The sequence below is a fragment of the Equus przewalskii genome, chromosome 6, assembly GCF_037783145.1.
Source record: "Equus przewalskii isolate Varuska chromosome 6, EquPr2, whole genome shotgun sequence".
Taxonomy (NCBI): Eukaryota; Metazoa; Chordata; class Mammalia; order Perissodactyla; family Equidae; genus Equus; species Equus przewalskii.
This window is the reverse complement of record NC_091836.1, coordinates 70652171-71558438: the sequence shown is the minus strand read 5'-3', so window position 1 is coordinate 71558438 and position 906268 is coordinate 70652171. Positions and strand designations below refer to the sequence as shown.

At 47.0% G+C, this 906268-nt stretch overlaps 13 protein-coding genes, 4 long non-coding RNA genes and 2 pseudogenes across 83 annotated transcripts; 9 read left to right on the top strand and 10 right to left on the bottom strand.

The window, feature by feature from the left end:
- Positions 1-3948: 3948 nt before the first annotated feature.
- Positions 3949-7989, top strand: LOC103549331 (folate receptor gamma-like). The gene is made up of 5 exons (XM_008517605.2): positions 3949-4090; positions 4181-4388; positions 6926-7114; positions 7227-7362; positions 7523-7989. The coding sequence occupies exons 2-5, from the start codon at positions 4221-4223 to the stop codon at positions 7807-7809; spliced, it is 780 nt and encodes a 259-aa protein (XP_008515827.2). The 5' UTR covers positions 3949-4090; positions 4181-4220; the 3' UTR covers positions 7810-7989.
- Positions 7990-10915: 2926 nt separating this feature from the next.
- LOC103549329 (folate receptor alpha) lies at positions 10916-17111 on the top strand. Of its 7 annotated transcripts, none has more exons than XM_070625953.1 (7): positions 10919-11125; positions 12061-12261; positions 13323-13482; positions 14648-14808; positions 16086-16274; positions 16422-16557; positions 16707-17111. In XM_070625953.1, exons 4-7 carry the CDS (start codon positions 14656-14658, stop codon positions 16985-16987), a joined length of 759 nt encoding a protein of 252 aa, XP_070482054.1. In that variant the 5' UTR covers positions 10919-11125; positions 12061-12261; positions 13323-13482; positions 14648-14655; the 3' UTR covers positions 16988-17111. The 7 variants fall into 7 exon arrangements, with proteins under 7 accessions (XP_070482056.1, XP_008515826.1, XP_070482054.1 ...); XM_070625956.1 differs by having other exon boundaries at positions 10929-11125; positions 13323-13447; XM_070625955.1 differs by lacking the exon at positions 12061-12261 and having other exon boundaries at positions 10916-11125; positions 13323-13447.
- A 976-nt stretch (positions 17112-18087) lies between these two features.
- Positions 18088-22938, bottom strand: LOC139084183 (uncharacterized). Its single transcript, XR_011541564.1, has 4 exons — positions 22835-22938; positions 21926-22230; positions 21239-21408; positions 18088-19414 (listed from the first exon to the last, which is right to left on the bottom strand). It is a non-coding gene; the product is annotated as an uncharacterized lncRNA (long non-coding RNA).
- On the top strand, positions 21404-38458 carry FOLR2 (folate receptor beta). 11 transcript variants are annotated; one of them, XM_070625946.1, is made up of 7 exons: positions 21404-21576; positions 33850-33969; positions 34848-34893; positions 35179-35340; positions 37399-37587; positions 37700-37835; positions 37994-38458. In XM_070625946.1, the coding sequence occupies exons 4-7, from the start codon at positions 35191-35193 to the stop codon at positions 38278-38280; spliced, it is 762 nt and encodes a 253-aa protein (XP_070482047.1). In that variant the 5' UTR covers positions 21404-21576; positions 33850-33969; positions 34848-34893; positions 35179-35190; the 3' UTR covers positions 38281-38458. The 11 variants fall into 11 exon arrangements, with proteins under 11 accessions (XP_070482047.1, XP_070482049.1, XP_008515819.2 ...); XM_070625948.1 differs by lacking the exon at positions 34848-34893 and having other exon boundaries at positions 21416-21576; XM_008517591.2 differs by lacking the exon at positions 21404-21576 and having other exon boundaries at positions 33778-33969.
- A 1318-nt stretch (positions 38459-39776) lies between these two features.
- On the top strand, positions 39777-55596 carry INPPL1 (inositol polyphosphate phosphatase like 1). Of its 5 annotated transcripts, none has more exons than XM_070625940.1 (29): positions 39777-39945; positions 41339-41752; positions 44566-44629; positions 44722-44872; positions 45091-45211; positions 45467-45607; positions 45858-45951; positions 46039-46128; positions 46237-46335; positions 46451-46601; positions 46686-46792; positions 47102-47204; positions 47295-47491; positions 47788-47905; positions 48519-48615; positions 48895-49033; positions 49150-49249; positions 49346-49434; positions 49711-49792; positions 49923-50012; positions 50530-50643; positions 50790-50878; positions 51582-51669; positions 51760-51915; positions 52161-52239; positions 52335-52475; positions 53612-54284; positions 54548-54681; positions 54785-55596. In XM_070625940.1, exons 2-29 carry the CDS (start codon positions 41556-41558, stop codon positions 54873-54875), a joined length of 3795 nt encoding a protein of 1264 aa, XP_070482041.1. In that variant the 5' UTR covers positions 39777-39945; positions 41339-41555; the 3' UTR covers positions 54876-55596. The 5 variants fall into 5 exon arrangements, with proteins under 5 accessions (XP_070482041.1, XP_070482040.1, XP_070482044.1 ...); XM_070625939.1 differs by lacking the exon at positions 39777-39945 and adding an exon at positions 40316-40433; XM_070625943.1 differs by lacking the exon at positions 39777-39945 and having other exon boundaries at positions 41343-41752; positions 46036-46128.
- Positions 55568-60420, bottom strand: PHOX2A (paired like homeobox 2A). 2 transcript variants are annotated; one of them, XM_070625944.1, is made up of 3 exons: positions 60046-60420; positions 57662-57849; positions 55568-56716 (listed from the first exon to the last, which is right to left on the bottom strand). In XM_070625944.1, exons 1-3 carry the CDS (start codon positions 60260-60262, stop codon positions 56267-56269), a joined length of 855 nt encoding a protein of 284 aa, XP_070482045.1. In that variant the 5' UTR covers positions 60263-60420; the 3' UTR covers positions 55568-56266. The 2 variants fall into 2 exon arrangements, with proteins under 2 accessions (XP_070482045.1, XP_070482046.1); XM_070625945.1 differs by having other exon boundaries at positions 55572-56766; positions 57646-57849.
- Positions 60421-88922: 28502 nt separating this feature from the next.
- Positions 88923-224846, bottom strand: CLPB (ClpB family mitochondrial disaggregase). 2 transcript variants are annotated; one of them, XM_008517588.2, is made up of 17 exons: positions 223866-224511; positions 220348-220399; positions 194156-194242; positions 176941-177044; positions 170385-170474; positions 155672-155800; positions 126582-126679; positions 114442-114556; positions 104683-104760; positions 103377-103432; positions 98135-98179; positions 97604-97765; positions 91973-92129; positions 91066-91139; positions 90788-90907; positions 90460-90564; positions 88923-90056 (listed from the first exon to the last, which is right to left on the bottom strand). In XM_008517588.2, the coding sequence occupies exons 1-17, from the start codon at positions 224263-224265 to the stop codon at positions 89808-89810; spliced, it is 2121 nt and encodes a 706-aa protein (XP_008515810.1). In that variant the 5' UTR covers positions 224266-224511; the 3' UTR covers positions 88923-89807. The 2 variants fall into 2 exon arrangements, with proteins under 2 accessions (XP_008515810.1, XP_008515812.1); XM_008517590.2 differs by lacking the exon at positions 170385-170474 and having other exon boundaries at positions 223866-224846.
- Positions 224847-236921: 12075 nt separating this feature from the next.
- On the bottom strand, positions 236922-281872 carry LOC139084181 (uncharacterized). Its single transcript, XR_011541562.1, has 4 exons — positions 281748-281872; positions 242651-242717; positions 239085-239180; positions 236922-237049 (listed from the first exon to the last, which is right to left on the bottom strand). It is a non-coding gene; the product is annotated as an uncharacterized lncRNA (long non-coding RNA).
- LOC139084182 (uncharacterized) lies at positions 248942-253991 on the bottom strand. The gene is made up of 3 exons (XR_011541563.1): positions 253932-253991; positions 250608-250685; positions 248942-249894 (listed from the first exon to the last, which is right to left on the bottom strand). It is a non-coding gene; the product is annotated as an uncharacterized lncRNA (long non-coding RNA).
- LOC103549325 (T-cell ecto-ADP-ribosyltransferase 2-like) lies at positions 275566-289205 on the top strand. 2 transcript variants are annotated; one of them, XM_070625937.1, is made up of 4 exons: positions 275566-275741; positions 276930-277010; positions 277373-278126; positions 288269-289205. In XM_070625937.1, exons 2-4 carry the CDS (start codon positions 276948-276950, stop codon positions 288289-288291), a joined length of 840 nt encoding a protein of 279 aa, XP_070482038.1. In that variant the 5' UTR covers positions 275566-275741; positions 276930-276947; the 3' UTR covers positions 288292-289205. The 2 variants fall into 2 exon arrangements, with proteins under 2 accessions (XP_070482038.1, XP_070482037.1); XM_070625936.1 differs by lacking the exon at positions 288269-289205 and adding an exon at positions 280408-280846.
- Positions 289206-311656: 22451 nt separating this feature from the next.
- Positions 311657-401929, bottom strand: PDE2A (phosphodiesterase 2A). 6 transcript variants are annotated; one of them, XM_070625932.1, is made up of 32 exons: positions 401460-401929; positions 374720-374789; positions 363270-363331; positions 341684-341773; positions 338449-338537; positions 331641-331750; positions 330757-330812; positions 325318-325377; positions 324572-324725; positions 324300-324352; positions 324026-324100; positions 323884-323925; positions 323280-323348; positions 322889-323019; positions 320845-320956; positions 320342-320381; positions 320137-320200; positions 319645-319717; positions 319328-319505; positions 318978-319090; positions 318222-318299; positions 317537-317659; positions 316971-317041; positions 316570-316692; positions 316150-316237; positions 315854-315901; positions 314736-314810; positions 314475-314574; positions 314095-314207; positions 313657-313695; positions 313409-313515; positions 311657-313064 (listed from the first exon to the last, which is right to left on the bottom strand). In XM_070625932.1, exons 2-32 carry the CDS (start codon positions 374736-374738, stop codon positions 312854-312856), a joined length of 2766 nt encoding a protein of 921 aa, XP_070482033.1. In that variant the 5' UTR covers positions 374739-374789; positions 401460-401929; the 3' UTR covers positions 311657-312853. The 6 variants fall into 6 exon arrangements, with proteins under 6 accessions (XP_070482033.1, XP_070482032.1, XP_070482031.1 ...); XM_070625931.1 differs by lacking the exon at positions 401460-401929 and adding an exon at positions 375084-375702; XM_070625930.1 differs by lacking the exon at positions 363270-363331 and having other exon boundaries at positions 401460-401924.
- A 10386-nt stretch (positions 401930-412315) lies between these two features.
- Positions 412316-475254, bottom strand: ARAP1 (ArfGAP with RhoGAP domain, ankyrin repeat and PH domain 1). 13 transcript variants are annotated; one of them, XM_070625868.1, is made up of 35 exons: positions 475111-475247; positions 457859-457952; positions 452958-453509; positions 441651-441820; positions 440974-441041; positions 440200-440330; positions 439911-440066; positions 439465-439534; positions 439039-439159; positions 438426-438628; positions 436662-436768; positions 433995-434194; positions 431989-432074; positions 430611-430793; positions 429348-429522; positions 428069-428203; positions 426059-426194; positions 425681-425783; positions 424608-424803; positions 424279-424330; positions 424008-424171; positions 423624-423836; positions 423191-423296; positions 422616-422763; positions 422440-422526; positions 422284-422352; positions 421846-421963; positions 420317-420430; positions 419898-420043; positions 419323-419355; positions 415588-415670; positions 414816-414866; positions 414583-414646; positions 413173-413322; positions 412316-412926 (listed from the first exon to the last, which is right to left on the bottom strand). In XM_070625868.1, the coding sequence occupies exons 3-35, from the start codon at positions 453464-453466 to the stop codon at positions 412909-412911; spliced, it is 4365 nt and encodes a 1454-aa protein (XP_070481969.1). In that variant the 5' UTR covers positions 453467-453509; positions 457859-457952; positions 475111-475247; the 3' UTR covers positions 412316-412908. The 13 variants fall into 13 exon arrangements, with proteins under 13 accessions (XP_070481969.1, XP_070481970.1, XP_070481974.1 ...); XM_070625869.1 differs by lacking the exon at positions 475111-475247 and adding an exon at positions 462854-462963; XM_070625873.1 differs by lacking the exons at positions 452958-453509; positions 457859-457952; positions 475111-475247 and adding exons at positions 442097-442387; positions 447681-447847; positions 448109-448446.
- LOC139084178 (small ribosomal subunit protein eS12-like) lies at positions 434795-435181 on the top strand (annotated as a pseudogene).
- Positions 475255-477127: 1873 nt separating the features above from the next.
- STARD10 (StAR related lipid transfer domain containing 10) lies at positions 477128-513195 on the bottom strand. 3 transcript variants are annotated; one of them, XM_070625923.1, is made up of 7 exons: positions 512600-513195; positions 502272-502582; positions 481143-481290; positions 480437-480540; positions 479664-479781; positions 477775-477827; positions 477128-477549 (listed from the first exon to the last, which is right to left on the bottom strand). In XM_070625923.1, the coding sequence occupies exons 2-7, from the start codon at positions 502476-502478 to the stop codon at positions 477304-477306; spliced, it is 876 nt and encodes a 291-aa protein (XP_070482024.1). In that variant the 5' UTR covers positions 502479-502582; positions 512600-513195; the 3' UTR covers positions 477128-477303. The 3 variants fall into 3 exon arrangements, with proteins under 3 accessions (XP_070482024.1, XP_008515809.1, XP_070482023.1); XM_008517587.2 differs by lacking the exon at positions 512600-513195 and adding an exon at positions 506666-507133; XM_070625922.1 differs by lacking the exon at positions 512600-513195 and adding an exon at positions 502938-503071.
- An 11002-nt stretch (positions 513196-524197) lies between these two features.
- On the top strand, positions 524198-537536 carry ATG16L2 (autophagy related 16 like 2). 3 transcript variants are annotated; one of them, XM_070625892.1, is made up of 18 exons: positions 524200-524397; positions 526256-526355; positions 526947-527040; positions 530326-530399; positions 530653-530904; positions 531048-531113; positions 531446-531559; positions 532565-532627; positions 533208-533316; positions 533687-533792; positions 534524-534594; positions 534872-534943; positions 535056-535176; positions 535466-535571; positions 536253-536402; positions 536638-536685; positions 536802-536903; positions 537236-537536. In XM_070625892.1, the coding sequence occupies exons 1-18, from the start codon at positions 524280-524282 to the stop codon at positions 537321-537323; spliced, it is 1854 nt and encodes a 617-aa protein (XP_070481993.1). In that variant the 5' UTR covers positions 524200-524279; the 3' UTR covers positions 537324-537536. The 3 variants fall into 3 exon arrangements, with proteins under 3 accessions (XP_070481995.1, XP_070481993.1, XP_070481994.1); XM_070625894.1 differs by lacking the exon at positions 526947-527040 and having other exon boundaries at positions 524198-524397; XM_070625893.1 differs by lacking the exon at positions 532565-532627.
- A 6470-nt stretch (positions 537537-544006) lies between these two features.
- Positions 544007-820754, bottom strand: FCHSD2 (FCH and double SH3 domains 2). 9 transcript variants are annotated; one of them, XM_070625884.1, is made up of 22 exons: positions 807205-807736; positions 806713-806819; positions 806520-806617; positions 760857-760902; positions 677078-677154; positions 667635-667779; positions 658906-659039; positions 655266-655320; positions 654076-654204; positions 605348-605470; positions 597518-597613; positions 596126-596197; positions 584287-584403; positions 580843-580947; positions 569959-570120; positions 556268-556402; positions 550455-550538; positions 550157-550334; positions 549634-549854; positions 548520-548649; positions 548296-548378; positions 544007-546123 (listed from the first exon to the last, which is right to left on the bottom strand). In XM_070625884.1, exons 3-22 carry the CDS (start codon positions 806573-806575, stop codon positions 546040-546042), a joined length of 2232 nt encoding a protein of 743 aa, XP_070481985.1. In that variant the 5' UTR covers positions 806576-806617; positions 806713-806819; positions 807205-807736; the 3' UTR covers positions 544007-546039. The 9 variants fall into 9 exon arrangements, with proteins under 9 accessions (XP_070481985.1, XP_070481984.1, XP_070481983.1 ...); XM_070625883.1 differs by lacking the exons at positions 806713-806819; positions 807205-807736 and adding an exon at positions 820652-820728; XM_070625882.1 differs by lacking the exons at positions 806713-806819; positions 807205-807736 and adding an exon at positions 808380-808807.
- LOC139084371 (U6 spliceosomal RNA) lies at positions 816600-816700 on the top strand (annotated as a pseudogene).
- A 38383-nt stretch (positions 820755-859137) lies between the features above and the next one.
- P2RY2 (purinergic receptor P2Y2) lies at positions 859138-894280 on the top strand. Of its 13 annotated transcripts, none has more exons than XM_008535481.2 (5): positions 877844-878136; positions 878846-878944; positions 880090-880174; positions 887182-887360; positions 892483-894280. In XM_008535481.2, the coding sequence occupies exon 5, from the start codon at positions 892487-892489 to the stop codon at positions 893618-893620; it is 1134 nt and encodes a 377-aa protein (XP_008533703.1). In that variant the 5' UTR covers positions 877844-878136; positions 878846-878944; positions 880090-880174; positions 887182-887360; positions 892483-892486; the 3' UTR covers positions 893621-894280. The 13 variants fall into 13 exon arrangements, with proteins under 13 accessions (XP_070480284.1, XP_070480283.1, XP_008533707.1 ...); XM_008535483.2 differs by having other exon boundaries at positions 877850-877998; XM_070624180.1 differs by lacking the exon at positions 878846-878944 and having other exon boundaries at positions 877825-877998.
- LOC139083964 (uncharacterized) lies at positions 864174-877685 on the bottom strand. 3 transcript variants are annotated; one of them, XR_011541164.1, is made up of 5 exons: positions 877316-877685; positions 876004-876302; positions 866447-866698; positions 865864-865981; positions 864174-865311 (listed from the first exon to the last, which is right to left on the bottom strand). It is a non-coding gene; the product is annotated as an uncharacterized lncRNA (long non-coding RNA). The 3 variants fall into 3 exon arrangements; XR_011541163.1 differs by lacking the exon at positions 865864-865981; XR_011541162.1 differs by lacking the exons at positions 865864-865981; positions 877316-877685 and having other exon boundaries at positions 876004-876616.
- Positions 894281-906268: the final 11988 nt, after the last annotated feature.

The window sequence follows — 906268 nt, the reverse complement described above, 5'->3', positions numbered from 1 at the left end:
TTTGTTCTTGGAACATACTGAGTACATGCCTGCCTCAGGGCCTTTGAACTTATTGTTCCCTCTGCCTGGAACACTTCTCCCTCTGTATCCACAGGGCTCCTGTCCTCACTTCACTATGATTTCTACCCAGCTATCACCTCATAACTCTTTCCTATATAAAATAGGCCCTCTTCCATCACTCTCCATCCCCGTACCTGCTTTATTGTTATTCAAAGCACCATCATCATGTATCTATTTATTTGTTTTCTCTCCCCTCCCCTACCTCCACTAGAATGCAAGCTCCCTGAGAGCAGGGACTTTGTCTTCTTCACTGTTGTAGCCCCAGCCCCAAGAACAGCCTAGCACATAGTGGGCAGTTAATTAATCTTGGATTGATTTGTTGAATGAATCCCCACTGCCAACCCCCTGGTCCGAGGCACCATCATCCCAGGCCTGGACTCCTGAAATAGCTCCCTACCTAGTCTACCCACCCCTCCCCTGCCCACCCCCAATCCCTTCTGTACACACCAGCCAGGAGAATCTTTCTAAACTGCCAGTTGAATCATGTCACTCCCCAGGTTTAAACTGCCATGATTAAATAATTTTATAATCCCTTACATTGATAAGACTCTGTGGAAATAGTCACTTTTGCTAGCATGAGTGCATCTTGGAGGGCAATTTGATATCTCTTAAAGTTAATAATGTACGCACCCTTTGAACCCAGCAATTCCACATCATGTCTAGGAATTCATCCTTTAGATAGGTTCTTTTTTTTTTTACATTGTTTTGCAGTAACTTTTTTTTTTTAAGATTTTATTTTTTTCCTTTTTCTCCCCAAAGCCCCCCGGTACATAGTTGTATATTTTTGATTGTGGGTCCTTCTAGCTGTGGCATGTGGGATGCTGCCTCAGCGTGGCCAGATGAGCGGTGCCACGTCCATGCCCAGGATCCGAACTGGCAAAACCCTGGGCCACCGAAGTGGAGTGCATGAACTTAACCACTCAGCCACAGGGCTAGCCCTGGTATTTTTTCTGTTTTCTTTTTTTGAGGAAGATTAGCCCTGAGCTAACATCTGCTGCTAATCCTCCTCTTTCTGCTGAGGAAGCCTGGCCCTGAGCTAACATCCATGCCCATCTTCCTCCACTTTATATGTGGGACGCCTGCTACAGCATGGCTTGCCGGGCGGTGCCATTTCTGCACCGGCAAACCCTGGGCTGCTGAAGCGGAACATGCGCACTTAACCGCTGCGCCACTGGGCGGCCCTGTTTTACAGTAACTTTTTAAAGTTGTGGTAAAATATACATGATAGAAAATTTACCACTTCCGCCATATTTGCGTGTACAGTTCAAGGGCATTAAGTACATTCACATTGTTGCAGAACCATCAGCACCATCTGTCTCCGGAACTTTTTCATCTTCCCAAATTGTTTGGGAATTCGCCTCACTCCTAGAGCCTCAGTTTCCTCATCTGTATGTTGGGAATAATAATGTCAACCTTGCAGGGCTTTGTGAGGGTTACAAGACACAACGATGTATGTAAAACATAATTATGCTAATTGATATAGAGTAGTCCTCGATATATGACTACTAGTGTGATTATGTACGTTAACGTTTAGTAGGCTACAAAATACTTTCATATACACCTTCCAACTACTCCTAAGAGAAGGAAGAGAGACTCATGTCTCTCTTTAGGAAGTGAGGATAGTAAGACCTGCAACACATTAAAGACCACAGGCTGCTACAGTAGGAGGAGGGCAGAGAGTTGATGACTATGGCCTGGTACTCAGCAGTGATGCAGCCCTGGGGAGGCTGACGGGGCAAGGAGAGTGCCTCATAACCAGACATGGACCTTGTCACCTTAGACTTACCTGCGGCAGGACCTTGAGCTGAGAACTGACTGAAACCACAGACCCTGCCCCAGGAGAGGCATTCTACTAGTTGAGTAAATGATGACAGGATCCGAAAGTTTTCCCAAAAGCATGATGAGAAGACATCAATATACATTATTAGAAAAACAGGAGCAGTACCATTTGTCTTCCTAGGTTAATATCAATTTTACTGTCTGCAATGTTTGAGAAACAAAGAATAAGGATCAAGCACTTTTAACTTGAAAAAGCGAACTTTTTTTCTTAACATTTTTTAAATAATGGTTAGTAAAAGGGTTTTTGCTATAGAGAGCATTGTAGTTAATTTCAGACCATACAAGGCATAAAGAAGTAACTCGAGGTGCTGGCCCGGTGGCATAGTGGTTAAGTGCACACGTTCTGCTCCAGCGGCCCAGGGTTTGCCGGTTCAGATCCCGGGTGCGGAGATGGCACGGCTTGGCAAGCCATACTGTGGTAGGCATCCCACATATAAAAGTAGAGGAAGATGGGCACGGATGTTAGCTCAGGGCTAATCTTCCTCAAAAAAAAAAAAAGAAAGAAAAAGTAACTTGAAGATGATGCAATCAGATGTGACAATAATACCCAAGTGTGTAAGTGTGGATAACTCGGCTTCATGAGCTTTTTGCTTCTTTTGTCCAAAGCACAAACGTGTAGTGAAACTACCCAAAAAAAGCAACGCGTAGAACAGTATGTTATCATTGTGAACAAAAATGGGATATATACGGCATAAATGCACAGAATTTCTCTAGCAGTATACCCAAGGGACAAGCACAATTGGTGGTCTCAAGTTCATACTTTTGCAAACATGTGGATGGTATCCTGGATAGTATCCGTAACAATGTAGCATTGTTTTGTGCATGCCCTTCTTGTTGAAATTTACATAAATGGTATCAGATCAGATTCATCATTCCGTATCTTATTTTTCCATTCAACATTTTTGCATATTTGTATACATATACCTACATACATGTATATCATATTTAAATAAAGTATACATTCACATGGTTCAAAAATCAAAAGAGCCTAGAAAGGTTTTCAGAGTCTCATCCCTAATCCTGTGCCCTCCTCCCAAGCAACTACTTTTTAAATTTTTGTGTACCTTTCCAGAATTTTCTTATATAAACACATATATTCTCCTTGCTCCTTTTTTACACAAAAGATTGTGTACTATGATGCCCTTCTGCACCTTTCTTCTTTCACTTAACAATACACTTGGAGATTTTTCCATATTTGTACATCAAGAGCTTTCTCATGCTTTTTACCAGGTTAAATCCCGTTGGGTGGATGTACAATAATTGATTGAACTGGCCGCTTATTGAAAGACAATTGAGCTGTTTCCTAGGCAAAGCCTGCCTGCCGTCCCTGAGAGGGAGGCTGATGAAGCGGTCAGGATGGGCTTGTAAAAGGGGGGTGGGGGTGGGGAGACACTCTACCTTCCCAGGTGGACTGAGGGCAGTGGTAGGAGTAGGACAGGGAGGAAAAGTGGGGATGAGAGGCAGGCAGCAAGGTGGGGTCTCCCCCAGGTTTCCCGGAAGGCTGATATCTCTGCTGACTTTTCCTCCTGTGTCCCCTCTGCCTACTGCTTTGGCTCAGTTCCTTCCTCATGTGCCCCTTACCTGTTGGCCTTCTCCTAACTCTAGGCCTGACTCTGCCCGAGGCATTCCCCAAGACCCAGGTGTCGGGGGAACTGAGGTCTGCCTCTCTGGCCCTGCACTCTCGCTGGCTCTCCACATTGCCCCCCCCCCCCCGCCCCCCGCCCATCAACTCCTGTGGCATCTGGTCCAGGACCCTGAGCAATTACGGAATGCCTCAGGGGCCTTTAGCTGGCCCCAGTTCAGCTTCCCTCTTTGCCCCACTGGCAGCCTCTGGGCACCTAAACCTAGCCTGCCCTGGTCTAGTGGGGATGTGCTGTTGAAGCAGAAACCCCAAGGCTGGCTGGTACCCCTTCCTCTCACTCCCCACCCCTTTCAGTGTTCAGTGTTCAGAGTCTGTGTTTCCTCTTGTGCAGATTTGAGATGACTTGTCCGGCTGGCAGGGCCGTCTGATTGTGGATGAAATACTGGCTGGGGAAATCCAGAGCGGGAGGTGGGGGAGGTGGGTGGCTCCCTCCAAGGTCACAGAGCAAGCTAGTGTTGAAATGCCTTGGTGGGGGCGCAGGGAGGAATTCCTGCCTCTTGGCCCAGACTTCCATACGCCCTTCATTGCTTGGCTCAGCTGCCCTGTGGGGTAAACTGGGTGGGGAGAGCAGAAGATGTGGGCTTGGGAGGGAGACAGGAAATCTGTCCGACAGTCTTTTGGTTACTGTGGTTCTTTCAGGCCTCGTCTACCTCTGACTGTGGCTTCCTAGCAGGAACAGATGGACATGGCCTGGCAGAAGACACAGTTGCTGCTTCTGGCTTTGGTGGCTGCTGCACAGGGTGGCCAGCCCAGGACTCCACGAGCCAAGACGGACCTGATCAATGTCTGCATGGATGCCAAGCATCACAAGACAAAGCCAGGCCCTGAGGACAAGCTGCATGACCAGGTGAGGATGGAGTGAGGTCTGGGGTGGGGAAGAGGACTGACTCTAAAAAGGGAAGAAGTTAACAGAATGAAAAGATCAGCTTTGGGGGGTGATGGAGGCAGAAGGATGGGTGAGATGATCCTGGAGGACCTCCCCCAGTAGACTACCAAATCTACAATAATGGGGGGACCATTTGTTTAGCCCCCACTATGAGCCAAGTTCTTTCCTCACACCTTGTCAGTGAATATGCCCCAAAGGCCTACTTGGTGGTGGTGGGGGGGGGGGGTGTCTCTCCTTATACAAATGAGGAAATAGGCCCAGAGAGGGCAGAGGTACAAGTGGAATGAGAGGCCAATAACTAGCAGGGGCCAAGAGAGGGATTGGTGGTAACTTTCCCAACCTTAGTAATGTGCCAGCCCATGAAGCTCAAAGGCAAGGTAGAAAGAGAGACAGGTCCCTCATGTCACAATGCAGCAAACATGTACAAACAGGCTGCATCTCCCATCCCCTTTAGGGTCTGAAGGGACAGTGACAAATCAGATACTCTGGGAAGACTTTCCAGGACAGGGGCCATTGGCCTTGGCCCTGGAGGATGAGTAAGAATTTTCCAGGAAGGCAAGGCAGGAAAGGGCAGCCTAGCAGAGGACAGTGTATACACGGGTCAGGGGATGACAGCCCAAGCAGTGGCAAGTCTAGCATGGCCAGAGCCAAGGAAGCTGCTGCTCGGAGAGAAGGGGAGGTGAGGCCAGGTCCCCAACTCATAGGTAAGGCCCCTGAAGCAGTCAGGAAATCCGAGCTTGAAGTTGAACTCCAGGCTCAGGAGAGATGCCGGTATGTTATTCTTTCTGGTCTCCTCCTCTGCTCCCCACAGAGTTTCACATTGTGAGAGGGCGGGGGCTGTTCTCAAGGAACGACTGGTGTGGACTGACTCCAGGGGCTTGAAGTGAAGAGAGGGACGCCCAGCAGCCTCGTGACTTCTGAGTCATTTCCAACATTTTGTTTGTTTTGTGTGTGTGTGTGTGTTGTAAAATACACATAACACAAAATTTGCCATTTTAATCATTTCTAAGTGTACAGTTTAGTGGCATTAAGTAATTCACATTGCTGTGCAACCATCACCACCACCCATCTCCAGAACTTTCTGATCTTCCTCAACTGAAAGTCTGTACTCACCACTCCATCCTCGGAAATTTTGACTTCTAAAAGGTGCTTTTGAGAATTCTCTGGAGCACTTCCTCTTTGCCAACAAATGATGCAGAAGCAGACCTTTGAGGGGGACAGATGATTGCCATTCTGAGGGACATGTTCTATATAGGAGTGGCTATTTTTGTTGAGCCCCTGCTATAGGTGAGGAAGGGCTTCTTATTATATTAATTAACTCTTTCAGAGGCAGAAACCACTGACCCTGACTGGCAGGTCAGGGATGAGGTGCACGGGGTTTTGCAGGGCAACCAAGAGTTGGGGTATCTGAGGAGGAGCATGCGTGAAGCCAGGGAGTCCTGGAAGCATGTTCTGTGTCAGTGGCACTGGGCGTGGGCTGGGTTGTTGGAGAGGGGTAGGTTTGGCCTTACCCTTGTGGATTTTCCTTAGTTTCTCCTGAGTGCCCAGACCTGTCACATCCCCTCTCACTTGACCCTGGGCTCTAGAGTTCAGCTCAGAGATTTTAAGCAATTGGCTCATGATGGCTCAGCTCTTGAGTCCCAGCCTGGACTGATTTCTAAAGAGAAACTTCCACCACTTCTACCATCTTACCCGCCTTGAATGGATGTCTCTAGGATTGCCTACCACATTTAATCAGGTCCATGTTCAGGCCCGTGTGCAGACCATCGCCCCTCTGTTCCCTGCTGCTTTCAAGACCTATCTGGAGTCCCCCATCCTGGGTTTCCAGACTCTGGGCGTGCCAGACTAGCCCCCTTCACCTCCACTCCCCACCACAACCTAGGGCCAGGCTCCTCTCTGCCCTGTCCTGAGTTAAAATCTTAACCCCACCGTTTACCAGGAGTGCAGCTTACTTAAACTCTGTAAAAATTGGAGTAATGATGTTTTTACTGGATGGTTGGGAAGATAAAGTGCAAAAGCCCCAGGGACTTTGCACTTGCTGTTTTCTATGCCTACAGTGTTCTTTGTCTTCCCCCCACCCCTGACTAAAACCATAAGCTCCATGAGGGCTGAGATTTGATCTGTTTTGTTCACTGCATATTCTCAGCACCTAGCACAGTGCCTGATATAAGCACTCAGTTAATATTGGCTGGATGCAAAAGAAGTAATAGGAATAACCCAGATAATGTGAAATAACTTTGTAAACTGTTTAGAGATGTACAAATAATAATTGCTCCCTCAGACAGTGGTTCCCCACCCACATCCTCTGCCTTACTCTCTGTTAAAAGCCAATATGATAATTGCATCTACCCCAAAATGGGAACTCCTCAAGGGACAGGCATAAAGGCACCCTCCCCAGAGAATGTGTCTCCTGATGACCTACCTGGGGCAGAGGAGCCAGAATATGCTAGAGATGGCTGTGGAGGGGGAGGACCTAGTCCTGCGTCTTGCCCTCCCAGTGCAGTCCCTGGAAAAAGAACGCCTGCTGCTCGGTCAACACCAGCCGGGAGCTGCACAAGGACACCTCCCTCCTGTACAACTTTAACTGGGACCACTGCGGCAAGATGGAGCCCGCCTGCAAGCGCCACTTCATCCAGGACACCTGCCTCTATGAGTGCTCCCCCAACCTGGGGCCCTGGATCCAGCAGGTACGTGTGTCTCCCTCACCCCAGCCCAGCAGGCTGCCTTCCAGCTCAGTTAAGGCTGCACATGCCAACATCCCTGGCTGAGAGGAGCCCTCCCTCCCCACCTCCCATCCAGGTGGACCAGAGCTGGCGCAAAGAGCGTTTCCTGGACGTGCCCCTGTGCAAAGAGGACTGTGAGAGCTGGTGGGAGGCCTGCCGCACCTCCTACACTTGCAAGAGCAACTGGCACAAGGGCTGGGACTGGACCTCAGGTGGGCATTTGGGAGTGGGGAGATGGAGGCGGGGTTTGGAAAACGGGAGGGGGGGGGGCGTTTGAGGATTTGGGGTTGGGTGTGGATTTCTGGGAGTGGCCAGAAATGAGCTTTGGGCCCAGGAGCCGAATGTCTGTGCCCACACTCTCTCCCCCTGCAGGGTCTAACAAGTGTCCAGCTGAGGCCACCTGCCGCACATTTGAGTCCTACTTCCCCACGCCTGCTGCCCTGTGTGAGGAACTCTGGAGTCACTCCTACAAGGTCAGCAACTACAGCCGAGGGAGTGGCCGCTGCATCCAGATGTGGTTCGACCCAGCCCAGGGCAACCCCAACGAGGAGGTGGCGAGGTTCTATGCCATGGCTATGACTGCTGGGGCCATGTCCCATGGGATGGGGCCTCTCCTGCTCAGCCTGGCCCTGATCCTGCAACTCTGGCTCCTTGGCTGAGCCGCTCCCACTGCTGACACATGGACATCTTCCTTGCTTGTACCCAACCTGGTTGACTTTAGCTCAGCCCAGCTCACCTCTTGCAGATGAGGGGGCCTCACCATGCCCTGGTCATTCCTGATCCAAGATGGGTCCTATGGGGTTCCTCTGACAGCCTATTCTAATAGACAGATCCACGTGTGTCTTGTGTCTTGTAAATAATTCAGGAATGATTGGACTGGGGGGACATGCCTCATTGCTTCATCATTCCTGTTGAGAGGCCCAGAGGGACTGGGACTAGCTTGAAGTTCACCAGCAAGTAGGGGTTGGAAGTTGGTCCCTTAGTCTGGGGCTCTTACTTCTCCACCAGGCTTCCCCCTCATGCCAATTTCATCACTTCCCCACCACAGGGGACCAGAGGATTGGTGGAAGGAAGGTGTGCAGAGATTGGTGGATGAGTTATTGGGCTCCTGATGGGAAAGAAAGTTTCTTTCCCCTTCCTTCCCTTACTAGATGTGGGCTGGGGTTGAGATATTGGTGGGGGGATCCCAGTGATGAACACTTGCATTGTTTCCCTTTTATAAATGACAAATAATGCTGCAACGAATAATCTTGTACGTAGTACAAGAATGTTATACTTGAATTCCGGAAGACAGATTGCCGAGTCAAGGAGTATATGGATTTATAATTGTGATAGTTTCAGAGGTGGCTTCAATGCGGCCCCACCAGCAATGCGAGAGTGCGTGTTTCTTCACAGCCTGTCCACACAGGATGGCGTCATACTTTTGATTTTCTGCTAAACTGACATGTGGGAAAAAGGGCATCTCAGTGCAGTTTTCATTTGCCACGTGTCTTATCATAAGAACACAGTTTCTGAGATCTTTCCACATTAATCTATTAAGATCTAGTTCATTCTTTTTTTTTTTAAAGATTGGCACCTGAGCTAACATCTGTTGCCAATCTTTGTTTTCCTTCTTCTTCTCCCCAAAGCCCCCCCGACTATGCAGTTGTATATTCTAGTTGTGCTGTGTGGGACGCCACTTCAGCATGGCCTGATGAGCATTGTCACGTCCGTGCCCAGGATCTGAACCTGCAAAAGCTGGGCTGCCAAAGCGGAGTGTAGGAACTTAACCACTTGGCCACGAGGCCAGCCCCTGTTCATTCTTTTTAATTGTTAAGCAATATTCCAATATATGTTTATTGGATGTATATCACATTTAATACAGTCACCTAACTGATGGATACGTGAGGGAGGGAGGTTCATTTATGACCTTGACATTTTTTAAAAGCTTGGGCCAGTTATTTTGTGGAATATCCCTCATTATGGGTCTCTGTTTCCTCATCATTAGATTGAGGTTATGCATTTTGATACGAATATCTCAAAGGCAATACTGCGTCCTTCTTGATGCATCATAACGGGAGGCACGTAGTGTCGGGTTTGTCCATTCCTGAGGATGTTAACTGATCTTTTGGTTAAGATTGGGTCCGCCAGGTTTCACCATTACTTTTTTCCCTTTGTAATTGATAAGGATGCTGTAGGCAGATACTTGAGAACTGTAGATATCCCATTTGTCGTCAAACTCTCACCCACGAGTTTCACTCTCTGATGGAGATTTTTATAAAGTAAAAACAAACAGCAAAAATGTCTTGTTATATGACAGCCCCTCACCAACCCTTTCATGCTTTCCCATGGTATGTGTTGGAAAAACCAAACTTCTTCAGTGCAGTAGAAGGCCCTGCCCCGCTCCCCCCTTAGGTCTCCTGTCCAATCATCCCCCTCCACACCCTCATATATGAGCTCCAGTCACACTTTCACTCTAGGGCCTTTACTCCAGCAATTCCCTCTCGGTGTTCCTCGAATGTTCTTTTATCCTCTGCAGGCTGGCTCCTTGTAGCTACTGAGATTTCAATCTACAACTCCCCCCCTAAAATGACTTCTGACCACCCAACCAAAAGAAGTCATCCTGGCACTTTCTTCTCACATCCCTCCAGCGCCCTTGAACACAAATCTATCTACTGAGTTTGTTGTCTGGCTTTTCCCTAACAAAACATACACACCTGAAAACAGGGAATATGTCTATGTCATTTTGTCCCAGATCCCCGGGGCCTGGCTCAGTGTGTGACTCAGAGGAGGTGCTCAGGAAGTTAAGGAATCCATGCACTAATTTTCTCAGCCAGCAGATGCTTTCTGAGCACCCAGTCTGCTGAGCTCGGCCTGCCGACAGCAAGGGAGTTGAGCACGGTCTGGCAGGGCAGACAGACCTGAGAACCAATGACTCTTAGAACAATAAGCTGAGGCTTTGCTACAGGGAAGCACAGAGTGGGGCAGAGTTCTGGGGAAGCCCAGAGAGGTTAGGGAAGGCTTCCAGAGGAGTAATGCTTGCCAAGCAGAAAACGGCAGAAGGAATGGCATTCCGTGGAGAGGGTTTGGCAGGCAATAGAAGTGCACGCAGAATTTCTAGGGGGCTAAGACAGCAGTCAAGAGAGGAAGGGCAGAAAGAGAGGCGGGAGCAAAGCAACAATGGCTCTGCCATCCTCAGGCTGATGCCCTGAGGGCCCCTCACAGAGCTCTCCTTTCTTTGGGAAAGAAGCCAGGCTTGAAATCAGACTCTGATCTGAATCCTGGGCCTTCCTTGCTGCTGGGAACTGCAGTTTCCCCGTGAGGATGGGTGACAAGTGAGTGCATGTGGATGGGCTGGCACTCACAAAAGGCTCCAGTTTCTTCCACATCCACTCCCTGCAGCCCAGAGCCCCCGGCTGTGCAGCTCACCTTCCTGTTATCTTTGTTTGACCATGGGGCAGACTTCAGATTGGGGTCTGCAAGGATCCCAATGGCTAACCTTGCTGGTATTAAGCTTCTGGTACAGGTAGATACTCTCTTGATCAGTTCCCAGGTGGCAGCTTGACCCTGTCCCTTTCTGCTGGCCAGATGGCCCTAGCACCCAGACCCCAGATTCAGAGCAGGGCAGGATGCTCAACAAGGGCAGGGACTCCTCAGGGATCAGAACCCCACCTCCAACTCACCTCCCTGTTGCTGGTTACTACTTCTGAAGCCTCAGGGTACAGGGGCCAAACCTCCCTCCTGCAGTGGAGGGGCCATAAAACCCAGTTAATGATCAGCCCCCAGGGCAGGTGTGGAGGATAAGAGGCAGAGGCAAGTCCTATCTAGAGGAGATTCCACTTTGAGGCATTCCTAGACACCTGGTTCTTCTTCTCCAGTCAGGAGAAGGCTGAGCTGGGCTTGGAAAGCCAGAAAGGAGGTTTGAGGGTTCCAGCGGCCCTCTACCTGCTGAGGTCTTTAGCTGGCTTAACCCTCCCAGGTTGTCACAGGAGTCAGGTAAGGCTCACTCTGAGGGAGAGGGAAACAGGGCACGAGCTGGGGGTCTCCTGGGAAATAATTTCTTTGCAGGCCCTTTAGGACCTTTCTTCTTGGCTGATGCTCCTTCGGAGATGCCTCCTCTGGCTCTGGTCCCCCTCCTGCTCCACGGGCCCAGATCTGTGGCCTTCCCCAGCATATTGGGGCCCCATCTTCCCTAAACTTCCACTGTCGTCCACAGGCTGATGGCTCTCACATCTGCATCCAATCTGAACCCTTCCCCTGGGCTTTTGCCTCTACAGCCAGCTCCCCTTGGGTTGCACATGGCACTTTGACAAAAAGGAGCTCAACATTTCCTCCTGCCCAAATCTGCCCCTCTCCCTTCCCTATCCCCACCAGTGGTACCATCATGGCCTTAGAGGGTGAAAAAAGGAAGGCTTCTGTCCTTGGCTGGCGTGGGAATGGTGGGAGGAGTCTAAATTAGACCAGACTCTTAGATGCTATAGAAAGGATACCTGGGTGGGTGGGTGAGTGAGTGGGGGGTTGGGGGGAACTGGGGCCTTGGAGCAACTGAGGCTCAGGTCATTCCAATGACTGTGATTTTGCAGCTGGAGGTGGCTGATGCCTGGGCCTGATGAGGCTGGAGGAGTTGGTGACTCTCTAAGTTGGGGACATGGGAGCTCCTTGCTCTCTACAGCTGGCAGGGAGCTCAGAAGCCTGTGCTCCAGCCTCTGCTCTGCACTTGGCTCTGTCCGGATTCTGAGTCTCATTCTCCTCACTTGTATAACAGGACAGAGGGGTTGGAAGTGGATCCGATTATTTTAAAGGATCCTGGCAACTCAGGCTGCAAGGTTATATCAGACTTGAGTTTTGAGGAGAAAACGGGCTAAGTGGGGTTCGGGGACTGGCGTCAGGCCTGTTACTATAATCCGCACCCTCTGCCCTCTCCCATGGAGGCCTGGCTGGTGCCCGCGTACAATAATTAACTGCTGAGTGGCCTTCGCCCGATCCCAGGCTCCACTCCTGGGCCACATTCCCGCTGCCTGCCTTCCTGCCGTCTCCTAGGCCACTAAACCGCAGCTGTCCCCTGGCGTAAGGGGAGGTGGACTGTAGAGCAGAGGAGAAGCCTGAGCCAGACAGAGAGCCTCCTTGCCCAGGTAGGCCACTCCCTGCTCCCTATCAGAGGCACACACCCTGTGGTACTCCCAGGGTGTGGTACAGGATTGGCTGAACGGGGAACACTGCTTTGCCTCAAGCACAGAGAATCCAGAAGTGGAGACTGAGGCCCAGAGCAGAGCAGGGGCTGCCAAAGGTGAAACTACAAGTTAGTGTCCATCCCTAACCTAGAAGCCGGCGCTCTGGCCTTTCAGCACAGCACTGAGATCTCAGTGCTTCAGGTCTGGGGCCCTGGGGCAGGGGGTGTGTGTTGAGGGTGATGGTTGTTGCTGGCAGGGGGTGTTCATAGCTGGACCAAGCTCCGAAGCTGAGACTAGGAAGGAGGGGAGGGGAGGGGCTTGCATAATGAGTAGGTCACATGGAGAGGAGCGGGCTTTGGTTCTAGAAAGCAGCCACAGCTAGAAAAACTGATCAACCAGGTGGGAGCCAGAGGACCCTGGGGAATGGCCTTCTAGCCCCCCAGTACTCCTCCAGTTGTTCTCTCCCAGCATTCCACATCAGCTGCCCCCACGAGAGCCTCAGCACAGTGAGGTGCAGGGGACAAAAGCTGAAGGAGCTCCGGACTTCAGGGTCTCAAGTCAGACTTGGGTGGTCCCTGCCGTGGGACTTGGGGCACATCCCTCAAACCATACCACCCTGATTCCTCAATCTGTGCCCAGCTGGCTATCATTTGTTGGGGTTTTCCCCCCTACATTTAATCCTCAGACATAGAAACTAAGCCTCAAGATAATATGAGTCATTTTCTCCTGTCGATGAAAATAATCACAGATGAGCGCTGCAATTGGTTCCCAGCCTAAAGAAAGATGCTTAATCTTTAAGGAGGTGCCAACGTTGGGAGGGGGAGAGAAGTTGCACCTTTATCTAAAGTGCCTTTGCTCTTGCCATAGGGAATCTCTAAAGCAGATATACAATGCATGCTCAACGGCCTCCGTCAGGCCCTTTTGGAAAGACAAGGTCAGGCCAAATTAGGTTTGAACAAAATGGCTTCCTCATGTACTCCAATATATCCTATTACTTGCCATTTTTATTTGTCACTCCCAAGGTCAGGCAGGAGGTGAAGTGTGAGGGCTGGGATCCTGGACCGGCTGATCCGGAACCCTGTTCTCTGATCTGCTAGACCGTAGCCCCAGGAGCCTGATCCGAAGAATCACCTGGCATTCCCTGAGGGTACAGATTTGTCCTGTGCTCTCGGAGCTCAGCGAGTGAGTGGGACAATGGAGGGATGACTGAGTCCTGGGATGAATGAATTAGCAGGCGAGAGAATGAATGAACACTGGAATAAACGAAGTAGCAGAATATTGGGTTGTGGAAGGGTTGGGGGCAAGGAGGAGGAGGGGAACTAGTTGGGAATTCACTTCCAGTTTTCCCTGAGCCCTGCTGGGCGGAGTCAGCCCGGAGGCCACCCAGCTCAGGCCCCATCCAGGAGGTCCAGGCAAGATGCCCGAGTTCTGCAGGCCACGGGGGCAATGTGGAGGCAGAGCAACTTTGTGAGCAGGCAGGGTGCATAAGCTTTAGGAGCCGAGCGTTTTAGGAGAGCAGGCACCTGGTGACCCGCGAGTGGGGTGAAGGACCAGCCACCTCCCAAAGCTCAAGGGTCCGAGGTCAGAGAATTGAGGTGCAATGAAGGCCAAGGGGAGGCCAGTTCTGTGGCAGGGGGCTCAGGATCCTCCCAAGGCCCCATGGGTTGTCTGGCCACCCACACCCACCCCCAGCCCCAAGCCTCTGTGCCCTGTGACATCCCCCAGGTCACAGGGTCTCTGGGAAAGGCCAAATGATGAGGCTGGAAAGGGCTGGAACCAAGGTTTTTTGTTTCTGTTTTTAACATAGGCAGCTTATCTGCAGCTCCAAAACTAAGATACTGTTGTAAGCTTTTGCACCAAATCATTTGGTGTCAAAACCCGCCCTGAAAATTAGTGCGAGGTTATTGTAGTTTTTATTCACCAGTGTCACTATTTCACCACAGAACGTGTGCTTGATCGTTGAGTGCATGTAAATTGTATTACCTTATTTTGTATTACTTTTTATAAAATCTTAAAAATTGTAAACTCTGAAACATTCGTCTCCAAGGATTTTGAACACGGGATTATGGACCCGTGGTCCGGGCTAGTTCCACATTTTGCCCAAACCCCATCCCTTAGTTGTATCACTTGATCCTCACGACCTCCTGGAGGTCAGTGTGGCCCCACCCAAGGGTTGTCTCAGAAGGTGGTGTCTGATCCCAGCCCTCCCTGAGGCCCAGACATGGACGCGTCGGGGTGGGGCGACCCTCCCTGGGCTTCCTCGAGGCCCCACCCACCTAGGGCTGTTCTTCACCTTGAGGCCCCACCTCCACATTCCTTGGTGCCACTGACCACAGCTCTTCCTCAGGGACTGCCATGGCCCTGCCCATGACAACACAGCTGCTGCTCCTTCTGGTGTGGGTGGCTGCCTTGCGGGCAGCCCTGCCCAGGACTGACCTTCTCAATGTCTGCATGGACGCCAAGCATCACAAACAAAAGCCAGGCCCGGAGGACACGCTGCACGAGCAGGTAGGCCAAGGGGTCATCTAGGGTGGGGAGGAGCTGACTTAGGAAGAGGAAAGCAGGAGATAAAAGCGTCAAACCCGTTCCATGGTAGAGGCTGCCTGAGGAGACCTTCAGTTTGCACTGATACGGGCGACTGTTAGTTTAACACATTGTGTGTACCCGGTGTTGTCAGAACCACGCCAACAGCTCAGCTTCTTGGCTGTTGGGTTTCCGTGTTACACAAATCAGGAAGCAGGCCCAGAAATCACGCTGGAGAGACCCACCCCAGGGGGTGACTTTGATTTCAGAGTTTAGACTAGAACTGACCCATCCTAGGATCTGATAGGAGAAAGTACATGGTGCCCCAGTGGTTTCTTTTCTGCCTACACCAAACAGCTCAAAAAATGACTGGATCTTACCAGTCGTGAGGCTGGGTGCAAGGCACCTTGATTCACGCATCTAGCAAACACTTCTGCTGGGGCTCTCCACCCTACTGGATGTGAGGTCTCCTGCCTATGACAATTGTCTTACCACAACCCCTTTAACATCCTGAGCCTATCTAAACACTCAAAAAATCAATTTGATACCATAACTGTAAAAAAAACAAGCAAAAGGAAAGTCATTTGTAATACGCAGTCCAATATGTAAATATTCGTTTTGACCTCATGAGCAGATAATGATCACAGTCCGGTTTGTGCTTGTTTTGAATCAGAGCCCCCAGCTGCCAGTGCAGACTGACAAATGGATACACCTTGGATACTTCCAGCAGCCTTGACTTGAACTTCTTCAGTCTACATTTTTAAAAAAGTGCACATTTTAATATTTTGCTTTTATACTCAATTCTAGGCTGTGGGTTTTCATTCCTTCAACAAGAATGTATTGAGTATTTATGGAATTAGAACTATTCTGGGGGTACAATTTATTTAACTTGGCTTCCTCACCTCCAAGTCTTTGTCACCTTCTCAATGAGGCTTAATCTGACCATTCTAGAAATCTGCAATTCTCCATCCCTTTCCCCGGCTTTATTTTTTTCCAAAGCAATTACCCTGTGAGAAGTGTTCATCGCTGTGCCTCCAGTCCCTAGAGAAGTGCCTGCTTAGAGTGAGTAGGAGCTCAATAAAGATTTGAATTATGAATGTATAAACACCATGCCTCCCCCAAAGAGGAAGCCCCAACAGCAAGTATTTCCCTGAAAGACTGACTACACTGGTGGATGAAGGACTAAAAGAGGAGAGGCTGCCTGTGGGAATATTCTGGCTGTGGCGGGCGTGGCAGTCACTCCCCGCATCTTCCCCACTCAGTGCAGTCCCTGGAAAGAGAATTCCTGCTGCTTCCTCAACACCAGCCAGGAAGCCCATAAGGACATCTCCTACCTGTATGGATTCAACTGGGACCACTGCGGCACAATGGAGGCCGTCTGCAAGCGCCACTTCATCCAGGACACCTGTCTCTACGAGTGCTCCCCCAACCTGGGGCCCTGGATCCAGCAGGTACGCGTGTCCTCCTCTGCACCCCCAACTTTACAGAGGAGCTGAGCTTCCCAGACATCTCCTCAGGCTACCTCTCCGACTCTGGGCCTGATCAGGGCTGCTGAGGATCTTGAACCTGAGCCCTGTTTCTCTATTGACATCTCCCAGGTGGACCAGAGCTGGCGCAAAGAGCGGATCCTGGATGTGCCCCTGTGCAAAGAGGACTGTCAGCGCTGGTGGGAAGATTGTCGCACCTCCTACACCTGCAAGACCAACTGGCACAAGGGCTGGAACTGGACCTCAGGTGGGGGCCGGGGCGGGAGCGGTGGGAGGGATTTGGAGGTAAAGAGGTGGGGGTGTGGAACTGGTGTATGGAGATTCGAGGTTATGGGGCTGGCAGAAGCAGAGATAGTTCCAGGCCCAGTAGCTAAAGATCTTCTGTCCTCCCTACAGGGTTTAACCAGTGCCCAGTGGAAGCTGCCTGCCACCCCTTCGATTTCTACTTCCCCACCCCTGAAGCTCTGTGTAATGAAATCTGGAGTCACTCCTACAAGGTCAGCAACTACAGCCGAGGGAGTGGCCGCTGCATCCAGATGTGGTTCGACCCAGCCCAGGGCAACCCCAATGAGGAGGTGGCGAGGTTCTATGCCGAGGCCATGAATAGGGCTGGGCTCAGTGGGGCCTGCTCTCTCCTGCTCTGCCTGGCCCTAACGCTGCTCTGGCTGCTCAGCTGAGCTCCTTTCACCTTCTGATACCTAGACATCCCTGCCTTGTCTAGCCCCACAGCTCCCAGCTATTTGGTTTCTGCTCCATGGTGGGGCCTCTGACCGACAGTTTGAATAAACCAGACACTCCAGACATGTTGTGTGAATTACTTGGGTGAGAACGGGAGTGTTGACTTTTGCTTCCCAGTTCTCTTTGACTGAGCCAGTTATACTTGATCAACACCCAGCACTGATACTTGCTATGGACTTTCCAGATGCTTAACTGTGCTTGTAACCTAGGACATATTCATAGCTCTCAATTTCATTTTTCACTACAGCTCTAATCCAGAGCCAGGCCCAGGATTTTGTCATTTGAATTGGACCCAAGCCTCCCAGGGTTGACTATTCTGCCCTGTGCTCAGCTCTCCAATAGAAGAGAGGGAAACGGGAATGCCCAGTATGTTCTGAACGGATGCCTGGGAAGAGGTGAAGGGGGCCAGCAAGAGCCGTACCCCACTAAAACCCACAAAGCACTATTTGTCAGACACTGTCCTAAATGCTTTACGGTTATCTTATATTTATGTTATGTTTATTCCTATAGGGTGTAGATACTGTTGTCTGCACTTTATATCCGTGGAAACAGGTGCATAAATTAAGCAACATAGCTAAAGCTTTCACTTGCCTAAGAGCTGGGATTCCAGCCTAGGTAGTCTGGGTCTTGAGAACAAGCTCTTTCCCCTTGCGGAGCAGGTAAATATGTGTACCTTGAAGGCATGATGGATCCCATGCCTGACCAGAGAGGCTGGGCCTCAGCTGGTCTGGCAGAGCTGGGACTGGAACCCAAACCTAGATTCCTAGAACAGGTCCCAAACTCACGATTTGACAAGATTTTAGGCAGTGTTCCCACATTGAGTATAGCGAGTTGCAGTTGCAATAAGCCAGGTGATGTTACAGTAACATCCCTAGTATCTCTCTGGCACAACTAACTTTTATTCCTGTTCAAGCTCCAGTGTTTAAACAGTAGGTTATCAGGGGGATTCTGCCTGTCACCCAGGCACCCGAGTTGATGGAGGCCCCATCTCATCACACACTTCCACGAGACAGGAATAGGGAACCTGGTGAACTCCATACAGGCTCTAAAAACTTCCACCCAACATTTATTTCATTGGCCAAATCACGGCATGACCATGACTAACTTCAAGGAGGCCAGGAAAATACAATCCTAACATGTGCCTGGAAGGAGAGGGGAATCAGAATGTTTGTCAACAGATCTGATGACTACTACAAAGACTTTGTTACGTTACGGTCAGTTTATATTTCTAGCATGGTCATGGTTGCAAATTAAATTTTTTAGTTAGATCCTGGTAAGAAGGAAAACCTTGAACCTATGCAAAGAATTCTGTCAACATGTAAGTGGAGCGATCCGCTGGCCACCATCCTAGTAGCCTTGTGAACAAGGCCAGTTGATGTATCATATCCTCTACAGAAGCGGTGCCACCATTTACAAACATGACTTGTTGACAGATATATTAGAATTACAGTGAAATTTATGATTAGTACCATCTCGATCCAACGTACCTTATCAAAGGCCTATTGTGCTGTTTCTGAATGATTTATAAACATACTTGTCTGAATCCCACTTTCTGCGGTTGTCATCCTCAAGTTCTGAGGAGTCGTTAGCTTGTGGAAAGTCCTAATAATTTTCTATATTAAGATGTCCTAGAGCAGTAATACTGGCATAAGGTTAGCCATATAGGTCAATGGAACAGAACTGAGAGTTCAGAAATGAATCCTTATATTGATACTTAGTTGATTTTTGACAAAGGTGTTAAGACAAGTCACTGGGGAAGGGATAGTCTGTTCAACAAATGAGCTGGGACACCTGATTACCCACAGGCAAAAAGATGAACTTAGACCTTCAACTCATACCATATACAAAATTAATTCAAGATGGATCACAGACTTAAATGTAGCAGCTAAAACAATAAAATTTTTAGAAGAAAACAGGCGACCATCTTCCAGACCCTGTGTTAGGCAAAGATTTCTTAGATTAAAGCTTCCATCCATCATTTATGGATGGAACACAGTCCATCACTGAAAATACTAATAAATTGGATATTATTAAAATTCAGAACTTTTGCACTTCAAATGACACCATTAAGAAAATTAAAAGACAAGTTCAGACTGGAGGACATATTTGCAAAACATATACCTGATAATAAGGATTTTATCCATAATGTACAAAGAATGCTTACAACTCAGTAATAAGAAAACATACAGGGGCTGGCCCCTTGGCCGACTGGTTAAGTTCGTGTGCTCCACTGGGTGGCCCAGGGTTTTGCTTGTTCGGATCCTGGGTGTGGACATGGCACTGCTCATCAAGCCATGCTGAGGCGGTATTCCACATAGCAGGGCCAGAAGGACCTACAACTAGAATATACAACTATGTACTGGGGGCTTTGGGGAGAAGAAGAAGAAAAGAAAAGAAAAAAATGATTGTCAACAGATGTTATCTCAGGTGCCAATGTTTAAAAAAAAAAAGAAAACATACAACCCAATCTAATAATGGGCAAAAGAAATGAACAGACATTTCATCAAAGAAGGTACACAAATGACTAATAAGTACATGAAAAGATGTTCAACATCATTAATCATAAGGAAAATGCAAATTAAAACCACAATAAGATACTATTTCATATCCACTAGAATGGCTATAATAAGACAGACAAGAACACACTTTGGCAAGGATGTGGAGAAATTGGAACCCTCATACATTGCTGATGGAAATGTGAAATGGTACTGCCCTTTGGAAAACAGTGCGGCAATTTATCAAATAGTTAATTGTAGGGGCCGCCCCAGTGGCGCAGTGGTTAAGTTTGCACGTTCCGCTTGGGCGGCCCAGGGTTCACCGGTTCAGATCCTGGGTTTGGACCTGTGCACTGCTTGTCAGGGCCATGCTATGGTAGGCATCCCACATAAAATAGAGGAAGATGGGCATGGATGTTAGCTCAGGGCCAGTTTTCCTCAGCAAAAAGAGGAGGGTTGACGGCAGATGTTAGCTCAGGGCTAATCTTCCTCAAAAAAACCCCCCAAAAACGTTAACTGTAAAACTGTCTTACAACACAGCAATTCCACTTCTAAGTATCTACTCAAGAGAAATGAAAATATACATCCATATGAAGACTCCCATGTGAATATTCATAGCAACATTATTCAAAATAGCCCCAAACTGGTAATAACCTAAATGTCCATCAACTGGTGAATGGACAGAGAAAATGTGTTGTATCCATACAATGGAATATTATTCAGCAATAAAAAGTAACACATGCCCTGTCATGGATGAACCTTAAAAACATTATGCTAAGTGAAACATTATACTAAAGTGAAAGCCCACTTGTATGAAGTCCAGAAAAAGTAAATTTATAGAGACAGAAAGTAGATTAGTGGTTGCCTGGGTCTGGATTTAGGAACAGAGATTAACTATAAATGGGCATGAGCGGGGAGGAAAATGTTCTAAGACTCATTTACGGTGAGGTTGCACCACTTGGCAAAATCATTGTAAACTTTAAGTAGGTAAATTTTATGATATGTAAAATGAATGAATGAATGATTGCCTATAGAATACTCTCCTTTGCAATTGGAGCATATAGGTAATCTGATTCTGATTTTTCTGTGTGTGTGTGTGTGTGTGTGTGTGAGGAAGATTGGCCCTGAGCCAACATCTGTGCCAATCTTCCTCTATTTTATGTGGGATGCCGCCACAGTGTGGCTTGATAAGCGGTGCTAGGTCTGCACCGGGGATCCAAACCTGCAAACCCCAGGCTGCTGAAGTAGAGCACGTGAACTCAACCATTACACCACTGGGCTGGCCCCTGTGATTCTGATTTTGTGGGGTGTGCCCATGAAGGGGCATATTCTAAGGAATTTAGCATCTGGCTCCATCAAAATCTATCATCTGAGCCAAACTTTGAGTTGGAACAACACGGCAATCAAGGAGGGAGTCTGTTTTGGGTGTAGATGTAGACAACACCAATAGAGATATTTAGGAGAGTGGCCCATTGACCAAAGACGTTTTTAGAGAGAGTGTTTGTTCCAGTTGGCACAAGTATGGTCTACTAAATTGAGGGCTAGAGACCAGAGCCAGGGGAGAGGAAAAGGGCTGCAGCATATGACTAATCAAAAAAAGAACATGAAGCACATTACCAAAAATAGCTACACAATAACCACAATCACAGCTCCTTCATCAACTTCACTCATTCCTTTAAAATTAGTTCTTATTACCTGTTCGTGGCCTAGCATCTCCCTCCTTAGAAGTCCTATGCTCCAGGGCAGGAATTTTTCTGGAACTCTCAAGCCTCAGGGCTCTGACAGGTTGAATCATCTAAGTGTTAGTTATGGTGGTGATGTCAGGTCCATGAGTCTATTTTCCTGTCAGTCAATTACAGCAGAGTCTTTAGGAAAACAAAGGAGAGAAGAGGAACTCTTTGTTGACGGGACCAAATGATCTAGTAAACCTATGAATGTCCAATAGCAGAATGAAAGAGAGAAGAATTTTCACTGGGGTGTCATGGAGCAGAGGGTGAAGCTACTGGTGACTGCTGTCTTTCACCGCGTCTCAGGTAACGGCTACTTTGAGGAGAACATTCAGAACCTGGGGAAGGAGATTTTGTCTTCTCCACCAAATTATTTTTGATAATTCCCTTTGTCCTGTTTATTTGCCTGAGCTGTGTGAGTGATACGGACAGTGTATGTATTTAGAAGTCTTGAGGGACATACATTCTATTTTGTAAGATGGACACTAAAATTACTATCAATAATAAAAGGTCATTTTAAACAAAGGCATAAAATCATCTTGGAAATAAATTTGTTGACAGTCATCATTCGCACACTTGCATGTGAATGTGAGTATGCCTTTACTCATTTGGGCGCAGCCGCAATCACTGAAAATTCACAGTTACAAGCATTTACCTTGTATAAAAGTCATCTAGAAAGAATGAGCTCCTCTCTTTGCTGTGACTTCTTCCTCTGCAACGTGGGACGCGATGAACAGGGCAGCTCTTATAATGCTGATAAGCTAATTTTAAAAACATGGAGCATACCAATTATACCTAATTATTTTTAGCATCTCTCCTTGTATCCTTCTTTACTTATGAGTGCCATGCTGTGAGTGAGCAAGTTTTTTGTGTATTCTAGCAGCTGTCTGGGAAGTGTCAAGTTGATTTTGGTGTAAAAGTTGCCTTGATAGTTTTATTCTTCTGAATTTATGGCCTGATCTAGGACAAGGGAAACAGAAAAAAAGTGTTGTCAGGAAACAGCCTTAGTCTTGGTTGTGTTATCAATAAGAAAACTATATTTTATAACAATCTCGTCATTAAGAATTTTAGCTTCTCTAGAATTGAGGATTCCTATTATTTTGTGTTACAACATGACCTGAGAGCATGATATGAATCAGTACAAAGTCAAAAAACTTAGCATGCTTTTTGAGAAGTTAAAGTTCACATTTAGGCTGGGTAAGCATCTACACTCTGCTCTAATGGGAATATACACAGGAAACAAACAAACAAAAAACTTTATTTCTTCATGTTAAAGGTAGACTGTATACTCAAAGGCCATTTTTCTTATGAGCGACCAATATTGATTAAAGCTTTATACTTCTTAAAATAGAAGTAATCGAAGAAGCACTTCTGGAATGGCAGAGTAAGGACATCTGAAAACCCACTCCACAAAAGCAGTAACACTGGCAAAAATTGTCAAAATCAACTTTTCCAGAACTCTGGAAATGATAACCAAAGCTTTCAACAAATCTAAGGAGAATTTGTTCAAGGAAAATGGCTGAATCTCAGTAGGAACAGTGAGCTTTGTGGCATTTTGACTTACTTTTTCCCCCCGTCCTCCTCTCCTCAGCTCCATGGTGGCCTCCCAAATCAGTAGTCTCACACCTACAGTAGCTAAGAAAACCAGCGGCCGAGCAGCCACTAGAGGGGGCAGAGTGGGTATGGAACTCCCCCCAAAGCCCTCTCCCTAGAGAATTGTCACTATGTTATCTACCTGGAAGCTCCAATTGAGAGCCCCATTCATAAGGCTAGTCTTTATTTGACCTGACACAGCGCTCACACAATGAGAAACCTTATCCCTAGGAGTTTGTCTAAACCATCAACAGCAAATTTTTGACACCCCAGCTGCCTGAGGCAGGAATACCAGTTGAGGCAAACAACAGGCTGGCCAAAAAACTTAAGAGGAATAGCAGTGAATGAGACGTCAATAGACGGCTTTGAAAATCTCTGACACATTCCTGGAGAACTAGAAATCCACTCACATTTGCAGAACTGAGAGTACACCCAGGAAGTCCCTGAGAAGGCTCTGATCGCTCATCTCTGGTGACCTTGAGCCCCTGCTCAAGCAGGAAGTGAAGGATAAGGCAGAATAACCTGCCAGAGCATTGAAAGCTTGCTTGAACCAACATACAGAGTCCCTTGGCAAAGAGTAGGAGGCTTATTGCTTCAAGGCATTTAAGGAAGTTTCTATCTAATCACGAGCTGACCACTAAACTAACTGGGCAGAAACTTCAGTGACTACCATGACAAAGACAAGAGACTTTACAGAATTAGTCCATGAAAGTCGATAAACAAATAAACAGGGATGGCATTAAGCCCTGGTTGGGGAGATCCGATTTCCAGAGTTGCCACATTATATTATGTGAAATATCCAGTTTTCAACAAAAAATATGAGACGTGCAAAGAAACAAGAAAGTGTGGCCCATACACAGGGGAAAAAAAGCAGTCAATAGAAAGTGTCCCTGAGGAAGCCCAGATGTTGGACCTATTAGACAAAGACTTTAAATCAGCTATTATAACGCCAGCCCAGTGGTGTAGTGGTTAAGTTTGCATGCTCCACTTGGGCAGCCTGGGGTTTGCAGGTTCACATCCCGGGCACGGACCTACACATCACTCATCAAGCCACACTGCGGCTGTATCCCACATACAAAATAGAGGAGATTAGCACAGACGTTTGCTCAGGGACAATCTTCCTGACCGAAAATAAGTAAGTAAGTAAATAAATAAATCAGCTATTATAAATAAGAACTAGAGGAAACTATGTCTAAAGAACTCAAGGAAAATATGAAAATGAAACCTCACCAAAGAGAGAATATTAATAAAGAGATAGAAATTATTTTAAAAATGAAATAGAAATTTGGGGTAGAACATTACAATAATTGAAATTAAAAATTTACTAAAACTTCCTCAACTTGATAAAGAATTCTACAAAAAGAAGCGAGAGCTACCACCATACTTAATGGTGAGAAACTTGAAGCTTTCCCACTAAGATCTGGAACAAGGCAAGGATGTCCACTCACCACTCCTTTTCAACTGTATACTAGAAGTTCTAACTAATGCAATAGGACAGGAAAAGGAAACAAAAGGTATACAGATTGGAAAGAAAGAAAGAAAACTGTCTTTGTTCAGAGACAACATGTTTGTCTATAAAGAAAATCCGAAAGAATTGACCAAAAAACTCCTGGAACTAATAAGTGATTATAGCAAGGTTGAAGGATAAAGGTTAATATAAAAAAGTCAATTCCCTCCCCACATACTAGCAATAAACAAATGGAATTTGAAATTTAAAAAAATATATCATTTATAATAGCATCCAGAAAAATGAAATACTGAGGTATAAATCTAACAAACTGTGTGCAAGATCTATATAAGAAAAACAATAACATTATGATGAATGAAATCAAAGAAGAACTAAATAAGTAGAGAGCTATTTCACGTCCATGGATAGGAAAACTCTACATTGTCATGATGTCAGTTATTCCAACATGATCTAAAGATCCAATGCAGTCTCAATCAAAATCCAGCAAGCTACTTTGTAGATACTGACAAACTGATTCTAAAATTTATATGGAGAAGCAAAAGAATCAGAATAGCCAACAAACTATTGAGAAGAACAAAGTTGGAAGACTGACACTGGCTGACTCCAAGACTTAATATAAAGCTACACGAATCAAGACAGTGTGGTACGGGCAAAAGAACCGACAAATAGATCAATGAAGCAGAATAGAGAGCCTGCAAATCGACCCACATAAATATACCTAACTGATCTTTGACAAAGGAGCAAAGGCCATACAATGGAGCAAAGACAGTCTTTTCAACGAATGTTGCTGGAACAAGTAGACAGCAACAAGCAAAAGGATGAATCTAGACATAGACCTTACACCCTTCACAAAAAGTAACTTAAAATGAATCACAGACCCATATGGATTGCAGATGCAAAACTATAAAACTCCTGTAACGTAAGAGAAAATCTAGGTGATCTTGGGTTTGGTGATGATTTTTAAGATACAAAACTAAAGCATGATCCATGAAAGAAAAAATTGATACGCTAGCCTTAATTAAAATTAAAAATTTCTGTCTGTGAAAGATATTGTCAAGAGAATGAAAAGACAAGCCACAGACTTGGAGAAAGTATTTGCAAAACACATATCTGATAAAGGACTGCTATCCAAAATATGCAAAGAACTTTTAAAACTCAATAAGAAAACAACCTGATTTAAAAATGGGCCGAAACTTTAATTAACAGACACCTCACTAAAGAAGATAAACAGATGGCAAATAAGCATATAAAAAGATGCTCCACATCATATATCATCAGGGAAATTGCAAGTTAAAACAATAATGAGATAACACTACACACCTATTAGAATGGCCAGAATCTGGAACACAAACGCTGGAGAGGATGTGGAGTAACAGGAACTTTCATTTATTGCTGGTGGGAATGCAAAATGGTACAGCCACTTTGGACGACAGTTTGGCAGTGTCTTGCAAAACTAAACATACTCTTACCATACAATCCAGCAATCATGCTCCTTAGTATTTAGCCAAATATGTTGAAAACTTATGTCCACACAAAAATCTGCACATGGATATTTATAGAAGCTTTATTTATAACTGCCAAACCTTGGAAGCAACCAAGATATCCTTCAGTAGGTGAATGGATAAATAAAATGTAGTACATCCAGACAATGGAATATTATTTAGCATTAAAAGGAAATGAACTACCAAGCCATGAAAAGACATGGAGGAACCTTAAATGCGTACTACTAAGTGAAGAAGCCAACATGAAAAGGCTACCTACTGTATGATTCCAGCTATATGACATTCTGGAAAAGGCAAAAACTATGGAGATCAGTGGTTGCTAGGGGTTGGGAGGAAGGAAGGACGAATAGGCAGAGCACAGAGTATTTTTAGAGTGAAAATAGTCTGGATGATAGGAATACACGCCATTATACATTTGTCCAAACTTAAAGAATGTGCAACACCAAGAATGAACCCTAATGTAAACTACGGACTTTGGGTGATTAAGATGCATCAGTGTAGGATGTTTATAATGGAGCAAGCTATGCATATGGCAGGGTGGGGTAGGGAGCATATGGAAAATCTCTGTACCTCCCCCTCAATTTTATTGTGAACCTTAAGCTTCTCTAAAAAAATAAAGGTGAATTAAAAAATATTTACTAGATGTGCTCAGCAGCAGATCTGAAGTGGCAGAAGAAAGAATCTACAAACTTGAAGACAGAAAATAGAAATCATCCATTTTTAAATACAAAAAGAATGAAGAAAAATGAACAGAGCCTCAGGGACCTGTGGAAATACCATAAAGCACACTGAAATGTGCACAACAGGACTCCTAGAAGGAGCAGAGAGAGTAAAGGCATAAATAATATTTGGAGAAATCATGGTCAATGCCTCTCAAATTTTATAAAAAACATTAATCTACACATCTAAGCAGGTCAGTGATGTTCAAGTAAGATAAACTCAAAGAAATTCACATTTAAATATACCAGAGTCAAACTACTGAAAGACAAAGAGAGAATCTTGAAAGCAGCAACACAAAAAAGATTCATTTATAAAGGATCCTCAATAAGATTAACTGCTAGTATCTCATTAGAAACGATGAAGGCCAGGAGGCAGTGGGGTGGCTTACATTGGTCTCCTCTGATCCATGGCGGATACATTCCAAGACCTCCAGTGGATGCCTGAAACCATGGATAGTACTGAACCCTACATTTACTACGTTTTTTTCCTGACTAAGGGGCTAACAGGAGGGTAGCACATACAGTGTGGATACACTGGACAAAGAGATGATTCATGTCCTGGGCAGGGCAGAGCGGGACAGTTCGAGATTTCATCACACTACTCAGAACAGCACACAATTTAAAACTTACAAATTGGGGCCAGCCCCATGGCCAAGTGGTTAAGTTCACTCACTCTGCTTCTGCAGCCCGGAGTTCACTGGTTCAGATCCTGGGCATGGATCAGTATGGCTCATCAAGCCATACTGAGGCAGTGTCCCACATAGAAGAACTAGAAGAGCCTACAACCAGGATATGCAACTATGTACTGGGATCCCTTGGGGAGAAAAAAAAAGAAGAGGAAAACTGGCAACAGATGTTAGCTCAGGGCCAATCTTCCTCACCAAAAAAATTAAAATTAAAAAACCTTGCTAATTGTTTATTTCTGGAATTTTTTCATTTAATACTTTCGGACTACAGTTGACTGCAGGTAACTGAAACCACAGAAAGAGAAACTGTGGATAAAGGAGGACTACTGTATTCAAAATGCTGAAAGGAAAAGACTGTCAACCTAGAATTTTATAACCAGAAAAACTATCCTTCAAAAATGAAGGAGAAATTAAGATTATGCAAGTAAATCAAAACTGAGAGAATGTGTCACCAGCAGACTTTCCTTATAAGAAATACTAAAGTTTGTCCTTTGGGCTGAAATGAATGGACACTGACAGTAACTTGAATCCACAGGAAGAAATGAAGAGCACCAATAAAAGTTACCACATAGAAAAATATAAAATATGGTATAAACGTATTTATGTTGTAACTCTTTTCTTATCCTATCTAATGGAAAAAGACAGCTGCATAAAGTAATAATTATAAAACTGTGTTGATATGCTTATAATGTATAAAATGTAATTTGTGTGATGATAATAGTACAAAGCAGTGGAGGAGGAAATGAAGTTATATTGGAGCAAAGTTTTGAACACTCTTGAAACTTAGTTGATATTATCTGAACTAGACTGTTATAAATTGTGATATTAATTGTAATCCCAGAGCAACTACTAAGAAAAAAATCAAAGAATATAGCAAAAGAAACAACAGAGGAATTAAAACAATACACTTGAAAATATCTATTAAACACAAAAATAAGGTAGTGATGGAGGAACAAAAAAGACAAAAGACATATATAAAACAAATAATTATATAATGTCATAAACCAATGTTACCTCAACAAAAAATAAATAAATAATAAACCAAACAAAAACCAAATAAAATTGCAGATGTAAAACCCATAGCATTAGTAATTACATTGTATATAAAAAGATTAAATACTCCAATAAAAAGGCAGAGGTTGGCAGATAAAAAAAATCATTATCCAACTATATGCTGCCTACATTGGCCACACTTTAGATTCATAGACACAAAAAGTTGAACTTAAAAGGATGGAAAAAGATATATCACCCAACAAATAACCAAAGGATATCTGGAGCAGCTATGATGATATCAGACAAAAAGAATTTAAAACAAAAATTGCTAAGAAGCAAAGAAAGGGGGCCATCCCAGTGGTGTAGTGATTAACTTTGCATGCTAAGCTTTGGTGGCCTGAGGTTCACAAGTTTGGATCCTGAGTGTGGACATAGCACTGCTTGTCAAGCCACGCTGTGGTGGCGTCTCACATAAAATAGAGGAAGTTTGGCACAGATGTTAGCTCAGGGACAATCCTCCTTACAAAAACCAGAACCAAACCAAATCAAACCAACAAACAAACAAGAAGCAAAGAAAGGCATCTCACAGTGGTAAAGTGTCAATCCATCAGGAACACATAACAATTACAAACACAAATGCACCAAATAACAGAGTCCCAAAATACACAAAGTAAAAACTGACAGGATTGAAGAGAGAACTACACAATTCAACAGTAACAGTTGGAGATTTCAATACCTCCTACCAATAATGAATAGAATAACTAGGCAGAAGATCAACAGGGAAGACCTAGCAGATACCTATAGAATATGCCAACAAACAACATAAGAATATACATTCTTCTCAAGCGCCTGTGGAACATCATATGTTAGCCAATAAAAAAGGCACGAATACATTTAAAGTAATTGAAATAATACAAAGTATGTTCTCTGACTACAGTGGAATGGAATTGGAAATCAATAAGAGAAAGATTTAGGAAATGCACAAATATATGTAAATTAAACAACAAACTCCTAAATAATCAATGAGTCAAAGAATACATCACAAGAGACATTAGAAAATATTTTAAGATAAATGAAATAAAAATGCAAAATATCAAAACTTATGAGATGTAGCTAAAGCAGTGCTTAGAGGGAAATTTAGGGCCGTAAATGCCCATATTAAAAATAGAAGAGGCCAGCCCCATGGCCTAGTGGTTAAGTTCGGTGCGCTCTACTTTGGTGGCCCAGGTTCGGTTCCCAGGCATGGACCTACACCACTTGTCAGTGGCCACGTTTTGGCAGTGACCCACATACAAAATAGAGGAAGACTGGCACAGATGTTAGGAACATTCACCCTGAGCAAAAAAAGGAAGAAAGAAAGATTTTTAAATCAATAATCTAACCTACTATCTTAAAAAAAAGAGAAAAAGAGCAAAATAAACCTAAAGATAGCAGAAAGAAGGAAATAATAAAGACTAAAGCAAAAACAAATGGAATAGAGGATGGTAAAACAAGAGAAAAATCAACAAAACCAAGAGTTGATTCTTTGAGAATATTAACAAACTGATAAACCTTTAGCTAGATTGATCAAGATAAAAAGAGAGAATCAAATTACTAAAATCAGGAATAAAGGAGGAGATGTCACTATTGTCCTTATAGAAATATAAAGCATTGTAGGAGAATACTATGAACAATTGTATGCAAATAAATTAGAAAAAATAAATGAAATAGACAACTTCCTAGAAAGATACAAACTACCAAAGATGACATGAGAAGAAGTAAAAAATCTAAGTATACCTATAACAAGTAAAGAGACTGAATTAGTAATTTTAAAACTTCCCACAAAGAAAAGCTCAAGCCCAGATGGCCTTAGTGGTGCATTATATCAAATGTTTAAAGACTAATTAAGGGGGCCAGCCCTGTGGCCAAGTGGTTGAAGCTCTGCGTTCTCCACTTCAGTGGCTCAGGTTTGCAGGTTTGGATCCCAGGCATGGACCTACAGCACTCATCAGCCATGCTGTAGATGCATCCCACATGCAAAGTAGAGGAAGATTGGCACAGATGTTAGCTCAGGGCGAATCTTCCTCACGCACAAAAAAGATTAATTAATACCAATCCTTCACAAACTCTTTCAAAGAAGAGGAGGGAACACTTCCAAACTCATTTTATGAGATCAGTATCACCCTGATACAAAATCTGACAAAGACAAAGATATCAGACAAAGAAAAAACTACAGGCCAATATCTCTACGAATAAAGATACAAATATCCTCAACAAAACACTAGCAAACTGAATCCAGCAACATATAGAAAGGATTATACACCATCACCAAGTATGATTAATGCCAAGAATGAAAGTTGATTTAACATCCAAAAATAAATTGATTTAATATGCCATATTACTAGAATAAAGGACAAAACCCACATAATCATCTCACTTGATGCAGAAACACCATTTGACAAAACCCAAAATGTTTTCACTGTAAAAGCAAAACAAAACAAAACACTGAACAAACTAGGTATAGAAGGGAATTTCCCCAACCTGACACAGGGCATCTATGAAAAACTCACAACTAACATCACGTTCAACATCAAAAGGCTTTCCTCCTAATATCAGGAATAAGACAAGTATATCCATGCTCATCATGTCTATTCAACATAGCACCAAGATTGTAGCTAGGGCTATTAATCAAGGGGAAAAAAGGCATCCAGACTGGAAAGCAAGAAGTAAAACTAATTCTATTCACAGATGATATGACATTGTATACAGCAAATCCTAAGGAATCCACAAAAACATTATAACCACTCATAAATGAGTTCAGCAAGTTCGTAGGATACCAGATCAATGTGCAAAAATCACTTGTACTTCTATACACTAGCAATGAACAATACGAAAATGAATTTAAGAATACAATTGCGGGGCCGGCCCGGTGGCGCAGCGGTTAAGTTTGCACGTTCCGCTTCTCGGCAGCCTTCCTCAGCAAAAAGAGGAGGACTGGCAGTATTTAGCTGGGGACTAATCTTCCTCAAAAAAAAAAAAAAATACAATTGCATTCATAATAGCATAAAAATAATAAAATACATAGGAATAAATTTAAAAAATGAAGTAAAAGACTTGTACACTGAAAACTACAAAACATCCTCAAAAGAAATTTAAAATCTCAATAAATGGAAAGAATTCCCATGGTCATCAATCAGAAGACTTAATATTGTTAAGAGGGAAATACTCCCCAAATTGATCTACAGATTCAACTCAGTCTTTATCAAAATCCCAGCTGGCTCTTTTGGAGAAATTGACAATCTGGTCCTAAAATCCATATGGACATGCAGGAGACCCATAACAGCCAAAACAATCTCAAAAAACAACAAAATTGGAGGACTCACACTTCCCAATTTCAAAATTTACTACAAAGCTACAATAATCCAGACAGTGTGGTAGTAGCACAAGGATAGATGTATAGATCAATGGAATAGAACCTAGAGTCCGGACTGTTGACAAGAGTGCCAAGACAACTCAATAGGGGGAAGAATAATTTTTTCAAAATATGGTGCTGGGACACAAGTGGATGTTCACAATCAAAAATATAAAATTGGACCCTTATTTTATACCATATACAAAAATTAACTCAAAATGGATCAAAGACCTAGATTTAAGAGCTAAAACTATAGAACTCCTTAAGAAATCACAGGGGAAGAGCTTCCTGACATTGTATTAGGCAATGATTTCTTGGATATGACAGCAAAAGCACAGGCAACAAAAGAAGAAATAGATAAATTGGAATACAACAAAATCAAAAACTTCTGTGCATCAAAGGACAGTTAACAGAGTGAAAAGGCAACCTACAGAATGGGAGGAAATATTTGTAAATCGTATATCTGATAACGGGTTAATCCATAATATATAAGGAACTTCTACAACTCAGCAACAAAAAAACATATAACCTGGTTAAAAAGTGGGCAAACTACTTGAATAGACATTTCTCCAAAGAAGATATACAAATGACCAACAAGCCTATGAAAGATGCTCAACATCATGAATCATTAGGAAAATGCAAACCAAACCACAATGAGATATCACCTCACACCCACTAGGATGGCTTCTATTAAAAAAAAGGCCAGCCCTGGTGGCCTAGTGGTTAAGTTCCGTGTGCTCCACATTGGTGGACGAGGTTCGGTTCCCAGGCACAGACCCACACCACTTATCTATCAGTGGCCATGCTATTGGCGGCAGCTCACATACAAAATAGAGGAAGATTGGCAACAGATAGTAGCAGCTCAGGGCGAATCTTCCTCAGCAAAAAGAGGAGGATTGGCAACAGATGTTAGCTCAGGGTGAATCTTCCTCAGCATACACACAAAAAAAACCCCAAAAAAACCCAAAATCCAGAAAATAACAAATGTTGGCAAGGATGTGGAGAAATTGGAACCCTTGTACACTGTTGATGGGAAGGTAAAATTATACAGCTGCTATGGAAAACAGTATGGCAGTTCCTCAAAAATTAAAAACAGAAGTACCACATGATTCAAGTATTCCACTTCTGGGTATATATCCAAAAGAATTGAAAGCAGGGTCCCGAAGAGGTATTTGTTCTCCCATGTTCATAGCAGCATTCTTCACAATAGCCAAGAGGCAGAAGCCACCCAAGTGTCCATCGATGGATGCACAGATAAATAATACGTGGTATACACATACAAGGGAATATTACTCAGTTATAGAAAGGAATGAAATTCTGACACATGGGTGAATCTTGAGGACATTATGCTAAGTGAAATAAGTCACAAAAAGACAAATACTATATGATCCCACTGATATTCGGTACCTAGAGGAGTTAAATTCATAGAGACAGAAAGAGGAATGATGGTTGCCAGGGGCCAAGGGGAGGAGGAAATGGGGTAATGTTACCTAACAGGAATAGAGTTTCAGTTTTACAGGATGAAAAAGTTCTGGAGACTGGTTGCACAACAAAATGAATATACTCAACATTACTGAACTGTACATGTAAAAATAGTTAAGACAGTAAATTTCTATATAGTGTGTATTTTACCACAATTTTTAAAATGGCCATCAAAAATCAGTTAACTACGTTTACAGAAATGCTTGATGGTGAGATATCATCATTTATCAGATTTGAGACAATTTTTCTCTGTAACTCTTGACTTCTGTGCCCACCTGGCTGCTCATAAATTAACCTGATAGCTGTCATTTAAACTTATCAGTATGTGCGAGGCTTTTCCATATATAATTCTCAACAATGTTTCTGGTGAGCAAACTAAAGCTCAGCAAGGTTCAGTGACATTTCCCAAGGCTGTATGAGGAATGGAGCTATCATTGGGTTCCTAAAACCTGGGTTCTTCTCCACAAAGCCTCATGTCCCTCAAGCTAGCTTTATCTTAATAACCACTTGGGGTACCTCAAAAATTCAGATCCCCCTTAGAGATGAGCAATTCTCTAGATTTTGATGAATGTTGAATGTGTGGATCCTGGAATGAGTAAATTAACCAAGAGATAAATGAAAACAGGAGTTGAATAAATTGACAGACTAATGGAGCCTCGGAGAGGGTGGGGTCTGGAAAAGAAGGAAGAACAGGAGGAGAGCCAAGGAGGAGAATTACATTCTGTGCTTACCAGAACTCTTACAGTCTACCCTGCACTGAGGTCAGAGACCGCTGGGGACAGTCCAGGGGCCTGGAGCAGTTGCCAGCCTGGAGAGAGGCCAATCCAGACGCAGCTGCGTGCTCCCAGCAGCAAAGGAGGCTCAGGCAAGACGCCCTAAGGAGGGAGGGGTGACAGGGGCACTGGTGGGTTTGTGTGTAGGGGAGGGGCCTATCTTTCTTTAGAAAGATCACTCTGGCTTCTGTGGGGAAGGTGACGTGAAGGGGAAGAAATTGGAGGAGGGAAGACCTGACCCTAAACAGAGCCAAGGGAATTGAATTCCAGAAAGGTTTTCGGAGGGACCCTTGCAAGGTCTTGTGGATTAACTGCACGTGGGGATGGTGAGGGAGAGGAAGGGGTCTCTGTTCTCAACTTGTAGGTACTTCAGTGACAGAGCCCAAAGGAACAGATCTTTAATAAGTAGGGTTGAGGGGTGAGGAGCAGCCATGAACAGAGAAGGGGGCCGTCACTTTTGCCGGTCCCTCCCATGACTCTAAGTGCTTGTCTGGTTGGCTGCTCCAACATGGGGGATTTTTATGTTATCCCTCAGGCCCAAGGGTCCTTGCATTTGTTTTTTGAGGGGTAAGGTAGCGATCTGGTGCATTAGCCTAGAGAGAGCTGAGGAGGCCAGAGTCACGAAGGGAAATGGCTATTAGAGAACAGGAAATGGCTTTCAGAGAACAGGGAAAGAAAAAGCCTGAGCAAGCAAAGCTGTTAAAAATCACCACTCTCCGCTTCTGTATCATTTAACCAAACACCAGCCTGTGTGTTCTGTCACTTGATTCTCACACTGCTCTGGAGAACTCAGCGGAGCTGGGTCACTGCCTTCCCCAGGTTAACAGGGGTTCTAAGCTGGCATGGGAGCCCAGGGGATCCGGGATGTAATGGCAGAGCACTTGCTGGACAAGGATGAGGGCACTGTGTATCTCTGGCCCTTTTCCGGGGAGCCGGGCATCGACGTGAACTATTTCATTACTTTTCTCAGGTAAAGTCCAGAAACAGGGAGATCTTAAGCCAAGTCCAGAGAAAAGGTGAGAGCACAGGCATCTCCTCCGACTTGGGAAGACTCCCCCAGCGCCCATCTACTAACCCCAGATCCCTTCTGAGCCCTCCAAGCCTGGGGTGAGGGAGCCCCCTTTGCCAACTTTCTCTGCCTCGGCCTCAGGGAGCCTCAGGACCCCAGCAGAGAAGGAAGAGGGTCTGCCCCATCCTTCACTGAGGAGATGGGGAGACTGAGGCAGGGGGTGAAGCAGTTACCCTGCATGGAGCTCTCTTTCCTCAGGCCTTGGTGTCCCTAACCACAGCTCCCTCTGCAGGGACAGAAAGACATGGCCTGGAAATTGATACCACTTCTGCTGCTTCTGGCCTGGACAGCCTCCACATCCAGCGCCCGGGACAGGACAGACCTGCTCAACGTCTGCATGGACGCCAAGCACCACAAGGCAAAGCCGGGCCCTGAGGACAAGCTGCACGACCAGGTGAGGATGGAACGGGGTTCCAGTTGGGGGCCGGTTCTGACAGGGAAGAGGAAGTCAGGGCAGTGAGGGAAGAGTTGAGGGGTCAGACACCCCCAATCCTTATTGCTGTGGGAGAAGATGAAGGTGGGGGGGAGTGGTGGAGGTGATTTTAGACGTGGCCTCCTCAGAAAAGGATACCAGGTCACCAATAACATGGAACAATCATTTCCTGAGCAGCTACTAGGTGTCATGTGTTTTCTGTATGCGATTTCGTATTTCCAGTGGTCCTTTGATGTAGGTAGATGATACTCTCCTCCACATGACACAGTTGAGGAAACTGAGGCCCAGAGAAGCACATGGACACAGAGGAATGGGACATGACCACCCCTTGTGGTGGGGAAGGGGTAGGACTGGGTGGGTCCTCCAGGGGTTTGGAAGGTGAGAGACCGTGGGGGAGGATCGCTCTTCCTGCCTTCACTCTGTGCAGTCCCATGGAGGGCCGAGGGCAGAAGAGGAGAAGGCCCTTCTGACTGTGATACAGGGTGTGGGAGCTGTCCATTCATACATTCTGTAAAAAGGTACGCCAGTTGGTTGCAACCCTCATAGACTGAATGTCTCCTTTTCATGAAAATATTGTTCAGACTCTCTTTTCTATCCTGGAATGAAATTCAAAGCTAATAGAACCTATATGTGCATTTAATTTAAAAACATCAACATAACTCTCTATCTGTAATACAAAGGAGAAGCAAAAAGAAAGTAATTTATAATAAAATCATATACATTTCAACATGTCAGTTCTCTGGTATGACCACATTAGAAATCATTAGGAAATAGCATGTTTGCTTTATTCACAAAATCACTATGAATGGGGCAGCCACAAATGACGATGGATACAGGTGTAATCGACTGACAATTTAAATGCTATAAGATACTCTAAGCAGTGTTGCCATGGAGGATAGAATTTTCTAAAATAGTGAAGAACTCCAATAAAACAAAACAAAAAACTTAGTACTATCCTCCTTTTCATGGTATTTGCAGTCTTGGAAAACCCATTCTATATTAAAAACTTGCTAAAATTTGGTATGTCTATTGGTAAGATGGAGTTTGATTTAGCTTTAGGAAATCATTAAGTAGGTCTTTCATTTACTTTTTTTTCCTTCTTTTTCTCTCCAAAGCCCCCCCAGTACATAGTTGTATATTTTTGTTGTGGGTCCTTCTAATTGTGGCATGTGGGATGCCGCCTCAGCATGACCTGATGAGCGGTGCCATGTCCACGCCCAAGATTGGAACCATGAAACCCTTGGCCGCTGAAGCGGAGTGCACAAACTTAACCACTTGGCCACGGGGCCAGCCCCTCATTTACTTTTCTCAGCAAACATTTTTGTGGGCCTGCTATGTGTCTGGCACTGACCCAGTACTGGGGACACAGATCCTAATAACTGCTGAGAATAAAGCTCTTCAACATGCAGTATTGCATAGCTTGTTTCTTTTCTCTTTTGCTCAAAATGTCACCTTCCAGTGAGGCTTTTCACAACCACCCTATTTAAAATGTCAACCATCATCCCATACTCCACATTCCCATTCCTGGCTGTAATTTTTTCCATATAGCTGATCATGTCCTGACACACCATATTTTTTCTCTTTTAGTTTCTTACTGTCTGTCTCTCCTGATCAGAATGTAAGTCCCATGAACACATATTTCTGTCTGTTTTGTTCTCTGCTGTAATCTCAGCATCTAGGACAGTGATTGACATAGAATTGGTACTCAATAATTATTTTTTTAATGAATAAACAAATTAAAGAAATTTTTATAAAATGCTAAGGGCTGAATAAATGATGGCTACTGTTCCCCCAAGACAGGGTTTCCTCCTAGGCTCCCACAACCCTCTGTTCACACTGTGGTAATTGAGTCTCTCCCCAGACAGGAGTTCCTGGAGGCCAAGGACAGAGGGGTGCTCACAGCAAGTGTTCCTAGGACAACCTACCTTGGGCAGGAGAGCAAGAACCAAATGGGGGGAGGCTAGAGGTGGCAGAAGGCTGTGGTGGGGGAGGACCTAGTCCTGCGTCTTGCCCTCCCAGTGCAGTCCCTGGAAAAAGAACGCCTGCTGCTCGGTCAACACCAGCCGGGAGCTGCACAAGGACACCTCCCTCCTGTACAACTTTAACTGGGACCACTGCGGCAAGATGGAGCCCGCCTGCAAGCGCCACTTCATCCAGGACACCTGCCTCTATGAGTGCTCCCCCAACCTGGGGCCCTGGATCCAGCAGGTACGCGTGTCTCCCTCACCCCAGCCCAGCAGGCTGCCTTCCAGCTCAGTTAAGGCTGCACATGCCAACATCCCTGGCTGAGAGGAGCCCTCCCTCCCCACCTCCCATCCAGGTGGACCAGAGCTGGCGCAAAGAGCGTTTCCTGGACGTGCCCCTGTGCAAAGAGGACTGTGAGAGCTGGTGGGAGGCCTGCCGCACCTCCTACACTTGCAAGAGCAACTGGCACAAGGGCTGGGACTGGACCTCAGGTGGGGGTTTGGCGGTGGGGAGATGGAGGCGGGGTTTGGAAAACAGGGAGGGGGGGCGTTTGAGGATTTGGGGTTGGGTGTGGATTTCTGGGAGTGGCCAGAAATGAGCTTTGGGCCCAGGGGCTGAATGTCTGCACCCACCCTCTGTCCCCCTGCAGGGTCTAACAAGTGTCCAGCTGAGGCCACCTGCCGCACATTTGAGTCCTACTTCCCCACGCCTGCTGCCCTGTGTGAGGAACTCTGGAGTCACTCCTACAAGGTCAGCAACTACAGCCGAGGGAGTGGCCGCTGCATCCAGATGTGGTTCGACCCGGCCCAGGGCAACCCCAACGAGGAGGTGGCGAGGTTCTATGCCTTGGCCATGACTGCTGGGGCCATGTCCCATGGGATGGGGCCTCTCCTGCTCAGCCTGGCCCTGATGCCGCAGCTCTGGCTCCTTGGCTGAGCCCAGCCCTCCACAGACATCCCCTCTGCCTGTCCCCAGCTTTGATGACCAGGCTAGGCTCAGCTCAGCTCCTAAGCATGCCTTCATCCACTACCCATCCCTCTGTCATCCAGTTCCTGCTCCATGGCGGGGTTCGGGGGTTCTCTGACAGCCAGTTCCAATAAAAAGAACAACACAACCACGTCTGATGAATTATTTTGGTTGTGAGTTTGTGGGTGGGTAGAGGACAGATTCCATAGCTTTTGGATTCCTTCACATTAGAGAAATGAGATCTTGATTTCAGTCTCAGCTCTGCTACTGTGTGTGTGAAAGTGAAATAGTTGCTTGACTGCCCAAACCTTAGTTTCCTCCTTAATCAAATGGGGACAATAATCCTTCCTTCCCTCAGGGTTGTGAAATATAAAGGAGCTGTTGCCTAGAAAGTGTGTGAGCCCAGTGCCTGCACATAATAGTGCTCAGGGATTCTGCTGCTCTGGTAGCCCCAGATGAGCCAGGTCCAGGGCTTCATTATTTCTACTGTACCTCCCCTACCCCCAGCCTTGTCTGCCTGGCTCTGGGCTCAGCTCTGCAGTGGAGAACCTGGGGATGGGAGTCCAGGGAAGGCTCTGGATTGCCGGGGCAGGGGGCGGGGAGCGAAAAAAATTCACACACCATGTGGATTGAAGGGGCAGAGTTGGGGCTCCGGACCCTCAGAGGAGGAAGAGAGCCAATTAGGGAGAGCAGTCTGGGAGGTTCCTGGAAAGGAAGTACTCAAGAGCCTTGAACTGGTCCAGCACTGCTGTGTTGGAGATGCAGCTGGAAGAGGGGTGGGAACTTCTATGGGCTTCCCAGGGGCAGGAGCCCAGCCTCTCCTCTGGCACCTTTGTCCCCTCCTGGCACTGGTAGATGTGCCTATCCTGGAGGGTTGTTCCGTCTTCGCACAGCCCCCAGGAGCTGGGCCTGAGTTGACCTCTGGGTCTCCTGCTTCTCCACTTCCCCTGGGTGAGTCTTTGTCTCCACGTTCGGGAAGGAACACCAAGTGCGTGGGTCATCTTTCCAGGACTAGAACCCAGGTGTGAAGACTCCTAGTCCAGGTCTCTCCTCGTGGCACCGCAGTGCCCATTCATGCCACACTCACCTTTCCTCACACCAAGAGGAGACTGATGGGGGAAGTCAGGTGCAGACTGGAGGACGAGTTATGCGGTTTCTGCAGGGACCTGGAGACACTGTTGGGTGTGTGGAAGGGGCTCTTAGTCATTATATTTATCTAGTCTGGAAGGCCCCACAGAGCCCTCTCCACATCCTAGGCTTTGCTTCAGCTGAGTTAAGCCAATGCATGTTTGAAATAGAGGAAGAAGCTCGCCAGGACTGACCCAGACACAGGTTCAATTCAGCGAAGTGAAAGTTCCCTCCCAGATTAAAGGAGATCCTCCAACAGCAGCCCAGCAGTTGGCAGCAGTGGGAGTAGGGCTGGAGGCCTGCGCCTTTAAGGAGCCAGGGGGGCGGAGGGGCGGGGCAGGAAGCGGACTCCCAGGAGACGCCGCCACCGGCTAGGTCTTTTTTTGGGAAGGGGCGGGCTGGACCCCCCTCTGGGCCCCGCCCCCTTCCCGGCGGTCCAGTCCTGCTCCTCGGCGCGCGCCCGATCCAGGGGGCTCCGGGCTCGGCGTCCCGCCCACAAAGGCTCAAGTTTGTTGACCTGGAGGGAGTAGCTGGGGCGGGGGCGGGTGCTAATAATACCGGTTCGTTCCGCCGCCGCGCTTTACAGTTTACACAGCTGTCACCTTCGTTACTCCTTAATTAATAACAAAAATAGCCGCCGTTCAGGAGCGCCTACTGGATGCCAGGCCCTGTGCCGAGAGCTTTACAAGCACAGTCCCATTGTGCTTAAGCACATAACATTATCCCCATTTTCTGGAGCGGGAAGGCGAGGCTCGGAGAGGTGCGGTGACTTGTCCGAGGTCTCTCGGCCGGTCGGCCGGTCCGGGATCGAGGCGGGGGGCCGGGTGAGGCGAGGCGCGGGTGCAACCCCCGGCTCCACGGAGAGCCGCGGGGGCGGAGCGGCGGGCGGGGCGGAAGGCGAGGGGGGTGCGGCGGCAGAGGATGGCCATCTTAAGTGGCCGCTGAGAGTTCAGGGCTGCTTCCCGGGGGAAGGGGGCACCGGAGCAGCCCAGGAGGTGGGGGTCTGCGCGCAGCGGCCGCGGCTCTGGGGAGAGATCGGGGGCCCGAGGGTTTGAGGGAACTTTTTTCTAGATGGGCAAGGGGAGGCCTGGTCTCGGATTGCTGAACCCCTCAAGGCCCTGGCCTACGAGTATGGGGGATGGTGCCAGGGAACTTGGCCGAGAGGGGGAAGGGCTCTGCCCGGGCTCCGAGGGGCTGCCAGGGACAGTGCGTGGGGGTTCGAGGGCACTGGACCTCGTCTGGGGGTTTGTGGGGGAATCCAATCTCTGTGGAGGGGATACCCCCGTGGCATTTGTCGGGGGCTGGACCCAGTGGAGTTTGGGGGTTCAGGTCTAAGAGGCAACTGGATTTCACGGGAGTTGGAGGTCCGGGTCGCTTGGATGATGAGGAGAGGAATTCGCGGGGGGGGGGGGGGTTCATCATGGGATCCTTCGTGGATTTGAGGAACTCGATCCTTGCCAGGCTTTAGGGGGGCCAAGTGGAAAGGATTTCTGGTGGAATCAGACATTTATGGGAGTTTGGGGGGGGGGGTTCATCGTTGCGAGTGTTGAAGGGGGTAAATTCTCCCGGGAGGGGGACGGGATCCCGAAGTCCCGGGGCGCAGGATGGAGAGATTTGGCCTTCGATGGGGGGCGGGGGTGGAGGTTGGGGGCTGGATCACCTCGAGGTGGTGATGGCGGGGCAGGATCACTGTGGGGTTTTGGAGGCCGGTTAATCCTGGAGTTTGGAAGGTCCCGGGCCCTTCGGCAATGCGGAGGACATCATCCCCACGGGGAAGGGGTTGGGGCAGAGGCGGTCCCGGCCGTGGGCCGAGCGGAGGGGAAGGGGCCGGCCGCCTGCTCTGCGCTCTGCTCCTGCCCCTCCCCCGCCGCCTCTGAACAAACTTTTCTTTCTCTTCAAGTTGAGGCCGGCACTGCAGGCGGCGGCGGCTGCGCGGCGAACGAGGCGGCTTGCGCGGCGGAGCGAGGAGCGCCGATCCCCGGCTCCGTCCGGCCCGTGGATCCTCAGGCCCGCAACCCGGGCTCGGGCCCGGCCCCGGCCCCAGCCTCAGCCCCGAGCGTCCCGGGGCGGATGGCGCGGGGCAGTGGGCACGGGCGGCGCTGAGCCCTGCGCGGGCCATGGCTTCGGCGTGCGGGGCACTGGTCCCGGGGGTCGCCGGGCCGGGGGGCGCCCTGGGCAGCCCAGCCCCCGCCTGGTACCACCGCGACCTGAGCCGCGCTGCCGCAGAGGAGCTGCTGGCCCGGGCAGGCCGCGATGGCAGCTTCCTGGTCCGAGACAGCGAGAGCGTGGCGGGAGCCTTCGCGCTCTGCGTCTTGTGAGTGGGGCTGGGGCTCCCGGCGGGCAGGGACACGGCCCGGGGTTCCTTGAGTGTATGGGGAGGGCCTGGAACAGTGGGACGCCAGCGCCCCCCAGAGTGGGGGCCTTGGCCTTATGCTGGAGCTGAGGAAGGATGGTGGGGGTACTTCCTTCTTGCTGTGTGCCTCGGGGCACTTTCTGGGGCTTTGAGGGCAGAGTATGTGGGGTCCTGCCGCCCAGGGTATCTGTGATGGGGAAAAATGCAGGGAGTCTCTGGCAGACCCCCTCAGCCACCCTCCAGGGAGAAGGGGCCAGAGGGATGAGGATGTACATTCCACGGCTGTGTCCAGTTCTGTTTATATAGCGATTGGGTTTCTAAGTGGGCATTGGGGCCAGAGGGCCCGATGGGGGTGTGTGAGGATGCCCAGCAGCTTCCTTAGGGGGCTTTTCTGTGCCTTCAGGACTGAGGTTGGGGCCCGCCTGGCTGTATATGGCCGGGGCTGGGGGGCAGGGTGGTGTTGAGAAGAAGGGAGTGAGGCTGTATGGGGCCATGTTATTATTTCATGAATCAGTGAGTGCACTGTGCACCCTGGTTCTGCGCTGAGCCCTGGGTATCCCGGCTGCCCTTGCCTTGAGCCTTGGGTGCTGAGTATGGGGCTAGACTTGACAGCTCTGAGTGGGCCTAGTCCTGTGCCTGTACCCATCAGCCGTGTGTGGGGTTGGGTGAGTTGCACTTTCAGTTTTGGAGTCTTCTCCCTGAGCTGTCCCCAGAGCCCTAAGGTCCAGCACTGGGTGGGCTCCTGCAGGCCGCCAGAGTGGGAGATAGTGAGTGGGAAGTAGCAGGGGCTGCTTTCTTTAGGTCTAGCTGTGTACCTCTTTAGCGGGGTGAACCCTCACATCTCCATCCCTGTCCCTTTGCCCTCGATTCTCCTCACATCTTTGGGGGTACATTGGCCTCGGCCAGTGTTTCTCAATTGTGGTTGATTTTACCCCTCAGGGGACATTTGGCAACGTCTGGAGACATTTTTGGTTGTCACAACTGGGATGGTGCTACTGGCATCTGGCTTACTGGCTACTGGGTGGAAGCCAGGGATGCTGCTAAACATCATACAATGCACAGGACAGTCCCTCACGACAAAGAATTATGTGGTCCAAAATGTCAGTGGTGCTGAGGTTGAGAAACCCCGGCCTAGGCAGTGGACCTGGAAAGGAAGGGGCTCTCTAAGTCTCAGCTTATGCCCCACATCTGAGGCCCAGAAAAGGCGACTAGAGAGGGGACAGTCTAGGCAGATGAATATCCTAGAGTCCTGCCTCCCAGCACCCTCTGAGGCATACCCCCTAATGAGGGAGGGGAGGGAGGCAGGTGCTGGGTCAGCTGTTGAGTGGGAGGGGGACAGCTGGGCCTGTGTCTGGGTGAGGACATTATTGTCCTAAGAGGGAAAAATCCTGGCTCCATTGCCAGGGAGGGGCTGGGTGGGGTGAGGGTCTGTCTGTGTGTAGGGGCTTCAGCTTTACCAGCTGACTGTCGCTGCTCCCTGCATCTCAGGGGCCTGGGGGTGGGGGATCAGAAACCTACTTGCTTACCTGAAAACACACCCACATGTGCACAGGAAACATTTAGGACACACCCCTGCCCAACAGGCGCAGGCAATCCAACCAGCAGGTCAGGATACAGGCCCTGGCCTCTGCCCTGGCTTTAAATTCCAGCTCTGCCTCTTGCTCCATGACCTTAGGCAAATCACTTTTCTTCTTTGAGCCTCAGTTTCCTCTTTTGGAGAATGGGCATAATATCTGCCTCAAACTGTGAGGGTTAAATGAGATTACGTCTGTAGGATGCTGAGTACCTGGCCTGTCACAGAGACAGGGATCAGTTAATGGGAGGTTATTATTCTTATAAACACAGACTCACAGTCCACAAACACACCCAGTCACACACACACACCCATATGACTTGTGCCCAGTTGGTAGCCAGGAGAACCCCCAAAGGGGGCCTACATGAGGGGAGGGGATGGCTCTGTGGCCAAGGTATAGGGTCTCTTCAAATAGGCATTTGGTCCTCTGGTGCCAACACCCCGCTCCTGCCCAACACACACACATGGGCCCAGTGACTCCCTTGGGCCTACCCTGAGGTGCGGCTGCAGAGGGCGTCCTCCACCCCTGAGTGTGGCCTTTGCCAGCCAAGCCTGGCTCAGCTGTCACCTGCTCAGCTGTTGCTGCCATCTGTCAACACCCCTCTTGCCCCTCCTCAGCTTGGGGCTCCAAGAGGCGTGGGTGTCCCATAGGAGGCCCCCTCAGGTCATCTCAATTTTCTGGTGTCTGGGGAAGGGAGGAGAGAGCCCTTGGGTGGTACCCCTACCCTCCCCAGCGAAACTGCCCCTCACACACCTGACTCCAGCAGAGCCGGCCACCAACGTGAACACGGACAGCAGGCACACACGTGTGTTAGGACGCAGCCTATGCGCACACACACAGGTTACCCAGGCTTCTGAGGACTCTCACTCTGGCAGGGACCCAAACTGGTACCACAGCCCAGCGAGGCTGTTTAGACAGCTGTGGAGGCCACAAAAGAACGGCCTGTTGCTTCCCGGGCCCTGTGGCGGATGCGGAGGCTATGTAGGACTGGGTGGAGGGTGAGAGGGGTCTGCTCATTCCTGCTCTGGTTGGTGACACCGGCAGGAAAGAAGTAGACTGGCCCTGTCATTAACCCTGTGCAGCCTGGGCAAATGGATTTAGGGAAACCAAAGTGAAGGGGCTGGGGCAGGAGGAGGGGTGCCTTGGGGCTTAGATCGCAGCCTGGGGGTGACAGGTTCTGACCCACTGCCTTGCTGTCAGGTATCAGAAGCACGTGCACACATATCGAATTCTACCTGATGGAGACGACTTCCTGGCTGTGCAGGTAGGAGCTTGGACCCTCACCTCCGACCTTGATTCCAGCCTGTGGCTTGGGACCAGCTGGCTGACCCTCCTCCCACCCCTGCTGGCCCGCAGACCTCACAGGGTGTGCCTGTGCGCCGCTTCCAGACCCTGGGCGAGCTCATTGGCCTGTATGCCCAGCCCAACCAGGGCCTTGTGTGCGCCCTGCTGCTGCCTGTGGAGCGGGAGCGAGAGCCGGACCTGCCGGATGACCGCGATGCCTCAGGTGCGGCCCGGGGTGCAGTGTGCACATGCCTTCTCTGCCCTCATCCCTGGACACTACTTGCTTTTTCCCATCCCGTCTTCTCAACCCGCATCCTCTAGAGCCCCCTGCCCCAAACCACAATGCCAGGGCCCTTTACCCCCTTCCATGGCATGGCGTGCCCCCGTGCTTCACTGAGGGTGGGATGCTCAAACTGCTGTACCACTGACCCCTGTCCACAGATGGGGAGGATGAGAAGCCCCCGCTGCCCCCGCGCTCTGGTTCCACCAGCATTTCTGCCCCCATGGGGCCCAGCAGCCCCCCGCCAGCCCCTGAGACCCCCACAACTCCAGCTGCTGAGAGGTGAGACCTCCCAACCCCCTCCCCTGAGCAGGAAGTCCCTTTCTCCTCTGAGAACTGTGCCCTCACCAAAGGCGGGGAGACCTTCTAAGCCCTGATGCCACCCCCAGGGACCCCCATTCCGTCTCAGCTCCAGCAGCAGATACCCTGATCCACAGCGCTCTGACTGTCACCTGTACCATCTCCTCTAGGGATGGGGTGGGGGTGCTGGGACAGGATCAGCCGGGCCTGTACTGACTTCTTAACCCCTCCCTGAAGTGCTCCGAATGGGCTGAGCACTGTCTCGCACGAGTACCTGAAGGGTAGCTACGGGCTGGACCTGGAGGCTGTGCGGGGTGGAGCCAGCAACCTGCCCCACCTCACCCGCACTCTCGCCACCTCATGCCGGAGGCTGCACAGGTACCTACCTGGGACATCCAACACCATGCACTGCACCCTTACCTCTCACCTGTCCTCACCTGCTCCCTTGTTGCACAAATGTCCTGACCTCTGACCTCTGGCCCCGAACAGGGAACCAGCTGTTGCCTCCTGACTTTTCCTCACCTGAACCCTTGTATCCTCATGATGGAGGCTGAAGCTACACACTCAGCCCCCCTTCCCTGTACTTGGGTCGGGGTGGGGAGTTCTTCTGACCTGATGTCTCCCCTAGTGAGGTGGACAAGGTTCTGTCGGGCCTGGAGATCCTGTCCAAGGTGTTTGACCAGCAGAGCTCACCCATGGTGACTCGCCTTTTGCAGCAGCAGGTGGGATTCTGGGGAGACCTCTGGGGGGTGGGGGAGGCCTCCTGCCTGGTGGCCTCATGTACAAGCCTCATTCTTTCCCCCCAGCAGACCCCACCACAGACTGGGGAGCAGGAACTAGAGAGCCTGGTGCTGAAGCTGTCAGTGCTGAAGGACTTCCTGTCAGGCATCCAGAAGAAGGTGGTCTGACCCCTGACCCACCAGTCCACTGACCCCAACATCAACCGTGCCCCTCCCAGCTCCAGCCCTCAGCATGTCCCCTAACCTTGCCTGCCCTTGCCCCTGCAGGCCCTGAAGGCCTTGCAGGACATGAGCTCCACCACGCCCCCCGCTCCGCTGCAGCCGTCCATCCGTAAGGCCAAGACCATCCCCGTGCAGGCCTTTGAGGTACGTGGCCGGGGGTGCCAGGTGGGGCCTCATGGGGCAAAGGGTGAATGGAGGTGAACGGGGTGCTGCCTGCCCTCAGGTCTTTTCAGCAGCCTCCCCACCTCCTGGCCTGCAGGTGAAGCTGGATGTGACCCTGGGTGACCTGACCAAGATTGGAAAGTCACAGAAGTTCACGCTGAGCGTGGATGTGGAGGGCGGGCGGCTGGTGCTGCTGCGGAGACAGCGGGACTCGCAGGAGGACTGGACAACCTTCACGCACGACCGCAGTGAGCCAGGGCCTGACCTGGGGGTGGGGAGGCAGGGCAGCCCTGGGTCTTGGTATGGGCTGGTGTGATCCATCCATCCTCTAGTCCGTCAGCTCATTAAGTCCCAGCGGGTCCAGAACAAGCTGGGTGTCGTGTTTGAGAAGGAGAAGGACCGGACACAGCGCAAGGACTTCATCTTCGTCAGTGCCCGGGTGAGCAGCGGGTTGGCCTAGGCCATTGGGGGCTTCAGAGAAGGGAGGGAACACAGGATGTAGGCATGTCATCCCTCCTGGCAGGAGTGGGTCTGACAGGGCAGAGAGTATGTATATTGAGAGTGGGGGTGCCTAAGGGTAGATTCAGATATTCAGTCAATGAACATTTATTGAGCCCCTGTTATATGCTTAGGTAGTGGGGATATAGTGGTGAACCAGACAGGCATGACCCTCCCCTCACGGTCCCTGCCACCTAGCAGGATATCCCTGTGGAAGGGGGGTTTCCCTGACTGGCCGCTGTCCCCTTAGAAGCGGGAGGCCTTCTGCCAGCTGTTGCAGCTCATGAAGAACAAGCACTCCAAGCAGGACGAGCCCGACATGATCTCTGTCTTCATAGGCACCTGGAACATGGGTCAGGCCTGGGGTGGGCACGGGCTGGGGTGGGAGAGAGGAATGGCCCCAGGGCAAGGCCCTGACCATGCCCCATCCCCTCCACCTCCAGGAAGTGTGCCGCCTCCGAAAAATGTGACATCTTGGTTCACGTCAAAGGGTCTAGGGAAGACCCTGGACGAGGTCACGGTGACCATACCCCATGACATCTATGTTTTTGGGACCCAGGAGAACTCGGTGGGCGACCGTGAGTGGCTGGACCTGCTACGCGGGGGCCTCAAGGAGCTCACAGATCTGGATTACCGCCCGGTGAGGAGGGGTCATCTTGTCCAGTCCCGTCTCTGCACACACCAACCCAGACTACCCTGCTTGACCTCATGGGCGACCCTGGAGACTACCGCTTGACTGGCTCTCCATCTGGTGCCTGGCCATATCCTTTAGGAGAGCTAACCTGAATCCTTCATGCTTTGGGAGGGTCCCTCAGGAAAAAGGGGTAGCGGGCCTTCCTCTCCTGGGAGTGCCAGAACAGTCTACAGTATGGGCTGGGGGGAATGCAGACAGTGGCCCCAGCCCGGAGCAGGGGTGACCCCACACCCTCTACTCAGATTGCCATGCAGTCATTGTGGAACATCAAGGTGGCTGTGCTCGTCAAGCCTGAGCATGAGAACCGCATCAGCCACGTCAGTACGTCCAGTGTGAAGACTGGCATTGCCAACACCCTGGGTGAGCAGGGCAGGCTGGGTCCCTCTTACCACACCTGCTTCCTTTCCAGTCTAGGGTCTCCCTCTTTTGGGTGGTCTCAGCTTTTCCATATATAGAACCCTTTAAACTTTGTAAAGCATGTTCATATTCTAAATCTCTTCCAGCCCCACCAGGAAGGCAGGGCCAGGATAATTACCTACCTTTCATAGATGAGAAAACTCAGGCCCAGAGTGGTTAAGTGATCTGTCTGAGGTCACTTAGCTAGTAAGTGGTGGAGCCTGGCATAGTGCCCTAGGCTCCTGGTCTCTTGGCCAGTGCTCCCCCAGGATAGATTCCGCTCATCCTTTCAGCTTCACTCTTGGGATCCCCTGTGACCTCCAGGGGCTCTGCTCACACTTGCAGACAGACTGAGGCCATCCAGATGGACCACGTGTGCCCCACGTAGCCCCCCAGGGAACTATGGGGGTGTGTTGTTGGGTGGCGGTGTTATGTGGGTGTGTATTCAGAGGCCTGCCTGCTTCCTGGCATCTGGGGGGTTAGAGGGATCTTCCCACTGCTGCTTTGACGGGCAGAGGGGAGAGTTGGGAGCCCTCTGAGGGTGACTCAGGCCTTCCTCTCTTGCTTGCCCTGACAGGAAACAAGGGGGCCGTGGGCGTCTCCTTCATGTTCAATGGCACCTCATTTGGCTTTGTGAATTGCCACCTCACCTCGGGAAATGAGAAGACCGCCCGGTGAGGGTCTCTTTGCCCTCATCCCACTTCACCTGAGACCTCTTCCCTTTCCCATATCCCAGTCCATGACCCTCCTACATCTCAGTGCTCAGGGATCCCCTCCTCCTTTATTCCAACTCAAGAGCCCTTTGTCTGTCCTTGACCTTGATCTTGTCCCCAGATCCTTCTTCTCTCCCCAGGGACCCTGATCCCTGCCCTATCCCTGACCCCAGAGACTTCTTACCTTTACACCTGTCATTGACTCCTGACCCTGGGGACCTCCCCCTATGCCCACCATAGGCGGAACCAGAACTACCTGGACATCCTGCGGCTGCTCTCGCTGGGCGACCGGCAGCTCAGTGCCTTTGACATCTCTCTGCGTTTCACTCACCTCTTCTGGTTTGGGGACCTCAACTACCGTCTGGACATGGATATCCAGGTGCAAACAGGGCCTGGTGGGTGGCTGGTACAGAGGCTGGGCTGGGGGCCAGATGGGCTTCCACCTCTGGCCCTGGCTCAGAGGGAAAGTCTCCAACCTTTGTGTCCCCACCCCAGGAGATCCTGAACTACATTAGCAGGAAGGAGTTTGAGCCCCTGCTCAGGGTGGACCAGCTCAACTTGGAGCGGGAAAAGCACAAGGTCTTCCTTCGATTCAGTGAGTGTGGGCCCAGTGGGAGGTCTCGGAGGGCTGGGGTCCTTGTGGTATCCCTGGTGTTCAGGGCCCTGACTCCCTGTCCTCTGCCTTCCCTAGGTGAGGAGGAGATCTCCTTCCCACCCACCTACCGCTACGAGCGGGGTTCCCGGGACACGTATGCCTGGCATAAGCAGAAGCCAACTGGGGTGAGTGAAGAGAACAGGTGGGCCTCGGGAGACCCCCAGGGCTTCACTGAATCCAGTGTGTGTAGGGTCAAGGGTCTGGGCCTCTGCAGTTACTGCTCCAGCTTCTCTGGCCACTCTGAGGCCTTGGGGGTGATCCTGGGTGCTGTGAGGAGCCAGGGAGGGAGGTGGGCACTGGAGCCCAGTGTGGTGGGAGCGTAGGGCCTCATCAGCTCTGGGGTAGGGCTCATCTGAGCAACCCCAGCTATTAGCTCTGACCATGCTCCATCCCCGCCCCAGGTCCGGACCAACGTGCCTTCGTGGTGTGACCGGATTCTCTGGAAATCCTACCCTGAGACCCACATCATCTGCAATTCCTATGGTCAGAGCCTCCTGGACAGGGTGACGGGCAGTCCTGGGTGGTGCTGCCCTGACTCTGCCCCAGCTTTGGGAAGTGGGAGCAGGGAGTAAAGAGCTTGCCCCTGAGCCCCCATTCCTGCCCCCCTCCCCAGGTTGCACTGATGACATCGTCACCAGCGACCACTCTCCCGTGTTTGGGACATTTGAGGTGGGAGTTACCTCTCAGTTCATCTCTAAGAAAGGTGACTATTCTGGATGAGCTTATGGGTCTGGCATACGTCTGGGTGGGCACAGGTGGTGGCCTGGGGATGTGCAGGGGTTTGAACATAGCTAACTGTGTGTGTGTTTGGGTATGTACACGTATGTGCAGGAATGTTTCCGAATAAGTGATGTGTGAGAGTGTCTGTGTGCCTGGGTCATCTTGAGAGGTGCATGTCCGTGTGTGTGTGCGTGTAAGTGTCAACATGTATGTGTCTGCCTGGGCCACGTGTGTACCCCTGAGTGGCAGTGTGGTGGATTGTTGGTGGGCACTCTGGTCCCCAGCCCCTCCTTAGATGGTCTCTCATTCTGTCTGCCCCAAGCCAGGTCTGGGCTTTGGGGTCTCCTTATTGTAGCTTGGGACTGGGGAGGCCCCTCCTGGCCTACCTTCCTGCTCTGCCACAGCCCCTGACTTCCTGTCCCAGGGCTCAGTCTTTCTGTCCTGCTCCTCCTGTCACCCTCTCAGCCCTCCTGTCTGCCTTCCTCCCTTTGCCCCCCCAGGGCTTTCAAAGACTTCGGACCAGGCCTACATCGAGTTTGAGAGCATCGAGGCCATTGTGAAGACGGCCAGCCGCACGAAGTTCTTCATTGAGTTCTACTCCACCTGCCTGGAGGGTCAGAGGCGGGGCCCCAGGACTGGGTGTGGGCCAAGGGGGATGGGAGGCCAGAGGTGCCCAGAACAGTCAGCCCCCTAGTTAGGGGGAAGGGAAACCGGGAGGTGGCACTCAGTTGGGTGTCCCCCACCCCCACCCCAACCCCAGAGTACAAGAAGAGCTTCGAGAATGATGCCCAGAGCAGTGACAACATCAACTTCCTCAAGGTGCAGTGGTCCTCGCGCCAGCTGCCCACGGTAAGGCTGCCGGCAGGGCCTGGGCTTGCGGGTGAGGGCGCAGAGAGATGTGGCAGAGGCGTTTGCGAGCCTGCCTGGGAGTGAGTGTATGTGAGTGTATGTGAGGGGGCTGGGCATGAGTGAGGGTGAGGGCATGTGCTTTATTTGGGGGTGTGGGACCAAGTTACAGTTTGTTCATTCATTCATTCATTCAGTAAATACTTCTTGAGCCTTTGCTAAATGTCAGGTCCTGTGTTGGCCACTGAGGATGCATAAAATTAATTAGTTACAATGCTAAGTGCTATGAAGGCCCATGCAGGGCTGTGTCTTCTACATTAAGGATTTGGGATCTTTCCCTAAGAGTTGAGTGGGAGGGGCTGGCCTGGTGGCTTAGTGGTTAAGTTCACATGTTCTGCTTCAGTGGCCGGGGGTTCACAGGTTTGGATCCTTGGCATGGACCTGGCACCACTTATCAAGCCATGCTGTGGCAGGCCTTCCACATATAAAATAGAGGAAGATGGGCACAGATATTAGCCCAGGGCCAATCTTCCTCAGCAAAAAGGGGAGGATTGGTGGCAGATGTTAGCTCAGGGTTAATCTTCCTCAAAAAAAAAAAACGTTGAGTGAGAGTGAGCATGGACAAGCCTCAGGGTGGGGGTGTGGTGTCAGGGGCAGGAGGGGGTGGATGAGGCTTTGTTCTTGACTGGGCCACTCCGCTCCCCAGCTCAAGCCGATTCTGGCTGACATTGAGTACCTGCAGGACCAGCACCTCCTGCTCACAGTCAAGTCCATGGACGGCTATGAATCCTATGGTGAGGAGTGAGGGGTGCCAGGGACACAGGAAGCCAGACAGCACCCAAGAAAGGTTTGGTAATCTGCTGGTCCGCCTGTCTGCCCTTCAGGGGAGTGTGTGGTGGCGCTCAAGTCCATGATTGGCAGCACAGCTCAGCAGTTCCTGACCTTCCTGTCCCACCGCGGCGAGGAGACAGGCAACATCCGCGGCTCCATGAAGGTGCGGGTGCCCACAGAGCGCCTGGGCACCCGTGAGCGACTCTACGGTGGGGGCTCCACTGGGAGGAGTGTAGGGCATGAGAGGGGGTGGCGTGGGCAGGTCACAAAGGGGAGGACCGGGGGTGCAGGGAGGGCAAGTTAGAATCTCTTGGAATATTTGGAAGTTCTGCAGCCAGGGCTGGGAGGGGGCCTGCCCTGAGGAATATCTGGGAAGGGGCTGGCAGGCCCAGTGGTGTCTGTGGGATCCAGGAGCCCAGGTCCCCTGTGAGACTCCTTTCCCTTCCTCCCCCAGAGTGGATCAGCATTGATAAGGATGAGGCGGGAGCAAAGAGCAAAGCCCCCTCTGTGTCCCGAGGCAGCCAGGAGCCCAGGTGAGCTGGAGCCGTGTTGGGAGTCAGGTGAAGGGGTTCCTGGGGGCTTTTGGTTGACCCCTACTTCATTTCTCCTCCTGTGTGCACCCTGGCAGGTCAGGGAGCCGCAAGCCAGCCCCTGCAGAGGCCTCCTGCCCGCTGTCCAAATTATTTGAAGAAACAGAGAAACCACCACCAACTGGGAGACCCCCAGCCCCACCTCGAGCTGCTCCCCGGGAGGAGCCCTTGACCCCTAGGTAAGAGAAGGAACCTGTCATACCCCCACTTTACCCATCGCTGTGCTTGGCTTTCAGGGCCAGCCTGGGGATCCTCTGCTGCTTGGGTGCTCTGCCCCCGAAGGGCTGGATGTGCCGGGAACCTGTGCCCGTGGCCACTCTGGCCAGCCAGGCCTCCCTTAGGTGTGGTTCCCTGAGTCAAAGGGAGCACAGTCAGCCTTTCCTCTCAATTCTGCCTTAAAAAATAGAAATAGTTTCTGCAGCAGCTCCCTCCATGTAAACAGACTTAGCCAGAGCCTTCCATCTGGAGAAGGCACTCGCCTCAGCACGCGAGTCCCCTGGGTGCGATGGAACACTGTCCTACAAGATGCCCCACTGGAAATGGCTTTGTGGCCAAGGGAGTTTGGGAAATAGTTCTGGCTACATTCTTTTCTTAGATATTCCCAGTGCACTTCAATATTAGCAAAAGCTCTGGGCCTGTGGACAGGAAGGAAACCGTTTTTCAACTCAGTTGAATATAGTTTCCCAAACTTAATGGGCCAGGAAACTTCTCTTCCACACAATAACTATTAATATCCTGGGGAACTAGTGTTCTGTGCCTCATACTTTGGGAAAGAGGGGCTCGCTTTCTAATTATCTCCAGTTGTCGCTGGAACTGAATGAAGACTCCTCAGTGCTGTGTGGGGCATTTCACTCATCTTCAGCTGTGAGCAGTTACCTCGGTTTTATCCCCAGGCTTGAGTAAACCTAACCTGAATCCCTGAGGAAGATTCCGCAGTAGCTGGGCCTCGATGCCTCTGGAGGCTTTCGAGATCGCGCGGATGGTCGTTCTCATTAAAGGCCTTATTGCCCTGCCTCTGGCACTTGTTTTCACCTTTAAACTCAGGCTTCACAGTTACAGAGAGTCATAAGATCGGAGAATCTTAGCAAGTGAGGCAAGGAAGTTGAGGGGCTATCCGTTCAACTCCCCCATTCCCCGGATTCGAGAGATGAGGACACCGAGGGCCAGAGGGGGAAAGTGATGTGCTTACTTTGCGCAAGTCCAGGACCAGGGGCCCACATCTCCTGACTCCCAGTCCAGTTCTCCTTCCAGCGCACCGACTGCCTGTGCTTTGGGTTTCTGGGTCCTGACTTAGTTATCCCGTTCCCAAACCCAGGTTGAAGCCGGAGGGGGCTCCAGAGCCAGAAGGGGTGGCGGCCCCCCCACCCAAGAACAGCTTCAATAACCCTGCCTACTATGTCCTTGAAGGAGTCCCACACCAGCTGCTGCCCCTGGAGCCACCCTCATCTGCCAGGGCCCCTGTCCCACCTGCCACCAAGAACAAAGTGGCCATCACAGTGCCTGCTCCACAGCTTGGGCGCCACCGGCCCCCCCGTGTGGGAGAGGGGAGCTCATCAGATGAGGAGTCTGGGGGCACACTGCCTCCTCCAGACTTTCCACCCCCACCACTGCCGGACTCAGCCATCTTCCTGCCCCCCAGCCTGGATCCTTTGCCAGGGCCAGTGGTCCGGGGCCGCAGTGGGGGTGAGGCCCGTGTTCCACCACCTCCCAAGGCCCATCCGAGACCCCCACTCCCCCCAGGCCCCTCGCCCACCAGCACTTTCCTGGGGGAGGTAGCCAGTGGGGATGATCGCTCCTGCTCAGTGCTGCAGATGGCCAAGACACTGAGTGAGGTGGACTACGCTCCCGCTGGGTCTGGCCGCTCAGTGCTCCTGCCAGGCCCTCTGGAGCTGCAGCCACCCCGGGGACTGCCCTCGGACTATGGCCGGCCTCTCAGTTTCCCACCACCCCGGATCCGAGAGAGCATCCAGGAGGATCTGGCAGAGGAGGTGTGTGGACCAGGGGTGGCTGGCTGTGTGTACCTGAGGTGTGTGCTTGCCCATGGACTGTGATATCCTTTTACTCCGCCATTCAACACTCAGTGGTGTCCCCTCTGCCCTGCGTTGGGCACTGGGAAGTTGGGGGACACATGAATCAGCCCCAGTCCTTGTCTCCCTCCCCCGCAGAGCATGTGGTAAATGTGGCTGTCGGCAGGTGCTTCTGTGTGTGGGGGCACCCTCAGTGCTCCCCGTGACATACCCTATTCCCTCAGGCTCCATGCCCGCAGGGCGGGCGGGCCGGCGGGCTGGGCGAGGCGGGCATGGGCGCCTGGTTGCGGGCCATCGGCTTGGAGCGCTATGAGGAGGGCCTGGTGCACAATGGCTGGGACGACCTGGAGTTTCTCAGGTGGGGGCGGGGCTGGAGGCGGATGGGGTGGGTCTGGCCCCGGGGGGCAGAACTACGGGCCCCCTCCCACCTCGCCCATTCCCAGCCTCTCTTACCCCTACAGCGACATCACTGAGGAGGATCTGGAGGAGGCTGGGGTGCAGGACCCGGCTCACAAGCGCCTCCTTCTGGACACGCTGCAGCTCAGCAAGTGATGGCCGTGGCTCAGCGAAGCTGTGAACTCAGCGCCCCTACGCCCCGCGAAGACCCAGCCATAGCCCCGGAGTTGAAAAGTTATGAGGGGCAGGGCAGTACCTCTCTGACTATTTATTGGGGATCTGCGTTCCCCACTGCCCAATCATTTGGAATGCCCTAGTTAGGACATCTTGCCCCTCGCCTCTTAGACCCAGGGTTCTGGAGGTCAGTTGCCGTGGTTACCACGGACCTTGGTTATTCTAGTGCTGTCCTCCCTTTCTGGACCCCTCTTCCCAGCGCCAGGGGTGCCCGTGGGGTCCATTTGGGTACGTCTGGGCCCCCACTTTCACCGCTGTTTCTGCTGCCCTCCACCGGCTTGAACCACAGCGGGAGGGGCTGAGCTAGGACCTTTCCCCGAGGCTCACTCAGGGGTTGTCCGTCCGGAAATGAAGGAATAGCCCGAGGACTGGGCTGGGTTTATTTAAGCTTCTCTGTGGGTTTAGGGAGGGCGGGCACTTTAATATTATCGGGGCCGGTTAGGGGTTGGGGGGGAGGATCTCTGCCGGAAACGGTTTGCTTAGTTCTGTCTCCTGGTCCACCCCGCCCGGCGCTGGGAATGCGCGGCAGCCGCGGTTCCTCGCTGGTTGCAAGGGGGACCCGGCTCTTGCAGGCAGCCTATCCCCATCCTGGTTGCTCAGGATTGCCCGCATGATGTCTTCAATAAATTAAGTTTTATTTGGATTGAGCAAAACTCACCTCAATAAATTACAAGTTTTTCAAAGGAAAAGAACAACAACCAAAAATCAGGAAAGAGGAAACCCCTCTGACCCGGTTCCCTGGCAGCTCCTCCACTCCACACGGGCCTACCCTCTGCACCAGACCCGCTGGGAATGGGAGGGGATAAGTGAGGGACAAATTGGCCGTGGTACCCTCAGGCTGCTGATTATCCCAGCGACCACTGGCCTTTGCAAGGGTGGGGTCAGTGCGGATGGGCCTGAGGGGTGGGGCAGCCGACTAGTCACCAAGGTGAGGGGTGACCCAGCCAGCTGCAGAGCCAGGGGAGGGGGCCCAGCTGTTCCTCCTTGAGGACTCACGTTCGAGCACTGTGTTACGGACAGGCGTTATTTGATCCCGGTTCCAAAGAAAGCCAAGCTAGAAGGGGCTTCGGGCTCTCCTGGAGGGGGTCCCAATGAAGAGCATCCCACTCTGCCGGGTGGGGGTGCGTGAGGACGAGTGTGGCCCTGACCTGGTCTCCAAAGCTGGGGAGGGCACACCTAGGGGTCAGACGCGGCGGGAAGTGGGGAGGGACGGGGACTTCTAGGCAGGCGGCCCGGCTGGGGAGGGACTGTCAGGTCCTCGAGAGGCGGGGGTCGTTTCTGGGGACACGCCTGGAGCCTCCAGAGTCCGGCGGCTAGAAGAGATTGGTCTTAAGGGCGGGGCCGGGCTTCCGGTGGAAGGAGGACAGAACCCCCGAGAAGGGCCCAGGCCCGGGTTCCGCCGGCTGCCAGGCTTTAAGCAGCTCGGCCGCGCCCGCGCCGGGCCCGCCGCCCCCTCCGCCCGCCACGCCGGCCCACAACGGGCCCTTGAGCGGCTGTGGCCCCGGCCCGGGCCCGGGCCCGGAGCCCAGGGCGGCGGGCAGCGGGCTGGGGCTTAGGCGCGGGCTGGCCAGGCTGGGCGCGGGCGGCGGCGGCAGCGACGCGGTGCTGTCGGGCGTGGGGCTGCACGTGGACTCCTTGGAGTCGTCGTCCTCCGACGAGCAGCGCGCCTCGCCCTTTTTGGCGCCCGCCGCGCCCGCCGCACCCTTCGCGCTGGCCGCGCGCTCCTGTTTGCGGAACTTGGCCCGGCGGTTCTGGAACCAGACCTGCGGGCACAAGGGCCGGTCAGCCCGGGGCAGCAGGGCGCGAGGGAGACCTCCGTCCGGAAGGGGCCGGATCAGGATTACTTCCAGCCTTCCGAGCGTTGGCCGCTCGGCCCTCCAGCACTCGGCTCGGTGCCCTTCTCGTCTCTCCGCTACTCTCTCCTCCTCTCCTCCACTTGCCCCTTCCTCCGGGATCTGCTCACCCGCGGTCCTCGCTGCCCCCCAGTGCTCCCGGTCTCCTGGAAGGGACTCCGCCTTTGCTCTCATCACCCAAAGCCCTGCCACCCGATTCCCGCGTACAAGCAACCCCGGGAGTTCCTCCTGGAGTGTCCTCCGGCGGTGGAGAGTGGGTTAGGGCACGAGGGAAACCTTTCGTCCAAGGTCTCCGGTAAAGGCAGGCAGCTGAACGTCTGTACTGGGGATTTGCAAGATAGACAACAGGGTCCGCCCTGGCCCGGCTCTCCTCGGCTCTGCGCCTGCCTCGGCCCGGACTTTCCAGGCTCAGGGGTTTCACGGCTGCAGCACTGGGGAGGGGACCTGGAGGCGCTGACTGGCTTTCTCCGACTCCTCGGCCTGGCTCAGTCCTGAGGCCTGGGGTTCCCCGTCTACCCACTTATTCTCCCTCCTAGCTTCCCAAGCATCACTCTGCATGCCCCAGCCCTACCTGGGAGACTGAGGGGAAATCGTGGGGCTGAACAGCTCAGTTCTCCCGAGGGCCTCAGGTCTGCCAAGTTCTGGCGCCGCCGCCTCTCCAGGCTCCTCGTCCTTTCCTGCCCGTAGACCCGAGTGCGCCCTGGCCCCTGGTCCTAGCTCTCTGCCTCCAGGTTGTGCCTGCCTGCCCGCCGCCCTGAGGCCCCTCTGTCCCGCGGCCCTCCAGGTGTCCGGCACTACTCTCCCTCCCCCTCCCCGCGCGCACACACTCCCGTACACACACGCGCAAACACGCACCTGCACGCGAGCCTCCGTGAGGTCGATCTTGAGCGCCAGCTCCTCGCGCGTGTATATGTCGGGGTAGTGGGTCTCGGCGAAGACGCGCTCTAGCTCCTTGAGCTGCGCGCTAGTGAACGTGGTGCGGATGCGCCGCTGCTTGCGCTTCTCGTGCAGGCCCGACGGCTCCGGGAAGAACTTGTAGGGCACTAGGGGTGTGTGCGGGAGGGAGGAGCAACGAGGGTGGGGGCGTGAGGCGCCGAGCTCAGCCCGCTGTGTCCTGCCCCTGAGGGGATCACTCACTGTCCCCTGCCCCTGGCCTGGCCCCTCGACTTGGTCCTCTCATCCTCAGATGGACCGTCTTCATTATGGCTCCACAGAGCCGGCAGAGGTGAAGGCGGACGGGGCGCAGGGAGACCTGGGGCCCAAGAACAGCAGCGAGGGAACCAGAATCTGATCCTCGGTCAAGATGCTGACCTGTCCTCAGGCCTCCGCTGTGTTCCCTCCACCTCCCGCCAGACCACGCTGCGCCTCCACAGTCCCCTCGGTTTGTCTCTTCAGTCAGTCTGCCGGCTTGACTTCATGTCCTGCTCTGTCCACTGGAGCCTCGGCTGTCTGTCAGGTCTCATGGGCCTTGGGAGTCTCCCCAGTAACCAGTCCTGGACCTCGGCTGGGCGACTGAGACTCCCCTGCCTGAGTCTACCTTCAGCCCTACGAGGATCTCTGCTGTGTATGGATTTGGCCCTCTCTACCCCACCATCTCTGTCCTCCCCAGGCCTCGATTCCTCAGCCCCATCTCACATCCCATTCTCCTCCAGGTGTGCTCCTCTCTTCTTCCTCATCTCTCTCCATCTGCATCTCTCTTCAACTTTTCCCTTCTGGACCATTCTCTTTGTGCCATTGGGAAGGGTTTTTATTTCTCTCCACCCAGTTTCCTCCATCTTCTCTTTGCCCTTCTTCCCCCTCCCAGGCACCTTTCTCTGTGTTCCAGCTCCCCCAAAGCCAGCCCCACCCCTCCCCCTCCCCCTCCCCCTCCCTGTCTCCCATCTACCCCATCCCAGTCCCACCTCCCTATAGAAAATGTTTCTGACGCTAACTCCCCATCTCTGTCTCCAACCCCTGTTTAGGTCTCCATATTCTCCAGGGGTCCTCAATATCCTTCATCTTTGTCCTATCTCCCTACTTCTCTATCTCCCCTAAGCCTTGCTTCCAACACCCCTTCCTAACTTCCTCATCTCTGTTTCTAATCTTCCTTGGTCCCCATCGTCCTTAATTCCTGTCCCCATCAGCTGGTTCTTCTCTCCATCTCCCTAACCCTGGGTCCCCATTTCTTCTTGGAAGACCCCCAGTCTTCCCGTCTCTGCTCACATCTCTCTGTACCTGTCCCCATCTCAGAATTCCATCTCTCTGGGGCCCATCTCCCCATTTCCTGTCTCCATCTCCCCAAGCCTCATGCACATCTAGTCCAGAGTACCTGATCTCTCCATCTCTGGTCCAATTTCCGCCTCCATCTCCCTGGTTCTCATTTCTCCAAATTTAGGTCCCTATCTTACCACCCCTCCCCACCCCTCAGGTGCCAATCTTCTACTTGGGTTCCCCTGTGTTCCCAGGAAGGAAGGAGATAAGGAGATTGGGTGGGGCAGCCTGGACTCTAATTGGAGGGATGGGGATGACTGAGAGGCTCCATGAGGTTGAGGGTTCAGATGGGGACTTGGATCAAGGGGCTGGGGAGGGTCATAGGAACTGCTTCTGGGTTCTGCAGAACTCTAGCTGGGAGAGTATCCGGGGGGAACGGGGAAATGAAAGCGGCTTAATAACCTGGGCACCCTTTTTTTCCAGCTACGGAATGGGTTTCAGTGGTGAAAGAGGGTTTGGGCACCGGTGGATGGGTCCACAACCTGGCAGGAGGGGCCTGATGGTGCTGGTGCTCTAGTAAGGTTCCCATCTGGGCAGCTCAGCTGTCACAGGGGTCCTTGTTCGAGTGGGGCATGAAGTGGGATGGGGATGATAAGGACGGGGGTCTGATTGGACTGAGCCGGGAGCGTCTCCCAAGGACACAGGGGATGGGGAGATTTGGTGGTCAGTCTTTGCAGGTGGGGAGGGGAGGGCCTGGTGAGGGGCCTGAGGCTGGACTGGGGATCTCTTTCCTTGACCCGAAGAGCACGGGATAGGGATATGGCAGCGAGAAAGAGGAATGGGAAGGATGAGCGGGTGGGGCTCAACTCTGCCTAGGGGAACCCCGTCTTACAAGGGGCACTGGGGGGTCCCGCGAGGCGTTGGAGGGTCTGGGGGATGGGCAGGGATGGTGGCGGCTGTGGGGGACAGTGTCACTCACTTGCCGAGTAGGGCAGGGGCTGAGGGTTCCGCAGAATTTGGAGGGAGGGTTGGGCCGGGGCTGGGCTCACCTGCTGAGTAGGGCGCAGGCTGGTGGTCGCGGAGAGCGCCAAGCGCGCAGTTGGAGGAGCCGAGCGCGGGGCAGGGTGGCCCGGCCGCGGGGAAGGCGGGCCGCAGGGGGCTGTATTGGAAGCCGCCGGGCTGGCTGCAGGCGCCGAAGTCGCCGTAGGCGGACGCCTCCATGGCCGCCACGCACGAGTCGTACGAATTGAGGTAGGAGTAGTCCATCGGCCCGGGGGGGCGGGAGCAGGGGCCTGGCCGGGCCGGGTGGAGGTCAGGGTCCTGGGCCGGGTCAGGGTCGGGATGGAGGTTCGAGCGCCAGGCGCCGAGGACCCGAGGCCAGCTCTGAGCGCCCGCTAGTCTGCCCGCCCCGTCGCGGCCGCCCTCCGCCCGGGTGCAACGCAAGTGCAGCCCAGCCCGGCCCGCGCGCCTTTAAACGCGCAGGACCCCGCGGAGGGGGCGGGGCGGGGCGAGCTCAGCGGGGCGGGGCCTGGGCTGCCAGGCCCCGCCCCCACCCACCCCCGACCCCCACTCCAAAGGGTCCCCGCTGCCCTCTTAGGGCTGCGAAGGTGCAGGCGGGGGCTGAGCGCCCCATCCCTAGAGTTCCCACCTGGTCCCAGTTCGAGCAGACCTTCCGTCTCTACGCAACGTGCCAGGCCGGAAGGTCCCGACCCCTTTCCCGGGCCTCCCCACCTGCGGCCTCAAAGAAGGGAGGGGAGACAGGCCCGGCGGCGCTCGTGGGAAGAAGTTAATTCAATTCTCCCTGATAACTGAGTTATTCTGATCCAGCCCCTCGGCCCCGCCCCCAGCGAGGTCCCATGCCTGCGGGGACCACGGAGGCGACCCAGGAGGGGGGATGGAGACCAGGACCAGAAAGAGACGGAGCCTAGGATGGATAAAGAGAGGAGACAGAGACGGAGACAGGGAGAGGAAGGGACAGAAACAGTGATGGAGAAAGGGACAAGAGCGTTTCAAGTACACAGATGGAGACAAGGATGAGACATGGACAAGAGAGATGGATGGAGATGAGGGCAAGAGGGAGAGAGGGACAGCAATGGAGACAACGGTGAAACGTGCAAGAGAAACGCAGGGATGGAGATAGGGACAAGGCAGAGACAGAGGAGACAAGGATGAGAAAGACAGACAGGGGACGGAGCAAGAGAGTGAGACAGACATGGGGTGAGACATGGACAGAAACAAGGATTGTGATGGAGATCAGGAGAGAGATGAGACGAAACAGGGCAGTGATAGTGAGACAGACACACATGGATGGAAAGTCTCAGAAAGACAAGGCCAGGGATAGACACAGCGGAGGAACAGAGGCTGAGAGGCAGAGAGAAAGAACCTTTGGAAAGCTGCGATCCAGGGTCCACAGCCCGAGTGCCCAAAAGGAGTGTGGTGGAGGCACCTGCGAGGCTGCCAAGGGGGCGGTCACAGGAGCCAAGGTCCCTCTATCCTGACTTGTTCTGAAGGCCACACGACCCTGCCCTGTGCCTTCAGGGCCTGGCCTGCCTCTCCCCTCCCCAAGGTTCCCCAGCTCAGTCCCCCTCCCCAGAGCCACTGGGTGTGACCCTCTGGTCCTCAGCACCCTCGGCACAGAGAGTGTGTGTGATGAATGTCAGGACTGAGGAATAATTGAGTGACCCTTCACTCTCCCTCAGCTTCTCACCTCTCTCCTCCAGAGGCCTTTTCTTTTCCAGGAAAACTACCTGGACTCAGTCTGGACCTGGCCACAGATGCAGCACTCCGCAACTCAGCCACCGGCCTCCACACAGTGGGACAACAGGACTCCACATCCTTTCCAGGAGAACAGAACAGAGAACTCTTCTGCCCTTCAGCTCACCTGAGGTGGATCAGGAGCTTCCTCACCCAGCCCCAAGCCTCCTCCACCCAGATCTTGGCAGGTCCTGCAGATGGGGGAGCGGAGACCCAGCAGGAAGCCAGGGGAGGGGCCCGCCCCTATTACCACCTGAAGTCCTGGGGGGCTGAGAGATGGGCTCCCAGAATACCTGCCCCCAATTTACCAGCACAGTGGGGAGCATGCCCACCCTCAGGTCACCCACTTCCCTGGTCACCCATTGTTTGCTTCACACAAGGACCACCTATCCCCAATTTCTGTAACTACTCCATGCCGGGGGGTTTCTTTGAGATGTTTTCACAAATTACTTTTTAGGTCTAAACTTCTAAAACTGACAGCAGAACTTCTTCAAAAAGTTCTCCCCACTGGTGTGTGAAGTGTGCCTCTTCCCGCTGACATATCCTCAGCAAGGAGCCCGTAGGATCTCAGAATTGGGAAATGGGACAGTACCGCCACTCTCCTTAGTCCTCCCATGGCTCCCCATTGCCCTCAGGTCAAATCCAAGCCCTCACTCTGGCCACATTGTCCTCCGTGCCAGTGCTCCAGCCTGCCTCCTCCCCACCTTGGCTTTCTTTGCAGCCCTGACACATGGATCTTTTAGTTCAGAGCTGTTCTGTCTGGCTGAAATGTTCATTCCAACCCCCCCACCCCCCCACTACCACCACCAACAGACCTGGTTGACTCCTGTTTATGCATCAGGTCTCAACTTGGACATCGCTGCTTCCTGGAAGCCTTCCCTGATACCCCTAGACTAGGGTGGGTGTCCTGTAGTAACTCCTCTCATTTGGTTACTCATATCACCTTGCTGAAGCATTTGCAATGAAGTGGAAGGTCTCAGGGCAGAACTCCGTCCTCTCATTGGTCACCTTCTTCCCAGCCCTACCACCGTGTCTAGCACATCACTCTGCACATGATAGGTCTTCCCAGATCTGTTTGTTGAATGAATTAGTGAAGGCTAACCTGAAATCTTTGTGTTGGGCTATCCTGCTCTTGTTTCCCAAGGAGGAGTCCTCACCCCCACTCCCACCCTCCACTCTCTGAAACAGGACCATTCTCCTCTCTTCCTCCCCTCACTCCACAGCGACAGGAGCCTTCCTCCCTCTGGGCCAACCTTCTGCCTAGAAGAAAGTCCTTCCCCATCTGAGGAATTTGCAGGTGGCCAGATCCCTTCCCCAGTGACCAAGATGAAGCAACAGAGCAACTGAAGTTTGCGTGCAGGAACAGGCAGAGATGTGAGGGAGGCCAAGAGGCCCTGTTCCAGTTGTCTCAGAGACCAGGATCCGTCCCAGTCATTTCTATGGTTTGTTCTTGAGCCAATAAATCCCTCTTTCTGCCTAAACGACTTCAAGCTGGGCTTCGGACCATTGCAACCAAGGCTTCTGACCAATACAATCTGTGAATGTTTGACACCTTTACGGACAATCAGTGGTAGTGATGATTAAAGTTTTATTGTAACGTGCACGTTACAGGGTTGGCGGGGCAGGAGCTGGCCTTCCCGTGACTCAGGACTGGGGAGTTTGAGCTTGCTCTCCCTCCAGGCAGCCATTGGCATCTGCTGATTGACGTAGAAGCAGAGACACATTCCAAGAAAACGCTCTGAACCTTGTCCGCTATTGGGCTCAGGTCTTTCAGATGGTGGAGATGGGGAGACTTTGGAGGCCAGGCTGGGCATGTGCGTGCATGTGTGAGTGTGTGTGTGTGTGTGTGTGTGAGAGAGAGGGAGAGATGGGAGTAGGCAAAACGGCTCCTTGAGAACTCACCATAAAAGCAGAAAGAGACAGGCAGAGTGGGCTGGACTCTGCAGGGGCCTCCCACCAGAGAGCTCATCCTGACTGAGCGCGCTCCCCCAAATGCGTGCCCTCCTGGGGGAACTAAAAATGCTCTGGCACGAAACACTGTCACAGCAATGTTGCTGGGAGGCCCCCTGGCTGAGCTTGATGTCTTCACTTCCATGAGTGACGACAGATCCCTAGTGTTGGGTTCCAGCCCTGGCACTGCCACAAACGAGCCGTGTGACTTAGGGGAAGTTACTCAGGCACTCTCTGCCTCAGTGTCCTCACCTGTAAATTGGTTTATTTTAAGGATTAGGTGAATCAAAATATATAAAGTGTTTGAATAGTGCCTGGCACATAGTAAACATTAAATAAATTAACTACCACCACCACCCCTTCTCCCTCTCACCAAGCGACTGAGTCCTGTGGGCCTGACAGAGCCAGACCACACTCTGGCCGGGCTCCCCTGGGCTGTTACACCTGATACCTGGACATGTAATCTAGACACTGACCCCTATCTTTGCACCGCAGCATCACCTCCACCCTCAAGATTTCAGAAGACGTCAGGGCCCTGCAGAGTTGCCCAGCCTGACCCCTTGATTTTTGTAGATCAAGAGACTGAGGCCCAAGGAGGGGTCCTGTGGGAAGAATAAAAGTAAAATCAGTGGGTGTGTATTGGGGTGGGAGGATCCCCACAGAGCGAGCAGCATGCAAAAGGGAACCTGGGGAGGGGGTACAGTGGGGACCATCCTTTTTCTCCTGCTCTGGTCCCAGCTCTGACACTGACTTACTCTGTGAGCCGGGACAATGGGAGAACCATGAGAACGGAACAGGAAGCACCGGTGCCCCGGAGAACAGTTGCTGCCTATGGTCTCTTGGAGAATGGTAGCCTGGGAACGCCCAGGTATCAAAACCTTATTCCCACTTCTCCGAGCAGCCACGGATCTTGCCTCCCCTCAGAACCCAGAGCACGGATCTCCTGGGCTCAGAGTGTGGCCACCGTGCTGATTGATTTATTGATCCAGTGCACTCCTTCTCAGTCCTTCTCTCCTGTCGGGGGAGAGCATGGAGCAGTGGCTCCTCCCTACCATTGAAATGCATCTTCTCATCCTCTGAAGCAATGTCCTCATGGTACAACTCTAATTGGAAACCAAGCTTGATCAGACGTTCAAGTCTAACTTCTAATAAGGGATGGAGCTTCTCTGTCAGTGAAAACTCAACACATTGTCAGGTTCTGCTAAGTGCCCTAGAACTCCCCTCACCCCTGTTTATCTACCAACTCCCTAAGCAGACTTCTTCCAAATTCTATTTTGTCCTGCGATGACTCTCTGGTCCAGGGAGGGTTGGAGGTAAACACATTAACTGTATATTCTCCTAACCTGTCTATCAGAACCTATAGTCTCTCGTTCACCTCTCTGATTTGGGGACAACTCTTGTTGACCGTTATCTTCTTCCCACTAGTACCTTAGGCTCCCCAGTCTCCCACTGATTTTTATTTCCGTTTTTAGCTTTCTAGCATTAGGCCTTTCTGGGGCCCAAAATATTCAGCCCTCAGGGGTCTCTGAAAATTGAGGAAAGATCTTAATCCAGTTATACGAATATTTTTTGAGCATCTGAGCTATGACAGAACTTTGTGGGGCACTAGACACATGGGGTACATTAATCCTGGGTGCTTTCTTTAAGGATCTCCCAATCTAGTGGGCACGTGGGCACATATCTATGGGGAAGCTCTCCTTAGAATGCTTTAGTTGTCTGGGCAAGAGAATGGCACATGAAGTGAGTTGACTCTTTTTAAAAAAAGGGAAGAAAAAAAATATTGATCCTACCAACCACGCCATACGTTGACAAGCTTATCCAAGTTTTTGTGCATGGGAAGGGACCTGCTGAAGGGCTGCCATAGTGGACATCTATGGTGTGGTCAGCCCAGCACAACTCTTCTCTTGGGAACTGTCTCCTCCTCCACATGGCCATCCAGGGAACCATCGTTCTTACATAATCCTTCCCTCAGCCATAATTGGTCCAGGTGTGGGTACCTGTCTGAAGATGGGTCAAGAAAACACTTCCTCATCATTTTTTCTTGTTTGAATTGAGAAACGTGTCATTCTCTTTTGAAGGATGAATACTATAAATATAAAGCTCAGGAAACGTTTGCAGCTGTGTTCCCCATCCTGAGAAGGAAGGTGGTCTGCAGTGAAGAACGAATAAATAAGAAGTTGAGGCAAAAGATACAGAGACTCCTGTTAGAAGGTAAGAGCCTAGTCCCAGTTCCTCCTGAGACATCCTTAGTGTTTTTGCAAATTCATTGTTCAGCCCTTTATTGGATTTTGTTATTCAATAAATCCTTCTTTATGTTTAATCTACTTCAAGTTGGATTTCTGTCACTTCCAAACAAAGGGATTTAGATAATAAATTGGACAAAGGTATGTAGTGATGCAAACAGCAGACCTCAAATATAGAAGAGGCCGTGTTGACGTCGGGTGGGGGGCACTGAGAATGTCCCCGTCTGGGCCTGGCCGAGAACCTGCGTGAACTTGGGAGGGGCTTCTTCCTGGAGCCCCCATAGAGCTACACGGCCCGGCTGACACCCTGAGATCCTGAGCAGGTGAGAATCATTCCAGACTCTGACTTACGGAATTGGGAGCTAAGAAATGAATATTGTTTTAAGCTGCTAAGTCTGGCGTTATCTGTTACACAGTGATAGAAAACTACTATAATACTGTAGCTTGCTGAGGCATTCTGTGGCTATGGGTTGGACATACGGATTGTTTCTAGTTTTGGACTATTATGAATAGTGCTGCTATGAACATTTATGTACAGGTCTTTTTTGTGAATATATGTTTTTATTTCTCTTTAAATGGAATTGTTTTGGGTCATAGGGTAGACGTCTGTTTAGTTTTATAAGAAACTGCCAGAACTTTTCCCGAAGTAGTTGTGCCATTTTACACGCCCACCAATAATGTATGTGAATTCTGGTTGCTCCACATCCTCTTCAACATCAAATGATGCCAGTCTTTTTAGTTTTATCCATCCTGGTGAGTGTATAGTAGATTTAATTGCTTTTTTCAGTTGGTTGACTGAAACCTGGATCCACTGATGAAGTTAAATGAAATCGAGATGCCAAGAATCCTTGGGTAAAATGTAGAAGAAAGAATGGAAACACTTAGGGAGATGGGAATGCTGATTCGGGTTTATAAGTGTGATTCATCCACCCCCAACTCTGTCCCCTGTGAGGGCCCAGATGACACTCTCTACACCAAAGCATTAAGAAATATATTTGTGAGAGAGTGATGTCATCTTTTGAAAGTGCTGCAGTGACTGGGTTTTGTGGGCTGGGGATGTTGGGGGAAGATGCTACAGATGGAATGGGCTCCCTGATTTTCACGAGCATGAGGGGAGCCCAGGGTTGTAAAAGTAGCCCAGCGGCACTTGGCCGCCAGGGCCAAGCTGGGCGTTGTTCCCAGGATTGGCGCCTATTCTGAGTGGTGGGACCCGCAGGGATCTTTGGCGGTTGATCACTGAGATCATTGAGTCCCTGGGACTCAAGAATGTGGATGGTTCACTAAGGTCCTAACTGATTTGTAAAACCAAAAATCCTCTGGAATTGGTAAACAGGGGGGCAACTTAAGACAACAAGACAGAGAGTTATGGTCTCTCACCCAATTTCCAGGCCTGGGTTAGATCACAGACTCAGAGCCCCTTGAGTGAAATGAAGGCAGGTACACTTAAGGAAGATAGATAAACATCTGTCTATATATTCCTTATACGCTGCCCCAATGGGACCTGGAGTCATTTCCCAGGGTAACTGTTATGGGTTGAATTGTGTCCCCCCAAAAGATATGTTGAAGTCCTTGTCCCAGGTAACTGTGAAATAGATGACCTTATTTGGAAATAAATTCTTTGCAGATGTAATCAAGTTAAGATGAGGTCACACTATGGGGCCGGCCTGGTGGCGCAGCGGTTAAGTTCGCACATTCTGTTTCAGTGGCCTGGGGTTTGCCGGTTCGGATCCTGGTTGTGGACATGGCACCGCTTGGCAAGCCACGCTGTAGCAGGCGTCCCACATATAAAGTGGAGGAAGATGAGCATGGATGTTAGCTCAGGGGGTCTTTCTCAGCAAAAAGATGATTGGTGGCAGATGTTAGCTCAGGGCCAATCTTCCTCAAAATAAATAAATAAATAAAAAGAAGAGGGAAATTTGGACATAGAGACACAGAGCGAACACCATGTGGGGATGGAGGCAGAGGTTGGAGTGATGAAGCTGAAGGCCAAGAAACGCCAACGATTGCTGGTAACCACCAGAAGCTAAGAGAGAGGCAGGGAACAGATTGTCCCTCAGAGTCTCCAGGAGGAGCCAAACCTGCCAACACCTTGACTTTGGACTTTGGTTCTCCAGAACCACGAGAGAATACATTTCTGCTGTTTTACCTGTCCAGTCTGTGGTACTTCCTTACGGCAGTCCTAGGAAACTACAGTCATGCGACACACAATGACGTTTTGGTCAACAATGGACCGCGTATATGATAATGGTCCCATAAAATTATAATGAGCTGAAAAGTTCCTACCACCTAGTGACATGGTTACTGTCTTAATGTGGTAGCGCAATGTGTTACTCAGGTGTCTGTGTGATCCTGGTGTAAACAGACCTACTGCGCTGCCAGTCGTATAAAGGTATAGCACATATAATTATGTACAGTACATCAGACTTGATAATGATAATAAACGACTATGTTACTGGCTTATGTATTTACTGTACTTTTTATTGTCATTTTAGAATGTACTCTTTCTATGTATAAAAAAAAGTTCACTGTAAAACAGTATGGCATGTTACACTGGCAGCAGCCTCATACATCTTGTATTTACTGCCTCTCTCAATTGTATCATTTTCTCTTGTGATTGATTTAATCTCAGTTGTTTTGTTCATCATGGCCCCTAAGCATACAAAATCCACTGCTGATGTTACCAGGAAGAGGCCACATTGAGTGCTTGACCTGGAAACGAAATTAAAAGTCATTAAGGACTACAAAGATGGAAAATCAGCGATGGTTGCTGCTTGCCAGCCTGGCATGTCCCATTCCACCATAGCTATGATCTTGAAGAATGAGAACAAAGTGATGGAAGCTGTTAAAGGATCTGCTTCTTTGAAGGCAACAAGACTAACAAACATTCGAGAAGGGCCTGTATCAGGCATGGAGAAACTTCTAATGACCTGGATTGAAGACCAGACACAGAAGCATGTCCCTCTCAGCACCACGATGGTCACGGCCAAAGCAAAAAATTTGTGTGCGATGTTGAAAGAAAAGGCTGGACCGGACTATGATGTTGATTTCAGTGCTAGCTCTGGTGGTTTAAACAACTCAAGAATCATTATTCATCACATAATGTGAAGGTGAGTGGTGAGTCTGTGAGTGCTGATGTGAGGACAGCTGAAGAATTTTTGGAAACTCTAGATAAGCTGATTGTCGAGAAAAATTACTTGCCAGAGCAAATATTCAATATGGATGAGACCTCCCTATTCTGGAAACGGATGCCTGAAAGGATTTTCATTCATAAGGAGGCCAAGTCAATGCCAAGTTTCAAGGCTTTTAAGGACAGGATAACGGTTTTGCTTGGGGACAATGTTGCAGGCTACAAATGGAAACCCTTTGTGATCTGGCACAGTGAGAACCCCAGGGCCTTCAAGCATGTCAGTTAGCACACACTGCTGGGGTACTACAGGAGCAATGAGAAGTCATGGATGACCAAGCTCCTCTTCCAAGATGCCCTCCTGAATTGCTGTGCCAGCAAAAAGGAGAAGTACTGTTTAGAGAATAACATACTTTTTAAGATTTTGCTTATTGTTGGTAATGCTCTTGGACATCCTCCTTTACCGGTGACCTACATCCCAATATAACAGCAGTGTTTCTCCCTCCAACACCACCTTTCTGCTCCAATCGAGTTATAGCAGCTTTTAAGGTCTACTACCTGAGAGGACCTTTGCCCAGGCTATTGCTGCAACTGAGGAAGACACTGATGCAGTTCTGGAAGGCTTACAACATCTATGACTGCATCTTGAACCTTGCCTGGGCTTGGGGTCACGTCACCAAGGAGTGTATGAATGGCATCTGGAAGAAGACCCTCAAGAGGTTCGTCCATGACTTCAAAGGATTTGCTGAGGATGAGGAGGTTGCAAAAATCAACAAGGCTGTGATTGAGGTGACAAACAACTTTAACCTGGGTGTGCATGAGAATGACATTGAGGAGCTCCCAGAGATGGTGCCTGAGGAACGGACTAATGAGTTGTTGGAACTGGAATAGGAACGCACAGCTGAAGAAGAGGCAAGAGAAAAAGAAACTGCCGGAGAAGAAAAAAGAACCTCCAAGAAAACTCACAGTGAAGGGCTTAGCAGAAGCTCACGCAGACCTCAACAAGCTCTTCGATAAGCTTGAAAACACGGCCCCAACACTGAAAGGCTTTCATTAATAGAGAGGAATATTCATGGTGCGTTATCTGCTTACAAGCAAATCTATGACGAGAAAAAGAAACAAACAAGCCAACCAACATGGACATATTTCCGAAAAGAGTGACACCTCCTCGACAAGAGCCTCAGGCAGGTCCTTCAGGAGGTGTCCAGAAGAAGGCACTGCTATCACAGGAGATGACAGCTCCGTGTGTGTTATTGCCCCTGAAGACCTTCAGGGACAAGATGTGGAGGTGGAAGACAGTGATACTGATGATCCTGACCCTGTGTGGGCCTAGGCTAATGTGTGTGCTTGTGTCTTGGTTTTTAACAAAAAAGTTTAAAAAGTAAAAACTTAAAAAACTTTAAATAGAAAAAAGCTTATAGAATAAGGATATAAAAGTATTTTTTTGTACAACTGTCCAACGTGTTTGTGTTTTAAGCTGTGTTATTACAAAAGCGTCAAAAAGTTAAAAAATTAGAGTTTATAAAGTAAAAAAGTTACAGTAATACAATGTTAATTTTTTATTAAAGAAAAATAATTTTTATAAAGCTAGTGTAGCCTAAGTGCACAGCGTTCATAAAGCCTACAGCCGTGTACTGGGATGTCCGAGGACTTCACATTCACTCACCGTTCACTCGCTGACTCCCCCAGAGCAACTTCCAGTCCTGCAAGCTCCATTCATGGTAAATGCTTAACATTGTAAGATGCCTACAGCATTCTGTACAGTGACATGCTGTACGGGTTTGTAGCCCAGGAGCAATAGGCTACGCCATAGAGCCTAGGTGTGCAGTAGGCTGTCCCATCTAGGTTTGTGTAAGTACACCCTATGACGTTCGCACAGCAATGAAATCACCTAATGACCCATTTCTCAGAACAGGTCCTCGTCATTAAGAGATGCGGGACTGAATACAGTAACTGTGCCCTTGGGGGCTGTTGACACTGGCTCCAATGCTAATCTCGCAAGCTGTCGTTGGCACAGTGGTCCACTGCTTCGAGTGGAGGCCTGTGGAGTCAAGTGATAAACTGACTTTCGATTCTAGTCTACCTCAGTCCAGTCTTTAAATTCATTTCCCCATGATTTCTCCAGTTCTGGAGTGTATAGTTAGACTAGGTATAGTCAGCAAGTAGCAGAATACGTGTCTTTTTATCCCTGGAATACAGCTATTATGGTTGAAAGAGCTAAGTGGAAGGCCTAGTGCTTCCTATCAAAATTAGAAACATGAAGCAGTAATAATGCATTGCTTGGGCAAATGTAAGACTAGTGCAACCATCAAAGACCTGAAAATTCAGAGGAGCTGATTCCTGTTTCTTACCGTTTCACTCACCTGGCCGCCACATGCAGAAATCAGAAGGGCCTTGGAGAATGACAGTGGGTTATTGAAAGGTTAAGACATGCAATGACTGCTGTTCCAAATATGGTTTCTTTACTAGAGCAAGACAACAGAGCCTCTGCCATCTTTAACAAAGTTATTAACTGTAAAAGCTTTTTCTCTATTTCAATAAGCAAAGAAGGCCAGACATAGTTTTGTTTAACCCGGCAGGGGCAGGAGTATACCTTCAACATCTTGCTTCAGGACCATGTCAGCTCTCTGCTCTGTGCCGCAATTAGTCCACAGGGACTTGATCATCTTAGCATCCCAGGAGACATCACCTCGGTCCACTATGATTATGATCAAATGCAGATAAAACCTAAATAGCAGGAAGTATCAGGTACTCTGGATGTCTTGGTGAGTTGGTGCTGTCAATGTTTTGGATTTTCGTCATTCTAGTAGGTGTATACAGTAGTTGCATACAAATTTTAGTTATGTCAATATTTAGTTGAACTTTATGTCTGAGTCATTTATGTATCATATATGTATCACGATTAATTTCCTTCTATGAGTTTTTGGTTTTCCTAGAATTAATAATTGCCTTTTCCCCCCATTTGCTTAGTTTTCTAAGTCTCTATCACTATCATTCTCCTAAGGAATTGTGAAACTCTCAGAGACACTCTTTCCCACAGTCAAACATGTCAAGTCTTTTATCAGACGCATTCTTTTGTTCCTTGAGACATCTCCCCGAGAGCTTTCTGGGCTACACTGGATTATTGTTCCCAGTTCTTCCCCTCCTGTAATAGAACTGTACACCCATGCTTTTTGCCACATCTTTGCAGAATCTCCCACTAGAGTAGGGGGAGTGAATTTTCCTGCCACATTGATGTTGACCTTGGCCCTGTGACTTGCTCTGGCCCGAGAATGTTAATAGGCATGAGAGGAACCGAGGATTTCAATGTGCTTGTGTAACTTGGCTTGCTTCTTGAACTTCTGCAATCTGCCATGAAAAAAACATGCCTTGGGTAGCTGTTGCTTCAAGGGGAATGAGAAAACACGGGGAGACCTGAACCCAAACCTCAGACTAGGGCCAAGCCCAGCTGAGCCCAGCTATGTTGACTGAACCCTAGCCAGTACACAGACCCATGAACATGGAAAATCTTTGTTGTTATATTCCCTGAGATTGCGAGGTTTTCTTTTATTACATTGAAAAACTAGACTAATATACCTCTGTCCTGCTGCACAGTTCTGGACTAGTCCTTGCTCTGCAGAGCTGCTGTCGTGGGATATTCCTTTGCCTCTCTATTGGGCTGGATCCCCTATTTTACTCAGTTCTGTGACTTCCTCTTTCTTGCTTTATTTCTTTGTTTTAATGGAGTGCATCCTCAAGCAGCTTCCTGAGAATGAGTGCATGATAGGAATATCTTTTGAGACTCCACATATCTGAACATGTTTATTGGGCCATCACATTTGATTAATAATTTGGCTAGGTATAGATTTATAAATTGAAAATAATTTCCTCTCAGAATTTGGAGGCATTTCACCACTGTCTTTCAGCTTCCTATGCTGTTTTTGACGGATGTCACTATGATTCCCTGTTCTTTGTATGTGATTTATTTATTTTTCCCTTGGAAGCCTTTAGAATCTTCTTGATGTCCTGAGGGTTCTGATATGATGATATGTCTGGGTGGGAATCTGTTCCCAACCACTGGGCACTTGGTGGGCCTTTTTAGCCTGAAAACTCTTCTCCTTTAGTGATAGGAAAATTGCTTGTGCTATTTATTTGATAATATTCTCTCCCTCACTTAATCTTTTCTTTCTTTTTGAAACTCTTATTAGGTGGATGTTGGGCATCCTTAATTGCTTTTTCTAACTTTTTCTCACACTTTTTTTTGTTCTACTTCTTGAGAGATTTTCTTGTTTATCTTCCAATTATTTTGTGTATTACAAAAAATCAGCTAACAAATCTTAAAATTCCAAGTTTTTTCTGTTCTGTTAATTTTTGTAAAAAGGGTCTTGTTTTTGTTTCATGGCTGTATGTTTCTTTTTTTTCTCTCTCTAGACCCTATAGATTTTTGGGGAAATTTTCCTCTATTTTTTTCTATATTGTTTTTGCTTCTTTGTAGTTTTCTTTTTCTTGGCTGTGTTTTGTCTTTCATGCTCAATCTTTCCTCACATGTCTGGTGACTCTCGTTTCCTCTCATATCTAAGAGTGAGCACCGACAAGTTTGTTGGGAGCTCTCTGCGTGTGAAATGTAGTCTCACTGTACGGTGATTAGATGGGGACTCAGGAATTTTTTCTGAGAATGCAAAATGTTTCATATCTAGATCTTTTCTCTAGGGTCCTTTAGTATCTCTAGAGACAAATCTTTCAAGGTTCTGCCCAGGAAAGGAATGCGCCTGGCTGCCATTTTCCTTGGAGCTACATGGCAGAAGGGGCCAGGGTCTGCTGTAGACTTCTTCTCAATTTCTCTGTTTTGGGCACAGCCCTTATTCCTTTTTTTTTTTTCTGCTGTTCCTGGTGGTCCTGAGCCTGGAGGCTCTCTGGTTGGTATCCTCCACAGCTAATGTGGCAGTCTCCTGTCCCTATGGGGAAGGGGTAATTGGCTGACCAGGATGGAAGAGGAGACCTGGAGTTTTATCGCATTATTAAAATAAACTTTCCAATCACCTCCCCTGTTTTCAGCTCCATGTTTCATCCCACATTCTCGCAGCACCTAGGGCTTCACAGCCCTGAAACTTCCTGGGCCTCTGGGCTATGATTTTGTTTCTTCCCTTTTGACATCCACTCTGTAGCCATTGGGTGTTCAGTTTACTTAGTTCTATTTGTTTTTCTCAGTTTTGCTTTCTCTATTCATTTTTTGTTTCCATTTTTAATAGAGTACAGAAATGAATTAGAAAAGTTTATAATTTCACTGACTAAACTCGAAATAAAAATACATACACTAGGCCAGACGATTCAAAAAAGTAAGATATAGAGAGTAAAGGATAAATGAAAAATCTTCCTCCTTTCTTCCCTGAGGCCCTCTCTCTAAAGGTAACCTTGAGTCGGCTTGGTGGTGCAGTGGTTAAGTTCGCACGTTCCGCTTCAGCAGCCCAGCATTCGCCGGTTTGGATCCTGGGTGAGGACATGGCACCGCTTGGCAAGCCATGCTGTGGTAGGCGTCCCACATATAAAGTAGAGGAAGATGGGCACGGATGTTAGCTCAGGGCCAGTCTTCCTCAGCAAAAAGAGGAGGATTGGCAGCAAATGTTAGCTCAGGGCTGATCTTCCTCAAAAAAGAAAGGTAACCCTTGAGAACATTTCCTTGATTTCTCTTAGAGATTAAAAGGAAAACCTACGTGTGTGTGAAAGTGCACAGACACGAAGAGGATAAAACTATACAATATACAGACTAGATTTACCCATAATATTCTGGATGCTATTTCACTATTGGCTCATGCAGATTCATCTTGTTCTTCTTGTTAGCCAATATAGTATTCCATTGTATGGATGCATCACAGTTTATTGTGATGGACATACTGGTTTCGAAACAATATTTCTAGAGCACTAGGCAAACTATAAAGATCCCTCTAGTAAATCCTTTTTGTAGAGAAAACAATTATTTCAGGGCAATGAATACTTATCCATTACCTTTTCAGGTTTGTACACTTGTATTTTAATACATCAACCTTTATAATGATCCCACCTGTAAATGACAGATGGCTACATATACACTTACAGGGGTTTCAGGTGAAATACTCAGTGAGGCAGAGAGCAAAATTATAAGAATCTTTTGGTTGCAAGAAACAGAAATTCCACCTGATGGGAAACTCCAGCTAAAGGAAAAGGAGAGTTGGTTTTAGGGATAATCTGTTGTCTTGCAGGACCTGACAGCAGGTGGGCTTCAGGGAAAAGGAAGACCAGGGACCCAGATACCATTGGAACTCTCTCTGACCTTTAGCTCTGCTCCTCTCTGCACTCTGTTCTTTATTCCTGACAGCAGGTCAGTTTCCTCCACTATTCTGGCCCTCAGAATAGATAACTTGGCTATGGACAGCTCCAGAACTGTACATCTTAGTTAGGCACTCTAAAGAGAGACTTAGCGCTCTTTCTCACTTTTGGTTTCAAAATTTCTGGGAGATAGGGGAGTCTGATTGGCTTAGCTTGGGTCAGGTTGTCACATTAGGACAAATAAAGTGCATCCAGAGAGTAGTGTCATAGTGCACTAACACGGCAGCAACCTTGAGAGGCAGTGGGATGGTGGGAGGGGCTGGGGCAGAGTGTTGCTATTAGAAGGGAGTGCTGGGCAGACTCTCGCCTAGGGGTCTGCCATTACTGAATCTTCTAACCCTTTGATGGAGACTTCCTGGAAGGGGTAAGATTTCAGTGGTGCCATCATTCAAAGAAAATCTGAGCCCTTGGTGAGGTTTAATAAGGGCCATGCCAAAGGTTCCTTGGGTCACAGAGAAGAGACCCTACCCAAACAAAGATGCCCGTAGCAGTTTGGGGCCCATGGTGCACACCCTTCTCTGGGCCTCGAAAGCTGTGTGATCCTTCTCAGCAAAAATGGAAAGGAGTAGGCATTATTGTTAAAACAAGGCCAGGCCTTGCCCACAGGAAGTGGTAGCTCAGAGTCTTCATTTATGGAGCTCTACATGTCTTTACGTAGATCCAAGTTTCTCTCTGATATCATATTCCATCTTCCTGAAGAACTTTCTTTAACTTTTCTTGTAAGGCAGGCCTGATGGTAATGAATTCTCTCAGCTTGTATTTGTCTGAAAATATTTCACTTTTATTTTTGAAACATTTTCACTGGGTATAGAATGCCGAGTTGACAGTTTCTTCCTCCAGCACTTTAAAGATGTCACTCTACTGTCTTCCACTTTCAGAGTTTCTGATGAGAAGTGTGCTTTGTTCCTCTGTATGTGTCTTTTTTCTCTGGCTGTTTTCAATTTTCTCTTTATCTTTGGTTTTTGGAATTTTGACTACAATGTGTCCAGGCATGTGCAGTAATTTAAAAATATGTAAACAAATTCTTTGATGCTTTAAATGGTGGAGCTTAACCCCCCTCCTCTTAAGTTTCAGATGGACTTAGAGACTCACTTCTTTTTTTTCCAGTTTTTATTTAAATTATTTTTTGTATTGAGTTATAATCGACATACAACAACATTAGATCAGTTTCAGGTTTGCAACATAATGATTCAATGTTTGTATATATTGCAAAATGATCACCATAATAAGTCTAGTTAACATCCATCAGCACACATAGTTAGAATTTTTTTCATTACATCCCCATGACTTATTTTATAAGGGGAAATGTGAACTTTTTGGCCCCCTTCATCCGTTTTGCACCTCCCCCAACCCCCACCTCTGGCAACCATTGAACTGTTCTCTGTGTCTATAGGCTTGGTTGTTTTTTTTTTTAGATTTCACATATAAGTGAGATCATAAAGTATTTGTCTTTTTCTGACTTATTTGACTTAGCATAATGCTCTCAAGTTCCATCTATATTGTTGCAAATGGCAAGACTTCCTTCTTTTTTATGGCTGAATAACATTCTGCTATATATATATTTCACATTTTCTTTTTCCATTCATCCGCTGATGGACACTCAGGTTGTTCCATATCTTGGCTGTTGTTAATAATGCTACAATGAACATGGGTGTGCAGACATCTTTTCAAGTTAGTTTTTTCGTTTTCTTGGGATGAATATCCAGAAGGGGAATTGCTGGAATCATATGGTAGTTCTATTCTTAATTTTTCAGCAACCTCTACACTGTTTTCCATAGGTGGCTCATTTCTAATGAAGAGAATATGGTGCGCCACTTCCGAGACCTACATCATACAGGGCAGTGTTGCTTCTGCCTGACCCCCTCCTAGACTGTTCTGGGGACGCTAACTGCCACATTGTGAAGACGTTAAGCTGGTATGTTTTAGTCATCAGGAAATGATAATTATTTTATATATTTAATTGTCAGAAAAATCCAGCTGGATGAGGAGTTACTGTAATGGGAAGAAACTATCAAAGATAAAATTCCAAATCATGAAGTTATCCCATAGAAACCTTTTTGAATGATTTGCTCTTCCAGCAAGCACTTCATAAGCATCTATTCTGTCTGACTACGCCCAGATAAGCCACAGAAATCAAGCAGAGGAAGACCCTAAAACAGTTTCATAATTTTAACACGTTAAAATATGAACTTTGGCTTGTTTGACACAGCTCTATTAGGATGTAGTTCATTTAACTTTTTAAAACTAATAGACTTTATTTTTTAGAGCTTTAGGTTCATAGCAGAATTGAGTGGAAAGTATAGAGAGTTCCCATGCACCAGCACCCTTGCCCTGAAAACCCCCATCATCAACATCAGCGTCAGAGTGGCACATTTGTTACAACTGATGAACCAATATTGATACATCATTATCAACCAAAGTCCATAATGTACATCAGGGTTCACTCTTTGTGTTGTACATTCCACGGGTTTTGACAAATGTATAATGGCATGTACCCACCATTATCTATCATAGAATAGCTGCACTGCCCTAAAAATCCCCTGTGCTTTACCTATTTGTCTCTGCACCCCCTCAAGCTCCTGCCAACCACTGATGTTTTTTAGAGTCTCCGTAGATTTGCCTTTTCCAGAATATTATATTGGAATCATACAGTATGTGGCCTTTTCAGATTGACTTCTTTCAACTCGTAATATGAATTTATGGTTTCTCCATGTCTCTTCGTGGCTGGATAGCTCCTGTCTTTTTAGCACTGAATACTCCTCCATTGTCTGGATGTACCTCGGTTTGCTTATCCATTTGCCTATTGAAGAATATCTTGGTTGTTTCTGAGTTTTGGTAACTATGAATAAAGCTGCTATAAACATTTGTGTGCAGGTTTTTGTGTAGACATAAATTTTCAACACATTTGGGTAAATGCCAACGAGCACGATTGCAGGATTGTATGGTAAAAGTATGTTAGGTTTGTGAGAAACAGTCAGACTGTCTTCCAAAGTGCCTGGGCCATTTTGCATTCCTACCAGCAATGAATGAGAGTTCCTATAGGCCACATCCTCCCCAACGTTGTGTCGTCACTGTTTCGGATTTTGGCCTTTCTAATAGGTGTGTAGTGGTGGCTCATTGTTTTAATTTGCAATTCCCTAATGACGTATGATGTTAAGCATCTTTTCATATGCTTATCTGCCATCTATATATTTTCTTTGGAGAGGTGTCTATTCAGATCTTTTGCCCATTTTGTAATCTGGTTGTTCATTTTCTTATTGTTGAGTTTTAAGAGTTCTTTGTGTATTTTGGATACCAGTCCTTTATCAGACGTGTTTTGCAAGTATTTTCTCCCAGTCTGTGGCTTGTCTTCTCATTCTCTTGACATTTAACTTTGATACATTAAAAAAAATCTTATTTTATAAAGGATTTTTCCTTTTCTTTATTTTATTCAGGTCACTTTGGTTTACAACATTATATAAATTTCAGGTGTACATCATAATATTTCAACTTCTGTATAGACTGCATTGTGTTCACCACCAAAAGTCTAGTTGCCATCCATCACCATAAACTTTTACCCCTTTTGCCCTCTCCCTGTGCCCTTCTCCTCTGGTAACCACCAATCTGTTCTCTGTATCGCTGTGTTTATTTGTTTGTTTATCTTCCATATATGAGTGGAGTCATATGGTAATTGTCTTTCTCCATCTGACTTATTTGACTTAGCATAATACCCTCAAGATCCATCCATGTTGTTGCAAATGGCACGATTTCATCTTTTTTTTTTTAATGGCTGAGTAGTATTCCATTGTATATATATATACACACCATATCTTTGTCCATTCATCCGTTGACGGGCACATAGGTTGCTTCCAAGTCTTGGCTGTTGTGAATAATGCAGCAATGAATATAGTGGTGCATGTAACTTTTTGAATTAGTGTCTTCATGTTCTTTGGATAAACTACCCAGAAGTGGAATAGCTGGATCATATGGTATTCTATTTTTAGTTTTTTGAGAAATCTCCATGCTGCATTCCATAGCGGCTGCACCAGTTTACATTCCCACCAGCAGTGTATGAGGGTTCCCTTTTCTCCACACCCTCTCCAACACTTGTTATTTCTTTTTTAATAGCCATTCTTACAGGTGTAAGGTGATATTCCATTGTAGTTTTGATTTGCATTTCCCTAATAATTAGTGATGGTGAGCATCTTTTCATGTGCCTGTTGGCCATCTGTATATCTCCTTTGAAAAAACATCTGTTCACGTCCTCTGCCTGTTTTTCGATTAGGTTGTTTGTTTTTGTTGTTGAGTTGCCTGAGTTCTTTATATATTTGGGATATTAACCCCTATCAGATATGATTTGCAAATATTCTCTCCCAGTTGGTGGGCTGTCTTTTCGTTTGATTGATGATTTCTTTGCTTTGCAGAAGCTTTTTAGTCTGATGTTGTCCCATTTGTTTATTTTTTCCTTTGTTTCCCTTGCCTGAGGAGGCATGATATTAAAAAAGATCCTACTAAGATCCATGTGGCCATCCGGTTTTCCCAACACCATTTATTGAAGAGACTTTCTTTTCTCCATTTTATGTTCTTGGCTCCTTTGTTGAAAATTAGCTCTCCATAGATGTGTGGGTCTATTTCTGGGCTCTCCATTCTGTTCCATTGACCTGTGTGTCTGTTTTTCTGCCAGTACCATGCTGTTTTTATTACTATAGCTTTGTGGTATATTTTGAAATCAGGAAGTGTGATACCTCCAGCTTTGTTCTTTTTTCTCAGAACTGTAAAGGATTTTTTCTTTAAGCTGAGATATAATTTTTTTGATATAAAAAACTGAGATAATTCACGTCATAAAATTCACCCATTAAAAGTGTACAATTCAGTGGTTGCTTAAAGTCGCGCAGTCATCAGCACTACGTAATTCTAGGTATTTTCATCACCCCTAAAAGAACCCCCCTACTCATTATCAGTCATTCCCAGTCCCTCTTCCCCAAGCCCCTGGCAACCGCTAATCTTCTTTCTGTCTCTACGGATTTGCCTATCTGGATATTTTCATATAAATGGAACCATAATATGTGCTCTTTTGTAACTGGCCTCTTTCATTTAGCATGTTTTCAAGGTTTATCCATGTTGTAGAATGAATCAGTACTTCATTCTTTTTATGACTGAATAATAAACCAACTTTGTTTACCCTTTCATCAGTTTGATGGACACTTGGGTTGTTTCTACTTTTTGGCTTTTTTTTTTTTTGAACATTCGTGTAACAAGTGTTTGCGAGTGTACACTTTCGTGTCTCTTAGGTATACACTTAGGAGTGGAATTGCTGGGACATATGGTAACTCTATGTTTAATCTTTTGAGGGACTGCTAGACTCTTTTCCAAAATGGTTGCATCATTTTACATTCCCAATTTCTTCACATCCTCACCAACATTTGTTATTGTCTATCTTTTTGATTACAGCCATTCTAGTGGGTGTGTAAGGATATCTCATTATGGTTTTGATTTGCATTTCCCTGATGGCTAACGATGTTGTGCTTGCTGGCCATTTGTATACCTTCTTTGGAGAAATATCTACTCCGACCCCTTTCCCATTTTTAAATTAGGTTGTCTTTTTATCGTTTAGCAGTAAAAGTTCTTTATTTACTCTGGATATTAGACTGGCCAGAGAGGGATGAGGGTTTTGGAGGAAGTGCAGTTACTGGTGATAAAACTTAGGATGTGACCATAACATAGGTGATTGAGGTGGGCAGGGGTGCAAGACCACTAAAGGAGAAAAGCAGGGTGTTGGATGAGTCATTCATGGGGAGTCGAAGCCACCAAGTATGATAGCATGTGTTGGGGCAGAGAGAGAGTGATATGGGGGCTAAATTCTTCCTTGTATGAGACAGTCATTGAGCGATCAGTAGAGAGGGCAATGACAGAAGAGCTGGAATAGTGAAACTGCTGAGTCAAAAGGAGCTGGGAGGCTGGATGAGAACTAATCATGGAGGAACAGTGGGGGCTCACTTCCTGGGTCTGACAATAAAAGCAGCTTCCGTGTAAGAGGGGAAGCAGCATTTCAGGCAAAAGCCAGAGTAAATGATGTCTTTAGGGGACAGTTAAGGTGAAGAGATGAAGCAAACATTCCAACAAGAAGGTGCTCACAGAGAAGAATTTGCTGATTACAGAAGGGCAGCGCCGAAAGGCACAGTGGAAGGGTTGGGAAGGGGAAGAGGATGTGACGTGGTGGTGGACGATCACTGAGGCTCACACTTCTTGGGATTACTGTAACAAACCTCTGCAACATGGAGGGATCAGATTTGAACAATTTTAGAGGATGGTGGGCAAACACTTCCAGGATTGTGGTCAAGGCTACATTCCTTACTTCTGCAACTGATCATGGCCCTGGGGGTGACACACTGGTGACTTCCCTCCTCCCTTACTCCTTCCATATTCCCCTGTCCTAGGTCAGCTCCTTTGATCACTAGGGTTCTTTGCCCAGTGGGCGACCCAAATCTTTGTTCTTTAAGAATTTGAGTCCGGAGATCTGATCGGTGGTTACCAGGGAAAAGGGGGGGGTGGGGGGAGGGTACGAAGGGGGAAGTGGTGTACCCACAACATGACTAACAAAAATGTACAACTGAAGTCTCACAAGCTTGTAATCTATCATAACATTAATAAAAAAAAAAAAAAAAGAGAAAAAAAAAAAAAGAATTTGAGTCCTTAGCGGTCCTAGTCTGTACCACCTGAATCAATTAGGACCACAAGAAGAGAGAAAATTGTTGAAATATAAAAAACATGAAAATAAGTCTGAGGAAATCACCTAGAATGAAGGTTCTTTTTCAAATTCACCTATTCTTTTTGGATACTGTCCTTTCTTGCCTTATGATTCCTAGTCTTCTAATTCTCTGAACATTGTAAACATACTTCTTTTAAATTCAGACTCTTTTACTACAATTCTTGGAGCACAAATTCTCCCATTTGCTGCATCTGCTGCCTCTTTTTTCCTTCATGGTGGTTTGTTTTCATCTTGACATCCCAGTAACATTTGAGTATTGTGAATTTGGACCACACTCTCACAAACATCAAAAGTATTAGTTTCTTCATAGGCAACTCTTTCTTTCATCCCTGAGTGACGGTAGCCTTTTTTTGTATTTCCCTCTTGATTCCCAGGTCAATGTGTAGTGTTTTTCTAGACTTCACTTCACAAGGAAGTGATCCTTTGAGACTCCTATCTCAACGTTGAAGCCCTAGCCTTCAGCCATTAGGCCTATAAATTGGTCCCAAGTCTCTATGAACTCCTTGACCTCCACTCTCACACACCCTCTGACTTTCGGATTCCCATTCATTTCTGGCGCTTTGGGATTTCCCATTTTTAGTTTCAAGCCTAGTTGTGTGTCAAACTTTTTTTTGTCGTTGTTACATATTATTCAATATTTCTATGTTTGAGGTGGGAAGGAGTTTGCCTGGAACTACTCTGTCTGTTGTATATTGGTTAGAAGCCACCCCAAACTATCCCGCATAATGCAATCAAAGGGTGTTTTAAAAATAATTTAGTTTATAACATTGTGAAATTTCAGTTGTACATTATGGTCAGTCACCATATAAATGTACCCCCTCATCCCTTATGCCCACCCCCAACCCCCTTCCCCTCTGGTAAGCACCAATCGGTTCTCTTTGTCCATGTGTTACTTTATTTTCCACATCTGAGTGAAATCATACAGTTTTTCTTTCTCTGTCTGGCATATTTCACTTAATATAATAACCTCAAGGTCCATCCATGTGGTTGCAAATAGGACGATTTTGTCTTCTTTATGGCTGAATAGTATCCCATTGTATATATATACTGCATCTTCTTTATCCAATCATCAGTCCATGGGCACTTGGGTTGCTTCCATGTCTTGGCTATTGTGAATAATGCTGCAAGGAACATAGGGGTGCATGGGTCTCTCTGAATTGTTGATTTCACGTTCTTTGGATAAATACCCAGTACTGGGATAGCTGGGTTGTAAGGTATTTCTATTTTTAATCTTTTGAGAAACCTCCATACTGTTTTCCATAGCGGCTACAGCAGTCTGCATTCCCACCAGCACTGTAGGAGGGTTCCCTTTTCTCCACAACCTCTCCACCATTTGTTATTTTTTGTCTTGGTGACTATAGCCATTCTAATGGGTGTAAGATGATCTCTCAGTGTAGTTTTGATTTGCATTTCCTTGATGATTAGTGATGGTGAACATCTCTTCATGTGCCTGTTGGCATCTGTATATCTTCTTTGGAAAAATGTTCAGATCCTCTGCCCATGTTTTGATCGGGTTGTTTGTTTTGTTGTTGTTGTTTGAATTCTTCATATATTTTGGAGATTAACCCCTTGTCGGATATGTGACTGCAAATATTTTCTCCCAGTTGGCAGGCTTTTTGCTTCACTCCTGGTTTCTCAAAGGGTCTTTTTAAATACAAATGTGCACATTTCATTCTCTTAGCATGGCATTCAAGGCACTATGGAATCAGGAAACTTGCCTCTCGAGTTTCATTTTCCATCACTTTCTCCTCTTCTCCACACCCATATGGTCTCTAAACTGCAGTTACAGGCAGTAACCCTTCGCTTTCTTTTGTCTCATAATTGTATTTCGGGTGTGTGTTGATGGTAGTTAACTTACTCATTCTGTAGTTCACACACTATCAGGATGGGATAGCAGGAACTGAGAGTAGTAACTGTATCTCCTGAGAGCCTAGATCCATAAAACAGTAGCTTCACATGGCTTCACCTCTGCACAACGCAGTGTAACACGACTTTAGTTAATTTTATTAAAAACGTTGTTGAGTCTAATTAGGTTTGCACTGAATTATATATTAAGAATCGACATTTTAATGATATTGTCTTTCTTTCCGAGAATCTGGTATGTCTTTTCATTTGTTAGATTTTGTTTTATGCTCTTAAATATGATTTTTTTGTGAAATTTATTAAGTATTTTATAATTTTGAATAGGTAACAAATTAATGATTCAAAATTTAAAAGTATAAAAATGAAGACAGTGAATTTTCCCTTTCATTGCTATCCCCTCTCTACCCTAGTCCCCTCTCTTCCAGAGGCATTTCAGGTGTACATAAGCAAATATATACACCTATTTGTTGCAATTGTGAATGGAATACTTTTTCTTTCTTATTGTTTCTAGTTGGTTATTGCTAGAATAGAAAAAAGCTATTGATTTTTGCACATTTATCTTTTATTCAGACACCAAATTTCCTTATTAAAGCTAATAGGTTATAGCCTCTTGGATTTCCTAAATATACAGTCATATATCAGCAAAACAAGATAATTTGTTATTTTCCAACATTTATATCAATTATTTAGTTTTCTTGCCTAATTGCTTTCACCGGAATTTTCAAAGCAGTGTTGAACCTTGTCTTATTTCAGACTTTAATATTTACCATGAAAAAGGATGTTTGGTACTGGTTTTCGATGAACAGTTTCTTTTCTTTTTACTTAGAGCTTTAATTTTTCAAATCATACTTAAAGCTGTAAAATCTTATCAAATGCTTTTTCAGCATATACTGATAAAATGTTTTATCTCCCTCATTTAAAAAATTTTACTTTGAAATGATTTTAGACTTACAGAAAAGTTGCAAAAACAATACAAAGAGTTTCTGTATACCCTTCACTCAGATTCCCCAAATTTTAACACTTGACTTTTATTTTTATCATTCTGTGGGTGTATATACATATATATGTATGTGCGTGTGTATATATAGAGTTTCCTGAAACATCTGCAAATTCGCTTTATCTTTAACCTCTAAATACTTCAATGCATATTTTATAAAAACAAGGTCATCCTCTTACATAACATATAAAAATACTATCAAAATAAGAAAATTAACATTAATATTAATCTATAGACATTTAAATAGTCAAGTTCTTGATATACTGGATTATATTAATAAAATTCCTGATACTGAGGCTTGTGTTGCTGAAACCAACCTTACATGATCACAGTGTACAATTCAACTTTATTTGGAACTTCCGCATCTACAGTCACAGCTGGGACCAGGCTATGACACTCTTTTTGCACTTCATCAGGTCTGAGTATGAATCTCATGCTGGCATTTAAAAATCAACTGAGCATCTTTCTATCTTTTCCCATGGTCTGAAGCAGTGTATACAATTAAACATCACAACTCATCTGTTACTTGGGCTGGGTGATGGCTACAGTGGTGGTGGTCACTTTGTGACAATTCATTGAACTGTACACTTGTTATTTGTGCACTTTTCCATACAAATTTCAATTAAAAAGTTTAAATAAAAGGATACAATCTTTTAAAGGATAAAATTTTAAAAACTTTGCAGTTTCTTCTTTGGTAATTTATTGGTCTATTCAAACTACGTCTTGGGTCACTGTGTGCCAGGAAATTATCTATTTGCTGTTTTCAAATTTGTCGCCATAGAGTTCTCCTAAAAATACTTTAAATTCTTCCACATATATAGTTATGTCTGATTTCTCATTCCTAATCTTGTGTTTCTTTGCTCTTTTTTCTTTAATTAGGCTGAGGAGGTTTTATCTACGTTATTAGTGTTTTCAAAGAATCATTTTTCTATTCATCCTTTGTCCTCTTTTTTTTTTTTTTTTGGTTTCCTACTTTGTTTACTTCGGGTTTTATCTTTATTGGTCCATTTTCTATTTTCTTATCATTTGAACATGGATTTTTTCTAAATTTCTAAAACAATCACTACACATCTTTAAGTTTTCTTTTTGAAAAATACAGGTGTTGGGGCTGGCTTAGTGGCACAGCAGTTAAGTTTGCACGTTCTGCTTTGGCGGCCTGGGGTTCGCCGGTTCAGATCCCAGGTGTGGACCTATGCACTGCCTATCAAGTCATGCTGTGGCAGCATCCCACATATAAGATAGAGGAGGATGGGCACAGATGTTAGCTCAGGGCCAATCTTCCTCAGCAAAAAGAGGAGGATTGGCGGTGGATGTTAGCTCGGGGCTAATCTTCCTCAAAAATTAAAAATAAATAAAATAAAACAAATAAATAATAATTAAAAAATAAAAAACAAGAAAAATACAGATGGTACATTTTCATTTCCAAGTCCAGTCTCATGCATTCCAGGGTACTCAATATACTCAATAAGGTGTCTGGGTCTTACTCTGCCCCGTTTGCTCAGGGGTCCAGTCCTGGCAGGTTCTACTGCCTGGCCACAAGCACATGACAAATAAGCATGTGCTCAGTGAACAAATGATACTGTTCTATCCTAGGACCCACTGTGAAGATCTGTGCTTGCCACAGGGCCCACCCATCCCACCAAGTACCAGGAGCATGCGTCAGGTGCTGGCACTGTGCCAGGTTCTAGGAATAGGACAGTGAGCTGAACAATTGGTATCTGCCCTCCTGGAGCCTACATTCTAGTGACAAAGACAGATACAGAACTAGTAATACAAGCAAGCCGAGTATTGCCTAGCGTGCTATGGAAGTATAAGAGGGGTCCAACATCACCTAGGAGGTCTAGCCAAGAATCCTAAGAAGTGATACTTAAGTTCCTCGAAATCTGAGAGTCTAGCCTGTCCCCTTGCCTCCTCTCAGTAAGGTGGCCACTCTGCTTTCTTGTACAAAAGTTATCTGGTTTTGAGTTACATGCCTGCTGCTCCTGCCACAGTTGAATGAACCAAGGGACTGACAGCCAGGCATAAGACCTTAATCCAGTAGGAATGTCCCATATAGGATGGTCACTGACTGACTCAATTGGACATTTATATTGGACTATATATGAAGTGAAGTCTGAACACTAAAAAGAGTGAAAGGAGAAGAAACAGAGACAGCAGGAGACAAAGAAGTAGAAAAAGAATAGTAAAGTCAAAATAATGGCAGTTACAACCTCGTGGTATTGGATTGGAATTGTCGGTATCAATATGAACTCATGGCTTTTAATAAAATACAGATGGATAGATATAACAATAAATGCAGATGTGTGATGCATGTGTTCATATACATACATATATTTCCCAGCTCTGTGTGCTGAAGAGGCCCGGAAGCAATGACACTCCAGTACCAGTATCCACACCTAGTGCCCAGATCTTGGTTTCTAAGTACCATTCTCGAATAAAAGAAACCAGGAGCTGCTTGGAGAAATGGCTGATGTTAGGGCTGGGACAGGAAAAATGTGAGTGAACTTGGAACATCTTGTGGTGTCAGAAAGTAAGGCACTGCTAAAAAAAAAAAAATGATGGGGGCAATGTTGAAACAACACAGGAGCCAACCTGAAAGTATTCCCAATGGCCAAACTAGGTCAATATGAGCAATGATATTAACTACATTAGTATCAGATTATAACCCATAGAATAAAACAAATTTCCATTAGTTTATACTGTTATAAATAAATTACTGAATAAGTAAATTGGGGAAAAGAGATAGCTGTTCCTTACAGTAGAATACCAATTAATACAGATGGATAATGAAACCGAAAGTCATCACTAGGCAAATACAACACGAAGACTTGTAAGCAAGGACCATTGAGAGATACTAATATCAGTGGGTAAAATTCTAAGGATAAATAAGACATTTGCACAGCTTTGAAGTATCTCACCATAAGGTTCTTATTAATTTCAAAGGAGAAATCAGTAACTTTACAGCGGAGAAACCTGGCACACACCGCTTCAGCCACGTGATCAAAGTTAACATCTCCCCCGCTAGGTCTGAGGCACTGAGAAGGCATGGCATCACTTCTGGGGTAGTCTTACCAAAACGCAGACCCTCAATCTAATCAGGTGAAAACCGCAGCCAAACCCAAATTGAGGGACATTCAACAAAATAACTGGCCTAGACATTTCAAAAGAGTCAAGGTCATGAAAGGGACAGAAAGATGGAGGAACTGTCACAGGCTGAAGGAGACAAAGGGAGCATGACAACAAACTGCAATGCGGGATCCTGGATTGGCGCCTGGACCAGAGACAGGACATCAGTGGGAAAACTGGCAAAACTGGAATGTCTACAGATTAGTTAGTAGTACTGTATCAATGTTAATTTCCTGGTTTTAATAATTATACTATGGTTTTGTAAGATGTTATTATTAGGAGAAGCTAGGTGAAGGGTATCTGGAACTCTACTATTTTTGCAACTTTCTGTTAAGTCTTAAATTATTTCAAAATAAGAAGTAAAAAAAGAAGAAATAATAAAAAAGAAGAGCAGTCACTGAGGTAGGGAGCAGCAGACTCAGCTCCTTGAGGGACCAGACGGTGACTGCTGGAGCATCTGCTGGAGCCCACGTCCTGACTTCTGACTGCTTGATACCCACCGTGTTGTTATGACATTCCTCCATCACTCACGGGACTTTGATTGCTGCCCCTGTTTTCTGCTTCCTGAAAGAGACTACCTAACACCAAAAGAGGGTTCCACAACGGCCCTGCAGGGGGAGGATAACAGGGTGGTGGTCAATTGTGGCTACTGCAGATGGTGCCAAAGGATGCACCACGCCCGCTGTGCCCTGCTAAGCTGAGGGTGAAACATGGTTGGTCTTCGGAAAACCCTCGGGGGATGGCGTGCAGACCCTGTGCGTAGTGACTAAGACGCAGACTGCACACGGTGCTGTTTATTCCAGGCTAACTTAACTGGGACAGTACAGACAGGGCACAGCCTGATCCCACGACCTCTCCCCCTACAGCTCTCCAACATCTATGTTGTCCGTCTCCTGAAGGAGGCCCCCCAGAGCTGAGCTTGCTTGGTCATCTGGTACTGCTGTTTAGTCCCAGAGTAGAGCAGTCAGCCTTCCTCCTGGAGGTGCCCACGCTGGCCTAGTTCCGAGGCTGGAGAAACATGGTCTAGCCTGACCCCAGCACGAAGGGTGAGGAGGAGCAGTAGCTATGATAGGGCGGTGGAAGGGGGAAGGGTTCTATGGGCCCCTTCCCCTTGGAATTTTAGGGCATGGGCAAGGGGTAGCCACGGCCTAAACTGCAGAACCTCTGTGCCTGGGCCTCTGCACTCTTCGTCCACTGTCCGTGGAGACGTTCTGGGGACTCAGCTGCATGAAGGCCAGCAAAGGGTGGCAGGTCACAGCCTGGTCCCCATCTTCTTCCAGCCAGATCTGTTCTTAGCTGCCATAGTTCTGAGCTTCCAGGGAACATGATAAAGTTCCAGAGACTGTGGGGCTTGGGGATCATGCTGAAGGACAGAGATAAGGGACCTCCGTCCCCTCCCTGCCTTGAAGGGGTGGAGGGCAGTTCCTCTCCTGGAGACTTGTTAGTAGGTTTGGGGCCCACGATGAAGGGGCCAGGGGAGGGCAAAATTCCTGCTTTCGACTTGGGGCTGAGGAGGGGTCCTCCAGGGGCTGTGAGGAGGTAAGAGGCCTTAGGCTGGGTGGAGAAGAGCGAGAGGCATGAGGGGAAGCTAGGTCGGTTCCCATGCCACAGCTGAGGGGCCTTTATTGGATGTTGAGGGCATGGAGAGGCAGGTAAAGTAGATGCTAGAGGGTGTGGCACACCTTCTCAGGGTGTAGTGGTGCCCGGATGTCCAGTTTGCGGGTCTTGCTGTCCTTGTCGATGATCTCCAGCCGCAGCTTGGGTGGACGCTTCTCAGCCTTGGGGGAGGGCAGTTCAGGGCTCTTGAGTAGCTGCTTGTCTGAGTCCTCCACAGTGATGCGCAGAGTACAGCCCCCCGGCAGAAGGTCCTGCTCGTAGGCAGCCGCCAGCTGGTTCACCACACGGCGCTCTACCTGCAGGCAGTAGGTGGAGTGGTCGTCACTGCCAAGGCCGGGGCCAGCTTGTGGCCTGAGCCCAGAGGCCACACTCTGTTACTCATGGACAAGTACTTACTCTGGCTTCAGTTCTCTCATCTGCAAAGGGCTAACAACACAGAATCTGTAGGCCTGTGCTAACGACTCAGTGACGTCAGTTTCTGAGGTTCCCAATTCAGTGCCCCATCCTGGTGGGAGGTCATACTCGGTTACCCTCCAGGACAGGGGTTTTATTGATCAGATTGTGTTTTTGTTCTGAAGGTATGAACAATTCCAGCAGCCAGACTCTAGGGAGACAGGCTGGGAGCCCCAGGACTGGGTCTTGGGGCAACAGGGAGGGACGTGTGGAGGTGCCTCACTTCTCCCAGGCGCCTGTGCTCACCTCATGCTTGATGGAGCGGGCGCCATAGTGTACATTGTAGCCGTCGACCAACACGTCTGCCACCTCGCGGTCCCAGAGCAGTGTGATGTTGTGCCTTTGCTTGGCCTGAGACAGGTTAGATAGGAGCATGGCTGCATGTGGCCCAGTGCTTTCCATCTCTCACCACTCTGGCCTGAGGCCTGGGCCTGTGAGAGACTATGGGCTCCCATGGCCACTGGCCCCACACCGCTGTGCTCCACCTTTTGGGAGGGGGTGTTTCAAGCCCAGTGTTCCCTGCTTTCCAGTGGGCAGATGTCCCATCCCCACCCATAGCAGGCCCCACTCTTACCCTCTTGGCCCAGAAGTTCAGTTCTTTGTTGACTAGCTGGATGAGCTCCGAGTGGCAGAAGGGGAGGAAGTAGACGATCTCATTGATTCGTCCCAGAAACTCATCCCTGCGGAAATGAGCCTGCAGGGCCAGGTTAGGGGGCGGTGAGCTCAGCGACCCGGAGTGGGTAAAGGAAATTACTGGACTCCAATGGGGAAGAGTGGGGGGCTTCCATATCTTTAGGATGGCAAAGAGGACCCCCACAACCCAAGGCCCAAGCAAGGACAAAGACCTCTTACTTTTAGGATGGGGCGAATCACATTCTCCTTGAAGTTCTTTGAGATAGTGATCTTGTCATTAATCTGGACGTCCCCTGTGGAGACAGAATCATAAATTGCCCATTCCCCACACCCAGGGAGCTTCGGGAACTGTGCCTGCTCCTGGGCCCCATCCACGAAAAGAGCCCTGGTCCTGCTCCTGATGGTCAGTGTGATCCTGTCAAGGTCTCAGGCTCTCCGGGCCTCAGCCTGGTCTCCTCACCCGAACGGTGAGAGGAAGGGACTGGGTAGTTTTTAGGCCCTTCCAGCTCTCCTGTGCTACAAAGCCTGGAGTTCCTGAGGGTGGGAGATGTGTGAGGGAGGGGAGGGGAGAGGAGAAGAGTCAGGACCAAGGCTTGAGTTCTGACTTGGAAGAAGGGGGTTGGAGGTTCAATCCCAAACAAAAAGGTGACAGACATGGCCTCCTGCCTGATGCTCTCCCTTTCCAGCACTCTCCAGGGCCCACCAACACAGGAAGCCTCTCTAGCTGAAAAAGGTTGTGTCCATCTCTGTATAGTTTCTGATCTGCCATTCCCCTTGTTGTACCAAAGTGTCTCTATCTGTTGAGTGTGCATTTCTTCAGTCCCCTAAGACCCCGGCCTCTTCTTGGCCCCTCGCCCTGGGGTGGCTCTGTCCACTTCTTTGTCTGAAGCCCTTCTGTCACCCGAGAGACTTGGAGCTCTCTTGAGGAAGTGGTGGTAGTCTCTCTGTCTGTCTCCCTCCACTATCTGGTATGGTGCTTGGTGTCTGGTCAGCGCCAGCTAAGGACAAAGACACCTACCAGGACCTTCACCTGGGCCCAGGACCCCAGTGCCATCCTTGTCACCAGATGTACCAGAGGCCTGGTCACTTGCCCAGTTGCCCAGAGGGCTCAGGCCCTGTGCCATACCAAGGTTCTCGGCGATACGGTTATGGCTCATCTCCAAAGCTTCCTGCCTCAGCTGCAGTGCGTGCTGTGCGATCTCATCGCTGGCCACATTGGAGGTCATGATGAAGATGGCATCCTTGCAGTCGATGGTCTTCCCTTTTCCATCAGTCAGCCGGCCCTGGGAAGGAACAGTGACTGCATGGTTAGGGAGCTGTAAGGCTGGGTATCTCTTCCAGGAGGTCTTTCTAGAACCCCTGTGCCTCCCCCTCCCCCTGGCAGAGTCAGCTGTTCTCTCCTCTGGGTTCTCTGAGCACTGTTCTCACACCTTGGCTGCAACTGCTCATCCACTGAGGGGCTCCAGGTGAGACGGCACGTCCTGTTGGGCATCTCTCAGGGCACCCAATCACCCTTGGCATCCAGAATTCAGCCTGATTACACAGGCATCCATCTAACACACTTTCCTGGAGGCCCATTCTGGCCAGGCTCCGTGCTGGGGCACTGGGGACTCATTGAGCCTTCGACACGCTCCCCGTGTACAGGAGTGAGGCCCCGGAAACAAGCAAAGACAATTCAGTGGGTTAGGTGTCATGGTAAATGGAAGCCCTGGTTGCTGCAGGAGTTCAGAGGAGGGTATCCCACAGGGCCACGTGAGGACTAGATAAATGAACTGAAACAGGGACAACCTGTGCATCTTTGGAGCTGTCCTCTGGCCCGACAGAAAGGGCTAGAAAATAAGGCTCCTCTTTTGACCAACTTGAGAAGTTTCCTTGGAATCTTCACCTCTTTCTAGACATAGAAGAAAGCACCTATACTGGAGACAGATGCACCATGGAAAGAGAAAAGGAGCAACAGCAGAGGGAAGAGACAGAAGAATGAGTAAAGTACAGCTGTCTGTGGCCATCCAGTTCAAGGGCAGGGAGCTCCGCCCACTCAGCAAATCCCAAGGCCAGCACTGTACGAGAGCACTCCGCAGTCATTCACAGCAAAAGCGACAATCAGGGCCTCAATGAGAGGAGCAGATGGAATAACAACAGGGACTCTGATGGGGCACGTCCACCTCCACCACAGGTGCCCTGCCTACTGCTTTCCGTGCACTAAACGTCACTCCACAAGAACAGAGGCTGGGTCCTCTGGGTTCTCACTGGGTCCTAGAATTGTCTCTGGCACACCGTAGGTGTTCAGTACCTGCTTGCTGAATGGCTAAACCCTCACAACCCCTACAAAGAAACTGAGGCTCAGAGAGGTTAAGTAACTTGTTCAAGGTCTCACAGTTAGAAAATAGTAGAGCTGAGGCTAGAACCATCTGACTCCAGAGCCCATGCCCTTCCCTCTGCACCAGGCCCCTGAGGTTATACCTACAGCGCTGGATAAATAAGGCCTCATGCAACTTTCAAAGTAAAATTTTCTCAGAATTCTGCCAAATTCAGTTTGCTTCCTTTGATCCTCACTGGAGAGAAGCAACTGGGACAGGTGTGGGGAGAGGGAGCCCTGCATGGGATTTCCTCTGGGTTGCAGACAAAGCACAGCTCCTGCCAAGCTGCAGACCATGGCTCTGGGTTGGGTCAGTGACCTCAGCCTGTCGGCTCCTGCCTGAGCCCGCCTCGCCGGCACCCAGTCCTCCCCAAGCCTCTCCCTTGCCCTGGCGGTGGGGGCTTGCCTCAGGGTCAGTCCTGGCTTCTAACGCCAGTGCAATGGCAGACCAGCTCTGGCCCTCAGCAGCAAGAGAGGAAGGAATGTTCATTAACTGAGCACCTACTGCATGCTGGGCATGGTGTCAGGTGCTTTTCAGCCTCGCTCAGAGGCTGCTGGCACAGGCCTCTAAGAAAGTGTTAGTTCCAAGGCGGTCTACTCCAAAGTGGCTTCGCGATCCAGGTCCTAGTCGCTCTCTTATCCATGCCTTGGGGCAGGAAGAGGGGAAGGTAAGGGTGCAAGTGGATGTTCCTGAGTTTTGCCATTAGCTGTCCTGCTTACGGGTTACAATATGACAGATTCTACTCAGGCCAATTCTAGTTTTGGGGACCAGGTCTGCATATGTGTGTGATGTGCCCAAGTGTGTGCACATGACACTGTGTTCACAGAGTGCAACCCTGAGAACTGAGCGCACACACTGCTGTACTAGCCAGGGCAATAACCAGCGGCAATTTCATTCTGAGAGATCAAAGCTCTGCTCTTAACTGGGCATGAGGATGGGTCCCAGGTGGGTGAGGGGAGCAGGTGCAGGGTATGACTGACCCAAAGGGTGACTTCCACAGTGCTCCTTCTCCTCAGGGTCTTTGGCAATAAAGATGTGCCTCCAAGAGGGAGCTGTCACTGTCCCACCTCCCAGACAACTGGAGTGCGCACGTCCTGGGTAGGGGGCGAATCTTCACCCCAGGGTTATAGGGGTTGCTTTCCCACTATCTCACGTACGAATCCTTGAAAGGAGGAGAAGAGGGTGGGCTCCCTGGGGGCCAGTCTCTTCCTGGGACTTGGGCCCTGTGCTGTAGGCTCTGAGGTCACCAGCAAAGTGACCAGCATTAGCCCTGCTTGGTGTTTTGGTGAGAGCATTGGGCCTCCTGCTTTTCTGGGTCCAAGCTTGGGAGAGCTGGGCTGGGTGGGAATGAGGGGCTTCCCTCATGCTCCCAGACCGGATTAGGTGCCCTTACAACTTCCCGCTACTTATCCTAGAGCAGGACTCACCATAGTGGGCTCAACTGCTTTTTGCTTCCTGTCTCCCGCACTCACCATGAACACCGAGGCAGGGACCGTGCCTGGTCTGTGTCCCCTCTGCCCCACACGGAACCACATTCTCTCGTTTGCCTCCTGCCTCTCTGGCAATTCCCTCTTTGACTCTCTCCTGAGAGGTCACAAGGCTCTGTTTAGCCCTCTCTTCTCCGCACACCATACTCTCCCTGGCTGAGAGATCTCATCCCTTCCTGCGGCTTCCATCCCCGCTGTGCTGAAGCACCTCTGAACCTCTACTTCCAGTCCAGACTCTCCAACTGACGAGCAGCGTCTTGGACACTGCCATCTGGCTGTCCTTCAGGCATCTCCTTCTCAACAGTTTCAACCCTCAGCTCCTCACCTTCCTTGCCAATCTGCTGCTCGTCCTCCTGAGTTCTCTGCCTCAGTGGATGGCAGAAGTAGCCATCTGGTCACCCAGGCTGAAATCCTGTCACTGGTCATCCTCGGCCCCTCCCTCTCCTCACATTCAATCACCGAGCCCTGCACAGCTGACCTTCTGGTAGCTGTCTCCATCCCGCGGCCCTTGCTTTAGAGCAGGCCTCCCCAGCTCTAGCCTGGATTCTTCAATAGTCTCCTTGCAGCTCCCCTTTCTTCCTTCCAGTCCATTCTCTCACCGCTGCCTACAAGATCTTTATAAAGTGAAAACTTGATCATGTTTCTTTCTCGTTTAAAGTCTTTAAAGGCTCCTTATGATCTACCAAATAAATCCACACTCGTTTGCCCGGCATGTTAACTGGCCCGTCTACCTTACCCACTCACCTCCACCACTCTGTTCTCGCCTTCCCTGCAAGTGGAGCCGTATGAACAGCTATGGTTCCCTGGATAGACCAGGCTGTCTCATGTCCCTGTGCTTCCGCACATTAAGTGTCTGCGGCCGGCCCTCCTCCATTCTGTTCACCTAGCAAATAGTTACTCATCCTTGGAAGGTTTGCTGAATTACTGCTGAATTAGTTAGTCAACAGAGCAGTTCCCCTGCCTCTGTGGGCTCTGGGAATGGCTGGAGTAAGCAAGGTCCCTGTCCTCAAGGAGCATACAAGCATAAATCTGGCTGAGCGATCTGAGATGGCAGCTTTCATCCACAGAGCCAAGAGCATAAATATCAGAAACTGCAGTAGGCTGGCAGGGGCTGTAGGAAGGAGTTATTATCAACTCCCAAAAGGTAGTCAGTGGAGTGACAGCAGCTGGGGAGGGGTGGATGGGCTTACCCGTTAGGGTGGTAAGCATCTTCCAGGTGGGGCTGGTTGCATTTCAGTCAGCAGTTGCCTTCCCTCTGCCTGGGCCAAGGAGGCCATCAGAGGTATGTCTCCAGGGGTGTCAGAGGCCAGACAGGCTGCAGTGCTCACCCTCCCCGAGCTGGGCTCTCTCTTCCTGTGAATTCTTCACCGCATATCTACCTCTCTCTTTCGGGCCTAGCTGCATGGAGTTACTATTTAAGCTGGAGGATCTGTAACTGGACTGCCTGGGTTTGAATCCTGGATTCCTTCTTCCTAGCTGTGTGACCATGGGTGTATTACCTCTCTCACTTTACTTCAGTTTCCCCATCTGTTATAGGGAGGCAGTAATAGTAACTATCTTCATAGGGTTGTTGGGAGGATTAAATAAGTTGATACCTGTAAATTTTTTAGAACAGTGCCTCATACATAAAGTGCAAAAATGTCAACTACTATCGGGCCTCTTTTCCACCCGTCTACTAGGCAGGCAGTTCCCGGAGGCCAGGTTTGAGTCTCGTCCATTGCTTGTACCTGAATCCCACTATGAGGGTGGAACAGAGTGGGAGGTCTCAGAGCACAGGTGTGGGAAACTGAGCATGTGACCTTTGAAGGACTGGCCTGCATCCCTCAGAGAGGAGTCCAGGGACAGGGAGCAGCTGAGGGGCTAGAAGACAGCAACAAAACTGCGGCAGGGGCAGGGATGCTGGGCCAGGCGAGGAAGGTGGGGGCAGCTGTGGGGACATTTGGAGCTGGGCCTTCCTGGCTTGGTACCTGGTGTGCTATTTCGTTCGGGGGAGTCCCTGCCTGCACCTCATCTAGTGCACTTATGACAAGGGAAGCAAAACCCCTTCGTGTTTTCCCAGGGCTGGAGGGGGCTCAATGGAAAAGGGGGCTGGACTCCATCAGCCCACATGCTGGCTAATATAGTCCCTGCACGGGAGCAGAAGAGGAGCCTCATGCTTGGGTCTGCAGGACCCCTGGACAAGACGGAGGGCACCTCCTCCCACGATCATAAGCTCTCCATCCCCTGCTCACGTAAGGTGGGGTACAGATCTTGGCTCCTCCATATGGTAGCTCTGTGGCCTTGGGCAAGTCATTTATAACCTCTCTGAACCTCAGTCCCTCCATCTGTAAAAATGAGACAGTTTCTACCTTGCTGGGCTATTGTGATGATCAGCGATAACATCTGTAAAGTCTTTAGCACAAGCCCAGTACGTGGAATGTGCTGAGTGAAGGGGAGTTCTGCTCCATTTAAGCTCACTCCACCAGTGGGGGGACTGTCTAGCTTGTGATGAGCCTGGAGTTCACAGAAGAAAAGGGCTCCATGAGCCAGAAAGGTTCCTAGAGCTTATCTTGGATGCAGCCTCCTTGTTTGTCACATGAGCTCCCTGAGGCCTAGAGATGGAGCAGAGCTGGAACTTAAAATTCAGGTCTCTCTCTCTCTCCTGGCGCCTCTGCCCCACTCTGTCTCTCTAGAAGGTAGCTTAGGCAGCAACAAAATTTCAGCTCTTGGCAGTGCTGATCTTCCCTCGAGTGCCCAGCCTGGTCCTGGTCGAGAGGGGGAGAAGCCACATCTGCTAAGGGACTGAATGCACACATCGGGAGCAGCAAGTTGAGGAATGATCAGACAGGCCTCTGGGCCCTTGGTCCCTGCTGTTCACAGCTCCCCATACCTCCAGGTGTCCCCTACTCTATCCCGGCCCAAGCTGACTTTCACCTCATCAAACAGCTGCAGCATGATGGTGAGCACATCTGGATGGGCCTTGTCCACCTCATCAAAGAGCACCACAGCGTTGGGGCACTGCTTCAGCTTCTTGGTCAGCTGGCCACCCTCCTCGTGGCCAATGTAGCCTGGTGGGGACCCGATAAACTTGGCGACCTGGTAGAAGGAAGAAAACATGTGAGGAAGGCCTTTCTATGCTTTCAGTTTCCAATATGGGACATGCACGGGAAGATGGCTTTATACGCAAAGACTGCCTGTCTCAGCGAGGACAGCTGGGCTGTCTCCCGGAGTGGCAGGAATCCTGCCATGATGGGAGAGCAGTTAGATCTTCTCTATGTTTATTCCTCAGAGCAAATCCTATGCAAAACAGATCAGTGACCATGCTGCACACGTATGTCCCCAAAGGACAAATCCCAGGGCTACCAAATTATATCAGGCCCAAATGACAAGTCACATCAAAATACCCAGGCAGAGCCATGTTCACAGACCCCCCCAAACCAGGCTCCACCGAGGACTCTCACTCACCTCATGCCGCTCCTGGAACTCAGACATGTCCAGCCTGATGAAGCCCTGTGTGGAAACAAGCAGGAGTCCATTCAGAGGCAGGAAGGCAGAAGGAAGGGTTAAGGAGGAGAGCATCTCACAGGTCCCCTAGGCTTTCAGACCCCACTAACCCAAGGTCTTCTATCCCCTTCTCATGATATATTTTTTTCTGGCTCCTTGTCTCCTTTTCTGTGTATTCCTTCCCCACGCGATTCCCTCATTTGCTACCTTAACAAACCCAAGTCACGTCCCTGCCTTTCTAAGTCTGGCTCAGAATGTCTTTTTTCAGGCTGGGTTCTACTGAGGTGATTATCACATCATCCACCCCGACTCCCCATCCATCCACCCACCCCACATTTCCAGAGGGCATCCTGTGTGTGCTGGGCACTGGAGCTACAATGGTGGACCAGTCCTGGTCTCTGTCCTCGAGGACCCACCCATCGAGTGGGGCAGGCAGACGTGGACAAAGTCAGTCACGATCAGCGTGGACAGTGATGAGATGGAGGGGAGTACCAAACACCCTGACAGCTACGTGCTGTCCTCGACTTGGTGAGTCTGTGTGGGCACATGTCCCTTTGTTTTAGTTTACTTCTTTTTTAAACTAACAAATCTACGTATTCACATGTCTTCATCTAAGAGCTATCCATAATGTAGCCTGCAGCCCCTCCCTGTCCACCGTTAAGCCCAGGGGTGTTTTCCAGGGAAGTGGCCCCTGGGGTGAGGTGATTAGGCCCAGGAAGAGGACGTCTTGTAGTGTGGGGTTTGTGAGTTAACACAGGCAGAGTGCCCACTCCTTTCATGAAGAATTTAGCGATTTAGGGGGTTATAAGGGCGTTCGCAGGTGCCCTGTCTCTTGAACCAGACCAGCGTTCCCCACAATCCCCCAGGCTCCTGTCCTACCAGCACATGCTTCCATTCAAGAGAATGCACTCACCGAACATGCTTCTCCTGAGAGCTGGGGGGACGGGGCAGTAACGCTGAGAGTCTTATTATATATGTTATTTTTTATATAAATATATATGTTATAAATATTACATATATATTATACGTCTGAAACCCAGGTCACATTCTAGCTCAGCTGCTGGTCAGAAATTCACTCAGTGACGTACTTCTAGTTTCTTCTCTGTCCTGTCACTCTGCACCCAAGGTACAGGGTGGCAGAAAGAACCCTGGGCTGGGAGCCGGGGACTCAGCTTCCAGTCCCAGTTCTGCCACTGTCTGTGTGGCCCTGGGTATGCTATCTCCCCTTTTTTGAGTTGTAGTCTCTTCCTATGTAGCAGGCCCTTGGTTCCTCTCTCTGCCTCACTGGGGGCCTGAGGAGAGGACCTAACCCAAGAGGTGGGAAAGGGCTTGGGGAAATTATTAAGGTGACATGGGGGTGATCACTGCTATCAGAGCACACGGGGCAGGAGCCAGCAAGCACTGCTACAGGGCTCCGGCAGCTCAGCCAAGAGAGAGGCTTCAGGAAAGGTGGGGGGATGGACATGGGGAAGGTGGGAGTGCTGCCCAGAGGGAACAAGGGGCTGGGAGCCACGAGATGGGTGTCTGCTGATGATAGCTGACAGTCCCTGGGGGCCTACAATGTGCCTGGCAATGTTCTAAGGAAACTATAAAGGGCTTAGAACATGTACAAGTCTATGAGGTAAGTACTATTATCATCCCCACCTTACAGATGAGAAAACTGAGTCACAGATTAAAGTAACTTGCTCAAGGTCACCCAAGCTGGGCCATCTGGCTCCAAGCCACTATGCCCTACTGCCTCCTATTTCCCACTCTGTTAATCAGCTGGGATCTTGGCAGTCTTCATCTGAAGGGTTCTGAGCCTGGTGCCCAGCTAGCAATCAAGGTCGCAGGATATGGGGAGTACGGACTGTAGCGCTTACTTACGTCAAGTGACCTGGGTTCTAGTTGTTCTACTGATTTGCTGAGTAACTCTGAACAAGTCTCAGGGCTTGATTTTCTTGGCTGGAATAATTTTTGTTTCACATGATCTTAGCTCAGGGTTATCTAGAAGCAGGGCAGCAATGACAGTAATATCCAACATGCACTGATTGCTCACCACGTGCCATGAATGGTGCTTAGCATTTTATATCATTATCTCATTTAACCTTCCTATCAACCCAATGAGACAGGCACATTAACGAAGCCATTTTACAGTGGAGAAAAGAGATGTAAACAGAGATCACAGCCAACTCCACAGGGTCGTTTAGAGTTGGATGTGAACCCAGGCAGGCGGACTTAGATCCCTGCTTTGATCCCTTCATCACACCACCACTACAACCCCAAGTCTTCAGGGCTCCACCACCCTCCTCCAGGATGAGACCACAGAACACCAGTAAGGCTCCTTCTCAAGGATTATTAACCCTAATAATGGAAGTTAACAAAGCTGCTCAATTTGGGAGAAGTAGTAGAAACTAAAGAGAGAAAAAAAATAAGCTCACAGATCTGACAAAAGAAATTATATAAATGTGCAAACAATGCCTTGTGAGGCAGCCTGGTCTGGAAATGTGACTCTTTACAAATGAGAAAACTAAGGATCAGAGAGCCAGAACTCAAATTCAAGTCACCGACTCCCAGGCCAGTGCTCCTTTCATTTAGGGAGATCTACCGTCACTGGGCCCTGTACACGACACCTCCCTTACATCATTCCCTGGGTCCTATGGCATCAGGTAAATCTGTTAGACAGTAGACAGCTTACAGTCCAGGCCTGGCAGCCGTTTTTCTTTTTTTTTTGAGGAAGATTAGCCCTGAGCTAACATCTGTGCCCATCTTCCTCTATAGGTGGGACGCCTGCCACAGCACGGCTTGACAAGCAGTGCATAGGTCCGTGCCTGGGATCTGAACCAGCAAACCCCAGGACACTGAAGTGGAGCATGCAGACTTAACTGCTATGCCACCAGGCCGGCCCCCAGGACTGCCAGATTTTGAAGGCAGATCTCAAACTTGCCTGTCACAATGTTTATGCTAAACACAGATTCTGTAATGAGTTGGCCCACAAGGCTGGTACAGGTAGAGTTCTAAAGAAGCACTAACTATGATTTAAAAATAAAATATATAGATGGTTATACTGGGCTTCTCAAGCCTCCATCTCCCTATGTGACATGGGGACAAACTGACAACTTCAATATCTAGCCTCCTATTGCAGCTGAGAACAACGGTATTGAGAGAAGAGTTGAGAGACTGGATTCTGATTTTACTTGTTTCTCTAACAAGTGACCTTAAACGAGCCCCTTAATGCTGTAGGGTCTCAGTTTTCTCATTTGCAAAGTGGGTCCAATTTAGCATCTATGCTATCTTCTTCATAGAATCAGAAAAGATGGTCGATGGGGTTCTGCTGTGGAAAGCACAAGGTGACGAAGTATGAGACAAAGGATCGATTGGGCACTTACTGTGTGCTAGAGCCTGAGCTGGCTTGTTCAGATTATCTCACTTGATGCTCACAACAACCTCAGACACAGGGTTGGAGAGCTTCCCTTTGAGGCAAGAGAGCTGAAACTTGGAGGGTGAAAGCCATCTGCCCAGGGCCAGTAGAAAGCAGAACTGGAACCTGCACAAAGGAATGGCTGGCTCCGGAGCCTTGAGCACCCAGTCCCTGCCTCCAAGGGCTGATGGTGGTCCTTCCGTCTCCCAGGTGAGACGTGTTGAAGGGCGCCATCGTCACGCTTTCAGGACATCCTGCACTGGCGTGAATCTGTCTCTCGTCTAGATGCTCCAACTGAGAAATTACTTGCATCATCAGTCTTTTAACAAGCCCTTCTCCTTTCTATACCAGCACGTCAGCAGATCCTTTCCTCCTCCTTCTACTGTGTATGAAGACATATTAAGACAGCTTGGATAAGGAGATTATAATTTGTAATTAAATATTAACCTTTCTGACAGTATTAAAATTAAACCACTCAGAATTCTTCATCCCTAATCAGGTGGTTCCTGCCCGTAACTGCATCTTCCCTAATAGTCTTGCTAGTTTATGGCCCTTTCCAGAGTGCTAATTGTTTCAATTGCTGCCAACCTGATGAATTGTCTTAAAAACGCTATTTCGGTTGGAGCATATTAGCATGCCACGCGCTGCTTCTTGCCTGCCTGGCTGGCTCTGCTCTGGGTTTGGTTGAGGCAGAGCACAGCTACTGGCAGAGCCAAGGAGGCTTAAGAGTCTTCAGCCAGTTATAAGGCAGAAGGGGGCCAGGGATGCAGCTCAGGAGGACAGAGCCTCAGCTACCTGGTTTCTGTGGCCGTCAGGCTCTCAGGGACAGCTAGGCCAGAAACAGGACAGGAGGTGTCCAGGACTCTGCTGCTGGGGTCATTTGGCTGGCAGAGGCTTGGGAAACTCCTAACTGCCTCAGCTGAGGAGGCTTTCCATAACTAGGCAAGGGCATCTGAGATCGTGGGCAGTCTCCCGTGGTGGACAGTGGGACTTCAGCCTCCACATGGAACGCTGGTAGAAAGAAGAATGTTTGGCTTCAGCTGAAATGTTTCTGCAGTCTCCAAGGACTGCTCTCTCTGACATTTCTCTCTGTGTGAAAGCATTTCCTGTCAGCCCAAAGTCAAACGAGCATGCCTTGGAAAGCCAGAGTCTGAACAAATAGGGCACAGGGACAGCACTTCCCCATGCAGAATTCAGGCTCCAGGTCATGGGGGAAAGAGGACTGTGACCACCCTACAGCTTAAGGCATAAGAAACCATGTTGAAAAGCTCCTGTAGGATGGAGAGAGCAACAAGGCTTCCTCTCTTACAACTTGTTTTCTCCCACAGGCCCCAAGATTCCAAGACACCCTCTAGCAAGGCCTTGAAGGCACTGGACAGTAATGGTATGTTTCTAAAGCTGTTTACCCTCTCCAGACTGAGTTCCTCGGGGCAGGGAGAGTGTCTTAATAACCACCGTATCTTCAGCATCTAGTACAATACCTGGCACAGAGTAGATGCTTGAAAATATTGTATGGATGAATCTCACCGGGTTCTCCTAAGTGCCCCAAGAGTGAGGCAAGGCAAGGATTGTCTTCATATTTCACAGATGAAGAAACCAAGGCACAAAGAGGTTGGATAACTTGCCCAAATTCCTGGAGCAATTGGTGGCCCAGCTGGGGCCAGCACTGAGGCCTGCTTCCCAGGCCAGGGCCTACCTTTCCCATTGGCTATTGCTGAATTCAAGGAGCCTAGGACTTTTAGGGCTGGCAGGAGTGGCAAGGTCTCCATGGCCTACAGATCAGGCCTAGGTCCCAGCTCTTACCTTTTTGGCGTCTTTGTGCATATATTTGGCTGTCTGCTTGGCCAGCTCTGTTTTTCCTAGTAAGAAGGAGAGGAGAGGTGTTGGGTTAGGACCAGATGACTATCTCCTGGAATGAAAGAATATTAGAAATGCATGGACACTGGAAATACTATATTTTATGGTTGGGAATGTTGAGGCTCAGATAGGGTCGGTGACTCTCCCAGTCTCTGAGGGAATTAACGGTGAAGCTGGGACCAGAATCAAAGTCTACACTGCATCTTGATTTTTCTGTGGATAGAGATTGAGGCTTTTTGTCTACAGGAGCATCCTAAGAATAGGCGGTTGACTCTTATAATCCAGAGCCAACTTGTTCTTTCAAGTCCAGCACAAACCTTGCCTCTCGGAAGAGCACCCTGACTTCCTGGCTCACTGCCCTACATCTCACTAGACACCCATGGTCTTGTCATCCAGCCTGGCCCAGGAGCCACAGGCCCAAGAGAGGCAGGGAGGGGATGAAGTGCAGCTCTTCTTAGCTTCATAGCCTCTTTCTGTAACATAAAGAAGGAATGACAACACCAAAGTAGTGGCTCTGAAGTGCCATTTGCTATGATGGTCAAGCCCCTGGAAGTCATTGTCTGGTATAGGAAGTCAAGTTCTACAGTATCATAGTGAGATCATGGTAACCTTTTGGGACTCTACATCTGAAGGAGAGCTAGGCTCAAGAAGATGCTGAGAGGGGAAGAGAAGGAAACACACACATGAAGATCCCCCTCAAGACAATGGTGGGAGGTGGCGGTGCAGGTGGGGCGGTCTGCAAGGGCGGAGAATGAGGGGGTGAGAATGATTCAGATAATCGAGCCTGAGTGGTTAGAAAAATACCCAACCCATTTTATTGTAACCAATTTTGCTATGCACCTAGCACTGTGCTGGCCATCAAGGGCTTTCTTTAGCTTCCTGGAGGGTTATATCCCAGGCTGTACTGAATAAGGTTGGTGTGCTGGGCAGTGGAGGCAGTTCAGCTGTTCCCAAAGGGGAGCCTTGAGGGATGCAGAGTGGCTGGACAAGGCTAATAGGCCCCAAAGGGCCTGGCCCTTCAGGTGAATTAGGCCCTGCACCACAGCTTCCAGAGGGAGGGCCATAATTCCAGCTGTTTCTGATATGTCGGATGACCATCCTGCTGGCTCTGTAGTTTGGAGGCAGTTGTTTTGGGAGCTGGAGTTGAACCAGAGGTGGGTCGGCTGACCCTGGCCCACAGCAGCTGGGGCTGTCAGGTTTGGGCAGGCGCTCCCCCGCTCTCCTTCCCCACTGGCTGATGCGCTCCCATTACCTATTCCAGATGATCCCAAGAAGAGGAAGACCAGAGGGTGTTCTTCGTCGTACCAGCCATTCTCCTTCCTCCGGATCGCTATGGCCAAATACACAAGACGGGAGGACAGGGAGGGAGGCAGATAAATCAATGACACAAAAGGCAGGATAATTATCACTAAGTATACAATATGTTTTACTGCTCTGCGCCCACTCAAAGTCCTCACTACCATTAGTGCTGCCTAATCTGATTAGCTGGCAAGGCCCCTAGAGACACCTAATCAGGTTAGCATGGATTTGGAAAGCTGCCCAGAGCAGATTTCGGATAAAGTTTTCCAGGATGAGCACTCAGCGTTGCCAGGGAAACTGAAAGGCGGGTGGATGGTGAATGGAGGTGAAGGGGGTGGGGGCTGGTGAAGGAGAATTCGAAAGGAACTTTAGCTCTCGGCTAGTTACCCAGCCACTCATCACTGGTAGGAGACTGAGCATGTCTCCTATGCAAATAGGAGAGGCAGAGCTCATGGTAGGCCCCTGGGGATCTGGGGTGTAAGCTCTGGATTCTTTCCCATTTGGGGGAAACCAAGATCTGGTGCCACTGTCTGGAAATACAAACAAATGCCCTTCCTTGAAGCCAATTAACAGTAGTGTGGACACAGAGGGCACAGAAGGGTGAGCCCCTTGGTTACCATCTCCACTAACCATGGCCTCCAATGGGGTGCAGGGTTGGGGGAGTGGGACAGATCTGTACCAGGTTCCCTGGGGGCTCAGCTCTGCTAGGGCGAGACCTGACCTCTCCACTTCAGGAGGAAGTATATAACCAAGGGCTGTGCATTCCACGTGAGGAAATCAAGTGCCCAACTACAGAGTGGGAGAATCAGGCTCAGATGCATCACTCAGGCATAAGAGCAGGGGGTGGAACGAGCAGAACCCCAGGCACAACCGGAAAAATTGCCAACGTTTTATTACTCAAGACCCACACAAACATCCTGAGAAGAAAGTATTATTCTCAACTCCACTATACTGAACAGGAAACTGAGGCAAGAGAAAAAGAGACCTGCCCAAGTCACAAAACTCGTAGATGGGAGAGGTGCTTCTCTCTTTAAACTTTTCTTTGTCACATATGGCTGCTGAAAAAAGTGAGCATCAGTTTGGGTTGCATTAGGGAAACATGGCAGTCAGAAGCAGGAAGGGGACAGAGCACTGTGCAATGTCAAGGTCAGTCTGCAGATGGAAGAGCATGTCTGGTCTGGTCCCGAGTGTCAGGAGATGATAAGCAAAGAGATACATTTTAGAGGACAAGGCCTGGAAACCAAGTCAACTGAGAAAGAGCTGACAGTCTTAGGGATGTGTCTGCCAGTCTTGAGGTGCTAAGATCCTAACTGCTATACTGTGTGGTACAACCTGTGTGGTTGGGTTTCAAAGAAGTGGCTTCAGAGGTGAGGGAAGGCTTTTTGGAAGAAGTGGGACTGATGACAGGTCATGGAGGCTGTGCAGGATTTGGAGAGGCAAAAGTGGCCATCATGACAGAGGCAGAGAGACAGGAACGAACAGGAGTAGTGGTGGGTGGGATCAGATTACCAAGGTCTCAAATAGCTGTCTTCAGAGTTCAGGTCCGCACTGTGGTTTCTCATCTCAATCTCTAATGCTGCTGCCTAAAGTATTTTCTCTAGTTCTGGCCTCAGCAGAAACAGATGGAAACTGCAACCTCCTGGACATCAGACTAGCCACTCTGCCTGCCCCGAGAAGCTCCCTGAGAATCCCGAAAGGGGCCTGAGAAAACACTCATCCCACCTCTCCCCTGGGCTACGTCCCAGATCTTCTCTAAACTAACTGGCCCAGTCCTCTGGAAGGCCTGGCTCTAAGGGGAACCCATAGGCCTTAGAGGATCCTGGGGATAAAGAGGGAGAATTCCAAGCCTGGCTGAGAGGGCAGCTCCAGTGTCCAGACAGAAACAGGAGCCCAGGGGTGGGGGTATTTGGGGAGGCTACCAATTATAAAGCGGCAAAGGCTAGACTTTGGCGAACATTGTGTGGATGTGTGTTGGGGCTAGGAAGACAGCGGTCATCTGGAAGGAGTCACATGCTTCCAAAAGTTGGCTGAACTGAGAATCTAGGTTGGGAAGAAGCTGAGCATGAACTGGGTTCAGGCTTCATGGGGCATTTTGGGAGGCAGAAGTGCCCAGGCATCACTTAGACAGGCGGCCTGGGGGGAACAGGGTTTCCCACGTACGTGAGGTTCTGATCTTGACTTCTTTTTCAGGGACGCTTTCCAGCCCACTGAGAGCTGCGCACCGCTGGGCTTTGTGGTTCAACAACCCCATGGAGAATGTGGAATTGGATTATGCCTGGGGCCATCTTTTCCCCTTTCTTTTCTAATAATGCACCTGGGAGAGAGCTCTTTATAATGCCAGGCAGACTCCACGGCACAGCTGTCCCTGGTCAATTCTGCCAGACCCAGGGCATGAGTCTGGGGTGGGCTTGATCTGGGGCCCCAGTAAAACAGGCGAAATGCCAACTATTAAACAATTACAACTCTGGATATTTCTAATAATATCTGAAGAGAAAAACGGCCAAGCAGATGGAGTCCGACAGAATGAAAAATGGAAGCAGCTAGGAAGAACTGGGGAAGGCGGGCCCCAGGGTGTGTAGGTTGGCAGGGGGGCTGAGGACTGAGGCTGGGAGCCTGGAGGGTCCTGTCAGGCCAAGGCAGAGACTGGGACAGAGAGACCCTGAGGGGCCCATGTGGGATGTGGCCACAGGGACTGGTGCTCTCACAGTGGACCAGCAAATGCAGTACCTTACCCGCTGGCATCTCAGTCTCTAGGAACTTCGGCAGACAAACTTCGTTTGAGCCTCCTTATAAACCTACGAGGCAGGCAGGGCAGGGAACTGGATTCCCGTTTTATAGATGAAATATGTATGAAGAAGTTAGGTAACCTGCTCAAGGTCACACAGGTAAATAAATGAACACCCTGGGCTTTACCCCTAGCTCTGGCTCACTCTTGAGCCTGAACTGGTGCTCCAGGAGTTTAGAGAAGGGAGTCGCTCCCCACCACCACAGCACCATACCCTTGCCTCACTTGGAACACCATCCGTCTGTAGTCTTCCAGTCTGGCCTGCTCAGCCATTCTACACCTGGCCTCAGGAGGCCCTGTCCCCTGACTCTCTTGACCTCAGCTCTCTGAGCTCAAGATGGTGTCAGGGGCCCCTGAGCAGGCAGCTCAGCCCCTTTCCTGGCCAGTCCCATGCCTGCAGGCTCCAAGCAGGCTCCACCGCCTCTCCACATGCTGGGCCAGTGCCAGCGCCCTCCTGCCGTGTTCCTTCCCTTACCAGAACGCCTTCTCCTGGCCATGTCTACCACCCGGCCCATCTCAAAACTCATCTATGACAACCTTTTTGCTTAACTCCACCACCCCACATCTATCCCGTTAACTCCCAGGCTGGATTCTCTGGTCCTGTTCACCCATGGGGTGGTGCGCTGGAGAGGGGAGGAGTTACCGGATCTACTTTGGAGTCCTGGCTCTGCCACTTGCTAGGGGACTGATATTGAATAAAACACTTATTCCTTTAGAGCCTTGGTTTCTTCATCTATAAAATGGGAATAGTCACACATGCTGAGTCAGCCCCACATGAAGACTGAGTTAATGGTGATGAAAGCATTTTGTAAGTTGCAAAAAGTGGAATAACAGTAAGAGTAAAAATAACAGTAGTCACGGCAGCAGCAGTGGCAGCAGCCATTAGCTTTGGTATTTTACCGATATTTCTTTGATCCTTACGATAATTCTGAGAAGTAGGTATTATCTCCATTTTACAGAGGAGGAGACTCAGGCTCAGAGAGGACCAGTGTAAGGGGTTTCACGTGCCTGTGTCCTCAGGTCCAGCGGGGAAGGTGTGCCCAAATCTGACTGTGTATTCCACGGGAGCAGGTGCCAGCAGTTCTATTTCCTGAGGGACCCCTGGGAATAGCTCAACACTGGTTTAATCCTTGCTGACTAAATGAATTATTTCTTGATCTTTCTGGAATCACAAGGGGAAAGAACAGATGCTTCAACTCCCATTTTACAGAGAAGAGTGAGGCCTGGACCGAAGCATCTCTTAGCGCTCCAAGTGGTTACTACTGCCTTTGGGTGAATAAGGCTTCTATTCTCATCTTAACCCCTCTGCAAGGAGCCTTATCCATTTGCTCAGCAAACAAGCTCTGTGCCACGGGCTGCAGCATGTACAAAGAAGCCTAAAATAAGGTTTGTGCCTTTCAGGTAAATGTTGCTATGAAAATGGTGGGTTCCAAATGGGATGGGAACACTGTGAGAAGTGTGAAAAGAGCCATTTGTGCCTGACTGACTTTTGTGCCTGAAGGATGAGGGGGAGACTGCCAGGCAGTCCAGGTATGATGGGACATTCCAGAAAGACAGACCCAGCATGTGCAAAACCCAAGCAAGAGGAAAGAGCCGCCGCCTCCTCCCGTCCCGGTCTTTGCCTCTGTCCAGCTCAAGGTTCTGGGGCAGTCTGGCTAGGCTGACTCACCCTTCCTGATAAACTCTAGTGAGGAGATCTGTAAAACCTAACCTAACCTGGAACACGTTTATTCCACGCCTGTGGTATCTCCTAGGGGAACCAGTCCTTCAGAGGGACTCTCATGGCTGAGAGTCATCTGAATGTCTATTAGCAATTTTCTGTTTACAGCTTGTAGGTCCAAGGAGCAAAGCAAGTGCCTGCTGACTGAGGGGACCCTGGGGCCTTGGGTTTGGAGGATGATGAGAGAATAGTTCTCTTCTTAGTCTCTACAGCTTAATCTTTCGGAAGGCAAATTTTGCTACTGAGTGGTTAACATATTAAAAATGCAAAGAACAGCTTTTGCTGAGCCCCCCCATCATGTGTGCGTGCATGTGTGCGTGCACATGCTGTGCTGGGGATCACTGGAGGCAAGAGCAATACCCTTCCAGAAAGCGGCTGAGACGAGAATCTGTGTTGAGGAGAGGCAAATATCAAGGCAGGCTCAGACTTCGTTCACTTGAGTTCAACAACTTTTTACACACCTGTGCTCCTAACCCTGGGGAAACAGAGCTGAATGAGGTAGTTCTTGGCCTTTGGAGGGAGAAAGACATATAAACACACACCCTAAGGTAAGTGCAGGGATAAAAGGTGCCCACAGGAAGCCCAGAGAAAAGGCCCTGCATCCAGGCGGAGGGCTAAGGGAGGCTTCCTGGAGGCCTTGGTCTTGAGGGTCTCAGCAGGCCAGGGGAGGGGCAGGGCAGTCCAGGCAACGAGAACAGCAGGGGCACAGGAGGGACCTAGAGGGGTGAGGTGTGGAGGTTGGACTGCGAGCAGGTTTCTAATTAATCACTGCCATGCACAAATCAGGGGGACCTGGATGTATTTCTTGGATCAGAAACAGGACTCCAGGGGAGGGTCCAGAAAGGTTCAGGGCTTGGGAAGGTTACGTTTTTGGATTAGTCTAAGAGGGAAGTGAAGCCCGAGATAGGACTGTGCGCCCACTGTGCGCCACATGGCGGATGCTGAGATCCTGAGTTCGGGCCAGACCCGGTGTGGAGGAGCAGTCGAGGTGGGAGAGCTTCCCCAAGGGAGTTCACGGGCTTCAGAGTCAACTGGGACCAAGTGCAATGGGGGTCGGGGATAGGCTCCTGGTCAGAGGGAGCTCCAGGGAAGCTTCCAGGTGTGCAAGCTGACCTGCTGTCCAGAGGAGGCTTCTCGAGCAGGTCTGAGGAATGGCCTGTCCACCCAGGGGGTCAAAGGTCAAGTAGTATGGGTGCTGTAATCACTAGTTCGCTACAGTCACATTCCTACTACGCTTGTGAGCTACCAGAGGGCAGGCTCACAGCTTCTCTTCGTTCCTCAGAGCACACCACGGAGATGCACAAGGGGCCGTGCCAAATTAATTAATTCAGCACACTGCACTAAGCACCTACTTCCAGCAGAGTGCTGTGCCAGGAAGCGGGAAAACAAAAACGATACAGTCATGGTCTCTGCCCTCAGAAGTCTATGGTCTATGGCTCCTGAACTGAGTTAGGCTAAGTAAAAACCAGCCAGAGTGTGGGAGATGGGCAGGGCAGGGGTGGGGAAAGCGCCAGAAGAAAAGGAATTCGAAGCAGAGAGGGCAGCACCAACAAATGCAGGCAGGAGATCAACACAGCATATGCAGGGATGCAGAGCAGCTGGTGTGTGCGATGCAAAGTGGGCGGCAGCAGGGAAGGCAGGGTGGCAGCATGGGTGGGCCTCGTATGCCAGGCTAGGGCAGCAAGGGCCACTCAAGGACTTCAAACAGGGCAGTTTTTACATTTTACAAAGCTCTCTCCAGCTGAGGAGAAGTGATCATGGGGGAAGGAAAGGAGGCAGGGAGACAGGGAGACCAGTGAGCAGTGAGGAGGCCACCACGTGGTTCAGATGGGAAAGGCTGAGGTCCTAAGTTGGGCAGTCATATGAGGAACAGAGGGGAGAGGCCAGGTGTGAGACCCATTTAAGAGGCAGAATGATAGAACCTGATACTTGATGGGCTGTTAGGAATGAGGCGGAGGGAGGGGCACCAGTGAATGGCAGTGCCTTTACTGAGACAGGAACACAGGAGGAGGGCAGGTTGGAAGAGGGGGGTGGAGTCTAGTTTTGAAGGTGCTGAAGACATGACTGGTTGTCTTTCTGAGGAGGATGGTGGGTGGGGCATAGAGGTTCTTGACTCCCAGGAGGTCTGCCCACAGGGTAGGCATCCTCCCCCTCCCATGACCAAGAGCAGCTCCGGAGTTTGGAAAGAGAGCCTCACTTTCAATGCCAAGGCTCTGGCTCGTGGTATGGAGGTTGGCCTTGCTTTGACTCCAGTGACCCTAGAAGACCAGAGAGGCCATGGGGCCTGGGCTGTGGGGCTGGTGCTTTATCTCCTCCATTTGTAAGGCAGTAACTGTGCGCCAGCCTTGCTAGAAGCCCTGCAGCTGGGGATCACACTGATAAATTCACTGTATTACTTTGCACAAATCAATATCCCAGCACTTACCAGGGGTTGATGTGACCGAAATTGGTTTCAGCCAATTCGTGAGGGTAATAAATGGCCATTTATCAAATCAATTCATTCTGTGGCACTTCTCCGGCTGCCCATCCTCACGGTACCCCTGGGGTGCCAGGCTCCACCTAGCCAGTCCCTAGCACACATCTGACACTAATCTAGAGGACCCCGGGAGGCCTACCCTCTAGATCCACCTCTTTCTCCTGCCCCTGCTTCAGTCTTGAGGTCCTGAGGCACTGGCTGCTGCCTGCCTACCACAAATTCTGACCCAGAGGGTGCCTCATGCTTCACCTGGCTGGTACCTGAATGTTATCTGACCATGATGAGTGTGATCCCCAGCCACAGGGCTTCTCAGCTAGGTGGGTGCACAGTTACTGCCTTACAAATGGAGGAGAAAATGCACCAACCCCCCAGCCAGGCCCCAACAGCCTCTCTGTCTTTTTTGGGGTCACTGGAGCCACAGCAGGGTCAACCTACATACCACAGGACAAGGAGTGTGGCCTTCCTGATCCAAGACAGGGTTCAGGTGACAGAAGGGAGCTTTGGGTAGAAGGAAGCACTCAGGGCAGACATTCTGATAGCCCCCGGGAGGTGTGGAGCTGAATCATCTACCGCTCTGGGCCAACAGCAAGGAGAGACAAGGTGGGTGGTACAGCAGATGTCAGTGTAGGACCAGGGAAAGAGGCCAGCCTGGGGCTAGGACTAAGGATCAGTCCTGGGTTGAAGAAATAACTGTGGGCCTGACCTACAGAACACAGTGCCCAAGCCTAGGTAAACACCTTGAGGACGGGGACTAGGTATTATTCAGTGCTGTCTGGCACACACTGGAAAAAGCATGTCATTTATACTCAGACAGTCCTGGATTTGGCTCCCCAGTACACAGGTGAGGAAAGTGATCCTCAAAGAAACAGTCATGAGCCTGGGCTGCACAGCTGATAAGTGGCAGACCTACTATTTGAGCCTAGGCTGGACGAATTCTTTCCCTTTCAATGTCCTCCTCTTCCTCCCCCCAACTAGAGTTTCGCATCTTGTGGGCTTGAGAAGCTGGTGAGAAGCAGCAGATCAGAGAGAAGTAGGCAGCTTGCTGGGAAAGTGCTGTGTAAGAAGCAGAGGAAACACTATCATGGCAGCTGCGCTTCTGGCCCAAGTGGACATGAGATTCCAATGGCATCTTGGAGATGCTTTCTGAGGTCTCCACCCAGATAATGTCTCTCCTGTGGGCAACTCCTTCTCTCTTCAACCCCTGAGAGCTCCCAGGGTCTCTGAGACCTGAGAGGGTCCTGAGACACAGCCTTGGCAAAGAAGTTGTTGCCACCTCCAAGGCAGTGGCTGAGAGTGGATGCCTGTATCCAAACCCAGAAAGGCAGCCTCGTGTGGTTTGGGCCGGAGTAGTGGGGCCTCATGTGTTCAAAAAAGCTTTCCTCGGCGCCTGTGTGTGTCTGCAGGCAGCCTCTGACCTTGAGCTGGCGAGGCAGCTCTGGTCTATGGGCTCCCTTTATCTGTTGATGAGGTCAGGCCCCTGAAGAGGGGCTCAGGGCTGCCACATGAGTCCCACTGGTGTGTGAGGATGATGGAGATCTGGCTGGGCTCTGTGTGTCACAGGGGCGGCTGCCTTCATTTTTCAATTACTTCTCTAATTGGTATTCTAGGGCTGACAATGCTGCCCCAGAATGTCCCAGAGGGGCACCACAATTTCAGCCTGATGTCTCCTTTTATCAGTGAGCAGAACCAGGTGCTGTCTTTGGCAGTCAGTGGACCGCATTTGTTGGGACGAGATGCTTGGAGAGAAGAGGTAAGCAACATGAATGGGACTGAGACACCACAGGGCAGAGGTTTTTAAACTTGAGCTAAGCATTAAAATTGCCTGCAGGGCCTGTTAAAACAGTTTGCTGGGCCCCACGCCCAGAGTTTCTGATTCCATAGGTTTGGGGTAAGGCCTGAGACCTGCACTTCTAACAAGGTCCCAGAGGATGCTGATGCTCCTGGTCCAAAGAACATGCTTTGAGAACCACTGCCTTGGGGAATACACCGGTTGTCTAAGAGGCAGGGGTTCCTCTGCCCTTGCCTCATCTGTGTGAGGTCACCCTCTGGGAGTTATGCATCTGAGTCAGAGAACAAAGGTGAGGCCAGCATTTTGAGCAGAACCCTAGTTTTATACTTCTCTCCAGTGGGGTCTGCATGAGCAGCAGGGTTGTCAGATTAGGGGTGACACCAGAGGGCCATCTGGCTCCCAGGGGTCAAAGTACAGGACATAAGAGCTTCTGGGGTAGAGAAGAAAATTCAAGAATTGTTCAGGATGTCTTCCCTAAAATTGAGCCAACTGCTGGGAGATGAGAGACAGAAGTTCTCATTCTGGCTCAGCTGCTCCATTACTAGGGAGGGACAAGCTCCTGCTCCTCTCTGGCTCTCAGTTTGCCCACCTGAAAGGTGAGGGGTGAGGGTAGTAGACCAGATGAAAGCCAGAGTTAAATTCTAAGCATAAGAAAGCAGCCTTGAGCAATTATTTAAGTGCTCTGGGCCTCAGCTTCTGCACCTGTAAAATGGGGATTTAATAGTACCAACCTCATAGGGTTGCTGTCAGGACTAAATGACACAACATATGCAAAGAGCATACCACAATGCCTGGCACATAGAAAGGACTCAATAAATGTTAAGTTGTAGTATTATTAGCCCCCTCTCTACAATTTGGTGACAGCAGGGTGCACACCTCATTGCAGCAGACAGTAAGCTACTCTGCCCTTGTATGGCACTGGCCAGCCTCTCGCATACTCACCAGCACCCACTGTGGCGATGGCACTTTCCTGGCCAATGATGTGTTCCTTCAGCCGCTGCTCCAGGGGAAAGCGACGCCGCTCCTCAGCCTCCCGCTTGCGCTGCTTCTCCTGGTACTGTGGGGAGAGAGGGAAGGTGGCTCAGGAGTGGTGGGCCCAGTATGATCCTAGTTTCATCCTATCCTCCCACCCAGGGGAAGAAAACACAGGTCTGGGTCTCCAGGGATCCTGATGCACAGCTCTGGCTCATGACCACTGGAGGCTGGCCCAGTCCTTCCCACTGCCCCCCTGTCCTAGCCCTCACCCTATCTCCTCATCTCAGATGGCCACTGCTCAAGGGTCCTGGCTCACCTGCTAGTCAAATAAGTGCTGCTGGTAGATTAACCTTTGACTCTGGAATCTGAGAGAAGACCTGGGTTCAGATCCCAGCTTTATCACTTACAAGATGTGCTTATCACCTGGAGCAAGTTACTGTACCTGTTTTCTCATCTGTAAATTGGAGATTAAACATGATGATATATATAATGTGCCTAGCATCATGGCTGATATGCAGGAAGTGCTTAATGATACAGGTTCTTTTAGCTTTCCACTTATCCTCTTGAAAACCTTTTTGGTGTGCAAACCAGAGTTGAGAACCCCCTCCACTTCAATGACACTGCATTTCAGTTAAATACAATTATTCAGCAAATGCTGTGTGCCTGGCTCCATGCACACTATGATGGAAAGGTGGGGCAGGGGCAAGGAGGAGGACGGTGTCCGGCCCCCTGGAAGGTTCTAGTTGATGCTGAGTGCCAGGCATGTGTTTGGCCCTGGGCTTGGTCCACTTCAGAAAAGGCAGGAGGAGGCCTGAGCTTGGTCACGCTGTGAGGGAGGAGAGGGGTGGCAGGGCCGGTACGCAAACACTTCTCAGGCGGAATTACCATTTTCCTCATGGTTCCAAAGCATGTGTGCCTATTTCTAGCCCTGTACCTATGACTAAGAAGAAACAAAACAAACTACTTGGAAACCAGTTTGTTGCATGTTTGGGAGTCTATCCTCTAAATCAGTTAGGAGCCCCCTGAGGACAGGCACTGTTTTTATTCACTGCTATTCCCAGCACTGATGCTGGCACAGGAGAGGCATCTGGTGTATGTGTGCAAAAATGAATTGATGACAGATACAAAGAGAGAATTAACAGCTAGACTGAGTGGTGGAGTACCAAGAAGGGAAGGAGACATAAAGTGTGGAACATTTTGGAGGAGGCTTTCTAGGAGACTGGAGGCCTGAAGAAGCTGGAGTTCCAGGGTCGGTGGGAGCTATCTGGAAACCAGGCAGGGAGGGGTGAATGCGTGGGTCTGATGAGAAAGCACTGATGGAGGCTGGTGACGGGGGAAGGAGCAGGTCTTGGAGTGGGACGGAGAGACCTGGGTCTTCAGGAGGCTCCTTTCTCCTAAGACCCCTGTAACACCGACAGCTTTCAAGAAAGTGAGCTGCCAAGGCAAGGCCCTGTCACAAAAGTTGCAGCTGCAGATTGCTCTTGTGGGCAGAGTGGATGAAAAATACCTGCTGTTTGGGCAGTGTTTTCCTGTTACAGGAGTGACCTTGACAGAAGTTACAAAAAATAAATAGCAAACAATCCAATTTTGGCTGTTGCTATCAGTCTGTAACTGAAAGCTCCCATCAGCCTTGGGTTTCATATGGAGCAATAATTCGGCACCGATCCCAGTGGAGCGACGCTTGCCGGTTGGAATCCAGTGTGTCACTGTGCAGCTCCCTCAGGCGCCACATACATCACCGGGCTCTGACGACTCCAGCCATATATCTGCCGCCTCCTTCTCTTCCCTGCCCACCCGGCCCCTCAGCACTCGGGTCCACTGGGCTGGAAGGCTCTCACGGTGAGAGGCGCACATACCGGCTGGTACAGCACTGGCTAGCAGCCTGGCTGGCTTGCAGTCACGCAGGCCATGGAAAGAGCTTGAAGCAATGGAAGCTGGCCTCCGAGGGTTTGTTGGGTCCATTTTCTTACTTCCCCTAAGTGATGGGTCTCAGAGTATTCCTGCTTCTGGGCTTTTGCTCACACTGCTCCCTCTCCACAAAAGTCTTCTCTAGTCCCATCTACCTCTAAGTGCCCTGCTGATCTCAGCTTAAATACACACTACCTAAGGAGCCTGGTGTAAGGCTCACACCTGCCCAGCCTCTATCTAGAGCACTTATTTAACTGCCTGTTTATCACTCTTTACTTGTGAAGTCCTTAGTGACAATGACTATGTTCTACTCATCTCTATAGCTCCAGCACCCAGCACAGGGCCTGGCTCACAGTTGCCAACTGAATGAGGAAACTACTGTGACTCGCCAGCCACTGGACTTAGCACTTTCCATACAGTGTCTCATTTAATTCTTAGAGTTGTCCCATCTGAAGTTTGGCTCCCCTTCTGGCTCATAATGGGGCAGGCTGTGTGGCAGAAAGAAGAGGCTTTGCTCCAAACAGACCTGAATTCAAACCTTGCCTCATCCCCTTACTAGCTAGCTGACCTAGGGGAAGTTAATTCACCTCCTTGAATTTTAGTTCCTTTATCTTTAACACAGGATAGTGCTCATACCTACCTTGAGGATCCCTGTGGGACGCTGGTGAGGATTAAGTCAGACAATGTAAACAAAGTCCTCGGCAGTCTCTGGCACACGGCAAGTGCGTATGGAGAAGTGACAGTGTGAGGGACTCAAGTGGAGAGCATAGTACCTGGCCCTTGGTAGGCCTTTGCTACAAGTTACTTCCCTTCTCCTTCGCTGCATTTCGATAACTGATTGTTTCACTCAGTTCCTTTTCTTTTTGGTACTGGAACTCCTTTAATGAATTTAGTCTATATGGAGCTCCAGAGATAAAGAGAAGAAGTTCTCTTGTTCAAGCAGAAGACAGGAGCCAAGTGCACCTGGATGTCCCTACTGCCCCAGAAGTGGCTCCTGAGGCTCCTTCCTCTAAGAACTGTACGTCCCTAGGACACAGTCTCAACACCAACCCTCGGGCTCGGAGATGCCTCTACTGCCTGGGGCAGCTCGTCTCTGCTTGTCAGTTTTCCTTACGTGGCAGAGAATTCTGCCTCTAGGTACCTTCCATCTATTGATCTGTGGGGCATCACAGAACACGACCTTTCCTGCCCCCATGTTGATTTGGGTATGACCATTGTGGCCCCCCTAAGTCTCTTCCAGGGGAACATTTCTGCTTCCTATAAGTCTTCTTCAGTGTCATGATTTTACGCTATCTGAGTATTCCTGTTGTTTTCTTGGACAAGGGAAAAGGTGAGTGTTGGGGAAAGGTTACACTATGATCTGGCTGGTTTCTTGGGAGCTTTCTAGATGGTCCTGGGAAAGATTCAACCTATGGCTTAAATCTGAGGACATCCTGATTCTCCCCCAGTCTGGAGCCCCAAATACTTATTCAGAAACACTTCTAAAAATGCATCAGACTTTTTGATAAAAATGTACATGGCACTGGGATTAAACCAGGTAGAAGGTTACTGCTTCATGTTCTATTCCCAATGCTAAGCACAGAGTTTGTATTACAAAACGTGTTGAATGAATGAATGGCTTTTTAAGGTGTGAGCTATGAGCCCAGGCTTGTGAAAAGCTAGTCAGTGGAGGAACCTAGAAAAGGAAAATACTTGGTCTGTATATATTCTATTCGAGGGAGAGGAGAGAGAAGGATGGGAGATGGCACTTGGTAAGGGCTCCATAAATGTAGGCTGCTACTGTTCCTGGCTTTTTGAGGAGATGGGGAGGAAGGCTACAGGGACTGAGGTCAAAGCCCTGCTTTGACAGGGTTCCATTAGAGGAGAAGACAGGGCAGGTGACCCAGTCTGAAGAAACGGAGGGCAGTAGGCAGAGAGGCACTAGGAAGAAGCCACCCAGGAGAGTTGGAGTGGGGGAGTGATCATCTTCTTAATAAAAGCCATGTACAATTAGCTTCTGAAGCCCTTACCTGGAGCTGGCAGTGACCAGCTCCCCATGCTGCATCTTGGCTGGATAATCGTGGCCACTGGTTTCCATCATTCTTGATTTAATATGGCACCCTTCCTGGCTGTGAGTGCATTTACAGGAAAGGGCTGGGAGGCCAAGGCAAAGCCTAGCTGGACTCAATCAGAGGTGGGTGGCTGGGCTGAGTGGCTCTGCACGGGAGGGTTACAGGGAAAAGGGGTATAACAGGCACCTCTCCTGTTGGGCATCCCTTAGGGAACAGGCGGTGTATTCACTGAGAGGGTAGGTGAGGCAGGAGTGGTAGGCAGAATGGGACCCTGGGCAAAAGTGGGATAGGTATGGAGGAGGGAAGAGAAGAAAGGCCAAGCTGTAGTTTGCCTCTTGTGGGAGGTCAGGGCCATGGAGCCCTCTGGCTGCTCACAGACTTCAGATTTGCCCCATCCTCCTGACTCCCTGACTCATTTCAGAGTCAGGGCTTCTACCATGCCCTGAAGCTGGGGATGACAGAGAGGACTGGGTGGGGAGGTCAACAAGGGAACCAACAGGCAACAGACGAGACTCGGGGGTGGGATGACGGAAAGAACCCTGAGTGGAGGAAATGATGGGGAGGCCTAGGGGATGCAGAGCAGATGGGAGAGGAGAGTGGGGAATGAGAGGGGTACCCAAGTGACTTAAAAGTATTTTGAACTAGCTCATAAAGTGCACATCCCTATATAAGAAAGCTGGGCACAGAGTAGGTGTCAGTCCCCTTAGACTTGGTGCCCACTATGTAAGCATCCCGGATTCCATTCTCTTCTCTTCCCATCCATCCTCCTTTTGCTACCAGAGCAATATTTTTAACATGTAAATCGGATCATGTCACTCCTCTGCAAATAGCTGGGTTGATTCAGAGACAAGATGGGTTAGAGAAGGTTAAGAGGAGCAAGGAGTGGCTAAAGTGAGAAAATGAGTTGTGTTCTTCTCAGTGCATCATATCAGGAAGCACATGATGCTGATTATCCTGTAACTGGTGACATTAACTTTGATCACTTGGTTAAGATGATGTGTGCCAGGTTTCTCCATTATCATTTTTCCCCTTTGTTTCCCCCCGCCTTTTTTTTTGAGGAAGATTAGCCCTGAGCTAACATCTGCTGCCAATCCTCCTCTTTTTGCTGAGGAAGACTGGCCCTGAGCTAACATCCATGCCCAGCTTCCTCTGCTTTATATGTGGGACGCCTACCACAGCATGGCTTGCCAAGCGGTGCAATGACCATACCCAGGATCCGAATCGGCGAACCCTGGGCCGCCAAAGCAGAATGTGCGCACTTAACTGCTGCGCCACCAGGCTGGCCCCAATTTTTTCCCCTTTGTAATCAATAAATATCTTATATGGTGAGACTATGAAACTATGTAAACATCCTGTTACTTCTTAAACTTCCACTCACTAGTTTTAGCATCAATTGATAAGTCTTGCCTGATTTGGGACCAGCTGTCCTGATCCTCACAGCCCTGTGAAGTTCAGAGTATCTCCTCCCACCTTGTACAGAGATGAAGTAAATTAAAGTAAGCTTCCACTTGTAGTAAGTAACAGAGACAGAACACTAACCCTTGCAGTCTGACTCCAGAGCCTGCGCTTTCCAGCCAGAGGATAAGAAAAGACCTGTTCCCTGTCTTCAGGGTGTTCAGTCTCTTTAGAGAGATGAGACTAAAAACATAAATTTTATGTGCCTACTTTTAGCACAGGGATAGCTAATGATTTTATCAAAAATAAACACCAGAGAATGTTCTTGCCAGAAATGCATAACCTGAGCTGAATCATAAGGAAACATTAGGTAACCCCAAATTGAGGGACATTCTGCAAAATAACCAGTTTGTACTTGTTAAAATGTCATGGTCATGAAAGACACAAAGACTAAGGAACCGTTCCAGATTAAAGGAGACTAAAGACACGAAAGTGAGTGCAATTTTGGATCCAGAATTTTCTTTTCTTGTAAAGAGAATTATTGGAACAATTGGCAAAATCTGAATAACATCTGTAGATTAGTTAATATCAATATTAATGCCCTGTGGGGCTGGCCTGGTGGCGCAGCAGTTAACTTTGCACGTTCCGATTCTCAGCGGCCCGGCGTTCACCGGTTCGGATTCTGGGTGCGGACATGGCACCTCTTGGCAAGCCATGCTGTGGCAGGCGTCCCACATATAAAGCAGAGGAAGATGGGCATGGATGTTAGCTCAGGGCAAGTCTTCCTCAGCAAAAAGAGGAGGATTGGCAGCAGATGTTAGCTCAGGGCTAATCTTCCTCAAAAAAAAAAAAAAAAAAATTAAAAAAATAAATAAATAAAGCAATGTGATAAAATGTTAACAATTGGTAATCTGGGTGAATAGTTTATAGGAATTCATTGTACTATTTTTGAAATTATGTAAAAATAAAAGTAAAATAAATCAGGATCATGCTTACCCTTAGGGGATGGGAAGTGACTAGAGGCAGTATGAGGTGGGCTTCTGAGTGGCTGTAATAGTCTATTTCTTGATCAGGTGTGTTTAGTTTGTGAAAATACAGTGAACAGTATACTTAGGATATGTGCACCTTATACAAGTGTATTTCAATAAAAAGCTTTTAATAAGTTAAAAATAAAGAAAAGAGAAAGCAAAAGCCTGTTCCCATAAATCCCAGAGCACTGTCTGGCCCCTAGTAAACCTGCAATGAAGGTCAGACAGTGTCGTCATCCCCACAGGGCTAAGCGCAGCACCAGGCGCGTGTCAAGCGGCACCGGAGATGAGATGCCGCAGGAGCAGGTTGGGCAAGGCGGGGAAGGGCTCTCTCTTCACCCTAAGCCAGGAGGAACACAGCCCTCTCACCCTCCTGTGCACCTCAGCCCTCCTCTCCTGGAGGGCTTCCCTCAGCTCTGATGGGAGCACCCGGGCTTGCAGCCCCGAATGCAGGCCCAGGGGAGCATTGCATCCCCAGCTACCCTGAAGCAAATGAAAAAATATAGAGATAGGAAATGTGCTTGTGATTCTGTCACTGGGATATGCAAATAAAATATATATGATGGGCCTATCTGCCTAATATTCCTGCCAATTCATTCTCTGGGTGTGATTAAAATGAGCAATAAATTCCTTGTGAGTCTCGGTGGAGTGAGGATCCAGGAGTGGAGATGCAGGCTGGCACCAGCACGTCCCCCTCAGCTGAATATTCATCACGGAACAGCTCCCCATATTTTTGTTTTATCTGCCATCATGTGCACAGACATATATTTCTACCTCTCCTTCGTCTCTTAGTTAAGACATGAAAATGGTCTAAGCTTTAAGTATTACACTCTCCATCTAGTGAAATCCTTCAAAGTGAGATCACAGGCCACCTCCTCTACGAAGCCTGCCCTGCTCATTCTGCCTGGAGGTGACCTGTGCTTTCCTGGAGCCCCCACAACTGTGTGTGGACCCCTGATGGGGCACAAGTCAGTCCGCGGGTATCAGAGCTAGGAGCACCTGCCTCTCCCCCATGCTCCCCAAGACAGCCAGCTCAGGGGACAGGCCGGGCCTCACCCACCCTGGATCTTCTCGGGGCCCCAAGGAGGCTTCTGCACACAAGAGACTGCTGAGAGAACCAAGCAAGCCAGCAATGAGAACAGCATTTAGGCCACTTAAGGTGACACAGAATCTTAGATAAGTGACACATTTTAAAAGGCAGAATAAAACTTAAAATTAGGCTTATGGATAATTTTAAAATGTGAAAATCATCAAGAAATAATACTAGATTAAAAAAAGCAGATTCCAAATATTGAACTAGGATCATAACTCAAACACCTTCAGGGCCTGATAGGAAATATGAACGTCTGATAGGCAAGCACATAATACAATGGGGGACCTATGGCTGGAGAGCCCATGCTCCAACCCCTAAAGCATTACATTCACTTTTTTTTTTCCTTAAAGATTGGCACTTGAGCTAACATCTGTTGCCAATCTTTTTTCTTCGTCATCTTCTCCCCAAAGCCCCCCAGTACATAGTTGTATATTCTAGTTACAGATCCTTCTAGTTCTGCTATGTGGGACGCCACCTCAGCATGGCCTGATGAGCGGTGCTAGGTCTGCGCCCAGGATCCAAACTGACAAAACCCTGGGCCACCGAAGTGGAGCATGTGAACTTAACCACTTGGCCACGGGGCTGGCCCCTACATTCACATTTTTTAAAAACTCTGGATTGGCAAAATAAAACATGGCTGCCAGTTTGAGACCCCTGGGTATATACAGTAGGATATTAACCAGGTTACAAAAAGATCATTTATATAAAAATATACACATATGGTCCAGAAAAGGCAAATACAGTGTCATAAGAGGAAATCTCTGATTCATATCCCAATAGTTAGTTATAACAACTTGATTTTCTGTAAATAACCTGCTTTCTTTCCTTCACTTCAGTTTTCCCATCTGTAAAATGAGGGTAATAAGAGCTGCTTCATTTAGGAAAAAACACATATCAGAGGACCTGGCATGGTGCCCAGATGCACTCAATAAAAGGTACCTACTATTATTATAATAGTATTACTATACTATTATTTACATACAGGTAGTAGGGCCAGAGTGTTCCTAACTGAGATTCAGCTCAGTTGACATCTTCTTCAGGAAGCCTGTTTTATCTCCCAGGCAGGATGAGAAGCCACTTCTGGGTTTCCACAGTCCCTGGGCTTCCCTGACACTGATGTCTCAGTGGTGTCACTTGCCTGTCTCTTCATCAGACCATGAGCTCCTTGTGTGTTTCACCTATCTGTTTCTTCCCATCTAGCCCAGAGCCTGGCACACATGTGTCATTCATAAATATGTACTGAATTATTTAATTCTCTTCATTTTCCTTTCCTTTGCTTTCTAAATCTTCTATAAGGAGACACATACAAATTTTCTATAATGAGCACACACTTCACTAGAGTGGCAAGTGAAGGTGGAGGAAGCTGAGCTGGGTGGCAGGGGTGCTGGAAAGAGAGAAGGGGGGTAAGATAAGATGAGAGTGGCAGTAACCCATGTCTAGACAACAAGCCGGGAGCTGAGGTCTCAGGCTGGAGCCTCAGCACTCTGCAAGCCTGAGTCACTATGTTATAGACGCAGGGCCTGAACTCACAGAGGAGTAGCTGTTGCTTACTTATTGGCAGAGGGGGACAGAACCCAGGTCTAAAGCAGAGTTCTTCCCATGAAAGGGTTGCACAATTTTGAAGAATTTTGTAGTTTTTTTGCAGCTTAGAGGAAAAAAGCAGAGCAGAAAGAATGGGTGATGAAGTAGATGCTAAGCAACTGAGAAAAAGACAATGCTGTTGACATCCAGGGAGAGCTGAGGGGCAGTTCACATGGGCAGAATCTGATGGGACAGCAGAGCAAGCAGGTGGAGATGCTCAGCAGACAGCTGGACATTCTGAATGGAGGAAGTCCAGACCAGATGAAAAGATCAGGTGCAGAGAGGTGACAACTGAGCAACAGTCTTCCAGTTGACAGGCTACAGAACCTGGGCTGGCTCTAAGTGGTCTTCCAGCCTCTAAAGGCAGCCCCTTGCACTGTGCGATAGTTCTGTTAGGGAGTTCTTCTCTGCAGCTGCCACCCACTAAGCGTGGCTCTGTCCTAGCTTTGCTGCTGAATAAATCTCCTCCCTTCTCACTCACAGCCATTCCTGTGCCTACATGCAGCCTCTTCTCTCCGGGCCAGGTGCCCGGACTGCCTTTGGCTTTTTCTCATAGCACAGTTCCTCTTGCCTCCTTACTGCCCTGGTCTGCATAGATTCTAAGAGCTCCCTGTCTATTCAGAAGGTAGTGTCTGCAACGGCCCTCGGTGGTCCAGAAGGGTCTGACTGGCACAGAGGAATGCAACCACCATTTATTCACCGAGGACATTAGCCTTGTGCTAATGTAGTCAATATCAGTGTGGCCATTTCTTGGGCAGCCAAATTTTGTTAAAGGTTACTCAGCAGCCTTAACCCACCACCAGTGCTGGCACTAAGAGGACTGTTCTCTTGCTTTACATGATTAGACCAGTGCCTGCCCTACGTCATATCACCTGATAAACCATGGGTACTCTCAACCAAGTCCAGCGCTTGCTCACAGAGACGGGACTGAAAGAGATGATGATGGGAGTGCAGTCCCTGAGGGTATCTGAAACATGTCTGGGGATTTCTTTAAGGCCCTCGGGGAAGCTGACTCGACTTCCAGGGCTGCTCCTAGGGGTGGAAAATCTGAACAAAGGGAGGGAACCTCTTGCTCTCTTGGAATTTTTGCTCCTCCTGGTCCCAAGTTCCCCTCAGGATGTGCTGTGAAAGCCAGTCCCCCCTCCTAACTCCTCCCCTTCTCCGGAGGAAACTATTATAAGACAGTTACTAAGAATCTCAGGGAGACAAACTGTATGGTCAATGCTGGTTACCCAATATTTCCAGTTCTCCCCCTTCTAGGCACACGGTAGGATTACTCTTCTCAGCCCCCTTGTGATTGGGTAGGAACATGGGATTAGTTCTGTCCAGTGAGTTGTGAGTGGAAGTTCCCACCTATGTGCTGAGCATTTAACTGCAGATGCAAGATCCTCCAGAGTGTTCTTTTTCCTCTAGAAAGCAACCAGCAACATTCTAGAGGGTGGCTGCCATGCCAGTGGGGTCCCTGAGTGCCTATGACGAGCAGACCTGCAGCATGAGGCAAAAATAAATCTTGGCTGTTTTAAACCACTGAAATTTTGGATTGTTACAACAGCATAAACTAGTTTTCCTGACTGATGCAGAGACAATCGTATACTGAATAAAACTTTAGAAACCATTTAGTGCAATGTTTTCATTTCACAGAGATAAACTCAGTTTCAATGAAGGGAAGTGACAGCCCAAGGTCACCCAGTCAGTGAGTGTTGGGGCTGGAGTCACGACCCATGTCTCGTCTGTCTCAGTCCAGGGACCTAAGTGCTCTCACTCAAGACACAGAGAATATTTGCCACTAGGTGGGACCTGCCACACTAAATCATCTCAAGGCACATCAGCCGATTTGCCAACAAGAGACTCCATGATGCTGGAAAGAGCACAAGACTGAGAGTCAGAAACCAAGTCTTCCAGTTCTAGTCCTTCCACCGAACCTCCTTCATGACCTTGTATTCAAGTCTGTTAGTTTCAGTTGATGCTAACTCACTCTGGGACCAAAGGCAAGCCACATCACACTCCTGGGCTCCAGTTTCCCCAGGAGTAAAACGAGTCAGTTGATTTAGGCTTCAGAGATTTAAAACGTGTCCCCCACAGCAGACAGGAAGCTGCCCAGGAAAGAAGGGACAGGCCAGGCAGGCAGGCTCTGGTCCACCTCTCCTCCAACCAGAACAGCTTTGTTTTCCTCTGACTTATTCGTTTAGGCTTTGGTAAGATTTCCTATCACTGGACTTGATTTCTGAGGTCCCTGCCAGCTCTGAGATTGGTGATTCAAGTTCTCAGGTTTTGCCAAGTAGTTCCAGAGTTATAGCTCAGTGGCTGGGAGAAGAAGGCAGCCTGTTTTTAGGGAGTTCAAAAGTTTGGTTGAGGGGCCGGCCCGTGGCCAAGTGGTTAAGTTCATGCACTCCGCTTCGGCAGCTCAGGGTTTCGCCGGTTTGAATCCTGGGTGCGGACATGGCACCGCTCGTCAGGCCATGCTGAGGCAGCATCCCACTTGCCACAGCTAGAAGGACCCACAACTAAAAATACACAAACTATGTACCCAGGGACTTTCGGGAGAAAAAGGAAAAATAAAATCTTAAAAAAAAAAAAAAGTTTGGTTAAGAAGATCAAATTAAGATAGAGATTTTTTTGGCTGAGACTCTATACCAGGCTCTCTGGAATATACGTGAAAGAGAGGCATCAGGGACTGGTTCTAGATGGAGTGATGATGGGAAAGGATTGCTTGATGAAGCTATAGAATACATGAGGCCTGGGGAAAGAGTACTTGGGCTAAAGATTTTGTGTCACTATCTCCCCTCCTATAAAAAGGAGCTGGAAGGCCCATTACTTCAAAAACGGAATTTGAAGGTTAGTTCTCAGAAGTCAGAAGTGGCCCAGGATTCTTCCTGGTCATGACAGGGGCAACTTGCTATTGTGGATGAGATTGGGGGTTGGATTTGTATTTAAACAGACAATAATCACCTAAGGAGAAGTGGCCTTTGGTGTAGAGCCTGACATAATTCAGTGAGTGAAAGACGAAACGCAGCATGGAGTCCACAGGCCATCCATTTCTCTGAGACTTACCTTGGCCTCAGAAGTCCTTAGGAGCTTCATCACCTCCCCTTCTCGGGCGTAATCCAAGGGTGTGTGTCCCATTTCATTCCTCTGCAGGGGGTTGGCTCCTGGCACAAGGAGAGGAGAAGTAGTCAGAGGCTCTATGAGTCATCACTCGGGCCTCAACCTTCCCCTGGAGGTGCCTTGGGCCCTGATTTCAGTGAGAGCAATTCCCACAAAAATATGGAGGAAGGAAAACCTAAGAGTTTGTAGAACGGGAGGCAAAACATGCGAAGCTACTTTGAGAGGAGAGTTCTTAGTCCTCTTTGACACCGACAGGGTATTAGGGCTCCCACACAGACATGCACTCGTGTAGAAACACACTACCCACACGCTACCACACACACGTAGATGTGCTATATGCACAGAAATACACAAAGCTGAACATGCTAACAAATATACCAAACACATAGATTAATATACCCCAACACCAATGCATTAGTCATTAACAGGCCCAGGTTATCAAACTCATTTGTATAAAGATGAATATTCATTCATAAAAATCACATTAAAGAGTTCCTTTCTAAAGCACAGACTATCCCAAATAACAATGAAAAGACCTTCTTTCTGCTCTCTGCCCCTCTCTCTCCTTTAATGCTCTCTTACTTCTGGCATTTCTTGCCTGCCAGAGTCAGCTAAGTCCTCTGGAAGGGCAGGCCTCACCAAGCTGGCTGTGCTAGCCCCAAGGTTCCATGCCCTCCCCAGCACTAGCTGTTGCTGAGAGCGTGCACATGGGCAGGCATTTCCTTGAAGCATTAGTGCCTGTGATTTGAGGACAAAGAACGTTAAGCATGTCAAAAAGAAGGGGCCTTCTGGGGGTCATGCATCTACCTTCTCTCTTAAGTGCCAGCAGCTGATGAGCCTGCAGAAAGTGTCTACTTGGTGCAAAGGCTTGCCAGTTATGGAGGAAAGGCTACTCTGATTCCCAGGCTGTCAGAATCTCTTTCCCAAAGCCCAGGTCTCAGCACCTCACTCTTCTCTTCAAAAACTGTCCATTCCATTCAATTTGGCAAACCCTGACTGAGTGGGGCCTGGGGACACAGAAAAATCAGATCTAGCCCGGCCCCAAAGGCACTCCTCCTAAGGCAGGAAGACAGAAAGAAAGATAAGAAGAAAGCTGTGCCTTGAACACAGCAGATGATCAAGAACTATGTGTTAAATAGAACATTCCTTGATCTTCTCTCTTGCTAGGGAAGTGTTGCCTAGAAGTAAAGAAGGGTTAAGACTCAGTCCCTGCCATACGGATGCAGTGGACTGGCTGGGGTCACTAAATATGCAGGCAAGGCCGTGTCAGCACAGGGCTTGGCTCAGAGTGGGTGTCCAGCCACCATCTGCTGACGGACAGTAAAAAATCAGTGTTTCTCAATCCCAGGCTGTGGAAACATTTTTTTCATGATATAAAACTATTCCTACTGAAGCTCTCTGCTTCTTAAAGGCCTATAAGCTGTTAACAATAGTAAGCATTTATTAAGCATTTACATGTGGCTGTCTTCCTGGGCTGCAGAGGAAGAGGTGTGGGAGGAGGAGGGGGAAGGGGCCGAGGGCAGGAGGTATGATCCAGGCCAAGGAAACTTATTATCAATAAGAAAAAATTAACACTTTTATACATGATCCTATTTTCCAATAGGAATTTAGTATAAAATATTGATATATATAATTTTTTATTGATATAATTCACATACCATAAAAGTCAACCTTCTAAACTATACAATTCAGTGGTTTTAAATATACTTACAAGGTTGTACAATCATTACCACTATCCAATTCTAGACCATTTTCATCATCTTGAAAAGAAACCCCATAATCATTATCACAGACACGCCCAATCCCCCCAACACTGGCAACCGTTAGTCTACTTTCTGTCCCTACAGATTTGCCTATACTTGACATTTCACAGAAATGGAATCATATAATATGTGGCCTTTTGTGTCTGGCCTCTTTCACTTAGCATAATGTTTTTAAGATTCATCCATGTTGTAGCATGTGTCATTCATGCTACAACATGAAACATCCTACAACATGAAAACAGGAATGTAGCATGTACTTCATTCCTTTTCATGGCTGAATAACATGCCATCCTGTGGATATACCACATTTTGTTTATCCATTCATAAATTGATGGACATTTGGGTTGTTTCCTCGCTTTGGCTATTGTGAACAATGCTGCTATGTACATGTATGTACAAGTCTTTGTGTGGACGTGTGTTTTCAAGTCTCTTGGCTATATTATATACCTAGGAGGTAATCACAACTGCTGCTGGTATTTCCTGACTATGTAACGTGCCAGGCACTGTGCTCTGTACTTTATGTACATTCTATCACTTAATCCTTAAAAGCACCAGAGGGGTAGGAATTAGAATCCCCATGCTATAGACATGAAAACTGGGCTCAGAGAAGTGAAATAACTAGTCTAAGGTCACAAAGCTAGTTATTTGCTTGGACCAGGAGTCAAACCCATCCCCAGGCTTTCTCAACTCCAATTCTTCCCACTCCCACTGGGGCAGCCATGACATATTCCTGCTGAAAAATTCTTCAATGGCTTTTCACTGCTCACAAGATAAAGTGCATTGTCCGTAGTAAGGAGGGTGTCTGCTCTTCCTAACTGGCAGGCAAGTCCTCAGAGGCTCAGTTGGAGGCTCAATCTTTCTTTCAAGTCTATTGGCACTTACTGGGCACTTTCTATCTGTGGAGCCCTGTATGTAGGACAGTGGGGGTTTGGCAAAGTAAATGAATAATTTTCTTCTTTACGTTTCTTGACCACTCACTCTGTAGCAACTGATACCTTGGCCACTTTCTCCTTTGAGGCTTTTTTTTGAAATGTTCTTTTTCTTTCTTAAAGTATGCTTTTTGGTGAGGAAGACTGGCCCTGAGCTAACATCTGTTGCCAATCTTCCTCTTTTTTCCCTCCCCAAAGCCCCAGCACATAGTTGTAGATCCTAGTTGTAGGTCAGCCTAGTTCTTCTATGTGGGATGCCACCTCAGCATGGCTTGATGAGCAGTGTGTAGGTCTGCACCCAGGATCTGAACCTGTGAACCCCGGGTCACGTAAGCAGAGTGCATGAACTTAACCACTCAGCCATGCGGTGGCCCCTCCTTTGAGTTCCATAAAAGCACCTTTTCAGGTTTTCCTCACAGCCTTGTGACCATTCCTTCTCTGTCTCTTCTGCAGGCACCTCTTCCTGTCTTGCAGGTTAGGTGCTACCTAGAGTTCAAGTCCAGGCACAATTCCAGCTGTCCAGAAGCCAATGGGGATGAGAGATGACCAAACAACTACAACGCAGGCCGAGTATGATCAGCGTGCTGAAGGAGGGCGAGACAGACAGCACTGTGGGGGTTCAGGACGAATGAAGTGCACAGGGCTTGTTCACCTGGCCAGGTCTTCCCAGCCCTCCCCTGTTCTCTCTGGTGCTCAGCCCTGAAGGGCTCTGCAAGGTCTGAGGGCCAGTGGCAGACAGCATCCTCCCCCTAAAGCTCCCAGGCCACAGCGAGGGCTGAAAGGGAGCTACAGTTAAGCAGTGGAAAGGCTCTCCTTTCTTAGGCAGCCTCCAGGGGAGCTCTGTCACTAGATATGGGCTGGAGTGGAAGGGGGGTCAGGGAGAGACCTATGGAAAGGAAAGAGGAGCAAAAGGAAGAAGAGAAGAGAAACGGATAAGGAAGAGGGAGAGAAAGGGGAGAGAGAGGGGAGGGAGAGAGGAAGAGAAGGGGAGAGAGGAAGACAGTAGAAGAAAGAACAGAGGGGGTGAGATTAGCTGCTTCAAACAAGTGCTGTCAGTGATCTATATTTGCTTACAGAATGAAAAATGTGTGCCATAAACATTGGCCACTGAGTAATTTCTAGTAGGAGTCGGGTCACTTCTCATAAAGGATGGGATGGGGACAGGTAGGACATCTCTGCACCTGGGCCAGTCAGCACAGGGACGCCTTTTAAAGCACTGCTGGGCCAGGAAGCTCCCAGTCAGACCTCACTCCACCCACTCCTTAGGGGGGAAGCTGGCCGGGCTCCCCAAGGTTCTGGAGCCTCAGGGCAGCACGTTTGTGCCCACTTTAGGAAGGCTGAGGTGGGGGCACCATAGATAATGTCCATCTAATATTAGTCCCCTAGTCCCTACACCCTTGCTCTCTTGCTCTGACTTGACTAATTGCTGTAATAATTGATAGAACCTGACTTCTACAACTGATCGATTTCACCTCCACGACCAACGGCCACAAACCATTACACTCCAATAAATAACCACATTGGGCCTCACCCTCCTGCTCTCTCTGGGGGCATCAGGATGGCCCATGCCCTGGCCTGACCTCCCCTTGCCTCCCACCCAGGGCCCCTTCGGGCCGAGCAGCTGGTCTAGAGGGTCAGGCCTCTGGGAGCAAGTGAGAGGGCCGGACGGAGGTGGGAAGTGCTAATCGCAGGCCATCCGTCACCTCCCACTGCCTGTCTGGGGCTGGGGCCAACACCTGGAGCACCTCAGGCAGTATAGTGCAGGACCCTCCCCTCCTCTCTTTGCTTCAGATTAGTGTGTCCCAGCTTATAATATTTGATAAATAGCAGACTGGCTTCCTGGCAGCAATGCTGTGGCTGCGCCTGCCCGCTACAGCTGTGGAAGGTCACTCATTGGGGAAATATGTTTCTGTCAGTGGTATTGAAAAAAGTTTAGTGGAGTGACAGGCCTCAATTTTTCAAATTTTATTAACTCCATCCTCTTAACCATTTGTCTTGAATTCCTTCAGATTCTGGGGGATCTGTCAATAGGGCTCAGGCCAGGAAAATAGGGTGGAGGTGGGGGTTCATAGGCTGGTCCTGGTTGGTGCTGGTGGCTAGCCTGGGTCTCATCACCCAGGCAGGGTAAGGCATTGGAAATGGTGTTGGTGGGAGAGAAGGCCTGGTCCACTGGGCCCAGGGAGCCCACTGCTGTCTCTGGCACAGCGCCTGCCTTTGATCTGACACAGTCATAGACCTTCCGAGTGGAGAAAGACAGTAACAGTGAGCTCTTCCAGTTCCCTAAGAGACTCCCCTCTACTACATCTCAAACAGACGGTCACCCTGGCTCCCCTGAACGTGCTCAGAACCCAGCCCCAAGCTCATGGTCCTCCAAAGGGTTCCCCCCACTAAACTGAGGGCAGATCCTTTTCACATGAGCCCTAACTTCCCTCTCCAGCCCCACTCCCACCTTGGTCTTCCTGCAAACACCTGCTCATCTTTTAAGATTCGGTTCAGGCTTTTCCTCCAGGAAGGCTTCTTTATTTCTCTCCCACCCAGGGGTTGGTACCATCCCTCACACTCCCACAGGCTGTTCTGCTTCTATCTTACTTCACTGATCATTCTGCGTTAAAACAGTCTGTCTCCATCCAAGGCTGAGAGCTTGTAGAGGTCAGGGCCCATGTCTGATCCACTGCTATATCCTGGCTACCCAGCACAGGGCCTGGCACACAACAGGTGTTCAATAAGATTTCCCAAACGAATGGACTTCTTTCCAGGTGCTATCATCTGAGGCCACACACAACATGGCTGTTCTTCCTGCCCCAGAAGCCCTTGTGACCATGTCCTTTGCTCCTATAGGCCAAGGCCCCTAGTCTCTCTGCTGGTCCTAGATACCTCTCTGCCTGGGTGGCAGATCAGGTCAGGTCAGGCCCCAGCACCCTCTATGCTCTGTGGTGGGAAGTGGTTGGAGAGAGAGGCCCCCTTGCCCTTCCTGGGGAGAGCGGTAAAATTGGGGTTGGGGGTAGGATTCAGACCTTCTCCATGCTGGCACGAAGAGCTCAAAAGCCTGGGGTGGGGTGAGGGAGGAGGCTTGATACTCCCTTCTCCCTCAACACTACTCTGTTTTGGCTCTCGGCTACCTCTGTGAATATCAAAGAAGATAACGCATGTAAGAGGGCTTTAGAAAACACAACAGTAACTGCCCTATCAAACGTGTTAGGTTACCTTATCAATAATACCATCATGCTCACCACTCCCCCCCCCCACCCCCACAGTTCTATCAGCCATACTGGCCTTCTAGTGATCCAGATCTACCACCACTGCAGTCTCCATGACTCACTCCTTCCCCTACATACAGCTGCCTCGCAGCCCTCTAAAAGCACTGGGCCTGGGAGCCGGTAGGCATTACCACTCCCTGGCTGTGTGATCGTGGCCCTTGCTTCACTTCTCTGGTGGTAATGATTGCTGCTCTGCCTACCTCTAGGGGTTTTATTTGGACTGAATAAGATAAAAAGCTTGCAAATGACAAAAAAAAGATAGTACAGGCTGCTCAATGTTCTTTGTAATAACTTTTACATTCACTCTTCCTTTCCATTTTTACTGCTAGCTCCTTTACCACCTTCATTCTGATTTTCACTATTTCAACAGTCTGTTTACTATCTTCAATTAGAGGTTTTTATTGAAAATAAGAGAAATCTTTCCCATGATCAGAGATGTCAATGTGGAGCGATCTATTCTTTTTGGTTGCAAGCTCCCCATCATGGAAGAGGTCAGAGAGACAATGACCACATCAGAGAAGCTGTGCACGTGTTGTCCACACTCACCTCCACACTGTAGTCTGAGCCACTCCTCTTGCTTGGAACATCACCCCTTGTCTCCCTGACCATCTAGATCCTACCCCTGTTCTTGGCCCCTCCTCTGGGAAGCCTCCCCCACCCCTCCAGCTCTCAGTGCTATCCATCCCTGGGTTCCTGTTTCCTCCCTCCTCCCTCCCCTTCCTGGGACTCCATTCCCATTTAGTCCTCACAGCCAGTCTGTATGCAGCTCCTCAGGTCAGAGACGGACCAATTCACCTCTGTATTCCCAGAGGCTGAAGGGGAGAGAGAAGAGACTGTCTAGAATGCTGAGGAAGCACAGCAGAACCGGGCACAGCTCTTTCCATAAACCACACCACTGAGTGCTCTCGGCACACGTTCACACAGGTGCACGTGCACTGCAGACACGCCGTCCATAACCACGAACCTCTGCTGAGCGTGGACCATGTGCCACACCCTGTGCCAACCACTTCCATGTATTTAGTTCTTAACAAGGATTTGAGAAAGACAGCAGGAGAGGTATTATTTTTTCCATTTTACAGATGATTTAACTGAGTTTGGCGGGAGAGCAAGGTGAAAGGAGACAGACCAACATTCATTGGGTGTAAGACCTTTATACACAGTAAATTACTCATCACACAAAGACTCTGAAAACAGAGGCTCAGAGAGCTGAAATAATTTGCCCATGGTCACACAGCAGATAAACAGTAAAGCCGGGATTTAAAGCACGGATTTATCATACTGTTCTCTCTTTTGTGTATGTGTGAAATTTTACATAACAAAAAGTTTCGTGCTTTTTTTTTAAAAGAAGCCAGGTCTGATTTTCCACCACACAGTGCTACCTTCCAAAGGCCTGATGACTCAAAAAGAGGGAAAAATCATCTTTCCTCCTCCCTTCCAGTGTGCTCAGATGCTCCAAAGCCAAGTTGGGGGTGCTTCTGGAGGTAGGTCTCAGATAGACAGCTTTGTAGAAAGGGTACGAAATGGGGCTCCTTTTCCTCCCATTCAGGGCTCCCCTGTCTGGGGGCCAGGTGAATGGTGACTCACATTAACTGGCCTCCAGAAGGTCATCTGGAAGTCCTAATCCCCAAAGGACACAGTCACGTGGGACCCTTGTCTACAGGGAGGCGGATTTCTAAAGTTCATGGAACAGAGAGCTATTGCCTTACAGCTGGTCCCAGTCATTCCATCAAAACCCACTGAGCACTGACTTTGGGCCAGGGGCTGGGCACACAGTGGAATCAGACTGGATCTTGAGCTCAGACAGAACCCAGATTGGTGGGAGACAGACAGGGAGAGAAACAATGACAATATAGAGTTGTGTCAGGGGGACGAGGAGAGGAGGATGATGACCCCCGTCCCCTCACTACAAGGGAGCCACAGTGTGTAGTCGGGGAGATGAGAAACCACAGCAGTAGCTGGAGAAGAGAAGGTGCTACACTGAATAAGCACTAAGAAAAAAACGACTGGAGAAGCCTGCGGAAGGGAAGATTAGAGCCCAGGGTCACAGAGACTGTGAGTGGTAGTGAGCTACAACCCAGGTCTTCCAGTCCAGGGCTCTTTCCACCTGCCCTGGGCCCCACCCCCTGAGCTTCCAGTTCCAGCACTGACTGGAAGGACTGGACTACACTGGGCTGTCACTGTTTCTTCAGTGGTGTCAAACTCCCCTTTGCCCACCACTCAGCCCCTATATTCTGCAAAGCCCAGCTCCATTTCCCCTGCCTTGAAGCTCTTCCAGACCACTCCAGACTAAGTGGACCCTTACCCCTTTGAATCCTAGAGACTTATTTGATAAGATACTTTTTTACACATATATGTCTTGTCTCCAGACTCAGATGTATTACTAAAGGGATGCTTTGTGAATGCCTAGAAAAGGAAATGGTGATGATTTCTGGGGACCAGCATGTGTCACAGACACCAAGTCACGCCAGACTAACCTCATTTCCGTTCTTCATCAGGATTACCTGTTTGCTCAATCAGGTGCAGTTAGGGCAAATGTGGACTTCATCAGACATTTGATGGGGTGCCTCAGGACAACACTGAGGACACAATGGAGAAATGTGGGCTGGATGCCAGTACAGTGTAGAGAGTTAATAAGTGAATGGTGGACTAAGAGGACTCAAGGGGGTGGAGCGACTGATAGATCAGAGGTGACCTGGAAGGAAGTTTCCGGTGGCAGCAAATAGGCCTGGTCCTGTCCAGCATGTTTATCCCTGACATGGATATCACAGGGATAGCCTGTTCATCAAATCTGCAGACATCAGATTAGGGTGGGAAGAGCACCAAATACACCTGGTAGAAGATGGACATTAAGAGCTGAAACAAATGAGATGAAAATTAATGGAGATAAATGGGAAGTCATGGGTTTTGGAAGAGAGACAAAGTAGAAAACGTTCTGGGAAGAGTGACTGAGATAGAAACGGGTTTATAAGCCACATTATAATAATGGTTTAAGAAACTCGAGGTTTAGGCTGCAGAAAATCCAGCTCAGGAGAACATGCCAGCATTTTCAGGTATTTGAAGGGCCATCAAGTAGAACAGGGATAAGATTTATTCTACATGAACCCAATAGTAAAATTAAGACCCTTGGAAGCATATTTTGGCTGAATATAAGACATTTCTAACCATCAGAACATTCAAGGATAAAATCTGAGCAGCTTCAGAACAAATGAGTTCCCCAGCACTGGAAGCATTCAAGCACTGAGTGGACAAGCGCATGGTGGGTCTTCTATTTACCCATCGGTTTACAAAAGTTTTGTGAAGATTAATTATAAATTCGTGTTTACTCATTCACTTAAGAGACTTTTTGAGGGCCTTCGGTATATCCGGCACTGAGCACGGTGCTAGCGATACAAAGGCAAATAAGAAGACACTGTCCCTGCTCTCAAGGAGCTCCTGAACTTGCTGGGAGGAGATGGACATGTTTATTTCAGTAGTTTCTTGTGCCTTGATTACAAGCCTCAGCACATGGAAGGCTGGCTTCAGCTTAGGTTAAATCAAACAGTTCCTGCGGAAGAGGCCGGCCCCATGGCCGAGTGGTTAAGTTCACATGCTCCGCTTTGGTGGTCCAGGACTTCACCGGTTCGGATCCTGGGCACGGACATGGCACTGCTCATCAAGCTATGCTGAGGTGGCGTCCCACACAGCAGAAGCAGAAGGACCTACAACTAGAATATACAACTATGTACTGGGGGGCTTTGGGGAGAAGAAGGAAAAAAAAAAGAATGGCAACAGATGTTAGCTCAGGTGCCAATCTTTAAAAAAATAAAAGCTCCTGTGGAAATTCAAACGCTTATTTGGTTACTAAAGGCCATAAATAGTCTAATGAAGGCCAAGTCACTTGCTTAAACCAACTACTGGCTGTGGGAACAGAAGTGTACACTGAAATGCAATTTGTGAATTTTTGCGCATGGTATTTTGCTCTTACAGTCTGGATTTGGTCTTTGGCTGGGACTTGTTTATGTGCCTACACATTGTCTTACAAGTGGCTGTGGTGTCAGGGTGAAGTGATTTAGCCAGCAGGGCTACCCAACTCTCCATTTCTTACCCACCCTATGGGGACTGCTTCAGCACAGACATAAACATGTTCCTGCCGTTACCTTATTGCACTCGTCACAGGGGGAGGCTGGAAGGCTTGATTCAGGGATATGATTGGATTTTAAATCCCAGTCTCACAGGATTTTAATTACTGGTCTGGGGCAGCAGGGATAGGCGCTGGCTGCCTTTGGATGGAGGAGGTCGATACGCCACTCCACAACATATTGAGCCACAATGCCTGCAGACTCTATTGCTCTATTTAATCATCTTTTGCAAAATTTACAGTGGAACAGGAGGGATCAATACGGAATTTATCACATTCTCTTGTAAATATGAGCCAGGAAAGAGTTCCAGGCAGTTTGTTACTGAGTGGGAGGGAACATGTCTGTGTACAGCTGGGCATTAGGAGACGAAACAAAATCCATACTTCTTGGCATAAGCTACCGACACTCAGCCAGTCCCCCTTAAGCCTGAAGGCAATTTCAATGGGAAGAACATGAATTCATTCATTCATTCGATCAACCAATCAACATTCCAGAGCACCTATTTTATGGCAGACCCTGTACAGACTCTGGGAACACAGACTGGAATTCTGCTCTTGAGACCATAATCACAGATACCACAATGGCTCTGTCACTTACTAGTGGTAGAACTTGGGTAAATTACTTAACAGCCTAGTGCCTTTTTGTATGCATATGGAAAATGTAGGTAGTAAGAGTATCAAACTCACAGAGTTATTTTAAGTATTAGATAAAAAGCCTTAGTCGAGAGCTTGGCAAATACTAAGAACTCAATAAATGATAGCTATTGTTATTTTTACTACAGTTACCATTATTACGCATTCCTTCCTACAATGCATCTCACCAGTGGTATATGTGGAGAGATGGGGTGTCGAGCAGGGAGCCAGCCACCTCATCTCTTTAGCAGACAGAAGGGAAACTGGGTGGCCTTCCACAGGTTAAAGACCTGGTCAGGACTACTGGCATCAGAATCAGGGGAGCAGAGGGAACAGTGTGTGTGAGGAGACATATGTTCAACTTTGTTTCTTGAAGCTTCAATTGCAATCTTTGAAACAATAAAATAACCTCCTAAAATTGCTGTGGGGGAACAGAATGAGAGGTGATTCACTTCATGTGGGCAAACCAGGGAATGTTACACAGAAGAGACATAAATGCGTTGGCTCTTGAAGGCTATGTAGGAGTTTGACAGGTGGAGAAGTGGGGAAAGGGCATCCCAGGCAGAGAAAAGTGAATGAGCAAAGGTTTGGAGGCAGGAGAGACTCTAGGCTAGGGAGTGAGCAGTTGAGTGGGCCTACGGCAGAGATAGTTCCTGTCTCCCCAGGCCCACTGGGCTGCACGCACCCCCCTGCTAGGCCCACCAAGCTCTGTTCCCAATCCTGAGGCAAACCATCATCCCCAGCCCCTCTTGGAGGCAGAGCGGCAGGAGATGCATGGCGGACTGCAGAGAGACCTGCATGCTGGGTTAGTCATCTGGGCATATCTTCCAGGCATGGGGAATTGCTGAAGGTTTTCAAACAGGGTAGTGACAGGGTTTTGCAGAGTAAAGTCTGGTTTGAAGGGGATCCTAGGTTAGGGAGACCAACAAGAAGGCTGTTTGAATAGTCCAGGTGAGAGTGATAAGTCTGAACCAGGGCAGTGGGGACAGAGGAGAGAGGTTGGACTTGAGAGAAAATTCTAAGAAAGATGAGCTTGGTAGTAAGCGAGGGCAAAGTCATCAGACTTACTTATAATACTTTCTTATCTGGGTGACAAGCAGATGATGATGCCGTTCACCAAACGGAATACAGAAGCAAATCTGAGGAGGGCTGGGTTTGGATACACTAAGTATGAGATGCCTACAGAATAGTAAGCATCAGCATAGCTACTGGAGACATGGTAATGCCTGGTTTGTTCTAAGCCAAATATGTAGGCCGGTCTGGTCAGAAAAGAGGTGGTACCAAAGCACAGAAACGAATATTCAGACACACTTCACACACAGAGCGAGGTGAGGAAGAGGGAAGAAGCAAAAACTCTTGCTAAAGGATTTCTGTTCAATGCAAACCCAAGGTAGGGGTTTTCTAGATGACGGATAATGCTCTGAATAGCATGTGACACAGGCATTGGAACTATGGGGATCCTCAGTTCACTTTCATTTTGGGCAAGTTTGTGGGCTTTTAGGAGACCAGCTCCATTCCCCCTCTCCCCACAATCCAGCACAGACTACTCCCAGAGGTGGCTGCAGGCTCTGTGCCCACAAAGCAGCTGGGAACAATTGTCATGGGGAAGGAAAGGCTCTGGATAAAGCAGAGTTCAAAGTGGACATAATAAGAGCCTGGGTCCCTGGGCTTCTGCACCACCCCCTCCCCCTCCTGCAAATGACAGCTGAGACCAAGGCAGCCGAGCCAGGGGTCTGGGCTGAATTTAGCAGTCATAATTATACTGCTGACGTCTGGGGCAGAGCCACAGTCTCTGCAGAAGGCGGCAGCTTTTGTTCATGCACTAAAAACACATCATCTTCAAACATGCTAATCGCATGTCTGCTTCCATCTAACAATATTGAAGGGAGGCTGAGGAAAGGGCATACAATGCCCACACATCTGGCTAATTCAGTTATGAGGCCAATCAATCTTGATGGGTTGTCTATAAAACACCAACCACCCCAAAGGACTGAGCTGACCAGATGTTTAAGCTTCTGTTGAACAAACGCAGCCTAATGTCCATTGCAGGGAAGCGGGGATATCAAGAGATGGCTTATGCTTCCACTCACATGTCTATTCCCAAAGCTAAGTAAAGCCTTCTGCTTGGATGAGAAGCATCAGTACATTAAGGCAGTGGTTGAGCCAGGCTCACTGGAATGAAGTATACTCAAATATACAGACTTTAACTCAGACCTGAAGGAAGGAGGAGGCCTTACTTACAGTCGGCTTTGAGAACACTTGCAGAAACAGAAACCAGCGAAATAGTTTTGCTAATTGCACTTCCCAGTATGGAGAGAATCAAGAGTAGAGGGAGAGTATCTCTAACTATGATATTAAATGCCACAGGCTACAGTTCTGGGCACAGGAACTGTTCATCTGCTGATGTCTGCTTTTCAACCCTCTATCAAGGCTGAAGGAATTACTCACATCCCTCATAAAACTGTTGCTTTTTTTAAAAACCAGGAGCCACTGCCAACAAAGACTCTTCCAGTTAATGCGCCTTCCTTTTTAGCCAACCACAGTCACCAGGCAACAGTCACCAAAAATAAAAGTGGAAGGGGAGTGGGAGATTAGGAGGAAGGAGAGGACAGGGAACAGACTGGTAGTCTACACCAAGAGGACCATTTCGGACCCAGAGCTTCTTGCTGGTAGTAATGACTTCATTTTTCTCAAGAGTGATTTTCCCTAATTAGTTCTAGGGACTTGACCGAGTCTGTCTCAGAGATGAGGCTGCGTGACAAACCCGATGGACGCGTGTGGGTAAAGGAAACCTCTGACTTTTTGGAAAGTGGTGAGAGAGAAGCACAAATTAAAAATGAGGTCTTTGTTGTGATATCCTGTGCCCAGAACACGACCTGGCACTCAGTAGGAGTTTAGTAATTATGACTGACTAAATAACGCTGACTGAAGAATTATGCCTCAGTTATGACGCAGTTGGGTTATGTTCCTTCAATTTCTGTCAGGAGAGAAGAGGCTTCCTAGGGTCCCTGGCAACACTGCTGGACAAAATCACTCACAGAGCTCCGCAGTCTTCTCTCAGCCCGAATGAGCGGGGATGGAGTGGTGCTGGGAGGGAAGGATGTGGACCTCAGAACCACATTCAGCAATCTCTTCCTCCTCTTCCCCATGGCTACAGGAATCCATGCTCTGTAATTAATCCTGCCTCCTTTTGATTCTTTTCCACCTTGATTTCCATGACACTATAGCTATAACTTTCTCTCCTTTGCAGGTTCTGTTCATTCTTCTGTCCCAGGTTATGGGTGACACCCAAGGCTGGGTCCTCAGCCCTTGTCTCTTTCCCTCTCCCATTCTCCTTTAAAAAACAGTTTCAATTGGCACAGTCTAAACCACCCCAGTAGTTCTCAATCCTGGTTGTGTTAGGATTATATGGGAAGTGTTAAACCACATCAATCCAAAGTGGGGGAAAATATTTGTAATATATATCACAGATGAAGGGCTAATATCCCTAACACACAAAGAACTTGCAAAAATCAAGAGAAAAACAAAGACCAAAAGCCCCACAGGAAAAATGGGCAAAAGACAGGAATAGACAATTCACAAAAGGAGATATAAAATGGCTCTTAAACATATGAAATGATATTCAACTTCACTCATCATAAGAGAATCAAACTAAAATTAGACTGAGATACTATATCTCATCTATCAGATTTGCAAAAATCCAAAAACTTGAGAATACACTGTTGGAGAGGCTGTGAGAAAACAGCACTTTCAGACATTGCTAGTGGGAATCCAAAATGGTACAACTTCTATGGAGGAGAAATTCGCAATATCTAACCAGAGGATGTATGCATCTACTCGTTGACCCAGCAATACCACTTCTAGGACTTTACTGTAAAGACATCAACAATCACAAAGTATACATATAAGAGGTTATTAATTGTATCATTATTTGTAATCACAAAATATTGAAAACCTCAATGTCCAAGCATAGGACAAATAGCACATACACAATGGAGTACTATGCAGCTGTGAAAAAGAGTGAGGAAGATCTCTGAACTGAGTGGTTTCCAAGAAATATGGTTAAGTGGAAAAAGCAAACTGCTAAAGAACATATATATAGTATGCCACATTTTGTGTAGGAAGAAAGGGGAAAGAAGAAAACATAAAATATACTTTCTTATACAAAGAAACACAGGAAGGATAAACCAGAAAACAATAAAACCAGTTCTCTACAAGGGGTCAGGGCTCACGGAGGGGAGCAGAAAAAGGTCAAACAGGGTACAAGAGGGAGTTTTACTTCTCTGAGTATATCCTTCTACATAGTTTTTAGAAAAAAATTAATGTTCTACATATTCAAACAACAAAATTAAAACAAGGATAGGTAGGGGAGAAAACCCCTAAAACTGAAAGCAAATTGAAAAAATTAAAACAAACTGTATCTCAAATGAATAAAATAAACACACCGAAGGGGAAAATACCCACGCGAGTAACTTATGAGCCTAGTATTTGACTCTACACCCTTAGCCTTGGGTGGAACAGGGTAAGAACTGCGAACAAATCCCGACCCGAACTCTGTTTAGTGGGTCTGTTTTCTGCAGTGGTGCAGGTGAAGCGGGTCTGAAGCTTCTCTAGATGCACTGCAGGATTAAGCAAACGAGTCAATGTATCGGCGCTGTCTGGAGCTGGCATTCTCACTAGGGGGAAGGACATACAAATATGAAGAGTGTGAAGACAAGAAAGAACCCTGTATGGACAGGCTGCAATGGGAGGTACTGGTGTTCAGGATTTCTACAAATATGCATGTGCAGATGCATATATATGTGTATATGTATATTCTGATGGATGTGTATGCATATGTGTAAAGGCCTATATATGTTTCTTGGTTCTCAACAGAAGGGGTAATAAGCAAACCTGGTCCTCAGGTTTCAGTCTAATACAACTGCCCACTAAAAAGTCCTAGGGCTCCTCAGGCAGTAGCAAGGTGGATACAAGATAAGCCTAAAACAGCTTTTTATGCCATAAACTATGGAAATGCTGAAAAAACAAAAGATGACAGTATGCCACACTGGCCAAATCTAAGACAATTTTAACACCAACGTAACTAAGGACAGTAATGAATTCTAGAACATTAAAGCAAGAGCATCCATGAGCACAGTTTGACAACAGACGGATAAATGTGGGGGAAGGGGTTCTTGCTTACTATAGAATGCCAGGTGCTGACTGGTCAATGTGGAGTGAGCACTGAAGTTGGGAAAGATGTAAAATACTCATTTTGCAACCATCATATAAAGGTTGGTTCAGGAAAGAACCATCAATGGATGCCGAATCGAGGGAAACCGTGATATCTGCATGGGCTTAAAAAGTATCTCCCCACAGACTGCTTATTAATTTCAAGGGAAAAAGTAATAACGACACAGTGGAGAAACTGGACAACACTTGGGTCGGAGATGGGGTGGGAGTAAGACTTTTCACTGAAAATCCTTTTGAATCTTGTACTGTGTGCAAGTATTAACTATTCAAAAACAGAAAGGAAAATAAAACATTTATCCAATATCCCTGAAAGAATAATGGGCCTCAATGATGTCCACGTTCAGATCCCTGGAACCTGGGAATGTGTTACATCACTCGGCCAAGGGGAACTAAGGTTGCTCATCAGCTGACTCTGGGATGGGACGATTACCCCGGATTGTCCAGGTGGGCCCAATGCAATCACAAGGGTCCTTAGAAGTGACAGAGGGAGCAGAAGAGTCAGTGTCAGAGTGAAGAAACGTGAGGAAGACGACTGACCATGGCTGCCTTGAAGATGGAAGGGGGCTGGGAGAAGAGGAATGTGGGCAGCCTCTAGAAGCTGGAAATGGAAAGAAAACAGATTCTCTCCCGTCTCCTAAAAGAATGTAACTCTGCCGACGCCTTGGTTCTAGTCCAGTACGACTCATTTCAGACTATCTCCAGAACTGTAAGATAATAAAACTGGGTTGTTTTGAGCCACGAAATCTGTGATAATTTGTTTACAGCAGCAACGGGGAGGAGACACATGGGAAGTTCCAGGGGTTGCCTCTGAGGAGGAGGACCAGGGATGTGGAAGGGAGGCTTCTTTTTCACTATATATCCTCTGGTACAGCTCGGAATTTTTAGCTTGCGCATTTTAAAAAGTAAAAATCACTATAGTCACTAAACAAACAACAGACAATCACTTTGGGAGCTCTCTATTGACTTCAAAGTTAAGCACAAGTCCTCTGACTATCCCCCAGGCCCTCCAAACTTAAGCCTCGAGACCCACAACCCAGCAGGTGGCCAGTTTCTTCCAGGTCTCTAACTTGCGAGGCTCATTTCTGTTGCTGCCTCACCTGAAAAGCTTTCCTCCTCCCTCCTGCCTGACTGAATCCTACCTGTCCTTTGGGGTCTGCCTCCAGTCCCCCTCCTCCATGAAGCCTTCCACAACACCAACACTGATCTTTCCCCTCCTTGTTCATTACATTTGTTTACTCTGCCCTTTGCCTACACTTAATTCAGGGTCTTAATACCTACCATTCCGCGCTGTTCTCAGTGTGCTGTGTGTGGGGACCTTTTCACCCAACTAGCACTCTACGGGGTGCAGTCTGAAGGAGGGGCCTGTATCTTTTTCTTTTTTCTTTTCTATAATCCCTAGTGCCCATTTATAAATTAACTTATTCAACAAATGTTTGCCGAGCACCTATCATGTGCTAAGGACAGCACAAGGTAATAGGGATAGAAGCACTGTGGATCCAGACCTCCTCCTCAGGGAACGCACTGTGTAACGAAGGAGAGATCTATTAACCACAGAACTACATAGCTACATGTTGTGGTAAGTGCAATAAAGAAAGTACACAGGATGCTTTAACAACATATATCAGAGGAACCTAGAAGAAAGATGCTGGTGGTCAGCTGCAGGAAAATAATTAATAGTTGTTGAATAAATATGAATACTTAGATTTGCAATTAGATAAATCAGAGGGCAATTATTCATTCAGAATCAGAAAACACGAAAGTAGAAGGGAGCTTTGAGATCACAGTCCAACTATCTAATTTTACAGATGGGGAAAATGAGTCTCAGTGATGGGGAGGGGACTTGCTCAAGGTCCCACAGTAAGGTCCAGTTAGTGCCAGGTCACCTGACACCCAGTCGGCACTTCCCACCACACAGGTTCATTACTTCAAAGGGAATCTCTGAAGGATTCCTTAAGTGGCAAGCTCCCTTCTGCGACATTTAAAAGAATCCACTTCCAAAGCGATGTTCAGGAGAGAGTCTGTGGTACAAACCTACAGCATCTTTGCTATGTTCTCGCCGGGACACTGCCAGGCCTCTGCGTAGAGGAAAAGAGCACACAATTCTGGAAGCAAACTCCTTCTGGGTAAGGAACCTTAGTTCTGGTCCATCTGACCCTGGGATGAGGCCTTTGCTGCTATTTGCAGGCCCTCCCCACTGCAGAAAGCTGCAGGGTTGCCCTTTCTCTGTGCAGTCTGCCCAAGAACACATGCTCCGGAGGGGCATGAGTGGGCTGGCAAAGGACAGATGGCCCTGCCTTGGGAAATCTGAATCCCACTCAGCTCTGTTTCCAGGCCCAGTACAGGTGGAGGAGAGCACAGGACTCAGAACAGACCTGGCCCAGCTGATGGTGACCTCTCCATCACCCAGGGGAGCCTTGGCCTCCGGCTGCCGCTGTTGGCGGTGATGAGGTCACGCCGGATACCAGCCAGGCTCTGAAGACTGCTTGGAGCCCATTAAAGCCTTGATGAAATGCGGGTGCCTGGCTGGCAGGTGGCTCTGGAGAGCTTGGGCTCTGGTGACCAGGCGGCTCATCTCTAACTCAACAATGCAGTGACCTATGTCCACAGGGTCTGGGATACAGAAATACCTTTCCCTGGGGGTTAGCAAGGACTGGGTAAGGGCCTGACTAGGCCAAGGGCAGAGGATAGGACTCAGGGTCATTGAGGGCCTCTTTTAGCCCTGACCTACCATGTGGACTGCAATTACACCACTACAGAACCCCTCCAATGCCCACAACGTCCCTGACTGGACTGCTGGGTCCCTTTGGATGACTAATGGCCATCCCTCTCCACAGGATTTTCTCAAGTTAAGTGACAGGCTAACAGCTACTCTTCAGATCTCACCGTATATATCATTTGCTCAGGAAAGACTTCCCTCACCCCCTTCAGACTACATTAGGTCCCCATTATACCCTCATACTACCCTCTACTCTGCCTTAATAATACCTGCCTCAATGGTAATTAGCTAATACTTTTGTCATTATTTGCCTACTGTCTATACTCTGCCAGACTTTAAGCTTCACAAGATGGGGAATGTAATAAACACTCGTTAAAGTAATAACAGAAAAAGACCAGTATGAGAAAGAGAAAGTTTTACAGCTAAGTTTATAACAGTATTCTTTAAATGGAAACTTACACACAACAGATGGGCTCCTCTTATCCACCATCTTAGCTGCGGGGCCTCCTGGCTTCCTGGCCTGCAACTAGTCACCCTTAAAGCCAGAAAAGACTGGCCTGGGAGTGGCAGGGAGGATTTTCTTTCTTTCTTTTCTTTAACAGCTTTATTGGGATATAATTTACACACTATAAAGCCTATAAAGCTCACCTATTTAAAGTATACAATTTGATGATTTTTTAGTATATTTACAGAGTTGTACAACCATCACCATAATCTAATTTTAGGATATTTTCATCATTCCCTAAAAAAAACCCTGTACCCACTAGCAGTCATTCCCCGTCATTCCAAAAGACAACTACTGCCATAGAGGGTTTCCAGCTCTGTGTCCGAACAATATGAGGAAACCTTTAGCGTCCAATCATCTGACATGATCTGTTCACCATACAGATGAAAGAACGTGATGCTAGAGAAGGGCCATGCTCTGCCAAAGGTCCTACAGGGGTGAGATGGGGGCAGAGCTAGGGTGGATCATGGTCCCCAGTGCCTGTACCCTAATGGCAGTGCTTTGACCTCCCTGCCATGCAGTATGACTGTGTGTCCTAAACTGTCTACCTCACTGGACTTTAAGCTACCTGAGGGCAGAGCCTATAGTCTGCACATCTGCCTTCCTCCCTACCCCGGGGTACCATCAGAGCAGGGATGCTTAATGTGCGGTCCATGTACTAGTGCTGGTCTGCGAGCTTTGTTACCAGTCCTCGACAAGCTAAGCACAGCAATGGGGAGTAAGTGTCTGCAAACTTCTATAGTGACTTAGAGAAATACTCTGTCTGTTGAACCTAATGACAAATTTGGACCTGTATTTTGTACGCCTTTTTAATATAGAACTTTTCTAATAATTTATTTTTATTGGATTTTACCAAAGTGTTCATGACAGACTGCAAATTCAAACAACATCAAAAACAGACAGATCTTTCAGAGAAGTTTGAGAAGCACCACCTTAAAGCAACCCACTCCTCACTCCCTTCTGCTTCTCCTCTTCCCTCTCTGTTTGGTAGAATCTTTTGTGCTGGCTCCTCTTATGCTCACACCTGAAATGCAGGTTCTCTCAGATGTGTCCTTGGGCTGCTTTAGCTCTACAACTTTCCCTGGACATCTCACAGACTCAGCCAGCTCCCACCACCTGCAAAAGACTGACAACTCTTAAACCTTCACATCCAACTTAGAGCCCTTTCTCTCCTGGGCTTCAGACCCACTTATCTGACTGCCTCCTACACATCTCTACAAGAGTGTCCCACAGGTTCCTTGGCTGGTCAACAGCTATTTATTAATCACCTACCACATGCCAACTGTGAAGTTTTTCCTAGGAGCTGTGAATACAGCAGTAAAATAAAGAGAGACAGTCTTTGTGATCACAAGGCTTACATCCTAGTCGGGGAGAGACAGATGATACACATGTAAACAAAGAGACATGATCATTTTAGGGATTGATCAGTTCCATGAAGAAGATAAAACAGGATAATATAATAGGAGGGGACAGGGGGAGCTACTCTTACTAGGGTGGCCAGGGAAGGTCTCTCTGAGGATGGGATGTCTGAGTTGAGACCTGAATGATGAGGCAGTCATCCCAAGGTGGAGAGTATTCCCATCACTGGGACAGGCAGGTACAAAGGCCCTGAGATGGGAAGTCACTTGGTGTGTCTGAGGGACAAAAGAAGGCCAGTGTCACTGGAGAACAGTGAACAAGAGTGGCCACAGATGAGGGCGCAGAGGCAGGCAGAGTCTAGGTTACGTAGGCCTTGCAGGCTCTGGTAAGGAGACTGAATTTCATTTTGGTTTCACTGGGAAGCCAATGGAAGGTTTTAAGTAGGAGAATGACATGATTTATGTTGTAAAAAGATGCCCCTGGCTGTTATTTGGAGGATGGATTTAGGGAGACAAGAGTGAAAATGGTGAGACTTGTCAGAAAGCTGTGGTCATCGTCCAGGAGAACTGGAGCATCGTCCTGAACTGGGACTAGAGTTATGGCAATGGAAATGGCAAAAAGCAGGTGGGTTTAAGATGTACCCTAGAGGGACAGCTGACAGGACTTACTGAAGGACTTGGCAGGGAGTGTTAGGGAAAAAGAATTCAAAGATGGCTCTGAGATTCTTGGCCTGAAAACTAGGTAGATGATGGTATCATTTATTGAGATGGGGAAGACTCAGGGGATGACAATTTTGGGAGAAAAACAGATGTATATTCTGGCCATTGGTGACACTGAGATTGAGAAAAGAATAGGAGCTGGGGAAGTGGATTGGGATAGTGATCATTCTTTTTCAGGACTTTTACCATGAAGGGATGCAGAGAAATGAGGTGCAAGTTGGAGGCAGGTACGGGACCCAAACCAAGGCAAGTTTTTAGTTTGCCTTGATGTTTAAGATGGATGATATCAAAGCATGTTTTCACGCTGATGGGAATGAGCCAGCAGAGGGAGGAAGACAGATAATGCAGAAGAGAGAGGCGGTAACTGTAGGGGTGAGAGGAAACGGGAGCCGGAGCCCAAATGCAGGGTTGGCCTCAGGAACTTCTTCCCCCGTGGAGGAAGGCAGGCAGCACACAGGAGCCAAGATGCGGGTAGGCTGGTGGAAGTGGTGGGAAGATGGGGTCCCTTCTGACTGCGATCTATTTTCTCTATGAGGTGTGAGGTGAGGTCAGTAGCTTGGGAGTTGGGGGAAGAGAGTACTGGAGGTTTGAGGAGAGAGAAGGTACACAAGCGCTGCTTGGCTCAGAATAGGGTAGTGATTTTACTCATGAAGTGTAGTGGGGTGGTTGGCAGTGTTGGGTGACTGAGATTCACAGACACAAATGTGAAGTGAAGTGAGCTCACTGGTGAGCATGTTTTGTGATTTTTTTTCCTCCATCAATATTCAGCAACTCAGATATAAATATGAAATAAAAAGAAATTGGGTTTGGGGACCGGCCCAGTGGCATAGTGGTTAAGTTCACGTGCTCCGCTTCGGCAGCCCAGGATTTGTGGGTTCTGATCCTGTGCATGGGCCTACATGCTGCTCATCAAGCCATGCTGTAGTGGTGTCCCACATACAAAGTGGAGGAAGACTGGCACAGATTTTAGCTCAGGGCCACTCTTCCTCAAGCAAAAAGAGGAAGAATGGCAACAGATGTTAACTCAGGGCCAACCTTCCTCGAAGAAGAAGAGGAAGAGGAAGAAGAAATAATTGGGTTTAAGTAGGGTTAGTGTTTCATCAGGTGAGTACAAAGAAGGGAAAAAGAAGCAAGGGAATACTTAGAACACCAGACCACGGAATCTAAAGGCAGGAGGGAAGAAGGGAGGGAGGGAGGGAGGGAGGAAGGAAATGTTCAAAACAGTACTGGTCATTCCCCTGTACCTCCATTCCATCTAAACCTCCTTCCAGTATTCCTCACCTTAGTTCGGGTACATACCATCTACTCGGCCATCCAGTCCAGAACCTAGACCTCATCTTGACTACTCCTTCTCTCTCACCATCCGATCCTACTGATTCTACTCCTAAATCTTTCTGGGATCAGTCCTCTTCTCTCCTTTCGCACTGTTTTGGTTTAGACCTCACCTAAACAATTATAATAGCTCTCAAATGAAATATTTTCCCTTTCTGCAATCAGGCCCCTTCTAACCCATTTTTTTCCTATTTTCTTTAACCTTCCTTTCAAGGATAACATACTTATACAGAAAAGTAAAAAAATACACAAGGGTACAGCTCAAAGAATTTTCACAAGGTGGATATACCTGCATAACCAGCCTCTAGATAAAGAAACAGAACATTACACATCCTAGAAGTCCCCTTGTGCCCTCTCCTGGTCACTACCTGCCCCTCGGGGGTAACCACTGTCCTGACTTTTACACCATTGGTTACTTTTGTCTATTTGAAACTTCATATATAAATGCAGTCACACAGTAAGTACTCTTCTATGTTTGGCTTGTGCCCAGAATGTGAGGTGTGTGACATTCATCCATGCTGTTTAACAGAGCAAGAATTTGTTCGTTCATTCATTCATTCAATTTATTATTCTACGGTGTCAACAATCTAAATTTATTTATTCATTCAACTACTAATAAACATTTTTGAAACTTCTAAACCATCTTTCACATTAAACATACATCCGATCCTTCTCTCCCCTAAATCTTAAAGGTTGCCCACTGGAGGATAAAGTCCAATTTCCTTAGCAGAGCTTATGTTACAGGACTTCACTGTTGGCTCCTGCTTTCCCTTCTTGCCTTCTGACCCTCCCATCCATACCCTATCAATTCAGCTCTTCTGAACCACCTGCAATGCACTGAATAAAGCATGTTCCTTCATACTCCATGCCTCTCAACATGCTGTTCCCTCTGCCCTTCTCCCTCATCCACCTGGTAAACTTCGTCCTTTACGACTTGGTGCAAACACCATCTCCCACACCATGCTTTCCCCACCCTCCCCAGAGATTTAAAAGGTTTTTTTCTTTGTGACCCCTCAGCACTTTCTATATATCTCCATTAACACATCAGATAGCAATTCTTTGTTAAAATGTCTGATTTCCTCACTGAACTATGAGTTCCTTAAGGGCAAAGACCACGTCTGGATCATCTTTATTTCCCTGGTGCCTAGGGTGGGGCCTATGACAGGAGAGATGCTCAGTAAGTGTTTGAAAAAGGAATGAAAACACTTGCCCAGAGGTTACATAGGATGTTGGAGCTGGAAAGGGTCCTTGGGATCAGCTACCCCAACTTCTCTTGTTTACTGAGGAGGAGAAAGGATTTGTGGGTGACACAGTCAGAACGTCTCATCTGCAGCCCAGTGCTCTCTACCCTTCCCTGGGTTGCTGGCAAGAATCAGAGGGTAAAGTTTCCACAGAGGACAGCCTGAGGCAAAGCTGATTCCCTCAACATCTGGCAGTGCAGCCACATGGACAATGAAGTGGAACAAAAAACGGAGCTCCAAGTTTCCAGCCTGACAACAGACTCACAGGCTGTTAAAGGGAGGATGTCGGCACTTGAAAGGCTCTTTGCCTCAGGTGGGGATGGTGGGGAATTTAAGGACTCATTTGAAGATGGCTGGTTAACACTGACATTTGAGACGTGTTCTTTGACAGAGGGGCAAAAAAGAGCCATGAAAGTAGGTAGGGAAGAGGCTAAGGGAAGCTCTGGGGAAGGTGCTATGAGGTTTCATAAAGCCCAAGTGTTTCTGAGGTGATGAACACTGGTAGCTGAAAAGGCAGTGGCACTGTGACTTTAAGGAGAGGGAAGGTAGAGGTGGCTCACACGTGAAGCTCTAAAAAGCTAGCTATATTATGACACTAAGAATGGGTGGGCAAAGACACCACACCTCCAAACAGAAAACCCACAGTGGCTTTGGCAACTTGTCGGTGTGTCCAAACACGTACTAAACTACGTGCGGAGCATTGTGGCAAAGGAGGCAGAGAAAAGTAAGACATGGCCCTGGCCCTCGGTCCATCACAGTCTAGTAGAGGGGACTGGACCCAAATCCCAGGGAACAGGGGAGACTTCAGAAGGGAGGTGGCATTAGAGCTGGGGACTGCCTGGCAGAAAGAATTCCACCAGGCTGAGAAAGTCTTAAGGGAAATGAGAGGCAGAAAGGCCCGCATAAGTAAAAGCACTCAGGTGAGACCCCTGAACGACATTACAGCATAGCTGGATGAGGGCAGCAGTGAGAAAAAAGTGAGGTGAGGGTCGGATGAGAACAACTCTAAAACGAGGTTATAAAGTTAGAATGGGAAGGATTCTTTTTTTAACAAGTGAGCACTGAGTGCTTTTGAAGTTAACAATAACAGATATTATATATGAAGTGCCTACTCCGTAGAACCTACACTTGTGCTAACCCTGACCAAACCTTAGAAGGCAGGTGTCATCACTGCCATGTCCAGATGAGCAGGCAGCAGCTCTGAGCGGTCAGTGGCTTGCCTGGGACACAGCTCTTTAGTGGCAGGGCCGGTATTCAAGTCCCGATGCCAGAGTTCATGCTCTTTCCTGATGGCCTTTCTCAACTCGGGTTTCTCCTTTGGACCACATACAGGAAATTATGTGAGTAATGATTTTCTCAATTCTCCCAAGAATGGTACATAACTTGTACCATTTTAGATGCCTGAGAGAGAAGTTAATTCCTTGTGTAAACAGATGCCTTAGAGCATTAGGGCTCAATTCTCTGGAGGAATCCTGACTGAGAAAGGCTGCCATGATTAGAGATGTATTTTAGGAGGAAGGATCTGGCAGTGGAATCACGTCCTCGGGAGGAAACAGCTGCAAAAGCATCTTACCAGCCCTGGAACTACTGGGGTGAGTCAGCTCCGGGGGCATGAGGGAGGAGGCTGCCCACCTTCCCTGACTACTCCTCTTCCTGTAGTCCTGTCTCTCCCTCTCTCCCTCCCACCTTTTCTTGTACTTGGTAGTGAAGTGCCGAAGCAGAGCGTTCCTGCTCATAAGCCAGTAACACAGGCAGAAGTAGTGTCTTCAGAGATGAAAACCACAGGGGTCTGTGTGCCCACTTTTCTATGGATGTCAGGGTAGAAAACCAGCCCTAGTGGATTCCGAACCCTTCACAGGAATCCCCCTGGCAAACTCCCATTACCTTCCTCTAAGGCTTAAGCACTCCTTCCCCTGGGAAGCTTTCTGTAACCGACTCCACCTCCCTGCTCTGGTATCCCCTCCTCTATGTGCCCAGAGCCCCTTGTCCAGCCCCTGCCAGAGCACCCATCCAGCTGTCGCTGCCTGTCTCTGTATCTGTCTCCTCCAGCGGTCAGAGAGTCTCTCAGGGTCAGGGAAGGTTTGCTTGGGCCGTCTTAGGATGCCCTAAGGTCCACGGTCTCAGAGACGGCAACTGGCTTGCCCAGAGTCACATTACAGAGCTGAGATTTAAACCCAGGTCTGTCTGACTCCCAAGCTGTGTTCCTTTCACTGTGGTACAGGGCCTCCTGAAGATGAAGAAGTGACCTTTCTGTGCTAAGCACCTAGTCTAACACTGTAAGAGTTCAGGGGCGGTGCTCTCACAGTGGACCAGACCACCAAGAGAGGCTTCCTGAGAGCGGGGGGCCTTGCAGAGTCCGAGGATCTGGATGAGAAGAGAGGGAACACGACGGTGTTTTAGGCAGGGTGGGGAAGCTGAGGGCAGAAACAGAATTAAGAAGGCTTCAAGCAGGAGTATAGGTTTCACATGGGGAAGAATGGGATTATAGCTGCAGGGTGAGAGTTTGATTTCTTTACACAATATGGAGCACCTACCACATGCCAGGGGCTTTTACAGACGTTGTCACTAATCCTCGCTCTACCCCTGTGATACTTCCTAGATGTTATTTTACAGACCAAAAAAGTGAGGCTTAAAGACTTAAGGTACTCTGTCCAAGGCAATACAGCTAGTAGGTGGGGGAGCTGGAATTCAAACCCAGGTTGGCCTTACTCTGAAGCCTGAGGTGTCTTTTCTATTACTCCACACTGCCTCCTAAGGGGCCAGACAACTTCCCACATTATCAGACTGATGCTGCTGCCTGGACCTGCTCCCAGCTCTCACATGGGGACTGATGGTCAGAGGGCAGGAGCAGCTGCCCCCTCTAGCTCTAACCCTCTAAGATCTGGGGACCCCAAGTCCCTATGTCCTAAGCAATTTCAAGGACAAGAGTTCTGTGTGGACCTTGTGAGCACAGGCTGGCCAGTGTGTCTAGGCCTGCCCTGGAACTCACAGAGAGCACTCCTCTCTAAGTTGCTGCAGCAAACCCGGTGGCAAATAGAGGCTAAGAAAGCTGGATGGTCAGGAAGGCAGGCCCTCCTGCCTTTCCTGAAACCCTCTGGAGAAGGTCAGCTGAGGTCAGAAGACTCTGGAAATGTTACAGGCAACAGGCCCTAGGACAAGGGAGCAAGATCCTGCCTCTCGGTTGGCTGGTCACACACACAGGCAGACCAAGAGAGGTCAAGGGGGGAGGGAGGTCAGAAGTTGGCAGGCCTGCAGGCCTGGAGTGAGGGCTACTTGTTCAGACTGGGAAGGGAGAAATAAGTGGGTTAATGGTTTTGGCCCTTGAGGCTGGGAGGCTAGAGCAGGGGGTGTAAATGGATGCTGGGTAAAAAGGCAGGTGGGCGAACTGTAAAGGTGGGGGCTAAGGGCATCTGTTCCAAGTCAACAGGCAGAAACCATGCCCCTGGAACGGCTCAAAGGGCCAGCCTTGGCCTGGGGGGGTGAGGGTGTGGGGTGCTTCATAAAAGGCTCATGCCCCTTCATTTCAATGGTGTTCGATCTGGAAGGCTGGGGAGAGGGTCTCTTTTTAGAGTGAATTCTCTGTTTGTTTGGGGGCTCAGGGGAAGCACTGGACAATGGCTGGGGGTATTGATTGATTCTAAGGCATGGCAAAGAGAAGCCCCATGGTGAACACTCCAATTCTTAGCTACAAATGTCTTGCTGGAGAGCTTTCCAAAGGACAAAGTGAGTAGCATCCTGCTTGGGGAAGTTTTCCAAGTGGATTTTTGCTCTGAAAGCATCAGGGATCCCAGGTACTGTCACCAAATGCCCCTCAGAGTGTGCATGCCCCAGACCATGGCACACTCTGGCTGCTCTGGGGCAGGTCCCTTTTAGGCTGGAGGTATGGGCCAGGCCTGGATCTTAGCCAGTGTGGCTGTGGCTGATGGAAGGTGGCAGGATTTGGAGGTTACTGGGAAATCCCACCAACCCAATCACAAGACAAGGACTAGAAGATGATCTGGGCATGTTGGGCAGGGAGGCCAAGGCTCTGGGACTGAAACAACCTTCTTTGAACTGGATTTTTGATTGGGCTGCAGAGGACAGCTGGCAGAAGTTAGAGAGAAGAAAGTCACTGTTCATTTAAAAGAAGATATTTCAACCAGTCAGAGAGGAACTAAAATGGAATGGACTCCCGAAGAAGTAAGGTTCCCTTAGTCCCTGAGAGAGTCAGGAAATGCCAGCCAGCCAGCTGCTGGAGACCAGCTTTTTGCTGGGAGGAGAGGGGGCAGGCGATCACGGTGACCCAGAGGACCTCTGAAAACCCTTGCAGCTCCCAGCTTCTACGGAGAATGACCCTTTACAAGGAGGATCAGCCCCAAGAGGGTCCCTAGCCTCTCAGGAAGTGGTAATGAGGGCATAAACAGGCAGTCATGTGCCACACTCAGGGGCCTGGGAACCACACATCCTGGCAAAACACTTTCCTCCTATCCCCCCTCCCAAGGAGAAGAGGGTATGGGAGGGAAAGTGACTTGGGACATATCTGGCAGCGTGGCAGGTAACTGTACACTAGACCTAGACAGGACCAGACCAGCTTGAGTGTGGGGATGGCAACTATCCCTCCAATTAAATGGACGCTCTCCAAAGGGGGAGTACTCATTGAACAAAGACTGACTAAGTGCCTACTGTGTGCTGGATACTAGGCTAGGTGCTAGGGAGGAGTCAGCCATGGTTCTTACCTTCAGGGAGCTGAGTCAAGTTAGGGGGAAGGCTACTAAACATAAAAACAATTTCAGATTGTGACAAATGCCATGATGGAAAAGAATAGGGTGCCATGACCCAGAGTAATGGAAGGGGCCTAATTTAGCCTCGGATGGAGGTGGGATCAAGGAGGATGTCTTTGAGACTTGGGTTAGTAGAGCACTGAAAGGCCTCCCCCTTGTTCCACTAGCCCTGCTCTGGAGGTCACAGGGGCAGAGGGTGGACATTTCTGGGGAGAGCAACAATAAAGAAAACTCCCAGAGCGTGTGCAGAGAGGCAGGATGGCATGGTGCATCACAACACAAAGAACATATTCTAGCCACATGAGGGCAAATCACATGTGCACAATGCCACTCTCGTGAAGCACAGCCACCCTAGAAGCATTCCCAGCTCTGGGAGGTAACAGGGCTCTGGGGAAGCATGGCATATCCGGAGTGGAAAGGTGGCCAAGTACTCTCTCCTACCAGCACCCCACCCCATGCACCCACACACTTGCCTCCATCAAGCAGCTCCTTGACAGTGCGGTAGTCATCGGCAAGGACAGCGTAGTGCAGGGCTGTGCAGCCCTTGAAGCTGGCGCGGTTGTTCAGCCGGTTGTTGAAGTCATCTTCTCTGGTGATCAGGACTGGGGGAACAGCAACACAAACCCTCCCATTAGCAACAAATGCTGTGAGCCACCAATCTCACCTTCTTTCTCACTAAGGGCATTTTAATTCCCTCCCTCCCTCATCTATCTACTTACTAAACATATAATGGCACCTACTATGTGCCTGGCCATCTGTGCTGGGCAAGAGGAGGTAAAACAGAGGCCACTTAGTTCCAGAGATGTATAGTGACATCTACTACGTGTCAGGATTCATTTGGGGACATAGAAATGAATCAGATACGGTCCCTGACCTAATCTGGCGAAGGAGACAGACAATAAACAGATGTTTACAGTATTATTTGAGATAAATGCTATGTGAGAAGTATAACAGGATGACAGAGAAAGCCAGAGGGGAGCCAAGCTCAGTGTAGACATGAAGAGAGGATCCCAGCAGCCGAGTTTCCAAGGGTGAAGAAGAGTCATCCAGGTGAAGAAGGCGGGTTAAGACACGGTGGGGAGTTGGGGGGGGGGGGTGGCCAGAGGCTGTTCTCAGCATAACGGAAACAGCTCTCTGCTCTACAATCCAGTGAATAGTTAACATTATTTTCTAAACAAGTTTTTAACTTATAAAAGCTACTAAAATTTTGAAACTACAGAAAAGTACAAAGAAGAAAAGGTATCAATATCTCAGCAACTTGAGAAACTATACACAATGTTTTAGTCTATGTCCTTCTAGTCATATATATGCATGTACATATATATGCTACAAAATTGGAATTTACTATAGTGCAACTTTGTACTTCTTTTTTTTTTTTTTACCCTTAATAAATATACTGTGAACATTTTTTTGAAGGTAAGAACAGGAAGCATTTCATGTGGTCAAACAACCAAAAACCCCCAGGTTCACTCTAGTGCTAATATGTGTGACTCTCTTTCCAATTTATGTTCCAAAAGAACCTAACGCGAGTTCCATCACTTTTACAGGACCCTCTACGTTGGGTGATCACATATGTCCCTGTTCACCCCGGATAGTCCTGGTTTATGCCTGTTGTCCTGGACAGTCCCAGTTTGGACAATAAATTGGAAGGTTACCCCCATCCTGGGGCCCTCCCTTGAGAATGGAGACCCCACAGAATAATAAGTATCCTGCTTAGGTGATGATGTTTCTTTCCGCCTCATGTAGAAATTATCAGAGTAATTGTCTTATGTTTCCTCCTGAGCTGAGTTCGTTGTGGGTGGAATTTGGGTCCTACCTACCTGTACCCCCTCGCCTCTCCCTCTTTATCCAGTGGGAGCACTGGTATAGGGGTAGAATTCAGTCAAGAGGTAACCTTGCCTAGGTAGTCAAAAGTACCAGCAATTCCTAAAACATTCTTTTCCAAATAGGCTTAGAAGGGAGTCTCTGCCTTTTCCCCTCCTGCAAAACTGGACTTCCTGTTTAAAAGTTCCAAAAGCCAGAAGATGGTCATACCTCTTCCTAATACTAATAGATTTCACTTACTGACCTTCTTCTACTCTGTGTCTGGCATGATCATGTCACACAATTTATTTAATTCTCATTAACTCCTTATATAGTAGGTATTATTATTCCCATTTCATAGATGAGGAAACTGCTGCACAGAGGTCGCACAACTAATAAGTGGCTGAGTGAGGATTAGAACCCAGGTCTAATCTGAATCCTCACTCTTTCTTTCCATCGTATCATGCTGTCATCCTCATTTTGCAAATGAGGGAATCAGAGCCAAAGCCTGGAGGATCTGGTCCCTGCCTTGGCTCCCACTCCCTCTTCTTTCCCTGCTCAGGTGAAAGTGCAAACATACTTCCTGCGGAACTTACCCTAATGGCCTAAGGGTTGTAACTAGACCTGGATAAGCCAGCTTAGGTGGAAGCATTTCAAATGTTTGGCCAAAATAAAGTTGGTGGAGTGCGTACCTGGAGAAAGGACCATACTTTCTTGCAGTCTACGGAATCAATAGTCCATCAGCTCTTCTGTACCAGACAGGGGGTCTCCAGACTAATGACTGCCCCTCTCCAGACTGGAGTGTTATCTGACCTTTTCTGGAGCAGGGAGAACAGGGAGAAGGCCTCTGAGTAGCCAACAAACAGGTCCCATGTGCAACGGCCTCTGCATTTTCCTCATAAGAGAGTCCTTTAGGATCTAACTCAGAGACTACTAACTCTTAGTTTCACAGTCTTATCCAATCACAGTAGGTGATCTTGTTTCCAGCCCATCGCAGATTAGGAGAAGGAAAGGAGGAGGCTGGGGAGGAGGCTTCAGAATCAAGCAGACTGATTACAATCAAGAGCTGGCCAGGCAGGGAGGGAAAAGAATAGTATAATAAAAAGCTAAAGGGGAATTCACAGAATACAGCACCGCAAAAGCACCTGAGGGCATCACTGAATTGCCACATAGGACATTAACTGCTGGATATAATGATGAACTTGAGGAAAAGTGATAGTTGGCTCAAGAAAGCAGGAAGGGTGTAATTCATTTTACAAAGAAAACACATTGTTCATTCAACAAACAACATTTAATGAGCGCCAATGCATGGTGGCAGCTGTTGGAGATATACTAATAAGACGGCTCTTGACTTTAAGAAGTTAACAGTCTAATGCAAGAATCCGATCACTGAACAAATTATAATAATACTGTTTCACAGGTACAACGATAGAGCTATACACAGGGTGCTTACTATCAAAAGCAGATGAACTCAAGGAACACCACTGGGGTTATTTCGTTCAGGGAAAAACATCAGCAGAGTGCCAGCTAATACAGAACGTCCCTGAGGAGGTCCCTGCTCACCTGAGGTCTTCTCTCTCCTGATCCCCACTCCTAATGCTCTTTCTTGCCTTGTGAGGTTTTGCAAATACTATTGCACTGCCTGGAACATTTCCCTCTCTCCCATGCCTTCAGAGGGCTAACTCCAATTCATTTAGTAGGCCTCTGATCAGAAGTCACTTACTCCAATGATTCTTCCTAAGTTTGAGGTAATTACTGCTCCTATGAGCTCCCCAGCACCTTAGGCATCTCCTAATTACAGTACTTATTACAGTCTATTGCAATCGCCTATTTACTTGACTATATTCGCCACTAACCAAAAGCTCAAGGAGGACAGGAAGTGTGATTGCCTTCTCCACAGCTGTATCCTCAGTATGGTGCCTGGCCATAAATATGTGCTTCACAAATACTTGCTGAGTCAGCAAATAAACACATAATACATAAAGAAGGTCCTAATATTACCTTGTTTTTGGAGGAATAATAATAATAATAATAATGCCAGTCAACAAGTATTTAGTGGAGGCAGTAGAGTGTGGCTGTTAAATAAGTGAGCTCTAGAGCCAGATCACTTGTGTTTGGATCCCAGTCCCGCATTTACTGACTATGTAACCTTGGGTAACTTACCTAACCTCTCTGTGCCAAGTTTCTTTATGTATAAATGGAGATAACAGAACCCTCTTATGGGATGCTGTAAGGATTAAATGGGACACTACGAGTGAAGGGGCTTGGAACAGTGCCTGGCATACAGCATCTCTCACTACACATCAGCTACCATCTTTACTGGATAGTCTTGTGCTTCCAAAACTGTATTTTCTCTGCGAAAAGAGGTTCTACTTGGGGAATCCTGCATACACTTTTCCCCTCCGAAAGGCACAGTTCTGAGTAAGAACCATCTGTTTAATTGGGTGTTACTCAGCAGTTTCTTGTTTGACAGCCTCTTTCCACCTAACCCTTGTTAAAATCCCACAGCTACTGGTGTTCCACAGAACACTCTTTGGAACTGAGCAGTGCATTACAATCGTAAAGCATTTTCATTTACTTAGGTATTTCAGAACAACCCTGTGAGGTGTAAGCTGACGCTCCACATTTTGTAGATGAGGAAATCGCAGCTCAGAGGGTGCCACAGTTGGTCAGTGGTGGAGTCAGGCCCCAGTCCAGCTCAGTTAGGCCCATTTCGTGCTCTTAGCAAGAAGCTCTCTTTTCCACATCACCCAGTTTTAGAACCCCTGTCCCAGAAGATCTTGCTGAAGCCCCCAGATCATTAGATCTCATACTCTTGTTTCCAAAAGAAGTGGCTAACGGTGGAAAGGAGGGGTGGGCAGAGGTACAGCGCAGCACGCATCCTCACACACTGACCCGCTCTCACTGAGGGAAGGTAAGCAAATTCGAGGAAGAGAAAGTGACTCATCCAAGACTGGCCACCAGCTGGCCACCAGGGTGGTCTTTTGAGGCCCTGTGTTTACAGCTGGTTCTCAGCCAGTGAACCGTCCCCTTCCCAACAAAGACATCTACCAGCCTGTCTCCGGTGCAGGGCGAGACAGGCTCAGCCTCCTGCTTCCTCTCCAAACCAGCCATTCCTGTCTCTTTACCTCTCGGACCACGGGAGAGTGAGAGAGTACCACTTTGTTCTCCTGCTCCCACCTCTGCCTTTTGATATTGCTGAGTCTACGCCTGGGTACCGTGGCAGGTATGGGCCTGATGTATTCTCTGCAGGACTCCCTGGACTCAGCCGTGCCATAGTCAGCAGAGGCGATAGTCCCTGAAGCCCTTCACGTGGCCCTGGCCACTCCCTAGCTCTGCTGAAACTGCAAAAAAATACTGCCTCCCACGCTGAGAAACAGTGACTTAAGGTAAGGGAGTCATACTGTCCTGAATCTTAGCTACGCTACCTACTAAGTTCTTCTATCTGTAAAATAGGTCCAATAAACAATTTGAGGAATATGAAATATTTAAATATTATGAGAATCATATCTGATGATAGTTTTTTTTCAAACATTTACTAATGCTGCTTTCCTCCTTGGGTTAGGCACTAGGGACACAGAAATAAATAAGACACGGCTCCTGTCCTCATATTACTAAGTCTCTTGGGGGAGACTTTGAAAAAAGGTAAATGAGGCAAGATGGGTGGTCTCCAGATAACAAAAGCTTTATTACCACTGTGTTGTGCAGGGAAAGGCACCCTAGCTATGAGTGCCTCTCCCTCAGGCCCAGCCCCTACCCACCATCCCGGGAGCTTGTGCCATCTAACGTCATGGAGTGTCTAGTGGTGCCTTTGCCTTTAAAGATGTGAGCATGTCTCCAGGAGAGGGAACTACTATGACTAACCTGACAAACACGAGAATAAGCCCTTACATTTGTGCAGCATTTTATGGTTTAGAGAGCATTTCAATGCAATTGTTTCCTCACCCCATGGCAACCTGAGACAGATAAGTCGACTACTGTTCTCTCTATTGAACAGAGGAGGTGACAGAGGTAAAGAGGTTGGGTGGCTTGCCCAACTCACACTGCTAATCAGTGGTGGACCAGGCCTCGATTCTGAGTCTGCCTGGCTCTGTCCTCCACACTGCACAGCTTCTGCCAGAGCCCACGGCTCAAGCCTCACATAAGCCAGGGTCAGCTGACCTGGCTTGAAGCTCAGGGCCTAAGCTAAATTCCTATCAAGAGTCCCCCCCGACCCAGGAAGAAGCCTCTGGGTTCTCAGCTTCCTCTCCCACAAAGTGTTGTGCATCTACCACCTCATTAAACCCTCACCACAACCTGAGAGACAGCCATCCTACCACCAGTCGGCAGGCTGCCTCTTCAGCCTCTGCGGGCGCTGTCGGCTCTGCCCCTTGTGTCTGTCTTCAGCCAGGGGAGGGGAAGGAGGGAGATGCCCTATGATGGGTCACTGTGAGACCATCCTGGGGGAGGGCGAGGCCCTTCATTTCCTTCCACAGCCTGGACGACCGTGCTTCCTCTCCAAATCCTACGGTGCTTTAAAGCCCAATTCTAGGCCTTCTCTTCCGGGAAGTCCTTTCCTTCCAGCTCTGCTCTGATGCCTGTCATGTTGCTTACGTGTACACATTTACCAGTTAATTATTTGTTTTACAACACCTCTTGTAATACTTTCTTTTTTTTTACTGTAGTAACATTGGATTATAACATTATAGAGCTTTCAGATGTACATCGTAATATATTTCGAATTCTGTGTAGATTACATCATGTTCTATAATACTTTCTTGTGTAAAAATTTCTCTTCTGGCTCCCCAACTAGATCCTAGGCTCCTCATGGATGAGAGTAACTAGTTCATAACATTTTTGTATACATTTCATACAGTATCACTTCAGTATTTCATGTAGCTTCAGCAATGAACACATAAGATCTTCCATCCAGCCACCTGCCCACGGGCACACCACCACTGAGCACCTCTGTATAGTAAGTGCTATGAGAGGCATACATGGCCAGAGTCTGATGGCAGCAAAGATGGGGCACATCCTTCGGCTTGGGGAGGAATCTCCCAGAACTGTCCTGAGGATGAGAGGGAGCTTGCCAGGTGGAGAGGGGAAGGGCATTGCAGGAAAGGAAGTGGCGTTTGCATAGGCCAGAGGGTGAAGACGGCATCACCTGCCCACTAACAAACTGGGAGTCCTTCCATGAGCCTGGAATGCCAGGTGGAGCAGTGGGCAGAGATGAGGTTGCCCAGGCAGGCAGGGGCCTGATGCTGAGAGGGTTTGGACTCTATCCTGAAAGCTATGGGCATGCAACGGTTTGTGTTAATGAATTAAGCATGGGAAACAGCAAGAACAACAGACCAAGAGACAAGAGAATTGGGTTCAAAAATGGCTCTTTCACTAACTTGATATGTGTCTCAATCCCTCTGTGCCCCAGATTCCCTATTTTTAAAGTAAAAGAGTTTTTCTGTATCAGTGGTTCTTAAACTTTAGTGGGAACAGAATTATCTGGGTAACTCATAAAAAAAGGTGATTCTTGGACCCCCACTTCAGCAATTTAGATTCAGTAGACAGGGTCTGGGAATAAACAGTTTAAAAAGTCCTTTGTGTTGCTCCTCAGAGAAAACTCTGAGAAGCACTGGACTAGATGGTCTCTGAGGGTCCTTCCCACTCTAAGGTTCTGGTGAAGAACATAAGAAGGATGCAAGGCTGGCCAAACCCACCCCACCTCCACCTGCCTAGTCCTGCTCCAGGGAAGCCAAGGATGACTGGGCACTAGAATACTCTTCCCAAGCCCCATGCCTAGAAAGTTAAAGCAAAGCCCCCAAGACCCCAAGCCTTGGGATGAGATCTCCAACATCTTCCTCACACCCCCGAAAATCCCAGCTGGAATTAGGTTCTTCTATACCATATACTCTAGTCTGTCTCCTTGTTCAGCCACCAAATACTTATTAAGTACTTTCCATGGGCTGGGCCATGGCAACAGAGAATGGGCCCTGCCCTCAAGAGCTTGTAAATGCTACAAATCAAACTAATCTATCCTTTAAAAATATCTCTGAAAGGAAAGAGTTCAGAATTTTGAGTCAGAGAGACCTGGATTCTAATCTTGGTGACTCTGAAAATTAATTCATCTCTCTGGGCCTCTAATTTCTCATTGGTAAAATGAGAACATTAATATCTATGAATAGAGTTGCTATGAAAATCAGAAATGACGTGGTATAGCAAAGAGCACAGGAAATGATCGGCACCTGGGAAATGGTGATTTTTCAAATTAAGATGTCCTCCTCTGTCCTGGAACCTGTAATATATCCACATTCTCTGTTTGACTTTCAGAGGCTTCTCCTGCCTCGTCCTAGTTAATGTCTCCAAACAGACTTTCCACTCCTCCCTTCCCACTAGCAAGAGGAGCCTGGGTGATCCTATCAGGAATCCTCAGTAGGCAGTTCTGTGCATTAGGAAGAGCACAGAGATCAGAGTCAGTCAGACTGGCAAGCAAAACTCACAGTATGACTTCGGTCAAAATACTTAACATCTCTGAGAATCTGTTCTCATCTGCAAAATAGATATCATCACCTACTTCACAAGTTCAATGGCAAACCGAATTAAAAAATGGGCAAAGGATCGGAGTGGATATTTTCCAAAGAAGATATACAAATGGCTAAAGCACATGAAAAGATGCTCAACATCATCAGCCATCAGGGAAATGCAAATCAAAACCACAACGAGATCCCATTTCACATCCACTAGGACGACTAAAGTCAAACAGACAGGCAATGACAATGCTGGTGAGGATGTTGAGAAACTGGAACCCTCACACAGTGTTGGTGGGAGTGTAAGATGGTGCAGCCTCTGTGGAAAACAGTCTGGCTGTTCCTCAAAAGGTTAAACATACTGTTACTATATGACTCAGCAATTCTACTCCTAGGTAACCCAAGAAAATTGAAAACATTGTGTTCATGCAAAAGCTTGTACACAAACATTGATAGCAGCATTACTCATAATAGCCAAAAGTAGAAACAACCCAAATGTCCCTCAACTGATGAATAGATAAACTAAATGTGGCATATCCATTAACGGAAAATTATTCAGCTACGAAACAGGAATGAATGGGGCCGGCCTGGTAGCGCAGCGGTTAAGTTCACATGTTCCATTTCAGCAGCCTGGGGTTTGCCGCTTCGGATCCTGGGTGCGGACATGGCACCGATTGGCAAGCCATGTTGTGGTAGACGTCCCACATATAAAGTAGAGGAAGATGGGCTTGGATGTTAGCTCAGGGCCAGTCTTCCTCAGCAAAAAGAGGAGGATTGGCAGCAGATGTTAGCTCAGGGCTAATCTTCCTCAAAAACAAACAAAAAAAAAGAAGTTAACTTTCCCATGGGAGGGAAAAATATATTCATTAAATACAAAATTAAAAGATTAAATTTAAAAAACAAAAAAAAGGAATCAAGTACTGATTCAGGCTACAATGTGGATGAATCTGAAAACATGCTAAGTGAAAGAAGTCAGTCACAAAAGACCACATATTGTATGATATAAAATGTCCAGAATAGGGGCTTGCCCCGTGGCCGAGTGGTTAAGTTCGAGTGCTCCACTTTGGTGGCCCAGGGTTTCACCTGTTCGGATCCTGGGCGTGGACATGGCACCGCTCATCAGGCCATGCTGAGGCGGCATCCCACATGCCACAACTGGAAGGACCCACAACCAAAAATATACGACTATGTACTGTGGGGGCTTTGGGGAGAAAAAGAAAACAAAAAATCTTTTTTTTTTTTAAAAATGTCCAGAATATGGGGGCTGGCCCCGTGGCTGAGTGGTTAAGTTCACGTGCTCCGCTGCAGGCGGCCCAGTGTTTCGTGAGTTTGAATCCTGGGCGCGGACATGGCACTGCTCATCAAACCATGCTGAGGCAGCGTCCCACATGCCACAACTAGAAGAACCCACAACGAAGAATACACAACTATGTACTGGGGGGCTTTGGGGAGAAAAAGGAAAAAATAAAAAAAAAAAAATCTTTAAAAAAAAAAAAATGCCCAGAATAGGCAAATCTATGGAAACAGAAAGTAGATTAGTGGTTGTCCAGGGCTAGTGGGAGTTGAGAGGAAATGGGGAATGACTGATAATGGGTATGGAGTTGCTTTACGGGGTGATGAAAATGTTCTAAAATTGACTGGGGTGATGGCTGCACAACTCTTGTGAAAATACTGTAAGCTACTGAAATATACCTTTAAATGACTGAATTGTACAGTATGTGAATTAAATCTCAATAAAGCTATTATATTAAAAAAGGTATGTAAGGTACTGACCACATTGCCCGGCATGTAGTAAGGACTCAATAAATGCTAACACATTTATCATTGTGCCCCTTCCTCTTCCTACCCATGGCCAGAGTCACCGCTCACACCAGCACAGTAGAATGCGTCATGCTCGTTACAGGGAGCCTGTTTCATACTCAGTGGAGGGTCACAGCTGAGTCCTGAAGGCTAATACCCCTAAAAGTCTTTCTCCAATACTCAGATAGATAAACATACAACTCTTGGAGTACTAAGAAAATAATGGCCTTCGTTTATTAAGTGCTAATGTGCCAGGTACTGTGCTAGGAACTTTACAACTCTTTTCCTCACAGGAACCACACTATGCTGTTATTATTATTATTCCTATTTAATAAATAAAGAAGCTGGGACTTACAGAGGTTATGTAGCTTGTTTCAGGTCACATCCATAGTCAATGACTGAGCTGGTCCATTCAACTCCAAGGCTTGTACTCTCTTCTCCATGTGAGCACACGGCTTCACTATTCTTTCCTTTTATTTATCTACATCTGACCCACCCTTTACAACTCAAACATCCTGATTGTCACTGATGTCCCTTCCCTCTATGCATTCTAGTAATGTCTAGTCTACATCAAATTAGTTAACATTTTCTCTTTTATTTTTGGATGGACATAATTTTACTTTATTATTTTATTGAGGTCATATTGGCTTATAGCATTGTGTAAATTTCAGGTGTACATTATTATATTTCAGAACACAATATATTGCATTCTGTTCACCACCAGTAGTTTAGTTTTTACCTGTCACCATACATATGTGCTCCTTTATCTCTTTCACACTCCCTCCACGCCCTTCTCCTCTGGTAATCATTAATCTGTTCTCTATATCTATGTGTTTGTTTATCTTCCACATATGAGTAAAATCATACAGTATTTGTCTTTCTCTGTCTGACTTATTTCGCTTAGCATAATACCCTAAAGAAGATGTGAGATATACATATATATATATAAAATGGAATACTGCTCAGCCATAAAAAAGGACAAAATCATGCCATCTGTGACAACTCGGATGGGCCTTCAGGGTTAACGTTTTCTTTTACATAGTCTTTTGTGTTCTCAGATTGCTTCATGTGTATACTGTTGAATGTGGCAGGTACTTGATACATATTTCTTCAGTGAATGGATGTTAAGCTAGTCTCCCCAAACGTAAAACAGACTCTGGAAGGACAGACACTGTGTCTCACAAATCTCTTTATTCTTCATACAGAGAATGCCTTCATAGTCATCTAAGCTGGCCTATGGCTGGAGGACCAGATCCCACTTGAAAATGGTTCTTACAGACATGTCCTCTGCCCATGGACTGGAAGGTTTCTCCTTAAGAACAGGACCCTGCTCATCTCATTATATCTTATAGTGAGTATGGGAGCTGGCATGTAGTAGGAGCTCAGAAAAGGTTTGATGAATTAGAAGACTGGATCAGCACTTATTCTACTGGAGACACATCAAGGTCAGCCTTCCCATAGGACCCCAAACCTATCTTCTCTCACGCCCAAGAAAGGGAAGCGGGAGAGCAGGAAGGTTGGCCTGGAACTTTAAGAAGACAGGCTGTTGACCCTGCCTGTGGCCCCAGATAGTCAGTGGGGCATCCTCTCTAGCTCATGACTCCTCCTGTGACGATAGACCCAGGTGGAGCTTTTCAGAGCCCATGTTTCACTCTCACACCGTCAAATTCAAAGAGTCGCGCAAACTCTTAAGAATCTGTGACTCTGTTATCTACAGATCCATCAACACTCCATGTGAACCTCCTCTACTTCCCATCTCCCCTAACCTTCAGAGCAGTGACACGCTCACAGGTATCTGGAGTCCCTTTGATCTGTCCTATAATTACTCGGCACACCCTCTCCCAATCCCCCACCCCTGCCCCCATCCTAACCAAAGCAGTATTCTTTCAGCTCCAGGGATCTGCCAGCCAGGGCTGGCAACAAGAGGAAGGAGGCTGCCCTTTTTGCCTCTCAGCCAGCTCTGCTACTTGGTTGGCCAAACTTGGTCCCTCTGTGCTCCCCATCTCTACACCTGCTTGCCTCTCCTCTGCCTTTTCTTCAAGATGTTAAAAACTCGCAATAAAAAACAAATACAAAATGCTGTAATTAATAGCCAATTCCAAGCCAACCCAGCATCTCTACTAATAAACCTCAACACTTGCAAAAAGAACAATAAATTCTGCCCCTCTCTGGTTCTGAGGTGGTCTCTTTTATACACTCTGTGTGTATGTATGTATGTGGGTAAGTGTGTCTACATATATATTTATTTTCCTTTATTTCCCATCCAGGGAGGGGCAGAATAATGAACTGCGTGCGTCAGGGAAGATGAATCTGAGATACTAGGGAGCAGTGCAGTAAAAAGATTAAAGTGTTATTATTGTTGGGTTTTTTTCCCCCATGGTCCATTGTGACAGCTCGACCGTCATCTGTAAAAAATGTCTCAGCGAGAGATAATCATCGGAAACTCAATAAAGCGTCAGGGGGAGCCTCAGCCCCCATCAATCACTGGGTGCCTGGAAAATTTCAGCCCTCTGTCTCCCTTCCTGCTATCCATATAAATGTCTCTAATATATTTTGTGTGGTGTGTGGGACCCATCCCTGATTTGGAACTTTCGATGAAAAAATATTTATACACAAAATATGTAAATCAGTTAAAAATCACAAGACTAGTTCTTTGCCACCCCATCCCATTTTTTCTTATTTTTATAAATGTATCGAATTTATTCTTTTTAATAAAACATGTCAACCAGTCTATCTCCCTCTCCTAGTCAAATATATATATAGGTTTGGAGGGCTAAAAGGATGGAAACAATTAACCTAACTGACTGATACACTTAATCTTGAAGTTGGCCAAAAGGCCTGATGGACTGACAGTGCACTGTCCATCCTGGTGACTCTATAGTGGTTGACACTGCTGAGAAACGACATGTAGAACCACCGGCCCTGCGGGTGAGACAAGGCTCTGACAACGATGAGGAAGAGGCAGGGACATTATGAAAAATAACAGCCTGCCCAAACAGCTTTTGGCCTGGCAAATTCCCAAGGCTTCCAAAACTTTGAACAAGCCAGAGATTCTGAGCTAAGTGTGGGGCACATATAGGCTGATACGCTTGCTGGGTTCTCTAAGTGCGGGGCACATATAGGCAGATATGCTTGCTGGGTTCTCTAAGTGCGGGGCACATATAGGCTGATATGCTTGCTGGGTTCTCTAAGTGCGGGGCACATATAGGCTGATATGCTTGCTGGGTTCTCTAAGTGTGGGGCACATATAGGCTGATATGCTCGCAGGGGACAGTTTGTTTGTTTGTTTAAGATTGGCACCTAAGCGAACAACTGTTGCCAATCTTCGTTTTTTTCCTTCTCCCCAAAGGCCCCCAGTACATAGTTGTATATTCTAGTTGTGGTCCCTCTGGTTGTGCTATGTGGGACACCGCCTCAGCATGGCCTGATAAGTAGTGCCATGTCCGCATCTGGGATCTGAACGGGCAAAACTCCAGGCCGCCAAAGCAGAGCATATGAACTTAACCACTTGGGCACAGGGCCGGCCCTGGGAACAGTTTTGCTGGCATTTGGCATCATCTCTCTGCCTCAGTTTCCTTCAGTGCCTACATCATAGAGTTGCTGTGAGCACAGAGTAAGTATCAATAAATGCTACCTGCTGCTGTAGCTGTCATGGTCATCATCTTACCACCTCCCCCGCTTCTCCATCCTGGAAGGAATCAGTTTCTGCAGTACCCTGTCCTCTAGGACCTTCAAAGGCTCTTCTCTGTCTAAAGGATCAAGTCCAAGGGTCTTGATCTGGCCCCAGTCTAACTGCATCTTCACTGCTCATTACTCTCTAAAATGAATCTTCTGCTGTGTGGATGCTTCACCCTAACAAGTTCACTTGCCAGCCTGAAACACCTTTTTTTTCTGTTTCCCACCTCTGTTTTAGACATAACACACCCTCCATCTCTGGTCCCACCCAACTGAACTCACCTGCACGCCCTCCATAAAACCTTCTTATACTCTGAGGCTCAAATACCATTTTAATTTCCTGATGCTTCAGTCAGAGATTCCCTTCGTGAGCTCTGATAATCCTTGTTATCCATTCCTCTGCCTGGACCCTTGTCAAATACTGCCTTGGTCATGTCTTCAAACTTTATTACTATTAATTGCTATTCTTCCTAGCACCTTACGTGTGTATGATGCCTTGTATTTCCTCAAGTAATTTCATAAGTTCTTCAATTTGATCTTCATAACAAGTCTATGGTGTAGGAAGTAATATTCTCTACAAATGAGAAAAACTGCCCAAGGTCACACAGTTAGGTGATGGCTAAGTCATTCCTTGGACTCTGAATAATGTTTGGCTCCTTGTGGATAATAGTTAGCTACCACTGAAAACCATCTGGACGGTTGTGTGAGAGACTCTGAATCAAGTTCTCTAAGAGTATGATAAGGATAATGATGATGATGTAAAAACATGAATTCACATTAATGGAATTCCTTCTATGTTCTAGATTTTAGGCTAAGGATAAATCTACTACCTCTAACTCTCCCAATAACCTTTATTTTACCAATAAAAGGACACAGCCTCTGAGAGGTGCAAAAAATCGTTCCAGGTGTCACAGCTCTGAAGTGTTCCGTACACCCATAATACCATAGCTGAAGCACACAGCCTCTCTAGAGTGAAGCTTAAAGTGGCAAAATCATCTCTCTTCCAGGGAGAAGGTCTAGATGAGTTTTTTTTAAAGCAGTTCAAGCACAAGGCCGTGACTAACACCTGTAACCTAGATGATGCTACTCAAAGACTGGGAGCCTGTTAGAAATGCAAAATCTCAGGTCCTACCCCAGACCCACTGAATCAGAATCTCTGAGGGTGGGGCCCAGGAATCTGTGTTTCGACAAGCTCTCTAGGGGATTCTTATGTCCTTGGGAGCCTCATTACTCCCACCTGAGTGTGTGCTCTCCAAGGGCATACTTTCTCTCTGCAATGCCTGGGCAGTGCTGGGCATGCAGTGGATGCTGGGTGCTTAACTTACACTGAATAGACGAGCTAGGATAAGACTACTCTTTAGCATGTCCTAGGGAGGGGGAAACATATTATAGAGAGCAGTTGCATTACCGCCAGTGGGGACTCCTAGCCATCTCCTGAACTCCAGGGCACTTGTCCACTGGTTTGTGATGTGCCAGCTTGCATCGTCTTGTCCCCCATCTGAAGACACAGAGATGGGGAGATCAGCTGGAGCAGGCCAAGACCTGCAGCCCCTGGAGCTGTGGGAAGGGGGCCACCCAGGCTAGTGGGGTTGGTTCTGGCAGGTCCAGCCTGGCAAGCTAGACCCTCTACCCCCAGAAGGGCCCTATGCCAATCCAACTTCTGCACTACTCATCTTTATTCAGCCACCACTTGGAGCTAAGAACAGAAGCTGATTTATAGCCTGCTCTGGCCATGTTTCTGCCGTGTTTTATTGTTTTAATTGTACATATGAGAGGCACTCAGAGTGCTTGCTTGCATTTCTGACAGCCCCAGACACCCAATGTTCATAACAGTTACTTACAAGCAGCCAGCGGCATCCCCGGCTGGGCGACTTGTTTACTGTTACCACTAATTTATTGCCTCCTCCACCTGAGGATTGGGGCCCACCACCCATCAGCCAGCCACAAGTGGAACTCTCCTGGAGCAGGCCTGGGTAGGGCTCAAGGCACTGAATGGAATGTGGTCAAGATGAGGAATGAGTTGGTAGAGAAGCAGCCATGATCGCCACACTCTCTCCACATGTGTCCTCTCAGTGTGCCTTTGCTCAAGCTGTGTCCCCTGCTTAGAACATCTTTTCTTTTTTCCCCTCCTCTTCAACCTCCAAAGCCCAGCTCAAATCCCACTCCTTCTAAGTACATTACTTGGTCTGATGGTGAGCCTAGAATTTCTAGAACCTTAGAAATCACAGGACCGACAGGGTCCTTGGAGGCCATGTAACCCAATGACCCTGCACAGAATCCCTGATAGCTAGCCAGCCTCTGTGAGTGCCCCTTGAGTGGTGAGTTACTCAGGCTGGTTTCCTGCCTTACACTGAGCCAAAACCCAACTCTGTAGAGAAACTCTTTGTCAAATGTCACCGTGCTTTACAAATGATTATCTCATTATCCTAACAACCCTTTAAAATGGGTACTGTTATCCCAACATTACAGATGAGAAAACTGAAATTCAACAAACTTAAGTCACTTGCTCAAGATCACACAGCTGGTAAGTGACAGAGCTTAGATGAACCATGACTTCCTGGCACTGAAGTATGACCTTTCTCCAGGACACCATTGTGCCTTTGAAGATGCCACTCTGAGGGCTGGAGAGAATAAACAGAACAGTCAGGGCAATAAGGCTTCTGTGCCAAGCATCTCTCTGTCACCTGCACCACCCAGAAACACCAACCTTGACAAGGGTGGAAGATACTGCATGCAATGTGTCCAGCTGAGCAGGCTTCTTACTAAGGAGCAATGGCCATATGTAAAACAAGAGAAGGGTGTCACTAGGAATTGGGCAACTGATGACAAAGTCTTAGCAAGGAGGGCACAGAAGTTTCTTTCCTCTCTAGGCTGTGCCTTTTCTGAGCAGGCAGAACAGACACAGAGCCTCTCTGGGAGAAAACAAGGCACCTTCTCTGATACCTTTAGTTCTCTTTGCCTGGATCCTCTTTCCTCCTCACACCTTAAATGCCGGTACCCTGAGTGAGGGACTTGTCCTCTCACCCCTCACTTGAACTCCCTTCCTTGGGTAGTTTCCGTCATATCCATTGTTTTAACCACTCAGTAAATGCTGGTGACTCCTAATCCCTATCTCCTGCCAGACTTCTCCAGACCCACATCCACATTCACCCAAATCAGAAACCGAGGTGACACCACAGGCGCCTCTCTTTCCATTAATTCCCACATTCCATTGAATACTCAACCTCCTCCTCATATTTTTCTAACATCTATTTTTCCCATTCCAGAAGATCACTTTTAGGAACCCTCAGAAACTTTAAGTGCATTTTGGGAGAGAGGAGCAGAGCTTCTCACCTAGTTCTCAAAGGAGTCCATTACCCCAAAAAGGTTAAGAACCATTGCCAATCTCTCCCCTCCAATTCATGCCCCATCCTGTCAGAATGGTCCATCTAAACTGCAAATGTAACTTAAACATTCCTCTGCTTAAAATCCTTTAATGGCCTCGAGAAAACAGTGCGAGCCCCCCAGAACTGTCTTACAAGGTCCCTCCCACGTGGAATCCTGCTTTCCTCTCCAGTCTTACTTCTTGCTATTCTCCTCAACACTGTGGCAGATGATTCCACCTGCGGGCACCCACCCCATGTCTCTGCAAGTGCTCCTTCTGCCTGGAAAGTCCATCCCTCTTAGCCTGCCTGGCAATCTCTGACTCATCCTTAAGACCCAGTTCAAAGTCACTTACCCTGTGACACTTGCCAGACAGCAGCCTGCCCTCAAGTAGAGCTCATCACTACCTCGATCAGTGCTGCCTACAGCCTTTGGACATCTACCTCTGCACTGTGGTGCCTTGTTCTCAAGCTCTGTCTTCTTACTTGCCTGGGAGCACTGTCGAGGGGCTAGACCATGTTTATTCATTTTTATATTCCTAGCACCTGGCAGAGTGCCTGACACTCAGTAAATGCATGCTGAATTATAAACAAAACAAACAGGCAATCACAACGGTACAGTTCTTTACAATTCACACGTCACATACTTTATCTCTTGATCTTCACAACAATACCGATAAGGGAGACAAGGGATATATTACTGGGGTTCAGGGAGGTCTTGCCAAGGTCCCAAACTACAACTCATCACCTCCCTTCAGTACTAAGCACAGGCTGAGTCCCACAGAAATATCTATCAGAAATTTAGTGAACTTGATGGACTCTGCCACTGACTCTATGCTCCAATACTGAAGGACTGTCTAACTTTCCTGAGCTTGTGACTTTCATGTGCATTTGCCTAGACAGACTCTGGGCAAGGGGCTTGCACCTCTTGTTCTACTTAACCTCCTCACACATGTCCATAAGTCAGGAAACTTCCTGTGAAAAAGCCAGTCCAATCCAAAGGAGACAGAATCACAGAAGTCTTTCGTTTCTGTCTTCTCCATCAATGAGAAAGGCCCAGAGCAGGGTGCAGTGCCTTGCCTATAGTGGGCAATCAATAACTACTGGTTGAATGGATGAAAGAATGAGGTATCTTTAAATGGAAAAAGAAAAGAAAAATCTGTTCGAGAAAGAGCTAAAGGTTTAGGCTGGTAAGAAGAGGAGAGCCCTGATGTGATTCTAAAGGACTATTAGTCTCCAGGCCCAGAGTGAGAAAGCAGAGTGCGTGAAGTCAGAGAGCAGAGCACACCCAAGCTGATGCACCGGGGCAAATGGGATGAGCTGCCAGAAAACTGTGGCCGGCAAAGGTAGTCTGGAATTTAAAAAAAAGAAAAAGGTGCAGAGAGAGGTAGATCTTACAAGCTACAGAGCAGTGAGTTTACCAACGATTGCTGACAAAATTCTAGAATGTATTTTTTTAATGGTTCTTAAACACTTAGGGGATTACTGGGCACCAGCATGGATTCTCCAAGAACAAGACATGGTCATGCCAGAATAACCTAATATCTTTTTGGGAAATAGTTACTGTGCAAGAAAATAAGATTGCTAAACACGTTTTTACTTTAGCAAGAAGTCTGAGAAAATCTCTTAAAATTTTGTGGACAAGATGGAGAAATACTGGCTAGAAAAGAAGGAAGTTTGATGGATTCACAATTGTGAATATTGACTAATGCTTCAAAATTGTCCTGATCATGTGCTCCAGGGTTCTGTACTTATTAATAGAGTCCTTATAAACATTTAAATCAAAGACTAGCACATAAAGTACCTGATGGCAGGGCTCTTGTCTGTCTAACACACCTGTGCCTTGAACAGTGCCTGCGAGATAGGAATGTGATCAATAAGTTTTTTAAAAATTATTTTTAAATAAATAAATGAATCCATAGGAAACCTATTCATTCAATTTGTAGGTCATACAAAATAAGAAGAGATACTTAATATTTTTATCTTTATTTCACGAGGAATATAATAGCCTTTTCCAATATTTTTATTGTCTATCTATCTGTCTGTCATACTGCGGCACACTGTGTTGCTGTGATGCTGAAAGCTATGCCACTGGTATTTCAAATACCAGCAGGGTAACCCATATGGACAGGTTTCAGCAGAGTTTCCAAACTAACACAAACTAAGAAGAAGGACCTAGCCACCCACTTCTGAAAAAACTGGCCACGAAAACCCTATGAATGGCAGTGAAGCATTGTCTGATGTAGCGCTGGAAGGTAAGAAGATGGTGCAAAAAGACCAGTCAGGGTTCTGCTCTGCTGTACACAGGGTTGCTAGGACTTGGAACTGACTCGATGGCACTAACAAATCTACCTACCTACCTACTTAGAATGTAAACTGGCTAACACAAGAGTTAAAAAATTCAGAGGAGGTTGACCAAAAAAAGCAAAAAAAGCAAAAGAAAGGAAGGAAGGAAGAGAGAGAGGAAGAGAGAGAGAGAGGGAGAGAGGGAGGGAGAGAGAGAGGGAAGGAGGGAGGGAGAGAAAAGAATATCTAGAACAGGGTTGGCAAACTACGGCCTATAGGCCAAATCCAGCCTGCTGCCTATTTTTGTAAATAAAGTTTTATTGGAACACATCCATGCACATTCATTTGCGTATTGTTTATGGCTGCTTTGCACTATAATGGCCAAGCTGAGTAGTCACAACTGAGACCAACTGGCCCACAAAGCTTAAAATGTTGACTATCTGGCTCTTTCCAAAAGAGTTTGCTGACCACTGATCTAGAACGTTGACTACGAGCACCAACCAGGAGAGAACTATTAGAACACAAAGGTATAAAACATGAATGCAGGGGGTGGGGACTGGTATGACGTGACAGCAGAGGTTGGACTAGATGGCTTCACAGCTCTGAGATTCTGTGGAATCAAAATTGCTTACTGAGCTCCGTAGGGATCCTAAGAGCAGATGAGAAGACACTCAAATAATCCCTTCCCTTCTCCCTGGCCCTGCCCTCTCAGCAAATGCTCCTCCCTCCTTTTTGGTGAAAGCACCAGAACAGAAGACAGAGCTGAGGGTGGCAATGCTGTGTCTGAGTGAGGAGAGGACAGCCCATAAGCAGAGTCCCCACATATCAGGCTGCAAATATAGGGCAAGTTTGGAATTCATGAAATTCTCCTGTTTGAAACATAAAGGGAACATAATCCTCCAGCTCAGTGGGGAATCCAAGGAGGCACAGGACATGGCTTGCACATGGAAGTGTCAGCTGAGGAGGAGAGAAAAGACATATGGGCAGGTGAGAGTTCAAATAACCATAAAAAGGCCAAGATTTAGAGAACATTCAAAAGAGCAGCTGAGGGCAGGTTGCAATTATTGTCAAGGACAGGGAAGGTTCTGTGGAGGATCTAGCCGTAGCAAGGGAGCCTGACAGAAGGAGCAGGCGTAGAGAGGTGGAGAGGCAGGCGGAGGGCACCTCCACACTTCACCTGAGCAGCAACGCTCTGATGCGCTTGGCACTCCCCTCAGGTGCTGACTTGAGAAACCCAGCTCTGCGCTACCATACCCATGTCAGTGTGGCAGCCTCACTGACAGCTCTGAGGGCTGAACCTCCCCTCAGCTGAACCTCCTTCAGGTCACTGCCCTGACCCTCAGGCAGTCAGCAGGGCTGTCTGTCCTCCTGGCATCACTGCCAACTCTAAAGCAGCCACTGCTCAGCTGTCCTGTTGCTGGAAACTGAGGGCGATCCCAGCCTCTGCGAGCAATCCAGGATAATGAGCAGGAGGAGGGCCAATCTGGACAAGAAAACCTCAAATATAAAACACTCATTTCTGTCCGCAGTCAGAGCAACCTGCCCTCTTCTCAACCCCACTTTTGAAGAACTACTCACCAGAGCCAACGCAGACTAACTTGACCAAGTAGCCTCCAAAAGACACACGACCGAGCCCCGGTACAGGTACATACCGCCTTCTTCTTCTGGAGAAGTCCAAGCAACCCCACACACAATAGCTCAGGGAGTCACTGATGACCACCCCACTTTACAAGCACAGACATCAAGGCACAGAGATGGTCTGCTATTTGTCCTGGGTCATACAGTAAGTTCTGGGGCCAGTCCCACAGACAGGATTGTATTTTATTAAGAGGAGGGGGAAAAAGCAATATTCAAAGTAGTGTTGAGGGATCTCTGAGGCTGAGCAAACCAGTGAGGCTGCTTTCTAGTTCTAGGGCAGGGATGGGGCAGGGTAAGTCTGCAGGAAGGAGAGGAAGAACAAATCCACATTCCATGCAGTTGCCTTAATTATTTTATGGAAACCTGCTCCACTGTCCGCTCATCTGAGACTCTACAGGCTGAGGCACTTTCAGGAGAACACCAGCTGAAAGGGTCTCCCAGCCCTCCCCCAATCATGAAACCAGGGCTCTATTTTATTCCCCAAGACTTCTGAAGTGACATAAATTACAGAGCCAGAGGGGACTGTGAAGGGCATCTGTTCTAGGCCTTTTGGCTTATCTGTGAATTCCTAGAGGATAAGGGGCTTGCAGGCTCTCACTGAGGAGCTGGCACAGAGCAAGGCTGCCTGGAAGCCACAGGGAGGAGAGCTCTCAGAATGGCAGGGTAGCCCACGCTTACCTTCCAAAGAATGGATTCCCTGCTCCTTGGCAGTCTTGTAAACACTGCTGAAATCATCCCCAAGGTTTGGGTCAGCACCAGCAGCAAGCAGAACCTGCACCACACTGGAAGAAATCAGAAAGATGACAAGTGTCAAAAGCAGGAAGGGTCCAGGAAGTAGAGACCTGGATTCTGAAGCATGTTTGGGGACTAGATCTGCCTCTGCTCATGCGAGTGGTACAGTGGAAAGAACACGAACTCTGCGAATGTCAAAGACAAGCAGGGGTGGGAAAGCTGGCTCTGAAACTTACTGCCTGAGAGGCTCTAAACAAGTTATTTAACACCTCTCTAAGGCTTGGCCACAACTATAAAATACGAAGTGTTTAGCCAACAATTACTTACAGATGTTTACTATGTTCTAGTCATTGTTCTAGGTGCTAGGGTCTGTGCCCTCACAGAGCTTACTGCCTTCTGGGAAGGATAACAAGTTACCATAAAATTACAGAAAAGTGTGATGGAGAACTACCATATGCAGTGGGAAACCACGGGAGGGGAGCAAGAAAGGCGTCCCAGGGGACGTGGTATTTAAAGTATTGAAGACTTGAAGGCTGAGTAGCCAGATCTGGGATGGTAAAGTGGGAGGACTCAATGCATTTACAATTCCTGGAAGCAAAGAGCACAAGGCTTCACCTGAAGAAGGTAGAGTTGGAGTAGAGAGAGTAAGGGGAAGAACAGTGGGAGAAGAGGTAAGCCACTGAGGGCTTGCTTTAGAGGGGAAATGATATGACAACACGCTTTTCCTCCCCACTTCAAAAGATGAACATACTTAAAAAAATGCAAACCACATTGAAATATTAAGTTAAAAAATGAAAGTCTCCCCTTATCTCCATCTCCTTAATCAAAATTTCAAGAGTAACCACTCTTTATAGTTTGATGTGTTTCCTTCCAAACCTTTGCTATTAGAAGAGTCACTTGAGCGGCTGTGTGAGAATGGACTGGAGGGAGCCAGGACCAGAAGCAGGGGCCTCCACAGGGTTGCTGTGAGGTTGAATTAGGTAAACTTATAAAGCACCGAGCACAGTGCTTCACCCAGGAAGTACTCCCTATATGTTAGTTTCCCTTCTATTATGTAATGTTCGTGCTAATGCTTTCTCCTTTTTTCCTAATAAAAAAAGGTTTGTGTTCACTATAAAAAAATTTAGAAAATATACATAATAAAAAAAAGAAAAATATTTTAGAATATACAACATATTTTCAGTTTTTTCAAGTATGAATATTTTTATTTACAAAAATGAGATCCCACATAAACTCTCTTTAACACACACACCTTCCATGTAGTAAATATTTGTTTGCCACATTGTTTTTAACAACTGCACAGTATTCCACGATAATATTATTCTCTACTTTATTTAGCCAAACTTCAATTGGAAAACAATTAGACTATTTTTAATATTTCATAACACATCTCTGATTATTTCCTTTGGATAACTTCCTAGGAGATAGAGTTCTAGGTGAAACGTTTAAGCACTTTTAAGGGTTTTCATAAACATTACTAAATTGCCTTTAAGAAAGACTGTACCAATTTTCATTTTACCAGCAAAGGAAGTAAGATGAGATTAACTGTTGTCCCTTTCTTTTACCAAAATAGAGAGTTTTTTTCCTTTTTCATAATGTGTTAATCTGGTAAAGAGAAAAAGGAGTTACATTGCTGTTTCAACTTGCATTTCTTTGATTACTTGTGAGGTTGGACTTAAAAAACAGGTTAGCTGTGTTTCTTTTTTCATGAATCACAATAGTCAATTGTGTTTTTCTTCTCATGAATAATGTCCTTTACCCATTTTTCTCTGACTATTTTAATCTTTTGCTTACTGGCCTTGAAAACCGTTAACGCTTTTGAAGGCATAAATGGTAAGCATTCAAAAAATTATTCTAATTATCATAACTATTAAAAAGCCAAACTATAGTTTTAGTTTTTCCCTTTTTTATTAGTTTTTCAATATCTGTAACCAGCAGTGTTGACAGTTTTTCCTGTACCAACTGGTTTGGATTTCATTACCTTCAACAGGCATAGGACCTAGCTCAATTATTTGCTGAAGGGATGAATGAATTTCAAGAACTCCCATGCACACAAACACACAGGCCTCACAGGTAAGTCAAAGAACCAGAATCCATCTCCCACATGGCTGAGGTTTTCTATATCTGATCTAACACGGTCAGGTTAGTCTCCTGTGTCTATTCACCTGACCTAAAAGGATCTTAAGAATTACCTTTCACAGGTAATTTACCCAGGATATGGATTAAGATTCCAAAGAGAAAAAAGAAGGGTCTCCAAGCAGCTAAAATCCATGTCTAAAACTCAGATATTTAATTCATAGCAGAGTCTGTCAAGTTCTCACTTGAAGACTATTTGCTCTTAGCTTACACATAATTTGGATAAGACTGGCGTTAGTCTTCTTTCCCAGAAAATTAAAAGTCAAGAGGGTACAAAAACCCTGTTATAGATAGGTGAACTAACTGAAGGTAGTGAGAAAAAAATATCCCATAGAGAGGTAACGTGAGACAGAGGTTAAGAACACTAGCTTTAAAATCGAGGACAATCCGGGCATCAACATGAATAATGACAGCAATGGATTATAACCATTGAGTAAAATAAGACTCCATGAGTTCATATTGAAAATAAATTGGGGCTGGCCCCGTGGCCGAGTGGTTAAGTTCGTGCGCTCCACTGCAGGCGGCCCAGTGTTTCCTTGGTTCGAATCCTGGGCGCGGACATGGCACTGCTCATCAAACCATGCTGAGGCAGCGTCCCACATGCCACAACTAGAAGGACCCACAATGAAGAATATACAACTATGTACTGGGGGGCTTTGGGGAGAAAAAGGAAAAAATAAAATAAAATCTTAAAAAAAAAAAAAAGAAAAGAAATTAATAAGTCAATGGGGGGAAGGGAAAGCTCTTCCTTAGTGTAGAACGACAACCAATAAATGTAGAAGGAACTTAGATGTAGATGAAATTAGAAAGCCATCACTTTACAATCTCATAATTATCAGGGATAAAGTCTCTATCTAGCTCAAATGGTTGTGTTAATGTATGTAAAGTGCTTAGAACAGTGCCTGACATGTAAGTGCTCAACAAAAGTTCGTTATTATTACTATGTACCCCACCCTCCCGCTGGGCTGTGGGGAAGTCAAGAGAAGTACGGTCATGCACTGCATAATGACGTTTTGATCAATCATGGGCACAACGGTGGTCCTATAAGATTAGAACCATATAGCCTAGGTGTGTAGTAGGCTATATCATACACCAGCAGGCTATGATGTTTGAACGACAAAATTACCTAACAACGTGTTTCTCAGAATGTATCTCCGTCATTAAGCAACAGATGACTGTATGAACTAAGACACTTAAATTGGGAAGACAGTATGATATTTTATAACACACACACAGAGACCTAGGTTCAAGTCAAAGCTCTATCATTTACTAACTGTGATCTTGGACAAGTTACTACACTTCTGAGACTCCATTCCCTTACCAGAATAATGGAGATAATGATGCCTCCCCTGTAGGTTATAAGTATGTAAAACTCCATAGTACCTGCCAGATAGAAGGAGCTCCACAAATATGAGCTCTCTTCCCTTTGTCCGGGTAATCTTAGTGATAGAAACATGAATCTGGGCAGAAGTGGGCACCAGATCTATATGTGACCACCTCCAGGAATCATGTTGGTACAGCCCTGTGTTAAGAAGGCAGTTCTTCTATATTCTGCACAACCTGGCTTGTTTGAAAATCCAAGTGAGGAGGGTTTGTCAATCTAAACTCAAAGGGACATAATTTGGTTAATCCTCAGCTGCTATGTCCAATCACCATTCAATCACACTGCCTCCCATGGCAGGCTGTCCCTCTAGGCAGCTAGTGTCACTAACTGTGCTACCTGGGCCTCTCCAGGTTCGTGAGTATTGATCCCATCTGTCCAATTTGCAGGCTGCAAGACGTGTCCAAACAACCAAGTATGCTGCCCGTGGCCCCAGAGGGCAGACAGTGGTCTGGCAGGATGGTGAGAGGGGAGTGACTAGACTCGGCCCTGGGGCGGCTAACCCAATCAAAGGGAATGGGCAATTCACTTCACAAACTTGGAGGCCAGCAAGGGTAAGCATCCAAGCTAGTGACTCATTCTGCAACCTCGGAGAAGATTCCCTTCACTTTTAATAAAACTCAAAAGGCAGCAGCCCCACAGTGGGGTATAGCTAGGACTAAAGGAGTTGTGGCTGCTTTGTGGCCAAGAGTGGCACCAAACACCTTCCCAGATGGCTAGTAGGCTTTTTGTCCAATAGCCATCATGTACTTATAAAGCATCTAACCCAGAGCTCCACAGGGATCAGGCCCTTCCTGGAGAAGCTAGCCCAGATCAGGATAGAGGGCTACCTAAGTATAGTTAGCTTTGGTGATCAAAAAGAACTTTGTGGACCTGTGGGCTGCAGCACGGCAGCAGCAGGGTAGGAGGCTGGCCAGGCTGAGAAAGCTAAGGCAAGGCTGGTGAGAACAGGCTTAGCAGCAGGTAGGCCAGGCCCAAGGAGTGCAAAGAAGCTCATAGCCAAAACAGAAGCAAGGGCTGGAGACCCAGCAGCAGAGATGTGAGGCAGAGAGTCAAAAGCCAGGTCAATGTCAAGGACTAGAGGCTGAGGGAGAACAGCAGATCACCAACCAAGTACGCAGCCAGAAACAAGGGACACAATGGTATCAGAGTTCAAGGCAAGGCAAAAGAAGCAGAAACTAGCAGCAGCAGCGAGGAGACTTTGGAAATGAAGTGATTTCTGCCTCTGTGATGTTTTTTGCTGAAGTAGAAATAAATCCCCAAATTTAGAACTCTATTTGGGAGACCGTGACTTACGGGGAGATGGTAAGTTAGCCCACCTGGCTCACAAGTGGAGTACAGGGTCAGCAGTAAAACCAGAATCTGATGGCACAAAGGGAGGCAGGCACTGCTATTCAAGGTGATCCACCAAAGGACGACTGCAGTGCCCCCTCTGTTCTAGGACTGGCATACTGGCTGCCATTTCATAGTTGGGGTTTAGCTATTACTGCCTTAAATTTGAGTAGCTGGTGCCAAATGGGCTGTGGTGTATGGGCTAGGCCTTCATGGTCTTAACAGCTGGATTAAAGGGAGCAGAGTATACCATTCCACTCCCTTATGTTTCTCTATAACAGAAAACATCCCCAGTCAAAGGAACTACACTGACGACTCCACAGGTTCTCACTGGGCAAAGACTTAGGAATATTAGCAATTCTCCGAGCCAGCTCAGGATTTGGCCTCTGGTGGTCTGGGGAAAGATATGCCTACCAATGCCAATAACAACCTCAAAGGCTAGAGATAATCTCTAGACACCCTATTTCCCTAATTTGGGAATCAGGGGATGTCACTAGCCCAAGAGGATCGGGGTCTGTCCTTTAGTGACTTGGCTCTAGTAGCAGTATTTGCCTTCCTGTGTGCCCATCAGAATCTGTTCTGTTCTTATCTCTACCCAAGTGAGCCGACTCACCAACAAGACTGGGTCTTGTGAACAGTCAAGGTGAGGGTTGTAAGGTGAGCTCTGATCCTAGGCTGAGAGCTGTTTTCTCTTTGCCTTGTTTCTACTGCCTGTTAGTACAAGTATCTGTTTTCTCAAGGGTACAAAGTGTGGCTAAGTAGGAGGAACATAGCATCTAATAACAAGAGCTAACATTTGTATATACTTCCTATGTGCCAGGAGCTGTTTTAAACACTTTACATATACTAATACATTTAATCTTTACAACAACCCTATGAGGCAGGTTACACACAAGAAAACTAAGGCACTGAGGGGTTAAGTAACTTGTCCAAGGTCACTCAACCTACTTTTCAGCTCCTTGCACAGGGCCTGGATCACAGTAAGTAGTCAAGAGATGCTTTCTGAATGAGTGCATGAATAAATAAAGGATGAATAAATGAAATCATTATTTTATTTGGTGGGAAATTGGGAAGAAAGGTGGAAGATGACTGGCTCAGCTCTGCCCAGCCTTCTCCCACCTGAGGATCCAAACTAGGCAGTGGGCAGTTTAGCTGTGGAAAACCTCCATCTTCCTTTCCTGAGCACCAGGCTCTTCTTGCCTTCCACCAGGCAGTTCCCAGACAAAGCTGAGGAAATGGACAGGAGGGTGGTCCCTAAGAGGCAGCTCCGGGGACTCATGGAACTCCCTTTGGAGCCACAGCCCGCATGAGGCACGTTTTAATTTGCTGATCAGGTTGTAATTAGATTAGAGGGGGGAGCATGTGTAGGAAGGCTGGCTCGCACTGACCTTGATGAGCTCCTGCTTTCAGGGCAGTGGGGCGTCACAGTGCACGGAAGGACAGTTACATCGATCGATGTTAAGGCTTTCTGCTCTCAGTGGCCGGAGGGGCTTGGGGTCGTCACATTGTTTAGGAAGAGCGAGGAAACCTGTGGTGTGAGCTGAGGCCTATGTGGGGCCAGGCGCGTGTCAAAGACGGCTGGCGAGCAGCTGGAGTTGGTGAAGCAAGAAGGGCAGTGATCCCAGCTCCAGGTCGTCCCCACACAATGTTGAGCTTCAGGAGGAGCTTCTCCAACTCCTCCTCCCCTCTACCCCCGACATCCAAAGCACAGGGTCACTGTGATGAGTGCCACGGGTCCCAAGGAGAAGACAAAGAGTTGACCTATTCTGAACCCAGTGCACACCTCGATGAAGGGAGGAAGCAAGAGGTCATAGTTGAGGAGGTTTGCTGCAAAGTCACATGAGCTGTGGCTTATTCAGTCTACTGGCTGGTCTATGGGCTGGCCAGGAAAGCAGGGTGGCCTGACCAAAGGCACTGGCATGTGTTAAATCTAGAGATCCTGGGGCACGGGGGCACGAGCTGGGGGTAGAGAGGGCAGGGAGAGCAGTTCTCTTTTTAAAGTCAGCTTCCTTAGGAAACAAACCAAAGATTAGGTAGAAAGCAAGGTACTTGTGTAGAAAATGTGCCCCAGTTTCCTCATTATTATCATTATGAGGATAATAATCTTTTGTTTACTTCTCTCAAAAGGTAAAGGTCAAAAAGCAAAATAAAGCAGCTACACTGCGTTAAGCACTTTACACTTACTATTTCAGAACCTTATAACCACTTGCCATGAGGTACTAGTCCCATTTTATAAATGAGTAAACTGAGGCTCAGCAAAATAACATGAGTTGCCCAAGTGTACACATTAAATAAGCACAGGAACCAAGATTCACATCCAGGTCTGTCTGGGGTCAAACCTGGTGCACGTTCCCCTAAACCACACTGGTTTTGCCCATCTGACCATCCGTTCGTCTGTCTTACCATCCCATAGTTCCTGAGCCTACCGTGTACCAGGGACAGTGATGCTTTCAGATGGTGGTTAAAGTAAAGCAGGTCACAGCAGCCTGCTGGGATAAGAGAGCATCTGATTTAGATGGACAAGGGTCAGAATCAGTGGTAGGCCTAGACAAGGTGAGATCATTTGGGGCAAGGCTCAAGGCAGGCATGGCACATTAGGCAGAGGGCCATAGCATCAAGATCGCCCATCACAGTGTTTCCAGGACAATCCCAATTTCACAGCCTCAGCTTAGTTCTAAATAGACTTTCATGTCTTTAGTCTGTGGTTCATAATATGCAGTCACCAAACCTATGGGCCAGTGTGGTCAAACCGATTGTGGGGTTCTTATCACAGTAGTGGCCCAAACTGGGCTCTCTCTAGGCAAATAATCCATAACAGCATGTTAGGGCTGGTATATCTCGTAGACTTTGGATGAAAATAACAATGAGAAACCCAAAAATATGAATAACAGCAGCAGATACCTACTGCGTACTTACTATGTCCAGGCACCACACCAAGCAGTTTTATGCCCATTTTAATAGTCAAAATCACCCAACACTGAGGTAGGTGCTATTATTATTCCCATTTTGCAGAAGAGGAAACAGAGCTAGTCAGCGGCAGAGCTAGGTTTTAAACTCAGGCAGTCTCATTCCAGAGCCCTTGTTCCTCAGCACCACGTCACACACAACCAGGCCGTGGGCTCCCCCAAGCAGGCACTGTGCCTCACCATCTGTTTTCTCGCACACAGGGCCTAGTACAGGCCAGTATCTATTTGCTGAATCAATTCACTTCTGGGGCCTTAACGCTGCACTGTGGATGTACACAGTGAGTTTTCAGTCAGCTCCTGGGCTTTATTTGCTTGTATTGCTAAATTGGGTCTCCCTCACTCTGAATTTTACAGCTGGTTTTGGTTTTAATTGTAGACTGAAACACTCCACCCTGTTAATTTCTATCACCACAGATTTAACCATTGCTCTAGCCCATTGAGTTCTTTTTTCATGTCCCCAATTCATTCACTCAACATATTGGCTACCTCTTTGAGCTTCATTTAGTCTGCCAATTTGGCTGGCATTTATCAGTAGTCTCAATAGAATCCGTGATGTAACTACAGAATAGGACAGAACCTGTGGCTGACCCCTAGAGTCTGTTCTCCAGTCTCCTGTCCATTCATATATAAACAATGAACCAGGTCATTCACCATTAGTCTGCCTAAACTATTCACCACATCATATTTTATTCACGTGGAAGTCATGACAGACAGCCAAATACCTTGCTGAAACCCAGATACACCTACCATATCTACTGTATACCCCTGACCCACGATCCTGTGGCCCTACTTAAATAAGTAGTTCATAGCACAGAGTGGGTCTGATGTCTTTAAAGAAGAGGTGCACGAGTGGACCCTATCACTCCTAGAATGAGGAACACTCCTAGAAATGGAACACCCTTGCCCAAGCAGCTGAACTGGATGAGCACTGGAGGCTCTCCTGGCCCCAAATGATATTCTCCATGAAGACAGCACTGAACACAGAACCTCAGGACGGAATATAGTGGTGGAGAGGGGGGTACCCTGAGACTGTCACGTTAGGCAAATGAGCTGGCATTGCTTTGCAAGCAGCAGCGTCTTGGGTTGCCTGAGGTCAAGGCATGCTTCAAACTAGAAAACGGGTGCATGCTGGAGTTGGAATATCATTACTACGAAACAGGATTATCTTGAGCAATGATTCCAAATGGGATTAGAAATGACTCTCTGCTACTCAGAGATAATCGGCCACAGCAGCAGTGGTGGGAGAAACGTCAAGCTCGGCACACTCTTCTGGGGGCATGGTGCTGGCATTCCGGGCACCTGGCCAGCACCCTCACCCACCCTGCCTTGCTGGGAAATACTGGGCACTGTCCTGCATCAGGCAGGTGGCCACCTGGGACAAGAGCCAGGCCCACATCAAAGCGCCCTGCTCTGGAGTGCCACGTTCTAGGCCCAGCTTCTTCAATGAAAAGGAGTGGAAAAAGAATCTCCAAAGCTCTCCCATTTCTGAGTCACCTGAGATACTGGTGAGAGACAAGCAATCCCCCCACCTGCATTAAAGATAGGCTTGCCTGCAGGCCATTCACCACCTTCCTCTTGGGGTGACCCACAATCAGCAGCAGCAGTATTAGTAATAATAATAATTAAGGCACTACCACTACAACTATACTATTAACTAGAATAACACAGTCCTGAACAGTTTACATATATTTACACATTTAAACCTCAAAACAGCCTTCTGAGGTAGATCTGCTTATTATCTCCATTTTATGGCTGAGGAAATAATCACAGTTAAGCGAAAGAACTTGCCAAAGTACAGAACTAGTGAGAGGAAGAGCTTGGATTTGAACGCAGGTGGTGTGGCTCTAGAGCTCACGGCTGGACCGCACGCTAGACTGTGGCAGCCTGAGAGGATCAGGGCCCATGATGGCTAAGGCCTTTCTTCACACTCCCTGGTCTCCTGCCCGCTCCTCCTCCTAGCTCTGGCACATCCTTCCCTTCTCACCTTTGTGAGCCTATGCTCACAAGGGTCTGTCTCCTAGAAATGCCATCCTTCTACTCTCCAGTTCTACCAATCAAATCCTGTCCATCTTTCAAGGACCATCTCATGTGAAAGGGCCTCCTTTCATGATCTCCCCTCAAGCACTCTGGGTGGTCTTCTCTGGGGCACTGACCACATTCTGCCTCATTATACAGTTAAAGTGGGACCTGTTTTATCCCTTTTCTGATAGTTAGCTTTTTGAGGACAAGGAGAGTGGTTTGCCAGTTTTTAGATTTCTCAGAATCATCCAGCACACAGTGGGGATCATCAAGAAACCCTGCCTGAGCTGACTTGACTCCTGGTCCAGGTAGCCCGTGGTCCATCCCATGGCCTTGCTCCCTGCCCCTTCCCTCCACAGGCAGTGTAGTCCAGTGGAAAGAATACGGGTTTGGGGCTCAGAGAGACCTGGCTTCAAATCCTGGCTCCCTCTTTCACTGACTGGACAACCTTGTGCATCTCTGAGCTTCCTTTTCCCTATCTATAAAATAGGGATAACAATCCCTCCTTTTAGGATTGTGCTGGGGATTAGAGCCAACATAGGAAGTGCCTGACGTGGGCCGGGCACACAGAAGGCACCCAAACAACCATAGCCATTATCATCACTACAGTCAGGAGACCAAATAGCACAAAGCCCAGCCTCCTCAGGCAGAAGGAGCACCACTCAGCAGCCAGTAGCCAGGCTGAGAATAGGATCGGGACCCTGGGAAGAGGCTGTAGGTCTGTACAGGCTGATGGACCTCCACGTGGTCAGGCCCCCTACAGACCCGCACTGAAACACAGGTGCAGGGTGCTCTGCCTGCTCTGCTCTGGCCAGACAGCAAGGAAGGAAAGCCTCCCAAGGATGCTGCCCCTTGTCCAGCTGCAAGAGCAGCACCGGCTCTTTCCTCTAAGGGCAGCTGTGGAGCTGCTGGGGCCATAAAGGCCTGTAAAACCTCTCCTGCAGGATAGCACCCTGGATTGGGCTGCCAGTTTCTTAAAGATAGGGTTTAATCCCGCGCCCCACCCCCCCCCATCCCCGCCCTTAGTAAGGTGGAGGGAAAATAAGCAAATGCTAACAATAAATGACTGCTGCGAGAGGGAATTAAATGGTCTTCAGCCAAGGATGGCGGCATTTTAAAATTAACAAAGCCCAGGTACCACATCCAGGAAGGCCTTGGCAAATGCGTGTTATCCACTCATTAGCTCAGCTCCTCAGGGACCCTGGCCAAGCAGGGAAGGCAGTGCCGGGAAGCAGTCCTTCCGATGCTGATGAAATGTGCTCCGGGAGAAAAGGCAGAAGGAGGGAGGGAGACTCTTGTGGGGAATTTCAAACAGTTCTGCTGGAGCTTCATGCCCTGCCTCACGGTTCTCACCTTCTCTGAGGCAGGGGCTTTCAAAGCAACCAGCAAGCCCAAGTGGACTCAAATCTGAATCTCCCCCTGCACCCGACTCTTTTAGGATCTCTGGTTCCTGAAGCACCACAATGGCCACACTATTTAGGTGGTCTCCCCTCATGGCAGTCCAGGGACAAGGAGCCCAAGAATGATGTGGGATGGGAGGCAGCTCCCAGTCCTGTACCCTGAACTGTCTCCTTGTATAAAGAAGAATCATATGACACTTTGTGAATTTAATAAGCCCACTGTATACCACTTGTAAACTGAATGTATCACAATTCATCAGTAATTATACTTCATGATATCACGAATGGTGTGAACTCACCAATCTTTATTCTCTACTAACAATCAGAATATACAGACTCTAATGTGAGATACCATCAACAATAAGAATTCAAAACATTCCAAGTGACCATTAACAATATGAATTCATTTTGACATTACAAACATGAATTCTCAGTATACCACTGGTCACAATTAATAATGAAAATCAGAGAGGGATGATGGCTTTTTAAAAAGTTTTTTTAAGTCAGCTTATTGCAGTATTATTTACACATAGTAAAATTCATCCTTTTAAGATGTACAATTTGATGAGTTCTGATTGTATAACCACCACCATAAGCAAGATTTAAAGTGTTTCCATCACTCTAAAAGTTCCTTTGGGCCCTTCCTCCTACTCCTAAACCCTAGTAGTCACTAATCTCTGATTTCTGTCCCTATAGTACTGCCTTTTCCAGGCTGTCATATAAATGGAATCATACAGTAGGTAGCTTTTCGTGTCTGACTTTAATTTAGCATAAGGCTTTTATGATTCATCCATGTAGTTGCATGTATGAGTATTTTGTTCTTTTTTTATTGCTGAGTAGTTGTCCACTGTATAAATGTACCATAAACTGTTTGCACATTCACCAGTTGATGAACATTTGGGTGATTTCTACTTTTTCGTAATTATGAATAAAGCTACTATAAATATTTGCATACAGGTGTTTTTGCACATGTATGTTTTTATTTCTCATGGACAAATACCTAGAAGTTGGTATTGCTGGGTTATACAGTAAATGTATGTTTTACCTTTATAAGAAACTGCCAAAATGTTTTCCAAGTGGCTATACCATTATGTGTTCCTATCAGCAATGATGACATTGTCCTGCATCCTTGTCAGCACTTGGTATTGTCAGTTTTTCTAAATTTTAGCCATTGTAACGATATCTCATTGTGATTTTAATTTGCATTTCCCTAAATGACTAATGCTGAGTATCTTTTCATGTGCTTATCTGCCATCCATTTCTTCTTTGGCAAATGTCTGCCCAAATCTTTTGCCCATTTTTAAAAAACTGAGTTTGATTTGTAAAAGGAGTTCTTTACATGTTCTAGGGACTAATCCTTTATCAAATGTGTGCTGACAGCTTCTTTTTTCGAGGAATTTGAAATCATAAGAACCTAAATCATACCATTTTTCTTCCAAATCACTATCACCTGCACGTACAAGCTGATGAAGGGAATAGAAAAGACTTAAACTTTCAATTTATAAATACCTTAGTGCCACTGGATGGAGGGTCAAGCAATACTTGCTACCTGCAAAAACTCATAAGATTATTTTTACCTCAACTATAAGCACCAAACCAACATTAGGCCTGAAGGAAAGCTACATCTGGAGAAATGGCTGTCCTTATAAACAGCTTTTGGCCCCCCAGGCTCTGCACCTCCCAAAGCCCTGTTCTGGTCTGCCAGGCTCCTGGAATGGTCAACAGTCGTCACACTCCATTGCCAGCATTGTCCACTGGGAAAGGTAGGAGGCTCCTAATCCATCCCTCAGTGAAAGAGCAAACAGTGGGGCCTGTGGCTGCTTGGACATCAAAGTTGAGCAAACAGGCCTGGCAGGCCCTGCCTCTCCGCCTACACATCCTGCAAATGCCATCTGAAGGAGCTTCCCCGAGGGGGTCATGACTTTCAGCTTGTCACAGCACACATCAAAGTTTGCACCACACACGAACTGGGTGCATGGGTTCGAATCAAGTCACCCAAGAGCGGATACTCAGGCATTGTGTCCAGTTTTAAGCCTGTGTTTTCCCAAGTAATTAAGCCTTCTTGCTTATGAACTTGTGACTAAGTAAAGCATCACTGAGAGGTTGTAACATCAAAGTGCCTTCCACCGTCTGTCCATGTTTGGTAAAATTGGATTTCTTTCCCTTCTTAAAGAAAAACTAATTGAATTTAGCTGAAGGCTGGGTATATTTGCACGAGCTGGTGAGGGCTAGGCTAAGTCACAGTGATCATTCTGGGACCCTGTGGCTTAGCCTTTAGCTGGGTTGGGTCAGAGTTCAACCCAGAAGGAGGTGCCCAGACTTGGGCTGAACAAGTGCCTGTGGCAGGAGGCTTATGGAGGGCTACGTGTGGAGAAGGGGCCAGCCCCAGGGACTGCTCCTTGAGTCAACACGACACCCAAGCTGTTACTAGGGCTGGCAAAAGGATCGTCCTAGTAGAATGTTGGTAAATCTTGGACAGAACGGCCAATGGAGACAATGGCCATCACATTACTCAAGTCCTTGATGTCAGCAGTCTGAGTAAGCTTCTTAAGGCAAAGGCTGTGACTGCTTATTCTCTGAATCCCCCTGTAGCCTAGGACATCAGCACCCACACAGCATAGTTTTAAAAAATGTTTGCTTTATGCATAAAATGATACTATAAAGGGATGTAAGAATGAAGTTCTTCTCTCCTGAAGAACCAAATTCTCTGTATCCCTTTTTGGCTGTGTTTATCAGGAAACTTCAACCTACTCGATTCCACTAATTACCTGATTTATAATAAGTATAGCATGGTCCCATTTATGTAAAATTAGACACACGCATATATATATATAGAGAGAGAGAGAGAGAGATATACACACACACGATCACTCTCTAGATAGAGGGACTTCAGGTGACTGCTGTTTTCTTCTCTATATTATTTTTACAAAAACAATAAACCTATTTTCGGAAAAGAAAATCTCTGGTTCAATCCTGATAAAATTATCTTTCCTTTTACCAATGTGATTTCTGATCTTGATCCAGTTTTAACTCTCCTGTGTACATCTATGGTTGTATTTTAATTTAAGTCACCTTTTTGGAAATAAAAGGAGGGAATAAATTATAAATTAAGTTCCCGTGCATACTTTTAAAATTTTGTTCTATAGCGCTGTAGTTTCTATTCAAAATTAAATAAAATAGTACTGTCTTTACTATTCAAAATTAAATAATACCTACATACATAAATGAAAGCTTATGAGAAGTTAATCTCCTTAAGGAGAGAGACTATTGTGTTCCATATCCCCTAAGGACTTAACACAAGAAGCAGCGCTCGCCAGAGGCAGTTGAGGGTGAAAGGACTGGGCTGCTCTCAGGATCTCCCTCGAGCCTGTGGACTGCCAACATGCCAAAGGAAGTGAAAGTGCTCTGCTCTCCGCCTGAATCAAGGGGTGCTGCCCCTGCCTTCCACTTCATCCAAACCCAGTTCAAAGGTGGCGGCATTTCAGGCCTGGCCAATATGATTCCAGAAGGGTTTGGTGATTGACAAGATGAGAATCAGTACACTTCTAATACGGAGAACATTATTGGCAGATTGTGCTGGTTGGACGTGATAATCCTTCAAGACTCCCAGGGCACCTCACGGACGAGGCTCGCTGACCCTGGACAACGTTCTCCTGGCCTCCCTTTTACCAGATTCTACTTTTCCTTTGTTCCACTGCACTCCTTACCTTCTAATACATTATGTAGTTTACTTATGCATTATAGTTATTGTTCATTGTCTGCTCCTGCCTCTCTCTCCCCAGGGACCACCACCACCATAGAAATAAGCTCTACGAGGGCAGGAATCTTTGTCTGCCTAGAACAAAAAATTGTGATATGAATAAATAAATCCAACCTGAAAGTGTGCTATTTAACACAGAATAAAAATCTGTCCTCCCTGGGTGCTGGAAGGAAGAGGAGGGCACAAAACGGACACTTAAAAAACCAATCATTAGTCCTAAGAACCAAAGCAAGTAAATACAAGCCAACACTCTCACTTTGCTCAGCGAGCATCACTGATTTGCTAATGGCCATGGATGAAGACAGAGCCATCAGTTACACCGACAACTATTAGATTCAGATGGAAGTGTCCCCAAAGCACACCTACTAGCTATTTGCTCACTGACTGACAGTACTCTCTTAAGTATAGTGTTGTTTCCTATTCAGTCTCAACACTGAAAATATTACACATAGAAGGGCACACACCTCCTCCCTTCTCTCCACCACTGGTTATCTCTTGCCGATGGAGATATGTGCAAGCTGGGAAAGAAGACTGGTGGGTGTGATGGAGGTGGTATGGGGTAGAGGCGGTCGTGGGTGGAGTATCAGTAGTACGGAATAAACACGTGTGTTTGTGTGTAGAGCGGTCTAATGACAGCAGCAAAGAATCGCAACTCACCACTTACAACATGTAGCACATACACTACCTTATTGGAGTCTCACAAGAACACAGCAAGAATCTACTCTGCTGCCAGATTCAGTCCCCTGACACCCTCTGCTTTGATAATAACCTGTCCAAACAGCTCTGACATCACTGATTATACTATACTCTGTTGTCTCCACCCGCCTTTCTTTTCCTCATTAGATCATGAGCTCCCAAGGTCTCTGATTCCCCAATGATTAGCACAGACCCTGGCTCAGAGGAGATATTTACCAAACTTTTTATAGAAATAATTGATTTCAGGTGAAGTAACAAGGTGTCCACAGAATTCTGAAATTCAATTAAGAGTCAGAACAAAGACTGGATTCCAGGTCTCTCAACTGCAAAGCCTATTTATATCAATTTTTCTTTTAAAGACTAAGTGCTTGGAGTTAAAGAGGCAAATAAGGAAACAGAGTATGAAACCAAGTTCACGATAGAGGAGCAGAAAAGAGAGACTATCTCTCAGCCAAGTCTTTCAATCAGTCTGAGGCGGAGCCACCCCTGTATTATAAAATCCATGTTTTGTTGGTTTCCACCACATTTATGACCTTTCCAAAGGTGGCCAGTACTGGCAGGGTAAAGCCTTAAAGATCTGTTTGAAGTGAAAATTACAATTGGTACTTCCAACTATCAATTTCAGTGGCTGCTACTAAAGTACCCAGTCTGCTTTCTTTGAAAGTATCTCTTTTTGCTCTTTTTTAATCAATTATTTTGCACAGTCACAGCTAGAGACTGGGATGGAAAGGCAGCATCCAGCACTAGCCCGGGATCTGGCAGAAGGAGGCAGGAGTGAGACAGGGTAAAACAAACAACCTTTGCAGGCAGCCAGACTAGGTTCAAAATCCTGTCTGTGTGACCTTAGACAAATCACTTTTCTCTCTCTGGGCTTCAATTTTTTCTGCTGCAAAATAAGATAATAATACATATTTTGCTGCTGGTTGAGAGAATTAGAGATAACTCAACACAAAGACTATTTTGATCTTTACACAACAGCTACACCGTAAGGGAATGGGGGAGTGGGTAGGAAACAGCAGGGCCTCCAAGGGGAGGGAAGGAACATCCTCGCCTTCTCTAGCTTCCATCAGAACCTCCAAAGAAACAGCCCAGTGGAGCCCTTGTAGGGGACAGTGACTGCAGACTTCTCAACATGAAGAGATGGTGGATAACAAAGACATCATGAAAACCACACATGTATACTTAACCACTTATGACAGGCTTTCAAACATTTCATTGCGTGGATAATGCAAATGACTTGCCTAAGGTCACAAAGCCAACGAATGATGCAGCTGCAACCCAGAGCTACATCTTCCCTCTCCATAGCTCCTATACTTTCCATTGCACCAGATGTAGACCGTACTTTAGGCTGAGTCCATCTTCCTGCCTCTGGAGAAGACAGCAGCGGGGAGGGCAAGGGTGGGAGAGGATTCAGGAATGTGGTCTGCAGAGATCTGGCTAAGGGAGCCCTGTGTGGAAGGAGATCTCTTACCTGTCGTTTCGGCTGATGGCTGCCACCATGAGTGCTGTCCAGCCAAGTCTGTGCCTTGCATTGACATCTGCACCTTCTGACAATAGCCTAGAAAGAGACAAAAGACTATTCTCAATGTACGGCTTATCATTACACGTAAGGGGAGAAGAAATGAGACAGTCAATCCACAGGGAGGCTGGATAAGTTTGGAAATAGAGGCCTTTGAGAACTAAATACCCATCCCAGCTCCTCTCGCCACTCTCCCCAGACCCTAAGCTTCCCCTACCTCTCTCCCTTTTCCCTTAAATGAGTCTGCCCCCTGCTGTTATCCTCCCAGACTCTGAGGAAAGAATGTGGTTGCCCTACCTTAATACCCTGACACTCCCACTCCCTTGATCCAGAATGCTTTCTCTCTGCCTCTTTGCTTATTCTAATCCTATTCTCAGGCTATGAGATACAATCCTAGCTTGAGGACTCCCTCGTGAGAAGGCTTCCTTGACTTAGGCAGTCCACAGATCTCTCTCCCTTCCTTAGAATTAGCAGTGAATGCCCAGTCACACTTCTTATCTAGATAGTTCCCAGTTTACAAAAGGCTCATACTCCTCAAGTTTATCTGTATGGTGGCTGTTTGGAATCTGGAAATCTTTGAACCCAAAGAAGATGGAAAGAATGTTAGAAATGCTAGATTATGTTTCTAGGAGAGTCTACATGAGACTAATTGACTCTAAATGCCAGTGCCTAGCATAGTAGGAGCTCATAGTTGTTGGATAAATTAACAAACACAGGGTTTTAAGTATACCACTAAAAGCCTGACTTCTGGGTCCCGGGAACAGGGGGCCTAAATGTGGGTATGGTGAGAGAGAACCCACCCTTACGGAGTGCCTACTACAAGCAGGAAGTGCCCTCGGAACTTCATGTGCATGCTCTCAGTTACTCTTCACACAAACTTAAGGAGCTGACATTAGCCTCCTCTTTTCATGGATGAGGTAACAGGCTCAGTGAGGGGAAATGACTCACTGAAGGTCACAAAGGTAGATAAGGGGCAAAACGGTGACTGGAACCCAGATGGATAACGGCTGTACAGCCTGAATCCTTCTCACCTCACCACCCTTCCTCTAGACTGAACCTGGCTCCACATAACATAGAAGACAAAAGACTCAACTGACTTCAGCAAATCAATATGATATATGCATGCCCTCTGCTACATTCTGGCATGGGGGTGAGGAGAAGACATGGGTCTACCCCAGAGAAGGACACAATTCAGTTGTGGAGGGAGGACTCAAGACAGTAGGAAATCAAAGCCTGTGGTGTGTGGTTTCCCACCAGAAGTGCTGCAGGAGGCCAAGAAAGGGGGAGCCCGAAAGTCGGGGTGATTCACCAACAAGGCGTGACCTGCTTATAAGGAATGCGTGGAGAGTGTCTGGGCAAACTGGGAGCCTGTCTACTCTTCCGTGTATTCTAGCCAGAAAGGATACTGGCAGAGAATCCAGAAGCTTAGGTTTGAGTCTTAACAACATGCTCGTGCCACAATCTGTAGTAAATGCTCCTCTGGACCACGCCAAATAAAACCTCTGCACTATTGAAGTAAGCAGGTGACTAAGGCTGAGTAGGATGAGAAGCCATATCATGGCCTGTGCTGATGCAGTGGACGAGACAAGTACTGTTAAAGTCCGAGAGGGGACAGACCAGCAAACACATAACTACACATCGGACGAGACCTATGAATGGGGACTGCAGGTTGCAGGTGTACCATCAGGGAACCTAACCCAGTTTTAGCCGCCCAGAGGGCTCCCTGAGGAGGTGATGACAAGGAGTTAGCCAGACTGAAGGGGGAGGAGTGTTCCAGGCAGAGGTAAAGCGTTTCATCCAGAGGAGAAGGCAGCATGGGGCACATGAAGCCCTGAAAGGCTTTGGCATAACTGGGGCAAAAATGTGTGGGGAGAGTGTTGAGAGAGGAGGTTGGGAAATCCTCATCTCTCACCTCTAGTTTGGAGGATTTCTTCTGGTGAAAAGTCCTGGGCGTCTTACCACATACACTTTCAGGCACAAACAATTTTCTATGGCCAAGAATGTTAAAGAGGCTAAGAACCCTGGGGATGAATTTTTCTGTGAGATAAAAATCTTTTTGCACAAAACCTCCCTCCAAATTTACAAACCCGCCCTCATTTAGCACACCAAGTGGTGCAGTGGAGAGATCATGATTCTGAGAGTTAAGAGAGCAGAGTTCTGATCCTAACTGTGATTCTGATCGGATGGCTTCGCTTCTCTGGTCCTCAGTCCAGAAGACTAGAAAATCAGGATGGGCCGAAGCAAATCCCAGAGGTTTCTGAGGGAAAAGACTTGAACTGTGCCTTGAAGAACAGCAACAGTTTAGAGATGAGAGAGGAAGTGCCCGCCAGTCAAGCCAAAAGGCACAGGATACTATTCAGAAGTGGGGAAGGAATGGCAAGGTATATTCAGAGACCATGAAGTAGATCCATCTGGGTGACGGCTCACAGCAGAGAAACAGTTGCCAAGGTAGGCAGGGCCTGCAACAGGGCCTCAAAAGCCAGGCCAGGAGGCCAAGGCAGTGGGCATAAACCAGTTTTGAGCCATGAACTCCTTTGAGAAGATGATCAAAGCCAATGACTCTCTCCAGAAAAGTGCATACGAGTGCACATACTCAAAAAAATTTTTTTTATATACAATGTCCAGAGTTTCCATGTTCACAGGTCCCCATGAATGCAAGAGTGTATCGTAGGTTAAAAACTCAATCTAAAGGCTTGACAAATGCCTGGAACGTGTGCTTCCATCTTGCACTCCTGCATCTAAGGCAGAAATCACGAATCTCTCCCAGCATCTCTTTCCTGTGGAGCCCTTGTAAGAGCCTCAGAATCCTCCTCTAACACTGGTTCCAGTCAGCCAGCATAGATCAACTGAAGCTGGCAACAGAGAGGAAACCTTTTTACCATTCCTTAGACTCTCACCATAGGCAGAGGGGTTGTCACTGAAGGTTTTTGGGCAAAAGAAGTTACAAAATTAACCTAATAGTTTAAGGAGGCTGAACTTGAAAGAGGAGAGAGTAGAAAATGAGGACAAGGAGACCAGTTTGCAGATTGCTGTAAGACAGACCACAGGCGATGAGCCAGGGCAGGGGAAGGAGAAAGCAGGGCGTGGCTGGGAGGAACCGGGGACAGCCAGAATCCCTCATGCCTTCAGTGGATCAGTGACCCGTGTTCCCCTGCCTGGGCCCTGAGAATTCTGGAAGCGGCACTGCTCTGGAGGTAGGGCTGAAGACAGAAGATTGAGATGCCTCCTCTTCCTGCCGCTTGAGGGCTGAGGGTAGCATAATAAAGAGAAAAGGATGAATAACGGGCTTTGGAGTAAGTTAGACCTGTATTCAAATTCTGGTTCAGCTAGCTAACTCTGAGCAAATCAATTCTCTGAGTCTTGGTTTTCTCACCTATCAAATTGGGATGATAGTTGCTAATCTGTATGGATGTCAGCCCAGTGCCTGGCATGTAGCAGGGATTCCATACAGAGTGGTTTCTGCCTGCCACAGGTTGGCCAGTACCCAGAGACTCTACGACAGGGTCACACAGAAAGACCTGGGTGATTCAGCCGGGCTGGCTCCAGCCACTTTTTTCATTTATTCAACAAACAGTGCACACACCCATTCTGTGTCCAGCTGCATGCTGGCTACTGATGAGGAGACAAGACGGAGGTCCTTGCTTTCCAGGGCCTGACCCAAGCAGGATTTTTCTTTCTGTTTCTTTATATATAAGTGTGTACATATTTCCGTTCATTACTTTTTTTCGCAAATAACTGTTTTAAGCTATGCTAAGTATACAATAATTCCATTGTTTTTTAATTGCTGCATAATTCTCTATGGCACATCCACCACATTTTTCCTTTTTGCTTTCCCAGGGATACCCACTCAGGAGCCTCCCTCTGCCAGCCACCGAAAGCAATGCTCAGAGAACATCCTCTCACACGTCCCCTTTCAGACCTGTATGTGTATCTCCCTGGGTCACAGAGTTTGCATGTATTTGATTTGACTAAATAGTGCCAGGGTCCTCTCCAGGATAGCTGTGCCATCTACTCTCCTAACAGCAGGACGGGGCTGTTCCTGTGTACCCCTCTCCCTGCCAGCACTTGGCAGTACCAAGTTTCCTAATCACTGCCAGTCCAACAGGTGTGAAGGGATACCACACTACTGTTTTGATTTGCATGCCTCTGATTGCCAACAATTTTGAGCCACTTGTGATATGGGTGTTAACATTTTGGGGTTTCCTTTTTTGTACACTGCAGGGTTTTCTTTTAAGAGGAGGGACTTCTGGGAGAGGGGGCTTCTCCAAACTTGCTATCCTTTCAATAAATAGAGTAGAAAGAGCATAGGGCAGAGCCAGGAGCCCTGGGTTCTAGTTCCACTTCTGCCACCTCCTACTCTAACACCCTCGGGAAGGCATATCATCGCTGTAAGCTTCAGTCTCCTCACAGGTCCACTGGGATCATAACCCCTGCCAGCTTTACAGGGGTTGTAGGAGGCGACCCCGCAATCTGAAGGAAAGAGTTCTACAAACCTGAGGGGTCACTCCTGGGAGGCAAATCTTAGTGTTCTTCAGCGAGACTGCAGCTTTTCAGCCCTGGCCAGCTTCCTGACTGAGCATCATTCTTTGCAGCCTCTTGGGGCTCAGGTGTAATGGAAAAAGCAATGACCCTGGAATCCAAAGGCTGGAGTTCAGATTCTGGCTCTGTCACTTACTAGCTGTAAAATGGGGGATATTGATCCCTATTGTGCAAGGTAATTGTAAGGATTCAAAGAGATACCACATAGTAGAACTCCCTAAGGAGTGGTGACACCTGGTAAATCAAGGAAGGGCCAGAACAAACACTGACACCACCCCAAGGGAATCTAACCACAAACAGCTTTTCCTCTTTCAGCGCCGGCTGGGCTCCTCCCCCTTTCCCCTCTGCAGAGCAGCCCCAAAAGTTAGGATTTTACCAACCCAGGTCTCCTCTACTTCATTTTGTTGCTTTGCAAGTGAATGCCCAGCGGGCAGTCATTTCAAAGTCCTGGGCCAGCTGGGCGGGTGGCTGCCTGCTGAGAGTGGCTGAAAGGGCCTCTGAGGCCTGAGAAAGCCACCCTTGCTCTCCCCTGTGATTTTCACCAACGGACAAAATGCGGCAAGTGAATTAATCTCTTTTAAAAAGAGCAATGCTTGTGACAGAGCACGGTGTCTCCGAAAAGGTTAGGATTCCATCATGCCTGAGATGATGAGTGGAATGCTTAATGCAGCTTGCCACTCTGGGCAGAGCGGCCTGTGTCCGGGGGCTGGGGAGTCGGGGTGGGCACTGCAGGCCTTTCTGGGCTCACTCCAGACTTGTGGAAGGCCCTTTCCTAAGGAACTAAGTCTCCTGCTTGGCAGGGCAGTGGTGGGTGACACTACTTGGAGATGACCCAGGGTAGCAGATAGAGAGGAGAGCACACTAGCAGTCCAGAGTTGAATCCCAGCTCTTGCCCAACCCACAGGCAGCAGAGAGGGGTGGGAAAACAAGCAGGAGAGACCTTGGTTCAAATGCAGGTCCAGCACTTACTGGATGAACAAGTAACTTAGCCTCTCTGACCCTCACATGATCCCCTCATCTGAGCGACAGCTCCTGCTCTCTGAGTCTGTTTCCACATCTGTTAAAAAACCGAGAGGAGGGGCCAGCTGGCTGGCACAGCAGTTAAGTTCGCACGTTCTGCTCAGTGGCCCAGGGTTCGCTGGTTTGGATCCCGGGTGCGGACATGGCACCGCTTGGCATGCCATGCTGTGGTAGGCATCCCACATATAAAGTAGAGGAAGATGGGCACAGATGTTAGCTCAGGGCCAGTCTTCCTCAGCAAAAAGAGGAGGATTGGCAGCAGATGTTAGCTCAGGGCTAATCTTCCTTAAAAAAAAAAAAAAGGAGAGGAGCCCACCGGCCCTACTCCATATGTCACATCAGGGTACCATGAAGAGACAATGAGACAAAAATACTTGGGTGTACAATAAAGCACCATACAAATGGAAGAGCCTATGCTATTATGATGATGATTTTCCAATTAGTGTCTACACCATTTAAAAGAAGTAACAGAGGGGCCAGCCCCGTGGCCAGGTGGTTAAGTTTGTGCGTTCCACTTGAGTGGCCCAGGGTTTCGTCAGTTTGAATCCTGGGCGCAGACATGGCACCGTTCATCAGGCCACGCTGAGGCAGCATCCCACATGCCACAACTAGAAGGACCCACAACTAAAATATACAACTATGTACTGGGGAGATTTGGGGAGAAAAAGAAAAAAGAAGTAACAGAGCAAGTAAACTTGGATGACCTATGAAAGGTGTACACAGAACTTGGAACCTAAGCGCTCAACATTATCTGTGGATTGAAAAATGAATGGTCTCAAATCCCCAGGCAAAGGGCAGCGGTTGAATAAGGGTTTCCCAGCCCAAGAGCTGAAGATTTCCACAGAAGAGTAACAGACCAAGGGGAAAACCAGGCTGCTCCAATCTGTTGGGGCTCCAGGAGAGTCCTCAAGGCTATGGCCCAAAGGGGCAACAGTGATTACCTCACAGAAGCGGGGATGAGGAGGTCAAACTTTCACTTCCTGCTGTGAATGCATCTGTATTGATTAAAGTTTTGTTGTTGCTTTTTCATAACAATGAACACATTATTACTCTTTTTTTTTAAACAAACTTTCTCAGGGGAATAAACCTCACCATTTCTTCCTCCAAGCAGCCTTCCCTAAGACAGCCTTGACACTGACACAATGCCCTGTGCTAACCTGCATCTACAGTTATCATACAGTTTCCCTGCCTCAGGCCCCTGGAGCCAGCATGGTCCTCTAGAAACAGGGACGTGCCTCCATGTCATGTCTTCACTCTGGAGGGCTCAGGGGCTGAAGGAATGAATGTCCACAGCACTTCTCTACATAAATCTCTCACCAGTACATATGTCTTGTGTTGGAAGTTACCTGTTCTATACTTATGTACTTGTCTTTTTCTTTTTCTCTTTTCTTTTTTGAGGAAGATTAGCCCTGAGCTAACATCTGCTGCCAATCCTCCTCTTTTTGCTGAGGAAGACTGGCCCTGAGCTAACATCTGTGCCCATCTTCCTCTACTTTTTATATGTGGGACACCTACCACAGCATGGCTTGCCAAGCGGTGCCCTGTCCGCACCCGGGATCCAAACCAGCGAACCCTGGGCCACTAAAGCAGAACGTGTGAACTTAACCGCTGCGCCACCAGGCCGCCCTGTACTTGTCTTTTCCAAAGAACTTAGGCTCCTGTGAATATGTGGGAGGGTGTAGGCTTCTCTCTCTCAGGGCCGAGGACACTCAGACACAGGCCTGAAGGCTGACGCCATGGATTCCAGTCATGGCTTTCTCAGCAACTAGCTGTGTGACCCTGTATAAATCTGTCTGTCTCTCTGGGCCTCATTTTTCTCTGCAGTAAAATAAGGGAATTGAATTAAATTATTTCTCAAGTCCCTGCCAGTTCTACAATCTTAGGATTTTATATACGTGTAGCATCAAAATTGAGAAGTGGATTCCTACCAGACATGGACATCAGCAAGACTTCCAAAAAAAAGACAACTGCTCAGGCTTGCTGTCTATAGGAGGGAGGGAGTCCCAGACAGGGAAATGGGGCAGTTCTGAGTTATTCTGGCTAACCAGCTCTTCTACTCAGGGGAGGGAGGTACCACTTGATTTTTCTTCCTCCTTCTTTATGACCAATCAATACAAAGCGGCCACTGAACTTCAATTGTGCATTGTTCCAACTGATTTCCGGATCCTTCGCATGAACTGGCCCTCAGCTGCAGCTGGGGAGGGGGCTGCTGGGTGGGGAGCCCTGTCCCACCTGCATCAGAGGCCTGGAAGCAGTGAGCCATGCAGACTCAATCATGATTGCTATCTGGGCAACAGGGCCCTGGCTGGAGCCTCACAGAAGGACCTGTTTACAGTAATAACAGCACCAGGCCCGGCTGTCTGAGCAGAGGCAAGGCGCCTGGGGCTAGAATGCACACACAGCCTCCATCTGCGCCTTATCTACCCAGTCAGCCTGGGCTGGGAGGGGCAGAACAAGGGAGGAAAGGCTGCTCTCAGACCCCAGCCTGGGCCAGCCGACTTTAGGCAGGGTCCTGGTACTCTAACTGCCAAGGCACAAGGCCTTGCTGGCACCTTTTGCATTTGCTACTTGAACTGCGCACTCTCCTTCAAGGCCCAGCTCGGGACCCTTCCTCTAGGAAGCTCTCCAGATGCTCTCACTCCCAGTGAGACGGCATCCCAGCGCTGTCCGACTTGGACGACTCTAAGGGAAGCGCTGGGCAGTGAGAGAGGAAAAGGACGGGCATTTATGCAGCACCTACAACACGTGCAGGCACGCTGTGTAACGTGCCTGCACGCCTCATAACTGGTTATTTCCTACCATAGAAAGTTTAAAAATTTCCAGACATGAAGAATGATCTGCAGGGATCAATCAGTCCAATCCTTCCTTTTATAAATACAGATACAGAGGTTCAGAAAGCATCGGCCTTGAAACACATGAATGCGGATATGAGCCTGCATGTGTCTCTTCCAGGCTGTGTGACTACGGGCAGGTCATGTTAACCTCTCTGAACCTCAGTCATCTTACCTTATCAACCTGCCAGACCTACCTAACAAGGATGTTGAGATGACCAAGGGAAACAATGTAAGTGAAAGCACTTACATTTTCCAAATGTTAATCATCATTATTACAATTGTTATATTTGTTCAAAGGCACACAGTGGAGGAGCTGTATCAGAACCTCAGTGAATACTGCTGGACTAATTGGAATAAAGTCCAATGCTGGGGTGCCCACTCTTTGTCCTATCTCTTATACAGTTTCTAGCAGGAATTTGGCACACATTAAAGTGCACAGATTATTATTATTTTTAAGATTTTATTTTGAAATGATTTCAAACTTACAGAGCAGTTACAAAAACAGCATCAAAAAAATCAGATATATCCTTCATTCAGATATTGCCTCATTACATTTTGCCTCATGTGCTTTACTACTCCTCTCTCTCCCGGACCATGTCAGAGTTAGTTTCATACACTATGCCCCTTTACTCCCAAACACTTTAGTACATATTTCCTAGTACAAGGACATTTTCTTACATAACTAACCACTAATATTCAAATTCAGAACATTTAACATTGACAAAATATTTTTACCTAACATACAGCTCATATTCCAATTTCTTCAATTATCCCAATAATATCCTTTATAGCAATTCCCCCTTGTGATCTAGGTGTGAGCCAGGATGAGTACTAGAATCAAGCATTGCATATGTCTTCTGGTTCCTTTCATCTAAAATAGTTCCTCAGCCTTTCTTTGACTTTCATGATACTGACATTTTTGCAAAGTAAGGCTGGTTTGTTTGCAGAATGTCCTTCAATTTGGACAACAATTCTTTGAGGAACCACTTCCTATTATTCATCTATTCATTCCACAAACTTTTCATGAAACTGGGTATTATAGGACTCTGAGCAGGATAGTGAGGGCACTTTGATGAATTCTGCAGTGTCCTTGCCTTCAAGGCGTTCACTGTTCACTGGACAAAGAGCTAAAATATAAGCAAGGACCCTGGAGGAAGGTGCCATGTGAGGGTAGGTCAGAGCAACAGAACCACAGGGACGACTGCCTGGAGGCAGAGGCGTGAGCTGTGCCAGAAAGGATGTGTAGAAGCACAGATTCCCCTAATGGTCTCCTGGGGTCCTCTATGGGAAACATCTCTGCTTCCCCAAGCAGCGTGTGCCATGGCTGAGACTCAACAAAACATGAAAATCAACAATACAAGGCCAGAAGGAGGAAGGGGTGGCCCAGGGCACCCTCATCTGGGGTACCTCGGCCCAGGGCCATATGTCATGTCTGAGTCAGCAGCTACCTTGGTGACTTGGTGACAAGGAGAGGCCTGCCTAGGCAGTTAGAGTGTGGGATAGGGCCATGGGCGCCACCTACTGGCACCACAACAGGACTCTAGGCTGCTGTAGAGGGCAGCTGGGCAGCTGGCTAGTTGCCAGGAAGCTTGTCACACTATGGCAGTGAAACACAGAAGTGGCTCAAACTTCTCAAATACAGTTTGCACTTGAGCCACCAATGCCAAGCTCCAGAACCCCATGAGATTTTCAGTAAAGAATGGACTGTGCAAAGCCAACCACAGTATCTGGCCCCTTAGATGCGAGGGGGCAAAGGTTTGGCCTTCATTAATTCAGGTTCATTCCAGTAAGAAAACTTAAGTAGCCTCTTTTTCAAGCCAAGCTCTGTGCTGGGCACTGAGGGTACAGAGATGAATCAGACATGGACCTCACCCACAAGAAGCTCCCAGTCTGAACTGGGGGTGGGGAAATGGGACAAGTAAGTACACAAATAAGTCCTGTATCACAGGTACTCTGAAAGCTGTTTAAACAGGGTCCGTGAGCACACAGCATCCTTGGCTCTTCATGTCTTGCAAAGCTCTTGAATGGTGGAGTTCAAAAGAGCTCACATTTCTTGAGCAGCCTACTATGCATCAGGCACTTGACATTTATTAGCTCATCTGATCCTATGATTAGAGAAGGAGCCTGAGTCTTATAGAGGGTAACTGACTTCCTTGGGATTACACGGCCAGTAAGTGTCAGCTTGGGACTGGAGCCCGCGCTCTCTGTTGAACCACACTGCCTTCCAAGGCACATATTCCATCTTCTTCTTCCCTACTTTCCCTCATTTAGCCTGGGGCCAGCACATGACAGGTATCTGATGGGACTAACTGACTGAAAATGATAAAGAAGGAAAAGCTTTAAGTGGAAAGGAGGTTATCTGCGGGATGGAAATAGATTAGCTCTGCTTTCCAGAACCCTTTTCCTTGGAAGAGATCTTCTTCTCCCAGACTCCAGATGAGAAAGGCCCAATGCATCGCTTCTTCTTCATGGTAGTCTCCATACTACCACCACCACTTTCATAGTCACACAGCAATACCAGGCTTTAAAGCAGTCTTGCCTTTAGGTTAAAACAAGCTTGGCAAACAAATCCAATCAAAAGATTAGAGAAGTAGGAAAGCCTGGTTTTCAGTAGGCTGGGCTGTCTGCAAGCTCAACAGAATCTAGGAGTACAATGCAGCTGCCAAGAAAGCTAACGCAAGCTCGGGCCATATTAATAGAATCATAAAATCTCTAACCAAGGGGATCACTGCCCTGCCCCTCATAATAATGGTCATGCCACACTGGAATTCAAGAGGGGTACCAAAAACTTTGTGACCATTTCATTAGAAAATAACTAGGATAGGGAGAAGACTTAAAACCACAATTTAGGGAACCAAGGCTTACCTGGCTTGGAGCTCTCTCTCCTAATATTTAAAGGTCTGGAACAGGAAAAGGGAGCTGTGTAGTCCCAGAGGACAGAACGGGGACCAAGGATTGTAGAGGGGAGTGTAGAGGAGAGTGTAGAGGGAGCTAACTACATAAGGCACCCACCACACGTCAAATGCTATGTCAGATGCTTTCACGCATATTACTTCAGAATTCATCACAAGAGAAAATATTTTTCTAACTACAAAGTGCCTTTGCTTACATTACTCCAACTGCTCAGAATGTCTTTCCACTAAGTTCCTTATATCCAAATATGACCTATCTCCAGGCCCAGACTAAATGCCACCTTGTCAATGAAGCCTTAACTTTTCATACATACTAATTACAATTCTCTTACCAGGATGCAAGTTCCTTGAAAGGTAAAGGTCATCATGATACATCTTTACTCCTCCTCAATGCCGAATGGGGCTTATTGCTCACAATGGGCCTTAGGAATGAATAAATGCCAAAGAACATATACAAATGGCCAATAAGCACATGAAAAGATGCTCAACATCGTTAACCATCAGGGAAATGCAAATCAAAACCACAATAAGATACCACTTAGCACATTCTAAGATGGCTATAATAAAAAAGAGAGACAATAACAAATGCTGGCAAAGATGTGGAGAAATAGGAACCCTCACATTCACTGCTGGTGAGAATGTAAAATAGTGTAGTCACTTTGGATAACAGTCTGGCAGTTCCCCAAAACGTTAAACATAGAGTTACCATATGATCCAGCAGTTCCACTTCTAGGCATCTACCCAAGAGATATGAAAACACACATTCACACAAAAACCTGTACACAAATCTTCACAGCAGCATTATTCATAATAGTCAAAAAGTGAAAACACAAATGTCCATCAACTGATAAATGTATAAATAAAATGTAATATATCCATACAATGAAATATTATTCAGCCTCATAAAGGAATGAAGTACTGAGACATGCTACCACATGGATGAATCTTGAAAACATTATGCTAAGTAAAAGAAGCCAGACACAAAAGGCCACATATTGTATGATTCCATTTATACGAAATGTCCAGATAGGAAAATCCAGAGACAGAAAGTCAATTAGAAGTTGCTAGGGTCTGGGGTGGGGGAAGTGAGGAGTGCCTGCTAACAGGCCTGGGTTTTTTTTTGAGGGAGCAATGATGAAAATGTTCTGGAATTAGACAGTGGCGATGGTTGCATAATCTTATAAATATATTAAAAACCACTAAACTGTATACTTTAAAAGGGTAAATTTTATGGTATGTGAATTATATCTCAAAAAAAAAAAAATGAATGAATGAATGCTTGATCAGAGTCTGCTTAACCTTAGGGAGGCAGGGAGTGCCTCATACCTAGAGGCACCCAACTGAGGGCTGGATGTTACCCATCAGAGAACCTAAAGAGGGAACCTGAACACTAGAGAGAAGGTGAGGCCCCAGATGAAAGTACCTTGGCTCCTCTCTGACCCACGTAGGGGCTGTAACTGAGCCGGATCGGCCCTGGGAAGAATCCTGCCCTGCCTGTCAGACTCTGAACCCCTGGGAATTCCAGGGGCCTCTCCCAATTGTTTGTGCTTTACACCCTGTCCCTGCTCACTGTCCATCTGCAAAGGCTGGTCAAACACACAGACTTCCTGGGAGGCCTGGGTGCTATCCCTGCAAACAAAAGGTCATTGAGATGGAAGCCTCAGCTCAGCCTCAGAGAGGATTCTTATGCAGCCTTCCTGGGCCTCCCATCCCCATGAATGGAGGATCCTGGAGACCAGTCAGCCTGCCCAGCTGCTGCACCCTCCTGCTGGGCAGCCTCAGGAGAATAAACAGGGTTTCATTCGACCAATCAATCAACTGGCCGGAGTCCATCTGTACTGTGTGCCTCTGAGGGCCCAGTCAGCCTTGTGTGACTAGCCATGGTGGAGGTGTCCTCCACCTTGCTGAGATGGCACAGCCTGGATGCAGAGAGACAGGCATGAAGCAACTGAGGAGGAAGGTGAGGAGGTGAAAACTAAACATGATAGTGTACGGCTCAGGCTTCTGGGCTGCGGGAACTTTGACAAGAAAGATCACCATGGGCTGGAAGAAGCAGTGCACTGCAATGAGAAGAGCACATGCTTTGGACTCACGTGGGCCTCGGTTTAAATTACAGCTCTACTACTTACTAGCTGTGAGACAGTAAGCACTAAATCTGTCTGAGCCTCAAGTTTTCTCATCTGGAAAACAGATATAATCTGTTTTGCAATATCAGAGCAATGAAGGAAGATAACACCCATACAGTATTTAGTACTCTGCCTCACACAGAGTCAGTACTTAATGAACGACACCTATTATTACTAGTGAGGGTGAGCTTTCTGGAAGAGGAAGGGCCTGAGGTGAGCAATGGACCATGAATAGGATCTAGACAGACAGAAGAACAGGGATGGAGCTGGAAGCACTGCAGAGGCTCACAGGTAGGAGTGAGTGAGCTGCAGGTTTGGGACAGGAAGAGTCCAAGTCTGAGTGGAATGGGGGTTCTTGGGAGGGAAGGCCAGGCTTAGCTGGCAGGAGAGCAGGGGGTAAGGACTGTCAGTGAAGAGCAGAGCTGAGGGGACGACAGGCAAGGGGTCTGGATTTGACAGTTTATCTTCAGGAATCTTGTGGACTCCCAGTAAGGAAGACAGAAATGGTTCTCCCTCTAGCTAGACAGCATCTCCCTGAGCCTGGAAGAGCGCTGGAGGAAACTGACCTGGGCAAGCCCCTCTCTGCTTCGGGCCTCACAGCCTCCTCGTCTGTAAAGTGAAGTGGTGGGCCACTTCCAAGTGGGCAACTTTGGGCAAATTACTCAACAAATCCAAATTTCTGTTTCATCCTCTGTGAAACGGGGCTGTATTACTTGCATCAGCTGTGAAAATATAGTGATTAAAGCCTCATGCAAGCCTACCTCAAAAAAAGGCTTTCAATAAACATCAGCCAATATTAGTGATATTAACAGTGTTATGAAAATATTATTTTATACACATATTTTTTTTGGCAGAGGAAGATTCGCCCTCAAACAACATCTGCTGGCAATCTTCTTCTGTTTGCTGAGGAAGATTCACCAAGCTAATATCTATGCCAGTCTTCCTCTATTTTGTATGTGGGTTGCTGCCACAGCATGGCTGCCAAGGAGTGGTGTAGGTCTGTGCCTGGGATCTGAACCCACAGTCCTGGGCCACTGAAGCAGTGGGTGCCAAACCTAACCACTAGGCCATGGGGCTGGCCCCTTTTATTTTATATATTTTATAAAGTTTTACAAGTAATATCTGTAAGATAATATACACAAAAGGTATATCATTAAAGTAACATGCTACACATGAAACAAAATTCTGAATATATACAGGTCCTGAAAAAAGCAGTGGTAAAACTATGCACGATAGGCTGTGTGTGAGTTTAATATTCATTTACCTTGTTCATTAGTCTAGGGGTTCTCTGAGTACCTACAATAAGAGCTTAAGAAAAATGTACAGGGTAAAAATTGAATATCCAGAAAATTCTATCCATTTCCTTAATTTATTTAGCTAATTAGGGGGCAAAAACCTTGTGTAATTAACAACAGTCAGTGACAGTACCTACTATGTACTAAGCATTTGATACGTGCAAGGCACAGCACTAAGTGGTTTTTCTCATTTAATAGTTACAGCAATGGTGTGAGTTAGGTCAATCATCATCCGCTTTGCAGATGAAGACTCTAAGGCTAAAGAGGTTAGGCAGCTTTCCCAAGGTCACTGAGCTAACAAATGACACAGCTGGGAGGCAAACCTTGTCTTCTCAGGCTCCAAAGTCCTTACTACCCTGATTCCTGCCAATGACGTGAAAGCCTCTTAGGCAGACCCACTGATAGCGTCACAAGGAGAGAACCACTGATTGCCTTAGGACGACTCTGGGCCTGCGACCCTTGCTCAGAAGGCAGGAGAGGGAAGCAAGCAGGACATAGAAGAGCCTCAAAGTTCAAAAGTGAGATTTCTGAGAAGACATTTTAAACAGGACAGGGACAGAACAAGAACTGTGAGGCAAGCAGCTAAAGTGAGTCTTGTAAACCTGGTAACATACTAGCTTGACTGTTTTCAATATTCTTGGATTTCTCTCTGTTCCTCAGTTTCCAGGAAAACTCCTTGGGAAAAAAATCCAGCTGGTTCCAGCCATGCTGATAGGATTTGCTTTACAGCCATGACTGAGCTGGGATTTTGGAGAAGCAGCACTGGGCCACAGGAATGGTGGCTGGCAGACAGAGCCTGACAGCTGTCTCTGCTGCGGGGCCCTGGGGGACTGCAGCTCCGTGGCCTACACTGCCTCGGTGGCGGTGGCTGGATCAGTGCCCAAGAACATCCTGGCACACACAAGGTAGGCACTCAGATTGGTTCCTAACCTTTCTCAGCAATCAGAATGGTGGCTCATCATATTAATCTCTTCCCACCCCCGCCCCCGACTCCCTCCCCCTAACACAGCTGCCACTGCTATGAGAATAAAGACAAAGCTCCTGACTCCAGCCTCTAGTGCCCTGCAATGTCTGCTGCTTCCCCAGGCTCCTGGCACCCCGCTCTGACTTGCAGTCCCATCGGTCTTTTTCAGTCCTTCACACTTGCTATTGTTGCTCCTTCCACAGGGTCTTTATAAATAAAAGTTCCTTCTGCCAGGAAAGCTCTTCTCATCCTCCTTCACCTGGGTTAACTCCTCCTCTGTTCCTTCAGAGCTCAAGCTTCCTCTGGGAAGCCTTCCCTGACCAGAGGAAATCTATTCGAGGCACTTAGGATTCTCTGCACTGCTCCTTTGCAGCGTTTGTCACAGTTGTAATTTCACATTTGTGTGATTAATGTCTGACTAGGCTTTAAGCTCCACGAGGTGAGGCCTGTACAAATTTTTGGCTTACCACTGATTCATCAGGGCCTAGCACTGTGCCAGCACATCGTAAGCACTATTTGTTGAATGAGTAAATGATTGAACAATTCCCCATTTAATTTTTTCAAAGGGAAGTCAGTCTTCTTTTTAGAGGTTTAGTATGACTGTAAATAAGTACTAACATTTGCCTAGCTCTTTACCATTTACAAAACACTTATACAATATTCAATAAGTATTAGCTAACTATTTATATGAATAGCGATGAACACTAGAATGATGGTCTGCCACCTCCAAATCTCACAGTATTGTGAGACAAGGACACAGATAATCCATCCCAATAGAGGGTGTTAAGTGCGATCACAGAGGAAATACAGGGTACTATGGGAATCTACAGGTACTTGGAGGGTTAGGCAAGGCTTCCTGGAAGAGGGGACACTGATGACCCAAAGGAGGAGTAATTTTCCAAATGAGAAGGGTTCACCTGCCTGGAACTCTCACGAGATCCTGGGAGGGTGATCAGACAAGTATCAGCAAAGATATTTTACAATTGAGGCCACTGAGGAAGCTAAGGGCCACATAGCCAGGAAGCAGCAGGGCCAACTAGAGGCTGGACTCCTTTTCAGGGACATCCCTTCTCCACCTGAGCCACCTCGGTAGGCCCTGGCTATTCTCTGCTCATGGAATTGGCCAAATGCCTGATTCTGCTGGGCTTCTGGGCAGTTGACCGGCTGCTTCCACAACCACCCATGAAGTTCAAAAAAAGCGGCTAATCCAATCTTCCCCAAGTGCCTTCCATCACCAGGGAGCAATCAAGCAGAGATTCGGTAGGTGACACACCTCAGAAAAGATACTAGGTCCTGGGTCACTCTGCAGAACTGCTTGCCTGGTGAAGGGCCACTTGAGCAAGCATTTCAGTGTGTGATCTGGACCCTTCCTAACGGACTCAGTTTTCTCTGCAGAGCTTAACATTGGGAACTGTAATTCAAAGTTCTCAGTGGGAACCCCATAAACAAGACTTGGAAATTCAGACTCAAAAAGGGAGGTTCTATGACTTATTAAGGGTCACAGAGCCAGTTAGTAACTGGGTCAGAAGTGGAACCCAGGACTCTAAAAATCTTGTATTCTTTCTGTAACATTATGCTGCCTTCCAACATCCTTGCATTCAAAAACCTGTGTGGGTTACATCCTAGCATTCAAAAAATGGCGTGATGATCTTAGGGAGCTCTCACTACAAGCATCAAATTACAACAGTGATGCCAGTTAGGCCCTGACCTTTGGTCTAGGAAAAAGCTTTTGCTGCAATCTGCTGCAAGCCACAAGGATATTTACATATTTACTGGTTAAGAGAGTTGGATGTTTTGGCTGCTCTGATGCCATCATTAATGTCTTCCCATCCAGCCAAAATGATACAACAATCGATAAACAGACAGCCTCTCTGAGGCCCCGAGACAGCCAAATGTATTTACCAGCCAGAGGTTTTGTTAATTAGATAAAGTCCCTGGATCAATGTGCAGAACATTTACCTATGCTGTAGCTAAGCACATTCTGGACACCTTAATCCTGGCACACGGACAGCAAGTGCCTCAAGCCCCAAGCTGGGGCATCCAGGGACAAGAACCAAAGCAAGTCATCAATGCAAAGCTAGAATAAATGTGTTTAGCCCTCAACAAAACCCAACCCTTTCTTCCTTCCTGAACTACAAACCAAATCAGACTTTTTCCAAAGTCATCTAGTAAACAAGTCTGGGCTAGTATGAAGTCTTTTATTTTCTAAAAGCATCAAAACAACACATGAAAACAATCTTTAAACTAATGATTGAGATTTTGTTTGAGAGGCAGCATGGTAGAGCGGGATGAGTCAGAAAGACCCATACATTCAACTGCCTAGTTGACATTTTCACTTGAATATCTCACTGGCATGTTAAATTCACGATGTTCAAAACTGAACTCATGGGGCTGGCCCGGTCATGCAGGGGTTAAGTTCGCATGTTCTGCTTTGGCGGCCCGGGGTTTGCCAGTTCAGATCCTGGGTGCAGACGTGGCACCGCTTGACAAGCCATGCTGTGGTAGGCGTTCCACATACAAAATGAAGGAAGATGGGCACGGATGTTAGCTCAGGGCCAGTCTTCCTCAGCAAAAAGAGGAGGATTGGCAGCAGATGTTAGCTCAGGGCTAATCTTCCTCAAAAAAAAAAAACAAAAAAAAAAAACCTGAACTCATAATCTTTCCCCCCAAATCCATTCCTCTTCCAGCATCCTCATCTTAGTGAATGGCAATAGCATCTATGCAGTAGATCACACTAGAAAACTGAAATTCATTCTCTTCCCCCAAACTACCTATCCAATTCTATTCATTCATTCATTTATTGAGTGCATTTATTGAGTGTGTAGTATGTAGCGGGCAGACAGATGGTCTGTCTGACCATCACCAAGTCCTGTCTGGCTTACTTCTTCCATCTCTGCTACTGACGTCTTAGTCCAAATCACCAGCTGCCATCCTCCTCTCCCATCTGGACTACTCCAGTTGCTTTCAACCAGTCTTTCTGCATCCACCATGGCTCTCTATCAATCTGTTCTCCACGGAGCAACCAGTGATCTTTTAAAATTACAGATCTAGATCATGCCACCGTGTCTTGTCTCTTCTCCATGGAACAATCAGAGTGATCTTTTAAAATTACAGATCTAGATCATGTCACCGTGTCTTTGTGTGTGTGTGTGTCTCTCTCACACACTCACACCCAGGCTTAAAATTCTTCAATGGTCGCCCACTGCTCTTCGGATAAAAATAAAAATTATTAGCATGGCTGACAGACCCAGTGTGGTATGGCCCTTGCTTAACTCTCCAATTTCATTTCGTGCCACTCTCCCCATTGGTCTTGAGAGTCCAGTCACATTGGCCTTCTCTCAATTCCTCCATTTCTTCACATCTTTTCTTGACTCAGGGCATTCCACCTACTGTTCCTCTAACTGAACGTTCTTCCACCTTTCTCTTCATCCTGCAGAGTTCACTTCAATCTCACATACTCAGAGGATTTCCCTACTGATACATACCACCTCCACCCCTCCCCTACTCCAGGTTAGATTCCCAACTGTCTTGTACTTCACTCTTTAAAAAGTTTTATTGAGATATAATTCACATAGCACACAGTCCACCCACTAAAAGTACAGCTCGATTGTTTTTAGTAAATTCAGAGTTGTACAATCTTCACTACTAACTCCAGAACATTTTCATCATCCCCAAAAGAAACTGGACCCATTAGCAGTCACTCCCTATTCCTCCCCACCTCAACCTCTCCAATCCCTGGCAATCACTAACCTACTTTCTGTCTCTATGGATTTGTCTATTCTAGACATTTTACATAAATTGAATCATATAATATGTGGTTTTTTGTGTCTGGCTTCTTTCAGTTAGCATAATGCTTTCAAGATTCATTCATGTTGTAGCAGGTCATCAGTACTTCATTCTTTTGTATTGATGAGTAGTATTCCACTGTATGGCTATATCATATTTTTATTTATCCATTCACCAGTTAATGGACTTTGGGGTTGTTTCCCTCTTTGGGCTATTACGAATAATGCTGCTATCAACACCCACGTACAAGTACATTACTGTACACGTTTTCGTTTCTGTGGGGTATATACCCAGGAGACTTGCTGGGTCATAAGGTAACTCTAGGTTTAACATTTTCAAGAAGTGCCGATTGTTTTCCATAGTAGTTACACCATTTCACATCCCCACCAGCACTGTATGAGGGGTCCAGTTTCTCCACATCTTCACCAACACTTGCTTTTATGTCTTTCTGATTCTAGCCATCCTACTGGGTGTGAAGTGGTATCTCATTGTGGTTTTGATTTGCATTTCCCTGAAAATGACTAAGGTTGCGAGTGCCTTTTCATGCGCTTATTGGGCATTTGAGTATCTTCTTTGGAGAAATGTCTATTCAGATCCTTTGTCTATTTTTAAATTGGGCTATCTTTTCATTGTTGAGTTTTAAGAGTTCTTCATATATTCTGGATTGAAATCTCTTATCAGATACCTGACTTGAAAATATTTTTTTCCATTCTGTGGGAGGGCCTTTTCACTTTCTGGGTAGTTTCCTTTGAACACAAAAGTATTTAATTTTGATGAAGCCAAATTTAACTTTTTTCTCCTTTGGTTTCTTGTGTTTTGGAGCCATATCTAAGAAGGCTTTACCTAACCTAAGGTCATGATGATTTACTCTTAGATCTTCTTCCAAGAGTTTTATGGTTTTGGCTCTTACATTTAGGTCTATGATCCATTTTGAGTTAATTTTTGTGTATGGTGTGATGTAGGGATCCAACTGCATTTTTTCGCATGTGGATATCCAGTTGTCCCAGCACCGTTTGTTGAAAAGACGAATTGTACTTCATTTTGAAGTACATAATTATAATTGCCTAATTAATCATCTGGCTCCCAGTTAGACTATAAGTACCATAAGGGCTCTGGCATCACTCTTGTAATTGGATGCTTGTAGTAAGAGCTCCCTAAGATCATCACACCATTTTTTGAATGCTAGGGTGTAACCCACACAGGTTTTTGAAAGCAAGGATGCTGGAAGGCAGCAAAAGGTTACAGAAGGAATATACGATTTTTAGAATCCTAGGTTTCACTTCTGACACAGTTACTAATGGCACATAGACAGCAGTGCTTCAAGCCCCAAGCTGGGACATCCAGGGACAAGAACCAATCTTGTTCCTTACTCTATCTCCAGCACTCAGCCCAATGCCTAGTGCCTAATAAGCACTTATAAATATTGGTTGAATGAATGATTTGTTAATTATAAACACTCTACAACTCTATAGTTTATGGATATCATCATCTCCATGTTACTTAGGTTCATAGAAGGTAGGCAACTTGTGCCTTGTTTCGCTGATTCTTAATTTTTTTTTTTTCAGGGATACATTCACCCTGAGCTAACATCTGTTGCTAATCTTCCTTTTTTTCCCCTCCCCCAAGTCCCAGTACATAGTTGTGTATTCTAGTTGTAGGTCCTTCTAGTTCTCCTATGTGAGCTGCCACCTCAGCATGGCTACTGACAGGTGGTGTAGTTCCATGACCAGGAAGCAAACCTGGGTCGCTGAAGCAGAGTGCGCCAAACTTTAACTACTAGGCCATGAGGGCTGGCTCGCTGGTTCTTAATTTTTGATTCATGTGCTCTCTCCTCACCTGGGAAGGTGGTTAATGAGTTCCTCCAGGGCACCGACTGCTTCTCCTTCCTCACTGTGTTGCCACCAACACAAATTCAACTCAGAGCAAAGCACAGAGGACAGGCAGGACAGATGGCAGACTGAGGGACAAATGGACAATGCCCTCCATGACCAGGTCGCTACCTATCTCCATCCCTCCAGGACTCAAGACTGTGATCTAGCAACACCAAACAGCATCTCACAGCACTGATCACACTGTGTTGCCACGGTCTTCCTCATACTCCTTCATCGAGGGGAGGAATCATGCCTGGTCCGGTGTCCTCTGTGCCAAGCACAGGACACAGAACATGACAAGTGCTCAGTAACTTTTCATCAAATGAACAAATGAATCCTGGAGAGAAAGGGCAGGCAGTCTGAAGTCCAAGATTTATACCATCAGGCTTTCTTCATTGGAGAATGTTCAGGTTGATGAACAACCCCAAGTTAAGCACTCAGCAGACAGGCTCAGCTCCCTGCTGGGAGAGAGGAAATGGGTGGGGGTATTGTCTTTCACTCAAGTTTGCTCTGAAGGAAATGTGATCTCCACCAGGAGGACAGGAGGCCTTACTTCTCCCAGTCCTCAGAGTTCCTCACACGGCTCAGCCTGAGCCTGGACAGATGTGCCTTCAGTCTGCCCTGTGCCCTGGTTTCGGGTGAGTGATTCCTGATTCCAGACGCCAGGCTCGGCTTTAGGCTGCAGCCAGGAGTAGGGCCACCTGCTCATGCAACTGACAGGTGGAACAGGGGACCTCCACTCCCGAAGAACCAGAGTTGAATGTCCTAACAAGCTTTAAGTGCCTTGGAGAAGGAAGGGAATGGGTGCCACATAGGGAGAGAGGAGCAGAGAAGGAAGGAAAGAAGAAGGGACCCAGGTCCCTCTGATATAGCCAATGGGAGTATGGAAATAGGATTCTGCCTGCTTCAGGTATGCTGAAAACTCAGTAAAAAGCAACTCTCCTCAAGTTCCACTGTGGTGGAGAACAGGGTAAGATATGTGGGGAATCAGACCTCGCCTGTGCCCTGGGGAAGCACACAATCCAGTGGTTGAAGGTGAAGGCTAGCTCACAACCTTCTTAATATAAAGAACAGAGGCTGGTGAGTGGCAGATCCTGCCCTGCCCCTAGAGCCAGGCAGGCCCACACCACACCTGGGGGGTTAGCTCCACATAAAGCAGGTCAACGATGCCCACACATCAGGGTGGCTGCCCAGAGCTGCTGGCTTGATCATCTCATACTCTGTAAGGATTCCTGATCTGTCCCTGATTCCGTCAGCATGTGAACCTTGCTGGTCTTCCTGTTCATGGACAGACTGCTTCATTCAGCCCTGCTTCTTTCACCGGACCTTCCACTTCTCTTCTAGAAAAGGATTCCTCTCTTGCCACAGGCAGACAGGGCCCTTCCTGGATGAACCTCCTACCCTCCCAGACCAGAAGGGAGGTGCGGGACAAAGCAAGGGGAGACCATGCCCAGCTGGGAGGAGTCAAGGAAGCCTTCATAAGGGCCCTAGTGCTTGCGCTGAGCCTGGAAGGCTGGGAGGAATTAAGCAGAGGGTAATGAGCAGAGAGTACAGAGGGCAGTCTGTGTGGAGGGCACGTGCCCAGGACCCAGAAACTGCAGGTTACAGAGTGTCCTTAAAGAGGAGGATGAAGCACCTCCCCTCTGAGCAGAAGAGCCTCAGGCTGCTGCCCTGCACTATCCAGAGCTCTCCCAAGGCTCTGGGACTGCAGAGGGTAGGGGTCATCAAGGCAGACACACACAGCACAGAGCCTCAGAGAGGGGAAGGGGGAAGAAAGGGAGAGGACAATATTATTCACCAGGTCTGAGTTTTATTCCAAATACTGATATCACTGACCACACTGATCACATACATAATGACCCAACCATATATACACTATGTCTTAAGTTTTTTTTAAAAATTGAGAGCGGGGGGGCTGGCCCCGTGGCCGAAGAATATACAACTTTGTACCAGGGGGCTTTGGGGAGAAAAAGGAAAAAAAAATAAAATCTTTAAAAAAAAAAAAAAATTGAGAGCGGGACTCTATCCTGCTATAGTCAGGTCTGCTGGGCAGAGCTAACGGCAAGGACACACAGAGAAAGAAATTAAGAGCAGCATGAAGCACTTGTGCAGAGTCTAGGGCACAGAAAGGCTGAATACGGACCTGCTGCAGAAATTCCAAAGTTTCCTTCTAGTGAGGATGGTCAGGCTCACCCCACCCCCACCAACTCTAGGCCTAGTTCTGTTAGCAGGAAGAACTGTAATTGATAGGTTACACATCTGTTTCCTTGAAACCAGAGCCTGGGTCACCCCTGCATCTCCAATGCCCAGCAGAGGCCCACTCATTCATTCATAAGCAGGAACTGTTTGGGGTGAGAAGGAGGGAAGGAAGGAAGGATGTCCTAATTCAGGCCTTCATCGCTTGAATCTTTTTTTTTTAAAGATTGGCACCTGAGCTAACAACTGTTGCCAATCTTCCTTCTTTCTTTTTTTTTCTGCTTTATCTTCCCAAACCCCCCGTACATAGTTGTATATCTCAGATGTAGGTCCTTCTAGTTGTGGCATGAGGGACACCGCCTCAACGTGGCCTGACGAGCAGTGCATGTCTGCGCCCAGGATCCGAACCGGCGAAACCCTGGGCCACCACAGCGGAGCGCACGAACTTAACCACTGGCCACAGGGCTGGCCCGCTGAATGCGCCTTATTGAAACAGCCTGTTAACAGACCTGCCTTCAGCCTTTCCCCAGTTCAGTTCATCCTTCAACCTTCTGAATGACCTTAACTGGGTAATTCCCCTGCTCACAAACCTCCCATGTCTCCCCACTGCTTATAGGTTAATTCAAACTCCTTACTGCAGACATTCCAGGCCTTGCTCATTCCAGTTTCTCTCAAACCACCTTCCCTCTTTCCCCACACCTTGCAACCCTGCACCAACCCCACCTCAGCAGCATCTGCATGTTCACTGGGCCCAGCAGCCAGCAGCAGCTCCTGCACCCTGCCTTTGCTCAGCTTGCTCCCTGATCTTTGCTTCTGGGGGAGTGGGGAGGAGCGCAGTGGGGAGATTGCCAAGCTGAAGGGTAAGGTCTATGCCTTGCTCATCTTTGACTCCCTCACAAGGGATAAAGGGAGATTCTGACTGAGTCATGACTAAGGGAGTTGGGACAAGAGGAGGCAGGGGAAAAGCAGGTCAGAGACTGGGGACACACAAGAAAGGCCCCTCGAGACTCTATCCTCACAGCCAAGAATAAATGTTCTGAGTCATACACACAACATAAATTCAATGACTTTCTGTATGCCGCACACAGGTGTTTAACTGCTATTAAAAAATGTGAATTTGAAAAAGCTAAAATAATCAACACTTGGTGGCTCAAGAGAACAGGGTAAACTCAGCCTGCCTGGGCGATGGAAAGGTGGACTCACAGCACTGCTGCTCTGCAAATGTGCTGCCCACGCTGGGCTGCAGGAGGAAAGCAGCAGCCCGCAGCCCTTAGCAGTTACCAACCGGTGAATCCAGGGTCAGCAAAGGCCTGCACGGAGGGGGCACAGCCTGTTTCTGCCCCCTCGCTCCCTTGTTCTGCAGCAGAAGGAAGTGAGGCTCATCTCCTTCTGGGGGAATGAAGACGCCATGCACAGCCTGCAGTTATAAATGGCTCTTATAACAACAAGCTGACATCTGTGCTTGGTTTTTAAGATGCATCATCACATGTTTATTAAACTATTGCTCCATCATATTTATTTGGCTAAGAAACAACTCCCAGCCCATACTTCCAAAAGTGGTTTATTAAAAACTAAGCCTTGAACATTAATACTCAAAAGCACCCTTGAGAATCAATAGTAATGCTGCAGATCAAATGAAAGGGAATCAAAGCAGTAAGTCTTGGTGGGGCCATGGCTGCCTTTCTACACTTGCTTATACGTTCAGGCAGCTGAAGTGGGGAAGAACACCAAGGGTGTGTGGCACTGGGTGCAGGGATAGCCATTCCAAACACCTGACTTCCTGTCTAAAATGTGGATGTGGTGGCAGGGAAGGGAGGGTATCCTATGGCGAAGGGCCACAAAGGACAAGATTAGGCCCAGGGGGGCCACTAGTTTCACCAATAATAAAATCTCTGCCCCTCACCAACAGCCCATACTGATGTCCTATGCTGGCCCCCATCTGAGCATCCATCCTGGACACAGACTCTGTCCTGCCCCTGGCACCAGGCTAAGCCCCACACTGAGTCCAACCGCCACCCCAGAACAAGCCTCAAATCCAACCAGCCAGGGGCCAGAAGGGGCCCAGCTGAGCCAGGGAGGCTCAAGAAACACCGTCAGCCCCTGCGCAGGGGCCCACAGGCTGTGCACCCCAGCACTGCAGGAAGGTCTTTCTAGCCCCAGAACACCTGGCAGAAAGGTCTCTTCCAGCTGCCTTCCAAATCCTCAATCCTCTCCATGGGTGCCCACCTGCACCCCATCCAGGCAATAAGCAACAACACGTGGCCAGTGCCATAGAGAAAGAAGAGCAAATTGGAAGATTGAGTGAAGAACCCACAGAATGTGGAGGGACTCCAAACCACGCCCTGCGAAGAACATGACAGTGGAAAGATCCAGGGATGTTTGGGGTCAGAAAAGATATGGGGGCTGACTCTCTACCTTAAAATATCTAAGAGTTGACCTGAGCCAAGGAGCCCAGGTGACTCAGTGACTACAGGGAAGTCAAGAGTTCAGCTCCCAGCTTAGCGTGAGGATTTCCTCCAAGGCAGTCATCACCAGAGAAAGGGGCGCACCCCATGGGGCCCTTCCTGTGCGGGAAGGAAGGGCCTGGGGTTCGACACTCACCTGCGGACTTCTTGGACATTGTTGGCGCGAGCAGCTTCCATCAGGGCTGCATCTGAAGAGAGAGGGGGCACTGGTCAGATCCCTGGCCAGGACCTACCCCTCAGGACTGCTTGGAGGGCCCAATAAGACAGCGGAAATGGAAGCACTTCAGAAACATGGGTTTATGGTGATGCCAAGGTATAAAAAGAGAAAGCTAATCATCCCCTGCCCAAGTGGTATCCACTGTTAACAACCTGTCTTCCACATCTTTCTACAGAGAGCCCAAACTCTTAACTCCTCTCATCATCCCGGGATCCAGAAGTGCTAGCACCATGTGGTACCCAGAGTAAACGCTCAGTGTGTGAATCCCTTCACTCTGCATTAGCTATGCAGCCCTGTATAATATGTTTATGTGACCATCACTGCTGTCACTAATCATTCCCCTACCTTGCTCCACTCTCCCAATTACAGTATCTCAGCCCAGTTTTGATTCTCGATGTCACAGGTCACAAACTCAGTGGGACAGACACAATGGGGAGGAGCAGGCTGGGGTGTGAGGCCCTGAGAGAGGAGACAGTCTCAACCAGGAGTCAGGAGACATGGGTCCAACACACCTGCCCCCTAATCACCATGTGCTGGGGCAGCCCTTTTCTGTCTCAACCCAGTTCTCTGACTATAAGGCAGAGGCAATAATCCTTGCCCTGCCAGCTTCACAAAGATGCTGAGATGAAATGACGGTTGAAAAATCTGCAAACTCCCCAGTGCCACGTCCAGCAAAGGCAGACTCAAAACAGAGGGTTCCAATCCCTTAGCAATCACCAGGCCTAGCAGAAAGGCAACGCTAAGTTTGGCCTGGGCAGCCTGCAGGCTATTGGCACCACCTTGTGGCCACAAAGAAAAACTGCCTGACTTAGAAAAAATCTCACACGTCAACAGCAGAGGCACAATTCTTTCAAATATGCAGTCCAATATGAAGTGCTCAGGGAGCACTCTGCGCTCAGCTGGTTCTGAACTCCATTGTTGGGCAGTGGACAGACTCACACCCAACCCTGCCTCAGGGAGCCCTCAGTTCAGCCAAGGGACACCCACTGAAACCTGGAACAGGGTGGAAACAAGAGGATCCAGACGCAGAAAGACCTGAAACATGGTGGAAACAACAGGATCTGGAGGCAGAAAGACCTGGGCTCCAGTCCCAACTCTGCCACTTACTTGCTGTATGACCTGGCCAACTCACCTAACCTCCTGAGCCTCAGTTTCCTTATCTGTACAAGAGGGATAAGATACCCACCTCGTTGTGCATATGCAAACCAGTTCTGTGGTTCAGATATACGCATATGCCTCCTGGCCTAGATTCCAGGGCCAGGTCTTTCTTGGTTATCTTCCTCGACTGTTCTCCAACCACACACCCAGGCATGCTTGGGCGGCCCCAAGCTGGAAGGGGAAGAAGCCTTACTCAGATATTGCTGTAGCCACTCTCCCCTCGCATTTCAGAAACAAGCGGCTTCTGCAAGGTCACAGACTGAGTGACGAATGAGCTGCAATCAAAACCAGGGCCTCCTGGCTCCTAAATCTACTACATTGTATCTACTACACTACACTGAGGGCCTCAGGTCACAACTCCAAGTCAGGGGACAGGTAGCCAGCCAGTCAGAAGGGTTGGAACTGGTCATGGTTGGGGTCATTATCTATTTTGGTAAACAGATCCTGGTCTCCTTGCTGGGGTTCACGGGCCACAAAGTCCAGTCCAGAGTCCCCAAGAACCTCGAAGGCAAGACCTTGGATGCCTTCCTCCAATCCACCTAAACACACTGGCCTCAGGACATTCCTGTTCACCAACTTTCCACGGCTCTCCACTGCCTACAGGAAAAATCCCAAACCCTCCAAACCCCTCTGCCTGACATCCAGATCCCACTCCACCTGCTCTCACCTCATTCCAAAGACCCCCCCTGTCCTCCAACCAGGCTGGCCAGCCTGTTAGCCCCGGCATACACCAATGCTGACCTGCGACTCCCTTATCTTCATTCCCTGAAGCCTTTGCATGGAACACAATCCAACTTGAGACACATTTACTGAGACCTACTAAATTCCAGATACTATGGTGGACAAACAATGCGAAGGCATTAGGGAAAGGAGCTGGTATCAACCTGAAAAAGATAAGATGCATTCCCTGCTTTCATGGAGCTCACAGTGTCACTCTCCCTTTCATCTCTTACCCTATCCTTCAGAAGTCAAGTTCAAATTCCCCATCCTCCAGGGGTCTCCAATCTTCCGGGAAGACTTTCCTGACTGTGCTGGGCCTCTAATCCCCCAACAACAATACTCAGATCACTCACTAGACCCACAGGCCTAACTGCCTGCACTGACTCTTTAATTGACTTGTTAATTTAGGAGTTCCACATCTAGCCCAAACCAGGCACTCAGAGTGTATTCAAAAAAATGCTGAAAGTTACAGAACCATAGCTTGCCTAAGCTAGAAGAACCCTTAGTCTCTATTTCAACAGCCTTGTTTTGCAGATAAGGAAACAGAGGGCCCGTGAGGAGGAGTGAGAGTACAAAGTCATAATGGGAGTGAGAGGTAACCAAACAAGACCCCAGGTGCCCTCATTGCCAGTCCACGGCCCTTCCTTTATAGCTGGCCACATCCTGCTGAATAAACAAATGAATGTCACGGGAGTACCCCATCTTGTTCCAAAGTCTCAGAGCACGGAATCTATGAACACCGTATCTGAGTCTCCTCCCTTAGAGCCTGAGTGGCTGGACTCACAGAGGCCAGAAGTCTGGCTCTCTGCCCACTCTCCTAGTCCCTGCTCAGCTCTATGCACCCAGGTGAGATGCCGACCTGCGTCAGCCAGCACCCATGGCTGCTTTGGGTCTCTACTGAGCTAACTTCCTTCCGCCAACTGCCCTACATGGGACAATCATCTCACGTCTGAGACCAGGCACAGCAAATCCCTGGGAGACTGAGAGACAGACCCAAGCTGCTGAACTCCAAGAGAAGTCAGAATAACAGCACTGTAAGAGTACTGAGAAATCACCCTTCACTGAGTACGTGGGGAAACTGAAACCAGAGAGGAGCAAGGCATGAGCAGTGGCAAAGACAGCAGTGAAGCCAAGGTTCTTCTTCCTTTCTTAGGCCACCTCAGGGATGCAACTACTGTAAACCATCTGGTTGTTGCCCTTAAAACAGGCGGCAGTTTCCTGGAGACCTCTTAAAAGAGGAATTGGACCAGGCAGAATATTAGAGCATAAAAGAACCATGCCCTAATTTTAGATGTTTAGTCCCATGCTCCCATTGTACAGACAGACAAAGTGATGACCAAAACAGGGAGGCTGTCCTATGATGGGAAATGATACAACTCAGAGAGGCTGAGCACTCCTGTGCAACACCCTGCCCTGGGACCACATGATGTCTGGGGTCCCTCCAGGACTGAGGCTCTGGCAGTCTAAATCTATAAGCAACTCCCACCCTCCAAAGATATGAAGTCAGGATATTCCTCCCGCCTCTCCCTTCCTCGAACCCAGACTGTTCCGATAATCACCCTTGTTGGATGGGCTCTTGCTGTAACAGTGAACCACCAGCGCCGTGGCCAGGGCCCACATGCCCAGTCCTGCCCTGCTGGGAACACCATTCCAGCTGTCCTGTCCTGGGAGTGTTTCTTCGGGGATAGGAAGGCGTCCCCAGGTGGCGGCTGCGAGGCACTGGGTCTCGGTGCGTCCTCCCTGGCGCCCCCCGGTGGCTGCCCCTCCTCTGGTGAGTAAGGCCGGCGATGTTCCAGGGCGCCCCCCGACGGCCGCCCTCAGCCACTGCGGCTCCCCGCGGCCCCCGGTGGTTACACTCAGGCCGGAGGCACCTCCATGGCTCCGGAGCGATGAGGACCTAAGCAGCTGGAGGAGCCGCGGCGCCAGCGCTGTTCTTCGCAACACCGTGGAACCCAGCATCGTGACAGCTGCTTCGATTACCTCCTGATGCCGGCCCCTGTGCTGGCCACGTCCAACATGGCTGCCGCGGCGCGTTCGAAGACGCCGCGAAAGGGGTGGAATTACGCACTACCTCACGGGAGTGGTAGTCCGCAGCCCTAGATCTTCCCGCAGCTAGCGAACAAATAAACTACACTTCCCAGAAGGGTGTGGAACTCGTGTCACAATGACTGCCGACTTACAGGAGCCCAGGGCATGATGGGAAATGGAGTTCGGGCGGTGGGGGCGTGGTGAAAAGAAAAACCAAGGTGGGGCGTGGCGATTAGAGTTAAAGTTCGAATCCCAGAGCCTCTTTCCAAGTTTAGATTAAATATGCGATGCAATTTCTGACTAGTGTAAGTTAAACAAGGATCTTCAGAAGAGGCTTATTATGAAACTGATACTTATTTCTTTCAGCCTATTTCTCTTTTCAGCCTGGGACAGCTTTTCAAAAAGAAAGATGTCTAGGGTAACCGGTGCACCTGAAATAGGAATTCCTTTTATTTTCTTACACAGACTTCCTTTCTGTGTGACTGAATGTCACACAGCTGACTCCTGGTCTTGCTTTTTCACTTGTGTTATTTTCAAAGTGCTTTCACGTGGGCTGTGTCATCGCATCCTCATGGCAGCTCCGTGCGGGAAGCTGGGCAAGGTCCATTATTCTCGTCTATAGGGAAGGGAATTTAGGCTCACAGGTGAAAAGATTTCCCAATAAATCAATAAATAAAGCTCAGGTCTTCCAACTTCGAGCCCAACACCTGCACCCCCATCTCGCCCCCTGTTTTCCAGACTGAACCCACAGACAGACAAAGCAGGGAGCTCTTCTTTATGCCAGTCTTGTCTCTTATTCCTGCACTTCCTTTAGATCTCTGCTCCAACTTTACATTGCCAGAGCCTTCCCTGACGAGTTATTTTAAAAAGCAGTTTCCCTTCCCCCATCCCTCTCATCCTGCCTAATTTTTCTTCACAGCACTTACCCCTGACATACTAAATATTTATTTGTTTATTGTCTTTCTCCAGCAGAACGTGAGCCCCATAAGACAGAGACCTTGTTTTTTCACTTTTATATCACTAGCACCCAGAACAATGTCTGGAACAAAAAGCCTTGCTCAATAAATATTTGCTCAGTGAAAGGATTACCCCCACCTTATTAACATGGGGGAATGAATATAAGCTTCGGAGTGCAGGCAGACCTGGATTTCAATTTTGACTCTTTCATTTACTACATGTGTGACCTTGGACAAACTCCCTTATCTCTCTGATTGTTAATTTCCTCATTATTATAAAAAATAATAATACCTACCATTAAGATGATTGCTTGTGTTAAATGAGATAATATGTGGACCACCACCATCCCTGGCTCACAGTAGGTCTTCAAGAAATGGCAGCTATCATTGTATTCCCTGCTCTAGGGGTGGTTGGATTCTCTGCTCTTTTTTTTTTTTTTTTAAGATTGGTGCTTGAGCTGATATTTGTCGCCAATCTCTCTCTTTTTTTTTTTCCTTCTTCTCCCCAAAGCCCCCAAATACATAGTTTTATATTCTGGTTGTGAGTGCCTCTAGTTGTGCTATGTGGAACACCGCCTCAGCATGGCCTGATGAGTGGTGCCATGTTCGCACCGGGATCCGAACCGGTTAAACCGTGGGCCATGAAAGCAGAGTGCAAGAACTTAACCACTCAGCCACAGGGCTGGCCGCTACTCTTAACTTCTCGAGGGCAGAAGTGGAGTTTCTCATTTCCTCATCCCTTAGTAAGGCACTCAGCAAATAGCTGTTGAATGAAGGAACGAGTATTTTTAAAGTATTCAATAGCCAAAGCATTTTGACCTTCTTATTTTGAGAGATGCCCAGGACACCCTGTGTTGTCATCCACTCCATTCGCTATAGTAGCTTCACCCTCCCTGTATTCTTAGAATACTTCTGCCTCCCAGCTCAGGGTTGGTCACAGCAGGAGGAGCGGTCCCTGAGTTCCCACGACCAGGCGGGTCACAAGACAGAGGGCATCTGCTCGTGCTGAGCTCCAACGGTATTGCTGCAGACACTTCCCAGGGCCCTTTGGTTTACTTAGCACTACATGATTGCAGAGTACCCACTGATTCTCTCAATAATGTTGAGAGAATAATTGAGGGAACAAATAATATCCAGGAGGGGTGCAAGGCAGAGCTGAATCACCATCAGCATTTGGTAGGGAGTACCCAGAGGTTAAATGATCGATGTCTGGCTGAGTGGGAAGTAGTGGGGGAGCATGAGAACATCCACAAGAATCAGGCAGGACTCAGAGGGAATTCTAGGTTTTCAATAACCAATTCAAAAACCTCTGGGTCACATTGCTGACATTTTAAAAGTTCTTCCACTCAGGATGTCTTCCTTTGGGTCTTCGCAGAAAGTACGGATTTATGTCAGGTTCCAGGTACCCTACCTTGGCCCTGAGCATCTGGCTCTTGGGTTGGGGGACAGAGGACTCCAGCTTCATTTAGTTTGTAATGAGGTGACTGGGGATATTGGAGTGGGGTTTAGGAGGAGACAGAAAGTGAGGGATCAGTGCAGTTGCTGTGGTCACCTACCTCTGGAGTAGGGTTGGAGGCCGTTCTACAGGCTTCTGGGGAAAACACTTTTTCTGAAAAACAAAACAAAACAATACAATACCGCACGTTTTTAACAAATAAATAAACAGCAGAGAATGAGAGCTGGGATTTTCATTGTTGAAGAGAGGAGTTATAAATAAGGAAAGAGAGAAAGCTAAAATGAACCTTGTGGTATTGGATTGGAATTAGGGGTATCAGTAAAAAGTCATGGTTTTAAAATATATATACAGATAGATCAATGCAGAAATATAGACGTGTAAGTATGTATGGGTTAGGATATTTCATATACTACTGATCTTCATCGCCTGACAGGGTCTAGAAGCAATGACACTCCAAACACTGGATGCACTTAGGGCCCAGATCTAAACACTATTCTACCATAAACTTAACCAGTTCTCCTGGGAGAAATGGTCGCTTCCAGGACTGGGACAGGGAAAATACAAGAGGAGCCAGGAATATCCTGTGTGCTGGAAAGTAAGGAAAAGCTCAAAACCAGATTCAGTCTTGTCAAAAGAACACAGGAGCCAGTGGGAAGGAGTTCCTCATGACCAAAGCTGGAACAATTAAGCAAAAAATAATGATAGCTTGGAGTTTTTTTGATCCATTGGGTAAAACAAATATCCATTAGGCCATACTGATGTAAATAATCAAATAAATAAATAGCTTAATGGGGGAGAAGTAGGGAAAGAGACAGCTCTTCCTTACAGTAGAAATTGCATTAATAAATGTAGAAGGAAGAGGGAAATAGAGATCGCCATTAGGCAAATACCACAGTAATAAATATTTCAGACGAGATCCACAGGTGATGCTCAAATTAGTGGGTAAAAGTTTGAGGACAAACAGGATTTGTATAGTCCTGAATATCTCCTGTAAGATACTTATCAACTACAAAAACCTGATGGTGGAGAAACCAGGCGGACACCAACTTAACCAAGTGACCAAGGTAAACATCGCCAGGAACAAGACATGTAGACATCATGAAAACCTCGCTCCGATGCACCCAGAAGGACACAATATCATTTTTGTGGCATTCTCACCAAGCATACATAATTTCACTCCAATCATGAGAAAACATCAGACAAACCCAAATTTAGAGGCATTCTACAAATAACTGATCAATATTTATACTAGTTTTCTGTCGCCACATAACAAATCATCATAAATTTAGGAGATTAAAACAACACCCATATCTCACAGTTTCTGTGGGTCAGGAGTCCAGCACATTTTGACTGGGTCTTCTATTCAGAGTCTCACAAGCTGAAATCAAGGTGTTGGCCAGCTATATCTGCATTTGGAGCCTCAACTAGACAAAAGTACATTTCCAAGCTCTGCCAAGTTGTTGGCAGAAATAATTTCCCAGCAGCTGTAGATCTGAGGTCCCCATTGAGTAGCTGGTTGTTGGCAGGCAGGTACCTGTCAGCTCCTAGAAGCTGCTGTCAGGTCTTTGCCATGTGACCACCTTCTTAGACCCTCTTACGTTTGCAATCTTTCTCACTTCAGGAAGGGCCCTGTCATTTTTAAGGGTTCACCTGATTAGGTCAGGCCCGCCAGGTAATCTCTCTTTTGATAAATCAAAGTCAACTGATAAGTAATGTAATCACGAGAGTGATAGCTCATCATATTCACAGATTCTGCTTACACTCAAGGTGTGTACAAGTCATGTACACCCAGAGGTGGGAATCTTAGGGGTCATCTTAGAATTCTGCCTACTACGGTACTCTTCAAAAGTCTCAAGGTCATGAAAAATAAGGAAAGATTAAGGAGCTGCTACAGACTGGAGGAGATTAAGGAGAATTAAAACTAAGTACCTGTGTGATCACAGATAGGATCTTGGGACAGAAAAAGGACATTAGTGGAAAAATAGGTGAATTTCAAATAAATTCTATAGTTTAGTTAATAGTATTGTATAAATGTTGATTTCCTGTTCTTGATCACCGTACTATGGTACATAAGATGTTAACATTGGAAAAGTGAGGTGAGGGATATAAGGGAACTTTTTGTACTGTTTTTGTAGCCTTTCTGTAAGTCTAAAGTTAATTCGAAATAAAAAGTTTTTTTAAAAGGAAATATACTTTAATTTTTCCCTCAGAATCAGTTGGTAGATGGGATAGGTAGGGGAAGTAGAGAAGAAACTGACATGTGTTAAAAATATACTATTCACTTATTTATTAGTCCATCAACCAGATATTTATTGAGCATCTACTGGATACCAGATACCATGTTTGGTGATTTACTGGAGTCAACTCCTTGAGGGTGGGGTCCATATCTTATGCACTTATGTGTCCCAAGCACTTCACACATTGTCTGGCACACAGAAGTCATGTATATTCTTATTTAATTCTGACAATAACTATGAGTGGGAATTTGCACCCCCATTTTACAGATGGAGAAACTGAGATTCAGAGAGATGGAGTGACTTGCACATGTCACACAGCTAATGAGTGATGGCTCTAGGATGCCAGTCCTGGGCTGCATGATTCCAGAGCCTCCTTCCATCACATCATACTGCCTCTTTGTTTTGCATAGGTATTATTCAGTTCAGAGTGTTCTACAGTACTAATTAAAATACAAAATTTCCATGTTTTTTTAAAGGTAAAATTCGTGAGTTCTCAAAGAAATTTCATGCTTGCATGGATGCTGGTGTCTAGAGCCCCAGACCCTCTCACGGTATTCCAGTGGAAATCCTTAAGAAAAAATTTTTTCTAGAAATTATATAGTCGATTAACAGTAGCAAAAGACAAAATTAAAAAATAAGGTATTCCTTCAAATATCAGGAGTGATTGATAAATAGTCCATTCTGGTTAGTCTTCGTGAGTCAAAGATCTTTTTAAACATATTTAGCACTGTACCTCGGAGTTAATGCATAGGGTCTGAAGACATAGATTTCACCTCCTGTGGATCCTACTGGCTACTGCCAAACCACCAGCCTCATGCCCGCTCTCCACAGCTCTTCTTTGGAATAACTGAAATAAACTGATTTACTGGTAATAATAGCAACCAAATTTTATTAAGTATTTACTACGTTCCAGCCACTGTACTGAATAACCTACCCGCAACCATCTATTATTTATATAAAGGCTCAGATAAGTTTCCCCCTTGTTTGCTGGGCGTGTTTTTTCCTGTGATCGCTCTAGTCAGTGAAGGCACAATACCCCGACAGCATGTAAACCACATCTGAGAAATCTTGGAGAAACTTATCTAAGCATTTTACAAGAGTAGAAAAGGTTAATAGCTACTGAATGCTGAGTATTTATTCTGAGTCAGGCGCTGTGCTACTAAGCAGCTCACATGAACAAATTCACTTAATTCCTACATTAATCCTATGTGTTAGACACTATCTGTATTCCCGGGTTAGACTCAGAGCCCAAACTCTTTAGTCGTTACACAGCTTACTTTCCTGAGGAAAGACACTGTGTGTGTGTTGTGTCTATGTGTGTAGGGGTGTGTGTGAAAAATCTTCTGCATTATTTTTTCTCAAATACATTGCACACTTTCCTGTGTTAACAAATAGAAGACAGTGAATATAATTTACTCTTTCCCTGATGATCGAGGTTATTGCTATCGCAACAGATTTTTTCATACCATATTGTAAACCTAGAAATCCTGAGCGCTAACCCAAACCAAGCTCAGAAAATATTTTTGCTGAATAAATCTCTTATATCACCTCCTTTTCTTGTCGTCTATCTCTTTCCATTAGAATCGAAGTGTAACATGTGACCTCTGGGCAGAGTAACACGGCTACTTTTTACACTAAGGATGAGAATTTTGTCTATGATAAATCTGCCATTTTAGGTAAGTGAGGAAAAGACTAATTACTTAGTAAATGGTATTGGGACAACTGGGTGGCCAATTGGAAAAAAAGGAAATTGGATTTCTATCTTGCCCCTTCCACCAAAATAAATGTTTACTGAATGAAGAGATTTATTTATTTATTTTTTTAGATTTTAAAAATTTTTTTCCTTTTTCTCCCCAAAGCCCCCCGGTGCATAGTTGTATATTATTCGTTGTGGGTCCTTCTAGTTGTGGCATGTGGGACGCTGCCTCAGCGTGGTTTGATGAGCAGTGCCATGTCCACGCCCAGAATTCGAACCAAGGAAACTCTGAGCCGCCTGCAGCAGAGCGTGCGAACTTGACCCCTCGGCCGCGGGGCCAGCCCCTGAATGAAAAGATTTAAATGTGAAAAAAGAAACCATAAAATGCTAGAATAAAATATAAAATAACTTTAAAAAATAACTGTAGTAGGGGAGCTTTCTAGGCGTGACACAAAACTCAGAAACCACAATAGAAAAGATTGATATATTTGACTCTACAAAAAAGAGTTCTGATGGAAAAATACCATAAACGGTGAAAAATACAAATGACAATCTGGGGAAAAATATATTTGCACCACAGTGATGAATGGCTAAGTAGTACATACAACTCCTATAAAATATACCACAGACCTACAATACAAGAGATAGACAGACGAGGGAAGGCCTGCTGGCTTATATGCGTCTCTGTGTGGAGTGGAGAGCAGAGCGCCCCAGGGATGAATCAGGAAAAGGGGCCCCCATGCGGTGTGTATGGCTAGGTGCGCACCGTGCAGCAGGATTTCAGCTTTCACTCCGTGAACTGCACATCCAAACTTAGCAGCCTCGAACAAAGGACTTGACCGAATGGCTCATGAGGAAAAAACTGCAAATTATATTTAAACATATGAAAATATGCTCAACACCACCATGCACTATATGCAAAAATGATCTCAAGATGGATTATAAACCTAAATGGTAAAACCAAAACTCTAAAACTTCTAGAAGAACACATAGAGAAAATCTTTGTGAATCTGAGTAAGGAAAAGATTCCTTAGATAAAACGCCAAAAACATGTTCCATAAAAAAAAGATAAATTGGGCTTCAGCACAATTAAGAACTTTTGCTCCTCAAAAGCCACAGTTAAGAGAATGAGCAGACAAGGCACAGAAGCAGAGAAAATATTTGCAAATCATATAGCCAATAAAAGACTTGCACCAGCGTGTAGAAAGAACTCTCAAAACTTAATAAGAAGAAAAGAACCCCAATTTTAAGAGTGGGAACAATATTTGAATAGACACTACACCAAAATGAAATAAGCACGTGAAAAGACCTTCAACATCATTACTCATTAGGAAAATGAAAATTAAAACCCAATGGGGGCTGGCCTGGTGGCGCAGTGGTTAAGTGCACACGTTCCACTTCAGTGGCCCGGGTTTTGCCGGTTTGGATCCCGGGTGCAGACATGGCACCACTTGGCAAGCCATGCTGTGGTAGGCACCCCACATATAAAGTAGAGGAAGATGGGCACAGATGTTAGCTCAGGGCCAGTCTTCCTCAGCAAAAAGAGGAGGATTGGCAGCAGATGTTAGCTCAGGGCTAATCTTCCTCAAAAAAAAAAAAAAAAACCAAAAAAACCCCACAATGAATTACCATTACACATCTATTAAAATGTCTAAAATTAAAAAGACTGACTATACCAAATATTGGTGAGAATGTGGAGCAACTGGAATGCTCACACACTGCTGATAGGGCTGTAAAACGGTACAACCACTTTGGAAAACAATGGGACATACACCTATCATCTGATCCAGCCATTCTACTTCTGGATATTTACTAAGAGAAATAGAAACTTATGTCCATACAAAGACTTGTACGTGAATGTTTTATTTGTGATAGTTACAAACCTAAATGTCTAGCGACACAAGATTGGATAAACAAATTGTGGTGTATCCACACAACGTGATACTAAATGATAAACAGGAATGAACAATTGATAGACAAGGACATGGATGAATCTGAAAATAATTATGCTGAGTGAAAGAAGTCAGATTAAAAAAAAGACTGCATACTGTATCATCTCTTTTATATAAGATACAAGAAAACAAAAACTAATCTATAGTAACACAAAGCAGATCAGTGGTTGCACAGGTATGAGAAGGGAGGAAGGGGGGTGGGAGGGAGGAATTGGAAAGGGACACAAGGAAACATTTGAAGGTGATGGATATGTTCATCATCTTGGTTGTGGTGTGGTTATACAGGAGTATATAGGTCAAAATTGATCAAATTTACACTTTAAATATGTGCAGCTTATTGTACATCATTTATACTCCAACAAAGTGTTTTTAAAAACTATAATGAAATATGGCTCACCCATCAGATAGGCAAATATATTTTTAAGTACAGATATAAATGTATATATATAACTGTTTGTGAGAAGTTTGTGAAGAAAAAGACACTCATGTTGGTGGGAGTATAAATGGGTACAAGCTCAATGGAGGGCTAACTGACAATATCTAAATATTGGAATTTAAAATATAGATATACTTGCATATGTGTAAAATGAGGAACGTGTCAGGATATTTGTAGTAGCAAGACAGGAAACAGCCTGAATATCCATCAATAGGAGATTGATTAAATACATTCGGGTACAGCTAAACAGTGGAGTATTATTGTTTTTATTGGGATAATCCTATCTCTTTTAATGTGGAACACTCAAGTATTTTGAGAAAAAAAGGTATTTTAAGAAAAAAGGTATTTTAAGGAAAAAATCAAGGCACAGAATACTTGTTTTGTATATAATCATTGGTGTTATTTGACAATATATATTTTTTCGATATATATGGTTTCAATATACGGTTATATACTTAGGATATCTCTGGAAGGGTAGTAAAAATAGTCACCCTTGGGGTGGGCAAAACGGGGCTGGGGGTAGAGGAGAGAAGGGAGGGAGGGAGTTTATTTCCCACTGCATACACTTTTGAATTTGGCACCATGTGCATACGTTACCTATTCAGTTAAATCAACCAATCTCTATTATTTCTATATGAATATTCTCTTTACATCAATTTCCGGCATCAGATAGTGGGCGTGATTTTAATCGCAGACTGCCGCATTATTTTTTCTCAGGTAGAAACACTGACATCTTGTGGACTTTTGAGGTAATGCTGCTAAATATTATACCAATTTTCACTGTTCCGTTCCACTCCACTCCTTTCCTCTCAACAAATATTTATTGAATGCTTACCTGTGCCTTTTCCCAACCCTTTAAAGCCAACAATGTTTCAATGATATTCAACCTCCTTTACTGAACAGCATACATTACACTTAGGAGTACTGCTCTGACCTGTTGATCAGGTGACTCAGAAGGAAGAGTGTCTGGAACTCTGGCATTCCGTGGTTTCTCTTGGTACTTCTGTGCCTGGTAATAACTGTGAATAACTATGCAGCAAGCATCACCTGGCAAGGTCAAGGCAACAAAGCTGAGACCCTTGAGGGATGGAGGTCTGAGTGATCCTACCAAGCAGGCAAACTAGACGGGGCGAAGCGCTAGAATGAGGGGCGGATAGAGGAGAAAGACAGTATCAATTACCATCTTGGGACAAGTTGCAACCAGTGGGTTGTAGCTTGTTTCAGTAATCCTTCTATAGTAAATCTTTTGTAGAGGTTCCGGCTGGCTACCATCTTTAACAAAATGGATTTAATGTGGGATACAAGGGGATCTCAGTGGTGCAAGGAGCAACTGCACCAGAGCCTGGGATGTCAGGTACCTCATCTCCTTAGCTTCCCTCTGATTTTAGCTGTTGCTGTGACTGACAGTTCTTTGTGACTGCAAACGCATCTTGTGCTGACAGCATTCCCCCTCAAGCAGGAGTCTGCTTGTATCACCACTTGATATTCCATTTGTTGATATTGAATCTCTACCAGAATCCAGTGGCAAGTTAAGATTTGTTTCTCAAATGGGGGATAGCCAGCAGAAAAGGGCATAGTTTTACTTCAAACCCCTATGGGCCTGCACCGTGATTCTCCTATTGGAGTTTTTGGCAGAGGCTCCCGAACAATTTCTCTTTTGCTACAGACACTTCTCATACCATTGGATCTGCTGGGTCTCAGGATCTAAGTGGCAGGGCAGCTTGAGCAACTTAAACTTGCTGCGGAGCCTTGTCTGGCTCTGGGCCCCACTCGAAACTGGTAGCCTTGAGTATTAATTGGTAAATGGGGTGGAGAAACATGCTCCAAGATAGTATATGTTGCTTCCAAAATCCAAACAGGCCTACCAAGCTTTGTGTCCCTTTATTCATAGTGGTCAATGTGAAGCAATCTGTCTCTCATTTTAAAAGCTATATTTCAACACGCCCCAGGCAGTGAGACCCCCTAGAAACTTCATCTATGTGTCAAGTCCTTGAATATTCACAATTCTCCCATCTTCTGGAATGCATATGTTCTACCAAAGTATCTGGATGCTTGCTACTTCCTGCTCAGCAGCTCCAATTAGCATAATGTCATCAATGTAATGGACTAGCATGATGCTCTGTGGGCTATCAAGACGATCGAGGCCCCTCTGGCTGTGTTATGCCAGAAAGCAGGAGGTTGCCATAGCTCTGGGGAAAAATAGTAAAGTCATAACAGCTGTCATGCCACACAAAGGCAGATTGCTTTTGGGCTGAAAAAACATTTTCCAGTTGCCAGGGGTTCTATTGATTTGCTCCAGTAAAGACGCCGCATCCAGGTTGCAATTATAATTGGATTCACTACCTGATTACGTTTATGATAATCCATAGTCATTCTTAAAAATCCATCAAGCTTTTGTATCTACCAAAAGGACAAATTAAATGGGATTGTGGTAGGAATAACTACTCTGCATCTTTCAAGCTTTTTTGGTGGTGCTAATCTTTGCAATTCCCTCAGGAATGAGTTACTATCGTGATGCCGAAGGGGAAGATGGTCTCATCTCCTCAATAGCTAGCACACATAGGTCTAAGCAACTACAAAGTGGTAGAAGTACAATCGTCCCTATCACCATTACTCCCAATGACTCACTTGTAGAATTCATGTTTCCTGTTCCATAATTTGGGGCCCTGACAAGTTCCTATTCCTCTGTGTGTGTGTGTGTGTGTGTGTGCGCGTGCGCGTGCGTGTGCATGCACGCTCTTCCGCCAGGGGACTGGAGGATGTGGCCATGGTTTGGCTACTCTGGGCTCCTCATGCCGGTGGGCCAGCAGACAATGATGTTTCTACACTGGCAGGCTAGTTGATCCTGATCCGCATGAATAGCAAGGGTTGCTATTTCATAATGGATAAAGAAAGAGTGTGTCTGGAATTCAGGGGATTCACTGGGTTATCTCTCGGTGCTTCTCTGCCCAGTGATAACTCTGAATGGGTAACTGCAGCAACCATGCCCTGACAAAAGCATGGCCAGGGGGCTGAAGGTCTGAATCACCCCACCAGGCAAGTAACCTAGGTCAGCCAAAGTGCTGTCTGAGGGTGAGAGGAGCCTAGAATGGGTGGGAGAGCAGAGCCATGGTGAATATCAGTTCTGGCCCTGGGACCAGCTGTAATAAAGGGATATAACTTGGTTTTATAGCCCTTTATAAGGAGGTGAAACTGGTCACTGGCTTGAAGAATTGGATTTAAACTTCCTCTTTTGGGTAAAAAGTGAGAGCATCATTTTTTCTGACACAAGATCCAGATATAAATGGTTATAAACAGATTTAAATGGTACAATGGATGTATGTACAAGATCCAGTTTATTTCACTCCAGATATGCTCAGCCTGCCTGGCCCTCTCCTCTCTCTGGGACCTAAGCCACTTGCCCTATTTTCTGCCTAGAGTGGCCCCAGGGATGGCTTATTTCATTCCAATGGTCATAGCCCTGGCCACTGTATCTCCCAGCTGTGGTAGCCTCAGCTTCCCATTGGGGTTCAGGACCAAGCATCAGCACAAATTCTATCAAATCACTGCCATAGGAGCCACCGCAGCTCCAGCACTATGTCTGACCTGACCGGACCCTTGGGGGCTCTGGCTTCCCCAGTGACTTGCCAGAGTGGTCAAGTATACAACATGAAGGTCATACGGAATTAGTGTTCCATAGGGAGGATTTGGGTCCATGAGAGACAGAACATGGGAAGGCACCCACAGATAAATGGCTTCCTTTCCCTTCCCCAGTGGATTGTTTTTAGCTGCGGTGGTTCCACGTGGCTTCTCTGGAGGTGTCCTGTGAGCAACTCCATTGAGCATTCTTATGAAGATGGTGACAGCTCAGTAAAGCACCGCCACATAGGTGTTCTCCCGACTTTCCTGTGTGATTACTCCTTTTTTCCTCACTCCTGCTTCTTTCCCAGTAAAGCTTCAGCACATATGCTCTGCCTCAGGCTGGCTCTGTGTTCTAGGAAATCTGGTTTAGGAAAGAGGTGTGGTCAGAGAATGGAATATCTGAAATTGAAATTGTAGTGGGATTGAGGTTATTGTAACAACAAGGTCTACAGTATAACCATGGGAGGGAATGGCTTAGATGGAAAGGACGACAAGTTCACGGAGAAGAGAATATCAAAGAATCTGGAGTCCAGGCACTGGAATAGCCAGCAATGTGGATATGGAAATCCCCAAGAGTGATGTTGGAGTGTTGGAGAGAGTGATCCACGAGCTAAAATCTTCAAAGCATGAGGGATGGGATGGAAATGCCTGCATACAGAAGAGCTGTGGATGGTACAGTCTCTTCACATTGTGGAAGAAAGGGCATTTAGGATTAGCAATGAGGAACAAGGAGAACATGTAACACCTCCAGGCCCAGTGATACAAGGGCTGTAGGAGAGCAAGCAACTACCTCGTGAGAAGATTGCAAAGAAAGTAGTAGCCTTAGACAAGAATGACTTTTCAGAGCAAGAAGATGAAGAGAATAGTCACGAAAGAAAGTGAAGATGCAGAATATTCTACTGATGAATGACCTTGAGCTCCAGAACACAGTGGAAAGCTCTCAGGAGATAAGGAATTATGGCAGATGGGGTCAGAAAAGGCGATGTACAAGCTGAATGGGGATTAGAGCTGGGGAACGTGGATGACTTGAGTGGCCACCTGCACAGGGCTAAAGGGGCTAGTGAGATTCATCCTGGTGGGCCCAAGGCACAGAGTGATGGAGCAGCTGCAGGGGTTCAGGAGAAGGAGTGTGAGCTCTTGCTCAGAGTATGCATGTCTGGGGGAACCACCTGGCCCTGCTGAAGGAGGTGGGGGTGCCGAAGGAGGTGTGGGGTCCTGCAGGTGTGGAGGGTGGATCCCACCCAGCTCTTCTCTCCTGCCCTCTGTGGACAGGGAGGCCTCTAAGACAGCGGAAGTGTCCTCTTAGTTGAGTGGGCACACTAGCCCACGCCAGCCACAGTGATATAAACACTGGATGTTCTCTGAGATCTTGCAGGGGCGATGTTAGGCCAACCTGTCTGTTTCTTCCGCTGTCCCTTGATTCTGTGTTCTGGCAGGTGACTGTTTTTCTTTGCTTGCACCTGGCATATGTCTACTTCTTTCTAAGACACCATTTAACTTAGACAAACCTTCATATCCTTTTACCTTTCATTCCTTCCCCTATTTTACATAACTCTCTGATTCTTTATCTTCTTATGAAAGGGAGTCTATTTTTAACTTCTTGACATTTCTCTCATAACATACTGTCTCTTTTTCTGTTACTTTGACTCCTTCTTTTACCTTAACTGACTTTGTCCTTTTTTGAGCTTGTTCAGCCTGACACAGCTAGTGCAGACTGTTTCCCCTCCTTCTCTTGGCCAACTTTTCAGAAGGACTTAGTGATCTCTGTACACAATAACCTGAATTTACTGACTTTGTGCATTTTATTTCTATTAATTAACCTTGATAACTTCCCTTCTTCTAATACAGTAGATTTCCTCTCTGCTCAATAATGCCCACCTAGTATTTCTCCAGCTTTTACTTACATTTTTCCATCTACCACAGCGCTTCCCTCAGCTTCTACAAAATTACCTTCACTTTCTACAAATATCCTCCCACCTTCTACAAGCATTCTCTCACCTTTTATAACTATTTCCCATTTTGACTTGTGTCTTTCTAAGATTTTTTCTCCCTAAGCCTACTCCTATAGCTTATATTCTGGAATTTGACCAAAATACCACTGCATGACTCACATAGTTTGGGCTGATCAATATAAAACTTTAAATCAATAACATTGCAAACTAGTGTGCACATTGCCACCACCTTTTAGTCTCCTTTGTGAAATGTTCCCTCTAACTACTTAGGATTATCATGAGCTCACAGTTCCTTTAACAGACTCGACTAGTGCTGATTCACTGGGGTCATTGTTGCCCTCTCGGAGTTCGTGTGGTCAATCTTCGGCCACTCACAGCCCTGTTTTTAGGCTGGCCTTTCTGACCTTGTCAGTTCTGCCCAGGGATCTCTGAATGCAACCTTACCTTCTTAACTGAAGACAGGATGCTCCAGCTCACTTTGGAATGTTTCTCACTTCAAGAGATGGAATCAGTTTTTTCCCCAGAATCTTAGCTCTTCTTCTAGGAGAAAAGTATTAGGGTCAAAATCTGGGAACTAAGGATGCACGTTACCTGATCCACTCCTCAGCCAGAGGAAGGCAGGTTGGTGCTAGAGTTTTCTCAGCCCACTTTGATGCCACAGAAAGAGTTTTCTCTTCCTTTTGAATTTTACCTCCCTTTTTTTGGTAAGGAGTTATTAGTATATCATCTACTTTTACCAAGGTTCCTGTCACTTTTCTCTAATGTGAGATATTACTAATCAACTTCCTCCCTTTTTCCAGCTGATAATTCTTCCATTTTCCCACCAACATTAATGTACAAAATGGTCAAACAAAATCACATGATTTAATTACAATGGTGTCACTCCAGTTTACAAGTCTCCATTTTATTTTTTCCCTTAACCCTCAGCTGAGGCATCCTTGGGCTCCAAAGTGTGCATGTCCAGACGACCTGACTCATGAGCATCGTTGCATACCAATCACGCAAAAAGAAGAGAAATCCCAGCCTTCCTGTCCAACTTTCACCTCACAGAGAGTACCAAGCGCTTCATAAAGGAGGAATGGAAACAGATACTATTTCTCAAGCTTTCATTTAAACGTCTCCTCAGTTTCCTCCATCTGAACCTTACGATTTAAATCTATTTTCTTCACTTTTATATTTTCCCTTTTCCTTGGTGCTTAAAAAAATTCTTTTTGGTCACTGGGAGTTTTAGAGCTGATCTCCATTTTCTCATAGGTCCTAGGCTCTATCTTTTACGTCCCTTCCTAATCTTCCCAATAGGCTTATAGCATTGTTTTTAGTTCCTTTATTTATTACATTTGTAACTAACGGGCATATTTACTTCTTAAACTCTAAGATGTTTCAGCACCTATAGACTGTGTCGCTTGACCCCAACTTTTAAAGAAGGTGGTGCCCTTGCTCTTCATTTACCTTTGCTTTCACTTTCCATCTCCATTTCTATCACCTTTACTTTTATCTTTATATTGTCAAGGTTAAAAGTATTTACATTATCTTCTTTTGCCACAATACATTCTGTTCAATCACAAAGTTGAAAGTCAATAAGCAAACGTACGAAGTCTATATCAGGGGAGCGTATTTCTGTTGTAACAAGGGAAAACTCAACCCGAACTCATTTACACAAAAAGTGGGTTTATAGGCTCACACAATAGAAAAGTCCCAGAACTGGGCTGGCTACAGGTGTGGCTTGAAGCAGGAGGTCGTAAAATGTCATCAGGACATGGATCGTCTCCATCTTTTGGCTCTGCTTCCCACTGTGGTTGGTTTCATCCTCAGAGAGGCTCTCTCCTCCCTGTGGTTTTGATAGGGCTGCTAACAGCTTCTGGGGCTACCTCATTCCAGGCTTACGTCCAGCAGGAAAAAGTGAAAATCTTTGCCTCAATATTTCCAGCTAAAGTCTTAAGATTCCTTGTGACTGGACATCTTAGGGCACGTGTTGCCTCTTAACCAATAATGTCACTAGCGAGTGCTAGGTATTGGTTAGCTTAAACCTAATTTGTGTGTTCCATGCTTAGACTTGAGGGCAGAGCCCTACCCAGATCAAATGGCTCATTGGAGAAGGGGCTTGAGCTAATTGGGGAATAAATATCATGTAGTGCTTTCTTTCCTTGTAATTTTCCTGTCTCTCCCTCAGCCACCAAATTTCCTTACTCTGAAGCAAAGCCCTTCTCCCCTCCCCTCATGAATATCAATTCTTGTAAACAGACGCCTAGGAGAGAATTTCAGGCCTCACATCCCTAAATTCTGAGTAGGCTTTGCTGAGAGACAGCCAGCTCCTGAGACCCTCCTGGAAAGCATACCAAGAAGAGAAGAGAACTGTAGGACAGATTCATCAGGGAACCATTTGGAAGCATTTTTTTTAGAAATAGAAGAGAACGGTTTTCTAGAAATAAACATGGCTTTCATCACCTCCTTAAGCTTCTCCAAATTCTCAAGGATATCAAATCTCTTAAGTCCGTATCTTCTCCAGCTCCATCCTGCTGGAGTCCCCCGTCCTCCTGCTCGAATCTATTCTAGTTGGGGTTCTCATCCTGGGACCTCCCCTCATTATCTTCCTGGCTTGAACTGCAAGTCTTTATCTTGGATGGTTTACTCACTTATTTAAGAACATTCTCAGTAAGTTCCTTATGGGGGATATGTTGGAGATAAAAGTTCTGATTCCTTGTTTGTCTGAAAATGCTTCTAGTCTACCCTCGCACTCGATAGAAAATTTGGCAGGATACACAATTAAAGATTGAAAACATTTTCCCTCGGAACTCTAAAGGCATTCGTATTACACTGTCTTCCAGCACCTGGACTGTGGACAGGCAGTCCCATGTGAGTCTAATTTTCAACTCTACTTTAGAAGTCTTTTTGTCTTCCATCTTTGAAATCTTTTAGAATCTTCTATTTCTTCATGGAGTTCTGAAATTTCACAATGATTTATCAAAATGTGACTCTTTTTTCATTCACATGCTTGGAATTTGTCTGATGATTTGTGTCCTTTAGCTGTGGTTAATTCCCCTCTATTATCTCTGATAATTTCCCACCCTCTGTTTTATCCGATTGGAATTTCTGTTATTCTAATGTTGCTAATCTTTTTTCTTGTATTTTCTGTCTCTTTATCTTACACTGGTTTATTGAATTGTTTATTTTATCAGTTATATATTTGGTTCCCAGGAGCTCATGCTCGCTTCTTGGTTGTCCTTTTTCATAGCCTCTTGTTCCTGTTTTATCTTGGCTACTGTATTTCATCTTGCAGCCTTTCAAACATCTGGTAATAGTTGGTTGTTTATTTTTAAGAGTGAGCCATAAAGACTGGACTGGGACTGTGAACATGTGCTTGGCTTGTTTATTGGAGGGCTTTGTTCTAGATGGATCTGGTAACCAGCTGGCCAGAGTGCAGACATTAGAGATGCATGATCTAAATAGTTGCTTGAGAGGCAGATGCTTGCTTGCTGGGGTATCTGTGTGGGGGTGGAGTGGGAGAGGATATAAGAAGGGTATGGTGTTCTCTCTATAGAACTTCAATTTATTTACCAGTTTTCGTGTGTAAATCTTCTTTGCTCCTGTGGCTGTTCCTGGTGTTTCTGAGTCTTACAGTTCTCTTGGGGTCTGACTCTACTCACCTTAGTCCTCCACCCCTTTCGCACATTCCAGGCTGCAGCTTCCTGCACCCCGCTTCATCAGTAACCACTTCTCCGCCCCTTCCTTTTTCTTAGAAATGTGTTGAAATTTCTTGTACACTGACATCCCACTCTTGTATTCTCTTTGTTGTGAGTTTATATCTTTTTTTTTTTCTATCACATAATGGGCTCTTAGGTGGAAAAAGACATAAATCGTGTTTTCTATCTTGACTCAGAAGTCAATAGATTATTCTATTGTGTGCAAAGACTAAAAGAAAAAAATATAAAAGGACTCCAACCATTCAGTACCAGCTGGCTTCTTAGAAGAAAACCCTGGGCATGCTTTGCTCCAAGATGGATGTGACTCACCATGGACATGCTGATAGCGGCTGCTCTGGGCTGCAGCTCAGCTCTGCAGGTCTCCACTTTCCCTGTCCTGGGGAAACCCATAGAAAATGGTTAAGATGAAAGGATCTTCCTAATGGGATGGATGCAACATAAATCACATTGGCCCAAGAATGTTATCCATGCCCAGATGTTTTACTGAACCCTCTCTATTCCACTCCATGCCACTCTTCCATCCCACCCCCACCGCGCCTGAGCATTTCAGTTGAATCTACCTCTCACTGGGCTCTCTTTCCCAAAGCTTTCCCATCAGAAGAGGTGAACTTATCATTCATTGGCTTATTTCTCTTAAGATTTAGTTATGGTCTGATACTCATTTGTCTCAATGATTTAATTTTGCTTAGGGGCACATGTTTAATAACTTAGAATATACTTCTGACTGTATCATATTGATCAATACAAAATGGCTTTTCCCCCTTGATACATTCTGAGCCAAAACATACTCATTATTTAGATCCTGGGCCTTGTCTCTATATCAAGAAAGAGAAAGAAAACATTCCTATATGTAGGATGAAACTGGCTTCGCCTTTTTAAATGCTAACCCACAAGTTTAGATGGCCACAAACAGAACTTTATGAAATATTCTTACTCTAAATAAAGTGGATATTTGCCACAGAGAGCTCCTGTTGTTTACTGCCGTTACTTGTCACATTGTGGGTGCTTGATCCATGTTTGCTGGATCGATGAGTATTGGGTTAGAACTCTTTAAATATCTTTTGCTCAGGTCAGGATTCGTTCTAGAGACTAGAAGAACACTCATTATGCAGGTAGCAGTAAGTACTGTAAGCTGTAGGGAGATGGGGGGTCTAAGAGGCTGAAAAATAGAGGAAAGCTGTTGTTGAATGTTTGGGAAAGGGGAAGGAGTCATCGTTAGAGTTTACCCACCTTTCAGTTCTATCTGGAGCTGACTCTGCTTCTGAATTCATTTAAAAGGTCATTGCACAGGATGTTTATAGAACATTATTTTTAATAGTGGAAAATCAGAAATAGAATGAATGTCTAACACTAGAAAAACAGTCACTGGATAGAATAATAATGTTGTCTTTTTAAAAATAGACTTTATTTTTTAGAACAGTTTTAGATTTACAGAAGAATTGAGAAGACAGTAGAGAGAGTCCCCACATACCCCACACCCGGTTTCCTATATTATTGATATCTTACATCAGTATGGTACATTTGTTACAATTAATGAATCAATTATTATTAACCAGAGTCTATACTTTATTCAGATTTCCTTAGGTTTTTGCCTGATGTCCTTTTCTGTTCCAAAATCCCATCCAGAATACCACATTACATTCAGCTGTCGTGTCACCTTAAGCTCCGTTTGACTGCGGCAGTAGTTATCATGTATTTTCTTAAAACGATGAATATATTAAAAAAAGAATGTATTTATATGTGGGTATAAAGACTAAAAAGAAACACAGGAAAAAAAATACTGTGTTGAGGTGCTAAGGTTATGGTTGAAATTGACATATTTACATTATTGTCTTTTTTTTGATCTGGTTCTAGTGTTGACTGAATGATAAATTCTGAACTCTTGACCTTGACCTCTATTCATCTAATTTTTATACCGTTTTTGACTCACAGATACGCAGCCTACAGATGTTGGCTCCAAGACAGCTGACAGGGACTCTCAAGCAGGCCTCAGCTGAGGTTAGGCGCTCTGAACTGTGAGTAGAATATTTCCTCTGAACTTTTTATCTCTTCCTCCCACCATCATTTTGAGACTGCAGTAAAGTAGGTGCTTGGTGCCTCAAGTTTAGAAAAGAAAGCTTCTTCTCAATTTCTGAGCTTAGAAGTTCGATTCTTTGATAGGCTGAGAGGAGAGATTCCTTCATGTAGTTGGGGAATAAACACAATGTAGTTCTTTATTTCTTTATTTTTGTTTTTTCTCTCCCCCAGGCACCTACCGTTTTCCCCTCCTTCGGCAACAAAGCACTACCCTACCCGCCACGTACAGCTAATTCACGTACCTCACACGCCTGGGCTCTGCTGACACTATCCTGGGATACTCTGCCGCCCAGAAGAATGGAAAGGATGCAGAGAAGAGGGGAGAACGGAGCAACTTTTTAGAATTTAAATGGTTTTGAGGCCATTTTGTAGAAGTAGAAGGCCTTAGAGGCAGAGAGTGGTCAGATGCTCATCAACTTCTTTCCTCTTCTTCCTGGAAGACATCTGGAGTACATGTCCCGACCTCCCTGGCAGGTGGCTTTGGCTATATGACTGAGGTCTAGCTGACGGAATTTAGGCAGAAGTGATATATGCCACTTCTTCAAGGTGTGGCCCATCAATCTTCTCAAGTGAGGAATGTTGGTGAAAAAGAAACAATCATGTTTATCCAGCCCATCTCTTAGCTGCTCAGCATACGTGCCTGTCTTCTCATATAGACAATCCCAAATGCCCCCATGAGCATAATCCACATACCACCTCAAACTCACTAGTGGGTGATGATCCAGTCACATGGAACTTCTGCATCCAGCTCCCAGTCCGGAATCTCTGGGTACAACCTGCATCAGGTCTGGAGATTGTCTCCCATGATCCAACAACTCCTGGACTAAGTAAGGAAGGCCCCCACCGCCCCCCAGCAGTTCCAAGACTTTTAAGTCTGTCACTAGCAACACTTCATTTCTGCTATCAATTTCTGTATCATCAGTCCTCTTGGGCGACAGAAATCCAAGATGTTTGGCAAAGTGAGATAATCCTGAGGCCAAAAGAGAATTAAGTTGGTCTCTGTGGGTGGTGGCATCTACAGCATTTAAATTTGGGATCTGTGAGGCAGCGATAGTCCGCCACACAGTCTGAGAAATACAGAAAGCTAGACTGCTGAGAGAAATGAGTGGCGAGGTCTTGCAGAGTTTATACTTACAGCTTTCAAATTCCCTCCTGAGGTCTGACTGCACTTCCCCCTTGGGTCCTGTGAGACACATCCGCATTTTTATAATAATTTACACCCTCCCTTCCATTTCCTAGTTCTTTTACAGCTTAATTAGTTTGAATTGGTTTTCATAAATTGTAATTAAAGAATCCTAACTAATGTGATGAAGCCAGGTTTAGAAACACAAAAGGAAGGAGGCATCTGGTAACGATGAGAAGGTTTTATCGACTTCTTTGACTCAAAAGAATGGATTCCGAACTCAGATATTCTAAACTCTTTAATGATTTCCAGTTTTCTCTCTATCTGGAAGTGATAATCACCTTGTAGAAATTCCCCTACGGAGAGTTATATAGGAATAATATCTTTAATTGATTGACATTTCAGTGCGTTTAGAGATCCTTGCTAGAAGGAAAATCTTTGTTAACCCCTGAATCAGAGTTTTAGGTTAACAATCCTCACCATTATTCATTCATAACACCCTCATTCTTGTCTCAAAAGGCCACGCTTCTGAATATTAGTTTGGTAGCGCATATAGAATGTATTGATAGGGTGGAAGCTGGACAGAAAGAAACAAATTAGGAAGCAATTGCTACAGTGAAAGGGAAAAATTTTTTCCCAGATCATGACAAAGAAAAAGAGGGAATGAGTTTGGGAGATATGCAGCAATAAATTGACAGAATTTAACAACTGAGGAGGTGTGAGGCCTGAAGGAGAGGTCTGAGCCAATGAGCACACAGCCTCCGTCTGCGCATTTCCACTGTGTTACTGTATCATTGATATTGAGCTACATCACTTTTCACTCTTCATACTGGCAAAAATTAGAAAGCTCATTATTGCTCAGTGTTGTTGGGGATATAGGAGTATAAGGACTCTCATACAGTACCAGTGGCAGAACAGACTGGTGCAACCATTCTGGACCCCAGCCTGGCAGTACTAAGTAAAATTAAGATTACATGTGCCTTATTACCCAATTATTTTCCTCCTGAGCCTGCATCCAAGGGATATTCTCACACTTGTCCAAAGAGACATGTGCAAGAGTGCTCGTTGCATGTTTTTTCTTTAAGAAGTGGTGAATTGGAAGCAATCTATTCACCCGTCAATGAGGGATTGAATAGGTAAAATGTGGGGGATGCACCTAATGGAAGAGTTTGTATCAGTTAGAAGCAACAAACTCAATCCGGCACCATGGCTAGGTCTTAGAACCACAGTACTTCATAAAAAAGAAATAGTGAGCCATAGTACAAAGCCATTTACATAAATTTAAAATACATGTATAGGGGCCAACCCCGTGGCTGAGTGGTTAAGTTTGCACACTCCACCTTGGTGACCCAGGGTTCGCCGGTTTGAATCCTGGGTGTGGACCTACACATGGCTCATCAAGCTATGCTGTGGTGGCATCCCACATAGAAGAGCAAGAATGACCTACAACTAGTATGTACAGCTGTGTACTAAGGCTTTGAGGAGAAGCAAAAAAAAAAAAGAGAGAAACATCGGCAACAGATGTTAACTCAGGGCCAATCTTCCTCACCCCCAAAAAAATACTGTATATAACATAATACATTTTGCAAGAAACATACAAATAAAAGGATGCACACCAACTAAATTAGAGTGGTTGCCTATTTGAAGAGAAGAATGGGAGTGAGGAATGGGGAAAAAAAGGATTAAATAAGTAAATAAAAGAAGAAGAATCTTCGAGTGCACCAATGATGACAGAACACCACGAACTAAGGAGTATGAGGGACTCAACCCTCTGACCTATGGTGAAAAAAGACTTCCATAAAGGAGGTAAATATCTCATGGATATCACTGAGACTTGAGGAACCCCTCAAGTGGCACTCCTCCTTGGAAGGCATGCTTTGATAAGAAGAAACACATGTGGCAGAAAGGAAGGCAGAGAAGCCTTGCATATCAAGATGTGCTTGACCATGTGAATGTCCAGGAAGCTCAGGTGATGAGCACGATAAGAGTTATTAGGTCAAGATAGAGGAGAGAGGCAGAGAGCATCGTGGGAATAGGATTCAAATTTCCTGACTGAATGAAGGGAATGGATAACACATCCTTGAAATATACCAAAATGGACATATTCATTGGCAAAACCAATTTAAGCTGAGAGGTATTGGAGGTTAAGGAGAGATAGCAATAAGCAAGATGTGGATAATGGAGTGAACCAAAAAATGGCCATCACATTCCTTTTGAAAGTGAAAGCATATTTTTCCTCAAGATTATAAAGGATCAGAGTTCCCAAGGAATTGGGTACCTGCCAGCTCTAACCTGGAGAATTTGTGAAGTCTAGGAATAAGAAACTGGAGTCTAAGGAAAACGGAGTCTTCTTCTAGAAATGAGAATTTAGGGGAAGGTGAGGGAAGAGTTGAGGACTGGCAGGGTGGTAATAGTTGGGAGGGAGTGTGGGAGTGAAGGACTAAATTCTATACTTGGCAAGAAGTATTCCAAGTGGGGAAGTAATATCCCTTTGGAAAGTATAAAATTTAACCATATCACATAATTGTCCCCTGCACCCTGAAGCAGCTCTCCCGGTTACCTGAACCTCAGAGGGTGCCTGTCAACACGGGGAGACCGGGTTCCTCAGGGAAGCTGATGAGCAGGAATAATCCATTCCCACCTTTCTCTCATCTCCCGTTGGAATTTCCCCATGTCAACCACCTCCCTTCTCCTTTAGTCAGATTTTTATTGGAAATAAAAACTGTGCAGTCAAGTCATTAAAATAGATGCTCTTGGTGAGGGGTAATTTATAAGGGAGGTCATGGTTATTAGACTTCCCACGTCCATTTAGGCCTTGACGGAGCATTCTGTTACACTCCTAACGATTAAGTTTGAGTTCAGCTTGATGGGTATGGGTCTGAAACAGAGCACTCAGAGACTTCGAGACGAGAAAATAATTGAGAACAGGAATCCATCTCACTCGTCTTTGTGATTCCCTGAGCCTAGCCTGGTCACTTAGCTCATAGAAAGTACCTACCGCAGCAGTGCCTGCAGGGTCCATGAGGATTGACCCGGAAGTGCTTCACCCCCTCACACATAAGCTCAGGATTCACGCTACCACCAGAGCAGGGCTGAAAGTACAAGTGGGGTCAAGTTGGCTGTGGAGGGGCTGCCAAAACTAGAAACTAGGAAGGCTTTTCCAGCTTTGGGATGTGGAAGATGGCCAATGATTCCTAACTTTCCAATTTGCTATAGATAAATATCTATGAACAAGACGTTTATAGAAATAGTGAAAAACAAGAAACAGATTTGAATGGGTACTGAAATATTCTGTGGCTGTTAAAAGGATGACCGTAAAAAGTGCATGTGCATATTCATGAATGAGGGGAAAGGAAAAAGAAAATACTGACATTAAAATAGTTTCTGTGATAGAGTGAAGAACCTTTAGGTGAAATTTTAATTTATTTTTATAATGTTGCAAATTGTAACTTTAAATGTTCAAGAGAAACAAGAATCCACTGAACTTTTCACATCGTACCTAGTCAGTGGACAGATATGAACTTGAAAACAGCATGTGGGAGCCCACGTTCAGGACTGCTACTCATTTTAGTTCTCACCACAGGCTCTGAACAGTGGGGTGGACGATTTCCTCTCAATTTTTCATCTCCTTTCCCGATATCATTTTGAAGATAAATAAGATGGGTATTTTGCGTAGCAAGTTTAGGCAGGGATCTTGTTCCACTGCCTTGGAAATTAGGTGGAGAATATTTTCTAGGCCCCCAGGGAGAAGTATCCAGGGACAGTCGCAACCCAGGCAAAATATCACTTTCAATTTCCTGTTTTCCTCTGTCTCTTCTTGAAACTGGTTCCGGACCACCTACTTTCTCCTTTCCTTTAGTGTCAAAACACATCAATTAATACAAATAGATGCTTGGGGAGCTGCTGCCAAGTGTGCACACACTCAATATCTGATCAAGCTCCGCTGGAAAACTCTACTACGCATAAGTCCCGGATAGCTCTAGAGGAAAGGAGTGATCCGAGTAAGCAGGGCTGCCATGGTACTGTTGTCCAGTTCGTGCACTGTCTAAAGATGCCTGGCTGAGGAGGTGAGCAAGAGCGGAAGTTCAGTTCCCACTTCAGACCCCGAGCTGTGCGCACTTGTAGGAGCTACTTCAAAAGGAGTACCATTTTCTTCTTACAAAGATGTCCACTTGCCAAAACCGTGGCACTCAGGGACTGTGTCTGCTCAAAAGAGGGCACTTTTGTCTGACTCATCTACATAGAAGGAACCTTCTTCCATTCATCCAAGGCACATACTCTTAGCAGACTCCCTGAGAGTGGGTTAGAGTTACTCAGAGAAATCTTCTTGGGAGAGAAGGATTTCGAGACAATTCTGGAAAAAGAAAAGAAGATGGTTTTTTGGAGAAAAACTGGGAGTGCACAGACTTATTTAGAGCAGGATGAAGTATGGAAGATGCTCTCGGTGCCCTGCCTATATCTCCTTCAGACTACCCTTTCTGTATCTGATGCATCTCTGTACCTGTACCAGGGCTGTTCCAGAACTGCGGAAAGCTGCCCTGCCACCCAAATTTAGTATTCTGGAAGTGCTGGGAAATTGACACTCCCTGGATCAGCCCTCTGCCAGTGACCATTGAGGCCTGATATAAAATACCCAAGTTGGGGCCAGCCCTGTTGCCGAGTGGTTAAGATCGTGCGCTCTGCTTTGGTGGCCCAGGGTTTTGCTGGTTTGGATCCTGGACACGGACATGGCACCACACAGCAGGCAGTGCTGAGGTGGCGTCCCACACAGCACAACCAAAAGGACCTACAACTAGTATATATAACTATGCACTTGGGGGCTTTGGGGAGAAGAAGAAAAAAAAGATAATAAGATAAAATAAAATATGACAGCTCTCCTATTTCTCTGCTGAGATGATTCTGAGGTATAGTTTATACTCTTTTCCAGAATTTTCTTGTGGAATTAAGCTCCAGTTGGCCTCTGTAGCAGTTGGCTTAGTAACATACCCTTTTCTGGCTGCCTTCTTTACCCTATGTCAATTCCCTAACTTGCCTCCAGGTAACCCCTGCACCTCCCAAATAAACTACCTGTGCTGGACTCTTTCCATCAGCTTCTGAGGGAACCAACACGAAGACATCATTTGCTGGGCTGGAGCAGAGACCGGTCTGGAATTGAGAGGAAAATGGATACATGGGTGGGATGGGGGCAGGGGGCAATTTCTTTAAGGACTTAGAGAGCAGACTGAGAGTTTAGACTTGATTTAGGACACTATTCTTGCACTGGGTGGTATATGAGTGTTTTTCTTACAATTTATTATTTTCACATTTGATGTATTAATTCCTAGGTGTCTACAAATCCTGCATTTTCCATTGAGTGCTGGCTAATAAAATCTTGTCTGAAGTCAGAGACTGCAGCCTTCTTATCTGTTAATTGCCTGTAAGAAGAAACTCCAGAGAGAGAAGTGTTATTAAGGTGTAAGATAGAGATGAAATCAGAGCTATGAAGCTGTTCTCGAGACTTTGTTAGAGAATGATGAAGGCTGAGAATGGTCACGAGGCAACAGCTCTCATGAGAGGATTTGTTATTTGTAGCCATCCTGTTCAATATTTTATAGCCTTTTAAAAAATGACTTTATAAGGTTATCTGAAAAGTCTCCTTAAAAAGATTGGGACTTCAAAATTTCATGTGATTTCCTATGGTAAGAAACCTTGAATCTCTAAGTGCTGCATGGTAATTGGTTGTCATGGGAAACGGCATGACTGTAACTGGGGTCTGTATTCCTAAAGGTATATAAATAGCCAACATCCCTTTGTTCTGCAGAAGAGACTTAAAATTCTATATCTGACTCTTCTCACTTAGGTCGAGAATAAAATTAATAAAGTCAGTGACTCTGGCAGACTCTTTGTCCTAAGATGACACACTTGAGAAATTGAAATTAGAAATTTGGCAAGTCTATCATCTTCTCCCTAACTAGCAGGCTTAGAAACTGGATTATTCTTTCTTAGAGGTAGTTCCCCCTGCCACGCAAGTTCAGAAACCTACTATCATCTTTTATATGTGGACTCTTATTAACCAATCTCACAGAGAATGCCATATTAAAAAAATACAGAATACCCAGTTTGTTAATTCACAATGGAACTCTTTCTGCAGAGGGGACCGGATACTCGTATCTTCTGATCAGAGCACTTTTTTGCCTTGTGGGCAGGCTGCCCAAGGAGTCAAATTATAATCAGAAGTTTGTTTGGTGTGCATGAAATCAAAACAAAGGGAGGGGCCGGCCCCGTGGCCGAGTGGTTAATTTTGCGCGTTCTGCTAAGGCAGCCCAGGGTTTCGCTGGTTCGGATCCTGGGCGCGGACATGGCACCACTTGTCAGGCCATGTTGAGGCGGCGTCTCGCGTGCTACAACTAGAAGGACCCAGAACTAGAATGTACAACTATGTACTGGGGGGATTTGGGGAGAAAAAGCAGAAAGAAAAAAACCAAACAAAGGGAATTTGATGGAGTGGTTAATGGCTTCAGACTAAATTAGAACAACACTCTCATCCTGCTCCCAGGACTAGAATATTTGATGGATTTTTTGGTCCAGAGTCTCCTCTCCCATGGATGATGTTTGGATGGACACTGATAGTGTGATCTTTGTGCTTCTCTTTTTTCTATATTCATACCTACCCAATAAATCCCCTTCTGATGGACACCTTCTTTAGATATTTTTAATACATTGAACCAGTCCAGAAAGGCATGGGTTATGTCTTTCTATGGTTTTACCAGTGGGATAACTGGAGATTCTTGAGTACCTGAAAACTGAATGCAGATTTTGTGTCTGTGGACATTTTCTCTAGAGAGGCATCATAGCTTTTATCATACACTCAAAGTGATTTGTCATTGAAACAAGGTTAAGAATCAGAGATGTAAATAAAGTGAAATCTTGCTGACCTGGGTACCCACTTCTCCTTGGAACGATTTTCTGTGTTTCTACTCTGATTTGTTATGTGCTGTTTTAAAGTGCTGACTCTTCTGGGGCACTCTTATTTCCCTTATTTCTATGTTTAAGGGGAAGAAAGGGGTCCTCAATGTGGACATGAAAGATTTGATAGAGAGAAATTGGAGGATATTCTACAAAGAGTGATCAATGTGAGCCAACAGAGAAATGTTCTGTCCAACAGGAGTCTAGATGGGTTTTTTAAGAAAAAAAAAATTGCAGTTTACTTTCTGTTATTTTGAAAGTTCTCAAATTGATTTCTCTCTTTTAGTGGTAGGTCAGAATGAGTAGAGACTGTTGCATTAAAGCTGGAAAAGCTGAAAAGCGTATGTGGGACTGGATTCTAAGTGCATTAGGACCAAAGAGGATGAAATGTAAGTTTGAATAGGCATGAAATCATCGATGGGACTTTACTTATGTGGATTCAGGCTATCGTATTTAACTTGAATGCCCACAAGTGGCTTTAATAGCTTACTTGGCTAATTTATTGAAGCCTGGACTCAGTGGTGGCCTAGAGTCAATGAGATTAAGGTGTCAAAGATCCAGAATCTCGGGGAGATGGGAATCTTGAAGTGGACCTAAATGTGCATTTCCTCAGCCACCCCCATCCATAATCCTAGGAAGGTCCAGAGCTGCTCTGTTTACCACAACACAAGCTATTCACAGGTGATGGAAGCACCCTGAAAAGCAATGCCAAACACCACCTTAGAGCTGAACTTTTTGATTTCAGTGGGAATAACTGGATTCTGGATTGGCAGAGGCCAGGTGGTAGCTCTTAACTTCAGAGTCAAAGTGGGTGAATTACCATAATAGGCCACAGAGACAGAAAGGCTACTGAGAGTTTTGACTCAGACATCTGTGGTGGCAGCTAATTGATCTCAGGAAGGAACAGATGGGCAGTCTACTAAGGTGTGGCTTTAGCTATATAATTGGAAAACAAAAGCTGACTCAAGTTGCCACAGTGGCAATTTACTAATATCCAATTATCAGTTTACAGACCTAAAGCCCCTTGATAAAGGGAAGGCTGGGTCCCTTTAAGGAAGGACCCTGTAATGTGACTGTAAGTGTATATTATAAACTTTCCTCTGAGTCTCTCCTAGAAAGACCTGCAGCCAATTATTAAAATGACTATGCATTGGGAGAGAAAATACTCAAACCTTTTGGAAGCTGTCGATACTGGTTCTTAGTTGATGCCAATTAGTAAAGGTACAAAATGCCACCTTGGTCTACTGATCAGCATGAGGGCTTATAGAAGTCATGTAAAGATGTATAAATAGAGTTTTAGCCTTTGTTCATCTGCACAGTGGGTCCAATGATCCAGTTATTTCCCCAGTTCTTGAATATATAATTAAAATAGATATATTTAGTAATTGGCTAAATCTCCCCATTGGTTACCTGACCCACTGCTTTATTGTCTCTAATTCAACCTACCCATGTAGCTTCTGTGGCTTCATGACCAGGATGGTCTGGAGAAGAGATATGTAGATTCTCCTGGAATGGGCACAGAGTGTGAAGGCAGTCATGTTCCAAAAAATGCCCAACCACAAACATTCACTGTAGATGAGTCATTCAATAATAGTCAGGTGGACAAGATGATTGGTCATGTAGATGTCAGCTGACTTCTTTCCTCAGCCACCCCAGTGTTTGCTTAACGGGCCAGGTACAAAGTGGCATGGTGGCAGAGATGGGAGCTATGCACAAGCTTTAACAATAGGGATTTCCCTCACCAAAGCTAATTTGGCTACCATCACTAGTAAGTGCCAACAGCAGATGCCAACATTGAGTGCCCAAGATGGCACCGTTCCTTAGGGAGACCAGCCAGCCAACTAGTGGTAAATTTATTTCATAGGAACCCTTTCTTCACTGAGGGCAGAAAAGAGTCCTTATGGGAATGAATATTTCCAGATTTTCCTTCCTTGCTCCCAATGCTTCTGCCAGAACCACCATTCAAAGATTTACAAAGATTGTGCTATTTACTACCGTGATGTCCCATACAACATTACTTTTGACCAAGATGCTAATTTTATGGTGAAAGAGCTGTGACAATTGGCTTGTACCATGGAATTTACTGGTTTTAAGGTATATGTTATTACTCAGAAACAGCTGGCCTTAAAGAACAGTGGGATGAGCTGCTGAAGGCTCAGTTATTGTGGCAGCAGGAAGATAGCACCCTAATAAGTTGGAGAGACATCCTCCAGGAGCAGGACATGCTTTCAATCAGCAGCCAATACATGATGTTCTTTCCTCCACAGCTGAGACACGCATGAATAGGAAGAAAGATGGTGGAGGTAGGAGTAGTCCCCCTCATGAGTACTTCTAATAAGCCATTTTAAGAATATTTGCTTCTTGTCCCCACAGTCTTGTTCTTGTCAGGTTTAGAAGTCTTAATTCCTAAAGTGAGAAAACACTTCCAACAGGAAACAGAGTCATGGCGGCATACAATTAGAAGCTGGGACTGCTCAGCTGCCATTTTGGTCTCCTCAAGCCACTGAGCCAACAGGCAGACATGATGTACTCTATCGGCTGGGAAAACTAATCCTGACTGTTAAGAGGTATGTGGGTTATTGGATGTTACAGGATATCCAACATTCAGGATGTTTCAGGACGGTCCAAGGAAGCATCAAGGAGAAACTCTAATTTTGAGTCATTGCTGATATATCAATTATTTTATTTTAAATTAACTTGACAATGCAGGGACATATGGTCTAATGTGAAATGCACAGAGGTAGGAAGTCCCTTTTAAACTTTGCTGTGGGGAAGGCCTATGAAAGGTCAATCTAACCTAGGGATAAAAACGGAAAACTCAATCTTTGGCGTGTCACATAGGAAAGATATCAGAAGTGGGGAGGCTCAGCCTGTGATCGTTACCTGAAATGACAAACTTCTGACACAAAAGCAGTTCAGAAACAGTGTCAGAGCAGGGAGAGCTCAAAGATCACAAAGAGGCTTACCATGAACACTCAGTCCTCATCTAACAGGGCCCTTCCACCATTCCCAGGCTCTGAGGTGCCCAGATTTGTCCTAGACAATGTCCAATTGTAGTGGAAAATATGACCACAGATTCAAAGATGGCAGTGTGGTTCTGCTGTTTAGTCAAAGCTCCATGCAGGAAGAAATGGAAAACACGAGGAAGAAGCAGTTCCTTGACTTGCCTTTCTAAGTACGTGGCTTATATCTTCCAAGGAAGAAAATAAAAGGTGAAGCGTTTTCTTTAGATGCACTAAATCATGAAGCAAATTGCACAAAGCAAATGATTACACCATTGAGAAACTTTCTATGGAACTTACTTAAGATCGAAAGCGTCCAGGATGCAGGTGTAGCTGCAAGTGTGGAGTTCTGAATCCTAGAACGGAGGCTGAGCATCACTACCATAGAAAAGATGTGCCAACAGTGCAGCCAGTCTTGATGCCTCGCTCTCCCTGTCTTATGTTTCTTTCTGGTCCTCATTCAACTTGTAGGAAATATGAGTGTTAGACACAACCGTCCACCTCTTGATCCCAACTTGGTGCCAAATAGTACAGGGAATGTTTTCCAGTCCTGGCCCCGCATCCTCCAGACAGCTAGTCTTCCTTCCTATCTCATGGGACAAGAAGAACCCTGGAGTGGAGGCAAAACTAGGGTCTGTTAGCGATGGTGGATCCTAAATAGAAAGAATTTTTGTAAATTGCAAAGCTAAATAAAAGCCACACAATTTAATTCTTCATAGGGAAGTTACTGTGGATTCATTGTACATGTTTCATACATGAGCTCTGTGGCAGGAACGTGGGAAATTTCATGCTGAGCAAGAAGCCCATGCTGTGGGCTCTGTGCATAGACACGGCTGACAACACGTCTGATGATCGGTGTGTGGGCTGTTCTGAACAAACTGAGGAAGAGGCATCCTTGCTGTTAAAAGAAGAACTGGAAGCAAATGAAAATCTTAAAACTGAATGTGAAAGGGCAGAGGAAAAATGAGAAGAAAAAAACCCAGAATAAGCAATTCCGTGATTTCTATGGAAGAGCCCTAGTGACCTATACTGGTACCTTGCAACAGAATGTAGCAGAGCTTTAGGAGAATTCCATCAAAATTCACATAACTTTCAGTTCAAAGCTTTCCATTATTATTTGACAAGAGCTCTTCAGCTTCTCAACGCAGCGAAGTGTTACACAATTTATAGAGGCTCTCACACTGAATTTCGTTACAGCAGAAAAGGAAATATACATTTTGGCAATTTGCCTGGCATCTTTTTCGCAACAAACAGCTACTTATCCACCTTCTTTTTTTTCTTTCCTTTTTTTTTTTTTTTGAGGAAGATTATCCCTGAGCTAACATCTGCCGCAAATCCTCCTCTTTCTGCTGAGGAAGACTGGCCCTGAGCTAACATCCATGCCCATCTTCCTCTACTTTATATATGGGACGCCTACCACAGCACGGCTTGAGAAGTGGTGCCATGTCCGCACCCAGGATCCGAACCGGTGAACCCCGGGCCACTGAAGCAGAATGAGCAAACTTAACTGCTGCACCACCGGGCTGACCCCCTTATCCACCTTATTTTAATGGAGAGGGCTCATTTTTTCGACATCAGAACCTTCTTAGGAATTTCTATTAAAGAATATGCTTTTCACAATTAAGCAAGAAAAAGAAATAAAAAAGGATCCAAATTAGAAAGGAAGAAGTAAAACTCTCCATGTTTGTGGATGACATGACTTCGTATATAAAAAACCCTAAAAAATCCACCAGAAAACTATTAGAAATAATCAACAGCTATAGCAAAGTTGCAAGGTACAAAATCAACATACAAAAATCCATTTCATTTCTATACAGTAATAACGAACTAGCAAAAAGAGAAGTTAAGAATACAATCCCATTTACAATCTCAACAAAAAGAATAAAATTCCTGGGAATAAATTTAAACAAGGAGGTGAAAGACCTAGACACTGAAAACTATAAGACGTCATTGAAAGAAATCCAAGAAGACACACAAAAATGGAAAGATATTCCATGCTCATGGATTGGAAGAATAAACATAGTTAAAATGTCCATATTACCTAAAGCAATCTACTGATACAATGCAATCCCAATCAGAATCCCAATGACATTCTTCACAGAAATTGAACAAATAATTCTAAAATTTATGCGGAACAAGAAAAGACTCTGAATAGCTATAGCAATTCTCAGAAAAAAGAATAAAGCTGGAGGTAGGACAATCCCTGACTTCAAAATATACTACAAAGCTATAGTAATCAAAACAGCATATAACTCGCAGAAAAACAGACACACAGATCAATGGAACAGAGTTGAAAGTCAAGAAATAAAACCACACATCTATGGACAGCTAATCTTCGACAAAGGAGCCAAGAACATACAATGGAGAAAGGAAAGTTTCTTTGCCAAATGGTGTTAGGAAAACTGGACAGCCTCGTGCAAAAAAAGGAAAGTAGACCATTATGTTACACCACACACAAAAATTAAATCAAAATGGATTAAAGACTTGAATGTAAGACCTGAAACCATAAAACTCCTAGAAGAAAATATAGGCAGTACACTCTTCGACATCGGTCTCAGTGGTATCTTTTTGAATACCATGTTTACTCAGGCCAGAGAAACAAAAGAAAAAATAAACAAATGGACTACATCAGACTAAAAAGCTTCTCCAAGTCAAAGAAAACCATGAAAAAATCAAAAAGACAACCCACCAACTGGGAGAAAATATTTGCAAATCATATATCCTACAAGGGGTTAATTTCCAAAATACATAAAGAACTCATACAACTCAACAACAAAAAAGCAAACAACCTGGTCAAAACCAGACGTTTTTCCAAAAAGATATACAGATGGCCAACAGGCACGTGAAAAGATGTTCACCATCACTAATTATTAGAGAAATGCAAATCAAAACTACAATGAGATATCACCTCACACTCATCAGCATGGCTATAATTAACAAAACAAGAAATAACAAGTGTTGGAGAGGATGTGGAGAAAAGGGAACCCTCATACACTGGTGGGAATGTAAACTGTTGCAGCCACTGTGGAAAACAGTATGGGGATTTCTCAAAAAACTAAAAATAGAAATACCACATGATCCAGCTATGCCACTACTGGGTATTTTCCAAAGACCACAAAATAAACAATTCAAAGAGACTTATGCATCCCTATGTTCATTGCAGCATTATTCACAATAGCAAACACATGGAAGCAACCCAAGTGCCCATCAACAGATGAATGGATAAAGAAGAGGTGATATGTATATACACAATGGAATACTACTCGGTCATGAAAAATATGATATTGTGCTATCCACAACAACATGGATGGACCTTGAGGATATTATGCTAAGGAAATAAGTCAGACAGAGAAAGAAAAATACTGTATGACTTCACTCATATGTGAAAGATAAACACATGCATAAGGAGAACAGATTAGTGATTATGAGAGGGCAAGGAGGTGGAGGGAGGGCAAAAGGGATAAAGGGGCACATATGTATGGTGATGGATAAAAACTAGACTATAGAACATGATGAAGTCCATACAGAAGCTGAAATATAATAATGTACACCTGAAATTTACAGTGTGACAAGCCAGTATGACCTCAATAAAATACATTTTTTTTTAAAGATTTTATTTTTTCCCTTTTTCTCCCCAAAGCCCCCCGGTACATAGTTGTATATTCTTCATTGCGGGTCCTTCTAGTTGTGGCATGTGGGACGCTGCCTCAGCGTGGTCTGACGAGCAGTGCCATGTCTGCGCCCAGGATTCGAACCAACGAAACACTGGGCCGCCTGCAGCAGAGCGTGCGAACTTAACCACTCGGCCATGGGGCCAGCCCCAAAATACATTTTTTTTAAAAGAGGATGCTTTTCATACATGTGGAGGTGAAGTGCTGATTCTAGGCTACGAGGTGTTTTGGAATGTCAACATTCAAAAAAAGAAATAAAGAAAACTACTATTTAATATTAAACTTAAAAATATTAATTAAAAATATTAACCTTGAATTTTTCTTTTTGATGACAATCATTTCAACTGCTTCTCCAGTGGTTCAGGTGAGTCAGGCTGGGACCGCATTCCAGGTGGGAGTGGTGTGGCCATCATGAAATAGAAGGTGGGTTGCTCCGCTACCAGAAGCCACCAGGGCAGAGAACGATGGGGCCTTCAACCAACTGCTGAAGAGCATTAGGTTCCTCAAAAGACAGGGCTGAGATCCTGGAATACAGAGCAGCTCAGGCAGTTTCTAGTCCCGCCAAGCGCCCAAGCTCCCTGCTGTGCAGAAATGTCAGAAAGATCTCCTGAGCACCAGAGAACACGAGTCATGGAAAATACCAGGATGTGTGGCAGTGGAAAGGGTCAGGGGAGTCAGGAGACCCGGTTCCAGGCAGAATGGCGTGGCTGCTGCAGTAATCCCAGCAAATATCCAGGTGCCTGAAGTCAGGAGGTGGCCGTGGAGGTCAGGGGAGGTTGGGAACTGGTGTTCGCAATGAGGTGTTCTAGGAGAGAGAGTGAAAGCTGGGCGGACTGAGGGGTGTGGTGAGAAAACAGGACAGTGGACCTTGAGATTTCAAAGGGGGAGTAATTTCAAATTCTAATTAGATTCCAGGATATTTCCATGGAAGTGTTCTCTGAAGTTTCTCAAAAAAATAGAAGCATTCTAGAGACATCAGGCCATGCAGAGGTGGGGTCCCACATGCCACAACCAGAAGGACCTACAACTAGAATATACAACTATGTACTGGGGGGCTTTGGGGAGAAGAAGAAGAAAAAGAAAAAGAGGATTGGCAACAGATGTTAGCTCAAGTGCCAATCTTTAAAAAAAAAAAAGGCTTAGAGGTACACGTGTTGTGATCGCAAATATTACAAGTTGAGGAAATAAATGAACTCTAATGTTTCCCCTCTGTGACTTTAGAGAATTCTACTGGCTGTGTTAGTTCCTGGGTTGGGTTTTCTTCAGACTTACCTGGGCCTTGAGCTGTACAGGGTAGTGAAAGCTCATGTGTCAGGCTTTTCACAGCTTGTCTTGGTGCCCTGAATGCCCAGGTAAAACTCTGAGAATCATCCTAGACCAGGGTATTTTGACCTTGGCGCTATTAACATTTTGGGCTGGATAATTCTTTATTCTGGGGGGCTGTTTTGTGCACTGTAGGATATTCGGCAGCATCCTTGGTCTCTACTCACTAGATGCCAGTAGCACACGCCTCTCCCCTAGTTGTGACAAATGTCTCCAGACATTGCCAAATGTCCTCTGTTGGGCCGAATAGCCCGTGGTTGAGATCACTGTCTTAGAGAAATCCATCTCCCTTCCCTACTGTACATCTAAGTGAGCCTAAAGTCACGTTGAACATACCTTCTCGAATTCTCTCTCAAATCCTTTCCTTCTGCTCTGTCCCCAGTGTTCCTAGCCTCCTGAGGAAATGTGCGGGGTTGTTCTCAGGGTTTGGATGGAACCAGGAAGGATAACCCTAGAGCAGGGTATGATCCAAGGCTGAGGCTGCAGTGACTGATGGTGGCCATGGCATGGTGTCCGTGCAGCACGGACTCTGGAACCTAGGAAAGTGCCCAGGGCCAGGACTCTTTGCTCTAGGAAGAACTGGGCAGGACTGGGCCCAGGCCAAGTCAGTAACACTAGGTACTGTCTACCTAGGAGTCCCCACTGTGCACCGGCACTGCAGAAGGTGCTTTACCTACAATAGCAAGCATGGTTAACCTTTCTTGAGCATACTCTATGCCAGACACTGGGTCCTGTGCATTGCGTGGATGATCTCCTTGAATTCTCATGATAATCCCAGGAGAAAGATATATTCATTTATTTATTATCTTGTGTTATAGATTAGAAAACAGATATACAGAGAAGTTAAGGAACTTGAAAAAATTTGCATTTAATTCTTCCCAAAAACCTCAACAAATTCATTTAACTATTGATTTCCTACTATGTGCCAAGCACTCTCGTTGGTATGAGGTGGTATTATCAACCAATATTAGGGAAGAGTAAGCAGATCTCAGAATATGAGGGTTATGAGGGTTATTGTTCAAATTTGCTCAACTTGCCAAGTCAGTATTTTAACTCAGGGCTATCTTTCTGATTCCAGCACCTTCCATTGCATCCACATTAGAACACAGAGAGAGGGACCCCCGGGCTGTGCCTCCTGCTGATCTGTTTGCTCTGCTGGTCTGCTATGCGACAAGACCCTCGCATGCATCTACTGTGCGTCGGGCATTGTGCTGAGCATCCCAAGGTGAACAAGACAGACTTAGACCTTGCTTTCATGGAGCCTGCAGTAGAGAGGCAGAGGGGTGGCAGGGAAGACAGCTGTTCAAAAAACTTATTCCAGAAATCAATGAGTATAATCATGCTGAGTGCTGGAAAGGGGAAGCACAGGACAGGAAGTTGTGAAATTGTTGCAGAGGAAGCCAGCCTTGTGTAGTAAGTCAGGGCAGGCTTCATGGGGAAGGAATATTTAGGTTGACAGTTAAAGACTGAATAGCAGTTAATTGAGCAGTGAGTTGGGGAGAAATTGTCTATCGGAATGAAAAGGCCTGGAGGCTGGGAAAGAACTTGCCCCTAATGGTCAGCAGGGTGAAGGGGAGCAAGCAAGGGATAAATAACCAAATCCTAACTGACAGACGTAACCACAGGTTTTCATGTGTCTCGTTCTAAACCATTTTTAGTTACTTGGACTCTGGAAACAGACAGCCTGGCTTGAATTCTAGCTCCCCTACATATTGATTGTGGGACGCTGGGCAATCCCACCTTCTCTGTGCCTCTGTTTCATCATCTGTAAAATAGGAGCAAAAATTTCCCCTGTGCTTTAAGGCTGTTGTGTAGATTGAGTTAATATATGTAAAGTGCTTAGAAGAGCATCTGTTACGTGACAAGAGCTGTCTATTAGTTAATATTATCATTGTTTAGTTATTATTATTATTATTATGCAGTTGGGTACATAAAAATTTATACCCTACTCTCTTCACTTTACAAGTAAACATCTCTCCATGTCATTAAAACTTCTTCTTCAATGCACACTGTGTACGAGCATGCATGTTTATAAGAGCATGGAGGAAAGATAAATGCCTCCCAGGGTGGTGATGTGGTTACTTTGGAGGGAGAGAGGGGAGGACTTTATCCATTTTTCCTTTATACAACTTTTTACTGCTCCTCCAGGAACAACAAGAACAAGAACAAAAACAGAACAAGTCAACCAAAAAAATTGAATGGAGAGCCCAGAAACAGACAAACACATGTATTATGTGTGGGATTTATGACAAAGGCTCCATTTCAGTTTATCAGAGGTCTTTTAAATAAATGGGTTGATTGAATAAACACGTTGGAAAAAGTGAACCTTGCCTTCTTCTCCACAACACTCAAAAAGTGATTTAGGAGGGATCATAGACTTAAATGTCGAAGCTAAAACAAAGCAATCAAGCTTCTAGAAGAAAATACAGATGAAACAGATTTCTTAAACAGAACATAAAAGATTGATAAATTGGGTTTCATTAAAGTTAAGAACTTCTGTTCATCAAAAGACACCATTAAGAGAGTAAAAAGGCAAAATATGTATTGGGAGAAAATATTTGCCAGACGCATTACTTGACAAAGGAACTATAGAGTATATTTAAAGAATATATATGTGTATATATAAAAATATATGAAACATTAAACAGTTATGAGAAATAACGAACTACTGATACATGAAAAACATGAATCTCAAATACATAATGTTAAGTAAAAGAAGCCAGACGTATAAAAAGTACATAAGATATGATTCCAATTATATGAAATTCAAAAATAGGCAAAACTAATATATAGTGTAGAGATCAGAATAGTGATTATTGTTAGTATAGGAACTGATTGGGAGGTGGCACAGGGACTATTTTGGGATACCAGACATGCTCTATATCTTGATCTCGGTTATAGTTCCACAGGTGTATACATAAGTAAAAATTCACTGAGCTTCAGATTTCTGCACTTTACTGAAGTAGTTATATTTCAATAAAAAATCATTTTAAAGTTCCACACATAAAATTCAATGGAAAATAATCAACTCACCATGAAAAATAATTAACTATACAAAGAAATAATATACCATGGGCAAGAACCAGTGAAATAGCAGCAGAAATAGATTCAGAAGAAATTCCAAAAATGGAATTATCAGAGTTGATACAACAGTATGTTCCAAAAGTTTAAATAAATAACAGAAAATCTTTAAACGTACACGTAGGAAATAAGAAACTATAAATAATTACCAAACAGATTTGAAAAAGAAAAAATACAGTCTTTCTAGAAATAAAATCATAAAATAAATTGAAATTAAAAACTCAATATATTGGACTTCCACTTCTGGGAAGATGAAGTAGATATATTTTCTCTATTCCTTCTGGTAAGCACAACTGAAAACTCTGAAAATTATATATAAAACAAATATAAGACTTTGAAAGATGGAGAGAAAGAATCAGACCAGACAGGACTTTGGGACCTAAGAAATGACACAGTGATGTGTTTCCTACAGCTCCTTTTTGCCTTATCTGTCCCAGAATGGAAGCTGAAGAGGCCAAGAATTTGGAAATGCCAGCAAGTACAGACAAAAAAGAGCCCCAACAAAAGCCTGTCCTTTCTAGCCAAAGGACCAAGAAAGGGACAACATAAAAAGATAGAAAACTATTAAATTATAACTGCTGTACTACAGCCAAACACCAAACGTGGCCCCGTCACCACTGATGCCAGCAAAGGCCAAGCAAGGAGTGGAGACTTCTACCCTCACCTGTAATGAGGCACCCCAACCCCCCTGTGAAGGTGACGGCAAAGAAGACTGAGTAGGGAGCTGGGACTTTCATCCTGTCTGGTGGAAACGGGGCTCCCTCCCCACTGTGATGTCACTACAGACCACATGGGGAGCCTGGACTTCCACTCCTACCCTGCAGTAATGAGGTGCCCTCATAGCCAGCAGAGGCTGGGTGGGAAACTTGCACTCTACCCCTATCTGGCAGTAATGAGGAGATGGCACAAGCCTTCCCCTGCTGGAGCATTGTCACAAAAACAGACAAACAGTTGAAAAAGAAGGTTTAAATACGATCCAGAGTCTCATAACATGATACCCAAATTTCTAGGTTTAAATAGAAAAATCACTTGTCATACTGTATGAGTCAGCTCAGGCTGCCATGACAAAATCCCATAGACTGGGTGGCCTAAACAACAGAAATTTATTCCTTAAAGTTCTGTAGGCTGGGAAGTTCAAGATCAAGTTGCCAAGCAGTTTAACTCCTGGTGGGAGCTCTCTTCCTGTCTTGTAGATGACCACCTTCATGCTGTATTCTCACATAGCCTTTCCTCTGTGCTCACATCAGGGGAGAGAGAGCAAGTTCTCTGAGGTCTCTTCTTATAAGGGCACTAATCTCAGGGGGCCAGGGCCCCACCCTCATGAACTCATCTAATCCTAATTACTTCACAAAGGCCCCATCTCCAAGTACCATCGCATTGGTGGTTAGAACTTCAACACATGAATTTTGGGGAAATACAAACATCCAGTCCATAACACATATCAAGAACCAGGAAGATCTCAAACTGAATGAAAAAGACAATCCATAGATACCAACATTGAGATGACAGAGAAGTTAGAATTATCTGACAAAGATTTTAAAGGAGCCATCATAAAAATGCTTTAATGAGGGGCCAGCCTGGTGGCGCAGCGGTTAAGTTCGCACATTCCTCTTTGGCAGCCCAGGCTTTGCCAGTTCAGATCCCGGGTGCGGGACCTACACACCACTCCTACCTATGCACCGCTTACCAAACCATGCTGTGGCAGGCGTCCCACACATAAAATAGAGGAAGACGGGCACAGATGTTAGCTCAGGGCCAATCTTCCTCAGCAAAAACGAGGAGGATTGGCAGATGTTAGCTCAGGGCTAATCTTCCTCCGAAAAAGAGAAAAAAGAGGAAAAAATGCTTTAAAGAGCAATTATGAACACACTGGAAAAAGGTGAAAAAATAGAATGTTTCAGCAAAGAAATAAAAGATATAGAGAAGAACTAAGTCGAAATTTAAAACTGAAAAGCAGAGTGGTTGAAATAAAAAACACTCAGTGGATGGGCTCAACAGCAGAGTGGAGAGGACAGGGAAAGAAACAGTGAACTGGAAAATAGAGCATCATAAATTACCCAATCTGAAAAACAGTAAGAAAAAGACTGGACTAAAAAACAACATAGCCTCAGAGACCTGTGGGACTGTGGCAAAGAGGTACCATTCGCGTCATAGAGTCCCAGGAGAGGAGAAAGATGGTGGGGAGAAACAGCACTTGAAGCCACAATGACTGAAAATTTCCCAAGTTTGACATGAGATGTAAACCTACAGAGTCAGGAAGCTGAGGAAACATGAAATAGGATAAACCCAAAGAAATCCACACCAAGACACAATAAAGTCAAACTTCTGAAAACTAAACACAAAATCTTGAAAATAGCAGTGACTATCTCTTTGATAGGAAAGAAATGCCATGTTACCCATAGGTGAATACAATTAGAATGACAGCAGATTTCTCTTCAGAAACCGTGGAGGCTGGAAAAAAGTGTCACAACATTTTTCAAGTGCTGAAAGAGAAGAATTGTCAACCCAGAGTTCTATTCCAGTGAAAATATCCTTGGGAATTAAGGAGAAACCAAGACATTCATAGATGCAGGAAAATGACGATAATTTGTCTCCAGCAGACCTACCTAAAGGAATGGCTAAAGGAAATTCTCCAAACGGAAGGGAAACAATAAAAGAAGGAATTTTGTAACATCATAAAGAAAGAAGAAACGTGGTAAGCAAAAATACAGGTGAATAAAGAAAAATTTTCCTTCTCTTCTTGAGTTTTCTAAATTACGTTTGATAGTTGCAGCAAAAATTCTAATACTGTCTGATATGGTCCTAAATGCATACAGAAGAAATATGTAAGATAATTATGTTGTAAATGGGAGAGGGTAAAGGGATGTAATGGGAGGTAACATTTCCACATTTTACTCAAACTAGAAAAGTGATGACACCAGGACATGGTGATAAGTTATACATATACATATGTAGGTAATATCTAGAGCAATTACTAAAAAAGCTATACAAAGATATACACTCAAGAGGCCTGCCTGGTGGCATAGTGGTTAAGTTCACATGCTCCACTTCTGTAGCCTGTGGTTTCATGGATTTGGATCTCGGGTGTGGACCTATACGCTGCTCATCAAGCCATGCTGTGGCAGTGTGTCACCTACGAAAAATAGAGGAAGATTGGCACAGATGTTAACTCAGTGACAATCTTCCTCAGGCAAAAAGAGGAAGATTGGCAACAGATGTTAGCTCAGGGCCAATCTTCCTTACCAAAAAAAAAAAAAAAAAAAAGGAGATAGACACTCAAAAACACTATAGATAAATAAAAATGGAAGCAACCCATAGGAAGGCAGAAAAAAGAAAACAGATATCAAAAACAGAGTGAAAAAACAGGAAACAAGAGATAAAATGGCAGGCTTAAGTCCTAACATACCACTAACTACATCAAATGATTTTAAAATACCAATTGAAAGACAGAAATTGGCAGAATGGGTTAAAAACGATGCTTCAACTATATCCTGTCTATAAAAGAAACTCACTCCAAAAATCACAATATACACAGGTTCAAAGTAAAAGGGTGGAAAAGATTTACCGTGAAAACATTAGTTGAAAAAAGGTAGTAATAACTATACTAATATCAAATAAAGTAGACTTCAGAGCAAAGAAAATTGCCAGAGACAGAGAGGGACAGGGGCATTCTACAACATAACTAATTAAGACTCTTCAAAACTGTCAAGGTAATCAAAAACAAGGACAGTCTGAGAAAGTGCCATGGCCAAAGGAATCCTAAGGATTGCACTGTGGCAACCTGGATGGGATCCCAGAGCGAAAAAGGATTGTTAGGTAAAAATGGGGAAATCAGGATAAACTACAGACTTTAGTTAACAATAATGTTTCAATGTTGGTTCATTACTTGTAACAAATGTATCATACTAACGTACGATTTTCATAATAGGAGAAATTTTGTGCAGAGGGCATATGAGAACTCCACTATCTGCTCAATTTTTCTGTAAATTGAACACTGTTCTAAAGAACAAAATATTAATTTTTTAAAAAGTAACAAGTAATCTTTTGGATATTAAGAAAAATGATGACCAATGTAAAAGTAATCAACAGAAAATGTCAAAATACGATCATTATCTTATTAAATTGAACATCATGTGTCTTAAGACAAAGCAATTATATTCCTAGGTATTTACCAAGATTCTGTTATAAGAATGTTTACAGCAACAAAATCCTGGAACTAAACAGATGCCCCGCAACAGGAGAATGGATGCATATTCATGGTATACCAAATCAGAAGACATTTCGAGAGAGGAAAATTACTAGCCTGTTCTATTCATGAATATGAACGCAAAAAAAATCTTAAAATATTAGCAAATCTAATCTAAGAGGGTATAAAAAGCAATCACAGCATTACTCAGTTGAATTTAACTCAGGTATGAAAAGCTAGTTTAATTTGTGGAGAAAATCCACAAATACAAATCATAGTATTAACTGATTAAAACAGAAAAAAACATTATCACGTGAAATGATTCAGAAAAATATTTTGGTAAAAATTCAACTCAATCACAATAAGAACTCATAGAAAATTAAGAATAAAAAAGAAGATCAACAAAATGAAAAGACAACCTATAGAATGGGAAAAAATATTTGCAAACCATATATCTGATAAGGGGTTATACCCAAAATACATAAAGAACTCATACAACTCAATAACAAAAAACCAAATAATCCAATTGAGAAATGGGTAAAGGACCTGAGTAGACATTTTTCCAAAGAAGATATACAAATGGCCAACAGGTACATGAAAAGGTGCTCAACATCACTAATCATTAGGGAAATGCAGAAAACCACAATGAGATATCACCTCACATCTGTTAGAATGGTTAGCATCCGAAAGACAAGGGATAACAAGCACTGGTTAGGATGTGGAGAAAAGGGAACGCTTGTGTACTGTTGATGGGATTGTAAACTGGTACAGCCACCATGGAAAACAGTATGGAGGCTCCTCAAAAAGTTAAAAATAGAACCCCCATATGAGCCAGCAATTCTCTTATAGTAATATATCTGAAGGAAACAAAAACGGTATATTGAATTGATATCTGCATCTCCATGTTCATAGCAGCATTATTTATAATAGCCAAGACATGGAAACAATCCCAGTGTCCATCGACAGATGAATGGATAAGGAAATTGTGGAATACATATGCAATTGAATATTATTCAGCCATAAAAAAGGAGGAAATCCTGCCATTTATGACAACGTGGATCACATGGAGGGCATTATGCTAAACGAAATACGTCAGAGAAAGACAAATATTGTATGATCTTACTTATATGTAGAATCTGAAAACAAAACAAAACAAAGAACAAAAAAACAAACTCACAGAAAAGAGATCAGATTTGTGGTTACCAGAGGAGGCAGGGGGAATGAGATGAAGGTGGTCAAAAGGCATAAACTTCCACGGGGCGTAATGTGCAGCCTGATGACTGCAGGTACCACTGCTGTACGGTGCGTATGGAAATCGTAAGAGAGTAGATCCTGAAGTCCTCATCACAAGGAAAAAAATATTTTCTTTTTTCTTTGTTTTTTTGTATGTGTATGAGATGATGGATGCTAACTAAAATTATTGTGGTAATCATTTCACAATATATGTAAGTCAAATCATTGTGGTGGACACCTAAAACGTATACAGTGCTGGATGTCAATTATATCTCAATAAAACTGGAAAAATAAAGAATAAAAGAGAAAATCTTCAACCTGATAAAGAGTACCTATTTTTTAAAAACATCTAGAGAGACCTCATCCTAGATGGGAAAACTTTGGAAGCATTCCTCTGAAATCAGTAAAAGTACACAAGACCACTTTTATTCAATTTGGTGTTGGAGATTCTAGCCAGTACAATATGACAAAGAAAACAGGATATTAAGATATAAGGACTGGAAAGGAGGACATAAAAATGCCATTATTTGAAAATAAACCCAAATAAATGTACATATATATTGCCAGAAATTTTTATAGCTAGTTATAGATAAAAGATCACCAAAGTCACTTGTAGTTCTATATATCAGCAGCAAACGACTAGCAAATATAATTAAAAATTAAAATAATACAATTGTATCAAAGAGTATCAAGTCTCCAGGAATAAATATACCAGAAGGTCTCCACAACCTCTACAGAGAAGATTGCAAAGATGTCAATTCTCCCCAAATCGATCTGAAAGTTCAGTTTGATCCCAACAAATATCTCAACAGAGTTTTCATGGAACTTGATAAGATGCTTTTTAAATTTCTATGTAAGCCTGGAGGACCAGGATTAACCAGGGCATTTCTGTACCTGAAAGAAGGGAAAGATGGTGCCTGGGGGAGAGACAGAAGGAGGAGAGGACCAAAGATCCACAAAGTGCCCATTCCAATTCACCCAGGGAACTTCTCCTGTCAGCTGACCAAATTAGCAGACTTCTGGGTGGAAACCAAGACAATATTTCCCTTTGTTTTTTCCTTTTTTTAAGGAAGATTAGCCCTGAGCTAACATCCGCCACCAATCCTCCTCTTGTTGCTGAGGAAGATTGGCCCTGAGATAACATCCCTGCCCGTCTCCCTCTATTTTATGTGTGGGACACCTGCCACAGCATGGCTTCATGAGTGGTGCTAGATCGGCACTCCAGATCTGAACCGGTGAACCCCGGGCCAGCAAAACAGAGAGCACTAACTTAACCGCTATGCCACCAGGCTGGTCCCTCATATTCCCTTTGTAGCATGGGAACTCTAAATAATAATTTCACTTTTTCTAAGAATGAAGTTTGGGGAGGAGAGAAAGAGCTCAGAACTGTCATTTCGCCCACAGTTTGGAGCCTACAGCCAAGCCTCAAACCAGCCCACATCCCCTGCTTGTGGTTTCTGTCTGCTGTTTTGGAGCTAAGGTTTGCAGGCTGTCAACAACTTTGCCAAGTGTAGGAGAGAGATAAAGGCTAAGCCTTCAGTATTTATAACAGAACAAGCTTAGAGCATCATAAAAAAGAAAATAATTTAAATTTCACTCATACAGCCAAGCATCCCAACCCAGAAACCATTTTTACTTCCTTATGCTTCTTTTTAGTCTTTATTTCTCTGTATAAGCATATAGTTTTTTGCATAGGCAACATTTTAGAGACTACATAATATTTATCCACTAACTATTCCTCTAGCTTTAGACATTCATGCTGTTCCCGATTTTTTTGACTTTTATAAATAAGGCTCTATAAACATTTTGTGGATTTATTTACTCTATCATTTCAGAACCAAGAACAGAGAGAAGTCTGCGGGGTTTCTAGTAACTGTCTTTTCGATCTTCCAAATACTCAGCAAGAGGTTCTACCTACTTCTCAACCTCTATAAATACAATCTCTCTATTGTTTGCGTAATGTTGTCTGCATAAGAAGTACAACTCCAGTCTCTAGGATGAATCTTGACCATTAAGATGGATGAATTAAGCATCTCCAGCCCAATAGTCATTGACAAAAGAACACTTATGGAGCATCAACCATGTGATGAGCAAAATACTGGAGAGGGCCCCTCCTAGGCAAAGCTAGGAATTAGAGAAGATAGAGAACATTTCCTAAACTTTTGTCTGTGATTGTGTTCATTCAGCTAATGATAGACCCTTATCCCTGAAACTAGGTATTGGGAGAAATAAGCCAAAGATTGATAAGCCACTCTCTTCTGATGGAATAGCTTTGAGAGAGCAAGACCAGAGATAAAGATTCTTCTTCAATGGGTAAGAGTAGTGGGAGTGGAGGGTGGTGAAAAGGAACCGCAAAACATCTGAGTCCTGGTCACGTGCTAGGCCTAACATTACCTCTATCCCATTTGAAGAAGTCACCTTTGGCCCAATCCACCTCCTCTAGCTGTCTCTGGGACAGGGAAGTTGAGGCCCACGCGTCTGAGCCAGGACCAAGAATAGCCATTAACATGTATTGACCCTAGGGAAGAGATGTTTGCATTTGGCCACATCAAAGTAAAATGCAAATAAATAAACCCAGTGCATGTACCCAAAGCTCCCAGATCAGGTTTTTGTGGTCTTATTCTTAAATACAAACAGATGACAAAGATAACCAGACATCTGAAAAAAAGCCTGCAAGATAAAAGAGAATGATCAAGATAAGATAATAACAGGATGTTATTAAAAAAAAAAAAAAGGAACCCCATCAGAAGCCAACAATGACCTATTGGATATAAAAATACTTGCCAAATTTTTAATGAGTTCAATGCAAGAGTAGAAGACAAATTCATATGAATCTCAGGAGGTAGAACAAAGACAAGGAATCATAACATATGAGAGAAGGATAAGAGAAATAGAAGATTAGGGCTGGCCTGGTGGTGCAGTGGTTAAGTTCGCTTGTTCCGCTTTGGTGGCTCAGGGTTCGCTGGTTTGGATCCCAGCCGTGGACCTACGCACCGCTTATCAGGCCATGCTGTGGCAGGTGTACCACATATAAAGTAGAGGAAGATGGGCATGGACGTTAGCTCAGGGCCAGTCTTCCTCAGCAAAAAGAGGAGGATTGGTGGCAAACGTCAGCTCAAGGCTAATCTTCCTCAAAGAAAGAAAGAAAAAGAAATAGAAGATTAATCTAGGAGGTACAACTTCTAATGAAAAAAAAGACTTCTTAAAAGAGAAAACCAAGGGCAAGAAAACATTAAAGAATAAAGATGAGAGATTTTCTTGGATGTTAAAGATCACGTCTCCAGATTAAAAGGGTCCACCAATTTTCCAGAACAAGAAATTAAAAGACCCATATCTAGACATATCATTATGAAGTTGCAGAAACCTAAGAATAAAGAGAAGCTTCTCAAAGCATCTAGAGGGGAGGGAGAGAAGGGGAAAAAGACGCCCTGCAAAGGATGCAAATCAGGTTGGTTTCAGATTCAGAACATTTGTTAAGATTACGGGAAAAGAAAAGAAAACTACATAGTTCCTTCGAAGCTGAGGGGAAATTACTTTTAACCCACAATTTTACATCCAGCCAAACAAAATCAAGTGTGGAGTAGAAGAGAAGCATTTTCAGACATGCAAGGAATTGCATCTCTCACACCTCCTCTATTAGAAAATTGTTTGAGAATATGCTTAAATGAAATAAGTGAATTGTCTAGCCTGGGTTCTCTGAAAGCAGAACTTGAAGCAAAGTTTTGTCAATGAAAATAATCCATAACCAATCTATAAATGAAAATTGGGGTGAATTTATTCTGAGCCAGATCTGAGGACTAGCTTAGCCCAGGGCCTTCCTTCCCACAGGAAGGGAGGGCACCAAAGAAGGGGGATGTACAGAGTGATTACACACCTTCGAAGAGAATGTTTCACATGTGATTGACAAGTCCCTTTTATAGTAGTCACTACATCGCCCTGTCAGCACAGCACAGTGATTGACGGACACAACAGGTAGTAGATCAGCTGTCTTGGGGGACACAGCAGGATGGCTGGTCTGCTGTCTCGAGCTGGGTGGTCACAGGTGAGCTCAGCAGTCAGTTCCTAGCCTAGGGAGGGATGCTTATCCTTAAGGAAAGGCTAATGTGGGGGAAGTTGCGTCTTTATCTCAAGGCCATTTGTTCTTGTTTTGGGGACATAGCAAATGCTTAAAGCAGATATAAAATGCATGCTCAACAGCCACGTCAGGCCCTTTTGGAAAAACAAGGTCAGGCCCAATTAGGTTTATACGGAATGGCTTCCTCATATACTCCAATATATCCTACTGCATTTGTTAGTCAGGTTTATATATAAGTTTATTTGGGAGTGAAATCCCTGGAAAAGAAGTGAGTGACAGAGAGAGTTCAAGAGGGGAAATGTGAAAACCTGGACAAGATGATGTCTGGGCTGCTAAGGAAGTCTGGCAAAATGCCTGGGTCACGCAGGCCCTTATACAAAAGATAACCAAGACTGTGGATGGCATCACCAAGAGCATCCACATCCTAGCTTCAAGAAACAAGCAGTGCTGCGTAATCAAAAGATTTTCACCCACTATCTATTGGAATCCACTGGACGGAATACCCTCAGGATTCAATTCCTGGCTTTTACTTTAATATGACCTTTTATATTGATATCCCTCTTTTTCATTTTAGGCACCCCACTCTCAGCTGCCTGATCTGTAGGATGTTGAAACAACTGACTTTTGTCAGAACTCCCGACGGATGGTTCAACGGGTCCTCTAGGAGCAACATCACCAAGAAAACTCTGAGGACTAATTCACTCACCATCCCCCATTTCAAATGTCTTTTTTCCCTGAGTTGTTAAGGATAGCCTCTCTCAGCCTGTCTTGAACAAGAGAATGGACTGACAAGGCTGATCACACTTTGTGCTTGACTTAACTTTAGGCCAGGTCCTGAATTCAGTATGAACTTCCTGCACTGTAACATGTCTGCTTCATCTCAGGCCCACATCCCGTCTCACATGCCTGGCCACCTGTAACATTGGCACCCTCTCCCTGCCCCCCGCACTAGCATTGTTTTTAGCACCCTTCTTCCTCTTTCCATAGTCACCAATCCCCTTTTCCATATACAAAAGTTTTGCTTGCCCACCCCGTCTCTGGGACAGTCTGGCTTAGACTTTGGGCATCTCCTTATTGCAATTGTCCCCTTTAATAAAATCTTTCCTTACTAATGCCTGGACTTGCATTTTTTTCCTCCTTTACATAGCCAGTAGACTTTTGTTCCTTTAATTCAATACCAATCATTAGGGCCACCAAATGGTATGTTTTTGTCTAAAATACCCCTTTGGGATTATAGAATAGTTTTGTAACATTTTGGTGCTACTGTAGGGGAGGAAGACATGTCCTCTACCCACTGTGGGTTCTTCTGGCTGGAGAACGAATTAAATTCACATGAGACAGACTAACAGGAGAAAATTAAACAAAACTTTATAACATGTATACATGGGAGAGGCTCAGGAAAGCTGAGCAACTCACCAAAATGGCTGAAGCCACCACCTTAAATATCATCTTCAGCTAAAGACAAAGGAAGGTGTTGGGGGTGGGGGGAGTCAGTTACAGGAGGTTACCAGACAAGCACAGTAAACAGGAATAAGATTATTATGCAGATTTAAGTCCTTGCCTTCTGCATTGATAAGAGTTTCTAGAGATAAGGTCATCCCTCCTTCCTGGTACAGAGAGGGAGACACCTTTACAGATGGAGATTTCCTTTACAATGTAAATGTTTCCCAACAAAGGGCAAGCAAACTCCACCCCTCAGTGTTGCCTTCCTGTCTGCAGTTTATTGAAAGTAACCAGCCCCAAACGATCCTCATGCCAAAGAGACATATCTTGGGGTGGCCAATTCCAGTCCCCGACACCACTCATGAAGAATAGGTCAGCACCGGGCATTTAAATTTGTAGCACCAAGATTATTAAGTAGATCTAGAGTAAAAGAAAAGTTGGCTTTCTTACTTGTAAGATCTGTGAAAATGATATTGCTACAAATACACACCAGTACAAGGGACTACGCTCTACTTCTCTTCCCAGCTCTATTTCTGTGAAAGTTCAGTTACAAAAGCTAAGTCACAAAAGGTCCCCAAATACTGTTTTGGTGGAGTTCCTTTTCTAGATATGACAAGAGGAGGTTCTAGATTTCTGGCAGCCTGGTCTGTTGTCGTGTTTGCTATCTAAAAAGTTACCTAGTGGCCGAGTCCAGTTACCCAGGAAACCAACTAAGTCATTACTAGGATCTAGAAACAAGAGAAGCTGGATGGTTCCCAAAAGAATTTGTGTACAAAAGTCAAGTTTTATTATGCTTTAGACAGCTTACTAGCAAATTGTAGCCAGGTATTGGACTCATTCTAAGGAGTGAGTAAGGATGAAAAATGATCCTTGGAAGCACTTGCCTCTCCACCCTTCCCCTTCACATAATCCCCCCAAATGGCTCCAATAGTCTGTAAAATCAAATATATGGAGAAAAGATCTAGCAGCAACCCCTGCCTTTTGCAGGATCTACCCGCCAGCCGCAAGATACACACACCAATCTCACGGGGGACACACACAAAGGTCCTGTCTCTCTTCTCGGGACAGGAAGAGGAGGGGTGGGAGAGTCAACTACAGATTGACTAATTCGTAAACTGTCCTACCTCTCTTTCAAATCTTACCTGAAACTGAAAGCATAGCTTCCTCCAAGATAAAAGGGCCGGAGCACTGCCTCCTCGAAAGGCACCGGGACCGAACCACTGAGGATCCACAGGAAGTCAGGTACCTGACAACCCCGAGCTCTGTCCTCTGAAGGGAAGGGGCTCTGAATGTAAGGAACCTGGGAAGGTCCCCCGAGGAGAGACTGGTGTTAGGATGGGGCTGGGAGAAGGTCTGAAGATTGGGGTGATTGCAGCAGTAAGGGCAATGTGTCAAGGGGTGATGTGACACGAGGTCAGTTCTGTGCAAGAAGTATTCCAGGTAGGGAAGTGAGGTCAGATCTGGCAAAACGGAAAACGTCTTGAAGGAAAGACATGCAGTTGATCCATCCCTCTTGAAATTTGAAAACTTAATCTTAGATTGTGCAATTTATCACCCAGGCCCTGGAGGCAGCACTGTTGGTGCCTGTGTCTCACAAAGTCCTTTGTGCAGAAGGGCTCTCCCTCTTTCTATGGTTAGTCAAGCCTAGAGCTTCAGGCCAGAACAGGAATATACTTAATTTCCTCACTTCCCTCCCAACTCCGTGCACACACCAGCTTCTACTTCTCCTTCCAACCAAGAAATCCCCAAAGCGGCCGTGCATGTTAGCTCTCCTGGATCGTGGTAGAAGTTGACAATGTCAAGAGATATTTTGAAGTATTGACTTCAGTTTGAGCCCAGGTTAAAGAAACTTTGAAAAGAATTTTTTATTTTTGTTGTTGAGGAAGATTGTCCCTGAGCTAACATCTGTTCCAGTCTCCCTCTAGTTTGTATGTGGGTCACTGCCACAGTATGGTTGAGGACTGGTGTAGGTCTGCATGGGATCCAAACCTGCAAACCCAGGCTGCCAAAGCAGAGTGTGCCAAACTTAACCACTATGCCACAGGGCCGGCCCCAGAGGAATTTTTTTTAAAGCATTCATGAAAAGACACAGTATTTCTCTAAGGGGAAGTACAATGGTAAGCCCTCTGAAAGGTCTGCTAAAATGTGATCTACTCTCACTGGCACTCTGTGTGACATGCAGCTCTGCCTGTTACCAAGATTCTTTTCTCTACCAGCTCCCTACTGGGGGCCAGAGGTCACATTCACCTCGTCCCTGTGTGCAGGACCCAGGCAGAGCTGGTTACAGGCAATGCTGGTTCGCTGTTCAGGAAGGAGCCTGGACTTCCAGATTCCAATTAGGGATTCATTCAGGCACAGTGGAGGCATCCGCATGCTCACGATGACATGAATGTTCACACCTCCCTTTCATTATCTTATATTTATTTGCAGTTATTTTTGAACTTGGAGATGACATCTCTTCTAGCCATAGCAGTTCAGTTTTTGATCCTAACTCCGTGGAGGATACAACAGGTAATATATACCATCCACTCCCAACTCAATCCTACTGACCTTGCTCTCCCCTTGCGTCTTTGCAACAATGGAGCTCCCACAGCTGAGTCTGTGGTCAAAGCCATTTAGAGATCGTGAATCTGAAAAGATTTTTTAAAATAATATCAGGAAAGAAAACTGAGTCACAAAGCCTAGCTTTTTCTTCTTACACTACTTATAGTATAATAAGACTGTCTTCATACATGTACCACACATGAGTCTTATGACAGGAACATGTCAGATTTCATGCTGAGTAAGAGGTCCATGCTGTGGGCTCTGGGCGGCATTCAGTTCATGCTGTTTCCTCAGTGAATGGATCAAGGGACACTACTCTTTCTTTGCAGGTGACCAGCTGGATATTGTCAACCCAGTCATCTCAGCTGGACATGGCTGACAATGCATTTGATGATCAGTATGAGGGCTGTACTAAAGAAATGGAGAAAAAGGCACCCCAGCTGTTAAAAGAAGAAATGCGAATGAATGGACTTTTAAGGAGTGAATGGGAAAAGGCAGAAGAATACTGGAAGCAAAACATGAAGAAGAGAATAAACTATCCAAAACAATTCAATGATTTCCACGGAACAGCTCTAGTGGCCTATACGGGGGACATTGCAGTAGAATTTAACAGAGCTGTAAGAGAATTCCGTCAAAATTCACTTAACTTTCACTTCAAAGCCTTCCATTATTATTTGACAAGAGCACTTCAGCTTCTCTCTACAACGGAGTGTTACACTGTTTATAGAGGTTCTAAGACCAAGTTTTATCACAGTAAGAGAGGAAGTGTACGTTTTGGGCAATTTACCTCATCATCTTTGGATAGAACTGTAGCTACGAGAGACTATCTTGGAGCAGGTGGGACACTGTTTACCATCAGAACCTGCTCGGGTGTTGATATTCAAGCATTCTCTACGAAACCACATGAAAAGGAGGTGCTAATTCCAGGGTATGAGGTGTATCAGAAAGTCACCGTACAAGGCACAAATGAAAAAAGGAATGAAATTTTACTTGAAAGTCCAAAAAAAATGAAGAGTACCTTCAACTGCTTCCATATTTCCACTGGCAATACAAGAGTGGGAGACAACAACTTCGCCAGGTCAGGTGAGTCTGGGACCGTGTTCCAGGTGGGAGTGGTGTGGCCATGATGAACTAGAAGGTGGGTTGCTCCGCTACCAGAAGCCACCAGGGCAGAGAACGATGGGGCCTTCAACCAACTGCTGAAGAGCATTAGGTTCCTCAAAAGACAGGGCTGAGATCCTGGAATACAGAGCAGCTCAGGCAGTTTCTAGTCCCGCCAAGCGCCCAAGCTCCCTGCTGTGCAGAAATGTCAGAAAGATCTCCTGAGCACCAGAGAACACGAGTCATGGAATATACCAGAATGTGTGGCAGTAGAAAGGGTCAGGGGAGTCAGGAGACCCGGTTCTAGGCAGAATGGTGTGGCCGCTGCAGTAATCCCAGCAAATATCCAGGTGCCTGAAGTCAGGAGGTGGCCGTGGAGGTCAGGGGAGGTTGGGAACTGGTGTTGGCGATGAGGTGTTCTAGGAGAAAGGGCGAAAGCTGGGCAGACTGAGGGGTGTGGTGAGAAAACAGGACAGTGGACCTTGAGATTTCCAGTGTGGCCGGTTTGTAAGTTCTGAGTTGGTTGGAGGACATTTCCATAGAAGTGGTTGGCTAGATTGAAGAGCAGGTGAATAGTATTGGAGCTGAGGAGATCAAAGAACTGCAAGGTTTTGTGGCGTGGCCCACATAGTAAACCACATGCGCAGGGATGACGCCTGGCCTGACGAAGGTTAGAGGTGGTAAAAGCGGAGCACACAAACCTCAGTGAAGGCATATCAGTCAGTAATGGTTGGAAATAGTAATGGAGAGCATCAAGAAAAGCTATTACCTCTCCAGCCACATGATGGGTGAGAGGTTCCATCAGGAGCAACCTCCGCTTTACCCAACCATTCCCAAGGTGTCCTGGCTTTCAGGTTTCCATGCATTTACACCCATCGTTCCTTCTAGCCTGAAGTCTCTTTGACTTCATGTCGCATTCATCCAATCTAAGACACGATCAATTTAGTACAGGAATTGTCTTTCAAGACCTAGCTCAAATATCACTTCAATGCTAAGCCTTCCTTGATACTTTTAGGCAGTTAAACGTCATACCATACTCTGTGTCACTGGTTTGGGGTCAGACCACCTCAGTGGTAATCCAGGCTCTATCGCTACTGGCTCTGTGACTAATTGTCTGAACAATCTATATCTCATTTGCCTCCTTCACAAAATAAGGATACAAATAATAAATACCTCAGTAGTATTTCTGTGAGACTAAAGAAGAGGAGTTCATAACTTATTGCCTGGCACATAGACATTGCTTAACAAATACTGTCTTTTTTCCCAGGGAGAACCTTACCCACGTCTCAGCCATACCCTCACCATCTCTGTGATAATCATTTGTTTACAGTCTGGTGAGCTCTTTAATCCCAGAGACATCGTCTCCCTGTTCCATCTGCACTCGGGGTCTGTCGTTAATGCCTGGCTTGAATCAGGGCTCCCGTACATGTTGTTGAAGAAGATTAAGCTTTGTTGAGATGCCAGAAGGGGATCTGAGTTGTGGGGGAACTGAACATCCAGTAGGTTTCAACCAAATTAGTCTTTATGCTTCCAAAGGGTGCTGGAAACCAGAGAAATGTTTGGTGTAGAAAGAGGACCACAGAGAGTGATGACAGGGGGACTCAGATTTGACAGGAAGGAACTTTGAATTTGGATCGAGTCTGATGAACACAGGGTAGCCAGGTGGACAGTCCAGGCGAGGAGAGCTGTGGCCCTCCATCTCCAGCCCAGCGGTTGACGTTCATCCAGACTCAGGCAGGCTGAGGACCCCAGGTGAGAAAAGACTCCCCCAAGAGTCAGACCTCCAGTTAACACTAGTTAGTGGAGAAAGGAGTATATGTGTTGCTGCAAAAGATGAACTTCCATGAGGTCAGGACCTAGAAACATCTTCCTGGGTGGAGAAAGACAAGCACGGAGGGGCTCCCAGGATGGCCAGGGAGCTACAGGCCCCACGTAGGGAAGGCCTGTCTTACCGAGGCACCTGTAGCTTGGAGCACAGGGGCCTGGGAGGTCTCTCTGGAAGGGACTGAAGGGCTCCTGAAGCCTGAGAGCTCAGTCAGCCAGGTGACTTAAATTCAGAGAGCGAAAGGCGATGTCCTCACAGCCCTCTCTCTCTGGTATTCCTGAGCAGTGCAGGGTCCAACTCTGGCCAGGTACAGGGAGCCCCCAGAGCCCACTCTTTTGGGTTTTGTCCCTAAGGCGAAGCTTGAAATGTTTGGGAGGGCCATGTCTTGAGAAACTCCATGGAGAAACCTTTCCTTCTCTTCTCCCCTCCTGTCCACAGGAAGGAGAGGAAGCCCTGAGTTCCTTCTGCTGCTTCCTGGCCTCCTCGCCTCGCTGCTCCTCCCTGTGGAGCTGTAACCACCCCTGCCTGGTGCCTGGTTCTGCGTGGGGTTTGTGAAGAGGGGTGTCAGAGGGAGGCAAAAGGGAAGGGAGCTTAATGGCTTGCCAGCACTGGCAGTGTTGGGAAGGGTGCAACATAGATCATTTGGGTGACCTCCATTAGCGCTCATGTCTTCCAAGACATCTGAGGGAGCTACTGGGTCTGTCTGCAAAAGGATGCTCTGTCTTCAAATTTACTGCCTGAGATAAGTCCCTGTTCTTCTTGACACTTTGCTATGATTAAAAAGCCATATTTTTATGCACTGTCAGCAGTAACAGTCTTAAAAATGCAATTTAATTGTGATGTTATAATCTAAAAAAATAAACCGTTTGTAATCACACGTTGCTTTTCCATGGCTAGATATTTCTATGGGTTGTATCACTTGCTCCAAAAATTCTCCCAGGGCATTAGATTTGATGCTGGCATTTTCATAGTTGAGAAAGTTCCTGTATTATCCTTCTCAAGGATGTCCATGCAGTCCTGATCGATTGAGCCAGAAATACAAGAGCTGTCTTAGATAAATCCCTCACGCTAGACCACCCCACCAGAAATCCAAGCAGTTACCAAGCCCTGTCAACCCACTGTAATAATAGCTCCCAGATCTCTTCCTTGCTTCTCACTCCCTCTCAATATCTCCAAGGAAATGGACAGGCACGTTCTGATGTGCAGTTAGCCAGGAAGTCTGGGCCCAGAGCCTGGCGCTCTACTCCCCAAGGGTCAGTTTGGCTAAGAGGCACAGAACTCACCCAGTCTTCACTACCCACTCTCCATCCTGAAGAGTACCCTGCCCTTGGCCTACCAGCTATTGAGACAAACGAGAATGAAATAAGTAAAACCATATAGCAAAATGGCATAATAATAGACAAAAAGATCATCAGAGAGAATAAAGAGTCCAGAAAGAGACCCACGCAAACACAGGCACTCCGGCTACGGCAGGGGTGCCCTCACAAATCCGTGGGGAAAAGGGAAGAGTCAATGAATGGTCATGGGGCAACTTGTTCTCCACATGAAACAAAAATGGAATTGGATTCCTACATTGCACCAAACGCCAAAGTAATCCCAAAGAAACTAAAGACCTAAATGTGAAAATAAACCTCTAAAACTATTCCAAAAAATGCAGGAGAATATTTTTTTTAACCTCAGAGCAGGAAGATATTTCTTAGAAAAAAGAAACAAACAAACAGGAAAACAGGTTTATCCTTGTTCATGCCTAATTCAGGCCACAGTGGGGCTCTGCTTACGGTCACTCAGGAAAGCAGGACGCTGAGGCTCCGTCACAGAACGTGCTTTCACAGTTACCAAGGCAGGAAAAGGGAGTGTGGTGAATGGGTGACGCCATCCCGGATCACATGGCTTCTGCTCCCATTGCACTGATCAGATGAAGCACATGTAACTTCAAAAGGACCTTCGAGGTTCCTGGAAGAAGAAAGGAGGAAAATTTACAATAAGGCCTACGGATTGGGGAAGTACTTCTTAAGACCAAAAAGTACAAACTATAAAAAAAAAATAATAAATTAGACCTAGTAAAGAAAATATGGTTCAAATTTACTGGGTGTAAACTGTGCATCAGGCATTCATTGTTCTAAGCTCTTTACATGTTTACTCGTTCAGCCCTCATAATAACCTATGAGGTAAGTTCTATTGTTTTCCAATTTTCCAATCCAGGAAATGAGAGGTTATGTAACGGACTAGGAAAGAAACAAGGGAAGACGACAAACCAGGGAAAGGTGGTGGGATTCTAAGGATTAGCTGGGGCTTATGCTATTTAAGCAGTGAAAACCCACGCTCCAGATGGGATGGACTGAGGCCAGAGGTCTGCACACAATTGGCTACAAAAAAACCCTATTGTTCTTTGCTAAGGACGGAGTCTTCAGTTAGCATCTGGCACATGGGAGTCATTAAAAGTTCATGATTGTTTATCAGCCTCAGGGAAAGACCCACTTGTGATGAAATAAAGCATTCCGTTTTGATATCTCTTGGGGAAGAGCTTCTGTAACTCAAAGTTTTCCTTTTACACAGCAAGTGAATGAAGTCATGATCAGTGAAACTTCCGAATGGAAAAAGACACAACAAACTTCAAGGGCAGAAGCAGACTGGGAAAGGTTCTCTGCAAGATGTATAACATGTAAAGAACATCTACAAATCAATAAAAAAAAAAGACAAACAATAGAAAAATTGGAAAAACAAACGAACAGGCCACTCACCCATGGGAAAAATGAACATTTTTAAATGCTCATTTTATGTAAATTGCAATGGAGATGCAAGTTGAAACAAGGAGATATTACTTCGCCTATAAGATTGGCCACTAGACCTTGTCAAGCTGTTGCTATTTAAGAAACATCTTTTCCTAGCTTTGAATCTGCATGAGATCCCATACCTCTTGCACTTATATTTTCCTTTTCAGTGGACACTGTTTATTTAATATCCTGGAAAGAAAGGTCTTGATGCATCCTTTAAGGTTGCAACTCATGAAGCATTTTATAAGCAATACTATGATATAAACCGTTATCTCCATACTAGTGCAATACTTTGTATATTTTTTTTCAATTCAAGAATCCACAAGTTCAAGAAGTATGTGATTGCCTCTTTTTTTTAAATTTCTGTCGCCAAACATCCATGACCCTTCCATTTTTCCTTTCCAGATAGCAGACCTCATTCTTGTGGGCTTCATCAAAGGTCTCTTTTCCCTTTGCTTTTTTTCCCTTTCCACAATCACAACACTTCTGCGAGTTTCTTTTCTTTCAAGTCATCGTATGTTCACTCACGAGACATATAGAACAGGTCAGCTGCTTGCTGGGGCTGCAGCCCCCTTAGGACACGGCTCTTAGGTGAGGGTGAGCACACTGGGCTTCAGAGCCTCTCCTATGGCTGAAAGACAGGTTTCTCCTCAGTCTGTTCCATAAACGATGACTGGACTTAAACACATCCAAAAATGGCAGAGCCTGATCGCCGAAGCCCAGGATCTGTGTTCAGGCTCCTCTCGGGCATCAGGGGTCTTGACCACTCTGGCTATCCCGACTCTTCAGCCCGTCCACTAGTTTCTATTACAATTGCCCAACATCAGGAGGATTCTGGCAAGGTTTACAGACATCTATCTTTCAGAGAGTATGTGCTGAAAGCTTAAAGGGCAAAGGAAAAACAGAAGAAAATCAAGGTGGCAAAGGGGAAAAATAGCCAAGGTTTGGTGGGGGGTGTAGTTGGAGGCTGCTTTATGAAATGGGGTTGTGATATTCTTTTTTTTTAAAGATTTTATTTTTCCTTTTTCTCCCCAAAGTCCCCTGGTACATAGTTGTATATTTTTAGTTGTGGGTCCTTCTAGTTGTGGCATGTGGGATGCCGCCTTAGCATGGCTTGATGAGTCGTGCCATGTCCACGCCCAGGATCCCAACCAGTGAAACCCTGGGCCACTGAAACAGAGCGTGCGAACTTAACCACTCGGCTACGGGGTCGGCCCCAGGGGTCGTGATGTTCTTAAGTGAAGATGCTTGTGGGAGTTTGGCCCGCTTCACGACAAAACTTGCTGGATGTTATGGATTCACTAGCGCTGGCCTACCAAGACAGGTGGGAGAATTCGGAGACGCCTTACGTACTTAGCACTGTCACTGCTTCCCAGGACCACGAGACACAGATAAGGTTTCTTATTTACCTAGGAACAAGGTGGCATTATATTCACAAGGGTCTTATTGTTAGGATGACCTAAGGTCTGGTTACAAATCCTGGTTCAAAAGGCTCCATCAGTGAGGGTCAAGGGGAAGCCCCAGACGGTTGGTTTTGATAGACCTCACCTTTCTCCCTCACACCAACATTCACAGCCTCAGCACCACTTCCTGCCCAGGGGTCAAAAGGACCAATCTCATTTTGCACTTGGCCCCTGTTTCTGAAGCCCAGGTCTTCCAGGTCATCCACATAAGACTCCACACATTCCCGTCTCTAACCCCGTAGCCTTCTCTTCTTTACCTTCTGAAAAGCATCCACCATGCCCACTGGAACTCGTGGTCATTTGTTAGTAAAATGCCCCATTTCCTCGTCCTCTTTCTAAATGTTCTCTTCACCTTCTTGCTCTAACTGAAACATGATCTCTCCTGAGGATACTGCAGCTTCATTCTCCCTACTGCTCAGACTCAGAAACTTGGAGTTATCCTTGACTTTTCTCTTTGTCTCCCAGCACACGTCTGGTCCATAGGCAAAACTTGCTGTCTCTACCTTCAAATTATAGGCTGAATTCAACCCAGCCACTTCTCACCACTGCACCACTACCACCGTGGACTAAGCCACCACTGTTTCTCACTTGTAGATAATTAAATTGTTTTTCTCAACCTCCCTCATTGCTCTCCTCACTCTTGGAGGGGTCGGAGAGTTAAAAACTACATTTCCCAGGGGCTGGCCCCGTGGCCGAGTGGTTAAGTTCGCGCGCTCCGCTGCAGGCGGCCCAGTGTTTCGTTGGTTCGAATCCTGGGCGCGGACATGGCACTGCTCATCAGACCACGCTGAGGCAGCGTCCCACATGCCACAACTAGAAGGACCCACAACGAAGAATATACAACTATGTACTGGGGGGCTTTGGGGAGAAAAAGGAAAAAAATAAAAAAATCTTTAAAAAAAAAACAAAAAAAAACTACATTTCCCAGACCCCATTGCAGCTAGGGTCTAGCAATCAGTTCCTGATAATAATCACACACAGAAAATATAGAAGGTGGAAAGTGAGGTGGAGGTCATCTTTTTGCTGCTGTGGCTGCTGACAAGCAAAGGTAGACAGACAGGACTGTTTTGGTGGTCAGATTCTGGGCTCCCTGTGCCTTCCAAGGTCTCTCCACCAGCTTCGTGGGTGTATGGCAATAATTGTAGGAGTAGAATCTGCTTTCTGATAACGGGGTTTCAGTTACATGGTGTGACCTTGAAGTCCAATGCCAGTGGGGACCCCTGACTTCTACTCCTCCAGCCCTTCCAACAATTTTGTAAGCCCCTAATCCCTATATTGACTCTCTTTCTGTGTAAAGTGCCTAGTTTCCTTCACAGAACCCCGACTGGTACAAGCTCCTCACTGAGCTCCCTGCTTCTGCTCTCCTCCACCAGAGTGACTGGGCACACTTAAGTCTAGACGTGTAGTTTCTCTGCTCAAATCCCCGAACAGCTAACAGCCAAAGTCCTTACAACGCCCTAAAAAGGCCATGTCCAATTTGGCACCCCGTAAACCTTTTGATCTCATCTTCCATTACTCTCCTAATTGCTCACTCTGCTCCCACCACACTGACTTCCTTGTAATTTCTGAAACATGGAGGCACACGTTTGCCTCAAGGCCTTGGTTTGTGTTCTTGCTGCCTGGAGCTTACTTGCCCTGGATAGCTGCCTGACTTACAGAGTTCACTTCAGGTCTTCACTCCAATGCCCCCTTCTTGGCGAGCCATGCCAGCCTTATCCATACACACACACATTTTCTGCTTTATGCTTCTCCTTGGCACTTGTCACAATTTAAAATTCTATGCATATATTTTTTTACCCAGTTTCATATCACAACCTGCCTTCTCTACACTCCTGGTCCTTCTTGTCCCTCTCTAAGATTTCTTTTTGCCATAGCGGTTACTACCTGCAAGCATCCTGTATCATTTATTTGTTACTTATTATATTTATTTGTGTATTGCCTGTCTCTTCCTCATCTCTAGAATTTAAGCTCCAAGAGGGCAGGGATCTCTGTAGGTTCACTGCACTGATGTGGCCCAAGCACTTAGAACAATGCCTGGCATGTATGAGGAGCTTAGGAAATCTGTATTGTATAAATGAATTGTCTTCAATCTATGAACTGGAAAACTAAGACGTAGCAGAGGATGCTTCCTCAAGGTACCCAGCCAGAAAGAGGTACATTTGGAGTTATCCACGGCAGGGGGAAGGATTTCATTAATTTTTAATGTTTTATTACGGTGTACCATACATACAGAAAAGTACACAAAGCGTGAATGTACAGCTTGATGAATTTTCACAAAATGATCACGACAGAACATTGCCAGCAATTTAGAAGCCTCTGTGCAGCCCCCTAGTCATTACTTCTCCCAAGGGTAACCACTATTGTAGCTTTCAACACCATACATTCATTTTGCCTGTTTTAGATCTTTATATAGATGCATCACATGGGATGTATTCTTGCGTGTCTGACTTCATCCACTCAAAATGACATGTATGAGACTCATTCACATTGTTGCAGATATCTGTATTTTATTATTTATTTTATTGCTCTACTAAATTCCTTTGTACAGGTAAATAATTTACTTCCCTGTTCTACTATTGATGACATTTTATTCTTTCAAATTTGGCTATTACGAAAAATGCTACTATGAACATTGTTGCACATGTTGTATACATGTGTACACGTTGTTGAACACATCACTCATTTCTGTTGGGTGTGTACCTAGGAGCGGAATGACTGTGACATATAATATATCAGATGGTGGTCAACTTAAGCAGATGCGACCAAACAATATTCCAAAATGGTTCCTTTAGTCCACATCCCAACCAGAAGTGAACAAAGTTCCTATTGCTCCATTTTGTCATCAATACTTGCTGTTGCTGATCTTTTTAATTTGGCCATTCTGGTGGGCTTTGATTTGCATTTCCCTGCTGTTCGTTGAAATCAATCATGTTTTCATGTGCTTATGGATCATTAGGATACTTTCTTTTGTGAAGTGCCATTCATGTCTCCTGCCTGATTTTCTATTGGGCTCCCTGTATTTCTCTTCTTGATACACAGGAGTTCTTTATCTATTCTTTAAAAAAATCCTTTGTTGGCCGTATGTGTTGCAAACGTAGAGGAGGGAGACAATTCCTCTGCCCTCTAGGTCCTTCTGGCTGGCCTAAGAATTAAAGTGACATGAGACAGAAGAACAGGGGAAAACCAAACAAAGCTTTATAACATAGATACATGGGAAGAGCCCAGGAGAGCTGAGGGACTCACCAGAATGACTGAGGTCACCACCTTAAATACCGTCTTCAGCTAAAGATCCAGGATGTTGCGGCTGGGGGGAGGCAGTTGTGAGAGATTACCAGAAAAAGCACAGTAAACAAGAGTAAGGTTGTTACACAGGTTTAAGTCCTTGCCTTCTGCGTTGATAAGAATTTCTAGAGATAAGGTCATCCCCTTCTTCCTGGTACAGAGAGGGAGACACCTTTACATTACCTTAATGTAAATGTCTCTTCCAAAGGGTAACTTCTACGTGATTTTCAGAGCTTCTCCCCTGTCTGCAGTTTCTTTTTTTTTTTAAGATTTTATTTTTCCTTTTTCTCCCCAAACCCCCCCAGTACATAGTTGTATATTTTGATTGTGGGTCCTTCTAGTTGTGGCATGGGGGGCACCACCTCAGCATGGCCTGATGAGTCGTGCCATGTCTGCGTCCAGGATCCGAACCGGTGAAACCCTGGGCCTCCGAAGCAGAGCACATGAACTTAACCACTAGGCCACGGGGCCAGCCCCTGCAATTTCTTAAAAGTAACCAGGCCAAAATAATCCTAATGCCAAGAGATACATCTTGTGGTGGCAAATTCTTCTCCCCTACACAAATATCATTACCCATGCTGTGGCTTACTTTTCCACTCTTTTAATAGGGTTTTTAAAAATGGAAACAGAAATTATTCATTTTAAGGTAGTCCAGTTTATTCAGTCTTTTCTCTTAAGGTTGGTTTTATTGTATCCTGTTTAGGAAAACTTTCTCTACCCAAAGATCAAGAATTTCTCCAATATGATCTTCTAAAAGGCTTTTTGTTTTGTCACACATAGATCACCAACCCACCTGGAATTGATTTTGGTGTGTGATTGAAGGAGGAATCAAATTTTTTTTTTTTTGAGGAAGATTAGCCCTGAGCTAACTGCTGCCAATCCTGCTCTTTTTGCTGAGGAAGACCAGCCCTGAGCCAACATCCATGTCCATCCTCCCCCACTTTATATATATATATATACGGGACGCCTATCATAGCACGGTGTGCCAAGCAGTGCCATGTCTGCACCCCGGATCGGCACCAGCGAACACTGGACCACCAAGAAGTGGAACGTGTGCACTTAACTGCTGTGCCACCAGGCCAGCCCCAGGAATCAAATTTCATCATTTTCCCTCTAGATATCCAATTAACTGCAGGTCACGGTCAGAGTGGAGGACCAGCCTCCTGCTCTGTACCACTGCCAGGAGTTTCTTGAAAGCTGTCATACCCTCCCTGGACCTTCATAAATAAATGACAAGCAATCCAGTATATTAGAGTATATGAGGAAGCCATTTGGGTTAAAACTAATTTGGCCTGACCTTGTTTTTCCAAAAGGGCCTGACATGACCTGTTAAGTATGCATTGTATATCTGCTTTGAGAGTATTTACTATGTCCTGAAGACAAGAATGATGCCCTTAAAGATAGAGTTGTAACTTCCCCCCATATCAGCATGTCTTTAAAGATAAGCATCTCTTCCTGGGAACTAAGGATTAATTACCGACCTGCTGTGCTTACCTTATGGCCACCTACCTGCTGACCACCGAAATGTTGTGCCAGTAATCTCGTGACTATTGTAAAAGGGACATTCCTGTCATACGTCATGTATGCTCTTTGTTCCAAAATGGTATATAGCCACTCTGTACACCCTACATCTTTGGTGTCCTTCCTTCCTTGGAGAAGGAAGGTCCAGGGCTAGTCCTCAGATCTGACTCATAATAAACTCACCCCAATTTTGATTTATAGATTGATTATGGATTATTTGCATCAATAACCTCAAGTGAGAAGCAAGCCATTGGTCCCTGTGTTTAAGAAAAATATGGAGATTCTTAGCAAGAAGCTGATAAGTGGGTGGCATACATTTTCTTATAGTGAGAACACGGCATCTGAAACTGAAAGTCTTGGCACCTGTCAGCCATTTTAGTCCTTAGCAAGCCTTGATAAGGTGCCTTCTAGTGAAGTCCCAGGGACGTCTTCCCTTGATACACCCCACGTGATCGAAGCCAACAGCTTTGCCATTTCCCTGGCTGTGGAGGTCAGTTGATAGATTGCACCTGGAAGGGAAGCTTAGCTGCACATCATTAGTGCTTTCAAATAAGTGACAGTGTCATCTCGCCCACAATGCTCTGCCAGGCAGTGACCATGGGGGAGTAACCAGAAGTTGCACAGGCCTCCCACGGATGGATCACCACAGGAGAGTTCTGGTTCTTGCTTTGCAGTAGATGTCATGCCCATAAGAGCTGTGGGAGGGGCATCTGGCCACTCAAGTCCAGCTTCTGCTTAAACCTGACGATAAAAATGGCAAGCAATAGGATATATTGGAGAATATGAGGAAGCCATTTGGTATAAACCTAATTCGGCCTGACCTTGTCTTTCCAAAAGGGCCTGACCGTGGCTGTTGAGCATGCATTGTATATCTGCTTTAGAGATTCCCTATGGCAAGAACAAAGGCCCTTGAGATAAAGGTGCAACTTCCCTCCCCCTCCCAACGTTGGCATCTCCTTAAGGATTAAGCATCTTTCCTTAGGCTAGAAACTGATTGCTGCGCTCACCTGTGACCACCCAGCTCGAGACAATAGACTTGCCTCCTGCTACGCCCTCTGAGAGAGCAGACCCACTACCTGCTGTGTCCATCAAGCGCTGTGCTGACAGGGCAATCTTGTGACTATTGTGGGAGGGACATTTCAATCATATGTGAAATGTCCTGTATGGGGGTATATAACCACTCTGTATACCTCACTTCTTTGGTGCCCTTTCTTCCTTTGGGAAGAAAGGCCTCGGGCCATGCTCCTCAGACTTCAGCTCAGAATAAACTCACCCAAATTTTCATTTATAGATTGGTTATGGATTATTTTCATCGACAAACCTTAACCAGTTGATTCTTTCTAGAATCCCACTTTACAATTTCACCACCTTCCCTGATTCCACACAGTTTGAGCCTTAAAGGCATTCATGAATTAATAAGTCTTTACAACTGTTCATAGACAAGGGTCATGCAACTATTTGTAGACAAAAACCAAATCCTTGTAACTTTTTTGCCAACAGGCACTGTATCAATTCTAGCACTTGAGCTTGCTTTAAAAGTACATGTACCAGGGCCAGCCCAGTGGTACAGCGGCTGAGTTCGCACGTTCTGCTTTGGCAGCCCAGGGTTTGCCGGTTCAGATCCCAGGTGTGGACCTATGCACCGCTTGTCAAACCATGCTGTGGCAGGCATCCCACATATAAAGTGCACAATGATGGGCATGGATTTTAGCTCAGGGCTAGTCTTCCTCAGCAAAAAAGAGGAGGATTGGCGGCAGATGTTAGCTCAGCACTAATCTTCCTCAAAAAAAACACGCATATACTTATTAAATTCTATTTATGTGGCCAACACTTCACTTGCATAAAAACAACTGGTATAAAACATACAAAGTCATCCTCCCAAGTGGGGGAGGGGGAGTTGAGTTGCTCTCCTTGTCTTGACAGGTTTCCCCACATTATAGTCTTGAAAAGCATATAGTTCTTATAATACCGTTGAAAAATTCCAAAAACTCTGGTGCATTCCAAACATGCTAATTGTTCCTGGAATTCCCTTTGTGTTTGTGGGTGTCATGCCACGGGTGACATGTACGAAGTAAGAGGGAAACCCTCAGTGCTGACGACCAACCATTTGAGGAACACTGAAGATGGCCTGGATGAAAAGGCACCCTGGTCACTCTTCAGATGAGACAGGAACCAGCCTAAGGAGACAAGACCATCTGCAATGCCCCCAGGACTAACAAGATAAGGCCCTGACAAGATTGGCCCTAAGCAATCGGCAGTCCAGGAGACTCAGATAGAGGCACCAACATCCACATTCCACAGCCTCTGGGCTTTCCCGGGTTTACACATGCGCGCTAACACCCAGGAGTCCACGGAAGGTGACCCTAGCCCCATTAGCACAGTAAAAAGCACGCCCAGGAGTGGAGAGCTAGCATGCTAATGATACAGGCGTGACACGAGGTGGCATGTTGAACGACAGCGCAGGTGCAAGGAAAGCCCCACTTCTACCTGCCCCGACAAGGTGCTCCTCCCCAGCCTTTGCCTACTAAAAGCACCACAATCCCGCTCCCTGATGAGCTGGTCACCTGCCCTTTTCCTTTCCACACCGGCTCCCTTGTGTCTCTCTGTGCACAAGCTAATAAACTTTTACTTTCCTACTCCCGTTGGTTATCTCTCTTGATTTCTATCCTGGGGGACAATAAGAACCAGATGTGCCGGTAACACAAAGGCTGTGAATATAGAGCCTGACCTTGGAGTAGAGCAACTCCTGAGAGAGAGGCTGGAAGATGTCAGCTGATTAAAAATGAGAAGAAGAGCGGCTGACAATAGGAAATGGCTACAGCCTATTCGGTTTTCACGAGAGCAACAATAGTTTATGATAGCCAGAGTACAAGGTGACAGAAGCATCATAAGAAATTTTACTTCCTTCATTAAAGAGGAAATGTTAGGTTTTTCCCACAATTGTCTAAGGTCATGAAATACCGAAACCATGGTGAGAGTCAACACAAATGTGAACAGACTTTCGAGAAATGAGAGCCTTACAGGAAGCTTGGTGGACTACCGGGTGCTAAGCCACATGCATAAACCCCGCAAAAGCCCAGAGGCTGTAATGTGGATCTTGGCGGCCTCTATCTAATTCTCCTAGCCCACCAGTTGATTAGGGCCGATCTTTTACTTTTTTTTTTTTTTTTGAGGAAGATTAGCCCTGAGCTAACATCCGCTGCCAATCCTCCTCTTTTTTGTTGAGGAAGACTGGGCCTGAGCTAACATCCGTGCCCATCTTCCTCTACTTTACACGTGGGACGCCTGCCACAGCATGGCTTGCCAAGCGGTGCCATGTCCGCACCCGGGATCCAAACCAGCGAACCCTGGACCACCGAAGTGGAATGTGCGAACTTAACCGCTGTGCCACCAGGCCAGCCCTGGTTAGGGCCAATCTTGTCAGGGCCTTATTTTGTTAGGCCCAGGGCCTTGCAGATGGCCTTGTCTCCTTAGGCTGGTTCCTGTCTCAAGAGTACAGATTCAGAGGAGGCAGCAAGTTTGGCTACCAAAGCAGAAAATACAGAAGAAATTTTACCCCCTTGTGTTGAGAACAGACTGCATAACCAAAGACCATTTTTCTTTTCTCTGAACAAGCAGTCACTATTCACGAGGGTTTGTTAAGCATTAACTTTAATACGCTGTAATACGTACACATGAACATCACATCGAACACCTTTTTTCTGCCATCTTACAGTCTCTCAGCCTCACCTACAATTCCAGCCACTTCTGTTTTTTTCGCTTATTAATCTGGCTGGCTCCTGGGGACACACATCTCCTCGGGTGTGCTCTGCCTCTCGCTTCCTGTCTCTAGGCATCTTTACTGCAGAGGCACAGAACGCCTGAGAAAACTCATTTTGCATTCATACCTGTGCAACCCAGAAGTGTGGGGAAGTCAAAATTCCATGGGACAACCCTTAAGCAACAGAGGATAAGCCAGAGGATAAGCCAGAGGATAAAAATGCCTCTCTTTTGTCCAAGCTGGATGATTCTGAGACTCATTCTATAAAGCTTCTCAGAAGGGCCCACAGGTTCAATCCCCAATTGCCGGAAACAGTGATCCACCCCATTACCCATTGTTACGTTGGCTTTGCTCCTTCGCTGTTCCACCCTCCAGGTCCTGCCCTTCCTCTTTCTAAGTTCACTTCCCAAATAAGCCTCCCAAATGCGTAGGGGAGGGAAAAAAACCTTTCCCTCCACCCTGTTAGCTTCAGTGACTGGGGCCTGTGAATTAAACTGATGAAAGACAGATTAATAAGAGAAAAGAACAGAGTTTACTTATGCATATATCACACATACACACAGGAGTACTCAGTCATGAGTAACTCAAAAGAGTGGTTAGAATTTGGGGCTTACGTACCTAACTTAGTAAGTGAAGAGGAGGGGCAGAAAGGGCACTTATGGAAAAACAAATAATTTTCTGGAAAGATAAATGGGCCCTTGGGATAATAGATGGGAGATGTGATAGTCTTATGACAATGTCTGTTTGGATGTAGTGCCAACTTCTAGTCTCTGAGATCGCAGATTTATGACAACCGAGTTCTTTTGGGAGGCTCTGCTTTTAGGCAGGTAAGGGAATCCAGGAACTCAAATGCCTCAGCTCAAAATAGTTCTTATGCCAAAGAGGCATATTTTGGGGCAGCATATCGTGATCCTCTTCAAATACAAGCCCACGTCTTGGGTTAAACACACACTCACATACAGTCATACCAAACAATATGCTTAAATGACAATATCTAGTGTTTTAACCATAACGAATATTATCAGTCACCTTACAAAGCAGTGTTTGTAATACATTGATTACTTTATCCTCAATTTGAATATTTCAAAGACCAAATATGCTTATATATAGGAAATAATACATAGGTTAGAAATCTGCCTGGTGATTACGTGGTAAACACATACTGTATTTTCTCTCTCTCTCTGGATTTTAATGTCTTTAAAAATCTCCAGATAATCAATAGTAACTTATTAATTATATTACATAATATTTCGTCACCTATGATTCAGAATCATCTACCCATTTTAGAAAATATACTAAGTTAACATTAAACAAGCAATCATTGCTGATTATAAGAATTTGTAAGAGAAATATGATAGCAAAACATTATCCACTTTTAAGTGAAAACTGTAGATGCACACAATTTGCAATATTACGTAAGTATTACACGTTTTAGTAGTACAAGAACCAATTTATAAAATATTGGTTCTTTAAAAGAATGAAAGGTAATTGAAAACTCACGTTTACATTTACATGCCCTTAAATATTGGTGTGAGGAACGATAATCAAGAAATTTGAAATTTTCACTTAATTTAGCTTTTGAGGGGGAGATTAAAAAATTAAACTCCAAGTCTTGCAGGAACTAAAATACCACATTTGCTTTTTCATTTCCTACTGTGGTAAAATCAAGGAGAAGACCTGTGGTCATCTTTTAACTGAAATTCACAATATAATTTATTTCATCAAAGACTGTGCCTTGACTGAGACTATTAAGGGACACGTGCATGAGGAGCATTTAATTTCCTTGTGTTTCTTTATTTTTCCATTTTCTGTCTGTTTATTTGAAAGCTTTGCCTGTAAAATTCCTAGTTGACAAAGGCACATGATTGCAAAATACGTGCGAGACAAATAAGGCAGAACTCCACGTGACAAGGGCCGTACGCAGGCAAGAGGAGACGGGCTGTTACTGCCTTCTTTACCCTTTCCTCCCCCAGTTCCAAATCACAAACAGCAGCTGATTTCAAAGCCTCATCTGCCCCTCCCAGCCCCACGCTGGCCGGGAGGGCTTCTGTTACACTTGTTTAAGATTAATTCCGCCACCGAGAAGGATCATACGAAATGCACATTCATATCCAGAACACGTTCTTTCTCCCGAAAGCGAGGATTCTCAGAGACACATTCAGATCAAGAGTCTATGATTTGGGATTCTGGCAAGACTCCTGGTCGAACAAAACCAAGATTCAGAGGCACTCTTCAGGGCGAGGGAAAGGGCTGCTGGGACAGAGGCCGTGGTTGGTCCACGCCATAGAGTGGGCAGTGAGGGTCCTTCTGCCCTTGGAAGGCACCCCCTTGGCCTGTGCCGCAGCAAAAGCCGAGCTAATTAAAGTACCAGATACAGACCCAGCAGAAGCCAACATTGTTGTCTTAGAATTCAAACAACTAAATTGTTCCAGATATTTCCTTACCGAATGATAAAATCAGAAACATTCAGGAGACGACACTGGCTGAAACGTTTGTGTGCAGGAGAGGGCAGAAGGGTTCCCACCCACAGAACAGCTTTGTGTACAGGTTAGAAAACGCTAAGGTGTTCGTTTGAATCAGGGGAATGAAAGGTCCAGCCTTGACCAGACACTTACAAGCTCCTGCGGGTTGTCCCAGCAACGGAGTTTGCTCATTAGCACTCAATAGCCTGTCACTATCCGCTAAGCAGTAGGCACGTGCGGCCAGCGGGGGGCGTGGTGTGCACGTTAACCCTGGCGTTTCTGAACCCAGAGCGTCCCAAGTCTTTCTCGGTGGATCTGCAGCTCACAGGCAGGCCAGTAGCTTGTTTCTCTTGACCTGGGAAAGAGGAGGGCCATCAACATAAAAAAGGGAGGAAATACTCTTGAAGAGACTAAAACTAAAGTTGAAGAGCAGTGTCAGTGATTTTTGCACACATGGTCATTTACTGGTAATATTCTCCAGATAATCAAACAAGGGACAAATTACTTTAGAAAAAGGGAACTCTGGAGAGAAAATGAGGGAGCTGAGGGGTTCCCGGCAGAATTCAAATGAAGACTGTGCTGAATTTCTTTGTCTTCGGTAGGATATAAGCTGGGTGGTGGTGTCACGCGGGAGAGCAGCGAAAGGAAGTCCTATAATTCACAGGCCCCGGGAGGAAGCACCTGGGTCGTGGCTGCACACAGGCCACTTGGCAGGGGGGACCAAGGGCTTCCTTATATTTATTTTACAGAGTAATGGAATTCTCTGAACCTTGATTAGAAGTCTTAGTACTGAGGGTTTCTTAAAACCTTTGTGACTACCAATTTTTGGTCTAGTGTGAATTTGCATATCATTGGGCCTGATCTGCATACCTATTTTGTAACTCAGCAGGAACTAGGAAACCAAACTTAGATTTTCCCGTTTCCCATCCAAGAGCATGTTGAAGAAAGGGCTTAGACTTGAAAACAGGAATAGTTTTAAATTTGTGTTAACAGCCCAGCTTATTTTCCAAGGTTATTTACACATATTTTGTTTTATTCTTGTGAGAATATAAAACTTACCTTTTACCCAAAGATTTTAATACTCAACTGAGTAGTTTCAACTTTTCACTTGGAAGTCATTTTTTCTAAGTAGAAAACTGTTAAAAGATTCCTCCTCTTCAAGATCACTTTCTTTAGTCTAGTTAAATGTATTAACATAAATTACAGAGTGCAATTTACAGCTCAAGTCTCCTTGTAAACGTGGTGTTCTGCGATTCGGAAGGTTTTCTTTTGTTTTCCTCTCAGCCTGGAGGGCTTCTCATAAAGAACTAGCACATTTAAAGTATTGGAGGTGTGGCTTGACTTCTTAATTTTTCCCCTTGGGAAACAATGAATCCCTCTATCTTAGATTTATGTAAGCTTATATCGTTATGTAGGATTTATTTCAGTGGTCTCTTGAAACCAATACAAATAGGAAATTCACTGAGGTTGAGAGACATTATAGAAGGGTTTTCTAGAAATCTACAGAGGAGGCCTAATTCAAAGTATTTTTGCTATCAAATTCATGTCATCTGTGGTGTGTCCACATCAACCTTCTGGAAACAAGCAAACTCAAATATCTACCAGAGTTCCTTTGGGTTCCCCACTCCCAATCCCTCAATTCATGCTAATTCAAACACAGTGCAACTGGATCTTTACAAGGCGAGCAAATCCCTCCCTCAAACCACAGAAGAAACTGTGAAATTATCCGACAATCTAAAAATTAAGCAGTAGCGTTTTTGTCCAGAGGGAGAAGAAACCGTGCATACGTCCAGAAAATCGCACAGCCGCCCTGAGCTTCCCTGAGCCATCGTACACATAATTATCCTCTAGGGGGCGGTAGATCCCCGTTTCTGGGGGAAAACAACCTTTTCTGGTCCAGAGTTCTGCCTTTCGGAGCCCGTAGAGAAAATTCACTTAGCTGGGCCTTAATTCGAACAGAAAGAAAACACTCCAGCTTCGAAACTGATAAAATCCTAACCCAGAAACTGGAAACATTCATTCCAGGAGACAGAAGCACCAAGGGTCTGCTCTGACTGCTGACAGGCTCACAGATGACACTCCATCTGTATTCTCTGGATTCTTATCTGTGAATGTCTGGCAAAAGCCACGTGGCAGTAATTCACAACAACAGGAGACAGAACCTGCCATTTTCACTTCCCAATGCTCTGTAGATTTTCTTTGCCAGCTGCGACTTGATGCCTTTGTTTCCAACTGGTAGAAAACAGATCTCAGAGACAGGCAGGTACCCCAGCGAGACCTAGATGGGTTGTCATTGCTGGCTTCCCTCTGAAAACAGAGCTTGAGAAAAGGACTTGCCTGGAGGGGAATGATCTGGGAAGTGACCCCAGGGTGCAGGAGTGAGGTAAGGTGTAGGGTGACCAGCCATCCCTGTTTGCTGGTGACTGAGGGGTTCCCCAAGATGCGAGACTTTCATTGCTAAAATCTGGGAAGTCCCAAGCAAACTGGGACGAGTTGGTCACTACAGGACCTGGGCAGCTAGCCCCAGAGAAGGAGGGAAAGCCAGGGCAAGGCTGAACCGATGAGGGGTTGATCCCATGGGAACTTATGAGGTGCATCTCAGACCCAGGGAGCAGTTATCCACCAGTTCTCACCCCCTGTTCATCAAGCGTTGCCCCTTGGAGCGTTAATTGCTCCCACATTCAGGCCTCACATGCGTGAGTGCCTGTGAGTTCCATAGGCATTTCCCTCCCTGGCTTCAGAGAAGCCCTGGGCAGAAAGTGAGAGAAACCCAGTGAGCTGGGGCCTGGCACTGTGGGGTTACCCTCCACAGATCCGGTTGCTGCGGCAACAGCCAGCCTCAAAATTGGGCTGACAGGGTGTGAAGGGGGGCACAAGAAGTGTCCAATACATGAAGATGAATTTTGCCTCCTGTGGTTGGCTCATATTTGAGCTCCACATGGGGTCACCAACCCCTGCTCTTAGCTTCCCATTAGTTTACCAATTTATGTGAGACCAAACTCTTTGTTTGACTATGAAGGTCTACAGACTGGTTGATTTTACCTCATGTATATCAAGGAAGATGCCATGCCAATGATCCCTCTCTGGTGAAGAAGAGAAAATTCACAGGTATTTGTACCTCCCCCAAAACCGAGATGTCACTTTAAATGTCATCGCCAGTGTAAAACAACCAGCCAGAATCACAGACTTTTTAGAGGTTAAGGCGTACTGTCATAAGACCTAGCAACAACCTCTGAAGCCCAGACGTCTTGCCAAACTTTTTGGAAATTGTATTTACAAGGATGACTTATACATACTTTTTATTTCCATAGTTCTTTTCAACTTTCTATTACAGGAAATTTTCAGAATCCCCTGTACCATCAACAACCATCAACTTTGGGCTATTCTTTTTTCCTCTCCCTCCCTTAAGAATACTTGAAGCAGCAAGCAACAGACAAGCTAATTATATGATCTTAAACAAATAAAAGCACTATTTGTCTCAGATAATGTAAAGTCTAGAGATAGGCAGTTCAGGCTGGTGCAAAATCAAATGATATCCTCGAAAATTCAGCCCCTCCTGTTGGTTTGCTCCTCCTTCTTTAGAATGTGGTTATAAGATGGCTGCTAAGCCTCCAGAAATCACATCCTCGTTCCAGGAAGGAAAAATGAGGACAATCAAAAAATGCCCTGGGATAGAAGCTGTGTTCAGCCACTCTTACTCACATCTCTTTGGCCGGGGCAGGTCACAGGGTCTCTCCTTGCAAGGGAGTGTGGGAGGTGAGCAATTTTAGCTGAGGACACAGCCACTCTGAAGTAGATGAGGGTCGTGTTCCTCAGGAAGGAGCAGCCTTGGCCCTTTTACCCACATTTTTCTCTCTGCTCCCAATGCCCTCCCTCCCTTAACCATCCAGGTTATTCCTCTATTTAACAAATATTTATTCAGTATTCACTCCCTGCCAGTCCTGAGCCAGGTCCTGGGGCTCTGAAAGAAATAAAAAGAAGCGTTTGCTCTTAAAGCGGTCCTAGTCTAATCTGCGGCAGGAAGCCAATACATAATAGCTAAACTTGATAAACGCAGAGACACACAAACACATTATTTAAAGGTATAGAAGGAATCCCTTGAAGATATAAAAGTAGAAATGGTTCAAAGGGGTTGTCCCTGGAGACCAGACTGGGACAGGAAGGTATAGACCTGGGTATTCTTGATAACATTATAAGCTCTTCTGTACTGCTTGGCTTTTTTTTTTTTTTAAAACCATTTACCTACATAACTTTGATAAAATATAAAAATTAATTCTGAAAAATAATACTGCAGTAAATATCTTTGTGCATAAAGAATGGTTGCCATTTGTGGTTCTGTTTTCATGATGTATTCTTAGAATTTCTGCGTGAGAGATTGCAGATACAAATTTGTTTCCAGGAGATGTGCAGGGTTGTTGCAGAGTTTAAAAGGAGTGACGTATGTAAATTACCAAGCACAGAGCAGCGCTCAGTGCACACTAGTTAGAAACAAATAAATCACCCAGCGTTTTGTCTGCATCTCAATCCCTCCCCAACAGCAGCCACAAAGAAGTGCAGCTCTCTGGGTGAGGCTCCTCCGGGTCTTTTGCTGATACGTATGTCTTTAGCATTTATTCTTAGCAAGGAAAAAGTTTCCTGGATGCCCGCCCTCACACACGCACACACACACACACACACACGCTCCCCTGTAGAAGTCTTCTCCTCAGGTCTCAGCGGCTAGTAGGGTGACCAATCATCCCAGTTTGCCCAGGACTGACTGGTTTCCTGGGACTCAGCACGGCCGGTGCTGACCCAGGACATTCCTGGGCAACTTGAATGCGTTCATAACTGGGTAGGAATGGACCACAGGACTGTCCGAATCAGTCATTGGATGGGGGAATGGAATTACCAAGATTAGTTTAGAGCAATCATGATTTCCACCCTGAAGCAAGAGAGGGGGTCAGCTTTCCTGAATATGGTACGAGGGACACCCAAACACGACCTCCCTCCTTCCAGTGAGGAAGAGAGGAGAGGCTGTTGGGTAGGCAGTCAACAGGGCTGCCTTCTCTGTAAAATGAGATATAGCGCTAATGCTCTTCTCACGATGCTGCTGTGAGGGTTCGATAGACTATATGACAGCGCCTTACACAGAGAACCAATAACAGCATCTTTTTATTAAGCACTTACTGTGTGCAAAGCACTGTGCTAACGGTGTGACACGCATTGTCACTACATCCATAGAGCATTCTAGGGCACAGGATATAGATCCCATTTTACCGAAGTTCCTGAACATCAAGAGCTGGAGTGATTTGCCCAAGGTCATACAGCTAGTAAGCTGCGGAGCCGAGTCTCAGAGCAAGGCTGTCCGCCACCTCAATGCCAGTCTTAATCTGTCTACCCCACTGCCTCCTAGAGTTGTGCACCAAATGTGATTTCCTTCTCTTTAATCTCCAGCACCTGGCCCAGGGTCAGCAGGTAGCAAGCATTTGTTAAATATTTTTTGAACGAGTAGGTGGTAACAGCTAACGTTCCTGCACCCATTATGGTTTACAGAGAACTTTTACCTAAACTTAGGATTTCCTCCCCCGGATCTAGTCTTCTTCCAGGAATCCTTCTCCCGGCAAATGGCTCTACCATCTACCCAGCTGCACAAATCAGAAAAGTGAGAGTCACCATCAGCCCTTCTCTCTCCCTCCCACACATCATATCCAACCGATCACCAAGGCTGTCTCTCAGATCTGTGCGTTTCTCTCCGTCCTCTGTGACCTTGGTCCACGTCACTGTCACGTTCTCACCTGAACTGAGGAAAGGGCTCCCTAACTGGTGTGCCCGCAGCCTGAACCCATCCCCCAGTCTCTTCTCCATGCTGCAGCCAGAGTGGTCGTCTCAGTTTCTGCCCAGGTCACCTGCCTACTGAAAACCCTCACTGCTCGTTCCCTTGGGGATAAGCCCAACCTCCCCAGCACGGCCTGACCTGCGTGCCTCCCCTGCCTCATCTTACACACAGTCCCGTCTCTCTCTCATGCTCTCCCAGCCAGCCCCCTTTCAGCCTTCCGGAAGCCCCTCCTATTGTTCCCGTCCTCCTGCCCTGGGATCTTCACACATGCTCTTCCCTCCCCTCTTTGCCTAGTTAACTCTCACTCACCTCAGGTCTAAGCCCAGCTCTTCTTCGGGTAAGACCCCCCTGCCCACCACGACCAGGTCAAATCCCCCGTCAGAGCCTCTGGCAGCACCATCGACTTTTCCTCACTGGCCCAGTTGGCACAGTTGCATCTTCACACTCGCTTGTGAGTTTGTTTGGTTAACGTCTGTCCCTACACTAGCCTGTGAGCTTCCTGTCTGGTTTTGTTCATCTCTCTGCAGCCTTTTCAAGGCCAGGGGCAGCACATAGTATGTTTTCAGTAAACGTGTTTAATTAATTAATTAATAACTAGTTGATTGATCAATTAATTAACATTTCACCCAGGTTACTGTGAGCTCCCTGGCGGCACGGCCCCTCCTTAACGTTTCTGCATTCATCCCCAACCCTCCCCACAGCAGCCAGCACAGGGCTGGGCCTGGAGAAGCACGTGACCACCACTCTGAGGGATGGTGACCACGCAGTTAACAGGGATGCAATTGCTTGGCAGAAACCACCTGTGAGGGAAGGAGGCAACCAGGACGGGAAAGGGGAAAGAGCTGAGGACGGATGTGGTCTAAGGCAACCCTGTTACCGCCAAAAGGGGCCTTCTACTCGCTGCAAAGACAAGCCGACAGTCAACAGGCAAGGTGGTAGGAGAGAAAGGGTCTTTTTATTACAGCTCACCAGCAAGGGGGAAGATGGGGAACTAGTGTCCTAGAGAACTGTGTTAAAACTGCACCATTTGAGGGGCTGGCCCCGTGGCCGAGTGGTTAAGTTCACGCGCTCTGCTGCAGGCGGCCCAGTGTTTCGTTGGTTCGAATCCTGAGCGCGGACATGGCACTGCTCGTTAAACCATGCTGAGGCAGCGTCCCACATGCCACAACTAGAAGGACCCACAACAAAGAATATACAACTATGTACTGGGGGGCTTTGGGGAGAAAAAGGAAAAAATAAAATCTTTAAAAAAAAAAACTGCACCATTTGGAAGCAGATATATAGGGCGAATGGGCTGGAAAAGGGGGTCTCAGAATGTTGAGCATCTGGTGGCGTAGCCGTGGAGACTCCAGACCATCCCTTTCTCTTGTCAACAGTGATGGATGCCAGCAGAGGGCTCTTTCCCTGGAGGTCATTACATCCCTGGGAAAACTTAATGAACAAAGTTATCGTCTTTTCAGAATAAGGAGGTCTATGTATAAGCTAAGGCTACGAAAATGCAAAGCATACGTATTTCTCACTAACAGGTGTGTACTTAGCTAGGCTACGTGCAAACTAAGGCATTCCTGACAAGGTGGGGGGGGTGTCTTGTGGATCAGTGTCGTTTATAGTTCTAACATGGTTCCCCTCTCCAAGATGGCTTCCCTTATGCTAAGCTGTGTTAACCGTGGGCTATATTTATCTGAGCTATTTAGGCAGCTTTAACAACCCTAGCCCTGGCCTGATGGGGAAGGAGGGTCTGGAGCACAAATCATAGATCGCATTGAGGAGTTGTCCACTCTGGGGCAAGGGGGCCAGGTTTTGTGTATATGCTCCAGATGGTCTTGGGCGATTGGGCTGTTCTGCCAACTGAACCCAAGACATCAAAACTGGAAAATAATGATCAGCTCTGTCGCCTCCTCCCTCCAATCCATCTGCGCCCGTGCCTTGAGGGACCTCTCCCCAGCCTCACCCACTGCGTGAGTTTCCTCAGGCTGCCCTAACAAAGAACCACAAACTGAATGACTTCAAACAACAGAAATTTGCTGTCTCACGTTCCCAGAGGCCAGAAGCCCAAAATCACAGTGTCGACAGGCCGTCCTCCCTCTGAAGGCCCCGGAGGAGGATCTCTCCCCGACTCCCTCCTAGCTTCTAGTCGGGGCTGGCAACCCTTGGCATGGGCGGGCTTGTGGCAGCATCACTCCTACGTCTGCCTCCATCTTCACGTGGCCTTCTTCCTGTGTCTCTAGGTCCAAATTTCCTTCTCCTAAAAAGGGCCTCATCTTAACTTCATCTGCAAAGACTCTATTTCTAAATAAGGTCACATTCACAGGCACCAGGGGTTAGGGTTTGAATGTACCTTTTGGGGGACACAACTCAGTACCCTGCCCCAGAATGCCACAGTCACCTCATTCAGACTCTTTAGAACCTGCCCTTTCTGTGTCTGAAGCCAAAGCCTTCTTCTGGGGACTGCTCCTCTGACACCTTTACCAAAAATGAAGCCTGGTCCTCATTCCCAGAAATGCGGCCTGATGAACCCTGTAATTCAGACAGCTGGCAGCTTTGACCTGCCAAAGGCTCTCATGCCTTTTCTCTTTTAATCCTCATAACCACCTCAAGAAGGTTTATTATTTATTATTCCCATCTTATAGATGAGGAAATTGAGGCTCAGGGAAGGTAAGTGCCTTACACATAGTCACACAGCAGGGAAATGGCAGAGCAGAGACTTGATCCAGGTCTGCCTGATGCCAGACACCACACCCTTAACCACTGCGCTCTCCAGCCCAGTTGCTTTTCTTGGTGGGAGAGCTGCCAGCCATCAGAAAGGGCCACGTAAACCTGTCTAGCAGCTTAGAAGAGCGTCATGAAAACAGTGCTCAGAGAATGAGAGAACACAAACTGGGTGCCTGTGTGCGGTCACTAGGAGGACCCAAGAAGGAGTCACAGATCACATGAAGAGATGAAAACGGATGCTTAGGGACAGTTTGGGATGACATTTCTTTTTTTTTTTTAAGATTTTATTTTTCCTTTTTCTCCCAAAGCCCCCCAGTACATAGTTGTGTATTTTCAGTTGTGGGTCCTTCTAGTTGTGGCATGTGTGATGCCGTTGTGGGTCCTTCTAGTTGTGGCATGTGTGATGCCGCCTCAGCATGGCTTGATGAGCGGTGCCATGTCCGCGCCCAGGATCCGAACCAGGGAAACGCTGGGCCCCCGAAGCAGAGTGCATGAACTTAACCACTTGGGCTCAGGCCCGGCCCCGGGGTGACATTTCTTTAGGAAGGCGTTTTTCACTGGTGATATTTTAAAATTGATTTGGTTGATTCGGTAAAATTGATGCTATAATATAAATTTGGTGATTTTTCTCTATCCTACTTTTCACATGCCCCACTCGTGGTGAGTAGCGCTTGCATCCTGGCGCCTGCTGGGGTCCCAGAAGCCAGTTTGTTTGACTGACGCGCAGCGCCCGTCGCCCAGCAGGATTCCACCCTAAACATGATTTCCTCTGACGGGAGCCCGCCTGCTTGTCATGCAGGCACGGTCTCACTGAGCAGACTGTTTTCCTCAGTGGAAGGAGGTCACTCCTGCACGTCCATGATCACTCCTGAGATGCTCCTCACGATATGCATGCAGCCCAGTCTCCTCAGAGGACTCAGCCACTTAGGTTGAATTCATAATGACTGACATTTCATTTAACCAGTCAATTTTTGCTGGGTGCCTACCCCGTCTTAGGCTCTGTGTTGGGTGCTGAGGATGTAGAAATAAGCCAGACTTAGTCTCTCTCCTCAGGGAGCTCACATTTTATTGGGGGAGACAGACAATTACGACCAATGGGATCAGCGCTTTGAGATAAGCGTCAGTTGAAGTTCACAGCTGTACGTGCCATAATGTACAGAGATGTAAGAAGACAATGAAGCTGAGGGCTGCAGAGCTAAAGGTCAGGGACAACGCAGCCAGCCAAAACGCCCAGCCACACCAGGGGAATTTTCTACTGGGAGAAACATCACTAGCCTGCCACCTGTTGCTTGGCGCCTACGTGAGGGGCTGGCTGTTAGATGCTCCTTCCTGGGTGCCCCTAGGACACCCATACGCCTCCCTCATGGCTGCTTGCCAGGTGACTTCATCTACCTGCATGCAGTCACCGATGCCCATTATGTAGCACCACCTCCACTTCTTACCCGGGACACCTTCTCTATGGGACTCAGGTGACATGGGAAACCCAAGCCTTAGTGAGGATGGGGAATGTCGCTTTAGTTTTCCAGCCTCTGTAACACTAGAAGGCAATCTAGAAGGGATTGGGCCATTGGATGTTTGTATTTGGAATTCAGGAAAGATATATGGACCAGTGAGCTGGGCCAGAGCCCAGAGGGTTCGCCCAGGTGCAAAGACTGGTGAGAATGGTGACCCAGACCAGCTACGAGGGTGCTTCCACTCTGATTCACCACGGAACCAGCACATGAGCTGGCAGAGATAGAGATACTAGTGTGAAGGTCCCTCCCTGATGCCTCCCTACTCCTCACACAGGTGCACTCAGAGCCCACTGGTCAAAGCAGAGAGCAAGAAATCCACCAGGGCAGGGGGACCCTGGCCGCCCGCTGGCTGGTCTTTATTCTGTTGTGCTAGAATCAGCATTCAGGGATCTACTCACTGTGACAAAGGGAATTCCTTTAATGGTAACCCCAAAATCTTATTCTGATATGGAAAAGTTCTAAATGATGAAATACTATACTGCTATGCATTAAAACGTAAGTGTTGACTGAGAGGCAAGACCTAAACTAGGGAGACAGAGAGAAAGTAGTTTTTCCTTCTCAGCAGCCACGAGAGGGTGGGAGTCCTGACTCCAGGTCAGGAGATCTGGTCAGGGACAGATCCCTGGTCACGGACCAGGAGCTGAGGAGGGAGACGCTCTCCTCGACTGAGACTCTCCTCTCCCGAGGAGGACTGCGAGCTTGAACCCCAAGGACGAGAATCTAGTGGTCGATTTAAAATATTTTCCTCACCTTTGCGTCATTCTTTCTTGTTACCCCAGGATTTCAGTAGAATTTTGTAAAACTTTCTTAGCATGCATTGGGAACTATGGGAAATGCACTTGTCTACACTTGCCGAAGATTGAATTGAGAAAAGGAAAATCATCGCAGACTCAACACACATTATGAATCTCAAGCAGGATCCATTCAAAGAAAACCATACCTAAGCACATTGTGATAAAACTGCTGAAAACCAAGAATGAGGAGGAATCTTAAGAGCAGCCAGAGAAAGAGACGCATGACTTTCAAAGGAGCAATGAGAAGACCGAGAGCTGACTTCTCCTCAGAAACAGTGGAAGCCTACAGAGAACAGAACAGCTTCAATCCGTCCTAGCCTGGAATTCGGGAGCTTCACTAAAGGAAATACTAAAAGGGTGTTTTCAGGCAGAAAGGAATGGTCCCAGATAGAAGCCTGAAGAGTTAAATCAACAACAGGAATAGATAAAAAATAGATATTCATACAAGGGAATACTCAAAATGCATACATATATGAGAATATTCACGCGATCCTTGTTTCTAACAGCCAAAATGTTAATATCCAAATGCCTAGCAACATTCATCCATGGAGTACTATACTGCAATGAAAGTTAATAAAACAGACTGACGTTCCCACCGAAGATGGAGTGATAAAGACTAGATTTACTCTCCTGCCTGAAATAACAAGAACAACAATGGACAAAATGTATGAATAAAGGTTGTCGAGGCATTGGCTGTCAGGCCGTGAACGGGATTCCGAGGGGCAGAGGTCACTGCGGTAAGCCCTACGATTGCCTGGACAGAACACAGGGCAGGGAGAGGAACCCGGGTGAAGCCTGGAAGGCTCCCTGAGTTGAGGAGATCGCGTTGGAGTCTGAAGAGGCTAGGTGGCCAGAGTTTACAGGGCTGAGTGCCAGAGATGAGAGAGCTGCAGACAGAGAGAGTTCTGGAGATTTTCAGAGGGTCTCCCTCAAGTGTTCCGCTGAGTGTTGATCAATGCATGCACTGGGGCCCTGAGTCTGCACTTTCTACCAATCAACATGGCTGTTGTGAGCACCTACAATGCACCAAACTCTGAGGAGGGATGTGGGAAACCAGAGCCAAAGCAGGTCTGTTCCTGCCCTTACAGGGCTCCCAGTCCAACTGAGGAGAGAAAGCACGTGCCCCTGACAGACACACAGCGCCCACCTGGAGAGTCTAAGCTAAGAGCCAGAACGGATCAGAAGCAAATGAGAAGAGGAAAGAGGGCCAGCTGCTCTAACCCGCACCCCCCTCCCCTCCCCGACTCCAGCACTCAGCAGATGCAGGGGCATGGTGATATGGGAGAGACAAGCCAGCTCCCCAGGGCTCAGGCTGCAGGATGAGTCCTAGCTGGGCCCTGAGGTTGGTGACTGGAGGAAGCAAGAATTGCTGTCCCTGGGACAGGGCGAGACCCTGGGCCGGGAGATGGAGCTGGTGTGTGATCTCAGAGGTCCCTGCCCTTTCTGGGTCTGTTTCCTCATCTGGCCCCTGGGATGCTCTTTAAGCTCCTTTTGCTCTGAGGGAGGTTTCTGCCAGCTGAGCTCTGGGCCTCAGTTTCCCTTGCCTACAAAGGGACAATAATCCCTGCCCTCCTTGGGAAAGCCTCCCACTTAAGAGATCATTCTTTTCCTCCAGCTATTGCCAAGAGAAGATGAAGCGGCACATGGAGTTTGTGCAGAGGTGGGGGGCAGGCAATGACTGATCGTCCAAGGCAACACGGGGTGAGGCAAGTGCTTTCCTCCAACCCAGCTCCTCGCTTGTATCTCCTCAACGCCCTCACCCCGCTGCACCCCAGGCTCTCTATTAGTTCTCGGATTCCTGTGGTTTCTTCAGGGGATGATTCAGGAACAGGCAGCCATCTTGGCAGGAAGTTGCAAGCCTCACACCTGTGCCGCCGACCTTCAACCTTGATGGTGCACTTCACTTCCTGTGCAGACCCATCTTAGGATGCCCTCCGAGAACAGTCTGGCTGTGCTGTCCATACGCAGATTTCAGTCACACAAACTCCCCAGGAGCACGTGGCCTCCCTCCCAGCACCCGCTCCTGGATCCCAAAGGCCTCCAGAGGGACCCATCCTCCCAGTTTACGGACATGAAAACTGAGAGCAGCGAGGAATCTCAGTGCTCACCCTGCCAGGAGGGTCCACAAGCAGAGGGAGGCTCCAGTGTGTGGTGATAACTCTTGTTTTGTGTCTCAGGAGAGAGAAGCCAGCAGTGTGAGTTTCTGTCAGGTAGGAGGCCTCCCTCCACAATCTTGATCTTCCCCACACCAGCCATGGTACCTGCTCCTCTCCCTTCCCCTTGTTCCCTCCTCAACCCCGGCTCTCCCTTCTCTCCCCAGGTGCTGTCCAGCGTCCAGCCTCGGGTGCAGCGGCTGCCCTATTCCCCTGGGGGCCCAGCTGCTGCTCAGAGCAGACCCCCAGTCCCTTCCCTCCATGCACCCGGCCCCTCCCAGGAGCCGAGGCCGTGGAAACAGCACCCCCGCCCCCATCCTCTCTCAAGCCGACTGAGCCCTGAGAGGCTGAGCGGTGAGGGTGGGCTGAGGCCTTGGGCACAGCCCCTGCACCCCCGACCTGCTTCCCCATCTATCTGCAATGCCCTCGCCTTCTATTCCTGTCCCTCATCCCAACTTCAGGACCCCCCTGAGTCCCAGCCTCCTCCTCACGCCCCTTCACACTCCAGCTCCATCCTGCTCTGACTCCTCAGCCTCGCAGAGCCCTCTCATAGTTCTTTCGTGCCCAGAAGAGGGGTTCTGCCCACCCCTCATCAGGAGGCTAGTCCTGCCTTCCGAGGGATCCTCCTGCAGAGGGAGGCCACCCAGCATGCAGACACCCCCAGGGGACATGGGGTCTCACTCAGGTAGAACTGAGGGGCCTCAATCCTGTTCAGAGAGCAGCTAAAGAGGCTGGAGTCCCCAAGAAACATTTCCCATTTTCCCTGTGGAGTCTGTATGGAGGGTACCCCGTGTAGACTGTGAAGAGTGTGTCTGTGTGTAAAAGACAATGAGCGTGTGTCTTGTGTGTGCGTGTCTGTGTGAGAACGCATCTGTGTTTGTGAGTATGAGAGGGGCGTGTATAGTGGATGGGAGTGAGGTTAGCCCACACAACACACGCCCCCACACCACACACCCCACACACCCTCTCCGGACCTCTGGGGAGGTAGGGACAGCAAGGGTTGTGCGCCACCTGGTGGCCACGAGCTGCACTACAAGCCGCCATCCTCCACCTGTTTTCTCGCACCCCTCCCAGCCCAGCAACATCGGCACACAGAGCTGATCCCAGATCCTTCTGTGGGGCCCCAACCCACTTGCTCACCACCCCTACCCCCCACGACAGTCCTGTGGAGACAGACAGAGACCCTCCCTCCTGAGTCTCCTTCCTCTAGCCCAGAGAAAGAGTCCTTAGAGGGGAGTCAGGCAAGCGGGGCTCACACCCCAACCTTGGCCGATTACTTAACCTCTCTGAACCTCAGACTACTTGGCTACAGAATAAGGTAATAGTAGCTACCCCACAGGATCATTATGAGGTTTTGTGTAAAATGAAACCATTAAGTTGGGAGGGCGGGGCAGCTACAAGAAGCCATGGAGCCAAGTCTTGCATTCTCTGACCTGTGAGGGCTGTCTGCAGGCTCTGTGCAGAGACACAGCCCTCTCCCCACCCATCACCCCATCCATCCTCCTGCCCATCCTCCCATGATCCTTCCATCCAGCCTCCCACCCGTCCTCCCACCCATCCTCTCATCTATCCTGCTATCCATCCTCCTGCCCATCCTCCCAAGATACTCCCATCCATCCTGCTATCCATCCTCCTGCCCATCCTCCCATGATCCTCCCATCCATCCTGCTATCCATCCTCCTGCCCATCCTCCCATGATCCTCCCATCCATCCTGCTATCCATCCTCCTGCCCATCCTCCCATGATCCTCCCATCCATCCTGCTATCCATCCTCCTGCCCATCCTCCCATGATCCTCCCATCCATCCTGCTATCCATCCTCCTGCCCATCCTCCCATGATCCTCCCATCCATCCTGCTATCCATCCTCCTGCCCATCCTCCCCTGGCAGCCCCAGACACTGCCCCACCCATCTTCTCAGGGAGATCATGTCCTGCCAGAGGCTGCACCAAATACCTGGTTGCAGGTGAGAGTGCTGCTGAGCAGCCACCCAGGGCTATTCACGGGGCCACATGGACCCCACCTTCTGGGCCACCCCCAGTCTTCCCTCTGCCCCCACCCCCATCCAACTGCTCACCAAGTTCTGCCAGTCCAACATGTCTTGAATTCCTGCCCCCCTCACCCGGCCCAGGGCACAGAGCATCAGCCCTAGAATGATCTTTGCCCACCCCCTCCCCTGCAGTCCTCTCTCTGCTCTCCAGCAGGATCTAACACGCATGTCTGAGCCCCTCCCCTACTGAAAAGTCCCCTGACTCCCCACTGCCCGTCCAATAAAGCCCAACTCCACAGCCTGGCATGCAAGGCTCTCTGCGGTCCGGCCTCATCTCCCCACCCACGCCACCCATTCCCGGAGAGCCAGGCCCCCCCCTTCTCTGGGCCTTTGTCCGAGCAGTTCCTTCTACCAGCAGCACCTGGCTGCCTTTGCCGGTGGAAAAACCACACCTGCTTGTCTTCCAACCTCACTGTGGTTCTTCTCAGGGTTATGATCCTGCCGGTTGCCCCATGGCCAAGCTCCCCAAGGGAAGGCTAGAGGCCCTGAGACCATCTGCCCAGAGGAGCACATTCCAAACCATGACAAGCTGTGGGATGGGAGATGCACAGAGGCTTCCTGGTCCCACAGGCAAGGCTGCCCCCCTGGGGGCACTGTGGGTGGTTGCAGGATGACCCTGTCCATCTCCTCCCAGCCCTCTCCTCTTCTCTCCCCTAGAAAAGGAGATCCCAGTGCCCAGCCCGCAACACACCAACCTTTACCGATCTGGAGGAGACGAGCAGGGAGAGGAGCTGGGAGGGGTACAGGTAAGCGAGGGGACAGGGTCTGGAGACTTTGCCAGTCAGAGCCTCCTCGTTGTCCCCAATCTGGAGACAGCCCCTCTCTATCTGTGCAGAGGCAAACACTCGCACAGCCAGGAGAGCAGGGGAGTGACTCCACAGACACAGCTCAGGGCTGCATCTGGTGTAGAGTCAGACTCAGGGGGACCCTTTTGGCAGAACTCAGAAAAACTGCGATTTGGGACTTATGGGGACACAAACAGGTATCCCTAAGGCCAGCAGGAGGTTCAGAGGCCCAGGCCCTCGCTATGTGGGCACTCATGACCTATAGGCCAGCAGACAGGGCCTAGGAGGATCTCCAAGCCACCTCCTCCAGGCAGCCTCCCTGATTGCTTCAACCCCTCAGTTCTCCCTTTCCAGTCCACAATCTCTGTCAGCCAACATGCTCTCACTGCTCCATGCCCAGGCTTCCTCATCTACAACCCACCCCCAAGCCTCCACTATCTGGCCTGGGGGTACCCCAACAGGTCATGACTCCCCCAGAAGAGAGGGTAGGCACTAGGGGTGGGAGCTCCAGTAGCCAAGGAATTCAAAGGGCATTTGCCACCCCCAATTCTGTCTCCCCCACAATCCCATGCACAAAGTCTGCAAAGTGCCCCATGGGGGATGGTTGGTAGAAAGAAATAGATTTATTCTCATGTACAAAGCGGTCAGCCCACAGGACCATATACAACAGTTGCACAGAGTCCTAGAAAAACGCATCTCTCTAAAGGCAACTCAGAATAGGTAAGGCAGGTGGCCCCCCTCCCCCCACCCACAACACGTACAGAACAAAACAGAGAAGGGAGAGGCCAACGGGGGGCTGACCCGAGAGGCCCGGCCCTATGGGGTCTCCTAAGCCCCAGGGCAGGGGTGGATATGGCCTTGAAGAGAGAAGCCCTGCCGGGGCTGAGGCCAGGACCCTCTCTTGCTGCAGGAACAGGGGAGGGGCTCGGGCTAAGGGGTACTCTCAGGGGCCACTGAGGGACTCAGGGTCGGCTCTCTGCCCTAGGGTGGCAGGGACATTCCCCGGCCTCTCCTGCCACTCCACAGAGCTATGGGGACTTTGATCTAAAAGGGGTCTTACAGAACGGATTGCCTCAGCCTTCTGTTTCACCCAGATAGGGAAGGGACTTGCCCACGTCACCCAGCCAGGAGGAAGTGGTGCTGACTCACCTGAGCCTGTCTCTCAGCCCAGGGATCCTTCCTGCTCATCATTCCCATCCTGATTTCTTCCTGAGCCCCCTCTCCCCAGAGCACTGAGCGGCCCCTCTGGCAGCTCCTCATGGGGCCCCTGCATCTCCCCAGGTCCCCATCCCCACCACAAGGAGAGTAGCAGTCCTCGGGGCCCCTGCGGCCCTGGGGTTATTTCTAGTTCTCCAGCAAAGCTAACGACTATTTCTGAGACCCACCCTCTGCTCTCTCCGATGACCTACCTCCTTGCACAAGGATCCTGGAGAGGGGAAAAGGGCACAGACCTGGTGGGGCAGGAATGGGGCCCAGGGAAAACCAGCCGGGCTGCCTCAGAGAGGGAGTGGCTAGGGGAGGACCTGCCAAGGCGTGGTCAGAGGTGCAGAGCAGGGCCCACTGCTCACTGGTCACCCCAGTGCTCTCAGAGGACAAATCACAAAGTCTTGATGAGGCTGAAGTCTTGTTTCCATTATACAGACGAGAAAGCCGAGGCCGGGGAAGGTCAGTCCTTGCCCAGGGTCACACCGGAAGTCCTGGTCTAGAAACCAGGGCCCGTGGCTCTGGTCCCAGTGCATCTGGCCAGGCCAGCGGAGGGCTGTGGGAGGAGGCCCGGGTGGGGAAGGGTCCCGGGAGGGGCTCACTCAGCATCGAGGCTGCAGCAGCCATTGATGGGGCCCCGAGTGCCATCCAGCTGAGGCACCTCGTACTCCTCGTCCAGGAAGTCCAGCGAGTTGTTGCTGGGGAGGCCGCGGATGGTGAACTTGTGGGACACCTTGGTCCAGTGCTCACGGTTAGAGGCCACGCGCTCGTACAGCTCTGCTGCCTTGGGGAACAGGTCCTGCAGCAGCCTGGGTGCATGGGGGCGGGGTTGGAGGTCAGAAGTTAGACTGTGGGCAGCAAGAAAGATTAAGGCCGTACCCCAGGTAGAACTTCCACGAGAGGGTGAGGCACAGGACTGGACGCTCAAGGCCAACACGACAGTCTCTTTTCATAGTGGACCAAGTGAGGGGCCCATTGAGGGGCAAAGCAGGAGACAGCTGTGCCCAGAGGCGGCGAGTGGGGGGCAGGGGTCGATCAGATGGAGCTGGTTCAGGCCAAGCCCAGCGCCTGAGTGCTGTGGTGGCCACAGCCAGCCCCGTCCCAGCCCACCGTCTCTGTGCAGGGTCCCCAGCAGGCCCGTGAGCTCACTCACTTGTAGATGGGCATTGCGATGTGCTCCATGAAGCTGATCTGCAGCTCGGGGATGTAGGCTTTCTCACGGTCCATCATCTCCATTGGCCTGTTGCCCATGGCCTTCTCCTGCGGGCATCGAGTCATCAGGCCCGGCCCTCGTCCTCCTCCATCAGGCACCAGGGTCAGGCTAACGCAGCCCCCTGCCCCCCGCCCCCAGACCAGGAGCCCTCCCCCAACCAGGACACCCTGAGGTTGCTCCCCACATACCAAGTCTCCCTGGGAGAAGAACTCTTTGTAGATCAGCTCCTGAAAGGCCAACACCCTTGTCACATCCCGCCAATGGGATCCATCACCCAAGTCCTCTCACAGCCCAATCCCAAGGGGGCAAACTGAGGCATCCCTCAGCCTCACCTCAGGGCCGGTCCTCACCATCGCCAGCCCGGCAGGGTGGTGGCCCCAGATGGGGAGGAGTGGCTGGGTTCTGGCCCACCCTCCACCAGCCACTGACTTGCTGTGTGACCCCGGCTGAGTCCATGCCCCTTTCTGAGCCTCCCCATTTGTCACCCTGAGGTGGTCTAGCCTTCTGTCTCCCCAGAATACAGCCAGGCTGAGCTCAGCACAGAAAGTCTGCTCAGGCTGCAGGGAGCCACAGAGAGCTGGGCAGAGTGTGCAGCCTGCGCCTTCCCAGAGAGCAGTGGCACTTACTGCGATCTTCCTCGTGGTCTTCCAGCCCTTGGTCTGGTCAGAGAGGTCACAGGAGGTCATAAGGAGGCAGAGGAGGAGGCTGTGGTGCTGCTTGTTGGTTCGGTCATAGCCCACTGTTGAGGAGAGGATGGGGTCAAAGAGAGGGGCCTAGCTTCTTGGCTTCCCCTCTCCGAGGGCAAGGCCCCAGGGCCCACCCCTACCCAGGGCCCACCCCTAAGTGGTCCAGAGAATTCCACACCCTGGATGGCAGCCACAGTGCTGGTGTTGGGTCTGCCTGGTGGGTTGATGGAGGGGGTGGGTCTGAACCTAGGGATGCTCTCCAGGCAAAATCCCCTCTTGGTCCTTCCCCAACCCCGAGGCCCAGGACTAAAGGCAGACACCTTCAGCCATCTTCTGGAGGTCCTTGAAGATGCGGAGGTGGTGAGCCAGGTCCGTGGCCAAGATGATGTCCCGCATCAGGTCCAGCATGCGCTGATAGTCCTGGGCCCAGGCGGGAGGTGGGGAGGGGTAGACGTCACGGCCTCCCACCAGACACCGCACCCAACTCCAGATCCTGAGGACCCTCTGCCCCTTGGCTCCTTCTCCCTTCTTGGGCCAGCTCCCGGCTCCCACTCCCTCACCCCAACCCTCAGCCCCATCACCTTCCGGGAGAAGTGGTCGAAGATGTTGCAACCATGCGTGTTGAGGATGGCGATGGCCTGAGCAAAGTGATGCCTCTGGGGGGAGAAGAGCGATGGAGCCCAGCTGGGCAGGGTGCTCCCCTCACCACAGACCCCAAGAGAGGGAGCAGGCCTGGCCCAGCCCCAGGCCCCAAGCAGAGCAGAGCAGGCAGAAACGGGGAGTCAGGGGTCCCAGGTCCCTCTCTGGGCTGTTTCAACCCTCTGTGTGACCCCTGGCAAGTCCCTGCTGGCTGTGAGGCTCAGATGCCTCAGCTGTCACATGGAGGGACATGACAAGGGATGCTCTGAGGGCCTCTCGAGCTGGAACAATCCTGAAATGACTCCTTGGAGTCCTCGGCACTAATTCATGCAGCCAACATTCATTTGCTGACAAGGAAAGGCAGTGATGAGATGAGGGCAAGGCCCCTGTCTCCTGACGCTGAAGGGCTGTCAGTCGGAGGAGTGGCTAGCCCAGGGCGGGGAGGGCAGAAGCAAGGCTGCCACCAGGCCTCCCAGGAGGGAGTGAGCCCCTCGTCTCTGGGGGTGTACAAGCAGGGGAGGTCTCTGGAAAGGTGTTGCAGGGGGCAGCATGGAACAAGATGTGCTTGGAAGTTTGGCTCCTATTCTGTGCCAAGCCCTGTGACAAGTGCTGGGAACTCAGACATGTCTCAGATTTTGTCCCTGCCCCAAGGAGCCCCCAAGTCCCCATCTGGGGGCAGGCAGGCCCAAACCAAACAACCTAAGGCACAGCTGAGTGCAGTGGGAGTGGAACCTACCCCAGGCTTGGTGGGGAGGGGTTGCTGGGGTGCCCCCAGACATGCAAAGAGAAATGTGCTAAATACAGTCCTCCCTTTGCAAACCCGAGCTTATGCAGAGCCTGCAGCCCGACTCACACCCGCGTGCGCACCCGCACGTGCACCCACACCCCTCCAGGCCCATCCAGGAACAGGAGGCAGACACACCCTGAGGGGGCTGCAGCTCTCAGAGCCTGTCTGGAGGGCGGGGTTTGGGAACGGGAGGAGCTGGGTCACAGTCTGACTTTGCAAGTCACTGGCCTTCAGGGGATGACAGGAATGGGATATTGGGCAGAATGGTGGTACCTCCATGACAGAGCCCTCGGAGCTGTAGAGCGCGGCCAGCACAGATTTCTGGAAAAGCCCAGGAAAACTCTATCACTCCTCACATAGATGCAAGTGCCCACATTAGGCCAAGCGTCCCCTGCTTGCCCCCAGCCCTCACCGCTCCCCCATCTCGAGCCCAGCGCAAGGCCTGGGAGAGCCTCCTAGCTCGAAACTGGCTCCTGGTCTCACCAGCTCCCACCTCTCCTCAGGCTGGAGGGGTGAGACCCCCCGAGACACCTGGGGGGGGGCCCACTGTGAGGAGGGCAGGGTCTCACCGAGGCCACCTGGAAGGAGTTGTTTGTGCCTCTGTGGTCCAGGTCGTGACACATGCAGGAAATAAACAAGGCAAAGATCTCGATGTCCCTGGGTGGGAGACGGAGAGGAGAGGGTCAACCATAGCTCCCTCCCCAGCCTCCAGAGGAGGGATGGCTGGAGGAGGTGTCGAGGAGCTCGGGACACCACGGTCCCCTTCCTGGAAAGAAGCCCAGTGTGGGCTTTGGCAGGCCCTTCACTCCCTGGGAATGCAATGGTGAGCAAGTCCTGCCCAGAAAATGGGGCTATGAACCTTTCCCACCAGGCCACTAAGAGGGTCCCTTGAGGCGGCATGGGTAAAGAGCCTGCCACGCAGGAGGTGCTTCCCGTCCCCGAGAAGGGCACCCCAGCGGTGGCCACAGGGCCAGAATGCAGCCACTCACTCGAGGTAGTTGGTGAGCTCCAGGTTCTTGCAGAGCAGGTAGCAGAAGTGGGAGACAGAGAAGGCGTGCATCCAGTTGTGGTAGGGGGGGTCCCGGTAGCCCTTCTTCACCATCAGACAGAACCTAGGGGAGGGGGTAGGGCAGCAGAGGGGCCTCAGGCTCTCCTCCTCCAGGAAGTCCTCCAGGCTCTGTCCCACCCTGTTCCTTCCCTTTCCTCCTGGTCCCAGTGTCTGGGAATTGCCTCTCACTCACATCCTCCCCATCCCCATAAGACTGCGCCTTCCCGGGTCATCCTCAGAGACCCCTTCCCAGAATGCTGGGGATGCTGGGTGTGAGAGTAGCAGAAAGAAGGAGGCAGGGACCAGGGCTGCCTGTGCTCAAGGGGGGCTGGGGTCACACACCGGGCCAGCGTGGGGCAGTCGATTTTGTAGTTGTTGATGAAATTCATGTCCTGCAACATGCTCAGGATGGCCTGGAGAGGGCAGGAGGGAGGAGGGATTGTCAGTTTCAAGATGGGGCCCCTGCGTTACCCCTTCTTGAAGCCTCCAAAATTTTGCAGTCTTAAAACTTTAGATCTAAACTAGAGAACCATAAAACACTAGAGGCACGAATTCTCAGAACCATGAACTTTTAGAAGCAAGAGATGTAAGAACTCTTGGAACCAAGCTCAAAGAAAACCTAAGAAAAACAGGGAGGGAGGTGGCAACCCTGAGGCCACAAGCCCTGAGCATCGTAAGGGTCGGAGTAGCGCTCGGGGATCATCCAGTCCAGCCCCCAGCCCTGGGCAGGCCCTGTGGGCAAGGCTGGCAGACCACACGCCCACTTCATCTCTGAGGGGGACTCTACAGCCTTTCTGGATGACTCTGTCCTGCCAGGGAGTTCCTGCGCACATCCAACTTAAATCTCCAGCTGCACACCCCACTTCTGCAGTCAAGTGGTTGGGGGGGGGGGTGGGTGCTCAGCTCACCATGGAGGTGTCATCCTCGGGCAGAGAGCGAGGGGTGTAGGTAAAACTGGAAAAGTTGGAGTCAATGGCGGCCACGGGCTGGATCCCGTCATGGAGAAGTTTGGTGTATTCATCATCAGAGACCTAGAGGGGACCAGCCAGGGCATTAGAGATGACTCCACGCCATCCAGGGTCCTCTCCGTCCAATTCCCACCACGGGGAGCGGGGACCCCACCCAGAATGCCATCAGCCGGGCCATCCACTCCATGGACCGTCACTGGGCAGGAGATCACCACTCTCCCCTCCCAGGCCTGCAGCCCACCTACTGTCCCTCCTTGCCTGTGACCACCCTCATTTGTAACAGCCTATCCTCGGCAAAGACAGAGAACACCCCTTCGTGACACCCCCAAACCACGGCAGCCTTTCACTGACTCAAGGATCCCTTCTTTTGGGGGGACCATCCCAGAGTCTTGCCTTAATCCTTCCTACTACAGCTCTGACCCTGTCCACAAAGTCTGGGACCCTTTGATGTGGACACAGGTAAGAGGTAATACTCAAACCAACAATGATCACCACAGTCTAAAGCCCAGGACGGCTTTTCTGGCACGGGGCTGGTCCTGGCATTTGAGGATTGAAGGAGGCGGGGAAGGAACAGGTGGGCTGCGGGGACCCTGGGACCCTGCGAAGGAGCACGGCAGCTCCTCACCTTCATGTGGTACATCATCATCTCGTTGGCCAGGTGGCTGCGATACTGGGCCTCATTCACTTTCTTGTACAGGAGGGACTGGGGGGAGAGAGGGGACGACGGGGCTCAAGCAGGCTGGCTGTGAAATCTCAGCATGCCCAGGGCTGGGACAAAGGGATCAGAGAGAACCCCCCTTGCTGTCCCATGCTGGCCCCAGTGGGAGCCTTTGAGCTCCAGCTCAGAGCAAGGAGCCCCCTCCAACTTGCATCCAGACCTCGCCTTAATCCCCCTCCCAGGGCCTCAGCATCTGATCTGGCACTTTGCACCCCCTCCTGAGCCTGCCCCAGTCTTCAGCAATGGAGCCGGAGGCCCACTGGCAGAGAAAGAGAAGCAAGGAGGAGGGAAAGCATCGGGGACCTAGGGGTTGGATTCCCCAGCAGAGCTGCCAGCTCCAGACAATGAGACCCAACACTTCCCAAAAAGAAGCTGAGCAGGGGCTTGGGTTGAGGTCGCTTCCAGAGACGGGGTAAAAAATGACAACTGGGTTTCCACGTGGTCCTGGGAGGCTAACTGGACAGGACAGGAAATAGCATCCGAATTTTCAGATGGGAAACTGAGGCTAGAGGTGACCAGGGGGTACTGAAGTTTGCACAGCAACCCAGCTGCAGGGCTAAGAGTTCCAGGCCGGGGCACCGACCCATCTGGACAGAGCAAGGAGAGCCACAGCGGAGAGAAGAACAGAGGGTCTTGCACTGCCCCGCCCCTGTCCCCGCTCACATGGGCGATGCTGATGCCGCAGTAAATGGAGAAGGCTGTCGCCAGGTCCTCGTCGAACTTGCTGAACCATGGTCCGTTGATCTTGTTCACCAGCTCGGCCACACCGATGACCTCTGGGGGTCGGAGAGGGGCTAGGACCGGCCGGTGGATGTGTCCGGCGGGGATCGGCCCTCCCACGGTGTCCTCAAAGGACGTCCCATGCCTGGGAAACCCCGACCGTTCTGGTCGGGGACGCTAGGGCGGTGTGGAACGGGAGCCGACCCTCCACTCGGCTCCGCCCCATCCCTCCTGGGCCCCGCCCCGGCCTGGCCCCGCCCGCCCCTCCTCCCGGAGCCGCTGGGAGCCCTCACCCTGGTTCTCGTTCTTGATGGGGAAGCAGAGGATGTTGCGCGTACGGAAGCCGGTGCTGTCGTCTACGCCACGGTAGAAAAGCGGGTGCGCGTACGCGTCCGGGATGTTCAGGATCTGGCCCGTGGTTGCCACGTGGCCTGCGATGCCCTGGTCGGCCGGGATGCGGATCTCATAGCTCTGCAGAGGAAGGGATGGAGTAGGGAGGAAGTTAGTGGCCGGCCACAGAGCCCACCAGCGACTGTCTGGCCTACTCCCCAAGCCCCCTGCGGGCCCCCAAGACCAGGCCACACGCTCCCTCAGAGTGGCCCTGCCTCACCTCGTCCTCCACCACGCCCCCATCGAACACCTTGGCCACCAGTTCATTCTGATCCAGCAGGAACACGGAGCAGCTGTGGGGAAATGGCCTTGGTCCACAGGGCCCGGGCCCCCCTCTCCGACTACCCCCCACTTCTCACGACTTTGGGCAAAGCCTGGATTTCTGAGGCCTGGAAGGAGTGATCCGTGGTGAGAGACTCTCCTCAGGGCTGGTGACTCCAGACATTAGTTCATCCCAATGATTTTTTTTTTTTTTTTGGTAGCACTTACTATGTGCCAGGCACTGTTAGGAGCTGAGGACCCATGGCCAGCAAAGCGGGCCCCACCCCTGCTGACATTCGACGTTACAGTCTAGCGAGGGACACAGGCATGGAATAAAGGGTCACACCAAACGCGACAGGGTCCCACAAGAAGGCAGTAGAGAGGAAAAAAGAGGGAGGAAAGGAGGGGATGAGGACAGAGCCCCCCCCCCCCCCGGGGTAGATTCACTCACATCTCAGCATTGCTGAGGTTTCTGGCCTCGGTGATGATCTCCTGGAGCAGGACAGAAACGTCATCTGCAGGGAGGGTGGGGGGAGAAGCGTGGGGGCCAGTGGTGAGACCAGGCTGGAGTGCCCAGGCCAAACCCCCCACTCCTCCCCCGCCAAATCCCAGTGCCCACTCCCACCCCCAGGCAGGGAGGGGGACAGTGCACTCACCCAGGTGAGTGAAGAGGTTCTTTGCCACTTGGAGAAGAGCCTGGAATGCAGAAAATGGAGATCACAGGGGCTCAGGTGACAGGGGCTCCACTCCCTGCCTCCAACAGCCCCAGGGTCTTCTCATTCCTCCCCAAGGGCTCTCTGACAGCCTGGAGACTGGCAGAGTCGAATTATATCATTTGGCTACTCCGTGAAGGAGTGGGAGGAACAGCCCCAGTTAAGATGCACAGGAATCTTGTTCCATATGCATACCCACCTGTGGCTCTCGCCGCCCAGATGTTGCTGCAGTACCCAAGTTGAACACTAGAGGGCGATCGCATACAGTGCCTACAGCCGCCGTCCTGAGGAACCACTGACCTCCCCGATGAGAGTCCTCGGGGCCCTAGGTAATCTCTCCCCACGCTCCGTCCACAAAGACACGGGCTTTTCCCTTGTAGATGGCTCTCTGGGGCTGAGAGCTGGGCGACTCCGTCCCTGAGAGAGGTGCAAGGCAGATCACTCACCTGGCACTCACACTTGAGCTTCTGCTCCTTCTGGAAGGCGAGGGTGCTGGTGAGCACGGTGCTGGTGTAGTGGAAGCAGTGCTGGATCACATGCTCGTCCTCGTCCGTGAACCTGGGGGAAGGGGCGGGGCCACTGGAGAGGGAGGACGGCAGACTCCTCTCCCCATTTCTCCTTACTTCCCTTCCTCCAGGAAGCCCCCTCGGATCCACCAGCTGACCCCACTCTCCTCTGCCGGGGCTGCTCCCTGCGCAGGCAGCTCGGACCAGCCCCCTCAGACTGGGGGCTCCCTCAGGGGAGGGCTCTAGTCCTCCTCGGACCAAAAGGTGTTTTCCCCCTCAGACTACTGTTTCCCTGAAGCCAGAGCCATGTCTCCCTCCTCAGACTTCGGATTTACCCAGACTGAGGCTGGGTCTCCTCCCTCAGACTAGAGACTTGCCCCTGCCAGGGTGTTCTGCTCCTCCCCAAGGCCCCTCCAGCCTCGGGGGGGGGGGGGGCGGGGGGGTGCAGGCACTGCCCTGTCTTGTCCAGCTCCTGTCACTGTCCTACTCTCCCTGGACTCTGTGGGCCGCGATTTGGTGCCTCCGCAAGCCCTAAGGTGAGTGGGCAGCGCCCGTGGTACTCTCGGAGCCAGCCCTCCTCTGACAAGCACAGCCCCAAATCCTGCTCAGGTCATCACTCCAGCCACCAAATGACTTGTCACCAGGGAGTTTAGTGGGGCTGGCTGGACCAAGCTGGGGGGTGGGAGGGACCTGGGCTGGGGACGTGGGTAAGCCACTCCAGGTGGGGGTCATGGAGTGGGGGGAGGAGCATGCCTCAGAGATCTTCACTATCTCTCTGGCCCCTGATTTCCCTGCCTAGGCCCCTCCCCAGTTTTTGGCTGGCCTCAGTGCTCCCGTCTGCTGGGATATCCCCTACTCGAGCATGCTGTCCAGTGATTTGGGTCTAATCCCAGTCACCGCCACCCTGTGTCTGCCTGCCCACCTTCCTTACATGGCATTCGAGGGCCCCCAGCCTGGTCTTACCCACCTCCCTCCTCTCAGCTATGGGCATCTCTTAGCTTCAGCCACAGGAAGATCCTTATCATGCTGAGAGAACCTCAGGCTCTTTCACACCTTCATGCTTTTCCCCACACTGTTTGCTCTGCCTAGAATACCTTTCCCACCCTCCTCCCTCTAGGCCCTGAAAATAAACCTCCGGTCTTGAAGGCAGGAACCACGCCCAGTGCAGAGCCTCTACAGGGAGATACTGGGAGGTGTTTGCTAAACATCTTAAGTGCACTCTACCTCTGCCCTGGCCACCAGCCCCATCGTATGCCCAGATTCTGGGATCCCTGTTCTCTGGCTTCCAGGCAGCTCCTCTGCAGTCACTGCTGTGAGCTGAGCCCCATCTTGGCTCACACAGTCATTCAGCACTCACTCCCTCAAATATGTGGGACCCAGGGATGTCCTTGCTCTGCTCTGGGCCTCAGGGCTGTCCCCAAGGTCCCATCTCGTTTTCCTTCTGATACTATTTTTTCTCCAGGTCTAAGGCCCTCTCAGAACCAGTCTCACAGCCAGTAGCCATAAGTCACAGCCCCTGCTGACCACCCCACTCACTCTGTACTCCCCTCCCCAAGGGCCTTCTAAGGGTCATCTGGCCAGCACATGGCCGGACACAGTAGATGCTCAACGTGTGTTTACTGAATGGCATCAATGCTCCCATCACTAGGATGCGCAGGAGTTCCCAATGACGTGGATCCCACATGCTCCCTGCTGCAGCGGGTTCTGCCCTCTCCCTGTCTTCATTTCCCTAGGCCCATCCACCTGTCTACAGTGCTCCGTGCTGGCAGGTCCTGCTACTCAGAACTTCGACTCCCAGATCTCTGCCCCACCCCTGCAGACCCCATCCCTGGGCTTCTGACCCCCCTCTAGTCTCAACATCTCCAGTCTCCACTTCCTGCAGAAGTACCCCATGCCTAGTACCCTTCCCATCTGTTACCCTAGGAGAGCCCCGGCCAGCCTCTCAGCTCCATCTCCTGATCTGCATCACCCCACCCAGACTTACAAGTCTCCTTCGAGCTTGTTGAAGGCGCAGGCCAAAGCCACCACCTGATCAGTGGCCCGGCTGATGACAGGGACACAGAGCATGGCCTGCAACTCGCAGCCCAACATGCTTTGCAGCTGTTGCACATCCTCCTGCAAAGGGGAGGCGAGTCAGGGCAGGGAAAAAAGGAGGAGTGTGCGTCCCTCCCCCAGCCCTCCCCCACTCTCTGCAACAGGCAGTGTAAGGGACTCATGCAGGATGGGAGGCGCTATGACATGGCACGGGGCGGGGGGGCGACACTGAGAAAGTCCCCAGGTATTGTCTCCCCCATGCCTAGTCTGCCCTGTCCCAGAGACCCTGGCCTTGGCTCGCCCCTTGCCTCCTCCCCTGGTCCAGCCAGGCCATGGCTTACAGGGGTGAGATCTTTCAGCTGGATAGACTTCTTGTCTTCCACCACCTGGCCCAGGCGTCCTGTCGTCAACTGGGGAGTGAGGGGAGGCTGAGTCAGGACCCACTCTCCCCACGGTCAGGCCATCTCAGACCCCGCCCCTCGCCCCGGAAGCCTGGGAGTGTCCACAACCTCTTTAATCAGTCCAAATGGTGGATGGAGTCAACACTGAGGAGCAGAGTAGGGATGGGGGAGTCTGCTCTTGACCAGAATCCCCCATGGAGGACTTTAGGGTCATCTCTAACTGGGGGAGAGAAAAACAGACTCCAAGGTTCCCACTGATCTCAACAGATTCTAAGAGAGTCAAATCCAGAAATACTCCAACAGAAGTGAACTGGTCCCAAGTAAGCCTTTCTGTAGATTGTAAGAGATTCGTCCTAATGGCTTCTGATAATGAGAAGTCGTGATTTCTCATACCATTTCTAAGTAGATCCTAAGATCCAGACAATTACATCAGATTCCAAGAGATTCTGGCAGGTCCCTGTCCCTCTGGGCAGATCCCAGGAGTGCCTAACCGGCCTTAACCGCGCCTGCAGACTCCAACACAGGGGACAGAGGCAGGACTCACCGGAAAGCTGAGCTCTTCCTCCAGCACTTTATCTCCAATGACCTGACGGCAGAGTTGGGGGCACGGTTAAAGGATGGGCAAGGTTTTTCCCCTTGGAGACCTGGGTCCCTGTCCCGGCCTCACAGTGGACCTGGGCCCTCACCTTACAGGAAAGCTGGAGATTGTCCTCGGACACCAGCAGGAGGCAGCAGCGGGATGCCCGGGTCTCCTGCTGCAGCTGAGAAGGAGGGACACAGCGAAGGGCTGATCGCGGATCTGGGCCCTTCCCCCGACCCCCTCCCAACCCTCTGGGCTCTCTGAGGCTCCTCAGGCAGGTGGAGGAGAGAGGAGAGGTGGGATGTTGCAATTGAACTGAGATGGAGGGCTCACGGGGACGGTGGTCCCTGGAGTAGCACAGCGGGGGCACAAGGACTCACGTATTGGAGGACTTTGAGCTGCAGGGAAGAGGCATCCAGGTCGTAGAGTTCCCCTGCAATGGAGGGGCGCGGGTCAGAGAGGGGGCCCATAGACGCCCCCCGCAAGGGTGGGCCACCTCGGGCTCCACCTCCCGCCCAGCCCATAGGCTGCCCTGCCAATTGCTGCCCCGCCCCGCTCCGCCCCCGGCCGCGCCCTACCCCTCAGGCCCCGCCCACCCCGCCGGGGCCCCGCCCACATCCCAGGTCCTGGCCCGCCCCAAGCGGGTCCTCACCGCAGAGTTGCAGGATCTTCCGGTCCTGGTCCGTGTACGAAATCCCGCCTTCCTGGTCTCCTGCCGCCCCCGCGGGGGGTTTCTGGACGGCTTCGGGGTCCGCGCTGGGCCCGCGCTGCTGCAGGGCCTGCACCCTCCGCAGGGCCACCAGGGTCTGGGGCAGGCCGAGCGGTCAGCGAGCCACTCGCCCCACCTTTGCTGCCGCGGGACCTCGCCTTTGCTCAAGCCATTCCCTCTGCCTGCGGTGCCCATCGCCCCCAGCCCCGTCCCAAACAACTCATCCCTCAGGGCTCCACCCTCCCGTGGGCTCCCACTGCCCCTGGAACGAGTAAGCACAGGGTTTGTCTCTGCCCCTGGCCCCCAGACTCTTCCAAGAAAGAACAGGGTCAGTTTCTCTGTGTCACCAGCACCCACAGGGAGTCTGAGTCCTTGTTAAAGTCACAAAATCATAAAACCTCAGGAAAGAGCCTCAATATCATTATGTAGATAGTCCTTCCTAAGTATTGACAAGGTTTTTGACTCGCCTTATCTCACCAGTACCCTAAGTAGGTCAGTGCTATCCTTAGCCTCATTTTCAGATGTGAAACAGGCTCAGAGAGATTAAGTGACTTGCTCAAGGTTACACAGCCCAATGGTGGTGGACTGGAACCCGGGTCTGTCCAAGTGCTTGGCCAGATCATCTTCCCACCAATTGTGATGAGCGTCTTCAGCAGCCCCCATCCTACCCCAGCCCTACCCCTACTCACATGCTTCTCCACGGCTTGCAGGTTCCACTCATCACTGTCACTCAGCTGGCCACAGTGTACCTGGAGGGATGTGGGAGGGGTCAGCTGTGACTTCCCCTAGCCTGTTGCCTCCGTCAGAGTGCTCTCCCCATGCCCGGCATACGCCTGTGCCCACCAGCACATACACACTCCAGTCTGTGGACGGGCCTCAACGATAAGCCCAGCCTTACGACCAAGAAGATGGCTGCAGGAAAATCCCCTCCTCCAGGAAGCCTTCTAGGGCTAATCCAGGGAAGTGGAAATTTTCCAATTTCTGCCTTTTCAGTCCGTGTCCCATCAATAGCACGATCCAGGAGGAAGGGAGGGAAGGGGGTGACCTCGGATCCCTCGCCATCTCCCAGCCCACGGAGCCCTTCCGGCCCTGATTGTGGAGTCAATGGTGTCAGCCTCCACCTCCCAGCTCCATCCTTTCTGAGTTTGGGTTTGAGCTGCCCCTCAGTCTGGGGTACGGAAAGAGACCTGACATTTATGATGCATCTGCTGAACCCAGAGAACTTGGGAGGATGGAGGAATGAATGAGTGAATGAATGAATGGAGTGATAAAGTGCTCTGCCTTACATGTGATTCTCTCCACCCCACAAGGCAAGCTTCCACTTTAGCAGATGAACCAAGGCCGAGAAAGGCTGAGTGACTTGCCCAAGGTCACACAGCAGGAAGTGGTAGAGTTGGGACAGCACTGCTCACTCCCTGCCCTTCTCTGTCCATACCTTCCCCTCTCCAGATCCACTCTCACTGCCACCCCGCGACCCCATGCTGAGTGCTTCATCCTGTCCCTTTTCAACTTCCCTGTGTCAGCCACCAGGGACCACCTCAGCCCATCTTTCATACTCTGTGAAGTTCCTTCCCCACCCCTGCTTGAGAGTTTGGTGAGGAAAATGAAAGAGAGAGAGGCAGGGGTGGCAGTGTGGGGGCCCACCGCAGGCTCCCCACCTGCATCACCAGCTTCCGGCGCCCACGCAGAGCTGCTCACCACCTGTGGGGCTCCCCACAGTGCCTGCACTGGGTCCCCTCCTTCATCCTCCCTCTCCTCTCAGCAGCCCTGCCTGCCTCTGCTCTAGGTCCCCTGCCAGGAGCAGATGGAGAGGAGGAGACCAGCAGGAAGCTCACAGTCTGGCAGGGTGGATTGGAAGGGGGATGCAATTGGGGGTGCAGAACCTCATACCTGAGAAAGTAAGAGAGGGTGGGTGGGTGGGAACCTAAAGGCTGTGGGAGCTCAGAGGGGCAGGGCATCTGGGAGGCTTCCAGAACTTGGTCTGAAACGTGAGGAGGACAAGCAGAGCCTAAAGAAAGGGGCCACTGCGGGCAGGAGGCTGTCTTAGTGGTGCTGGGTAGTAGGTGGCACAGGAGGATGAGGACTGGGCAGGGTGGGGTCCATGGTGCCACGGGGCAGAAGGGCCTTGAGCACAAGGCTAAGGAATTGGACTTGAGCTTGATTGTACTGGGGGTCTGCGGCAGACTTTAGCATCTGCAGACCATGGTCTACAGGCTGTGGGGTGAATTGGAGGGAGCAAGACTGGAGGCAGGAAGAGCTGGAGGAGGCCTGGGCCAAGAACAGTATTGAAGGTTAAGCTCTAGATGAGGCCGTCTGTGCTCCCAGAGGACAGGGAGTTGAAAGAGGCTGGGGGCATGGCTTATTTGCATGCAGCTTACATAAACATGTTGGTATTTTACTGTTAGTAGATGCGGGAGGACATCCTTCCTGTTCCTTCCAGCTGGACCCATCTCTCAGGAAAAGAGAGGGTTGGGACCCCTCTAGGGCTATGGGGGCAACCAGTTCCTGGGCTGGCAAAACAGCCTGGCCCCAGTACAGAGCTGGGAGACGGAATGAGAGCCTCAGAGGCTGGAGGGAAGGAGGGCGTTGTGGAGTCCCTCTCCTCGCTGGATGTCCCCCCATCCCAGCACACACTCCTGAGCTGCCTCAGCCCATCTCCACCCAGCATGTGCACAAACACACATACACACTCTCATGAAGACCCTCAGCACCCCCCGCATACACTCATACTCTCATACTCACACTCACTCTCCCATGGAGATACGCAGGCATGCACACACATGTGTGCACACACACACACACAGAGTGCAGTCACAGATTCACAGACATCCAGACACCCAGACTCAGTGTCTACACCATCCACACATGCACATTCCTGCCTGTACACAGGACTCTTGAGTTCATATACCCAAAAGCCATCACACACTTCTGGCCCCCCATATGCAAACACACAATCACTGGCACTCACACATGCCTTTTGGCTCACCAACAGGAAGACACACTTGCACCTACTCTTACTTATCTGGAGGCATATCTGGGACCCAGTGGGGACACCTGACAGTGGGCACTGGGGCTGTAGAAAGGGTTGGAAGCCCAGCACAGCCCCCACACCCCTCACCCTCCCCAAGTTCAACATGGCTAATCGCACGAACACCCCATCCCTGTGGAAGGAGCTGGTGTGGGTGGCACAGCTGGGGGAAGAGTGGGCACAAATCATGCATCAAATGCCAGAGCCCAAGGGCCCACTCCTCAAAGGGACTTATTATCCCAGAACTGAAGAACAGAGCCAAAGACTCTTTCCACACAAAGAATCTGCAATCAAGGCTCCCTGAGCAACAAGCTGCAGGGCCCAGAGCTCAGCCAGGCAGCTCTGCACCTGGACGGCACGTTCCTCACAGAGCCCTCCACTGACGGGGGTCTCCATCAGGCCCCAGGATTCCTTGCAGGGCTCCCTGGTTTCCCTGCTAGCACTTTACCATCATTTGCAATTCGATCCTTATTGTGCTGATTTGTTTAATGTCTGTCCCCCACCCCTCCCCGGACTGTATGGTCCGTGACAGCACAGCCTGTCTGGTCTGTCTCGGTCACTGCTATGTTTGCAGCCCCTAGCACGCAGGCCCTGGCAGTGCTCAAGAAATATGTCTTCAGTTGATGGATGGGTGGATGGATGGATGGAGGGATGGATGGAAGGAGGGATGGAGGGATGGATGGAGGGATGGATGGAGGGATGGATGGAGGCATGGATGAGGACCAAGAGCAGACTCAGAGGGGAATGGGGCTCGTTGAGGAAGGAGCTGCTGAGTCAGCCCTCCCAAAAGATCTGCCCTGTGCCTCCCCCTTGACCCTCTGCACCCCCTGCCCTCAGGATCTGGTAGCAGCTGGCAGGTCCAGTGCTGCTGTGCTGCCTCTCAGGGGATGTGAGAGCCTGTGGCCCCGGGAGTCACAGTCCTGACCTGTGAGCTGTGTCTGCCCTGGGGAGAGGAGTCCACTAGAAAAGTGCGTTTCTGCTTGAGCAGGAAGGCACAGGCTTGGAGGAGAGGCAGACCGTGAATAATCCAAATACCTTTCAAGAGCTCTTCCCTGCCCAGGGTATTTGAGGAGGTGAGGGGATGGGTGTCCGGAATTGCTCCTGGCAGCCAAAGCCCCAGGTGGCATCTTGCTCAACAGCATGTACCACCCACACTCAGCCTCTCCAGGATCACACCCCTCCCCCAACACTCCTCCACCGTTCTCCCCACCCTGCCTTTGTTCGTGCTGTTCCCTCTGTCTAGAATATCCTTTCCCTTCTTCTCTGCCTGCTGCCCTCCTGCCCACACCCAGAAGTCCCACTCAAATGCTGTCTCCACTGTGCGGCACCCCTTGCTGCTCCAGCCTCTGCCACCACAGCACCTGCTGGCCACATTTCTTTCATTTGGCCAGTGGTGGTCTGAGGGCATCCCTGCCTTCCCCTAGACGGACAGCTTCTAGAAGGCAGAAGTGGGTCTGACTCTTCTCTCTGCCCCAGCACCCAGCCTGGAGCAGAGCGCCAAGCAGGGTTTTGCTAGGGTGAATTAAATTTAAGAGATCTGACCCCATCCTCCTCCCCGGTACATGCCACACACATACACACAGGCTTTCTCCCCGCAGGAGAAGGTTGGACTTCTGAGCCAACCTGAGCCAAGGTGAAGAGTGGTCATGGCAACCATCCTCCTGCCCACAAGAGGGACAACTTTGCAAAGTCTTCCCCTTGCAGTGGTTGCTTCTCTTCTGACCCAGCCCTCACAGCCCCAACACGAAGTCTTCTTGGGAACCCGGCACCCCCACACTCTTCTCCCTCAACAGAGGTGGGCCACTGAGCCACCACTTCCCACCCCCAGCTGTGCACATAGCCCCTAGCCCTGGTCCTCTTCGAAGCGACCAGCTCTGGCACAGATTGGGACCAAAGAAGGGAGGGAAGCGGCGCCGAGAACTCCGTGCCAACAGCAGATCCGTTCCCTGCGGGAACAGAAGCTGGGGGGTGGGGGAGCAGCTTGCCGGAGAAACCAAGGCGGCCGCGTCTCCCTCAGTCAGGCAGATGGGGCGCCGCGGAGACCAAGCCAAAGATCCCTTCCTTCCTCTCCTCTCCCCGCGGCCGCCCCCCACGCCTACTGCCTCCCCCGCCCGCAGCTCTGAAAAGGTCAGCGCTTCGGAAACCTTTAATTCCGTTTTAATGAGCTCGGGAGGAGCCCCCAGGAGCGCCGAGAGGCTCATTGATCTGTCCGTGCCCCCAGGTCTGCCCCTTATTAGGTGGTGGCCGCCTCGGCAGAAGCAGACCCCCAATAATGGCGATTTGGGGGCGCTAACCCTTCGGTTCCTAGGACGGGACAGAGGTTTTGAAGGCCCACCTCCATCCGGAGAGGAGCCTGGAAGAGCGGCAGAAGCCGCCCCGCAGGGCTCAGCCAGCCCCGCCGGTGGAGCCGAAACCGGCGAGCTCCGCGAGGGGACAGCAGAGGGCAGGGGAGCCGCCGCCGGGGCTCCCGCCCGAAGCCCCCAGGCAGCGCATCCCCCTTCCCCTCCACGACCTGCTCCAGGAAGCCCGCCCTGTTACCTGGCGTCTGCCCCAGTCTCAGCCGTGGGCCTGGCTGGGGCTGGAGGCCTCCCCAGGCAGCGGTTCCCGGTGGGTCTCCTCTCCCCAAGCCCCCCAGCTCCAGCCACCCCGATCTCTGACCAGCTTTCCCACAAAGTCTCTATTTGTCAGTGTCATGTCAACCCATCCCTCCTCTGTGTCTCTCAGGCCCTTCCAACCTCACTGCGTTCATGCCCTCTCGGGGGACACTGTCCCCATCCCATCTGGAGGATGCTAAAGAGGAAGCAAGGTCAAAGCTGTGCCAAGGGCTCTCCAGGGGCTGAGAGTGCAAACAGGGCTTGTACGTCCCTCTGAAAGTTGCTGACTGGGCCAGTGATTTAGCCCTGCCCGTTCAAGGTGGGGCAGAGGGCTGGGGTGTGGGACTCCTCCCAGACCCTCATTTCCCCCAATTCCAGCCCAGCTTGCTGCACACATACATGCACACACACACACACACACACACACACACACCCCCTAGACAGCCTCCACCCATAGCTCCTTCCCCTCTCTCCTCTCCCCTCATCCCACCCACAACAGCTCTTACCAAGATGACAGCTGCCACAGCCCCGGCCTCCTTGTCCACGAGCGGTATGACCAGCACTGAGGGGGAGAGGGCAATGAGGTGGTCCTGCGGGGCCAGTGAGGCTGAGACATACTGAGCCGGGACCCAGCGAGGGAGACAAGACACAGACAGAGAGAGGCCGGGACAGAGACACAGAGACCCAGAGACCCAGAGAGACCAAGAGAGGGGTCCTACCACAGCAACGACCCCTGCATAGAGGGAAAGCCCCTCACTTGACAGCTTTCTTGTGATCCTCCCAGCAACCCTGAGAGGGAGGGAGGCAGGTAAGGCTGAGCACCGTTATTTTACAGATTGGGAAACTAAGGTCCAGAAAGGGGAAGTGACTTGCCCAAGATCACACAGCAAGTCAGGTCTCCTGACTCCCAGTCTTGTGCACTTTCCACATCGAGACAGAGGACAGAGACCTAGAGAGACTGAGACATGAGGCAGAGAGACATGGCGGACAGGGGGCATGGACAGGAAGAGAAAGAAAAACAGAGACAGTGACAGACAGAGCATAGCAACAACTAGAGCCCGCCTAGCAACCGGCACAAGCACGTCACCACTGCGGCCATTGGCCACCGAGCCCTAGTGTGTGCCAGGCCCTCAACATGCGTTAGCTCATTTGCTCCTCCTCGCAATACCCCCTCAACGTAGGTTCTGTTGTCCCCATTTTACAGACATAGAAATCAAGGCTCAGAGGGGTTAGTTGCACAATAGAAAGAGAATTAGACAGAGAGATTGCTAGAGACACAGAGCAAGAGAAAGAAGGTGACAGAGAGATGAAGACGGGGTAGGAGACAGAGGTGATCTGGGGAGCAAGGGCCACGGTCCTCCCCTGCCCCTGTCTGGCTCCCAGCCCTTACCTTGGGTGTCAGGGGCCAGTGGAGCCACCAGCCTGGCCAAGGGTTTCCCCGGGTGGTCCGAGGGTCCGAGTCCATTGCAGCTCAGCCGCTTCCGGGAGATCACAGCCTCTCTGAAAAGAGAACATGATTGCACCTCTCAGCCCCTGGGTCAAAGCAGAGCAGGCCCCAGCCTGGGAACACACAGCAGGCTGGACCTGCACATCTGTGAGGATCTGGACAAGCTGACCTGCTGCAGGGTGGGCTTGAAGAGGGCAAGATAGAAGAGGCGGGGACCCTGATCCCCCATGTAGAGGGGCAGGCAGCCACCGCCTGGCCTCTGCCGCCCCTGCTGGTCGCTATGGGAAGGACACCTCGGGGCCCAGCACAAATACCAAAGAGCAAGTAAAGCAAGTGCTCCAGGCCAGGCGGCCTTGGTAAATCCTGCGGAGGCTGCCACTTGACCTTGGGCAAGTGACCTAACCTCTCTGAGCCTCCCAGGGAGTTGTGGGTGGAGGAGAATGGAAGCCTAACCATCACCATCCTCAGAAAACCACTCTAGAGCAACTTTCGCAACTAGAGCAACTTAGCAACTGCTAAGCACAGGAGGGGCCTCCTGAGACAAACATCATAACTGCCGTTTAAGGGACATCTCCGAGGTGCCCTGCACAGGGTAGGCAACTTACATGGATGAACTCAGAATTCCCAACAATCCTATGAATTAAATAGGATCATCATCTCCGTTTTCAGGGGGAGGAACTAAGGCGCCGAGAGGTTGAGTAACCTGCCCAGCGTCCCATGGCTGATTAGTGGTAGAGCCAGGATTTGAACCCAGGCAGCTGGCACCAGAGCCCACACTCCTAACCAGTGTGGTAGAACCTTCCTGAAGACCTGATGGGGTGTGAGCCATCCAAGAGGAGGCAAAGGGCGTAGGTGTGAGGAGGGGAGAGGAGGGGGGAACTGAGGCAGGGCAGGCCAGTTCCTCTCTGCCTTCACACACATACCGCCCTTTCCCTGGCCTCTGGCTCTCCCTGCTTAATTAAGCGCCTGATTTTTCACCAAATGTCACTCCCTGATGATTAATTGTCCTGGGTTCCTCATCCCTCATGCTGCCTCCACTTAATTATGTTTGTAGGAACTGTCTGGCCCGGAGAGAAGAGAAGCTTGGGGGGCTGGGACTCAGCATGTGCATGTGGGATCACTAAGGGGGGCCCAGCGAAGGTCAGATGAGGAAAGAGACGAAGTGGTCTGAAAGTCTCCAGCTTAGGAGGTCACAGCCGCCAGAGAAATGGAGGGCCAAGGAGCTTGAGCATCTCAGTCAAGGTCACACAGCATTCTGAACCAGACCCATTTCGCTCCTGGCCCCTTGGTTCAGAATCTGCAGGAACCAGTGGTATCTGCCTGCTTCCAGCCCTCACACCCTGGACCTGTGGGCTCCTGGAGTGCTGGGCTCCAGTTCTGAGCTGTCTCCAACCCCTGCAGGAAGAAAGAGGGATCCAGGGTGGCAGGAGGGCAACGGTAGCCATGTTTCCTGATGACTAAATTGATAAAGGCTGGGCTTCACGGAGGCAGGAGGCCCACCTTGGTGACCCTCAGCCAAACTCCCTCTTGTGGACCCCACCCAGCTACTTGGCCTTGGACAAGCTGGTTATCCGGCAGCCACAAGGTGGCGCTGGTCCCTGCACTGCTGGTCTGCAAGAGTTGCAGCTTCATCCCCCTGGTCCTTCTTGAATCCCCTCTTCCACCCATGGACCACGGCTGCCTTTGCCTCTCTGCCTCCTTCCCCCAGGACCCTGATGAAGGAATCTGCTCTCAGCCTTTCTTCTCTTCTGCACAAAACTCTCGCCTCTGTGCTCGTGGCCTCATGACTCACCAGTGTCCACTCTCATGAGCTCCAGACCCCAGATAACCAAAGGCCTCCTGGAGGCCCGCTCTGGGTGTCCCTGAGGTTGCCAAAGGCACCCAGCCCCTATCCTCTCCATCACTACTGCAGAGTGGCACAACATCCACCGGGTCCCTGTGGCTTGTCCACCAACTGTCCTAGCTGCTTCCCTCTTCCTCACCTCCCCATCTGATGGGTAAGTCACCTCCCATGCATCTCTCACACTGTCCCCTGCTCTCCACTCCAAGCCACTGCCACTACCCAGCTCAGACACCTCTCCCCCGAACCCGCAGCAGGCTCTCCCCAGCCTCCTGCCTCCTGTCAGCTCCCTTCAATCCAGCCCCATACCAGAACCAGAGCAAGTTTTCTCAAATACTTATGGGAACATTCCACAGAGTATTTATTCGGGGACCTTCCGGGTCAGGTTCGGTCCTGAGGACCGAGATGAAGACTGACACACAGACCCACACTCGAGTGCAGGGATGAGCGCTCTGACAAAGCGAGGAAGAGTGGGCCTCAGCCCACCCAGGTGCAGGATGGAAGTGGGGTCAGAGAAGGCTTCCTGGAGGAGGAGATGCCTGAAGTGAGTCCTAAAGGATATGCAGAGGTTGTCAGGACAGACAGGAAAGGATGTGCAGGCAGAGGGAACTGCATGTGCCAAGCCTCAGACGAGAGAAAGAATGTGTGTCTGTGGGGCGGTCCAGCTGCCAGGAGGTTGGTGTGGCTGGACAGTGGCGAGCAGGACTGGAGAGGGGCCACGGCCCCAGGGAGCTGGGCTTGGTCCTGAGGGCAGTGGGCGCCCCGGGAGGGACCTGAGCAGGGGAAGCTAGAGCTCAGATTTGATTTCAGGCTGATCATACTGGCTTCTGGGTAAAACTCTCACCAGAGAGGGAGAATCTGAGACCACAGACGGGCTTCAGCGAGGGCCCCATCATCTAGGGGCCCCTGGACAGCAGAGGAGAGGTTGGGTTGGTGCAGGTCAGCCTCGATAGGGCCCAGATCTCCCACCAAGCCTGGGAGCCTCCAAGGGTCCTCAACCCTCAGGAGTCCCCGCATCTTGGCACCTTGCCCTGCAACCTGCTCCCCCTGTGGCCCGGCCACATCTCACAGCCCCAGGCAGGGGCGCACCAGGCCATGCCCATCTCACTCCGCCCCCAAGTGAGCTCTTTTCCTCTGCTGCACCCATCCCAGAACTGCTGTACCCCTGGAGGGATGGAATGGGGACTTCGTCTACTGCCCACACCCACCATGGCTCACCCTTCAACTGGGAGCCCCCGCCCTGCCTCCACTCCCCTCCTGACTTCCCTGCCCCCCTGACCTCCTGCCAGTCAATGGTGTGGGGTGAGGGGACTCCACACCCTGGGGCCAGCTGTCCAGGTGGAAGGCTAATGACTCAGCCTGGGTGCCTGGGTGGCATGGTTTGCCCCAGTGACAATAGAGACAGATGGGTGCAGAGCGGGGAGAGGAACAGGCGTGGACTTTATGACGGCTCCATCCCTTTAACAGCTATTTGCTTAGTGGAAAGAGTAGAAGGAAAGGCTCTCTGTTGGTGTAGTCAATGGCCTGGAAAGAGCTGAGTGTCCAGGTCCCCCTTCTACCTGTCTGAGCCCCTTCTTTGGTGAGGCCCCATCCTCATTACTGAGCCCCTGACCCTCTGAGCCCCACCCCACCCCTCCCAGAGCCTCAGCCTCCTCTGATCATTCATCTTTCTCTTAGAGACAAATTATGATTCAGGCCAGGACCTGGATCCTCCTCTCCCTGTCTCTCTCCCTGAATGTGAGACTCCAGAGATGGGAACAGACTCTTCCCTGTGTCCCTCAAGACAAATCAGAGGGACAGACAGACAGATTCTGCAGTGAGAGGGGACCAGGTCAGATCTGAGGGAGAAGTTTCTCAAGGTTGGGCCCTGGGACCCTCAAACGGTAGGAGAGGGAGACAGCCAGCTGGGGCTGGTGTGGGCGGTGTCTCCGTTGCAGCTGAAAAGCCCCAAATTTTGCTGTACTCAGCAGTGGGTAATCAGAGGCTTTAAGATGGCAGGAGACACAATAAGAAGAGGAAGGCGGTGGGGCTGGGGACTGAAATAGGCTGGGAAATCAAGGGGGGGCACCAACAAGAGGGAGGCGAAGCCTTCCAGGAAACCCCTCGCTCAGGCAGCCCTCCAGGATTCTCTCCCCTCCAGCCCGAGGCCCCTTGCACCCTGAGAGTTCAGAGCTGGACCAGCCCTCAGACATCACAGTGTCCAATCTTATCATCTCACAGAAGCTTAGACTGAGGCCCAGAGAGCATGCATGGGACGGTGATGGCAGCCATGTTGTCCTGGATCCCAGGTTTCCCAACTCCTAGCCCAGAGTTCTTCTTGTAGATGGACCTACCCCTTGGGGAGGCCACCACAGCCCAGACACTTTTTCTGAAAATTGGATCCTCCTTAACTCCCGGGAGCTATGGAGTAGGCCTCCTAGAGGGCCCCTGGCTGGGCCACATGGGATAAGGGAAATGTGGGCTGGTCCAGATGGAGACAGCAGGGAAGGACTTTGCAAGAGAGGAGAGAGCACAAGCCAGCACAGGAGGCAGGAACCCCAAAACACATTGGGGGGATGCATCTGGGCGTTTGGGAGCCTGTGGAGTGGTAGGCGGCAGTGGCGGGGGTGCTGGGGAGCTGGTGGGCCTCATCACACCCCCTTGGCCCCTCTCCACCCTGCCTCCCCCATCCCGCCCTGAGTCCATCCTCTGCCCCTTCTCCTGGGCCCTTATCTGTCTTTATGATCCGCCTCCACTTCACACCTGCTGCTGTTTGTCAGCCCCGCCAGCCCTCCAGGGTTTCCCCGGAGAAGCATCCCTCCTCGGGCACTGCCAGAACCTCAGGCTCCACGTCAGCCTGGGGAGGGTGCCTCGGCCTCCTGAGGGGGCCAGAGCCACAGAGGTCACCATTGGAGGGACCCTATGTCCAACCCACCCATTTTATAGGAAAAGAGATAACGGCCAGAAGGGAAGTAACTTTCTCAATGTCACCCAGTGAGTAGCTGTGTTGGGACTTGTGGGTGGAGGGCAACCAGCAATCATGGCTCCCACCGCCTGCTGGGCACCAGGCTGAGCCGGGGCATCTGCTGTCTCATTAGGCCAATAGACAGGCCCACTGTTATCTCCATTCTAGAGATAAGAAACCAGGTTTGGAAGGGGACACAGCGAGGCAGGGATGGGGCCGGACTAGAATCCAGGCCTCTCTGACTCCCATTCCAGTGCTCTCCTGTCTTCCTTGTACCAAGCTCTCAGTCCTAGGGGTGGAGGTGGGCTCGCCTCCAGACATGTGGGGGAGTGGGGAGCACAGAGCGCAGATTTCAGAAGAGAGGACTGGCCTGGACCTTCGCCCGCAGTCCTTGCCGGCCTGAATGAACCTTGATCTCTGTGTCCCCTGGGACGCCCCCACTGCCCTACCCATCTTGTCCCCTCACCCGCCTCGCCTCCTTGGCCTCCTGGATTTCTGAGCCCTGTCTCCCAGCAGGCACTTGCCTCCCCATCTCCACTGAACTCTAGGCTAATTGCATTGGAACATTCACTTTTAATTGCTTTTTTTTTTTGGCCCTTCTCCAAAGGCTTTACTGAGCCTGAAGTGGTTGGGGGGCAGGGATACTGACGCAGAAGATTGGAGCCCCCTCAAAGATCCTGGACTGCAGACCTCCCCCCCATCACAGCAGAAAGCCGGAGGGAGCGTTTGCAGGCTGGGGGACAGAGCCAACACTGCAGGATGCTCCCCTCCTGCCTTCTGAGCCCAAGATCCTGCATCCCCCTCCCAGGAAGGCCTTCTCAGGCCACTTTGAGGAGACTTCCTGGATGGGCAAGCTCATATTAAGTGAAGTTCTTGAGAATTAGAATTAGGGGCGGGGGTGCTGGCTCAGAAGAGAAAACGGGAGAGTATAGCATTTTTTCCCAAGATTCCAAAGACCTTCCAGCCCTATCCTGCCATCCTACAGATGGGACAGTAGAGGCCAAAGAGGGGCATGGCTGGCTTGGTTCACATAGTCCTTGGGGAAGAGTTGAAGGGAACAGTGTCACCCACCACCCACCCCTGGGGAAGTCAAACACTTTCTCATCTGACAAGTTCCACTTCCCCTCACTGTCCCCTGAAGGGCCAGGAGCCAGGAGACCGTGTCCCAGGCCTGGCTCTGCCTCACATCAGGTATGTGGCGTTGGACATGGCTCATGATGTCTGCCCATCTGGAAAATAAGGAGGCTGAACTCAGTAGGCTCAGACGTATCAGGGGACCCCAGGGCGCTGAGCCCTGGTTCTGAAAGTCCGTGATTCCAACGTTCTATCACAACGAGAATAAAACCAGACATTTAGCATTCATTACCGTACAGTTTTAAGTCCTTTGCATGTGTTAAACTCATTTAATCCTCCCAAGAACCCTAGGAGAGAGGTACTATGATTATCGCCATGTTACAAACTGCCCCAGATTATATGGCCAGGAAAGGGGGAGCAGGGACGTGAATGCAGGCACTCAGGCTCCAGAACCCACAGCAGGCCGCTGCCTGGGGACAACCTGGTCTCTGATACAGGGTTGACAGCGTGCACCCCTGCGGGTCCAGCATCCCGGGATGCCAAGCGCTGTGTGAACCTCCCAGGCAGCTCTCATGGTTGCTGGAGTTCTCACTGACAAACTGTAGCCCAACATCCTGAGCCTCAGCTCTGAGGAGGCTGCCGCAGCTCAGAAGAGCTCTCTAGGAGAAAACCCACCAGCTGGCACCTTCCCTGCGCTGTCCACGCCCCCAGCACGACGCAAGACAAGACCCTGCTTCTCCCCTCTGTGCTAGAGTCAGGGACCCGGCCAAGGAAGCCGGCTGGCAGGGAGGCTGAGATTGAGGTCGGATGGGGAGGGCAGATCAAGGCTTGGAAGGTGCCCCAGGCCTGAGACCCTTGGCGGTGAGAGGTCAGTGGGGTGGAGGATGGCTTACCGGACTTTTCCCTCCTGGGGCAGCTCGTGGGGCGGGTCCTCACACACCAGCCGGGACTCCATGTCCAGCAGGTAGGTGTAGACGGTCTCCTAGGACAGAAGGCACTCATGAGACCCTGCGGAGAGGCCTCCCAGCCGCCCAGTGCCAGCCTGCACACGGGCCTGGGGGACAAGCTCACGGAGCTCGGGCAGTGGGCACAGGTGTCATGTCTGTACTCCCTGGGGACTCTAAGAGTAGCCAGCGTGGAAAACTCCCTTACAAACTTAGCACCCCACCCTCTCCTCTTGGAGGGGCCTTGGGCAGGCAGTGATCTGTGACCCTGCCGGCCTTTTTACCTATCACCCCAAGTCCAAGGCACTTGGGGAGAGGGGCTGAAGGGCCGAAGGTCCAGACAAATCCCCCAACACCACCCCGGGATATTTCCCTGCCATGACTCCAGCCTCAGCAAACAATAACTGAGCCTCCAATCAGGGCTGTACTTCAGGAGGGGCCTAGAATGTCCTGGAAGCATCCCTCCTACCTCAGAGACACACCTCTACAAGAAACCACACACCAAGCCGGGAGGGCTGCCTGGAGGAAGCGACCTTAAAGCTATAACTAGAGTGGGACCTAGACACATTCAGAGAGTGGCTGAGGCACAGAAGACTGGCTTCTGGGCCCAGTTGCAGGTCTGTAGGTATAAAGAGCACGGAGCATTTATGGAACTGACAGGGGCAATGGGCACAGGAGGTGGGTTTGGGGTCAGCAGGGGCTGAGCTGGAAGGGCCTGTAAACCGAGCTGGGGGAGGCTGTGGGGGGCTGCTGCCAGGCGAGCGGTGAGCCCGGAGAGACAGGAGCAGATTTGTATTCTGGGATGATCACTCCCCAGAGTGAGATCAGAGCTCTGTTCGAAGCTTGTCAAGTCTTCGACTTATCAACCAGCCCTCTCCGAGGCCCCAGAGCAGTGTCGGCCTCAGGTCCAGGCTGCATCTTGGCAGAAGCAGTGGCCCTCACCGACCCACAGGAGAAAATCCACATTCCTCCCAAGCAGGACTGGCTCCCCTCAGGGATCCACAACCAACTCCCATCCAGCACAGCCTTGCGGAGCGTCTACACCACGCACATCGTGTGTGACAAGGGAGACCCAGATGCCAGTGCTGCCCAGCAGAGCCTGTGCCCCAGGGAGGGGGCCCCCACATGCCCAGCTAAGTATCCTGAGGGCCGCTGTGTTCTTTGTGGGAGGATGGAGGTCTCTCCTCTCTGCTGAGGTATCAGGGAGGGCTTCTGGAGGAGGTGACATTGGAGCTAGGTGTTGAAGGCCCACCCTCAGTGAGTGTGGAGTCCTTCTCAGCAGAAGCAGTTCTCTCTCATGACTGTGAGTCCACAATCCTGCCAGCCACTCTTGCCTTTGGCTGTCCCCAGCCAGCCCCCACCCTCTTCCAACCCGCAGGAGATGTCCCAGTCCCACCTCCAGAGAACCTGAGCCAGGCTGGGTGGGGGTGTGGGCTGAGAACGACAGGGCCTGAGGGCACAGACACAGGCAAAGCCTGGAGCCCCCTTATTCTCCTAGGGGAGGGTCTAGGCAGGAGTTCAGGGATGAAGAAATCAGTGGGAAGAAGGCCCCCTCTCCTCATCTGTATCCAGCCTCCTTGTCATTCGACTCTTTCAGTAGCTGGGAGGGGCCTGAGGGATTTGGCCCAAAGAGGTAAAGGGACCACTGAGCACCAGGGGTCACACAGAGAGTCCTGTCCCGGCAGGGAGAGGGTGGGTAACCTGGGGGTGGAGAGGCTGGGAGGGCGGGTCCCCACTTCGCTTCCAGATGTCCATCTGCCTGCCGCCCCTCACTCTCAGCCCTCTGCGTTAAAATTAGCTGCATTTATTGGAGAGAAGGAGGGAACCGTTTCAGACACATCAGCACCATCTGCATTCGGGGCTGCCCGCCACAATGGGTGCTGATGAGGGAGGCGGGCGCCAGCAGCTCTCCTCTCTGGGGGGTAGGGAGACCCCCTCGCCGATTTCTCCTCCCCTCCCTGGGGGCAGAGCAGACCCCTCCATCTCCCCCTCCCCTCCCTGGGGGCAGAGCAGACCCCTCCATCTCCCCCTCCCCTCCCTGGGGGCAGAGCAGACCCCTCCATCTCCCCCTCCCCTCCCGGGGGGCAGAGCAGACCCCTTCATCTCTCCCTCCCTGGGGGGAGAGCAGACCCCTCCATCTCCCCCTCCCTGGGGGCAGAGCAGACCTCTCCATCTCCCCCTCCCCTCCCTGGGGGCAGAGCAGACCCCTCCATCTCCTCCCCACCCTGGGGGCAGAGCAGACCTGTCATCTCCCCACCCTTCTTTGGGGGGCTGAGCCCCTCCATGCAATCATCCAGTGCTCCCCCAGATCAGGGCTTCCCTAGCTCACAAGTCTCTTGGATGGGCCGAGGTAGACATTTCCATTGTCCCAGGAACCCAGTCACCTGGACCACAGCTGTCTTCCTGCCTCCAGCTTTGGGGACACAGTTAATCCAGGGCAGGCCATCCACGCTGGCACCAGCACCAGGCACCCTGCTTGTGGAGACTTGGCCAGTCACCTCCTCCACCTCCCAGGGCAGCCTCAGTGGCCACAGAGGGGTCTAGGGCAGCCTTGTGGACGGTGACCTGGCAACCTCCCCACCCCTTCCTTTCCAGATGTTTTTCCACCCCAGGCCAGATGTTGCCTCAATCCCATCCTTCTCCAGGAGGATTTATTTTTGGGTGCCAACATACCACCCACTTCCTACCAATTTCACACTCAGTAAAGCTCACTCATTAGCCCTCCTCCTGGGTTCTGAACTTCTAGGAGGTTCTGAGAAGGCAGAGCTGAGGAGAGGGAATGGGGATGCTTAGGTGCCAAGCCCCATTTGTCCCTGTCGTGCTGCGTGACCTTGGGGGAAGCACCCTCCCTCTCTGGGCCTCGGGCAGTTCATCCATCAAGCAGATTCAAACACAATGGGCTCTGGTGAGGTGGAGGGTCACATTCTGAATTAGCCCTATTTCCTGGAGCAGAGGCTGCCTTTGGCTGGCTTCAAGAGTAGAGGAAAGGACATTCCAGGCTATGGGGACTCAGTTTAGGCATCTCCTCCTACAGGAAGCCCTCTCACCCAAACCCTTCACTTCCCCATGAGAGTCCTCTGGGTGGGGACCCTGACTCTTCCTTCCTTTTCAGTCCTGTGTGAGGCACAGCAAAGGGCTGGACGAAGGTTTGGGGGGCGGGGGAAATGAGAGGCAAGGCACCTACCACTCTGGGGAGCACGGCGGAGAGGGCCTCCTTGACAGCCCGTCGAAAGCCCGCAATGTCGATGACGGAGCCCAGGTTCAGCAAAGCATCCTGGAAGAGACGAGAGAGCTGTGAGGCCTTGCCGGGAGGGCCGGGGCAGTCCCATCTGCCCAGGCGCCTGTGAGCACAAACTGCCAGCTGAAGCCACAGCCCAAGGCTCTCAGACACTTGAATCCCAGGATCTCAGCATCCCAGAGTCCAACAAGTCTTAAGGCCCAAGAATGTGCAAGTCTCCTCATTTTACAGATGGGGAAACTGGGGCTCAGAGAAGGGCCAGGGGCTTCGCACAGAACTCACAGGGAGGCAAGAGGTCAAGTCTAGACTAGAGCCCAGGTCTCTTGACCTTTAGCCAAGGACAACTAGCATCACAGGGAAGGCACAAGCTTCCACATTAAAACAAAGCAAAACAAGCAAACCAAAAAGCCCCAGTTGGAATCTGAGCTGCACTATTTATTAGCAGCATGTGCCCTGGTCAAGTGACCCAGCCTCAGTCTTCTATCTGTAAACTGGGGGCGACTGTGGCTAACTCCCCCTCCAGGCTGGCATGAAGGTAAAATGACACTGAGCCCTCAAGTCCTGGCAGAGTACCCACGCAGAGCAGGTGCTCAGCTGAGTGTCCGCTCACTCTGAGTCCCACTCCCTTTCCCCAGGAGGGAGGTTGTCCCATCCAGGCTCATTGTTCAGCCCAGGGAGAGGCTGGTTTGGAGCAGCATGAGTCCAAGGAGAGTCTGAGCCCACCAGGTGGGAGAATAGCTGGGCCAGCCCCTGGCAAGAAGGAGGGGAAGGAGAAGTCAGCCTTGACTGCCCCTCACCCTTCCCATCCCAGGAACAGTCCTCGTCCTTGGAGAGCCGGAACAGAGACAAGAAAGATCCTGCTTCTCGCTCTATTAACTTGGCCAGAGCCACAGGGATCAAAGATAAAGGTAATGGAACAGGGGATCCAAGGCCAAGGCAGGATCGTGACTCATATCGTCCACTCAACCATGCCCTCCAGCTAGCCCTTGGAAGTTTTCTGATGTCTTCCCTGTGGATGGCTGGGTCTGTGTTCAGAAAGCAAAGTGATTAACTGTAGGATGAAGGAGACATGGCTTGGCCCCCATTCATGTGACAATGATATGAAGTTGAGGGTCTCAGTGGACCACAAGCTCAGCATGAGCCCATACTGTAAGTGTGCTAGTAATAAATTAAAATGCTGAAACTACAGTCCCTATTAATAAAGATCTGTTAACCTGAGTAGAGAAGATGACAGTTCCCCGACTTCTATAGGCTGATTAGACTAGCCCCAATGCATTGTGCCCCAGGAGAGGACAAGATGAGACTCATTCAGAGGAGGTGACCCATGTAAGGAGGGAACTGGTAACCAAGTCTTGCATGTGACTAAGACTGGAGAACACGGGGTTGCCTAGCCAAAAGCAGAGCAGACCCAGGGTCTCAGTCTTCAACTCCAATCCCTCAGGCTCTTCTGGGCAGGGAGACTGGACTCTGTGGCCCAAGGGACAGCCTGGAGACCCACAGGATTTCACAGGAGGTTGGCCTTGGCCCGCTGTAATGAAAGACCTTCCTCCAGGCAGAGCCAGGCTACATCTGCAGAGGCCGCCAGGAGAGAGGGAGGAAGTGAGCTCCCCACCCCTGAGGCCGGGATAGGCTAAACACCCATTTGTCAGAGGCTACAGAGGGGCGCCCTGCAGTGGGGTCCAGGCTTCAGCTCCGGATTTCACCCTTGCTTCTTCTTGGCTTCAGTTTCCGCCTTTACTCCCACTCCCACCCAGTCCCGTGTTCCTGGGACGGGGCCAGCAGTGGGCTTTCTCCCTGAATGCTCCCTTGGCATTGCTTTCCCCAGCCCCAGGTTCCCTGGATCCCTCCCACTGCTCAAGGATGAAGACGCATTTTGGTCATAAGGATGTGTCTTTGCCCTTGGACATGAGAAGCTGCTGATGCCAAACAATACAATCCCAAAATTGGAGCAACTGTCCTTTAACCCTCAGGTGCTCCTCATCACAGTCCCGCCCCCTCCCCACACCCCCAGCGCCACACATACCCGCCACACAGCTACAGACCATCAGGTCCTTGCAGAAACACCCCAGCAGCCTTGAGACCCTTCCAGTACACACGCAGGGTCACATGGGTGCACCTATTTCCTTATGCATTCACAGGGCCAGGGCTCAGAGCCCCTGCACAAAGGCTATTGTGGCCTTTCGAGGTCACTTCTGCGGACTAAAGAGGAAGAGCTGATGCCCCCAAATCCCAAAATAAAGTCTGCCAACTCGGGCTGCTCAGACTGGGGCTCCCAGGGCAGGGATCCAGCAGGTGGTGCTGGTTTAGGTCTGTTCCTGCCTGGAAGCAGGGGGTGGAAAAGCTGAGCCCTGGGGGCCCTGCCCTCTGGTGGAGTTTGACATGCAGGTGCTGTGGATGTTGGAGAATAGGGGCCAAACAGACCGAGTGAGCTCTGACGTAGGGGGAGAAAATTTTCAAAGCCACAGGCTTGGGACAGCTAAGTCTCCCCATTTGACAGATGAGGAAACTGAGGCTCCAAGAGAAGCAGTGTCCCATCTGTGGTCAGCCAGTCAGTCAGGGCAGAGCCAGGTCCAGCACCTAAGTCTCTGGATCTCCAGCCCTTGTCTGCTTCCTGCTCTGCACTTGACCCTGGCTCCCTCCCCAGGGAGGGAGAACGGTCTGTCCTTTGTTCTGATTGGGGTCTCTTCCACCTGCCCTTTACGTGGATTGGGGATGCCCTGACCTGTCCTTTACTGGAATTGGTGGGTGCCGTCTGGCCTTTGTTCTGATTGGTCAGTTTCCTGTGACTCTCCCGGCTAAGGGCAGGATAATGGCGGTGAGGAAGGACAGTAGAGGAACTTGGGGAGAGTTGAGACAGCAGCAGGGAGAGACTTCACGTCCTTAGCCAGAGTGGGCTGGATGCAGACATGGCCAGCAAAGCCCGGGACTCTCACCTGGCATCCTTCTGTCCATCCACCTCCTGGCCCTGCCTTGCCCGCCTGAGGAGTGGGGCGTGTTGGGTGCAGGAACTGCAGCTGGGGGGGGGGGCTGCTTCCTACCTGGCCCTCAGAGGGACCTTCAAGCCTTGGTCAAATGCCACCTCTTCCCAGAATCTTCCCCAGATCTCAAAGCAACCTCACCTCTACTGCAGCAACTCAGGGAGCAGACGGCTCAAATTCCATGAGGTTGAGGCTCAGAGCGCAGAAAGAGAGACTCAGTGGGGAGCAGCTGAGAGTGGAAAGTGGGGAAATTTCCCAGTTGGAGGCACAGGTAGGAAACTAACGAGGCTCAAGTCAAAGGCTAGAGCCCCAAAAATCTTAAAAAGAAGAGGAAAGGAAAAGTACAAACAGCCATACCTGCTCTCATGCACATCTACACGTGTCACACACATGCATATTGCCATGTGCACACCACTGCCCAGCATACATGCACACACCCTCACACAAACATGCACACACTTGGGTAAAAATGCAACCATATATACAAGGCACACACAAATATGCTCTTAGGCATGCACACACACAGACACACATACACACACACACCAGGCTCAGGGTGGGGTGAAGGAGGTCACATTTCCTGCCCTTGCAGCTTTTTGGAACAAACATCAGTATAAATATCAACATAGCAACCTGGCAATTTTTCAGTCCCCAGGGAAGAATTTGCGGTGTCTAGAAAAGAGCAGCAATTTCCAGTCCTATCCCAGATTGACTACAGAAGCCCTGTGCGGCCTGAGCAGGCCCCTTTCCTCTTCTGAGCCTTGGTTTCCTCATTAGTAAAAATGGGTCCTCCCAGCTCTGCAACATATAGGTCAATGGTTTTGTGTTTTAATTCAGTGAGGATGGGTGGATGGATATGTGAATGGACGGATAGATGGATGGATAGATGGATAGATGGGTAGACGGATGGACGGATGTGTAGATAGATGGGTTGATGGATAGATGAGTGGATGGATGGACAAGTGGATAGATGGATGAATGGATGGACGGACAGTTAGCTAGAGCCTTCCTGCTTTCCCCAGCTCCCTCCCTGCAGCTCTGTGACTGGAGGTAGGGCCACTCAGCACCATAGACAGTGCCACTCCCCACGCACTAGTCTCTCACCCCAGGTACCAAGAAAGGGAAGCACGTTGTGAGTCAGGGCTCCTCCGGAGCCACAGTGGGGCTGAGTCAGCATTTCTGCACTCATTTGAGCAGCAGAGAGGGTCTGGACTAAATTACATCTAACTCCTTAATGCCTAGGAATATATGAAGCCAGAGGCCTCACCCTTATCCCTTACGGTGCCACAGCACAGTGACCAATGCCCTTCTTGAGGGTCAATGTCACTGTCACAAGCTGCTCTCCTTTCTTGTCTCCATGTCTTTCTATGTCTTTCCCACCTCGATAAGCCCTCCTATTGCTCCCACGACTGCCTGGAACCTAGAGCCCACCCCTCCCACTCTGAAAGGAAGCCTCACAGAGTCCCTCACTGTGGCCTAGAAGAAGGCAATAACATCCATGCCAACAGTCTAGAACCTCCCAAGACTGAGTTGTGTCACTGGGACTGGCCACACACTGATCCATCCAGCTCTGCCTCAGCTAGGTCCCCTTTGTGACCCAGGGGCGAGACTCTCTCTCTCTGGGCTTTGTGTCCCCTTCCCAAAAGGGGGGTCCTTCAAGACCCCCCAGGGCTTTGGAGCCCCTCTCCCTCTCTAGTCTTCCTTCCTTCCTTTTGGGGCTCTGTCTCTCTGATCTCTCCTCGTGGATCTCTCTCCGTCTCTCCATGTCTCCCTGCATCAACACCCATGTCTGTCACAGGCTGGTCTCCTGTCTTGCCTCCAAAAGGCTCGACGTCTTTTCCCGCCTCCAGAGTCTCTCTCCTCTCAGATGGCTTCTCCCCCAGTCTCTCTCCTGCACACTCCTGCCCCCAACCACTCCTCCCCCAAACCTCCAAGTAGTCAGCTTGAGAACTTGAGGAGAAAGCACCTGACCCAAGATGGGCCCCCACAGCATGGGGGAGCCCAGGAAGGTGGCCATGATGAGAGAAATTGGGGGTGCCAGGGTAGATGCCATCAACACTCTTGCTTCCTGCCTCTCATTCTAGTGGGCAATATACATTCTCTTATCTTCCCAGAGAACGAGGGCTTCAAGAGCAGAGGAGCAAATCTGATGTCTCTGTGCCCAGCATGTGCCTGGCAGTAGGAAGCCTGGCTGCTCCAATGGGCTGACCGGCAGGACTCCTCCAAAGGAGGCCGCTGGGGGCTCAGGCCTGAGAAGCCCCCTTTAGCTGTGCCTCAGACCCTAGCCGGAGCCCCCCAAGCTTGCTCTGTGACTCTCCCAGTCCTCACAGTCTGCCTGGCCCTGCAGATCAGGAGATGGCAAGGAAGCAGGAGAGGCGGCTCCACCGCCCTCGCCTCCTGCTCGCCCACGGCTGCCACCTGCCCAAGGAGCCGCCTCTAACAGACAGTGCGCCTGAAATACTCAGCGAAGAGCTGCCCAGAAAAGCTAAAATCTTGCAGCCCAGTCCTCCCCTCAACAAGGCTGAGCTGGACCAGGGCCAGGAGAACGGAGGAAAGAGGCTTGGTGACCTGGGCCACCTGATCTGAAGGAACTGGCAGGAGAGAGACCCAGGCCACAGTTGCACAAGCTGGAATGTCAGTGCTTTGCTGGAGTGGCGCACGGGGCTCTGGGGAAGGGGAGGCGACTTTCGCAAGCATGCACTGTGGGCTAGAGGCGCCCACCCGTGGTTCTCAAACTGAAATGTGCACCCGAATCCCCTGGAGGGCTTGTTAACATACAGATCGCCAGGCCCCACCCCGAGAGTTTCTGATACAGCAGGTCTGGGATGAGGCCAAGAATCTGCAATTCCAAAGCATTCCCAAATGATGCTGATGCTGCTGGCCCAGGCACCACACTTCGAGACCCAGAGAGTATACTGCCTCTAATCCCACAAACCCTGGGAGGTGCCCGTGTGACCATCCCACTTTACAGAGGAGGAGACTAAGGATCAGAGGGGGGCGCTGCGCTCAGGTGAGGACTGAAGCAAGTTCCTGTCACTTCCGCCACGTGAAGGGGACTCCTCAGGAAAGATCCCAGAGGAGCAGAGAGGCGGAGGTGCTGGGGGGAGGGAGTGAGGTGGGGCAGTGGGGTGACGTGGACCAGGGCAGATGGAAGGGGCCACTTGGAGCTCAGGAGTCCAGTCCCACAGGAAGGCCCTCCCCGCCCCTCCCCACCTCCTCTCCTCCTTTTCTCTTTTTTCCTCCTTCTTTTATACCCGCCCCCTTTCTTTCCCCCTCCTCCTGCCCTTCGCAGACACTGGCTTCAGTTGTTACTCCAACAGGGCCGCGTCTCCAGCCTCGGAGCCACACTGGAGACACGTGCACTGTAGAGTACACCTGAGCCCAGTCTTGGCATCTCCTGCCGCCCATGGCTGTCGCCCTCCTCTCTGATGAGCTCAGCCCCCACACTGGTAGCGCGTCCCTCCGTTTTCACAACCAGCTCCTCCTGGGCCCCTCACCCTTTTGAAGCCACTCTCGGCCTCTCCTCTAGCTCCTGCCTCCTCCGAAATGCCCTCTGGATTATCCCAGGCCCCCCCTGGATCCCTCAAGGGCAGGTTTTGGGGGTGGAGGAAAGGTGGGATGGGGGAAGGAGTTGGGGAGAGAAGGTAGGAGTTGTGTAAACAATCAGCTCTCCGATGGCCTGACTCACTGGGATTCCTCAGTCCCTAGCACAGGGTCTGGGGTCAGGAAAGGAGAGGATAAAGGGACAGCCAGAGTGGGCAGAGGGAGGGAGGCCAGAGGGAGGGAGGCCAGAGCGAGTGTGGGGAGGGGGAAGATGGCCCCAGGAGGCAGACATCAGATCAAGGGGGCCAGGACAGGCTCAGGGCTTCCTCAGCCCCCTCCCCACCCCGGCTGCCTCCTCCACATGGCAGAGCCAGTAGCCACCTGCACCCTCATTATGCACATTCTCCTCAACGCTGCAGGCTTCCTCCCAGGCACATCACCAGCATCCCCCTCATCACCGCTGTCCCGACCATCTTGGTGACCTGATGCCTCTACCGTCCTTGACTCCTGGCCAGGGGCCCACGTGGGCAGAGTCAGGCACAGCAGGCAGTCAGAAGGAGGCAGACGTAAGCTCGCTGTGAGTTAGTCATACCACAGAAGAGAAGCCAGGGCAGGAAGGAAGGGTGAGCTCCCTGTCCCCAGGATGCGCAAGGATGGGGCCCTCCCAGGGAGTCTGGCCCTGGGGAAAGGGCTTGGTGAGCTTGGCTGGGAAGCCGGCTCTGGGTTCCATGACCCTAAATGTCTTCAAATCCTCAGCCTCACCGCCTCACATGGCCTTCATGATGGGTGGGAGCTGGACAAGGCAAGCCCAGGAACCTCTGAGAGGCGGACACTGTGGCCCAGGCAGGAGAGGAGGATGGAGCTGAGTGACCGGCTGGGCCAGTGTCAGAAAAGAGTGCATGTCTCTCAGGAAATGGTGGCCAAAGGAACAACTGGATACATGAATGAATGAATGAATGAATGACCTCCCTTTTCTGGACCTCCCTCCAGGCACATTTTGTTCCTCTCAGGCAATTCCGAGCTCTCCCCCCCCAGGGCTCTTACAGCCCTGCGCACCCCCATCATGGCACAGCATGCGTCCACGTGTCCATGCATCCATGTGCTGCCACTATTTCCCATCTGACTGCCCCATCAGAATGGGAACTCTGAGAGGGCAGAGGTCATGTCCTGTTCCTTCCCAGGTCCCCAGCATCACCCAGCCCAACACAGGTGTTAGGAGGTGTTTGGTGAGCTATAAAATGGTTGGTTGGACTCCTGAGCGTCCGGGCTATTGGGCTGTGAAGCATATGCCATCACCAAACAGAGGGGTGGCCCCCAGGACCCCTGGAAGCCCCCAGGCAGGAAGACAACTGAGACTTCTCAACGTTTCCCAAGTCTGGCACAGTCACTGTCTTAGAGAAGGAGCCTGAGGAATGGGGGTGCCCTGTGCTGAGAGCTTTTGGCAACCTTTCCAAGGCGTCTCCATGGGCCAGGAGGCCCTTTGTACTTCAGGATTAAATCCCGAGGCAGACGGGGCTGGGGACAACATGTCAGGATGGAGGGCTCTTCCCCAAGAGGAGCACTATCGCTCTCACCTTCTCTCATGAGTGAGGTCACCTCCTCCAGGCAGCCTTCCTGGGTGGGTCACTTGTCCTCCTCCCAGGCCTCCTGAGAATTCCCACAGGACAGAGTCTGGGGGCCCTGGACCTCGTGAAGCCCAATCCCCAGCTTGGTGGGAGTAGACTAAGGCCTGGGGAGGCAGGAAAGCTCTTGCCCAGGGCCTCACCTGGGGTTAGGGGACCATGCCACAGCCCAGAGTCCTTCAGGACACACAGACTGCCTCTCTTCTGAGCACCGTTTGTCTTTGGGGCCTTTCCACTTTCCTGCATTGGCCAGCGGATGGGCTGAGCCCCTCTCAGATGTGGGGTGAGGCTGGTGTCTCCTCCAGGCCAGGAGCAGGGCCTCACGTCTCACCCTCTGTGCCAGCCCCAGTGCCCAGAGTGGGAGGTAAATGCTGGACAGCGCTGGCTTGGCACAGGGTTAGTGTGGGCCTGCAGAAGGCAGGAAGGAGGGGCTGATCTGGGGAGGGGCTAGTGGAGTGGAGGGAGGTGGGGCCTGGCAGAGCCCATCTCCACTCTCCTCCGGGACAAGGCAGGGAGCAGGACACAGAGCGGCTGCCAGTGCCATTGACACCTGCCTGGGGCTCTCCCTGACTCTGTCCTGAGCTCTCTGTTTCTGCCTCTCAGCCTCCCTGGGTTCTCCATGTCTGTCCCTCTTGCTGTCTGTCTGTTCTTCTCTGGTATGTGATTCTCCCACAGCCTCACTGCTGGGCCCCATGACTGTATTTGGCTCTATCTCGAGGGCCTGGTCCATCTCAGCTGTTGCCCAAATCCCAGGGCGGGGGGAGTAGGAGAAAGAGACTAAGACAGAGACAGAGACCGATTCAGATGCAGAGGGACAGACAAGAGCCAGGAGGGGACCCTGGAGACAGGGGCTGGGGAGGCAGGGCTGGCCAGGGTCATAAAGCCTTCCAGACCCTAAGGGGAAGACCCTGAGGACAAGGCCAGATGGCGGGAGGCGCGGGGGTCCACCCTGTCCCTCTGCGCTGGCTCCTGGCCCCGCTTCCCTCTCCCTCACCCTGCTGGAATGTGTCAGCACTTTTATTGTTCCTAAAAATAGCCCTTCTGTATTGGGGGTCGGAGTGAGGAATCTTCTGGGCAGGGTTCATCTCAGCCATGCCCCGCCTCTGGGCTCCCATCCTCTGTTTCCCAGAGCAGGGGCCTCGTGGAGCTGTCCCCACCCCTACCTGCAGTGCTCTGTTAAAACCTGAATGGGACTGTATCTCTCCCTTACACAAGACTGCCACTGCCCCTGGGGCCCCCAGACAGGCTCTGAGCGCCCAGGCCTGTTAGGGAGCTGTTTGTAAAGCTCTCAGAGCCTCATGACAGGGCCACCGCTGCCCCTGATCACTCCCACCATCCAGGCTTGCATGCTCTAGCCTCTCCCCAACTCTTAGCCTTGCTGCCCCCATTCCTTCATCCCTCCCACCTCCAGGCCTTGGCCCCTCCATTTGTCTCCTGCACCAGGCTCTCCTCTCTTCTCCCCTCCTGTCCTTCTAGGCACAGCCCTGCTCTGCTCTGCTCTGCTCTAGTGCCCTGCCCACGGTGCCATTCACTCCCTGGTCCTGTCCTCCAGTGTCCACGGGACTCTTACCCCTACCTCCCTTCCACTGCTCCCGTCTGCAGGTCAGCAGGGGCTGGGTGCACGGCCCGAGCAGGATGTTGGCCCTGAGATACAGCCTTCTCCAGGGAAGGGGACACTGGTGGGGAGACACTGCAGGCTCTGGGACCCCTACTGGCCCCTCCATCTCCCTTCCCCAGCTCTGGTTTTCTCTTCTGCACCTAGGCCTGGAAGGTCTCTCCATTTCAGTCTCCAGGGGAATGCCCATCCAGTCTCACCTCCTCCCTGCCTCTGTTTTTCAGATGGGGGAACCGAGCCCCAGAGAGAGGAGGTGATGGACCCACGAGCCCACGGGACGCTGGCCATGGGCCTCGGTCATGCTGCATCATTCTGCAGGGTCCCCATCAGCGGGGCTCCAGAGGCAGGGGCGGGCTCCTCACACCACCCCCGCTCCCCACCCTACTCGGGCAGGCAGGCTGCCATCCAAAGTTATTTGCCTTTGGAGGGCCCAGGAAGCCAGAGAACAAACATCCGGAGTCTCTGGAACTTCTCCTACTCTCTCTCCTCACATCCCAAGGATCCAGGAGCCACTGAGTGCACAAGTGCACAAGCACACACACACACACACATACACACACAGCCCAGGGCTGGTTAACATGTGAGCACAGGAGATCTCATGGGACTGTTGTGCCTGTGAATCTGTGCTGATCTTCTAAAAGCCCAAAACCGTACAAAGATGATGATGGCTGCCCCAGCCTTACATCAATTTTGTCTTGGAAATGAAAATTAAAATCACTTTTCTGTGACTTTTTTGATTGCAAAATTCTGGATACGCTCACCAAACCCGAGCTTTTCTCTCACTGTGCGGGGAGCTCCCATGCTGCTGGGGACCCAGGCACCTGTGTGGCCAGCCCATCAGTCATCCACAACGCGTGTCCCTGCAGGCCATCGTGTGACCACGGTAGAATATGTCCCTTGGGTCACTAGGAGAATGTCTGTGTGAAAGTGTGTGATTCTGTCGGAGACCATGTGTGAGAGTGTAAACGTGTCAGCACCCCTGCGTCCATGTCTGTGCATGAGCCATCTGCACATACAGGTGACTGTCACGGCCTGTGTCCGTGTGTGTGAGATTTGGTTGTTGGTGTGTCTGTGAGCTGGGTGTGTGCAGCATGTGCAACTGTCTGAAGGGACTGCAAGGGCCCCGGGGGCTGGTGTCGTCTCGAATGAGTGAATGAGTGTGTGGCTGAGAGTGCAGGCATCTGTGGATGCATGTGGTCCGATTCTCCTCCCCTGTGCACCCCCATCACCTCCTCCATCACCTCTGCCAGATCTGGGCTCACATCCCCACCCTGCCACATGTCACTTGTGTGGCCCTGGACAAGTCTTTTAACCTTCCTGGGCTTGGTTTCCTCGTCTATAGAATAGCGCCTTCTCCCAGAGCTGCCGAGAAGACTAAACGGGAACCTTTGGAGTCCTGCCTGAGCTGGCTCCCAGCAGGGCGTGAGGCCACCTCTGTGCAAGTTACAAAGAGGTGACCCTAACCTCTGGGTACATGCAGCTCTGAGGGGCAAGGGCTGGAAAGGGAGGGAGGCCTGGGGCTCTGCACTGCCCCACTGAGGGTGGAGCCCCTGTGCAAAGAACCATCTGAGGTTAGAGGCAGTGGCCTTGCAGGTGAGCAAGGAGCAGCAGCTCCCTGTCTCCTGCCCCCACTCCAGGTGCGCAGTCTGGGACCAGAAGGTCTCTGACTCTGGAACTGGGGTGGACATCTTCCGGATGATGCTCTGAGGACACCCACCCCCTCCTAACTTCCCCTGGGGCTCTGTCCCCTTGGCCCACCCTCCAGCCCTCCCTCCTCAAAGCCCAAGAGAAGGCCTCACCGAAGCCATGGGGAGGATTGACCAGACCTGGGATGCGGAGACCAGCTAGGCTGCTTGGAGGGTCAGAAACCGCCCACCCAGCTTGACTCATTGTCAGATTGGGAGACTGAGACACGGAGAGGGCCAGGGACCCTCCCAGGGACATGAGGGAACCCAGTTGGTCCAAGTTCCTGTCTCAAGATCTCTGGAGCTGGAGCTGGGGAGACCCAAGCTTTGGACTCTGTTGGCTCCTGAATGGAGCCCAAGGGAGTGGGTGGGGGTCCCAGGAAGCAGGCACTTCCAGACCCATCTCCTCAGTTGTTGGTTTGGACGTCCTACCCATCCCCACCCTCCCCACCCAGGCCAGATCCCCTACTGGTGTGATTAACCGAATTATGAGGTTTTTCTTGAGCAAATTGCATCGGCCTAATTGAATGAGGCTGCAGGAGCCCGGGCTGAAGGCTGACAGCGGGTGAGGACAGCAGGAGCACGGAGAGGACGGTGTGGGAGCAGGTGGGGCACTGATAACGCTGAACAGGGGGAGGTGAAGAGAGGGGCCGCGGGCCTTGGGGAACACGACATCACTCATTCAGTACGGCCTCTCTGCACACACCCATCACACTAGGTGCCTGGGCAGAGGGACGGAGGGGTGGTGCTCCTCAAGAGACCACGGAATATTTGCTCAGGGCCAGGGCACGTAATCCTCCCAGTAGCCCCATTTTATACCAGAGGAAACTGAGGCTCAAGAGAGAAAATGACTCGCTGAACGGCAGAACCAGAGAGGGCTGTTTGACAGCACAGCTCTGGCTCTGACCTGGACCCTGCGCCACCCACCAAAGGGCCCCGTCCTGTCTCCAGGAGGCTGTCCTGGGGAGTTCAGAGAATGGAGGAGGCCTCAAGGCAGCTCACGCTTGGGCCCAGACACCACGTCCAGCCCTGTTGGGTGTTCCTTCTTGTCCACTCTGTGATATCTGTCCCCTCTGATGGCCAGCAGCTGAGGCTAGGGCTGATCCAAAGTGGATCACACACTCCCCACCACCCACAGCACACCCACCATCCCTCTCCCTCCCATGCAGCACCCCACTCTGTGTCACACTCATCACCCCAGGACAACACACAGGGACACAACCACTGTCACCCTCACATGGCATGTCCCACATACTGAGTGACACACAATCATTTCATGGTGTCCACAGTGTCACACATCACTGAGTGTCACAGGGTCACACACAGCGAAACTATCACTCTCACCCTCACTCAGGGTGTCCCACATCCCCAGTGTCACACACCATGTCCCCAATGTCCACAGTGTCACCCACACACAGTGTCATAAACACAGCCCCAGGCTGGCTCTGTGTGCACTGCCACATTTCAGCATCATCCAGGACTTTCCAGCCTTAAAAAAAAACATCTTTGGTGAAATGACATCATGTCTGGGATTTGCTTTAAAATACTTCAGCAAAGCAACCCAAGGAATGGGAGAAAATATTTGCAAATCATATATCTGATAAGGAGTTAATATTCAGAATACATAAAGAACTCCTACAACTCAACAACAACAAAAACAAACAACCTGATTTAAAAATAGGCAAAGGACTTGAATAGACATTTCTATAAAGAAGATATACAAATGGCCAATAAGCACATGAAAAGATGCACGACATCACTAAGCATTAGGGAAATGCAAATCAAAGCCACCATGGGACACCACTTCACACCCATTAGGATGGCTACCACCAAAAAAAAAAAAAAAAAAAAAAAAAAACGAGAAAATAATAAATGTTGGTGAGAATGTGGAGAAATTGGAAAACCCTGGTACTGTTGGTGGGAATGTAAAATTGTACAGCTACTGTGGAAAACAGTACAGCAGTCCCTCAAAAAATGAAAAAAAAAATTACCACATGATCCAGGAATTCCACTTCTGGGTATATACCCCAAAGAATTGAAAGAAGGGTCTTGAAGTAATATTTGTACCCCTATGTTCATGGTAGCACTATTCACAATAGCCAAAAGGTGGAAGCAACCCAAGTGCCCATCAATGGATGAATGGATAAACAAACTGGGGAATATTATTCAGCCCCAAAAAGGAAGGAAATTCTGACACAAGCTACAATGTGGATGAGCCTTGAGGACATTATGCTAAATGAAATAAGCCCTTCACAAAATGTCAAATACTGCATGATTCCACTTATATCAGGTACCTGGAGTAGTCAAACTCACAGAGACAGAAAGTAGAGTGATGGCTGCCAGGGGCTGTGGGGGAGGGGCAAGTGGGGAGTAACTGTGTAATGAGTATAAGTTTCAGTTTTGCAAGATGAAAAAGTTCTGGAAAATGGTTGCACATCAATGTGAACATACTTAACGTTACTATACACTTAAAAATGGTTAAGATGATATTTTATGTTATGTATATTTTACTACAATTAAAAATTTTTAAATAGATACCTCAGGAAAGAAAAATGAAAAAAAAAAGATGTGAGGGAGAGGGCTAGATGAATTAAATGGGCCCAAATCTTGATAGCTGTTGGATTTGGGTAATGGGTATATGGCAAGTTTATGGTATTATCTTCTCTACTATTGTGTGCTTAAAATATTTCCTAGTAAAACAATGTTACTCTCTCTTGACCTCACGCCTCTTTCTAGCAACTCCACCCTTCTCTGCATCCCTTCACAGCCAAATGTCTCCGGAAGGCTGACCATGCTGTCTTCACCTCTCCCTCACACCCGCCGAGGCCATCTGGCTTCTGGCCCCACCCCGTCAGACGTGGTCCTTGTCAGGCTGACTAGAGCACATGGCCCGGCGCAGCACAATCCCAGTTCCCATCTTACCTGACGGGGCAGTAGTACCCCTCCCCCTTGACCCTCTCCCCTCCCGTGGCTTCTGGCTTCACACTCTGGTGGTCGCCACCTCCCTGGCCTCTCCTCCTCTGTCTCTTTGCTGCTCCTCTTCACCTTCCCAGCCTCTAGACAAGGAGCATGCAGGGCTTGGGGCTCAGTCCTCAGTCCCGCCTCTTCTCTCACTATGCTCTCTCCCTAGGTCATCCCAACCAGGTCTGTGGCTTAATAAACCATCCATGCCTGTTGACTCCCAATAGAGCCCCAGCCTGGCTCTTGCCGCCCACTGGACATCTTCACCTGGATGTTTGACTCATGTCAGAACAGGTCTCTTAACTTCTGCCTCCTTGCCCTTCCCGTCCCACTAACCCTGACCTTCCCCCAGTCTACACCCATCTCAGCAACATCTCCACTGTCCATCGCTTGGTTCTTCAAGCCAGAAACCTGGGCGCCATCCTGTTCCTCCTCTCATTCATCAGCAAGTCCTATCATTTCTGCCTCCCAAATATCTCCAAAGCTTGTCCATTTTTCTCCAACACTTCTACCACCCCTGAGCCCAGCACCGCCATCTCCCGGCTGGGCGGCTGCAGTAGCCTCCAACTTGTCTGCCTGCCTCCCCCCGGTCCCTCCAACTCAGCCCCCACATACATTCTGCAGCCAGAGAAAATTTTCCAGAAATAAAGCCAGAGTTGGTCTATAGATTGAAGGCAAAAGTAATACAGAATGTTCAATACTCAAAATAATAGTTTTATTAGATAGCATTTCCAGTCCCAGAACCCCGCGCCTGCAGAGTGCTGTGCATTATCACCGAGGCGTTAATTCTGAAGTTCCCTTACCCTTGAAACAATGTGATACTAAACGTGAATGAATGGAATAAAAATTTTTATGAGTCAAAAAACTCTCCCCCATAAATTAGACCACATCACTCCCCTGTCTGAACCCATCAGGGTCTTCCCATGACAGCGTCATACTCAGTGTCACATGTTCACATTTCACATTGTCACACAGCACCACACATTCAATGTCAGGCTCAGGGTCACCCAGCAACACAAACTGGTTTTCATGCACTTGATGTCACTCCATGTCACACCCTTGGGTGCACACTCAGCCTCACTATATCCTAGGCTTGGGGCAGCACACGCTCAGTTTCACAATTCAGTTTCAGACACGTGAGCCACAAACTCAGGACCAGAGTGTCTGCCATTCAACCGTGTTTATATATTTGATCCTCATACTGTCACACCCTTAGTGTCACATGTGGTATTACTCAGCATCACACAGTCGATGTCAAACAGTGTCACAGTGTCACATTATCACACTCAGTGGCACATCCACTGTCTCACACAGTCTTCGACAAGTGGTATCACACACTTAGTATCACTCAGTGTCACACACTTAGCCTCACACTCTGTGACTAACCTATTCTCCACATAGTATCCCATGATTGAGGTCACATACTTGATATCACACAATGTCACAAGCTCAGTGTCACACACTCAGTAGAACACCCACTGCCCCGTAATTGGTGTCTCAGTGTCACCCTTGGCATCACCCTGGGTCCCACGAGCTCCCCCCACCCCCACCCCGCTGGGCACAGGAGCTGCTGCCCCATGTCAAGGCTGTTTCCTGTTGTTGTGCTTGGAGTCCTCAGCCACTGCTTGCTCCTTCAAGGATTTCCTGTTGTCAGGGCCCCAGTCAGGCCTGGCCCAGCCTGGGATACACAGCTCAAAGCCCTAGAGCCGGCCAGTGGGATCCCCGGCCCGCTGCCCCCCTCATTCTGGCTGGGCCCATGGGATTTTCCCCCATTCAGTCAACCTGGACCCCATGTGCCTGGGCTTGTGCTGGCTCCACTGAAGGGAGGTGCCCTCCAGGCCCTGCTCCCCTCCTAGGGTGCCCAGGCCGGGGCTCCCCAGGAGGGGGGCTCCTGGGCAGTCAGGAAGAAGTTGTCTACACTGTCTGAACAGCTTGGGACGAGACCTTAGCTGGTCTATGCGGCTCAGTCCCAAGCTGCTGGGAGCAAGAGAAGGACAGATGGTGGAAGGTGGAAGACAAAGGGTTTGGAGGTCACAGAGTTAGGGAAGTCTTCCCAGAGGAAGCCAGTGGAGAGCTGGGAGATGGGAGGAAGAGGAAGAAAAGGCATCCCAGACGGGGGCACCAGACAGTGGCAAAGGCTAGGAGGCAGGAAGCGGGAGGAGACAGGGCTGAGAGGGATGAAGACAGGAACGGGAGAAACGGGAGGTTATGTTGTGGGATTTGGAGAAAAATAGTTGGTTTCCTTCCTATCAGCTCCCTCCTCTCCCCAGACCAGCGTTCAGGTTCTGCCTCCAGCAGGAGCCTCAGGGCACGCCCTTCCTGGCCCTGCCTTGGGGGGCCCCACAGAATGCCCCCCGGTGGCTGCCAAACCCCCTCACCTCCTGCCCCAGACCAGCCCGCAGGAAGGACACGCGGAGGCCAGCGCACGCTCCCCACACGGCCTGGCCTGAGATAAATATTTCCCGGGAAACGGAACTTGTTCTTTCTGTGTTTACAGCCAAGGGCCAGGCAGGGTGGTGGGGGAGGTGCCAGCCAGAGGAAGCTTGTCCTTGGGCCCAGAGTTTCCAGCCCAGCACTGCCTCAGACCTGCTGTGTGCCTCTGAGCCAGTCCCTGCCTCTCTCTGAGCCTCCATTCCAAGCCCTCAAGGGGGCTGGCCCTCCCTGGCCCTTAGCCTGCCCAGAACCCTGGCCCTGCCTCAGCTTGTGTCTTCTCTGGGTGTGAGTCCCTGCTGCTTAATGCCTCCCCCTTCAGACTAGGCTTCTCTGATGGCGGGACCTCTGTCTGCCCATCTCCACCTTGTCCTCTGTCAGTCAGGGGTGTGGACAGATGGACAGACAGAGAGACAGGCTGGGGTGGCAGCTGAGACTGCCTCCCTGGCCCCAGGTCCCTGCATACCCCGGGCCTGTACAGCCCGACAGGTGGGCACGGGCAGATGGCAGGGCCTCAGGGCCCCCATGGATGCCAGATGCTATGGCCAACTTGTTGGCAGCAGCTCCCCCGGGGCCATGGGGCATCATCGAGGCTGCTTGCTCCTGATGTGCAGAATCCAGGAGGAGGCTGGCACATCTGCCAGTTAGGAGCACTCACTCAAGAATTTTTAAAAAAAGCCTGAAAAGCGCTGCTTGGAGCCGCCCTTCCAGCCTCAGCCCAACGCTCCCTACCCAGAAGCCTGGATTCCACTGACACGTCGGGCCTCCTCCCATGGAGACCTGGCCCATCCTGCCCACACACAAGCTGCTCCTGTCCCCTGCAAAGCTTTCTAAGCCCCCATGACGATCTTCCCTTACAGGACCACCCCGGCTCCTGCCCTGCCCATCGCTACCCCACCACACTGGGCCACTGATGCACCACCAGCGGCCTCAGCCTCCCCCCAGACTCTGGGACCAAGCATTCCTCAGCCCAGGACCCAGGGGCAGAGAGGTTGTGAATCTGGGTCCCCAGCACCGGGCCAGCCTCCTGCAGCCCCCTCTGGGGCTGGGTCCTTGTTTCAGGCTCCTCTATCTGCTTGTTCCCAGTCCTGTGCTGGTCCTTGTTGTCCTCTCAGAAGCTGACCACACGGACCTCTCTGACTATCCAGCTGATCTCCGGCCTCATCAGTCAGTGACCTTGGCCCTCCCCATCCTTCAAAGTTCCAAGGCCATCTCCTCCAGGAAGTCTCCAAGACTGCCCCTAATCCAGCAACTTCTCTCTTCTTGGAACTACTCCCGCTCTGTAACAGACATTCTCATTTGATCAAGAAGCATTTATGGAGGATCTACTATATACCAGGTCTATGCCAAGCCCCACGTGGGCCCAGGAGAGACAAAGCAGGCTCAGCCTTGGTTCTTACCCCCAAGGTGTTTACAACAAAAGCACATATAACCACATGAGGTGAGAAGTTACCGAACTGTAAGTTCAGGGCAGCCTGGGGGCTGAGAGTGCCCAGGAAGGAGGGCAGACTGACTTGACTCGAGGTTGAGGGAGCAATCTGAGAGGACTTCCAGAGGAGGTGACATCTACTCCAGGACTTGAAAAGGGAGTAGGTGGAGAAAAAAGAGAAAGGTACTTCAGAGAGGTCAGTGTGAGCAAAGGCAGGGAGGCTGGGAAGAGCTTGCCTCTGGGGGCAAAAGGTAGACATGAGGGGTCCAGCAGGCAGGGCCAGCAACGCTGTGGTCTTTACTTATGCTGTGGGCAGTGATAGACGAGCCAGAGCTGGGCAGCACATTAGGGTGCTTAGTATAGGTACCCTTGCCCTTGTCCACGTCTGCCTCTTCCCCTGCCCCTGCCCTAGCGAGGGCTCCCAAGCCCCCATCGGGGCCCTGAGAGCCAGCACAGAGAAGGCACGGACCCAGTGTGCTCAGTTCACTACTTGAACTGCCTCAGCCCCGACATCCAGGGAGAGTGACGGCCCTGACCCTGAAGGCAGACTCTGGGCTGAGCCCGAAGAGCCCCTCCTCAGGCCAGCGCTGGCACAGGGGCCAGGGAGCCGTCCCAAGAGGGTGTGCTGAACAGACAACCGCTAGGTGGGGATGGTGCCGGCAGCCCTGCTCCGCCGGCTGCCACGCTGCCAGTGCCAGGAGAGCATGCCGTGCCCAGAGAGCCTTCAGGAACCCCAGCCCAGCCCCTCAGTGCACCCTGTCCCACAGGGGCACAGCCTCGGCCCAACTCCAAGGATCTCACCTTGGAGGGAAGCAGGGAGGGTGCCACCTCCCTCCAAGGACCAGCTCTGGGCCAGGCCCGGGCCAGGCACCTCACATACTGTCTTTGTAAACTTCTCCCAACAGCTCTGCTGCGCTTACGTCCAATCATGATGGAGCTTCTTATCCCCTTTTGACAGGTGAGGAAACTGATGCTCAGGCTGGCTAGGTGACTGGCCCAAGGTCACACCTAGGAAGTGGTGAAGTGGGGACTTGAACTCATGCCAATCCAACCCCACAGTCTGTCCACTAGATGAGGCCATCGTGTCTCCCTCGCCTGCACCCTGACAGGAGGGCTCCTCAGCAGTCTCTCCAGCCCTTCCTCTCTCTCCCTACGGCTGTCTGCATAGTCTGAGCAACACCCTAAAGTCCCTACTCTCTCCAGCCCTGTCCTTTCTGTGTTGGGGAGTCCCCCAGGGTAGCAACCCATCTCTCCCCAACAGGGCTGAGCGTAGGCCTGGGCACTCGGGAGGGGGTGCTCCTGAACCCAGAAATAGAGCAGCCTCTGCCAAGAGGCCAGGCAGACACCTGCCATCTTCGGGTGAGTGTGGGGTTGGGGACAGGACAGAGCTGAGAGCTGAGGGGCTCACAGCCTAAGATCCTCGGTCTGAGGGAGGAGGCAGCAGGACCCAAGCAGGAAAGGCCGAGGGAGAACAGAGGGATGGGAGCAAATGGGGGTCATCCAGCGAAGCGGCCGGTGGGAGGGCAAGGCTTGGGGGCTGGGAAGGAGGGGCAGAACTTGAACTTGCAGGAGCAGGGCCAAGGGCCTAGGCAGAAGAGGCTGTGCACAGAGGCACAGACAAGGAGCCTGGGCCTGGCTCCTTCCCTTGGGGCCCAGCTCCCATTGCCCAGGAGGGTCCCAGCTTCTCCAAAGGCCTCTCCCTCCCAGCTTCCTGGGAGGATGAAAAATCCAGTCTTTCCTGGCAGGTGGCAGTGGCTGCTGAGACACTGCTGGCTCCCAGGAACACCATCTGTCCCAGCTTTGGGGGGAGCCCCCACCCCACGGGAAATGCCATGGCCATAAATAAATTAATAACGACTTTCCAGGCCCCCCTCCTCTCCCTTCCCCAGCTCCCAGCAGTAGGGACCTTCTCAGGGCTTGGCCCTACGTCCCAGCAGTGAGCCCACGCTGAGCCCCCTGGGCACCAGGCCCTGTGTGGGCGTCCTCTTTCCCATCTTACCAGAGGGCAGGGAGAGACGGAGAGTCAGGCACGAGACACATCTGGGCTCCACTCTCAGTTCTGCCCCTGATTCACTTCCTGTGTGATCCCGCTGGACCTCAACTTCCCCAATTGTGAAAGGAGAATAAGAAGAGCCGTGCCTCATACAAGAGGTTGTGAGGACTAAACAGGGGAGTTCCCAGCACAGAGGAGGGGCTAACACAGCAGCAGCCTCCGCTTCCTCTCAGCCAGGCCTGGGCACGAGAGTGGGTTCATGCCAGTCTTGCTGCGTGGTCCAATTTTACACACACCCCTCCTCTGTGCCAATCTTTTCCGTCCCCAGCCCACCCCATCTGCCCCTCAAGGCCCCTCTGAGCACTGAAGATTCCTACGAGGCACCCCAAAGGCACAGTCGGGGACTGGGGATGTCACCCCGCACTCACTGAGGCCTCACTGGGCACCCTCTGGAGGGCGGTGGGAGACTCAGGAATGAAAAGCGCACAGTGCCCTGGTCAAGGAGCTCAGAGTTCAGAGAGGAAGACATACAGAGTCACGTAATGGAGAAAACAGGGCGCTCACGGCACAGACAGCAGAACGCCCAGCATCTGACTGCCAGGGTAGGAGAGCTCAGAGGAGGGAGAGCGAGGGGCAGGGAGGGCTTCCCAGAGGAGGGGAGGCTAGAGCTGAGCCCAGAAGGATTTGGGAAGCTGAGGGGAGAAGAGGCCAGCAGGAGCGGTTCTGGGGAGGCAGAACGGATGAAGGGGGGACGGTGGCCTGGCTGGGGTTATAGAGGGAGCAGAAGGATGGGGAGCACGGAGAATTTTTGAGCAAGTGACAAGTTCAGGTTTGCATGTTAGAAAGATCCTTCTGGCAGCCACACGTGGGATGGGGGCAGCTGAAAGCAGACAGCCAGTGAGCCGTCCAGGGAAAAGATGACCAGTCCCCAGGACAGGCAGCGGGAATGGAGAGGCGGTGAGAAATTCATGAAATACTTAGGGCAGAGAACCAACAGGGAATTGTTGGATGAGGGTGAGGAGAACGAAGGAGGAGTCTCAAACGACTCCCAGGTGGTTTGGGAGGAGGGTGAATCCTCAGTGGGAGGGAACCCCAGGCAGGAATAGGGTGGGGGAGGCAGTCTCCATGTGAGGGGACCCTAGGCTGGAGGGGATGGGGCTAGGATTCGGCTCCAGCCTCCCAGTCCTCCCAGGGGTGGGGGCAATGCTCAGGCTGACCCCCAGCCTGTGCCCCCACGCCCCCAAGCCCACCCACTCCTCCCTCCACTGACTCTCACCTCCAGTTGGGCGTCTCTACTCCCTGGGGGCACTGGCTCCTGTGCAAGGAGGTCCCGGCCAGCTGTAGAGACAAGAAGGCCAGGAGCTGAGGCCAGGCAGGCCTTCTCCCCTGCACCCAGCCTGCCCGCCACCCCAGCCCCAGCAGGCCCCGGCCTGCTGTCTCCCATAGGCAGCCTCCGTCAGAGAGCCTTGTCTGATCACACCCTGCTCTCTCCCCACTCTCCCTTCTTGCTCCCTGCCCTCCGTGGGCACTTCTGGTTCTGGTGTATTCTCTGCCCCTTGCTTGACTCTGAGAACTGAACCGAGCTCTTTCTTTCAGCCTGGGGCTCCTCAGGAGTGGGAACGACCACATTTTTACCCCTTTGAGGCCCCCTCCACTTCTGCTTCTCTCCAGGGAGCTTCACTACTCCTCTCAAAACCTCAGTTTCCCCACCTAAAAAGTGGGATGAGTAATGTCCCACTCACTCAGTCCCTGGGGGGGCCTTTCAGCAGAGGTTGCTGTGAATCCTAAACAAATGTGATCCTATGTGTGAGCCCCCAGCCTCAGCCTGGTGCCCAGTCATCTGGGCTCCAACTGGACCCTCCAGCCTGCGTCCCCTCAGCACCACTTCCAGGGCTCCTCAAATGCTGGCAGACGTATGGGGGACCCGCTCACTGGTTCTCCGGGAGCCGGCCACCCAGGCAGTGTGCAGAACCCCAGCCTCTCTGAGAGGCACTGCCCGCGGCCGGCGGCCCCTCCCCACCCCCACGCGACAGGCAGACCCAGGCATGGGATGGGCACAGGCGCGGGATATTCTGAGCCTGGCTTCATTCCCGTCAGCTGCTGGCCGCCATGCCAGCCTGGCGCGGGCGCAGGGGCTGATTTGATTTGGCAGCTTCGGAAGCATGTGGTGGGGAGGGGGAGGGGAGGGAGATGAGACACCCATCCCTGCTAGGAAATAAACAGCCTCCAGCGCTCAGCAAGCTGGGGGGGTGGGTCTGGGTTCCCTGCCTGGTGCCCCCCTCTTCTCATCCAGGCTCTGGACGCCTTCCCACGACTGCTGGAATCTGTGACTCTCCTTGGGTCACCATAGGGGTGACAGTAGCTGCACCTGGTGTGTGGATGCTTGTGGCGTGGCTGTGGGTGGCTGTCTGGTTGTCCCACATGTCCCTATGTCCTGTGGGGTCTCCCTGCCCGGCTGTGCATGTAGCTGGGCCTGAGTGTCGCAGGATCTCTGGGTCTGTGTGCAGGGCGATAGTCTAGAGGTGGCCATCTCCCACGGTGACAGTGACCACATGGCTGGGCTTCTACAGGGGACTGACTGCAGCCCAGGGTGTGACAAGGTCACCCGTGTGCCTGAGTCCACTGTAGGGCCTGGTGTGCACTGGCTCCGGCCTGTTCCTTCCCTCTGTGCGATGACCCTGCTAACCCAGCGTGTCCGGCAGAGGAAATGACGAGGGCGGAGATAAGCACCTGACCCCAGGGCCCAACCCTTTTGTCCACAACCCTCAACGGTGGTCCACCCACGGCTGCCCCGGGACGGTCCCTCCCCCTCCTGAGAGGAGGCAGTGCCAGCTTCACTTGATTCTCCAAGTGCCCCTCAGGCCTCTCCTCCTCTCCTGGAGAGCTCCTGCCCTCTGCCCTGGGAGGCGGACAGGATGAGGGGAGTCTCGGCTAGGCCCTCATAGTGCCTCCATAATTCCACCCCGGCCTCAGCATTTACCAGCCTCCTGCCTCCCCCACAGTCAGAGCAGCCCAGCTCACCATTCCAGCGGCCCGGCAATCTACGCCACCCCAGTAATATGCTGCTGGCGTCCTGGGGGCCTCCAGTTGCAGAACTGCTGCTGGAGCATCAGGGGCTCTGGTTCTCTAACCTCTGCCCTGACAGGTCAAGGACGTGAGGTCAGACTGGGACCTAGTCCTAAAGGGTCCACAGGCCAGAGTTATGCCCCAGACACCAGGCAGGAGGTCAGGGTAGGGTGGAGCCAGCTTTGGGGAAGACACAATGTCTCATCTGTCACCGCCTCCCCATTGTCCCACTGTCCTCTGGGGACCACAGGGCTCTCCCCACCCAGCCACAGGAAGCTGAGCCCCTCCTAGAGACAGAAGGAGGGGACAATGAAAGAAGGGCAAGGACTAGGGGGAGACTCACCATGCCTTTGGGGACACAGAGGAGGAACCTAGGCTCAGAGAACTCAGTTATCACAAAGGGGCTAGTGGGATGGAGACAGTCTGTAGAGAGGTCCGGGGGAGCTTCCTGGAGGAGGTGTGTGGTGCCTCACAAAAGAGAACACTATGTTTGAGGACAGTCTTCTAACTATGCAATACAGATTTTCACCTGGGACTTGTATGTAATCATGCATGTACTTGCATGTGCCTGTGTGTCCCTATGTGCACGGGTGTGCACCTCAGCCACAGAGTCCTGAGCTCTGGTCTGTATCCCAAAGGCAGAGTTTGCCCAAGATAGGGGTCAGCCAGGCAGCAGACACAGTGACAGAGAAGGGCATAGTCTGGGCAAAGAAGAGGAAGGACAGACAGCTCAGGGCTGAGGCGAGAAGCCTGTCAAGCCGGTCATAACACAGTCAGTCCTCAAACCCTAGATGCCTGACGCCAAGGGCAGTCTTCTCCTGTGACCCGGGGTCTGCCACAACCTGCTATGCAACTTCAGACAAGACGTTCCCCTCTCTGAGCTTCTTTCTTCATCTGAAGAATAAAAGGGTTGGACCTGATGATCTCCTAGGGCCCTTCCAAGTCTAACAATCTTCTGAGAGAGACTGACACACAGAGACAGCCAGAGACGGAGACTTACAGGGGTGGGGAGAGAGCCCGAGTGGAGGCGGAGATAAGAGTGAGGGATGGGACAGCGGGAAGAAGAGCGGCAGAGTGCAGAGAGAGGAGAACCCCAGGGAGGCCCGCTGTGGGCTGGGCAGCTGGGGAGGGGCTCCCTGCTGGGGACCCGGTCCTCAGGGCCAACACAGGATGTGGTAGACAATGGAGCCTTGTGGATGTCAGGGAGCTGCTGTCGCCAGCCCACCTGCCTTCTGGGCTGTGGGAGGAGAAAGATGGAGGGGTGACAGACAAGGGCTCAGCCCCCCTAACCTGAGTCCTGCCTGCACTCCTGTTCCCTAGGTGTTCCAGGGGAAAGGGGCGAGCTGCAGGCAATGGGGAGCCCCCAGGACTGGGAATCAGGAAGCTGGATTTTAGGCCCTGCTGTGCCATGTGACCTGGGCCAGCTCCCAGCCTCCATCACCTGATCTGTGAGCCCACCGGGCTGGGACTTGTGCAGTGGTACTGAGCTTCTGAGGGAGCCAGCAGGGCCGGCTCTCTAGAGGGCCGAGATCCTTCTCTCTGGCCTGGATGCTGTCTCCCCAACTGTGGTGTGGGTGCTGACGCACGTGCACAACTCAAGAGGCAGCAAGTTGCTGCACAAATGGGCTGGCCTTGTGCCAGCTGGGCCGTGGGCCCATGCTGCACGGGAGCACCCATCGGTCATCAGCTCCCAGGCTCCCTGCGCTGGGACCCCCCCCCTTCCTTAGGCCCTTCTCACAGCCACCCCCAGGGCACAAGCAGGGTGCTCCCTCCTCAGCCTGCACTCAAGGAGTGCTGAAGGGTCACCGTCCGATGCCCACACTGTCCTTCTGGCTGCCCTGGCCTCTGCCCTAGTCGGAGGCCCTTTGTACTTGGGGCCCTCACACGCAGGGGTTCATGCACTTCCGTGTCCGTGTCCAGGAAGCGTTCATGTCCTGTATTCCCCCTCAGGCCCGAGCTGCCCGGGAAGTGGGGGGTGAGCAGGCCTCTCCTTCCTTCACTGTCAACATTCCTGCACAGAGACTCGAGGGGCTGGGAGGAAAGGGCACTCCTCTCTCTGCCATAGCCTGAAATGGTTGAGGAACGGAGGCAGGGGAATGAAGGAAACGACCCCTTAGCCCGCAAGCTTAGGGAGTGGCAGATCTCACACGTGAACACACCCATTCTGCTGTGGCCTGAGAAACAGCCCATTGACCCAGGTTGAGAGGGGCTCGCTCCCCACTAATGCCAGCCCAGCCCCTCCTGCCCTCCCTCACTGGGGGTGGGGGCCACCCACGATCCGAGCTGTCTCCATTGCTTCTTGTTATGTTTTTAATAACTGAACATCAACATTAACAAGGCAGGTGGTTGCAGCTCTTCTCAGCAGCCCCATTTAGAATCATTGAATCATCAAATCATCAAATCCTAGAATCCTGGATTCACAGAATGTCCGCATCTTCAGCTCCTGGCATCTCAGCATCTTAAAGTCACAGAATGTTGGAATCACACCACCATGCACCCACACAGCCCCGGCCGGGAGCTGAGAGCCGTGGCAGGCTCGAACCCCACAAACTGACTCTGATTCTCAGTTACACATCCCTAGAGCTTGAGCTCACACACCCCTGGAGATATTGACCCCCCCCCACTTCCTCCTTCCAGGTGAGAAAGGCAGCCCAGAAAACGGCCATGTGCAAGATTACCAGTGGGAGCCAAGCAATGCCCAACCCCGTGATTGCAAAATGGGACCTCAACATTCTGGTGTCCAAGAAATGGGGAAACTTTTACATTTTGAAATATGTTCATGCCTTAGCATCTGAAGGATTGGCTCCAAGACCCCCGCAGATACCAAAACCCCCGGATGCTCAAGTCCTTTATATTAAATAGTGCAGTATTTGCCTATAACCTACCCACACCCTCCCATATACTTTAAATCATCTCTAGATTACTTATAATACCAAATACAATGGAAATGCTATGCAAATCGTTATACTGTATTGTTTAGGGAATAATAACAAGAAAAAAGTCTATACATGTTCAGTACAGACACAACCATTGTCTGCCTTTTGAACCTCGGTTGAATCCAAGGGTGTGGAGCCCGCAGATAGAAAGGGCCAAAGGGCCGATTGCACTGGCATTTATGTCGGTGCCACTGCTCTTTCAGCCCTGCTCACTTGCCTTCACCCTCCCTCCCGGCCCTCCCACACTCTTCCTGCTCCCCCCTCCACCGCCACTGGGCCCTTTAGCCAGCACCTCATCCCTCAGCCCCTCTTCCCTCAGCTCCTGCAACTCCCTCGCCCTTTCCCCTCCTCTAGGTCTGCACCTAGGCCCCCAGATATAGGCAACCACAGACAGGAGGAGTTCGAGGGGCCAAGCCCCTCAGAGTAGGGGACAGGAAAAGCAAAATGCCTGCCACCTGAAGCTACTGGCCAGAGGACAGACTCCCCAGAGGAAGTGCCCTGCACACAAGACTGGAAAGTCCTGGAGCCCCTGGGGGTCCAGCCACACCAGAGGCGGCAGCTTCAAGGGAGCCAAATCCCAAGTGGAGGGACACAGTTCAGGCTTAGAATTGATATTAGAACCACCACTGTATGTTTAGCATTTTCATACATTTACATTTTAACTCACTTTGGAATGTACTCATACATTTTTGGATGTGAATTTTATTAAACATTACTTTTCACAGATTGTTTTAATTTTTTAATTCTGAACACTCTGCCCAGGGCAGACCCTGAGTGCCCACGCTATGAGAAGGATGCAGTGGCTGTAAGCGGCGTTCAGGTCTCCTGGTCTCCATTTAGCCTCAAAGCTCCTGACCTAGAAGGTCTTCCTGAGACCCTGTGGTCCTTAGAGGGCCGTGACACAGGCCCAGGCATCTGCCCTCAAACCCTGCCTTCCTTCACTGCCCACCATCCAGGGTGAGGGGGCATTCTCGCTCTCCCTTCACCTCTACAGCTGACCGGCTCCCTCCTCTACCCCTTGCCCCTCTGTCCCCACCCCTCCATCCTTGGCATTTCCCCCTCCCAGCCTCATCACCCCTTGTCTGGACCACCCTGTGCCAGTCTCTGTACAGCCACCCAGCCTCCTGCCTCACCCCGTCTATGCACTCTCCATCCCGTGGCCCAGGGGTTTCCCTAACAGTCCCTGCACTGCTTTCAACTCTTCCCCTAGTGCCCAGTTCCCTCTGGAAAAAATCCACATTCCTTAACATAGCTTGTAAGTCCTGCATAATCTGGCCCCTGCCAGGCTCACCAGCCTCGACTCTGGACGCTTCACCCCCAGGGTCTCCCCCCCCGGCAATTTTGTCGATTCAGCCACGCTGGCATCCAGGACCCAGCTCCATGGAACCGTGGGACCACGTGTCTTCCTCCCTCTGTCTGTCACCAGCTTCACCATTCTCTCCCTCTCTCTGTCTAGAACTTTCTCCTAGCTCAGCCCTTAGCTCTGAGCTTAGATATGTTTCTTCCTGGAAGCTCTCCAACTTGACCCTCCCTCCCACTCTGGGCTGAATCAGGGGCCCCTGCTCTGTCCCACCATGGCCCCCGAGTTTCTCTCCAGCACTGCCCTCACCATGCAATCTACCAGCATTGATCTTTGTCTGTGCCCCCTCCCCATCCCACCACCTGCCCACCGTCAGCCCTGGAACCTAGGTCTGTCTACCTGCCATGGGTAGATGCACTGCTGCTCAGACTTGGAGTAACATGTGGCAGAACTTTAAGGTCCACACCGTGCTTATCTCCACCCACCCTCTCTGATGGGCACGCAGATGACCTCACTAAATGTCCCCTGATGGAGGCCTGGCAGTACACAGTGAGTGGCATGGACAGGCAGGGCTGTGGTTTCTCAGAGGAAGTGAGAGTCTCTGGGCTGGGATGAGGACTTCCTGGAGGAAGCATCTGGGAAGATCCTCCATGAGTCAGTCCTAAGACAGCAATTGAGGATAGGCCATAGGAAGTCCTCAGCCCAGCCCTATGGCCATCAGAGCAAACCATCAGAAGGGACCAGAGTCTGCAATGAGGGAGATCCAGTGGCCACAGCCCAGGACAGGGCTCCTGGAAGGGTTGACAGTGCATTCAGGGAAAACTTCCTGGAGGAGGGGTTACTTCTGGCTGGTTTGGGGCAGGGAAGTAGGTGGAGATGAATCGGGTTGGAGAAAGTGGTGAGAGACAGAGTTGTAGAAGAGAAAGCTCTACTCCTTCTTGTCCTTTACCCCTGAGAGGAAGGGGAGTTGGGAGGTAGATGGGCAGGAGGAGCAAAGAAGGCGGAGGCGGCATGGAGATAACATCAATGCGGACGCAACAGCGAACAGCGTTATGGATGGCTGGGGCTGGCAGGGAGCAGGTCCCCAGCTGTGGCTGGGAAACGTTTCCTGTCTCCTTGCCAGGGGGGTCATTAATAATCGTTTACCCGCCACAGGCAGCACGGAGGCCAGCCAGGAGCAGCATGGTGCTGGGGCCGGAGCCCAGCCTGGCGGTCAGGAGAGCTGTATTCTGGGACCAGCCCTGCCACCTTGCTGTGAAACCTGGACTAGTCACCTGACCTCTCTTGGTCTCTGGTAATGCTGGTAAAAGGAGGGTCTAAAGAGGAGGCTGCCTAAAGTCCCCTCCCTGCTCTGGGCCTCAGTTTCCCTAGATGGTAGCTGGGCTGCCAACCCTACAGGGGTTATAGACATCTGACGATCAAAATGAGCATCCAGACTATGCCAAGCCCAGCTCAGGACACACAGGATGGGCAGACCCAGCCCAGCCTCTGAAGAGCTCGCATTCTGGCGGGAGCCAGACCCCAACACTGTGGTAGGCATACCTGGAGCCTCACAGACCCAGGGGCTCACCAGGCTGGAGGAAACACAGAAGTGGGGGGCATCTGCCAGGGTCTAGGGGCTGACAGTGTGGCTGGGCCGGGAAGACGGGGTTTCTCAGACACCAAAGGTGGGAGCCCCAGGAGGCCTATTTGGTCACTGCTATGACCCCAGCACCAAAAACTGTGGCTGCCCGGTGCATAGTCAGTTCTCGAAAAACGCTTTCAGACAACTGAATGAGTTAATCTGTTAAATGAGACATTTGTGAAAGGAGATTGGAATTTAGAAAGAACTGCCTAAAAGATGATGATGACAATGATGATGATTCCAGCCAAAGACAATCGGGTGGGAAAAGGTGACATGCAAGGTTGAGATGGCTGGAGGCCCAGAGATGGCCAGAAGCCCAGAGATGGCCGTCCGAAGCCAGACAGTATTGCTTGGGAAGGATCAGGCTGCCTTCAAGACCCCTTTTTCCAGTTGGCCCAGAATCTTCCTCAGCTCCAGGCCACATTTCTCCACCCACCCAAGGCCCTACTCAAGCCTTCCAGAGAACATTCTGGAATGTGATGCTGAGGCATCAGCCTCCAGCCCCTTCCCCTGACTGACTCTGATAGTCTCTGTGCCTTCCAACCGTAAGGTGTCCCGGCCTTTCATGCTCTCAAGTACCTGTCGGCAGGCTGCCCACCAAGGTTTCCCCAGAGCTTGCTCTGAGAGTATGACCTGGATCCTCCTACTGACTGGGACCTCCCCCATCAGACCAGAGGGTCCCCAAAGGTATGACCAGGCCTCCTTTTTCAGATAAGGGTCTCTGTGAGGACAGGGATTATTCCCCCCATCAGATACAGGGTCAACAAAAGTGGGACTAGATTGAGGTCTTCCTGGTTGTCTTCCAGCCCAGGGACCCTCCCAGGGGCCACACAGAGAAGGGAAGAGGACAGGCCAGCATGCGGAAGGGGGCCCATGGCTGCTCAGCACCCCGGAGATGATGTGGGCCAGGAAAGGTGCTGGGCCACCTGTGGTTGGCAAACTCACCCCACTCCAGGCACTGCCCAAGCTGCTCTTGCGCCAAGGAGGCGTCCCCGGGGGTGGGGGTGATGACACCCAGGCCTCACTGCCGGCGCCGGGACCCCTCCCCTCTACGGAGCACTGTGAGGTGGTAGTAAACACAGTGACCCTGCGACACGTGCATCCTCTCCCCACCCCACTTCAAATCCCGGCCCCAAACACGAGACAGGCTAAGAGGAAAAGAACAAAGGTTCCCGGACTGCGACATCACTCGCCGCCCGCCTGTCGAGCGCTTGCTCAGCCGGAAACCCAAGACAAAGGCCTTGGTCAGAGTGAGGAGGATGAAGGGCAAAGGGTAGGCAGCCTGGCTTGGGGGGGCCACGTGAGAACGTCACTGGGCATCTCTGGGGACCTAACTGGGAGGGAAGCAAGGACAGGATGGCAGCCAAGCCCTCCCTGCACACACACGTCACTCTGCAAACATTTATGGGACACCTGCTGTATTCCACACACCCCAAACATTACATGCCCCGTTCCTCACCCCACACGCCTTCCGCACACACTCTCCTACCTCCTGCAGCACATTCCACAGCCCTCCTTACCGTGTCACCCCCACACACCCCTAGCTCACTGGACACCCCGCACACACACCCATAAACAGCTCTCAGGGAGAAAAGATCACATAATCCATGTGTCACACCAAAAAGTCACACAGCCCACACACCCACACTTCACATCACACTCACACTCAGCCTCCCACCACGCACCTCACACACCCCACACTCACTTCCCTAACCACAGACAAACACATCCAATTAAATTCAATACACACACCACCCAGACAGAGACACACCCTGCATAGATAATGTGCACACTTAACGTCACACCAAAATGTCACACGTTTGTGGGCACACACAGCCCCTTGGCATAGACAATCCTGCCTGCATACTGCCTCCTCCCCACACCCACTTGGGCACACACACACACACTCAGTCAACCAGCTGCTTGCCTTGGACCCCTCAGCCCTGGCTGCACTCTTTCCTACCCAGAGTTGCACAAACAGCCACCACACAGACACATGACACTCAAACACCAACACACAGGTCCTAATATATTTCCCAAGCAAGCCCAGGATGTACCACAGTGACTCTAGGCCAGTCACCTAGGCTGCAAACACACTTGGGCACACACAGCCCCCTCCCCCCCCAACCAAGACATCCAATGAAACCCTCATCAGGCCCCTCCAGCGGCTCTTCTTGGCTACACACAACAGCCAATAACATACACAACCACACACAATCCCCCATGCAAGCTGCCCCTACCACAACTCCACCCCACAACGACAGACACACAACCACACACAAAGTTCCCTACACGCACAACAGTCACACCTACAGCCACGGCTTCACACCCACAAGGCATCTCCTGAGCCACACACAGCATGCAATGCCACACACTCACAATCCTCACACTCACCATAAGCCCCCACAAGTCCCCCCAGATAATCCCACTAGTGATGACACACACAATACCACATGACACAACACACATGATCACACACAAGGCACACCCAACACATGCAACCCAGCCCAGCCTACACACACACCCCCCCCAGACTCCCCCAGCTCAGCACACCTCCTGTCACAGGTGACGGACACCAGATTGCAGTCTACACCTCCCCTCCCCCATCCCAGGCCCCTCGCTCTCCCCAGTCAAGACTAGGAGAGCAGGGACGAGGGGTTTATAAGTTATGAACCCCAGTACCCCAGCACATGATCACCACCCACCTTAGACCCCTGGGCACCACCGAGGGACTGCACACTCCATGTTAGTCCCTTCCACCAGCGCCCAACCATGCCATGCCTGACAACATGGGGGCAGGGGCAGAGTGGGTGGAGGTCCTGGGGACACTGGCCTGGCACTCTGAGCCCACCTCCTCACCACCCAAAAGCAGAGGCAGATACAAGGGGAAGGGATGACCACAGAGAGAGAACCCCAGAACAAAGATAGAGAAATTGGGGGGAGTAAGAGACAGATGGAGAGAGGTGGTCACATGGGCAAAAGAGACCAAATGAGAGAGAAACAGAGGGGCAGAGAGAGAGGACACCCAGAAAGACTCCGAGAAGCCAGAAGAGAACCAGAGAATAAAGTAGGACCAACACACCCGGAGAGAAAAGAGAAGAGAGAGTGAGACCAGCTGGAAAAGACTAGGAGACCTCCTATACAGGAGGGAGGCGGGGAGGGAGGGAAAACGGGAACAGGGTGGGAGGGGGGCCTGCCAAGAAGGAGTGAAACCATCACGAAAGAGGCATTTAGACCCTGGGGTCTGTTGGAGTCAGGACTGAAGTCCAGATGTTTGACTGGGAATCTGGGTGGGGTGCAGATGAGGCTGTGGAGCAGAGGTTCAGGGGCTTAGGGGGAGGCCTCAGCTCTGAGGTGGGCTCCTGGCTGAAAGCTGGGGGTTCAGTTGTTTTGGGTGTGTCTGGAGTCCAATATATATAGTCGGGGTTCAGGGGTTTGGGCAGGGGTCCTCCACTAATCTGGGAGGCAGGGGGTTCCGGGTTTGAACAGAGCTCTCGGTGTGGACTGGGGTCCCGCTGTGGACTGGGAGTTCAGTGCTTGGGATGGAGTCCCGGATCCAAAACGGGTTCAGAGTCTGGGGTGAGGTTTGGAATGTGAGCTGAGGATTCAAGGGCTCCCAGAATGGGTTGCAGTCCCAGCACAGAGTGGGATTCAGAAGTAGGGGAGGGGTCCCCACCCTGAGGAGGGTTCAGAGGTAGGGCGGACCACGGAGCCGTCGACTGCCTGCTCCGCGGAGGACCCGGCCGGGCGCTCGCCCGACACCCGGTTCTCCTCGTGCCCAGCGCGGGGGGCCCCCCTACCTGCAGGCTGTCGGCGCATGGCTGCGGCGGCGGCGGCTCGTCCGGCTTGAGGAAGACCTGCTGGCCCCGCCTGAGGAATTGGACAACAGCGATGAGGATGTGGTGCAGCACCAGGACCATACTCGCAGCCGCCCGCCCGCCCGCCGGCCCGGCCGCTGCGCTCGGTCAGCGCGTCCGCAATAGCTTCGCCGGGTCCGCACGAGTGTCCGCCCCAGCCCCGCCCCGGCCCGCCCACTCCCCGCCCCCCGACCGCCCCAGCCCCGCCTACCTGCCCGCAACCCTGGACAGCACCTCTCAGCTAGTGCGATCTTCGGACCCCCCCAGACCCCCGCCCCCGCCCCGAGAGCCCCCTACCAGCTCTCACCTCCCTCATCTCTCCGCTCTCAAGATTCTTCCAGCTTCTCCGCTATTAGGATCCCCCGCCAGGGAGCCGGATCTCAGCCCTCGCTCCCTTCTCTTGCCCCTTCGCCACTCCTCTCACTACCTCGCAGGGGGCCTCGCAGAGCCCCCATCCTGTCTGATCACATCCTCTCCCCACCACTTAGAAAGTCCTGGAGCCAGCCAAGGCAGAGCCCCAAGGCCGAGACCAACGCAGTGAAAAGGGGGTCCGGGGTGGGGGGTGGGGGGGGGATGGGGGGAAGGAGCCGCTGACTCGATACAAGGAGCCCTGGGCTTGCTCCTCTTCCAGGAAAAAGCGAGAAGTCAGGGAGAATTTTAGAGGTCGCTCCGGGACGGACAGGCCCTGGGAGCAGTAGCAAATCTGTGAAGGAGACACGTGCGCACAGACACACGAGCGCACACGCAGACAGGCGCACCACTCCTGAGCGAGGGGTAGGGGCACCGGGCGCCCAGCGCTGGACAGACACGTCTGCGTTGGCGTCCCCGGAAGCCAGAGAGGGTGCAGGCCCCAGGGCCACACAGTCCACAGTCCCGCGGTGGGACCCGCGCGTCCCGAGCGCAGTTCTCCGCAGAGCGGCCTCTGCGCTCAGGCGCCTGCGGCAGCCGTGACGCTCCCGCGCCCCCTGCTGTCCCATCGCGGAGGCGCAGCCCGGCCCTATTGCCGTCTGCCCGGTTCGGGGGCGGGCGGAGGGTGGAGGGCTCACCGGGGCCTGCTCTCCGCCTGGACCCACTCGGTTCCTAGCTCCGCTTGGCATGAGATCAGCTGGGGCGGTGGGACGTGTCTGGACTTGAGGGTGCGCTTGGGTCTCGCCTGGCCTTTGCCAGCGATTTGCTGCATGACCTTGGTCAGATCCTCTGCCCGCATTCTGGGCCTCAGTTTTCCCATCTCCTTCACAGGACTGCCAGGAGAATCAAACCCGATAACGGAGAGAAGGCAGCCAGAGTTCCCTGACAGCCCTCGTTGTGGCCTGACCTGAATCCTTCCCACTGCGCTGTGGACCCCTTTCTCTGCAACTACCCACCCCCCACCTCTTGGAGGGTGACTCAGTGAGCCCCCAGCCTCCCAGCCTCCCCACCTCACTGGGCTGATTCATCTAGGCCCTTTCTCCCTGGGGAGCAATTTCCTCAACGTTGAGTCACTGAGCCCAATCCTGGACACAGTCCAGGCACCTGGCATACAGGCTGGGCAGAGCTCTGGCTGTGCCACCCGCTCAGGGGCAGGCCCTCCATGCCAGTATTTCTCCCACCTCTCTTTCTGAGGTCCAGCTCTGGACATGCTTCTCCCCTGCTCAGACACCTCCAGTGACTCCCTACCGCCAGCACAATAAAGCCCAAGCCCTGAGCCTGACACGCCAGACCCTCTAGAACGGCCCCAACTTGTTTTTCCAGCTTTGACCCTCTTGCTGCCACCGTTCCTTAAATTTATACTTCCTGCTCTACTCAGATGGGTCACTGACTCATTCTCACCTCCAGGCCTTTACCCAGGCTACCCACCCCCACTGCCCTCCAGATCCGGTCAGCCTGCTTATGATTCAGGGGCCAGTCGAAGGCCCACCTCCTCCAGGAGGCCTTCCTGCTACCTTAGTCCTCTGGGTCCCTCTTCTTGCATTTTTCCTAGGAGTCATGTCTAGGTCATGGGGGGAGGTGGGGAGCCTGTCTGTCACTAAGCGATGCAGGCCAAGTCAATGTATTTTACTGCATCTTCAAACTAGGGGCAATATGTCCTACTTAATAACACTGTAGAAAACGCTGCATGGGCTAAGATGTTTAAAGGTTCTAGTGTAGAAAAGGGCCTCCCTTCCCTTTTTTGGCCTCAGTTTCCTGCTCTGGAAAGGGGGTGACCAATGTAAGGGCTATTGTAAGGACTGAGTCTGAGCCCAGTGAACAAAGCTCTTGATAAATCTTGAGAGCGGTCACCAGCTCAGTCCTGGGCTCTGGGTAGCCTAGGTGGGACACAGGTACCCAGGAGGTGTCTGTTACAGCCACTGGCCACAGCTCTTTCTTCTTCAGGGGAGGCCATCTCAGACCCTGTGGTCAAGAGCCAACTCTGGCCTGGCACAGCCACCATCTCCTGGGCTCCCAGCTCTACGCAAGACTTCAACAGCACTCACCTCTTGAGAAGTTATTTCTTAAATCTTACTTGGTCTCTCATACTGCAGCTCAGTGGCTGGGGCCCCAGGTACATGCTCTATGATCCCTCAACTCAGAGAGATTCCTTCTGTGTCAATCCTTCAGATTCAACCATTCCTCAGAGGGTTTGAGTCCTAACTCTGCCAGACACTTGCTGTGTGATTCTGGGCAGGTCACTGCACCTCTCTGGACCTCAATTTTCCCATCTGTGAAATGTTAACACACTAGGGTCAATAAACAAACTTCTTCCTTTGGCAGGATACAGAGCCCTTTCACAAACACTCCGTCATGTAATCCCTGAAATTCTCCAACCAGCCCACTCCCAACCAAGGCTCTTCCCAACCAAGACCTTGCCTGAGCTCTCAGGGCCAGGAAGCGACCCTTCCTCCAAGGTCAGGACTCCTCCACACCCCCCAGCAGGTCCCTGCCCCGACTCTACATTCTGTGATTCTGTGCTGGGTTATCACCCTGGCTCATGTCTGGGACCCCCAAGCCCAGACATTCTTAAATGTTCCCAGGTGATGCTAAATTGCTGCCAGGTTTGAGCTGCATCTTGTCCCTCAACCTCAGGCCCATGGACTCGAGGGTCAGAGCCCTCAGGGCTGGGTGTGTGCATCTGGGGCTGGGGTTCTGTGTCCAGAGGCCTTAACATGTACTGAGCAGTTACCTCGTGCCTCACATTTCATCTTCCCAATGACAGTGTGCAGTAGGATCTATCATTAGCCACATTCTACAGATAAGGAAAACTGAGGCACAGAGACACTAAGTAACTTGCCCACAGTCACACAGCTAGTAAGCAGTGGAGCCAAAATCCAAACCCAAGCCATCTGGCTCCCCTCTGTGCCTGAAATTCATGCTCTGCCTCTTGAGGAATGGCACGTGAGATAAACAGATTTCCCCACCTCTCCTTTTGTCCCCAACAATGCAGTGACTAGGGTCCTATGCTCCCAGTCCCTGAACCCTCTGCCCATCTCCGCCACAACAAAGCCCAGCCCCAGCTGTCCCCCCAGCTCCAGCTCAGGAATGCCTGGTCCAGCCCCTCAGCCACCTCTTGTCATCTCCCCAACTTATGGGCCACTCTAAGCTGCCCAGTGGCCCAGCTACCTCAGACTGGATATTTCAGGAAAAGTGACTCAGCCGAGAGCCTGTCAACCTGTGTACAGGGCCCACTCGACCGACTGACTGACCGCAGGCCCTGTCCAGAAAGCGGCCCTCCCTCCTAATAATGACCGCACCTCCCACTGGCGGCCCATTGTGCTTACAAAGCACTTCCTCCCCAGGACTGGTGGGCAGACTCTTCTCCTCCCCGTCTCTCCATCTCTCACACCTAGCACCAGCAGACCCTCCATAGCCCCCAAATCTGCTCCCATCCCCCGTGACAATGTGTCCTGCTTCCACGAGGCTGTCTGGTGCCTGACAGGCACCTCTCCCATTGCTGCTAACCATGGTCAGACCCCTGGGGCCCAGGTTCAAACCTGAGCCTTGCCCTGACATGCTGGGTGCCCTCAGGCCCTCTCTGGCAAGGACTGCCCAGCAGCCCTGAAGGTTGGCCTGGCTCTCCTCGAGGGCTCAGGCAGCTCAGGTGGAGGGAGGCGGGATCTGGGTGGGCCTAGCTTGGCAGAGGCAGCTCCCCTGGGCAGGCGGGCTGCCTGCCTGGGCATGCCCTGCCTAAGGACTGTGAGCAAGGACCAGATCCCAATATAGGAGGCTCCTCAGGAGAGAATGTGTGTGACTCAATCTCTCCATGACCTGGGGTGGAGCCCATGGACTAAAATAGGGCCCCTGCACCCAAGGGGCCCTGCAGAGGGACCATCTAAGGAGCGTCCTGGAGGGAGCTGACATCTCTGTGGCTTCTGCCTCCACTCTGAGCCTGTGCTCAATGCTTTGCCCTGGGGAGGGCATGAGTGTGCACCTGGGCAGGAGTGAGCCACTCTTAGGCAGCTCTGTATGTGTGCTGTATGTGAGGCCCTGCATCCTGGTCTCTGAGCCCGATGTGGGTGAAGGTAGGAGAGGGTATGAGTACAGATGTGTAGGTTTATATCTTTGTGAGGGAGTGTGATACTTCCACGGTATAGCTGAACGTGTGTGTGTGTACACGGATGTGTACATATCTACAGACTACAGGAGCATGCGTGTGTGTGTGCAGACAGGTATGTGTCTGTGTGCAGGTGTATGTATGCACACATCAGGTATGTATGCACAGTTGTGCGTGTGCACAAGTGTCCAAGTATGGTGCACAAATGCATTTACATGTGTATGTGTGTGCAAATGTGTGTGTGTGTGTGTATGACCAAATTCACACTTGACAGAGGTGCTGCCTGTGGCCACTAGCCCAGGTCAGCTCTGAGTGTCCACTGGCTGTGGCCCCAGATGTAGGGGAAAAAACGTGGCTGCAGGTAGATGCTGGGGACAATACGGGTTTTGGCTGAATGGGCAGGGCCTGCTCCCAGAGTCCCAGCAGCAGCTCTGAGTGGGAAAGGGCACAGTGAACTCAGGCCCAGGGGAGAAGGGAAATGGCATGGGTCAGCCACAGGTCTTGTCCATTTCCATAACATTTTCAAGTTATTTGCATACACATTTGTCTCATTGGCAGCAGATGGCTGGCTCCAGGACCCTAGAGGGGGAAGGGAACTCACAGGATTCTGATCAACCTGGGTAGACTAGTCCAGGACCTGCCAATTCACATCAGGCCTGGGGTCCAGAGGACTCAGGCCGTGGCACACCTTAGGCCTTGGTGTCTGCTCTTTATCATCTATACACCACAAGATCCTTCTGCCACACAAGGCTGCCCCAGGCCACACACAGTCAGACACACACTCACTATCTTTCCACAGATACACATATATACTCCCATCACTCCTACATACACACACACACACTCCTATATACACATGGCCCTATACACACACTCACACGGCTCCTACACACAGAGGCACAGGTGGGCGTGCCTGCCCTGGTGCCTCCTTCTCCCGATGCCCAGATTAGCTGGAATAATCTTTTCTTCACCCAAGTCCGATCCTGGCTCACCCCCACCTACATGCCTGGCTCCCCAGTGTCCACAGGATAAAGTTGGAGCCCTGGCCCTGGCTGTTAAGGCCCTTATCCCCCCAAGAAAAACTTCCTTTCCTGCCACGTTCACACTCTGCCTTCTGGCCACATTCCTCACTGCCCTCCAATCCTCCAGCCAGCACTTCCCATCACTCCTCTGCGCTTAAGCCAGGCGCTCAGCCTCGTCACTATACTGTCAGCTCCAGGGGACAGGACTCTTTTTTCTGTCTTTTTCATTGTTGTGACCCCAGCATCTAGAAGGACGTTTGACCCAGAAGAATTGTTCAAAAAGATATCTATGGACTATACGGATCCATGGTAGAACTTCCTCCTAGCCTGTCTGTCCCCTTATGTAGGACTTGCCCAACTGTATTTGCTTCCCTGTAGGCCTCCCCATCAGACCCGGTGCTCCTCTGGAAAGAGACTGGATCTGATTCAGCTCTGTGTGTCCACAGCCAGCACAGGGCCAGGCACAGAGAGCAGAAGTGGAGGATGGATCCGGGAGTAGAGCCCAGGGCATAGTGATCCCCTCAATGAGGCCCAGGGATGTCTGGAAGGTGGGGCCACCTGGGCCAATCACAAAAGCCCACCTGTGCCAGGGAAGAGGGCTACCGACCACCTTCCCCCATTTGAGCCCCTTTCTGAAGTCACTCTGGCGATCCAGCCTCTGCTTGCACTCTCAGGGATGGGGAGCTCACTTTCTTCACAGCCAACCCCTTCCCATGTGGGATAGCTCTGCCTGATGCTGACTCCTCCCACAACACCATGCTATCAAACCCTGATCATCCTGGGCCAAGATTCCCATGGAAACTAGGAAGGAAGATGAGCAAAAGGAGAGGCAGATGACACCTTTCTCAGCAGCTCTACCAACCTTTCCAGCTTTGGGCAGAGGTGGGAAAAGGAGGTCTTGGCTCTCAGCCTACCCCAGGGACAGGCAAGTGGGTTCAAGGTGCTCAGCCTCCCCTCACCCCAACCACCATCCTTAGGAGCCTATGGCAGAGCAGAGAGTGCAGTGCTGAGAAACTCTTCAGCACCCTCCACTGAGCCCCATCCCCTCACTGAACTTCCATCCCCTCACTGAGCCCCATGCCCTCACTGAATTTCCATCCCCTCACTGAGCCCCATCCCCTCACTGAGCTCCATCCCCTAACTGAGCCCCACCACTCCACTGAGCCCCATCCCCTCACTGAGCTCCATCCCCCCACTGAGCACCATCCCCCCACTAAGCCACTCCTTCTCTCATCCTGCTATGGTCCTACCCACCCCATCTCCTCCCCTCACCAGCAGCGCCTGCCCTCCAGTCTATAGGACCTTGAAGGGCTGCTCTGACTCCAGTCCTGGAGTGCCACAGGGAGATGCTTCCTCCTGAGCCCTGGCAGGCAGCCCAGGTGGATGAAGGAAGGCAGGCCAGTCCTCGGCCAAGGGTGGCTGCCCAGAGTCCCACCTAGCCCGGCCTGGACAGCTGCAGCCCATGAGCTGCCCAGCTTTCCTCCACCAGCTATTCCTGGCCTGGCCCTGCTCCAGAGGTGCCCCAGGCTGTAGTTGGTCACTGACCTCAGCCCCGTATACATGCATACACACACACACACACACAGGGCTGCTCAGAGCTGAGCCTGTGAGGGATACCAAGGCACAAGAAAGTCGAAGCAACAGGGACCCAAGGCCCCATGCCCTGAAAACTCTCCGCCAACTCAGAAACTGTCATTCAGGGAGGCACCAATCTGTGGCTTTGAGGTTTCAAGAACTCCCAGAGCTTTTGTTCTAAGAAAATCAGAGCCTCTGTTATAAAGTCCCATTATTCAAAGTCTGTGCTTTTTACATTCTATGAACGTGAGAGCCTGGAGTCCTGAAAACAGAGGAGCCCGGGGTTCAAACGTTCTGTTATTCTGACTGCCTGAGATGCCAGGACCACGGGACCCCAACACCAGGGCTTCCATGCCCCTCTGAGCCTGATGGCCTGTGGGCCTGAGTCTCTGAGAATACCAGACAAGGGAGAGGGCGGCACGGCTCCCCTGCACACAGGAGCGGTATTCCGGCCTCCACCTTTTTGCTTACACCATTCTCCATGCCTAGGGCTCCATCGCCCTCCTCTCCGCTAATAAAATCTTAGACAACTTTAAAGGAGAAGGGAGGGGAACGCCAGCAGCGACTACCTTCTAAGTGCCAGGCCCACCCGTTGATTCTCTCATTTAATCCTCCTGATATTATTAGCCCGACTTTACAGTTGATAAAACTGAGGTCCTGGGACATGAGGTCATTTGCCTAAAGTCACACAGCTAGAAATAGTAGAAGTCCAAACCCAGCCCCTTGCAAACCCGTGCCTCCCAGTAGCAGGCTGACTCATGAGAAGACCCCAGAGGGCCTCTCTCTCCGCTCCCTCCTTGGCTTGAGGGCCACACAGGAGGAGCTCCTCCCACCCCAGCAGGTGCCCAAAATCCAGAAGGCAGAGACCATGGCCCTTTCTTCTCTCACCTCCCCAAGCTGGAGGCAGCCTAGCGCCAGCCATATTTCCTATCCTGATTGATCGAAAGGCGCTCGATCTGCAAAGACTCTGTGGTGGGACTGGGAGATGTGGCATTTCGTCTCTAAGCACCCGTCGCTATGGAAGCCAGATGCTGCCAGCCCATGGCCTAGCAACAAGGCCCGGTGTGGTGCGGGGTGGAGGGCATTGTAGGGGCTTCTGAGGCAGCCAGCAAGAGACAGGGAGGGTGGACTACTCTGTTCTCCAGGCTGGAGGGCTGGACCTGCTGCCCTGGCTAGGCTTGCAAGGGGAGGAAGAAGACAGATGGGGTGGGATCAGGCAGGCTCTGAGAGACAGAGACTCAGAGATAATGGCAGAAAGAGACTTGCAGAGACAGACAAAGGGAGCCCAGAGACAGCAAAAGGCAGAGACATCACTGGAGAGAGGGAGATGCAGGAAGGTGGAAGAAGACAGAGCTGGGCAGAGTCGTGGCACCCACTTAGACAGACAAGTGGCAGGGAGGGACTGACTCCCAGACAGGCCCGACTGCCGGGGAGGGAGATGGTGTGCTGGAGAGCAGGAGGAAGCCGCAGGGGAATGACAGAGATGGATGGACGCGTGACAGGAGGAGATAAGCCTGAGGCAGGAGGCAATAGAGAAGCCGATAATAAAGGAAGAGGGACGAGGAACGGAGAGGCAGGCAGAACAACTCGGACTGCGAGGCTGAGCAGACAGCAGCAGGGGCAAGACAGGCCAGTACGAGGCCAAGGGCACCGAGGTCACAGAAGTCCTGAGCTGGCCCAGTCCTGAGCCCTTCCTCTTTGGTCTGCCCATCTGTGGCATGGTGTCACCAGCCTTGTACCAACATCCCACCACCTGGCCTCTTTCCCAGAACACAGAATCATTTAGACACAGACTCTCAGAAAAGAGACTGGTCGGAGGTCCCATGCTTCTTGTACCCCCAGGGACAGGTCTTGCCCAAGAAGGTACCATGAGGCAGGACCTGAAACAGCAGGAAGTCAGGCCTTGGGGATCCCAGGCCAGAGTTCCCTCCCCAGCCTCGCCCGAGTCCGACCACTCCTTGGTTACCCATGGAGGCACTGTCGGTACAGAGAGGCACACCTGTCCCCCGACCAAAGTGAACGAGAAGATGACAGAGCCTAAGATGGGGCCCCTTTACTTCCTTCTTCCTCAACGACAGGTCCTGTGTTGGGGTCCTGGGGATCCAAGGATGGAGCAGACAGCGTCTGGTGGAGAGATGGCCGAGAGCTGTCCCTTTTGGGGCTGTAACTGGGGAAGGCAGGCTCTGGGAAACCCAGAGTGGCCTGGGCCCCTGGGGGCAGGGAAGTGGCAGACATTTGACAGGTGACATCTCCTTTAATCCCCACCATAAACAGATGAGAAGACTGAGGCCCCCAAAAGGAAAGTAACTTTGCCCTAACCACCACCAGCCAAACCAGGACTTGAACCCAAGTTGGAGAGCCTGGTGGAGGCCCTTCTGCCAGGGTGGAGGCAGCTGCTCCAAGAAGGGGGGTGATCCAGTCCTGCTCAGGGGCCCTTCCCAGGGGGAGGGTGGGGAGGGTCCTGAGCCCTGCCCTGGTCACCACTCCTCCCAGCACCAGACGTCCCCCTCCTATGTCAGAATGGGTGACAGGGCTTGGCTAAACTCTGCCAGGTGTCAGGTACTAATCTCTCCCTGTCTCTCAGTGCTAACTGTTCCTGGGGTTGTTAACACCGTCAGCAGCACCTGACAGCTGCTCTGGGTGCTCATGTGCCCCTGAAGGTGCCCCATCCACCCCCATCAGCCTCACTCTCTCCAGACTCCTGAGGGAGGAACAAGACAAGGACTAATTAAGTGCCTACTATGTGCCCCTAATGGTGTGAAGCACTTTACCTTCATTATCTCATTAAACTGCCCATGAGGGCTCTGAGGACTCACCCCCGTCTCTTTCAGCCTCTGGCCCCTGGCCTCCCTGCCTGCCCTCCCCCCATATCGCAGCACCCACCCTGGGAGCAGCCTCCAGGGCAGGGTGGCCCCATAGCAGTGGGTGCACATAGGGGCCTGGTAACTGGTAATCTGAGTCTCAGCTGCAGTGCCCGTGGTGGGGACAGTCCGGGAAGCAGGGGGAAGGTGTAGGGTCAGCAGGCGGCAGGCAAAAGGCGAGAGGAAGGGGAAGGGGAGTCAGGGGTCGGGGAGGCAGGGACGGCAGGCTGCTGCACACCAGCCTCGCTCCACATACACACACTGCATGCTGGGCCTGGGCTGCAGGCCAGAAGATCGACTAGCGGCGCCACACTCCCCTGGGCCCTGGTTCCTGGAAGGCGGTGCTGCAGGGATGAGCAATCCACTGACCACCTCCTAGTCTCCTCTTCCCAATGCCTGGAAGCTGCCTCCTCCATGCAGCCTCCGGGCTGATCAGTGTCATTGCCAGGGTGAGAGTCTGGGGGCAATGAACAGTGACCTGTCATCTCTTCCTCAGCCCAGCACTCTCCCTACTCCTTGGGAACCTGGTCCAGGTAGACAGGGGGTGCAAGGGCCTACATGGAGGCTCATGATCATACATACACACGTGTACGTGCGCATGTGTGTGCGTGCATGTGTGTGCATGCATAAGTCAGTCAGTAGAGCAGAGGAGATGCAAATACAAGATGTGAGCCAAACGACCTGGGTTCAAATCCAAGCTCCTCCATTATCTGGATGTGTGAGCCTGTGCAAGTCACTTAACCTCTCTGAGCCTCAGTTTCCTTATCTGTGCAGTGGGGTTACCAACAGTACCCAACTAATAGGGTGAATGAGGTTACACGTGCAGAACTCCGGCACAATGCTTGGCAGACAGTATTTTTTGACACAGAAGAGCCTTTGTTATTGTGACTGTGAGGGTATGTGCATGTTTGTGTGTGCATGTATGCGTAAGTGTGCATGTATGCATGTGTAGGTACCCTTGGGAGGTCCAGGAGGGATTTTTGGTGCTCCAGTAAGGGAGTGTAGGCTGCTCCCTAACCCTCAACTCCCGTGGAATCTGGGCTACAGCCGCACTCTCAGTTGGCCTCAGAAAAGGGGGACTTGCTGCACCCCCTGAAAAAACCCACCTGTGCTGGGCGAGGCTGTGTGGGGGAGATGGTTGGCCTAGCGGCCACCCGGCAGAACTGGTGATTAGGAGGTTAACGGCCTAGCATCCGGAAAAGAATGGGAAGGAGGCTGAGCTGTGGGACTATCCATCAAAGCTGGCAGGCCCAGCAATGCTGCACAGCAGGATGGAAGAGCACCAAGGGGACAGCGGTGAGGTGGGGGAAGTGTGGACAAGCTAAGGGCCAGGCAGCCAGGCCCAGCCCAGCACTGACCTTTTCAGTAACCCTGAGTGAGTCACTGTTACCTTGGGACCTCAGTTTCTTCATCAGGACAATGGGGCTAAATGTCTCTTTCTGCCCAGGGAAGTTCCAGCCACAGCAAGCCCAATATCAGGCCCCAGGGCCAGTAAGAGCCCCAGAGAGAGTGTGAGGGGCTCAGAGACGCCCTTACCTCCTACAGGTACCCAACTCAGCCAGAAATCTCTGAGGGTGCAGAGTAAGAGGATATGGCAGGGTGTCTGGACTGGGAGCCCGAAGACCCAAGTTTGAATCAATTTCAGACTCCAATCTCTTGCTGACCTTAGCCAAGCCCCTGACTTCCCAGGTCATTCCCTGGATGCCCTCCCCCACTATCACCACCACACACACTCCCAGCCCATCCCACAGAGGCAGGAAGGGCCATAAGCACAGCCCTTGCCTATACAAATTTCATTCAAACTGAGGGCAAAGTCACGCATGGGCCCTCCCCACCTTTTGGAGGTGGCGGTTACCTGGAAAAATCCTGGCCAGCAAGTCTGGGGCAAGAGGTTCTAGCTGGGGTCTAGCAGGACCCTAGCAGAGCCCAAAGTCTCAGTCTGTCTCTAATGACCTCAGCAAGCTGGATCAAGTCACTTTCCCTCTCTGGGCCTGTCTTCCGGTCCCCAAAATCAAACAAGCAACCACAACAAAGACCTTCAGGAGCTCTTCTTGTCCTGGGGGACAAACTGTCAACTCCTCATTGCAGCCACTCCCTCCCAGTCCTTCCCAGCCTCCACCTTCCTATGCTTCCCACAGTTAGGCTGCACTGGACTTCCATCCAGCCCCCAACCCTCTGTATGTCTCACCTCTGGACTCATGCCTCGTAGGTCACCAGTTCACCTCTGGACCTCTGCCTCTCCACTGAAAAACCTCCTCCTCGTTCAACAGGGCCAGAAGCGGTATCAACCCCTCTGCAGAGCCACTGGCAGAGCCCCTGGCAGAGCTAAGCCAGACACCCTTGCAGAGCCAGTAGTGACTCCCACACATCTCTGGAGCCTAGACCAGGATGTGTCTGTGTCCCCATCAGACTCTGAGCTTGCGAGGGTGAGGGCTGGGCTGGGCCGGATTCCCGGGTAGGGAAAAGGTGGGCAGCCCAGGGCCTCAAACAGGGATGGGGATCAGAGAAAATGGAAGAAGGAGAAGGAGGAGGAAGGGAGGGAGGAATGAAAGAGATAAGAGAGGAGGGAGGGACAGCAACAACTGTCCCCAAGGTCTCTTTGGATCTAACAATCTGAAGGAACTCTAGTCCCCTCCAGAGAGAGCCCCCATGCCCTGGTCCCTGCTCCATCCCCCGCTCACCTCCCCCTCCCTCCCCTTTTGGCCCCAGCTCCTGTCACACACACCAGGACAAAGGCCCAGAGCCAAAGGGGTCTCTGGCCTCTGCCGCTGCACCCTGACTGGAGGCTAGGAACACGCCTGGTAGTCATAGAGATGCTGTGATGCTCTCATCACCAATTCATCGCCCGAGCCCTGGGAGGCCTGCAAGGTGTGAGGAGAGCTGGTCAGAGCTGATCAGAGTGGCCAGTGGGACAAGAGTCCTGGGGCTGTGGGCCTGGGGGAGGGTCAAGGATTAAACTCCATCACCCCAATCCAGCTGTGTCCTCCCCTCAGCCTCCCAATGCCCTGGAAGGAAGGAGGAGCACAGAACTTTCCCTAGGCTGTTCTGTACACCTACTGTGTGCCCAGCTCAGTCCACCTCAGAGGTGGTGGTCAGTGAAGGCCAGGACATGAAGCCTCACACCCCAGCGTCTGTGAGCAGGTGTCCAGGCCCTGCTGTTCCCAGTGGGGCAGGGAGATGTCCCTCCTTAACGTCACAGGGGCTGAGAAGGGGTGGAGGGACGGGGAAGGAGGTGAGCCCATATGTTGTGCCATCTCCAGGCAGGCAGGTGCCAGGTATTCCTAAAAAGTAACTCATTCAATCCTCCCAGAAAACCTACAGGGTTGGAATTATTACTCCATTTTACAGATGCCTGGATGTTCTCTCTGCCTAAATCTTCCCAGTCAATCCCATCCCCTCCTCCAGGAAGCCTTTCAAGATGCCTCACCCCACACTCATCCCCACTCCTCTGAACTCCCAGTGATGGTGGATGAGGGTCCTGGTCTCCCCAGTCAGACCGGACTGCTGGTTCCTCCTTCTCCCACCTGGGGTTGCAGAGGGCTCACAGGGCGGACCCTCTCCTCCCAGCTACCCTCCCAGCAACTGGAAGACCACGCCCATTAACACAGTCTGGAGCTGTCCGTGGTCCTGAACCCTCCCAGTGCGGCTTTTGCCTGTTGGAAGTCACCTGTTCCTCAGCCTGGGGGAGAAAGGCCAGACTCCACCTGTGAGGCACCCCTGCCCTCCTCTCACCTAGTTCTTTCATTCACAAAACCTCAAAACAAGGAACCCATTTGGAGCAGGAGAATGGGAATGAAACTAACATGCATTCGCTCAACAACCATTTATTGAACACCTACTACGTGTGGCCCTGTGAATGGAGGTTGGGATACAATAGTGAACAAAACAGATCTATCTCCAGCCCTTTTGGAGATTTTGGTCCTGTAAAGTCAGCACTGGGGTTTGCTTTACACACATTAACCCAGTTGATCCTCACAATATATATGAAGGTGGATATTATTATGCCCATTTTACAGAGAAGGACACTGAAGCTTGGAGTGATAAAAGAATCTGCCCAAGGCCACACAGCTAGTAACCAGTAAAGGTAGGATTGAAACCGGGATGTGTCAGACCCCAAGTCTCATTCTTGCTCCAGTCCTGGGTGGGGAAGGGAGTCACAGACCTAGTCTCTGCCCTCCAAGAGCTTATAATCTAATTTACTTGTCCCAGTTCTCCAGTAAGCACCACTGGCAAGTGCCCCTGGAGTCTGCTCTGAATCCCTCCTGCTGCAGCTCTGACTTGGCCTCTCTTTGTTGGGACTTCAGTGGGGCGGAGGATCAGCTTTCATCTCCTTGCAGACACCTGGGGTGCTCCTATGAGCTCCCAGCCCTTTCTCCACCCCCACCTTGCACAGAGGCCTCCTTCCACAGGAGGGAGTGAGGTGTGTGCTCTAAAAATACCTTAATCCCTCCCTGCTCGCGCTCTAATTAAGCTGAGTGAGTCACTACTTTAAGTAATTTATTGCTAGTTACATAATTGCTTTAATATTTGGTTCTAGAACTGGGGAACAAAAGTGCCCCCCTTCTTTTCAGGGAATTGCTAATCCACAGAGGGGTTTATGGCCCCTGCTGGGGGGAGACAGAGAGAGAAGTGAAATCATCTCGGACAGGCCCCTGCCGAGGTCTGGACCAACGCATGGCCATTTCCACCATGGCCGCAGGGCGCACCTGAGCTGAGGAGGGGCAGGTTTGTGGGCACCAACTCTCTACTCTCTGCCACCCACTCTGGGGATTTCTGAGGTCACCACTGCCAGCTGGCCCAGCCCTCAGACCCAGAGCCTACCCTAAGGAGACCACGGCCTGAGCATCCCTTCCCCAGAGGCCTCATTGCCTCTGCCAGTCCACAGGAATCAAGGCCCAGAGAGGGTGAGCAGTTCCTTGGTGTCTCCCAGCACATCAGAGTCAGCCCCAGTCTATGTGCCCAGGTTGTCAGCTCAAGGAAAACCAAGCACGTCTCTCAGCCCCATAAGAAGTCACCCCCAAAGGGGATTAACTGCAAAAGGCACAAGGGAAGTTCAGGGGGATGATAAAAATATTCTTTTCTTGATTGAAATGGTGTTTATATGACTGTATATAGTTACCAAAACTCATTGAATCATACACTTTAAATCGGTGCTTTTATTGTATGTAAATCATACACCAAATAAAATGGATGTAAAAAAATAAAAATACATTTTAAAAAAGAAGTCACACCCCCACCTTCTGGGTCTCCACAGCATAACAGCTGTGCAGGGTTGACAGCCATGCAGAAACTGAGAGGTGTAAAGAGCCAGCTAGGGAGGACACATAGTAGGTACTCACACAGCAGATGTTTGTTTCACTCCCTTCCAATTAGCAAGGACTCACTAGGCACCTCCTGGGTGCACTTGCACATCCCTGATCTCATCGGCTCTCTCCCAACTCTCACACAGCCCAGAGAGGGAGCGGAACCTCGTGCCAGGTGCATTACACACTTTGTCCCATTGAATCCTTGCAGCAGCGCTAATGAGGTGGACTCTATCATTGTCCCTCAAAAGAGGGAACAAAGGTGGCAGAACTCGCATAGGTCCTGCAACTAAGAGTGGAGAAACTGAGATGTGAACCAGGAGACAGTCCCCAAGGCTCATAATCACTCGCCTCTATCCACCTCTTTCGCCACACTAAGCAGCACAGGTTAGCAAGCCAACGCACAGAGGACGTGTCTCTGACCCCCAGCCTTCAATAATGAGGTTTTCACTAGGCTTAGAAGTAGAGCCTGGGTACATCCAAGCAAGGAAGACAAGTGAGCATGTGTGAGCTCAGAGAGGTGGCAAGAGGCAGGCCTGGCTTTGGGAAGGAGGGAACTGGGTCAGGCAGCAAGCCTGGAAGAAAGACAAAAGAAATCAGACAGAGTCTGAGAAAATGAGGCAGAGGGCATCTGGCCTCTACTCAGGGCATCAGGGCATCAGGCCCTGAGCAGCAAGGGGCCCTCACTGCTATTCTTGACTCACTCCCCCTCAAATTTGTCTCTGCCCAGTTTCTCGGCCCTAATCGGCCATTCACAACCACAGTCACTACTTCACGGGGCACAGGCAAAAAGCCTTTACCCCTAAACTTGTCAAAGACTCGTTGGAAAACACTTAATGATGCCATGTGGCAGGAGACAGCTCTGAGGTCGGGGAGTATAGAAAGGCCACCAAGATCTGAGGAATGATCAGAGTTAGCCAGGTGAAGGGAGGGGGCATCGAGGGGTGTTCCAGGCAAAGAGAACAGCATATGCAACAGCCCAGAGGTAAGAGACACTGCATAGGTCAGGAAGAAAAGGTGGCTCAGTCCGGTTACACAACGTAGTCTGTGTCTACACCGAGTGTGAGTGTTTCTGTGGGTCTGCACCATGCGTGTGCTGAATCCACGTGTGTGTTGCATGTCTGGGTATGTACAGCCTAGGTTGTGTGTACAGGTGTTGAAGTTCATTCTGTTTCTTTTGTTTCTAGGTCAATTTTTAGATTTATCCTGTGTCTGTTTCTCTGTGTATATTGATGTCCGTGTCGTGCGTATGGTGTGTCTGTGTGTGCACTATGGTCTGCTTATTTGCGTGTGGGCTTCTGCCTGTTGAGTTTTTCTGTTTGTGTGTGTTTGTTACACATGCCTGTATGTGTGTGGCTGGGACACTTGGTCCCTTAGCTAAGGCAGCCGGGGCCAGAGAAGCCCAGGGCAGGCGAGGGGGTCAGGGGAGGGGGAAGGCGCTGGAGCTGGACTGCAGGTGCCCAGAGTAGCACCTAATGATTGTCAAGCACTTAGTGGGGCAGACGCTGCACCAAAGATGCTAATTAACACTGATAATGAGTCAGCAGCCTGAGGCCCAGCAGAGGCTGAAAGTGGGTCCCCACTGGCACCCGGCACTCAGATGAGCCGGCTGGGCTGAGGCCCCTAATCCCCCCAGCAACAGGAGGGGGCCATCTCACTGACTCATCTCCCAGGGAGGCTGAAGGCCCAGGCTCTGGACAGGAAGAAGGACTGAGATCAAACTCCAGGATGAAGGTCTTAAAAGAGAGGACTTTGATTAGACTTGGCAGTGGACAGGTCGTAAGTGTTACTAAGAGATGAGGTAGCAGTGACACAGTTCTGCTCTTGGGGGCTATGGTCTGAGGGAGTGGCCTCTGGGTGCCATGGATGGGCGCTCTGGATAGTGGGAGCCACAGGCAGGATGAGGCAGGGAGGGATGCCCCTGGAGGGGGATCTAGAGTTGCCACACAGAGCCTGCCTGGTGGCACAGTGGTTAAGTTTGTGTGCTCTGCTTTGGCAGCCCAGGGTTCGTGGGTTCGGATCCTGGGCACGGACCTAGCACCACTCATCAAGCCATGCTGTGGCAGGCATCCCACATATAAAATAGACGAAGATGGGCACGGATGTTAGCTCAGGGCCAATCTTCCTCAGCAAAAAGAGGAGGATTGGCAGGAGATGTTAGCTCAGGGCTAATCTTCCTCCAATAATAATAATAATGATAATAATAATAGAGTTGCCACACATCCCTGCATTGGTGGGGGGACACTGGGGAACTAGGGCCATAGCTCAGGCAGGTGAGCTGGGAGGTGGGGGCTGTCACTCTTCCCCTAACCTGTCTACACAACTCACGTGTCCTCAGCCACCCCGACGCAGCCTTCTTACCGCTCACCTGGGTCTCCACACCAGCCTCCTCACTGGCACCTCTAACTCACCCTCCACTTGGAGCTTCCTAAACCCAAAGCTAACCATGGCCTGAAAGAGATTCTTCAGCAGCCCCAGTGCTGCCCAGACGGGGAGCTGGATGGTCATGGCAGCAAGTAGCTCCAGCCCAACAATAGACGACTAGGGGCACGTGAGTGCACTCAGAAATCACTGGTGGTGCCTGAGCACGCACCAGGCCTCAGGGAATGTGACAAGGTGGTGTTCAGAGACAGGGCCTGGCTTCTGACTCTAGCTCTGAGACCAACCAGTTGTGTGACCTCAGGCAAGCCGGCACCCTCTCTGGGCTTCAGCTTCCCATCATCCATTTGTCCCTCTAGAACCCCACTCTTTCCTGCTGTGCTCTGTGTCCGGGAGGCTGACTTCCAGTGCTGCTTCACTCGGAGCCCTCGCCCTCTGGCCTCCAGTCGGGTTCTGCCAATGAGGGCAGGAGAGCAGAGTGAGAGAGGGCTCGGGGTATTTACATCCTCACCCACCCCGCTCCTGTGACAGCTGCTGTCAGGCAGCCCCTCATCCACGACCCTGGCTCTAGGATCTGGAGCACCCTCCTTGCCCCTCAGGTCTCTTGGGTGCTAGTCCTCAGTACCCTGACAGGGTCTGTTGGTTCCCTTACCCTGCCCCACCTCCGTAATAGTTGCTTCACCAAACTGCCTTCAGTTAAACCATTTGAGTGGGTCACCTGTTTCCCCTCTACAAAACAAGCCTAGGTCCTTGAAGGCGAGTTGAGGTGATTAAACAAGCTAATTTGAAAAGATCAAGGGCACTCCGTAAACGTTAGTTCTCTCCATTCAGCCCCCAAACCCCACCCCACTTGGAGCTTTGAGATAACTGAATTCTCTGGCATCAGAAGCACGTGATACTGGGCTGCCTGCTTCTCTCCACTCCTACCCCAATTCCTGCCCAGGCCCCAGCACAGGAAGCGTCCAGCCCTGCCCCACCCAGAGCCCACGTCTGAGCCCCCAGCCAGGGGCCTCCCACCCTAGAGTCCCCCACGTCTCAGCACAAAGGAAGCTGCCTGTGTATCTGTCTGTCTGCTGTCTGCTCCCTCCCGGCCAGCGCTGAACCAGCACAGCCGCTGCAGACTGGCCCAGTACTACCCATCGCACCCCCAGCCCCACCAGAGTGTCCTCGCAGGCAGCCCCCTGCTTCCAACCCCAAACCTCCAGGATGACAAAGTTCTCTCCAATTTTCCAGAGAAGGGGATCTCCCTGCTTCCAGCTAGACTGTCTAACTCCACACCCTTCCATGGCCCAGGCCGCCAGGGGGAGTAGTCTGGGGCTCAAACCTCCCCAGGGCTGAGGCGTGTCCTTCTCTGGCCCCTGCATGGCAGTTTCAGCTTGAACAGACTTCAAGAGAGTTTGCACCCCACTTCCCTGCTAGGGCATGAGTCTCTCCTGCAGCCTCCTTAACCAGGCTGCCCAGCCCCTGCTCACACCTCCCCGGCCCATGGACAGGGAGCTGCTCCATCCCTCCTAGGCAGCTCCTTCCCTCTTGGACTGCACTGCCTCCCTCACACTGAGCCAAGCCGGGCCTGCAGGACGCCCCCACAACCCCAGCGCTGCCTCAGTACCAACAGCCCAAAGAGAGATTATAGGGAAAGCTTCGAATGTTAAAACAGTAGAAACCTAAAAAAGCATCTGATGCAAAGATGAAGAAATTGAGGCTTCTAGAGGAGGCCCCTCCCCTGGTCCCACCCACTGCTGGGCTTCTCTCCATGGAGTCTCCCTGCTCCACGGAATGACAGACTTCACAAGTTCCTGGGAGGAGTCTCGAGTCTCGAGTCTCGCAGCAGGCAGCAGCTCTGGCAGAAACCTCAAAGGCAGCATCTGAGGCCCGGGAGGAGCGGGAACGCTCAGGTGCAGGAGGTGGCCTCCTGCCCCAGACTTGGATCTCTACTTCGAGCTCCCCACGTGCTCCAGAGGCTGGAGGCAGCGAGGCCTTTCAGGCCAGACACACTCCTCTCTCTGCTCCAAGCCCTGCCATCTCACCCTAGGTCCTGCTGTGTAACCTTCAGTTAATCACTATCACTCTCTGGGGTTCAGTATTTGCATCTACACAAGAAGACTGGACCGTGAGTCCCTGAAACTCTCTAGTGGGATGCAGGTGTGGCCACTGAGTTCCCAGGGAGAACGGAACCTAGTCACCTCTCAGCCACGTCCAGCATCTCAATCTGATAGCCCAGGATCCTGACTCGCCCAACCTGAGCCTGAAGACAAAGAGAGCCCGTTCCTCCTAGGGCCCTCACTGACTAAGAGGGGTCCCAGGTTCCCCTGAGGGAAGCTCAGTCCCACACATGATGGTCCCTTCAGCTCATGTCCACACACATCTTGTCTACCTCCAGGCAGGTGGGACCCAGGAGAGAAAGTGTTGAGTGGCCAGACCTTGGGCGTGGCCTTGCTGGGTCAGCAGAACAGGGGTATGTGCCTTCACACACATTCACCCATCCACATTCTCACACTCGAACGTGGACACCCATGTACACAGAGGTGCATACCCACACATTTTACTAGAACATATGTACATAACACTCTGCACATAGGCACACACACACACCAGCCACATTCACATGCACATAACCATTTACTGATAAATCAGGCATAAAAATGGACACTCACATGTTCACAATATGAATATACCTACACTTTTATACAAACACTGATCCACATACTCTGTCTCAGAACCATATACACACGGGCACAAGTGGAAGCTCACACTGAGGAGTGCGCACACACACACAAAGAAACACAGATAAGCCAACCACCTTCACCTCCAGCTCAGTATCAAGCAGATCACGATCCAATAGAAAGCCAGATCCCGCTGCACTGTCACTCTAAATCCATTCCCAAATCGAATCCCATCCAAGAACTGGGAGGAGAACATTTCTTCTCTCCTGGCTTAACACCAATTCTCAACCTGGAATCAGGTCTCTGGAGTTGGCTAGGGCCCCTCTTAGCCTCATAACCCAAGGTGCCCAGCCCCTGCCTTCTGTCCCTCGAGCCCAGCTGCTCATCTGCTGAGATGTCTAATCATCCACGTCGTGCCTGGCCTTTGCCATCTGGAACAATAATCCGGGGAAAGAGCAGGAGCTTTGGGGGCAGATGGACCTGTGCATCAGGCCTGGCTCCACCAGTCACTGGCTGAATACCTCTGGGCAAATCATTTCCCCTCTCGGATCCTCTGTTTCTTCATCCAGAAAACTGCAGTCCCTTGGGTTTGTGGTGAGGATTAAATGAGATCATAGATGTGAAAACAGTGTTCTGGAAGCTGTAAACTTCTGTGTGAATGTGTGAAGAGCCATAATTATGGCTTAATCCTTTTATCCCTGCCCCCACCCACACCCCTCAACACACAGCAGGCTGAGGGATCCCCGAGGGAAGGAATGGAGGCTGCTTCACCTCTGTGCCCTGCATATCCCAGCACCCACCAGGGCCTGCCCCCACCAGCCCCAGCAGCAGGGTCCGGATTTGGATCCAAGGAGGCAGGACAACGTGTACTACCGAAATTCACACTGGACTACAACTCCCAGAATGACTCACAGACTGCCAGAAGGGCGTGGCCACAGGCTTAAACCCTTCCTCCTCAAGCCCTTTCCTCCATTGTATTCTCTGGGGATTCATCTCAGACCAGACAGGACAGCCTAGGCAGGAGGTCACATGTCTCTGAGGCCCCTCGGTCCCTCCCACAGAGCATCCACACTTCTCACCATTCCCACTACGACGGCTCCATCTCAAACCTCCTTGTCTCTCCCACACGATGACAGCTTCTGGGCTCCTAGCTCTGGTCTCTCCCCCTCCCGGCCCCCACTGAATCTTTCTAAATGTGTAGGTGAGTGTGGGTGGTTCATAATGGTAGCAGCTAACCTTTACAGGCACCTGCTGCATGCCTGGTGCTAAGCTATCCACTTCCAGATTGTTCACAGTCATCCTGCCAGGAAAGTATTATTATTCCCACTCTGCTATTCACGTGGAGCTCAGAGAAGTTAAGTAAGTTGCCCAGGACCACACAGCAACAGAGTAATGGTGCTGAAACTTGAACTATGACTGTCTGCCACCTTCTCTCTTCTATTTTCAAAGCCTTCTCTGAACCCAGGATAGCTATCCAAAGAGTGAGATCCCAGAGGCCCCTAGGTCCACACATCATATCAGCAACTTCATCATTGGATAGTCCTCCCAGATGTCTGACTTAAGTCCCTTCTGTGCACCAAGCCCTAGTTGCCTTCTGTTTTTCAGGTAGGGCAGTGAGAAGGGTGACTTCAGGGACTTCAAGAAGTGGGTCACATCACTGGGGACCTGGCCTTTCCCAGGGAGCGGACAGCTGGGAGATAAATGTGTTGAAAACATCCCTGTTACTAAATATATCAACTTCCCAAGCGGATGGGGGTGCTGACAGGGAGCCTGTGGCCCGCGCCCTGAAGGCCACAATCTTGTGGCTCAGACAAGCTAGGGCACTCAGAGCAGCACACGAGGCTGCTCCGGCTGCTCTGGGGTCTGGGAGGCCAGCATGGAACGGGATGATGTCTCATCCTCCCAGCCAAAGCTGCCGAGCCCAAGCCAGCTGATTTGCATATTACTTTGCATTCATTTGCATGCCAGAAAAAGGGGCCCACATTTTTTAGTCGCGTCCTCTCCTCCATTTCCAGGGCCTCTGTTCACAGTATACCCTACTCTCATGCAAGGAGGGGGCCCTCAGTAGGCCCTGCTGGGGGCACTCAGAGAGACCAAGAGGTTGCAAATTTATGACGATGCCTACACATCAAGGCTGTTAAGGGACACCTTGGCAGCAGAAAGTGCCTCCTATGATCTAACTTCAATTCCCTTGCTCCTCTCCCGCTCGGTCTGTGCCCAGTCCTTCCCCAACGCTTGCACTTCATGCTTAGGCCACTTTGCACTCCTACAGTCCTCACACAAACAAAACCATGCTAGTGCTCACCCCAAGGCCTTTGCACATGGTGGTCCCTCCTCCTAGAGCTGTCCCTCAATTCCGCCTGGAGAAGCGACTCTTCCTTCTGAGGCCAGCCCCAAGGCCCCTCCTCTTAAATGTCTTTCTCTGACCCTGGCAGAGACAGGAAAGGCTTCCCTCCACGTGCTCATTGGCTCTGTCCGTCTCCCCGCAGGGCTGCCATGTTCGGTTGGGCACAACCCAGTGAATGGCAGCTGAGTGCAGGAAGGAAGGAACGCATCCTGACCCTACCCCTGCCTCTGAGCCCCTCCAGTCCCCTCTCCCTGGACGATGTCATTCACCTGCAGGAGGAGCAGGGATGGAGGGTGTCTCTGCCTCCAACTCCCCCTCCTGTCCTGGGAGACTTCCCTCTCAGGCCTAGCTCACTCTCTTGAAGCCAGGAGATTCCATAGCTGCTCCAGGAAGTTCTTCCTATTGTCTATCCTCACTCCCTTTGCAGGTTGCGCCTGCCTCTTTATCATTATTTTTGGAGTGTTTGCGGACTGTCCCATCTCAATTTTACCATCTGTAGGGGGAATAAAGGCTGCTCATCCCTCCCCACTCTTTGCCCAGGATGTGTTCAAACTATTATGCCCCAACCTGGCCCTGCTTAGGAGGAAGGCCAGTGACCCAGGATGGAAGGACAGAGAAATGACACAAGGCCAGGCTGGGTAGCTGGAGTAGCTGGGCCCTGCAGAGGAGCCCAGGGCAGATTTAACCCAAGAGAAGGGCTGCCTAAGAGGGAAGGGATGAGCATCCTGTCCCTGGGGGAATGTAAGCAGGGCTGGATAGATCTGTGGGCAAGCTGCAGAGAAGAGTGAAGCAACTGCTAGAAGGCAGCCCAGATGCTCTTCGTGTCCTCTCCTCCTCGGAGGCTGCATTGAGCCTGGGTGCCCAGCCCTGTGCTGTGAAGGACGAGGAGGTGGCTCCTGCCTTTGAGGAACTCCTTGGCTGGTTAGGTAAGGAGCTCACACACAGGAGATATCATAGGGGAAGGCTGAGTCTGACCCGCACTCTTGATCTTGTACCATCAGGGAGAAAGACGTCAGGGTGGGACATGGGGTCAGAGGGAGGGGGAACCAAGGAGGCCTTCCTACAGGAGGCTTCCTATTCAAAAGCCCTTCACCAGCTCCAGCTCCCTAATCCTATGAGGAAAAGTCCAAGCCCCTTAGCCTGGCACTTGAGACCCTATAGTATCTGGCCCCTTCTGCCTTCTCTTCCTCTTCTCAACACCCTTCTCCCTCCTGCCAACCCCAACTCTTTCTGCCCCTTGAACCCTTGAACATGCCACGCTTTCTCACATCTACCCACCTTTACACACTGCTCTCTCTGCACTGCCCTACCTGGGCAAGTCCTAGCCATCCTTCAAGATCCAGCTCTAACGTCTCTTCCCTCGGAGGCCCTGGCTTGGTGTGGGCTGCCACAGTCCCCAGAGCTCCCTCTGCACAGCACTGTTCACACTGTGGGGCTGTACGTTTGCACTTCTGCCTCCTTCATCAGACTGGGCACTCCCTGAGAGCAGGGTCTGGGTCAGCGTCCACTCTGTGTCCCCAGGGACCAGCCCAGTGGGCACCAAGCAGGCACTGGGGAGTCCTTGCTGAGTAAATGAATGAATAAAGGAATGGATGAATGCAGGAATGGAAGTGTGCAAGGTAGGCCTAAGCAGCAGAAGCCAGAGGAGTGCAGGTGTGAGCTGACAGCAGCACGGCTGAGGGTGAGACTCCCAGTCCATTAAGACTGAAGCAGGGTACTGCCGGGAGCTCTGCCTCCCCCATTTGGCTAGATCCCAGCCAAGCCATCAGTAGCCCCCGGGGACAGGAGGCTGGAGTGGGAAGCAGGAAGAGTGGCAGGAGCTGCTCAGTGGGTAGGGGGAGTGGGGGGTGCAGGGAGCATAAAGGCAGTTAACCCTCCCTGAGCCGGCCCAGCTCAGGCAGGCAAGAGGTCCCGTGCGGGACCTGGGGGAGGAGGAGACTGAGGCTCAGGGCTGATGAAGAGCTTCAGCCCCAATCTCGTAGCCAGAAGAGGGTGACAAAGCCCTAGGCTCAGTTTCCCTGTCTGGGAAGAGATGGCTCCATGATCTCCAGCCCTCTGCACCCTGGCTGGAAACCCCACAGGGGTCTCTCCACTACCTTACTTGCCTGAGCCTTCCAGGAGTTTCCTTCCCGACATCCTGACCCTCTGAGGTCCTCCCACCGCACCCCCCACCCAAGTCCAAGCCTGGGCCACCTCGATGCTCCCTTCCCATCCTCTTTGCCGAGCCCTCCAACCTCTCCCTTCAGAAAGCCCCTGGTCTCGTCTGCCCCTTGGCCCACTTGGCCCAGACCTTACTGATGCCCACATCAGCCTGGCCTCCACGCCCCCATCTCTCTCATCCAGTTCAACCTTGACAGTGCCACCTGAGGCAGCTTTGTAAAACCCATATCTGAGTATGTCCCTCCACTGCCTAAAACCTTCCTGGACTCCCCAGGGCCCTCAGGACAAAGCCCAAGAAGCCTGGAGTTCAGAGTCCTGCAGGATGTGGCTCCTGCCTACCCCTCCAGCCTCCTCACTCCTCCAGGCACATGCCTGATCCCAACCCAGGGCCTTTGCTTATGCTGCACCCACCCCACCCCCCACCTGTTAGCTCGATCCTGGTCTTTACTGCTTAATTATTCTCAAGCTATTTTATGTCTAGGAAGCTTAGGAGGCCCGAGAGGGCAGAGCCATTACTGCCTATTTCTTTTCTGCATCTCCCCACAGGGTGTAGAATGAAATGTCCTGGGCTCACAGAGGTGGTCACACATTCAGCCACCTCCACCCTGCCTCAGTGGGCCACAGTGTCCCAGCTGTGTCCTCAACCACAAGGGAAAGAAAACAGCCACCCACACACTTAGATGAATACACACATATAGACACACACACGCACACACCAGCATCAATACACACACTCACGTACACTAGCACCATGATCACACACCCACGCCAGAACACTTATGTTGACACAGACATCCACAACCACACCCACACATACAGCAACACTAACATTCACACACTAACAAATAAACACACCAAGACGAATGTACATGGAAACAAACATGCTCAATATTGAGTCCCTCTATTTTGCAAACACAGCACACATATTAACATGCATGTCAACATACACACTCAAACTAACACACATACACACTCCACACGCAGATGAACTCTCGCAGTCACACTGGGATGCTCACACACGCTGAACGATGGCTGCACACCCAGCCACCAACTGATCCCTCTACACCCCAGGTGTCCTCTTGCACCCTACACGCACTCACATACACATACCCTCACGCAGCCTGGTACAGACCTGCACCTCCACAGAATTGGAGACACCTGTCACTTGCCTGCCACCTCGGCAGCCCTCAGACAGTGGAGGGGCACTGCCACTGAACCCCCTCCACTCACCTGCACATGCATCCCCGTGCACGTGGGCACACGTGAGGCTGGCCTCATTCCAACCGGCTCCATGGTTCTCTCTGGGACAGGTGCTTTATGGTAAAGTTCCCTAAACCGGCGGCTCTGAATCCCAATCTCAATCCCATACAATCCCACAGAGGGCAGTCTCCCAGACCTCTTCGGCTCCAGGGCCACTCTTATTCATTCATATGCACGTTCCCTCTCTCTCTCTCTCTCTCACACACACACAGGGACACGCCCCGTGGTCCCAAACATCATCCCTATCCAGGGTCCTGAGTCAATCTAACAGCCCTCCTCAGAGCTCCTTGGAACGCTCCCACAGACCTCCCCCACCCCAGCCCCTGAAGGAATGATTCAGATTCATTACAAACCCCTCCCCCAGCTACCAGCCCCCTCTATGGGATCCCAGCCCCATCACCCGCTAGGTTGATGCTAGGCACCCCCACCCTACACAGAGGCCCCCCAGGCTACACTCCAGGCAACCAAGCGCCCAGGAGCAGGATCGATCCTCCCACGTGGCTCAGCTCCACACCAACCCCAGCTCCTTGGAGGGACTCCCAGGACCCTGTCCATGGCATGTCCTGCAGCTGCTCACCCGGACCCCAGCCCCTCGATAGTACTCACGGCTCAGCCGGTCGCGCTGCCGGGTACTGCTGGCTCCTGCAGAGGATGGAGTGGCCGCATGCCTGCCCCATCGCTCCTCATCGTCTGCCTCCCCAGCCAGACTAAGGTGGCACCTCGCCCTGTCCACCCTGCCTGGGGTTCCAGGCAGAGCGCCTGGCCCAGCAGGCACAGGGACCCAGAGCAGCAGCCTGCCCCCAACCCCCTACTCAGCCTGGACTTAACACCCCAATCCAGCCCTGCTACCCCAGCTGCTCCTGCCTCTCCCTCTCCGGCTGCCACTGCCTCTGCCGCTAGGCTGGCTCTGGGAGGAGGTTGGAGCAGGTCTGATAATGCAGAAGGGGGAGGGAGGAGGGAGGAGGAACAGAGAGGCCCAGACAGAGAGGGAGAGAGGGAGGGAGGGGTAGAGAGAGACTGGCTGGGAGAGAGGAAAAGACTCACACACAGAGGGAGAGACTGAGAGAGAAACAGACAGACAGGAAGGGAGAGAGAAACACATGAAGAAGGATAGGAGAGAGGGATCGGAGGCCCATAGAGATCAAGATGGAAACACCAAGAGATCAGAGAGGCATAGGGAAACACACACATACACAGAGGAACAAAGGAAAAAAAAGTGGAGACAAATGGAGACAGAGAGGAGTAGCTGATAGAGGAGCTAACAGAGAGGGTAATGTTCATGGGCTAGGATGGGATCTGCGGATGAGGGGCAGGTGGACGGGACCACAGCCCTCTGTGACCCCAAGAGAGAGTCCCTCAGGGCAGGGGGGACGCTCCTGTGCCCTCCTCAAGTATGGAAGGGCCAGGCCTCCAGGCAGAATTAGCTCCTCTGGGCTCCCTCACTAGGTTTGCATCATGTTCCCAACATGGAGTTGGGTAAACAGGAGGTTCAGGGGGCTTTTGCTGATGGTCTTTGGATTCAGAGCCTTGTCACAGTGTCCACCTCTTGGTGACTCTGTGTAGCTGGGACACTGTGGGAGCTGATGCTGGAGCACAGATTTCTACTAGGAGTTGTGGCCACACAGGCTGCAGCATACTCCACATGGCCTTCACTGTCCACAAGCTACAGACATGGGGGATGGCCTGCGGCACCTCTGCCCTGTCCCCAGAGGGCACTCCTCAGGAAGGAGCCTTAACCCAAAGGAATGGGGGCATACTAGGCAATGGGACAGGTAGGGAGTTGTCTCAGCAGAGCTCCTGTTGGATGTAGGAGAAAAAGCTCCACACTTTCAGGCAGAAGATGGAGGTTCAAGTCCGGGATCCGCCAGTAACATACTCATTCATTCATTCACAAACACCTACCGCTGGCCAACCTCGTCAGATATGACTCAGACTGCTCCTTGCCTTGGAGAAGCACTCAGGGAAGGGGTGGGACTTGCAGTGTGACAGAGGGAAGCACAAGGTCTGTAGTGCCCAGAGGGGGCCCTTGACCCAGTCAGAGGGTAGTGAGCATTTCCAGAAGAGAGGATATCAGCTGGGTCTTTAAAGGCAAGGAGGGGACCCCAGGAGAAGGGGGTGTATCCCAGGCTAGACGAGCTACATGTAACCCTGACCAGTAACCCCACCTCTCTGAGCTGTGGGGGGAATAACTCCTGCCACACACACCAGCTCCAGGCAGAAAGCCCTGAGACTGAGTGGAAATCTGACCCCTGCTGAGGGCATGGGGATGCAGTCGTTGGGGGGTGGACTGGAATGACCGAGCTGGTGCAGGAGGCCTGTCCGGGCTAAGGGCTACAGAAAGCAGTTGTCTCATGGCTTAGCAAGTCTCAGGAAAGAAAATAGGAGGGAGCCTTTCCTTCCCACTGTGGCCCAAGAAGGTAGAATTTTAGATCTCTGGAAGCTCTGGGCAAACTGTTTTCTCAGCCTGACCCATCCCTGGGACTTGCTGCTCCACGCCTGCCGGCTGGGAAGCCATTCTAGGAGCTCAGACAGCCCAGACCCTGGAGACCATGTCCAGTCTTGGCCTCTCACAGCTCCCCTTCATGCCCTGAGGAGCCTGGCAACAAGCAGCTGAGTCAGAGGAATCAAAAGATGGCACCTCCTGGGCGTGCCGAGAACAGGTGCGTGGAGGCCTCACCTGGCCCTCAACCTCCCTTCTGCCCTTCCACTCTGGAAGCCACGGTGGAGACTTCATCTTCAGAAGTCTCCTGGGAATATACTCAAGCAAGTCAGGTGGGAGGGAGGGTCTCCTCCCCATCACAATGCCACACCAGACTCCACAGTTGTCCCAGAAGTAAGAAGTCTACAGGTACCAGGTGCGAGATCCAGGATACTGGGTACTTCAGGACTTAGAGACAGGCAGGTGGAAGTTCAAATCCCAACGCTGCCATGTGTCCTGGGTAAGTTATCTAACCTCTCTGAACTTCCATTTAGTTTTCTCATCTGAAAGATGGGGTCACAAATTCCAAGCTCGAAGAGTTGTGAGGTTTGGGGAACGTCTGTGAAGTTCCCAATAAACAGCATGCTCCTCCCCTCCCCTCCCCTGAAGAGGTTGAATTGATGGGGCTGAGGGAGTAACAGCCCCAAATGTTGGGGTAGTGGCTCCTTTCGGGCAGTGCCGGGAGCGGGTAGGTGCAAAAAGGGAAGAGGGCCCGAGACTCTCCAAGCCTGCTCTTCCCTCCTCCACCTCGAACTGGCCTGCATGCAAGACCAGCCTGTGCAGAAACCAAAGGCCCCGAGCGATTAGGGCGAAGCCCCGCCCCGCCACAGGCCCCGCCCCCGAGCCCTCCCCCACCCGGACGCTCTCCAGGGTGCTGATCTGTGCGTGCCCTGGTCCACCTCCCCGCAGCCAGTCAGCAGACAGTTTTTTGCTAGCTGGGAGCCGGAGGGAGGTTAGATGCCCCTGGGAGGTGGGTGGCTGCCCAAAGCGATGGGAGGATGCAGCTTCTGGGATCCAGCCTCCGCCCTGCGCCCACCGCTTCGCGAGGACTGCAGGCCCCACAGGCTCCAGCTACCTCCTCGTGGCCAAAGAAGGAGGCTTCTTCTCAGCGTCCTCCCCCGCCGCCTCCTCCGAGGCTGTTTCCCTCCCACCTTCCAGACAGCCCCTCCTGTGGCTCATCCTATCTTCATTCCCTCAATATGGGTGTTCCACACAGGAGCACCGGGCCCTGTCTCTCCTCATTCTCCACCCGACCTCCATGGAGTATGCAGCCTTCCCCAAACAGACCAACAACTCCAAGTGCCCCCTGCCGCCTAAACCCCTCTCTGGAGCTCCGGATGTCCAGTCCAGGCTGCCTCCTGGACATCTCCCCTGGGGACATCCCATAGTCTCCTCGCACTCAAATATTCAACATCCATCACATCTTTTGTCTCTATCCAAGGCATCAGCACATTTTTAATTCCCAGTCTGGAAACTTCAAAGTCGCTTTGCCTCTTCCCTCTCCTCCACTCCCTGTGTCAAATCTGTATCGAAGAGCTGTCAACTCCCCCTCCGTAATTCCCTCACATCTGTCCACTCCCTCTGTCCCCCAAGCCCCAGATTTCATCCCCCTCCCCTGGTCATTCTCCAGCCCCCTAATCCAGTTCAACCTCTCTATTCCACCTCCACCCTGCACCTAGCACTAGCTTTCTAAGATATCTATCTGATCATGTAACTCCTCCTCAAAAGCCTCGCATCGCTCCCCAGTGCCCTCAGGATAAAGACCAAGCTCCTCAGCCCAGCAACTGAGGTCTCTTATGACCTGGCCCTGACTGACCTCTCCATCTTCTGCTTCAGATGGAACAGGGTCTGGCCCCTAAGCACATGCCAGTCCTTTCCTCAGTCTGTTTCCCCTCCCAGGCTGACTTCCTTCTCCTCTTCCTTTTGTCTGCCCATCCCCAATCCTGGCCCATCCGTCCTGGCCCAGTTCAGCACACACCCTGCCTCCACCCACAGAGAGGGTAGGCAGGAGGGGGTCACACTGGGTTCTGGGTTAAGCAACCTTTGGCGGCCTCTCCCTTCCCTAACTTGCCATCTGTCCCACTGCCTCATCCCCTTCCTCGGATTCATCCCATTTCTTCTACTGGATCGTGTTTTCCTCAAGGCCAGGCCGAAGTCCTATTCACCTCAGCCCATCCCCAGCCTTAGAGCAGCCTCACCAGGTACCAGTGAGAAATGTTGACAGAGGGGAGTGGGAAGGAAGGAGAGACAAGTGAGTGTGGAAATGAGACAACGCAGAGCCCAGTCCAAGATCACATGGGAGCAAGCCCTCGGTAAGAAGCCACAGGTGGATGTGGGGACACAGGTGGTAGTGGGGAGGGCCTCACACTGACCTGCTCTGTAGGGATCCACTCTCCCCCAGGGGCAGACTGAGGCTGTAGACTGTGAAATAGCTGCAGCTCTCCAAAGGAACGCTGGCAATTGGCGGAACATGGATTTCACGGAGGGTTGGTCTGAAAACCCCTGGGTGACTCCCTGTGGCTGGGGGCCAGGAGGGGCCCACGTCTGGGCCTTTGCAACAGGAGCTCGGGGGTGAGGGCACGGCAGGGGAGTGGGAAGCTCAGAGAGACAACTCGCAGTGGTTCTCCACCTCCTCCTGGGCCAGGAAGCTCCCATCTGTGGCTCCAAGGACAATGGCTGGAGGAGCATGATGTCCTTGGTAAGGGCCTGGCATAGTTCCCTGTGTTCTAAGCACAGACCCATCACACCATGGTGACAAGGCCTTTGCTGACAAAGGAATGAAAGGCCACCACAGCCTCCAGAACAGCTCTAAGGTGGGAGAGCTTCTTCAACATCTCAGGAAAGTGGCTTTGGGGATCCAGGACAGAGGGTTGAGGCATTGTGGGCCTGCTTCAGGTTCCAGGATCAGTCAGAGCTGCCCTATGAGGGAAGAGGCGACCCTACTTGGTGACAGTGAACTTCCCATTAATGCCGGACGGGGATGAAGTGGTGGAACAGACGGCAAGTTCTTGGAAGGGAGAGGCAGCCAGAGCTCAGCCCCTCAGCCCAGAATCCAATGACCCTTCCTCCTGATACTGCCCCGTGGACGGGGTGGAGGTGCTGAACTGACCCAGGGAGGATGGGCAGATTTGGGGCGGGCAGAGAAAAGCAAGAGGAGAAGGAACTCAACCAGACACTTGGAAGTGCCTTCTGCCTAAGGTCAAGGTCATCTCCAGGGATAAGAATCAAGCTGCATAAGATGCGAGAGCCAGTGGAGTCCAATCCCTCACTGTACAGATGGGGAAACTGAGGTCAGAGAGGGCCGAGACTGCCCAGGGCAAACAATGAGAAAAGGGCAAGGATGAGCCTGGGACCAGGGACTCCTGGCCGCTGCACACTCCCTTCCCCCACCCCAGTTTCTCCTATTAGTAATCTTTCACCTCTCTCTCCTCCTCCAGCCAGGGCAGAGGCCCGGGAGAGAAGGCTATGGTTAGAGCTTGGAAGGGATGAGGAATTTGCAGGGATGAGGCAAGGCAGACGTCGCCCCTATGGCTTCAGACTCTGGGGAAGGTTTTGCTCTCCCTGGGTCCCCAGCCCCCTCGCTACCACCACCCTCCAATCCAGCACACCAGGATCCTCCTTGCAGGAGGCCCTGAACCACCCACTCAGCCCTAATCTACCTCGTCCCCCTTAACTCCCTGCACCTGAGGGGGGGCAGGAGGGGGTGTGACTCAGTGGGATAAAGGCAGCTGCTATATTTGAATGATTACATAAACCAGGAGGAAGGCAGCTGCAACGTGACTCCATCAAGGTCGGGAGACAAGTTGAGGCTGGGCCCGGGAGGCAGGGTCTCCTCCCTCCATCCAGAGGCTCCAGCCTGGACTTAGACATGACCCTAAAAGGACCTGGGGCTTGGGAGCTGGTTTCTGCATTGCTGGACTGCAAGGGAGGTCTTCCCTAGGGCTAACCACACCAGGAAGCCTGTGTTCCCTCTCCATCTTCTTAGAAAAATAACCTCCTGGCTTCTAGACGCCCTAAGGCCAGACCTAGACTAAGTCCCAGATGAACTCTCTCCAGAAGGCAGGCAGAACTGAAAACACGGATTGTCACTAATTTAGAAAAGAGTGCCTGCTGGGGAGGGCACTGGGCATGAAGCCTTGGCTCACCCGCACCGTCTGGGAAGGATCTGTGTTCCCTCCCAGCCATGCCACTTATTAATCACCTGACATTAGCCTCAGTTTCTTCACCTATAAAATGGGAGCAGAAAGTATCTTCCTCATAGCTTTGTTCTAAGGATTAAATGAGATGACACGTGCAAAGCCTTAGCCCAGCAGGTGGTGAGTGCTTCATAAGGGGCTTCTCAGCACCATCATTTGCATCATTATTACTACTGCCCACATTAAGGACTGGCTAGAGACGTCCCAGGTGGCTGGATCCCAGCTTGGATTGACTCCTTTGCCCCAGTGACCACCAACCTGGGTGGAAGGTGGGAGACCAGAGAAGAGCACTGAGGTCTGAGAGTCAGCTCAGCCAGAATTGCTGTGTGCCCCTGGGCAAGCCCCTGCCCTCTCTGGTCCCCCGTCTATAAACGAAGCCTCAGGGTCCCCAGCTCTGGAGCTCATGTTTGCCAGAGGATTTCCCCCTACTGGGATTAGTGACTTGTGGCCTTGGGAACAGTGGTACAAGGAGAGCTGGTCAGGGTGGGGGTGTCCTGGGGGTGGTACGAGCTGGAGGCGGGTGTGGCAGCCAGTGCTGGGGACCAGCACTAGACCCACCTCCTCAGGGCCTCTTGGCAGCTCCTCCTGGGAGCTCTGGGGGCCCTCCTGGAGGAGGAAGGCTGTGCCCACCCAGGCTGTGTTGCCATGACGCTGGTCTCCATGGTGCCAGGCACGCAGCCCTCCCCTCACCCTGGAGGAGGAACTGAAAGTGACAGGAACTGAGGAGGCACAGGCCCTCGGGCCCTCTTGGCCTGTCCCTCTGTCTCCATCAGCTCCTGTGATGTCCCGTCGTGAGCCCCTCAGGAGGAAAGGCAGGGAGGAAGCACAGTTTCCACCTCAGTGGGTCAAAAGAGTGACAAAGAGAGGACTCAATGACTGAGGTGGAGGGAGAGACGTACAGGGGTGCAGAGAAGTGGAGAGAGGGAAGGGCTGGGAGGGCTGTGAAGAGAGCCGGAGGGGGCTCGAGGGGGAGATGGGGAAGGCGGGCGGTGGGGAAGCAGAGCAGCTACAGTCACGGAGGGGAAGTGCCTCGCAGGCTGACAAGTGGTGGGAGGCACCGTCCAGCCCCTCTCTTTGGTCTCAGTGTTTTGAGGTGGGTGGTGGTGGGAGGACAGAGTGGAGGAGGAGAAGCAGGAGGGAGGGGGGCAATTTTCCTAGAGAGCTTGACTGTGGAGGCGTCATACACGTGCCGTGCATGCGCACACGTGTGGGGGGGGGGGGTGTGTGTGTCTGGAAGTGCAGGCTGAGGTGTGCAGGCATCACGTGTGTGCAGGGCATGAGTGTGTGTGTGTGTGGCATGCATGTGCCTGTGCCACTGTGTCTCCAGGGTGATAAATACAGCAGTTGGAGCTGTAACCAGGGCAGAGAAAGTACGGAAATTTCCACAGGCTGAAAATGGCATAGGAGAGGGGCACGCTAGGGCAGGACCAGAGAACCCTATCCCTGACAGCTCTTCCCTGAGCCAGTCCCTAGCTGGGTGCAAGTGACATGGGCGTGCACGTACACACACACACACACACCCCCCCCCCACCTAAGTGCACACAGTACAGTCAGATGGAAGTGCAATCCTGAAGAGCTTCCTGAAGGAAGAGTCATATTGGAGAAGAGGTTGGGAGGTTCTTACCAACCAGCTGAACTTATGCCAGCTGTACTTACGTGTCTATGAGACAGACAGACAGACATTGCCCAGATTAGGGTCTGGGTCACTGAGGTCACAGAGCTGACTATGGGAATAGGAACTATTCCTTTTCTGGTGGGGGAAGACCCAAGGAGCCCATTTAACTGGGATGTGATGATATTTAAGAGGCGGGGGGTGGGGGTAGAGGCAAAGACCCCAACACAAGGCGTGGAGGGCAGGCCCCACAGTGCCCGTGGGGCACTAAGCTCAAGCCACACCAGGTGCTCACTGCAGGGTCACAGTAGCTGGCCCAGGCTCATGCCCACCCCCCCACCCCCCCACCCCTCCTGGAGTCTCCCTCTCAGCCCACCTGCAGAAACACTGCTGGCCCTCTCAGCTCACCCCTCCCTCAGGTCTCCTGATCAGGAGCCCACCAGAAGGCTCCTCCTTCCCCCACAAGCCTTGCACAGCTGCTCCCAGGGTCTTCAGTTGAGCTCTGCACACAGTGGACACTGAAGAAAGGCTTGTTGAATGAAAATATATTGGGCCTGGAAAGGACTCCGGATGCCATGATGTCTCCCCAGACCTATCTGGGAAGCGGAATATCAAGGGGCAGTGCTAGGTACTTCACCCTCATTAGCTCATTTAGTCCTCCCGTTAGTAGGTACCAGGAACATCTCCAAAGTACAGAGGAGAACACCCAGGATCCGAGACCTCAGGAATTTAGCCAAAGCCACACAGCTTGTAGATGGGAGTGGTGGCATCTGTCCAGCTGGGATCCAGACTAGTGCTTTTCCAAAACAGCCAGCTGTGGGCAGGGGGCTTGGAAGCCACCAGAGCAAGGGCTAGGAGAGAAGGTCCAGCTCCAGGCCCCCTCCAATCAGCTCAGGAGGAAGCGGGGAGGCAGGGCCCGTCTTCCCCTCCCCCACCCCATCGATTTCCTGTGGAGCCCAAGGGTCTCCTGAGGCCCAGGGGCCCTCCGTGGCTGCTGGACGCCTTGCAGGGAGGGCAGGTTGAGCAGGAAGGAGGCGAAGAGAGAGAGACAGACATCCCACCCCCTCCTCCCAGCCCCCACTCCCAGCCCAGCCCCTCCCCCACTCTCCCCCCTCAGCCTCCTCTCCATCAGCAACATCCTCATTCCCCAGACTCTGACTTGCCACAGCCTCCTCTCCAGGGCTCCCTGTGGTCCCTGAGATTAGGCCTGGACTTGGGTTGACCCTCAAAGCCCTGTCCTCCACCCCCAATACTTCGACTCGTCCCCACCATGTGTACCTGCCAAGGTTCCAGTCTCCAGGGTCAGCTTGGGGGCACCTCCTCCTCTGGAAGCCCACTCCCTCCCCAAGAGCTGCTCCTCACCCCTCAGCAGGTCCAGCTCTAGGCTCCTCACCCATCCCCCCCACCCCAACCTCAAATAATCTGTGATCAAACGACCAAGGGTACCAAGAGGCCCCATTTCTAGGAATCCTTGTGACACAGACCAGCAGAGCCTCCTGCCCTAATCCAGCCGACACTGTTGTCATTGCTGTAATTCATTAAGGTTGTGCTCTGAAGGCTCCTGTTGGGATGTCATCTCCAATCCCAAGGGAAAGCATTTGAAGGTACCATTAACTCCTGACAGTTCATATCTCCTTCCCCAGGGGACAAATGGGGCCACTTAGAAGAGAGCAGAGTTGGAACCAGGAAGGGAGTGGAGGAGGGAGTCTCCACAGTGAGGCAGTGGAAATGGACCTCAGCCCTGAATCAGGAGAGCTGTGTGACCCTGAGCAAGTCACCTCCCTTCTCTGGGCTTGGTTTTCTTCCTCTCTAGGAGGAGACAGGGCGTAGAGTACTGGTGCTGACCCATAGTAAAGGGTTGCTCTCTCTTCCTCCTGGCTCCTGTAGCCCAGCTGCCCAAAGCGCATTCCTCCACTGTGCTGCCTTCCAGAATATCACCAGCCTGGGGGGCACAGGCAGGGACAGGTCCCACCCCACACTTCAACAGAACAAGGCCTGGGCCAGGACGGCCACACCGGGGCCCTCCACAACCTATTATGAGACCAGCAAAGTTAAGCTGTCTGTGGCTGCCCCCTGGTGGCCCAATGCAGTCACTGCAGCCAGTCCCTGAGCAGAGGCAGTAACATGGGCAGCTTAGCAGGGAGGGAGCTCCAGTCTCACCCACGCTCTTTCTGGGCCTCAGGGCTAGCTGGTCAGTCCAAGGTCAGGTCCAGGGAAGAATTCTAGACCCTGACCCTTTGGACAAGGGTCTTGTCCTGGCTGCAGGTGCATGGTCAGCCTGGCCTGGAGCAGCCCACCTAGGGCAGGATAAGAGTGGGAGACTCAAGGAGCTTAGCTGCAGTGAAACAGGCCACAGAACCAATTCCAACCTGGCATCTACCTCCCTTCCTGAAACACAGGAACAAGGAACCTGGAGTCCAGGTCCCCAAGACCCCCATCCACACCCAGGCCTCCCCCCTGAGCCGGATCACATGAGTCAGAGGTCACGTGACCCACCCTCCCCCTCCTTTGCCCAGCCCCACTGGCGGAGGCTGAGGCTGAGAGGTCAGCCTGTCTGCCCGCTGGGCCCCTGAAGAGAGGACAGTAATGAGGCTCTAGGCAGAGGCGGGAATGTGGTGTCTGGCACTCTCCCAGGGAGTCCCAAATCCTTCTCGGAACAGCTCATTATCTCCCCAACTTGCCAGGGCTTTCTCTTCTTGGAGGAGATGGCCAGGCAGTGCCCAGTGAGGCCGCCTCTGGAGGGGTGTGCACAGGAGCCAAGGGGAACCTGGGGCCCTTCCTCCTAACTGAATAAAGCTCCTGTGACTCTGACCTTGTGCCTCCAGAAGGGCTGATGAGGGGCTGCCCCAAGTCACTCACATGCCACACCCAGGCCCCGGGTCAGACTGCAGCAGGGAGAGGGGCTCCGTCCAGCTGGGGTCTGTCCTGGCTGGGATCAGGACCAGCATTCCCCACCCTGGCTGCACAGGAGCTCAGTGGAGACGGTGTGGAGCGAGGCCGGAGCTCAGCCTGGGACAGGGGAGAGTGTCTGAATGGCTCAGGCCTGGAGAGAGCAGAGCCCAAGTCCCAGCTTCAGGGCACTAGGCACTCACCACTGGGTCTCCTGACCTCCTGTCCCCTGCTATCCCGGGACACCGAAAATCCCTAACCAGTCACAGGCCTCAGTACCACAGGATAAAATATACAGATATATTTATATTATCAAAAGGTCCCCAAAGTGGGGAAGGGGCACTGGGTGGCCTGGGCCCCCCCAGTCAGCCCAGACAGAAGAGGGGCTGACGTCCCCCAAGTCCAGTTCTTGGCCCTGTAGAAACCGACCCAAGAGCTCCCTCCCCACTGCAGCTGAGTGTTCCTTTACAGCATCTGCCTTTTGCCGTTCTGGAGTTTGTGGCAGGGGGGTGGGCTCCCTTCCAGCGGGGGCCCAGGGCCTCGAGCCTCTGTGAGGATGACGGTCCTCCAGAGTTCCTGATTAATGCCCATCTCTCCAACCCCTCAAACTCAGGGTAGGTGACCCTGGGGGGGCACAGGCCAGGCCAGGAGGACCGAGCTCCTGAACAGACCAGGTGGGGGGTTCCTCCTCAGGCAGACTCCGCTGCCCCCCATGCCCCAACCAGGGAACCCCGTACTGCAGTCAGGATGTGGGATGTGGGGGTGCGGCTTCCTCATGCGCCTCCTGTGGGCTCACACCAGGCACGCAGGGCATGAGGGTGTCTGAACAGGAAGGCTTCATGGCGGTAGAGTCCCAGAGCCTGGGGCTGGCTCCTGCGCTCAGACGTTTCGGAGGAGCTGTGGGAAGGCACAGAAGCCCAGATTCTATCAGCACTTTGTGAAGGCTCGCAGGGGCCAGGGGCCAGGCAGAGAGGGGGCTCCCGCGAACTGTGTGAACCAAAGGGGCCTGTCAGGACTCCTACTGAAGATGGAGGGATGGGCCATGGGGCACTCAGAGAAGCTGAGTAGAGAGGTGAGTCAGGTGGAAAGCCAGCTCCAGCCATGTCCCCAGCCCCTTGCCCATAGGGATGGAGGGCCACTCACAGAAAGGGGGTCCGAAGCAAAGGCAGCCACACTCCGGCGCATTTCGTTCTCATTGCCGCGCAGGGGAATCAGCGATATGCTGCCCAGCCGCACCTCAGGCACCACCCGGGACACACGTGAGGGCTCCGAGGGCCACACCAGGCCATCGTGCTAGGGAGCAGGGGAGAGGAGGGGCGCTGGGGCCTGGGCTCAGCTTCGACTCGCTCAGACACTCAGCTCTGGGTCCACCCACCCTTTCCAGGAATGTCTCCAGCTCTGATCTGAGGTGACACCCTCAGCTTTGATCCCAGTCGACATGAGAAGCAGCTGCTGTTAGGAGAACATGACTGTATCCCTGGCAAAACACAGCCAGTTATGTTACTTAACAACTCTCATCTCCGGTCCACAAACAGACCGCTTCAAGAATGCAGCACCAAGGAAACAGTCCTGGAGAAACACGTCTGCCTCCTTCCACCAGGAGCCAAGAAAACTACAGAATCCACCCTGTTTCCCTTTAGACCTTGACTACCAGGAAGCTCGGGGCTAAAAGAACTCAGCCCAGAACCCTGGTACAGTTTTGTGTCCCTTCTCCCTAAACAATTCTGAGCTCTCATTTAAAAACCTTTTTTAAAGTCCAACCACCCCTCTGGCCCTGCTCTGGCTCGAAGTCCTCCCCAGCCTGTCCCGCCTAGCCCACTGCAGCAGCCACCGCACAGGCCTCCTCACTGCCAGGCTCGGCCCTTCAGTCCATCCTCCTTGGCATGCTGCCCCCAAATGAGCCTTCTCAGACTCAAACCTGCATGCCACTCTTTCTTGCTTAAAACCCTCCTTTAAAACTGCCGACTAGGTCAAGTTCAGCTTCCTTGGCACGGCCTTCAAGGCTCCTGGAGATTTTGCTCCTGAGCCCCTTCCAGTGCCAAATTCTGGCACTCCTGGCCTCTCCCTTCACACCCTATTGGACAATCTGTAGTTTTCTTGTCATGCCTTTGCATAAACTATTCCCTCTGCCTAGAAGCTGTCCCCCCACTCCCCTTTCTGTTTGGTCCCCAAAGACAGCTCCCAGGACACCCTCTCCCTGCTGCTGTCCCCACCCTCCCCACCAGCTCCATGAGGCAGGGTCCCTAGCTTCCCTTAGTCACCACAGCACTGACCACCCGGGGATGAACAGGCACTCTGGGACTGTTTTCCTCTCCACAGGGGAGCGCCCAAGGGCAGGGCCCTGGGCCCACTGTGTATAGCGTGCCTGGCTCAGGGCTGGACCAGAGTGGGCACTAGGAAGGATTTACTGAGTAAACGAGCAAACAAATTTAAAGCAACTCAAAATCTTGAAGTAACTGGTGGCCTGAAGAATAAAGAAGCAAACACAGCTGTTTTCCATGATGGAGCCTCCCGGGATCCCATGCCACCCCACCCCATCCCTGCCCAGGGTACCTGCACAAAGAGGAAGGTGGCAAACCACTCCCGGAGCTCCATCTGCGTCTCACAGCAGAGGTACCTGCAGGGTAGGACACAGGTCTGGACGCTGCCAAAGGCCCAGTTGAGCGGGGTCATCCTGCCCGTCTCCCCCGCCCAGGGTTTCGGGGTGGGGCACAGATCTGGAAGGTAGGGGGACCCAATCAAGGGGGACATGCTACCATCTCTCCTCAGCCTGGGCCCTCGCTCACCACTGCTGCTTCTCGTGTTTCTCTGTCTCGTGCACCACCGTGAAGCCCCAGCTGCAGAGGAGGAGCGGGTGGGATCACTTGACAGCCCACAGAGGCCTCACAGCCCAGGTGCCCAGGACAGAGCCCAGAAGCCCAGGCCAGAGCCAGGGGCAGAGTTCAGAGCCTTCTCACAGGTACAGCACAACCTGGCCACTGCCTCTTCCCCTCACAGCCCCCACCAACCTCCCAGGCCCTCGGCTCCCCCGCCCCCAACCCCAGGCCAGCCCGAGTCCCCAAGAGACACAAGAGGCACATCCCCAAGAGGCACAGCCAGGGGATGAGAGGGGACAGTCAGGAAACCAAGTCTAGTGACTGCAATTATTAACAATAACAGTGGCTATGCATCACTTTTCAACTTTTAAAACACACAACCACGCTTTGAAACAGGTGTACCATTACTTTCCCCACTTGACAGACGTGGAAGGGAGGCACAGAAAGGTCCCAGAGTGAGTCAGGGACAGGATGTCAATCCAGGCCAGTGGTCCTCCAACAGGGACTCGGGGCTCCCTGGTCGGCTTGTTGGGGCACAGACCCCTGGCCCCACCCCAGAACCCACGGTTCAGCAGGTCTGAGCGGCACCCGAGAATCTGGGTTTCTAAAGTGTTTCCAGGTGACGCTGCTGCTGGTGTGGGGACCACACCCTCAGAAGCCCTGTACTAACCCATCAGGTTCACAGCCCCTCGCTGTGCCTCCCCATGAGTTCTGAGCCCCCACACGCCCCAGCCCCGCTCACCAGGTGGGCGGCCGGAGTTTCTTCTTCACTCCCAAATAGACTTTGAGACTCCTGATGGGCCACTCCTTCTCCGGCCGGTGACTCTGGGGTGGAGGAGGGCAGAGGGAGAGGGCACTCCAGTTAGGGTGGGCACCGGGGCAGTTCTCCCAACTGGGCACCTCCCTCCTCCCTCTTCCAGCCCCCTTCGCATCCCAGCATGGGGAAGCTCCTCCAGGAAGCCTTCCTGGCAAAGCCCTCCCTGCTCACAATCCTGCCCGACGAAGCCCCCCAGGCCTCTCTCCCTGCAGCAGCATCAGACAGTCAACCCTCAGTCCCCGAGGCAGCCGTTGCAGCGGGGCATCCAGAGCAGTGACTCCCAGTGCCTCCCTGCTGCCCGGCCAACTGGAGAACTGACTTGCAGCCTCGGCTGGACCAGATGTCGGTGGAGGGAGAAGTGTGCACATCACGCTCTGACACAAAACTGCCGAGCAAGTGTGAGCGGAGAGCCTCAGCGGCTGTTTGTGTCTGTTTGTCTCAGGTGACTTATTTGTCACCCTTCCCTGCCCCACGGAGGCTCCAGGGTTGACCGTGTGAAAAGAAGGCTTGTAGGTCAGCAGTTACTAGCTCTTTGGTTCCACGAGGGGAAGGCTAATGACTCAAGCTGAAGCAGAATGGCTGTTCGGTAGACCAAAGGAAGAACTTCCCCGTGGTCTAGGTCAGGAAGCAAGAGACTAATGTGCTGGGGAGGGGCGCCAGATCACTGATATGCTCACCTCCGGCCCCGCCTCTGCACATGGGTCTGTGCTTATGGAAAAGAGCAGGCTGGCTCGGAGGCAGGGGGATGGGAGCAATGACCCCCCTGGGAAGAGGCTGGCTGGAGGGTAAGGTAATGAGCCCTCCTCCTGCTCTGAGAGCCACCTGCTCAAAGCCCTGCCCCCACCAGGTACCCCTGGAGCCAGCAGGGGCACTGAGGTGGACGGCAGGGGAGCGGGACTCACTTACAACCGAAACTGGGGGTCAAAGATTGAGCCACTTCTACCCTGTTCCCCACCATCGCTCTCAGCCACCCCCAGGCATGGCTCCTCAGCAGGAAGAAAAAAGGGGACTAGGGCATTGTCAGGGAAGTGGAGAATTTCAGGAACTGGTGGCCTTTCCTGTGAGGTCACAAAAGAAGAGGCTGCCTAAGGATTAGTGGAGACTTCGGTGCTGTCACAGGGGTGTGGTTTAAGAGGAGCTTACTAGGGACCTTTCGCCCTAAACCCCCTAATGACCAAGGCCCTGATGGGAGAGCCCTATATCTCTGACACCTAGCACCTGACCTGACAATGGTCACATGCCCAAGAAGGCCTGGAACAAGCCGGGATGCAGGCATGGGATGATCAGGGCTGTGTCAGGGAGGGAATTGGGGCCTGGGAAGGGAAATCAGGCTGCAGATATGGGAACAAGGTGTGGGGAGAACACAAGGAAAAACCCACATGCAAGCAGGGAAGAAGCCAGGCTGAGAGCACTGAAGAAATCCAACTGTAGGTTGGAAGAAACCAGGTAGAGGGGATGGAAAGACTGAGACAGAGGCTGTAAAAGAAATGAGGCTGCAGGCACAGACGGCACCAGGCTCAGGGCATGGCAGAAGAAAGGGTGGAGGGAAAACTGGGCTGCAGGTACAGAAGGAATCAGGCTGAGGGAATGGAAAGCAGGCTGCGGGTATGAGGGGAAGAGAACTAGAAGCGAGGAGTAAACTGAATCAAGAGTGGAAGGAGCAGGCCTGGGGGTGTGACAGGAATGATGGCTCCAGTCAGAGCGCAGAGAGACCGCAGGAACCGAGCTCAAACCAGGCGGTGGCTCCTCAAGAATCTGGAAAAACAGTCCTCAGGCCTCCGCTTCCCCGGGCCCCAGTATGCATGGCATACGCGCAGCATGCGTATGGCACGTCCAGGGCCGAGACAGGGAGGCTGCGGGGGCTACTAGGGGGCGAGTGGAGAGTCAGTCAGTGTCATCTTCTTTGGTGCCCAAAGACTTATTTCCAATGAAACAGCTCATGTTTCCAGCCTCTCTGAGGGATGAGGTCACTGTCAAAGAAGGAAGTTCAACCCTTGAAGCTCAAAGACCTCTGCTGGAACCAAGATCTTTCTAGAACGTGCCTTTGCCAGGTGCCAATGGGTCTTTAACCACGAGAGACTCCCCAGGACGAGGCTTGGGTGTTCGCATATCCTGAACTGCCAGGGTCTGTCCCAATTTCAAATCTTCTGTCCTGCTGCCTCATAAACCAGCAAACACCAGAATTACCACAGGAGTCAAAACACCCCTCTTCCTGGGGCTTCTGTCAGGCCCGAGGTACCGCAGCCCCTGGGGAGAGCACTGCTCAGGCCGGCCCCGATCAGCCCCTTGCTGCTGAGTCCTTCACTCTTATCCTTCAAGGAGAAAACAGCTGGAGCTCTGATGCTAATCAATCTGGATTTAAGTCAGAGTCTGCCGCCCAGAGATGGCCTTGAGCGAGTCACCTGAAGCCTGCTTTCTGGCCTATGAAACGGGGGTGATGCCCTCCTCACAGGACAGTGGTGAGATTACGTCCCAGTACGTGAAGGGCCCAGCACCAAGCCTGGCTTGACAGACATTAGCTGTCTTTTCCTGATTCTAGCTCTCCTGCCTTCTCCCCTCCATGCCAAGGGATCAGCAGCTGCTTTTCCAACTGCCCCTCGCCCACACTGACGGTCTTGCTCTGCTCCAAGGGGCTAAGCACCCCTAGACAGAGGGGGCCAGGAGCATAACATCCTAGAACCAAGGGGGACTGACTAGAGGGGTGGACAGGCCCAGAAGAAGAATGTGATCAAAGAGAGAGGCAAGGGAGAGAAGAGGAGGCATTCCCCACAAGGGTCAGCAGGAGCCCAGGATGCATTAAGAGAGGTATAATGTGCAAAGAGAAGAAACCAGGGTCCTGCTCTACCTGCTCTGCTCCCTCCATGGCAGTCAGGCCTGTCTGGAGGTCCTCAGGAGATGCAGGGGCAGGAAGGCCTAGAGACACGAGTCGGGCAGCTGTGGGAGCTCAGGCGAGTCCCCTGGGCTTGGAAACATGTTTCCGCTGCCTGTCTCTGCAGGGCATCTATGCTCTACGGCCCCTGAAGCACAGTTGGGACCCACAGGGGCACCTCAGGAGGCAGATTCTCAGCTAAACCAGAGCAAGGCCCTTCTCCAGGCAGAAGTATCCCTCTATGGACAGGGGAGCCCCAAGGGAGGAGTGGATGAGCTTCCCTCTCCCAGAGGTGTGCAAACAAGGGCTGGCAACCCACCAGGGAGGTGGAGAAGGCCCTGCTGTCACAAGCAGGCAACAGGCCACAAGCCCCTGTAGTCCCACCCTGGCCTTTTAGGATCAGGGCAGCAGCAAAGACATTTGGATAGCCCTGCAACTCTCTCCAGGGTTGGACAGAGAGTGGCTCCAGGGGTGACAGGAGATGAGTATCAGAGCTCTAACTCAAACCTAGGGGCCTCCGTCACTGGCTCCACAGCCTCCACACTGAGCCCTTTGGAACATTCTAGAGCATCGCATTGATGCGGGACCCTACCTTGGGGAAAGGACTCTGGGACAGGGTTGGGGATGAAGGGCAGGAGCCTAGACCACAAGCCTTAAGGTAGAGGCCCATTGTCAACTGGCAAGGGGCAGGGAGCCATGCCTGGAGACGGCCAGGAGCCCTGCTTGAGCTCCAGGCTCACTTGGCCCCCAGGCGGTGTAAGGCAGCTAGCAGTCGGCCCACAGCTACTCACGGTCTCAGGGACCCCGCTCCATGGCCTCTGGCTCTGTTTGATAGAGGATCAGGGTTACGGAAGAAGGAGGCTCAGGTCCAGAGCTGGGACAGTGTGTGCAGTGGTGCAAGGTAGGATGTGGCATGTGTGTGCAAAAGATGGCGGCGGGGGGTGGTACCAGAATGGAGTCTGGAGTCTGGTGTGGGAGGACACTTGGCATGTGGACAAAGTGGGCATGGAGTGGGCCAGAAAGAGGTACAACTTGTGAAGTGACAAGACATGGATGGGCCACAACTTGGGGCTGTCACCATGTAGCCTGTTCTTGTGGGTGCTGTGCCAAGGCACAGCTACAGGTGAGACAACATGTGCCTGATGTGATGGCATCTAGGTAGCAGGGCCTAGTGGGGCTCCAGGGCACAGCAAAGTGGCCAGCCAGGGCCACAGCAGGAGGGACTCCAAGAGTCTACAGCTCTCCCCAAGACCCTGTGATGGGTGTGCTCCCATTGGCAGACCCAGGGGAATGTTTGTGCATGGGTGTCTGAGCACGCTCGGGTGCAGCTGCCCATCGCAGGGCAGGACCCAGCAGGGCCACTTACCCGGATCTCCTTGTAGAGCCGCAGGCAGCTGCTGTTGAGGATGAAGTAGCGATCGTGGAAGCCGCCTGAGGGCAGGCCCAGGCCCAGGAGGCTGCGGTCCTCACGGAACTTCATCATGCCGTGCTTGGTGTCGCCCACATGGCTGGCTGGGGGAGGAGAGGAGGGGGCATGGGCTGCACCAACCCCCTGCCCACAGACAAAGACACCCAGGGTAGGGTCCCGGGATGAAGAAAACTGCCCCAACCTCCAAAGAGGCCTGCCCACCTGGCGCCCCTGCCTGAGCTGTTCCTGCCTGGTGCCACCAGGTCCCACCCTGGCTCTGGATGGAGGGACCCATGAGCCTACCCAGCCCTGCAGGCACCACCCACCCAGGTACACCACCCACCCAGGTACACCACCCACCCAGGTACACCACCTACCTAGGTACAACAGCATGGCCTCCATGGACTGGTGCTTCTTCACCACCAGGTAGCTGTCTGTGCCCAGCCCATGTAGGATGGGCAGCACCTTCTCCGCAAAGTGCAAGGGTCGCTCTGGGGAGAGGTCACACCCACTGTCACCAGGGCCATGAGGCCTGCCAGCACTGAGGGCTGGCACACGGACACACATCACCTACATGTCCACCGGCACCATCCACTCCCACCACCTCCTAGTGCCACGACACATCCCCATGACCACCCCTCCCACACTCGAGCTTCAGGCTTCACACCTCTGTCTGGGACCAAAGCTGCTCCAACCCCACACATCCAAAACCAGGCCGGCGACCTCCCCTGTGTGTCCCCATCAGGGAGAACAGACCACCCACCAGGCCACTCAAGCCAGAAAGAAACCCTCCTCCCTCTCACCCTCCCTCCACATGTCAAATCTCTCTGCTTCTTTCCGTCTCCATGGCCGCCACCCTGGCCACGTTACCATCTTCTCCTCGGACTAACACGGTGGCCTTCAAAGAGGTCTCCTGAGTGTGCTCTCATTCCCTTCTCCCCCACCTCTCTCCACCCAGCAGCAAGCAGCAATCTTTTCAAAGTCCCAATCACCAACTGGTCAGTAGCCTTGCATCGCTGTCAGGCCCCACGTGGCCACCTCTGCCTCTATCTCCCACCGTGTCCCACAACCCCCTCAGTGCCCTAAACTCAAGCTCCTTGGAAGGCGGTGTCCTGGCCACCACAGGGCCTTTGCCAGCACAGTTTCCACTCTTCTTCACTGAGTAACCCCTACTCTTCCTTCACCTTCCAGCTCTGGGACTCAGAAGCCAGAGACTCTGTTAAAAGCACTGGTGGCCCCATGGTCCTTTCCCTCCCAGCAGTGAACAGCTGTAGTCATCTGTCTATGGTGTGATAATAGGATTAATGTCTCTATGCCATACCAGATTAACCCCCATGAGGGCAGGGACTGTGTGTCTGGCTCTTCAGCCCAGAGCCTGGACTCAACAAATAATAGTAAAACAAATGAACAGGTACACCCTCCCCCTCCACAGCCACGGCCCTTCACCCTAAAATGCCAGTATCACCCCTTCACCACCACAGCCCCTCACAACAGCACCACAACCACTCTTATCCACACCACCACCCACCCCACTTTTCTTGCGTGTCATCACCACCTGCTACCCCCTTCACCACCACCAGTGTCACCTGCAATCCCATTATTAAATTCAGCATCACTACCCCTGCAAGCAACATCACGCTCATTGCACCCGAGAAAGCATCATCATAGCTGACACCAGCTACCCCCTTCACTGTCTCTCCTGCCAGCCACATCACAGCCATCACCTCGACCCCCACGGTGCACCCTCACCACCTCCACTGAGATCACAGCATGACAGCAACATCTATCATCCAAAACCCCTGCCACCACAGTCTCCACACTGCGGGGTGGGGAGGACAGACTGGGGTTGCAGCCCAGACAAGGACAGGGCACACAACACCCTGCACCAATCCCGGCGGTCACCCACCTGTCTCCTCCCTCTCGTTGACCTCGAAGCAGGTCCAATAGTCCTTCTCCCTGATGCCCACATTCCTGCGATCCAAGATCTCCATGGTGAGCTCCTCAGCTGTCATGGAGGCTGGGATCTGCGGTGACCATGGAGATCAGCTTATCCTATCCCCCACCCCTACTCTGCCACAGCCTTGCTGTGTGGTCCAGGGGCCGAGCCCACCCCTCTCAGGGTCTTCTGGAGTCCTGGGATGCAGGGGGTATCTCTGAGTGGTGGGGGTGTCTCTGATGAGCTGGGTGCGAAGGAAGGGAAGAGACAGGCCTGGCACCAGCCAGAAACAGGTCCCAAACTGGGGTTCCCTTTGGGATGGAAGCCCTGCTCCTCCAGCCATGTGAGCCCGCGCCTGGCCCAGCCTGACTCTTCTGACCCTGTGGCTTCTAGGTCCCTGGCCCCAACCTTGACATGCTGCTCGGTCTCCGCCTTCTTCTCCTCGAGGTACACGGTGCAGATGAAGTCACCGGCATTCTGTGGGGACACAGGGCTCAGCTGGAGGTCTTGGGAGCGGGTGCAGGTGGCTGGCCTGAGCCCCTTGCCCCAGGCCCCATCCTTCACCTGGGTCCCACTGGCAGCACCAGCCACGCGCATCTTCACAATGGCAGTGACCTCCTCCCGCTGCTTCCTCAGCTCCTCCTCATCCACCTGGGAAGGACAGAGGGATAGGGACAGATCATCACTGCCGCCCGGGAGGCTCAGTCCTGCCCTCCACCGCCCACTGGCCGGGCACGCACACTAAACACCACTACGTAGTGGCTGATGAGGTCCTCCACCACGCGGCCGGCCTTGTAGTCCTGCCCATCAGTCTGGAACAGCGTGGGCCCAAACACAATCGCCAGGTTGTGCGTGTTCATCTGGTTCGTGTCTGAGAAGCACTGGACACTGGACAGGGGAGGACAGAGGCTCTGAGTGGAGTTCAGCCCAGAACTTCCCACCTCACCTTCCCATACCTGACAGGCCCATGACTGGCCCCTGGGTGAGGGCAAGGAAGGTCTTGGTCAGAGTGGACCACTGGTTAAGGGGAAGAGGGGACAGTTTTTCTGGCCATGTCTTGGGTCTTGGGGGAGAAAGAGGGCTGGGAAGCTGGGAGACCTGGCCAAGGTCCCCTGGCCCTGAGCTGAAACCTCCTCTCCTCTCCCACTCTGCAGGAAGTCAGGTGGACACAAAGCATCCAAGGTCAGAGCACACCCTAAGTCTACACTCAGCTCCCAGGCCTCCCTGGTTCCCAGGGCGGGCGGTGGCAGGCCTGGGAGTAGCAGAATCTTTTCCATCCCTTCCCGCAGAGCCTTGCGATAGCACCACTCCTCACCAGTACAGGTGGCTGATGAGGGCCTTCACCGTGGCCCGGTTGACTGGGGGCAGATGTGCCAGGAGCTCTCGGTACCTGGAGACTTTCTCCTCCTCATCCTCAACCTCTGGGTGGGGGGAGATAGGGCAGGTCAGGACCCCTCCTGTAACCACCTCCCCTTCCCACCCCTCTGGCTGCTCGGCCTCTCATACTAGGTGACAGCATCCCTGCCCCAGTCCAAGTCAAATCCCACCAGGCACTCAACAAGGATAAAGAATTCTCCACCTCCAAGAGACCCTGGCTCTGTACAGAGTGCCAACAGGAATGAGAAGCAGAGGAAGGAGGGGACTGCAGCCTGTCGGCTGGGACACGAGGTGCGTGATGGGAGAGGAGGGAATCCTGAGTTGGGGGGCAGTGGCCTGGGTCTCCAGCTGCACACGGCTGCAGGACCTACCTGAGGCCTCCAGCCAGGCTAGGCGCTGGGCTCGCGTGAAGAGCCCATCGGGCAGGTCCCGCAGGAAGCGCTTGAGCGCCGAGGAGACGTCGTCCACGCTCTGCTCGCCCTCCTTCAGGCGCACGGAGCGAGCGTCCTGCCGCAGGCTTTCCAGCAGCCGCTGTGTCTTCGACGTCTGCCCGCACTTGCGGTAGATGCCCTCGGAGGTCAGGCCTGGAGGTGGGGTGGGGCTGAGCTGGGGGCAGGGACAATGCCGAGGGGCCTTGCTGGGGGGAGGACGACGCCGGTCAAGGGGACTTGCTACTTTGAAAGGGATCCTGGGAAGGGGGGCAGGAGGTCCAAGTCTCTCTGGGGGGCGGGGCCTGTCCTGGGGGCGGGGCTCACCGCACTGCGTGATGTAGTCCACACAGCGGTACACGATCACCGGGATATCTGAGTCTCCGAGCTGCTGCTCCGACAGCGTGTCCCCTGAGCTGGCCGCTGCTTTCTGAATGGCCCCCAGCCAGCCCGTGAAGTCCAGCCGCCGCTCGCCCTGGATGTACAGCGTCCTGGGCCGGAGACAGTCAGTCACTTGGGGGTTGTCCCTGCCCCACCCCCCCAGGCCTGTCGGACTGCCACAGACTTCTCAGAGCCCCTCAGGGAGGCCAGGGCTCACCTCCTACGCTCCACCAGCACCAGCACCTGGTTCTCGCTGTCCCCTTGGACGGCTGTGGAGGAGCCAGTCGAGGTGAGGCCCAGGCCCTGTTCATGGTCCCCAACCTGCTCCCTCCTGAGGTTCTCTGGGCACACACACCCCCAGGACCCACCCGCCAATACATGGAGTCACTGAGATGCACCCCAAGGGCAGGAGAGGACATGAGAAGGCAGGCTGGCTCCTTCTGGCCAGGCCAGGGTAGAGTTCAGACTTCCGGGGAGGGGCAGGGGGCCTGGGAGCCCAGGATGGGGTGCCCTGGAGGTGGGGGGCCCAGGTCTGGGTCCACGCACAAAGCTCCTGCAGTTTCCGAAGTTGCAGTGGCTCCTCACAAGGCCCTTCTGGGAAGACAGCACGGAGCTCGGAGCCGGTGAGGGAGAACCAGCCCTCCTGGGCCCGCTGTAGGCTCAAGCCAGCTTTGTAGGGTAGGCGCCCAAGGCGCTCAAAATCCCGGGCCAGCAGATCCTCAGCCAGGGGAGGCACACACGCCTGGTGGGGAGGCCAGGGAGAGGGGAGGCGCCCGGGGAGATGCATCAGCCAACAGCACTGCCTACCCAGGACACCCCAGCTCTTTAGCTCGTGGGCACATGCCCATTTCCCACCCAGCTCCTCCTCTATCTTCCCCAGGGCAGAACCCAGCATGATGAACAAACTGGGTATCATGCCCCACTTCATACCCACTCAGACGTGCCCTTCTCTGAAAACCTACCCAGACACCATCAAGGATGTCCCTTCTCTGGGGCCCCATGGTGCACAAGCATTCTTGCCCTCTGTTGTAGCACCGATACATTGTTGGTGCTGTCTAGACCCCATCTGTTCCCCCACCAGCATGGGAGCCACTGAAGAGCCAGGATCCAGACTGGTTCCTCTGGGTCCTCAGGGCTCTGAGGCCTGACCATCAGGAGGTTCACAGACAACTGATCAATGAACAAACAAATAAGAGTCACAGGCCCTCACAACACAGGGGACCCCAGAGGGCACCTGGCTCTAGTCCCCAGGGCAGAGCTCTCCTGCAGTCTCCCTGCCTCCTTCCTCCAGGACAAGGAGGTCACTCCCCCTGGAGCTAGCACTGTCCATCCTACGATGGCTCTGACCGTCATTCATTATTAAACATGTATTGAGCACCCACAGAGTGCAAGGCCCACGGCCTTTCCTCCACACAGTTGAGATAGGTCTCCTGACCTCCCCCACAGGGGCTGCAGATTATGTCAGGCTGTTGGCCCAACAAGTTTGCCCTGTGTCTGCTGCCCTCCATCCAGCCCCTGCTCCATGAGGTGGGGGAGCTGGGATACATGGGATTGGCCAGGAGGTCCTACCCTGGGCCCTGTCAGACTCTCCCCACATCCGCCCACTGACCCAGGCCCACCTTAGCAATGCACTTGACCCACTCATGAGCCAGTTCCGCACTCTCCAGCCCAAACAGGTACAGCCGCTCTCCCTCTGTGTACACCTCAAAGGTGTGCTCAAAGCTGTAGATACACAGGCCAGGGTTCAGGCCCACCCCAGCCCGCCTTGGCCCACCCCCAGCACCACCTGGTGACTGCCCTTCACCTGCCCCACTATGAGGTGGTGCAAAAGCCCTAGGCTGGGGCCTCAGGAAACCTGGTTCAGCCCTAGTACAGCCAGGTTTGCTGTGTGATCCTGGGGAGGGCCTGCCCCTCTCTGGGCCTGTTTCCCTGTCTCCCCAGTGAGGGGTTGGACCTTACAGCAATAACAATCTGTGTTTCTGCCCAGGGGCACTCACCCGTGGGTGTCGGGAGGGGGCACTGCCAGGCACACAATCTCGCTGGCCCGAATCTCCCCATTGGGGGTCACTGCCCGCTCATTCTCATAGTAGCTCAGGACCCCGTCGCTAAGGACACACCAGCGTCGGCTAAACTCTGGGGAGAAGTTGGGCAGGGGAGCCATGAGGGAACGCCCCACCCTCACCTGAATACCACTGCTACATCCTCCCCAGGCCCCCTCCCAGATGACCAGTGTTGTCTTCATTGTAGCTCACAAGCTTCCCCCAAACCCATCCTCCTCCCGGCAGTCCCACCATCCCAGCCCGGACCACACTCTCCCCTGGGCCACTGCAGCGGCCTCTTCATTGGTCTCCCAGCCTTGCTTCTTCCAAGATTCAAACGTGATCTAGCTAAAATCAGACTCTGTCCTTTCTCTGCTCAAAATCGTCCCATGCCCCCCTTTTCCTCAGGACAAAATCTGTGCCCCTCTCAGCCTGGCATTCAAGGCCCTGCCAGATCTGCCCCTGCCCACCTCTCCAGCCACGTCTCCAACCACACGCCCCACACCCCCTGCTTTTGCTCACTCCGTCCCCTCCTCCACGCCCTCCATCCATCCAGGCCAGCCCAAATGCCCCCTTGTACTCTCCCCTCCTTTGCCAGCAGCTCCTATCACTCTATACTCTGCCTCCTCCTATAATGGCTCTGAGGAGATGACAAGATCCCATAAAGAAGCAGAAATGGGAATCTGGACCAGGAAAGGTGGGAGGAAGAAGAGAATGTCAAGGCCATGCAGCCTTGCATAGTTCACAGCACTGAGCTTTACAATGGCTCAGAGCTTCCTGGAACCCAGGGCAAGAAGGATGACTCAGGCAGTTACATAAATGACATTGTCAGGCATAGGGAGGGGGACCAGACAGGGCCCCAGGGGCACTGAGGTGGTGAACAGCACACAGTTCCAAAGAAATCTCTCTGGGAGCTGGAGGGCTTCCTCCAGGAGTGCTGAGGAATGCATGAGCAATGGCCTTAACAGTGTTCCCCTAGCAGACACTGTCTCTCGTCCTGTCTATGAGGACAGGACATTTGCCCTTTTGAGGGCAATGAGTCCTGGAGCCTGCCCCCGAGGCTGGGTTCCCTCCAGGAGCGCCAGCCCTGCCTCAGTCACTTCACCCTGCAGACATCTGCCAAGTGCCCACTGGGTGGAAGGGACTGTTCTAGGTACTGGGGGCTACGGTGGTGACCAGGAGGGGCTCATATTCCAATGGGGTGCAGAGAATCAACAGATATACCTATAAATAGACAAATTACTGTCCGATCCATGGTGTGAAAGTAGTGTAAAAGTAGAGTAAACAGGGTGTGCTATTTTGGATAAAGTGTTCGGGGCTGAAGTCTCTGAGTGATATTTAAACAGAGATCTGACTGAAGTGAGGAACTGATCATGCAAATACGTGGGAAAAAGCACTTTGGGGACAGGGAACAGAAGGGCAAAGGCCCTGGTGGGAGTAAACATGCGTGTCTGAGGAGTAACACGGAGGCCAGTAAAGCTGGAGCAGAGTGAGGGACAGGAGAGGGGTTGGCGAGGTGATGGAGTGGGCAGCTGACGCGCAGGTCCTTGTGGGATGTGCTAAGGACTGTGGATTTGCTTCAGAGTGGGGAGCAAATAGAAGGCTGAGATGAGAGAGGGTCGGAGCTTTCAGCTTACTCCTCCAACTTCCTACCACCCGCAGGCTCCAGGTACCAGACGCCCAGCACAGGGCCCACCCCAGGAGGGGCTCAACAAAAGCTTCTTCAGTCTACAGGAAACCCTGGCAGTGAATTCCTCTACAGTGCTGTGCCCTACTCCCACCCTAATCAGCCCATTTATTAAGCACCTACTGTGTACCAGAGACGACCTCCAGGAAGCCCTTCAGGGTGACTCTGCCAGAGTGCATTTGACACCATCATGGGTCCACCAGCCTCACCAGCCCTGGCTTCCCTGCCCTGCCACCAAGCCAGAATGCCACGGCCAGGGCAGGGTCTGGCCCGGCACCCACCTTCACGGGTACGGCGGTCCTGCAGCGGCTTGCCGGCTGAAGCAGTCTTGTAGAGGAAGCCACTGTGGCTCACAGTTGGCAGGACAACTGAGTAGTGCTTTTCCAAGGGCTTCATTGAATCTAGCCGAGGTACCTCTTTTGGGAAGGCGGAAAGAATGGTCATGCTCACCATCCAAGGATGTCCCCCCTCACCCCGACTTGGGCTGGGCATCTAAGCTTTCATTCAAGTCACCAGCTCCCTAGACTAGCAGCGTCTCACTGCCACATCCAGAGTTTCCCCTAACCCACTCTGCCCTCTCCCAAGGCCCAGCTCCAGTGCCTCCCCTTCCAGGAAGCCCCCCTGATTCCCCAGCCCAGCCTACACACTCTCCCTGTTGAAGCATAGGGCCAGTACACTAGAATGACGAGGGCCTTGGGTAAACTCACTAACAATCCCCAGAGGGAGGTTCGTCCCAGAAGATGCAAAGCTCAGGAAGCAGCCTGGTTCCAGCCCTTCTCCCTGCGGTCCCAAAGCCCAAGCCAGCTGGGTGGTCTCCTGTGCCTCCCTGGACACCTGGGCTCTGTCCAGCCCAGCACTCCCCACCCACCCGTGGCCCCGAGCCCAGAGCCCTGGCCACAGAGCTCCACCCTCAGTCCTGGGATGTGGCCTCAGAGGCCAGCCCCGGTCCGTGACCAGCAGCACTCACCCCACCATGCCCTCCTTACCCACCCCCAGAGTGGGAGCCAAATGGGACCCAACCCCAGTCTGTGGCAGAGCCCCACCCAGACAGCAGTGGACAGGGCTGCCACGGTGGGTCACCCGCACATGGAGACATGCAACACGACACCCACACAGCAACACAGCACACTCTGCACAAACACAAACCCCAAAGCCGTCAACACCCCCAGGTGCAAGGAAACAGAGACCCACAGCAGCTCAGGGACGCAGAGACACTGGTATACAGACGCCTCTCTGAGGGCCCACACTGCAGGTCAGAGAGGGACCCACAAATACACAGAGAGAGATGCAGAGACACAAAGGGACACATGTATGGAGGAGCAGCCGATGCACAAATGTACACTGACATGCAAACCCAAACATACCCCAAATCACACACACACTGCTGCACCAGGGCCCCCCAAGGAGCTGCAATTACAGCTCAAATGGTATGTAAATCACACCTCCCAGGGTGACCCACAGAGCCCTGTAGACCCCCACCCAGCATCCCCTGCAAAGGGCCCAACCCTGGCAGCAGGGAGGCCCCACCCCTCGAGGCAGACAGTCCCACCGGCTGCTCACCCATGGTCCTGTTGTTCCGAAGGAATTCCATCTGCAGTGTCTGCCCCGCCTGCTCAGCAAGAGCCAGGGGCGTGGGGGCCTCTGGGTCCCCTGAGAAGCAGCTGACCCCAGCCCCGCAGCCCAGGAGCGCCTGGGTCTCAGCCAGGTCCGTGGTAGTGACTGCAGCACACAGGGCCTGGGAGGAGGAAGGGGAGGGTCAGCCCAAGCCAGAGTGAGGGGCCAATGGGAAAGGCGGCATGGAGGCGGAGAGGGAGCACGAGGAAGGAGTCACCCAGGGCTGGGGACCCATCCTCAGGGTGAAAGAGATGGAGGAAGAAAGAGAGGGGAGGAGGAAGAGAAAGGCCAAGCGTGGAGGGTGGGCAGGGGCTGCCCTGCAGAGGCTGGGGGTCCCAGCGGCCTAGGTCTCACCCCTGTGGCAGCCCCAGGACCCTGTCAGCACCAAGCCTGTTCTCTAGAGCCTCTTTGGCTCCCTCTGCCTTGTGGAAGGGCAGAGGGGGTGCTTTGTAGCTAATTCCTCCCACATTTGAATTCCTCACTGCCTGCCCAGTCCTCCCAACCAATGGGAGCTGCCGCCCCTCCTGGCTGGCGGGCTAGACTGGGCTGGGCTGGGGGCTGGACGCCTGGGTTCCTGGGAGGTGGAGGCCTAGCTCCCGCTGGGCTTCTAGCTAGACTGAGCCTGCCTGGGTGGGGCTGCTTGGGGGAGGGGCTGAAGGCTGAACAGAGGTCACAAGTGGCATCCCCCTGCCTCGGAGCAGGCTACCTCCTACTCAGGGTGAGCCAGACCAGGGCCCAGGGCTTGGCTCCCAGCCTGTCGGGGCTTGGGGCCCACATGGGGCCTCATCTTGAGTAGGGTGTGGAAGGGAGTGGGTCGGAGCAGCCAGCTGTTTTTCATGAGCCTGACAGGAAATAGCATCCCCATCAAGTTCACTCCTTTTGGCAGGATTCAGAAGGAGCAGGATGGGGTGCGGGAGACAGAGGAATCAGGAGTGGGGAAGGCAGACAGATGCTGGAGACATGGCCTTGGCCCAAGGGTCAGACCTGGCTCCTTCTTGCTTTGCCCCAACTCTCCCTGTGGCTTAGGCAGGGCCCTTCCGCCCTCTGGGCCTCAGTTTCCCCATATGCCAGCTCATCACTCTGAACTGGTGGAAAAGATGGGCTGAGAGGAATGAGAGGACGGGAAGAAAGGGGGTGGTCTCAAGGGGCCATGACAGTGTAGGGAAAAGCAGGTAGTCTCAAGGGGCCCCAGAGGCCCCGTGCCCTGACCTTGTCCAGCTCCTCCTGGTTGCCAAACAGTGGGTGGTAGCGGCGGTACTTGCCCTCGCGGTATTTGGCCTCCAGGTGGCGCCGCCGGGCGCTAGGGCTGCTGCTGGGCTGCAGGGCCTCACTTGGGGGAACGTTGGCTGCCCAGAAGCGGTTCCCAGCGCCATTGCCCAGCTGTAAGAAGAGCTGAGGGTGTGGGCAAGAGGTTAGAGGGGCAGCCTACGGCCAGGGGCCGGTGCCCAGCACATCTTGGTTTTACAGTTGTCAGCCAGGCCACCAGCCCACTTTCCCATCAGGGAAGCTGAGCGCAGCCCGGCCTACTGGTGGCTGTGGGTGCTCCCCAACAGCCCCAGGCCAGAGCCAGCAGGCAGTCTATGATGGGACAAGAGGCAGGCAGTCTGACAGGTGGATGCCCCATGGCAGGCGCCTGGTTGGGGGCCTTGCTGTTTGCCACCCAGTCCCACATCTGGAACTCTGCGTTCCTGAGGCTATCACAGCTTGGTAGGGAGGGCCCACCCTGTCAGTCAGTGGGTAGGCAAGGATTTGGGAAACATCTCCCATCCTTGACATGCCTCTCTGGGCTCAGGGGAAGAGGAGTGGGTGCAGATTCTGGGGGTCCCAGGGGTCCAGTATTCAGGGGCCTAGTTTATTCATTCTTTCATTCTGCTGATCATTCGTTCCACAGCCACTTCCTGGGTGTCCCCACTGGCCTCTTTGTCAGGTCCTGTGTGGGGTGCTGGGGTCACAGCAGAGAACAAAGCAGAAATAGCCCTTGCCACCACTGACTGATTCTGTGACTTTGGGCAAGTCATTTTCTCTCCCTGGGCCTCAATGTTCTCTTCTGTAAACTGGGGATTCAAACCCTAACTCACAGGGAACATGACACCCAAACTGCTCTGGAGGCTGCAACTTGTCTGAGGCTGTCAGGAAGGCCCTGTGTGGTCGGGGCCTGGGTCCAGCCTGATGTACCTTCTCCCCTGTAATTACCACACGTGGGAGTACCTGGGAACCCCAAGTACACAGGCACAAATGTACATATATGAGTGCGCCCCCAAACGTACATACTCCTACACACTGGCACATGGGAGTACAGATAAAATGAAGCAAGGGTTTGCAGGACACACAGTCTCTGTTGTACATTCTTTTTTTTTTTTTTTTACAACCCTTTAAAACTGTAAAAACATTCTTAGCTCACTGGCCAGTTTGCTGACTTTGCCAAAAATCAACTTTTCCCAAATCCCGAACCACCAGATGATCCCAAAGGTCTCCTCTAGCTCCAGGATGCTGGGGTTGGGGAGATGGGGGAGACGGGGCTGGGAGACCCAGGCAGCGGCTGAGTGGGGCAGACTCCAAATGTAGGTGGCAAGCAGGGGCCTCCCACCTCAATGAGTGTTTCCGTCCACACCTTCCTGTCCATCTTCAAGCTTCGCACCTTGGAGATGCCAGCACCCAGGCCACGGTGCTCCCCTGGAGACAGGGCCAGATTCAGGGTCATCGAGGCCCTCTCCTTCACACGAGCGCTCACTCCGCCACCCACCCAGTGCCCATTCAGGGACAGATGGAGAAGCCACGGGCAGGACCCAGGGGCTAGGCCTGCAGCTCCACCTCCCGCACAGCTCCGGAATCCAGCCACACAGCTCTGCTCCCCACACCACAAGACTGAACCCTGAAATTGTCACCTGGGCTCCTGCAGGAGCCCCTAGCTGGATCCCTATAACCATGTTTGGCCTCCTGCAGGCCACTCTCCACATAAGCCCAGCCAGAAGGGTCTCTTTAAAATGCAAATCCCCTTCAAATCCCTGCATAAGACCCTCCAGTGGATCCCCAGAATCAGATCTAAAGTCCTTACCCACTTCCCCTGCGATCTCATCTCAAACCCCTCTCTCCTCCACTCTCTTCTAACTGTCCATGCTCATTCCTGCCTCAGGGCCTTTGCGCTCACTGTTGTTTCTGCCTGACTCTCTTCCTCCATCTCCCCAGGGCTGCTCCCTCCTGTCATTCAGCTCTCAGCGGACATGTCACCTTCTCCAAGAAGGCTTCCCAGACAAACAACACATTTCTGCCTCGCACCTGTTGTTAGCCAATACCTCTATGGGTTCCCTTGGTTCATGTATGTAGTTTCTGCCTCTCCCCACCAGAATGGAAGCGGCAGGAGAGCAGGAACCTTGACTACCTGTTAGTTAGAGTCTAGCCTCAGTACCTAGAACAAAGCCTGGCACTTAACAAATCTCTGTTGAATGAAAGGAGAGACAGGGGTTGGGGCTGGAAGGAATGCAGCCTTGCTCAGCCACAGGTTCCACAAAGGACCCCTGGAGCAGGGAGGGAGCTGGGGGCACTAGGAGTGCCTGGCTCTGCCTGGCCCTAGTCTTGGCCCCACGTCCGTCTGCAGCCTCCTATGGAGTCCCTCGTCCACTCCAGTCACCCTCGCCCCTCCACGAACTGATGCCTCCCTAATCTGGTCTCCACTCGAGCCTTCGCTTTCCTGCACCCAGACCTCACAGCCCAAGGTCTCCTGGACATTTGCCCTGAACATCTCACAGGCTTCAGGGTTTTTCACAGAGCTCAGCAACTTCCCCAGAACGGTTCCTCCCCCTGGGTCTCCACCTCTAGCCGCCCAAAGCTGCCACCTGGGCATTGTCAGCTCCCCTGGGGACCCAATCCCCAGCAGCTAGCACAGCATCTGGTGCATCACAGACCCTCAACAAATGCTGGTTGAATAGATGAATGAATCTTGGGCTCTGCCCTCTTTCTTTCTCATCCTCCTCGTATGATCTGTCTTTGGGACTTGTATGCCGTACATCCTGAATATCTCTCGAATGATCTCCATCACTGCCCCAGACCAGGCTGCCTCCTCTCTCTCATGGATCCTGCAGCAGCCTCCTCACTGGTCTCTTGTCTCACTTCCTCCAACTTAGCTTCCACCCACCAGCCAGAGTCTGACGCACAAATGTGGCCATGTCCCTCCCACCCCTCTCTGGAGGGAACACCAGCTGCTCCCTCTGCAGGCAAAGCCCTGCCTGGCCTGGCCCCTGCCATCCCCTCCTGCCTCACCTCCTTCCGCTCTGCTGATGTGACAGGGGTGCTGAAACCCAAGAGGCCTGGGCTCAAATCCAGACTCATTTACTTGCCAGGTGACCCTGAACGAGCCATTTTGCCTCTCTGTGCCTCAATGTCCTCACCCATGATGTGAGAAGTGGAATCCCTGCCTTGCGATGTGAGGGCTGCAGGTTAGTCATGGTGGGAAAGGCTCGGCGCACAGGTGCAACGTCATAAACAGTGATCTCTGACTACTGTCTTCGCTCTGGCCCCTCCCGCCAGACAAGCCACCTGCCATCCCAGCCCTCCAGCCCTGTCCTGCCTCAGCTTGGTGCCCCACTTGACACACACCTGCACAGCGCTTGCAGATGACGACACAGAGGTTGATGGAGGCCCAGTCAGGCTGGGGAGCCCCACAGTCGGCACAGAACCTGTTGGGGGCCACAGCCCAGATGCGCTCGGCCACCTCCGAGGTAGACAGGGCCTCGGCAATGGCTCCCTGCATGGCCTCCAGCCACTGCTCCTTCTCCAGCTCCGATTCGGCCGAGAAGCTGGGGACACAGGAGTTGGGGGGCTGCTCAGAGGGATCTGGGGACAGCATGAGGGGCACAGCATGAAGTGGGGAGAAGAAGATATTGAGAGTTCCTAGTCAGAAGAGGGAGGCATCCTGGGTCTGGGGGGGGGGGGGCGTGGACAAAGGCAAGGACACCACAAACCAGACAGGCACATGGGGGCTGGAGCCCAGAGGGGGCTCCGCTCCCCCAGGGAGTAGAAAAGGCTACTGGGAAGAAATGATGCCTGAGCTAAGATTTGACAGATGAGAAGGGCTTAGCCAGGTGAAGAGGTAGAAGGGCATTCTTGACAGAGAGAACAGCATGTGCAGAGGGGCAGGGTGGCACACAGGGCATTCCAGGACCTGCAGGCAGGATGGGCCGACTGGCAGAGAAGAGGCTGGGAGACAGACAGGCACAAGCCTGTGCCAGGCAGAGGGGGTCAAAGTGCACCCAGAGGACAATGCAGAAGCAATAGAGGGTTTCAGTGGGGAGGAGGGGAGGGTACAGAGATATCTCCCCCTCTGGCTTTTTCTTTTCCTGCTGCCACCGAGTCGCGTGTGTGCATTTAGGATTTGGCTCCACCCATAACCCACCGCCATGGCCCAGGAAAGCACTGCTGCTGCAGAGGTAATGGATGTTAGTACTACTTCCCGAGAGGTGCTGGACACCAGCCTCGTCCACGAAGGCCTAGCACGTGGAAGCTGCTAAGCTGCCAAGGCCTTGGCCAAGCGCCAAGCCCATGTCTGTGTCCTGAATCCAATGCGTGAGCCTGTGTCTGCCGGGCTGGTGAAGGCCCCTGGCGCTGAACACCAGCTCAACCTAATTAAGGCTGATGACAACCAGAAACTAGGGGAACGGATGGGCCTCTGTAAAAGTGACAGAGAAGGAAGACTCGGAAAGTGGCTGGTTGTGGTGGTTAAGGATGACAGCAAAGAATCTCAGGCCAAGGATGTCATTGACGAGTACTCCAAAGGCAAGGAATGAACAAATAAAAACTTGGCTTTCAACAAAAAGAACAAAAAAGACCCCTCTGGTAGGCAGACAGGCAGCCGAAGGGTGAGGATGCGGGCGCCAGGCCAGAGGGCCCACAGGCCGAGGGCAAAATGGTGAGGGGCAGATGGGAGGGACCTGAGGAGGAGAGAGTGATGCAGGCAAGACAGGGGTGGTGAGGAGTTTGCACAGGGGTGAAGAGGAGAGGCAGGGGTGCCCAGGGAGGAGATAGGGGGCCCGGGAGGAACCGTGAGTTGAGGCGGAAGAGGGGAGATGTCCACAAAGTTGTTAGACATGCAGGTCTAGAGCCCAGGAGAAAGACCCGGCTGGAGACAGAGATCTGAGCTAAGGGCAAAGGAGATGAGGACGGAGGCATGAGGATGCAAGCGTCCGCCAAGCAGTTACCACGTACTGTGTAGGATAACAGCTTTACAAAGACTGCCTCATCCTGTTCATAGAGGAGAAAACAGGCGCAGAGAGGCCAAGTGATTCGCCCGGGTCACACAGTGACCCAGCGATAGACTCAGGATGTTATGGAGACGGAATTGTGTTCCCCTAGAATTCATAGGTTGAAGCCCTGACCCCCAGTGTGACTGCATCTGGAGATAGCGCCTAGGGTGATAATTCAGGCTAAATTATGTCCTAAGAGTGGGGCTCTACTCCGACAAGACTCGTTTCTTTATAAAAAGAGGAAGGGACACAAGGCTCTCTCCACGTGTGCACAGAGGAAAGGCACTGTGAGGACACGGAGAGGAGGTGGCCGTCGACAAGCCAGGAAGAAAGGCCTCACCAGAAACTAACCCTGGTGGCACCTTGACCTTGGACTTCCAGCCTCCAGAACTGTGAGAAAATAAACTTCTGTTGTTTAAAGCCCCCGCCTGTGGTATTCTGTCACGGCAGCTGAGCGGACTAATATATAGGATTTGAACCCAGGCCCAGCACAGTGCCTCGGAGGTGGCGGCTGAAGGTGCGGGAGTGGGAAAGCCTCCCCAGGGAGAGGACAGAGGGCAGAGACAGACCATTGAGGGATGGCTGAGGTCAGAGGAAATCAAGACGGTAGAGTCTTGGAGGCTCAAGGAGGCGCACCCAGGACAGGCCCCACGAGACAAGGAGTGAAGAGCATCCTTTGATCTCGAACAAGTATTAATGACAGATGAGCACTTTCGAGGGAGCAGGGCAGGCTGGAGGCGACAGCAGGGTGAGTGGCCGTTGCAGAAAACCGGTATGGGCAACTCTGAGAGCAGTGTGGTGGGGAAGCAGGGACGGTGATGGCCAGAGGGAGGTGGGGTAAAAGGGAGATTTCTTAGAAAGAAGGGATCAGAGCAGGCTAGCAAGTGAAGGAAAAGGACAGCAGGGGTGAGTAGGGCTGGGAAGGGAGGGGAGAGATCCATCCTAGAACAAGGAGCAGCATCCCATATGGCAGGAGAAAATTCTGGGCGGGAGTGAGGATGCAGTTGAGCAAGGGGAGGCTCACCTGAAGATGCGGTAGGGGGTGGTGAGGTCGAAGCTGCGCCGGTCTGCTTCCTTCACGTTGCCCACGCTCATGTCGATGAAGGTGATGCCAATGCCCAGGTGGTATTCCTGGCAGGCAGATAGGAAGGGGTGAGGCAAGGCCTGGGGGGTGGGGCTCAAGGCCCAGGGAGGGGACAGACAGGAGGGGAAGGTGGTACCTTAGAGACTAGAAAGTGCCTAGGAGGGAGATAAGGGAGGGCTCAGGAATCTGGGCATGGGAAAATGAACCCGGGCTCAGAGGCCATATAGCAATAGGTAGGTGGTGCAGGAGCCAGGGCAGTGATGGGAGGGTAACATTCAGGGACCAGGCAGGGGACGAGGTCAGAACTAGGGGCAGGAAGGGGGCAGGCAAAGGGCTGAGCTCCGTCAGGTGAAGGGAGAAAGAACAAGGGCAGGGCTGAGGGAGCAGGTAGGCCTGGGGAAGGGCTGAGGGACCAGGTGGGCAGGGGCAGGGCTGAGGGAGCAGGAGGGCAGGGGAGGGGCTGAGGGACCAGGTGGGCAGGGGCAGGGCTGAGGGACCAGGAGGGCAGGGGAGGGGCTGAGGGACCAGGTGGGCAGGGGCAGGGCTGAGGGACCAGGAGGGCAGGGGGCAGGGCTGAGGGACCAGGTGGGCAGGGGGCAGGGCTGAGGGACCAGGAGGGCATGGGGCAGGGCTGAGGGACCAGGTGGGCAGGGGGCAGGGCTGAGGGACCAGGAGGGCATGGGGCAGGGCTGAGGGACCAGGTGGGCAGGGGGCAGGGGAAGGGGTGAGGGACCAGGTGGGCAGGGGGCAGGGGAAGGGACCAGGTGGGCAGGGGAAGGGCTGAGGGACCAGGTGGGCAGGGGGCAGGGCTGAGGGACCAGGTGGGCATGGGGCAGGGCTGAGGGACCAGGTGGGCAGGGGGCAGGGGGCAGGGCTGAGGGACCAGGTGGGCAGGGGCAGGGCTGAGGGACCAGGTGGGCAGGGGGCAGGGGAAGGGGTGAGGGACCAGGTGGGCAGGGGAGGGGCTGAGGGACCAGGTAGGCAGGGGGCAGGGCTGAGGGACCAGGTAGGCAGGGGGCAGGGGGCAGGGCTGAGGGACCAGGTGGGCAGGGGAAGGGGTGAGGGACCAGGTGGGCAGGGGAGGGGCTGAGGGACCAGGTAGGCAGGGGGCAGGGCTGAGGGACCAGGTAGGCAGGGGGCAGGGCTGAGGGACCAGGTGGGCAGGGGGCAGGTGGCAGGGCTGAGGGACCACGTAGGCAAGAGAGGGGCTGAGGGACCAGGTGGGCAGGGGGCAGGGGGCAGGGCTGAGGGACCAGGTGGGCAGGGGGCAGGGGAAGGGGTGAGGGAGCAGGTGGGCAGGGGAGGGGCTGAGGGACCAGGTAGGCAGGGGGCAGGGCTGAGGGACCAGGTAGGCAGGGGGCAGGGGGCAGGGCTGAGGGACCAGGTGGGCAGGGGAAGGGGTGAGGGACCAGGTGGGCAGGGGAGGGGCTGAGGGACCAGGTAGGCAGGGGGCAGGGCTGAGGGACCAGGTAGGCAGGGGGCAGGGGGCAGGGCTGAGGGACCAGGTGGGCAGGGGAAGGGGTGAGGGACCAGGTGGGCAGGTGGCAGGGCTGAGGGACCAGGAGGGCAGGGGGCAGGGCTGAGGGACCAGGTGGGCAGGGGGCAGGTGGCAGGGCTGAGGGACCACGTAGGCAAGAGAGGGGCTGAGGGACCAGGTGGGCAGGGGGTAGGGGAAAAGTTGGCAGCCTGGCGATTCCTTCACACCTCCAGATTCTTGTAGAGCTGCACTTTGTCCCCTACCACGGCCACATACAGTTTATTCTTGAAGCCACGTAGCTCCAGGCTGCCAGCGCGGTCAGTTGGCTCTGGGCCTCGAACACCCAATGGGTAAGCGCTCGACAGCCGGGCCCGGGCACGCTGCTCGGCCACCGCCTGCTGCAGGGCCTGCATCCACTCCTTCCGCTCCGCTGCAGGCAAAGGGGAAGGAGGAAGCCCCGCTCAGCCTGGCAAGGAGCCCCCCAAGGGCTCCCAGTTCCAGGCTCCTCAGGCAACACCTCTGTCAGAAAGCCCACCTATCTCTGACTGTCTCAGAGTTCTCTGACTTGGACGAGCTCAGGTTCCAATCCCAGCTGTGCCACTTCGGCTGGGCACGCCATCTGCCTATCCGAGCCTTTTCCCCATAAATGGGAACCTGGGCTTCTGAGGACTCAGTGGGTGTCTCAAGCACAGAGCCGGCCAGGCAGTGCCCCCTTCCCTCCCCCACCTCACAGAGGGTTGACTCCTCTCTGGGTTTGACGTGAGGAGAGCAGATGTACCCTGGTTCTCCTCCCGCCCTTATAAGACTGAACTGCCAGTCTTCTCCCTGCCCAGTCCCCACCATCACTCTCTGCCCGGAAGGCAAAGGTCCGGTTGTTCGTGATCACTTCAAACTTCTGGTCCCCGATGGCAGCCACGTGGGAGATGCAGGCCACAGAGACAAAGCGCTTAGAGTAGGCATCCTGGGAAAGAGAGGAGCTCTAGGGGTTGGGGTGGGGCCCCCAGAGGCCCAGCCCCTCCCTGAACCCTCAGCCTCAGCTGAAATGAAGGCTGCAGCCCTATCTTCCAGAGGGGGTCAGGGACAGCCCCTATGCTGACCCTGACCACAGCCCACAGCCCACAGCTCCCCAACAGGCCAGGAGGACACACATCAAGTAGTCAGACTGGAGCACTGGTGAGGACTCAGCTTCACCCAGGTCCAGTGTTGGGGTTCAGTCTACGACCAGGCTGGAGCACGGGTCACGTCAGGGACCAACATGAAACTCACCTTGTTAGTATCAAAGTATCGCAGGTAATCGGCATCCAGTCTCACCCATCGCTTCTGATAGATATAAGATCTGGAGAGGCAGAGGCAGAGGGATAACAAAGCAAAGGATTGGGGATTAGAGGGGAGGTTCCAGGATTACCCCAGCCCCCTATGGCAGCCACATACAAAGTTAGGAAGAGCCAGGTTGAAGGATCCCAAATGATCACTGAGAAGACAGACTTTACCTACAGCAAGAGTGACCGAAATGAGACTCAGAGTAGGACTTCCCAACTTTAAGGGTAATAAAACATAGGTCTGATGGGGATGATGGGTGGTTACAGTCTGCCTGCAGGGAGACCTGATTAAATAACCTTGGCTCCTCTGGTTTTTGAGTCCATGATACCAGTATACTAGAGTACTGCCCGCTCCATGCCAAGCACCAGCAGGACCCAACAGGCCTCACTCACCCCTGTGGTGGGTTCTTGTCCAGCCAGCCGGCCTTGATGACCGGTGTGACAGGGGTGGGGCCCCCAGGCAGCCCGTCCATGGGGTATGGTGGGAGCTCGGGGATCAGGAGGCTGCTGGGCAAGGATGAGCTCAGGCTGCTGGTGTGCCATCCACCGCTGGGGGGGAGAAGATGGAATGAGGAGGGCTGGGGTGGGGGCTCCTGTGAAGGAGGGCTGAGGAGATGGGGGCTGGGCTTGGGGAAGGAGGACGGCTGGGTGGGAGAACCAGCAAAGAGAAGCGGACACTCACTTGGGGACGCCCTCATAGGCGTGGTCATCCTCATCTTCATCCCCTTGGTCATCCCCAGACAGTTCCTCCCCCTCGCTCAGGAGACTGGCCACACGCACGGCCCGTGGGACTCGGCTCACTGGGGGCTCCTCCTGTCCTCCAAGACCCGCTCAGCGTCATGCTTCCCTTTGAGGCCCAGATCACATCCACGCGGGGGCTGCCACACCCCCCTCTGTCCACTCCATCCCGGACCCACACAACTCAGCACTTTTACTTCTGTTTCCTCACACTCCCCTCCCCCACTGGCAGACTGCAGAGGGACCCAGGGAAACAGGGTCACAGAGACAGAGCAAATCAGTGCAGGCACCAGCCCACATCAGAGACGAAGACAGAAAGACAAAAGGATCGAGAAAAAGACGCAAGGGTGGAAACTGAAGACACAGAGAGAAAGGGTGACATGGGGACACAGAAAGTGAAACAGAAACAGAGGGACAGACACTCCAAGACAGATGTGCTGAAAACACCGAGGGAAGAGGGCACACACAGCCATGCAGATGCAGCTGAAGACTGTAGCTGGAGCCCCAAACCAGAGCCTCCAGACCCCCAGCCAGTGCTCTGGGGCCGTGCCTGACTCCTGACCGCCTGCACGGCAGACAGTGAAGAGGAAAGGGAACTCTCCTGGGAGCCCGCTGCCTTTCTCTACCTGGTGGTCCCAGGGTCTGAAAGGCAGCTGGGCAGCCCGCCCTCCACGCTGACAGGCAGCCAGCCCAAATCCTAACCACCACCCTGCCCCACCTTCTTGGTCATCACGCCAGCTGGGGCCCCTGGCCCCTCCTCCAGGACCTCATCGTAGTCAGAGTCATCTGGGGAGAGATGGGGTAGGGGGAGACTCAGAAGCAAGGAGCTTGGCCTCCCCTCCTGGGCACCTGGGCCTGGCTTCACAAAGGCCACCCTTGACCTGAGAGAGAACCCCACCGCCACCCACGCCTGGCTTTCAAGAGGCAGCACAGGGGACAGGAAGTGCTATTTATATTCTCGGGCCTCATAGGACGGCCCTGGGGGTGGCCAAAGGAGAGGCCAGGCTGCCACAGGAAGGTCTGAACAGGCAGCAAGCTGGGGGGCCACGGGCGGGGACTGTGTCAAAAAGGCTAAAAAACCCAAAGAGAATCAAGGATCAAGAAAGGGGGACAATCCAAGGAAAAGCAAACCATTCAGTCTTGGGAAATACTCCCAGACTTTAAACCATGGGCAACTCAAGAGGTTTGCCACATGCCGGCACCCAGCAGTTAGCAGGTCAGACAGGCTGGTGCTGTCTCCATTTTGAGGATGGAGAGAATGGGCTCACTGTCCAGGGCCACACAGTGGGCGGGTGGCAGGGCCCAGGAGAAAGGGGAGAGCGATGCTCGCAGACTCTCGAGGGCCCCAGTCCCAGGCCACCCACCCAGAACCCCATGCCTGGCTCGGGCACTCACCGAACTCTGGGAGCAGGCGAGGAGGTTTCGGGGGGATCTCCGGGGCGCTGGGAGGTGGAGAAGGGGGGTGGGGAGGCCCCCGGGGGAAGGCGGCTGGGGGCTCCTCAGGCTCTGGCTGGGTAGGGGACGACAGTGGCGGCAGCAGTGATTCCTCCTCCTTGGCGGGAAGGCTGGGAACAGATCAAAAGTTGGGCCCCAAGGGGTGAGCTCAGTACAGCTGAGTCACTGGGCCAGTGTCACCAAGCGACAGGGCCAGGACTCAAACCCACTGAGCCCCCAGCTCACCTGAGCTGCAGCAAAACTCAGACAGGAGCCCTCCTCTCCACACTGCCCTCCTGGCCCCGCTCCCTGGCCCCAAACCCTCCAAGCCTCCCCCAGAGCCCAAAGGCAGCAGGCACCTTCTTTGGCCTGCGTGAGCTGGCCCCACATTGCTGTGACAAACTCACCTGATCCCACCCGACTCCTCTTGCACACAGCTCCTCGTCTCTACTATTAGTCCCCCAGAAACCCTTCCCTGACTCCAAGGCCAGGTTCGGGCCCCTGGGCTCCCACAGCCAGTCTGTCACAGCACGGATCACACTGCTCCCTGCAGGCTGAGTGTCTCCCGAAGGGCTTTGGCGTCAGAGATGTGGATTTAAATCTTGCCTCAGTATTAGTTCCTGTGTGTCCTGGCGCAAGCACCTAGCCTCTCTGAACCTCAGTCTCCTCTTCTGTAAAGTGGGGACTACATCACCTACCTAGTGGGGTGGATGGAGGATTAACCAAGACAAGGGTGTCGTATGCCAGCACACAGGATGCACGAAGACCACCAGCTGGAACAAGGCGCCTGCCCCACGCATCCCGCAGGGGCCAGTGAGGAGCATGAGGGTGGGTGGGCAATCTACCCCACAGGTTGTTTTCAGGCTGGTCTACGGCCCCAGTGTTCCTGACAGTGATGGACAGCATATGACCACCACAAGGCAAGAAGGGCTGGGCGTGATCAGGATGCCAGGCCTTGGCTCCTGCTGTTGCCTCCCCCAGGAACACCCGTCTCCCTGGTCTCTGACTGGAGAATGTCTCCTCATCCTTTCTCTCCAAACTCAAGCCCCCCTTCTCTGGAAGTCTTTCCTGACCCCTCCCTCACGCTCCCCCTGCCCACATTCCCCTCTGTTATGAGCTTTAGACAAATTATTCCAAATACACTTTTTAAAAAATATCTCCCTCCTTTGGTCCAGGTGTTGTCCTGACTCCGGTCTGTGTGCTCTCAGGACCTGTGGCTCCTCCCTGTCAGCCCGCACTCCCCTCCTCTCCGTGTGCAGGGAACAATGAACAGAACCCTCCCCTTCTGTGGAGAAGCTACCTGCAGCTGGCTTTCCTACTCTGTTCCCCCAGAAACCTGCTAAAGGCGGGAGGTCAGCCATGCTCCCAGACCACAACGCCTCTGGCGAAAGTGGCCAAAAGTGGCCCGAGTAAGGAGCTGCCCCTGGACTGGGAGAAACTGTGAGTGATCTCTCGACCTGGTGGAGAAGCCAGAGCTTTTGGCTCGGCTGAGTGTGATGGCTTCAGCCTGGGCACATCCCGTGCAGGGACCTGAAACCACACCTGTGGGGTTGTTGGAAGACATGTTGGCTCCTTGGGGCAAGAGGTTTGTAAGCCAGGGTGGCTCCCACACCTGTCCGCTGTGAGTCTCAGTCTGGCCCCCCGAGTTGTCCCCTGGAGGGCCACATAAAATGGCTCCTGGACAGCCATGTGGCTGGTGGCACTGACTGCTCCAAGGACCCCACAGCAGAGGAAGACCTGCCACTGACCTGGTGGCAGCTGCTCCCACCCTATATGCTTCTCAGGGAATCTAGGCCACGTGGGCCTACGGTAGTCCTGAGAGCCCGCATATCCAGCTGGGCTTCAGAATCCCCCCTGGTGGGCGCTGCACCAGGCTGTCTCCCCTCCTTGACCCTGAGTCTCTTTAGGGCAGGGCAGTATCGGACTTGCCTCTTATCCCCACAGCCCAGCACAGGGCTTGGCTGAGTTAGCAACAAGAGCATGTTAAATGGGTGGGTGGAGAGACGGACGGGTGGATGGGTGGATAGGTGGACAGGTGGGTAGGTGGATAGGTTGGCCATTAGGGTTGAGAAGGAAGCAAACGAAAGGGTGAATGATGATGAAGAGACTGTGAGTATCCACAGGCCCGAGGGCACGACCTGAGGTGTTGCCCCCAGGTGGTCAGGTACAACGTCCTTGGACACTTCTCGACAGGCAAAGCACTCTACTACACACAGCCTCGCAGACTCCAAGAGGAAGGGGCCCTTGGGGGCCTGGCCTGTGATCAGCTGAGAGCAGAACTCCAAGCTGTGGGGCCAGGACCAGCCAGACCGACCCAGAGGAGGTGGGGACAGACTCCACCCCTCTACCGACAAGCAGGGCTCAGCGGGCCTGGCTCCCCAACCTGCCCCAGCACTGAGGGCCAGTGCTGCGGGGAAGGTAGTGGCAACAGAGCATCCTTAGAGCCCATGCGAGGGATCTGCCCCTCCTGAGGCCTGCCTCCCCAGCATGTGGGTTCCTTCAGACCTTCTTCACGAGTGTATGCTCGGCACTCCTCAGGGATTCATAAATAAATGAAGACCTGGATTAACTAATTCTCATTAATTCCTTCATTTACTCATCGCTAGGCATCTATAAGATGTGGCTTATTGTTACTCCCACTTTACAGATGAGGAAACTGAGGCACAGAGACATGAAGTAATGTGTCCTTGACCCCTCAGCTGAGGTTTGCACTCAGGTAGTCCAGCACCACAGCCTGCAAGCTCAACCATCGGTGGCAAATGAGGCCACAGCGGGGATCTGAGGGCTACACTGAGGGCTGCCTCCTCACACTGGCCACCCCGACTCAGGATCTAGGCAGCTGTGGAATTGACGTTCGGTCCAAGAGGGAATGTGATCACAGCTCTGACGGCTACTGTGACCACAGAAGGGAGAGAGGAACAGATGCAAAGGACTCCCCTCCCAGTAGAGCATTTGCAGGAAAAGGACTAGGTGCCAATAAGGTGGGAGCAAGGGGGCCCCTCATAGACCTCCAGGCCTTGTTCTAGCCACCTCCTCCAGGAGGCCTCCTGGCTGACCCCTGCCTGCCTACCACAGGGGACCCAGGTCATGCTGAGTCAGGGCCAGGCTCAGAAAAGGAGAAGTAGTGTCATGTAGGAAAACCCCAGGGGAAGGGACAGTGCCCACAGAATGGTCCCACCGAGCCCAAGTTCTGGCCACTCAGCGCCTGGACCTCTAAGAGTGGCCCCAGCTCCAATCTGCAGCTGAGGCCCAGCTGGGATGTTTCCCACCAACCTCTGACCTACGAGACCAGAAGACTGGCCCCAACCCGGAGCCCCAACTCTGAACATGTGCTCCGTAGCCCCACCTCCAAGCCTCTGCTCACACCGCTCCCTCCGCACTGCCCTCTCCCTACCACCCCAGCCCATGGAAAGCCTATTGCACCTCAAAACACGGCTCACTGGCCTGTCCTCCAGGCAGCCTCCAAGATGCCCACACAGAGCTGCTCTCCCCCTGCCCCACCCCTGGCTCCCCGCTCCTTCTGCCCCGTTCTCCTCCAGCCAAGTGACACGTGGACCCTTCTGCTCTCCCCACTATGCCCACAGCAAGACCAGGTACTCCCGGGCAGGGGCTGAGGCACCCCAGCCTGGGTCCTCGGCCTAAGAAGGGCTATGGTACCGGATTAGGGCAGATACACAAGCCAACATTAAATCTAGGAGTTGGGGGCCATGGCAGGGTCCCGAGTCAGGATGAGTAAGAGTACAGTGACCGTCTAATCCACCGTACAAACAAGAATGTTTCTGAAAGTTAAAGAGGCACTATTAACAATGACTTGAGGGCAACAAGTGTAAATAGAGCCAGTCCCGAGCTAAACGTGACATGTGGTCACTCTAGTTAAGAGATGGAGCTTTGGAGCCAGGCAGACCTGGGCTCGAATCCCAGCTCAACTGCTCATCAGCCTGCGACCTCATAGAGCAGGTCCTTTCGCTCCGAGCCCCACTGTCCCCTCTGATCTGCTTCCAGGCTGACTGATAACTCGATAAGGAGAGCCACTCTGCATGTCCTCAGCACAGCTCTCTCACTAAGGCTCTGGCTGAAGGAGGCTCAGGCTCCACAAGCTGAGCCAGGCACCTGCTTCAAAGCCTCCTCCTCCTCCAGGGTGGCCACCGGCTCATCCTCCATATCTTTCTGTCCACATCAATCTCTGGCCAAAGGAACTAGAACTCACCATGAGGGCAGGGGGACCACAAAGTGGGGCAGCCGGAATATCTCAGACTGGCCTTGAACCCATCCCAACACACATTCTAGCCACCCCTGACTGAGCTGCATTCCAGAAAGGCATTCTCTCAGGCCTTTGCATACGCTGTTCCTTTCACCTGGAACTCTTCCCTGTCTGGCCACCTCCTACTCTTCCTTCAAAAGGTCCAAATCACACATCCTCCCCCTCCACTTTGTGCTTTCCCTCACGCCCTAGGCTGGGCTGGGGCCTCCTGGGGACTCCTCCAGCCTTCACACTTCTGATCTCTCAGTCCAGTTATGTCTGTCAATGTTTACTTCACTAAACTGACCTCAGAGGACCAAGGACCCAGGCCAACACCCTGTCCTGGAGTCAGGACCTTCCCACAAAAGTGTCACACAGGCCGGCCTTAGAGGGACCTGGCCAAATCCCCACCCCTGGACTCTCATTCACCAGCGGGGCCGACAGGCGGGGTCAGGCCCAATGATCTGGACATATCCATCTCCGGCCCCTTCCCATAGGGAAAACTTTCCCAGCCGCTCACTTCCTCATTCTTGCCCTGGCCTGGCCCTCAGTCCTACACTTCTTGCTTCCTCCGTGGCTGCCCCAGCCCTTCCTTCACATCATGAGACCCGAAGGTCAGCCCCTCCAGCACTCCCTGCTCTGTTCTGTTTACTTCTGCCCAGGCCGCAGCACAGAAGCCCTCCATGGGGTTTCAGTTGCTTAGATGTGATGTCTGCAGAATGCCTCTCAGCTTTTGCACATGCTGGGAGCCCCCTCAGGCCAATCCCTCTCTGTGCCACAGCATCATCCAACACAGAGAGGGCTTCAGCGAGTGTGTGTTGAATGACTGAATGACCACAACCCTACTCATGTCCTGATCACTAGAGAAGGTCAGCAGCTCACCCACCCCTCCATAGAGCAGCGCCCGATTAACCAGGTATCCACCCTGACAACCAATGCCTCACCCAGCTCTTAGCACTTCTCCGTGAAATAACAACTAGCACTTGCTGAGTACCCACTATGTGCCACGCATTCTGCTGGGGGCCTTTTTTCATTTAATCCCCACAATGACCTGGATCATCAACTCCACTGTGCTCAGGACACGCCTCCTCCTCCAGGAAGTCCACCCAACTGCTCCCTCTTCTAAGCTTACACATACTGTTGGGTCCTTCATGGCACATCTACCACCAGGCCGACACTGAGCTTCCCCACAGGCCAGCCCTGCTGTCGTGGGCAGGAGGAGACAGAGGCCTGGGTCTCCCAGGGCAGCTCTGTGCACTTCCGAGGCCTGGCCCTGTGCCGGCTGGTGAGGGCAGCAGGGGCAGGAAGTTCAGCCCTCAGGGAGCTCAGGACTGTACTGAGCCCCTCTCCCCCATCCCGGGTGCCCAGCCCAGGGCTGGCCCGGCAGGAAGAGAAGGTGCAGGTGTCTGCTGGGCCCTACGGAAAGGTGAGCCAGGGGTGCAGGCCAGGGCCAGGTGCACGGACAGGACCTGGTGAGAGGCACCTCTATGTCCCCAGGGACCTGAGCACACGCTGTTGAGCTCATTAGGGACCCACAGTAATCAGGCAGAGGGGAGGCCAGCCCAGCCCCCCAACAACACAGGCACCCACTGCACCCCAGCCTGGGAAGGAGGAGTGGGAACCACACTGATGAAGTGCCAGCCCTCAGCAGGTCTCCCTGTCACTCTGGACTCAGGGGACAGGCAAGGCAGTCAGCTGGGAGCTTCCCAGAGCCACTGCACCCTGTAACTTGACCCTGAGAGAAAGCACACCTAAGCCTCCTGAGGCGTCCTCAGGGGGGTGGGGGAGCCAGAATGGAGCAGATCAGCACTGGGTCCCTGAAGGGCAGAGATCCCACGGAGGAGCAGTCTGTGCGGCCCAGCAAACAGGCACGGTGGATCCCAGTGGACAGGACAGGGGCTCATGCGGAGATGGAGACCTGGGAACCCAGGGCAGGGGAAGGGAAGAGAGAAAAGGAGAAAAGGAGCAGGGGAAAAACAGAAAACGTGGAGAAAGTGAAAGAAGAGAGAAAATTCTGAGAGCAAAAAAGGGAGTAAGGAGAAAAGCACCACAGAAAACCCAGCCAGAGATGACAGACAGACAGACAGACAGAGATTCCTACCCTCCCAGGCCCTCAGAAGGAGCCCATCTCCTCCTTCCCGCCCCCCTGACAGCCCAGCCCAGGGCTGCCCCTGCTCACCCTCAAGCCGCCCGTGGCTCTGGCCAGGCGGCCCAGCAAGTGCTCCGGCGCTGCGTGCTGCCGCGCAGCCTGTGGCCGACCTGGCTGGGCTCGCAGACAGCCTGGCCCCTGTTCCCGGGGTGTGTCTGAGGACTGTCTGGGTCCAGGTAGGCTCTGCGTGCCTGTGATTCGTGTCCCTGCGTGTCTGTGATCACTTGTCTGCGTGTGTGTTTCTGTGTACAACTGTGGATCTGTCTGGGAGAGAGTGAGTGAGAGTGTGTGTGTGCGTGTGTGTGTGCGTGTCTCTCCCCCTGCATCCAGTTCTGGTCTCCCCTGGCTTCCTGCTCTCTGCCTCCCCCACCCCCTGCAGCCCGGGCCAACACACACTTCCTGAAAACACTGACTGAGAGAGAAAAGTCACCCAGAATCCCCTGGGGCAGACACTTCCTCCCCGCCCCCAGGCCGCCCCCCCACTCCAAGCTGGAATGGGACAAGCCACCCCAGTGCCGTCTAGCAGAGCCTTACAGAGTGGACGCCCAGGAAGCCCTGGCCCTGGCTGGCCCCTCCCCACCCTCACAAGGAGGCTGGGAAAAAGGCTCTTTGAAGAGAGCAAGTTCTGCCCTGACAACAAGTGATCAGCCTTCAGGAAGTCCAGGGATTGGCTGGGCTTCAGGGCAGTCAAGGGTATGGATGGGAGTCCCCACAGTCTGCCTCCAGCTGGCAGCTGCCCGCTCTGGGCAAATACTCTCTCTGCCCCAGGTATTGCCAGGCATCCAGGCATCAGAGAAGGAAACTGAGGCCCACAGCAGTCTGAGAGAGGCTCTGCAGAGTGACCCTGGAAATGATCCCTCTGCCACTCTCGGGGAAGCCGGCTCAGAGGTTCACATCTATGATACGTGGAGCTGAGTAGACTGGGCCCCAGGCCAGAAGGCAGGGTCTGAACACGGGCTTCCCCTCTGCAGGGCTGCGTGACTCTGAGCAAGTTTCTCAGCATCTCTGCACTCATCAGCAAGTTCTCTACTACATGCTTAAATAATGGTGGAGGTGCAGACCCTTTAAGGGGGAAGTGGTGTCCTCCCAGGCCCAGCAGAATGGTGAGCGTGGTTTTAAGAGGCCTCACCCAGCTGCGACAGGAAGGAGGGGACCCAGCCCTCTCTGTGAAGTCCTCTCTCTTTCCAAGATGTCTGGGGCAGCACGGGTTGGTAATGGGAAGGGATCTGGGGTGCTGAGCTCAGGGCCCTTTAACCCTACTGTCCAGTCCAATGTGTGCTGAGGGCACCCAGTGGGTGCTCAGTCAGCATGGGCAGCACATACACTCAGCGCCTGGCAGCAGGGACGCTCCTGCAGCTGCATCTATTCACTCAGACAACGTACACTTTCTGCGGGCCTATTAGGCACCCGGCACTGCTCCAGACGTTGGGGATTCAGCGGTCAACAAAATCCACAAGGATCTCAGCCCTAATGGAGCTGACGTTCTAGTGGGTTCATCTTCTTGGCAGCACAGGCACACACAGGCACACAAACTGGCTCACACCTAAGAGCGCACAAATACACACACCAATTCACATCACCCACAGCACATACTCACAAATGGACTGGGGCTGTTGGAGTCCCCACTGGGCCAGGACATGTGGGCACACGTGTGTGTGCACACAGGCCCTGATGAACAGGCATACACACCACACACATCACCACTGGAACTGCATAAATCCCCACATGGGTGTACATATTAGGATCACACGTCACCTCCCTTAGGACCTGTGCAGACGTGTGAATACACAGACACGCTACTACCCTGACAGCTTGCACAAACACACACAAACTGGCCAGGTGTGCCCTCACATGGAGTCACTCCCTCAAGAGTACACACAGGTACACACAGCAGAGAATCCCAAATTCTGCTGGAGAGCCTGGTGATGGTCTGGAGCCGGACAGAAATGCTCACTCAGTCACCACATGATCTGGTGTAGGAGGCCCTAAAATTGAGAGTGAGAGTCACTAGAGGGTGCAAGAGAGGACAGGAATCTCAGAAAACGGGGACTCCTGTGAGGGGGGCAGGCGCAGGCCAGGCTGAGCAGTCCTCCACTGTGTACCAGGGAGCCTGGGGTCACAGGAAGGGGCTGTGAGGGGACAGGGTAGCTAGTCAGGTTCCAGCCTGGCCCCCACCTGCCTGGCCTTCACCTATTACACACAGATGAGGCTCCATCTGCCACGAGCTTTCCTACCACTGAGCTTTAAAGACTCTGGACACCCCGGGAGCCCAGGGTGATAGGACAGCAGATGCCCACAATCCCAAATGTCAAAGTGGCCAGGACACAGGAGGCCAGGCTGGGCAGCTCACCTTCCACTACGCTCTGCCCTAAGGAATAGTCCCAAACTGTAATGAAGAATTGTCTATAAGTTCTCTCAGCATGGAATGAGTTTTGGGTCCTCTAGCTACAAGGGGCAGACTCCTGACCATGGGAACCTGGCCTCCCCTAGAAGTTGGCCAAGTGGTAAAGTTCAGACTGGGACTCTGAGAGTGGGGGCCAGGACCCTGGGGTGTGGACAGAACCCTTGCTCTAGCCAACAAGTCTCCTGAACTCAGACGTTAGCACCAGGAGGGCCAAGGAGGGCACCTGATGGGGTAATAGGCCCAGAGCAGCTCTTAGTCGGAGTCACAGCTAGCTGGGCCTGCCCCAGATATCCAGTCTCCTGGAACCCAGGCCTCCATTCCCCTACTGGGGGCTTTCGTGAGCTCCTTATGGACAAGGCCCTGCCTCCTGCCTTTGTTCACCCACTCCCACGCCCCTAGAGACAGACAGACAGACAGACACATACACACACACTCTCTCTCTCTCCATCCTGATGATGGAGTCAAAGGAAATAGAAATTACTCCTGCATGCAGGAGAATGGCGACTAGAGGGCGCAATGGCACCAAGAAACTGCCAAGTAGGCTGCAAGACAGGCTCCCGGAGGGACCCCAATACTGCCCCCAAGTTGTGTGAACCTGGAAAGGCACAAACCCTTATTGTGTTTCCACCAATCAAACCTCAAAACACCACAGCCTTGGCTCGGCCTTCAAGGCCCCTTTACTTAATGCCCCTCTCTGGGCAGGGAAAACCTCCAGACCCTCCCACAGGGGCTCCCTGAGCGTTACTTGACATGGATCCAGCCAGTGCTCTCCTCCCTTCTCTGAACCTTAGTTTCTCTGCTTGAAAACAGGACACAAATCCCCCAGAAGGCCTGAGCAGGGAAGAAACGGGATTGTGTAAGCAGGGCACCCAGCATAGTGCACAGCACAGTCATGCACCACATAACGACATTTCGTCAGTGACAGACCACATATGCGACAGCAGTCTCATAAGATTAGCACCATAGAGCCTACGTGTGCAGTAGGCTGGACCATCCGGGTTTGCGTAAGTACACTCTATGATGTTCCCACAACGATGAAATTGCCTAACGACGCCTTTCTCAGAATACACCCCTATGGTTTGACACATGACTGTAGTAAGGACCAGGAGACCTCTCTCTGCACATCCCTCCCTCCTCCAAGAAGCCTTCCCAGATTAGACTGACTTGATCCAAGTTCTACAATAAATCTCCACTATACCCCTGAATACTTATCCAGCCCCAGCTGGGGATGTTCCCTCCCGGCTGGGCACGCCAGCCAATGGCAGGAAGGGCGGGCACACGTGAAGGAGGTTAAAATGGAATGTCCACAGAAGTAGGAGGAAACTCAAGGAGTACTAGGAGCCAGGAGGGGAGAAAAGAGTTCTGAGGAGGAGGAAGGGTGAATAGGATGTGGCCTGAGAAGTGTCCCCAGGAGCTGGTGACATTTGGCAGGAGCAGTGTGAAGGAAGAAGACAGGAGCACAGCAGCAGGCCCTGGGCAGTTTCTGCTCCCCCACAGTGAGCTCATCACCCTGGGCTCCCTGTCCTGGGCTCCCCATCCTGGCTCCCCGTCCTAGGGTCATTTCCGTCCTGGCTCCCCGTCCTGGGCTCCCCGTCCTAGGGTCATTTCCGTCCTGGATTTCCATCCTGGATCCCCATCCTGGGCTCCCCATCCTAGGGTCATTTCTGTCCTGGATCCCTGTCCTGGGCTCCCCATCCTAGGGTCATTTCCATCCTGGATTTCCGTGCTGGTTCCCCGTCCTGGGCTCCTGGTCCTAGGGTCATTTCCGTCCTGGGCTCCCCATCCTAGGCTCATCACCTGAAGCCCCATTTCCTCCAGATGCTACCTCCTGATGCCAGAATGTCCTCCCATCTCCCAGTATCTCACACTCACCAGGCCCCAAACTGAACTCCAGACTTCCTCTCAAACTCACTTCTGTCCCTGGGTCCCCAGATCAGTGATGGTACCACCATCCACCCAAAACGGAAACCTGGATACTGCTGTGTCTCCCCGTGCCTTCTCTGCTCGTGCCCAGGCTATCCCCAAGTCCCATGCACTCTAGGAGCCAGCTCTCGCTCCAGTCTGCCTCCTTCTCTGCAGTCGTGTTAGCACAGCCTACACGGGGGCCTCTCGCCTGGCCCTGTGCCCTCTCACTGGTCTCCCAGCCTCCTCCCCCATCAACCTCACCAGCAGCCAGAGTCATCCTTCTAGCAGTCAGCTTTCAGCCGATCACTCTGCTTAAAACCTTCCTCGCTGCCCCCCTGGCCTTCACAGCATGGCCCACCAGGACCATCTGCAAGCCTCACCAGCATTCAGTAGTCAGCCACACCGTCCGCTCAGAGTGCCCCAGACGGCGCTTTCCAGCTCTGAGCTTTGCATATGCTGTTCCCTCCACCGAGGCACCTTTCTTACCCCAGTGCCAGAGGCCACAAATGCCCCCTCCACCCTCTAGGGTCCTCTGCCATGTTCCTCCCACCCTGGATGGCATCCACTCACCTCACAAGCAGGCGGGAGGACCCAGTGCGGGGGGGCACAGGTGGAATGCTTAGCTCTGCCAAATGCCGCTTGGCGGGCAGTGGGGGCACCACAGGGTCCGGGGCAGCTGTGGACGGTGCGGAGAAGCAGGCAGGTGGAAGGCAGCTCCTCCGGGGTGGGATGGGTGGGGCAGGCAGTAGCCCCTCATCCTCTCCCGCTGTGGGTAGTGGCTCCGGTGGAGTCGTGGGCACAGGCGGTGAGCGGAAGACATGACGCTTCATGGGCACGGGCCGTGGGGTGGAGCGGGGTGCAGGGGCTGGGGGCGTGTGGGCACGGAGCAGGCCAGCCAGGATACGGCGGCGGTGGCCGGGGAGTAGCATGCCCATGTCCACCAGGCGGGCATCACTGAGGCCTTGGCACTCCGTGGCCCACAGCAGTCCGTGCTGCTCAAAGAGCCCAGTGTACTGCTCCAGGTGCAGAGCCCGCAGCCACTCAGCCACTGACAGAGCTGCATCCCCGGCCTCTGCCATGGTTCCTGCCAGCAGAGGCCAGCCAGCAGGACTCTGTCCCAACCTGGAACAGACAGATGGGCACAGGTGAGAGGCATGACCAACCAGGTGTAGCTCCTCAATGAGCAACCCTCTGTGGCTCTCCAATGCCATGCGGTCAAGCTCTGTCCTTGAACTTTCTCCCCTGTGCTTCACGTGCCAGGCAAGGCCAGGTACCGCCAGGTCTCTGAACACACACGCTTTTCCCTCTGCCTGAAACCTGACACTTCCACCCCCACCCTCCATCACACCCCTGTGGCTTCCTAGCAGCCAGCTCACATCTCCTCCAGGAAGCCCTCCAGGACCCCCAGAGTTGGTACCACCCCTAACCCCCATCCACAGCCTCAGCCACTGCTGCGAGGCTGGCAATGGCTGTGTGTGGCACACACACCCTCTACTGCCCTCTGCACAACCCAGGCAAGGGCCTGATTCCTTCTGAGGCACCAGTTCCCAGCTGAGGGCCAGGCCCAGGAGCTTAGCCAGTACACGTGGGACTGCAGGATACCAGGGCTGGACCCCCTGCAGGCCTAGTCTAGGGGCTGAGCCGCACCCCACCTCCATGCCCCTGGAGGAAGCGGAATGCTGGAGGAGGTAAGTCAACCCAGCATCACAAGCTTCTGGGGCTCTGGCCCTGTGAATGAGTCACCCCTCCCACCACCAAGGTGGGAAAGTAGGTAATGTATAAAAGGCCATTCATTCGTTTGTTCATTTGAAAGAGTCTCATACTGGGCCATGGAGACTCAGGTCCTACCCCCATGCTCCAGAGCTCCTGGCCCGGCAAGAGTCAGAAACGGACAACACAGAGAGACAGCGATTCACAGATCAAAAGAGAAAAGTCATCTGATCATCTCCACAGACACTAAAACTCAGTACCCAGCATACTTAAAAACCTTACCAAAATAGAAAAGGACTGATCCTTACTTAAAGTAAAAACCAGCACCACGCTTAATGGGAAAACAATAGAAAAACTTTCATTAAAGTGAGGAATGAGACAAGGATATCCATTTCTTTATGACTACTACTATTATTATTATTATTATTATTATTACTCACATTGCTCTGAAAGTTCTGGAGAACAAAAATAAACAAAAAGGTATAAAAATTAGGAAGGAAGATACAAACTACGAGAATATATGAATATGAATAATATGAATTTCGAGTTGGAAAATCCAAGAAACTCAACTGAGAAACTATTACAAACAATGAAAGAATTTAGTAAGATAGTTGGTTTCAAAATTAATATAACAGAAATCATTATTCATAAGCAACGACCAGGTAGAAACCAGGATGAAAGAACCCATTCACAACAGCAGCACAAAATACAAAAACACCAAGAATAAACTTAACAAGGGATGTGCAAGATCTATACGAAGTCAAATTTGGAGTGTTACTGAGGGGCAGAAAGAAGATCCAGACAAACAGAAAGACATAGCATGCTCCACATCACCAAGATATTAATTCTAAGTTAATTTATAAATATGCACAATCCTATTAAATACACACACAGAATTTTTTTGGGGAGCTAGACAAGCTGACTGGAAATTTCATGTGGAAAAATAAACAGGCAGGAAGAGCGAGGAAAATTCTGAAAGCAGGGGATGGTGGAAAGGAAGGGTAAAGAGTGAGAATCAGCCTCACCACGTTAAAATATATAAAGCCAGATTAATTAAAACAGTCATGCTACCAGCACTTAAACAGAACAGAAAATTAAAAAATAGACCCAAATACATATAAGAATTTGGTATACAACAAAAGTAACTCAAGCTGGTGGGGAAAAGACGGAGTATTAAGTTGTTGGGAGAGCTGTGGAACAATCTAGAAACAAATTAAGTTGGACCCTACCTCACACCTTACAACAGGATAAATTAGAGATGAATCAAAGATTTCATAATAAAAAATAAAACCCTGGAAGGATTTTAAAAATCATCTCAGAGAGGCAAAAGCGTTTTGGAAATGCTACAAACCCAGAAGGATAAAGAAAAGAGTGAGATATTCAACTGTATAAAAATCAAACATTCCTGGGGCTGGCCCCGTGGCCGAGTGGTTAAGTTCGGCTCCGCTGCAGGCGGCCCAGTGTTTCGTTGGTTCGAATCCTGGGTGCGGACGTGGCACTGCTCGTCAGACCACGCTGAGGCAGCGTCCCACATACCGCAACTAGAAGAACCCACAGCGAGAAATATACAACTATGTACTGGGGGGCTTTGGGGAAAAAAAGGAAAAAATAAAATCTTTAAAAAAAAAAAGAAAAAAATCAAACATTCCTGCATGATAAAAACAACACCATAAGCAAAGCCAAGAGGTAAAGGACAAACCAGGGCATGTCTGCCACTCATATGCCAAACATAGGGCTAATTTTCCTAAAAGTTGAAAAGCACCTAGAAATACAAAACAGATCAATAACCTAACGGAATTATGGGCAAAGGATACGAACAGAGAAGTTCACAGAAAGGGAAATATAAATGGCTCTCAAACATGTGAAAAGGAACTTAACCTCCCACACTAAGCGGTGAGAGGTGAGGCATTCCCCGGCAGCCAGCAGCAGGAGTGCCTCTCAAGGGCAGGGCCACAGCAGCTGGGACAGCCCCAGCGCTTCTGCTCTCCAACCCAGCCACCCTCAGTCACGTCTCCTGCAGTCTTACTGGCACACGCTGGAAATGACCATATAGAAGGTTATGGTTTTAGTGCTGCATATAAAAACAAAAGATTGGAAATAACCACAATATCCATAAATCGGAGAATGGTTAACTAAATTATGGTGTAGTCATACAATAGAATACTGAGCTGCCATAAAAAATGAGAAAACTTCTTACATATTGACATGTTGTCATGTGAGTAAAGAAAGGTGCCGAACAGTATATATAACACTCTGCCTTTTAGGTAGTGAAAAAAAAAACAAAGGGAGAGGAGAGATAGGTACGCATCTACTGGTCACTGCATAAAACATCTCTGAAAATATGCACAGGAGACAAGGTGGGGCTGGTTGCCTCTGAGGAGGAAAACTGAGGGCTGAGGGGACCGGGGGAGCAGAGGCAGCGCCAGATTTCACAGGGCCTGACGCTGACATAATTTGGATGCCCTCCTTACAAAAAATACAAGATTATCATTTTGCAATATATAGAAATATCAAATCATTATGTTGTTCACTCGAAACTAACATAAATGTTATATGTGAATTACATTGCAATAAAAAAATTTTAATTAAAAAAAAAGAGTATCTTACTTTTGTAAAAATTTATAAAGACACAAGACCATGTGTACACACTGCCCGGGCCCCTCTCTGGGCCCGGGAAGGATCCAGAAGCTCAAGTCCATCAGCTTCCTGGAAACCCACCCCTGGTTGGGAGGGACGCACTCCACTCCACAGGTGTTTCTATCACCCAGATTTTGAACTACGTGAATATTTTTTAAAAGGCTCCTGAGGAACAGAAAGGAAGATAAAAACAAACAAAAATACATTCTTGGGTAAGCCGGCTCTCAACATTGTAAAGACATCAGTTCTTCCAGTGTTAAGCTATAAGACAATCCCAGCTGGGGCCAGGCCTGTGTCCCAGTGGTTAAGTTTGCATGCTCTGCTTCGGTGGCCCAGGGTTTTGCAGGTTCGGATCCTGGGTGCGGACATGGCACCGCTCATCAGGCCATGCTGAGGCGGTGCCCCACATGCCACAACTAGAAGGACCCACAACTAAAAATATACAACTATGTACCGGGGGGCTTTGGGGAGAAAAAGGAAAAATAAAATCTTTTAAAAAAAAAAAGACAATCCCAACCAAAATGACCCCCCAGAATTTGTTTAGACAGGCAGATTCTGAAGTTCATAAAAATTAAAGATTTACTGTTAGGTGGAAAAGCAAGGTGCAGAACAGTGTTTTAGGATGTAAACATTGGGGTTAAAGAAAACGTACACACATACATACACACATGCACACATAAACACAGAGTGCCCCCGGGTGGGTTTACAGGAAACTGCCTTTTCCAAGAATTGGCAGCTGGGAGCACAAGAGAGGGAGGGTTACCTTTCACTATATTCTCTGTATCTTTTTAATTTTGGACGAATTTAAAATAAATAAACAAAATCTAAAAGATAACATGATCATCTGGGAATGAGAGAGACCATAACTCACCAGGCTCAGAAGGGAATCAAGTAAGCAGATACACCCCCACCCCAAGCCATGGTCCCCGCCCCGCCCCGTCCCATCCCTCCAAAGCCTCCGAGGAGGCTCTTCACAAGGTCCTGGGCCTCACCCTCTCTCTGCCGCTCAGCCTCAGTTTTCACAATGGAAAATGGGACCTCAGGTCTCACCTCCACCCACCTCAATGTTGGGGCTTAGTCTGCCCCACCCAGCCCAGCTCCGGCCCTCCCACCTCCTGACTCACCTCCTGATTCACCCGCTGGCCTGCCCAGGACCCGGGGTCCTCACAGAGGCAGCAGCTACGCTGAAGAGCTCCTCATCGTGGCCCGAGGTGGAAGCTGCAAGGACAGAGGTGAAGGAGAAAGTCCGTGAGGCAAGGCCACTTTGCGCAGAGGGACGCCAGGAGGAGGAGGGAAGCAGGGAAAGAGGAAGGAGGAGGAGGGGGACACGGAAGAGGAAGAGAAGGAAGAGGAAGGAAGGGTTCAGGGAGCCTAACAGAAGCCTGTGATGTGGAGGTTAGACAGGAGAAAGGCCTTCCAGTGGGGGTGAGGAGGCAGACAGACAGGACTGCCCAGAGGTGGGGGCCACACAGGTGGTAAAGGGGAGTCAGGACTCCCCATTCTCTGGCCCTTCCCCAGGACCAGTGGCTGGGATTGTAGGGGCCTGGCCACGAAGCTGGATGGCCCCCAGGAATGACACGGGGAGCGGGCAGAGGTAGCTCCATGACTGAGGCAGTCCCCCCACAACACAGAGCCTGTCGGAGAGAGATGAGGGACCCTGAGGAGAAAGGACCCTCTCCACCCAGCCTGAGAGCCATGAGGTGGGCTGAGGGCTGAGCAGGGAACAGAGGCAAGGGCATGAGATCCCAGGGGCCCTGCACCTAAACACGTGTAGGAGCCCAAAGAGCGTGTTTCCAGGCAGGAGGAGAAGGAGCAGGCCATCCCTGAGAGCAGGCCACCAGCCAGCGCAGATGGCCTCAGCTCTGGGCAGGAGTGGGGAGAGATGGGCAGGCCTGGGGCAGGGCCAGCCCATAACAGCTGGGCTCTGCATGATGGCTTTACGGGGGTATTCGTGAACATTTTAAATTTACCTGTTACGTATTTATCTTAGGTAGACTCCACAGTTACTTCTTAGGATAGGACTAAAATAGGTATATGTTTTAAAAGTGAGTATTTTAAAAATAAATTTTAAGTAATTAGTACTTCAGAAAGAATTGGCAAAAAATAGTGGTGCTACTTAAACGGCAAATTTAAAAAACAAACTCTAGACAACACAAATAGTCCTTACTATATGCTAGGTACCTGAGCACCTTTTAAAAACTTATTTAATCCTCACAGCAACCTTATGAGGTACATACCTCATACTTCAAGATGAAGAAACTGAGGCAGAGAGGTTAAGTAACTCGCCCAAAGTCGCACAGCTAGGAAGGGGCAGTTTGAATCGAGCCTAGATCTGCTTTGTCCAATACAGTAACCAGTAACAGCCTCACATGGCTAGCGAACACGCAAGATGTGTGCGCACAATAGGAGGCGCTGCAGAAAACACACACTGGCTTCTGAAGACAATACAAAAAAGCAAGTATATAAAATATCTCAATTTTTTTTCTATTTATTACATAATGAAATTATAATATTTTAGATGCTTGCATGAAACATATTATTAAAATTGATTTCACCTGCTTCTTTTGAACGTGGCTACAGAAACACTTTCAAGCGCACTGTGGCTCACATCACGTTTCTCTTGGACAGTGCAGCTCTAGACTCTCGACCACTCTGCTCTCGTCCTCTCCAAAGCAATCGCGAGCACGAACAGCGGCCACAGGCCAGGCTCTGTTCTAAGGGTTCCACGGCCCCAAACACCCTGCTAGAATGACCAGGGCTAGGAAACAGGAAACCACTTCTGTCCTCGAGGAGGGTCCCGCCCTCTCCTGGGCCTCTCTCAAGTTCCTATTCCTGCACTAAAGGCTTCAGGCCAAGGTCAGACTTGGGGACTCCGCATTGACACCCCTCTAGGACAGACCTGCTGAAGGCCCTGGAAGCATAAGCCAGACCTCAGAGCTGGACCCGCCCTCCAGGCACCTCAGGCTGGTGGAGTGAGACACCACTCAGGCAGCAAAAATAGCCCCTGGGGCCTTCACCAAGCTGGGCTCAGGAAGGCTTCCCGGAGGAGGCAGCTCCTTGAAAAAAGAAGTTTGGAGCAGTGTCCTGCTGAGCCATGCTAGAGCCTGAGGCAAAGAAAGAATGGCAATGCTGAACCTCTTTATTTAAGATTTTGAGAGCCAGCCATAATGGCCTAGTGGTTAAAGTTCACAGCACTCTGCTTCCGGGGCCCAGATTCAGTTCCCAGGTGCAGAACCACACCAATCATCTGTCAGCAGCCATTCGGTGGCAGCAGTGCACACAGAAGAACTAGAAGGACTTACAACTAGAATATACAACTATGCACGGGGGCTTTGGGGAGGAAACAAAAAATAAGTAAATAAATAATAAAATAAAATTTTGACATTTTGTTTATCTTGAGGAGTTTTTTTCGTTAATTTTGATTTTTCAAAAAATATTGCGGGGCTGGCCCGGTGGCACAGTGGTTAAGTGCACACGTTCTGCTTCAGCGGCCCAGGGTTCGCCAGTTCAGATCCCGGGTGCAGATGTGGCACCACTTGGCAAGCCACGCTGTGGTAGGCATCCCACATATAAAGCAGAGGAAGGTGGGCACGATGTTAGCTCAGGGCCAGTCTTCCTCAGCAAAAAGAGGAGGGTTGGCAGCAGGTGTTAGCTCAGGGCTAATCTTCCTCAAAAAATAAAAAAAAGATGATAAAAATATATATATATTGCTTAGAGGCCAGTCCAGTGGCGTAGTGGTTAAGTTCGTACACTCCGCTTCAGGAGCCCAGGGTTTGCGGGTTTGGATCCCAGGCACAGACCCGCACACCACTCATCAAGCTATGCTGTGGCTGCATCCCACATACAAAATAGAGGAAGATGGGCACAGGTGTTAGCTCGGTGATAATCCCTCAAGCAAAAAGAGGAGGACTGGCAACAGATGTTAGCTCAGGGCCAATCTTCCTCACCAAAAAAAAAAAAAAAAAAAAAAAAGGTATAGAGAAAAAGAGCATGCACTTAAAAATATTATTTATCTTGATTACTGAGCTTTTTGGTGTTCCCTCCCATTATATTTTGCATCTGAGGCAAGTGGCTCACTTGCTCCAGGCCAATCCTGGCCCTGATTTGGAGGCTGAAGCCCTTCAGCTGCTATGAGATATTACTCAGTCTCTGCCCCCAGGGAAGCAGGGACCCGGCAGAGGGGAGTGTCATCCTGTTGCAACAGCATGGTCACAAGTTGGGGGATTCCCCTCCTCCACCCCAAGAGCTCAGCTCAGACTTTAGCACCCAACCACTCCACCTGCCCCTGCTTCTCCCATCTCCCCAGAGGGCCTCTCTGCTGTGCCAACTACGGTCCCACCCCTGCTCAAAGCCCTTCCACACTTCCCAGTGCCCTCAAGGCCAGCTCCTCAGCTGCCCCAGTCCTGATGTTTACAGATGAAGAAACGAATACCCACAGGGAGGAAGTGACTTGCCTAAGCTGTCCATGACATACCCCCAGCCCGAGCAAGGCTGGGCCGGCCCACAACTCCCACCATTTCACATTTTACACCAGGCACCAGCCTGGCACATGGAAGCCCCCGAAACTGTCTGCTGACAATGAGTAAATAAACCACATCCTCCCACCTTCAGGTACCGATTCCAGGCTGCTTCCTCCAGAAAGTCCTCCCTGACCACCCACTCAGGCTCCTAGGCCTCGGAGGCTGAGCCACACAGCTCAGCACTGATCTTGCTCTGTCTCTGGTTGTTCCATTTGTGAGGGTCCATCTCCACCCAACCCACAGCCTGCACGCCTTCTTGTCCTCCCTGCCATCCACAGTAGAGCCCAGGACCCGGCTGGGCTCACAAGGGCACTCACTCCAGAGGTAAGTAAGAGTTGTCTGGAATCTCTAATCCTTGCCAGCCAGTCCTTTGTCAGGTCTGGCCTGAGTCCCTCTGGCCGGAGCCAAAGCTTTTGCCCTTCTGTTCTCTAACAACCCTCAAGGGCAGAGTTTAAACCTGACTGCCCCTTCTCTGTTTCAGCCCAGCACCTCCTGCGTGCCATCCCTGCCCATCTGACTAGGGACACCAATTCTGCCAGTCCAGCAGCAAGGCGGTCCAGAGCCTCAGCCAAGGAGAGGCATACTCCCACTTCACTCCCTAAGTGCCCACCACGTGCCCAGCTCCAGCAGATTTCCACCTTGAAGTCGGCCGTCCTCATGACAACCCCAAGGCCTGGGACTTTCACCCTATTTCATGGAGGCTGTGTGAGGTGGGAACTTGCCCAGGTCACTTGCTAGAGCCAAAGGGGCCTTCAGAGGCTGCAACTGCCTCTGTCTGGCGGAGTCAGCGAGGCTTCCAGAGGGCACTCCTGAGCAGGGTCTTGAAGGATAAGTAGGAAGTTGTCCTTCCAGGCAAAGGGAACTGAGTGTGCAAGGCCCAGGGATGGGAAAGGACCTGGCTGATCCAGAGCCGAGGGGATTGGGAAAGGACAGTAGCAACACAGAGAAGTTCAGGACTGGACGGCCCGCCCTCGGTCACCACAGAGCCTGCTGACCCATGTGGGCGTGAGCCTCCTTTTCGTTCCGATCTGCACGAGTGAGTCAGGCCTGGGTCAGAGCAGCCGTGAAGGTCCTAACTCCTTCTAGATTCAGCTCAAGAGTCCTCGTGGCCAAGACCCAGCCCCAGATTGCATCCTTAGCTCCCCCTCTGCATAGAGCTGTGCTCGGGTTCAAGCAAAGCCCCAGAGGTGGGAGGAGCAGATGGGGAGGAAGGCAGCCCAGGGGTCCAGACCTGAGGCCTGAGCTTGTCCCCTCTCACCTCCTCCTCTCCTGCACAGACTCCCACCCCAGGCAGGCTGGGCAGGAAACCCAGAGTCCAGACCTCAGGAAACCCCTCAGAGCTCCCCACATAAGAACCAAGGACAGTACACACCCAGCCTCGGCCAGGCCCGGGTCCACAAACCACACCACACCCATACCACAAACGTACACCTCACACCACCTCCAGGGACACACACCTCCTGCCCCACACAGCAGCCACACAAACAGCCTTCAGTCCCCACACTGCCTACCAACAACTCGACTGCATACAACTGCTCCCGAGCCTCATGATGTCCAACACCCCCGCCCTCACCCCCCAGCCCAATCACCAAGTGATACCTATGGGCAGGGCCACCTCAGTCTGCCGCCCTCCGGGTGCCACCCTCCTGGGTGTTCGCAGGACTCGGCTAACGCAGGCAAGAGGACTGGAGACACTTCCCTTAGATATGAGGAACTAGGTGGGGGCTGGGTTCCTGGGCCCGAGGGTGAAGAAGCGGCCCCCGCCCCTGTGCAGAAGCCAGCTCCCTCCAGTCCTGCCAGGCAAGGCAGCAGGTGCGGCCCTCGGGCGGGCAGCGGACTGACCGGGGGGCCAAGAAGCCTATTTTCTGTCTCCCAGGGACTTGTGGCCACTGCATGCTAGTCCCAAGGAGGCATACTGGGGTCTTCTGCCCTACTCCAGCCCCAAATCTCTATCCTGTCACTGGCTGTGGCACCAGATTTCTGCCCTGTCCCATCTGTGGCGTGGCCTGTCTTCTGGGGTCCCAGGAATGGTGGGGGCTGACCAGGAGCAACCCTTAGGGCAGTGAGTTCCTCTTCCTTGCCCCAAGGACCTGGGTGCAGAAAGAGCAGCCTCAGCCACCTGCTGGGGAGCCGGGGCCACTGGCAAGTCCCTGGGCTCTAGGCCAGAGACCCTCCCCAAAAACGCAAGGCAACTCTGGGTTCCAGTCCTGGCTCCATCACTTCTTGCCTGAAGACCTGGGCAAGTCATGTCACATTCTGAGCCTAAGCCTCCCCTTCCACAAAGCAGAGCTGTCATCCAGATGACTGTGACACGTCACCATGTGTGTACTAGAGGCCACACTCACTCATCTGCTCACTCCTCTACTGCTAAGACAGACAGTTCCTGTTCCCAGCCCCAAGGCCTTGGCTGCTCCTGACCAGAAGGGCCTTTAGTGCTGGCCTTTTAGCCAGGCCCTAGTCTGGCCCCTCAGCACCCTGGAGGGCTCAATTACTCCAGGCACCAATGAGTATCACACCCTGCCTCCAGCCACATCCCCTGCAGGGCTCCAGACTGGATACCCCGATGTCCCCCGACCTCCTCCTGGATGGCCCCAGGCACCACACATTCCCCATCCAACACTAAGCTCACCAGCTCCCTATCTGGGAAAGCAGGGCTGCCTCTAACCCAGGCTGGGCCTTTGAGCAAATTAGAAAAACGCCTCCTCCTTCAGGCACCCTACAGCAGGGTACACAGCTCAGCAAAGAGGACAGTCTGGGTTTCAGTGCACTCGCTCCCTGCTCTCACCTCCCCACGCCCACCTGGTACCCTTGGGCAGTGCACAAAATGCACATCCTGACCTGGTGAGAGGCAGAATATTTTAACAACCTCCTTGGGGCAGCCCCATCAGCACTGCCCTCATAAAATGTAAAATCCGTTTTATCAAGAACCAAGAGACATTAAAGACTAAGGGACAGTGACATCCCTGACCTCAACTTCAGGCCCAGCCCTCACTCCCACCCCAATCTTGAAAGACGACCACTTTCTACAACCTTCATGTCTGTACTGTTTAAAGTTTTTACAGTTGCTTATCACTTTGATAATTAGAAGAAAAAATGATAAAAGTATTTTAAGTCTATTAGAATTGAGTTTGTCCCAGTTTGTTCCCCAAAACCATCATTAGAAAGCAGCTTTATGATTTTAAATATAACACGCAGAGACTAAGAGAACAATTATAAACGAAACTGCTGATTTCCTGGGCCATCTGGACTGAAGAATGAGAAACTGAGACCCAAAGCTCGCTCCCTCGCCACAGTGTCTCACCCTCCCAAACGTCTAAGACACAGCTTATCAAATAAGGTCCCCCTCACCAGGGACCAGGGGGCCCGGAGCAGACTGCGGCCCGTGGACTTTCAAATGGAAAATGGACCGAGGTCCATTAGTAAACACGAGACTCCAGGGTCCCTGTGGCTGTCCTCTAGATAGCATCTAACCCCACCCTAGCCCTGGCCCTCACCCACGTTCCCCCAAACCTCACCAAGGGCCCCCTCATGCCCACGCCCCACCCTGGAGAGGGTCAGACAGGGAGGCAGGTGTGGGGATGAACGTCTGAAGCACCTTACTTGCAAATGAAGAAGCTGCAAGTTTAACGGTTTGGTTTTTAGCCCTTCTCCAAGTATATGACATACTGACGCCCCTCGGCCCTACCGTACCCCTACCTCCAAACGGATCACTCTGGACCACTCCCTCCCTTCCTTATCACCATGTTATTGACCCACTCCCTCCTCTCCATCCCCGCTGCCCCCACCCACCCAGGCCTCCCCAGCCTGCCTGGGCTCCTGGGCCCTGCTCCCTGCCTCTTGCCCTTCCCCACTGCAGCCAGGGCCTCCTCTAGCTACTCCTCCAACCCATCACCAGGCAGAGCTCCCCGCCAGAACCCTGACCCAGACCCACCTTCCCTACCCTACCCCCTCACTCTTTAGGCCTCAGCTTAGGCCCTTCCCACCCTGAAGGGTGACCCAAGCAGCCCCACAGTACCTGTGGAGACCTGGGGCACTCCCACCAGGAGCACACCCACCAGGAGCACACTAGGAAACCTGGGGCACTCCCACCGGGAGCACACCCAACAGGCACACACCAGGAGACCTGGGGCACTCCCACCGGGAGCACACCCAACAGGAGCACACCAGGAGACCCGGGGCACTCCCACTAGGAGCACACTAGGCTCTGGCTTGGTCCCCTGCCCCTCAGTCACAGACATACTTACTGGGCTGGGGACTTCCCAGACAGGGCAGGGCAGGGCAGGGCAGGGTGCGCCTCCCTCCACGGGCAAGGGGGAGCCTGAGGTGCTACAGGGTAACTCCAAGAAGATCCTCCTCTGGGATCACTGCCCCCTATGCGGGGGGAGGGGGGACTCAACACGGTAAATGAGGCAGAAACAGGGCTGACCACAAGGAGGGTGGGAGTGCACAGGGCTGACAACAGACTCCCAGGCAGCAGGAGTGGACAGAACCAGAGTCGCAGACTTGCCCAGGTGACGGAGCCAGGAAGAAAAGGCTACTCGACTCTACCCTCTCTGAGCTGACCAGGAACCTGATGTGCCTGCCTACCCCAGGGGCCTGGGGCTCCTCTGCAGCCCAGGAGAACACAGACCCGGACCCGCCCCCTTTCTAGGTGGATGCAGAAGCCAGAAGATACACGGGCCCCTTGCTGCTGGCACCTGAACGGGTAAGCTGCCCATGTTGGTGGGGTGGAGGTGACCAGACAGGCAGGGCAGAGGCCCGAAGGGAGAGAGGGAGATGGGAGAACCAGCCGCACAGACTAGGGCCCCCAATTTGATGTGTGACCTCAGCCTCCCGCCCATATAATCAGACAGCAGACAAGAAAGACTCCCTGACTCAGCCTCTTTTCCCCAGCTCACAGGGAACATTCTAACCCACTTATCCAACCCAGCCATCCCCGCTTAAAACAGAAGGTCGTGGTTATGGAGTGCTTACCATCTACCAGGCCCTGTGCTAAACATGTTACATGGATTGTTTCATATAATCCTTACAATAACCTAGAAAGTGGATGGCTTCAGACCACTGTACAAATGAGGAAGAAACAGAGCCTCAGAGAAGTTAAGTAAATTGCCCAAGATCACACAGGAGCTAGAATCTGAACCAAGGGCTTCCTGGGACCCTCCCTCCACTCCATGTCTTAAGTGGGGACAGTGCGGGGACAGGCAGGGACCAGGGAGGACACAGGGAGGTCAGGCGGAAGGAGAGGAAGGATGAGCGCAGGCTGAGAAGGGCCTTGAAGACCACGCTAAGGTGCCTGCCCTTACTGTCCAGACAGCAGGAAGCTGTGAAAGGCAGCAGGGTGTTTCAGGGGTGGACCATGGGCAACAGACAGGCAGCAGACAGGGGTCCTGCTGCTGCAAGGCAGGGGAGTTCAGATGACTTCTCTGAGTCTCAGTGTCATCATCGTATAACGTGGACTATGACCCCTCCACCTTGCAGGCTTGTATGGAACAAATGTAAAAATGTCTTCAAAACAGATCCCAAATCTGACCAGTTCTCGCTCCCCAGTGACTTCTCACCTTCTCAGAGTAAAAGCCAAAGCCAGCACATGCCTCCCAGGCCCATGTGGCCTGTCCCTGCGGCCGGCCGCTGCCACACTGCCGCTATTCCAGCCCACTCCGCGTGCTGCCACCTCTAGGCCAGGCTGGGCACGGGAGCTCCCCTTGCCTGGAGTGCTCCTCCAGACACCTGTATGGCTCACTCCCACGTCCCGCACCTTCTCAAACACAAGGCCTTCTTTCCCTAACCACTCCACCTAAAAAAGTGCCCCATCGGGCTCTTATCCTGTCTCAGTTTCCAGCATCCCACTTATCACCGTGGGACACTGAATGATCTACTCATTTGTTTATTGTCAGGCTCCTCAACTGGAAGGCAGGGGCACTGTCTCATTCACAGCTCCATCCTCAGCGGCTAGAAGTGTCCAGTAAATGCTCGATAAATATGTGTGAGCACGAATGGACATCCACCAAGGCCTGGCTCACCCTGCTCAAGAGCAGGGGACAGGGGCCTGGTAGATGGCTGGGGAGAGGGAGGGCTGCATGAGGCAGGTGTCAAGGTTCAGACCGGAGATCTAGGAGTCACATTTGACTCTGAGGCTCTGTGGCACCCTCCGTGGCTGGGCCTGCCCCTTCTCTCCACCTTGTAGGTTGCCCCAGCCACTTCCTGCTGTGCTGGCCTGATAAACGCTGCTGGGGGGGCCCTCACCCACAGAGGGGAAGTGCTGACTCTCCGACCCCCTCATGCTGCCCATCCCCCAACCACCCCCCAAGCATTCCCCCAGAGCAGGTCAGAAGCACCTCAGACTTCCCAGAGCCTGAGACCAACCACCGCACCCCCTAACTCAAGCCAGGTGCTGCCTTTCCTCTGCCTGCCCACTGCTTCCAAGGCTCCCCCTCATCCAGCGGGGTCCAAGGGCCTCCACCCTGTGGTTCCTGGCCTTACGCCTCCTCTCCGGTCCCATTCCCTCCAGCTCCAGTGCCTGACACTTTGCCTCCGGGACTTTGCTTAAACTGTTCCCTCTCGTGGAACCTCTTTCTCTACCTCACCATTCAAGGTGAAGTGTCACCTGCTCCAGGAAGCCGTCTCTGGCTCCCATGGTCACAGCCATGATCACACCAGGATGTCACTATCTGTGACTGTGTCACATACACACTCTCTCTCTCTCTCACCCCTAGCCGCGGCTGGGTGCTCCCTGAAGGGGAAACCAGGATGTGATTCCTCTGTGTCCCCAGCTACCAGCCCGAAGTCGGCACACAGTGACTATCTACGACTGAATGAACATCTCCCAATGTTACACGTGGCGAGCAAGTAGCCCAGGCAAGTGATGAATGCCCAGTCATGGTGCAATCAGTGGCCAAAGCATGGCCAGAACCTGGCCTCCAGCCTCCCAGACCAGGTGCCTCCCTTTCCCCTAGTGCCCGCCCAGTTCCAGCCCTCCCCTCCTGCCCGCCAGAGCCCTGCCTTCTCCAGGCACCCACGGCCCCAATCACCTGCTCCCTAGGCATTTAGAAACCACCTAATCCAGCTCTCCTCCCTCCAGAAGGGGAAGTGAGCCCCAGAGAGGGGAAAGAACCTAACCAGGGCCACACACCGAGGCAGGACCTGGACCCAGGACCCTAGCCTGCGTCCCCAACTTCCACCAGCGTGTTCCTTGGAAGACCTGGGAGGGGAAGGTCCCCTCAGGTGATCCCAGAAATACTGCAGTACCCCCACCTCCAAGCAGGCTAGGCCAGCCCTGCACTGAGAGATGTGGATTTTCAGGCCACAGGCAGTAGAGACAGACAAGTGTCCTGGTTCACATCCTGGAACAGAACCACCAAAACCACTAGATGCTCCCTGGATCTTCGGCCTCCTTAGTCTTTGCACGTGCATCTTTCGAGCTAAGAAGGAAACAGGAGAAGGAGGAACAGCCCCGTCTGAGGGGAGAGGTAGGCCTTTAGCTGAGGCTCTCGTACCACTTCACCAAGCAACAGAAGCCTCAACCCAAAGCTGTTCTATTGTCATTTGGCAACCTTTGGGAACAAACGGTCACATTTTACTGCAGACCCACACAGCGGCCCCCCTGGATGCGGGTCCCCACTCAAGTGGGTGAAAGCCTCACCAGCTCACACATCAAGGGGTGCAGTGCCAGGCACCTGCTACCCCAACCCACTGGGACACCGAATGCTGATCACACACACAGAAGGCAAAAGCACAGGTCCTCCAAGGACGTGTCTGGGCCCGCCCTGGAGTGTGGACCCAAAGAGCACACATGTGTGCACACAAGCACACGCATAGTCCCCTCCAGAGGGAGGTGGTCTCACCCAGCCAGGAAGTCTTCCAGGAGGAAGGCCCTCTCCTCATGGGGAGGCATCAGGCCTTCTCCCCACAGGGCAGCTCCCACTCCCATGCCCACAGCCTTCTGAAGGCAGCTGCTGTGTTCACAGGCCCAGACGGGCACTGGAAGGAGCTGGGGGAGGCACTGAAATACTGGAAGGCCCTCAGCCGAGGCCAAGCCGCCCAGCTTCAGGCTCCTGGGCTCAGGCCTCCGTCCACCACTCTGTTGGGGTCCTTGAGCTTGGCTCTGACCCATCAAGGCTGGACCTGGGCCTGCTGAGCCACATCCCATGCCAGCCCCAGGAGGATCTGGTTGGCCCAGCGGTGTGGCTCAGACCTTGCTATGTGACCCAGCCAGTCACCAGCCCTCCCCAGGCCTCCCCTCAACCACATCCTGGTATGCAAGAGGACAATCCCATCACAAGCGAATGAAGAGGAGGCCTGGCCCCTGTCTGTCCCCTCCCCGCCGCCACCAAAATGGCTATCTCTTCTTCTACCACCTAGTCCCTGGCTCTCAGATTTCTCGAATACACAGCTGGCTGTGTATGCTGGGGGTGGTAGTGCAGACAGCACCAGAGCCAGGAGGCCAGCTGGGCCACTGACTCCCCCCAAGCAGCCCCGAGAAACTCTCCAGGCTTTGTCTGTCTGGCACCAGCAGGTCAAGGTGTGGCACAGGGCTCAGCCTCAACTCAGGGTCTACCCAGCCCAATCCGAGGCTTTGCAGGCTCCTGGAACCTAAAATTTCAGAAATTCGGAAGCTGGGAATTGCCCGCACATAAAACCCTAGAATCCTTGCATCCCTGATGCCTAGAATCTCCCTCAGAATCCTAAAATTCCTGCTGCTCAACGTGAGGAGAGGGAGGACGGCAGTGGAGAGGAACAGAGAAGCCTCATCCACCCTGTCTGGCTGGTTCTTGTCCTGACCTGTCCACACCTGGGGGCGGGAGGGGGCCTGAGACGTCCCAGGAGCTGCTACTTCCTGCTCCCTCCCTGAAGCTCCAGGGAAGCTGAGTCCATGGAAGATAAGCGACCAGCATGAGGCGTCTCACTGAAGTGGAGGCAAAGGCCAGACCATGGGTTCCCGACCCCAGGCCTGACTATAGGTAGAGGCCCCCACATTACGGTGGGAAGAAGGGGATGCCCAGGGGCAGGGCAGGGCCCTCTGGGGCAGTAGAGAAGGTGGCAGAGGAGACTCAGCCCCCTGGGGCAGATACGCAGTGGTAGCTCAGCCCTGCTACCGCTCACCATCCTGGGAGCTGACCCACCCCAGCAGTGGCCTGGCCAGGAGGAGGCAGGGCTGGGCCAGGCTCCCCAGGAGCCCTGGGCAGCTGAGAGTCCAGGTGTGACCTCCATCTCCCCGCCTTGGGAATGGGGACAGAGTGGTGGCCATGAGAGGTCCCAATCCTCCTCTCCCTCCCCCTTACCTTCACAATCTTTGCCCTCACAACAGTGGACAAAATGAAGAGGAGCAAGATTTTGCCACATCCCTGGGTGTGGGGGTTGGGGGGAGCTCTCCCTGAATCCTTCTCTGGACCCGTCTGGCCCTGAGCACCACACACTTGACCACAGCTGGTCTCTGCCTCTTGGCCTCTCAGCTCTGGAACCATGTTTCCCAGATTTGTTCATTCAGTCACTGAGACCCAGCTGTACCAGGTCCCAAGCACCTCGAGAGGAATCAGGATCCCAGTTTGATCAGGGAGAAAGACTTGGACCCTGTGACAAGGCGAGTGGGCAGTGTCTGAAGGAAGCTCAGGGCTTCAGAGGCCCAGGAGGCCCTGCCCAGGCAGGAAGGTGGAGCACAGGCCTCAGAGTCCCTGCCTGGGTACCACTCCCAGCTCCCCCTTCCCTTGGCTGAAAGACCCTAGAAAAGTCACATAACTTCTACTGACCTCAGTTTCCTCATCAGCACAACGGTCTGAAAGAACCGCTGTCTTCAAGGAAGCCCAGAGAGAACAGGACAGGACAAGAGCAGTGAGCAGACCCCAGGAGGTGTCCACCCTAGGGCTGGGCCCATGGGGGCTCAGGACCTGACAGCAGTCAGTCCAGTCCGTGAGCAGGATGCCCTTGCAGGCATCCCACCCCCACAGCTGGTCACCAGCAATGTCACCTGACCAGGTGGCCCTCCAGTCCCTGCCTGTCACCCTGACTGGGAGTTCCCAGGGTAGAACAGGGTTTGGATCTCCTCCGTCTGCAGTGCCTCCCAGTGCTCAGGGTTCTCACTGCGAAGCAATAGAAATTCAGACTCTCAGCATCTCTATGTAATGGAAGATCTCAGGCAAATCACTTCACCTCTCTGGGCCTCAGTTTCCTCATCTGTGAAATGGGAACAGTGCCTACCCCATAAGACTACTCTTGAGGATTAAGTGAAATCAGTATATAAAATGCTTAACACAGCGCCTGGCACACAGGAAGCTTCCAAAAAACAGTAGCAACAGCAACTATTATTACTGCTATTAAATAATAATTTTGTTATTGCACTGGTCACTTAATGCCACATCCCCTCCCAGCCACTGTGATTGTCCCAATGGTCGGGGACAAATGTCCTATTTATGGGACAGACTTTTCCCTTCTGAACTATGCTCCAAAGGCGGAGACAGAGAGGAATTCCCCTCGGGAGGAAGGTCATGCAGACGACCAAGCAGGCACTGCCCCCTTCAGGCCATCCCTGACACCTGGGGTCATCAGCCTCCTTGGGCTGGGACTATCCTCCTCAGAGCCCTGGTTGGAATGGACAGGTCTGGGGCCCCGAGAGGGTTGGGGTTACGTGGATAAGATGTCTCCTCTGATCAGGGCTGGGGGTACTGGTGTTGAGTCTGCAGTAGGCCCTGAGCTTTGTGGGGAGTGCACTTGTAGGGGATCTGAGGGCCCCCCATATCCTGCTGCTGTTCAGACCCTCCTGAGGCGACCACCTTTAGCACAGAACCCCTTCCTGAAACTTGAAACACCCCTCTGCGCAGGGCTGAGGAGGGGAAAGCGCCCAGCCTGAGTGAGACCAGAGGAGGGGTGAGAGCGGCCGCCCGGGGACTGGACTCTGCTCCAAAGGGAGGGCCCTTTGTCCGGCTGGCGTGGAGCTCTGCTCGAGGCTGCCTGGGCCACCACCCAGGGGAAAGCCCCTCACTGTGGGGACCCTGGGCTGAGCTCAAGGGGTGAGGTCAGGCTTGGAGAGGGGAACCAGGCCAAAGGAGGCAAACACCTGGGTCCTGATCCTGCCTCTCCCACTTATTTGCTGCAGCCTTGGGCAAGTTACTCAACCTCACTGTGCCTCAGTTTCCTTATCTGTAGAATACTACCTAACTTCTAGGATTTGGGAGAGGACAAAACCAGTTAACAAACATAAAAGTGCCTACAACTGTGCTATGCTCTGGTTGCCGACACTGTCATTCTCCTTGACATTATACTCAGCTCTCTGAGGCTGTTTCTTCCTCTATGTTACTAGAGGTTAGCCTGGTCTCATGGAACGATAGAAAGTTAAATAAAGTGACAAATGTGCAGTATCAGGCATGTGGTAGGTACTCAAATCAAGGAGCACTCCCTCCCTTCCCCCTCCTTTCCCCAAGAGGGTCCAGACTAGGAGTCAGGGTCGGTCCTGACCCCCACCAGTGCTCACTGTATGATCCTGGCCCAATCTCTGGCCCTTGGCCTCAGTCTTCCCATCTGTGAAAAAAGCTTCCGCACCAAGTGGTCTCTGACTGTCCCTGGCCACATCCGTTCCAGCCTCCTCTCACCTCCATTTCCTCCTTCCTTCTCTGTTTCCAACTCACATCCCACTGCACCCACTCCTGCTACAACAGAACCCTTGGGAGCCGAAAGTGGGGTGGAGGGGACGGCTGGTGGGCAATGGGCACCAGCCCTCAAGCAGCCCAGGGCCCAGCCCAGGCCCCCAAGGGTTAAGATCCAAAGCGAAGGGCAGGGGGCCAGGGTCAGCGCTGGACTGACGGGCCTGGAGCCCAAGGCCTGCATCCCCTCCCCCCACCCTGGGAACAGAGGCTACTTGTTTGGGCATCAGCCGGCTGGCTTTGAGCTTGGCCAAAGGGGAGGGGAGAGGGCCCCGGAGAGTGGAGGGGACTCCCCTCTCTCCAGACGATGCTCTAGGCTTAGTACTAGGCTAGTCCACCACTGGCCCCTAGGACTCTCAGAGGCCCCTTGCCCCTCCGAGCTGACCCCTTCCCCCCAGGTTCTCCCTTTTCTTCACTCAAACACTCACTGCTGGGGACAGGACTTAGACTCAGGCCCAATTTTTGCCCCAGCACGGTCTCTCTTGGAGCATGGGATCAGGGCTCATCACTCACCTTGCAGATGGGGAAATGAAGGCTCTGAGGAGTTTGGGGACCTGCAGAGTCACACAGTGTTTGGTGGCTGCACAGGAACTGCCCCAGGCCCCAGCCATCCCCATGGTTCTGCAGGCCCATTCCTTAGAGACCTCCAAGAAGGCCTTTCCTAAGCTGCGCCACCTCACAGGACTGCCAGGCCAGGCAGGAGGAGGCAATAAATAAGCAGCCCACCTCTGAAGTCCCAAAGGACCTAGGAGATTTGCATGGGGAGAAAACTTATAGCGGGGGACACGCAACCTGCACAAGGGCTGAGGCTTGATGTGTGGAAAAGCACAGCTGGAGCCCGAGAGGTGGTGGAGATGAGGCTTGGGCCCAGTGGGGAGGCCTGAATGCCCCAGTGAAGCCTGGGGGTCATCTGGGCCCCCGGTGGCCTCTGCCCACTTTCACTGCACCAGTTGTCTGTCTGGGACAACCCCCTCTTGCCCTACCTCAATGCGCAAGCAGCAAATGGGGAGGCAGGGTCCCCAAGCCAGTGTCTGGACAATCCCAAACCAGCCATGGGACATGGGGATGAGTTCTCTCTACACTCTGCCCCTGCTGCCCCCACCAGCCACACCATCTCCTTACCATGCCTCAAACACACCATGCCAACTCCCGCCTTTGCACAAGCTATACCCTCCTCTGGAGGGTCCTTATCCTTGTGAATTGCCACTTAACTGCTAAAGCCCATTCCAGTCCTCTCCTCCTCCCTCGGCTCCAAGAGTCCCAGTCCCTGATTCCCTCTCAGGACCTGTCTGCACCTGTCTTCAAGACTCTGCTGAGTTCCTTCTACCCTGTAATGAGCTTGCTGGGAGGTCTCCCCCAGCCTGGGCGCTCTCTGCTCTCGCAGGACAGGCATCCTGGTGCCTCTGTCTGGACCCGGCTGCTCAGCACTGCAGTCAAATCCTTTCCTGACTACCTCCACATATCTGTCCCACCCTGCAGCCCTCCCCCCAGCCCAAACCTGGGGATCAGAGAAGGCTCCCCAGGACAGGAGCTTTGGGGCGGGGGGAGGGGGGGTGCATATGCCAGAAGCCGCACTGTGATGGTTCCTGACCAGAGTTCCCCAGCACCAAAAACCACTCCGTGCCCCACAGTCTCCACTCCAAGTCTGCTCTCTCCAGTCCCAATAACCCACTCCCGGCGTGACCCCATTCAGTGAACACACACCTCCTTCTTTTTCCAGCAACTGGGCCAGGTAGTGGCTCTTGGGAGGCCATGCCCCCATTTACCGGCGGGGAATTGAGGTGCAGAGGCCGGAAGTAGGCTGCCCAAGGTCGATGGAGCCCCAGGTCCACGGCACAGGTTATAGGAATGTGCAGAGCTGTAAGGGTCTCCGCGCTCAACGGGACAGGACCTTTATTTCACAGGTGGGAGAAGCAAGATGCCCGCGGGCAGGCTGGCTCTGGACCCTGGGAGCCTTCACCGAAGGGCTAACGGCTGGAAGCCCCGTCCCGCCAGGGCGCCCGCCTCCCTACAGTCTCTGACCGGACCGCGCATTCTCAGGAGGCGACCCCCACCCCCGCCACCAGACAGGAGGACAGACAACACGACCCGGGAGAAACGCCCGCGGAAGTTGGCGCCGGGCGCAGAGCCGCCGTGCGGCCTCGGCGTTCCCTTCTGCGGAATGGGGGAACTCCGGGCCACACCTGTGAGGGGCTGCGGGGGGGAGGCCCCGGCAGCCGCACTGACCTGTTCCGAGCGGAGACTCCACGCGGGGACCGGGGTCCCGGCGCCGCCACCGACTCACTCCGTTCCAGCCAACTCGCGGCCGCAGGCCGGGCGCGCCCACCCCGCCGGGCGCTTCCGCCCGCCCCACGTGACGCCCCGGGGGAGGGGGGCGGGGAAGGGGCAGGGACCCGCCCCCCTCCCCGGCCCCGCCCAGTCCCGGTCTGCGAGTCGGCGGGCCCGGGCAGCTCTGGGACAGGTCGATCTGTGTGTCTCCCCTACCCGTCTCGCTGCTCCCAGGTCCGCCTCTGTCTCCTGAGGCTCAAGTCTACCCCCCCATCTCCCACCGCTGCCCGCTGAGTCTCCATCTTTTCCTGAGTCTTCCTGCCTCTTGCCACCTCTGGTGACTCTGCCCCTGGGAGGGATGAGCCATGCAACCCCATCCTCCCCCCAAGGGCCCAGACACCCAGAGCTGTAAGGGGCGTGGTTGGAGGCAGGAGGACCAAGGTCCTTGACCTCCTCCTCCAGGAAGTCCTTCCCTACCTCATTCTCCCTGAATACACCATTTCTCTCCCGGGGCCCCCAACCCCCAGAGGCAGGGTGGTGGGCAAGAGTCCTGCCCAGTCAGAGGGCCCAAGGATTCCTTGGCTGAAGCCTGCACCTTTGCTGGCATAGAGATGGGGAAACACACACACATACACAGGGGGGCCCTGGGGTTTGGCAGGCATTCCTACATCCTATGTCCAGGGCACCTCTGGAGCCAGCCAAGCCAGAGACCTTAACTTCTCTATGCTTCTATTTCTCCAAACGCCCAAAGGAGATATTTGGAAGAACAGCTCTCACCAGGGTGTAGCATGGGGGCTTACTCTGAGATTGGGATTAATTTGAGCACCTACTACATGCTAGGCCCAGTACTGGGCAGCTTACTCCTTTATCTCAATCCTCATACCTCTGCTTAAAGGCAAAAATCACCACCTCAGGATATGAATTAGGAAATGAGGTTCCAAGAAGTCCAGGACTTGCCCAGAGTTACAAAGCCAGTATTGGGTAAACCTGGGATTGGAACCCAAGAAGTGGTGAGTTATAGAACCTCCCGTCTACCCCACACTGGACTTTCACTCTGTCCCTCTAGGAAAGGGGCAACTCCAAGTAGATTGTGTCTTCCTGACAAGGCTAAGGCAAGTCACTTCCCAGAAGGGGAGGGCAGGGCCAGACCTGGGGAGAATTTCCTAGCCCCAAACTCATTGGGGTACAAAAACACTGGAGAAGGGCAGAGCACAGAGGTGTCCCTGGGGCAGCAGAGGGCATCTGCAGGCCGCAGAGAACAGGGGAGGCCCAGGTGTCCCTCTAGACCTCAAGCAGCCAGGTGAACACAGGACTGGCATCTGACCACTGGCAAGGGGGAGGGGGCCCCACCCATTCAGTTAACACAGGCCTGAGGTCTTCCAAATGACCAAGGGAAGGCTCAAATCACGGGGCCTGGTCCCAAATCTGATGACCCTCACCCCAAACCCCAACCTCCCTCCTCCAGAACATGCTGCCCCTATCTCTCAGCTCTGGGACCCACAGCCCTGTGCTCTGAGACCTAGTGTCCTCTCCCCTGCCTGTCTGTGACAATTGATGAGTGTCAGACACCCAGTCCATAGGTTTAACCCAAGGGGTCTTGGGCTGAAGGTCACATGGTAGAACTCTACCCTCTGACCCCTGACCTGGGGCCTCTGTCCAGACCTACTCCTTGTCTTAGAGCAGTGAGAGGTAGCCAAATAGCCTGGGGTGAATGGCAGAATGAAGGCGCAGGAAAGACAGGTAGATGGATGAAGAGCGAACTAATGAAGACACAACGAGAATGGAACACACCATCGACAGAAGGAGGGGTGACAACCCCTCCCCTCCAGCTACACATGGTGAAATGAGGGGATGCCGAAAGGAGCAAAGGCCGGCAATCAACAATAAAATTAACAAAAAGAACTGTAGAATAAGGGGGCCAAGGGTAGAGGTCAGGCCCAGGGCAGGTGGGAAGCAGGCACAGCGATGAGCCAGCTGAGGCTGTGGGATCGTTTATTGGGGCTGTGTCCAGCCGGGCCGCAGCACCAGCCTGGGCCTAAGCCCAGCGTCCCCAGGAGGTGCAGGGGGTAGGGGAGGGGAGAAAGCGCGGAAGGATCCGCCACCCCCGGGCTCCGCCCCGTCTTGTCTCGGGTCCCTGCGGTGGTGCCATGATCAGGTGAGCGAGGTGTCATCGTCGCTACCCTCCCCGCCTGCACCGCTGGAGCGCTCCTCGCGGCTCTCTGCCACCGCGCTCTCATCGATGTTCTCCAGCGAGTCCGCATGCTGTACCGACAGCTCCGACAGCGCCAAGCTCGGCAACGGGCTCTGCTCCGGGTGTAGCCAGGGCTTGAAGTGCGGCTGATGCTTCTGTTTCCACTCAGGGTACTTGACGCACGCCTTGTACATTTTCTTCATGGCCTGCAGACCCAAGGCACAGCCGAGTCAGGGGTGAACGGGGCGCAGGACGAAGTCTTTGCCGCGTCCCCTCCGCCAGCAGCTCAGCCCCCAGCTCCCGGGATCCTGCCTCCAGCCCCAGTTTTATGACTCCGCCCCCTGGCTCCCAGTCTCCATCCCTAACTCCACCCTCTCATCCTGGAACCCTCTCCCCAGCCTCCATACTCCCCAAATCCCAAGGCCGCTCACCTTGGGAGCCAGGAACTGAGAAGATTTGTTCACCACCCACTTGGGTAAGGAGCCTGTGAAGCAGGGAAGAGTAGTAAGGAAACGGGAAGGAGCAGCTTCAGGGAGCCAGCCCCCACCCAACACACATACCAGCTCCCTCCCTCCAGCCCGAGCTTCCAGGGAGGCCACCCTCTTCTCTATGGGGAGGGGGCGGTGTGAGAAAAGTTCAATAAGACTTCATCATCCTCACTCCCTCTTTCTACCTCAGACCAAGGTTCTCAGACTCAACTCTGTCATGTGTCCTCCCCCATCCCGTCCCGTCCCCCCCCCCCCCCCCCCCGACCTGGTGAGCCCAGAGGGCTGCATGGAAGAAAACCACAAGTCCTAGGCAACCACAGGCTACATGTGGGTTGAAATCTTGACCCACTAGGCTCCTACCTGCCACCTTCCCTCCACTCACTCTGGCATGCTTTCTCATACCCAGTCCCTCTACCGTGAATGGCCCTGATGCTCAGCCCCTTCTCTGCCTGTCTTTTCAAGCCCCCTGCCCCAGAAAGCCTGGCTGACTACAGAGGCCTCTTGGCTGAGCACCCTAGCCTGGCCTGACCTGGAGTCCACAGCCCTGCTCTCCACCCTGTCTCATACCCAAGTGTCTGCTCTGCCTCTGACACCCAACACACTTGCTCACTGAGGTGCTAGGGAGCCCTGAGCCTGGGCCAGTGAGCCCTCGGTGGGCCTTGGGGCATACCCAGGCAAAGATGCTCTCAGGGTATCTATACAAGGCCTGCGGCAAGTCCCCTGAATGGATGCTCTAGTCGTTCATTCATTCACTCGCTCCACATTCACTCAATGATACCTACCCTGTGCCAGCCCTGGGGACCCAGAGAGGAACTCACTATCAGGGGGCCCAAAAGTGTGCCAAGGCTCTGCTAGAGGGGGATGGGTACGCAGAACAGGGAGCCAGTGACTCCTCTGGGTATCAGGGACAGAAGAGGTGACATCTGAAGCAGCCCTGGGGATGAGTAAGCGAGGAGAGGGGTTTCTAGGCTGAGGGAAAGGGCTGACTAGACAGGGAGGTGGGAACGTGTAAGGTGTGAACAGGGACTGGGAAACCTGGGGAGGGGGCTCAGACTTCACTCTGAGGGCGATGGAGAGTCACAGAGGAATTTTAAGCAGAAGAGAGTCATGAGAAAAATGCCTCTAGTAGCTGGTATGGACAGACAAGGTGGCTGAGTATGGAGAGAAACAAGAGGTTCGGGAGCTATTTGGGAGGTAGAATCAATAAGAATTGGTGAATGGATTTGAGAGCTGAGAAGAGGGAGCCCCAGAGCACCCTCAGATTCTTGGCATGGGTGACTGGAGGGTGGAGATGCAGGAGAAGAGGCAAGTTAGGAGGGGAGATGGTGAGCTGAGCACTAGACACAGAGAGTCCCAGGTCCCAGAAGACATCCTGAGGGAGACGTCCAGGAGGCCACATGGATCTGGATCTCAGCAGAGAGAGACATGTGGTCAGCTGGCCACAGAAGCCTTGGGAGTGGCTGAGCCCTCCCAAGGGAAAGAGGACTGAAGCCTGGAAAACGCAGGCCTCCAAGATGGACAGAGGATGGGAGCCAGCAAGACAGACAGAGTGGGAGCAGCCAGTGAGCGGGAGCGAGTCAGAGCACAAGGGTGTGGAAGGCTAGGGAGGAGCTCCAAGCTTCGCTGTGGAGCAGCGGCTACCACCTCAGCCCCTGCTTTTCAAACCATTGTAAAGTCTCAAACCTTAGTTTAAATGATGTTTTGGATGGAGATGTCCCCGAAATACAAAACAGTTCCTAACAGAGGTCCTTCTAGCTCCCTAGTAGATCAAGCCCCATCCCCTGTGCTAGAGGGAAGGATCCCATGATAGGCTGCCAGGGCCAAGCCCTCACCTTTGGGGTCCACCTGGGCCAGGTAGGTGATGACGCAGCTCTTGGGCCCCGTGCTCTGGATGAGGTAGCCCGTCTGGATGGACACAGCTCGGACCAAGTCTTTCCGAGGTGGGTATTTCTGGGAATGGAAGGCACAGGGAGGTGAGACTCAGGGCGGGGGCAAAGGAGGTGTCTTTGTGAGGACATACACACACACAGTTCACATTTGCTGGCGTCCACTCCAGGCCAGGCCTGATGCTGGGGTGAGGAGAAGAGGAGGAGTCAGACGAAGTGATCCCTGCCCCTCTTAAGTTTTCCCTGTTCCCCTTCAGAAATACACCAGGCTGGCGTCAGGGGTCAAGAGCACACACATGGGCACTCACACACACACACAGTCCTCCTTGCCCAGGCTAGCGGTACCTGCCTGTCTTCCCTGCCATGGAGATCAAGGCAGCCCAACCTCATGGAGGGCCTGGGGACCCTCCCTCTCACCTCTTGCTCCCCTCTTTCCCAGCCAGCCTGCCCCAGAGCCCAACCAACCAACCAACCACTTGCCCACAGTGATGGCCCACACTGCCCTCTTCTCATCTGCTTGAGAGTCCCAGCAGGGAGAAAGGAGCCACTGTTCTCTTTCTACAGGAAGGACACTGAGGGCCAGAGGGCTTTGTGCCTGGCCTGAAGTCACAGAGAAGTCATGGTGGCAGCTACAGCCCTCTCCCTCAGCTAGCCCTGCCAGCCCATCCCTACTTGGCACCTTCCCCTGCCCACTCAGCAGGGAAGGCAGGTCAACTCACGGGATGCTTGACTGAGTAGTTCATAATGATGTAATCAGTGCCCATGGGGAGCCAGGAGCGGAGGGTGATGACGTCACGGTTCTTCAGGGGCTTTGGACACCTCCCTGTGGAGGGCAAGGGACAGTTCAGCCAGATCACTGGCCTGCCTGCCTGCAAGGGAGGGCGTGGCAGAGGCCAGAGACACAGGGATGCCTAGTTAAGGGACGGCTCCCCCCGATCCAAACAGGTACCCCCCAACCCCCCAGACCATAGTCCCGGAGCTGGAATTAGGAAAGAGACAGAGCAGGACCCCTCCCCTCCTGTCTCTGGCCATCCCTGCTCCTCACAGCCTCACACAGCCTTACCTTGTGGCCTGGCTTGTTTGTATATGTGAATGTGAGTATATGGGAGAACAATAGTGTGTACATGAAAATGTGTGACTGAGAGCATGTGGCTGTGGGTTGCATCCATGACTATGTATGAAGGATTTGTGTGGAATGTGTGTAGGTGAACATGCATATGTGTGTGTGAGTATACGTGTGTGTGCCTGAGGGTCTGGGAGTGGACAGAGATGTCAGGGAGGGCGGCCCTACATCTCAGCACTCAGGTCTCTGAACGGCCCGGCAATGGGAGTGCCCACAAAAAGGGAAGGCAGGAGGAAGAGGCTGGGCTGGAGGCCTGGACGGAGGCAGAGGGCGCTGGGACTAGAGGGCCTGTGCCTGCTCACAAGAGTAATAGCCCACGTCGGCGTTGACTGTCAAGCGGGCGATGTCAAAAGTCTCAATGACATTGCTGTCCCACTTCTTTCGGTATTCGATGTCGTGTAGGACGTCGTAGAGTGTCTCAGCTGGCACATCGCGGCACTCCATCCGGCACTGCAGACAGACACATGGGTTGTCAGCGTCACATAGGGCTCAGAGCCATGGCAAGGGACCAGAGGGCGGACAAGCAAAGGGGAGAGGAGGAGGAGGAGGACAGGGAGGAACAGTGGCCTCTGAAGTTAGCACGGGCTCACTTCTTGCCACAAGCCCTGTCCAGCCCTCCCAGAAGCCCCCTGTGCCAGGAGACAGACAGCCCCTGTATCCAGAGCCCATCTCCCCATCTCGGCCCCCACCAGACCTTCCCAGTAGTCCCAGGCTCCTTCAGGAAGCCTTCCTGAGTTACTCAGCCAGACCTCCTGAGCTCCATACCCAAGTCTCTCTATCTGTGCCCTCCCAGACCCCTGCGAGGTCCTCATGGGTGGAGACCCAAGCCTGGAATGAGCACATGTTAAATGAAATGAAAGTGTGAGTGAGCAAACAAATGCCTAAATGGGTTTCTTTCTTTCCTCCATGGTACTTATCACCCGGCCATACCACTTGTCCTCCTTTTTTGTTTCCTTCAACAAATATCTTTGGATTTCTTACTCTTTATTAGCCTTGCCCTCCAAGAGCTTTCCGCCTAGGGGAGAAAACAGCCAAGGATTCCCTTTTTTATTTAATCCTCACAACAACTTTGCCAAACAAGAAATCCAAGGAGGAGCTTGAGACTCAGAGAGGTTAAGTAACTTGCGCAAGGTCACCGAGCTGGTAAGTAGCAGAGCTGGGATTTAACCCAGATCACATGTCTGGAAAGCAAGTGAAAACAGAACCAGGTTTCACTAGGTTTGCACTCAGCAAGACGAAACTCAGTCCATGTCCTTGTTCTGTGATTTTTTTCACCTGAGAGCCCAAACCTCTGGATCAAGTTCCCCTCGGCAAATGGACAAGTTTTCTTGTGTCATATAAAAAGGTCTCCAAGGGCTGGCCCCGTGGCTGAGTGGTTAAGTTTTCGCGCTCCGCTGCAGGCGGCCCAGTGTTTCGTTGGTTCGAATCCTGGGCACGGACATGGCACTGCTCATCAAGCCACATTGAGGCAGCGTCCCACATGCCACAACTAGAAGGACCCACAACAAAGAATATACAACGATGTAAAGGGGGCTTTGGGGAGAAAAAGGAAAAAAACAAAATCTTAAAAAGGTCTCCAGAACTGGGTGTTCAGATGGTGCCAAGGGAACCACACGCATTCCTTTCTACTAGAAGGGGGTACAGGCAGCCATGAGGGAGGCAGCCCCTTACAGTCACACAATCCTGGGTTAGGGCTTGGCACCACAGATGGAAGAAAGGACACATCACCACCTATTGAGTATTCTAGGCACCAGAGAACTCATCGCGCCCTGGACATACTTCGCTTTACAGAAGACACAGAGGACAGAGGAAGAAGCTAAGTGTCATCACGAGAACACAACCAGACGAAGTCGGGTGGTGAGCCATTCTGCAGGGCTACTGGTCCAGTCTCTCCTACAGGTCCATGTCATAAAGAAGGGACCTGGCTGGACTAAGAGACTTATAGGATACAACAACCAGATACGAAGTGTGGCCCCGGGTTGCGTCCTAGCTTGGACACAACAGCGATCAAGGACGTATTTGGGACGACTGGGGAAATGTGAATATGGCCTGAGTATTAGATATGGTGAAAACTTACTGAAACAGAATGGCGGAGATTGCCACCTGAACAAAAGCAGACAACGAAATGGAATGCACGGTATAATCTCATTTGTGGGGGGAAATATATGCACAGAAAAAGCTCAGGAAGTACATTCGCTAAGGTGTTAACAGTGGCGATCTCTAAATGATAAAAATATGATGGTTTTATTTTCTTTTTGCTGTCTGGATTTCAAATTTTCTAAAGTGTATAGTACATCCTCTGCAATAATGAAAAAATTTAAATAATAAGGTCCCCCAGAGATACTGAGAGATGCACTCACCACAGGCCAGGTACTAAACCATTACACACACATTATACTGTATATTACAGCATTTTATTCTTACTGCAATGCTCTGAGGTATTAGCCCCATTTTAGAATTAAGAAAACTGAAGTTCAAGGACAGACTCCAGCCTGCAAAGACTCACTGTGTGACCCTGAACAAGTCACCCTCCCTCTCTGCCCTCTGTTTGCTTTTCTGCTCCATGAGGGCTATGACTAGATCCATCTTTAAATGAACAGCCCCCAGTTCCAGCCCTGTGGGGAGCAGGGAAAAGTCAGAGATGAATCTGAGGCCTGTCCTTGAGGCTTCCAGTCGAGGGAGGAGACCAACTTAGAAGTGGACAAGTGCCCAAAACTGCCCAGGGGGCAGAGAGGAGGAGGTCAGCTCTGTGGGGAGGGTGGGGGGTCAGGCTTCACAAAGAAGCTCAGCCTGGAAGGTGAGAACAGAGAGAACAGCCAGGGCTCAGGTGTGGAGGCAGACGAGAGTGTGGCCAGCAGGGAAGTCGACGAGTCCATCTGCTCCAGGGCCTGCATCCACCGTGTGGTGCAGCCTAACTCAAAAGGTCCTGGTTCCAGGGGTTCTTGGAGAAATACATGGGCCCAGGGCTCGGTCACAGTTAGTACGGGATGAACCTGGAACATCTTATTGTGCCAGAAAGCAAGGAAGCACTCACAGAATGACAGGGACCTTTCTCAGCAGACACAGGAGCCAGCCTGAAGGGCTCCCACTGGTTTCGTGACCAACTCGTCAGGGTTTGCTGGGGCTTTCCCAGTTTTAGCATTAAGAATCCCAGGCAAACCAGGACAGTTGGCCACCCTACAAGCTAAAGCTGGGACGACCTGTGTATTAAAATAAATAATGATAGTAACAGATTATATTCCACTGAATAAAATAGGAAACTGATGTATATACAGGTATGAATAAATAAATTGAATGTTTGATGATGAATAGGGTATTTATTTAGTTTCAAAGTAGCTTCCCATCAAAGACTCATTAATTACAAAGGGCAAATGGGTAATTTCATGGTGGAGAAGCCTGGCAGACACCACCTTAATCAAGAGATCAAAGTGAACATCAGTAGTAATGGGACAAGTGACAACCGGGTGCCGTCTGACAGGACTCAGTGAAAAGAATTCAGGCACCACCTATGTGATATTTCTGCAAAGATGCATAACCTAAATCTAATCACAAGGAAAATCAGACAAACCCAACATGAGGGAGAAAATAACTGGCCTCTAAGTGTCAAGGTTATGAAAGTCAAAGAAAGACTCAGGAACTATATTAGACTAAAGAAGACTAATAAAACATGAGTGAGTGAATGAATGAATGAGTGATTAGACAAAGTGATGGGAGGGATGTGATGGTGAGAAAGGGGTTGGAGAAGACAGAGACCAGATCTGGGACCGCCATGAGCATCCAGACAACCTTCTAGTGAGCAGCCATGTGGAGGTCTTGGGGCTGCACCAGACATTCAACACACTCACTCTTCACCCCAAACGTACGAGCTGGAATCCTTCCTGTGCGCAGAATAGAAGGCTGCGGCCCAGAGGATTAAGCAACCTGCCCAAATCAGAGAGCAAGCAAGCAGCAGAGCAGGGATTCAAAACCGGATCTTCCTGCACCCCTAACCATCAAGGAGCACTCAAGTGTGGCTTCTGAGGAAACCAGAACTTCTCTAAATCCAAGTTTGGAAACAGGTTTGGCTGTGCAAGTCCTCACACGTGTCACCCTGGACAGTGAGTGTAGAGAGGGGCAGGGACAACAAAAACATGCTCTGTAGGTTGGAATCCCACCTGAGAATGCCTCCTCCCTCGGGGCCAGGCTCACTGCCCCCAGGGCCCACTGGCACCCATGGCTGGGTGCACACTGAGAAGGGGCCCACCCTGCCAGACACTGCCTGTTCTCCCTCGGGACTCCTGGATCAGGACTGCTGTGGGGCTTCAGAGCCAAAGGCCTCGCTCTGAGACAGCTGGCAGTGGGTGGGCGGAGCACGCAGAGCCACAAGACAGACAGGCACCAGTTAACTGCAAACTCTGCATAACATTTTATCTTTAAGATTAAGAGGGAAACATCATTTCCCCGGCTCATGGCAGACTCTTGGGGAGGAAGGCCAGCAGCAGGGCCCTGTTGGGAGGAGGGCACTGGGAGGACCCTGGCTGCAGCGGTGATGTTGCAGGCAAGGAAACTGAGGCAGGCCGGTGGCTAGAATGGAGAGCATCCTTGTCCTCGGGCATCCTGGTCCCTTGGCGATGGGCCTGGCTTCTGGCCCAGCTCTTTCCAGAGCCCCCAGGAGGCAGCACCACAGCGCCAAGAGGGGTAAATTACATCGGCATTGTTCCTGCCCACAGCTTCAGCCAGCTGCCACACCAGCAAGGTGTAATTCTAAGAGGCTTCAGGAGGGACCAGTGAGGGTAGGGGTGAGTCATCGGAGAACAGCTGGTGGGTGGGCAGGTTACCAGAACCCACAGCCATTAGGCCCCGGGCCTAGTCAGTCACTTGGGCTGGACACCTGGGAGCTCCCCTTGCAAACCAGAACTGAAGGTGGGTGGCAGGTGGGGGTGTGCAGCTGTTGCTCCGCCAAGGAGCCATGCTCGGCTGCAAAGCCCTTGAAGCCTGGTTACAGCAGGAAGTCTGAAATGCAGCCATTTTACAGCTGAGAAAACTGAGGCCCAGAGGGAGTGAGTGACACCAGAGAAACTACAGGCTGTGTCCCCTTGCACCTGCTCTCTCCAAACCCCATGAGGTGGAGCACTGGGATTGCCCAGAAGCCCTGGGACCTGTAAGGCCCCCAGATGCGGGCCCTGAGGGAAGAGGCATTCTCAGGTTGGAGTCTGTGGGAACTGTGGGAACGGAAGGCAATGGAGCCTAAAAGCAGAAGGAGCTGAACAGGGGGGAGAGGGCATTTCAGGCAGAGGGACTGGCGAGTGCAAAGGCCTGGAGGCTTAAATAAATAAGGAGAGAGCAGGGTCCAGTGCCCAGCCATGTCTCACTCTCCCCGTTCCCTCTCTCCAGCCTTGTCCTAGTCTCCTTTGGGAGGCCTTCCCAGTGCTCAGCGTTAGAGAAGGAGGAATCTCCACAGGAGGAGGGAAGTGGTGGGGGGAACCCAGGGAGAGAGTCGACCTGAGACAGGGGAAAAGAAGTCAGGTCCCCTCCATGGGGCTGTGGGGCGGCCTTGAGGGCCAAAGGCCAGGGCAGTAATAAGCAAACTGACAGATGGGTGGACCCAGTCTGGCCCTCACCCCAAGACCTCCCACAGCAGGTCTCCAATATCCTTGCCCGTGGGATATGTGGGGCACACAGATCGTCCCAAAGTCCAAGGGACCTAGGCGATGATCTCTTCCACCACCACTCACCACTCTTCAGGTTACCACTGGGGAAACTGAGGCCCAGAAAAGGGCAAGGGGTTCATCTGGGCTCTGAGACATCCCACGGGCTGTGCTGACTGCTCACCAGGTTGCATTTTAGCAGACAGTATTTTAAAGGAATAACTGTTAGGCAAATCACCCTTTCCCAACAGAACTGTATTCAAATCAGAGGCCACATTCCTGACTGGGGGTGGGGCACTAAGCATCAAATCAATCCCAGCCCTGAACTACAGCCACAGCCTCAATAACCGTTACCCTGTGCGCCAAATCACTAATTCATCATCCCACAAAGGAGACAGCAGCACCTGGACTGTGGACCCCACAGGGGCTGAAATTTAGGTCAAACCACCTCTGCCAGTTGTCAAGGGCGCCAAGCTGCATCCTGTGCAGACATCGTCTATTACCCTCCCACCACCCTGATGGGTATCATCATCCCCATTTTACAGATGCAGAAACTGAGGGCCAGAGAGTTACAATGACTGACCAAGGCCACATGGCTAACAATAGTGAAGCAGAGAACCAGAGCCTGGGTGAACCTGACCCCAAAGTGTCAGGACTTTGTGCTGCCTTCATCAAGGGGCAGGACTGGTCCAGCTAAAACAAACACTCCGGGAAGTGGAGGCTGCCGGTAGTTAACTGATGCTGTTAGGCAGCGCTCATTGGATTCAGAGGGCTTGCTGGCCAGGGTGGCAGAGCTCAGAGATTCTTCCTCTTGACCAATTTCCTAACTTGATCCTCAGACTTCCTTGGGCTCAAAGACAGGGCCACGCTTTTCCAAGACCCAGCCCTGGAGCTCTGCACCTGGAAGCCCCCTCGGAGAACCTTTTGGCTGTGGCATGGCCCCACCAGACCCAGCCAGGCCCCACAGACTCACCGTTTACATGGTGTTCTGGGTCAAACAGACCTCTGCCCTGCCATGTCCCGCCTGTGTGGCCTTCGCTTGGGCAAAGGACATCAGCTCTGAGTCCCAGGATACTCATCTGTCAGAGATAACCCTCCTTCTGAGTGGAGCGGTGAGGATTTAATGAGACCCGTACACAAAGCCTCTGCTGCCCCTCCTCCAGCCCCAGGCCCCACAGCTTTCCCTGACTCCTCAGGCCCCGCCCAGCGGAGCCCCTTCCTGCTAATCCCCAAAGGGAAGGACTACAGGGACGAGAAACAAAGCTTAAAAAGACAGAAATGCCCCACGTCCCTCCACAGGGTGGATGGACAGGGAGCGGGTGGGTGGCCCTCCTACCCCAGGGCCCTGACAAATCCGCCTGCTCTACTCTCACAGTCCATAGCCAGGGACTGCCCTCCCCTTGGCAGACCAGGTGCCAAGAGCAGAGATGGGCCTAGGGGCCACACAGCAGATGAGAGGCCCAGCTCTAGAAGCCCCTCTGCCCTGTCTGCTCCCAGTCTCTTCCTAGGGTCCGCTCACAGCCTGCTGGCTCCAGAGCCCCCCACTCTGCCCCTCCCAGAGGCCCCAAGGGCCAGCATCAAGCCAAGCTGATAGAGTACTTGCCCTTGCTTCTGGTTTTTAGGGCCCCTAGAATGGAGACCCCTAAGATCTTCCCCTTGCACCCCCCCCAAATCTCAAGAGCAGCTCAAGGGCACTGACACAAGGGGTCGGGGAAGCGTGGGGGGGTGGGGATGTGAAGGGAGGTCCAATCGGTCCTGCCGTGAGTGGTTGAGGCATTCCTCCCCGAGGTCTGCCTAGAATGGTTTCCCAGGACGTCCCCTAGCTGGCTCCTTTCCTGTTTTGTCTTCAAACTTCAGCCTGGCTCTCCCCTGTCCAGGCAGCCCACCCAGTCCCTAAATTCTTCAGGTTGCGCTGGGGACCTACTCCTCTACCCTCAGTGCCTCCCTCCATCAGCACACGCTGCAACACACCGATGTGCCAGCAGCGCTGTGGCCCCTTAGTTGTCTTGGCATCCCCCGGGCCTGGCACAGTTCCATAAAGAAGTGTTGCCTGAACGGCAGGATGGAAGGTGAGTCAACAAAGAGGCTGTGTCTGTGTGAGCTTCTCTGACTTTGAGAGTGCTGGGCCATGGCCGGTGGCCCTCAGTGCTTCTGTGGAATTCAGAAGGAAGAGTCATTGTGAAAACCTCCTGGACTCTTGTAAAAATCTCTATGGCACTTGAGGCTGATTACTACTTCTGCCATCATCCTCTTCTAAAATGGAGTCGAGGGGTAAGGGGTGTCGAGGCAGGTTCGGGGAGATTCCAGGACTTGCTTCAAGATCTTTAATAGTTCTAATAGTTAAAAGTAAATTAAAATTGTACTAAGGTACCAATTTATACTTAGTAAATTAGTGAAAATATATAAAGTACCCACTGCTTGTGAGGATATGGTAAAACTGTTACTAAAAATTGGTTCCACGATTCTGAAAAGCAATTTAGCAAATATTTTCAAAATCATAAAAATGTATCTTTTGGGGCCGGCCCCGTGGCAGAGCCGTTAGGTTTGCGTGCTCTGCTTCAGCGGTCCAGGGTTTCGCCAGTTTGGATCCTTGGTGCAGACATGGCACTGCTCATCAAGCCACACTGAGGCAGCATCCACATTGCACCACCAGAAGGATCTACATCTGGAATATACGACTATGTACTGGGGGGCTTTGGGAAGAAGAAGGAGGAAAAAATAAATTTTAAAAAAGTGAGGAAAAAGTTCTGTTACAATATTCATGACTATATTATTGTATTCGTAATTAGTAACATATGTTTGAGAACAATATATTGGAAATGGAGTGGCTCTAATACTGAGGCAAGATGTGGCCCAGGCAGTTAGGGGCTGTAATGCAAGGGCTGACGGATAATATCAACCAGACTTCTGGGAAAACCTATTAACACAACCATCATCCAAGTCTATGCTCTAACTACAGATGCTGAAGAAGATGAAATTGAAAGTTTTTACGCAAGTATCCAAGAAGAAATTGATCATACACCAAAACAAGACATGCTGATGATTATAGGTGACTGGAATGCACAAGTAGAAAATAAAGCAAAATCAAACGTGGTTGGAAAATTTGGACTAGGGGTCAGAAATGAAGCAGGAGACCAGCTCATGGATTTCTGCGAAGCCAACGATCTGCCCATCGCAATCCATGCTTCAAGCAACTGAAGAGAAGACTGTAGACATGGACATCACCAGACGGCCAACAGAGAAATCAAACAGACTACGTAACTGGAAGCAGGAGGTGGAGAAGCTGTATTCTCTCTGCCAAAACAAAACCAGGAGCAGATTGTGGTCCTGATCACAAACTGTTCATAGCAAATATCAGAGTGGAGCTCAGGAAGAGCACTACAAGAATCGTAGAGCCGAATATAACGTAAACAACATTCCCAACAAATTCCAAGTCCACGTAACAAACAGATTTGCATTGTTAGACTTCGTTGACCAAAAATCAGAAGAACTCTAGACTGAAACCAGAAATATTATTAAGGAAAAACGTGAGAAGACAATGCCTGAAGTAAAAAGAACACTCGAGATGGATGACAGGGGAAAATTATAACTTGTTAAGGACAGGCGAGAAGTAAAAGTAAAAGGTGACAAAAGCAGGGTTTGAATTCTGAATGCAGCTTTGACTATCACTTAGAGATAAAGAGAACCACTCTGATGGCCAATGCGAAGAGATGGAAGACAACAAAAACAAGGAGAACAAGAGGTCTCTTACAGAAGATTCAAAAAATCAAAGGGAAATTTAAACCTAGACTAGGAATGCAGGACAGCCAACAGGAAGGCACACTATCTGATCAAGGGCAAATAGAGGAAAGTGGAGACAGTCCACTGGAGATCCACGCAGAAAAGATAAAAGGATGACAGACTTCTTTGAAGAAGATTCCTATGAGGAAGAACCCATAATTCTAGAAAGTGAAGTCTTGGAAGCTGCCCTGAAAGTCCTGGGAAGAAATAAGTCAACAGGGTGGGCAGGGGAACGATAGAATTATTTCAAGCCACAGAGACTGAATCTGTCAAAATCCTAACAAGAATACGCCAACAAATATGGCAAACAAAACAGTGATCTACAGACTGGAAATGCTCAATATACACTCAATCCCCAAGAAAGGAGATGCCAAGGAGTACAGTGACTACAGGACCGTTGCTCTAATCTCCCAGGCAAGTCAAGTGATGCTCAAGGTGCTTATACCTTACCTTATATGCTTACCTCATATGGAGCAAGCAACGCCTGAGGTCCAAGCTGGACTTCGAAAAGAAAGAGGCACATGAGATCTAATTGAGATTATTTATTTGTTGTTTACTGGAGTGCACCAAAAACTTTCAGAAGAAGGGTAGTCTATGTTTTATAGACTACAGTGAAGCCTTTGACTGCATGGATCATGAAAAACTATGGGCTGCTCTGGAACAAATGGGTGAGCCTCAGCTCTTGATTGTCCTGATGCGTAACCTGTACTGTGACAAGAAGCCACTGTCAGGACAGAATACAGAGAAGCAGAATGGTCTCCTATAGGCAAAGATGTCAGATAAGGGTGCATTTTATCTCCCTATCGGTTTAATCTGTACACAGAACATACCATACAAAAAGCTGAGCTAGACTCAGATGAAAGAGAAGTGAAAATTGGTGGAAGAAACATCAACAATCTAAGATATGCAGATGACACTATCTTACTGGCAGAAAGCAGCAATGACTTGAAACAACTTCTGACGAAAGTGAAAGAAGAAAGTGCCAAAGCAGGACTGCATCTGCACATATACAAGACAAAAGTCATGACTACAGAAGAACTACACAACTTTAATGTAGACAGTGAAGGCGCCGAAATTGTGAAAGATCCTGGTTACCTTGGGTCAGCCATCGCTTTGAATGGAGACGGAGACTCGCAAGGGCAGCAATGAAAGAATTAGGAAAGATCATCAAGTGGAAGGAAGGGTCCCTAGAGACTAAGGCCAAGATTCCCCACATCCTCATAGTCCCAGTTATATGTACGGGTATGAAATCTGGACAGTGAGGAAGGCTGACAGGGAAAAAATGATTCATTTGAAATACGGTGTTGCAGGAGAGCTCTACGGATACCCTGGACGGCCAGAAAGATGAACAAGCGGGTCTTAGAGCAAATTAAGCCTGAACTATCGCTGGAGGCAAAAATGATAAAACTGAGGCCGTCCTACTTTGGACTCATCAAGAGAAGGCAGGCTTCTTTGGAAAAGATGATAATGTTGGAAAAACTAGAAGGCAGGCAGAAAATAGCAAGACCAAATAGGAGATGGACTGACTCCACAAAGGAAGCCATAGGCATGAATCTACAGAAGCTAGTAAGGCTGTTGAGGACAGGACACTGTGGACATCATTTGTTCATAGGGTCACCAGGAGTCAGAGCTGATCTGATGGCACATAACAACAATTGGAGAACAATCTGGAACACCACCAACAGCAGGGCCTGACTGGGTTAAGAATGACACATCACCTGGATGATTATTGCCCAGCTACTGAGGACTCTGGGCTCCTCCAGAGCAGGTGCAGGGGCTGAGCTGCCTCTGAGCCCTAAGAACCCAGAACAGGCTGGCAGGGAGTAGGTGCTGGAAATGTTTGTGAACTAATAATCCTATAGCAATACGAGAGACTTCTACAGGTGCAATGTGAAATGAACAAAAGAGGATACAAACTTGTCCCTGTGCCGTGGTCTAAACCATGTATAGATTATCTACATCCTTGGATGAGAGCTGGAAGGAACCAAGGATAAGTTTTACTCTGGAATTGAGGCTCTGGGTGATTTATTTTTCTTTTGGATTCTCGTTACTATTGGTACAATACACTTTACGCAAGATATAGAAACCACACATTTTTTCCCTAAGTTTAGAGTGTTGCCTGAATCCCGAGGTCCTCATTCCCTGAACCCGGAAGCCTAGACTCAGCTGAGATGGAGCCTGAGGCTGCCGTGCTGATGCTGTTACCTTGGAAATGCTCCACGTGGTGTGGCCATGTTGGGAGTGGAGCCAGAGGGGACTCAGGGCCCTTCCACCCTTGGGCTGGAGCACAAGCTTGACAACCCTGGGGAGTCGGGGCAGGGACAGAGGGAAGTCGGGGATGTAGATACAGGGAGGGGCACCTAAGTGGAGTCCTAAGGGATGAACAGAAGAGCAGATGGCACCCAGATGCGGAGCAGATGTAAGGAGGAAGAAGCTCCTGGCAGAGATGCTGGCATGAGCCTGGGGCCTGGAAACGGCCAGGACTGGCTGAGGAACAGTGAGGGCAGTTCCACAAGGTAATCTGAGTGAATAAGGATGGAGGCGGGAGGAAATGGAGCTGCCCCTTGGGTACCTCAGACTGTTCATTCATTCATCCATTCAGCAAATGTGAATGGTGTGCCAGCTCCATGCCAGGCTCTGTGCTAGGGGCCTCGCAAATTCCATCCTCTCAATTACGTGGGAGGGAAGATTATGCCCATTTGTAAATGGTGGCTTAGAAAAGTGAAGTGAGGAACCAGCCTGGAACCCAGTGACCCAAAGGCCACCCCTGAGGCCATTCCCTAAGCACTAGGCTCTGCTCTGTGAAGGGCCCAGTGAATCCCAGGTAGGCCAGTGCCCGGCCAGGTAAAGACTGTCCTTGGTGGGGCGGGGGTCGATGCTAGGGACTGGGGCTGTTGGAGCTGGCTCTGTCTGGAGTGAGGGGAGCTGGAAGGACACAGAAAGCACAAGTGGTGTGGTGTGGGCCCAAAGCAGAGTTTCCTTCCTCTCCTTTCGGACTCAGGATTCCCACCTATAAAATGACTAAATAAGCCCTGTGGCCCTCTCTTCTGAAGGGAAGGGGCTCTGGCACCAGATACCCCCAACCCATCTTCTCTCCAAAAGTGGGGCCCCCCGAGACTGTGGCGGAGAGTGGAGGTGCTGTCACACCTCCCCCAGACAGAGCTCCCTGAGCCTGCTCAGGCAGACCAAGCAAGGCCCCTCGGCTGCTCTCCATCCAGGGCTGAGTGACTCATCTCTGCTCTGTCTCCTTCCTCCTTCCCTTCCCCCAGTCTCCAGCAGGCTCCCTGGACCCCCATTCCCACGCCCCAGGCTCCAGAGTGGCAGGCCCCAGCTCTGCAGCAGTAGGGAACATCCTGCTCTGACATCTCAGAAGCTGACCTCCTGGTCTGGACCTCCGCCACTCTGCTCCAGCCCTGGGGGAAGTGGGGAGCCAGACAGAGGAGGGAGAGCAGAGGGCAGAGAGTGAGAAGGCCTGGAAGAAAAGGGAGGGGTGGTGGGAGACCAATGAGACAAGACAGGGGCCAGGGCTGACACACAGACATCAAGACAAAGACAAATTGGATAAACACTTCCCATGGCTTCAGGGACTGCCAGTGGCCTGATGCCCCCAAAGCTCTCTAGTAAGCTCCAGAGTGTGTCAACAGCCTCCCAGGCATCACCCCCTGGACAGCCCACAGGCACAACACTCACCACATCTACCACTGTTGTATTATGCACCCACCAACGCCCACTCCCCTCCGCTCCCCTCCGGTGCCTAGAATCTGGGCAAAGTTGTAGACTCATCTCTCACTCATCCCTGGGATTCTGCTCAGCCATGACCTTCCCAACAGCTCCTCTTCACCACCCCCAAGCAGGCCTCATCATCCTTGTTTGGACCACTGCAAGTGGATCCTTGTCTCTGGTCCCCTGGCTCCCAGGCCAATCTGTCCCCTGCAGCCAGGGAGCTTCCTAAAACCCAGAGATGATGATGGCACTGCCCAGCTTGAAACCCTCTGCTGTCTCTCTGCCTCCAACGTCCCCCTCACTCTGGCTCTGCCTCCGTTCCTTCTCACCCTCAGCCGGCACCCCTGCCCCATGAGCCTACCTCACTGAGATACTCACCAAGATCTTCTCAGCATGCCACCTGCCTCCTGCTGGGTCCCCCAGGTCCCACCCAGACACCACTGCCCCCACTATGCTCTCAGCCACTGGCCTCCCTCACCTGTGTTCTCAAGAAGGGCTGTCACCGTCTCCATCGGTCTCCCTACTAGGCCTTGAGAGCAGGGCTGGGTCTGATCCATCTCCAGTTCCCTAGCACCAGCACAGTGGCTGGCAGAGTGGGTGAGAGGCAGGAGGAGAGGTTTGTTGAACAAATAACTGGGACAGGAAAAACAAAAAAACAGAGGAAAGGGGACAAGTAGAGACACGAAGGCAGAGGCAGTTACTATCGGAGACAGGGATGAAAATACACCCTGAGGGGAGACTCTGAGACCCAGAGAGAGGCCCAGAGGCAGAGACAGGAGGCTGGATGGAGGCAGAGAGGGGAAAACCCGAGGCAAAGCCAGAGCTGAGCAGGGGGCGGGAGGTGCAGGGAGACAGTTGAGGAGACATAATTGGATCAGAGACAACTCTGCTGCAGTGAGGGGGCGTGACTCACACACACAGTAATGCCAGACACAGAAACACACACAGTCTCACACGCAGAGGCACAGACACACAACCTTGGGCGTGTACTAGCATACACACCCAATCCATAGGATTTAATGACCCTTGTCAGGTGCCTGCCCCGGGGCTGTCACTTGGACAGTTTCGGGGGAACCCAGTCCTGCCCCTGAGGGGCTCACAGTCTACCCAAGTAAAGACCATATCACACACACAGTCACCTACAATCCAGCTCCACACGCAGAAGGCCCACACACAGGAGGCCGGACAACCCCCATCACATCATCCTTTCTCATAACACACAACCACCATCTGGTATCTTATTTAGTTACTTGTTTGCTTCTATTTTGCTTGGCTTTCTCTCTCAGGATGTAAACTCGTGACAGCAGGGCCTGATCTGCCTGGTTTGCCACTAAATTCCTGGATATTCTTGGCATATAATATGTGCTCAATAAATACGTGTTGACTGAACAAATGTTGGAGACACACAAGGGAACTCCATCCTCTCTGGTTGTCAGGCCTCTGCCTTAAGACTTACCACCTCCCTGGTCCAGTACCAGGTGCCAGGCAATCTGGAAGGGTCCAAAGACAGAGAGGGGTGGTCCAGGAGATGGTAGAGGGGATCTCAGGGAACCAGGGGTAGATGCAGCTTTGGGCATGAAACCCAAAGGATGAGATGAAATGGCCCAGGCACCACAGGAGAAACCAAAATCAGTACTTACCCCCACTTCCCAAGGTGGGGAGAGGGAAGGGGGGGCGGGGGGGGGGGCGGGTGTACACGTGCAGGCCTTGTTCACCTGCTCCAAGACAGAAGGATTCTGAGAGACATCAGAGGTAGCAAGTAGCTGCCCTAGGGAGCAAGGCTGAGAGGCAGGGAAGCAATTGTTATGCTAAAGCCCCAGAGAACAAGGCCCAGCTGCTCTATGCCACCTGCCTCAGGCTCTCTTTAATGACAGGTAAGAGGAGCCGTTTTTTGGCATGGGACCCACCACTAAGTTCTGGGCCTGCTACTTTCTTCCACTGTCGGTGTTTCTGAGGCTCCAGGGGCCCCAGAGCATCGAGGCCAGCCCAAGCATGCCAGAGGGGATAAAGTGAGGCATGGGAAGAACAGAGACACCTCCAGCCTCACACCTGGTCTGAGCAGCTTTCCTCCCACGTGTTGCTGGAGCATGCTCACCTGCCCAGGTCAGGGGCAAAGGTAAGGTGGCAGGGCTGGACTAGGATTTCCAGCCCCATCTATCTTGGTGGCAACCTGGCCCCCAGGCCTGAGCCCACTGGCCCCTCAGGAACAGACTGAAGCAGCCTGGCCGAGGTCCCAGATCCCTGAAAAGTGTCAGGCCTCTGGGGTCACTGCCCATGGTCCTGGCTCCAGCCGGCCGGCCAGGCGTGGAGATGCAGCGGAAGAAAGAAAACCCATCTGTCTCCAGGACTCCCTCGTTTCTCTCATCTCCTGAAACTTTAAAGACTCTCGGCTGGAAACTGAGCTGGGGCTCGTTAAAGTTTAAAAGCCAGAGCCTGGGGAGCTGGGCGTGGAGGCACGGAGCCAGCGGGGGGGGGGGGGGGGGGGGGGGGGGGCGGGCGCTGAGGGTTCTTCTAGCCCCAGGGGGACACTGACTGGAGGCACCCACCCCACTCCCAGGGGTTCCTGGCCATCAGGGGGCTGCACATCCATACCACCTTACTTCCTGGCCTGCACAACACTTCACAGTTTGCCCACTGCAAAGAGTTACTCTGTAAGTGGCATGTCCCTGCCATTATCCCTCCTAAATCTCTCTGCGTGTGATCCCCTGCTCCACTCCCCACAGCCCCTGCTTTAGTGCAGCCCTCGGTCCTCTGTCCAGACAAATAAATACGGCAGCATCCTACACTCACCTTGTCTAAAACCTGCCCCTGGCACCCCAGGACCTCCAGGACCCATGTCCTAGGGCCTTGGCCCAGCTCTCTAGTCACCTCCAGCCCCCTGCGTTCCACGTCCTACACTCAACTGTCCACAGCTCTCCTAACCACTGCCCTGTTTCCCCCCTCCGGGCCTTTGCATGGCCGTCCTCTGTATGGAATGCTCCCGATGCTATCAAACTGATACTCTGCATTCTCCAGCCAATTCCAAAGGGATCGCCTCAGCATTCCTCTTCTGTAAAGACTTCCCAAGCCCCCACGTCTGGATCAGAGGCCCCCTGTGGGTATCCAGAGCTCCTGTGACAAGTGTCTGTCCCAGCACCCAACTGGGAGCTCCTTGAGGGCAGAGTCCAGGTTGGATTCCCCACTCTGTCCCCAGTGTCCAGCACAGGCCAGGCACAGAGGTTATCGGTGAGTGTTCACTGAAGGAGCAAATGAATGCATGAAGTCCCCGAAGACAGGCAGGGCACCCCTGCTACCCACATTTGACAGAGAAGGAACCTAGAGCCTAGGCGGGGACAGCAGCCTGCCCGAAGCCACAAGGCCAGGACTCTGGACCCTGTGCTCTCTCCCCTACAGCCACAGGCCAACCCAGGCACCTCCTCCAGGAAGACTTCCCTAAAGCCTCCAGTGACCTCTGACCTTTCCCTTCTCTGAGCTCCCCCACCTGAAGGTCTGGAGGCTGACTACCTGGGGCCATGCTCTCTGGGAGCCTGTTGCCTAAGGATAGTTCTTGAGCTACTTCCTCCAGCTGCCCCCAGGCCAAGAGCTAGAGCCAGCCAGGACAAGGGTCCTCAGGGCCTAACCCTGGAGTCAGGAGCCCCATCGAGGGACCTCTGATGGCACAGACTGACAAGGCCTTAGCTCCCTGTCCTTACTGTGTGTCCAGCAGTGCAGACCCCCCTACCACGGCCTAAGGCCAGGACGGCCTCTACAAACCACCTGCCCAGCAACTTCCTGTAGAGATGGGGAAACTGAGCCCCACAGGTGGCAGAGGCCCAGCCTGAACCTGAACTCACCAAGTCCAAGGCCCTAAAACGAGCTAAACTTCTGCCCCTGCCACCACAGATAAGAAGACTGGGCTCTTGGCCAGCCAGGTCCCCTCCAGGGTGCCCTCCCACAATGACACAGCACAGGGAGACCCAAAGCAGAAGAGAGGGCTAAGTTGTGAGCCACAGGGTCCTGGAGACAGAAGAGCCCAAGGGTGCTAATAAGCAGGCCCAAGGGAGTAGAGAGATATAAGCCTTGGAGTCCCAAGGACCTGGGTTCCGATCCTGCTTCAGCCACCTTCTAGCTGTTTGGCTTTGCACAAGTGAACTCCTGCTCTATGCCTTAGTTTCCGGATCTGTTTGATGGGGTTAATAAGACCTACAGCACAGGACAGTGGCGAAGACAGTGGGAAGACATAAAGAAAACACGTAGCCCTGGCTCTGTCCCCACCTTCCCCATGACCCTTTTGAGTCCTAGGGACTGTGAAGAGTAAGAGGGGCCCTTGGAGACTCCTGAGATGATCCCGAATTTGACAGGAGAGAGAATGAGGCACTGACTGGGGACAGGCCTGAGCACTGGCTTAAGAGCTTGGACACCAGGGGGCCTGTGGTGTGGGAGCAGGTGGACAGTGACACAGGCCAGGGAGGGGCCACAAGAGCTTTCCCCAAAGGGGAAGGGGAGGAGCCCTAGGACAGGAAGTCAGAGGAGACAGGTCCCTACTGCCCAGTTTCCTGTGGCAAGAGGAACCGCAGGTTCTCAGCCACACTCGCCCAAGAGACCTCACCCTCCTGCTTCAGCCGCAGAGCCCCTCGAGGCCCCTGCCTACTTGGCCCACTCCTGCCTCTGTGGTCGACCTGTGAACATCTGCCTCAGCAGGGGGTCACCTGGAATTGTCAGTCTTCTCTCCACCAGTGTCTGGAAACCTCTGAGGACAGGGGCCAGGTCTCCTCCTCTGCCTCTGCCATGGCTGGGCATGCAGCCACACTGGAGAACCTGAGCATGTGAGCATCCAGGGCAGAGCTGGGCAGGCCATGTCATCTCCTGCTTTCTGTACCCCATTCCTCATCCCTCTTCCGTCAGCCCCAGCACAGGCATCGAGTTTAGAGGCTCTTGGAGCCAGGAGAGCCCCACGGCACCGACAGAGACACAGCCCAGAGAGGGGCAGGGTTGCGCCCACAGTCACACATACAGCAAAAGGATACCACAGCCAGGCCTGGAACCCAGCCTCTTCCCCAGCCGGCTCTGCTTGAATGACTGACAGATCCCCTGGTTTTCCATTTCTCATACCACTCCAAGGACCCTGGGGAAGCCTGGCCTGGGCATTGAGACTGGGGTTCAGGTTCTAAGCTGCCCTCTACCTTGGACCCAGGATCCATATTCAGTACGTCTGCTTATGGGTCAAGACCCAAACTCTCAGGAGGTGGTGTCTGCCTCCTTTCCAGTGCCCAGAGCATAGTACAGGCCTGGGGGCAGGCCAGGCTGGAGGCCAGGAGAGAGGGAAAGGGCAGAGGTGGTCTCCCACAGCCCCTTCCCTTTGTCCTGGCTCCAAATGCTGGGCCCAGAGCCACAGAGGCTTCCAGGGACCTCCAGATACAACAGCAGGGAGAAGATTAGTCTGGAGAAGAGAGATGAGGCAAAGGAAACCAATCAGGTAGACAGACAGGTGGAATTCCACCCCTCTGCTAGGATCACGAGCACAGGCCATGTCCAGAGGACAACTGGCTTGCCCAGCTCAGGGGACAGACCCAGAACAGGCTGGGGCAGGATGTGGGGAGGGGACAGAAGCTCAACAAACACCTGTGTCTGAGGCCTCCTGAAGTGACCCAACCATCTCTGGGGACTTTGGCTTCAGACCTGCTGTGTGACCTTGGCAAGTCACTCCCCTTTCTGGGTCTCAGCTTTTGCATTTATCAAAGAAGAATGGGATGATGAGAACAGTGTGTCCTTCAGAGAGTTATTGATGGGGTCAAACGCCATAATGTTGACTAAGATGTGAACCCAAGCGGAGAGGGCAGGGGCTCTGGAGCCAGGCTGGCCTGGTTCCACTCCTGCCTCAGCTTCTGTGTGACCTCAGGCAAGTGACATCACCTCTCTCAGCCTCAGTTTCTTTGTAGCATGGAGACAAGTCTACCACTTCCCAGGACGGGCCTGAGGGTAAATTAAATGATAGAGAGGAACGCTTGGCTCAGAGCAGGGGCTCTTATCAAAACGGGATTCCTGGAATCTTGGGGATCGGGAGCTCAAAGACCTTTGCCCACCTCCCAGAGTCCCACCTGGCTGTGCTGAGAGGATCAGGGAGCTCAGGATGCGCATAACCAAGAACCCAGCCTCCAACCTAGGCCCCAGCTCTGCTCACTTCCTGTCCCCTACCCTCCCTCCACTGTGGGGAGCAGAACAGAGAGGTCTAGGCTGGGAGACTGGTGATCTGGGTTCCAAGCCTGGGTCTGCTGGAACTTGGCTGTGTGACCCTGGGCTGACCACTGGCCCTCTCTGGACCTCAGTGTCCATACTTGCACCCCAGTGAGGGGGGAGGATGAAACACAGATTTCGAAGGGCCCTTTGGCACCTTCAACCTCTGCTCAGTCTGAGAGGGAGGGAGGGTGGGGGTCCTGGCTGCCAGGAAAGATGTATGCCCTGACCAGTAGCCCACAACACCCTGGTTTTTCCAAGTCTCCTCCACTGGCAAGGAAAGCCACCTGACAGGTCTGATCTGACCACAAGGGGTCTGCTGTGGCAGTATGGACCCAAACCCGCCAACTCCAGTCCTGGACGGGGCTGGGTTTATTCATTAACCAAGCCAGATGCAGGAGGCAGCTCCGCCCTGTTGACACAGAGGGTGGGAGTATGGACTCAGTCAGGACCTTCTCCTTCCCTCCCTTCTGGAAACTACACTTTCCCAGCCCACTGCACAGTGCCAGCCTTCAGCTTTTCCCAGGTCACAGTCAGGAAGACAACCTTGCTCTCACAACAACTTTGTTCACCTTTCACTCAATTTGTTCCTTCCTTCCCTCCTTCACTCAGCCAACATCCCTGCTCTGTCTGTGTTGCATGCTGGGGATGCAAAGAGGGACAGGAACTGCCCCTGCCCTCAGAGGGCACCAAGCTGGGACATACCAGCCGCTCTCCCCTTCCTTGCTCCTCTGGCTCAGACACAGGTCAGGCCCCCCTGAAGCCCCCAGCCCAGGGTCCTCAGGCCTGGGCAGAGAGTCCCAGACGGGGAGGCACACATGGAAACTCAGCGAGAAAGAGACAGTCAGATGGCCAGGGTGCAGATGGAGACTCACAGAGGGGAGAAGGGAAGGCAGAAAGGGCCAGCCAGAAGGCCACGTGGGGACAGATGGACAAAACTGTAAAAGACTACGATAAAGGGAGGCAGAAAGGCACAGGGTCAGAGAGGGAAGGTCAGGCATTTCCGGCCCAGGTGTGAGGCCAAGATGCCCGAGCCACGTCAGAGAGCAGGTCCAGGCAGGAGGGGCTGGGATGGGGGGAGGGCAGGAACGCCGGGTCCAGGGCCCTGCCCCCACTTGCAAAAGCAATACACTCCTCTAAGTGTGAGTTCAGAGTTCCAGAAGGAAAGCAGAAAGGGGAAGGCAAGGGAAACGGAAGGAAGGTGAAGGACACAGCCACCGCCAGGACCCCTGAAGGGAAAACTGCCCTCAACGAAATGTGGCCCTCACAGCAATGCCACATGTATCGGGGCAGCTACTGGGGCCTCTAGACCAGAGTCAATCATCAGCCTCTGCCCCAGCCAGTCCCCCAAGGGAGGTGGGCTCCTGGGGTCCCAAACCCCACGCCTGCCCTGTGGTGGCAGAGAGAGAAAAATCATGGGGCTGTGAGGAGGGGGCTGACGGCTGTGAGGGGGCAGATTGCCTGCGTCTGCCCTGCACCACTGGCCCCCTCCTCCCCCTGCCTGGCCCTGTAAGGCAGGGACATCCAAGCTATGCCTTCAGGATCTGCCAGGGACAACCCTGAGTCCCTGCAGGAGACTCACGGAGCAGCCAGTGAGGGAAGGCGGAAAAGCAGGACATCAGGCAGGAAGGAATCAGGTCCCTGGCACCCAAGGGTGCAGAGAGAGGGAAAGGAGACCCAGCTCAGGCTGAGAGGACCAGGAATCAGGGAGAGATGGGCTCAGTCTCCCACCTGGGATGACTCAAGTCAGGGACCAGGTGAAGGCTTCCGGGCAGAGCGGTCCCTGAGGAAAACCACTCTCCCAGACTGGCCTGGCAGCAGCCCACCTTCCTGGAGCAGGCAGAGGCATGCAGAAGCCTGGGTTCTGGCCGGGTGAGCCAAAGGAAGTCACGCCCCCTCTCCAGGCCTCAGTTGGCCCATCTCTGTGATGGGGGCTTGCCCAGCAAACTGTGCCTCCTGGTTCCTGACAGGAGACTTTCTCCGCGGCGCACAACCAGGTGTCTGTGGCCCTGCGGGAGGACCAGGAAACTCCTTGTCAGAGGCAGCAAGGGCGCAGTGGAGGCTGCACGTGGGGCAGGGCAACCCTACCTTGATCTTGTGCAGGGCCCGATCCATCTCCACAGCCTGCACCCACACAGACACCCCGGCCTTGCTATAGGTCAGGTTCCAGCCCGCTTCGGCCTCACACTCTGACCGGAAGCTGCGGAAGTCCTGGTCGTCGGGCACCTGGACGCTGTCGCGGCCCAGCACTGGCCGAGGCCCTTGGGGCTCTGTTGAGGCAGCCGACTTCTCCATGGGGAGGCCCAGGGCCCTGGTCCCAGTCCGGCTCTCCTGGGTCCTCCGCGGCGGCTCCGACAACGTCGACGCGGCTGCAGATGCTGACGCCACCTTCCTGGGACCTGCAAGACCGGTTTGGGGACTGGAGTCAGTGCGTTGGGGGCGCGGGTGGGAGCGTCCCGGGTCCGGAGCAGGTGGAGAGTTGGAAATAGCGGGGGCTGGCCCCCTGGTGAGGACAGACAGGCACAGGGCAGTCACGGGGTCCACCCCCTAAGGATCGACCCCAGCCCTCCTGCGGCCGGAGCGAGGGCTGCGGATGGGGCGCGGGGCCCGCGGGACCGGGGAGGCTGGGCCCCAGGGGGCGGGGGTCCGGCGGGGTCCGCGCCGCGCTGGCTGGACCGCCTCAACTAACTCCCCGGCGGCGCCAGCGCGGGAAGCGCGCGGGGCGGGCAGGGGCGCCGCGGACCGGCCGCTCACCTGTGCCCGCCGCTCGGCCGGGGCCCGCCGGGCCGGGTGCCCGCACAGCCGCCGCCGCTGCCCGGGCGACCGGGGCCGCGCGGGGGCTCGGGGGGAGGAGCCGCGGGTCCCGCCGCCGGCCCCGCCCCGCGCGCCCCCGGCCCCGCCCCGAGCGGCTCCCGCCTCCCGCGCTGGCTCCCACGCGCCGGGCCGGGCTCGGGGCTCCGGGCTCCGGCGTGCGGGCTCCGGGCGCCGCTCGCCCGGCTCAGTGTTTTTCAGGCTGCGGAGGGACCGCTGACTGAGCTCCGAGCCCCGCCCCGCCCCACCCCGCCGGGTCCTAGCGCCCGCCCCGGGAGGGGACCCAGTCCGGGAGGGACCAGTCCTCAGGCGAGGGTTGGGGACGAGGCTGGGAGGGGCCAAGATAGAGCAGGCGAGGAGGTGTCCGAAGAGGGATTCTGGAAGTTAGTTGTGAACCCCTTCCCTCCAGCCCCCTCGCATACTCACAGATACACACCTCAGCAACAATTTACTTACATACAGGCACGCTGGCCCCAGAACAACTCGGAGACACCCCAACACGACACCCCAGAGACCCAAAGATGGGCACACATCCTCCCCACCACAATCAAGAACAACTCAGAGATGCCCACAGCTTGCATCCCCCACCAACCACCAGCCTCAAGGTTCACAGGCTGGCCAGACTTGGGCAAAATCTCCACTCTGGTCTTCCTCCCAGCTGGGAGCTTTAACCAGGCTCCCCTCCAGCCTTGGACTCTGGCCTTCGTCCACCACCCCACCTGAGCACCCATGCATGTGCCCACACACCTCCCATGGACTGGACTAGGCTTTCAAGAGCACCTGGCTCCAGAGCTCTGGGGCTCCCCTGTTGCTCCCCAGGCAGAGCTGGCCAGAGCTCCATAGCTATGGGGGAGATGAGTCCACCAGCACTCCAGTCACCTGTTCCAGCTTGGGAGGCTGCCACCTGCCCCCTAGGTCCTAGTGCCAGCTCTGCCTCCAGCTGCTCTGTCTCAAGTGAGGCCAATAGTTCAACTTCTCTGAGGCCAGGCCAGTATGACTGTGGCAAAGGGCCCGAGGCTGAGCATTCACTAACCTGTGGCTGACCCTTGACCACAGAGGGATGGCGAGGACCCAGAGGTGAGCTCCCCTGGATGGGCAGTAAACAGGGCCCAACAAGTGCCCAACACTTGCCCAGTGTCATACAGTGAGCACATGGCCATTCTCTCCAGAATCTGGGTCTCAGCCTCCTCCCACCCCAGGGTTCCCTCCTCTTCTCTGGCTGCCCCATCCTCTCTGGGCCTTAGTTTCCCATCTGTAGAATGAGGGAATCAGAATGTCTACCCTCCAAGCCTTACCATCCTAGAGCTCTGAGATGGAACAGCTTTTCCTAAAGGCGCTAGAGAGAGATGAAGAGTTGTCACGGTAGGTTCACAAATAGAGGTGTTTTTTCCTGAAGTGCTCAGGGCTCCAAGATGTTTGTGAATCTGGCCCAGTTTTAAAAGTGGTAGGGGTGAGCTGGGAGCCGCGATGGCAACTGAGCCCAAGGGGCCTTCTGCAAAGTAGATCCTGTAAAATGAGTTGCAGGGCCCCATGAGGCCTATGTGATGACCTCAGATCTCCAGGGTGGGGGGCATAGTCAGATAATCACCCCCACCCCTTCTAACACACATTCTTTAGGTGTGCAGGAGTGGGTGGCAGGGGGCTGGTTCTGGGCTCTGGTTCTCTGCTATGTACCTCCACTGCCTCCACCCCAACTCTAGGCAGGTCACTGCCCTTCCCCTGGCCTGGGTGGTTTTATCTGACAGGCTCACACCCAGAGAGGCAAGCAGAGCCTGCTTTGTGAACTGCAGCCTCTGAGGCCTGCCATGAGGGAAAGAGAGGGGAGCACTGGCCTGGTGGCTTCTGTCTTCTTAGGGCCCCAATAACATCTCAGCTGACAGCAGGCACCACGGCAGTAAATCTCTCATGCCCATCACCCAGTCCACAGTAAAAGATACAAGGCTGAAATGACAGCAGGAGGTAGCCATGAAGGCAGACTGACAAAAGGACTTCCCCACCCCCAGAAGGCTGCCAGTCTGAGGGAGACACACAAACAAGGAGGTACAGATGGCAGAAACTACACCATCACTCAAATTCACACACAGATTAACCAAGAATGAATCTTTTGGGCCTTGGGTCAGAAAAGGTGGGTGACCTGGTACCCCTGGGCTTGGATGACCATGCCCTGGGCTCAACCATGGGTCTGAGTTCAGGCCAGGCTAGCTGGCCAGTGAGTGGGCAGAGGGGCATCCCTCTCCATCCTACTCATCATTAATTTGCCCTTGCAATACCCCCAGATCCCCCTGAATTTAGGTATCTCTGGCTCAGGGGTTCATGACAGTCTCTCAAACATGCCCGGATCAAAGCGGGTTCACATCCTGTCTCAAACACCCCTGAGCAGCAGAGAGAAGGGCCTTGTCTGCTCAAGGGCAGAAGAGTGAGCCTAGGAGGGCTGGGAGGGAGGGCCTGCGGGAGGAGTCTGGAGAGGAGTCCTAGGACTCACCACCCCTGCTTCCCACAGCCTGACAGTGCAAAGGGCCTGTGGACCTGGGTTCAAATCCGGGCTACACCATTGTCTAGCAGTATGACCCAGGGCAGGTGATCTGTCCTCTCTGAACCTCAGTTTCCTCATTCCTCACTACTACTTACTCATTGAGAATTACTGCAGTGAAAAGAGTTGTACACGTGTCAGTTTCACCCCCAAATAAGTAACTGAAAAATGACTGGAGAGGGGGCAGGGAGGAATACACTGTCCAAAAATGGCAGGCTCCAAAAAAAGTGTTAAGGTTACATCCTGATATGATGGTTGTTAAGATTCTCATGAAAGATTAAACAGCAGAAAAGGCTGGCAAAGCGTGACCCTGCACGGCCCCCTGCAGCCCCCTGCCCCAGCCACAGGGCCCCTCCACAGGAGATGGATCAAGGTGCCTCTCGGGACCCCCAGGGCAGGGCCAGGGTCTGGGTCCCAGCCCCAGAATGGGGCAACACGGAGCCGGAGTCAGAGTGGGTGTGGAAGGTGGGAGTGTGTACCAGGAGAAGGTGCTTAGCAAACTGAGAGGCGTCACGGGAAGGTGAGGAATCAGTGCCCAGGGCGCCGAGCAAGCGCTGGGGCTTACACATGCCCCCCCCCCGCCTCCCAAGAGAGCTGCTGAGGCCTTGGGAGGCACGGGGACACCCCTGAATCACACAGTGAGTCAGAGCCCATGTGGGGACCTCTAGCACTTTAGGGCTGTGACTCCTGGAATAGGGACGGGGGTCGTTTGGAGAGATTCACATCAGACTTTGCTCACTGCCCCCCATAGCTGTTGGAACAGGGGTCAGGCCCCCTGCCTGGAGCCACCCATGACCTTGTCCCTCCCCTCAACTCCCTGCAGTATGTCCCCATCAGAACTAAAGACCCTCAGACTAATGAGCCCCTCACTGTGCGGATGGAGAAACAAAGGCCCAGCTAACAGAGACAAAGCAGAGATAAGAACCAAGGTCTCCCGGCTCCTCTCTGGGCCTGCTCCCCATTATATGCTTCCCCTTCCAGTGCCCTGGAGGTGATGTTGGTGCAGTCACCACCCTTTCAGCCTCAAGATTCAGTCCCCGCCCACCCCCCCCCCCCCCCCCCCGCCCTGGCCCACCCAGTGTCCTGGACCATGAGGGGCCACGGAGTCTTGACTTGCTCCTGAGTGATCCCTCCTACTCACCATTTAGTCAGACAGACGGATCACTGCCTCGATCTCCCCTCTGGGAGATGAGGAGAAGGCCCCCACCTGGCCCCTTCTCCCCCCACACCCTCCTCAGGGGTAACCTGGTCTGCCAGTTTAGGTGGAGGAAATTCCCAGGTTGCCTAGGCAATGAGGCAATGTCCTGGGGGCACTGTTCTAGAAGATTGGGCAGTGACCTATGTGATGTCACCAGGAAGCAGCAGAGAGGTGGTTCCAGAGGCCCCTCTGGAAGGGCGCAGGACAGAGCACTCTGAGGCCCCCAGAACTGGCTTGGCCTTGAGAGGGACGTGTCCTTTACAGTCTGATGGCAGGTGGCAGGGGGCTGTGCATCCCGTCTGGAACCGGATCTAAGTGTTTGCCCAGGGCGGGTCTCCCACCTCTGTTGGGCCTCACTGAGCAAACAGCCCAAACCCTGCCCCAAGGGAGCTGCTAGAGCCTGAGGGAGTCACAGAGAGGCAGAACGAAGTCAGAGTCACCCACATCTTGCTCCTCCTGGTGACAATGTCACAGCCACATACCATCACACTAATGTCCTGTCACAGTCCCACACAGCCACATACCTCCTCAGTCTCATGTGTGTGCCCACTGGCACAGGTACATCTGTGGGCACACCAGGTCACCCAGAGAACCAAGGCAGAGTCGCCAGATAAAACACAACACGCCTAGTGAAATTTGATTTTCCGATAAGCAAAGAATCATTTTTAGGGTGAGTATGTCCAAATATTTGCTGACTCTGGCAACCTTATACCTGAGGCATCGCCATGCCCACATCACAAAGCCTCAAAGGGCCACACAGTTGCACACCGAACTCAGTCCCTTGCCTTCCCTGGGAATGCACAGACAGCACCCTAGTCACAGCTGTCACACACACGCACGCACACACACATGCACGTACACGGCCCTACACATCCTCGCTGTGACAAGGCACTGGGCCAGTGAGTCTTCTGTATTCATTTTGTCTGACCTTTACAACAACCTCAGGTAGAAGGTCAGGCAGGGCCCATTAGCCCCATTTGACAGATGAGGAAAATAAGGCCCAGCAAGAAACAGAACCTATTCCTGATGTCCTCGCATGTGGTACCCTGGGCATGGGGCAGAAGGGGTGTGAGAGAAGTCATGTCATACAGGAGCCAGGCTGTGTCGCCCAGCAGGTGCAGCTCTCCAGGCCTCTCAGAGGAGCCTCTCCCCTCAGGAAGAACAATAGCCTAGGGGCTTTGGGGCTGGACCCCTGACCCCTCCTCCCACCATCCAAAGGGGGATCCTGAGTGCTCCCCAGAGACCCCTATGGTCCCAAGAGATAGAAACTGCCCTGAGTCAGGGTGCTGAGGGCCCACCTTTCCGATTAAAAAATAAAAAGAAACCAAAAGAAGGAAGTTGTGGGGGTGGCAGAAAAATGCCCGTCATCCCAGGGCTGGAGTTCTTGCCCTAGTAGGAGAAGGACCAGGAACCTCGTCCTTCCTAAAGATACAGAGATGCCTCCACCCCCACTGCCACCCAGCTGAGCACAGAGCCGAGGGGAGGGCCCAGGCCAGGCACATGGACAGGAGCCTCCGACAGGAAGCTCCAGGGCTTTTGGAAGGCTCTATCGACCCAGCAACCGAACTGGGCTCCTGCAGGCAGCAGTGCCCAGTGCACAGCAGCAGCAGGGGGACCCAGCGTGTAGAAGGGCCATCCGGGCTGGGGCAGTCCCAAAGCAGGGTCCCCATGGTTCTATTCTGAGCCCTGCCCACCTCGGGCAAGGCCCTGCACCTCTCCAGGCCTGTTTTCCTGTCAAAGTGGTGGTGCTCAGCCACCAGGCTGAGGGAGAGGGGTGGGCTCTATCAACTTTGAAGTCCTGCTTTGGGGGAGGGGGCAGTCTGTTGTGAGATTCCTCTCTCCCCAGAGCCTGGGGGCACCCTGGGCAGTAGGACCCTGCAAGGCCCAGAGGGAAGCTCCCAGAGCTGTAGGATACAGGGACTGGAGGATGGGAAGGGAGGACAGGAGAGGAGGCAGGACAGATGGAGTGAAATACCCTGCTCAGCAGTCTAGCATAATGGCTAGGAGCTTAGGCTAGGGAGCCAGGCTGTCTGGGTTAGAGCCTCTTACTGTGTGATCTAGGACAAGTTGCCTAACCTCTCTGTATCTCAGTTCTCCTATTCCTAAAATGGGTAGACTAGTGGATTTACATCACTGTAATGGGGATGAAGTGAGTTCATGCACGTGGAGTGTTTAGCACAGTGCCTGGTGAGCAGCGAGTCCTCAATAAATGCCACAAGTGCTATCAGGTTTTGTCTCCTGAGCCGCCTTACTCCCAGGTCTGGACTTTGTCCCCAAAGCAGAGCCTCTTTCCTACTCTCTGCTCCTCGACCTAGAGGCAGTATCTCCCTCTTCTCCTGACCTGGAGGAAAAGAAACAGCCTGGGATCTCCTGGAGCCTGGAGGATTGAGAATAAAGCAGAGGTGGGTGCTACGACGTCTTGCTCCCCTCCCTCACCCCAATTCCAATCAGACCTGCAAAGGCCTGGATGGGTCCTCTTTGGGAGGCCTTTACTCAATGGCATTAGCTCCTTGCAACCACAGAGCCCCCCCTCAGTGTCTGACAACTGGATGCTAAGACAGCAGCAGGACCCAGGGTGCCTGGCTACACAGACAGTGGGCAGGACAGCACTGAGATGTCTACACTCCAGGGGCTGGGGCCCAGGCCCATGCGAAGGGCTGGTGTGGGGATGTTTGCTAGGGGTTCTGAGAATGGGGCTGAAGACCCTGCCCTGGGTCAGGATTCATTCTGGGGTCAAAATCCACACCTGGAACAGGCCTAGAACAGGCTCAGCTTCCATGGGGCACTGCTGTGCAGGGGATTCCTGCCAACCACTGCCCCTGCCCTGAGGCCTGAGGCCCTGGGTCAGCGGCATCTCCACAGTGCTCCCCGGGGGAGGCTGCCTCCTTCAGCACTTTCTAAATTTAGGGCTTGAGCTCTGTGACTCACTCCTGAATCTACTTTGCTCCCCCCTCCAGGAGTGTGCTCCCACGGTATTTTTATCCTTTGCTGCCTCAGAGTGATTAATAAGGCCCTAGAATCCTGCAGCCATACACACCAAGGAGAGCTCGCCAGTCCACCCCCCAGGTCGGCTCTGGGCTTCTCTCTGACCAGGTCCTGTACACCCTTCCCTTTACCTCTCTACACACCCACTCTACACTGCCACTCCCCAGCCAGAGCCCCCGCAGGTGGCCACAGTGCGGGCTGGCTCCAAGCAGGACTGTGGCAGCGGCAGGAAGGAGAGATAGAGCCCAGCCCTGCCTCCTCCAAATCGGCTGTCAGGCATAGCCCTGGCCTAATATCAGGACACCTGAGTTCTGACCCAGACTGGCTCCCACCTTCCTGTGGGGCTCTTTGTGAGTCCTTGGCCTCTCTGGGCTTCTCTTTCCTCCTCTCTAAATAACGGGTTTGAACCAGACCTCCATTAGGTAGGCTTGGACCAGAGTTCAAACATGGTGGGAAAGGGGTGGGGTATCTGATGTTGGGCCCTGTTGCCCACTCATGCTCCTCTCTGTCTTCGGCTCCTGCTCTGTTCAGGCGACACACAGGCCAAGCCCCTGCTGTCAGCCTTTTTGGACTTCTGCATGACCCCACACCCTGGGTCTGGCTCTAGTCTGACTGTCCAGGGCCGTAGTGGGCAGCTTAGGGCCAGAATCACCTTAACTCAGGACCAGGTTATGGGGAGGGGAACCATGGGCACGTAGTGGTATAAACACTCGAGGCACCTGTTTCCTGCCAGGTCCCCAGTGCCAGAGGAGGAAACGGGGGTGTGGGTGCCCCCTTTGAAGTCCAGAAATGCGGGCTCCCAGGGCATGAGTGGAGGTACCTGGGAGATGCGCAGCCCTCTGCAGCATCTCTGCTCCTGCCTGGCTCTAGGAGAACCCTGTCTCTGGCCAGCCTCAACCTGTGCTTACGAGCAAGAACAGGGGCTAATGTTTACTGAGCGCGTCCCACATGCCTGGTGCTGCTCTATGCACTTCACAGGTCTTAACTCACTTAATTCATAGTTATACCTCGAGACAGCCCTGGATAATACTTACCACCCTCATTCCACAGACAACTGGAGCCTCAGAGAGGGGTAGCGACTTGCCAAGGGTCACTGCATTAAGTCATTGGGAGGGCTGATCAAAACCCAGGTCTGGCTGCAATTCTGGCTTCTGTTTGCTACCCCAAGGTAGCTCTTCTCCCCGTATACATTAGACACTCAGTAAATGTTTGATGAAGATGTTTGATCCACTGCCAAGTAATGGAAAGATCCCTATCCTAGTCCAGGTCTACCCAAACTCCTTTGTGTCCTTTAGAGAGTCTTTTTCCCCCTTTAGCCTCAGTTTCCCCTGCTGAAAACAGAGGTAAGTGAAGGCCCAGAGAATTAGATACTTGGAAGTGGAGAGGTTCCTGGATTTCTATTTCTACAAATACCTGCCTTTCATGACTTGCCTGAGGAGGCCCCATCTGCAGCCAGACCTCAGGGTCTCCCAGCCACTGCCCCCACCTATGCCCAGAACCTCTAAGAGCACTCTAGAGAGAAACAGCTGGGTACAGCCCACTCCAAGGGACAGAGAAAAGCTCACTTCCCTCGCGGGCAGCTGCCTGATCAGTGGGGGCAGGGGGAGGGTGATTGGGGATGGTGTGCCCATGGTGCCACCTGGTTGCTCCACCTGGCTGGGGGTGTGGCTCCTACGGCCTCAACTCAACGTGCATCACTTCCTCTCCTCAGCACCCAGGCCAGCCCAAGTAGCACCTCCAGCTGCCACAGGCCCTATCTGGAGTCACCTGAGCACCCAGCTCCTCCCACGCTCAGGAACAGAGACAGCCCAGTGCCCTCCCTCTCCTTTCCATTCAGGGTGGGTCCCCGCAGCACTACCCCCTTATCTGTCACACCTGGACTCTTTCCCTTACCTGCGCCACTGTCCTGAGAAGCAGGGTCTGTACAGCTCCAGCAACACTGTTCCGTTTCTCCAGGATTCTCCAGATCCTCCTTAGCTTCCTGCCTCTGGTAACCACCTCAACAGGGCAGGGCCCTCTTCCATTAGGCTGAGGTGGGGTAGAAGGATTGGGGACAGGGACTCCCCCAGGCCCTCAGAGTACCCCAAGACACTGATCCTTGGGGTGCCAGGAAGGGCTCCAGGCCCAAAGGTAGGAGGGCTGGGCTTTAGCCCTTGCTCACAGACTGCTGAGACCTGGGGCAAGCCCTGCCCCTCTTGGGGCCCTCAGTTTTGCAATTTGTAGAACGAGGAAATGGGTCCCTCAATCTGCAATCACAAAAGCATAATAATCTTTAGCCCCAGCCAGCCCTGGTGGCCTAGTGGTTCAAGTTTGGCGTCTCTGCTTCGGTGGCCGGGGTTGCTTCCCAGTAGCAGAACCACACCACCTGTCTATCAGTTGCCATGCTGTGGCAGGTGTTCACATAGAAGAACTAGAATGACTTTCCAACTCGGATATACAACCATGCACTCAGACTTTGGGTAGGGAGGGAGGGAGATGATGCTAGATGCTAGATAGATTGATTGATTGATAGACAGAATCTTTTGCCTTTATTGACTGCTTGGGAATTTAGTTTCACTTCTGGATCCCATTTGATCCTCCCAACAACCTATTTCCATTTACAAATGAGAAGGTTTAGGTCCTCAGGGGAACAGAATTACCCAAGGTCACACAGCAAGTTAGAGGCAAGCATGGGCTACAATCTTTGAATCCTGACCCATGTCGAGTCCTTCACACTCTGTGATGCTAGGACTCTGGTTGTGCGACTTTCGCTGCTCCGCTGCCCATTGGTTAAAGGGCTGCTCTGGGGATCACTCTAAGAGACGCAATTACGGGGGTTGAACTTTGCAAACCCTAAGATAAAGGACAACAGAAAGACGACGGCACCGGTACGTTACTCTTTATTACTGTTACCTTGGCTAATGCGCCCTCACGCGTTGGTCCCAAGACGCTCCATTTGCGCAGGCGCTCTGCGGTGTTTACAGAGGCCGCGAGGACCCGCGTTTGCACATGCGCTTTCCGCCAGGGGCTACCGCTGCTCGCGGCGGGACACAGCGCGGAGCTGCCCCGAAGACCTCTGGTGGTTGTGGCCGCTCGGTCACCACGGCTCTCCGAGGCCCCTGTCGGCTCCGCTTCGGTGGAGGCCTCTCCACAGCCCCAGAGCAGCGGAGATCTGAGGGGCGGCAGGAGGAGGTACAGCGCGGTTGCTATCCTCCGCCTCTCCCGGGAGTGCAGCATCTCAGCCACCGCTCCACAGAACCTCAGGGGCCGATTCTGGCGCCCATCACGGCGGACGTGGCGGCCGCAGGGAATTCGACCGGAACGGCCCACGCACTGCCTCCTGGGAGCCTTAGTTCACGACTAGAACCTTTCTAGAGTTGGAAAGCTGTAAAAAACTACATTTCCCAGAAGCACAAGAGGCAGAGTCGCCGAAGAAGGACTCGAGGCATGTTGGGAGATGGAGTTTGGGGACGGTAGTGGGTTTGCGCAGGCGGGGCGACGCTCGCTGTGAAGCGGTGGAGCCCAGTGCTCTGAGCCTAGGCTCGTGGGTTCGAGGTACGCAGGAGTTACACAGAGGCTGTCATAGGAGGAGAGCAGCGTTGTTAAGGCTGAGTGTCAGAAAGCATACTACTCACTCCTTGGCTGCCCCTCCCCCACGGCTTTCACCCCCATCACTGCTTGGAGACTGCACTCATAGATAGGAGTCACCGTCTACTGGGACTCTCAGTTCTTCTACTGCTGTTAAACAGAACTTTTGCCATGATGGCAACATTATATGCACTGTCCAGTACAGTAGCGACTAGTCTGTGGTTACCGAACACTTGACATGTGGCTAAGTGCAAAAATAAATAATTGAATTTATTTTAAAAATAATTTAAATGTAATTTAATTAATCACTTTTAACTGAATTTAAATAGCCACCTGTGGCTAGTGGCTACCCTAGTGTTGGACGGCGGCTCAGTAAACTAGATCTTGTAGGGGCGTTGGACACCAACAATCGCTCTCCTGCTTTGTGAGACTTACACTTCACTTTTCTGCCTGCTTACTCACTGTTCTTAGTCTTTGCAGATTCCTCCTCCGTTGTTTGTCCCTTGAGAGACTAAAAATTATTTCGGACTGTAAAAATCTGCCCTGCTATTCATCAGACTAGAATAACAGACACAGATAAAGCCAGCTGCAAAATTAACAGGAAATTATGTTTTTCCCAAGGACAGGCTGCAGCCATAAAATGTCTTAACAACCCACTCCTTTGAGCGACTACTTCTTTCTTACTCACTGAGCAACTTTGTTTTCTAAAAGACTATCAGAGACTTTGCTGTTTGAAATTATGTAAGAAAGAATGATACTCTTGCCTGGAAGATCTGTAATCAAGACAGGGTTTACGACCCAGGTGCAGAGATTCAGATAAGGGATTTCTGAATATTATATGCCACATCTATCTTAACGTTATTGTTTCCAAGAAAACAGGACCCTGGGTCCACTTAGCAGCCCAGACCTGATTTGGTCCCTTTACACACAGCTCTGTTTTGCTTTCAGTCATCAAAACTGTGCTTTATTTAAATTTCACCTAATCTCCACCTCTCTCTTAAATTCTGTAATAACTCTCTTTTCCATTGTTTCTCTGGTGTGTTGTCTTCCTCAGAGTGACGTGTCAATAAACCTGACTTTGCTGGACTGTGGGTTTGTCCCTGGTGGTCTGTGGCTGGTTGTGCTAGGACACCCTGAAATACTGGTGTCCTGCAGCTTCAGTTACAGGCCCTCTCTTCACTCTTTTTGGATGACCTCGTTCATATCCATCCATATTCTGATGACTCCCCAACCTCCAGCTCAGGCCTTTCTCCTGCTTCTGGGACATCTCTTTCTGGTTGACTCGCAGGTTCCTTAAACTTAGTGTGTTCAAAACTGAACTTTATTTTTTTTGGCAACCACTCCTCACTGCTGTGTTGCAAGGAAGAACTAGGCAGTGACCATCTCTGAGCATGAGATGGGTGGGGATGGTCCTCACCTGGGCCTGCTCCCTCTACACCCACTATCCTCAAACTACATCACACTGAGTCAGCATAGTGTCACATAGGTCACATAGGTCAGTATCCTAAAACCTTAGAAAGTTGGGAGGAGTTGGGGAGCAGGTAGGAACGGGGCCTGAATTACTCTGCCCTTGCCTTTTGCCCTTCAACAAAGGGTGGGGCCTCTATTCCATTCCCCACACCCTAACCCAACTCTGAATATTATTCAGTTTCTTAATTTTTGCTCATCTGCTGAGTGAAAAGGACCTTTCATTCATACTTTAACTTGCATTTCACTAGTTGTGCATAGTTTTTTTGTGTGTGTGTGTGGACCATTGGATTTTCTTCTTTTGATAAAAGTCGTCAGCCATTTTCATATTGGGTTTTCTGTTCTTTAGTTGACACTTAAGTTCTTTAGATCTTCTAGATTTTCCTAGTTTGCTGTATCCCACCTGTCTCCTCCTTCTCATCTCTTATGGTCCCCTCCGTTGAAGCCCTTCCAGTCGGGGTCCCCACCCCATCCAGTCCGCAGTCCCTTCTGGTGCCTTGGGAATTTCACCTGCCTTCACTGGGCCTGGTGGCTTTGTCCTTGGGCCAGCTCTGCAGAGGGGCGAGGTGCGGCTGTCTGCTGCTGGGGGGGAGGCTGAGTACCGTGAGAGGAAGCTTCCTCTTCTGCTATGCCTGTTGTCTCTCCAACACGTGTGAAGCCAAACACACTTCAGCATCTTGAGGATTTCACTTCCCTGTGAAGGATCCTGTTGCCACTTCATCCTAGCTCACCTCCACCACATCTCATCAACCAAAGAAGCTGGTGTTCCTCTTATTTGAATAACTTTGACCGGACTTCTTAACAAATAAAAAGGGGTCATCTTTCCCTTCCCTTCCCATTTCGAAGCATTGTTCACATCAGCTCATATGGAATGATGCTCAGATCACGAGGTTCTCCCCAAGGTGGGGAGAGTTCCCCCCTTCAGTTCCTCCCTTCCCAAACACTTTTTTCCCTCTGAAGCAACAGTCGATAGTGCGTGCATGTGGCGTGTAGAGAAGGTCGGGGCTCCCAGGACCCCGGTAGCTAGAGATAAACTTGCTTCCCTTAAACCCTGAGTGTTTTGATCATGTCACATTTTTAAATCATTTAATTTTTAGTTCTATATTACTTAATTTATAATCTTCGGTGGGCCATTTGTTGTAGACATAAACAACTAATTAAAGAGAAGCATAAAAATAAACCTATGAATTTGCCTCAAGATGATTGTTACCAGATTCTTGCATTTATCTGATCAAAATTCATACATGGCACATTCAGATGTCGCTAAGATTGCAAAGCCCTGGCTGTAAAAAAATTTTTTTTTTCTTTTGAGGAAGATTAGCCCTGAGCTAACTGCTGCCAATCCTCTTTTTGCTGAGGAAGACTGGCCCTGAGCTAACATCCATGCCCATCTTCCTCTACTTTAGATATGGGACACCTACCACAGCATGGTGTGCCAAGCAGTGCCATATCCGCACCCGCCGAAGCGGAATGTGTGAATTTAACTGCTGCGTCACCGGGACAGCCCCTGTAAAAAATTTTTTAAAAGTAGATCTGATGATCATATCCCATTTGGCTTTTCATGCATCAAGAATAACGCCAACCGACTCCCACAGGCATCATTTGTGAAAACTGCTTGCAAACAGCAATCTGAACCTTTTATCTTATCATTAGAGAGAAAACTTAAACATTAGAAACAAAAAGTTAACCTGTTGGATTTTAAGAAGTATTATGAAGTATTACGTCAGACATACATTTCCAACGTTAGGACACTGATCTAGCCCATTCTTTGGATTGCATTGAATTCCATCTTGTGGATGTACCATGATATATGGAACCCTTTGTCCTGTCGTACACTGGAGCGTGTGACACATTGGGTCCCAGGGTGTGTGTGTGTGAGTGTATAATATGGCAACAGTGCCTCCCCAAGAGGTTAGACCTATTTATACTCCCACTAGCAGGAATGTTGGAGTCCATTCCCCGCATCCTAACCAACTCTGAATATTACTCAATTTCTTAATTTTTGCCAAAATCTGATGAGTGAAAAAGGAGCTCTCATTCATACTTTAACTTACATTTCACTAGTTGAGTGTAAGTTTTATTTTTTGTGATCGTTTGATTTTCTTTTTTTGATAAAGGTCATTGCCCATTTTTATATTGCGTGTTCTGTTCTTTAGTTTATTTGTGGAAGTTCTTTAGATCTTCTGGATTTTCCTAATTTGCTATATAAGTTGCAAGTATTTTCGCCCCATCTATTGCCTCTCTTTTCTCTTTGTGTATGGTGTCATTTACTTTCTTTGAGTGAGTTTTTTTGTTGTTGTGGTGGTAAAATATATATAACATAAAAATTGCCCTTTTAACTATTTTTAAGTGTGCGATTCAGTGGCATTAATTACATTCACGATGTTGTGTAACCATCACCACTATTTCCAAAACTATTTCATCATCCCAAACAGAAACTCTGTAAACATTAAGCAATTATTCCCCATTCCCCCCGCCCCTGCCCCAAGTGACCTCTAATCTATTTTCTGTTTCCATGAATTTCCCTATTCATTTCCTAAAGTAAAATCATACAACATTTGTCCTTTTGTGTCTGACTTATTTCACATGGCATATGTTTTCAAGGTTCATACATGTTGTGGCATGTATCAGAATTTCACTCCTTTTTATGGCTGAATAATATTCCATTGTGTGTGGATACCACATTTTGTTTATCCATTCATTTGTTGATAGATCCTTGAGTTGCTTCCACCTTTTGGCTTTTGTGAATAATCTTACTATGAACATGAGTATACAAATATCTGTTTGAGTCCCTGCTTTCGGTTCTTTGGCTGGATACCTAGGAGTGGAATTGCTGGCTCGTGTGGTAGTTCTATATGTAATCTTTTGAGAAACAGTCAAACTGTTCTCCACACCGGCTGCACCATTTTCCATTCCCACCAGCAATGCACAAAGGTTCCAGCATCTCCACGTCCTTGCCAAAGCTTATTTTCTATTAAATTTTGTTTTTATTATAGCCATTCCGGTAGGTGTAAAGTGGTATCTCATTGTGGTTTTGATTTGCATTTCCCTAATGAGTAATGATAATGAGCACCTTCTCACGTGCTTATTGGCCTTTTGTATACCTTCTTTGGAGAAATGTCTATTCCAATCCTTTGTTCATTTTTTGAATTGGGTTGTTTTGCTGTCGAGTTTTAGGGGTTCTTTATAGATTCTGGATACTAGACCCTTATCAGATATCTATTTGCAGATATTTTTCCTATTCTCTAGTTTGTCTTCTCCCTTCCTTGTTAGTCTCCTTTGATGCACAGAAGTTCTTAATTTTCATGAAGTCCAATCTATCTGTTTTCCTTTGTTGTCTGTGCTTTTGGTATCATATCCGTGAAACCATAATCATGAAGATGTCCCCCAATGCTTCTTCCGAGAAGTTTATAGTTTTATTTCTTAACTTTAGGTCTTTGATACATGATGAGTTATGTTTTGTGTATGACGTGAGGTAAGGATCCAACCTTATGCTTTTGCATATGGAAATCCAGTTGTCTCAGCACAATTTGTTGAACAAACTAGTCTTTCCCCATTGAATGGACTTGGCATCCTCGGCCAAAAATCAACTGGCTAGAGATGTATGGGTTTATTTCTGGACCTCAGTTCTATTCTACCGGTAGATATGTGTATACTTATGCCAACACCACAGTGTTTTGACTGCTGTAGCTCCGTAGCACATCTTGAAGTGTGAAGTCCTTCAATTTCATGATTGTTTTGGCTATTCAGGGACCCTTGCAATTCTATGTGAATTTGAGGATTGGCATTTCCATTTCTGCAAGAAAGGCTCTTGGAATTTTGGTAGGGCATGATGTCCTTTATTGTTCAGAAATCTTCTATTTTGATGTGGTTAAATTGTCTATCTTTTCCCTTATGACCGTTGGGTTTTGCATGTTGTTTAGGAAGGTCTTCCCTATCCCAAGATTATAAACTATCTTAATTGTTTCTAATACTTTTTATCATTTTAATGGTTATAAACCATAATATAATATAATCCATCTGGAAATTACTTTTGCATATGGTGTGAAGTAAGGAATCTAGCGATATTTTTTCTTTAAGTGGATAACTGATTGCCCTTACATAAATTATTGAAGACACTCCTGTTTCCCACTTATTTGAAATGTCACCTTCGTGATATATTAAGTTCCTGCATGGGAGGATCTATTTCTAGTTCCTACTCTGTTGTTAATCTTCCCTATTTCTGAACCAACAGCACACCATTTTCATTATAATAGTCTTTTTCCTCATTCTTTAAAAAATTTCTTTCTTGGATATTCTTTTTTTTATATATATACTATTTTTTTTTAAGATTTTATTTTTTCCTTTTTCTCCCCAAAGTCCCCCAGTACATAGTTGTATATTCTTCGTTGTGGGTCCTTCTAGTTGTGGCATGTGGGACGCTACCTCAGCGTGGTCTGATGAGCAGTGCCATGTCCGTGCCCAGGATTCGAACCAACGAAACACTGGGCCGCCTGCAGCCGAGCACGCGAACTTAACCACTCGGCCACGGGGCCAGCCCCCTCTTGGATATTCTTTCTGAGATGAGTTTTAGAAACAATTTGTTAAATTCCATAAAAGCGATATCCTATTGGGATTTTGACTGGAATACAATGAATTCATAATTTGTGTAAATTATAATTTTATTTTTAGTCTTCCCAACCCCAAACGTGTCAAATATTTTCCTTCATTCAGGTATTTTTGTATGTCCTTCAGTTAATTTAATTGATCACATTAATATACATTAAATATATAATTGATAAAAACATTCAAATTAATTTATGTCATTCATTTGCAGCTTGCAAATTTTTTCTTGGGTATATTCCTAAGTATATTAGTTTTTATTGCTGTTGTGAATGCCTTCATTCTGACTACATTTTCTAATCGGATATTACTGGGCTATGTGCTAACTATTGAATATATATATTCTAAGTATTACTTATAGAAACTTTCCTACAGCTTCACTAACATAGTTAAGCAGAAATCTATGTACAAGGCTGAACAGTGTAACATAATAAGAGCAAATAATTGGAAGTAGCCTAAATGTTTATCAATAGGAGACATTAAATAAATTATAGTACATCCATACAATGAAATGCTTTGCAGCCTTAAAAGGAATGAAGTAGATCTATATATTCTGATATGGAAAGTTCTCTAAGATATATTGAAAATATATTGTCATATAAAGAAGCAAAGTGTGGAACAGTGTGGAACTGCTACATTTGTGTTTTTACATGTCTGTATATGCATAAATATTTCTGGAAGGATACACACTCAAGTGTTAGTGGTGGTGTTTCTAGAGAAAAAGACTGGGAAATTGGTGTGTGTCAGCAACAATCATGTGTTCACACCCATTGTTCTCTTCCAGGGAACATGGGAAGACTACCTCTCCCAACAGCCTAGTAGATGTAATCTCACCAATGGGAACGTGGGCAGAGGAATGGGAATTCACTTCAGCTCCAAGGCAATTAGGTGTCGGAGTGAATCTTTTCCCCACAGCCTCCACTTTCATCTTCTCTCCCATCAGAGCAGTTGGGATCAAAAAACTGAAATGACAGAGCTGTTAGGTAGAAGCAATTTGGTTCTGAGTCACTGCTGGAGGAGAATACTGTACCAACACTGTCTACCCCATATTGTGATATGAGTGAGAAAGAAACATTCGTTGTGTTAAACCACTGAGATTTGAAGGTTTATTTGGTACCAGATGTGGTGGATTGAAGATGGCCAGACATCCTTTGACACTCCTTTCATTGAAGGCTGGGATCTGTGTCCCCTGTTCTTGAGTCTGGGCTGGACTATGACTGCTTTGGTCAACAGAAAGCAGAGAAAGTGATGCTGTACCAGTTTCTGGGCTCAAGCCTTAAGAGACTAGCAGCTTTCTTACATCAGTTGGCATGCTTGTTTGGGGACTCTCCTTCTCAGAATCCAGCTACCATGCTCTGAGAAACCTAAGCCATGTGGAGGGGCCACGTGTAGGTCCTTTGGTTTCCAGCTGTCATAGACCTTCCAGTCAACAGCCAGCATCTCCTGCCAGCCAGATGGGTGAGCCATCATTAACAACCAGCCCAGCTGTCTTCAGACGACTCTAGCCCAGGCTGTGACTGCAACTACATTAAGAGACTCAAAGTGAGAATCACCCAGCTGAGCTCAGCCAACACTCAGAATCATGAGAGAGATTAAGAAATAGTTGTGTTAAGTAACAGATAAGCCAAAGATCACCGAACAGCCATCCTGTCCTGATCACCGTGAAGATGTGAGGCAAAGAAGCGCACTCTTGTACCATTTGCATTTTTGGCTATGTGCGTGTTATTTATTTTTCAATTAAAAATAGCTGCAGTTTTGAATTCAAAACTTCTATGCACTGGGCCATGAAAATTGTTTTTGCATATTTTTGACACCACAGCAACAGCAATAAATATTTACTGGTCGCCTCCTCAGTTGGCGCCAGGCCTGTCCTAGGTGCAGGAGACAGAGCTGGGGTCAAGGCTGCCTTGGTCGTGGCTCTCCCGAAGCTTCCAGCCCGCTGGGAGAGACGGATCATAAACAACAAAACAAACACAGAAACGTGGTCCTTTCTGGGAGTGAGGATGCTCTGAAAGGAGGAACAGTTAGATATTGTAGACATTGAATGGGATGGAGGCTATTTGAGACTGGGTGAACAGGGAACATCTTCTGAGAGAAGGGGTAGTGCCAGCCCCTAAAAGTTCTGGAGAATGGGCACCAGGAATAGTGACCAGTTAGGGTGAAGGTGCCCAGGTGGGATCTCAGCGTTGTGAACCGGCTTTCTTCACAGCATGGAAAGAGGTGAAGTCAGAGATGCGGGCAGGAGCCAGGGCAAGTGGGGCCTGGAAGCCATGCTGAGGAGTTTGGGGTGTGCTCTGAACACGCTGCAGAGCCTTTGGTTTTTAAGAAATCACTCTGGCTGCTGGGAGATGCTAACCCCAGCACAAGTTTCAAACTATATTCTAAAGTACATTAGGTCTCTAAATCATGTTTTTATCACTTTTTATATTTATTGGTCATTGAATTATGTTTTTCTCACATAATTAAAGTAAATTAAAGAGCATGTTAAATGTGGAAAAATAGGGGCTGGCCCCGTGGCTGAGTGGTTAAGTTCGCGTGCTCTGCTTCGGTGGCCCAGGGTCTCGCAGGTTCAGATCCTGGGCGCGCACATGGCACTGCTCATCAAGCCATGCTGAGGCGGCATCCCACATGCCACAACTAAAAGGACCCACAACCAAAAATACACAACTATGTACCGGGGGTGCTTTGTGGAGAAAAAGGAAAAATAAAATCTTAAAAGCAAAAAAAAGTGGAAAAATGGACATTTGTCTTTATGTATTATGAATGTTGTCTAAAATTGTATTTTAAGTGAACTTTACAATACAATCTTTCATATTCTAAAGATAGAAGATAAATATTTTTAGTTAGAATCAATCACTCCTTTATCATATACTATTCAAAAATGACAAAATTAGGCCGGCCCCATGCGTGAGTGGTTAAGTTCGCCCGCTCTGCTTTCGTGGCCCAGGGTTCGCCAGTTTGAATCCAGGGTGCGGACATGTCACTGCTCATCAGGGCATGCTGAGGTGGCATCCCACATGCCACAGCTAGAAGGACCCACAACTAAAAATATACAACTATGCACCGGGAGGGCTTTGGGAGAAAAAAGGAAAAATTAAAAAAAAACTTAAAAAAAAAAAGAACAGTGCTACAAATTAAATATGTTTACTAAAAAAATGACAAAATTATTTTAAACTTCCTAGGAGTGTTCTGTGAGTCAAAAAAGGGTTAGGAACGCCTGACCCTAACAGGACTCCTCACCTGGGAAAAATACACCTCTGCACCTCAAAGCCAGGAACAGCCCTGTCAACACAGCCTTCCACGCACACAGCCCCAGCTCCCTTGATGATGTCCCCAGGCACCTAAGAGCCAGCCAGTCCTAAAGGGAATTCATCACGGGCGCCAAATGGCCCTGGGCCTCCACGGGCACACCTTCTGGTAAATGTTACCACCCACCACCCACTCCTTTCAGCAGACAGACTTGATTGGGCCAGGGCTGAGGTCAGAGAAGTCTTAACTCCCTGCAGGGGCAGAAAGTTCTCCTGGAGGAGGTGACTCAAGTAGAAGCCACGCTGACTAGAGGGGAAGCTGCTCCAAAGGAACAGCTGCAAAGGAAATGAGGGTCAGAGACAACGACATGTGGGGGACTGAGCTCAGATCACTGTGGTTTAGAGCAGGGTATACACTCTCCTGAGGTGTCACTGGCATTTACTGCTTTCCAAGTCCTGTGACCCAGCCCCATTTGCATCTCAACAGACCTGGCACCTCCAGGGCCTGGTGACTCCCCAACATCACCCAAGTTCTCTGCGTTTCCTGGGGATGGACAGGTCTGCATTCCATCACCAAGAGCAGGGCCTGCTGGGGCCTTACACAGTGTCCCCCACGGTGAGGCTGGCCCCAGTCAATCCCTCCTTTCATTCTTCACACTGGCCTGTGTCTGTCGAGGTCTGACCAGGGGTCTTGCTGGAGAAGGTTTTATCACACTTCCTGGGAACCCATGATTCACTGTCAAGTGTACCTGCAAGAGATGCTGCGCCTCCAGAGGCTGCCCAAATAGAGTCAACGGTTGAGCCCTGAGTCAGGGTCCTGGGCTGAGGCCAGCTCAGCCACCCAATCCTGTGCGCTCTCAGGCAAGCTGCGTCTCCCCTCTGGGCCGGGGGTTGGCTAGACGAAATCAGCTGCATCCTTTTACTCTCAGGGACCTAAACTTTCTGCGACTAATTTCTGTCCCTAAACTTTGCTCCCCACAAACCCGAATCGGCCGGCTGTTTTTATGTCATCGAACCTCTGCACCTATTCTTCCCGCTGCCTGGAATCCTTTTCTCTCTCTGGGCCAACGCCTATTTCATCCTTCATGACCCGACCCAAATGCCATCATCTCCAGAAAGCAGGGCCTCTTCCCTTCAGTCCCTTTATCCTCTGTGATTTCTTATCTCGCTGGCACCCCGCGTGTGTCCTGTGTCTGTGTCGCCTCCCCTCAGAGATCTTGAGCGCCTCGAGGGCAGCGTCGGGCGTGTCGAGCTCTCCAGGTCCCCATCTAAGAGCCAGGCCGGGTCGAGATGGGCGCCGCGCGAGCGTCCGTTCTGCAGAAGCGGTCCGGGCGCTGAGGGGTTAAGGAACCGGGTCCCGGAGGCCCCGCCTGCGGAGCGCGCCAACAGGGGTGGGGGAGGACACCCGGATTCTCCGATCTCTATTCCCGCTTATTACCCGGGAGAGCACTAGGAACCCCGTCTTAGGTGAGAACTTTTGGTGGGGTCCGGGTGGTGTAGCCCTTGGCGGCGGCTTCCTCCACATTTGCGTTCCGTTCTCCCCCCGCGAACGCTCTTGGTATAGCCCGTGGATTCCCCGCCGCGGCCCGCCCCCTGACGTCAAGGAGAGTCCCCTCGGGGCCCCGCCCCGGCCCGGCCGCGCCTACTCCGGCAGGAGGTGCGCGCGGAGGAGGCAGGAGAGCGCGGCCATGGCGGGCCGGGGCGCCCCCGCCGGCCTCGCGGCCCGCTGGAAACGCCACATCGTGCGGCAGCTTCGACAGCGGGACCGCACGCAAAAGGCACTCTTCCTGGAGCTGGTGCCGGCCTGTGAGTGCGCCCCGGGGGGCTTAGGAGATGGCCGTGCAGGGGACGGGGCTCTGGGCGAGGGGAGGTTTGTCTGGCTCCTCCGGCTGGGACCCAAGTGCACCAGCGCCTTCTCGCCTCCGAGGCCTTGGGCCTGCTGGATCCCCTGTCTGTTACGTCCCACCTCCGACTGGCCAGCTTTCCTGCCCCTTCCAATCCAGGCTCTGCCTAGAGACGGAGCTCCCTCCTGGTGCGCCAGGTCTCCTCGCGCCTCGTCGTCTGGCTCTGCCTCCCACGGGCTAGGCTTCCTAGGCACGGGTTCGTCAGCGACTGTTGGTTTTTTAAGGTCTCTTATGCTTCTCCCTCCCAGGCGGTCCCCAGAGTAGAGCCTGGTCAGTCCATTTGTCCCCCTCGCGAGACTGTCCAGAGCAGCTACTTCTAAACTCTGAAATCTCTAGGGAGGAAACTGAGAGTCCCAGGCTTTGCCACTGGATAGGTGATCCTGGCTCAGGGTTTTGGAGCACCTCTGCGCCCAGCCACTCCCGGCCTGGGGGAGAAGCACAGGGATCCAAGCTGCGGGAGGGAGCGGGCTGAGCCCAGGGAAGTCAGACTCTCACAGAGTTGTTTCTAGGCAGCGAAAGCCACGATGAACAGGTGTGCCATCTGTGGGTAGCGCCTCTGCTCATCTGAGATTGTATGTCTGGGCTTGAAAAGCTAACCACAATCCCTCCAGCTCCATCACTCGTCCTAATCTTGGCTGCTGCTTAACCATCCTCTTCCCCACCCCCACTGAATTTGCTGTTCTTGTCCTGGGAGATTTCTCTGCAACCTTCCAGGCTTCTGGTCCTCTCCCTTCAGGGATGTGAGGCCAGTCCCCTGCGTCCAGGCAGTGTCACTTCTCCACTGCTCTGATGGACAATGGAACCATTAGCTTTGAGGGAGGAGTCACCCCCCCGCCCCCGCCCCCCCCCTCCCCCCGGAGCTGCAAATCAGTGGGACTGCAGAGACTCTGGAGGGCTGCAATCAGATACATTGAAGTTCAGTCTTCTCTGTGGTCCTGGGCAGGGCATATCCCTAAGCCTCAGATTTCTCTCTTGTAAATTGGGCAAAATGGCATCTTCTTTAGATTTGCTGGGGGGCCAGCGCAGTGCCCTGGGGGCTGGGGTAGGGTTTTGTGTGAGAACAAAGCCAGCAACATCAGTCGAGGTGACAGGTAGGGGACTGCATGAGGGACCCGAGCTGAGGAGCTAGGCCTGGGCTTGTCACCCCCACTCTACCCTGGAACTGGTGAGAAAAGAGGAAGTGATGGTGACTGTGACGGTGGGTGGGGGTGGAGGGGCTGTGTTCCAGGGTCTGTAGCACAAACTACCAAACTCAAGGAGGTCTGCTGGATAATTGCTCAAGGACTGTCTGTTCCGATCTGGGGAAACTTCCGCCAATCCTGGGGAAGTCAGGATTATTTTTTAGTCCAGAAAGGTAGAGCTCTTAGAGGGGAAGTGACTTGCCAAAGGCCGCAGGCAGGTGGAACTTGTTTGTTTCCTCACTCTCTGGTGCCAGGCCCTGCCCTGGGGCAGCTTTGAATCAATCCTTGGGCTCTCCCTTCCCTCAGCAGGCAGTGCGCGGCCATGTCTTTCCCCAGCACTGGTCCTCCTTCTCTGTGCCTGGGAGAGCCTGGGGGCTAGTGCTGTGAGGCGACTGTGCCAGGGGTGAAGGTCCTGGGAGACTATTGCAAGCACCTGCTGAGCCCAGCCTGCCTGTAGCTCCCCAATTCTGCATCCCTGGGCTCCTGCAGAGAGCCCTTCCAGCAGGAGGTAACTTGGATGCCTGGAGTCTGCTGGAAGGTGTCTGTCTCCACCCCAGGTTCACCCTCTTGCACCCATAGATAACCGTCTTCTAGAGAAGGCTGAGCTGCTGGCCCGGTTCTCAGAGAAGATCCAGCCAGAGCCAAATGATGTCACTCCTGCTTCCCACCAGGGCCTCTGGTGAGTGTGTGTTCATGGTCACAATGGGCTGCCTGTGCCTGGGCCCTGCCCCCATCGCCTATGCTGGGTTCATTCTCTCCCTGGCACCTCATCTACCCCTGGCTGCTGCCCAGGGGAGGGGAGACGCAGCTTCCCTCTTGAAGCTTGAGGCTTCTCCCAGGCCAGCCGCTTAGAATGTCCTTTCTCTCCTACCCTTCTCAGTCCATCTCTGCATTTGTCCCATCTCCTTCCCCTCCCACCCCTACACTCCTGTCTTTTCCCCTCCTCTGTCTTTTTCTGTCTCCCTGTTGCTTACCTGATGCCTAAAGAAGGGTCTTGCTACCTACTCCAAAGAGGGAGTGAAGATGAGAACCAGGAATGGGTTAGGGCTCAGAGTTGGGAGGGGCCTCAAGAAGGGAGCCCAAGGCCTGGGGGAATTCCAGAGCAGGAGTCATGGGCAGCTCCAATTTCTGGAGACTTGCTCTTTCCTCTGCTAGCTTTCTGGCTTCACCTTCCTCAGGAGACAGTTCATGGCTCTGGTTTCAGGCTTTTCATGTGCATCCCCTGGGTGAATGGACGGACAGTGAGCACCCCTTTCTGATTGGTTGACAGGGAGGAGTCGGGGCCTGACTCAGACCAAGTCCCAGGCACTCTGAGGGTGAAGTGGCAAGAGGAGGAGGAGGGGCTCCGGCTGGTCTGTGGAGAGGTAGGCTGGGCAGGGATCTGAGAGAGGATGGGGTGGGGCCAAGATCCAGGACTTTGCGGGGTGTGGGGAACGCAGTCCAAGGGAGCCAGCAAGTGAGGAACATTCCCCAAGGCCAATGCCTTGAGGCTAGAGAGGGGTCAGAGTGCTCTCTATTTTGGCTCTGGCAGCCCAAGATGAGGAAGTGAGGTGAGAGCTCAGGGAGGCGGGTGAGGTGTGCAGGGGCTGGGCAGCTTCTGTTCCTCTTCCAGATGGGCCAGTCTGCGCTGCTCACGACTTGCCCCACCAGGTGGTCTCCCTCCATGGCAGGGTGTGCTACTGCCACCTGACACTGCCCCCCAACCCCATGGTGTCTCTTGGCTTCTGTTTCACCACACTCTCCTGGCTTTCCTCTCCTTGCTGTAGCTGTTGCGTCTGAACTTCCTTCTCTGGCTCCTTTCTGTTTGCTGACTCCCAGACACATCTCTAGCCCGGCCTCTTCTGAGCTCCAGACTCTTTGCTCAGCTGGTTTTTGGACATCACATCTAAAATCGACCCACCATCTCCCCCATAATATGGCCAACACCACATTAAGAGGCGAGTCCCTGTAGGCACTGGGCTGAGCATTATTTCAGCTAACCCTCCACAATTTTATGGTTGCAGAGAAAACTGAGGCTTATTAGAGAGGCGGAGCCAGGATTTGAACTCCCTCCCACACGAATCCACCTTCTGTGATCTCCATTCATTCTTTCAACAAATATTTATTGACAATTGCTACATCCAGGGCACAGGGGATGCAGCAGGGAACAAGACCTGGCCCCACGGAGCTTCCCGTCCACTGGAGGAGACTGATAGCCATGAACACACCCCCAGTTCCAGCGTGCCAAGTCACGTGCCCAATAGTGTGGGGATGGGGCTGTGAACCCAGTGAGAACCTCTCCCTCAGAGTCCCTGTTGGAGTGGCAACGTGACACTTGAGAGGTGACCCTCAAACATCTGAGCCCCCTTCTGGGCTGTGAGAGCCCCAAGACCTGGGATGCCTTTGCTTTGCCTCCACTGTATCCCAGGGGCCTGTCTCCACAGTCCATGCTAATGAATATTTGTAGACTAAGTGAGGAAGAGGTACATCCCCACCATTGGTCGTCACCGGGCTGGAAATCCAGGGATACCTCTGGCCCTGCCAGCCCTCCATCCTGAGCTAGTCAGCAGCTCATGGATCCTGCCTCCAAATCCTTCCCCTTCTCTGTTTCTTGTCTTATCTGGCCTGGTCCAAGTTCTCCTCATCCTCCCTGGATAACTCCTCCCTGGGCACCCCCGTCCACCACTCAGAGTGATATATTTTAATGAAAATGATCTCCCTTAGAAAAAGGCAAGGAATACACAAATTCCTGCTTATTGTGAACATTTCAAGAGAACAGAAGCCCACAGAGTAAAGAAGGGAAAGCCCCTCCCTTCGCCTCTCCCCATTATCAGTTTGCTGTCTATCTTCCAGAGCCTTACCCTGGCTCCCCAGCGAGTTCTCCTTCCAGCCTCTTGTTGCATTTCCTGCCACTCTCGTGTCTCCACCTCATGGTTCCCTTGTCTGGGATACTTCCACGTACCCCTAGCCTACCCTTTGCTCTCAGCACTCTCTCCCTCCCCATCACTTCCTGAGACGCACACCAGTCAGTTCCCATTGGATATGCCAGGGCGTGGGGAGTGGCTTTTTCTTTAATTCTCAGTACTGTTTCACATATCACAACAAACATGCCTCATTATTTTTAACTTTTTATTTTGATATAATTATAGATTCATAGCAAGTTGCAAACAGTGCAGAAAGGTCCTGTGTACCCTTCACCCAGTTTCCTCCACTGGTTACAACCTATGTAACTATGGGGAGCACAACCAGGACGCTGGTATTGGTGTGAAGTGTGTATACAGTTGTCCTTTTGTCATGTGTAGATTTGTGTGACCATCAAGATACAGCACTATTTCATCACCACAAAGATCTCCCTCTTGCCACCCCTTTTTGGTCATAACTCATCCCTGTCCCCCAACCATCTCTAACCCCTGGCAACCACTAATCTGTTTTTCATCTCTATTATTTGAATTTTGAAAAGCATCAACTAAAAAACATTGAATAACAAAACATCAAAGAAAGTAAATGACAGGTGAGGGAGCAGAAGTGGAGGTAAGCTTGCTGAGTGGTGAAAGGAATTATAAATCTACTGACTGGGCCAGCTCTGGAAGTAGGTTCCCTGCCAGGGTCCCTCCCAGGCCCACTCATATAGGGTGACGTCTGAGTGTAGGTGGACAGCACCATCTTCGCTCTTCAGTCCATGCCTTACCCAGCCCACGTAAGAAAGAACAAGGAGCAGGTTAGCAACAAGAGCCCGCAGCCTTGGTTATTTCTTCTTGTTCCTCTTGCCCCACTGGTGGGAACTGCTTTGCCTGGGGTCCTTCTCTCCCACTGGCCCCTCAGTTCTAAAAGGTGGGAGTTGAGCTTCCTCTCTGTGGCTTCCCCAGCTCTCGGCTGAAGGACGGTTGAGTGAGGCAGGGGGATAGACGAGATGCCCCTCACTCCCACTCTTGGGCTGGGGGCAGCTCCAGTATTCATTCTGGGCCCTGTGCTCCCCCAGTCCATTCCTGTGTGCCTCTGCTTGCAGCTCCCTGTTGCTCTCTGGAATCTATGCCAGGGGATGGAGAGGTGGGAAACAGACCCCACATCGCTCAAACCCCTCCTGTAGACCAGTCCTTTACTTGGAACATAATGTTAGGTGACCTGGGTTCAAATACCAGCTCTGCTACTTAGCCGTGTGACTTTGGGCAGGACACTTAACCTCTCTGTGTCAATGTCCGCGTCTAGAATGGCAGTACCTACCTCATGCTGTTGTTACAGGCATTAAACGTGTTAATGTGTGTAGAGTGCTCAGAACAAGGCATGGCACACATAAGTGCTATATAAACATTTGCCATTATTTGAAATATTCCTCATAATAATTCTGCATTACCCCGAGGTAAGCACCAGCATTCCCATTTTACAGGTGAGGAAACAGAGCAGGTTCAGAGAGGTTATATGACTACCCTGGGGTCACAGCGAAACTAAGTGGTGTTGGCAGGACTGAAACTCAGGTGTTGGACCCCAGGGCCTGAGGCCCCTGCATTGTCCCTAAACAGCCAGGCGTCCCTGTGCAGGACCTTAAACCGGGCCGAGCCTCTGCTGTCCTTTCAGTAGGGGCGGGGCGGGGTGGGGGTGGCAGCAGCCCCTGTCCCATCCGCCGGGAGGGGCTGGAGGCACCCGTGCCCACCTGGCCCGCCCGCCGCCCGCAGATGGCCTACCAGGTGGTGGAGAAGAGCGCGGCGCTGGGCGCCCTGGAGGCGGAGCTGGAGCAGCGGCAAAGCAGGTGAGGCTCGGGCCAGCGCACAGGGACCGGGGACGGGGGCACGGAGGACCCCGCGGGGCTCCAGCAGGCCCGAGAGCTTGCCCCGCGTGGGTGCTCTCCGAGGCCAGACCGGCAGGACTCTGAGGACGGGAGGCTGGGTTGGAGACTTGGCTGGGCCGCCTGGCAGGCCACCTGCCCATGGGCAAGTCTGTCCCCGCTCGGAGACCGGCTGCCCCTGAGCGGTGACAGAGGCTCCCCGCCCTCCGCCCCCCAGGCTGGCGGAGCTGGAGGCCCGCGTGGCGCAGCTGCAGGAGGAGCGAACGCAGCAGGCGCAGCGGGTGCACGTTCGGCGCGCGCGGAACGCAGCACAACGGGCGGCCTACGAAGCGCTGCGCGCGCACGCCGGCGTCCAGGAGGCGGCCCTGCGCAGGCTCGAGGAGGAGGCGCGCGAGCTGCTGGAGCGGCTCGTGCAGCACAAGGCGCGCGCCGCCGCCGAGCGCAACCTGCGCAACGAGCGCCGCGAGAGGTGCGCGCGCCGGGCCCGCTCCGCCCCGCCGGGAGCTCTCGAGCGGTCGCGCCCCCTGTGCGGGAGGGGCCCGGCGCCTGCCCCGGGGGAGGGGACCCCCCCCCGCGCCGCGCCCGGCTGTCAGCGGGCTTTTCTTCCCTCAGGGCCAAGCAGGCGCGGGTGTCCCAGGAGCTGAAGAAGGCTGCCAAGCGGCCCGTGAGCATCAGCGAGTAAGAATGGGGATGCGCCCGGACCTGCCCGCCGAGCCTCCGCCCCGCGTGTGCTGGAGCGCCCTGCTCTCCCGCTGCTGCCTCCAGTTCTACCCCGCCCCCTCTCTGCCCGCGCCACCCGTGCACCTGGCAGCACGTGTGCACGACCGCGGTCCCGAGGCTCTCGCGGACACGTGCAGATGTGGTCATAGGAGCCAGCACGGTTGCCTGCCACACGTGCACCCACACGGACCCCTCATCCCTGGGTCTGCACATTTTCCCCATGTTGGACTCTGGGGCACGGACGGGCTGGCCAGTCCCTTGGCCTTCTTGAGCCTCATTCTCTCTCCCAGGAGCCCAAGCATCCTAGGCTATGCTGTCAGGGAGCCGGCCAAGACTCTGGCGCTGGCTGCTGAGCCGGAGTCCCTGGAGAGTGAGGCTGCTGAGAAGTTGAGGAGGCCTTTCAGGTGAGGACGGTCCCAGAGCTCTGAGCTGGCCCTGTCCTGCAGTCTTCCTCTAGGACCTTTGGGAGATTCTGGGGTACAGCTCAGATCTCCCAGAACAGTTCTGATCTCTAGTGCCTGGAGCCACGTTGGGTCAGTGCCACCTCAGGGACCCCAGCCCCTGTCCTCACCCCTTTCTTTCCTTCCCAGGACCAGAGCTCTGGGGGTGGGGTGTCAGGCTGGTGAAAGAGTGTCACCAGGAGGGAAGCTGTGGGCAAGGCTCAGGGCTCAGCTGTCACAGGCATGTGTGTGCGTACACAGGGACATGAGAGCACATGTGTCCAAGCTTGGGCGAGCATACCTGAGTGGTGTGAACTTCTGAGCGTGTGTAGGTGTGAGCTCACAAGGGAGGGACCGGATAGGGGCTTCAGTCCTTGGGCGCCTCTCCCCTCAGGCTCCCTCATCCATCTTGACTTGCCTGGCATTGAGGCTGCCCTCTCCCTGCCCCATTCCCCAGCCTGCAGGCCCACCTTCAGCCTTTCCTTCCAGGGCACTGGTGTCCAGGGAAGGAGCCTGGGGGAGGGGCAGGAGATGCTGGTCCCCAAAGCCCTTGGCAGCCCTGGTGGGCCAAGTCATCCCAGGGCACACCCTCTCCTGGGCATTTTTCAGGTCTCTGCAGATCCAGCTTTTCCTACCCTGAGCCTTATGCTCTCCCATCCTGGGGTATCTTCACCCCTCCCCCACCACAGGCCCACCTCAGCCTCCCAGGAGCTTTTGTTGGGGGCACTTCTGTGGTGAGGCAGTCCTTACCATCATGGTGGGAACTGGGGAACTTCGTGCCAAATCCCTCTCTGCCTCCACCTTCCTGGGCCTGCTCTGGGTCATCCCACTCTCCTGGTCTTCAAGTTCTTATCCCGGGCTTAAGAGGCGTTGGGCCTTGGGGTCCCTAGCCAAGTGTTAGGATGAGTGACTGCTTTCTGCACACCCACCGGCCAGTCCTTTAGTCCAGCTCTCTTGATTCGGCCCCAGGTCTGCCTCCGCCACCTCCTTGACGCTGTCCCGCTGTGTGGATGTGGTGAAGGGGCTTCTGGAGTAAGTGTGTGTGTGCACCAACACGTGTGTGAAGGGGTCGGGCCCCTTGGAGCCCTGTGTGAGGCTCCCAGAGGCCGGGCTTTGTGTATCCACCTTGGGTCTGTCTGTCTGTATGTTGCCCAGCACTCTGTGTGTGAGTCTCTGCTGCGCCCCAGAGGCAGGAGCTGTCTAGGGGCTGGATAGCCCAGCTACCCTCGGGGCTTTGTCCCTCATCAGTTTCTTTACGGGACCAAGAGCTCCAGCCTGAGGCCGGACAGGAACTGCCACTCAGTTGGGAAACTGAGGCTTAGAAATGTCAGGGACTTCTCCAGGGTCAGAACCAAGCAGTAGCAAGGCCAGGACTGAAACCCCAGCCCCGAGGTTTCCACTGACCCTGCCCTGCCTCTATGTCTGTTTCTCTGCCCCTCCCATGTCCACACTGAGCCCTAGGGTCAGAGGCCGGGTTGGGGAATATGCTTGCTGCCCCTCTGGGCCATGTTCTGCTGCCTTCCATGTCTGCTTCCTGTAGTTGCTGCCTCGGGAGCTTGAGGCCCCCATGTCCGAGGCTTTGCTGAATGCCCTCCTGACACCCCACCCCCAGCTTCAAGAAGAGGAGAGGCCACTCAGTTGGGGGGGCCCCCGAGCAGCGATACCAGAGCATCCCTGTGTGTGTGGCAGCCCGGCTTCCTACCTGGACTCAGGATGTGGTGGTGAGCAGGAGCTGGGCCATATGCATGGGGTACTGAGAGGGGGTTACAAGCCGCAGGGGTGGTCTGCGGAGGCCAGGGAAGCAAGGCCGGGCTCCTTAGTAGGAGCAGGAATTTTCCTTCCACAGCTTGTGGTGGGACCCCCTCAGCATTTTATAATGGGGAGTAGACTGGGGAGGGAGAGACGGGAGGCTGGGAGACCAGGAGGCCAGGCGGGGAAGCACGGGGCGGTGTAGGGGGAGGCTGCTGCAGGGGTCCACGTGGAGGTGGTAAGGCCTGATGTGCACAGGTGCTTGTGAGAGAGAGCCTGTGAGCATGTGCAAAGAGGCATGCATGAAGGACCAGGGCCACCAGCCTCTCCTTTTCCCCCCAGGATGCCCACCTCTCCGAGGTCAATGCTGTTTGTTTTGGCCCCAACAGCAGCCTCCTGGCCACCGGAGGGGCTGACTCCCTCATCCACCTCTGGAATGTCGTGGGAGGTGAGGGTCCCTCCCCTGCAGGCCAACCCACTGCTTTCTCTCCAGACCCCACCCTCAGCTCGCTCCTTCATGGGTAAAGGTCTTGGGTCTCTTTTTGTTTCCTTGCCTGGAACATTCTTGTGGGCAGTGGCCAGATGACCCCTTAGCAAGGGTTCTGGGTTCCCTGCTCTGAAGAAGGGTGGTGCCCCCCAGCTCCTGGGGTCCAGGCCTGCAGGATGGGGAGGGCTGGCCCAGATGGTCCCTGTTAGGGGAGGTGGGTGTCCCTGATCGTGAAGTGGTACAGGGACAGGCCCTTGAGGAGCAGGTCCCTGCGGTCCACCAGGTCACCTCTTCTGTTATCACTTGAACTCTCGGAACTCAGTTAGGAGACAGACATTAGCTGTCTACCCTGTGCTCTGTAGAGGGGGGTGTGTTGGGGGAGGCCGAGCCAGCTCCTGGAGGCCTCCTAGAGGAGACGAGTCTCCAGCTGGTTGGCCCTGGCTTGCTGTGTGACCTAGGGACAGTCCCTTCTCTCTGGTCCTCTCCAGCCCTGTCTGTAAGATGAGCAGCTGCTCCCTGAGGCCCCCTGCTGGCAGTTCGGGAAGGTGCAGCCTCCAGCCGTGGCCCCCAGAACAGACCCAGCAGTTCTGTCCTCTAATCTGGGAGAGACGGATCTTCCCACTCCTTGTCCCAGCTTTTCCTCTTCATGTTAGTGATCTCATTTCACCTGCCCATTCCCCCGGTCCCCCTAGGTCACCTGAAGGCCCACCAGACCCTTGAAGGAGGTGGCGGCAGCATCACCAGTGTGGACTTCGACCCCTCGGTGAGCGGACTTTGCCCTAGTGGCGTGGGATGCCCACCACTCTCCACCCCCGGCAGGCGGGGGCTCTGGCACCTGAGGGAACATCGTGGGTGTCCTAGATCCAGGCCTTGGAGCTCTTACCCAAATCCTCCCTGGGCCACAAGCTCCTCCGCCTGCCTGCTGCCCTGGGCTGTGGGAAGCTCCGAGGCAGCCCCTGCCCCAGCTCTCCGGCCTGAGGGACGTTGCCTCTGGCTGGGCCCAGGTTCAGGACCTCTCCCTTCCACTCCCGTGTCTCTAGGGCTCCCAGGTATTGGCAGCTACTTACAATCGGGCTGCCCAGCTCTGGAAGGTTGGGGAGGCGCAGTCCAAGGTGAGCCCTGCCTGGGGACGCAGCCTGGGGGTCAGGGGTCATGCCTTGGGACTGGAGGGGGTGTTATGGGGTCTTGGCTGTGCCCTTGATCCATATCTGGGATGGGGAGCAGGAGACACTGTCTGGACACACAGACAAAGTGACAGCTGCCAAATTCAAGCTAACGAGGCACGAGGCGGTGACTGGGAGCCGAGACCGGACAGTGAAGGAGTGGGACCTTGGCCGCGCCTACTGTGAGACCCAGCCCCCGCCCCGCCCTCCGGGACCCTCCCAGGCCGCTGGGAGAGGCTTCAGCTTGTTCTCTGGGAGTGGCTCTGAGATTCGCAGGCATTTGGGGAGAAACCTTCCAAGGGCCTTCCTCTCTGTCCCCCATTGGTGCTTTCTGCCAGTTTCTTGGTGACCTCAGGCTTTGGGCTGGGAGGCAGGGCACCTGGGTTCTAGTTTTGGGAGGACCTCAAAGCCTCAGCTTCCCCATGTGTCCAACCCTTCTCTGAGGCCAGGGCTCTGCTCCTTGGTCCCCAGGCTCCAGGACCATCAATGTCCTTTCCTACTGTAACGATGTAGTGTGTGGGGACCATCTCATCATTAGTGGCCACAATGACCAGAAGATCCGGTTCTGGGACAGCAGGTGACAGGCGCAGGCTGTGGGTGGTGGAGGCGTGGGGCCGGGGTTCCTGGGTTCTCTTTCCTTTCTCTGGCCGTGGAGCCGTGGAGGGTACCTCGGGGAAGTAAGGCTGTGGGGTTGGTGCTCCCAGCTGGTAGCCTTTCTGTGACAGGCTTGGCCCCTTGAAGGCTCAGCTGACCCCAGGGAGCTGTGCCACCTTCCTAGTGGCTCTTCCTCCAATCGCTGGACTCTGCCTGGGCCTTGCCAGCCAAGATGGATTAAATTTTTCCATTTAATTACCATGTTTTAGTTAAAAGGAACAAATGTTTTGGTGGTTCTTCGAACCTGGAGCCCAACACTGAGCTCGAATGGTGTATAAAGCTGGTGCTGGAGGCCGTGCCTGCCTCGGGCCTCCGCTCGCTGGTCTGCAGGCTTGCTGTCTGAAGCCCTTCTCTCTCTTTCACACATTTGAAGACGATTTTCACTGCTTTCTCTCCAGCACTTATTTTAGTGACCTAAAGGTTTCAGGGGCTCCAGGGGCTTCGAGTCAAAGGCTGCCTGAGTTCCTGTTGGAGGGCGCTGGCCGTGGTGGGAGATTTGTCACAGTCAGCCTTGGCCCCAGTGATCTGAGCCCGGGGGCGCCTGTCAGGAGTGGCCCTGTCAGGGTGGGCTGCTCCTCATTCCCGTCTCTGTCTCGGTCCTCAGGGGGCCCCGCTGCACCCAGGTCATCCCTGTGCAAGGCCGGGTCACCTCCCTGAGCCTCAGCCATGACCAGCTGCATCTGCTCAGCTGTTCCCGTGACGACACGCTGAAGGTCATCGACCTGCGTGTCAGCAATATCCGCCAGGTGTTCAGGTACCAGCCTCCAGACCGCTGACCTGTGGCTTTGGCCAGGGCAGCTGGACCTCTCGTCCCCTGTAAAAGGCCCCCCAGGGCCTGTCAGTGGGGGCCCCTCCCTGCAGGCCCTTCTGGACCAGGGCCTGCTGAGGTGCCCGACCCTTTGAGGGAGAGAGGAGGCTCTTGAAGCTCCTGGCTGAGGGCAGGGACTGGCGGCCACCTCCCTTCTGACCCCGACCCTGTCTGTCCTCAGGGCTGAAGGCTTCAAGTGTGGTTCTGACTGGACCAAAGCCGTGTTCAGGTGTGTTTGGGAGAGCACGTGCCTGTGTCCGAGTGCGCCCCATCTGACTGCATCTGTGTTAGGGTGTGTGTGTCTGTGTGTCCTCTGATCTCTCTCTTGTTCTGTGGCCACTGCAGCCCGGACAGATGCTATGCGCTGGCGGGTTCCTGGGATGGAGCCCTTTACATCTGGGATGTGGACACTGGGAAACTGGAGAGTAGCCTTCGAGGACCCCACTGGTGAGCACGGCCGCCACCCGCCCGCCCATCCCAGCCTCAGGGCTAGTGCCACCCCAGCCCAGTTCTGCTAAGTCGATTCCAGGTTCTGACATGCTTGGGATCGTGGAGTCCCCTGCCCTTGTCCCACACCCTCCACCCCCCGAGCCCTTCACAGTTCACAGAGTGCCCTCCCATGCACATTTGGGTCCATCCTCATCACAGCCCTGTGAGCCCATTTTACAGGTGGGGCTCAGAGAGGGCCTCAAACTGCCCAGGTCCAGGAATGAGGGGCAGAGCCAGGCTGCAGGCCCAGCTCCTGACGCCCCCTGAAGCCTGCCCCTCTCTCTCCTCAGCGCTGCTGTCAACGCCGTGGCCTGGTGCTACTCCGGAACCCACGTGGTGAGCGTGGACCAGGCCAGGAAGGTTGTGCTCTGGCACTAGTGGCACGACCTCCTGCCCGGGCTGGAGCTCTAGTCCGAAGCCTGAAGCTGGAGGACAGCTTCCTACTGCTCCACCGGGCTCCAGGGTGGGGGTGCGGGGGCCTGGGGGGGTGGCCTCAGGGCCTTTAGTGGGGAAGAAGGCCTGGCAGGACCTGGCCTATTTGTTTAAAAACTAAGTGTAGGTTGGAGGGAATTACAGTATTTTTTTTGTTTATCTCTGTCTCCTCAATTTTTCTGCCAAAAATGGAAAAAAAAATTGCATCTAAACTGGTGTTGCCTTTTTACAGCATTCAGGGAACAGAGAGGCCTTTGGGCTGGTGGCTGGAGGAGATCCGGGCTTGGCTCCCTTTCCTCCTCCCACGCGGAGCTGGGGCAGAGCCGGCCCGGCCTCGTGCTGTTCACGTCTGTTTGCGTCTAACGGAGGAGACAGCATGGAGAATGGCCAGAGGCAGCGAAGGCCGTGGCTCTTGGAGCCATGGGAATTTCACCCTTGGTCCAAGCTGGTCCTGAGGCCAAGCCAACACCTTGGGCCTTCCTGCTTCAGGCACCCGGGGTAGACAGAGGCTGAGGAGGGGCCTTGGGAGTTCTGAGGAGGGAGCAGGGGAGGCAGCCAGAGGGGCCCTGGTGGAAAGAGTCCTCACAAACCAGAGAGTGATGTCAAGTACGTGGTACAACAGGGCTGCCTTTGGACTGGGCCACGTTCTTGCTCCAGAGGCAGAGCCCGGAGTGGGTGGGGAATGGCCTGTGTGTGTTGGTCGGGGAGGGCAGCCATGGGCCAGGCCTGGGCCTGGGGCTTCACTTCCATCGGTGTCACATTTAATCTGCACGACGAGCCTCTGGAGTATAAAGCAGACCCTTGGGGGGGGCGGGGCCTGTGTGCCCCACTTCCTTCCCCAACCTGGAGGAGGGGACTAACGTCCCTGACCTCTGGGGGTCTGCCCAGCTGAGATTCAAAGGCTTTACTCTAGAACTCTTTGCCTCTTTCTTTATCACCTTTCAGAGTCTCCAGTGGGGATCTTTGCTAGTCCCAGGGTTTTGGAAACCATTTCTAGGATGGGTGGCCCAGAGCTGAGAGCCTGGACTCTGTAGCCAGTTGGCATGGGTTGAATCTCAGCTCTGCTATTTAGTAGCTGAATGATTTTGAGCAAGTTACTTACCATCTCTGTGCCTTAGTTTCCTTCTCTGTAAATGGATAACAGCGTCCACCTCAAAGGGCTCAATGCGTTAGGACTTGGAAAGCTCCTGGCACGTGCTGAAGGCTGCAGATGTATTGGTTAAGTACCCAAATCTGCCCTCTGCCAACTCCCAGATCCCTCTCTGCTCTTGGCCCAGCTGTCCCCTGGGTTCTAGGTGACATACCCAGCAGCCTCCTGGGCATCAGCTCCCGACATGAGCTCCTCTCCCCTCACGCCCCATGTCCTCTCAGACCCCAAGGTTGGGGCTGCTGGGTCTAAGTCCCCACCATGCCTGCTGCCCCTGCAGGCCACCTCCTCCTAGACCTGCGCTCTCCCTACCCAGTCCCCTTGCCACGGCCAGAGTGACTTTCTAAGGTGTCCTGGTCACATGTGCACCCCTTTGAAGTTCCCCTGCAGCCTGCAGAGAAACTGTGGCATGAAGTTCAAAGCCTTTGGCTGCGACCCTGCTGCCTCAGCTGCTGCTCCATTTTCTTGCTGCTCTGAGAGTGTCTTACATGTGGTTTTCTCTCTGCCCAGAATGTCCTTCCCTCCCAGGCCCCAACTCAGTTGTGCTTTGGGATCCCTTCACCGAGAGCCCTTTGTCATCTGCCTGCTGGCCAGGGGCCTCCTCCGTCCCTGTGCTCCCGTTTGTGTCTGTGTCCCTCCATTTTCAGTCAGGGAGCTCTTGGAAGAGGCCCGGCTGGGAACAGAGTATTCCCTGGGATCAGGCCTGGCACAGAGAGAGCCTCCGGAAATGTTTATTAAGTGGCTGCATTCTCTGACTCAAGGACCCGGCAAGTCTGACAGTGGAAGACTCTAGGCGTCCAGCATCCTTTAATCGATGTCCCAGGGCCAGGCCCAGCCCTCAGGTCCTGGCTCCCAGTGGCCACCAGGAGTCACCAGCTGCCTAGTTGTCTGCTGAGGCCATTCTCTCCACTCTTGGGATTCATGGCTGGAAATACCAGTGCTTCCGGGAGCCACCACTGCTGAGTGCAGTGTGTGAGGCCCTGTGCTCGGTGCTTTTCATGCAGTATCTTTGTTCCTCCCAACCACCTCGTGATGTAGGTATCTCACAGATGAGAAGATTGAGGTTCAGAGAGGTTGTGATGTGAGATCACACAGCTGGATTATGACTGTATTTTATATATATATATTTTTACAAAATGTCAGGGAATCTGGGCTCCCATTTAGGCAGAGCTGCAGGGCATGCCCCCCGTGCCGCAGTGCTGTGCCCCCTGCCTCTGCTGCTGGGTGGCTGACTCTAACCGAAATCCCTCCCTGCTGCCTCTCCTTCCACCTGCGCCCTGGGCTCCGAGGCCTGAGCCTGGAAGGTTGATGTCCTTTGAAGTGGGGATATGCGGGCCACAGGAGTGAGGTGGACTTGAATCCTGGGAGGTTCTTACCAGCTACACCATTCGGGGCAAGGACCTCAGAGGACTGCAGTGAGGACTGCTTAGAGAACACATGAGGTGCTCGGGAAATGGTTTGACTTGACTCCTGGAACAGCGGCCCCTCTCCTCCCCTCAGCCTTCCCCTCTTAATGGGGCAAATCTGACAGCACAACCTCGGGTGCAGCTGCCTTACCTCTGGGAGCACACGCACACGCGCACTTCAACTTGCTTGGAGGAATGCTTCCTGGAGGAGCAAGTGTGGAAGGCCAGAGACGGGTCAAGGCCTTGCAGGGGTGAGGAAGGCCCACACGGAGGCAGACGGGCTGGCAGAGGCCCAGCAGGGAAGGGCTCGGAGGGGTGGCCACTGGGAAGGCTGCAGCTCTGGTCTGTGGTCCCCTGCAGCAGAGGGGCCGGGATAGGATAGGACCCTAGGCTTTTAGTTCTCTCCAGGTTTTCAGTACTCAGTACTCAGTGCTCAGGTTTTCAGTGCTCAGGGGCTGCCTGCCTCAGTTTGGTGCCCTAACGTCAAAGCTGGAATGGCCTTCATCCTTGCTGTGCACCCAGAGTGAAGCCCAGAGAGGGGCCAGGCCTTGTGCAGGGTCACACAGCAGAGCAGGGATAAGAACCCAGGCCTGATTCTCTCTTTTCTAAAAACCGGACTCAGGTTCTGCTGAGTGGGGAGTGGGGCTGGCTTGGTCTTCTGGAAGCCCAGTTCTAGGTTCTGCCCCCAGTCGTCTTGCTGAGAGACCTTGGGCAGATCACAGTGTCTTCCAGGGGAAGGAGTTTCCCCATCTGTGAGGCTCTTCCTGCCCCGCTTCTGGGCCTCACCATGGGTGACAGCTCTTCCCCGGGCTGTTCTGCAGGTTGAGTACGGCCTCCTCTGCCCGCCCTGCCCAGTCTCAGGCCTGGTGAGCCTCAGACCGGAGAGGGAGAAACGACAGAAGCCCTTGTTCTGGGCTCCTGCTGCCCCTTGGTCATCTCCCTGTTCTGGGAGACACACCTTGGCCCGAGGCTGCTGTTCCCAGTCCCCTCCACCAGATGTGAGCCCCTCAGTGACAGGGAGGGCATCTGAGTCACTTGTGTCTCCAGTGCCTGGAGCAGTAAGTTTGCTGACTGGACAAAGGGTGGTTGAATAGAGGTGGTCCTGGCCCTTCAGATGTTCGCTGGAGGAATCCTGGCGGCACCGGGTGTGGATCTGTCTGTGAGGTTCAGACATACCACGTCTGGGGTCAGGCTGTCTTCTCTCTGGATGCACATCCACTGGTCAAAAGTATTTTCAGCTTCTCTGTACATTATCTTATTTGATCCTCGTGGATCTTAGGAAGTTTGTATTGTTTTCTCATTCCCACTTTACAGATGAGGAAACCAAGGCCCAGAAAAGTGAAGGGACAAGCCTAGGGTCACAGCTAATTGAGGTGGCCCAGGGACTTGAATATAGGACTTTTAACCAGACTCTTCCCCTGCCCCTCATAGGAGCAAGTGGGTGACGAGGACACTTGGGTGTTCAGCACACAGTGTGGAAGGGGTGTGAACCCACTTGTGGGTTCATTTCTGTTGTTTCAGGGTAACATTTCAGGAAAATATTCCCAGACCAGAGCTCTCAAGAACAGACCCGGCAGAAGTACTACATTTGTTTTCTTGGCCAGTGGAACCAGGGGGAAGTGGTCCAGGAACAAGACGCTCTTTGGAGTTCGCAGGGCGCTTGGCGGATCAAGCAGTAACAGCAAAGACGGGGAGTCTAGGAGGAAACCTACACTGGTTGTGTCAAGTTACAAGTAGGATTTTGGGGCAAATTACAGTTCTCCCCCTTCTAAACTAAAATTTCTGTAACTTGGTTGTATTTTTGTCATGAAAAACAGCTTCCTAATGAAGAAAATAAATGCAAAGATTCAGAGCAGCCAGATTTTGTCATGAGGCCACTCAGAGAAGGTTAGGCAGTAATTGGCCCCACAACCAAAAGCCGCGGCCCGGCTCCTGGGGCAGCGAGTGGGTAGTGCAGCCCGGGATGTGATCACAGCCTCGTGGAGGGTTTGCTCTGTCTCAGGGGAGAGTCCAGCAGCTTGCACTTTCAATTTCTGGCCATCCCGAGAAGTCTGTGTGTTAGTAAGTCTGTTCTCAAATATCATGTCCTTTTCGTGTGATGTTCTCTGTCTGCATCTAGAAACTGCACTTATCTAGAACATAAGCGTGGATAAGCTCTTTGAAACCATCTCATTCTGTTCCTTTTAAAACTGGGCATGCGGCAGCCTGGGGGAAAGGTTGCATCAAGTGGTGGCAGGGCTAAGGCCAGGTGACCTCCTCCCACTCGCGTCTCGTCTGGCTGGTGGGTGTGGGCTGGGGCGGTGGGTCCCAGAGGACAGGGATCAGCTGGCGTGCTGTGAACCTGCCTTGATTTCATTACAGTTGGTTCCTGTGACGAAGGAGGCCAAAATTTAGCCATGACACTGGGGCGGGGCAATTAGCTTAACTCTGTCCCCTGGTCAGAGACTAAGCCTCCGAGGCCAAGAGCAGTCTCAGATGTGAGCAGCCTTCATTAGCGGGGAAGGCGGAAGATAGAAATGATAGTTAATGTGCACTGACAGCCTCCCATACTTACGGTAAAGCACTTTCACACACGCTCCTTCCCTTGGGCCTCAAGACACCCTGTGTTACTGCGAAGCTGGAAGAGCAGCAAGGACCCCAGTTCTGTAGGGGAGGACGCTGAAGAGGGGAGAGGAGATGGCGGAGAGTGTTTGTGGTGACCCCCCCGTTCTGCACACTTTATATGTCCTTCTTGGATCCACAGCATTATTCTCAGGTTTCCAGTGAGGACACTGGAGCTCACTTCCCACAGCTGTCAAGTGGGCGCCAGGACTGAACTCGGATCTTCTGACTCCAAAGTCCACGTTGTCATCTCCTGTGCGGTTGGTGGGAGTGTCAATGGATACAATCATTCTGGATGCCAATATGGCAAAGTCTAACAAAATTAAATACACATTCATTTCTGACTCTCAAATGACACATTTAGGAATTTACCCAGTATTTTTACTGGAACAAATTTATAAAGAATTATGTACAAAGATATTAATTTCAAAGATATTAATTTTTTTCTTTTTTTTGAGGAAGATTAGCCCTGAGTTAATATCTGCTGCCAATCCTCCTCTTTTTGTTGAGGAAGACTGGCCCTGACACAGCTAACATCTGTGCCCATCTTCCTCTACTTTATATGTGGGACGCCTACCACAGCATGGCTTGCCAAGTGGTGCCATGTCCGCACCTGGGATCCGAACTGGCGGACCCCAGGCTGTTGAAGCAGAACGTGCAAACTTAACCACTGCACCACCAGGCTGGCCCCGAATTTCAACTTTCTAATAGCAAGTGGATGGATACAATCTAAACATCCATTACTCTAGGAATGTTTAAATTATGATATATCCAAACAATGGAATACAATGCAGCCTTTAAAAAGAATGAGGCAAACCTAAATGTAGGATATAATTTCACTTACATACAAAGTCAATCACATATGAGGTTTATGCACACAAAACATCTGGAAGAATACATACTGCACGTGCCCAGCTCTGGAGAGAGGAGCGCTTGGGCTCCCTCCACAAACAGGCTGAGCCTTGGCCCTGGGTGTGGCTGGCTGGCAGCCAGAGGGACTCAGCCTTTAACCGAGAGTCGTCTCTGCCCCTCTGGGACCAGTACAATCTCCTTTGTTTGCTTCATTCCTCCTCAGGGAAGAGGTTTAGGAGGGGGCGGAGGAGCCCAGGATGCCCACTTCCTGGAAGCCACTGGTTACATCCTTGAGGGGACATCAGTGACCCTCCTCTCACCCCTCCAGCTGTAGAATGGGAGTTCCCTGTCCTCATGTGTGTGCCTCTTTTTCTCCCCACTGGGAAAGAACCTTGACAGCAAAGACCGCAACTTATTGATTCCTATCTCTAGCGTCCAGGATATTACCCCTGGCAGGTGGGTGGCATCAGGGACTGTTTGTCCCACAGATGGATTAATTGACCTCCCCCTCTCTGTATCTGTTGTGTGGTTTAAAGGAGGGCCTAGGAGTGTCTTTATAAGAAGTACTGTGTATTTAGAAAAGTCTGTCTACCCCAATCTTTTTGTAAGGAAACTTAGGAAACTTAATTCCATTGTTTTATTATTCAACATTTTATACATAATAAATACAAACTTTGTACAGCCACTGTAAAGAAAGCACGTTTGCACCAGGCGCTCCCTCTGAGCCGCCCTGTGCACTCGGACGCTGGGTTCATGTCCTGGAGGGAGGGGTTCTTTTTAAAAAGGAGGCATATTTTTACAACTTGTTTTTTTAAAATAAAATTAGCAGCTCTTCCAGAAAATATTTTAAAATATAACAAAAGATTTCAAATAACCCTCTGAGAATGTGGAAAACCCAGATTCAAGGACAATTTGGCTAGCTAAAGAGAGAATACAAGACTGGGTGGTAAGAACTGCCTGATTTAAGCACTTTGAAGATTTTTAAAGTGCTTTGAAGATTTTTAACACGTCGGCAAACTTTAAAATCTTAAAAAAACCACCTTTTTAATTTCTTTATTAAACTTAAGAATAAGTTTGATAAACACAAAAAGACCTCAAAAAGATCAACAGGTTAAGAAACGCAAAAAACAAAAACAAAAAGCCCCAAATCACGGAGAAGATTCATCAGTGGGTACTGTCACTGAAGTGATCAAATGACAAACTAAAAATTTCTTCAGCTATGACCTTACTTTTGGTCAAAAATCCCATGGGGACATTTGGCGAGCATTTCAAGTTTTAAAAGATTCTTAGGTGGGATGGAGTTTGCAAAGCATAATACAACTTTTGGATTAAATTCTGAAAATTTGATTTCTTAAAAAAACTAAACAACTGGCAAACATCCCTTCATCCCTAGGTAATGCGCTCCCTTCTCCCAGAGGCGGTGGAGAAGTGACAGAGGCCTACGCTGGGACACCTGCCCTGTGGGCTTGCTGGCCTGCAGGGAAAGCTCCTTCCGGCTCTCCCTGTGATGCAGAGAACTGGTCTTCTTGTCAATTTGCACGTGTGCAGCATGTACAATCCGTAGTCCTTTTTCACAGGAAGCTGGTTTCCTCCATGAGCCATAAGTTCTTCCTTCCGGGGGAATGTCAGGTCAGTGGGACCTGGGAAGCTGCATTTCCTGCAGTGGGCAGCCACTGGTGTGGACTGGCCACCACTTGCCTGTCTGGGCCAATGCACTGGCTAGGGAATAAAATAATGCTAGGGCCTCCCCAGTAGAGAAGCTCAACAAGGCAAGTAGGTGTCCCCAATTTATCTAGACATTCAGATTCTAAGGATACTGGTCAGAAGAGTATATGCTGCAAAAATTAAGATGAAAAATACCCAAATACAAAAAGAATATTAAGTCGGCTCATTTCAGGCCTGGAAGCTCCATTCTGCTTTAGCTGCAGCCTCCTTTCTACTAGTTTATGTGATGGACAAGATTTGGCTACTAGGCCAGCCCCTCCATATTAGCTCCACTAATACTAAATGAATGGCATAAATATTAATACAAAGGACACTGTTATTGTTTTAAACCTGTTAGTTGTGGAAGAGATGTGCATTAATGCAATTGGCGCTAAACTCAGGGCAGTCCACTTTTTTCCAATCAAGTTTCACTTTCTCAGTCTGGGGACTGACTGTGGGGAGGAGCCAGCCTCTCCTGAAGTCCCTCCTTCTGCGTCCTCAGGTAGCCGACACCATCTGATTAGGCTCAATCAGACAAGCAAAAGCCACTTGAAGAAAGATGAGAATCTTTGCCACATCCTTGTGGCCACAGTAATATACTGTGCGAGTGCACGTGATCAGTGTCTCTGTGACTGTGCCGTGAACGAGGCCTGGTCTTGAGTCTTATATAAAAACGGGCCACTGTCAGGCACGAGGGCTGTCCCCTCTCTGCTTCTAGGGCCCACTAGGATTTGTGCTATGATAGGAGAGATGACATAGAAAATGACAACAAAAAAAGGCACAAAATATTCAAACTGTGGGAGGAGTCTACCAGGCCACCCAGTCACATATAATCCTCCTTGTTTTTGCTCTGTTCAAGAGTCATCATCATGCAAAGGTGCCTAAAAAACAAGAGTGGCCAAACTCCCAGCCTGGCCTTGATTGTAGCAGTCATGGGCGGGCAAACCCACCATCACACCAGCGTGATTTCCACATCCTCGATCTTCTCCGCCGGCCTTCGGTGGTTCTGCGTAGGCGGAGGGGGAGCTGCCCGGACCTGAGCAGGGAACAAGTGCATGGATTGTCAGTCAGCTTCCTGAGTCAGTTTCTGTAGCATCCAAACTCCAACCAGTCATTTATCCAAGGACATGACTCCCCAGGGGCCTCAGAAATGCTCTCAGCGTGTGCTTTCAACCTAATTTTCACTATTTCCCACACTGAGCAGGAGTTACTGTTCCGGATGAAATGTGAAACCCACAAATCGGGTTCTTGCCTAGGCTGAAAGCCGCAGGGGTCACTGTCGCCCTGAAAGCCTCGTCCAAAGCAAAGGCCTGGAGCTGGAAGCAAGAGAGAGCAACGTGTGGAGAACTGAAAGCCTGTCAGCACGTCCTGGAAGAAGAGTTGCAGGAGATGAGACTAGAGAGGTGGGCGGGGGGAAGTCAGGAAGGGCTTCGTTAAGCTATGTTAAGAAATGTGAGCTTTCTTCTGTCAGCAAAGAGGAGTCTTTGGTGATTTTAAACAGCGCACCAGATTTGTGAAAAGGTGACTCAGGTAACAGTTTGGAGACAGAGCGGAGGCGAGCAAGAGTGTAGGTGAGAAGACGATTTGGGAGCCTCCTGCAGTCCTCTGGACAGAGCTGATGTCAGCCTGCACAGGGCACCGGCATGGCGGGGTGGAGAAGTGGAAAGGCTGATGGCTGTCCCCGAGGTAAACCTGGCAGGATTTGGTGACAACTATTTGTGGGACCAGGGCCAGGGAGGTATCAAGAGTGATGCCAGAGCACTGGTAGGAAGGGGGCTCCATTCACCGAGACGCAATGTGGGAGAAGGAGCGTGTCTGGAGAGAGGATAATTAACTCGTTTCTGCTGAGCTTTGGGGGTTTAGTACACACAGACTGAGACATCCTCAAGTCTGGAGCTCAGGGAAGAGACCAGACTGGCAGTTATATGTCTGGGAGCTGCCAGTAAATGAACGGTTCTCAAAGCCGTGGAAGTAGATGAGATTCCACAGGGAGAGTGAGTTCGGTGGCTCCGAGAGAAGCAGCAGCAGAGAGGGACGGGGCAGAGAAGCCTGCAAAGGCCAATGGAAAGAAAGGGCCGGAAAAGCAGAAAGCAAAACAGAAAGGGCGGTAGGACAAATCGGCTCACTTCTCTCCACTCCCGCTCTTACCCTCCAGTCCTCGCTCCCGTCCCCGTGTCTGGACCACTGCTGCAGCCTCCGAGTGGCTCCCCAAGTCCATTCCCCCACCTTCCATTCATTCTCCACTTGGCTGCCATAGCAGTGTTTTAAAAATGCAAAACTGGTCATACCACTGTCGTGCTCACAATCTTCCTATCACATTTAGGATAAAGAACCAAGTCCTTGACAAGGCACTCAACACACATCTGCTGAATGAAGCGGGCAAAGGAAGTGGGTGGTCTGAAGAACCTATCAAATGCTGATAAGGGGTCAAGGAAAATAAAGTTGCAAAGTATGCACTGATTAGCATGCAAAGGCATGACCTTGGAGGAGCTGCTTTACAGCGAGAAAGCGAGTGAGGCGAGGGTAGAGGTGATTATTTGTAAGAGTACATTCTCTTTGAGAAGAGAAGCTCTCAAACCTCAAAAAGGCATGAAGTGTATCTTATTATTTCATCTGTGTCACCAAAAGAGGCAAATACAGGCCTGGAAAATAGGTTCTCAATAAATGCTTGCTTAAAAAAACGGTGCTTCTGTTTCACAATTAGACCACTCTGATGCTCACAGAGCTTGTTATAATTTAAATACACGTTCATAGCTCATCTTGTGATCTCACATGGCTCAGTGAGAAAAGAGCCAGTGGTAGACTAGACCTCCCAAGACGTGTTCATTTTTATAGCCGTCCTTTTCAAGAGCTCTTTTTACCTTCCCAAATCCACCTCACCCTCATGTGGTAGAATTAGTAACAACACAGTGGCCACAGGGGAAACATTGCTTTCTTCTTCTTCTTCTTTTTGTTTGCTGAGGAAGATTAGCCCTGAGCTAACATCTGTGCCAATCTTCCTCCACTTTATATGTGGGTCACCACCACAGCACGGCCTATGAGTGGTGTAGGTCCATGCCCGGGATATGAACCTGTGAACCCAGGCTGCCGAAGCAGAGTGTGCCAAACTCAACCACTATGCCATGGGGCCAGCTCCAGGAAACACTGATTTCTAACTTTCGATTGGAAGAACTAAGCATTCTATAAGCCTGCCAGATAGGAGACTTACAGGTCGCAGTTTGCCATATGAGGTCTCCGGAGTATGCCTTGGTGCCTGTGAGAATCCTGGCGATTCAGCATGGAAGCTGTTTTCTAAGGGAGGGAATGAAAGAAGCTCATTTTATCTGTGTAGCCAAGCAATAAAAATGCTCACGCAGATCTGTCTGCCCTTCAGGTGAACACGTGGATTTCTGAACGAAAATGTATTCAGACCCGTGCCCAGGAAAGCCTCACCGTTGGCGGAAGGAGAGCGCGGGAAGTACTGGGAGCTCCTCTTATCTGGGCTGGGGTACGGGCTGCCGGGAGGCTGGTCGTACAGCGGCAGTGGCGGCAGGGAGCCCGGCGGCTTGGAGGAAGGAGAGATCTGCAGGGGAGAGAGGGGGCAGTGCTCGCCTCAGGAAGGAGACTAGGCGGCTTCTCCGACGACTCCTGACAAATCACTTTTCTTTGGAGCTAAGTTATGACTATTAACTTTTTTGTCAGCCTCATTAGAAGCAAATGAGCCTAGAATATCCACCCCAAACTCCAATTTTCTGCTGCATTTAACTTCTTCCTCTCACGGATCTCTGCATTATACTCTGATTTTAGTTTATCTTAAACAGTTATCAAGTCAAACTATTCTCTAGAGTTCCACTGAAAACATACCAAATCAGACAATTCAGTGAAGGAAAAAAAAGGGGACAAGTTGTATTTTTTTCTGAAGATAAAACATTGGCTTAGTTTCTGATTTCCCTAGGTTTTGTAAATGTCACACTCGCTACGTGGTCACAGTACCACACAACCAAGATGGGCAGACCCATTCCTTATGGTCCTGACCTGCCAGGCCTGCTGTGACAGATCCGAATTAGGAGTCTCCTGTGAAGGAAAGTACGGCTGAGGAGCTAAGCCTGGGGCCACCTGCGTGTCATGGGGCTCTCGCAGGCCTGTGACTTCTCTGAAATGGACTGACGGGACGGGGGCTGGGCACGGGGGCTCTGACAGTGAGGGACAGAAAGAACAACCCAATATTTTTACTACATAAACTAACCACAGAGACAATACACTCCCTCTCCGGTTTCTTTCTTTCTCTCCACCAAACCATTCTTTCGTATGTCACATACACTGTAGCATTTTGGTAAACAATTCAGAGAACAGAATGTGGGGGAACTGAGGTGTAATATGGCCGTTACACAAGAGCCTGAGTGATGGTCTCTGCTTTTCCAAATTCAGTGTTGCAGAAACCTGGCAACTGAGGATTGGAGTGTGAGGGGGAGGCTGAGACGACAGCCCACTTTTGCGTGGGTCAACAGACTCCTTGGGAGTCACTTTCTTTAAACATCTTTTAATTTGACTCTCTCCCGTCATGTACCTGAATCTCTTTCATCCATGGAGTGTCACCATTTTCTGAGGCTGAAAGTTCTTCCACGAGCACCGATGGGAACACTCCAATCAGTCCATTGAACTCCCCTTCCCAGAAGCCATCATCATCCTGGTTTTCTTTGTTCAAGATTCGGATGATTGCTCCCTCAGGAAAAGATAATTCATCATCTGTCTGGCCCTCGTAGTCATAAAGTGCTTTCACGAAACAGACTAGGTAGCAAGAGAGAGAAATACAGTAGGAACATTAACAGCCAGGGTACTTTTGCAACCACCCCTATGCTCAGGTGACAACTAAAAGAACATCATACAGAATAAGAGGAAAGCTGTAATTTCATTACTCACTGAAGATGACCTTCAGGCTTCTACAGTACAAAACAGATGTGACTAAACAAAGGAAAATGCTACAGAATAGGAATAAACTTGTGCCTTTTAACCTACTGAAGGCTGACTCCAGGGTAATACAATCTAGGCCAATTGTGATCAAATAAAGAGTGCCTTGTTTCAGTCTTTACCACTGGCATCTCCGTTGAGGCTGCCTGAAACGAGTTCGGCCTCCGTGGAATTGCTGGATGTGTGTGACCGACTGTCCAAGGCAGCCAAGGACTGCAGCATGCTCAGCAGACTGTTCGAGGTGGGAAACTGGAGGTACTTTTCTGGCACGTAACCCACTTGGCCAACTTTATTTCGAGCCTGAGTAAAAGACATGTGACAAAACAGGTTTGCACACACAATCTAGACAGGGCATAACAAGAACCAAAACAAACTCCTAAAAATGTCACAAGAGGGGGCGATATGAGCAAAGGAATATACCTTTACCCAGTCTTCCATATCTCCATCTTCAATCACTTCTAACACCTCATGCTCCTCAATGGTCAACTCATCTGGTTGAGAAGCCTGCAATGTAGGATGGTCATGGACAAAATTAAAAAGGTTAGATAAAGAGCAGATGTGCGCTGATCATAACAAAAACTGGGGATCAAAATATTGAAATGATTTTGAAAAACGTACTGAACATAAAAAATTTAAGTGTTGTAAAACTATCAAAATGAGGTGAAGTTTTACTTTAAAAAACTAAACAAAATAAAGCCACAACGAAAACTGGAGAAACGGAATCCTCAAGAGGTAATCAGGTCCAGTGAACACAGCACTCTGCTGGAAGTACAGGGCCTGGGTTCCAGCTCCAGCTTATGCATCTATAGGTAAGTTATTCAACTTCTTGATGCCTCCATTTCTTCAAAATGACAATCCTGCCATTCTTAGGAGGATGGGGGAGTCAATGTGGGATGAATAAGCACAGAACCATGATGATTTGGGAAGCAGAGGCGAAGGAGAAATCACTGAATTAGAACTGCCCCAGAGGGCCATCATGGAGGGACATGTTGTGAAAATGCAAAGAACTATGTAGATGGATTGGATGAGAGCTTGAGCAGCGCCTAGAATTGATCTGGAATCATTGTTAAACAGTGGCCAAGAGAAGAAAGTTGTAGGAAAGGAAATGACTGAGATCGGTCAAAGTTTGGATTTATTATGCTCCAACTTAACTGGACACTGGGCTGATCCACTTGGGTGCTTCTGCACAAGCCGCTAACTGTGATGGTTTTAGTATTTCTGACAGCAGGAGTCCACTAGGACCAGCGACTCACATACTGCCCTTGAGACTGTGGAATCCTAGAGCAAACTCTCAGAGTTTGCTGTGTCTCAATCCACAGACGGATTGGAGAGAGAGACCCCGTGGCTTTGTTTCCTGAAGAGACCTGCCTGTCACGTGTACCAGGGAGAGGCCTGCTGGCATCTTCAGGCTCTCTAGTGAACAGTCTTAAAACCATCCCCCAAGTCCCAAGATCAGTGAAAACTATCATCTAAGACCATGTAAGTTTTTCAAATCTCACAGTCTCAAAGTGTAAAACATCGCCAAGTTACACAAGCAAAAATAAGGCAAGAAAATGGGTCACTTTCCTAAGATTCATTTTCCATTTCGTGTGCATTACAACATTTCATCAAACCCAGATTCTGCACGTTGCCATAGCTGTTTGAGATGGAAAAATAGTACTGAAAATGGCTGATCAATCACAGATATACTCCAAGACCAGAATTTTAAGTAAATTACCTCTGATCTCAAAATATGAGGAAAAAAAGTGCATTGATTCTTGATACTTTTCCAGTGGAATTTCTTTGCTAATCTGAAACTATACTATGCCTTGAATACACCAGCAAAAGGCACCTATATAACAAAGACGTTTTTCCTAATTCCATGGCAAGACTTAAAAAGTATCAACGCAACCAGACTTCAATGTGTATGAGAGCAAAGCAGGAGGGATAAGAACACATTTAAATATATTGCTGCCCTTGTAAAAAAAGTCATGGGGGTCCCCACAAGTTGTCCCACATCGTTATATAAGCAGACACTAGCTGGATCATACCATCCCCAAGCCGTGACCAATTCTTCCACTTGACAAGGTCAAGTCCTTTGTTATGGCAGTCAAGATCCTACAGAGTTTGGCCCCATGGTCTCTTGATGCTTTGGCCCCAGCACACTATGCCAAATTCTCTCAAACACACCATGCTCTTCCTTGCCCAGGCTATTCCTTCTTTCCAGCGGGCCTGCTCCCTCTTTCCATCAGGTGAATGGATTTAGATTACTATGGGTTCAAGTCCAGCTTCAGTCTGTTTCTATAGGCAAGTGACCATAAGACCTCTCCGAGCCTCAGTTTTCCTTTTTATTCCTATAAGAATGTAAGCTCTGTGAGGGCAGAGATTTTTGTCTGTGTTATTCAGTGCTATATCCTCGAGCCTAGAAAAGAACACAGCACACTACATGGAAGGTGCTCAAATAATATTTGTTGAGTTAATGGTCGGTTGATAATATCTTCCTTATAGGGTGATCAAAGGGATTACAAACATATATATAGGGTACCAGGCACACAGTACTTTATAAATTGTAGCTAACAATATTACTCATGATTTGAAGCATAGATCCTAGGTTTTCCCAGACACCCACAGTGAGCTGGTTGCTTCATCCTCCTCCTGTTCTTATAAGGCTTTGTGCATCCCTCTAACACTGACCACCATGGCAACTACTTAGTTGCTTGCCCTTGTGGGCTTTCTACTGGAATAACTTACTTAAGGCAGGGAACGTAATTCTTCTCACCCCAAGTAACAACAGTAAGTGGTCAGTAAATGGTCATTAAATACACACAAGGTCTCACAGTGCCTCCTGAAGTCCTAATCTCCAGTGACAGCCAGAACTCCACAGGCAGCCATGCCCTCGATTCCCACCACCATCTCTCCAAATTTCCTGTTTTATTTTAAAACAATATGCTTTTTTCTGATTATAAAAGTACATGTTCATTGTAGAAAAGCTGGAAAATATGCATAATTGAGATTTTAAGGTACATACAATTAGGTATTTTTTTTGACATAACATAGCATTTCTTCTTACATAAAAAACTTTCACTGATGTAATTTTCAATTATCTTGATAATATTACATTCTATGGTTATATTATATATTATGGTTACATTACATGAATGGTTAATTTATTTAAGTATTCCCTTATTGGATTGCCAAGTTTAAGTTATTATAAAGTAGTGCTATGATGAAAGAACACTGTTTCCAAAACGTTTTTCTATATTGTTGGTCATTTCATTAGGACAGATGCTAGAAGGGTCAAGTTATGAGCTGTTTTAAGGCTTTTTGAATCGCATCCTAAAATACAGCTTTTCTTTCTTCTCCCCAGATTAATCTGGGCCTTCTTTGCTGGTCTGGACTAGAGGAATCACTACCAGGCTTAGTCAGTCTCCCTCTATTCTAATCTATCCTCTAGACTAGCTATACCACCACCAGGGTCACCTTAAAAGCCTAATCTGACTTTAGGACATCGGTGGCTGCTCCCAGCCAGGACAAAAGCCAAACCTCAGTCTGGTCTACACGGCTCTTTACTGTCTGACAGCAAACACCTTTACTTCCTGCTGCTCTGTTCCCCACACTCGATGCTCATGCGCCACTGACTTCAACATTTCCTGAACACTCCATTATCTCATCGCTCTGTCTCTGGATCTGCTGCTCTCTTGGCTTAGAAGGCTCTTTCCCTTCCCTACCTTCTGTCTCTAGAAAGATCTTATTGACCTAATTTAAGTGGTGCCTCATCTGTAAAGCTTCTCCCAACCCTCACAGGAAGAATTAGCAGTTTTACCTCTACTCTGTTTTCTAGTTAGTCATTGACACATATTCCATTCTTCAGTTTAATATTCATTCCCCTAGACTACCCATTCCTGGAAGGCAGGGACTGCGTCCCAGTCAATCTCGTACCCTCAAAACTTACCACATATTGGGCACTCCATAAGTGTTTGTTTAATGATTAATGCATTAAATAGATTTTTATAGGCTGGTTTATATAGGGATAGGCTTGCAAAATGCCGATAAAGGGAGTGCTGGATGAATGCGAGCTGTTTATAGCCACTCAGACATGTAGGACCCTCTCCATTTAAGGACTTTAACTTTTTTTTTTTTTTTGCTGAGGAGTATTCGCCCTGAATTAATACCTGTTGCCAATCTTCCTTTTCACTTGAGGAAGATTTTCCCTGAGCTAACATCTGTGCCAATCTTCCTCTATTCCGTTTGTGGGTCACTGCCACACCATGGCTGCCAACAAGTGGTGGAGGTCTGAGCCCGGGCACTGAGCCTCAGGTGCTGAAGTGGAGTGCACCGAACTTAGCCACTAGGCCATGGGTCCAGCCCCTAAGGACCTTAAATCTTAATTCTGAAACTTCAAAGTAAATAGAATACATAGAAGTGAGATAGGGAAACATTCTCAACCCTAGTTTTATAATACTCTCTAAGATCTTTCCAAGTATCTCAAAGGTAACTTCAAATTTTCAAAGGACTATCAAAAGAGTTTACAGTGAAAAAAAAAATTCTTCCCCTTTTAGAAAACAGGAAGTATTATTAATTTAAATATATAATGAAAAGATGTTAAACTGAAAAAAGTCTGGGAATCACTGACATTGAGGAGTAAATACCGCCAACTTTTGGCTCTCCAGGGATGGTGCTGGGGGAGTGAGGCTGTCCCATGTATGACTGAAGGTCTCTCCAGACCCTTCCTCTGTTGTGGTCCCTTAAGCACTGGGTCTCCACCAGCATGGGAGCCAGAGGAGGATTCATCTCTTCATAGCTTCCTCATATCATTCATTTATTCAGCCCACAATTATTTCCTGAGGACCTTCTATGTGCCAGGTACTGCCCTAGGTGCTGAAGACACACAGACAAGGATTCTGCCTTCATGGACCTTTAGTGTGGAGTCAGACAAAGAAATACAAAAACAAGTAAGATTAAATTTGACTGGTGATAAGTGCTATATAGTAAAAAAAAAAAAAAAAAAAACAAAGAGGGCAAAAGGGCAGTGGGACAGAGTAGTGACTGACGAGTCAGTCAGGGAGACCTGAGGAGGTGCTATTTGAGTTGAGCCTCAATGAAGAGCAGTGGGCAGCTAACCAAGATTTAGGAAAAGACAGTTCTAGGTGGAGGGAGCAGGAAGTGCAAAGCTGTCAAGTCAGGAAAAAGCCTGGTGCTTCTGAGACTGAAAGGCAGCCAGATGGGCTACTGTGTAGACAGTGGGTGGCGGAATGGTCTGACATGAAGCTAGGGAGACTGGCAGGGGCCAGATCAATCTGCACATTATAGACTCTAGCAAATGTTTTTCCCTGTGCGATGGAAAGCTTATGAAGGGTTTTAGGCAGGGCAATAAAATTATCTCCTTTACGTGTTAAAGATAATTCTGGCTGCAGAGTGGAAAATGGACTGTTGGAAGGCAAGTATGAAGAAGGGATACCAATTATAGCCTTTTCCTTTACAGTAGTCAAAGCAATGGCCTAGACCAAGCTGGTGAAAAGCGAGTGGATTCAGAATATGTTTGGAGGTGGACTCAATAGGACTGGCTGATGGACTGGCTGAGTGGACTGAGACAAAGAGAGGAACCAGGGAATTAAAACTCAGTTTACTTCACATGAGTAAAAAGTTATTGTGAAAGCAGGGTAAGGGCGAGAGAGATTAAGAACTATTATACCAAATCAGGTTTGGGAATGCTGCCATCTATTTATCCAGGTCCCTGCTTAACATGGAAATAAGAGGTGGTTATATTAATATTAGGAAAGGTAAAGTTTAAAAAAACTGCTCTGTAAAACAATTTTCTTGCAATATCAGTTTTAAAGGTCATCCTAATGGAGGATCTTAAGGCAAGCAGGCAACTGATAAGGGTAAAAGTTCTATTTACTGAAAATGTACAGGATGCCAGGCACTGTAAGTGCTTTGCTATAGAAGTGTTATCTCATTTAATCTTCAAACTAGCTCAATAATATTATCCCCATAAGTAAGAAAACTGAGGCTCACAGAGACTAAGGGACCAGTGTGGTCAGATAGCTCCTAAGTGGCAGAGACAGGATTTTAACCCAGACAGTCTGATTCTGACGCTAGAGCCTAGACCCTTCATCATTATGTTACGTTGCCTCTAATACTAACTAGACATCGATTTTATGTTAAGCCCAGTCTGAGAGGCTGAGTTGATACAGTTACGTGTATCTTCAGAGTTTCACAATTTAATATGAGCAATATGTTAGAGAAATACAAACCTTGTAGGAATAAACAACTTTGCAGGTGAGTGGATAATTTCTTAAGGTGCCAGAAGGGCTGGAACTGCTGTCATCAAAAACATCCATGTTGTCTTCAAACTCTTCTCCTTCTTCTCTTTCGGTGTCTGCATTCAGCTAGGAAAAATTAGAAGCCTTTGACTAGCTTGCTTACTAAGAACATGGTTGAAAGCAGAAAAACACACTTAAAATCTGATTGTTTCAAAATGTTAATTTACTTATTCAACTGCATTTGCATTTTTCATGTCATGAAAGGACAGAGATATTTTTCTTTTTAAAACCAAGAGTAAAATGTTTTTCTAATATATAAGAAATATTACTATCCTTTCACTTTTCACTGTTAAATACTGAATAATAAACACCTCTTACCATTTTAAACTGATCATATTGGGAAACATTAAACAGATTTCTAAATGCTACCAAGGATGTGGAGAAACAGGCTCTCATCTACGGCAGGGAGAAACGTAAATTGATACATCCTTTATAAAAAAAAAACCGCCTACTGAAATTAAAAACTAAACATACCACTTGATCTAGCAATTACACTTCTGTGAATCCAGAATGGAGAAATAAAAGCACCAGGACGTAAGACTATAATTCTAGGATGTTTACTGTAACATTGCTGGTAGTGGCAAAAGCCTGGACACAACCTGTACGTCCATCAACTGAGGAAGTTTGAACAAACTATGATGTGTCTGTACTACAGATAAATAACACCTAATAAAAATGAGTTAGGGAACAGAAAGTCCACAAACAAACTCTCGTTATATGGTTAAATGATTTTCGATAAAGGCCCCAAGACCATTCAACAGGGAAAGGACAGTCTTTTCAATAAATGGTACTGGGAAAACTGGATATCTACATATAAAAGCGTGAAGTTAGGCCTTTATCTTATAAAAATTAGCTCAAATGGATTGAAGACCTAAACATAAGAGCTAAAATTATAAAACTCTTAGAAGAAAACATCAGGGAAAAGTTTATGACATTGGATTTGGCAATGATTTCTCGGGTATGACACCAAAAGTATAGGCAATAAAAGAATAGATAAACTGGACTTCATCAAATTAAAAACTTTTGTGCATCAAAGGACAACAGAGTGAAAAGACAATCCACAGAATGGGATAAAATATTTGCAAATCATATATCTGATAAGGGATTAATATTCAGAATATATAAAGAATGCCTAAAATGCAACAATAACAAAAAACCCAATTCAAAAATAGGCAAAATATTTCTCCAGAGAAGATATACAAATGGCCAATAAGCATATGAAATGATGTTCAACATCACCATCAGTAGGGAAATGCAAATCAAAACCACAACGAGATACTCATTAGAATGGCTATTATCAAAAAACCAGGAAATAACGAGTGTTGGTGAGGATGTGGAGAAGATGGAACACTCGTGTGCTGGTGGTAGGAACGTAAAATGGTGCAGTCACTGTGGAAACCGGTACGGCGGTTCCTCAAAAAATTTAACATAGAATTCCATATGATCCAGTGATTCCAATTCCAGGTATATACCCAGAAGAACTGAAAGATGGGGCAGGAACAGATATTAGTACACCAGTGTTCATAGCAGCCTTATTCACAACAGCCAAATGGTAGGAGCAACCTGAGTGTCTGCTGACAGAGGAATGGATGAACAAAATGTGGTATACACGTACAATAGAGTATTATTCAGCCTTAAAAAGGAAATAGATTCCGACACATGCTACAATCTGGGTGAACCTTGAGGACATTAATGTTAAGTGAAATAATCCAGTCACAAAAAGATAAATACCGTGTGATTCAACTTTTATGAGGTCCCTAAGCAGTCACGTTCATGGAGACAGTGCAATGTTGGTTGTCAGGGATTAGGGGTTAAGGATTGGGGAGCGATTGTTCAATGGGTACAGAGTTTTACTTTTGCAAGATGGAAGGAGTTCTGGAGATGGATGGTGGTGATGGTTGCACAACAATGTGAATGGACTTAATGCCACTGAACTGTATAGTTAAAAATGGTTTAAATGGTAGATTTTATGTTACATATATTTTGTCACAAAGAAGAGTACAGTCCTTTTTGAAATGTAGGACAAGGAAAATAATTTTTTTTTTTTTAAAAAAGATTTTATTTTTTCCTTTTTCTCCCCAAAGCCCCCCGGTACATAGTTGTGTATTCTTCGTTGTGGGTTCTTCTAGTTGTGGCATGTGGGACGCTGCCTCAGCGTGGTCTGATGAGCAGTGCCATGTCCGCGCCCAGGATTCGAACTAACGAAACACTGGGCCGCCTGCAGCGGAGCGCGCGAACTTAACCACTCGGCCACGGGGCCAGCCCCAAGGAAAATAATTTTTTAACCCAATTTCAATGTATATTACTCTCCATAGTTAAAAGGCATATATTAATTAAAATGGTGTTGAGTATTTATACGAGCATAAATATCTGACAGGAGGAGGCAGAAAAAGAAAGATAAAGCCTGGAGAACAGAGGAGATCACTGACTTGCTTTTTACATACCTCTGTACTACCTGAACTATTAAAATAAGCTATGTTTTACTTTTTAAACTAAAAATCCAATAAAGAAGAAACAAAATAGGCTCAGAGATTTCTGTTTCTAGCTATATAAGAGCACTTATTTGGCTACTTCTTTCTATGTTCAAACATACAAAGGCACCAATGTTTACACATTAAGGATACAAGGAACAGACAGTCAGAATTGGGCCTCACAGTAGCACGATTAATTTAAATACCAAATACCTACCGTATGTTGAACACTTTGCTAGGCTCTTAGATACAAAACGCAGGACACTGTGCCTGCTTTGTAGAAGGTCATGTCCAGAGTGGAAACTACCACAATTAAATGCTAAGTGCACAGGGGCCTGTGGATATGGAAGAGGCGACTGGAGAAGGTCAGAGATTTCCCGGGATTCAGTGAGTCAAATAGTAGAGGCTGCCTATAGTATTAAGTTCTACCTTTTTTTCCCCCTGCTTTTTTCTCCCCAAATCCCCCCAGTACATAGTTGTAAATTTTAGTTGTGGGTCCTTCTAGTTTTGGCATGTGGGACGCGGCCTCAGTGTGGCCTGACAAGAGATGCCATGTCCACGCCCAGGATCCGAACCAGTGAAACCCTGGGCTGCCCAAGTGGAGTGCATGAACTTAACCACTCGGCCACAGGGCTGGCCCCTAAGTTCTACTTTTTAATGAATTAAAATGATTTCCCTTGAGTAATTATCACTAACGTTTTAAAATCGACTCTTCTTTTAACTGCTATTTCCCTAAATAAAATCTAGAGAACTGTGTGTGTGTGGGGGGGTGTTTCAAAAGAACAAATAGCAAATATTTCCTGTCAAATTTATTGCTTCCATTTCAAAGCCCCTGTAATATTCTCATTTATAATTATTATTAAACATTCTCCACAGCTGAGTGGGGTAATGTGTCTCATCTTACAAATAATTCATCCATGTCAGTCAGGTCAATGACAAAATAGACTCAAATCTTGACCTTTCAAATCATCTCAGGCTTATGATTCTATTGTTTTCCAACAGGGCATTGTGTCATATAAAAGGATCACATACTAGAAATTGCCATAAAACTTACTTTAAACATATTCGTATACAGTCATGTGCTGCTTAACGACATTTTGGTCAACGACAGACCACATATATGGCAGTGGTCCCTTAAGATTAGTGCCATATAGCCTAGATGTATAGTAGGCTATGCCATCTAGGTTTTCTAAGTACACTCTATGATGTTTACACAATGACGAAATCACCTAAGGATGCCTTTCTCAGAAAACAGCCCTGTTAAGTGACGCATGACTGTTTACTTGGAAGACATTGCTTTTATATTCTAGTAAAGGTTATGACACTTAAAAAAACTGTTAGCATTACAAGAAAACAAAACACCCATACATCCATAAAAACTAAAATTAAAGCCAATATGGGTAGAACATGTTTCCAAAAATATATAAGGAATGTTAACATATACTGTACTTTGCCACTAGGAATCAATCCAAAACGTTTCATCTTGGCAACGCTGGTTGATACTAAACATTCCTTTCTTTCTCCTTTATTTTGAGTTCATTTTTTGATTCTCAAGGAAAGGAATGAAAGGTTGCTGTCACAGCAATAGGGGTCACTGCCATATGCTTTTGCAGTCTTCTAGCAGCTTTCCAAATATGTCATCTCAGAATAATTTCTTCCTTTTTCCTCTTTCACCCCCTGTAACTTAATTGTTACAATGTTTTCTTGACCCAGCATTTCTAAAATCACATTCTTCCTCTGTTTCTCAACAACTGCTCTCTGATCCCTTTTACTTCCTGTCACTTGACAGAACTTCAATCAAAACTATTCTTTCTAGCTGTACTAATATTTGTCCTTTTTTAGATGTTATAAAATGCTTACTCTTACTGCCAGGGCAGATAAGAAGAATATTTTTGAGTTGGTTTTAGTAGCTGTCTTCTTGTACTCAGCAAAACAACCTCGAAGGGCTTCACCGACTTTATGGTGCTGTCATGAACTGGAATGCAGTGGGTCCTTGGGTCTGATCGACTTGGGTCTGAACGCTGACTATGCCATGACTTGTTGTGTGACGGTGGGCAAATTTTTAAATTCTCAAATTCAACAACCTCATCTTTATAATCACCTCTTCACAGGGTTATCATAAGGATTAAATGAGGTAATATATTTAAACGCCTAACACATGCTTGATACATTAATAAATCATTACTTTTGTTGTTTTTATGAGGAAAAGAGAATCTAGATAAAGAATCTGGTGATATCCAAAACAGAGGAAGGCAGCTCCTTATAACTGACTAGCAGAACCTCTGAATTCCATCTAGACAGAGATCTGATGACAGTGAACATCATTTCAAATACAACCCAAGTAGTTATAAAAGATGAAGTTGAAAATATCAGCAAAGTGGATTTCTGCTTCCAGGAAGTATGGAGTATCAGGGACCAGACACAAGTTCCTTCCAGAAATAACTAACAAACTGCTCAAAATAGATGAAAGAACAGTTTTTTTCCCCTTCTTTTTCTCCCCAAAACCCCTCAGTACATAGTTGTATATTTTAGTTGTGGGTCCTTCTAGTTGTGGCATGTAGGACGCCGCCTCAGCATGGCCTGACGAGTGGTGCCATGTCCACGCCCAGGATCCAAATCAGCGAAACCCTGGGCCACCAAAGCGGAGTGCACAAACTTAACCACTTGGCCATGGGCCGGCCCCGAAAGAAGAGTTTTTAAGACACTGGACATGATGCAATGAAAGACAGTGATCCTTCACTGATGGGAAACAAGCAATTTCTCCAACTTCGTGTTGGAAGAAAGTTTCCAGGCTGAGACAGTTTCCCCTGAGACAAGTTTCCAGGGGAAGAGAACCCAGGCAGAGGACGGTGGTCTCCCTGAATTGAGGATATGGATCTGGGAATTTAGGAAGGCCAAAGTGGCTAGAGTTCAAAGGGCAGGGTATTGCAGCAGAAAGAGATACATAGAGAGAACTCTGGAAATCTGCAGAGGGTCCCCCCAAGTCTCCTGCTGAGTACTGATCAGCACATGTATGTGAAGAACTACCTGAAGCTAGGGACAGAACCACTCAAAGGATGAGAGGGAATGATCCTCAGCACTCACACAGGTCTGGGAAGACTTCCTGTTTCCTCTTGACAGAGTGAAAACCTCATAAGGTAGAGGGCATCAGGTAAGAACTCAGAAATCAGTAAGGATATAGAAGAAATGAACAGCCGCTATGAACCAACTTGACTTAATTGACGTTGTTAGAATATAACACCTGACAACAGTACATAAGGAACACTTACCACAAAATAAAGCAAGTCTCAGTAAATTTAAAAGAATTCAAGTATGTTATTTGACCACACTGGAAATAAATTAGAAGTCAAAAATATAAATATACCTGTAAAATCCCCAAATAGTTGGAAACTCAATAACACTTCTAAACAACACAGGAATCAAAGAAAAAATTAAAAGGCAAATTAGAAAATATTTTGAACTGAATAAAAATGGTAACACAATGTATCAGAATTTGTGCAATGGAGCTAATGCAATATTTAGAGAGAAATATTTAGTACCAAATGCTTATATTGGAAAAGAAGGAAAGTCTTAAACCAACGACTTCGGCTTCTACCTTAAGAAATTAATAAAGAGAAAATTAAATCCAAATTAATCAGAAGGAAGGAAATAATAAAAACCAGAGCAGTAGTCGATAAAATACAAAAACAACAGGGGAAAAAAAATCAATGAAATCAGAAGCTTGTTCTTTGTGATGATCCATCAAATTGATAAGCCTCTAATAGAATGATCAGGAAAAAAGAAAGGAGATATAACCAATATCAGGAATGAGAGAGGTGATGTCACTACAGATTTGCGAGGTACTCAAAGGATAATAAAGGCATATTATGAACAACTTCATGTCAATAAAGCTGGCAGCTTAGATGGAATAGACAAATTCGTTAGGAGACACAAATGATCAAAGTCAACTCATGAAGAATAACTTGAATAACCCTATAAACACTAAAGAAATTGAGTTTGTTGTTTCAAAACTCCCACAAAGAAAACTCCAGGCTCAGATAACTGCTCTGGTAAAATTTTTTTTTTTTGAGGAAGATTAGCCCTGAGCTAACATCTGCTGCCAATCCTCCGCTTTTTGCTGAGGAAGACTGGCCCTGAGCTAACATCTGTGCCCATCTTCCTCTACTTTATATGTGGGACGCCTACCATAGCACGGCTTGACAAGCAGTGTATAGGTGCGCACCCAGGATCCGAACCGGTGAACCCTGGGCTGCCAAAGTGGAACGTGTAAACTTAACCGCTGCACCACTGGGCCAGCGCCTGCTCTGGCAGATTCTACCAAACATTTAAGGAAGAAAAAAGTCTACACAATTCTACACAAGCTTCCAGAAAACTGTGTAGAAAGGGAGGAGATACTTGTCAAATTATTCTGAGAGAAGCAATATACCAAATCCAGACAAAAATATTACAAGAAAATTGTAGATTAGTGTCTGCCATGAACAGAGATACAAAAATGCCTATCAACATTTTAACAAATCAATTCCAACCAATATATAAAAAGGATGATATATCATGATCCAGGTGGAGTTTTTCAGGAATATGAAGTTAGTTTAACATTTGAAAAATCACCAGTGCAATTCTCCATATTAACAGACTTAAAAAGAAAAATAGGGGCCAGCCCCGTGGCAGAGTGGTTAAGTTCGCACGCTCCAGTTCGGTGGCCCAGGGTTCTGCTGGTTCAGATCCTGGGCGCGGACATGGCACCGCTCATCAGGCCATGCTGAGGCGGCATCACATATGCCACAACTGGAAGGACCCACAACTAAAAATACACAACTATGTACCAGGGGGCTTTGGGGAGAAAAAAGGAAAAATAAAATCTTTAAAAAAAAGGCCCAACTTCCTTTAAAAAAAAAGAAAAAGATTTGACAAGATCCAACATCCATTCCCATCAGCAATCTAAAGAGAAATAGAGAAAACTTCCTCAGTATGATCAAGGGCACCTACAAAAACCCTACTGTTACCGTGATACTTAATGGTGAAAGACAGGCACCTTTCTGCCTAAGTTTGGGAACAAGGCAAGGGCATCTGCCAGCCAGCCCTCACACTTCTATTCAGCATGGTACTGGAGAGTCTAGTTGTTATAGTAAGAGGACAAAAGGAAGCAGAGAAGGAAACAAAAGGCATCTGAATTGGAAAGGAAGAAGTTAAACTGTCCTACATGTAGGTGACATGTCTATATAGAAAATCTACAAAAAAACTAGTACAACTAATAAATGAGTTTAGCAAGGTCGCAGGATGCAAGATCAGTGTACAAAAATCTATTTATTTCTATATACCAGCAATGAACAATTGGAAATCGAAATTAAAAAACCGAATTTACAAAAAAAACTGAAAGAGTTAGTCTGACAAAGGATGTGCAAGATCAATAGAATGAAAAGATGTTCAACATTATTAGGGAAACGTAGATTAAAACTACAATGATACAGCATTACACGTGTATTAGAATGTCTAAAACTAAAAAGACTGACCATACAGATAGTGCTGGCAAGGCTGTGGAACAACTGGAATACTAGTGTGCTACTGATGGAAATGTGAAATGGTACAACCACTTTGGGAAATAATTTGGCAGTTTCTTATACTGGTAAACATACTCTCTATATGAACCAGCCGAAAAGCATGTTCCTAGGAGTTTTACTTGTAATAGTCCAAAACAACCCAAATGCCCATCATCAGGCGAATGGATAAACTGGTACAGCCATTCAATGGACTACTACTCAGTATTTAAAAGAAATGAACTATTGACACATGCAACAACACGGATGATCCTCAAAATAATCATGCTGAGTGAAAGACGAGACAAAAAGAGTACATATTGTATGGTTCTGTTTATGCAAAATTCTAGGAAACGAAAACTAATTTACAGCGACAGAAAGCAGATCAGTGGTTGATTGAGGGGCAGGAACGAGGGATTACAAAGGAGCATGAGGAAATTTTTGGGGGTGATGGATATGTTTCTCATCTTAATTGTGGTGTGAGTTTCACTGGCGTATACATATGTCACAATGAATCAGATCTAAACGTGCAGTCTATCATATGTCAATTATACCTCAGTAAAGCTGTTAAAAAATATCAATAAAGTTTGGGAATGTTAATGACCACTGGTCACGTAGTACTTACAGATACTACAAGACCATTACAGTCGTGTGCTATCTAACGATGTTTCAGTCAATAACCAACTGCATATACAACAGTGGTCCCATAAGATTAATACCATATAACCTAGGTGTGTGGTAGGCTATATCATCTTGGTTTGTGTAAGTACACTCTATGATGTTCGCACAATGATGAAATCACCTAATGACGCATTTCTCAGAAATGTCCCTGTTGTTAAGCGATGCATGACTGTAATTACACTGAAAATATGACATTCAATGAGGATTCAACAGATGCTAAGAAAAAAAGAAGGAAGAAAGGAATGCTCAGCGATTAAAATGAATCATGATAAAAGTTAGAGGAATGAAGGGTCATCCACAGAGTAAGAGAGTTTGCTGAAGAGCAGGGCTTACACATGTGGGTTCAAATCCTAGCTCTCTCCACTTACTAGCTGTGTGACCTTGGGTGAGAGAGTTAATTCTTCCAAGTCCATCTCCTTGTCTGTAAATACATTCAGGATCGTTGTGATCATTAACTGAAATGTATGACTGTGCCTGACGTAGTAGCTGGTACATAATAGATGCTTTATCAATGTGATCTCCTTCCTTTTAGTAGTATTTTAAGCTTACTTGTAGAACTGGAGTAAACTGCTTATCCTGAGGTTCAGATTAAATTTTTGAAAATGTACTATGTATAAGGATCTGTGTCAGGCACTTGTTATTATGGCTATGCAGAAAGTCAAAGGATACCACACAGCTGGAGATACTTCTCTTAGAAGTGAAAATCTCTACATATTTTCAATGCCCAGCTTTGGTCTTGGCCATCAGTGAGACTGGTTCTCTCAATCTGTGGCCACAAACTCAAGAGACATACTCAGCTTGGTATCTCCCAGCACGTGGGAGAGGGTCTCACGAGCAATGCAGGCTCAGTCCATGCTTACTGAACTGAATTAAACTCATCTGACTGGGAATCTGAAATGTCAGTTTCATTAAAAGTGTGGCATTTTGAGTATGGGGTTTAGTCCAGTAAAAAGACCACTGCTCATTTGGAAATACCCTAAATATGAAAGTGACTGAAGATTTTTGCAGTTGTGTTCTTTTATTTTCTACAGTTCACGTTTATCTCATTATAAAAATCCACTGTTTCCTTTCTTTGGGATTAACTTAAACCAACAAATAAATTTTCATGTTTCAAAACCAAAGCCCATTTAACCACAAGGACTATTAGACATTCCTGAGGCAGACAGGAACCAAACTACCATTCTGAAGGTTAAAAATATTTACTCTCCTAGCTTTTCAAACACATTATTCAGCAAAGTCTTCATAATGAGTGGAGTCAGAATTTATCGCTATGCAACTCTGCAAAATGCTCGTGCTCTCAGGGAGGTTGCACAACAAAGCAGATGGCAGGATGCCTTTGTATAGTAGTTGGGGGAAGTGGCTGAAGACAAGGAAGTCATGGAAACACTGTCAGCTATAGTTTGAAAATCTTAGGGAAAAAAGAAGAGAAAGAACAGAAATAAACCAATCTCAAACAAAGGACTATAGATTTTTTGAGCCGGTAATTCCACTTCTAAAAATCAGTATTATAGAAAAACTCCCAAGTATGGAAAACAGATATGTACACATATGTTTTTCAGAGTATTATTTAGAATATCTGGAGGCAATCTAAATATTGAACCTATAAGGGAATAGTTAAGTGAATTATGGCACAACTTCCTGATGGAATATTATATACACACGAAAAGGATGATTATGAAGAACACCCAGCAATATGGAATGTTAGATGGAAAAATATACAAAATTAACTCTATGAACGATAAATATGTTAAAAAAAGAATAATAGAAAGTGCAAGGAAATACATCAAGTTGCTAACAGTGGTGTTATAAGGATGGAGCTACTGGTCATTTCTATTGTACTTTCTAAATTTTTTGTAATCTAGTTACATAGCTTTTTAATTTTAAAATTAATATAATTTCAAAATTAGGTTGTAAACTGGGTGTGGGTTTTTGAGTAAGAGATGGCAGAAAAATAAGAGAAGGGAGGGATGAGTGACAGAAAGGCTGTCTGGGTCACAGGCAGGAACCCAATCATAGAAAGCTGTGTGTAGGCTCTGGTTAACCATCAACTGGATAACTATATATCAGTAGACTGCTCTCCTTTTCAAGAAATGTTGCTATTTTCTGTGATTGTTTTTATTCCCAATCCTATATTCTGTACCACAGCATAATACAGAAGGCAAAGAATTAACAACCAAGTAAGTATAGCTCCTTTCTTATTTTATAAGGTAAATAGACTAAATATTTTAAAAACATTTATCTTCTATAAGGCACTTTACATTGTTGAAGTCTAACGGTAGTATTAACCATATTTCTAGATGGAAGGGAATTCTAAACTTGATGACTAACGTTTTTGTTGGCATCTATACTGGAAGAAATAATTTGGTCCCAGAATGTGTATTTCTGCTTCATGCTCCTAGCCAGCCAGCTGTCACTGTGAAGAGATACAACTCCTCCTAGATTATTTCAGCGCTGCCATTTAAAAGCAGGTTAAATAAATATTGGGACTTCATTAAGCTTTTTGTGCCTACATGTCTCCTTTATTTATATTGTTAGTAGAGCTTCCCCAAAATATATCCCTCAGCTGAAAGTGGGAAAACACAGGCTCCGTAAGACTGACAAGAGGGAAGAGAATGAGACGGGACTGCAAATGCTGCCTTAACAGAGGATGTGACATGTTTCCAGCTGAGCTGACATCTTTGGACAGTTCTCACAAATACCCAGTTTATTCAACCCTTACTACCAGACTGCACGTCTCACTGCCACACACGGTACTGGCCACATCTTCCTTGCTTCCTTCCTTCATACTCAGAAGCCCTTTATCTCCCATTAAAATTCTTCAAGGACTATCTCAAATGACATTTCCTTCGGGGAGCAAACTTCTTTCCTATTTTTTCTAGCTGATATTGAGCTCTTTTGATAGCATTTCACAAAATCATGAGATTTTGGAGTTGGAGGAGATCTTAGAATTATTTAACCTAACTTTCTCCCTGAAACCCAGAGAGAAGTGACTTTTCCCAAGGTGCGTCGATGCGTCAGGAGCAAACAATTCTGAGTTTGCCACACAGCTGTCCAGTCATGCACTGCCATGTATCACGAAGATCTATAAAGTTGTCTGTTCTACTAGCTGGTAAGCTCTTTGAGGAGAGAGACCAAGTCTTGTTCATCTCTGATTTCCCAGGAAGTAGGTACACAGTCAGGCAATAAGTGCCTGCCCAGCTGATTTAGTTAGAAAAGGTGCCAGTCCAAGGAAAATCATGGGTTTGACTGGTTGTCATCAGAGCTGCTGAAGAAGCCAAAAGCCAAGTTTGTGCCTGGAATTTGCTGTTAACATAAATTCTGTATAACAGAATAACCTGAAGAAGATGGGAATTGTGATTTTTAAAAGATGCAATAGGAAGAGATATTCCATGACACAGAGTAATTTTCTTGTATTGAAGACAGGGCAAGTCTCTTCTATCCCCAAAGTCAAGGGGGTGATGTGTGCTTATTTTCTCCAGTTGAATTACCCATTAACAGCGAAATAAAAACAAACCTTCAATAGACTGTTTTCTTTTTTTGAGGAAGATTAGCCTTGAGCTAACATCTGCTGCCAATCCTCTTCTTTTTGCTGAGGAAGACTGGCCTTGAGCTAACATCTGTGCCCATCTTCCTCCACTTTATATGTGGGATGCCTGCCACAGCATGGCTTGCCAAGTGCTGCCATGTCCACACCCGGGATCCGAACCAGTGAACCCCCGGCTGCCGAAGTGGAACGTGCAAACTTAACTGCTGCACCACCAGGCTGGCCCCCAGATTGTTTTTCCTTAAAGTGCAACCCATACACAATCCTTTCTAAATGTGCAAGTGTATTCCCATTAGGAAATCATAATGCTAGCTGAAAAAACTGACAAAATTTCCAGGAATGTGCTTAAATTTTGGTCCATTTCTCTAGCAAGGATGCCTTTTATCTGCAGGGCACAAGAACTGAAGAGGTACTATGGATATAGTGGGAAGTTGGGAGATTATAGGGTTTTAGCTTTTAGTTTGCCACTATTCTATCTATCCATCCATCCATCCATCCATTACTTCGACAGGTATTTATTAAGTACCTATTATGCACCAGGCACTTTGCTGTGTAGAGCAGTGAACCAGGCAGACATGGAAATGAGATTCCAGAGAGGAAGATAGACAATAAAAAAACCCAAAGAAGAAAAGTATAGATTCTAATAAATGCCACAGGAAAAAGGATGAGAGAGAGTAATGGGTGGGGAGGTAGCAGCAGGAATTACTCTAGTCTGACCAGCTAGGCATCACAGATCCATCTATGTAATATCAGGCAAATCACCGAGCTTTTCTGGTACTCAGATCTCCAACATGAAAAATCAAGGTTGAACTGGATGACATCAGAGTGGAAAGAGCCCTGGACTTGAAGTAAGAAAACTTAAGCTTGAGTTCTGGCTTTGTTTGTAAGACCATACCTGCACTGTCTCCCTGAGGAAAGATACTGTGAGCAGAGTGTGAAAGCCCTTGTGAACTGAACAGACTAAGTCACAGAGTAAGAGTGTTCCTTTCCCTTCTTTAAGATCGTTTACAACTCTCTGGATGTTAATTTTCATTTACACTAGAGAAGACCTCTGAGAACTTCAGAAATATTAAATTATAATTTTTATTCTGCTACTTCCAGACAAGACGCATATCTACTTCATGAATAGGGATAATGAGTTTGGCAAATCAGCACTGATAAGCCAACTAGTGGTAATACATTCTTCACTGCACATAAAAAAAAAAAGCACTATTTTTTTTCTGTACTAAGTTTGACTCAATTAGTGATAGGCTAAAGAAAGAAAAACCCAATCCAGTAGCAAGATCCATGATTTTTGCTTTTAAATTTTGTCTATCAAGTTTGCCTACATAGTAAGAGAATAGCACCCTTCAGTAAAAGTCAGCCCATCATATCCAAGAAGAGACACCTTACCGAGTGTAAAGTGCCATTATTGGTCACTGCAGGAAGGCGGGCCCACCGCTCATTTTCCAGTTCTTCCATTACTTGGTTCATTGCACTCTTTAGCCACGTGTCCACAGAAACACCAATCTGCTTTAGCAGGTCCAGCCGGGCTTCAGCTTTCAACTTAATTATCTAAGAAAACCAAGAAAATGGTCAGAAATCAAGGCATTTTTTTTCTCAAATTGATTGTTTAAATTATTCCTCATTTTAAAAATTAATTAATTTTTTTAAAGGATTTCTCTTTTCCTTCTTCTCCCCAAAGCCCCCCAGTACATAGATGTATATGTTTTTAGTTGTGGGTCCATTTAGTTGTGCTATGTGGGATGCTGCCTCAGCATGGCTTGATGAGTGGTGCCAGATCTGCGCCCAGGATCGGAACCCGTGAAACCCTGGGCTGCCGAAGCAGAGTGCATGAACTTAACCACTCGGCCACGGGCTGGCCCTCCTCATTTATTAATTAGAACAATCTTGACATTCACTAGCAATTCTTCTTTGGCACAGATGTTAACTTTTCACTTGGAGAGAGAGAAAGTGGGGAGGGGAAGGAACAAAGGAACAGGAATGAGGGCCTGCTGACGAAGGCAAACGGCACACTTACATCTTGACAAGCTTGACAAATATAATTTAGGAAGAGGAAGATATTAATGCGCCATAAAGTCTGCCTTCTTTTCCTCTTAATAAAGCTATGCCTCAGAACATCCTAAAATCTAGTATTTTCAATAGCCTTGTAACCACCTCCTGGACTTTTTCTTCTCCTCTATAATCCATCTTTTACAAGTCTGCAAATGATCTCCTCACTCTCCTGGTTAAAAACTACCGTAACTCCTCACTGCCCAGTGAGTAAAGATTTTAAATTAAATTATGATATAGCTGTCAGAAATAGTAGAGGTTAAGAATAAAAAGCTCCTATTCTCCAAGTTCAAGAAAAGGGAAAGACCGCCTGTTGTTTGGCTCTTGTTCCAAGCCATCAGCAAGTAACCACAGAACCAGTTTAACCGGGTCCCAATCAAACAGTAGCTGCTTTGCTCCAATAGCCACGCCTCTACAAGGCAGCCAATCAGTGACAGCCCCATGCTTCTGCAAGGTAGCTAATCAGTGACAGCCATGCTTCTGCAAGGCAGCCAATCAGTGACAGCCCATGTTTCTGCAAGGCAGCCAATCAACCACAGCCTCACTCCAGCAGTCATCAGTAGTCCCGCTTCCACTCCTGCTTCTGACAGTCCACCAATCTCTGTACACCACAGCTAAAAGCGAGCCAATCTTTAAAATATTCCCAGTTTTGAAAATCTGCCAATCCCAGAAATCCACACTTCTCAAAATCCTATATATTAGTTCTGCTTTGTTCAGAGAGGTTGTATTTTGTAAGTACCATTCTCTTTTGTTTAGAAAGTAGTAAATTGAACTTCATTGTTCCACATATTAGAGTGGTGGTCTCCTCCTTCAACATTTGAAGGTTCCAATGAGATAACTTTGAGGACCCTCACTTGACGGCCTTCTCTGGGACTCTTGGACAAATAAGTGTGCTCACTGAGCTCTTCTGGTATGCAATTTGGATCACTCTCTGGATTCTCTGCTGGGGGAGTTGGTATCAAAAAGGATCTCAGCTCTGACTTGTTTCACTGAGCTCTCACTGCTGAATTTATGATTTTTTAAGCATATAGATTAAAAAAATTGAGAACTCATATTACATAAAATTCACCATTTTAATCATTTTAAAGTATATTTCAGGGTTTTGGGTATCATATAGATCTTCATATAAAGTAATTTGAGTTTCTGGCTTGGAGGTATACCATTTGGTAAACAGTATTGCAAAAGTCTACTTATTTTTCTAAAAATTTCTTTTTTTATAACAACTTTATTGAGATAAAGTTCACATACCATAAAATTCAACCATTTAAAATGTATAATTCAATGGTTGATATTATATTCATTCACAGACATATGCAACTATCACCACCGTCAATTTTAGAACATTTTAACCACCTCCAAAAGAAACCCCATATCGTTTAGCTACTGCTCCCATATCCCTTATTCTCTGAAGCCTCACACAACCACTAATCTACTTTCTCTATCTATAGATTTACCTATTCTGAACATTTAATACAAATAGAATCATACAATATGTGGTCTTCGTGACTGCTTGTTTCACTTAGCACAATGTTTTCAAGGTTCATTTATGTTGTAACATGATCAGTATATCATTCCTCTTTATGGCCAGATAACATTCTACTGTATGGATACACCACATTTCATTTATCCATTTGTCAGCTGATAGACAGACATTTGGGTTGGTTCAACTTTTCAGCTAATATGAATTATGTTGCTGTAACATTAGTGTATAAGTTTTTGTGTAGACACGCATTTTCATTTCTCTTGGGTGTATATCCAGCACTGGAATTGCTGGGTCATAAAATAATGCTATGTTTAACCATTTGGGGAAATGCTCGACTGTTTTCCAAAGCAGCTGTCCCATTTGACAATCCCACTGGCAGAGTATAAGGGTTACCATATCTTCACATCCTAGTCAACACTTGTGAATGTCTTTTTGATTCTAGCCAACCTAGTGGGTGTTAAGTGGTATCTCACTGTGGTTTTGATTTGTATTTCCCTGATGTCTAATGATGACAAGCATCTTTTCACGTGCTTATTCATCATTTGTATATCTTCTTTGGAGAAATGTCTATTCAGATCCTTGGCCCATTTTTAAATTGGGTTGTCTTTTTATTGTTCTTTTTAAGAGTTTTTATATATTCTAGATAAAAGTCCCTTATCAGGTACAAGATTTGCAAATATTTTTTCATATCTTGCTGGTTGTCTTTCATTTTCTTAATAGTGTCTTTTGAAGCACAAGCATTTTTAATTTTGATGAAGTCCAATTTATCTATTTTTTTCTACTGTTGCTTGGGCTTTTGTTGTCATATCTAAGAAATTAATCCAAGGTCACCAAGATTTATCCCTTTGGTTTCTTGTAAGAGTTTTACTTTAGCTGTTACATTTAGGTGTTTTGATCATTTTGAGTTAATTTTTGTATACAGTATGAGGTAGGAGTCCAACTTCATTTTTTGCATGTGGACATCCAGTTATCTCAGCACCATTCTAGAAGGCATTTTAAACTAATACAGGCAATGAAATGTTAAAAAAAAAAAAAGAGTGAGCCAACAAATCCTTTTCTGGAAATCATAAATGTAAGTCATTTAACTGCTGAAACAGAGAAACAAAGAAAAGAGAGAGAGGAAGAGAGTTGGAGAGATATTAGCATAGTCTATTTTCTCAAAAACAAGTAATCTAGTTTTCATAAGATTTATTTTTGTCAGTACTTTACCAAACAACTGATGAGCACGGTATTTGCAAACTTCAATTTTTAGATTGCAGTTCCAGAATAAATATTGCTATCTTTCCTTTAGCATTCCAACTATTTATATTTTAACAACTGCTTAAAAGCAGAATTTTCCAGTGTTTTCAAATGAATTTTGATGATTTGCCAACTGATTAAAATTTTGCACAGCATAGCTCTCTGTAATCTGATGGCATTCCAGATACTACTTGATTATATTAGACTGGCCCTGAGCTAACATCAGTGCCCATCTTCCTCTACTTTATATGTGGGACGCCCACCACAGCATGGCGTGCCAAGCCATGCCAGGTCCGCACCCGGGATCTGAACTGGCGAACCCCAAACCGCCAAAGCGGAACGTGTGCACTTAACCACTGCGCCACCGGGCTGGCCCCATAAAGTCTGTTTTATAGATGAGAAAAATGATTTAACCAAAGTCCTATCAATTGTGGTAAATTGCTATCCCCAATGAATCATGCCTCCTGGTGTCCATGTAGTCCTCTCTCACATTGATTCTGGGTTTGTTCATGTGATTTCTTTTGGCCAATGGGACATATGCCAATTTGATGCAAGCAGAGGTTTGATAAGTGGTATAAGGACTTGACTTCTTGGAATGTGCTTCCACCACCCGAGGCAGCCCAGGTTAGCCTAATTGAGGATGAAAGACCATATGGAAAAAAGGCCCAGCCCTCTAGGCAGACCCTCTAGCTGAATGCATCTCCTTGAGTAATCTTGGGCAAAACCTGCAAAAGAAATGCAAAGTCAACACTCAGAATAGTGAGAGATAATAAATTGTTGTTGTTTTCGCCATCAAGTTGGGTGTTTTTTTTTAAGGCAGTAACAGATTACTGCGTTTGAATAATCTAATCTCCAAATACCTGGGGTTTTCCATGTATCTTTCTGTTAGTGATTTTTAATTTAATTCTGGTGGGTCAGAGAACATGCTCTGCATGATATCAGTTCTTTTAAACTTACTGACATTGCTTTATGGTCCACTATATGGTCATGCTGAATATTCCACATGTTCTTTAAGAGAACATGGACTCTGCTCTTGTGGGGCAGACCGTTCTATAAATACCAATTAGGTAAAGTTGGTTAATAGTGTTGTTTAAGTCTTCTCTATCCTTACTGACTTTCTAGCTCTTTGTTCTATCAATTATTGAAAGAAATGTTGTAACCTCCAACTACCATTGTAGATTTGTCCATTTCTTCTTTCAGTTCAGTCAGTTTTTGCTTCAAGTATTCTGTAGCTCTATTTATTACTTACATACACATCTAGGACTGTTATGTCTCCTTGATAAAGTGACCTTATTTTTTAATCCTTATGAATTATCTCTCAATATTTCAGGTTCTGCAACCTATTTTGTTTGATATTAATATAATCACTCAGTTTTCTAATGATTAATGTTGCTCCCCTGTGGTGAGCAACAGCTGAAATTTCTGCCAAGCTCCCTGAAGTTTCTGCTGCACATGTGTATTCAGGTTTGACCAAGGATTTAGATGATTATTTATCTGCAAATATTAGGGCTCCCTGACATCCATCCTCAAGCCAGTAAAACTGGGGCTCTCTGCTTGAATTACAGTTGTGTGGCCCCTCACAAAGAGCTGTTTAATGTAAATGTCGCCAAGTATAGTCCCATTCCTTCAAGGATCGATTCCTCTCTAGTTTTATATGCTTTGGGTCATTTTCTAGTTCTATCAAGTAGGTATTTTGAATATTTTTACCTCAGATTAATAACTGTTATCAAAAAGAGGATTAGCCCAATATAAGCTAGCCCCTTATTACCAGAAGCAGAAATCCTTGGTAGAGATAAATTCTACATTCAAGGACAATGGCAAAGCTATCTTAAATTTCACTCACTACTTTACTATTAATCATATTTGTATTGTAATTTTGAAACTGTTCAATACATAGTGCAGGATAAAGCAAATAAAATATGATATTATTAGGAACCAAGGTTTTCAATGTAACAGAAAAATGATACAAATATAAAATCAATGAAGGTTAATAAAATCCTTCTAACTTTGGTTTTAATTGGAAATATCAATATGAACTTATGATTAAAAAAAAATTCCTAGCTCTAACAATAAAGAAAGAGCCAAGAAATAAATGACACCCATAACAATAAGCACCTTCTCAGCCCAGAACTTGGTGTCTAGATACTATTCTCTATTAAAAGACATGAGAGTTCCTTGGAGAAATGGCTAATTCTAAGTCTGGGCAGGGAAAAAAACAAGGTGAGCCTATGATAGCTTGTTCTTCTAGAAAGTAAGAAAGTGTTCTAAGACTGATGGGAATAATGTCAAAAGGACACAGAAGAAGGACTCCCACTGGCCAAATTTAGACAATATGAGGCTTAAAAAGCTCAACTGTCATTTAAAATTTGCTAAATGAATAAAAATCCATAATAAATTGAGAATACATAAGGTGGGACTCCATGAGGAGAAGCAAAGAATAACTACTGGGGAAAGGACATCTACCATGGAGCCACGAACCAAAAAACTCCCAGAGTTTGTACATGACTGAAAGGTGCTGCCGTTCCACCCAGGCGGAGCTGAGAAAGCCTGCTGGATACCACGGCACAAGAAGAAAGTGCAGAGAGGAAATGCAACAGTAATGGGGCTAAATCAGCCCTACTGGAAAGGCTAATCCAAACCAGCCCAAATAAAGCTGAAAAACGAGCCTCAGAAAGATCAAACTGATCTTTCATTGACCTGGCTGCCAAAACAAAACTCAACAGTCTTTAAAAGAAGAAAGGAGAATCCAGACACTCTATAACCAAACGTTCACAATTTCTAGTATTCAGCAAAAAATTACTAGGTATTTAAATAGCAGAAAAATATAAGTCACGACCAAAGGAAAAATTAGTCAGGAGAGAGAGCCAGAAGTCACAGATATGATGCAATGAGTAGACAAGGACTTTACAGTCACTATTCTAAATATACTTAAGGATTTAAAGGAAAGCATCAAGATAAATGAGAGTGAACTGGAAGATATAAAGAATCAAACAGAACTTACAGAGCTGAAAATATAATAACTGAAACAAAAATTCACAGGATGGGCTTAAGAGTAGATTATACACTACAGAAGAAAATATCAGTGAACTTGAATACATAGTAATATTAACTCATCAAACTGAGATTAAGATAAAAAATAAGGCTGGATAAAAAAACATGTGGGAGGATTTTTGTACGTGATGTGTAGGACAGTATCAAGTGACCTAATATTCACGTTGTTGGAGTTGAACTAAGCTACATAACAGAAAGCAGATCAGTTGTTGCCTGGTCACAAGAGAACTTTTTGGGAGGATAGAAATATTTTGTATCTTGATTGTGGTAGTGGATATTTAGGAGTATGCATTTGTCAAAGCTCATCAAATTGTTTATTTGAAATGGTTACATTTTATTGTATGTACATTATACCTCAATAGATCTGATTTTTAAAGTTCTATCACATCATAATGATACTTAAGAAAGAGAGAAAAATACCCATTTTCCACCATTGGAGGTAACTAGTACTTGCTAATTGCAATGGGAAAAAAAAAGAAAAAGAACCTTAACAGTGGAAAGATCTGGCAGCACGAACTTAATTAAGTGACTACTCTTAGCATCCTTAATAGTGAGATAACTTGATAAAAATATACTGTGATGAAAAACACAGCATCATCTATAAAGTATTCTTGCCTAAAATACTAACTCCATTCAGGCCTTAGAGTTAACTTCCACTTTACAGAATAGAAATAAACACAAAATCCAGTATTACAAAATACTGAGTTGAATTTAGCATGTTGGGAAATACATATTTACTCTTCGTCTTTTCTGTATGTTTGAAAATTTTCACAAGAGGAATTGAAGAAAGAAGTTAGTCAAGAGGTCTGCCAATATATTATAAGAGTACAGGGAAACCTCACAATAACAGGCCCTGAGGTAATGTAAATTTGGATATAATATACTGGAAATTTTGTTTTTATAGCAGGCTCACTCTAGCATTTCATTAACCTTGCAGTAATAAGACCTCACATTTTAAGGAACTGAAAGTTTTAGACTTCTCTTTTAGAATTATGGCAAGGGTATTACCATTTTTGAGTCATTGAGATATAAGGATAACGTAGTAATTTTGAATTCCTAGTGTACAACAGAACTTTATGAGATGATAATTTAAGAGAAAATGTATCTAGGAAAATGTATTTATATAGACAATCATTGACTTTTTTTGGTTTTATTAATCCACTTGGTATCATGTACTTTGGCTTTCAAATGTACATTCAATTCAGATCATAGCATCTTGGAGAAGGAATCACATAGTCCATAGTTCCTCCTGCAGCCCTTAGAGCAAACGTGAGTTATTAAAAATTTCTAGGTATCTTTGACTTCTTACATTAACTTTCTCTTCTTTGTGTTAAATATTTCACTGCCAAAAAAAAAGAGAGGACTGCCCTCAACCCAAATAAAAAGTGCAATTTAAACATATGAAAAATAATTGTGTCCTGGAACAACATAAGTCATGTAAAGCTTCAAAGAAGAAGGCTTTTAAAACTCTTGGTTTCTTTAAAATAGGTATCACATGTCAGATGAAGAATGTGTGTGTGTCTGTATGACAAAAGGCATTTCAAAAAATTCAAATACCCAAATACCAGACTAAGAAGATTGTTATTAGAGTTTAATTTAAGCAGCTATTGCCTCATTTCAATTCTTGAACTAGTCAGGGGCTGCAGACAGTAGCATATCTGGTACAAATATTCTTGTCACAGTCACAGAGATCATATAACAATAGTTTGTTCATCACTATATGTCTAGTGTATTCATCAGTATCTGGCACACAGCAGGTGCTTATTAAGTATCTGTTAAACCAATCAATTAGTGAATTTGCTCCCAAATTAACCAGACAATAATTAATTAATCACTATATAATCTCTACCACTTGGAAAAGCACAGGCCATTTATATTACCGAGTGCCACAAAGGTTTTCATTCTAATTAGCATCACTGAAAGGAAACACAATATAGAAAAGACTGGATAAAGAAGATTAACCAACAAGTGAGGGTAACATTCATGCCAGGAGTTAAAAACCAAACAGGGAGGATATAATGGAATTTTAACTAGCTTTCTCCCTTTTGTACAGGTATTTATAATAAAGTAAATGACTTTTGAAGGGAAAGAGAAAATCCAAGTACACTAGCAGAAGAAAGAAAAAGGGAATCTATGAAACCATTATTATCAATTCCTCTGAAGGTTCTTGTGGTTTAGTCTATCCAAGAATTTCGTTATGACAATCCTGTAAGTACCACCCCAATACTACCCTTATATGTGCCTTTTAATTTTAGCTGGGTTATTCTTTGTATCTGGTAAGTGGAAATCAAGTGAGATATTTTAAGACAGCAGTAGGACTGACTACATTTCACAGATTCTCAAAATTGAGATAATGGATCTGGCATCACGGTTTTTAGCATATTTTGTATTTTTGGTAAGAAAATTATCTTTGAGAATGCAGACTTAAATACTGGTATTAGGAGAGATGAGACATTCTGTTGTGGGAATCTCACTTCATATTTTTAGCTTGAAGCTAACAAACACAGGGAAGGTTAGTACATTCATGGAAATAACAAGTCATTCAGCCTAAATGCATACTTTGTATGACTGATACCTACTACTGCTACTGCTGGGGGTTTGGTGGCTCTAGGGTACCAGACGGTGACACCACAGATGGAGTCTGGAAATGGAAAATACAAGAGAGAACACACCCTTCACAAAACTTCTGAGACTTGTCCTGTTCCACCAGGGCTCTGAAACTGGCTTTACCCAGAGTTTAGAGAAACAAACAACAGGAAAAATTCTTCTACAGAAGCCAATGTTTCTGAAACTAGGCAAGGGCCTGCCAACAGTGCTTGGCCAGCACACTAGCATAGTGGTTTAGCCATGACCCTGAATTCAGAGAGAAAAAGGCTATTTATTGTACACCCTGCTGTCTTCACTATGGAGGCTGTGAGTCATGTGCCAGGAACAAAGGTGAGCTGGGGTTACTGGGACTTCTCTAGACCAGGCAGACAGCCAGACTTTTCTGGTTCAGATCACTTCCATGGGGTTGTGCCAGAAACATGCTAATATTCCCTATGTTTGCCTATGCTGCCTCTCCCCTCACTCCCCCATGCCACTCCAACCAACCACTGAAATACTTCCTCAAAACCTTTCGAGGCCTGAGGGGGTATTTGAAAATCACTAGTTTAGATTCACTCTCAACCAATGCAAGAATTCCTTATATAAAGTCCCTGACAGATGTTTTCCCAGAATCTTCCTGTGCACTTATAGTGCTATACTATGTCCCAAGGGAGCTTACTCTGACATCGGGCAGATCTGACTGTTAGAAAGCATTTCCCAATACCGAGCTCAAATCTGCCTCCCTACCTTCTTCTTTTGGTTCAAGTTCAGCCTCTTGAGGTTGCATGGCAAAAATCTGTGCTACCCTTTTTCTCTGACTAATCAAATGTTACTTACCTGTCAATACCCATCTTAAGTCCTACCTCTTCTGTGTTACCTGTCTCAACAATTCCTCCCACAGTGATCTCGGTGTCCTCTGGGTTTCTTAAGTATTAAGTATACTTGCGTGGACCACTCCTTGGTACTTACACTTCAGTCTTAGTTATTCTTGCCATTCTTCATGCCTTCCTAACAAGAACATATTCTCCTGGAGGGCTGGCTACTCTCAGTCTTCTTAAATGTCTACTTCCACACCCCTTCACCATCTGCATTGGGTAGATGCTATCCACAAAGTATGTACACATCTCCATGAACTGGTCCTAACCACCATTATTTTACTTACTTTCTACCACATTTCCTTACACAAATCCTCTACACTAATCAAATCCAACTGCCAAACTATATCCTATGTCTTCTTCCTTTGCAAGTAACTTCTTTCTTTCCATCTCAATTTTCCCCCTCTAGGTCAGGGAATATTAGCCTAGGAGACATGAACTTCTGGACATTGTACACAAAATGTATGTTTTTTTTTGTGGGAGAGAGCATTTCACATGTTCATACAACCCTCAAAGGGTCCCCTGACCCCTCAAAACACTAAAATCCACTGTTGTAACTTTTTTTGCCTTGTCTGCTTAACCAAGTCTTCTTTCTTCTTAAAAGATCAGTTTATGCCCTGGATCCAGAGAACCTTCTACATGGGGGAGACTTTTCTAGGCTCTGGACTGAATAAATATCAATTTCTATACCATTAATTTGACTGATTTATTATGTACCTTGTGAAAACTTTAAAATTAATATCTTCATTGTGACAATTCTTTTGTTACTTATTATTTCATGATTGTAAACTCTTCATAGTGGGCTCATGTGTTTTTGTTATGTGTACTACCTATATGAAGCAGATATTCAAAAATAACATCGTGGACACAGATGAAGGTGGTAAATCATCTTCAAATTAATCAGCGTATAGAAACTGAATTATAAAGGTATATATCACAGCAGTGATGTTGTTGGAGCTGGGCAAAATGTCACAATTAGCTACCCCTCACCTCTGCTTTACGAATATTTTCTCTAGCTTCATCTATTTTCTGTTCCACTTCTGCTCGGCTTTGTTCTGATGCTGCAACTCCATGACATTCCAGATCATCTAGAACCTAGTAAAGAAAACAGGAAAATGATGACTTTTTCTTACGTGACTAGAGTATTTAGATACTTTAAAAGACTTCAGTGACAAGTGGCCACGTTCCGTTTATAACCTTTAATTTTTTCATTTATTTATTTAAAAAACCTGTGAAATAATTATGGACTCAAAGGAAGTTGCAAAAGTAGTACAGAGAGAGTCCCTTCTCTCAGCTTCCTCCAGTGGCAACAACTTACATAACCATAGGACAACACAAAAACCAGGAAATTGACATTGGCACAGTTTACAAACTTTACTTGGATTGTACGTTTGTGATATGTACATTTTAATTTTTAAGAATTACATGACTATAAAATATTGCTGCAAAACAACTAATACAAAAGGGCAGAAAGTCTCTGTTATATCTGCACATGCCACCACATGTCCCCCACCCAAAGGTAACCCCTGTCCCATCAGTGTATGTGTAGTTTTCAAACCATTTCTTATGTATTTCCTACATACTTGCATAGTTCTATGTAAAAAAATAACAAAATGAGATCTATCATCTCCACCATATGTCTAAGAAATCTTTTTATGTTTGTACAAAAAGATTGACTTTATTCTCTAATTAATCCATAAATTCAATAGTTTATACTATGTTTTATTTACTCTTACCCTATTGCTATTTGAATATTCAAATTTCTTGATATTATAAATAGCACTGTACAAACAACCTAGTCAATGACTCTTTGAACACATATGGGAATACTTATTTAAGACAAAAACATAGAAGTGGAAATTGTACAGTTTAATTTCAATAGACATTGCCAAATCGCCCTAAAAGGTTTTACGCCTATTCTACTAATAGCATGTGAGAGTACATTTCTCTGTATCTCGTGAATATTGGATACTGTCAGTCTTTGAAATGTTTGCCAATATGATATACAAATAAAGATTATCTCACTGTTTCAATTTTCATTTCTCTGTAAGAGAGCATCATTTCATATGTTGCTGGCCCTCTGTACTTCTACTTTTAAAATGGGCAGTTTGTATCCTCTGTCCATTTTTCTAATTTTTTTGTCTTTTTAAAAATTATTTAAATATATTTATTTCCAGATATTAGTCCTTTTTCTGTTATTTATGTTACAAATATTTCTTCTCATTCTATTCCTTTTCTCTTAACTTTTTAAAGTTCTTTTGTTTTACAGAAATTTTTAGTTTTTATGTGGTCACATGTAGTAATCTTTTCCTTTATGGCTCCCGGATATTGTGTCTTACTTAAGAAGCCATCTGTAATATATCAAAAATATTTTACATTTTTCTAGTTTTTTTTTTTTAACGTTTTTTGGTGAAGAAGATTGGCCCTGAGCTAACATCTGTTGCCAATCTTCCTCTTCAGCACGGCTTGACAAGCGGTGTACAGGTCTGTACCCAGGATCCGAACCAACAAACCCTGCGCGGCCGAAGTGGAGTGCACAAACCCAACCACTCGGCCACGGGGCTGGCCCCCATATTTTTCTAGCTTTTAATAATCTTATGTTTAGCTCTTAACTCTTTAATTTCTCTGAAATTTATTTTGTATATGGTGGAAGGGAGGAATCTAACTTTATACTTTTTCCCATATGTCTATTTCACAGACAATTGCTCTAATATCATTTACTGAATAAATCCTTTCCCCAAAGATTTGAAATGCCATTAGTATGCATTATATTATGAAAAATTTAAAACATGCTCAAAAGTAAGGAGACTAGTATGATGAACTCCCATATACTGATCACCAAGATTCAACAGTTAAGATTTTTCCACATTTGTTTTACCTATTCTTTTTTCTTCTTTGCTAAAGCATTTTAAAACAAATTCCAGACATCATGTCATTTCACTTGTACATGCTTCAGAAAAAGCCTCTAAAAATAGAAACTTTAAGAAGAAAATACAACCACAATACCATTATTGGACCTAACAACAATTCCTCGGAGGCCTTAATATGCTGTTCATCATTAAACTTCCCTGCGTGCCTCAGAATGAGTGTTTATGGTTGGTCGGTTTGAAGCAGTATCTAAAGGTTCACATACACACAGATCATTTTCTTTGATATATTAGTTCACTCTTGTAGGATACCACAGTTTTGATTCCTATGGTCACTATTGTATGTTGCAGTACATGCTAAGGCACATAGTCTCATTATTGTTATTCTTGGCTATTCTTATACACTAAAAAAAAAATCGACACATTTTAGAACCAGATTGTCAAGTTCTCTTAGAAATATATTTTCAGTTTCATTGGGATTGCATTAAAATTACATACATTTAATAAATATCCACAGTTTTTGCATCTCTCCAATGACTCATGTCTTCTTTTATATTCTTTGGTAAAAAAAAAAAAGTCTTCTTATAGGTCATTACATTACATTGGTTGATTCATCAGTATTTTATGGCTGTGGTGAATAATTTTTCCCCAATTGCATTTTACAATTTATTATTTCTAGTTAATAGGAAAACATGATTTTTGTATATAGTCTTGGATCTATTCACCTTACTGAACTCTCATTACTATTAATAGTTTGACAGTTGGGTCTCATGTTTTTGAAGGTAAACAATCACATCATCCAAATATTATGATAGATGTATCTTTTCCTAATATTTAAACACCTTATTTTTCTTTCATTAACACATTGACTGAATCCTCTTACAACAGTGAAAAGCAGTGGTGATGATAGGTACTGTTGTCTTATTTTATTATTATGGTAGGCAGAATGGCCTCCCAAGATGTCCACACACTGATCCCTGGAAGTGTGTATAAATAAGATATAATTTGCAGATACATTAGTGTTATGGACCTTAAGATAGGGAGAGTATCTTGGATTATCTGAGTGGGCCCAATCTAATCACATGACCCCTTAAAGCAGAGAACTTTCTCCAGCTGGAGAGAGATGAGAAATGAGCCAACAGTGAAGTCAGAGAGATGCCAAGCATGAGAAGGATTCCACGCACCATTGCTGGCTCTAAGATGTCCCTCCGCAAAAACCAGAGTGAGTGGCCTTCAGGAGCTAAGGGTAGCCCCCATCTGACAGCCAGGAAGGAAACAGCGACCTCAGTTCTAGACTTATAAGAAACTGGATTCTGATAACAACAGTACCGACACTGCGTGCTGCTAGAGGGCTGAAGGAATTTCCAAGCTAAGTAGATAGCCGAGAGTATACTGTTGAGTCATGAGAAATTACAGAGAAAACATACATAGGATATTTTCCATATGAATAAAATCCAGCTCCTTAAATTGGTTTGACATGTGGCTCAAGCTCAGTGTAGACCCAACAACCTGAATGAGGTTGGGAGCAGATTCTCCTCTATAGCCTAAGACTCTCTCTTCCACTTACCCGTTGTTGGTGAACGATGGTTTTGTGCTCACGTGCCACACGTGTGGCCCATTTCCGAGCCTCCTTGTTTAGACTGTGCTCCTCTGTGGTCCCCGTTTCTGATTCTAACTGTCGGCTCTACAACACAAGAGAGAATGGAGAGAAAAGTATTGTTATCCTTATTGAAATTACTACCATCTTGCAGCTGGACCAGAGGGCCTTCATTTAACAGCACTCAAAACAGGAGGCATATTCCAATACGGTGGGAAGCAATGTCTCATGTCACAGAACATTAGCAGAAGACTAAGAGGACAGTATGAAACCATGAATGACCACAGGTTTTTGCCTTACATTGCTGAATATTAAAGCTGCATCTCTAACACTGTGGACTGATCCATTTTGGAAGTGAAGAAAGCCAGCTAAGCTAAGCAAAGAAGAAAAAAGTATTCATGCCAACCTACTATAACACTAAAACAGCTGCATAGATAAAAATGGAAACAACTCAATAGTTTCAATGAGATTAAAGAAAGAATCATTGGATAGAAGTGAAAAGAACACAATGAAACAATACAATAATAGCAACACAAACTCTCCACCCGCAAAGATGCTGGGTTTAATTTAGTTTCAGGTCCATCACCAACTTACCACCAAACCTCAAACTAGCTTTTAACCTTCCTCTGGGCTTTATTGACATAGGAAAGACAGGCGTGCGAGATCAAATGATCACTAATGGTTTCTTCTAGTCCTAAAATGCTGTCGTTATATTTTACAAAGAACAAACTTAAATAACAGTCATAGTTAACCCCTATTATGCAAGTATTGTAGAAAGTGCTTCACATTAACTTTATAGCAATTTTATGAGTCACACAGCCATTTTATAGAAAAGGAAATGGAGGCTCAGAGAGGTTATGTAAAATTTCCAGTGTCTACTAGATATTAAATGTTACAACTTTTATTACACAAGTCTGATTGCAGAATCAGAGCTCTTAACCACAAACTACTTTAACCTTTCTCTGAACTCTTAAGAACACATGAAAAACAATCTTTATTAAAATAATTAGGAGAGAAAACAATTTCTTAAATATGAATCATCCAAAGAGGATTTTAACACAAAAAGAAGCAAAATTTTAGGGTGGGAAGATCTTAAAAAAATGACTTTTGCAAGATCACATAGCTCAAAATTGGTAGAGTAAGTATAATTTGATAAATTGAACTAAAAACTTAATATTTTTGTTGGGGGGATTATAGGAAAAGTGGAAAAACTTTTACTCTCTGCAGACATTTCAGCTAAAGCTAGATTATATAATGATAAATGAACTGAAATAGAGCAAAAGAATCAAAACCCAAATCTAACCAACTTTACATTTTATATTCTGATTCCCTTCTTTGGGCTATTAGAAATCTGGGAACCAACTTGATTGTTATATTCTGATTTGCAAAAGGATCTAGGCATTTAAATTTATATCTGTCCTTAGAAGGTAGGGTTTAAAATGTTAAACCCTGGACATAGATGCAAACGCAATCTACATTAGCCAGAGGAACCTGACGTACGAAGACAGAGCCCACGTACAGGCTGTTAGGCCAGACAGACCTAGTTTTAATCCTCTATGCCATTTACTAACTTTATGATCTTGGGCAGTTAGTTAATCTGAGTCTTAGTTACATCTGAAAATTAGTGAAAATACCACTTATCTCATTGGGATTATCAGGATAAAATGAGGTCATATTTTAAACATTCTCTTATAGTATCTACATATATTAAGTATCCAATAAATGGTAATCACTAATGTTAAAGACCCAACTGAAAACTACTTGAAACAAAAAATTTTCTCATTATTGTTAATTTTAAAATCCAAATAATTCCCAGGCTCTTGATAGCCCAAAGAATGAATAAAAAATAAGACTGAAAATATAGTGAAAGATCTCAAAAGAGTATGAACTTGTAAGGAGTAGAGTATATGAGAAAGGAGGCAACTGATGGAGAAACAATTTTTATTATCAAGCAACATTTCAGGAACAGGTAGATAGGTCTAAAATGTGTGCTGGCTGCAGACAGGCCATAGCCCAATTTGCCCACACAGGATCTGTACTTTCTTACTGAACATTATCTGTGCTTAAGTACTGGGGAAGTAAAGACAGGGCTTTTTTCTCATTCACTATGGGTTTACCATTACTCAGACAGGAGTGCCCAATGATCAGGACAGACAACAAACGCCACTGAGTGGGAAATGTGATTTGGGATCCTCTGGGTAGGGAATGACACATAACTAAAATTCAAATTAATTTATCTTTTTCATGAATTCTGAAATCAAGCAATTGAAAGACATGCGGAAGCTTCCTATAACACAGGTCTAGACGAACAAGAATTTCACACAAGGCAAACGCAGCCCGGGTGTTAAACACAGAGAAAGGTTCTAACGTCGCCTCCACTACCGAAGATCATACAAATCAGAAATCTGGTGAAGATCATTAGCTTTTAAGGTGGTGGTATTAGCAGTGGTTGATTCCAGCAAAGGAACTGCTAGGAACTGCTTCTTTTTAAAATGTTGGCTAATTTAATCTTCGGTTCACTCTTTTAACATTTTTCCTTTCCCTCTTAAAAAAGTAGTTAAACACATAAAAGAATAGTAACATATAAGCTATTAAACACAATAATTTAAAGAACACTGTTATCTTCTTGAAACAGAATATGAAAATTTACAAATTAAATACCAAACAGCACTGTAGCCCAGCTGTGGAAAAGTTCACTTATTTAACTTATTTTTAAAGAGGCATATATAATAATACAGCAATTCTCAGAATAATAGTAGCACAAAAATAATGCAAATAAATTACAAACTGGAGAGAAATGCTATACAAGGACCTTCCTATAGACACTTAAGTCCAGGATAGGTAGTTTTTCATTTGTCTGTGTCAGTCTGGATGACACAGGGAAGTCAGGGCAACTAAATGAGATTCTTCAGATCTTTGGAAACATTGGATCTTAGAAATCATACAAGTTTTAGTAAAAAAATTTCAGAAGCAGATGGGCCTTTTCCTGGAAAATGAATGTCAGCCTAAACACAAGTCTCTGGTTAGGATAACTGCCCTGTCTTTTGTGTCTACAGACAAATTTCTAGTCCTCCTTCAAATCTCAGTTCAAGTGCTGCGTTCTCTGTGCAATCTTCCCCGACTTTTCCAGACAGACTCAGGGGCTCCTTCACTTTTGACAAACTCCATTATGTTGATTCAGTCACTTGTTTGTCAGGCAGATACCACCTTATACCGTGACTGCTGCGTGAACGTCTCCTGCTCGTCTTCCGGCAATTTGAGGGTCTCAGCGATGCCTTCCTGGCATCCAGCACGTGCCTGATAGTACACAGAGTGTCCTGGGTAAAGGCTGGTTACACAAAGATAACCTGAGGCCCTGATTCTGAAGTGAGGGCCAGGTCTCCAGATACTAGGATGGTGCCTTCAGAGATGACACACCTAATTAGAATCAGTTTCTAACTGATGAAGGAGAGTATTTTGTGTGGGGAAGAAGGAACAGAAGAGAAAGGGAACTAATTTACTGAGTGCCACGCATTTTAACATAGGTTCTCAAAGGTGACATTAGGATCGAGATCTCTCTCCCACTTGTACCATAAAAGGTCTCCTTCTTCACATTTAAATTCCCATGACAAAATCCATTCAAAATGGATGACTGAGGAAGGAAATTTTTTTGAATGTCCAAATTGAGGAATTTTTATAAATTTATTTGTTCCTTAAAAAGTAGCCACTGAAATCTGAAATACATTTATTCCTCAAATACATTCACATTGTATACATATTTACTCTCCAAAGAGACCTTAGCTGTGTCATCCTGGCTAATGTACTTTACCTCCTCTCTGGGCCTCAGCTTCCTCACTTAAAAATCAAGACATCTGAAGATGAGATGAAATCTCGGATTCTCACTACTGCTGCAATTAATTTTAAGAGAACAAACAGGCTCACGTCTTGGTTGTTACCACTGGGAATATTGTGTTTCTCTGAGTATGAGAACCAGAAATTATGCTATTCTACTGCTACTGCTCTGAATATCAAATTTCTTCTGAGCATTATCTGAGAGCCTAGCCTAACCCAAGAGCAGGTCCTGTAAAAAGTTTTAAAATATTCTCAAAACATAATTTTAATTTTCTTGGAACTTTAAATTCATGACAAGGTATAACCTTTAGGAGGTACTGGAGATGAACAATATAAAAACAAACTGTTTGATGGGAGGTGCAGGATGTCAAATTTCTGAGAGGGTTAGTGGGTATGGATACTCCTGCGGATATCAGATAGCCATGACACAATGTTGAACAGAAAAAAAAGTCTAAATTTATGCCTGTATATTATAAATCTACTTCTGTAAAGTTGTGTGTTCATATCTATGTGAGTATGTACCTGCAGAGAGAGATGCAGAAGGCTATCGACCAAATGTAATCGGTGGTTACCTTTGAATAATGAGAGTCCAGGTGAAAAACCTTCTTTTTATAATTAGAAATCTATAAAGCTATGTTATTTTGAAAAAAAAAAAGGGTATCACATTGAATATTTAAGCTCTGTGCTAACTGCTTTACATATATTAGTTCTCAAAACCATCCTAATAGAGAATTTCTCAATTTATGGGTGTGGACATCTAGGCTCAGAAAGGGTTTCTCTCCCAAAACCACTTAGCCAGTAAGTGGTGGAGCTGGAGCTTGTAGTGAGATCTCTTTGACTTCAAATTCCTTGCTATCTTTATATGACCATACTGTCTTACTAAGTGCTCTATTTAGCCAATGTAATATTGGTAACATAGAGACTGTAAAACTGAAAAAGACTGCTAAAATTACAAATTTCCTTTCAATGAAATTCTGGCACGGCTTTCACTTAGAGGTAAGATATCTTTTGATTTAATTTTGTTTTTAGGGAAAAAAAAGCCAAAGTGTTTCAAGTGAGTTTGAGCAGGCTTTCAGAGCCTAGTAATGTTAAGCTTTTAAAAATTTCCAGTCCTTTTAGAATGCAATATTAAAACATAAGTCTTGAAAAAATTTATAAAGTTATTAAATAACTTTAAAGAACTACACTACAGAAATTAACAGTCCAATATTCTTGAAATATTAGTCTTTATGTCATCTTAACTACTTTGTCCTTAGATATCCTCTAAAGGTATGATTTCAGTTCATTTTAAGGTTAACACAGGGCACAGAAGGTTCAAACAGATATCTGAACCTGTGTGCAGAAGAGCAAAGTGAATAGGGATAGAATAGCTGATTTTCACAGCAGAAACACAATCATTATTTTTCAAGTCTGTAACCAAAATGTAACCATTAGAAAGAGAGCAAAACAGATGGTCACATATGATGAATTGAAACCACTAACAGTAAAACACTAGCATTCCAACCCAACTCCAAAACAAGACAATGTTAGGACTGTCATGCCAATATCATGTGCCAGAAACAATCTTATTAACCCTCGTTCAAGGAATTTGTACTACTTGCATTTTCCAGTTTATTAACAGATAGGAAATGTATTGTGTTAAATATTTGATCCATCTTATTCTTTATGAAATTCAATAATATACTGTTAATTATTTCAAGAAAGTTAATTATTACTTGTTCTCAAAAGGACTTCTTCAAGTAAAAAGCATCTGGATCTTCGTAGGCTATTGTATTCCTAGCACTCATGTTTATACAGGTTCACAATCCTGTGATTTTGAAATTCAAAATGCTCTGAAAATCACAGGGCTTTTTGGGTAAGTTTGGAGACAAAACTCATTTGTGGCAAAATCTGACTTGAACTAAATAGACGTTATTTACAGTTTTTATTTATTTCATTTAGGATAAATATTCAAATGTTTTGCTGCAAAAATTCTGTGTTTAATAATGGGGTGTTTCCCCACACCCTCCTCAGGGTATTATGCAACATATGATACATGGATCACCTTTCTTAACCTGAAAAATTCCGAATTTTGAAATACATCTGGCCGAAGCCTTTTGATAACAGATGGCGGGCCTCTAAGTCACATACTTTAAATATACCACACACCTGGGAGAGGAGTGGAGCAGTATTCCTTATGAGACATAATTTTTATTCCAGCAATGCTTAGATAGCAGCTCTTTCACTTAACAGAGAAGTGGGAACTAATCTGGATAACTGGGTTAGTTATCCATAGTTACAGATAACTAGCCTCTCAGGGGAGTAAACTTGAGGACAATTAGTGTGGCATGAGCTTTTGGATACTTCTGGAAAACTCTGGAAGACTGTGGAAAAGGATATACAATTCCAGTAAGGCTGGCGTGAGGAACTGATGAGAACTCTGAGAAAGGAGCACCCTTCTTTTGTCTTAGCTTAGAACATCAAAGGTAAATCTAAAAGAAAAATATGTCCCTGAGTTATGACATAAAAACAGAACAAAAACCTTGTATCTGGTACCTTTAGACTGTCTAGAGGCATGAGTGAATAGTACAGCCGCATGAGGAGTGTACCTTTATTTTGGTAACTCTTACAGAGACTTTGCTGTAAGAGCTACAATCACAAGTTAGATAAAAAAGTGAAATTCCAGGCTCCTGCAAGTCAATGCATTCCCCAGGCATCCATGGCAAGCTCTGGATACCTCTGGATGGTTAGAGAAGGTACCAGACCAGGAGAAAGACCTATTATAATAGATGGTAGGTTTTCTATGAAAAGCAGATAAGTCCTTTTTGAAAGGCTGAATAACTTAGGACAGCCCGCTTTGAACACCTGACTGTCACCTGTTGACTCTGGAGAGCAACACTCATGTCTATAATCAGAGCCTTCCATTTTTGGTTACTGTGGCCAGTCTATGTGTAGGAGGATGGTACTTATTTACTCAGCAGTAAGATTTTCACAAATTCGCTATCACAATACTTTCATGTTTATGAGCCATTGCTATATGCCATACAAGATTTCCATCAGCACAAAGAGCCACTCATAACAATGAGAAATTTCAGGTAAATTTCCTGCATGGTATATTAACCCTACACACTCTTTTACAGACGAGGGCAATTTTTGCTAAATATTTATTCTTTCCCCAGTTTTATTGAGAAATAATTGTTATATATCATTGTATAAGTTTAAGGTGTACAGCATGATGGTCTAATTTACATATATTATAAATTTTTTTAATTAATGCATAAAATGCCCCACTTAAGTGAAACTTTAACAGCAAAAGTCCTAAATTACAGCAAGTGGTAATTTACTTAACTGTTAGTTTACAGAGAGCAGAATTAAATTTCAAAACTAGTGGTTAAAATAACAGGAAAAGATCATATGTCAGAAATTTAATGTTAGCTTTTTGATATCTGTAAAGATGTTATTATTTGCAGTTCAGAGAAGGTAAAGAGGAAAGGGTCTTTCCATTCCTATCAGGAAATTTGGGGGAAAGGTTTTCTTAAGTTTTTCCTGCCTGTATAGATCATACTTACCTAAGTTTTGTGGATGTGTGTATTTCCCATATTATTTCCCATCCCAGGCTGACCTTGTCCTTTTTCACAGGATGTGAGAAAATGCTCCCTAAGGGCACACATCACCAGTTTTCATAAAGGAAGGGAAGACACACTGAGATGCACGTAGGGCAGAGGTGGTGAAAAGTGCAAGTTATGTACTTATGATAAGAGGAGTAAGAATGGACACTAATTGTTAGCTACTGGCTACTGTTTATTCCACACAGACTGCCTTTTAGGTTTATAACTGCTGAGAGAGAGGCTGATGAGATCTACGTTGTGGAATAAAATAGGAGAGCAGACGTCCCAAGGGACTTTCAGCTGATAAGGGAGTTGAGAGCTGGGGATCATGACTACAAAAGTGTTGCAAGATTTCATAATCTTTGTAATGTCTTCTATATTTGATATTTTGCTATTTCCTGTAGGAATTAGGGACATAACTTAAAAAAATAAAATACATTTGTCTTGTAGAAAGATAGGGAAAAAAAACAAAAGAAAGAAAGGCAGTCAACATTCATTTTATATCTACTATGTGCCAGGCATTGAGTCAAATGCTTAAGTATGTCATTTAATTTTCAAACCCAATTAGGTAGTCATTTTACATATGAGGAAGCTGAATCAGAGAGGTTAAATATACATATAAATACACAAATAAAATAAACACAGTACATGGCACAGCCAGGATATGACTCCAAAGCCAGTGATTTCTCATTGTATAACACCTATATGAATCTCTAACACAAGTATGACCCACGCGATAGCTGAATGACTCTCCAAAATTGAGATTCTAATAGATGTACTTGTCAATTCTCCCTCATAGAATATCCCTTTTTGGGGGGAGGGGAATTTTAGGGTACATTTCGTATCCTTCTCAGAATAACTGTGCATTAAAAACCTTCATTTTAGCAAAGAAAGGTGTACTTTACTCTTTCTAGAAAGGATTTTTGACTTTCTGGTATCATCTGAGAAATGGTATTTGAGGATATAAAAAAACGGCACTTAAGAAATCAATAACTCTATATGGAAAAATAGACAAAGAAATCTTTCAGTATTAACCATGATATAGCTACTAAGTTACTACATCAGACAAAACTTGCCACTGATCAGTGTCACTTGTAACCATCTTATGGTTAATACTAAGATTCCCAATTTAATTCTATGGCTGTACAGAATAGACATAATTGTGGCTTTATAAAACCATTTCGACCAGTTCATTTTGGTATATCATTCTAAAGCATGAGTCAAAATAATCATATATTAACAGAAAAAGAAAAAGGAATTTTGATTCATCAGCAGGTAATAAAAGACAAGCCAAGAAAACAAGAGTGTGATAATTTCAAGGATTAAATTCTGATGGTAACATTGTGACTAAAAGTTTTCAACTGGACACCTTAGACTTTTGTAAGGAAAATATTACGATTTGAAATGGATTATATTAAAAAGTTTTTTTAATTGTAAGACAGTATATGAAAATATTCAGAAGAAAATAAGTTACATTTTATCAAGGTAGTAACTTTAAAAGTCCTATGGCTTTCTTAAATATATCTTACCTAAATCTAGATCAATATTTATTGAATACTCTTTTCTATGTAAGGCAAGGGTATATGCAAAGTATATATAATAAATATCTATCGAGTGAATGAAAACTGAATATGTTAAACCCATAAGCAGTTCAAATTTCTAATTCAAAATGACATTAAGGAACAATACTGTCCTGCAGGGGCACTCCATCTGCAATGGACCTCATCATATGACTGTCCTACTTGAAAACATTCCCATATATAGAAACCTATATATACCATATATAAAAACATTTATATATGGTAGTTCTCCATATAGTACCATATATAAAACTGAAACACAAAATCTGGTTGCAACCCACATTTATGGTGTTACTCAACTTCTCCATCACCATCCCAAGACTACTTGCTATTTCAAGGGTAGGTAATGCATTTTCAAACTTTTCTGGCTCCAACACTTACTGGCTGAGTGACCTTGAGCAAATTTTTTTTTCTCCCGCTGAGGAAGATTCACCCTGAGCTAACAGCCATGCCAATCTTCCTCTATTTTTTAGTATGTGGGCTGCCAGCACAGCATGGCTGCCAACAGAGTGGTGTAGGTCCATGCCTGGGAACTGAACCCAGGCCACAGACGTGGTGTGTGCTTAACTTAACCACTAGGCCACTCGGGCTGGCCCTTGAGCAAATTTCTTAATCTTAGTTTCCTCAAATTTAAAATGAGGATTAAAAATAGCACCTAGAATATAAAGTCGTTGTGAGGATTAAATGAGTTAATACAGGTAATGCAATTAGAAAAATGTCTAGTATGAAATAAACCTTTACTGAATGTCACCTATTATTTTTATTATTTTCAATTGTTCTTTTCACTTCCTGGCATGTTGTTTTGCAATCACGGCAGAGTAAACTTCAATTCTTCTTTGAGATCTAATCCATAATAAGAAGCCAATCAAGCAGAAAATAGACGAAAGATTTGAGAATAGATATTTTACCAAAGTAAATAAAGTAAACCACTAATAAGCTCATGGAAAGATACTCAACCTCATTAGTCATTAAGTTAATGCAAATCAAAACCACGATGAGAGATTATTTCATACCCACTAGGATGGCTGTAATCAAAGAGACAGACAATAACAAAAGGTTGTGAAGACGTGCAGAAGTGAGAACCCATATACAATGGTGGTGGAAATGTAAAATGGTGCAGCCACTTTGGAAAACAGTTTGGCAGTTCCATAAAAAGCTAAACTAAATTTACCATAGACTCAGCAACTCAAGATAAATGAGAACACATTCATACAAAGACTTGCACATCAATGTTAATAGCAGCATTACTCATAATAGCCAAAAGTGGGTAACAACCTAAATGTCCATCAACTAGTGAAGAGATAAACAAAATGTAATATATTCATACAATGGAATACGACCCAGCAATAAAAAGGCACAAACTATTGATATTTTCTATGACATGAACGAACCTCAAAAACATTATGCTAAGCAAAAGAAGCAAGACATAAGGGACAACATATTGTATGATTCAACTTGTGTGAAATGTCTAGAAAAGGCAAATCTACAGAGAAAGAAAATAGATTAGGGGTTTCCTGGGGTAGCGGACTAGGAATTAACGGTAAATGGACATGAGGGATCTTATTGGGGTCATGAAACTGTTCTAAAACTTATATATGACGATGGTTGCACAATTTGGTAAATTTACTAAAAATCATTGAATAATACACTTGAAAAGATGAGCTATATGATATGTAAATGTGCTTCAATAAAATTGTAAAAGAACTGCACTACATACAGACGCATTAACTGTACCCATCACTGGACAGCAGTAGCATTCTATTCTATACAGCACTTGCCTTATTACATCTTACTTATTTGTATACATGTTTAGTGAGCTCATCTAGTTCAGGGTCTGTAGCCTAACATGGAGTAGGTATCCTCAGTAGCTATCTGAGACATTGGTACAGAGAGTAGGAGCTGAGGTCTGTTGAATTGAAATGTGCTTCAAAATGGGATAGGAACAATAGCAATTTCAGAAATACAACAGAAGATGGTATCGATTAGTCCTTCCTACAAGTCCTATATTCGCCTGGCAGAAACAGTGAGTTGATGGGCACTCACTGGAGCTTTCTACTCCACAACAGGCTTAGTGCTACCACCTCTAAGAGGAAACCAGAAAATCAAATAAACAATGGCTCCATTCTCACAGGGAAGGACAGTACTAATCCATACTGAGCAAAAGTAATTATTTGGGATTTTATTCTTCGTGGGCAGCAAGAATATTAATTTACAACAAATTCTTAATTTACAACAAAATAAAAATTACATGCAAACATATTTTGTAGTTAAAAACATTTTCAAAATGATTATTCTAAAGACTTTTTCAATGGTTGACAATCTGGGATGATTTTTATAAAAGTATAGGCATTTATCTTTTTTCATTAGGAAAAAATTAATTTCTCCCCACGTGCTGAACATTTCTTCTCAGAAGGCAGAGTAGCACGCAGAAAGAACATTAATATTGCAATCATGACTGTAATGTTTCATTAATTCATCTATGACTCTGGACAAGTCTCTTTTGCTTTCTAGGCTTCAGTTTCCCCTTCAATAAAGGCAAGATTAACTCTAAGGTTCTTTCCAGCACTGCTGTTGAGGAAAACTAAGGTGCTTCACACAAGATGAAAAATGAGAAGCTCAATCTTTTCACCATAATCAGGAAAGGAAATCAATTTGTAAGGGAAAATGGAGAGCCCTAGCTTATACATTCCGTGGCCCCTTATACAGGTGTGTATATAAATAAACTATCATCCCAATACCAAGTCCCACCCATTATTAACATGCAAACCCACACACCCCACCCCTCCACCCTTGACCCACACCCCCATATACCTCAGCTATGGTCATTCTCAGAGCACTGACAGGGGAGAGCTCAATATCCACCAGTTGGGCAGCTTTTAAACTCTGCCCAGTAAAGATTGCACAAGGACAGAAAACAGCATAGAGTTAGAACTTTAAGGCAAACAGGGACACACAGCTAAGAACATTTAGCACAGTGTCTAGAAACAGAGGAGGATATAGGGTTGTAGCTGGGCTTTGGACAAGTGAGATGAGAATCACTGTTACTCTGATTTTTCTGAGGAAAATGGGCAAAGATAAAATAGTCTCAAATTAGTCGCAATTTAAGTCTAGATTGGCAAACTTGTCCATATCCTGTATCTTCTGATGCTCTGCTTCATTCCTCCCAGGTTTCAAAGAAGTCAAATTATAGGACAATGTCACTGAGTCATTAAGCAAAACCTGACTGATAAAAAAGGGCACTAATTTAAAGGCAAGGATTATAATCTAGAGGGAAACATTTTGACCTACATTTCTTTACACAGTTGCTAACAGAGCTATTAAAATTTAGTAAGAAAAATAACAAAGATACCTACGGGGAAGCTTTCTATCAAATTGATACCATTAAATTCTGATATCATAAACCCCCCTGGTTTTGATTCTAGGTTTACCAACAGATTTTACCAATATAATCTGACTTCCCTCTTGGCTTGCCCACATTAAGAGAATGTGGTAGCATATCTTGGACATTCTAACATGCTAACACATAGATATGTGCTTTCTCACCTTGCCGAAGTTAAATATATTTTTTATGTTATCAAATTAGCATTTCAGTGCTTTTCTTAAAATTCAAAAATGGCAATAATTTTTCATAGAGTAAACCCAAGCATAAAAATGTATGATTAATGTCTGCTTTTTAAAAACTGCGAACTCAACTTAGCATTTGTGTTAATACTTTAACATTCTAAGAAATCTGAAAGGAATTATAGAGGGACTGTAATTTTTTAATAAAATCAATCAAACTATTTGCATGCACATATTCATTATTCTATTTATTAATTCTATTCTGGTTAAAATTTAACTACTAATTTCTTTGGAAGGATATGTATATAAAGAATTTCATGGATAAAAGTATAATTTATATTTGAATTGAAAATAAAATTTATTTAATATTTTTTCTTCTTTCCTCAGTTCAGTTTTCAGATTTTAGGTAGCTTGTCTTATAATTTAACCCTATTTAGCGGAAAGTTGTTAGCATAAAGATATTGTATGTGTTAGTCATATTTTAGAAAGAAGAAATGTCACAGTTTCTCTGCATCTTCACAGCTTTGTTATAAAATTAATGAGACATATTCAGATTTTTTGTCTGTCTATTCCAAGGATAATAGTCATTTGAGCACAAACGTAGCTTAACAACATTGAAATGAAGATCTGGAATTCCCTTACAGTATCACTGTCACAAGGCTGGAACTGGAAGGGCTGGGGTTTGTGAAACACAGCATTCTCTTGTAAAAACAGCTGAAGATTATAGTCTCGTACCACCTAAAGAGAAAAGAAAATATCCGTAAGTCTTTAAGAAGGTTAAAATGTACAGTGATTACATTTCAAAGTTTAAGATTTATTTTGCTGTTTTCCAAAAATGAGAAATCATCCAACACTATGTGGTCAAAAAGAAATGATAATTATACTTTTTTTTTTTAAATTTTAGATAACAGTTGTTACTCATGTGTCCTATTTTCTCAAGAATCTAAATTTGGAAAGTACTAGTTTAGAAACTAGCCCAGATTTTTGGACTAGACAATATGCAATATTTTCAGACAGCAAGAAGATAGCTATTACACAAAAAGCTATTCTTTTTACTAGGGGGAGGTGCAAACCGGGAAGCACATTAGTCTCTGATATCTCTCCCAGCTCTGAAGTTTCCCAGGCCTCTGAAAGTCTGTTTTATGGAGATTGCCATTCAGTAGGAAGCTGCCAGATAGCCTCACCCATAGCACAAAACAGTATTTTTACAGTATTTCTTAACACCTTTTCTAGAAGTTACATTCTAATTACCATCTTAAAGCATACCATGAAGACAGACTAGAAAGGAAGTTATATAGAAGCAAAATTCTGATACACAAAAAGTAGCAAAACACACAGTACAGAAAGACAGTTACCTGAAAAGAATTCATTGCATTATATACCCTGGGAAAGAATAGAAATCAGCAACATTTGATTGTGCAGAAACTCATTTTCTATTTTGCTACATTGCTTATCCTTGACTTATCTTTCATTTGAGGTGTATTACAGCTCATTAGCACCTCTGCCAGAGGATGGGCAGAAGAAGGAGAAAACCAAGTGTCAAGTAGCTCTGCGGCTCCACCACAGTGCTCCTGGGAGAGCAACTTATTGAGGAGACGGAGAGAGCAGGAGGTGTATTTCGCACTTTGTTTACCACTACAACCCCAGTTCTCTATTGCGCCCCTGCCCTTCCTTCAACAACCATTTATTAAGAGAGCTTACCAGGCCCAGTGTTAAATGCAGGGGAATATATAGATGAATAAAGTTAGTTAGAAACACAGTTAGTGTCTTCAAGGAATTTATAGTCTGGAAATCGGGAGAGCCAAACAGCTTCCACAATTAAAATACACTACAGAAGTATGTGGAGGGTACTAGGAGAGCACAAAAGAGGGTGATGTTTAATCCAGGTGGAAGGGATGGTATGGAGTGAGGAGCGGTAGGGGAAATTTGGTCAGGGGAGGCTGGCTGAATAAACATATTCCAAAGGGGAATGTGTTTTGTTCTTTTCTTGGATTCCAGTTTTAAGCTAGAATAGCTGTGAAAGCTCTTGATACAGCCCTGAGAGCCTCACTAATCACCAGGCAGAAAAAGCTAAGAGGATCATCCTTTAGGTTGCCAAATCTATCCTCTCAAGAACTACACATCTTTTTTCTTTTTTTGGAAGGGGGAAGTTTCAACCTTTACAAAATTTTAACTTTTCATTATGGAAAATTTCAAACACATATAAAAGTAGAGACGACAGAGTAATGAATCCCCATGTGCCCATCACCCAACTCCCAAAAACATCCCCTCGTGGCCAATCTTCTTTCATCTATAAACCCACCTACCCCTTCCACCCCCAATAATATTGAAGCAAGTTACAAACATAGCATTTCATCCATAAATATTATAGTATGATATCTAAAAGACAAGGACTTGTTTAAAAACATATCTATATTAAAATTTACAATAAATACAAAACAATCAGTAAGTGTTCAAATTTCCCTGATTGTTTCATATTTTTTCAAGTTTTTCAAATCAGGATCAAAATAAGGCCCCCACAGTGCAACTGGATGATGTTCCTTAGGTTTCTTTTCGTATACAAGTTGCTTCCTCGATCTCTTTTTTCTCTCCTTCCATTTTATTTGTTGAAGAAACTGGGTTTTTGTTCTGTAGAGTTTCCCACAGTCTGAATTTGGTCGACTGCATCCTGGTAGTATTTAGTTTCCTGTATTTGCTATAAATTGATGCTGATTGCATTCAGGTTTTTGTTGTTTTGTTTTGGCAAGGTGGTGTTTACTTCCATGAGAAGGCGAGACTCCGACTTGCCTCTTTTTATGCTATTAACAGCTGTAGTGGGCTGAATGGTGGCCCCCAAAGACATGCCCATGTCCTAATCCCCAGAACCTAAGAATATGACCTCATTTGGAAAAAGGGCCTTTACAGATGTAATTAAGGATTTTGAGTTAAAGAGACCATTCTGGATTCCCTGGGTGGGCCCTAAATCTAATGATAAGTGTCCTTATAAAAGACACACAGAAGAAAACACAGACAGAAGAGGAGCCAATGGGACCATGGAGGCACAGACTGGAGTGATGTGACCACAAGCCAAAGAACACGTGGAAGAGGCAAGGAGCTGATTCTCCCCTAAAGCCTTTGGAGAGAGCGCAGCCCTGCTGACCCCCCAATTTCTGACTTTTAGCCTCCAGAACTTGGAGGGAATAAATTTCTATTCTTTTAAGCCATCTAGTTTATGGCAATTTGTACAGCAGCCCTAGGAAACTAACAGAATAGGCCTATGATGATAATTGCCTAAATCCATTAGGGGTGGGAAAAACTAGAGATTTTCTCTTTTTTCTATCATTCTACCAAGGAACTCTATCAGTGCCTTTTCATTTACTAGCTAGAATACTTCTGTAAGAGAAACTGTCCAAGTCAATCATTTAGTGCTTTGAGGTACAGTTTGCATAAGGCAGGATAAATGCTTAATTCTTTCCCTTCATTACCTAATTTTCAAATTGAGTTGTTTCCCTAGCAACCACCAAGGAATGACCAGTTATAGCTTTAATAAATTATTATTATGAAGTCATAGATTTAAAAATATTTCATGTGTTTTAATCTACTGCGGTTATTACCATTATTGATGCTAAAATTATCCCATCTTTGGTTAGCAAAATCACATCCTGATTTTTGACATGACTAGTAGTTTTTTTGATAGTTTTTCAGTTTCCTTGCTTTCTATGAGGCATGACTAGCAGTTTTTTTTTTCATAGTTTTTTCAGTTTCCTTGTTTTCTATTATGACAAACTATTTAAGGTTTGTCTTATATATTTCGTGCCCCTGACCTACAATCAATTCTCTTTTCCAAAAAAGCCCTGCTTTTTGTTTTTATAGGCAGGGTAGGAGAAAGGAGAAAACAAAATCTGGACACTAGAGGTACTGGCTAGTCACTGGTCTTCTCCTTCTCAACAATTTATTTTGAAGGAAGTTGCATAGAGGTCCTGTGCACCTCCCAATGTTGGCATCCTGCAAAGTTATCAAAACCAGGAAATCGACACTGGTACAAAGCATAAAGCTTATTTAGATTTCACCAGTTACACACACACTCATTTGGGGTAGGTGTAGAGTCTATGAATTTTATCACATGTGTAGCTTCAGATATCCATCATCACAATCAAGACACTTAACCATCACCCCAAGGCTCCCTTGTGCTACTGTGTAACAGCTACATCCACTCTCCCCACCCCTAACTCCTGGCAACCACTAATCTGTTCTCTACCTCTGTAAACGTTATTTCGTAAATGGTATATAATGGAATCATGCAGTATGTATCTTTTTGAGATTGCCTTTTTTCACTCAGCATAATTCCCTTTAAATTAATCCAAGTTGTTGCATGTATCAACAGTTTGTTCCTTTTCATTGCTCAGTAGTATTCCATGGTAGGGACATACCACAGTTTATTTGATCCTTTACTCACTGAAGGTCATTTAAGCAGTTTCCAATTTTTGGCTACTATGAACACTGGTGTGCAAATTTCTGTGTGAAAATAAATTTTCATCTTCTCTGGGACATATGCCTAATCTCTCTCTCTTTAAAGGCATTACTTTAGTGTATGATTGACAGACAGCAAAGTTTTATTGATATGGTAAGTTTTAACGTATTTATACACCTGTAAAAATGTCAGCACAATCAACATAATGAACATATTCCTCACTCTCGAAAGTTTCCTCATCCCCCTTGTAATTCTTCCCTCCAGTCTCTACCTGCTCCCCTCTGTCATTTCTTGTGACAACCGAGATCAGGCCTTAAATCTCATTACTGATGTATCCTTCAGCATCCGGCATAGTGACTTTGCCTAAAGCACCATTCAATAAATAGTTGTTGAAGGACACCTGTGTATCCAATTGCAATACTAGTGATATGAAATTTTCCCATCCATAAGCATTTATTTTTTACATTTACTTAGGTCTTCTTTAATTTCTGTCAGTTATGTTTTGTAGTTGTCAACGTACCAGTCTTTCACCCCCTTGGTTAAATTTATTCCTAGGTATTTTATTCTTCAGATGCCACAGCTCATTCATTGATGGAGTATAGAAACACAACTGACTTTTGTGTTTGATCTTGCAACTTTTGCTGAATTCATTTACTAGCTCTAGTACTTTTTTTGTGGATTCTGTAGAGTTTTCTACATATAATCACGTCACCTGCAAATACAGATAATTTTACTTCTTCCCTTTCAATTTGGACACTTCTATTTCTTCTTCCTGCCTAATTGCTCTGACTAGGACTTACAGTACAATGGTGACCAGCAGTGGTGAAAGTGAGCATCTTGAGATCAGGGGAGAAAGCCTTCAGTCTTTCCCCATGGAGTAGGATACTAGCTGTAGGTTTTTCATAAATGCTCTTTATCATGTTAAGGAAGTTCCCTTTTATCCCTAGTTTGCTGAATGTTTTTTTAATCATAAAAGAGTGTTAAATTTTGTCAAATACTTTTCTTGTGTCTTTTAAGACAATCACGTGGTTTTTCTTTTTATTTTATTGTTTACTTTTTTGGTTAGTCTTCAAGGCATTAAGAATGGCAATACTAGACAATTCAATTTCCAAAGAAATATAGAATAACACTGATATTTCCTGAATTGTTAAAAGAGCTACGTTCTTCATTGGTATTGAGTTTCCTTATGCAGACAGAAAACAAGCACACAGAAAGAAACCATAAAGGCCAGGAGAACTACCTTTGGAGTTACAATCCTACAGAAAGTGTCTATGGCAACATCTGCTTCAGTTACATATACAAAGAATTTCATAAAATATTAAGGAGAAGAGCAAGCTTCATAAATAATTAAAATCAAACAAAAGCTCCTAGGGCTGGCTGTTTTCCTTCAGGGGATGAAAGATAGAGAGAGCACTGTAACATTTACAGTGTGTCAGTAGGGATTACCCCCCAATATCTTTGGCTATGTGGGAAAAAATGGATCCCCCCAACCAAAAGACAAAGTAATAACGCAGTAGAATGAAAACGTAAGGGGTTTCAAATTTCTTTTTGGGTGATCAGATCACTGGGTTGCTTTTAGCGTATAACAAGAGCAGCATAACAAGCTCTTTGTAACAGAAAAGCACATGGCATACAGTTTGTAGCTGTGAGCTCCTCTGGTCCTTGGAACAAAAGGGCACATCTCCCAGCTACACCATTCTTATTAAATTTTTATTATTACCACTTTCAATCTAAATGTAAGAGCATCTCATTTATTCCTCATCCCTGGGGAGGAAGATACTCATATGAGTAAATGCAGAGGAAAATGAAAGCTTATCTGTGTCCAAATCAGTTTATACATTTTTAATTCAATTCTATAAAAATACATAAGCTGAAGAACTAATATAGTATAGCAGTAGAGCACGGAAAACACTATGTGTGAGTGTGTGACTCAGGCAAGCCACATCAACTTCCTGAGTTTTTTCCTCTCTATAAAATAAGCATGATAATACCAGAGGATATGCTAAAAACTTCCAGAAAATTGTTAAGTGTTTTGTGTAAAATATTAGTTATTTTCTAAGCCTATACCTATACCTGTTTTATAAACTAAAAGCGGTGTATCCAACCTAACTTATTCTTGGAAAAAGAGATTTTCAAAAATTTTGTTAGAGGGGAACCTCTCTGATAAAATTAGAATGAATATCATACAATACAATTTCTAATAAAATTAAAAATGAAATATGCTACCCCACTACATACTCCCATTGAATGGAACCTGGAAAAACTCACTTTAAGTAATTCATGGGTTAACAAGGGGGAAAAATGTAGAAACAGCAAAAAAGCCTGACATATCACAGAATGCACTTAAAGTAGAAGGAGAAATTTTTTGCCTTAAATGGATTTACTTGAAATAAGAAAGACTGAAAACATAGGGCCTAACAGAAAAAGTAGCCTGAAAAAGAAGAACATAAATTGTAATAAAGTAAAAGAAATAATGAATATCAAAGCAAAGATTAAGGAAACAGAAAAGAACAACATTGAGAAGTACAGCAAAAGCTTGTCTTGGAAAAGAGTAATAAAATAGACGGGTAACTCTGATCAAAATAAGAGACATTAGAAACAAAAAGGGAGACAATTACGTATGGAGGCAAACAAGTTTATACACAAATTTATGCCATTAAATTTGATAAATGAAATGGACAATTGTCTAATAAAATATGCTACCAAAATGTATTAAAAACAAAACAAAAAACCTGAATGGATCAATAAATATAAATAATTTGGTCACTAGTCAAAAATCAACTATTCCATGAAAGGAATAAAGCCAAGATGCTTTTATAGGCCTTTCCCCACAACATTCTCTTATGGAAAACTTCCAAGATACACACATCAAAATAAAAACAATTGTATAGAAACACCCATATATCCACTACCTAGATTCTTCAATTAACATTTTTCTATATTTGCTTTCACATAACTATCCATCTATCCATCCATCCTTCTTTCTATACATCAATCCTTTTATGTCTTTTATTGGATCCTGGGGGCTAAAAATATAGGAAAATACAAATATGACAGGATTTCAAAGCACCAGACTAGTGATCTTTATATTTCTGTATCAACTTAACATTTTAAATGTTTTTCTAAAAACAGAACTGGAGGTATGGACGGCTGAAAACAAGAACAAGCATATAAGGAGGAGTTCAGAAGCAGGGTCTGTGCCCCTTTTCTCTCCTGTCTTTGGACGCTGTCTTGTGAGATGGACACCCTGATCCCCTTCCAAACTATTTCCTAGGGTATTAGTCAGTTCCCGCTCTCTCTGCCAAAAAAGAGAACTGAACTGGATCTTTTAAAACAGCAGTTATAAAATGAATATATTCTTACAAATGCATGCATTCAGTCAGGAAATATTTACTATGCACTGAATTTACCAGAAGGAAAATAACATTTACTAATCACAGGAACAATTTATCTTCCAAAGGACAGTTTCTCCACTGCAAAAAATTTTAATCTGTCAGATCCTGAAGAAAAGCAACTTCATTTATTTTCTCCGTACACAGTGTGACATGCCAGTAAAGATGATGGATTTCAACAGTTTTGAATGAAAAGATTACTACTAAAGAATGACAGCATAGAAGGTAAGGTTAATTTTTTAAAAACATTATACCATTCATTTTCTTTCGATTATAAAATGCTACTGTCCCCTTTGTACCCCCTTATTACTCTTTGCACTGACACCTGACCTTGTTGTTCCCTCATATGAGTGCCTTCAAAATCTGAGTGGAAGATAAAATTCTTTAAACCATTCTCTCAAAAGCAACGAGCATGACAGTGGACTGGTGTCCTGAGCTAGCCTGTGTCATCACCTCCCTCTTGCCAACTCATCAAGGAGAACAGAACTTTGTTAGAAGGAATACAGTTTCCAGGAAACTTGTCCTTTAAAGCATTCTCCTAATGTCACTGGTACTTTCATTTTGTTTGTATGCAAAAACATTTTAGATTCTAAAATGGATAACATTACATATTGTACTAAGGTAACTTACCTTGCTGGAGGTTTCTAATAAAAACTGGAATGTGTTCTGCACAGCTTGGCATGTCTCTAGCTCAGTCCGGCTGAAGGCTATTAAATAATCCTTGAGGTGATCATACACATTTCCATCAAGAGCCTGTAAAAGAGGAGTAAACAAACACAAAGAAATTATAAGGCTTTGACATATAATATCTATTGCATACAAGGTAAGTTCAGTTTAAAATCTATTAATAATGGACAAAAGATACAGTTTGTTTTGTAAGAGTAAACATATACCTTAAACAATCACCTGGGAAAACGTTGAATCTTTTTAACAAATAGGAACTGAAAAAGGTAAAGGTAACCAATATTGAAAAAAGCTGTCGGAATAGGACAAAACTTGGAGACAAAATGGTTGAATTTTGATCTTTGCTCATCTGCTTATTAGCTGTGTCAACTTCTGTAATCACTTTATAACAGAGTAGGTGTGGGAGTTAAAAACATAGAATAACAAAATAAACTACAACAATAAAAGTTACCATTTTAACTATTTTAAAGAGTACAATTCAGTGGCTTTTAGCACCTTCACAGTGTTGTACAACCATCACTACTATCTAATTCCAGGACATCTGCATCACCCCAAAAAGAAATCTCACACCCATTCAGCACTCATTCCCATTCTTCCTTTGCCCCAGCCTCTGGCAACCATAATTTACTTTCTATCCCTATGGCTTTGCCTCTTCTGGACATTTCATATAAATGGAATCATATAACATGTGGCCTTTTGTGCCTGCCTCTGTTACTTAGCATAATGTTTTCAAGGTTCATCAATATATTAGTACTTTATTTCTTTTTATGGCTGAATAATATTCCATTGTATCAATATACCATATTTTATCTATCCAATCATCAGTTGATGGACATTTGGGTTGTTTCTACTTTGTGGCTATTATGGATAATGCTACTACGAACATTTGTGTTTTTGTTTGAACACCTGTTTCCAATTCTCTTGGGTATATACATAGTAAAGGAATTGCTGGGTTCTATGGTAAGTCTGTGTCTAACCATTTTTCTTTTTTTGGTGAGGAAGGTAGGCCCTGAGCTAACATCCATGCCCATCTTCCTCTACTTTATATGTGAGAAGCCTGCCACAGCATGGCTTGCCAAGTGGTGCCATGTCCGCACCCAGGATCCGAACCAGCAAACCCAGGGCCGCAGAAGCAGAATGTGTGAACTTAACCGCCGCACCACTGGGCTGGCCCCCTTCACTCATCTTTTAATTGGGTTGTTTTACTTTTTGTTGTTGAGTTGTAAGCATTCTTTATATATTTGGATACTATTTATGTATTTGGATATATATATTTTATCAGATATATGATTTTCAAACATATTCTCCCATTTTGTGGGCTTTTTCACTTTCTCAATAGTGTCCTTTGACACAGAAGTTTTTAATTTTGATGAAGTCTAATTTAGCTATGTTTTCTTTTGTTGCTTGTGTTTTGCTGTGATATCTAAGAATTCTAAATGGCGGTTTTACAGTAAAAAGTTCTCCATATATCTCATGTTTGGCTATTCCATTAAATTTTTACTATAAAACTGATTTTTTAGAAATAACAGAGTCTGTCCCCAAAGCATTGAGTAATCAAGCTGCACATTCTGTAGTGCTTTAACCAGCAGATGGCGCCATCAAGTACTTTAAACACGGGCCGTGCAAATTCCTTAAGATTCCTTTCCATTATAACATGTAGTTATGTAACATCCCCAGAGAGACTGCTGGTGTTAAGTCTGAATAAAAATTCCTCTTAAGACATGTTTTTCATGAACTTGTTAAAAAAGAAACAGGACTTCTTCTGATATGAGATTTTTGCCTTAGAAATGCTTTTGCAGATTGTTGAAACCGTGTGTTTGCAAGAAACCAATGGAGTACTTTATTTAAACACAGCAAATAGCAACATAAGCATCATGAGTATCCCACTCTCTGAGTTTCTGATTCAGTAGATTGGGGGGTGGGGCCTGAGAATTTCTTTTCTTTTCTTTTTTTTTGAGGAAGATTAGCCCTGAGCTAACTGCTGCCAATCCTCTTTTTGCTGAGGAAGACTGGCCCTAAGCTAACATCATGCCCATCTTCCTCTACTTTATACGTGGGACGCCTACCACAGCATGGCTTTTGCCAAGTGGTGCCATGCCTGCACCCGGGATCTGAACCGGCGAACCCCGGGCTGCCGAAGTGGAACATGCGTACTTAACCGGCCCCTCTATTTTTTATCAACTTGCTGCTGGTCTGGGGACCACACTTTGAGTACCACTAGACTAAAGAGTCATTTTAGCTGATTAGGTTGATTAAGTGCATTTATGTAGACTTAGATCCTGCTGACCCTGTAAAAGTGGCTGGAGGCGGGAAGTCTACCATCCTCAGTAGCCTCAACAGCACCAACATAGCAGGTAGGCAGATCAGCAGCTGTTTTCAACTGACAATCATGCTCTGCTTCAGAATTATTGAGGCAGCATGATACAGCATGGGAAAGAACTTGAGTTCTGAGATAAGCTGGATGTGGGTTAGAATCTCAGAACTCTTACTTACTTCATCATTTTGATGATTTTCTCACTTGTAAACAGGGAGTAGGAAAACCACATACTCCAAGGGACACTGTGAAGATTAAATAAGGTAATGGAAGTGGCACAATGTTAGTCTCCTTTCTTGCCTTGCTTAAAAATCTTCAACGGATTGGCCACATACTGATAATTGTTAAAGCTAGGTAACAAGTACATGTGGGGCATTATACTACTCTTCTTACTTCAGTGTATGCTGGAAATTTTCCATAAAACTGTAAAAAGAAAACTTGAATATCAGAACAGAAAAATAAAGTGATGCCACAAATTTTTTTTTTCCCAATACTTTCCCACTGGCATATTTCGAAAAGTCAAATGGTTACAGTGATATATTTTGAAATGTCAAAATCCTTTAGCTGATATCTAAGGTCCTTTATCATCTGGTCCCAGACTACCTCTCATTAGCACCACCTCGCATCACTGTCATCTGCACTGTACTCTACACCCCAACCAGACTGAGCCATTTTGGAAAATGCCATTCACTTAGTCTCTTAGCCTGGAACGTCCTGCCCCCTCTTCTCTCCCAGTCAGACAGTAATAATGATGGCTAACACAGGCAACTAACATTTACTAATGGCTTACCATGTTCCAAATGCTTTACAAAACTGACAACCAGTTCCTCCATAGTGATTCCACAATCTTCTGTATGCTGTATGGGTATTACTACAAGGCATGGATTGAGTCCTAGTCAGGCACAGTGCCTGGCAGACAGCGGATGCTCAAAAATATGTAAAGAATATATAAATGGTTGCTCTACTCTGGAGTTTAACACAGCAACAAATATGCACTGAATGAGTTGGCTGACAGGCAAGTTACACCCAAGACATTCCAGGTAAGAGAGATGTTCTATTAGACATCATGTACCAAACACAGTAAAGGCTTCAGTAACCCAAGGGAGGCTTCATGAAACTACATTAGGTGGGAGGTGGGCCACGTGGTTGGAAGTCTCTTCCAGCAGACAGAGATTAACCTTAAAATATTTCTTTCACCCTATTCAACACCCAGAATCTCCTGAATTTTAATTATCACCTTTGCAGGGGGGCTGTATTCATTAACCTGCACACGTATCAATTTTTCTGGTGGGTAAGAATGAGATAGCTGGAGGCCTTCTGGCCCAGGTGCATTATTGCCAGTGTGCAGAGTTAATGCAGGAGGTATGAAAATTAAGAAATGATTGGAATTCAAAGCACAGGAAGTGGATGATTATCCTATGATTGGCTCCAGCCCCATGCCTCAAGTTAACTGCAGTCGTTTGAACCAGTGATGGTGCCTAGAGATGAAGTTCAAAGCAATTCTGGGTAGAACTGTCTCAATATGGTTTGTGATTAGAACGTAGAATACATAAATATTTATATGGACTTTGACTAAAAAGCCAATAATTAGAAAACAAGTTGTCCCCCCACACAGAAAAAAATACTGGGAACCAAAGAAGAGAGCTTGAAAACGCTTTTTACAAACTCCTGCATCACAGTACTTATCACACAAAGTACGTATCACTGTCTATCATAGCACTTAGTAGCTGTCTCATCTAGATTACTGCAGCAATCTCCTATTGCTCTGCAACCAGCTGTCCCTCCTGCCAACCCATTTCCACACTGCAGTTAGGATGTTTCTAAATTGCATACTGAAACCATTTATATGTACATACATATATATGTCTGATTTCTCCAAGGGACCATCAGTTCCTTGAGAGCAGGCAGCACTTGCTTCTTCCCTTTATCTCTAACCTTAGCAGAGAAAGCCTGCAGTAAATGATCACTGAAATGAACGGAACCAAGAAAGGCGGGAGCTACAAAAGCAGGCCCCAACTGCACGAGAGGGAAGGCACTGAAGAAACATTGAGAGAAAATGAGAGAATCAGGCATTTAATTTATCCTAATTGGGTCAGTCTTACTCCAGTAAAAAATACATAATTATTTAACTTAGATTTTGACCAGACACTATTCCCCTCCTCTGACTTTCACACCTTTGTATCAAACTGCCTCTTAGACTGAACCATTCTCTTCTCCAACTGCTCTTCTGCAGCTGGGAGGAAGTTTCTCAATTGCATATTTTACTTGACTGCTCAACAATGTTCACTGACTACCTGTTACATTTAGGATAAAGAAAAACAAAATAAAATTCATGATTTCGTGACTGTAGGATCTGGACTTAGCTGACCTCTCCAGCTTCTTCACTCATTACTCCTATTCTCCTTCCACAGTACACTGTCCCCCCGACGCACATCTTTTGTTTCCTCCAGTATTTCTCTCTTGCCTCTGAGCTTTCACACAGGCTTTCCCTCTTTCTTGACTACTCTCTCCCCTCTCCTTCTTGGTCTGGCTAACTCGTACTCATCCTTAAGATCTTCTCTTAATCATTATCTATTCTGGACCTCCCTCTTGTCTTTTGCTTCATACCTCCGAATCATGAAATATAATCTAGCACTGGTGATGCCTATTTGTCTGTCTCTCCTTTTGGTTTGTTAAGTTCCTTGAAGGGAGGGACCATGTCTGTATGTTTACCACTGTGTCTTCTGTGCTGAGTTACAGGGTTTGCTATACTGGTAGTGCTTAATAAGTATCTGTTCAACAAACAATACACCAATCAGAATTCACATGCTAAAAAAAAAATGAATGAGCCCAACTTGAGTCCCACGACTAAGTAAGCCTGAAGACGTTATGTAGCATTCGTAAAATTCTGTACAAGCTAGAGAAGAAACTAACTTCACAAAACTCTATCTAATGCAGTAGTTTTCAAACCTTTTTAGTAGCGGCATCTTTTTATGTGGACTCTCAGGACATAAAACTTCACACATATTTTCTCTCCCTCTAGTGACAGATCCCGCTCTCTTGGCCACAGGGCTGAACTTGCAGGCCAAGCTGGTATGCAAGACAGAACATCATACCTCTGCCCTTTTGCCCACAGTTACTGGGCAGAGGAGGGCACTTGACCTAAAGTAGGTCAATCCTGGGATGGAAGATGAAAGATGAGTCCAAAATGGCCTATTCATCCCACCAAGTGGCTATTCTTCCCACCAAGTAGAGAAAGCCTATCTGCAATAGGAGGGACTTAAACCAACTCACAAGGAAAAGCAGTGATGGGAAATAGGCAGAATGAAGCTGGGAATAGGGGGCAGAGGAGAGAGACAGAGAATGTCCTTGGATCGGGTGGTTCCTGAGCAGGCACCACCTTGTCCTTTCTGTGATTTGTTTACCTGAGCCAACAAATTCTTGTTTTGCTCAAGAAACACTGAGTCTTTATTATTTGAAATTAAGAGACTCCTTACTAAAGGGTTATGGACGATAACTATAGCTTATATCAGCCCTATTATCTAAATTATTTCTTTTGGTTGCATTATAAGAGAAAAGCTTGATTCATATAGATAATTAATGGCAAGTAATAATAATTCAATAGCTTGCCTTACTATTGCTGGTTCTCTTCAGTCAAACAGATCTAAAAGCTTGAAGTAGACAATTTTTATTTCAAAGTTGAATCATAAATATAATCCAAAAGCTACATGTATTTCTACATGTAGAAATTTTTTAAGACTTAAAAAAAATTTTTCCTTTTTCTCCCCAAAGCCCCTCAGTACATAGTTGTGTATTTTTAGTTGTGGGTGCCTCTAGTTGTGGCATGCGGGACGCTGCCTCAGCGTGGCCTGATGAGTGGTGCCATGTCTGTGCCCAGGATCCGAACTGGCGAAACCCTGGGCCACTGAAGCAGAGTGTGCGAACTTAACCACTCAGCGATGGGGCCGGTCCCGCTACATGTCTTTCTTATAAATTTAAAGTCAGATAACAACTACTTAAAACTCACAATCAATGATATAAGTGTCATAACTGTAAACGTTTGACAAGGGCATGCATGGTGAAGATGCCTCTGAGCCCTATCTAGCATTTATACGAGCAAGGCACAAGATGTTCTCTAAGGACTCTTGCTTATTCAATTTCAAATGAGCAGATGTGCAAAAACTTCAATTCACATAGAGAGCTGTGTGAAGAGCCAAAAATTTCGAATCAGTGATACACCAGAATTCACATATATGCTTAGAAAGGGCAGGAGAAGCATTCTTTCAAGGTTTGTACAAACATGAGTTAATCTGGTAGGATTAGCTCCTTGGTGGTCTCCACTATGCAAAAACTTGGTAGGTAACTCATCCAAATGCACATTTGAGACACAGTCAAACTTTTCTTTTTATTTGATACAAATTGCTAGGGGAAGAAGTCTGTAAAATCTAAAGTGAGAAACCATGAGGCCTTGGTTCAGCCATATGTTCTAATGGTCTAGCAGCGTTTTTGAAAAAACTGAATTTGAATGCCTTTAAGCAGCCATGTTCTTTTCAGTTACCCATAGACCACACATTCCCTTATATATTACCCCTGCCCTCTATACTCATGTGATCAACTTGATCTCTAAAATCAGTTGAGTTTGGAACCCAAGCTCATAATAGTAAATACTCAAAATAGTAAAAAAAAATTGGGCTATCCTAAACAAATTCAAAAACAGAACTCTAGGATGTTCCACCAAACACTTATTTTACAGGAAACTGTAAATTTCTTGTTTGAACTTGTTTGAGGAAGAAAACTATGATGAATTACGAGTTCAGAGAAAGAAAATGTGTCATTTTTCTAAGCATTTGATGAAATTTCCCCTAAAGCGAGAACTGTAAACAGTAGCCTCCTTATTTAGATCCAGGAAGGGTACAGGTCTTGCAGTCACAGAGTTATGCTGAACTCTCTTCAGTTTCCTTAATGCAGCCTAGAAAAGCAAACTCTTCTTTTTTCAGGAGCAACGGGCATTCTAAAATAGTCTTTGTTCTGGAAAAGTGACGGATATAAATATCAAGATGGTGATAAATATAAGCTATCTTAAAACTGAATCATGAAGTCCTGCAGTCCTCCTTTGCTGATGGAAGAAAACTGATTGCCTGCCTGCATTTGTTTATCTTTCTGAGAAGACTTCAATCTGTACTTAACCAGGATGCAAAGAGAAAAACAATTTTTACAAATTTAAAGAGATCAAAGCAAGTACTTGGCTATATTTGTATCACTGTAAATATCTTAACACATGGTCGAATCTGTCCAATAATAATAAAATAAAAGTAGAAACACATCACCTAATTTTATACTTACAACTTTTATTTAAAAGCACTGAGTTACTTCAGGTTCTGTGAAAAAGAAAACAAAGTTTCTATCTGTGAATTACAAGCCAGGAAAAGAAAATTCACTACTGCCTTTCTATCAAGTGTTGTCCTCTTGAGTTATTTACTAGCATGCATCATCTGTTGTGAGTGTGCTAAATTTTTAGGTTGCAACCCCAAAGCCGCATGGTCCAATAGAAAGCCTTAAGCCACAGAAACTTGCATTCAAATCCCAATTCTACCACTCACTAGCAATGTCACTTTGGGAAAACACTGAACCTTCTTGAGCTTTAAATTCCTGATTTGATGGAGTCAAAAGAGTATGGTACTTGTAAAAGATGGTTATTAAAATAACAAAGCTTAACCATTTCTATGTTCTACCCAAGAATTTCATCTATTTTCCTTATAGGACCTATAGTAAGGGATTTTGGTGACGACTTGGTTTTGAGCCTTGATTTTATTATGAACGTAAGCAGTATAACACCTCTAAGCCTCAATTTCCTTGTATAAAGAGATATTAATAGTATCTCCCCATGAGGTCTGTAAAATAGATATTTTCTAGTGTATAATGTTAATTCCCTTGTTTCTTTTCACATATTTTTTGGAGTTGTTTTGTTAGTGGTTGCCTGGGGATTACAATCAAGATCTTAACTTAAACTACGCTCGTTTGGATTAATGCAAACAATTTGAACAGTATACAAAAACACTGCTCCTATACAGCTGTATTCTCTCCCTCCTCTATGCTATTATTGTCATACAAATATATCTTTATACATTATAAACCCATCAACAATGTTTTATAATTATTGCTTTTATAATTATTGCACTGTCTTTTAAATCAGACTTTAAATTAACTACTCCTTTCTCAGAATGGATAACCTCAATCATTTGATCTTTAAGTTCACGGATTCTTTCGTCTGCCAGCCCATCTTTGATGCCGAATGCTTCTAGTGCATTTTTATTTCAGTTATTGTATTTTTCAACTCCAGAATTTCTATTTGCCTCCTTTTTATAATTTCTATCTCTTTGTTGATACTCTCTCTTTGGTTGGGACATTCTTCTCATGCTTTCCTTTAGCTCTTTTTAACATATTAAAAACTAGGTGATATAAAATCTTCGTCTAATAAATTTGATGTATGGGCTTCCATGGGGTCAGTTACTATTGAGTCCTTTTCTTCCTGTGCATGGGCTATACTTTCCTATTTCTTTACATGTCTCCTATTTTTTTTGTTAAAAACTGGACATTTAAAATTATATAATGTGGCAATTCTGGAAATGAAATTCCTCTCTCTCTCCAGGATTTGTTGTTGCTGCTGCTGTTTGTTTACTTAGTGACCATGTTTTATCTCTATGTTCCAGGGAATCCAGAATTTTTCAAGAAGCTTCACAGACTCCACAAATATTTGATTTGAAAGTTTTAATATGCATCAGTTTGACTATTTTTAAAATATATATGAATTTAGTCCCCCAGCCATTCATTATTTTCCATCTCGCCCTACTGCTAAACATTAGTCTTCATTTCCAATAAACCCACCAGAATCAGCAATCAAGTAAAATTATGTGATAAAGGTGACTGGCTTGCCCAGGCAAGCTTAAAGCAGTATACTTCCAGAGACTCAAGCCAATACGCAAGCCAAGATCTACTGGCTTCAGTATACTGCCTTTAGGAAATCTCTTTTGTTTTCAAATATATGTTGTATAGGCAAAAATAATGAGTAGTTTTCCTTAAAGCAGAAGCTGAGGATATAATTACATAATCTTTGCAGTCCATAAATTCTGTGTGGAAATTTAAATTTTTTTGTTTTCATTTTAATAAATAACTTTAAATGACACAACTTGATCCAGGATTATATGGATGATTATCTTTTATTGGAATACTGCTTTGGGATTTCTGTGCTTATGCTTGTGTTTATGATCAATGTGCCAAGTAGCTTTATTCTAATGGTCCTAGGTTAATAAGAATAGATCTTGAACTTAAAATAATCTTAAACTTAAAATGTAAATGACATAGCTGCAACACATGGAGATCAAATGACATCAGTGAATGCTATATTAACAGAGCTGAAAACGGTGGTGAGAGAAAAAAAGCCATTATAGGCATATGGTAGTATAGACAGTGAGAACTCAAAAGAGCCTAGAGACAGTACAATTCACATTCCAAATAGCAATTTAGGTTCAACTAATTATTATCAGCTATCATATTTAATTCTTTTTGCCAATTTGAATTTTATTGATTTTATAGATTTGTCTGTGTTTAAATGAAAATTTTGCTTGGTTTTATACTTGTATAAAAGCTGTAAGTGTAAGTTTTTACCTAGTCTTGTTTGTGCATATTTAAATAACATTTTAATCAAAATAATCTAAGATAGCTCATAGGAATTTTTGCCCACTAAAAAGAAGGTCCTAGATTACTCAAAGGTGAAGTTTCATCACCATCCCTGTTTTCACTCCACCACAGGACTGAAGGGTGTGCCTCCTGCTTAATTAAATAGCAGATTTCTGCTCACCAACGGTACCACCCCAACAGCAGAGATGATCTTCCTTTGCTGTGGTCCTGATGACCTAGAGGTAGTGATGACGGGCACAGTTACACAGCTAGAAGCAAGGAGAGCTGGAGGGCAAAAAGGCCTAATGGAGGAACCCGAAAGGCTTCTGGGAGAAACTATGGCAGAAGTCCACATCCTTAGGCATGTAAACCAGAAAAACATACATATCAGACAGTAAATAGAACCTCTGCAGACAGACGAAGTTTTGGCATTCCAATTTAGACCTAGAATTTCCCCACATTCATTTTTAGCTTCGTTATTTAAATGACATCTTTTGTGTGCATTTTTGACGTTAAAGTACTTTTTGTTTCTGCTGAGAAAGATTCGCCTTGAGCTAACATCTGTTGCCAATCTTCCTCTTTCTGAATATAGGCCACTGCCACAGCACGGCCACTGACAGACAAGTGGTGTAGGTCCATGTCCAAGAACTGAACCCAGGCCGCTGAAGCGGAGCCCGCCAAACTTAACCACTAGGCCACCAGGGCTGGCTCAACATTAAAGTATTTAAATGCCAGAAAGTATTTAGCACGAAGAATATAAAGCTTCAGTTTTAGTTGAGGAAGCAATATCCTTGATGTTGGCAATCTTAAAGTTCCGTATTACATTAAAACTTTAAGGAAGAGTTAATATACATTTCTTGGATGTACAGGACAATTAGCAGAAAGGACATAGTCTGATGTCCTTAGATGTTTCCATTGCTCTCTTCTGAACTACAACTGGTGGTTGCACTGAACATGGTCTGACCCTTTCCAGCCTCAAGACAGCTTCTGACAGGAACAATCTTACACATATGGTATACTCCCACGTGACAGCTAAACTTCTTTGCACCTAAATTTTCTATGTGATTTGGAATACTATGACAAAAAGAAACTTGTGATAAGCATAATAATAAAGTAATTATTCAACAGTTCAATTCAATAAAATATTTCTTGAGAACCTACTCTGTGCCAAGAACTACGCTAAGGGTTGAGTCTGTGTTTACGTGTGTATTTGAGTAGATAACCATGAAGAATTTGGCCAAGTGATGAAGACAAGCATGTAATAGGATAATTTCGATTATACAAGGAGCTAGAAGAGAGGCACCTGGACAAACGTGGAGGTTTAAGGAAGACCTTCTGGAGGAAACGATGCCCGAGTGCATCTGAAAGCACTTAAGAATTACATTAGTCACAATTTTTATTAAGAGAATGGTTCAGTTCTTAACTACTGAAATCAATATTTACCAAAGGTCATCTAAGACTAACTTATCATTTTGATTATTTTGGTTTTCCTAATAAATCAATCCAGTAGGTTTTAAAAGTCTTTGGGTTGCACTCTAAATTAGATTGAAGATCATAAATATTTTCTAAAATTATATTAACGATCAGTGTCACAGAAATTTTGGTCTTTACACTTAATAAAAGTTGCTTTTGAGCTAAACATGTAAAGCAGGATCTTTTTAAATTGTAATACAGTAGTCAAATTGTGCTTTTTTGGGTGTATTGTTATTCAGAATATCAAAGCTTTCAAGCACAGAGTCTATGAAAAAAGAATTTGGCTTTTCTTATTAGAAACACTCACAGGTCCACACTGAGTCAATTCCAGCACCAACCTCTGCTGTGCTCAGCAGTATCTGAATCACAGAGAAAACATTAGCCAAGGACACTCAGGAAGGAAGGAAGGAAGGTCAAGAAAGAGAGGATCCATTTCTCAGCAGCAATGATAATAATTCCCCTTCTACCAAAGTTACAACTAAACATTTTTCCCTCACTTAGTAAGATTGTAGTTGTAGAAGACTGTGTCTCAAATAACTTTCTAAGTAATAGATCTAAAATTATAAGAAAAATTAAGTTTCTACTTTCTTATTCCAAAGTTTAACGGTACCTACAATTATGACAATTTTCTTTAAAGAGTTATAGAGGTTTACTCAGATATTAAAAGCTGTCCATTTGGTGAAAACATTCCAATTTCTCTCTGTTAAATTTTGATGTCTTAGAAAACTCCCTGGCTTACAGGAAATCTATGAAGATGGGGGATGGCTCTCTCTGGCAGCAAGCAGTAAAGTTCCATGGGGCTCCTTCCACAACATCTGTGGACTGCTCACAACAGTCTCTGCTGGCAAGAGCCCCTAACGTTTTGTGTGACAGCGCTACAGCCTTCACACAGAAAGTGCAAACAGCGCTAAACTGAAAGGGCATTAATGGCCTAACACAGATGATTCTTGGCTCTAATTTCATTGAAGCAGGACAAATAAATTTTACCCCTAAGTGGGAATCAGCTTTGTCATCATCCTTAGCCTTTTAAACTCATCACTACCAAGATTCTAAAGACTGAAAATCTCACAATACTTAAATGGAATGAGAATTTGTGTGTATACATGCATGTATGTTCACTCTATGCTTACCACAAATGCACCACACTTTCTATACTGAAAGGCCTTTTATAAAGCATGGTAGTATTTCAGTTGATGTGAACAGCTTTGATCAGATATATGCATGTCTCCAAAATTCAGTTTCCAAATATTTTAATATTAAAGGAAATAATATATGTAATGAGGTCAGCACAATGTATGGCAAGTAAGAGTCAATGAATAAGGCTATTTTTATTTTTATTTTTATTTTTTTTTAAAGATTTTATTATTTCCTTTTCTCCCCAAAGCCCCCCGGTACATAGTTGTATATTCTTCGTTGTGGATTCTTCTAGTTGTGGTATGTGGGACGCTGCCTCAGCGTGACCTGATGAGCAGTGCCATGTCCGCGCCCAGGATTCGAACCAACGAAACACTGGGCCGCCAGCAGCGTAGCCTGAGAACTTAACCACTCGGCCACGGGGCCAGCCCCCTATTTTTATATTTTTATCCTCCTTCAAGGGGACAGAGGCCATGTGGATATTGTTCACTATTGTGTCTCCAGTAAATGGCACATAGAAGGCATCCATAAACCTTCGTTAAATTATGAATGGCTCAAAATAAAAATGTTTGCTAACATACTATATCCTCCATGTCTAAAATAGTATCTAAGAGTATCTAAAATAGTACCTGAATAAATTACACTGGACGTCAGTTTGCTTGGTATAAAACATAGGTTCCAACTCTACTAATGTATCATTATTGTCTTCAGCATTAGCTGTCTTGTTCTTTTAATGATCCATCCTTTTCTTCAACTTGTAACTGGTCAGAAGAGTTGTTTAAATAACACGAAATGAAAACATTCAACTTATCAGTAAGCAAAAAATTAAAATATTAAATTAACAATATTATACATTCATTCAAATGGTTGCTTATGCAGGTATATTTATTTAATTATAAAACAGTTTTGATAAGGGTGCAAGGAAACAGGTATACTCTCATACACTGCTTTTAGGACTATAAATTGATATAATCTTTCTGGAAAGTAATAAGTCTGTATGGAAAGTATTAAAATCTTTGTTTTTGACCAAGGAATGAACTTTTTAAAAAGTATCCTAAGGAAGTGATCGAGGAAGTGTACAAAGATTTGTATAAAAGAATCTTTACGACAGATTTATAAAAGTAGACAAAAAGGGACAAGAAAATTTACGGCAAATTAATCAAATACTATGTGGTCATTAAAATCACATTTTCAAGTAATATTTAAAGGCAGGACTAGTTCATAATGTATTTTATGTGAAAAAAAGAAAAGTACTTAGTAAACAAAATGACACCAATTTTGAAGCATGTATATGTAATACATGCATAGGAAAGATTAGGAGAATATGCCAAAATGACAATAAGAGTGGTTTATGGCTGCATAGTGGAATTAGAGTTATTTTAATTTTATTTTTGGGTTTCTCTGTATTTTTCAAATTTTCTTTTGGTATTTTGGTAATCAAACAGAGTATGTATCTTTTTTAAAATGAAAGAAAAAGGGTATCGGCTCTACCACAAATATGCTATAGAAGTCTACGCTATTCATTTTATTTTATTTTTACTATTGTCATCCTAGTTGACGGAAGTGGTCTCTCACTGTGGTTTTGATTAGCATTTCCATAATTTCCCTAATGATTAATGATGCTAAGCATCTTTTTATGTGCTTATTGACCATTTATATATCTCTGGAGAAATGTCTATTCAAGCCCTCTGCTCATTTTCTAATTAGGCTAGCCTTTTTGTTGTTGAGTTGTAAGAGTTCATTATACATTCTGGATACTAGATCCTTATCAGATATATGATTTGTAAGTATTTTCTCCAATTCTGTAGGTTGTCTTTTCACTTTCTTGATAGAGTTCTTTGATGCACAAAAGTTTGAATTTTGATGAAGTCTAATTTAGCTATTTTTCTTTTTGTCGTTTGTGCTTTTGTCATCTCATCTAAGAATCCATTGCTAAATCCAAGGTCCTGAAGATTTGTTCCCATGTTTCCTCTAAGAGTTTTATAGTTTTAGCTCTTACATTTAGGTCTGTGATCCATTTTGAGCTAATTTTGATATATAGTGAGAGGTAAGGGTCCAACTTCTTCCTGCTGCATGTGTATACACAGTTGTCCCAGTGCCATTTGTTGAAAAGACTATTGTATCTCTTGTAGAAAATCACCTAACTATGTATGTATGGTTTTACTTCTGGACTCTCAGTTCTATTCCACTGATCTATATGTCTATCCTTATGTCAGTCCCACAATGTTTTAGATTACTGTGGCTTAGTAGTAAGTTTTGAAATCAGGATTAAAAGATGGGCAGAAGTTCTGAACAGACACTTTTCCAAAGATGATATAGATGGCCAACAGGCACGTGAAAAGATGTTCAATATCACTAATTTATCAGGGAAATGCAAATCAAAACCACAATGAGGGGCCGGTGCCGTGGTGGAGTGGTTAAATTTGTGTGCTCTGCTTTGGGGGTCCAGGGTTTCGCTGGTTTGGATCCTGGGTACGGATTCAGCACTGCTCATCAGGCCACGCTGAGGCGGCATCCTGCATAGCATGACCAGAGGCACTTACAACTAGAATATACAACTATGTAGTGTGGGGCTTTGGAGAGAAGAAGAAAAAAAAAAAAACACAATGAGATACCACCTCACACCATCAGAATGGTTACTATTAAAAAGACAAGAAATAACAAGTGTTGGAGAAGATGTGGAGAAAAGGGAACCCTCATACAGTGCTGGTGGGAATGTAAACTGGTGCAGGCACTATGGAAGACAGTAAGGAGATTCCCCAAAAAATTAAAACTAGGACTACTATATGATCTAGTTATTCTTTATCCAAAGAACATGAAGACATTAATTTGAGAAGATATTATGCATCCCTATGATCACTGCAGCATTATTCACAATAGCCAAGAGGAAACAACCTAAGTGCCTATCAGTGGATGGATGGATGGATAAACAAGATGTGGTATACATACATACACACAGAGGAATACTACCAAACCATAAAAAAGATGAAATCTTGCCATCTCTGAAAACTTTGATGGACTTTGAGGGTTATGCTAAGTGAAATAAGTCAGATGGAGAAAGCCAAATGTATAATTTCACCACTATGTAGAAGATAAAACAACAACAATAACAAACAAACACATAGACACAGAGAATAGATTGGTGGTTACCAGAGGGCAATAGATCGGAAAGTTACCAGGTGGTTGTGGAGGGGGGCAAAAGAGGTAAGGTAAGGGAAAAAAATAATAGAAAAATGATGAAGGCTATGAATAAGCAATCCACAGCAGAAAAAACAGGAATGATGAAAAACATTCAAGTTCACTAGTGATTAGGGAAATGCAAATAGAAAATACCATTTTATCCTCATCAATTGGCAAAATTAAAATGTCTGCTAATACTATGTACTGAGGAGGATGTGGGAACATGGGAACACCTTAATACTGCTGGAGAGTATACACTGGTACAATCTCTTTGGCAGTACTTCATTAAGGTAGATGTGCATACTCTATGACTCAGTAATTTCACCTCTAGGTGTAGACCCATGTGTATACGAAAACATGTACAAAAATGTCCACAGGAACATTGTTTTAACAGTAAAATATTAGAAACCACTCAAATGTCTTTCAATAGAAGAATACATAAATAAACTGCAGTTTATAAAATGGCATAGAATACAGAAGTTAAAATGAAACAATTACAATTATATATATTTGACTAAATTTCAAAAACATAATGCGTTCATTAAAAATATTAAGTTGCAGAACAAGCACAGGATGATGCCACTGTATACAATTTATTTAAAAGTACACAATATTATATATTATTTATGAATACATAGTTATGTGAATTTTAAAAAATATTGAACACATGATCAGAAAGGAAAGACACTATCTTCAGAATAGTGGCTGTCTCTAGGGTAGAGGGGAACAAGAAAAGCAGGAATGGAACAGGTGAGGGGTACCAGGGGATTTAACTATATCTGTATCTTGATTTCTTTAAAAAATTTATCTGCATCTAACAAAATGTTACACTATTTGCTAATTTTAAGTAATGGATACATGAACATTTATAATATATTTTCTTTGTATTTTGCTATCTGTTTGAAATGTTTTATAACGCTTTTTAATGTTGAGGAAATAAGGGATTTGTTCACTATTGAATAGAAGTCCAAGATGCATGAAGGAAAGGTTTGAGAAGGAATGCATTAGTAAGAGACTGAATTAGGACAAAGGCAGCAGAGAACAGTAAGGTGTGTTACAGTATGGGAGAGCACAGACACTCAGGAAGGCTCAAATCTTGGGTGAGAACTTGCAATTCTGTAGGAAATAAATCTAGTTTATGGCTAATTTAGGGGCTTTCAAAAATTCTCTTCTGCTTCTTGGTTTTCCCTAATTTCACTTATCATTAAGGTTTCTACTTTTGATTATGGGAAGGCAGTAGAGGTGAAATTCACACACCTTTGTTAGTTATTAATAGTTTAACCAAAGGGGAGGAAACTGAAGAGAGTTACTGATGAGGTTTATAGATGAACTACAGAATATATTAATTAATTTCCCTTGTCTTTTACACTAATAATTGACTTTGATTTATAATTCTGGGCAGCTGTGTTCTGGTCCACTTTACGCTCATCATTTAAAATATATACCAATCATACTTATTTACAAAATCTGGGGATACTTCATTATGCACATCAATGGAAAAAATGTTAACTGCTGCAGAATGATATTTCGCCCATTGCTTAGCTTTATATACAGTTAAATAATATATAAATTATATTAAAATATGTAATATGAAAACACTACACCTAATAAAATAAAAGATATATAAGTAATACGTGTAAGTTGAAACCAAGTGGTAAGGAGTTGCCAAGGAGTAACTACAGCACAGACTAAAATATGCTTCCAAGGGAAGCATCACAGCTTAGTCATTTCTGAATGGTAGATGGGGCACAGAAGACACAAACGCCAGGCTACTCCAGAGACAGCAACAGAAACTAACGTGGATTTTGAACTGCACATTTTGTATAAAGAAGAGTTAGAACAGAGGAAAGAAAATTTTATGGGGTTGGAGGAATATATGGAAATCATTTTTTTGTGCAAAAATCAGAGATAATCTCACTATCTAGAGATAACCACTTCTAAGTATCTTGATGACTTATGTGAACATATATTTATAAAACAGACTTCAAAAACAAATTTAAGACTATATCTTACATATTATTTAAGATCCACCTTAATCAGTTAATACAGTGTTAACATTTTCCATGTTATTAAATAATCTACAACATAATTTAAAAATGAATTAGAGCATATGACATCATTTGGATATATCATAAATTATCTATTATATTTTATATTATATTGTATTTAATTTATATAAAACCAATGTTACATAATATATTTTATATATTTATTAAACATTTATATTATATTTAAATGTATATTTAAATTACTTAAAATTAATGAATGTTTTATTTTTAAACATTTTAGTTGCTTTCAGTTTTTCATCCTATTGTAATTATCATGCATGTAGACAAATATTTTCCTAGATATCTATTTATATACTTAGAATAAATTCCTAGGATGTAATTGCTGAGGCAAAGAAGGAAAAATAACTTATTTTTATAGTTTTTAGTTTTATAGTTTTAGTTCTTACAACTAGGTCTTAGATTCACTTCGAATTAATTTTTATAAATGGTGTGAGGTAGAAGTCCCTCTTCATTCTTTTGCATGTGGATATTCAGTTGTCTCAGCAACATTTGTTGGAAGACTCTTCTTTCCTTCATTGAATGGTCTTGACACCCTTGTCAAAACTCAAATGACTATGAAGTACTGTCACTAGTTTTTTATATCTCTCTGTTTTTTCCAGCTAAATTGAGATGTAACTGACATATAACATTGTGTAAGTTCAAGGTATACAACGTGTTGACTTGATACACTTACATATTACAATGTAATTACCACCATACCATTAGCTAACACTTCCATCATTACAAAATTGCCATTTCTTTTTTATGGTGAGAACATTTAAGTTCTTCTCTCTTAGCAACTTTCAAGTATGTAACACAGTATTATTAGCTACAATCACCAAGCTGTACATCGGACCCCCATAATTTATTCATCTTATAACTGGAAGTTTGTACCCTTTGACTAATATCTCCCAATTTCTCCCACCCTCCAGGCCATGGTAACCATCATTCTACTCTGTTTCTATGAGTTTGGCTTTTTAGATCCCACATAAGTGATAACATACAGTATTTGCCTTTCTCTGTCTAACTTACTTCACTTAGCATAATGCCTTCAAGGTTCATCCAAATTCTAACAAATGGCAGGATTTCCTTGATTCTCATGGCTGAATAATATTCCATTATATATATATACCACATCTTCTTTATCCATTCATCCACTGACAGATAAGTTGTTTCCATATCCTGGCTACTCTGAATAATGCTGCAATGAACAGGGGAGCACAGGTATCTCTTTGAGATCCTGTTTTCACTTCCTTTGGATATATACTCAAAAGTGGGACTGATGGATCATATGGTATTTCTATTTTCAATTTTTTGAGGAACCTATCTATTGTTTTCTGTGGTGGCTATACCAATTCACATGCCCAACAACAGTTCAGACAGTTCACAGGGGCTCCCTTTTCTCAATACCCTCATCAACACTTGTTATCTCTTGTATTTTTGATGATAGCCATTCTAACGGGTGTGAGGTGATATCTCATTGCGGTTTTGATTTGCATTTCCCTGATTAGTGATGTTGAGCACCTTTTCATATACCTGTTAGCTATTTGTATGTGTACTTTGGGAAAATGTCTATTCAGGTCCTCTGCCCATCTTTTAATTAAAAAAAATTTTTTTCTTTGCTATTGAATTGTATGAGTTCTTTATGTATTTTGGATATTAACCCTTTATCAGATATACAATTGGCAAATATTTTCTCCTATTCCATACGTTGCCTTTTCATTTTGTTGATAGTTTCTATTGCTGTGCAGAACCTTTTTAGTTTGATATAGTCCCACATGTTTGTCTTTGCTTCTGTTGCTTGTGCTGTTGATGTCATATCCAAAAAATCATTGACAAGACCAACGTGAAGAAGCTTTTTCCCTGTGTCTTCTTGTATGAGTTCCATGTCTTATGTTTAAGTCTTTAATTCATTTTGAGTTAATTTTTGTGAGTAGTATAAGCTAGGGGGGCAATTTCATTCCTCTGCACATAGCTATCTAGTTTTCTCAACACCATTTATTGAAGAGACCATGCTTTCCCCATTGACTATTTTTGGCTCCCTTGTCAAATATTAGTTGACTGTACATGGAAGAGTGTATTTTTATTTTTTAAACTTAATTTATAGCTTTTCCTTAATTATTTTAGGATGTTTTTATTTTTCTTACTGATTTATAATAACACTTTAACTCCCACATTGTCACCTACCTTATCAGACATTTAGAGGCAGCACAGATGGTGGTTGTAGTGGAAACTATTTGTTGTCCACCAAGATCTGTTCTCCCTTCCTTCTGAGCACAAGGTGGGGCTGCACTTCCTAGCTTCCCCTGCAGTTAGGCATGGCCATGTGACTAAGTTCTCTCTAACACAATGTGTGCAGAAGTAATATATGCCACTTTCGGGATTACATCTTAAGAGAACTGTATGTCTTCTCTACGCTCTCTTCCTCTACCTACTGACTAGAACTCAAATGAGTCAATGGCCCAGGTTTGGACCAGCCAGTGAGGAGAGGAGGTGGTGAAGTTATCTTGTTATCTGGGTCCTTGAATAACTTCATGAGGTAGAGCCTACCTATGAACCTTGAACTACTGTATGAGAAATTAACTTGTTTGAGCCATTACATTTTGGGTCTCTCTATTTTAGTTGTTTAGTCCTTATCCTAATTAACACAGAACTAATATCTTGTAGTGGGAGGTTGCATCTCCTAAGCACCTGTATTAAGCAGAGTAGCAAGCGGTGAGGAAAGAGATGCTGCAGACTGGGAAGCTGGTAATACTTGTCATACCACGGCAAAACATCCAGTGGTATTGCTGCCTGTGATAACATGGAAAGCAGACCAGGGTTATAGATTGTGTAGTTCTAGGGCAGTTTCTCAATCTTGGCACTTTGACTTATATGTAAAGCACTTGCTACAAGGCTCGGCACTTAGCTCAATAAATGTAAGCTATTGTTGTTATTATTATTGTATTACACATTTTTAAAATTTGGGATTGGCAAATCTAGCACCATATTCCCAAAGCATCTGCCTTTGCTAGAATACTTTAAAATCTCGTCCTCACATTAAGATCACATAAATCTTCACCCATGTTTTTCTCTATTACATTTATCTTTAACAAATCTATAATTTGGCCTGGTATAACGTAGGGATCAAATTTTTTTTTCTAGAAAGCCTCAACATCATTACCTTTATAATCTGTTATTTTCCCACTGATTTGAAGGCTACTTTTCAGTTTGTTTATAAGCTCTTAATATCTAACTGAAATCAATCATGCTTGCTGAGGAAATGAGGCTAGAGTTCAGTATAGCAGATAAAGTGTTTACTCTATAAAGCTTAGGGAAGATCTAGTTAACAAGAATACTATTAAAAACAGACTCTTTCTTTCACTTAAAAGATAACTTTCTGAATCCACAAGTTGTTGGCACTCTCAACAGGGAAACTTTAGAGCATTTTTATTTTTGGCAAGAACCAAAAAAATCCCTAAATCTTTACAGTATGTCTGCACACGTCTCACCGAATGAAGACACAGGGAGGAGGAGCACTTGCGAGTTTAATGCTTGGAAACTCCCTATGTACTTTCATTTATATTGGTCTTGCTTGGTCACTCAGGTGAAGTAACTCTCTTCTATTTTAATGCCACAAAGATATATAAGATCTGTAAGGGAAAACACTAATCTAATATTAGCCTTCAGTATTTTTAGAGCAAAAACAATTCCATATACTTTTTTGTTTACTTGTATTCATGAATTTTAACTATTTTGGTAAAAAAAATTCGTTAAGATACATGAGAGTTTATTAATGTAGATAAGACATTAAGTTATGCTGATTAGTGGAAAATCAGGGAAAGTGAAAAGAAACGAGTACTTAAAGAACATCTACTATGTGCCAACCACTTATACGTATTTACAATTTATGAAAAGGATACTGTTAGTCCTATTTCCATAGTTGAAGAAACAGGATCTCACAGGTTAGGAAATACAGGACAATGAAAGCCTGTTCCTAGAAGGAGGCTTTCTTGATAAGAATTATCTACTTTTTCTTAAGGTCAATAGTTAACGCTGTCTAGCACCTCAGGCTACCCTGAAGCAAACAGAACTACTCCTCTGCTGGTTCTAATATACTTCAACTTCCAAAAATTTTGCTACTGGAAGTAGAAAGAATAAAAGGAACTTATGAAGTTATTGTTCCAATAGGAAATAAAATAAATATGGTATTAGATATTAAGAAAAATAAACTATGCCAGAAAACACGGGATGCCCAACAGTCTTGGATCAGAAAGAAAGGTTACAATTAGAGAAAAAGAATATTCTTTGAGAAATGCTCTTGAAAGGGTCTGCCCAGCATCAGAAACTAAGGCAGCACATAAACTCCAGATCCTACAAACATGGAGCTGGTGATGGGCACATCTCTTATCAGCTCTATTAACAGGCCCTTTTTCCAAATATCTCTAATCTCTAATTGTTTTCTGAATCATTTACATTCTGAAAATGAACTCTGTCTCTTCAGGCCAAGTGATAGCTTATTTTTGACACTAACTCTCCTTGTAAAACAAGTAAAACATCTATCTTATTTACAGCTATATAAAACAGATATCACTAATCTATCACCCAAATCAATTTCACCCAAAAGAATTTACTAAACATGAATGCACAAAAAAATCATTCAACAAACATTTATCAAGAGTCTACTACTTGTCAGACATTACTCTAGGTGGTGGGGATAATATGTGGAAAGAAAAACAAGACCAAAATCCCTGCTCTTAAATATTATGTCTGGTTGTAATACATACAATAAACATAAAGCAAAGGAATAGAGAGTGAAGAAAAGGATGCTATCTTGGGCAGTCAGGGAAAGTCTCACTGATAAAGTCACATTTGAACAAAGACCTGAATGAAGTGAGGGAGTAGTAATATATGTGGATATCTGGGGATAGGACATAGCTTGCTGAGGAAACAACAAGGGCAAAGGCCCTGAGGTGAGAGTATGACTTTTCTGGAATAGTAAGAAGGTCAATATGGCTGAATTACAGTGAGGTAAAAAGTGGTAGGTGACGTAGGACCTTCATAAGAATTTTGACTTTTAAACTGAGTGAGAAGAGAAACTACCAGTAGGTTATGAGCAAAGGCATGATATAATCTGATTTAGGTTTTAAAAAGATCACATTGGCTATTGCGTGAAGAACAGACATTGAAGGGAGGGGTGTAAGTAGAAAGTGGTTAAGTTTGTGCACTCCACTTCGGTGGCCCAGGGTTTCACTGATTCGGATCCTGGTGTGGCCTTAGCACCACTCATCAGGCCATGCTGAGGTGGCGTCCCACACAGCAGAATGAGAGGGAGCTACAACTAGAACACACAACTGTGTACTGGGGGGAGGAGGGGGGAGGCTTGGGGGAGAAGAAGAAGAAAGATGGGCAACAGATGTTAGTTCAGGTGTCAATCTTTAAAAAAAAAAAAATGGTGGCTTGGTTTAGAATAGTAGCAGTGGAGGTGGGGGAAAATGGTTCTATCTAGAGGTAGAACTGAAGAGATTTACTGATGAGATGGATGTGGCTTTGGAGAGGGGCAAGAAGGACAACAGAAAGGCTTTTGGCTTGAGCAATTGCAAGGATATAGTTGCCATTACTGAGATTGGGAAGACTCAAGAGTAGCAAGTTTGGGAGGGGAAAATAAAAGGCTGAGTAGGTGACCAGGGTGGTCAGAAGATGAGTAATACACAACAAGATTGAGTTTAATTATACAGAGAGAGGATAATGGGAGCCAAATTCCTCACTGTCAAAGAAGGCATTTACATAACAAAGAGAAGGCTAGAAAGAATCCTGAGGTATTGGATTGGAATTGGGCATCTCAATGTGAATTTATGTTTACATACACACATATAGATATAGAAATAGATCTAGCTGTATATGTGTATATATACATACATTTATTTCCTAGCTCTGTTCATGAGAAGGATTAGAAGCAATAACACCCCGAAGCAATGAGCACACCAAGTGCCTAGAATTTAGTTTCTTAATACTATCTTCCACTAAAATGAAATAGGGGTTTCTGAGGAAACAGTTGATTCCAGAATTGGGGCAAGGAAAGTAAATGATAAGCCTGGAACACCTTGCACCAGAAAGAAAACGCTCAGAGAATAATGTAGACACATTTGAAGGACAGAAGTGAGCTTGAAGGGACTCCTATTGATCATGTATGGAGCAATTTAAGCATAATAACAAATAATAAGAGCAACTAATTTCAATCCATTGAATAAAATAGAAATCCATGACCATGATGATACACACAAATGAATAAATAAATAAGTAGAGGCGAATAGAAACTTCTTATGGTGGGGCCGGCCCGGTGGCACAGCGGTTAAGTGCACACGTTCCGCTTCTCGGCGGCCCGGGGTTTGCCCATTCGGATCCCGGGTGTGGACATGCTACTGCTTGGCACGCCATCCTGTGGTAGGTGTCCCACATATAAAGTAGAGGAAGATGGGCACGGATGTTAGCTCAGGGCCAGGCTTCCTCAGCAAAAAGAGGAAGACTGGCAGTAGTTAGCTCAGGGCTAGTCTTCCTCAAAAAAAAAAAAAAAAAAAGAAACTTCTTATGGTTAGAATGACAACTTATAAATGTAGAAGAAATGATGAAATTATTTTACCATTTGGCAATCATCATAAAAGTGATTGATTCAAGAGTGTTTCATCAAAGTATGCTAAGGCTGGTGGGTGGAAATTTGATGGGGAACAGGATATTGGCATATTTTCCCCTCAAATAGTTACCATTGCATAGGAAAGAACGATGACTTTATAGTGGAAAAAACCTAGCAGATACAAAATTGACTAAGTGATTTAGACTAATATCACCAGGCTGACATCATGTGTTTCTAGATATGATGTACTGAGACGAGCACAGCATCACATTTCTGAGGTATTTGTCAAGAATGCATGACCTGAGATTAGACACATAGCAATACTGGACAAGCCCAGCTTGAGGGATAGCCTACTGAAGCAAAGATGTACCTTTTAAAACTGTCAAAGTCATGAAAGACAGGAAAAAACAGAGGAACTTTTCCAGATTGAAGGAGACTAAAGAGACATGACAACTAAATGGAACAAATGATCCTAGTTTGGATCTCATATCAGAAATCAAAAAAATACACTGTTGGAAGAGTTGGTAAAACTTGGACTGTGTCTGTGGATTGGACGGTAGTGCTGTACTGATGCTGATTTCCTGATCCGGATGGTTGTAGGTGTGGATGATGAGGTAGGAGAGTAGCCTTATTTGGGGGATATAAATTCTGGAGCATTTAGAAGTGATGAGGAATTATGTCTGAAGTTTGCTCTCAAATGGATCATAAGAAGAATAATGACAATGGACACACACACATCAAACACATATATACATATATACACATACATGTTAAGTGAGAGGGAGAAAATTAATAAAATGTTTACTGGGGAATCCAGGTAAAAAGGATACATAGGACTTTGTACTGTTCTTACAATTTTTCTGTATGTTTGGAATTATACTAATATAAATTATTTTAAATAACATTTAACATAAAAATAAACCTATTTCTTATTTTTACTGAGTGATAAATGTATATATATATGCATATGTCTATATATGTAAACATCACACATACACACACACACATATATCTTACCATATTTTACCACTTAACTACTTTAAAGTACCCTACTCTAGTCTTAAAGATTTTGGCTTCATTTCACCTGCAAACTTTAGCAATGAATTTTCCCACTATTTTACAAGGGGAAAAGACGGCTTGCTTTAAGTCACCATAGGTAAACCTGTGGAACTAAGGAGGAGAGTGCAAAAGCGGCAAGTTCTAAAACAGCTGCTGGACTTCATGTAAACACTGTGGGACAAAATCTAACAACTGGGTATTCATTATATCAGTATTTTCCCACACTGATCCATCAGTCTCTACTCCAAGCTCACCAATTCTACTTTCTCTTTTTATTAAAACCGCACATTCTGAGAAGGTCTTTTATCTCTTCCTTAAGTTTTATCTATACAGTCATGTGTCACATAATGACGTTTTGGTCAACAAAAAAACCACATATATGACAGTGGTCGGTAAGATTAGTACCATATAGCAAGGTGTGTAGAAGGCTATAGTATCTAGGTTTGTGTAAGTACGCTCTATGTTTACACAACAATGAAATTGCCTAACGATGCATTTCTCAGACATATTCCTATCAATAAGCAACACATAACTGTAATCACTTAAAAGTGACCAGATTTAAGAAAAAAATTATCATCAATTTTAATAAAATCCACCTAAGGAATAATTTTTTTAAGTTGGAAAAACAACAGCAACAAAAATCCAGAATCTTGGTTCAGAATAGGATATTGTAGTCTATCAAAATAACCGACCTATTCCCACCCATGGAAATAAGAGCACTGGAAGTCTCTCAATTACTCTCCTGCTTTGACACACCTAAAGAATACAACACATGCTCATCAGTCATACTTTGTGCGTGTGCACATGTGCCATGCGTCTCTCTACATATTAGAATCTTGAGGGTGGGCGGGTGGGGCGCTAGCCAATTGAGATTTGCAGGCCTAGGTGGTCTCCCAAGTTCTGTCAATACTCCTCACCTATTTCAGAAATTTTAATCCTGGTTTAACTTTTACTCTTTCTCTTCCACTTCATATATTCTGCAGTCTTTGTTCATCACAATGGCTCAGTCCATTCTGAGATTAACATTCCAGACCTTCAATTCAGACCTGCTCCTACAGTCAGCCAGGTGCCACTCAAAAGGACAAGTCTCCACACAGGTGGACCTGGTTTCAACAAACTGCAAAGACAGCCATTTCACAGCACCTGCTCTCAGTAGCTTTCTGTGTGTATACTGACAGGAGCAAGAGAAGTATTTAATACTGCATGTCAGACACTGGTTCAACTGAGATCCAGACAGGATGTGAGGTAAGTTATATGCTGATCAGTAGAGGCAGAACTACAGTTCAAGTTCCTCTAAGTTTCTAAGGTTTCTTGTTTGGGTTTTAGGTTTTTTGGTGTCATCAAGATACCTCAGATATTCCAAGCACTGAGCCCAGTCTAAGTTTGAGGAAGACAGTTTCTAAAGCACAGATATATAAAAAGAAACTTACATACTTCAAATGCATATTAATATGAAATATATATGTTTTAATCTACAGCACATATACATTTAAATGGATCCAAAGCAGGTATTTACTAGGTCGGGGGCATCAAATATGGGGCCTATGCGCTGGCATCTGCTCCTCTCACGCCCACAACAGAGACCGCTAATGGTCCCTGGCACTTGGGCCTGGACTCAGGATACTTCTCGGCCCAGCATTCCAAGCAGCCGTTATTAATTTATTTCAACTGGCACATAAACTAAAACCTATTTGCCATCCTCATTTCTTTTAAAGCCACAAAGATTTCTGGTAAAAGAGCATCCATTCGGTAAGCCACCAAAAAGTTCTCTCTGCCTTGAAAATGTTGACAGTAGATGTGGGGGAAAGGTATAGAACAGGGAGAGAGAATAATAAAGAAACAAGGTTTAAAATACACTCTGACAATAAAGATGCAGGTAAAGAAAGGCTGTGATAAAAAGAACTCCCAAGATGTAAGCAGGTTGAGCCAGAACTTTGGGGCTGAGGTTCAGAAAGTAAATTGTGCTTAGGGAGAGAGGCACACCTCTCACTCACCACGCCTTCCTACCTTTGACCTGAAGTACCATTGGTTGGTTGCAAGAGTAAATAGATACATGGTGACCCAGGGATGGGGAGGTACCGTAAGCGTGAGGCCATCTTAGCACTGCTCACATCTAATGCTTTCCATCTTCAAAATATAACTTTTGACCCTGTTTTTCTTCTTTAATGTTCAGTTAAAAAATGTGGTTTCTGTCATCCCTAATTTTTAGGTGTTCTGTAAGTATATCAAATCCAGGTATTTCCAGGTCATTTTGAATTATATTTCTCTGTATTTAGTGCTATTTTAAATACAGAAAGTATGTGTAGTTCAGAGATACACACTTTTGAGAATTGAATCTGAAATGACTCTATGATAGCAATATTTCCTGCTCACTATTCACCCAAATCTTTCAGAGTAAATTATTAAATATACCACCTAAACAAAATGCAAAGTAAAGATCTCTAAATTTGCTGTAATTTTTGTTCATACTTAACCACTTATCTCAAGAGAATCGCAAGTAGCCAAATATACTTTATGGAATTATGCAACTTAATTTATGAATTGCAATGGTGAGTCCAGTTTATTACTGAGACACAAACATGTCATTTGTCACTTTCCACTCTGCATTTCAATTTGATCTGTAAATACTGTTTCTCCCTAATGAGACTAAGCTCTTTCAAGGAAGAAGCTGTATGTTTCATCTCTGCATCCTTGATAGTATCTAATGCATTTAGATGGTCCTTAATAAGTATTATTGAAACCTAAGAATTCCACTGAAATATTCAATTTCATTTCAGTCTTACAGTTTCTTCTAACTGAAGGCAGTAAAAGGTTATTTAGTATAAGGCAGAAGTTCTCAAGGTGAAATCAAGGGACCACTGAGGAATCTCTGAGACCCTTTTAGGGGTCTATGAGGTCAAAATTATTTTCATAATAATACTAAGACACTATTTGCCTTTTTCACCCCCCATTCTCTCACAGTATATAATAGACTTTTCCAGATGCTGGATAACACGTGATGATGCAACTGCTCTAACAGCTGATGGAATCTGTACTTGTGTGTTCTTATGTCTTAAAAATTTCTCAGTTTAAATTTCTAATTCAGTAAATTTCTAATTCAGCATACAACAGTATAATCCACATAAACAAAAGCTCCAAGGGCCCTCAATAATTTTTAAGGGTGAAAAGAAGTTCTGAGACCAAAAAGTTTGAGAACTATTGGTATAAGTTATTGATATTCAATGTAAAATAAAAAGCAGGAAAAATTTATAAAATATATTTTATATAAACTAAGAGATGACTACATTTATATTTTGCAATGTTTTTCTTCAACAATTGTCAACTAAGGACATAAACTTTGAGTTTTTCTCTTTACTTTTTTTTCCTAAAAATGTGCTTTAACTATATTAAAAAATGACAGAGAAGTAAGCTTAAGGTGACTTCCTATCAAATTCTAGAGAAGATTATTAAACAGATAGCTTTATAATTAAAAAAGAAGTAATCACCAGGAGCCAGCACGGGTTAAAACAAAAAACACACCAAAATGAGGTCACAATAGACTCTCTTATTTATTTTTTAAAAATCAGAGTTGCTAGATTGTAGAACTTCCAAAAAATTGGAATATACTGATTTTAGCAGGAATTGGTAGAAGTGACTCTAGACGAGAGGTGGTATTGCTCAGCAGTTAAGAGAAAAAGCACTGGAGCCAGACTGGCTGAGTTCAAATTCCAGCTCTTACCACTTACCACCTACCTGTGTGACCTGGGCAAGTTACTCAACCTCTGTCTCACTTACCTCTTCTGTAAAATAGAGATAATAATAGAAGCTACCATAGAGAGTTGGTAGGTTAATGAGAGTAATAAATGATTTAGGTCAGTACCTGGAATGTACTAACTGCTTTATAAGTGCTTTTAATTACTATTATCTTTTTTTCACTGATATATCTCCAATATCCAGAACAATATTAGGCGAATAATAGACATGCAATAAAATTTGAATTAATAAATGAATAATTATCTTTATTAATAACAATGATGACCGGTTTTCCACTTATTGTGTACTTGTTATATGTTGGGCAAAGCAGTAAGCATTTAATATACATTTACCTCATTTAATATTTGCCAAAGCAATTTGGGACACTTAGCAGCCCTATTTTAGAGGAGTTAACTGACAGAAGGTAAATAATTTGCTCAAGGTTGCAAAACTATTAAGTGATGGAGGCAAGTCAAACCAGATTTGCCTTGTTCCAAAACTTCTCTTCTTTAACCATTATGCTATACTTAAATGTGAATAAAATTGAAAAAACTTAGATTAAAAAACTGTGTAATTAACAGGTTCCACAGTTGCTGAATAACAGTGCTAATTAAGAAACAGGAGTAAACTTGGAAGTAGATCTTAGTAACCAAGTAACACAGGGTTCTATCCATTTCAATGATTTTATCTAATCTTGAGAGGAATAAATAGAAGAAAACATTATCAAATTATGGATGATACAAAGATGGAGAGTACGGTCAACATCATGAATGACAGAATCAGAACTCAAGTATATCTTCATAGATTAGAATGACAGAACAGAAATCAAGAGGATTAATTTTAAAGGAATAAATGCAAAAAAATCAATGGAATGTGTACAGGATAAAGGACAAGTGGTTGATGGTTCTGATTTTACATTCCAACCACACTGATGAGAAGAAGGCACTCTTCTTGCTTTTACACTGGTTCTTCCCTATGCTTAAGATGCCATCATACCTCTTCTTTGAATAGGAAAATCCCACCCATCCATCCTTCAAGTCCCAACATAAATGTCGCCATCTCTGACAAGTCCTTGCTACTCCCTGAGATTGGGTTGGTCATTCCTTCCCCTCTGTGCTCTATCACATTGTGTCCATGTCTCTAAAGGGACACATCTGTCTTTCTCATTCCTAAGGACAAGTGTTGTGTCACTATCTTTTCATCTGGAGTCTAGAACAGTTACTGACATCCAGTAAGCACTCTATAAATATTGACTTTTACCATCACCAACAGCAGAATCTTCCTGTAACTTCTGAATCTATCCTCTCATCCTTTACAAACCATGGCCCACGGTCATGTGGTAATGGCCTTATAGGTATTCCTGCTTTTAGAATCTATCTTTCATACTGCTGCCACAGCAACCTTCCTAACATGTAAATCTGATGATTTCACTCCTTTATTCAAAAGCTTCAAGAGCTCCACACTGCCTACAGAATAGACCTCAATCTTCTTAGCAGGACATATAAATCCAGTCATATGCTCTTCCTATAACCCAGCCCCCATCTCTTGCTGTACTCCTATTGCACACTACACCGTAAAGATAACGAACTACTTATCTCTGTAGTCCAGAATTACTGTTGTCTCTATATTTGGAATGTATTCAATTTGCCTATCTTCCAGGAAAACTGAATTTGACTCAATTCTATAAATATTTACTGAGCACTCTTCTATGAACTAAAACACAATAGTAAACAATATGCAGTTCCTCCTTTCAAGGCCTTACACTCTACCAAGCAAGAAAGAATAAGTTTTAATTCAAAAGCAACTTCTGTGAAGCCTTTCCTGACTTTCCTCCTGTTTCCTCTGGCCTCATTACATTTGTACATACTGCCATTAAGAGCATTTCTTATTGCAAAATAATTGTTTATCTGCCTGCTTAGATCTGCACTGTAAGCTCCATGTAGACAGAGACTGCTTTTTATTTTTGTATCGCTATTACTTAGCACTGTAAATAGATTCATGTATTAATACATTCAACAAACACACATGCTGGGAACAGGCTCCAGGGATACAATTATGAGTAGAAAACAGACACAACTTTGTTTTCATGAAGCTTAAAGTATCGTAGGGGTGGGAGAGGAAGCCAAAGAGACAATGAAACCAAGCATATAGTATAATCAAGTATATAAGTATATACAACCAAGTATATAAACAAATTAAGAGAAATATTATGAAGAAAAGAAACCTGACACTATGAGAACATATAATAAAGGAATCTGATATAGTTTGGGGAAGGTTTCCCTAAAGAAATAGATTTGAACTGGGATGTGAACCATGACTAGTGGTTAAGAAAGTGAATGGGGACAGCGAGGAGAGGGATGGTTTTATGCTGAGAGAAGAACATGTACTAACATGCTTGCACAGGAGAGAGCTAGGTACAACTGAGGAACTGAAAGAGAATCACTCACTGAAGTGCAGAGAGTGAGGTGGAGAGAGACATGAAATGAGGATAAAGAGACAGGCAGATAAGCAAAAAAGTAAAACAACCCAAACATCCATCAACTGATGATTGGATAAACAAGATATGGTATATCCATACGATGGAGTATTATTCTGCCATAAAAAAGAATGAAGTGTTAATATATGCTACAACATGGATGAACCTTGAAAACACTATGCTAAGTGAAAGAAGCCGGACACAAATGGCCACATATTACATGATTCCATTTATATGAAATGTCTAGAAGAGGAAAATCCATAGAGATAGAAAGCAGATTAGTGTTGCCAGGAGCTGGTGGGTAGGGAAAACAGGGAGCAATAGCTAATGGGGTACAGGTTTTTTCTTGGGGTGGTGAAAATGTTCTGGAATTATATAGTGGTGGTGGTTGTAAAACCTTGTGAATATACTAAAACCCACTGAATTGTACACTTTAAAATGGTAAATACTATGGTATATGAATTATATCTGAATTTTAAAAAATGACACTGGCAGAGAACAGAGCACATAGGGTCTTTTAAATTATCTTGACTTTCCTCCTATTTCCTCTGGAGGAATAAGAATCAATAAGAAGCCACTGAAGGTTCTAAGTAGGGTACAATTTTAGATGCTCCAAAATTACTTTTTTTTTTTTCATTTCTATATATTTATTATTATTATTATTATTAATGTTATGATAGATTACAACCTTGTGAGATTTCAGTTGTACATTTTTGTTAGTCATGTTGCGGGTACACCACTTCCCCCTCTGTGCCCTCCCCCCACCCCCCCTTTTCCCTGGTAACCACCGATCAGATCTCCTTTTCAATATACTAATTTCCACCTATGAGTGGAGTCATATAGAGTTCGTCTTTCTCTGACTGGCTTATTTCGCTTAACATAATACCCTCGAGGTCCATCCACGTTGTTGTGAAGGGGCCAATTTTGTCTTTTTTTATGGCTGAGTAGTATTCCATTGTGTATATATACCACATCTTCTTTATCCAATCATCAGTTTCTGGGCATGTAGGCTGGTTCCACGTCTTGGCTATTGTAAATAATGCTGCGATGAACATAGGGGTGCAACAGACTCTTGAGATTTCTGATATCAGGTTCTTAGGATAGATACCCAGTAATGGGATGGCTGGGTCATAGGGTATTTCTATTTTTAACTTTTTGAGAAATCTCCATACTGTTTTCCATAGTGGCTGCACCAGTTTGCATTCCCACCAACAGTGTATGAGGGTTCCTTTTTCTCCACAACCTCTCCAACATTTGTCGCTCTTGGTTTTGGATGTTTTTGCCAATCTAACGGGTGTAAGGTGATATCTTAGTGTAGTTTTGATTTGCATTTCCCTGATGATTAGCGATGATGAACATCTTTTCATGTGTCTATTGGCCATATTCATATCTTCTTTTGAGAAATGTCTGTTCATGTCCTCTGCCCATTTTTTGATCGGGTTGTTTGTTTTTTTGTTGTTAAGCAGTGTGAGTTCTTTGTATATTATGGAGATTAACCCTTTGTCGGATAAGTGGCTTGTAAATATTTTTTCCCAATTAGTGAGCTGTTTTTTTGTTTCAATCCTGTTTTCCCCTGCCTTGAAGAAGCTCTTTAGTCTGATGAAGTCCCATTTGTTTATTCTTTCTATTGTTTCCCTCAACTGAGGAGATATAGTGTCCGAAAAGATTCTTTTGAAACTGATGTCAAAGAGTGTACTGCCTATATTCTCTTCCAAAAGACTTATTGTCTCCGGCCTAATCTTTAGGTCTTTGATCCATTTTGAGTTTATTTTGGTGTGTGGTGAAAAAGACTGGTCAATTTTCAATCTTTTGCATGTGGCTGTCCAGTTTTCCCAGCACCATTTGTTGAAGAGACTTTCTTTTCTCCATTGTAGGCCCTCTGCTCCTTTGTCGAAGATTAGCTGTCCATAGATGTGCGGTTTTATCTCTGGGCTTTCAATTCTGTTCCATTGATCTGTTCCAAAATTACTTTTTGAACAAATAAAAAGACTTCTTGATATCTAATCCAATACTCTTTGTAAAACTGAGGTCTCTCTGTCTTTTGATTTGAAACTATTACTTATAATTCTGCTTCCTAGAAAATACCTTCAGGTGGACCTGAAGCTTTTGTTCAGACAGAGTTACGTCTCTCCAGAGGGTCATCTGTCAGATGTTATTAATCCTGATGTGTCCATCATTGAAAGATAATACATGAGGATCAACCAGGGCCCGGACTGCAACAGGTAGGATTAGAACGACCGTGGCACAGGTAACAGTGAGAGGCCCTGAATGGGGGCCCTTCTTGACAAAGAATATTTATCTCCAACTCTACTGATAGAGGATAAATTTTAATTTCATAAATGAGGTTTTACTCTGATTTCCAAAAGGATAGCACATCAAGATGGAATTCCAGAGGGCCCTACAAACTTGCTACTGTTCTTGGCAGTTATTAAAAGCCATGAACTACTCCATGAGCATGAGCCTACTTACAGAAGTCAAGGTGCTTCTGACCAATCACGTTCACTCCAGAGATCCAGCTGTGCTTCTATGTGCTTGAGTTTCATTCTCTAACCAACACTTCTCCTTGGTAGTTCAATGGTTTTATAATAGTAATCTTAAAAGATATTGCTACAAATTGTAAACAAAACAAAACAAAAACTAAGACCAGCTAGTCTTCCCTTCAAAGATTATTGGGTAATAACATTAAGACCTTCTCCAAGGATTCATCTTACGTGAAAAGTATGGTTTTTATTATACACACACACGTGTGTATACACTCCAATTTTTTTTTTTGAGGAAGATTAGCCCTAAGCTAACATCTGCTGCCAATCTTCCTCTTTTTGCTGAGGAAGACTGGCCCTGAGCTAACATCCGTGCCCATCTTCCTCTACTTTATATGTGGGATGCCTACCACAGTATGGCTTGCCAAGCGTTGCCATGTCTGCACCTGGGATCCGAACTGGTGAACCTCGGGCCGCCAAATTGGAATGCGTGAACTTTACCGCTGCACCACCGGGCCAGTCCCTACACTACTACTTTTTATACAGATTTTCTTCAAGATCAATTTCAAATAGCATACCTGGGGTTATCATTTAGCCTCCCCCTCACTTGTTAAGGCTAAGTTAATACTTGAACTCTCTGGTGCAGAACGTTAAATTCAATTGTAACAGTCTACTTATTCCCTTCAAACACCTTCGTAAGAACGAACTGCATCCCAATGCTTATCATCTTCATTACAGACTTACTCCTTCTTGGATCATGTTAGAGTGATTTCATTTCAGTTAATTTGGCTTTGAGTTATTTATATCTGAAATAAAAATCAGGTTAATGAACTATGCAGAAAAGGTGACTGGCATTTAGGTTTTACCACGTTGTATTGCCAGTTAACTTTTAAGAATGTGTCTGAGAGAGAGAAAGAAACACAGAAAGAGACAGAAAGAAAGAGGCAAAGACCAGTCTTTGTCTTAATTTTTTGAAGGTAGAGTGTTTATGACATTTTTTTTACTTCTTCTTCTGTGCCTTGTACAAAGTGAAAATTCAGGAAAAACTGTCTTCTCTTTCGTCTAATACAGCATAGAATATAAGGAGCTTCACTAATTAAAAAACATTAAAAAGCTCTTTGAAAAGCTGAATCTTAGAATCAAGGAAATACAGTATGCGTTGACTGAGTAACTTAGTAAGTAAGAAAAACAACTAAAATGTCCTGACTGCATCGAAGTCAGAAATTGTAAAGCCATGTCTGGAAATGGAGTTCAGCAAACTCCATAGAATGTTATTTGTGATAAAGAAACACAATTCTTAGGTTTAAATGCTTTACTAAATAAAATTTAAAACCTACACGGTGGTCCCACCAGGTAAAACACCACCAAGTGCACACAAGTGAGACCTGACCTTCATCACAGGACTAGGGCACTGTGCTCAGAGAAGCATCTGTCTGTGGCCAGGGGCCATTTTAAACTGTGACTACGCACTTCTGTGACAGAATACAATCTCTATTACATTTTGTGACTATTATTACATCAGCCTGAGAACCATAGTCAATAGCCACCAGAATACCAGCAAAATGAATACTATTTGCTTTTCAAAATGGTTTGAAAAAGAAAAACAATAGGAGAGGTCTTTTTTTCCCCAAAGATTGGCACCTGAGCTAACAACTGTTGCCAATCTTTTTTTTTTTTTTTTCTGCTTTTTCTCCCCAAGTCTCCCCAGTACACAGTTGTAGATTTTAGTTGTGGGTCCTTCTAGTTGTGGCATGTGGGATGCTGCCTCAGCATAGCCTGATGAGTGGCGCCATGTCCGCGCCCAGGATCCGAACCAGCGAAACCCCGGGTCCCTGAAGCGGAGTGCACGAAATTAACCACTCGCCACGGAGCCGGCCCCAGAAGGAGAGGTCTTGATAAACGACTGATAAAGAAAACTTGCTAAAGCCAGAAATGGCTAAGAATGTTGAGGATTCTGTCTGTTCACATACTTCCTTCCTTAGCCACAAAGCCAATGGCATCAACGTCCACTACTTCAAGTTTTTAACCAACAATAAATATGTTATAGAACTAGGAAGATTCTCGAAAACTCAAGAGTCTACAATCCTAGTGAATAAAAACAATTCAACATTTCTAATATATGAAAATGACTTTATATACAAATAACCCAAAATAATAAAAATATACTTCATAGAAAACTGCATGAAAAAGCTAAGATAAAAAATATTCAAACATTCACATCCTAACCTGTTTGGTCAAAAAACAAAAAAAAGAGCTACTTTAATGGGATTTTATAATTCTTTCCTCAAGGAAAAGAATTTTTTCAGCTTCATTAAAAAACTCCATTGCTAGCACTCTTAGTAAGTACTCTCACGCCTCTCCCCAAGACAAATGGAACCAGTGGTTTCTGCTATACATCATTTCATTTCCTGCTCATAAAAGTCTGCCCCTGCGAAATCCCATCCTTTGTCACCAGAGCCTGCTGACATCCTACTCCCTACACAAGACCTAAGATGATAATTCCTCTATGAAGAAAGGTCTTCCATGAAGAAAGACCACTGCAACCTCTCCCCCCTCATTCATTCAACACCAATTCTGGGTGCCCGGTATAAAATGGGAATCACACATTCTATTGACATCTGAAGGCCTATAGCTATTTGTAACACTTGCATTCATAGAAACACATGATTGGAAGAGAGCTAATTATGTACATACAGGGTTGCCTTGAAGATTAAATGAGATAATATGAATGTAAAGTTCAATAAATAATGGCTATTACTATTACATGCTCTTAGATATTAGTTATTTTTGTGGATGTCTTAGTTCTACTTCTAATTTGTAAGGTTCCTGACAGCAAGGATTCACAACGCACTCATCTCACTTCTTTGGTAAAGAGGTATTTACATTTGGTAAAGAAGCACTTAGAATTATTTGCTATACAGAATAAAGAAAACAAAAACGCAGCCTTAAAAATGAATGAAATTCTGACACATACTGTACCATGGATGAACCCCGAAGACAATATGCTAACTGAAATAAAGCAGACGCGAAAGGACAAGTATTGTATGATTCCACTTACATGACGCACATAGAGTAGTCAAATTCATAGAGACAGAAAGTAGAGCGGTGGTTTCCAGGGGGCTGGTGGAGAAGAGGATGGAGAGTCACTGTTTAATGTGTAGAGTTTTAGCTTGGGAAGATAAAAAAGTTCTGGAGATGGATAGCGGTGACGGGTGCATAACACTGTGCATGTACTTAATGCCACTGAACTCTGTACACATAAAAATGGTTAAGATGATAAAATTTGTTATGCATATTTTGCTAGAATAATTTTAAGATCTTAGAACAAGGCAAGGATGTCCACTCTCACCACTTCTATTCAACACTGTATTGATGATCCTAACCAATGTAAATAGCCAAGAAATAAAAGGGCTTATAGATTAGAAAGACAAAAGTAAACTATCTTTATTCAATTTGACATGATCTTGTCATTGAAAATTGTAAAAAGTCCAGAAAAAAGCTACTAGTACTAGGTGAATTTAGGAAGACTGTAGGATACAAGGTCATGTGGCAAACTGTATTTGCAAAAAAATAGGCATAGCAATATTTCTGGTGCCACACGTTTTTCCATAATTTTGCCACCGACCATTAAGAAGTAGAATCTATTCCATCAGGCCCCTTGATCCTGGGTAGAACTGTGTAACTGCTTTGATGAACAGAACGAACAAAAGAGAGACTATACGATCCCTGAGACTGTTTTATAAAAGGCAGTATTGCCTGTGCCTGGCTGGCTTCCCTCTGCTCCTCAGATATTTATTTGCCTTTGAAACCAACCACAACACCGAGAAAGCCCAGGCAACACAGAGAAGCCAAGTGCAGAAGCTCCAGCTGACAGCCTCGGCAAGGTCTCAGCCATTAGGGAGCATCAACCACCAAACTCATATTTGTACACTCTCGGAAGAATTTAGCTCCTACCCTCTGAGCTGCTCTAGCTGATCTGGAGTGATACAGGGACAAGTTATCCCCATTGAGTCCTACCCCAAGTATAGATGCAAGAGCAAAATAAATGCTGTCATTGTTTTAAGCCACTAAACTTTGCAGTAATCTGTTATACAGAGTAACTCAGTAACTGGAACAGGTCAATATGTAAAAGTCAATTGTATTTCTCTATATTAGTAAAAAGAATTGAAAGATGAAATTAAAACATAACAGTTACAGTAACATTGACATACTTGGGAATAAATTTAACAAAATATATGCAATCCTGCTGAGGAAGGAAGAATACAAAATGATCCCAATGACCCCTGCCCTTGTATAATCTGAATGTGGGTAGAACATATGAATACAATGAGATATCATTCCTGTGGTTATGTTGTATTATATGGCAAAAGGGAGATTATCTGGCGGGCCTAAACTAATCACAAGAGCCCTTTAAATGCACAAAGTTTTCTCTGGTTAGGAGCAAAAGAGAAAGTCAGAGATTGAAAACATGAAAAAGATTCTACGTGCTAGTTTGAAGATGGAGAGTCATGTGGAAAAGACCTGAGAGCAACCTCTAGGAGCTGAGAATGATTCTCAGCCTATGGACAGCAAGAAAAAAAGGACTTAAGTGCTACAACCACCACAATGAACAGGATTCTGCCAACAACATAAATGACCCTGGAAGTGAATTCTCCCGAATGGGCGCCAGATAAGAACCCAGCCTAGGTGACATCTTGATTTTGGGGCTATGAGATCCTAAATAGAGAATCCAGCTGGGCCCACCAGGACTTGCAACCTACAGAACTATGAGATAATAAACGGGGGTAGTTTAAAGTCTCTAAGTTTGTGTTGATTTGTTACAGGGTGATATAAACTGAATATAACTGCAAAAAGAACAAGAGACAAGTTTTGGGGGATGGAATATTCTAAATATTGATTGTGATCATAAAGGTGATTACATGGGCTCACCCATTTGTCAAAACTCAACCAACTGTATAATTAAAATATATGCATTTTATTGTATATTAATTATACCTTAATAAAGTTGGTTTAAAAAGAGTTGATTTAAGTTTTCTCCTTATACCTCTTGTCATCTTATACACTACTCCCATAAGTAGCTTTATGTATTCTCTGCTTCAATACCCCTCATTTATGGCTGATTCTCCAGGCTAAGACATCCAATTAGGCTCTCAAGCCAGAATATTCAATTGCCTGTTGGACCTGTCCACCGGAGGGTATGAGTAGTAGATTATCATGATCTGATTTACATTTTTAAGAGATTACTTTGAAAAAGTCTAGCATAAAGATCATGTAGGCAAAGCTTAGAATTCTGTAAGAAATTTGCTAGTTGGAAAATTCTGTCTTAGAATAGTTGTTTCCAAATTATACCTCGAGGAGTTCTAGCATGCAGCATAATGCCTCAGGAACCAAGGGAAAGAAGTGGAGGACAAACACAGGTGTGGGGAATGGGGAAACACACAAGGGGAAACAGACTCACAAGCTTTAACCAAACAGCTTCCTTTTTATCTGCTTGTATATAAGGAGTTCATTAGGAGTTTGTAGCAGTTGTTGGACTGCTGAAAATATTTAAAATCACTGCTTTAAAAGTTTGGTAAAACTGGGCAAAAATCCTAATTCTCTCTTCTTCTGTCACCAGTAGGCAACCATACATAACCAAAATAGCAGGGGAAAGGACCCACCACCTTATACTCCAAAGCACTTTAGGGGCTGCTCCAGAGAATTATAAGCTTCTTGTTTCTGGCTCACTGATGGTATGGATCACGTCCATTTGTCTCTGTATGACCAAGTGTCTATCACCTAGAACACCCTCAAATACTTGCTGAGTTTAACAGAACACACAAACCATGTTAAAAGGTATAATAAAAAGTGCCGTAACACAATTGGGCGCTCTTTGGTAAGCCTGCTAATACACATTACTCCTAAGTATATTCCCTTAAGAACTTCTTACACAAGTATGCCAGGAGACATGTATAAGAATGTTGATGGCAGCATTGTTTATAACAGTAAAACAAAAACAAGTGAAACTTCAATTAAGAAGATGGATAAGTAATTTATGACATATACAAAATGAAATACTACATAAAACGATAAAGTTAAAAATCCATATTGATGAATTTCAACAAGTAAGTTCAGTGGGAAAAAAAGCAAGTTGCAGAATAATACAGGATATGATACCACCTAAGACAACACTCATATTGTCAGAGTGGTGGTTACAACGTGGTGGATGAGAGGGATGTGTACTGGGAGAAGCCACACAGGAGGCTTCTATTTTACTAGTAGTGTTTCATTTCTGAAGTTGAGTGGTGAGTAAATGGGTATTCATTTCATTACTCTTTGAACGTATTTAAATATTTAGAAAATTTCATATACAATTTTTAAAGTTCTATGCCAAGTGTCAGCAACTAAGTCCTGCAGGCCAAATCCAACCCAACGCTTATTTTCTGTACACACAGTTTTAGTGGACCACAGCCATTTATTTGTTTACGTATTGTCAATGACCCTACTACAACGCCAGAGTCGAGCAGGTGTGATAAAGAAGCCTAAAATATTTACTATTAGGCCCTTTACAGAAAATATTTGCCAACTCCTGTTCTCTTTCAAGGTCTAGGTTGCAAATGAAGGAGCAATTAATTCTGAAATAATACAAATATAATCATGGCTGTAGTTCTTGGGAAAAATGATCAGTAGCATTGAAGATAACCAGAAAAGGAGGATAGGAGGAAAACAAGTAAAAACTAAACAAGCTTTAGAACACTGCTATCCAATAGAACTTTCTGTGATGATGGAAATATTCTATATCTCTATTGTTCAATTTGGTATCCACTAGCCACATGTGGCTTTTTAGCACTTGAAATGTGGCTATTGTGACCGAGGAACAGAATTTAAAATTTTATTTATTTTTAATTATTTTAAATAGTCACATGTACCTACAGAGTACCACATAGACAGTGCAGCTTTAGAGCTTTGGAAGCCAGATTGACAGCAGCTGTCACCTGAAGCCTAGGACAGGGTACCCATTCAAGGGAAATATAGCTACAAAGAGCTGCCTCTAGTTTAGAAAGTTTCAGCCACTGGTGGAAAAGCAAACATATGGATAATTAGAAGGGCGAGCTTACAGACAGATCAGAGGATCATTCAGTGTTAATAAAAGTCAGGCCAAACAATTACTCTTTCCAAGAAATAGGAGGTAAAGAAAGAGGATGTAAAGTAAGAGAAGAAGAGAGCCAAGCTTGAGATTTGGGGACTTCCATGCTAATCTGTTAAGTGAACAAACATTACTACATGAATCAGAAGTACAATTAGAAATAAACAGAAGTACAGCTAGAAATAAACAAATGGGGCTACCTCAGACTAGAAAGCTTCTGCAAGGCAAAGGAAACCATGAACAAAATGAAAAGACAACCCACCAACTGGAGAAAATATTTGCAAATTATATATCTGACAAGGGGCTAATTTCCAAAATATATAAAGAACTCATATGACTCAATAACAAAAAAACAAACAACTTGATCAAAAAATGGGCAGAGGATTATGAACAGACATTTTTCCAAAGAAGATATACAGATGGCCAACAAGCACATGAAAAGATGTTCAGCATCACTAATTATTAGGGAAATGCAAATCAATACTACAATGAGATATCACCTTACACCCATCAGAACAACTATAATTAACAAGACAAAAAATAACATGTTGGAGAGGATGTGGAGAAAAGAGAAGCCTCATACACTGCTGGTAGGAATGCAAACTGGCACAGCTACTATGGAAAACAGTATAGAGATTTCTCAAAAAATTAAAAATAGAAATACCTATCCCAGTACTGGGTATTTACCCAAAAACATGAAATCAACAATACAAAAAGATTTATGCCCCACTATGTTCATGGCAGCATTATTCAAGATGCAGAAGCAACCCAAGTGCCCATCAACTGATGAATGGACAAAGAAGATGTGGCATATAGATACAATGGAATTCTACTCAGCTATTAAAAAAGACAAAATTGTCCCATTTGCAACAACATGGATGGACCTTGAGAATGTGATGTTAAGCAAAATAAGCCAGACAGAGAAAGACAAACAATACACGATTTCACTCATATGTGGAAGATAAACAACCACATGGATAAAGAGAACAGATTAGTGGTTACCAGAGGGGAAGAAGGTAGGGGGTGGGGGCAAAAGGAGTAAAGAGGCACCTATGTCTGGTGACAGATAAAAACTAGACTATTTGGGGTGAGCAAGATGCAGTCTATACAAAAACTGATACGTGATAATGTACACCTGAAATTACATGATGTTATAAACCAATATGACCTCAATAAAATAATTTTTTTAAAAAAGTACAATAGCTAGAGAGATGGCAGGAAACCAGAAGAGCTGTGACTTACAATCAAAAAGATAAGAGTTATACAATCATGCATATAAATGAGGAAGACTTTTGGAATGATTAGTGCTTAGCCAGAAAAGCAGTAAAAATAAGGGATTTAGATACCAACAATGACTTCTTCTTCATTTAACCAAAACAAATATCTGTAAAAGATATGCCATATTATCATACTTTCTAGATTTTTGTCACACAGAAAGATGTTTACTTTTTATTCCTTTGCCCAATTATCAGTTAGTCCAGACACGTTTAGCTTCCATTGCAGACTAAATATTTATCTAGAAGTAGGGTCTGAGTATTATTAAGCTTTTCAAGTCTTTCATTATATTGACATTTGTTCCTTTTTCTACTTTGATGCGTTGTACATCGTCCTTCCTCATCCAAACCACTAAGAACATATTCCACAAACTTCTCAAAATAAAAGCATCAGTTTATATACTGTACAAGAATATGCTGCAAAAAAGGAACATTGAGGAACTACCTTGCTTTCTAGCAGACAGCTGAACAGGTTTCTACAGACCTGATGAAATCAGTTATCCAGTTTCCATGGCCTAGCAATAGTTTTTTGTTTTGTTCTGCTTTAGTTTTTAGTTCAAAAAAACCTGCCTGATGATATACAGACAACAGAGTGATATATTCAGTATCTGTTCTAATTGGTACTGGAATAAGGAATACAAAATATTCCTTGGGGAACATGTCTAAATATTTGTATTTAGATACTGAGGTGCTCATATTCTTTAGAAAAATTAGAATAGGGGAGAATTTGCAATTTCAATTGTTAATTTTATTTTACAACTCTCACAAAATTTATGACATTCACAGTATGCTACTGCTTATTATACTAATTTTTACTACCAAGAAGATTGGAATGGTATGTAGAAAAGAACACAGGCTCTGAAGTCACAGAGACCTTGATTTAAGTCTTGGCTATTATACATACTAAGGGAATCTCACTGAGCCTCTGCTTTCTGACCTGTAAAACAAGGATAATGATATTTAGCATGAAAGATGTTATAAAAACTAAATGAAATAATGTGTTTAAATAAATCAAGTAATAATTTCAAAAGTACCTAGACAGAGTACCTAACAATGCTAGACACCTAAATAGTCGCTCCACTCTGACTCCCAAGCATTTAAGTTCTCTTCTACACTATCCCCCTCCTCACACCTAAAAAACAAGATTTATTTAAAATATATTAATAGAATTTCTGTTATCCAAAATAATGATGTATAACATGTATACCAAGCTTCAAAATTAATAAAAACGCTTTTCAGTACCTCATTTGCTCCTTGCAGAAGCCAAAGGAGATAAGATAGTGCAGGATTATCCCCCCCTTTTTTTTTTTTTAAGATTTTATTATTTCCTTTTTCTCCCCAAAGCCCCCCGGTACATAGTTGTATATTCTTCGTTGTGGGTTCTTCTAGTTGTGGCATGTGGGACGCTGCCTCAGCGTGGTCTGATGAGCAGTGCCATGTCCGCGCCCAGGATTCGAACCAACGAAACACTGGCCTGCCTGCAGCGGAGCGCGCGAACTTAACCACTCGGCCACGGGGCCAGCCCCAGGATTATCCCCCTTTTAACAAGAGAAGAGGAACTATGTCCAACAAGCTAGGGTCACATAAAGAGCTAATGGCACTGGTTTTGACAGTAGAGAGACCTGCCAGAGCTGAATCCAGGCTCTGTCATAATTTCCTCATTTGTAAAATGGAAATGATTCATCCTGTGAAGACTGAAAGGAGATTGCTTGTTCACTCATTCATTTGTTCATTTATTCATTAAGTATTAATTTATAAACATTTAACACACATTAGGAATCATACACTGTACTGGGTAGCAAGGATGAAGTCTGAAGTGACAGACATAATCATCCTCACGGAATGTAGAGTTAAGTGAGAGATGAGGCATTTACCATGTAATCACACAGATAGGTGTAAAACTACAACTGTATTAAGAGCGTCAAAGATGAGATACACCATTTTATGAGACCATCAGATTGGGCGGCAGATGTAACCTGGTTAAGGAGGTCATGGAAGTCTCCCTCAGAAAACAACTCCAGAGAAAACATCTGAAGAAGTGATGAAGGGAGCAAAGAGGGGAATTCTGACCAGCCCAAGAGCAGAGATCTAAGGATACTGACATCCGCGTTTCCCCTACAAATGGTCCACCGGATCACCCTTTGATGAAGCTCAAAGTTGACAAGTTCTACCACAGGCTGAAACAGACTCTGCAAGGAGAAGCAAACTTTAAAATTAATTCTATTACTGATGCATCAGAATTGAAAAGAGAAAACATAAAAATCTTCTATAAAAAAAGGGAAGAGTCAGGGAACAAAAAGGAACAATTAGATACTAAAATCATGTTGAAAAAACTAAAAACTTAATAAAAGAGTTGAACCACAGAGTTGAAGTCTCCCAGACAGTAGAGCATAATGACAAAGAAGGAAAATGAGAGAAAAAGGAACAAGACCAGGAGATCCAACAACTTAGTAACAGGAGTTCCAGAAAGAGAAAAAAAAAAGGGAAGAATTAAGCCAAGAATCAAAGGGCTTACTGAGAATATTTCACAAGTTTCTAAAAAGAAAAAAAACTAGATCAGATACAAAGAATCAAGAATCAGGATGGCTGTGGATTCTCAATTCTCAATCTAATCTAATCTGTCACAGGAAACAAGAAGACAGTAGAGCATTAACTTCAACATCGGAATAAGAATGGTTTTCAACCTTTAATTCTACACCCAACTATGAGCACAGAATAATGACATTTTCATAAACATGATATCTCAAAAAACTTAACTCCCATGCCCACTCTCTCAAGAAAGTACTGGAGGATGTATTCCACCAAAGAACAGAGTAAACGAAGAAAACAGAAGACAAATGATACAGAACACTGGAGATTCAACATAGGAGACAGGCAAAGGAAGCTCTCAGAATGACTGCATTGCATCGGACGCAGAGGGCAACGAATCCAGATTAGAGGAGTGTAACACAAAAGACGACATAATGAGCACTGGCATCACTAAGATCCCATCAACTGTTAACCTAAGACTAGAATGCCCAAGAAATATAAGGAGAAAATAGGAAAATCCATTGTTTCGATCCCTGAGAAGGCAGAGGGGATCCAAAGCCGAGGTGAAAAGATCATCTTTAGATACGGAGAACAACTCTGCTATTAAGACTCCTTGGAAGAGTCTTGAACAGAGATAAAGGCAAGGAATGGGTTAATAATGGAGTTTCCTTTTAATGGCTCCTATTTTCTCCGTAAATTAGGAAGAAAGACCACTTGCTAAGTGTGAAAGAGAAGGGGTAAATCTGAAGTTTGAGGAGAAGGGAAAGAGTTGAAAAACTTGTTAAAAATAGTAGGGAAAATTAACCAGGGAAATACAGTAGGATACCTGAGCAGTGCTGAAGGGCCATTTGAGACAAGTTCCACATTAACTTACAATCATGAATCTGCTCTGTTGAAAGATTTTCTTCAGCAGTACTTGGTTACTTAGATGCAGGAACAGAGGAAGAGGTTATCTAGGTTCATCCAGAGCTGGGATTTCATTTCATTTCATTTACAGGCTAGAGTGCTGTTTAAATAATGAACTATGAACTCTACCCAGGATAAGGAAGAAAACGAGAAAGGATAAAATGCCTAAAATGATTAGGACAATGCCAGGGTAATATCAAGCAATCCAAAAAAAAATGATAGCTATGATTATTACTAACCACGGTCCTCTATCAGTAAGTGATTTCATTATTCCAATTTATAATCATTTCTATATAATTCTCTTCCACCAGATTGAGCTCTTTGAGGATCAGGAGCGTGTCTTACTCATCTTTGCTTCTTCCCAAAGCCTAGCCCAATAGCTACCACACTGTAAGTGACTATTAAATGTGTATGATTAAATTAACGAATCAAATCTCCTGCTTCCAAGCTGTTTACATAATTTTTAAAAAAAATTCTAGTTAGGGCATTACAACCTTAACAACAATTCAAAAAACAGACATTTCCAAGAAAGGCACTAAGGGGCCACTGTCAGTTCAATGATAGAAACTTGCTTAGTAATTAACAGCATGCTTGACGGGAGTTTTCCAATACTGCAGACTATAGAATTAGCATAAGGAAGAAAATGAATCAACATACACAACATGAAAATTCAGAATACACTGTCCTATTTTTAAGGGACCAGGGGGACTCCTTCCTCTATTTTTATCATTTTGGTACCCTACAAGATTTCATGAAATGAATAATCTAAAGCATAACCCACCCAATGCTGATCAAATACCTGCATGAGGACTTCAAGGTAAGTTCAAGTACTTCACACATAATCTGAGAGCCGGCCAGGCCCATTAGCTTCCCCTTTGTTTTTGGCAGAGGGCAAACCCCTAAAATAATACCATTATAGCTTTCCTGTTTATCAAAGGCCACAGGATTTCAAGTGAGAGATGTTTTTTGCCTGTGGATTCAATTTAAAAAACATAAAGACTTTATTTTTGCTGCACCTAAACCAACATAATGCTCATTTTAAAGTATTCAAAGGGAAAAATATATACAGTTAACAGCTTTGACTTAATAGTAGAAAGTATATAGGGAATCACAACCTCAAATCAAGCTGTACTAAAAATCTTCTTTACTAAATGGGGTGTTTGAAACTGAGTATATCTATTTCCCTAGAGAAAACATGTTACAATGGGAGGCCAAGTCTCCAGTTGGTCCCTGTAAGTCTGAGGCACTCTGTAACACCTAATAAGATACTAAAATGCCTAAACCTCTAGGTCTGACATTTATGGGGAAATGTATACAGAGTTCTCATCTGGGATGTCAAAACAATCCTTTATCTCTCTCACCACCTGCATTCTAACCAGGAGAAGTTGGAACAGGATGGAAGCTAGGACAAGAGGATTTCAGGCAGTGAACAAAAAGGAAAGGAAAAATTTCACAATAGGGTACTTCTTAGTCCAGTTTGACGCTCTCCATCACTCCTATTTTCCCCTGAAGGTCCCAGGAAATGTCCTGTTTCTACTTTCAAGGAAAGAACTTGTAGTTTCTGGACAGAGTTTCTCTCTTTCCTAGAGCCACTGCAGGAAAAAGAATGTCCACTCCTGTTGCCTCCCCATTCTCAACACCTCTGATTTATAAAGCAAGCAACTTGATGAAATCAATGTGTTTGATAGTCATTAAGAACAATATATTTGGGGCTGGGTTGGTGGCACAGAGGTTAAGTTCATGTGCTCCATTTTGGTGGCCCGAAGTTTGCAGGTTTGGATCCCAGGCATGGACCTAGCACTGCTCGTCAAGCCATGCTGTGGTGGCATCCCACATAAAATAGAAGAAGACTGGCACAGATGTTAGCTCAGTGACACTCTTCCTCAAGCAAAAAGAGGAAGACTGGCAACAGATATCAGCTCAGGGCCAATCTTCCTCACAAGAAAAAAAAAACAATACATTTAAGAGAGATGGGTTGAAAATACGAGAAAAACAGAATAACCAAATATTTGGGTCCTTGAGAAGATAGAAGAGACTGAGATACAATTCAAAGCAGAACTTGTCTACCAGCAACAAGGGAAACCTGGCAGCAGGTTAAAAAGGTTTTCTTCTCCTCCACCCTTTTTCCCCTACTTCAGTAAAAGTTAAAGATAAATATACATTAGTGTATAAACAGGGAAAGACCAAGATCGAGTTTGGGCAATAAGAAACTGTAATCTAATCTAGCTACATTTCGGAGTGATACCCAGGGTAGAGATGTTTTCATATAATTATAAGACATTTCCTCTTGTTTTTCCCACAGGCACCTTAAAATCATAAAATGTTAATGTACATGTTTACCTATCAATTAAGGATGAAATTATGAAATTTTAAACATCTAAGCTTTTAAAAAAAATCTTGTTATAACTTATACATTAATAACCACTATAGAGTAAGTATCTGCCACTAGGGAATAATACAATCCTAGTGATTTTGCTCTAAACATTTTCTTACACTGAAAATTAATTCAGAATTACCAAAACAGAGGTTATCCAAACAATATCAAGTATATTCCAATGAAATACCAAGTAGCCTGCTGCCGTTCCTCAGACTCAGGCCCACATACCCAACACTCAACTCACGAGTTGTTTTCGTCTTTAATGAAACAAAATTACCACAGATGTTAAGGCTGGATTACCTTCATAATGTTAACTAAATCTGTTTGATAGTAGCGATCCTGATGTGCATTTGCTGCTGCTAACGTAAGAAGGTAATCATTCCTTGCATGGGTAGCTTTGGAATTACACTCAGATCGCCGAGCTTTTAACTAAAATACAGTAAAAGAAAAAGAAATCAGTAAAAACTGATATTGCACTGCAAACATAGGAGGATACCACTATTAGTTGGCAATTAATAGCTCCTCAACAAGAGTAAAAGTAACCGTGTTGAGAAACATTTATATGCAGATAAAAATTATTCAACACCATTGAGGACTTAAATAAACAGTGACTAGAACTGTTACACACGGTACAAGTGCTTTCAAATACAGTCATGCAAAATGATGTTTCGGTCCACGACGAATTGCATATATGATGGTGGTCCCATAAGATTAGTACCATAGAGCCTAGTATAGTAAGCTATACTATCTAGGTTTGGTAAGTACACTCTATGATGTTGACACAATGACAAAATCGCCTAACAACACATTTCTCAGAACGTGGCTCCGTCATTAAGTGATGCATGACTGTATTTGTTATTTACACTTAAACTTCCAAAGCTTTTTAGAGAACTTCAAAATATTCTGCACACTTTATTCAGATGGGAAAATAAAGGTTTCCACATTAAGTAAATACCTTATCTTCGAAGACATGGGTAAATCTGTTGGAGTTAGAAAATAGTTTTTAAAAAATCAGCACTCCTGATGTGCCAAAGAACTGTATGCTAGGCGGGAGCCTGGCAGCCAAAGGCAGGTCACTAACCTTACTTATCAGGTATTCCACAGCTTGAGGGTCCCACAGAAAAAACTCACTTGCATTTGGCCCAGAATATCTGCTCAGGGTATAAATCCGAATGAAATGGAATTTGTAGAGCTTTCTAAAGCCCGTGGACTGATTCTCTTGGACTAAGAGTTAAAGACAACAGGCTACCTAAGCAGGTAAGGTATAGAAACCCATCTGCGAAGCAATCTTGTGAAGCAAGTAGTGTACAAAGTGGTGACACCTGGGGGAAAAACAACCACGAATTGGGAAGGAAAGTTCTTCTCTAAGTTAGTGACTAAAATGCTTCTCTAAAGTAGGTGGAACCAGTTGACCTCCACCTCAAAAGACCCAATTCTTTTTTTATAAGCTAAAGTTTCTCAATTGTGAAATACAGTTTTCAAAAACTCACCTTTACACTTGCCTTCTGTAAACTGATTCTTGATTGAAAAAGACTAAGTTTAGATCTATAATAAAAATAGAAAAGTATGTTTAATAAAATTATCAGATTATATCACAATAAAATGATTAAATATTATAATTACTAATTTTTTAAAAAAGTGACCCCTTTCCACAACACTATTCTAAAAGAGAACTAAAAAATGGAAAAACAACAGCAATGATTATTTTCCTTTATTTTAATACAGAAAAAATATAATGGTGAAACAAGATATATTGAAATTAATAAAATAACAATATCCTGAGTGACAAAAATACAATTTGACAACACAATATATTGGTATCTCATAATAAATAAGAGTCATCAAACTATAGGTTATTCCCATATCATACAATTACACACACTTTAGTTCCTGCAAGGAAGCTTAAAGAAGCCCAGGGATAACCAACCTATAGAGGCAAAGATGAGCAGGTTTTCAGAGCCATGTGTGACAGGCTAGAACAATGCCAGGAATGCAATCTACAGTATGATATTGACTAGGCTCTAGAAAGTCCTTAATTTCTTTATTTCTCCCATTAAAAGATGTTCTTGTTTGGGTGCCTGACTGTGTGCTGCCTCCTCTCTTAACATAGTATTCCGAACACAGTGAGAGTCCTTGGACTCCCTGCCGTAAATGATTTTGTTCTATTTAATCTTTTCTCATTTTGGTGTCCCTATTTCTTTCAGCATCACAGAGGAACCATAATCTAACAATCAGTAGTAAAAATATGTTGGTTTTACCCAAACAACTAGAGATAACCATAAGGAGAAAGTCAACAAATGCTAGCACTCCCACGACCAGTGATTTCTAAAGCTGCAATGTTTGTCTTGACTGCAGTGTCATGGTGATTGCCATGGGAGAATTCAATGCATGTGCTGGCAGTTATACCATAATATGTAGTAAAGTTGCAGACCACTTGGGATTGAAGACAGAGAAAGCCAGTCTCTGCAGAATAAATGTGAGGAGGAGAGCAAAAGCAGCCTCTCCTCTTTCTAACAAGAGAGAAACATTCAGGGACGTACACATACATACCCCAATCACTTCCCCACTGTTAAAAAAAATTGGGTTCAACACATTCCTGTTATTTTCTACCTGGTCATATTCATATTTCACAGGGTTTTTGTTTTTATTAATCAGAATCTTATTCATATTAATCTAGAAAAGCAAAGACCACAAACTTTAAATTTTGAGACAGGCTGTTCAGGGTTAAGAAAGACTGTTTGGGATACTCTAAATTCTCCTTTTTTTTGTAGTCATTATCCAAATAGTCTGTGTTGCATCTGGATTTTCCAATATAAGGTTTTAAATTTCTGGCTTCTGCTTCATTTGATAACCCTCATATAATTCTTGTGTGGTACTAAAGTAGGTATTAGTAATAGATAGAATAACACAGTTCTTGTCCTCAAAGATTATGACCTAGAACAAATGAGATATGTACAAAAAAATGAACTATACTGCACATTCTTCTTCCTCATTGACCTTCCAAACGTTAATGTTCCTTAGGGTTCCAAACTCAACTTCTCATCTCATTTTATACATGATTTCATCCTGATCACGCTCATCTGATAGGCAACTGGCCCCTAAAAGTGAGATCTTTAGGCCCAAATTCTCCTCTGAGAGTTATATATATGACTCCCTACCAAACATTATTCACCCCACGTGCCAAAGGTTCTTCAGAACCAACATCTCCAAAATGGAACTCACCCTTCTCTTCAAACTGTAACCCTCTTCCTTCTACACTCTCTCCTAACGTGCACATCTCACCATCTGCCAAACCATCCACCAAAACTATATGTAGTCCAGTTTTTACTTCCCCTTCCTGATCTTATTTCTCATCTCTACTTATTCATTCTTCAAGATTCTGTCCTCACAGCACTTCTATAAAGGTTCCCTTTTTCATTAGGCAAAATTAACCTCTCCATTTTCTATGCTTACAAAACAGTGTTTTCACATAACTACTGTAAATAAATTAGTTACTAGGTGAGTGACTTTAGATACTTAACTTCGAGTTTACTGTGAAAAAACAAATCATACAGTTACTTTTACACACATTTGTCTTTAGTTCTAGGCTTTAAACTTCTTGAGGGCGCAAAACTTATCTTACTCACCTCTGTAACCCACAATACCCAATATAAAGTAATTATTCAATAAACATTTAGTGAGTGAATGAAGAGGCATTTCTTACTCTGTAGTTGAATTAATTTTCCAGAAAAGTTACACTCTGAACTAAAATGTCTAATTTGCTGTAGCCCCCTTGAATTTGTGCCATATTAGAAGGCAGATCCTTGTAATCAGCATCTCTGAATTAGATCCTGTCAAATCTATACTTCTCAGGAAAGGCCCACAATTGCCCTCATTTTCACCCTGTGGGCTTTGGCTAAAGTAAGTATTTATATACACTCTACAAATCTGTCAACTCTCTGTTCTAGAATCCCTGAGAATTTTAAAAAACAAGTTCCTCAAAACCACCATGACTGGATATTTCTAATGGAGATCACTTAATCTAGATACTTCACGTCCTAGGGGAAGACAGGTTCATTGACACGATGAAAGTACAGGAAACACTTGGCTGCTCACAAAAATAAAATAATAAAGACAACAAACTAAATTAGGGAAATATTAAATAGGTTTTCCAGTAATATTCAGTACTTTGAGTATTCATTTACCTTCCCTTGGTACGAAATAAACTTTCCAGGAGCCCCTAAATTTTCACAAAATGCTTACATGAGATTGATTAATTTCTTGCAGCTAAAAAATGTATTAGAAAGACAGTCCCCACTCCTTGCTAGTCTGTACAAATGTTCATAGCCTTTCTGATTTCATGACTGGGAGTCCAGACTCCTAGATTTTGCACCAGTAAGCTGACTCGGTGGGAGGTTCAGCTCTCCTCACAGACCTCTTCAGAGCCTCATTCTATAACACAGATTTATTTTTTCTCAAGAACTTTTTATCTTTCCTCAAGTTGTCATTGCAAAAATCTCTACTGCTTGCTTTATCTCTCTTTCTATTACCAAGTGCTAGTTCCTTTTTTCCTAATTGTTCTCAAAATAAAGGATCTGTAATTCACATATAATGAAACAAAAATTCACACACTTGCTAAAGCACAAATTAAAAAAGTATATATATTAGAATGTCATGTAAGAGAAAAACTGTGCCTGGGGCAGGGTTTCCATACTGAGGTCAGCGCTCTTGCTCATGGGATGTGTCCATGGCCCTTCAACAGCATGCTGAGGAGCAGGGATTTCCAGCTACAACTGATTTAGAGTCTAGCATGAGAAAAATGAGGCTCTTAAAGCCTGATATTCAGACACTAGAGCAACTTTAACTAGACTTTTACTAAACTTTCGATACAAAGTCCATCTGTCTTCTTTCCTTTTCAAAATTAAATTTAATGTGAAAACTGATCAAATATTCCCATTTTGCTATCTTAATTTAAATAAAATCAGCCAATATAAAAGAACAATTTGGTCTAAAGTATGTAACATTTATAGGTCAGACGAAAGCAACATAACCTAAGTATGTGTCTATCCCCTGTATTAACAGAAAACAAAGTATTGGCAAAAATAATATTTATTTGCCAAATCATTTTTTCAGAAATTCTAAAACACGTACTTTGCCTCGATGTCAGCTTTCTCTCGTACTGCATGAGCCATCTGTTCAGTCTCAAAGTACTTCTTTTTGCCTTTAGCTAAATCTTTCACTGTCTCTTGTAATTCGGTTTGGATCTTTGTCAACTGGTCCACACACTGTAAAACAAAAAGTGCAATTATTATGATTTTAGTTTTCAGGCTTACAGAAAATGAGTTTGTCCTCAGGTCTGTGCACTATGCCCTTGGGATAGAAATCCAGGAGAAGAATCAGCAGTTTTAGTCCCCTTCAAATTGCAGGTTAAAATCCAATGCACAACAGCTGGTACCCCCAGCTCAAGGAATGATCGCACCGTGTCACAGTCTGCTTAACAATTCTGCTTTGAGAAATAACCTCTGAGAGCTGCTGACCGACAGTAAGGGAGGAAGATCAACAATGAAAATGCCCTCGCTATTGCAGATATCATGGCAATAATGGCAAAAGAATAAAGCAATTCTGTATTTCTTCATAATCTTAATATACGTTATATCTCTCTCTACATGTTTGGGGAACTGATGGTGCAAAGGGTACTGAAGAATTCACCCCAAGGAAAGAAGGAGTGAAATCTGAGAAGTCTCACTTGATACGCCCAAAATGAAGGAGAGAAGCACGAAACCTGGGTACCACATAACAATTGTTACTCAAAACTTCCCCCAACTCATCTCTTGAAACATACGTTCTAGGAGAGGGGACAGACATAATAACTCAAAGAAATGTTTAATCAATAAACTCTTATAACAAATTTGGGCCAAAGTAACACTGCTTCGGGACCCTTCTGGACATCCAAGGGGACTCATTTTTCCCAGTGTGAAACAAACCACGGAACAGTCTCTCTAGCCTGAGCCCAGTTCAGGGCAGCCCCTACTGAGAAACTTGAGCCTGCAATAGCTCTGTCAGCACGTGGTGGAGACTGACAAAAGCTTAGCAAAGCACAGGAGACATCGGTGAGAGACTATCGTTCCAGGCTGAACAGTGTGGAGTAGAGCAAGGACATCAGAAGAGTGAAGATAACACACAAATAAACTTAAACTTAGACACGTGACATACAGGCTAGAGTTTCCCAGAAATTGCTAGGTGTTAAGAAAGGCACTACTTTACAGAAAGTAAAAGATCTGGAAGGCTCCCTATGGGCACATTTATTGAGCACTTCGTAAGTGTTAGGCTGTAAATAAAGGGTTAAAAAAACCCACTCTCTCTTTCTCCTCTGCATGAAAACCGGACCTTGGCTTAACTTTCTAGGTCTGTGTTTCAACAGAAACCTGATGAAGACGCATGTCAACTATATTACTCGGCAACATTGCTTATGAACCCTTATAGGTAAATTGCATCAATTTGGGAGAAACTACAAATGAACTATCAATATCTGATGGAGAAGGCTTGGCTGTGGGCTCCGTGAATACGGTGATTCCTGTATCTGGACAAGTCCCTTGCAGGGACTTGGAAGCTCTGTCTGTAGAGCTGTAACGAAAGATTTTAGTCTCCTTTAGGTCCTGGGGCTACCCCTGCACATGTGAATCTCATTCCCTCGCCCCAGACCTGTCGCCTGGGGGACCAAACAGAACAACTCTGGTTGGCTATTTAGACTGAGACATACACTGGTGGGAGAACCAATTCTACTAATGCTGGATACTGCTCTGCTGGTCAACTGTGTTCTCTGTCATAATGTTCTTCTAAGTAAGCCTCATGGCAGGTGTGGCCTACGATAACCATGAGAGTTTGAATGTTTAGTTACACTTAAGAAAACTCCCTATGGACACAGACACAAGGCACTATGTTTAGTACTTTATGGGTATTATCACATTTAGTTCTCAAAATGACTCTGTGATAAAATATTCATATTATTAGCCCCATTTTAAGATGAAGAAACAGACTTAAAGAAGTTAAATAACTTACCCAAAGTCATATAGTGAGGAAGTGATGGTATCATTTACCATGTAACCCATTATAATGTGTACCCCAGATTTATGATAACCATGTTTTTAAGGTCTCCTTTAGAAATACTTTATCTTAAAATAGTAAGCTTTTTGTGTATGTGTGTGTTAGGAAGATTGGCCCCAAGCTAACATCTGTTGCCAATCTTCTTCTTTTTTTTGCTTCAGGAAGATTGTTGCTAAGCTAACATCTGTGCCAATCTTCCTCTATTTTGTATGTGGGATGCTGCCACAAGATGGCTTGATGAGCGGTATATGGGTCAATGCCCAGGATCTGAACCTGTGAACCCCAGGCCACCAAAGCAGAGTGCATGAACTTAACCACTGTGCCAGCAGGCTGACCCTGAAATTCACGTTTTTAACGTGTACAATTTGGTGGTTTTTAGTATACTCACAAGGTTGTACAATCATTACCACTATCTATTTCCAGAACGTTTTCATCACCCTAAAAAGAAACTCCATACCCGTTAGCAGTCATTCCCTACTTCCCCCTACCCCTAACCCTTGGCAACCACTAATCTACTTTCTGTCTCTGCGAATTTTGTATTCTGGACATTTCACATACATGGAATTATATTACGTGGCCTTACCCACTTGTTTCACTTAGCATAATGTTTTCAGGGTTCATTTATGTTGTATCATGTATTAATTATTCACTCCTTTTTATGGCTGATTAATCTCTCATTGTATAGATATACTAAAATAGTAAGCTTTCATCTTGCATAAAATTTTTCTTTTCTTTTTTTTTGAGGAAGATTAGCCCTGAGCTAACTGCTGCCAATCCTCCTCTTTTTGCTGAGGAAGACTGGCCCTGAGCTAACATCCATGCCCATCATCCTCTATTTTATATGTGGGACGCCTACCACAGCATGGCTTTTGCCAAGTGGTGCCATGTCTGCACCTGGGATCCGAACCAGTGAACCCCGGGCCGCCAAAGCAGAACATGCAAACTTAACCGCTGCACCACTGGGCCGGCCCCCTCTCCTTAATTCTTAATAGTACTTATTATACAGAAACCTCTTCTTCTATAATAAATAATACTATGATAACCTGACACTCCCATAGAGAAGTGCTAAACATCCCCATAACGGGACATTTGCAACTGTGAAGAGCTGAGAGAGTGCTCCATGCCTACAATTAGATATTAAAAACCAAAAACTGAGGCATGGTCTGAAAGATACAACTGTGTTTAATGAGAAAATAGGATGGATTATCTAAAAGAGGAGTCAGGTGGAAGGTATCTAGATCCAAAATGTTCATCTAAAACAATGGAGCTTAGCCTCAGAAAAAGCAGTCAACGAAGGGAAGCCTGAGAGTCCTGTGGTGATACATATGCAGTGAAAGGGTCTGCTAATTTGAGTCTTTTGAGAGGAAACTAAACACAGTAGGTCCAAGGTTTTCCTGGGGATTGCAAGCCATGTGGATAGGGTCTCAGTACATCCACACACAGCGAACACCATCTGTACATGAGCATACACACACACACACACACACACGTACACACAGTCACTCCTCCTTACATTCCTACCCTCTGAAGAACAAGACATCTCTCCTTAGTCCTGGGTAAACAAACATCTTATGGAAATTACTTAATTCATTTTCATCTATAAAAGGTTATTAATTAAATTACTTTTCATATGTGCTATAATATCAGATGCATTTTGTGGTAGTTCGTATCTTTAAAAAGAATTTCTCAAAAATTGCGTCAGAAGACTCTGGTTGATTCTCTTCCTACTTGCTTTTTTCCCTTTACATAAGTTTCTGTGATATTGTTTATCAACCAACACTAGAGATAGCCTGTATGCACACTGAAGAGATCACTTGTGATCCTTTCTTCCCTAACATTCAGTAAATCCACAACCAAATGTTTTCCATCACCCAAGTGAACTGCTTCCAGTCAGAGTATCTTGGGTTCTTCTTTAAAGGGAAGTGCTCTGCGCATAGCAAAATACCAAAAATATTTATTAAATAAAACTCATCAAACTTAATTTGCAAAGGAAAAGATTACCTAGGATTTACTTTCCAACTTTTAAAATAAATTTCTTCTGTAGGAATCCAGTTTTCTGGAGTGGACTAAGTTACATACTTAAAAAGAGCTTAATAATGCCTGTGCTAAGAAGAGCCTTGGTGTGATATACGCTCCGCTCTTTCCCAAGAGTTATGAGCACTGAGCAGACACAGAAATAAGTACAAATTTACATTAAGGCTAAGGGATCATGCAAAATGATGGAAAGTTTGGATATTATAATTCAGGATCCTAGTGAAGAAATTAAAAGTATGATTCCTGAGGATGACACAGATACAAGGATAGACAGACTTGCTCATATCTTGAATTCAGGGATAAAAATAAAAGTAACTTGGGCCAATACTTCTAGGTCCCACAAACTAGTAGCTTCTCTGACCCAGTAGTCATGTCCTGGAAATTTATCCTAAGAAAATAACTTAAAAGAAAAAAGTTAACTTTTATTGCAGACTTGGTGGTAATATCTAAAAACAGAGGTATGATTAAATAAAGCAGAATAAATAAAAATTTCATCCAGAAATAAAAAAATAATAAACATAAAGGTTGTATAGAAACACGATCAATTAGGAAATGGAGAGAATGGGAAAATTTCTGTATGCAATTTCTGCCTGAGTCATCAGTTGACTTCTAAAAATGACATGTGTGGGGTGAAATTTCAAGAAATCCTATTAGGGACAGGAGCTGAAAGACTAAGGGAGCTGAGCAGTGATCAGAGAATCAGGGCGGCTACAAGATGCTGAGAAGACAAAGGATGGAGTCCAAGTCTTGTCACAGTAGAAGGGCTTTGGTAAGCACCCCACACTTTCAGGTAAGACCCTAGGAACAAGGACAAAAGTGAAACAGACCAGCCCTAAAAAGCCTAAAACCAGACCCTAATAGGATCAAGGTGATCTGATAGTACTCTGCCTGCCAGAAACCTATACTCTCTTTGGAAATAGAAAACATCTTCCAGAGCCTCTACAATGTTTATCCACAATGTCTAGCATCGTGAGGCATTCTAAAATAGCAGACCCAAATAACCAAAACCCAAGAAAAACAACACACAATAAAAAGAGACTTACAGTAATTCAGATGGTGAAACTATGAAACAGAGATTAGGAGTAACATATTCAAGAAGATAAAGGAAAAACATGGAGAAGTGCACCTCTTCATGGAACCATTTTTAAAAAGTCAAAATTCTAGAACTGAAAAATACATTAAGATTCCAAAGGAAAAAAAATATTCCAAAAGATAAGTTTTAAAAACAGATTAGAAATAGCAGAACAGAGTATTAATGAACTGCAAGATATCAGTGGAAAATATTCAGACTAAAGTACAGAGAGAAAAAAGAGTAGAAATACAGAAAACACAGAAAAAGTACAAAAGGCATATGGACAGAGTCAAAAGGTCTAACAGCATAAAAGTCATAAAGGGGAGGTAAATGGAATTATACTGTTGGAAGATTTTTACATTGTTCATGAGGTGGTAAAATACTAATTCAAGGTAGATTTTAATAAATTTATTTAGAGCAAAGTTTGGAGAACAGTAAAAGTGCATTCAAGGTAAACTGTTCTAAGTCAGGGAGGCATACTGTAATCTCCAAGGTAATTACTAAAAGCATAGTATAAAACTATAAAATTCAAAAGCTAATAACAGAAGAAAAACTGATAATAATAAAATAAGATTGTGCTAATCACCAGGGAAATTCAAATCAAAATCACAATGAGTTATTACCTCACATCTGTTAGGATGGTTATTATCAAAAAACCAAGACAGGGGCTGACCCCATGGCATAGTGGTTAAGTTGAGTGTGCTCCACTTTGGTGGCCTGGGTTCACAGGTTCAGACCTATACCACTCATCAGCCACGCTGTGGTGGCAACCCACATAGAAAGTGGAGGAAGACTGGCACACATGTTAGCTCAGGGCTAATCTTCCTTAATCAAAAAAAAAGAGGAAGATTGGCAATAGATATTAGCTCAGGGATAATCTTCTTCAGCAAAAAACAACCAACCAACCAACCAACCAGAGGACAACAAGCACTGGCAAGGTTGTGGAAAATTCGAATCTTTGTGCAAAATGCAAAACGGTGCAGCTGCTATGGAAAACAGTATGGTGCTTCCTCAAAAAATTAAAAATAGAACTACCATATTATCCAGCAATCCCACTTCTGGCTATGTATCCAAAAGAACTGAAATGAGGATCTAGAAGAGATATTAGCACTCCCATGTTCACTGAAGCACTATTCACAAAAGCCAAAATGTGTGAACAACCAAAATGTCGGTCCACACATGAATGTATAAAAAAGTGTGGCATATATATACAATGGAATATTATAGCCTTAAAAAAGAAGGAAATCCTACAACATACAACAACATGGATGAACCTGGAGGACGTTATGCTAAGTGAAATAAGCCAGTAACAGAAGGACAAATACCACACGATTCCACTTACACCAAGTATCTGAAATACTCAAACCCATGGAAGCAAATAATAGAATTCTGGTTGGCAGGAGGTGGAGGAAGAGAAAAGAGGGAGTTGCTGATCAATAGGTAGAAAACTACAGTTATACAAAATGAGCAAGTTCCAGGGATCTGCTGTACAACATTGTACCTACAGAAATAACAATACTCTATCATACACTTAAAAATCTGTTAACGGGGGAAGATCTTATATTGCATTATCACACTAAAATTAAAAAAAAAAGTAAAGAAAAATATGAGATTAATCCAAAAGAAGGCAAAAGAAAGGGGGAGGGTTGGACAAGAAAAGAAAGAAAATAGATGATTTACTGATCACTTGGTTGTAAAGTTTTGGAAGTACAACTGGAGAAGCCAATTATAGTGGCTATCTGTTGCTTTTGCTAGCTCTTTCTACTCCCCTTGTTTTTTCTTGGGGAATCCATCTCAATTTTCCTTTGGAGAATCATCCTTCCCCATTTTTGGTCCATGTAGTTTGCATGAGGACTGAAAGCCCTGACTCAAGGGGAGGGCTGTGACCCAAGATAAGCCAATGAGCCCCAATTCTGGTACTTCTGTTGAAACTTTTGGGAAAATGAAAAATGTAGCGTTGCTAGCTGTAAGACTTGTAAATCTGGTACTCTGGGGGCCACCATGTGGAGAGAGCTGCTGAAGAACGAAGCTATTGGGGAAAGCAGAGCTAATGGATAGGAAGAAAGACTGAATTCTGATACCATCATTTGAGCACCTGGATCCACTCTTGCCCGGATTCCATCTATGCTGGAATTTTCAGTCATGCAAACTAATACATTCTCTTCTTGGCTTAAGCCAGTTTGAAGTGGGTTTCTGTCATTTGTAATCTTAGAGCCCTGACAGGTATGCCCAATATGTACTTAATGTTTAACAATTGCTTAGATGGAACATAAACACCATTATTATCAGCTATAATATAAAACAAGTTAATTCACAGATATGAGGACTTGTCAATTCTCACCAAATGTTCTTTGGCCAGGAAGGCTAGTTAAATTCAGGTTAGAGACAACAAAAGAAGCACAAAAGGTAAACTCTTTGAAATGACTCTGATACTGAGAAAGTCACAACATTCCAGTAATTCAGTTACATTTCGTGAATGCACTGGCTATGTAAAATGCAGTATTTCCCCCTGGTTGGGAAGTTACACTAGCATTCATTCTCTATTCCTATCTCCTACCCTCTCTCTGCATGCATGGATGGATACACACACACACACACACACACACACACAACGTATTTTCTTCCAACTAGAAAGCATTGTTTGGTCAGTGGTCACATAGTTTATTCACCATGTTTGTTTTGAAAGAGGTAATTTTGAGCAAAGATAAGGGCATTCTTATACAAATATGTTAAAACTAAGTGATATTACATGAATGCTTGAAAGAAGTTAAAATTTTATATACACACTATATACATTTAACATACTGATTTCATGCTACTGAAATCATCTTTGGCAAACAAGGAAGAATAAGTTTTTTAGTTTTTGTGTGCAAAAAAGTTCTGAAAATCCAAATGAGTGCTAGAATCAAAACACTGGATGGCTTCTGAAATATTATTTCCTTAAATAATTACTGTAATATTTTATAAAACATTAATACTTCCATTAGAAAAATTTACTGATTAGGCATCATGATAATCTCTATTTTTGTAACTCTATTTCCAAAAAGGACACAATTTAATCATCTACTTTTAAGAGCAAGCTTTTCATAAAAATCACATCTAATAACGATTTTTTTCTATGAATTTTTAATTTCTATATAATCAAAGAAACACACTTGAAAACTTTTACTTTTATATAACCTATAAACTTGACAGAATACCATTTTTGGTAATAAGTTTGCTATAGCTGGTCAAAATGTGTCAACTTCCTTTAAATTATTATACAAAATGGCTGGATTAAGACATTTTTTCAAGACAGTGGGATTAATAACATTCTAACTATTTTAATATACACCAAACTATACCAATATTGTGAAACTAAGTAGATCTATTTACGTAAGCTGAAGAGTGATATTTGTCAGAAGTGTTTACTGAGTTTTCAGAATGTCCACAGTTTCAAATTATACTCACATTTGTCAGTTAACAAAACACAGTTGTTAGAGGGAACACGTTGAAATTTAAAAAATCCTACTAACATGTTGAAATCAGAAAATCCATGTCGAAATCAGAAACATTCATGACCATATAGAAAAGCTCTGTGTTAAATGCAATTTAATATAACCTCACAGATTACAAATGTAGCACTGAGATACTAAAAAGCATATAAGAAAAGAACAAATAGAAACAATACCCTTTTTAGTTGCTGTTCTTTTAAGCTTCTTACTGTCCTTGCAGGCTCAGAAATGAAGTTTTTATAGTTTTCACATATATTGATCCGAGACTGGGCTACCTGCATTGTTCCCTCGAGAAAAGATTTCCAAACAGGATACATGCTCCTAAGTTCAAAGAGGGACAGAAAAGTATTAGGCATGGAAAAGAAAGAAGAAGTTGGCTAACCTTTTGCTCACTGGCTAGCACTGACAAACAGAATGAATATCTTCTTTATAGTTGAAAGTGATTTTGTACTGGTTGATAGGTAGTAATATTTTTAGCGGACATAAACAGAAACACGGCATATACTCTATTCCTCTATAGTTTGGAAAGGGGCTGTTCTGATTCCCTAGCTATTCTTGAGACTGGAGTAAACTGATACAAGGATTACAATTCCAGACAAAGCTAACACTGAAAAAGTTAGTGAATAATTCAGTTTGTCCAGGACTTTCACTTTCTCAAGGTTATCATTATGAATATCAGGTTTCATTATTTCATTAAGATATTTTTCTTATTTTACAGATGAGGAAACTGAAGCTCAGAGAGATTCAGAGAGTTGCTCTAGATCACACAAGAATTTGGCAGTACTGAGATGAAGGTTGGGTACCTCTAAAGTACATTCTCTTTCAACTACATCATAATACTCTCTTACATAAACTGATGTGGCTGGAAATAAAATATGAACAATTGCATATGTGCTTGAGAAGTCTACATGTTTGACAAAAGCAGTCTATGGTATGGTTGCTTTACATCTGTTTCTCTGTTGCAATTAATGCTTAGCCAGCCTCACATTGTAGCTTGGAGTCATTCCAAGCAAGTCCCATCCATCACCTTTGCTTGATAAATGTGCTCAGCAATCTCTTGGTAAAGTCAAAGAATTATTCATCCTTGGCTTTTTGTAGCCAACTTCCTTTTCAAACCTTCTCTTCTACTTTGCTAAATGCCTTAGTCAGTTCTGGTATGCTCCCACACAAGCTATGAACATATTTTATAACTTATCATAACAATGGATGTAAGAAGTGTACTTTATTCTTAAAAATGAGGTACTTGCACTGATAGATTATGATATTTGTCTCCTGGGTCTTCCCTTCTTGTGTCACGCAGATTTTCCATGATAACAGTGTACGAGCCCACATGCTACACAAAATGCTAGCTATGGGTCAATGGATGACAGTGTAAAAACAAGAAAAAAACTGCCTGGGTCCCCATCCCACTTAGAACTAAAAAACCTAGAAATTGTATATTATGATTACATTACACAAATGATTAGTTTGTGTAATGAATTAGTTTGTGTAATATACCAAATGAATCAGTTTAGATAGAAATATTCATGTATTTAAGCAAAGGTATATTAACGTTCCTTTGGAAAAAAGATCCTTTGTGCTGTGCCAGCAAAGAAGCACTGATGGACTTAGGAGCAGCAAAATTAATATGAGATGATGGTTGTTAACTAAACCTATTGTGGCAATTATTTCACAATATATGTAAATCAAACCATTATGCTGCACACCTCAAACTTATATAGTGATATATGTCAATTATTTTTCAATAAAACTGGAAAAAAAGAACAACAGCAAAATTAATGTCTTCTGTGGACTTACTGTATGACAACCGATGGAACCTCGGATATAAGCTCACCACAGGCCCTCCTAAGCAATCTAAATAACCGATTTTCTCAGAGAATGCACTGAGAGAAAAATTCAGTGCTATGCTTTGTAACTATTAACTTACACTTAAAAGACATTTTTAAATCATAATGAAAATGAGAAAGAACTGTTATGAGAATTGTGATCTGAGAGAAGGAAGAAAGGAAAAAAGGAAGGACAGATCCCTTCATCCGTGCTCTCCCCTTAGGTAGCACCCTCCTCCCTTGCCCCTCCATCCAGCTGACGGCTGTTGATCCTTCCAATCTCAGCTTAAATGTAACGTCCTCAGGGAAGTCTTTCATGATCACCCCTAAGCCAACCCACAGACTCAGCTAAGTCCCTCTCTGTTATTTGTACACATGGCTCCAGCACTTTCCTTCAATTATATAACTGTTAATTAATGTCTGTCCCTCTTGCTATAGTGAAAATTTCATGAAGACAGGGGTGTATGTCTTTCTCACTATTGTATTCCAAGGGCCTAGCACATGGCCTAATATTTAGAAAGGTTACAATAAGCATTTGTTGAATGAAAAAAAGAATAAATGGATGAATGTATAAATTATGAGGACTGTACAATAAAAAGAAAAATCCTTTCATTATATAGTCTAAAAAGAGATCTTTAGAGATTAGCAGACCTATAGCAGGCAAACATATCCTCAGCAACTAGGTATCTTGAAAAGCATAGAGTTCAGTTGCCAGTCAGTCAGAAGACCTGGGTTCAAGTGCTGGTTTAACTAATATAATTATGCATAGCACATCTCACTATACTTTCATTTCCTTAACTGGCAAGTGGAAAAATAGCAAAAATACCAGCACGATGTACCTCACAGGGCTATTTTAACAATTAAATGCAAATGCTATAAAAACTCTGGGCACACAGATTCTTTTAAATGAATAAACAATAATAGCAGCAGAACTGTAGCAGAAATGTAAGTACTTCTTGTTAACACAATAGTGGTAGTTCCAAGAGCAGTGGTGTTTTCCATTCCAATTGGGGAAAAATAATAATGGGTAATAGAGTGATTTTTAAAATATTTCTATTTCAGTAGGCTTCATATACGTAATTTTGAAGCATAAGGAAAGATATCAAGGTAAGTATGGTATTTTGCTATTCTGCTCAGTTCAAGAAATGAGGCTCAAAATTATAAAAGAAAGGAAGGAAGAACATTCTTTCAAGAATCTATGACGTACTAGGTACTATATCACGTATTTTACATTTATCATATCCTTCAATCCTCATGACAACTTTGTAAGACAGGCATTATCCCCATTTTGCAGATGAGAAAAGTAAAGCTCAGAGAGGTTGTGAAATTCTTCTAAGGCTATTCACTCAGATATAGCACTCCAGTGGTCATAATACACATTTTGTCATTACCAATAACTACCCCTCTGCTCTAATCATCTAATCTCGGACCAACACTGTTGCCACTCACCCCCTCTAGGATTCTGACTCCAACAATTACTCAACCCTATCAGAACCCACAAGCCATTTGATCCTTCCCCCTTCCCACTCTCTCTCACCTCCTCTCAAAATCTCCCTTCTCAGCTCCTTACCCAGCCTAGGTTTCATGGTCCACCTTATAATCACTCCCTTATGTACACACCCTTATTACCCTTGCTCCTCTCTCTTTCCATCATTACGACCTACAAATTCCAACCTTGGTTAAATCCAAAATTCTGTTTACACTATACCAATGTCTGTGCAGCAGAATATTCCTGGAGAAAACCAAAATCATGATACCTGGTCTCACGTTAAATTGATGTCAAATAAATTCTCATAACTCTTTAGAGCTAACCCACAATCCTAATACATTTCCCTAATCCACTTATTCTCTCACTCTTCTAGACAATTATTTCCCACCTTTTCCTCTCATCTCAAACCCTTAATATGACCACACTTTCAGCTGACAATGAAGCTACCAGAAGATAATGTCCATATGCTCCCACCACGTCTACCAATTTCTCTGCCTCTGTACCCATACACTCTGTCATCCCTCCTTTTACTTGGATGAACTACCTGTGCTCTGAAGGCCAATCCCTCACATTTACACTACCTTATATAACCTCCCACTCAAGAATAGCAATCCAGTGCAGGCATACCTCAGAGATATTGCAGGCTCAGTTCCAGACCATCACAATAAAGCAAATATCGCAATAAAGTGAGTCACACGAATGTTTTTGCTTCCCAGTGCATATAAAAGTTATGTGTATACTATATGGTAGTCTATTAAGTGTGAAATAGCATTATGTCTAAAAATGTACATATCTTAATCAAAAAATACTTTATTGCTAAAAAATGCTAATCGTCATCTATGCCTTTAGCGAGCTATATCTTTTTGCTGGTGGAGGGTCTTGCTTTGATGTTAACAGCTGATCAGGATGGTGGTTGTGGAAAGACTGGGGTGGCTGTGGCAAGTTCTTAAAATAAGACAATAACGAAATGTGCTGCATCAATTGATCTTCCTTTCAGGACTGATTTCTCTGTAGCATGCGATGCTGTTTGACAGCATTTTACCCACAGTAGATCTTCTTTCAAAATTGGAGTCATTCCTCTCAAATTCTGCTGCTGACTTAGCAACTAGGCTGATGTAATATTCTAAATCCTTTGTTGTTGCTTCAACAATCTTCACAGCATCTTCACCAGGAGTAAATTCCAACTCAAGAAACAACTTATTTTGCTCATCCACAAAAAAACTTCTCATCTGTTGAAGTTTTATGAGATCTGCAGCACTTCAGTCTCCACTTCTAATTCTAGTTCTCTTGCTATTTCTACCACATCTGCAGTTACTTCCTCCACTGAAGTCTCGAACCCTTCAAAGTCATCCATGAGGGCTGGAATCAACTTCTTCCAAACTCCTGCTAATGTTGGTATTTTTACCTCTTCCCATAAATCACGAGTGTTCTTAACAGCATCTAGAATGGTGAATCCTTTCCAGAAGGTTTTCAACTTACTCTGCCCATATCCATCAGAGTAATCACTGTCTATGGCAGCTATAGCTTTATGAAATGTATTTCTTAAATAATAAGACTTGAAAGTCTTATTTCCTGGTTGTGATGTGTACTATAGTTATGCAAGATATTATTACTGGGGGAACTGGGTGACTCTAAGAATGCTCTTTATATTATTTATTAAAATTGCACATGAATCCACAATTATTTCAAAATAAAAACTAAAGAAAAAAAATTTAACAAACAAAACCATAGATCTTCCCTAGGCCTAGAAACATAGCACCACACACCAGGAAGACTCCAGAAAATGTGATAAGTAAGTTCATAATCTAAGATTAATTTATATAGTAGCTGATAACAAGGAGCAAGTATGGTGTTTAATAAATAAGTGTTCATATATCGCTCTTGATAGCAGGCAGGGAGAACATCCTCAGCCTAGCTAACACAAGTAAAGGCAGGGAGGATGACTAAGTTCAGTCCAGTTGAGGTGTGATAAGAACAGCAATACAACTGCAGCTTGAGATACCCAAGGGTTGGGGAACCAAGGATGAAAGAAGGAGAAATGGCTAGAGATGAAGAGAGAAAAGGAATTTGGGGCCAGGTTTCTTCATGGCTTTGAATATCATTAAAAGAAAAATTAATTTTACCCTACTGGCAAGGAGAAACAATAGAAGATTTTCAAGCAGGGGCGAGACAGTAGGCCTCTTTTACAAAGACATTCACGTGGTTGGTGATATTATAGTAAATGAATTGTGAAGGGGAGAGATCACAGGCAGAGAAGCAACTACTTAACATTCCTAACAGACAGTGAGATCAGGAAGTCAAAGTTGGAGGCAGCTGACATTTTGGTTCCCAAGCTGAGGAGTTAATAAAAACATGATCATTACAGTTTATAGGTAATCTTTAAAGATAGGAATATAGATAAGATTACTTAAAACAGTCACTAGAGGGGCTGGCCCCGTGGCTGAGTGGTTAAGTTCGCGCGCTCCGCTGCAGGCGGCCCAGTGTTTCGTTGGTTCGAATCCTGGGCGCGGAGACGGCACTGCTCATCAAACCACGCTGAGGCAGCGTCCCACATGCCACAACTAGAAGGACCCACAACGAAGAATATACAACTATGTATTGGAGGGCTTTGGGGAGAAAAAGGAAAAAATAAAATCTTTAAAAAAAAAACAGTCACTAGACAGCTGAGGAAACTGAGAAAAACATAGAGAGGACTTGCTATGGTCTGAATGTCTATGTCCCCCCAAAATTCATATATGGAAATCCTAATGCCCAAAGGTGATGGTATTAGGAGATGAGGCTTTCAAGAGGTTATTAGGTCATAAGACACATTAGTGCCCTTATAAAGAGACTCCACAGAGCTCCCAAACCCCTTCCATCATGTGAGGACACAGCCAGAAGTCAAGAAGTCTGCAACTCAGAAGAGGGACTTCACCAGAACCAACCATGCTGGCATCCTGGTCCCAGACTTCTAGCCTCCATAACTGTGAGAAATAAATTTCTGTTATTTATAAGCCATCCCGTCTGTTGTATTTTATTATAGCAGCCTGTACAGATTAAGACGGAACTGAAAACCCATCCCCAAAGATTAAAAGAAAAAGGTCCAAGAGAAAGCAGTGTTATGGAAATCTAGTTTCCATGCATTAAATGGTGCATGTACCATCACACTGGGAAAAATTTTAAAAGACTGATCACATGCCCTGTCTGAAATGTGCAATGTCAAGTCAAACTAGGATAAATGTAAAATATACAGTTTATAAAGAATAATTTACAATGACAACACTGTAAAGGTATAAACCCTTTGACCCAGCATTTCCGTCTCTAAGAATTTATTCTATAGATATACTTTCACAGTGCATGAAGATATAACTATGTGCATTCACGAGTTATCCACTGCAGCACTATTTGCAATAGTAATTAACTAAACAACTACCAACAGAGAAATGGATAACAAAACTACAGTTTATCCATACTATGGCACTAACACAGCCATCAAAAAGAATGGGGGATCTGAACATACTGACATGAAAGGATGTCTAAAATAGACTCCTTAAGTGTATGTGTGGAGGCTGAGGGGGCGGGGGGAGGGGTGTGTGGGGAGTTACAGAAGCCTACATATACAATAATTCTGTACGTTCACGTATACATCACACAGGAAAAAGAGGGAAGAAAAGACCACATGCTTTTAACAGCAGTTATTCTAGGGGAGTAGAAATGTGAATGGAAGAGGCTTGGCAAAGAGGAGGAGGCTGCACTTTATACCCTTTACTCTCTGTTGCACATGCAACAAGTATACACTAGTTGAATAAGAATTTTTAAACTACCAATACAAATACAAAAAAAAGTTAATAGGAAAATTTAAATTGACTAGAACTAAAATAAACTTCCGATAAACAAACAAAAAAATTGACAATTGTCCTTATTACCCTCAATCCTGATCCTACTATTGCCTTTTTTCCACAACGGCACCACCATCCTCTCAGTTGTGTAAGTTAAAACACCTAGAGGTCATTTTATCGTCCTTCCTCTCCCTCTCTCTATGTCATTAGAGGTAAGTAAATATTTATTAGAGTCAGTAAATATTTATCAAGTGTCTTCTATGTTCCAAGAGCTGTTTCAGATACCAAGAAAACTACCTTATAGTTTGATAGTTATAGAAAAGGATTTATAGTTTGTCTCAGAACAAATCCGACAAACACAAAAAACAAAACTCTGCCAAATCAATTGCAAGTCTTCTAGCTTCAGGTTCCCCCACAACCTAATTCCTACTACAATTTTCATGGTTCAAATAAGAGATGGCAAGGGGTTAAATTCCTGCAATTCTATCCTTTCCGAATTCCTCTTCACATCCCTCTAATCTACCTTCATTCTAATACTAAAGTGAAGCTGAACATGTCATTCCTCTTGTGGAAATTCTTCAATGCTTCCTTATCTTCTGAATAAAAAAGGAAACTCTGTGACATGTAAAGTCTGCCAGGATGCCTATCTATGTATCCCCCACGTCCACCACTCCTCTCACGCTCCAACCCACATACCATACTGAACTGCTCATTCTTACCTAATGTTCATATTTTCTCATGCCTCCATGCCTTTAAGGTGCTGCTTTTGCTTAGAATTCCTTTTGCCCAACCCTGGGAAACTCCTGCACATCCTTTAAGACTCAGCTCTAGAGGCCTGGGTTTTCCTCCACAGAATCAATGCACCTGCATTGCTACCCAATACAGCAACTGTTTATAGTGGCATCTCCTGTAAGCTCCTGAATGACAGGCACCATATTTTCTAGTCTCTCTAATCCTACAGTCTACTATAACACTAGCATGTAGCTGGTATCTCACATCTATTTCATGAATAAAGAATGAATAAGTAAATGACTGAGTGTTTAATAGCTGTGTGACCTTGAGTAAGGCATGTAACCCGTGACTTAGTTTCCTAATATGTAAAAAGAAGATAATTATATGTACCTCACAGGGTTGTTTTGATGATCATGGGAGATAGGCTAACATTCTTAGCATAGTATCTGGCATACAGTAAATATTTAGTAAAAGCTGGCTTAACGTACTGTTTAAAATTAGGTTGTAGAAGCCAGAGCAGAGCCTTTTTATCCTTATTTCCTTGGTAACCTGCACCCTGAATTTCAAACGAACTTGCAATATAGCCTATCTATTAGTTGGACTCCTTCTTCACTCTCCAGCAAGCAATCTCTTCCTTGGTCAGGCTTTCCTCATGCCAGCAATGCTGAACATATCACTCTCACTCTCACTGCGAGTTATCTCCTCTCTCTTCCCTCCTTAGATGAACTTTGTAGATACTGGAAAGTCCAAAATAAATCTCTATTTTTGTTTATTTTCCTGTTTTGCTTTATTATTCTATATGGGTCTATTGTTTACATCTATCATGACACCTTCCAAGTTATCAGTCAGTCCTGAAATTGTGAAGAACTCTTAGGGTGTCTTGTAGTATATCCTTCAGTTCTCTAGCTCTGCTAAATTATCTGATGTTGTCAGTCTTCAATCCAGCAACTTGATTTCATATTCAGACTCCAAACAATACACTTCAATATTGAGTTACTAATTACCCTGGATTCTCTGCTGTTGTTTCAAGGGCGTTAGTCTTAACTCCAACCAGAGTGCAAGCTCTGAAATCTAGTCTTTGACTTCTAGTTCCCTCAACACTAAGGACAGTCTTGAGCACAAAAGCCAACAAATACTTCCAAATTAACCTCATAAAGGACATCAAGTTCTAAACAAAATTACAAATACTTTAAAGATATCTCTAGGTCACTGAAGACACAATTCATATTCCACTGTCATCTATCTTCTTTTAAATTTGTATGTGGTAAACTGACTAGCCAATTTCTGGATACTTTGTTTTACATATGAATATATTTACTTAGAAACTCTTTTCCCCTAGGCTCACAAAATCCCATCTCTCCAAATTTAGAATTTGTTTCAGAAATAAAGAACCAATAATCATGGTAGAAACTATAATCTTGTTTCATTATTATTGCAATAGTGTGTTTCATCTGTAGGTCACTGAGGAAACAATTTGTGTCTCACTGTCATCTACTTTCTTTAAATTCCGTATGTGAATATTAATTAATTAAACAAAATATAATCTTGGCTTATATATGAAAATGATCTATTTCATACAATCTACATATGCTGTGGAACATTAACATTTTGATAATTTTGAAATTATGTCTAAAAACATAGCAAAGGAAAGAAGCAAGTTTTTAAAAAACTGGAATCTATGTTATCTATATGTGACATGGCTCTGAGTGAAACCATTTTTAAAGAAAATGAGCAAGAACTACTTATTAAGTTACCTGTAATCATTCCGATCATCTGTTTTTATTCCAGGCCAATCTCTCTTCAGATACTGACTAGCCAACTTCTGGATACCCTGGTAAAAAAATATATATATATTTTATAAAAGAAGTATTATACCATAAAGGAAGATCTTTTCCTTAAAATATATTACTTGGCAAATCCCATCTTTCTAAATGTAAATTTAATTCAGAAGTAAAGAACCAATGATAAATGGTAGAACATATAACTTGTTTTGGTATTGTCACAGTCTTCTCCTGTCTTCATTTTTAGGAAAAGAGTGAGTATAAAGATGGGAAAATTGAAACAATTAATATGCTTTTCACTCCACCAAACTATTTGACCAGCCATAAAAACAACTACCTCTGGTATATCACAGGGAACGCAGCAGTCCACCTCCACAGAGCTCTGATTACACAGCTTGACATCTCAATTTCCCACCATTCCTCTATGGTGGCATGTGAGGCATTTCTAAACCCCAGCAACCACACTCTCACATACCAGGAAAGGCAGCAACACAGTTACTTTGGAGCAGACAAATACACATTGGCTTGTAAAATTAGTGAACAAACCTTAGTGCTATTGCATATCAGAAAATTTTAAGACAGATTTTAAGGGTTTTTTTCTTTTTAAATAATATCATGGCACAAATGAAAAAATTAGTTTTACAAAGAAATATACCCACTTATTGTTACGAATACAATATGAACCTGGACAAAACAGAATGTTTATCTATGATAGGTACTGTGGGTATCAGGATTTCAACAGAGAAGACTATTTTACTGGCAAGTGAGGTTGAACTATTCTGAATATAGAACATATTACTTTTAGATGCGAACATATGTGGTCCCCTAATACTGTAACAGGGTCCAATATAATGGATTAGAAATCATTTGGGATACTCATCTCTATAACATGCAATTAAAAAAATTTTTTTTGGTGAGGAAGATTGTTGCTGAGTTAATGGCTGAACCAATCTTCCTCTATTTTGTCTGTGGGATGCCACCACAGCATAGCTTGATGAGCAGTGTGTAGGTCTGTGCCCGGGATCCAAACCAGGAAACCCCAGGCCACTGAAGCGGAGTGCACAAACTTAACCACTATGCCACCAGGCCAGCCCCTATACATCCAACTTCAAAAAGAATAAATAAAATGTTGAGATGAAGAACAACCACATTAGTTAATGGACTGCCTACCTTAAGCACAGCTTGCCCAAGAAGAATCAATGCTGCACTCTATACATGGTACCTTTCTACCAAGGTCTGCTGCCAAATCAATTTGGTTTAATTAAATCCATTGTTGAATGCTTCTGTTTACCATTATTTCGATGAGTCCAAAGGGTAGCAGGAACTGTAGAGAAGCTCTTTTGAACCTCGAATTCTTCCTGAACTTGGCAATAGTTTGCTTTCACTATTTCCAGCTACTGTGTATTCTGAAAACTCACATATGACAGCATGTCCACAATACTTCCACTTACACATCCTGTACTTTGGGGAGCCAACTACTAACGCTTCCCTGAAATAGGTACAGCATTTTCTCACTTCTGTGCCTTGTTCATACTGTTCCTATTTGCATGAAGTATCTTCCTCCCATTCCCATTCCTACCTACTGAGTTCTCACTGCTCCTCCTTTAAACTGATTTTTAAATTTCCTAACACAAAGTATTCAAAAGTATATATAGAAAAATGTGAAAAATTCCACTGCCTAGGTATTTGATGTCATTTCGTTAGAACAGTTTATCATTCTTTCTGCATTTATTAGCTAGAATTCTTTTTTTTAAATTCCTTCTTCCTCTCCCCAAAGCCCTCCAGTACATAGTTGTATATTCTAGTTGTGGGTCCTTCTAGTTGTGGCATGTGGGATGCCGCCTCCGTGTGGCCTGATGAGCGGTGCCATGTCCACATCCAGGGTCCAAACTGGCAAAACCCTGGGCCGCCAAAGCGGAGTGCTCGAACTTAACCACTCGGCCATAGGGCCAGCCCCCTGGAATTCTTTTTTAAAGAACTATCCCCCCTGAACTACTTGGTTATCTTGAGGTACAGTTCTTAGAGGAAAGGCAAGATAAATACTTGATTGTCCAGTATTGGCCCAAAGGTGAACAACGAATTGTTTTTTTTGAGGAAGATTAGCCCTGAGCTAACATCACTGCCAATCCCTCTCTTTATGCTGAGGAAGATTGGCCCCAAGCTAACATCTGTGACCATCTTCCTCTATTTTATCTGTGGGACGCCTACCACAGCATGGCTTGATAAGCAGTGCATAGGTCCACACCTGGGATCCGAAACAGCAAACAACAGGCCACGGAAGTGGAGCTCGCAAACTTAACCACTATGCCGCTGGCCAGCCCCAACAGTATATTTTTAAAGTAACATTATAAACTCATATACTTTGAATAATAGATGTGTTTCAATTCATTGCAATCACTCTTCTTTTGATGCTCCAAGTGTTACACCTGTAGTCAGTGAGAGTCCCTCCAAGTTGGTTCCCTTATTATGACCCCAATAGACTTTGACAGTTTTCGTTTTGTTTTGTTTTACAGTTCCTATTCCAGACCTGTAATAAGCTAGTTTTCCAAGAACTCTGATTACTTTCAGAGAGAAACCATATTGAGAGACCACAGCCCAGGCACTTCCTTAACCTTCTGGTCTTACTTTGCTTCTTTCTCTAAAAGGCCTGTTCTAATCACTGTAATACAAAGTAGCTCACCCTCTCACACCACCCTTCTTATGCATAATCCTTATTACACTGTTACTGTCTGGTTTAAATATATTTTGCCTGTTTACTGACTATAAGCTCCATCAGGTAGGGATCTTGTCATTTGTTTAAATCACTATGTCTCTAGGCTATAGCAGAGGGCCTAGCATTTAGTTCATGCCAATAATATTCACAAACTGCATATACAAATGCCACCTACATTACTCTGTTTCTAATATATAAGACCCAAACTCCTTTTGTGTTTTTGCTACTCTGATTTAGAAATGTTTGGATTAAAATTTCTCTGGTTCCTCATAGTCATAGGCTTAAAGGAAAAAAAAAAATTATACCAGATTTCTAAGATTATAACCAACTGGTTTTAATATAACAAATAAGTTTCTTAGTAAAATTACAGTCAGATTTGACCATCTCTACTATCGGAAGAGAACACACATGTGGATACTCCAAAGCAATGAAAACAAAAAATCTCAGAAGTTTATTCTATACTTAGAAGGCGCTATACATTAATTTCTGTGAAGGTTCAAATAAGTCAAGATCCCTGAATTCAAAGAACTCATAACACACAGACAGGAATAAGAAGTAAAAAACATAAAATGAGAGGCAATACATGGGTTACTGCCAAATAAGTGGCAATATGTGATATAAGTACCCAGAAGAGGAAAAGATATCTGACATTTTCTTAACAAATTACATGTAAATGATATGATAGTGACTTTTCCAGTTTAATACTGCTAAAGTGGTTGCAGAACACTTCGTACAGAACATGGGATGTAATATGAAGCTCAGACTATGAGAAGGACTAAGAAGGCAGAATGGCAGCACTTTAAATTTATATAAAACAAATGAATTTAACAAGCATTTCAATACATTTATCTCTCTTAACTCTCCTAGGCCTTGTTATAACTACAGAGAAACTGGACACTAAGAGGACACATAATTTATTTAAGATCACATAACTAGTTAAATTTGAATTAGAATCCCTAGTTATCATTCTAAATCTCTGAAAAAAAATCATTTTAGAGTGAATTTTATCTAATTCTTTAAAAAATTCTGAGATTACTTTTAACTTATCTTTTTTTTGTGCATTCTAAGTTACAACAGTAATTTCTAGAGCTCTAAACCACAAAGTTGAACTGTATTAAACTGAATGAGCTCTTCAGAGATGAGATGAGGGATTCATGAAATAGACAAACAGTGAGATCTTTAGATGAAAGACTTTATTCAAGTTGGTTCTCAGAGGCAGGAGTCATGATTTCTGTGTGCTCCATGCAGCTGTTCGAGATCTAATCTGCATGGATGCTCAAGAAATACTCTGCAGCCATTATAGGAAAGATCCTAAATAATTCTATACTTATATTAACTGATTTCCCTTTTAAGTTATGCTTAAAGTTACATCTCATGAATAAAAGGTTTATCTATATAAAAATCTACCACAATTAAGTGGCTAAGGAAAATAAACCTATGGCTGGTGATTTTTTAAAAAGTGTTCTTTCTTCAAAAAATCACTCCCCCAGCCCACAACATTACTCTCGAAAACTGGTGCAGCACTAGATACATAAAATTTATTTATATTTACCTGAGCATCACTGATGTCTCAATGTTGATTTGCTTTCCAATGCAGTTTACTCTGGAACAGTGGTTTCCATAAAAATGTACTATCAAGATACTCTTTGGAACATTCAATAACATCCCATTCCAACTTTTAAAAAAGCCATCAGTGTCTAATGTAAGACTTGCTTTGTCTTACCTCTCAATAACACTCGCTACATTGCGCTAACAAGGGAAGCAACACAAAGAAAGCCACTGTTAGTAGACACTGGGAAGTGGACTGATGGCTTAACCTTCTGCCCATTTGCCACAGCGAGCTGAGCAGGGCTGTGCTCCACGGCTCTGACACAGGTTATTCTGTATCCAGTTCTTCCCCCCAACGCAGAGAGAAACTAGTATTTCAATTTTACTAAGTGTTTGTCATCAGATGTCTCTTCAAAATTACAGGAAACCATGTTATTTAAAAACCATACCTTTTTATCATGAAATTCCTAACACTATGCAAATGACTTTTTAAAATTAAAAAGTCCACTGCATAAATTAGATACTTCTCAAACTGATATAAATTATACAGTGAGTGTCTTTATGATTCTAAAATTACTTTAATGATAATAGAGAACTTCACCTTCACCCTTAAGGAACGTTTTCAAACATTTTTCATTGTTTCGTGTGGTATATAATTGTAGTTAAGGTTAAAAAAAAATAAGCAGTATATTACTTTAAATTACATAATAAATTGCCTTTACTTACTTCACGATGAAATGAAACATTCATTTCATGTTATATATTAAACACTAAAAATATATTTTAGCCTTTACCTTTCAACAAAAATAAAGATTAATTATGTTTAAATTAATTATGTAAGAAAAAACAAGAGCTAATGACATTTTAAAAGACCCATCCTATTTGATTTGAGAACCAAACAATAAAAAATAGATGAAATTTAACACTCATTCATGAAAAAAAAACTCAAGAAACTAGAAGCAGAAGGAAACTTCCTAAACCTAATAAAGGGTATATACAAAAAATCTACTGCTAACACATTTCTTTTTTTTTTTTTTTTTTTTTTAAAGATTTTATTTTTTCCTTTTTCTCCCCAAAGCCCCCCGGTACATAGTTGTGTATTCTTCTAGTTGTGGCATGTGGGACGCCGCCTCAGCGTGGTCCAATGAGCAGTGCCATGTCCGCGCCCAGGATTCGAACCAACGAAACACTGGGCCGCCTGCTGCGGAGTGCGCGAACTTAACCACTCGGCCACGGGGCCAGCCCCGCTAATACATTTCTAATGGAGAGTGAATGCTTTCCTCCTGAGACTGGGAACAAGGAAAGGATTTCTTCTCTCACCAGTCCTTTTCAACACTGTACTTGTAGTCCCACCTAATACAGCAAGAAAAAGAAATAAAAGGCATACAGATCGGAAAGGAAGAAATAAAACTATTTTTATTCACAGATGATATGTCTATATAGAAAACCCCAAAGAACCTAAAAAAACTCCCAGAACTAATAATTGAGGCTAGCAAGGTTGCAAAATATAAGGTCAAATATAAAACTCAATTGTTCTCCTATATACCTATAATGAACAATTTTAGAATTCGAAATAAAAGAAAATTCACGATAGCATTGGGGAAAGTACTTAGGTATAAGTCTAACAACTAACTAACTAACATGCAGGAACTATACATGGAAAACTCCAAAATACTGATGAAAGAAATCAAAGAAGCTCTAAATAAATGGAGAGAGATTACACATTAAAGTATTGGAACACTTCCTATTGTTAAGATGTCAATTGTTCTCAATTTGATCCATACATTCATTGCAATCTAAATAAAAATTCCAGAAAGCTTTTTTGTAGATATCAATAGACTGATTTTAAAATATACATGGTAAGGTAAAGGTACTAGAATAGTCAAAACAATTCTGAAAAATAATAACAAAGCCAGAGGATTCACATTATCTGAGCTCAAGGCTACTATACTATAACATTATAGTACTCAAGACGGTGTGCTATTGGCAAAAGAATGGACACACAGATCAATGGAACAGAACAGAGCCCAGAAATAGATCCACACAAATATAGTCAACTGATTCTTCACAAAGGTACAAAGGTAATTAGATGAAGAGAGGATAGTTTGTATCAACAAATGTGCATAGGAACAACTGGATGACCATATACAAGAAAATGAACCTTAACACATACCACATGACCTATACAAAAATTAACTCAGAATGGTTCACAGACCAAAATGCAAAGCACAAAACCACAAAATATGTAGGTGAACATGAAAGAAAATCTCTTAGACTTTTAGCAGAGAATTTTAACATACAACACTAAAAGTAAGATACATGAAAGAAAAAATAATTGGAATCTATCAGAATTAAACTCATTTGGGAAACACACTATTAAGAGAATGAAAAAACAAGCTGCAGATTAGGAGAAATATCTGAAAGTCACTAATGAAGGACTTGTATCCAGAAGATATAAAGAACTCTTAAAACTCAACAATAAGAAAAAAACCAACCAAACTTTTAAAATGAGCAAAAGATCTGAACAGACACTTTGTCAAGAAGATATAAGGATGGTAAATAAGCATATGAAAAATGCTAAACGTCACTTGTCATTATGAAAATGCAAATTAAAACAACAATGAGACCCTACTACATACCTACTAGAATAGCTAAAATCCAAAAAACTACAATATCAAATGTTAGTGAGGATGCAGAGCAACAGGACACTCCTTCACTGCTGGTGGGAATGCAAAACAGTACGACAACTTTGGAAGACAGTTTGGAAATTTCTTATAAAGTTAAACATAGACTTTCCATATGATTCAGCAATCACACTCCTAGGTATTTAGCCAACTGATTTGAAAACTTATGTCCACACAAAACCCTGCACACAAATGTTTCCAGCAGCTTTATTGATGAAAGTGGAATCAAGATGTCCTTCAATAGGCGAACAGTTAAACAAACTACAGTACATCATTACAAGGGAATACTACTCAGCAATAAAAACTATTAATTCACACAACTTGGATGAATCTTATATGCATTTTGTTATGCAAAATAAATCAAATTTAAAAGTTACATGCCTGTAAAATAAAAGAAAAAATATATACATTGGTCTCTGCCTCCGGTTTCTGATACAGAGCTCATAAAAACCCTTATAAATAAGGGTACTAGGAGAATCTTTTGTTCTAACATTTAGTCTTTGACCCCGGTTCCTAAATCCCTTGCAATTTCCTGAGTGATGGCAGTATCTTTTGTTCTAGTGAGTTGACTCTTGGTGGGCTCCTGGACGAGAGCTGGTCACCAGAAAGAGCAAGCCCTGTTCTTGAAATTTTCAGCCCCACTTCCCATTCTCCAGAGAGGAGAAAGAGGCTAGAAATGGACATAATAACCAATTTGCCTACACGATGAAACCTCCATAAAAATCCCGATAGTATGGGGTTTGGAGAGCTTCCAGGATGCTGGGAGGGTGGCATACCCAGAGAGGGCCTGGAGGCTCCAAGCCCCTTCCCACATACCTTGCCCTATGCATTTCTTCCATCTGACTGCTTCTGAGTTACATGCCCACTTAGAAGACTATTACAGGAGAGGATTCTGGGAAGATGGCAGAGTAGGAGGCACCAAGAATCAAACTCCCAACCTAGACAATACACTCATCAGCAGAATCTGTCTCATATAACTATTTTGGAACTCTGAAGTCTTTTGAAGGCTTGTAACTTTTACGGGAAGGCTTGGATGCCAAACGAAGTTAATTTCTGCACTTAACTCAGCAGTAGTCCCCCCCACTAGCCCTCACCTCCCAGTGCAGTGGCAGGCAGCCATGCACTTATTCCTAGAGCTACTTGCATGCAAGCAGCCTGCAGGAGACAAGATGGGCAATAAGGGCCCCATCCTCCAAATATCAGGGGTCTGTGCTCTGATCACTGATTGTTGCTTCTGATCAAAGAGGTGGAGACACAGAGGCACTTAAACAGAGGTGGGCAACTAGTGCTGCCCCTATTACCTACTGAAAAAAAGTGAATGGAGCAGAAGGAACCTTTGGGATACCATCAAGTGGACCAACATATGTACTGTGGGAGTCCGAGAAGCAGAAGGAATAGAGGAAGAGACAAAGAGATTATATGAAGAAATAATGGTCCAAAACTTCCCAAATTTGACAAAAGATAGGAACATAAATAGCCAAGAAGCTCAATGAATTCCAAGTAGGATGAACTCAGAGACCTATACTGAGAAACATTATAATCAAACTGTCAAAAGCTACAGACAGAGAGAATCTTAAAAGCCACAAGAGAGAAGTGAGTTGCCACATACAAGGGATCTTCAATAAGATTACCAGCAGATTTCTCAACAGAAGCTTGGGAAGACAATGTATCCACATACTCAAAGTGCTAAAAGAAAAAAAAAAACCTGTCAACCAAGAATACTATATCCAGCAAAAGTGTCCTTCAAAAATGAGGGAGAAATTAAGATATTCCTGGATAAACAAAAGCTGAGAGAGTTCATGACCACTATACTTCCTCTGCAAGAAATGCTCAAGGGGGTCCTACAGGGTGAAAGACAGACCTTGAAGGGGTATGAAGAAATAAAGGTCTCACTAAAGGTAAATATATGGGCAATTATAAAAGCTAGTATTACTGTAACAGTGGTTTGTAACTCCACTTTTTGTTTTCTACATGATATAAGAGACTAATATATTATTTTTTAAAATTGTTAGTCTAAAAGCTAGTATTATTGTAACTTTGGTTTGTAACTCCACATTTTTTTTTACATAATTTAAGAGAATAACGCATTAAAAAACCAATTTTTAGTTTATGTTTTTGGACATACATTATACGAAGACATGATTCTGCGACATCAATAAAGGAAAAGGATGGAGACGAGCTGTAAAGGAGCAGAGTTTCTGTATGTTTTTGAAGTTAAGTATAAATTCAAATTAGAGAGTTATAACTTTAGAATGTTAAATGTAACCACAAAGAAAATAGCTATATACTATACACAAAAGGAAATAAGAAAGAAATTAAAACATTTCCCTACAAAAACTCAACTAAACACAAAAGAGACAGTAATACAAAATGACAGAAGTAAACACCTCCATATCAGTAATTACTTCAAATGTAAATGGATTAAACTCTCCAATCAAAAGACAGAGATTGGTAGAATAGATTCAAAAACATGATCTAACTATATAATGTCCACAAGAGACTCTTTAGATCCAGAGAAGACTACTGCAGTATTCTGGTTGAGAGGATGATAGTTTGAACTGTGGAGACAGACAGAGCTAGACATTTAGCAGGGAAAACTGACATGATTTGTAATGGTCTAGCTAAGGAAAAGATAAGAAAGAAGGAGACAACAAAGATGACCCTTTGGATTTTGTACAGTGAATTCTTCTCTAGTGTCCAGGAGATATCTACTCTCAAAGCAGTTTTCCATGAAGTTATTCTCTTTCTTTAAGAAAGACCCTCCAATATCTTTCTTTTTCTCAGTTCAGAATAAAAGCACCATCACTATCATAGTGGTTAAAATAGAATCATAAAAACACGTTTACAAAGATGTTTCCCTGGAAAGTTAAGGTTCTAATAAGTGGGAGGTATCATCTGAAGTTAATTTATTGTGCTTACCCAAAACTCATAGTGTTGCCTTTAATATATATAAGAGACATAAAAGTCATCTGCCTAAAACATGCTTAGTTCTCCACTGAATGTTGCTATTATGACAATTTCATAACAGAAAGTACGTATATAAATCCTGTTGGACTTAAACAAAGAGGACATATTAAATGTCCAGTTTATATAATGCTGTTGTTAACATAAGTGTGTGACTTGTAAGTCCGATTAATAAAAGGTATCTTCCCCTTTAGGAGGCACAAAGCCAAATCTACTCAATGTTAAATATTAAATGCCAGGTATTTAATTATTTTCAAGTTTACTTCAACCATTTCCTCCCTCCAGACAGTCTTGTTTTCTCCTATAGAGTTCTTCCATTTATTCCAAAGCAATTTATATGCAAGATTTAATCAAGAGACTAGCCTACTAACTAAAAGGCACTGACTTAGTTTACCTCTACTATTTCAATAGTTTTTATTTCATTTTCCATTTTTCAGTAGATAGTTTAATCAAGAAATGATGGTTAAACTTTTATGAATGTTTTTTATTTCCCCAATATTTTGTGAATTTTTCTTTCCAAATTGCTGGAAGCTACAGTAAGAAAAGTAATATTTTTCACTGTGTGTTAAAGTCATCTTCCAATAAAGATTAATATTATCTGTTGGCAAAAATTGAATTTGGAGGCGTTTATAATATTTAAAACATTATCAATTAGAAATTATAAATTATGGCTTACAGATTTTTAGAGCAAAATGTATATAATTTTGGCTTATTTAGAACATTAAAGAGTCCATAAAAGTCATAAAAATCGTAATTTTTTTCCAATTTTTTATTAAAATTATATTTCAAGGCTTAGAGAGCTACTACCTATTTGTAAGTCTCTCTGACATGCAGGTTTTGGGGGGGAGGATAAGCTAATTGCTGTTGTTTGTAAATAATAAGAAAAATACTATATTAGCATGATTAAACTGCCAACTTGATATCAAAGACAGCTGTAAAAGGAGTTTCTTCTTCAGCAGAAAGTGGAATGTATCATATCGGGAAGCAAATAATAATCTCATGTGCTTGATCCTTAGTTATCTCAAAAAGAGGGGGGAAATCCAGAAGAAATAGCCAAAATGTGACTGAACATTCAAGTCCAATGAGAGCCATTCTTCCTCCATTTCCTTTGTTAGATGGAAAACATATAACTAATCATTAAAGCTAATATTTGAGTGCTTACTATGTACCAGAAGCTTCACATTTGTTAACTAATGTTTAAAATTACCACCTTATGCAGTAGGTGCAACAGAAGAGTTTTAAAAGGCTAAGTAATTTGTATAAGATCACCCAGCTAGTTAAGCCTGGGTTTAAATCTAAGTCTTCTTTCAAAGTTTAAAACACTTTCTAACCACTCAATTCATTCTGATATAACTATACACTAACTCAAATCACGGTATGTTTTGGCTAAGAGCTGTCTATAAGTTCTCTAAAGAACAAGGCTATAAACACCTAGTACAGTTCAGTGATTGCTTAGTAAATAAATGCTGAACTGAATTGTTACCCATTTTGGTGAACAATTTCGGTGAAGACGCACGTTTTTAAATTAATACAGTTTATTTTTAAGGGTAGTTTTAGGTTTACAGAGAAATTGAGCAGAAAGTACAGAGTTCCTACATACTCCCCTACCCCCATAGATTGCTCTGTTATTAACATCTTGCATTGTGATACATTGGTTACAAGTGATGAAGCAATATTGACACATTATTATTAAATAAAGTCTATAGTTTACTTTAGGATTCACTGTTTGTGTTGTACCAGTTCTATGGGTTTTGACAAATGCACAACGTCACGTACCCACCACTGAATTATCATAATAATAGTTTCACTGCCCTAAAACTCCCCTGTGTTCCATCTATTCATCCTCCTCCCACCCAACTCCTGGCAAACACTGATCTTTTTATTGTCTCTATTTTGCCTTTCCGGAATATCATATATTTGGAATCAGACAGTCCTGTAGCCTTTTCAGATTGGCTTCTTTCATTTTGCAATAAGCACTTACGGTTCCTCCATGTCTTTTAGTGGCTTGATAGCTCAGTTCCTTTTATCACTGAATCATATCCCACTATCTAAATATACTACAGTTTGTTTATCCATTCACCTATTGAAGGACATCTTGGTTGCTTCCAAGTTTTGGCAATTATGAACAAAGCTGCTAGACAGATTCACGTACAGGTTTTTGTGTGAACTTAAGTTGTTAACACTCTTGGGCAAATACCAAGGTGTGCAACTGCTTGACTCTACAATAAGACTATGTTTAGCTTCTAGAAGTGGCTGTACCATTTTGCATTCTCATTAGCAATGCATGAGAGTTCCTGTTGCTCCAAATCCTGGTCAGCATTTCGTAGTGTCAGTGTTTGGTATCTCATTGGCAATTCCCTAATGACTTAGGATGTTGAGCATCTTTCATATGCTTATTTGCCATCGGTATTACTTCTTTGCTGAGGTGTCTGTTCAGGTCTTTGGCCTGTTTTTCAACTGGGTCATCTGTTTACTTATTATTGAGTTGTAAGATTTCTTTGTCTAATCTGGATTCGAGTCCTTTATCAGATACATGTTTTGCAAATATTTTCTTCCAGTCTCTGATTTGTCTTTTCATTCTCTTAACAGTGTCTTTTGCAGAAAGGAAGGTTTAAATTTAACATTTGTATTTTTAACATTGATTTCTCACTAACTAGAGTTAAGGAGTCTTTAGTCATTAGGAAACAGATTAGTGAAAAAGAAAAAAACTAAGCCTCTAAGGTTAGTTCTGACAATGAATTAAGTATGAAACTACAGACAGGTGTGTTTGCCTCTAATGCAGTGAAAGGCTTGTGAAAAATTACACATGGCCTAAATTTGGGGAATAATAAACAAAGAACTCTGAATTAAACTCTTCATAAGATGAAAACTGTTTATGCAAACTTGTTTCATAATTTAGCTGTTTTGAAAGTTTCAGTCACCATCATGTTCTCTTAAAATATAATCTATAATGACATTCCATTTCTACAAAAACAATTTTTCATTCCTAATGCTTCTAACAATACCAATAAAGAGAATAATTTTCACAAATTCAATTCAATAAATCTTCGTTACAAAGGAACATGTTATCTTCTGTTTTTGAATGGTCCTTTATCAAGAGAAGGGCTTATCACAGTTATGTACAAAGTGCCATGGGGTAACAGAGAACAAAAACCACTGGATAGATCTGAGAGAGGGGACAAGGAGAGCCAAGAAAAGTTTCACACAAAAAGTGATGTTTGAGCTGGGCCTTGAAGGAAGAAGTATAAAGGATTTCCCGATGACCAAGGAGAGGGGAAAGGATATACAGGACCAATGTGTCAAGTATAAAAGAAGAAAGGAATAGAGGAGTCAGATAATGCTGGGTTTAAATCCTGGTTCCATTACTCTCTAGCAGCACAATGTTAAACAAGTTGTATCTCTTCTCTAATGGTTAATTTCCTCATCTGTAAAATGGATGTAAATTCATGCCTTACAGGGCATGTAAAATTTAGGTAAAGCTATTTTTAATAAGCATTCAGTAAGTGTTATATTACACACTGACATTTAAAAGAGAGAGCTATAGGAGAGAGGAATTCCAAGATGGCGCCGTGAGTAGTCCTCTTTGTCTCTCGCCCTTCGAGTCTACAATTATTTGGACACTTATCGCTTGACAAAGGATATCCAGACAGCATCTCAGGACGTCTGAGACACCCACGCGACTATACATCGGAAGGCGGACGGACTTTCCTCCGGGAGGATGTGGAAATAGGTGAAAACTCTCCGACCCCGATGGGCAGCCTAGTACCCGCAAGCGGCTTTCTTCCAACGGACGCCCCCAGAGGATCCACACACATCTAGGGCAGGAGCGAGAACACAACAGAGGAGCGACGGTGGAAACAGGTGACCAGAACCCTACTTAAACCCCCCGCAATTACTCCTAAACGCAGAGGGAAACTTTGGAGTTGCACACCTGAGCCCGCGGGGAGAGTCTCTCCCCGCCATTGGCGGGGAGACCCGGCCTGGTGCTCGGGGCGCCCGGAGGGTCCCAGAGAGAGACACGGAGGGCACGGAGGTCTCCCAGCTGCCGTTGCCCGCCCCGTGGGACTAGGGATTGCCGGAGATCTCGGAGAGGACCGGGGCGGGGGAACTTTCAAAGGCCGGATCGGCGACCCGGAGGGGAAGTGCCGGAGCTCCCCCAGGCAGCAGACAAAACTCTCTGTCTGCCGGTAGCAGAGGGGCCACGCCGAGCACTCAGGGCTCCCGGCAGAGGCTCGGACAGAAGCCCAGAGGGCGGGGCGTCCCCCAGCTGCCGTTGCCCGCCCCGTGGGACTAGGGATTGCCGGAGATCTCGGAGAGGACCGGGGCGGGGGAACTTTCAAAGGCGGGTCCGGCGACCCGGAGGGGAAGCGCCGGAGCTCCGCCAGGCAGCAGACAAAACTCTCTGTCTGCCGGTAGCAGAGGGGCCACGCTGAGCATTCAGAGCTCCCGGCAGAGGCCCGGAGAGAAGCCCAGAGGGCGGGGCGACCCCCAGCTGCCGTTGCCCACCCGGTGAGGCTAGGGATTGCCGGAGATCTCGGAGAGGACTGGGGCTGGAGAGAGTTCCAGAGACCCAGCTTAGTAGCCTAGGGGGAAACCCTACAGGCTCACAGAAGCCTTAGGGAAAGCCTCTGCACAGCACCAGTAGAAGGCACCCAGCCGCCAGCCACAAGGCTGGAAGACCCCAGGGCAAAAGCAGCATAGCTAGGTGTACTAACCACAGACTGTAGAAGATGCCAATAGCTCTCCTGCGACCCATAGAGGACAAGTGAGATTTGGTGGGTGCCGACAGCAACCGAGCGACAAATAAAAGTGATCCCACCCCTGGCCGCTGGAAAAGCCCATAACACCGTTGCAGACCCCAAGGAGAGAGCGCATCTAGGTGGGCAACAACAGTAGGCACCTGCAGCCTGAAGCCCCCCGTGACGGCCCCCACGGCAGAGGAGGGAATCCAAAGGGCCACTGTGGCTACGAAGAGGGGCCCAGGCCCAGTTAGCAACTACGGACAGGGTTCCTGGTTGGTGAAGTATAAACAGCTGCTCCCCCCACTGCAGCAGCTGAAACAAGTGAAAGGAGCAACTAAACTCTATCTCCATGCGGAGGCACAAATCAACATCATCAAGCAATATGAAAAAATACATTAAATCTCCAGAACAGAAAGAAAGTAACAAATACACAGAAAACAATCCCAAAGAAAATGAGATATATAACCTAAATGATGATGACTTCAAAACAGCCATCATTAAAATACTCACTGAGTTAAGAGAGAATTCTGACCGACAACTCAACGAGTTCAGGAGCTATGTCACAAAAGAGTTTGATACGATAAAGAAGAACCAAACAGAAATACTGGAAATGAAGAACACAATAGAGGAGATTAAGAAAAATCTAGATGCTCTGAACAGTAGGGCCGATAATATGGAGGAAAGAATTAGCAATTTGGAAGATGGCAATATAGAATTGTTGCAGGCAGAGGAGGAGAGAGAAGCAAGACTTAAAAGAAATGAAGAAACTCTCCGAGAATTATCAGACACAATTAGGAGATGCAACGTAAGGATTATAGGTATACCAGAGGGAGAAGAGAAGGAGAAAGGGGCAGAAAACCTATTCAAAGAAATAATGGCTGAGAACTTCCCAAATCTGGTGAGGGAGATGGATCTTCAGGTGACAGAAGCCAATAGATCTCCAAACTTTATCAATGCAAGAAGACCAACTCCACGGCATATAGTAGTGAAGCTAGCAAAAGTCAACGACAAGGAGAAAATATTAAGGACAGCCAGGCAAAAGAAACTAACCTACAAAGGAACCCCCATCAGGCTATCAGCAGATTTCTCAGCAGAAACTTTACAGGCTAGAAGAGAGTGGAATGATATATTCAAAAATCTGAAGGACAAAAACCTACAGCCGAGAATTCTCTACCCAGCGAAAATATCCTTCAAATACGATGGAGAAATAAAAACTTTCCCAGATAAACAAAAATTAAGGGAGTTCATTGCCACAAAACCTCCTCTTCAGGAAATCCTCAGGAAAACCCTCATTCCTGAAAAATCCAAAAAAGGAAAGGGGCTACAAAACCAAGAGCAGAGGAGATAAGTAGAAGGACAACAACAGAGAGTAGCAGCTCTACATCAGAACAGATTAAACCATGGGACGAGAAACAAAGGAAACTGAAGAAAACCGGAAAACAAGACACAAAATGGTAGTGGTAGGCCCCCACGTCTCAATAATCACTCTAAATGTAAACGGATTGAACTCCCCAATCAAAAGACACAGAGTGGCAGGATGGATCAAAGAACAAGATCCAACAATATGCTGCCTCCAGGAAACACACCTCAGCCCCAAAGACAAACACAGACTCAGAGTGAAGGGATGGAGAACAATACTCCAAGCTAATAATGAACAAAAGAAAGCAGGTGTCGCTATACTAATATCAGACAAGGTAGATTTCAAAGCAAAACAGGTAAAGAAAGACAAAGAGGGACAGTATATAATGATAAAAGGGACTCTCCACCAAGAAGACATAACACTTATAAATATATACGCACCCAACACAGGAGCACCAAAATTTGTAAAGCAACTCTTAATAGAACTAAAAGAAGACATCAACAACAATACAATAATAGTAGGGGACCTCAACACACCATTAACACCAATGGACAGAAGTATAATTAGATCTTTATGTGAGAATGATGACCATGGTGCTGATGTGGAGCATTCATTATAAAGAGAAAGAGGAAGCAAGGTGATCCAATTAGCAAGTTATTGCATTGGTCTAAGCAGTGGAAAAAGAAAAGAACTAACAAGTAAGAGGTGCTCCAAAGCAAAACTGACAACTTGGGAACTAATCAGGGAAAGGGAAGAAATTGAAATCAACTGAGTATAGTTAAGGATTTCGTGCTTAATATTGATCATACATTTAAAACTCTAAAAGCTAACCATTTGGATGGCTACTATCAAAAAACTAGAAAATACCAAGTGTTGGTGAGGATGTAGAGAAATTGGAACCCATGTGCACTGTTGGTGGGAATGTAAAATGGCAGAGCCACAATGGGAAACAGTATGGAGGTTTCCCAAGAAATTAAACATAGAATTACCACATGATCTAATCATTCCAGTTCTGGGTAGATATTCAAAAGAATTGAGAGCAGGAACTCAAACAGATATTCATACACCCATATTCATAGCAGCACTATTCACAATGGCCAAAAGGTGGAAGCAATCCAAGTATTCATCAATGGATACATAAAATGTGGTACATACATACAATGGAACATAATTCACCCTTAAAAAGGAAGGAAATTCTGACACAAGCCACAACAAGGATGAATCTTGAGGACATTAGGCTAAGTGAAATAAGCCAGTCACAAAAAGACAATACTGTATGATTCCACTTACATGAGGTAAAATTCATATAGACAGAAAGTAAAATGGTGGTTTCCAGGGGATGAAGGGAGGGAAAAATGGGTACTTGTCGTTTAAAAGATACAGAGTTTTAGCTTTGCAAGACGAAAAAATTCTGGAGATTGATTGTACAACAACGTGAATATACTTAACACTACTGAACTATAAACTTAAAAATGGTCAAGATGGTAAAATTTGTTACATGTATTTTGGCACAATTAAAAATATTGTAAAAAGCTTTTTAATCTAAAAGCACTACACATAAACTAAGGAGAGAGCCTGAGGTTTTCTTTCCATAAAGCATGAATTCAGTCTTTCATACAATTTCATGTATGGCATGCACTAGTCTCTTGCAATATAGTTGTCTTCTCCAATCAAAGATAGCAACACCTAATATAACACAAACACACAAAAAATCAATGATAATATAAATCCTAATACTAAACTACCAAAATGACTGCTTAGTTTATATATGTGTGTGTGTGTGTGTGTGTGTAAGTAATCACAGCAAATATCTTGGCAAAAGGCAAGATACTTGGAAGATTTGCATTTTTGCTAGGTACTGGAGCAGATTCTAAGAGCAGGTATAAGAAAAGGTCCTGTCCTGTCCTCTAAGAGCTACTGCAATAGGGATACTGTCAATGAAAAAAAGTAAGACCTGAAACTGTCACAAGAATTTACTAAACTCAATTTAACATACATAAATACATCAAAACAAGTGAGTGTCTGGTTTTTGAACCAACCAGGTAAAGCAAAAGGGAAGGATATATATGTCTCCAGAGCCCTAACCACAAGGTAACATTCAAGTATGTTACAAATTCTTGGGCATGATGAAGTCTCTTACACATCTCTCAATTAGAAGTAACCTGGGGGCCCGCCCCGTGGCTGAGTGGTTAAGTTCACTCGCTCCACTTCGGCAGCCCAGGGTTTCGCTAGTTTGGTTCCTGGGCGCAGACATGACACCGCTCATCAAGCCATGCTGAGGTGGTGTCCCACATAGCAGAGCCAGAGGCACTCACAACCAGAATATACACCTATGTACTGGGGGCCTTTGGGGAGAAGAAGAAGAAAAGAAAAGAAAAAAAAAAAAGATTGGCAACAGATGTTAGCTCAGGTGCCAACCTTTAAAAAAATAAAATAAGAAGTAACTTGAAACAGGACAACTAGAAGATGTTATTGACTGTTAAGGGACTAGTCTTCCACTTTGTTCCAATTTTTGCAAAAGATAATTTCTGGAAGATAATTATAACCTCATCTTACCTATGTCTCTTTCACTCTGTGCTCCATTCACTAAGCACTGTCCTGACGATCTGAACTTTTTAAAGTCAGTGGTCAATCCTTTAATCTATTTAGAAACCTTACTATAAATACAAATCATTCCACATAATGAACAAAGAAAAAGAAATGAATAGTACTAACATTTATACAGGTTGTTACATTTACAAAGTATTTTTATATTATTATATTGTTTGATCTTCACTAAAACTGAATGCAGTACCTATTTTATTAGAATTTGACCAATAAAAGATTATACAAAAAAGTTAAGTGACATGTCCGTCTAGAAAGCAAGACTGCCCATGTGCAGAACTCTAACCCAGGTCTTCTGACCCCAAGGCCACTCCTCCCTCTCTTCTATTTCACACCATTTGTAGGAACTAATGTACCATAGGTAACCAACACATTATCAGGCACGAGCTGGCACAGCAGCCTCGTCTGCCAGAGAAAGCACATTCATCGCTTAGCAGGCACCGTGTTAGATGCTGGGGAAAGAACAGTAATCATTACAGATATCATCAGTGCCCTTCTGGTTCTTATATTCTGTCAGAGATGTATTAAATTAATTAAAATCATCAAGGGGAAATTAGTTAATTAAATTATGGTCATTGATACTCTATGATGTTATGCAGTTGTTAAAGAGAATGTTTTACATGGATAATCTCAAATACTTAATGAAAACACAAGCTGCAGAAAAATAAAATACTGTTATCCTATTTTTGTTGAAAAACACAATATATGGTAAGCATATATGGTCTAGAATACATATGAACCTGTAAGTGGGATTTTTTTAGTTTCTATTCTCTATACCACTGAATCATTCAATATTTTTAAAGCAAATGTACATTACTTTTATAACTGAAAAAACCCCACACAATAAAGAGGAAAAAACTCAAGAAATCACCATTTGGTGTAGACATTTCAATAGGAAATTGGGAACACAAAGCAGAGAGATCTTACTTTAGAGTCAGCGAAGGCTTCCCAAAGGAAATGAAAATTGAAGTCTAAAAAAGACTTGTAACGAGAAGTGGGCGGCAAGCAGGAACAAGGCACCTTCAAGGAAGTAAAAGAACTTCAGTGTGGCTAGTATGGAGATTGTAAAAGGGAGTATGGCTTAAAGGTGAGGCTGGATAAGTAAGCAAGGGCCACAGCACACAGGAGTTATAAATGTGGACTACATCAAGACAATAGGAAGTCACCATTTTTAAGCAGAGGTGACATGATCATATTTAAAGGTGTTTTAACAATCATTCTAGCTGCAGTGTGGAAACATGGACTAAAGAGTAGTTGGACCAACGTCAGGGAAACCAGCAGGAGGATCCTATTCTAGTTCTGTTCAAAAATGATGGACAAAGTATGAAGGTAAAGGCTTTAGAGACATATACGGGGCAGGTTTTAGTGAAAAAAATTCTAGAATTGTGGACTGAAGAGAGAGAAAAAAGTGATCTCCAGGATTTCCACTTCTAAACATACTCTGATCCCACACATCATACCTGTGCTAGCTATAGTACAGATATAGAGGAGTTACAGGGAGCCATACGAGACAGCCTTCACAAGAGCATTTCTCCAACGTGAAGGGTAAAGATGTGAAGCGACTACAAGCACACCCACACTCCCAACCCAGAGTAAGACTGCGTAAACTAAGTACTCAAAATATTGAGTGCTATACAAATTTATACTATGGTTATTGGCAATAGTAAAAAGATCAGGACTTTGAAGTCACCCTTTCAGCTTGAGTACTGCCTTTGCCATGTGTTAGTTGTGTGTATCCTCAGGTAAGTCACCAAACTAACAAGCTTTGGTGGGTAACCCCCTCCAGTTAAAAATTAGCATATTTACCTATCTCATGGTATGACAGTGAGGTTAAATATGATGAGGAACAATGCTTACAATACATAATCACTCAATAATATTATTTGTTTCAAGAAATTTTATCATATAACCATTACACATAAAAATAATGGAAATTTAAGAGATGATTTTAATATTAATAGCAAATATATGGCTTTCTTTTTTAAAAGAGTTGCTTTTCTCCTTCTAAAGTTTTCTTTAACTTCAGGAATGTAGCTTCTATAGTATCAGAAAAGGCCAAAAAAAAAGCAGGCAGGCTTCAGTCATTGTTCTAGTACAATAATACACCATGTGATACATGGTTTTGGAGTCAAACAAATCTAGGTTCAAAGCCCCACTCTTCCACTTAAAAATTATGACAACAAAGTAATTTCATTAACCACTGTGAGCCTTAGTTTTCTCAACTGTACAAAGGGCATAATAATGGAACCTAAACCTAACGATTAGAACAATGCCTAGCATACAGCAAGTACCTGATAAATGGTAACCAGGATTACTAGAGGCATTTCTACCATACAAGAAGTCCTCCTCCAGGCATACTGTGCTCGTTCACAATTATTTTTTGATACATCATTTTGCACTTTTGATCCCAGCCTTCCACTGGTAAAGAATGTTCCCCTTCTCTATATCCACTCAACATTTCTGCCTTCTCTAGATATTCAAATCCCATTGCTTATATCTTTCTACAAACTTAGGTCCCCTAAATGATTATGTGGCATACGGCAGTTAATCATATAAATCAGACAGACCCCTAGTGATACTATGTATTTTATAACTTTTTATGTTTACCTACCTTACTTTGTCAGTTAGATTTCAGGTTCTCAATATAGGAGTCCTAATTTCCTTGTAACTCCACAAAAGCTAACAAATTTGTTATGCACAGAGCATACCCTCAAACATAGTGCATGACTTTAGGAAAAGAAGAGGGCAGTTCTCTAGGATATTCAGAGGACATCCTTCTATACCCAATCTCTGACCAATTCTGCACTCGAGAGTGGGAAAATTGGTTTATGTTATTTTTATGTGAAGTAGCAATGCCCAAATTAGGGAATATTGTAAGAACAAGATTCACCAAGTCAGGTTTATTCCATATACAAGTCTTCCGCTAGATGCAAAAGTAGCTTTCTAGCTGAAATATTAAATACAATACCATCTTTGCTAACACATGGCAAAGGCAGTACTCAAGCTGAAAGGGTGACTTCAAAGTCCTGATCTTTTTACTATTGCCAATAACCATAGTATAAATTTGTATAGCACTCAATATTTTGAGTACTTAGTTTACGCAGTCTTACTCTGGGTTGGGAGTGTGGGTGTGCTTGTAGTCGCTTCACATCTTTACCCTTCACGTTGGAGAAATGCTCTTGTGAAGGCTGTCTTGTATGGCTCCCTGTAACTCTATATCCGTACTAAGAAATTTTGATAACTGATTCTAAAAGGGACCTTAGGTTTATCTAGTTGAACTCTCTTAGATGAAAAAGACTGGGCGCTTGTTCAAGATCTCTCGCTAAGTAACAAGACCAATACACGATAAAAATCATGACATGACTCCCACTTCAAAGTTCTTTCTTTCTTTCTTTTGAGGAAGATTAGTTCTGAGCTAACATCTGCTGCCAATTCTCCTCCTTTTGCTGAGGAAGATTGGCCCTGAGCTAACATCTGTGCCCATCTTCCTCTATTGGATATGTGGGACACCTGCTACAGCATGGCTTGATAAGCAGTGTGTAGGTCCACACCTGGGATCCCCAGGCCCTCAAAGCAGAGTGAGCAAACTTAACCACTGCACCACTGTGCCAGCCCCTACTTCAGTGTTCTTTTTCCAGAACGTATATTTTTTTTTTGGTTTGGCTTCTCTAACGACCTCCAGTATTTACAACCTTCTATCAAGTGGTATTAAGTTAGTATATCACAAGCATATCTCCTTACTTCTTTCCAATATCACTTAAGTCTCCATACTAATTTCAGAAACACTGCTTATTTTTATCTGCAACCACTTTCAAAGTTACAATACCCTTCTACTCCAAATGCTGTCTTATCCTCAAAGTCTAGTTCAAGACGAGCTCACTGGGAGGAAGCAATTCCTTTAGCTTGGACTCGATCTCCAGATTCCTCATGAACAGGTCTTACCTTCCTAATGGAGTCTAACTTTCTTTGAGACAAGGGCTACGACTTTGTGCCAAGTACTGTACTATACTGATGAGATAAATGTTTATCATTTGATAAATACTTATTTAGAGAAGATTTACCACATGCCATATTGTACTGGACACCAGAAAGAATAGAGATGATTCTCATGTGGTCTCAGTTCTCAAAAAGCTCAACGGATCTTCAAACGGAAAAAAATATATAAAGGGAAAGCAGAAGTTTGATAAGAGGTACATCAAAAAGAAGGTTTTGTTTGTTAATTTAAAAATAGAAGACAAACTTATAGGCTGAAAGAAGGAGCCAGTGGCAAAAAGAGGGATTGAAAACCAGGAGAAAATGGGTAAGAGTTATAAAAATAAGCTCAACATAACTGGGAAGAGTTAGGGTCAAGATCACACAGATGAAAAGTTGGTTAGAAAGATGAACACTCTGTCAAACAAGGAAGGGAAGATAACAGTATTCAGATGAATTTAAAAGGAGAGGAAGGGTATAAAATTAAAATAATTTACTTTTGTAAGTAGCAAGAGACCTTTCAAAATTTACTAATACAATTTAGAGTAAGATCTCCAAACTTTTTTGATTGTACAATCAATCCATCAGTAAAAAAAATGTTGAGGACATGCCCCTAAAATATGTATATTTAGTTATAAATCATATCCAGATACTTTGTATTTACATATTATATAGGTTATAAAATATAACAAAAGCACAACTTTAAAGGGATGAGACAAATAGGCAATAATTAATTTTTCTTAATGTCTTTCCAATTTGACAGTTTCATGTATAACATATCAATGACTACTATTTCAAGACAGTTACACGTTTAGGATAAAGTTCATCATTATGAAAGTGGCTATAAATCCACTATTTAATGGTCTTCTAGGTAATTACAAGTTATTTTTGGCTTACTTTTTTTCAGTAAATGTTTGGGCTATCATAGTTTTTACATTATAATTAAGCTGAGGAACTTAAGAGAAGTGTCATCTCTGCTCTTTTCTTGGAGTTTGCTTGTGCTTGCACCATTAGAATTATCCTCAATGAGTTTTCGTATTTTCCCCAGTGATATTTTAAAGCTATTTGTATAGTTTGTGAGATAGTTTAATTTAAATTAGAGAATATCAATTGTAAATCTACTTAATCAGATGAAAACTGCTGCAACATTACAACACACAAAGGCAAACAGTGAGGGGCTGTTGAAAATTTCTCCGTGTATAATCAATCATCTTGTACACCCCCAACAGTGTGAACAACCTACTCCAGAGACCAATGATTTAGAACATGGTTTTGGTCTCAGACTTGACATATATTATATATGTGAACTTCAGCAAGTTACTTGATCTTAGCTTCAGTTTCATCATCTGTAGAACAAGGATAATACTTCAGTAAGTGAATGAATAAACTGCAGCACATCCAGACGACAGAATATTATTCAGCACTAAAAAGAAATGAGCTATCAAATCATGAAAAGACATGGAGGAAACAAAGGCATATTACTGTGTGAAAGAAGCTGATGTGAAAGGCCACATACTGTGTGATTCCAACTATGTGACATTCTGGAAAAGGCAAAACTGTGGAGAGAGCAGAAAGATCAGTGGTTTACATGGGTTGGTAGGGAGAAAGGGACAAATAGGTGGGGCACAGAAGATTCTTATGGCAGTGAAACTATTCTGTATGACAGTATAACGCTAGATGCATGTCATTATACATTTATCAAAACCCACAGAACGTACAATACCAAGAGTTAACCCTAATGTAAGCTATGGCCTTTGGAGGATAATGACGTGGCAATGCAGGTTCATCGGCTCTAACAAATGTACCACTCTGGGGTGGGAGGTTGATAGTGAGAGGAGGCTATGCATACGTGGGGGCAGAAGGTATTTGGGAACTCTGTACTTTCTGTTAAAAATTACTGTGGATCTAAAACAGCTAAAAATTAAAGTCTATTAAAAAATAATAATACCATCTATCTCAAAAGATAGATTGTTGCAATAATCAAATGAAATATCATATATAAAGTTCCTGATGTGTATACTATAGGTACTCAATAATGTCTCTTGGCAGTATTCAATCTTTCATCCACTGGATAAATATTTAATAAGAACTAAGATACATGATTACTGCCACAACCACATAAATTTTGCTCAAAAATAACTCTGGGAAGGAATTTTTAAAAAATATTTACTAATTCTCCCTCTATCACCACTCTTATTTAACATAGTACTGGAGGTCCTGGCCAGAGCAACCAGGCAAGAAAAAGGAATAAAAGGAATCAAAATAGAGAGGGAAGAAGTGAAACTCTTGCTGTTTGCAGACGACATGATCTTATATATAGAAAACCCCAAAGAATCCATTGGAAAACTGTTAGAAGTAATCAACTACAGCAAAGTTGCAGGGTATAAAATCAATTTGCATAAATCAGTAGCATTTCTATACTCCAGTAATGAACCAACAGAAAAAGAACTCAAGAACACAATACCATGCACAATCGCAACAAAAAGAATAAAATACCTTGGGGTAAATTTAACTAAGGAAGTGAAGGACCTATATAATGAAAATTACAAGGCCTTTCTGAGAGAACTGGATGACAACATAAGGAGATGGAAAGACATCCCATGTACATGGATTGGAAGAATAAATACAGTTAAAATGTCCGTTCTACCTAAAGCAATCTACAGATTCAACGCCATCCCAATCAGAATCCCAATGACATTCTTTACAGAATTAGAACAAAGAATCCTAAAATTCATATGGGGCAACAAAAGACCCCGAATTTCTAAAGCAATCCTGAGAAAAAAAGAACAAAACGGGAGGCATCACAATCCCTGACTTCAAAACATACTACAAAGCTACAGTAATCAAAACAGCATGGTACTGGTACAAAAACAGGTGCACAGATCAATGGAACAGAATTGAAAGCCCAGAAATAAAACCACACATCTATGGACAGCTTATCTTTGACAAAGGAGCTGAGGGCATACAATGGAGAAAAGAAAGTCTTTTCAACAAATGGTGCTGGGAAAACTGGAAAGCCACATGTAAAAGAATGAAAATTGACCATTCTTTTTCACCATTCACCAAAATAAACTCAAAACGGATCAAAGACCTAAAGGTGAGACCTGAAACCATAAGGCTTCTGGAAGAAAACGTAGGCAATACACTCTTTGACATCAGTATTAAAAGGATCTTTACGGACACCATGCCGAAACAATAGACAGAATAAACAAATGGGACTTCATCAGACTAAAGAGCTTCTTCAAGGCAAATGAAAACAGGATTGAAACAAAAAAACAACCCACTAACTGGGAAAAAATATTTGCAAGTCATATATCTGACAAAGGCTTAATATCCATCATATATAAAGAACTCTCGCAACTCAACAACAAAACATCAAACAATCCAATCAAAAAATGGGCTGGAGACATGAACAGACATTTCTCCAAAGAAGATACACTGATGGCCAAAAGGCACATGAAAAGATGCTCATCATTGCTGATCTTCAGGGAAATGCAAATCAAAACTACACTAAGATACCACCTTACACCCGTTAGAATGAAAAAAATATCTAAAACTAATAGTAACAAATGTTGGAGAGGTTGCGGAGAAAAAGGAACCCTCATACACTGCTGGTGGGAATGCAAATTGGTGCAGCCACTATGGAAAACAGTATGGAGATTCCTCAAAAAATTAAAAATAGAACTACCATACGATCCAGCCATCCCACTACTGGGTATTTATCCAAAGAGCTTGAAGTCAGCAATCCCAAAAGTCCTATGCACCCCAATGTTCATTGCAGCATTATTTACAATAGCCAAGACATGGAAGCAACCTAAGTGCCCAGCAACAGACGAATAGATAAAGAAGATGTGGTACATATATACAATGGAATACTACTCAGCTGTAAAACAGAACAAAATCATTCCATTTGCAATAACATGGATGGACCTTGAGGGAATTATGTTAAGTTAAATAAGCCAGCGAGAGAAGGATAATCTGTGTACGACTCCACTCATATGAGGAATTTAAAATTATGGCCTAAGAACAGTTTAGTGGATACCAGGGGAAAGGTGGGGTGGGAGGTGGGCACAAAGGGTGAAGTGGTGCACCTACAACACGTATGACAAACATTAATGTACACCTGAAATTTTACAAGATTGTAACCTATCAACTCAATAAAAAAAAATAAAAAACAAACAAACAAAAAATATTTACTAATTCATTGACCACTTATTTGATATTGAGACTTTCCTTATATAGTATGATTAAAGAGTATCAATTACAAGTTAATTCTAACATGAAAATTCAATTCAGTTTGTCATTATGTACAAGAAATATCAACATTATATCACATGTAAGTTTCAAAAAAAACCTGACAATTTTCCCATTACAGGCTGAATATAGATGATTGATACAATTAGTCAACATAGCAATGTGTGCATTATTAGGACAAAAACTTCCTAAATGAGTCATGGGATTAATTATCAAGTAAAATGAATGAAGTAGGACTGGCAAGTATTTCAAGACCTTAGATATTTCTTCTTCCTTTGCTCACTTTAAATGTTTAATTAATTCTTCCACATAAGTGAAATGGACCCCTAGAAAACATTAGACAACACTTAATTTATAATTTATAGAAGGATGAATACAAATCATTTTGAAGTTTCTTTTTAAACTCTCACATCCCTAATTAATATTCATGAGGATAATTTCACAAAAGCAGTTACAAAACTATGCCAGAGAGGGCATGGAAATATATAGTTGTGCCAGTGGAAGAGGCAGGAAATTTATCTCTCCCCAAAATGGAAGATTTAAGTTCAACACAAACATTTCCTAAATAATAGTTTTATAATATTTTAATTAAATTATTCATTACTGAGAAATTACACTGTGGAGAAACAGATAATGTTGCACAAAGGCCGAGTTCATTTGTTCTGGACAGGTGGCCAGTCTGCAGCTCTGTGTCAGCAGCCAAACCCATCCACAATAGCCCTAAAGACGATTATGCAAATGCCAGTCAACCCAGCTATTTTCCCAGGAACAGGAAAAGGGCTTCTAGTAGAAGCTATAATTGTTTCGCAGTCATGTGGAAAAATAAGCCAGTTTTTTTTTTTTTTTTTTTTTTTTTTTGCTGGAGGCAGAGTGTTTTCATTAAGGGCACTACTACAATATATGTGAGACATATAAACATATACACACATGTCATGAAAAACATGAAGAAACCTTAAATGCCTATTATTAAGTGAAAGAAGCCATGTGAAAAGCTTACGTACTGTATGTATGACTAGGGGTGGGGAGGTGTCAGGGTGTGTGCGTGTGTGTGCGTGTGTGTGTGTGTGTGTGTGTCTCTGTGTTTGAGGTACATATTTATCAAACACCATAGACAGCTTATTCCACCCTCTTGCCCAAGCCCTCCTTGCCAAGCAGCTCTGCCTTCTTCTCAATACCAAGTCTCTCCTCTGCTGGTTACAACTTCCCTTGCCAATAAGATATATAGAGAAATGTATTAACTTTTGACCACTCTATCTTATAAGCACAAGATAAATATTCTCTGGCCAAGCTGAGATAAGCAGCATTCTTACTCCCTATATGTAAAGCATTTTTCTTTTTTATCCAGAGGCATAAGGAAACAGGCTGAAGACAGAAACCCATCAGATTTGAAGTACAACGCTAACAAGGGAACACTGTTCCCTAGCATTTATTGATTAATTCTGTTATCAAAGTTTTTTGGGTTTTGTTTTTGATTTTAAGTAAAGTCAACAGATTCCTTAGTTTGTACATGGCAGTTTTTAAGTTACCTGCTCTGACACCTGATTTTAAAATTCTCTCTAGAATTAAAGTTATTTCAAATATTACTGCTGTTGGATTTTTATTCTACAGGATTCAAATACAGTATTTTCTTTTTCCTTTTTCTCACCTCTCTTGCCCTACTCACTCCTCAATTCCTTCCTCTGTAAGACAAGGGGACATTATCTGTTTTATTGAGTAAAAGGCATAAAATGCTACTCCTTTCTCTATCTACATAGAATTCAACAGTTTCTGGAACACATATGTTATGCTAGAAAAGTTCTTCTGCCCTAAATGCATCTAAGGGAGGATTTTTCTCACATGCTTAGAAACAGAGATTATGATATTCTTCATAAATGTCAAATATATCATTTTAAAATAAGACATTACAAATTTCTAAATGTTTAATTAAGAATATGTGTACTGTCAAAATTAAACCAGCTGTTAGTAGGGGCTAGCCCCATGGTCGAGTGGTTAAGCTCACACACTCTGCTTTGGCGGCCCACGGTTTCTCCAGTTAGGATCCTGGGTGCGGACACGGCACCGCTCATCAGGCCATGCTGAGGCGGCGTCCCATGTAGCACAACCAGAGGCACCTACAACTAGAATATACAACTATGTACTGGGGGGCTTTGGGGAGAAGAAGCAGGGAAAAAAAAAAAGATTGGCCACAGATATTAGCACAGGTGCCAATCCTTAAAAAAAACAACCCAGCAGTAAGTAGAAAACTTCTTTAACCTCAATAGTGTTATTGATAAGAGACTTAATTAATATAAACTCACTGCCCATGAAAACAAATTAACATTCAAAACTCTTTTTAAAATGATTGAGCACCAGCCCTGACATGATTGTTCCTTCTGGTAAACTCTCACAAAGGACTTTGCTTATGTCTCTTACAGCACTTACCATATTCTTATTTTAATACATTAATTCATTGATTCATTCATTCCTCGATCCTAAATTCAAACAGAAGAGTAAGTCACAGTCTCTATCCTCAAGGAACTGACATTCTAGTGACGGAAGTATCTGACTTTTAAAAAATGTTTTCAATATATTGTGATGTAGGTATAGAGTAGATAAACACACAAGTTGAGTATGGTGGACTATATTTACTGTTCAAAAACATTCTCTACCACCCCAATAGGATGGCTAAAGTAAAAAAAAAAGACAGATAATACCAAGTGTTAGTAACAATATGGAAAAATTGGAACTCTCATATATCACTGGTGAAAATGTAAAATGGTACAGCCACTTTGGAAAATAGTTTGGAAGTTCCTGAAAATGTTAAACATAGAATTATAGCAAATGGTCAGCAATTCCACTCTTAACTGTATACTCAAGAAAAGTGAAAATATACATTTATTGAAAAACTTGTACGCAAATGCTCATGTAGCATTATTCCATAATAGCCCCAAAATGAAAACAACCCAATTGCCCTCAACTGATGAATGGGTAAATAAAGTGTTGTACGTCCACAGGTATAGCCAGTCAATGGGATATTACTTAGCAATACAAAGGAATGAGGTACTGAAACATGCTAAAACATAGATGAACCTTCAAAACAGTAGGCTAGGTAAAAGAAGCCAGTCACAAAAGACCATATATTGTACGATTCCTCTTATATGAAATGTCTGGAATAGGCAAATCCACGGAGACAGAAAGTAAACTGGTGGTTGCCCAGGGCTTGGGAGATTGATGGGAAAATAGAAAGCGACTATCAATGAGTACAAGGTTTCTTTTTGGGGTGATAAAAATGTTCAAAAATTGATTGTGGTGATGGTTACACAACTCTGTGAATATACCAACCACCACTAAATTGTAACTTTAACAGGGTGAATTGTATGGTATGTGAACTGTATCTCAATAAGGCTGTTATCAAAACTATATACACGCGTGTTTCCCCGCCTCTCTAAGGAAGTATTATACTTTCCCATTCCCAGTGACATCAGGGTTGGCCTCTGACTTGCCTTGGATGAAGAAATGTGAGTAGAAATGATGTATATACTTCTTCCAAGCTTTACGAATTAAGACATGGTTTGCCATGCTCTCTTTTTCACTTACAAATATTCCAGATAGAGGTTATTTCATCAGACTGAGTCCCAGAATGAAGATGGCGCAAACAACAGTGTGAGGCTGAGACACAGCCAATCCACAATAGATTAATAAATAAAATATAAACCTTTTGTAAGCGATTAAGATCTTAGGTTTGTTTGCTATCACAGAGTCTTGCCTAAGGAGTATATACTTTTTATATATTATGATAATATGAAGCCATAACAATTAGCAAGATATTTAAAAATATTATTTATTTTATCTCATCTTTTTATTTCAATTTTGTGCATGCTTTTCATATGCATAATGTATTAGTACGGCACAGGCCATTTAAAAAGTTTGGAAACCATCTCCTTGATTACTGAGGACCTCTATCTCATCTATTATTCTATCAGGCTCATGGTGTCACTTGCCCAGTGTTATTCTGTTTCTGACAGTGGTACAGGGTACAGTAGGGGCTTAATAAATACACCTCAAATGAATGAATATGCTTCCAAATGTCAATAAGAATACATTAGGATCAGGTCAGGAATATAAAATTCAAACTAATAGGCTAGTTAGAGAAGTAGCATTAAATAAACCAAGAGGCTAAGCAGTAACCAGGCTGGGCAGAAGCCTACACAAAGGAAAACAATTAATACAGGTTCCCTCCACAGTTTGAACTATAACCAGAATGGCTAAAATTAAAAAGATTAAAAATATCAAGAGTTGTTAAAGATACAGAACAATTAGAATTCCCATATGCTGCTGGTATGGCTAAAATTAAAAAGATTAAAAATATCAAGAGCTGTCAAAGATATGGAACAATTAGAATTCCCATATGCCATTGGTGGGAGTACAAACTGAGCAACAACTATGAAAAACTGTTCAGCCATATCTACTAATGGTAAAGAGATGTAGACCCTATGACCCAGTAATTCCTCTCCTAGGTATACACCCAACTGAAATGTATACAAATTTTCATGTATGGAAATATTCAAAGCAACACTTTTCATAACTGTCAAAAACTGAAATAAGCCAAGTGTCCACCATCAGAAAAATGAAATTTACTTATATTGCACAATGCACATGAATCTCATAAATATAATGTTGACCAAAAGAAGCCAGAACAAAGTGTACTTACTGTATGATTTCATTTATAAATAAGTTAAAAAAAAAAAAAACCTAGCTGTTAGAAGTCAAGATAATAATTACCTTTTGGGAGGGTTAGTGACAGGAATGGGCAAAGAGAGGCTTACTGGGACGCTACAATGTTCTAGTTCCTCATCTGGGTAGTGGTTGACAAAGGGTACGTCAGCTTCACACTAATGACTGTGCACATGTCTGTACGTATGCATATTTCGATAGAAAAAGGTTAAAAAAGGAAACACACTTCTAAATAACCCATTGGTCCAAGGAGATATCACAATAGAAGTCAGAAAATATCTTCAACTGAACAAGAAAATACTACATTAACAAGTCTTATGGAATGCTGTCAATGCCATATGTAGAGAGAAACATATATCCTTAAATATACTTGAAGACAGGAAAGTCTGAAAATCAACAATTTAAGCACTCCTCCCTCCTCCAAAAAGTTAGCCAGAATAGCTGACTAATTCCAAAGAAAACAGAAGAAAGGAAATAAAAGATAAAATCATAAATGAATCAATAGGAAACATATAATGGAGAAGATCAACAAAGCCAAAAGTTAATTCCCTGAAGAGACTAACAAAACTCTGGTGAGACTGTTCAAGAAAAATAAAAATGAGGCATAAATAATCAACAGTAGGAATAAAAAAGGAAAAATCATTACAGAAGCCACATATAACACAAAGAAAATACAAAGTTATTATGAGTGCTTATGCCAACTGGTGTATCAGAACAAATTCTAGGGAAAAAAGTTACTTTACCAAAATTTACATGAGAGAAAAAGAGAGAGTCGTCAGTCATACTATCATTAAAAAAAATAAATAAGTAATTTTAAATCTTCCCACAAAGAAAACTCCAGGCCCCAGATGGCTTCACCAAAAAGAACTTGCTAACGATGGAGAAAGAAATAATTCCAATCTTAGAGAAATTCATCAAGAAAGGAAGAGAGGGAAAGATTCTTCAACTTAATTTATGAAGGCTTGATATCAAAATTCAAGAAGAAAAAGTACGAGGAGGAAAATTATAGTCCATTTTCACTCATGAAAAAATATTAACAAATGGAATCCAATAATGTACAAAAAAGGTAAAACATCAAGACCAAATGGGTTTTACCCCAAGAACACAAGCTTGGCTTAGCATTAGAAAAATCAATTAATAATATTTGCCACAAATTAAAAGTAAAAACTCATATAATTGTCTCAATAGATAAAGCAATTGATAAGATCCAACATCCATTCATGAGCAAAATTCCTAGCAAACTAATAGAAAGGAGCACATACCATAACTTGATATATAAAACACTGAAAGCAAGCATCATACTTCATGATGAAAGATTAAAAGGTCTTCCTCTGAGACCAGGAACAAGACAAGGATGCTGCAATTACCACCTTCATCTAACATTGTACCGGAGGCCCTGGACAGTGAGATAAAGCTAGAAAAAGAAATCAAAAGTTAAAGGCAGTCCTCCCTTTGCATGGTTCCAATATGCATAAATTTCAGTTACTACAGTTTAGTTAAATGACTACTCCCCCAACAACATAGTTTGAATTTTAGTTACCATGGCATAGGAAACATGAGTAACTGCATAAAGCAAAGACTTCACTGCTAGCTCTTTGGTCCACAAATCATGGCAAATAACAGAAACGTATCATGATCAGTGACCAATCACATCACTTCTTTCAAAGTGTGTCAGTGACTGATCACTATGTATCCGTTATTCAGTTCACACAGATAGTAAAGATATAACTATGTTGCCTCTTTGTCTTACAGTGATGAAACCACATGACAGTTTACAAAAATGTAAAATCAAAAGAGGGAATTAGCCAACAAAGATGAAAGTGTAGCAGAGAAACAAAAAGTGATAATGCTGGAAGTGAAATTCTAACCAAACACAAATGGAGTTATTGAAGAAAGAGCTGACTGTGGGAATGCTGATAGTCCTGCCGTTTGAGAGATTCTAGATATGCAGTCAGAGGGAGAAAGTGAACATATCAACACAAATAAAGAAAGTGAGTGTGATGAAAAGGACAAAATTATCCCAGCTGAATGCTGCTGACGAAAAAAAAATCACATTAAAGGAACTTTCAGAAACATTTCATGACATTGTAAGTGCAAAGGATAAATGTTGGAAGCTAACCCAAATATAGAAAAGAACGTAACAATTCACCAAGGCATATGACAAGAAAAAGGCAATCACTGATCCTCGGGCAGGGCTTCCAGTTTCTGGTTCCACATTTAAAGACATTTTAAGTCACCACTCCGTTCTAACAAGAAGTAAAAAGCTGAAGAGACTGAAAAACCAACAATTCTTCTTGGATCTGTAAGAGAGAAGAAGACACAGGGGAAACTGCTGCCCCCGAGACTGGAGAGAGAAGACAGGTGAATAAAGGGAGTCACGACTTACCAGTGCAGAGACACAAGAGCGGAAACCTCCTCGGAAACCAGTCAGAGTAGGAAAACATAAATTTCAGTTGACAAATTGCTGGAGGTTCTGTATGGACAACTCAGAGTTAAACACTCCAGGGGGACACAGTCATTGGGGGGACTCCACAATATTGTGATATTTCCTCCCGGAGCTTGACCAGGTTCCCACAGTAAATGTCAGAGAAAAATCCCCTGGTGTTCCCAGGACGGGGAGGGGAAAAGGAACCATTTTGAATATGCCAGAGCACTCTGTCCTTCTTAACAAGGCCTGCCCTCAGGAGGAACCGGCTAACTAAACCTTAACTTGTTGAAGTATTCTCAGGGCCAAACTGTCCTGGGGGAAAGGAAACACCCAATTCCAGTCAGCTCTGCCCTTCCATGTGGAGGAAGGGAAACACCGAACTTCAGTCCACTCTAGCTGATCTTTCCCACCTAAAGGAGGAGGGAAAAAACCGACAAACACTTGTGAACTTCACAGTCTTGGGGCACAGGCTCACTAGAAGACTAAGACCAAATCATAGGACTACAGAGTGCTTCCCCTCCCCCCACACCTCACCAGCACATTACTAAAGGCCCATGTGCAGCAGTTCCTTTTACCCAATCCATCAAGAGAAAAGTATAAGGCATACTAAGAGGCAAAAAACACACGGGAAGAGACAGAGCCAGCATCAGAACCAGACATGGCAGGGATGTTGGAATTATCAAACTGAGAATTTAAAACAACTATGATTAATATGCCATTGGCTCTAATGAATAAAGAAGACACCATGCAAGAACAGATGGGTATTGTAAGCAGAGAGATGGAAATCCTAAGACATAAAAAGAAATGTTAGAGTAAACAACACTGTAAGCAGAAATGAAGAAAGCGTTGATGGCTTACTAGTAGACTGGGCAAGATTGACAAAGGAATCTCTGAGCTTGAGGATATATCAATAGAAACTTTGAAAACCGAAAAGCAAAGAGAACAAAGACTGAAGAAAACAGAACAGAATATCCAAGGACTACGGGATAACTACAAAAGGTGTAGCATATGCATAATGGGAATATCAGAAGGTGAAGAAAGAGAGAAAGGAACAAAAGAAATATTTCAACATAATGACTGAGAATTTCCCCAAATTAATGTCAGAAGCAAATCACAGATCCAGGAAGCTCAGAAAATACCAAGCAGGATAAATGCCAGAAAAACACAATTAGTCATATCATTTTCAAACTACAGAAAATCAAAGATAAAGAAAAAATCCTGAACGAAGCCAGAGGGGGAAAAAAAAACACCTTACCTATAGAGGAGCAAAGATAAGAATTATAACTGACTTCTCTTCAGAAACCATACAAGCAAAAAAAGAGTGGAATGAAATATAGTGTTGAGAGAACAAAGAACACTAATGTAGAATTCTGCAATCTGCAAAATTATCCTTCAAAAGTGAAGGAGAAATAAACACTTTCTCAGACCAGGAAAAGTGGAGGGAATTTGTCGCCAGTAGACCTGCCTTGCAAGAAATGTTAAAAGAAGTCCTTTAGAGAGAAAGAAAATGATATAGGTCAAAACTCAGATCTACATAAAGAAACAAAATCATCAAAGAAGGAATAAATGAAGGTAAATGAAAATTTTTATTTTTCTTATTCTTCACTGATCTAACAGATAACAGTTTGTTCAAAATAATAGCAACCATATCTTCTATTATGTATACTTAGGTATATAATTTACGTATGCTTACATATAAGTGAAATGAATGATGGGAATGGTACAAGGGATGGGAGGGAGGCATTAGGATTATTCTGTCATACGATACACTACCTGCAAAGTGGTAGAGTGCTATTTGAAAGTAGACTTGGATTGGTTGTAAATGCATACAGCAAACTCTAGGGCAACCACTAAAAAAAGTGAAATATATACATATATATAACTGATACTCTAAGAAAGGAGAGAAAATGGAATCACATGAAATACTCAATTAAAACCACAAAAGGCAGGATGAGGGGGTTCCAGATGGCAGCGTAGGAAGAGCCTGAGCTGACCTCCTTCCACAGACACAACAAATACATAGCTACATATGGATCAATTCCCCTGAAAAGAAACTGAGAGCTAGCTAGTACCACAACAAAAGATAAAAAGGACCACATGGAGATAGGTAGGAGAGGCAGAGAAATCCTCTTGCCAAATACCCCACACCCAGGTGGCGGCACACAATAAGGATGGATCTCACCAGGCATTTCTCCCAGAGGAGTGAGGGGCTGGTACTCCAGGTCAGGCAAGCACTCCAGCCCCTGGGATCTGCACTGGAGAGACGAGCCCCCAAAACATCTGACTTAGAAAACAAATGGGGCTGAGAGACAAGGGTCTCAAAGTGCCATAGGAAACTGAGATTGCCCTCTTAAAAGGCTGGCGTTCAGTCTCACTTGTCCTGAGACCCAGTGAAAACGGCAGCAGTTTGAAAAGTTCCAAGATTATATGTGAAGGAGAGTCATTTGTGAATTTAAAAGTATCAGCTAGGGGAATGGGGGACATTGGAAACACTCCCCAGGGATGAGGCACTAATGGACACCATTGTTGTGCTTCTCACCTAACCTGCCAGCACAGGTGGGTGAGTTCAGACGTTAGGCAAGCAGCTGTGGCACTATCCTGCCCCTTGCTGAACCTGGAGAGAGCTGGTGGTTGCAGCACTCCCCCATTCTCTGGCTGGGGCAGGCAGAGAAGAACGGATGTGGCATTCTCCTGCTCCCTACCTAAAATCTATGAGCACAGGTGGCTGTGACTGTAACAAAAGACAAAAAAGGGCATTATATAATGAAAAAGGGGTCAATCCAACAAGAGGATATAACATGTGTAAGTATTTATGCACCCAACATAGGAGGACCTAAACATATAAAGCAAATACTAATAGACATAAAGGGAGAAATGGACAGTAACACAATAATAAAGGGGACTTTAATAACCCACTTACATCGATTTCAAACCCACTTACAAAGGACAGTTCATCCAGACAGAAAATCCATAAGGAAACATCAGCCTTAAATGACCATATGGACTTAACAAATTTACAAAGAACATTCCATCCAAAACCTGCAGAATACACATTCTTTTCAAGTGCACATGGAACATTCTTGAAGACAGATCACATGTTAGGCCACAAAACAAATCTCAATAAATTTAAGTAGACTGAAACCATATCAAGCATCTTTTCCGACCACAATGGTATGAAACTAGAAATCAATTACAAGAAGAAAACTGGAAAAAGCACAAATACATGGAGTCAAAACAACATGCTACTAAACAACCAATGGGTCAACGAAGAAATAAAAAAATAACTTGAGACAAATGAAAACGGAAACACAACTTTCCCAAATCTATGGGATCCAGTAAAAGCAGTTCTAAGTGGGAAATTCATAATGATACAGACCTACCTCAAGACACAAGAAAAATCTCAAATAAACAATCTAACTTTATACCTAAAGAAACTAGAAAAAGAAAAAGAAACAAATCCCAAAGTTAGAAGAAGAAAGGAAATAATAACTCAGAGCAGAAATAAATGAAACTGTGACTAAAAAAACAATAGAAAAGATCAGTGAAAGTAAGAGCTGGTTCTTTGGTAAGATAAACCAGATTGATAAACCTGTAGCCACATTCATCAAGAAAAAAAAAAAGAGAGAGCTCAAACAAATAAAATCACAAACAAAAGAAGAGAAGTTAAAACTGATACCACAGAAATACAAAGAATCATGAGAAACTATTATGAATGATTATATGCCAACAAATTCAACAACCTAGAAGAAATGGATAAATTCCCAGAAACACACAATCTTCTAAGACTAAATCATGAAAAAATAGAAAATCTGAATAGACCAATTACTATAATGAAATTCAATCAATTTTAAAATTCCCAACAAACAAAAGTCCAGGATCAGATGGCTTTACAGTTGAATTCTACCAAACATTTAAAAAAGAGTTAATACCTAACCTTTTTGAAGAGGAAAGAATGCTTCCAAATTCACTTTACAAGGCCAGCATTACCAAAACCAGACAAAGAAACCATAAAAAAAGAAAATCACAGGCCAATATCCCTGATGAACATAGATGCAAAAATCCTCAAAAACATTAGCAAACAAAATGCAACAATACTAAAAGGATCATACACCATGATCAAGTGGGATTCATCCCAGGATGAAAAGATGGTTCAACATCTGCAAATCAAACAATGCGATACACTGCATTAATAAAACTAAGAATAAAAATCATATGATCATCTCAACAGATGCAGAAAAAGCATGTAACAAAATTCAACATCTATTTATGATAAAAACTCTCAACAAAGTAGGTATAGAGGGAATGAACCTCAACATAAAAATGCCACATACGACAAACCCTTGGCTAACATCATACTCAATGATGAAAGCTGAAAGCTAGCCCTCTAAGAACAAGAACAAGACAAGGATGCCCACTAGCTTCACTTTTATTCAACATAGCATTGGAAGTCCTAGCCACAGCAATTAGGCAAGAAAAATAAATAAAAGGCAACAAAATTGGAAAGGAAGTAAAACTGTCACTATCTGCAGATGACATAATACTATATATAGAAAACCCTAAAGACTCCATCAAAAAAACTATTAGAACTAATAAATGAATTTGGTAAAGTTGCAGGATGCAAAATTAATATACAGAAATCTGTGGCATTTTTATACACTAATAATCTATCAGAAAGAGAAAATAAGAAAATAATCCCATTTACAATAGCATCAAAAAGAATAGAATACCTAGGAATAAATTTAACCAAGGAGGGGAAAGACTGTACTGTGAAAACCATTAAGACATTAATGACAGAAACTGAAGACAATACAAACAAATGGAAAGGCATACTGCGCTCATGGATTGGAAGAATTATTATTATATTTTTTTCTGAGCAAGATTAGCCCCTCGCTAACATCTGCTGCCAATCCTCCTCCTTTTGCTGAGGTCTGACCCTGAGCTAACATCCGTGCCCATTTTCCTCTATTTTATATGTGGGACGCCTGCCACATATTGCCACTGTACGGCTTGTCAAGTGACACATAGGTCTGTCCCCGGGATCCAAACCAGTGAACCCCGGGCTGCCAAAGAAGAACGTGCAAATTTAACTGCTGTGTCACTGGGCCAGCCCCAGAATTAATCTTTTTAAAATGGTTATACTAGCCAAACCAATCGACAAATTCAATGTAATCCCTATCAAAATGCCAATGGCATTTTTCATAGAACTATAACAAAGAATCCTAAAATTTGTATAGAACCACAAAAGACCCCGAACAGCCAAAGCAATACTGAGAAAGAAAAACAAAGCTAGCAGTATCACACTCCTTGATTTCAAACTATACTACAAAGCTATAGCAATCAAAACAGTATGGTACTGCCAAGAAAACAGACACAGATCAATGGAACAGAACAGAGCGCCCAGAAATAAACCCATGCATATATGGTCATTTAATCTACAACAAAGGAGGTAAGAATATACAATTGAGAAAAGATAGTCTTTTCAATAAACGGTGCTGGGAAAACTGAAGCACTAAACAGCAAAGAATGAAACTGGAGCAGATTCTTACACCATATACAAAATGGAATTCAAAATGGATTAAAGACTTGAATGTAAGACCTGAAACCATAAAACTCCTAGAAGAAAACACAGACAGTATGTGCTTTGACATAAGTCTTAGCAATATTTTTTTTGGAGCTGTCTCCTCAGACAAGGGCAACAGAAACAAAAATAAACAAAGGGAACTACATCAAACTAAAAAGTTTTTGCACAGCGAAGAAAACCATCAACAAAACGAAAAGGCAGCCTACTGAATAAGAGAAGATATTTACAAATCATATATCTGAAAAGGGGTTAATATTCAAAATATATAAAGAACTTACACAACTTAATATCAAAAAACAAAACAACTCAACTAAAAATGGGCAGAGGACCTGAATAGACATTTTGCCAAAAATGTGCCAAAAGGCACATGAAAAGATGGTCAACATCACTAATCATCAGAGAAATGCAGATCAAAACCACCAGGAGAGGGGCTGGGCCTGTGGCCTAGTGGTTGGGTTTGGTGTGCTCTGCTTTCGTGGCCCAGGTTCACGGGTTTGGATCCCAGGTGCGGACCTACATCACTCAACAGCCAGGCTGTGGCAGTGACCCACATACAAAATACAGGAAGACTGGCACAGACGTTAGCTCAGGGCTAATCTTCCTCAAGCCAAAAAAAAAAAACCCAAAAAACCCCACAATGAGATATTGCCTCGCAGCGGTAAAAATGACTATTATCAAAAACACAAAAAATAACAAGTGTTGGCAAGCACATGGAGAAAAGGGAACTCTTGTGCACTGTTGTTGGGAATGTAAACTGATACAGCCACCTTGGAAAACAGTTTGGAGGTTCCTCAAAAAACTAAAAATAGAACTGTCATACAATCTAGCAATTCCATTACTGGGTATTTATCCGAAGAAAACGAAAACACTAATTTGAAAAGATAGATGCATCCCTATGTTCACTGCAGCATTATTTACAACAGCCAAGATATGGAAGTAATCTAAGTGTCTGTTGATAGACGAAAGGATAAAAAAGACGTGGCGCACACACACACGCACGCACACAGGAATATTATTCAGTCATTACAAAGAAGGAAATCTTGCCATTCGTGACAACATGCATGGATCTAGAGGGTATTATGCCAAGTGAAGTAAGTCAGACAGAGAAAGATAGATACCACATGATTTCACTCATATGTGGAAGATCAACACTTAGATGCTAGCACAATTGGGTATCCATATGTGAAAAAGTGAACCTGAACCTCTACCTCACAATATATACTAAATCAATTCCAAATAAATTATGGATCTAAAATACTGTACAGATCTAAATATACTATAAAGCTTTTGGAAGAGGATATTGGAAAATATTTTTTGTTTGATGGAGAATAACCGTAAGGCAAAAGATTAATAAATTTAACTATATTAAAATGAAGACTTTCTGCTTATTAAAAGGCACCTTTGTTTATTAAAAAGTACCATGGGTCTCTTGCATTTATGCACGTCTTGTAAGCAGAGGCAACAACTGCCTTTATTCCAAACAATCTCTTTAAGGACGTCTGTATAACAGACAGCCCTGAAGGATAGAAACAGTATCTTCCTCTGGAGCAAAAGGCAGGTTTGGTTACTGTCCAGTCTAATAAACATAATGGCTCTCTCTAGGACAAAGGTCAGATTTGCTTACCGTCCATTATGAAATACTGAGGTTCCCTAAGCTAGGGGTTCCTCTCCATAACACAATCCACTGCAGCAATTGGCCCTCTTTGCACTGCCCTGTGGAAATTGGGGCTTAGGGAACCAGCACCCAAATGCTGATGCTCTGTCTATTGCTACTGACATGAATAACAAAGTCCTTTGTGTCTGACCCAGGAGTCTTGTTTCTTCTTCCAACATCCAGGAAACTTCTTGGCTAAAGTCTCAGACCTTTCATAACTTTTGACAACCATTCCAAGAGAGAATCAAAGAGAAAAAACCACAATTGACATAGTAAAAGAAGATATTTTAACCCACATTGCCAGTCTTTTACTTCAAATATATACACAACTTCTACAAATCAATAAGAAAAAGAAATACAAATTAAAGGAAAAGGGTTAAATACTTGAAAAGGGTCTTCACAAAAGAGGATATACTGGGGCCGGCCTGGTGGTGCAGCGCTTAAGTGCGCACGTTCCGCTTTGGTGGCCTGGGGTTTGCTGATTCGGATACTGGGTGCAGATGTGGCACCGCTCAGCAAGCCATGCTGTGGTAGGCGTCCCACATATAAAGCAGAGGACGATGGGCATGGATGTTAGCTCAGGGCCAGTCTTCCTCAGCAAAAAGAGGAGGATTGGCAGCAGTTAGCTCAGGGCTGACCTTCCTCAAAAAAAAAAAACATAAAAAAGAGGATATACTCATATAAAAAACATTAAAAAAGGTTTTCAATCTATTAATAATAAGGAAAATGCAAATAAGATACAATTTCATACCCACGAGATTGGCAAATATTTAATCTGACAATATTAAGTTGCTGACAAAGTATGATATGGGAAGTCTCATACACTCCTGGTATAGTGTAATTGCTACAACCACTTTGAGAAATTATCCAGTAAAACTGAAGACACGTTTAAGCTTATCATTCAGCAATTCTACTTCTAATACAAGATATAGAAAAACTCAGGCACACATGCAAGAGGAGACACATACATGAATGATCATAGCAACGTTTTTCATAAAAACCAATAAATGAAAACAACTCAAATGTTTATCAACAGCATATTGTGGTATTTACTATTCAAATACATATACAACAAATATAATTGTGGTATATACACACAATAGGAAACTATACAGCAATGAAAATGAACAAATTATAGCAACATATAATAACATGGCTTGAATCTTATAAATAGGATGATGAGAGATATAAGATTCAAAGAATACATTCAGTGTGATTCCATTTACATAAAGTTCAACAACAGGAATAACTACACTATATTCTTTAAGGATGCATATATAGCTATGAAGAAAAGCAATGATTACCATATGTCAGAACAGTAGTTACTTCTGGGCGCAAGCAAAGAGGGTATAATAAAAAAAGGACACACAAGGAGTTTCCAGGGTACTGGCAATTTTTTATTTCTTTACTTAGATGGCAGTTACATGGGAATTTGCTTCATAATTATGTATTTAGTGCACATTTCTATTTCTTGGATTTTTATTTACGTCTATTGTTTTTCACGATTTATAACAATATCTTACTTTATTTTTTTGTTGAGGAAGATTCCCCTGAGCTAAGATCTGCGCCAATCTTCCTCTATGTTTTGTATGTGGGTGGCCGCCAAAGCATGGCTGACACACAGTATAGGTCTGCACCCAGGATCCAAACCCATGAAACTGGGCCACCAAAGCAAAGCGCAGTGCACTTAACCACTATGTCACAGGGCCACCCTCCAACAAGACCTTATTTTAAATGAGTGGACCACCAAATCATTAGAGTTTAGATGGAATATATAAATTTATGCAAAGACATTTATGCTAATACACTAAACAGGAGGAATCCTATTTCCTAATTATGCTATTTTCCCTCTTAGTTTATTCCGTTAGTATACACACGGCAGGTACTCAGTAAGAACTTAATTAACCAGGAATGGAGAGCTCAGAAGATAACTAACATAACAGTACCAAATCACAGGATCACATGAATCACTTAAAAGGATCACCTTATAATAACACTAGAGAAATTTAGGAATGTAGGCTAGTACTATAAACCTTTAAAAACGTGCAGATTAATATTTAACATTTTATCAAGTTTTGCTTCTCTGTATCACAGATTAAATCACTCAAAGACTCTATTCAGTAGTGAACGCACATATTATTAGTCTTCATACACAATTACTCATCACTAGCCACTTCTCTGGGCAATCTGCCAAGTAATATATAATTCAAATTTTCTATTTGCTTAATTGTTCCTTCCTATCTTGGTTACCAGATCCACCAGCAATTTGTGTAATTACAGGAATTAATCAGTTAAATTACATATAACTTTTATTGTTCTCTTAAAATACTGACCCAATGTACACAGTATAAATAAATAAAATAATATTTTCAGGTTAAAAACAAACTATTTCTATATTTCTAAATCAAACATGTGTCAGAGATTGTAGCTTTACCGGTATCCATGTTCTCCTCTTCAAGGCATACAACACACTGATGAGATTTTTCCAGCCTCCTCCTACATTAGGAGTGACCATTTGACTGCGTGTTGGCCAATGGAATGTGAGGAGAAGTAACATGTGCTTTATTCAGGTCAGGCCCATCAAGACCTTCCATGTGCAACCCTCTTTCTCCTTCCTCTTCCGCTAGCTAAATGCAGAGGATCCAGCAGAGGACTTGAGGCCCTAAAGAACTTCGGAGCCTCAAATTAAAGAAGCGTGGATCACCAAATCATCACATGAGGGCCATTCACCAAATTCCTGCACTAAACTGTTAAGTGAATGAGAAATAAACTTTCTGCTAAGCCTCAGAGATTTTGGGTAGTTGGTTAAAGCATCAGCCTACCCTAATGAACACAGGACATTTACCAGGGGGACTCTGTAACTCTTTCTGTTTCCAAATTTGTTACTACTGATACATTCAGGGCCTGTTACAATCACGTTGTCATCTTTGTATGACTCAGACAAAGGGATCATTTTAGCAGATAAATTAGGGAAAAGCACCCCCCAACTCTACAGGAAACAACTTGGCAAGGCAATCATTATTTCTGTGTGAAAAGGGGTCCCTTTCTCCAAGGAACTATGACATAGCATTCAGCTTGATGAGGAAGGCCAGAACTGGATTTCACTTTCCATTTGAACCCTAGCTTAGCAAGGGCACAAACTGTACAAATGTTCTAGAAGGCCCTGGACATACTTCTCTACCATTCCTTTTCCTATAGTAGGAACGTGGTACTCTTAAAGTTTGTATTTATTTATCTATGACATTTTATATAACAACTATAAGTCAATAAAACAGGCACATATTCATTTTTCTGCATATATGCAGGGTAATTTGTTTGGGAAATAACTTTTAAAAATTCTTAAAATAAAACTCTTATTTAAATTTAGGTGGTCAAACGATGCTTTCATTCCAATAAGTTTCAAGAAGAAACCCAGATTGGTTTTCAAAATATAGAAAGTATTTTTTAGTAATTAGTTTTTAATAAGTTTCTCATCCTATTAAGTAAAATCCATTGCAAAGTACAGACGTAATCTTCAGTTATTAATTCAAAAGTACCCCAAGTTTCAGTTTTCCTGACACTTTGTAAAATTAAGGCTAGGGTAACTACTGTGGAGGAGGGTGGAAGGAATCCTATCCTGGCCAAGATATAGATGAGCTATAGTACTGCTTCCTCAAGACAAACAAGTAACTTCTTAGGAATTCAGGTTGCTCATCTGAACAGTAATATAGTTGCAACAGATGTCTCCAACATGCACCCTGTTACAAATTTCCTCAAGTCTAACCCATGGAGATTCAACCAAAGGGATACAATTGTCGCGAGAATTAAAATGAGCCTATGAAATGCCTAGCACAGAGACTGGTGCACAGCAGATAGTGAATAAATATTACTTCATTCTTAAGATCAACTGTAAAATTCTATGACTACTGCCTCTATTATTACTGTTGAATTAAGTGAAAAAAAAAAACCTTACCAACAATATTTCCAAATCTTAATTCCAAGATTCTACCAACCTATGATAACAGAATTCAAACTTTCTTTTAGAGATTAAGCACATATGCGTTAGAGAGAGATATTAAAATTAGGCATATGGTGGATAAATACTGTATATGAAACAAACAATGCACATATTATAGACAAAAGTAATTCATTAATATTCTAGTATGCCACATTAAAATATTCTAAAACAAAAGATGGAAAGGAAAGTAAAAAACACCTCTTGCCTGAATTCCTCCAAGAACTTTCGAAGAGTCCCTACAAATTGATTTTACAAAGAAAAACAACCAATAAAAAAACAATGTGAATAGCCAATACAGAAAAAAGGCACTGCAAATAGCTATAAACATGAGAACATGCATAATCACCAGTATTCAGAAAAATTATTCTTAAAATTAGATACTATTTTTGGTCTAGCTTGGCAAAAAAATTAATGACTGGCAACATCCACCCTGTTAAGGATAAGACGTGCCAAGCCCTCTTTTAAAGCATTAGCAGAAATATACATTGCTATAGCATTTTTAAATTTCTATCTATTAGGAAAAAAATTTTTGAATTGCTTTACCTGTTAGTATCTACTAAAATTTTAAATGCAGAAATGCTTTGCTTCAGGGATGCCATTTTCAGAATTATTAAAATAAAGGCACAATTGCAACAAGATGAGGATGTCATTACAGTACAGTTTTCAACAACTTAAATCAATGGGATGCGGCTCAATCAATGTGGATGTTAAATAATTTACATCGACAATATGAACTATGATGCTGCCAATAAAATTGAAATGTTTAAGTATTTACTTCAGAAAAATATCAATGATAAAAATACTATTAAGGAGCCAGCCCGGTGGCACAGCAGTTGTGTGCACTTTCTGCTTGAGTGGCCCAGGGTTCACCGGTTCGGATCCTGGGTACGGACACGGCATCACTTTGCAAGCCATGCTGTGGTAGGCATCCCACATATAAAGTAGAGAAGACGGGCACAGATCTTAGCTCAGGGCCAGTCTTCCTCAGCAAAAAGAGGAGGATTGGCAGCAGATGTTAGCTCAGGGCTGATCTTCCTCAAAAAAAAAAAAAAATACTATTAAATATGAAAGACAAGATGTAAAAAAAATTTAAGTATGATCCTACTTTTTAAATAAAGGATTAAACAAACTATATATTAAATGAGCACACATAAAAGGAAAAGATTCATGCCTAAAATAAGAGGGTGAATTTGAAAAGAAATGCAAGAAGGTAAGTGATTTTATTTTATATACCTCTGTATTATTTGAATTATTAAAACCATGATTAATTTTTAAATTCAAAAAATATTCTTATGAAATGGACAGTCAAAATGTCTGATGTATGCCCAAATAATAGGAGAGAAAAGTTGTTAGCTTCACTGTTTTTACTGCATCTTATCCAAGGTTATAAGAAAAGAATACAATCATCCATAATACAAATAGCATGATTTATATCTGAACTTATATTCTGAATAAATGTAACTAGGAGAGGAAACAGAGTACAAGCAATCTTCTTATACTTTGCTTTGGATTCATATTTTCAGATAGAACAAAAAAATACCAGCCATTGACAGTACCTACTCACTGCCAAGAATAATGCAAAAGGAAGTCCTGAAGTAAAGTATTAAACCATGATGTAACATAAAACACATCTATAAAACTGTTCCATGATTTCTAGTGGCAAATATTTATATTCCTTCCTCCACAAATAGAAATGGAACTCTCTTTTCTTTACACTTGGCATCAATGTGACACCAACAAGTACTTTCTAGGACTATGATTATCAAAATGCCACAAAATGTATTGACTTTATAATGTGCAAAGCACCATATCCCTTAGAATTCACTCAGTATTTGCTAAATGACTGTGTACGCGCATGATGTTCAGCCAACGACTCTGTCATCTCATTTCAGCTTAGCAACAACTATGAGTTATTTATTAACCCCACTATGCAGAGGAGAAAATGGTTTAAATAACTTATTTAGAGTGATTGTGTTAACAAATGGTAGAGCCAGAATCAGAACTCCAATGACTATATACTGCTATTTCTTTATGGAGTACATATAGCCTGTGAAAATATAAGCTATTTCCAAAAGGGTAGCAAGTGAAAGAAATCACAGGAGATGAGGAGGAACAGGAAAACAGAATAGAAAGAGTAGGAAAACCTGACAATGGTAGCAAGTCAAATTGCAAAAATGCAAAGAAATGACCCAAAGTATTTCAGGAATAGGTAGAGCAACAGGATTTATCCTGTTTGACTGCAGTTCCTTTCCTCAGAGAGGATCTCTCACCCCATGCCATGCCATGCCGCTCAGCATATGAGACCCCAAATTTACGTCTGATCTTCCTTTCCCTAGGGTTCACGCTGGTCTCATATTGGCTTAATTTGTTATTTACAGGTAATAGACATTTCAGAGAGAGTTCCCCACAAACAGAATGGCTTGGTTAACTGTGTATGGGTTAGCTGTTGCTGAATTAATGCTGCATAACAAACTCCAAAAATGCCAATGACTTACAACATTAAATGCTGTTTTCTTTCTCACAAATCTCAGGCCGGCTGGAGCATCTCTGCTTCAGATTGGGAGTCAAATTCAGTTCTCCTTCACTAATCTTTCATTCTGGGACCCAGGCTGAAGGAGCACTAGTTACGTGGGGCAAGCTCTTCTTGTAGTAAATGGCAAAAGTACAAGAGAGCTGAAAGAAACTTGCCATACCTCTTAAAGCCTCATCTCAGAAATGGTCTATTGACACTTCCATCCCTATTCTACTGGCCCAAGTAAGCCATAAGACCAAGTCCAAAGTCAGTGAGCAAGGGATGCATTTTAACCCCAAGGGACAGGGTGGGGAAGGACTCCTTACTGAGCAATAATTCAGTGTAGCATAAGCTCTAAGAGAAATTCCCAGAACAATCTCACTTGTGTTGAAAAATGAACATGCAAACATAACAAGATGTTGACCAAGTAACTCATGTGAGTATCAAATTCTCACATGACAAAGAGCTAAGAGGAACAATAAATATGTGGATGACAGAATCAGGACGTAAAAACTTCTCAACATGCTGGCACAATGAGGTCAATTCAATACAATGGAATCTCATAGGAGTAAAGTCCTGCTGTGGATTTAGTATAGGATGGAGAAGATCTGATTTAACGGCAAGATACGTAAAAGATTTAGTAGTCTTGAGTTTAAGCTCAATAAGAGCCACTAATGTGATACAGCTACCTAAAAGGATAAAGCAACTTAGCCTATATTAACAGTAATAATAACATGATTAAGTGGCCAGCACATATGAAGTGCACTGTAAAACTTAAAAAAATAAAAACGTAGAAGAAACAGTCTGCTCTACTCTGAGCCAATCACACCCACAGGATTATTAAATTGGGTTCTGATCTGAGTATCAATATCTGAGGAAGAATGACAGGAAATGAGAGAGACAAAAGGTTTGAAACTGAGTTGCATGGGTCATTCAAGTGTGAACTGAATAAGCTACAGAATTTTAGGACTGAGAAGACTGGGAGCGGGATGCAGACCTGCAGAAAGAGTTAAGAACAAGCAAAAAAGTTGTCTTCAAATTCCTAAAAAACTATCATGTACCCAAGAAGGTTACTTGGAAGGAACATTTCTGCTCACTGTAAATAGGAACTTCCTAACTAGAAGATGAATGCCTTGATACTATCACTGAATTCAGAAAGAGGCTGTAAGACCTCTATGTCAGAGGTTGGCAAATTTTTTCTGTAAAGGGCCAGAGAGTAAATATTTCTGGCTTTGCAGGCCATACAATCTCTGCGTCAACTCTGCCAGTGTGGCAAGAATGCAGCCATGGATAACACGTAAACAAACGGATGTGACTATGACCCAATAAAACTTTACTTACAAAAACAGGTGCCAGGCCAGATGGCTGTAGTTTGCCACCCCTTCTCTATATTAAAAAGAGAGAATGAATGCAAAGAAGGTTGGGACATATGGCCTTTACAGCACTTCCAGCTCCAAGACTCCCTAAAAAGTCATTAAAACAATTCAGTGATATACAGAAATAGGAGGGAAAAAAGAGACATTTTTATATACGTTGATATATCATACACATATGTTATGTGTACATTTATAAATCACATACAGAAAGAAGATTGTTACTAACATATGTAGAACAGGTCATCCTTATTAAAATAGATATGAGAGAGAGCTACTGAACATGTAAGGCTCTTAAAAAGGTCCCTATTATGAGAGGACATTGGAATAATCATAAAATGGACAGAGGAACCCGGCACCACCATACCGATTTCTCAATATCAGGTGAACAAATAAGACAACATTAACTATGACCGCTGTCCTTAAACAAGCCTTTCCATGTTGACACAGGGAGTCAACAGGAACATCTGCAAATTGCCCACTTAAAGTCCCTTTATATTTGTTGGATATTATATTTCCATACACAGAAATGGGAAGAAATTTGTGCCACTGTATCTCAAAGTAAAAGAAAACTATAATTGGGTTTTACCAAAGGCCCAGAATTTTTACTCTAGGAAAAGTAAAAAAAAAGGTCAGAACATCCCCCGGTGGTTCTCCAGTCCCTAGATCAGGACAAAGGTCCTCCCATTGTTCGTTACAGGTATACAATAAGATAAGTATAGAAATTAAACGTAGACACTGAGATATTTTTATGGCAATTTGACATCAGTTTGTCAACTACAATGTAAGAGATAAAACAATCTGAGAAAATGTAAGCATTTATTTCCATAATTTGTCATTTTATAATGATTTAAATTTTTAATCAAGCCTGTAATTTATAATTTAATATTTTTAGTTAAATTAAGGAAGTAAAATGGTATTTTCACCTCTAATTCACAGACAGCAAAAAGCTTACCTGGCCTTCTTTGGCAAGGAAAGACATACCTCCTCTGAATGAGGAAGGCGTAGTAAACTAAATGATAACAATGGAAGTGATTTCAGAAAAAGAAAGACCAAAGAGTTCATACTAATGTTGCCTGTAAGTATATTCGACAGTGAAGTACTAAAACCACAGTGTGTTCTTTGCAGAGATGTACTGGCTATGAAACAATAAAACCATCAAAACCTGTGGCATTTATATATAAAATATAAAGAAATAAGTTCAAAACAAAAAAGTCTATTTGAAAATAAGTATTAAATTACAAAGCCAAGAGAAGAAGATGTTCCTTATTTCACATGTAGACAGGCTTCTTTTACAGCAGCTCTTCAGGATACTAAATCTTAAAAAGCCAGATACGTTGAAATTAGGGGAAAACCCCATCAAAGATGTTTGCTTGGAAATATTCAGTGACTCTGCAACAAAGAACCCATTTCTAATGATACCATAGTCCAATGCATTCAGGAAATGGATAATTACATGAAAAAATAATTCATAGAACACACAAACCTAGCAAAGTGTTTTTACTGAACCTTAATAAATGCAAAGATATGACAATTCCTTTACTAAACATGTGATTTGAATATGATGATGTTGTAAAGGAAGAATTTTTTTTCAGCTTCATTCCCAAACATAACTAACTCTGAATTATATAAATCTATGAAGGATTATGTAGTCAACAAATGTGACTCGGAGTTTAAATTTTGTGTAACAGTATATTCTGATGTTGCAACTGTAATGACAGGAAAATATTCTGGACAGTTACCCAGATTAAGGAGTGTAAATCAACGCACTGCTTCCTTCATCAAGAAACTCTTGCTATGATACAAAAACAAAAAACAAAAAAAAGGTCACCTGTCTAAACAGTATGTTCAGTGACACAGCATAATTGTGAAGTACTTAAAGGCTAATGCAATATGTTAGAGAATTCTCCTCATTAACTGATAATACGGAAAGTGATCATATACTACTGTCACTACATGGTGAGGTTCCATGGTTATCAAGGAGAAATGGTCTGTCGAAAACAAACAATGAAATGAACCCTTAGTGTTTCTGCAAGACAAAAAAAAATTTTGTCCTAATGTTTTAAAGATGTGACTTGGACAGCCAGACTTGTCTTACACATTTGATATTTTTAATGATCTTCATACTTCCATGTAAGGAAAGCATACAAATGTTTCTCAATGGCCAATAAGATCAAAGCAAAAAAGGATGTTAATAGCATGAAAGATCAGTTTCTACAGATACTTACAACATGTTCCATAATTTAACAATCATCTTCAATGAAGTAGGTATGATCAGATACTGCACATTTGTTGAAAGATTATCTCTACACACTTTACAAATCTGATAGAACATTTTCAATCTTTTTCCCATCTAGAAGAGATCCACATACAGGAAATTTATGAATCCAGAGTCCATTTCTTGAATTGAGAGAGAATTTAAATTTAATTATAAGTCTATAGGATAAATTGTTGGAACTGACTGCTAATGAAAGTTTGAAAAATGAATTCAGAAAATAAAAATCACTTGCTCCATCTTGGGAAAAAGTTATAAATGAATATCCTCAGTTTGCTGAAATTTCTTTTAAATCTCTTCTCCAATTATCATCAACATACCTCTGTGAGTCAGTTTCTCTACACTGAATGCTGTTAAAACAGAACATAGGAACAGTTTAGACATACATTATTTCTTGTGAGTAGCACTGTTGTCATTCCAACCCAGATTAGATAAATTTTAAAAAGGTACTTAATAATCATTTTAGCCAATTTTCGTTGTGTTTTATGGTTGATGTAATTGGAGCACTTTCCCACTACAGTTTGCAATACTTTAGGATATGATTGCTGATAGGAGTTTTGAAGACAAATTCTTCCATACCATTAGACATTAGAAGCATTGCAGGCTTTTAAACTATGTAGAAGACCTCAATAGGTTATGAACTGTTTGTAGCCAAGAATTGTATACCATCATTCCTTGTGTCTCATAACTTCTTGAAAGGAAGAACTTCTTGAAAGGAAGAAGTAAATTTATTTGTCACATTAGAATTTTTATTGATACGTACAGTGTTTGTTTAGAGTATGCATACAGGCATTTAATAAATGGGGAGTTAACATTTCACTCAACTTTTTGTTTGGTTAGTATTGTGGAATGACAAAAAATGTTATGACTATAATAGCAACTATCTATATTAATAAGCTAAAAGATACTTTCAAGTAATAAAATTTACAGTGTTTCTAATTCTTTTCTTTTTCCTTATGTATGACTATTCTAATTATATTTATTGAAATGTAATTTATCTGTTTGATCTACAAATTTTAAGCTTGTATTTCATGTCTTTTTAAATTTCATTTTTCCAGTAATTCATTTTTATTGTACTTTACAAGTGTCCAGTGACAAATTATTAGAAAAGAAAAAGTCCTCACAACAGATAATTCAAGAAATACAACTCTAGTGCACAGGTTGGCAAATTAGTCTGCCTTCTGCTTTCTCTAAATGAAGTGTGACTGGAACACAATCACACCTATTTGTTTACCAATTGTCTATGCCTACTTTCACTCTACAACAGCAAAACTGAGTAACTGTGGTAGAGATCATACGGCCCTCAAAGCTTAAAATATCTACTACCTGGTCCTTTGCAAAAAATATTGGCCAGCCCTTGCTCTAGATGGCTGAACATAACGGTTGGGAAGGCCTCTCTATTTTCCTCCCCGAGTCATTCAATAAGCAAAGACATCACTGGAGCTCGGGACCTTAAGATGATTAAACACCCCTACTTGCAGACAGAGGGCCAGAAGAACTGAAGTTTAGAAAGCAAGTATTACCATTGATAGGGAATGAAAGACACATAAACCCCTCTACATGGTCTCTGTCTCTTGGTATCCTAAAATTCTAATTTGTGCATCTAATTTTGATTTAAAAGAGTCAAAATCTGATCCAGAAAGTGGAAGAAACACTAAACTAAGAAAATCCAAAAGAATGTTCAAGCCAGACACATAATAAGAGTTCCATATACAGGCGCGTATGTGTGCGTGTGTGCGTGCATGTGCGGAGCAGAGAGAAAAAAATCTTTCTGTAATTTTTATCTAACAGCTGCTATAATTTTTATCTAACTGCACTTTCAACACTTTCAGAAAATGATATCCTACATAGACTTCAAGAAGCAACAATGAAAACAGTAGAAAAGGTCATTTTAGTTTGATGTGCTTTGGATTTTATTTGCTACTTGGAATCCAATCTTAACATAACATGTTAAATCTATAATGTTTCTCTAATTCAATATCCACAGTTCAATTATTTTAAAAGAATAAAATAATTTTTATAAAAACTTATGCCCAGAGCAGGTCACTATATTCTTTTATGGGCTGAAAATGCAAAACCTATTAAAATGGAAGGATATCCTGTTATTCTGAGAACAATGCTTCACTATTACACACCTCTCAAATAATTTCCTATTACGATTTTTTTAAATTCCATTATAATATACAGCAGATATATAATGAATACAAATTCTTGAAAGTTGCTGAAAAGTGTAAGCTGGAATTTGTTTTTAAACTTTCAACTTTAGAACAAGTGCCCAGAATATTTTGAACATTGATATCAATGAGTCAATGAATTAACAAGTATTTGAGTTCTTCCTTTCAAGAAGTTATGAGACACAAGGAATGATGATATACAATTCTTGGCTACAAACAGTTCATAATCTATTGAGGTCTTCTACATAGTTTAAAAGCACGCAATGCTTCTAATGTCTTAATGGTATGGAAGAATTTGTCTTCAAAACTCCTATCAGCAATCATATCCTAAAGTATTGCAAACTGTAGTGGGAAAATGCTCCAATTACATCAGCCATAAAACACAACGAAAATTGGCTAAAATGAGTATTAAGTAGCTTTTTTTAAAAAGCCAAACCAAAAAACAACAAATCTGATTTTGAGCATTAACAATGAGAAGACTTAGTAACAGAATTAACCACAGTGGATTCAGTCCAAAATTAAAATAAAGCACGCAAACAGAGAACAGAAAGTATTAAAACATCAAATCTGAATGAAATAAAAAGGGAAGAAAATAGGTCTTTTAAAAACAAAGCATACTTGAGGTTTTAGAGGGAAGTATCCTAACGTCTGCAATTTATTTTGAAATGCACCAAAAAGAAAATGGATTAATGAATGCCAGGTCAATAAATAGATAGAAGGATATGTGATAAAGTAAGTACATTAAATGTTAATGGTAGACTGTAGGTGGTAGGTATATGGGCATTAACTGTCATATTCTTTCAACTTTCATATATGTTTGGATATATTCATAATAAAAGGGAACAAAATAAAACACTTTAACATCCTTTCAGTATGACATCAGTTGAAGAATTTAGTGAGTACAATATAATTGGCCACAAAAAAAGAATTTGGAATGTCCCCAATTTTATTCACAAGAATAGATTAAATTATTTCAGTTACCAACAAAGAAATACAGAGAACTAGTTAACAGCACACAAAGAATAATGGAAAATTAAATAGAAGAAAGGAGGGGTCACATTAATTTTGCACTAATCATTTTTAAGGAGTCAGAGAAAATATTCTAAAAAGCAGAGAAGGTACTTAGATAACTGGCATTCAGGCTTTTAGAATACTCAGAATTCCAGAACTGTTTCAAACCCAAAAGTCCATGTTCTCTAAAAAAAACTTTGGTAGCAAAGAAATAGTTGCTCTCTCCCTGAAACCTTGGACATAAATTAAAAATTCCCAGTTAGAACCCTGCTCTAAAACACTGTTTCCCATGCTCTTGTTTTCAGTATAGTTCTAATTTCACTGCATGACAATTAGATTTTTTGGATTTTTAGTCTACACACACACACACACACACACACACACGGACAAGGTCTTGTTCATCTTAGAATCTCCAGTCATTTATTCTGCTATGAAGTGTCTATCCATGAGAAAGCAAATTCCCATAAGTAAAGACAAATAACAACCCTACATGCTATTATTATTATTATTATCATCATCATCATCATTCTATTTTACAGATTGGTAAACTGATGCACAGAGTGGTTAACTGCCCAAGGTTACACAGCTAATAAATGGCAGGGGTAGGATTCAAACCATCAGGCCATACTCTCTATTCAGAAAACTCTTATCCTCTAGAGATCCATTTTTAGCAAATAGTCAAGATTTCCATTCTGCAAAACCTAAAAATATTGAAAACGGGCCTCAGTATTTAAGAACTGAGCCAAACAGGACAAAGGAAGCCTCAGTGTTTAAGAATTGGCATACTTTATTCCAACAGTCATTGATACTGAACGCCTTATCCAGCATCTTCTCTGATCATTCAATACTAGTGTGGATTGTTTCTCTCTGCTTTAATCTTGCTGCATATAATTGTGATTTGGAAACTACTTCATTTTGCCTTATACATACTAGAGTCATTTACATATTTGTTTATCCTACTTGATTATAAACCCTTTGAGGATAAGAATCAAGTTTTATGTGTCATTGCATCTACCCTGGAAAACTGATTTAAGAAACCACTTACTTGCTCATGTTATTTAACAATTTGAGTTCCAATGTTTAAGTCACTAAAAAAAATTATTTTGGGGAGCCAGCCCTGACGGCCTAGTGGTTAAGGTTCAGCGCACTCCACTTTGGCAGCCTGGGTTCAGTTCCCAGACGTGGAACTTGTATGTCAGTAGCCATGCTGAGGCGGCAGCACACAAAGAAGAACTAGAAGGACTCACAACTAGAATATACAACTATGTACTGCAGCTTTGGGAGGGGGAAAAATTATTTAAATAACTGTCCACTAAAAACGAATATTCCTTGGGGCTGGCCTGGTGGCGTAGTGGTTAAGTTCACAGGTTAGGATCCCGGGTGCAGACCTAGACACGACTGCTCATCAAGCTATGCTGTGGGAGCATTGCACATATGAAAAACAGAGAAGAAGGACACAGATGCTAGCTCAGCAACAATCTTCCTCAGGCAAAAACAGGAAGATTGGCAACAGGTGTTAGCTCAGGGCCAATCTTTCTCACCAAAAACAAAACAAAACAAAAATTCCTTGAATCAATGATGTTTCGTTTACACCTATTGGTCTATGAAAACTAAGAGTATAAATCTCTTATATATATAATGCTTTAAAAATTGAAGAAAGGTAAACATCATTAGATGGATATAGGAATTCAATCCTACTACAAAAAATATATCTAAAGTTTTTGCAAACTATTTAAATGTAAACTTCATTAAATGATTAATTGCTGAGAATATAAAGGAGTAATTTATACTACATGAGTTACTTGTGGCTCTCAATTACTGGTCAAAAGACATGTTGGCAGGTTGTAGGGAATGCATCAAAGAGGTGGACAGTCCTACTACAGAACAACTGATTATCAGATACAACAAACAGGAGACTCGTGTGGACTCCTGTGCTTGATTTTAAACGACATAATATACATAGTAAGAGGAAAGATAAAAAGCGATTTCAGATACGAATCCCAAATTCAAACTCACCTGAACTGATGATTGAAAGTGCAGAAGCTTCTCTCACATGGGCAACACTATGAAGCAGTGCTCCAATGAGGAGCACTAGATATGCATTTTTTTAATGATAGATAATGATTCTCCTGGGCAAAACCAGGTGAGCTAGCTTTATTTGTTTATAGGTCTATTTCTCCATTAGACTAAAACTTATTCAAAGACAGTAACTATGTCCTTTTTACTTTTAAGAATGTAATTTAACATAGCAATTAAATTCTATCACAAAGTATCCAATGCTATACTTTTCCTTTTAATATATACACATGAATAAAAATACTTCATTTTGCAGAGACTGCTTCTTCTCTTTCAGATTATATAATATTCTAGAGTACATGCCTTCCTTTATAGTTCTAAAGTTTAAACCACATGTATTATCAAATTATCTACCCATATACACCGTTTTTATCCATTTAAAAAAACTCTTTTATAATATATTTGCAAATGCTTTTTATCTTTCCCAATTAAAATGTTACTTTTCATTACCAATATAAAAATATTTATATCTGAAAAGGAAATAATATAATTTTTATTAATGATATCCTCACTACCTAATAATGCCTGCCACATAGTGGGTCTTAAGTGTTAGCTGAACTACACTGTTAATAAACCCTATTTAGATGGGGGGTTGGATGGAGAAGCTGCACGCTTATGTTTTTGACTCCCGTAACGTTTCAATATTTATTCTGAGACGTTGTAAATCCCCCAAAACATCTATAATCAAACTTAAGTACAAAACGATCCCGTTCAGAACTACGTCATCTCCTTCCACTAAAGATAGATGATACGTTTGATTTTATCTATGACCAGCCATCATAAATGGGATAGAAGATAACCTGCCATTCACACTAGTCTTTATTGGCAGTCACCCCATTTTCTGGGCTCTCTTAAATAAAAATTGTCCACGGAGCATTTGTTCTGAACAGTCTACTTAAAGTTATTAATAAACAAGAATGAATCTTCAATCACTCTGATTCTCTAGACATAATTCTAAAGTTCCTGGAACTTCCATGAGAAATTTCTGGTATTTCCTGGTTTCAACTATTCAACAATCCCAGAGGAATAGAATGACACAATTTGGTTCTAGATTCTGGCCTCTGGCTGAAAATGAGAAATGCAGACAAACACTAAAATTATAAAGAACTCAGAGCTTTTGGAAAAGGTTGGCACATTTAAGGGGCCATTATTTTTTATTTGTCTAGATAATACAAAAGTAAATTGTGAGGTAAAGAAGAAAACCTAAAAACAGCAGCTACTGCCACCAACAGAAACCGACCTCTGTAAATACATAGACAGTGACAGAGGAAAGAAAACACAGGCTTTTAGTCAGACACTAACTTTCAGGCTGTGCGACAGCTGCCCTTTCTGAACCTCGGCGCCTTCATTTTAAACAGAGAAATAATAGCGAATATCTTACAGTGTTGGTGTAAGAATTTAAATAAAATAATGCTGTCTAGCATATACTTAGTGTTCCAAAAGCTCATGGCTATTACTTTAATTTAGGAGGTAGAAGATCCTTCTTTACAATCACACTATACATGTAACCCCATCAAGAGACTCAAATTAATATTTGAAAAAGAAAATTATGCTTGGTTACTATGTTAGTTTCCCAGCGCTGCCATAACAAAGGACCACAAACTGGGTAGCATAAAACAACAGACATTTATTCTTCCACAGCTCTGGTGACTAGAAGTTCAAAATCAAGGTGTCAGCTGGGCTGGTTCCTTTTTGGAAGCTCTGAAGAAGAATATGCTCTGTGCCTCTCCACCGGCTTCTGGGGGTTGCCAGCAATCCCTGGCATTCCTCAGTTTGTAGATTCTTCACTCCAGTCTCTGCCTCCACCATCAGAGAATTTTTGGCATTCTCCTCTCTGTGTGTCTCTCTGTCTAGATTTCCCTCTTCTCATAAGGACATCAGTCACTGAATTAGCGCCTACTCTAATCCAGTACGACCACATCTTAACTTGATCACATCTGCAAAGACCCTATTTCCAAATAAGGTCACATTCACAGGTTCTGGAGGACATGAATTTTGGGGTGATACTATTTAACTCAGTAAAGTTACAAAATCTTATTTTCAGAGAATAAGCGAATAAAAATTCACCCCCTTAAACTGAAACTTTTGAAAATTATTATAAGCTCTTTGAGAGCAAAGGTCTTATTTTACTTATCTCAGTGTAAACTTTCAAACTTATTATTGATGAGACCACGGTTTTTAGCAAATCTAACAACATATCTAATTTGCATCTTGAGGAAGAAAAGTGGAATCTACACAGGGATATTATTATTGATCTAGCCTGATGTCATAATGCTTCTACTTCTGTGATAAAACTATAAAATAATTAACGATGGTTAACCAAGTCATTCCAGGGAAAAGGTGTTAGATGACCAGATCATAGCCTTAGAGCAGTGAAACTGAGGTGAACACATTCCATGTGAGTACGCAAATAAATCCACATGGACATAGAAAGACAATATTTGAACTATTGGTATTTAATTTTATCAAAAAATAAAGCAGTTAAAGGGTATTAACACTTAAGCACAGATATGCCTTTGGCGCATCCCACCCCACTCCTGACTTGGACGGAGTATCAGATGGTCACATGCCACATATAGTACACAAGGGATTCTGAGGAGGAAAGGATGTTCTACAGCACAGAGGAGTTATCCTAGCATCTTCATTCATGCACTCACTTTCAAAGCATTTAAACATACAGCAGTGTACATGTACCTGGTTGAATCCATTCGTGGATTTAATATTATTTTAATTGACTGACCCTCAAAAAATGGATAGCTGGGCTTTGTAAGATTCCAATTAAAAAAACACAGACTTAAGTAAATACTAATAATTCAAATACATGCAAATGACAGACCTAACACTTCCCAACTATACAAAGAGCTCTTTATCAACAACAATGTAAAATAGACAGAATGACCATCAGATAAAATCTGACAAGAAATTAGACAATTGGAAGTTTATGCCTTGAGATAAAAGCTAATGACAGCAAGAAGCCATCAAAAGATATCAATTGACAATATATTTCAAAATAATATCTATTTCATTCTTTAACTTTGTATGCATATATCATAATGCACACAATATATTAGTACAGAGCACATCTGTAATTGAAAAATAAACATACACATACATCACTTAATTTTTTGTAGATGTAACAGACAGTCAAAATATGTTTGGAAACCACTACTTGGACAATGCCTAGAGTAGAGAAATAAACTATCCTTCAGGATCACTTAACTCCAAAAGGACAAATACTGTATGATTCCACCTATATGAACATCTAGAACAGGAGAATTCATAAAGACAAAAGTAGACTGGACAATGTCAGGAGGGAAGAAGGAGGAGATATTGTTTAATGAGGAGAGAGTTTCTGTTTGGAGTGATGGAAACATTCTGGGAATATTGGCGATGGTTTCACAGCTTGTGAATGTACATGATGACACTGAACTGTACACTTAAAAATGGTAAATTTTATGTTATATATATTTTACCAAAATTTTTTTAAAACCTAATCACAAGTCCCCCCCTCAAAAGAACACTGAACTCACTCCCTCAGTTCAAATTCAATGCTTACTAGGCAATCTTTTGATCCATGAGCTTGCTTCCTGAGTGCCTTAAAGATAACTATCCTGACCAGATAAGTCTCCTATTGCAAATTAATAGATTAAGTGTCTTGTTAGTTTTACTGGGAGAGTCCTTCTGGATAAACTGATAAAATAGAGTTTCTGGACTTAACAGCCAAGGTATAAACACCCTGTGAAACTATGCCTAAAGTAAACAGATGGTCTCCATCTTTAAAATCTCTTGGATAAAAACAAATTGCTATTTGATTTATACCAGTTGTTTCTCACCAATAGGGAATACGGGCGTTAGTGAAGAACACTGTTCATCCTCAAGGAATGTAGTTTTTTAAAAAATTACTTTTTGTCTCCCCACATCCTAAAAGTCATCGATGTTCACAGCAAAAAACTACTACTTTAGTAGATCTGTCTCTTCAGCTTTGCTAAAATGAATCAATTTTAACACATTTTCAAATGGGACAAATTTCACCTAAAGATTACCATCATTCTCAAAATCTGAAACTGCATTTCTCCATTTGTTCATTCATTAAATAAACATTCACCAAGCATTTAACACATCCCAGAGACTATGCAAAATGGGTGGAGAAGAGGGCTAGAATAAAACAATCAGTGACTGATAGGCACAAAAAAGTACTACTGGAGCGCACTTAGAAGCTATCAAATCCAGACTGAGCAGCAACAGATGAGGTAACAAAATCCTGAAATAGTTTGATACTTGATCTGCATCTTGAAAGACATACTGAAGCTACCCAGGGAAAGGCAGAAGGACCCCTGTAGTGTTTTTATTTTATTATTAAGGATTAAATGAAATACTGTCTTTAAGTGGTTGGCACAGTACCTAGGACACAATATATGGGTTCCAAGCATAAATACTGAGGCCACAAGGAGAAACAAAGCAGAAGTTAGAGAATCACAAGAGAAAAAAGAAAGGTCAGGCGATTCCCCCCATAAGAGAAGCCTAAAGCATTCCACACCAGTATTTCCTTACGATGGCAATTGTGGAGGCTCTCAGGTCACCCGCCTGCTTCCTGCCTTCACAGCCAATAGAGGTGGGCCCTCTCTGGACAACTTTATTATAGAGGGTGTGTGGTAGGTAGGTAGGTAGGAAGGAAGGAAGGAAGAATAAAACGTCTATATGACTGAATATTCACTCTCTCTACATGGCCATCAGGACTATTCCACTTTGCCTCGATTTCCCTTTTATTAGTCACCACATGATATCCAAGACTCTCAGTTTATCTATCATCAACCAAACTCATTTTCAAAGGGTTCCATACATCTCCTAACCTAAATCAGGCTCAGCTCTTAACTCTTTAAATCAGAACTTCCCAAATAATGTATTGCACGACTATGGCTATAAAGAGAACAGGAATTCCTCAGCCCTCAAGGAAGCTAAGAGGGGCCTGAGGCACTGGAGCCTCCAGGACTGCCAATTTTGCATTTTTAAAAGGTTTTGAAACATTTTTTTTAATGTCATAAAATCAGTCAGGCTTATGCCATAGCAACTTGGCATTAATATCTGAAGTTACTACTGCACAAAGGGCTCTGAAAATCAGGCACTATATAGTATACTACTTACACCAATACTCAGTCAAAAATGGACAATCTCAAATGTAACATACTCAGTGTTACCTTAGTATAACTGGATGTCATCACAATTTGCCCATCAATCACCTAAAAATCAAACTCACTAGATTCTTTATTTTAATTCTACTAGGACAACACATGATAAAAAGTTATATACATAACTTACATACATAAGGATGCCCACTCTCACCACTTCTATTCAGTGTAGTGCTGGAACTACTAGCAAGAGTAATCAGACAAGAAAAAGAAATAAAAAGCATCCAAGTCAGAAAAGAAGAAGTAAAATTACCTCTGCTTACAGACGACATGATACTATATGTAGAAAATCCTGAAGACTCCACAAAAAGACTGTCAGAATAAATGAATTCGGTAAAATTGCAGGATACAAAAATCAGTTGCTTTTTTTTACACCAACTACAATCTATCCAAAAGGGAAATCAAGAAAACAATCCCATTTACAATAGCATAAAAAAGAATAAAATGAATAAAAAGAAAGTGAAAGATCTCTACACCAAAAGCTACAAAATGCTGATGAAAGAAACTGAAGATACAAATCAATGGAAAGATATTCCATATTCATTGGTTGGAAGAACTAATATTGTTAAAATGTCCATGCTACCCAAAGTGATCTACAGATTCAAGGCAATCCCTATCAAAATTCCAATGATATTTTTCACAGAAATAGAAAAAACAATTCTAAAATTCATATGAAAACAAAAAAGATCCCGAACAGCCAAAGCAGTCTTGAGAAAGAAGAACAAAGGCGGAAGCGTCACACTTCCCGATTTCAAAATATATTACAAAGCTACAGTAATCAAAACAGTATGGTATTCAGCCAGCCCGGTAGTGCAGCGGTTAAGTGCACACGTTCCGCTTCAGCGGCCCGGGGTTCGCCAGTTCGGATCCTGGGTACAGACATGGCACTGCTTGACAGCCATGCTGTGGTAGGCATCCCACATATAAAGTAGAGGAAGATGGGCACGGATGTTAGCTCAGGGTCAGTCTCCCTCAGCAAAAAGAGGAAGATTGGCAGCAAATGTTAGCTCAGGGCTAAACTTCCTCAAAAATAGATAAATACATTAAAAAAAAAAAAAAACCAGTATGGTAATTGACATAAAAGAAGACACATATACTAATGGAACCGAAAAGAGAGCCCAGAAATAAAGCCGCACATATAGTGTCAAGTACTCTTGGAAAAGCTTGCCAAGAATACACAATGGAGAAAAGATAGTTTCGAATTTTCAATAAATGGTGTTAGGAAAACTTGATATCCACATGCAGAACAATGAAATTGGAATCTTATCTTACACCACACACAAAAATCAACTCAGAATAGATTAAAGGCTTAAATATAAGACCTGAAACTGTAAAACTACCAGAAGAATACATAGGGCAAAAGCTCCTTGACATTAGCCTTTCAATGATTTTTTGGATATGACACCAAACACTTAGACAACAAAAGCAAAAATAAATAAGTGGGACTATATCAAACTAAAAAGCTTCTGCACAGTAAAGGAAACACTCAACAAAATAAAAATGCAACCTACAGATTGGGAGAAAATACTGCAAACCATAATATCTGAAAAGGAGTTAATACGAAAAATATATAAGGACCTTACACAACTCAATAGCAAAAAAACCCCAACTGATTAAAAAATGGGCAAAGGACCTGAACACTTTTATATATATATAGCTATAAAATATAAAAATATATATTTTATGTACTTATTTACATTTATAACATATTTCTTTATATGTTTATATATTTATATATAAAATATACAGGTAACTATGAGAAGATGGATATGTTAATTAACTTGACTGTAGTAATCACTTCACTCTGTATATGTATATCAAAACATCATGTTGTACACCTTAAATATAAACTATTTTATTTTTAAAAATAAGTAAATATACCCCATAATAGAAAAGGATATTTCACATGATAAAGTTATTTTCTTCTTTTTAAAATTAATTTCTAGGGTCTTCTTTTAAGGTTAAAAAGTGGTAGGGAAGGCTACAGAAAATATCGTCAGATAATAGCAAGCCATCAACACTGCACTTCAGTGGATGCATAAACTATAAACATAAATGTCAGATATTACCATCCCTAAAAATGAAGCATGCTCCCCAATCCCTGCTCCCCTCTCCAGTTTTGCCTTACACTAGGTTTAGTTTGCTGAAGGTCAACCAATATTTTTCCTCCTCTTTCCATGGTTAAGAGAAGCAAAACTAGCTTTTGGTTGATGAAAATTCAAGTTTTATACATCCTAGTACAAAATGAAGTCTTGACAAACTAACTCATGATGAATCTTATTAAAATCTTTCTATGTGTTTTTTAAACAGCCAATACTTTCAAAATTCTGGAAATCTGATAGCACTGATTCTCTTTCCAAGACAATGAAAACTCACAGCTAAAGAACTGACAACATGTTTACCATACTCTCAAGTAAACCTTGACTAACATGAGAAATCTTAATAAAGTAGCCACTTGTTGTACCAAAACTTTGTTTCTATACACAGAAATCCAACCAAAAGTCAACTGCACCTTATTTAATCCCCTTTGTTTCTATACACAGAAATCCAACGGAAAGTCAACTGTGCCTTACTTAATCCCCTTGGTAAGCACAAAGAAAACAGCTCCAGAATATACATGAAAGGAATTTAAACTACAAATTTCACTACAAAAAAATCAACTGAACACAAAAGAATGCAGGACATGAGGGACAATAAAGTTATAAGGCATATAGAAAACAAAGAGCACAATGATAGAAGTAAGTCCCTCTTTATCAGTAATTACTTAAAAATAAATGGATTAAACTCTCCAATCAAAAGAGAGAGATTGGCAGAATAGATAACACACAATCCAACTATACACTGTCTACAAGAGACTCACTTGAGATCCAAAGACATAAACAGGTTGAAAGTGGAAGGATGGAAAAAGATATTCCATGCAAATAGTAACCAAAAGAGAGCAGAGATGGCTATACTAATATCAAACGAAATAAACTTGAAATCAAAAAAAGTTAAAAGAGACAAAGAAGAATATTATATATTAATTAACATTCCAACACAGTAAGGATATATAGCAGTTATAAACATTTATGTACCTAGCGACAGAATCAAAATATATGGAGCAATAACTGACAGAACTTAAGGGAGAATTAGACAGTTTTATGATAATAGTTGGAGACTTCCAACTATACCCCACTCACAATAATGGATAGAACAACCAGACAGAAGATAAGTAAGGAAACAGAAGACTGAAACAATACAATAAACTAACTAGATCTAACAGACATATACAGGATACTCTACCCATCAACAGAATAGACATTCTTCTCAAGTACACGTGGAATATTTTCCAAGACAAACCATATGTTAGGCCACAAATTAAGTCTCTATAGATTTTAAAAGATAGATACCATACAAAGTATCTTCTCTGACCACAATGGGAAGAAGTTAGAAATCATTTAAAAAAGGAAAACTAGGAAATTCACAAAATTGTATAAATTAAACAGCATACTATTAAACAACTAATGGGTCAAAGAATAAATCCTAAGAGAAATTAGAAAATATTTAGAGATGAATGAAAATGAAAACATAATATACCAAAAATTATGGGACACAGAAAAATGGTGCTAAGGGGAAATGTTACAGTGATAAATGCTTATGTTAAAAAACAAGAAAGATCTCAAATCAACAACCCAACTTTACAATTTAAGAAACTAGAAAAGGAAGAACAAACTAAACTCAAAGCTAGCAGAAAGAAGGAAATAATAAAGATTAGAGCAAAGATACATAAAAAGAGAGAATCAAAGAAACCAAAAGTTGCTTCTTAAAAAGATCAACAGAATTGACAAAACTTAAGCTAGAAAGACTAAGAAAAAAAGAGAGAAGACTCTAATTAGCAAAATCAGAATGAAAGTGGGGACCTTACTACCAGTTCTACAGAAAGAAAAAAGATTATAAGAGAGTACTATGAACAACTGTATGTCAACAAATTGGATAACCTAAATGAAATAAACAAATTTCTAGAATCACAAAATCTACCAAGACTAAATCACAAAGAAACAGAAAGTCTGAATAGACCTTTAACAGTAAGGAGACTGAATTAGCAACCAAAACTCTCCCAACAAAGAAAAGCCCTGGACCTGATGGCTTCATTGGTGAATTCTACCAAACATTTAAAGAGGAACTATAGCCATATGTTGTTTAAAGACAGGGATACATTCTGGGAAGTGCATCATTAGGCGATTTCATCATTGTGCAAACATCACCGAGTGTACTTAAACAAGCCTAGATGGTATAGCCTACTACACAACTAGGGTATATAGTACCAATGTTATGGGACCACCATTACATATGTGGTCCATCGTTGATCAAGACATTGCTAATGTGGTGTATGACTGTAATATCAATCTTTCTCAAACTTTTCCAAAAAATTGAAGAGGAGGCAACACTTCCTAATTCATTCTATGAGGCCAGCATCACCCTGACACCAACGCCAGACAAAGACACCACAAGAAAGAAAACTACAGACCAATATTCCTTAAGAACACTGATGCAAAAATCCTCAAACAAATTCTACTAAACAGAATTTAGCAGCACATTAAAAGGATTACAATCATGACAAAGTAGGATTTATTCCTGGAATGCAATGATGGTTCAACAAACAAAAATCAATCAATGTAATATGCCACATCAACACAAAATGAGGGGGAAAAAAGCACATGATCATCTCAATTGATGCAGAAAAAGTGTTTGACAAAATCCAACATCCTTTCATAAAACATTCAACAAACTAGGAATAGAAGGAATAATACACCTCCACGTAGTAACAGCCATATAGGAAAACTCCACAGTGAACACCATACTCAATGGTGAAAGGTCTTTTCCTCAATGATCAGGAACAAGGCAAAGATGCCTGCTTCTACCACTTCTATTCACCATGGTACTAGAGGTTCTAGCTAGACCAATTAGTCAAGAAAAGTAAATAAAAGGCATCCAAACTGGAAAGGAAGAAATAAAATTATCTCTGTTTGCAAATGATATGATCTTATGTGTAAAAAATTCTAAAGATTCCACAAAAATACTATTAGAACTAAACAAAATATTCCAAACTTTCATATAATGAATGGTCTGTTAATGATGTGGGAGGCAATATCAACAATAATATCCCTACAATAAATGTAGTCCATTTCATCAGGCTATTTCTTATAAGGCTCTTATATGACACAGCTCCTGCCTGTTCCTCAGCTTCATGATCACACCACTCCTTGTATTACTTGGTAACTTTCTGGCACTAACCAACATATATCCCAACCTTCTGAACACACAAACTCATATAATTCAGCCTCTTCACATCCCCAGCACCTAGTTCACGCTAGTCATGAAGCATGTGCTTGATAAATGTCGTTGAATTCTTAAAAGATTGAGATTGAACAAATTATTAAGTGAACAGTGACTCTCTGATGTCTAAACATTACCTCAGTGAAAGCGGTTCTGCTGGGAGCGAAAACAATGTAGTCCAAAAACTCAGAATTCAGTTTGATTCAGAAATAAAACCTAGAACAATTAAATCAGAGGTTGCAAACTGGCACCCATGAGACAGAAAAAGCCTTCCCAAATGTTTTATTTGTCCTACAATACTACAAGAAGTGAGGAATATTAAACAAAAAGTCTACCAATTACTTTACTTCAACACTTCTTGAAGACACAACCCCTTCCATTCTGGATCTGTTCTAACTAGAGAACACCTTTTGTCATCGTGATCTTTCTACTCCTTGTTTCTAGTTCTGCACTTCAGAGTTACACAAAATTAGTCAGATTCAATCCACATACATGCACACAAAATCTATACTGCAGGCTGTTGAACATTTGCAGTCTCTTCAACCATTTTCCCAAATAGCATCATTCCCAAGCGCACTACTATCCTTGGTCATCTCCTTCTGGATGCACTTTAGTTTGCCAATGTCTCTTTCAAAATGTGCCCAGAACTAGATTATTTGAAGAGAAGGGAGTGGAGGGAGCAGAGGACAGAAGACTCTGAGCAAGTTACTTTACTTCACTTGCACATCTATAAAATGAGAATAATAGTAATTACCCCCAAAGGGTTACTGGGGAAATACAAATGAGTTAATGCATGTAAAGTGCTGAGAACAGTGCCTAACACAAAATATCTCAATATATGCTGTTTAACCTATAACATAGAGAAAGTTAAGAGTCCATAACGTAAACTGAAAGTTACATAGAGAGGTTGAGATAGAGGACGTATTAAAAAAAAAATCATGGTTTTTGATCAGTGGTTGGAGCAGGGGGAGCCAAACTCAACTAGTATGACCAGGCAAAGAACAAATGAGTGAAGACATGTGCAAACCAGTATGTCCTGTGAAAAAGGAGGTGGGGGGTTGGAGGGGGGCATGTTATCACAGAAAAAGGTTCAAACTCCATAGCTCTAGTCTGAACTCTCCCCTCTATCTAGTCCCTGTTTTATCCTTGCCTAACACTAAGTTCATTAATACAAATGAAGGATTTGCGGAGGAAAAGAATGGGAGCAGCAAAAGCAATGATTTTCACTCATTCTTTTAAGATGTGTGCTACAGAACAGCCATGACAAGACAAACTTACTAGCAAATCTATGTGCCCAAGAACACTATTATTTACTTGTATCCACCATTTTTTCTTTGAATCGTTTTTAATTTTTTTAACTTTAAAAATCAAACTATATAAGATATTTTGAGAAAAAAATTAGTCTGCTCTTCTCCCCAAAGATATTTTCAATCATTGTTGCAAGCTAAGGAATTCAAAAATAAAGTAAAATAACCTTTAAAAATAAGTATCAACATGAACACTGAAAATAACCCTCAACTTTCTCTCACGATAGTTATTGTTCTATAGGATGGGACTGGCAGAAAGGAAAGCTCCAAGTACAGAATCCACCATTTCAAATAATTTTACCCATACTTCTTTAATAGCAACGGCCAGAAAGCTAATAACTGCATACAGTTAAGTTACATTTCTTAAATTATTTTTTTGTTTGTTTGGTGAGGAAGATTGGCCTTAGCTAACAGCCATTGCCAGGATCTGTTCCTCTTTCGTTTTTTTTGCCTGAGGAAGACTAGCCCTAGAGTTAACATCTATGCCAGTCTTCCTCTACTTTGCAAGTGGGATGGCTCCACAGCATGGCTGATGAGTGGAGTGGGTCCATGCCCCAGATGCAAGCCGGTTTAACCACTTGGCCATGGGGCTGGCCCCTAAACTAAGTTACATTTTAAACTTCTATGCTGATGAAATTTACCAAAAAAAGAATCTCACCAAGTACACATAACACTAACTTCTTGGGTAGTACGCCCAACTCTTCATAAATTTATTTCTTAAAAGAATAAAAATAGCAAAAACTTTAGCTGCGACAGTGGGATAGCACAGGCTATTTGACACGGCGTCTATGTTTTCTCCGTGTTTGTCCCTAGGCAAGGAGCCGCCCTTAAAGTCCACAACCTTTTCCTGCTCTTTCTCTCCAGCCACAGTAACCTTTTGTATCCTCCCTTCACTAGCAGCATTCTGCCAAAGACTACAGGAAGTATATTAATACACAGAACCTGCCTTTAGCAATTTCAGTTTGAGTATTGCAAATGATTTCATCAACACTTCAGTGGTTAGCTAACTGCAGTCAAGAGCCAGACTTGATTTTACCCTCATACTTAACGTTTCACGACTCTTACATGGCTTCTGTGTTTTCAGAGATTCATTTGTTTTGTTTATAAAAATAGATATGCAACACATCTGTTATTTCTGGGGAATTACAAAGTGAATTTTACACACCACGCTTAAAAATAAAATATTAACACTCTTTTAGGAAGTTGAAAGTACCAAGCAATTTGAAAAAGTTCAGGGCTCAAATCCCTTCAAGTGTAAATAAGGTTCTGTGATATTATTTTCTTTCTTTCTTCTAACATTCCACTAAAAACGTATTACAAGTTTCCTTTGCATGTGCTTAAGATATTATTTTTCAAACGGCTGTCATCTGATCAATCCCACTTGAATTATTGTCCTTTATGACACTTTTCAACTGGGATGGGTCATCTGTATGCTATCTAAATCTCACAAATGATACTCAATCTTTCTGGCCAATCAATCCTTTCTATAAAGGATGACAACACACACCACCAGTAATAATTCCACAAAAGTCATTCTTTTCCAATTGACTACAATGCCATATCAGTGGCTCTGAAGAGAAAAAAGTTAATATATTTAATTGGAAGACAACATACAACCATAAAATGTAAGCTCCATAAATGCTAGGACTTTTTTTTTCTCTTTTTTGAACAGTGCCATATCCACAGTACCTAGAAGAGTGCTCAACAAATATTTTCTCAACACACAAAAACTGGTATATCTTAAAATAAACTTCTAATTTTAAAATAGTATTTTATAAAAAATTAAATGTAGTAAATCCTTCCAGAGCATAGATTCTTATTCATCTATGGTCTAACTAAGGAAATATAAACATTCATAAGACTGAGCTCCCAACAGAGACGAACTACCAGACAAAAATATTAAGAAGGAACCAAAACACAACCACCTTATTTTTAAAGACCATTTTAAGACTGCTAAAATTGACAGAGGAAATAAAAAGTTCAAAGTAGTCATTCATATAAATTGCAGTTTCATTTCATTTTGGAGAATTTAAATAGTCTTAACTATTTTGATGATGTACAAATGACAAATAATAGCCAAAACTATGGAACTTTCCGAAAAGGAAGCTTATATTAGTGTCATTAGACAGTTGGTAACAAAGATGATTCACATACTTTCAATTTAACAAGCAGCAGCCTCTCTAAAGGAAATTCTTGAAATAATGACAAGTGCTCTAATTTTCAGACGATTTTAAAATGTGTGTAAATGTAACAGTTAAGAGTATACAGACTTCTACATTCAAAAAAATTTAATGGCTTAAACTGAAATGTATAATTTAAAATTAAAACAAATTCTCAGATGTTTGATTTTCCTCCAATTATGCCTTCTAAATACTTTAAAGTAATAAAACTTCATTCTTTTTCTTTTTCTTTTGTTTTCTTCTTCTCCTCAAAGTGCCCCCAGTACATAGTTGTATATTCTAGTTGTGAGTGCCTCTGGTTGTGCTGTGTGGGACGTCACCTCAGCATGGCCCGACGAGAGGTGCCACGTCCATGCCTGGGATCTGAACTGGTGAAACTCTGGGCCGCCGAAGCGGAGCATGTGAACTTAACCACTCGGCCATGGCACTGGCCCCAAAACTTTATTTTTTTAGAGCAGCAGGAAAACGTGATATAGCAAAAAATACAGAAATGGTTTGAGACAATTTTGGAAATTGAGAAATGATTGGAATCTACTATCATTGTTATAAATTCAATCAGGCTTGAAAATTGGCAACGTCACTGATGTTGTGTTCTAATCTACCAAATTCGCCAAAACAAACTATAAAATCTCATTAGGCCAACATCATCTATGTAGTATTTTTACTAATATTTAACCTAGATCTAATCATGACGAAAAAACCCAAAAGAATTCCAACTACAAAGTATTCCATAATTCTACAATTTTTCAAAAAGTCAATGTCATGGAAAAATAAAGGTAAAGAAAATAGTCTAAATAAAATCACGAGACATATCTGTTAAATGCAATGTATAAACCTTACTGGATCTTGGAGAAACAGCTATAAAAGATATTTGGGGAATAAATGAGGAAGTCTGAGTATAAATCATATCCTCTACATAATAGATGATATTATAGAATTATTTTTATTATCTGAGTGTGATAATGACATTATAGTTATTCTGGAAAGTGTTCTGAGAAGATGCAAAGTGAAGTATGTAGAAGAGAAGTATCATGATGGATCCAGCTTACTTTCAAAAAGTCTAGCTTAGAAACAATATGTGTAGCTACATATGTAAATGTGGCAAAATGTTAATAATTGGCTAATACAGAGGAAATTAATACCATTCTTCAGTATATTAGTCTTTAAATATTTCTGCAGATTTGAAGTTTTTCCAAATAAAAAGTTAGAGGAAAAATGTCATTAGGTCATTATGTTTCTTCATATGTTTCCTCAAAAAGGTCATTAGGTCAAAATGTTTCTTTATATTTCAATTCAATTCAGTAAAAAATTACAAAACCCAAAGCTAGTTAACACAACGGAAATTTCATTTTGTAAATCTCTTATGGCTCAAAGTAGTAACTGTTCTTGATTCTAGTTATAGATACATTTTAGATAACCTGTATTATAAATAAAATTTGCATAAAGTTAATCCTGTTGTATGGATTTCTATTATAAAATTTGAGTTAAAGTTGTATTTTAAAAGACTTAAAGAGATGGCTTAAAAGATCTGGCACAATAAAAAGGTTAAGTAGTTATCCTAATGAAACAGTAAATGTTCTCGTACTGGGAGAGTTTTTACAGTGCTTTCCCAAAGGCAAGAAGGTCAATTACCATTACCTTACCTCATACTTTTTCCCAGAGAAATGGGACTTAGAATTTCTAATAATACATGCATAGGTCCCCAAATTTAATTCATCACTCTCTTTCTACTAGAGAAATCCATTATCTAACAAAGCTAGGTTACAACAATTTACAGAAATAAGGAAAACTATCTAACACAGTAAAGACCATTTTATGTGTGTACACATAGATTGGGAAGCATTTTCATACTCATTAGTACATGTGGTCTCCAGAACTAGCCTGAGAAGAAGAGAGGAAAAAGTGGTCATCATTCTTCTTTCAAAAATGAAGGAAAAAAACAAAGTTCAGAGAAGCCAAGTAAAAAGAGGTCACAAAGTCAAAGTCAAAAAAAAGGTCAGAGAAGTCACTTCAGCATATATGAGAATTTGGTAGTTGTTCTTTTTGCTTAAGGAGACAACTGCAACTCCTAGACATTCCCAACAACAAACATTTAAGGACCATTTGACTGTTGTCTGAAAATCTTCCACTGATGCTGTCTGCTAAAGTCAAGAAACTTCCTGCATGAAAACTTGGAAAGTGGTATCAGTAAAGAGTAAAAATTCCTGGAGGCAATACTGGGATACTCTGTTAAGAAATGCTGTGGGCTAGTGCCCTGGTGTAATGGTTAAGTTTGGCACACTCTGCTTCAGTTGCTTGGGTTTGCAGGTTAGGATCCCGGGTGTGGACCTACACCACTCATTAGTGGAGGCAACCCAAATACAAAATAGAGGGAGACTGGCACAGATGTTAGCTCAGGGCTTGGGGAAGAAAAATGCTGCGTTACTAATACACTAAGTGGTACAGAGGCGACACATTCGACCCTCCACAGGTTCTGCCTCTGAGGATTCAACCAATCCCGATCAAAAGGCCTAAGATGGTTGCGCCTGTACTGAACATGTACAGACTTTTGTTCTTGTCTTTATTCCCTAAACAATACAGTATAACAACTATTTACATTGTATTAGATATTACAACTAATCTAGAGACAATGTCAAGTATACGGGAGGATGAGTGTAGGTTATTTGCAAATACTATGCCGATTTTTGTAAGGGACTTGAGCATCCGTTAATTTTAGTATCAAAGTGTGGGGGATGGGGTCCTAGAATTAATCGCCCGATACCAAGGGACCACTGTATAGTGTGGAAAACAAGGAAATTAATGGCTCTGATTCTAAAACTTATTCAGAGAAGTCAGTCAAAATATGAAAACATTTTAGAAATACCATACCACTTATTACACTTTTATTTCCTTTTTTAAATATAGCCAAGAGATAGGTGAATTTTAAAATATCACTTCTAATTAATTCTGAAAGAGTTCTTTCATAAACGCAAGCAAGTGATAAAGAAAGCACAGTGTTACACACAGTTTAAATAGAATTTTTTAAAAATAAAACAAAATAGCAAATTTCTCCTAAAAAAATTAAGCCCAAAAATGTTTTAAGTAATACCATCTAACAGCAGCAATAACTCAGGAAACAGACACTCTCATATACTGCTGCTGGGAACATAAATAACTATTTTTTACAGTGCATTCAGTAATACTACTAAAGCCTTGAAAACGTACATATTTTCTGACCCAGAAATTTCACTTATAGGAACTGGCACAAGGAAATAATCAGAGATGAATACAAAACAGTTCAGTATAACATTGCTTATAGTAAAAAAAGTAAAACTAGAAACAACTTAAATACCAATAAAATACTAGTTAAATAAATGGTATACCAAATAAAACAAAACATAATTATCCCAAATTGTAATATGCAGTTATTTCAGTGATGATATAGAAGGAAAGATGTTCATAAAATATTGTAACTAAAGAAAGGATACAGTGAACAAAACAATATATTTATGAATTTTAAATAAAACCACTCAATATATTGAAATTGTATATGTATTCACAGAAAAAACTGTAAAGTTATATTATAGAACATTAATTAATAATCGCAAACTCTATAAGATGGGGGGTGCGACAGATGACTTTTTTCATTCTATGTGATTTCCAAAATCTTCTACAAAAAATATCTTTCACTTTTGTAATATCCATATGAAGGAAACTATACAGCTCTTTAAAATCATATCAGGGACTTCTAGTATTCTGTGTGCTCAAAGCCTGTTCGTCATAAAATTTTATGAAATCACAGTGAAATAATAAATACAAATATAAAAGCCTCTTAGGAAATTACTGCATGAAATAGTTCGCACACACAAAAAATGGAGTAAACTAATCAAGAAGAAAAATAAGACCCAAGAACTGATGAATCCAACACAAGAAAGAAAGAGAAACATATTCAAATAAGAGCAATACAGCAATCACAGAGAAAAGTCAGGTTGAAACAAGAGGCTACAGGCTCAAGAAAAGAGGTCTCCAACAAAATGGAGGTTTCCATGAACGAGATGGTGTATTTAAAATAGTGGAAACCCTGAGAAAAGTTGAAGAAGAACTAAATAAATAGCTTTGTTCATGGTTTAGAAGACTCAATATTAAGATGTCAATTCTCCCCAAATTGACCTAAAGATTCAAAGCAATCTTAATCAAAATGCCAGCCAGCATGTTCGGGAAATAAACAAACTGATTCTAAAATGTATATGAAAATATAAATGGCCAAGATTAGTGAAGGCTCTTATACTCCAGATATCAGGATTTATTACAAAGTTACAATAATGAAAACAATGTAATATTGGCAAAAAGATTTCAAAAAATACATTAGTGGACTAGAATAAAGTCCATAAATAGACTTAACCATATACAGTTACCTAATTTACCACAAAATATCACTTCAATACAGAGGTAGGGGTAGGGGGATAGACTTTTCAACATATGGTGTGGCCTCAACTGGATTTCCATATAGAAAATGAAATCCTGACCCCAATCCCACACCATACACAAAAGTTTACTTCAAATAGGCCACAGAGCTAAATGTGAAAGACTAAAAAATAAAAATTCCAGGGGCCAGCCCCATGGCCAAGTGCTTGGGTTTGTATGCTCCACTTCAGTGGCCCAGGGTTTCACCGGTTCAGAGCCCAGGTGCGGACCTAGCACCACTCCTCAGGCCATGCTGAGGTGGCGTCCCACATAGCAGAACTAGAAGGAGCTACAATTAGAATATACAACTATGTACTGGGGGGCTTTGGGGAGAAGGAAAAAAAAAAAGGAGGAAGATTGGCAACAGATGTTAGCTCAGGGCCAATCTTTAAAAAAAAAAAAAATTCCAGAACATTACATAACACCATAGGCAGGCCTTAGGGTAGCAATGAATTCTTGAATAGGACATAAAAAACACTGACTATAAAAGAAAATAAATTAGCTTTCATTAAAATTAAAAACTTGTTTTCATCAAACGAAACTATTACTAGATAAAAAAGCAAGCCACAAAACATGACATTTCTGCATGAGACTGAAGAGATATCTGTAATATATACATCTGACAAAGGATTCAAATCTAGAACATGTAAAGAAACACAATAAATCAATAAGAAAAAGGCTAACAAGAGACTTTAACAAGTATCCCACAGAAGATATCCAAATGCCCCATCAACATATGATAAGTCCAACTTCATTAGTCATCAGGAAAATGCTAATCAAATCAATAATTCGTTACCACTATATACTGAACAGAAAGCTAAAATGAAAACCAGATAAAACCAAGGTTTTAAAGCAACTATAACTCTCATTCACTGCTGGGAGGAGTGTAACTTGGAATAATCACTTTAGAAAACCATTTCATGATATCTTCCAAAGCTGAATAACACATACCCTATGACACATCAAATCCACTCTTTGGGTATACACTCAACAGACCACACTCATCATCACCAAAAGACATATATAAGAATGTTCACAGTGGTACTATTCATCATGATTATAGCCACGATAATAGCTATAATTAGAAAGACAGACAAGAATAAGCATTGGCCAGGACGTGGAAGAACTGGAACCTTCATACATTGTTATTGAAGATGAAAAACTGTACAGCCAGTTTGGAAAACAGTTTGTCCATTTCCTAAAAAGTTAAACATAAACTTACCAAACGACCTGACAATTCTACTCCTGGGTACATACCCAAGAATTATGAAAACTTATGTGCAAATAAAGACTAGTATGTGAATGTCCACAGCAGCATTAGACATAATAGCCAAAAATGGAAACAATCCAAGTATTTATCAATTAGTGAATGAGTAAACAAAATGTAGTATACATCCGCATTATGAAATACTACTCACCAATTAAAAGCAATGAACTACCGATATATGATAAAACATGTACGAACTTCAAAAACATTTGCTAAGTAAAGGAAGCCAGAAAAGACTATATACTACAAGAGTATGTCTTATAACATGTACAGAGAAGGTAATTTATAGAGACATAAAGTTGATGGTTGAATAAAATACCTAGGAATAAACTTAACCACTGAAAACTATAAAACATTGTTGAAAGAAATTGAAGACGACACAAAGAAATGGAAAGATACTCCGTGCTCTTGGATTGGAAGAATTAACATAGTTAAAATGTCCACACTTCCTAAAGCAATCTACAGATTCAATGCAATCCCTATCAAAGTTCCAACAACATTTTTCACAGAAACAAAAAGAAGAATCCTAAAATTTATATGGAACAACAAAAGATCCCAAATAGCCAAAGGAATCCTGAGGAAAAAGAACAAAGCTGGAGGTATCACACTCCAGCTTTATACAATAAAGCTGGAAAAAAAAATTGTATTTATACAAATATATACAAATATATTTGTAGTATATTCAAAATATACTACAAAGCTATAGTAACCAAAACAGCATGGTACTGGCACAAAAACAGACACACAGATCAATGGAACAGAATCAAGAGAACAGAAATAAACCCACACATCTAGGGACAGCTAATTTTCAACAAAGGAGCCAAGAACACACAATGGAGAAAGGAAAGTCTCTTCAATAAATGGTGTTGGGGGCCCCACCCCGTGGCTGAGTGGTTAAAGTCACACATGCTCCACTTCAGCGGTCTGGGTTCACAGGTTCAGATCCTGGGCACAGACCTACTCCACTCATCAACCATGCTGCGGAGGTGTCCCACGTACAAAAAATAGAGGAAGATTGGCACAAATGTTAGCTCACGGCTAATCTTCCTCAAGCAAAAACAGGAGGATTGGCAAGAGATGTTAGTTCAGGAAGAATCTTCCTTAGTAAAAATAAATAAATAAATGGTGTTGGGAAAACTGGACAGCCACATGCAAAAGAATGAAAGTAGACCATTATCTTACATCACACACAAAAATTAACTCAAAATGGATTAAAGACTTGAATGTAAGACTTGAAACCACGAAACTTCGAGAAGAAAACATAGGCAGTACACTTTTCAACTTAATATGCTTTGGTCTTAGCAGCATATTTTCAAGCACCAAGTCTGACTGGGCAAGGGAAACAATAGAAAAAGTAAATAAATGGAACTAGATCAAACTAAAAAGCTTCTGCACAGCAAAGGAAACCATTGACAAAATGAAAAAACAACCTAACAAGTGCGAGAAGATACTTGCAAACCATATATCTGACAAGGGGTTAATATCCAAAATATATAAAGAACTCATACATCTCAACAACAAAAAAAACTAAGAACCTAATTTAAAAAATGGGCAAAAGATCTGAACAGACATTTCTCCAAAGAAGATATACAGATGGCCAAGAGGCACACAAAAATATGTTCAACATCATTAACTATCAGGGAAATGTAAATCAAAACTACAATGAGATCTCACCTCACTCCCGTCAGAATGGCTATAATTAACAAATCAGGAAATAACAAGTGTTGGAGAAGATGGGGAGAGAAAAGAACCCCATACACTGCTGGTGGGAGTGCAAACTGGTGCAGCCACTATGGAAAATGGCATGGAGATTCCTCAAAAGATTAAGAACAGATCTACCATATGATCCAGCTATTCCACTGCTAGTTATTTATCCAAATAACAGGAAAACATGAATACGTAAAGATACATGCACCCCTGTGTTCAGCACAGCATTATTTACAATAGCAAGACTTGGAAGCAACGCAGGTGTTCATCAAGGGAACGAATGGACAAAGAAGATGTCGTATATATACACAATGGAATACTACTCAGCCATAAGAAACAATGAAATCCATCCATTTGTGACAACATGGATGGACCCTGATGGTATTATGCTAAGCAAAATAAGTCAAAAGAAGTTAGTCAAATATCGTACAATCTCCCTCATAAGCAGAAGAAAAACAACAACAAACAATCACATAGAGGGGCTGGCCCGGTGCATGGTGGTTAAGTTCACCTACTTTGTTTCAGCAGCCTGGGATTCACAGGTTCAGATCCTGGGTGCAGACCCAGCACAGCTCATCAAGCCATGCTGTGGCGTCATCCCACATAAAATATAGGAAGACTGGCACGGATGTTAGCTCAGCAACAATCTTACTCAAGCAAAAGGAGGAAGATTGGCAACAGATGTTAGCTCAGGGCCAATCTTCCCCACTTAAAAAAAAGAAAAGAAAAAACCAATCATATAGAGACAGCGATTGGAGTGGTGGTTACCAGAGGGCAAGGTGTGATGGAGCAGGGCCAAAGGGGTGATAACGCACATATGTGTGGTGATGGATTGTAATTAGTCTTTGGGTGGTGAGCATGATGTAGTCTACACAGAAATCATAATATAATGATATACACCTGAAATTTATATAATTTTATAAACCGATGTTACCACAATAAAAAAAATAAAATAAACAACAACAAAAAAGCTGGTGGTTACCTCAGGCAACAGAGATTGACCACAAACAGGTACAGGAAACTCACTGGGTCACTGGAAATGTTCTAAACCTGGACTGTGCTGATGGTTGCATAACTCTATAAATTTACTAAAAATCATTTAATTATACACTAAAAATGGACGAATTTTTAATAATATGTAAATTATGCCTCACAAAAGTATTTTTAAAAAGTAACAAGCAAGGGATAGCAAATGGTGAGCTATAAATGAAACAAGTTTGGTAACATACTGGTAATAGTTGAAGCTGGGTAATGGCTAACAAGAATTCCTCATTCTAATTCCTTCTACTTTCATACACGCTTAAAAACGTTTCATAATAAAAAGTTTTAAAAACTAACACAGGCTGGCCCCGTGTCCAAGTGGTTAAGCTTGCACACTCCGCATCAGCGGCCCAGGGTTTCACCAGTTCAGATCCTGGGCGTGAACATGGCACCACTCATCAGGCCATGCTGAGGTGGTGTCCCACATGCCACAACTAGAAGGACCCACAACTAAAAATATACAACTATGTACTGGGGGGCTTTGGGAAGAAGAAGGAAAAATTTTTAAAAAAATTAAAAATAAATAAATAAGAAAACAAACCACTCAATTTTTAAAATCAGCAAAAGATTTGAACAAACTCTTCACCAAAGAATATATACAGAGAGCAAATTAACATGAAAAATAATGCTTAACATCATTAGCTATTAGGTAAATACAAAATAAAACCAAAATGAATACGACTATAACCTTTTACACTATCTAAAATTGAAAAAACTAATCATAGCCAGTGTTGGAGAGGATGCAGAGCAACTGGTATGCTCAAATACTCCTGGTAGGAATGTAAAATGGTACACCTCTTTAGAAAAGTCTGGCAGTTACTTAAGTTAAAAATGACGTAGTCATTCTATTCCTATGTACTTACCTAGGAGAAATGAAACCATCTGTACACACACAAATGTTTATAGCAGCTTTATTTATAATATCAAAAAATAGAAACGAATGTTCATCAACAGATGAATGGATAAATAAATAGTGGTATATCCATACAATGGACTACTATTCAGCAATAAAAAGAAATGAACTACTGATACATACAACAACATAGATATATTGCAAAACAATTATGCTAAATGAATGAAGACAGAGTACACACTGTATGATTCCAATCAGAGAGAATTAAATTAAAATTCTAAAAAATGCAAACTAATCTACAATGATAGACAGTAGATTAGTGGTCGCCTGAGGATGATAGGGAAAAGCGAATCAAGCAGGGGTGAGTGGAAGGGAGGGATTATAATGGGACACGAGGAAACTTTTGGAGGTTACAGACATGTTCACTATCTTCATTGTGATGAGAGTTTCACAGGTATATACATATGTCAAATCTTATCAATTTGTAAGTTGTGCAGTTTACTGTGAGTCAATTATATCTCGACAAGGCTATTGAAAAAAAAGTCAGTATAGTGGAAACTTGTGTGAGAGTGAGGGTGGTAAAGCAAGGGAACAAGAGGGATTTCCAGGGTGGTGTGAATGTTCTGTTTCTTGACCTTGGTACTAGTTATCTCAGTGTGTTCACTTTGAAATTTCACAGAACTGTACACTTAGAATCTGCTCACTTTTCTGTATACATGCTATACTTCAATTTTTTAACAGCTTATTAAAAAGAAAATGAGGTACTATAATACTTTCATCAAAATATCACTCATTTTAGAGATACCAAGTGTTGGCAAAGACGTGCAGCAACTGGAACTCTCGCACATTGCTGCTGAGAGTGCACACTGGCACACTGTGGGAAACCGGTGCATCTACTGAAGTAGAACACACACACATACTCAAAGACTCAGCAATTTTACTCCTAGATCCTAACAGAAATGCATCCATATGTCCATCAAAACACATTCATAAAACTTCTGCTTAGAAGTATTAGTCAAAATCATCCAAAACTGGAAACAACTAAAATTTTAGTAATCAGTAAACTGGAAAAGCAAATTGTGATATATAATTCAGTGGATACTACATCATAATGAAAAAGAATGAACCACTCCTACAAGCCACGACATATAGGAAGCTCAAAAACTTAATGCTGAATGAAGAAATCAGACACAGAAGAGTACATCCTACATGATGCCATTTAATTTAAGTTCAAAAACAGTCAGAAATCCAAAGGTAACAACTATTCTGATAAAAGTCATTACACTGGTTACCACTAGAAGGTATGAGTAATGAATGCATCTGGGGCCCTGGTAATAGGCTAAATCTTAATCTGGGTGTAGCTATATGACTGCGTTCACTCCACAAAAATTATCAAACTCTATACTCAAGATTTGTCCATCTTACTGCATATATGTTATATTTCAATTTAAAAATCTACATCCCAAAACTTCAACTCTACACTGAGCCAGAGAAAGAAAGAAAAAGGAAATAGTTTAAACAGCACAGCTGTTCTCTCTGACCACACCCTATCACCAATGGGGGTATGTCCTCAGACAGGGAATACAATAACAAACCTGAAATTAATCACAACACACTGGCAAATCCATAGAAAGAACATGTCAATTATTTTAGGGGTTTTTCTACTATTGTCGAGAAGTAAAAACACTGTTTGGCAACCAAAGAAGAGCATAGAGATAGCTTTGTCTACATTCTTTAGAAACAAATTGAAAAATCAATTGAGGAAAATATTGAAGAGTAAGAAGAACTGAGAAAAATCAATCTAAAAGGCAAATATGACAAATAAGAGAGTTTGCAAACTGGCTCTCCAAAAATGTGCTCAAGTGATCCAAGAAGAGACACTGGAACATTTAGATTTCTGAATATGATTATTCTATGAGATTTTGAAACATACATTATCAGGTACCTTATACAGTTTACATACATTATTATATAGACAAAACCAGATATAACCTACTTGAAAGACATTTAAATAAATTTTTCAAAAGTAAATTTGACTGCTCCGTAAAACATAATTTCACTGTACTATGTACATACATATATAGACATACATACATATATCTATACATATAAAACATAAATATATGTATGTATTTAACTGAATAAGAGATAGAAGTCTAAAGATATCATTTAGAGTTAGAAAAATAACAAAGGCATTAAAATAGTGCCAAATTATACTAGAAAGAGTAGGCTGGAAAAGAATGGCTTAGAAAGGTAATTTCTCATTTATTATAAGAAGTAATCACGCAGTGTCTAGAGTTGATAAATCAAGAATCTGTTATAAACACATTATTTAAAGATATGGAAATTATCACCAGGAGAACCAAAATAGACATCCACTTTTAATCTTTTTTCTGAGAAAGGAGACTGGAATTGGGGCAGGGGACTGCTACTTTTCATACAATTTAATGTACTATTTTACATTTTTAGTCATGAACTTACCCTATTTGATTATTAAACCTTTAAATCATGTAACAGAAGAATATATCATACAAAAATTAGTATTTTGTATTAAATTTTAAAAGTAGAACATATACTTAGATCCCAATGGAAACAGTCTAGTTAAGGTACTGCATGGAAACATATCTGTAAAGGGTATAATAACTGTCGCCATTTCACAGGTTTATTGAGGGGATTAAACCAGATAACATATGGAAAATAATCAGCAAAGTGCCTGGAACAATATAAACATTCAATAAATGTTAGCTATCATTACTAACATTTATTATATATGTATAGAATAAAGGTTCAAGACTAATATTAGAACTGATGCTATTCATTATGTAAAGTACCTGATATATAATAAGCACTCTAACTAATGACTCAATGAATGAATGAATGAGTCTTTCTAGCTTTCAAGGAACAGATAATTCTCTTCTAATTCTATCAAATAAAGACAGACAGCTACTTGGGTAACTACAACAAAAGTGGAATAAAACTAAAATCAAAACCTGACAAACGACAAAAAAAAATCACACCCCAATTTCATTTTTTATAATAAATATAACAATAGCAGCAATAGTGGTTAACATTTTCAGCATTTCCTGGGTATTAAACATAACTTCTAATGCTCTTCTGTATTCTTAAATTTTGTTACAAATACTACCCTTATAATTTTTGGGGGGGAGGGATCAATTTTAGAATTCTACTCCACAAAGAAAGTAATTGCTTACAAGGGCCAAAATTTCCAAATTACGTTTAACTGTTTTTGTACCAGGAAGGGTCGTTTTAAATCTTACATAGCCATAAAATGACATATCAACATAATTTCTTCCTGGCACATTTAGCTGTCTGGGAGCAAATATGATTCTAATTAAAATAAAAGAAAGAAATGCTTAAATTTCCCTAGAAATAGCACCACACCATCCACTGAGAGCACACCATTCTCTATCAACAGGGACCTAATGAGAAATAAATGCCTGACTGAACAAAAACAACAATTAACCTTTCATAAAACTGCAAAGAATGGGATATATAAGGGAGAATTAATACCTATACTTGTAAAATACATTCTTTATTATTTATACTTGCAAATACTTTTAAAATATTGTAAATATTATCTTTTCCCTGAAGGTTCAAAACCTTCTTTGTAATAAGGTGCAACTTAGCTCCTCATCAGAAGATTCAAATGGAGCAAAAGGGGGATCAAAGTGACAGATGACAGAAATAAGAAGAAAAGGAGGATGCAGGGACACCAGGCTCCTCTCCGATAATCACATACACCCATAAGCCAAAGAAGACATACACCCAGGATGGAGTCCTCCATTTCCGAGCTTACCTGTGCATACTCTCTTTCAATAGCAGCCTTCTTCTGACTGAACGTCCTAAAAACACAAACAAAAGTTCATTACCAAAAGTATAACAATAATTTCATGTAAATTTATCAATACACCCTCAAATACTGCCTGGTAAGCTGTGTTGAGGGAAGAGACAATATTTCATTCATCTTCTGTGCCTAGGATACTGTTAACATCATAGACTCTGGAGACAACCTGCATTCAAATCCTTGCTCTACCACTTACTAACTGTATAACCTTTGTCAAGTCACTAGACTTCTCTGTGCCTCACTTTCCTCCTTGGTTAAATGAAGATACTAACAGTACCCACCCAACAGGGATAGTGTAAAATTTAGTTAATTAAAATACATACAGTGCTCAAAATAATGTCTAACACACAGTAAAAGCTACATAAATGTTAGTCTCTGATATAAGAATGGCTAGTAAATAGCAGGCACTAAAAATGTTTACTGAACTTAACCACCAACATAGAGGGAACTACAGAAAACAAGGTGAAAAATCAAATTTTGATCAGCTTCTCAACATGAAAAACAGTCAAATCATTTCCTTCGTTCCAGTCTTTTACAGGAGTTACAAAACAAAGTACAAGGCCACCACATGCTGTGGTATGATGGGAGCACCCTTTCTAGACATGTGTTATATTTCACAGATTCTAATATAAACGCTTTTCACATTTTAACACATACTGGGATTCAGCTTTCGATGATGATTGGCAGTATTTTCTTCTATCTTAATAGTACATGAAACAACAGTGTACCTTACAAACCATAGGCAAAGGCAGAGTCAATGAAATATGATAATACTGACAATTTACTTTCAACAGTCTGAGATTAAAGACTTTTCTGCTATGTGCCAGGTATGTGTGCTTTTAAAAGCACTTCATTAAGGCACAGATATCAGAGCAAAAAGTGAAAATATAAAGAAAAGAGCTGGTAGAGAAAAAAAGGCAATAGGCCAAATCTCACACTTTAACAATTATTTAATCAATTATCAATTTAATCAATTAATCAATTTAATCAATTTATCAATATGACTATTCATTCCTTATATAAGAAATACAACTATTTGAGATCTTACTACATTTGTTTCGAGTGAATAACTATTATTTAGCCTTTAAAAGGAAGGAAATTCTGACATATGCCACAGCATGGATAAACCTTGAAGACACTATGCTGAGTGAAATAAGTCAGTCACAAAAAGACAAATACTGTAGGATTCTATTTATAGGAGATACTTAAGAGCTGTCAAAATCATACAGACAGAAAGAAGAATGGCAGTTGCCAGGGGCGGAGGAAGAGATCAGAGGAGTTATTATCTAACAGGTACAGAGGTTCAGTTTTGCAAGACGGAAAGATTCTGGGGATGGATGGTGGTGATGGCTGCACAACAATGTGAATGTACTTAGTACCACTGAACTGCACAGTTAAAAATGGTTAGCATAGTAAATTTTATGCTATGTGTATCTTACCACAATAAAAAAATGGGAGAAAAAGGAAAAAAAGTTGAGCAAGACCCTTTTCCATATGGGGTACTGCACATTATGCATTAAGCATTTAATGTAGTCCTTTAAAATACAATTAATTTATTATCCTTAAGAGAAAACACACAAACTATATATTATATATGCATATATACACACACACACACATTGTATATATGCATTTGTACTATATTTTATATATAAATATACCAAAATAGTAACATAAGTTTTCTCTGGATCACGGGATTGCAGGCTTGCAACTTCTTTTTTGCATTCTCTATTTCCTGATGTTTTAGTAGAAATATGTATTACGTTTTAAAAAAATAAAGTCCTTATTTTTAATAAATAAACGCACACTCATAAACATATGCAGATACATTTTTTACAAGTTGTTTTACTAAAACTGGACTTAGAAATTATTATGACTAGTGCTAGCAAATATGTTATCTCCCTACCCACTGTAAACATTCAGGCAAAAGAAACTAATTAAAATGAACTAGCTTATACTTTCACCATTAAAAAGTCGAAAACTTACCTATATTATGAAGAAAGTGGTATTTTTAATATTTTATAAAAGATAAACATAAATATTTAAGCTAGTTGTTTAGTGTCCTTTTAAGTTCAGATGTAACTCATTTTGAAATAAGGACATCCAAGTGAAGTCTGTAAGAAAACTGGAACTAACTCTTTTACTCTGAACACGTGTATCACCTAATTTTAAAATTCTCAGTGTAATTTTTAGTTGTTATTAAACAATTACATGTCTCCTAAGTAATTTCTTTTTCTAAAGAAAGAAAACCAACCAAAAATCCAAGATAATAATTACTCAAAATCAACATCATCAATATTAGGAAATCTATCTATTATAATTCACCATAACAAGAGAGCAAAGCAAAAATATCTTCTGACAATCTCCATAGAAGATAAAAAAAGGATTTGCTAAAATTCAACATCTGGGTTCAGTCCAGGGTTCACCAGTTTGGGTCCTGGGTGCAGACCTACACACCGTTCATCAAGCCATGCTGTGGTGGCTTCCCACACAGAAGAACTAGAAGGACTTACAACTAGGATACACAACTATGTACTGGGGCTTTGGGGAGAAAAAAGAAGAAAGGAGGAAGATTGGCAACAGATGTTAGCTCAGGGCCAATCTTCCTCACACACACAAAAAAATTCAACATCAGTTTCTCATAAAACCTCTTTAAAAATATTAATGGATGCTGTAACTAAACAGATGGACAGGAACAAGTGGTGGCAAGGATGTGGAGAAATTAGAACTTTCATACAGTGCTGGTGGGAATGTAAAATGGTGCAGCTGCTTTGGAAAATAATCAGGGAGTTCCTCAAAAGGTTAAACATGAAGTTACCAGCAGTTCTATTCCTAGGTATACACCCAAGAAAACTTAAAACATGTGTTTACACAAAAACCTGTAAATGAATGTCCATAGCAGCCAAAAATGTGGAATAATAGCCAAAAAGTGGAAACAATGCAAATGTCCATCAACTGATGAATGGATAAACAAAATGTGGTATATTCATATGATGGAATATTATTCAATCCCTTAAAAATCATTAAAAAAAACGAGAATGAACTACTGATCCATGCTACAACATGCATGAACCTCAAAAACACTATGCTAAGTGAAAGAAGCCAGACATAAAAGGCCATATATTATACGATTCCATTTATACAAAATGTCTAGAATGGGCAAGTCCATAAAGACGTTAAGTACATTAGTGGTTGCCAAGGGTTGGGGAGTTGAGATAAGTTTGCCATTATTCCAAAAGTATTTTTCTTTTAACTAGATAAGTTGATTATAAAGTTCATATGGAAAAATGAACATTTAAGAATAAATTATAAACATTCTGAAAAGAATAGCATTTAAAAAGACCTATACTCATCAGATAGTAAAAATTAATTTTAAAAGCAATAATTGAAACAGTTTGATAATAGAACATGGGTAAAGAGAGAAACAATGAAACATAGATTAGAAATACATCCAAATACACCTAAAAAAGATGACATTTTGATTCAAAGGGGAAAAGATGGATTATTTAATAAACTGTATTGGGGCAACTTTATAGGAAGATGCAATGTTAAGTAAACAGAAAACTTACAGAATGATGTACATAGTATACTATCTTTTCATATAAAAACGCTTACTTATATATGCTAGATCATGATGATTACAAGATTTACCAATTACAATAGCCCCTCAAATGAAAAACTGTTCTGTGTAAAAATGCCTATTGTGGTCCTCTTAAGAATCACTGTGATAGGGGCTGACCCAATTAAGTTTGTGCACTCTGCTTCAGTGGTCCAGGGTTTTACTGGTTCAGATCCTGGGCGCGGACATGGCACCGCTCGTCAGGCCACACTGAGGGGGTGTCCCATATGCCACAACTAGAAGGACCCACAACTAAATGATACACAATTATGTACTGGGGGATTTGGGGAGAAAAAGCAGAAAAAGCAAAAAAAGAAGATTGGCAACAGTTGTTAGCGCAGGTGCCAATCTTTAAAAAAAATTAATATATACCTCCATTTAATATAGATACCTGTATACACTCACAAATACCTGAAAAACACACATGGCGGGAAGACACTCAGAGGATATGTGCGAAATTTTTACTGTTAAGGGAAAGGGGCATGGGACTCATTTTATTCTGACTCTATGATTTTTTCAATAATCGTTATTATCTTTATAATCAGAAAATATTAAAGATATAAAAGCACTAATTTTCAATCAACTCACACACATATGAAAAAGTATGTAAATTCCATATCATATAGAAAGGAATAAGAATAAATCCCTACAACAATTAATTCTTTAGTAAAATCTAATATTCTAAATAATTTTCCTAAAACAAATCTGATCAAGCAACTCTCCTGCTGATATTTCTGAAATGACTCCTCATCACTCCTGGAGTAAAAATCTAAATTCCTTTAACATGACAGAAGAGGCTGTTGACTATGAGGACTTGACTGCTAGTGCGGCTTCATCCTGTAAATTCCCTCATTCACACCGCAGGCTCCAGCTAAGTTTCTTAAAAGAACCAGTAGGTTCATGCTTTCACATTCTAGCAAATGTGGTCCTTTCTGCTGGGAATTCCCTCCCCCCATTATTTGGCCTAAGTCTTCCTCATCCTTCAAAACAGGTTAAGCATGACTTCCCCTGAGAAGTCTTCCTGAATTCCATGGTGATTTAGATATCCTTCCTCTGAGATCCTCCAGCATTTTGCAACACAGCACCTACTTCAAGTGTTTCAACTGTCTGTGAATTGACTATGGAGTTCCCTGAGAGCAATGAGTGTGCTTTATATTTATATGTGTAGCACAGTGCCTGAACACTGTAAAAGTTCAATAAACACTTGATGAATGAATGAAGGAATGGACAGAAACCATATAATCAGGTCTCAGACTCTTCATAAGTTTGAATTAAATAGCTCAGTAGGATATCTCCTGGGACGGGCAAAACAAGACCACAATCTACATCCACATGGACCAGTTAGGTTTCTGGACCTTGGTCATAGATTATATCAGTTAACACAACCATATGTGTACATGAGCTTTAAAAACCAAGAAGGTTATGAGTGTGCAGTAAAGGATTAATCTGACTAAAGGGAGGTCTGGCCTTTGCCCTTGGCTTCTGGGAGGTAATCTCTAAATCTTTAGAATGTCATGCCTGATAAGAGTGTTTTTGTTTACCTGGGAACCTTAGACTATGTGAGATAGTCTATGCTAACAATGTGATTTATTGGAGGTGAAGTATCAATAAATATCAGCTCCACCTCTGGAGGGGCTGAAGACTAAGGTCAGCCACGTGGGCAGTAAATCATATCTAAGTGACCAAATATACCTCTTCCCTTGGCTGATTTTAAAATAGCTCCTTTCACTATAATAAACCATAACCTTGGGTGAACTTTCAGTGACTTCTGTGAGTCCTTCTAGCAAATTATTGAATCTGAGGGTGGTCTTGGGAACCCCCAATCTTGCAAGTCATGTCAGAAGTGAGGGTGACCTTAGAGACCTCGAAACTTGTAGCTGGTGTCAGAAGTGAGAGTTGTCTTGAGGACTCCCTAACTCTGCAATTCATCACCGAGATAAGCAAACCACCGAAGAATGTCCAAATTACTAATGGTGGTAGTAGATGGGACATCATTAACTATAATGATGAAGTTAAAAATAAAAATAAACACACCCACCAAAATGGCTAAAATTGAAAAGACTGCTAACTACAAATATCAGCAAGGATACAGAGCAATGAAACTCTAACATTTGGTGGGAATGTAAAATGGTACAACCACTTTGGGAAAAAATGTGGTATTTCTTGCATAACTAAACATACATCTGTCTTAACACACAAATTCTAATACTAGGCATTTACCAAGAGAAATGAAAACATATGTCCACAAAAACACTCAACAAAAATATTTATAACACCTTTATTCATAAATAGCCAAAAATAGCAAACAGTTCAGGTGTCTATCAGTGGGATAATAGGTCAACAAACAGTGATATATTCTTACAATGGGATAAAAGTCAACAATAAAAACAAATGAACTACAAGACAATCACCCAATTTTACTACTCTGAATAAGCTGAACTCTGTTATTTTACAAATGATACTGCTTAAATATAACTAATATTAGGATATAAAAAAATAATTTTTTAGCACGGACAGCAAACTGGGGTAAGGGAACCAGTGCTTATATTATCAGCATACTGACAACTCTTTCACAAAGAAACCTTTATAATTTTGCTCTGCAATACAATGGCTCTTTCTTTTTTGAGGTATTATTACAGTAAATATGGCAACAGCATTAAAATATGTGAGAATACAAACAAATTTTTTTTTTAACAAAGCAGGTAGAATGAACAACTGAAACTATCCAAGTCTGGCAGAGAGGAACTTATCTGGCTCCTGAAAAAAATATTAATTCACCAACAACATTCATTGAGTATCTTCTGAATTTCAGGTACTCTACTAACACGCACGGGGAATACAAAGAGGGATGAGACGCGGACTCTGCTCCAGAGGGATTCATTAGCATAAGGTACAAACAGATGATGCCAAGACTCACAAATGTTATAGTCATAGAATGAAAAGTTGAAAGTGCTCTTATTTCTTATTGATTGGTAACCGTGGGCAAGTTAATTTTCCTGACTGTGCTTCAGTTTCCTATCGATTAAATGGGAATAAAAAGAACACCGACCTCAAGGGTTACTGTGAGGATGAAATGAGTACATATTTGTAAAGCACTTAGAAGACTGGCACATAGCAAATGCTAGAAAAGTATTTGTTAAGTGAGTGAAAATATCACATTCCACAGCTTATGATTATGAAATTTAGTCCAGTTTAAATTTTGACCAAATGAATTAGCAAAGCACTAACCAAAATATACATTTTTAAGTAATTCTGGTCCTAGATGACAGAACCATCAGAATCTCCTTTCTCCTCTCAGAAATTACCCAAAAGGAACAAAGAGATTAAAAAACTTCAATGCAAACATGATCTCCAATAAAACTATGAAATATATGAAATGAAAGTGGAAGATAGGTCAAAAGAGAGACAATTAAACTGGAGAAAGAGAGTGAATATAAAACATGAGGCTCCAAAACTCAAAGGCCAGGTGGGGGGAGTCAATTTCTTCAAGTGCACTTCTTGAGGTACAGAATCTAAGCCACACTTGCAACGATGAAAACAGGGCACATGGGCTGGCAGAAGGAGCTTTGCCGTTCACAGACTGAAGAAGCAGAGGAGACAGTAGTAAACTAGGAATTACACCAATAAGCTACGCTGGCAGAAATTAGGCTGCTGGTGTGGCAAACAGAGAGTGACACAGCCTGCACTATGAACAGTCCCGCAGCAGCCAATCTTCCTCTGGCTGAGGAAAAATAAAATAAATTCATACACGCAACCCTGGTTGTAAAGAAAACTACTGTAAATTTGGAAGACAGTAGTTACCCTGAGATACCTACTTCTGATATCTTAAAAAGCTGTATAAGAAACACCCTCTTCACTCTAAATAACCAAAAAGGAAGCAGGAACAGAATCTATACAAGCACAAAATTTTAAAAAGAAGAACAAACAGAACAGAAAAACACAGTAGCCAAGGGACACTCATGAGAAAAATGCTGCCACAGAGCAGATGAAATACGTAACCAAATATTTCAAATGGATTTTTAAAACAACTTTTAAAAAATTAATGAAGCAAATACCACTTCCAGAAAGAATTATAGAATGTCAAAGTCATGGAAGAACAGCAGCGGTAAAAGTAGGCATCCTGACTTGTTCCTGCTCTTAGGGGGGAAGCTTTCAGCCTTTCACCACTGAGTGTTACTTATGGGGTTTTATGCGTGCCCTTCACCATATTAAGGAAGTTTCCTTCTATTCCTAGTTGACTGAGTGTTTTTATCATGAAAAGGTGTCGAATTTTTTTCTGCCTCTATTCAGATGATCATGTGTGGTTTTTTCCTTCTTTCTATTAATATGACATATTTCATTCATTAATTTTCTTATGATGAATCTTTGCATTGCCGGGATGAATCTCACTTCATCATAGTGTATAATCTTTCTAATGTGTTGTTGGATTTGGTGTGCTAGTATTTTGCTGAGTTTTTTTTTGTATCACTGTTCATAAGGGATATTGATCTGAGGTTTCTCGAGGTATCTTTGTCTGACTTTGGTAGCAAGGTAATGAGGACCTCAAAGAATTGTATGATTTATTTGGAATTAAATGTTTCATGTGTTAGGAGTGTTCCCTTCTCTTCTATTTTTTGGAAGACTCTGATAAGGACTGGTGTTACTTCTTTTAACTGTTCTTAAAATTTACCCATGAAGCTGTCTAGTCCTAGACTTGTCTTTACTGGAAGGCTTTTTAATTACTGATTCAACCTCTTTATTTGTTAAGAGAATTTCTGTTTCTTGAATCAGTTTTAGCAATTTGTGTGTTTTTAAGAATTTGTCCATTTCATCTAGGTTATCCAATTTGTTGGAATACAATTGCTCATAGTACTCTCTTACAATCTTTTCTTCAGTAGAACAGGGAGTAATGTCCCCACTTTCATTTCTGATTTTAGCTATGTGCGTCTTCTCTCTTTTTATCTTAGGGTAGCTAAAGTTTTGTCAATTTGTTGATCTTATCAAAGAAGTGACTTTTGTTTAATTGATTCTATTGTTTTTTTTTCTCTATTTCGGTTATCTCTGATTTAATCTTTATTGTTTTCTTCCTCCTGCTGGCTTTGGGTTTAGTTGGCTCCTTTTCTAGTTCCTTAGGTGTAAAGTTAAGTTTATTTGAGATCTGTCTTTTTTTTTTAATTTTTTTTCTTTGTTTTCCTTTTTCTCCCAAACCCCCCAGTACATAGTTGCATATTTTCAGTTGTGGGTTTTTCTAGTTGTGGCATGTGGGATGCTGCCTCAGCATGGCTTGATGAGCAGTGTCGTGTCCCTGCCCAGGATTCGAACGGGTGAAACCCTGGGCTGCCGAAGCACAGTGCGCGAACTTAACCACTCGGCCACAAGGCCAGGCCCTCTTTCTTCATTTTTAATGACGCTGTTTAGAGCAATAAATTCCTTGAGTAGTTTCACTACATTCCATAAGTTTTGGTATGTTGTGTTTTTTTGTATTCATTCCTTTCAAAGTATTTTCTAATTTTCCTAGTGAATTCTTTTGAGGCACAAGTTGTTTAAGAGTATGTTGTTTAATTTCCACATATTTGCAAATTTTCCAGTTTTCCTTCTGTTGATTTTTATAGCTTTATTCCATTCTGGTCAGAGAAGATACTTTGTATGATTTTGATCTTTTAAAATTTACTGATAACTTTTATGGCCCAACTAATGATCTATTCTGGAGAATATTCCATGTGCCCTTGAGAAGAATGTATATTCCACTTTGTTGGGTGGAATGTTCTATATACATCTGTGAGGTCTAGTTGGTTTATAGTATGGTCCAGAAACAAACCCAAACTTCTAAGCCCAACTGATTTCCAACAAGGATGCCAATACCATTCAAAGGAGAAAGAACAGTCTCTTCAACAGATGTTGCTAAGACAACTGGATTTCCACACACAAAAAAGTAAACTTGGACTCCTATCTCATTCCATATATAAAACTTAATTCAAAGTGGATCAAAGGCCTAAATGTAACAGCTAAAACTATAAGACTCTTAAAGAAAGCATAAGAATAAATCTTCATGACCTTAGATTTGACAGTGGATTCTTAGATGGAACACCAAAAGCACAATCAACAAAAGAAAAAAAGTACACCAGACTTCACCAAAATTAAAAATATTTTTGCCTCAAAGGACATTAGCAAGAATATGATAAGACAACTGAATGAGAGAAATATTTGCAAATCATATATCTGACAAGGGTCTAATATTCAGAATATATAAAGAACACTTACAAATCTACAACAAAGAGACAAATAGTCCAATATAAAAATGGGCAAAAGTATTAAAGAGGCATTTCTCCAAAGAAGATATACAAACGGTCAATAAGCACATGAAGAGATGTTCAACATCATTCGTCATTAGGGAAATGCAAACCAAAGCCACAGTGAGACATCACTTCACACCCACTAGGATGGCTGTAACACAAACTAACAAAAACAACTTTGAAAAAAACAAATACTAGCCAGGATGTGGAGAAATAAGAACCCTCATACCTTGCTGGTGAGAATGTAAAATGGCACACCTGCTGTGGAAAACAGTTTGGTACTTCCTCAAAAAGTTAAACAGAGAATTACTGTATGATGCAACAATTCCACTCCTCAGTATATACTCAAAAGAACTGAAAATAGATGTTAAAACAAAAGCTTAGAGACAAAAATTCATAGCAGCATTATTCACAACAGCCCAAAGTAGAAACAACTCAAATGAACATCAACAGATCAATGGACAAACAAAATGTGGTATATCCATACAGTGGAATATTATTTGGCCATAAAAAGTAATAAACACTTATACACATTTCAATATGGACAAAACTCAAAAACATTAGGCTAAGTGGAAGAAAACAGTCACAAGAGGTGACTGGATTAGAAGGGTTCTCCAGAGAAACAGAAGAAATATGATGTGTATATGTATAAAAAAGAGATTTATCTTGAGGAATTGGCTCAGGTGATTATGGAGGTTGGCAAGATTAAAATCTGCAGGGTAGGATAACAGGCTAGAAATCCAGATAATCTGATACAAGTTAAATCAAAGCCCATCAGGCTGGAGACCCAGGAATGAGCCAATGATGCAGTTCAAGTCCAAAGGCTGGCTGCTGCAGAATTCCCTCTGACAGGGGGTAGGCCAGTCTTTTGTTCTCTTCAGGCCTTCAACTGATTGAATGAGACCCAACCACATTATGGTGAGCCATCTGCTTTACTCAAATTCTACCAATTTAAATGTTAATCTCATGCAAAAACTCCCTCAGAGAAACATCCAGAGTAATGTTTGATACATATTTGGGCACTGTGGCACAGCCTAGTTGACATATAAAATTAACCATTACAGTCACATACTGTATGATTCCATTTATATGAAATGTCCAACAGAGGCAAATCCATAGAAATAGAAACCAGATTAGTCTTTTCCAGAGTCTTAGGGAAGGAGGTGAAATGGTGAGTGATTCCTTAACTGGTACAGGGTTTCTCCTTGGGGTGATAAAAATGTTCTGGAGGGGGCCAGCCCCATGGCCGAGTGGTTAAGTTCGCGTGCTCTGCTTTGGTGGCCCAGGGTTTCACCGGTTCAAATCCTGGGCATGGACATGGCACTGCTCGTCAAGCCATGCTGAGGCAGCATCCCACATAGCACAACTAGAAGGACTCACAACTAAAAATACACAACTATCTACCAGGGGGATTTGGGAGAAAAAGGAAAAATAAAAAATCTTTAAAAAAAAAAAGTTCTGGAATTAGTGGTGATAGTTGTACAACATTGTGAATGTACTGGAAGCCACTGAATTGTACACTTTAAAATGGTTAAAATGGTGAAGGTTGGGGCTGGCCCCGTGGCACAGTGGTTAAGTTCACACATTCTGCGTCGGCGGGCCAGGCTTCGCCGGTTCAGATCCCAGGTGCAGACATGGCACCACTTGACACACCATGCTGTGGCAGGCATCCCACATATAAAGTAGAGGAAGATGGGCACGGATGCTAGCTCAGGGCCAGTCTTCCTCAGCAAAAAGAGGAGGATTGGCAGCAAATGTTAGCTCAGGGCTAATCTTCCTCAAAAAAATGAAATAAAATAAAATAAAATAAATAAAAATAAAATGGTGAAGCCTATGTTACGTTAATTTTACTTCAATTTTAATTTTAAAAAGAACTTATCTTTGTTTCCTGTGAATAAGGTGTGGGCCCAAAAGTGAGAGTGTCAGCATATAAACTGTCAGAAACCATTGAATAGGGCCACCTGAAGGGTCAATGGGCCTTGAAAACAGATGCTAAAGGTGAACCAAAGAATTCCTAAGGGCTACAGAAGCAGTGTGAAAACAGCCAGAAAGAAACAGAATATATGGATCAAGGAAGTGCAAGGTCAGCCACGTGAGGTGCAAAGAACCCACAGAAGTGCTCCAAAAATCTGGCAATCTAGATGAAATGGACAAATTCCTTGAAGGACACAAATTACCAAAAACAGAAAACTTCAGAAGCCCTAAAACAATTAAAAAAGTGGAATTTGTAATTAAAAGCTGATCTCTCAAAATACAAAAACAACAACTCCAGGCCCAGATGGCTTCATCTGGTTAATTCTATCAAACATTTAAGAAAGAAATATCATCATATATAAACTATTCCAGAAAGTGGGGAAGAAAGGGAACACTTGCCAATATTGAAGGCAATCTTACCCCTACACCAAAACTTGAAAAGACACCACCACCAAAAAAAAAAAAGCCACCACCACAAACCTACAGCCAATATCCCTTATAAACATAGACGTAAAACCATTCACCAAACCTTAGCAAATCAAACCTAGCATTACATAAAAAGGATGAGACATAATGATCAAGGGGGGTTTATCCGAGAAATGCAAGCACGGTTTAACATCCAAAAATTAATCAATCTAACACACTATAGAATAAAGGAGAAAAGCCATATAGTCATTTCCACAGATGCAGAAAAACTATTTGAAAAAATCCAACATCATGAATTTAACCAAGGAGGTGAAAGATCTGAAAACTATAGGACATCAGGGAAAGAAATTGAAGACAACACAAATAAATGGAAAGATATCTCATGTTCATGGATCAAAAGAATTAATATCGTTAAAATGTCCATACTACCCAAAGCCTATAGATACAATACAATCTTCATCAAAATTCTAATCGCATTTTTCAAAAAAATAGGAAAACAATCCTAAAATGCATATGGAAACACAAAAGACTCTGAACAGCCAAAGCAATTCTGAGAAAGAACAAACCTGGAGGCATCACACTTCCTGATTTCAAAGCTACAGTAATCAAAACAGTATGGTACTGTCATAAAAAAAAGACATAGACCAATGGAACAGAATAGAGAGCCCAGAAATAAACCTATGAGTATACTATGGTCAACTAATATTCGACAAGGGAGCCCAGAATACTCAATGGGGAAAAGATAGTCTCTTCAATAAATGGTGTTAGGGAACTGGATAACCACATGCAGAAGAATGAAACTGAAGCCCTACCTTAAACCTCTCACAAAAATTAACTTGAAATGGATTAAAGATTTAAATGCAAGACCTGAAACTGTAAAATTCCTAGAAGGAAACATAGGACAAAAGCTCCTTGACATTGATTTTTGGCAATGATTTTTTGGATATGACACAAAAGCACAAGCAACAAAAGCAAAAATAAACAAGCAAGGCTACATTAAACTAAAACGCTGCTGCAGAGCAAAGGAAACAATCAACAAAATGAAACAGCAACCTGTGGAGTGAGAGAAAATATTTGCAAACCATGTATCTTGATAAGGCATTAATATCCAAAATATATAAGAAACTTATACAGCTCAATAACAAAGAAATAGTAATAATCTGATTAAAAATGGGCAGAGGATCAGAAAAGACAGTTTTCAAAAAAAGACACATAAATGACCAACAGGTACATGAAAAGGTGCTCAACTAACATCAAGGAAACGTAAATCAAACCACAATGAGACATTACTTCACAGCTATCAGAAGGGCTATTACCAAAAAGACAAGGACTAAGTGTTAGCCAATGTGGACAAAAGAGAACCCTTGTGCACTGTTGGTGGGAATGTAAAATGGTGTGGCTATTACGGAATAAAGTATGGAGGTTCCTCAAAAAGTTAAAAACAGAACTATAATATGATTCAGTAATCCCACTTCTAGGTATATATCTAAAGGAAATGAAATCACTACCTCGAAGAGATATCTGAACCCTCACCTTTACTGCAGCTTTATTGACAATAGCCAAGACATGGAAACCATCTAAGTGTCCACTGACAGACGAAAGGATAAAGAAAATGCAGTATACACACAGACACAATGGAATATTATCCAACCATAAAGAAGGAAATCCTGTCACTTGCGACAACATAGATGGACCTTGAGGGAAATAAATCAGACAGAGAAAGACAAATACTGTATGATCTCACTTACATGTAGAATCCCAAAAAGCTGAAATCATAGAAACAGAGAGTAGAATAGTGGTTGCCAGGGGCTGGGGGTGGAGGAAATGGAGAGATGTTGGTCAAAGGGAACAAAGTATTTAAAAGATGAATAAGTTCTGGGGATCTAATGTACAGCATAGTGACTACAGTTAACAATACTGTATTATATATTGAAAGAGAATAGACCTTAAATGTTCTCACCACAAAAAACATAAAATGGTAATTATGTGATGTGATGCATGTGTTAACTCAGGTTATTGGGGTAATCATTTTGCAATATATACATGTACCAAAACATCACATTAAATTTATACAATATTATATGTCAACTGTATCACAACACAGCTGGAACAAAAAAGGAAAGAAACAAAATCCACTACCATGTCTTAAACAGAAACCCTCAAGAAACTAGGAATAAAAAGCAACTTCCTAGACCCAATTGATTAAGGGCATCTGTGAAAAATCGATAGCTAAAATATACGCAATGGTGAAAGGCTCAATGCTTTTGACCAAGGATAGGAATAAAGCAAGGAGATAGAAATCAAGGACGTCCACTGCCACCTCTTCCATTCACTATTGGACTGGAGGCCCTAGAGAGTACAAAAGGGCATGAAAAAGTAATGAGGCATAAAAATTGGAAAAGAAAAAATAAAACTATATTTTCAGATGACATGATCACGTACATTAAAAAAATTAAGGAATCCACAAAAAAGCTACTAAACTAGTAAATAAATTTAGCAAGGTCATATGACATAAGCTAATATTCAATAATAATTTCACTTCCCATCAACAATAAAAAATTAGAAAATAAAATTTTTCAATGTTCCATTTACAACAGCATCCAAAAAAATACTTATGAATAAATTTAACAAGAGATATGGAACACCTCTAAAATGAAAACTACAAAACATTACAAACATAAATTAAGTAAATGAAATAATAAGTAAATGGAACAATATACCATGTTCATGAATTGGAAGACTCAATATAATTAAAATGACACTTCTATCCAAATTATACTATAGAGCCAAAGCAACCCCAATTAAAATCCTAGCAGGCTTTTAGAAGCAACTGACAAGTTAACGACAAAATTTATACTGAAAACAAAAAATGTGGAATAGCTAAAACAACTCTGAAAAAAAAGAACATGATTGGAAGACTTACACTACCTAATTTCAAAACTTATTATACGGCTACAATTAAGATAATGTGTAGGGTATAAGGATAGACATATATCTCAATGAATCAAAAAAAGGTCCACAAAAATACACACAAGCTTGAAACTTTTATTCTTTGAAAGACATAGTTAAGAAAATGATAAGGCAGAAGAGTGATGTCAGCAATAGGGCAGAGTGAGCTGTTCCCTTTCTCTGCCTTCAAACTAGAACTAAACAGACATTCAGCAATGAATGGAGGCTACCCACATAGAACAAGAGGACACCTGAGAGACCCATGCAGCTATAATCTGAAGGTAAATAGACTACCCCAAGGAGGGTGGTGGAGATAGGTGAGCACTCTCTGGCCTCCCAGCAGCCCTGTGAATGCGTGCAACTCTTCCACCAGCTGGAGCACCCACAGCATCACTGCAGCCCCAAGGGTGGGAGTGTGCTTGGCATGACTGCAGGAACAGGTGATGGTAGCGCTGAGCCCCCATGTGATCACTTTCCCCTCCAATGGGAGAGCCAGCAGTGCCACTTGCAGCCCCCAGGGAGTGGCCCAGGCTTGGACCCAATGGGGAGGCCCGCCTACCAAGCACAACAGTTGGTGCAACCTAGGAGGATATGGCAGCAGATCTACATGCCCGGGCAAACGAGCTCCCAGATGCTGCAAATGCCCATGGTACCACTACAGCCCCAAAGAGGAGAGCACGCCTCAGTGGCACTGTGGAACCAAGCGATGGCAGCCCTGAAGCCCTGCATGATCACTTTCCCATTCAGTAGTAGAACCCACAGGGTGGCCTCAATCCCAAGGAGTGGCCCAGACTCAGACCAGCACAGCTGACAGGGACCGCAGCGGGCTCAGAATACACAGCTCCTGCCCACTCCCTAATGGCAGCAGGTGGAATCTGTGACCAGATACTATCATTATGTGAAGGCAAAAATCCACCCCATCAAATAGTATGAAGAAGTATATTAATACTCCAGACCAGAAGGAAAAAGACAAATACTCAGAAATCAATCCTGAAGGTTCAGAAATTTACAATCTAAATGACAGAGAATGTGAAATAGCCATCATTAAAAAACTCAATGAGTTACAAGAGAACTCAGAAGATAGTTAAATGAAATTAGGAATAAAATTAATGAACAGAGGGAATTCTTCAAAAAGGAGACTGAAACTATAAAGAAAAACCAATCAGAAATGTTGGAGATGAAAAACACAATGAATGAGACAAAGAAAAACCTGGAGTCCTTAAATAACAGAGCTGATATTATGGAGGAAAGAATGAGCAATTTAGAGGAGAGAAATGTAGAAATACTTCAGATGGAGGAGGAGTTAGAACTAAGACTAAAAAAACAAAAGAAGAAATTCTCTGAGAAATATCTGACCCAATCAAGAAATGCAACATAAAGATAATAGGTATTCCAGAGGGAGAAGTGAGGGAGAAAGGTGTAGAGATCTTGTTCAAAGAAGTAATAGCTAAGAACTTCCCAAACCTGGGGTAGGAGCTGAAATTACATTAAAAGAAACTAATATAACTCCTAATTACATCAATGTAAAAAGACTTTCTCCTTCTCTAAGTTTTATATGAGTAAAACTGGCAAAAGTCAATGACAAAGAAAAAATATTAAGGGCAGCAAGGCAGAAGAAAATATACTACAAAGGAACCCCTATCAGCTTTCAAGGGATTTCTAGGCAGAAACCCTACAGGCTAGGAAAGAGTGGAATGACATATTCAAAATTCTGAAAGACAAAATCCTTCAGCCAAGAATACTCTATCCATGGGGCCGGCCCAGTGGTGTAGCGGTTAAGTTCGTGTGCTTTGCTTCAGCAGCCCGGGGTTCACAGGTTCTGAACCCAGGCATGGACCTAGCACTGCTTGTCAAGCCACACTGTGACAGGTACCCCACATACAAAATAGAGTAAGACTGGCACAGATATTAGCTCAACAACAATCTTCCTCAAGCAAAAAGAGGAACATTGGAAACAGATGTTAGCTCAGGGCTGATCTTCCTCACAAAAAGAAAAAAGGAATACTCTATCCAGCAAAAATACCCTTCAGATATGATGGAGAAATAAAAACTTTCCCAGATAAACAAAAGCTGAGGGAGTTCATTGCCACAAGACATTCCCTACAAGAAATGATCAAGAAGGCACTGATATCTGAAAAAAAAAAAAAAAAAAAGAAAGGGTTTAAAGAGTTTTGAGCAAGAAGATAAATAGGCAAAATCAGAAAATTGCAACTCTCTATTAGAATAGATTAGCAAACTCTCAATTATAACATTAAGATAAAGGGAAGGAAAACATCAAGAATAAATATAATCACTTCATCTTAACCACAAACAGACAACACAAAATGGAATGAGTTGTGACAACAGTAACTTAGATGGGAAAGAGGATAGGGATGGAACCTGCTTAGACTAAGGAAATAACAGGCTGTCAGAAAATGGACTATCTCATCTACAAGATCTTTTATACAAACCTCATGGTAACAACTAAACAAATAATCAGAACAGAGACACAAATGATAAATAAAGAGAAAACTGAGAAAACCATCATAAAGAACCACCAAACTGAATTGGCAGTCCAAAATACATGGGACGAGAAACAAGGAAAACACAGAACAACCAGAAAACAAGGGATAAAATGGCAGCATTAAGACCTCATATACCAATAATCACTCTAAATGTAAATGGATTGAATCCTCCATCAAAAGACACAGAGTGGCTGGATGGATTAAAAAACAAGACCCAACAATATGCTGCCTCCAGGAAACACATCTTAGCTCTAAAAACAAACGCAGGCTTAGAGTGAAGGGATGGAAGACATACTCCAAGCTAACAGCAAACAAAAGAAAGCAGGTGTTACCATCCTTATATCAGAGAAAGTAGACTTCAAGATAAAAAAGGCAATGAGAGACAAAGAGGGACAGTATATAATGATAAAAGGGACACTCCACCAATGGACATAACACTGTGAATATACATGCACCTAACACAGGAGCATCTAAGTACACACAGCAACTATTAATTGACCTAAAAGGAGATATTAACAACAACACAATAACAGTAGAGGACCTTAAAACCCCACTTACATCAAAGGGTAGATCATCCAGACAGAAAGTCAAGAAGGAAATAGTGGAACTAAATGAAAAACTAGACCAGATGGACTTAATAGATATATATAGAACACTCCATCCAAAATCAGCAGAATACACATTCTTCTCAAGTGCACATGGAACATTCTCAAAGACAGACCTTCTGTTGGGAAACAAGATAAGCCTCGATAAATTTAAGAAGATTGAAATCATATCAAGCATCTTTTCTGACCCTAATGCTCTGAAACTAGAAATCAACTACAAGAAAAAAGCTGGGAAAGTGACAAACGTGGAGACTAAACAACATGCTACTTAACAACCAGTGGATCATGGAAGAAATTAAAGGAGAAATCACAAAAATATATGGAGACAAATGAAAATGAAAATACACCATACCAACTCATATGGGATGTAGCAAAAGTGATCCTAAGAGGAAATTCATAGCAATATAGGCCCATCTTAACAAATGAAAAATCTTAAATAAGCAATCTTAAACTACACCTAACAGAACTAGAAAAACAAGAACAAAACCCAAAGTCAGCAGAATGGGGGAAACAATAAAAATTAGAGCAGAAATAAATGAAATGAAAAAAAAAAAAAACAGTGGAAAGGATCACTGAAACTAGGAGCTGGTTCTTTGAGAATATAAACAAAATTAACAAACTCTTAGCCAGACTCACTAAGAAAAAAAGAGAAAAGGCTCAAATAAATAAAATTAAAAACGAAAGAGGAGAAATTACAACGGATACCATAGAAATACAAAGGATTATAAGAGAACACTATGAAAAACTATATGCCAACAAATTGGACAATCTAGAAGAAATGGATAAATTCTTAGACTCATAGAACCTCCCAAAACTGAACCAAGAAGAAATAGAGAATCTGAATAGACCAATCACAAGTAAAAAGACTGAAAAGTAATCAAAAACCTCCCCAAAAGATAAAATTCCAGGACCAAATGGATTCTCTGGAGAATTCTACCAAACATTCAAAGAAGACTACTCCAAAAAATTCAAGAAGATGGAACATACTTTACAAGGCCAACATCACCCTGATCCCAAAGCCAGAAAAGGACAATACAAAACAGGAAAATTACAGGCCAATATTGCAGATGAACATAGACGCAAAAATCCTCAACTTAATATTGGCAAACCAAATACAGCAATACACCAAAAGGATCATAAACCATGATCAAGTGGGATTTATACCAGGGACTCAGGGACGGTTCAACATCTGCAAATCAATCAATGTGATACACCACATTAACAAAATGAGAAATAAAAACCACATGATCATCTCAATAGATGCAGAAAAAGCATTTGACAAAATCCAACATCCATTTATGACAAAAAACTCTCAATAAAATGGGTATAGAAGGAAAGTACCTCAACATAATAAAGGCCATATATGACAAACCCACAGCCAACATCATACTCAACGGGGAAAAACTGAAAGCCATCCCTCTGAGAACAGGAACAAGACAAGGGTGCCCACTCTCACCACTCTTATTCAACATTGCACTGGAGGTTTGGGCCAGAGCAATTAGGCAAGAAAAAGAAATAAAAGGTATCCAAATTGGAAAGGAAGAAGTGAAACTCTTGCTGTTTTCAGATGACATGACTTTATATAGAGAAAACCCTAAAGAACCCATCAGAAAACTATTAGAAATAATCAACAACTACATCAAAGTTACAGGATACAAAATCAACTTACAAAAATCAGTTGCATTTCTATACTCTAATAACAAATTAACAGAAAGAAAACTCAAGAATATAATCCCATTTAGAATCACAACACAAAGAATAAAATATCTAGAAACAAATTTAACCAAGGAGGTGAAAGACCTCTACAATGAAAACTATAAGACATTACTGTAAGAAATCAAGGATGATATAAAGAAATGGGAAGATATTCTAGCAATGGGTTGGAAGAATAAACATGGTTTAAATCCATACTACCTAAAGCAATCTACACATTCAATGCTATCCCAACCAGAATCCCAATGACATTCTTCATGGAAATAGAACCAAGAACCCTAAAACTCATATGGGGCAACAAAAGACCTCAAATAACTAAAGCAATCATGAGAAAAAAAGAACAAAGCTGGAGGCATCACAATCCCTGACGTCAAAATATACTACAAAGCCATAGTGATCAAAACAGCATGGTACTGGTACAAAAACAGACACACAGATCAATGGAACAGAATTGAACGCCCAGAAATAAAACCACACATCTACAGACAGCTAATCTGCGACAAAGAAGCCAAGAACATACAATGAAGAAAGGAAAGTCTCTTCAATAAATGGTGATGAGAAAAACTGGATAGCCACAAGCAAAAGAGTGAAAGTAGACCATTATCTTTCACCATACAGAAAAATTAACTCAAAATAGATTAAAGACGTGAAAGTAAGACATGAAACCATAAAACTCCTAGAAGAAAATATAGGCAGTACACTCCTTGACATCGGTCTTAGAAGGATCTTTTCGAATACCATGTCTACTCGGGCAAGAGAAACAAAAGAAAAAATAAATACAGGATTTCATCAGACTAAAGAGCTTCTGCAAGGCAAAAGAAACCATGAACACAATGAAAAGACAACCCACCAACTGGAAGAAAATATTTGCAAATCATATATCAGACAAGGGGTTAATCTCCAAAATATATAAAGAACTCACACAACTCAACAACAACAAAACAAACAAATCAATCAAAAAATGGGCAGACGGGTTGGCCTGGTGGCGTAGTGGTTAAGTTTGTGTGCTCTGCTTCGGTGGCCGGGGGTTTGTGGGTTCAGATCCTGGGTGCGGACCTACACACCGCTCATCAAGCTATGCTGTGGTGACATCCCACATACAAAATAGAAGAAGACTGGCACAGATGTTAGCTCAGGGGCAATCTTCCTCAAGCAAAAAGAGGAAGATTGGCAACAGATGTTTGCTCAGGGCCAATCTTCTTTACCAAAAAAAAAAAGGCAGAGGATATGAACTGATATTTTTCCAAAGAAGATACACAGATGCCAACAGGCCCATGAAAAGATGTTCAACGTCACTAATCATTAGGGAAATGCAAATCAAAACTACACTAAGATATCACCTTACATCTGTTAGAATGGCTATAATCACCAAGACAAAAAACAACAAATGTTGAAGAGGATGTGGAGAAAAGGGAACCCTCAGACACTGCTGGTAGGAATGCAAACTGGTGCAGTCACTATGGAAAACAGTATGGAGATTTCACAAAAAATTAAAAATAGAAATACCATATGACTCAGTTATCCCACTACTGGGTATTTATCCAAAGAACTTGAAATCAACAATTCAAAGAGACTTATGCATCTCTATGTTCATTGCAGCATTATTCACTACAGCCAAGAAGTGGAAGCAACTCAAGTGCCCACTGACTGATGAATGGATAAAGAAGATGTGGCACATATATACAACGAAATACTACTCAGCCATAAAAAAAGACAAAATCGTCTTATGTGCAACAACAAGGATGGACCTTGAGGGAATTATGTTAAGCAAAATATGCCAGACAGAGAAAGAAACACCATATGATTTCACTCATATGTGGAAGATAAACAAATACATGGACAAAGAGAAGAGACTAGTGGTTACCAGAGGGGAAGAGGGTTGGGGGTGAGCATAAGGGGTAAGGGGGCACAGTTATATGGTTACTGACAAATAATAATGTACAACTGAAATTTCACAATGTTATAAACTATTATGACGCTTAATAAATTTTTTTTAAAAAAAGAAAAGAAATGATAATGCAAGCCACAGTCTACCAGAAAAACATATCTGAAAAAGGGCTTGTGTCGAGAACATATAAAAAACTCTCACAGTTCAACAGAAAGAAGTCAAACAACTCCATTTTTAAATATGGTCAAAAGATTTGAATAGGCCTCTCACCAAAGAAACTATTCAAATGGTCAATAACAATGAAAAGATACTTAACATCACTAGTCATCAGGAAAATGCAAATTAAAATGTGATACCACTAAACACCCGCTAGAATGACTAAAGGTAAGAAAACTAACAACATCAAGCATTTATGAGGATGTGGCACACGTGGAATGCTCATATATTGCTGACAGGAATAACAAATGGTACAGCCACTTTGGAAAATATTTTGGCAGTTTCTTATAAAGTTAACACACATTGATTAAGGGACGCAGCAATCACACTCAGGGATTTATCTAAGAGAAATGAAAATATGACTTCTACACAAATATTATACAAAGACTTGTACACAAATATCACAGCAGACAAAACTGTAAATGGTTTGTAACCATTTCCAAAAAGCATTGCTTCCAAAATCCGGAGACAGTGAAAGGCCCATCAACTAATGAATGAATAGACAAATTGTGGTACACCCTTACTATGGAAAAACTACACGGCAATGAAAAACAGAAATGAAATATTAATATATGCAACTTGTATGAATTTGAAAACAGTGCACTAAAAAACAAATTACACTAAGTATAAGGTGTCAAACACAAATACCTACAGCAGGATTCCATTTACATGAAATTCTAGGAAAGACAACCATAATGGCAGAAAGCAGCTCAGTAGCTATCTGAGGCTGGGGCATCAAAGGGCACAAAGAAACACTTTAGGACGAGGGAAATGTTCCGTGGTTTCCGAGGGAAATTTCCGAGGGAAATCTTGAGTGTGGTGGTGATAACACAATTACATACAATTACTAAAACATTTCAAACTATATATACTTTAAAATGGATAAATTTTACTGTTATAAATTATACCTGAATAAGATTGGGAAAAAATAAAAATAAATAAAGAAATAACAACTACTATCCTTTTAAGCACCACTACTTCCGAAGCTGTAAAAGACTGACATAAAAAAATTTTGGTTTATTGTTTCTGCAAACTACCTGCTTCCATTTTTACGAGATTTGATTAGACTTAGTTTAGGAATCATCTCTTCCATAAATCATGGCCTAAATCCCTATGCTGGACCAAGTATGGATCTTCTGCACTCCCAAAGCACATATGTGTCTTACTGCTAACTACATTGCACTGAAAATATCCGCATTTCTGTCTATCTCTCTTGCACATATTTACATCCTCAAGCATTAAGTTTTATGAATGGCACATAGATGCTCAATTAAATTGAAACAAGTCTATATAAAACCTACAGATAAAATATAGGTAACACAAAATACAGATTAAACCCAAAAGAAGAAAAAGACACCTTTCAAGAAAAAAGTTAAGAAATGCTAAAAAAGGAAAAGGGGCTTGTTAACATCAACATTCTCCAGGTCATTTTAAATGTATGCAAATTTATTTCTGCTATTCATAAAATCTAATTATAAGAAGCCATATTAACTTGATATACTATTCCTCTAAGAATACCAAGAATCAAGCACTTCCTTCTCCAGAGGATTATAAAAGCCTTTAAATTTTTAAAAAGCACTTTTGTATCCTTTACTTTTGCAATATCTGAAACAAGATGTCTAGGGTCCCAGTAAATACTACCAACGCAAATACTAAGACAAAAATGTAAAGAAATCTTTTTTGTTATTAAACCCTTTAACCAGCTCCCAAGGACCTGGTGGTCACACTTCCCCACTGTGCACAGAACTCATCTTAAATGCAGGGGGTAACACAGGCACTAGTAGCCAACAGTATAATTCCAGCCCAGCTCACTTGGCCGGCCAGTTGGCAATAGTGAGAAATACCAGGCACACTTTACACCTGGTATAATTAAATAACACACAAGGTATTACCATTTTATTCTACTTTGCCTAATCAGAAAAGACAGTACAAACTTACTAACGTAAAGCAGGAGAGCTACAGTACTAAATGGTGAAATTTCAAATTATACAATACAGTTTCATTTCATTTCAATAGAATACATTTATTTAGAAGCAGCCTAGCAATGGACTGAACCACAGAGACTGTCATGTAGAAACAACAATAATCACCGTTAGTAAAGCACTTCAAGTTTTTCAAAGTTCTTTCCAATCTTATCCCATCCGCCCTTCACAACAACCCTGTGAAGTAACCAGAAAAGGTTATTTCCATTCCATAAATGAGAAAAGTACAGATCAGAGCAATTAAAAGACACACACAAAATTGCCAATAAGTAGCTCTGGTTAGGTGTAGGAAAGAACTGGGAAAAGAACTTAGAACCAATTTATCTAAGACTTTTTCCATGAGAAAAAATATATTATAAAAATTGGTGATGAAAATGAAGCCAAAAATAAAGAATAAGGACAATAAAACAGATAATAATCAATTTTACACTCACTCTCCCCTTGCTCTGTTGCCTTCCCTTCCACTCTCTACAGTACCCCTGCATATAAGATGCCCCAGAAACTAGCAGGCTCTTTATTTGCCGACCTCGCTTTCCTAGGCAAGACCTCCAAAAGAAAGATACGCTAGGGAAGTGGAAAAAGAACAGGTCAGAAATCAGAAGACCTGAATGTTTCTAATCCTGGCTTTGGGTAAGTATCTTCATCTCTGTGAGCCCCAATTTTACACCTATAAAATTATACCTATCTTACTAGGTTGTTTTAAAGACTAAGTGAAAAAAATGGATATAAAAGCATTTTGGGAAATGTAAAGAACTAATAAGTGTTTATTGTTAGGCTACAAATATGTGGTACAAAAATTCACAATAGGTGTCTTACATAATTGTGATAATAAATTGAAATTATTCTAATTATTTGCAATTTTTACACAATCATACATATAATTAGATGAAAAAAATATTTGTTGAATAAAGGGACTATCGAAGAATTATCAATAATTTTTAAATCTATTAAGTCTGAATGAAAGAAAAACACTATTTCTGGATTCTAATAAATCTGACAAGGTATCTGGTAGAGCAGGGACCTGTAAAGTCAGCTCGTAGAAGCAGGGACTCAGTCTTCACGGGACTCTGTAAAAGCAAATATTTGCATTCAAGGATTTCGAGACTCACTCAGAATCATAAAATCAGAGAACTGACATGAACTTTACAAATCATGTAGACAACACCTTTGGTTCACAGAAAACATAACTGAGGCCAGAAAAAAAGAATTTTACACAATTCTGAAATTTCCCTTAGGGACCTAGTAGGAGTGGAGGGGAAGGACATCAAAAACAAAATGAAGCAAGAGTTTCCTCCAGTCAGGCTCTTAGGTCAGTATTCTCCTTACTGAAGAATCCCTTAAAGCACAACAACAGAAACAGCTCTCAGAAGTTACAGAACCTCCACAGCACTATAAAAGGGTGGCCAGGCAACAGGCACGTGAAAAGATGTTCAACATCACTAATCATCGGGAAATGCAACTCAAAACTACACTAAGATATCACCTTACATCCACTGGAATGGCTATTATCACCAAGACAAAAAAACAACAAATGTTGGAGAGGACGTGGAGAAAAGGGAACCCCCATACACTGCTGGTGGGAATGCAAACTGGCGCAGCCACTGTGGAAAACAAAATGGAGACTTCTCAAAAAATGAAAAATAAAAATACCATACAACCCAGCTATGCCACTACTGGGTATTTATCCAAAGAACTCAAAATCAACAATTCAAAGAGACTTATGCATCCCTATGTTGACTGCAGCATTATTCACAACAGCCAAGAAGTGGAAGCAACCCAAGTGCCCACTGACTGATGAATGGATAAAGAAGATGCAGTATATATATGATGGAATACTACTCGGCCATAAAAAAGACAAAATCGTTCTATTTGCAACAACATGGATGGACCTTGAGGGTATTATGTTAAGCAAAATAAGTCAGACAGAGAAAGACAAACACCACATGATTTCACTCACATGTGGAAGATAAACTAACACACAGACAAATAGAAAAGTTTAATGGTTACCAGAGGGGAAGGGGGTTGGTGGGTGGGCACAAGGGGTGAAGGGGCACATTTATAGGGTGACTGACAAATAATAATGTACAACTGAAATTTCACAATGTTATAAACTATGACAACCTCAATTTAAAAAAAAAGTGGTGGCCAGAATACTACAATTCCAATCATAATACTGCAAAGGAACTTAACATTTTGACAGAAATGGGAGAAGAATCACATCCTGCAGGTTACTAAACACATTTATTTATAAATACATATTGTGGAAAATTCAAAATCTACCCCTGGATATACAGAACTCTGAACTTGTTACAGCCTAGTTCACATCTGTATTACTATTCATTGAAAAATCTGTATTCTTAAAGGTGCTTTGTAATATTTCTCTAAAATTAAAACTCTTTATATTTGAATACACACCTGATTTAAGTCTGAGAAGTTCCCTTTGGTAAATATTTGCTTTACAAATGTTACGTAAAGCTGATAAAGCAAAAATGAAAATGAGAATGAAGCTTACTCATCTGGTATCTCCAGATACTACTTTTAAAAATATAAAAGGAAGCAACATAAACTTAACAGTGACCATCTCTGGATATCAGGATGATAGGGTGATTTTAATTTTCTATAAACAATTTTTCTTTTTGGGGGGGGGGTGAGGTGGATTGGCTCTGAGCCAATATCTGTTGCCAATCTTCCTCTTTCTGCTCGAGGAAGATTGTCACTGAACTAACATCTGTGCCAATCTTCCTCTATTTTGTATGTGGGACACCTCCACAGTGTGGCTTGATTAGTAGTGTGTAGGTCTGTGCCCGGAATCTGAACCCACAAACCCAGGGCCGCCAAAGCAGAGCGCACGAACTTAACCACTATGCCACCAGGCTGGTCCCTCTATGAATATTTTTTTAAACATCACAGTACAACTGAAAATACAAACAAACATCCATGTAGTTATCACAAATGTTAATGGTTTGCATCCTTCTTGCTTCACATGTATTTCAGAGAAACATAACTGCACAGACACACAAAGTACCAGCTCTATTATTCTCCCCTCTTCTCTTCTCAGAGGAAATCAGTATCATGTCCTTCCCACTCAAGTGCTTTCACTTTCAGTATACAGGTTATCTATCAATAGTACATAGTATTTTGCCATTAGTCGCAGAGCTCAGCTCTCTCCTCTTTCCCAGCAATTTAGCTCTGGTGCCAAACTTGCATATCCTACTAAGTAAAACTTAGTCCTAGACTTAATTTTACTCAATCTTCTTAAAAGGCAATTATGTATATCCCTTGGGATCGATCAATTGATCTCTCTCTCTCTCTCCACACACACACACAGACATACACATACATACATACACCAAGAAGATCAGTCAATTCTGCTTATTTCTCACATATTTATCCCAGAAAGGAGTTCCAGTAAACGCAATTTTCTCCCCCATCTCATATTTCAAGCACTGTTCTATTACACCCCACTTAGCTAGATAGTCCATTACACAGAGTTTTGGAAAGACATCTAAAAAGCAATAAGAGAAGGGCGGGTACAGAAAAGGCTTTCCAGATGGCAGCATTCTAAACATGTAACTGCAATAAAATATTTAAAAAATTAAAAATTGTGATCTTGGACAAATTAGTGAATCTCTCTGGGCTTAGGTTTCCTCACCTATATGAAGTGAGTAATATTACCTACCTCTCGAACTGCTGAGATGATTAAGCATTTTATAAACAGAAAAGCAATCTGTAAAGCTTAAAACAATAAAGTCTTAACAAAGTGTTAATAATTGTTAAGGGCCAAAAAATATCTATATCCTTAGACACTGTTTGTGTGTGTCTGTGTATGTGTGTGTATGTATAAAAACACTCATTGAACCATATCTAAAATAAAATTTTGGAAGCAAATGTTGAACAATGGATTAGTTAAGTACTGGGTAAGTAAATAATAATATACCACTGTAAACAATAGTTATTGTAATTTCTAACAATGGTCTTCAAAGTTTAACATACATGAGAATCACTTAAAAGGGCTTGTTAAATCACAGATTGCTGGGTCCCACACCCAGAGTTTATGATTCAGTAGGTTTAGGATAAAGCCAGAGAAACTGCACTTCTAACAAGTTCCCAATTGGTACTGAAACTACGGATCCAAGGAACACACTCTGAGAATCGGAGAATTATAATTATAAAACCGCTCATCCTTCCTTGTCCCACCAAAAACAAACAAATAATCAATTTATACATTTATATATATAGTTTTTAAAAATTATATACACATAAAAGAAGGGAGAAAAAAACTAATAACAAGCCAAACCACCACCATCTTATTCATCCAACAGGGCTATGTTAAAAGCAAAATAGGGGCCGGCCCTGTGGCTTAGTGGTTACGTTCACGTGCTCCGCTGCGGCGGCTCAGGGTTTCGCTGGTTCGGATCCTGGGCGCCGACATGGCGCCGCTCATCAGGCCACGCTGAGGCGGCAATCTCACGTGCCACAACTAGAAGGACCCACAACTAAAATGTACAACTATGTACTGGGGGAATTTGGGGAGGAAAAAAAAAAAGACTGGCAACAGTTGTTAGCTCAGGTGCCAATCTTTAAAAAAAAAGCAAAATAAACTTTAAAAACTACCGATTATTTCACCAACATTTTCAACCAACAAAGAATCCACTCTCAGTTATTCAAGATTGGTTATCCAATTGATAATTTTCTACATCTTGGAAATTCACCTCTCCTGCAGTATCTCTTAACCAAGGCAATATTTCCTGGAATGCCTAAGATCAGGAAGAGGATCCGAAATGCATATTAAACAACCTTGGTAACTCCTAAACAGCAGTTCTCACCTTTACTTACAAATGAGAATCACCTGCTATGCTTTAAAAAACACATATGCCTAGGCCTCTCCCCGAATCTACCAACTCTGAATCTTAAGAGAAAGGCCCAAGCATCTCCAATGTTGTGAAGTGCACAGGCAACTCTCACTTTTACAATGCATTGTTGGGACCTACATTTGAATAAGCTATGTTTAATTCTGGGAATTCAAAGTACTTCAAAGACAATGTCATCACACTGTGATGCAATATTCAGGAACTGGAAAAAGCTCCATGATCTTCCTCATCACATAACCATCTTCCCCTCTCACTCCCACTTCCCAGCATCACAGAGGTTGGGGGGCATCTCCTCTCGGACTGATCAAATGCAGTCTAAATAGAGCTGCTTTTTCTCTAGTTACATGTATTGACCAACTGATTTATTTGAATGGGGTATCTTTAAACATCTTTGCCTTTCAGCTCTGGATGCTCTCTAAATAAAAAGAAATAATGTCGTCAGACTGAGTTACCTGAAAAGAGATAATTTTATCGCAAAGAAACTTGAAGTCCAGGTTTGTCGTGAATGGGCCCCAAGATGAAGAGAGTCACAAGAAATCCTCCAATGATTTTTATCATAACATCCTTTAAGTAATATTTAGGTCAATTTAGTAAAAATTCCATGATGATGGAAGATTATTATGTCCTCTCATTTTTCAAAAGTGTTGATATCATGGCACACACACACACACACAAAAAGACCTGAGGAAGGGAAGGTTAAAACTCTCCAACTAAAACTGCATTTTCAGGGGGCCGGCCCAGTGTCGCAGTGGTTAAATGCGCACGCTCCGCTTCGGCAGCCCGGGGTTTGCCGGTTCGGATCCCAGGTGCGGACATGGCAACGCTTGGCATGCCATGCTGTGGTAGGTGTCCCACATATAAAGTAGAGGAAGACGTTAGCTTAGAGCCAGTCTTCCTCAGCAAAAAGAGGACGATTGGTGGCAGATGCTAGCTCAGGGCTAATCTTCCTCAAAAACAAAAACAAAAAGAACCCCTGCATTTTCAAGTAAAAAAATTACTTTCCATTAAGACTTATCAATATTAATCAAGTTGGCAAAATCATCTTGTCAGGAGATCCATAATCAAGTTCACCTTTGAACATCAGGACTTTAAATGTTTTCATTTATGATATATCATATTTAAGACCCAATTTACGATGTCAAGTTTTCTTTGCCAAGAAAAGAGTGGGAGACATTCACTAGTCAGATAATCTTTTATTAAAGTGGAACACACATTCCTTTGAGATCATGGCAGAGAACACATATTAAACATTTTAATCAAATGAAAATCTTTGCTATTTCTATAAGATGCAAATAACATAATTTTTTACTACATTATTTGTCTTTAAACGTCGTTAGTGCAGGATATATCTTATTCTTTATCCTTGAATTACATTGTACATTTAAAAGATACATCATAAATCTTTCAGAGCCTTCTGCCTGGCAGAGTTGCTCACGTAAAATTAAACACTGAGGTCTTTTGCCTTGCTTTCTCCTTCCTTACAATGATACTGACATATAATACTTAGGAAGTTTGAAGACATAAACATTTGTACTAAAATATCAAGACTAGCCCTAGATCAATGACCAAAGATACCACATTAACAAAATAGACCACTGTCAAAGCCATTTAAAAAACTTTAACAAAGTTTTACAATTTGTTACTATTATTCTTCTATATTTGTTTTTTTTAAAAACTAATGGAATTTTGAAAATCTGGTTATCTTCCTGAAAGTAAATTCAGGATTATTATGTCTCCTCAGAAAAATATGTCTCCTCATGCATACAGCTAAACAAAATGTAAGTAATTAGCTAAGAGCAATTTATTTTCTAGGTAAGAAGCATTTCAATAACTTTTGTAAAGTACTGGTTTCAAACACGTAAAGAAGAATTTTTTTATTAAAGTGAGCTTACTAACAAATATAAAGTATCATAAGATTATACACATTTCTACCACCCAATATAAGCTGATTCTAAGCTATTTGTGGAGTATATTTTATTTTAGGTACACTGCCAAAAAGTTAAAAATAAACATAATTAGGTGGCCAGAGAAAACACTGCTGCATAGCAAGACTTTAGCTCTATTCAGAAACTTTGTATCCTTCACTCAGTCACCACAAAACTGCCTGGTCTTAACCTATAACAAAAAAAGACAGACAAGGCATTTTTCAACTATGGAAATATTTCAAAATATAACCTAATTATCAGAAAAGCTAAGAGATCCCTACAAGTCCAGTGTCCCACACAATCCTTCAACAATCCTGGATCCGAAAAAACATGAAACTCCAGACGATGGATCTTCTTCCACTCCTCTACTTATCAGCCAGACTGAAAGGGCTGCAAGGCACTGAATCCTACACCTCTTCTATGGTAACTACTCTAAGTAGCAGTTCTTAAAAGAAGATGCTATACTCCATCCACAACGTCTGGACATGGTGGGTACTGAAAATGCTGTGCCTCCAATTATTTAAAATAATCCTGAGTGAAAGACATCTGTCTTCTACTCTCAAGAAAACTGAGTACGCTATCAAAACCAGGGAAAAAGTGGTGCTATGTTCAATGGATTCCTGCCAAGATCTAACAAAGGCTGAGAAAATATCTATCTAACATAGGTTCTCTCACCGCTTGGAAATACTATGAAAATTTCACTTGATTTCAAAAGCTATATCATACACCTTTAGAGACAGTTTTCAATGAGAGAAAGAACTTAAATTTTAAAGTCAGGCATATACACCCAGCTTCAAATCCAGTTCTTCCATTTCTTAGTTCTCTGATCTTGGGCAAGTCACTTAACCACTCTGAGCCTCAGTCTCCTCATCTATAAAATGAAAATAGTAATAATAATAATAATAATAGAATGCATAGTTGCTGGGAGGCTTTGAGATATAATTAATGTTCAACAAGTGTTGACAAGGATGTAGAGAAATCAGAACCCTCACACATTACTGATAGCAAAGTAAAATGGTGCAATCCCTTTGGAAAACAGACTGGTAATTTCTCAAATAGTTAAACACAGAGTTAACATACTACCCAGCAATTCCACTCCTAGGCATATACCCAAGAGAAATTAAAATACATATAAATGAAAAAATTTGTACACAAATGTTCATAGAACTGTTACTCATAATAGCCAAAAGTGAAACAACCCAAATGTCCATCAACTGATGAATGGATTAATAAAATGTGGTATATCCAAATAACAGAATATTTTTTGGCAATAAAAAGGAGTGAAGTGGGGCCAGCCCATGGCCCAGTGGTTAAGTTCACGTGCTCCGTTTTGGCAGCCCAGGGTTTCGCCAGTTCAAATCATGGGCACGGACATGGCACCGCTCATCGGACCTTGCTGAGGCGGCATCCCACATGCCACAACTAGAAGGACCCACAACTGAAAATACACAACTATGCACCAGGGGGCTTTGGGAGAAAAATGAAAAACAAAATCTTTAAAAAAAAAAAAACGGAATGAAGTACTAATAAATGCTACAACATTGGTGAACCGTGAAAACATTATGTCAAGTCAAAGAAGCCAGTCACCACAGACTACATATTGTATAAGTCCATTTATATGAAATGTCCAGAACAAGTAAATCTATAGAAAGCAGATTAGTGGTTACCTAGGGCCGAGCAAATGGGGCAAAAGGGGAAGAGTGATGGCTAAGAAAGGCAGGGTTTCTTTTTGTGGTAATGAAAATGTTCTACAATCGATTGTGGGGATGGATTCACAACTCTGTGAATACACTAAAAGCCACTGAATTATACAGTTTAAATGAGTGAATTACATGGTATATGAATTATATCTTAACAAAGCTGTTAAAAAATGCCTGTGCTACGGCACACGTACATTTATACATAGAATATCCAAACTCATATACCCAAAAGCAGAGAATTAATTAAGATTAGGTAGATATTAAATACACATAAACACATAATCCTACTTATGTATTTAAAGGCAGTTCCATTTCTAGCCATGATGAAGTAACTGGTACCAGACTAGCCCACCTGGAGTAACATCTATAAAACTGGACAAAATATATGACTCTACTATTTTTAGGTATAAAACAACTGGCAGCACAGGAGGCATGGACCATGTTCGCTCCAGCTTTCCACCTGAAACACTCACTCTCTCAACCGCATCACAAGGAAGTGGAGTCTAAGCCAAGCACGATGGTCTCAGTGAACTGAGATCAGAGTTCTGGACTACTGGGATGGTGAGAATTTACAGGACAAGGTAGTGGAGAGGAGGCAACACTGCAAAGGGGTGGCCCTAGAAAACGCATGGGGATTCCCTGAGCATCCTTAGCTGAGTACTGGGCTACACATAAGCCAGGGTGAGATTCCATGCGGCCTAGGAGAGTCAATGCTGCAGGTCTAAAAGCTGGACAGATACCAGAAGCTGCAAACTGCTGGGAGATGTTGGAATTTCAGCTCAGCCAGAGTGGAGACATTGCTGTACACCCTAGGCATGCAGGCTTTCAGTTGAAACCCCAAAATTCAACACTTTTTAAAGAAAGACAACACAATCGAGACTTCCTATAATGTGTCACCCACAATGTCCAAATAATCAAAAATTACTAGATGTGCAAATAAAATGTGACCCATAGTCAGGGGGAAAAAGCAGTAAATCAAAACAGACCATGAGATGACTCTAATGTTGGAAACATCAGGCAAGAGCTTTAAAATAGCTATTATAAATATGTTCAAGCACTTAAAGGTACAATATCAGAAATGAAAACTTCACTAGATGGGCTTAAAAGCAGATTGAAAACTTTAAAGACCAATGAATCAGAAAACAGATTAATAGAAATCATCCAATCTGAAGGACACAGATATCAAACAGTTTAACATATGTATAATTGGAGCCCAAAAAGGAAAGCGAATGGAACAGAAAAAAATATTTGAAGAAATAATGGCCCCAAATTTCTCAGGTTTGTTGAAAAACATCACCTATGGATCCAAAAAGCTCAGTGAACCTCAAGCAATTACAAATATACCACATTAGTCACATCACATTCACACTGCGGAACACCAAAGATAAAGAGGAAAAAAAGCTATCAGAGAGAGGGGAAAAAAGCACATTATATAGAAGAGAACAGTATATAAGAAACAGCTAACTTCTCATCAGATAATAGCCAACTTCTCATCAGAAACAATGAAGGCCAGAACACAATGGAGTGACCAACTGTCAACCTAGAATTCTATATCCAGCAAAAATTGTCTTTCAAAAATGTAGGTGAAATAAAGACATTTTCAGATGAGTAAAAGCTAAGAGAACTGTCACCAGCAGAACTGATATAGTATGCTGAAGGAAGTTCTTCAACCCAAAAGGAAACGATACCAGATGGAAACTCAAACCTGTATGTTGGTTTCAGGAAGAAGAGAGTCAAAATTGGTAAATATAAAAGATTTTTTTCCTTCTCTTAATCTCTTTAAAAGATAACTGTGTTTAAAGCAAAACTAACACTGTATTATGAGGCTTATAAAGTAAGCAGCACAATGCCTGGGATGGAGTAACTAGAATTGGACTATTGTAATAAGTATCTTACATGGAGTGGTATAATATTAACTCTAAGTATACAGTGATAAATTAAAGATGCATGGTGTAACACCCAGAACAACCACTTGAAAAAGAGAAATAGGTAAATGCAAGAAAAGAAAAATGGAACACTAAAAACATTCAATCAGCTCAATATAGCTCAGACACACCTCTACAGTAAAACAGACAAAACAATTCCCCCATGGAGAAAGTTGGCTAATAATGCAAAATACATTTCACCACAGAAACAATATTTTAAATGATTACTGATGTAAAATCTTTGGATAAAGTTAGCTAAAATAAAATGAGAAGCTGGGCAGAAATCTAACCACCCAATATGTTTCCTCATTTGGAGACAAAACAATTCCACAAGAAAGAACGGAACACAGTAGTGCATAGAGCCTGTTTCCCCAACTCTGAACTACAACCAGCTGGAGACTAGTCATTTATGAAGAGAAGTCTGTAAATCAAGTATTCTTAAAACTCATACATATTAGAAGTAAACTGTAAAGCCTACTAATGATTAAAATCACTTCACTAAAAACTAATTAAAAGCCAAAAATGACATTTTAGCATCAGCTAATGTAAACTTTTACAATATCTGTTATGTTTAACAGACATGCAATAAAACGTTTACCAGTACTGTATCATTTAATTTTAGTTTTGAAAGTAGGTAATATTCACATAGTTCAAAATTTAAAACATACAGAAAAAAGTATACAATAAAAAGTCTCTGCCTCTTGTCCCCATTCTCCAGCCGCCAATGGGAGAAAAACAAATACCACTAAAATATAACCAAGGGGTATACGCCCTCAATTGTTTCCTGTGGGACCACAGACATGGTAACACTTTTTATAACACCAGAAATAACATTTTCTTTCTGAATTGAGCTTATTTCAAAGTTCACAAAACAGAAAACATCTGGATGACAAGACACTCATACACGAACGCCAAAAAGGAGATCAAATGAAATGTTAAAATAAAGCATCACCAAGGAATACTGCGAGGAGACAATAACTAGAAGCAAAAATATCAGCTAAGGTTCTATTAAGTCAGTCCTGACCAACACATGACAGGAAACTCACAGCAATGGAACAAAGGAGGGGGTTACAAGTTTCTCTGCCTAGTTCCCAAATTAGTCACTGAAGAGCCAAAAGCACAAACCAGACTTACAAACTCCTGCTTATGCATCAGATCATTCCTGAAGACTGACACTGACAAAACAGAACGGCATCTGTGGGATTCAAATGAACATCTGAAGGATTTACGAAGAAAAACATCGATTCACCATCAAAGCCCTCCTCAGGTAAAAGGCTTCATACTTTCAAGACTAAATTGCCAATCCTCAATTATTAAGAGGCAAATTATTCAGCTGGGAGTAATTCTAGCCCTTTTTTGTCCTTCCCTGCTTTCAGTTTAGCCACTTTGCTACTCATTAATGCTTTCACCTGAGAAGTAACAGGAGTTCCGCAAAAATACAGCTGCCTGGAGCGCCCTTAGACCACCAGAATACCAAACGTGACAAGATGTTTAACCACTCCTACATTCCTAGGAGGAGAATCCTTAGAGGCCACTGGCCTATTGGCCCAATACCTATGGCAAATAATAAAAACCCACTCCTTACTTAATTCACCGAATTCAAAAGGAGTTGTGAGCAGAGAGACAAATGGTTTCCGAGGAGCCCCTTATTCCCAGTCTGCTTGAGACAACTGGTATTCCAGCCATACCTTTCACAATCTAACTCCAACACATTTTTCACACTTTTATAGGATACAGTAGGAGTAAATTAGAAATGGGTCCCTGTGGCAAACAAGGCAAAACAATAATGTGGCAAAAGCCATATTACTGCCACCAATACCTTATTTCTTGCTGGGAAAGACCACCTCTCCAAGAAGATAGTCACATTCCAGCCTCCTCTGCAGTTAGGCATGCACGAGCTTACGAAGCAAACTCAGCCAACGAGATACAAGGGAAAGTCTACTGGGATAAGTTCTGGGAGAAACTGTCTTTCCTAGTAGAAGGAAAGGAGGAGGGAAGGAAGGGAGGCAAAATCTGCATAAGGAGAAAATGCCCTTCCCTCCTCTTCTTCCACCTAACGTTGTTGGAGGAGAGTATCACCCTGGAGGTGCAGAAGCCACCCAGCAATCATGAGGAGAATCATTACCAACACATGAGAGATGGACAGTACCCAGGACTGCTGATCCTGGTAAGGAGATCCTTTACTCAAGTATTACCTGAACAGTTTATCTTTGAGGCTCATTACATTTTTTTAATCCACAGGTTACTCTCTAGTGAATGAGTAAGTCACAGACCATAATTTCTGAACTGATGTTCTCAATTACTTAACAAAATTATAGTTCACATGCATTTACTGAGCATCTATTATGCCCCACACACTACACGACAGCTTCCATATGTATTACTTTATTTATCAAAATAATCCCATACAGTATTATAATTATTACCATTTTAGATGAAAAACAAAAAGCTCAGAGAAGTTTAAGTGACTTGTGCCCAAAGTCACACAGTTAATAAGAGATTAAAAACTAGGACTGGTACCCAGGTTGTATGCCTCTAAGCCAGTGTTCATTCCAGTATATCAGTTACCCAACACAGATCACCTTCACCATCTCTCAGACTTACATACCTGGGTGTGGCTAAAAAGACCAAATAAGGGAAAGTACACACAAAAATTGTTCAACACGTCTATACTTTTTTTTTTTTTTTTGAGGAAGATTAGCCCTGAGCTAACATCTGTTGCCAATCCTCCTCTTTCTGCTGAGGAAGACTGGCCCTGAGCTAACATCCATGCCCATCTTCCTCTACTTTATAAGTGCAACGCCTGCCACAGCATGGCTTGACAAGCGGTGCCATGTCCGCACCAGGGATCCAAACAGGCAAACCCCGGGCCGCCAAAGCAGAACGTGCAAACTTAACCTCTGCGCCACCAGGCCGGCCCCTTCAACACTTCTATTCTTAAGCTGAGTGGTGGATAAGCTTCATTATTAGTCCGTGGTTCAATCCCATCTGGTTCATGAAAGTATCCTCCGTTCAAGTCTATAAATTGTAAAACTACTTCTGCAGTGGGCTACAACGGCCACCTTGTCCAGAACCAAATCCTCACATTTTAGGAGCAGATAAAGATCTATGAACAAAAGTTTATGAACTCATAAACCATTAATAGCAATAAGAAGGGGTATTATTAAAATCTTGACTCTTCCAATTCAAGTAAGCAGTGGTCTGTGACAAGTTTCATCATCTCGAATTATAATTCCCCATTTCCTCCTCTGCCTAGTTGTATCTCCTATTTTTAGTCTCCCCCTCCATAACTGACCATAATGTGGAAGTATATATTTAAAATTTAAATTCATTTAGTCAGTTAAGTGCCACATTATCTTTTAATTTTAAAATCAAGTAATCTTTTTTTGCCTTTCTATCAACAAAACGTTAAGTATGGTCCTACCTAATCTTTTCCTTGCAGCCCTGTTTTAAAAAATTCTCCCTCTCAATATTTACATCATTTTTAAGTTTTCATTTGAAAGAACACTGGATTGAGAAGCAATAATGATTGCTGAATGAATGAAAAAAGACCTGGGTCCAGTATCTGATCTGCTACTTCCAGTTTTCATCGTATCCAAAACACCACTGATGGCAAGATACATTACTATTTTTTGAAGAAGATGATTAGCCCTGAGCTAACATCTGTGGCCAATCCTCCTCTTTTTGCTGAGGAAGACTGGGCCTGAGCTAACATCCGTGCCCATCTTCCTCCACTTTATATGTAGGACACCTACCATAGCATGGCTTGCCAAGCGGTGCCATGTGCACGCCCAGGATTCTAATCCTGGTGGCGAAACCCTGGGCTGCCCAAGCGGAACATGCATACTTAACCACTGTGCCACCGGGCCAGCCCCAAGATACATTATTTTATGTTCTACTAAGAAAAAAATGCTTCCAACTAAATTGATACAATACCCTGTCACAATTTAAAAAAAATTTTTTTATTACATAGGAGAGATTCCTTTTGGTGAGGAAGATTGGCCCTGGGTTAACATCTGTTGCCAATCTTCCTCGTTTTTTTTTTCTCCCTAAAGCTCCAGTACATAGTTGTATATCCCACTTGTAGGTCATTCTAGTTCTTCTATGTGGGATGCTGCCACAGCATGGCTTGATGAGCGGTGTGTAGGTTCATGCTGAGGATCCAAACCTGTGAACCCTGGGCCGTGAAAGCAGAGCATGCAAACTTTACCACTCAGCCACGGGGCCAGCCTCCCATCACAATTTTTATTTGCACTTATTAAAAGAGTTCTCTTAAACTTAGTCAGATTTTTAGCATATATTTCTCTTATGTATAAATTTTACAAGATAGGGGCCGGCCCCGTGGCTGAGTGGTTAAGTTCGCATGCTCCGCTTCAGCAGCCCAGGGTTTTGCCAGTTCAAATCCTGGGCGCGGACATGGCACCGCTCATCAAGCCATGCTGAGGCAGTGTCCCACATGCCACAACTAGAAGGACCCACAACTAAAAGTACATAACTATGTACCGGGGGGCTTTGGGGAGAGAAAAAGGAAAAATAAAATCTTTTTTAAAAAAAAAACAGTTTTAAATTTTACAAGATAAATGAAATAAACTGGTGCATAAACTGGCCACATTCAGAGTCAAACTGTTCTGAATCACTTTTTTAAATCAGTCATTGACACCCATGTTTCTCCACACAATATTCTCTGTGCCATCAAAAGCCCGGGTGATCCAACAACTTTGTTCCAACCATTATCTCTGGGATTTTCTTCCAAGCCTGCTGACACCTATTCGGCAAGTTCTATACAGAAAGAGACAATGACAACTGCATCACAGCCAAAAGCAATGCTAAGATGTATCTGGATTTCAGAAATGTAAGAATCTAAAAAAATGTGCTTCTTAGAATTAATGAAACACAGTAACTTCCTTTGTTACCTTGAATAAGACAAAAGTCTTCCCAGGCTGTAGCCAAAATTTCCACTAATAATAGTAGCTGCCTATACCGAATACCCCCCATGCTCAGTACTTCACATGTGTCATTTAACTTTTACAGAAAATCAAAAGGTAAGCATTAACCTTGTTTTACATGCATGAAATATGAGGTTCAGAGAACCTTAGTAATTTATCCAAGATCACTCAGCTAATAAGTGGCAGAGCTGGGTTTCAATCTCTGTTCTACCTTCAAAGTCTTTATTCTTTCCACCACTTCAGTGGTTCTCAAAATTTAGTGCACATAAAAATCACCTCAGGTGATTCTTCCACAGAGTGGGAAAAATATTGCAAATACTGCATATACCTGCAAATCACATAGCTGATAAGGTGTATGTATAAAGAGCTCTTACAATTCAATAAGAAAGTCAAATAACCCAATTAAAAAATAGGCAAAAGATCTGAATAGACATTTCTCCAAAAAAGATATATAAATGGCCAATAAGCACATGAAAAAATGCTCAACATCATAAGCTATTAGAGAAATGCAAATCAAAGCCACAATATGCTACCACTTCACACCTAGAATGGCTATAATGAAGGAGACAGAAATAACAAGCGTTGGCAAGGACATGGAGAAACCAGAACCTTCATACATTATTGCTAGTGGGAATATAAAATGGCGTGGCCACTTTGGAAAAAAGTTCCTCAAAAAGTTAAACACAGAGTTACCAATGACCCAGCAATTCCATTACTAAATATATACCCAAGATAAATGAAAATATATGTCCACACAAAAATTTGTACACGACTGTTCAAAGGAGCATTATTCACAATAGCCAAAACGTCCATCAACTGATGAATGGATTAATAAAATGGGGTATACCCATACAATGGAATATTATTCGGCAATAAAAAGGAATGAAGTATTGATGCTATAACATGGATGAAACCTGCAAACATTCTGCTAAGTAAAAGTCAGTCACAAAAGACCACATATTGTATGATTCTATTTACATAGATTCCATTTCTGTAGAGAGAGAAAGTAATTGCTTCAGGCTGGAGAAGGTGATGGGAAGTGACTACTAATAGAGTTTCTTTCGGGGAGACAAAAATGTTCTAAAGTTGAACTGTGGTGATGGTTGTACAACCCTATGAATATACTAAAAACTTTAAATGGGTTAATTGTGTGGTACGTGAATTACATCTCAATAAACCTGTTTTTAAAAAACCCTCTGGACCAAACTACCTCTAAGGTTCCTTTCTAGACATAACAGTCTCTGAGACAATGAAAAAAGTCTCAGAGCACCCATAAACAGACTTCAGAACCCAATCCGCAGTGACTCCCACGAACCTACAGTTTGTGTAGGTTTACACAGTACAGCAATTCCTCACTTGAGGTCGCCAGACCTCCAGGTGTCTACAAAGGAAGGACAGGTGCTTCTTGAGCCAGTTTCAATTTTTCAGAACATCTGTAAGAAACCACACACTCAGCCTTCTCAGAGGGCAAGTTTTAGGTACCTGTGCCTTTGGTTGGACTCACATTAGTAGTTTTAAACTACTTATTCAAAGCGGACTGACAGCTCGATGTACAAAAAGTAAAAAATAAGAAAACAAATTACCAGTTAAAATGTACTTTTTGAGAGGCAAAATGTTTCCAAAAAATGAGACCCATGATGAGTTCCTTGATTAAAAGCTTAGGAAATACAGATACAAGGGAAAGTAGACTAGTCTAGAAATTAGGAGAAACAGCTTAGAGTTCTCCCCAGTATAATTCGCTTCATCTCATTGTGCCTCAGTTTCCATTCTTCATCTACAATATCAACAAATGTGGGACCGCCAGGTGGTGTAGAGGTTAAGTTTGTGGGCTCCACTTCAGCACCCTGGGGTTCACAAGTTCGTCTCCCGGGTGCAGACATACACACTGCTCATCAAGCCATCATGTGGCACCATCCATATACAAAATAGAGGAAGAGGGGGCAGGCCCTATGGCCAAGTGGTTAAAATTCCATGCGCTCTGCTTCCACAGCCCAGGTCCACAGGTTCAGATCCCGGGCGCAGACCTACTCCACTCATCAGCCATCTGTGAAGGCATCCCACATACGAAATAGAGGAAGATTGGCACAGATGTTAGCTCAGGGCTGATCTTCCTGAAGCAAAAAAAAAAAGAGGAGGATTGGCAATGGATGTTAGGTCAGGGCAAATCTTCCTCACAAAAAAGAAATAGAGGAAGACTGGCACAGATGTTAGTGAGGGCCAATCTTCCTCAGCCCCAAAAAAGAGACATGAACAGCAATCCACAGAAAAGAAAATGTTAAAAATCCACAAATGTGATAGTATCGATCTGACTCTAAAATTCTATGATTTTTTCCATATTATATAATGACCTCCTAAAAATGTCTGCTAAGAAGGTAGTTCTTTATATTCTGGGTCCCTGCAAAGAACTTTCTTTACTGACTCTACTTCGCACATCATTAGAATAAACAATACTAAATATACAACACTAATAAACGATACATAGGATGTTGTATAGAAACCTACTTATAAGTGGTCTTAGAAAGCAAAGAGAGGGATTGGCCCCATGGCCTAGGGCTTAAGTTCAGCACACACTGCTTCAGCGGCCCTGGTTCGCAGGTTTGAATCCCAGGCACAGACCTACACCACTTATGAGCCCTGCTGTGACGGCAACCCATGTATAAAGTGGAGGGAGGAAGACTGGCATAGATGTTAGCCAAGGGCTAACCTTCCTCAGAAGAAAAAAAAAAAAAAGGGAGGAAAAAAATAATAATAATAAACGAAAAAGAAAGTAAAGTATGCTTGTCTACTGCTGACAGCAAAAGTCAACAGGAAATGCTTAAGTAGAAAATCTCCCCAAGGCATGGAGTGTCCTTGATTAAGAACAAATGAGTTATCTTTCCTTCTCATACTTTATTTCCAACACACCAGCTTCCAAATGCATCCCTGGAACAAATGAACTGAAGAAGGGGAGGAGAGCAAAGGAAAAAAGCTGCATCATAATTGGTCTCCTCCCTTCAAAATTCCAGAAGATGAGAAGGGGGGAGGGGAACTAGCTATGACCCAGCATAAAATTCTCCTATTTACAGCTAACTGCATCGTGGTGTTTTGTTTTGTTTTGGTTTTACTTTTTTTAAAGTCACAAAAACTTTCCTCCATCTACTAGTAATTTCTTTATATTAAAAATAAAAAGCTATTTGCACTTTTTTGAGTGAATTCATACTAACTTAAACTGAGCGTAACACTGGTTGGGGGGAGCCATTGGTGAGAAAGAGTGATGTTTGTGGGGTTTTGGAGAAGAGAACGGTGGGAGCCTCAAAAAGGGAAAAGCAGGCAAGATCCTTTGCAACACAGTATCTATGAAAAGCCAAGTTCAGAGATTTCTAATGAATTTTCAAAAGGCCATTCCACTGCTAGGACAGACCAGAAAAGCCAAACCACCTCCCTCCTCAAGGAACTAAAGTTATCATGAATACCAAGAGTAGGCAATTTTCAACTTCCAATTCAATATTATCATTAAAAAAAAAAAAGCATATCAGAAACCTATAAACTCAGGTTTTAGGAGGTAATATAACACTCTGTTCACACCTATATAGAAGGGATTCATTACATTAATTTAATATAAAAGAAGAACCCATTGACTCCTTTAACAGTAAAAAAACCATTAATCCTTGGAGCCCCAACAATCTCTGCATTTATGTATAACGTATAAATAAAGACATACTCTACATCAAATGGCACGGTACATTTTAAAATGAGCCTATGAATCAAAGTACGTAACACAAGCTCAACACACCCCTGATCTAAAGACACACTACAGCCCCCTCCAAACAGAGCTTATAAAATATGTCAGCTAAAAACAAATAAGGTGCATGGAAATATAACCAATCACATTAATTTAACAATTCTGCTAGCCTAAACAAAGGGTACAAAGACACAAAAATGAATAAGACTTAGCCACTGATTTCAAGGAATTCACATGAGGGGGGAAGCCAGAAGCATGTGCAAATTCAAAATTCTCTGAGATCACAGAGAACAACAAACTCGCCAACTTAGTGGTAACCAGAATTTGTCAGGTGAAAAGGTAAGAGGAAGGGTATCAAGAGGTAGAGAAGAGCACAAACAAAGGCAAGATGTAGAGAGCACGATTAGCTAACCAGAAGTCCTGAGTGGCCAGGGCAGGGGGAAGAAAGAGGAAGGATGCATGGGCATGAAATGGTAGTAATTAAGCCAGCAAAGGAAGCTTGCAGCTAGGTTGCAGAAGGCTGTATATGCTATGACAAGGTGTTTGGTCTTTACCCAGAAGGCCACAGAGAATCTGATATACAATAATGTTTTTAGAAAGCTAACTGGTGACAACGTAGAAGACAGAGTTAAAAGGAGAGACTGGGAGGTGGAATACTGCAATAATTATGATATCACTGCAATACTGCAAGTGAAATGCGATGGTGTCAGCAATAATACAAACAACTAAACAACAGTAGCAGGAGCAACAACCTATATCAACTTAGCAGTGATTGTGTGCCACATCTTGCATGCACTGTCATTTGATCCACACAACCTTTATGAACAAAAGCCACGACTGCCTCATTTTACAAAAGAGAAAACTTAAGTTTAGAAAGGTTAAGTCATTTTCCAGAAGTCAGCACAGCTAGGAGGTGACAGAGCCTGGACACAAACTCATGATTATTTGCCTTGAATGTCCATATACTTGACCATAAGCCCTTGCACCAAGGTACAGGCAATAGGGGAAAAAGAGAAAAGAAAGCAAACAAGAAGTTTTTAGAAGATATAATCAACAGGACTTAATGACCACTGATCACCCATTCCCCACAGAGGGTCTTCGCTTACACACTAATTTTGGCTTCTTAAACTGCTTCTGAAAATTTATTATACTTTCTTCAGCTAGAGATTTCTACTAAAACACCTTAATTCACTTAATAAACATTTAAAACTAAATTTTTAACCATACGAAGAGTTTTGGGTATCTTGCACAGGAATTAAGACTAAAAATTTCCCTGTGGCCACAAGAAAAACAAAAAGAAACAAATACAGAATTAGAGTACTTTTCAGTAAGAAAACAATGATCTTGGTATATCCAAGTTTGGGTGAGACTAGATTTATATGCCTGGTTAGAAACCCTAAAAAGATAGGTATACGGTAGAAATAGTCATAAGTAGTACCTAAATTAAATGGGGGGGGGGGGAAGGAACTCTTTAAATTAAAATCTTTGGGCTACAAACAATTCAGCTATCCAAACACATATAATTTTATTATAACAACATATAGTTAATATTTTTCATAAAACCAACATGAGGTTGTACACCACAGGAAAAAAGAGGCAACTGATGAGGCTCACAGACCTAATTCCAATTTGAAAAATGTATTACTAAAGGGAGATAAGTAAGACTTGCAGCCACTCTGTTTCAACATGCAAATCACCTTCTATCCTTTACAAAAACATGTTTGTTGAACTGTCAGTTTGTTACAGGACTGTTCAATAAAATAAGTGGTGTTTCTTTCAATAAAATGAGTCATGCTTCCCTCTATAAAGATAGTGATTTTCACAATGCAAGCAAAATATTTTACCTATTAAATTCAAAGTTATCTTGATTATGAATACAGGTAACTTTAATGCTAAAGATAAAATATGATAAACACTTTTCCCACTAAACGTAACGTTTAAAGACAAAGTTATATTTGTCACATTCAAAAAAACAGTGCTAGTATATAATCATCTAAGGTTGACTGGCTCACCACCAGATATTAACCATTAACCACAGGCGTCAGTTTAGAAATCTGTGTGAAATCCTTAAGGTCATTTACTGTTACGATTCAGCGGAAAGATTATTTAAATAAGAATTTCTACTTCAAGGATTATAGTTTGATAAAGGCCCTTGTCTTTTCATAATAGTATATGTACATTATAGGTTCCGCCACTAAAGGGAAAAAAGTTTGTACTGTGTTAGTTCCAGTTATAATTTCTAGCTGAGTCAAAGCTCTGAACTGCCTTAAAGCAGGAAATCAAAAAGGAAATTCCATCACCAGTTCCCGGAGCTTGTTAACTCAAGGGTTCTTCGAAACAGACATACAGAAGTTCCCAAACTACTTACTATAGCCTTACCTCATATCTTCAAGCAAATCACATTCTGCCTGATGTTTGGCTTGAAGTTTTGTCATCTGCTCAACTTGAATGTTTTTCAGTTCTTGTGTAACTTTCACCTAAAATACACCATATATTTATGAAGGCCTTACTGCAACTCTAACAACAAAAAATTTTACTTAAGGAAAATACTTAAACTTGTCAGAATGTATACCTCTTGCTCCCCTCTCCCCTGAAGACCACGACTTCATTATTAGCCACCGAGTTTTGTTTACCGAAGATACTTAATGAAACATCTAGCCAAATAATCTGAAACAGAGGCTAAATGAAAGCACAGGAGTATAAAAATTACAGATTAAAGAGGTGCAAAATAAACTGCTAGTCATTCCATTTTACGCACAAGCTCAATACACATCTAGGTGTTCTTAGTTTTAAAAGTCTGTCTTCTATTTCTTCCCCAAAAAAGACTCAAAGACATTAACACCAGGAGAGGTGAGCAGCGTGTAGATGGCAGAAGGGAGCATAAGAATGCCTAATATCTAATGACCGAAATTTACACAATCACGAAATTATATGCATGAATCGACTACATAAATTATTCCATAACGGCTGTGAGAAAGCACACTGTCTCAGGATGATGCCCTCGACTCGCTGACAGCGCATCAAATCACAATCTCTTTCTCACAAAGGAGAAAGCAAAAGTGACCTTCCAGCATATGCGGTGTCTTTAAGCCACCCCAGCGAGTCGGTCCCCGTGGCGGCTCCGCTTCAAACAGCTAGAACAGCAAATGCAAGCTGGCCAGTGCCTCGCCCGCCAGGCCCGGACCCCAAGGTTCCAGGTTCCAGAGGGGCCTGGAATCCCCGCCGCCGGAGCCGGGCTTCCCAGACGGGTGGGAGGTACTTGGGCGAAAGAAAAAAGACACACTTAGCTGGAGAACCGGATTAAGAAAGAAAAGAGAGGAAACAGGAGTGACTTAGGCATTCAGTAAATGCCTGCCCACGAGGGGAGGACAGAACAGCGTCCTGCACCCAGCGCCCGGAGTAGACACTCAGTCACCATCTGCAGGATTAAAAAGACAAGGACGCAGCCTCAGCCCCTGGGAAAGCTGGGGAAGCGGGCAGTGAAACAGTTCTCGAAGGGCGCAGCAGGGCAGCTGCTGACAAGGCCAGAGCACCCGTCACTCCCACCGCAAGCCCAGATCGCGGTGCACACGCCACGCACTGCCGGGTTCTCGCTCTCCTGGGGCGGCAGTACCACCGCTCCCTAGCCCCCAAGCCGGAGGGGCGGGGCAGGAGTGGAGGGAGAAAGGCAGGTCCGGTCAATGCTTAATTTCTTGTTTTCCCCTGGGGTGAAGGGCGGTGACTATCCCAACTTCTTTTCGGCCGCCCCGTGGGAAAAGCAGGCCAAACCATACGGTTAGGCTTGAAACAAATTCCCGACAAATTTGCAAATGGGTGAGGGTGAACAAGTAGCTGGAGGGCTCAAATCTGGAGCAGACTAAACAATCACACGAGCACAAGGCTCTGCAAAGCTGCAGGGGCTCCCCCGCCTCCCCTCGGTGCAGCCCCGAGAATGCACTTTGCAGCGAGCAGCACTGCCATGCGCGCGCGCACACACACACTTGCACGCCCGAAACTCTTGTGAAACGTCTGGGGGTCTCCAGTGCGGTGGAGCACACGAGCCGCGGCCGCCCCTCCGTCGGAAGGGTACCTCACACTCGCGCCTGCCCGCCTGGAGCCAGCGGCAACTCAGTGACAAGCGCGAGGCGACAGCAGTCACGGCCCCTTGCGGAAAAGGAGAAGGGGCGCGGCGGTCGCCCCGGCCGCGTTCCTTGTATGCACCCCCCCAAAACCCCAAGGCCCCCCCAGCTACACCCTCACCTTCCTCGGCGGCGGCTGCATGATGCTGAAGGAACATCAATCCTGCCCCGACGGCGGCTTGAGCTAGGACGAGGAGGAGGAGGGCCGAGAGGAGCGGGCGGCCCAGCGAGCGGGCGTGTGTGAAAGGAGAGCCTGGGAACGAGGACTCGCCCCCGAGGGAGCAAGGCCGGCGGGCGGCAGGAGGACCCGGGTCGGAGGGCGAGTGTGAAGAGAAGGAGGCGGAGCGCCGGGAAGGCCTGGGGCTCGGGCGGCCCGGGGGGTGTGTGAGGGAAGGAGGCGGAGCCCGCGAGGGGGCGGGGGCCCGGGAGCGGGGGCGCAGGGTCTCCGCGCTAGCCGAGTGGCTCGCGAGGAGCAGCCGCGTCGTCCGGCTCCCCGCCGCCGCCGCCGCAGCCGCGGGCTCCGCGGCTCCTCGCAGACGCGGCCCCCCCGCCCCCGACCCAGGCAGCCCGGCCCTCGCTGGGCCCAACGCCCCCGCTCGGCCCCCGGAGGAGGAAGGCGGCGCCGCGCTCTCCGCTTCGGCCCCTCAGCTCAGGCCGCGGGAATTTCCGGCCCTACCGCGCGGCGCAGCGCCCCGCTCCGGCGGCGGAAGGCACAGCTCAGACCCGAGCCGGGTTCCAGGGGCCGAGCCAGGCAGCGGGAGGGAGCACGGCCGCGGCGCGGGGCTCCGGATCCCGGCGCGGGGCGGGGGGAACTAACGGATCGGTCGGCAAATGGGAGGGGTAGAAACGCCAGCGGAGCACCAAGAGCCCCCCGTTCTCTCCGAGAGTGGCACGTTCCAAACGCCTCCTGTCCTCCCTCCCCCACACGGAGAGCCAGCCGGGGCCTTCCCGCGCGCTTTCCCGCCCGCCTGCTGCGGCGCGCGCCTCCCGTCGGGGACGCGCACGTGGGCGGGACAGGGCTCTGCGCCGACGCACGCGCACAAGCCGCCCACGCCTCCTGCCGGCTTTTGCAGCTGTAATGTTCGAGTGCGTGCGTGCGTGCGTGCGTGCGTGTGTGTGTGTGTGTGTGTGTGTGTGTGTGTGTGTGTAGGGGGGGCGACGATCGAAGACAAGTTTCTCAATGGGGAGGGGGGCAGCATGCCTATGGCAGTAGGAGAGTTCCGGTTTTTGCTTCTTCTCTGTCCTCCAACACCCCTCTCTCATGAGCGCATGAGCCGGCCAGACAGACATGCATAGAGGGGGGCGAGCATGGACAAGTCCTTTCGCAGCCGGCCGCAGGTGCCTGACTGTTGCAGGGACTGGGGCGGGGTCTAGTTGTCCTTCAAAGAAAAAAAACGGCTCTCTGCTACAGGGCATTCAAGTCGAAGAGCACGGACTGCTGGAAGGGAACCGTGAGATCCTTGAGGCCAGAGCCCGCATTTCACAGATGAGGAGGCAAGTTCCCATAGAAGAGTGGAGACATTCTGAAGGTCACACAACAGGACTAGAATCTCTGGGTCACAAAGTGTTCTATGCGTTATAAACAAACAGGTGCAGATGATTACCATAAGGAAAAGTAGAGGAGGCAGCACAACAATGGAGGAAGCCCTTGTCTGGGAGTCAGGACCCCTGGGTGCCAGTCTGCTCTGCCCGCCCCTGACTAGCTGGGTGAGCTCGGGCTTCCTCATCTGCCAATAAGGATGCTCATCCAGGCAGCCTCCCTCACCACGTTCCTGCGCTATCCAGACCGTTGCGGGGTAGAGGGGGAGGGGGGACGGCGCGAGTATCAGCCTCCCTTGGAGCCTCCCTTGGAGTCCTTGGAAAAATGAAAATACTTCTTCGGAACCCACAGAGCTGTATGGAGGGTGAACTCGATCTCCCCACAGTTTTATCAGACCTTGGGGTCCCAGACACCTGTTCTGGCAAGTGCGGTCAGGCAAAACAGGAAAATGAGTGAGGCCTGGAAAGACCCAAGTAACTAGCACAAGGCCACCATGGCCAGAAACTGGGAAGATTGAACTTGAACCCAGGTTGTTTACATTGAGTTAGCCTAGATTCTTGTACAGGAAGGTGATAGAATCGGAGGTATGCTTCAATCAGATTAATCTAGAGCTGTGTGTGAACCAGGAGGCCAGGCTTGCTATTTCTGATTTCCTTGAAGCCATTCAAAAGTCAGCCCTCACCAGAGTCCACAGTTACTTTCAGAGAAGGCCTGGGGCAAGGGTACAGGGGAGTTGAGGCCCAACTCCCTGACAGCTGTGGGCCAGCAGCTAGAGCTCAGACGGGAGGTAGCCAGGCTGGGCTCCATCCAGTCTCAGCTCCACTACCAATTCATTGTGAGGCCTTGAGCCGGTCAGTTCACCTCTTTCAGCTTTTATTTCCTTTCTTGTAAAATGGGGCTATAATACCAGCCTTGCAGACTTGTTGTGTTAAATAGAATTTCAGACAAGCCTGGCACCATAGGCAGTGCTCAATAAATGCTCACTGATTCATCAGTCATCTGAAAAAATATTTGCTAAGGTCCTGCTTTGTGCCAAGCCTTGTGCCAGACACTAGGGATACAGGAGTGAGCAAGGCAGAATCAGCTGAGGGCTTCACCAAGGCTGAGTTCCAGATCAACCATTCCATGAATGACACTGGGCTACTGGGGGAGGGATAACACCGTGGTTGCCTAGAGGCGGTGTCCTGCACATTGAAGATGCTTAACAAAGATTTGCTGAATCTTAGTCCTGGGTGCGACTAGTCTGGCCCAGAGATTATCTTCCCTCTGGAAGTGTTCGCTTGGGGTATAAAGGTGCTGGGTGTTGGGAGAGGGGATCCAGCCTCTACTGTTGATCTGCTGGGACTTCTCTGGGCCTTGGTCTTCAACTGCAGAATAAGGTAAGTGAGCGAGCCTGGAACTTAGTAGACTCTTCAGAGATGAAGTCAGACCCTGGGACTTTATTTCATGGGTTTAGGAGGGCATCTTCCACCTGTTTTGCCATTATTCTGAAAGCAGGAATGGCATTGATTTTCTGGAGTGATTTTCTTTGGCGGTGTTATAAAAAGCTAAGGGGCAACACCAGATGTGCTTACTGGCTAACTGCTTTTTCAAAAATGTGGTTTTTTTAAAAAAAAATGTGTTTAATATTTACTAAGTGCTTTTCCAAACCCCAAACTTTCATATTACTTTTCTGACTTAATCTTCACCATAATCCTGTGAGGGAGTATTATTTTCTTCATTTTACAGATGAGGAAATGGGGGCTCAGAGAAGATAAGTGACTTGTCCTGAGGTGATAAATTTGGGACCAGAACCAGTTCTCCCATTTGCCTCTACGAAGAATGTTTGAAGCAATTGGAAGAGTTCACCCAGGAAAAGAGCAGACTCAGGAGGACGCAATCCATATGTCCCAAACTCCACAGGGATTGGGAAAGGGATTTCTGTGACTTATGTAAGCCTGACTTAAAATGTACACCTTTGGTTACTCTCCATAATATATAAAGAACTCACACAACTCAACAACAAAGAATCAAACAACCCGATCAAAAAAATGGGCAGGAGACATGAACAGACATTTCTCCAAAGAAGATGTACGGGTGGCCAATAGACACATGAAAAGATGCTCATCATCACTAATCATCAGGGAAATGCAAATCGAAACTACATTAAGATTTCACCTTACATCTGTTAGAATAGCAAAAATAACCAAAACAAAAAGTGACAAATGTTGGAGAGATTGTGGAGAAAAAGGAACCCTCATACACTGTTGGTGGGAATGCAAACTGGTGCAGCTGCTATGTAAAACAGTATGGAGATTTCTCAAAAAATTAAAAATAGAAATACCATATGACCCAGCCATCCCACTACTGGGTATCTATCCAAAGAACTTGAAATCAGCAATTCCAGAAGTCCCATGCACCCCTATGTTCATTGCAGCGTTATTTACAATAGCCAAGACATGGAAGCAACCTAAGTGCCCATCAGCTGATGATTGGATAAAGAAGATATGGTGTATATATACACAATGGAATACTACTCAGCCATAAAAAAGGATAAAATCGTCCCATTCACAAAAACGTGGATGGACCTTGAGGGTATTATGTTAAGTGAAATAAGCCAGATAGAGAAAGACGAACTCTGTATGACTCCACTCATAGGTGGAAGTTAAACATGTAGACAAAGAGAACAGATTAGTAGTTACCAGGGGAAAGGGAGGGTGCACACAAAGGGTGAAGTGGTGCACCTACAACATGACTGACAATAATGTACAACTGAAACTTCACAAGGTTGTAAACTATCATAATCTTAATAAAAAGTAAAAAAAAAAAAAAAATGCACGTCTTTGAACTAGGCTGGGAACTTCTAGAGCCTTGCTTCTGCAATGCAGGCAAGCACTGCATCCCCAGTAAGATCTCTTCAGATTCTTTGAGGGAAATGCCACAGAGCTGTCCCGTGACTGCAGAGCAGCATGCACTGTGGCCCCAGAGACAGAACTGGGACAGGTCTCAGCTGCATCTAAGGAAGGAGTTTTTCCAGGCAGAGCAGCCCCTAGAGGGGATGAGCTCCTCCATCCCTAGGGTTGTGCAAGCAGGTGCTGGCTCCCTTCCATCATGGAGGCCGCAGGTGGGATTCTCACCCTGGGAAGGAATTAATATTAAGCTACTATTTATTTTGCCTCTTCCATATTTCAGGCATTGAACTAAGCAGGTTATTTACATTGTTTCTAACCCTCACAACAACCCTTCATGATATATATGACCCCATTTCACAAACTTCACAGACTGAGCTTAGAAATGAAATGACCTGCCCAAGGTCACACAGCTAGGACAGGAGAGCCAAGCCTGGCTCCCTCTGGCTCTGAAGCTGTACTCTTCGTCCAGTGTGCATTGGCTGTGCAGTCTCCCAGAAGAAATATTGTGTTAAGTTTAAGTCAGAACCAGGGTTGAAAGCTGGCCTGGAGCTGGTGTATGAGTGGGCATTGGAAGATAAGCTATTCCAATATTCCATAGGGCTCCCAGGAGAAACTCCAGAGAGGCAAAGTGTGCAGCAGCCCTTGAGCATGGTTAGAATGTGAACAGCACCCCACCCTCACCCCACCCTAGTCCAGAGTGGGCACCTAGGACAGCTTGGCACTCCATCCAAGGCCCTTTGCAGAGAAGGTGGCCACCATCCCATCTGCCCATACTGCACCAAGGCACTTCCCTACCCTTGCTGCTGCTGGGGTTCACAGCCCGCTCTGCTCCCTTTCCTGCTCTGTCATTATCTCTACTCACATTGGTACAGGCTGCTCAGGAGTACCTGTTAGCCCATCCAGACGCCAGCTCTTCCTTGCCTGAGCCCCAGCAAACCTAGCTAGGGATGCTGCTGTAGATATTGCAGTCTGTGGACCCCACCCCCATTCACCTCCCTTCTACCCCGGTCACCTCTCCCCCTCCTCCTCCACCCTGTAAACACATACTGGCTTTCGCTCCTGCCTGAGCTGGTCCCCTCAGCACAGCCCTCTGGTCAGTCTCGTGTAGGAATGTGCCTGTCTCCCCCACAAATCCGCTCTCAAGACAGAGAATCACAGCCTGCTGGACTGAGGACGATCAGTGGCTACCAGAAGAGGCAAGGGCTCTCCCTAGGATCCAGTTTGTGACTGTGGATTCCATCCAGCGTCACTCAAGAAGCCCCTTATTCTGAGCTCAGTTGCACGCAGGTCTCTGGGGTGAGGCCCAGGCCCTCCACGCCAGGAGCTCCTGATCTCAACACATAGACCAAAGGTCACAACAGTGAGTCCAGAATGTGCTGGGCCACGGGAGTCATAGGGATCCAGATTCCGCCTGTGGTAGCAGGGGTCTAAGGCCAGAGGTGAGTCTCTGAGAGGCAGACACTGGGTCAGGGAATTATCTGGTCAGCCAGTACCCCTGCCAGGGAGTGTTACAACTTGGAGCGAGGGTGAGGGGATAGCCAGTCCCCGGGCTATAGTAGGAGCTGGCAGTCACATGGCTTTGACATCAGGAGGCGGGAGATCAAGGTTCTAGGCCTATCTTTGCCTGGCACTTGCTGAGTGTGACCTTTGGCACATCACAAATTCTGTCCTGTCTTCTTCCTGGGAGGGCGGTACAGGTTAAGTGAAATCACAGGTACGTGATCTGTAAAGGGCTGAGGAGCTATATAAACAAGTGGCTGCCCATCCTGGGATGCATCAGGGGAGGCTGAGTGACTTGCCTGTGTGGGACCTGCCAAGGCCTCTCCCACTGGGAGCTGCACTGTGGTTACAACTCCGTGAAACTAGGCCCAGACGGATGGGTAAAACAGTCAAGTTTGGGTGGAGGGGGTCTGGGATCAGGCAAACCTGGATTAGATGTCCAATTCCTCCTCTGCCTAGCTTTGGGTTCTTGACTGAGTCCTGAAATCTCTTTTCAACAAGTTCCCGAGTCCATAAAAGGGGAATAATGATTTTTCGCAGGATTGTGGTGGGAATGAAGTGGGAATGTTTATACACATACCTGCAACTGTGCTGGCCCACAAATGTGAGTTTCCTTTGGGCATGTGTTTCCTTCAGTTTCCCTTCATTTTGTTCTGGTTTTGTTTGTAAATTAAAAAAATAATAATGAAACACACAAAAAAGAGGAATTCCCGTGGGAGGAGGTTGAGCCCAACAACAGTCCTGGTTTTTGCCCCTGACTCAGCGTGAGGACTTGGGAAGTACCTGCTCTTCTTCAGACTTCATTTCCTCATCTGTAACACCGGGGCTTCCATCAGAGAGTTTGTCCAAAGCCCAGCCTGGAAGGCATGGGATACTACCCAATTGTGAGCTCCTTCCACGGAGAGGCCCCTCCAGGCTGAGCTGAGGGATGGGGGTGAGGCAGGGACCAGGGGAGGGAGATGGAGTTGTGGGGGAGGGACAGCAGGCTGGGGAGGTGGCTGCTCTGTCACCACTGTGCGCTGGCCTGTGAATGGAGCAGGCCCTCTCAGCTTAGGAAGCCTGCTGCCTATTTTCCCACAGCCTGCCCAGTTGATGCCAAAACAAAACACACTTGCTTGCTCCCTGCTGGAGGGCAGCAGGCCAAAATGAGTGTCCTGGAGGGCTGGCAGATGCCCTGGCATCCTGACTCTACTCCCTGGGCACCCGGCCTTCACCTGTCTGCAGCACATCCACATACCCATGTCCTGTGGTCTGGGTGAGCTGAGCACCACCTTCCGTGGATGGTGGCCCAGTGTGTGGAGAGGAGCTTGCCCAGGACCTGCACTCCCCCTCCCCTTCTCATTTGCAGCTCTCCTCAACGGACCCCTCCCACACCTAAATCAGCCTGTGTTCCCAGTCCAGCATGGCCCCAAGATGTAATCTAATTCTCGCCATGCTGCTGTGGGCAGAGCGCGTGGCATCGGAATACTGGGAGCTGCTGTCAGTTGCTGTGGGAGGGAATTCCCTGGCTCAGGAAATCTCTTCCTGCGGAAGGGAGCAGGTGGAAAGTCTCCCCGAAGAGACAGACAACGCCAACGCTGTGGGCGGAGCCAATGCTGGGTAAGACGCATCAAATCCACCACCCCCGCCTTCTCTCTGATGCTTGTCTACACTGGGCACAGTAATGATAATAGCTCATACTTTATAATAGTTACTGTGTGTCAGCAATGCACAGAAATAATTAATTCTCACAACAACTTTGAGGTGGTCACTATTATTAGCCCCATTTTATCCTAAGGTCAGGCAGCCAAGAAATGGCAAACTGAGATTTGTACCCAATTAATGAGGCTCCAGGGTCTGTGCTGCTAACTACTATGCAAATCTGCTACCAGAAGATGCTATCTCCCATAAAACCCAGGTCCAAACTTGGAATGGCAAGATGCTTGCCCTAGTATCCTAGAATCCAGGCATTTTCCCAGATTTGCCTGAGCTGAGAATCACCTAGGGGTCCTTGTTTAAAACACAGGGCCCTCAGCCCCACCCTGAGGATTCAGTAAGTGTGGTGTTGGGAAAGAGGCAGTGCCTGACACGTGGAAATTGCCTCCAAAATATTTGTTAAATGAATGAATGCCCCTGCCTTCTCTGAACCTCTGCCCATCTCTAAAATGGAGTATGGAGCTGGCCTGGTGGCACAGCAGTTAAGTTCACATGTTCTGCTTCGTTGACCCCCAGTTCACTGGTTCAGATCCTGAGTGCGGACCTACGCACCGCTTGTCAAGCCATGCTGTGGCTGGTGTCCCACATATAAAGTAGAGGAAGCTGAGCACAGATGTTAGCTCAGGGCCAATCTTCTTCAGCAAAAAAAGAGGAGGGCTGGTGGCAAATGTTAGCTCAGGGCTAATCTTCCTCAAAAAAAACCCCAAAATTATGCTTGCTTCAGCATCACATATACTAAAATTGGAATGATAGAAAAGATTAGTGTGGCCCCTGTGCAAGGATGACACATAAAATGGGGTCACGTTCCCCACCCTGCCCTACCTCTAAGTGTGGCTGTGTGTTGAGCCGGTATGTGTATCTGCACCAGTTTTGCTTGGGTGTAAGGAGTTGTTTACAAGCACACCCAGCTGGCTCCTAAGAATAGCTATAATAATAATAGCTAACATGTCTTGCATGCTTATGGAAGACCAGGCACAGCTCTGAGGAATTTGATGGTGTTAACCAATTGATTCTCACAACACTCAATTATCCTGACTTTAAGGATGGGGAAACTGAGGCTCAACAAGATTAAGTAACTTGCCTGTGATCACACAATTAGTGAGAAGGAGGATCTGAACCCAGATGGTCCTACTCCAGTGTCCAGATAGAGTTAACCACTCTATCATAGTTTCTGGACTCTCCCAGCCCCTCCTCTCGAGAACTGAGCTACCACAGTTTAATTGAGCAAATGGTTACTGCACCTATAGTGGTCAGGGAGGGGAGAATGGAAAATTGAATTAACAGGAGTTCTCCATATAGATGGAGAGACAAGATCTAGAATTCCCTCACTATCATTTGAGCCTGACTAAGAAACTCTAAAGCAGAGAATCAACGTGCTGTGGGAGTTCCTCGTCAGAGAGGCTGCCTCTGTCTAAAAGAGGGGACCCCAGAAGGCTCACTGGACATGGGCCTTGATGCATAGGAGGTGGACATTCCCAGGAGAGGGAGAATGAGAGCAAAAACCGCAGGCTGGTTGGGCCTGGGCCGTGTTTGGAACAGTCTGAGTAGTGAACCCTGGGAAAGGAGCCTATAAAGGTAGACTGTGGCCTGGGTGTCCCCCTTGATGTCTGGTCTAAATTTTAGAAAGTGATGCTCCTTTACGGTGTTTATCACCTTCTGTAATAGGCATATGTACCGCCTATCTCATCCCCGTAGATCTCTGGGAAGAGATCTTGTTTGTCACTGTATCCCCAGCACCTAGAACAAGGCATGGCACCCAGCAGGCAAGCTAGTTGGATGGGTCTGAAGGTCTGAAGTCCCAGAGGTTTCCTAGCAATGGAACATTCACTGTGGGCTGCCAGGTCGCAGACTAGAAGGCCCAGGACAGCATCCTAAGGGAGGGTGTACCTGAGGACCTATATAGGCCTGTCATCTGTTTGTTTTCAGCCCTCTGTCCTCACACTCTGCACTGGGCCTGTGACCTCACTGCTGCTCCTCCCAGGGCAGGCTTGTGAGTACACAGGCCATAAACGAGAGGATGGACAGGTCTGAAGGACAAGGCTCCTTGGGCTGGGTCACACTAACTCCAGTGCCTATGTATTTCCTCCCCACACACTGGGCACTCAGCCTGGGGCTTGGGTCTAGTTCTAAGTTAGACTGACCGGCTGAATTTTGCCCCTGCTGCTTTCTAGCTATTTGGCTTTAACTGCATACACTGGATACTACATACCTCTCCAATGTCATCTCACGCTGGCTCTGTGACCCTGGGCCCAGTTCTCACTCTCTCTGGGCCTCAGTCAGTGTACATGTTGGGGTGATTACCCTTGAGGCCCACGTGGCTCTGTCATTCTCTAGTTCTGTAACCATCAAGACCAGACAGTGCTTTCTAGATGGTAGCAAAATGAATGTACAAGTGAAGCTTGGTCTTTGCTCTCTGCGGCAGCTAGAAAAACCTCTAACTCAGCACTCATCACAGAGAAATGACTAAGGCCATAGGTATCATGCAGATATTCCATCTAGGTGACAGTTCTTTCAGGCATACCTAGAGATGGTTAATCCCCATTTGTACTCCCAGCCAGACCCTCGGCCATGCACTGGACCTCAGGAGGCTTGCCCCAGTGGGCTGCGTCATCAGGCCCCCTTGCCAACTGGCTTCTACTTGGGTTTGGACAATGAGAAACAACAGGAGACTGGAGGAAGTGAGAAGAGAGAGGTTGGGCTATTTCTCCCTCTGCTCTCTCCACGCTTCGGTGCCTTCCCCACTCTCTCCTTGATCCGATTCCTGCCAGGCAGCCCTACCTCTCACTGGGCTCCAGTAACGCGATTCCTGCCCCTCCTTCAGCCATAGTCTCTGCACACTTCAGTGCAGCAGTCCTTTCATTATGTCTCTTCATTTGAACCATTAGAGGCGATTGCTTCCTGCTGGCCTCCTGACTATTACAGGACCCTCCACCTGGATCTGCCTCTTCAGCTCCCTCAGGTCAAGACTTTCCCCCAGAACAAAGAACCAACCAGCCTGGCCAGTGAACAGCCCTCCCATGCACCTGCTCTAGGACAGATGTGTGCAGTGTGGCTTCTTTGGGGGCCCCAGGGTCTGATTCTGACTGTCACTCCTACTGAACTCTTGTGGGAAGACTCAGATGAGGCAGGGGCATCTGCAGCAAGGTAACAGTGACTGGCATGGGGAACCAAGACCACAGAACAAGACATGCCTCAAGGCAGAGCATGGTCACACCACCGCTTGGGCAGGGTGGGCAGTAGGGTGAGAAGCCAGGAACCAGCAATGCTCAGAGCAGGCTACCTGGAGGGCTGGGCAGGGCCTGGCCAGGAACCAGAGCTGGAAAGGGAGAGAGGGGAGGGAGGGAAAGCATATCTTCGCAGAGAGTTGAGCAAAGGCTTGGCAGAAGGAAGTGGGATCCCCGAGGGCAGGAGAGAGGGGCAGGGACTTGGTGGGGCACACAGTGGTCAGCGGCAGGCTGCCCCTTGTCATCCCTCAGGACATGGCCTCTCAACCTGCCTCAGCCTGGAACAGGGCTCCCGCATTCCCTCACAAGCTATCTCATCTCCCTCAGGGTTGGGCTGCCAGTCACCCCAACCCTTTCACTTCCCTTCCTAACCGCACCTGCCCAGACCACAGGCATAGCAGGGCCCAGGTTTCAGTTCTCATTTCCGCCGCACCTCTGTAGGCTCCTGAAAAGTTTCAATTTCTTGACAGGGGTCGGGCCTGATACTGACGTTGGTACCTTCAATCTTCTGTCACCACCTCCTTGCCGTCATTCCTGCCTCTCCCCCTACTCCCTCTCTCCTATCCTCTGCCTCCTAGCAGCCAGAGCAAACCTTCTAATATGCTGTTTTGACCATGCTCTCCTCTGCTCAAGACCCTTCCATGGCTGCCTCTGCCCTACAAATTAAGCCCAACTTCTTAACAAGACATTCAAGGCCCTTTACCACATGACTCCAGCTGGCTTTTCTGAACTTCTCCTTCAATCTCACCATTGTAGGTGCCTTTTATTCCAAACACAACATATATATGCACTTTTCCAGAACTCATCAAGTTCTTTTAGCAACTTCACACTTCTGAATATGCTATTCCCTCTGCCTTCAGCCTTTCCTCCTTTTCTCTGCCTGATAAACTCATATTCACCCTTCAAACCTCAGCCCCAAACCCCTGCTTCTGTAAAACTTTCCCTCCCCACCCAGGTCAGGATTAATCGTCCTGCCTCTGGGTCTCTATAACCTTGTTCAGATCTTGATGACAGCACTAAGCTGACTAGACTTCTACTAAGTTATATCTTTTTCTGAACTGCTCTTCCTTCCAAGACTCCAGCCCAGCTGGATTGTTCTTTAGCTACATGACCTTGGGCAAGTCACTTAACCTTCTCTGGAGTTGTTGCTGATCCCCCAGGCTGGATTAGATCTGTCGAGATTTTTCAGCACCTGTGCATACATTGATAGTCATGATTATCCCATGATTCTGTAACTATCTCCCATCAGGCTATGGGTCCCTTGCCAGCAGGATAACAGGCTAGCCTCCTTGTGACCAAATTGTCTCTCCATCCCCCCCTTTCCAGAAATCCTTATGGTATGGATAAATTTAATCCAAACTCAGTTTTTGCAAGTGGGGAAACGGGGCCCAAAGAAGCACAGAGATTTGCCCAAGGTCATGAACCAGCTGAGGGGCTTTTTTCTCTGCCCTCCCCCAAGTCTTTGGGCCAGCCTACTCTCCAGGGACGACCCCAGCCTGGGCCAGGGCTCTGGACCAGAGAGCAGGCCTGCACCAGCCCTCACCTGTAGCTGTCCCATGGGTTTTCGGGGTGGAAGCTGCCAGACAGTTTTACTTCCCTCCTGGCTGCCGAGCGCTGAGAGCAACTGTCAGACCTCAGGCACTTCCGTTTCACTCAGAGCCAGGCTTCCTTTTCACCCCTTCCGTAGGCAGCAAGCAGACCGGGGGCCACAGCCTCTGTGCCAGCTCGTGGAGAGTTTTGTTTCTCTTTGGGGGGCCTAGCCTAGGATTGGTGGTGGACTCCCCGTAATGACAGTCTCCACCCTTTGGGATTTGTGGCAGGAAGCCTGATAACCCAAAACCCCAGGAAATTGGAGTCTTGACCTTGATGAAACCTCATTTGACCTATATAGTTGGGGAGTGAAAGGCCTCGCATGAGGAAACTCCTGCAGAATCATAAACCCCCAGAGCCAATGACGGAACCTGTTCATTTCACAGATGGGGAGACTGGGGCCCCAAAAGGGATTTTCCCAGAGTAGAAATGCAGTGATGTACCCAGGGGCATTTATTTGTAGGGAAGCCTGACCCTCAACTAAATGGTCCTAATCTGTGTTGCTCTTACATGCTTTGGCCTGTGTAATATTGTTTTGTTTTTCTGCCTCCCTTTTCCTGGCCCATCAGGGGCCCCTTCTCCCTGCTGCCTTGGTGAGCGCCTGCCTGCAACAGCAACTTCTCATCCCCAACGTGGCTGACAATTAACCTTTAAACTGCTTACAACCAGATGGCCGAGGGCGTAAAACTAATGTGTAAAATACAGATAAACGGGCTCAGGTCAAGGGCTTGAGGAACGCCTCTGGGATATCCGGGAGCCTTTTATGCTTAGAGTCTGGTCTCTGCAGCCTTCCCTCAGCAGAGAGAAAAGTCCAGGCTCAAAGGTGGGGCTTGGCACTATATCCTCACTGCTCTTTGTCAGTCCTCACTGGCTCACACGTAACCCACACATGCTTGGAGGAGGCCTCTGGAAGGAAGACAACAGCTTGCCCCTCTGCTTCTCTCACTTAGGTAACTTATCATCCCCAAGGCTGGGAGGGGCACTAAAGATTAGGCAGTTCAACCCCAAGTCAGAGTCAGAAGTCATTTCCTTCATCTGTCCTTTCTCTCCACAACCTTTATTGGACTCACACCACATCCAGGGCTTGGTGCTATGAGATCCAACAGGGTCTTGTCTTCAGGAAACTCACCACCCGAGGTGGGAGACAGACATGGAGAGAGACGCTGCAGTGGAGTGCATCATGCGCCCCGAGGAGGGAGAGACCAGGTTTCTCAGGGACAGAGATGCTCCCCTAGAAGGATGAATTTACCAAACGGAGAAGTGGAGGAACGGCTCCAAGCAGTTCTCTATCCTCCGACCTCCGAGCCCACCCTGTCAAGCAGGTGCCTGCTAGATCAGACTCCTGGACTTCTGCACAACCCTTTGCCCTTCCCCCAGGCTTTATTTACTCACTTTCTTGGTCAACAAACTTCCCATGCACTTCATCTGTGAACACTCTGTCCTGGGCCCTGGGGACTCCTGGCCTTGAGGCGCCCCCCGCCTGGTGGGGGATAGATGCATAGAGAGATAATGACCACACAGTGTGGACATGGTGTGAGGGAGGGAAGGACAGCAATGGAGAGCCAGCAAGGCACTTGAGCTATTCTGGGGGGTCAGGGAAGACTTTCTGCAAGAGGAGAGTTATGACCTGAAATCTGAGATGCAGAATCCCCTTTGATCCTCCGAACATTCCTGGAAGGTAGGTCTCATTATCTCCATTGGAGTGGTGATAAAACTGAGGCCCAAAAGAGGTCAATGTCTCACCTAAGGTCACACGGTTAGTAAGTAGGCAGATAGGGGGTGCATTCACCCCTGGCACCCAGCAGTGGAGTCCGAGGGTGGCACCACTGGAAGAGCTGGGCCCAGGGGGCTGGGACCAGAGGTAGGATGTTCAGTGGCACAGAGGGAGGAGCAGAAGCTGAGAGCTTGGAGCTGGGTGGAACCAGCAGGACATGCCATTCCCCCCCTACACAGAAGACCGGAGGAAGGGACAAGGAATACCAAACAGGGCATCTGTTCATGGCTTTAAGACAGCAGAGCTGGCTTGGTCCTTGGACACCATCTCATCTAGCCCCCATTAAACTGAAGCTCATCCAGGGCAATTTATGAGGACACACAGCGTCACAGTGGTTGGCCAGGCACTAGAATCAGAGGCTCTGTCCCCAGCCCAGGGCTCCATGCACAGCCCCAGCTGCCACTATATCATTTAATCGAAACTACATTCACTGGCACAGACTCTGGGTTGGACACTCCTCCAAGCATCATGGGAACCATGGGGATCCTCCCCTTCGCTGCTGTGGGGAGCTTACAGCTGGGGTGGGCAAGTCAGATCCGTCTCACAGACCTGGCCCCTCCAGGCAGCATATGGGGAGTGGGGCAGCAACAGGCATGAACAAAGTGCTGGGGAGTGGGGTGGGGAGGACATCAGTGTCCCTGTTGCCCTGGGCAAGTCCTTGGACCTCAGCTCTCCCATATGTCCCAAGCAGAGACTGGAGCTAACAATCTCCGAGGTCCCTCGGTTCAGGCAGTCAGGCCTCTACACTTGCTTGCCTTGCAAAGGTTGGGAGGTAGGGCTGGGCCAAGCTTCCTGTAGGCTGGTTGGTGGGAGACAGAGGAAGTGGCTTGAGCTGCTTGAACCACCCTTGCTGCCTATGTCAGGGCTGACCCATTAGCAGCAGGGAAATCACAGACTCAGCCTTCAGACATCTGGGAGGTGTTGGGCAGCCAGGGTATTTTTAGAAGGCCAGAGGCAGACATGCCCGGAATCCTGGGCGTGGCTGAGCCAAAGAGGCTGGGAGGCCGGCAGAGGGTGAATCAAAAGAGGTGGTCCCAGCCCTGGTTCTTACTTCACCAAGGTCAGCTGGCCTTCCCTTTCTCCAGAGACCAGTGCTCAGGCCTGTTGTGTGCAAGCTCTGGCTTCTCTGGCCGCTGATCTGCTTCCTTCACATACTGAGCCGTTACAGGGCCTCAGGGAGAAGATGTGTGTCCCCGGCTCTCGATCCCCATTGATTCCTTCCACTAGCTCTTCAGGTGCTTTCTCTGGCCCAGATGAGATGCTGGGCCCTAGGGATATAGAATAGAAAGGAGGCAACCCTGGAGGGGCTGAGATCTGTTGGGAGAGGGGGCACGGAAGATGGGAACACAGCGATAACACCCCAAGACCACTTTGGGAAAGCCTGAGGCCACTTTGGGAGAGGAGGACATGAGGGCCTGAGGGAGCTAGGAAGGGGCCTGTTGGTTTCCCAGGCCACAGGACCACGTGATTATCTGTGGCCAAAAATGTAAGCTGCCAGGGCGGGTACCATGGCATAGTGGTTAAATTTGCTGTGCTCCACTTTGGAGGCCCAGATTTGCAGGTTCAGATCCTGGGTGCAAACCTGCACCAGTTGTCAGCCATGCTATGGTGACAACCCACATACAAAATGGAGGAAGATTGGCACAGATGTTAGCTCAGGGTGAATCTTCCTCAAGCAAAAAAAGAGGAGGATTGGCAACAGATGTTAGCTCAGGGCTAATCTTCCTCGGCAAAAAAAAAAAAAAGAAAAAAAAAAGTAAGCTGCCAGCTCGGAGGCAAGCTCAGGATTATAACTGAAGGGTGATTATCAGTCTTTTCTAGAGCCACGCCTTTTCCTCTTACATTATTTCTGAAAGATGATATCTCAGAATTGGAGTAAAGGGTAAGACAATCTTTTCAGTTCTTGACCTTTCACCTACCAGAAAAAGTGCCCAGTTTGCAGTGGCAGCTCTAACAAATGGATGCCCCTGCTTTCTTCTCCCGACCCCATCCCCGTGAATCCCTCCAGGCAAGTCCACTCCATGGTATTATAGACGAAGACCCAAGACCCAGAAAGGGGCATGTCCAGCTCAGGACTAAGGAAGGACTCTGACCTCTGTCTGGAACCTGCGGATTCCCACGTGGTCAAAACCACGAGACAGGCACTCCCGGCCCACCCGTCACAAGGAGACGGCTGGGGCATGGGGTGGACAGAGGGCAGGAGTCCAGCCCCACACTGTGCCCCATCACCACTGACTCTGCAGCTTAGATTTGGCCTGTCCCTTCCTCCTCCCCAGGATGGTCTAGTCTTTCAGCCCGGTGCTTCTCAAACTGGGCTCCTCAGTTTCCTGAGGGTTTCCAGCCTTAGTCTGTAAGTTCTCTACCTGAATTTTTAAATGTTGTAGCTTCTCTTTGATGAGAATCTAAGTAAATTAATATGAGCATATTCTGGCTTGGTAGGAATGCAGAGCATCCTACAGAAGAGGCGGCTCTGAGTGTTGGCGCCCATGTCTGGGTTTATCAACAAACTGGTTCCAAAGAATCTCTTAAAGTGATGACACTGAACTTCAGTGTGGTATCTCAAGCTGACTTATCAAGTTTGAAACTCACTGCTCCAGCCAAAATGCTTATTTTCTTCCTGCAGGATCCTGGGCAGAGAAAGAACACTCTCAGTTGGGGTTAGAAGGCCTGAGTTCTAATTTTGTTTCTGCTCCCAGCTGACGGTTGAGCCTTGGAAAACTCCCTACCTGGGTCTGGGTCTGCGTCTGGGCTTCTTCATTTGTAAAATACTGACTTCGGGTCAGACAATCCCCTGCCTGTTCTGGCTCTCACAGGATTCCAAACTGTGATGAGCGACCTCTACCCCCACACGCCATCCCAACCCCATCTCTGAGGCCAATGGGGCACCGGGCTGCTGGTGGAGACACAGGCAGAGAAGTAGAGCCTCCAGGAGGGCGGGTGACAGAGATAAAGGAGGCAGCCTAAGGGAGGTTGGAGGTCATCAGGAAGAAAGCCTCCAGGACAAAGAGAGCACCTGCAGCCAGCCAGGCTGTCAGCGGGAGACCCACCCGAAGGCCTAGAGGCTCCTCCCAGGGTGGTGGGATTCCATATCCTGGGCACCTGGGAGGTCAGGGAGCCTAGCTAGCCCTCACTGGTAGGGGATTCCCCTCTGAGATTCTCCAACAAGTCATCCCCCATCTCACTCCGCCCATCCCCCCCCCCCCCCCCCCCCAGGGACCTAGAGCCACCCTCTTGTATAGGCCCACCAGATCCCAGCTCACTCTGAGGACCCGCTGTGGACAACCTTCCACCAACATGCATCCCTTGGTCCTGCCCAACTCCCACAGATTGCATAGATCTCAAGTTAGGAGTCCCCTCTGTCAGGAAGCCCTCCCATCTCCCCCACCCCAGGCAGCGTCAGGGCCTCTATGAGCCTCTGTTCCTGCCACGGATCCACTGTAATTGTTTTCTGTCCATCTCTCCCTCCAGACTCCCTGCTGCCTGGGTTAATTCAGACACTGTGAAGATGACAGTCTCTTGATGCTAAGAGCTTTTTAACTCATCAAAACTTTCCTGAAGTCAGCTCTGTGCCGGGCACTGCTTTGTGACGAGCTGTGCTAGAGGTTGACTCTGGCCCTCAGGCCTTCTTCATCAGAACTGCTCTAGTGTCAACTTGCTGTTTGCCCACCGGGGCTGGGAATGGGCTTCTGTGAGCCCTCTCTCTCTTTGCTGGGAAAAGATTTGAAGCTCTTGGCCAGGGAATTTCAGGCCTGGAAAAGCAGCTGGAGTAGCAGGAAGTGCATCCCATAGGCCCCTCCTGACTTTGGGATGCCTGCCCTCCAGATCAATGTTCCAGCGCCTGGGGCAGGCTTTGCCTGCTGGTGACAGTTTGCGGACTGAATAAACTAATCTGGGCACCCCACCGTCTGACCCATCAATTTGTCCTGTCTTGTCATCCTATACCTGAAGGGGTCTCCTGGGCTAGAGAAGTGAGTGGGGGACTGCCAGACGGAGGAGAGGGCAGAATGGAGGCAGGGAGTCCTGGGGAGAGAGTGTGGGTAGGGAAATGCTTGGGGGTAGGTGGGGTGGTCCCCACCACACCTGGGTGGAGGTGGCTGCCTCTTCACCTGGGTGTGGGATCATCCTAGCTTTCAGTGACTTGTTCCCCACCTTGGCCCAGCTGAAGAGGCTTCAGAGCCCAGAGGTCATAGGTCATCACCTCCCAGAGAAACCCTGCCCAGCCCCAAGATGGCCTGTCCTCAGCACCCCAGCCCACTGAGCGGAGAGAACACTGGGCTGTGAGTCAGGAAAGTGTGTGGTTTGGGCAGATGACACCTCCCCTCTGGGCCTCAGTTTTCCCAGGTGTACAATGAAGAGATGGACTCTGTAAACCCCCAGGGGCCCCTCCAGTCAGGACAGAGTGTGTGCAGGATGCAGGGGAAGAAACTGCTCCTGTGTGGGGGGTGCTGGCTGGGTGCTCCCATATCTCCCATCCCATGTAATCTCATAGCCACAGAGTGAGAAAGAAATATCCCTCCCCACGTACAGCTGGTGGCACTGGGGGCACAGGCTGCCTTGGCCCCTTCAGGAATCACACCTGTGAGCTGAGGTGGGGCTACCAGATTTTTGCTCTAGGAAAGAAGGATGGCCTGCAGATGTTTTGTTTTGTGGTAAAATATATATAAGATAAAATTTACCATTTTAACCATTTTCATGTGTACAATTCAGCGGCATTAAGTACATTCACAACGTTGTGCAACCATCACCACCATCCACTTCCAGAACTTTTCCATCCCAAACAGAGTCTGTACTCATCACACAGTAACAGTAACTCCCCTTTTCTCTCCTCCCAGCCCCTTGTGCCCTCTTATTCGACTTTCTGTCTCTATGAATTTGCCTATTCTCGGTACCTCATATAAGTGGAATCGTCCAATATTTGCCCTTTTTTCTCTGGCTTATTTCACTTAGCATGATGTTTTCAAGCTTCATCCATGTTGTAGCATGTATCAGAACTCCAATCTTTTTAAGGCTGAATAATATTCCATCATATAGGTACAGTACATTTTGTTTATCCATTCATCTGCTGATGGACAATTGGGTTCTTTCCACCTTTTAGCTATTGTGAATAATGCTGCTATGAACATGGGTGTACAAGTATCAGTTTGAGTCTCTGCTTTCACTTCTTTGGGATACATACCTAGAAGTGAAATTGTTGGATCATATGGTAATTCCATATTTTACTTTTTGAGGAACCATCAAACTTTTTCACAGTGGCTGCAGCATTTTACCCTCCCACCAGCCATGCACAAGGGTTCCAATTTCTCTATATCCTCTCCAATAGCTGTTATTTTTCTTTTTATTATTTTATAATAATAGTCATTCTGGTGACTGTGAAGTGGTATCTCACTGTGGTTGGCCTGGATTTTTTTTTTTTCTTAACATATTTTAGCTGCAGAGTCCTTTTATCAAAGGAAATTTAGGGGCCGGTCTGGTGGCACAGCGGTTAAGTTCGCACGTTCCACTTCAGCGGCCTGGGGTTCACTGGTTGGGATCCAGGGGGCGGACATGGCACGGCTTGGCACGCCATGTTGTGGCAAGCGTCCCACATAGAAAGTAGAGGAAGATGGGCATGGATGTTAGCTCAGGGCCAGTCTTCCTCAGCAAAAAAGGGGAGGATTGGCCGCAGATGTTAGCTCAGGGCTAATCTTCCTCAAAAAAAAAAAAAAAAATTTAGGCTACAGAAAATCTGCATGAGGAGCTAGCAGTGGTGAACTGGAGGTGAGAGGGGCTGGTAAGATGTATGTCGGGTGCCCTTGTGTGAACACCCTTCCTGTCGGGACCCCACAGCACCCCTGAGATCTTTCTGAGGAACCTGGTGGCACAGCGTAAAACGTTCCTGGCTCCTGGTCACTGAAGTCACTTCCCTTCTGGGGCACTAGCTGGAGGAAGCCGAGTGTAACAGTGGCAGGAAGCGTCTTGTTCTTCGTCCTTGGGAGAGGACTTCGCCAGCCACCCTGGAGGAGGCCTCTCTGTTTTGGCAGTCCCACTTCAGGTTATCAGATGTAAAGAGGCCCTGGCAGAACAAAATAGGACGCTGTGTGGGCTGACAAAGGCTACTTCTCCCAAGGTCCGATTGGGTGCAGAGCCAGCGAGGAAGGCAACGCACTTGCAGGGGACGAGGAGCTTCCAGGGTGCAAAAGAAGAAGGCCCCGGGCCTTCCCTTGTGAGGTTCCAAATTATTCAATTCTCCCCGGAGAAAACCACCCCCAACAAACTCCACTGGTCAGTGGGAAAGGACCCCTGGTCCCCCAAGGGGAGCTCACAGGTGTGGGAAAGGGGCCTGCACTGGGGACCAGGCTCAACTCTGTGGCCCAAGGCCTAAAGTCTCCTTTGGACTTTCCTTCTGGAGAAAATTGCCTGACCTGAGGAGTGTGAATAAGAGCTGGGACTTTGGAGTCCTGTGTTTGTGGCTCCTGGGGCTCTGAGCAGCGAGGAGAGCAAGGCTGGTGTGCAACAGCGACTTCTGCTGAAATGAGCGAGTCCCCGAGGGTTTTGAGTAGACCTATGAGGTGAGAGAGGAGGCCTCCAGAGGGGCAGATTGAAGTTTCTATTGATAAGATCTTGTGGGAGCTCAAGCAATTAGTGGGGAAGAAATGTGACTATAATTTGTATGCCAGGCCGCTGGAGTGACCACACCAGTTGCATGTAGTTCTCAAGTTCTTTGCTTCTCCAGCTCCCAGAGGTGGGGCAGGGTGAGGGGTACCAGGCAAATGTATTATCCCTTTCTGTACCCAGGCACTCTTTCAAGACAGCCCTGGAGAATGGCAGGGCAAGTCTCTGGGCCTCTTTCCACATGTCAGTGCCCTGTGAATCCTTCTCAGGTACACTTCAAAATCTTCCCAGCTTCTCCTCATCCTCAGGATTCCACTATGCCCCCTTGCCCAGGTCTGTAGCCCAGGACAGCACTCAAGTACTCAGGTTATTTCCTGATCCCTCCCTCTATCGAGACTTACACAGGGGCCAGCCCTGTGGCCGAGTGGTTAAGTTCGCATGTTCCGCTTCGGCAGCCCAGGGTTTCACTGGTTTGGCTCCTGGACACGGACACGGCACTGCTCACCACGCCATGCTGAGGTGGCGTCCCACATGCCACAACTAGAAGGACCCACAAGTAAAAATACACGACTATGTACCAGGGGCTTTGGGGAGAAAAAGAAAAAATAAAATCTTTAAAAAAAAAAAAAAAAGACTTATGCAGCCTGTGCCCAGTGTGCCCAGTTCCCTCTGAACTTCATTAGGGACTCTGAGCTCCGCTGACAGACCAAATTGACCTAAGGATTGATGGCAGTAGTCGGTTAATCTAGCCAATAAGAGCTTTATATACATCCCTTCCCTGATTCCATTCACGTTTTTCCAGGGATCTTACTTCCTCCCAAACACAACAATCTGAACAATAGGTTGTTGGAATGTACCACCTCGATAGTCTTTTAATCCTGTTGTGCAAAGAAGGTATGATTCTACTGGCAGAATTTTAGGCACCTTGAAAAGATGTTTGGGAAGATATTTTCTTGCCAAATAGGCATCCTCTGCTAACCCACAGAGAAGACAGCATTTTCTGCCTACACGTGAGGGGGCCCAGATAAGGCCCAGGGCTCTGGGCCAAACAAGCCTAGTCCCAGCTGTGACCTTCAGCTCCACTCCCCTGGCCAAGATGCTAAATTCAGGTCGCGCATCGGTCCCGAAGCAGGTTAGACCCGTCACCGTGGGCACGTGCCTGGGCAACCAAATTTGCCTAAGATAAAATTCTGATTATGCAAAAGGTGTCTTTAGCCTGCAATGTTTTCCATACCCAGCACACAAATGAGAACATTTCTTCTTGACTACACTTGAAAGGAAAAGAAAGACAAACAGGATAAAGAGCAAGATAAGAGAATAGAGCAGGAACCAAGGAACTGAATCCTATCAGCCATCCAACCTTCATTCCACCAGCCTGCTCATCTACACCCCATTTTACTAATCCATTCTTGCAATCAACCAATCAATCTTCATTCAACTAATACGCAAAGGAGCCAGTCTTCATTCAATCAAACATCTTGTATTTATTGGAGAACCAGTTAATTTCACTCATTCATTCACTTTCTTTAAGAAATCAACCTTCATTCAACCAACAAAGTACTAAGTAGTCATTCAATCTTCATTCACCCAACTAAGTATTCTAAATATCAAAGCTCAGGGCTGGAGGAGACCTCAAAGGCCATCCAGTTCAGTCAATTCAATCTTGTAGGAATCCTCTCCATTGCAACCTTGCCAGATAGACACCCAGGCTTTGTTGAATACCTCTAACAATGGAGAGCTCACTATCTTCAAAGGCAGCCTGGACTGCTATGGGACAGCTCTGGCTGTGAAAAAATATTTTTTGGTCCCCTTGCAATGTTCGTTTCTGCCTCTGGTGCTGCATATCAGGCAACCAAGAACAACTTGTCTCCTGTGCTGGGAGAGACTGTCAGCAGGTAAAGATGGAGATTATGTCCTCTGGGCTCTCTCCTTCCCTCACCTGACCCTTGTGGGCGATGTCCCCTCTTTGTTCTGGTCTCTCTCTCATGGTCAGGCAGCCTCACTCGGTCCAGGGCTCTCTCCTGGTTGGGGATTGGAATGGGAGGCAACCTTCCAGGTAATATGTGACCAGCTCTAAGCTAAGGGGATAGTCACCTCCAGTTCTGAACAGACCAAGCCCCTGAGTGTTTGTCATGCTGCCATTTTGCTGAAGGGTTCTCCCGTCACCTGGTCCACATGCCCTCTACCTCCCTTCGCTACAGTTGGGCATCCTAAGGGCAGCTGGTCTGTGAACTTGCTGGAGACCTCAGAGATGGCCTGACCCACAGGTCTACCCAAATGGGGGCAACAAGGATTAGGTGGGCCAGCCATTCCTCCTCTGAGATCTGAGGAGGGAGCTAAGCCATTGGAAGCAGGACATGAGGCAGGAAGACAGAGAGGGCAGTGGGTAGGTCAGGACAGGCAGTGAGAGAGCAGAGGCCGAGGGAAGGAAGTGAGCCACCACATCAGCCAGGCTATGGGAGCAAGGGGCTACAAACTGACCAATTTAAGCAGAAAAATCATTTCTGAAAAGGACTCTAGGTAACTTGCAGAAACTGATCTCTAGTTAGAGGATGATTCAGTAGCAGGATATATATTTAATTCTAAAGAATTACGGCACACGACAGGAAAAAAAATTTTGGTTGAGAAAATTTAAAGCTTCTCTTCCCCCGTGCCTTCTAAGGAAGGTCCATCCGTCCGGGTAGCGTGGGAGATTGGATTTTGCTGAGAACAAAATCTGGTTCAGGGTGATGGCTTTCCTACAGAGATCACAGCCTCAAGTCAGGGGTAAGGAAGAGAAGCCCAGAGCTAAGTGTGCTGCAAAAAAGAGGGGGGCAAGAGAAGTGGGAGCAGGGAGACCCCCGAGAGGAGAGAGGCCTGGCGTTGCTTGAGGGGAGAGAGAACTGCGTGGGCTGTCCGATGCAAACCCTACTCCACCTCTAGAGGGAAATCTTCAATACTCCATTTCTCACCAGGGCCTTGAGGTGAAGATTGACTTTGGGGTAATTAAGAGAAGTACTGAGTCTTGCTCCTTGGGAGGGGTGTGAGTGGAGGCTGTGGTGGGAGGGCAGACACACCCGGACAGCATTTTGGGGACTTGCCCAGAGTTTTTGATGATAATTTCAATTCTCAGCTGAATCTGGGCTTCAATCATTACCCTAAATAAAGCCCCAAATGTACAACATAGTAGCTACAGTTAACAATACTGTATCGTGCACTTCAAATTTTGTTAAGAGGGTAAATCTCGTGTTAAACGTTCTTACCACAATTAAAAAAAAAAAAAGCCAGGGGGCCAGCCTGTGTCTGAGTGGTTAAAGTTCTGTGCACCCCACTCTGCGGCCCTGGGTCACAGGTTCGGATCCTGGGTGTGGACCTCCTCCACTCACCAGCCATGTGGCAGCAACCACATACGAAATAGAGGAAGATTGGCACAGATGTTAACTCAGGGCTAGTCTTCCTCAAGCAACAAAATGAGGACGATTGGCAGAGATGTTAGCTCAGAGTGAATCTTCCTCACTCAAAAAACAAACAAAAAAAGAGCCAGACACTCCCCCTCCCTCACTATCGCTGCCAAAGTGCCAGTGCAGGCTGATCTAGCTCAAGCCGAGATGGCCTTGGAGTATTGTCTCAATGCCAGAGGGAAGTTGTGGCTGTGAGGTTAGCATTCTGGTCTGAGCAAGAATGGATTTTTCAGGGGATATGAATCAGGATCCCTTTGGGCGCAAGTAATGGAAATTCCTCTTGAATGTGTTAAGAAAATAAAACAAACAAAACCCAAATCATAAAAGGGGAGGGCAGAATTATTGGCCCACATAAATGTAAAACTCAGGAGTATACTAACTTCAGGAATGGCTAGATCCAGGCACACAAGTCAAGTCACCAGGAGTTTGTCTCCATCTCACCAGTTTGCCTTCCTCTATGTTGGCTTCTCTCTTAAATTACTCTCCTCAAGTGGTGGCAAAATGGCCCCCGAGAACCCCGTCATTAGCCCTACTGGAAAGATCTTACCTTCCCAGTAGTTCTGAGGACAGTTCCAGGACTGAGTCTCATGGGACTAACTGGGTTACTTCCTCAACCCTGGTATTGGGAGGGTGGGGTCAGCCACACAGGAACTCCTTGAACTGAGAGCACAGGCAGGAAATTCTCCCAAAAGAAATTAAGGTACTAATAGCAGAAACGGGAATGGCAAGACAGCAGTCAGTGGAAAATGGAGACACACACCCTGTGAAGTGAAGTGAGCTCAGGAGACTGATGTCAAAAAAAAATCCCCAGGGGCCAGCCCCACGGTGCAGTGGTTAAGTTCACATGTTCTGCTTTGGTGGCCCAGGGTTCGCCAGTTCAGATCCCGGGTGCGGACGTGGCACCGCTTGGCAAGCCATGCTGTGGTAGGCGTCCCACATATAAAGTAGGGGAAGATGGGCACAGATGTTAGCTCAGGGCCAGTCTTCCTCAGCAAAAGAGGGGAGGATTGGCCACAGATGTTAGTTCAGGTCAAATCTTCCTCAAAAAATAAAACGAAATAAAATAAGCTTTAAAAACAAACAAACAAACAAAAAACCCCCAAACTTTCTTGTATGACCCCACGGCTGGAAATTTATGTTAAATCCAGCCTCAAATGATACATGATTTATTAAGAAACTAGAGCGTCTCCAGGAAGGGGTGAGGTGGACTAGGGCAGATACCCTTGGCCAATTTGGGCCCCCACTCCTTCCCCTGTTAGCCTTATCTTCAGAGACAGGATTTGCTGTCGTGGAGCTGCTGTCGTGGAGCTGGCTACCAGGAGGGCCCTGAAACCTCTGGTCAAGGCCACAAGCTACAAGAAAGGAGCAACGTTTGCAGGGAGGGCAGCCCCAGGGACAAGAGAGGAGGATGTCAAACTGTGGTAAGAGCTTCCCACTGAAATGTCACGGGCTGGTGGTGGGAGAGGAGGAGAGAAGCGGCAAAAGCAAGAGGTTTTTAGGCTCCGGCAGTAGGAATACAACATGAATTCAAAGTCGCAAATCAATGCCTTCATCTCTGTGCAAGAATGACCAGTGCCACTTACAGGCAAACACAGTGATAAGGGGGGTCCCAGGGTTCACATGACGCAGAGACAACAGGAAGGAAACAAGCGCTCCGCATCCAGGTTAAGACTGAAGAGACCTGTGCTATGAACCATGAGCCACAGGACAAGATGTGCTTGACCACAGCTTGAGAATCCGGCCCTGCTAGAACAGATAACCATGGGTGCACCTGATAGGGAGGCCTTACTGAGGAAGGCCGAGTTCCCTGGAGACTGGATGCCCCATGCTGGATATCTTCAGCCCTCTGCTCTTCCCCACCCTGCCTTCTGCCCAAGGAAGCTGACGCGTAGAAGCGTAATTGACAGGAGTCCTGTGCTTCTGGCTTCAGGTTGGATTTGGCCGAAGGACAGTCCCAGCTGGAGAGCTGAGGAAGGGAGGAGAGCGAGGTCAGGGGATTGATTCCCTTGTCCCCCTTCTTGTGGCAGTGACTTGGGCTGGCTCTGTCCCTCAGCTTAAGGTCACTCCTCCTCTCAGGGGCTGACTCCACGTAACTCTTTCTCATTCCAGGTCCGTAAACGCTCCCCTCCCCGACTTGGCCATTCGGGCCTAGAAGTGGTGACAGCTCTGCTGCTACTAGCTCCAGATTATTGCACTTGAGGTTCCCCTACACTTTGTAAATAGTCTCTTTATAAATAACACCTTCTTCTATTTTCAGCTGAGTGGGCCATCTGTTTCTTGTTGGGATCCTAAATGATACTGGCCCTGAAATTCTCCCTGTTAACTGCTTGGAGGAGGAAGAGGGGGCGGTGGCGGTGGTGGGGGGGGGGGGCAGTCCTCAGGACTAAGAAAGAGCAGCGGGGCTCTGGTGGCGGGAGCTGGGACCAGCTGGGGAGGTGGAAGGGATGCAGATCCCTCAGCCTCCTGAGTCTGAGTCCCTGGCAGGAGACATGGGGCTGGGACAGGCAGGGGACCAACGACTAATAGAAAGTTCTTCAGAGCCAGCCTGAAGCTACATTAAAGGCCTGGGTATCTTCTTTTCCACCGGGGAGAGTAGTGCCTAGGAGGATTGGCACTTGCTGGCACCTACAGTGTCCCTGTACTTGCTGGATAGATTGAAGGACAAACAGGAACGCCAAGGACTCACGAGTTTGAAACATTCCAGCATTTACTTTCAGGGTGACCAACAAGGCCATCTTGAGGCAGATGTACCTCTGAGGATTGTGCCTCTCAGTAAATGAATTATTTTTTTCCCTTTACAGGAGATGGGGAGCTCAGAGCTGAGGCAGCCAGGGGCCTACCTAGTGCTGGGAGCAGGGGTGAGGGGGCGGGCAGAGTGTCAAAGATAGGGGGACAGGGCTTGTCTCTAAGGGCAGAGGAAGTGAGAGAGAGGATCCAGGCTGAAAATTCCACCAGCTCTCCAGGCCCCTTATAATGCTAACGCTTCCACATTTCAACCAACAGTGGCTCTAAACATCCGGTGTTTCTCTTCCCCATCACAGCTAAGTGCGCCTACATGGGGGCAGGGGAGGGAAGGTAGGGGCGTCCAAGAGGCTTCCCTGAAGAGTCGGGGGGTGCCTGCAGAGGAGGGGAGCTTCTCCCGCTGGATGTTCACTGAGCTCGAACCCTGCAAGCTCAGCCTGGTGCTGCTGCTGGAGTTAGTGTGGTGAGAAACGGGGCTGCGGGAGGAGGACCTGGGCCATGTTCCCGTGAGACTGGGGCTGTCTGAGAACACAGATGGTGGACGAAGAGCTCTGAAGGTAGGAGGCCCATGGAAGGGCCTATGTCAGCAAGCTTGTCAGGACCAGGACACGGTGGGCCTGGGAGGAAAATGGGACTACCCCTCCCACTTCCTCATACTTCCCATGGCTCCATGTGAAAGAGCGTGAGGGCTAGAAGAGGCGCAGGACCCAGAGGGCCAGCCAGCAGCCTCTGGGCCAAGCAGTGGGGCCCCCGACTTGGAGGAGGGGCTGGCGACAGACAGATGGTTGGAACAAAGGAAGGCCAGGCAGCCCCTATCTGTGGGAGTCCTTGGCAATGAGGGGGCCAAGGTAGAGCTGAACAGCACCCAAGAGACCACAGATGTCCCCTCTGTGGAGACCACCACATCGCAGAGGCCATCGAGGCAGACAGAACCAGAGTAAGGCCAGGGACTCCTCTCCGCTACAGAGTGAAGCCAGGCTGGCAGGAGATCTTACCAGGCTTCCTCCTCACCCCCAGGAACTAGTGGGCAAAAAGAGAAAAGAGAAGCCCAGTATGTCAGAAAAGAGAGCAGAATATGTCATTGGCATACCGTGGTCCATCCCCACGCAAAGCCCTCTAGTCACACTTCTAGCCTGGGTGGGTAGCAAGACGGCTATGAATTGTACAGGAGATTGAAGTTTCAAACTGGACTGGTCTAAGTTTAGATAACTGAATGAGACCAGAAAGTTATAAAAACTCTACACCTATGATGTTCAAAAAGAGGAAACAGTAAAGGGAGTGACTAAGGAGAAAAAAGGACCCAGAATTGCTTCATGTGTCTACCTCAACAGTTGAAACTCATCAACAACCAGTTGCAGTAACAAAGTGGCCATGGGCCTCCCATCTCTGCAGGGCGGCCCGGCATCCCACCAACGTGAGCAAAAGAGAGCATCCAAGAACCAGGAGGCCTGAGGTCTTGAGATTCACTCTGATTGGACCATCTTGGGTGACAGGCCACTCCTGAACCAATCACTGTGGCCCAGAGATGGAATATGCCGATTGGTCAAGCTTAGGTCATAGTTCCCCCTCTGGAACTGGCTTCTCTGGAACCACAGGGTTCCCAAAAGGGATGTGGGAATGCAGGGAGGGGAAATATTGTGTTGGGGATTTTCCCCATTCACTCTTCCGAGAGCATAAAGTTTCTGCCCCAGGAGGAGAGCGGAACTAAAACTAAAATTTCCAGCGTTTTATAATTCCCAGAATAATAGCCATTAGCATAGTTAAAGACAATGTTAAAGAGTACATAGGAGTGGCCTGGCAGAACTAAATACCCCTGCAGTAGGAAAGAGGAGAGAAGGACAGACAGGAGGTGGGCAAGAGCTCCTGACAGGGAGTCTGGGGGCCTGAAGGCTGGGATGGGAATCACGAAGGGACAAAAGGAGTGGGCTGCCTCAGGGAGAGAAGGGTCATCTGATGGGGATTTTCTGAAGTGAAACAGTAAATGTGCAGGAAGCTCTCCAGTTTCCTGTATGAAGCCATGAGTTAAAAAGTCAGTTTCTCCTGGTGTAGACCCCGGTGGGGAGATATGATGACAAAATGCAAGGTGGTACCCTGAATTGGATCCTGGAACAAAAGAGGACATTACCGGAAAAACCAGTGAAATCCAATGAAAGTCTGGAGTGGGGTTAATAGTAATTACCAATGTCAATTTCCTAGTTGTGTGAAATGTATCATAGGCATGTAAGATATTAACAGTGGGGGAAACTGGATAAGGGCTATAGGGGAACTCTCCATATTATCTTTGCAACTATAAATCTCAAATTATTCCAAAATAAAGTTTATTTTTTAAAAAGTCAGTTTCTTGCGCTATAGATTCACTTTTACTGTGTGGAGGAGCACCATGTCTGGGATTATGCATATAAATAAACATTCCTCTGCCTCTAGGTATCGTGGCATCACTGGTACAGAGCGGGGGCAGTGGAAAGAGGCGAGTACCAGCTCTGGGATCCTGTGAACTGGGCAGAGTGGGTGAGATGGAATCCACGATGCACTTAGCAGACTGCAGGTACCCAGCGGAGGTTGGCAGGCTTCACACTGCCCACACCTGAAGAGCCCTCTCATTTGACATCCCAAATCCCCGGGCCACTCGTCGCTGTGCCTGGAGGTTGAGGTGATTTTTCAGCTGCATAGTGAAGCTTTTCCACAGGGCGAGACCCCCGGCCCCAGGCCCTTGCCTCTTTGGTACAGGTAAGCCATGCCTCACCCCCTGCCACATGTGTGGACAACGAGCTGACTGTGCTGGGTTCTGACCTGACTAATCTCATTTAATCCTTACATCAACCTGGAAGGGTAGGGATCACTGTCCCCACTTTACAGATGGGGAAACTGAGGCTGCCGGGGCTAGTATTTGCTTTCCCTCAGGGCAGCCTCCTGAGACAGATGAGACAAACAGCACCAATAACTCTGGGGCCAGGTGAGCTGATAAGCAGAAAAAACTGGGAGTGCGGGGGGAACTCGGAGAGGGAAGGTCGCCTCTGTGTCCCACAGTCAGCGGACTTTGGAGCCAGGAGGGTTTCCAGGGAGAAGGGGACGAAGAGAGCATCCAAGAGGAGGAAATAGTGAGAGGCCTGGCACTGAGATGGAATACCTAGAATTCCACAGCTCACAGGCAGTCTGCCTGGGTGGGCTGGAGCCCAGGAGCCACGTGGAGAGTGGGTGGGACCATAAGCAGAGGGATTGGTGGGATCACTCCATGGGTCCTACGCCACTTCAGGATCTGCCCCGAGGCTAACATTAGCATTCCATCATTTGTAGCTAAGGACTGCCCACTCCAAGGCCTTTTTGTTTCTCTTGGAAGGAGTTCCCTGCTAGGGCCTTAATGGGTCAGTGCATAGATGGGAGAAATGATTTAGTATCTATTTTGCGCCCAACCCTAAAATGGGCCATGGGGATCAAGATGACTCGATCCCCATTCTCTAGGAGCACTCAGGCTGAGGAGTATGCTGACTGCAATGTAGTGTGGTCAGCTCGTCCATGAGAAACAGGGCCCAGGACTGAGGGTACCCAGAGGAGGCCCCAGACTCTGCTTGGCAGGGGGCGGGGATTCCCTGGCCAGACCTTACCAACCTGGTGGCAGGGCAGCCAACACGGTCAGCAGTCCCCGTGGGAAAGAGAATCTCGTGTTCTTCCTCTGGCTGCCTCTCCAGTAGGAGAATCAGATCAAGGAAGTGGCGGGGCCCTGCCAGAGGCCTGGCAGGGTGGACCAGGCCTCCCGACCCGGCAGCCCCCTTTCTGCAGGAAGACAGTACCTGGGCATGGCCCATGGTGACACTGAGCAGGGGCCTGGCTCCCTGCTGATGAGATTGCCTCTCACTCTGTCCCAGGTGACCTCTGGAGCCCACACAATGGATGTGATGCTGTGAACTTGCTGTTCGCCAGCTGTCTGGAATCAGACCAACCCAGCAGGCCTATTCTCACCTCACATGCTAGGACTCGTGACACTGAAGTGCAGGACTCTCTCAAGTGCTCTGGCAACTTCTCCAAGGACATGCAAAGTGCCACAGTCCTCTGGGCCTATAGCCTGACCTGAAGCATGCGTTTCTGCAGAGCTTCACGGAAAGGGCATCTCTGATGATGGGAATGCAGCAGTGTGACTGTGTGCTCATAAAGTATGGGCCATCACAGGGTCTTTCCTCAAGCATCCTTTCTATTCTTGTGAGATGAGTAGGGTGGGGTCAAGATGATCCCCTACTGGAGGAAACCCCGTGATTTCAGGGAAGAAGGGCCTAGAGAGACCTGGAGGTGCATGGGACTCTGAGCACTGAGAAGGGAACAGAGGGGTAGGAGTCTCAGTAGTTCTCAGGGTCTTAGATGAGACGTGGAAGGAAAGACCACGAGGCTGGATACAGAGTGGATTCTGCCATGGAGAACACGGGACCTGCGGTTATTGCTACAGGTGAGTGGACAGACAGGGGCGCCCACGGCCCGGGGGCCTGCCTGGGCCTAGCTCTGACTCTGTGGGGACCACTGGATCCTGGATCATCGGAGCCACAGGGGCTAGAGAGCCCATGGCATCCAACCCATTACACTGAAAGGAAGACCGAGGTCTGGAGGAGAAAAGGGCATGTCCTGGGTCACCTGGTGTATCAAGGTAGGGTCCAGTCTCCAACCAGGGTCCAGAGCCTTTCCCGTCCAGGCACAGGCAGGTCAAATGCAGCAGACAGTGCTCTATCTGGGGCTGGGGACAGGGAAGGGCCTCTAGAGAGACCATGTGGTGCCCCTGCTTTATTTCTCAGATAATGAAATGAGTGTCGGAGAGGGGCAGGGACTCGCCTGTGGTCAGACAGCCAGTGAGCTACAAAATTCACCCACAAGACCCAGGTGTCCTGACCCCCAGCCCAGGCCTTCTCACTGCAACAATGTCTCCCAAGGAGAGGAAAGGGCAAGGAGAAAGTAGCTCACGTTGCTGAGTATCTATTATGTACCAGGTCCTTGACACATGTTCTTTCTTACTGGAAAGAACCTTGGAAGCAGACATTCTTATCCATGTTTAACAAATCAGAGAACAGATGTTCAGAGAGGCAAACCAGCTTGCCCAAGGCCACACAGCTGGTAGGTGGCAGTGCAGGTCTGTCCACTTCCAAAGCCCATGCTCCTGTCCTCACCCAGGCTGGGCTGGGCTTGGCACCCAGGGCTGATCATGCAAGGAAGTGAGGGGAGGGGAAGCCAGAGGCAAACTCCAGGCACTGCCCAGGCTCCCAGTTGCCCAGTTGTACCAGTGACAAAATCAACAGAAATGACCTTGTGGGGCTGGCCCGCGGCTGGGTGGTTAAGTTCACGTGCTCTGCTTCCGGGCCCGGGATTCACTGGTTTGGATCCTGGGCTCGGACATGGCAGTGCTCATCAGGCCATGCTGAGGCGGCGTCCCACATGCTACAACCAGAGGGACCTACAACTAGAGTATACAACCAGTTGTCCTGGGGAGCTCTGGGGAGAAGAAGAAGAAAAAAAGAACAAGATTGGCAACAGATGTTAGCTCAGGTGCCAATCTTTTAAAAATAAATAAATAAATAAAAATAAAAATAAATGACCTTGGGACAGCGGGATCTGGCCTTCTGCCGACAGGTTTTTCTTAAAGGTATGTTGATCCACACCCTGCAACAAAGCCACACAAAACAAACAGAGCTGATGGCTTAGCCTCTGGTGTTGCTGAGATGCTCACTACCAAGTGGCTTCGGGCCGAGGCACCATGGGCCTCAGAAGCTCAGATTCTTAGGTTGGTTTGGGAACTTAGAGTCTCTCACAGCCTAACCTGGAGGGGCCTGAGGGGCTTCCGGTCCACCCCACCAGGAGAGGAATCCTCTTGACAGACTTCCGGCCCGGGCTCCTCCAACCCTGCCCTTGCACCCTCCCTGACTGTCTCTAGAAGCAGCCCCTTCTGCTGAGGGACTGCCTTTCTCTCTCTGAGCTGAGACTAGCCTCCTGGGACATCCCTGTAGTCTCCTTTGGGGCCCAAAGTCAGTTGCCCTATGTCCCCAGCTGGCCCTATTAAGCTGGAAGGACATCGACTCTGCATATTCTTTGCTCTGGATCTGAAACTACCTGGGTAGGGGCATCAGTGCCAAAGCCATTCCTGAGAAATGGACACGAAGCGACAGAGATGAGCTGATGGATCACCTCCCACATTCTAGGCTTTATACCTCCACTAATGCATCCAGACATCAAATCCACCTTTGTGCTGGCCACATCCCACTGTGTTCCTATCATCTCAGACCCCAAGCCTTTTTAAATTTGATCCAAGTACAGGATCTTGCATTTCTTTTTTAATTTCCATCTTGTAAATATTAGCAATTCACAGAGGTACAATGCTTTACAGTTTACATACAGCCCCTTCACATACCTCATCTCCTTTCATGCTTAGGACAGTTTACTGGACCCTACAGAGATGGCTAAGGTGAAGTGTCCCCTGGGGAGCCTGGTCATGGTAGGGGTCCCAGCAACAGCTGCTGATTTGAACACGAGCATTAGATGAGCACGATCCTGTGCTCCAAGGAAGGATGGATACAAGATGATGGGAGCCCAGAGAAGGGGAAACTGTGTGCAGCCCACTGGGGTGTCCAGAAGGACTCAGAGGGAGCTCAGAGCCTCAGGCTGGGCTCCAGGAGCAAGTGGGATCGGGAGTCCGCAGAAGGAGGCTGAATTAGTGAAGTCTGTCTGGTTTGGGTGGAATCCTTCCCGAGGCAGAGGGTGGGCCACATGCTTTTGAAGGTCTCCCCCACCAGTGTTTGGGTCCCCTCAAATGAGCATCACCAACCTTCCTTCCCTCTCACGGGCAGAGGAGGAAGAGAAGGCTCAGCCGGGACTAGAGCCGAGGTCTCTCAGATGGGCTCCCCAGCCAGGGATCCGCATCAGATCGGAACCAGGCCGGCCCAGCAGTCTGTCCTGAGCTCTTTAGCTGGCTCGGGGAGGAGAAGACCTGCCCCTGCCCTCTTGAGGCTCCTGTCTGGTTGGAAAGATGGCCTTTCTCACTTTGTGTGAGGTCATTTAGGCAAATGGATTCCAGGAAGGCCGGTGGTGGAAATTCCGGCACTGGCGACAAGCCTGCGGGCATCACTCCTGAGCTGGACTGGGATCCCATCTAATGCTCCCGTCTCTGGGCCTAGAATGGGACTGGCTGCAGATCAGAAAGCGGGGCCCGCCCCAGCCCAGGGGCCAGGCTTGCGGGTGGGTCCAAGCTAAACCTTTACACAAGGGTCCATTGTGGTTTCTCGGCCTGGCCCTGGGCTCCGCCAGCCCTTCCGGCTCCCGGAAAATGCTTCCTGTCTGGCAGCTCCCGGAGCAGCTTGTCCTTGGCCAAGGCGCGGGCCCCACACCCAGGCCTCTCTCTCCCAGTGGGGATGCTGGACTCCTGCAGCTCAGAGCTCTCGGGTCCAGCCCCCCTTTCACAGCCAGGGTCCCTGAGGCTCAGGGGGGTGGGTACAGGCCAGAGCAGCATGCCAGGACCGGAACTAGGACCAGAACCCAGCACTCTGGGCATTTTTTCAGCTCTCACTCCCCACAGGAGGCAGTAGGGTGTGGACTCAGAGAGGGGAGGAGGCTGTCCCAGCCGACTGTGTCAGAGTCTGGGTGAAATGACTGGTGCCCAGGTGGCTGCTTGCCCTCTCTAGACCTCTCAGGAGATCCGGGCCCTCTTGGTTCAGCTGTGTGGCCTTGCAAGGATCACAGTTCCTCTGCATCTGGGGGTTGGGGACATCCCCACAGTCAATCTAGCCCTCACATCCTGAGCTTTTAAATCAGGCACAGATGCGCCTGGAGATGGGATGAGGAAAAGAAGCTCTGGAATTTGGGGGTTTGACAATTCCGCACCATCTCTGTGTGCCAGGCTGCACCACAGCCAGAAGCCCTGGGGCCTGGGCTCCCAGCCTTTGCCTGGGCTGACAGCGCCACCTGGGGCCCAATCTGTGGGACACGAGTCCCACTGGGGATGCCACTGCCAGCCTTCACTGGCTGGAGGACCTCTGTGCCACCCTGTGGTAGGCGCTGGAATAAAGGAGGGATTCTGGCCCCAGAGAGGAGGGGACAAGGCCCACTGAGAGTGGCCGCTGGGAAGCGGGGGACCGTGACAGCAGAGACTCCAGGGCAGAGGAGGGGCCCTGAGCACCACGAGGCCATGGAGGGCAGCAATAACCATCACCACAGCTCTCGCTGACATCCTCTGGGCCAGATCCTGGGCCAGGCCCTGGTGCCTGGGAAGGAGTCGATCATGATCTATGGAGGGTGGGTGGAGGTGGGAGCCCAGGCCCGACATTTGGAACTGGGTCTTGGAGAATGATAGTAATTTGCCTTGTGAACCAAAGGTGTTCCAGGCTCAGGGACCAGCCTGTGCAAAGGCGTGGAGGAGTGAGTTTCTGTGTGTAAGCTTGACGGTGACAGGAGCGAGAGGGGAGAGGAAGTGCCAGAAGATGAGGTCAGAGAGGTGACAGCCCCAGGTACCTGTGGCTGCCACGGCTTCTCTGCAATTCCCGGACCCCCACACCCACCTCCTGCTTTGATCCCGGGATGCTGGCAGGTACAGAGGCCCTGCCTCAAACTCTAACCCCAAACCCTCTGGGCCAGGTTACCCTGCGGGGGTCCTGATTCTTGGAGCCTCCCTTCTTCCCCAAGGCCAAGGGCCAGGTCAGCCTGCCCGTAGGCTGATCCTAGGGCACACAGTCCTCTGGCCTCCAGGGACCCCCGGAACAGCTCTTGGGCCCAGAGAAGGATCTCCAAGCAGTTACTCAACTCTGGTCTCAGGTTCCTGGACTGTAAAATGGGCATAATAATAGTGCCTACCTCACGGGGATGCGGTGAGGATTAAACGAGAAAATGCACATCAAGCCACTCCTTAGCACCTTGCTGGCTTGGGTTGAAGCCAGGTAAAGAGGCTTGTCCCCATTGCCCCTCCCTTTGGGCACATCCCTTCCAGAAGGGGAAGGTCGAGGGCTCCAGATCATGTCTACCCCCCTGCCTTTCTACTTCCCTGAGACCAGAGAGGCTCAACCGTGTGTCCAGCAGGGCGATATGCTTATTGTGTTTCTCTCCATGTTTTTTTGTTTGTTTTTGGTGAGGAAGATTGGCCCTGAGCTAACATCTGTGCCAATCTTCCTCTACTTTGTGTATGGGTCACCACCACAGCCTGGTTTGATGAGCCTGCCCCTCCCAGAAAGATACGATAGCCCTTAAATGGGAGCTGGGAGAAGGAGCCTGTGTTCTCAGTTTCGCCTTCCTACAGTGGAGCGTCCATCATGCTGAGCTGTGGCGGCAGCGAAAGAGTGAGTCATGGCTCTGATGCTGTAGACTCTTACTGTTCTTACCAAGATTTAGCAGATTTTCTTCATTTGCTGTATGCCTTTAGGACAATCTTCAGGGTGTGTGTATGTAAATTGTTGAACAATTATGGTTGTTCCACTGGGGGAGGGTCTGCAGTGCTCCCTAAACCACCATTCCAGAAGTTTCACTAGCTCATTCTTTTTTATTGCTGAGTAGTATTCCCTTGCATGGATGTACCACAATTTGTTTATCCATTTACCCATTGATGCACATTTGGGGTGTTTCCAGTTTGGGGGTATTACAAATAAAGCTGCTTTGAATATCTGCGTACAACGCTTTGGACATATGCTTTCCTTTCTCTTTAGTAAATACTTACAAGTGGAATGGCTGGGTTACACAGTAGTTTTATGCTTAACGTATAAAGAAATTGCTAAACTGTTATTCAAAGTGGTTGTGCCATATTACATTCCCACCAACAGTGTATGAGAGGTCTATTTGCCTCATATCCTCACCAACACAGTATGGTCGATCTTTTTAAATTTTAGTCATTCTAATAGACGTGTAGTGACATTTCACTGTGGTTTTAATTTGCATTTCCCTAATGACTAATGATGTGTTTGAACATCTCGCATCTATGTTCATGAGAGATACTGGTCTGTACTTTTCTTTTCTTGTAATGTCTTTGTGTGGTTTTGGTATTAAGGTAATGCTGGCCTCATAGAATAAATTAGGAAGTATAGTCCTTCTGCTTCTGTCCTCTGAAAGACATTGTGGAGACTTGGTATAATTTCTTCCTTAAATGTTTGGCAGAATTCACCAGTGAACCTATCTGGGCCTGATGCCTTCTGTTTTGAAAGGTTATTAATTATTGATTCAATTTCTTTAATAGATATAGTGCTATTTAGATTGTCTATTCTTTTTTTTTTAAAAGATTTTTTTTTCCTTTTTCTCCCCAAAGCCCCCCAGTACATAGTTGTATATTCTTCGTTGTGGGTCCTTCTAGTTGTGGCATGTGGGACTCTGCCTCAGCGTGGTTTGATGAGCAGTGCCATGTCCACGCCCAGGATTCGAACCAACGAAACACTGGGCCACCTGCAGCAGAGCACACGAACTTAACCACTCGGCCACAGGGCCAGCCCCTGTCTATTTCTTCTTGTGTGAGTTTTTGCAGATTGTGTCTTTCAAGGAATTGGTCCATTTCATCTAAGTGACCAAATCTGTGGGCCTAGCTGTTCGTAATATTCTTTTATTATCCTTTTAATGTCCATAGGCTCTGCAGTGATGCCTCCACTTTCATTTCCGATATTAGTAATTTATGTCCTCTCTTTTTTCTTTCTTTTTTTCTTTTTTTTAAAGATTGGCACCTGAGCTAATTTCTGTTGCCAATCTTCTTCTTTTTTTTTTTCCCCTTCTTCTTCTCCCCAAAGTCGTCCCTCCACCCACCACCAAGAATGCAGTTGTATATTCCAGTCGTAGGTCTTTCTGGTTGTGTTATGTGGATGCAGCCTCAGCGTGGCCTGACGAGTGGTGCTGTGTCCACACCCAGGATCTGAACCAGCAAAACCCTGGGCCCCTGACACAGAGTGAGGGAACTTAACCACTTGGCCATGGGGCCCTTCCTCTTTTTTTCTAGATTAGCCTGGCTAGAAGCATATCAATTTTATTGATCTTTTCAAAGAATAAGCTTTTGGTTTCATTGATTTTCTGTTTCAAATCTCATTGATTTCTGCTCGAAGTCTTCTTATTTCTTTTCTTCCGCTTCCTTTGGATTTAACTTGCTCTTCTTTTTCCAGTTTCCTAAAGTGAAAACTTGGATTATTGATGTCAGATCTTTCTTCTTTTCTAAGATATGCAATCAATGCTATAAATTTCCCTCTAAGCATTGTTTTCACTGTATCCCACAAATTTTTTTTTTGAGGAAGATTAGCTCTGAGCTAACTGCTGCCAATCCTCCTCTTTTTGCTGAGGAAGATTGGCCCTGAGCTAACATTCATGCCCATCCTCCTCTACTGTATATGTGGGATGCCTACCACAGCATGGCGTGCCAAGCGTTGCCGTGTCTGCACCCGGGATCCGAACCGGTGAACCCTGGGCTGCTGAAGTGGAACATGTGTACTTCCACTGCGCCACCAGGCCGGCCCCTATCCCACAAATTTTAATAAGTTGTGTTTTCATTTTTATTCAGTTCAAGATATTTTGAGGTTTCTTCTTTAACCCATGTAAAATTTAGGAGTGTGTTACTTAATCTCCACGTATTTTGGGATTTTCCAATTATCTTTCCATCGTTGATTTCTAGTTTAATTCCACTGTGGTCTGAGAGCAGACAAGGTATGGTTTCTGTTCTTTTAAATTTGTTAAGGTGTGTTTTATGGCCCGCAATGTGGTCTATCTTGGTGAATGTTCCATGTGAGCTTGTAAAGAATGTGTGTTCTGCTATTGTTGGATGAAGTAGTCTATAGATGTCTATCATATCCAGTTGATTGATAGTGTTGCTGCATGGGTGTGGGGTGTTGAAGTCTCTAAATGTGATAGTGGATTCATCTATTTCTCCCTTTACTTATACTAGTTTTTGCATTTGAACATCTTTCTATGTGCTTATTTGCCATCTATATAAGTTAGTGGTGAAATATCTATTCAAATATTTTGCCCACTTTTTGGGGATGGGTTGTTTTCTTACTATAGTTTTGAGAGTTCTTTATACTATATATATATGTATATAGATATACATATTTTTTTTTTTGTCTTTTATAGTTGTTCTGGACACAACTCCTTTCTTGGCAATGTGACTTGCAGTAGTTTTTCCCAGGTGATGGTTTATCTTTTCATTCTCCTAACAGTACCTTTCAAAGAGCGGAAGTTCTTAATTTTGATGAAGTCCAACTTATCAGTATTTTTCATTTATGGATCATGTTTCTGGTATTATATCTATTAATTCTTTGCCTAACTCAAGGTTGCAAAGATTTTGTTTCTTTCTTTGGTATTCCTCCCACTTTTTGGTTCACGTTGTATATATGGTTTTGTATCTTTCCTTTTTTCCCAAAAACTTTTCTTTAAATTTCAAATCTACAGAAAATCTGAAAGAGTAACACCATGAACAACCGCATACCCTTCACCTACAGTGCGTCAAATGTTAACATTTCGCCACGTTTGCTTTATCTCCCTGGATACTTTTTCCCCCAGAAACATTTGACAATAAGTCACAGAATTTTGTAACACCGACTTTTTGCAAAGTCTAAGCAAGCTGTCCTGGAAATGTACTTTAAAAAGCAGCAACAGCAGCGTGTGCCATTTACGACGGTGACAAAGGCAGCACTTGCCCAGCGTGGAGGGCTTGGAAAAAACAGAGGAGTACAGAAGAAAATAAAACTGCTTCCTCCCTTTATTCCAACTCCATGATCCCAGGAGGGGCACTTGCCTGAGAGGCGGCTGGGGAGGACACACAGGGCTCAGGTGCAAATCCTTGATTCCCACGGCTGCCCCAGTCCTGGGGCCACTTCCTGCAGATGAGGCCTCTGAGCTGGGAGGCCCGAATTGCCCTATGTGACCTTGAGCCAGTTCTGCCCTCTCTGGGCTTAGCTAGTAAAAGTAGATAGTGTGGCTGCTTGGCGTCCCTCCAGGAGACTGTATCTTCCCTGTGGTAACTCCTCTGCTGAGAAAGGGCTTGGCACCCCTCCCTCCAATACCCCTCCCCCTCCCCTGGTCCAGCCTGGCCTTTAACCCTTTGCCTCTTGCTGAGGACTCAGGATCCCAGCTGCTTTTGCCTGGAATGTCAGCCCCCTCCTCAACCAACCCTCCCTCCTTCAAGTCCTAGCTAAGCATCCCTCCCCTAAACCTCCCTCCACATCATCCCATCTTTCAAGTCAGCCTTGCCTCTCCCTCTTTCCTTGCGGCATCACTCACCTGTTGTGGACCAGGCCTGTGCTGGCGGCTGTTTCACACTCAACGCTCGTGACACCCCTCAAAGGAGATTATCATGGCCACTTCGCAATTTAGGAAACTCATCCTCAGCACACTGGGCAAGGTCAGTCACCCTGAATTAGGGCAGAACCAGGCTTGCTCAGGCCACTGCCTCTGCCTGTAGAGCATTGGAGCACTTGTCTGCACTTCCAGCCGACTGTGCGCACAGAGGTGAGGCCTGTGTCTGGTGTATCTGGGATCCACCCCTCTGCCCCCTATCTCCATGAGAAAATCTGCCTCTTGCTTCAGAGTCCAACCAGCTGCAGGGTTGCCTCCTCCATGAAGCGTTCCTTAATTCCCGCTGAGAGTGATGTTCCTTTTCTGTACACCCCCAAATCCTGGAATCAGTGGTCTCGCTCTTCTACCTCTCCCATCCCAAATCAGACACTGCCCCCCCACACCAAGGGCAGAAGGTCCTGCACACTGGCACTTGATCAGCTTCATTCAATACATTTTTAATACTTTATTTTAATTTAATTGCATTATCTACCTTTCTAACACTTATTGTTTTTTCTTTTATCTTCTTTTATAATATTGGATTTTTTTCCCCGATCAATGCTTGTTCACATTGTCAAAAATTTAGGAAAGAATAAAAACCACCCAAAATTATCCACAGATAGCCATTTTAACATTTTGGTATATTATTTTTTTAGTCTGATTTCTGTAGACATTTATTTTATAGAGTTGAGATCACACTGTATAAACAGTTCTAAACTTGCTTTTTAAAAATCTAACATTACACCAAAGACATTTTCCATGACATTAAAAATTACATGTCACACCCACTAGGACGGCTAGAATATAAAAAAGACATAAACAATAAATGTGGCAAAGACGTGGAAAAATTTAAACCCTTGTACAGTGCATGTGATTATGTAAAATGGTATAGTCTCTTTGGAAAACTGTCAGCTCCTTAAATAGTTAAGCACTGAGTTATCATATGACCCAGTATTTTCACTCATAGGTACGTATTCAAGAGAAATGAAAACACATATCCACACAAAAACTTGTACATGAAGGTTCATAGCAGCATCTTTCATCATAGCCAAAAAATTGAAATAACCCAAATGTCCATGAGCTAATGAATGGATAAATAAAATGTGGACTATCCATACAATGGAATATTATCCAGCCATAAAAGGAATGTAGTACCAACACATGCCACAACATAGATGAACCTTGAAAAAGTTATGCCAAGTGAAAAAAGTCAGACACAGAAGACCACATATTATATGATTCCATTTTCATTAAATGTCCAGAATAGGCAACTGTATAGAGACAGAAAGATCCATGGGCTGGGTTGGGGAGAAGAGGGGTTTGAGAGCAAATGAGGAGTGACTACTAACGGGTTTGGGGTTTTGTTGGGGGACGATGAAAATGTTCTGAAGTTGATCATAGTAATGGTTGCAAAGCTTTGTGAATATACTAAAAACCATTGAATTGTACACTTTAAGTGGGTAAATTGTCTGTTTTGTGAATTATGTATTAATAAAGCTGTTATGATTAAAAACAGAAGAACTCCATGGCAGCATTTTTAGAGTCTCTAGACAGTATTCCTTTGCACAGCTGCATAATTTGTTTAGATTCCTATTGTTGGACCTTTATGTTTTCTATTAATTCCTTTGTTTCAAATCATTTCAAATACACACAAAAATGAACTGAACAGTATCATGAACCCCTGTGCCCATCACCCACTTCAACAATGACCAACACAATTTTTGCTTTTACGGGCATGAACGTTCTTGTCCATAAATCTTTGTCCACATTCCACACTGTTTCCTTTCGTTTATACTGAATTTAACAATTCAAACCACTTCCTCAAACCCTCACGATGCCCTCCCAACACGCCTGAGGAACGTGATGGATCAGACTCCGGCCCGCTCTTGGGAGCCTCCCAGTCTGGTGGAGGAGGCAGATATTAGATTAAGTGACCAGTAGGGGTAGGGGCTGTATCACTGGAGAGGGTCCTGGTCCTCTTACCCAGGAAGGGCGCCTCCACACCCTGGAATCATTCTACCCAGGGAGCGGGTTTCCCAAACCTCCCTCCAGCCCTGTCTTTCTTCCCTTCTGCCACAAGGGGGCGCCAGAGCCAGAGTCTTTCACAGAGTCTTCTGGAAGCTCTCCCATCAGCAGGGTGGCTGGGTGGCTAGGGTGGCTGGACTCTGGGCCCCTTCTCCTGGTCACCCCAGCCTGGTGATGGTCCTCTCTTGGCCTTAGGATCCTCATGTGGAAAATGAAGGAGGTGAATGGAGTTGAGCCATCTAGACCCACCAGTGCTGTAATCTGGGCTCCCTCCTTTAGCCAGCTCTCATCAGCAGTATGTCCCGGGCTTCATTCCCCAGCACCTGCTTCTGGGTGGTCCAGGGGATCCATCTGAGTACTCCTCCACTCTGGGTCCCAGAAGAGACTAATGCCCACTAAGACAGCTTCCCGCTTGTTACAGAGGCCTACAGGAGGCAGCTCATTACCCTAGGAGTGACCCAGGCAGCAAACTTGCTGGCAACACACAGCAGGTGGGTAAGAGGTCTGCCTACTGATGCCTCACAGCTACCCACACTGGGAGCCACCCAGGTGTGTCAGTGTCAGGGACACCCCAGCTCTAGACACCCCAGGAACCAACCCAGTGGAGGTTATGGTTGTGGGTAGAGAAAGAGAAAGTAAGTCACCAGAGAAAGGCCTGGCTTGCTGCTGGCTGGCCCAGCCCAGAGGAGGTCTGGCCCCCAGTGGGCGCGGTCTCTGGAGGACCATGAAGGCTGATGTGTCTGGCATAGCTAAAGGCTGAGACAAGGGACAGGTGTTTGCTTCCTGAGACAGCTTCTCTTGAATTGGGGAGTCTCCAGCCTTGCTGTCTCGGCCAGCATGAGAGGCAGTGAGCCTGTCTCTGAGCTCTGTCTGTGTGTCTGTCTCTCCTTGGGGTGCCCTCTCAGCTGTGACCCCAACACCACCCCATTGGCCTTGCCCCTGCTCGTCCCTGGCCCTTCCCAGGATGCCTCCTCTTAACCCAGTGAGCCAGCAGGAAACAGCCAGGTCAGAAGCCACTCCTCAGATGACCAAGCAATTCAGTCACACGGGGCAGGAAGGGCCAGCTCACACAACCTGAGCACCTACTGTGTGTCAGGCTGGTCCTGGGCAAGCCACATGATATGTGTTATCATATCTCTTTCTTACAGTAGCAGCCTAATGAGGCAGCTATCATATACTCATTCGCAGAGGAGGAAGTTGAAACTTGGCCTTACACTGTGAGAATGCAATCCTGGGCTGGTCTGACTCACACCTGTGTCTCCCTCCTTCTCTCCACCTGCTCTCTGCACACACTCTGAATTGTTGTGCACACCTCCCACCTCACCTCATCCTTGCTGCTGCCTTGCTCCTGCACCCAGCCATGCCCACCCAGTTGCACAGATGCTCCCAAGCTCATATGCACCAAGGTGGGTGCACTGATAGACACGTGTGCACACGCATAGCCCAACCCTGACTGACCGCCCTGGCTGTCACTTAGCGGTGTGACCTTGAGCAAGTCACTTAACCTCTGTAAGTCTCAATTTTCTCATCTCCTTGGAGCTATTATGAGAATTAAATACAATATTGTATGTAACATTGTTAGTACCTTGCCTGGACGTTGTGGTTAACAAAGTTTAGCTATTTTTAACATTTTAGCGACTTTCATTATTTTTGTACACATTGTGTCTTTGTACAGCCTCTATACATGTAACAAGCTACCCACAGTATAGGCAAGGCCACAAGGATTTCCCTGCACACCTACACACCCATACCCACATAGGAACCCACAATGAAACAGTCAGCCACCCACTATATCATGCGTGTAGGTGCCCCTGCCAGGCTCTACTGGGGTTGGGGCCGGGAATACCTGTGGAACAGAGACAGGGAGCCTGGCCTTGGAGTCCACCCAGGCTGGCTGGGAAGTAAGATTCATGATCAAAGTGTGGTCTGCAGACCAATCTGGGACCTTGTTAGAATCTTGAAGAATCTCACACCCACCCCAGACCTTCTGAATCAGAATCTGCATTTTAATAAGATCCTCAGAGCCCACAGGTGGAGAAGAGCAAAGTCGGAGGGGCTGCTATCCCTGAGTGGGAGGGACTGGCCTTGGGTCTGTCGCTGGTGTCTCCAGCCTACTCCAGGCAGGCCAATGTACCTCCTGGCTCCTCCTCTGGGCTCAAGAGTTGGCGCTAAGTTGTGAGGTTATCCAACTCAGCTTTGAGAGGACAGGGTGGCCCCCTCAACCCTGTTCTAGAAGAATATAAATAGCCAGGTCTCTCTCAGTTCCCTCCCAGGGCTCTGATGGACTGGGGGCTGGGAGCCACATCAGGGCTCATGTGGCAGAGGGCCCTGCCCTTCAGCCCCCCTCCTAGAAGGTGTCCATGCTCATTTGTGACTCTCCCCACCCAGCCTCAGGGTGGAGTCACTGCCAGAGCTCTGCCTGATCTCTCCCGCCTTGGGTGATGTGTGGGCTCAGTCCTTTGGGGCCATGGGAGCCTGAGGCCTGGGCCAGTGCCGCCTCCCTTTCCCTGGTTAGAGCTAATTTTAGGGCTGCCTTGACAGCTGCTTCAGCTCAGCCTAGGTTAGTTTCCAGCTGCTCAGTGTTGGGGTCAGTTGGGGTCCGTTGGGGAGTGGGCAAGGCCAGCCCCAGCTTTGGCTGCAACAGATGAAACCAGAATCCCTACCCCCTGGGCACTGTCCCCACTGCCTGGAGAGTCCCCCCTCAGTGCTGCAGGATGGGATGGGAACTGGTCCTGCTCTCAGCCTGGCATAGCTTCTGCAGACAGACAAACCCAATCCTGCAGAAACCTGGAAGTCGCAGACGTCAGAGAGCTCAGGACTTGAAGACCCTCTAGCTCAGCACCTTGCCTGCAGGAGGGAAAGGGCAGAGGGGCCAAGGTCTTGGCCAGAGTCACAGAGCAGGTGATGGCAGAGCTGGGGCAGGAGCCCAGGCCTCCTGGTACCCAGCCAGGTTCCATGCCCTGTGCCCCAAGGCGGGGTGAAAATGCAGAGGGGCCAGCATCTAAAGGAGGCCATGGAAGTCAAGGCTGGGCTTCAACGCCCTCCTGCCTGGAGGGTGGCGAGAGGGGACCTTCTCAAGGTACCTTCCTGGTGCCAACCCAACGCTGATGCCAACATACATCTTGAGCCCCCATGCTGTGCTCAGCTATCAAGAATTCAGGAGCATGGGGCCGGCCCCATGGCCAAGTCATTAAGTTTGTGTGCTCTGCTTCAGCGGCCCAGGGTTTCATTGGTTAGAATCCTGGGCGTAGACATGGCACCACTTGGCAAGCCATGCTGTGGCAGGTGTCCCACATATAAAGTAGAGGAAGATGGGCACGGATATTAGCTCAGGGCCAGTCTTCCTCGGCAAAAAAAAAACAAAAAACAAAAAAAAGAGGAGGATTGGCAGCAGTCAGCTCAGGGCTAATCTTCCTCAAAAAAAAAAAAAAGAAAAAAAGAATTCAGGAGCATGGGGCCGGCCCCGTGGCCAAGTGGTTAAGTTAGCGTGCTCTGCTTCGGCAGCCCAGAGTTTTGCCAGTTTGAATCCTGGGCATGGACATGGCACCGCTCATCAAACCATGCTGAGTTGGCATCCCACATGCCACAACTGGAAGGACCCACAACTAAAAATACACAACTGTGTACCGGGGGCCTTTGGGAGGAAAAACAAAAATCAAATCTTTAAAAAAAAAAAAAGAATTCAGGAGCAGATGGCTCCTGGGATAACTGATAGAAGGAGGATTTTAGCCTCTGAGGACAAAGGGATGGAGTCTGTGCCCTGTCGCCAGCGTTCTGGTCCTTGATTTCCTCCCTGATGAGTTGGATGTGGGGATACATACTCACAGACTGGGTGGGAGGGACAGAGGAGATGAATGGGGGCTGGGCAGAGCACTGGGAACTCTGGAGCGTGCTGTGCGCACAGGGCTACCAGCTGGCTTGGGACCCAGGCTCCCTCCCATGAGGAACCCAGAGACTGAGAGTTTCCCACAGTCTTCACCTCCACTGCCTCCATCCCCACCCTGTTCCCCACCCAGTGATACTGCAGAAGGAAAGAGGAACAGTCTTCAGGCTGACCTGGGTGAGAGGGAAGGGAGATGAAGCAGGGTCACAGGGGAAAGCTGTGGTTCTCCTCCTCTCCCCCGCCTAAAGTCTTTGCTCCCTCTGTTCCCTCGGTTCCAGTCTGCTGTCATGCCCTGCTCCTTATTTTCTCCTTCCAAATCCTCCCCAGCTCCCTAGCCCCTCTTCCTTCTTCCCAACTCCCCTGGGCTCCCTTACCCTGGCCCGCTGTGCCCTGGCCCCCGTGGTTCCTGCTCTCGTGTCTGCCAGTGGGAGAGTGGAGGAACCGGCCTGCACACTGGGCTTTGCTGCACAAGGATGGTACCCAACAAATATTTAACGGCCCACCTCAAATCCTTTTTGAAACAAGGCTGTGTGTACATGAATAAATAGATAAACATTGACTGACTCTAAGAACACACACGTGCACCCTGGGAAAAGCCTTGTTTATCTATCCTTCCTAGACAACAAGTTGATTCCCACCATGGACCCTCCAGATGATTGAAGGCAGAGGAATCTAAGGATTAGGGAGGTGGGAGGCATTCCAGGTGGAGCGAATGCCTCGAGCCAAGGCTGGGAGCTGGAGAATGCTCAGCAGTCAGTGGACAGCAGGGTGAGATGAGCTGTTGAGGCTGCCAGGGTCCAGATCATGAAGGGCCTTGAATGCCAGGCCAAGGAGCTGACTTTGTTCTGAGGGCAACGGGGAGCCATGGAAGGGTTTTGAGCAAGAGAATGAAGAGGTTGGATTTGTTGCCTGTACCATTCCTCTCCGGCTGCTGCATAGAGCCCGGATTGAAGGCAGAGAGAGTGGTTCAGGTGAGAGATGAAGTAGGAACAGAGGTGAGGCTGATGAAGGTGCAAAGTGGACAAGCCCCAGGCCATCACAGAGGGATGGCCAGGACTTAGTGAAGGATTGGATGAGGGCAGGGAGGGAGTGAGACGAGGCTCCGTGATTCTCAGGTTCCTGGCCCGGGTGACCAGCTGGCTGGAGGTGCCCTCGCTGCAGCAGAGAGAGGAGGAGGTCTGGGGAAAGATGTTGAGCTCGGCTTTGGTCATACCAGGGAGATGGAATGACTGCAGATGGAGATGTCTAGATTAGTCAGAGGACTGGGGCCAGGCAAGTCTGGACAGATCCTCTGTGAGCCACATCCTCTGGATGACTCTAAAGTGTCTCAAGTGCCCCCAGGACAGTCCCTTAGGCCCTATGGTCCCCAAGACAACAGGACCTGGAATTGGGCCCCAGGAAAGGACAGAGAATAGGGTCAGCAAAGGGCCTGACCAGGATGGAAGGGAGGGTCTGTGGCCTAAGGATAAAGGACACCCCCAGGGTAGGGCAGGAGTGGCTGGCACAGAGGTCTGGGATGAAGAGGCAGCAGGAAGAAGCCAAAGTGGGGCCGAAGTGGTAGGTCTTAGAGGTGTCAGCCCAAAGCCATCATTGTACAGACAGGCAGAGCCCGGCCTAGTAAGGGGTGGGGATGGGCCAGGCCACATGGCAAGGCAGAAAAGGTCATCAACTCCTGGCTCAGTGCTGTCCCCTGGGCCACACTGACTGGGAGTGGTCAGCTCAGTCTGACTCTGGGATTAAGTTCCCTGGCCAGGCAGGCCCAGGTGTTGTGGGCTTGTCTGGTCCAGACGGGCATGCTGAGGCAGACGGGTGAGAGCCTGACCCCTCACCAAGCAGCACCCCTAAACCCACTGTCAGTCCATCCCAGCCCTGTGCTGTTATTTTCGCGGTCCCAGGACCCAGGCAGGGCTTTAAAGCAGTCAGAGGAGGGAACCAGAGACCCAGACCTGGGGAGCTCACAGCCCAGCACAGTACCTGTCCCACTCCTTGCCTCAGTTTCCCCACTGGGAGTTGAGTTGACTCGTCTCCGAGGGCCCCTCCTGGCCTGGCTATTAGAAGGGCCTGAGAGGGAGGCAATGAGCTTTCTGGAAGGCCAGCCTCTCCCGTGAGGTCCAGCCGCACCCACCACTCCTGCACTTGAGAGCCTCCCTCAGCCCCACCCACTGGGTTCCTCCGGGCAGGGAGCCCAGCAGGAGCGGAGGAGCCCGGGGCCTTGGGGCCTTGGCACTGTTCTAGATCTAGCCCGGCAGGTGGGGGTGACTCACCTGGGGGCCAGGATCAGGGAAACTGTGGGGTGGGGGGTGGTCTGGGAGGGTGTCAGAGCCAGAACCTGGAGACTCCCTGCCTCATCTAGTCCTGGAGGGCCCTGTCCTTTCTTACGCAGCACCCCCGACCCCCGGGGGCCTTCTGTTCTCCAGGAGGCCCAAGCTGCAGTCCAGGAGTTATGAGGGGCCCAAGGGTTTGCCAGGGCCTGTGCCCTCTTGGCCTCTGTGTCCTAGTCCACATGTGCGGGGAGGCATGGGGTTAGGTAATCCTCAGTGTCCCCGCCAGCTCTAAATTCCCGCTTTGCTGAGTATACTGCAGGAGGCCCAGGACCTCTCTGATGGTTCCCTGGAGGCTCCAGGCAGGGGTGAGTGGCAGACTCTGAAATGAGGGGTGGGGAAAGTGTTGCCATGTGTAACAGAGGAAAATACAGGATGCTCTGGTAAATTTGAACTTCAGATAAGCAACAAATAATTTTTTACTATAAGCATGTCCCAAATATTATTTATGCTAAAGAATTATTCATTATTTGTGTGAAATTTAAATTTAACTGGATGTCTTGTGTTTTATCTCACAGCTGTAGGTGGGGAAAGTGTTTGGAGCTGGGCCTTCAGCAAAGGAGGGTCCTAGCCTCTCAGATGACGAGGGCTCTGGCCACGTACCTTGCTGTACTCCAGGTCCCTTATCTATGGACTCCTGGATGGTTTGTTGGAAGTAGGGGGCCGAGGGAGGGAGAAGCCAGGATCGGGAGAAACCAAGAGCTGTGTAGAGAGGTGGAGAGGCCCAGGGCCCAAGAGGCAGCATGGGAACTCCTGCTGCCTCCCGTCCAGCTGACCTCACCACCGCTCCTCCATCAAGGTTGGTGGGCGCCCCCTAACCCCAAATCTCCTGCACGACCGGACTCATGCCTTCCTCCACACCCTTGCTCTGCTCCTGCCCACTTCCCATCTGTTCAAACACTAGCCACTGCAGGAACCCTCCATAGCTATTCTTTAGCATCCGGACTGCCTCCTCTGAGTTCCCACAGTGCTGTCAGACTGTGTCACAGAGCCACTCAATCAGCTGAGTGCCCTATATACAGCAGGCTCTGTAGCAGGCACCAGACACACACCCGTGATCAGGTCGGACACAGCCCCTGCCTCCATGGAGCTCACCGTCTAGTGGAGAGACAGACACACAAACGGTCACAAAACGGGGAGACAATTGCCTTTCACAGGGACTGACGAGTCCATGCGACTAGAGGCTTCCAGCCCACGTTGTTTTATTCAGGCCCCACCACAGAGCAGCCTTCAGTCAATGCTACTGGAAGAAATGAAGGTGCTGAGGGAGAACAGAGGACAGAGGGCCTCCCTGGAGACCTTCCCCATGAAAGGTGGAAGACGGGCCTTCTAGACAGAGGGAAGAGCACAGCGAGGGCCTGGTGCCTGCAGTGAACAAACAGCGAGAGGGGTGTGGCTGGCGTGGAGGAGGATCTGTGCCCATGAGGCTGAGAGGTCACCATGCAAAGAGCCTAACTGGGCAGCTCCGGCAAGTGCTGTGGACCCGTGACCTGCGGAGTCTCGGCATCATGGCGTGCTGTTGTGCAGAGTGGCCTGTCCTGCAAGATTCCATATTTCCAGAGGGCAGCGGCTGGGTCTTCCTCGTCTCTCATGCCCTCTAGGACGGGGTTGAGAACCCAGCAGAGCAGATGGATTGATAGAGAGCTGAGGGGTGGATGTGGCTGCGCCCGGCTGGCCCGGAGGACCAGTCACAGGGCACCGTTCTCTTCCGTCGGAGCATCGGAGGTTGCTGGGGCAATTGCAGTAGGTGATCACAGTCACTCAGCAACGTGAGCAAAGGGGAGTGGCTCTGCCCTATGTGGAGCCCCCTCTGCCTTTCTGCATCTGTTTGCCAGGTCTCCTTCACAGCCACGGTCTGAGACAGTGCAGTGACAGTGACAGGCCGTGTCTACCTACCCATCACCAAGCCCCGACTGAATGAGCAGGGCCCCCACAGACACCACCTCCAATGTCTGGATTACAGAAGAAGAAACCGAGGCTCAGGGAGTTTGGGTGATGTGCCCAGGAGGTTTGGGTGCTAGGAGTTTAGGGTTTAGTCTAAGCCAGGATTTTAACCCAACTTTGTCAAACACTGAGGCTCAAGCATCTGTTACACTGAGCTGCCCTTATCTTTTTGAGTAACCTCCAAAATGTTGCTTATTTTCAGCGCTCAGAAACTCACTCCAGCTTCATCCAGTTGTGATCTTTGCTACTTACGTTGTGGATGCCATCAAGGCTGCTGCTTGTCTGTGAACTCTGCAGCGGCCTTTGCCCAGAAGCAGTAAACTGTGGAAGAAGGGAGGGAAGCAGAAGGCAGGGGTGAGGCTGGCTCCTCCTGGGTTTCACTGGCACTTTCTCTCGGCGCCCCACCCTTCCTCTAGGCTGCAGCCCTGCCCTGCAGTGAGTCATGCAGCTCCCCAGCTCTGCTGGGACTCTGGGCCCTGGGCACACATGCAGCCTTCCTCCTCTGCGGCCCAGGCTCACGCCATCCCCTGAGTCACCCTGGAAGTGCTCTGCTCCCACAGGGTGTCCAACGGCCACAGTCTGGGCCCACCGCTGGACAAGATTCTTTGTGGGTTTGTCGTGCGCCATGTCTCCCCTGCTGGACTGTGAGGGCCTTGAAGACAGGGACCTTTCATTTTCTCATTTGTGTGTTTAATGAGCACCTACTGTGTGCCAGGCACAGTGCTGGGTGCCAGGGTACAACTTGGGCTGATATGCCCTGAGACTTCCGACTGTTCCACCACCCTGGCTTCCCCAGGTTGTACCACCTGCGCCTCCTCACTGTCCTTCGACTAAAGGGCTAATATCTGGAGCTCAGGCCACATCGACCCATGTCTTGGACCTCCTGGACGACCCTGGCCTCTCCGGGTGTGTGCCTGGTACAGCACAAGCCCTCACTGGGGTGGATGTGGGGCAGTTTTAATGACGACTCGTCGATGATGGCCCTGGAAAACTAAAGTACTGTTGGGTGCAGACGCGCATGAGATCTCGAGAGCCGTCCTGCAGCAGCCTCCTCCCCAGGAACCCTCAGAGTCAAGTTTGGTTGTGGGTAAACCCTTTGCTGCCCCTTCCTTTTCTCCCCCGGCTCTAAGATCCAGCCAGTCCTCTCTCTTTACTCTGGTTTCTGTATCACTAATGGATTTGTGACCTTGGTGGCAAGTGCCACTTCTCTGGAGCCTGTGGACTTATCAGCTCCATCCAAGAACCTTGACAGGATCCTGAGACCAGGTATTGTGCTAAGCACGTCACATGAATTATTGCTTCTCATCTCCTCCAACAATCCTAGAAGAGACATTATTATCATAATGTTTATTTTACAGGTGTGGAAACTGAGGGTCACAGGATTTAAGTAAATCAGTAAGTGATGGAGTCAGGATTCATGTCTAGGGTTGTCTATTCCAAACATTCCTCTTAACCTTGGCACTGCCCTACCCTGCATCTGTATTTGAGAAAGACCTCGGGCCAGCCCCAGCGGCCTGGTGATTCAATTCGGCACACTCTGCTTCTGCGGCCCAGGTTCGGTTCCTGGGTATGGACCCACACCACTTGTCCCTTGGTGGCCATGCTGTGGCAGAGGCTCACATACAAAGAGAGGAAGGTTGGGAACAGATGTTAGCTCAGGAAAAAAAAAATCAGATAAAAACAAGGGAAAGACCTCTGTCAAAGGCATCCATGATATCTTCATGTACCAAACAGAGGAATGTTCTCTTCCTCAGCAGAGACGGAAATGACCCCTCGTTAGTGGGCGGGAGCATCTGTGAATGTCATGTTGGATTAAGGTATCATTCTACTGTTGGCTCAGAGCCTGGCCGTCAGGCCTCCAGACTGCACCCGCGGGAAGGCAGTGTGATGTCTCATCTAAAGTTCTTCCTGGTGCCAGTCCCCTGGGGAGGACGTGCGGTCCAGGGCCTGGAGAGAACTGCAGTGGGGTCCTGGGCTACGGAAGAGACACTCTGACTCTCTTAGTCTGGATTTTTAAAGGTACTGGTGTCTACAAGGCAGGAGGAGGCGGTCAGGGGCCTGCACAGCGGGGGTGCGGTCAGGTAAGGCCTTATTTTTCTCCCTGGTGTCAATTAGCACCTGGAGAACCAGGTGACACCTAGTACGCCAAACTGCACTCTGTTCATTTCCTCGTCGTCATGTTTGTCTGAACAGCCTTGTTACAGCCCCTGTAAGGATTTTAAAAGGATGCATTTTTCAGCTAATATTTTAAAATAAATAAGCGTTTTGAAAGAATACTTTTGGGGCCTGCCCGGTGGCGCAGCGGTTAAGTTCACATGTTTCGCTTCGGCGGCCCGGGGTTTGCCGGTTCAGATCCTGGATGCAGACATGGCACCACTTGACAGGCCATGCTGTGGTAGGCGTCCCACATATATAGCAAAGGAAGATGGGCACGGATGTTAGCTCAGGGCCAGTCTTCCTCAGCAAAAAAGAGGAGGATTGGCAGCAGATGTTAGCTCAGGGCTAATCTTCCTCAAAAAACTAAATAAATAAAAAATAAAAGAATACTTTTATGTTGACAGAAACGTTGCAAAGATAGTACAGAGGAGTCTTGTATGCCCCACCCAGCTTCCTCTATGGTAACACCTTATATTTGTCACAACTAATGAACCAATATTGATACATTATTACTAACTAACTAGAGTCCATAGTTTATTTGGATTTCCTAAGCTTTCACTCAGTGTCCTTTTTCTGTCCAGGATACCACGTCACATTTAGTCACCATGACTCCCTCCCCTCTTTCGGATCTGGGACGGTTGCCTGGACTTTCCTTGTTTTTGCTCACCCCGACAGTTTTGAGAAGCATTGGTTAGGTATTTCGTAGACTGTCTCTCGATGTGTTTTTTTCTGATGTTTTTCTCATGATTAGACTGGAGTTGTGAGTTCTTGGGAGTAGGACCACCGAGGTAAAGGGCTGTCCTCACCACGTCAGCTCAAGGGTACGTACTATGAACAGGACCTATCACTGGTGACGTTGACCTTGAGCACGTGGCAAAGGTTAGGTTCGCAGGTTTCTCCCCTGCAAAGTTACTGATGCCTCTGTGTTGTCCCAGCTCAGATCACTAAGACAAGAGGGGCAGCACCCCTGGAAGTCTGCCTGGTGGTAACCACAGTACCCAGTGAGAGAACCACAGTGTGGAAGGTGAATCTCAGAGGGTAGCCGCCTTGCAGCTTCAAAGACTTTAGGCTCTCCCGGCTTCAGCAGGGAGCAGGTCTCATTCATCTCTTTGTCCCTAACACCCAGCACAAGGCTGTCTGTTGAAGGCACTGGACTTTTTTCATTTGCAGAGCCCTTTTTTTTTTTTTTTGAGGAAGATTAGCCCTAAGCTAACATCCACCACCGATTCTTCTCTTTTTGCTGAGCTATCATCCATGCCCATCTTCCTCTATTTCATATGTGAGATGCCTGCTACAGCATGGCTTGATAAGTGGTGTGTAGGTCCACACCTGGGATCCAAACTGGTGAATCCTGGGCCACCGAAGTGGAGCAGGAAACTTAACTGCGGTGCCACTGGGCTGGCCCTGCAGAGGCTATTTTTTTTTTTTTCTAATAGAAGTAAAATTCACTTACTGTGAAATTAACCGCTTAAAAGTGCACAATTTAGAGGCATTTATACATTCACAGTGTTGTGCAACCCCTCCCTCTGACTAGTTCCAAAACATTTTCTTCACCTCAAAAGAAAACCCCATACCCATTGCAGAGTCACTCCCTATTCCCCTCTCCCCTCAGCCCCTGAACCTACTCTGGATGTTTCATATGAACAGAATCGTATAATATGTGACCTTTGCTATCAGGCTGCTTTCACTCAGCATTATGTTTTTGAGGTTCATCTGCATTGTGGCATGTAGCAGAACTCCATTCCTTTTTATGGCTGAGTAATATTCCATTGTATGGATATGTCACAGTTTGTTATCCACTCATCCGCTGATGGACATTTGGGTTGTTTCCACCCTTGGGCTATTGTGAATAGTGCTGCTGTGAACATTCATGTATAAGTATTTGTCTTAGTGCCCGTTTGGAATTCTTTTGTGTGTAGACCTATGCATGATTGGATTTTTAAAGAAGGTGATATTTCTTCACAGGTTTCTCACAAGCAGATTAAATTTATGCAGTGGCTCTGGTTATGGGTCAGGGCCTGTGGAAAGGGGGTCTCTCACTTGGGCCCAGTTCAGGTTATCATCTTATCAATAGGTTGGATAAAGGCATGGCACACATGTATCAAATTTACCCATGACAAGAAGCCAAGGGGGCCGGCCCGGTGGCACAGTGGTTAAGTTCGAATATTCCGCTTCTCAGCGGCCCAGGGTTGGTCGGTTCGAATCCCGGGTGTGCACATGGCACCACTTGGCAAGCCATGCTGTGGCAGGCGTCCCACATATAAAGTGGAGGAAGATGGGCATGGATGTTACCTCAGGGATAATCTCCCTCAAATAAATAAATAAGTAAATAAAAGATTCTAAAAAAAAGAGCTAAAATTCACAATGCAAGTATATAAAGAGAGCAAAATATCAAGTCTTGCAGCGGGTTTCTTCAAATGATTGTCCAAGGACAGGAAGTGGGAGAACTGGTTTACCAACAACGATGCTAAAAGGAGCTCAGAGTTTGAGCTGACCACAAGCTCTACATGAGCCAAGGCAATGGCTACCAAATAAGCAAATGCAAATGCAGGCTGCACTAACAGAGGCATAGTGTCCAGAAGAGAGAAGGTGATTGCCCTACTCTGCTCCACACTCAATCAGATTCACATGAGGCTCTGAGGCCTCTCTGACATTCTGGGGTATACTCTGGGTCCAGAGAAGGTGACTGGACTATAGAGGCTTAAACATCGGGTCACATGACAAGTGGGCAGAGGACACAAAAGGAGGCAGGGTGGCTGGAGCAGAGTCTTTGTTGGCCAGGGTCTGCAGGACTGGTCCCCGGGGAAGCAGGCTTTTTTCCTACAGGGAGTGAGCTCCCTTCCTTTCAGGGTTGAGTGTACAGAACGAGCAGGGGAAGATCCAGAAGGATATCGGTGAGTCCGGGTGACTCAGGGGATCAGGGGACTGTCCTGGGGATTTTCAACTCTGAGAAACGGATTTATCCCTAAATCCCGAGGGGGAGAGGCGGGGCAGAGAGAGGAACCTCCGAACCCCTGTGGTGTTGATTTTATCTCCTCCTCTTCCTTCCCCTCCTTCCTCACCTCCTCTCCTCTTGCTCTCCTCCTCCTCCCTCTCCTGTTTCCTCCAGACTGGCACACAGCACCATCCTGTTCTGGCAAGAGGAGTAAATCCTAACACAAATTGAGGACTTTTGTGAGAATGACGGGCTGAAATCAACAGGGTGGATTTAACTGGCTAGGTTGTAAAAACCCAGGAAAACGCTTGTGCTGTTGTGGTGAATGGAAAAAAGCAGAGTACGCAGTCATGTATACTTTATGACTGGGTTAAAATGCATAGAACACGATGATAGAAAAACACCAAAATCTTAACATCAGTTACCTGCGTGGATCAGAACTGCCAGAATTTTTTATTTTGTGCTTGCTATTTTTCTGTATTTTCCCAAATGTTCCATAATGAAGAGGCATTATTTCTATAGTCAAGAAAAACAAACACCCAACCCTTTGTTGTGGACGAGTTGAACTGGAATAGATGTGGGGTGCCGTGGAAGCAGGGCCTGCAGTTTCCGCCTGACCACTTCCTGCCCTCGGCTGGCTGTGTGGCAAACCCCCTACCCCCACCCCAGCTCCCAGTGGTTCTTATGGTCCCCTGTTCCCAGCAAGCACTTGGGAAACTTGAGCAAACACATGACGTCTTGCTTGAAGAGCCATACAAATAAGTGATCCTACAGTGGGAAGGAGAGCCCAGCTCACTCTCAGGTAGAAAGGACCCGAAGGGCGGGGAGACCACAGGTTGGGCGCGGCCAATGGCGCTGAGCCATCGCCAGGTTGGAGCAGGTTCTCGGATCCCAGTGGTGCTGCCGTCGCCCCTCAGCCTGGACGCACTGCACGTTGGTAGTGAACGTGAGCTGCCAGTGCAGGGGTCTGGAGGAGCCAGGGGCGGTGTACGCAGCTCATGAGGTCTCCAGACATAGCCAGGTGAGAGCCGCGATCCACGGAGCGCTCCCCCACTGCTGCGCTGGGCTGAGCCTGTACACACACATTCAATCCACACATTGGGCCCACCAGCTCAGCATCACAACCCCATTTTACCTACAAGAAAACAGGCTCAGAAAGACTAGGCAGCGAGTCACACGGCGAGGACACAGGAGAGCTGCTCTGAATGACCCTTGCACATGCATCAAGATAGTCTCAGCACTTGGCTTCCTGCTTCGTGCAATGGCCTGTCCCTTGGCCTTTGTGGCCCTGATGTGGCCCCACAGATGGTTTGCTTCTTGCATGTGATGACCTTTGTGGCCTTGGAGAGGGGACCTCCTGCTCACTTCTTCATCCGCAAGGATGGCAAGGGCTGGAGGCGACAGTTGCAGAGACCCCCCACCCCCACCCAAGCCCAGGCTCTGGTGGGCTGTTCTGGGCCCTGAGGGGCAAGTGTGGTCTCTGTGGCCTTGAAGATAGAGAGGAGACCCTCAGGGAAGTCACAGAAGGCAAGGCTCAGGTCCCAGGTTTCGGGAAGCTCCTGTGGCCAAAAGCATTGTGATCAGGGCCTGGACAGCACAGTCGGGACTCTTCAAAAGGGCAGCTGGAGGACACAACCCCCGAGGGCCTTTCTATCCTTCAGATTCTAAGATTCTGAAGTTCCAAGACTCTCAGATACTGACGGGGGCGAGGGGGGGCAGGGTAGTGGGTTGGTGCCTTCTCCGACTTGGTCACATGCTTTCAGAGCCTTAGCCCACCCACTCAGGGTCGTAACCACAGGCATCCCAGCCACATGCCAAGAATGGGACTGGTGTTTCTGTGGCTCTTGGTTGGTCTTTTCCTGAGGGTGGAAGAGACCAGCCTCTGGGGGTCAAGGCACAGCTTTCTCTGAACTGACCCAAGAAACATTTTCCATCACATGCTGGGGGGAAGGCTTGTGTGGGCTGGGCACTGAGCACAGAGAGGTGATCACTCAGTCCTGCCCTCGGGTGATGACAGGCAGACCCACAGCGGGGGGCTCCATGTTAAGGCAGAGGGGCACGTAGGGGATGCAGGAGCCAGAGGAAAGGCCCATAACTCTGGGGACATGTACCAGGCACTTTGCAGGGCTGGTTCTTTCCTCCCTTGGGTTCCAGGAAGACTTCCAGCAACCTGTGGGATCCACGCCGGTGGCCTCAGAACAGCCAGGGATGTGCTGAGTCTGCCGCTGCCTGTGCCCCAAATACACTGAGTCATGGCAGCCCAGCTCTGGGAGCTTGACATCAAGAGAGTCACAGCTGCCTCATGTGGCCCGTTGGGTAACTGAGAAGAGGCTGGCAGTTTGTCGGCATTGAGTAACTACTGGGCTTCCTGAAATTTCAAGTTTCTTTCTAGACCACTCCCCACCTTCCTCTTTTAGGGTCAGGCTGGGGGCTGGGGAGTATCCTCATGCCCACATTCATTTATCTATTCATTCAATAGTCACTTGCTCACCACCTCCCCTTCTCCTGCCTGTCCTGGGCTGGGGGTACTCAGAGAGGCAGCCATGGGGTTCTGCCCTCCTGGGTCCCTGGCTCAGGTAATGGCACCACCATCTAATCCTGCAGCCGAGGCAGAAATCTGGGCATCAGCCTGGCCTCCTCCCTCACGTCCCCACTTCTGTTTTCCTGTATGTCTTATACTTCCCCATCACTCACTTGTCATCTTCTAGACACCTTCCCCTTCTAGACTCAATGAAAGCAGGCAGTGTGTCTTGTTTCCTGCTGTATTCCTGACACCCAGCACAGTGCCTGGCACTTAGTAGGTACTCATTAAACATTGTGGAATGAGGGGCCGGCCCTGCGGCTGAGTAGTTAAGTTCGTGCGCTCTGATGCAGACGCCCAGGGTTTCGCTGGTTCGGATCCTGGGCACGGACATGGCACCACTCGTTAGGCCACACTGAGGCGTACTGGGGGGATTTGGAGAGAAAAAGCAGAAAGAAAAACAAAAGAAGAAGATTAGTAACAGTTGTTAGCTCAGGTACCAATCTTTACAAAAAAACAACCAAAACACATTGTTGAATGAATTAGTAAGTCCCTTTAATTCCATTTCCTTAATATTCCTTGGATCCATCCCCCCTCCCCTACCCCAGCCACAGCCTTTGTTCAGATCTCATCCTCCATCGGAACGATTGAGCAGCCTCCTGATGGCACTGCATGCCTCGTCTCCCTATTCAATTTATTTTCCACACTACAGCCCGAGTTCTCATTCTAAAGAGCCCATCTGCCCTCCTCAGAACCCTTCCTGGCTCCCCATCACTCACAAGAACAAGTCCACACTTCTAGGATGAAAAAAAAGTAATAGCAGGGGGCTGGCCCATGGCGTAGCGGTTAAGTTTGTGCTCTCTGCTTCAGCAACCCGGCGCTCGTGGGTTTGGATCCAGGTGCAGAGGTGGCACTGATCATCAAGCCATGCTGTGGCGGCATCCTCCATAAAATAGAGGAAGACTGTCACAGATCTTAGCTCAGTGACACTCTTCTTCAGGCAAAAAAAGAGGAAGATTGGCAACAGATGTTAGCTCAGAGCTAATCTTCCTCACCAAAAAAAAAAAAAAAAAGTGATAGCAGCTATGACTGATCAGCCCACTCTCCACTCCCTGGGAAAATGACCAGGAAGATACACAAAACTACAAAAACTGGCAGTGATACTATATGAACTAAAGACAAGAGAAGATCACAAGGCAAAATGCAAGGGAGGGATGGTAGTAACTAGGTGGTAGATGTGAACAGATAGAGAAACACGTCCCTATATGACACACCACCTGCTCCTCCCTCTGAAACAGAACAGCGTGTGTCACACTGTGTCATTAACTGACCATGTGCCACCCTTTACTTCAAGCTCCTAAAGGACGAGGACCATACTGAATTTATCTTGGTGTCTCTGGCACCTAGCACAGGACTTGGCACATAGTAGGCACTCAATAAATATTTGTTGAATGAATGAATCAGAGGATTAAGTGAATTATGCAGAACCAGGGGTTCCAAAGTACATGAGACTGACTCATCCCCACTGCCTACTCTTCTCTCGGGGACCCAGGGGCTGTACTGACCGGGTGGACCTTTGGCCACTCCCCAACCAAACAGGATTATCTTCAAAGCCAGTCAGAGTGGTTGAGGGCACGGATTTTTGGGGCCAGAAAGCCTAGGCAGAGTCCTGGCTCCACCAGTCATTAGCTGTGTGAGCTTGGGCAAGTAATCTAACCTCTCTGTGCCTCACCTTGTCATCTGTAAAATAGGGGTAGTAACAGTGCCAATCTTAGAGGGTGCTTGTGAGAACTAAATTTGAGTGCGTGTGTGTAAATTTAGTGTATATATATTTAGTGCATATATATACACACATACACATATGTAAATAATTTTACATATATATATGCTATCCTATATATGATACTATACGTATATATAATGAATGGGATATAACATACATACAGTGCTGTTTAAGTGGCAGCTATTATTAATGATGATGTGGATGACAATTCCCTACTCCACCTCATGAGCTTGGCCCTTTCTGTTTCTACACCATCTGTCTAATGGTGGAATTAAGACTTCGCCATTATTAAGCAATGCAGCATAACATTGAGAGCGTCAGGAGGGGGTGACTGGCCTGGCCTTCTTTCTGCCTGGTCAAGAGAGAGTGACCCCAAAACAATCAACATGGGACCTGAGCAAAGATCCTAGACCCAAGGAAGAAGAAAATTGTTCTAAAGATTCAGATGGAGAGCTTATTATCTATGCAACGATTTTCTATAAGAAACAATAAAAGTCAAAAGTCATCTGTTCGATATTCTCAAAACAAACACACGCACCAAGAAGCTTTGAGAGAGGGGTTGTTTGTTGGGTGCCTCCCAAGTGGCAAAGGCTGTAAATAGGTAGTTCACAGAAATGGAAATGCAAATGGCTCTCGAACACAGGAAAAGACGCTTGTCCCACTCATCAGAGAAATGCAAATCAAAACGACCGGCAAGATGTGACTTTTCACCTATCAGATTGGTAGAAATCACAGTGTGGTATCACAGGAATGTGAGGCCCTTGTGAAATCCATGTTGGGGATTTTAAATCCTTGAGGGGACTTTGCTTTGAAGAATTGGCCCCTGCCTCACCTTCAGCAATGGTGTTCAACTGAGATTCTGCCACTCCAGCTCCAGGGGTGGCCTGGACTGGTTGAAGCCTGCTAAATTTCTCATCATCCAGAGGCGATTATCGAAAATTGCTGGGTGACCTTAGCCGAGCTACTTAGGCACTCTGAGCTCTGTTTCCTCATCTGTAAAGAGCAGATGGTAGTGGAGACTTGCAGAAAGCAAGTCAGCACAATGTTTATCACATACAGTGGTCCCCTCTTACTCTTATCCACAGTCTCACTTTCTATGGGTACCCAAGGTCAAACACGGTCTGAAAATATTAAATGGAAAATTCCAGAAACAAACAATTCATAAGTTTTAAATTGCACACAGTTCTGATTAGCGAGATGAATCTCTTTCTGTCCCACTCCATCCCGCCAGGAGCGTGAATCAACCCTTTGTCCAGTGTATCCACACGGTATACACTCCCTGCCCATTAGTCGCCTGCTAGCCCTCCCTGTTATTCGATCGACTGTTGAGGTATTGCACTGCTTGTATTAAAGCAGCTCTTATTTTTCTTAATAATGGCCCCAAAGCACTAGAGTAGTGATACCAGCAGGTCAGATATGCCAAAGAGAAACTGTGAAGTGCTTCCTTTAAGTGAAAAGGTGAAAGTTCTCGACTTAATAAGGAAAGAAAAAAATTGTATGCTGAGGTTGCTAAGATCTACAGTAACTTTTATTACAGTATATTGTTATAATTGTTCTATTTTATAATTAATTATTACTGTTAATCTCTTACTGTGCCTAATTTATAAATTAAACTTTATCACAGGTATATATGTATAGGAAAAAACATAGCATGTGTAAGGTTTGGTACTATTCTGTTTCAGGCATCCGCTGGGGGTCTTGGAACGTACCCCGAGGATAAGGGGGTCAATAAGTGTACTCAATAAGTGACACCTTTTATTGTCTTTGACAAACGAATACATATGCATTTAGATACGTGTACTTGACTAATCTAATGGCTTTATACAATTACAAACTAGAGCTGCACTTTCTAAATCATAATAGAAGATAAAAACAAGAAAAACCTAGAATGTATAGCAAAGGACAAAAAAACAAAGCAGGAAGGAAGCACAAAAATAAAGTAAAACAAGACTATGTCAGTTAGGAAATAGACGTAAGTAAACTAAGCTATGCTATTGAAGGCAAAGATTCTCACATTCTCACATTTAAAAAGAAAATTCAGGGGCCGGCCCCGTGGCCGAGGGGTTAAGTTCGTGCACTCCACTTCGGTGGCCCAGGGTTTCGACAATTTGAATCCTGAGCATGGACACGGCACCGCTCATCAGACCATGCTGAGGCGCTGTCCCACATGCCACAACTAGAAGGACCCACAGCTAAAAATACACAAGTATGTACCGGGGGGCTTTGGGAGAAAAAAGAAAAATAAAATCTTTAAAAAACAAAACAAAAAAATCCACCAAAATTCAGCTCGACTATATGCTGCTTATCAGAAATACTTAAAATAACACAGAATGTCCAAATGTATTAAAGATGTGCATGTAAAAAACGAGATATAAGAGTACTGAAAGAAAACATGGGAAGAGATCTTGGAGTAGGAAAGGTCTTTCTAATTACGGCTCAAAATTCAGAAGCCATAGAGAGCAGATTGATAAATTCAACCACAGAAAAACAAAAACTTCTACCATTAAAAAAAAGAAAAGCCTAAGTAAAGTCAAAAGACAAATGGTAAACTAGGAAAAATCTTTTTAATTCAGGTAACCAACAGAGGGTTAGATAGTCTTCCTAAAATATAAAAAGCTAATAGGAATCAATAAGCCCAACGACCTAATAGAAAAATGGCTAAAGGATATGATAGAAAAGGAAATGCAAACAGATCTTAAATGGCTCTCTGGTTATGAAAAGATAGGCTCAAAATAAGAGAAATGCAAATTCAAACTACACTGAGACATGATTTTTCACCGGTCGGGTTGGCAAAACTCCCAAAGTTTGCTCTCAGTGTTGGCGAAGCTGTGGGGAAACAGTTCTCTCACCGAGTGCCGACGGGAGGGTTGATCGGTACAGCCCCAAAGACGGGCAATTGGGCAGCAGTTATAAAATTTACAAATGCACAGTCCTTCAGATCTAGTGATAATATTTCTGTGCAATCTCCTACATGAACAAAACGTATGTACACAGTTATTCACGGCAGCATTGTTTGTACTAGCAAAAAACTGGAAATAATGAAAACGTCCAACAGAGGATTAGTTAAATACACTATAGTACACCTACACAATGTGGTGCTGTGCAACCCTAAAAGAATGAGGAAGCTTCCAACTTACCAGTTTGGAAAAATCCCCAAGATACAATTAAGTGATAAAAAGCAAGGTCATGTGTATTGTATGCTACGTTTTTGTGTTTAAAAGAAAAAAGCAGAAATATTTGCATTTGCACAAAGAAGGATACACAGGAAACTAATAAAATCACCTGTGGGAGGTCAGAATTGGCCACCCCAAAATGGGTCGCTTTGGCTTGATTATTTTTAAGGACAGGAGACTCTGAAAGAAACTTTGACCTTCCCCCTAACTGCCTAAAAGAATTTAAGATAGAAGGCCTGGCCCCAGGACAGGCCATCACCATAAATAACTCTGGGTATCAGTAGACTGGGAGGGTCCTCGCTAAGCCCACTCTTATCAAAGTTCTGTCTCTAGGGTCATGTTGTCTGTAATCCGCCCAGCAAACACTTGTTTACCAAATATTCGCTTTTCCATCTCCATGTAAATTGCCTTCCTCTCCTTTGAAGTCCCAAACCACCACCCCAACATCCTCCTTTGTCTTTAGCTAAAGATGGTATTTAAGGTGGCGGCTCTGGCCATTTTGGCGAGTTACTCAGTTTTCCTGGGTTTCTCCCACATATACATGTTATTAAACTTTGTTTGATTTTCTCCTGTTATTCTGTCTCATGTCCATTTAACTCTTGGGCCAACCAAAATGACCTAGAGGGCAGAGGAACTGTCTTCCTCTCCTACACACCCTCCAGCTTAGGGGTGAAGGGAGGAGTAGGAACTGCGTAGATGAACAATGGAGGATAAAGGGAGATTCTTCTCTGTATATCTTTTTTTCCTATATTTTTAATTTTTGAAACATGTAAATATATTACTCATTCCAATTTTTAAGTAAAAAAGTTAATGACACAGAAAATTTACATAAAAAACACAGACAAAGCTATGTTAAGTAAGTGCAAAATAGAGGGTGGTAACAGTGATATAAGAAATAACAGGGGCCGGCCCCATGGCCAAATGGTTAAGTTCACGCACTCCGCTTCAGTGGCCCAAGATTTCCCTGGTTCAGATCCCGGGCAAGGACATGGCACCACTCATCAGGCCATGCTGAGGGTGGCATCCCACATAGCACAACCAGAAGGACTTACAACTAAAAAATATGCAACTATGTACTGGGAGGATTTGGGGAGAGAAGGCAGAAAAAAAAAGATTGGCAACAGTTGTTAGCTCAGGTGCCAATCTTTAAAAAAATAATAATAATAATAAAAATTGAGCCAGCCCTGATGGCTTAGTGGTTAAAACTCAGCACTCTCACTGCTTTGGTGGCCTGGGTTCCCTTCCTAGGTGCAGAACCACACCACCCGTGTGTCAGTTGCCATGCTATGGTGGCAGCTCACATAGAAGAACTGGAAGGACTTACAACTAGGATACACAACCATGCACTGGGGCTTTGGGGAGGAAGGAAAATAAATAAATAAATAAAAGTAAAAATTGCTCCTAAAAGCATTGAATGTGACAAAAGGTGGCTTTTTGCGTGTGTGTGTCTGTGTGAAAAAGACTGGCACTGAGCTAACACCTGTTGCCAATCTTGCTCTTTTTTTTCTTTCCTCCCCAAAGCCCCAGAACATAGCTGTATATCCTAGTTGTATATCCTAGCGGTGTGTAAGTCTACATCCAGGATCTGAACCACTGAACCCTGGGCCACTGAAGCAGAGTGTGGAAACTTAACCACTACACCACCAAGCCGGCCCCAAGAGGTGGATATTTTTATTTATTAAAAATATATAATCCATTGAATAATATTGAATAATAGAGCATCAAAACAGATGAAATACAAATAGAAGTTGATATAAACAAAAAAGTAGTAAGAGAGACATCATTATCAGCCTAATAGGTTATATAGACTAAAAATAAGTATGGATATACATTATTTTAAAATATATGTGTGTATGCATGTATATAGTACAACTAGACTAATAAATATCAAAAGATAGATCCCATAAAAAGAGAACACACATCTCCTTTTAAAAAATTCATGGAACACATAAAAATTAAATTGTAAAAAATAAAATATACACAAACCACAGACTTTAGTTAAACCAATGTTCCCTACATACCTGCAATAAAAGTAGAAATTCATAACGCAAGTTTGAACAATTAAAAGAAACAACACCAAAACCTAAATATTCCCATGAAAAGACTTTTGATTAGGTGAAAGAGAAATTAAAAATTCAACTACCAACTATTTATAAAATAATGATAAAGAAAACTTTACATATCAAAACATACATAATGCAGCCAAAGCTGAATTCAGAGGGAAATCATAGCCTTAAAAGCTTAACATTATTTAAAAGGAATGACAATAAACAAAATAAGCATCCACTTTAATAAGTTTGTAGAAAAAGAACAGAAAAGCTACCCCAAGGTAACTAAGAAGAAGAAAATAATAAACATAAAAGCAGAAATGAATTACTTAGTAAACTATGGAACTGAGAAATAAATTCAAGTGCTTCTTAAACAAGCAGACAAAAAAAATCCATAGTATGGCAGATAAAACCCACCCTGACTTGGCCCTTTTGGTTTATCTATCCCGTGACACAGCCCCCTTGCATGCTCAACTCCTGCCTATGGACCCCTTGCTATCTGAACTCAGAAATCAAATAGATTGAGTCAGACAAAATTTTTGAGAGAAGGCTGACATTGCCAGTTCTCAGCTCTCGTTCTTTGCTTTCCACTGTCATCCACTAATGACGTCTTCCTGCCCTTTGAGGCCCAGCTCAAATGCCCCCTCCACCAGGCAGGCTTTGCGGATCCAAACTACAGCTCAAGTCAGAGTGGGATAAGCACTGCAGGAGACTGGGTGAGTCCAACCTTTACGGCAGAGTGGAGGTTAAATCCAACTATGGGGATGGAAGAAGGCTGCCTGGTGGAGGGGGCATTTGAGCCGGTTCCTGAAGGAGAAAGAGGAGTTCACCCGGCAACGGGAAGGGGAAAGAGCACCTCCAGGAAGAAGGAAGAGCAAACACATTTGTGTGCGAGAAAGGACCCTGTGATTTGGAGAATAGTGGGACATCCCCATATGACTGGGGTGTGGATGGGGATTGGGGACAGATGAGTGTGAAAAGGTCAACGGGGCAGGTCACAAAGGGCCTGAATGACACACTGAGGGGCTTATGCTTCCTCCTCCTATGGGTGATGGAGGGTGGCTGGAAGCTTCCGAGTCAGAGTGTGAAGTCGGGACCGTCAGATGGTGAGTTGCCTGAGCCCCACTCTCTCTGAGGTGGGGGAAAGTAGGGTGGCCAGTGTTATGAGAGAGGAGTCCTTAGGCTGGCAGGCTGCCCAGGAGAAGCTGGAGAGAGGTGGGGTGGGCAGCTGGGGCTCCGGAGGCCTGGGGCTGGGGTAAGGGGCCCAGACCTGAGTCTGTTTCTCCTCCTTGACCCATTTGCTGGTTTCTGCATGCCACCCCACTCCTCCCCATCACAACCAGGGAGGGGCTGGGAGGCAGCTCCTGGCACCTCCAGCAGTCACCATGCGGCTTTTCTATCCACCCATTTGGCCCAGCCCCCGCAGGGGCCTCTGTGGTCAGGTCTTTGTGTCTGCACAGTGGCCCTCTTTGTCCTGAGTAGCCCCCCTGCACCACCCCACTCCTGCCCTTCTCTCTCGCCTGTGTTACAAAAAGCACCAGCTTTGTAGAGAGACAAGCTAGGGCTCTGATCTTGGCTTCCCCCTTTGAGTCTGCGTGAGCCTGAGGAATTCGTTTTGCTTTCTGAGCCTTAGTTTTTGGTCCATGAAAAGGAGCTGTGTGAGGAATCCAATTCCTAGCAAGAACTGGTCTGCTACCCAGTGCTGAGACCTAAATAACAAGTGATGTCTACGGGGACTCCTACCGAAGCCTCATGCTCTTCACGGGACCTCCTACTGACATCTCTAACCTCATCCTCATCACTGCCCGGACAGGTGGCTCTCATCCTCCCATCTGACAGAGGAGGAAACCAAGGCCTGAGGGCAGGGCTGTCTTCATGGGCATGTGACCTGCACAGTTACATAGGGCCCCATGCTTCCAAGGGCCCTGCACTTGATTTAATGCTCTGCTATCCCATCTCGAAATTCTTATTAGTTTTTGAACATTTTCGTTTCACCCTGGGTCCCACAAACTATGCAGCTGGACTTGCTGGTGGGGAGGTGGAACAGAGGCTTGCCCAGGCCTAGACCAGGCTTCCTGTCTCCTGGCTGCCTCCCTGGGTGCCTGCACCCTGGCACGCTAAGAGCCAGAGCTTCTAGGCTGCATTTGGCATCAGAGGCCTGGCCCCTGCCCGGGTAACCTGAGGAGGATGGTTCCCAATTGGTGAGGGAGGCAGGATGGTCCAGGCCAACACAGAAGTCCAGAGAGCAAGCAAGACAAGGCTGCTGGAGCAGGCCCAGCCCTGTGTAACCGGAGCCGCAGTGTGGGTCCCCACGCTACGGCTCAGTCATCACTCCGGGAACTCAGCAGGGCCTTCCTTTCCAGCAAGTCACAGCTCCAGGGCCAGAGGACCCACGCAGACTCACTGCATGATTTTGAACATTCGATTCCCCTTTCCGAGCGTCAGTTTCCCCATTTGTAAAATGGTCTTGATAACACCTACCTCCCAGGGTTCTGGTGAAGATTAGAGACACTTTCACACAATGACTAGCCCAAAGAAGGTAGTCACTAACTAGAGTTCTTAATTCATTTGCTCAGAAATATTCATGGAGGCTGACCAGGTGACAGGGACACTGCTAGGTGCTGGGCATTTAACCGTGAACAGGATGGACCCTAGCCCTGCCCTCAGAGAGATCCCCATTAGAGGGGGTGCAGACATCGATGCTGAAGTGCTGGGCCCTCACTCACCTCCTGCTTGGCACCTGCTGCTTCCTCGCCCTGCAATGCCCCTTCATGCTTCTCTGCCCTTGGCCCTTCTCCATATTGCAAGTCTCTTTCCTCTGCTCCTCAGGCCTCACTGAGTTGCCTGTTGTGGTAGCTCAGACCCTATGTGTCTCCCGGATGCAGTTTTTCTTTGGTTGTGAAGTAAGGGAGCTGGACCGGAGCAGGAGCAGGACGCTGGGCTGGCCCTCCAGTTGGCTGGAGGCTGAGGCAGAGCCTTTGGTCTTCATCTTGGAATCTTCATCAAAGGAATTTTTTCCTGGGGCCTAAACAGCAGTTACAGTGGAGGTCGTTAGGGAGAGGAGAGAGGAGGGGTTGGCCAGGGCCTCCATTGCCCAGGAGGACTTCCCCACACTGGGACCCCAAGGCTTGGACTCCATAAGTAAAGGCCATAGGGATCCCTAGCCCCCTAGAAGCTACATGGACCAGCCAGGACAATAGGCAGAGGAGGCTGGACAAGGGACTTTGTGTCTCCCGGGTGGAGGTCCCTGGGGACTGCAGAGGCAGCTCAGCCACACAAGGGTGTGTGTCCATCTGCTCCCAGTCCTGGCAGGGCTGCAGCCAGCATCCTGCCTGGCCCCAGGCAACTGATGTGGAGCCCAGCAGGACCCAAGGCCCCCAGGGCCCTGAGCAAGCTCCTCGGCCACAGAAACAGGTCTCCTTTGCACTTGTCCAGACACTGACTGTCCAAAGTCCTGGATGAACGGACACTGCTTGGCAGGAGGGTGTGATTGCCTCTATTTTATATAACAGGAGGCCTGAGAGGGACTGGAACTGGGTCAAAGTCTCCCAGAGTGAGTGCTGAAGCTGAGCCAGAACCTACTCTCCTGACTGATGCCTAGAGCAGAATGAGAGAGGGGGCATTCATCCACTCATACATTCAACAAGCACTGAGCAACTCTGGGACCTCTGGGACCACAGTAGGAAGAGGGCAGACCTGGTCTTTGTTCTCCTGGAGCTCACAATCTAGGAAAGGCACAGAGAGAGGCTCCCTGACCCTTGAAGGCCATCAGAGGGGAGTTGACAGCAGAGAAGGGAGTGATGTGTGTGGCTAGTGTAGTCTGAGAAAACAGCTCAAGGGAACCAGCTCAAGACGAGGGTCTAAAAGAGCCGGGTGTTCAGGAAATTTCTAGTGACTCTTTCCGGCTAAGATTAAGCAAGGGGAGCATAGCGGAGGCTCCCCCCGCCCCCCATCCCTTTCCAGAGCTGGAAACAAGCACGACCCTGAACGCCTGGATTTCCATCCTAGGCCAATGGGGAGCACCCCCCGACCCCCTACCCCAGGGTCTCAAGTAACGGAGGCGAGTTCTCAGCGTGGTCCTCTGAGTAGGTTCCTGGGAGAAGAGGGCGTGGGTTCTGGAAACGTCTCGCGGCAGCAGAGACAGGAGTCACACAGGCACCAGACAAACTGCAAAACTTTAGCGTCTCTGAAAATCTCTCCTCATCTCCTGGGAGGGAGGTGGGTGGCCTCCGTCCCGCCAGGCGGTAGGACAGTCGCCCCCAGCCCCTCCGCGGGCAGCGCCAGGGCGGACGCGCTGACCCCGCGGCCGTGTCTCTCGCCCGAGTCCTAGCGAGGGTGGCCTGGTGTCTGTCGCGGCCGGAGCGGGGCGGTGCCAGGGTCCGTCCAGGGTCCGCCCCGCCCCAGGTCTGACCCACGGGTCAGGAGCTAGGCGCGGCGGGCGGGGCTCCAGGCACGTGGGTCCCGCGGCCGCGGCCCAGCGAACGCACGAGCGCCCCGCGGAGGTGAGAGGCGGGCCGCCTGGAGGGGCCCGGAGGCGGGGAGAGGCCAGCGGGCGCGGCCCGGGACCGCGGCGGTACCGGCGCGGCGCTGGGCGGCAGAGAGCCGCGCGCGGGGGTCAGTCCGACCGGGGCCGCTCCCGAGCGGCGGGGGAGCGCGTGGCACCGTGGGCGCGCTCGGTCTCCGGGGGAGCGCGGATCGGGGGAGCGCGCGCGGATGCCCCGGTGAGTGCGCGCGCCCCTGCGGCGCCGGTGGCTGAACCTGAGGATCTTGTTTGTGTGTGTGCGCTCTGGTGTGCGCGCCCCGCGGCGGGGGACAGGGGAACCCTGGGGGCCCGCTGCGCCCCTTCACTCTGATTGTCGGTAAGACTTGAGGGGCTGGGGCAGTGGCCTGTTAGGACAGTTAAGCTTCTTTCAGGGGACTTTTAATCTGGCAGGCGGTGCTGTAGGAACGGTCTGGAGAAAATCGATGCCCTCCCTCCCCTCCCCAACTAGGGCTGCCAGGGGCAGGCTTGGGGCCCTCCAGGAGGCAGCCCCAAGGGCCAGGCCCTGCTGCGAACTAGCACTGCCAGTTTGGGGTCTGTGGGGCTGGTGGCGGCTCTTCCTTTCAGCATGGCATCCCCAGCTTCCCTCGGCTCACCGCCTGAGTGCCTGGTTTGTTTTGGATCTAGGCTAGAATAATGGGGAGCTTTTGAGGGCCAGTGTGGGGCCCTGGTGAAGTCTCAGTTATCTGTGGGTGGGAGTGGCTGGGAAGGGAGATTCTTTGAGCAAACAGGGCCCACAAAAGCTCTCTGGAGACTCAGAGACCTATATTCCAATCCTGCCTTGGCTGCTGCGTGACCCTGGGCAGGGAACATCCCTTCTCTGAGCCTCAGTGACTTCATCTGTAAAAGGAGGGTAAGAATGACGTGGAACTTGAGGGCTATTGAGGAGGTGCTGTGTGGGTCATGTTTAGTACCACTGTCCTCTTGGGCAGGCTCACAGCTTGGGGGTGAGGGTGGAGTCAGTCCCTGGAGGGAGCTTTCTGAAACCCAAATCCCAACGTTCTCTTCCCTGGGCTAAACTTCCACAGGACCAACCCCGAACCTCTTAGCCTGGGACTCAAGGCTTCCAAGAACTGGTCCTTGCCAACCCCTCCAGGCACCTCTCCCGCCTGACTCTTCATCCTCTGGTAACTGCATGTAGTCTGCTGCACACACTAGGCAGTTTCTTGCTTCTGCCCATTGCATAGTCAATGCTCACTGCCTGAAATGCCCTCCTACTCTCGTCTTCCTCTGCTAGAAAACTACCCAGCCTTGGGACCCAGCTCAGATGTCCCCTCCTCGGGGAAGCCTTCCTTGATCCCCTAGCTGGGTTGGAGCCTCTTCCGGGCTCTGGAAGTCCCAGTGCTGACAGCATGGTCCTACCTTGGACTGTCATGGTCTCTGTCTGCCTCCTCCTTCCCAACCCCTAGATCGGAGGCTCCCTGGAGGGCAGGAACTGGGTCTCACTCACCTCTGTGTTGCCAGCACCCTATTCAGGGCTTTGCTGAACTGAAAGAGCAGCAGCAGCCCATATCCCCTGCCCCCTGTCCGCAACTTCCCCAATGAAGGCCTATCTGTAATGGAGCTCCATGTTATTACAAAGGAGGGGAAACTGGAACCAGATCATCTGACCGAGTGGCACAGGTTGTCAAAACAGTGTGTCCTGGGACACCACAGGACCCCGACTGTGCAGGCTGAAAACTTGGGTTTTATCCAGAAGGCAATAGGGAGCCGTGGAAGGTTTGTGAGCAGGGGAGATTCATGCAGAGCAGGTTTCAGAAAGATGTCTCTGGCTGCAGGGCAGAGAATGAAATGAGTAGTGCTCAGTGCGCGGAGGGCAGGGCATTTGTGATATTGACCCCAGAACCATCCAGGCGTTGTTTAAATTCTGAGCCCTTTCCTCCTTGGCCAAACATTTCCCTGAGCCCTCAGATGCTTCTGCTGAGGAATTTGGGGACACTTAGGACTCTCCTTCCCCTAGTCGGAGCCTGGAGACCTATGATTGATCTCATCTCAGCTCTGCCCCCAACTTGCTGGGTGACCTCAGGGCAGTTCCTGCCCTGCCACCATCTAAAAGGAGACCAGAACCAGTAAGGTCCCATGTTGAGAGTGTGTGCATGGGGAGGCCCTGGCATGGAAGGCTTGTCACTCTCCTGTTCCTCCTATGTTGGGCTGTCCTGGGGTCTGGCCAGAGGGGTTGGTGGATCATAGTAGGCGACCTTCATAAATGGCTGCCAAGCTTGAGCTGCAGGGTGAGGCATGGCCCCTCCACTCCTGTCCTCTTTCTGCCCAGTGTGCACAGGGCTCTGAGGCTTCTGGATCCCCAAGGACCAGCTGAAAGAGTGCGAGAACATCACCAAGGCCTCCTGGGTGACTCCGTGAGTGCTTTGATTTGGCTTCTTTCCTGGCTGTAGCCCTTAGAGAGGCCACTGTGCCCCTGGAGGTGTCCGTTTTGCCGTCTGTAAGTTGGGCATGGTGATCCTCGACTCTTCAAATGCGAGGTTGCTCTGAGGCTTCTTAAGATAGTGGCCCGGGAGGGGCTTTGTAAGTTGTCAAGGGCAGTGCACAGCGGAGAAGGGTGATACTCCTAGATTTGAAGGCATTTGGAAGACTATGCCAGAACACGGGTACAATAGCATGCGATCCTGCTCGTTGCTGGAATTTTAACTGTTGACTGCCTTCCTCTCTCCATACCCCTCTTCAGAGACGGCTTACTAGTAACAATTTATAGACGTCCCTCATTTTATCCTCCACCGACCCTGTGAGGGAGGCTCAGAGAGTAGCTTGCCCAAGGTCACGTAGCCGAGGTAATGGCTGGGACTCCTGCCTACCTGCCCCAGCTTATCCTTCCCCGTTCAAGACAGAAGCCCCATCTGAGTAAGGCCTAGTCTTCTAGCTTTCAGGCTGAAGGACGTTTGAATCCTGCCCTGAAAACCTGTCTTTAGGTCTTGCCTGTGGCCTGATTACCCAGCTGCTGATAAGATATTGCCTCCTCAGGCTGCCCACAGGGCCAGGGCAGCCTCGCTGATCTGGTGAGAGGAGATGGAGGTGCCCCTGGTGAAATCTTTCCTCTCCCCGAACTGCCTTCTGTGGGCCTGTCTAGTGCACCCCTTGGCCCACACCTCCTTCTTGGGCTGCCTTTGTGTCCTCAGGGCTGGCCTCTTTTAGCCACTGGGCCCTGACTGGGGGGAGGCTGGCAGTGGGGGCCCTCCCTGACCTCTCTACCCATCGTAGAGGTCAGTTGCAGGACTAGGCCAGGCCAGGCCTGCGTTCTCTCTTTGTCCACATCACCCAGCACGGGTTGGGCACAGAGCAGGTGCCACTGAGTTCTTGGGAAATGAATAACCCGGTGAAAGTGGGCGTAGCGTGAAAGAGGAGCGCCTGCTCCACGGAGAGCTACAGTTGGCTCTTGAGCCAGGAGTTCCTCCACTCCTCTGTCACACCATCCCCTGGGCCTGAGTCATTTCTGGGCCAGGGTGAATAGCTGGAGTCCCTGCTGGGAGGGTGGGCAGCCTGGGCCTTCCTGGGCAGCTGCTTCTTCCTTGGCCCTCTACCCAGTGACAGGGACACTGCCTGGGCACTAGGGCGTGGGAGGAGGGCCTCCTTCAGGCTTCTTGGGGCACATGTGACCCTCTCTTCTCCCCCTGCCTCGGGGGAAGCTCCTGGTGTTGCTGTGGCTTCCCAGTGAGCGCCTGGCTTCCCCAGCCCCAGCTTGTGGGAGGAGGAATCTTGCTGTGGCTGGGCTGCGGGCTGGCAAGGATGCTTCCCACCTCACAGGGAATCTGGGGCCAAGGGACCAGCTCCTCTCACTGGACCATTGTGTGTGTAGTCTCCTCCTTGGTCTCCCTCCCTTTAGACTCCCCCATCCTATCCACCTTCCACCTGGCACTATCTTCGTAAAGGACAGCTCTAACCATGTCCTTCTCTGCTTAAAGTCCCACAGCTGGGAATGGCAGAACTGGGATTTCCCACCTGCCTAGCTCCCTCCCCTGCCCCTTGATGGTGTTCTGGGTCCAGGTCCTCTGTTTTCCCTCACAGCACCCCAGGCCCAGCAGAGGCAGGCTCTCCATTGTCCTTAGGATAGAGGCCAGGCTCCTCAACTTGGTATTCAAGCCTTTTCATTTGAGTCCCTTGGGCCACCACACATTCTGTGCCACCTAACCCTCCACACCAGCGTCACATGTCCCCCTAGCCTTCCCCCGACAGGCCACACCATCATACCACTGAGCCTTTGCACGTGCTTCTCCTTCTGCCTTCAATGCCCTCCTACCTTTTTTATCCACCTGATAAACTCCAAATCATCCATCAAGTCCCAGCTCAAATGACTCCTCCAGGAAGTGCTCCCCGACCACCTCCCAGGCCGGTTAGGGGTTCCTCTGGGCTCCATGGGCCTGAGCTTCCGTTGGTCATGGCTTAATCACCCAAGTGGACTTGGTCCATGTCTGTCTTTCTCCCCATCCAGACTGGAGCTCCTCAAGGGCCTGACTGAGTCTGATCTGAGTCTGGGTTTGAGGATCCCTCTGAGGTTGGCACATGGGGGCGTAGACAAGTGTTTGCCGACGTTGTGGCTCCTGGGAAAGTGATTTATGACTGTGTTACTCTGAGAGTCCAGACTCCTGTGGTTCTGAGACTCTCAAAGCCAATGGCTGTCAGAAGCAACAAGTGACAGAACTGGAGAAACACTGAGCATCAGTCCCAGAACCAGAGACTCGTGGAACTGGATTGTCGGAACCAGTGGAATCAGAACCCAGAAGCACTGAGTGGGACAGCTCAGAATCAGACTCACTGGATCCTAGTCTACACTTTTGTCCCTTTTTCTACCCAAGCTGGACCCTTCCAGCTTCTCTTCAGACCTGATCACAGCCCCTTCCAGGACCTTCCCTCACTGCTCTGACCATGACCCCTGCCCCTCTGCTGGGTCACCCACGAGGGCCCCTTCCGAGAAGTGTCCCGGTGTCTCTCTGCCATGACAGGCGGGCACAGCCCTCACATGGGGACAGGCCGTGATTTGCTGGCTCCGTGGAGCACCCACTTGCCCCCTTGTCTTACTCATTTTTCATGAGCTGTCTGGTGTAGCAATGATTCTCCCTGTTTGACCAGCGAAGAACTTGAGGCTCAGAGGGGAGAGCTGACTTGACCAAGATTGCACAGCATGGGTGGTTCCGAGTTGGAGCCCAAACCCAGGGTTCTTTCCTCTTGAGTCTGGCTGGAGGCGTTTGGGTGTGATGGGTCAGAGAGGAGTCCAGGGCACTGTGGTTCTGAACTGGTTCTGTAGCTTTGTGCCGGGCTGCACTGGGCCGTGCCGGCTCAGAGGTAGGACAGGCAGTTTGAGGTGCTGCCCTGGAGTTGGGGAGGGGTTGCTCAACCCCACGCTGAGAATAATTAGAACACCAGACCTTGAGTAAGGCCCTTCCTCTCAAGGAGTCTCGGGCTCCTGATCTGTAAGGTGGGAGGACCAGCCTGGCTGATCTGAGATCTGCACACTCAGATGCTTTCCCGGTGAGTGGCCTCCCCAGCCAGGATCCGGAGAGCTCCCAAGAGGGAGAGAGCCTCTGAAAGGGGCTACAGAGCCCACGGGCCTCCTGGAGCAGGCTGCAGAGGATTCACATTGCAACAGCACTTGCTGATAATATCTGAGGTCACCCCCTCAGCTGTTTTCTCAGGCCAGACCCAGTGTTTGTGGTGCAGAAAGCACACCAGGCAAGGCTGGGAGGCTTCTGGCCGTCAGCCCCGTGGCGGACATTTGGGAGGAAGCAGAGGATGACTTCCAAGATCCTTCCTGTCCTCCTACCCAGCCTTTCCCTCCACATTACTCAAGCCATAGGGATGACTGACAGCTCCCCAAACATGCTTTGTGAGCTGTCTTCCTGGTTTTTGCTCACTCTGCTCCTCTTCTCTCTCTACCCGCCTGACTCCTACCCATCTTCCAAAATGCAGGTGTCCTGTCCTCCAGGAAGCCTTCCCTGACTACCTCCCTGTTCCCAGTAGGGGTCCTCTTGGCTCCTTCAGCCCTGGTGACCCTACTTCCTTCAGTCCTGATCACCCTGAGTTGTCATCGCCTATTTCTGGATCTCCTCCCATCCCCCCACTGCCCCCCTTCTCAGTGAGCTCCTTGAGATCATGGAAGGGTCTGACCCACCTCGGAGTCCCCAAGTGCCCTCCCCAGGGACAGACATAGATATAGCAACCTCTGTAAAGGGTGAGTGACTGAAGAGTGTGGTGGTGGCGTCAAATTCCTGCTGGGGGTCCCTGGACTGCCCTCCCTTCTGAGGATGGCCTTCAGTGTGAGAAACTTGACCTGTGGTCAGTCTGGCTGTGAGCTTGCTACTCTGCCCATAATTCCAGTGGGTTTCCCGCCCCTCTTGTCTTCCCAGATAGCCCTGTCCTCGCTGCCTTCTCTACTTCCAGAAATCGCATCTCTTTTCATCATTTCATAAAATAAGTCTAAATGATCTCCTTTAGCTAACTCAGTAATCTTATGGGGCAGGTACTCTCCTTAGACTGAGAGAAAATTGGGACTCAAGTTGTGGAGCTGAGGCTTGTCCATTCATTCCCACAGCTGGCAATGGCAGAACTGGGATTTCTCACCTGCCCAGCGCACTCCCCTGCGCCTCGATGGAAGGTCCAGGCCTTCTGTTTTTCCTCAGCATCCCACCCCCAGCAGAGGCAGGCAGGGGTTTCGAGAATGGTGACAGGTCACTCTCCCCTGCCAGGCTGGACAGGGCCAGCCAGGTGGGTAGGCGAGTGGGCCGTACATTTGAGAGCCACCCTTGTGGGGAACCTGGAATGTCATCCAGACACCGTGGAACTTCTGCAGCTGGCCTGGGAACTGCCCCGGTCCCTCCTCCTGGCTTTGGGCTCGCTAGGCTGGGGCCACAGGGAGAAAGACCCAGTGTGGGGCAGAGGCAGAGCCAGGTCAAGGGGGCAGGTGGTCTGCTGGGCTCTGCCCTTGACTCACCGGTTACCTTGGGTGAGACCTTGGGCTACCCTTTCTGGCCTTAGTTGTTTTACCCAGGAGATGGGTACAGTAACCATCATGGCCGCTCCTCACTGGGGAAGTACCAGGAAGATGGATGCTGGGCCCTGCCAGTAGGCTGTTCCCTCTCGTGGAGAACTGCCCAGACAGGCAGAGCCATGGAGCTCAAGGAGGGCTGATCAGGGAGCTTCCTGGAGGAGAGGATCTGGGCTTTGGAAGGTAGGAGGTAGTGGTCAGGGGCTTAGCTCCTGAAGTCAGACAGACCAGGGCTGCTGTGCCATCCAGCTTTGTGACCCTGGAGAGGTTATTTAGCCTGTTTGAGCGTCTCAGGATTAAAGGAGAAGAGGTCTGTGAAGCCCCCTGACATGGAACTTGACACAGAGAAAGCACTCAACTCTTGTTGTGTGTTAGAAGATAAGGAAGGGTATTCCTAAGCAAAGATATGACAATGGGACTGCTTTTGCTGTGCTTGAGACAGGAAGATGAGGGTGGAGGCAGAGAGATGAGTTGTCTGGAGGTGGGGCAGGGACCAGTCAGCACCTTGAGTGCGAGGCTCAGGAGCTTGGACGTAGCCTGAGGGCAATAGGGAGCCATGGAAGGTTTTGAACTCCACAGTGTGTGGTCAGATTTGTGTTTTAGGAAGACTTGTGACTGCAGGATGAAAGATGGACGGGAAGGGTAGGGTGGAGACAAGCAGACCATTGAGGAGGCTGGTGCAGTGGTCTGGAGGAGAAACACAGGCGTAAGGCCACGGGCTGGGAGCAGTGGCATGTCTGAGCCTCTTCACTCAGGGTCAGCTGACAGGACTTGGGGAGTGATGGGTTTCACGTGTGTGGGAAAGGGAGCGGTTGTCATGGATCTATTGGAAGTTTGAAACCTGGAAGGATGGGTGGTGAAGATGGGTCTTAGAAATCAGAGAGCAGCTTGGAGGAAGTGCCGTGCTCCACCTTATCTGTTGGGTGAAGGCATCTCCTAAGGAGGACAAGACACGGTGTGACCCTGAGTGGAGCGGAGTGAAAAGGTGAACTTCTTTCACCTTGCCGCTAGACTCTAGAGCAGACTGGCAAATAGCTACCAGCTGCTGGCCCATGTCAGCCTGAGGCTCCTGGGGCAAGGGACACCAGGAAAACAGTGGCCCAGGGGCATTTTCCGGCGCCCCCACCCCCTGCCCTGTTCCCACAGCCCCCCAGCTCCTGTCCCCACTTTCCCCCACACTTGCACCGCACTACCAGCTTGGGGACCTGGCCTGGACTGTCTCAGCCCCCATGCCCCCATTGTTGGGAAATGAAGCAGATGGGAAAAGGAAGGGGGTGTTCTTGTTCCCCTGTGATGTGTCTAAGGTTCTGGTGGATGCTGGGGCCCGCCCACACAGAGGGGTCCCTCCACCAGGTAACTGTCCCTTCACTGAGGGGCTCTCAGGCAAGACAAAAGCCAGGGCCAGAATTCGGAAGGCCTGGTTTCTGATCTTGGCTCTGTCCCTGACTTACTATGAGGCCTTGGGCCTCAGTTTCCCCCTCTGTCAAATGAGAATGTGGTGCAAGTGATTTCTTTTTTTTTTTTTAAGATTTTATTTTATTTTCTTTCTTTTGCCCAAAGCCCCCCAGTGCACAGTTGTATATTTTAGTTGTGGGTCCTTCTAGTTGTGGCATGTGGCACGCCGCGTCAGCATAGCTTGTTGAGCGGTGCCATGTCTGCGCCCAGCATGCGAACAGATGAAACCCTGGGCCGCCAAAATGGGGCACGCGAACTTAACCACTTGGCCACGGGGCCGGCCCCAGGTGCAGGTGATTTCTAAAGGCTCTCCCAGGCCCTGACTGTCTAGCATTGTGTGTGTGTGCACTGTGTGTACATCTGAGTGTGACTGTGTGTCTGGATGTCCAGGAGTGTCCATGCCTGTGTGTGTTCATGTGTGTTTACAGCACCCATGGAGGAATGACTGGATGCGGGAGTAGGGAGGAAGGATATTCCAGATAGAGACCTAACTTGAGCAAAACCGTGTTGGCTGAACTACTGTCAAGTCTATGCTGGGCAAGGAGGGTACTGACTGTTTCCTGCTGTGGGGCTGAGGCACGGACGGGAACTGAGGGAGGCGGCACTGGTGTCTTGGCTCAGCTCCACGGGATCTCCCCCCGCAGAGCCACGCTTCTGTGCAAGGGGGTGCCCAGGGAAGGAGGCTCAGAACAGCCATCCCTGGAGAGTGTGAGCTGAGGGTGGATGGCTGGGGATGTGGATGGGCAGAGGGCACTCCTACTGGGACGAGCACCCTAGGTCACCTCTCTGCCTCTTTTGGGCCAAGGTCAGAGCGGAGGAGGTTGGAGCAGGTGAGGCCCTGGGAGGGCGAGGCCTGGCTGACTTCCCATGATGTCCCATGATGACTTCCCACGCTGTCTCTGCTTCCCTGTGTCTCAGGAGCCCATGGCACTGCCTGCCCTGAGAAAGGCTGGAAGCTGGGCGCGGCCCCAGGCAGGGGGCCTGTTTTTCCTGTTGCCTGCAGAGTTCCCTGCAGCCTGGTCCAGGCGTGTGCATTCATGAGTGAGGAACCTGAGCAAGTGCTGAGCATCCTGACAGCGAAAGCAGAGGCTTGTCAGGTACGGGTGTGGAAGGGCAGGGTCCACCGGTGGGGAGGCTCGGGCAGGCGCACATGTGCATGTGTGTACACCGAACCCAGGTTAGATCAAGGGGATCCCTGCCCTGCTCCCTCATCCCAGGCTGTGATGAATTCAGATGTTGGAGCCAGAGGGCCCTGGGTGTCAAGCCCAGTTTTTCCAATTGCTGGCAGTGTGACCTTGAGCAAATAGCCTAACCTCTATGACTGTATGTACTGAGGGCTGAAGGTAGGGGATGAAATGAAGATGCTGCATGGAAGCTGCTCAGCCCAGGCGTGGCCCTTACACAGTGAGGGTGGGGGCGCTCCAGGATTAGGAGCTCCTGACCCACACTGACCCATGATCTGAGCCAGAGATGGGTGAGATAAAAGAATGTGGCTGGCTCAGACAGCTGATCGGCTCCAGAATGCCTGGGTCTAATTCCCCTCCTCCTGGTGTTTCCCTGGCCTGTCCAGAGAAGGGCAGGGCGCTTCAAAGAGAGACAGTCCAGGGCCTGTCTAGGGCAGGAGCAGGTCTCTCAGGTGGGCTGGGTTGACCCCTGGCCATCTAGGGTCAGCAGCCGAGAAATCTTTAAGGGTCATTGCCCTCTGGGAGGCCCTCAGAGGAATCAGGGAAAGAAGAGCCACCGTCATAAAGCTTAGCCTCCTCTGGGCTCCAGTAGCCTCTTGTGCATGCTTCATTCATTCATTCATTCATTCATTCTCTCATTCATGTCATACCTGCCTTGGATCAGGCCTCTTGCTGGATGATAGGGACAGAGAAAAGAATCAGATGGACCCGGCCCTCTGGGAGCACCTGGAATAAATTGGGGTAGAGGGTGGAAGGACAAATTACCAACAGGGTGTGAGGAATGCCCGGGGGGTGGACCAGGAGAGCTTCAGAGATGAGGTGACATTTGAGAAGAGCCTTGGGGATGGGCAGGATGGAGTGCAGTGTAGGTGGGTTCTGGACAGGCTTTCCAGGCAGAAGAAACAACTCGCACATGAGGCAGGGAAGCCTGGCAGGGCACTTTACGTGGCTCACATCTCCCTCCAGATCAGGAGCTCTACGGGGCAGGGCCAGCCAGAACCGGCACAGAGGGACTGGTGAGTGATGGTGGACAAAGTTAGGTGGGAGCTGGTCTCCAGGGAGCTGGGGGTGGGGCCCCAGGGGCATCAGGGTCAGGAAAGCCAGAGGAGGGGGTGCTGAGGGAGAGGGCTGGGGACTTGGCTGTCTCCATAAGCTGGGCAGGGGGGCCAGGAAAGAGGTACTCAGAGGTTGGTGGACGAGCCCGTGGAGGGAGAGGGCAGGTAGATCCTCCTGGTCGGGGCCACAGCGATGGAGTCCCCAGCTGGCCTGGGAGGGTGGAGTCCGGGATCTCAAAAGAGGTGGGAAGGGCAGCTCCTTTGGCTCATGAGAGACTTGGGGAAGTCTCCACCAGTTTCATCAGTGTCAGAAATTCCAGTTAGTGATTAGCAAGAAACTCTTTGAGGAGAGCAATGAGATGTGGACTATGAAGGGAGGATGAGGGCCCCGCCCCCGACTCTGAGGAGAGGCCTCGGCCCTGGGGCAGGAGCAGAGCAGCAGTGTGGAGGCGGGACTGGGTGTGTGTGCCCGCAGCATGGAGCAGGGACAGGGCCACCCTCTCTGTCTCCAGTGGGGCAGAGGACCTCCTGGGGGAAGTTTTAGGGCCACAGTTCTCCAAGGCTGGAGGAGTCAGCCCCTGGGAGGTCTGAGCCTTCCCTGGGACGGCAGGAAATGCCTGATGTCACCCGGCATTCTATGGCAGAGCTGGACACTCCAAGCTGGTGTCTGGGGGGGAATGTGGCCCCTCCACATCTCCTCAGTCTCACCCTCGGGCCTCTACACTCCTCCTGCAGCTTCTGTGAGCGGGCAATGCCCAGCCCACCTCCCAAAGCACCAGATCTAATGGTCCCAGCCTTCACCCATCCCACATCCCGTGACACCCCTGCAGGGCACCCCACACTTACCATGTCTGACACTGAATTCCCCCCTCCCCCACCTGCTCCTCTTCCCCACCCCTGAGCCGGGCATCCCGGCCACCTCCCTCTCCTGCCCCTCCTCCATCCAGACTCCCTCCCCAACAGCCCTCAGATCTCTCCCCTCTCAGGTCCCCAGGCCCCAGATTGGGCCTTAAGGTCACTCCCCTGGCCCACCACACTCACCTGCTCCACGGTCTCCAGTCAAGACCTTCTGTCACTCCTCCACGGTGGCCTGAGAGAGTTTCCCAAGGATTTCAGGAAAAGGCCACATCTGAGCGGAGCCCTGAAGCTAGCGCCACAGTGTACCTGCTGTGTGCCAGGCCCCGCTCCAGACATTTTACACAAATTACCCACCTAATGCTCCCGGCAGTCCTATGATGTCGGCTCCATTGATCGCCTCCCTTTACAGGGGAGGACACAAAGGCGTCTGGCTCCGGAGGCCAGGTTCTTCTTTATCACTGCAGTTTGCTGCGCTGCGGGATAAAGAGTTGTAGTTTCAACAGGTAGAGCTGAGGAGCCTGAATGGATTCCAGGCTGAAGGAGCAAGATGAACTAAGTCTGGGAGGGGAACAGTGTTGGGCACATTCAGGAGACTGCAGGTCACAGGAGCTGGGTTGCAAAAACCTCCAGTGCCTGACCGAGGAGCTGGTTTTCTCCTGAGAGCAGGCAGGGGCCAGGGAGGGCTCCAAGCAGGCGAGTCAGGGACTGGAGTCAGGGAGGCTGACGCAGCGGCTCCAGCAGCAAGGGTAGAGATGACGCTGGGCTGCATATGCAGGGGTGGGATGCAGGAAGTGCCTTAATGCTGAGTCTTGAGTCATGGCCCCGAGCAAGGGGGTCCCAGCAGCTTGGCCCTGCCAGAGCCCCCCCTACCTGCCTGCTCTCAACTTGGCACCACGTAAGCTTCTCCCTCCTCACCCCGGGCCTGTGCTGGCTCCTTGGGGAGGAACCGTGTCCATGGGAGGGAGCTCACGAGTGCACGCTCCCTTCCTCCTGTTGTACCTTTGCTGACAACAGGAGACAGGGAAGATCTGGGGTGGGGGGTGAGGTCTGGGGAAAGAAGGGGGCTGTGTTCCTCAGCCCCCCCTAAATCTCAACCTCACGGGCCCTGAACTGCTGAGAGGCCAGGTAGGGCAGGAAGCTCAGGGTCTAAGGAAGAGGACGTTGCCGGCTCTGCAGAATCTCCAAGTCCCAGCCTCTCAGGACCCCAGGTTCCAGAATGAGGGGAATTGTACAGCCCCAGATTCTCAGGGTGGGGAGCACTACACATTGTCTGCCCTCTCAGACACACCCACACACAGGACATGACCCCTTCTGCAGACTCTGTTAGGGAGCCGCTTGCATACTCCCGTAAGCAGGGAGTTCACTACCTCCCTCCTGTGGCCCCTTAGATTGTGGGACAGACCTGAACAGGAATTGCAGCCCATCCTCAGCTGTGTGACCTTGGCCAAATTGCTTGAATGATCTGTGTCTCAGCATCTTTATCAGAAAACTGGGCACAATACCCTGGCTCCCAGGAGCATCTTGTAAGGATGGAGTGAAGTAACATTTATAAAGCACACATAGGAGCGGGGTTTGAAAAATGTCAGCTCCCCCGCCCCTTCACACTGTTAGTAAGTTAGTCTTTGTGTTTGTCCCAAACCTGCCTACCTGGGACTTCAGCTAGGATTTCCGCCTTCCTTCTGGGGTCTTTGGGCACATCTTTGCCCTCCAGACTGGGATATCTGTCCCCTGCGTCCCAGCTGAGAGAGAGCTCTCATTGGTCACATTGGTGGGGGTGGGGAGAGGTGGACGGTGAACAGCCCGTCCCCCTGGTGCTGTCTGCTGGGCAGTGAGGCCCCACGGGTGTGCTATACGCCCAGTAGGGACAAGGTAGGGGAACGTCAGGATGGTGACGCTGTGTGAAGAGAAGCTGGGTGGGCCTGCAGAAGCTGAATTTGCCCCACAAAAGAAGCTCCCCTCCGCCCTCACTCCCACCTCCTCCCCAGACTTCCCCGGAACCTTCAGTGGGGTCACAGTCCCATCTAGTAGCCTCACAGGCCGGGGAGCAGGACTGCTCTTTACAGATGCAGGAAGTGCCAGTATATAGAAGTCTCTAAAAACTACTTGCTGAGGGGCGAGCCCCTGTGGCCAAGTGGTTAAATTCGTGCGCTCCGCTGCAGGTGGCCCAGTGTTTCGTCGGTTCGAATCCTGGGCGCAGGCATGGCACTGCTCTTCAAGCCATGCTGAGGCGGCGTCCCACATGCCACAACTAGAAGGACCCACAACTAAGAATATACAACTATGTACCGGGGGCTTTGGGGAAAAAAAGGAAAAAAAAATTTTCAAATTAATTAAAACTACTCACTGAGCGAATGAATTAGTGGCTGAAGAGGGAGACCCTTGGAAATACTCCCTCAAATGCCAAAATACCAGGCACAGGGCCAGAGCCTCCCCAGAGAGCAGACAGATGAGCCAAAGGACAGAACTTTCTAATGCCTCCAGGAAGGTGTGGGCTGCCCGCTGGCCAGAAACGCCTCAGCAGGCGGTGGGCACTGGCGTACAGTGGAGCCTCATCAACCATGAAGGCCCCTTTCCATGAATCTGACATGCTCCTTCCCTGGGACAACCCAGATCCTCAGGTTGTAGAGCTCAGAAACCTGGATCTGTGACTCCATGCTCCTGAGGTTCTAGAACAGGGTGGCCAAGCTTTGTTTTTGTAAAAGGCCAGATGGTGAGTATTTTAGGCTTTCCAGAACATACGGTCTTTATCACAACTATTCAATTGTTCGTAAACGAATGGGTCAGGCTGTGTTCCAATAAAGCTTTATTTACAAACACAGCCTGGTGAGCTGGATCTGGCCCTCAGGGTGTTCTTAAGTTTTAAAATTGTATGATCCTGATCTTCATGGATCTCCTGCATTGTCAAGGTTCCAGGGTTCCAAGGTTCTGGGTCCTTTGGGTCTAAGGAGAGAGCCAGTCAGATGGCATTGAAGGCCTTGAGTGTGGTTGGGCAGATCTCAACCAAGGGACTCTGGGCACTTGGGGTCCCTTGTGACCCTGGTCAGGGAGGTGTGTCAGGCCTCCCCATTGAGCCCCCAGCCGTGACCCTGACGACTCTTCTCCCCACCCTCCCTTCCCTGCAGGGCGATGGCCACAGGCCTGGGCCTCTGGAATGGCACCAAGAATGGCACCTGGGATGGGGATGAGCTGGGCTACAAGTGCCGCTTCAACGAGAACTTCAAGTACGTGCTGCTGCCCGTGTCCTACGGCGTGGTGTGCGTGCTGGGGCTCTGTCTGAACGCCGTGGCACTCTACATCTTCCTGTGCCGCCTCAAGACCTGGAACGCCTCCACCACGTACATGTTCCACCTGGCCGTATCGGACACCCTGTACGCGGCCTCCCTGCCGCTGCTGGTCTATTACTACTCCGGCGGCGACCACTGGCCCTTCAGCACGGTGCTCTGCAAGCTGGTGCGCTTCCTCTTCTACACCAACCTGTACGGCAGCATCCTCTTCCTCACGTGCATCAGCGTGCACCGGTGCCTGGGCGTCTTACGCCCACTCCTCTCGCTGCGCTGGGGCCGGTCCCACTATGCCCGCCGGGTGGCAGCCGCCGTGTGGGTGCTGGTGCTGGCCTGCCAGGCACCCGTTCTCTACTTCGTCACCACCAGCACACGCGGTGGCCGCATTACCTGCCATGACACCTCGGCCCCCGAGCTCTTCAGCCACTTCGTGGCCTACAGCTCTGTCATGATGGGCCTGCTCTTCCTGGTGCCCTTTGCCGTCATCCTGGTTTGTTATGTGCTCATGGCCCGGCGGCTGCTGAAGCCAGCCTATGGGACCACGGGAGGCCTGCCGCGGGCCAAGCGCAAGTCGGTGCGCACCATTGCGGTGGTCCTGGCTGTCTTCGCCCTCTGCTTCCTGCCTTTCCACGTCACCCGCACCCTCTACTACTCCTTCCGCTCTCTGGACCTCAGCTGCCACACCCTCAACGCCATCAACATGGCTTACAAGATCACCCGGCCGCTGGCCAGCGCCAACAGTTGCCTTGACCCTGTGCTCTACTTCCTGGCTGGGCAGAGGCTCGTGCGCTTTGCTCGTGATGCCAAGCCACCCACAGACCCCATCCCCGCTGCCCAGGCTCACCGCAGGCTGGGCCTGCGCAGGTCTAACATAACTGACATCAAGAGGATAGAAAATGCGTTGGCCAGCAGTGAGGACTCTAGGCAGACAGAGTCCACGCCTGCTGGTAGTATGAACACTAAGGACATCCAGCTGTAGGACCTGAACCCCTCGGGCCTGAGCAGGTTTATAGGGGGGTGCCATAGGCACTAGGACTTGTTCAAATGGGACGGTCTCCCCAGATATGGACCAGCATGACTCATGCTGGATGGTCAAGGGAGCCGCGACCCCAATGCTCTGTCATTTGGGAGGGACTCAGGACATTCTCTATGGTCCCCAGAGCTCAATGGTCCCCACGGCCCCCAGTCACCCGTTGTATGTGTAAGTTGGGGAATAAGGTTTCAAGAAAGGGAAGCGTTCAGGACCAGTGCCGCCCCTGGCCTGACTCCCACATGAATAGCTGGCCATGCATGCCAAGGTACTTAGGCTGGAGCCCAGCTTAATCAAGTCAAATGGAGAAACAGGCTCAGAGAGGAAAGTGACTTACCAAGGTCACGCAGCCAAGTCTGGGCCTGAGCTCCCTGAGTGGGGAGTCACAGGTTAACCAGAAGACCCTGGTAAGGAGTCAGGGCTGAGCCAGAGGTCCTCGCAGGGCATCTGGGGCAGGTCTGGTTGCCACAGTGGACTCATCTCCAAAGAGAACGCCCAGTCCAAGAGATGAACGTCTGGAAATTGAGGTCACATGCCTGTCTGGAGGCTCCCCTAGTCTGGGAGCCAGTTTGAGGGTGTAACTTATAGTAAAGGTCTTGTTACCTGTTAGCTGTGCCCTATTGTGTGTGTGGAAGATGCAGATACAGCCCAGGAACCTCTCATCCCTCCACCCACACACACACTAGGGTCCTTTCCTCACTTCTTCTCTTCTGCCACCTGCCTTCCCACTGGCGGACTCAGTGGTGGTCTCACACTGGACATCCCCTCTCCAGACCCCAGGTCCTCCCCCACTTTAAAGCCAACTGACTTCGGTGCCTGGCTCTGCTGGGCACAGAGAGGAGTCAGGTGGGGTCCCCAGTCCTTGGGATCCCCCAGTTTAGGACTTAACGGTGATGACCAGTCACGTGCTGGTAAATGTGGAACCATTTAACTGGCTCTCCAGGGGGTGGGAGATCCCCTTATTTGTAGCATTGCCAGTTGGCGTGGTGCAAATATTCCTACCCTGGCCAATTCAGACTACCAAAGTGATAGCAACCTCCTTGCACAATTCCTGCAAGTTTCACAGTTTGCTCTTGCAGGCAGGTGTGAGTTGCCCCAGCACAGCCCTGGAGAATGCCGTGTTTGGGGCTGCAGACCAGGGGGTCAGGGAAGGCTTCCCGTGCTGGGGAGACTCCTGAGCTGTAGCTTCTGAGAAAATCAGTTCATCAGAGAAGCACATCCAGGTGCAGAGTGCATCCTGGGCAGGTGGGCAGGAACTGAAAGTCGGCTGGGCAGCTGGGCAGCTGGGCAGCTGGGCAGCTGGGCCCCGGGCTCGAGGCAGGAATGAGGCTGGGGCTGGGTCCCAAGGAGGCGCAGTCAGGGCGCCCTCCTTGCCCTGACCATGAGGTTTCCTTTGCACTGGGGGTAAGTGTGGGAGAGACTCATTCCTCTTCTTGTCCAGTCCTCTCCCTCCTGGGAAAGGCCAGCTACATGGCATAATGGTTGGCACTCAGGCTAAGTCAAGGCTTAGTACAAGGGAGATGGGACTCACCTGTGACAGGTTCTGGGTCCAGCCAGGACCACTCTGGAGATCTGTGGAGCTCAGCTGGACAGGGCCCGGCCCTGGCCTTTGAGGAGGGATGGGGCAAGGCCAAGAGGCCTCACTCTTAAACTCAAGGAGAAGAACTCACTCCCTTTCCCTCTGGGAGAGCCCTTGTCCTATGGGCATACATTGTCTGAGAGAAGGTCCTTCCTTCCCCATCCCACTTTCACCTGCCTCCTATGACTTCTCCACTCTTCCCACTCTGCCTTCTCAGAATGGGGCACCCCCGTGGGTTGCTCTATTTAAAGTCTAGCTCCACAGCTCCCTCATGTGACACAAACCCATCACAAGACTTGCCTAGAGTAGTGTGAGATGTTCACCTTCCACATTCTAGGTTGTATACTTCTGTTAATGTAACCAGAGTCCCTATGAGCTTTTCTCGTGACTACCTCTACAGACTGCCCTTAAGCCTTTCCTGTAGGCCAGAGCCTATCTCTTTCCTACCAGCTGCTGCTCAGGCTGAACCCCATCCCCATTTATAGGGAGCCCTTACCCAGGTGAGATGCTCTGCTGGCCAGGAATGTGAATGCTGAGCTCTGACCCCCTCAGCCCTGCTTAGACCCAGGGGCAGGGAGTACATCATGACTTTGGCGGCATTTGAGTATATATCTGTGGTTGAGGATGGGACTATGGCCACCACGGGTCCAGATTCCCCTAGTCCCATTCCTGTCACGTCCTGCCCACCTAACCCTCCAGCAGCTGCCCTGGAGACCCCGAGAAGCCAGGGCCCCACAGTACATGGAGACAGCCCGATGACCTAGCCCTGGGAAGCCCTCCTTGAACCAGCTGCCTGCAGATTTCTAAGGATGTAGGACCCAGGGGACAGGAGGGGCTTGCTCACCATCTAATCCTGTGGCAGGCACTGGTGGGGGTGGGGAATGGACACCCTAAGGGAACCAGGGACAGGCCCGGGGTCCCACCTCTGGACCCCAGTCGGACTGGCTGGCTCCTTGGTGTGGACATCTGGCCTTGCTCTCAGTGTCAGGCCACCTGCCTGCTGGGTGAGCTTCCTGACCCTGCTGCCGTGTGCTATTTTGAGCCCAAGTGGAACAGGATTTTCCACTCCAGGCCCCAGACTATTGTCCAGCAGTGACGTTGGGGGACCTGTCTGCTCTCAAAATATCTCCTCTTACTCTCCAGGCCTCCCTGCCCCCTTCCCACCTCCCCACCTCCTCACGCTGACATCACTTCCTGGGGCTGACTCCTGAAGGCCACTCTGAAAGGGCACAGCCACCTGACAGGGACCCCAGGGATTAGGTAGCCCAGCTCGACTCAAGGCCAGAGAGGGGCGTGGCTTTGCCAAGGTCACTCAGCAGGTCAGCGTGGTGCCTGGATGTGCACCAGGGGCTCAGACAGTCCTGGCTGCTCTGCTCCCTTTAGTGCAGGTTGGTGCCGTCACCCCTACAGAGCCATGGAGCTGAGGCCAGGGACACGGGGCAGGGGGCTGGAGGGGAGAGTAGATGCCTGCAGCTGTTCTCAGTGAGCTCCATGCAATGAGGACGGGGCTCTGGCACATAGGGGTCTCTGTCCTGGGTGGCAGGTGGCCCAGAGCCTGGGAGGGAGGGGGTAATCCCAGAAGACATTCCTACTCTTACCCTCCAAAGCTAGGAAAGAGCTGGACAACAGGCTCCCCAGACACAGTTGTTCCAGGTCAGGCCACCAAAGCTACCCCTCTGTCACCCCCCATGTCATGGCAGCTTTAGACTGACCTGTTTAGACTCAGGCACGTAAGGAAGGGGACTCACGTATTAACCCAGGTCCCAGGCACCGTGCGGGACCTTCACATTGGTCATGTCATTGTTTCTTCACCACAACCATGTGAAATAGACATTATCATCCCCATTTAGCAGATGAGGAGATGGGCTCTGAGGGGGGAGGACTTGCTCCAGGTTATACAGGCTGTAAGTGGATGAGTCGGGATTGAGTCTGGATCCCTCTGATGCTCAGATTAGTTCCCTCTCCAGTACCCACGCCACTTGCAACCCCTGCGGGGCAGGAGAGGCTGTCAGGGGCCGTTCCTGTGATTCAAGATGAGAGACGTGTATCGAGGACGGATCGGGCTAAGAGCACAGGTTCTACGCCCAGACCACCTGGGTTTGAATGTCGTCTCCGCTTCTTCCAGCTGTGGCACGTGGGGCAAATTACTTAGTCTTGCAGCGGCTCAGTTTCCTCCTCTCTGGAGGAGATGCTCCGTCCCACATAGAGCGCTGGGCGCCTGCGTTAATGCTCATGAAGCACGTAGAACGGCGCCTGGCACGTGGTAAGCATTTATGCACCAGGCACTGTGCCAAGCGATGTGGGCGGCAAACCAGCTGGACCCTGCCCTCATGGAGTTGGCATAATTTAATATGTAACCACATTAGGATAAGTGCTTGGAAGGAAAGGACAGCGTGTCATGTCAGTGGACAAGAGGGCATTGTCTGTGGCCAAGGCTTCCCCAGGGGTTGGGAGGAGGGAAGCAGGTCCACCCTGGGATAAGGTGTGGGACCACCCTCTGCCCTGCCCGGCGCTGGGTGACTTTCAGGCACACGGGGCTGTGCGTGTTTACAGGACCTTCCCCAGGCTCCTGGCTGTGGAAGGGCAGCAAGGAGAAGGGACAGTGGGGGCAGGGGAGGGAGGAGGATGCCCTTGACACCAAGCTTCCAGAGCCAGTCCCTGTGGGCTCGAGAGCTCCCCCACCCATCGCAGCAGGTGTAGCCTTTCTCCCTGGCTGGTGGGGCCTGCCACCAGGTGCCGCAGCCACTCTCCGTTTCAGCCAAGAACCCAGAGACCCAGGGTGGGAGGACTGGCCTGGAGCTGGACAAGAGCAGGCAGCGAATGGGCAGCTTTTGCTGTGTGACCTGAGGCCACCTGCCTGCCCTTTCTGGGCCACTCTCTGGAGCCTGGAAACCTTGTCTCCCACATTCTAGTTGTCCCTACCTCAATCAGGGCATCAGCTGCCTAGAGCTTCATCGAAGGCCCAACTAATAGCTGCTCCCCCAGGCATTCCCAAGCCCCCCAGGCTCTCAGTTCTGAGGACTAGAGTGGAGGCAGGACTAAAATGGGGGCATCAAGTGATCATCTCTCCATTGGCACCACACAGTGCCTTGGAGTAAAGCCAGCTCACTGTCCAGTGCTCCTTCTTCCTGTGGGGTGGATAGTGGAGCTGGGCCAGGAGAGGCTGGGCTGCAGGGTGCGGACTCTGCTTGCCTTCCTTCCCAAGGGGCATGTGCTTGGGGGCGGGGGGCGCCGGGTAAGAGGAACAAACCCCAGAAGCAGAACCCTCATCCTCCTCTGCCCCACTGCACCGTGTGACTCGATGAATCTCCTCCCCTCTCTGGGTCTCAGTTTCCCCGTCTGCCGTGGGCTTGGCTCTGCCCAGCCACTCTTGGTCCAGTAGGGGCTTCTGGGGCTTGCCTCTCTCTTGGCTCCAGCTTAGCCAGGTGTCCTGTCTCAGCCCTGTCCCAGCCAGAACAATGGGTCAGGCCTGGTCAGGCACTCCTTGGCCCCAAACCCAGTCCCTAGGGGCTCTACCCGCCACCCTGGACTATTTTCAGCCCTTGGAGATGGAGTCAGAAAAGGATTTTCCATTCCCAGCACAATGGCTGCCCTGGACCATTGTCCAGCAGTGACCAGGGATCCACCTGCCCCAAAATATCTCCCCTACCCCAACCCTCTGGGCCTCCCTGCCCTGCTCCTCCCCTCCCCACCTTGACATCACTTTCTGGGGCTGTCAACTCCTGAAGGCCACTGTGAAACAGCAGATGAGTCCCCTGGGAGACACAACCAGTTGGAATCAGCTTTCCTTCCTGGCAGGGACCCCAGGGGTTGCTTGGCTACTTAGAGGGACTGGAGGCCCAGAGAGGGCTGTGCCTTGCCCAAGGTCACACAGCAGTCAGCATGGAGACTAAATGTGAGGCTATGGCTCTCTGGCTGCTCCTGCTGCCTCAACTGCCTTCATTAGCACAAGTCTGTGCCTCCTGAGAGCCAGTGCTCACCTTGGAAGGGCCCGGGGTGGGCATCCTCGGAGGAAGCCTGAGTGACACAGTGGAGGGGGTATATCTCCAGCTCTGACCTCGGAGCCCCCTGTTCAGTCCTGTTTTACCAGCTGTGGCTTTAGCCTGCACTGAACTGAGAGTACCGAGTGGCAGCTCTGGGGAAAGGAGGGGCTGGGGGACACAGGGCAGCTGAGGCAGGAGGAGGGCTCCGGCCCGCTTCCGCCACCCCAGCTCTGTGACCACAAGCTCCGTTCCTTCATCTGTAAAATGGACCTGACAATACCCCTCTCCCCAGTGTACCGAGCAGCACAAATGCAGTCAGGCGCCAACACGCCGCTGTTTTCTTTTCCTCGCATCGATGCTCCCTACTCAGTGAGGGCTAATTCCCCTGTCCCATCCCTAACCTGCATGTTTGGCAAACTCCAAAACTTTGAGTCACAAATCAAGTTCAGTCCAGTTTAAAATTCCAACCCCCAACTTAATCTGCTGCTCACTCCCCCTCATCCTCAGTGTGGGGAGGGCCCTCCTCACCCCTACGAGGCGTCCCCCTCTCCTCTGGGTGCCAGGAAGGTGGGGGGACAGGGACCGGCCGACCCTCCCCAGTACCACTGTGGCCCTCTCCTGCTATCCTTGCTTCTCTGGCCATGACAACAAGGCCAGCAGCGCCCTCTGCGTGGAGCCCTCCCAATGCCAGCCCGCACCTTTGCAAGAGTCTCTTCATTCAACTCTCCCAAAGTTACCCAGTTGGGGGTAATCTGGGGGTAAGATGTGCCCCATCTTTCCTGCCGAGACTCTAAGTGGTACACCCCAGTCTCCCCGAGTGATTTCCCCAGAGCACCCCTCCCCTGGCCTGGGGGTGGGAAAGCCCTCGTCCCCCCTTCTCTCCCTCCCACTAGGTTGAGAGCTCACCACTGCAGAGATGTCTTCACGCCCGCTGAATGCCGTGTGCAGCTTGTCAGGTCAGAGCAGAGGATGGTAAGCTCTGAGAAGGTGGCTGACCCCACTTGTTTTCAGGTTTCTTTAGAAAGTAGGGTATTTTACCCCTGTGTATCCTCAGATTTATGTCCTGGAGCCAAATTCCAAATCAGCAGCCACATGAGAAGTCTCACCTCACTGGGGGATTAAACTGTTAGACTGGCCTTTGTGACCAAAGCAATTGCTAAATGTGGAGGAGGGAATTAAAAGCCTGCTGCATAGGTCATGGCGCAGTCTGTGCTAATGTGTGCGCGTGTGCGTGTGCGTATGTGTATGTTGAGTGGTCACATCTGTGTTGGAGGGAGAATGCTCAGGGGGAGGGGCAGTCCCAGGAGGTACCCTGTAGATCCCTGGAGACAGAAGGGCCCCAGGTGAGTGGCCAGCCTGTCGGAGGCAGAGAGGCGCCAGGAGGTCAGACTAAACCGGGAGATGGAAGCAGACAGGCTTGGGGATGGCAGGAGATGGGGAGTGGAGAGGGGATCCACCTGCCAGCTCTGTGGACCCCTTTCCTTCCCTCCCTCTCCTTCCTTCCTCCCTTTGCCTCATCTCCCCTCCCTCCCCACTCCTCATTTTCCTTCCCTTTTTGCCCCCGGTTCCCAGAATTCCTGGCCAAGGAGAGCAAACGGGGCAGTTCAGAGCTTCAGACTCCTTCCTCCATTCTTGACGCTGGCCCAGCTCCCTTCCCGTCCCGGGCTTAGTCTGAGGTGGGTCCCAGATTCACAGACACTGCCCTGCCGCCCCCTGGTGGCCAGAGTTGGCTGCAGAAGCAGGAATGGGGACTGGAGTCCAGAAACTTCGCCTGTAGAATGACGAGAAGAAAATGATCCTGCTGGCAGCCACGTTGTCGGGGGAGGGTGTGAGGTGAGGGAAGGACTAGGAACTGAAGCTGTGAACACAATTTGCAAAATATGCTCTGACTTGCAAAACAAGTAAGAGTGCCTGACCAAGCCGTGACGTCCAGCTCACACTATCTGAGCTCACACTTGTAAACACACGTGTATTTAGACCAGCATGTTCCAAGAGAAGACCACTAACAAACTGATCGACAGTAACTCTCTGCCAGGACGCTCGTGCTCTCAACCTACGATCGCTGACTGTTCTTGCAATTCCCTGCTTTGCAAGTTCTGACCAATCTCTGCCAAAGACCATCCTCTGACTAACTCACAACCCTATGAGCATGCTCCCCGAACTCCCCGCTTTGGAGACACCCCAGGGATCCCCTGATGTGAAGTCTTTGCTGCAGCAACTGTTAAGCCCGGCCTTGCTGGCCTTGTGCATTCCTAGTGGTGTGGGCTGACGGGCATTGACAGGAGTCTGCTGCCTTGTCCTGAGTGAGAAAGGAGAGCAGGTAATGTTTCAGCTCTCCATTCCAGCCTGCCCACCCTCATTGCTCCCAGGGACTGCCCCACCAGAGCCCACAGCCCCTGGCTGACCCAGCATGGTGTGCTCTGGCACAAGGACAGAGCTCCACACTCTGGGCTATTTTATTCCCTAAGAGGACTGCACATGTCCAGCCACCGGCTTTGTAAAGGCAAGACTTAGGGGCAGACACAGCTGCGCCATCCTCAGGGCACTGCCCCTCCCAGGCCCAATTGTCCCAGCTTGGGGCTTCAAAGCTGACTTGGCCTCTCTGATTCTGCCGGGAGGGGTTCCCTGAGCACAGCCCCATGATGTCCTCTGGCCTTGGGTGTCCCTTTGACTTCCTGCTTATCTTCAAGGAGGCTCCAGATACGATCCCCCACCTTCACCGGCTGCCAGGAAGACACCCAAGCCCTGGGTCTGAGGACACAGGGGAGTGTTGGGGAGAGGGGCTGGAGAGGCCCTCCCCCCCCCCCCCCCCCCGGGCTTGCAGCTCAGGGGCTGGATTCCAGGCCCTGAGGGCGAGCCCTTCCCTCGAGTCGGGGAGCTCTTCTGAAGGGAAGCCAGACTCTTTTCCTCTCTCTGAGGGTAAGGCCTCTGAAAAGGTCTATCCCCCCAAAAAAGAGTCCCCTCTGCACCTCCCTACTACCCCAATGTCATTTGCACCCTCTCTCCCACCTCCAAGGATGGAGAGATCACCCCCTCCTGGGCAACCCCTTTCCCTGTGGGAGGCTGAGCCCCCCTCACAGGAGCCCTGTCTCCCCAGCTCGGCCTCCGGGCCAGACAGCATATCTGCCCCTCAGCCCAGGGCAGCCTGGGAGGGTATGACCACAGCACTGAGTTGCCCTTCTCCAGGCTGGCACCCCCGGCTCCCTCCCTTGCCCCAGTCCAGTGCCTTCACCTCTACCAGAGACCTTGCCCTCTGTATGACCCTAGAAGTCCTGGCCTCCTCACAAGGCAGCCTCCAGAACTAGACTCCATCCCCTGGGAGGCCTGACCAACCTCAGCCGGTCCTCCCGGCAGCCCCTGTGACTGCACCTGGGCAGCAGCTAGGGTTCAGCCACCGCCCACGAGATGCCTGTAATTTGCATCCTACCAGCACATCAATGGGTAGAATCCATCTGACTCTCGGTCATATGGAAGCGGACGTCCCGCTGATGGGCCTTGGGGTGGATTGGGAAGCTCAAATGTGAGAGGGGAGTCTCAGCCAGCCCTCCAGGCACCCCCCTCCACTGTGTCCTCACTCCAGACCTGCACACCTCATACCCGAGCTTCTGCTCCTCCCAAACCCGGATGCCCTCATTTGTGAGGCATAGAAGGCACAGAAACCTTGGAGTCAGACAGACGTCCACTTGAATCTCAGCTCTGCCACTCATGAATCGGATGACTTGGGCACCTCATCATAAAATGAGGGATCATCATACTCACTTCATTTTTTTTTTCTTTTTTGGGGAAGATTAGTCCTGAGCTAACATCTGCCGCCAATCCTCCTCTTTTTGCTGAGGAAGACTGGCCTTGAGCTAACATCCGTGCCTATCTTCCTCTACTTTATACATAGACGCCTACCACAGCATGGCTTGCCAGCTGAAGTGGAATGTGCAAACTTAACCACTGAGCCACTGGGCCGGACCCTCACTTCATCTGTACTGTCTGTAGAATATTTTATTCTCCTGCTAGAATGAAAGCTCCCAGAGGACAGGGGTCTCAATTTTGGTCACTACTTCATCCCCTGTGTCCAGAACAGGGCCTGGCACGTAGTCAGTGTGCAACTAGGACATGTTCAATGAATGAACGAGGTTCGTGGTGAGGAATAAACGAGATAAACTGTGTAAACTATTTTGCAGAATATCCAGGACCAGTGGATACTCATTATGTGCTAATTCATTTCCTTTGCAATGCAAGTCAAATTAATCTCTTCATGTAAGTTTCACGAGGGCCATTGGAGGCAGGAAGCTTATTAGCATTATTGATTCATTCGTTCATTTATGCAACAAAGAGTTATCAGGAGCCGACTCTGTGCCAGTTACCCTTCTAGGTACTTGGAAATCATCAGTGAAGAAGGAAACAGACCCTTCCCTTGTGAAGCTCACATTCTAGTGGGGTGGGAAAGGCAAAAAGCAACAGACATAAAAGATGTAAATCGCATGGTGTGTTGGAGGCAACACATGCTGGAGGGAAAACAGCAGAGCAGGAGGAAGGACCGGGAGGGCAGAGAGGCTGCCATATTAAATAGGGTGGTCAGGGGAAGCCTCGGGAAAGGCTGAAAAGAGGCCATTTAAGCCGACTTGAAGGAGATGTGGGAGCCAGCAGAGGCACTCTCTGTGGGGAGAGCCTTCCGGAGAGAAGGAACACTAAGTGCAAAGGGCTGGCCGCCCTGTAAGGAGGCCGGTGGCTGGGGTGCAGATGTGGAGTGGAGGCCAGAGATGCCAGGAATCTGGTAGGACACTGAGTGAGGTGGAGAGCCGTGGCAGAGATACAGTCTGACTTGCATTCTAGAAGATTAGTCTGGCTGCTGTGGCGTGAATAAACCACAGGGGGACAAGGAGAGGAGCAGCCAGAGCAGGATGGAGCTAATGCAGGAATCCGGGAGAGAGAGCGTGGGGATTAGGACCAGATGCTAGCAATGGAGGTGATGAGAAATCGACCCATGCCAGATGCATTTTGAAGGAAGAGCCAATAGGATTCCTGACAGTTTTTTCCTGCAAGCTTTGGCAGGCAGTGAAACTGAGACCCAAAGAAGGTCTGGGGAGGTGCCACCCAGCTGGGCAGAGGAGGCGGAGGCGTGGAGGAAGGGGCAGGGCTGTTGGGCAGGTCCCCAGGTCTAGGGCATGTCTGGGAGAGGAGAGGGCAGAGCAGGAGGCAGGATCCTGCTGCAGCGGGTCATAGACTGGCCCCAGGGCCGATGGGCGTTGATTTGATCAATGGCCTTTTCCTCTTCCCCTGAATTGCCCTTTGATGGCTTTTTAATTGGGTCCATTTGTTCCAAGACCATGGGCTGAGCTGAGCAGATGCCAGAGTGTTTGCCTGTTATTAAGTAGATTAGGAAATGGTCCTGTCTCGAGCTGCCACAAAAGGCCAAGCAGCTGCCATCGTCTCTGAGGAGTAACCGCAGTCCTGGTGTACAGTGGGACCCATACCGGGCATCTGGCCTGGCCCTGCGCCGCTCTGGCTGCAGTGTCGTTGCCCTGCCTTGCTCACCTGGTAAGTGTCTCCTCCTCCTCCAGGACTCACTTCAAAATCCCCTCCTCCAAGAAGCCTTGCTGGTCACCATCCCTGCCTTCTGCTCTGCTTATCTCCCTGGGCAGAGAATCCACACATGTGTAGGGGAGGGGTCGCTCGCTGGAGGGCCTGCCTCCAACAGAGAACTCGGTCCATGCTGGGGTTGTCAGGGAAGAGGGACACCAAGAAGCACTGATCACAATCCCACTTAAGTAAAAAAAACTGTTCCATTTCCCCTGTTTCCTCCTCACAGAGGAGCTGGGCTCAAAAGGGTGGGTGGGGGGAGGCAGCGAGAGGAGAGGAAAAAGTGTTAAATTCCTATAATGGAAAGGAGATGGAAATGCAAACTCGACTGGAGAAAAAGAAAACTGTTTCATGGCAGTAATAAATTCAGACTGTTTAAAAAACGAGTTACTTCCATTTTAGGCATTATCTGCTGATTTCCTGTATGAAAGATGAGGATTTAGTTCTCTTGCCTCATCCTCCTGTTGCAATTTTTGGATAAAGCAATATTCAGTGCTTACTGTTTTTTTCTTTTTTTGGTGAGGAAGATTGGCCCTGAGCTAACATCCTTGCCCATCTTCCTTTATTTTATATGTGGGACGCCTGCCCCAGCATAGCTTGATAGGTGGTACATAGGTCCTCACCTGAGATCTGAACCGGGAAACACTGGGCCACCAAAGCAGACTGCAAACTTAACTGGCTATGCCACAAGGCTGGCCCCTCAGTGCTTATATTTTTATGACTTTGAAAGTATTGCTCGCAGTAATATCTTATAGCGTTCTATGATTACGTTTTCTTTCTTCATAAGTTTTTGTTTTTCCTTGAGATAATAATTGCCCTGCTGTTCATCTCTAAGAAGGACATATTCTAAGGACAAAGAGAATTATAAAGAAATCTTAAGCAGTGTTTGCACTCATATCACGGGTGGCTACTGAGCACTTGAAATGTGGCTCATCTGAAGAGAGACATATCGAAAGTGTAAAATACACACTGGATTTGGAAGACTTGGCACCAAAAGAGGTTGTAAAACGTCTCGTTAACTTTGCATATTGGTTACATGTCAAAATGGTAATACTTTGGATATTTGGGTTAAATAAAATATATTACTAAAATTACCTTCATTTATGTCTGATTCCTTTTTTAATGTGGTTACTTGAAAATTTTAAATTACGTCTGGGCCTTGCGCTATATTTCTATTGAACAGGTGTAGGCAGTGATCATCAATGGCTGCCAGGAGGTGAAACGCTCTCCTCATATCTGGATGCACTGACCGATATTAACAGCACAAAAAAGACAGACAACCAGATATTGTGTGTTGCTGATGCAAAAGGAAGCACACATCACCATCTTTAGTTTATTGGTGTTTTTTCATGGCGGGATTTTGTTCTTGGCTATATTCCTTCTATACGTGGAGGAATGGTCAGTCTTTTCTTCAAATAGATTCTCTCCATCGCTTCCTTCATAGGCAATCTTGGCTCCTTC

Excerpts from the sequence above, each read along its gene's own strand:
- LOC103549331 (XM_008517605.2), top strand. The coding sequence starts at position 4,221 with ATGGACATGGCCTGGCAGAAGACACAGTTGCTGCTTCTGGCTTTGGTG. Across the intron at positions 4,389-6,925 it reads AGGACAAGCTGCATGACCAG|TGCAGTCCCTGGAAAAAGAA; the intron begins GTGAGGATGGAG and ends TTGCCCTCCCAG. Across the intron at positions 7,363-7,522 it reads GGGCTGGGACTGGACCTCAG|GGTCTAACAAGTGTCCAGCT; the intron begins GTGGGCATTTGG and ends CTCCCCCTGCAG.
- LOC103549329 (XM_070625955.1), top strand. The coding sequence starts at position 14,656 with ATGGCCCTGCCCATGACAACACAGCTGCTGCTCCTTCTGGTGTGGGTG. Across the intron at positions 16,275-16,421 it reads TGGGGCCCTGGATCCAGCAG|GTGGACCAGAGCTGGCGCAA; the intron begins GTACGCGTGTCC and ends GACATCTCCCAG. Across the intron at positions 16,558-16,706 it reads GGGCTGGAACTGGACCTCAG|GGTTTAACCAGTGCCCAGTG; the intron begins GTGGGGGCCGGG and ends TCCTCCCTACAG.
- FOLR2 (XM_070625946.1), top strand. The coding sequence starts at position 35,191 with ATGGCCTGGAAATTGATACCACTTCTGCTGCTTCTGGCCTGGACAGCC. Across the intron at positions 35,341-37,398 it reads AGGACAAGCTGCACGACCAG|TGCAGTCCCTGGAAAAAGAA; the intron begins GTGAGGATGGAA and ends TTGCCCTCCCAG. Across the intron at positions 37,588-37,699 it reads TGGGGCCCTGGATCCAGCAG|GTGGACCAGAGCTGGCGCAA; the intron begins GTACGCGTGTCT and ends CCTCCCATCCAG.
- INPPL1 (XM_070625943.1), top strand. The coding sequence starts at position 41,556 with ATGGCTTCGGCGTGCGGGGCACTGGTCCCGGGGGTCGCCGGGCCGGGG. Across the intron at positions 47,205-47,294 it reads CATAGGCACCTGGAACATGG|GAAGTGTGCCGCCTCCGAAA; the intron begins GTCAGGCCTGGG and ends CTCCACCTCCAG. Across the intron at positions 50,013-50,529 it reads TCAGTTCATCTCTAAGAAAG|GGCTTTCAAAGACTTCGGAC; the intron begins GTGACTATTCTG and ends TTGCCCCCCCAG.
- PHOX2A (XM_070625945.1), bottom strand. The coding sequence starts at position 60,262 with ATGGACTACTCCTACCTCAATTCGTACGACTCGTGCGTGGCGGCCATG. Across the intron at positions 57,850-60,045 it reads GCCTGCGCCCTACTCAGCAG|TGCCCTACAAGTTCTTCCCG; the intron begins GTGAGCCCAGCC and ends ACACACCCCTAG. Across the intron at positions 56,767-57,645 it reads GCAGGTGCGTGTTTGCGCGT|GTCTCCCTCGCGCCCTGCTG; the intron begins GTGTGTACGGGA and ends TTCCGGACGGAG.
- CLPB (XM_008517588.2), bottom strand. The coding sequence starts at position 224,265 with ATGCTGGGTTCCACGGTGTTGCGAAGAACAGCGCTGGCGCCGCGGCTC. Across the intron at positions 98,180-103,376 it reads TGCACAAAGACGCCAAAAAG|GGCTTCATCAGGCTGGACAT; the intron begins GTAAGAGCTGGG and ends GTTTCCACACAG. Across the intron at positions 90,565-90,787 it reads TGAACTTCTGGGCCAAGAGG|GCCAAGCAAAGGCACAACAT; the intron begins GTAAGAGTGGGG and ends AACCTGTCTCAG.
- LOC103549325 (XM_070625936.1), top strand. The coding sequence starts at position 276,948 with ATGACATCTCTTCTAGCCATAGCAGTTCAGTTTTTGATCCTAACTCCG. Across the intron at positions 277,011-277,372 it reads CTCCGTGGAGGATACAACAG|GTGACCAGCTGGATATTGTC; the intron begins GTAATATATACC and ends CTTTCTTTGCAG. Across the intron at positions 278,127-280,407 it reads CAACAACTTCGCCAGGTCAG|GAAGGAGAGGAAGCCCTGAG; the intron begins GTGAGTCTGGGA and ends TCCTGTCCACAG.
- PDE2A (XM_070625930.1), bottom strand. The coding sequence starts at position 401,530 with ATGGGGCAGGCATGCGGCCACTCCATCCTCTGCAGGAGCCAGCAGTAC. Across the intron at positions 331,751-338,448 it reads CCCCAGGAGGGAAAAGTCCG|AGAGGCTGTGATCTCCCGGA; the intron begins GTAAGCCATCCT and ends TTCTCTTTTCAG. Across the intron at positions 314,208-314,474 it reads CCTCCAGAAGATGGCTGAAG|TGGGCTATGACCGAACCAAC; the intron begins GTGTCTGCCTTT and ends TCTCCTCAACAG.
- ARAP1 (XM_070625868.1), bottom strand. The coding sequence starts at position 453,466 with ATGGCAGAGGCCGGGGATGCAGCTCTGTCAGTGGCTGAGTGGCTGCGG. Across the intron at positions 441,821-452,957 it reads TCCTCCCGCCTGCTTGTGAG|CCTTCCCGCCAAGGAGGAGG; the intron begins GTGAGTGGATGC and ends ATCTGTTCCCAG. Across the intron at positions 428,204-429,347 it reads TCGGAACAACAGGACCATGG|AGGTACCTCGGCTAGATTCA; the intron begins GTGAGCAGCCGG and ends CCTTCCCAAAAG.
- STARD10 (XM_070625923.1), bottom strand. The coding sequence starts at position 502,478 with ATGGAGAAGTCGGCTGCCTCAACAGAGCCCCAAGGGCCTCGGCCAGTG. Across the intron at positions 480,541-481,142 it reads CGACGTGGGCTATTACTCTT|GGAGGTGTCCAAAGCCCCTG; the intron begins GTGAGCAGGCAC and ends TGCCCTCCACAG. Across the intron at positions 477,550-477,774 it reads CTCAGTTCCTGGCTCCCAAG|GCCATGAAGAAAATGTACAA; the intron begins GTGAGCGGCCTT and ends TTGGGTCTGCAG.
- ATG16L2 (XM_070625892.1), top strand. The coding sequence starts at position 524,280 with ATGGCGGGCCGGGGCGCCCCCGCCGGCCTCGCGGCCCGCTGGAAACGC. Across the intron at positions 533,317-533,686 it reads CCTGGACTCAGGATGTGGTG|GATGCCCACCTCTCCGAGGT; the intron begins GTGAGCAGGAGC and ends TTTTCCCCCCAG. Across the intron at positions 536,403-536,637 it reads AATATCCGCCAGGTGTTCAG|GGCTGAAGGCTTCAAGTGTG; the intron begins GTACCAGCCTCC and ends GTCTGTCCTCAG.
- FCHSD2 (XM_070625882.1), bottom strand. The coding sequence starts at position 808,400 with ATGCAGCCGCCGCCGAGGAAG. Across the intron at positions 570,121-580,842 it reads AAAATATTCGTAAAGCAGAG|ATAATTAAGTTGAAAGCTGA; the intron begins GTGAGGGGTAGC and ends TGGTTTTCTTAG. Across the intron at positions 550,539-556,267 it reads AAGTTGTTTATTCCTACAAG|GCTTCTCAACCAGATGAGTT; the intron begins GTTTGTATTTCT and ends CCTACATTGCAG.